This window comes from Neofelis nebulosa, chromosome 2 (genome assembly GCF_028018385.1).
Source record: "Neofelis nebulosa isolate mNeoNeb1 chromosome 2, mNeoNeb1.pri, whole genome shotgun sequence".
NCBI lineage: Eukaryota > Metazoa > Chordata > Mammalia > Carnivora > Felidae > Neofelis > Neofelis nebulosa.
In genome coordinates, this window is record NC_080783.1 from 215,779,557 (window position 1) to 216,921,486 (window position 1,141,930).

Here is a 1,141,930-nt window from a genome sequence, read left to right on the forward strand (position 1 = left end):
GAAAGGTGAGGACTTCAGAGTTAAGAGAAATGGGGACCAGGAAACAAAAGCCCCCCCCCCCCCCCCCCCCCCAAGGCTTGAGCTGCTCTGCATAATACAAGAATGGGCATCTGGGGAGAAGGAGGAAGGGGGTGTGAAGAGGCCGGAGGCAGGGGAAGCAGGGCTGGAGGCCAGAACTAGGTCGGCAGAGACGGCGTCAGGGGGTTTCGGGACAAGGAAGAGGCTAATAAGCCGTTTTCCTCGCATTTGGAAACTTGCTCCGTCTCCCCAAGCCTTCAGCAAGAATACGCAGAGAAGTCTTCCGCTGATAGCGTTATTACTGTTCCTTGGGCTCATCCGGGGGGATCGCAGCGGGCAGAGTCAGAGCCGGGGACAGACCCGGGGCTGGGCGGTGGGAAGAAACTTGGGGACGGTGCCTACAGCTGCCACCTGCTTGTAACAAATCTGCCTGGGCTCATCTCAGGGATGCTCCGCACGCCGCCTGGAGACAGGGATGCCACCGCGCGAATCTGCTCCTTCAACAAGCATTTATGGAGCACCGACTGCGTGCCGGGGGTGCTGCCGCAGGATGCTGAGGACGCGGGAGGAAACTGCGCACAGATCCATGGTTTCTGTCGCTCCCCAGGCGATGACAGCTCCCTTCCCTAAAAGCTTTGCCGGCTCCCCCTGCCTGAAGGTGACGTCTGAACAACTCCAGACGATGGGTGATGACCCTTCACAGCCCAGACCCAGCTCACCTGTTCGGCCCCTCCTCTGAAATCCCTCAGGAAGTCCCACTACCCTGAGATCACGTCTGATTCCTGGATGTTCCTGGAATGCATCAGGCGAGCTGCAAAGCCTCCACACCCCGAATTCCATTCCCACAGCCTCCACACCTTCTCCCCTGCACCTTTCCTGCCGATCCTTCCAAGCCAGGCTAGGGGGCACTGGCCTCGTGGCTGTCCCTGACTACGCCTATTCTCCCCACCCAGCCCCCCTCGCTCCCCCCGACCCAGCAGCCACCATCATGCTGGCCTCCGGGCTCCGGTGGTGCTCCCGGCTGGCAGGGATGGACCGGATCATCGTGAGTTGCTTCCATGGTCTCTCTCCTCCTGAACTGTACCAGGGAGAAGACCTCTGTCTTGTTCGTCTCAGTGCCCACCCAGCACCTGGCACTCAACGAGCCTCTACCGAGTTGAGCTGTCTGGGCAGCGAGGGTGAGAAATCCTTTTACCTAAGGATCTACAGAACTTTCCCCAGTGTTGGGAAGACAGGAATATCAACTATGGCTGCAGCCTCCTCTCCGGTGAATTTTCATTCAACTCCCAGTATAAATAGCTCCCTTTCCCCCTATCAGAAAACATCTGCTCCCACTGAGCTGCCCAGGCCTGTACCAGCACTATAAATATCCTGGCCGCGTCTAACCTGCTCTGGCACAGGGGCCAGGAGAATTTGGAAAGAGTTGAACACCAAGCGAAGTGAGGCTAGCCGGAGTGAAGGAGCAGAATTGCCCCATCTCCCCCCTCTTGCGCCCCCAGCCACAGGCCAACAACACTTCCCGCGTGGGCTTGGAAACCCTCACGGTATTCCTGGGAATTCGGCAGAGACAGTCAGCTACCCCTGCTTTCCTGGGTTTCGACACAGCGTGTGATGCAAGGACCCCGCTCACGTCTCAGCGGCTGAGATGCGGCTTGAAACTCAATTTGAGCCAGCTCTCCTCATTCCGGCGGGGATCTTGCAGGATGGGAGGTGATAGGGCTTTGAAAGCATTGCCTTTCATGCACATTTATGCGGAATCGTGTGATGCTATGCTCCTCGAAGCTACTCCTTAAATTCAATAAACCGAAGGGCTGAAGTCCACATGGTGGCATGGTCTAGAATCTGCACACATTTCCGAGGTGGAAAAAGGGAGGCTAGTGTTGGGGAGAAGGGACCTGGGAAACAGGCTCCATCTAAAAACACCAGCTGCAGGGGCGCCTGGGTGGCTCAGTCGGTTGAAGGTCCGACTTCGGCTCAGGTCATGATCTCACGATCTGTGGGTTCGAGCCCCGCGTTGGGCTCTGTGCTGACAGCTCGGAGCCTGGAGCCTGCTTTTGGATTCTGTGTCTCCCTCTTTCTCTGCCCCTCCCCTGCTTGCACACTGTCTCTCTGTCTCTCTCTGTCTCTCTCTCTCAAAAAATAAACATTAAAAAAAGTTTTGTGAGACACCAGCTGCTGACATCACACACCATGTTTGTAAAACCAAGCTGTGGCGTAGAGAGGGCTTCCGGGTACCCTGGAATTGAAAGCTTCTTCCTCACTCTCCAGGGCCTGTTCAACACTCCCTGGGGGGGCTGATTTCTCTTCAACCCCCCCCCCCACCCGGGTGAAATGTCTGGCAGCCCGGTGACCTTCCGGCAGCTGCTGGAGAACAAACAGTTCGCTGATCACTTCGAGTCTACAGGGTCTCTGTGCAACAGAGAGAGTCACTGAAGTGAAATTTCTTCCCTCCCAGCTCGGCTGCTCCCAGTCAGAAGAGGCTGTGTTTGGCAATGGTGGGGGGCTGGGGGGTGGGGGGCTCACCCCGTGTGTAAGGAGCCCGACTCCTCCAGGGAAACAGAACCCACAGGTGTATTTACGCTCAGGGATCGGCCTCCGAGGGTTATGGGGGCTGAGAAGTCCCAGGTTTGCGTCTGGGGAGCGGGAGACTCTGGAGGGCCGGTGGTTCTGCTCTGAGTCAAGTCCGAAGGCAGAAGACCAACGTTCCGGCCGGAGGGACGGTCAGACAGAGCGAGAATTCTTTCTTATTCAGGCTTCCAGGGGATTGGCTGGGGCCCGTTCACACCCGGGAGGGTTCCCTGCTTTACTGTCCACCGACTGACTCACGTGCTAACCTTGCCCAGAAACACCCTCACAGACACGCCCAGAAATAACGTTTGACCAAATATTTAGACACCTTGTGGCACGTCAAGTGGACATACACAATTAAGCCTCACACTTGATTTCCTCACAGTCTTAAAAAAATTTTTAAGAGTTTATTTATTTATTTTGAGAGAGAGAGAGCCCGCAGGAGAGGGGCAGAGAGAGAGGGGCACGGGGGATCCAAAGCTGATCTCTGCTCTCAGCACAGAGCTGGACGCGGGGCCGGAACTCATGAGACGTGAGATCACGACCCAAGCCGAGGTCCGACACTTAACCGACTGAGCCACCCAGGCTCCCTCCCCACATTTTCTGTCCACGCCCTTCCCTGCCACTAGCTGGGCCGCTTCAGCCCCTCCAAGGCCAAGTGGGGTGGGGGGCACCCCTGTAATCGGCCTCTGCTTCCTTTGGTCACGGCAAGTGTTTAAAGCGGAAGGGGCTTTTGGGTTCCTTGGTGAGTCCCCGTAGGCTGGGGGATTGCTCAGCTGTGGCTCCCGAGGGGACAAGGACATCCTCGCTAGTGCCTTAGCATCTTCTCTCAGCCCTTCTCCTGGCAGCCCTTGGGGCCAGCCCTGTCTCACGGGCTGCGTCCGGTCTGTGGGAAAACCGGGGCCAGGGGCTCTGCACCCGATCGAGCAGCCACCTCTCCTTGTTCTGATTTGAGCCTTCTTGTCATCAAGATTTCTCGGGCGTGCAGCAGACATCACTGTCCGGTCCCCCGCGCTGCTGGGCATGCATGTCGGCCCCCTTGAGGCCCTTCTCACCAGGTTCCCCACCCCCCTCGCTCGTGGGGCTCGGGGGAAGGGGAGGGAAGGTGCCAAGCACCCAACGACTCCTCCGAAAACATCGTCTCTGATTTCTCGCCACCCTCCCACCTGTGGGTGGTCAGAGGTTCTCAGCTCTTTGCAGGCCCCGCTGAGAGGCCTGACTTTGGAACGCGGGGGTATTGGCACCTGTCAGTTCTCTGTGTTAGGACCTTCCCCACAATTGAAACAATGATTATATAGATATATAGATATAGATATATATTTAAATAGATATATACTTAAATAGATATATATTTATATATATATATTTATTTATATATATATTTATATATATATTTATATATCTATTTAAGTATATATCTATTTAAGTATATATATCTATATATCTATATCTATATCTATATCTATATCTATATCTATATCTAAAGTTCATCTATTTATTTTGAGAGACACAGAGAGAGCACCAGCGGGGAGGTGCTGGGAATAGGGGGGAGGAGAATCCCAAGCAGGCTCTGCACTGTCAGCATGGAGCCTGATGAGGGTGGGGCTTGAACTCATGAACCCTGAGATCATGACCTGAGTTGAGATCAAGAGTTGGATGCTTGACCGGCTGAGCCACCCAGGCGCCCCTAAAATGTTTTTTAAAATTTTATTTATTTTGAGAGAGACAGAGACAGAGAGAGAATCCCAAGCAGGCTCCATGCTGCCAGCGCAGAGCCCAATATGGTGTTCGAACTCACGAATTAGGAGACCACGACCTGAGCCGAAATCAAGAGTTGGACGCTTAACCGACTGAGGCACCCAGGCGCTCCAGAGACAGAATCATTTCTTAACATCCTGTTCCCTTTGGAATAGCTGAGGGTAGTGGGCCAGCAGTTGTAATAATACAGTCTGTCTTCTTTGGCGTAATTATGTTCCAAGGGTTTCCAGTGTTCTTCGATTGCCACTGTTACCCCCGGGGGAGAGAAGGCTGGCAGCGAGACAGCCTTTGTGCGCTAGGGTACTAGAGGCTTTACAGAGGTGGTTGTTCACCTCACAGAATCAGGTGGAGGAAGGAAAAAGGCGAGGGGCATTGCCAGTCTTTTTCAGAAGAAAAGCAAAGCCTTTCCAGACGGCCTCCGGAAGACACCCCCCCATGCGTGCATCGGTAGGACTGGGCCAAGGCAGAATCAGTGGAGATGGGCAAGGCGGGGGGGGGTGGAGGGGGCTGGGAAAGCCAACGCGTCAGTCAGGGTGACAGTCTGCATCTGTCTCCCTGAGCAGCTCACCCCACCTGAGGTGGTGACTGTGCTCAGGGGAACCTTCCGCATCCTCCCCCCCACTCCTCCTCATTATGAGATATTAATGGGTTCTCACGAATGATGCCACGTAGATAAGGCATTGGACGTGGGCAAATTAGATTCTGTCCTGATTCCTGTACGGTCCCAGTGGAGTCAGACACGTGGACGTTACACTTTTGACTCTCGCCATCCGTAGTAGTAAGTTGTGGTGTTTCGACCTTGGCTCCGGAAAATTCGGATGTTGCACAGTGACCTGGATGTAGCGGGAACGGACTTCGAGGTGTGAAAATGTGTATCAAGCCATTAAGAGAGAAGAGCGAGGTTCTTTGGAACACCTGACAAAAAATGGGAGATAGCCTTACTCTTTGTTTTTATTATTTTATTTTTACTTTATTATAGAAATATTTTCTTAATACTTGTTTTAGTCTGAAATTGGTTCTATGTATCTGTGTAGACCTTTCTAAATTTTTTAAAATTGTTTTTAAATTTTTAATGTTTATTTACTTTTGAGAGAGACAGAATGCAAGCAGGGGAGGGTCAGCGAGAGAGGGAGCCACAGAATGCGAAGCAGGCTCCAGGCTCTGAGCCATCAGTACAGAGCCCGAGGCCGGGCTCCAACTCACCAGCCGTGAGACGACCTGAGCCGAAGTCTGACGCTTAACCGAATGAGCCACCCGGGCGCCCCTCTGAGCAGACCTTTCTAGATAGAATTGTTGGACAGGCTGCAAGTAGAATTTCTGGTCTAAAATTCGTTTTTCGGTCCGATTTCTCTGGGGGATCATGGGATTCCCTGGAAGACGGCTGGCTACACGCTCCGGCTGGTGCTTTCAATGTTAAGTTACTACTTCGGTTTACTCAATATTATCTTTCAGGCCTACAATAGCCTCAAAGTTACCGGACTCCATGATGGTAGAGACACTTTGCTGCCGGAAAGGATCCGGATGATAACGTGATGAGAGCCTTTTGAAATCTATCCGTGATGACATTATTACGTTTTTTTTTGGGGGGGGGCATCCTCCCCACTGAAATCAGGATCAGCAATGAGGTGCAGGCGTCGGAGAAAATGGAGATGTGGATGCCGGTGTCATGAGGTCTGTGGGCAAGTGGCCTTGCTAATGTCGCACTCCTGACGCAGACCTGCCGATGCCTCCTGTCCCGTGGTGCCACTGCCTGGCACTTTCTCGGCAGCCAGGAGATCCCGGGGAGGAGCGAGGGCATGTGCCGTTTCTCCCCATCCGCCCGAGTGGGAAGGTAGCTCCGCCTCCCTTGGGAGAGGAACAGGGGGGAGGAGGGGTGTATGGGGTTGGGGGGAGGGAGAGAAGCAAGGAGCACACCCCTACAGATCCCCTCTGCATGTCAGCCTGAGGAGCTGGGAACAGGTGTCCGCCCCCCCCCCCCCCCCCCCGCCATATAAACTTAAAACATAAACACAACCCAGTACAATATGCTCTGATCTGTCATAGAGCAAATGGCTGGGATTCTAGACTCTTCGGTCCCTTTATAGGTCTCTCCCTTCACTGACCTATCTGCCACGTGTAAGACAGCTTCTCTCCGGGTCTCGGTTTACTTACTTCAACCAGAAAGATAATAATAACAGCCTTCCTATTAATAGGGCTGATACAGAGGTGGTTCTATTTAAGCTAAGTCTTGCTTTCGTCATATCGTAGATTTTATTATAATGCCAGTTATTAATAAATAATATCGCCCCCATTAGACAGCCTGATATTAAATACATATGAACATGGCTACATCCAGATGATGGGATGTTATTTAGTACTCAAAGCTGATGAGCTATCAAGCCCTGCAAAGACATGGGGGAAACTCAGATGCATAATACTAAGTGAAATAAGCCGACCTCAGAAGGCAACACACGACGTGATCTCAATTACAGAACATTCTGGAAAAGGCAAAATTACGGAGGTAGTAAAAGGATCGGTGGTTGTCAGAGGCTGGGGCATGTGAAAATGGTGAATAGAGAGCCCCGGGTATATTTATTCTTAGAAGTCCGGCCCGTTTTATTCCCGAGATTTGCCAACAGGTTCTTCCTCCATATTTGAAATGGATGTTGCGTCAGGCAGAGGGAGAACAGCCCCAATATTCGTCTAAGTAAAGACATTTACTCAGGCAACTTCACTTTCCTCTGCCTCTCCCCGCGCACAGAGAACATTGCCAGGTCAGCAGTATCCACCGTCCCTTAGACACAAGGAGTATTATTTAGTCTAGAAACTCTCAAAGGAAATATCCGCTTGCACGTGAAAAATCTCTGGAATTTCTCTGTTCCTCGCTGTCCAACATCCCTGTATCTGCGAAACCTCCTTGAAAAGCCTCTGTACACAGTGCTGTGTTGTTCATGGGCACGGCGGGTCTGCCCCAGCACGCTTCTGTCCCCGCCGCTGTCACCCTGGGCTGCTCCTGCCCTCAATACTGGCGGTGCCCAAGAGGAGAGGAGAGGAGGAGGAGGAGGGAACAGGGAGGAGGGCCCTCCGAAGACCCGAAGTGAGAAGTTTTACACAATTAGGGAAATACACAGAGGAACAAAATCCACAGTCCCTGGAGTGTCTGGGCTTCACTGCTTCTCAGTCCATAATTAGGACTAGGAGGACTTTGGATCTAGACAATCTAGACAATAAGAAAGACTGAGGGCTGGTCTGATTTCCCGGCCCCAAGCCAGTGTTAACAGATCTGGAGTTTATTTAGATTAGGCACCCTGGGACCCAAGGGGACATCCAAGGGCCTTGCTAGAGTAGTCTGCTAAGGTGTAACTGTGTTGGGCAATGTCTTGCCTTCTCTTTAACAGAAAGGCAGGGACACACTCTTTCCTCCCCATCTCCCAGGCCCTCTCCACCCCTCACTGCTGGAGGACTGTCTGGTCTCCACCTAAGTCTGGTTGCAGCAGCAAAGGTGAAAGACCACACAACTCCCCAGCTCCTTTTACAGAAGACTTTTTTTTATATATAGAATTTTAAAATATCGACTTACTTTTGAGAGACAGAGTGCAAGCAGGGGAGGGGCAGAGAGAGGGGGAGGCAGAATCCAAAGCAGGCTCCAGGATCTGAGCCGTCAGCACAGAGCCCAACACGGGGCTTGAACTCACGGACCGTGAGATCATAACCTGAGCCAAAGTCGGATGCCTAACTGATTGAGCCACCCAGGCGCCCCTATAGATGATGTTTATAAATATCTTTCCCTTCGTGCCAGCAGGTGGGATTAAACCAAACTAACATGGAAAAGGGAAGGTGGGAAAGAATCCAAGGGGTATAGAGGGTACCCTTCGGAAAACAAGAAATATTCAAGTAGCAGGTGTGAAAGTTTTAAATAGAAACCTGCTTACACTGCACTCAGAGTAACAACAACATTCGGAGGTCCCGGTTGTTTTCAGAAGACTAACATTTAATTTCCAGATGGTTCCAGGACAACAGACTTAACATCCCATGGATTCGTTGTAGCAGATGCCCAGCTCGATGGCCCGTTGTGTCTGTGCCTTTCAAACTCTGGGTTTAGGAATTCATTTTCTGAGTTGTATGCTAAACCTCTTACGTTCCAACACACACACACACACACACACACACACACACACACACACACAATGACTCTGTTTTTTAAAATGTAATCATACATGGGAATTTTATGACATCAAACCCTTAAAAATGTGGAAATCTGGGTTTCAAAATCCTTACTGGGAGAAAATAATAAACCTCTTGATTCACAATTTTTTTTTTTTTTCTCCGCTTATGGTTCATTCTGGAACTGTGGCTGGCACACGCTTAGGAGACTGGGGTAGGAGGCATAATCCGGTATTCATGGACGCCTGGCCCGGGCCCTGCAGACCGCGCCTCCGATCTGGAAATACTCTCTCCTCAGACAGGAATAGAGAGGCGACTTTTGGGTCACTCCCAACCTCACAAAAGGCTTTTCAAACAAGATGAAAAAAAAAAAGAAAAGAAAAGAAAAGAAAAAGGAAAAAGAAAAAAAAAAAAGCTCTGATGTGTTGGGAGAACCCAGTGAGCTTTCGAACGGCAAAGATGGGGTGAGCCTCCGGGAAGGCGGATGTGCAAGGCGGCAGAGTGAGGAAGAAAGGGTTACGGGCGGGCGGAGGAGGTGATGGAGCCCCCCACTTCCTCCAGGTGTCCTTTACGCGGACTTTCCAGTCAGGCTCTTGGCTGCAAGAGGTCATTCTTTTTCCTGTGGCTCGGGTATCTGCTTTCCAGCTCTTTCTGGAAAGCCTGTGTAAGGGCCGCCTGCCCGCATGGGCTGCCTCGCCCACAGCCCTGTTCCCCACCAGGGAGGGTGAGCACATTTCAGATGAATTTCCTCCTAGGAGCTCCTAGAGACGCAGGAGCCTTTGGCCCCGGCGGAGCAAACACCTGTGTTCCTAAATCGGGGAAGGCTCCGTCTCCCTCTAGAACGACCCCACTTTCCTGTGTCTGTCGGGGAAGCAGAATATACAGCCTCAAAAGGGCGGTGAGGAGGAGGAGGGAGGGAGGGAGGCCTTGGCCCAACTCCTCCGATCTCTCTGAGGGCCCAGGGGGCACGGAGCGGCCTTCAGCTTGAGGAACATAGAATTCCTCAATCGCAGGCGAGCCGTGAATGCCCAGTAACTCTCGCGGCCTGGATACGCTGAGTGCTGCTGTGGGCACCGGGCTGTGACAGAGGACAGAGAGAGTCAGAAGTCCCTGCCCGCGTGAAGTTGGCATTCCAGTGGGCGAGGCAGATAAGGAAGGAGACAAGGGGGCTGTGCCGTTTGGGATAAGCTCGTGGGAAACCACGCGTGGGCGGGAGCTCGGCAGAGAGTGGTGGGGGACAGCTCACTGATGAGTGGGCGTGTGGGTAAAGACCCCGAGGAAGGGAGTGAGGGAGCCATGTGGGTGACACAGAGCGCTCCTGGTGGGGGGAACAGCACGCGCCAAGGCCCTGAGGCGGATGTGCGCCTGGTGCGTTCAGCCAGCGTGGCTGCAGCCGAGGAGCACAGACCACGGGCCGGAGAGAGGGAAGGCGTGAACTTCGTTTAGGGCCCCATCTTCCGCCAGAAGGAGATTCAAGGGAAAAGTCGTGCAGGTGGTAAGGTGACAACTGTGACAGCGAGGGATAAAACAAGTTGAAGGCAAGCCCCAGAAGGTGGGGGGGGGGGGGGATTGGGTAGGTGACGGGAGCATCTCGGGTCTGGGACAGGTTGTGCGCTTGAGGAGAGCGTGTAAGAGAAGCGACCTGAACTGCACTCGGGCGGGCTCTCTGGACCCCGTGGGGATGTCCACCCCTGCGTGGGGAGAGAGGTTTCGAAATCTCTCGTGGCAGCCGGACTCACCCTTTAGATAAGAGAGAGTTGAGTCTTCCTCCTCGGACTTCTGTCAAGGTCAGAGGAAGAGAGAGTTCACCCCTTTACATCTGGGACGGTATCTCCTCTGAGTTTCTCTTCCGTCTGCGTCAGCAGCCGTCGGCCCCGCCGTTAGGAGATGCGAAGGTGCCCGTGTGACACATCCCCTGCTTTGTCAACGTCGAGAAAGAGGAAGCGTCTTTATCGAATCTGCCTTTGTATCTATCCAGTTCCCAAACCATCTCTTGGTGCGCCCGCCCACCCCCCACCCCCACCCCCCGATCTTGCTAGGCAAAACTGTTCTGGTATATGATGCCCACGATTATGTGGGGATCCAATCCAAATCACCATCTCTAAGCTTCCTAGGACCTTACGCTCTAAGATCAAGAAATCGCTGCCAGGCTGCGAAGGAGCCTCTCGAGACATCAAGCACACGCTTCTTCTCTGCCCCACGCAACAGCGCAGAACTCGCTTTCCTTTCTGCCCTCAGGGGCCTTCCCGGCAGCTTGCGCGCACTTGGAGAACACCACTCCATAAGCGTGTGTTCTTCAAGTGGGTGTTTGGAGCCCTCGTGAGCTTTTGTTTTTGTTTTTACCAGGGTGGGGAGTTGGCGCAGAGGACGCACCGGCCTGTGGGACATAGTTCCCTTTGGAGGTGGCTCGCAAGGCACTCTGAGTCACTCTTGCACCCCACAAATGGAGCCATCCTCGAATAAATACTTAAAAAAACCCCAAAAAACAGAAAACAACAAACAAAACCCCCAAACAAACAAACAAAACCCTACCCCGTTTCCTGGCAGGTCTGAAGCTCGGAAGGGTCCAGATGTTGCAATACGCGGGGGGCAAGTCGGAGCGAATTGCTGGGCTGTGGGAAACTTGGACGTGATCTCATCATGCCCAGGCCGCAGCCCGGGCTCTGACTGATTCCCCGGGAACCACTAGCAGAGCAGGGAGAAGAGCCAGGCCCCAGAAATGCCAGAGAGCGCGGCTCACCCAGGTTATCCTGGAAGCCCAGACAACGATGGTCAGGTTCTAGTGGGAACGCTGTCTGCTGACGAGCAGCTCTGGTTCCTTGGCTAAAACCCCAGCTGTGCCGGGGACTGACCTCATTCACGAAGTAAACATTGAATCAGATACCGGCAGGCCTAGCCCCGGTTGAGTGGAAATAACATGGATGTTTCCATAATTATGAAGCTGCCAATTGGATTTGGCAAGAGGGTCCCTAAATATGTCGACCGGAATGAGTTCATTACCTTTCCTCGCCAATTTAATCAGGGGCCAATTGCCTCGTTGCGGTTGAAATGATCTGTATTAAAATGCTTTACTTACATTTTAGTTTTTATATTCCGAATAATGTACTGGAAAGCGGCGTCGTCTAGCAACCGGAAGACAATACTGGGAGCCGGTGGGGCGGGGGGGGGGGGGGGGCGTGGTTGGCCGGGGCTGCGGCAGCACGCGTGCGCCAGCGGTTACCGCACTGGGTCTCGTAATCCCGTTACTGGAGGACCGGATGGGGGCTGCGCAGGTTCGGCTTCATGAAGTGGGCGTGGCTACAGTCTCGTCCGGTGTCGGCACGTGCCACTTCGGGGTCGCAGGCACTCACTGTGGCGACAGTCTGTGCGCCCAGGCTACAGGCTCTCCATGCCCTTGACCATGCCCGCGACCCCCTCTCCGCCTTGCGCCTTCCTTTTCCCGCCGTTGAAAGCGGGGGGTTTTGCGACCCCCATGGTCGTTGAGACCACCGTTTGCAAAGCAGTTTTAGTTCATGATCTGGGGGAGAAATGATTCCGGACGGCGGTTCCTTCCTTTTCCTCATTTCCTTGCAGAGGCAGCGGAGGCGGATGGGGGAGGAGCCAGGTTGCCTGAGTTCCCGGCCTTGGCTCTGCCCCTGACAAGGTGGGTGACCTTGGGTAGGTCACTTCAACTCGCTTCTGCGCCTCCATCTCACCATCTGTGAAAAACGGAGTGAAAACAGCACCTCCCTCCAGGGGAGCTGTGGGGATGGAAGGGTTAGTTCATGCAAAGCACTTACAACAGCGCCTGGTTCCCAGAAGAGGTTAAGTATCCTCTCTGCCCTTGTTATCACTGTTTATTACTAGCCAGAATGAGCCAGCACAGAAAACACCGGATGGCCATAGTTGTAGGTAATTTAGGGGTACATTTACGAGGGGTAAGTCAATTAACTGCATCCCAGGTCCAGTGGCAATCAGAAGCCAAGTGACCAGAATTATGACTGATTCACTTTGTCCCTTATGTTGGTTACACGGGGTTAACGTTTAGCGTTTCTTTCTCGGAATAGTCTTGTCTGATTTTTGATTTTGAAGTAAGTCAAACAAAGGGGTGTCATCATTTCGTTTGTAGACAGTTCTGCTGATGCTTATTTTCTGCATTCGGCCCCGAGCTGGATAGCCGGAGGTCCCTCGCACAGGCCCACGGAGCTGTTTCTTCCCCTAATGATGAGAGTGGTTGGCATTTTTCAGTCTCACGAAGGCCCTCCTCAAACGAAGCCATTCAGACCGTTTCCTCTGAATGTTGTCCCAGCTGTTTATTAACCCTGCTCCCAATACCCTGGGCCCCCTGTCCGAGCTGGGAGGGGAGGAGGCAGTCCCAGGGACTCGCTCCTTCGAGATATGAAAGAAAACTGGACCAGGGTGACAGATCTGACAAGCTGGGGCAGCGGGCGCTTCTGCTTTCCCAGGGTATTTTTTAAAAAAAGTTTATTTACTTATTTTGAAAGAGAGCACGAGGAGGGTAGGGGCAGAGAGAGAGGGAGGGGAGGGAGGATCTCAAGCAGGCTCCACGCTGTCAGCACTCTTGGTTGACAGAGTCTGACTCGGGTTTCAAACTCATGAACTGTGAGATCATGACCTGAGCCGAGATCAAGAGTTGTACACTCAACCCACTAGGCCACCCAGGCGCCCCTGCTGTCTCAGGGTACTTTGAGAAATCATGGAGGGAGGGGGAAAAAACTGGATAAACTGAAGGCCTGTGAGCTTAGTTTTGATGATGGGCAACATACAAAATTTTAGAGCAGATAATCAAAGGAATGTTTGCCCAGCATTTAGAAAGGGTGATCATGGGGCGCCTGGGTGGCGCAGTCGGTTAAGCGTCCGACTTCAGCCAGGTCACGATCTCGCGGTCCGTGAGTTCGAGCCCCGCGTCGGGCTCTGGGCTGATGGCTCGGAGCCTGGAGCCTGTTTCCGCTTCTGTGTCTCCCTCTCTCTCTGCCCCTCCCCCGTTCATGCTCTGTCTCTCTCTGTCCCAAAAATAAATAAAAAACATTAAAAAAAAATATTAAGAAAGGGTGATCATAAGGGTCGATATTGACTATTGAGGGAATGTTTCTCACTAGGTTGGTGAATCGGGTGAGCACTTTGCCACAGCACAATGACTTCTGACCATCGTTTCAGTGTCTCAAGAAACTTATGGAGGAGCACCTGGGTGGCTCAGTCAGTTAAGCGTCCGACTTTGGCTCAGGTCATGATCTCACATTCGTGAATTCAAGCCCCGCATCGGGCTCTCTGCCGTCAGCACGGAGCCCGCTTCATATCCTCTGTCCCCTCTCTCTCTGCCCTGCTCACTCTCTCTCTCTCTCTCTCTCAAAAATAATCATTAAAAAAAACCCTCTTGTGGACAAAATAGTGACAAAAAGGCTGCTAGAGCTTGAAGGGCCATTAGATAATCATGTGGCACTTTGATGACACCAGTCTTTAAAATTTATTTTTTTAAGTTTATTTAGTTTGCGAGAGCAGGCGCGTGCACAAGCAGTGGAGGGGCAGAGAGAGAGAGAGAAGGGAGAGAGGATCCCAAGCAGGCTTTGCACTGTCAGCGCTGAGCCCGATGTGGGGCTCGATCCTACAAACCATGAGATCATGACCCGAGCCGAAATCAAGAGTCAGACGCTTAATCAAGTGAGCCCCCTGGGTGCCCCTAAGGTGACGCCACTTGCTTCAGGCCACACAGCTAATTAGCGTCCAGGCTTGGAATCTGTTCCTGGCCTTGTGTCCCAGGTGAGGGGTCCATCCACTGCCGGTGGCTCCTGGGCATGGGAGGTGGCATCTTACCAGCCGATGGGACGGTGTCCTCCCAGGGCTCTCTCTAGCGGCTTGCCAAACAGTTCTGTCCTTGGCCCTAAACCCCTCAACATTCTATCAACAACTTGGATGAAGCCAAAGATAACTGCTTATCAACTGTGCAAATAGCACAAGACTGGGAGGGAAGGCCAACATGTTGGAATTACAGAATCAGGATCCAAATTATCTCACCAGGAAAGAATGATTGGTGGAATCCAACAAGATAAAATTTAACTGGAATACTTGTAAGGGCCTGCATTTAGCTCCAAAACTAGATTGCAAAAGTATAGGATGTGGTTGGAAAACATGTCCAACCTCACCCATAACCAAAGAGATGCAAATTGAAGCAACCATGAGATAATCATTTTCTTTTTATCAGATTGGCAGTGATTAAAAGAATTAAAATTCCCCAATTTGGTGGCTAGGGTGTGGGGAAAGAGGTTCTCTCTCTTGTAAACCACTTGTGAGCGTGTAGACAAAAGCACCCTTGCTGGAAACTGATCTGGAAATATACAGCAAAAGCTACAGAATGTACCATTTGGCCCAACAGCTTGGTTGGCAGAAATGTATCCAAAGACAGGTATGCAAAGGTTTATGGACAGGAATATTTATAAGAGCAGCGTTGGGAACAATTTTGGAGGGGTGTGATCCGTTTGGGAGCAGAAGTCTTGGTGCCTCCGAAGGGTGCCACACAGGTATTGTCAAACCCTTGGTGCCGAAGGAGGAAGAATGGGGGTCCTTGTGGCTCCCGAAGGCCAGGCCAGGACTTACGAGAGACAGATGTGGCTTCATAGTATACAGCGGATCCTAACAATTAATTCTGTTAAAAATTAGGATGGGCCGGCTGCCTTGTACATTCCCCATCACTGGCAGATGGCCCTCTGTCCAGGGTGTCGAAGAGGGTAGTCATTGCTTTTTAGCCATTGGGATGAAATGCTTGCCTTGGTTCCTTCCAGTGCAAAGAGGCAGGGGGGGGGGGGGTCTTTGCTGCATTAAATCATCAAAGGGTGGATTCACCACTCAGGTTGAAGGTGGGTGGGTGGTCACACCAGCTTCTGCTTCCTGACACCGAATTCTAGAAATAAAGTGAGAAACCCTCTTGCCATCCCTCTAATGACACTCTTACCGAGAGCCTGACCATCCCCTTCACCCCAAATCTTTTTTTTTTAATTTTTTTTAACGTTTATTTATTTTTGAGACAGAGACAGAGCATGAACAGGGGAGGGTCAGAGAGAGGGAGACACAGAATCTGAAACAGGCTCCAGGCTCTGAGCTGTCAGCACAGAGCCCGACGCGGGGCTCGAATTCACGGACCGCGAGATCATGACCTGGGCCGAAGTCAGCTGCTTAACCGACTGAGCCACCCAGGTGCCCCTCATCTGAAACTTTCAATGTGAGGGGCACTCAGTAGGGCATGTGACTCTTGATCCTGGGGTCATGGGTTCGAGCCCCATGTTGAGTGTGGAGATTACTTAAAACTAAATAAACTTTAGGGACCCCTGAGTGGCTCCATTAAGCACCTGACTCTTGTTTTCAGCTCAGGTCATGATCTTATGGTTTGTGAGTTTGAGCCCCACCTCGGGCTCTCTGCTGTCATCATGGAGCCCACTTCAGATCCTCTCTCTCCCTCTCCCTCTGCCCCTCCCTCATCCTGTTCATGCTCTCTCTTTCAAAATAAATTTAAAAAAAATGTATTTTGAGGGAGAGAGCAAGAGAGGGGGAGGAATAGAGAGAGAGGGAGAGAGGATCCCATGCAGGCTCTGTGCTGTCAATGCAGAGCCCAATATGGGGCTTGAACTCACAAACCTCAAGCCCACGACTGAGCTGAAATCAAGAGCCACCGACTGAGCCGCGGAGGCACCCCCCAAAATACTCCTCGTTAACTCTTTACTGAGCCGTAAGTGCCAGATGTTCACCGGAAGTCAGAGATGCTCACCGGAAGTCACAAAGCTCTGGAGCTGGGAGTCGCCTTCCTCCAACACACTGGTGGTCAGAGTGATCCTTTCATAAGACAACTCATCACGTCACCAGTAACAGACCTCGTGGCCTTCAGCGCCCTGCACATTCTGCTCGCGCCCAGTGTGTCTCCTACCAAGACCCCTCACTCTGAGCTCAAGCCACACGGGGCCCGCCATTTCTTCCAACTCGTCACACTCCTTCCAGCCATAGAGTTTCTACACAGATTCTGTCCTCTGCCTGGAAGTTTCCCGTTGTCCCCTCTCTCCTTCCTGTGCATCCTTTGGGTCTTAATCAATGCCCTGAGATGAATTGTGCTTCCCCTCCCCCCAATTCATGTGCCCCGCCCCCCCCCCCCCCCAGCACCTCAGAATGTGACTATATTTGGAGACCGGACCTTTAGTGAGGTGACTGTGTTTAAATGAGGCCATTAGGGTGGGCCCTAATCCAATCTGACTTGCCGACACCTTGATCTTGGACTTCTACCTCCCAGGACTCGGGATATAGTTGGTTAAGCCCTCTAGCCCGTGGTATTTTGTTATAGCAGCCTGAGCTGACTAATACAATTAAGAAGTCATTCCCTCGGGGGTGCTCTTCCCCACCCCTCCCCTGCTTCAGCACTAGATGGCTTTCCACCTTCACACTTGTCACACTTTGTGAATAATCATTATTTGGATGATTATATGGCTATTGTCTGTACACCTTCCTCAGGATCCGGACTCCAGGGGAGCAAGGACACCTGTGCAATCAGGTTCTCCAGCATGTTTCAGCCACGAGCACAGTGCTCGCTGCTCATATAGGAGGGACTCCACATTGTTGGGTGAAACCGAAGTATTGTTTTGCCAGCATTAAAAAGGAGGATATTGAGGCTCAGAAAGGTTAATTTTCCTAAAGGTCACAACCCCAACCCCCTATAGCTCTGGCTCTTAACCACTACACGACATTCTGATTAAAAAAAATTTTTTTTTTGAATCTTAATCACCTGGCTGAAGTAGGGTTTGTCAGTTTCCTCCACTACATTCCTCTTTTCCTCAGTCCCTAACTGTCCAATTTTGAAATGTATCTATTCATTCAATAGACACTTACTGAGCACCTCTCACATGCCAGCTTCTGTCTAGGAAGTGAGAACCCAGCAATGACAAGAGAGACAAGATCGCTGCCTTCCCATGGAGCAGGACATCAAATGAGATAACTAAATTATATGGTATATTGGAAGGCAATAAATGCAACGGAGCCCGGTGAGAATGAGGGACTGGGGAGTCAGACCAATCGTTTAAAATCAGCAGGTTAGAGAAGGGCTTTCTGAGTAAGGAATGTTTGAGCCAAGCCTTGAAGGAGGTGAGAGAGGGAGCCCTGGGGATATCTGAGGACAAGTTCCTTGCAGAGGTAAAAGCAAGTTCAGTGTCCCAGAAACAAATAAGCCTGGAAAATGACCCATGTGGCTGGAGTAAAGAGAGCAATGGAGTCACAATCAGGAGAGGGGCTCAGCCAGGTGCCAGGAACCTGGTGGTACAGGACATTTCTGGCCATGGTTAAACTTTGCCTTTCCCTCAGCGAGAAGGGAGTCTTTGGAAGGTCTTCACAGAGGAGGCCCATGATGTGACTTTTAACAGAATTACTCAGGCTGTCATGGGAACCCAGGCTGAGGAGGAGAGGGCGGAAGGCTGAATCTAGGAGGTCAGTGAGGAGGCCATTACAATAACATGATGATGGGGGCTTGGTCCAAGATGGTGTCAGTCTTTTTGAAGAAAAAGCCAATAGGATTTACCAATAGGACAGGTTGAATGTGGGGTGAAGGAGTACTCAAGGTTTGGAGCCTGAGAAGCTGTGTTACAAAGAACACAGGCAGAGCAGCTTTGGGTGGGAAAGCTCAGGAATTTCGCTCTAAATATGAGTTTGAGCTTGCCTACTAGGCATTCAAGTTTTGATGCTAACTAGGTAGTTGTATATCCAAGTATGGATATACAGGGGAGAGGACCAGGCTCTCATCAGCCAAAAGGGACGGTCTTTAAAGTCATGAAACTAAATGAAATCACTTCAGATATTAAGTGAAAAGAGAGAGAAGGTCAAGGAGCCAGTCCCAGGGGGGCACTGCTACATTTAGAGGTCCGGGCAAAGAGGAGGAACCAGCAAATGAGGTGGGGAACTAGGAGCCAGGGATGCCGCAAAAAAATCGAGAGTACGGTCCCACCAGCTAAGTGAATAAAGTGTCTGATGCAGGAGAGCGTGATAACTGTTTCAAATGTTGCTGATAGAGCAGATAAGAAGAAACAGCGTGCCCGGAGAGGGTACAGTGGGAAGAGAGCTAGAGACGCGAATATAGACATTCTTTTCAGGAGCTTCGATATTTGGAAAAAAAGGAGACAGGTGAGCTGGGAGCTACAGGGTCATCAAAAGGTTTTCTTGGGAAGAAATGATATATGTTATATGCTTATGGGAAAGATCTCGTTGAGGAGAAACCGAGGCTAAAAAGGTTAGGCCACTCTTGGCGCTAAGTCTCCTGGGTCAGATTCTGCTTCTCACCCGACGCGGCTTCAGTGATAAATTTAAGCCTCATGGGGCCTCCAGCCCTGCACGGGATCCAGTCTAGGGCAGTTTGAATTTCTACATTTTTCGGGCCAGAGGCACATCCGATGTTTACTACCTTAGGTGAAAAAAGTCTCTCAAATTGCACTCTGGGCTCTGACTCTCGCTTTGGGGGTTCCCGGGAATCGCCCGCCCCCAGGGCGCGTGACAGCGTCCGGGTTGCCATAGGAACCCGCGCCGCGAGCGCCGCACGGGGCCTCCGCGCCAAAGCAGCTGACCTGTCTTCCTCCAATCCCGTCTCGGGGGCGGGGCCCGACGCACCGTCTCCACAGCAACGCCGTTGCCAGTCCGCGCTCAGGGCTTCGGCCCCGCGGGAGGCGCGCTCGGATGACGTCACGCCCCCGCGCCTCTTGAGTGACGTCAACCCGGCTCGGAGGAGGGCCCCGCCGACCTGCAGATGTGAAGGCGGCTGGGCGTCGTCTCAGGTTGGGGCGTCTGTCGCTCCGAAACACCTAGTCGTGAGCGAGTGCGGTCGGGGGCGGCTCGCTGCTGCGCCCTCAGTCTTTCCCGGGAACCCATCGGAGGTGCTGCTGTCCCATCTGGCTCTCTCGGAGCTGTCTGGAGGGCACAGATCCGAGAATCAGACCAATTCAGTCCCTTCTCGTCGGCCTTTTACTCCTGCTGGTGCATTCCTCGAAGAATCCATAATGCCTCCTACCAGTCCGAAAATGCTAGTTGAATTCCCAGATTGCTTTTGCCAGCGAGTTTCCGTAGCAGGCCATCTCCTTTTCCAGACCGGTGCTTGTAAGATGAGCAAGCAAAGTTTTAGGCTCTGGTTGTAAAGGAAGGGTAACCAGACTCCCTCCGACTGAGGGCCTCAGAAGTTCTCCGAGTCAGGATTTGAACTTTCAAGGGCTTGGGACTTCTCTTGACTGCTCGTGGTTCTTTCAGAGTTTTAGCTAGGATGCAAAGGGTCGACCTGGCCAAGTAAATGAGCTGCAGGTAAATGAAGTGTCACTGTTGTGAAACTTACGAAGCAGCCGCTTCCGTCTCGCGCGGTGCTGACCCCGGGCATGCAGTGATGATGAGAGTCTCTGCCAGCAATGAGAACTCCCTTCGTTGATTAATTCAAGAAACATTTGTTGGCCATCAACTGTGCGCGAGGCACAGTTTAGATTGTTACTGTTCGTCGAAAGAATGAAGTTGATTTAGGATCTAGCATGTGGCTAGAGGTCAGATTTCATTTTGAGCCCGGGCTCTGCTGAGTGATCTTGGGTGAGTTCACATCCCCTCTGGATCTTGATTTCATGATTTCTAGAAATGGGTATAATAATGCCTACCTCCTAAAGGTGACTGATAAGAGTTAAACCTCATGCTACAGTTGGGGGAGGGGGCTTTATTTCTCTTTTCTTATGTTTCTTCCCTTCTCAGTCGCTGTCTACCTCAGGCTGTCCACAGAGGATACCGCCGCTGGTGGAAAACAGCCCTCTGACCAGCACACAGCCTCAGAGGTCGTCCACAGATTCTCCTCAAATTGTTTTAAAAACAGCTTTCACCCAGACTCTGCTTTCTGTGGGTCTGTATGCTGAGGCAAGGTTATATTTAGGCAGAACCCTCCTACCTCATCCCCAGAAAGTTCCTCTAAAACCACCTAATCCAAAAGGAAAAAAAAAAAATACCTTTCTTCAAGTGCATGGTGTCTTGAAGCTAAACATGTGCCGGTGTGTTGGAGGGTGGCCTGGGAGATTGGGTCAGGTCCTGGGTCACTGTCTGGGGAGGGAGGAGGCACCGTAAGGGTTGGGGAGTGAGTGTCTGGTTCCCCTGTCACCACAAGGCCTGTGGTTTCCAGCCCTGTCTGCATCCACGTCCCACTAAACAACAGTGGGAAAGCAAACAGACTTGCACACCAGCGGACACACACACACACACACACACACACACACACACACCCAGACTTGCACAGCCTGCAGAGGAAGTGGGGCACCAGATGTTCTGGGTTTCCTGTTCGATGCTTCCACAGCTGGTCGAGTCTGTGGTTGTGGTTTGTCTGTCTCGGGCTCATGTGAGAGACAAAAGCTGGGCTGACGGGAAACCTCCCCTCTGGCCCCCCTTCCTCGGCTCTAACTGATCAGTCACACGGAAACCTGGCAGGTCAGACATTTCCTGAAACACCCAGAGCTTGGATTCTCCCAGGAGGAGGCTGAATCCCCCTGTGTCTGGGAAGCAGCCTCTGGGTCGAGGGTCAGTCCTCACAGAGCCTAGGGAGGACAGAAACATCTCCGAGTTCACGATTCATAGAGAGCCACATCCCTGCTGAACAGAATGGAGCTGAGGCCAGGTTGCCACAGTCACTGATCGGGCGCCTGGCATAAAGCAGCCACTCAGAGACGCTCAGCACGGGGAGAAACGAACGAGGAACAGGGAACTTCACCTTTGGGGGCTGGATCTCAGAGCTCCTGCTGGCCCTCCCTTCTCCTGAGTGGCTTTGGATTCAGACAAAGGTCCGCAGCATCACCATGCCCCTGCTTTGCTGCAAGTAATCCAGCCTCCCTGGGCCTGGTTTCCTCACCTGTAAAGTGGAGACAGTAAGATCTGTTTCACAAATTTGTGAGGCCCCGTGAGACACGTGGATTTGCTGGATAAGGAGTCTTGCCCATCATAACTGCTCAATAAATGCCGGTTCCCTTTTCTCTTTGAAACCCTGCAGTTTATTTAAGGATGCACCAAGAAAGCAAACGAGACAACCAAGCGACCAAGATACGGGTACCCATTGTGGGGGGGGGGGCAGAGGGGGCTGGGGCTACCCCGGGGTCTCTAGGCTCTGGGAGGCAGCACCCAGTGTCTTCCTCTGGGCACGGAGGAGGGTTAGTATCTGGGGATGAAGGAGAGAACGGGTAGAGTTCTCCTCCACCCTTCGGCTCAGTAGTGATCTTAATCGTTATGGCCGCCGTTCAACCTGAACTCGGACCTGGGCAACAGGAACCCTGCCCTGAGCCCCAGCTTTCGACAGGCTCCCCCGTGGCTCTCCTCCAGCTGTAGCCCTCCCTAGGAGACGCATTCAAAGTCAGCTGTTGGCTCTGGCACCTGCGAGCCAGCTCTGCAGCCTTGGGCAAGTTACTTTACCTCTCTGTGCCTCCGTTCCCTCCCTTACGAGACAGACGGGTAAAACAATAACCATGTCGTCAGGTAGTCATGACGATTGAGTTAATGTGTGTAAAGCACTCTGCTGGCGTGTGGTGAGGGATCATTAAATGTCCACCGTTGTACACCCAAACGCACTGGATGCTTAACGGCAGCCTGACCACAGGTGGATTCTGTGACGAGGTCCGTTTCACAGATGAGACTTTGAAGCTTGGGGAGATGAAGGACGTTTTGCAAGTTCACACAGGTAGTACGTAGTAAGGCTGAGGCTTTACTCTGGTTCTTTCTCATGTGTGAGGTTTCAACCACCTCCCCTGGCTGTATTTTTTCTTCTCGGAGCACCTGCCCCCACCCCCTAGGATGCTCAGCCCCTTCCTGACTCCAGGACGTCACCCCCTGCAGTCTCCAGCTGGATTTCAGCTCTCAGGGCGAGGGCTTGACTCTTGACTAGTGTTTTCCCTGCGGAAACTTACCTCGCAGAGTAACTTCTTTTTTATAACGTTTATTTGAGAAAGAGAGAGAGAGAGAGAGCGAGAGACCGAGCACGAGCGGGGGAGAGGCAGAGAGAGAGGGAGACCCAGAATCCGAAGCAGGCTCCAGGCTCCGAGCTGTCAGAAAAGAGCCGGACGTGGGGCTCGAACTCACGGACCATGAGATCACGACCTGGGCTGAAGTCAGACGTTTAACCGACTCGGCCACCCAGGCGCCCCATAGGGCGACTTCTTACAAGCAATGGTTCCTAGCCGGGGCGGGGCGGGGCGGGGCGGGGGTGGGGTGGGGGAATCTGAGTTAATTCATAAGAAGGCCTCAAGTGTTTCCAGGACTATTTGTATTTTAACCCAAAGAAATGGCTCTCTGGGGAGAAATTCACACAGAGCAGTTGTGGTTTTCGTTGGGGAGGTGGTCCTCTGCTGCACCCTCAAATCCCCCCCGCCTCCCGGCGCTGACTTCATCTGCTGGGAGAGGCAGGCTGGTGCGGCGCCAGGGTTCTCACACTTGGTATAATTACTGCCCCAGGAGCTTTGAAAACGCGGTTTCCCGGGCCCCGTCTCAGAGTCTGAGAGCTACACTTTGAGAAATACTGGTATTGTGGTGAGAGACACAAGACCTCGGTTAAGTTCTTCAATTAGCTGTGCAACCTCAGCAGCACGTTCGATCCTTCTGAGCGCCCGTGTCCTCATCTTTAAAATCGGAGTTAGGACTCTCTCGTTCGCCTCATGGGGGATCGCCAGTGAGGGTACTTTGCGCCCTGTTAGACGCTCCGGGGTGTGAGAGAGGCGCGCGTGTTCAACCAAGTGCTGCAGAGACCTTCAAAGGAAGGCATAGACCCAGGCCCAAGCTGCAAGGAAGTCCCCCAAATCTTTGGTGGGATAGGGGCCCCTGAATATGCCCTCATAAGCCCTCCTTTGGGTGAAGGCTGCTGGCCGGAGCCTCCTGCACGCTGGTCTCTCCCAGTGAACAACACGGTCAACTGTACCAGAGTGTGCCGGGAGCTTGAACCCGTCGGGGTACGCCCGGCGACGCTGCAGGAGCAATCAACCCCTGGGTCCCAGTGGCTGAACACAATAGAAGTTTCTTTCTTGTTCGGCCCGTATGTGCCAGCAGGCCAGGAGGTGGGTCTGCCCCACAGACTCACTCAGGGACGCAGGCGGACAGAAGCTCCATCTTGTAGCCACGCCATCTGGAACATACGGCTTCCGCAGTCCCAGTGTCCAGGAAAGAGAGCCTGCGGAATGGGCCGTGGGCTTTTCACTGCCCGGGCCTGCCAATGACACCCATCACTTCGGCTCGGTTTCACTGGCCCAAGCCAGTCACATGGCACAGCTGGGGCGTGCAGGGGAGCACCTGGCGTATTTGGTATTGGCGTAATGGTTTCTGCCCCAGGACACTTGCAAGAGGAGGAGGTCTGAAAACCCTTGGTCCAGATTTCCGGCTTGGGCACAGAGACCTATGTCCCTCGAGAGGAAAAAAGAAGGATGACTTCTCTGTCGAACTGCTCTCCCGCCTACGTTCTGAGAGGCTCAGCGTTCCTGTCTCGTGGAGTGCAGCTTTATTTGTTTGAGAAGGTGGGTGTTGCTTCCCCCCTCCCTCCTTTTTCCTCATTCTTGCCTACCCTCAAAACATGGGAGGAAAAGCAGCCTGCCTCGGCTGGCCAGCCGTCTGGCCCAGGCGCCCTAGGATCAAGAGGAGTCATTCCCCAGGAGGCCAAGAAATACCCCAGGGGCTCCCAGGGTCCTGTGGGCGCTGGGGAGGAGGCTGCCACGGCCAAGAAGGGGCGCGCCCGGCCCCCCAACCCCACCCACGGTCAGCCCTAGCATTCTGTGCAGGGTAGAGCCGAACGTAACACAAATATCTTTGGAAATGGAGAACGCTAGACTGGAACCCAGCAATTTGGGGCACAGTTTGGGGCAATTTGGAGCACATAGCTTGGGAACATGCCTGCGGAAATTTTTCATTCCTCGAGTGTCGGTAGATACATGGCACGTATTTGTTTAACCTCAAATCAAGCCGCAGTCCCCATTTCTGGGCTGATCTGAAAGGGTTGTTCTAAAATAGCTGAACAAACTGAAAATCATGGGTCTAGGTTGCTGGAAGGGCTTTGCAGAAAGCGGCGGGCTCAGGAAGTTCCTTAATTTTCCATAGAATGTGACCCGGAGGTGCAGGGAGGAGGGGAGAGGAGCAGAGCCTGGGCCCCTCTCCCGGAAGACTACACATGGGCTAGACTGTCTATGGGGGGTTCAACCTTTGGCCCGGTCAGTTTCAGGGTGGGAGGAAATCTGGAAGATTCTTTTGTGAGGTCTCCTCTTGTTATTTTTCTGACCAGCCTCTACTTCCCCTCTTTTGGTGATAGAATGTCTCTGTCCTTAGGAGAACCTGTTCCGTTGGTTTAGGCAGGGCTGACTCAGGGGTGTAAGTGTCTAATTGATGGGTCCGGAGGGTGGAGCGGGGAAGGCCTGGTCTGTAGCATTTGCCAATTTCCATGGTGTAAATACTCTCACCATAGCCAGTTTCAAGCTACAAACATCGCTTGACTGAACAACCAGCCCTCACAAGCACGTCACTGGTGCTGATTTTACCCCATCCAGGAAGTGGGCGCATGACCGTGAGATGCCTTCCCAGAGCTCTTAAGGGTTGTCAGAGAAGACTGGTTCTTCCCCTTGGCATTGTTAAGTAGATAGGATGTTAGTCTGGGGCTGTCAGCAGCTGTCTTGCCAGTTAAAGGGAAGCAATTGGTTTGAAGAGAAGGGACACTCACAGCGTCACTTGAACTCCTGAATCCAGCCATACCCGAAGCTGGTCTATTCACAAACATTCCAGTTGTACACATCAGTATTTCCCCTCCTTTGCCTAAGTAGTGTGACCTGAGTTCCTGCCACCTGCCCATAAAAACTCCACGAAAGGGGCGCCTGGGTGGCTCAGTCAGTTAAGCGTCCGACTTCGGCTCAGGTCACGGTCTCACGGTTCGTGAGTTCGAGCCCCGCGTCAGGCTCTGTGCTGACGGCTCAGAGCCTGGAACCTGCTTTGGATTCTGTGTCTCCCTCTCTCTGTCCCTTCCCCACTCACACTCTGTCTCGCTCTCAAAAATAAATAAACATTAAAAAAAAAATTTAAAAAAAAAAATTTTTTTTTCAACGTTTTTTTTTTAATTTATTTTTGGGACAGAGAGAGACAGAGCATGAACGGGGGAGGGGCAGAGAGAGAGGGAGACACAGAATCGGAAGCAGGCTCCAGGCTCCGAGCCATCAGCCCAGAGCCTGACGCGGGGCTCGAACTCACGGACCGCGAGATCGTGACCTGGCTGAAGTCGGACGCTTAACCGACTGCGCCACCCAGGCGCCCCCCAAAAAAATTTTTTTAAATGCCACGAAAAACACAAACGGGCCACCCCTAGGAAGCCAGTAAGATAGATTTGGTGTTTGTCTCTTGATTGTGGTGGTGATTTTACAGGTTTACACATCTGTCCAGACTTCGAGAACTGTATACTTTAGTGGGTGAAGCTTACTGTAAGTAAATTACACCTCAATCAAGATGTTAAAAATACAGATTGGGGAATGTGTAGGGGTGGACGGGAGTGGCTTCTTCCTTATTTAATTCTGCCAGGCAAAGGTTTGGGGAGGAAAAGAAAACGAAAGTAGGACTCTGCCGCTCACATCAACTGGCTCTGACTCTAACCTGTATCATGATTTATCTCCACCGGGCCACTTAACACCGGGGACTTCTTGGAGAAGAAGCAGGGGAAAGAAGGAGGGAGGGAGGAAGGCAGGAAGGACTGGAAGTGGGAAAAGCAGGGTTCTTCAAGCTGAAGTTGGGGGTTATCTTCTCTGGAAAGCCCTGGAAACCAGCCAGAGTCCCCATTAGCCTTCCGTGCCACCGAAAACAGCCTTGCAGAACAGCACCACTGACGAGAGAAAGCACCTGGGGCCCGGCAGAGTTTTGCCTGGTGCTCCTTTGAGACGGAGTTGAAACAAACCTGATACAAACCCGCTCTTCCTTTCTATCTCTGGGGTCTGGGAGAGGGTGGGCTCCAGACTGCCAAGGAGAGAGCCTGCATCAGTGCCCAAGTCCCAGCATTCAGTGCTGGCTTAGGGCGCTGAGGCTTCTGGCCGACCCCCGCTCCCCAGCCCCCACCGGTTGCCTAGGGGCACCTGAGACAACATCTCATCGCCTACAGCGGGCTCAGTCACCAACAGAGTGGCTAACAGCAGCTCTGGCTCCTTCGATGAGACCAGTTGGCTGCCCCACCCTGTGTCTGGCTCCACGGGCACCTGGCTTAATTTTCACAATCCTGGAGGTAAATTCTCCGATAATCACGCAGATGAGGAAGCTGATGCTCAGAGAGGTTAAGTAATTTGCCTGGGGTCACACAGCGAAGAAGAGGCACCGCCAGTTCTTAACTCGGGTCTGTCTGGCTCCAAACCTGGCTCCCGTGACTAACTACAGAGTGCAAAGCCGAGGGAACTGCATTTGTCTTTTCTCACCTCGTGGCGCTGAATTCACAATGATGGCCCCAAACAAGGTGAGCCATGCTAGGCAAGATGGGTTCCAAACGCCTGCTGCGGGTGTGGGAGTGCCTGGGGCACCATCACTAGGGCGGAGGCTTCCCAATGCACTGATCCCCACCTGCACCCTCCCCATGAAGGTCCTGGGGGGGTTACTAGGGGGGGCAGAGTGGGGCCACCCAGCTGCCAGGGATCAGATCCGCCCAGGACTGGCTCATGGCTCTACAGGAGTGGCTGGGCATCGTTCTGAGTGGGACGGGGGCCCTATTCGGTCCAGCAGAGCCGTGGGGAGATCCTCAGCCATTGGCTCTCCCGGAGGAGGGACACAGGTGTGGCTCCTTGCGCCCAGGTCACTCTGGTCATACCCGTTCTGGCCTCCTGAAGCCCCCACTGGAACCACCCCCTTCCCCACCTGCCCTTGTCCGCTGAGAAACCCTGCTGCAGGGAAAGAACCCTCTTTGGCTGAAATTTTAGCTGGGTTCCAGGGATGCCGGCTCGGTCTGGTTGGATGGTGTGGGTGGATGGAATGGGGGTGGGGTCACGTGGCCACACGAGTGGGGGAGGGGTCACAGGAAGAGAGGAGCGGAGGGGGCAGGATGGGAGGAGCGAAGGAGGAGGGGAGGGGTGTGAAGTGCTGGGGTGGTCGGGCGGGTGGGATGTGGACTGAGAGCAGGGACGTCCGTGAACTTCCCTAGTGGGAAGGGTGGAGGCTGGAAAGCAGGGAGGGGGATGCGCACCCCCGACCCCCCCCCAGGGCTGGATGGAGGGAAAACACCAGAGTACTCAGAGCAGAGAGAGAGCAGAGCAGAGTGATAGAACAGTTGTAAACCAGTGTTTTAAAATGAGTATGAAACGTGACTGAGCGACGCGACGCGACGCAACGCGACACTGCTAGCGGGGAGGGCCCAGGGTCCCAGGACGGGGAGGGCGGGGCTGCCCCAGTTCGGGGATGACTATCTGCTCTTGGGTGGCTGTAAGCCACCATCGGGGCGCGTCTGTGAGCGGCAGGAAGCCAGGCAGGGCCGCGGCCCGCTGGGTTTGGGCTTTGCTGTCTCTGGGAGCACGGAGAGCAGCCCAGGGTCACTCAGCCCCAGGGGCCCCGGAAGCCGCCGTCCTGGGCGCTGGACGCGGGAGGTGTGCCGATCGCGACCTTTAAGCTCTTCCGTTTACCCAGCATCTACCATCCGTGTGACCAGCACGGGGCACGCTCCGCGTAACACGCCTCGTGTCACGTGATTCTCGCAGTCCTCCAGCGGAGGAGGCACTACGCCTGTAGATTGGGAAACTGAGGCTCAGAGTCCAGTCTCCAATGAGGTAACAAGCGACGAACCCGGGCCGTTCCCCTCCGCCAGTGTCCGCGAGAGCGAGCGGCTTGGCACCCTGTCTCCGTGCAGGGGGGAGGGAGCCGAGGCAGGGGCTGCAGCTGCTGGGGGCCCTGACCTCTGACCCCGGGCAGTGGCTACCTGCCAGGGAGGCTGATGGACCAGGGCTCTCTGCTCGGGCCCTAACCCCAGCCCAGGGTCCCCCAAGCTGCCGGCCCCCGGGGTCCGGCCTTCCTCTGCCCAGTCAGGGGCAATCCTACTGTCTTTGAAGAGGCGGCCCCCACTTCACCTTCCAGAAGCCTTCCCGCCCCTGCTACCAGGGGTTTCTCCCTTGTGGTTCCGCCTGCTCGTTTGTACAGAGCTTAGGTCCCCAAGTACTGTGAGCGATCTTCCAATTCTCTTCCCCCTCTGCAGCATCCTGTCTGATGTGGCCGCGGCTGGGCTCACCGACCATGTCGCCACCAGTATAGAAACCACACGGGGTGGGGAGAGGTCCCCAGCGAAACCTTGTTCCCCATTTTCCTCTTAATACCATTTGTTAGGATTCAAGGGGGGGACACCAGCACGGGCTCCCCCCCCCCCCCCCGTCAGCCGAGTTGCCTCGTGTGTGGCAAACTTTCGCACTGTCATCCTGCGTTTGGAAATTTAAAACTTTGACGACATCCGAAAAGCGAAGACCCTTAAACACGCAAAAGACTTGAGGTGCATGGGTGGCTCCGTCGGTTGAGTGTCTGACTTCAGCTCAGGTCATGATCTCAAGGTTTGTGAGTTCGAGCCCCGCACCTGGCTTGCTGCTGTTAGCCCAGAGCCCGCTTCCGATCCTCTGTCTCCCTCTCTCTCTGCCCACCCCCCTTTAAAAATAAATAAACATTAAACAAAGGTAAAGAAATGTGTTTTTTAAAAAAAACCGCAAAAGACTTTTTGATGTGAAGATGTTCGCAGCAGTGTTATTTATAATATGAAGAATTGGAAACCTACCTATATATGCAAATTTGGAGAACAGCTAAATGGATAGTGTATTATATACACATAAATAGCAGACGGACTTTTTTTTTTTAATGTTTATTATTGATAGAGAGAGACACACACACACAGAGTGTGAGCAGGGGAGGGGCAGAGAGAGAGGAGGAGACCCAGAATCCGAAGCAGGCTCCAGGCTCCGAGTTGTCAGCACGGAGCCCGACGCGGGGCTCGAACCCACGAGCTGCTAGATCATGACCTGAGCGGCGGTCAGACATTTAACCGACTGAGCCCCCCAGGCGCCCCAGCAGATAGACATTTTGGAAGATGGCGATGATGACTTTGTGGTCACATAGGAAAGTCCTGTAATAATGTAAAACGATTATAACTACGTGAAACATACCGCCATGACCCCACAGCCAAAATGTCTGCCCAGGAGGGACAGCAACATGTTAATGGTTAACAGTTACTTTGGGTGACTTCTGATTTTCCCTTTCGCTTTCCATAACAAGCATGAATACTCACACCGAGATTAATTGTACCTCGATCATCTTTTTTCTTATCTTGAAACTCGTATTTACTTTTGGTGAAACGATCCAGTAAAGAAAAGAAGAAAATAAACACGGTAACATTGTGTGTATCTCCTTCTAGTCCTTTCTCCATGCATATTTCCACGCCTATAAATAGACACTCGGTTGACTAGGGAAGAAAAATCCCAAGGAATTTTGGAGGCGTTCTCTCTGGGCTCGGAGGTCCCAGTTGCCTGCAAGTCTCATGTGGCTGCGAAGTTAGGCCACTGGCCCCGGGCTGGTAGGGCGGGAGGTGCCCCCCTGCTCGGAATCCCGGGCCAGGGGGACCCCGCCACTTTCAGACTGGGAGCCGTCCCTTGGGAACCAGCTTGTTGATCCGCTGCCCCGAGGCCCACCTTCCCCACCAGACCCAGTCCTACCTCCTCTGCTCCTTTTTAAGGGACAGCAAAGCAATCAATCTGCTAATTAATCCTGACTTTTCCAAAGTCGGAAGTCTCCAACCCGTGGGAGACTTGCTATTTTCAAGTGGTTTGGGCAGTTGTTGGCCATGGTGGGGAGTTTTCCATCTCTGTTCCATAGGTTGGCCAATCAACAGCGGATTTGGCCCTGGAGGTTTGGTGGGGTCGGGGTCTGTTTGGCCCTGCCCTGCCTTGCTCTGCTTAGGTGGGGACACTTGCCCCAGGGCTCTGCCCAGGCCACTGCCCTGGCTCCCTGGGAATCTGCTAGCAGGACTCAGGTGGCCCTACAGGGAGGTGGACTCATTGACCCCCACAGTCTGGGCCGGCCTAACACCACCCTCCCCCTCCAGGATTGGGGCTGTCCCCTCCTTTGCTCTTCCTAGGAAATGCCCTGCACCCGGGGATGGGCGGAAATAAAGGAGATGGGGGACGAGGAAGCCTGTTCTCAGCGTCCGTCTGTCCGAACCCCCCGCCGCCCCCATCTCCTCCCTCCCCCCGACGCCCCATCCCGTGGCCACATCTGCCCCCGTGAATAAGATGGTGTGATTCAGCGCCTCTCCGTTCCGTCCACGCCCCTCCTCCTCCCCTTGGCTCCCATGTCACCCCCACCACCCCAGCCTCTCAGGAGCTTTGTGATGACCGCAGCTATGTTTCTGTCTTGGTCAGAGGTGAACGTGAACCGTGAGTCCCTGGGCTCTGCCCGGAGCCGAGTCTCCCTTGCAACAGCCCGTTTCCACTTAGAAGGCAAAACAGGTCAGGCTGGCCGAGCCCTGCTTGCTGGGTCAGGACGAGGACAGGGTGGGGAGGCTGGGCTCGGGACCAGAGCGGGAATAGGAGGGTGGGACGAGGGCACCCAGTGACTGGCATCGGCACTTGCCCTCCAGTGCCTGGCATGGTACCAGGCACACAGGAGGCCCTTGGGAGTGTTTCTGCAGAACAGATGCTGTTCCCAGGCCCCAAGGGGACATCGCATGAGCTATGGTCACCGTCCTCTTTCTCAGTGATGGGAAGGCAGATGTGGGGTCATTCTCTAAAAGCTTAAATCTATCCCAAAGGCATCTGCTAAGCACCCACTGGGTAAGAGAATTCGGGCTTTGCTTTCAAGGGAAAATCTCTGTCATCCTGTTGCCGACTGGCCACCCAGCCTAGACTTGGAGCGTCGCTGTCTCTCACGTCTCAGGCTCTCAGCCCCGAGGGGGAAGAAAGTTATCCTTTAAAGGCACGGCCCCGTGTCTAGGCCTGGTGGGTTGGAATTTAAGTGAATTTCTTGGCAGCCCTGACCCACCGTCTCGCCTGGGGTTGGGCCCTTCTGATTTCAGGGACGGAAGGTCCATTCAAGGTTTCCTCAGAGACTGGGGTGGGGGGGGGCCCTGGAAGGGTAGCTGTGGAGCTAATGCCGGGAGGGGTCTCCCCAGGCCACCCCAGCCAGGGGGCACTGCTGTTCCATTCCTGTAGGCCCAGGAGCCCCTCCCCCTGCTGATGGAAGCCTTGCTCTATCAGGTGAGACAATGTTCCACCCTCCCACCCTGGGGGTGCGGCCCGGACTCAGCGCCTACCAGTCAGGGTACCCGCTCACACCTCTGGCTCCAGAGACTGGCTTAGGAATAAGCACACGACCCAGGCTGGTCAACGAGAACCCTTCTGGGCACTCCTCTGCGGACAGCGGCTCTTTCCTGGGGGCCGCTGAATCAGAAGGATGGAGGGTTTCAGGTGACCCTCATGCTGGGCTTCTAGAGAAACCTTAATCTTAGAGGTGCGGCGAGAGATGGGGACCCGATTGCGTCATTTGAACTCCTGGGTCTTGATGTACCTGAAGCGGAAGCAGGCCCAACTGTGAAGTTTTCGGATAAAAGCTCATAGGTTCCCCCCTCCCCTCCCCCACCCCCCACCGCCAAGCCAGTATGAATTGTGTTTCTGCTATTACGTAAGGGACAAGCCCCCAGTTACTGCTGCTACACACTGCCCTGCTGGGTGTGGCTTGAGTGTCCCCAGGAGGGACTGGTTCACGTTGATTTTTAGGTCTTATTTTATTTTATTTGACAGAGAGAGAGAGGAAGAGAGAGAATGAGCAGGAGAGGGGCAGAGGGAGAGGGAGAGAGAGAATGAGCAGGGGAGGGGCAGAGGGAGAGGGAGAGAGAGAATGAGCAGGGGAGGGGCAGAGGGAGAGGGAGAGAGAGAATGAGCAGGGGAGGGGCAGAGGGAGAGGGAGAGAGAGAATGAGCAGGGGAGGGGCAGAGGGAGAGGGAGAGAGAATCCTAAGCAGGCTCCACACCCAGCACAGACCCCAATGAGGGGCTCAGTCCCAGGACCCTGGGATCATGACCTGAGCCGAAATCCAGAGTCGGAGGCTCAACCAACTGAGCCACCCAGGCGCCCCTCAAGCTGATTTTTTAAAAACTAGGCCTGATTGGCTCAGTCCATAGAGTGTGCAACTCTTGATCTTGGGATCCTGAGTTCAAGCCCTACACTGGGCCTAGAGATTACTTAAAAAAAAAAAGTGAAAAAAAAAAAAAACCCAAACTAGTTCTGGTATAGACAGTCTTGTTCCAGATTCTTTCTGCATCTTCGTGGCCCCCCAGTGCCCCAACACACACACACACACACACACACACACACACACACAAGCTTCCCTTGGGTGACCTCAGTGCGGTAGACAGAATAATGGCCCTTCAAAGTTGTCCGCACCCCAGTCCCCAGAACCTGTTATTAAGTGATATCACACAGCGAAGGGACTCTGCAGATGTGATTGGAGTTAAGAATCTGGAGATGGGTGGGGCGCCTGGGTGGCTCAGTCGGTTGAGCGTCCGACTTCGGCTCAGGTCATGATCTCGCGGTTTGTGGGTTTGGGCCCCGCGTTGGGCTCTGTGCTGGCAGCTCGGAGCCTGGAGCCCGCTTCGGATTCTGTGTCTCCCTCCCTCTCTGCCCCTCCCCCACTTGTGCTCTGTCTCTCTCTCCCTCTCAAAAATAAAATAAATGGAAAAAGACCCCCCCTTTTTTTTTTTAAATAAAAGAATCTCGAGATGGGGAGACTGTTTTGGATTATCATGGGCCCCATGTAATCTCAAAGATCCTTATCAGAGGGAAGCAGGGGGGTCAGAGTCAGAGAAGGAGGTGACGACAACCGGGACAGGAGCTGGGGAAGAGGCCAGAGCCCAGAGCCGAGGAATGCGGGTGGGTGGCTTCCAGAAGCTGGAAAGCCAGGGCCGCAGGCTCCCTTCAGAGCCTCCGAGAAGACCACAGTGCCCCCCAAACTCCGATTCTAGCCCAGGGTGTTAGAACACTTGGCCCGCCACGGCCAACAGTACTGCTGGTCTAAACAGTAGAAATTTAGTGTCTCACAGTTCTGAAAGCTGTGAGCTCAAGGTGCCGGGGCATTTGGTTTTGGGGTGAGGGAAAGAGGCCCCGCGGCCCAGGCCCCGCCCTCGCACAAGTCCCTAAGGCTGTCATTCTGGAAAAAGTCCATACTGGAGTCTCAAGTCCGGCTAAGCAGTCGGGGCTGCTTTGCTGGCTCTGAGTTCTCTGGGTCCTCCCGTATTTGCCAAGTCTTCTCATTGCTCGGCCGGCGTCCCAGGCCAGCTTGGGGGCGAAGGGCACACGTAACCCATTCATCAGTCTGTGCCCTCAATGCGTCCGCTCCGAGCTGGGCTTCTCCCGGCCCTGCTTTCCCGAGCCCAGGGGTTCTCAACGTGCGAGATTCCTCCCTCCCCCGTGCCCCACGGACGTCTGGCACTGTCCAGACATTTGTGGTTGCCGTCATAACTTGGGGTAGGGGACGTGCCAGTGGCATTTAGTGGATAGAGGTCGGGGAGGCTGCTAACGATTCCTGATGCCCAGGACAGCTGCCTTCGGATACGACAGAGAATTGTCCAGCCCCAAATGCCAGCATTTGAGGTTGAGGAACGCTGAGGCCTAATCCCACACTTTTGGAAGAGTTTTGGCTGGAGAGTTTTATTGTTTGGGTTGTGAAGGGCTGGCCCCTCTGTGTTAGGAAAAGATGGGCAAGGCTCTCCTGTGCCGTGTCGCGGTGGTGTCCTGACCGAAGGGCTCTCTGCTGCCGCGTCATCTTCCTTCGAAGGCTTTCTGTTGAAGTTTTGTTCTGGTGGATTCTACACACCGGGGCCGTGACGTCTGGCGGCCACACAGGATTGAGGGAAGCGTGTTCGCTCCTTGACAACAAATCCCCAAGCACGCCTGCGGCTCAGTCCCGCTCACCTCGGCCCAGCTCAAGTGACAGGTGCAGGAGCGAAGGCATCTCGGGGGAGGGTCCTCCTGGGTGCGAGCCCTTGTCCCGTGGCCGCCGAGCCTCAGCTTCCTCATGTGTGAGATCGAGATGGTCAAACCTATCGTAGAGAGTTGCCGGGGAGTGGAGTGTGAATTCACTGGAATGTCGGAGCTGGCTTGGACTGGCCACAGGAGGCGAATGTTTAATTTTCAGGAATTTTCGAGCCACGTTGTTAAATATAGCTTATCATTAACAATTCAGTTCCCAGTCAGGGGCGCCTGGGGGGCTCAGTCGGTTAAGGGGCTGACTTCAGCTCGGGTCACGATCTCGCGGTTTGTGGGTTCGAGCCCCGCGTCGGGCCCTGTGCTGACAGCTCGGAGCCCGGAACCTGCTTCGGATTCTGTGTCTCCCTCTCTCTCTGCCCCTCCCCTGCTGACACTCTGTCTCTCTCTCCTGTGTCAAAAATAAGCAGTAAAACAAAATTAAAAAAATTCAGGTCCACAAACTTACCATTAAATGAATTAAATTGAAAACAAAGCTAATAGATACTTAAACTTATCACTTCCTGATTATTTTACTATGGTCTATGCTCTCAAGGATATTTATATCTACGGGAAATACCACGCACCTCTTTTTAACTCCGTGTGCAGGAACATCACACTGGCGGCTTGGAATCAGCCATGGTGGAAAGCATTTACATCACAGAAATTGATAAAAATTGATTACATCTCAGGACTTGCTTTATTGTTCCGCTGATTTTCTAGATTTAAGACAGTGATGGAGAAAAGGGTAATAATGCAAATTAAACCTGGAAGTGACTTGTGTCTCTGGTCATTTGTGAATAGTGTACAAAAAAATTAAGGAAAACTTCTCCCAGTATTCAAACACTATTATCCAATTCAGGAAGAAAGTGTCATTCCAATAAACGTCATCATGGTCTCACTTTTCCTTAGTCTTTAATTTAATTGGAGACATCAGGGGTGCCTGGGCGGCTCAGTGCGTCTGACCCTTGATTTTGGCTCAGGTCATGATCTCACTGTGCGTGAGTTCCAGCCCTGCATCGGGCTCCGTGCTGACAGTGCAGAGCCTGCTTGGGATTCTCTCCCTCTCCCTCTCTCTCTGCCCCTCCCCTGCTCACGCGAACGCATACGTGCACACTCTTTTTTTTTTCCTCTTTCTCTCTTTCCCTAAATACACTTTTTTTTTAAACGTTTATTTATTTTTGAAGGAGAGAGAGACAGAGTGCAAGGCGGGGGTGGGGCAGAGAGAGGGAGACATAGAATCCGAAGCAGGCTCCAGGCTCCGAGCTGTCAGCACAGAGCCCGACGCGGGCCCCGAACCCACGAGCCGTGAGATCATGACCTGAGCCGAAGTCGGACGCTCAACCGACTGAGCCACCCAGGCGCCCCTAGGTAGACTTTTAAAAAAAATAAATGGCGACATCAGTTAAGCTTCTTGTCAGAACCCCATCTTCAAGCACATGAACTATTCCTGAGCTGGAGGGTAATCGAGCATTTATTTGGACCAAGATTAATAATGAACTTAGGTGCATATATTTGTGGGGCCATTGCCCCGCCCCCCCAGAACCGGTTGTTAAACATCTAACAGCGCAGCATGGAACGTGAACCTGGATATGGAAGTTGTTCACGCAGGACGAGGCTTCCACGGGGTCCACTCGGTCACCAGCCCGCCTGCTGTGGCTCTGTGGGAAGGAGACGTGCGTGTCTAAGCTGAGGAGAGGACTGGCTCTTACAATCCTGGCCTAGAGCGTCCACTCTCCCTGCCCACCAAGACACCCTGGGTGGGCATCCTTGGGGCCACACGGCACCCACAGAGGCCGTGTCCTGGGCACAGGTGAGCATCCGAGATCCCGAGGGGGGAGCCTCCTGGTTTGGTGGCTACCCAGTTTGGGAGATGGCCCAGAAGTCCCAGGTTCACCTGGTCTGAGCAGGTTGGAATGGGAGGCGGGAGCCTGGGTGGCCTCTTGGGGGTCGGGGCGGGGTGGGAGAGACCTCGAGGGGCACACTCGGAGAGCGTCCTGTCTGTGCCGCCTCTGACCTGGGTGCAGTCACCCAGCGGATCCATCTTTCTTTCTCTTTTTTTTTTTTTTTAATTTTTTTAAAATGTTTTTATTTATTTTTGAGACAGAGAGAGACAGAGCATGAACGGGGAGGGTCAGAGAGAGAGAGGGAGACACAGAATCGGAAACAGGCTCCAGGCTCTGAGCTGTCAGCACAGAGCCCGACGCGGGGCTCGAACTCACGGACCGCGAGATCATGACCTGAGCCGAAGTCGGACCCTTAACCGACTGAGCCACCCAGGCGCCCCAAATCTCAGATAACATTTTAATCTAAGTATGTCTCTTGCAACGTTTGGCAATTTTGTACCTCCCAGGCCGACCTGAACTTGTCCCCCGGGGCCAGCACCCTTTCTCCCCAGTCATCCCTCTACGTGGGCTGGCCGCTGAGTGAGCTAGGCTGAGCCGGCACCGGAGCAGGGATCCGGGGTCAGATCCGGATGCAAGGAGGAGCCCAGGGTCTGGAAGACAGAGAGAAGCAGAGGGGTCAGGCCAAACCTGTGAAGGCAGAGCTGGACCCGGACCAGGACCGGGTCTCAAACTCCTTAACTCCCCCGTCCCCCCGCTAATGGGCGCGCTGGCACCTGGCTTCTCTGAGCCCTTGTTGTCTCCTCTGTCGGATGGGGATAAGTAATACTAGACAGAGGTGGTCATGACGGTCACGGGGGACAGAGGGCACTGAGCACAGTGCCTGGCATATACCAAGTGCTCAATAAATGGTAGGCTTGACCATACACTTACCCATTACTATATATAGCACATCATGTCCTTATAGAATAATTACTTACCGCAATAATAATAAACAATTACTGTTCCAGATCGGACTTTTGTTTTGCTTACTGTTATAGAGCCAGCATCTACAATGGTGCCTGGAACATGGTAGGTGCTCAGCTGCTATGTGCTGAAGGACTACATTGTGGGGATGAGAGCTTTGCCTCCAGCATCCCTGAGGTCGGTCCAGCCCACTCCTACCTGACCAAGCCACCCGACGCGGCCCTAAATGCTGAATAGACTAAACGCGTGGGAAGGTAGAAAACCCAGGCTGAGACGTGTGGCTTCATCTCCATCGAGTTCTGGGAAGTCAGACCTTTCTGACCTGGAACAGAAGGTGGGTGGCCTCCCGGTGCATCTGGGAATCCTGGCTCATCACGGCCCCGGGCGGAGGGGGTGGGAGCACGTTGTGACCCCAGCCCTCCTGGCAGATGGACAGGAACCTGGGAAAACAAACGCAGGCAAGTCAGCCACGGCGTCTGTTCTGGAACTCCCTCTGTCTGCCCTGGACCTCACCGGGGCCGCAGCTCTGTGCCGTCCGGCGGGTCCGGCCGGCACTGCCGAGGGGACACGGCGTCCCCCAGCCCGGGCCCGAGCTCAGAGTTCTGGTCTCCCGGTTATTTGGGCAGAGGCGGTTTGCAAATTCCTGGGGCCCCGAGACACCCCCAAGCCCCAAACTCGGCGTGTCTGAAACTGAGCTCCCGACCTCCCACTGGGAACCTGCTTCTCGCTCAGACTCGACCTCTGACAGTGGCACCTCCATTCTCCTGGATCTCATGCCGGAAACCGGGAGTTCCCTTGACCCTTGCACGCCCCTTCTCCCCACGTACAAGCCGGCACCCAGCCCTGGGGGTCCTGCCTTCCAAGTGTCGCCTGATTCTTTCCACACCTACTGCCACCATCCTGGGCCTGCGGCATCCCGCCAGCCTGCCCTCAGCCCGGCTGATCCCTGCCGCAGCCCCCCAAGACCTCGTGGGTCCCAGCTCGTTCCCCATGCAGCGGTCCCCGAGTGCGGGCCTTAGCCGGGCTGCCCTCTGTCCTGCGTCCCCTCCCCCTGCTTTACTTGGTACCTTCCTTCCTGCTCAGCCTGCAGGTGCGGGCCTCCTCGATGAACACCTAAATATTCATGTCAATCACAGACACAACGACGCTTCACGCCTGAATATTTAAATACGTGCCTTCTGAGATCAAGGACAGTCTGCTGCATGACCCAAATTCCATTTTCACACCCAGGAATTTAACTGTGATGCGGGAGAGGTATATAATGTGCAATCCATGATTTAATTCGCCAATCGTTCCTAAAATTAGTTGCTGTCCTTATTCGCTTCAGCCCAGGATCCCACCAAGAATTACACGTGATGTCGGGTTGCACGGTGCTCCCTTCTTCGTGATGCCTCCGGCGGCACCCGGACTTGCCCCCCAAAGCCCTCATCCCGCGTCATCTTCAACCCTCCGCTTTGCCTCCTGACTGCAAACTCCCTGAGGGCAGGACCGAGCCTGTCTGGGGTCTGCTGGTGGTTTCTGGCATATGGAGAGCATCCCGTCAATATATTTTTACATTTTTTTTAACGTTTATTTCTTTTTGAGAGACAGAGCATGGGTGGGAGAGTGGCAGGGAGAGAGGGAGACACAGAATCCGAAGCAGCCTCCGGGCTCCGAGCTGTCAGCAGAGACCCCGCCACGGGGCTCGAACCCATGAACCGTGAGACCATGACCTGAGCTGAAGTTGGACGCTTAACCGACTGAGCCACCCAGGCGCCCCATCCCGTCAATATTTTCCAAGTTGACTCGAGGAGATGACGCACATCCTGGGTGCTTTCCTGTCGCTGTAAAATCTGCCTCTTGTAAAGGGGGCTCAGCTAAGGAAATATTTTGAACTCAGACTCTCGTTCAATCTAAACCCTGGGAGGTGTGACCCACGAGAGGAGCAAGGACAGCTTGTCTTTGCTGTCCTTTTATAGCACGGAAGGAGGCAAAAGGGGACACCTGAGTGGGGTGTGGGGGAAAGGGCCGTCTGGCTCCGGGCTTTTGATCTGCGCCCCAGGAATGCCCAGGAGGTCCGGGAGTTTCTGGGTGAACGAGGATGTCCAGCGAGGGCCCAGCAAATGCTTCCTGGATAACGGGCTCACCGGGTCCCTCACTCGCCGAGGCCCTGGAACTGGCGGGGAGAGTGACACGCTGGCTACAATAACAATGGCCCGGACTGGGTCTTTGGAGGGGCAGGAAGGCCTTAATGGCCCCGCGAGACGGAGAGGTCATTCAGAGTCACCAATATTTATTGACACAGCCGTGACTGTCCCTGGGACAGCTGTGAATCAGAGGAACTACCGGGAATAGCACTCAGAGGCCAGACTCACACTGTCTGACCAGCGGCCGGCCACGTCCCTCCCTCACCCCTGCCCCCCAGCCGCGGGGCAGGAACCTCGCTGGGGCCCGTCCCGCCCCTGCTCCTGCGGCCCACCGCGCCACGCCCAGACAGCCTTCGTTCCTTTACTGGCTCCTTGCATCATATTGAGCGCCCACTGCGTGCCGGGCGGGGTTCTCAACACTGAACCCTCTACGCTTCTGAGCACCTGCTGTGTGCTAGGCACGATCTAGATACTGGGTTCCAGCTATGTGTCCTTTCTTTGGTGCACCACTACGTGCGTGTGCCAGGTACGGTATCAGAATGCTTGCCCAGGGCGGTTCAAAGCGGTAAAGCCCAGAACCAGGCCCTGCCCTTACTTCCTTTGGGTCCCGACAGCATTGCCTCGGGCTGGAGGAAAGCAGTTTTCCCTCAGCCCGACAGGGATCTGCGTGCCCCAAGGTCAGCCTGACGGGGGGGGGGGGGGGGGGGGGGCAGTCCCTCGAGGGGATGGCAAGAGCGGGTGGCCCAGCTCCAGCCCGGGATGGGCACCCGGCCCTGGCCACTCACGAGGCCGTGCCGCCAGGCTGGCTGCGGCTCTCAGCAGAGCGGCCCCCGTTGCCGGGAGACACTGTGCAAAACAGTGCTGGCTGTTCTGCAAGCCTGGCGTCACCCCCAGCCCCGAGGCCACTGCAAGGAGCCCGGTCCCCTTAATTAGAACCTGCCGGCTTGGCCCTGGCCCTCCCCAGGCCCGAGCTGACTTCAGTGGCCGTGAAACTTGCAAACTCTTTCCTGTGTGCTCCCTTGGGCTCCAGCCTGCAGGAGCTTCAGAGGCGACTCACTTCCCCTGGCTGGGGACTGGGCAGGTGCAGCTGCGGCCTGTTGTGGCTCCCGGGTGCGGGGCTGGCACGCCGGCCCATGCCTCTCCGGGCCTGGCACGTGACGGGCACTGGGAAGGGTCTGCCACACAGATGGGGACACGCCTTCCTGAGCCCCGGCCGAAGCCTCTTCACCCCTTCTTGCTGCCCCAGCCTGCTCCTGCCCGGCTCCCCGGCCGGCGAGGGTTGGCCCGGTGGGGGGTGGGGCGGCATCTTCCCGGTTCTTCTCTGGGCTTCCACGGCATCTGTGCAGACGTGCTGTGTAGCCCGGAATCCCTCCAGGGTGGGACAACGTGTTTTGTCTACCTCTGCATCTCAGAGCCCACCTCTTGGGTCCCGGCTCCAGCGGGAAACAGCCACGCCCCCTCTCTGAGGGTCAGAGGCATCAAAGCTCAGCTTCTTCTCCCTACAGACCCCCGGAGCCTGGAGCAGCCTGGGCCATCAGTGTCTCCGGCCAGGTGGATCGGACTGGTTCCAGCTCACAGGCAACTCCTGTCCAAGCCCGGGCCGAGGTTTCCACTTGGAGAAGGTCCCCATGGCTGGGCTGGCTGAGGACCCGGTGCGGAATCTCTGACTAATCCCAGCTGTCCGACCTCTGGTCCCCAAGTGCAAGGGAGCAGCTGGCACTAAATTCGCTCCCCCAGGGCCCCCTCAGCCCTGCCCGTGTGAGAGGTGGCCAGGACCGGGCCCGGGCGTGACACCTTGAGGTCTTCTGGTGCCTCTTTTGTGCCCCAAAGCCCATGCCAGTTTGCAGAACGCCATGGTCCCGGCCTCCAAGAACTGTGTGCAGTGGCTTCCAGAAGGACCAAGCCCGGCTGCGTGTGTTCTCGAGAGGTGGCTGCTCTTTCCCCAGCTCTGGGGTGTCCGTCCACACCGGGGGCGGTGGGATTCCCTGGTGGGAGGCCAGAGGGAAGGGTTGTCAGCCAAGGTGGGGACTTCAAAGGGCTCCTCTGGGCTCTCTGCTCGGGCCCCCGGCTGTGGGATGGGCTGAGCCGCCAGGCTGGCAGCTGGCAAAACACGGCTGTGCTTGTTCGAAGCCCCAAATAGCAAACAAGGGTGCCTTTCTAATTGGGGTGCCAGCAGGGTCCTCCCCGGGAACGGGGGGAGTTTGAGGGTGGCCTTGGACTTCAGGCATAGGCCGCACCTCCCCGGGCAGTGTGGGCGGGGTCCCCATCCCTCAGTGTGCTCGACCCTGGCTGGTCCCTGGCCGCCTCCTCCAGCGGCAGGCAACTCAGTTCGTGCTGATTATTAATTACTCACTTACAAGTGACCCTATTGGGGCAAAGCGGGGACTGGATAGACTCCGGTCATGGTGCGAAGGAGGAGAGGAACCCAGCGTTTATTAAGCACCAACTGCACGCCTGGCTCAGTGTTGGGCAAGGAACGAAGGAGAAACAGCCCATAGGGGTGGGAGAGGGCCCGGAGGATGTGAGTCCAGGCCGTGGGCAGCCCTGGGATCAGCAGGGAATGGGGAGGCCAGTCCCTTGTCCTTGCGGGTGGGGCCGGCCCGTGTGTCCAGAGGGCCGGCCCGTGTGTCCTTTGGTGGGCTTCGTCCCTGCAAAGGAGGGAGGGGTGGAGAATAGAAAGCCACAGCTGTGCCCTCCTCCCAGCCTCTTTCCTCTCCTGCCCGGCTGCCGGCCAGAACCCCCCCCCACCTTTGCTGTGGGACCCGGATGGCCTGCCGGGCTCCTCGGTCCTGCGGGGCACATGGGATTTGAACCCTGTTTCCACTCAGGAAAAACCTGGTACATTCCACTCAGGAAAAACCTGGCTCGTCCCTGGGTGTGGCCGGCTGGCCTTGGCCGGGGGCCTGTGCCAACCGAGCGGCCGCTGCGGTGCCCGGGCTCATACACCCCGAAAAGGGCCCCAAAGGCTCAGCCTCACTGACTTAACTGGAGAGTCATTTAAAACCCCTCCAGGGCCGCCTGGCTGGCTCAGTCGGCGGAACCTGCGACTCTTGATCTCAGGGATGCAGGTTCCAGCCCCGTGCTGGGTGTGGAGATTACTTAAAAAAAAAATTTTTTTTTTAATTTAAAATTAACTTAAAGAAAAAAAAAAAAATCTTTCCAGTTGCTGGGTCACTGAGGCCTCGGTGGCAGGATTCCACGCTCTGGAATCCCGCCAGGGGACAAGCCCGCAAGGACAGGAGGCGCCCTTGAGCTCCTCACCCCCCAGGACCCGTTCCTCCCACGGGAAAGAAATGCCACGGGCCCTGCCCAGCCTGGCGACGAAGCTCTGTGCCCCGGAGTCCGGTCTGACAGCACGCAGGGAGGCCTGGGCTTTTATGGGGCAGGTCAAGGAAGGCGGAAGATAGCACGGCAGGGGACCTTGGTCCGCCAGTCCTGCCGGCCACCCTAGAGGAGCGCCTTTCTTTCCTTCCTCCTCCCAGGATTGCTGAGACCCCAGGACGTGTGCAGCGGGGTCAGCTCCGTGCCAACAAGCGCCTAGCAGGCCACGCAGAGGCCACCGGGATTCCGCCCAATGTGCCAGTGGGTCCTACAGGTGCCGACCCAGGGAAGAGTGTCCTGACCTGCCCCTCCTGTCCCTTTGTATATCCGTTACCTATTTTCTTTTTTAAAATCTTAGAGCTCTCGGGGCGCCTGGGTGGCTCAGTCAGCTAAGCGTCTGACCCTTGATCTCAGCTCAGGTCATGATCTCACGGTTCGTCAGTTCGAGCCCCGCGTTGGGCTCTGCGCTGACAGGGCGGAGCCTGCTTGGGATTCTCTCTCTCCCTCTATCTCTCTGCCTCTCCTCCATTCTCTCTCTCTCAAAAAGAAATAAACATTAAAAACAATGAAATCTTAGAGCTCTTTATTGGGTCTGAAATTCTGCCCCGAGAGTCCACGTGGGTGGATGTGAGAGAGCGTAGAGAGTGGCTGAGTCCCCTCCCTCCCTCCTTCCATTGGGAGTGGCCCCCTGTGACTTCCAGGGACAGTGACACTGAGGGCACAGTGTCCCCTTGGCTCTCACCAGCCAGTGGACTTCTGCTCCTTTGCATCCCGGGGTGTTTTCTGGAGAAGGCTCTCTGGGCCCCCCCCCCCCTCAGGGCAGAGTGCTGGGCTCATTCGCATAGGTCAAAGTTCAAGGGCAGGAAGGGATGGGGGGCTGCAGGAGCTAATGGGGGGCCCCCAGTTCTCTGAGGTAGGTCTGAAAAATTTGCTACTGCAAGTTAGGGCTTGAAGTGAGTGCTAACGATGAGATGAATCCTTGGTGGGAACGTGGAAGACAGAACAACGTCTACCCAGAGACGTCCCCGTCCTGAGTCTCCAGAGCCTGGGACCCATACTTAGCACGGCAAGAAGGACTTTACAGAGGTGGTTAAATTAAGGACCTTGAGGTGGGGAGATTATCCTGGATTATCAGACGGGTCCTTTCAAGAGGGAGGCAGGAGGGTCCGAAAGGGACAGAAATGGTATGAAAGTTTGTGTCTCCCCCAAATCCACATGTCAAAGCCCTCTCGTGGCTGTATTTGGGGCTGGGGCCTCTAAGGAAGTAATTAAGGTCATAGGGGTGGGGCCCCAATCCCAAGGGATTAGTGTCTTTATTAAGAAGAAACACTAAAGAGGCTGTTTTTTCTCTCTCCACCCCTCCTTCTTCCCTCTTTCTCTACCTGTCTCCACCCCTCCTGCCTCTCCCCACTGGCTGTGTGCACACCGAGGAAAGGCCCCAAGAAGACACAGTGAGAAAGTGGCTGGCTACAAGCCAGAAGAAGGCTTTTACATTCAGGAACTGAACGGGCCAGATCCGCCCTTGATCTTTGGACTTCCCAGCCTCCAGATCTGTGAGAAATAAAATTCTGTCTTTTAAGCCGTCCAGCCAATGATATTTTGTGTGGCAGCCTGAGGACAGGGTTGGGGGCGGGCAGGGGTGGGTGCAGAGATGGAAAAGGGCTCATGACCCACGAACCAAGGGGTGCAGGCAGCTTCTAGGAGCTGGGAAAAGTAAGCCGTTGGATTCTTCCCTAGAGCCTCCAGAAATCGGCTCTGCTGACACCTTGATTTTTAAGACCTCTGGCCTCCAGAACTGGAAGATCATACATCTGGGTTGTTTTTAGCCATTTCGTGGCAGTTTGGTACGAGCAGCCGCAGGAAGATAACACAGGGGCCACGAGGTCTGGCCTGCCCTGTCTGACCTTCCTTCCCCTTCCCCGGGGAACAGCCCCTGGCCCTTCCTCTGGGAACCTCCCGCCCCGTTCTCAGGCCCTCCCTGTGTGTGGGTGGAGCAGGTGACCAGGACACGGAACAGCACGTCTCCCTGGCCACGGGGCGGGGGGGGCCCGGGGTTCTGGGGCTCTTCCCGAAACCTCCGGGGGAGAGGAGGCCCCTCTTTCCACCGAGGCAGCTGAGGACGGACGTAAGCCTGAAGCACTCGCTGGCCATCTGGCCACGTCAGGGGTGGAGGCCACGCCGGAAATCAGGAACGCAGAACCGAGGGAGGCCGAGGGTGCCTCCCGACTCCCCCAATCGACCCCCCCAATCGACCCCCCAGCAACTTGAGCTTTCCGACGCAGGAACCTTTAGATCCCCTGTGTCGCTTGACCAGGTTTGAGGTGGCATTCCGTCACTTGCAACCTGGAGTCCTATGCTAATGTCACTCGCTCTCGGCCGCCTGCGATGAGCTCCATTTTCTCAGGTGGGAAAGAAAGGGCTTGAATTAGGGCACGCGGCGTGGGAATCATTCCCACCCGGGCCGGTCTTCTCTCCAGAGCAGCCATTGTTAGTGTTTGTTGGGGGCAATTATGAGTCACCGCACTGTTTCTGGAACAGTTTTTTTTTTGGGGGGGTGGGGAGCTTCCACGAAAACCCGACTCCTGCCTGTCTGTGCGTCTTCTACCCATCGTGGTATTTATCGTGCGGAAGAAAACGGAGCCCTACCTCCCCCGGGGCAAGCACCTGCTTCGGTCCTCCCGGGCACTCTTCTGTAAATGGACACGCTCTTTTCCAGTGTTTTATTCCACGATGGTCTGGAACAGGGTACGTGGGGCGTGGGAAAGAAGGCGCACGAGGCTGTCTAGAGAAATCTCGCGGGTGCACGTGTGGTAACGGGCAGAGTAAATGCGCACAGAGGCCAACGTGGTCGTTATGGGAGGCGGCACAGAAGCGGGGTGGGCAGGGCCCCCTGCGCCCTCTGGCAGGCTGGGCGTCCACCGAGGTCTCTGCGGCTTCTGTGTTCACAGCCTGGGGGACAGACGAGCCACCGCTTTTGCTCTGGGGTCTGGGTGTGATGCCACCGTGATAAGGAGTATGATTTCGTATCTTCTATTTGCCCCTCGGATCCTGACGCCGCCTTCCCCTGCTTCCTGCCTCGAGGGTGCCCTGTGCGGACAAGGGGCTCCTGTGCCCTCTACCTTCTGGCTGGGAAGCCCTACGGCGGGCTAGAGAGAGGGAGGAGGCTGAGGGCAAGGTGTCCATTCTCCTGGCTCCTTCCGTTCGATGCCTGTGTTCATTTCTGCCACAACAAAGTACCATGGACAGGGCGATGGTGGGGGGAGGCGGGGCGCATAAACCGCAGAAGTTCCTTCAGGAGGTCACTAAGTCTCAAATCAAGGTGTCAGGCAGGGCCCCGGCCTCCCTGGAGGCTCCGGGAACATCCTTCCTGGCCTCTCCAGGCTGCGGGTGGCTCCGGGCGATCCTTGGCTTGTGACAACAGCATGACATTCTCTGCCTCCTTGTCACATGGCCTTCTCTGTGTCTCTCTGTCTCCTCCCTTCTCATAAGGTCACCAGTCAGATTTCAGACCCACCCCAAATCCAGGATGATCTTGTCATCTCAGGATCCTTAAATAATTATATCCGAGAGGACCCTATTACCAAATGAGGTCCCAGACAGACATGAATTTTGGAGGACACTATTCAGCCTACCGCAAAGCCCTCATGGACTGGCTGGGTCTTTCTGACCAAAGGTCCGACAAAGGTCCTGTCTGCATGACTCTTTTATTCTGGGCCTCGGGCCTTTGGTGCCTCCGGTGGTAAGGCTCTGATGGCACCAGCCCTGGGACCCTACATTCTCCTTTCCCCTCTCGGTTCCCCTACACCCCACCTCGTGAACGAACGCTCCTTGAATGACCTGAAAGAACCATCCGTTTCCTGTTGGGGTGTTGATGGACATACTCTCCAGCACGGGGCACTCAGTCCATCTGCTTCCATCATCGAAATTAGTATCACTCCCTCCTGGATGAAGAGACAGGCTCAGCAAGGCTGAGCTACCCGCCCGAAGCCGTACAGCTGAGATGTACCACGGGTAATGCCCTCCTTCTCTCAGGATGCCGGGCAAAGCCAGTTCTGCCTCCGAGAGGCATCCTTTGGGGTGTGGAGAGGTGGGGACAGTGGGGCCTGACTCCGGACTCGTGTCGCTGCAGGTGAATGGAAACCCAGCTCCAACTGGCTCCAAGCAAAAGAGAGAATTTGTTGGCTCCTGTGCCTGAAAAATCTGGGGGTGGTGGGGAGGTGGACTCGCTCGAGGCACCTCTGGCTTCCTGTGTGCAAATGATGGCGAAGAAGGGCACGTGTCCCCCTTGTCGGCTCTGTGTCTCTGTGCCAGCTCCATTCTTGGGTGGCTGTGCCTGGGAGGGGTGGGGGCAAGATGGGTCCTGACTTCCCAGCTTCAGGTTCCCAGCGGGAAGGGAGCTTGTCTCTCAACGGCCTGCAGAAGTCCCAGGGAAGACGCTGGTGTCAGGCAGGTGGCTCCCCAAGGGGAAATCAGGGTGCCGCTGGAAGCTCCTGGAAAGGGCAGGTGCTTGGTGGGGAAGGTGGGCGGAGGTTTTATCGGTCACCTGAGGCAGTGGAGGAAGGAAGGGCCGGGCAGATGTGGGACCGGGGCTCCTCCCACCTTCCACCTTAGCAGAGGGATCCTCCCGAGCCAGGTATTGGGAAGCAGGAGGTGGGCGGTGTGTCGGGGGAGGGGGATGAAGGCATTTGGGTGCAGAAGGCCACCCCACCTGGTCCCAGGACGTCAGCACCATAAACCCTCCCTAGGGATGGGAGTCTTCAGGAGCTGATGTCCCCAGTTGCTCTCCAGGAAGGTAGCGAACCAGCAGGGTGGAGTCCCATCTGCCGCCTCCTCGCTGTGTGACCTTGGGCCAGCACCATCGTCCTCTGGGCCTCCGTTTCCCTGCTGTTAAACGGGGGCCTGCTCCCCATTGCCGAGAGATCAGAGGGAGAACCAGCAGGCATCTGACAAGTGCCCTGTGCGGACCTAGGAACCCGGCTTCTGGTCTCGTCTTCACAGTGTCTCCTGTCTTTCCAGGTGTCCTCGGTGTCCTGTCTGGTCGTCCGGTGGCCAAGCAGCTTGGAGGCCATAGAGGCTGGCTGCGTGTCGCCTGCTGACTTCCCACCCTCTGTGTCTTCGGTAACTGCTTGTGGGAGGCTGAGGTGTGAGTCACGGGAGGTGCCGGGTGAGGCCGCGGGGCCCGGGGGGCCCCGAGCCGAGTACCAGCTCTCATGCCAACTTGGTGCCAGGCCAGCGTGGGCCACCAAGCAGGAAGAATCAGAGCATCTCTGTCTGCACCCAGGCCCTGCCTCCTCCCAGCCGGAGCCCCACTTGGGGCAAGCCTGTCCCCTCGGCGCCTCAGTCTCCGCCCCCACCAACGTCAGGGCAGGGCTACAAGAGCGCGTGGGGAGGTAGGAGGCTCGGCGGCTGGTTTATCGAACGGCCCAGTGTGGTTTGACACGGCTGCAGTCCCTCGGTCCCCGGCTGCACTCTGTCAAATCGTCCCTTCCTCGACTTCCAGTTTCCTTCACTTTCGGTTTTCACTGAAAGTGTTCGGACTCTCTGCTCTGTCCCTTCTCGCTCCCCTCTGCTCTCTGTCTTTGCTCCTCCTGTGGGTTAGGTAGGGGTTGAGGGGAGCAAGATTCAGGGTGTATGGTCTCCCTTGCCCTGGTCCTTGGCTGTCCTCTCTCTGGAGCCTCTGCGTGAGCCGTTATCCACCCCACCCCACCCCCATCCTTGCCCTCGGCTCCTGTCCCTGGTGAGATGCACCCTTGATCTGCGGCCCCTCCCTGGATGCAGGTTCACAAGGGCGACCTCACCTCCTCCATCATTTGTTTGACCCCCGTGGGGCCCATTGCCACTCCCACCTCTCTTTGACTCTTCCTCTTCTGAGAGGTCTGTTTTGAAGTATCTGCCTCTTGGTTCTGTGTAAATCTTCGGCTTGCCCCCTGACCCCCTGGGATTCTCCAGCCCACACTAGGGGGTGAAACGAAGATGTTACTGACCAAGCAGGAGCCAGGTTTTCTGCTCCAGAGACTCAGTCCAGCTGGGCCTGGCGGAAAGCAGGCGGAGGTAGCACAGGGCCGCCTCGTACAGGTGTTAAGGCTGTGTACTGCACAAGGGTGCCTCAACCGTGAGGACACTGTTGTCAGTGCACATCCAAACTGACCTATGTGAGGCGTGTGGGTAAGTGTCAGGATGCAGGCCTGTGTCTCTGGGTGGCTGAGGCAAGCCTCCTTTATGTGAACCCCACACTGGCCTGGACACGCTCAGGGCGGCACCTGTATACTTCCGCACACGCACGGATGTGTGCAGCTATGCCCAACCCCTGCTGAGCTCAGAGGATGCCTTGAGGTCCCTCCACCTGCTTGCTACTCTCGCACCCAGTCCTCACGCTCACCGGGCTCCTCGGGGGCGGTCCTGAGGCAGGGTTCAAGGAATAAGTAGAGGCCAAATAAGCGAATGGATGAAAGAAGGGGCACAGAGGGCAAATGGCATAGAAAGGAGTAGGCATGCAGCTGAGCATCTGACCGCGTGCCTTTGCTTCCTGGGTTGAGCAGTGTTCTGGACCTCGGCCAGCTTCAGGGTCTGTGCTGCGGGGAGGGCCGGCCTTTCTCTCCGCTTAAACCCCCAAGTGGCTCGGGGTCTGGGTCTGCAGTGTCTCCCAGACCAGTGTCTTCCGGCCCTTGGGACCAGTAGTGGAGCACTGCCCTTGGAGTCCAAAGTGAGAGCCCCCACGGGCCACCTGGGTGTCCCCTGCCCCGGCAGCAGCTGCCAGCCACGGAGAAAGAGGAGTGCCAAGGAGAGGGCGAATGCTTTCCCAGGGTCCCTGTGTGCCTCTCCAGAAATGCCTGGCCTCCTTCCTCCTGCCCCTGGCGGCAGGGGCTCCCCGGGGCGCCCTGGGTATGGGCCTGGGGGCAGGGAGCCGGGTGAGCTCCGTGCTTGCCAGCCCGCGGGGAGTCTGTCTGCCCCTCCCTGGGCTCTGGTGAGAGACTAGAACACAAAGCTATTTTTATTTATGATAGTGTCAGTGGGCTGGCCTCCGTCTAGACAGCGGGTGTTATCATTCGGGGCCATCCTGGAATGCGCAGCCCCATTTATTGAGAACAGAAGACCGTGTGCAGATTAAGCGGCTCATAAAAATAAGCTGGGAACTGATACCGAGCCGGGCAAAGCCAAGGTAACCGGCGAGGTCAGCCGTGCACGTTGCTTTTGGACACCGGGATGTTTTCAGAGAAAACGAGGATCGCTGTGGCCGCGAGGGTGGGCGTGGCCTGAGCCTGCCAGTTCCCCTCTGGATGACACATTTAGCTGCCTCAGGGCCTCAGCGTGCTCATCTGTAAAACGGGCACGAACACAGACCGTCTGTCTCAGGATGAGGACTACGTGGCTAAGGGGGAGAAAGAGTTTGGGAAGGTGCCGGCGCACAGCGAAAGCTCCTCGATATTACTGCCTCTGCTATCATTCTGCCCCTTCGACCTTTGGAGCGTGGCCACGAGGTTTACCGGAAGGCCCCCATCCCTGCTGGCATCACGGGGATCCATTTCTAAGCTCCAGACAGAAATGTCAGATCCTGGAAGAGGGAAGGAGGAAAAGGCAGCAAGAGTGGCCTTGACCCAGCCCTTCCGGAGGGCCAAGGCAGCTGCGGTTGAGACTTCTACGTGGGCACACTGGGGCAGAGCTGGAGGGCCCAGACCTGGGCAGGAGAGAGCTCCAGTGGGGGTGGCAGAGGCAGGGACCCGGCTCCACCCCAGCGGACGGTCCCAGCACCCCTCTGAGCCTTGGTTTCTGCTTCTGAGAAATGGGGAGGCTGGGGGGTCCCTTGCAGGCTTGCCTGGGACGGAGCGCGCCCAGCGCTCAGGGTGCTGTGTGGACGCCTGGCTTCTGTGAACCAGGCACTGACAGAGCCCACGGCAGAGCAGGCCCCGCGGCCCTTTGGGTTGGGGCTTTAGGAAGGAACAGAGCCTCTCCTGGTATCTGATGCCGTCCTGCTGTCCTGCTGTCCTGCCTTCCCGCTCCCACCCCGACACTAAAGGTACACATGTGTTCTGCGTTGCCCTGATATCGCCCTGGCCTGGGGCCTCTGTGGTCAGAGGCCTTGTGCTCTTCCTTCAGCTTCCGTGGTTTCTCCGGCTCACCCTTCGCACCCGGCGCGCCGCCCCACCTCCGCGAGGTCTCCATCCCAGCCTCTGCTTTGGAAGACGCCTGCCCTCTCCTTCCTGTGATAGGAGAAGCTCTGGGTGGGGTCCACCCTGTCCCCAGGGGCCACACCCAGCACCCCCTGAACGAATGAGAACCCAGCTCTGCAGGGAAGCGGACTGTCCTCAGCCACCCGACGAGGGAGACTGCGGGGGGGTCGAGAGAGAGTGTGTGTGTGTGTGTGTGTGTGTGTGGCCTGTCTGAGCAACCGAGGTCACGGTGGACCCGCCAGACAGCGCTGTCCAGGGGATAGCATGCATCAGCATGTGCAAAGTGAGTGCTTTTGCCGGCACACGCGAGTTCTCAGGCCCATGGCGTTGGGTGGAGGCGGACGGTAGGCTCGTGTCTACTTTAGGGGGTGGCTGTGAGGCTCACAGAGGTGGTTTCGTTTTCCCAGGACCACCCAGGAGTCTCTGAGCTGCAGGTGGAGCCCAGATCTTTTCCCCTGCGTCTTTTTTGGAACCTACTACCCCCGGGAAGGAGAGAGCCCAGCGGGAGCTCCCGCCCAGGAACGACTTAGGAAGAAGGCAGCCTCGATTTACCCGGGTGTGCTGGGGTTTGCCGTCCACTGCCCCCCAGGCCCCGAGGCATGGCGGCAGCGTCCCTGGGCTGACCCGCTGACACTGTGAGTGCCGGAGGGACCCGTCACCAGGCACAGAAGAAGCCTGGAAGCGCACAAACCGCACCCCCCCTCCTTTCCCAGGATGCTCTGCAATGCGTGGGCTCAGAGTAGCCACCGCGACTGCTCCAAGGGAAAGAGGACCCCAGAGGGCAGGGCTCAGGGAGCCACACGGACAGGCTCAGGCTCTTCCCCAAGAGCATGGACTGACTGCGGCTGGATTTCAAGACAGGAGCGCCCAGGGCGGTTCGGTCAGAGCCACAGCCTAGACCAGGAGCTGCCTAGAGATGGGAGGATTTCTGGACGTAAGCAGAATAAATGACCCGGGTCCCCGAAGTTCTGGGTTTAAGCCTCCTTCATGGGGCTGCCCGGGGGAGGGGCACAGGCTGTGAGCTCAGACAGCATTCTTACTATTATTATCTCCAACCCTTAAATGGCACTCCCTGTGTGGCAGATACTTCCTAGCAAGAGCCACTCCACGAGCAGGTCCTGTCACCACCCCCGTTTCACAGAGGAACCTGCACAAATGGGCTCGATCCCCACCCCCGCCGAAAACTCCTATTTATTTTTCAAAACCCTGGTAGGGCATCCCTGCGCTGATCTCCTGGTGGGGGCCATCCTTCCCCCCAACCCCCCCTGGAGCCCCATTTCCCACACCTGCCGGTCTGTGCCCATCCACTGGGCTCCTTGCTCAGAAGCCTGCTTTCCGGAGTCTGAATCCCCATCCGGCACAGACAGGGGGTCAAGACGTGTTTGCCAAACGGGACAGCAGAGGCTGTGGCCCCTTTTCTCGATACTCCCACAGGACCTCCTGGAGGAAAATGTTGCTTGTCTCCCCCGCAGGTGGCCAGGAAACCTGTCCTTTAAAGGTGACTCTGGGCAGGTCTGCTGGCCCAGCCCACCCCCCAGCTTATCTTTCCTGGAAACTGGGGGTGGGCGATGCCTACAGAGGGGACCCCCCCCCCCCCCCAAGCTTCCAGGGATGGCGGCAGGAGGCACGAGGAGAAGCCATGGGACCAGAGGGAGGGGTGTCCCCGGGGGGGCACAGGCATATCCAAGATGCTTATCTTTCCCCCTCTCTCGTCAACGGCTATTACAACGCCTTGGGCCTGTGTGGGCTTTGCAAATTTTCGAGGCGTTGCCTCGAACCCAGTTCTCCTTGACCCTTTGCAACACCGTGAGCTGGGCTGGAGTGGTTCTTCCCACTTTGCAGAAGAGGAAATGGAGACCCCCCAAAGGTGATGCCCAGCCTCACAGGATCAGCGACTGGTATTCTGAAGTCCCCCCGCCTGTAGATCTCTGTCGGCCTCACCCTGCAGCGGGCCAGCCTGGAAACTTCCTAAATTCCGCCACCGTGTCCGGTTTGCGGGTGAGGGCCCCCTGCTTATGATCCTCTCTCTTTCGGGTTTCCTGGAGGACTCCGAATGAGGGGGGTGGCAAGGGCTGGGGGTGGGTGGCAGGAAGTCGGACTCCTTAGGGCTGCCGGGAAAGGCGCCCCAGGGGGCAGGGTCCCAGGGCCGGCATGCTGTTCCTTCTGTCCTGCAGCCACCAGGCCTGGCCCCTCCCAGCGTGGCCGTCAGAGGCGGCTCCTTCCAGGGAGAGCCAGACTCCAGCCTGCTAGCAGAGGATGTTTTCCTGCGCAGTGGACATAACATTTCTGGCACTTTCAGGAGGGGACTGAACAGTCTGTCCACTTTGGCTGCGTTCGGGGTTCCTGGACGGGCGCAAGTGTGCTTTCACAGGCAACAAGATTAATCACACAGCAACCTCCCTCCCTCCCGGCTCCTCACCTGCCCCGCCCCGTCCCCTGTCACCCGCGCTGTGCTCCGGAGCAAACTTCTGAGAAGTCATTCCAAGTGGCCTCAGGAAGTGAACACTCGAGTCACACGCCTCCCGCCACAGGCCTCCTCGGTGAGGGGGAGGGGCTGGGAAACACCCCCGACCCCGAGTCCCGTGAACCCCAGCCGTCTCACGTGGGGCACGTCCCATCCCAACTGACTGCTTTGGCCTCTGACCTGACGCAGTGGCCTGGATCCGACGGCCGTTCCTCCTGGTGCCTCTCTGGTGGAAGTTCATCAGAATTTCCAGAGGTTTGGGAAGCTTCCAGAACCCCCTGGATGAGATGTGGTCCCAGCCCTGGTTCCCTGTGTCCTTCCACGCTCCATTTAGAAAGGTCTCTGAGGCACCTGGGTGGCTCAGTTGGTTAAGCGATCACCTTCGGCTTAGGTCACAATCAGGTTCGTGAGTTCGAGCCCCACGTGAGGCTCTGTGCTGACAGCTCGGAGCCTGGAACCCGCTTCAGATTCTGTGTCGCTGTCTCTGCCCCTCCCCCGCTCACGTGTTTTCTCTCTCTCTCAAATATAAATAAACATTAAAAAATTTTTTTTTTTAAAGGCTGGTCTCAAGTGGCCAAAGTGAAATCAGTGGGTAGGGCCAGGATAGAAGATCAGGAGAGAAAGGGAGAGGTCTGTGTCCAGAACTTCCGGGCCACGCCCAGGGCTGGGTGGGGGGTGTGGTGGGGGGGACAACCCTGGCCTGGAGGGCCCGCTCCAAGGAACGCCTCGTTGCAAAGCTGTTCTCAAGGTCTCGAGGTTTGCTCTAGACCCTGTCTGTCCCAGAGGGCCCAGGAGTAAACATCAGACAGAACATTCCACGAGCTTAGGGTCCTGGCAAGACACCCCGAGGCCAGGGCCACACGGCCACCCCAGGCAGGTCTGACGCTTTGGAAATTGGGCCCCCCACCCTGGCTGCACTCAAGGCAGAACAGGTTTGGGCGGCACGGGGGTGGGGAGCAGCGAGACCACTCCGCAGAGGCCCGTGGGCCGGCGCCGGGGCCCTGAACCCTCCGGGGCGAGCTGAACTCCGGCGGGAGGCAGGCTGCTAACCAGTAAGCAAGTTGTAAAAACCCAAGTCAGACACAACATCTGGCAGCTGCTTCAAATAGTTCTCCGTCTGAAGGTGGAGTCGCTCGTGGCCTTCCAGTAAATCAAACCATGTGCGACGAGGGGCCTGTGCCGGCCTGAAGCACCCTGCTTGGCCGGGCCCCAGCCGCGCCTCCGGTCTCCCTGGCTCTTTAAATAGCCTGGGGTTCACATTCCATTTCCTTGTACGATCACCGTGGAGCCGGCCTGGCCGGAGAAGCTTCAGGATGCGGGCCGCCTCCTTTGGTACCCCCCAAAAAGGATGGAGGGAAACGGGCACCGAGACGCCACCCAGTCCCCCGGCTCGGCCTCCGAGCAATGCCCGTGTCTTCCTAGACCCCGGGACCCCTCACCGTAGCTGGTCAGGGCGACGCCCAGCGAGGGCCCGGGTGCCCTGTCCGCCGCCAACTTGCAAGGCCTGTGCCCGGCCCCGTGGCTTCCACGCGCCGCCTGGGCGCCCACCCCGCGGAAGAATGGTCATCGGTGCCAGAGCAGACGTGTTCCGGTGGGAGAGGCGGGGGCAGAAGGGAGGGCTGCCGTAGCCGATGACGCTGGGAATCCCACCACGGGCCTGGCGCTGGGGTCTGTTTTCCATGCGCGTCGTTTCGTAAATCCTCACGGCCGCCCTCAGAGGTGTAGAGGGTTGACTGTGGCCCTCGGAAAGATTAAGTCTACGTCCTAAGCCCAGAACTTGTGAATGGGAGCTTGTGTGAAGAAGGGGGTCTTAGCCGACGCCATTAAGGACCTCAGGGTGGGTTCATCCTGGATCATCTGGGTGGGTCCTAAATCCAGTGACAGGTGTCCTTGCAAGACAGCCACAGAGACACAGACGGGAAGCCCGTGTGATGACGGAAGCAGAGGTTGGAGCGACGTGACCGCAAGCCAAGGACGGCATGGAGCCACCAGAAACTGGAAGAGGCAGGAAGGATTGTCCCCTCCGAGCCTCCGGAGGGAGCGCGGCTCTGTCCACACCTTGATTTTGGACTTCTGGCTTCCAGGACTGGGAGAGGATGAACGTGTGCTGTTTTAAGCCCCCCAGCGCGTGGTGATTTATTGTAGCAGCCACAGGAAACTGATACAATGTGGAAACTGGGGGTCACAGAGACGGAGCAAGGCCACCTCTCTCCTCACTGCCCCAGACTCTGCCTCCCCGATTAGGAGGCTGATTTTGAGAAAACTGATCTCATTCCCATCCAGCAGGACAGAGGTTCCGGGACCCAGGCAACTTCCGGGCAAGATGCCTTCCTAGGAAAGGCTTGTTCACAAGACTTCCGAGCACACGAGGGTCTGTGTGGCGTATGAGTCATTACATGAGCTGCCTTCTTACTGACCAGTTACTATGGGCCAGGCTGCACTCTAAGTTCTTCACGGGGACTGAATCCTCACGGTGACCTCAAGAGAGGAAAGTTTCTCTCCGTTTCACAAATGAGGAAATCGAGACCAAGGGAAGCACTGGGGGAGGGTGTCGGGGAACACCCCCCCTGGAGAAGCAATTGGAAGTGAAAGCAGCCGGGCACAAAAGGTCCCACAGGGGGTGCGATCCACCTGATATCAGCTGTGCGCAACAGGTGAATCCATCGAGTCAGAAGGCAGATTGATGGCTGCCAGGGGCCGGGGGGCGGGCGGATGGGGAGGGACTGCCAATGGGCACAGGGTTTCCCCTGGGTGGATAAAAATGTTCTGGAACCAGACAGAGGTGGTGTTGCACATTGTGAGCGTGCTCACGGCACTGAAGCATACACTTTAAAATGGTCAGCGTGACGCTACGTGAGTTTCATCTCAATTTTTATTTTTTATTTTTATTTTTATTTTTATTTATTTATTTATTTATTTTATTTATTTTTGGGACAGAGAGAGACAGAGCATGAACGGGGGAGGGGCAGAGAGAGAGGGAGACACAGAATCGGAAACAGGCTCCAGGCTCCGAGCCATCAGCCCAGAGCCTGACGCGGGGCTCGAACTCACGGACCGCGAGATCGTGACCTGGCTGAAGTCGGACGCTTAACCGACTGCGCCACCCAGGCGCCCCTCATCTCAATTTTTAAAAAAAATATTTATTTAGTTTGGGGAGAACACCAGCGGGGGAGGGGCGGAGAGAGGGGGACAGAGGATCTGAAGAGGGCTCTGCGCTGACAGGCTGACAGCAGCGAGCCCGACGCGGGGCTCAAACCCACGAACTGCGAGATCATGACCTGAGCTGAAGTCGGACGCTCGACCGAATGAGCCACCCAGGCGCCCCAGCTCAATGTTGTAAAAAACCAGTGGAAAAGGGTGAGGTCGGAGTCCTGGCACCAAGGACCTTGAAGCGCCCAGCCCTAAGCTCCTAGTGTCTCAGCAGGTTCCCCGGGAGGAAAGTGCTCCTGCTGGGTCACAGATGGGGACAGCAGGGCGCCTGAGAGCCTTGCTGGAAGTTACCGTCCCGTGTGGGTCGGGGAGCTGGGCGTGGATCGCAGGCTGCCCCGGGTCCAAAGCCCAGGACCCTCTCCGTGGCCATGAGGACGACGCACAGACGAGCTCGAAAGTGAAGTTCTTTGCTTTTTGGCTGAAGTTGGTTCTAGCTGTGGTGGTCACAACCCCGATGGTGACTTTGTGGAACAGCAATCAAAGGGAAGGAACCTCACAAACGTGGTTTGCTTGGAATATCTATCAAAAGGTGGAAGGGAGAAGGGACGGTCTGCTCTTCACGCTGTCAAGAGCGGGGACACGATCGGGGAGAGACATGGTCCTGGGTGATGCTGAGGTCGTGGGAAATATCAGGGGCAGCTCCTGGGTGGACAGGCCTGCTGCAGGGTGCCTGGGCAGTGGTCTAGGACCTGCAGGCCAGCTCCGAGCTCCTGCTTCAGCTCTCCAGGACTAATTGCCTTGGGGAAACTGAGGCTCGCTCGGGGGACCGGCCCCAGGCTGAGGTTTCCTCCCCCCACTCTGGTATTTTCCTCAGACTGCCTGGCTCACGAGCACTTCCTCACCTGGGAAGGTGCTGGCCACGCAGCCCCAGCTCTCCAGGACATTTGCACGTGCTCTGAAACGAAGGGTACGGAGAGCTGATTTCCACCCACATCAGTGGTCTCCACGCTTCTCTGAGTCACAGCCCCAGTGAGCCTCTGAAGGGAATGGGGAAGGTCAGGGGGTCTGCCTGGGTCCAACTCTGCCTCCACCCCAGGGCAGGGCATCAGACTCGGTTCCAGTGTTTCAAGATGCAGATTCCCGGGCTCCACGTGCTGCATCAGAGTTTCTGTGGGTTTGCTTTTTCCCGAAGGTGCCCTAGTGATTCACGTGCAGGTACCTGTGAACTTCAGCTTCAGGCCCCCAAGCTGGGTCCTGCTATTCGTGAGCCTCTACAAGACACAGTCTTAGGGACGGCTGGAAGGTCCACCCTCAGAAGAGTCAGGGGAGGGGTAAATGAGGTCTTTGCATTTCCTGCCTACAAGGTGGACCCAGGACGGGCTGCAGCTGGGTCGAGTGGGAAGACAGACCCAGGGTAACTCAGTGCCGACTCCATCCTGCCAGCTGCCCTCAGCCTGGGCTTTTCCACCGGGAACATTCCCTCTGCTCAGCAAAATCACTATCAGACTGGCAGCGGCTGCTGTGTTCTGGCCCGGGAAGAAAGGTTCCAAAGAAGTGTTAGCTTTCTGTTCTCTTAAAAAAAGAAAGGAAAAGAGAAAGAAAAAAGGAGAGAAAGAGAAAAGGTCAGAGCCCCGCCGAGGACATGGAGGTCCGAAGCTGGGACAGGATGCCGCTGAGGACACCGGGAGGACCGTAAGGCCAGCCCGGCTGCCGGCGGCTGAGCCCCGCGAGGCCCTCAGAGAGCCATGAGCGGCTTCCTCTGGGCCTCCTCGGCCAGGACATCATTTGTTGATTCTAGAGCCCAATTCCTAGCTCATGATTTCTCTCCGGTTGCCATGGCCCCGTACAGAAAACACAGCAAACTCCTGGCCCCGGGCAGCTCATTTATTTCAAATATTCCCTGCAGCTGGACTCCAACCATGTTTGGGTGTCTGGACTGGAGCATGAACTAACTGCTCTGTCTTCGGCCCCCTCCCCAGCTCCCCCGGCATACTTTATGGTTCAGTAAAGTCCGCATTCCGAGGAGGCGCGGGAGGGAGGGTGGGTGGGGAAGCCTTGTGCAGGAGGAGGGGTGGGGGGGGGCTCTTCCCATCTGTGGCCAAGCCCCAGGCCGGCTACCTGCTCGAAGGCAGGGTATTAATTACAACCACATGGGCCGCTCTGCAAGATGGTTTTATTAAGACTGCTCCCTTCCACGCGAAACCCTGCTCCCCCAGAAGTCTCCAGGCCGTACAAAGGCCCTTATTTTCCCCGGGCGTCCACAACCCCCAATCCCACCCCTACCCCCGCCCACCGCCTGACCCCGCTCCTCCCCCTGCTGTGTCCTTCAAAGCTAGCGGAGTCCCAGCTGCAACCCACACGTGAACTCCGACTGAAAAATAACGTCAGACCACCCCTTTCCTCCCAACGCACCCGGGGAGGGTCTCTAGGGCTCCCTGTCCCCCAGTACCCACCTGGATCTCTGGAGACCCGAGAAGAAAGAACGTTATCGGGAAGCTGGTTTCGGGCTGGTTGGACCATTCTCAAAGACCGATTCCGGTCCAGGAACTGCCATTTTCCAGAACAGAAGCGCACGAGCTTTTAAAGCGTTTGCTAGCGCCCTCGCTAGTGTGCTGGGCCCTGTTCTAAAGCCTCATTTCACCCTTGCTACCCTCCCACGAGACGGGCAGGGTGAGGACTGCCATTTGATGGAGGCTCATCCAAGAGCACGCAGTGAGGGAGAGTCAGAGCCAATATTTGAACCCAGGTCTGACTCAGGAGTCCCTGTGCTCGTTGCCGGGACAACCCACCGACACACCAGAAGAATTTCCCTTTCCTCGGCGACTTGTCCTGCAAAAGAGCTGATACAGTCACAAACAGTGGTCTCCAAACTCTCTTAGGCAAGGTCGTTTGCGGAGTTCGAGACAACTGCAGATCCCTGGCCTGGCCCCAGGAACGTCGATCTGGTTCATCTCAGGCCGGGCTCTGAGAAAACGTGCGTTTCAGCCAATACCTCCCGTGTGGTGCCAGTGCAGGTGGTTCGAGGAGAGCTGACCAGGAGGCTGACAGAGGAAGGGACACGGGACTGTGGTCCTGAGGGTCTTGGGCCCTCAGGCCAGGGCACTTTTCACAGCACCGCGAGATCCTGACAGGCCCATGGGGAGCTGAAATTCTTTCTTGCCAATTCTTTGGAAACCAGTGAGGACATGAGATAGTATCTAGTAAATTTCTTGCAGATTCACGGATCACTCACCGATCCTCTGAATAAGCCTGAGTCTCCTGTCTTCTCTCTCTCTTTTTTTAAATTTTTAAATGTTTATTTACTTTTTGAGAGGGAGAGAGACAGAGCATGAGCGGGGGAGGGGCAGAGAGAGAGGGAGACACAGAATCCGAAGCGGGGCTCCAGGCTCCGAGCCATCAGCCCAGAGCCCGACGTGGGGCTCGAACCCACGAATTGCGAGATCATGACCTGAGCCGAAGTTGGGTGCTTAACCCACTGAGCCACCCAGGCGCCCCTCCTGTCTTCTCTGCTAGGGGATGAGGGGGGTGTCTTGCCCTCAGCAGCTGGCAGGACAAGGTTCACCGTGAAGTCTCATTAGCGTCATGCATGCTTGGCACGGGGGCACAAAGGTGAGTGCGGGACAGGCTCCTTCTACCGAGTGTGCAGAGCGGGGACTCATATCTTGCCCCTTAAAAAGCCCACGCTGTCAACTCAAACCATAGGACACTGATGAGCCAGGGGCTCTCACTGATGTGTAGAATCCTTTCCATCAGGCTCAGAAAGTCTCAGTCTGGGCTGCAGGCTCACAAACTTCTAAAAAGGGATGGGGACATTCTAGGATCACCTCTCTAGGATTCTCCTCCTCACTGGGCCTCAGTGGGCATCCCACCCTCTGCCCAAGGGTCCTGGGGATCACCTTAGTATGTACTGAGAACTGGACACACGCGGGAAGGGCTTGGCCACAGCCCTTTCCCTTCCCCCGAGACACAGAGAGGGAGTCAAAAGTGGCTTTGTATTTTTAATAAACTTTCCTTTATTAGGTTACTGACTATTATTAACCATCATAAAATAGAACGGGAGTTTCAAAACTGTACAGGTCACAAGGTTCTGGGCTGAGGGGAAAGAAGGGTGGGGCCGGGGTTTGGGAAGCTTGGGGACAGAGGTGCAGAGAAATGACAAAGAGCCCGCAATTCATCCAGCGTCGGTGGGAGACGGCTGGGCCAAGGCAGTAAGGCTGGGAGCAGCAGAAATAGAACTCTCTCGTGTGCAACATTCATGAGAACATGACCCACCCCGAAACAGGAGTGAGGAAAAGTCTTTCAAAGTCTTACAGGTAAGATTTCCTCCCCACTCCCCCCGCCCCGTCCCCGCCCTTGGAAAAAACCTCAAAATAATAAGGGGGCAATTTACATTCCTCACCCAGACTTGGTACCAATTTTGTGCTTTAAAAAATATACTCCGTTGGAAGACTTTTTTTTTTTTTTTAAAGGTACCCTACAGCAGCTGTTTAAAACATAATTCTTACAGACAAATATATATGTCTATATATTAAACATTTAAACAAATAAAGTCATCTATTGTACTGGTACAGAAATGAACAGAAGTCCGATTCGAAGAGAGTTGACCTCAAGATAGAAGGCGGTGAACGCGGTGGCAGGGGCCGGGGGCTGCTACGTGGGGGGGGCTGTGGCAGGGCGCTAGTGACCCTCTTCTGTTGGCTGCCCCGTCCCACCCCGCCCTGCACCTCGTGTGGCTCTGGGGGTGGGGGGCACGTGGTGAGCTGAGGCTGTTCCACTTGGGCGCAGAGCCCAGACAGGGGCACTAAGTGGGGGCCTGCGCTGGCTTCCGGTGGGGCACCACCTCTCTGTGGTCTCCCCAGCCCGTCCTGCCCCTGGTTTCTCTGGGGATGGAGACCCACTCAGCCTCCCTTCTTGGTTGAGGCTCCAGAAGGCCAGGGCTTCTGACGACGCACATGGGAAATCTCAGCTAGGAAAGGAAAGGCAAAAGCAGCAACACCCTCCCCCAGAAGACTGAAGAAATAAAACCACGTGCAAAGATGTCCGAGCCCGAGGGGTGAGTGGCCACCTGGAGAGACACAGGGAGCTGCCGCAGCCCTTGCAGACGGGACCCCCAAGATTCTTGTATTGCACGTGAGGCGAATGTTCCCTGAGGGGCGTGCTCGGGAACTCGGAGCAGAGCCCCACCGGAAACTGTAGGTCCAGAGCCCCAAACAAAGACACCCTCGTGCCCCTGTGAGGACACGGCCCACCGAGAGGGGCAGGTGAGGCACACACATATCCCGGGGAGGGGCAGGTGGAAGGGACCACCAGAACACTCCAGAGAGAGGGTACTGAAACAAGGTTTCCTTTCTAAATGGAATAAATAAATGGCTTTTGTTATTGTTCAAAGAATAAATAGAGGGTACCAAGGGACTGACAGCCGGGGCTGGTGCTGGGCGCTGCGGAAGGTCCGATCTTGGTTTGCTTCTGCCTCGGAGTCCGTGGGGAGTTCCTGACGTCCTGAGCGTTGTTTGCCGTGGCGTCGCCCCACCGGCCTCAGCACCAGCCTTTATCTGAGCACCTCTTAGCACCCCTGGGATCTGCGCTTGGCGCTGGGACCCGGCAGGTGGCAGGAGTAGCCCACGCCACCCCGAGGGCAGATCGGAGCTCAGCGCAGGGCTTCCTAGGAGTCTGTTCTATGTGTCCTTTTCCAAAGAGGGACCTTGTGCGGCATGCAGGGGACTTCTGCCAACGTCAGGACGGGGGACAGGGGGGCCTGGGTCGAGCTGTCCGTGTCCGGCAGGGGCGCTGGGCGGGATGAAGAGGGAGAGCAGGGGCTTTCTCCCGCGGCCAGATGCCAGCCCGCGGCGCGGGGCACGGCGGTAGCTCGGTGAGGTGGCACCAGGTGGCTGTCGTGCTGGCGATGCCGGGGCTAGAGCGTCACTGGTAGAGGAGGTAAGCCTTGAGGGAGGCGGGCAGCGGCAGTGTGTGGATGTCACCCAGACGCTCCTTCCCCAGGGCCAGGCGCACGGAGCGGCGGCAGAGATCCATGAGTGGCAGGGGCTCGGCTGGGGGGGACAGAGCAAGGACAGCAGGTTAGTGCAGCTCTGGGTGGCTCCAGAACGAAAATGCTGACAACGCTGGCGATACTCTCACTGTCCGTTTCAATACACAACTGGTGAGGAGACCATTCTACATGTTAAGTCAACTGTTATTAGCTAACACAGAGAACCTGCCCGGGGCCGGCCGCCTTTGTGCGCCCTCCCGCAAACACCGGGTCCCTTAATGGTTTGTTATTTATTTTTAGTTTTTAAATGCAGCCCCGTACTTTTGTTTTTCTTTCTTTTTTTTTTTTTTAAGTTTATTTATTTCGAGAAAGAGACGGAGAGGGCGAGTGGGGGAGGGGCAGAGAGAGCGGGAGACAGAGAATCCCAAGCAGGCTCCTTGCCTTCAGCGCGGAGCCCGACGTGGGGCTCGATCTCATGAAGCGTGAGCTGAAATCAAGAATCAGATGCCTAACCGACTGAGCCACCCGGGCGCCCCTCCCTTGATGGTTTATTATGGTTTGCTCGGAGGGGCTTAACAAGCACAGGGAGGCATCATTATCATCATCCCCATTTTACAGATGAGGACACTGAGGGATAGTGAGTCCAAATAACCCGCCCAGGGTCACGATGCTGGTAGGAGGTGGAACTGGGTCAGAACCCAGGCCGTCCCTGCTCTTACCCACAGGACGAGCAGTAGCCTTCACAGTGCGTCCGTCTGGGCACACGGAAGCCAGCCCTTCCCCCAACACGGCCCAGCTCCAGACCCCACGTGGGCGTCCAGGAGGGGAATCATTCTAGGTGAGCCCAATGCTCGTGGGTCCTGCAGCCGTCCCCCCGCTCACTGCTGAGGGCACCGAAGCAGAGGGGCCTAATGTGCCGGGTTACGCTCTGGGGTCCAAATCCAGGCAGCCCGGGCTCAGCAACCACATCCTTTAGGCTCCAGACCCCGCCGCCAATGAAGACAGATGTAAGAAATGGTGGAGGAAACCCAGCCACCCTGCAGCCTGGAGGTGTGATGTCTGCAGAAACCCCTCCGTCCCAGCTCTTCTCTCTCTGACGGAGAGAAGCTGAGAGCCCAGGCCAGGCAGAGTGGAAACATCAGCCCAGGCTCCGCAGCCGGGGCCCTCGAGACCGCCCCGGCCACCGCCAGGGCATCTCATCTCGCGGCCAGGGAAACTGAGGCTGGGGCTCACGGCAGTGCCGCCTCAGGCACCTGGATTTGAGAGGGACCTCTAGCTGCAGCCTGAAGGAGCACTTCTGTCCTTGTGTCCCCAGACAGCCGGGGCCCGTCTTCCCCCAAGGGAGGCTCCATGCATGCAGCCTGTGTGCTCCAGAAGGAGTGTGGATAGTCACTCCCTCCCAGGCCCTGGAGGCCGCCGGGGGCAGAGTGGGCCTTGCTCTCCCCGCCTCCCCGGGACTGACCCTTCCTGGCCCTCCTCCCAGAAGCAAAGAGGAGGTGAGCCCCCTTGGAGCTGCTCAGGGCCACCCTGCAGCATCCCCGACACGGGAAGAGCTGAAGTGATGGCATCCGTGGCTTCGTCCAGGGTCTCCCCCTGACACCGAGACTCCTCTGTGACCAAAAAAAAAAAACAAAACAAAACAAAACAAAAAAAACACCGAGAAAAACCCAGCATTTCCCTTGAGATCCCCTGCCCCCAATGAGAAGCAGATCACCGTTTTCTAATACTCACGAGTGTGCCAGAATACGAAAAATAACATGAAAAAACCTCAACTCTTGAAGAGCAAAGCCTATGGCTGGAGGTGTTGGGGGGGAAATGGGGAGTTGATGAGTACGGGGTTCCCTCGGGGAGACGGAAGTGTTCTAGAACCGATCACAGTGATGGTTGCACAACTGTGACTATACCAGAGCCCATGGACTCATACGCTTTAAATGTGGGGATTGTATGGCCTGTGAATTACATCTCAACAGAGCTGTTATCAAAAAAAAGAATCTTAGGCTTGATAATACATTTGCTAAATTCCTGGCTTTAAATGAAGGCAAGCAACCCCCACGGGTGGCCAGCCACCGCGAGACGGCAGAAGGAGCTGAAATGGTAAATGTTTTCCGTGAAAAGCTTTCTCGGTTCCTGGACAGCACAGGATGATTAAAGGCAGCCCTGCCTGGAGGCAGGAGAATGCACTAAATGCTTGGGGGCCAAGCGTTCCAGACTCCCCGGGGAGCAGGGCCCGGTTCCTCCCACCTGCGAGCCCACAGAGACAGGAGTTTCCCCCCCGCGTCGTAAAGCGTCCTGTGCCAGTGGCCTCACATCTGGTCCTCACTTCCGCCCTGCACAGCAGCCTGACCTCGAGCAGACCACTCCCTCGGCCTGGGCCTCAGTTTCCCCATCTGTACGATGAGGAATCCAGACCAGATGCTTCCTAGAGTCTCCTGCAGCTGAGATCCTGACGGCCAGAAATGCCTCCCAGTGGTTCCTGACCTGGAAACGCGCTGAGTGGCCCTTCTATGGGCCGAGTGGGGGATTTCGGTGGCCCTTCCTCTCCTCCACTCAGGAGCTCTCTCCATCTGCCCCCATCGGGCCTGTCCCTTCTCCCTCCCGGATGTGGCTCAGCTCCCATGGGGAGCCCGAGGGGCTTCCCCTGGTGGCTGAGGGCACTTGAGAAAGTAGTAAGAGCCATTGAATGTGGCCAGAGAGCTGTGCAGGGCTGCAGAGGGAAGACTGAGAGGGAGTTCCCATCACACCCTCTTAGCTTAATGGTGTCCGAGGCATCCCACGGGGACCCTCACTGAGAAATGTTTCTAAACAGCAGAGCTCTGCAAACCCGCAGCCCCAGCTGCCTTCTTTTTGGTGACAGCCTACCTGAAATGAACATCACAGCACCCAGCAGCGGTCATGGCCTGTGGAACACGTTATCGTGTGCCTGGCGGGGACCGCAGCCCCCCTCAACCTCCCGACGGACGGGGAAACGGGCTCAGGGAGGGGAGAGCCACGGGCTAGAAAGTGAACATACACCCAGGTCCAGCCTATTCGGCAGTCGGGCCCTCTCTAGGCCAACGGGAGGAGGAAGTTCCCCACGGCCCCCTGCAGTTTACCCAGACGTGGATGAGGACCTACGTCTACCTCCTTCCACCCCCCCCACCCCGCCCACTGAAAGCAGCTATGTGATATGGGGGAGCCTCCCCTGCCTGACCATCTTTGGACCACACTGAATGATCCAGTTACGGGGGCTGTGAAACCAGAAGGATGTGTCCTTGGGACATAACCCACCTGCCGGGACGAGCTGCGGAGGCTGCAGCTAGCTGACAGAGCCAGTGATGCGTTAGGACCTGTCACCCGAGCATCCCCCGATGGGTCCACTCTTGGGGACCGTGAGGGCACAAACAGGTCATTCCCCCCTGGACCTTGTAGGAGGTCAACGATGACGCACAGGGCCACGGTCTGATGGCTTTCCAAAGGCCGGGCAGAGACCAGCAGTGCACTGGCCACGGAGAGGGAGATGGGCACCGGGCCGGGGAAAATATCCATCCTGATTTCAGTTGGTCACTAACAGAACCCAGGAAGGCCTCCCCACCTCAACACTTTTGACGGGGGCCTGCGGGCTCTGCCTCGAGCTCCGCGCACAAAGTAAGGTACCCAGTGAACTCCCACCGAGGAAGCCGCCCGGCGGGGAAGGCAAGAGTTTACTTATTTGATGATCGTGCAAGGTGCGTCAGCCGCCCTGCCCATCTCCAGGAAGCTGAGGCGCTCGTCACAAACTTCACATAGTTTGTATGAATGGGAGGGGCGGGCACTGAGGGCGCCCAGTCGGGAAGTGAATCGGGTGCTTTTTATGGGAGCAGAAGGTTGAGGAACTGGACGGTTTATGCGCCAACTTCCACATCTCAAGGAGCGATGGACACCCGGTGGCCTATCTGAACACGCACGGCCCAGCACGCCGGCCGGAGCTCTCCTGCAACCCAGCTCACGCCTCCAGAGCCCGGGGCTGCGATAGCTCACAGGCTAAATGGACGAACTCTGCGTCCGGGAGGTCAAGGACAGCGTCTCGCGTCAGGAAGTGCCCCTGATTCAGCCACGTTCCCATTCCCACCCGTCACCTTGGCCGCCCCTGTGACTGCAAGCAGCTTCCAGTGCAAGTGCTCTGTGAGCTGGATTCTAGACAGTTGTGGCTGGAGGATGGCCATCCCAGGGCATGTGGGCACCTCTCCTTAACGTGAAGCAGGTCTCACCAAACAGAGGCAAAACAAAACCCCAACCCCTTGTCCTTGGCCACCAGGGAAGGAGGCCTGACCCCTGGCTGGGTAATGAGGCACCTTTGGTTCCCGGCTCCCCCGACTCTGAGAGCCAGTTGTCCTCATGGGACCAGCGTTTTGGGGGACAGGGCGTCTAGAACAATCCCTTCCCTCCTAAGTGGCCTCTCTCCCCCAGAAGGAAACTCTTGCAGGTTGGGTGATTAGTATCCTTGACTAGGGCACTTCTCTGCAGTCCAGCTGGAATGGTGATGTGGGAGAGAGCCACCAGCGGGTGAGGCGCCCCGGGAGGGGACCCAGGGAGGCCAGGAGGACCCCAGGAGGAGGTCACCAAGTCAAAAGTCTCCTGAGGAAAAGAGCTGAGCCGTCTCCAAACCCACAATCACGACAGACCTCACCAAACTTACTTATCCGGGAGCAGTAAAAGGGAGACTTTGAAAATGCTGGAACCGCAGGGAAAATGCTTCCTTAGTGGGAGACGCTAAGTGGGAGCAGGGAGGACCCATGAGGCAGGGACTCTCCCTTGGGGGACGGTCAGTCTGCGGCTTGCAAGTAAGTCTTTTCATTTTTGCATCTCCGGGGTGTGGGGGCGTGTGGCGGGGGGGACAGGCAGGCCCAGGGCCCAAGCTGGGTCCTGTCTCCCCAGGAAAGAGGAAGGGTGACACTACAGTCCCTCTGGCTGCAGCTTCAGTCCCAGAAAGTCTCAAAGCTGGAGGAGTCAGAACAAATGGGCTGTGGTCAGAGGCGGCTGGACGGTGGGGGAGGTCACCCAGGGGCAGGAGGGCCGGGTGAGCACGGAGGGCGGCCACGCTTAGCGACTTAGGCTGACGGGCTCTGCAAACCGCTGGTCCCTGCTGAGGGCAGGACCTGGTGGCTGGGGTGCGGTGGGGTGGCGCTGGGCGGGGTGGGGTGGGTGGGGAAGGAGGGCTCAGACAACTTCCCAGACTAATAAATCAGACCGCCCCAGAGGCTGTGACCCTGAGAAGACGTTATCTAGCCAGCCCTGGCTAGACCTTCTGCCCGTCACACTCCGCTCCCCCCGTGGACCACGGACCTGGGCTGCCATGACAGTCTCCCTTCCTCAGCTGCCTTGGACGGTAAAGCAAACCCTCCTGGCAGAAGACACAGGCGCCCTTTGACCTCGCCCAGTGAGCACCCCATCTGAGAGCAGTCTCACCTTCCCCTCAGGTGGCAGGCAGCACGGGGGTCTCGTGGGAATGGTCTGGAATTGCCGCCTCCACATCTACGGTGGGCGGAATAGTGTCCCCCCCACCCCAAATTCAGAACCACTTAGATCCTCAGAATGTGACCCTCTTGGAAACAGCATCTTTGCAGGTGTAATTAGCTAAGATAAGGTCATGCCGGAGTAGGGGGGGGCCCTGAATCCAATGGCTGGTGTCCCAATAAAATGAGGCCATGTGATGACGGAGGCAGAGGTGGAGTGATGCGTCCACAGCGAGGACAGTCATCAACCAGCCGAAGCCAGGAGGGAGGCCTGGGAAGGGTTCTCCTTGGAAGACCCAACCCTGGACACCTTGATTTTGGACATCTGGCCTCTGGAACTGTGAGGGATTACATTCTGTTGGTTTCAGCACCCGGTTGGTGGCCATTTACTCCAACAGCCCAAGGAACTGAACACACCGCCCTTCCTGCTCCTCTTCTGAGCCTCTCCCCACCCCAACCCTGACGACTTCTGTCAAGGTCACCGGTGATGGCCTTGTTGCCAAAGCTGATGGACACTTCTCCGCCGTCACCATACTGGACCTCGTCCTTCCTCAAGTCCTTCCTTCACTTGTTGTCCAGGATACCACTCACCTCCCAAGCCCCACGGCCACTCCGCCTCCTCACCCCTCCATCCACCTGACCCCGAAACACTGACGCGCCCCAGGGCTCCGCCTCAGCCCTGCCCGCTCACTCCCTGGGTGAGCTCAACCCGGGGTCCCAGCGTCACACACCGTCCAGCCGCGGATGACCGTCCCACTGACTGTCTAGACTGGCAGAGCCATCTAGATGTGTGCAGTGAGCATCTCAAGCTCAAGTTCCCTACTCTGGCCCAAGCCCTGGTCCCCTTTCCCCTGGACAACTGTCATGGCTCGTCCCTGGCCTCCCAGGGGCCACTCTTGCCTCCACCGTTCATTTCTACCCAGCAGCCAGAGTGGTCCTTCCCTAGAAGGAGAGTGTGAGGTGCTCTGTCGGTATGGAACCGAGGTGTGGGTGAGCTGGCCGAGGCTGGCACTTATCCTATTCTGTGTGTGTGTCCGGCTGTCGGCATTGTACCAGCCTCATGGGTCTTCCTATCTGCATCCTCCAAAGTCAACTGGTTGTGCAGAATGGGGCCCATTCATGACGGACTGGGACTGGGGGAGCCGAGAAGGCTAAAGGGCGTCCGGATATTGCCTGGCACCAAAACCCAGGAACCAAAGAGTTCGTGGGACTGATCGCAGCCGCACACTCACAAGCCAGCTCAACTTTTTACTTGGACCTTTTCCTCTTGCCTTTAAATTTCCCTGACTGTCCCTTCAGGGAGGCGGATTTGAGGCCTGCCCTCCCGTCTCCTCGTCTGACTGCCTCTCGAGTAAACCCTTTCCTTGCCGCGTCCCGGATGTCCCAGGGATGGTCTTCACTGCCCATCGGGGAGGCAAACTTGGCTTTGGCTACAGCATGGCATTTCAGGGGGAGGGAGGGGTCCTCATCATTAGTCAAGAGAACCCAAGGTAGGCTCAAGCCACCTGGTACTTGGGGGTCTCCACCCGAGACCCGGCTCACAAATGCAACTCTCAACAACACATTCCAACGCCCGCTCCCCACTCCCCTCAAGCCCTGTACATTTCCCCAACAAGAAAAGTTACAGAAGCATCCGACTTGCCACCTGAGGCAGAGCTGACAGGGCATCCCCTTTACAAGACGCCCGTCTGGGCCTCCAGGACTGTTTTGGGTCTCACCCTGACTCAGCAGAGGAACAGTTCGGGGTGAGTGTGCCCTGACTTGCCACGGTGAACAGGCTAGTCCCCTCCGGGCCACTCAGGGGTCTGTGTTCTGTATTAGAGCTGGCCACGGGAACAGTGGAGCCCTGCAAACACACAACACTGATGGACCTGTTCCTGGAGGGCACCGGGGGGCTGGACAGCTTTATGGAGACCAATAGCCCCAGTGGCCTGGCGACAACACAGGGGGCCCAGCAATTCATTCATCTGTCTGGCTGCACAGAATGGGCATGAAACGATCTGGGGCTGTGGTCATTCTTCTGCCAGGGCCAGGGCTCCTGAGATCCTAGGTCCTGGGCAGGATGTGCCTGGTTCTCCTAATCCCTGTCTTTCCCGGCCCAGGGCAGATGTGGCTGTAGACTTTCTACTACCATCACCTGGGGAGACAGACTCACAGAACTTGCTCTCCTGGTTCCCTAGACCAGGTCTGAGATAACATCCTGGGGGGAGGTTACCTGCTGGACGCACACCTGACTGCTCCTGCCAAGAGTCCCATGACCTAGGGGTACTGGGTTGCACAGGTGAGTTCATTGCCATCACCCAGCCAAAGCCAGGGGCAAGGAGCGAGGGAAAGAGGCAGTGGAGACTTCTAAAGAGAAGTGTTTAAAACTTCCCTCTGCCTTATGTCCCCGGATATTTTCTCTGGTATCTTCCAAGGCTGAAGTAGGGAAGGGACATGGGAGAAGCTGAAGGTTTGGAGGCAGCACGACCAGAGTCAGCGTTTGTGCTTCTGACCCCAGCAGGGGCTTCCCCGACTGCTCACCTGGCCTAAGGGTGGGGTTAGACCTCGGGGTGCCAGGCCAAACCTGCCCCTTAAAAATGGTCAGCACATGGGCGGGCAAAGCTTTCTGTATCGCCCCCTTTCCAAGGTGGGGCTTGCAGATGGTAGAAGGGACCCATGAAAGAGGGAGGGCCAAGCATGGGGATGGACAGTTCTGGAATTCTGGGACCTCCTGCCACCATGGGGTCCCAGCCACAAAGCCACCCACGGAACCCTCTACTTCCTAAACCAGGAGGACAGTGTGGCCACATGCGGGCTACTTAACATGTGGTCTGAGAAAGGCCACTACCTTTTCCAAAGGACCAGTGGGAATCACTGCTGATTCAGCCTCCTTCTAATCCACATGATCCTCCCCCAAAAGCCTCCTGACATCCTGACTGAACAAATCCCTCCAGGGGACTATGTCCCAAAGGAGCCAACTCAGAAGACTCCAGCACCAGAAGAGAGAGACCCTAAACCTGTTTAATGAGCAACAGAGAACACTGGTTTTCATTTCTGTAAGAGGTCCTCATACTCCGAAGACTGCAAACCCCAGCTCAATAGTAAACCCCCAGCTACTGTGCCAGATTTTGGTCAACCGCAGATCAAAACTGGAGACAGACCAACCAGAAAAAAAGAGCATCTATTCATGCATGCATGCATCCATCCATGCATCCATCCATTCATCCAACCATCCACTCATCCATCTATCCATCCATCCATCCATCTACCCATCCATCCATCCATCCATCCATCCACTCATCCATCCATCCATCCATCCATCATCCATCCATCCATCCACCCACCCATCCATGCATCCATCCACTTATTCATCCCTCCACCCATCCATCATCCATCCATCCATCCATCCATCCACCCACCAATCCATCATCCATCCACCCATTCATCATCCATCCATCCATCCAACCACCCATCCATCCATCCACCCACCCATCCATCATCCATCCATCCATCCATCTACCCACCCATCCACCCATCCATCCACTCATTCATCCCTCCACCCATCCATCATCCATCCATCCAACCACCCATCCATCCATCCACCCACTCATCCACCCATCCATCCACTCATTCATCCATCCACCCATCCATCATCCATCCATCCAATCACCCATCCATCCATCCACCCACCCATCCATGCATCCATCCACTCATTTATCCATCCACCCATCCATCATCCATCCATCCATCCAACCACCCTTCCATCCACTCATCCATCCACCCATCCATCCATCCACCCACCCATCCACCTGTCCATCCATCCACCCACCCATCCACCCATCCATCCATCCATCCATCTACCCACCCATCCACCCATCCATCCACTCATTCATCCATCCACCCATCCATCCATCCACTCATCCATCCACTCATCCATCCACTCATCCATCCATCCATCCATCCAATCACCCATCCATCCATCCATCCATCCATCCACCCACCCATCCATGCATCCATCCACTCATTCATCCATCCACCCATCCATCATCCATCCATCCATCCACCCATCCATCCATCCACCCACCCATCCACCCATCCATCCATCCACCCACCCATCCATCCATCTACCCACTCATCCACCCATCCATCCATCTACCCACCCATCCCCCTATCCATCCACTCATTCATCCCTCCACCCATTCATCATCCATCCATCCATCCAACCACCCATCCACCCACCCATCCATCCACTCATTCATCCACTCATCCATCCACTCATCCATCCACTCATCCATCCATCCATCCATCCATCATCCATCCATCCATCCATCCATCCATCCATCCATCCACGAGGTGCTATCAGGTAATCTGGCCGACTCCAGCTAGAATTCTTCATTTAAGCAGAGGAAGGCAAGAGTGACCTCTGAGGATCTGAATATGCTGGGATGTCTATCTAAAGACAATTTAGTTCCAATGACTGTGAACTTTTGGCCAGGCCCAGCCAGGATCCTGGGGACACAAGAAATCCAGGAATGCTGCCACACTGGACAGCACAGAGGACACTTACGGTCGAGGCCGTTCAAGTAGCGCATGCGGATCTCACAGTGGCCCCAGACGGCACTCACTACAGGATACAGTTTTTTGCCCTTGAGTCCTCGAAAAGCCACTCCCATGTACTGTCCGTCCACAATGAAGCTCAGAGTCCCGTCATCCATGTCCAAGGCCACAAGGAAAGAGTCAGGGACAATAAATGTCTCATCCGGCTCCAAAAAGGCCGGGTATGTTTTGCTCGGCTGGTTTTTGCCATCGTGATAGAGCCGGTTGCGCCCCAAGTCCCAGCCCCAGGACTCGTGGTTATTCCCCACGAGAGTCGTGTACCCAACGGAGTGCAGGGGGGCGTCCGCCGTCGCCACCCCCACCACGGCGTGCGTGCCCCGCTGCCTCATGGCCCACGTGATCTGCCACACGTGCAGCCCACGCGTGTACCCGACTTTGCCCCTGATGGCGTCCGTGCTCTGGGCCACCGGATGCCGGTGAAAGATCAGCTTGTCGTCCTCCTTCACGAAGACGTTGAGCGATCGGTCGTTGTTGTTCCACGAGTGGAGCAGCTGGATGTCGTAGGACACGGGGGGCATGTCCAGCAACAGGTCCAGGCGGGTGGGCTTGCAGTAGTCCAGGCCCTGGAGCTCCTGCTTCAAGGGCCGGTACGTGGGGTCCCTCATGTCCACAGTCTTGATGCCTCCGGTGACCTTCTGACCCATGTTCGCCTTTGGTTTCACCTTTGCACCGACTCCCAAGGCAAACTCATCAATCGTGGGGTCTCCCGTCCAGTTTTCCAACGAGGCCCAGAGAGACGTCCCAAGGAAGGTTTCCAGGCGGCCTCTGTGGACTGTGGCGCACTCAGTGTTGCCTATTGGATGGAGAGAGAAAGAGCGGGGTGAGCAGGGCGTGTGGGAAGAAGGGGAACCCGGAAACCAGGAGCATAAGGCTACCCACGCGGACACATCCCAGCCACCTGGCCTCTGTGCTCCCAGTACACCTGATGCGGGCTCTGGCCCCATGACTACACCGCCAGGAAGGTAGAGGGGCTGTTCACCAGCGGTCAGCACGGGGACGCGGGCCTGGGGACTGGGCACCATGCTCGCTGGTGTCAGCTACACGACACTCTCCAAATGCCTCATCACGGTTTCCCAGGGCGGAAGGCCAAGTTAGCAGGGATCCTGAAATCAGCCCTGGGGCAGTGGGCATCTTCCTTGGGCAAAGCAAAGGGAGGCTTGTGTCCCTTCCCTGCTGTCTGCAGGGAAAGTGAAGCCCCGACAGGCAGCGGAAGCTTCCGGACTCCATTTCCCAGCACCTCCTCTTTTCTAGCACAGTTGTTTGCAGGGGTTCGCGCTAGGGGAGGCGACCCGGGCGTAGGCGGAAAGCCCCCCTCCCGGCCTGCTGGTCCCTGAGGCTGCAGCGACCTCCCCAGCAAGTCCTGTGTCCCTCCTGGGCCGCGGCCACCAGTGACACTCTTCTCATGGCCCCTGGTCAGGTGAGAATGAAGACTCTCGCCCCCCACCCCCAGGTAGTTCTGGACCAACACTTAGAGGACCGTCACTTTTCCCCGCCTACACCCTTGAACGAGCAGCCGGTGTTTGGCCCCTTGGGTCCCAACAGCCCATCTGGGGAGGAAGCCCAACTCCAAGACTTCACCGTGTCATGGGGTTGTAGGAGAGACCTCACTGCAGCTGTCCCGTCCCCTTGGCTGGCAGTACCAGGAGGGTTACGACCAAGGAGGAGGGTGTGACACATGGGTGCCCAGGGGCCGGCAGGGTCAGGAGGTGGGGCGGGCGGGGGCCATCCGCAGTGGGCCTGCTGTCTCTCCTGGGCCTTCCAGCGAGCCCGGAGTTGCCTCCCTCCCCTGGGACCACGTCTTCAGGGTGACCTGGCTTCTAGGAGGCTGGCTCTCGGCAGAGTAAATGTCCCTGTGTGGGAACACTTGGACCCGACCCCCTTATCTCAGCGAGCACACCAAGCTTCTCGCCCTCCCCTTTCTGGTGTGGAATGGAAGGCTTGATCGCTCCCCGACGCATGGGCATTTCTTCAGAGACAGGCTAGGACTTCTTGTGTCGAAGGTATGCAAAGCTGGTATAAAGCAGAGGTGTCCCTCTGCAGCCAGAGGGCCACCCTGGTTCTGGAAAGTTCTGTGGATATCGTGACCTGATGTCCCAGATCCCCCAGTTTCAAGCTTTCAGGCCCATTGAGTCCTGAGAGCCATCGAAACCTCCAGGACTCGCCTGTGGTCCCGCGGAGGGTTTGGCACCTGCTTGCCAGGCTGTGTGGGGGTGGGGGTGGAGAGAGCCAGGGTTTGGGGGTGCAAACATGGTCCTGGTAATTGCAGAGACTGGGGCCCACCAGGCTGCAGCCTTCCCTGAACCCCCTCTTCCATGTCTCCCCAGACTCCATTCGAGTATTTTCCTGAGCTGGTCCGGGGCAGTTCTCCAAGTCGGAAGCACCCAACCCATCTCTGCCTGGGCGCCTCCCTCTGGCTGGTGCCCAGTGGCCTCCCCGTGCAGGACGCTGGTGGGGACCCCAGTCAGCTCTCTGGAGGACGGGAGGGAGCTGACTTCCTCAGAGAGCTCATTTCACTGCTTCCTGGAGCACAACGGCCATTGCCCTTTGGTGGGATCTATCCCAGCACCTCAGCGTTCCCATGCTGGGCACAGGTGGGGGAGTGAGGAAGGGGCTGGGGGTCAGGGGAGACACTGGGCAGGCAGAACATGCGGGAGAGAAATGCGGCAGGGAGAAGTCCTTCCAACACATTAACTTCAACTACTTGGAGAGAGGGACTCCTGGGTGGCTCAGTTGGTTAAGCGTCCTGACTCCTGATTTCGGCTCAGGTCGTGATCTCACGGTTCATGAGTTCGAGCCCCATGTCGGCTCTGCACCGGCAGCGCGGAAACTGCTTGGGATTCTCTCTCTCTCCTCTCTCTGCCCCTCCCCTGCTCTCGCTCCCTCTCTCAAAATAAATAAACCGTAGAAAAATAATAAACTACCTGGAGAGAAACGGGTGGAAATGGAGCATGGGGGAGGTGGGGAGAGCTGGCACAAGTCAGGGGTGGAGCTGGGGAAGGGATGGGGGGTGACAAAGGGAGAGAGGAAGGGAGTTCTCAGGCCTGGGAGCCGGGGCCTGCACACATATAACTCCTGCTTCAGCGAGACCAGGGATCAGCAAACTTCTCGGATAAAGGGCTAGATAGTAAAAAGTTTTAGGCTTTGTGGCCAGGCAGCCTGTGATAACTACTCAGCGCTGCCTTGTGGCGTGAAAGCAGCCCCGGACGGTGCGTTGATACGCGAGCATGGCTGAGTTCCAATAAAACTTTGTGAGAATAAGCTGGTCCCTATTCTTGGCCGAGCTCGGCCAACCTCTGGGCTAGACAAGGGGCCTCGCACCTCATCTCCGCCGAAGACGGAGTGCCGAAGTGGAAGGCAGAAGATGTACGCGGGAGGGGATCTGGCGGCCACAGCGTCAGGCCGGCCTCAGAGCGGGCCAACAGAAAACACGGCATAAGCTCGCGGTGGCCGCGGGCGACCTGTTCAGGTCAGTCAACCACGCTCTGAGATTCCACGGCCTGCAGGCAGAGTCCGTTTGCGCGGCCCTTGTGTTAAGCTCCTACCCTCCTGGGCCAGCAACCCAGGGCACCGTCCAAGAGGGAGGGTCCTTTCGGGCCCCCGGACCGCGTGACCTCGAGCAGCGGGAGTCTCTGGGAGGAAGAGGGGCAGGGTAAATTGTCTGCGGCACCGTGGGGTGGCTCCCGCCCAGGGGACGTGGCCCACCCGCTCTGCTGCCTCTGGGCCAGCCCGTCTTCAGGGTCACCCCCAGGTGGTCAACCACCATAGCAACCCTGGAGCCATTCTTGATTCATCCGTCACCTGCCTGCCCCCACCCCGTGTCCAGGCTATGGTCCAAGTTGACACTTCCTTCTCGTAGACCTCAGGCTGTCCACGCCTAGCCACCTCCTTGCCTCCCTTTCCTTCCATTTTTAAATGTGGCCGCAGAGATCTGCCCTTCTGGGGGTCTCCAGAAACTCCACTAGCCCCTTCTTGGGAAGAGCCAGTAAGGTTCTCCCCCCTCAACGTGCACTTCCCTACTTTGCTCCCATCAGCGCTGCCCCTGGGGCTTCCAGTCCTGTGGGGGGGGTGGGGACTCACGCACCTCGGGCCACTGCCTAGGACTCGCCCTTAGCTTTTCCGAGGCTCTGTTTGCTCCTGGGACAGGGGTGTCCCAAGCTCACCTCTCCTCAACAGAGACAATGTTCCAGAAAGGACCTAGTACAACCGGCATTTTCACTTCTGCTTTCGTTTTTATTTTTATGTTCCAGGCTGTGCTCTGCACACTGAACAAAGATCCCTGTTATCCATTTTCTTGGTCCCTGCACTTGGTCCTATGATGGACGCTGGCCTTGAGCCAAGACCCAGGTGTCTGAAATGTTGCGTAAATAAAATTTAACTTCCCCCCCGCCCTTTTTTTTTTTTTTTTTACTTTTATTTATTATTAGGGACAGAGAGAGACAGAGCATGAGCATGGGACGGGCAGAGACAGGAGACACAGAATCCGAAGCGGCTCCAGGCTCAGAGCTGTCAGCACAGAGCCCGACGCGGGGCTCGAACCCACAAACCGCGAGATCATGACCTGAGCTGAAGTCAGTCGCCCAACTGACTGAGCCACCCAGGCGCCCCTAACGTCCCTTCTAAGCCCGGGGTTGGCAAACTTGTTCTGTGAGGGGCCAGATCGTAAGTATTCTAGCCTTTTCAGATGATATGTAAATGAACGGGCATGGCCATGTTCCAATAAAACTTTATTGCCAAAAAACGGTGGGCCAGATTTGGCCCGAGGCCATAGTTTGCTCACCTCCATCCTAAACCCATGCCAACTGCTGACGTTATTTCCAAAATGCCTGGACGCGGTTCTGGGGGGCTGGGGAGGGCACGGAGTAACAGAGGCACCGGCTTGGCCTGTGCCGCAATCGCTAACACTGGGCCAAGGAGTCGGCAGGGGATGCCACACTTCAGGGAGGAACCAGAAGAAGCAGAACAGGCCCCAGCTCTGGGACCAGTCCCCTTTCCTGCCTTCTGAGAGGCAGACGCAGATGTCCAGGCCTTTCAGGGCCTAAAGTTGTCACAGGAGTGTCAGGGCCTGGAATGGCCCAGCGAGTCCCTAGTGAGTCTCCACGCATTGGGAGGACCCAGACCTTGTCCCCCTGGGGGAGAAATAAAGCTGCAGCAGGTGTGGCCGTGTGTTGACCTACCGGGCTGGAACAAGAGAGGCCGAGGACAGAGACGGCCCTCGGCCATCGCCACCACCCCTGGGCTGTGGCTCTTTCACTCTCTCTGCGGGGTTCTCGTTCACAAAGCTCGTACACACAGGGGCGCCTGGGCGGCTCAGTCGGTTAAGCGTCCGACTCCCGGTTTCGGCTCAGGTCACGGTCTCACGGTTTCACGAGTTCGAGCCCCGCATCGGGCTCTGTAGCTGGCAGCGAGGAACCTGCTTGGGATTCTCTCTCCCCGGCTCTCTAGGCCCCTCCCGCACTCACACTGTCTCTGTCTCTCTCAGGATAAATTAATCAATTAAAAACAAAAAGCACAGGACACGGGGTCCCCAAGACTACTCAAGACCGTCGCGAGCCAGCTCTCAAGACAAATTCCTCGTTTGCACCCCTCCCGCCCCACCAGCCTCTGATTGCCCAAGTAACATACTGTCCCCACTGTCCTCAGTCCCTGCTTCTTCCCCAAGATCAAAGACACGCCTGGAGCAAGGGTGAGCAGGACTCCAGGGTGACCTGGGGCGGCGGGGGTGGGCAGGGATCTGTGTTTTTGGTGGGTGGGGTGTTGCCCGTGTAACGGGCACAAATACAGCAGCAGGATGGCTCTCTGAACCAGGAGCAAGAACGCACGCGTACCTAGAAACACACGTGTGTGCGCACGCGCACTTCAGTGGGAGCAAAGTAAAATATGTACAAAGGAGCTCTGACCGTCGGACTGTCCCTCTTGCCGGTTCCGGAGAGTCGACAAGTCATTCTGGGTTGGGAGCTCCTGGCGACATTTTTTTCGACAGGTAAAATCAAATTAAAGATCAAACAGGGTCAGAGGAGAAAACTAACCGCCAAAGGGTGGGTTGGAAAGCCCGCGAGGGAAAGGGCCCCCTTCACACAACGGGCAGAGAGCGTGCAAGTCCCAACACAGAGCTGCACCTCCTGTGGGGTCACGTTCTCGAGCCGCGGCTGGCACGGGGCCCCGTGTGGTGCAAGTCACTGGAGGGGGTTCAGGAAAGGCCGCGTGGACGGCTTTCTCACCTGGAACAGCAGGCGAGGCGCCCACCCCACCACGTCTCCCTTGTCGGGGACCTCGACCTCGTGGTCAAGTTCGCCCACGCTGATGAGCGGCTGTGGAGCCGTCCCTGAGACCGAGGGTGCTCCTGGGGCCTCAGTCTTCACGCTCCACTTCCCTTCTGCTCAGCCGGGGCCCTCCTCCCACTCACCAACCTGGCACAGCACTGGCCCCAGTATGCCGGGGGGGGGGGGGGGGGGGGGGGGGAGGGGACAAAGGGGGGAGGACCCGCCCCTGACATCAAAGCCAAGCACATGGTTCTGTCTGGTGCACCGCAGGGCTGCCTGGGGGCGTCAGAGAGGAGCAGGCAGTGGGAGGGAAGCAGGAATCACAGCCAAGGGGCAGGGACACTGGCCCTGTAAACTGCCTCGTCTTTCCCAGAAGAGGGACACAGAGGGGCGTGAGCAAACACACCTCAGAAGCTTTACGACTCTGCATACTTACTTAACAATCGCGTGCACTGAGATTAAAGGCTCTGGGGCCAGGGGTGGGGGTTGGGGGTGGGGCACAGAGGGCGAGTGCCTGCTGTCAGGCCAGATGTCGCCGAGCCCTGTGGTTTGACTTGGGGAGACCCCTTTCCCTCTCCTGAACAACCCCCCCCCCCCAACTCTCCCCCACTAATGGTACGCACACATCATCTTCGATGGGTCAAAAGCCAGCTCATCCACTGCAAAAGGGGACGCCTCTCAGACCCTCTAAGGGGCAAAAGCATCCCACTTCAGGGAGCCATGCGGGATGCACAGGGTTTAAAAGCTTGAGGTGGTCTAGAGAGAATGTGGGGGAAAGCCACCCACGCACAGGTATGGGGGTGCGTCCGCAACACGCACCTGGGCACGTGGGGCCACGTGGCGGCCGCCATCCAGACGTATGACACCCAGCAATCACCTGCCAGCTGCTCTCCCAGGATCTTGCCTACGGAACCCGAGAGCCCTGCACGGGGACACGGGGACAGAGACGCTCACGGCCCTACGACGCCCCCCGGCCTTGGAGAGGAGCAGACAGCCCCCTCGGACGGCTGACTTCTACAAAACCTCACGTGACGCTGTTCCATGGAGAACAAGATGCAGGAGGGGATCCTATTTCTGTAAGAACGGAATTTAAGAAGATTCTATCTGCACACGTTTATCTGTGGGCAGGCACAGAGAAAGGTCTAAAATGAATAAACACCAAAGCTTTCACAACGGTTAGCCCTGGAGGGGGGCGGGGTGGAAGGAACGATGCATTCACCGTGAACACTTTTTGAACTGAGTTTTTTTTTGTGTGTGTGATTCACGTATTACTTGGGTAACGGAATGATTTTTTTTTTTTTCAACGTTTTTTATTTATTTTTGGGACAGAGAGAGACAGAGCATGAACGGGGGAGGGGCAGAGAGAGAGGGAGACACAGAATCGGAAACAGGCTCCAGGCTCCGAGCCATCAGCCCGGAGCCCGACGCGGGGCTCGAACTCACGGACCGCGAGATCGTGACCTGGCTGAAGTCGGACGCTTAACCGACTGCGCCACCCAGGCGCCCCTGGTAACGGGATGATTTTTAAGCACACGGAAACGAATAAAGGCTGGAAAAGAATACTGGCTTTACACTTCCACAGATGAGTTGTTTCCCAAAGTAACTCCTGAAGGCCCTCCACGTGTGGGTCACTTCTTCTAAGGCGGGCACAGGATAAATGTTTGATTCGGCCGGGAAGACGCACAGGAAGGATCCAGAATCGGGAGGAGGGCGAGAATCACCGGGTACAGCCCAGGGGGCCGTCCCAAAGAGGGACGTTACTTCCACAATGATTGCTCCCAGGATTTCCAGTGGCCCGGTTTCTAACTCATAATTTGAAATTGCCCAGTAAAAATGGGGTGGCTCCTGTCTCCCCTGGACCCATACGAGCTCGCCTAAAACTCATCCTTTTGTTTTGTGGTCTGAGGAAAAGTCCGTTGAATGGGCGGAGGGACCGCTCTGATGGAGACACATCCAAGGTGACCGGTGACAAATGGATGGGGTGGGGGAGGAGGGAGGGCACACACCCAGGAGGGCTGCCGGGGACAAGAGTGGCAGTCACACACTCACCTCCTTTTAACTCAAGTCCCCCTCAGCTTGTCCGATTGACCCCAGAACAGTAAAACCATTGTTTTGTCCCAAGATGGGGAAAGAATGAAATGCAGGCTACGGAACAAGGTGACCCATTTATAAAGCCTCCTTTCACCTGAAGATCAAATAAACCCCCTCCCTCCGCCTCCCCACCTCACACATCGGTGTCTGCAGCCCAGAGTTTTGCAAGAGAAGCACGCCCCGAGCGGTCTGTGATTCTTTCAGACAACTTTGCAGCTTGTTGACTTGCTGTCCGGCTCTGCCTGTCAGTTAGGGTTTCACGCTCCCGTGAGCCAGGACTCGGGGACACGCTTTGGTGGTGAGCGCGCTCGGGGCGTGCTCCGTGCGAGCCTGGCCACGGAGCCCCTGGCAGAGGTGTTCCCACCAGCAGGATAAGGCCGCGCAGCAACGGTCCCCCGCACCCCCCACCCCCCCATTCCACCTGCCCCTTTGAGGAGAGATTCCCCGGAACACCCAGGAGAGAGCTGTGTTCTTCTCAAGCGGGGATATAAAAGTGAAGTCTCTGCCCCTAGAACCAACAAAATGTATCGGTCCCTTCTGGAAACTTCTGACGAGTGACTTTGGAGAGAAAAGCCCGCATGGTCCAGAGCTCTAGCCTCTGACCTCAAAACACCAAGAATGCACCTGCTGTAAACACCTACGGAAGGACCCAAATTACTCACGGCACTTTCAGAAAGGGCTCACGTCAGTTGAACCCTGCCCCTGGGAAATCAGCACTACATTCATACAGAGACTGAAAATTAAAATAAAGAGCCACGGCTGCACCCAATCAAGGTTGTGATGGCAAGAGCCTGCACTCCGTTCAGATGAGAACCCCTGTTCTTGGAGGGACCTCGGTGACACACAATGACCCACGGACACCTCATCAGAAGTTTGCCGAGAGAGCGGCCGAAGAGCCTTTGAGAGGCAGTGGGAACGGAGCCCGTAGTGGGGGCTGGGCACCCATCAGATGGCACCTGCCTGGTGCCCTCCACACAGGGAGCGGGAAGCCGGGCAGAGAGCTGGGCCACGGGGACAGCCCACGGGAGCCCAGGGGAAAGGCTGTCGGTGGATGAACCACCTCAAAAACTCCAAGCATAAACTCCCTGAGTCCAGAGCAGCGGTCGAGGTCCCAAAAACTTTCTCCGGGAAGAAGAGGCTGTTCTCCTGGATGATGCTCACAGGAGTGCTCCTCCAAGTGGGGTCCCCCGACCCCTTCATCACCTGCCGGGAGAAGCGAATGCCTGGCCTCCCATCCCCGACCCACTGAATCAGGGGCTGCGGTCCAGCGGTCTGCATTCTAAGGAGCCCCCAGCAACATCAGGACACCGCTGGTTCAAAGGAATGACAGCTCAACGTTTTAGAACGTCAGATCCATGTGAAAGAAGAACCACCAGGCTGAGATTCACAACAAGGGTTTTTAAAAACCGCGTGTTCAGTCTTGATGTGAGTGAGATCTTTTAAATGTTACACATGCTCATCAGAAATCTCAATCCAGAGGGGCGCCCGGGTGGCCCCGTCAGTTAAGCGACCAGCTCTTGGTTTCAGCTCAGGCCGTGATCTCGTGGTTTTGCGAGCCCCGCGTTCGGCTGGCTCCACGCTTGACGGCGTGGAGCCCGCTTGGGATTCTCTCTCTCTCCCTCTCTCTCTCTGCCCCTTCCCTGCTCCTGCTCTCTGTCTCAAAACAAACAAACAAACAAACAATAGAAATCTCAATCCAGAAATGTATAAAGTATAAATTAAAGGGTCCCCCTCCCACTGGGGACGGTCCACTTTGAGCAAAGGATCACCCCCAAATACTACTCACCAGTTTGCTTTTTCCAAGTCATAAGAGACTAGTCCTGGTGCCAATTTCGTGTGGTAGGAGCCGCATAATATCCCATTATGGGAATTTCTGTCACTTGCCTTTAGAGATGAATGTGTGAAGGTCACGCGTGGGGTGAGGGATTCTCCCTAGTGGGGTGGCCTTGAGCAGCTTCCTCTCATTAGTCTGTGGCCACCTCGTCTCTCAATACGCTCCAAATCTTGGACTTCAGAGCCCCACCCTACGGTCCACTTCTAGTAGAAGAGTCTACGGCCATACCACCCTGAACGCGCCCGATCTCGTCTGTCCATTTTTAGTAGGACAAAAGCGGAGGTCACGGGAACCTCCCACCAGGCTTCCTGGTCTTTGAACTGGCCACAGTGGCGGCAAGGTGCCCAGGTTCCCGCACAGCTAGTTGGACTGAAGGCTTGTCACCCGGACCTTGAATGGACCACAGCCAAGGAACTTGGAAAGGATTCTAAAAGGAATCAGGCCTTGTGTGCAACCTAATCGCCATTCCTCGTGTGCGATTTCACGGAACTGAACAGGATGCTGAGGGAGAGGTAAAGCCCCACGCCTCGCAGGCCGGTCGAGAAAAGGACTTAACCCTACTTCTAAAGCCACAATAGCTCACGGACCTCCTCCTCCTGTCCTGTCAACCTGGAAAGTCCTGGACCCTGGGCCGCCAGCCCGATGGGAGGGCCACCTCAGCAAGTCCGAAGGTAGCAAATCACTCAATCCTAAATTCCCAGGCAAGCAGAAGGGTCCAGCTGCCAGGTTCCCATGGCACCAGCTTGTCACTGGGGGGTACGGCAAGGAGGCAGGAAGTGGCCTCCCCAGCTGCGGCTTCTCCTTCTTTTTTTTTAATATTTTTATTTTTTGAATTGTACTCTTTAAAAATGTTATATTATGTGAATTTCACCTCGACAAACAAAAAACCATAAATGGATGAAAAATGTCCACGTGTCCAAAACCCACACGGCAGGAGGTGGGTGTGGAAAGGGCTGCAGAACGGAGGGGGGCCCGGAGCTCGAAGAGGTCTAGGGTCACACACAGGGACCCGGCCAACGACGTGCCTCTGTGGGAAGTAAGGAGCCTTCTAGAACTGGGTCACGGCCGCGCAGTTCTCCACTCTCCACCCCACCCCCCCTTTCTTTCCTCCAAAAGAGAAAGCGAGTGCGCACCTGCACCTCTGTGCCTGCTCCCTCTGTCGATGACTCTGGTGCCGGATCTGTCAGCTGCGACCACACCGCGGGGCTTCGGCCCCGGGCTGACGCACGGTGTGACTGGACCTGTCGCCACATGAAAACCTGTTCCGATGGGCTGTTTCTGAGTTCTCGTGAGGATTACTGCTCACAGATCTGGAGAGATCTGGGCCTCCCGCGTCGGTCACCACCACCTCCCCCCGACCCTCTCTGGCCAGACGCCCTCTCGTAAAACCCGGCAAGTTGGCCAAGCGCTCAAGGCCTGTGTGCATCTAGTAGGTGTCTAAAAAAAAATCGGGGTCGCAGGCTCGCCCCATCCCACCAGCACCTGCTGAACCCTGAGGGGCGTGGCATGGGCTTCCCAAGACCCGGTCTTTGTCCCTCAGTCCCTGAGCTTCCCAAGCAGGTGGACAATTCAAGAGCACGGGCTGCGCACGGTCGGCGTTCAGGGAAGTAGGGGGCAGTGCTCCACCTCGGCTGCCAGAGCGCGTCTTCCCCGGGGGGAAACTGGCAAGAAAGTCAGCAAGACAGTCACCTGCAGAAGTGATCCACCCCGAGAGGTGGTCTGTACGTGTTCAGCTGACGAACACTTGGAAGACGCCCAAGTCCCAATAAGGTGCCTTAGGGTTGGAATGCGTTCCAAAAATATTAGGTGCCTCCTGTATACACACAGGTAGAAATCACTGGGGGAGACAGGGAGCAATCATTTGAACAGTTAATGCAAACTTCAGGGGAAGAAATTTTTTAAAGTTTCTTTCTTTATTCTTGAGAGAGAGAGAGAGAGAGAGAGAGAGAGAGAGAGAGAGCATGAGTATGTGAGCAGGGGAGGGGCAGCGAGAGAGGGAAAGAGAGAATCCCAAGCTGTGAGCACAGAGCCCGATGTGGGGCTTGAACCTGCGAACCGTGAGATCGTGACCCGAGCTGAAATCAAGAGTTGGAGGCTTAACCAATTGAGCCACCCAGGCGCCCCTCCAAGGGCAGAAATTTTTATCTGTTGTGTTCCCTGTGGCAGCCCCAATGCCTAGCACAGTGCCTGCAACACAGTAGGTGCTCAATAAAAAGTGTTAAATGACTGTATCTCTAACACAGGGCCAAGTAACAAGTGTCAAAGAAAAAACAGGCAGAGTAGTGAGGACAGAGAAAATGATGGGAACGGGTGGGAAGGGAAGGCTTCTCCGGTACCGCAATGTATGGACGGAGACCGAGATAAATGGAGGGAAAAAAGCACGAGCCTACTCAAGAGGAAGAGCGTTCTGGGCAGAGGGAACAGGATGTGCAAAGGCCCTGAGGTGGCAGCACGCTTGTCGTGCTGGGAGAATAACAGAGGAGCCATGCAGAGGGGCAGGCACACCGGCCTTGCGGGCCACAGTAAGGACTCTGGATTCTTTCTCCAGTGTGATGAGAAACGGGCATAGGGCTTTGAGCAGGGGGAGGACACAGTCTGACATCTGTCCTAACGGGATCCTTTTAGGCGGCTGTGTTGAGAAGAGGCTGTTGGCAGCCAGCGTGGGAGCCGGGAGACCGGCTGAGAAGTCAATGCGAGGTTGCAGCTTGAACCTGAGGGTGGCCGTAGCGGGAAGATCCAGAATGTAACCCGGACAAACTATAGCCCAACAGGTGATATTAGGCGTGAGGACACAGACCCAGAGCCTGGGAAGACGGTGGCCTAATCTGTGAACCCAAGGACTCCAGCTCTTACACGCCCTATGGTGACAGCAGAGATATCGGGTTACAAAACAGGAGGGCCACTCGACCGGTTTTCCTGAGCTCTGGTTCTGGGCTTCCAGAAAAGTTCGTCACTTTTAGAGGCGAACACAAATCTTTTGCACACTTGGCTGTCTTACTCCTTACTGTATGTGAACGTATCACCTCAGGTTTATACCTCAGTCTCCTGTGAGTTTGGTAAAGATCTCTAAACTGTGTCGAAATTGGAACGCCGGGGGAAAAAATCCAGTTCCCGAATCTACAAGATGTGGGTAGGCCATAATGACCCCGAGGGCTCAGCTGGCCCCCTTGGGATCCTTATCGGAGCAGCCGGCTGTCTCTACCTAAGACTTCCTGGGACTCAAAGGGGGTCAGTCGAGGGTAACTTGTTTACCAAGTGCCTGCAAACACGGAGAAGACACACGAAGTCTGGAGTTGGACCACTTGGGCTTAAGCTTCAGCTCCACAAGCTGGGCGACCTTGGGCAAGTTGTCTAACCTCTCTGAGCCTCAGGTGCTTCTCCACTGGAATGGGGGTGGGGGTGGGGGGGGTGACTGCCTGACATCATAGGTTTGCTTTGAGGATTAAGTGAGAAGCCCACAGAAAGCCCAGCCCTTCATACAGACCCACGCTGGTGATGCATCTGTAATTTAGTGGTTTGAGGAGCAGGCAGGAAGGAAGGGAAGCTGGGAGGGTTTCTTGAGAAGGCGTCTCTAGTGGAGGACCAGCTAGAAGAATGGTCGCTTCGGGGTGTCCGTGACTCAGCCAGGTGGCCGCCTCTCGTCATCTCAGGCTCATTCCTGACGACAGAGAGGCCCCCTCGGGAAGCCCGCAGGTGCTGGTGCCACAGGCAGGCAGTGGTCTTGCCCGCCTCTACCGGATGCTCCCCGGTGCCTCCCCCACGTCCCCCGCTGTGCCTGCTGCGGGATGCCGTGGCAGCTGTGGCGGTGGGCCCGTGGTGTCCCGAGTCTGCTGTGGCCTGGGCTCTACTGAGGCCAGGTGGCAGGGACACACACATCTGGAGAAGTTTCTCGGGAAAGCAACTGGATTTGGGCTGGGTCTATCCCACTTGGGAAAGCAACTCGGATCTGGGCTGAGTCCGTCCCACCTATCACATCTGAGGACACAAAAGGAAGGAAGGGGAAGTGGGGAAAAGGGAAATTGGCCCAATATCCATTTAATGGGCTAGTCCCGGATGGCCATCAGGGCAGAGGGAGGAAGAAGCCAGAGTGAATGAATGCGCTCGCTTCTCCAGCCAACTTTGGAAACGTCGGCAGGCGCGGGACCGGCCACTGGAGCTGGGCCAGGTCCCCCTCCACCCCCCCACCCCCGTCCCCTCCCCCGGGTCCTAGGTACACGTGAGGGCCGCGAACGCACGCGGCACCTGCTCGCCTCGGCCACATCAGACAGATTGCGTTTGGAAAGGTGTTTCCTCCGCACGCTGGACTTGCCATGAAATACAACCACCAGCAGGTGACCTTCACGGGGAAATGGGGCCACCCCAGGGCAAGCGGCCCCCGCTCCTCACGGTCACGGCCGTGGGCCGTGCAGACCTAGATGCGGGGACCCCTCTACAGCCCCCCGGTGCAGCGGCGGGCCCCGGGACTGCCTTCCTGGCCGGGCAGCGAGTTTCCAGGGCCGGAGGAAGACCACAGCTCCTCTCCCCCCCGACACACCGAGTATTTCTAAGGCCGTCCCAAGTTTCCGTTCCCATATCAAGAGCGCCTCTTTTCTGCTGAGGCAGCGAGACCCGTCAGCGAAACGAGCTGCCGGGACCCACGTTTTCGTAACACAACGCCTTCCCTTGCAACGCACCAGGGTGAATCACTGAGGGTTAATACTATCGGCAGCTGGGCTGGTGGAAGGAATCCGCGCAGAAGCCGGACGGCGCGGCTCCGGCCGGCCCCCACCCAGATACCCCACCTCTCTTGATTGACAGCACCCCCTTTCCAGGCCCCCCAGTGGAAAGGCAGACGTGACTGCGGTTCTGCACGCGCAACAATCCGACTCCTTCCTTGAGAACAGGCCCTTTAGGGGCCAGGGGACGGTCACCCTGTGCCCCGCATCTAGGCATGCCTGGAGCTGGTGGAAAATGCAGAGTCTGGGCCCTTCCCGGCCGATCTGGGCCCAGGGGGGTGGGGACCGTGGAGCGGGCCCTCCCCAAGGCAGAAAGAAGCCTGGAGGGAACACGCGTCAGAAAGAAGGAAAACAGAGGGGCGCCCAGCCCTCTCCAGCAAGCAGTCCTGAAACATAACTGGCCCCGAACGAACCAAATCTAGAAGCTGACAAGTTTAGCAGAAGTAATGCACAGAGCCCGTCAGGGCCTCATCCTCTTGCCAGACCCCCCGGAACAGGGGGGGGGGGACTTAGAACGGGCCGTAGATTCCCTGGCCCACAGCTTCCAGAAGCCCCCGGCCACTCAGGGTCTGGGGAGACCATGGTTTTGGCAACAGCATTCCAAACCTCTCCTCCTCTCACAGCTCATCAGGGGCTCCCTTCTGCCCACCCTCCAAGCCCTCCTCAGCTCTCCCTTCTTCTCCAAATACCCTCCATTCGCCAGCTAGCCACGCCAGCCTCGCCACTCTCCGGGAGCCTCACACGCTGTCGCGGCCACACCTGCTGTAGCACCGACCCTTTCACTGCAAACAACCCCACCTGCTGGAATCCCGTCCATCTGTCTGTCCCGGCACCCCTATCTCCCGCAAAAACCTCCCCCAGAATCACCTCGGGACGCGGGTCCTGCCAGAACCTAGAGTGCAGGTCCCTTGTGGCCCCAAGTAGCATCCTGGCTGAGGCCCACAACCTTGCCCGAGACCCGCCCCTCACGGCCGGCCAGCAAGTGGCCTCACCGTCTTCTGGACACCTACCGCCGGATCCGGAGTTCTGGAATGTTTCGGGCCAGTGCCTGGGGAAAGCGCCAGGAGAGAAGTCCACGGGCTCTCGGGCTGGGGGCAGATCTGAGGAGGGGAGGCTGCCTCCCTGCCAGTGGCCGGGCCTGCGGGTCCCCCAGGCCTCCTCTGCTGGGGCTAGATCAGCCCTGGCCTGAGCGAGCTCCGCCGTCACCAAGGGGAAGCGGCCCTTGGTTACCACTGGCCGGGAGAACACAGAACGCAAAACAAACAGTGGGGCCCGCTCCTCCACGGACTCACTCCTCGCTGCTGGGAACGATTACAAGGTAACAGGCCAGTTTTTAAAAGCCCTCCAGAAGGGAGGCTGCGGCCCAACGGGAGGCCACTCTGTAACCCGTTCCCTTCCTCCCGCCGCCGCTGCACCCTCCCCAGGACCCCGGGGCCCTCCGTCCACCCACTCAGGGAAGCCCAGGGCAGCTAGGCTGCAAGTCGCAGAGGAAGCCGGGGCGAGGCAGAGTCTCAGGCAGACACGGCAGCTACTTCGGCAGCCACGAAGCCAAGGTCTCAAAACGACAGGTGGGCCCGCGTTGGCAGGTGTGGAGGTGACTTCCCCGAGGACCCCGGCCGGGCCTGCAGGGGCAGGCTCACCATAGCACTGTTCCTTCAGCCCCCTTCCCAGCCCCCCCCCCCCCCCCCCGCTCCGGCAATGACCAGCCCTCTTGTCCCCAAACAGGTTGCCATGAAATTAACAGAAATTCACCAGCTTAAGTTGCCATCAAATTAATAGAAACTCACCAGCTTATTGGGCTCACCAGCCGGGGCTGGCAGGGCGATGGGCTGGGCCTGCACCCGGGCCACAGCCAGCCCCCCAGGGCTCTATCCTCAGGCCCAAGCCTGGGCGCCGACCCCCTGTCTGCCACCAGCCAGAGCGGACCTGGCAGCCAGGTCTCCCCCATGCGGAGGCAGCTCACAGCCGGGGCCTGGGCTGCGTCCCAGGTGCCCATGAGGGAGACTCCAGTGGAAACCGGGAAGGGTTAGAGCCGAGTGGCACTCCTTGCCCCCAGGTGGCGGCGGGGGTTGGGACACATGCAAGGCGTGCAAGCAGAGGTTTTCTGGCTGGCTGCCGCACCCCCACCCCGGCCCCCGGGGATTTACGCCTGAAACTTTAATACCTTCCCGCATTGATTCAAGCCCTGCTTTCCCTTCCCTGCCTCCACACTGGGCAGGTGGGAGCGTCCCGCAGTGTCCCCCTCAAGGGACAGACCGCTAACTCTGGACAGGGAACGTGGTGGCAGCAGGTCGAAATCCCCAACAGAAGGAAAAGCCACCACATTGCCTGTCTTTCCCTCGGGAATTACCCCATCAGGCACGCGGGTCAGGTTTTCCCCGTCTTAGGGAAGTCATGCTGATTGCCGGCTAGAAGAGCCCACCGTGGCTCAGGAGCCTCCTGGCGACAGAGAGAGAGACAGAGAGACAGAGAGACAGTCAGAGACACAGAGAGAGACAGAAACACAAAGAAACAGCGAGACAGAAACAGACACAGAGAGACAGAGATAAACACACAAAGACACAGAAACAGACACACAGACAGACAGAGGGACAGACACACAGAGAGATAAAGAGAGATAGAGACACAGAGACTGAGACACAGACAGAGAGACACACAGACAGACAGGAAGCACAAGGAACACGAGGCGGGAGGGTGCAGGCCCCGAACCCTCCACAAATGTCCACTCGGGGCCCCAAGAGGCCAGAGTGTCCTCGTCAGGAGGGCAGGGCCGAGGATGGGAGTGGGGGACCCTTCCCCAAGCCAGGCAGGAGGGTCAGAACTCACAACCAGAGGGGAGAAGGGTCGCAGAGAGCTGGGGAGCCCCTCCGCCCACCCCCAGCGTCGCCCTGCTCTCACCCCCACAAAGAGGGGTTTCTGTCCCCAAACCGACAAAGCGTTGAGGTTAAAACGAGTCAACGAGCTCAGTGACCAGGCAGGCCAGGGGCTCCAGGGCCAGAGAGGGGTTACCTGGGCAGGTGCAAGGTTCCCGCCTGGGTCGTGCTCTGGGCAGGGGCACCGGTGGCAGTCGCACCTTGAGGGGTCCCCTCCCTCCTTTTAAAAGAACCCAGTACCTTCGGAGGTGAAGCCCTGGCTCGCCTGAGTATCAGGAGCCAAACTCCCGGCCCCCCTGTCCCCCCTGGCCAATCCCTGCTTGTCTTAGAGGGACCAGGGGCCAGCTTCTGCCCCCACCCTGTCCCTGTCACCGAGCTGTTCTTTCCGGGGGGTGGGGGGGCTGAGCAGCGGGGATGAGTCTCAGACTCCCACTCTGACATGCTGGAAACTGAAAGGGAGCATTTCTAGGGCAGCCAGACAGAAACTACTAGAAAGCCCCCCTCGCCAACTCACTTGAGTTGACGGAGAAGTTTCTTCCAGAGCTTCAGGCGTGGACTCTGTTCTGAGGGGGAAGTGAAGGGGCCAAGAATCCCTGGACTAAGACCCCAGACCCTCCTCGGAGCCCCCCTTTCCCTTCCTTCCTTGAGGACTCCCCGCCCGTTGTGATTACAACAGCGGGGACGTTTAGGGTGATAATTAGCAAGCATGTGCAGGAGAAAGGGTCTGGAGCTGGATGGCCTTGAATGCCACTACACGGAGTCAGGACTCCGACACTGGGACCAGGTGACACATCAGAAAGTGCATCCAGGGGCGCCTGGGTGGCTCAGTCGGTTGGGCGCCCGACTTCAGCTCAGGTCACGATCTCATGTACCGTGAGTTCGAGCCCCGTGTCGGGCTCTGGGCTGATGGCTCAGAGCCTGGAGCCTGCCTTCGGTTCTGTGTCTCCTTCTCTTTCTGCCCCTCCCCCGTTCATGCTCTCTCTCTGTCTCAAAAATAAATAAACGTTAAAAAAAAAAAAAACATTAAAAAAAAAAAAAACAAAACAAGAAAGTTCATCCAGCCCCTGGGCTTCCAGAAAGCGCTCCAAATGGAAAGCTCATGAATGTCCCCTCTTTCCACGGAGCAGGTGAACTTGCTCTGCTTAATGAAAAGTGCCGTGAGGGGCAGTGGTTCTATAAACACAGCAACTGATGCCCCTTTCATGCCTCAAGCCTTGGGGACTGTGGCGGGGGAGGTGGCCTCCCGTGTGCCACTCCCCCAAACACTTCCTTGAATGCTGTAAGAAACACTCTTGCTTGCTTGCTTTTACTTTGGGGGGAGGTAGATTAAGAACCAGGAAGGAAGAATGAGAACATTCCTCTTAGGTAAACAAAGTTTGCAGTGGGTTAACGACGCAAGAAACACCACTTCCAACAACAGCATGAGAAAGCGTTGCTAATTTTTCACCCAGAGAAACACGAGCAATAAACACATACGGTCTGTCAGAGGGCTGAGAGAAACAGAGGCAAGAATGAATACACACGGAGAGGCCAACAGCTGCCCGCACATAGTGGGTCCTCAAACAACACTGGATGCTCACACGGCCTTCATTCACTGCGAGAGGTCGGTGGGGGGGCACTTGGGGGCACTTTGCACATATTCCTGAGTTAGGTGATGTCGTAATGATGGCCCACGTGATGTTCAGGTGGTCAAATCTTAACTCCAAAGATCATCTTCCAGCCGCTGACCCCAGAACCAGGGAACCACCGCCTTCTTTTAAAGCACAAAGACACCACAAAGACCATTCAATCAAAACGCTTTGTTTTGTAAAATGGGGCCTCCGCCGCGGGAGATAGTAAGGTAGAATCCTCAAAAAATTAAACACGGAATTACCATTACCAGCAACTCCACTTCTGGGGATACACTCAAAAGAATTAAAAGCGGGGCCTTGAACAGATGTTTGCACACCCACGTTCACAGCAGCGTCATTCGCAACAGCTAAACAGTAGAAGCCACCCAAGCGTCCGTGGACAAGGAGTGGATAAGCAAGCCACGGAGGATCCATGCAACAGAACAGTATTCCGCCCGAAAAAGGAAGGACATTCTGGGGCGCCTGGGTGGCTCAGTCGGTTAAATGTCCGGCTTCGGCTCAGGTCGTGATCTCGCGGTTCGTGCGTTCGAGCCCCACGTTGGGCTCTGTGCTGATGCCTCGGAGCCTGGAGCCTGCTTCAGATTCTGAGTCTCCCACTCTCTCTCTCTCTCTCTCTCTCTCTCTCTCTGCCCCTCCCCAACTCGTGCTCTCTCTTCCTCTCTCAAAAACAAGTAAACGTTAAAAAAAAAAAAAGGTCTTTAATAAAAATAAAAAGGAAGGACCCTATGACATGTGCTACGACATGGGTGAACCTTGAGGGCATGAAGTAAACCAGTCCCCAAAAGACAAGCGGTATATGATTCCACTTACAGGAGCTACCCAGAGTGGTCAAATTCCCAGACAGAAAGCAGAACGGTGGACGCCAGGGGCCGCGGAAGGGGGAAGGGGAGTGAACGTTTCATGGGGGCAGAGTTTCAGTTTGGGAAGACGAGAAAGTTCCGGAGGTGGATGGCGGTGACCACAACCCAGCAATGTACGTGTGCTGAATGCCTCTGAACTGTACCCTTGAAAGTGGTAAAAACGATAAATTCTGTCCTGTGTCATGTGTATTTTACCATAATAGAAAATGCTTCGTTTTCTACGCAAATCAGGAAGAAAAACCTGAAGCCTAGAAAAATTAAGTGAGGGAAGAGGGGTCCCCGCTCCCCCGAGCTACCAGAACCAGTGATGAACGAGGCAGACGCCCTTGGCCGGCCATCCCTGTACCCCCCACCCCACCTCTCCCAGCCGACCGTGGCCAAGGTTGTCCACACACGGATCTGTTTTCCCAGGAGCCACGCGGGAGGGGGGATCAGCCCAAGCAGCGATAGAATGTCACCGCTGATTTGGCTAACGCGCTCCCTAGACCTCTTTGCCAACTTCCCTTCCTCTCGGTTAGAAGACCAGAAAGGGCTTGACTCTGGGCAGGCCGCTTCCGGGCCCTGCGCACGCGGGGTGCTCACATGGGAGCCGGTGCTTCGCAAACCTGCCAGGGCGGCAGAACTGGCAGGAGATAAAAGTGGGCTTGAGAAAGAAGACAGCTTACGAAAGACCGAGCCCACAATGGCTAAGGGGCTGGGACAGGTTGCTGTCCAGGAAATGACTCGTGTCTCCCCTGGTCCCTCGGGGCCGCTCCGGGAACAGACACTGCAAGAGAAGACCAAGCTTCTCGAGCTTCTCACGGGAAGGCGGCTTCCGGCAGCTTCCCCCACGGGCTGGGAACCTGTGAGACACCTGAGGTGGCTGGCGGGACCCAGGAGGGCAGCTTGGTCCTCACTCCCTGCTGAAGAATACTGAAACCGAGCTGGAAGCCACAGGGCCCAGGGCGCCCCGGGGGCTCGCTGCCCTCTCCTGCCACCACCCACACTTCCCGTGGCCTCTGTCACCCTCCACACGCTCAGGCTGCAGAATCTAACAAGCTGAGGTCAGGCCCCAGCCACTTTAGGGAAAGTGCTCTTGTACGGTCAAGACCTCCTAATGAATATTTTTTTCTAAATGAAGCCCAAAAGAGAAAAGTGCCTTGCATTATTAAAAAATTAAAAATAAAAAAATAAATCTTCAAAAAAAAAAAAAAAAAAAAAAGACCTCCTAATGAATAAACTGAATGGCCTAAAACAGCATCTCCTCAGTCTCTCAATCATGTGTGAGAATACTGACCGCGTCCTTGACCTTGAAGCGTCAGTTTCCCACTGGGTGAGGCTCCCACCCCGGCTCCTTTGCCAATTCTGCCTCCTGCCCCCTAAACACAGAGGTTTTTGGCAAGACTCTCCCTCTGCTCTCCAGGTTCCAGGGAGCACCTCCCCTTGACCTTGACCCAGCCGGCACACGGCATCTCTAATGGCAACCCCGCCCCCCACTCACACACAGCTGCCCCAACTCAAACGCGGGCTCCTCCCAGCCTCCACGCCTCTGCCAATTCCTGTCCTCGCTCTCACGATGAAGTCACCGTCACCTGCAAGGCTCCCCCCAGCGTCCCCAGACTGGCCTCCCTGCCCACAGCGTCTCTCTGACCCAGCCCACACAACCGTCCGTCCTCAGACACTCTCGTTTAGACAGCTTTTGTTCCTTCTGAAAACCTGCAATCCACAAATGTATAAAAGGGACGCGTATTTTCTTTTCTTTTCTTTTTTTTTTTAATTTTTTTTTTCAACGTTTCTTATTTATTTTTGGGACAGAGACAGACAGAGCATGAACGGGGGAGGGGCAGAGAGAGAGGGAGACACAGAATCGGAAACAGGCTCCAGGCTCCGAGCCATCAGCCCAGAGCCCGACGCGGGGCTCGAACTCACAGACCGCGAGATCGTGACCTGGCTGAAGTCGGACGCTTAACCGACTGCGCCACCCAGGCGCCCCGGGACGCGTATTTTCGACACATAAAGCAAACAGCTGCCAACAGCGTCGCGTCCGTTTCTGCGCTTCCTGCACGGTGGTCAGAAGGCCGGATGACTCGAACGGGCGATTCGGGGGATAAATGCAAGTGGGGAACACACTCGTATGGAAAGAGGCCCCAGCTCCCTGGTAGACGGAGAAACACGGAATCGAGGTGACAATGCGCTCTCGTTTCGCACCCCCCGGGGTCTCCACATAGTCAATGCAGAGACAGCACCAACCGCTGGGGGTGGGGGGGGGGGCACGAAGGGGCACCCGCACGGCTGGTGAGGGCTGAAACGGTGCCGCTTTCGAGAAACCAAATCGAAAGAGACATCATCCCAGCGAGTGCACTCCTGGGGGCCCGGGCCCGCGAGAACGAAAGCGCCCTCGCCAAGGACGTCCGTAGGGGGTGTTTATTACAGAGCCGCTGCCAAAGCCCCTGCTCCCGATCCCGCGGTTTGTGAGTTCGAGCCCCGTGTCAGGCTCGCGGCTGTCAGCGCAGAGCCCGCTTTGGATCCTCTGTCCCTCTCTCTCTCTGCCCCTCCCCCGCTTGTGCTCTCCAATAAATAAATAAATAAACAGACAAACAAATATTAAAATAAAAAAGCAACTAGAAAATAACAGACGTTGGAAAGGATGTGGAGAAATGGAAACCCCTGCACACTCCTGCTGGGAATGTAAAATGGTGCAGCCACCGTGCAAAACCGTATGGCGGTTCCTCAAAAAAAAAACCACACCTAAAAATCGATTTGCCGAACGAGCCAAGAGTTCCACTCCTGGTTATGTGCCCCAAAGAACTGACGGCAGGGGCTCAAACGGGTCAACAGCAGCATCACTCACGATAGCCAAAAAGTGGAGGCAACCTGAATGTCCGTTGATAGATTAGCGGATACGCAAACTGTGGCACATCCATGCCACGGAATACTATCCGGCCTTGAAAAGGAAGGAAATCCTGTCACTTGCTGTGACACGTACGGAGCTGGAGGACATGGGGCTAAGTGAAATCAACCAGTCATAAAAAGACAAGCGCTGGATGATTCCACTTACCTGAGGTTTCTAGAGGAGTCAAATTCTTAGGGACAAAAAGTACAGTGGCAGCTGGGGGGGGGGGGGTGGGGTGGGGGGGCGGGAGTAAACGAGGACACTTGCCACCATGAAATGGAATGGAATGAAATGTCAAAAATAAAATAAAATTTTTTTTTTTTTAAAAAAAAGCTGTTCCATACAAAAAAATACAAAAGGAAAGGTGTTGACAGGCATGAAGGAGCCCCTAAGGAGGCTGCTGTTATCAGGGGTTAGGGCAGTGGGCTATCACCCACCCCACGCCCAGAGGACAAACGTTCAACATAAGCACAAGGGACTCCAGAAGAGTCTAGATCTGGCAGTACACCCTAGAAGGCAGCAGAGGCCTGTGGGTGGATGCCACCACCCCGAGGTGACCTCACAGGGACACTCTTCTCCCACCCTCCCCCTGATCTCCCCACTGGCTGATCCCAGCTGGAAGCCAGAGGGAATGGGAGCCCCCCCAACGCTACCCACCCAGGAGGTGCCCCCAGGACAGGGGGCACAGCAGGGAGTGACCTGGAGGGGCAAGGAAGCCCCAACATAAACTCCAAGACTGTTTCTTTAAAGCAAGGTACAGGATATGATATAATGATTGATATGATATCTGATATGATATGATATGATATGATATGATATGATAGAATAGAATATGTCTCACCATTTCCATGAGAAAGAGTATATCATCTGCATGGTTATGCAGGCACACCATATCTGGATGGACCCCCCTCCCCAAGAAAAAAGACTATATTTGACACGCTATGGAGGGGACCGGGGGAGTGTGGGGAACAGGAGTTGCCGGGAGGAGACTTCTCACTATCTCCCGTATTATACCTTCTGAATTTTGAACCACACAAATGGTTCAAAATGTTAAAAGTTTCGTTTGGGGCCGCCTGGGTGGCTCAGCCTGTTGAAATGCCTGACTCTTCGTTTCGACTCAGGCCATGATCTCATGAGTTCGAGAGTTTGAGCCCTGCATCGGGCTCTGCCGCGTGGGATTCTCTCTCTCTCTCTCTCTCTCTCTCTCTCTCTCCCTCGCTCTCTGCCCCTCCCCCACTCGTGTGCGCTCTCTCTGTCTCTCTCAAAGTAAATGAGCTTTAAAAAAAAGTTAAAATTTGCTTATATTAAAAATCATAAATAAAATTGAATTTTAAAAGTGAAACAAACAAACAATTAGAAAGGTGACTGCCAGAGGCGGTGGGTGGCGGGGGGCAGTGGGGGATAAGGAGCTGTTGTTTTCGTGGGGACAGAGTTCCCAGTTTACAAGATGAAGCGGTTTTTTTTCTTTTTTTTTTTTTAATTTTTTTTTCAACGTTCTTTATTTTTATTTTTGGGACAGAGAGAGACAGAGCATGAACGGGGGAGGGGCAGAGAGAGAGGGAGACACAGAATCGGAAGCAGGCTCCAGGCTCTGAGCCATCGGCCCAGAGCCCGACGCAGGGCTCGAACTCACGGACCGCGAGATCGTGACCTGGCTGAAGTCGGACGCTTAACCGACTGCGCCACCCAGGCGCCCCAAGATGAAGCGTTTTTGAGACGGGTGGTGTGATGGCTGTGCAGCCCCACGAACATGCTTCGCGCTTCTGATCTGAACACATAAAGACGAGGTGACGGTGCTCTGGGCTTCCAGCGTGCATCCCCCAGAAACATATGCTGAAATCCTAACCCCCAGTATAGATCAGGACTTTAGGAGGTGCTGAGGGCATGAGAGCGGAGCCCTGATGAATGGGATTAAAGTCCTTTCAAAGAAGAAAGCACAGGTTGGGGCGCCTGAGTGGCTCAGTCGGTGGAGCCAGGTCATGATCTCACGGTCCGTGAGTTCGAGCCCCGCGTCGGGCTCTGTGCTGACAGCTCAGAGCTGGGAGCCTGCTTCCCATCCTGTGTCTCCCCCTCTCTCGGCCCCTCCCCTGATCATGCTCTCTCTCTCTCTCTCTCTCTCTCTCTCTCTCTCTCTCTCTCTCTCTAAATAAGCATTTGAAAAATAGTAATAAAAAAAAGAAGAAACACCAGAGAGATGATCTCTCTCTCTCTCCACCACGTGCACAGCAATGAGACAGCGGTATTCCGGCCAGGAAGAGGGGCTCGCCGGCCTCCAGAACTGTTGGAAATACACGTCTGCTGTTGAAGCCCCCCGGCCTGCGGTGGTCTCTTAGAGCAACCCACGATGCCGAAGACAGACGGTAACTTTTGTGAAGTGTATTTCACTATAACTTAGAAAAAAAAAAAGAAGGCAGAAAAGACATGCTCCAGGTTAACATCAGTTTGAAATGCGGATGAGAGAGACCAAAGGGGAGAGGGTTGTAGGCAAACGCGATGCACTCTCGCAAACGAGCCTGCGTGAAGACAGGAACGGGTGCGTCTCATCAGCCCGGCAAGGCCGGAAGGGTCACGTGGGGACCTCAGGATCCGGTGATTCCTCCTTCCCTGCATTTACATATCACGTATCATTCGGTGAGTGCGCATTGTACTCAGGAGCAACGAAGCTATTTTCCTCCTGGAAAAACTTACATACGGAAGGCACCAACCCCCGTATTTTTTTTTTTCCCCGCGCGGAACTGACAACCGTAAGCCATGTGGGTTCAGATCAAGTCGTGTCTCCTGGGAGCATCTTGGGAAAACGGCTCCCCCAAATACGCGCACGCGATCCCCTTGCAACGTGCGTGATGCTCGTCGTGGCTTTCTTGCTCTAAAGTCTTTGGTGGCTTCATCCTGCCTGTAGGGTCAAGTCCAAACTTCTGAGATGGATACCAAAGGCTGTGCCCGCTCTGTCACAGAAAGGCTGGCTCGAGCCCTCTGCTCGCTCTGACCGGCTACTCCCGCCCCTGCCCCCCACCCCCATTCGGCTCACACACCTTTCTCTTTCTCTGCACACGCCTGTGGCCACCCCGCTCGTGGGCTACTCTGAACCAGCTCAGCTGTCTGTCCCTTGGGGCAATTTTCCTCCCGAGACTCTGGGAATCATTCCCGGAAAAGAGTCCAGAAGCCTCATGCCATCATTTCGAGAATAAATTGTCTGTAGAGTGACACTACCCATGGAATGTCCTCCGCAGCCCTCCCCCTGAACCCATCCGCACCCAAGCTCACTGTCATTCTGGCGATTTGTCCAAGGTCTCCCAGACTCTGGCAGTGCCCTCTGGTTGGCTGTCGGGCTCCCCTCCCAGAACACTCTCCGCCCCCACTGTCTTGCGCCCTCCTCATGAGTCCCATCCACCGTCCCACATCACCTTCCTGAACATTCCATCGCTCCCTGGCCACAAGGTCATTCCCCTCCTGCGCTGGCGTGGAGTCCTCTGCCCCGGGGCGCACACCCTCCATCCGGCTGACTCCTCTCCAGCTGTGGCCCCCCATCCAGGAACCCCTCAACGGGGGGCACCCGACCCTAATGGAGAACGGAACCACCCGTGTACTCTTTTATACCTTCAGGACTCCCCAAGCTTCCTGCCAGGGATGCCCCCTGCACCGTGCGTGCCCCCCGGGGATGCTCCCACACTCATCAGAGCTCCTGCAAAACTGTCTACCCCTGACCAGCGATCCCAGCAGATGCAGGGGCCACACGTACTGGCATAATTAAGAGCAGTGGTTCTCAACTGGGGTGATTTTACCCTCCGGGGGACATTTGGCCACGTCTGCAGACATTTCCGGTGGTTCCAATCAGGGGTGCGAGGTGCCACCGGGACCCTGAATACCCCACAGCGCAAGGGCAGCCCCCACATCAAAGAAAACGATCCTGCCCGTCACGTCAACAGTGTCGCAGCTGAAAACCCAGAGCTGAACGGATGCAGTGATCCCTGGACAGAACTGTCTTCATGTGGCCGTGGCCGTGGCCGGAAGCACACACCCCAGAACGCCAGCATGTGTGGCTCTGTGTCAGGCCAAGGGGGTGGCACCTCAACCCATGGCCGTCCTGAGCCCGGAGGGGAGCGGCTGAGGAGAAACTCACCCCGGCATCATCCCCAGCCCTCTGTGTCACCCTGAGCAAGACACTGGACCTCTGTGGGTCTTAGGTTTCCCCGGCTATAAAAGAAAATGTCAAAGGAGATCGGCTCTTCAGCGGATTGGGCTGGAGAGGTCCTTAAAGCACTTGGAAAACTCGTTTCCGGTTGGCAGAACCATAAGCTGCCCTCCTCTGGAGTCACAGAGCCCATTCGCATCTTCAAGGCTCAGAAAAGTCCTGGAGGACAGACAGCGGCTGGTGCTGTTTAACCCTGATGCTTTCACGCCTCACAGAAGGGGACATTCTCCCCGCAGCACACTTCGCCACGGCCCTGCAAGGGACTCCGGTCCGCAGGGCTTCCGGATCTTTCAGCGCCTGCCGCTTTGTGATTCTGCGACGAGCAGTGCCCCTGCCTCCTGCCACGGCCACGATTATCTGGCCCTAAAGCAGTCGGCGCCAAAGTGTGCAAACTCTCTGTGGGGTCCACACCGTGTCCCCGAGTCCCACAAGCGTATCTCAGCGGAGCGCTCGTTTACGAATCCGAGGTCAGGGGCTTGCTTTTTGGTGGGTGATAGCGGCTGGCTCTGAGCCACGTTGGGCCCCATCCTCTCAATCCGGTCCGGGGGTTTTGGCAAACGGTGACCCAGGGGCCAGGGTGGACTGCTGTCGGTCTTTGTAAATAAAGTTTTATTGGCACACAGCCGTGCCCTTTTGTTGACATACTGTCTCCGGCTACTTTCCTGCTTGCTAGGAGTCGTTGCAACAGACAGCACGTGGTCCACAAAGCCTAAATATTTACTATCTGGACCTTAGAGTTTGCTGACCCTTGGTCTAGACCTTAGGAAATGCTGTCTACCGTGGAAGAACCGGGCCACACTTCTCCCCCACGCTCCTCCAAAAGACCGTTCCAGCAGGCTCCGGGCCCCACATCCACCCGCACGGAGATGACACATGGTGCCCCAGCACAGAGCACGGCCAGGATGCTGCTGTCTGTCAGCCCCGTGCCCGCCCACGCCCTCCTTCCCCGGGCCCTGCACTGCCCCCCCCCCCCACCCCAGGCACACTTCCCCACCACAGACTCCCTGGATCCCGGGGGGAACCCTCTCCCTTCACATACCAGAGCCCCATTTACAGCCCAGTGTACCAGCCTCTTCTGGTTATGCACCTGATTAGCCAACTTTTAAGTACGTATCCCCCCAAAGATACATTATGCATACATCAGGCTCTCGCGTTTCTGTATGGACGGGACCTACCTTAGGAAACACGCGTCAAAAAATAGAAATTAAACAGGAAGAGGGTAAAAAAATAAAGCTCCGAATTTCTTCCCACACGCTGGCAGACCGGAGTCTGGAGAGGGGGTCTGGAGGCTGTCGGCTCCCAGCTCCCACGTCGGCCGGCACCCTCAGGGGCTCGGGCCTCGGGGGGCAGGGGGCTGTGCTGGTCTTTCCCAACAAACGGCAGCAGATTAATCAAAGGACAAGTGACCATCCTGATGCCCGCCCAGCCCCGAGCACCTGTCCCAGAGGACCCCTGGGTGGGGGGAGGCTCAGGGTCCCCAGACCCAGGAGCCACCTGGCCGCAGACAGGAAGGGAAGGATGAGGAACCCTCCCTCCCCGCCCCCGCCCCAGAGAAGGCACCAGCTCCTCCCTGGACAGCAAACACTGTGGCACATCCAGGGGGATTTTTGTGTTTTGACTCAGAGGCAATAAGTCTTTCAAATTAAGCCAACTGCAGACAGAGCTGCAGTAATGAGGAAAGCCCCTTGGAAACAGCCGGCCTGGGGTTTGCACTCCTGCCAGGGAGGGGAGGGGCGAAGGCCACTGAGCGAGGGCGAGAGGGCAAGGCTGCCTTGTGGGTCCTCCCGGGAGGTGGTTCCTCGGGGCCAAGCAGCTTTGAGGGGATCTCAGGCCCACCCCCAGCTCCTGCCCTGCATCTCCAACCCTCACTCCAGCCCTCCCAGGCCTGCCCACCAGGAAGGCACTAGGCCACAGGCAGTCGGAGACCCCATGGCTCCCCTTCTCAGTGCCTTTAGTCACTGTTCAAGGGGCACCGGCTTGGATGTCCCCCACTGACCTTCTGTGGACACTTCAGGTGGTTCCAGGTGTCCCCACAGGGTCGCCTGGTGGCACTCCAGACCCCCTGTAGCGTCTTCTCTGCTCCCGGGAGGAGTCAGGGCAGACACCGGGGACACAGATACATCTTCCCTCGAGTTTTATAAAGAGAAAAAAAAATTTCAACCACAGGGAGCTTAGTGCCAGCCCAGGAAGCAGAGCCGCCCAAGTAAAAAGGCGGCCCGGCCTCGCTGGGCACCTGGCTGCTGTTAGAAACACACCCTGCTCGTACCCCCGAGACACCGGCCTGCAGCTTCACGGAAGGGGGGACGGGGGGAGGGTAACAGCCCCCCGGGAAGGTGAGGGCTGAAGATGCTGGACAGAGCTGATGACAGGATTCGAATCTGCCCCCCGAACCGGTCCAGAGGGCCTCACATGGAGGGGGGCATCAGGGCGAGGGCCTGCCACCAAGGACGCGGAAGCAGGGACGGGGCCGCCCCTGCACCAGCGTCTACGCGGGAGGGCCCGCTCCCAAGGTCCTGAGTGCATGCCCTTCCAGCCGGCCACCAGCTCCTCCGACACTCCTCTCACTGGGCCGCTTCCCTGCCCCAAACCATCTGCTGGCATCCACGAAACACACAGGTGCCCGTAGCTAGTTTCCTGAGTGACCACGATGGACCAGGCACAGGGCGCCCTCAAAGACGACCGTCAAACTTTCACACAGAAGAGCGTTTCGTGACCTGGTCCTGACTACCTTTCTGGCCTCGCTCCCAACCCTTCCGGGCCTCCAGCCTCGCCCGCCAAAATGCAAACACCCGATGAAACCACGCAGTGTCCCCAACAAGATGGGCTGAGGGTCTGACTCCTCTGCCCACCCCTGGCTTCTCGTTCTGGTGATGCACCTCGATCCTGTCTAGTGGGGGGGGGGGGGCTCCCTCTTCCCACTCCTGGTCCTGGGCGGGAGTAGGTCGTGCTCTACTCCGGGCTCTAGGGGTAGGTACCGGGGCTCAGCCTACGGCATCAGGGCACCACCCAACCCTGTGACAGTCAGAACCAGTCCTGGGACTTTCGCTTAAATGACCTTCGGAGAACACGGCCAAAAAGGAAGAAGGCGGATGGATGCTTACACAGAGAGGCAATTGCTGATGCCAGGATCGGAGCCTCTGGATCCAGCTACGCCTGAAACCGCCTGACGTTTTGGCTGCTTAATACAGTTCGGCGAATCAGTTGCTTTTTGCCTAAGGCATTTGGATGGGGTTTTCTGTCCCTTGCAACTAGAAAAGTCCTACTCGACTCACAGGCCAAGCTTTTTAAAGACCACTTTTTTGCTTACACTGTTTCTTCCACCTGAACACCCTGGCTTTTCTAGGCTTCTTTCACGGAGACTTTGAAAGCGGACTTGGGTTCCCTCTGGAAAGCCTTCTGACCTCCTCCCAGTGTCATTTTGATGCCCCTACTCTGTGCCTCTCAGTACCTGTGCGTTCTTTCCATTTATTAACCCGTCCCTCAAACATGTGCTGAGCACTCGAGCCCTGCCCCTCGGTCGGCTCAGTCTAGGGGGAGACACCGTGGCTGCTGGTTTTCTTTCCCGTCTCCCCATCCTTGAAGCAGGGACCAGGCTGTTCTAACAGCCAGCCCAAAGCCTGGCACACAGCAGGTGCCGGATAAATGTCTGCTGAAGAAGGACGGAGCAACCCTGCCTTATCCACGGACACGTTATACGCGAGGGATGGGGCAGAGATCCAAGCCTGTCCAGGAGCAAACCTTGTCGGTCCTACCTTCAGTCCATCCAGAACCCAGCCACCCTCACCACCGTGCTGCTCCCGCCTGGGCCCAGCACCAGCCTCCTCTGCCCAGACTCTCCAGTACCTCCGGGCCTTTGCACTTCCCGAGCCCTCTGCATGGTACCGGGTACACGGGGCCTGGGCACCCAGGTGGCTATTTCCTCACTTCTGCCAAACCTTGGCTCGAAGGCCGCCTCATCACTGAGGCCTTTCCCCGCTACCCTACTTTAAATGGCAGATGTTCTCTCCCCGCAGCACCCCTGCCCCTGTAACCCGCTCGGCTCTTCCCTCAGCACTTTCCAGTGACACTCATTTGCTGATCTGCTTCAGACCTGCTCCCCGGCGCGCCTGGGGGGCTCACTCGGCTCGGCGTCCGACTTCGGCTCAGGTCATGGTCTCGAGGTTTGGGAGTTCGAACCCCACGTCGGGCTCGCTGCTGTCAGCATGGAACCCACTTCAAATCCTCTGTCCCCCTGTTTCTCTGCCCTTCCCCTGCTCATGCTCATGCGTGTACATGCCCTCTCTCTTTCTCAAAAATAAACATTTTAAGAAAGAAAAGAATGGAGTTGAAATCTGAAGGAAGAAAAAAAAAAAAAAAGACCCGTTCCCCTATAAGAACACGTGCTTCACAAGGGCAGGTGTCATTTCACTGGAACAGTGCCTGGCACACAGTAGGTGCTCAACGAACACCTGTTGAATGAGTCAGGGGCTCTGTGTTCCACGGAGCCACCTCTCACACTGCCAAGCTGCACAGAAATGCCACCTCCACGAAGCAGGGCCTAGGGCCTCTGCTCCCATACCACCTTCCTGAAGGCGTATCAGGCATCCGCCTGTCTGTCCCCCCTCTGCTCTGGAACCTTCCGCCAACTGATCGGCGGAGGTTGCCTTCCAGGCCCCTCATCCCTTGAGAAGTCAGTCTCCAAACACGTCAAGTGCTGACCTCTAACAGCCCAGCCATCCCTGGTGTGCAGGGCAGGCACATACCCAGACAGCAGGGGGCAGCCTTGGCCCCTTCCCTGGCCCCGCACTGGCTGCTCTTCCCCCGGAACCCCCCCCCCCACCCCGCCCCAGGCAGCAGTGGGAGCAGAAGCGGGCTCGTCAGCTGCTCCGTGCTGAGCCCTGGGGTCCCAGCTTCAAGTAGCCAGACAAGCCCTCCATTCAGCGGCAGCAGCTGGCAGGTGGCTGTGCTTCCAGACGGGACTCCTGCAGCCCCCACGGTCTGCCTGGCACAGACCCGCTCACGGGGCACCTCCCATCCCAGCCTCGCCCCCACCGCCCTCACCCACTCGGTTTCCAAGAAAGAATGTGTCTGGTCTGGACCCGACAATGCTGGCCCCGTGACACGGAGAACAGACCGATTGTCCCAAACACGACCGTCTCGCCAGTGTCGGCCCAGAGAGGTCAAGGATCACAGGAGTTATCATCACAGTGAGCTGTGGCTCCCAGGCGGTCACACCCGCTCCCGGGGAGAGTCTGGGTGCTGGGAGGCAGGCTGGCCACCTCCTCCTCCCGCCGGGAGCCACACACAAAGTTCTCTTTATGGGAACACGGCGGGCCGGGCACTGGCAGCTTCAGCCTCAGGGAAACCAGGTTTGGGTTTTCTCCGAGGGCACAACCAGGCCTTTGTCTTGCCTCTGCCCCATCCCCACCCGGCTGGCTTGCCTGTCGGGGACATGGCGTCCAGGACCCAAGCCCTTCCAAGCGGACCCCTCTGAGGCTGGGCACGGAGACACCGCCGAGGACGGCAAGGGATGTACAAACGGCACCCGACGCAATCCACGTTCCCCACCAAAGCCTCCCTGAGCACCTACTACGCGGTGAGCCGTGGGATCACGGCGGATCCTGCCGCAGAAGAGGGCGACGGATGTGACCACAGCCAGTTCGGACACAGCTCACTGAGGCGAGAAATCGTGTAGTCCCGCTATGTGCCAGCCCAGCCCCCGCAGCGGGTCCCCACGGTGAAAAGAACAAAGTGTCGCCCGCCTGGAGCCCACCCCCGCTGCACCGCGCACATCAACTCGCTAAGAAAAGCATGAACGGGTAATAATCCACTGGGATTTGGTCCCCTACTTTGGCACACAGAAAAGATAGGCCCCGGGGCACCTGGGTGGCTCAGTCGGTTGAGCGTCCGACTTCAGCTCGGGTCACGATTTCACGGTCCATGAGTTCGAGCGTCGGGCTCTGGGCTGACAGCTCAGAGCCTGGAGCCTGCTTCCGATTCTGTGTCTCCCTGTCTCTCTGCCCCTCCCCGACTCATGCTCTGTCTCTCTCTGTCTCAGAAATAAATAAACATAAAAAAAAAAAAAAAAAAAAAAAAGATAGGCCCTAAAAACTGGAGGAAAAAGATATGGCAAAAAACCCCAGGAGCCCTGACCGAACAACCAGGGTGCCCGAGGAGGAATTCCAGAGCTGGATTTCAGGTGGCCGAGGGGGCGGGACCTGGTGTGCATTAAGCCTGCCCGTGACCGCTCCTTGGGGTCCGCATCCCGGTTCTCCGTCCTGCAGGAAGAGTCCCCCTGAATTTCCCACCAGCCACAGGGAGGAAGGAAGGGAGGAGGCCCACAGCCCACAGCTCCCGAGCTGCACGGCCCTGCCGTCTGTGATATCGCAGCAGATCCTGACCCCTCGTCACCCTGGAAGCCCCGCAGAAGTGACAGTGGTGCGGACGTGGCATTGTCTCATGGAGGCCGAGGAGGCCCCAGGGACCCGCAAACGCCACTTCCCCAGAATCTGCCCTGTGGGGCTCGAGCCACGGGGGCAGCCAGGTGTGAGACAGAAACCACTTCCTTGAGGGGAGATGGGTCTGGTGTTTTCCATTTTCTGCTTTGTGCACCTCTGGGTTCCACGAAGACTAAATATTAAGCCCAAATTAAGCCCTCCGTGGCAGACAGGGCTCCAGGCCCAGGCGAGGGGGCCACGCGGCCCAGTACTGCCTTCTGGGCATCAGGAGACGACGAGCGTGGACCTTTGGGGTCGTCATCCTTGGCACCTGGGCTTCGTGGAAGCATCTTCCAAGCTCCGCCGCGACCTCCGCCGGCAGGCCCCTGGGGGACAGCTCCCCAAGCCAGCCGGGGCGGGGGGGGGGGGGGGGGGAGAATCGGAAAAACCCCAGTGATTTTTCGGAAGGAACATCGCTTGCTGAGCACTAGGCAGAGGGGCTGGAGGGCCAGGGAGGGGCCAAGTCGAGCTGTCAGTCCCTCTTGGCTCCAGCCCAGCAGGAATTAGGCTGTTCCCTCTAGACGGTCAGAGCCGCCAGCCTAGCCAGGGCACTTTGAGGAGGGGAAAAGGTCGGACGCTCAGACAGAGGGTCAGGAGTGTGGATTTCCCCTTTCCAGCACGGCAGAGGGGAGGAGCGCTGCCGGTGGGAGCATCCGGCCGGCGATGCCGTAAGGTCCTCGAAGGCCAGGGCGGGGGGTGGTGGGGAGGGGGAGGGGGCGGCCACCTTGCCCCCAGACATTCGCAGCCCCTCTACAGACAGCATCAAAGAGTGACAGCCAGACACTGTCACCACGGGGAAGGTCACATGTGGGTCAGTGCGGGCAGCACGGGAAGGGAGTGACCTATTTCCAAGGCCCATTCAGGAACCTCCCTGCAAGCCCAGACGTCTGACGCGGCCAGACAACAAAGGAAAGGGGGGCTGGGCTGGGGGGTTGGAGGTGTCTGATGGCCCGACGTGTCGCTCCCCCCATCACAGGGGCCCCCGCAGCTGGGCCTCCACCCCCCGCTGACCATCGGGGTGGCCAGAGCAGGGCCCATCGTGTCCAGCAACCGGCCACCTTGCTCTCAGCTCTCCTGGCCCTCTGGAATATTCTGCCAGTACTCAACCTTGGTGGAACCCGAGGTGGTCCTGGCCTCCCCAGAATTTGCCCTAGGGCCCCGTAAGCACACCTCTCCCCAGGAATCACACCATTTCTCCTACAGCTTTGAGGAACACTCGTCACCCTGGGCCTTCATTCATAGACACCCCCTCTCAATCAACCATCGATCAGGACTTAAATCCCATTTGCAGACAGGTCAGGTCACCATGCGAAGCGGGGAGGGAGAAACCAACGCAAATCTGTTGAAAACTCGTGCACATCCGAGACGGGCCTGGGCTTTGGAAGTAACCACCCTGGGTTCCAATCCCAGCTCTGACCCTTCCCCAGCTAGGACCTGAGCTTTTCCGGGCCTCGGTTTCCCCGTCTGCAAAACGAGGACAATAACCGCATCTGTGTCACAGGAGTGGTTTCAGGGTTAGGTGATGCCTGTGCACATGTCCCCCGGCGCCTGGTTCGTACTGAGTGCTCCTTAAAGAGAAGCCACGGCGACCGGCCCAAGACAAAGAAGGAGCTCAGGAGGAACCAGGGACTAAGCCCCAGGGATCTGGGTCATTGCTAAGAGCTAATCAAGACCCGAATAGGATGCGAGCTCAGGGCAGCAGGTGCCGAAACTCCCTGCACGATGCTATCTATTCCCAGGTGTGAGTTAACTTGCCCCAAGTGTGCAGGCGGGTCCCCGACTGGGTTTGAGATTGCAGGGCCCGGCGGGGACCACGCCCAGCGAGCCCTGCCCACACACTGCCACCCGAGATACCCACTGCGGCTAAACGAACCTCCTGCATGAACTCGGCCAGGCCTCCGGCCAGTCCGGTGCCCTCATCCTGTTTCTCATGACTCAGCGTGATTCACACTTAACGTCGCTGACATCAGGCTGGTCCCGGAGTCCTCGGCACGGTCCGGCGACAATCGGTAGCCGATTCGAGAAAAGCGGCGGGCCTCCCTCTCCGTGGGTCTCGGAGGCGACGACGTACAGCGTTAACGAGCTGCCCCGTCTGCCTCCCTCACCGCGGCCTAAGCTGTTCCAACAGCACTCTCATCTATTTTTGGCTGAAAAGTTAAGTGTTCCCTGGAGGGCCGGAGGGCAGAACTGCTCAGACGCTTCTCCGGCAGGTACCAAGGTCTGGCCAAAGGTCGGGCAGGTTTACAAAAGCCGCACAGGGCCTGCTCTCCCCCGACAATGCGCCCTGGGGCTCGAGGCCACCCCGTGCCCTCTTTGCAAAGAGCCCTGGCTTCCTGCTTCATGCGCCACTAACCCAGAAACTCCACACTCAAAAGAAGCGGCTAAGCCCTAGGAATGCAAACGTTGAAGGCGCACGGCCTGGGATGCCTCTGCAGACTTGAACTAGAAAGGTTTAAGGGCTTTTGTCAGGTGTGGGGGCGGGGGCCAAGGAGGAGCAGGTTCAGAGGGAAGCAGGAGTATTTCCAGGGCCTGTAATTACGCACGGCCTTTTTCAGCCGAGGTCTGTCCCATTGCCTTGGCCTGGGGAGTCGGTCAGAGACTCAGGAATTTAGAGACGTGAACAGAGCAGAGAAGTTGAGATGCCTGGGGGCGCCTGTTAAGCGTCCAGCCTTGATTTCGGCTCAGGTCACGATCTCACGGGTTCGAGAGTTCAAGCCCCGCGTCAACAGTGCGGAGCCTGCTTGGGATTCTCTCTTTCTCCCTCTCTCTCTGCCCTCCCCCACTCATGCTCGTCCTCTCTCTCTCTCTCTCTCTCTCTCAAAATACATAACTAAACTTAAAAAAAGTGAAGAAAAAAAGAAGACGCCTGTTCCAAAGGAGGGTCTCCCACTGGAGATGGGGGCGGTGGTGACCCCTTCCATTCGCACCAACCTTTCATAAGCAGAGAGCGTCCCACAAATCCGTCCCACCTGAACCAGCCACAAGAGCAGGTATGGCCTCAAAAACGCCAGTGACATAAGCGAAAAATCACTCCTCTACCCCCTCCCCCAAGGAAACAAGAGGCACAGAGCCCACTCTCCAGGTCACCTTTGAAAGGAAGGTCACGAGCGGCGGGAGTGGGGGGCGGCCACCTGGGGGTGTGGTCAGACCCACAGCTGGGATCGAGGCTGAAAAGCACTCAACCGATTCCATCCTGCGTGTGCCAGGCACTGTCTTAGGCAAAACTAGACGCCAAACTAGACGGACAGAGCCCCTGCCCTCATGGAGACAGACAGACATCAGCAGGCAACCACGGAATATGAGCCGACTGGGTCAAAGATGCTACCTAACTCTTCCGTTGTTGGTAAAGAGGTTGGCTAGCTCATTCGTTCGTTCATTCATTCATTCGGCAAGTTCGCACGTAGGCCCCCCTGTGCTAGGCGGGCAGGGGACCGGACAGTGGCGAGCGAGGTCTCTGCCCTGGAGGGTGTCACGGCGACTCCCGCCACATCCCTCAAGACCCCACAGCGCCCCCTGGGTTCCTCACACGCCCCCGAGACAGGCCCCGAGCATGGAGACAAGTCCCAGCTCCGTATCGCCAGCTCCCTCAATGACGCGGGGTGAACCATTCCTCCTGCTCCATGGCCTGAGTTACTTGCGAAACGGAAGGCGGCGGGCGCGGGCTTCCTCCAAGTATCGAGGGATAAATTAGGAACACGGAGCAAACCCGCCGGGTACAAAATGCCCCACCAATGGTGTGCTCTGGAACCCCAAGACTTTACAAAGGGGCTGGCTCGTGGCTCTCCAGGACCTTCCAAGACCTCCCAGTCCAACAAGGGAGCAGGGACACCCAGGTCTGTAAAGGGCAGGGGGAGGACAGGTGAGAGGAAGCTAAAGCCTCATGGGAGGAGGGAGGGAGGAAGGGAGGGAGGAGGTATCGCAGAGGGGCCTGCAAGAGAGAGATGCACCCAACTCGCGGAGAGAGACAACAATGGTTAATTATCCCCCTCCAGTCTGTCTTGTTTCTGCCTAGACAATGGCTGGCACATAGTGGGCGCTCAGTAAATATTTGCAGAAGGAAGTTTCTGCTAGGAAAACCCGAGAGGCAGGCAGAGAGACCAAAGCGGGGGGTGGGAGGTGCCCAGAAACTGAGACACCAACCTGGACATGGGGACCTGCCAGCAGGGGACTCTGGCTCTGTCCCGAACAGGTGAGTCTGGCTGCCACAACAGAAGTCACTTGACCCAGTGGCACCGAAAGTATAGCCTTTTGGAAAAGGAGAGCGTCTCCTGCCTCTGGCTCCGGGACCAGGCAGGCAGGTGGCCAGCCCAGGGCTAGACCTAGTTAGGGTCCTCCCGGGAGGTCTGGGGCTGGAGGCTTGGGGACAGGCTTCCCACCTGAGCCTAGCAGCCCAAGCAACCACAGGACCACCAGGTATGGACTCGGGAGCTCTCTCCAAACGGGCCGTCCCATCTCCCACCGCCAGGCTTGACAGTGACTTAAAGCCCTTCGAGAGGTGGCCCTGTCAATGTCACCACTGCACCCAAACCACATCAGGCACACTGAGGACCCGAGGGAGCCCACACCTCAGAGTCACGTAAAACCCATCGCTGCCTGCCACCCTGATCCAAGTACCCCTCTGCCCCTTTCCACCTCTGGGGCCGCCTCTCCGAGCTCCAGGCGGACACGGTAAGGACTTCTCCCCACTCCACAGGAGCCACGCAGGCTTGGTGGCTTCACTGAGCCTCCAACCCAAGATGGTCTCCACCTCCTCCTTTACTCGATTCAGTGGGGTCCCAAGGAGGGGGTGGAGCAGGAGGGCCCCCAGGACTGTCCTCATCCCTCCTGCCCATCTCTCCTCCTGTCCTCGTAACTTCAAGGCTCCGGATGGAGGGGAGGGGGGTAAGCGCACCAGGTGGAGCCTTGATCTGGTGGGGCGGGGCGTGTTCATGGGCAAGGTGAACACCCCGCGGCTGCGGTGGTTCCCAAGCCCACGCCCCCTCGCGCCGCCCCTCGGCTTCCACCTCTCTGGTCCCTATCTGCTCTTTAGGGCTTGCTTCAGGACAGCCCTCCCCAAGGCAGGGGTCCTGGGCCAGGGGTCCCTCCTGTTGGCTTTCCCTGCACCGGTCACACTGTGTTGTAACGCCAGCTCAAGTGACCGGGGACGGCCAATCCTCACGGGCGGAGGCCTGACCCGCCCGGCTGCGTCCAGAGTCTGGCAAAGGCACCGAGCTGGGTGAGCCACCCCAACCGCAGGGGAACGGTTCTCAGCCCAGGAGACAGCGGCCACACTATCTCCGTGTAGTCTTTGGGGCGATTCTGCAAGGTGAGTCTGGTGCCCGTTTTTACAGATGTGGAAACTGAGGCTCTAGAAAGCCGATCTGTCCGGGGTCTAGGTCAGAAGCCAGAATTTGAAACTCAGAAGGTCTTCCCCGGACGCTGGGAGCCTGAGAGCGGAGGTCGGAAGGGTGGGGCCCCGGCACCGAGGAACAGGGCAGGAGCTCGGCGTGGGCCACAGGTGCAGGACTCTGCCCTCCGTCCCGCCTCCTGTCCCCACGCAGCCTGGAGGTGCCGCCTACGCTTCAGGCAGCGCGGGCTGGGAGGGACCGGAGTGGAGGCGACTAAGCCGCTGCTCTGCACGGCCCCCAGGTGCCCACGCCCAGCCTCACCCCTTACCCGCTGTCAGCCCAGGCGCACAGCCCCTCCCTCACCAGGCCACAGGAAACACCATCCCTCCCCGTGCCGCAGATTCCCAGAACCTGCCCGGAAAGGGAGTGAGTGCAGCGGCTTCCTGTGGTCCCCACCTGGCTGTCAGGGGCCGAGACCGTCCACCCCGCTTCCCCTGGCTCCCATGGGACGCCCGAGTCAGACCGTCTCACCCGGCCTGGGCTCTCCAGGGCAGGCCCGGGGCACTGGGAAGTTCCAGAATAGCACGGGCTTAAAAACCCAACAAGGGCAAGTACACAGGGTTGGGACTCCCCTTAGGCCTTGGCCTGTGTCCTTGTTTCCCATCCGCTCCGCGGCCAGGACACAGGGGACAGCGCCTGGCACACACGGGCCTGTGGCAAACACGTGGGGTGAATTAAAAGGGAGGAGGGTCAGGGAAGAATTAAAAGCACCCATGCACGAAACCTGTGAACTTCAGGGGCTCAAAAAAAAAATCGGTCCCCTCGACACAGGAAATCAGTTGCATATGGCTTTGAAACGGTCTTTTGCCACACGGTGACCTGAAGATCTCCATCTCGTGTGCGCGCGCACACACACACACACACACACACACACACCCTCTACCCCTTCACCCCTTGTCCTGGGAAGGCAAGGAGTTTAGATTCTGGCTTCCAACCCGGATCCCAGACAAATTACTTGGCCTCTTTGAGCCACATCTATTAAAATAGAACAGAACTATAAAAATAAGTTCTCAGATACCTAAACTAAAAATCCCAGAATCGTTGATTTTGAGGATATCTATTAAGGGCTTACGACACACTGGGAACCATCTGCTCTCCTGGCGGTTTTGTAGGCGGACGGCCTCTTCCACCAGTGACAGGTCTCTTCCCTTCTTCCTTCCTTCTCTCTCTCTCCAGTCCTTACACGTTGTAAGGTTCAGTTTCAACATCACCTCCTCCAGGAAGCCTTCCCGGACTCGCCTGCTGAGAGTTAACTCTGAGCCCCATCTTAGTACTCCAGAACTCTGCTCACCTCTCATTGCCTTTATTACCCTCTGCCTAACATGATATTGTTTGGGAGTTTTCAGTACATTTGCCCTCCTCCTTTCCAAAGAGCACACAAGGCAAGTTCTCAAAGGCCAGGACTAAAGATGATAAAAATCCAAGCCACGTTTCCTGGGAGCAGGAAGGCACATCGAAAGTAAGGCCCCCCCATCCCATCTCGGGCCTTGGATCCCAGTTATGGGAAGGACAGTATCTGGAAGTTAACCCATATCAACTCACTCCATCCATGAGGTCCTTTTACACCCCCATTTCACAGATGGGAAACTGAGGCCCAGAGCGCAGAGGCAGGAAGTACCGCAGCAAGACTCCAGCCACCTCCACCTGACTCCCAGGCCGGGCTCCTAACTGCTCCAGCCCCGACACCCAGACTAAACACGGTTTCCCAACGTGGCTTGCTCCAGAGAAGGAGCCCGTGAACCAAAGATGTCATATAGGGATGTCCTCGTGCCCCCAGGGCGGCGGGATGCCTAGGGGCTCCAAGAGACCCAGAGTCCCCGATGGCTTGGTAAGGGGCGACTTCCCCGAGCCCCCCTCAGGTGCCCCTCCATCAGTCAGCCCTTTGGCCACACAGCCTGCACCTCCTCACCATCCGGCAGCTAAAGGAGTCACACCCGGCACAGCTGAGGCCCCAGGATCCTGCCCAAGGCCGACAGGAAAGTCTGCCCTGTTGGGCCAGGGCTCACGCTAAACCGGCAGCTAATGTTATCTGGTCCAGCCCGTGCACACCCACACCCGCCCACCCCCGTACAAACCCCTGCTCAGTCCCCTGGGGACCCCTCTCACCCCAGCGTGCCTGGGCACATCACCAGCTCCCACTCACCTGAAGCAGGAGGCCGGTCCAGCTGGGGAGTGTCCCCTTCCCAGGCCAGACCCCTGGGAGGGAGGTGCAGGGAGCCCCAGGGCGGGAGAGGCCGGCTGTCCCCTCCCCCGCCAGTCCTAGTCCCCCTCCCCCTCCCCTGTCTGCAGGGCTGAGTGGGGAGAGCACACGGGCCCGCCGCACCTCTCTGACCTCCCGCACCTGCTCCCTGCTCGTACATGACTAAGCGATTTCCACCTCGGCATCCGCCTGCCAAGGGGCCCGCTGGCCGCAGGGACCGCACCACGGTGCCCGGAGCCGCACACACTTCAACCCATAATTGGTGAGTCTTCTTCTTGGGAAAGAAAACCCCCTCCATGTTTTGTTTTGTTTTGTTTTCCCCTTAAATGAAACAAATCCACCCACGCAGTTACTGGAAACTCAAGCATGTGAAACTGAACCGTTTGCAAAGAGAATTAGTCAGCAACCTTGCGAACGGCGGAGCAGTCCCCTCCGCGGTGGAGGTGGGGCCGCCCGTGCTCTCGAGGTTCCCATCCAGGAGGGGACCGGGGGGCCCCTCGTGCACGCCACGTCCCCCAACCTGCAGGTGACGCCCTGGGAGTGGCTGAACGCGAGGGCGAGTCTGTTCACGCCAGGTCGAGGGTGAAACACGCTTTTCTGGCTACGTACCGGTCCCGACTTTGTGAGACCTGATGGTTTCTATAAGCCCTGGCTCAGGGATCAGACTCGCATTCACATCCCGCCCCATCTAGTCAGGTGAATCTCTGCGGGTCTCAGTTTCCTCATCCGTAAAATGGGGGCAACGGAACCTGTCAGGATCACCCAGTCTATGTGGAGTCCTTTGTGTCTGGCACCAAATAGGCAGCGACACATGTGGACTCTTGAGCAGGTAGGGTGCCTTTCGTCAGGGAGCGACAGTGGGTGGACTGTTCTAGGGCTCTGTCCCTCCGGGTTCTGTCCCTCTGGCTGCAGTGGAATTTGCGGAGTCGGTTTCCAGCCCTGCTGCCTCGCCCAGGAGGTGGATGCGGGGGGAGCCCCTCTAAGATGGGGCTCAGAGTTAACTCTCAGCAGGCGAGTCCGGGAAGGCTTCCTGGAGGAGGTGATATTGAAACAGGCCAGGGGGACGAGTCTAGTCCTGGAGCCCTGAGCCCCAGTCTCCGCGACCCACGGCTCCTTGGCCTTGCCTTCTCCACTGTACAGGGAGGCCTCAGACATTTTATTCTGTGTTGTTTCTTTAAACAAAACAAAACACCCAGGGGTACCTGGGTGGCTCAGTCATTAGAGCAGCTGAGTCTTGATTTTGGCTCAGTCATGATCTCACAGTTCCTGGGTTCGAGTCCCGCATCAGGCTCTGTGCTGACAGTGTGGTGCCTGCTTGGGATCCTCTGTCCCCACCACGCCCCCCCCCCCCACCGTCCCTCCGCTGCTCTCTCTCCCTCTCTCAATAAATAAATAAACTTAAAAAAAAAAAAACTCACTAAGTTATTTGCCTACATTAAAAAAAAAACTGGATTTCTGGCTTTTGTTAGGGGGGAAAAGAAATGGACGCTACAGAGCACTGGACCCCAGGGCACTGGGCAAGAGGCCACTCCCTAACCCAGGACACACGCACTCTATTTTGCCACAGCCCGCCCCCCCCCCCCCGCATCGCCTTCCACTGGGTGCTTCCTAGGGCCTCGTTCCTCGCCCCTGGGGGTATCTGAGTTTGTGACCCAGTTTAAAACCCTAATTTTATGTAGGAGCGTGACCTCAGCCACTTGTCACTAGAAATATCCACAGGAAGTGTCCCTAGGGAAGGTAATTAAAGTCTAATGCCGCGGGCTGATTTTTCTTGGAGAAAAACAAGACGATGTAAGAAGAACTACACCCCAGTCTGGCCGAGGGCAACTCGGGGATGAGATAGTAATTTTCTGAACTTCTTTACGCGATTTACTAGACAAAGAACAGAAGCAGGTGTCCGGGGCCCTGCCCTCATTTCCCTGATTTCTTCCCTCTCCTTTGGCTTGTGAACCAAGAGGGCCTCCCTCTTGGGATCTCGCCCCCTGGACGTGCAGAAGGTGGGCAGCCTGCTGAGCAGGCCCTTCTGGAGGGTTCCAGGACGGCTGTTTGCAGGACCGGAAGCCCCCCCCAGCCCCAGCTCTCCCGGCTGGCCACCCGTTTTGCTGATCGGAGGGGGCAGGGGAGGTAGGGTTTGGCGGACACAGCTGGATCTACTCTCAGCCCAGCAGAGACACTGAAAATGTGAAGTGAGCATCTGAGGGCATTTTCGAGTTGTTTGGGTCACTCCTAAAGGCAAAAACACAAACTTCAGGATCTCTGCTTTCTTGACTCTCCAATGGCCATCTGAATGAAGACTTCATTCAGTCTCCACGGATCGCCTGCTAAGGGCTGGCCGGCGAGACACAGGAGGGACAGGCTGACGCGAACCAGTTCCCACCCAGTCTGTCTTCTGGCGCCTCCCCCACCTGGGAGCCCCTCCTGCACCCTCCCCTTCACCTGGCTAAGGCTTTTCTCCTCCAGAAAGTTCTCATCCCCCCGGGAGCACCCCAGGCACGCCCATGTCACATACCTTAACACCATGTGGCAGTCTAATGACTGCTGCCTTTGGACCCACGCCCCATCCCACCAGATCAGGAGCCTCCACGTGCTCAGAGGCCTCGTGGAGCCCAGACTGGGGCCGCATCCAGCCTGACTTCTTGGCTGTGTGACCCCAGGCAAGTTATTTGACTTTTTCGTGCCTCAGTTTCCCCATCTGTAAAATGGGCATAACCAACACCGCTCAGCAGAACTCTTGGGAGCAGTGAATAAGTTAAGGCGCGCAAAGTGCCAAGCATGGTGCCTGGCACATAGTAAGTGCTCAATAAACATTAAGCAAACTGGTCTAAACCCAGGAGGCACAGGTGGTCAGTGAGCACAGTCCACTGGGGACACGCACAGCCTTGCACCCAGCCTTGGACAACCGGCACACTGCTGTGGGTCACCTCCCCCTCACATCCTCCGCAGAGCCCCAAATTCTACCCAGGCGGCCGTCAGCAGGTGCTTGCCAGGATCGTGCCGTGTCAGTGCAGCGACGAGGCACGAGACTGTCCAATTCTCATAAAACGCAGCTCACGAGCTGCTTACCCAAAAAACCTCCGTGACTGTACTTCCTACACGGGTGCCAGCACGCACGGGGCTCAAAACCGCAATCCTCGTACCCTGGCTCCCGCCTGCAGAGCCCCTGACGCGGGGAGCGGTCACGAATCCCAGGATGGGGCTGCTGGCTGCCCGACTGTACGGTCACTACAAATCATCAAAGTGGACATTTACAGGGGCGCCTGTGGGGCTCGGTCGGTCGCACATCTGACTCTTGATTTCGGCTCAGGTCACGATCTCACGGTTCGTGAGACGGAGTCCCATGTCGTCCGTGAGGTCGAGTTCTGCGCTGTCAGCGAGGAGCCTGCTTGGAATTCTCTCTCTGCCCTCCCCTGGCTCTCACGTGCACGTGCGCACACACTCTCTCTCAAAATAAACAAAGAAACGTTTTGTTTTGTTTTTTTTTTAATTTTTTTTCAACGTTTTTTATTTATTTTTGGGACAGAGAGAGACAGAGCATGAACGGGGGAGGGGCAGAGAGAGAGGGAGACACAGAATCGGAAACGGGCTCCAGGCTCCGAGCCATCAGCCCAGAGCCTGACGCGGGGCTCGAACTCACGGACCGCGAGATCGTGACCTGGCTGAAGTCGGACGCTTAACCGACTGCGCCACCCAGGCGCCCCAAGAAACGTTTTTTAAAAAGCGGACGTTCACGATGGGTAAGCTGCATGGCATGTGGATTACATCTCAGCGAGACTGCTCGGATCGAATCCTGCATTAAGTCCTGCTGTATACACTCTGAGCCTTGAAGAGACAGTATCCCGCTCTAATACCCAGGAAAGCCGGGTTCTCCCTGCTTTTGTCTTTTTAAAAATTCAAGGAGAACAATTACACCAAGGCAGAAACTTGGTCATCACAAGGGCTCCTGTATCTCTGTGCTGGCTTCTTCTCTGGCTGAAGGAGGGAAAGCCAACTCCATTTTTCTACTTTGCCCAAATACAGCAACGTTATCAGGTTCCCCAGGGATGCTCCAAACCCACCTTCGCAGAAAGAAAACAGAGGTCACATCCCTAATACCCAAAAGGTGCCCGATACCCAGCAATTCAGGCAGAACCATCCTGCCTGGCCCCTGACCTTGACCTTTATCTGCTCCTGCCGGTTCACCAAAATGTTCTGGGGAAAGGGCAGTCGGGCCAGGGAGTGGGGGGTGGGGGGTGGTGGCGGAGGGAGTGACAGAAGACCACTTCCAGTCTGCTTCTAGGACAGTGGCCTCTAAGCTTATTTTCAGCAGTTCAAACAATTTCCCCCAAAGCTAAGTCTTGCACAGAACCCTGCACCCCTCAAAACAAAAAAAAAAGATCAAAGTCAGCCTGTTCTGGTTCCAATGACCGTCTCCCCACTCTGGCGCAGCCCGAGGCTCTGAGGGAAACCAGCAGCCAGGGGATGTGGTGTCCAAAGCCACAAGATCCGCATCCGGCCCTTTCTGGGACTTTGAGGTTATCCCCTGGAAAGCAGGACCTTTCCAGAAAGCAGCGTGTCCCGTGAACATGAACAAGACGCACGAACAGCAGTCACGTGGCATTGGGTCACGGAGATGGGGGGCTCACGACACCAGCCTCGGCTCCCGCATGTGCCCCAAATTTTCCATGAAAATAACGCACGTAAACGCTGACACGGAAGCAAAACGGCAGGAGTGGGGAGACACCCTGGGGGATGGGGGGACCCGGCCTTGGTTCAGCACTAGGCTCAGACATGGCCCCTGGGTCGGTGCTATCCGGGCATCTCCCTCAGGGGAGACACCGTGACAGCGAAACAGCACCGGCATTCAGTGCGTATTGGCTGAATGACGAAGGAATTAAAAAAAAAAAAAAAGCCTTATCCTGAGCTGTCTGGACACCCCCGAGGGTGACACGGTGGTGAGGAAGGCAGGCTTGCTGGGACCCTGGGGTCCCAAATTTGGCCCGATAGGGTAGAACCAGGAGAGCGGGGAAATCCCTATTGTTTTGAACATCACATTTCTCCAAAGAAGATGAAGTTTGTTTCAAGGGACCCTGACATTTAGATATAATTTATGCATAATTAAACACATTTCACACTGGTGTTGCCCCTTAGGGTGATTCTTCCGAGCTTCACAAATGCAAAGTGACCTTTCTCATTAGGGCTTCTCAAAATCTCCAAACCGCCAAGACCCTCAGATAAGCAAACACCCTCACGCGTCTCCCCCTGCACCCCCCACAAGCCCCCCGTCCTCAGAGTAATTAAGCAAGGAGGTTCTGATTCCCAGGTCCTCCCGATCTGTCCAGGGGCTCGTACCCCAGAAAGCCATGTCGGTGCCCCAAGACCTTGGCACGCTCCCCCCACCTCCCCCTGCCCCAAAACTGCCATCCGCTGAATCCTGTGTTTTATGTCAGAACCGCATGAGGCCCCCTGGGATCGGCCTAGCAGACAGATCCCTCCACCACGGCCCATTTCCTGGGCGGCCCGAAGGGAGCCCCGGCAGGTGCAGAAGCCTCACGGAGCCTCCCCACTGCCCTGCCCCAGGAGAGGTCCAGGCCACGGGGCAGCACCACGCCAGCCAAAAACTCCAGCCTTGGCCAGACCTGCAGCCAAGCTACTGATGGTTAATGGTCTGCCGGGAGAGTCCCCAGAGCGTCCAGGCAAAGGGACCAGGGCCTTGACTGGGGCTCCTATGAGGACCTGGCCAGAGTGTTCAATGAAGAGGCGGATGGAGACAAACATTTCTAGTTTATCCGTCCTTCTTAGGAATAGCTTTTGGGGTGACTGGGGTGGGGTAAGGCCCAGGGTACCTCCTACCCACCCCTGGGCCTGGCATCCGGGGCCTCCCTGCTACACAGCAGCTTCCCGTGATCCTCCTCCTAACGGCCAGCCCCTCCTCCTTGGGGTCACTCTACCTCCCTGCCCCCTACCACGAACCCCACCCCACCCCCCCAGCCTAGAACAGTGCTCCTGCACAGTCACACGAGGCTCTCTGTGCCCAGCCAGCACCCCCGGCAGGTTGGCCAGTGTTTCCTGCACAGGCCTGTCACCTGTCATCTCTACCTGCTCCGTCACAGACGCTTGAGGGCTTAGGGCCGCTTCGCACGACTCCAGTGTCACGCCTGGCGACAGGAAGTGTTACACATGTCAGCGTGTTCACCAGAGCAGAAAGAACATGGGCCAGCTGTATGTCACCCACGTAGCCATGTCCCCTCCGGCCACTTAGAAAACATCTCTGAAGCTCACTTTGCTCCTCTGTTGAGGGGGAGGTCATACCTAATCCCTAGGGCTGTTTGAAGAATTAGAACTCGGTCTATAGCAGCAGGGGCCTCAGGCCTGACACACAGCAGCCATCTGATAAAGGTTAACACCGTTTCTGGAAGATCGTACTTCGAGCAGAACAGGAGCGGACACGACCTCCCCGAAATGCTGGCCGGAGGCTGGGAGGGAAAAGGCGGGGAGGAAGCTGTCAGGGGCTCCAAGGACGGAAGAGCCAACGTTCCCCGAGGCGGTGACAGGTCAGGTCTTGTCCCGAGGCAGGGCCCGCCGCTGGAGTGCCGGTGACCCAGCCAAGGGTGGCCACAGAGCAAACAGTGTGCCCGTCAGGGCATCCCTGCTCTAGAGCTCTGGGTCCTAGCTCAAACGAGACAGAGACAGTCCATCCCCTTGGGGCCCGATGGTCAGGTCTCAGCCACCACTGGGAGGGAAGGAGAAAGCGTGACTCACGAGAGCTGCGGCTCTGGTGGCAGACGGGCCGGCAGGATTTGAAAATGGCACCAAATTATATTGTCAGCGATCCATTCTGGAAACAGCCGCCAGCCCCAGGTGGCCTGGGGTGGGGGAGAAAAAGCTCTGTGAGATACTGGCCCCCCAGCCCCAGAGCCGGTCCGCGTGGGGACACATGGGGCATCGCTGAGCGAAGTGGGGGATGGCTGCACAAAGTGAGCTTGAGGCCCAGGTCATGCCCTGAAGGCCACATCACGGATCTGGGGAATTTTCCCTAAGAGCAATGTCCCTGTTGATGGGCTTTGAGAAGGGAGTGGGTGTTCATTTTAAAAACATCACTGGATGGGGCACCTGGGTGGCTCAGTGGGTTAGGCGTCTGACTTCGGCTCAGGTCATGATCTCGAAGTCCGTGAGTTCGAGCCCCGTGTCAGGCTCTGTGCTGAGGCTCAGAGCCTCTGCTCAGAGCCTGGAGTCTGCTTCAGATTCTGTGTCTCCCTCCCTCTCTGACCTTCCCCCGTTCATGCTCTGTCTCTCTCTGTCTCAAAAATAAATAAACATTAAAAAAAATAATAAAAAAATAAAAAGATCACTGGGAAAAGTTTAACACAATGAAAAGGATGGCTGGGAGCAGGAGGGCGGTGGCTGGGTCTTGGGCGGCAATGGATGCGGAGAGGAAGGCAGGTGTTTAGAGTTCTAGGTGAATGTTTTAGACGAGCTGTCTGAACAGAACCACCCCCACCTTCAAGCGGCCCCCACGTGAGCCAGGAAGGGAAACGCAGCTTCCATTCAGGAAACACTGAACTTTCCACGCCAAACGTAATTAGCCAGAAGCCAGACACAAAAGGTCCCAGAGTCGATGATTCCATTTATAGGAAATGTCCAGAATACACAGATCCAGAGAGACGGATGAAGGCAGACTGCTGGCTGCCGGGGGCTGGGGGAGGGGGCGGGCGGGGGATAGCCATCGGCTACGGGGTTTCCCTTTGGGTGATGAAAATGGTGGGAATGTGGGGTGCCTGGTGGGGGGGGCTCTGTCAGTTAACAGTCTGATTCTTGATTTCGGCTCAGATCGTGACCTCACGGTTCGTGGGTTCGAGCCCCACGTCGGGCTCTGGGCTGACAGTGTGGAACCTGCTTGGGATTCTCTCTCTCTCTCTCTCTCTCTCAAGATAAATAAATAAGCATGTTTTAAAAAAGAAAAAAAATGTTGAGAACTAAAAATGCTTCGTTTTAGGTTGTATGGAATTCACCTCAATTAAAAAAAAAAGCAGTCAGTATCGCAGAGCATATTAAGGGGCCTCCTGCGGCTAAGGGCTCTCCAATGGGCCGCCAATCCCATTTCTGCTGCGGGTGCCATCATATCCCCACAAACCCGGGGTCCCTTCTGTCACTCTGTGGCCCCCTATGTCAATTTCTCAGGCCACGGTGACATCCAGTCTTCCAGCCTGTCCCCTCTGGCCACTCACTTCCGCCGCTCCCCTTCTTCATGGCAGAGCTTGGCGGGTGAGGGTGTAGACCCGGGAGCTGGGCTGCGGGGCTGGGCTCCCAGCTCCTCCCCTCAGGCCCCAGTGGCCCTGAACGTCTGTCTTCCCGTCTGTAAAATGGGGCTGCACCGCCCTACAGGCCTCACCGACGGCATGAGGACTAACTATACGCACAAGGGGCATCGGAGGGCCCACCGGGACCACCGGCCTCCCACCAGCCTCCAGTGGTCACCAAGCCCAGCACCTGAAGTTCTGAGACCAGCCCTTCAACCCGACCTCTCTGCGGGCCCTTCCTCCTCCGTTTCGTCCAGACCGCCCAGCTGGGCTTTCTGGTGGCGCTAAGCCCGGCCCCTCTGCCTACCCTCGGGTCCCCAACACTCCATCTATCTCTACCTCTCCCGTCTGAACCAGAGGAAAACGAGTTTCTTTCCCACACCAGCTCTGCTGTGCCCAGATGCTCTTTGTGGTCGAAACCCGGCTATTTATAGTGAACGTGTGCCAGACAAAGTACCGTAGGAAACAGCGTCCACCACGAGGAGGCCGTCGGGTTCTAGGGACCCGTGGCTGAGATGGTAAAGACAACAGACCCAGACGAGGAGTTGCCCCGAGGCCCTCAGCCACCGCCTTGAGGAGCCCAAGTCAGAGCTCATGTTCAAGAAGCATCCCGCGCCCGGGCCCCTCTCCCCACAGGCCCCTCCCGGCGTCCTGCGGCCTCTCAGCCTCACTCAGCCCTACCCCAGCCACAGGCCAGCCCGTGCTCGCCTCCTGCACCTGCTATCCTCCCACCTGGGGTGCCCACCCGCCTCCCCCTGCCCTCTCCTTGTCACCCTCTCCGCGACGCCCAGGTAAGGTCATCAGGGGAGACAGGCCGGTCTCCCCCACTAGACAGACAGGTCTCTGAGAGTGAGACCCGCCCCCCCCTTCCTTCAGATCCTCTGCCCAGTAGACTGGCCGCACACGTAGGGGCTTAAAAATGTTTGAGCGAAAGAATGAATGACAAGAAGTCCAAAATAGCTCAGACGGCTTGTTTTGGACTTCTGGACCTCCCACAGTCCGTGGGGAGTGAAGCCACCAGCCCCTCAGGATGTCGGGGCTGTGCACTGCGGCCAGTGCTGATGCACGTCACCGCCCTGAAACCTCACGGCCACCCCATGAGGCGGCTGTCACACCGCACAGTCAGGGGGGCCGACGCTCTGAGGGAAAGCCGGGGTCCAGGCCGCCCCTGAGCCCAGATTAGGTCTCTCTGAGCCCTGCTGGGAACCACTGAACCGCCAGCCCTGCCCGCACTCACCCGTCCAACAGGTACCTGGGAGACGCCTACTGTGTGCGCTGAGCGCTGGGGACAGAGCGGTGAGCGAGACCCCGTGTGGCCTGCCCCTGCCCACCCCACCCCACCCCCCACCCAGGCTGTCCAGCAGGACAACTGCCAGCTGCCCGCGGTGCCTCGAGAGGGTGAACGTGTGTCTGGCTGGGACTCTGGGTGGAAGGTGGAGGCAGGCCTCCCGCCACGGGAACACCCCGCGAGCAAGTGTCCCTCTGGGAGGGACACTTTTACAAGCGGGGGGGCACCTGGGTGGCTTGGTCGGTCGGTTACACATCAGACTCTCGGTCTCAGGTCAGGTCACGAGCTCACGGTTTGTGGATTCGAGCCCCTCGTCTGGCTCTGCGGCCCCCACCCTGTACTGACACCGATGGACGGATAAGCAAAATGTGGCCGATCCATACAATGGAGGATTATTCCGTTTTGAAAAGGAAGGACGTTCCGAGGCAGGCTACAACACGGACGACCCCCGAGACCAGCCAGTCAGAGAAGGACAATCCGCAGGACCCCGCCTAACTGAGGGCGCGCTGGGAGTCAAACCCGCAGAGACGGAGGCAGAATGGAGGGAGCCAGGGGCCCGGGGACCCTGTTTCTAGAAGAAAATGCCAGAACGAGGGTTCTACCCCAGGCATGCCTCGGCTCATGCCAGAATCTCTTCTAGTAACCCCTTGGAAAAGAAGGTTCCAAAGTTTCTACTTCAGCCCAGGCCTCTCACAAGAGCCCCAGGCCTAGCTGCCGTCCCGACACATCCACAGAGCATTTCTACCTGGGACAGGTGCAAGGTACCTCCATGCCCCTGGCCCCCAGCCCTCGCTATGGGGTCACCACCCACTGTGACCCCCCCCCCAAACTAGCGAGGAGGCTGACAGACATCGGCATGTCCAAACAGCTCTCAAACCTGTGGATTTCACCTTGAAAACACCGCCAGCCTCCGTCTCAACCAGCAGGAAACAGATGCACAGACACAAGGAAGCATTTTGAATAATCACAGGCCCCCAAACAGCCAGCAGCTGTGTGGCCACAAGCAGCCTGTCTGACAAGGGCCGTTCACAGCTGGCACAGCTGTCAGGACCTTGTCACCAGGTAGACCCTGGATTCCTCCTCCGTGTGGCATTTACGTGTCACATGCCCGGAGTCATGGGCCCAGATCACCCGGTGCCTCCCTCATTTTCCCAGAGGCACCCCGAGGGTGGCAGGTGCCCCCACACTTCTCCGCCTGTCCGTCACCCGCACGGTGACTTCAAGATGGTCAAGGTTGGGTTTAAGATTGGCCCGGGCACCATGTTTGTTGACAAATGACTCCCACGTCCCCTGCTACCCAGGTGCGATCTCGAACGCCCGTGCCTGCACGAGGCCCAGCCTCCATGGTGCGGGGTGGGGGGCAAAGCAGGGCTGAGTCTTTCAGGGTCTCCTCCCCGTCTCCACGGGAGGCCCAGGGGAGCTGATGTGGTTTGTCCGATGGCCAGCGGACTGATTCATTTGTCATGTTGAGCAATGAACAGGATTTTTAAAACACAAAACAAGCAAGAGGCTTCCCCAAAACTCTGGGGTTGGGGGACAACAGGACGGATCCCCTAGTGAGCCGTCCTCACCTTGCCACAGCCAGGAGGGACCCTCAACTCCAAGTCGGGAGGAATACACTTCCCCCGACTTGCCCCCAGGGAATCACACTCCACCTCTATGAGACTTGATATTTCCCCTTTCACGCTTAGGAACTACTTACAGATGACCTGAGGTCTGCTTCAGAATGGTCCAGCCTGAGTGTGCACACGCGTATGTAGACGTGCGTGTGGATGCGTGCACACGTGTGTGAGCGTGGGCGTGTGTATGTGCTGACCCTTGAGGCTGGTGAGGGCACCTTATACTCTTCTCCCAACTTCGGTAGGTGTTGGAAATTTTCCATCATAATAAAAAGCTTTCATTAAAAAAAAAATAGCAGGGGCGCCTATGTGGCTCGGTCGGTGAAGCGTCTGACTTCGGCTCAGGTCGTGATCTCACGGTTGGTGGGTTCGAGCCCCGCGTCGGGCTCTGTGCTGACGGCTCACAGCCTGGAGCCTGCTTCGGATTCTGTGTCTCCCTCTCGCTCTGCTCCTCCCCCACTCACGCTCTGTCTCTCTCTCTCTCAAAAATAAATAAACATTAAAATTTACAAAAAAAAATAGCCCACGCTTCTTGGAGAAAAGGCTAAGGTGATGGCAGTGGCGTGCTGTGCTGAGTAAAGGCTTACGCACCAAAATCAGTGTTAGAGTTTTGTTCCACCAGCCAGTAGCAGCAAGACTTTGGCCAAGTCATGTGGCCATTCCAACCCCAGGAAAACCAGTTTGCTGCCCCGGGTTCTTAGGAAAAGCACAGGGTTAATGCGTCAAGGACTCAGATCACAGCCTCGTGCCAGCATGTTCTACAAAACCATTTCTTATCACTGCCATCATCATCATCAACATCATCATCATCTCCAATAACATCCCGCCTGTAAAGCACTTAGTAGCACATGCCCGGCACCTGCCTATGAGCTAGACTTTTACTCTTAGATCAGGAGGAACTCCCTCTATCAGATAACTGGGAAAAGGGAAAGCATTATGTTTCTTGAAAGGAACCGGTGTGGAATTTCTGGACAAAACTCTGAACGCTGTAGAGTCGGAGGTTTTGCTGAATGTGCAAATGCATCGGCAGGCAAGTCTCTGCTCCCCCAAGGAGAGGGAAGGTCCAAGAAGGGACCAGGCGCAGCGAGGAGAGCACAGAGAGCACCCCATCGCCCTTAGTGAGCAGGGGCAGCGCTGGCCTCCACCGGCTGGACCCCCAGCCCATTCCCAGGCCCCAGTGGAGAAATTAAACATCTATGCCGATTGCCCAGGGGTCCACAGAGTTTTAGAGGGCAGCCCCAGGAGCCCACTGAAGGGTGGTTTTAGCCTTGCTGGAGCAGCCCAAGGAAGGCAGCCTCACCCAGCAACAGAGTGACATCACCCGGGGCCCCTGGCAGGACCACTCCTTCCTAGGAGCCCCGCAGCCCCCACCAATCGCCCCGCGGCCCCGACCTCCCTGAAGCCAGATCTGCCCCTGCTCGTGACTGTCAGAACCACTGGGGTCCATGGGCCACGGCTTTTATTCTTCTTGCTTCCCTGGTGGTAGCCAGGCTGGGAAAGAAAAGGATTTGTGAAGTTATCGCATTAGGCCACCCCACACCTCCCCATCTGCAAACACACACACACACGCACACTCTCTCTCTCTCTCTTTCTGTCTTTCCCTCTCTTTACTGGGTAAAGCGCTGTCTGCAAAAGAAAAAGCAGTAAGAGAACGAGAAGTGCTTAAAATGATCTAATCGGGCCCATCACCTGACAGCTGGGCAGCTACGAGGTGCCTGGCCCGTGACCTCAGCACGGGAGGCAGTAACCGGCAGCCACAGCCAGGGGTCTGGAGACCGTCCACAGCCCTGGGTCTGCTGTTTGCGTAAGCCAGCCACCCTCTCTGGACCTCTGCTGGGAAGGGAAAGGCTGGCCTACGCAGATGCCCTGCAAGTAAGACAGGGCTTCCCCAGCTCCATGATTCCTTAGCAAGGTGGGGGGGCGGGGGGGTGCGTGGATGCCTGTCTATGCTTCTCATGCTTAATCTAGCACTTTCCACCACCCAGAGGGGCAGTATCAGATACGGATGATGGGACACAGAAGGGAGGAGCGCCCCCCCCCCCCCCCACCGCCGCCTTCCTTGCTCGCTGTCCTCAATAATCGGGGATGAAGTTCTGGGCCTCCTCCCCAGCTGTCCTACCCCGGGAGAGACTTCTGCCAAAGACACCAAACTGGAGTCACCGGGGGATGGCGTTGTTTTACCACGGCCACCTGTTAAAACTCAGCTCATGACCAGTTTCTGATACTACAGGCTGGCGTGTTTAATTAAATATTACTCACTCAGGAAGCAGCCCCTGCCAACTCACCCCCAAACCGTGCGGCTCATTGTCGGAGAAAAAGAGAGGGAGGGAGAAGGAGCCTGGGTCCTCCCGAGCCGGCACCACCGGCAGGGTGTCCCTGTGCCCGGTCCCCACACAGCCCACTTTTGGGAACCAAGCAAGGGAAGTCAAGTAACCAGCCCTCAGTAACCAGCAGCCCCACTGCCAGGTTACCATGGGGGGCATGCACACCCTCACTCGCAGAGAAGCACACTCACCCCGCACCGACACACTCACACTCACCCCAGGCACACACGCAGAGACACATGCTCTAACTCACCCACAGACATGCAGAAACATTCAGAGACACACACAGACCCAGAAGCACAGTGCAGACACACACTTAATCTCACACGGACACACCCTCAGACACACCCACACAGGCAGGCTCAGAGACACACATTCACACTGTCACCAGACCTCTCGCACACAGACACGCTCTCAGGCACACACCACACTCACACACACACACACACACACACACACACACACACACACACTCTTGTAGCCTCCCATCAGGGCAAGCCACGGCGCCAGGGGCCAGTTAACATTCCAGGAACCTTTGCCTTGAACTTGAACAGGACAACTACCAGGTCGCACACACCCCGGGCGCGCAGACTGAGCCATCCCGCGGCTCCACCGACCCACCCAGACTGCTCTGGTTTTTCTGTTTTAATCGATTTGCTGACACAACACTCGGCTCCCCCTTGGCTCCCCCTTGGTTGCCGGGAGAAGCTGCGGCGGCTCCAGGACGGCGGAGAGGGCGGCGCCGCCCGGGGTGTCGCCCGGCGGGCTCCCCGGGGGAGGCGCGGAGGACAGGGCGCGGGGGAGCCCCGAGGGGGCCAGTAAGGGCCGCGCTGCAGAGCCGGGTCCCGACTGGCGGGAAAAGCGAAACTAACTTCGCGGAGCGGGGTCGCGCTGCCCCCGTGTGGGAGGGGCAGGTCAGCGCCCCCGCCTCCACCGCGGGGACAGTCGCGATCGCAAGAGCCCCCCCCCCCCCCCGGGGCGCCCCGGCACCTGGAAGTCGGCGGGGGCCGCTGCGCGTCCGGGTCCCCTCCCCGGGTCTGCAGTAGCTGAGCCTCGACCCCCGGCGCGACGGTGGCCGCGGCCGCCGGGGACCACCGCCCTGTCTCGCCCCCGCAGGTGGGATCCGGGGCCGCCGCGACCCGCAGGCGTCCGCAGCGGCAGCGGCGCTGGGCGGCGCCCCGGCCCCCTCGCCCGGGACCTGTGGCGAGAGGAGGGTTCCCCGCGGGACCCTCACCCACCAGGTCCCCAGCGCCCAGCCCCGCGCCCACCACTCAGTCCCCGACCGCCGCCATGCCCGCGCCCACCCCGCCCGGACCCCCAACCCACCCGGTGCCCGTGCCCGGCTCTGCCTACCGCGCCAGGGAGGGCCGCCTGCGCCGCCGCCGCTCTCCGGGGCCGAGGAGGCCGGGGCGCCCCGGGCCGCGCCCGCCGCAGGGAGCGAAGTCGTCTCCTCCCGCGGCCCCGGCGCCAGCGCCTGGAGCCTGGTTCCTGCTGCGAGCGCGCGGGCAGCCCGAGCGCGACTTCTGTGCAAAGAAGAAAAAGCAGGCGAGGGCTTTAAAGTGCAGGGAGAGAAACGCGCCGGGGGGGGCGGGGCCGGTGCGCCCCGCCCCTCCCACCCCGCCAGCCCCGCCCCTCGGCTCCCGCCCCGCCCCTCGGCTCCCGCCCCGGCCCCGGCTCCCGCTCCCGCGCGCCGGGCGCTGTGCGCCGCAGGGGCGGCCGCGGGGCGCCGGGCGGCGGGGGCGCCCCCCCCCTGTGCCGCCCCCTCCTCCGCCCGCCCCACCGCCCCACCCGGAGGCCATCGGGGCGCGCGCGGGGCGGCACCGGAGCTTCGGTCCCTCCGGAGGCGTCTTCGGGAAGCGCCGGGCAGCCTCCGCTGGGCGAGAGGCCGGCCGGGGTTGCAACACCCGGCGGGCCGCGGCTGGGGGCAGACGGGGGGGGGGTGGGGGGGTGGGGGGGTGGGGGGGGGGGGTGGGGGGTGGGGGGGGGGGGAGGGGGGCTTACTAATAATAATTTTTAAAACCTCTTGGGAGGGTGGGGGTTGTTTCAATAACCTTGGGAGCAAGGCCTTGCTTGCCTCATCCGAAATTCCCAGCAGTTTAAAGTTCCGCAATTCGAAGGCACAGGAGAGGAGGACGCAGGGATCGTACTCACAAGGGACCGGGCTCTCTGGGCTCCCGGACCTCGCGGGCCCCCGGCACGTTGGCTCAGGACACACAGCAGGCGGCGCTCCGTGAGTGTTTGTTGAATGAATGCGCGAGCGATTGCCCTCTGTAGGACCTCCACCCCCGAAGAAACTTCTTATAGAGTCTTGGGGCTCTTGGCTCGTCCCAGGAATTTTCCTCCTCAACCCTAGAACCGGGAACGTCCTAAAGAAATTAGTGTTTTAAGAGCGACATCTCCCAGCTTTCCTCCACCCTTCACGATGTGCGGTGTCCATTGAAGGGGGTGGGGGATTAGCGTGCCCGGAGCTGTAACAGATAATGTGGTTCCCGAGTTATTTCATCTTGGCCATACCTCTGTAGAAGAGGACTGCTCTTACATCTTTGCTGCTGAGAAAGAGCTGGACTCTTACCGTTTCCAGAGGTTGACATCTTCTCACCTCACTGGGCTGAAGATCAGTTTTGTTTTTAAAGTTTATTTATTTTTTTTTTTATTTTTTTAAATGTTTTATTTATTTTTGAGACAGAGGGAGACAGCGTGAGCACGGGAGGGGCAGAGAGAGGGGGAGACACAGAATCCAAAGCAGGCTCCAGGCTCCGGGCTGTCAGCACAGAGCCCGACGCGGGGCCGGAACTCACAAACCGCGAGATCGTGACCTGAACCAAAGCCTGACGCTTAGCCGACTGAGCCACCCAGGCACCCCAAAAGTTTGTTTATTTTGAGATTGAGAGAGAGGAAAAGAAAGTGTGAGTGGAGGAGGGACAGAGAGAATCCCAAGCAGGCTTTTCGCTGCGAGCACTGGGGCTCGAACTCACCAACATGAGGTCCTGACCTGAGCTGAGCTCAAGGGCAGAGCGCTTAACCGACTCAGCCACCCAGACGCCCCTGTGTTGTTGTTTTTTTTTTAATTAAAAAAATTATTAAGCCCCCACTGACTGCTGTGGGCCGCGTGAGCCTCCGTGGGCATTCTGGAGGCTCAGTTAACATTCCTGCTTCCGGTTGTCTGGGAACCCAGACCGCTGGGGTGGGCAGCCATTGTCAGCAACCCAGGGGCCCTTGGAATGTAGAGCATGGGACTCCCTCTCGCCACTTTGCAATGCGAGGACATTAGTTGGCCCAGGGTGTAATAGCACTTGGGACAACTGTGAAAACATCCAGGAAGGCGAGGGCTTTCTTAGTTACTGGTATACCTGGGAGGAGTCTGATTGCTGCAGAGCACAGCCTCTTCTGGGTTCTGGGTCTCTCCCCTGGAGGAGTAAGCACGGAGGGGTGTGTCACACAGGAGGTGTGCACCCCTCGCCAGCCGCTGTCCTCTCCTGGGGCTGTTGCCACAGCCTCATGAGTCGAAGTCCTCCAGGCTCCGCCTCTTATTCTGGAGGAGACCTTTGGGGACAGACTGGAGCAGATTGTGTGTAATTCCAGTGGTGAGATCTGTTCATTTAGGGCCGAAGACCTCACCTTTGATGTGTGGGCCCTGAAATGGATGGTTCCCAATTAGGAGTCCTCAGCACCCCTACTCCACCCTCCTTCAGCATTAATCTTGAAACCTCAGCTTTGAGCCAGTTGGGTAATTAGATCCTGCTGACCTAAATTTCCCAAAGGAATCTCTGGGGGAGTGAGCCTTCCTTCTCTCCTCCAGGACTCCGGGCAGGTAGGCAGGACCACGCTGGAAAGCTGGTCATCGAGCGGTGACCCTCTGTGGTACGGGACGCTGTTGAGCAATTGTGGAGACCAGAGAGGGCTATATGCTCATCCTATCAGTGCTGATACTACTGTTTGCTAAAAAGATACAAAATCTTGCAATAGTGTGACATCAGCTGATAAACATCCAGGAATTTGAGGACTGACTCAAGTCTTAACCGATCTGTGCTCCACTGGGGTGAGTAGGGAGGGGAGGGGCTCTGGGCCTGGTGATGCCACCCCCCAACTCCATTCCCCTGCCCCCCCAACCCCTCCCCCTTTCATCACTGGCATCTGCACATATAATTCATTCCCTTCTGTAATCTGCCTCAGGAAAATGACCGGAAGAGATTACTAGATAGCAAATTAACATCAGCTATTTTTTTCTGACGACGGAAAATCTGTCCAGGGAGACCTTGGACCCCTTTGAGCCCTTAGAACAGAATCTTCTACCCTCACAAGTTCTCATGTCCCAGGGCACCCACCTTCTCTGGGTCCCTCTTGCTGCCTGGAGTGAATGGAGAAGGGTTTTAAAATTAGACAAACCCCAGTTCTGCCATTCACTGCCTGTATGACCTTGAACAAATTACTTAACCTTTCTGAGACTCAGTTTCTCCATCTGTAGAACAGCTCTGTGTGTTTCCCATGATTTGCTGGGGGGGAGGGGCAATCATCCCACAAATACTGAGTACAACATGTGCAGGGCAATGTGTTAGAATGAAATCAGAGGTTTTTGAGGAATTTCGGAACAAGAGACACATTTTAGACATTATTAGTGACAAAACAAACCAACCAACCCCAAAACAAAAGCAAACTTTCCGGGGAAACGCATGGGATCCATACACGAAAGGGTAGCAAGATTCACCAGAACAGAAAGAACACTGAAGCATATTAATAAAATGTAGGTCCATTCTGCATCCCTAACATAAGATACACTTATCTCATGAAGTGAAATTGAAATCCAGTGGACCTAATCTTACAGAACTTTGATCTTAAAGCTTTTGTGAATTAGTACATATTGATTCATTTCCTCAACTCTTGGCCTTAACTGGCTTTGGATTTCACACAGAGGCATGTGTTGTTAGACAGTGACACCTGCTGGTAAATTATGGTATTGCAGTGTAGCTCTATCAGACACTATTAATCATCAGTATAAAGGGGAAATGTGGAGAAGAATTGGGGGAACTTTAAATGAGACACTAGGTGATAACCAAGCTTGAGGAGACTTCCTGTGACCTTGAGAAGAGATGATCTTGGGCTCATGATACCAATTATTGCAAAGTTCTTCAAAAACACTTGCAGTGAATTAAAAGTGAGTAGGCTATGGTCTTGGTGCCTGCTTTAACTCTTTACCAGAGACTTTCAGTGTGTTTTTCCCCCGTGGGATGACATCTTCAATATTACAGGAAAACCCCATAATAGAAGTAAAGCAATCCTTGAAGTATTTATTCACTTAATCCTTCAGTATTTTTAAAAATTAAATAGTGAAGCACTGAATGAATAAATATTAAACAGCACTACTCTGTACCCAAGAGAAAGAAAAGTAAAAAAAAAAAAAAAAAAACAGACCAGGTTCCTGACCTTAGAAAATTTCAATTTAAGTGGGAGAGACAGACAGTAAATGGTAGGCGAGATCATTTCAGATAGTAATAAGTGATCATACATAATCACTTGTTATGTAAGTTTGCTCCATGGTCTATTTTTCTTTGGACAGAGATCTGTATTCAGTGGCCTCAGTTCATACTCGCTTCAGACTCTACATAAAGATTCTAGAAAGGTCATCCTTCTGTTCCCAGAATGACAGATCAGAGACTTCCAATAGTCAGGAACATGTTTTTCCTTCCCGTCCCCCACAGCAGGGCTTGGTAGACACTCTGAAAATGAGCCCAAACTGACTGGTCCAGCCTCTCTCGGGGTCCCCCAGCCCCAGAGAGGGGGTCAGCTGCCTCACTCCCTCAGCAAGCACTTACCGGGAACGAGCTATGTCCTCCTCTGTGCCAGGAGCTTGTGAAGTTAACACTGGTCTCACAGAGACCAGTCTGAAGACTGAAGATGGACCAGTTCCCATCCTGAATCCTGGAAGAGCATCTCCAAGATCTTGGAACATTGGTCCTGCCATCCTTCTGCAGAGAGCCCGGCACATTCTGGCTGGGATTGGTGATGCCCGTTCTGGCTGGACTGTTTCCTCATCAGGGGTGCCCTGAGTTGTTCTCCTTAGGGGACACCAGGTTGCACTAAGGAAGGATTAAGGCATCCAAACCTATAAGATGGTCACAGATACATATATATTTTTTAAGCTAACATTTGTTGAATGCTTATAATGTGCCAGCTACCGTGCTCTGTGCTTTACACGTATCACCTCCTGTGACAACCCCCCCCCCCACGAGGTAGGTACTATGATTATCTACATTTTACAAATGGAAAGCTGGGATACAACGTGGCGAAGAAGACCACCCAGAGTCGCCTGGCCGGCAAGTGGCAAGACCAGGACCTGAATCTGGAGGGACTCAAAAGCCCCAGCCGTCCGTTGGCCCCGGTTGGACCGACGCCTGTGAACCCAGGGCACCAGGAGCACCAAGGGCCAGAGAGAAGATTAAGTGCCACCGTATCAGCCTACGGAAGGGGTCAGGCACAGAACAGCAGCCAAACGGGAGACAGACCCGACGAGGAAATGAGTGGACGGCCCCTCCCGGGGGTGGCTCTGCGGCCAGGTGGAGGGTGAGAAGGGAGGTCAGAAGAGTGAGGTACCAAGATGGCCAGCAGTGGGTCCAGCTCCATGTTCCATTCATTTGACGCCAACCCCCCCCCACTCCAGGAACTCCCCACACCGTCCACTGCCTACCACCTCCTCTACACATCCATCCTATGCCATGGGTACTGGGGTTGAAGAGCTTGCCCCCCAAAATCCTTGCCCACACTCAACCTGTGACTATGACCTTATATGGAAATAGGTCCATACTGTCTTCAAGTTAAGATGAGGTCATGCTGCATTAGGGTGGGCCCTAACCCAATGGCACGTGTCCTTATAAGAAGAGGGAGTGTGGACACGGAGGAGAGTGTGATGTGACGGCAGGGATTGGAGGGGGGTGTTTACAAGCCAAGGAACGCCAAGGATCACCAGCAACCACTACAAACCAGCAGGGGCAAGGAAGGATTCTCTCCCAGAGCTTTCGCAGGGAGCGCGGCCCTGCTGACAGCCCGATCTTGGACTTCCAGCCCCCAGGACTGTGAGAGAATACATTTCCTGTTGTCCAAAGCCACCCGCAGGAAGTGATGCACATGGCCTTCATCACCTGTCCCCTGGATGGCCGCCACAGCCTCCTCACCCGTCTCCGTGCTGGCACTCACGGCTCCTCCGATCCGTTTCCCGCTCGGCAGTGAAAGTGATCTTTGCAACATACCTACGGCACGTGGGCCCTACTCACGCTCTTCCCACAGAGTCCAGGATTCTTACCGTCCCGCCCACCCCCAGGCTCGAGGTGGTCTGGCTTCTGCTGCCCCATCAGCCAGCTCTGCGTGGCGCCCTGTCCCACCTCTCCGGGCTCTGCTGCTTTCCTCCGAGTTCCACGCTCCCTCCTGCCTGGGAGCATCGCCCCACAGCCTCTCCACCTGGATTTCCATCCCATGTGTGCTTTCTGCAGCCACCACTGGTTCCTCCACCTGCTCCCAGCTCCCGCTCTACCTGACCTGATCATTGTCTCCTACTGCCCCCTCTCCCATTTACCCCACCCCACGCTCGTCACAGCGAGAATTTTATCCTTACTTATCTCAGACCTTGGCACACATGGGCCTTTGTAACAGTCAGCCGTTGCTGTGTAACAAACCACCCCAAAACTGTGGCTTCCGGCCACGATCATTTATGCTCGCTCACATTTCTGCAGCAGGGAGTGGGGAAGCGGCTGGTCCTGCTGGGCTTAACCGGGTGACTGTGCTTTGGGCGACTTTGCCTCGTTTGGCTCATTGATCTGCTCTGTATGCTCATCCTGGGACTCAGGCAGAAGGCACACTGGAAACCCCTGGGAAGCCCCATGGTGCCAGCACATTTCAATCTCTGCTTGAGTCATGTCTGCTCACCCCCCTGCCCCGCATTGGTCAAAACCAGTCACACGGCTGAGTCCAGTCCTCAATCAGTATTTGTTGACTAAATACATTTGCTTGAACAAGATTAGTCATACAGAAATGGAAGGATAGTCATTGGAAAGCAAGGGACAAGGGAGGAGGAACTCCTTGGGAGGGTCCTGAATGCTTTGCACGGTTGACACGCCCTGGTCCCCAGCCTGGACTTCATGAAAACGTCTCCTGGCGACCCCACAACTGTCAGCATTATGCTCCCGTGGGGAGAACACAGGACACTCCCCACCTTCCCCGCAGGGTGAGAAGCACCATCCCTGCTAGGCCCTGGGGGGGCATGCTGGGAGAGGAACCACTCCCCCCTTCCCTCCTGCTATCCATCCTTCAGTACACCGGCCCCTCGTGCCTCACTGCCCACAGCTGCCGGCCAGTCAGGCCTGGGCATTGCTGTCCCCCCACTCCCCACCCCCAACTTTTCTTGGGAACAACCTGCCCAAGAGATTCGGAGGGAATTAGTGATAAGGAATTAAAAGACAAAGCACTGCTTGGCTACAGAAAATACACGCACACGCACACGCACACACACACACACACACACACACACACACACCAGAAAGGAAATGTAATCTTAGCATACTACGCGGCTCAGCTGTTAAGAATATTTAGATAATCATAATAACGGACACAGCGAATACTGACTTACTCCAGTGTCGTGATTTAACTCCAGTCTGAAGCCGGAAGGAGACCACGGAGCGGAGGATGGTGATGGGGATTGATATAATAATATTAATGGCCAACGCTCATTGAGAGCCTATTATGTGCCAGGCCCAAAGCACACGGGCAGGTCCACTGCCTGCTGACGCAAGCCCGGCGGGGTGCATACCAGCACCCCACACCACAGCTAAGGAAACCGAGCACAGATGAGGTAAAGAACTTGGTCAGGGTTGCTCCGCCGTAAGTGGCAGAGCCTGGTTTCGAACCCGGGTAATCTGGCTCGAATTATTCTCTTCTAGGTAGTTCCTTAGGTTTTAGACATTTAGGTGATATTAAAGTGAAAAGACATAGGAAACCGTGGTCTGAGCAGGCTATTGAGAAATATGGCGGTAGATATCCAAAATAATGGCCCAAAAGAATCACAAGTAGTCACTTCTTGGGTGAAGCATTTGGGCGTGGGGGTGGGGCAGGAAATGGTTTGGGTTTGCTTGTAGGTAGCCCTCTGGTATTTTAAAAACTACTTGCATGTCTTATTTTGATTCAGATACAAATCAAATCGAGAAGGGCGCCTGAGTGGTTCAACCGGCTAAGCGTCCGGCTTCGGCTCAGGTCACGATCTCGCCGTCCGTGAGTTCGAGCCCCGCGGTGGGCTCTGTGCCGATGGCTCGGGGCCTGGAGCCCGCTTCGGATTCTGTGTCTCCGCCTCTCTCTCTGCCCCTCCCCCACTCACTTTCTCTCTCAAAAATAAATAAATATTTTTAAAAATTAAAAAAAAAAAAACAAATCAAATCAAGAAAAGGAGCTTCCAACGGTACAAAAGGGATCCCCAGTCTCCCCCCGCCAACCCCCAAGAGGTAAGCCTCTGGCTGGCTTCCTGTGTGTCTTCTAGACCTGTCTGGGCTCTCTAACTTGGGGGCTGCACACCACACCCACCGGATCTCCCTTTTGTATCTCTCCCCGTAATGATCTGTCTCAGAGATGGCGCCCATCGGGGTCTCTCTAGAGTTCCACTGGATGGTTCCATGAGCATCTAGCCAGGTCTACCAGCTGCAGGGGGACCTAGGTGAGCTCCTCCCCAGGTGCCTGAGGACCTAAACGGAGTCAGCCACCAACACGTGGGAACAGAGCCATCAAACCCAGTGGCCTTTTGTCCCAGGGAGAGTTCACACCCAGAAGGAGAGCTCCTGTCCCGGCCACTGGCTACTATTGGCACAGGCCCACGGAGGATCTTGGGGGAGGCAAGGTCAGCAAGCCAGGTGGCCTTGAACGTCAGAGCCTCCCTGCCCCCTTCTTGGTTTTGGGGTCATCTGGCTTCCCTCGTCCTGTGACAGATGCCCAGTACCTCTCTGGATGAGTGGTGCTCTGGGCTCCCGGGTCAGCCAAGTGCCAGCCTGCTCCTCCCAGACGTCTCCAGGAATTGCCTCAGGAGAGAGGGAGCCCCCTCCCTGTCCTCCGCCCTGTCATGGCTCCACCGCCCCCAGGGTTGCATCTGCTGGGTATCCAGGAAGCCGAGTCTGGGTGAGGTCCCCGGGGTGCCCACTCAGAACCCAGAAGGAGGAGGACTCGGGCGGAGTGAGCTGAATTTCCTTTCTATTTAAAGAAAAAACCCAAGTCAATATTTTTAGGTGCCAGCTAAGAAGTTGCTTCCTTTGCGCAGGGTCATTGTCTGTTGCGCGGCTGGGTGGTGGCTGACCCAGCCTGCAGAGCTGGGGAGGGGAGAGGAGGAAGAGGAGGAGGAGGTGGAGGGAGTGGGCGGGGGGGGGGGGTGGGGGGGGGGGAGGGTTTCTGTCTCCCTGAGCTGGTTCAGGACAGATGCTGACATCTGGTTTTAAGGGAGGGGTCTGTCCCCGCCCCCTCCCTCCCCCCCCCAACCAGTGGGTTTGCCCGGCGCTCCAGAAGAAACTTGCAGGAAATTGGTGGCAATTCGAACCCAGGCTCCTTCTGGCCTCTGGGTTGCATTCGGATACCAGACCACCCAAGCAGCTGGCACTTGGCAAGAGTGGACTGAGCTCTGTCTGGAAGCACATCTGGGAGACGCTCCACGGCAGACGCCGAGGGCCAGGGCCATCTGCGGGGCTGTCAACCTGTGTCTTTCTATGCCCAGAAGGGCCCGTTGCAGGAAAGCGTTCCAGGTGCTTCTGCAGCTTGTGTGTGTGTCGGTGGGGGGCGGTCGGGAGGGAGGAGGTCACCTCTATTCTCCCAGAACAGCTGGGAAGGACGCAGGACCGGCAAAGGCCCGGAGAGAAGCTCTCTGCCCACCGCCCCCCCTTAGAAGGTTCTGGGCCTTGGGGCAACGGATGGGGGAGGTAGAGGCTTCGTTGTGCTGAGACGGGGCCCTTCAGAAAAGCGAGGGCAGGGGAGAGGCTGAGCGGGCGGCCTGATGGACAACTTTGCCTCGAATGGCTACGATGTCGACAGTTAAGGGGGCACTGAGAAGACTATGCTCTCCAAGGCCCAACGCATATTTGCGGGGCAATGTGAAATCAAAACAGCTCATTGGTGGCTCCCAGGCCACCTCTACCTGGAGCCCTGAGGTTCCCTGTCACCTGCAGCACCTAAGAACGCTTCGTTCATTTCCTGAGTGCAGGGCCGGGTCTCAGTGACCCTTGCAGGAGGCAAATCCCTGGCCCGCCAGAGATCTGCAACCGTTAGAGAAACCGGCCTGGTAGGTGGGCACATGTCCCCGCTCTGCCTGTGGCTCCGGCCACCCAGGCATGCTACGGGGCTCTCCCGGTGGGGGGCCACCCTAAGACCCAGCTCTGTGCCTCTTCCCGGAAAGCAGAGTTTGTTATTCTGGTTAACAGAGGAGGAACCAGAGCTCACGGTGGGAAATTCAGCCCCACCACTCTGCAGCCGAACAGCAGGGCCCGGATTCGAACCCAAATATTTCGGACTCCAGGGGCCAACCAACTCTCAACCTCACAACCTGCCTCCCGGGTGTCTTGGAAAAGCCAGGGACGGTGGGAATCCCGCGTCCTTGCTCCCAACATCCTACTGAGGGGGGCGGAAAAGTGCCTCGTGAACTTGGCGAGCGTCGCTGGCTGACGTTGGCACCGGGCTCGGGTATGGAAGGAAGTGGCGGCAGCAACTCTGAGGGCCAGAGTGGGCTGTGTGGGCAGAGCCGGCAGACCCAGTCCTCGGCCCCTGATGGAAAACACACGGCGACATGGACTGAGAAGCCGCTACGCCGACAGAATCAACGAGCACCTAGTGGGCGCCGACTGTATACCAGGTAACGGGGCCATAGCAATGAGTAGGTGGCCCTTGCTGGGCTGATGGGGAGGGTGCCCAGTGACAGATCACAGCTTGGTGTGGAAAGGGAGGCCCCTGCTGGCCTCGCTCTCGGCTGAGTCCCTGGTGCACCCCCCCCCCCCCCCGCCAGTCCCCGCACTCATAGGTATCTGTAGACTGAACAAATGACTCCTTGTGTGAGCTGGTTTGGCAGCTGGACTCACCCCCTTCTTGCTGGGCCCTCACGCCACGGCCACCTGGTGGGACCCCTCCAGGGCTGGAAACTCCTCAAGGACCCCTACCGCCCAGGAAGTGATTCACAAAGTTTTCCCTCAAACCACCCTCACCCACCTCAAGCGGGACTATTCTTGAAGTCTCCGGTTTTATATTGGAAAGGGATGGAATTCGGCTTTTTTTTTTTTTTTTTTTTTCTCCAGGGGTTGTTTTAGGGTGAAAATAATATCCTCCAGGGCGCCTGGGTGGCTCAGTGGGTTAAGCCTCCGACTCTTGATCTCGGCTCAGGTCATGATCTCAAGGTTCGAGCCCCGCCTCAGGCTCTGTGCTCATGATGTGGAGCCTGCTTGAGATTCTCTCGCTCTCTCTCTCTCTCTGCCCCTCCCTCACGTGTGTGCACGTGCTCTCTCTCTCAAAATAATAAACTTTAAAACAATAATAATATTTTCCTTCAATTCTGGGAGCACAGTTTGTTTTTTTTTTTTTTCTAGAACATGGTGCTTCGTTTGTCCTGTGTCTTCAAGTCTCCCCAACTCTGTGTGGTGATCCAGTCTGAGAAGTCGGGAACGACCTGGGAAAAGGTCCACGCTCCTTGGTTGGCCTTCGAAGCTTGAGGGTCTGGCCTCTGTCACCTCTGCTGCCCGCACTCACCACTGGGACTGCCCTCTCCAGCGGCACAGGACTGCGTGTGGCCCCGTACCCAATTCAGGCTGCTTTAGGCCTCCTGCCTGGGATTCCCCGTGAGGCCCCCCCACCTCCTCTCCAGGTCGATGTCTACTCAGCCTTCAAGACTCGACTCGGCACCTCCTCCTCCAGGAAGCCCTCCTGACCCCCAGGTGAGGCCCAGTGCTCTGTGTGTGTCCTCCGTAATGCCCTCTAGTATCAGGCTTCTAATTTGGTTCTAGAACGATGTCTCCTATCCACGCTGTATTATCTAGGATCCTTTAATGGCAAATGCCAACAATCCAATCCGATTGGTTTAAGCTGGAAAACAAGTGAGACTGATTGGCTCACAAAACTGGAGCGGGGACGAGAGGAGCAAGCCTAGGGGGTGACAGGGACATTGGAAACCCTCTGTGCCTCTTGTCTAACTGGCTTCTTTCTCTGGGACAGGAGCCCTGGCTGCCTGCTCCCCAGGAAGACACACAAACAGCTCCCAGCCACAGGAGAGAACGCTCTTTTTCCGCCAGCTCCAGCCCGTGGTGGAAAGCGTGTGGGCTGGTGCAGGCCTGGGCTGCCGACGGCGTTGGGGCTGGGGGGGCGGGGGGCATTCCTACCCCCGGGCCTGAAGGGCCAGTGGGAAGGAACAGGTACTGAAGCCCCAGGGAACAGACGCAGACCGAGGCCATGCTGCATGCACCCTGGGACCTTCCTGCAAGGACGCGGCCACCCTTCTCAGCTGGCCGTTAAGTTACCCACCCCTTTCCCATCCCATTACTGATGGACCGGCTGGGGCTGGAGATCCGGCCCGTGTAGACCCACATCCTGCAGCCTAGATTGGGTAGGGGGGAGGCCGATGGACAGGGGAGCAAACCGAGCTGTGCTAAAGATCGGGCCCCGGAAAGGGGCTCGGAGGCCGCTCTGCTGGGCTGGGGGACCTGCCGAAGGGGAGGTCCTGAGTGGGTTCCGGGACTGGAGCACGAGGATGGGGCGGCCCGGAGCCGGCAGGGGGAGGAGGGAGGGCGACGAGGGAGTCACTGGTCAGGAAGAAGGAAGCCTGTTGGTGGAGGGGTCACCAGGGTGTTCTTTCTCCGGAAGCTCGCCACCAAGAGGCCCTCCTCCTGTGCGGCCCTCAGAGGGGAGGCCGCAGCCGCAGCCCCCCGCCCAGCCGCATCTTGGGGTCTGCGAAAATTCTCCGTGACGGCGCCCTGAGTTATAACACCTGCAAGGAATCGGGAATCGAACCGTGGCGGAGAACGAGAAGCCGTGGAGGCCGCATTTTGGAGGCGCTGAGAGTCGTTCGGCAGTTTCCTGCGGGGGGGGGGGGGGGGGGGGCGGAGCTGCGTCAGTGTGCGAGAGACCCGAGGCCACTTTTGAGTGTCTCCCCCGGAACTCTGCGCTCAGCAGGGGTGGGCGTCCAGCAGGCCGCCTGCCTGCGAGGCTGGCAACCACCACCCTTGGGTTTCCCGGGGCGGGGGGGGTGGGGGGGGGATGGCTGCTTCTGTAATAACTTCAGAATTAGCAAACCTTTGTGGCAGACGTTTCCTTCTCCAGAACACGGGATAACTGCGAAGATGGTTATTGCTATTAACGAGGTGGCCCCGATTTCTAAGGACCCATAGGCGCCGAGGAATGGGAAGCTTTTCTAGCACGGGTTCCGCCCGCGTGATGGATCCACGCGGACACCTCCTGGTGCTGTCATCACAAGGCCCCACACTGGACACAAAGTCCTCCCCAAGGTGTCCCAGGCGGAGCCACGAGCCCCACGCCCTCTCTCCCTCTGGCATCTCGAGCCAGTCGGTGCCGCGAGCCGTAGGCAGCCCCGGTTCCCTTACAGGAAAGCCTATCTGCACACACAGTGCGGGCTGCCGTGCTTGAAATCAGAATTTCAACTCAATAATGAGTAACGCTTTAAGTGTAATATGTCTCAAATGTTGCATGGGACACAGGTCCACCAACAGTGCATTTTTGTTCTTTATCTGAAATTCCAAGTCACCTGCATGTCCCGTAGATTTAGCCGCTGGGTCCGGCAACCCTAACGAAAGCCGGCTGAAGCCGGCTTCCTGGCCACACCGCCCGACGTCCCTGAATCCAGCCTCGCTGAAACGGCTCCCGCTCCGGGCCTTCCAAGGACAGGAGCCCGGCACCTCCTTGTTCTTTCAGACCTCGTTTGAAGTTGAGCTTCCGTCACTTGCAACCCAAGGTTAAAACAGGCGGTGACGAAGGGGCGCCTGGCGGGTGCAGTCGGTCAAGTCTGATCTCGGCTCAGGTCATGATCTCTCGGGCTCGTGAGTTCGAGCCCCGCGTCGGGCTCTGTGCTGATGGTGTTGAGCCCGCTCGGGATTCTGTGTCTCCTCCTCTCTGCCCCTCCCACACGTGTGCACGTGCACTCTCTCTCTCTCTCTCTCTCTCTCTCTCTCAAAATAAATAAACTTGAAAAACAAAAATTTTTTTGGGGCGCCTGGGTGGCGCAGTCGGTTAAGCGTCCGACTTCAGCCAGGTCACGATCTCGCGGTCCGTGAGTTCGAGCCCCACGTCAGGCTTTGGGCTGATGGCTCGGAGCCTGGAGCCTGTTTCCGATTCTGTGTCTGCCTCTCTCTCTGCCCCTCCCCCGTTCATGCTCTGTCTCTCTCTGTCCAAAAATAAATAAAACACGTTGAAAAAAAAAATTAAAAAAAAAGAAAAACAAAAATTTTTTTTTAAATTAGAAAATAGCCAGTGATGAAGCCACAATTCGGGTAAAAAGTAACCCGGTGGCCTGGGAATCTCAAACTCCCCGGAAAACCCAAAATGTAGCACCAGGGGCTCAAGACTCTTGAAGGAGGGTTTCGGGATCTGGTGCCCTGGCTACAAACTCTCCCCTCCTTTTCTTTCTGGGCCACTGATTATTGCCGCCGTTATAATTACTGTCCTATCGGAGTTTGTTTTCCAATTACAAAGTAATTCATGTTTACCGGGGCATTTTAAACCCCACATTTCTGTAAATTTAAAAGAATAAACAAGTTGGGGTTCCCCCCCCCACCCCGCATGAATACCTTCTGTTACAGCATTGTCTCCAGCAGGCAAATGCTAGATTCAACATCCGTGTTCAGTGACAGAGGACGGGGAACGTTCATCCGGACGCCGCTGTCCCTCGGGATGTGACGCACGCATGGAAACGAAGTACGAAGACCGTGAGGAAACACAGAGAATGCTCATGAAAATATACGCCTAAAATAAAGCAGAACACACACCCCTGTGATGGCAAAGGTCACGTGTCCCGGGAGGGGTCCCCGAACACGAAAACAACAGATAGAGCGGCAGGCAGGCATTGTGGATGATTTTTCCCCATTTCATGTCTTTTGTGTGGTGTTTTTTGTCCGTAACTAGAAATCCAAGGGGGAGAAGATTCACCTTTCCCAATTTATCTCCCTCGCGGTTGGAAGTGGGAAAAGGAAGAGACCTCAGCTTTGCAGCCCCCGTGATTCAATTAACACAGGGAATAAACGAGGAGCAAATTATAGCAGTAGAAATGGGGAGTCACCCTCCGGCCCAGCCCCGGCTTGGCTGTCAGGCAAAGTCGCCCGGGGTTTGGTGCAGCCTGCAGGCTTTGGTGGTAACCCTCCCCACCGGCTACCAGCCTGGCTTAACGACATTCTCTACTGTGGATCACGCTCTCGGGGGAAGCAGGCAAGAGCTGAGCCGGCCAAGGTGGGGCCCCTCTATCAGCTGGAGCCCGCGTCTGGGAGTCCGACGGAGGCTGGGGACTGGTCGCGGGTCGGCCACTGGCTGGGAGCCGCTGGTTTGCCCAATGGCAGCATCTTCTGTCCCCGGAGCACCTGCTTCTTTTTTTTTTTTTTTTTTTTTAATTTTTTTTTTCAACTTTTTTTTTTTTTTATTTATTTTTGGGACAGAGAGACAGAGCATGAACGGGGGAGGGGCAGAGAGAGAGGGAGACACAGAATCGGAAACAGGCTCCAGGCTCCGAGCCATCGGCCCAGAGCCTGACGCGGGGCTCGAACTCACAGACCGCGAGATCGTGACCTGGCTGAAGTCGGACGCTTAACCGACTGCGCCACCCAGGCGCCTCCCGGAGCACCTGCTTCTGAGACGACCCAGTAGTTAAGGGTGTAGACTCGGGCCGGACAGACCTTGGGCTTTACCACTTGATAGCGGTGACCTTGGGCATGTTAGGGAAACTCATCAGAAAAAACGAGGCCTATGGGGCGCCTGGGTGGCGCAGTCGGTTAAGCGTCCGACTTCAGCCAGGTCACGATCTCGCGGTCCGTGAGTTCGAGCCCCGCGTCAGGCTCTGGGCCGATGGCTCGGAGCCTGGAGCCTGTTTCCGATTCTGTGTCTGCCTCTCTCTCTGCCCCTCCCCCGTTCATGCTCTGTCTCTCTCTGTCCCAAAAATAAATAAAAAATGTTGAAAAAAAAATTTTTAAAAAAAAAGAAAAAACGAGGCCTCTCACTCGCGCTGTGTTAGCTGCTGTGCGGTGGCAATGGCCTCTTAGCTTCCTGTGACCACGAGCTCCAAGCTGGTGGAGGTCACTAGTGACCTTCGAGAGCACTTTTAACAGAGCAGTGCGGGTGGACGTAGCTAGGAGGCCACTACGAAATCCATTCCTTCCGAACGGTCTGTGTGTTAAAATGGTGAGAGCTGACAGAGGAGGTGGGGGGGCTTCCCCAAGATGGGCGTACGAACCCCCCCAAAAAGGAGAGGTGGACGGTTCAAGAGAAGGCGGAGCATAAGCTCCATGAAGAAGGGGCTTTGGTCCCTGCGGGATGCCCTGGGCTGGAACAGAGCCTTGAGCCAGTAGCTGCCCGGTATCTAAACTGAGCACCCCTTCTCTGGGGCCTGGCGCCCTGAGGCTGAGCTGTGCAGGGCTGCGTGGGCAGCCGGCACCCCCCGAAAGTGCTGGCAGAGGGATTCATGCAGCCAGCACACGGGGGGGCCCCGGCCTCGATGAGATGGGGCACAGAGAGGGAGGGTGCACACTCAGGAGACACACACACACACACACACACACACACACACACACACACACACACACAAATCAGTGAGGACTCCAGCCTCTTAAACATTTCACATCCTTCTAACGTTAAAGAGACTTTTGTGGAAAGTGTAGGTATTGTGTGGAAAAAAATATTTATGTGGCGTTCAGTAAGCCCTTGAGTTTGAAGTAAAATTATTAATGCACTATTGAAAATGAGATGAGCTCCAAGAAAAGGATCTCATTTTTCTAGAAAAATGTTTATGTTTATTTTTGAGAGACAGAGAGAGAGAGCACAAGTGGGGAAGGGGCAGAGACAGAGAGAGAGAGACAGAATCCGAAGCAGGCTCCAGGCTCCGAGCTGTCAGCACAGAGCCCGACGCAGGGCTCGAACTCACGGACCGCGAGATCATGACCTGAGCTGCAGTCGGACGCTTAACTAACTGAGCCACCCAAGCGCCCCTTAAAATATTTTTTATCTCTTCTATTTGTATCTGTCTTGCAAGAAGTTCACCTCGTAGCACTACCGCTCATTTCTGGGGGATTGAAACGAATTTTGTCCCCCTACATTTCTTTGGGTACTTTTCGCCACTGTTAGAATTCAGTTACAACAAGCATGCGATATTTATACAAAAATATGTGTGATTTTGTTTTTCTCTAAAAAAAAGCCAATATGCAAAGATCTTACAGTGGTTAATGCTGGGTGGAGGCAATCTGTATGGATTAGTATTCTTATCTTTGTGCTTTTCTGTATTATTTTTTCTTTCAGTTAAAGATAAAAGCATATGGGGCGCGCCTGGGTGGCTCAGTCTGTTAAGCATCTGACTCTTGATTTTGGTTCCGGTCATGATCTCGCGGTTCACGGGTTCGAGCCCTGCGTCGGGCTCCACGCTGACAGTGCAGAGCCTGCTTGGGATTCTCTCTCTCGCTCTCTCTCTCTCTGCCTCTCCCTCTGCCACTCACGTTCTCTCTCTCTCTCTCAAAATAATAAACTTTCAAAAAATAAGCAAAAATAAATAAATAAGTAAATAAAAGCACACGGAGTGGAGGGAGGGCGTAACTGATTATTTCCAACAATGCTTCTTCCAACAAAAAATACATCGGCAGTTGCCACAGGCCCAGGGCTTGGGATGAGAGAGGGGAGGGGCTGTGTCCATGCAGGACGCAGGGGTGGGTGAGGCGGAGCAGGCACATCACACTGCCAAGGCCCGGCAGCCGCACGGACCTCCCGGTCTTGCTCTCCACCTACAGTAAGTGGGAAAGTGCCAGGCGTGGGGTCAGCCCGTGCCCATCTTCCCTGGTGCCAACATGAATTCTGGCCCCCGTTGCGGCCGCTGCCACTCCGGCCACTGTGAACGGAGGGGATCCGGTCCCCCCCTGGAGGTGATGACACCCACCAGGCTCCCTTCTGCCTGCCACACCCACCAAGGAGCCCCGTGCGCTGGACGCACCCTGTGGAAGCCTCTCGATCCCAGCCGCCAGCCCCGTTCTCCTCTCCTCACCCACAGGCACCTGTCTGGGGCCCCACAGCACACCGTCCCGAGCCTGTCTCGGTGACTCTCCCCCAGGCCCCTGCTGGGGTGGCCTCCTGGCATTACCGAGATGACCCCGCTCAGCACCTCCTTTCAGGGGGAGGCACCCATGTCTGGTGACCTGTGGACGATGACGCCTAGACAAGCCCTGAACCCTTCCAGCTGACGATTCTTGCCCTGCTTTCCTGACTGCCCTTCATTCATTCATTCATTCATTCATTCATTCACTCATTCACACACCGCCTGCACGGTACACACCCAGAGCCTCTGCGGTCTGGGTCCTCAGCGGACAGGTCAGGGACGGCTAGGCAGATGGGGGAGAGAACAGAGGGCAGTCCCCTTCTGTCGGGGGCCGGGCAGGCAGGCTGACGGCCTCCAGGGCTCTGGCAGTGGCTCCACAGAGCCGGTAGGGGCCTCTGGAGGAGACATTTAGGCCAGCACCTCCTGAGCGTGTCCACCAAAACCTCCTTCTGTTGTCTGCACAGCCCTCCCTCCCGCCCTTCTGACTTGCTTTCCAAAAGCTTTGGTCAGTCAGGGGCGCCTGGGTGGCTCGGTCGGTTAAGCGTCTGACTCTTGATCTCAGCTTAAGTCGTGGTCTCCCGGTTCGTGAGTTTGAGCCCCCGCCACAGGCACAGAGCCTCCCTGGGATTCGGTCTCTCCTTCTCTCTGCCCCTCCCCGGCTTGTGCTCTCTCTCTCTCTCTCTCTGTCAAAACAAAAATAAATAAATAAACTTACAAAACAAAACAAAAAAAGCTTTGGCCAATCAGGAGGAACGGTCCAGGTGAAGCACTAACCAACAGCCAAAGCAGCACAGCGCTGGGCCAGCCAGAGCCGGGGCGGGCACCCCGAGTGATGAAATCCCGGCCCCACACGGAGGGATCTGCCCTCTTGCTTGGCCCGGATCGCCTGTCGGGTCAGCGTCGGGCCCCCGCTGGGCTTCCTCAGACACCCCCCACCCCCACCCCCAGCTGCAGTGGCTCTTGTGTTCCCTGCCACAGGTGACAGCCCCATTCTCGCGAGGTGAAGCCCTCGGTCCCCAGTGGTGGGCAGATGGCTGCCAGCAGCTCCAGGGCGACACGCCCTCAGGCTGGGGTCTAGGGACAGGGAGACGCTTCTGGCCATGTCCTTGGACGCACTCTGATTTGACCGACTTGGGCCACAGGACCCCCCGAACCAGTCGCTGCGGCTGTGGGCACTGGATGTCTTGAGCCACCAGGACCCCCGGACACAGTCCAGGGAGGCTCACGGGGGGGGGGGGGGGGGGGAGCAGGTACGGGTGACTCTCCGGGACCGCCTTCACGGACACTAGCTGGGCCGCGAAGCCTCAGGTGTCAGTAGGCGGGGAGCCTGCCTCCACGTGTTTCTGGAAGGACGGCACCACCTTCCCTGCAGAGAGTGGGAAACCGACACTGATTTGTCCCCCAGCTCAGGGCCACCCCCCCCCCCCCCCAGGAAGCCTGTTCTCTGCGCACTTCCCAGGCAAAGTCACGGTCAAGAACTGACTACGGCCTCTGGTTTCCAGCCTTCATTACCGCCCACGGGCCTTCCCTTCTTCCCCTGGGGACTCTGGGCGTGTGTCTGTCCCCTGTGCCTCTCGGTCCCCGGGGACCTCGCCCCTTGTGGATGTGCCTGCGGCTCCTGGTGCCGCCTTGTGAGGTCACCAAACGTGCCTGGGTCCCACAACCAGCAAATCTCTGGCTCCCGTACCCCCAGTAGTTCTGGAGTTTCGTCGGACTCCCCCAGAGTCCTTATGTTCCTGGGAACATGGCACCGGTTGGAGGTGAAAATCAGGCAGAGGACGCGAGAAGACCAACAGCGCCATCAGGCCCTGCGGACTTCAGAGATGCTCCCTCCTGGTGCCGCCCCCTCAGACACCACAGCACGCGCCCTCTGGGCAAGGTCTTCCCCACCTGTCGCGCTGCCACCAATGCTGGGGGGACCGTTTAGGGACCTATGAAATCCAGCCACGGGGGGGGGGGGCTGAGGGCCCTCAAGCAAACGGGATGCAGCTGGTGGGGCCAGACAAGCCCGTGTCTGCAGCGGGGACGTAAGGACGTAAGCGGGTCCTCGCCCCCAGGACCTAACTGTCCCTCCCCCACCGCCAGAACAAACCCAGTGCCGTACCCAGTACCGGGTCCGTAAGCCGCCCCACTCCATCTCCCGGAGGAAGAACGAGCGCAGGGGTTTTGGCAAAACGATTTTATTGTTTACAAAATAAGTGTCATGTCTGACATACAAAAAGGCATTTTAAAAACTCGGCTCTGAATGCGTCTCACGGTCTGAGACATCTTTAAGTGGCCACTATTCCCCTAAAAACCGGGGGCAGTTTCTCTTTGCACAAAAAGGCAGGGCACATTCCTGCTGCTTGGCGGAGAGGAGCCTTCGTGCCCGCAGTCTCCCCACCGCACGCGGGACGCAGTCCCTCTGGGAACGGAGCCCCCCGCGGCACAGAAGCCCAGGACCGAGTGTCCCGGTGTGGGACAGAGAGCGCCCGGACACGGCCCAGACTGCATCACGCCCTGGTTCCCGCGCCGGCCCCACACCCCCTCCAGGTCTCTCGCTGGCACCGGACCCACTGGGCCTTCCCGGCTGGAAGCACGCGGCCCTGCACTCCGTCCAGGGCAGCGACCGCTCTCGGGCCCAGCGGAGAGGCCCTGCCGGCTGCGCTCAGCCCTGTTCTTCCAAGAGGACGGGCCCGGGAGGGGCAGGCGGTCAGGGCGCACCTCATGGCCGGTGCCCTCGGGGCCCTCGATCAGCGCTAACCCAGGGTCCCTGGCCTCTCCCAGTTACGAATCTCATGACGTTTTACGACTGACCTTTCTAGGCTGACGTAGCGGTACAGCTAAAGACCCGACCTGGACAAATTTGTGCCGTGTCTGTCTACACTTCCGCTCTCAAAGCTAACATTCAAATATGCTCCCCTGGGCTCTCAGCCAAAGAAAATGCATTTCCTTGGCCCTACACCAGAGGGGCAGACAAGGTGCAGAGGCTTCCTTTCGAACACCTGAGAGCAGCACGAGCGGTCCGCGCAAAGACCGGCCTTGGGAATCAACAAGTAAGCAGAAGCACAATTAATCTAGACCTCCGCCCCGTCCAGCCTTCCGGGCAGACACAGAGGCGCGGACACGTCCCGGGAGGGGGCGGGGGATCTGCTTTGCCAACAGATGCGCCCCCGGAAGCCGGATGGAGAGGAAGTTTCCCCCAGAGGGATCGTTCTCCCCAGCTTGCTAGGATTTCGGAAATGCCTCCTCAAATCTCTCGCTGCCCCTGTCTCATGCTGGTGACAGCATTACTGAGCTTGCACCTTGCGTAGCAACAGGCCTGGGACCTCAGGTGCCGCGCTCGCTCACCCCCCACCTCGGGCTGCCGGTGCGGGGGGTGGGAGCGCAGGCCCCGGAGAGGACCTCGGCCACGGCCGCGGCAGGTCCTCGGGAACACAAGCTGCTCCCTGGTTCCTGCTCCCCAGGGGAGGGAAGGCAGCTCTAAACGGGGGTGACGCCCTGCTCTAGCTCACCGGGCGCCAAGAGGCGGGGGATCCAAGACCATGCGGCGCCCACCTCGAGCCCCAGGCCGGCAGCACGAGGCGGACGCCGGACCGCGGGGACTGTGGCTTGGGTGACCCACCGGTTGGCAGAGGGAAGACGGCAGGCAGGGCCCTGACCCTCTTCCTCCAGGAGGGGCCACCTGGAGGGTGGCCAGGGGGGCACGGGAGGGGGACAGGCAGCAGAGGCTACAGGTAAGCATGCGGCCGGCCGGCTGCCAGCCTGGCGACACGGGGAGGCGGCCGCCCTCTTAAGGCCCTGGCCCCTCCAGCCTTTGTGTTTCAAAGGGTGAGCGCGTGCGGACAGCGCTAGCCTGCCACCGAGGGCGCCACTGGCCTTTCCTGTGCCTTGCTCCTTCCCGAAAATGCTGCCAGGTAGCCCTCCTTCCGGAACACGCTGCCAGGCAGCTTCTCTCAAGTGGACTGAGTTCTGCAGGGTCCCGGGTGCTGAGGACAAAATCGAACTGGATAAAACTGATGCCGAGTCTGCTTACGTGAGGCTGCATATGTTTTTATGGGAACAAATTGTTTGTTCCGGAAAACTGAATTGCACGCAACACCCCCGCCCTGCCACACACACACACGCACACAAGGTTCTGTGGAAGCTTCTCCCTTTCTCTGTCACACTGTCCTCAGCTCTCTGTGCCAACAGGGAGAGGAGGGACCCAGGCAAAGCAGGAGCGCGCCCTGGGCCCGGGGACACGAGCCTGTGCCTTCGGGAGCACTCCCCTGGAGGAGCGTTCCCAGCCAGGTCACTGGCAGAGCTTGGATTCTGCGGCTAACGGGGGTGGCGGTGGGAAGAAGCCGCTGTCTGCAGAGACAAGAAGCAGGGAGGGTCATCAAGATGTGACTATTTTCACGTGCGGTTAGCAGAAACCTTTGCTCCCAGATCAAAATCAGACTCTCAGCCTACAACCACCTGGAAAGTCCCTCAACTCTTTCCCCACAACAAATGGTAATATGCTCGTTCTAGAGATGCTAATTTGACGAGGAGGGGCCCTTCCGCCTCGCCTCGTCCAGGTCGACAGCGAGGGCACACAGGCTGCTGACTGCCTCCCCAGGGAGCCGCTCCGGAACCGGAACCGCCACTCTGGGCAGGAGGGGGCACCACGGGGCCAGTACCCCTGTGGTCATCAGAGGCCTCCAGCTTCAGCTTCCAAGCCATCAGTAAACAAGGACCCCTCCACTTGCCTCACGGGGTGGCTGACAGGGTACCAGAGACCGAGCGAGCAAAGCCTGAGTGACGGCTGACTCCCAGGGAAGGTGTGTTTCTTGCTGAGGATCGGGGTCCAGAGAGGGTGAAGGCCTTCACCCCCCGGGGGCCCGGTTCTGAGAACGGCTTCTTCCCAGCACAGGGACAAGGGAGGGAAAGGAAGACTCAGACGCGGAGTTACTGGCTGTGTCTCCTGGTGGCCTTTGCTGGTGTGATTTTTAAGATGGCACTTGACCGTGGAGAGGAGGATCCTGAGCCCCTCTGCCCCCGCCCCCCCATCCTGTGCACACAGATGAAGGGGGCATTCTGAGGCAGGGCCCTCCTCTAAGCACCGGACGTCCTGGGCTCACCCCCGCACCGACTCACTGTAATTCAGAATGGTGACATCAGAAGCCTGCTGGCCCTACATCCTGGAGGCCTCCGTGGGCACGTGGGGGGCCCTTTCTCTCAGTGCTGCAGCCGCAGAGGACGAAGCTTCCCAAGGAACACACGGGCGGTGCTCGGGGCCAGCAGCCCAGGGAGGCAGAACGTGAAAATGGGAAGAAACGCACCCGGGGAACTGCTAGGAGGGGGCTCCTCTCTGGTCACACGTGGAGAGGGCAGGGATGGCGCGAGAGCGCCCCCATGTGGCCACAGGTGGCAACCGGCCTGCAGCCACCCACGTCCTCTCATGCCCGCTGGCCAGCCAGGTGCCTAAAAGCTAAAATGCCGACCCTCCAGAAAGAGAGACTTCCCGACCCGGCACTGGGGTTCTGCCTCGCCAAGGGGAGCTCTGTTGGTGCAAAGAGAGGTGTCCTGTCTGGACGGGTCGCTGGAGGTCAGGGGAATTTTAAGAAGAGAGCCTTCCACATCGAGAGCCCCCCTCCCACGCACCAGATTCACACGCACACATCTCAAAGCGAGACCAGAATTCTTTTAAATCCATCGCCTTGAAGGAAGTGTAAACAATCAAAAGTAGAGAAACAGATTTGGCCGGGCTCCTCCTCCCCAAGGAAAGCTCTCTGTGGGGCACCCACACCGGACACAACGTGTGACTTTAAAACAAGACAGCAGTCACAGAAAGATCGGTCTCATTCCTTTACAGTCCTGTCTTGGGGGCATGACTCTGCAGGAAGCTGGAATACAAATTCAATATGTGAGAATATTTTTTAAAAGAATTTCAGACTCACCGCCGTCCCCCTCCCCCGTCCTCCCCCCCCCCCCCCCCCCGCCGGAACCTTGGGGGTTTCGGAAAAACAGGCATTACTGACCCACCGCTAACCAGGAACAGAGCAGCCACCCTCCCCTTAAAGAGAAGCTACCTATTTCTTTTTCCAGCTCTTTCACAGTGTGTTAGCGGGAGGGGCCGGTGGACAGCAAGTAGGTCGCTCCATCCGGCATCATCCACTGGGAGGGAGCATAGTCGGTGGGACACCTGCCCCCTCCCCCCCACCCCCCGTGGCCCCGCGAACCCGCCATGTCCCCGAGAAGGCCGCAGCTGCCCCACCGAGGGGGCCTGACTCCCGTCTGGTCAGATCAGAGCACCTGGATGGTGGGGACCGTTTGCACGGTGTCTCTCCCCACATATGATGTGTCACCATCAGAGAAAGACTTAACTGGATCTTTCCTGGTAAAGCAAGAGGGTATACTGAGAGTGGAAACGCCCACCGGAAGTCCCCTGAGGTGCAGAGGACCCTCATAAGTGAGGGATCCCTGGAATGGCCGAATCATCTCTGCGCACCGTGCATCGCGAAGGGGGCAGGGGGCCGGCTGGAGGAGGGAGAGCAGGCGGGGACCTCCCCCGACGCAGAGAAAGCTGCGAGATTTCTGGGACCTTTTAACTTCCTTGTGTTTGTTGCTGTGTAATGCTACCATCCAGCCCTCTGGGGGGCAGCAGAGAGACCGAGGGATGAGAAAAGACCCCACCATCGTCAGAGTCAGAACCGAGAGGAAGGGAACCCAGTCAGAGTCAGAACCGAGAGGAAGGGAACCCAGAGGGAGCAGGAGAGACTGCCACCAAGAGGCCAGAACAGAAGGCTAAATGTCAGAGGCTCAGGAAGAAGGGGAGGAGGGGACAGAAGAAACGGCGACTCGGCCAACTCGAGGTCTCCGGACAGTTCCCAGCAACCTGCCCTGCGTGGGCTCTGCACCCGGTGGACACCTGTGTCCCTTCTCTCTACCATCCATAGTCTGTTCCCATGGGAGCCAGCTCAAGGATCACCCCCTCCGGGAAGCCTTCCTGGGTTAACCTAATCACGGCGTTCTTGCCGGAGTTGGGAGCCTTCCCCCCCGCCCGGTTCTGTGCTGCTGGTGTTCATGGGGAAAGGCCACAGGTATGCTCTTAAGGTGGATACTTCTCTCCTGAACGGGACCGGAAACTTCTCAAGAGCAGAAACTCCGTTTCTTCCTTGCACCTGTGTCTACCCACCACAACTAGACAGGGACCGTCAAAGGGATTGGGATAAGGCCTCGTCCTTTCCTCTCTGGCGGCCTAACCCCGAGGCATCGGGTTCCAGGCAGCCAGGGCAGGTGGCAGGACGGGGGAGAGGGGACAGTACGGGGAGAGCGAGAGCGGGAGTGAGCAGAGGCCCCTGGGGCCCTCATCCCAGAAACGCCTCATAGTCCATGTACCAAACCAGCTGGCCGGAACTAGGCAGGACGCCTGAAATGGGCCATTTCTTGGGCTCATGGCCCACGCGGCTCACCAGCATGGTGATCTCACGCTTCACCCTGCCCATGACCAGGACCGCCACCTTCCTGGCGCGGTTGATGAGGGGCAGGCTGAGGCTCATGCGCTGGAATGGCCTGGAGGGGCTCTCGGTCAGCACGACCAGCTGCTCGCCGTCCAGGCCGCTGGGCGACTGCGGGAAGAGGGAGGCCGTGTGCCCGTCCGCGCCCATGCCCAGCAGCACCAGGTCGAAGCTGCCGTTGGCCACCAGGGCCGAGATCTCGCTGGCGTACGTCTGGGCGCCCTGGTCCTCCTCGGCGCACAGCCGCTGGCGCAGATGCACGGGCATGGGGTGAATGTTGTAGTAGGGGACCCTGATGTGCTGGAGCAGGTGGGTCTGCAGGTGCTGGAAGTTGGACTCGGGGTCCCAGAGCGGGACGCAGCGCTCGTCCACCAGCCACAGGTGCGTGTGGGCCCAGGGGAAGCCGTAGTGCCCGGTGGCCAGCTGCTGGAACAGGGGCACGGGGCTCGAGCCGCCGGACAGCGCCAGGTGGAACGTGCCAAAGCGCCGCACGGCCCGCACGGCCGTGGCCTCGATGTCGTCGGCCAGCTTCGCGATCAGCTCCTCGGGCCAGGCCGAGATCAGCGGGCTCTCTCGGTACTTGGCCTTGAGAACCTGGAAGCCGCTGGGCATCGGTGCAGGGCCGGGGCCCGGCACCAGCCGCTCCGGCTGCTGCTGCGAGAAGCACAGCCGGGCGCCGCCGAACTCGAAGTCCAACAGGTGCCCGTTCTCAGCGCCTCCCGGGTAGAGGCGCGGGACCTCGTGGGCCAGGCTGTCCAGCAGGGGGGTCCAGAAGCCCCAGGAGGCCAGCAGGTTCTCCGTGGTGACGAAGGAGTCCTTTCGGCCGTGGAAGATGCGAGATATGAGGACAGAGTAGGCGTCCTGCTCCCTCACGGGGCTGTAGGCATAGAAATCGGACAGCGGGCGGCCGAAGAGGCGGAGCCCCGGCCGGGCCCCCAGCTCCTTCCAGCTCTCGGGGGGCAGGGAGGGCCTGAACAGGTTCCGACTGACCAGCACGGCAGGGCTGCCCAGCTCACCGTGTCCGATGTAGAAGACGATCTGCCGAGGGAGGCACTGGCTCTGGTCGGCGACCCAGTGCTCGTCGTTCTGGACACAGTAAGCCTGGTTCCTGAACAAGATGCGAACGTAGCCCACTCTCTCATCCAAGGCTTTGCCGGACATCAGGATGAAAGGGACGCCCTCCCAGCGAAGGTTGTCCATGTGAACGAGGACGCCTGAGGTGACAGGGGACGGCAGGGCTCACGCTCTGGCACAGAGAACCGAGGACTTCCCGGGGCGCCGGCCTTCCCTTCCTCGCCTCCGCCAGCCCTTCTCCTTGCTGCCCCCTCCTGCAGGCAGCCTGTGGAGCACCCGTGACCTTGCTATGTTCACCCTTTCCAGCATCTTCTCCTGCCAGCCAGCGCTCGAAATGCAGCCTCTGGGCCACCTCGGACTCCCACCTCCGTGAGTGAGGTACCTTAGAGTCCCAGTCCCCCTGAGAGACAACCAAAGTCTCGCGGTGGGGGCGAGGTCGGGCCAACCCCGACTCTTGCCGGGAAGGAACGCTTCCCTCCAGTCCGCAGAGCACCCGGGCGTACCTGAGGCAGGGTGGTGTGCGGGTAAAGGGGCCTGCAGGGCGCCGTCACGGCCGTAAGAACCAGAAGCTGAGCGTGCTCCTGACGTGTGTTCCTAGCCTGGTTTTCCCAAGTCCTCTCTCTGCACGACCCTGGGCAAGTCTGTGCCACCCTCACCGAGCCTCTCATTTCCTGACCTTTAAATGGGGACGATAATCATACCCGCCTTGCGGGTTTGTGCATGCGAGGATTTAACGAGGTAACATGCAAAAAGTGCCTGGCACGTCGTAAGTGCCCAATAAACAGCCACTGCTCTTGTAGCGGAGTTTACTGCCTGCGGCATTAGGGAGCCAGCCCTCTCCAGGAACGCTCTGGGCCCGTGGAACTGTCCACGGGACGTCGCCGGTGGACATCTGTCTGAGCCGCAGGGTGACTGCCTGCTGGAGGGGGCCCGGGCTGGGCCAGGACACAACCGCAGCCTCACTGGGGGCTAGATGTAAGGGGGGGCCAGGTCTGAACCCGGCTCAGAGAGCTCTGCGGGTGTGTGTGGACGTGGCCCGAACCGAGATGACTACCGGGTGCCCTACCCCCACACGGACCCAACAGGTGACCTACCGCTTTAAGATGGGGGAGGCCGGAGAGCCAAAGGAATCTCCTCCTCGCCGACAAGCACCCTCGTGAACACCCCACCCGAGGTCCCTTCCAACCCAAAGCGAAGCGTGTTTGAGCCTGGAAAGCTGCCCCCGGCGGCGGCTGCCCACGCCCGGCCCCCGAGCCCACCTGCGAAGGTCGGCGTCAGGCTGTGGAAGCTGTCCGGCTTCTGCTGCTCTCTGCGCACCTGCTCGCTGTATGCCTGGTACTGGCCCAGGACGGCGCTGCCCTTCTGCAGGCCCCGCAGAGCCCGGAAGGCCCGGAGCTTGTGCTGGAGCACAGACTCTGAGCTGCTGATGTTGTGGGGTAGCTCCATGGCCACGAGGGTGAGGACCTCGGTCAGGTGGTTCTGGAGCACGTCGCGAATGACGCCGTACTCCTCGTAGAAGCCGGTGCGGCCTGTACAGCAGAGAGGAATCAGAGGCTGTAAGGAACAGTCAGCGGGGCGCCTGGTGATGGGGGCGGGGCGGGGGGGGCTTAGTCGGCTGAGCGTCCGACTCTTTGTTTCAGCTCAGGTCACGCCCTCACAGGGATCGGGCCCCGCGATGGGCTGTGCACTGGCAGTGTGGAGCCTGCTTGGGATTCTCTGTCTTCCTCTCTCTCCACCCCTTCCCCACTCATGCTCACTCTCTCTCTCAAAATGAATAAACTTAAAGAAAAAAAAGAGGGCAACATGCCAGACTTCCCCAAGGCACACCTGGCCCCCTGTCCCTGCCGCCCGCCCCTGCTGTCTTCATCCCCCAGTCCGTAGAACTTCCAAACATGACTTATGTCAGAGCAAATCTCAATTAAGAGAAGGAAGGAGGGTGTCTCTGAACACTCTAAGTGAAGCTGTCAAACCCTTGGGCCTTCCCGGGAATCTGCACAGTGAAGGGTCTGGTCCCGGAGAAGGCCAGACTGCGTTTACCTGCAGATCTGTGGCCGGACTCCCGACCCTCCCCAGGCGTCAGCCGGGAGGGAGGTCTGGCCCCGCAGGAGGCTGCATGCAGCATCGAGGCGAGCGCCTGGGCTCTGGGCTCTGGCTGCCGCCTGCTAGCGTGGTCCTGGGCGTTACCCGACTCCTGGGTCTGTCCCTGCATCCCGCCATTAAGTGGGGCTAACAGGTGCCACCCCGTTACCAAGGGCACAAACGTGCCAGGCAGCGTGCAGGGGCCGAGGAGGTCCCTGTCCTCAGCTTTCAGTGGGAGGGAGGAAAAAATAAGTCAACGAAGGAATTACAGACAGAGAGTCAGAAGAGGGCAAAGGGCGGGTCCTCTGAGGGCAGGGGAGTCAGCGCTGCCAAAAGCGAGGGAAAGACTGGCGGGGAAGCCTTCGGGCGCAGACAGCCCGAGGCGGGAAAGAGCTCGGCTGGGAGGGCCTACCGGAAGGTGAGCAAGACGGAGAGGCCAGGAGGGCAGGGGCTGGTGGCACGTGGGTCCGCATTCAGAGGAAGCGGGTGGGGAGAATGATGCAGGAAGAGACACGATCCTGGCCCACTGCGGGGAGAACGGTGCAGGCCAAGGAGGCCAAGGAGGAGGCTGTGCGGTTGCCCCAGCGGAAAGGCAACCGGGCTGGGGCTGATGTGGCAGCAGAGGAGCCGGAGGGAGTGGACGATCTGTTCTGGGGGCAGAAGTGACGGGACCTGCTGACCGCTGGGGGCAGGCACAAGAGAACTGCTAGATTTGGGGCCTGAGCCGAGGACGGGCAGCGGTGGAGGGCCACGGGGAGAGGAACAGTCTGGCGGAGGGGAAGCCATGAGTTCCCCTGGGTGTGTTGAAGACTAAGACATCCAGGGGAGGACGCCGAGTTGGCAGGTGGACAGGGTGACAGGGTGAAGGAGAGCGACACAGACAACACCGAGCACAGAGCCCCGCGGCGGCAGCCCCCCCACTGCCCACAGGCTCCCGAGGGGCAGCGCCCACGGTTATCCCTGTTCCACGCCGGAGGGAAGAGCCAGCCGTCTAGGGCTCGTCCCAGCAGAGTCGGGAGCTGGCCGAGCCCACGCTCGACTCCACGATATCCTCCGGACGCAGCACAAGGTCTGATTATCGGTGCCTCGGATACACACAACCCAACAGGCGTAGAGCTTCGGATTCAAATGCACACCCCCTCACACGGCCTGGTTCATATTCCGCCGACCGGCCAACGCCCAGGCCGGTTCAGAGCCTTGGACAGAGAGAGTCTGCCATCACGGCAGGAGGGGCAATCGTCCGTCAAAGGCTTTGTGTGAATCATCTAGAACTCAGGATTGCTTCTTTTGCCCGGCAACTCCTAATGCCCTACAAGTCTCGGCTTCTGGAGGGTTATACTGACCTCTTGGCCTGCACCCCCGGGGGTGTCCGGGGGCCCTGTCTTCCACAAGCCCCGCTGACTGCCTCAGTGCCCGTCCGTCTCTCCCCCTGCCACGCACAGGAGCTCCCGCAGAGTAGGCGCCGCACCTGTCCGCCCACTGCTGCTGGCCTCGCACCCGACACGGCCCCGCAGCCGCACCCACGGGACACCGGGCAGCAGAGAAAACGGACATCTACACGTCATCACGAATCAATCGCAAAAGTATCACGTCAGGAGGAAGAAACAGGATTGCTTTGATAAAATAAAAATTTTGAAAACAGGATAGGAAAGGACTACTATAAACACAACGTCAACAAACGAAAAGTACGGTTGGAAGTCAGAAATTCCACGGATGGGTTTTATGGATAAGAAACATCTGAAAAGAGTCAGTCATGAGAAGACAGATCTGACGAGACTATCCTGAGTGCAGGATAAAGGGGCAGAAAGACCCACACTCACACGCAATCACACACACACACACGCACACGCACGGTATGCCTCTCCTTCAGGATGAAACAATATATTGTTTACGGAATCAGACTTACCCACAAACAATGAAGACAGTAACCTACCCCAGATCTGGAATAGTGAAGGGGAGGAAATGGGACAGAATTTGGGGAAAGACACAATAAAGCTCTTTTTAAAAACAGGGCGCCTGGGTGGCTCAGTCGGCTAAGCGGCCAACTTCAGCTCAGGTCATGATCTCAGGGTTTGTGAGTTTAAGCCCCATATCAGCCTGCTTGGGATTCTCTCTCCCTCTCTCTCTGCCCCACCCCCCACTTGTGCTCTCTCTCTCTTAGTAAATAAACTTAAAAAAATTTTTTAAATGGTTTGGTGGGGGGGCGCCTAGGTGGCTCAGTCGGTTGAGCGTCCGACTTCAGCTCAGATCACAATCTCACGGTTTGTGGGTTCGAGCCCCATGTTAGGCTCTGTGCTGACAGCTCAGAGTCTGGAGCCTGCTTCGGATCTGTGTCTCCCTCTCTCTCTGCCCCTCCCCTGCTCACTCTCCCTCTCTTTCAAAAATAAAGAAATAAATAAACTTTTGAAAGAACGGCTTGGTGGGTACACTCGATGTGTTATATCGTAGTTCTTACACGTTATATTTCCTACATATATTTAGTATGAATTCTTTTTGATCTAGTTAATATTTAATTCAAACAAGCAAAAAGAAGTGGCCCCTAATTCAGACCTGGCTGGCCCCGCACGCTCCCTCACAGGGGCCACCCAGGGTCCTCGGCACCAGTCCTGAGCCACCTGCCCCAACCAGGCTCGTGGCGCGAGCTCCTGCCAGCTGGGCGGCGAGGAGGGCCAGGCCATGACTGGCGGAACGTGCCCTGAATTCAGCTCAATGTGCCATGCCCGACGGAACACCGTGTCGCGGGGCAAGAAATGGACCCAGGAACCTGCTGGCCAGAAGGCACCTCTGTCCTCAGGGGCAGGAGTCTGACTCTTGCTCTCGGCCAGAACTTGAGGGTGCAACCCTGGCCACGCTAAGCCCTGAAAGAGTGGGAGAATCCAGCCCAGCTGTGCCAACCGAAATGCCCAAAGTGCCCCCCCCCCGCCAGCTGAAACGGTGCCTGAGCTCCTCCAGCCCCACAGGGCTCTGGTCTTCAAAGTTCTTACGATACGGCTGAGAAGAAGGACATCAAGAACAGATAATAACTATATAATAACAGTGTTCATCAGTCCCTTTACTCCTCACAATACTGATATATAAGCAGGTCTTACTTTTAAAATACAAGTTTTAAGGGACACGTGGGTGGCTCAGTCAGTTGAGCGTCCGACTTCGGGCTCAGGTCGTGATCTCGCAGCTCATGAGTTCGAGCCCCACACAGGGCGCTCTGCGGTCAGCGCAGAGCCCGCTTCGAATCCTGTGTCCCCCTCTCTCTCTGCCCTTCCCCCACTTGCGCTCTCCCAAAAATAAATACATATTTTTTTTAAAAAATACACATTTTAATTTTAAAAATACAAGGAAACGAAGGTTCAGAGAAGCTAGGTGACTTGTCCAAGGCCACAGAGCTGACAAAGAGGTAAAAATGCGATCAGACTTGGGCAGTTAGCTCCAGAGCCCGCAATTCTTACCACGCAAACACCTCCTTTTTAACTTCCTACCACTCCCAGTTTTTAACAACCATACAAGTGAACGTGCCACTCGGGAGGGGGGGGGCTGAATGGCATGAGCACCAGCGGATGTCAGGAGTGGAGTGGAGGAAGCAACCTGAGCTGGGCTCTGGAAGGATGGCTCTAGGTCAAAGGTCAGGGACCCAATGCCTGCCGGGGCCGGGCCACGGAGGCCCCAACACACGGTTCATACGACGACGTAAGCCCGGCCTGGCAGAAGCAGCCAGTCTGTGACTCGGAACAGCAGAAATCGAGCGAGAGCAGACAGAGAGGGCCTTGGACGCTAGACTGAGAGGTCTGAGGAGCTATTAAAAGTTCCTGACCACAGCCAGTTAAGCAGAATCACCGTAGGCTCCACCAGTTTCACTCCTACGTGTGCACCCAAGAGCAATGGAAACACACGCCCACACAAACACTTGTACACGGACGTTCACGGCAGCATTATTACAATCGCCGAGAAGAGGAAGCCACCCAGACGTCCATCAACCGATGGATACGTGAAATTTTATCATTCACGATAAAAAAGAAATGAGGTCTCGGTACACACCGCAACATGGCTGCACCTTGAAAACACGTCACTCGGAGAAAGAAGCTAAACACGAAAGGCCACCCTGTTGCGTGGTTCCATTTACATGAAATGTCCGGAAGAGGCAGCTCCGTAGACACAGAAAGCAGATTCGTGACTGCGTGGGGTAGGGGCATGTGGATGAGGATAAGGGGCACAGGGGTTCTTTGGGGGGTGGAAAATGCTCTCGAATTGACAAATCCACTGCACTGGATACTTTAAATGGGTGCACTGTCTGATATGTGAATTGTATGTCAAATACGACTCTTTCAAATAAGTGTGAAAGCAGGAAGGAGAGGTGCTGTGGGACAATCAGGCCGTCTCCGGTCTACCTGCAAGACAAACTTTCAGGGAAGGGGACTGGTCCGACAAGGCAGCGTTCGGGGCAGTTAAGGGAAGGAAGCAGGGCTAGGGCAAATGACGTTAACGGGAAAGACAAAGGCGTTATTCGGGGGATGAGTACATGCTTCATGGTGACTGGCTCTGGAGTGTGGTCCGTGGAGCCAGGAGCTACGGGTTCGAACACCTGTTCTCCCATCTTTCAGCCCTGCAGCCCCACGAGAGCCGCTCTGTCTCACACATAAAAGAGGGATAGTCCCGTCCCTCCCTTGCAGGGCTGCTGCGAGCATTAATGAGTTAACACATCTACGAGGCTTGGAACGGAGCCCAGCACACGGGAAGTGCCGGGAGACACCGGCTAGTATTTTTATTATTATAGGAGCTGCAAAAGAAGGACCAGCAGCCGGCAATGCAGAGAACAGTCACCATTTGGAGATAAAGAAGTTAGACAACGCAAGTAGTGTTTCATGAGAAAAGTTCAATGGCGGTTCGAGTTCTGAATCTGCTGAGTCTGAAAGTGGTGACATTTGGTGCAAATATCAAGAAGACAGCTAGAGGTTTAAGACGAGGGCTTGGGTAGGCAATGAGTGCCAGAGACGTATTGGATTTCATCAAGTCCAAAATGCCGACGGTGGCAAGAGCATCACGGTTTTACTACCGCTGAGAAAGAGACGGGCTGCCAACCACGTCAGCTATGGTGCCCCATCAACAGCGAATGCAACTTCAGGGATGTTCAGATATTCAAAAAAAAAGGTGCGCCCTGCAATCAATGGATTACAGATTTAAGAGTATAAAGAGGATAGTTAAAGCTTGGAGAACAGATGAATTTTTGATGGAGGGAACCCAGCAGAGTCCTTCAAGGGCCCTGTTATCTGTTTACCATTCATTAGTTTAGCAAATCCCTAAGTAGCCCTCTTCCTATTTTTATCCTCTCTCAAGGCCGGGGAGAATGCACTTCACAGGTTTACTACCCGCTGTGTAAAAGAGAGCTTCCTTTATTCCTTAATTTCAAGCTTCAGGGGCGGCCGTGTTTAGCACAGCCCGGAGACTTGCAGCCCCTCCCGGTTAAGCTCTGCCTTTTCAGAACCGCCTTTCCGGGAGAGACCACACAGCCGACCGCAGGACAGGCGTCCAGCCGGGGCACCAGCTCTCCTGCGGATGCCAACCACTCCGGTTTTCCACCAGTTACTGTGGACTGATTCTTCCTGAAAACGATCTCTATTCACTCCTGGTATCCTCTCCTAGATCAAAAGTTGAGGGTTAAAAACCCACTGGTGTCTGAATAAGGACAGAAAAAAGCTCAACCGGGTTGGACAACTAGGAGCAAGACCACAAACCTGGCTTCCAAACGGCTCAAGGCCAGCGCTACCCAGGATCACAAGGTCACAAGCACGGGAGACCCACCGCTTTGCCCCTCAGCCGGGCTACCCCTCAGACCCTCGTGGGGCAGCATCCCACGGCAGGCAAGACAAGCTGTGTCCCATGTGCCTGAAAAAAGCTCCCACAGACCCACCACACCGGCGAGGACGGGAGGGACATTGGCACCAATGCAGGCAAAGCTGTAGGAACACGAGGTACGAACACCACTGCTGCATACGTTCTGGAAAACGGTCTCATGAGATGTAATGAGCTGTAACGTAATTTCCACCATTTGGCTAGTAATTCCACTTCAGAAGTACACTCAAAGGAAAAAATATTTTTTTAAAGGCTCATAAGTGTTCTAGGATGACGGCGGTCAAACAATTTTGTGAATAAATTAAAAGCTACTGAATTGTACACTTTAAAAGGGTAAATTTTATGATATATGAATTATATCTTAATTTTTAAAGCCTGCAAAGTACTATTTAAAATAGCAAAAAGGGGGCGCCTGGGTGGCTCAGTCGGTTGAACGTCTGACTTCAGCTCAGGTCATGATCTCACAGTTCGTGGGTTCGAGCCCCGCGTCGGGCTCTGTGCTGACAGCTCGGAACCTGGAGCCTGCTTCGGATTCTGGGTCTCCCTCTCTCTCTGCCCCTCCCCTGCTTGCACTGTGTGTGTGTGTGTGTGTGTGTGTGTGTGTGTCAGAAATAAAGAAATGTTAAAAAAATTAAAATTAAAAATAAATAAATAAAATAGCAAAAAGTGAAATGCCTAAGAACACAGCAATCCATATTCTGTGACAGAAACAAATTTCACAGAAATAGTTACTACAAGGTATACACTCTACAGATTGTTGACAGGTGGAAGCTGAAATACATGTTCACATCCATATGTGAGAGAGAGATGAACCAGGCGAAGGCTGGACATAAAGGAGTATTATAGACCAACTACGGGTGTTCGCGTAACCCGGCACGAGTCACATGTGAGTCCCAGGGAGCCCCAGAGAGAGAGGCAGCCTCCTCTCCTTGACAACTTGCAAGGAGAGCAGGATTTCCACTGGTAAAGCATTTCCATGTATGTGATTTCATTTAAGCCTCCAAACAACCCCAAGAGAGAGGCAACAGAGATCGTCATCATCATTCAGAGATGTGCTGAGGATCGCACCCTTCAGAACGGGGACTGCAATCCCCCTCCCCACTGACTCCACGCTGCGGGAGATCCAGATTTTCCCGGGAAAACACAGATTTAAGAACCTCAAAACTGAAAGCTAGCCGTGATCCCCACCCGTACCTTCGGGGATAACTAAAAATAAAGAGGAGGGAGGGCCAAGGAGAGAGCAGGTCTGCCGGCGCTCTCCCCGGTCAGGAGGCCAGGCAGCCGCCCTGAGCTCACCTTGCAGATGGCCCTGCAGAAAGGGGGGCCCAGGGCCGGAGGGCAGGACAGCTGGTGCGCACCTGGGAGGACCCAGGCTGCCTCGGTCCCTGTGTGAGGGGCACTGAATGGCCACTCCAGCCCTCAGAGGTCAGCATGCCCTGTGCTCCTTCCCCGGTGTGGGAACAGGGGGTTGGAACCCTCCCCGGCAGGGGCAGTTACAGCATCTTCGAGAAGTGTCCCTCTTTCTGCCCGCCTGGGTGGCTCCATCAGTTCAGTGTCTGACTCTTGATTTCGGCTCAGGTCATGATCTCACGGTTCGTGGGATCGAGCCCCACGTTGGGCTCTGAGCTGACAGAGCAGAGCCTGCTTGGGAGTCTCCCTCTCTCTCTGCCCCTCCCCTGCTTGCTTTCTCTCTCAAAATAAATAATCTTAAAATAAATAAATACATACACACATACATCTATGCATACATACAGAAAAGAAAAGAAAAGAAAAGAAAAGAAAAGAAAAGAAAAGAAAAGAAAAGAAAAGAAAAGAAAAGAAAAGAAAGCCTTCCACCAAGAGGGGAAAGCAGGGCAGCAGAGGGGCGCGGAGATGCCGTGAGCACATCCTGGCAATAAGGCCAACTGCCGAGGGCCCGCACGGAGTGTGCCACAGGCACAGGGGTGAGAAGCTTGGGTTCTGAGGTGCCATAGAACTTGGATCCCATCCCGGCACCCCCAGAATAAAGGGCAGACCAGCCTGGACAGCTGTCCCTCGGGCCATCAATGACGCAGCCCTCCCTTCAGCAGAGCCTCCCGGCGGCCACCATGAGGGCCAGCAGGGGTCATCTCCACACAGCCAAGGTCACTCCTTGTATAGCCCATGGTGCTGCTTCAGGAGATCCAGCCCCCCAGGCTTTCTGTGGCTCTGAGGGGGCGGGGCACCTTGGGTGTGATGGGGGAGGGGGCCCTGGGGCCAGGGAAGGAAGTGCTTTTCCTCTCCTCCTCCCCTTTTCACTCTCTCCCTCCTGCCTGTGCGGCAGCCTTCACACTGCAGCAGACTCCTCTGGGCCAGAGGCTGCGGCAGGGAAGGAGAGAGCCACTCAAGGGCCAAGGAGAGAGGGAGCTGGGGAAGCCAGCCTCAACCACTCGGATGACTGGACTGGGGCCCAGCGGTGGGGGAGGGGCGGGGATGGGACATCCAAACGACCTTGCCACTCAGAAGTCCCTTTCCAGCGCCCAGGCCCGGCGTGCAGCCCCCTCCCTTTGCGGCACTCGAATGGCAGTGTAGCCTGCCATCCCTGAGGGTCCCGGAGCTGGGCCACCCCGGAGGCTCCCCACGCCGCACAGCTGAAGCGGCACCTGCCCCCCGCGAGGGGAGACCGCCCCTGCACTCTGGCCTTCTGAAGCCTGACGCCGACTGCTGCGCTCTGAATCCCACCTTGGAAGCTCCCAGGCCGCCCTCAGTCCCACCGTAGCAGCTGGCCGGCCACCCACGAGGACCCACAGCAAGGCACGGTGACCCCCAGCAGGAGGCCAGCCCCTCCCCCTGCCCGCTTCCCATCCCGACTGCTGAAGGCACGGCCAAGGCCCAGATGTGCCGGCCACGGGACTCACTGGCCACGGGGGCACAGCCTCGGGGCCCACGTCTCCTGTCCTCTCTCTCCAGCCTGAACTAGTGCGACGGGCGACTGGGGGGCGGACAGGCCGACCAGGGAGATCCAACCCCCAGGATGGCATCTCTGACGAGGACGGGGCAGGCCACACCCTTATGGGTTAGAGCCCCTGGGGGGGGGCGGGTATAGAATCCCGCCCCCCCCACCCCCCCCCCACCCCCCCCGCCCCAGTTGCCTGCCCTGCCCTGTGTCTCTGCGCCTCTGGGCTGAAAGCACAGGGCCCAGCTGAGGGCAAAAGCCTTGTGCTCCGGGGCGTGGCAGCAGCACCCCCTTCCCCTCCGAACCCACGTCCTGAGGCTGCTGGGCCTGGGCCTTGGTCCCACGCGGCAGCCTTGACGGCAGGGCCACCGTGCCCACCCTCCTGGGCCGCGGCTGTCTGGTACTGTCCGAACCTAGATTCTCCCTGCCTCTGGCCGTGCTTTGGCAAACAGTCCTGCCCGGGCCTCTGTCTGCCTTTGTGCCTTGCCTTCTCTTTTCCTTTCTCCAAAACCCAAAAGTATCTTTGCTGGGTAAGCAGGCCTCTGGTTTGCTCAGCCCCTGGCTCCCTAGGGATCCCGCAAAGAGACCTGCAAGTGACATCGGGTATCAAAAGGGAAATGCACTAGAAGGTTGGAAGGGATACGGAGCGATGGTGCCAGCTGGTAACCCCAGCCATCACCGCTCCTCCCCAGCGCAGGGTGGGCACAGGAAGGGGCCGCCAGAAGCGGGGCAGGCGTCCCGGTGTCCCGGCCCTGCCGGTGGCTGAGCCAAGTCTGGGCAGAGGCTGGTGCTGGGCTGCAGAAGGTGAAGAGGCTGCGGCACCCTGTCACCATCCCACACCCTCAGCACCAGATCTGAAGTTCAGCTCTCTGCCGGTGAAGCAAGAGCCGGGCCCAGCCCGCACCCCCACGAGCGCGGCGGACACACAGCGGCACAAGGAGGGAACCCACAGCCTGAGCCCCTGCTGAGGACAGAACGGGAAATAACGGAAACGCTGGGGCGGGTTCCCGAGGCCCACGAAGGCTCAATGCGGCGGGGAGAGGGTCAGTGTCCTGACAGGGGCTCCGGAATGGAGAAACCCAGCTCCGCTCGAGGACGGACATGCCCTCAGAGGCTGGGCTCACGGGGCCCTGCCCGACTGCCCCAGCCCGGCACCCCCGCTCCTGCCTGCCTCCCACGGCACCGTCGGCCCGCATCAGTCATTTCGGAGTCTGTCCTAATAGACCCTCTCCCCGCAGCGAGAGGTGTCGGGGGGGCAGAGGCTGTGCCTCATTGCCCCCAGTATGGCCATCGCCCTCACACGGAGCCTCCAGTACCAGATACACGTTTGAAGAGGAAAGGAGGGAAGCTGGAGAGAGTAACCAAGGGAAGGAGAAAGGAAAAGAGAAACAGGCAAACAGGAGACAGACCTCCTGGACCCCCAGCCGGGCCCGAGGGGTCTGCCCTCCTCTTTGCCCAGGGGCACACCATGGGCCGAGGACAGTGGCCTCGGCCCCACAGACAGCAGCCAGCGGGATGAGCTAGACGCAGTGCTACGGAGCCTGGGTGCCAAAGCCAGACCTCTCACCCCAAAGACCCGGCCCCACCGCTTCCTGCTGCGTGACCTTGGGCACATCACCAAACCGCATCCGTAAATGGAAGCTAATAATAGGACCCACCGCAGATGGCCACTGGGGGGACGGACACAAGAAGAATTAGCTTTTATGGTCTTGGCTGAGAACCGATGCTCTGACCATAATACAGTCAAGGCTCAAAAAAGTGGAGGGAGTCACAGAACGCCAGCGCTCCGCGGAGCCTCAGCAGCGGTCTTCTATATGGCCCGCTCATCTCGCAGCTGAGGGGAGTGATGTGCTGAGGTCACCCAGCAGAGACAGGCCGGAGGCTCCCCGGTCAACGCTGCTCATTCATTATTCGTTCAGCGCTTGTGACGTGCACGCCAGGAGCCTGAAAGGAGGCACCTGACCCCCTCAGTCCGGTGGGAGAGGCACACTGGACCCAGACAGGACACAGAAAAGACTGGAGGGCGGACCAAGGAGGCACGTGGTGCTCCGAGGGCGTGAGGGGAATGGAGCTCGTCAAGAAGGCCCCCTGAGAAAGTGATGGCCGAGCTGGGAAGGAACAGGAGGGACGGGAGGCGAGGAGGAGGTGAGGAGAAGCATCTGGGCAGAGGGCGCCACCGGTACCCTGGGGTGGTAGCCCCGGGGCAGCTCTGATGGGCCCCACCACACCCACGTAAGGTCTTGGCCACGTAAAGCCAAGTTTACTCACCCAGCCTGCGTTCCCTAAGGGCAGCGAGGCCCGGGCGGGCTCTGCCCTGGGGGTTAGCACAGGCCAGAGCTGGGCCACAGCAGGCCCCGCAGGAACACCACATACCGGCGGAAACTTCCCTCCGAGAAGCACCAGCCGGGGCGCAGAGGCTGGGCAGATCCCCCGGCCCTCGCATCTCACCAGGCACAGGGCCGGCGGAGGCCGGGGAGCCGTGGAGCGCGGGGGCCATTCACTCACCCTCGGCATCCACAGTCTCCTTCATGATGATCTCCACCCGCTCCACGTGGTGCCGGCTCCAGAGGCCGTCCAAGGCCTTGCGGTTCTGGTCTCGGAAAGGCAGGATCTGAGCCACGGCCTGCCGGGGAAGGAGGCCAGTTGGGCGCCGGTTCTCAGGGTGAAGAAGGAATCCTGACTCCGAGAAAGGGCCCACGCTTCTCTACCCCCTGCTCGGAGGAGACGCTCCCAGGATGCAACAGTCCCTGGGCTTTGGGACCTCACAGCTCTACGCGCACTCCAAAAACTTGTAAGTGACCTCCGCAGCATTACCTGCTTTTTATTTTGCGAGGAAAAAAGTACTGCAGATTATTTATCTTCTATGACCATCGACTTTTAATAAAAGAAAGAGATCTTTTTACCACTAAAAATGGAGCAAGAAAAGCTTTAGATTGAATGCATTCAGTATTCTTTTCTCATTTTCCCAGGAACAGGTGAAAACCTCACCAGGTCCTCACCTCTGAGGACCACTCTTTGGGGATGCTGCCGCTCCAAACAGGGCTGGACAGAAAGCAATGCCTCTGTCCTGGAAAACTATGAAGTGCCCACCCACGTGGCCCTGGGCTCACCCAGCCTGGTCAGCACCAGAGGGCGCCGTGCTCTGTGCTCTCTGCTGGGGTTTCTAGGGAGAGATGTTCCAGAGGCACTCCAAGGGCCTGCCCAGAGTGAAGTGGCCAGCCAGCCTGCATCACCCAGGAGGCCGCCCCACGCTCCGCCACAGAACCTGGCTGAGGAAAATGGACTTAGGGTCCCTATGCAGTGCGAGACCTTGTTACCAGCCTTTGGCTCAAAACAGAACTCAGGAAGACACGGACACTGAAAAAAGGCAGTCGGATGTGGAATAAGTTAATTCTAATCTCCCCACCGGGACCCCCTGGAAGCCAGGCCGACACCAGAGTCCTGGGGCCACCCGTGTAGATGACGCAGGGCAGCGACTGCTGCTTGATCCAGAACGCGGCTGGACAGGCGGACCAGGGCCACACAGTCCTGCCCCTTGCCGCCCTGCTTCTCCTCCAGCCTGTCGCCGCCTGCCGGCCCTCAGGTTGACCATGGCAGCTCGGATTTCACGACGGCTCAGGCCTAATCCCACATTAGCAGAGTGGCTCCGCAGGTGGGGTCTCCCTGCGCCCGGCTCATGCCAACTCCTGGGTGCAGCTCACCTGCTTGCCCAGGTAATGGTCCACCCGGTACATCTCCTCCTCTCGGAAAAAGCCCCCGAGTTCCGTGGCCAGCTGCTGGGCTGAGAGGTGGTCATGGCCGAAGGGCTTCTCGAGGACAACCCGCAGCCAGGCGCCCGGGCCCGGGCGGCAGCTGCTGTTAATGTTGCGGGCAATGTCCGCATAGGCAAAGGGTGGCACCGAGAAGTAGAAGATCCTGCCGGCCTCCCGGAGGCCCCCGTGTTGGACCTGTGCCTCAATGTCCTTGCTCAGGGCCATATAGTCCTCACTCGTCGCCAGGTGGCGGTACGCACTCAGCCGCTGGAACTGGCCCTTGAGTTCGGAGCAGCGGTCGGGTACCACGTCCTCCGGGCAGGAGAGGGACTCCAGGACCTTGGCTATGAACGCTTGGCCCTGCTTGGTGGACGTCAGGGCAGCCCCATGGAAGCTGAAACTGTAGTCCTTCCCCACCTCATCCAGGTACAGCTGGAACAGCCCCTGCCATAAGTATTTCCTGGCCAGGTCCCCGGTTGCTCCCAGCAGGATGACGGAGACGTGTCCCCGGAGCTCCTGGGCCTGCAGGCACCCCAGGAGGGCCATGCACATCGCCACTGTGAGCATCTTCCAACAGCCAGGGTGCCTGGGCATAGGTGAGACAGACAAGGAACAAGGAAAGATGAGACATGGTTCAGGTGGCTGGGACATGGAGGTAAACACACTTCCAGGCTCTCAAACATTTCCTGCCTGGCAGGAAACAACCACATTTCTCAGAAAAATGTTATAATCCCACGGCTTCCCCGCTGCTCCCTCCTCAGCAACTTGGCTCCTGTGCCGGGAAGCTGGTGCGTAGGGAGCCTGCCCCGTAAACAGGGACTGTACGCGGGGAGGGGGTAGGCCAGTTGCTACAGACGGACCGCGGTGCCGCAGGAAGCTCTGGGGAGGCCCCCAGGGCTGCCGCAGGATTTGGAGCTGCCCACTGGAAGATCGATGTCAACCTCATCCATGAGCACAGGCCACCAGGCCCACGAGCTCGGGAATGGTAGACGGCCCTCGGGTGACGGCTGGAACTACAAGAAGACAGGATCACCCCCGTCACTCCTCGCTTGGCTTCCCTCGTGCCTGCTGGGCTCCGGGCCCAGAACGATTACTAATATCTCCTACGGCACAGTGAATAACAACACAGACTCTGGAACCAAACAAGGTGGAATCCTAGCTCAACTCCTTCCTGTTTGACCTTGGACAATTACTTAACCTCTCATAACCTCAGGTTCCTCATCTGAAATAGGGGTGACAGCGACCTATACCACAGGGTTATTAGAAGGAGAAAATGAGGGGCGCCTGGGTGGCTCAGTCGGTTAAGCATCCGACTTCAGCTCAGGTCATGATCTCACACTCCATGAGTTCGAGCCCCGCGTCGGGCTCCGTGCTGACAGCTCAGAGCCTGGATTCTGAGACACAGCTCAGATTCTGTGTCTCCCTCTCTCTCTGCCCCTCCCCCACTCATGCTCTGTCTCTGTCTCAAAAATAAATAAAAAAACATTTAAAAAAAAAAAAAGAAGGAGAAAATGAGTTACTATTTATCAGATGCTTAGGACACTGCCCACCACCCCCGAGCGCTACGTAAGTGGTAGTCGGCACTAGGGTATGTTAATGACAGCAGCGGCCCTGAACGGAGCGCTTCCGTGCGTAAGATCCCACTGAGTGCAGGCAAAAGAGCCAGTGGAGTGGGTGCCGTGATAGTTTCCCTCTTGCAGAGAGAAAAGCTGAGGCTCAGACGGTGAAGGAAGGTGAGGAAGGAGGGAGCCCAACAGGCACCAGGCTCTCTGGCCCCTGAGCTGACACACAGCAAGTGCGTGCTGCATCCTCCCTCGTGTCTTGGCTGCTTTTCAGGCTAATTTAAAGCCGCTGACACGTACGAAAGGCAAGAGGCCTCGGACCCGCCACGAATGCGCCGGAGGAGCTGCTTTCACTTGCCTTCTGTTCTGACCAAGGTTGTAGGGCTTACTGTGTGCAATTCTTACTCCGCGGCTCTCCCGTTCTCCGATTTCCAACCGAGGCCAGTGCTTTGGGGGAAAGGGAGAAGTGAGGGGGGGAGTAGGCGTGGCCAGCTACTCGGCTCTGAGAACTCGAAGGGGCGACGGGGCCCAGCCCGGGGCGCTGGAGCACTGAACAGGGAACCGAGATGACTGACAGCAGGTGTTCCCGGATGAAGGGTGAACAACACCCTCAACCGTGAGGTTCGAGTCTGGCTGTACGGTAGGGACACGGAGGTGTGAGGCGATACCGGGCCCCCTTACCTTCCTGCATCCCTGTACCATCCCCCATCTTGAGAGGGACCTGGCCACCCTCTGACAGCCCACTCCCCAGCCCCCCCTTTTCCCTTTGCCGCCTCCTCGTCTCTTTTGATGTTGCAGTTAGCGGCCAAACCAAGATGAGGCTCCAACGACAGGATGTGCGTCAGAATCTACAGGACACCAGACATTTCCACTATTCAGCTTGATGTGGAGGGTAAAGAGACCAGCTGCGAGGCCTCCAGCCTTCCCCTTGCACTCTCCCTTAACCTGTGCACTCACTCCCGAACCAGATGGGCCACAGGACCAGCCTTTCCTCTCCCGCTTCCCAATCCCTGTCCTTGGCCCTTCACGCATTTCCTTCTCGGCTGGCAATCGCCCGTCTGGAGGGAAGACAGAGCTGCAAGGTCAGTGCGGGAGAGAGGCGGTGAGAAATCTGAAGCCCGGAGAACAGCCTGGAGAAGGAGGAGCCTCCAGCTGGCGAGCTGCATTTCAGAGCTCCTGATCCCACACCCGGAGCCAGGGCTCCGGACTGACAAGTGCCGGGGACAAGAGGAGGAGTCAGGAACCTCAGAGAGCCTGGATGGGCAGGTGAGGGAGCCCCAAGGACCAGTCCCTCTCCCCCAAGCCCAGAAGACTGCAGAACTGTCGTGTCCCCAAGCCCGAGCCTCCAGTCACTGTGCTGAACGGCTTCCTCAGTCAAGTGGAAGAATGTGGCATTTGGGTCAGAGTACCAGGGCTCAAGACCACCTCCTGGCTGTGTGATCTAATGAACTCTCCTAGTCAGTTTGGGTCCACTTTTCCTAACTATAAAACAGGGCTAACACCACTGAACTATAAATGAGGGGCTTGTGACGATTAGCCGAGATGATGCAGGTGACAAAGCCCTATGCAGACATTAACTAACCTAGCTCAGTGCCAGGCGCTTCCTGGCTCCTGGGGGCGGGGGGGCATAATGCCACCGCTGCCCGACAGAACTGCGCAGCTCAGCGGCTACAGAGCTCAGCCCCGCAGGCAGCCCCGAGGAACCAACTCGGGCACTGACGGCACATTCCCCAGACGGGTCCTTACTCCCGGCCCCGAGGGGAGGGAGACAGTGACCAGTACGGTCATCCTCCTCGCTGCCCCGACAGGGAAATAAACAGGCTTCCCGAAGCCCAACAAAGTCAAGAACAGGGCCCCAGCTCTGGAGCAGGGGTGAGGCAACAGGGAAACCAGACGGCTCCAACACACCCACCGACGGTCTAAACCACCCTCGCGCGGCATGGCTCTGCTTTTGCGGGGTTTTCTGAAGCACTTCCCCCTGCCTCTCTGCCTGCTCCAAGAGGAATGGGCCTACAGGCACCTCCTAAAATCACACACCTGAAGTGAGCCAAAAAGCCTGGACGTGACAGTCCAACTGCTAATACTGCCATGAACCGTTTGTATCTTTCATTCACAGTAAGTTTCATTTGCAGAGCTCCGGCGCAGGAAGGGCAGCCTGCGGGACTGCATGTTGGGCTGAGTGGTGGTTCTTCTCCAGCTCCTGCCGTGAATCACCACGCCACCTCGATGACCTCTCGCCGAGGTGTCTGTCCTGGCCAGCCCCCCCTGCCCCACCTACGAGACGAAGAGACTTAGCGGAAGGATCGCTACTTGACTGCTGCCCCCCAATCCCGGGTTTTCCAAGGAAAGGAGAGAACCCCTCTCTCATCAGGGAGAGGCCCCAGCTCTGCCTTCCTGTAGGGCAGCCGGGTGCCTGCCTTGGGGGAGGGGAGAGGGGCGCTGAAACGGGAAGCAAAGAGCTGATGACCACGTGCCCTTCCGAAGCTAAGACGAGACTCTTGAAGCTTTAACCGAAGCGTGTGAAGGATGCAGTGTCATTTACGACACTCAGATACTTGCCAGACACACACTACCCCACCGCGTGCGGTGCCGCGGGGCCTCGTCTAGGGAGGCGCAGAGGACCTTCTCCAGACAGGCTCGTCTGGGTGTCAGGACTGCTGGGCCCGTGTCCGCAGTCCTGCCCCCCGAGTCCGGTCTGAGGGGTTCCCACCCGGCATCCTGGGCAGTTCACCTTTGGAAGAACAGCTCTGCCAACGCTCCCAAAGCTGTGAACACCGACTTGGCGGGCCTGGGGGTCTGGATCAGAATCTGCTTCCGGTCTTTGTTTCTGTCCAAGCGAAAGAGGCGGGTGTGGGGCACAGCCCCGCAGCTATGCCTGACCCGCTCCGGTGGCAGGGTAGCTGCTGGTAAACCACAGGGGGAGTGGCACTGGTCTGCTATTCCCAGCAGACACGGGGCAGGGGCAAGGAGCGGAGAGGTAAAGGTCAGTGGCTGCGGCGGCCTTGTCCCCTCTCCCGATGCCACATCAACACCTTTGACCTCCACCTTCTGTTTGCCAAGCGGGAAGGAGGGGCCTGTCTTCTTCAAATCATAGCCCAGGAGTTTGGAATTTTTGAAAGAATGTGTGGGAGTAAAACAAGAGTTCAAACTAAAGATCATTTTTAACCAGAGTGCGAGGGGAGGGGCCCAGCGCCCTCTCCAGTCACTAACTCCAGTGTTTTCCCCGAACTCTCCCGGTCCCGGCCCATCTGCACAAGACACACCCAAACCAGTCAAACCCTTCAGCCACTCGACAGCCTCGACTCCTCCCTTCCCGGGCCCCTTGGGAAGGGTCAGGGACAAGAGTTGCAAGATCGGGCTCTGGGGCCAGTTTCCTCCCCAGATCTCAGAAAATCCTTATTCCTATCACCTTCTCAGGGGTCTTGGGTCCCTACGACCCAAAGGTGTGCTAGAGCCGCCCTGTACCTGCACGCAAGATTCACCTGCTGAATTTTTAGGAATTTTTCAAGCCAGTTGTTAAACACAGCCATTAAATTAAAGACCAAATCAGGGTGCCTGGGTGGCTCAGTCGGTTAAGCGTCCGACTTCGGCTCAGGCCAGATCTCATGGTTCATGAGTTCAAGCCCTGCGCTGGGCTCTCTGCTGTCAGCACAGAGCCCGCTTGGGATCCTCTGCTCCCCCTCTCTCTTTGCCCCTCCCCCACTTGCATTTTTGCTCTCTCTCAAAAAAAATTTAAAACCAAATCGTACCAATTTATAACCCAAAAAATTATATTCAAAGGTAATAAATACTTTCAGTTTACCATTTCCTATTTTACTGTATTTTACTATCAACCTGGGTTCTTGACATTGTTTCCATCTACTGTGTCTGTAAGGTGAAGATATTCTACGATGGGGTGCTTGAAATGGCCCGGGAAGGGATATTTCACCACAGATACTGGCAAATGCTGTAAATTGGGCCCCCCCTCACCAAGCCCCACCCCTGCAGAACTGTTATACATTTACCAACATAGGACACCAAATCTGCCTCTCCAGTCTGGGTTTTCTGCCCCTCAACTCCAGGCTCATACAATCAACTGCTACTCTGACACCATTCACTGGGTGTGTAGAAGACGTACTATGTTCAAAACTGAAGGGACTTATCCCCTGACCTGCTCCACTTCTCCAGCCTCCAGAAATGGTAACTCTATCCTTCCGGGCACTTAGGCCAGAAACTTTGGGGGTCATCCAATCTCTCGGCAGATCCTACAGTTCCTATCACCAAAATTAATCCAGAGTACAACTACTCCCCGCCTGCCACCACTCCACTCTGGTCCCAGCCACCATCACCCCCGTCTGGGTTCCTATAGGAACCACCTAATTGGCCTCCGGTTTCTTCTGCCTTTTCCTGAACATGGCACTCGGTGCCCTTTTTATGGCCTCCCACCCATGACCTCTTCGATCTCTTCTGCCACTATGCCCCTCTCTAGGCTCCAGCCACCCATCGTCCTGCCTCAGGGCCTTTGTACTTACCGTTGGCTCTGCCTGACCTACTTTCCCCTGCAGATGTCCACATGCTTCACTCCCTCGCTAACTTGAATTCTTTGCTGAAATGTCACCTCGGTGAGCCTTTCTCAGCCGACTCTGGCAAACTGCAAACCTCCCACCTCCACCTCAGCCCCTGCTCTGGTTCTCTCCGCAGTACGTATCATTCTCTAACACGCCGTCTGTGAAAAGCGTATTTGTTTTATCGCCTGCCACCCCTCCCCGTCAGAATGCGAGTGCCAGTGGGGGCAGGGGGCTTTGTGCTTTGTTCGCTGATTACCTTCAGTATCCAAAACAGGGCCTGGCACACAGAAGGTGCACTGTAAATATGTGCTGAATGGACAAATAAATCCCATTCTGTAGGAGACCACTGTCGCCTGTGTGCGAGCTATCTGCATCAGAATGATGGCACGAAGGAAGAAATCTCTATTGGTGACTTCAAGCGCTACGGCCCAGTACACGGGCCCAGCAACAACACCAGTAATGATAAAAGAAACGTTTACAGAGCATCTAACTATATGCCGAATCCTAGAGCTTCACATGCATCAAAGCTTTTAAATTCTTGCCACAACCCAGGAGCTGGGTACCATGACTATGCCCATTTGTAGAATGAGCACAGGGGAAGCCGAGGTGCACGGGGAGGGGGGCGGAAAGAACTTACTGAAAGGCAGGCAGCTCAGAGGTGATCGGCTATAAATACGGGCGGTCTGGCTTCAGCACTTAGGTCCCACGTGCCAGTAAAACATGTGACTACGACCCCAAGCAGTGGGATTTAAAACACTGCACTGGTGTGGACATGGATCCTGCCCCTCTAGGAGACGCGAACAACGGTGGTGCCAACAGTCTATTTCTCTCGTGTCTCAACCACGGGGAAGGCAAACAAGTCAATAAGAAGCACAAGATGAGGCAATCCCCATAAAGCACTTGGCACGAGCTAGCCGACGGTAAGCAGCCCAGAAATGTTTGTTTCTATCATTATGAAACCAACAGCATCGTGAGTAAAGGTACTTTTCTTGCTAGTTTCTTGGAACTGCTGCAAAATGAATTAACCATCCCACAACATAAAAAAGACATACCAAGAAACGGCTCATCAACAGTTTTCGTGACCTTCCAGTCATACTGGGGGGGGGGGGGGGGGGCATCAAAGAAAGAGAATGCTAGAAAGAGAATGCTTAAAAGTCCCCAGCCCAGCCCTTAAGGGATTTATAATCTAGCTCAAAGAATAGGGGCGTGAACCCCAGCTGTAAAATGGGGATCATCCACCTCATTTTAACACTGGGCAAAAAAAAAAAAAAAAAAAAAAAAAAAACCAACCCAGATCACGGATGTGAAAATATTTTAGAGGGCAATGGTGGTAAGAGCTCTCCCAAAGAGCCACTAGGCTCTCAAAAAGCAAAAACCAGACTTCCTGGGCAGCAAAAAGCAAAACGAGACTTCCTGCTCTGCCCGTGGGTTAGGGTCTGTCCGGCAGAATCCACCGTGAAACGCGGCATCATGCAAAGACACCTCACCTTGTTCAAATTCCATCAATAAAGTCAGGAGTGGCTAGGCCACTGATGACCAAAGGGAAACCTCTAGGTTTCCCTTTCAGATGGCCTAAAACTGTCGGACCCAAGAGTAACTTAGTAAACTCCAGTCTTTGTATAAACATAACTTGAATGTCTGACTAGAGGGGTTACTTGTTGGGCAGTCGCGTACCTCAAAGAAAAGTTACTGTCTGAGAAATGAGCTCTCTTCATGCCAAGCAGGGAGCATTGTTATCTCGAGTGTTCCTAAAACTAACCAAAAGATGAGCCTCATAAACTCAAAACGTCTATCCGCCTTCGATCAGGGCAGAGAATGTGGAAAATAACTGAAAATCTGCCCATTCTACACCAATTCCCCCTAATTCGCTACCTTTTCAACGAGCCATGCGCCCCGTTGGGAGGACAGGCGGTCGGGTGGGCAAAGAATTTAGGTTTATGACCTTTCCAGAAGTTCTCATTTCCAACCAGACATTCAGGCTGAAGTGACCTGATTCTCAAAGAGGCGGACAGGTTTACTTCTGGAAAACTCTTCGTTGGATGGGTGTGCCGCAAACGCTCATGGAAACCGGAGGGCGAATGCCAGAGATCAAGCTGATCTCGGGAAAGAAAGCACGGGGTTCCTCCTCTCACCGGGCTGACTTCCAGAAAAGCCTAGAGAAGGGGACGCCGCGGGCCCCTCCAAACTAGCCGCCAACGGGGCTGGCCGGCCCCCGCCGCCAAGGGCTCTGCGGAGGAGGAAGTGGACAATTTATTTGGAGGAAGCGGGGCTGGGAGGCAACTCGGGCCGGCGCTGGGCCCCCGCCGGAGTCCCAGCAGCGGCGGGCGGGCGGGCGCGCGGTGGCCGCGGAGACGCCGCCCGGCCGAAAGCCCGAGGCGGCCGGGCCGCGGGGCCGCCGCGCCGACCTCCGGCGCGGCCCGGCGCGAGCGCGCCGCCGCCGGCCGACTGTCAACAACGCCCGCGGCCGAAGGAGCCGCAGACCAAGCGGGGGAGGCAGCTTACTTCATCTCGCCCGTCAGAGCCGGCCGCTTCTCCGGGAAACGTCGGCGGCGGCGCGGGGCGCGCGGCGCTGCGGGCCGGGCTCGGGCCAGGCCGGGGCCCCGCGCATCCTCTTCCGCAGGCGCGGCGCGGCCCGCCCCGCCCCGACAGGTGCGCGTCACGCGGCCGCGCGGCCGCCGCGCGCTCCGGTTTCGCCGAGCGTAGCCGGGGGGCCAAGTCGGCCGGCCCAGCCGCCCCCTCCCTGCCCCACCCGAGCCGCGTCCGGCCTGGGAGCGCGGGGGCCCCCGCGGGCCTGGGCCCCAGACCACCGCGGCCTCGGCGCGCGCGCCCGCGCAGTCGGGCCGCCTCAGGGGCGCGCGCGCGCGCGCTGTCAGGCCCCCCCCCCCCCGGCGAGGGGCGGAGGCGCAGGCGAGACCACGCCCCCTGGCTCGGGGTCGACCGAGGGGTGGGGGGAGGCGGAGCCGCCCGGATGATTTCTTGGTTAGCGTAGAGAGGGCGGGACTTCAGAGTGAAGTGGGCGGGCAAGCGGCCGGCCGACCCTCCGCCCCGGTTCTGCGGTTCTGCGGTGCATCTTTAGGGGCTGCCCTCTGAGACACCCGAATAGTGGAAGGAAGTGGCGGTGTCGCGGAGGAAGCCTGGGAGCCGGGTGGCCGGGTCCTCCCCAGCATCTGGCAGAAGCTGCCGGACCTGGAACAGGTTACTTGCCTCCTCGGGCCTCGCTCTTCTACGTCTGTACAATGAGCAGCTTGGTCCGTCTCACTTTCAGAGCCCAGAAGTCGTGATATAGGGATCAGAGAGCACGCTATTGCCGGGCCTCCACGTTCAGTTTCAAATCTCTGCTTACACCCGTGTGACCTTGAAGACACAAACCGGAGACTCAGTTACTTCGTCTGTACAATGGGACGATGAGAGCATGGCCTTTTCTCTAGGGTGGTGGTGAGGTGGATACGTGAGATAACACGGTCAGCTGCTTCTGTCAGCACCCAGTCGATGGCATGTGAGCCCTCTACCCCCGTCCTCACCAGTGTCATGCAGTATCTGACCCTCAGCCTGCAGCAACCTCGTACCTACTTTCTCCCAGCCCTACAGGCTGGCAGGGCCCCTAGTGGCACCCCAGCCATTAGAGAGGCAGCTGCTCCTTCCTGAGAGTGAAGGTCCTGAGTGACCTCGGGCTAATTAAGGCAGGGCTACCCAGGACCACCTCCTGGATGTAGACCCCCCCCATCCCTACTCCCAGAGCACCTTAGCTCCACCCCTTCCCCAGACCCACCTTCCTCCCACTGCAGGGACAGGAGAATGCATGGTCACCTCTGCTAAAGAGTGCAGAGCACCCAGGAGAGGGGATTCTGACTGCAGAGAAGAAAGCTCATAGCAGCTTTTTCTTTCATGAAGGTTCCGCGAGAGGTAGAGCATTGAGAGCAGGCAGAAGGAACTTGGCAGTGGCCAGCAAAACTGTGTGGGGCCAACAGGCCTGATTACCACACAGGATATTGGGCAAGAGGGTTCCAGGAAGGCTGGGAAGCTGGAAGGGCCTGGGCCCCACTGTCATCAAGGCCAGGGGCCATCTGGGGGCCTGCAGTGAGCTGACAGCTCACTGCAGGCCCCACAAAGAATTCGGGCGGTATGCTGGGTGGGACCTGGGTGGGGGCATCGAGGAGCCAGGTACCCACTGGGCTGCCTCCACAGCTGGATGTGGGCAGGAGGGTCTAGGGGAGGGGCCAGGCAAAACAGTCTGGGAGAGGCCAGGACTCTTGGCCAAGAGCCCTTCCCATGTTCTGCAACCCTAGGTGCACCGTGCCCTCCCACAACTGTGCGAACCGGGGCTGAAGGAGGCATTATGGAAGATGGCAGGTGCCCAAAGACTGAGATGAGCCAAGGGGACCTTTCCTGGGTCCCTGTACAGCCATCATAAGGGTGATCTGCAGGTACCTTGAGGGCATCTTTAAAAAATTTCCCACAGGCAAGTCAACCGTAAGCAGCCCGTTAAGAATATTCGCGTGTCCCCTTAGGCGTCAGGGGGGCGGGGTCTGCACCTAGGATGAAATGAGCCAAGGCTGTTACAACTGTCCTCCCCATCGACAGCTGCTCGTCCCAACTCCATACCTCCTAGTCTGACCTGGACCATCGCTTTGCCTTCTTTCCATCAGGAAAACACTTTGGTCTCATCCAGGTGTAAGCGTATTGCCCCCGCCAAACCCACAAATCTACAGCCTTGTCCATTAGGGCCTGTGATTGGCTTCTGCTCGTTTGCCAACCCGAAGCGTTGCTCATTTCTGTGCTGCCAGCAGCTACGAGACGCTCCAGGCGACATCACCGGGGACCAGGTGTGCCCAGAACCCTGCAAAGGAAGCCGGAAGAGAAGAGCAATGCCCCCCCCCCCCCCCACCGGCATCTTGCGGCCCAGACGGTGTCTGTGGCTTCTGACTTGTCAAAGAGCACCGTGGGGCTCTCTTCGCCAAGCTCTTTTTTTTTTTTTTTTTTTCATCTTCCTAAACTGTGGGGTGGGCAGGAGTCAGGGTTAACTCAGCCCGCTTCACTTCACAGACATGGAAAGTGAGACCCAGCAAGATGAATGACTCACGAGAGAGGTCTGTGGAGTTAGAAAGAAAATCACGTGGTGGGTTCTATTTTCAGAACGACTCACCAAGTCAGCTCTGCTCGTTCACTCTGCTCTTTGCACCGGGAGGGGAGGGGGAGAACAGGTGTTGTGGATTTGCAGCCACAAGTCGAGTTTTTCACCCCCAGACATGAGAAAGCTCAGCGCTTTTTCTCCCCTAAAGACGGGCTTTGTGACGTCCGCATGAAGTGGCTGCAAACAATGTTTGTTTTTCTATTGCTGCGGTGACAACACCATTTAGTGACGTAAGCAATGCAAACGTATTATCTTACAGTCCTATGGGTCAGAGGTCCCGCGTGGGTCTCCCTGGGCTAAAACCACAGGGTTGCAGGGCTACGTTCCTTTCCAGGGCAGCCCTTTTCTGGCTCATTTGGGTGCCTCTGGAAGTCAGTTCCTTGTGGTTTAGGACTGAGATCCCCGTTCCCTGGCTGGCTGGCTGTCCGCTGAGGGCCATTCGCAGCTTCCAGAAGCTACCACATTCCCTGGCATATGGTCCCTTTCCTCAGTCTTCAAAGCCAGCCACAGAGGGTTGAGTGCTTTGATCTCGCCTCCGTTTTGGGGTTCATGTTTCTGACCCTTCTGGGAAAGGGCCTCTACTTTTTAGAACCCATATATTAGATTGGGCACACTTGGATGACCCAGGATCATCTCCCATCTCAGAGTCCGTATCCTCAGGCACATCCGCAAAGTCTCTTTTGCCGTGTAAGGTGACATGAGCACAGGTTCCAGACATTAGGGCCTGGACATCTTCAGGGAGTCATTATTCTGCCTACCGCCAACTAGAACTTTCCAGACTCCTAAACCCTCTTGATTGTCCAGGATTTTTACCACATGACTTTTTACAAATACCTTTACTAAAATATAATTCACATACTATATAGTTTACTCATCTAAAGCGTACAATTCAGGGGCACCTGGGTGGTTCGGTCAGTTAAGCGTCTGACCCTTGGTTTTGGCTCAGGTTACAATCTCACGGTTTGTGGGATAGAGCCCCCCATCAGGCTCTGCGCTGACAGTGTGGAGCCTGCTTGGGATTCTCTCTCTCTCTCTCTCTCTCTCGCTCCCTCTCTGCTCCTCCCTGGCTTGTGCTCTCTCTCTCTCTTAAAATAAATAAACTTACGTTAAAAAAATAAAGTGTACAATTCATCGGTGTTTAGCAGCCACAGAGTGGGGCAGCCATCACCAAGATCAATTTAGAACATTTTTATCACCCCAACAAGAAACCATGTACCTGTTACCCCTCACTCTCCATTTCTCCCCCACCATCTCAACCCTAGGTGGCCACCAATCTACTTTCTGTCTCTGTGATTTGCCAATTCTGGACACTTCCTATATGTGGAATCATATAATGTGTGGCCTCTTGTGTCTGTCTATGATACACACACACACACACACACACACACACACACACACACAATGTATAGCAACATAATGTTTTCAAGTTTCATCCATGTTGTGGTATGTATCGATACTTCCTTCTTTTTATTGCTAAATAATATTTGATTGCATGGGAATGCAACATTTTGTTAATCCGTTCATCAGCTCATGGACATCTGTGTGATGGGGATTTCCACTTGGGGAGCATTATGAATAACGTTGCTATGAACATATGTATCCGTGATTTTCCGTGGACCTGGTTTTATTTCTCTTGGATACATACCTAGGAGTGGAATCGGCCAGTCGTATGGTAACTCGACAATTAACTTCTTGAGAAACTGCCAGAATGTTTTCGACGGTGGCTACACCGGTCTGTCTACATTCCCACCAATAATGTAGGAGAGTTCCTATTCCTCCACCTCCTTGCCAGCATTTGTTATCATCTGACTTTTTCATTCTAACCATCCTCGTGGGCGTGAGTTGGGATCTAACTGTGGTGTTGATTTATGTGTTCTTGATGGTTTTTGTCATTGAGTCTCTTTTCATGGGCTCATTGGCCACGTGTTTATCTTCTTTGCAAAAATGCCTAGTCAGGTTCTTTGCCCATTTTTCAACTGGGTTATCTTTTTATTATGGAGTTGGTAGACTTCTTTATATATTCTAGATACAAGTTCCTTCCCGGATGGATGGTTTGCAAAAATTGTCTCCCATTCTGTGGGTTGTCTTTTCACTTTCTTGATGGTGGCCCTCGAAGCATAAGAGTTGTAATTCTGATGATGTCCACCTGCTCTATTTTTTCTTTGGTGGCTTGCCTTTTCAGTGTCCTATTCTACAAAGGCTTTGCCTAATCCAGTGTCATGGAAATATAGGCTTGCATTTTCTGCTAAGAGTTCAATAGCTTCAGCTCTTACATTTAGACTCTTGGTCCGTTTTGAGTTGATTTTTGTATATGACCTGAGAGGCAACGAGTCTAACTTCATTCTTTTGCATGTGGATATCCAGTTTTCCCAGGATGCTTTGTTGGACTGTTTCATAAGATGCTCCGGAAACATCTGTTTGGATAGCTGTGCAATGCTGACGTGACCGAAGTCCCTGCCCAGTCCGGTGAGACAGACCCTTGGCAGACCGATGCCTGGCAAATAATAGTCCCTTAAAAAATGCTTGCCAAGTGAATGTGGTGGAAGGTGGGGAGCCAGCCCTACCAGGTTCGGGTGTTGGCGGCCCCTCCGCTTGGCGCGTGGCCGTGAGTCACTCTGAGGGTGTCTTCTCGAAGCAGCCACCTGACAGGCGGCAGTCAGCAGTCGGAGGAGGTACATCAGTGCCCTTGAGTAAGAGAGGTAAACCAATGATGTCACTAGTGGCTGAGCCAGGTCTCAGGAAAAAAAAAAAAATCCCAAATTTTGTTTTGAGGCTGCCTGGGAGGCAAGGGGTCGAGGGAAAAGAAGAGAGAGGGCTGGGGAGCAGCCGGCCTGAATGTGAACCAGGACAGGGGACCTTGAGTAACAAAGCGAGGGGCTCCGGTGCTCAATCAAGGTCAGGGTTTCTTGCCTCAAGCTTCAAGAGGCAAAAGCACAGAAGAGCTCTTGGCTGGCAGATGAAATGAAAAGATAAGGCTGCTGGCAGCCGCCCCAGACATCTCTGCACCAACAAACGCTGCATCGCATCCTTCGGGCCAAGTGGGGTTGCAGCGTGGGGACGGCCAAGCTTCTGGAGTGGGCGCCGGAGGAGCCTGGGGTCTGGGGAAGGACGGGGCACCCTTGCAGGGGAAACGTGATGGTCAGCAGGACCTCACGAGACAGAGGCCGGCTTCCCGTTGGCCTCTCCAGGAAGCAGGCACCGTCTGCCTTTCCCAGCCCTGACGCTGCAGTTGTCTTGTCTGGGGCCGGGAGTTTGGAAGCCTCTGGTGAGCCAGCAGCTCCCAGGAGGCTACAGGGTCACAGCAGGGGATACCTCCACAGTCATCGGCCCCCTCCACCCCTCCCCTCTGCAGCCGTGGAAAGACAGGTAAGGCGCCCCTCATTCATCTGTCCGGTACTCACGACATGCCAGGTGTCTAGGCTCAGGGGAGGCAACTGTGACCAAGGCCCCTGTCCTCGAGGAGCTTCTATTCTACTCCAAGCGGAGGGGTGTGGTGGGGAGGTGTAAAAGAGAAAGTACAGAGGCCCCCGAGACAGGAAACAGCGTGGCATCTCGGAAGAACTGGGAGGGATCCCGTGTGGCCAGACCACCGAGCAAGAACTGGCCTGAGACTGGTGGTAGGTGCCCATGAGGAATGTGGATTTTCTTCTAACTTACAGCAGAGGGCTCCGGGAATCGTAAGGAGGAGAGCAACACGATCAGTGTTCGTTTTGGAAGAGTCCCCGGGGTTCCTGGGCCACAGGCTTAGAGGAGAAGCACATTGAGGGGGGGGGGTCATCGAAGGGTCCAGACAGGCTGGGGGGGGCACAGCTCCAGGGGGTTTCGAAAGGCGTGATTAGTGGGGTGCCTGGGGGACTCCGTTGGTTAAGCATCCGACTCTTGATCTCGGCTCAGGTCGTGATCTCACGGTGTCGTGGGTTCGAGCCCCACATCGGGCTCTGTGCACCGACCACGTGGACGTAGCCTGCTTGGGATTCCCCCTCTCTCCTTGTCTCTGCCCTTGCCCCTGCCCCTCAGAGCTCTCTCTGTCCCTCTCAAAATAAATAAATAAACTTAAAAAAAAAAAAAAAAAGGTGTGATGAGTACTTAGGTATGGCAAGGCCAACCGATTAGGAAATAATGCCATCGGAAGGGTAGTTTGTTACGGTTCCCAGGAAGGAGGACCCCTGTGCTGCCCACACAGGGCCACGTGAGGAAGCCCCAGGGCCGGTCAGAAGGCAGAGGGAGACAGGGAAAGTGTGCACAGGGCCTTCCCGTGGGAAAGCATAGGCAAGGCAGGCTCCACAGGCTGAGCACTGGCTAGTTTGAATAGTCGGGGCAGGTTCTGGGGCACGGGGGCTGCCCCCTCGCTGTGTACCTGGTTCCCGGTGATTCGGGAACCAGGTGGCCTCAAGTGTGAAAGCCTCACGGAGGAGGTGGATGGGAGTGTAGGCTCTGGATTGGTGGGTTTGTGTGTGCAATGCACACTCCAGGGTAAATCGTTTACGATCTCTAGGAATTGGCTAGCCTTGGGAGGGCAGTCCTTCCAGAGCCAGCCAGGCTGCTGATGTGAGAGCATCAGGGGGGCTCCTCTGTTTCCTAGAGAGAAGCTTGGGAGAGGACATTGACAGGATTGGCTGATGGGTTAAACACAGGGGTGAGAGAGGAAGGATCCCCAAGGATAGGAGGGTTTTTGGTAGAAACAGTTGGGTCCCTCACTGTTGAGGCAAGTCTTTGGGGGGCCAGGAGACATAGCTATCCCCCAGGGAGCATAAACTCTTGTAGGGAAGGCCAGCTTCAAGTAGGGAAGGTTGACAGGCCAAAGTCAGTGGCACTAGGCTCCCTGAAGTATGAGCGGACCTTGCCTTAAATCACTGAAATGTTGCTAAAAAAGTATTGCATACTACATAGTACCTATGAATACATATGAATACATAGCTCATAGTAACCATTTAGAAGTCTTTGCTCTCCATGGACTTATATCCATTTCAGAGACCGTGACTTCCATGGCGGGGGCCTCTGCTGCCATAGTCCAGGAATATAATGCTTCCCCTAAACCCACCTTAGCCGTGTTAGAAAATCTCTTCATAGGAATTTAAGACGGAGCCTCTCAAACATATGCTCTTTTGACCGTGTAAATAAATGCCTTTTAACTTTCTTGTTTTGGAAGATGGTATTTCATTAAGTTCAATTACATATAACAGTAAATAACTTCTCATATAATTTTGAATCAAGAGTTGAAGGACAGCGCCCGTGACATAAAACAATTCCTGTGTGGTTTGATTTGATGGTATAGGCTGATGTATTTATACCTGTCACAAAGCTAGAAAGGAGTCTCTCCCTAGAATACAACCTCGACCTGGTAAGGGACCAGATGAGTGGGGGATGTTATAACACCTAAGTTAACATTCTCCAGTTCTTGATAATTTAGATGCCCCATGGCATCGACTGTGAGGGTGGAAATATTGACTGTTGGTGACAAATTTGATGGTGTGGCTTGGGCCAGGTGATGAAGGACTTGAGTGGCTTTCCCTACCCAGTCTCCCTTGATGTTTGAACAGCCCCATCACATCAACTGGAATTCACGTATTGGAAATAGTCATACAGGGGCGCCTGGGCGACTCAGTGGGTTAAGCATCTGACTCTTGATTTCAGCTCAGGTCATGATCTCACAGTCACTAGATCGAACCCCACGTGGGGCTCCATGCTGGGCGTGGAACCTGCTTAAGATTCTCTCTCTCTCTCTCTCTCTCTCTCTCTGCCCTTCACCCCTCACTCTGTCCAAAAAAAAAAAAAAAAAAGACTGATCAAATATCTATTGTCATTGTTTTTTAGCCTCTTTTTTATGGCAAGTGTCTTGTCAACTATACTCTAAACACTTTGAAGGTGAACTGTCCAGTGGCAACTATAACTTAGGAACACAAATCTCTCCCCAACACCCAGCGCCAGGCTCTCCTCAGCACATATTTGTATTAAATACTCTCCATAATATATAATACATATAATATATATATAATATACTATATATAATATATATAATATATAATATATATATATATAATATATAATATATAATAATATATAATAATAATATATAATATATCACAGCTGGCAGCTGACAGACCTTTGTCAGATGAACCTTCTTTTCACACACGCAAAAAGTCACATTTGGTTGTGCATCAAAGGACACCATCAAGAGAGTGAAAGAACACCCTGCAGAATGGGAGAGAATTCTGCAAATCTCATGTCCGATACAGGATCAGTATGCAGAATATAGAGAGAACTCTTACAACTCAACAACAACAACAAAAAAACCAGACAACCCAATTCAGAAATGAGCGAAGGACTTGAACAGACATTTCTCTAAAGAAGATGGTAAGATAGATGTATGATGGCCAATAGGCACATGAGAAGATGCTCAGCATCATTAGCCATCAAATCAAAACCAGTGAGATACCACTCGCACCCACTAGGAAGACTCCAACCAAACCAACCAAACAAACAAAGGGGGAGAGTAACAAGCAATGGTGAGGACGTAGAGAACACGGAACGGTCATGCGTTGCTGGTGGGGTCGTACAGCAGTGCACCTGCTGCCGTTCCAAGGTTCCGAGGTCCCTCAAAAAGTCAAACATAGAATTACTATATGATCCAGCAATGCCAATTCTAGGTACGTCCCCAAACGAAGGGAAAGCACGGACTCAGACACTTGTGCACCAACGACCACGGCAGCATTATTCACAACAGTCAAGAAGTGGAAACCACCCAAGTGTCAGTCAATGGATGAACAGATAAATGAAATGCGGTCTATCCCTACACGGAAATATTCGGACACGAGAAGGATGGACATTCTGCCACGTGCCACAGCATGGATGGATGTTGAAGACGTTATGTTTTAGTGCAAGAAGCCGGACACAAAAGGACAAATAACGTATGGCTCCGCTTACATGTGATACCTAAGTCAGGCACATGGAAGGGGACGGGACGCACAATGACGGGTGCCAGGGCCAGGGGAGCGGGAAGTTTAATGGGGACCGAGCTTCTGTCTGGGGACAGGAAAAAAGGCTTGGAACTGGTTGGCGGTGATGGTTACTCAACATTGTGAATGGTTTTTTTGGTGTTGTTGTTGTTGTTGTTTTTGTTTTTAAAGTTTGTCTACTTAGGGGTGCCTGGGTGGCTCAGTCGGTTAAGCATCTGACTTCAGCTTAGGTCATGATCTCCCAGTTCGTGGGTTTGAACCCTGCGTCAGGCTCTGTGCTGATGGTTCGGAGCCTGGAGCCTCCTTCAGATTCTGTGTCTCCCTCTCTCTCTGCCCCTCCCCGGCTCGAGCTCTGTCTATCTCTCTCTTTCTCAAAAATAAATAAAACATTAAAGAAATTTAAAAAATAAAAAATAAAGTTTATCTCTTTATTTTGAGAGAGAGAGAGAGGGGCAGAGAGTGAGAGAGAGAGAGAGAGAGAGAGAGAGAGAATCCCAAGCAGGCTCTTCTGTCAGCACAGAGCCCAATGTGGGGCTCGAACTCACAAACCACGAGATCAGGACCTGAGCCAAAACCAAGAGTCGGACGCCCAACTGACTGAGCCACGCAGGCACCCCAAGGTGGTGAATGTTTAATGCCACTGAATTGTACGCTCAAAAATGATTTAAATGGTAAATGGTAAATTGTTGTCACAATTTTCAAAGTCACTGAAAAGAAACGTTAAGTCACATTGGGGCAGCGTCCTGTGGACAAGATGCTGAGAGGCACTTGGCTCATAGAGCAGCATTTAATTAGGGTGCCCACTTGTCTCTCCTGCACCCCAGGATTAGGACAGACCAGCCACCCCTCTACCTTTGTCTGGAGAGGGTCGGGCACGTGGAGGTTTATCCCAGAGGCTGACATCGGCCAGGACTGGGACAGCTTTCATGTGGCAGAAATGGGAACTTCTTCGAGGGCCCAGCCCCCGTCTCCCCTGCTCCCTGTCCCTCCCGACGCCCCACCAATGCCTGTCCAGCCGCAATTTTATTGTAAAAGGCGAATTATGTGTTAGTTGAAGTCAGACACTTTGCCTTGATGACCAGTCCAGTGTGGGAGAACATGTGAGTCCCTGTTACAAAATAAAAAGGCACGTGAAATTCAAGCACATGCCGGGGTCTCTGAAACACTACATTCCCAGGACGCAGGCAATTGGGTAAGACAAGAGTGATGTTCTCCTAATTCTTCTAGAATTAAGCACTGCATGGATGAGGCCCCAAATGAGTTCATCCGTAATAAGTTCCAGGGTAATGTGAGAGCAAGGCTCCCAGGTACTCGAAGAAATCCACATTGCAAATAGAACCCTAAGGAGTGCGGCTGTGCCCGAACAGGTATTTAGAGGTGAGGCGGGAAGCGTAAATGGAGCCCTACCTAATGCGCGGTGTGCTAATTGTGTTTCCCTGCAATTGCAAGACTAACCCTGGCGTGTCTTTAAAGCTTTTGTGTCTAGGGGCGCCTGCGTGGCTCAGTCTGTTAAGCGTCCGACTTCGGCTCAGGTCATGATCTCATGGTTCATGAGTTCGAGCCCCGCATCAGGCTCTCTGATGTCAGCGGAGAGCCCACTTCAGATCCTCTGTCTCTCTCTCTCTCTCTGTCCCTCCCCTGCTCACGTGCTCTCTCTCAAAAATAAATACACTTAACAAAAATTTTAAAAATTAAATTATAAAGTTTATTCATTTATTTTGCAAGAGAGGTGGGGGCGGGGGAGAGTGAGCAGGGGAGAGGCAGGAAAGAGAGAGAATCCCAAGCAGGCTCTGAGCTGCCAGCACAGAGCCCGGCTCAGGGCTCGATCCCACAAACAGCGAGATCACGACCTGAGCCGAAATCGAGTCAGCCACTTAAGCTTAACCGACCGAGCCACCCCGGCGCCCCAGCAGGCTTTCGGAGCCACCAAACCGGGCACTTTGGAAGGGCTCACACTTGTTGTTCTTTTGATTCTAGTGAAAACACTTTCTCTAGCTGGTCTTTTGTTATTGGCAATTCCACCCCTAGCCCCTGGAGATCCCAGCTCTCCCTCTGGTTCCCCCTCCAGGCTCTCCTATCTCATCTTTCCAGGAAGATCTCTGAACTCTCCCAGACCCACTGGTCTCCGGAAGCTCCCGCCTTGGACCAGCGGTTGGGGAAAGAACGTCACTGCCAGGGGCTGCTTTAGCCAGATGCAGATTTCTCAGGGGAGGGCTGCATCCCTGGCCCTGGGGGGGCAGGTGCCTGCCCTGCGAGTTCTCTCCTAAAGATCCTTCCAGGCAGCGGGAGGGAAGGGGGAAAACAAGCCCCTGCTCCTCCACCAGGGGGCGATACTCACAAGACACCGATCCCTGGAAAAAACATTCTTTCCCTGACCTCAAACGTGCTGCCTGCTCTTTCTTCCTCGACGTGGTCGCTGAAATACCGGGTGCAAAGTGGTCCAGCTGTCCACACCTCGCGCTGGAAGGGTGGGGGGGGATCGTGGCCTCTAAAGACTGAATGGAGCCGGGGTCCCCTAGAACATCCCTCTACACACGCTTTTCACGACCAAAGATGGAAGGCAAAGCAAGGATTTTTTTCCTTCATCTTTTAAGAGCTTTGCTTAATACTAAATCTAAAAGGTAGAAAATTCTCAGCAGAACTTCAGGGACCCATGCAGATCATGACATGACTTTGGGGGGTGGGGGCAGAAAATTGCTCCCAAACACCAGTCACTGGTAAGAGCGCTCGGGGTTAATGAAGGTCTGCACGGCCCGCACGGGGCCTCGGTGGACTGGAATTCTGCCATGGATGAGTTTTGTCAGGAATATTAATGATTCCGCCGGGGCCCTCCTTCCCCGGCACACAGATTCAGTCTCTTCACCCAACCTACTTAGGATGCAACCCAGGCACCCTCTCGGACCATTTCACACGCGTTTATCACCTCCGGGAATGCTCACCCGTCATTCCAGCCCCCCATCCTCGCACCCTGCCCACACATGGTAGGATCTGGATGCAGCCCCAGTTGAAATCTAAGCACGGGAAGTGGGGAGAGCTCCACAGAGACCAGGTATTTATTCTTCGAAGAGTCTACTCTTTTCCTTAAGAACATCCTTTTTAATTAGATTTTAGGCATAAAAAAAATCAATCCGGTGCTTTATTTCATTACTCTTCTGATATGTTAAACTGTGCCCTTGGTGGCTTAGAACTGTAACCAGAAGAGTCTATAAAACAAAACAGTAGGCAAGTTAAAATTGCCTATATTTTTAAAAAGTGGGCCCTTAACATCCTCCTGCAGAAAAGGCCAAGGGCCCTAACAGACAGGAGAGAGGACACAGTTTTCTATGGAGCCATTTGCCTACCCAGTATCCATTCTCCCTTTCTTCTAGGAACAGACCCCTGATTTTTTTCAGTGAGGCGCCATACACTGCACTTCAAGCTTCTTTTGCAGCTAAAAATGGCCTCCTGACTGCCATGTGCTTTTTTTCCTATTCTTCCTCCACCTGCTGCTTGCTTGTTGCCCAGAATGCTGATGTGACAACTGGAGCTTCAGCAACTCTTTTGGCTCATGAGGCACCTGTGAGACAGGAAGGCTAAGAGTAGAAGAAGAGAAAAAGAGGAGGAGCCCAGGTCCGTGGTCACCCTGTGGAGCTACCCAGCTATCCCAGGACCTTGAACCTCTAGAATTTTTTTTTTTAATGTGAAAGAGAAATTTCCATGGTGTTTGTTGCAGCTTCTGTCACTCACACAGCTCTTATCTGTTACACATGTCATAAAGGATCACGTAAGCACCAATGTTTTTATTTTACCCATTTTGGGTTCTTTAAAATTTTTTTTAAGGTTTATATTTATTTTTGAGACAGAGAGAGGCAGAGCGTGAACAGGGGAGGGGCAGAGAGAGAGGGAGACCCAGAATCCGAAGCAGGCTCCCGGCTCCGAGCTGTCAGCACAGAGCCCAATGTGGGGCTCGAACCCTCGAACCCTGAGATCATGACCTGAGCTGAAGTTGGACGCTCAACTGACTGAGCCACCCAGATGCCCCGGGTTTGGTTTTGTTTTTTAAGTTTGTTTGTTTGTGTGTTTGTTTGTTTGTTTAGAATATATGGGGAAGAGGCAGAGAGAGAAAGAGGGAGAGAATCCCAATGCAGGGCTGGAACCCACAAACCGTGAGATCATGACCTGGGCTGAAATCCAGAGTCGGACGCTTAACGGACTGAGCCACCCTGGTGCCCCTCTATTTTACCCATTTTGGAAGGACATCTTTCTGGAATGCATTGCTCTCTTGCCTTTTTAAACCAAGCGTGCGGGGAACATCTAGGGTCGTTAGATATAACACAGAACACCCGGTAAATTTGAATTTCAGATAAGCAACAGATAATTTTTTGGTATACGCATATCCCCAGTGTTGCACAGGACATACTCATACTAAATAATAATGTGGTGCTCATCTGAAATTCAGATTTAACTGGGAGTCCCACATTTTTATTTGCTAACTCTGCCAGCCCTCACGGAACAGACTGTTTTCCTGCTGTTACTCATGCTGATGTGTGTGGTGATGCCGTGGGGGCCTATCGAGGCGTGTCGGGCTTTTAGCCCTTCTGTGAAATGGACCCAGGTTGCCATGCCTTTCCTTTTTATTCCACGCTTCCTAATGCTTCCCTATCTTCTTTGGCCATCAGTCTGTCGGTAGCCCTGTCTGTTGCTCCAACAGGCATGTCTGTCCTACCCCTGTCCTCATTGGTGATGTGCCCTGGTAACCTGTGGACGAACACCGCGTTCAGAGGGGCGCACCCCGGGACCGGAAGTCTGGGTTCGACCCCAGGTCCCCCCGCCCTCCCCCCCCCGTGTCACCGTGGGCAGCTCATCCAACCCATGTGAGCTTGGATTCCTGCTTAGATAATATGGGAGGGAATTAGAGCTGCCTCGTGGGTTATGTGAGGCTTAACTGTGGGAACTGCTGGGGCCATGCCTGGCCCTCCCTAGGCCCACAGCAGATGGGGTAATTGTCGTGCGGTGGGCTCAGCGACCGGCTAAGCAAACTGGAGAAACAGAGATCTAAGGAGAGAGCTTCTATGAGTAAAACATGAGCAACAGGGATGCGGAGGTCGCTGAGAGGGGGTGCAGGAGGGAGGCCGGGGGGGGCCGAGTGCTGAAGTCACAGGAGAGCGTGAGGACACATGCCCGGCCAGTGTGGGTGGTGCCAGTGGACAGCGTGGGCGTTGTTATCTGTTCCCCCAAATTCACGTGCTCAAACCCTGACCCCCAGCACCCCAGAATGTGGCTGTTCGGGAGACGGGGTCTTTCAAGGGGTGATTAAGTTCAGATGAGGCCGTTGGGGTGAGCCCTGACCCAATCTGACTGGTGGCCTTATAAGAAGACGAGGTTAGGACACAGACGGGCACAGAGGGATGACCACGTGAGGACACGGGGAGAGGACGGCCATCTGTAAACCAAGGAGAGAGGCCCCAGGAGAAACCGGCCCCTGCGGATGCCTTGATCTCAGACTTCCAGACCCCAGAACTGAGAAAATAAATTTCCCTTGTTTAAGCTGCCCCGTCGGCAGTACTTTGTTAAGACAGCCCCCTAGCAAACTAGTACAGGTGTGAAAACAGAAGGTTCTGGAAAGACAGCAGCAGGCCGAGTGCCCACGTGCCATATTTCCTCCCTTTATGCAACGGATATTATTATTGTTATTGCTGTCCTTATTGATATCAGGGAGCTCAGCAATGAACACAGTCCTTCCCGTGACAGGGACAGAAACCCAAGAGAAGAAGAAACCACAGAACCAACCCCAGGCAGTGGTGAGCCAGGCTGCGGGGCGGGGCGTGGGGTGGGGGCCTGTCCGGGAAGGGGTGAGGAGCCGGGAGACAGGCGCTGGGCCAGGGAACCGGTCAGAAGAGGCTCCGAGGGTGGGGGGCAGGGGCCAGCTGGAGAAAGTTCCAGGTAAGGGAACTGCAAGGGGGCATTTAAAGGAACCCAAAGGAGGCCAGTGCTGCAGGAGCCCAGCCCGGCACGAAGGAGAGAGGCCAAGAGGAGGCGGGGGGTGGGTGAGGTGGGCCTGGGCCCCAGGGAGGCGTTTGCACTTACCTTGAGATGGGGGGCAGCTCAGAGGGGCTGTGCGTCTAGAGAAGGTCCGCTCCTCCCGGCCGCGCTGGAAATGGCAGGGCTGACTCCCAAGGGTGTCACCCGAGAGGCCACAATTCGGGCCTCTGGGGAGTCAAGTCTCTCTGAGGCAGGAACACCAGAAGTCCCCAGGTGGTGGAGGTCATAGGTTTGCCTGGAGGGGATGAAGCATCCCACGGGGCACAGAGAGAAAAGAAAGGGAATGTGTTCGTTCATTCATTCATTCATTCACAGATGTGCACACAGCCTCCACCCCATGCCCGGCCTTGATCTGGTGTTGAGGACGTAGCAGTAATGGAACAGCCAACCTCTCCGCCTTGGGAGAGGTTGCATTCCAGGGCAGGGGACACATAATAACACACATATAAGTGTACCATGTCAAGGCGTGAAGAAAAGCAAAGCGGGGCAAGGAACAGAGTGAGGGGGTGGTCCTAGTGTGCTGTTTGGCAGAAGGGAAAGGCTCTCCCTTCCCAGAAGGGTAGGGGGCATTTGGGCACAGACCAAAAGATGTGGCTTCCATAACCAGGGTGGTAATTTCAAGGACCCCGGGAATGCTTCCTTGCCCCGGAATCTATCTTTCCTCCGGCTTCCGGGGCCTGGAAATGCCCCTGTCAGCCCTCTGCAGGTATGGTCTCCGTCCTTCTGTTAAACACGGACGCTCCCGGGAGGAAGGTCAGCGTAAGCCAGTGAACCTGCAGCATCTTGGCCGAAAGACATCGACAATCGGTGCGGAGCAAAGTCACCTTTAGTCCAGGGTGGACAGAAGCTGGATGGAGCTCTCCCCTGCTCGACGCACGGTATGTGCTCCCCAAACACCTTTAAAAACAGACAAGTGAGAAGATCCCCGTAGGGCGTCTGTAAGCCGGCGGGTCTGATACCCGGGCGTTTATGGCTCTGTTTCAACACGCCAGGAGGCAGATTGGCGGGGTAGGAGATTGTCATACCGCCGCGGACAACGAAGAAGCCGGAGGAAGAGGCAATGTCTCCGTTCGGGACAGAAGGGCTGTCGCCGATCAGAAATGTATTTGGCTCTGTCATCCCCCCGGGCCCCCACGTGGCACAGCTCAGGGTGGAATGAACTCCACACGGCCCGGTTGTCAACACGCACGGTGGAGGAGAGTCGAGGCGGAAAAAGCCTTTATCTCCTGTTGAAAACAGAAGCCGCCCTCTTGGACCCCCTCCCTGGTGATGGTGGGTTTGTGTGGGGGAGAGAAAAGGCCAAGCACATGGAAGTCATCACAGAAGGCTTTACTCATCCGGGAAGAAAAACCACTGCGGTGCATTGGACGTCCCTGGTCCCAACCCAGATGATTTGCTAGGCAAAGGTCGAGGGACTTTTTGTGAGTTAAGACGTAGGGAATCTCCTGAGTCAGATGGCAATCCGGAGCTTATCTCCAGGCAGCGCTGCTCCCCTCCCCGTTCCCCAGGGGTTCTACCTCATCCTAAAAAGGGAAAGACCCTGAAGTCAACTCCAGAGTCATATGTTAGAACAACTGCCAGTTAGAACACTTTCCACAGACGTAACCCGGTTTTCTCCCATTGTCGCTGAGTGTGAAAGGGAATTGTCGCCTGTTAACCTCACATAAGGCGGCCAGTGGAGAGCACTGGGGCTGTATCTGCCTTCCACCCCCCCCCCCAGAAGCCGGCGTGGGGGGACCCTGTGAGGAGCTAGACCTACACGTATTGCTTTTCAAGGTCAAAGTTGATGGGGTCATTTGCATGCCAAAGATACAAGGCTTTAGGGGCTAAGAAGAAATCTGTTATGTGTTAGAAACGTGTTCTTTGGGGGGAGGGGAGGCGGGGGGAGAGAAGAATCATCGGATTTGCTAAAACACCACGGGAAAGACAAAGTAAAACACAGGACCCATGATGTTGGCTGCTCCAAACGACCGCCACTGTTCCTACGTTTCTTCTTTCCTATTGATTTAAAAACGAACGCTTGCTTCATGGTCTTTATTGACCCGGCAGGTGTTTTGCTCATCACCAGTGGCAAAGGGAGATGTGCCGTGGCGTCTCCCCCCGCCCCCCTCCATTCTTAGGGTGACCCCGCACACTGCTCTGCCCAGTCCCGCGCGCGGAAAGCCTGGGAGCCCACCCCGGGTGTCCGACTGTAGATCGGCACAGAGCAGGCATCCAGAAGTGCCCCATAAATATCTGCAAAAGCAACAAATCTGAGACGTGGGGTGGATGGAAAATCAATGGTGTCAAGCTGAGAGAGAGGGAGAGAGAGAGAGAGGAGTGTGCAACCCCAGCATGAGTAAGCTGAAGTGTGGTTAAGAGCACAAATTCTGGAGCCCGAGGGCCTAAATCCGGCCACTTAGTGGCTGTGTGACCTGCACTCCTTTGTGCCTTGGTTTCCTTGGCTGTAACTCGGGGATGGTGACGCAGTACCTGCCTCAAGGCTCTTGGAAGAAACAGATAAGTCAGGGGCGCCTGGGGGGTTCAGTCGGTCGCGCGCCCCACGTTGACTCAGGTCGTGCTCTCGCGGTTTTGTGGGTTCGAGCCCCGCATCGGGCTCCCGTAGCGGACATGGCATCTCACCGCCGCCGGTTCTCGTAGGAAAGCTGTCGCTGGGCCGGGTAGCGGGTTGGACGACGTCTCCCCCCACAAGATGCTGTGCCGCTGGAATCTGTGAAGATGAACTTACGTGGAAAAAGGGCTTCGGTAGATGGAATTAAGGATCTCAGAACGAGACCATGCTGATACGGGTGGGCCCTGAATCCAGTGACAAGCGTCCTTATCAGAGGAAAGACAAAAACAGCCGGGAAGGCACCGAGGGAGAAGGGCACGTGAACGCGGAGACAGAGATTGGGGCGGTGCGTCACAAGCCAGGAAAGCCGAGAATTGCCATCAGCCACCAAAAGCCAGCAGAGAGAGGTATGGGGCTCTCTCAGAGCATCCAGAAGGAAGCAAGCCTGCCAACATCTTGATTTCAGACTTGGGGCCTCTAGAACTGTGAGACAACACCTTTCTATGGTCTTAAGCTACCAATTTTGTGGCAATTTATTACAGCAACCCTAGCAGACTGACGAAGATGATATCCCGGGTCTCGAAACCGGACTACACTGAAGAAAGCTTGCTTTGGTTCCTAAGCCTTATGCGTGGCCTTGTCCCTGGAGACAAGAAAATGACTTGGTATTTCCCCACCACTGCTCTCAAAGGCTTGAAATTCCTCGGGCTAAGTCTGCAGATCATGTGGGGGGCGGGGGGCGGGTAGGGAAGTGAGTGGCAGGGCAGAGAGGAGTCCTCAAGGTCAAGTGAGGAAATGGCAGAGGGAGATGGGTCACTTTAGAGAGGGCGATGACAGGCACAGGGGGACGATCAAAGGATCCGCAGATCCAAATTCTCATCCCGGTTCTGTACTTTACTGGCAAGGTGACTATGGGTGAGGCCCTGCCATTTCCTGGGCCTCAGCCTTCCTGTCTGTGAAATGGAAGGATTAGGCTGCATGCTCTCTGGGGTCCCTTCCACTGTGACACTCCACGCGTCTGCGGCCGCCCCCCACGGCCACCAGGGGTACGGCACGGAGGAGGGCAGTGCCAGCAGCCTGACTGCGGCTGGTCCTCGGCTCTGTCTGCCAGCACAGCCTTACCTGTGTGCCAAGGCCCCGGAGCAAGGAAGGTGGGTGAGGGTGGCAGGATGCGGTGCCCGCGGTGGCCGTGGCACTGCAGCATCATGGCCGAGCCTGTCCCGAGCAGGACGCAGGCAACAGAGCCTTCCCTCCTGGTCCGTTTAGAAACAAATCACACACACAGCGTCTCACTTCAGTGATGAAATGTACATGGAATTGATGCCATTGGTCCTTCCGAACTATTTATTTGTGAGACTTCGTCGCCCTGCCCCCTGCTTTCTCCTCTATTGTCCTTTCCAGACTCTGAGTTTGCATTAAATTCAAAATCTGGGAAGACTTACTTCTCCCCACACCCTCTTCAACTTCTCGGTTTATCTACGCTGCGTTCTCTCTCATGGATTATACTAGGATGCGCTATTCTAACCATATCTGCATTTAAAGTGCTTCTCTCTCCTGGAATTTTCCCAATTAAATCCCTGCCTCAATTTTAAACGATAGCAACGTGCAGAGAGGCAGGAGCAAAAACTTCAAGAATCACAGACAGGTCAGGACACCATTTACACTTCGTGGCCATCTTGTAACATTTCACGTGAACACAAATTTCTTAGATGGGGTTTTCTTGAAGGCAAGCAAAAAATAGAGATTTCCGAACTGTCGAGAATTTGCCCGTGGACAGAGAGGAATTTTCCTCTTCTTTGTACCCTGGGTCTTCCTCTGTCCTTTTTTAGTAAAGTGATGGTGTGGACTTGTCTGGAGCAAAGCAGCCGGTCACTGGTCTGTGCTCCTTCCCGGGGAATCAGGCTGTAATTCTCAAACTTTGGAACAAGTCCCACCTTGTCCAAAATGCGGTCCCAGAAAGGAAGGCATTAAAGGTTCTGCAGTCTTCTTGTTCTTTTTTGTTTTTTGTTTTGTGTGTGTGTGTGTTTGTGTTTTTTTTGCAAGAAAAGCATCTTCAGGGGAACAAATGGGGAGGTGGAGCAAAGCCTTGGACCTGGTTGCGAGGAAGTGTGGGGAGGGAGGAGGTTCTTTGGAGATGTAGGAGCCGGCATCTTGTAGTGTCAGGGGTTTAAATTAAACGGGGGGGAGGAGGACAGACCATCCCAGCCGCCAGCAGCGTTGACTCCGGGCATCATCTCGGTGCAGGGACCCAGCTGACACTTCTTATTTCGGGTCCTGCCTCCCTAGCAGCAGTCTGCAACTTGCCGGCATCCGGGGAGCACAGCAGCTGATGAGCAGAGGAAAGAGGTAACTTTCAGGGAGGGGTGTGTTGGTTTTTCTGATGCCAGATCGCCTCCTTTCACCAGCTCCTTAGACAGCCGGCGGGAAGACCCCCTTTCCTTTGGGTTTTAAAAAGCTTTCTCCTCCGAGAAGCTTCAGCCCTCTCCCCGCACTTTGCGGAACTCTGGGCTCCGTGAAGTTCTTCCAGGTCCTTCCCCGCATGGCTTTCCAGCCGAGCAGTGCAGGGAAAGCTGAGTCAGGCGTGCTCACGGGGGTAAATTTTCCAAGATAATTTTCAAACGCTGTTCGGATTATGGTTTTTTTTTTTTTTAATGAATTTCTTTCTCACGTTGGTTTCATGGCTTGCGCCTCGTGTCTGAATTACGCTGCGAGGAATGTAAGTTTGTGGAGGAAATTTCGGTGGGGGTTTTACGGTTAAAAAAAAAAAAAATTCTACTCCATTGCAGTCTCGCTGCGGTCCCAGCAACCTGGTTTCTCTGCAGAGGCTCTCACGGTGCAGTCCGCCTCTCCTCTTTACCCTTGCTAGAGTCTGAGTCTCTGATTCCCACCCGCCCGGCCTCCCTAAGCAGTCCCCCGCCCCGTACCCCCTCTCCTTGCCCACCCACCGTCAGCAAAGGACCCCGCGAGTGAGCCGATGTCCGTGACGCTTGGGGTTTGAAGGAGAATTTGGGCACTGCAGCTTTAAGAATGCCGTACTGCGAAATCTTTCTCCTTCAAGTGACTGCAGAAGCCGAACAGCAAAGGGAGGAGGTAGCTCGGGGAGGAGGAGGGGGTGGAGGGGGAGGTGGGGGGGGGAGGAGGAAGAAGAGGAGGGGGCGAGGGAGGGGAGGGGAGGGGGAGAGAGAAAGGGACACCCACTCTCGGGTCAGCCCTTGGGTTGCTCAGCCTGGGGAGCGCTCAGCCCCAGGCAGAATCCAAAAGCACAGTCAGGACCTGACTCTGGGCTGGTTTCCCTCTCCCACATGCTTGGGGCAAGGGACCCCGCCGACTTACTGATGAGTTTAAGCTTAGTCCTTCCTGGTCTTGGCGCGTGGGTTGGCGTCTGGTTAGCTGGCTTTTTAAGTCATGGGGAATCGAGCTGAGGAATTTGGTCCTTCCCTGTTGTGATCTTTCCAGCCTGGCTTGAACCTCGGGAACGCAGCCGCCGTATTCATTGGGGGTGGAGGTTTGCTTCTCCTGGGTAAACTGAGGTGAGCTTTGGAGGGAAACTCAAAATGCAAATAAATCACTACGGGGCGATCACGGGGGCAGAGGCTGCGGCGGCATTTGAGACCGGATGGATTCCCTCTGCGTTTAGTAGTAGGTACCGGATGGTGCCTGGAGTGGCCAGGCGGCTGGGGGGGCCCGCTGGGGGCTCGTCTAGAGGGGATGCAGAGAAGCAGCGAAAAGCACACTTTGGGCCGCGGCTGTTTCTGGGGGGAGGAACAGGCAGCCCGAGGCCCCCCGAGCTCGGGTCTCCGGGACCAGACTCCTCCCCGCCTGGCCAAGGGGGCCGCCCCAGAGACAGGTGCTGCCTCAGTAGGTGCCGGCCGGAGCTCCGGGCTAGCACTCCTGGCTCGGCATTCCCGGACACGCAGGGCTTGGATCTGGGTCCACACTGACAGTGATGTCGTGCGGCGTCCGCCCGGGGGGGGGGGGGGGGGGGGGGGGCGGGTCCCGGGAGCTGGAAGGGCCGAGGCCCTTGTGCGTCCTCCCAAAGCGAAAGGTGTCCTTTCACCAAAAAGAAAATCAGCGAGAACCGCCCCCCCCCCCCCGCCGCCAAAAACGTGTTCCGTCTCACAAGAAATCAGTACTAAGGATGTGCAGCAAACCTCTCTAATTTAACATACGGACTGTAGCTATACTATATATAAATTACATGGGTAGAAATTCTCTCTGGATAACGTATAGATAGACATTATCCAGGCAAGCCCCTGAAGCAGCAACTGGGCTGAGCCTGGAGGGTGCCATGACCTCCGTGGGTTCCTGCATTGTGTCCTGCTTCTTGCTGTAGACAGGAGCCAGACTGGAGGGCTCATCCTGAGAAAACCCTGCCGGCCCTCTGGCAGCGGGCACTAGAGTCACGGCTCCTTGGGGCACGACAGGGGCCCTGATCAAACCCCGTGGGCATTTGGGGAAATGCGCGCTCACGGACGAATACTTTACAGGGCCCTGGCTGTCATCACGCAGACTGGAAAAGGAAAGGCTCTCTGCGGTGAAAGCATCCCACCCCCAAACTAGGAATGTCTTTCTACCTCTCTGCTTCGGCCAGTCCCATTCCGTCCTTCAGAGCCCTCTGTCTTGCTCTGGCCATTTTTATACATTCCTTATATATTTAAAACCATCTCTGACCTCCGCTTCTAAATCTACCGGGGGGGGGGGAGGGGGGGAGGCAGTGTTTGTAAGACCCCCCCCCCCCACCGGGGATATGGAGCAACTTTATCTTTCCGGATGAGCATCCTTGGACGTGAAAGATTTCTAGCCTGGTACACCCCAAAATGAGTCACCAGTGTCCCGCATTCTGGGGTCTTTCGAGGTCAAGCATTCTGTGTGCGGTGTTGAAGATGCAGCCTCATTTGTGCGTCAGGCAGGGCTCCCCACCCCCCCACCCACCCCCCCCCAAGCTGCTAGGATGAGCCATTTGGACGAACCTTGCTGAGTTTTCCCTCATCATCGGGAGAAGGTGTCGGTGGCCTTGCCACCTTGGGGAACAGGAGAACAGAGCTGGTGAACTCAGGCAAACCCCTCTCCCATTCGGGGCCTCCCCCTGCCCCTGCCCCAGCCTGGATGACAAAGGAGCATCTCTTAGATCTGCAATTAATTCCCTTCTATCTGGAATCAGCCAAGAGAAAAGCCTCTAGTCAATGGCTGCAAAGGAGTGCCTCTGTGCCCCCCCCTCCGGCAGGCCATCCAAGTGGACCAGTCTCTGGTCCCCTACGGGGAGGTCAGGGGAAACAGGCCCTTCGCACGTGTGTTCCGAGGGGGAGCAGGTGACCCTGAGCCGGGCACTCGGACGTCGCCAGGGCTTGTGAAATGGGCCACATACACTGCCGGGGTGAGCCGCGTGAGGGGCTTCTCACTGCAAGAGACCCCTTCTCGCAGCCAGGTGCCATCTGGGCCAGAGTGACCACAGCAAGGCAGTCGGGGAAGGAGCAGCCGAGGGGACAGGAGCCCCTCAGGGACGGGTAGGTGGGGACAGGGCCTCCGCCCCTGCAGGCCCCTGGGTGCCCTCGTGTCTCAGGCGGCCGACAAGGGAGCCGGCTGCTGAAGAGGTAAGACAAGAGCCGTCCGAGGACAGCCAGGGGCCAGCGCTGGCCAGGTCTCGCCAGGCGGAAAAGCCAACGTGATTGGCCACGATCGCCGCTCACCCCCCGCAAGACCCCCATGTCAGACCCGCTCGCCCCGGGCTGTTAAGACGGTGGGAGCCAGGAGAGGATTCTCCCCCGCCCTCCCACGGGTCAGATCCCAGTGGCCTTGTACTTGACCCCACAGGAACATCTAGGGGGTGACTGTGGGCCTGGGCTGCTCCTTAAAGAGAATTCTCCCTCTCCATCCCCCGGCGTCCTTAGAGCAGGGCACACTGTGGTCCAGCAATCGTCGAGGGGAAATGAGGCTAGCTGGTCCTTGAGGCAGGTGGGGGCCGCGCCTGGAAGGGGGTGTATCTCTTCCGTCTCGGGCGGTCGGAGGCTCCCGGGCTCCTCGCAATGCGCCAGTGCTGACTCAGGGCTTCTCCAGCTCTCCCTTCTCCCACCCTGTCCGTCGCCTTGGCCGGCCCAGCCCTTGCCGCCGCTTCTCCAGGTCCCCTGGCGCAGAGGCGGTTGGAACCAAGCTGCGGCTGCGGGCAACCCCCCCCCCCCCCCGCCTCCCCCCTCCCCGCCACCCGGGCCAAGTCAGCAGTGCTGGCCGCGGCGGGGCTGCAGCAGCGGGCGGGGCAGAGGCCCTGCGCCACTGCCCCGGCTGGCTGGCGCGCTGGCGCTCCTCTTTCTCGCTCGCGTCCCGACGGCCACCTCCCGGCGGCTGCGCGCAGCCGGCGCCGGCCCAGGACCGGGTCCTGATTGGTGCGCGGAGGGAGTCTCTGGCTTTATTTATACCACCTTTTCTGCGCGACTCTACTTCATCGGAGTTGACGGCCCGGGCAGCAGGCGGCCTTCCCCGGTGGGAAGGACGACAAACGGGGCTCCTGCGCGGACCGCCTTTACGCATCCTCGGACGGGCCGTTTCCACGGGCGCCCGGATCCCGAGAGCCCCCCGAGCAGGGGGGCCTGATGTGGAAGTCTGCATAGAAGAGGAAGATGTGTGCGGCCGCCTCGGAAGGGTTAGGAGGGTGCAGGATTTGAGATGAGCCGAGGGGGGCGGTGATCCGGGCCCCGGCTCTGGACCTCCTCCTCCCAGTCGTGGATGCCAGTTTGGAAAGCAAGGCTGCCTTCCCAGGTGGGGGGGGTAAGGAAGGGCCTCCCAACCCAGGCATCTTCTTGGGTGTGAGAGCGAAGGGACCTTCACATTCTTGAATGCTCCCGCTCGGGATTTCTGGAAGGTCTTTCCCCCCAGTGCCATGAACTTGGGGGCAGAAGGTTCAAGTTGGACATTGAGGAAATCCTGCAGAGAGGGAAGCTTCGCCAGCAAATGCGGGCGGGGTCCAGTGGCCGCTGACCCTCCTGGGTGATGGGAGAGGTTGAGATGGCAGGAGCCGGGGGCCTGGGGGGGACAGAGAGGGCAGCCCCAGGGGGTTCAGACAGCACCTTCTGCCCAGAATAGCAGCCTCTGGTACAGGTCGTCCTTTATGCCAGCAGCACGAAAGTGCTGCTCGACTGGTCCCCGGGGGCCTGTTCCTGGCAAACGCCCCGTCGCCTGGCAAGATGGGAAGTGATGTCACGCTGCGCACCTAAGCCTGCTCTTCCGGGGCTGCTCATGGTTGTGGGACCATTCAGAGACCAGTGTCTCTCACGGCCCTGGACCCTGGACTTCCACAGGAAGAGCCTGGGCGCTGGTGGCCACCACTGTCTTTCGTGTCCCCACCTCGGAGGCTGTCCTCGGAGCCTGCATTGCATTGGGAGAAGGAAGGAGATGGGGGAAGGGGAGGGGGAGGAGGAGATGGCAGGGGTCATGGGGTCCGCAGATCCTGCTCTGTGCTGATGTCACCAGTTTTGGGGGGGGGGCTGTCCAGGCCCACGGCTGCCCCAGAACTGACACCAGGAGCCCTACTCAGCCTGGGACGGGCACAGCACTGCGGCTGCCAGTCTTCCTGTCAAGGACGCGGGGACAGGCGGTTCTCCAGGGGACTGCCTGCACCCTCCAGGCACAGCCAACTGGCCAGCGGAGTCCCTGCGGTTCCTGCAGGAAAAGATCATGAGAGCAAATGGAGGGCCTGGGTTTCAACTGGGGGTGTCCACCCCGGCAAGGCGACAATACCCAGGATCCCGAAGGCAGGGAGGACCAGGTGACACCGGGATCCTGGAGCTCCAGGGCCAGACCCTGACCCACCTCACTGCCCACTGGCCGTTTCTTGCTTTCTACCCAATGCGGAGTCAGCAATTTCTCTGCTGTTCTCATTCACTGCAAATATGATTAAGGATCAGAACCCGTCTTTCTGCATGTGATCTTTAGCCTCGCAAATGGAAGATACTTAGCAATCATCTGGTGCAAGCCCCAGGCTCAGAGCTGAGGACAGGGAGGCCCAGAGATTACCGACTTGCCCAAGGACACCGGAGGCTCAAGGCAGACCTGGGAGCCCCCGGGAGATGTCTGGACCTGGCATGAGGGACAAGGATGGAATCGTCAGCACTGGACCCATGGGGCGCCCCAACTCAGGTGAAATAGGACAAGGTAAGGAAAGGGGGCACCAGGAGGTAACACAGACCAGAGCTCCTGAGGACCATGGGCACAACTTCCTGGCCATCAGGTAGTTCTGCCCTGGCTTCTGCCTTTGAGCAGGGTTACAGCACCCCTGGTGTACAATTCTCACGGGGCAAAGTGCCAGAGGCAAAGAACACGGGGCTTCTTTTTTAGTCGATTCTCTTTTCAGTTTCGGGAAATCGGGCCCCTGGAGTCCGGTGGCTACCAGAGCTGTAACGCAGGCTTTGTCCAGCAGAGGGCGCCCGAGGACGCGGGAAGGAAGCCCAGCCGCTCGCGGCTCACTGCGGGGTGGGGGGGAGAGGAGGGTGCTGGCGGGTTGCGGAATGGGGTTTGGGGTTTTATTCGGTTCCATGCGTTCAGCAGAAGAGTTTTTCAGGATTTTGTCTCAATTAATAGAAGCGGGGAGGGCTGGCCATCCTCGAATAAGGTGGCAAAGGACAGATGGGACAGCCCCGCAGCAACACCAAACTGAGCCTCCTGGGCCTCCTCCAGGACCTGCAGGACACCTTTGGGTTGCGGGTCACAGGCATCGTGCCCACCGCTGCTCCGGCAAGTTACGAAAGGCGGTAGCAAACCCAGACAGGGGTCCCCATGGATCAGCCACCGGGTTTGCCTCGTTCTTATCCTACCAGCCTTTCCTAATGGCCCACCTCGGTTGGGGGCTTCTACTGAGAGTCTCGGCTCACTTTGGTGTCCGATGAGCTCCCCCTCTCTCCCCTGACAGTTCCACTTGTTTAATGCTGTTGGTGTTGCGAGCAGGACTGATCCCAATACCCTTACAAGGAAAACGCTGTGTGCTAATGACCTTCAGCTACTTGGAGGTGAGTTAGTGCAATGGTCTAGATGAAAGGCAGCCCGTTTCCCCGTATCATGAGATCACCTCTCCCGTCTCTGGTAAAATGTGTTGTATAGATTGCACGTGATCGTACGTAGGTGGCAGCTCCTTAGTTCTCCAGTTTAGGGCAAGTACGAGACTGATGCTCTAAGTGCGTGTGTGTGCGCGCAGCATATGGTTATTGACGGAGATACTGCAGAGCGGAAGCCAGACGCCTTTATGAAGATACAGGTGGTGTTTACGTTGACTTGCCGGAGATGGGGAAAGTTAACCAAGAGATTTGACTGGGGCTGCCTCAAATGGCCCAATCGGCAACACACGGCTTTCTGACGGCATGCCAGTGTCAGATTATTACTGAAGTCCCCCTTATCCGCGATTTCGCTCCCTGCGGTTCCGTTACCCAGGCGACTATGGTCCTGAAGCAGAAGATTCTCCTTCGGAGGTATCTATCACCAGAGGGTCAAAGGTAGCCTAAGGCTAGCCCTTCCCCTTCCCCTATTTCATCATGTAGGCATTATATCATCTCCCCTTGTCACAAGGATGAGTCCAGGGCAAGGAGACACAGACAGAGAGAGACCACGTTCATAACTTTGATTACGGTTATAGTCTCATAATTGTTCTCCTATATTCCTAGCTATTATTGTACCTCATTTATAAATTAAACATTAACACAGGTGCACACGCATCGGCAAAACCTAGGGTATACAGGGTTTGGATAAACCATCCAAGGTGTCGGGCATCCGTTGGGGTGCTTGGAATGTATGACCAGCAGATAAGCGAGGATTACTGTATCTCTCCCAAGGAATTCTTGATCACGCCTTCTGCTAAATTGTTTCAACCCAATAAATATTCGTCAGGCACCCACTGATGTGAGAATTGGGGTACAAACCGCGTAAGGTGTAGTCCCTGCCTTTAAAAATCAGTAGCGGGGCGCCTGGGTGGCGCAGTCGGTTGAGCGTCCGACTTCAGCCAGGTCACGATCTCGCGGTCCGTGAGTTCGAGCCCCGCGTCGGGCTCTGGGCTGATGGCTCGGAGCCTGGAGCCTGTTTCCGATTCTGTGTCTCCCTCTCTCTCTGCCCCTCCCCCGTTCATGCTCTGTCTCTCTCTGTCCCAAAAATAAATAAAAAACGTTGAAAAAAAATTAAAAAAAAAATCAGTAGCAAATTCACCATATGGAAATATGGTGGCAAAGCACCAAGGGACAGGGGCCACTTCTCAGCGATACATTTGACAGTTCTGATCGATCTTGCCTTTTCTTGGTCAAGAGTGGATGCTGGGACGTTGTGCCAGTGCGGTAGATCACTTGAGTTCGGAAGCAGGGCTAGTGGACTCATCCAGTCCTGGGACTCAGATTCCAATGCCGGGGTCAGCGCCCATTGGTTGCTTTCTTGGGGTGTCTTGCTTCGGGGTCTATCATGGAACGTGGGGTCCATGTTCAAAAGAATTTGCAGACTCTTTGTATCCGTGCTTGCAAACAGCACAGTTCTCTTGTGTTTGGGCGGTGTGTGTTTGTGAAAAGCATTCTGTTTTAAAATACCAAGTGTTTGAAATATGCATTTTTTAACCCTATTTTGACACTTCTTCATTTTGCAACTTTCCAGGTCCCCTACAATGTGGCAGTGGCCTGGGTGTCTCGTGTCCTCTGAAAGGCTGGGCCACACTCAAGCCATTGCCCCTTTGTGGTCTAAAGGTCACCTTGCCCTGCAGCCCACATGTTGCAAATAGTCTGTTCAAGGTCCCAGAGATACCAAGCTTCCTTTGGTGTCATAAATGTGCTTATTTCATAATAGGGAGTAAACTGGGGGGAAAATTTTTTTTTTTAAGTACCAATTTGGTTAATCTTCAAAACAGGAGGGGTAAGATAGGGCTGGCTCATGATAAAGTTGTGAAGTTGGCCAAGGATGTCTTTGATTGCCACCCCCGCCCCCTGCCCCCCCCCCGGCCTTTACCCCACCAGCCTACCCCACAGGCTCAAAGGGACCCAGGTCACCATGGAGCCTCTACTTGGAGCCTATGCTCAGCCTGGCAGCCTGAGCCCCATGCTGGTGTTAGGTCTGACCCACCTCTCTCTCTCACCTTAGAAGTCGGCTCTACGTTGTCTCCGTCGGAGACACCAGGGCACGTAGGTCTCTGGAAGTCACCGGCTCTGTCAGACGTTTCCTGAGAACTGCAAGGACTTAACTCAAGGGAAAGTGTCCCGTTGGCAAAATCACCCTTGGGTGAGAAAGTCGGTGAGGGACACCGCAGCACACAGGTACCCACAGGCTCCCTCCCTGCGCACCTGGCCCTGCGTTTGGTTTGATCTGCCTCACGTCTCGGCTCCTCTAGGTTCCCGAAGGCCAACCGTGGCTGCTCTCCCAAGGCCTTCCTTCCAGGCTAGTGGAGAAACACAGCTCCAGCGAAGAAGTCCGGTGAGTGCCTTTATCTCCTCCAGCCAGAAACCCAGATGCTTGCCACACGGTCTTGTGAGGGCTGTGCTAAGCGTTCGTCCTATTTATAGAAAGACGTGGGTGATGCTGATCCCCTGCTAACTACCACGGATGGGGCAACGACCACAAACACGTAACTTGGCAGAAGCTGCCAAAGGACTGAGGATGTGAGTTGGGTGTGGCTGAGTAGAGATAAAGGGGGTCCCCTAGGGACAATGAGCCGCATCGTTCGTGGGAGTCAGCCTCAGGGTCCTCGTGTTGGAAATATTTATACATCCTGGGATGAGGGTAACTTTCTGACTCTGTGTTGAGCTCAGCTATGCTTTAGAGCAGACTTACCTTCGGTGGGTGGTCCATTCCACCAACTCCTGGCTCTTTTTACCATCTGCCCTGTTTTACGAGGGCCCCGCCTATCCTTGGCATTTCCCTAGCATCCCCCCCACCCTGGGCTCTGGCTCCGCTAGGTCAAGGCCCCACCCCCTTCAATGAGATGATTCTTTCCTTCTGTAGAACAATCCACATTTCCTACTGGCACTCGGTCACTTTCCCTCTTTTTTTTTTTTTGATCGATCAGTAGAACAATGTAGTGACTGCATCAGAAATAAAGTGCTTATGCTAATATTTTCTGAGTTAGGAGAGAATTGCCACTTTTTCCCTCCACGGCCCTTGGGCTGTAGGAAATGGGTGCTGTAACCATGGCCGAGGGTGCTCCTTAGTACTGTTGTCTCTGATGTCACATTGGGGGCCCGCGATGGAAACGGGCTTAGTGGTCACAGCCTCTGGTTCTCACTGACCGTTGGTGATGGTGACGATGGTGACTAAGGATGGCGAGCGCTGGCCCCAGGGCCCTAGTCTGGTTCCTGTGGCCTCCGGGCAGGGGGGAGGACTTCTTGGTGTGCTCCAAGATCAGTGAGGAGGCAAGTGCGGCGGGAACAGAGTAAGCGAGAGAAAGAGAGAGAAAGAAAGAGTAATGAGAAATGGGGTCAGGAGTCAGTTGGGGCCAGGATCATTTGAACTTTTTTTTTTTTTTTTTTTTTTTTTTTTTTTTTTTTACATTTTTTATTTATTTTTGGGACAGAGAGAGACAGAGCATGAACGGGGGAGGGGCAGAGAGAGAGGGAGACACAGAGTCGGAAACAGGCCCCAGGCTCCGAGCCATCAGCCCAGAGCCTGACGCGGGGCTCGAACTCACGGACCGCGAGATCGTGACCTGGCTGAAGTCGGACGCTTAACCGACTGCGCCACCCAGGCGCCCCGATCATTTGAACTTTTTAGGCCGCAGAAAGGACTTTGGCTTTGACTCAGTAAGGTGAGGAGGCACTTTGGGGGAGAGACGGGACTAGACTTTATTCTAAATGGGTCACCTCGGATGCTGTGCTGAGGACGGGCTTTCAGGAGCAAGGGTCCAGGGAAACCAGCTAGGAGGCTGTGACAGTTACCCAAGCAAGAGAATGACAGTGGCTCGGACAAGCGTGGAAGCGATAAACGTGATGAGAAAAGCAGAGAAGGGGCTGGATTCTGGCTGCATGTTGGTGGAACCAGCAGGCTCCGCTGATGGACTGGATGTTGGGGGGAGAGAAACGGCGGTCGAGGATGGACTGCAAGGATTTTTGCCAGAGCGCTGGGGTTGCTATGCATGGAGAAGGGAGAGACTTCAGAGAGCAGCCTCGGAGGCCAGGAGCAGTCAGGACTTCAGTTTGGTCTATATCATGTTTTTAGCTTTCCATTACATACCCCCGAGACTTTCGATTGGTTGTCGGCTATCAGAGCCTGGAGGTCATAGCTGCAGATATTAATCTGGGAGTCATCAGTGTACAGATGAAATTGATAAGCCGCGAGGCTGGACGAGATCACCCAGGGAGGGAGTGTCGGTGCACTGAGTCCTGGGGTTCCCCAACACAAAGAGAGTGGGGGCTAGAAAAGGAAGACACTGAGGAGCGGTCAGTGAAGTAGGTGAGAAGCAAGACACTGACGTCCAAAAACCCAAACGGAAAGGAAAAAAGAGTTTCCAGGATCAGGGAAGGACCAGCTGTGTCAAATGATGCTGATGGGTCAAACAAGATGGGAGACTTGGAAGCGGCCCCTGGGTTCGGCCACACGGAGGTCATCGGTGACCTTGACAAGGTCTGAGCGGAACAAAAGCAAGCTTCGGTGCTGCTTCCTTCGACCCGGTTGGCAAGAAAGAGCATCCTCAGACTCAAGCTCACGGCAGTAACAGGGATGGGCGCTGGCCAAGCGGCCGTCAGGTTCTGAGGACTTAACAGGCTCAGGGAAGCCCATCCCTTCTGCCCTCAGTCTCAGCAGGTACAGCTGTAGGGCCCGGGAGCTTGTCTTCTTGTCTCCAGCGATTGCAGACAGACCGCCTCCAGGCTGTCAGTCTGTGGGGCCAACCAGACCTTGTCCTGGTCCTACTGGGAGCTGCCAGCCGCTCAGCACCGGGCGGCCCAGCACAAGGGACCCCATCGGACCTTTCAAAATATTTTGTCTAAACTCAGTCACCCTACTACCTTTTAAACAGCATCTTTGTCGTCGTACACAGACTGTTACATTATCACCTGAACGCACTGGCTAGCTGGATGTGAAAGGCCTTCGGCCTTCAACTAATTCAAAGGACAATTTAGTGACCGAAGAGAAGTCACTTTACCATATGCATTTGGGAATCCCAAACCCCAGAAGCGGATTGGCATGGAGACTCCTTCCAATACCCATCATACACCTCCCGGACAGTGTATTCGAGTAAGCTCGGTGAGTGGGGAGCTGTGCCCTTACCTTCTTTTACCTAAGGCCCCTCCACGTAAGCCAGTGATAGCGGCCAACATGGGATGCAGCCTGGTATGCAATTTTTTTTTTTTTTTTTTAGTTTATTTATTTTGGGGAGAGCGCAAGCCGGGCAGAGGCAGGGACAGGGGGACAGAGGATCTGACAGCAATGTGCCCGATGCGGGGCTCGAACTCACAAACCGTGAGATCGTGACCTGAGCCGAAGCTGGACGCTTAACCGGCCGAGCCACCGAGGCGCCCCAGTATTTTTAAATTTGGGGGGAGGAAGCGGTAGGGAGGAGGCAGTCGAGAGCTTCTGAAATTGTAGGTAAAATGTTGTGTGATGTGAGTTGTTGGGGTTTTTCCTTGGAAAGGATTCAGAGCCTTCATCAGAATCTCAGAGGATTATGTAACCCCAAAAAGGTTACAAACCATCAATCTGGAGCGATAGGTAATGCATACGTAACAAAATACATGTATCTTACACAATAGGACGTGCATCATACACCTTATTTAATATATAGCATCATATATGCCCCAGGGGTTGCTTGTGTTTCTGACAGTGGAGTCCCGTAGCCGTCTTGGAGCAGTCTTGTTCTGGGAGGAACCGCTCAAGGGTCCCTTTGACACTCACTGGCTTCTGGGGACAGGATAAGACCGGAGCGTCTGGCCCGGAGGACGGGCGGTGGCCAGGGAGAGCCGCCCAGCACCGTGGAGTGTGAAGATAGTTGGGAAGGTACTGGAAGCCTGCAATGGGCCAGTAAGCCTTGGGGAAGGAGAGGGTGGGGTCTAGAACTTTTCACTGGCCGGGATGGACCGGGATGGCCCTGATGAGGTCGGCCGACAGGAAGGAACACCCCTCAAAGGTGTGTGGGGAATGAGTCATCCTGGAGCCCACCTCAGCAACCAGGAAGTCCTAGAGAAGAGGGGTGGGCTCTGTACCCCGGTACCCAGGGCGCTGTGGTAGCACATGCAGGCGGGTTCCGCTGATTCCGGAGCCAGACCACCTGGGCTCACGTCCCAGACTAGCGGCATAACCTTGGGGAGCTATCTAACCTCTCCGTGCCTCGGTTTATTCATCTGTAAGATGGGAATAATAAAAGTCTAGCGTTTTTATGAGGGTTACACCAGGTCGTGTCTGTAAAGCACCTGGGCCCGAACCTGGCCAAGGGAGACCCCCAGTGTGAGTCTTTGTTAAATAATCCAATGTGTGGATTATTAGCAGGACTTCATGTCTCCAAAGGGCTAGACGTTGAGGGCTATGCGTGGGCCCTAAGACCCGGGGCGTCCTCCTCCATCACCCCGCCCAACTGCACCTGGGGAAGCTGGCAGACCTTGACCTGACAGTCCCAGATCTATTCCGGAGGGGTGATGGGGGCAGTAACCAGGACTTACAGCCTTGGGGTGGGTTGTTACTCCCAGGGTTCTTTAGATGGGGGAGGGGGGGAGATTCCTCATCCTTCCCACCATCCTTAGGACAGAAACCGGCCCTATCTTCCCCTTTGAGCTGGAGAAATGAGATGCTCTGGTTACGTATAGTTACGAAAGCTGCAGGCAAGGCAAACAGATCTGGGCAAGTCTCACTTCTCTGGACTCAGGGTTAGGGAATTTTCACCCATTCCAATAAAAATGGAGGGGGTTCCCCCCTGTGCCTGCAGCCTTTGTTAAATAGTGCCCCTGCGTCCAGAGGCTAACTGTGCCTTTGGGGTTCGGCAGAGGTCTAAAACCCAGGTCTGTCACTTTTAAGCTGAATGACATGGGACGGAAGCTTCTCAGAGACTCAGTTTCTCACCTGCTATTTTTCTTTTTTTTTTTTTTTAAAGATTTTTTTTTAACGTTTATTTATTTTTGAGACAGAAAGAGACAGAGCATGCATGGGGGGAGGGTCAGAGAGAGAGGGAGACACAGAATCAGAAGCAGGCTCCAGGCTCTGAGCGGTCAGCACAGAGCCTGACGCGGGGCTTGAACTCACGGACCACGAGATCACGACCTGAGCCGAAGTCGGACGCTTAACCGACTGAGCCACCCAGGCGCCCCTCTCACCTGCTAAATGAGCATAGTATTAAGGATGTGATAGAGCTGCTGGGGGTCAAACGAGACCAAGTCTGTGAAACGTGTAACGGTGCAGATCATACATAATCAGGACTTGATAAATGACAGCTAAAAAATGTTACGTGTGTATAAGTATCAAATGTCTACGGAGAATCGATTATTCTAAGAATAAGCCGACCTCTCTCTGTCCTCAACTAGGAAAAAGGCTGATTGGATGCATAAGCCACAGGACAACTTTAGGAACTAGAAAATAAACAGAACTTAAAACTACGTTTGGTTAAAATGTCTGCTCAGCACAGCAGTGAGTAAACATCTCAAGGTAATTCCCCCCTTTGTGCAGCATGGTAACTGTTGACATTTGTTTGCTGTTTTTTAATCTGGTGGTGATTTCTTCACCAATCCAACCAGTCAAGTCGGGCTTTCTTACTCAGAGATGGGGCCTTGAAAATTGTGCCTGCTGACAGTTCTGTAGTGCGAGGTGGGCTCCCTGGGCACCGCCACATGCTGTACACGCGTGCGTGCGTGCACACACATACACACACACACACATGCCCCTCCACTATCACTCTCGCAAGCAATCCTCCGATGTCAGGGGTACAATGAGGAAAACTCCTCCTGGCAAGTACCCTCTCTTCTGCGGGGTCCAATCTGGCGCCCTGTGTCCCTGTAGGTCCTGTCTTCGAGGCTGTAACAGACAGGCTGCCACAGCCTCCTGGCCACTTGCCCCTGAGGTGGTCCCAGCCAGGGCCCTGCCATAGCACAGCCTCAGCTACGGGAGGCCTGACTGTCCCGTTACCCACAACCCGGATCAGATCTTCTAAGTCAGGGGAGTTAGCGGCCAGCGAACGTTGAGGTCCTAGGGCTTTTGGATGCCTGGCCGGGTTCCTGCCACGTATTTCTAGCCAGTAATAAAGAATGGTGCCTCCTTTTTCCTTTTTCCCCTGAGATGTAACTTACTTGCCATACATCTTACCATTTAAAGGTGTACCGTTTAGCGGGTTTTAGTGTATTCGCAAAACTGTGCGCCCATCACCACGATCTAATCCCAGAACGCCGTTACCCTTTCTTTTTTAAATTCACCGTTTGCGACAAGATGGATTCATAGGTTGATGGGACAGATGGAAGAGTGAGACTCTTTGGGAGTCCTCCGTGGTTTACACTTAAGGCCTGAAGGCCACCGAGTGCGTTGTTTCGCAGCCACGCGTGGGGACGCAGACTCTGTGCAGTGGGGGGCACATGTTGAAGCCTGTCGATGCTTCTTCCGTGGCCCCCTTTCTCCACAGCCTTGCTTTGCTTTTAAGTTAGGGGTATGTGTATGTCCGGGTGCTGGGTGGGTCCTAGGGGAAATACAGATGAGCTCAGCATCCTTGAGCCTGGTGGGGCTGGGGACAGGTGAGAAGACTTTGGCACCCACTTTGTAAAACAGTCCTCGCTCATACAAAAATGCTCAACCATAAAATAATGATGACGATGATGATGTTGATAATAATAATAGGGCCTGGATATGGTTTGGCTTCTCTGGATGAAAGAGTAGGTTAAGAATCCGGTTATCCCAACCGTTTAGTTGTGAGAGCCTGGTGTCTCCAAAGGGAATTCATTCAACTATTAGCTGCCCAGGTCAAGGCATTTTGGTGGCTCTGAAAGGAAAGTAAGAATCAAGAGGGCCGAGGAGGGCAGAGCCTCTCAAACAGGATGCTCCCAGGTGTCCACATGCATAGAGCAGAAAACTAATGCATCCTGGGGGGCTGGCACCCCAGGGACCCCTAGATGAGCTGGGAATGTGCCAAAGTGCCTCTGTGCACAGGCACTCTGTCTAGTGCAATGCTTCCAGTTGCCCTGAGGGGCAGGGCCTTCACTCATTCATTCATTCCTTCATTCATTCCACATCACTGAATCCTGAAATTGATGCTGTCTGTATACATGAGGACACCAAGGCTTGGAGAGGCTAAGCAATCTGCTAAATTGAGGCAAAATGGCAAGTGCTTCAAGAGTGCGGCTGGGGGTCTAAAAGGCAGGCATTGGGTCCTAGTTCCAGCCCCCTCACCTCCTTGTGACGGTGGCCAAGTTTTACCTTTCCAGTCCCTGATTCGCTCACCTGTAAACGGGGACAGCATTAGTACCAATCTCTTGGGACTGTGTGAAGATTGCACAACACTACCTGGGGAGGGGTTTACCGTGATGCCCGGCGCGCTGCGAGCACTTCCTGCAAATTAGCTGTTATTATTGTCCAAGGTCTTGAGCAAGTCAGGATTAGAACCCCCTTTGCCTTTCCATTCCCCTGTACTGCCTCCAGAGCCACTGGCCTCATTTATCCTTCCTGCGTCTTTGAGGATCTGGGAAGGCCATTTTCACCCCATCTGCCCCATGGGGATGGGCACCCTGGGGTGAGGGTGGGCGGGGAATTGTCGCCTACCCGGCACTGCTGGGGTGGGGAGAGGCAGGCCTCACCTGCAGCCATCCACGGGCACCTGGGCATTCTCACCTGCTGGCCGGCTCTTTCCTTTTCTAGGACTGTTCTAGAATCCCTGGAAAAGTCTGGGAGACACCGGGCTCCACACGGACTCATCACTGTGAACCTCAGCATCCTCATCCATCAAATGGGGGCAGCTTACACCTGGCCTCCACCAGCTCCCTCCAGTGTGCCCAGGTGTGATTTTGTGATTACACACCTAGGCAGCAGCGGCTTCCCCACTGTCCCACAAGGACCATTTTCCCTGCTGTCCCCACAAGGACCATTTTCTCCCAGTAAAATGAATTTGTTTTCTCCCCCAGACGAATGAGTTTCGGCCGTCACCTCAGGGAGCCGCTGCGCCACCACGAAGTCCAGAAGACCTGTGCCCTTCAGTTTTGTCCTCCGGGAGACCGGTGCCTGCTAGATCACAGGTGCATCACAGGGGGTCCTGCGAGTGTCTGTGAGTCTGCAGGGAGGGTCTGCTTCTCGTGAAGCCATCTCCCGTCCTGCAACGACCCCTAGGGCAGAAACACTTGCAGAGGGAGCCCCGGGGCAACTTGTCTGCCAAGGGTCCCGAGGTCCCGACCAGGTGGGCCTGGGTGGGAGCTAGGATGGTTAGGTGCGGGGTAGTGGCCGGGGATCCCCATCCCCACAGCGGAGAGGGGAAGGGGAATCTTTGGAGCCGCCCCTGCGCGGACGTCCCCACCAACGCCGACCTTCCCCAGACGGAAGGCAGCCTGGAAACCGCGATTGTGGGAGACAGCGGTCCTGCCCGAAACTCGTGCCCAGGACACGCGTCTGCGTTTGCGTTTGCGTTCCCCGCAACCCTGGAAGGCCTTGCGTCCCCCCGCCTCCCACCTCCCCCAACACCTACCCGGTGCGGGACGGCCGCTCCCGACCCCTCTGCCCAGCCGACCTCGACCCCGCGCACCCGGCTCCGAGCGCCGCGCCGCCCGCCTCTTGCGCCCCGGGACGCGCGCGGCACCCGGTGGCCCGCAGCGCCGGAACTTGGGGGCGCGGTGAGTGGGGGCGGGGCGCCGGGCCGGCGGGCGGGGGCCCCGGCGGGGTGCCCGGTCCTGGCGCTGGAAAGTCCTTTCCCGTCTCCTTAAATCCGGGGCTTCCTTAAACGCGTGGGACCTTGGAGCTCTCCAGGCTACGACAGGTCCAGACCCGGGACGTTGGTGCCTCCTTCCCTCCTCCCGGGGAGAGGCCGCGGGCTGCGCGTCGCGGCGAGCGCCCCGCGGCCTCTGTGTGCCGTCTCACGGGCCCCCTCGGGTCCCGCCGCGGAGGGGCGAGGAGCCCCGGAAGGGTGGCGATGGCCGTGCGGCCCGGCACACGCGCGCCGGGGAGGCGCGCCCGGGCCCCCGCGGCCGAGCGCGCGCCGTCCCCCCTCCAGGGCGCCCCGCCGCGGCCTCGGGCCGCGCGCACCCCCCACCCCCCGACGTGACCCCGGCGCCGGCAGCGCCCCCGCCCCGAAGCGGGCGCGGGCTGGCGCCGCCCCCAGCGCCGCTCGGTTCGCCACCTGGCCCTTTCCCTTTCCAGGTGGGGGAGAGGCCGGCGCCCGGCCCGTCTCCGCAGAGCCGGCTCCCGGGGTCTCGGGCTGGAGAGACACGTCTCCCGCCCCGGGCCGGGTGGTGCGCGCAGGAGGAGGACCCAGCCGCGGGCTCTGCCTGGGCTTGCCTGGGCTTGTTCAGAGCCGGGCCGCTACCCTCCGTGGCCGCGCAGATCCGGGGGGACCTCGAGATTTTGCGGGCGCCTTGCAGCCAAGCCCCGGGGAGGAGGGGTCTGGAAGCCCGCGCCGCAGGCTCGCCCGGTCCCACGGGGAGCGCAGGTAAACGCTTGTGTTCTCAGTCCGTTGGAAAGTTCGCAAAGGAGGAGGCAGGAACTTTCCTCCTCATAATGGGAACCCTGTTGTTGAATTGTGTGGCCTCCGAGTCATACGGAGAAGAATTTCCAAGAGGCAACAAAATGCTCTTTGATTTCATAATCTCTGGAGAGAAAGGATTTCTTTTCTGGGTTTTGCGCGGCTGGGGTTTTTTTGTTGTTGTTGTTTGTTTGTTTGTTTGTTTCCTTCGCCTTCGCTCTCCGCGGTGGGTGCAGAAGGGGGCTCGCTGGTGTAGGGGTGGAAATGGGGACTCTGGTTTTATTGCCGCCGCTTCCCCCACCTACGATGGGAGCAAATCCCTCGGTTTCCTGAAAGTGGGGACGTGGAGACTAGCTCCCCAAGGTGGCTGTGACAAATCTCAGCAGATAGGAAAAGTAGTCCTGTGGCCACTACGGTAACGTTACATCAGGGGCCCAGTCTGCCAGCCTGCATTTTAAAGAGAGGAACAGGGGACGGGGTTTCAGCCTTCCTGTCCCCAAGGTGAACATGAGCTCTCCGACCCCCCAGCCCCCAGGGGCCAGAGCGGGGTGGGGTCCGGCCTGGGAGCTTCAGGTCAGGATGGGGTCCGGATCCGCAAGCCGCAATGCGGGGGACCCTCCCTCACCCTCCGGTTTTGGTTGATGTGGTTCGGTAGCACTGACAGGGCTCATGCTCTGGTCCCTTCACTGTTTCTGGGCCTGGTGGAGCCCAGGGAGCAAGGGGACAGCATGGCTGTGCAGAGAGGCCCGGGCCGACGCCCTCCTGGTGTGTCCATGCTGGTCTCCTGCAGCGAGGAGTGACAGTGTTGCCTGGATTAGTGGAACCCCGCAGTGGATGCTACGAGCTGCATCATGGGACAGAATGGCTCACGGTGAGTTGTGTGGGGTCAATTCTGCCTCTGCCCCCAGGCCTGAGAAGACTCTGGGACAAATGGCCACTCCCCGAAGCCTTCATACTCTGCGTGTGCCGCTAGATGGTCAAACGGGCCAGATCATGCAGTGCTGTGCAGTAATGGCCGAGACGGGTGGCCGGGCAGGACAGAAGGCTCCTGTACTTGCCAGTATTCCCCTTGGGGGTCTGTGCCGGGGCAGGGGGCCGATGGGGCAGCATCCGCTGGTACCCCGGGGGCCCATCTGCTGCCATGTGGGTTAGTGGCCTGTCTCCTGAGCTTCCCAAGCTTGAGGACTGGCCAGGACTGGCCTGCTCTGCCCTGCCGAGTCCAGCTGTCTGTCTGGCCTCAAGGGTCCCCTGGCTAACAGATGTGGCAGCCACCGTTATTTGAGCGTGAGGTATACAGCGGTGAACCCGAAGGAAAATCCTCGCTTTTGTGGTGCTTATCTTCTGCTGGAGGAATCGGGCGATACACAGACGCAGTGAACTTTTAAAGCAGCGTTAGGTGGAGATAAACGCCGTGAAGGGCTAGGAGGGTGAAGAGTGGCAGAGAGGCGTTGTTGGTTTTGATGGGGGAGGGAGGGATTAAGTCATTGAGGAGAAACCTGAATAAAGGCGAGGAGAAGGCTCTGCGGGCAGAAGGGTCCTGCCGTTGGCGCATTGGAGAAGTTTACAAGCAAGCCAGTGAGGCCGGAGGGGAGTGGCGGCGGCCGAGGTCAAGCAGGAGCCAGATCATCTAGGGCTTTGTGTGTCCTGGGAAACCCAAAGGCTGATGTGGAGCAGCCTTTGGAGAGTTTTGATCTGTAAGTGTCATAATCTTAGGTTTTATTTTTTTTTAATTTTTTTTTAACGGTTTTATTTATTTTTGAGACAGGGAGAGACAGAGCATGAACGGGGGAGGGTCAGAGAGAGGGGGACACAGAATCTGAAACAGGCTCCAGGCTCTGAGCGGTCAGCACAGAGCCCGACGCGGGGCTCGAACTCACGGACCGCGAGATCATGACCTGAGCCGAAGTCGGCCGCTTAACCGACTGAGCCACCCAGGCGCCCCAGTCTTAGGTTTTAAAACTATCGCTCTGGCTGCTGGGTAAAGAAATGTACAGAATTAATTAAGGGTGGTCGCGAGGAGACCCACAGGAGGCTGTTCCTGGGGGCTGGCTAGAAACCGCAGTGGCTCGGACTGGGCTGTAGCATGGGGGTAGAGGCGTAGGTTTTGAAGGGAGAACCGACAGGGTCCACTGCTGGATGGCCCCGGGGGGATAGAACAGAACATAGAGGAGACAAAGATGACCCGGGGTCTGCGGCTTGCACAGACCGGTGAATCATTTGTTGACACGGGGGACCAGGATTTTACGGGGATCTGGAATTCCGTTCTGGCTGCGGTAGAGTTGCCTGTCAGACACCCAAGTGGGGATGGTATTGGGTGCTAGAAACTGGAGGTCAGGGCAGGGGCATCTTTGTGACTCCGGTGGTGCCAAATGCCACAGGATTGGGGGAGGTTGCCGAGGGAGGGGATAGTGGAGGTTTAAGCGAAGGTGGGGGATAGTTGTCTCGGAGAACAGGGACAGAACGGATAAGGGAAGTGACAGAAGAGTGCCTGGCAAATGGCAGCTATTTGCTAAAGATTGGTTGGACGCGTGCACAGAAACTCGTGGGACTGCTGTGCAGCGCGGGGCAGAAAGCCCAGCCGGGGAATGTAATCGGATGGTTGGTACTCTGGGGTTTCAGGGGCTCACAGGGCTGGGGAGAGGCCAGGACGGTTTTGTGACAGCAGAAGGGATTCGATCTGAGCCCGGGAGAGCCGCCAGGGCTCTGAGACAGTTGGAGGGAAGGGAGAGGTACACTGAAGGGAATGGCATTCGCAGGATTAGGCACGCAAGAGGCAGGTTTAGAAGTCTGTTACAGGATCAGTGGAGGCTTCTTAGGAAGGGAGGGTTGGTGCAGCAGAATGGCTGAGGCCCCCCGGGGGCCGGAGCGGGGGTGGGGGTGGGGGGACAGGAGGAGCAGCCAGAGACTGAGAGAGCCTGCCCCCCACCCTGTCAGACGGCGGGGGGGGGGGGTGACAGACTGGGCCCCCTCCTGCTACCCCCGCCCCGTCCCCTCCCCTGCTGCAGCCCAAGTTGTGACACCTGACAGACAGTATGTCCTCAGGTCTCTGTGAGGTGGGGAGGGCCCGAGGATTAGGGTCTGTGTTTTTGACAGCTGAAAAGCGAGGCGCAGGGAGGTCGTGGGGCTCCCCTTCTTAGGGTGATGTGGGCGCAGTCCCACCCCAAAGTCCTCCAGCACTCCTGGCTGGGTTTGCACTTGTCTGTCGCCTTGTCTGAGAGGATTGCCCGTCTCTTGTGTTAGGACAGGGAACAGAAACGTCTGTTTATGTCGGACCTTAAGGAAGAGCGCTCCAACACCTGGAGAAATGGGCATCTGTTTTTCTTTCTTTAATTTTTTAATGTTTATTTAATTTTGAGAAAGAGAGAGAGAGCGCGTGAGCAGGGAAGGGGCAGAGAGAGAGGGAGACACAGAATCCGAAGCGGGCTCCAGGCTCCCAAGCTGTCAGCACAGAGCCCGACGTGGGGCTCGAACTCACGAGCCACGAGATCATGACCACGAGCCATGAGATCATGACCTGAGCCAAAGGTCGGACCACCGATCGACTGAGCCACCCGGGTTCCCCGGGGCATCTTTTTCTTCTAGGCTGTGTGACAGCGAGCGCTCCTTGCTTCTGTTCAGCCGGGGAGGGCTGGAAGGGGCCTCTTTAAATCTCAGCTTCGATGATTCTGGAGTCTTGTGGATTGAAAACGGTTGGTGACTGGCCTTGGGGCTTTCCCCTCTGGGTCTGGCTGTAGATGCCAGGCAGAGGCTTGCTAGATGCCAGGGTCTGGCGGCCCATGTGGATCAGTTTTCTCCATTCATAAGCACCTTGGTTCTCACTGGGGTCCCCAGTGTCCATTAAGCCCACGACTTTCCGGTCAAGGGCTTGACACCCAGGTCTTCTTTGCCACTAGCTTCATGCATCTGCAAATAGGACTTAACTTTCCTGGGTTTGGTTCTTCCTCTATAAAATTAGGGTTATGTTAGGACCTACTTCGTAGAGTCACGGTATCAGATAGATGAGACAACGCGTATAAAGTGTGGACCAAGCTGCTGTGGCAGCTGGGAGGCATCGTCAGAGGTCAAGAGCTTTTCTTTCGCAGATATTTAGTACTTTCATAAATCAGAAGAACCTTCCTCTACACCCGATAGTATTGAGTAAGGTTTTTGGAGTTGTTTGATTGATTTTTGCATTGCAAATATCCCTCTCAACTTCCCCTTCCTAAAAATCGCTTTCGTATTTGTTGTTACTGCTAACTAGTGTTGCAAATATTTAAATGGTGTGAAATGCCTTGGGTTGATGCAAATAGAATATACTCCCTGCTCCTGAGTCGCTGGCTATGGGCCGGTGGCCACTGACCCCAGTGCATTGTGGGGTTGATCCAGCGCCCGGAGCCCACGGTGTCGACCACTCTCACCCTGGGGCCCCACCTTGACCTCTGTGGTGCCAAGTGACCTCTCACCGCCCTGTCATTTGACGTTTGGCTTGTCCCTTTCTGAGAATAGTGCTGACTCACTCCTCCCAGCTTCCCACCTCACCTCCTGTGGGCGGGCACTCCTGCCTGATTGTCGCCTCCTCCTCCTGGAAAGTAGGCGGGGGAAAGGGACCGTCCATCCAGAGGAGAAAGAGTTGTCCTGACGGTTGGCGAGTGGGGGGCAGGGTTAGTTGACTTGGGCTGAGTTGATTCCTGATCCTGGCGCTAGACATGTTCTGAGGTTGTCACATCATGTCGCAATAAAATTAATTAAAATGGATTAAAGATGAAAGTGGGTAAGACTGCTGTCCCCATAACCCGTCTGTTCTGAAACCCACCACCCGTGGTGGGGTGAAGCCAGTTTAAAATCCTAGCCCACGTTGGGGCACCTGGGTGGCTCAGTCGGTTAAGCGTCCGACTTCGGCTCAGGTCATGATCTTGCGGTCTGGGAGTTCGAGCCCCGTGGCGGGCTCTGCGCCGGGAGCCTGTTTTGGACTCTGTCCCCCCCTCTCAAAAATAAATGAACATTAAAAAAACAAATTTTTTTTTTTAATCCTAGCCCACGAGATTGAGCCCTAAGCAATGCTATCCCTCCTCCAGGATCTCTGCAAGGCTGGTGGTTCTCAGAATTGTCTCCAAATCTGGAAGGAGATTAACATCCCTTGCCTCCAACCTGGAGAGACAAACAGCTCTTGATCATTTTCTGAGAAAGCTGCTGGGGGTGGGGGCTGTGTTGAATTTACTCACCCTGGGTACCACCCAGGCGTCTCCCTTCCCTGATCACCCCCTCCTTAATCAGGGCATAACCAGATGGGGGGCACAGATGAGGGGTGCAGACTTTTCCTGAGAGACTGTTGGCCTCTAGCAAAGTGGGCGGAGTTGTCCCTGGGTTTCTTCCCTCTCGGTCTCGGGAGTAACCCCCCCTTGCTGGCTGCCCCACAATTCCAATCCGGCACCCCACTTCGGTGCCCGCTGAGGACTGTCTTATCCCCTGAAATGCATCTAACCCCCCAAACACTTCAAAAGTTCCATTCCCTTAGAGCCATTCATAAGCCACATCATTCAACACTGATTTGGCGGAAAAAAAGCCAACGCTTCGGTCGCCTCTCCCGTTCTCTCCCCTGCACCAAAGAATCACACCTTCTCCCAAATGCTTCTAGAAACCCGAGCTGCCACTGTGTATGCACGGTGCTAATTATGCTCATTTATGTGAATTGTTTCCATTTAAGCCTAATTACTGTACTGGGGGCTAACACTTCTGCTTTTCCTTGAATACGTGTCAAGTTAACTTTGTTATGAGTTGTTTTTAAGGCAGCAGAGAAATGCAGAGAACGTTTTTTGAGGTGAGATGGTCCTCACTGTATCTCTCGTTTCCTCAGGGGTACTGGGCAAGAATTGAACATTCCTCAACCCATTTTCTTTTCCTACCGGGGAATAAATAACTCCTGCCCTCAAAGAGTCTCCAGGAGGATCACGGGAGCTGGTCCGCTCGTATTCCTCGATCCGCCCTGTGTTGAAGGCTGTGTTCAACAGCGGGTGAGACAGACTGTCACTGCCCTCATGGACGTTATGGTCCGGTCAGGACAGCAGAAGGTGCATACTTAATGCATACGCAACGAACATTTATTGAGCTCTTACTGTGTGCCAGGCGCTGTTTTAAGCACCTTACTTAATCCTTGTGTCGGCACCGTGAGGAAGCTAACGTTGTCTGCGTTGTTCACATATGAGGAAACTTAGGCGTAAGTGTGGTCGTGGCAAAGCCGGACTCCGATGCACGTGGTGACTCAGTGTGTGCACGCTGTTGGCTGCCCAGAGGGGGTGACTACGGGGTGCCGAGGGAACGGCAGTGGGGGTGCAGGCACTTTGAGGACTGGACTGCAGCACGGGAGGGACGTCCCATTACCTTTGCCGTTCTTCTGTTGGTTAGAAACCAGGCGTGGGTCACCCCTGCACTCGGGGGAGGGGCTCGCACACGGGTGTGGACACCAGGAGGCTGCCGGCCTCCCCCCCCCACCCCCCTCCCCTGCCAGGGTCTCTCCACCACAGTTTCTGATTTTATTTGTCCTTGAACTTTCTTGTCACGTCAACAGTTGGCAGCTGAAAGGGAAAAAAAGAGCCAGGACACCAAGCCGCATTTCTTACATTTTTTCTTGATCCTCCCGAATTGCAGGTATCTGCCCTCCAGGGAGTTAATACCGTCGTGGCCGTTTCCATGGTTAACCGGTCCCAGGAATTTTATGAAAGAGAAATCAAGCTTGAGTCAGGGTCAGCAGGGAGAAAAGGAAGAGCCTAGTGAAGAATTCAGACGTTTCGTCAATGCTTTAAAATTCATTCATTCGTTCCTTTATTCCTGTCTTCATGCGTTCCCGTGGTCACGTGGCTGGGGCACTTTGGTGAACTGCTTCTGCGCTTGATACAGTCGTGGCCACATCCCTCCGCGACATCCAGGGTAGGGGTAACGGGGAAGAGAGGGTGGACACCCTCTGCCTAGGACCTCTCCGGTGGTTTCTCTCCCCGTGGGCAGGGGGACCATCCTGGAGCCCACTGCAGGGACAGGCAGACAAAGGGAACGGTATGCTGCTTCAAGCAGAATAAACACAATTTTACCTTTTCCTGCTGAGCCAGATCATCGCGTTGAACCCTCGTGGCCGTGGCCGTGCTGTGTAGTGTGGAACAATGGCCTGAAGGCCCCAGCTTCGGAGCGTGGGGCTTTTTAGTGTCGGTGACCGTGTTTTATAGCATTTCCGTCCCTTCCGTTTTCTGCCCCTCACCTGTCTCCCCTTGGTTTTGTCGGTGAATCTGATTTCAGCAGACCTTCTCCACCCTTCTGAGTTCTGCTTCCAAATGACTGCGGGTGAGAAACCCCCATCCCCATACAGGTTAGCGCTGTGTGTAAGGTACGAGTTAATGAGTGGATCTCAAGGGCAAGCTGCCCCCTCCCCCCCCCCCCCCCCCCCCCCCCCGATATCAGAGTAAGGGAGCGGGTGCCATTTGAAAACAAAGCCTTGCTTTGATTCGTTGCTTTTGTTTAGTATCAGTTGTGTTATTTACTAGACTTTGAATTCCAGCTGTCAGGTCCGGGTGTCTGTGCGAATATCCACAGAAGACCACATTGGGCTAACAGTACTTGCTGAGGAAGGGAAGGAACTTGGGCGGATCAAAGGACTTTCTTACTCCTCCCTCCCCACCCCACCCCCATTGCTGCTGTTTAATGAGTTAATCAATGACTCCAGGGGTGATTACCACAAACTGGGGGGACAGGGGGGCTTGCAACAACAGAAGTGTATTCTCTTGCAGTTCTGGAAGCCTGAAGGATGAGCGGAAGTCAGTTGGTAAAGCTGGCAGAGAGGATGCTCAGGGCAGACTCCCCAGTGCCACAGGGCGGGGGCGGGGGTGGGGGTCAGGAGAGCCAGGATCAGCATCCGTGAGCCAGGGCCCTGGTCTGTGATCTCAGAGAGATCTCCCCTGCTCTGCCGTCCCCGCACCCCCACCCCGTCTCTTTCAGCGAGCTGGTTTGTGGCTGACATTTAAAAATTAGAGCTTGGTTCTTTTGGCCTAAGCCAGATAGCAAATTTACTCTACACTCAAATGCAAAATCCCCTGAACGGGAGGAGGACGAGGCAGTCCCGGCTCAGCCAACGAGTTTGCACATCAGGGCGCCTGTTACTCTGCAGAGGGCAGGTTTGGTTCAGTGAACCAGGGGTCGGGCCAGGTCCGTGGACGTCCGGAACTTGAGGGTATAGGTGGAAAGTGAGCCATCAGCGTGTGGGAGCAGGAAGGGCAACGTTTGGGGGTCCGCACGCAGCCCTCCTTGTAATGTCTCTCAGGCCGGCCTTGAGCCGTCCGACCACGCTCGGACCCTGGGTCCTGATGGGGTCACTGGACACTGGTCACAAACGGACTCGATGCCGGGGCCCATCCTTTGGAGGGCAAAAGTAGCTTCTCCCCCACCCCTCCCCCCAATCAATTCACTGCCCAGTGCCGTGGATTCGTGTCTGACTCGGCTTCTCTCTCTTCCGTTCTCTTCCTTCCTGCATCTCAGATCGCCAGTTGCCCCCCAGAGCCGGCAGGCATGCCAGGACCCCAGACTGGGGCTCCAGGAGCAGCTTCCCTCTCGCTGGCCCATTTCACTGCACCTCTGGCAGTGAAGTGACTTCTCCGGGCAGCTTTTGTTTGCCTTCGTAGCTGATATTCTCTCTTTTTTTTTTAAGTTCACTTGTTTATTTCGAGAGAGACAGAGACCGCGTGGGGGGGGGGGGGTGGGGGTGGGGACAGAGAATCCCCAAGCAGGCTCCGCACTGTCAGCCCAGAGCCAGACTCAGGGCTGGATCTCATGGACAGTGAGATCATGACCTGAGCCGGAATCAAGGGTCAGATGGTCTGAGCCACCCAGAGCCCCAAATTGTGATCTTTTATGGTCAAACATCGCTCTCCGGTTTTGCCACTGATGTTAGCAGGAAGTGGGTGGTCATAAGAATGTTGGAGTCTGTGAGCTGTCCCGTTGGGTCAGCCCCTGTCCACCCAGCTCCAGCCTTGTCTCTAGATGTCTGTGTCCCTCTTGCAGGACAGGGCAATTTGGAACGGTGACAGGTCTTGGGGAACCTACGTGTGAGTTATTCAGCAGGCTGTGGGTAACAGAGGGGAGGGGAGCCCAGAACTCATGATGGAGAGAAGTCGTGGGAGGATAAAGCAGTAGGGACGAGCCGAGCTCAGACCTGAGGCAAGGTTTTTTTTTGTTTTTAATATTTTTAAATATTTATTTTTGAGAGAGAGAGTGTGTGAGAGAGAGGGGCAGAGAGCAAGGGAGACAGAATCTGAAGCAAGCTCCAGGCTCTGAGCTATCAGCACAGAGCCTGACACGGGGCTCGAACCCACGAACCGCGAGATCATGACCTGAGCCGAAGTGGGACGCTTAACTGACTGAGCCACCCAGGCACCCCCTGAGGCAAGGTTTTAAGTGGGAAACCAGATCTCAGGTTCTGAGGGTCCGGAAGCGGGGTGCAGTGCCTTGAGAGCAGGCTGGGTGATGAGAGGCGCCACGCTTGGGTTCGAGGGGGGGCATTTTAGCCACATAGGACTTTCCTCATTGTGAACCTCGGTGGGGAGCGATGGTTCCAGAACCTTGTCTGAGTCTGAGTGGACCGTCCGTGGGGACGGCCACCCGCTCAGAGGATGTTGGCAGGAGATGTGGGGGTGTCAGGCCTGCGGCCCCCTCCCACGTGGGCTCCTGGCCTGGCACATGAGCTGTATTTCTCATTTCCTTGTTTGGCATCAGGCACTGCCTCCCCGCCTCTGTCCTTCTCTTTGGCCTTTGTAGTCTCACTTGGGCCAGTTGTCTGGGGTCTGGTGACCGGGAACAGCAGCCCATGCAGGCCCACAGGGGAGAGCTTCCCCGAGCAGGTGAGGTGTATTCCCGGGAAAGCGGGTTCGGATACGAGTTATCCTGCTCTCATCCTTTTCGTTTAAATGTTCTTTTTGTTTATTTTAATTTGTTTTTTTTTTTAATTTTTTTTTCAACGTTTTTTATTTATTTTTGGGACAGAGAGGGACAGAGCATGAACGGGGGAGGGGCAGAGAGAGGGAGACACAGAATCGGAAACAGGCTCCAGACTCCGAGCCATCAGCCCAGAGCCCGACGCGGGGCTCGAACTCACGGACCGTGAGATCGTGACCTGGCTGAAGTCGGACGCTTAACCGACTGCGCCACCCAGGCGCCCCTATTTTAATTTGTTTTTAATGTCTATTTTTGAAAGAGAGAGAGAGAGAGAGTGCGTGCGCACGAGCAGGGAAGGGGCAGAGAGAGAGGGAGACCCAGAATCTGAAGCAGGCTCCGGGCTCTGAGCTGTCAGCACAGAGCCTGACACAGGGCTTGAACCCACAAGCCGTGAGATCATGACCTGAGCTGAAGTCGCACACTCAACCGACTGAGCCTCCCAGGTGCCCCTCTTTTGAATGTTCTTTTTAAATGATGAAATTAGTGGTAACGCTTATAAATAGTCAAACGATCCCGAAGTAGATGGAGTTCGTGGGATAGGCCCATTTCCGGCCCGCGTCTCCCCCCGCCGCCAGCTCCCAAGTCCCCAGAGGCGGCCACTGTCAGCTCTGGGCTTGTGTCCTTCCTGTCCACCCAGCTTTCTGGTTGGTTTCTGTGGAGCATTTGCCGAGCCTGTGACAGACCAGAAAGAACTCGAGCCTCTGTATTTCTGGAGCCTCTGTCTCCGCGGGACTCACCCCCAGGGGTCTGCAGCCAGGCCCCAGGGGTCTGCAGCCAGGCGCTGGGGTGTCCCCCACGTGTGTCTGCCATCAGCTCGGCTCTGGCCCCCTGGGGCTCACCAGGCTTGTCTCCACAGGTCTGGGGAGGAGTCCGGCTGCTCTTGGCTCGGGGCTCTCGATCAGCTCCCAGCTTCCCTCCGTGCCCTGCCCCCGTGGGATGTGAAGGTGGACGCTCGGCTCTCCCTTCCCCACCCCTGTGCACTTGGCCTCTGCTGTCCCACTGGGCTGGCAGGTCAGGAACGCAGAAAGACCTCTTTAATGGGCGGGCGAGGCTCTTATTTATTCAGGCGGGACAAAGTATGTGAAAGGTCACTGACGCCCGTGAAGCACCTGCCGCAGGTGAGCCCGTCCGCTGTGACAGTGGAACTGTCACCTCTCTTTCCCTTCCGTGTGAGCCCTTCAGCACTGAACCCCAGTGGGGTAAGCTCTGAGGTTGGGAGCCCCCGGCCTGCGGCAGGTGACAGCCTGGAGAGCTGGGGTGTGTGCCCAGAGGTCCCTCCAAAGATGCAGACCCCGTGATCACCCAGCCTTACCCCAGGAGGGGGTCCCCACCTGTGGCCCGCCGGGCTGAGGGACATGTCCAGGGACTACAGGTGACTATTTGCCCGGGACTTTTATGGAAGAGAGAAAAATATTTTTCATTGTGTTAGGCTGTTGGTCAATCACGGCACTCCTGTCATTGGGGGGCTGGGTAATTCTGTTTCGGGGGGTGCCCTGTGCGCTGTGAGAAGTTTAGTAGCATCCCTGGGCTGTACCCACTAGATGCCAGTGGCACCCCCCCACCTCCAGTGTCTCCAGACGTTGCCAAATGCCCCCTGGGGGACAGAATCACCCCCCGCCCCCCACATTGAGAACCACTGGATTCCAGGATTCAGAAACGGGCTTTCTGTGACCACCGTTTGGGAATGGTGAGCTGCCTCTCGCTTGGGTGCAGTTTTCAGTTTTCTTTGTTCCTTTTCCAAAAGGCTGACCTCATCCGGCTCATTTGTTTGTTTCGTTGACTCACGCTTGCTCTAACCACAAGCAGCCTTCCCACTTTGGGGGATCCCAAATGACTTATCGTGGGGCTTTGTGTGTAAATTTGAAAGATTTCTTGCCTACCACTTGGGGGGTAGAAACCCTCACCTTCTTTTTTTTTTTTTAGCCCCCTTCGGTAAATGCTTCCCTGGAGTATCTCAGGGCACGGGGAGCTCCCGAGGTGACGGTGAGCACCTTTGCGTTTCGGTCTCCGAAATCACTAGATACGTATTTTTCTCTTGTTACTTTGGGTCTTAGCCCAGCGACTAGCAGATGATCTAAGGGCCAGGGCGGTCTGAAGTTGGCCGGGGCTTGGGGGATTTTCTGAAAGCCTGTGACCCAGGACTGGCTGTTTGAGAGTGAGGAGGAGGAGGAGGAGGAAGAGGAAGGCCCCAGGATGGACCCACCCGGGTCATGCCCCACTGCTGTGCATGCCTCTGGGCTGGCCTGTTGACAGCTGGCTCCTCGTGGGGTCTGAGCTAGCTGCTGGCTTTGAGATGGGGTTTCACAGAGCCCAGTGTTGCCCCGGGGCCCCGCCCGGCCCAGGCAGCCTTCTCCTTCCCTCCTTTGGGGAAGCGGCGTTGTCACCCCTGAGGCAGGAGGTCGGGTCCTGCCCAACTCACCACTGCTCCTCGATGGGTCCTGGGCAATGGCTCCCTCAATGGGCAATGGGTCCTGGTTTCCTGGGAGGGGCTTTATACTTAGCGTCTGCCCCTGCCCTGGAAAACCCCAGTTATCAGGAGACCTGTGTGCCCACCGCTCTTGGGGGCCACCCCATTTCTGTCCTTCCGTGGCTCCCAGAGGCTTGGCCTGTTTGACCGCCTCCAAAGCTTGTGATTGAACTTGAGCAGTGGTCGGGGGCCCGCCTCCCTCTCCCATGCACGGTGTGGCCTTGCACTCAGCCGGTGCTGTGAGCTCACGTGCTCACCACGGACTTGCACTTGACGGGCAGCAGAGAGTGCAAGGGAAGAGAGGCTAGATCTGGCCACCAAGGACTCTTTGTCCCGGGTGGCAAGAAAACAGCCTGTGATGCCGCTGGGCCTGAGGCCACCAGCCCCAGCGGCTGTGCCCATCGGCACCCTGGTGCAGACATCAAGCCGGAACCCCCTCTTGTAACCAAACAGTATCCCAGGTGCTCTGTGATCCTTACCGAAGGGCTGAGGACAAGAGGGAGCAGGGCTGGGGACAAGGGGGAGAGGTGGGCCTGTGTGTGATCAGAGCAGAGTTTCGAGGGCGCCTGGAATGTGCCCTTTGCTCTCGGGTGCTGTTCTCCCTGCCTGTACCTGCGCCCAGGCCTGGCAGAGCTGTGAGTCTTCCGGATTCCAGTGTCCGCGGAAGCCAGTCTACTGGAGTAAAGCTGCTTTCCCAAAATAGCCACCCAGAGGGAAGGAGCAGCCCTGGAATTTGATCCCGAAGATGATGACCATGACCGCCTCGCCCAGGCTCCTGGTCCCACCCAGCTCTACCTCCCTGACCGTCACCGTCACCGAGGAACTGTTGGTGGGTGAGAGCTAGGTTTTTCCTGTCTCCCCTTCCCTCCTTCCTCTTTCATTTTGTTCTTTCTCACCACCAGCTTTAGGTTTAGGTACAAACTCAGACTCAGGAGAGATGTACCAGTGCCGATCGGCTGGCGGGGGGGAGGAGTGGTGGTCACAGGGTGGGGAGCACCTCTCCGCAGGTGAGTGCACACCTCCCGAGGGGCCCGGGTGCTGGCAGTGAGCCCAGCCCCTGGCAGCCGTGCCCGGTGCCAGGCCCAGAGGCCGCAAACCCAACAGGTCAGACAGGTGGAGCGAGCCCCGCGCCCCGCAGCCCCCCGGTCCCGGGTCCTCCCTCAACCCACAAAGGAGGTAACCCACCTTTTCATTTTTTTTTCTGCTGGTTTGATTCACTGTCAGCTTCCGGGAACACTGACACCTTGAGAAAAAGACTTGTGGGATTAGCGGAGAGAATCAGGAATTTGTTTCTAGAGGATTTACTGCCTTTGTAGGAAATTTGGACTGGGCCTTAGAAAAACATTTCTAATTGTCTGATCCTTTGTTCGAAAAAGTAAACGTCTTACGGAGCCCTGTTGCTTAAGGAGCCTGGTTGCTTCCCAGTGAGTGGGGAAGGCAATGAGAAAAATCCAGAAACAGTGAGAGTTTTGTTTTTGTTTTTGTTTTTAGTAACTGCAGACAGAAAGCCTATGGAGGGATTTATCGGGGCCTGGTGGGCTCTTCCTTTTCCGTAAGGAGGGGTTGGGCTGGGGGCCGGATTGTATTTGGAAATTGTCTGAAGTTCAGAAATCACCTCTCCTTGGGGAAACCCGCCTCTGGCATTTTCACTCCCACCGTACTTAGCCCTTTGACAGTTTTGGGGGGCGGATCTCTGGCGTGAAGACGGGAAGGGAGCCCAGGTCTGAAGAACAAAGCTCGGACTCCCCACCCGAAGCAAACATCAGCTTCGTCCCGTCTGACGTTGAAAACGTTTCGCATCTTCCTCCGAACAGTCCCTGCACCCTCCCGTCTCCTGCGGTCATGGAATGTCACCCCCATGGGCACCGGGAAGTGACCACCAGACCATGACTGCCTGATACTGCCCTCGCTTGACTCTGCTTTGCAGGGAGAGGACGGTGGGGGGTGGGGGGGAGGGCGGTTTCTGCTGTCGTTGAACCTTTTTATAGCAGAGATGTTGTTTCTGTTAAGTGATTTCTTTTTTTTTTTTTTTTTTCTTAAATTCCAAGATCATCTGTGATGCCCAAGTTGCTTAGGTTACGGGATATATCAGTTAGGATCCCTTCCTCTGCAAGTAAGAGAAGACTCCTGCTCGAAATGACTTAAGTAGTCAGAACATTAACCGTTTTACAAAACATAGAGCAGCTTCGTGATGTGTCGCGTCCAGTGGCCCGGTGACGGCAGGGAGTTAGGTTCTCTCCGTGTTTCTGCTCTGCTGTCCTCTGTGTACTGACTTTGTCTTCCGCCAGCTCCCCTCCCATCCAGCCTTTCCTGGCGTCTCTTGTGATGAGTGAAGAAATCTTTCTCGAAGCCCCTGACTTTCCCACATGTCTCATTGGCCTGAGTGATGCCTCAGGCCTGGCCCCAGCCAGTCGGTGGCAAGGGAAGGAGCCGTCGGATGGAGTTCGTGAGGCATGGGCCTGAGGAGTAGATGTTGCGTCACCCAAACCAAATCAGAGCCCGTGAGTAGGAGCAGAGGAGCATGGACGGGGGGGGGGGGGGGAACAGCCAACCAGGATCTGCTACCCCGGGAACTTTATTTTATTTTTTTAAGTTTATTTATTTATTTTGAGAGAGAGAGAGACCGCAAGCAGGGGAGGAGCAAAGACAGAGGGAGAGAGAGAATCCCAAGCAGACTCTGCCTGACGTGGGGCTCGATGTCCGGAACCATAAGATCAGGATGTGAGCCGCAATCAAGAGTCAGAGGCTCGGGGCGCCTGGGTGGCGCAGTCGGTTAAGCGTCCGACTTCAGCCAGGTCACGATCTCGCGGTCCGTGAGTTCGAGCCCCGCGTCAGGCTCTGGGCTGATGGCTTGGAGCCTGGAGCCTGTTTCCGATTCTGTGTCTCCCTCTCTCTCTGCCCCTCCCCCGTTCATGCTCTGTCTCTCTCTGTCCCAAAAATAAATAAAAAACGTTGAAAAAAAAAATTAAAAAAAAAAAAAAAAAAAAGAGTCAGAGGCTCAACCAACTGAGCTACCCAGGTGCCCCTGCTACATTAGAAACTTTAAATTTATTCAGTTTTCTTGCTGACTTGGGAGGGGGGTGGTCAATAACTGACAGTAACGCTTGCTCCTAAAATACGTGTATTTTGTACTCCGTTCTTCACACAGGGGCAGTTTTAGGCAATCGTGTCTTCTGTTGGCCTTGCACTTCCCAGACAGGCCCTTTTCCCAGTGACCATCCAGGTCGGTGGTCCTCTAGCATTTAAGCTCTTCTCCCCATCGACGCATCGGCTGTCTCCCAGAGTTGGCTGTTTCAGGTCTCCATCTAGCAAGGACTAGAAAAGGGGAAACTAAGGATTCTAAATATTACGAGGCTTTAGATGAATAAGCCCCCAGCTTGGCAAAGGGCAGGGCAGTAGGCTTCTGGCTGGCGGCCCCCAAGAGCCAGCGCCCCTGCTCGCCGCTCACCCAGGGGATCAGTGGAGAGACAGGCAGGCACAGGTGGCTCCTGAAATTTGGGAGAAACAGGGTGCTGGCTGCTCTCCTGGGAAAGCCGGCTCCACCAGACATGCACGGATGGTAATTTCCGAGGCGGAAAACATCCAAGTGAGGTTTTTTTTGGGTCTCGTCCCTGAGACACCCTCCCCCCCCCCCCACCCCCGCCCCGACTCTCGAGACAGGTTTGTCTCTGCCCAGCCTGGACGGAAGTCACCGCAGATGTGGATGGGTCTCTGGGGGTCCTCTGAGCCACCATCACCTTCCTGCTGCCGGGTCAGGTTTTCTGCAGGAGGCCGGTGCAAGGGCAGAAAAAGGCCTTCCAGCTTTCAACGTCATTGTGAAAGGCAGGAGGACCCTTAACGGCTGGGGGTAAAAGTCATCGGGTTCTTTTCCAAGCCTGGCAGGGGGGAGTGTGTGGGGGCAGGAAGCGAGGGAGACCCAGAATCGGAAGCAGGCTCCAGGCCCTGAGCTGTCAGCACAGAGCCAGACGCGGGGCTCGAACCGGCGAACCTCGAGGTCATGACCTGAGCCGAAGTCAGGCGCTTAACCGACTGAGCCACCCCAGGCGCCTTAAAAGTGCTGTTCTCGAGGATCAGAACCGCTCACGGTTGCAATTTGGCACGTCTGCGATTTCTTGCCCATCTCACTCTTCACGGGCCCCGCGAGGCCCAGGACGTCCCCACCCTCCCCACCCAGCGTGGCTTGAGCCCAGTCAGTAGCCGATGGGTGCTGAAGGTACATCAGTGCTTCCCGAGACACGCGCTGTGGGATCGGGAAGGTTTCCTGAGTGGATTTCCACATCTCCTGGATAAAGACGACACCTCCTTTTCCAGGATTGGAACGTCCAAGAGCCCTGTTGCCAGAATCCATTTTTCTTTAGCACTTTCAGTGCTAGGAGCTTACTCCCTTGGCAAAGATGACTTCTGGTTTCCTCGTGTTGCCCTGGCTCCCTGGACCAGCAGCCCTGCCTGTGCAGCGAGAGGCGTTGGGCCTGGGGCTCACAAGGGCCCCTGTAGGGACAAGTCAAGTGAAGGCAAAGTCAGGGCTCTGAACCGAGCCCCAGGCCTTTCAGCAACAGAAGCTCGCTGGTAATTGAACCAAAGGCCTTTCGGTAGAAGAGAACATACGTTTAAATCTAAGTACGTTCACTCTGACCTTGGGTTGCAGCTTTGCAAGAGACTCTGACTTGGTTAAGACTGCTGACTTGGCGTGCTTTGCGTCTCGTAGAACACAGTCAGAGTTCGTGCATTGACTGATCATTCACCCTCCCTGGAGTTCTGGTTTCCCCTCTCTGACTGGGAAGTTTGTCCCCAAAGTCCAGACCTCCCCTCTCTGACTGGGAAGTTTGTCCCCAAAGTCCAGACCTCCCCTCTCTGACTGGGAAGATGATCCCTGAAGTCCAGACCTCCCCTCTCTGACTGGGAAGATTGTCCCCAAAGTCCAGACCTCCCCTCTCTGACTGGGAAGATGGTCCCTGAAGTCCCGGCCTGCCCACTCTGACTGGGAAGATTGTCCCAAAGTCCAGGCTACTCTCTCTGGACTGGGAATATTGTCCCCGAAGTCCAGACCTCTCCTCTCTGACTGGGAAGATTGTCCCAAAGTCCAGACCTCCCCTCTCTGACTGGGAATATTGTCCCCGAAGTCCAGACCTCTCCTCTCTGACTGGGAAGATTGTCCCCAAAGTCCAGACCTCTCCTCTCTGACTGGGAAAATTGTCCCCGAAGTCCAGACCTCCCCTCTCTGACTTGGAAGATTGTCCCCAAAGTCCAGACCTCTCCTCTCTGACTGGGAAGATTGTCCCCAAAGTCCAGACCTCTCCTCTCTGACTGGGAAAATTGTCCCCGAAGTCCAGACCTCCCCTCTCTGACTTGGAAGATTGTCCCCAAAGTCCAGACCTCTCCTCTCTGACTGGGAAGATTGTCCCCAAAGTCCCAGCCTGCCTCTCTGACTGGGAAGATGATCCCTGAAGTCCAGACCTCCCCTCTCTGACTAGGAATATTGTCCCCAAAGTCCAGACCTCTCCTCTCTGTCTGGGAAGATTGTCCCCAAAGTCCAGACCTCCCCTCTCTGACTTGGAAGATTGTCCCCAAAGTCCAGACCTCCCCTCTCTGACTGGGAAGATGGTCCCCAAAGTCCAGGCTACTCTCTCTGACTGGGCATATTGTCCCCGAAGTCCAGACCTCCCCTCTCTGACTGGGAAGATTGTCCCCAAAGTCCAGACCTCCTCACTCTGACTGGGAAGATTGTCCTGAAGTCCAGGCCTCCCCTCTGACTGGGAAGATTGTCCCCAAAGTCCAGACCTCCCCTCTCTGACTGGGAAGATTGTCCCTGAAGTCCAGGCCTCCCCTCTGACTGGGAAGATTGTCCCCGAAGTCCAGACCTCTCCTCTCTGACTGGGAAGATTGTCCCAAAGTCCAGACCTCCCCTCTCTGACTGGGAATATTGTCCCCGAAGTCCAGACCTCTCCTCTCTGACTGGGAAGATTGTCCCCAAAGTCCAGACCTCTCCTCTCTGACTGGGAAAATTGTCCCCGAAGTCCAGACCTCCCCTCTCTGACTTGGAAGATTGTCCCCAAAGTCCAGACCTCTCCTCTCTGACTGGGAAGATTGTCCCCAAAGTCCAGACCTCTCCTCTCTGACTGGGAAAATTGTCCCCGAAGTCCAGACCTCCCCTCTCTGACTTGGAAGATTGTCCCCAAAGTCCAGACCTCTCCTCTCTGACTGGGAAGATTGTCCCCAAAGTCCCAGCCTGCCTCTCTGACTGGGAAGATGATCCCTGAAGTCCAGACCTCCCCTCTCTGACTAGGAATATTGTCCCCAAAGTCCAGACCTCTCCTCTCTGTCTGGGAAGATTGTCCCCAAAGTCCAGACCTCCCCTCTCTGACTTGGAAGATTGTCCCCAAAGTCCAGACCTCCCCTCTCTGACTGGGAAGATGGTCCCCAAAGTCCAGGCTACTCTCTCTGACTGGGCATATTGTCCCCGAAGTCCAGACCTCCCCTCTCTGACTGGGAAGATTGTCCCCAAAGTCCAGACCTCCTCACTCTGACTGGGAAGATTGTCCTGAAGTCCAGGCCTCCCCTCTGACTGGGAAGATTGTCCCCAAAGTCCAGACCTCCCCTCTCTGACTGGGAAGATTGTCCCTGAAGTCCAGGCCTCCCCTCTGACTGGGAAGATTGTCCCCAAAGTCCAGACCTCTCCTCTCTGACTGGGAAGATTGTCCCCAAAGTCCAGACCTCTCCTCTCTGACTGGGAAAATTGTCCCCGAAGTCCAGACCTCCCCTCTCTGACTTGGAAGATTGTCCCCAAAGTCCAGACCTCTCCTCTCTGACTGGGAAGATTGTCCCCAAAGTCCAGACCTCTCCTCTCTGACTGGGAAAATTGTCCCCGAAGTCCAGACCTCCCCTCTCTGACTTGGAAGATTGTCCCCAAAGTCCAGACCTCTCCTCTCTGACTGGGAAGATTGTCCCCAAAGTCCCAGCCTGCCTCTCTGACTGGGAAGATGATCCCTGAAGTCCAGACCTCCCCTCTCTGACTAGGAATATTGTCCCCAAAGTCCAGACCTCTCCTCTCTGTCTGGGAAGATTGTCCCCAAAGTCCAGACCTCCCCTCTCTGACTTGGAAGATTGTCCCCAAAGTCCAGACCTCCCCTCTCTGACTTGGAAGATTGTCCCCAAAGTCCAGACCTCTCCTCTCTGTCTGGGAAGATTGTCCCCGAAGTCCAGACCTCCCCTCTCTGACTGGGAAGATTGTCCCCGAAGTCCAGACCTCCCCTCTCTGACTGGGAAGATGGTCCCCAAAGTCCAGGCTACTCTCTCTGACTGGGCATATTGTCCCCGAAGTCCAGACCTCCCCTCTCTGACTGGGAAGATTGTCCCCAAAGTCCAGACCTCCCCACTCTGACTGGGAAGATTGTCCCCGAAGTCCAGACCTCCCCTCTCTGACTGGGAAGATTGTCCCCGAAGTCCAGACCTCCCCTCTCTGACTGGGAAGATTGTCCCTGAAGTCCAGGCCTCCCCTCTCTGACTGGGAAGATGGTCCCCAAAGTCCAGGCTACTCTCTCTGACTGGGAATATTGTCCCCGAAGTCCAGGCCTCCCCTCTCTGACTGGGAAGATGGTCCCCAAAGTCCCGGCCTGCCCTCTCTGACTGGGAAGATCGTCCTCTCTGTCTGAGGACCCTGGACGCAGGAGGAAGAGGAAGGACCCCCTCCTGGCCACCATAGCTGCCAGATCAACCCTGGCGCCTGGGGAGCAGCCTCCATGGGCAGACACATTCGCCCAGGTCACCGCCTGGATTCAGAAAACGGGGTTCTGTGTGGAAACCGGGGGCAGGAGCAGTAGAAGTTGCATCCGGCCCTGCTTTTGTGCGCCGTGTTTTCCCCTGGTTCATCTTCGGAGCCCGAGGGCGGCCTGGATCCAAGATGTAGCAGGGCCCCGGTCTTCCTCCCACATCCTCTCAGCGCCGTGGACCTTCTGCTGCAGTCAGCCCGTCCAGGAGACGCACACGGGCTCCTCCCCCTCCTGACCCGACCTTTGTGCCGGGCAAGAGCAGTGCCGGGCACCGGGTCTGAAGCCAGCGGGCGTCGTGAGCCCCTTCCCGCCCCGCACACCCCGTCTTCGGAAGGGCCCGGCCGTCCCACATGCCGTGCGGTGCTCGCGGAGACCAGGCGTGCCGGCCGCTGCTTTCAGTACTTGGGGGTCCCCTGCCTGGTCCAGCCAGTCTGGGGGTTCTTCAGGCTCCTGCCCGCCCCCCGCGCTTGCTTGAGGACGGTGGTGGCCGCGGAAGGTGCCGTCGGCCCCACCCCACACCTGCTGGGTCAGAAGCGCGCGGAGCTGGGAATCCGCACCTCACCGGGTGGTTCTTGGACACGGGAAAGCTGGCTGCCGGTGCTCCAGGCTGACAAAGGTGCCCTTCTGGAACTTCCGAAGCTTCGGGATAAAATTGGACGCGTCGGAGGCCTATTTTCCACACTAAAACTTAAAAGCCCGGTCCGGTTTGCTTTTTAGGCAGGGCTTTATGGCTTCGCCCGTTTGGGGACAGAAGGCTACGGAGAGAACAAACTCCCCCCAACTCCCACCGGACGTTTGGCAGCCAGGAAAGGAGAAGCCGTGTGCCCTGCACCCTGCGGGGTGTGTGAGAAGGCTGCCGGTGGGGGGGGGGGGGGGCTCCTCCTCCCAGTGATTCAACCAAACGCGAATCTAGGTGCTGCCGGGAAGGCATTTTGCAGATGTGGGTGGCATCTACAACCAGCTGACTTTAAGTAAAGATGATCCTCCATAATGTGGGTGGGCCTCGTCCAATCAGTTGAAAGGCCTCAAGAACAAAGCCGGGGTTTTCCTGAGGAGGAAGAAATTCCACCTGTGGCCTGTAGTGTCAGCTCCTGCCGGAGAGTTTCCAGCCTGGCCGGGCTGCCCCGGCCAGCCCCACAATCATGTGAGCCAGTTCCTTGAAATAAGCCTCTTACTCTGTATCTCCTTCTGGTTCCGTTTCCCTGGTAGAATTCTGACTGATACACCCTCTCCGTGGCTCCCAGGATGGGGGGGGGGGGGCGGCAGTCGGTGCTGCTTTGTTCCGTGGCTCCCTTTGCGCGTGGACGTGCGGTTTGAAACTACTGTCCTCTTCGAACTTTTTTCTCTTCCAGGAAAGTGCTGACTTGGGTTTTTTCCCTCCTTGTCAGTGAGTCGTGGGCCGGCCCTGTCGGGATCCGTTGCCGGTCTCCGCTTTCTCCACCGTCCCGTCTTTCCTCCTCCTCTTTCCTTCCCATCCACAGGTCCCGGGGAGAGGCCGCACAGGCCTGCCGCCCGGGTCGCCGACCGGGCCAGCTGTGAGTGTTTCTTTGGCAGTGTCTTAGCTGGTTGTTGTGAGTAATAGTGAAGGAAGCAATCAGCAAGTATACTGCCCGAGAAGTGCTGCACGTTGTGGGGCCCGCGAGGGAAGGAACAGGCGAGAGGCGGCGCCCGGAGCCAGCGGGAGACGCCGGATCCAGGATGTGGGTGGCTGTGCTCCGCCATGTTGGTTGGTAAGGGCCTTCGGGGGGGAGCAGCCTCCAGGGCCCCCGGACTGGCCTGCTCGTGGGTGTTGAGGGGGGGGGGGAAGAAAGCACCCTGGCTGGGGCCTGGAGGCTTCTGGCTGGGAGAAGTTTGCACCCAGGGCTAAGCAAAGCCGGCATTCACAGAGCGCTTGGGACGTACGAAGCCCTGTTCTAAGCGTTCCGAAATGTATTCCCTCGGGAGCAAGAGTCTGCTGTTATTTTTGTCTTACAGAGAAGAAAACGGAAACACAGAGAGCAAAAGCCAACAAAGGATGCAGCTGATAGTAGCCGGGGACAGGGTTTGAACCCCAGCAGTGTGGCTTGACAATCTGTGCTCTTAACCCGGGGCCCGTGTCCTTAGAGATGGGCCTGGGGTGGCTTCGCCACCCTGCGGACACACAGACCCTGTTCCTCTTTGCCCCGTGAGGCCGATTGTGAAGGAAGTCATTAGCTTTGGCGAATGTGGCTGGGTGGGCGTTCGGAGCCGTGTCTGCCTTGGGGAGACTTTTCCTTCTCCGCCAAGGCCAGCCCCAGGACGGTGACCGGAATGGAATGAGAAGTTGCAGGTGTTTCCGCCCCGGTTGGCGGATCAGGAAGCTGCCTCCACGGGAGCTCAGCTAAAAGAGAGTCGAATTCTCTGGGTCCTCCCGGCCCTCCCTGCGGACGCCCGCTTCGGGTCCAGCGGACCGTGCGGCTGGATTGCCATGGCAACACGAAGTGGACCCAAGCCACCGGAGGACGGAGAGCAAAGGCACAGTGGTGGCTTCTGTCGGTCTTGGACCACAGAGCGCATCCTTGGCCTCCGGTGAGCCTGGGATGAATAACCTATCAACGGGCCTGTGCTTTGACAGTGGCCACCAGAGCAGCCTTTGGTCCTTGCCTTTCTCGCGTTGGTGGCTGTGTGCTCTCTGATTGAGCCGTGAGGACTCCAGCTCCCCGTCCCACTGATCGTTTCCGTCCTCCAGGCTAGTGCTTTGCAGGAATTCACACGCGTCCGCGAGGTGAAGCCAGATGTCGGTGGTTACTCCTCTGGCCCCCCTGGCTGAGACGGGCCTCCAGGGTCTGCGAGGTGATGGCGCTTCCGGTTTGATGCAGACCGAGGACAGCACCTGCTGTGGCCCCCCCTCCCCCCCCCCCCCCCCGGGCCTCCGCACGCCCCCTCTGCTCATCCTCCGGCTACTGCCTGGGGCACCGCCCTTGCTCCGGCCCGCCTGCCTGGACCCCATGTAGTGGCTCTCTTGTCTCGCCTGCCCGGTGCTTCCTAGCAACCGAAGGGGAGCTGAGCCCGTTTCCATCTTGACCCTTTTATGTAAGCCAGAAGACCCCTCAGAAAGGTTTTCTGAGTCTTGGAGTCTAACTTTGGCCTTGACACACCTCCTCGGGTCCAAGCTGGTCATCTCCCTCTCAGTGCTCGAGAGCCAAGTGGACCGCCAGGCTCGCTTTAGCAAATCGGATTCCCGGGGGGGACTCCTTCTGTTTCTCCTCCAGGGCTCAGAGGGGAGAGGGTCCCTTTGTAATGCACTTGGGACTGGCCACGCCCATGCCTACTTGGCCACAGATTCCCCTCTCTGCTCCCCAGGCCCGTGGAGCTGGGCGTGGGCTGCAGTGGGGGCCGTGGGATGTCTGGAATGCCAGCCGCGGTGACCGACCAACGCTCAGCTCCTGGAGCTGTGACCAAGGCAGCACTGGGGATGGCTTTGGAGCCGAAGTCTTCACATTTTTCCCAGTTTCGGGCGGAAGTGAAGAATGCCCGCCTTCTCCCAGCCCCACCAGTTAATTCAGGAGCTTGAATTTTTTTTTGTTTGTTTGTTTTCTAAATTAAAGGGACCACGCTCTTGGATTGTGATTCTAACGGGCCGGTTCGTTTGAGTTCAGCCAAAATTACTTGCGAGTAAGCTCTTTTCGTAGCCACCTCTGCTCTCCGTTATGCCGGCAGAGAAGCCAGAAAGGTGGTGCCTCTCAGATTCGGTGCCCGGCCCGAGTTCGCGGATACGAAGGAAGGAAACAAACAGGAGGCTTTGCTTCCATTCCGATCTTTGGAGGAAACGTGTCTTTGTGACGGTTTATTCTGCAGTCTTTCGAGCCGCTAACGTAGGATATCCGCTGGCATCTTTGTATCTGACAGTGGAAGATACGGACTTGGATGTGTATCTAGCTCTTTGTCTTTCTGGAACTCCTGTGGAGACAGGCAGAGCAGTGTTGACTCCGGGAATGAGTTGAGAATGGATTGGGACAAAGAAGGGCTACATCTGCCTCTCCGCGTCTCTCCTCACACGCGTGCACACACGCACGTGCTCCTGGCCATTGGTTTGGGGGCACCCACGTAAGTCAGTGGCTCCTGGTGACATCCCTGTGCCCTGGACACTTGGTCTTCCCTAACATCAGGGTCGGCTTCATGATGTGGCATCTGTGTCTTTAGCTGGCCCTGCCTTTGGACTGTTGCCAAATTAAAATGTGTCATAATTTTGGGGGCGCCTGGGGGGCTCAGTCGGTCGAGCGTCCGACTTCGGCTCAGGTCATGATCTCGAGGTCCGTGAGTTCGAGCCCCGCGTCGGGCTCTGTGCTGACAGCTCGGAGCCTGGAGCCTGCTTCAGATTCTGTGTCCCCCCCCCCCACTCCGCCCCCCCATCTCTGCCCCACCCCTGCTTGTGCTCTGTCTCTCTCTGTCTTTCAAAAGTGAATAAACATTAAAAAAAAATTTTATAATTTTTGGACAAGGGCCCCGTGAACTGTGTAGCTGTTTGTGACTGTCAGCCTTCCGTAGGCCTTCAGGCTTCAGGTCACGAGGACTCTGTCATCCCACATCAGGAGTTGGGTGCCCATTTTCCAAGAGGTCTTGGCACAGAACAGGCGCTCCAGCCTGCTGGTCTCACCCAGAGGGTCAGGGTGAGTAGAGCTGAGCGGGACCAGAATGCAGTCTCGAGCTGAACCCAGAGCCAGCCGGGGCGCACACGCGAATAGAGAACTCCGGTCCCAGGCGTGGGGCTACTCCGGGGTTAATCCAGAATTGTGATTCATCAGAATTCAAGGAGGGATTTTATTGGTTTTTGGGAATTGTATCTATTTGGGGATTACATTAATTTTCTGTAGGTTTTTTTTTTTTAATAGTTTTTATTTTTTATTTTATTTTTTTTTATTTTTTAAAAATTTTTTTTCAACGTTTTTTATTTATTTTTGGGACAGAGAGAGACAGAGCATGAACGGGGGAGGGGCAGAGAGAGAGGGAGACACAGAATCTGAAACAGGCTCCAGGCTCCGAGCCATCAGCCCAGAGCCTGACGCGGGGCTCGAACTCACGGACCGCGAGATCGTGACCTGGCTGAAGTCGGACGCTTAACCGACTGCGCCACCCAGGCGCCCCAAATAGTTTTTAAAGTTTACTTATCTTGAGAGAAAGAGAGAGAGAACGTGAGCAGGAGAGGAGCAGAGAGAGAAGGAGAGAGAGAATCCCAACCAGGCTCCGTGCTGCCGGCGCAAAGCCCAGTGCGGGGCTCCCGCTCACAAATGGTGAGATCATGACCTGAGCTGACGTCGACGCTCAACCGACTGAGCCACCCAGGCGCCCCTTGAGATTATATTCATTTTCTAGGGCTGCCCTGACAAAGAACCACAGACTAGGTAGCTTGAACAACAAAAATTTGTTTTCTGTCGATTCTGGAGGCTAGATGGGCAAGATCAAGGCGTTGCTGAGGTTGGTTCCTTCTGAGGCCTCTCTTCGGCTTGTAAATGGTTGTCCCCCACCCCGACCCCCCGTGTCTTCACTTCCCTCTGTATCCATCTGCGTCCCAATTTCCCCTTTTTGTAAGGACACCAGTCATACTGGATTGGGACCACTCTAATGATCTCATTTTAACTTAATCACCTCTTTAAAGACTCTGCCTCCAAATAAGGTCACATCCTGCGGTGCCCAGAGGTAGACTTCCAACATATGAATGGGGTGGGGGACCCAGTTCAGCCTGTCCCCTGGGGATTTTTCTAGGCACTTCAGAATCTAGTTTTAATAGCTTCACAGTATCTCTCCGAAAAGGCGAGAAATTGTCGACTCCTGGGCTCTGCTCTCCAACACAGGAAGAGGCAACATAAGACTCCGTGGCCAGCAGAATGTGGCTGTGGGTGGTTGCTCAAGGGTGAGAGGCGTGTGTTACTTAATTCTGGCTTCCAGATAGACACAGGAAGAGTGACGGCGCAGGGGATGGGAGCCAGCTGCTCCCCGGGTCCTGTGGGGCCTGAGCGAGAGGAAATGAGTGTGAGCAGGAAGATGGGGGTCAGAGTTGAGGGAAGACCTTCAGGCTGGGGCGGGGTGGGGAGGACCAGAGGCTGAGGTCGGGAGAGCAGGAAGTGTGGTCCCGAGGATCTGCACTCGGTCACCTGGGGTGTCCCAGGAGGAAGGGCCGGGCTTATGACAGTGGCTCACAAACGTCCTGTGAACTTTGGGAGGGCCCTAAGGCTCTGATGTCCCCGTCCTGGGCCGGGCCTGGCCACCTGGACACTTAGGAAGCTCCATATGTGAGGAGATAATTATTGAAGCCGGTCCCTGGCTTTCTGGAGGTTTATAAACTTTTGTGCTTGTTTGAAATTTTTCATAATAGGGGCACCTGGGTGGCTCAGTCGGCTAAGTGTCCGACTTTGGCCAAGGTCATGATCTTGTGCTTCGTGAGTTTGAGCCCCGCGTTGGACTCTGCACCGACAGCTGGGAGCCTGGAACCTGCTTCAGATTCTGTGTCTGCCCCTCCTCTGCTCACGCGCTCTCTCTCAAAAATAAATAAATGTTAAAAAATGTAAAAAAAAATTTTTTTTCATCATGAAATGTGTTTTTTGTTTTTCTTTTTTTAAAAGGGAGGGAGGGGCGCCTGGGTGGCTTAGCTGGTAGAATGTGCAACTCTTTTTTAATCATTTTTGAGGGAGAGACAGAGTGCGAGCAGGGGAGGGGGAGAGAGAGAGGGAGACACAGAATCTGAAGCAGGCTCCAGGCTCTGAGCCGTCAGCACGAAGCTCAACACGGGGCTCGAACCTACTGACTGTGAGACCATGACCTGAGCTGAAGTCAGACACTTTTACTGACTGAGCCACCCAGGTGCCCCCAGAGCCTGCAACTCTTGATCTTGGGGTTGTAAGTTCAAGCCGCCCTTTGGGTGAAGAGATTACTTAAAAATAAAATCTTAAAAAAAAAAAAAAAAGTTAAAAAAAAAGAGAGGCAGAATAAAGAAAAAAAAAAAAAAAAAAAAAGCTCCCAGGGGCTTCTGATGCCAGCCCTGGTTAGGACAAAGATGGGAGGAGGAAGCATTGAACCTGCCCTGGGCCTCCCCTGACCTGGGGGAAGCAGCGCCTCCTGGTGGCGAGAGGTGGCACTACTCACATAGCCGGGTCACCTGCATTCCCAGACCAGGACAGTGTGTGCCCGGGGAAAGACCTCAGTGGAGGAAGCCAGGCAAGCCTTTGCAGCAGGCTCTTAACCTTTGTTATACCACGGACCCCTCTGCCTACCTAGTAATGCCTATGGACCCAAAAAGACAGAGGCGAAAAATAAAATACATGGGATTACGAAGCAGAACAATTATAACGCAGTGTAATTATCAAAATAGCTGATAAAGCCAAATTTGTTATGTGCCCCTTATCAGCGTATTCAATAAGATTCAGCAGAAGCTGGTCTAATGATAATTTTTTTAAGTTTATTTTGAGAGAGAGGCGGGGGGAGTGCAGGAGTCAGAGGCAGAGAGAATCCCAACCAGGCTCCGAGCTGTCAGCACAGAGCCCGATGTGGGGCACGAACCCACAAACCGTGAGATCATGACCTGAGCCGAAGTCGGACGCTTAACCGACTGAGCCCCACCAGGCGCCCCATCATCTCATTTGCTTTAAAGCCAAGTTTTCAACCTACTGAAGCCCAAGGTCCCTTTTAATAAAGCAAAAGAAGTCTTACATCCTCCGGAAGATTCTGAAGGACTTCTAGGAAGGAGGGTTGCTCATGCCTCTTATCTCCTCCCCAGAGTCATTAAGGGTCACTGCTCATTCTTCGCAGCGTTATTCACGGTGAGCAAAAGGTGTGCATCGACAGCTGAATGGGGAAGGAAAATACCATGGAATGTTATTTGCCCATAAAAGGAAAACGAAGTGTTCATACGTGCTGCAGCCTGGGTAAACCTTGATGACATTACAAGTGAAAGAAGCCACACGCAGAACGACTACCTACCATCCGATTCGGTTGGTGGGAAATGTGCAGGAAAGGCAAACACATAGAAACAAAAAGTAGACGAGTGGTCGCCAGGGCTGGGGAGAGGAGACAGGGGAGTTGACTGCTTAAAGGGCACAGAGTTTCTGTTTGGGTTGAAAAGTTTTAGACATAGGGGTGATGTGGGGCGCCTGGGTGGCTCAGGGGGTTGAGCTTCCGACTCTCGATTTTGGCTCAGGTCGTGATCCCAGGGTCGTGGGATCGAGCCCTGCGTCAGGCTCCTTGCTGAGCCCGGAGCCTGCTTGGGCTTCTCTCTCCCTCTCCCTTTCTCTGCCCCTCTCCCCCACTCTCTCTCTCTCTCCCTAAGACAAAGTAAAATAAACGGTTAAAAAAAAATAGCGATGCTGCTTACGTCATCTCTTGAATGTCATCATTGCCACTGATCTGTATACTTAAAAATAGTTAAAACGGGGCACCTGGGTGGCTCAGTCGGTTAAGCGGCCAACTTCGGCTCAGGTCACGATCTCGCGGTCCGTGAGTTCGAGCCCTGCGTCGGGCTCTGTGCTGACAGCTCAGAGCCTGGAGCCTGTTTCAGATTCTGTGTCTCCCTCTCTCTGACCCTCCCCTGTTCATGCTCTGTCTCTCCCTGTCTCAAAAATAAATAAAAATGTTTAAAAAATTAAAAAAAAATAGTTAAAACGACAATTTCTTATGTGATATCTGTCTTACCACAATTTAAGAAAAAGGAGTCCCCTGCTTACAGACATCTTTCTGGTTACACTGAGCCATCCCCTCCCCCCCCAGTCATGCAGTGGGACCGGGGACCCTCTGCAGACCAGACGGCCTTCTCCGCACTCCATCCCTGGCAGCTCGCAGGTCCCCTGGCTTAAATGCTACCTTAATGCTGCCTGCCTCCAGTTTCTGTCCCCAGATAGGACCTCCTCCACAACCCCGACCCCCACCACACAGCTTGTCTGATAGTAATCTGACACGTCTGTCCGTCTGTCCGCAACCAGCTCCTGCTTTTGCCCGCCCCCAAACCTGCTCCCTCCAGTGAAGGCATCTCTGTCCTTTCGTCTCCGAAGCCTAGAGCCTTCCTCACTCCTCGTTTGCCCACGCTCACGTCGGAGCCCCCAGTAAATCCTATCATCTCTGCCCCCAGAACACATCCATGACCCCAGCCGCCGCCATTCCTCACCTAGACGATACAGGGGCCTCCTAGCCGGGCGTGATTTCTCGGAAGTAACACCTCCGCTCCGCCCTCCCGAGGCTCCTGTGTCGCTCAGTGTGTAAAAGTAAGACCCTCACATTGACTGAGGGCCTTGTGTACTCTCCCTGTGTCTGTTCTCTCCCCTCTCTGTCACTGCTTCAGCCACAGTGGCTCCTGGCTGCTTCTGGGACACGTAGGCTGGGCTCCTCCCCAGGGCCTTTGCACGTGTTGTTTCCTCTACCTAAGATCCTTTCCCTGGCTGTCTGTGCCGATTCTCACCCTCTCACTTCGGGATCTGCTCAGACACCAAACCATTAGAGTCGACTTCTCTGGACACCTGTACAGAGCACCCCCGGGCCCCCACCAGGACACCCCCAGCCCTGTTGCCTGGCTTTACTCTTCTCCCGCATTTACCACCATTTGCCACCCTGTATATTTGTTGATGGTTTCTCATCTCTCTTCTTGACCAGAAGGTCAACTCCCGGAAGGCAGGGATTTGATTTCGCTCAGTGTCGTATCTTCAGATAATCAGCAGAGGGGCTCGGTAGATGTGTGTGGAATGAATAAATTACCGGAACCCTTTGATTCGCTGAAATTCTACAATATTCTTCCAATGCTACTCACTTGTAAGCACTAAAAAATTACAGTAACTCCACTTTACAAAACAAAACCCTGGGGTAAGGACCCTCGGACCTGCTTTCCCCGTATTGGTAGTTTGTGCTGGTTAAGGCAAAGACCGTCAGAAAGAGCCAAGGAATGGATGTTTATTTCTCCCTCCTGCGGCGGCAAAGACCAGCATGCCAGGTTGTCAGGTGACTCAGCCACAGCCACCTTCAGGGACCCCAGTTCTTCCCATCTTCTTCCTCCACCATCCTGCGGATCGTGTTTCTGGTTTGCATGTCGAAGCCGGGGGGCTGGGGGCCTTCCGCCATGTTTTGAGGCCCATGCCCAGAAGAAGCCCACTGCCTCTACTCCACTCACCATTCGTCGGGAGGCCTCGTCACGTGACCACACCTAGTTGCAAGGGGTTCTGGGAAAGTAGTCTCTGGCCGGGTGGCCGCGTGCCCAGCTGCTACCCCATTACCAAGGAAATAGCTGTTGGTGGCTCCATTCTGGAGATGGAGAAACGGAGTGTCAGAGAAGTTAAATAGCTCACTCAAGGTGGCACAGCTAGCAAATTTTGGCCTCCTGGACCCGAGGCCAGGGCTCTGTCCGTACACCCAAATAGCCCCGTATTCACAACAACCCTGTGAATCTTCTGCCCATATTTCCTGGACGAGGCACCGGAGGCTTAGAAAGGTTAAGTGGCCCCTTTTAGGTCAGGCGGTGTATCAGTTTGCTATCCGTGTGTAACAAATTACACACACTTGGTTGTGTATTCACACCAGTTTATTCTCTCACGGTGTCTGTAGGTCAGAAGTCTGCCGGGGGCGCCTGGGCGGCTCGGTAAGTTAAGCGACCAGTTTCAGCTCCGGTCATGATCTCAAGGTTTGTGAGTTCGAGCCCCACACCGGGCTTTGTGCTGACAGCTCGGAGCCTGGAGCCTGCTTCCGATTCTGCGTCTCCCTCTCTCTCTCTGCCCCTCCCCGCCCCAAAAAACAAACGTTAAAAAACAATTTTATTTATGTATTTATTTTTAAAGAAGTCTGTTGTGTGGTTCACAGACTGGGTCTCCTGCTCTGGGTCTCGCACGCCCCGCGCCGGCCGGCCGTGTTCTCAGCTCCCCGTGCAGGTGGCTGTGGGTTCGGGTGGCCCTCACTTGCTAGCAGCCACGGCCTCACCTTCCCACGTTCACAGTCCCACTCATGACAGTGGACGGCGGGATCCCCACGTCAGAGCCCCTTCATAGGAATCTCCCCTGCCCTTCACATTTCTCTGACTTCCTCTTTTGCTACTCGCCAAGAAAAACTCGCTTCCCGTAAAGGGGTCTCCTGATGGGGCCAGGCCAACCTGGATCGTCCGTTGTCCTGAGATCCGCTGAGCCCGTCGGCGCCGGGCCGCTGTGACAAAATGCCACAGACTGGGCGGCTTAATTAATAGACCTTGATTTCTCACGCTTCTGGAGACTGAAGTCCCAGACCGAGGTGCTGGCAGATTTGGTTCCTGGAGAGAACCCGCTTCCTGGCTTGTAGAAGGCCGCCTTTTGCCGTAACCTTCCCTGGCCAAGAGAGAGGAAGCAAGCGTCTGGTGTCTCTGCTTATAAGGTCACTAATCCCATCACACGGCCCCAACCTCATGACCTCATCTAAACCTAATCACCTTGCAAAGGCCCACTTCCTAATCCGATCATTAAGCTTGAGGGCTAGGACTTCATGTGGACTTGAGGGGTTCGGGAGGACAGAGGGACCAGCATTCAGTCCACAACCTTAGGCCTTCAATCACATCTTCAAACTACCCTCACAGCAGCACCTGGATTAGCGTTTGATGAAATAACTAGGGGGGGGCGCCTGGGTGGCTTGGTCGGTTAAGCGTCCCACTTCGGCTCAGGTCATGATCTCGCAGTCCGTGGGTTCGAGCCCCGCATCGGGCTCTGTGCTCAGAGCCTGGAGCCTGTTTCAGATTCTGTGTCTCCCTCTCTCTCTGCCCCTCCCCTGTTCATGCTCTGTCTCTCTCCATCTCAAAAATAATTAAACGTTAAAAAAAAAATTTTTTTTTAAAAACAAATAACCAGGGGACAGGAATTTTGATGGGGGGGTGGGGCCGGGGTGGTCTTTAGAATGCTGCCCACCAGGGGCACCTGGGTGGTTCAGTCGGTTAAGTGCCCGACTTTGGCTCAGGTCATGATCTTACAGTCCATGAGTTCGAGGCCTGAGTCAGCACAGAGCCCACTTGGGGTCCTCGGTTCCCCTCCCTCTTTGCCCCTCCCCCACTCGTGCGCGCGCTCTCTCTCTCTCTCTCTCTCAAAAATAGATGCACATTAAAAAGATGCTGCCCACCAGCTGGGGTCAGGACATAGGTGCAAGGTTAGAACTCGGGTCTTCACTGTACCCCAAGACCTCTCTCCTGGGGCCAACAGTGTACTTGAAGGCAGTGCCACCTGCAAAATGCATGCCCAAGGAGAGGCATAGAGGAAAACAGCCTTTCTCCCTCCAGTGGTCTTTAACGGATCCAGGCATGGGGGGACCACAGTGTGTGTGGGGGGGGACCAACTGGGGGGGGGCTCCTCAAAACAGGCCCTCAGGGTTTCTGCAGGCAGGAGGGCTGGGTACTCAGCAAGTGGGGGAGGGGGTGGTGGGCAGCCTTCAGAGCTCTGGGGTGGGGAGGGGCGAGGCTCAAGGTGTTGGCAGAGCGTGTAAACATCCCACTGAGGGACGCCTGGGTGGCTCGGTGGGTTAAGCGTCTGACTTTGGCTCAAGGTCACGATCTCACCGTTCGTGGGTTCGAGCCCCCTGTCGGGCTCTGTGCTGACAGCTCGGAGCCTGGAGCTTGCAGCCTGCTTCGGATTCTGTGTCTCTTTCTCTCTCTCTGCCCCTCCCCTGCTTGCACACTCTATCTCTCAAAAATAAATAAAACATTGAAAAAAAAAAATGAACACGTTCCATGGAGACACAAGGGCTTCTGTAGGAACATACACCCACTAGGTGGTGCCCCTTGAAGAGGGAAGAGGCCGTGGCTGGTCAGCCTTGTCCCCGTCTTTCAACTGCCCAACGGTCGCGGGAGCATGCCAAGGGTTGCACCACCTCCTCTGGGGGAGCTGGATGTGGGGGAGTACGGAGCGGGGCCGTATGGGCCGGGTTCCTCCTCCAGGGCCGTCACTCACTGTGGTACCCGGGTAGGGAAGGCTCAAGACCATGTTCACTTCCACACAGGGAAATGAGAAAGGTGGCCAGCCCGCATTTCTACCAGCAACGTAAGGAATAGTCCCCCTTCTGTTCTAGTTTTCAGGTCACATACGTGGCTTGTTATTCGGGTTGGTGTGAAAGCTCAGAAAATCGTGTAGGGCTCCTCTGATTTCGAAACAGCAGCTTGTCACCCCTTTTAATGGTTTTTTTTTGTTTGTTTCTTTTTTTTTTTTTTTTCTGAGAGAGTGAGCACGTGCGTAAGCGAGGGAGGGGCAGAGAGAGAGAGAGAGAGAGGGAAACACAGAATCGGAAGCAGGCTCCAGGCTCCGAGCTGTCAGCACAGAGCCCGACGCGGGGCTCGAATTCATGGACCGCAAGATTATGATCTGAGCCAAAGTCGGATGCTTAACCGACTGAGCCACCCAGGTGTCCCCTGTCACCCCTCTGGCAGCTGTCCAAGGAGGAGGATCTTGTGCCGTGGCTGGGGCGGGAAGACAGAGGAGAAGCAAGTCAAAGCCAGTCTGCCCTTGGGGCCACTGGCTGTGGTTACGGGGCCTCTGGGCTTCTTGACCCCTCGACCTGCAGTCAGGCAGTTGTGGTGCAGGGAAGGCTGTCGCCATGCGCCAGGACATTGTAGATGGAGCAGCAGACAACGGCCAGCTTGCCTGGCGCAGACTCTAGAGTGGCAACTTGGGGTCAAAAGAAGACTCCATCTGAGTTTCTTACCAGTTCGCCCAAGGAGGAGGAGCGGGAGGCAGGGCTGGGAGACCAGGAATGGAAAATGTGGCCAATGGGACATCCCATTCCCCATGGGGTAGGAACCGTCGATGGCAGCCTGGAGCCTGAAGCTTCTCTGGGTCTCCCGCTCTCCGGGTCAGGCCTCTCTGGGGGCCCAGCACCCCTGGGATAGGAGAAGCAGAGAGCCCAGGAGCTCTACTGAGAGGCATGGGGCCAGGAGTTGCTGGTTCCTTTTGGTGGAGAACACACTAAGTGGCTTAAAACCACCCAGCCACCTGGCACCCGTGCATCTTCCTTCCTGCTCAATGCCCGGACCCACGGGGCAACATCAGGGAGCTCAGATTGTGGAAAATACTCTGTAAGCTTAATTTGAAGTGATTTGAAGCTATATCGTTGTGTGACTTTCCCCCCCTTTTCCCTATAGTGGGAAGTCTGAATGTTCTTTGAACGTTGTTCCCTGGTGCAAAGAAAACCAAGCCATCACCTGATCAGACTTGCCTGCAGAATGGCCAGATGCTCTCCTGGGATGGTGGGCAAAGGGCTGTCATCTCAGTAAAGCAGGAAAGACACAGTCAGCCTAGAGCAGCTTGCCAGACCTGTCCCGTCTGTCTTCCTCCCCCAAATAGCCAAGGGATTAAATGACTCTGGTCTTGGCGGGTTGGGGGGTGGGGTGGGGGTGGGGGCAGTCCATTCTGGGCTCTTTCTTGCCCAGCCTCATGCCAAAGTCCAGGGCTGCTTGCACAATCCAAGCTTAAAACTATTCATCTCAGTAAAAAGCTGAGAGGCTTCATTGACAGCAACCTCTGCCGGGGGCTGTTCATTATCTGGGGTCCTCTCAGGAGGAGGTCAGGGCCTTCTGAAGTGACTCAGAAGGAAACCAGCTCTGCGGAGCAAAGTCCCTGAAGATGTTTGCTCAAGCTTCGGAGAATTGTTTTTAGTAAATTTTTTTCTGATTAAAGAAAGAACGTATGCTCATTCCAGCCTTGCTAGGAATAGCCCAGACCTGGAAAAGCAGTAGAATGGGTAAATATATTGGTCATACGATGAAATACTATACAGTGATGAAAACGAACAGCAGCTTTGTGTGAGAAGAACGTGGTGAGTCTCACAAAAATAACACAGAGCAAAAAATAGAAGACACAAAGGGAAGATAGGGTGTGATTCCATTGACACAAAGTTCAAGACAGGCAAGCTGTATATACCATTTTGTTTAGGGATGCATACATGAGTGGTTTTGTAAAAAGCAAGGAAATGAGCGAAGGGGAAAAAAAGGTTTGGGGGGAGGTTTCTGGTGTGCTGGAAATGTTCTATTTCTTGCTCTGGGTGGGTATTTGTTGTATAATTATTCGATCGTACTTTGCATTTTAGTTTTCAGTGTGCGTATTTCAGAACACGGTGTTTTTAAAAGTTAGATACAAAAAGGTCTATGCCTATGATAATCTTTACCTTTTATGAATCAAATGTAAAAGCAAATCTAGTGTATACCGAAAACTATAAAAACTTCATGGAAGGAAATTAAGGGCACTCTAAATAAATGGAAAGACATCCCATGTACATGGATAAGAGGATTTAATATTAAAAGAGCATTATCCAGGGGTACCTGGGTGGCTCAGCCAGTTGAGCGTCCAACTTCAGCTCAGGTCGTGATCTCATGGTTTGGTTTGTGAGTTCAAGCCCCACATCAGGCTCTCTGCTGTCAGTGCAGAGCCCCCTTTGGGGCCCCTTCCCACCCCCACCCCCACCTCTGACCCTGCCCTGCTTGCACTCTCTCTGAAAAATAAAAAATAAACATTAAAAAGATGGCGTTATCCCCCCAATTTATATACAGATTCAAAGGAATCCCTATAAAAATCCCAGCTGACTTTTTTTTTTTTTGTAGCAATGAAAAAATTGCTTCTCAAATTGATATGGCATTGCAGGGGGCCCCAAACAGCCAAAATAATATTAAAAAAGAAAAACAACGTTGGAGGACTCACACTTCCCCATTTCGAAACTTACTACAAAGCTACAGTAACCAAAATATTCTGTTGTACTGGGAAGGAAGGAAATACAGGTGTGAATCTTCATGAGCAGGGATTAGGCAGCAGGCACTTGGATACAACACCAAAAACACAGCAATCAAAGGGGGAAATTGGACATTGTCAAAATAAAAACTCTTGTGCTGCAAAAGTAAACTATCAAAGTGAAAGGACAACACACAGAAGGGGAGGAAATTTTTGTGAAGTCATATATCTGGTTAGAGTCTAAGATCTAGAAATATAAAGAACTCCAACCCCTCAGTGCCCAAAAGGATAGCCAAGGGAATTGAATAGTCATTTCTCCAACAAGGATATGCAAAGAATCAACCAACACACGAAGAGCCACATCGCTATTTACTAGAGAAATGCAAAGCAAAGCCACGACGAGGTACCACTAGGAGAGCTAGAATCAAAAAGGCATAATAAAAAGTATCAGGAAAATGGAGAGATGTTGGAACCCTCCTGCATTGCTGTAGGAATATAAAAAGCTGTAGCCACTTTGAATAACAGTCTGGCAGTCCCTCAAAAAGTTGGACACAGAGTAGCCATATGACCAGCAGTTGTCTTCCTAGGTACATACCCCAAATAATTGAGAACATGTGTCCACCCAAAAACCTGTACGCAGATGTTTGTAACAGCCTTATTCAAAGTAGCTGGAAAGTGGCCTATCAACATAATTGATAACATGCTGCAATGTGGATGAACCTTGAAAACATGCCACGTGGAAGAAACCAATCCCCAAAGACAACTTACTATCTGATTGCATCTATGTGAATGCCCAGAACAAGCAAATCCATAGACACAGAAAGTAGGTTAGTGATCGCCTGGAGCGGAGGGGAGGGAGAGGTCGGCAACGACTGCTAACAGTTTCATTTTGAGGTGATGAAATGTGGAATTAGATAATGATGGTTGCACAGACTTGTGAATATACCGTAAACTATGGGACGGTACGCTTCAAAGGGCCAATTTGATGGCAGGTAATTGGTATCTCAATTTTTAAAAACACGAAATGTTGAAAAAAGTAAAACCAGCAAATCAGGAATTAGTGTTTCATGAAAAAACCAAACCAAACCCTAGTAATCTTAACTTTAAAAAATCGCGTGCTCATTGCCAGAAAAAAGGAAAACACCCCTTGCCCAAAGCAACCATCCCTGCCCTGCGAACGCTCCGGGTACCCACTGTATGAGGAATGAGCCTCGTCCTCCACCGTTGTTTCTGTTACTAGTGGAAAGAATGCCTCCCTCCGCCACCCACCACACACTCCGCACACAAGCTGGCTGCAAGGAAGGAAGGTAATAGTAGCCCTAGAAATACCAGTCCTTCCCCGTCCAGGACAGGGTGTCCTAGCCATCTGGCTGGAGCAGGGGTAGCCCTGGCGTAGGGGGCGGGGAGGAGGGTGTCCGGGCGGGGCGCGGGGACGCGGCAGGGGACCCGGGAGCCACGGGGTGGAGCCTAGAGGGCGTGGGGGCGTGGCTCGGGGTCCGGGCGCTGGGTCTCGGAGGGCGCTTGGGGGCCACGGGGCGGGGCGTGAGGGCGCGGGGGCGGGGCGTGAGGGCGGGGCGAGATGCTGGGACCTGGGCGGGGCGGGAACGGGACCTGCGGGCCACGGGGCGGAGCGTGGAGGGCGCGGGGGTGGTGCGAAGGGGCGGGGCCGGGGCCGCTGACCCGGAGGGACCGGGAGGGGTCGGGGCGCGAGCTGTGGGCGCGTCGGTGCCCAGACGGCGGCGGCGGCGGCCGCACGCGCGGCCCGGCCTCTGTCCCCGCGGCGCCGCGGCCCCGGCCCCCTGCCCGCCGGGCCATGCCGCCGCCCGCGCCGCCCACCGAGCTGGTGCCGTCGGAGCGCGCCGTGGTGCTGCTGTCGTGCGCGCTCTCCGCGCTCGGCTCGGGCCTGCTGGTGGCCACGCACGCCCTGTGGCCCGACCTGCGCAGCCGGGCACGGCGCCTGCTGCTCTTCCTGTCGCTGGCCGACCTGCTCTCGGCCGCCTCCTACTTCTACGGGGTGCTGCAGGACTTCGCGGGCCCCTCGTGGGACTGCGTGCTGCAGGGCGCGCTCTCCACCTTCGCCAACACCAGCTCCTTCTTCTGGACCGTGGCCATCGCCCTCTACCTGTACCTGAGCATCGTCCGCTCGGCGCGCGAGCCTCGGACCGGCCGCCTGCTCTGGGCCTTCCACGTGGTCAGGTGGGTGACAACGGCGCCGCTTCGCTCGAGTTCCCGACCCCCCCCCCCCCCCCCCCCGGCCTGGGCCCTGCCTGCTGCCTCTGGGGCCCTCGCGCCCTTGTGGCGCCCGCGTCCTGGTCGGATCCCTGGCGGGGGGCCCGACAGATCGTGTCTGCTCATGTTAGGGGGCAGCCCCGGGGCCAGCGGGACGATGCGGGTGGAGAGGTTGGACCTGTCCTGAGCGTCAGCGCCGAGGGCGCCCCTTCCTGCCTGCCCTGGCCCGAGCCTCCCAGCGAGTTGGGTGCCTCAGCGCAGCCCCTTGGAGGGCGGGGGTGGGGGTGGGGCCAGAGCTCGGCCCTCGTAACTTGGAAGACACCTTATGCCTTCCCTAAGTTCTGGCCATCTCTGCTGCCCTTGGGGAAAAGCGCCTCGTTCCCAGGCAGAGAGATGAGTTAGGTTGGGCTCCAGGCTGGAGAGGGCGGCTGCTCCCAGCCCCCACCCCGTGCCACAGGAGGTGTGATGCATTCAGCCACTCCCAGGCTAGCTGCCCCCTGCTACCTGCAGTGTCTCAGCTGTAAGATTTGCAAAGGACCATCTTCATTATTTTGTCTTTGCTCGTCTCTAGACCCAGACCATCTTGACTTCGTAGGGTTCGGCATCTCTGAGGGTGAGGTCAGTGGCAGAAACTGGTCTGGAAGAGGGCCCCCAGCTGCCTGGAGTGTATGGGAGTAGAGGAAGCCCAGGCGGTGCCCTGCCCTGGCATTGAAGCGTCTCATTAGGTCACCCTCACCTACGCCTTCCTGGTGTAATTTCAAGATTCTGACATCTGATGGTGTCCCGTGCTGCACCCAAGGCCGGAATCTTATAGGGCTTGTTTGCCCTTTTTCCTCTCCCAGATAAGAGCACCAAATACTGGGGCGCCTGGCTGCCCCAGTCAGCTGAGCATCTGACTCTTGATTTTAGCTCAGGTCATGATCTCAACAGTTCATAGGCTCGAGCCCTTCATCGGGCTCTGTGCTGATAGGTTGAGCCTGCTTGGGATTTTTCTCTCTCCCTCTCTCTGCCCCGCCCCCCTTCTCTCTCTCTCTCAAAATAAATAACTAAACATTAAAAAAAAGTGAGTGCACCTAGTGCTGCCCTAATTATAGGACATCTCTGTTAAATACTTGAGTGCTTTCCATGGGACTGAGGACACTCAGCAGTTTGGTAGAGACAGGTCACCTGGGTGTCACAACAGTGAGATCACAAGTCTGCAGGAGTCACTTGACCTCTAGGTCTCAGAACTGCTGGATGAAGGCCAGCTGGTCCCTGGGAAACTAAATGGCCTGCTTCTCAGCTGTTCATGTCAAAAGCTTGGCAAGGAGTGAGACAGGACCTCAGATGCTGCAGGGACTCACCGGGGCTGCCTTTCCTCCCCTTGCAGCACCCCCCTGAGCTCTGTGTCCAGGCCAGAGACCCAGTCCTTAGCAGTCTGGCTGGGTGTGGCTGGCATGTAGACTAGAGTTTACATGTACTTGAGAAATCGAGCCTCCGACTGGCTTTCTTTGCCAAGAATCTCTTCTCTTTTTTTCCCCCCTCTTACAAAAAAAAAAAAAAAATATATATATATATATATATATATATATATATATATATATATATTACACTGTGTTTTTTAAGGGATAAAGAGAACCTAGTACAGATCCTATAGAAGATACATTTCCTGATGAACCCGAGTTGGGAGTTCCTTCAGCTCAGTCCTAGGGGTGTTTTCTGTGATGCTTAGGAAAGGCCTCCTAAGAAAGCCCCTTTTGCTGGCCACAGAAAAGAAGGGAATTGTTCATCTTGCCCATTGAATGTGATCCATCTACTTCTTAAAAGAAAATTACAAGAAGGAGAAGGAGAAAATTATCTATATCCAAGCTAGGAAGGGAGAATGACAAGTTATTCTCTGGGGTTCCCTTTCAGAAGCTTAGTGCTTAGCTCCTGGCTGGTCTAAGAGGATTGGTAGAAAACCTGTCTAACAGGTTCATTTATTGACTGAGATCCTCCCAGCCTGTCTTGCTAATGACCTTGCTAAGGCCTCTCCAGCGCCACTCCTGGGAGTAATAGCGTATAACTGTTAAAGACCTGTTGGCAGGAGAAATCTCATCTTCAGACAGAGGCTGCACGGTCATCCACTTTTTCACCATTTCAGACTGCTGAAAATCAATCTTCTTCAGACCTCCAGTTGATCATGTCTATTGTAGTTTTTATGAAATGATTTTGTAAAAGATTTTATTTTTAAGTAATCTCTGTACCCAGCGTGGGTCTTGAACTCATGACCCCCGAGATCAAGAGTCACACGCTCAGCCCCCTAAGCCAGTCCGGCGCCCCTGAAATGATTTTTTCAAAAAACCAGCAGATATCCTGATGAGTGGACAGAGGACACATCCAGACACGGAGTCAAAACAGTTCATAAACATGTGGGGAAAAGTTTACTCCATTCATACTCAAAATAATGCAAATTATTTAACAGTGAGGTACCATTTTGTTATTAAATTAGAAAAAAAATAGTGAAGTAGAATACTAACACAATAAATGCCAGGAAAACAGGTATTTTCCTACATTATTACTGGCAATGTAGACTGGAATTATCCACATAGAAAGTACTCCTTGATCCACTGATCCTATTTATAGGATCCTATATATCTTTAAAGAGATCATTCGGGGCGCCTGGGTGGCTCAGTCGGTTAAGCATCCGACTTCAGCTCAGGTCACGATCTCGCGGTCCGTGAGTTCGAGCCCCGCGTCGGGCTCTGGGCTGATGGCTCGGAGCCTGGAGCCTGCTTCCGATTCTGTGCCTCCCTCTCTCTCTGCCCCTCCCCCGTTCATGCTCTGTCTCTCTCTGTCCCAAAAATAAATAAACGTTAAAAAAAAAAATTAAAAAAAAAAATAAAGAGATCATTCAAAATACATTCAAAGCTGTATATACAGGGGAGTTTGTGTGAGAATTTGGAAGCAGCTTGAATGTCCAAAAAATCAGGGAACAGTAGATGACAAATTGCATCCTACCGGAAACGTTACACAGCCTTTAGATACTGGCTGCGAACTCTTTAAGTCGTGTTTTGTGAACGGTATGATCTAAATGAAAAAATCCATCTATAAAACTGAAGGCAACCATGTAAAGCAGGAGGTGGGATAGAATCCTGCCCATACACCACTTCCCAGCAAGAGCCTGCAGTGCCCCCAAGACCCCATCGTAATAACTGACCAGGTCGCCTTTACAGAAAGACTTTTTTTCCCCCGCTTTGGAGGAGGGCTGCTTACACTTTATCCTCATGGACCCGGTATCTCATCACAAGCCTGCATCTGGCTCCTGACGTCTTGCAAAATGCAGTTCCATTCCTTAGCCAGTGACCCAGGGGCCAGGCAGGATGGTCACCCTCCTGTCACAGCTGGTGAGACTTGCCCCAGGTCACAGAACCTTGAATGGGAGGCTCGGGGCTAGAGGGTCCGTCCTCTGTTTATGATCCCATCTTGTCTCTTGGCCTGACGATAATTTTAAAAATTGAGGTGTCATGAAACAATTTATTTTTGACGTTCCAGATTTCCACCATTGTTAACATTTTATCGTGTTTGCTTTGTCCTCTGCAGTTATTTTTCTGGGGCCATTTAAGAGTAAGCTGGAGACTTGGGGCGCCTGGGTGGCTCTAGTCGGTTGAGCAGCCAACTTGGGCTCAGGTTATGATCTCACAGTCTGTAAGATCAAGCCCCACATCAGGCTCTGCTATCAGCAGAGCTTGCTTCGGATCCTCTGTCTCCCTCTCTCTCTGCCCCCACCCCCTGCACACTCTGCCTCTCAAAAATAAATATTAAAAAAAAAAAAAAGAGTAAGTTGTAAACTGATGTCCCCAGAACCCCTAAATCCTTTAGTGTATGTTTCCAAAAGAAAGGAATGGTCTCTTAAGTAACCACATAAACCTTCCAAAAGCAGGAAAACAGTACAGCACAGAACAATGCTCTCTGACAGTGGACATCACAGAGACTTTGTCTTCTGCGAATGTCCCCGACAGCAGAGGGAAACCTGGGCTTGTGTTTGGTTTAGTTGTCGGGTCTCTTTACTCTCTTTCAATCTGCAACAGTTCTCCCGTCTTTCCTAGTGTTTCACAACACTGACTTTTTTGAAGAGTTACAGGTCTGGGTTTTTTGTTTTGTTTTAATTTTTTAAATGTTTATTTTATTTTTGATGGGGGGGGGGGTGCGAGCAGGGGAGGGGCAGAGAGAGAGAGGGAGACACAGAATCCGAAGCAGGCTTCAGGCTGAGCTGTCAGCACAGAGCCCGACGCGGGGCTCGAACCCACAAACTAGGAGATCGTGACCCGAGCCGAAGTCGGACGCTCAACCGCCCCTGAAGAGTACGGGTCTGTTTTGCAGAAAGTCCCTCTGCCGGGCTGGCAGCTGCTTCCCCAAGAGTGGTTTCAGGTCCTGTCCTTTGGCTGGAATCTCACAGAAGCACGGTCTTCTCATGCCCCCTTCCCCGGGGTGACTTTGATTCCCCCCCCCTCCCCCCCCCCCCCCCCCGCCATCGGGTGACATTAACTTTGATCGCCTGATTAAGGTGTTGCCTGTCAGTTTTGCACTGCAGTTACCGTTTTCCCCTTTGTGATGAGTAAATATCTCGTTGCGATAAAGATCTGTCACTCCTCAAACTTAACCCCCTCGCTCGTTTAGCATACATTGAACCTGACAGTGTTCTGAAGTGAATTTCCTGTTTTTGGTTGCCTTTTTAAGGTTGTGTGAGAATAGGCAGCATGAAAGGGAAATCCCTGTAGTAAGAAGTCCCTCCCTGCTGTATCTTAGCTGCTGAGGCAGCCTGACACAGTCACCCCATGTTTTACATTCACCGGGACATGCATCGGGGACCCTTTACAATTCGCACCTCTTAGAAGGACCTAGAGCTGTGGTGAGTGGGGGGGGGGGGGGCGGGGAGGGGGGGCAGTTCTCTTCTGGTCAGATAAGCCAGGTTGGCCAGAAACCATCCCGGTCCCCCTGGGGATCACTCACGCCCTGCCTTCCGAAAGCAGTTGTCCGCTCCGGTCCCCCCGCACGGGGTGGTGGGCTCCTTCAGGGTCAGTGAACTGTCCCCTGCACCTGTGTGCCCAGGCGCCACTGTGCCAGCTGTCCCTGTGTGTCCTGTGACCACTGGAGGAAGGTGGGAGGGGTGGAGGGGTGGGGCGGGGAGGGGCGCCTCATTTCACCAAGTCAGAAGGAAGGGTCCTGGCCGCCTCAAGCAGTCTTAGGGTTTCTTCTGGCGTCACTGAGGTGGGAGAGGATGGGGGCACGTGGGCCCGCCCACTCCAGAGGTTGCTTGGGGGTTCTGGAGGAAGAGTCTACGGCACCCACCGCAAGTTCACCATCGAGATCCCTGCCGTGGGGGGAGGGGCGCCTGGGTGGCTCAGTGGGTTAAGCTTGATTTCGGCTTAGGTTACGATCTCAGGGTTCGTGGCTCGGAGCCCCACTTCAGGGTCTGTGCTTGGGATTCTTTCTCTCCCCCTCTCTCTACCCCTCCCTGGCTCGAGCTCAAAATGAACAAATAAACTTAAAAATAAAAATAAAAAGGCCCATGCTGTGGGGAGCGGGAAGTTCTAATGTAGACAGAAGGGGAAACAGGGGCCACAAAGGGGAAGATCCTCTGAGCTCTCTGGTGGGAAGCTAGCTCACCGTGGGGCCCAGAGACGAGGCCCCAGGCAGGTGCGTCTGAGTGAGGGGCGCAGGTAGCAGCTGCATGAACAGCACCCCGTGTCGGCCAGTGCTCCCCAAAATAACAAGAATTGGGCTGGCTTTACCTGTTCCCCCTAAAAAGTCTTCAGAGGGCACTGCTGCCTCGTGAGGTCTCTGCACAGCGTTTCGTGTTCACGGGATACTGGGCGCAGCACCAGAGGCTGCCCTTGACCTTCCTGCCCGGGCAAGGTCAGACTCTGCCCGTCCTTCCCCGGCGTCCAGTCAGCCAGGACCCGGACGGCCGGGAGAGTGGCTCCGAGCGTGGCAGCGTGGCTCCCTGATGCCCACCGGCCCCGGGGCTGCAGAGGTGTGCCCAGGTGTGTGTGCTTCAGAGTCCCTTTGGACAGACACCCCACTCCCTTCTGCGGCCAGAGCTGCGGAGCGACCTCATGGTGGCCTGGGCAGTGGCCGGCTCCCTGCGCTTCTCCCACGACCCACCCCTCTGCCCCACACTCAGCAATAAGTGCCCATTGTTCCCGGGAAGAAACCTCTAGGCGGCCATGGGCCTTGTGACTCCTTTCACCAGGCCCGGCTCCTTGCAGCTGCACCTCCCTCCGGGCCTGGCTCTGTCCTGCCACCGAGTGCTTTCTAAATCGGCACATTGTTGCCCGATAGTTTTGTTCTCAAGGCAGTTTTTGAGTTAACGGTCAAGGCCTTCCGTGGGCCACACGGCACGTAGACCAGGCACTGGGAAAGGCTCCTGTTTCTTTCCCAGCAGGGGCCAACCCCCTTGCAGAAAGATCTGTGGGAAGAGTGAGGTTTGGGGTGGGGGCAGATGACTGAGCGGACCTGTCAGGCGGCGGGTGGAAGGTTCTCCCCATCTGTGTGCTAAAGTGGAACTGTCCCTGCCCCTGCAGGTGTCCCCCCCCCCCCCATGACTCCAGTGGGAGAGGTTTCAGAGACCATTTAACAGAAGATCCCCATGTGGGCAGAGCTGGGGACTCCCAAGGGAAACCCAGAGCATCACTGTCCTGGGGACGGGCCACCCCCGCTCACGGTCATCTGACACATGCCAGGGAATGCAGGTGTTAGGGATGGCTTACTCACCACCCGGCTCATCCTGTGGTGCCCCCGGTTCTGCTCCTCTGGAGGAGACTGAAAAGCAAGAGGATGCCAAGTTCCAAGGAGGAGCTAAGCTCTTGGTAGATCTGAATGGCTTTTTGTCTGTTCACCCCTCCCCTAAGCTTACCGAGGGCCCCCCACCAGCTCTGTCCGACCGGATGTGGTGGGGTCCCCAGGAGCTGGCACGTGTCTCTCCTGCAGAGTTTGTAGAAAGCCTCTCTGGGGCGCCTGGGTGGCTCAGTCAGTTAAGCCTCCGACTTCGACTCAGGGCACGATCTCGGTGTTCGCGAGTTCGAGCCCCGCGTCGGGCTCTGTGCTGACATCTCAGAGCCTGGAGCCTGCTTTGCGTTCTGTGTGTGTGTGTGTGTGTGTGTGTGTGTGTGTGTGTGTGTCTGTATCTCAGTCTCTTCTAAGGACAGCAGTCGTGCTGGATTAGGGCCCACCTTACAGACCATTCTAACTTAATCACCTCTCTAAAGACCCCCATCTCCAACTACGGTCACATCCTGAGCTACTGGGGTTAGGACGTCAACATATGAATTTTGAGGGGGACGCAACTCAGCCCTTAACAGCCTCCGAGGGAGAATGAGTCCGACTCGGAGTCTGGCCTTGGTTTCCAGGTGAACACGAGTGAGGGGGTGTGGGCACCTCTCGAAGAACCTCTAGGTTACCCCTCCAAGTGAGGGACTCTGCTCAGCGTGTGGTCTTCGGGCTCCCTCCATCTACGTGCCCCCAGCCCTGCTTCTCAGAGTCACAGGTTTGGAGACAAAGGGCCTTATCAGTCACCTGCTTTAATCCTGTCCCTCTCCAGACACCTTTCATAGCCTCCCCTGCACGTGGGTCAGTCCAGCCCTCAGTCTGGGGATCGAGCAAGACACCTTGCCCTTTCCCCCAGCCTCCTGACCCCATCTCCTAGGTCAGGTCCTAGCCGGACCTCATCAGGGGTCTTTAAACATCTGAGGATGGCCCAAGGAAGGCCCAGCATCTCCTGACGTGCCTGGCTTAACCATCTCAGATTTAGAATGCGGGTCGCAAGTGTCCACACGGAGGCGGGAGAGTTCCCCGGCGGTTCTGATCTGCCCCATCTGAGCACCAGGGTGATCCCTCTGACCACATGAGTTTTTAGGTCATAATCAACTACAGCCCTTGGTCTTTTTTCACGTGCTGCTATTCAGCTATATTTTACTTGTCCTGATTTTGTTAATGTTTTGGTTGATGGCTTCTTTGAGGGGAGGGAGAAGAAAAAACTGTGGCATGGTACCTGCCAGTACACCCTTCTGGAAAGCAGGGATCATGTCGCGCATGTCTTTGTGGAATGCCTTCCGGATTCATGGCGCCTGCAACTCGGGCCGGTCACCTGGCCAGAGAATGGTTCGGCTTATCCGAGGTTGCCCAAAATACTGACTGTCTTCTCACTCTACAGGTTAAGAACACAGGGTGTCTTGCAGCTTCTTACCCGTTTTTATCCTCTGTCCAGTGGTTGTCCTGAGCCAGCCGGCGAGACCCCAGTCGTTAAATTTTAGGGCATTTTATGAGCTGATTGTTAAATACAGCCATTAGCAAAAAGTAAAGTATGTAACCTTAGAGTAAGTTACTTTAAAAAGAGTAACCAAAATGCCAAGAATTACATCTTAATGATTTTACTCTTATCCGTACACTTGAGGTGATTTACAACTATCGTCTGTGTGCAGGGGGAATACTGTTGGGCGTGCTGCACATCTGTTCCCTACCACGTATTGGCGGCTTGAAATTAGCCACAGTGGGGATGTTTCCACCGTGGAAAATGGCAGCGCCTCCAGATCAGGGGCTGGTTTATTGTTTTGTCGATTGCGAAGAGCAGAGGTCAGCAGCCTTTCCCTGTGAAGAACCAGCTAGTAGGTCTCTTCTGCCTCATCTCAGTCGCACCTCTCCAACTCCTGCTCTCTCTGTGGCCTGAGAGCAGCCATACACATGTACACAAGCGAGTGTAAATGAGGCTGTCCTGCAATAAAACTTTATTTAAAAAAAAAACAGACCTCGGGCCATAGTTTGCTGGATCTAGACTCACGGGAACGGAGAAGATGTTAGTGAAGATTACACTTACGAAGTGTTCCTTGTGAGGACTTCAGCAGAGATAGTAACCCCGCTGGGGCAGGCAGGAAGCCGGGTATTTAAGAGGGTGAGAAGAGGCGTTCCCGCACTGGTCTTGTCTCTTAGGTTTCCCTTTTTACGTTCATCTTATTCGGGAAGGGAAATGAAAACACAACCAACTTCACATCATGGGACAACTTTCATTTGGCAACTGCAACCACAGGGTGTCGGCACAGACCAACAAACGTGTTTTGTGAGACTCAGTTGGCTCTTTAGAAGTCACAACAAGGAGGACTGTGTCGTCTATATTACTTACAGATCGTGTGCTTCACACGTTTGGTGTCCGTTACATTAATGAGACACATGTGTACATGCATTCCTAACACACACACACACACACACACACACACACACACACACACACAAATACACTCTGCGGAGAGCCGGTTGTGAAACATCGCCAGCACGCCAGCCCAGACCCATAAGTTCCAAGTCGGGCAGAACCTGCTTTGTGGGTTACTAGGCTCTCCCTCCCTCCCACTCTCTTCCCACCCTTCCCTCACGTTACCTCTTCTTCCCGGCTCCCCCTTAAATACCTCCCCAAACAGCTTCTGCCCATCTGTGCTTATGTTCAAATAGTGACTCTGATCAACCCGCGTTCCTAGGATGTATTTTTGATAATGTTTATTTATTTTCGAGAGAGAGAGAGACAGAAAGCGTGCATGTAAGGGAGGGGCAGAGAGAGGGGGAGACGGAAGATCCAAGGCGGGCTCCACGCTGACAGCAGAACTCCAGCCCACCGACCGTGAGATCGTGGCCTGATTCACCAACTGAGCCACCCTGGCGCCCCGATCAACCCACGTTCTCAACCCTTGAAAGCCCTGCTACCTGTTTCGTCTTCTCTCTGGCCCTTTCCCAACACAAACTTAGCCCCAGGTGCAACCCAGGATACACAGGATATACAAACCCATCACTTCGTAGCTTTCCTATGACAAGTCGCAGGGCGGGATCCGTCCCCGTGTGGGGCCCAGGTCTCCCGTGAGCGCTGTCAGGATGCCGACAGAGGAGGAGTCCCTGCTGACTGAGCGGTTCCTTCTTCCTGCCCTGTGCTCTCCCTTCCTTCCAGCCTGGGGACACCCCTCCGCCAGGAGGAACCCTGTAAACCATAAAGTGGCCGAAACACAAATAACTTCAGGATTGCAGTTTAGTACTTTATAAAGCCTCTTGTTTCCTTTTCAATGACAATGATGTCCTTGCAATGAACAGTTAAGGAGTAAATTGGGGAAAGCTGTCTCAGTCACTTGGCTCAAACTCCATTCATTCATTCTTTCATTCATTCATTCATTCATTCATTCATTCAGCAGGTCCTCGTTTGGCCCCTACCAGGTGCCGGGAGCTGTTCTAGATGCTGGAAAGAGCCCTGCACCTGCCCTCATGGAGCTCATAGCTGTGACATATGTTGTCCCCGGGCCCCAGGATGGCATGAGCTTTGGTTTTGTAGGGTAACCCTTTATTACGACACAACAGTTTGACGCTAATATACATCAGCTAAACAGATGACTAACCGACAGAACAGGCATTTAAAATGGACAGACTCCCGGGGCTAACTTGGTACCTTTCTCATAACCCTTTAATTTCTGTGGGGGTTTTTGGCCCTTCTGTGCCTTGGTGACCTCAAGAAAGACAGGCTGCGTCCCGCCTCCCCTCCCGCCGTTGGGCGAGCAGAGGCCGGGGTGCAGAGGTACAGTGACGCTATCCTCCTGCTCCTGTCTGGGCCCCCCCAGAGGCCAGGGTGGGGACAGGGGCAGGTTGAACAGGCACCTCTGTTCTGAAAGTGCCCCACGCCGAGTCCTTCCCAGGTCCGGGAGTTGGCCTCCTCCCTTCTGTTCCACCCTAGCCCCCGCAGCATTTAGAGACTCTGATTGACCCCAGCACTTCTCAGTTTGGCAAGACTAATGCACAGCCTCGGTCTCATCATTATTCCACAACTTTCTCTCAAAAAGAGCCGCTGCTGGCTGGCTCAGCCAGAAGAGCATGCAGCTCCTGACCTCGGGGTCGTGAGTTCGAGCCCCACATTGAGTGGAGAGATTACTTATAATAGTAAATAAATAAAAAGATAAATAAAATTAAAAAGAGCTGCTGTTGCTCTCAAAATATAACCGATTTCCGGGGCACCTGGGTGGCTCAGTGGGTTAAGTGTCCAACTTCAGCTCAGGTCATGATCTCGAAGTTCATGGGGTTGAGTCCCATGTCAGGCTCTGTGCTGACAGCTCAGAGCCTGGAGCCTGCTTCGGATCCTCTGCCCCCTCTCTCTGTCCTTCCTCTGCACTCACTCTCTCTCTCTCTCTCTCTCTCTCTCTCTCTCTCTCTCTCAAAATAAATAAACTTCATATATACCTATGTAACTTCGTATATACATATATATGTATATATAACCGATTTCTGAACTAAGCATTTTACTGAAGACCGTGTCCTGTTTACGTAGTGCTTGTCCTTCAGTGACTGACCTGGGACACGGGCCCGTGTGTACTATTCCAGGGGGCAGAAACTGCGTGGGCATCCCACATTCCTGGCACCTGCACCATAGGCCGGAATCCTGGGCCGTCAGTCATGACCCAGGACAGCGGTCAGATACTCTGACACACTTACCCAGTCCTGTGTGCCAGGCACACGCCAATCTTTACTGGCGATCTCATAATGACCTACTCGGTCCCAGGCCCGGTTCTCAACGCCACTTGGTGGGGAAAGACACTGATGTGTTGAGGCCGAGTGGGGGCAGGGCCAACTTGGACCCAGCCTGTGGCGTCACAGCCCAGGCTCCTAACCACCCCTCGTGCCACCATGAAGCTTCTGGGTGTCCCCCTGGCCCGTTTCAAATGTTTTGCCAGCAGACTGGTGCGGGGACACCAGGAAGCACCCTGGGGCCTGGCCCTCATCCTGCTGGGTTGCCATCAGGGTGAGCTCCCAAAATGTCAGCCCCATGCTTCTGTGAGAGGGGGTCCCTGCCCCAGGTTTTATGCTTTAGGGGGCCCCCTTTTCCAGGGATACCCCCTTCTCTTGGAGCAAGGAGGCCTCTGGGCCATAGACATGTGTCCACCCAAAGCCCTTGTTTCCCCTTCTAGAAACGGCTGCAGGTGCACGGGGCCCTGGAACCCTCTGCTCGGGCAACCCAAGCCGCCCGTGTGTGCAAGGGACCAAGGGGGGCCTGGCTGTTTATGGGGTGTGTGGGCGAGCCATGGCACATGGGCCGGTGTCTGTGTGCTGCCATGCAGGCCCCTTGGGGGCAGGAAGGAGCTGCCCTCCCCACACCGCAGCGTTCTCGTGCCCGTCTGCAAGGAGCCCAGCAATTCTGAATCAGAACCCGGCCTCCGAGGGAGGTGGGGGTGGTGTCTATCCAGGCAGGAAGCTGGGACATCCCTGTGTCCTATTACCCGAGCTCCGTGACGTTCGGGTGGGCCTGGCAGGGCTTGGGCGGAGCGGGGCCGGGGTGGGGGATTCGAGGATTCCTGCCCGCCTCTCTGCTGTGAGGTGCAGGGTTTGGAGAGCACCGATCTGTCCGCGGAGCGTCCGCTCGCTTCGCCCCTGCCGGCTTTGCCGGGAGCGGGGCCTGACCTCGCAGCGTCCCCTTTGTCCCTTGTTCCTCAGCTGGGGGGTCCCACTGGCCATCACCGTGGCAGCTGTCGCTCTGAAGAAGATCGGCTATGATGCCTCGGACGTGTCGGTCGGCTGGTGCTGGATCGACTTGGACGCAGAGGACCGCGTCCTGTGGATGTTGCTGACGGGGAAGCTGTGGGAGATGCTGGCCTACGTCACGCTGCCTGTGCTTTACCTCCTCATCAGGAAGCACATAAACAGGGCGGTAGGTACCTGCGGCCCCCCCCCCAGCCCCCCAGCCCAGACCTCCCTGTGGCCACTGTGCCCGGCAGCCCGGTGCTGGGCTCGGCCACCTCGGGGACAAGCCGGGATGGTGCATCGTGAGCCGAATGGTTGGCTAATCACGCGGCCCTGGCAGGAGCGGGTCCTGTCACTCCTCCGTTGTGGATGAGGAAACGGAGACTGGCAGAGGCCGAGGGGCTCCCCAGACTCGCCCAGGCCCTGAGGCCAGAGCCACGGTGCCTGGAGTCTCGGAGGCGGAGGCGAGCGCCCCCGCCTGTGTTCGGCGCATAGGCCTCTGCTGCCCCCTCCTGGCAGGCCGCAGGGGTTGCTCCACCTCCAAGAGCGTTGAACTGCTCGGGGAGCGGGCGAACTTGGACGCCCCTGGAAGAGGAGGGCGTGGAATTTCGTAACCGGCGACACAGACGCCTCACCGCGTTAGCTGTGGTCGTTAAAAGCGTGTCATAAATGGGGGGCTCTTCGGGGTCTCGGGAGCTCAGAGAGCACGAGCTGAGCTGGCAGGAAATTCAGGCAAGAAAGCTGTTCCTCCCACGAAGTGGCCAAATGGTTCCTGGTCCTGCCGGCTCTGCGGGCGTGCAGTACGGGCGTCCTGCCGGCGGAGGCGCTGCGGGGCGGGTGGCGGTGGGGCAGCACGGGGACGGCGACGGGGACCGAGCGCCACCAGTTCGCGGAGCCGAGCGGGGCGTCCGAGCTCGGGCCGGGGCTGCTGCGGCCGCCGGGGGCGGGGCCTTCTTTTCGCCCCTCTGTCGGGCTGGACCTGCAGGGAGCGTGTCCCCGGTCCGGTCTCCCGGCGTCCTGTGACTCGGCAGCCGTTTCCCAGCTCGTAGGGGGCTCCCCGCGGCTCCCACCGGCGACTTCGGAGTCTAGACTTCGGGCTGTCTTTTTACGCAGAAATGTCACTGCCGCCCACCTCCCTAACAGCCTCTTCTGGCGTCGCTGGGGCTGCCGACCGACTGGTCTGAAATCTGTCTCCTCGCTGGTGTCCTGGCGGCCCGGGACTCCCTTCTTGGCTCCTTTTTACCCTGGGAAGGTTCTGGGCTCCCTGATGAAGCCTCCCAGGCCGCCCCTGTGGAGCTGCCCTTCTGTGTGTCTGTCTTCTTCCTTGACCTCCCCCTGCCCCCAACCCACCCTGGTGGGAGACCTGGTGCAGTGCCTTCGAGCACCCCACGGGAGAAGGGGTTCTCTCTTACAATTCTGCAAGTGTTTCCAGAAAACGGGAAGACTAGCCAGCGGGGAGGTGTATGGGCTGTTCTCTGCCTCCAGCTAGGAAGCTTTGCAAGGGAGAGGACAGCCACCCTGCTCCTCCAGGCTCCCCGGGTCCTGGAAGGGCCCCCGCTACTCCCCTACCCCCCAGGCTGCCTGGGTTCTGGAAGGGCCACCCTGCTCCCCCAGGCTCCCTGGGTTCTAGAGGGCTGCTGCTGTCGCCCCAGGGGAGGAAGGGAGGAAGCAGGTGCCCTGAGCAGGTGAGGTGCCGCAGCTTGGGTGCTCAGAGGTGCCAGGACGTGTGGCTTCTCCCCTCCCCTGGGCTTTCAGGGTCCCGGACACAGGGCCAGGCTCAAAAACACATCTTTGTTATGAGGAGCTTCATCTCTTTTTAGAAGTTCAGCTGCAATCTGGAAATGGAGCCTCCCTGTCCTCTCACTGAAGGGTGTTCCCAGGAATCGGGAAGCCAAAAGCCTGTGCCCGCTCACCTTTCCTTTCTCCCCCAGCTTTGGGCGGAGCCCCCTCCTTCACAGGCCTTTGCAGCCTGGGTGGGCTTGCAATCTGCAGGGGAGGACGGGACCATCATCAGCAACAGGCCCGATAAACAAGGATGAATGGCATCTAGGAAGGAGGATGGCAAGAGCTACGAAAAAACAGGCGAAAATAAAGAGCCGACTATGGGGACAGCACAACCCGGGAAATGCCTTTGCACTTTAAAAGCCGTTGTCAGGATAGACCTCCTCCAGGGGGCGACATTGAGCAAACACTTGAAGAGGGTGGGTGGGGGGATGGAGGAAACAGCTAGTGCAGAGGCCCTGCGGCCAGGGTGTGCCTGGTATAAGTTTGGGGAATAACCAGGAGGCCTGAGTGGCTGGAGGGAACCAGGGGAAAGCTAGGTCAGAGCTAGGCCTTGTCAGGAACGTATGAAGCGGGGAGACCTTTAAGTGGCGGACCGGCTGAACCTGACTTAGGTAGCTGAACCTGACTTAGGTGTTCAAGGAACCGTGCTGTGCCAAGAACAAGACTGCGCTGGGGGGGGGGGGGGGGGGGGGGGGGGCGGGGAGGGTGATGGAGGGAGACCGGTAAGAGGGAGCCGCAACTACCCGGAGAGGCGGTGATGGTGCCTGGACCAGGCTGCCTCTGGCAGTGGCAGTGGACGGAACGTCCGGATTCTGATGTCTTTTGAAGTTAGAACCCGCAGGGCCTAGGGATGGGACGCGGGCTGTAGCAGCGGGAGGGGGTTCCTGGGCTGGGGCGACCGGAAGGACGCCGTTTCTGGGGCTCAGATCAGGCATTGCCTTCTCGACACGGGAGGCGTCAGACGTGCGTTGGACGCCCTGGTGGAGACGCGCCGCGGGCGGTGGATGGAGGGCGGCGGGCAGCCCGCCTGGCTCACGCCTGTTCTCTGTGTCCCCCCCCCAACACAGCACGAGGCGCTCTCGGAGTACCGGCCCATCCTCTCCGAGGAGCACAGGCTTCGGCGCCACGCCTCGGCGGCCGACAAGAAGCTGGTCCTCATTCCGCTCATCTTCATTTGCCTCCGGGTCTGGAGCACCGTGCGATTCGTCCTGACCCTCTGTGGCTCCCCGGCGGTGCAGTCGCCAGTGCTGGTCGTCCTGCACGTACGCGGGCCTGCCCTCCCCGGTCCTGGGTCCTGACTGCTCTGGCGCTGGGTCCCGTGCCCCTCGCCGCCCCCGCCGCCCCCCCCCTTCCCCCGCCCCTCCTCCAGCCGCAGAGCAGGTGCATCCCAGCGCGCCAGCCAGCCCGGGGCTGGCAGGGATCTCGGATGCACGGTGCCTCCCCCCGCTGCCCGAGACAGGGCTAGCCTCGGTGAGAGAAGGTGGAAGGGCGGTGAGGTTGTCGTGCAGCCCAGGGGCATGAAGGTGCTCCCCCCCCCCCCCCCCCCCCCCCCCCCCCGTGGCCTAGGAGCAGCCCCGGCTGGGTTGACCGATCCTGTCCTTCCCAGCCCAGAAGGCCCTGGGGATACAGGTCTGGGCCAGGCCTGCGCTCCACACCCGCCTCGGGGGGTGGAGGACAGGGCTCTGGGGTCCGCAGCACCTCCCAGCCCCCTTGCGTGTGGGTTTAAGACCCGCCCCCCTCCAGCCGCGGCACTCAGGCCTCTTTCCTCCCTGACAGGGGATCGGGAACACATTTCAGGGCGGAGCCAACTGCATCATGTTCGTCCTGTGCACCCACGCCGTCCGAACCCGGCTCTTCTCTGTCTGCTGCCGCTGCTGCCCTTCCCAGCCTCCCGCCCAGAGCCCGGCTGGCCCTCCCAAGCCTCCTGCGCCCTCCAAGACCGGCGAATCTCAGGGATCCAGACACACCCCAGATGAACTTCCAGTCACCTGAGCTGTTCCCTGCCCGGTTCCGTGCACAGGTGCTGCCTACCTGGGGACAGGTGGTTCCGGGAGTCCCCGCTGCAGGGCGTGCGGCCGGATGGCTGCGGAACTATTAACCTTCTGCTTTTCAAGCTCTTGACGCCCGGTGGGGAGGGCAGCCAGCAAACTCAGCTCCTTCTACCTCCTAGAGCCTCCGGGGGCTCATCCCCACTCACGCCCGCCCGCCCGTGTCCTGCTGCGCTCGCTCGGAGGGGTACTCGTCTGCAGGAGGGTCGGCCGTGAGATTCAGGGCAGCCGGTGGCACGAGGTCACTTTCAGGTCGCCCCGCGGTCCAGCGGTCATCGGCCCCGGGACCGCGCACGGCACTGTTTACAGTTCGAGGGGCCCACGCCTGTGGGGAGGAGAGCACAGTGAGATGTGGATACCGTGCACTCATCCTAAATAAAATGGCAGGGGGTGTCAGAGATGCGTCCCCCACTTAGATGTCGTGAAGCGGATTTTTGGTTTGTCGGGGGGCATTGAGATTTCCGGGAGAGCCCGGCTTTTTTTCGCAGAGAGCTTTGCTCGTCAGTGAAAGAGCCAGTTCCCTTTAAGCAGGTCGAAGGTTTCCCCGGGAGGTTTCCCGGTGACCATGTGAGCCCAACGCAACGGCGCCGGGCGGTCGGTCTCCCTGGGGCCCCCCAGAACCTCTGTATGTATGGGTTGCCAACCCTTGATGCAGATTGTGTCTGAATTTCAAGCACAGGCCGGAACCCAGACCCTCCCTTCACCGGTCACTTACAATACAGGTTCCCTCGTCCAACGCAAGAGCTAGGACGGGGACAGGAAGAGGCCGTTGCAGAGAATCCCCGTGGATGCCCACTGCCCCTCCGGTCTGCCCTTGTGAACACTGAGACGGGGAGGGAGCCAGTTTATTCACTCCCTGCTTTAGTTTTTTTATAGGAAAGGTGACCAGGGAGTCCGTGAATGATCCAAACACGGACTCCAACCTGAAGGGGAAGGTTTGGGGCGTTGGTTGGGGGAAGTGACACATGCATCACGGGAATGACGATTTACATTTAAGAGAAAAGGATTTCAAATAAGCGTCTGTGTCTCTCTCTATATTCACGGCTCTTCCAGGAACAATTTCCTCGCGTTTCAGGAAACAGTTCCTCTGTTAGTCACAGAAATCACCGCAGGAGGCTTGCAGAGGGAAAGCGCCACTTTACCCCACACCTGTCCTTCCCCTGGGCTCCGTCAGAACTCGGCAAAACCGAAACGATCTTCTGAACCTGGAAAACGGTTCTGGATTAAAGCCAAAGCCTCATCATACTGTTGGTTCCTTTTTTTTTTTTTTTTTTAAGTTTATTTATTTTGAGAGAGAGTGAGAGTGCATGGGAGGGGCAGAGAGAGAGGGAGAGAGCCTGACATGGGGCTTGAACTCACGGACCGTGAGGTCATAACCCGAGCCGAAATCAAGAGTTGGACGACTCAGCCACCCAGGTGCCCTGTGGATTCCTATTTTATTCTGTTTTTAAATTTTTTTTTTAACGTTTATTTATTTTTGAGACAGAGAGAGACAGAGCATGAACGGGGGAGGGCCAGAGAGAGAGGGAGACACAGAATCGGAAACAGGCTCCAGGCTCTGAGCGGTCAGCACAGAGCCCGACGTGGGGCTCGAACTCACGGACCGAGAGATCATGACCTGAGCCGAAGTCGGCTACCCAACAGACTGAGCCACCCAGGCGCCCCTCCTAGTTTCTTCTTAAAAGCAAAATCCGTCACAGGAAGACAATGGGAAAGGAAGAGTTGTCGACAGAACTAGGTCCAAAATGCTTTTTTTTTTTTGGTTTCCTTTTTTTTTTTTTTTTTTTAAAGAAAAAGTTTTCTTTATGAAAATCAGCAAGAGGCAGTCATCCCCTTAGGGACTAGAAGCCCCGGGCTGCCCTACAGAAAGCTACTTGTCAGGGGTGCGGTCTCCTTACAGAAGCGGCCACTGTAAGAGGAATCCGGGGTTAAAGACGATACAGCAGGTCCTGGGCACATGGCTCATAAAGACCTTCACATTGGCTTCTAGAATGGAGCATTTAGGAAGCTGCTTGCTGCAAAAAAGAAAACGGTTCCCAGCTGAGTTAGCGTGTGGGGCACGGTGGATGATGTGGGACTAAAACCTCGGAAGGGGGCCCAGAGTCCCGGGCCTAGACGGCAGCGCTGGCTGTCCGCCGCCCGGTGTGACTTCCACGGCACTGGCGAGACCTGGGTGTCCCCAGGCAGGCCGCGGTCAGGAGAGGCCCGCAGAGGGAGTAGGGGCGCAGGAGCATCTCTGGGTGCCTGGGGCTGCCTCAAGTTCTCATCCCTCTTGTCTGATGCCGCTGCTGTGCTGTCTGCTTTTGCAAAACCCACCCACGGGTTATCCCTGGCTATTTCCACTTCAGCTTCCTCCACTGCCCGCCCCGTCTCTGCAGCAGGTGGATGTGTTACTGTAAGCGGTGGAGACCGCGCGGGCAGGGGACAGGCTTGTCCCAGGGGCCGGGTCAGGGGGTGACGGGATTCGGAACTGGATGGTGGCGGCGATGAGGTCGAATCTTAGGACTGTGGGAGGGGCTCCTGCTTCGGATCAAGCAAGAGAGGCTTCGTTCGTCTTCCGCTTCGCTCAGGCGCCAGTGGGTTTCTTTCTCTCCCATCAGCCCTGCTCGTGTCCATCCGCCTACATCCCCCCGTCACGGATGCATAAGAGCCTGGACAGGTGCTGCGGCCCCCTCAGCGGCTCCTCGGCCGGGAGCCCTCTCTTCTCAGGCACTTTCTGAACCTTGGTCTTTGAATCGGGTTCGCCGGGCACTTTCTGTTTGTTTTTGTCATTTAATAAAGAGTAGAATTTGGTCCTGGGCTGAGGGTGCGAACAGCTCTCGCTGTGTGCCCGACAGGAAGAAACGTTTTATACAAACGTCCTGTCCTGGCACAATGAGCGTGCTGTCTTTTGGCGGGTGCAAAACTGTAATGAAACCCTGGGCATCTTGGGTCGAAGCCAAAGTCTTGCTGTTTTTAATGAAATAAAGTAGCTATTTTTCTTTTGCGTGTTTGGTGAACTGACTGCCGGCGATGGGGGTTGGAGCGGTGGGCACAGACTGGCCTGTGCTGTGGGGCGGCTCCAGAACCTTCTACGCGGCTGGGACCTGGAAACAACATCTGGGCCCTTCTCTGTGGGCAAATATAGTCAAGTGGCGGGGGGGGGGGGGGGCACACCGTTGGCACAGCCAGCTTCCGAGTGTGCGTGCTAGGGTCTCAGGTGTATGGGGGGTGGGGGAATGGGGACTGTAGAATAGAGATTTCTGGCCCTGCCCCATAGGAGACCAACAGGCCCAGGTTCCAAGGACTCACGCCTGGAGCTAAACTCTGATTAGTGAGAAGCTCCCGCACCGAGTCACTGACCCTGTCCCCTTTCCTGCACCATTTTATCGTGCCACACTGTGACCCACCGTGATGGCAGCTCCAAGCTTCCTGGTGGCTGGGACGCCAGGGCTGTTCTCTCCAAAACCGGCCGCCAGAGCTGGCCACCTCGTGCGCGCGGCCTGTGCAGCCCATGAAACCCCACGCTCGAGGGGGGGTTTTTGTTTTTTTTTTAACTGCTGCATCCTGGGAACTCCGCTCCCCGAAGCACTGCCTGTGCCTTGGTTCTAGTCTCTGGGTTTTGTGACGTTAAAAGTACATGGCCCGTCGAGAGAATGGGAAGAGAAGCCACAGACTGGGAGGAAACATTTGCAAAAGACACGTCGGGGTGTCTCCGCGAGGTGCGCGGTAGCGAAACTCGTCACCGTGGTCATTTCACAGCATCGCAAACCAAACCACCGTGCCGTATGCCCTAAACATACCGCCACGTAGGTCGGTTATTTATCACCAAGACTGGAAAAAGCAGACACATCTGATAAAGAGCTCATCCAATATACCCAATGAGCTTTTTTTAAAAAAAATTTTTTTTAACGTTTATTTATTTTTGAGACAGAGAGAGACAGAGCATGAACGGGGGAGGGGCAGAGAGAGAGGGAGACACGGAATCTGAAACAGGCTCCAGGCTCTGAGCCGTCAGCACAGAGCCCGACGCGGGGCTCGAACTCACGGACCGCGAGATCGTGACCTGAGCCGAAGTCGGACGCTTAACCGACTGAGCCATCCAGGCGCCCCTTTTTTTTAATGTTTAAGTTTATTTATTTTGAGAGGAGAGGGAGAAAGTGCATATGCAAGCGGGGGGAGGGGCAGAGGGAGGAGAAAGAGAATCCCAAGCAGGTTCCGCACTGTCAGCGCAAAGCCGGATGTGGGGCTCAAACCCACGAACTGCGAGATCATGACCTGAGCTGAAATCAAGAGTCAGACGCTTAACCGACTGAGCCACCCAGGCGCCCCTACAATGAACTCTTAACACATAACACTAAGAATTAAGAAATGGGCCAAAGGGGCACCCGGGTGGCTCTGTCCGTTGAACATCCAACTCTTGATTTGGGCCCAGGTCATGATCCCAGGGGCCCCACATCGGGCTCTGTGCTGAGTGTGGGACCTGCTGGGGATTCTCTGTCTCCCTCTGCCCCTCCCCTGCCTCTCTTTCCAAAATAAAATTTAAAAAGACAAAAAGAAATGGGCCAAAGACTTTGACAGACGCCTCCCCAAAGAAGATGTACACATGGCAAGTTAAGCATGGGCGAAGAGACGCCGCGTCGTGTGTCCTCAGGGAAATGCAAATTAAAACGACGAGATACCACTGCACACCTGTCAGAATAGCCAGACTCCTGCCAACGCCAAATGCTGGCGAGGGTGTGGAGCCACAGGAACTCTCACTCATTGCGGGTGGAACGTATCATGGGAGAGCCAGTTTGGAACGCAGTCGGGCAGTTTCTTATAAGACAAAACACACTTTTGCCATCTGATCCAGCTACGGCGCTCGATATTCACCCGCAAGTTGAAAACCTTCACATCCGCACAAAAACCGTCCCATGGATGTTGGTAGCAGTTTCCCGCGTACTTGCCCGAACTTGGAAGCGACCGAGATGCTCATCAGTAGGCCACTGAGACCATGGGATATCATTCACCACTGAGAAATGAGCTGTCAAGCCTTGAAAAGCCATGGATGATACGCATTTAAGTGAAAAGCCAGTCCGAAAGGCTACGTACAGTACGATTCCAACTCTCAGACATTCTGAAAAGGGCAAAACCGTGGAGGGGTTTGCCAGGGGTTGAGGGAGAGGGAGGGATGAATGGGCAGAGCACGGGATTTTGAGGCCGGTGAGACCACCCCGTATGGTACCATGATGAGGGATACTTGTTCATACACGTTTGTGCAAATTCACACGATGTCCAACACCAAGAGGGGACCCTAACGTTCACCTACAGACTTTGGATGATGGTGGGCCCAAGTGGGTTCATCCAAGGTCACAGACACAGCGCTGTGAGGGAGAGGGTCGGTGGGGAGGCTGTGTGTGTGGAAGAAGGGGGATATGGAAGCCTCTGCACCTTCCCCCTCACTTTTACTGTGAACCTAAAACCATCCTAAGAATCAAAGTCTTAGTAACATTAACGAACTGAAAATACATCGACTAGCCCCTAGGAATGGTTTGCATCTTTTCTTTACATTAAATTTGCTATTAAGATGTCACACATAGGGGCGCCTGGGTGGCTCAGTCGGTTGAGCGTCCGACTTCAGCTCAGGCTGTGATCTCGCAGTTCATGAGTTCGAGCCCTGCGTCGGGCTCTGTGCTGATGCCTCGGAGCCTGGAGCCTGCTTCCGATTCTGTGTGTCCCTCTCTTTCTGCCCCTCCCCCCCCCCCCCCCCCCCGCTCTCTCTCTCTCAAAAATAAGTAAACATTAAAAAAAATTTTTTTTTAAAGATACGGCACACACAAATTTATTTTTTAAATGTTTTTATTTATTTTTGAAGGAAAGAGACAGACAGAGCATGAGTGGGGGAGGAGCAGAGAGAGAGGGAGACACAGAATCCGAAGCAGGCTCCAGGCTCTAGGCTGTCAGCACAAAGCCCGACGCGGGGCCCGAACCCACAAACTGTGAGATTATGACCTGAGCTGAAGTCGGACGCTTAACTGGCTGAGTCACCCAGGCGCCTTAAAACACACACAAATTGAAATAGTATTGAAAGAGCAGCGCCTTAGTCCCACCTCTAGGCGACGACCACTGTGACGGGAGCTGCGGGTTCTGTTTTTGTTTTTAGCTATTCTCTTCTTTGCATTTGCTGCCGTGTCTCTAAACTGGATGCTGTGTGCTTACCTGTTGACAAAACGGAAGAAGCCTGTCCCGCTTATGCTGAGAAATATTCCTGCCACCCTACAGTCCTCCTAGGGCTCCACGTGCCTGTCCCCACCCGTCCTGTCTCCCTTCATCACCCTTCCCTGACTTTCCCACCGGCCCCCTCCCCCTCGTCCTGCTTCGGGAGGTCCTGAGCGCCACCCAAAGCACAGTCTGGCTAGGCGACTCCCAGGCTGAACAGCAAAAACTGTAGGGAATGGCCCAAACCCCCGGTGTGCCCTCTGGCCTCCCCTCACCTGGTCCCTGTCCCCTCTCCGAGCTCTCGCCACCCTCCTCACCCAGCAAGCAGCACGCTCGCTGGTCCATGCTTGTGACGTGCGGGTTTCTTCTCAACACCGACAAGCAATTCTCTGCGCCACCAGCTGCCTGTCCGACGGTTCCATTCAGTTTGACCCCCGTTGGCCTGGAGACAGCGTCGGGTCCTGCAGAAGGAGGGCTCAGTCCCGCAGGACCGCCCCCCACCCCTCAGATGCCAATCTCAAGTCACCTGTGCGTCTGACCGCCCTGCTGTGATCAGGTTCCAACGACCCCATCCTCAGGTTCGGAAACATTTTGCTTGCTCGATTACTGGTTGATTACGAAAAGATATAACTCGGGAACAGCCAGATGGAAATGACTCCTGGGACAAGGAGTCATTTAATTCACTCTCTAGCCCCTCTCCGCTCCCAGGAAGTCAACGGCGGGACTGAATCTCATCCCGGTCTCATCCCTAGCTTACCTAGGGGCTTTTCCAAAAGTCATCCCATGGACATCAATATGCCTTTTCCACTCTCAGTACTTAGGAAATTCTAAGGACTTTAGGATCTGTACGCCAGGGCTGAGACGAAGACCGAATATATATTCCTTATTCAATCACAACCTCTCAGTGCTGTTCCATGCTGTCCTATGCTGTTCCCTCTCCCTGGAAAATCCTTTTTTCCTCTTCCCGTCCGTCCGGCCCTTCACTTCTGCCCAGAGGGCACTTGAGTCTGCGCCAGGCCTTCCAAGCAGACCTCTGGCAAGCAGTGTTTGCAGATACTACTCTTCTGGCCTGTTCCCCCAGAGCCTGCCCTGTTCCTGGCACAGGGTGGGCCTCTATCAGGGGCAGCCCAGCATGCGCCTGGAGCTTAAGCCTTTCACATCTGGAAAGTGAGAAGCTTTGGGGGAAAGGCGGACTGCTTTTTGAATGAAGCCTGTGGGTCCAAAACAAACAACAAAACCGTCAGAATCGCTTCCTGGAGAAGAGTCTAGAATCCAGGCCCCATGAAGAAAGGCTTTGCCTACTGTTACTAGGTCGGACGTTCTTGGTAGCTAATAACTAGCGTTCACTGAGCTCTTGCTTAGGTTTGGGGCCAAATGAGGTAGCCCTTCTCAACATAAAGCCCTGGCCAGCTGCACAGGTTGCAGACCAGGATAAAGAAGAGTACTTTTGTGACAGGGCCTTACTGTATCTCAGGGTGAGAGCGGCAGCAGTGGGACATTAGGTGGTGCTGTTGAAGGTGGGTCCTCAATGTACTTCGATTGGGCAGGGATCAAGAAACCGATGAAATTTGACGTGAGGTCCGCGAGCAAACGGCTAAGGAATCTTGAGACGTCTTTGGTGCAAAAAAGGTTTTCATTAAAGCACGGGACAGGACCCGTGGGCAGGATAGAGCTGCCCCAGGACCCTGAGGAGAGACTGGTTATATACTCTGGAGTTGGGGGAGATAAGGTCAAGAGGAAGTTTCCTAAAGGGATTTTCACATGCTAAAGACTCACAGGTTACTGGAGGCCTAGTTATTGTCAAGCTAAGGTTGTTTTTCCCTCTTAGCAAAGCATTAACATTAAGACAGTAGGGGGTTCCCTGAAGAAATGTTAAATTCTGTATTGGCCTCGAGTATTTGTCAATGGGCTGCAGGTTTTAAGGAAACTTAATTTTCCCCGCATTCCCTTCTCGCCTTTGATCCCCACCTCACTACGGAGGGGAAGGTGATGTTGGGGCTGTGGTTTCCGGACATTAGACTGTTGGTAAGAGTGCCTTTTTCTTGTAATTTACGAAGATTTGTAAACTGATGGAGACTCAGGTCCTGTGATCTCTGTCAGTTCAACCACTTGGGTTCGGTCCTTTGTCCTTGGGCAGCTGAGGAATGTCACGCATGTCCCACCTGGGGCAGGGGAGGGGGTGGAGGGTGCGGGGGTGGGGTGTTGTTAGCTTGCACTTTGCTCTCAGCGTGCTTTATGCTCCCTCTTCAATCTCCGGGCCCACCGTGGGGCTCCAACTCATGCCCCTGAGACCAAGGAGCCAGCCAGGCATCAGGATCTCGATGATCACAGCTTTGGATTAGCCGGCATCTGAGATGAAAATTCAGAGATGGAGTGTTGTTGTTGTTTTAAGTTTATTTATTTATTTTGAGAGCGAGAGAGTGTGAGCAGGGGAGGGGCAGAGAGAGAGGGTCCCAAGCAGGCTCTGCGTTGTCAGCACAGAGCCTGATGGGGGTGAGGGGGGGTGCGGGGGGCTCGATCCCATGACCCCAGGATCAAGGCCTGAGCAAGACCAAGAGTCAACCGACGGAGGTGCCCTGGGGGGAAGGAATGGTGGGCGGCCCCTATTCAGCGAGCATTTGAGAACTCCTCAAGACTATCAGGCTGGAGATCGGAACAGACCCTCCCTTCCGCGAATCCCTTCTATAGCTTTTCTTCTTGTTCCTGGTGGACGGGACAGGATCGGCTGATCCCTGCACTGGGGACAACCAAATACCAGCGAGCAGACCTCCCTGCAGCCTGTCACCAGCCCCAGAGGAAAAGCAGAAGGCAAGGACACAAGGGTGGGGAGTCACGGCAAGGTGCCCAGTGCTGTCTGAAGTTGGCCGAGTGGCCTCACGAGGTAAGAGCCCCGGGGACGCGCGTGCAAGGCCAGAGGGTGACTCTGCCCTGGCCGGAGGCGGAAGCCTCCGGGCTGGTTATCCGAAGAGCAGTGCTTCTCTGATGTTCTGGAGGGCAGAACCACCTGGGACTCTGGGGTGGGGCCTGAGAGCCTGCAGGTGTGGCTGTCCCCTGCCCATAAACTAGCAAAGCCTGGAGGAGACGGGTTCCGGGGGCTTCAAGAGCGGGGGCTGGGGGTCGCGCGGTTGGGCTGCGAGGGGACCTCGAGTGGCCGGGCACCCCCTGTAGGGCTGCTGGCTTCCATAACGTGTGCCTCAGGATCCCAGGTGGGAGCTGCAAGATGCATTTTCTGGCCCTGGGGGGTCACATGGTACTAGATCCCACGGAGGTGCTGTAAGTGTCCAAACGGAGGGGACTGGACGGGGCGGGGGTGGGGGGTGTTGATTTATAGCCTTTGCCGATGCCTGCGATGCTCCCACCAAGGCCGATCTCAAACTCTGGAGGGGGAAATGAGCTTGGGGGGGGGGCAGGGAAAGTGGTGACATCACAGTGCACTTCCTGATTCCACAGAGCTCTTCCCTTCCTACTGCCTGGGAGTTTACGATTCTACAAGTTGTTGATAACGATGCTGACACAAAATAATTGCCCTACGGCCCCCAAACAAATGCTGGCAGGGGGGAGGTTCCCTGACTTCCCTCCCTCCCTAGAAGCCACTTTAGATCCATTTGCAAATTCCTTTCAACATGCCTGGTCTATAAATGTGTCTGCTTTTCTGGATCCTCTTAAGAACCAGTTATAACCTCTGCCTGGGCCCCTGAATAACGGGTTCAAATATTGAACACGTGCTTATTTTTTTGTCTGAACAGGAGTCGTAGGTTTTTACTTTTTCTTGGGAAAATTATCCTTTAACCTTATTAACATGAGGTCACTAAACGGTAGCTGTTAGATCATTAGAGGATATTTCAGTATTCCCTTTTATTAAAGTGAAATTCACATAACAAAATTAACCTTTTATTTATTTATCTTTTTTAATATTTATTTTTGAGAGGGCCTGTGCATAAGCCGGGGAGGGGCAGAGAGAGGGACAGAGAGTCCCAAGTAGGCTCAGATATAAATTAACATTAAAAAAAATTTTTTTTAAATGTTTATTTATTTTTGACAGAGAGTGAGAGACAGAACACGGGCTGGGGAGGGGCAGAGAGAGAGGGAGACACAGAATCCGAAGCAGGCTCCGGGCTCCGAGCTGTCAGCACAGAGCCTGACGCGGGGCTCGAACTCACAGACCGCGAGATCGTGACCTGAGCCGAAATCAAGAGTCAGATGTGTGGGGCGCCTGGGTGGCGCAGTCGGTTAAGCGTCCGACTTCAGCCAGGTCACGATCTCGCGGTCTGTGAGTTCGAGCCCCGCGTCAGGCTCTGGGCTGATGGCCCAGAGCCTGGAGCCTGTTTCCGATTCTGTGTCTCCCTCTCTCTCTGCCCCTCCCCCGTTCATGCTCTGTCTCTCTCTGTCCCAAAAATAAATAAAAAACATTGAAAAAAAAAAAAAAATTAAAAAAAAAAGAGTCAGATGTGTAACCTACGGAGCCACACAGGTGCCCCCCAAATGGACCTTTTTAAAGTGCACGATTCAGTGGCACTTAGCGCGTTCGCAGGGTTGTATCACCACGACTCCAGCTAGGTCTGAAACATTTTAATCCCCACCCCCAAAGGAGATCCCACCCCCATTAAGCCGTCCTTCTCCATTTCCCTCTCCCCCCAGCCCCTGGCAACCACCCACCTGCTTTCTGTCTCTAGGGACTCACCTAGTAGGGGCTTCTCCGATAAGCAGAATTGTTTAACGTGTACCTTTTTGTGCCTGGCTCCTCTCACGTCGCGCGATGGCTTGGAGACTTGCGAAGAGTGTACTTTGGGAAATTGGGGGGGCACCGAGTTGGCTCCGGTGGTTAAGTGTTCGATTTTCGGTTTCAGCTCAGGTCACGATCTCACGGTGTCGTGAGTTCGAGCCCCAGGAGGACTCTGTGCTTGACGGTGTGGAGCCCGCATGGGAGTCTCTGTCTCCCTCTCTCTGCCCCTTGCCCACGTGCGCTGTCTCTCTCTCTCTCTCTCTCTCTCTCCCTCTCTCAAAATAAATAAAGTATTTTTTTAAATGGGATACTTTGTTATTTTTTTTATGGCCGTTAAAAACAAGCTAAAACAAAAAACAAAAACCAGAAAATAAAACCCAAAAGACAAAACACACAAAAACACCCCCAAAATCAAGAGTTGTCTACCTACGGTAACGTACACGCAAGAGAAGCCACTTGGGTCCGTGAGGAGTCTCGGGACCTGGCTTTCACGCTTTCTGCCCGTGATTCTTGGGGGACACACCCGTTTGTGCACGTGAGCTCTGATAAGCAAGGTCAAATTCTGTTCTTGGAAAGAACGCGTAGGAACCTTGTAAAGTTTCAAGTTTATTCACCAGGCGTGTCCGAGTGTGATGGGCAGCCTCCCCGCCCTGGGGACACCTGATAGCATCTTGAGCCAGGTTCCATATCAGAACTCAGAATTGGCTTAAGGAGCGAGAAAGGTAACTTGGTAACTTGGATCCGGGTAAGTTTTCTCCCTCCACCTCCCACCCACGGTGCAGAGTTGACGGGTGGCGGCGGTTGGCCCCCCTGGGCCCGGGGCTCGACGTCTTGTGTGAACAGACTGGACCACCCTCCCACCTCCCCTCACGGCACCGAGAATGCCCTGTGCAAAGCCAAGGAACACCTGGATGGCTAGATCCATGCTAGTTACCTGTTAGTTACTCCTTATCTAAAGCTGGCATGGACCCGACCCGGTCCCTTCCCGCCCCTCCAGGAAGCAAGCCCCATACACACTACACCTGGTAGACGGCCTCATCTTGTACCCCCGGAGGCACACGCAGACATCTCTGCTGTGATGCTGACACCTGTTCCCAAAGAACCCCACATTCTATGTGGTACATAAAAATAACAGGGCCGGGGTGCCTGGGTGGCTCGGTCGGTTAAGCATCCATTTTCAGCTCAGGTCACCATCTCACAGTTTGTGGGTTCGAGCCCCACGTCGGGCCCTGGGCTGCCAGCTCGGAGCCCAGAGCCTGCTTTGGATTCTGTGTCTCCCGCTCCCTCTGCCCCTCCCCTGCTCATGGTCTGTCTCTCTCTGTCTCAAAAATAAATAAAAACATTTTAAAAAAATTGTGTGCTAACATTTACATTTTATGTGAGTAAGAATAATTTGGGAACTGAGATCTGAGGCCCGAATCCTTGACGAGTACTTTCTGCATCGCGAGAGGTCAGAGGAGACCTAATAATAATACATACACATTGTTTCTTGAGAAAGAGGAAAATTGGCTTTGGGTCCTTCTCTCCCTCAATGATAAAATCCTAATAAATTTCCCTGTGACGAACCAACCTTTAGGGACGATGGGGGAGAGAGTCAGAGGCCCCACCAGTACCCACTATGGCCCTGCAACTGTCCCCTTTCCCTTAAAATGTGATTCCTTAGCTCTCCTTCGAGGTAGTTTCAAAACACGTATTTTCTGGGAAATATCTATACACAATGGATTAATCAATGTTGCTCATTACTGTCATTTTATTTTATTTTATTTTATTTTTTATTTTTATTTATTTTTTTTTAATTTATTTATTTTTGGGACAGAGAGAGACAGAGCATGAACGGGGGAGGGGCAGAGAGAGAGGGAGACACAGAATCGGAAACAGGCTCCAGGCTCCGAGCCATCAGCCCAGAGCCCGACGCGGGGCTCGAACTCACGGACCGCGAGATCGTGACCTGGCTGAAGTCGGACGCTTAACCGACTGCGCCACCCAGGCGCCCCTCATTACTGTCATTTTAAACCCATGGCGAAAATAGGCTTCAAGTGGCAGGTTCCTCTCCTGGTCCCAGACCGGGGCTGGGCAGGGGGAGTGAGGCTCCCCACCGCCACCCAGAGTTCAGAAAACCACAAAGACCACTTGCAGGGCGGGCAGTTCAGGCCACACACCCCAAGTCAGCCTGAGGCGGGGGGGGGGGGGGGGGGGGGGGGGGGGGGGGTCTGCCTCTGACCCCTGGGCCAGTCCCCTGTCTGAGTGCCCAGATCCTGGGAGCCCAGGGCCCCTCTATGGCGGGGCGGGGGGGAACGAGACGGCCACCAGAGGTCCCAGGCTGCTGGGCCCAGGGCAGGGAAGGACCACTCAGAGACACAGCACCTGCCTGGAGCCTTCGAGCCCAAGGGGGGGTCTGGGTGAAGGGCGGCCTGGCCACTAGCCCCTCCGCGGGCCGTGCTGGGGCGTTGGTGACACCCAACTGTGCCCACAAAACCCGGGGACCCGCAGGAACCAGGCTCGACCTGGGCAGGTCAAGGAGCCGCACAGGGACCTCCGTGCCACCGCTGCTCAGCGCGCAGGAGGGCAAGGGGCGGCTGGGCCTCACCGGGAGCCAGGATTGCAAACTGCGGCCCGTTTCTTTCTTTGCACAGCTTGCGTCCTTCCTCCTCTTTCCCCCCACCTAAAGTGCATTTTCTCTGGAGAATTTTCCAAAACTCTTTGAAATGACTGGAAACCTCTGGTCTTGCCAAACCTTCTTTGGAAACCGTGGCTATGATCCAGAAAGAAAGGACAGGACGTGAAATTGTGGGGAAGAAATGGCCAATCCTCCCTTGTGAGGGGGGCTTAGGGAACCCCCCCAACCCACACACACGGAGGCCCCTCCAGTCACCCCCTCTCCCCCCCCCCCCCCCCAGTCTCCTGCATGCAGGAGCCCTGGTCACAATTCCCAAGTTTGCTACTGATGCAGGAACAGTGCCCAACACACAGAGGGCTCCCGGTTGACTTGATTTCTGCACCAGGGGAAGGAATGGCCGAATTCACTGCATTTGTCCCACAGCAGATAAAACGGGGAATACATCTTGCAAACATGAAAGCCTGCGGGCCACGTGGGACTCAGCTCCGGATCTTGGCCCCTTGTCCTGGTTCGCTCCACGGAAGCTGCACCCGTGCTGAGCACGGGGTCTGGCCGAGGCCTCGGTCACGCATGGAGGGCCCACAGCAGCAGCTGTGACTCACTTTCCCTGCCCTGTAGATAAAGGCATCCGGACTATCTACTGCCTTTAGAGCAGTAATGATTATACACACTTCGCATCATACACACTCGGTTCCTTACAAAGGAACCGAAACTCTCCGAGCCAGCGTGGCCTGGGTATTCGAGCGGGAGCTGACTCTCTCGGAGAGGTTTGCGGCAGGCTTCCTTTCAGGGACCGCTTCTGAGAAACCTCCTGTGACCCGATCTCTTGCCCTCGTGGGACCGGGAGTGGCGTGGGGCCGGTGGCTTTCCGTGTGCTTGTGACAGAAATAACCCTGCCGGCCTCGCATCACGAGCCTCCTGGTGGAGACTTTCGCAGTGAGGAAGTACCGCCGTCGGGAAGGCTGTGCCTGCCGTCGGGGGGGCGGGGGCGGGGGGCACCCTCTTGCTGAGCTAAACCCCAGACATTGAATTTAGAAAGAAGGGGAAAGAAGACGCACGTCGGGACTCCTGAAAGGGTTATTCTGTGTCGGGCTGGCTGTAAAAAAAACAGGCTATTGGCTGTGACTTGGTGGCCAAAGTACAGCCAGAATGTTTCTGTTCTCCATTCAGAGCACTTGTTAGTCTGGCGGAAAGGAAGTAAAGGGCAAGCCGCACTTTCAGGGCCAGGATGGAGCAGGTTCCGGCCAAGAAGGAAAGGGTAAGCGGGCCCCCCGGGGAAGGAGCTTAGAACAGTCTGCTCAGCGTTGCTGGAGGGGTAGGGGGGGTGGACCATTGGAGGGAACCTGCCCCTCAGAGTTCACTTGCACAGGGACTAGCGGCCAGCTTTAGAGACATTTCAGTTTAGAGATTATTTGGGGATCGTTCTACTGGAACAGCCTTGAAAAGCCCCCGTCACCAAATGGAAGGGACGCAAAGAGTTAATTTGTCCCAACTGGCTTACCCTTAAAAGTTGGAGGTGAAGGGATTCTGAAACCAGCAGCAAAAGCCCTTGTACATGGTTTGTGGCTTATTTTTTTTTTAACGTTTATTTATTTTGAGACAGCGCACTAGCAGGGGAGGGGCAGAGAGAGAGGGAAACACTGAATCCGAAGCAGGCTCCAGGCTCTGAGCTGTCAGCACAGAGCCCCACGCGAGGCTCAAACCCATGAACTGCGAGATTGTGACCTGAGCTGGTCAGAGGCTTGACCGACTGAGCCACCCAGGCGGCCCTGATTTTGGATTTCTTTTGATTTGGGCTTCAGAAGGTTTTCACTGGGCTTTTCAGCAAGTCGCACGGCTGGGCCAGCGTGGGAAGAAGGTGGGCTCGGAAAAGACCGTGCAAGACCCAAATCGAATTCAAATCTGCAGTGGAGATTCCCTTGTTTCAGAGACAGATTTTTCTGGACCTCGTTCCACCCCCCCCCCCCCAGCACCGCCCCACTCCCTCGATTGACGAAAATGCATAACGACAGAAAGATAATAGGAATGTATTATGAATGCTTTGAAAGGATTTGTGTCTTATTCATCACAGCAGCATTTGCTTGTATTTATGGAGGCAGAGGCACATATTTGTGCAAGTTATTATTTAATCCGTCCTGGACGGAAGACCATGTCCACAGGCAGGTCAGGAGCACGCCCTGAAGCTTGTAGGTTCCGAGCGTGTTTGGGAGATGGTTTCATTCCTGTTCCATCCTATTCTAGCTGTGGGAACTTGGGCAAGTTATTTCGCTGTTCCGTGCCTCAGTGTTCTCATCTGCGAAATGGGGATAATAACCATACCACCTCATAGGGCTGCGGGAACAGTGAAATGGGGAAATGCATGTAAATTACCCGGCCCATAGTGATTCCCCCATAAATGTTATTGCTTTCGATCATCCTTTCGAGCAGGGCACTAATGACATTTGACGCCGGATGATTCTGTGCTACGGGGGACGGGCCTGCGTAAGGCAGGATTTTCAGCAGCATCCCTGGTCTCCACTCGTTAGATGCCAGGAGTGCTCTTGTCCCGTGAGAGAGAGAGCTTTCGAGGTTACTGAGTGCCTTCGCGTGGACCTTGGTGGACTCTCGCGGCAACTAAGAAAGTGTTAGACCTCTCAGGCGCGGTGCCCCTCTATTTTATAGGAAAGGGGCTATGAGGGAACACGGCCGGAGGGGCTTGGGAGTCAGGAGAGACCCTGGTGTGATCTGTGCCCTCTCCGCAAAGAGAGGTGCACTGCCTGACGGTCCCCCCACGTGAGGCTGCAGAAAAACAGAAATGCCCCTGCATCGTGGGCCCTGAAAAGCAGCAATCCATCTTGAAAGGAAATGGTTAAAACGGTCACATGCAAAAGGTCGGGGCTGATTATAGTCACCTGCCCCCTGGGAGGAAGGAAGCCCCTCCAATGTCAGGGGGGATGAAAGTGTCCCCTTCCCGGCTGCCTGAGGGCAGACCTGACCCTTTGGACAAAAGCCAGGACGGGTGCTGGGTTTCCTGAGAATCCTGATGGCTGCTTGCAAGAACCCGCAGATCTTTAAGTGAAGTCCAGGGGGGATTCAGGAGCCCGGGGAAGCTTGCAGAAAGCTGGCGCTGTGCGGGCTGGGCTGGGGGGTGGGGGGCGGGGTACAGCTTTCTGTACCCTCCCCCCCATTGGCTGTGTGACCATGACCTCAGTGGCCTTTGGGTTCCTCATATGTAAAGAGAAAAAACCAGAATCTGACCAATGTGCATCAAGGACTTTCTGCGCAGAAAAAGTACTCTTGGCCTGGAGGGGGGAACAAATAGATAAGGAAAAAAAATATGCCAAGTGTTTTAGAAACGGAAAACGTGTCCTTTCTTTCTTTTTTTTTAAGTTTATTTATTTATTTAATTTATTTTAATAGTTTAAGAATATTTTTAATGTTATTTTTGATAGAGAGAGAGAGAGAGAGAGAGAGAGAGAGAGGATCCAAAGCAGGCTCCAAGCAGACAGCAGAGAGCCTGACGTGGGGCTCGAACTCACGAACCGTGAGATCGTGACCTGAGCTGAAGTCGGAAGCTTAACTGACTGAGCCACCCAAGTGCCCGAAGTTTATTTATCTATTTTTGAGAGACAGAGCAAGCGCATGTGGGAGAGGGGCTGAGAGAGACAGAGAGAGAGAGAGAGAGAGAGAGAGAGAGAGAGACAGAGGGAGAGAATCCCAAGCAAGCTCCATGCTGTAAGCACAGAGCCCAGTGTTGGGCTCGAACTCACCATCCATGAGACCATGACCCGAGCTGATCTCAAGAGTCAGACACCTAACTGACTGAACTTCCCAGGCGCCCTGTAAACACATCCTTGTGGGCGTGTGCCTCCATCAACAACACATCTAGCATCATAGTAACTTCCCTCTGGTTCTATCATTGTTCATAATAATGATAGCAAACCTGTGGGTGGCACTTTCTACAAGCCAGACGGGGCTCCAAGTGGTTTTCTTAGAACTCATTTTCTTAGAACTCCTTCATTCTTCACCTCAGTCCTATGAGGGAGGGAGTATCATTGTCCCCATTTTACAGGTGAAGGAGCTGAGACACAGAAGTTCAGTGACCGGCCCGAGGCCACACGGCCAGCCGCAGGAGCACAGGACCTGATGATCCCAGGCTCTCGGGCTGCCCCCACTGTGCTCTAAACCACCACAGCCACAGCACAAGGCACCTCTCCTCTGTCCCCTCACCACCGAAGCCCCACTTTCTGTTTGAACTTTGGGATCAGGAGTGTGAGAAAGTGACTCAAAGAGTTAATAATTCATAGGAGCTAACTTTTCTGGAGATGCTTGCGTTCTAACAGAGATTACTGAATGGATCTTGGAAGAAAATCCCCAAGGGACCCCGTTTGGGCAGGGCTCCCTTTCTCAGTGGCCTTGAATGACACTGTGCCCCGGGAGGACCGGCCTCGAAGGTGGCTATTTTATTAAGTCTCAAAAAGGTACTCAGCATTATGGAACAGGAAGCCAGCTCACTATGGGCGTGAGGAATGTGGGATTTCTCCAGAAAGCAGAGCTGAGTCATGGCTCCCCTTGGCCTCTGAGGAGACCCCCCCCCCCCAACCCCCTGGCTCATGTCTGAAGGCCACCGGGCCATGCGTCATTTTTACAGGCTGCTGGGGGACCTGGAATCCTTTGCTCTCCCTCATGCCCTAATCTAACCCAGTGCTAAGTCTTTTTTTTTTTTTTTCCCTCCCTCCTGGAAAGTAAAAAAGAAGAAGAAAGAAAGCTTAAACCCTGGCTTTCTTTTCCACGCCTTTTTAAATATAGTCCCTTTGCTGAGACTAGGGAGGGGGCGCTGTGTTTTGTTTTCTTTGTAGAGCTCACTACAGTTACACTTAGTATGGTAAAGTTACAGTTCATTTAAATTATTCAATTATTATGTACTTTTGTATCTTTATTTTTTCCTTTCTAGAAAAGTGTGTTTATTTTTGAGAGAGAGAGAGAGAATGAATGCCAGTGGGGGAGGGGTGGAGAAAGGGAGACAGAAAGAGCATCCCAATCAGGTTCTGCACCCACTTGTGCAAAGCCCCCTGTGGGGCTCAATCCCATGAACCATGAGACCATGACCTTTGCTGAAACTAAGTGTTAGACACGTGGGACGCCCGGGTGGCTCAGTCGGTTGAGCGTCCGACTTCGGCTCAGGTCATGATCTTGCAGTTCATGAGTTCGAGCCCCACGTCGGGCTCTGTGCTGACAGCTCGGAGCCTGGAGCCTGCTTCGGATTCTGTGGCTCCCTCTCTCTCTGTCCCTCCCCTGCTCACGCTCTCTCTCTCTCTCTCTCTCTCAAAAATAAAGAAAGATTAAAAATTATTTTTTAAAAAGAGTCGGACACTTAACCAAATGAGCCACTCGGGCACCCCAGTTTATTTTATTTATTTAAAAATTTTTTTATTTTAACTTTTTTTTAATGTTTATTTATCTTTGAGAGAGAAAGAGAGAGAGAGAGTGTGTGCTAGTGGGGGAGGGGCAGAGAGAGAGGGAGACACAGAATCTGAAGCAGGCTCCGGGCTCTGAGCCATCAGCACAGAGCCCTATGCAGGGCTCGACCTCAGGAACCATGAGATCATGACCTGAGCCGAAGTCGGATGCTTTACCAACTGAGTCACCCAGGCACCCCAATTTTTTTATTTTAGAGTGAGAGCAGAGGAGAGGGGCAGAGGGAGAGAGAATCTTAAGCAGACTGCACATCAGCACAGAGCCTGACGCGGGGCTCGATCCCACAACCGTGGGATCATGGCCTGAGCCTAAATCGAGAGTCGGGCACTCAACCCACTGAGCCACCCGGGCGCCCCTATTATGTATTTTTTTAAACGTCTGCCTTCCACATTGGACCCTGGTGTTGGAGGGCAGCTGATCTGCTCACCAGACTGGCGTGGCACCTGGACTACGGTCAGCTGTCAACCACTTTGTTTAATGAACGAAGGCATTCGGACCGGCAAGGTCAGTGAGAACCTCCCGGAATGGCTTTGCTGTTTCCCCAGAGGGGAACCCCTTGACCCGTACGGGTCTGTAGAATGTGGCCGCGTCTTGAACTCGAGGAGGAAGATGGACCTTAGATGTTAAACCGTAGGCTCTGTGCTTAGAGATTCTATCTGCGACCCGCGTTCCTCCTGGTCACGTTCACTGGGACCCCACGGAGGCAGTCGGGCCGCGGACTGTCCACGGTGCCCGCCAGCATCCCCCATTCTGGGGCACCAGCCAGCCCCCCAGCAGCGCTTGGCCACGGACTCCAGGCCGTAGGACCCATCGAGGTGGGAAGTGGCCGAGAGTTGCACTTGGCAGAATGAGGGAAGCCTGTTGTGTTTCTAGTTCATCGTTTACCTGGAAGAGAATTAAAGAGGAAAACTGTTTATCAATTTTCTCCTTCCTTCTCTCCTCCTCCCTCCCTCCCTCCCTCCCTTTCTTTCTCTTCTTCCTCCCTCCCTCCCTTTCTCCCTCCCTTTCTTTCTTTCTCTTCTTCCTTCCTTCCTCCCTCTCTTCCTCCTTTTCTTTCTTTCTCTTCTTCCTTCCTCCCTCCCTCCCTTCCTTCCTCCCTCCCTCCCTCCCTCCCTCCCTCCCTTCCTCCCTCCCTTCCCCCCTCCCTTCCTCCCTCCCTCCCTTTCTTTCTTTCTCTTCTTCCTTCCTTCCTCCCTCTCTTCCTCCTTTTCTTTCTTTCTCTTCTTCCTTCCTCCCTCCCTCCCTCCCTCCCTTCCTCCGTCCCTCCCTCCCTCCCTCCCTTCCTCCCTCCCTTCTCCCCTCCCTTCCTCCCTCCCTCCCTTTCTTTCTTTCTCTTCTTCCTCCCTCCCTTCCTCCCTCCCTTTCTTTCTTTCTCTTCTTCCTCCCTCCTTCCCTTTCTTTCTTTCTCTTCTTCCTTCCTTCCTCCCTTCCTTCTTCCCTCCCTCCCCTCCTTCCTCCCTCCCTCTCTCCCTCCCTTCCCCCCTCCCTCCCTCCCTTTCTTTCTTTCTCTTCTTCCTTCCTTCCTTCCTTCCTCCCTTCCTCCCTCCGTCCCTTCCTCCCTCCCTCCCTTCCTCCCTTCCTCCCTCCCTCCCTTCCTCCTTCCCTCCTCCTCCCTCCCTCCCTTTCTTTCTTTCTTTCTCTTCTTCCTTCCTCCCTCCCTCCCTCCCTTCCTCCCTCCCTCCCTCCCTCCCTTCCCCCCTCCCTTCCTCCCTCCCTTTCTTTCTTTCTCTTCTTCCTCCCTCCTTCCCTTTCTTTCTTTCTCTTCTTCCTTCCTTCCTTCCTCCCTTCCTTCTTCCCTCCCTCCTCTCCTTCCTCCCTCCCTCTCTCCCTCCCTTCCCCCCTCCCTCCCTCCCTTTCTTTCTTTCTCTTCTTCCTTCCTTCCTTCCTCCCTTCCTCCCTCCGTCCCTTCCTCCCTCCCTCCCTTCCTCCCTTCCTCCCTTCCTCCTTCCCCCCTCCTCCCTCCCTCCCTTTCTTTCTTTCTTTCTCTTCTTCCTTCCTTCCTTCCTCCCTTCCCCCCTTCCTCCCTCCCTCCCTTTCTTTCCTTCTCTTCTTCCTTCCTCCCTCCCTTTCTCCCTCCCTCCCTCCCTTCCCCCCTCCCTCCCTCCCTCCCTTTCTTTCCTTCTCTTCTTCCTTCCTCCCTCCCTTTCTCCCTCCCTCCCTTTCTCCCTCCCTCCCTCCCTCCCTTCCTCCCTCCTCCCCCCCTTTCTTTCCTTCTCTTCTTCCTTCCTCCCTCCCTTTCTCCCTCCCTCCGTTCCTTCCTCCCTCCCTTCCTCCCTCCTTCCCCCCCTTTCTTTCTTTCTTTCTCTTCTTCCTTCCTTTCTCCCTTCCTCCCTCCCTTTCTTTCTCTTCTTCCTCCCTCCCTCCCTCCCTTTCTTTCTTTCTCTTCTTCCTTCCTTCCTCCCTTCCTTCTTCCCTCCCTCCCCTCCTTCCTCCCTCCCTCCCTTCCTCCCTCCCTTCCCCCCTCCCTCCCTCCCTCCCTTTCTTTCTTTCTCTTCTTCCTTCCTTCCTTCCTTCCTCCCTTCCTCCCTCCCCCCCTCCTCCCTCCCTCCCTTTCTTTCTTTCTTTCTTTCTTTCTTTCTTTCTTTCTTTCTGTCTTTCTTTCTTTCCTTCTCTTCTTCCTCCCTCCCTCCCTCCCTCCCTTTCTTTCTTTCTTTCTCTTCTTCCTTCCTTCCTTCCTCCCTTCCTCCCTCCCTCCCTCCCTTCCCCCCTCCCTCCCTCCCTTTCTTTCTTTCTCTTCTTCCTTCCTTCCTCCCTTCCTGCCACAAAATCAAACAATAGAACAGTCATAGGGGAGTGGTCTTTGTTTTGTTCTCCACTGTATCCCCAGCACTTAGAACCCTGTCTGGATGCTCCACATGTTGAAGTGAGTGAGTGCCCAGAGCGCTCTGTCCTGCGTCTCCGGTGGGGGTGTGTGCACGTGGATGTGCCTACTTGCGCACCCCCTGCCTTTAGAAGTCACAGGACAGCGCGGCAGAAGCCCTGGAACCCGCTTTCTCTCCTGGGTGCCATCGCCCCCACTTTTGTCACCTGTGCCCCACGCCGGCTCCGGGGGATGGTGGGGACTAAGGGAGACTGGAAACCAGAGCCCATGGCTCTTACCTGGCTTACCAGAAACTTTCTGCTGAATTAACCGTCTTTTAAAATGTTTATTAGAGAGCACGAGTGAGCAGGGGAGGGGGCAGAGAGAGAGGGAGAGAGAGAATCCCACACAGGCTCCGCGCTGGCAGACCTCAATCCCATAGTCCCTGAGACCCCGGCCTGAGCCAAAATCGAGTCAGGTGCTTAAGGGACTGAGCCACCCAGCCGCTCCTGAATTAGCCATTCCTCAATCCATTTGGTGGGGGGAGGAGGAGGGTGAGGTTTCATTTATTGGGGGCTCCTGCTGTGCAGAGGGCTAACCAGCTCGGGCTCCCCAGAGCACCACAACAAGGCAGGAATGACCACCGGCTCTCTGCCTGCCCTGGTCCTCACTTACCCCTCTGCAGAGCTGGTACCCTCTTTGGATTAGGCGGCGGGGGGGGTGCACCCAGAGGAAGACCTGAGGCCCTGCCCTGCCAGTGGCGGGGAGGGCACGTGTCCCCTGGACTGGGCCTCCGTGGGAATACGTGCGTGAAGGTGCTTCAGCGGCCGCCTCCGAGAGCCCCATCCAGGCCCCAGTCAGTGGATTCACCTCCACGGCTAACCGCTCTCGTAATTACACCTTGCGACGGCTCTGAGGGAGTGTTATGACCCTCCTTTGGAAGATGAGGAAACTGAAGACTGTAGCGATGAAGCTGGAAAGTGGCAGTGGACACGTGCGAGATGAAACCTGTAGATTCCAAGAGAAAAGCTTTTTTCACTTCGATTTTTCTCCGGCTTTCCATGACTTTGCTAATGACCTTCCTCTGGTCGTCGAAAAGATTGCCTTCTGTGCGTATTCAGTTTCCTCGTGGGTGAAAGGGGAATGTTAGCACAGAATGCATGTGTGTGAGAGGCCCCAGAAATCTGTATTTAAATGTTTTCCCCGGGCGCCTGGGTGGCTCAGTCGGTTAAGCGTCAGCTGTCGATTTCAGCTCAGGTCACGGTCTCACCCTTTTGTGACCTCGAACCCCACGTGGGGCTCTGTGCTGACAGCGTAGAGCCTGCTTGGGATTCTCTCTCTCTCTCCTTCTGTCTCTCTCAAAATAAATAAGTAAACTTAAAAATATATATATTTTTTCACCCTGCCTTTCATCTGTTACAGCAAAAGTCCAAAGGCTAAAGGAAGTTAATCAGAGGCCCTAAATAAACGATGAAAACTTTCCCATTCTGGGGCACCCGGGTGGCTCAGTCGGGTAAGCGTCCGAATTCGGCTCAGGTCATGATCTCTCGGTTCATGAGTTCAAGCCCCGTGTCGGACTCTGTGCTGACAGCCTGGAGCCTCTTTCAGATTCTAGGTCTCCCTCTCTCTGCCCCTCCCCCACTCATCCCTTCGTGTCTCTCTCTCTCTCTCTTTCAAAAGTAAATAAACATTAAAAAATTTTTTTTTCCCTTTCTCTCCTCCCCGATATTTAGGGGACTTTGTGTTTAAGGCAGTACTGAGTGAATTTGCTACGGTCAGCAAATACAGCCACACGTCAGGAATGTTAAGGAAACAATTCGGACATTACAGTGTTGGAGGAAATGACCCTTCCGGGTCTTTCTGACCTAGCGATTCTCATCCCCCCACCCCCTTCCGGCCAATCAGTGGGACATGTATAGTGCCTGGAGAACTCTGGGTTGTCGCAGGTAGGGGAGGGATGGCCCTCCAGTGCATATAGGACAGCCCCCCAGGGCAAAGAATTAACTGGCTCTAAGTGTTGGGGTTGAGGGAATCTTTTTTTTTTTTAAGGTTATTTATTTATTTTGAGAGAGAGAGAGAGAGAGAGAGAAAGCACTGGCAGGGGAGGGGCAGAGAGAGCGAGAATCCCAAGCAGGCCCCGCACCGTCAGCGCAGAGCCCGACGCGGGGCCCGAACTCACGTGAGCCTGAGCCGAAGTCAGACCCTTAACCAACTGAGCCTCCCAGGAACCCGGAGGGAAGCTTTTCTGCCAGGTTAGATAGTAGAGAGTAGGCACAGGGCGCCCTCGAAAGACTCAGGATCTTCGGATTCTCTCCCGTCCTTCTAGAAGACTTCAGGGTAAAGTAGGGGTTCTCATGAACCGCAGCTGCTTTCTGTGACCTAAGTCAGGGTCTCTCCTCCCGCAGAGGCTGACCCTTGTGCTTTGCCTGGCAACGCTGATTGCTGCCTTTGGGTCATCCTTCCAGTATGGGTACAACGTGGCCGTCATTAACTCCCCTGCCCAGGTAGGTCGTTGGGGTGCATGAGACACGCCCCCCACCCCCTGTAAACGGGAGGGGGTTTTGGAGCAGCCACCAAGGTGGTAGTGAGTGTACACTGGTGCACACAGTGGGTCTTCAGGTAACAGGGACGCACGGCCCAGGGCCTTGGGGATGAACCCGGCCCCGGCCTTGGCTTCTCATGGAGCGCCAGGCCTGGCTGGGTGCCCCGGGGTTGGCCTCGGGGGTGCGGCTGGGGGCTCTGGTCTTCTGTGGCCTCGTGCTCCCCAGACGAGTCTGGAGGATCAGGGGTCATGCAAAGGACCGGAGGACTGGAGTTAACAACATCCTGGGCCGCGTGCACATCGGAGGCCCAGACAGCCCTCCCCGCGGGCGGCCCTGCTAATTGCTTGGTCCCTACTCCCTTTCTTCCCCCGACTGGTGTTGGCGTCTTGGGCCCCGGTCATCCAGCAGGCGGCCTGACCGCGTAGGTGCTTCCGTCTGCAAAGCCAGGTCCAGGTACACGGGCGCTCTGCTCTGCTTTGTTCTACAGTTCATGAAAACGTTTTACAACAAGACCTACTATGAGCGGAACAGTGACTACATGGACGAGTTTGCCTTGACGTTGCTGTGGTCTGTTTCCGTGTCCATGTTTCCCTTCGGAGGCTTCGTCGGGTCCCTCATGGTCGGCCCCCTGGTGAATAACTTTGGCAGGTAAGGAAAGGTGCGTTTCCAACTCCTATAGCTCCCAGACCCCATCGGTTTAAAACGCAGGCCTCAAGCTGAAATTGTCTGTTTGTAAAACTAGGTACTAACCGCTGTGATGATTGCTGATGTCTCATATGGTCTTAAGAAGACCAGATGTTGACCTGGGGACGCAGCAGGATCTCGGGGCGACAAGTGGGAGCGATGGGTGTCAGAATCCGGGGCAGACCCAGAAAGACCAGAAAGTGCTTGGGAGGTCAGAACTCCCTCTCTCTGTTCTCTTGCCCTACGGGTCTTTTCCTTACCAGAAACCAAAAACAAGTTCTGCCCTCTTCGTTTGTTTTTTGGTTTTGCCTTTATTTTATTTTTTTAAAGATTTTTTAAAGTTTATTTACTTTGAAAGAGAGGGTGTACGTGAGTGGGAGCGGAGGAGGGGCAGAGAGAGAGAGAGGGAGAAAGAGAATCCCAAGCAGGCTCGGTGCTGTCAGCACGGACGCGGAGCTCGAACTCACAGATTGTGAGATCGTGACCTGAGCCAAAACCAAGAGTCAGGTGCTTACCAACTGAGCCACCCAGGCATCCCCTCCCTTTTTTATTTGCCTTTAAAAGAGTCAAACACCAGATAATATGGCCAAGGTGTCAATCCCGATGTAGATCATAAGTGTTCTTAAGCCCTGCCTCCCAAACTAACACAAACTCACTACTCTGTTCTTTCACCTCGGGATCAAGTAATAGGCTAAATTGGGTCCAAATTAAATGCCTGTAAAACCCTGAAATGGCTGAGATTAATGTCAGGCACTCGACTGTGAAATCCTGTAGACCCAGGACACCTCTCACCGTGAGTGTTCTGGATGTCAAGGGCTGAGCTTGTATCTTTGCCCCCAGTTCCAGAAACATTAGAGATTCTCGTTCCGTAGTTGATTCCAAAAAAGGTCCTTAAGACATCACACCCCCTTGTGTAAATTCCATGGGCATGAGAGAGAGGCCTTGTTATGAACACTATTAAAGAGCTCCTCCCCGGGGCGCCTGGGTGGCGCAGTCGGTTAAGCGTCCGACTTCAGCCAGGTCACGATCTCATGGTCTGTGAGTTCGAGCCCCGCGTCAGGCTCTGGGCTGATGGCTCGGAGCCTGGAGCCTGTTTCCGATTCTGTGTCTCCCTCTCTCTCTGCCCCTCCCCCGTTCATGCTCTGTCTCTCTCTGTCCCAAAAATAAAAAAAAATTTAAAAAAAATAAACGTTGAAAAAAAAAAAAAAAAAAAGAGCTCCTCCCCACCAGCCCCCTTTCCCTGAGCACACAGACGCCGGCCAGGTAAGATCTCTTCTCACCACAGATCTTGCTAGGTTGAGAATCAAGGCCAGAACCCAGTGCCTTCTCCAGTATTTTTCAAAAAGAGTCTGAAACTAGCAACATACAACCTCTGGTTTGGGAATCTAAGATCCTAAGGCCTTCCTGGAAGGTTGGTGTTGAACTCAACCGTTCTCCCTAGGGGCCCCGGGGACCAGGACATCAAATGAGGTCACAGATCTGCAGGACAAGTCTCCTCCGAGTGAAGGACTTACCGTTTTGGTCCACGGAGGCAACGGACAGTCACTTGTCCAGCTTTCTGCTTTGGAATGTGATAAGTTTTTGGGGCACCTGGGGGGCTCAGTCAGTTGAGCATCTGACTTGGGCTCAGGTCATGACCTCTTGGTTCGTGAGTTCGAGCCCCGCGTCGGGCTCTGGGCTGACAGCTCGGAGCCTGGAGCCTGCTTCGTGTTCTGTGTCTCCCTCTCTCTCTGCCCCTCCCCTGCTCACACTCTATCTCTCTAAAAAATAAACATTAAAAAAAAAAAAAAAAAAGAATGTGATTAATGTGGTTTTCTGAAGAACCTGTTCCTGAAATAACCGTAGCAACTAACAGTTGACTGATGGGTTGACTTTAGGGTTATTAATTCCCCTAATCCCTACAAAAGCCCCATCATCTCCTTTTTTAAAATGAGAAAACAAGGCACAGAGAGATGCTGTAACTTACCCAAGATTATACAGCTGGGAGGAAATTTCACCCCCCTGCATGTCCCGAGTAACTGTTACTTCAGGCAAGTATCTTAATCTGTTGCTTTATTTTTAATCATATCCATAGTATCTTTTTCACACGAGATGTTTAAACGTTCGAGTGGTCAGATTTAACTCTCGGTTACGGTTCTTGACTTTTGCGCCTGAAGACGGCCTTCCCTACCTGGAGTCCCATGGATAGCCTTCTATAGTTCTAAAAATAATGTTATAATTCTGTGTTTCGCAGGGAGATCTGGCGTTTTATCTGGTGTGGTGTTTTAACATTGAAAGATTCGCATATATGCTGTTGAATTCGATCTGCTACTATTTCGTTTAGGACTTCTCCCTCTATGTGGTCTAAGTGGGGTTGGCCTATGCGATCCTTCTAATATCATTCCCTGATCTGAGCCGCAGGATTACACTAGAATCATGCGAGCGTATGGTTTCCGGAACCCGTCAGCGTATCGTAGCAGGCGGCCCTCTTCCTCTGCTCCCCACCGCTGACGTGCTCTGCACTGTGGTCATTGCCGTTGGCTCCCACAGAGAATGTTCCCGCCGCAGGCTGTGCACTTGACCTCCATCGGTCTCCATCACAGCGTCAAACAGCAGCAAAGGCCACTGCTGTAGCCGGGCAGACCCTTGGTGAACATCTGCAAAGACAACAGCTGAACCCTTAACCCAAACTAACTAAGATTTCGTCCTCGGCAGGAAAGGGACCTTGCTCTTCAACAACATCTTTTCCATAGTGCCTGCCGTCTTAATGGGGTGCAGCAAGGTCGCCGGGTCTTTCGAGATGATCATTTTGTCCAGACTTTTGGTGGGAATGTGTGCAGGTAAACGGTGCTACGTGCGACACCTCTGTCATTCAGGATAATTGAGGAGGAGGGGGAGGCGGGGGCAGACGCCGGGGTCTGGATCGTTCTGGAACCGCTGAAGCACATAGACACGAGCTGTTCCTCTGTCCCGACACTTCTCAGATGCAGTCAAGGGACCGAGCTTCGCTGTGATGCTTCCTGCAAAGAGAGCTGTTCTGTGAAAGACAGAAATCCAGAGTCCTGTTGGCAAGGGCACTTCCTTTCCTTTCCTTTCCTTTCCTTTCCTTTCCTTTCCTTTCCTTTCCTATCTCCGTGTTTTCCCAGCTATAGGTGGGGCCAGTGAGTGTGTGGTGCCCCTGATTAGTGAGCAGCTTTTCCTTTTCTTTTTCTCTTTTTAAGTTTATTTATTTATTTGGGGGAGGGGGAGGGGCTCCTGCCCGAAGCGGGGCTCGAGCTCACAAACCGTGAGATCATGACCTGAGCCGAAACCACCAGTCAGATGCTTGACGGACGGAGTCACCCAGGTGCCCCAGCATTTTCTTTTTCTAGGCAGAGTATAGACTGTGTCGTGTGCAGTAGGGGCAAGGGCGGTCTTCGGAAACTTGTTTCGGTGACTTATCCGTATACGTGGGTGAGAACCAGGTTGCAACGTTAAACGTGTCTCCCCATTTTTACCATGGGTCGTGGTCAAAAACGCATGAGAAACAATCTAATGTAGGAATCCCTCCGCCCAAGAAGAGTTAATGATAGCAACCTGTCACCTTCTAGAGGGAATGTGAAGTTTGCAGAAGGATTTTTAGGGGTTCTTTTCACCTATTCCTCCAGGGTCCACCTGCTGAAGAGGGTAACACTCACTCGCCTGAGGTCTCTGGTCTCGTAACCCCCGGAGCTGCTTTGCAAACCCTCCAGAGCTATGGCCCCCCGGGCCGCACTCTGGTGGTCGTAGAAAACTCCCCCGTGATTCCTTCCAACCGAAAAGATGTGGTTAAAGCCACGCCTGTGGCCTTCCCCCCACGTGGCATTCTTTTGTAGACTGTGTTTCCCAGGGCTGGAGGGGGCAAGTGGGACACCCGCCCTCAGGGCCGTGCACCTTCAGGGCGGGCGCCCCCAAAGGGCTGCATCCTGGGCGCCTCGTCAAGCAACCCTGCACCCGGCCCTGGCATTGGCAACCAACTCTCATTTTCTGCCTCCAAACACGGGGATGGGGTGAGCGGATGATTTGGCCTGATGTCCGCAAACCCCTCAGCTGGCCCTCCTGGGCGGTGGGGGAGAGGGCGAGGAGCCCGGTGTTGGGGGAAATGGCAAGGAACTGCGAGGCTGGGGGACAAAAGAGGAAATCAGCCTCCCTGAAGAGAGAAGAGGTCATGTCCCGGAGGGAATGATGGGCCCCATGGCAAGCGTCGCCCTACTGCTTTCCCTGAGAGAGCCTGGACGGGTCTCTGCCACCTTGGTCTGGCCCTGCTCCCGCCTCCCACCTCCCCCTGCAGCGGGGCTCCGCTAATAAAGAATAGACGATTCCGGGGCGCCTGGCTGGCTCAGTTGTTCAGCGTCCAACTCTTGACTTCGGCTCACGATCATGGTCATGATCTCACGGTTCGTGAGTTTGAGCCCTAGCGTCAGGGTCTGCACTGTCAGCAGAGGCTGCCTGGGATTCCCTCTCTCTCACGCTCTCAAAATAAATACATTTAAAAAAAGGAAAGAAAGAAAAAAACAAACGATTCCTGGAAGTCACCGGCAGTGGACAGGTGCAGGCAGGCACTTTTCTCTTGACCGTCCAGCACTCCAGAGTTGGTTCCCACAGGGAGATATTAGGCTCCAATAGTTAACAAATCACCAAAACCCCAACCTTTACTCTTAAACAAGCATTACTTCTAAGTCCGTGGTTCTCAAACTTTTTGGCCTCAGGATCTTCTTTCTTTTCTTTTCTTTTCTTTTCTTTCTTTTCTTTTCTCTTTTCTTTCTCTTTCTTTCTTTCTATCTTTCTTTCTCTTTCCCTCCCCCTCCCTCTCTTTCTCTTAGGTGTTTTTATTATAGCACAGGGACAGGACCCATGGGCAGAAAGAGTTGCTGCCTCAGGACCTTTTTACACTCTTAAAATTATTGAGGGCCCCGAAGAGCTTTTGCTCGTGTGGGTTGTATTGGCCAATATCTACCATTTACAAATTGCAGCCAAGAAATGTTCGTTTAATTCATCTAAACGGCAACAATAAGCCTGTCACACGTCTCAGTGAAAATAGGCGTATATTCTGAAACAAAGAGTTTCAGCGAGAAGGGTGGCATTGCTTCACGGGTTTACAAATGTCTTTAATGTCCCGCCTCATAGAAGATGGCTGGCTTCTCAGACCTGCTTCTGTGTTCTGCTGGCCATGACCTCACACGGTGGGGAGCCTCTGGAACACTCCACCGTGTGGGCACTATACAAGGCAGTATCTCAGGATTGTTGGAAGATGGGTTTGACCTCACAGGCCCCCTGAAAAGGTGTCGGGAGTTTCCTAGGTCCTCAGATCCCCCTTGGAGAAGGGACGGAGGCATAATCCATTCGCAGTGAATTCTTGCCCATGGTTCCCGAGAAATTCTGGGCGGTGTGTGAGTCGGCAGCTGCTGCTCAGACACCCTAAAAAATAAGGGAGCAGCTGGTCCCCCAAAGGGGGTGTGGCGAGAAGGGGGGCGCAGGAACAGACGTGAGCAGGACTTGAGACACAGTTCACTGGCTTTTAGTCAACTTGTGTGGCCAGAAGACCAACTGCTTTCATGGAAGGAATTTCCAATGTAAAAGCTGTTTTCTCTGACTTCAGCAGCTGGGGTTGCCCGGTGGAGTTTGTTTGTCTGTTTATTTATTTATGAGAGAGGGCCTGAGGGATCAGCGAGGGGCAGAGAGAGAGAGGGAGAAAGAGAGAATCCCACGCAGGCTCCGAGCTGTCAGCACAGAGCCCCCTGTGGGGCTTGAACCCATGAGCCGTGAGACCGTGACCTGAGCCGAAGTCAGATGTTTAACCGACTGAGCCACGCAGGTGCCCCACCAGTGGAGCCACTTTTAAGACAGGTTAGAGATTGCTTCCCACTGGCAGGAAGGGGACCCCGTCTCTCACAAACCTTCTGAGGTTTGCCTTTTCAATTTTGTCCCTGGTCAAGTGAAAAAGAACTTGCCGCTGAGAAGCGTCCCCCGCCCCCTGACCCCTGAGTGGTGACCATGGAGCCTGCCCCCCAAGGGCCCCTGCTTCTTCCCAGCCCTGTGGGCACTAGGCCTGCGGGGTCTCCCCCGACCCCTCCACCAGACTTCTCAGGGCTGATATTGCTGTGACAACTGGAAAGAATTGGTGAACAGCGAGCCTCTTTTAAAACACTAAACAGAGGGGCGCCTGGGTGGCTCAGTCGGTTGAGCGTCCGACTTCAGCCTGGGTCACGATCTCGCGGTCCGTGAGTTCGAGCCCCGCGTCAGGCTCTGGGCTGACGGCTCAGAGCCTGGAGCCTGCTTCAGATTCTGTGCCTCCTTCTCTCTCTCTCTGTCCCTCCCCTGCTCATACTCAGAAACAAACATTAAAAAAAAAAAAATGAATGTGTTTGAAGACAGAGCCTGTCCCGGTCAGACTAATGTTTCCTGACGGTGTTTTCACTTCAATCCTGCCAGGTCTGTCTTCCAATGTTGTCCCTATGTACCTGGGAGAGCTGGCCCCTAAAAACCTGAGGGGGGGCCTCGGGGTGGTGCCTCAGCTCTTCATCACCATCGGCATCCTCGTGGCTCAGATCTTCGGCCTTCGGAGCCTCCTCGCGAGCGAAGAAGGTAAGCTCAAGATGCCTCTGGACCACATCCCTCTTTCTGCCTGGACGTTTCTGTGGGCTGCTCTTTCCTCTCCAGTCGTGTCCAGGCAAGTGTCCTTGCCTCACTGCCCTGGCCCCATGGTGTTGGTGTGGTATTTGCACAGAACAGGCCCCGAACAAGGTGGCGGGGCCCATGTGGCTAATATTTTCCAGTCCCTCCTAGGACACAGAGGAGGGGGCTTTAGCGTGAGCAGGAAGTGTCATTGTCTGACTTTCTCTTGGCTTGCGTGGTGGCCAAGCAAGGGGCCCGAGGCATGGTAATGGCCACCGCCAGTGTGCTTGAGGCCTCACTCGAGCCTCCCAGCATGCTGCTGCCTCGTTGGGAGGGTGGGGGGTCCTGTGCCGGTCCTACTCTGTAGACCAGGAAAGAGGGAGCCCCCTAGGGGTAAAATGGTGAGTCTCAGGGCCGGTACCCCTTCTAGACCCTGACTCTGGAGCCTCCCCACTTTCCTCGGGAGCCCAGGCCCAGCACACCATAAGTGCACGGTGACTGGTAACTGTCACTGCTTCTGCATGACCTCCCCCTTCTGGTCTCGCAATCCCCATTAATGGTAACACCAGCCAAAACATACAAAGTGCTTACGGTGGGCCAGGCACCAAGTCTTTCGATGAAGTCCATTTAATCCTCCAAATAGTCCTGTAAGGCAGGTGTTATCATTATACCCGTTTTCCAGATGCAGAACCTGAGGCATAGAGAGGTTGGACACCAGGTCCAAGGTCTCATTAGGACACAAATCCAGGTGGCTTGGGCCGGGCTCCACATGAAACGACCACTGTCTTCCTTCCAATCACCCTCGTAAGGAGCGGGGACCAGGGCAGGGGCTAAGTTCCTGTCTCCCAGTGATGTCACCTATACACCCGCAGGACCCAGGGCAGCCTCAGAGCCCCGGTGTCGGTGAAGTGCTCTCTGGTGTGCCCAGCGAGGGGGGCCTCAGAGCGGGCCCGACGGAGGGAGTAGGACCAGCCTTCCAGACGTGGGCAGATGGGGCACACCTGTGGAATCTCCCTGCCACGTTCGGGGAACCGCAAATGTGTGGATTTCATTTGTCCCTCCATCCTTTATGGAGACCATTTTGTCGTCGGTGTCCTTCCTCTGGACACAGTGTGGAGGGCGGGGCTTGGCCTTATTCTCCAGCTCAACTCCTGGCATGTGCATACTGCTAGATGCTCAGAGAACAAGGAAGGAAGGAAGCCCACAAGAGAACATTGGCACAGGAGGCAGGTGGTCATGGAGCAGAGGTTGAGAACGGGTATCCCGGTCTTCTTGGAAAGCAGATGGAAACAGGGTCCAGGATTAGCCGGGCCCTGGATTTGGAGTCAAGGGAGGGGAGGAGATCAGGAAAAAGAGGATCCAGCCGGCAGAGCGGTGGGCAGGGCAGAAGTTGAACTCATCGCATGGCGTGTGTTCTTAGGAGGAAGCGTCAGAGGCCGAAACAAGACCTGGAAAAGATGATGTCTACACAGGAGGCTCTTCTTTGTTTATTCCTCTCCCACATCAGGACTGAGACCCCCTGGGGGTGACGGGGCCATCGCCTTAGGTCGGAGTCCACGCCTGTATTACACTGGGTTAAGAGTCCGCAGGGGAAGGGCGAGGCCTGCTGCGGCCCTCAGCCCTGGCCTTCCCACCCCCACAGGGGGCCGCCGTGCTGACGGTTACCATCATCGCATCCTTGCACCGCCCCCGCCCCCCATGGTTGTTTTTTTTTTTTTTTTTTTACCACCTTTTGCAAAGATAGAGTTAATTTTCCGCTCCTGGACTTCATCCAGTTGGACCCCATTGTGTAGATCGTTGCACCGGACACTGAGTTTCGGGGACGGGCTCCCGCCGTGGTTTGTACAGACTTCTATCGTATGGCTACGCCGTGGCTTCTGTGGCCCCTCTGTGCTGTGGACGTGGCATTGCTTGCGGCTTCCGTGTCTGTGACCAGTGCCGCTCCGACCCTGCCAGACCAGGCGTCCTGGTGGCCCCGCATATTCAGGGCGCTGTGTCAGAGCACGGGACGGTGTGGGGTGTCGTCAGCTCTGTGTCGAGTCAGGGGACAGGGCAGCCGGCCGGGCTCCGGGGCGGGAGGGGCTGGGGAGGGACGAAGGCAGCTCTCACCTGAGCACTGGCCTCCTTGCAGGCTGGCCGATCCTCCTCGGGGTGACTGGGGTCCCCGCGGCTCTCCAGCTCCTACTATTACCATTTTTCCCCGAGAGCCCCCGGTACCTGCTGATTCAGAAGAAGGACGAGGTAGCTGCCCAAACCGGTAAGGCTCCACCGTGCAGGGGGCGGAGGCCGCGGCGTCTCTGCTCCAGGAAGTTAGGGTCCCCTGAGCCGGCCCCCTGCTCCCCTCCCTTAGCGCTGAAGAGGCTGCGTGGCTGGGACGACGTGGGCCCCGAGATGGAGGAGATCCGGCAGGAGGACGAGGCCGAGAGGGCCGTGGGCTTCGTCTCCGTGCTGAAGCTGTTCCGCACGAGGTCCCTGCGGTGGCAGGTCATCTCCGTCATCGTCCTCATGGGCGGCCAGCAGCTGTCGGGGGTGAACGCGGTACGGGGGCCGGGGGGGGGGGGCTGGGCGGGGCGCTGTCGTCATCACAGGGGGCCCCGAGCACCCCGCCAGCCTCTGGGGTGCCTTCCAGATCTACTACTATGCGGACCAGATCTACCTGAGCGCGGGGGTGAAGGAGAATGACGTCCAGTACGTGACAGTGGGCACCGGGGCCGTCAACGTGCTGATGACCGTCTGTGCCGTGAGTCCCCGACAGCCACCAAGGACGAGGGCATCTTGAGTGTGTGTGTGTTCGCCGGGGGGGGGGGGGGGGGGGCGTCCTAGCTGAGGAAAGAGCCAGATCTGAGGTGGTGACGTGCCTCTTGGTCTCCTCATCTCCGGGCCACTTGTCAGATGACAGCCTGTCTCTCGGAGTGGGGGGCAGCCTGTGCCCGCCCCCAAGATGGAGACCCCCTGCCTTCCACTCTAGAAGCTTCCGCCGTGTGAGGTGGCTCTTCCCCCATCTGTCCCATGTGTGGTTACTACCTGTGCCCTGGACTGGGCAGGGCGGTGGCCTGCTGGGGGGGCAGACACACGGGCAGGCGGGCACACAGCTGCCCCTTCGGAAGGGGGGTTTGGGAGACGGGCGGAGGGCTTCCTGAGCAGGCGACTCTAGCAGGGGTGCGGCCTCCTGTCTAGCGGGGCTGCTGAGCCTCCCTGCTTGCCCTCCGCCCCCTCCCCTGCAGGTGTTTGTGGTGGAGCTCTTGGGGCGAAGGTTCCTGCTCCTTCTGGGTTTCTCCGTCTGCTTCACGGCCTGTTGCGTGCTGACGGCGGCCCTGGCCTTGCAGGTGAGGAAGGGGGGGGTGTGGTGGCGGCTGGAGCGCCCTGTCCGTCCGCTGAGCCCTCACTCGCATGGTAAGGAAAGTGACCAACATGATCTTTTCGCAACTACGATGAATCAGACGCCTGGGGACCATCTGTCCCCTGGGCCCCCCTGGGAGCCTCCACGTCTAAGTAGCCCACTGCCGGGGCGCCTGGGTGGCTCAGTCGGTTGGGTGTCCGACTTCAGTTCGGGTCGTGATCTCGCGGTCTATGGGTTCGAGCCCCGCGTCAGGCTCTGTGCTGACAGCTCGGAGCCTGGAGCCTGCTTCGGAGTCTGTGTCTGTCTCTTTCTCTCTGCTCCTACCCCGCTCATGCTCTGTCTCTCTTTCTCTCTCTCTCTCTCAAAAATGAATAAGTGTTAAAAAAAAAAAAAAAAATTTAAGTAGCCCGCTGCCCACTTCCGGCCGATTTCCCAGATGCATCCGGGTGGCACGGCCTGCTGGGGAGCCAGGTGCCCTCCTTGCCCAGCCCGGCCACAGCCCCTGGGGACCAAGATGCCCCACCCAGGTCGTCTCTGCCCTGCCAGGTGTGATCCAGTGTCCTCTCCCCCACAGGACACAATATCCTGGATGCCTTATGTCAGCATCGCCTGCATCATCGCCTACGTCGTGGGACACGCCCTTGGGCCCAGTATGTTCCCTAGAGCTGGCTCTCCCTGGTTTTGTCTCCTCCTTTCCTGAACCAGAAACTTCTGGCTTGGGTCCCCTGGAGAGGCTCCTTGGAGGCCTCATGCAGCCCCAGAATGGCCTCTCCCCCTGCCTTCCTGTCGCGCAGGGGTTTGCTCAGAGGGTTATTAGATGACCGCGCTAAAGCGGCCTTCGCCGTGTGGGTTGAAACAGGCTACCCCGTGCGATTGGCGTAGAGAGCCTTGCGGTGGTCCCGGGCCCCTTTCAGGGACATCACAGGATGTCACCTGTGGTGCCATATTCTTGCTGTTGGCCTTCTCGCGCTGCTTCTCCGCCAGCCCAGGAGTCCCGGAGACACCCCGCTCCTCGGGCCGGATGCCTCGGGCGCCCCGCGCACGGCAGGGCCTCCGGGACCCTTGGCGGGCTTGCCTGCTTCCAGAGGAGACAGCTCCTCCTCCTTCCCCCTCTGCCCCCCAAGGCCCCGTCCCCGCGGTGCTCATCACGGAGACCTTCCTGCAGTCCTCCCGGCCGGCCGCCTTCATGGTGGGGGGCAGCGTGCACTGGCTCTCCAACTTCACGGTGGGCTTGATCTTCCCGTTCGTCCAAGTGAGTGCCAGCCGCCCCGCCTCCCCCCTGCCCCCTGCACAAAATCCTCACGCGGTTAAGGGAGAAGCTTCTGGAGAAGGTGAGCCCCACTTGCCCTTCCCACAGGTGGGCCTCGGAGCCTACAGCTTCGTCATTTTCGGCGTGATCTGTCTTCTCACGACCATCTACACCTTCCTGGTGGTCCCCGAGACCAAGGCCAAGACCTTCATAGAGATCAATCGGATTTTCACCAAGATGAATCATGTGTCAGAGGTGCACCCGGAAAAAGAGGAACTGGAGGAATTTCCACCCTCTACTCGGGGGCAGTAACTCGAGGGAAGGAGCCTGCTGAGCGGGTCTGCGCCGGCTTCCCTCCCGGGCTTTTGTCCCGGCCAATAGCCGTGAACGTGCGGGACTAGGCGCCGTCCGGGGTGGAATGCACCGGGGCTGTGCCTTCTGTCTCCGGATGACCGCCGTCAACCCCGAGTCACGGGAGGGCAGGCGCCCCTCGCCGCGCTGGGCTAGCCGTCAGGTCCTGACAACGCCGGTTCTCACGACAAAAATCATTAGTGTGGTGGCGGGATGGAAAGAATCCCATCTGGCCAGAGAAACACCTCTTCTGAAATCCATGGGTCTTCTGGGGACCCGGAGGCCTGCGTTCAGGGGAATTCTTCCTCTTGCCCGGTCCGTCTCCAGAAACACCAGTCCTGGAAAGTGTGATGTCTGAGAAGCTGCGAAGGAGGTCCCTATGGAGACTTCCATGGGGTCGGAGCTTGTTAATTCCGGATTATATTGCTGAAGGGCAGTGAATGGCATTGCCTGTGAATGCTCAATAGAACACGTATGATCCCTTTTACCAAGACACGCTTCTTTCTTGTGAGCAGGTGGGAGAAGGCCGCGGGAGGGGTGTGTGTGCGGGGGTGAGGGGGGCCCCTGCTCCTTTGAGCAGTTCGATCTTGCTGGAGCATCAGCCCCTTGAGAGCATGAGTTCGGCCACTTTTGCTTATCCCGGAATCCCGCTGCCTGGACCCGGCCTGGCGTGCAGGAGGCCCTCAGACAGTATTTGCTGGAAGGGAAGAAACAGGAGCTGAGATGGTGAGGCCACCTGTAGGATGTGAGACCTGCTACCTGCTCCGGGGAGTTAGGGAGGCAGACCCACGGCCGGCTGGGGGTGCTTGGGATGGGAGCAGCTTTTGTGGGGGTGGAATGGGGATCCCTCAGGTGATGAGCTAAACAACTTAGAGGAGAAGTAAACAGTTCGCCGCTGTGGTTGGACCACACCGTGTGCCTGTGTGGGAAGGGGGTGCGGGAAACAGTCGCGGAATTTCTCGGCACCGAGGCAGTGCAGCCGGATGTGTGAATCAAGGAACCTCTAGCCCGGGGGAGGCTGGACCTCACATCCTCGGTCCTGCCGCTGAGTAATGGTGCAATGTGGGTACTTACTCAGCTTTTCTGTTCCTCAGCTTCCTCTTCCATTAAATGGAGCCAAGAACAAGTGTCTCACGTGGCTATGGGATTGAAATAACAGGCGTGTGGTGCTTCGATCAGCGGCTGGCCCGCATTATCTCCGCGGTCATTTTTTTTTTTTTATTTTTTTATTTTTTCAACGTTTTTTATTTATTTTTGGGACAGAGAGAGACAGAGCATGAACGGGGGAGGGGCAGAGAGAGAGGGAGACACAGAATCGGAAACAGGCTCCCGGCTCCGAGCCATCAGCCCAGAGCCTGACGCGGGGCTCGAACTCACAGACCGCGAGATCGTGACCTGGCTGAAGTCGGACGCTTAACCGACTGTGCCACCCAGGCGCCCCTCCGCGGTCATTTTTAAGTGCTTGGGAATGAGCGTCGGTCTTGAGGACAAAAAAACTCACAGGTAAAATGCAGCGAGAGACCACTCTTCGTATACAACTGCGATTAAACAGTTCAGTAAGTGGATGGCAGATGGTGGGAGGTTACAGACAAGCCAAGATAAGGAGTCTAGGATGATCCACGTGATCATAAATGAGCGTTGGAGATACTGGTATGAGGTCACGTTCAGTTTGCTATAAACACGGATGGCTACAGATAGGAACACTTACAGACACGTGTATTTACACGGGTTACAAAATACAGGAGCAGGGGCACCTGGGCGGCTCAGTGGGTTAAGCGCCCGACTTTGGCTCAGGTCATGATCTCGCAGTCTGTGAGTTCGAGCTCCGCGTCGGGCTCTGTGCTGACAGCTAACATCTTCCGTCCTGAAGATAACACAGGCGTGGGGTGATCACCGAGTCTGAGGGAGTTGTGTGGCAGTAATAAGGACCCGGTGAGCCTTCGGTAGGGGGGCCAGTTGGTAAGAAACAAGGGGGTCCCTGCAGAGCCAGCAGCAGTCAGGCCAAGATGCCAGGGAGAGTTCAGAGGGAGAGCTGTTGGATTTAGGGACGCTTGGCCCCCACAGTAAGGCACCTGGCCCCCTGCCGGCTTCCTGATGGGCCAGGAGTGAAGGGTGTGGGGAGGTTTGGGGAGAAGACATGTTGAGATGGAGGTGTTTTATTGAAAACCTAGAAGTGTCTAGAAGGATGTCAGCCATATGGCTCTGGAACTCAGGAGAGAGAGACCACATTCACATCGCTTTCATTACAGCATATCGACATAATTGTCCTTTATTATTGTGTTAATTTCTTACTGTGCCTAATTAACAAATTAAACTTTATCATAGGTATGTATGCATGGGAGAAAACAGTGTATCCAGGGTTCAGAGCTGTCCGCGATGTCCCTTGGGGTCTTGGAGTGGATCCCCTGTGGATAACAGGGTGACTGTATTTCTTGCTGTCTCCCTTCACAATTTCTGGTTGAGTGTGTGTTTTATCACATGACGTGTACGTATACATAACTTATAAAAAATAAATATGCATACACTGGAGGTTTGTGTTCAAAACTTAGTGACTGATGGGGGCGCCTGGGTGGCTCAGTCGGCTAAGCATCGGACTCCTGATTGATCTCACAGTTCGTGAGTTCGAGCCCCAGGTCGAGCTCTGCGCTGACAGTGCGGAGCCTGCTTGGGATTCTGGGACAGAGGGCTTGTGGGACAGAGTCTGAAATCCCACTCTGGAATGGGAGTGGGGCGGGGTTTTGCCATCTGAAAGTCTGTCCCCTTAAGGGCTGGCTTCTCGGTCCCCAGAGGAAGAGTGAGGAGATAAGGACCTGTGATCGCCACACCCTCATGTGCACGGGGTTCGTCGTGGAATCATGGGAGACTCGGGTCTGTCACCCGCATCGGGCACAGCACAGCAACGCACACACGGCCTCTTCTGTCTGCAAGGAATTTAGAGTCAGCCAGGAGGATGGAACCCACATTGCCCGTGGTAAAAAAGGACAGAAGGAGAAACTGCTGTGTCTGGTTCTGAGTCTGCTGTGAGCCTTGTCTTAATCAGCTGAGCAGCCCCAGTGGCCCTTGCTGGCACTTAATAAATGTTGAATGAATGAATGTGGGCCAGAATCGTCTTCGGGGAAAAAGTAAACCATGGGCCGAGCCTTCAGGAACGGGTGAGGCTCGTACAGGAATAGAGGATAAGGCGCTTGGAAGGGTAGCAGGGAAGACAGCGGTGTGCACATCGTGAATCGAAGACTTTCACTCAGCAAGTATTTGTTGAGCACCTACTGTGTGTCAGGCATTGGGTATAACGGATCTAATGGTCAAAAATATAAGTAAACAAATACTTAAAGTTATCGCAGGGAGTATTCAAGGTAAAGTTTGAGAGCGCGGCAGGTAAGGGGTGAGGGGTCCCCGAGGAGACGTCCCCAGAAGGTGACATTTGTCCCGTGGTCTGGAGGAAGGATGTTTCAAGCGCAAGGAACGGCATGGAAGGAGGCTGGTTTTGCCATCGACTTGACTTGACTTTGCCGCCGACCGAGTTGACTTGTGATTGGGGTCGACTCAGAGAAAGGGAAGGCACACGGAGTTTAACCCTTGTGATTAGACCGTGAGCACTGGGGCCAACCGGAAGAAGCATGCCCAAAGTACAATGTTCAACCAGCTGATAAAGCAGCAGTATCTGTCGGACTAGCACTCAAGAGTCCGTAGGGACTCACCGAAAGGTAACTGTGCTCAGCAGAATAACGCCCCCGCAAATGTGTCCCTGTCCTAATCCCCAGGAACTGTGAATGCGGTATTTTTACCTGGCAAAGGGAATTAAAACGGCAGATGGAATTAAGGCCGCTAATCAGCCAACCCTGAGATCGGAGATTTTCTGAACGGTCCAAGAGGGATCCGTGTGATCACAGGGAAGAGGCAGAACCATGAAGACGGCAGCTTGAGACTCAGTCCAACGTCGTTGGCTTTGAAGATGGCGGAAGTGGCCATGAGCGGGGAGTTCAGGTGGCTTCTAGAAGCCGGGAAGGCAAAGAAACGGATATCCCCCTGGAGCCTCCAGAAGGGAACGCAGTCCTGCTGGCACCTCGACGTTAGCCCAGGGAGACCCACCTCAGACTTCTGACCTTCCAGAACTGGAAGGTAATAAATCTGTGTTATTTTAAGCCGCTAGGTTTGTGGTGATTGGTTAGAGCAGCCGCAGGAAGCTGATGGGGACGGGCTGGGAGAATTCTGAGAAGCAGAACAGAGGAAGTTAGTAGAAACCTGAATGTGTGTATTTCAGTGCTCCCTGGGTGGCCCAGCTGTGCCCCCAACGGGAAAAGGCAGGTAAGTGCAGCCCAAGGGAAAAACCAGAGTGTGATTCAAGGTCACCGAGGACAGACCACTGGCACAGCGGGCTCAGATGGTACAAGAGAGGGTGGGGACAGCCTACAAGAGCCAGCCCTTGTCCTGCGTCCTTCTCCCCGGCCAGCGGACCCACCCGCAACCCTGGAGCACCGTGTGGCTGCGCGCACCCCCTTTCTGCCGTGGAAGGACCGCCCCCTCCCCCGGGGGGTCTAAAATACAGACAGGTGGGGGCATCCGCTTTAAGCAGAACAGGGCAGCACAATGGGAGCGGGAACAGGGAAAGCCATCCCCTCACCGCGGAATAAGCCTGGCCCAGGCTACCCGGGCTCTCCATGACTCGGGTACGGAGTGTCTGGGGCCGCAGCCCAGCCAGCAGGGGTCACAGACACGTGCCTCTCCCAACAGATACCGACTCCGGGCCTTGGAAGGGACGCGGGGCGCCGCAGAGCAAACACAGCCCTTTACAGACCGTTCACAGCCACCTGAGCTGTCGCGAGCAGACCGTTAGGGTCTTGTCCCTGTGGTGCGCCCTCAGCACTGGTTCACCTGTGCACGCCGGTGCCTTCTGCTTGGGTCGCTGCACACACACACACACCGTATACAACGTGTTTCCACGTCCCTCTGGAATTTTCTTTTCTTTTAAACAATGTTTATTTATCTTAAAAAAAATTTTTTTAATGTTTATTTTTGAGAGAGAGAGACAGAATGCAAGCGGGGACGGGGCAGAGAGAGAGGCAGACACAGAACCCGAAGCAGGCTCCAGGCTCCGAGCTGTCATCGCAGAGCCTGGCGCGGGGCTCGAACCTGTGAACCGCGAGATCGTGACCTGAGCCGAAGTCGGACACTCTACCGACTGAGCCACCCAGGCGCCCCCTTCTATGTACGTTTCATAATTCTCCTTTATATTTGGGATTTTTCTTATTTCTTGAGATAGGTCTGGATTGCAATGCATTTTCCTCTTAGGACTGCCTTCGCTGCATCCCAAAGGGTTTGGGTTGTTGTGTTTTCATTTTCATTTGTTTCCATGCATTTTTAAATTTCTTCTCTGCCTGGTTGACCCATTCATTCTTTAGTGGGATGTTCTTTAACTTCCATGCTGTTGGAGGTTTTCCAGACTTTTTCCTGTGGCTGATTTCAAGTTTCATAGTATTGTGATCTGAAAGTGTGCATGGTATGATCTCAATTCTTTTATATTTATTGAGGGCTGTTTTGTGGCCCAGTATGTGATCTATCTTGGAGAATGTTCCGTGTGCACTCGAGAAGAAAGTATATCCTGCTGCTTTGGGATATAGAGTTCTAAATATATCTGTCAAGTCCATCTGGTCCAATGCATTGTTCAGGGCCATTGTTTCTTTACTGATTCTCTGTCTAGATGATCTGTCCATTGCTGTAAGCGGAGTAAAGTCCCCTTGCAATTGCCACATTATTATCAATAAGATTGCTTATGCTTGTGATTAATTGTTTTATATATCTGGGTGCTTTTAAATTCGGTGCATAGACATTTGTAATTGTTAGCTCTTCCTGATGGATAGACCCTGTAATTATTATATAAAGCCCTTCTTCATCTCTTGTTACAGCCTTTAATTTAAAGTCTAGTGTGTTCTTAATTCTCCTTTCAAATGGAGCCCAGCCTTCCAATCAGGTGATTTGTCATAATTTATGTAATCATCCCCCCACCCTTTTTTTTTTTTTAGCTAATAGAGTAATTCTGAAATAAGCACCTTTGTTCAGTGTTTAATGGCTTATTTATTACTAAGGGTAATTAGAAATAAATAGACTGGAGGCACCTGGGTGGCTCAGTCAGTTAAGCATCCGACTTTTGATTTTAGCTCAGGTCATGATCTCACGGTTTGTGAAATTGAGTCCCTGCTGTCAGCTCAGAGCCTGCTTGGGGTTCTCTCTCTCCCTCTCTCTCTTCCCCTCCCTGGCTTGCTCTTTCTCTGTCCCTCTCTCTCTCTCTCTCTCTCAAAACAAATAAAATAAACATTAAAAAAAAAAAGAAATATGGGGCGCCTGGGTGGCGCAGTCGGTTAAGCGTCCGACTTCAGCCAGGTCACGATCTCGCGGTCCGTGAGTTCGAGCCCCGCGTCAGGCTCTGGGCCGATGGCTCGGAGCCTGGAGCCTGTTTCCGATTCTGTGTCTCCCTCTCTCTCTGCCCCTCCCCCGTTCATGCTCTGTCTCTCTCTGTCCCAAAAATTAAAAAAAAAAAAAAAAAATGTTGAAAAAAAAAAAAAAGAAATAAATAGGCTGTATTTAAAAAAATTCTTTTTGAGGGGCGCTTGGGTGGCTCAGTTGGTTAAGCATCCAACTTCGGCTCGGGTCATGATCTCACTGTTGGCGAGTTCAAGCCCCGCATCAGGCTCTGTGCTCACAGCTCAGAGCCTGGAGCCTGCTTCAGATTCTGTGTCTCTCTCTCTCTCTGCCCCTCCCGTGCTCGTACTCTGCCTCTCTCTCTCTCTCTCTCTCCCCAAAATAAATAAACATTAAAAAAAAAGAGAGAGAGAGAAAAAATTTTAATTGACTCTTTCCTCCAAATGGATAATTAGTCCAGATGTATAAGCAGAAGTGCAGACAGAGAAACAACCCAGGAGAAACATAACACATCCAGACAATCAGGCCCGACTTGGTTTCCAAGACTCCCCATTTCTGGGGACAATGGTGGACGGTGGTTTTCTCCTCCTTGGTGCACCTGGGGAGCTCCCGGCTTGGGGCTTGGTGGAGGTGAGGGAAAGCAAAGGAAAAGGAGAAGGGATCCTTGTCATAGGGGGGGCAGAACCTGAGGGCAGAGTGTCCCCAAGGCCCAGGAAGAAATATGAGTCAGGAGGAAGGGACAACCCCTGCCGATGAGTCAAGATGGGGACCGAGAACCGACCATGGCTTTGACCTCTTGGAAGGTACGAATGACCTTGACAAGAGCAGCAGAGGTGAGAGCTGGAGACAAAAGCTTGGCTGGAGTGGGTTCCAGGGAGAAACGGGTGGGACGGAGGAAAGACAGCAAGGACAGAGAGCTATTTGAAGGAGCTTTTGGCACAAGGAGACAAAATATGAAGCTTAGTGAAGGGAGATGACGGAATCGTGTTAGGTTTTTATAGGGCAGGAGTCATGTTTAGACACTGAGAGGGAGTACGCAGTAAAAAAAAAAAAAAAAAAGAAAAAGGAAGGACTGGCGATGCAGGACAGACGGCGGCGGCGGCGGGGCGGGGGGGGGGGGGGGGCGGGGGGGGCGGGGCAGTAAATTGCAAGGAGAAAGTCCCGGAAAGAGCAAAGACAGGACCTAATGTCTATTACCATTCATTTGGGTATATGAGTTCTGCTGTGCTTTCACAATGTCGTTCGTTTGTAGTTATATTTTATTCACAATCGCTTTATAGGAGGCACTGACTGCACAATTTGCTCATAGGGTATGTTAATATACTGACAACAGCCTTTCTCAGTTGTGCAGTGCACCACCACTGTATCACATGGTATGCTCACACATTCTCTTCTAGATACTATTTCTGTAACCAATGAGGAAAGTAAGGCCCCTAGAGGCAGTATCGCTCGCCTGAGGCCCCACGGTTAGTAACAATAATTCTGACGTCTCCATCTCTTGCAAAGTGATTGTTTAAAGTTCATTTATTGAGAGAGAGAGAGAGAGAGAGAGAGAGAGAGAGGGTCAGAGAGAGAGGGAGAAGAGAGAATCCCAGGCAGGCTCTGTGCTGTCGGTGCAGAGCCCAATGCTGGGCTCGAACTCACAAACCGTGAGCTCATGACCTGAGCCGAAGTCAGATGCTTACCCGACAGAGCCACCCGGGCGCCCTGTGTCTGCAAAGTGGATTTTTTTAACAGTGATTTTTTAGTAACTTTTCCCCAGGTTCTGGTTCCTCACCTCACCCCAAGGTGGTTTTATTCTCAGCAGAGAATCCATTGTCTCCCGGGGGGTATCGGCAGAAGTGACCGGGGGCAGCTGAGAACATTGCCTCATCCTCTCTCTTGAGTTGCCCAGTGCTCTTGGCTGCAGATGGGGCCACGTTTTCCAGGTCTTGACGTTTTATACCGAAACCTACTTCGAGTGACACCACGTTCATGGACACGAAGGCCGTGCTGCTCCTGTGCCCTTGCACGGTGTCCACGTTTCCTCTGGGCGGCTTGTGGGGGTCGCCGGTGGCCGGCCTGCGGGTCAACAGATACGGCTGGTCAAGAGGAGACGTGTTGCCCTCACCTAAACCACACCGTCTCTTGGCGAGCGTGCGTGTGGTGGGGAGCTGGTGTGATCTTGGAAATCAAGAGGCCTGATGTCTAGTCCCCGCCCCGGGCACAGACGTCATGCCCTAAAAGCAAGTCCCTGAATTCCTCGGGATGTCTCTCTGTGTCAGTTGCTCGGAAGGGCATCGCCTCCGTCGTCCACCCCGTGGCCGCGTCCAGCCTTTGAGAGCAAAGTGCTTGGCGGTACTTAGCATCTGCCTCAGCAGCACTTCTGGCAGGTGGTCAACAGGGGCCGGTCGCCGGGGTGTGATTCACGGCCAGGCGACCGCGGCCCCAAGTTGTGACAGCTGCAGCCTCTCCCTGGGCGGCCTCGCCAGCGTGGTCGTTCTGAGGTTTGGGGTTCAGGCTGAGTCACGGCGCGGGCCCCGGTCTCGTGTCTCGTGCGAGAATGAAGAACGGGGCTTTGTACTTTGCTTGGTTTACACAGCAACCTCTATGCCAAAGCCCGGGTGCCGCAAGGATGTGAGTCTGCAGACGAGGAAGGATGCCTAGGCCAAGGTGCCCAGGAAGGAAGGGCCGCGAGCCAAGATCTTAGGGGAGGCACCGTGGAATCCCCTTTGGCCAGATCCTACCGTTTGAGGTTCACAATTACACTTGGACTTGATGTCCCAGGGTTGGCCGTTTGCAGGAAAGGGTGGAAAGCCCTCTAAGGAAAGCTAACACTTAAAAAAACAAAACCTAGCTATTCAGTTTGCATACGTAAAAGAAAACACTGCCGATTAAAAATTAATTCTTTTTTTAGAATTTTTTTAATATGTATTTATTTTTGAGAGAGACAGACAGAGGGTGAGCAGGGAAGGGACAGAGAGAGGGGGAGACACAGAATCCGAAGCAGGCTCCCGGCTCTGAGCTGTCGGCACAGAGCCTGACACGGGGCTCCAACTCATGAACTCTGAGATCATGACCCGAGCCAAAGTTGGACGCTCAATCGATGGAGCCACCCAGGCGCCCGAAAATTAATTCTTTATTGAAGCAGGACCATAAGACCTCTTGCTCTAAGTACCTGATTAACAACCTGCCATATGTTGTGTGCTTGAATGAAGAATACAATATGCATTCAGCATATTGTAATTATGCTGAATTATGCACTATGTAATTATCCGTAATCCAGGCTTCTTTGCAATTTGGGCTGTGCTGTTCTGAACTTCACCGAGAGTGACTGGGCTGTTCCAGAAGCCCAGGCTTGGCGGCCACTGCCTCGCCTGAACCTCCACAGTCGCAGATCTTGGGACCTCGGTGACGGTCTCATTGCTGCCCTGAGCTTCCCTGAGGAAGCCTAGCACGGCTCTTGGGCATCTGGAAGGGCTGGAGGAGAGGCCTCGGGGCTGGCTGACTGCACGGCCAGCGAGGTTTGGGCTCTGAAGAGCAGTCCCCCAGTTATGGGGCCAGGGTCCCCCAGGCAGGCCCCCACTGCCTACTTGGTGGCCAGTCTCTAGAAAACCAGCCTGCATGTCAGTTAATTGCCTGGCGAGTCCCGTGTGAACACAGGGGGGATGTTTTCACGAGCCCACTCAGGAGAGGTTTGCTTTAGCCTCGCCCCGTGCCCGCCTGTTCCTAAGATCATGGATTTCGACACTGAAAGAGACTTTATCTCTTGGTCTGTCCCTCGTAGGAATTCCTTGTTCATCCGTCCTACTGTTGTCAAGACTCTGGTTGAATGCCTTCATTGACAGGCAGTTCATCACCTCCGAAGACAGCACATTCCAGCGTGGGCTCTGGGGCCAGACAGCATAGCTCTGAATCCTGCTAAGCTGCTTGCCCGTCTCATCTTCCAAACTGAGAAATGGGATCATAGTATTTGTATCTACCTCGCAGGATTGTTGAGAAGATTAAATGCATCATGTGTGGGGGGCAGACACCTTTCCGTGTGCTCTGGCTGGTCCCGTCCTGACATCTGCTGGGCACTTCCGGGAGGGCGGGTCAGACATTACGCCCACTCTGCCATTCAGGTGTGGTGGTTTTTATGTCTAAGAGATCCTGCCATCTCAGCCACCCTCTGTCCCCAGAGTCCGTCCCTAAGCCATGTCCTTGAGGGAAGGGAACCCCACTGATGAATAACGTCTTCACCATCATTCCCGTTATCCTGACGGGAGCCTCAGAGTGAAAGATTTTCAGGTTCTGAACCTGCACAGACTGGTGGGCAGGGAAGGGTCTGAGTGCTTTGCTCTCCGAGAGGGACGGGTGAACTCCTGACAGGAGCCCTCCGAAGTCCGCTCAAGCCGGGAATATAGTAGAGGGATCACTGGCCTGAGAAACAGGGCACCTAGGTTCTAGATCTTGCTTTGCTGTTTCGTATCCAAGGCACCTGGAACAGGTCACTTAATGTCCCCGTGGCTCTGTTCCTTGTTCTTCGATGTGCATCGTATGGGCACCGAGACTGTATTATGGGAGGGGATACCACGGGCTCAGGACGCAGGGGGAACTGAGCATACAGCACCCACCCTCGTTCTTGCGGGTGGGCAACGGGACACTGCCTCAGAGCCCCCTCCATGAACGTGGGGACTTCTGTTCTTGACAAGGGCTAAAGGTCCCATCCGGTATTGTTTCTCTCCCAGGCCAAGGCTCTGCCCGTCTATGTCGGCTTCTAAGAAAGATGTGCCTCAGGGGTTCCGGGCTGGCTCAGTTGGTAGATTGTGCGATCCACGATCTCAGGGCTGTAGATTCAAGCCACACGTTGGATGCAGAGATGACTTAAAAATAAAATCTTGAAGGGGTGTCTGGGAGCCTCAGTCGGTTAAGCGTCCGACTCTGGCTCAGGTCATGATCTCGCGGTTTGTGGGTTCGAGCCTCGCATCGAGCTCCAAGTTGACAGTGCGGAGTCTGCTTGGGTTCTCCTTCTCTCCCTCTCCCTGCCTTTCCCCTGCTCATGGTCTCTCTGTCTTTCTCAAAAGCAAGCAAGCAAGAGATTCAAAAAGCAGGCCGTGGAGGCAGGAGGGACCACGGCCCATGCAATCCCCACCTTCCTGTGAGAGAAAGAACAGCAGCTCCGGGACATGCGCTGTGCTCTTTGTTGCCGATACGCCTGTAACTTACCACAAGACCTCTATGGGTCCTGTGTGCCTCAGTTTACCAATGTGAGAAATGGGAAGGGTAGATCTCCGAGGTTCCCTGGGGCACAGACCCGGCCATCCCCACAGGGGCCACTAGGGGGCAGCACCTCCTTGGCCAACACGACCCGCCTACTCAGCCCTCCCAGCCATCTTCAGCAAAACCTTGGCTCTCCTTAGATTTCCACAAAATGGCACCAACACAGAAGGCCCTTTGGAAAATTCCGGCTCTGGTGAGAGGCACACCCACTGAGAACACCGTGGAACAGCGAACAGGCTGTTCCTAAGGGATATTTTATTACCACGGCTCGTGAGCCCCGTGAATTTCCAGGACTTCATGCTTCTGCTCCCAGGCAGGCCTGGTCTTGCCCTGGAGGGGGCGGCCGCCCACGGCTCTCTCTCTCTCTCACTGACAACGTGCAGCTGGCTTTGTGGCTGTTTTTGAGGAGCAGATTCTCTGTCACTGGGTTAGAATGTGCCTTTGGAGCCTCTGCGGCTCCCAGGAGAAAACTTAGGGAGAGCAAAATTAACCCCAGCAATTCAGTTGCGTTCACAACGACCATCTGAGGGAAATAACCTTAACCTGAAATTAGTATCGTCTGAAGCCTTTTCAGTTTTTTTCTCGGGTGTTTCGGTTTGTGTTAGTTTTTAAACTAAATTCAGCCAGGTTCCTATTCTGTGTTGTTTGTAATAGCGAACAGCTGGAATCATCAATTCACAGTAAGCAAGAACACAGTTAATAATATTTACAGTTTCCAGAAAAGTTGTAAAAAGGTCAGTTGATAGGGCGCCTAGGTGGCTCAGTCAGTTGAGCGTCCGACTTCGGCTCACGTCCTGATCTCACGGTTTGTGAGTTTGAGCCCCATGTCAGGGTCTGTGCTGACAGCTCGAAGCCTGGAGCCTGCTTCGGATTCTGTGTCTCCCTCTCTCTGCCCCTCCCCGGCTCGTGCTCTCTCTCTCTCTCAAAAACAAATGTTACACCTTTTTTTAAATAATAAAATCTTGAACATAAAATAAAAAATAAAAATAACTTGGAAAAATTCCTCTCTGTGTATGCCACCAACTCAATGTGCAATTATTCGATCATGTTACTGTCTTTTTACATCTTAACACAGTTTTAGGGATTTAAACACATCTTTAACATTTAATTTTGTTTTGTAATTAATGTAAAACCCAAGGTTCCAAAGTCAACACTACCGAACAGGATGCGCTCAGAAAAGCCCGACTTCCAGCCCCGTCCCCCACTCCTCTTCTGCCTCCCCTTTTCGGTAACCATTGTCATTCACTTTTGGTTCCTTTTCCCCGTGTTTTCAAGCACAGACAGACATGTGTAATCCTGTTTGTTTACGTGTTCATTTACAGGAAGCGTAAGCCTCTCTTCCCACAGGAAGCTAAACCCCTGGGCTGTATGGCTCACTGTCTCGTCTCCAGTTCATCGCAGACCCTCATTTCTGGGGGACAGGACGAATCCGATCACATCCGTCGCGCCGTTTCCTGGCTGGACAGGCTGCCGCAGCGACCCATCACTCACAGGAGAAAATCCAGAATGCTGTAGTGGCACAGAGGCCCCAGCGCACCCGACCTCCCGGCGACACCACTACCCTGTAGCTCCCCTTGAACCTGCTCCTCCGTCCACACCAAACTGTCCCATTAGCGTGAGCTCTCCCGCTGGGCCCTCCAGGTGAGGCCCTTCAACCCGGTGTGTACCAGCCCCTCTGGGGAGGAGGCCGTAACCCGTTGTCCCAGGAGAGCGTGACCGGTCAGTTAAATGTCCTGCTCACTGGACTCGAGCTCCCGGTGTGGAAACACCCCTCCCGCCCCATCTCTGTGTCCCAGCTCTCAGCCCCGCGCCTGGCACATGGCAGGTGCTTCACGAGCTTGTCGAAGTGAAAGGGAAGCCTTCTGTAGCTAAAGCAACTTGGATGCAGGAGACCTGGGTTTAGATCCCGGCTCTACTGTCTTCTATCTGGTTGCTCTTGGGCGAGTCCCCTGGCCGTCCTGCATCTCGGCTTCTGTCTCAGTAAACTGGGGGAATTGCGGCTTCACTGAGGGCGGTCCCGAGCGGCAAATGAAGTCAGGAAGTGCTGAGGCCGTGCTGAATGACAGCGTGCAAGGGCAAAGGTAGTAAGGAGAGCGGAGGAAGGAGTGGAGAAGAACGCGGGGGGCTGGGTGGGGGTTGGCGTTGAAGAGTGAGCCGGGAGAAAGGGGTCTCGCTGTAGAATACGCACGGATTCACTCAAACCACGGCTCACAGGACAGGCGATTATCCCACACGATAGTAACTGGAACTGGAAACGGCGTCTAGTGTGGCAACACCCGGCCACCACCGGACTTGAAAGGACCACATCTGCGGGGAGGGGTTCTCTCCTCCCCTCCCCTCTCCTCCCCCACTCTTTTGTTGTTGCTGCTGCTGATTTTGAGAGAGAAAGAGAGCACCATCAGGAGAGGGGCAGAGAGAGAGAGAGAGAGAGAGAGAGACAGAGAGAATCCCAAGCAGGCTCCGCACTGTCATCGCAGAGCCCAAGGCAAGGCTCGATCTCACGAATCGTGAGATCGTGACCTGAGCTGAAGTCAAGAGCCGGATGCTTAACCGACTGAGCCCCCCTGGCGCCCCCTCCCCGCCCGCTCTTTCTTTTGCTCACACATCACAGTCAGTGCTCCAGACCTCCCCGCTAGCAGTCCCCAAGGTAAGACTCTCTTTCCTTTTTCCTAATCCTGCTCCCGGAACCCCTCCTACCTTGATCTCTGTCCCTTCGCCCGTGTCCCTGCGGGGAGGGCACGGGAGGGGTACTCGACGTGGTACAAAGGGATAGAAAAGAGAACTTTTCGAATGACAAATTCTCAAAGTTATTTTATTACACCCAAGTCCCACACGGAAGTTTGGGCTGCTTCGTAATTTACACAGACAAACCTGCAGGCTTTGGTGGGAAGGTGGTTAGCGCCCCGATCCCTTCGTATTTCTATTCCAGTCAGTTCCCCTCGGTGTCGTCTGACTCACGTCACCTCACCTCCGCTCGGGGACAATGGTTTCCCCCATCTGACTCAGAAACCCGACAGGTGCCTCGGGCAGGGTGCGATCCGGACACGGAATTTCTCGGAGCCAGGCAGGGTCGTGGGCTCAGCGGAAGTCCGCCTCGTCCCGCACGCCGCACGCTTCGAGCTCCCTACTCTTGGTGGTGTTCCTTCGCTTTCTTCTTTTCAAGAAGACTCTTCAAGTTTTCGAGCTTATTGTCAAGCTTGGTTAGGTAAAGCTGGAACTCAGAACCTAGAATATATCCCATAAAGAGTTAACACAAAAAAGGTCAAACCTTTGGCGGTCCTCGTGAAAACAGCCCGTGGGACAGCCAGATGCCACTCCCCACACGTGCACTTAGGGAAGGACGTCTGGTTCCTTAGAATGCCCTCCATGTTCCCACCCCATTGGCTTCTGGCATCTACACTGTGTCTGAGTTTAGGCTTGTGAGCTGCCGGAATCTGAGGGGTGATATGTCGAAGGGGATTCCAACTCATGGACCTTGGTTTCTCATGTGATGCCCAGGAGCCCTTACCCTAAGGGGACAGAGGTGTTTTCTAGTAAATGAATTTCGAGACATCTCTATTGGCCATTATCTTGTTTTTGTAACTGACCTTCTTTGTCGGGCCATTGTTCATTGATGGGTTGATCATATTAACCCATCGGGGTGAGATCAGATACAACTAGGAGGTGTCAGGTGGGTGACACAACTGGGCTGACTGGAGACCACTGCTGGGCGTGACAGCGGTTCTCTTCTCTGAACAGCAGAGGGGGGCTGTTGTTCAAGTCTCTTGGTCGGGGGCAGGGGGAGAAGCCTTCTTACTATCTACTGGGAGCTGAAGTAATAATCCTGAATAGCCAGTCTCAGAAGGGTGGGCACAGCGGACACATAGGCAGACGGCAACGCGGAGCATCTCGGTCAGAGAGGCGAGGATGTAAGACGTCTGAGCTCCCTCCTGAGGGTACATTGGAAGGACACTCCCCGCTCGTGGAAAGAACATGTGAGACGTAGCATGTGGGCAACGATACAATCTGCGTGTGCCCGTTGCAAGAGTCACGTACCATTTTATTAGGGAAAATGGGAACACAGCAAAATTAGAACAAGGAGTTAGATGAGTGGGTCTATGCCCCCCTTGGCTAGGCTGCTGGTGTTCGGCCCTACTAAGGAGGATGCCACCCTTTGGAAAAAGGAATTGGTGCCGTTAATATCATATACAGTATAATATGGGGGAAAATATCATTATAACTGGTGTCGTTCTTCCTCTGTCAGTATCGTTGGAGGGGCAAAGCAGTGCAAGAGAAAACAATCAATGAACCAGTAAGGAAAGATGGAGCCAAAATCAAAAAGGGGCCTCTGTTGGTGGGAGCGGAGAGCGTGTAAGGAGATTTACAAGTTTTGAAAGATACATATAAGGCTGGGGTAATAGTGGGGCGCCTGGGTGGCCCAGTCAGTGAAGCGTCCGACTCTGGATTTCGGCTCAGGTCACGATCTCATGGTTCGTGGGTTCGGGCCCTGAGTCCGGCTCTGCGCTGAAGGTGTGGAGCCTGCTTGGGATTCTCTCTCTCCCCCTCTCTGCCCTTTCCCTGCTCATGCTCTGTCTCTCTCTCTCTCTCTCTCTCTTCTTCTAAATAAATAAATAAACTTAAAAATAAAGTTGGGGTAATACTGAGTAGGCAATGTTGATTGGAGACCAATTCTATTAGAAGGATATAAAGGTTTCAGTATTCATTAGGAGACATATATTACAAAGGCCAAGAATTCAGGGAATGGGAATAGTTCAGCACCATTTTACAGAGAAACAGACAAAATAGCGACGGGAAAACTGCGGAATATTTGCATTCTTGCAACCACAGTAGCGAGGTGAGCCAAGAAGCCTGACCCGGTGGGTTAGAGGGTCCCAGGTTGGCTGGACTGCTCATGCCTTCTTCCGGCACCCTGGTGTCTGGGGTGTGATCCCCGAGAAAATGTAGTAAACAATCCGTGCCCGAGTTAACCCCACCTTGGGGGAATGTGTGGGAGTTGGGGATGGGCTTGGGAACAGGCCAAGATAAAGGTATGAGGGAAATAATTTGAGTTGTGTTTAATAAGGTTACCTTGAGCCTACGCTCTTATGGGAGTGTCTGGATGTTGCTAAGCGTCTTACTCCTCCTACTGTGTCTGGCCATGCCCTTCATAGACTGGCCCATCGGAGCCTCCTGCCTTTTAGATGACGCTCCGTCCGCTACTATTGCCAGACGAGATGGGTCCACCCAGAGAAGGAAGACAACTGGACTGAAAAAATTGCAGACGATAAACAAAAGTTGATCTTACGCTCATTGGGGAGATTCATGAAGTTGGTTTCCACCACTCTGTTGTTCAGGGGCTGGGTCATGCGGTAGATATTGTGGAGGGTCTTGTTCCGGTGATCCAATATGGAATTCTCTAGCTTCCAACCCTGTAGGCCACATGAAGTGGATTATGGAGGGAAAGAGCTACCGGGTAGTTTAAAGGAGTATAATTAGCAATGGAACCAGAGCTTGGATTTATTTATATAACCCTCATAAAGTGGGTGTGAGAAGATCTCAAATCCTGCCACGTGGCAGGGAGAGCATTCATCCTTCCATCCATCCATCCATCCATCCATCCATTCTTCCAACAATCTCTTTTCATTGTTTTCGAGGACTATTTGGTCACCAGTCGAAAGGAGGGAAAGCAGTAAACAGATTTTTGTGGGTGGGCATCCTTGAAGAGGGTATCCCACCTTTTCCTGGATTGGGGAAATGAAAAGTCTAAGAAAAAGAAATATCTGTTCCCGAGGAGGGACATCACCCCAGAAGGAAACGCCAGCTCTGCCTCTGCAAAGCTTTAGTTAACCCAACAAATATTTACGACGCACCCACGCTATGCTGGGGAACAGAAGGTGGTGGATACGGCTCTTCTCCCCAAACGGTTGCATGTGTGTGAGCATGGAGACGAGCTAACGGTGAAGCTGTCCTTGCACAAAGCCATTTATGAAGTTGGACCGTTAGCCCGTGGAAACGGGGGTTTGTCTATCAAGGGCCTAGAACAGTACCCGGCAGGAGCAACGCTCAGTAAATATTTGCCTTCTCCATACGGCTCTTCTCCTCTGCCTGGGGTCCGGTCCCCGTCCTTTTGCCACCTCAACCGGGGCTCCTTGGTCTCTCTGGCCCCTCAACTTGTCCATCTCCGCCACAGCCCTAGTGAGATCGCCCACGGCGGGACAGGTGAGGACAGTAGCCCTGTGCACGGAGAGCACCGTAGGAGCCCAGGTGTTGGCGTTAGGTGAGATTTAGGGGAGCGCGCCTGTCAGCCAGGCAGTCAAAAGGGGAGACTTTGCTGGGGTGATGCGATGTGTTACCTGTGCCCTGGAGAACATGATGGGACTTGCCAGCACAAACCAGTAGACGTTCTCAGTACAGGGAGGAGTGGTGAGTGACCCTTTGTAGCTGTAATAGTGATGCACGTTCTCGGGGAGCATGTCCCGAATGTCAAGGTCACTCAGAACTGTGCTCTGTCCTAACGGAGGGGACAGAAGACAACGGAATGTTAGGGGGCCCTGGTGCCCCTGGGGTCGACGGCTCCGGCTCGGACCTGTCCGTGTCTGAATCCCCCGATTCAGCGGAACACAGAAACTGATCGTTGGAGACATTCCCCCAGTTTCACTTCCCGGAAGGGAAGAGCAAAGACTCTGGGGAGAGACCCACTCAGATGCCTCCTCCCGGATGAGTGGCACCAGTGGGCATTGACTCCTCAAAAGCTGCTCCCTCATCTGTGGAAAGGGAATGTTCAGTCGGATTGCTGTGAGGGTCAAGGGGGCCATCGAACTCTCATGTAGGCAAGTCCCGATGAGTGTGAACTGCCGTCACCACTGCTGAGCAGAGGATACGCTTTATGATAAAGGAAAGAAATTAATCACGACTGCTAGGGGTTTCTGAGTAAGAATTCTCAAGATCTCTTGGTTTGGGCTCGCTTAGAAATGGGTGGATAGAGGGGCGCCCGGGTGGCTCAGTCGGCCGAGCGTCCGACTTCGGCTCAGGTCATGATCTCACGGTTCGTGGGTTCGAGCCCCGCGTTGGGCGCCGGTGCTGAGCTCATCCTGCCACACAATCTGAGAACCAAGCTCAGCCACAGTTGGGGTGTGGCTTCAGTGGGGAGAGGGGCTTCAGCAGGGTGTCTGAAGACTCCCCAGCATCCATACCCCTCACAGCATCTAGAGAATCCCTCTTCCGTTCGTGTCAATGACACTGAGCCCCTGAGCTTAACATTGTCTTCACCTTCCATTTTGCATTTTTTTAATGGCAAAGAGTTTTGTTTTTATATATACATAAATAGGCTCATTAAACCAAGACCTCAGAGTCTAGCAGTGCACAACCCCGTGAATAAGCGAAAGAATTCTAAATTTTAGTCTTATTGGAAAGACTTCGAGATACAACCTTCTAAAGGGCTCTAGCACGTAGATTTGGTTTCATAACCGTAATATATTCAAGTTAGTCAAGAATTCCAGAACCATGGTGCAGCTGCTATGGAAAACAATACTTTAAAAATTAAACATATGGGCGCCTGGGTGGCTCAGTCAGTTAAGCATCCGACTCTTGGTTTCAGCTCAGGTCACGATCTCATGGTTTGTGAGCTCGAGCCCCACATCGGGCTCTGCACTGACAGTGCAGAACCTGCTCGGGATTCTCTCTTTCCCTCTCTCTCTGCCCCTCCCCACCCCTCTCTCTCAAAAACAATAAACCCTAAAAAAAAAGAAGAAGAAGAAGAAGGTGAGTGTCTGACTGTCACGTTAGTACATGTTCATCTTTGCAGCCACGAATAAAAATGGCAGCGGTCGGATGTCTGTGTGTCTGTCCAGCTGCATCCAGCCACTTGGCTACAGGCTCTGAGTAGGCGGGACTTGTCTGGAGCTTTGCCAGGTGAGCCCGTGGAGGGGTGGAGGGGCCAGGATGCGGGGCCTGTCAGCATCCTGGCCGTGGTGGGATCTCAGCCGGGCAAAGAGGGATCAAAGGCACGAGGGGTGACAGGAGGGCAAACGGGAGACCTGTGGATTGGGGTTCAGGAGGTCAGGACTGAAGTCAGGGAGCTGGAGTCTGGGAGACGTGGTCAAAGTCAGAAGCACAGAACCAAGGCACCACAGCTGACGTGGTCGCAGCTCGGGTCATAGGTTTTAGGGGTAGGTGGCCCTTCGGACAAGGATTCTGCCTTCTGGAGGCGGAGGAAAGGGAGACCAGTGCTGCGTGTCTGTGTGTCCAGGCCTGACAAGGAGGGACTTCACTCTTGAGGTGCCTCTCAGCCTGAAGCGAAGAAAGACCTGTCTCTAGTGCCCAGGGTCGTCACTACCAGCCGGGGCCAGAGGTGAGAGCCACTGAGAAGACATCCCTGGCGAGTGGCACCCTGGCCATCCAGAGCCTCCGAGGGCGGGAATCAACAGGCAGACCATATGAACAGAGGCTTCTCGGAGGTGTTCACAGCCTGAGCCAATGGCGGGAATTGCTGGGACGAGGGACCTTGCCCAGGGAGGGGCCGCTCCCCTGGCAAGACCCGCGCGCCACCCTCTCTGCCGGTATCACCCTGTCCCCACCTTGTGCCCTCACGGCCGCTGTTGACTTTCCTCACCTGGATACCTGATGTTGTTCAACTGAGAAATGAAGGTGCTGTAGTACGTGTTTTCACCGTAATCCTCGACCTGTGGGAGAAGCACAGAGTGGTCGATCTAAGGGAGAAGGGACCTCCATCTGGTACGGTCTCCGCCCACCCAGCCGTTCGGTGGCCCTGCGGGGTGGACAAGCCTCAAGGGCAAGGAGGAGGCAGCTCATCCATCTGCCCACTTGTGTTGGGACAGATAATCTGGCTGCTCTTTGCCACCAACTGCCTGGGCTCGCTAGTCTCTTCCAGGGACACAGGCTGAAGCATTTTGGCAACTTCCAGAGAAAGAGCTTCTCGGCGGTGACAGGTGAGGCCCTCGGGGAATGGGGTAACGATACCCCCAGTGACTCTGTTTGGGCAGGGTCAACCTCAGGAGGGTTCACTGTAGTGAACAGGGCTTGCTTGGTCCCATGTGCTTGCTTCTTCATCCTCAAGACTTGTGACTGAGCCGAGGACAGTCGTCTGTCCACGGGAAAGCTGCTCCGATTCTGCCCACTGCCAGGTCACTATTTTTTTTGTACGGCTGTTGACTTTTTAAAAGTCAGAAAAGTTGCTGGGGCACCTGGGCGGCTCAGTCAGTTAAGCATCCGACTCTTGATCGCGGCTCAGGTCATGATCTCACAGTTTGTGAGATCGAGCCCTGAGTCGGGCTCTGCGCTGAGAGCTCAGAGCCTGCTCGGGATTCTTTCTCTCTCCCTCTCTCTCTGCCCATGCCTCAAAATAATAAATAAATCAACTTTAAAAATCTATAAAAAGAAGTCAGAAAAATTGCTTCTGGCGAAAAAGGTGAATTTTCAATGGTTCTCTTCAGTCAGTGGTGTTGATCGATTCTTCTTCCCCTGTAATGTAGTCTTTTTCTCTCAAAGTATCTTAGTACCTGCACTCACTCTTCTTGTGATGATGTGAGATGATAAAATCCTACGTGACGAGGTGAAAGAGGTGAATGACATAGGCAGGGTGACATAGCAGGAGGCTACTGTTGACCCTACATCATGAACCCAACAATAAGTAGTATAATGATTGCTTTAAACAATCATTTTTTTTTTTAATTTTTAATTTTTTTTAAGTTTCTTTATTTTGAGAGAGACAGAGACAGCATGAGTTGCAGGGGGAGGGTAGAGAGAGAGGGGGGGAGAGAGGGAGAGAATTCCAAGCTGGCTCCGTACTGTCAGCACAGAGCCTGATGCAGGGCTTGAACCCACGAACCGTGAGATCACAACCTGAGCTGAAATCAAGAGCCAGATGTTTAACCGACTGAGCCACCAAAGTGCTCCTAAAAGAAATTTTTTAAAGACAAGACAAAAATACATGTATACAGTCTTTTATATTTGCCTACATATTTACCATTTCCAGCATTCTTCATTTCTTTTTGTGGATTTGAGTTACTGTCTGATGTCATTTTCTTTCAGCCAGAAGGATTTTCTGTAATACTCCTTCAGAATTATCTCAGTTTTCCTTTACCTGGGAATGTCTTTGTATCACTTCACTATTGAAGGATGTTTAGCTGGGTATACAATTCCTGGTTGACAGTCATTCCATGGCCTTCCAATGACTTGTTTCCTTTTTTTAAAAAAATGTTTAAGCTTGTTTATTTATTTTGAGAGAGACAGAGACAGCATGAGTAGGGGAGGGGCAGAGAGAAAGAGAGAATCCCTCCTCTGCACTGTCCACAGAGCCCAATACAGGGCTGGAACTCACGAAACCGTGAGAACATGACCTGAGCCGAAACCAAGAGTCAGACCCTTTACCAACTGAGCCACCCAGACACCCCCTTTTTTTTTTTAAAGTAGGCTTCATGCCCAGCATAGAACCCAATTCAGGGCTTGAACTCATGAACCTGAGGTCAAGACTCGCATGCTGTATGAACTCAGCCAGCCAGGCGTCACTTCTGCTCAGTTCTTAAATTTTATATTTAGCCTGGATTCCTTGGGGTCTCTAGGGACCACCTAGCATCGGCATAGCTTTGTGGTCAGTCCACGATTGTAGCAGAGGTTGTGCCCAAACCCCTCGGGCCCAGAAGATTTGCACCCTCTGCTGATGGATCTGTGTGCGATTTGAGAAGCACATTCAAAGTTCAGCCAGTCATCAGGTCAGACTCAGTCTTTACTTTCTCTCAGGCCATCTTGGGAAGCTTACACAGCCTTCTGTGGCTCTCTCATTTCCAGGATCTCCCATTAAATTTCTGATTAGTCTGTCACTTACCACTCACCCCAACTAGGACTACACCCTCAGACTGCCAGAGCTGCAAATTTCCCTCTGTTTTCTGTCTTTTCTATCAAGCTTGCTGCTTTTGCTGATAATGCCCTGGGGCATGGGTTTTCAACTCTACTCCAAGTCAAGTGAGTCCCTCACCCCCAGGCAGTGAAGCTGCTGGTTCTCCTGTCCAGCCTGCCCCAATAAAACTACCTTTCTGACCGGGGCACCTGGGTGGCTCAGTCGGTAAGCATCCGACTTCAGCTCAGGTCATGATCTCATGGTTCGTGGTTTGAGCCCCGCATCGGGCTCTGTGCTGACAGCTCAGAGCCTGGAGCCTGCTTCAGATTCTGTGTCTCCCTCTCTCTCTGCTCCTCCCCAACTCACACTCTGTCTCTCTCTCAAAACTAAGTAAACATTAAAAAAATTATATAAAAAAACCAAACCTACCTTTCTGACCAAGCTGGAGGGTGGGGATAGGAATGGCCCCAGTGTTCTTACTCAAAATTCTAGCCATTTTTCACAGAAAAAATGCCTCAATTTGTTGTTTTCCTTTGGTCCACTTCCAGAGCAGGGATATGGTTGTTTTTGACAATTTCATCCAACTTAATACTTGTTTGGGTGGAAATTGAATTCACTGACCACTTCTTGCCACCTAGCCACAAGTCCTGACCTCCAGACATTCTGAGAAAAGCAGAGGTATTGCCTTTATCTGGCAGGTTGCTGGTTTCCTCTTGCCATCAGACCAGTTTATGTCTAGTCAACTGTGCTGTGATCCTAGGTCTTTTAAGTCATTTGTCTGACTTATCCAAGGTCCCCAAGATTGGTGACACAAAAGGAACACTGACTGTAAGCAAGGGCTGGAAAAGGGTAGATGTTCATTGAATCAGTGCTTCCAAGAGTGATGAGCTTAGAAATAGATGAGGAGGGGCTGGAAGGAAGACCCTTTGTCTACATTTAATACTTTGGACACCAATCAATGACTTCACACGTGTAGTTTCAGCCTACCTTGATGAGGGCTGCCAGCACAGCTAAGCCATCCGGTGCGCTCTGGGCTATATCATAGCTCTTGTATTTAGAATTGTAGTGAACGATATGAACCTGTGAGAAAAAAAGGCTAAGTCAAGGGCAGTTTGTGTAGACTTCAAATGCCTCAGGTTTTTAGGGAGGAGCGAAAAGAAAGATGCTCCACCCAAGGCCTCAACCTGTCCCACATGAACAACTCTGACTTTCCCCCACCGGGGTATGAGATCTACCAAGACCAGAAAGTTCTCCAAGAATGGAAAGAGCATGAGTGGGATCTGGGGAGATCAATTCAAGGGCAACTCAAGGGCATTTCCCTGACCCCACCTCCCTCCAAGCAGACAAGCTGGTAACGTCCAAAGGGCTTGTGTGGGTTCTCTTGAGAGAGGGCATGAATCACCTTGCCCTGGAGGACACTGTAAACCTGTCATCATCCTCAGGACAAATCTACACAAGAGAGAGAGCCCTGAAAATCTAGAAATTCGGCTGAAACGTGGGCACCTGGGTGCTCAGTGGGTTGAGAGTCCAATTCTTGATTTCAGCTCAGATCATGATCCCAAGGTCATGGGACTGAGCCTTGTGTCCAGCTCCATGATGAGTATGGAGCCTACTTGGGATTCTCCCTCCCTCCCTCTCTCTCTCTCTTCCTCTGCCCCTCTCCCCAGCTTATGCAATCAATCAATCAATCAATCAATCAATAAAATTTAAAGATCACATCCCACAAAAAAAAACATTAAAAAAAAAAAAGGAAGAAAAAAATTGGGCTAAAACCAAAGAAGGCTGGCCCCATCCTGTGGGCTGTAAACCTCTACCCTGCTGTAGGTTCCGTGAGCCGGGGACCCTGCCTGAACCGCTGACACAGAACAGCATCAGTGAATAGTTACAAATGAAAGAAAAATAAAGTCAACCTTATAGTGACTTGACTGTCACCAGGACACAGTCTTTTTGGCTAAGGAAAGCGACGGTGGGGTTTGAGGGAAAGAGGGCCCGGCCCGGGTCCTCACAGTACCTCGGCCACATATCTGATCCCATCGATGGTGTGCTCGGAGCCGCTGATCTCTGAGGACTCGCCACCCCAGTGAAAGTGCATCTGCTTGGCTATGTACTCGGTGCCATCGGCGGCCGTCATGCGCATGGTGGGGGGCAGGCTGATCTGCACTAGGGGAGAAAGTGAAGGCCGCAAGTGGTGGAGAGGGGGATGCACCAGTCAGGGAGCTCCCCTGGCCACCTGCCTACTCATGGGGCAAGCCAGTACTCTGGTGGCTTAGAACGCCGTGAGCGGGGTCACCCACGGGGAGGAGGCAGCTGGCACACAGGGCAGGATGGGAGATCGGGAAGGCACACACCTTCTTACCCAGAGCCAGAGGTCAGGGGCAGGGCCAGCTTGTCAACCCGGGGAAGGGGGGAGGCCCTGAATAAACGTGGCCAGTGGGCACAGAAACCAGAATTCCACTCTCCACTTCTAGACCATCTTGGAATTTCCCCACAGTGTAGGTATAGGAAGGGGGGGCCTCTTGAGACTAGTTTCATGCCTTTTACTACCCAGAATGCTATTGTGAGGCTGGGCTGAGGTGCTTAAAATCCTCATCCTGGGGGCACCTGGGTGGCCCAGTCAGTTGAGCATCTGATTCTTGGTTTCGGCTCAGGTCATGGTCTCACAGTTCATGAGTTCAAGTCCCACATGGGTCTCTGTGCTGACAGATGGCACGGAGCCTGCTTGGGATTCTCTTTCCCTCTCGCTCTGCCCCTCTCCCGCTCATGTTCTCTCTGTCTCTCTCAAAATAAATACACTTTAAAAAGAAAAGAAAATCTGGGGCACCTGGGTGGCTCAGTGGGTTGGGCCTCCGACTTTGGCTCAGGTCATGGTCTCAAGGTTTGTGAGTTCGAGCCCCGCGTCGGGCTCTGTGCTGACAGCTGGAAGCCTGGAGCCTGCTTCGGATTCTGTCTCCCTCTCTCTCTGCCCCTTCCCCACTCCTGCTCTGTCTCTCTCTTTCTCAAAAAAAAAATTTTTTTTAAAAAGAGGAAAGATTAGGTGTTTGATGTCTGTCAAATGTCCCCTTCTTTCCTTCCAAATTGCCGAAAGCAGCAGGGAGCTGTGATTAAGTTCACATGCTGTAAAGCTGGAATCTGGCCCCAAAGATTTTCACATGCCCTTGGGCAGAGCAGGTACTTTGTATTTAGTGCTTAAAATGTGGCCTGCCTCCAAATCAATGCTCGCGTGAAAAGAAAAAAAACAGAAGAGCCTTTAAAAGAAGATGTACAGGGGCGCCTGGGTGGCTCAGACGGTTAAGTGTCTGACTTCGGCTCAGGTCATGATCTCATGGTTCGTGAGTTCGAGCTCCATGCTGACGGAGTGAAGCCTGCTTAGGATTCTCCCTCTCTCTCCCTCTCTCTCTGCCCCTCCCCCACTCGTGCTCAAGCTCTCTCTCTCTCTCTCAAAATAAAGAAACTCTTAAAAAATATTTTCAAAATAAATAAATAAGACAAAAGAAGACGTACAAATTCATCTGCCGAGAGATTGGAAAGCAGACGACCAGGCCAGAGCTTTCCAACTGGCCGTTAGCCCCATGTGAGCAATACCAAAGCTCCCAACACATATGTTTCCCCAAAACACGATTCCCTGCAGAGTGTTTTGCTCCTCAGGTTTTATCAACAGGATCACACAGGCTGGATCAGAAAATGGCAGCAACTCAGAGCATGTCCCTGCACCTTTGAAAAGGTGAGACCAAATACCTGTGTCCCCAAAAATCAACTCGCTGAACTTTCCAGATTCTGAAAATCGATGTAACTTTTAGCAAAAGTTGTTCTTCTTTACTGGAAACTAATTCAACCAGGTTCTTATCGGGCCAGGAAAGCCATGTGATCTGAGCATTTTCTGTGCTCAAGAAAGGACAGCCAAGGGTCAAGGCCACGAAGGTCAAAGAAACACTGAGGAACCGACCCCAGTTGGAGGAGACTAAGGACACATGACGGCCACGTAGAATGTGAGATCCTGGATTAGGTCTTGGGCCAGAAAGAGGACATCGATGAGAATGGGATGAAATTCACATGGGTCCATCTAAGTAGTTAATCATGTCGTTTCAAGGTAGTAAGTTTCTAGGATGTTAATATCAAGGGAAGTGGGGGGACACCTGTGTGGCCCAGCCAGTTAAGTAGCTGACTCTTGATCTAGGCTCAGGGCATGATCTCATGGTTTGTGGGTTCGAGCCCCAACTTGGGCTCTGAGCTGACGGCGTGGAGCCTGCTTGGGATTCTCTCTCTCCCTCTCTCCCTCTCTGCCCCTCCCCTGCTCACATGTGTTCCCTCTCTCTCACTAAATAAACAAACATTTTTTTAAATATTAGGAGAAGTGGGAGAAGGGGATATGGGAACTCTGTACTATTTCTGCAATGTTTCTAGTCTCAAACTATTTCAAAATGAAAGGGGTTTTTGTTTTTGTTTTCCAACGACGAAACCAGCCCTGCTCCCCGCAGCCTTAGGAAGTCAGAACCTACTGAGAACCGTGCGGCACTCGTGGGCGCCGACTTGGGGATTTGTCCTTTCGCACGGAAGTCTTTTCCCCTCAGGAGCATCTGATCTACGTCAGGCTCTGTGCCATGTACTGAGCTAGAAGGAAGAATGAGAGATCATCCTCCCCTGAAGGAGCCTACCAAACAGAGTGACTGGTAGTACCTATGAAGAGAACAGTGTTGCTTTTCCCACTGAACACTAGAGGCCCAGTGCCTCAGGCCTGTAAGCTTTTCTTGAGCCTAGGAATATATATTTGGGGGGCTAAAAAATAGAGATAAAGATAAGTAGATATATATATTAATCAGTGAGTACTGGTCCTCCAACTGTAGCTAGTTCACAACTAAAGAAAGTGAGAATGAGCTTTAGAAACTTTTGTAGCAGTTTAAGGTTGTTTCCATAGCCAAGCGTGTTTTCAATTTATTTTTACTGGCATATAATTTTATGACTGTTGACTCTAATAATAAAAGATGAGGTACATAAGAATGTAAATATAGGGGCGCCTGGCTGGCTCAGTTGGAAGAGTGTGCGACTCTTGATCTCAGGGTCATGAGCTCGAATCCTGTGTTGGGTGTAGAGATTACTTGAATAAATAAATGAACTTTTAAAAAATGTAAATATAGAGTAGAATTTGAAATTAAAAGCACAATAGCAATTATGTTAGCACTCCCCAACATTAAATTACATATAAATCTAGCAAAGTGTGTACGAGATCTCTATATGAAATCTACAAAAATTCTGATGAAAGAAATCAAAGAATAAATAAAGGGAGAGATAGTCTATGTTCCTGCGTAGAAACATTTGACGCTGTCAAGGTGTCAGCTCTTCTCAACGTGATCTATGGATTCGATGCAGTCAAATTTCCAGCAAGTTATTTTGTGGCTCTCAACAAACTGATTCTAAAGTTTGCATGGAAAGGCAGGAGACCCAGAATAGCCAACTCAATGTCGAAGAAGACCAATGCTGGAGGACCAATAATCAATACAAGGTAGTATTAGCAAAAGAATAGACAAATAGATCAATGGAATAGAATAGAGAGGCCCGCAATAGACCCGCATAAATATACTCAACTGATCTCTAGCAAAGGAACAAAGACAATAGAGTGGAGTCTCTTCGTTAAATGGTGCCGGAAGTACTGGACATCCACGGGCAAAGAAATGAATTTACACACAGGCCTTCCACCCATCACCAAAGTTAACTCAAAATGGGCCATAGATCTACATGTAAAATGCAAAACTATAAAATTCCTAGACGATAACACAGGAGAAAACCTAGATGACCATGGGGGTGGTGATGCCTTTTTCGAGGCGACACCAAAGACAGGATCCATGAGATAAATAATCGACAAGCTGGACTCCATTAAAATCCAAAACTTCTATTCTGTGAATGAGATCGAGCCCCGTGTTGCTGGGTATGGAACCTGCTTAAGATTCTCTCTCTAAAACAATAAAATAAAATAAAATAAAATAAAATAAAATAAAATAAAATAAAATAAAGTAAAATAAAATAAAATAAAATAATTAAATTAAATTAAAAACAAAAAACCTGATAAAAAATGGGCCAGAGACCTTAATAGACACGTCACCAAACATATACAGATGGCAACTAAGTCCTGTGAAGAGAAACTCCACCTTGTACGTCATCAAGGAAACACAAATGAACAACAATGGGGTACCTCTGTACGCCTGTTAGAACCGCCATAAGCCAGAACACCGACACCACCAAATGCTGGTAGGATGTGGAGAAGGAAGTCATTGCTCACTCACTCAATGCAACATGGTGCAGCCACTTGGGAAGACTGCTTGGCAGTTTCTTGCAAAGCTAAACCCATTCTTACCATACAGTCCAGTACTCATGCTCCTTGGTATTTCCCCAATGGAGTTAAAACTTATGTCCATGCATCTGCACATAGATGTTTATAGCAGCTTTACTCATAATAATTGCTGAAACTTGAAAGACGCCAAGATGTCCATCCAGACAATGGGACATTACTCAATGGTAAAAAAAAAAAACAAACAATGAGCTATCGATCCAGTCATGAAAAGACCCGGAGGAACCGCATTGCTAAGTGAAAGAAGCCAATCTGAAAAGGCTACACACTGTAGGATTCCAACCACATGACATTCTAGAAAAATCAAAACTGTGGAGACAGCAAAAGGATCAGGGGTTGTCAAGGGCGGCAGCGGGGGGAGAGAGGAACAGGCAGAGCACAGAGGGTAATTAGGGCCATGAAAACACTACATCATACTATCATAAGGAATACATGTCATCCTACATTTGTTCAACCCCATAGGATGTATAACACCAAGAGTGACCCCTAAGGTAGGTTATGGACTGCTGGTGATTGTGATGTGTCAAGGTCAGTTTATCCTTGGGGAAAAAAATGCACCATTCTGGTGAGTGATATTGGTCATGGGGGAGACAATTATGTAGGGGCAGGGGATACATGAGAAATCCCTGTACTTTCCACTTAATTTTGCTATGAACTTAAAACTGCCCTAAAATAGGGGCGCCTGGGTGGCGCAGTCGGTTAAGCGTCCGACTTCAGCCAGGTCACGATCTCGCGGTCCGTGAGTTCGAGCCCCGCGTCAGGCTCTGGGCTGATGGCTCGGAGCCTGGAGCCTGTTTCCGATTCTGTGTCTCCCTCTCTCTCTCTGCCCCTCCCCCGTTCATGCTCTGTCTCTCTCTGTCCCAAAAATAAATAAAAAACGTTGAAAAAAAAAAAATTAAAAAAAAAAAAAAAAAAAAAAAAAAACTGCCCTAAAATAAATGAAGTCTATAAAAAATATGTATATATAAATATATTTTTATTTATGTCATTATTATTTATCATTATTATATCATCATCATTATTATAATTATTTATCATTATTATCATTATATTTTTATTATTATTTATAGCAATTATTATTTGTATTATTTGTAGTATAAATATAATCTAGATATAATAATTTACTTACAAATATAATTCTATATAAATATAGAAGATAAACCTCAGATCAGGACATTTATATTATAATATAAATAATTTATATTTTATAAATTATATAAATATTATTTATATTATATATAACATGTTATACATAATACATATATCATACATACAATATATATATTTATTTATATTAAGATATTATATTTTATATCTTAGGTCCAAGATATAAAAAGAACCCTACAAAATCAAAATTAATAAATTTTCTTATAATGTTTATTTATTTTTGAGAGACAGAAAGAGACAGAGCATGAGCAGGGGGTGGGGGGAGCAGAGAGAGAGGGAGACACAGAATTTGAAGCAGGCTCTAGGCTGTAGCCTCTGTGCTGTCAGCACAGAGACCGATACTGGGCTCGAACCCACGAACCGTGAGATCACGACCTGAGCCACAGCCGGACGCTTTAACCGACTGAGGCGCCCCAAATTAATAACTGTTTAAGTATATCATACCACCTTTACTGTTAAACTTATTCATCAAATGTTATTAAATTTGAAAATTTGTCGATTAGGGGTTTTTTTCCTTCCGTAGAATTCTTGAAGCTTGGAGCTTGCTGAAAATGTATAAGCAATTGTAAAGAGTTCTGAAAATCTTTCAAAATACGTTAAAAAAAATCTAAGTGATGTGAGCTGTGAGTGCGCTCCCATACCTTTGATATGATGTCGGGTAGCTTGGGGACCCTACAGGCCTCCAGCTTCCAGAAAGCCCGGCGCAGTCCATCGGAGGAAGGCCCAGGGCCCTCTCCAAACCGGGAGGAGGAAGCCACCAGTCACCGCAAGGCCCTGGGAAGCTGGGGTCTTCTAACACCTCCCCTCTCCCGGATCCCCAGCACAGAGCCCTGCACAGCAGGCATGTAGCAGGAACAGCCCAGGTACCAGCGGGGGCGCTCGATCCCGCGATACCCCTGGCTGGCTATCCTGGTGCGTCAACCAAGCTTCTCCCCTGCCTTCAGCTGCCACCTGTGTCCCCTCTTCATCGAGGGCAAAGAGAGCAGCCGAAGCTCCTGGTGGCCAACCTGCTGGAAGCTTCAGAGCTAACTCTGGAAGCAGGAGCTTGTCATTAATGATAAAATGAGGCTTTCGTGAATTATTTGTGGAGTTCAGTGATCCAGGCCACGTGTACCCGAGGCCTTTCACAGACCTGTGTTCTCCTGTGTTCACCAGTCTCATCAAGGGCAGCTGGTTTATCTTCTCAATTGTGCAAACAGGAGATATAAGTCCTGTGACCCACGCACCTAAGCGGGTGGGCAGTAAATTGGCCCAGCCCGGAGGGGGGGGTGGAGAAGGTGGAGGGGAGGTGTCCGAGGAGGATGTGGGGAGGGGCCAGGCTTCCAGGGTCTGGGTCTGGCTCAGCCACCAGAGACTGCATAACCTTAAGTCCTTCGGCCTCCCAAGGCCTCTGGCCTCCACCCCAAACGATGCCCTCTGTGGGGGGTGGGAGGCTCAGAGGAGATGGGCCCCCTTGGAAAATCAAAACAGGGTGTTCAGTAAACAGAAAGCAATGGGTTTTACAGCTGTCCAGTCCAGGCTTCTGAAGTGGGGGTCCCCAAGACTCAGGCCAGACTTTTCCTGTCTGACCTCCACCCCCTTCCTGGAAGGGAATAGAATACAAAACCTTCTTCTTTTTATTAAACAAATCTTTTTTAATGTTTATTCACTTTTGAGAGACAGAAAGAGACAGAGTGTGAGCAGGGGTGGGACAGAAAGAGAGGGAGACACAGAATCCGAAGCAGGCTCGAGGCTCCGAGCTGTCAGCACAGGGCCCGACATGGGGCTTGAACCCATGAACTGTGAGATCACGAGCTGAGCCAAAGTCAGACGCTTAACCGACTGAGCCACCCTGGTGCCCCAAGCTTCTTCCTTTTTAAACCTCTGAGAAATACTGACTGGCCCAATTGTCAGACATTTTGGGCCCATCAGACTCAATACAGGAAATATGGAAAATCAGACCAGCGCACAGATCAAGAGAACACACAGGCGGGTCAGTGGCCTCAGCAGCACTGTCTCCATTGGCTGGAGTTCTCGCTGGCTGGGCCAGAGTGAGCTTGGGGAGAGGCTAATGCAGAAGGAAGGAGCCAGCCAGGAGCTGAGGCAAAAGACAGAGGCCCTGCTGTGCAGCTTGGGGACAGCCCCCGCCCCCCACCCCCCCGGCCCCACCGTGGCCCCAGCTCCCAGCCTGTGCTACATCTCCGCGTGGGCCACCCTATCATCTGGCACCTGCTCCCTCTGCCCAGTGCCCGTGGACCACACCCAGCCACCTGCCCCTTACCTGTGTGGCCGTTGTTGGTCATGGGGAACTGGCCCCCCTGGGATTTGTAGCCTGTCAGGTTCAGAGCCTTCAGGGAGGGGTTGTACTGAACGTTTCTCCTCTGCAGGTCGATGGGTGACTGTCTCCTCCCCCCGCAGCTGGGGTACTCCTTCGACCACTGTGTTTGGTCCAGTGCCCCCTCTGCGACAGGAGAGAGCCAAAGGGGTCACAGCTCTTTGAGGGGCTCAGTTCACAGCAGGGTCCGCCCATCAAGAGGCCAGGATCAAGGCCAGAGGTCTGCCTTCTAGAAAGCAGAGCCTGGCCTCCAGATGGAGGGAAGAGGGGCATCGTCAAAGTCGTCTCTGGGGGGCCTGCTGTCTGGGGGGCTTTGAACTCCTCCCCTGTTTCAGTCATTGGCCCCGAGAAGAGAGTCAGGGCTTAGAAAAACAATGAAAGTCTTTATTATATAGCTTTAGTTCCCCCCTGGAATGGGAATACGCTAATAAATGCTCTGGAAGTCTCCCTGGGCTTGGCATTGCTGTGTTACTTTAGGGGTCCTTTCTCCATTTGCTCCCAATGGCACAGTTTTCCTTCCCCTCCCCCAACAATAGTGCAGTTCCCTCCCCCCCCCCCCCCCGCAGGACCGCCCACCTGTTTACCCGCTCCAACCCCTGTCATTGGGTCCCAGGATGGTAAAGACCTCTATGGATTCAGGGCAGGAAGGGAAAGAAAGCATCAGGTTCAAAGATGACCGAAGTGATGAGGTGAAAAAAAAAAAAAAAAATCAAAGTAAGGAAATGTATCTTTTTTGAGGTGGGTAATATAATTCTAGGGGAGAGAAGGAAGAAAGCTAGTCATTGCCAGGGGACGGGGGTCCCCGTGTGTCCTGTTCATACCCGCCCACTTGCAGTTGGGAATCCAAGCTCTCTCCCCACCTTACCCGGTGGCTGCAGGGGGCGGGGGCGTGGCTTGTTTTAAGGAAGCCGTTTGCATCAGGGGCCGCTCCCAGCCTCTTGGTTTTGCAATATACAGGAAAGTCAAGTTTTTATTTCTCTGCTCTTTATTTAATACTATAAACCAACATTTAAGCAATTCTTTCCTAGAGGCAGGATGCCAAGATCATGGCCAGAGGTCCCCAGCACAGCCCCCCTCCCCCACCACATGAATCAAAAGGCTTTGGGGCCCTTGTCCCTAGCAGTGTTGTGGCTTTCTGAGTATTCCCAAAAGGCATTTGAAGTAGCCATCCCAAGCGCTCCTGGGCCCCTGATGGCTTTCCAGAAGGCCCCCAGTCTCAGAGGCTGGGCTGAGACTGGGAAGGACAAGACCTGCCTGTTGGAATTCTCCCCCTTGCTTGTCCTTCTGAACCACCCCGAGTACCAAGGAGCCCGGGGACTTCTCTGCCCCAGAGCGGGGCGGTTGGTCAGAGGGGGTCGCTCTGCCCTCTGAAGCTGGACTTTCTGAGCCTCCCATGACGTCTCTAATTCTGTTCCCCTTGACCTAACAGACATACATCCACCCCGAATGTATGCTTTCCCTGTGCCTGAAGCTGGGGGCACCGTGTGCAGAGTAGGTCTGCCAGCGACCCTGAAGGCCGTCCAGAGCCCCATCCCTCGGTGCAGTGCAGAAAAGGGGGGGCACGGGCAGGAGCTCTCCTCAGTGCCCCGTGGGAGGAACGTTTCGTGTCCAGATGTGCAGATTTGGGTCTCAGCAGGCCCACGGCAACTGGGAGGCGGCAGCCTGGGGACTGTGCAAAGTGGAGATGTTTTGGGTGAACCTCCTACCACGAGCTCCCCACGAAGAAAGCTCTCGCAAACCCTCACACCCTCTGTGAGGCCGCAGGGAGCCCTCACAACTTCATTTTCCACATGCAGAGACGGAGAGAGCAAAGGGCTTTGCAGTCAGAGGGCTCTCCAACCAGCGCTGTGGCCGGAAAAGGTTCTAAAGCAAAGCACCTGCAGACGATGTGGGGGTCCGGGAAGGGAAAGCGAATTCCTCTTGTCCTAATCGGGGGTTCTGGGTTCAGGGTGCTCTCCGTAGCCTTGAAGGGCAACCCCAGCAGGGGTGAGGGTAGCGAGGAAGTGCACAGCCCCCGAGGCGCAGGCTTACCTGAGTAGGTCCACTGGGAGCCATGCTGGGCCCGGGCCCCCAGGAAGAGCAGAGCCAGCAGGGGTAGGAAGGCCGCCATGGAGCCGCAGGTCTGGAATCAGGCTGATGCAGGGGACGCTCTTCTTTTAAACACTCAGAAACTGTCAATAACAATTTACCGAGTCTGGTTGATTGACCTACCTCTGCTGCACCCACTAAAACAATAACGCCTTCCCACAATGGCCCTTGTGACTTGGTTGACTGGGCCAGGTGGTGTGGCCTGACCTTGCCCGATCCCCGCTGGCGTCATCACCACGAGCGGTTAGCCCACGGCTTTGGTTGTTCAATGCCCTAACTTATGACAACTCACTTGAAGGGCCACACAGTGCGCCCTTTGTGGATGAGCCACCACAGGAGAGGGAAAAGGCCCAAGGCAGAGGGAAGCAGGATGGGGAGGATTTCCCGGGACAATGGCACTTCCTGTGCCCTTGCTCCTGGCACGCGGGGCTCTGGGAACGGGTGAGGGCCATCCCCAGGGCCGGGAAAGCCCGGCCGGGTTCCGCTTGGTATTTCCTACCCTTCCTCGGCGGTCCACACAGGCTGCCGCCGCTGCAGACCTTGGAGGCCCCGCCAGCCCCTCCATGTTTGGACGTGGACCTGAGAGTCCTACCCGGAGGCCCCTTGTGCCCTCCTGCTCGCGCTCGGATCACCCGTAGGCCACGTCCCCTTGTGTGCCTTCGGGCCTTCGCGCTAGCCCGGGCGTCCGTGTGTCTCCGTGGGGAGCATTTGTCCTGACGGCCGCAGTGTGCTCGGTCACACCCACACGTGTTGGATTGGCCCAGCGCCTGACCCCTCCAAGTGTCCACTTGGGCAAACCGTCCTTGAAACTGGCTGAGGGAGAAACTTCTGAGTTTACACCTGCTGACAGGCCAGTGTTTCCCACACACGGGGCAGGCAGCGTCCCCGCTTGCTGGCCAGGTACGAGGGTCCGTCTTGTTCTGCAGAGGAGAGCCAACCCCCCCACCCCCCCCCCAAGCGCATTCCACGCCCTCGTCCCTGGGGGCCGGGGATCCCGGACGGCAGTGTGGCAGCGGGAATTAGGCCTGGTTACCTTGTCTACCAGACCCCTCCATATACGAAGAAAGTGACGTAGGATGGCCGGCCGGCCTGCCAGAGAGGGACCCGGAAGTAAAAGTGAAGGACTCAGCCCCCCGCCCCAACTTCATGGAACTTTCTTGCATATTTTCAGAGGTTGGAAACCCACGCTCCAGTCGCCACAAAGTGAGTCGCGTCCGGCCCCGTCGAGAGGGCCACCTCGTAGGTCCCATGAAACCCCACCTGGGCCAAAGACCGCAAGGGTAGCCGCTGAAGATCACAAACCGAGGCTCTGAGTGTTTTTCTTGGGAAACTGAAGCAGGGCTCTGGGCAAGAGGGAGCACAGAGGGAGTCGGAGAGGTCATGGCAGCTGGGGGTGCGCAGCCAGAGCGGGGGAGGCAGGGGGGAGGGGTGCTGAGTGAGGGGTAGGGGCGACCTGCGGAGGGGGGGAGGGAGGAAGGGGCCCGGGGCCGTGTGAGGAGACAGGGACCGCTCAGAGAAAGGAGCGGGTGTCCACAGCCGGTGCTGGGAAACTGGGGAGTGTCTGTTATTACCCGCAGCTCCATTTCCCACGGGTTCCCCTGTCGCTTAGCGCTTAGGAAGGCCCAGGGGGCCCAGGCGCTTTTGTTGCCCCACAGAGTCCTCGTGGTAAGCGCATAGCCACCGCTGCCAGTCTGCAACCGCAGCAACCTCACCGTGGAGCGCACACCACACTCACCCATCAGACCTACATCCCTGCCCTGGTTTCTCCGAATCTTTGGCTCGGGCGAGAGCCGGGCGGGCCGGGAATCTGTGCAGGTGGCTAACGTGGACAACAGGTGGTCAGAGTGAGTGACTGTGTTAACACGGTGATCGCACCGGCCAGGACCCGCCTGCTAACGAGGGCGTGTTGCTGCGGAAAGAGGGTCCCTCCCTCTCCTGTGCAGCCCGCTGCAATGGCAAAGTCGACAGACAGACAGGGTCCCTTCTGTTGCCTACTCTCTAACTCACTGTCTTCTTCAACCATGAAATTTTCCATTGACTTTGAACATGTGTTTCCGCCTTCTGGTATTTGCAAAGCCTGTTGCTTGTTTTGGGTTTTGTTTTGGTTTGGTGTCATTTTAATTTGCGTTTTTCGTGTGTCGCATTCGACCCTGAACTTGCTTCTGCCTTCATCCAACTGCGTCTCCGGCTCATCAAGGCTGTATCTTATTCTAAACTCCTGTTTTTCTAGGCCTTTGGTTTGAGTGGCTGGTCTGAGATGAGTTGACAGGTGTGCCATTTTCATCGCAACATCATGTCAAAAATGAGAAAGGAGCTTTGTTCTTTTTCGGTGCCACCACAGCTCCATGACGGAGACCCAAGGAGGCAAAGAAGAGGCAAGGACGTGTGGTCAGCCCAGGTGAGCAAGGAAGTGCTATCAGCCCAAGTAAACAGGGAAGCACCACCAACCCAGGTGAGCAGGGCGGGGTGGTCAGCCCAGGTGAGCAGGGAGGGGTGGTCAGCCCAGGTGAGCAGGGAGGGGTGGTCAGCCCAGGTGAGCACGAAGCGGTGGTCAGCCCAGGTGAGCACGAAGCGGTGGTCAGCCCAGGTGAGCAGGGAAGGGTGGTCAGCCCAGGTGAGCAGGGAGGGGTGGTCAGCCCAGGTGAGCTGGGGGGGGTGGTCAGCCCAGGTGAGCACGAAGTGGTGGTCAGCACAGGTGAGCAGGGAAGGGTGGTCAGCCCAGGTGAGCTGGGGGGGGGAGGGGTGGTGGTCAGCCCAGGTGAGCAGGGAGGGGTGGTCAGCCCAGGTGAGCAGGGCGGGGTGGTCAGCCCAGGTGAGCACGAAGTGGTGGTCAGCACAGGTGAGCAGGGAAGGGTGGTCAGCCCAGGTGAGCTGGGGGGGGGAGGGGTGGTGGTCAGCCCAGGTGAGCAGGGAGGGGTGGTCAGCCCAGGTGAGCAGGAAGAGGTGATCAGCACAGGTGAGCAGGGAGGGGTGGTCAGCCCAGGTGAGCCAATGCTCAGTTCTGCCTAAGGGTAGCATGGAAGAATGGATCAGGCCACACAAGAATATGCATGCTCTGCCTGCGGTAGCACAGAAGGGCCATCATTTTATTTCATTCAGGAGTTCCAGCTCTGGAATCCCGCAGAACGAATCATTCTGGACAAGTGAACTTTCTGGATAGTTAAAGGCTCAATTCGGCCTAAGTACCCGCACGTTTCGTCCATTTTGGATTAAAGCTTCCGAAATGTATCACACTCATGCCTGCCGTCTCAGATCAAGCCAAATGTAATTAAGTTTTTCCTAATGACTGAGGCTCACTAATATGAAAATCAATTATCCTGCGTTGTAATATATTAAAGCCCACTGGGCCTATAACTGTATGAGACTCTTCTCCCTACATGACACAGCCCCTAACTGTTATATTTCTGGCCTTCTTAGATATTGAGGGGGAAAGTTGGCGAGCGTAATTATGAAAGCAACGTACACCGATGTTCCTGAGTGACATTCTAGTTGTTAACATTCACGAGGCCAGGGCACGGCCAACCTGGACAGAAGTGAGACTTGGGGCTATAATAGGCTCTGGAAGCCCCTTGCTCTGCCAGGAACGAACCCCGTAGTTGGTGGACAGTGTGGAGACTGGGAGGCTGGAGCAGGGCTTGGCAGCAAGAGCATCTGGAGGTGGCAACGTGTATATGTGTATTTTTTGCAAGAAGCGCGGCTCACATAGCCTGCCAGCTGTCGCCTCTTACGGTTGTCTGTTTACCTGCCCCCATCTCCTGGCTTCTCATTTACTGTTTTTGATCTGGCCAGAAATCAGACGACTGCACATCTTAGAACTAATTACATGCACAAGAAGAACGGGAAGACCCGAGAGCCGGGAGCCACCGTCTGTACTAAAGCCAAGATATGCAAACCCTGAAACATCTATTTTTTGTAGCGTATCCTTTATGTCACTCTTTTTTTAAGTCATCTCCTCACCCCGTGTGGGGCTTGAACTCATGACCCAGAGATCAAGAGTCACTTGCTCTACCGACTGAGCCAGCCAGGCGCCCCTGAAACATCGTTTTTGACTACTCAAAACGTTTCTATTTCCTTTCTGACTTCCAGCTATGTCCGTATGTGTGAAGCAGGAACACAACGAAATTGTCATATTAAATAATCTTCTTGCAGAATACTCAGCCGTATCCGCCCGCAACTCAGTAGGGACGCCCATGCATTCTCTCACCAGCCTCCCTAGAAAGACATTCAATCTTACAGGGTATTTTCCATTTCATCCGTTCCCCTAGAATTCAATGTCTACCCTTTAGGGTGTCTACCAACAGGCGTTTTCCTCCATCATATCTACCCTTCTTCCAGGAACCCACATCAAAAAAATAATAATAATAATCATAATAAAATAACACCCAGACCAAAACCCGAGTGGAAATTCCCCTCTCTACTGTTAGCTTAGGTATTAGCAAAATAGGAACCAAACACCTAACAACGTTTACAGCTCAGCCTGCCATCGACATTCTGAGCCGCCGTCTGTGTAAACTCACCGTGGAACCTGCTGTTGGAAGTGGCTCTCCCATTTGCACCTGCTCGCTGGACCCTCTACTCCTTGGAGCAGGTCAGAGTCTCGCTTATAGCCTTTTCATGTACGTCACCCCCACTTTACTTCTGTAGGGCAGGTATGTGTCTTTCAGCTCCGCCCCAAAACCGGTCAGTAAGTAATTCCAAATCTATACTGGTCCTGCCTGACTCTCCCCTTACGCCCAAGCGAGTGGTTATGTACGTAGACTGAATCAGTTCCCTGTGGCTGCTGTAACAGACTGCCACGGAGTCAGCACCGAAAACGACATCCGCTGATTCTCTTACAGGGGCGCCCGGGTGGTGCAGTCAGTTAAGCGTCAGACTTCGACTTCGGCTCAGGCCACAATCTCACAGTTCGTGAGTTCCAGGCCTCCATTGGTCTCTGTGCTGACATCGTGGAGCCTGGAGCCGGCTTTGGATTCTGTGTCTCCCTCTCTCTCTGCCCCTCCCCTGCCGTGCTCTCTCTCTCTCTCTCTGTCTCAAAAATAAGTAAGTGAACAAAAAAATAGAAAAAAAATGCATTCTCTTACAGACATGGAGGTCAGAAATCCAAAATCAGTTTCACTGGGTTCAAGCCAGGGAGTTGGCAGGGCTGGTCCTTTCTGGAGGTTCTGAGGGGAGAATCTGTTCCCTCACCCACCCTTAGGCACACACTCCCTCCTAGAATCCCTCCAATCTTTTGTTCCAATCATCACACCTCCTGTTTCCTCCTTTGATCTTGCTTCCCTCTTAAAGGATCCTTGAGATTACATTCAGAGCCCACCCAAGAATTCCAGAATAATCTCCCCATCTCAAGATCCTGAATCACATCTGCAAGTCTCTTTGGTGACATTCACAGGTTCCAGGGATCAGATACCTGTGGAGGCAATATTCAGCCTACCCCAAGGAAGGATGTAGGGACCCACCAAACTAAATGAAAGCTGAGAGCTACTGACAACTGGATTTAGACTCTAAAGAACAGAGTAATAAATCAGCGATGTCATGGGGCGCCTGGCTGGCTCAGTCGGTTAAGCGGCCAGTTTTGGCTCAGGTCATGATCTCCTGGTTCTCTGCTGTCAGCATAGCGCCCGCTTCAGGTCCTCTCTCCCACTCTCTCTCTGCCCCTCCCGCGCTCTCACTCTCTTTCTGAAAAATAAATGAACGTTAAAAAAAAATTAGCAAGGTCATGAAACACACCAGGAATGGAGGGGGCTGTAAAGGAGCAAGATGGACAATAGCCGGTCTGTCGACAGAATGCCTACGGCCAGGCACTTCCCTGAGCTTTTAATGGTCACAATGATATGACCAGAGTCAGCTGGTTGCATTAGCACAGCAACCCAGTAAGCTGAAAAAGTGACAGTAGCACTTTAGGAAAGGATGTCAAAGACCCAATGTGGTCAATCTGCCAGGGGCGGGCAGGACCCACACCCCCTGGTGTATATCAAGGGGGACAGAGGAGTCACCTTTTGGCCTGAGTCACAATCTGGTGTGCGGGGGGGGGGGGGTGTCTCTGCAGCAGGAATATAGAGTCTTTTGCTTTGTGCCCTGCAAGCCTCTGCAATATTGATCGAAGAGTGAAAAGGAGGACATCACAGATACACTGACATTTAAAATCTTTAAGATTTTTTCCATTTCAGCAGAGGAAACCTAACTTATTTTTTAGCAACACTTCCACCAAGAAAATTAGAAATGCTGGACAAAACAGGTTTTTTTTGAAAAATCTCTTTGAAAGCATCAGAGATCACCAAGGCAGGGATATATAAATAGGAATATGTCACCAGAGGTTGGGTTTGTCCCAGGAATGCAGGGTTAGTTTAACATTTGAAATCAATGTAACAAAAAATAGGAGAAAAAGATATTAAAAGCCTTTCAACACCTGCAGAAAAAACATCAGTTGATAAAATTCACCATCCAAAAGAGAAAATCAAAATCCACCTATGACTTAAAAAAAAAAAAAACCCTCTTAGGAAACTAGGGAAAAAGGGGGAATTTTCTCAATCTGATAAAGAATATCTACAACAAATTCTACAGTAAACATTGTACTTAATGGTGAAATATCAGAAGTTTCCCTCTGAGATTAGGAAAGAGATTAGGATACTTGCTATCTCAACATTATATTAAAATTCTCCTGGAAGGAGGGAAAGTTTTAGGGATTAGAAAGGCAGAAATACAACTCTCTATTCATAGATGACATACTGGATACATAGACAATCCAAAATCCAAAGCTATATTATTATAATTAGTAAGTGAGTTTACAAAGTTGATGTATACAAGGACAGTATACAGAATGCAATTGTATTTCTATAGAACAGCAACAGACCATTAGAAAATAAAACTTAGGGGCAACTGGGCGGCTCAGTCAGTTAAGCATCCGACTTCGGCTCAGGTCATGATTTTGCGGTTTATGAGTTCAAGCCTTGGGTTGGGCTCTGTGCTGACAGCTCAGAGACTGGAGCCTGCTTCGGATTCTGTGTCTCCCCCTCTCTCTGCCCCTCCCCTGCTTGCTTTCTCTCTCCCTCTCTCTCTCTGTCTTTCTCTTGTGCTCTCTCTCTCAAAAAAAAAAACATTAAAAATTTTTTTAAAAAAGAAAATAAAACAAATTTTTTTTTAGTAAACTCTACCCCCAACATGAGGTTCAAACTCACTAACTCAAGATCAAGAGTCACATGCTCTGGGGTGCCTGCGTGGCTCAGTCCAACTCTTGATTTCAGCTCAGGTCATGATCTCCTGGTTTATGGGATCAAGCCCCTCATTGGGCTCTGTGCTGACAGTGTAGAGCCTGCTTAGAATTCTCTCTCCCCCTCACTCTTTCTCTCTTCCTGTTTCCTGCTCTCTCTCTCTCTCTCTCTCTCTCTCTCTCAAAATAAAGAAATAAACATTAAAAAAAGTTTCATGCTCTACTGACTACATAAGCCAGGTGCCCCAAAACTTAAAATCTTTTTAATTTTAAAAATTATATTACTACAGGAACTCTCGGTACTGTTTTCTAACTTTGTACTGTAAATCCAAAATTATTGTAAAATAAAAAGTCAAATTTTTAAAAGATTATATTATTTAAAATGGCATCAAAAAATCAAATGCCCATGAATAATTCTAACAACAGATGATTGAGAAAAATCAAAGACCTCAACAGACAAGAAGATAGACAAGAATTTCTTAAACAAGACATTTTTTATTAATTTATTTTTAAACAAGATTTTTTTTTTAACAAGGTATTTTTTTTTTAAAGATTACTTGAGGAAACCTGGCTGGCTCAGTCGGTTGAGCATCTGGCTTTGGCTCAGGTCATGATCTCACAGGCCGTGAGTTCGAGCCCTGAGTCAGGCTCTGCGCTGACAGCTCGGAGCCTGGAGCCTCCTTTGGATTCTGTGTCTCCCCTCCCCCACTTGTGCTCTGTCTCTGTCTATCAAAAATAAATAAAATTAAAAAAAATAATAATCGGGGCGCCTGGGTGGCGCAGTCGGTTAAGCGTCCGACTTCAGCCAGGTCACGATCTCACGGTCCGTGAGTTCGAGCCCCGCGTCAGGCTCTGGGCTGATGGCTCGGAGCCTGGAGCCTGTTTCCGATTCTGTGTCTCCCTCTCTCTGTGCCCCTCCCCCGTTCATGCTCTGTCTCTCTCTGTCCCAAAAATAAATAAAAAACATTGAAAAAAAAAATTAAAAAAAAAAAAATAAATAAATAACAAATGATTCAAAAAGTTAAACACACGATCCGGCAATTCCACTGCTTTTTTTTTTTTTTTTTAAGTTTTTATTTATTTATTCGTTTAAGTAATGGCTACACCCAGTGCGGGGCTTGAACTCACCACCCAGAGACCAACAGTCACATGCTCTTCTGACTGAGCCAGCCAGGCGCCTCTCCGCTTCTTGATATACACCCGGAAGAAGGAAAGCTGGGACTCAGACAGATACTTGCACACCCATGTTCCCAGTAGGATTATTCACAATGGTCAAAAAGTGCAATCAACCAAGGGTCCTTTGACAGATAAATGGATAAACCAAATGTGACACACACACACACACACACACACACACACACTGCAATATTATTCAGGCTTTAAAAGGAAGGAAATTATTTTTATTTCTTTTTTTCCAGCTTTATTGAGATAAAACTGACATCTAACATTGTGTAAGTTTAAGGTGGACAATGTATTAATCTGATACACGTATATATCACAAAATCATTACCACCATAATGTTAACTAGGAAGGAAATTCTGACAGATACACACTACAGCCAGAAGAAACCAGGACAACGTGCCAAGTGAAATAAGCCGGACACAAAAGGACACATATTGTACAATTCCACTCACAGGAGGATGTGGAGTAGACACAGAAAGCAGGATGGAAGTTACCAGGACATGGGGCGCCTGGGTGGCTCAGTTGGTTAAGTATCCGACTTCTCCGGCTCGGGTCATGATCTCACAGTTCGTGAGTTCGAGCCCCGCGTCGGGCTCTGTGCTGACAGCTCGGAGCCTGGAGGCTGCTTCGGATTCTGTGTCTCCCTCTCTCTGCCCATCCACTGCTCGCACTCTCTCTCTGTCTCTCTCTCAAAAATCAAATAAAAACATTAAAAAAATTAACTTACAATTTTTTTAAGTTTTTAAAATAAAATTTAAAAACGTCATCAAAAACAGGCCCATGAGGTATTACAAGAGAGTTTTCTCAAACATCTAAGAAACAATTCTAAATGTATATAAAACATAGCTAGGACAGGGGTAGATAAACCACAGTTTGTGAGCTGAATTTGGCCATGTCTGTTCTGCCCATTGTCCGTGGCCACCCGCATATGCTAAGGGTTGTGCTGAGTAGTTGCAACAGAGACCATAGAATCTGCAAAGTCTAATGTATTTCCTCCCTGACCCTTGACAGAAAAAAAAAAAAATGCCAGTAAAAGGGAACCCCCTATAACTCATTTGATAAGCCTTGTATATTCAAGGGACATCTCTCTCTTTTTTTTAAATTCTTAAATTTATTTTTATTTTTTGAGGGGGGGGCATGTACCGCCGCCATATTGAATGAAGCTGGGTTCCTCCGAGGGTGCAGTTTTTCTAGCTGAAGTATATACTGTGCGCTCATGACATCCAGTGGTCAGAAAAATACTGTGCAGAATTTATTTATTTATTTTTTTAGTTCCAGATACCATCTACAATGTAACTGCAAACTGCTGATCCGTAGAAGGATAAAGGATCCACAGTGAAAGAGGGACGAGTTTGGTGTCTCCCTGAGGCAATGTTGGGGAGCGTCCAGGCTGACCCAGGAAACCTATCTGACGGATGCCCATAAAAGGTCATTTGGATATTCAGGAAATCCCATTCCCCAAACCTTCCAAGATGTGGTTACGGAAAAAGTGATCCATTGTCTTTTGTTGAGGTAAAATTTACATAACCTCAAATTAACCTTTTTATTTTTTTATTTATTATTATTTTTTTAATGTTTATTTATTCTTGAGACAGAGACAAGAGTATGAACAGGGGTGGGGCAGAGAGAGAGGGAGACACAGAATCCAAAACAGGCTCCAGGCTCTGCACTGTCAGCACAGAGCCCGATGCGGGGCTCGAACCCACGAACTGTGAGATCATGACCTGAGCTGAAGTCGACACCCAGCCGACTGAGCCACCCAGGCGCCCCTCAAATTAACCTTTTTAAAGAGTACCGTTCAGTGGCACTTAGTACCTTCAGAATGTTAGGCAACCACCACCTCTGTCTAGTTCCAGAACATTTTCATCAACCCCAAGAAAATCCTGTACCCATTACACAATCACTCCCCATTCCCTCCTTCCTTCAGTCCCTGGAAACCACCGGTCTGTTTTTTATCTCTATGGATTTGCCTATTCCGGTTATTTCATATCAAAGAAACCACCCTGGGTCACCTGGGTGGCTCAGTTGGTGGAGCCTGCCACCCTTGGTCTTGGGGTCATGAGTTCGAGCCCCATGTTGGGTGTAGAGATCACTTAAAAATAAAAAATAAAAATTGGGGTGCCTGGTGGTTCAGTTGGTTGAGCGTCTGACGCTTGATTTCAGCTCAGGTCATGATCTCATCATTCTCCTTTTCTCTCTGCCCCTTCCTCTCTCTCTCTCTCTCTCTGAAAAGAAAGAAGCTTGAAACAATAAAAATTTTAAAAATCTTAAAAAATAAATGCAACCATCCTATGTGTGGCTTTTATGTCTGGCTTCTTTCACTTAGCGTATTTTTTTCTGAGGTTCATCCACTATAGCATTGTATTAGCATTTCATTCCTTTTCATGCCTGAGTAATATTCTATTATACAAATATATAACACTTTATTTATCAACTCAACTGTTGATGGACATTTCAGCTGTTGCCAACATTCAGCTATTGCCGATGGTGCAACTGTGAACATTTGTGTACAAGCATTTGTTTGAGTATCTGGTTTCAATACTCTGAGGTATATACCTAAGAGTGGAATCACCAGGTCACATGGTAATTCTACTTAACTAGTTGAAGAAAAAATGTTTAGAATAGAAGTTGGAATAGATTTTTAGACTCCTTGAAATTGACAGAGGAAGAATTTTATTTAGATCAGGACCAACTTTTCCCAAATGACCCTTGATTTTTTTTTTCTTTCTTAGGTTTCCATCATTCATGGAAGGAATTGGCTCAGCCTAAAAGTACCCACGGGAATGAATGCAGATGGGAGAGATAAAAGAACCCATTCAGGGGAAAGTTAATTTGCCTAAGGGTTCTCTGTTGTTTAGTTGGATATGACAGTTCAGCAAATGGAAATCCTTGCCCTAAATCTTTGGTATGAGCTCTGTCATAACATTTTGTTTGAGAGTAGCCTGCAGACCTAGAATGAATCTGGACAGCCAAAGTGAGTTAATTAAGCTGAAAATAACCCTCAAAACAATGATTTCCCTGGTGTGTTTTTTATTCAAACCTTCCGGGTCACTAATTTGTCATGTTTTCTTTAAAAGGAGAAAACAATGGGGGAGTGTATTTGGCGCCCTCTACTGTGAGAAGGAGCCGTTTGGCATAAATGAATGTTCCCGTAAACAATACGTTAGCCATTTTGGATGAAATGCTTTCTAAAACAGCACTCGATTTCCTGTCTTCTTAAACAGAAGATTCTGAATGTGATCATCAACATATTTGTCGGACCCAGTTTGAGCTACAACAGTGGTCTTCTCAAGAGTAGGGGGGAGCTTGGAAAGGGTGTTATGGTGCCTGCAATTTACTCTAAAATCCTTCAGCATGATACATACACGTGACTTAGTTTCAGTCTACTTCCCAGAGACAGCCAGCTCTGCTCAACTGGAAATGCAAATCTCCAGAGGCAGTTAGAACCTACATTCGAAAGACACGTCGAAAGCCCACTTTGGTGGGGCACCTGGGCGGCTCAGTCAATTAAGCATCCAACTCTTGATTTCGGCTCAGGTCGTGATCTCACAGTTCGTGGGACTGAGCCCCTCATCGGGCTCCGCATCAGCACAGAGCCAACTGGGGAGTCTCTCTCTCCCTCTCTGCCCCTCCCATGTGCGCTCTCCTTCTCCCCAAATACATAAACCTACCGCATCTTCTTTGTCCATTCATCAGTCGATGGATGTTCGGCTCTTTCCATACTTTGGCTATTGTTGATGGTGCTGCTGTAAACATCGGGGTGCACGTGCCCCTTCAAATCAGCATCTCTGTAGCCTTTGGATAAGTACCTAGTAGTGCCATTGTTGGGCCATAAGGTAGTTCTACTGTGAGTTTTTGAGGAACCTCCATACTGTTTTCCAGAGTGGCTGCACCAGTTTGCATTCCCACCGACAGTGCAAAAGTGTTCCCTTTTCTCCACGTCCTCACCAACATCTGTTGTTTCCTGAGTTGTTCGTTTTAGCCATTCTGACCGGTGTGAGGTACATATACAACAGAATACGACTTGGCCATCCAAAAGAATAGAATCTTGCCCTTTGCAACAACATGGACGGAACTGAGTGTATTCTGCTAAGCGAAATAAGTCCGTCAGAAAAAGACAAATATATGATCTCACTCATATGTGGAAAGTAAGAAACAACAGATGAACATAGGGGAAGGGAAGGAAAAATAAGATAAAAACAGAGAGGGAGGCAAACCATAAAGAGACTCTTAACAACAGAGACCAAACTGGGGGCTGTTGGACGGGTTGTGGGTGGGGGGATGGGCTAGATGGGCAAGGGACATTAAGGAGGACACTTGTGATGAGCACTGGGTGTTATACCCAGGGGATGAATCACTGGAAACTACTCCTGAAATCATTATTGTACTGTATGCTAACTGGGATGTAAATTAAAAAATAAATTCATGGGGCGCCTGGGTGGCGCAGTCGGTTAAGCGTCCGACTTCAGCCAGGTCACGATCTCGCGGTCCGTGAGTTCGAGCCCCACGTCAGGCTCTGGGCTGATGGCTCGGAGCCTGGAGCCTGTTTCCGATTCTGTGTCTCCCTCTCTCTCTGCCCCTCCCCCGTTCATGCTCTGTCTCTCTCTGTCCCAAAAATAAATTAAAAAGTTGAAAAAAAAATTAAAAAAAAAAAATAAATAAATTCATTACATTTAAAAAATACATCCGGTCATTTTTTAAAAATTTTTTAAAAATTTATTTAAGTAATCTCTATACCCAGCGTAGGGCTCACACTCACAACCCCAAGATCAAGAGTTGCGCACTCTTCCAACTGAGCCAGCCAGGTGCCCCCCATCTGGTCACTTTTGAAGTCTCTTCCGATTACTCAATTTTTAACAATTTTTTAAGAAATTTCATATATAGATATTTAATTATCCGCATCTGATCTCTCCACAGTCTGAAATCTTTCTCTGGCCGAAGTCTGTTGTTTGTCGTTTCTGTTGACTCTCACTCACGGTGGCTTGTTTCCTTGTGTGTTTGCAAATCATGTCTTATGAGCTTGTCTTTAGTTGAACTTGACATGTGTGGTCCTGGGGGCTAAACTGGGGGTGCTTCTTCCCTCCAGAGAGGAGTGACATGTGACAAAATGTCACTTTTTAAGTGGGCCACAAAATGGAAAAACGGTGAATGAAATATAATAAAATGCCCTGTGGTCTGACACCGTGGAAACTGTAGTGCCCCAGGAGGTGAGAAGGGGAGTAGATCTGATGCGGGTGTTAAAGGCAGTGAGAGAGATGGCTTGTGACGTCATGAAGTCGTGTGATAACCTCTTCCTTTAGAAAAAACTACTCTCATGGCCCCACAGGAATGAGGAGTATTATCAAATACAATCACTTTGGAATGCTTGCTAACTTAGCTGGACAAAATTTGCCAGGAAAACAAAACAAAACAAAACAAAACAAAACAAAACAAAACAAAACTCTGCGGGGCGCCTGGGTGGTTCAGTCAGTTAAGTCGGACTTCAGCACAGGTCATGATCTCACAGCTTGCGAGTTCAAGCCCCACATCAGGCCCGTTGCTGTCAGCACCAAGCCTGCTTGGGATCCTCTGTCCCCCTCTCTCTGCCCCTCCCCCCCAAAAAAATAAATAAACATTTTTTTAAAACTCGGATATAGAGGACTCTGATACAAGGTGAGCGGTAGTCCCGGGATTTCTGTGCAATACAGCAACAGATTGGAAGAGAGATCTAGAAGACTTGTCTTAAAATAGGACGGGTGCCTAATTTTACCTAAGTTGTGTTTGGGGAGATGCCTTGGGGGAGATGCTGATGGGGACCATAGGGCAGCCAAAGACCCTCCGCTGGCACCCCCACCGAAGGTCTGTCCATAAGCTGCAGAGAAATCAGTCCCTGTCCCCTGCCTCTGTGTCAGGGAGATGTTGAGCTCCTCCTGAAGATGACGTTTTCTTTCTTTTTCAGTTCATTTATTTATTTTGAGAGAGAGAGAAAGCGTGAGTGCGGGAGGGGCAGAGAGCGAGGGAGAGAGAGAGGATCTCAAACAGGCTTTGCGCTGTCAGTGAGGAGCCCTACGTGGGGCTTGAACCTCTGAACCAAAAGATCATGAACTGAGCGGAAGTTAAATGCCTAACTGACAGAGCCACCCAGGCGCCCCAAAGCAGATGTTTTCTATATCTTGTTCCACCTGTTCCCTAAGTCGTGGTGTTTGGAGCATAAGTGTCTTATAAATTGCTGATTACAGGGGGGAAAAAAAACATTATCCACACAGCAGGCCAGTGCCAAAACCTGCATTTCACGGATGCCAGGCTAACGGTGCCTTGGGCAGCTTGCTGAGTTCCTAACTAGGTTTTATCCCATTTGTCCCAGAAAGCTGGGGAGAGATTTGGCTGGCTGACAATCCTTGTGGTTGTCAAAAGCCCAGAGAGATCCTGCTCGAGGCCCAGGAAGAGGCAGACGTCTTCTGTGATTGCCCACAGCCAGTCTCCACTGGGAGGGGGGATTCGGATGCCCGCGAAGACTGGGTCCTTTTCTCCTTCAGAATCTCATGGGTGCAGGTGGCTTCCTGAAGAAGGCTCCCACCGGGTCTCAGCGTGGACAGATAAGGACGATGAGAGGAATCTGACACTCGGTGGGTTCGAGGGAGCTAGAAAATAGCATCCAACATCCCCTACAGAGAAGCCCTTCATCCATCCAACAAAAATGTATCCAGCCCATGCTCTGGGTTGGACCTGTGGACACAGAGGGGCCTTATACTCGCTGGATGGACGGGGGAGGCAGCCTGTAGAGCAGGCCGTTAGAGGGTGAGGGACGGACAGAGGCCAGAGTCCAGAGCCCAGAGCCCAGGGCCTAGAGCAGGCAGTGCCCGGCCACAGGCTGGGAGCCGGGCTGGAGTGCAGACAGAACGCTGTGGGAGAGGTATTTGCTTTATAATGTCCTCTGTGCTGGCGTCATGTAAAGCATCATAACGGGCTTTGTTGTTTTGTCGTTTGGGCCAGCCGATCAGAGGGGACGAGGGTCAGTATCCCAGGTGAAAGGACGCCCACAAACAGAAACACGGGTGGTTGCTGACCATGCACTGTCCCCCAACCCAGGAGGGGGGACCGGAGCACAGGGGTTGGAAATAACACTCTTCCCTAGCCTGCGGTCTCCGGCCCCTCGACCTGGCCCTTGGGGCTTCACGTCTTCAGGTTTCTGGGTTGTACAAAAAGAAGGTCACCTCATTCTAGACCTGGCTATCAGCGCTTTCTAGAGAGCTAAAGAAATGCGTGTTAATACCGCTAATTCCGTGACTTTGTCTGGGGCTTTATACTTTCCAGCCCATGCTTTGCTTTTGAGACCAGAAACCGACTCTGTGGGCACTGGGCTGGCCTCTGAGAACCACGGCCACACCTGAGTGTCTGCATGAGGTCTGCCCCTCCTCTCTCTTCCCTCCTTGGCTCGTCTTTATGCTTCCCGGAGTCTCCTGCCTAGGAAAATGGCTTGATTACTACAAGAACTTCCTGAAAGACCCATCAACTTTTCAATGGAAAACCACCAACGGGACGCCTGTGCCCTAAGATTCTCTGAATCCCTTAAAACACTGGCTAATTGCAGGGCGCCTGGGTGGCTCAGTCAGTCAAGCATCTGACTCTCAGGTCATGATCTCACGATTCATGGGTTCAAGCCCCTCGCACTGACAGTGAGGAACCTACTTGGGATTCTCTCTCTCCCTCTCTCTGCCTCTCCCCTGCTCACTCTCACTTGCTCTCTCTCTCTCAGAATAAAGAAATAAGCATTTTTCTAAAACACTGGCTAATTTCAAAATCCTCCTGTCCCTCTTCCCACCAATCCTGGACTGTTGTATGACTCCTGGCCCATCCAAACCAAGCCTCCGTGTCGACAGATCCGCTTTAAACCACACTTCCAATGACCAGTAAATGCTGATCTTACGTTGCCCCCCTCAGAGGACCTGCTGAAACTTTGCAAAGTGGCGACGCCCCTTTACCGTGGTAAGCAGTAAATTCTGCTTTCTTTTAGCAACAGATTGTGTTGGTAATATGTGGGGAGCCAGCTGTTGGCCGTTTCTTTCTGTGGCAGCCTTCTGAGTTAGGCGATAGAGATGTTTCTCCCCCATCTAACAAATGGGGAGCCTGAGGTATGGAAAGTCATAAGGTGTTTCCAGGGTGGGGCTGGGAACCCGAGCCCCAGCCTCAGGGGTTTCTTCCCAGACAACAAGCATCAGCTAGTTCCCAGAAGGAAAATCAAGCCGCTAAGCCAAGGTTGGATCAAAGGGGTGCCTGGATGGCTCAGTTGGTGGCTCAGTCGGTTAAGTGTTTGGCTTCAGTTCAGGTCATGATTTCGCAGCCCATGAGTTCGAGCCCCGCATTGGGCTCTGTGCTGACAGCTCGGAGCCTGGAGCCTGTTTCAGATTCTGTGTCTCCCTCTCCCTGACCCTCCCCCGTTCATGCTCTGTCTCTCTCTGTCCCAAAAATAAATTAAAAAGTTGAAAAAAATTAAAAAAAAAAATAAATAAATTCATTACATTTAAAAAATACATCCGGTCATTTTTTAAAAATTTTTTAAAAATTTATTTAAGTAATCTCTATACCCAGCGTAGGGCTCACACTCACAACCCCAAGATCAAGAGTTGCGCACTCTTCCAACTGAGCCAGCCAGGTGCCCCCCATCTGGTCACTTTTGAAGTCTCTTCCGATTACTCAATTTTTAACAATTTTTTAAGAAATTTCATATATAGATATTTAATTATCCGCATCTGATCTCTCCACAGTCTGAAATCTTTCTCTGGCCGAAGTCTGTTGTTTGTCGTTTCTGTTGACTCTCACTCACGGTGGCTTGTTTCCTTGTGTGTTTGCAAATCATGTCTTATGAGCTTGTCTTTAGTTGAACTTGACATGTGTGGTCCTGGGGGCTAAACTGGGGGTGCTTCTTCCCTCCAGAGAGGAGTGACATGTGACAAAATGTCACTTTTTAAGTGGGCCACAAAATGGAAAAACGGTGAATGAAATATAATAAAATGCCCTGTGGTCTGACACCGTGGAAACTGTAGTGCCCCAGGAGGTGAGAAGGGGAGTAGATCTGATGCGGGTGTTAAAGGCAGTGAGAGAGATGGCTTGTGACGTCATGAAGTCGTGTGATAACCTCTTCCTTTAGAAAAAACTACTCTCATGGCCCCACAGGAATGAGGAGTATTATCAAATACAATCACTTTGGAATGCTTGCTAACTTAGCTGGACAAAATTTGCCAGGAAAACAAAACAAAACAAAACAAAACAAAACAAAACAAAACAAAACTCTGCGGGGCGCCTGGGTGGTTCAGTCAGTTAAGTCGGACTTCAGCACAGGTCATGATCTCACAGCTTGCGAGTTCAAGCCCCACATCAGGCCCGTTGCTGTCAGCACCAAGCCTGCTTGGGATCCTCTGTCCCCCTCTCTCTGCCCCTCCCCCCCAAAAAAATAAATAAACATTTTTTTAAAACTCGGATATAGAGGACTCTGATACAAGGTGAGCGGTAGTCCCGGGATTTCTGTGCAATACAGCAACAGATTGGAAGAGAGATCTAGAAGACTTGTCTTAAAATAGGACGGGTGCCTAATTTTACCTAAGTTGTGTTTGGGGAGATGCCTTGGGGGAGATGCTGATGGGGACCATAGGGCAGCCAAAGACCCTCCGCTGGCACCCCCACCGAAGGTCTGTCCATAAGCTGCAGAGAAATCAGTCCCTGTCCCCTGCCTCTGTGTCAGGGAGATGTTGAGCTCCTCCTGAAGATGACGTTTTCTTTCTTTTTCAGTTCATTTATTTATTTTGAGAGAGAGAGAAAGCGTGAGTGCGGGAGGGGCAGAGAGCGAGGGAGAGAGAGAGGATCTCAAACAGGCTTTGCGCTGTCAGTGAGGAGCCCTACGTGGGGCTTGAACCTCTGAACCAAAAGATCATGAACTGAGCGGAAGTTAAATGCCTAACTGACAGAGCCACCCAGGCGCCCCAAAGCAGATGTTTTCTATATCTTGTTCCACCTGTTCCCTAAGTCGTGGTGTTTGGAGCATAAGTGTCTTATAAATTGCTGATTACAGGGGGGAAAAAAAACATTATCCACACAGCAGGCCAGTGCCAAAACCTGCATTTCACGGATGCCAGGCTAACGGTGCCTTGGGCAGCTTGCTGAGTTCCTAACTAGGTTTTATCCCATTTGTCCCAGAAAGCTGGGGAGAGATTTGGCTGGCTGACAATCCTTGTGGTTGTCAAAAGCCCAGAGAGATCCTGCTCGAGGCCCAGGAAGAGGCAGACGTCTTCTGTGATTGCCCACAGCCAGTCTCCACTGGGAGGGGGGATTCGGATGCCCGCGAAGACTGGGTCCTTTTCTCCTTCAGAATCTCATGGGTGCAGGTGGCTTCCTGAAGAAGGCTCCCACCGGGTCTCAGCGTGGACAGATAAGGACGATGAGAGGAATCTGACACTCGGTGGGTTCGAGGGAGCTAGAAAATAGCATCCAACATCCCCTACAGAGAAGCCCTTCATCCATCCAACAAAAATGTATCCAGCCCATGCTCTGGGTTGGACCTGTGGACACAGAGGGGCCTTATACTCGCTGGATGGACGGGGGAGGCAGCCTGTAGAGCAGGCCGTTAGAGGGTGAGGGACGGACAGAGGCCAGAGTCCAGAGCCCAGAGCCCAGGGCCTAGAGCAGGCAGTGCCCGGCCACAGGCTGGGAGCCGGGCTGGAGTGCAGACAGAACGCTGTGGGAGAGGTATTTGCTTTATAATGTCCTCTGTGCTGGCGTCATGTAAAGCATCATAACGGGCTTTGTTGTTTTGTCGTTTGGGCCAGCCGATCAGAGGGGACGAGGGTCAGTATCCCAGGTGAAAGGACGCCCACAAACAGAAACACGGGTGGTTGCTGACCATGCACTGTCCCCCAACCCAGGAGGGGGGACCGGAGCACAGGGGTTGGAAATAACACTCTTCCCTAGCCTGCGGTCTCCGGCCCCTCGACCTGGCCCTTGGGGCTTCACGTCTTCAGGTTTCTGGGTTGTACAAAAAGAAGGTCACCTCATTCTAGACCTGGCTATCAGCGCTTTCTAGAGAGCTAAAGAAATGCGTGTTAATACCGCTAATTCCGTGACTTTGTCTGGGGCTTTATACTTTCCAGCCCATGCTTTGCTTTTGAGACCAGAAACCGACTCTGTGGGCACTGGGCTGGCCTCTGAGAACCACGGCCACACCTGAGTGTCTGCATGAGGTCTGCCCCTCCTCTCTCTTCCCTCCTTGGCTCGTCTTTATGCTTCCCGGAGTCTCCTGCCTAGGAAAATGGCTTGATTACTACAAGAACTTCCTGAAAGACCCATCAACTTTTCAATGGAAAACCACCAACGGGACGCCTGTGCCCTAAGATTCTCTGAATCCCTTAAAACACTGGCTAATTGCAGGGCGCCTGGGTGGCTCAGTCAGTCAAGCATCTGACTCTCAGGTCATGATCTCACGATTCATGGGTTCAAGCCCCTCGCACTGACAGTGAGGAACCTACTTGGGATTCTCTCTCTCCCTCTCTCTGCCTCTCCCCTGCTCACTCTCACTTGCTCTCTCTCTCTCAGAATAAAGAAATAAGCATTTTTCTAAAACACTGGCTAATTTCAAAATCCTCCTGTCCCTCTTCCCACCAATCCTGGACTGTTGTATGACTCCTGGCCCATCCAAACCAAGCCTCCGTGTCGACAGATCCGCTTTAAACCACACTTCCAATGACCAGTAAATGCTGATCTTACGTTGCCCCCCTCAGAGGACCTGCTGAAACTTTGCAAAGTGGCGACGCCCCTTTACCGTGGTAAGCAGTAAATTCTGCTTTCTTTTAGCAACAGATTGTGTTGGTAATATGTGGGGAGCCAGCTGTTGGCCGTTTCTTTCTGTGGCAGCCTTCTGAGTTAGGCGATAGAGATGTTTCTCCCCCATCTAACAAATGGGGAGCCTGAGGTATGGAAAGTCATAAGGTGTTTCCAGGGTGGGGCTGGGAACCCGAGCCCCAGCCTCAGGGGTTTCTTCCCAGACAACAAGCATCAGCTAGTTCCCAGAAGGAAAATCAAGCCGCTAAGCCAAGGTTGGATCAAAGGGGTGCCTGGATGGCTCAGTTGGTGGCTCAGTCGGTTAAGTGTTTGGCTTCAGTTCAGGTCATGATTTCGCAGCCCATGAGTTCGAGCCCCGCATTGGGCTCTGTGCTGACAGCTCGGAGCCTGGAGCCTGTTTCAGATTCTGTGTCTCCCTCTCCCTGACCCTCCCCCGTTCATGCTCTGTCTCTCTCTGTCCCAAAAATAAATTAAAAAGTTGAAAAAAAATTAAAAAAAAAAATAAATAAATTCATTACATTTAAAAAATACATCCGGTCATTTTTTAAAAATTTTTTAAAAATTTATTTAAGTAATCTCTATACCCAGCGTAGGGCTCACACTCACAACCCCAAGATCAAGAGTTGCGCACTCTTCCAACTGAGCCAGCCAGGTGCCCCCCATCTGGTCACTTTTGAAGTCTCTTCCGATTACTCAATTTTTAACAATTTTTTAAGAAATTTCATATATAGATATTTAATTATCCGCATCTGATCTCTCCACAGTCTGAAATCTTTCTCTGGCCGAAGTCTGTTGTTTGTCGTTTCTGTTGACTCTCACTCACGGTGGCTTGTTTCCTTGTGTGTTTGCAAATCATGTCTTATGAGCTTGTCTTTAGTTGAACTTGACATGTGTGGTCCTGGGGGCTAAACTGGGGGTGCTTCTTCCCTCCAGAGAGGAGTGACATGTGACAAAATGTCACTTTTTAAGTGGGCCACAAAATGGAAAAACGGTGAATGAAATATAATAAAATGCCCTGTGGTCTGACACCGTGGAAACTGTAGTGCCCCAGGAGGTGAGAAGGGGAGTAGATCTGATGCGGGTGTTAAAGGCAGTGAGAGAGATGGCTTGTGACGTCATGAAGTCGTGTGATAACCTCTTCCTTTAGAAAAAACTACTCTCATGGCCCCACAGGAATGAGGAGTATTATCAAATACAATCACTTTGGAATGCTTGCTAACTTAGCTGGACAAAATTTGCCAGGAAAACAAAACAAAACAAAACAAAACAAAACAAAACAAAACAAAACTCTGCGGGGCGCCTGGGTGGTTCAGTCAGTTAAGTCGGACTTCAGCACAGGTCATGATCTCACAGCTTGCGAGTTCAAGCCCCACATCAGGCCCGTTGCTGTCAGCACCAAGCCTGCTTGGGATCCTCTGTCCCCCTCTCTCTGCCCCTCCCCCCCAAAAAAATAAATAAACATTTTTTTAAAACTCAGATATAGAGGACTCTGATACAAGGTGAGCGGTAGTCCCGGGATTTCTGTGCAATACAGCAACAGATTGGAAGAGAGATCTAGAAGACTTGTCTTAAAATAGGACGGGTGCCTAATTTTACCTAAGTTGTGTTTGGGGAGATGCCTTGGGGGAGATGCTGATGGGGACCATAGGGCAGCCAAAGACCCTCCGCTGGCACCCCCACCGAAGGTCTGTCCATAAGCTGCAGAGAAATCAGTCCCTGTCCCCTGCCTCTGTGTCAGGGAGATGTTGAGCTCCTCCTGAAGATGACGTTTTCTTTCTTTTTCAGTTCATTTATTTATTTTGAGAGAGAGAGAAAGCGTGAGTGCGGGAGGGGCAGAGAGCGAGGGAGAGAGAGAGGATCTCAAACAGGCTTTGCGCTGTCAGTGAGGAGCCCTACGTGGGGCTTGAACCTCTGAACCAAAAGATCATGAACTGAGCGGAAGTTAAATGCCTAACTGACAGAGCCACCCAGGCGCCCCAAAGCAGATGTTTTCTATATCTTGTTCCACCTGTTCCCTAAGTCGTGGTGTTTGGAGCATAAGTGTCTTATAAATTGCTGATTACAGGGGGGAAAAAAAACATTATCCACACAGCAGGCCAGTGCCAAAACCTGCATTTCACGGATGCCAGGCTAACGGTGCCTTGGGCAGCTTGCTGAGTTCCTAACTAGGTTTTATCCCATTTGTCCCAGAAAGCTGGGGAGAGATTTGGCTGGCTGACAATCCTTGTGGTTGTCAAAAGCCCAGAGAGATCCTGCTCGAGGCCCAGGAAGAGGCAGACGTCTTCTGTGATTGCCCACAGCCAGTCTCCACTGGGAGGGGGGATTCGGATGCCCGCGAAGACTGGGTCCTTTTCTCCTTCAGAATCTCATGGGTGCAGGTGGCTTCCTGAAGAAGGCTCCCACCGGGTCTCAGCGTGGACAGATAAGGACGATGAGAGGAATCTGACACTCGGTGGGTTCGAGGGAGCTAGAAAATAGCATCCAACATCCCCTACAGAGAAGCCCTTCATCCATCCAACAAAAATGTATCCAGCCCATGCTCTGGGTTGGACCTGTGGACACAGAGGGGCCTTATACTCGCTGGATGGACGGGGGAGGCAGCCTGTAGAGCAGGCCGTTAGAGGGTGAGGGACGGACAGAGGCCAGAGTCCAGAGCCCAGAGCCCAGGGCCTAGAGCAGGCAGTGCCCGGCCACAGGCTGGGAGCCGGGCTGGAGTGCAGACAGAACGCTGTGGGAGAGGTATTTGCTTTATAATGTCCTCTGTGCTGGCGTCATGTAAAGCATCATAACGGGCTTTGTTGTTTTGTCGTTTGGGCCAGCCGATCAGAGGGGACGAGGGTCAGTATCCCAGGTGAAAGGACGCCCACAAACAGAAACACGGGTGGTTGCTGACCATGCACTGTCCCCCAACCCAGGAGGGGGGACCGGAGCACAGGGGTTGGAAATAACACTCTTCCCTAGCCTGCGGTCTCCGGCCCCTCGACCTGGCCCTTGGGGCTTCACGTCTTCAGGTTTCTGGGTTGTACAAAAAGAAGGTCACCTCATTCTAGACCTGGCTATCAGCGCTTTCTAGAGAGCTAAAGAAATGCGTGTTAATACCGCTAATTCCGTGACTTTGTCTGGGGCTTTATACTTTCCAGCCCATGCTTTGCTTTTGAGACCAGAAACCGACTCTGTGGGCACTGGGCTGGCCTCTGAGAACCACGGCCACACCTGAGTGTCTGCATGAGGTCTGCCCCTCCTCTCTCTTCCCTCCTTGGCTCGTCTTTATGCTTCCCGGAGTCTCCTGCCTAGGAAAATGGCTTGATTACTACAAGAACTTCCTGAAAGACCCATCAACTTTTCAATGGAAAACCACCAACGGGACGCCTGTGCCCTAAGATTCTCTGAATCCCTTAAAACACTGGCTAATTGCAGGGCGCCTGGGTGGCTCAGTCAGTCAAGCATCTGACTCTCAGGTCATGATCTCACGATTCATGGGTTCAAGCCCCTCGCACTGACAGTGAGGAACCTACTTGGGATTCTCTCTCTCCCTCTCTCTGCCTCTCCCCTGCTCACTCTCACTTGCTCTCTCTCTCTCAGAATAAAGAAATAAGCATTTTTCTAAAACACTGGCTAATTTCAAAATCCTCCTGTCCCTCTTCCCACCAATCCTGGACTGTTGTATGACTCCTGGCCCATCCAAACCAAGCCTCCGTGTCGACAGATCCGCTTTAAACCACACTTCCAATGACCAGTAAATGCTGATCTTACGTTGCCCCCCTCAGAGGACCTGCTGAAACTTTGCAAAGTGGCGACGCCCCTTTACCGTGGTAAGCAGTAAATTCTGCTTTCTTTTAGCAACAGATTGTGTTGGTAATATGTGGGGAGCCAGCTGTTGGCCGTTTCTTTCTGTGGCAGCCTTCTGAGTTAGGCGATAGAGATGTTTCTCCCCCATCTAACAAATGGGGAGCCTGAGGTATGGAAAGTCATAAGGTGTTTCCAGGGTGGGGCTGGGAACCCGAGCCCCAGCCTCAGGGGTTTCTTCCCAGACAACAAGCATCAGCTAGTTCCCAGAAGGAAAATCAAGCCGCTAAGCCAAGGTTGGATCAAAGGGGTGCCTGGATGGCTCAGTTGGTGGCTCAGTCGGTTAAGTGTTTGGCTTCAGTTCAGGTCATGATTTCGCAGCCCATGAGTTCGAGCCCCGCATTGGGCTCTGTGCTGACAGCTCGGAGCCTGGAGCCTGCTTTAAATTCTGTGTCTCCCTCTCTCTCTGCCCCTCCCCCACTCACACTCTGTGTGTGTGTTTCTCTCTCAAAAATAAACATTAAAAATTTTTAATAAAATATTTTCTTTCCTTTCTTTCTTAATTTTTTTCATCTTTATTTTATTTTGAGAGAGAGGTAGAGAGAGTGAGCATCGGAAGGGGCTGAGAGAATCCTAAGTAGGCTCCAAGGGCTCAGCTCAGAGTCGGACACAGGGCTCGATCCCACGAACCGTGAGATCATGACCTGAGCCAAAATCAAGAGTCAGATGCTTAACCAATTGAGCAACCCGGGGACCCCAGTATCACTTTGTTTCTAATCAATGTTTACTTAAAACAATGAAAAATAAGAGACATGTGCCTGGGTCTCTCTGCAAACACCTTTCTCTCGCTCCTGCCTCTTCCCATCCCATGCTTTTAACCTCCTCGTCTAGCACGCGGTGTGGATACACGTGTCTCTAGCATTGCACCGCAGTGGGCCATTTTTATTTTTAATCATATCTTTACATTATTTTGTAATGTTTATTTATTTTTGAGAGAGGGAGAGAGAGAGCATGAGCAGGAGAGGCGCAGAGAGAGAAGGAGACACAGAATCCGAAGCAGGCTCCACACTATCGTTGCAAAGCTGGACGTGGGGCTCAAACCCACGAACTATGAGATCGTGACCTGAGCCGAAGTCAGACACTGAACCAGATGAGCTACCCAGGTGGCCCTATTTTTAATCCTTTGTAATCACAGAACTTCCTTTCAGGTACTTTTTATGTACTTGGCGTTAGACCTTTTCATACCCAAGGTGATCGTGTTTACAGACTGACCTGAGAAATCCCTAAAATCTTTCTCGGGAAACCTGCTCTGTCGCCAGGTCAGGCCTCGCTCCCACACGCAGGGGGTCAACGGTCACCCAGGAGCCAGGACGGTGTGAAGTCCCACCGTGGTCCCTCACTAGCCACGCAGTTGACTGCTCCCTGCAGTGTCTCTGTTGGGGAAGGAATACCAGGCTGAAGGTATCCAAGTATTTGAAGGAAGTAGCCCAAACCCCCAACAAAAAGGGGGTGTTAATATTTGAAATTTATGCATCACTCCATGCACACAGGCCGCTTGTGTGTTGACTTTACTGTTCAAATAATACCGGAACCTTACAGAAAGTTTGGGGCAGGCACGCCTGGAGAACTGCCCTCAATTCCACCCCCTAAATATCATTTTTCAGATCTAGGGTGTATTTCGTCCAAAACACTAATTTGTTTTTCAGATTATAGGTTAGAAATCCTCAGTGGTATGAAAAGATGTCTCACAGTATGTTTTTAAGTGGGGGAAAAAAAGCAAGTTACTCAACAGTGTGTTCAAAATTAGCCCATTTTTTAAAGAAAACTTCTTAATGTTTATTTTTGAGAGAGAGAGAGAGAGAAATAGCAGGGGAGGGGCTGAGGAAGAGGGGGACAGAGGAACTGAAGTGGGCTCTCCACTGATGTGGGGCTTGAACTCACAAACTGTGAGATCATGATTTCAGCCAAAGCCAGATGCTAAACCGACTGAGCCACCCAGGCGCCCCCCCCCCCCAAAATTAGTCCCTTTGTTGGGGGCACCTATATCCATATTTAAGCAAAGGAAAAAAGATGAATACAACCCAAGAATTCCACTTCTAGGTTTAAACACAAGAGAAACGATAGCATATGTCTACACAAAAACATGGGCACGAATGGTCACAGAACCATTATTCACAACAGCCAAAAGGTGAAAACAACCCAAATGTCCACCAGCTGTTGAACGGATTAAAAATGTGGTATATCTGGGGCGCCTGGCTAGCGTAGTCAGTAGAGCATGAGACGCCTGATCTCGGGGTTGTGGATTCGAGCCCCATGTTGGGTGTAGAGATCCTTTAAAAGAGGTCATTTAAGGGGTGCCTGGGTGGCTCCATAAGTTGAGCATCTGACTCTTGATTTCGGCTCAGGTCAGGATCCCAGGGTCGAGGGATTGGGCCTCGTGTCGGGCTCTGCACTGAGTGTGGAGACTGCTTGGGATTTTTCTCCCTCTCTCTCTGTCCCTCCCCAGTCCCCCTCAAAATAAATAAACTTAAAAAAAAAAAGAGTCCAAATTTGGGAACAACCTAAGTGTCCATCAGCAGGACAGTAATTAAATCACATGTGATATTTAAACTATGATGTTCAACGCTGCCTTAAGAACACAGAAGAGGGAAGGGTGCCCGAGTGGCTCAGTTGGTTGAGTGAATGACTTCGGTTCGGGTCATGATCTCACGGTTCGTGGGTTCGAGCCCCCATCAGGCTCTGTGCTGACAGCTCAGAGCCTGGTGCCTGCTTCACATTCTGTGTCTCCCTCTCTCTCTGCTGCTTCCCCTGTTTGCACTCTGTCTCTGTCTCTCTCAAAAATAAATAAAACATTTAAAAAAAATTTTTTTAAAAAAAGGGGAGACTCTTAAATATAGAGAACAACCTGAGGGTTGTTGGAGGGATTGTGGGTGGGGGGGATGGGCTAAATGGGCAAGGGACATTAAGGAGGACACTTGTTGGGATGAGCACTGGGTATTATATGTAGGGGATGAATCACTGGAAACTACTCCTGAAATCATTATTGCACTACGTGCTGACTAACTTGGATGTAAATTTAAAAAACAAACAAACAAACAAACAAACAAACAAAAAATGAAAACAAAACTCAGTAAGGCAAACAACTCGCTTCAAAATAAATAAATAAATAATTTCTAAAATAAAAAATAAAAAAGTGTATGTGGATTAAGGGGGAAAAAAAAAAAAAGAACACGGGAAGGGGTCCTGGGTGGCTCAGTCAGTTGAGCGTCCAACCCTTGATTTCCACTCAGGTCATGATCTCATGGTTCGTGGGTTCGAGCCCCATGTCAGGCTGACAGCTCAGAGCTTGGAGCCTGCTTTGGATTCTGTGTCTCCCTCTCTCTCCTACCTCCCCCGCTCACACTCTGTCTCTCTAAAATGAATAAACATTATGGGGCGCCTGGGTGGCGCAGTCGGTTGAGCGGCCGACTTCAGCCAGGTCACGATCTCGCGGTCCGTGAGTTCGAGCCCTGCGTCGGGCTCTGTGCTGACTGCTCGGAGCCTGGAGCCTGTTTCCGATTCTGTGTCTCCCTCTCTCTCTGCCCCTCCCCCGTTCATGCTCTATCTCTCTCTGTCCCAAAAATAAATAAAAAACGTTGAAAAAAAAATTTTTTAAAAAATAAATAAATAAATAAAATGAATAAACATTAAAAAAAATTTTTTTTCTTAAAGATTCTCTCTCCGGCCCCTCTCCCTGCTCATGCTCGCTCTCCTCTAAAAAAAACTAAAAGTAAAAACGAAAAAATGAAAGCACAGATAGATGAACTGAGAAATATACACTTGATATAATGGGGTGGGGAGGAAAGAGAATCGTAGAGCTCCATGTATAGCATTATTCCATTTCAGTCTTTTTTTTAAAAGCATTTATGCATCTCTACATGAATATGCATGTGTTTCTTGGAACATGCACAGAAAGACTCTGGAGGGTCACACAGCAGCCGGCTACCAGCGCAAGTGAAATAGGGATGAGAAATGTGTGTGTTTTTATTCGATAACCAGTATGCAGTACTTCGGGAATTTTAAAAGGAAATAGTAAAGAACTCAACTGCTTCTTTTTCTTCCCAATTTTAAGGACTGGGAGAGTCTCTAAAGGTACACACTGCTAGAATTGTATATGAGTGAATTGATTTATGTGGATGACACAGAACCCTGTCCGATCATGCCCCACCTGTACTCCCTTTCCCCCTGACACCTGCTGTAAGGACCTTCATGGCGTTTACCACCACCAGACCATCTTTTTCTTGCTTGTTCATTGCCTGTTTCCCGTTGACCTTGCTCTCTCCTCCATCTCCAGCTCCTAAATGCACTTTGACCAGCAGAGGAATAGGAAGGTAACTTTAGAGTGTGTAATCTGAATCAGATTTCAACACAAATCAGAAACCTCTGGAGGTGTTGCTGCCCGAGGTATGACACTGTCAGAGAGGAAAAACTGTTCCTCTACTCTGTTGTGTGCTGTCATTGGGGGCCTGCAAATTAACTGACGTAAGACAGATCGGCAAGCGAAACAAGACGAATTTTGTAATAGATACAATTGTTGAATCATTATGTTATATCCCTGATATAACAAACAAACAAACAAGACAGATTTTCATTCATGCATGTAGGGAGTTCACAGAAAAACATGACCAAGGAGAGGAGAACTTGATAGGAAAGGGAGGGGGAGCAGTGCCCTTAGGAGACTCGATGGGAGTTTTGTGACAATTTCTATTGGTAAGAGTGCATCTTCCCTGGTTATGACAATTCGGGTTCCTTTAGGAGGTTCTACTTTTAGATAGATAAAGGAGTTTAGAGCAACAAAAAAATCTCATTCTCACATGCCTTCAGCTCCAAATAATTCTCGTGCCACCGTCCATATGGTGGACCCCCTTCAACATACAATGTTGCATCATAGATGTGTATGCTTCTGTCCACCCAGCCAGCCCAGCGGCCTCAGGAACTGCATCTGACTCTTTTTGGAAGCCCCAGCACTGAGTTGGTGGCTGGAAGGCACTTAATGAGCATTGCTGCGTGCAGAACTTTTCTAAATAGCTCACACGGAAAGCAAACAAGAAGCCGGAGCTCTCTCCCCATCCAAGTCAAAGAACATCCCAAATTGTTGACTCAACACATACATGTACATTTTTTCACTGGGCACGAACCTCAAACTCCAAAAGCGTACGTAATCGTTTCTAAAAGGTAAAAACTGGGGCACCGGGGTGGCTCAGTCTGTTGAGGGTCCAGGTCACAGACATGGTTTCGGCTCAGGTCGTGATCTCACGGTTCGTGGGATGGAGTCTCATGTCGGTTAGCACGTAGCCTGCTTGGGATTCTCTCTCCCTCCCCCTCTCTCTCTGCCCTTCTCCCCGGATCCTGCCCCCTCACTTGTTCTCTCAAAATAAACAAACTTTTTTTGAAAAAGGGTAAAGGGTGCCTGGGTGGCTCAGTCGGTTAAGCATCCGACTTTGGCTCAGGTCATGATCTCACGGTTCATGGGTTCGAGCCCCGCGTCGGGCTCTGGGCTGACAGTTCAAAGCCTGGAGCCTGTTTCAGATTCTGTGTCTCCGTCTCTCTCTGACCCTCCCCCGTTCATGCTCTGTCTCTCTCCGTCTCAAAAATAAATAAACGTTAAAAAAATTTTTTTAAATAAATAAATAATAAAAAAATGAAAAAGGGTAAAAACTACCAATGTGGGTTCTTCATCTTTCTGGGCCACCGACCCTTCAGGAATTTAAAGTCAAATCCTTCCCCTCGAAAATGTGCACAGAGGGGCGCCTGGGTGGCTCAGTCGGTTAAGTGTCCGACTTCGGCTCAGGTCACGATCTCACGGTTCGTGGGTTCGAGCCCCGTGTCAGGCTCTGTGCTGAGAGCTCAGAGCCTGGAGCCTGCTTCGGATTCGCTCTCTCTTTTTCTCTCTCTCTTTGCCCCTCCCCCGTTCACGCTCTTTCTCTCTCAAGAATAAATAAACATTAAAAATTAAAAAAAGAAAGAAAGAAAGAAAATGTGCACAGATGCATCACATTTGTTTGCAGTTTGGGGCATTCCTCGAACCTCTAATTACAAGTTCCTTCGTGGGACTCCTGCCCAGATGCAAAACGGTGCTTTGCAGCAAACGGGACATAGTGTATATATATGTATACTCTTCAGGGTGAATGAGAATAAATTAAACTCATAGTATAGGAAGCACCTGCCAAGATGTAAGCGCCTGCTTGGGGAGCTGGGATCTGTGGGTCTGGCAGTAGCAGTAAAAGCGTCTGTCCAGAGTGAGCCCAAGGACACCATTAGGATGGGACGAGGAGAGGGACCTTGGCCCTGCCTGCGGTGGCCCTTCTCCTGCCAGGAGCCTGTGCGCAAGCATTAGCGAGGCCCGGGACGGCGTCCAATTGGGGCACTTTAATTGGAAAGTCACAGAAGCATCTTTGTCTTTGCTGAGGCATCTCTCTTCCCTGATCCAAAAATCCATTTGTTATGAATGGCATCTGTGCTGGATGTGTTCATCCTCAGCCTCGGGGGTTTTGATTGTTTTCTTCTCTTTCGTTTTGATCCCACGCGGTCGCAAATCAGCTGAAAGATATTCTAAAAATCTCAAAAGGATCAGCAGCGAGTTAATTTTCATTCGCCTGCCATCTGTGTACACACCGCCAAGCCCTTGGGGCACCAAGGGAGCGACTGCAACCCCCAGGGTCTCCCTGCACAGCCAGCAACCCAGGGTGGAGCCAGTGTCATCTGGAAACTGTGTCCTTCCATTTCTCTCCTAAATCCAGCCGCTCTCAGCCTCCCCGGAGACTTTCTCAGCCCTTAAGGCCCCCGAGGTCTGCTCCGCTGGGGGGGGGGGGGGGGGGTCCCGCCTTCCCTCCATGCCGCCTCCCCGGAGGGGTCCTCTGTGGGCTGGACAGGAATCTTCCATCAATGCTGCTTCAGCATGAGTTACCACATCGTCCTGGGCCGGGAATTAGGGCGAGGCAAGCAGGCACTCGTCCGGGGCACACAAATCAAGGAGGGGCTCAAACCTGAGTCATGCAGAGAAATCAGATTTTAAAACATCAAACTTAACACCAAAATCCACGATGAGCAAAATATCACAATTTTATTTTATTTTATTTTTTTGAGATTTTATTTTATTTTATTTTTTTAAATATCACTAATTTTAGACTTTTTTTTTTTTTACTTTTTTATTTTTATTTTTTTTATTTTTGGGACAGAGAGAGACATAGCATGAACGGGGGAGGGTCAGAGAGAGAGGGAGACACAGAATCGGAAACAGGCTCCAGGCTCCGAGCCATCAGCCCAGAGCCTGACGCGGGGCTCGAACTCACGGACCGCGAGATCGTGACCTGGCTGAAGTCGGACGCCCAACCGACTGCGCCACCCAGGCGCCCCGAGATTTTATTTTTAAGTGAGCTCTACACCCAACATGGGACTCAGACTTACAACCCCAGGATCAAGAGTTCACATGCTCCGCTGACTCAGCCAGCCAGGTGCCCAAATATCACAGTTTCTCTTTTCATAAAGTTTTTTGTTTTAGCTTGTGCCAGGTAGGGGCAGAGAGAGAGGGAGAAAGGCTTCCAAGCAGGCTCTGAGCTGGCACAGTGCAGAGCCCGACACGGGGCTCGAACTCATGAACTGTGAGATCATGACCTGAGCCGAAAGCAAGAGTCGGCAGCTCAGCCGACTGAGCCACGCAGGCGTCCTGCAAATGTCACAAACTCAGCTGCATCCAGGAGGTAACGGCCCACCTTTTCTGAGAAGTCCTTCCATGGGTGCTGTGGGCACGGCAGGCGGCGCTCAGAAGCTCCTCGGGGGGTGCGGCGGGGGAGCAGTTGGTCACCCCAGCATCTTGGCTTGGCCTGCCTGGTGCAAACCCTGAGTCAGCCATTCACTGGCACAGCTGTCCCACCCGGCTCTAATGACCTGTGACTTTTTAGCTGCGTGTCCTCAACTACCCTCATCAAGGAGCAAGCTTTCAGTTTGGGGACCGCCCCTTAGGAGACCCAGTCAGCCAGTTACAAATCTCCCCAGTCTGGGGCCACCTGCGTGGCTCAGTCTGTTAAGCGTCCGACTTGATTTCGGCTCAGGTCATGATCTCACAGTTCATGAGTTCGAACCCACGTCAAGCTCTGCACTGACATTGAGGAGCCTGCTTGGGATTCTCTCTCTCCCTCTTTCTCTGTTCCTCCCCCCACCTCTCAGAAGAAACAAATAAGCTTAAAAAAATAAAAATATAAATAAGCCTACCCAGTCTGCATTGCCCTTCTAACCACCAGAATATCCTAGGGGCGCCTGGGTGACTCAGTTAAGCGTCTGACTTCGGCTCAGGTCATAATCTCATGGTTCACGCGTTCAAGCCCCACGTCGGGCTCTGTGCTGACAGCTCAGAGCCTGGAGCCTGCTTCCTGTGTCTCCCTCTCTCTCTGTCCCTCCCTGCCTCAAATAAACATTAAAAAAAGAAAAGAGAAAAAGAATATGCTAACAGGCTCTGACAAATGCTGTGCTGAAATCCATCCTCTCCTTGGCAGTTTCCTGACCGTCAGGAAGCAATCAAACAAACAAGTAAGAGTAATCTAGGGAATTCTGATAAAAGAGGTCCACGGACCTCACTCCTAGGGAACCATGGAGTGTTTGCAGAAAATCAGAGAGATTTTCTACCCTTTTGTCTGGGAAATGCTCCCACACTCCCCCACGAGTGTGGGGTTGGGACATTTTGTAATTGGAACTCAAACTGCAATACAATGTAACGGCCACTCGGATTCTGCAAGCTGCTTTCTCCTTCCAGCTCCAAACCCCTTCTGGAGAGAATTACAATATCCAACAGATAATGAAGACTTCGTGAGTCTCGTGCCTCAACCGGAAGCTGCTGCAGATTAAAAATTACATTCAGAATTTAAATTAATTTAATTAATTTAATTCTGTGCAGGGGTTACAAGTCATGGGTAGAGACACTAGTTAAGGGGAAGCTCCTGGGACTAAGCTTAGTGTTGTGGCAGCCCGTTAAAATCCAAGGAAGGACAAGGTGAACTTCATCTTGGAGGAGCAGGATGCTAACTGGTTGGGGGCGAGAGCTGTCGGTCCCCCGGTGCCTCCGTTCACTAGCTGCGGCCTTGGGTGAGTCAACCAGCCTCTCTGTGCTTTGAGAAGTGGAGATGATCGCACGGAACCCATTCTTGGTCTTGTTGACAGGTAAGTGGGCCGTATCTGGCAGGTAATGAGGCCTCAGTAACATCCATCTATGATAGGTGGAGGGAGAAGTTTCTCGTTATCTTGAGGTCCTTGTGAAGCCCCACGGAAAGCCTACTCTCAGTGAATCACAAGGGGCCACCCTCTTCTGAAGAACTCAGCCCCTGCTTTTCCATCCGGAGCTCACACACTGCGTGCGTCCTCTGACCTCTCCTTCCTTGGCAGTGATGGGCATTTTGGAGTGGGCCGTCTGAGGGTTCTGCACTCCTTTGCCCCTAGAAATGCCACCCGCCTAGCTGACAGGCATGATCCCTCCGTGTTGGCCACACCAACTGGGTTTCTCGGCCTCTAGAGTTGCAGTTGCCTGGGCCTCCATTTAAGTGACAACCTTAAGAACTCTGAGGAAAAGAAAGTGGGAACAGATAGGGATTTAAAAAAAAAAAAAAAAAAAAAAAAGCCCCCTAGAGACCTGCCCCTGCTGCTGTTGGAGATCTGGGCAGCTCCCAGGCCTTCGTTCCAGCTTTGAGAGATGATTCCCATGCTGATGAGAAAGCGCTACCTGGGGCTCTTACAGCTCAAGGCTGCCTCCTGAGGTTAGGATTATCGCATCATTTCAAAGACAAAGGAATTAAGGCTCCAAGTTAGAGACCCTTCCCTCTGTCCTTTAGGCTGATTTCCTCTTGCCCGTCTGGAGCCCCTTAAGTCCCCACGTGCTCTCCTTCATGGGCTCCTCCAAGGGGAACTCTGCTCAAAGGTGCCTGCTCCTTGCTTCCCCAATTTCCCTCGGTGGTTGTTGTTGGTTTTTTTAATGTTTGTTTATGCTGAGAGAGAGGGAGAGAGGGGCAGACAGAGAGAATCCCAAGCTGGCTCCGAACTGTGAGTGCAGAGCCTGATTCGGGGCTGGATCTCCGTGAGACCATGACCTGAGCTGACATCAAGAGTTGGATGCTCGGGGCGCCTGGGTGGCCCAGTCGGTTCAGCATCTGACTTCGGCTCAGGTCATGATCTCGCGGTCCGGGAGTTCGAGCCCCACGTCAGGCTCTGTGCTGACAGCTCAGAGCCTGGAGCCTGTTTCAGATTCTGTGTCTCCCTCTCTCTCTGACCCTCCCCTGTTCATGCTCTGTCTCTCTCTGTCTCAAAAATAAATAAACGTTAAAAAAAATTTTTTTTAAAGTTGGATGCTCAACCGACTGGGCCACCCAGGTGCCCCTCCTGTGTATATTTTCAGTTGAGTCTATCTCCTCCTTCCTCCTCTCATCTGGGCACCCCTAAATACCCTCCTAGCAGTGACTTTGTTTAAAAACCATAGTGTGCTCCGTCTTCCTAAATCCGTGTCTTGCCCGATCCCTACTTCCTCCTGCTGATTTTGCGAAGTCACCCCTGAAGAAGGCAAAGGAGAGGGCTGTTGACAGCAGAAAGCCCTAAGACATGCCCTCAAAGCTACCACGAAAGTAGAGGGTTGACTGCGATTTACGATGAGGACATGTGGATTTCTTTCAGCGAAGGACTTGAAAGGGTGGTGAGTTGAGAATCAATCAAATGTCTAGAAAAAAAAATTGCAAGGGAAGAGTGGAATTTCCATCTCAAACTGGGTCAGCACTCATATACGTTGCTGGTGGAAGGGTCTGGAGGTACAGGTACTTTGGAAAACAGTTGAGGATGATCACATTCGCGAGCCACGTCTGGTTGTATGTCGAAGGTATGCATGCGTCTTGGAGAAACTTGCACCTGCCCTTAGGAGACATTTGCAACAAGGTTCATCCCAGCGTTGTTGGTGCTAACAACTAAAAAAAGAACTAGGAAACCACCCAAATACCCATTGATTAAAAACAAAAAGTGTGTTGTTATTCACACAATGGAATACTACATCCCTGAAAAATGAGCCGTCTATGATGGAGCTTACAGACGTCAAGCTGAGCCCCCCAAAATTGTAGCAAACGGCTACAATGTATGGTGATATCTATGTCAAGTTCAAAAAATATTAAACAACTGTAAAGAGAAGCAAGGGAATAATAAGCACAAGAATGGTGGATCCTGGATTAGATGCTGCCCCGTCCGGGGCCAGAGAAGAATACACAGGGACATTAATGGCATCGCTGATGTCCCATTGCTTAAGCTGGCGATGGGTACCCAAACGTTAGTTATTCTTTTCTTTTATTATTCTTTACACCAGATACACTGTATGTATTCTTTGATATATGTGAACCACTTAGTAATAAACATGAAACCCTCATAGTCTGCTACGAGGAGAGGCCAATCACTCAGGACCCCTGCCGGTCCTCTGTTCTCCTCCGATCGCTTACCACCCTCAGACCCCTTATCCAACTTTGAATTTCTATCTGGCTACAGACCCGCCTTCTGAAAAAGGCAGGTCACTTTTGCAGCCGGCCAGCAGTTTTCAACTAGAGGTGCACGTACGTGCCACAGATGGAATCAGTAACCCAGGTGGGTCGTAGACTGCTGCAAGATTCACCTCCCCCCAATCCTAGTGTCACTCAGCAAATGTCTTTCAGGAGCTACCTGAAGTGCTTCAGGGTGGTCTTCTGATACAGCCTTGGATGCTCTTATCCCCTCCCTGCCCACCAGGAAGGTTGAGTGCTTTTGATATGGCGCCGCAGAAATTGCTCAACAAGCATTCGGTCAGTGATCAGTAATAACTAAATGCCCGTAACAAAGTAAATGCTCCTGCACTGGACCGGAGGCAAACGTGAGCCCCGCCTGCTAACAAAGCCTCAGGAGCTGTGGAGACCGGGAGGGCATTTGGCAGCCTGTGGATCTGGGGAAAGATGTGAGGGCATCTCTACCAATCATTAACATTTGAGCTGCAATTTGAGGTCGAGGTGCTGGCTCAGAACGCTATGCTGTGGCCTCTAAAAATCTTGCAACAGCAGCTGAGATCAGGTTCTGCATTTGATTTCCTGCTAGATTCATTGGGTCTGGCCAGAGAGCCTTGTCTTTCTATCTTTATCGCTCTAACCATGTTAATGTAAAATAAGAGAGATTGTTTTGGAGCCCTTTCAGGGCCACGCCTTAGAATTGCTCTGAATATGAGCTCTATGAGTCTGATTTCCGTAGTTATAAATGCTGAGGAGTTGTTGGCTGTTGATTTAGCTGCTGAGTCATGGGGCCCGGATCTAGGTTTTAAGCAGTCTGAAACATCCAGTGTATTGGTGAAATCACAAACTCTGCTTGCAGAATTCACATAATTCTTTAGGAAACATTTTGCAATTTCCTTGTTTTTTTAAGCTGACTTTAATCCTAAAATTCTTGCTTAGCCAATGGGAAACACAATACTGTGCACCAGTGCCTTGGAAACCTAAGCCAGTAGCTCAGGGGATAAAAATGTTAGGAGTGAAGGAAGAAAAGAGGGTTTTGCAACTGGCCAAAAGAAATATTAAATTCGAACACACATTTGAGTCTCTACCTGCAAGGCAATGCAGAAAACAGAGATACGTGACATTTTAGCTCTCAGATTTACAGACCAAGAAGGCGGCTGACAAATACAAACTTAACGATAACAGAAAATGAAATAATTGCCTTAGCTCTTTCTTGGACGAGGGGAATGTGCTACGGGGCTGATTCTAAATGGGTAGCAGTTCTTTCTTGATCAGAAAGGTGAAATCGCTGCACCCACACTTTCCTGTTTTTCATTTGCCAGACTACCGTGGAATACCGCCTGCTTTGAGCTTTGAGAACTCCCCCGGGTCTGTGTGAAATTCCAGTCCCAAATCATAAAACCTATGGTTCACAGGTATCGGGGGAGAAAGGGAGGAACACGAAGTCTCCTCTGCGGATGCAACATTAAGAGCTAAAGGCCGAAGGACCACAGGGGACGCACGTGGAGGAGTGCCTGGCACGTAGGAAGTGCTCAAAAGGCATCAGCTCCAACTGGGGGGGAAGTTAACTTCCTTTCGGCCCCGTCGCCTGATACCCTTTGTCTGACCGACGCACAAGAACAAAACGACCGGGTCACCGCGGCGGGCGGGCGGCCAGGCGCGCAGCACGCAAGCGCGGGCCGGCGCACGTGGCCCCCAACACCGGGCCCCGAGGCCGCGCAGCAAACCCGGCCTGGGAGCAGGGTCGAGGCCACCAACGTCTCCAGGCGGACCCGGTCTCCTGCACCCCGCTGCGGAGCGGGGCAGGCCGGGAAGGGGCGGGGGGGAGGGCAGCGCAGGTCGTCGCCAAGGTCGTGGGCCGGACGTGCGGCGCCGGAGCGACGCTGCGTGCGTGCGGGACTCGGAGTACGTGACGGAACCCCGAACCCTCATGCCGGCCGCCCCACCCCGCCCCTCCCCGGGGCCCCGGCACCGCAGACCCCGCTCGGCCAGAGGTCCCAGCGCGGGGCGGGAGTGGAGGGCGTCGGGACGGGGGCTGGCCCGCACCCCTACACAGCCATGGGGAAGTCGGGGTCCCCCCGGCCCCACTCTGCTCCCCGTCCTGAGGAGTCGCTTCCCCCTCCGGGCCGCAGCGGCCGCTGCAGTCCCGCCCCCTCCAGGGAGGTGCGGGCCCGAATGACGGCACGCCAGGCCAATGACGAGGCGCCGTGGCGGGGGCGGGCCGGGGGGCGGGAAGTGGGCGGGGCCTCGAGGAGCTGGGCAGGAAGTCGGGGCAGGCGGCGCGGAGACCCGCTTAGAGCACTGGGCGCGCTGAGACCTTGCGGCTTATCCTCGCGCTCGGTGTCTGCGGCACCCTCTGCTTCTTTCCCGGGCAGCGCTATCCGGCGGTCAGGTAGGGGCTCGGGGAAGGGCTGCCGAGCCGGCGCCCAGACCTGGGGGGGCCCTGCCCTTGAGTCCGGCGGGGACGTGGAAGGGGCGGGTCGGCACGTGCGAGCCGGCCTCCGGGACCAGGGGCGCGGCGCCGGGCTTTGCCCGGGGCGGGGGCAGGATCTGATTAGCCAGCGATTATGGACTCAGGGGGCCTCTTAACCTGCGGGAGCTCGGGAGTAGGACGCCGCAGGCACGGAGGGTGCAGGGCTTTGGGGAAGACACGGGCCTAACTCCGGTGCTCATTAGCGCCAGGCCTTTCCTAAAATGGAGGAAGGGGCAGGGACGGGAGAGATGCCCAGGAAGCCGCGATCCCCTCCCCCCACCAGCAGCCCCTGCTCCCGGCTGGGGGCCCTCGGCCTGCAGTCGGGCGGCTGGGGGACGGAAGGAGCAGCGACTAATGAATGGAACTTCAGAAAGTCCTTATTCTTAAGGAGGCGGCGGCAGAACCGTTGCATAAAGGGGAAAGCCCTCCAGGCGACCTCGCCCAGGTCAGGCCGGAGCTGCTCCCGCTGCCCGGCCTGGCCACTCGCAGTCGGCCCCCGATCTGACATAGAAAGGATGTCTTTTTACGAAAACTTCCTGTTCGTTTTCCCCCTACAATGTGGGCTTCCCTCTGGGTGGTGTGGCCCGTCGGTGACTCGCAGCCGAGGACACACGTCGGCCCTTGACCGCCCGGTCCACACGTGCTGCCCCTGGACCGGGGTCCAGGCCGATGAGCTGTGGAGACTAGCCCTCCTTGCTGCCTCTGCTTATTGAACGTTAATGACTGCAGGAATAGTTTCCTATCCAATTTAAATTTAATTTTATTTTCACACCCTGAAATAAGTTGAATACTTTGTCTTAATGTCTCTAACATGAAACAAAAAATGAGATCTTACAACTGCCTGAGGACATAGTGTAATAAAGATGTGTTTAAAAGTGCATCTGTCTCTCCCTCTCTCTGCCCCTCCTCCACTCTCTCCCAAAATAAATACACATTTAAAAAATAAAAGCGCATCTAAAACCTATAAAGTGAGGCTGGTAGCCTCGGGTGGGGGGAGATTGACAGCAAAGTGCCTGAGGGGACTCTCTTGTCTGGTGGTGGCACTCATACACAGGTATAATTTGCCAAAACTCGGACTTAACCAAAAGCATGAAGCTAAAAACTACGTGTAAACGAATTTGCCTTTTTGTAAGATAATAAAAACTATATGCCTTTTTTTGTTGGCTAATGAATAAAACTCCATTGTTAACCTAGACAGCGAAGCCACAGGAGTGACTTCAGTGTCTAATTTTGAAACATAAAAAAGAAAGATGCCATTTGCTGCTTCGGAACATTCCAGGCAAGATACTGGAGAGGAGCCCAGCTAGATAATGGCTCTGAACACTCGCCCAATTCCACTAGGCCTCTTTCAGTCCTAGAAGTTTATTTCTTCCTTGGGAGCCCCTGGAGGGGAAGGTGAGAGAGGGCTTTCTTTGAGGATCTGCTATTTGCTGTTTGTGGCAGATCTTTTGTTTGTTTGTGCTTTCAAAGAAGGCCTCTTCCCATGGAGTATCTTAGCATTCAAAGATAGAATCTGTGTTGGGGGGGGGGGGGGGATGGCTGGCTGGCTCACAGCATGTGACTCAATCTCAGGGTGATGAGCTCAGGCCCTACAATGGGCATGGAGCCTACTTCAGAAAATTAAAAAATTGTTTTTAAAAAAAAAAGCAAAAATAGAATCTTTATTCTTTCAACTTAGGACATTTCCTAAGTGAGTTTTTTTGAATGGGTAAAATGCCTGTTGAAAGAAATACTAATTAGATGTCACTGTGCGTCCGGTCTTGGTAAAGATCCAAGTACAATGAAGCATGAAACGGGCAATGGCAAAGATTGTGCACAGACCAAGGACACTCCTGGCCTCAAAATTTCTGAGCATCCAATATCCAGCAGTTGAACATCTTACTGCTTATGTCCCTAGCTAGTCACTGGTCCACTACAAATCAGGTTTTCCTCCTCGGATCACATGAGGGTTGTTGGTTTTTTTGTTTGTTTTTTGCCCTGGGTGGGTTTGCTCACGACCTTCACGTCCCCTTGGTCCTTACTTGGTCCTTCCATTCCCACGCCAGCCCTCGTTGGGAACTGTTGACAATAACCCGTTTCAGACCGCCTCCTCCTCTGCTGTTCCGCATGCCAGCGGCACATGAATCTTTCCGGTGGTTTTGGGTTCTCCCTGGCGCACATTTTCTGGCTTTCTTTGCTTAGAGGACAAGCCCTGGGCTGCTGGGGTTTTTGAGGCCCTGCAGAGCTGGGTCCAGCAGGCTTCCCGACTCTTGTCAGCCTTGCATTCAATATCTGTCCGGTACCAATTCTTCCGTTCTAGTCCAGGAACCCTCAGAAGTGATTCTGCAAATGAATGACCCAAAACTGCATTATGGTTTATGGAAAATATGAACTGTGTTTCCCCACAGAAAGTCACCATGTCTATCCTCAAGGTGCATGCCAGAGAGATCTTCGACTCTCGTGGGAATCCCACCGTTGAGGTGGACCTCTATACCTCCAAAGGTACGTGGGCCTTCCTTTCCGCAGTTCTGCTACCAAACTCCCCCCTCCCCTCCTTTTTTTAATTAAGCGACAGAGCCTTAGGTAAGAAAAGGTGGGTCGTGAAAGCCTTCCGTCTGATCCCCATGTGCTGCTAGGTTGTGGTTCCTGACTGGGAGGAGGGGGGAAGGGTTGCCGGACATGGGGTCCTTGTCCTGCTGCTTCTTGGTATTTAAAACAGAAAGCAGGCTGGTTCCTAGGTCAGTGAGGAGAAGAAAGGCCATTCCTCGTCCTTAAAAGGGCCCATCGCTCGTTTGCTTCTTAGTTTGCTGTCACCAGCATAACATATATATATATATAATATACATATGTATTTTATATACATATATACGTATGTATTATATATATATGTGTGTGTGTGTGTATATATATATATATATATATAAATGTGGGCAAAGATATGTGAAAGTATATGTTTTGTTTCTGGGGCCCAGAGAATAAGTAAGCCTAACACAACCATAGTGGTTTCATAGAGGAAAGTGCCAAGGACGGAGCTTTCTCCACTGAAAAGGAAAGATCAGAGGAGTGCAAGTGTATGTGAAGCCTTCTCTTTGTTTCCAGAAATCACTCTTAGACCAAGGGCTGGGGACAGCTCTTAACATTTGGGTGTTGGGCCATTCCATAGGCTCGTGTTTTCTGCCTAGCTGTAAGTCCTCCCTGGAGGGATTTGCCCACGTGGGAAAAATGGAGGCTTCTTTTTTTATGTTTCTTTTCAGAGCACCCGCAAGTGGGGAGAAAGGGAGAGAGAATCCCAAGCAGGCTCCACACTCAGCGTGGAGCCTGACGCGGGTCTCGATCTCACAAAACTGAGATCATGCCCCGAGCCAAAATCAAGAGTCAGACAGTCAGCCGACTGAGCCACCCAGGCGCCCCTTAAATGGAGACTCTTAAAAGCTTTTGGCGGTTTTTAACTTTAAGGAAATTTGGTGTGTTCCGTCCAGCAATGTCTGAGCTGTTTCCAAATGGACCTTGGGTGGGGTCGGAAAAGGAGCCTCAGGCAGAATCACCCAGCGGCGCTGAGCACACAGACCTGCCGCTCAGAGCTGAGTCATGGTCTGTAGAAACCCCGGCCCTTCCCTTCCTGCCCTGCCCGCGGTTCCTTGCTGTGGCGGGTGCTGTCGGCACAGGGTTTCTTCACAGCACGTGCTTCATGCCAAATACCCCAGGGTTCGAGGAGAGTGCTGGGAATTTCCTCGCGGCTGGCAAGGCTGGCTTGCTCACAGCGTGGAACTTTCCATTTGGAAGTTAACGGACTTTAACCAACACTGAAAACAGGATTCAAGATACTAGAAGATTGTTGGGGGGAGGGGGGGAGCATTCTCTTTGAAACACTTAAAAATGACCAAATATTTTTTTGAAATTTAAACGAACGGAAAGTTTTCTCTTGTGTGTCTGTTGATGCTTTTCAAAGACGGGAAATAGTGGATTTGTGAAGAGCCTTTCATCACTTTTTTTTTTTTTTTATTTACTTTTAAGAGCAGTTTTAGGTTCACAGCAAAATCCAGCAAAAGGTACAGACAGCACAGGCCCCCTGTCCCCACACGTGCACAGCGTCCCCCACCGGAGTGGGACATTTGTTAACATTGGAACCTGCATTGGCCCATCGTCGCCCAGAGCCCATAGTTACATCAGGGTCACTTGCTTGTTTTCGTGGCTCCTTCACCTCGTCCAGTGCCTGGTGGGGACTTAGAAAGCCAGGGCCCGTGTCAAGAGACCACGTGTCCTGCACACGCCGTCACTGCAGTGACGCAGGCAGACTAACGGACCGTTTATTTAAAATGCCTGCTTGATTTTTTTTTTTCTTTGTTCCTTTGCCTTCTCATATCTCAGGTGGGGAAATCCCTTACGGTTTCAAGTAGTTTCTAGAGGCCGCCTTCACTTCCTGCTCCCCTGATCCCTGCAGTGTCTTTCTTAACAGCGTCCTTTTCCAAGATCAGCTACGTTTATGCTCCGTAGTGTAGGTCTAGCCAGACGGCTGGGTCCCGTGTCCCCAGGATGGCATAGCGTGGTGCTTGATCGCGTTCCAGTGTTCCCAGGCTCGTACCTGTACTGTCCTTATTTTTTATATCTCCGCATGTTTTTATTGGTTACGCGTGGAAATGATCATCCTTTCGATATAGTGGATTAAAGAATATATTAATTTCTCTTGGTTTTACAAGTTTATTTGTTTCTTTTTAGAGGTGGGGGGGGGGAGAGAGAGAGAGATGAAACTCAAGAAGGTGTCACACTATCAGCCCAACGCGGGGCTCGAACTCACAAACCGTGAGATCATGACCCCAGCCGAATCAGATGCTTAACCAACTAAGCCACCCAGGCGCCCCTTGGTTTTACTTTCCGACTTCAGTGTAGCTACTAGAAGATCTTAAACCTCATAAGTGGCTTGCATCGAATTTCTGTGGGGCGGTGCCCCCGGGGGGTGGTCACAGACCAGCTGCAGGACACGAACGGGGAGCTTGTTAGAGATACAGGCACAGAGTCTTAGACCTCCCGTTTCGGAACCTGCATCTTAACAAAGTTGCCAGGTGATCGTTTGCGCACAGGAACATCTGAGAAGCTCTGCTTGAAAACTTTTTCTTGAAACTAGAGAGATTCACCAGCTTTGCCATAGGATCCGCGTTGGAGAATGGTTCCCACGTGAAGGGCAGGAGTGACCGACCATCTGAGTCCCCCAGGTGGTGGAAGGACGTGTTTCCCGGTGGCTGCCATCTGTGAATGGGTGGGACTCCGCAAGGGCTGGGACTGTGTCTCTCAGTCACGATTTCTTCCTCCCTCAACGTCCAGGTCTCTTCAGAGCCGCTGTGCCCAGTGGTGCCTCAACTGGTATCTACGAGGCCCTCGAGCTCCGGGACAATGACAAGACACGCTACATGGGCAAAGGTAAGAACCCCTGCCTGCCTCTGGAGCGTGGCTGCGTGCCTCGTCCACGCCTCCAGCCCCTGCTCCCGGCCTGTCACAGCCTCCCCACTCTCCACGTGCCTTGTATTTGACGATGGCACACCTGATGTGGCCCATGGTGTTGATGGTGAGCGTGTACTCTGTGCCTGGGGGAGCTGGGAGGGTTGGCATGTTGATTCCAGCCTTCCTAAACCTGTGAGCTCAGGGGCAAGAGTCTTATGCTCATTTGTACTGCACTTGGCCCAATCTGGAAAATTCCTGCTTAGGGAACTGTAGCGCAAGAGCCTTGCCGTGTTCCCAGGAGGGCTCCGCGGGCCTTCCAGACCATCAACCCTCTCCAAGGGGCTAGTCTCAGTAGAGTGTGTGGAAGGCCCGGCTAATGGCTCACCTACAGACCAGTCCTGGCAGCTTGATCTTTCTGTTGGGGGATTCACGGACCTGGCAAAGCCAGCCTCTGCTGGGCTGTGCGCAGATCGACCTGTTACTGTCTTGCAAAGTTTGCCTTACCATAGACAGAATCTGTGTGGCCAAATCACAGAACAGCAGCTGGGGCCTAGACCATGCGTTCTCAACAGGGCAGTATCGCCCCAGGGGTAGGAACTGGTTCTTGGGGGAGGCAAACAAATTAAAAAAAGAAAAAAAAAAATCCTACAATATTACTTTGTTTTATGGTCCTCCAAAGGGCCACAGTATATAAATGGGAGTATAGCATATCTGTGGCATTAAATTTTCAGAGAAGGGCGATTCGGGAGAAGGTCTGAAAAGACTGCAGGGGAGGGGTGGTGATGAAGTGAGCTAGGGAAGTCCGCAGCCGGCGCTCCGGGGATTATCTCCCACGGGTTCCCACTGCTCCCGGCTCAGGCGGATGCTGGTCCCAAGCAGGCCTTGCAGCACCTCGACTGTAATGAGGGTGAACCCGTGGTCCCGAGGACTCTTCCTGCCTTCCTGTCTCCTCTCTTTTCTCTCATTCCCTGTCCTTCACAGCCTGTTCTCTTCTGAGTCTGTCTTTTTTCCTTCTCTGTCAATCTCTACTGGTCAGGTGTCTCCAGACCCGTTAAGTATATTAATGAGTTCCTGGCACCAGCCTTGTGCACACAGGTAATACACGGGGCATCCTTTAGTGTCTGCGGCTGGTTCCCAGTGCATGGTCTTGCCAACTAACTTCCCTTCAGACATTCTGAGATGGTTGCTCTGTGTGTGGCTCTAATCCTTGGGGGTCCTAGGTAAGAGCACTCAGACTGGGCCAGAAAATACCCCAATCTTGGGGGGACAGAAATGGGGATTTGAAAGCGGTCCCGTTTAAGGTCTCTGGGCGGGCTTCTGAATATCTGGGTTAATATCCTTGGTGGTTCGCTCAGTGCTGCTCACGCCTGTTTTTCATTAATGCCGGTAATTTGATTTGATTGTTCCTTCTAGGTGTCTCAAAGGCTGTTGAGCACATCAATAAAACTATTGCACCTGCCCTGATTAGCAAGGTAGGACCTGCCTCCTGATAACTAATGTATTAATGCCATCAGAGCGTCTCCCAGGCCAGTGGGCTTTCCTGGTTATGGAAGAGCTTATTCTGAGAGCTAAAGGAGCCCGTTGGATTCCCTGTCCTGCATGAGAATGACCTCACCTTTACTAATCCACCCCCTGCCTGCGTCCACACCTAACAGCGCATGGAATTGGATCAGGGCGACGGGAGACCGTCTCGTGATTTTTCCCTCCAACTATCTTGACCTTTGGGAAGTTAAGATCCAGATTTTAAGAGCGGCTCTTGGGTGTTGAGCAGAGTATCCACGGTGACCGACTATTTTTCACGAACCGTGGAATTATTTACTTTATTTTTACTGGCTTTTTTGTTTAAACAACAGAGCTCTGGTTGAATAAAATTTGACTTGGAACCTCTGAGTGTCATAAAAGTAGGGTGAAGTAAGGAGGGGACCCACCAGCCCAACCCACTCCTGCCTCAGCCCCGCCCCACCCCGCCCCAACTCCCGTGGCACTGGCCAGGGCAAGAAGGATTTAAAAGCCCTTGGCTAGGGAAGCCTTCTCAGGCCTGGAGCCAACTGCAGCGGCCGGCCCGCCCGTGCCTCCCCTCCTTGAACTCCTCCTGTTCCCCAGGGGCGCACAGGCTCCTCTGTTGTTTGTCCCCGGCTGGCTTACCTCGGCCTGGCCTTCGCGGGCCTTGTTCATGGGTCCCCAGACGGTTTCTCGTGGCTGCTCTGCCAGCTCACGTGCTCCGACCCGGCCTCCCGGGCACCTCCACGCACCCCTTCGTTCTTTGTGCCCGGGTGCCCTTACCTGGTGTGACTAACGCAGTGAGAAGGGCTTTCCTGGGCATCTCTCTTCCCTCTGGGGAAAGGAAGCCGTCTTCACACTCTTCCTGGCGGGGGTCTACCTGGAGCCGTCTTGCGTGGCTGACGGCTGACTTTGGCCAAACGTGCTTTGTGAAAACAGCAAAAGATACCAAGTTATTGACGTGGCATGATGCAGTAATACGTGGTTTTCCTTTCGTATTTTAATTTCTATACAAAGCACTTTATAAATAAAATCAGAGATTTTTATTAATTATGAAGTTTTTAAAGTAATGCTAACTTTTAGTAAATTGTCTTAAGCCAGCTTTTAGGACACCAGTGTTGTGGGGTTTTGTTGTTGTTGTTGTTGTTGTTGTTTTTTTGTTTTGTTTTTTGCTTTTTTGTTTGAAGTAATCTCTATACCCAGTGTGGGGTTCGCACCCACAACCTCGAGATCCAGAGTTGCACGCTCTGTTGGCTGAGTCAGCCAGGTGTCCCTTTAAGACACCAGTTTTGGGGCACCTGGGTGGTTCAGTTTGTTGGGCATCCGACTTTGGCTCAGGTCATGGTCTCCCGGTCCGTGAGTTCGAGCCCCGCGTCGGGCTCTGCTGACCGCTCAGAGCCCGGAGCCTGCTTCGGATTCTGTGTCTCCCTCTCTCTCCGCCCCTCCCCTGCTCATGTTCTGTTTTTCTCTCAATAATAAACATTAAAAAAAAAAAAAGACACCAGTTTTACTACTTTATACTGGAAACACTCATTTTGATCAGTCATCAAGCATTTTGCAGAATGATTGGACTACCTACTTGCAAAAGTCCTATCTCCCTCGAGAACGTGAAGTGTGCCGTCACTGAGGGTACCCAAGAGGGGTGGTCCTGTCACTTAACCTTCGAGGACCACAGCTCGTTGGCCTGAACAGAGTTCTGTTATTTATTGCCCCCCAAAATTGCACTACTTAGCACGGTCCAGGCAGCTCTCTGCCTTACACGGGATGTAATTTCGGACTCCCCAGGTAGACCAACCTCTGTGACGCCAGGTCCGCATCTCGGGCAGTTGATCGTTGGCTCCCTAGTGCTTGGAGAAACGTCTGAGAATGCGAAACCAAGCAAAAGGCGGTCTTGTGACTCCCAGGTTCTCGTTTCCTGCCCCCCCCCCTTTTTTGCCTCCCATACAAATGCATAGCATAGAACTGGTTCAGGATTGGCACAGTTCCAAAGTTGTCTGGGTTCCGGGGAGGGGAGTGACCACGCTCCCCCAAGCGGCTGACCCTCCCTTCTCCCCACAGAAACTGAGCGTTGTGGAGCAGGAGAAGATTGACAAACTGATGATCGAGATGGACGGGACAGAAAATAAATGTGAGTGACGGGGGTGGAGTCGGCCGGCCTCCCAAAGACCTTCCGACCCTCTGAGGGTCACCATGTGTGACCGAGGACTGTGCAGCGTGATCATCTGCGGGCTCTGCGGGGCCCATCAGCTCACCATAATAAAACCTGTTCTGGGGGTGTCTGGGTGGCTTAGTTAAGCATCGGATGCTTAATCTCAGGGTCGTGAGTTCAAGCCCTACGTTAGGCTCTGCACTGGGCATGAGGCCTACCAAAAAAACCAGACACGTTTGTAGATATTAGGAGAAATATCAGGTGACAGCTTGTGCGTGGGGTTACTTCAAAGAGGCTTCTGCTTTGTAGTGATTGAGGCAGTTTGTGGAATTTGCCAGAGTTCCATAGACCAGAGAAAGGGCTTTCTCTTCTGGGGAGAAAGCAGATGAATCCTCACGGCGTGCCGTCATGTTCCTGGGTCGGATGCCGGAAGTAGGTGCAGTAAAAATGGTTCTGGATCCAGGCCGGGTGCACTCCCGTGTCGGAGTGCGGGCCAGAAGGCTGGCAGGAGAAGGGTTAAGGGTTACGGGTAAGAAACTGCTTCATTGAACTCTTCTGTTCCAGCTAAATTTGGTGCAAACGCCATCCTGGGAGTGTCCCTGGCAGTCTGCAAGGCGGGAGCCGTTGAGAAGGGGGTGCCTCTGTACCGCCACATTGCCGACCTGGCTGGCAATGCTGAAGTCATCCTGCCGGTTCCGGTGAGTGGCTTTGAACTTCCCAAGTGAGGAGCTGGGAGTACTTGCCGGTGGGGACCTGAGGCCTCCCACCGCTCGATCTCATCCACATGTGATTGTCCCAGCTCCGTGGGTACAGGCCAGCTCTGGAGGTCTCCACTGCGAACACCTGCCCTTTGCTAAGAGTGACCCTGAGCTGGGGACTCCACCCCCCCCCCCCCCCCCCCCCCCCGTGCTCCACGTCCTTCCTTGCCGACGGGATGAAAATCCCACTGGCCTTGTTGGGTCGGGGGTGTTCGCTGAGGTAGCGGCCAGTCCGGGACAGCAGGTGCGCCTGGTGGCGGTTCCTGAGGCGTCAGGGGAGACCTGGTGAGCGTGTCCTGGCCGCGAGGGGGCTGCTTGCTGGGATTGTCTGGGCCGGATGCCGCATCTGCCTGTCTCTCCCCAGGCTTTCAACGTCATCAACGGCGGTTCTCACGCCGGCAACAAGCTGGCCATGCAAGAGTTCATGATCCTCCCCGTTGGTGCCGCCAACTTCAGGGAAGCTATGCGCATCGGTGCGGAGGTTTACCACAACCTGAAGAACGTCATCAAGGAGAAATACGGAAAAGACGCCACCAACGTGGGGGACGAAGGCGGCTTTGCCCCTAACATCCTGGAGAACAAAGAAGGTACGGGCCCCGGAGGGGTCCCCGGGCGCACAGCACCTGCCCGCACCTGCCGCTCGGGGCCGTCGCTCTTTCCACCTTTCATGCACCTGCGAGCGAGCGGAGTTCCGGGAAGGGGGTGGGAGCCGGGCCTTTATTTTGTAAAGTAACGAGGAACCTCCTTGCTAATTTGGCTTCTGAGCAGCCCGGTTAGTCTGAAGCAGGCTCGGCTGCGGGGCACGGGCTCACTGTACAGCTTACTCCTGCCATCCTCGCACCACGTCGCGATGGCAGAGGTTTGAAGTCCGCTCCGTGTTCGGGCTGCTGTCTGCCCCACGCCGGGACCAGCGGCCGCCTCGGCTCGTTCCACCACGGGAGCCTCACGTGGCGTCGTTTGGCCTTGAGTCCTTAGGCACAGAGTGAAATGTAAGCGTTGAGTAGGGCGCAGAGAGTCTCGGGACAAGACTGAGCTTTTGGTTTTAGGAGGGAAGGAGGCTTCAGCCACGTTTTGTCGCCTTCAGCGGCAGCTAGCGAAAGAAAAGAGTGGCCGTCCTGCCCTTTGGGTCAGTTATGCGAAATGCTAATGTTCAGCCATTCGGACCTGTAAAAAATGATCCTCTCACGGTTTAACGTGGTAGTTTGGAGATGCGTGGTGTGGAACAGGTGCCGAATGTCTCTGTCCGCTTCCGTCCAGGCAGCACTGCCACGTGAGGCAGAGCAGAGCCTGGGCTGGGGTCACCCTCGCCGTCCCGGGCCCTTGGTCCACTGGGCTCCCTCTTGGATCCCAGCCTTTCGGCACTGTTGAGAACCCGTTCCTTGGGACGGCGGATCTCAGCCGGGCGCCGTAACTGCGTCTTGGCCAGCACAGCTGTTCCTGGGTGCTAAATTTGGGAGCATCTGTCCGTGAGAACGCCTCGTAGAGTGGAGACGGAATTTCTCACTCAGTTGTCTGCCGGGGCCCTGACCCGACGGTTTCTTGCTCCAAAGCAGAAAAAAGTTAACTGGAATCACTGCAACGGAGGGCTGGGGCCAGAGCATCTCGTGGTCTTCCTGTTAGGGTGCCCATTTGGCAGGGGTCACAGGGAAGTTTTCGCTCCACCTGCCTGGTTTCCGATCTTGTCGCCACCCTCTCTTCCCAGCTCTGGAGCTGCTGAAGAACGCCATCGGGAAAGCCGGCTACACCGACAAGGTCGTCATCGGCATGGACGTGGCCGCTTCTGAGTTCTTCAGGTCGGGGAAGTATGACCTGGACTTCAAGTCTCCCGATGACCCCAGCAGGTACATCACACCCGACGAGCTGGCCAACCTGTACAAGTCCTTCATCAGGGACTACCCAGGTGAGTGCTCGGGGCGGCCCCTTCTCCGGCCACTGCCTACAGCGCTCTGCCGGCTGGTGGCGGTGCTCCCGGGAAAGTGCGTGGGGCACCTGCGCCCCCACCTCCCTGGGGGAGGGCCTCACGGAGGTGCCGGTGCAGCAGGCGAGTCGGGAGGTGGGTCCAGGATGCCAGCCAGGCACTGACGTGTGCTAGGTTGTTTGCAAAGTGTCGGGGCTTCTGCCCCTGTCACCACAGCCACCTGAGCAGATGCGGTCCTGGCTCCCTTGCACAGGTGGGAGCGAGCCTTGAAAACCCAGCCTGCAGTGTTTTCCGCCCACTGCGAGCCGGCGCTCCTCCGGGCGCCGTTAATGCCGGTTCACGCGGGAGGGAAACTGAGGCACAGAGCGGGTCAGTAATGTGCCCAAGGGCGGTCGGCAAATGTTGGAGTGCGAATCAGACCAGGAAGTCGTGCATGAACTCAAAGCTAAAAAACGTGCCCAGGGTGGAGCCAAGACCAGCCCAGCCCTTGGCTTCCTGAGCCCACCGCTGTATGCTCAATGGCACTAAGCTCAAGCCACCCTGGGCAGGGAAGTGTCCCACTTAGCAGCTCTGGGGTCCCAGGACTACAGCTGACTTGCCTGTCACAGGAGTCGGTGGGTAGGCAGAGTGTCTCCAGGGCTGGGTCGGGGAGCCGGTCCTGTCCCGCACGGGAGAGGGGTGAGGCCAGGCAAGCAGCGAGCCGGGAGGGGAAGGAGGCCCGGTTGCCCTTCAGCACTGGGGTCTCCCCGGCAAAACCTGGCTCTCGTTTCCCCAGTGGTGTCCATCGAAGATCCCTTCGACCAGGATGACTGGGAAGCTTGGCAGAAGTTCACTGCCAGCGCCGGCATCCAGGTGGTGGGGGATGATCTCACCGTGACCAACCCGAAGCGGATTTCCAAGGCCGTGAACGAGAGGTCGTGCAACTGCCTCCTGCTCAAAGTGAACCAGATCGGCTCCGTGACCGAGTCCCTGCAGGCGTGAGTGTCCCCGGGGGGGTCAGCTGTCAGGGAGCGAGGCACAGAGTCTCAGCCAGAGCTCCCGGGTGGCTTCTGGACGAGCCGTGGCACCAGGGGGCTCGGGTGTCGGGCCGCCGTGGCCCGGGCCTGACCCCCTCGTGGCTCCAGGCTCGTGACTTCGTTTTACATGGAGAATATCAGTCACAGGTGCGGCCAGGAGAACAAGTCTGTCCGCCCAAGGAGGCTAGACCCCATTTTGTAAACGTGACCTAGAGGGCTGAGAAGGTCCTCAGGACTCTGACTGGAGAGAAAGGCGGGGGTTCTCGTCATCCCCAGGAGTTGAGAGCTTGGCGGCGGCTCCTGGCCCCGACCCCTCCCGCGGCCTCCTACCAGGGGCGGCGAGCCCCTGGCTTCAGGAGGGGCTGCCGTGCCCTGGAAGTGGAGTCCCGCCGTCGCAACCATGTGGGTTGTTTCCTGACTTCAGGTGCAAGCTGGCCCAGTCCAACGGGTGGGGCGTCATGGTGTCGCATCGCTCCGGGGAGACCGAGGATACCTTCATCGCTGACCTGGTGGTGGGACTTTGCACCGGGCAGGTAAAGAGCCTCTCTGACCTCAGCTGCCCGAGCACAAGCAGGAGGCGGGGAGGCGGACGGGGTCCCGGATGCCCCTTCATCCCCTGGTTCCTAGGGTCAGAAATCCCGCCCAGAACGCCCACGAAGATTGAGAGTGCACGGCAAGCACACGTGACCTTTCCTTTCCCTTTCTAGATCAAGACAGGTGCACCTTGCCGTTCTGAGCGCCTGGCCAAGTACAACCAGATCCTCAGGTAAAGAGGAAGCCCGGGGGCACTGGGAGCTCTTGGCTCTGCGGGGCGTGTGCACATGCGGGGCGGGGGGGCCCGTGTCAGGTCGTGGGTGACTTGGGCGGAGAACCTTGCCCCTTGGCCCCAAGGCTGGAGCCGGTCCCGTGCTGCCACCTTCTGGTGGAGGAGGGAACAGGCTCCCCCTTCAGACAGTCACAAAGCCGTTAGAGCTAAGAGAGATCCCCAGCGGATATGTCGTTCAGCACCCGTGTTTTGTGGACGGGAAACCGGGGCTCAGTGAAGAAGGAAATTCAGGGCGAAGGGAAGGTTTCCACTGTTCAGTGCTTCTGGATATCTGGTCCCTTTTTATCATAACGTGTCCATGGAAACCTCCTTAACGTGGAGACTTGCCTCCTTTTTTGTCCCTTTTGTTAGTCTCGCAGGAAAAGAAACCTCTCTTTCGTAGTTCTGCCCACGTTACCCTTTCCTTAAACAAAACGTGACTGGCGGAGCACGCGCCCTTCCCCGCCACGTAGATACGGCAGCTGCTGGTACTCGTGCACGCTTCTTCCCGTCCGCCTGCCTTTCGCCTTTTTGGCTGGAGAATTTTCAGCGCATTCCAGCCATGTGATTTCACCTATGAATACCTTAGCACATGTCTCAGAGATAACAGTTATGTTTGCTTTGTGATGTAACCATCGTGCTGTGAGAGTGCCCAGGGTTCAGTCGTGCCATGAGAGTCGTGCCCAGCATTCCTGGGGCCCGTCTCCCCTGGTGCGACACCAGGATGCAACCGCTTCATTCAGGGCCTTCCCTCCTTTTGTCCCCATGCCATTTATTCGAAGAGACTGGGTTGTCCTTTCGTTAAAGAGCGTTTTTGTTATATTCTGAGAAGTAGCGGTGTTGACCTATCTGCTAGTCTGCCTTTGGGAAACTCTGGGGGCAGAGAAGGCAGGGAAGGCTGAGGGGCAGCAGGTGGCCCGCTTGCTGGGGGAGCCGGGTGAACGGGGAGGGCCCGATGCTCCTGTCTTCCTGCTGGCTCCGAGGACCGCATTGAGGAGCCTGGGCGAGTGCCGGGGCCTGGTCCCCGGGTGGGGAAACGTAGGCCTTGGGGGTGGAGATTTCGCTTCTCTTTCTCACACCCCCTCCTCTCTGTCCTCTGCTTCCCCAGAATTGAAGAGGAACTGGGTAGCAAGGCCAAGTTTGCCGGCAGAAGCTTCAGAAACCCCCTCGCCAAGTAAGCTCCGGGCGACGCACCCCGAGCTCTGCGGTCCTGAGTCGGCTCATTAGATCTCTGCTCCTGGCGTCCCCCGGGCACCTCGAGGCCCCCGGCCAGAGCCTCTGCTGGTCACATGCCCTCTCCCTTCCTGTGATGTTCTCACTGCTTCCTTAGAACCGCTGCAGAAGCCAGGCTTGACCATCTGGAACCCTGCTGGAAATCCTAGCTCTGTAATCATGTGATTGGCCCAGATCAGTGTTTTCTCACCTCGCTTCCCACCAGGTGTCTGCAGCTGAGTCTGTCTACGTTGTAATCACAAGGTGTCCACAGGCGAGATCCCCAGTGGTTTTGTTTGCAGAATAAAAAGGCCTCAGTGACCCATAGAAATGTGTGTGTGTGTGTGTGTGTGTGTGTAAAACATTCTGAGTCTGTCCATTCGTCATGTCTTGAGTGTTCATGTTCATGTTACACTGGGGTACAGGCCTGTAAGAGTTGGGATGCTTTGTGTCCTGACAAAGGGACAGGAGTTGAGGACATTTCATAAGTCTTTGGGCAGGGCATTTGAGGCAAAAGGGGAAGGGGGGGGGCATGTTGTATCCTTGAACAGAAGTAGGGTCCTTCTTGGGAGCAGAACATGACTTCTTGTTTGGGAGAAAATACAAACAGAACTATTACAGGTGACCTCAGGGTGGTGGCTTCTAGATCACGTGAGCCTGTAATTGTCCAGACCGGAAGGCCTCCTGGATAGAGCACAGCCAACCATCCTGGGCAAGCTGGACGGTGGTTTCTGGGTTCCTGGGGGAAGAAGGTAAAAGGATGGTTGAACGGCAGCTCTGGGGAGGCGGGAGGGCGTTTGGAAGGCCTTGGAATCCCGTTTAGATGAACACAATTTAATGCCATTCCTCGTTCTTCCTAATATTTCCGCTGCTTGAAAGCTACACGTAGTGATGCCCACAGCACTGTGTACTGATCGGCTCTGCAGAAAGCACCTATACTGTGTTCACGAACACCCGAGCGTGAGGAGGTACATTTACTTAGAACTGAGAGATGAAGTATTGTGGTTACTCTCTGCCCCTTGGAAGCATCTCGTGTTTTATTAGCAATTTTACTTTTTTCCCCTTATTTGGTCAAGTCTCGAATTGTGGGTTTTGTTCTGTTTTGTTTTAATGTTTATTTTTGAGACAGAGCAGAGGAGGAGCAGAGGAAGGGGTTGGGGGGACAGAGGATCCAAAGCAGGCTCTGCACTGACAGCAGAGGGCCTGACGCGGGGCTCGAACTCAGGAACCATGAGATCTTGACCTGAGCTGAAGTCCGACTCAACCACCTGAGCCACCGGGTGCCCCTCGAATTGTGTTTTAATCCCCAGCCTGAGGACTAGGACGCCTCCTCGTGGGCATTTTTATTTATTGTTTAGTAGTTTGGATTTAACTCCAGAGGCAGAATCAGTGGGAAAAGGCACATGGAGAGATTTATCACAAGGAATTGGCTTCTGAGACTGTGGGGCACGGCTGGGCAAGTCCGAAGTCCATGGGGCAGCCCGTCAGGGCCGAGCCCGGGCACAGGTGAAACCTTGATTCACAGGTGGAATTTCTCCCTTGGGGGAACTTCAGGCCCTGCCCTTAGGACCCAACTGATTGAGTCAGGAAATCCTGGTTCCCTGCACACCCAGGTCTTCCGCGATTATTTACTTAAGGTCCGGTGACCAGTGGCTAATTGCGTCTGCCGGATAGCCTCACGGTGGTGATACTTAGATTCGTATTTGATAGAATAACAGGAATCCGCCCGTTGTCCACTCTCCAATCTCCAAATATCCGTAACCAAGTCCTATTTCCACCTCGTGTGGTATAACTCCCGTGGCCGAAACCACCCCGTCCGGATGTCAGTGACTGGCTTCTGGAATTGATTCTGGAGGGAAAGGAAGCCTTCCTTCAACCAGGCTCGGCAGCCTTACTAGGATTCGATGCCCAACCTTAAAGCAGCCAAATTTGGTTTAGTGCCCTCATTCACTGACACCGGTTTAAAGCAACAGCAGATAAAGGCATTTATCACTCCGGTCACAGGGCAGGTGGAGGTAGGACCCCTTTCAGAGGCGCACCGCCTATATAGAAGGTTGCCGGCGTGGCGCTGGGGCCTTCCGTGGCCCAGCGTGGACCGGGAAGAATCACACCCCAAAGGACCTTTTCCGAGGAGCCCAGTCGAGCAGGTCAGGTGACATTAATTCTCCGTTTCTAGAAAGCCAGTCTTGGGCCTTCTGCTGGCCTATAATGTGAAATGTCTCTGGATCACAAGTGTTCCAGGAACCACAAGTGCTTTTTAGTAAACACCTTTGTCAGCATTCTGCTAGCAGCCTCTGGACTTGCTTTATGACTTTTCCCTTTTTAACTTCGTATTACAAATGCTTTTCCACAAAACATTTCTCGTCTGTGGTTATCTCCCGGCCTCCTGCCACTCTGACGCCAGAACAAAAATCATCGGAAAATTTGAAGCAGTTTGGGGCGCCCGGGTGGCTCAGTCGGTTCGGCGTCCGACTCCGGCTCAGGTCATGATCTCACGGTTCGTGAGTTCGAGCCCTGCATCGGGCTCACTGCTCTCAGGGCAGAGACCACTTAAAATCCTCTGTCCCCCTCGCTCCCTGCCCCTTCCCCACTTGTGCACGCGCATGCGCTCTCTATCTCAAAATAAACAAACATGAAGTAGAAAATCTGAGGGGCGCCCGGGTGGCTCCGTCGGTTAAGCACCCAGCTTTGGCTCAGGCCATGATCTCGTGGTTTGTGAGTTTGAGCCCCGCGTTGGGCTCCACGCTGATAGTACAGAGCCTGCTTGGGATTCTCTCTATCCCTGTCTCTCTGCCCCTCCCCCTGCTCGCTCGCTCGGTCTGTCGGCCCTCGCAGTGGCCAACGCAGAGGCAGAGTGCAGTAGCCGAGAGCGCAGGTGGAGCTGGACAGCTTTGGATTCTGGACTTTCTACTGAGCAGTTGTGCCGCACGTCCCCATCTGTAAAATGGGGCTAATAATGCCGTGGTGCTGCCTGCCGGGTTATTGCTCACGCCAAGCCAGGCCCCGCAGTTAAACAGGCACAGAGCTCCTCACCTCAGAAGAGGTGGGGGGCACAGGGAAGGGAGGGAGGGCCTCAGAGCGTACAAGGCGTCGTGGCCAGGAGGGACCGGAAGGGGAGGGTTTGCAGCGGGCGCTGCCAGCCCCCCGGGGACGAGGACGGGCACCACTGAGCCGGTCTGAGGTTCAGCGGCCTGACCCAGGTATAATTCGCATTCAGGGACAGGCCACATCTGTGCCACGGTCACAACACAGAACATTTCCAGCACCCCCAAGACTTCCTCCAGCCCCTTCCCAATCTCCACCCCCACCCCTTGGGCTCAGGCAACCTAGTGGTTTTTTCTTTTCATTCTAATTAGCTGTCAAAATCTACAAAGGAGATTTTCTTAAGCATTTTTTTAAAGTTTATTTATTTTGAGAGAGAGTGAGCGTGAGCACGAGAGAGGGAGCGACGGGGGCGGGGGGGGGGGGCGCTGAGAGAGAGGGGGAGAGTCAAAGAGAGAGGAGGAGGGAGAGAGAGAGAATCCCAAGCAGGCACAGCAAAGAGCAGGATGCAGGGCTTGATCCCACGACCTGAGCAGAAACCAAGAGTCAGACGCTTAACCGGCTGAGCCACCCAGGCGCCCCCGAAAAGGAGATTTGTTGTAAAAAATCCATTTTCTGGTTCTAACAGGTTGAGAGGTCGGCCACCCCGGCCCGTGTGCAGGCAGCGGCTGGCCGATCACTTCTGCTTCCCCAACTTACACACCTGCTCAGCTCCCCTCGGCTTTCAAACGTGCGACCCTGCTCCACGGGCCCTTCTGCAGGCTGATGGCTTCCCAGTTTCTTCCTTTTCGGAAACCCTCGATCCCCAAGGGCTCTGGGAGTTCAGGGCCTCCCGGGCTTTTCCGCACTGACACAGACCTTGAACGCCCCAGCTCATCCAGACCCAGAAATGGGGTGACCCTGCACCACCCTCTTCCGATTCCACCCGTCGGCTCTAACGGCAGGCCAGCCTGGCCAGCGGCCTCCCCCCTTCCTCCTGCCCGTCCCCCTGCCAAGTGTGAGGACTGCTGTCCACTGGGACAGCAGGGATGACAGCAGATTCATCTGCATACGTGACCTAAGATGGTAATTAAACACAGGCGCCCCAGGGGTGGGAAGTAAGCACATTAATTCAGGAGCAATTAAAAGCCTCCAATATCACTGTCACGCGGCCGCCACTTCCGAGACTAACTGATGACACTCGCCTTTTTGAGGGGGGCACGTTCCCCAGACTCTGAGTCCTCTCCGGGACCCCCGATGATATCCCGGAAGAGTTACTGTGCAAGAATTGTGCCCCGGTCTTTTTTGTTGTTGTTGTTGTGACAAAATATACGTAACAGAATTTCCCATTTTAACCCTTTTCACGTGTACAATTTAGCAGTGTTAAGTATAGCCAGCTCACTTGTAACCATCACCATTATCTGTGTCCAGAACTTTTCCAGAACATTTATTATACTTTCTCTCTGGATTTTCCTGTTTGAGGTATTTCATGTAAGGGGACTCTTACAATTTTTAGCTTTTTTGGCCTGGCTTACTGCACTTAGTGTAACGTTTTCAAGGTCTAGACACACCGACACTTCATTCTTCTTTTTTATGGGTGAATAATATCCCATTTTACGGGGACTCCTGGATGGCTCGGTAGGAAAGACGTGCGCCTCTTGATCTCAGGGTCGTGAGTTCGAGCCCGATGTTGGGTGTAGAGATTAAATAAATCAGTTGGGGTGCCTGACTGGCTCAGTCAGTTAAGCATCCAACTCTTTGTTTCGGCTCAGGTCACGATGTCACAGTTGCATGAGTTCGAGCCCCACATCGGGCTCTGCGCTGACAGTGTGGAGCCTGCTTGGGGTTCTCCCTCTCCCTCTCTCTCTGCCCCTCCCCCACTTGGGCTGTCTCTGTCTCTCTCAAAATACATAAATAAACTTAAAAAAAATAATAAGTAAATACTTTAAAATATAAACTGATTGCGTATTAAGAAATATTCCTGGGGCGCCTGGGTGGCTCAGTCGGTTAGGTGTCCGACTTCAGCTCAGGTCACGATCTCACGGGTCCGTGAGTTCGAGCCCCGCGTCGGGCTCTGGGCTGACGGCTCAGAGCCTGGAGCCTGCTTCCGATTCTGTGTCTCCCTCTCTCTCTGCCCCTCCCCCGTTCATGCTCTGTCTCTCTCTGTCTCAAAAATAAATAAACGTTAAAAAAAAAAAATTTAAAAGAAATATTCCTTGGGGCATCTGGGTGGATCAGTCGGCTAAGCATCCGACTTCCGCTCAGGTCATGATCTCACAGTTCCTGGGTACGAGCCCCCCATTGGGCTCTGTGCTGACAGCTCGGAGCCTGGAGCTGCTTCGGATTCTGTGTCTCCCTCTCTCTCTCTCTGCCCCTCCCCTGCTCGTGCTCTGTCTCCCTCTCTCAAAAATAAATAAACATTAGAAAAGAAAAGAAACCACCTCCAAATCCAAGGTTATGAAGATGTGTCCCTATGCTTTCTCCTAAGAGTATTATAGTTTTCACTCCTCCTAGTTAGGTCTCTGATCCATTTTCAATACATGCTGTAAAGTAAGGGTCCAACTTCATTCTTTTGCACATGGATATCCCGTTTTCCCAGCACTGTGTGCTGAAAAGACTGTCTTTTCCCCACTGAGTAGTCTTGGCTCCCTTATCAAAAGCCACATTACTGGGATGCCTGGGTGGCTCGGTCAGTTAAGCATTTAAGCTCTTGGTTTCGGTTCAGGTCACGATCTCACGGTTCGTGGGTTTGAGTCCCACGGTGGGCTCTGTGCCGACAGCTTGGAGCTTCCTTGGGATTCTCTGTCTCCTTGCCTCTCTGCTCCTCCCCCTGCTCTCAAAAATAAATAAAATAAATGTTTATTTATTTTGAGAGAGAGAGACAGAGTGTGAGTGGGGGAGGTGCAGACAGAGAGGGAGACACAGAATCTGAAGCAGGCTCCAAACAGTCAGCACAGAGCCCGACGCAGGACTTGAACCCATGAACCGTGGGATCGTGACCTGACCTGAAGTCAGATGCTTAACCAACTGAGCCACCCAGGTGCCCCAAGGAGACTTTTTTTTTTTTTTTTTTTAATTGCAGAGATTAAAAAAAAAGAAAAAAGTGGTTGGAGGCTAATAGCATGATCTCAGAAACAATCAACTGAACGAGAAGGGAAAACCTAGAGAGTGAGGTCAGCCAGGCCTGCAGACATTTTCAAAAGGTGGGATCCGGAGGAAGCCATGGCCTTGGACTTGCGAGACCCCAAGTTAGCTCATGGATCCCGCAGTCCGGGGGACTGGGTGGCGAGAAAGGCAGGCCTGAGGTTGTTGGGACCCTCAGGGAAGGGGCGATGACCCTGCGGAAGCCTGTGTCTCCCCAGACCAAGGGACTCTGCTTAGCAAAAACAAGGGAGAGGCCAGGGGAGGGACCACAGGCCCTTCTGGAACCCACTTGCCCTTTCCTGCCTGCCTGCAACAAGAGGCATTGTCAGGCCCTCACATCAAAGGGGGTGAGCCCAGTGCTGGGGAGTAAAAAGGAGTCACCCACTGGCTACCTCCTCTAGAGTATGTCTTTGGTGTCTTTCGGCTTTTTATTGTTGTTATTATTATGATTCTTGACGTAAAATTCACATAACACAAAATTCACCACGTTAACCAGTTTAAAATGCACAATTCCGGGGGCGCCTGGCTGGCTCAGTCAGTAGAGAGTGCGAGTCTTGATCTCAGGGTCGCGAGTTCAAGCCCCACGTTGGGCATGGAGCCTACTCAAAAAAATAAAATAAAATAACATAAAAAAAAAAAAGTACAATTCCAGTTAGATGTATTCACAAAGTCTTGCAACCCTCACCGCTCTCTCATTCCAGGGCACTTGCATCATCCAGGAAGGAAAACTTGTACCTATAGCAGCCTGTCCCCAGCGAACCCCCCCCAGCTCCCGGGAGGCCTTCTCCCACCTTCTGTCTCTAGCGCTGGACGCTTCGCATTAAGTGGAATCATGAAGCGTATGTGTCTGCCTTCTTTCACTCTGCGTGTTTTTTCAAGGTTCATCCCCATCATGGTATATAGGTCATGCTTCCCTTCTTTTTATAACATTCCCTTGGATGGAAAGGCCACCGCCACCTACACCGTAGGTATAAACCTTTGAGTTTACACCTATGTTTCTTTCTAACAGTTTAGTAGTTTTGTTTCCTGTAGTTAGGTCTTGGATCCATCTGAGGTAAGGTATTCCACGGGGATATTGTGTCCATCCATCAGCGGGTGGCTATTTGGGTTTCTACCTTTTGGCTATTATGAATCATTCCGCTGCGTACATTCATGTGTAAGTTTTTGCACTGACGTAGGTTTTCGGTTTTCTTGGGGAGATTCCCAGTAGTGGGATTGCTGGGTCATGGGGTGACTCTATGTTTAACTCGTTGAGGAAATGCCGAAGTGTTTGCCACAGTGGCTGTACTGTTTTATATTCCTGCCAACACTGGGAATGTTAAACAGTAAGAACTTTATACATCGTCACCAATATGTATTATTCTCTGGATTTTTTTTTAATGTTTATTTATTTATTTAGAGAGAGTGAGCAAGCAGGCTCCGCAAGCAGGGAGGTGGAGAGAGAGACAGACAGAGAGAGAGAGAGAATCCCAAGCAGGCTCCGCACTGTAAACGCAGAGCCCAATGAGGGCTCTCACAAGGCTCCCGCGAACCATGAGATCATGACCTGAGCCGAAACCAAGAGTCGGACGCTTCACCGACCGAGCCACCCAGGCGCCCCTGGGGTTTATTTTTATTATTGCGTACTAGTGGGTGTGAAGTAATATCTTATTGCGGTTATGATTTGCATTTTCCTAATGACTAATGATGCCGAACATCTTTTCATGTGCGTATTAGCAATTTGTATGTCTTCTTGGCGAAATGTCCATTCCGGTCCTTTGTCCATTTTTTACAACGTTTTTATTTTGTTTTGTTTTGTTTTGTTTTTTTTGGGACAGAGAGAGACAGAGCATGAACGGGGGAGGGGCAGAGAGAGAGGGAGACACAGAATCGGAAACAGGCTCCAGGCTCCGAGCCGTCGGCCCAGAGCCTGACGCGGGGCTCGAACTCACGGACCGCGAGATCGTGACCTGGCCGAAGTCGGACGCTTAACCGACTGCGCCACCCAGGCGCCCCTTTTGTCCGTTTTTTAATTGGTTTGTCTTTTTGTTGTTGAGTTGTAACAATTCTTTATCTATTTTGGATACCATCAGATATATGATTTGCAAGGACTTCGGTGCCATATTTAAGAAACCCTAGTCTAATCCAAAGACTTGAAGATGTACACCTGGGTTTCTTTCTGAGTGTCAGAACTCTGGTTCTTGGATGTAGGTCTTTGGCCCACTTGACCTCACCTTGTTCACGTAAGCTGTTGCATGTGGATGTCTGGTTGTCCCTGCTCCATTTGTTGAGAAGATGCCGTTTTCATCTGAGAATGTGCTCGGACATCATGGCCACCCCCACACCCTGCCTCACCCTGGGCTCTGCTTCTTGTTATCATTAAGAAAAGAGCCCTTAGAGGGGCGCCTGGATGGCTCAGTCGGTGAGGCATCTGACTTCGGCTCAGGTCATGATCGCGCAGTCCATGACTTCCAGCCCCGCATCGGGCTCTGTGCTGATGGCTCAGAGCCTGGAGTCTGCTTTGGATTTTGTGTCTCCCTCTCTCTCTGCCCCTCCCCTGCTCACGCTCTGTCTCTTTCTCTCTCTCTCAAAAATAAATAAACATGAGAGAAAGAAAGAAAGAAAGAAAGAAAGAAAGAAAGAAAGAAAGAAAGAAAAGGGCCGTTAGGGTGCAGTCAGAGGGGAAAATGCTGCCTTAGTTGAGCTTAAGCCTGGCCAGGATTGGGAAAGTCAGCATGAAACCTTCAACCTGCTGGCCCATGTAAGACCAGGACTCCTGGCTCCACATTGTAATGCCTGTGGCCACGGGGCAAGAAAGGACCCCAAGCCCTTTCTGCTGGTGCAGCTTCAACAGCCCCTAGCATGAGAGCAAGGTGCCCTCCACTCACCATCCTAGGGTGAAATCGTAGCCAGGGCGGGGGGCAGGGGGCTGGGGGACACACAGTCCAAGGAGGAGCTTCATTCCCATTAGTCCTGGCCCTGCTCTGGGCTCTCATCCTGGTACTCCTGAATTGAGCAGTAAACAAGATTGTGTCTGAGGGGTCCGGGCTCACCTTGTGCATAGGATGGAGGGTTGGAGGGTTGGGGTGGGCTAGGGGCATCCCTGGGCCACCAGGGGGCGCTGTGGGAACTGCCCCGGGCCCCTGGCCCTCCCAGCCTCGCCCTGCCGGCTGGCTGTGGCAGGCTGGCTGGCCTTCCAGCCCTGGCTGGCTGGCACAGGTTTGCCCATGCCTGGCGGTTCTTGGGGACTCAGGGCCAGAGCGAAGCCAGCTCAGAGCTCCAGGCAAGAGCTCGGAGAGACGGATGGAGCTGTCATTGGATAAAGGAAAATTCCTGGAAAACAAGTCCTTGTTAACACCTACTCTCTCCCTTGTCACCGCAGAGGCTGTGGCGACGCACATAGTAACTGTCCCCTATCGCGGCGGCTGCAGCGCCTTGGGACATGGTCAACGTGAGCTCTTCTCTGGCTTGCTGTGGTCTCTGAACCTTTCAGGAAGCACCTCCCTCCCTCAAATGTCTTGCCTGTTGAGGACTTTTGTTCAAAGTAGAAGGGAACAAAAAGGAAACAGAGGCAGAGAGACAGAACGACGTGCCTCCCCCCCACCTGCTGCGCTGTCCCTAAAGCCAAACGCTGCGGTCCTAAACAGTGGGTCTCCTCTGGCCTGCCCCAGCCTCACGGGGACACCAAGCAGTGTGGTAGCAGCCGAGCGGGGCCTCCCTCCAGCACAGCTGTGTTCTGCCAGAGAAACAAGCCAAGGGTGGCATCTCCTGGGAGCAGCCTGGTGAGCACCCTGGAGGTGAGCGAGGCCCAGGAGGCCACATCCTGTGCACCAGGCACGTGCAGCCACGTGCACCCACTTTGAAGGAAGCCAGCAGGTTCGAGGAGGACCCCGGGGGTCAGACCAGACCGCAGCTTGGGTTGAGGATTTCTCGCAGGGGCTACACCACACACACCCCTCTTCAGAGGGGGTCTGGGGCTTGCAGTCCTGCTCTCGCCTTCTCTGTTCTTATCTGGTTCCACTCCGGGACGATCAGCAACTCCACGGAGGGCGGGGCCCCTGGATGCCCAGTCTGGGGAAGGGAGGCCTGAGGTGGGGGGAGGAGGGGAAGTGACCAGACCCTGGGGTCTCTCCTCTGGGGCATCACGTTCATGCCTTTCCCCTGCTTTTATGGAATGTTGGGCCTCATCTTATCCACAACGTCAAATGTAGGCAGCCTCCAGAGAAAAGGGGCTGAAATATTAGGCAGAGAGCCTCTGGTGTTAAAAGATGCTTGCAAAAACCCTAGAAACATCAGCGTTGGTAAAATCTAAATCTCGGAGTAGAAACAGAGATTTCTACTGGGGGACACCTGAGGGACTCAGTCGGCTGAACGTCGACTCTTGGTTTCAGCTCAGGTCATGATCTCAGGGTTCGTGAGTTCGAGCCCGGCATCTGGCTCTGTGCTGACAGCTCGGAGCCTGGAGCCTGCTTCAGATTCTGGGTCTCCCTCTCTCTCTGCCCCTTCCCTGCTCACGTTCCTTTTCTCTCTCTCTCTCAAAAATAGACAAACATTAAAAAAAAAATTTCTTTAATAAATAAATACATAAATAAATGAACATTCAAAAAAGGAAATCGAGACACTGGCTAAAATAACTAAGGCTTGAGCGATTTGGGGGGGCCTCTCAGTATGGGTTGCAACCCCTCCTCTTGAAAGAAGAGGGCTTGCTCAGATGAATCCACCGACAAACCCAGAACCAATATGTCCATACTCAGGTTACCCCAATTCAAGGGAAGTATAGAGACCAGAATAGAAGGTAACCATGACCTCAAATGGTTGAGTCCCAAGGAAGCACGCCCTTGCCTGCACAGGTGTCCTTCTATCCGATACCTGCAGAATAACAATGACAGCCTCTGTATTGCCATCTTGCCATGTTCTAATTCCCAGTCACATGCCGGGTGGGGATGGGAGCCCCCAGGGTTTTGGCACATGAGATTTGGAGAGCAAAATCCCTCAGGAACGGCACATGGCCGAGGGGCGGCACGTCACCGGACAGGACTTGGGATCTCAGGATGCGGCTCTTGCCAAAACAAGTGTCCGTCACGCATGAGCCTCTGGCAGACCAGCCGCGTGTGACAGACCGCGGGTGATGCTGGGACTTCACGCGGATGCCAGTGCACACTAGCTCTCTCCCTTGGTTCTCTTTTCTCCTCAAGGGATTTCTCCCTCTCCTCCTCCCCCCTCCTCCCCTTCCTCCTCCTCTGTCAGACCCTGTGAGGAAACATCAGTGGGACAACAAAACCAACAAAAGTTTACAAGATACAAAGCTTATAAAGTTTGACATGTGGGTCCCTATCCATGGTCCCTGCCTGCTTTGAAATGGTAGGTGGAAGCTTCCATTTCACTTGTCTCTAACTGTCTCCTTCCAGGAAGGATGAAGAGCCCACAGGGTACCTGGAGAGAAGGCAGAAGGCAACGCCTGGAGTGTCCTGGGACCCACTATGGTTCCCACACTCCCTAGAGCTGATTTGATCCAAAGGCGAAAACAGCAGCAGAGCGATTCCTGTTTGTCCACTGCTCGCCCTCCTTGCTTGGTTATTGAGCACCGATCCTGAGCCAGGACCTTGTGAGGGGCCAGACCGAAAGGCGAACACAGCCTCATGGACCAGAGGCAAGCTGAGGCTCAGAGCCGCTGGAGGGTTAGGATGGCCTCTGATGGCATGATGGACCCGGCGGGTGGTGGCCTGATGTCGGCAGAGAACATGGACTTAGGGTCTGCTTAATTCAATCTTTTAGTTTCCTGGGGGCAGTGACCAGTTCAAAGGGGCTTAAACCGAAAAGGACATGTATTGGCATGTGGCTTCAGGCATGCCTGGATCCAGAGGCTGAAAAATGTCACCAGGACTCAGTATCTCTCCATCTCTCCACCCTGTTGTCCTCTGCGCTGGTTTAACCCCCAAGCAGAGCCTCCAGGCCTGGTGGCCCCCAACACCCCTTTATGTTGAACTCAGCAGCCCCGGCTTCTTTCTCCCAACTGTTGCAGCCAAAATCTTGAGTCGGACTCTTATTGGCTCCAGTTGGGTCACATGCCCATTCTTGGACCAATTACTGTGGTCGAGGGGGATGAAATCACTGATTGGTTAGATCTGGGTCACATGCTCACCACCCCCCCCCCCCCCATTGTGGGGACAGGTTAGCCTGACTCAACAATGTGGGCTGAATTGGAAAAGGGGCATTTCTCAAAGGAAGAGTGAAATGTTGCAACTGGGAGAAGGGTGAATGAATGATAGGCAGTCCATTCTTGAGGCTATGACTCTTGCCGTCTTCTGGCTGTGTGACTTTGGCCAGGTCAATTAGCTTCTCTGAGTCTCAGCTGGAAATAGAACTTGTTTCCGTGTTAATGGTCACTTCCTTTATAAAAACAGGAACATGGCAGAGGTGTCCTGGGGTTCATACTGTATTTGGACCTGTCATTAGGATAGATTATGAGGTCATTAAGAAGTGGGCAGAAGACGTGAATAGACAGACACTTTTCCAAAGAAGACATACAGACAGGTGGCCAACAGACACATGAAAAGATGCTTGACATCACTCATCATCAGGGAAATACAACTTAAAACTACGAGATCTCACCTCACATCTGTCAGCATGGCTAAAAATAACAACACAGGAAACGACAGATATTGGTGAGGATGGAGAGAAAGGGAAACCCTCTTACACTGTTGGTGGAAATGCAAATTGGTGCAGCCGCTCTGGAAAACAACATGGAGGTTCCTCAAAAAATTAAAAATAGAACTATCCTGGGGTGCTTGGGTGGCTCAGTTGATTGAGCCTCTGACTCTTGATTTCAGCTCAGATCACGATCCCAGGATCATTAGATTGAGCCCCAGGTTGGGCTCGGTGCTGAACATGGAACTTCCTTGAGATGCTCTCTCTGCCTCTCTCCCCCACTCTCTCTCTCTCACTAAAATAAATAAAATGAAAAAAAATTAAAAAAACAAGAACTACCCTATGATCCGGCAATTGCACTACTAGATATTTACCCAAAGTACGCAAAAATACTGATTCAAAGGGACACAGGCACCCCGATGTTTATAGCAGCATTATTAACAATAGCCAAATTGTGGAAAGAGCCCAAATGTCCATTAAATGATGAATGGATAAAGAAATTGTGGGGGCTCCTGGGTGGCCCAGCTGGTTAAGAATCTGACTTCAGCTGAGGTCATGATCTTGTGGTTCATGAGTTCGGGCCCCACATCTGGCTCTGTGTATACAGCTCAGAGCCTGGAGCCTGCTTCAGAGTCTGTGTCTCCCTCTCTCTCTGCTCCTCCCCTGCTCATGCTCTTCCTCTCTCTCTCTCTCTCTCTCTCTCTCAAAAATAAATTAACTTTAAATAATTGTTTTTATTTTTTTAAATTAAAAAAGGAGGGGCGCCTGGGTGGCGCAGTCGGTTAAGCATCCGACTTCAGCCAGGTCACGATCTCGCGGTCCGTGAGTTCGAGCCCCGCGTCGGGCTCTGGGCTGATGGCTCGGAGCCTGGAGCCTGTTTCCGATTCTGTGTCTCCCTCTCTCTCTGCCCCTCCCCCGTTCATGCTCGGTCTCTCTCTGTCCCAAAAATAAATAAAAAACGTTGAAAAAAAAATTTAAGAAAAAATAAAAAAGGAAAAAATGTGGTGTGTATTATACACAATGGAATATTATTCAGCCATCAAAAAGAATTAAATCTTGCCATTTACAATGACATGGATAGAGCTAGAATATATTATGCTAAGCAAAATAAGTCAGAGAAAGACAAATACCATACGATTTCATTCATGTGTGGAAGTTAAGAAACAAAGCAGATGAACATGGGGGGGAAAAAGAGAGAAAGGCAAACCATAAAACAGACGTTTTTCTTTTTTAGTTTACTTATTTATTTTGAGAGGGAGAGGGAGAGAGAGAGAATCCCAAGCTCAGTGCAGAGCTCGATGCAGGGCTTGAACTCATGAACTATGAGATCATGACCTGAGCTGAAGGCGGACACTTAGCTGACTAGGCCACCCAGGCGCCCCCATAAAACAGACTCTTAACTATAGAGAACAAACTGAGGGCTGCTGGAGGGGATGTGGGGAGGATGGGCTAAATGGGTGGTGGGCATTAAGGAGGGCACTTGTTGGGATGAGCTCTGGGTGTTATATGTAAGTGATGAATCACTAAATTCTACTCCTGAAATAAATCTTACACTATATGCTAACTAACTAGAATTTAAATAAAACCCTGAAGCAAGCAAGCAAACAAAAAAGGAATTCCGTTCCTTTGGCCCTCATAACCAAAGAATGAGGAAGAGGGAGGGAAAATGACCCTCCAGTAAAGGTAAAGCCCTTTCTTTAACAGCTTTCAGCAAAGAGAAGACAGAGGAGCCCCCAGGAGAAGGAGCAGTTCAAGGGCACAGGTGGGCTAAGCAGCCCTGTCCAGGTCCTGACCCCTATGTTCTCCCCCTGGAGCCTCGGAGCAGTCAGGGCTGGGCACAGACAGACATCTGGCACCTCCGTCTGGGCCTCTGTTCTTGCTGTGAAGTCCTGAGCAAAAGGGACTTTCCATGGTTTTGTTTTGTTTTTAATGTTTATTTTGAGAGCGAGAGCACGAGCAGGGGAGGGGCAGAGAGAGGGAGAGGGAGAATCTGAAGCAGGCCCCACACTACCAGCGCAGAGCCCAACCAGGTCTCGAACCCAGGAACGATGTGATCATGACCTGAGCTGAAATCAAGAGTGGGACGCTTAACTGACTGAGCCACCCAGGCGCCCCGTGGGTCCTTCCATGTTTTTGCAGGATGCGGGCAAAGCAGAGGGTTTACATCAGGAAGGACACAGCCCTGAGCAAGGCTGGCTGTGGGGGCATCCACTGGCCCCGGGCGCCCGCGGGCACTGCTGGAGGCTCGCCCAGTTAGCTACGGGTAAGTCCCCTGCACTGGAGCTCTGCCTCTGGCCAGATGGTTTTGTCTTTCTCCGGGGGGAGGCGGGAGATGACCCATCCTTCTGTCCTCAGGGCCCCTAAACTGGTTTGCCTGGAGCGGTGAACAAAACCCCAGTCCTCCAACTACTCCTCCCACCCTCTCTTACAGGAGGTTTCTTCCCTATTATGCCCACGACGGTTTCCTACAGAGCTTTACACGCCAAAAGTGTACTCAGTGATCTTTTCCGTCCGTCATGCGCAACCACGCTAGGATAGAAAATGGAACAGAAAATGCATGGGAATCTGAACCATTTTTCAATAAGGAAAAGAAAACAAACTGACCACGCTTCTGTGTCCAGGCACTGAAAGCATTCTCGCTGTCTCTCTCCTGGAATACGGCCGCAGGAGGACTCAGTCCTCTGTCCCTCCCACTGTTGGTCTTTGCAGCTTTCCATCTGGTGCCTCCCACAGACCCTCTGCCACCTGAGTCATCGGCCCACGGCCGGGGTGGGGTGCATGGCAGTGGCCCCACCTCTGAAACGCCAACGTGTAAGTATCAGAGCTGGGATCGTGACTTCCATTTGCTCAGATCTTTGCAGGGCAGAAAGCCCGTTCAATATATTACCTGTTCCTACTCATCCCATTAACATCATGGGTTCCCACCGTTTTTCCTTCTTCTTTTTTTTTTTAATCTTTTTTTTTCAGTTTTACTGAGATGTAATTGACATACCCAAGTCTTTTTTTTTTTTTTTTTTCTTTAAGTAAACTCTATGCCCATCATGGGACTGAAGCTCAAGACTCTGAGACCAAGAGTCCCACACTCCACCGACTGAGCCAGCCAGGCGCCTCCCATTTGTGCCTCGCAATCATGGAGGATTAGCTGTAGGAGTCAGATGTGGAAGAAAGGAATGGGGGAGGGAGGTATCTGGCTACGAATGGGTTAAGGTTTGTGTTCTCTCTAGTACTGCCCTCGGGTGAACCTCAGTCTTCCGCTAATTACTAAAGCAAGATAGTATCTTGAAGATCTTGAACTATTAATATTTGTGCTTTTCTTTTTCCCACTTCCTTTGCCCCTCCCTTAGGAAAAGGCGTCCACATTGTTTCAAGAATATGAGAGGTGCAGTGAGAATGTAAAGCCAAAGGAACAATCAATATCCCCTTTTGGGGACTCAGCCGGGAAAAGCTAGGGAAGCAGCAGGGTTTATGTCACTCGGAGAGAATCGGAAAGAGGACAGAGCGATCTCTGTCTTGTCACCCCGTGGCCTTTTCCTCTCTGTGTCTTCTGCGTCTCTGAATTTCTCTCTCCTTCCAAGAACCCCAGTCATTGGATGTTTTTAGGGCCCACCCGAACCCAGTATAACCTCGTCTTAACTTGATTACATCTGCAAAGACCCCATTTCCAAATAGGGTCCCATTCACAAGGACAGGGGAGCTGGGATTGGGCCACACTTTTTTGGGGGAAACCGTTCAACCCACAACAGGGCCCTGCAGGCAAAAGATGACAAATGCCAATACCCTGGGGTGCCAAACCTATTATCTGTGTGAATAAGAGCCAGGAGGCCACGGTGGCTGAAACAAAATGGCCCAGATGGAGAGAAGTGGAAAACGAGGCCATAGAGAAAAGGCAGGTCCAGATCACCTGGGACTTTGTAGGCCCCTGGTAAATCCTCTGGTTTCTCTCTGAATGAGTTGGAAGCCAGTGGATTCATTTAAGGGGAGAAAGGCAAAACCTGACTCCAGCTTTAAAACAATCCCTCTGGTGTCTCTACTGGGTGTGGAGTGTCAGAGTTGGTGGTGAGGAAGCTACTTCCGTAATCCAGGGGAGACAAGATAGTGTCTGAACCAGGGCAGAAGCAGTCTGGGTGCTTAGAAGTGGGCAGAGCCTGAATCTACCTTTTTTTTTTTTTTAAGAGAGAGTGCGTGCATGCAGGGGAGGGGCAGAGAGGGAGGGAGAGAGGAAGAATCCTAAGCAGGTTCTGTGCTATCAGCACAGAGCCCGACGCAGGGCTCAGTCTCACACACCGTGAGATCATGACCTGAGTTGAAATCAAGAATCAGACACTTAACCGACTGAGCCACCCAGGCACCCCAAGCCTGAATCAATTTTGAAGGCAGGATTTGCCAGTAGGTTGGATGTGGGGTGTATAAAGAGGCAGGTCAAGGATGGTTCTGAGGTTTTTGGCTCCAACAACTGGACGGATGGAGTTGCCATGGACCCAGATAAGGAAACCCCGGGAAGGAGCAGGTTTAAGGGAAGAAAAGCAGGAGTGAGGTTTGGGCCCTGATTGGTTTAAGATGTCGCGTCGACTATGCCATGAAGGCCTGTGGATCTATGAGTCCAGAGCTCCGGGAAGAGGTCTGGGCTGGAGCACACATCTGGGAGCTGTCAGCATGAACTCAAATACACGTAAGGCACCCAGCTTGTGAGTGCAGAGAGAAAAAAAAGAAAGCCCTGAGGTCTGGGCCCCAAAGCCATCCAATGTTTGGAGGTTGGAAGACTGAAAGGGGCAGAGGTCACCTAAATATCCCCCAGGCTTAAATATTTTTATTTGTTATATTTAACTCTTCATTTATTTAAGTAAACTCTACACCCAACGTGGGGCTCGAACTCACGAACCTGAGATCAAGAGCCGCAAGCTCTACCAACTGAGCCAACCAGGCACCCCATATTCGATTTAACTCTTTAAGTAATTAAGGTTTTATTTTGTGTACGTTAAGTATGATCCCACATTGACTTTCCCCCTCCCCCCAGATGGTCACACTAGATAATTATTTTATCTGGAAGGACCCTTCCTGGTCTAACCTCTGGCTTAATAATTATTGATTAACCATTTTGCCATGCGTCCATCTCTTCACTGGCAGAATTGCGGTCGTGGACCAAAGTAATTCAAGATGACCCGTTCAGATCTGTTCTCAGAAGTGTACCAACCTCAAAGGAATGGCTCGTAGTTAGGAAGTGCAAAGCATCATGGGGGCTTCTAAGATACCTACTTACTTGCTGGACCCAAAGGGAGGCTCTGCTCCCAGGAAAGTCTTGCACAGTCAGGGAACAAATATTTGTATGACGGACCAGTTATTACAGATAGCTCTGACGTTCTTATCCTTTGTGAATAAATAAAAAGGTTGAGATTTTGAGTTAAGATGTGAATGAAAGAATCACTTTGCTCTTTTTAATGAGCATCAAAGATCGATTTGTGAAGAAAAAAGAAATCGATTTGTGTTCCTCCATAAGGGACAGGTTGACAAAGAGGCTAGTGGCCAGAATCGCAGCGATGTGGCTAATGTATCCCTGATGCATTTCCTAGTGCAGGGAACAGTCATATGGACATTAAATGCATTTTGTTCTTTGGGATGATTTATTGCATTTATCTGATCCCTTTCGAATTTTTGTGCTTTTTATTGGTTTCATTAGAAATAGAAAATATTTTGTTAGGAAAAATATCTTTTGATATTTTTTCCACTTCTTCAGCTTTCCTATTTTTCATATGAAACCACGTATTAGTGCACATTAATGGCAAGGAGATACAACTTAGATTACTGATTTCTGAGACTTGTAATGAAAGGAAGATGATTTTTTAAAAAAGCAGATTGCCGTATTTTGAGTGCGTATCATATCTATTTAACAAAGTGGTATTATTTGGAATAAGGAAATGCTGGAGGGTATCTGGTTCAGGCAGTGCGGCATTTATAATCTGAAGATTCCATCTCCTGAATCAGATCTTTGTCAACAAGCATCGCTGACAGGAAAATATTTGTGAAATTATTTGTAAATTAGCCAAGTCGCCAATGAGCCAAATGATCCTGTAAAGACTTTGACCTTTCAGACAAGCACTATTAAATAATGAACTGTAGAGATGACCGTAATACATGGATCCATAATGATCATAATGTACGTACAGTCTTAATAGCCTTGGCATCCATCGGAAAACCTATAACTTCTAGGACATCGTGAAGAGGGTGTTTTGGACTCGGACCAAAATAATTTAATTAAACTGTGATATTTTACCAGATAAAAAGCAAGAGTGAACTACCTTTTATTGCTGCAAGGTATAATCAGAATACATAAGTAGGGAACCTGGGGTATATGCACTTAAATCCCCACTCGAGGGGAAAGACCTTCTTCGGCCATAAGCAACTGCAGCATTTGTGAATTTGGAGGTGAACCAATACGCTTCTTGGAAGATAAATTTCCTTTTCCAGAAGTGGCCATGACACCTTACTGTTGTGCCACAGAATATGCAAAAATAAATGATGAGTTATTTCGAACAGTTCAACTAAAGGTTTTTTTTTTTTAATTGTTTTTATGCTGCATATTTTGGTGTTTAGATGAGAAATCAATCTGCTAATTTTCTTCGCTCAGAATCCTCCAAAAATAATGATTCAGGAAAGTGCAGCTGATTAATGAACATGATTGTGCAAAGACAAATAACTAAAGTATTTGGTTATCATGAAATTGAACTTTAGATCGTTGGAGGAACAAAGACAAGATTTTATCTCAAATATTTATATACATATATTTACATATACATATACGTGTGTATATATACATATATGTGTGTGTATATATGTGTATATACATATATATATATATATATATATGCTCTTATTTTGTTCCTTATTTCCAATTAGAAAAATCTTACCTACAGCTGAATTTAGTCCATCAAGATCCATCCAATGTATGTTCACGTATTAAAATGTTTAGAATTTTAAACATCACTGTTCCAAGGTTTGTATTTATATCAACATTTGGTTGTTCTGGGCCAAACGGAGAGTGAAAGCATGGAGTCTCTCTCTGCTTCATGAAGACTTCATGAAGTCTCTGCTCTTGGTGCCCCCTCTCTGTCCCTACAGCCCTGAATTATTCTGCTATTTGATGGTTACTGCAGGCAGAGGTCATTCTTCACATGACTTTTTAATGAATTAGCTCTTTCATGAACATCTGGTTTCAGGTCACAAGACAGTGGCATGAGAGGCTCAAGGCAGAGGGAGGTCCCATCCACACATCTGTGGAGGCTGGTGCAGAAAGACTTGTCCCGTGGGCAGAGAAGGGAGAAGCAGCCTGATTTCAAAGTCCTCGCACAGCCAAGAGAGAAAGCCTCTAAGTCAGCCTTGCTTGGATGACCTTTCCCTCTTGCAGTGGCGTGTAATCTCTGAGTCATGGACCCCCTTTGAGAACCCGAGGATCACTATGGCTCCTTCTCACCAAAGATGTGCGTATGTCGGCTGCTCACACACATCCACATGCACATTTTCGTCATGCCAACCCCGGGGGTGGGGGGCGGTCATGGGTACCCTAGGATCCTTGGCATCGCAATCAGATGTTGCCTTAGAATTTGGGGAAAAGAGCTTACTCTTGTTTCTTAAAACGTGGGTCATACCCTTTATATCACTTTTTTTAAGTAGGCTCCACACCCAGTGTGGGGCTTGAACTTATGACCTTGAAATCAAGAGTCCCATGCTCTACCGACTCAGCCAGCCAGGCACCCCTAAATCCCTTTTTAAAATGAACGAGTGCAAAAAAAAAAAAAAAAAAAGAAAGAAAAAAAAGGGGCGCCTGGGTGGCTCAGTCTGTTAGGAGACTGACTTCGGCTCAGGTCATGATCTCACGGTTCGTGAGTTCGAGCCCCCCGTCGGGCTCTGTGCTGACAGCTCGGAGCCCGGAGCCTGCTTTGGATTCTGTGTCTCCCTCTCTCTCTGCCCCTCCCCTGCTCGTGCTCTCTCTCTCTGTCTCTCAAAAAATAAATACATGTTAAAAAAATTTAAAAATAAAATAAAATAAAATAAAACTAGTGCTGTGCACAGGCCAATTTAGAGGACCTGTACTTGGGGCACCCAGCAGGCTCAGTCAGTAGAGTACATGATTCTTGATCTCAGGGTCGTGAGTTCGAGCCTCATGTTGGACGTAGAGCTTACTTGGAAGGAAGGAAGGAAGGAAGGAAGGAAGGAAGGAAGGAAGGAAGGAAGGAGGGAGGAAGGAAGAAAAGAAGGGAAGGAGGAGGAAGGACTTGTACTTAATGATATAACAAAGAATAAAGCACTGTCTAGTCTAGACTAACTAGTTGGTTTCACACAAGTTACTTGCCTTTGCCCCTCCTCTAAACATTTGTTCTGTGGCTTTGTTGTTCAAGGAACCCCCACAGTTGAGTCAGGAAGCTGAGACTCTAATTAGCCCAAAGCTGAGGGGAGTCTCCTTCCTATCCTTAAGCTTCAGTTTCTGCATCTATAAAAAAGAAGGGATTTAGATTAGTAGGCAGTTCTCAAGAGACCCTTTTTTGGGGTCTGTGAGGTCAAAAACATTTCATAACAAACTAAGATGTTACTTGCCTTTGTCGCTCTCATCCCACGGCAGGTGCACAGTGGGGGTTTGCAGAAGCTGTATGACATGTGATGACGTCATTGTGCTGAGACCATGTGGAATGTGTGCTGGTAGATTCTTGTGTTTCAAAGATGCTTAATGTGATACACGTCAGGAGGTAAAACCCACCGAAACAAGATTATTCTCTTAGTTTCCTTATTTCTCACAAAGTACCACAAACTGGGTGGCTTAAGACAATAGAAATTTGTTGCCTTGTAGTTCTGGAGGCTAAAAGTCCAAAACTAAGATGTCGGCATTGCTGCTATCTTTCTGGAAAGAAAATTATATGTATATGTATATGTATATGTATATGTATATGTATATGTATATGTATATGTATATGTAAATTTATATGTATATCTATATCTATCTATATCATCTATAAAAGATTTTATTTATTTTATTTTATTTTATTTTTTTATTTTTTTTATTTTTTTAAATTTTTTTTTTCAACATTTTTAATTTATTTTGGGACAGAGAGAGACAGAGCATGAACAGGGGAGGGGCAGAGAGAGAGGGAGACACAGAATCGGAAACAGGCTCCAGGCTCCGAGCCATCAGCCCAGAGCCTGACGCGGGGCTCGAACTCACGGACCGTGAGATCGTGACCTGGTTGAAGTCGGACGCTTAACCGACTGCGCCACCCAGGCGCCCCAAGATTTTATTTATTTTATAAAGGATTTTATTTTTAAGTAATCCCTACACCCAAGATGGGGCTCAAACTCATAACCCCAAGGTCAAGAGTAGCACACCCAATGAGCCAGCCAGGCACCCAAGGGTTGCTTCCTTTTGAGGGCTCTGAAGGAGAATCTTTTCCAGGTCTCTCTCCTGGCTCCTGGTGGCTGCCAGCACCCTTGGTGTCCCTTGGCTTGTAGACACATCACTCAAACCTCTGTCCCCATCTTCACATGGATTTCTCCCTGAGTGTCTGTGTCTGTGTCTCTACGTGGCCATCTTCTTTTTCGTTTTTTAACATGGTCATCTTCTTTTTTAATGTTTATTTATTTTTGACAGAGAGAGAGAGAGATAGAGCATGAACAGGGGAGGGGCAGAGAGAGGGAGACACAGAATCCGAAGCAGGCTCCAGGCTCTGAGCTGCCAGCACAGAGCCCGGTGCGGGGCTCGAACTCACAGACCGCGAGATCATGACCTGAACTTAAGTCGGATGCTCAACTGACTGAGCCACCCAGGTGCCCCTAACATGGTCATCTTCTTATGAGGACATCAGTCCTATTGGATTAAGGGCCCACCCTACTCCAGTATGACATCATCTTAACTCATTGTCTCTGCAACAACCTTATTCCAAGCAAGGTCACATTCTGAGGAAATAGGAGTTAGGACTAGGGACACAATTCAACCCAAACAGTAATCAATAATATTTAAGATGCTGAGACCAGAGTCTGACTAGGTGACTTCAAGGGTTCTACTCTGATGAAACATCATAAGATTCTAAGGTAAATTTTATTTTATTTTTCTTATGTTTATTTTTGACAAAGAGAGACAGAGACAGAAACAGATCATGAGCGAGGGAGGGTCAGGGGGACAGGGAGACACAGAATCCGAAGCAGGCTTCAGGCTCTGAGCTGTCAGTGCAGAGCCCAAGGCAGGACTTGAACTCACCAACCGCAAGATCATGACCTGAGCCAAAGTCAAATGCTTAACTGACTGAGCCACCCAGGTGCCTTTTTTTTTTTTAAGATAATTTATTTTTAAATTATCTCTACATTCACTGTGGGGCTGGAACTTACAACCCTGAGATCAAGAGTCACATGATTTACCCCTTGAGTGAGCCAGGCATCCCATTGGCTACTATTTTTCTTAAAATTAAAAAAAAAATTTCCTTAACATTCTAAGTACAGAACATAACAAATAGATTTTTATTTTTATTTTTTTAAGATTTATTATTTAAAAATGTTTATTTATTTTGTGGGAGAGAGAACACATGTACATAAGCAGGTGAGGGGCAGAGAGAGAGGGAGAGAGAGAATCCCAAGCAGGCTCTACACTGTCAGCACAGAGCCCAATGCAGGGCTTTAACCCATGAACCTTGAGATCATGACCTGAGCCAAAATCAAGAGTCGAACACTTAACCGACTGAGCCATCCAGGTGCCCCTAAAGATTTTATTTTATTTTTTATGATTTTCTACTTTTTATTAAAAAAGTTTTCTTATATTTATTTATTTTTGAGAGAAAGAGAGAAAGAGAGAGAGAGAGAGAGAGAGAGAGAGAGAGCACAAATGGGGGAGGAGCAAAGAGAGAGGGAGACGTAGAATCCAAAGCAGGCTCTAGGCTCTGAGCTGTCAGCATAGAGCCTGATATGGGGCTGGAACTCACCAACGGTGAGATCACAGCCTGAGCCGAAGTCATACACTTAACCGACTAAGCCACCTATGCGCCCCTAAAACAATTTTTTTTATATGTTTATTTTTGAGAGAGAGAGAGAGACAGCGTGAATGGGGGAGGGGAAGACAGAGAAAGAGACACAGAATCTGAAGCGGGCTCCAGACTCTGAGCTGTCAGCACAGAGCCCAATGCAGGGCTTGAACTCACGAACTGCGACATCATGACCTGAGCTGAAATCGGACACTCAACCCACTGAACCATCCAGGTGCCCCTAAAGATTTTATTTTTAAGTAATCTCTACATCCAACATGGGCTCGAACCTATGGTCTTGATCCTGAGATCGAGTCACATAGTGTACTGACTGACCCAGCCAGGTGCCCCGACAAATAGATTTTTAAAAATGTTCTTTTTGCATATTTGCTTTAGATATTTTTGAAGGAAATAAAATATTACAAATACCACCAAGATTCTTCTCACGCCACAGTCCTGCCAACCTTCATAGGCTTAACCTATATTGAAGTTGGTCTGACTCTCCATAGTGACTTTTTATAATTGTACTTCTTATACATGTATCCACATAATACTCCGGCATTGTATAGTATGTTTTTATAAATCTTATAAATGATTTCATTCTATAAATGTCTGTTTGCAAATTGCCTTTTTCCTTCAGCATTACGCTCCTTAGAATTTTTTTTTGTATCACTACACATAAATCATTTTACCTTTATTCGTTATTTCCTAATGCTCTTCCTTTCTTTGTAGATCTGAGTTCTGACCAATGTCCTTTCCTTCTCTATGAAGAACTTACTTTAATACTTCTTGGAAAGTATGTCTACTTGGCAACAAATTCTCTGTTTTTGGTTTGAGAAATTCTTTATTTCTCCTTACTCCTTTTTATTTTTATTTAAAAAAAAATTTTTTTAACGTTTATTTATTTTTGAGACAGAGAGAGAGACAGAGCATGAACGGGGGAGGGTCAGAGAGAGGGAGACACAGAATCTGAAACAGGCTCCAGGCTCTGGGCTATCAGCACAGAGCCTGACGCGGGGCTCGAACCCACGGACCGCGAGATCATGACCTGAGCTGAAGTTGGCCGCTTAACTGACTGAGCCACCCAGGCACCCCATCCTTACTCCTTTTTAAAAGATTTTTTATTTTGGGGGCACCTGGGTGGCTCAGTAGGTTAAGTGTCCGAGTCTTGATTTTGGCTCAGGTCAAGATCTCATGGTTCATGGGATCAAGCCCGCCTTGGCCTCTGTGCTGATAAGCAAGGAGCCTGCTTGGGATTCTCTCTCTCTGCCCTTCCCCCACTCATGCTCTCTCCCTCTCTCTCTCTCTCTCTCTCTGTCTCTAAATAAATAACTTAAAAAAAAGATGTTTTTGTTTTTAAGTAATCTCTACACCCACGTGGGGCTCAAACTTATGACACCGAGATCAAGAGTCGCATGCTCTTCTGACTGAGCCTGCCAGGCGTCTGCCTCCTTGACTTTTGAAGGATAACTTCACTGGGTACAGGATTCTAAGTTAGTGAATTTTTTTCTTTCAAAAAAAATTTTTAACGTTTATTTATTTTTGAGATGGAGAGAGACAGAGCATGAACTGGAGAGGGTCAGAGAGAGAGGGAGACACAGAATCTGAAACAGGCTCCAGGCTCTGGTCAGCACACAGCCCGACGCGGGGCTTGAATTCCCGTACTGTGAGATCATGACCTGAGCCAAAGTCAGATGCTCAACCGACTGAGCCACCCGGGCGGCCCCCCCCGGGTCAATGTTTTTTAAAAAAAAAAATTTTTTTTTTTAAGTTGTCTTCATGCCCAGCACGGAGCCCAATGTGGGGCCTGAACTCACAACCCTGAGATCAATCAAGACCTGAGCGGAGATCAAGAGTTGGATGCTTAACCGACTGAGCTACCCAGGTGTGCCCCTCTTTCAACACTTTCAATATTTCCATCCATTTCTTGCCTGCATGGTTTCCAAAGGGAAATTCTGTGTCATTCTTTCCTCTCTCCTCCATAGGTAAGTCCTTTTCCTCTGGCCTCTTTCAAAATTTGTCTTTGCCTGTGATTTTCTGCAGCTGGAATATGACATGGTGGGTGTAGATTGTGAGGTCTTGGTCTTTTGGTGAGCCTGTGCCTGTGGGCTGTGACTTCCCAGGGCTTCTCAGCTCCCTTACCCCCTTTGGTAAGGTAGAAAGGCTCGAGGGGGTTGCAGCTGGATATTTCCCTTCTCTTGGGTCCATTAGGCTCTGGTGAAATGGTTTCTTTTGAGGGCAGGGCTTGTTAAGAGGAACAGAATCCTCGGGGTATATACCAAAACGGCTCCTTTCCCCTTTCCCCTGGTGAGGTGTGAGGGGGTTTTTTCTGGATCTTTACTGTGAGGATCTGGAAGGGCTCCTGGGGGTAAAACTCACAAGTGTGAGGGGCCTCTGGAGTTTTTAACTTTCAAGCTTATCCACTCTGAGCCTCCAGCAATATGTCGACTAGAATACCTTCTCAGGTACTGGTTCCCGTAGAGTTTCTGCTCAGGTAAGTTGTGATTCTCTGCACCTTTAAGTCCACCTCTCCCAATTTGGCAGCTTGCCCTGTGACCTCAGTTCTCTGACAGGTCTAAAAATAATTGCAGATTTTCAGATTTCTCAGCTTGGTTTCCTGCTGTGTGAATGAAAGCAGCTTCCGATCTCCTTACACTGGAAGTCAATACTTATAAAATAATTCATTGTAACTGCTTTACGATGGTCCCTCAGATATGACAATCATTTATCCAGTGTCTGGCTGATGGAAATTCTAGTTGTTTCCATTTGTTCCCCTATTGTAAGCAATGCTGTTGTGAACATCTTTTTGCATGGCTCCTTGCACATATGTGGATGAGGGTTCTTCAGGGTGAACACTGGGAAGTGAAATTGCCGGATCGTAACGATTCGCATTTACCTTGGACTTGACTCCAGAGTGCCAGATTGCCCAGAGTGGCTGCACCCAGCGTGCACTCTTGAGCAGCGCAGGAGTTTCCTCTCACTAACTCCTCATCAGGGCTTGCAATTGTCAGACTTGTACGCTTTATCATCTCATGGGTGTGAAGCAATGTTTTGCGGGTTTCCTTTGTATTTTCCTGACCACTAGTGAGGATCATTCACTGAAGCGACAATTCCTGAGCTCCTGTCTTGGGCAGGTGCTGATCTGGGCTTGGCTTGTGGGGGGCACATCCGTGGACAAAACAGACACGGCCTCTGCCTTCCCTGCCCTCATAAATCGGTCAGGGTAGGAGGTGAAGGAATTATCGTACAGATCGTTGAAGGAAGAGCCACGCAGGCAGAGGAAAGGCGTCTCGGAGGCAATGGTAATGGTACCAGGGAGAGAGCGGGGGCGGTGAGGCCAGAGAGGTGGGGGCGACGGCTGCTAATGCAGAGCTTCACAAGCTGGTGTGAGGACTGTGCTTTTCTATCTTGAGCACTGCTGGGAGCCCATGGTGTTCAGGAGAGCACCATGTATTTCTAGCTCCCGGCCCTCAGAATGGAGTGGGATGACACTTCCTGGCTGTCTTAAGGACGTATCAAGCCGTGCGAACAGTTCTGGCCACTGAGCTTTGAGAATTTGCTTTAGAGGCAGTTGATTACCAGTGATAATTTTCTAGAGCTTTTTACTCTTCTGACAAGGTGACCAGAAACATCCAAGTAGGATCCTGAGCTGAAAGCCCCAGTCTCCGATCAACGATCAACGATCAACGGTGGTGACGAGCGGCTCCCTGCTGCTGCCTCAGATGGATGTGCTGCATGAGAAAGAAATGATCACTGTTTATTTATTTGAGAGAGGGAGAGAGAGAAAGCTTGTGTGAGCGGGGGTGGGGCAGAGAGAGAGAGAGAGAGAGAGAGAGAGAGAGAGAGAGACTCCCAAGCAGATCCACACTGTCAGCTCAGAGCCTGACTTGGGGCTCGAGCTCATGAACTGTGAGATCATGACCTGAGCTGAAATCAAGAGTTGGAAGCTTCACCGACTGAGCCCCCTAGGTGCCCCAGAAATGATCGCTATTTTAAGTCCCTGAAATTTTGGGGTTATTTGTTACCACAACATAACAGGGATCATCTTGACTGATACAGGGTCATTGTCAAGTTTTGAACTGCACAGTGAGAGAATCTAACCTATCTTTCCTTCCTTCCTTCCTTCCTTCCTTCCTTCCTTCCTTCCTTCCTCTTTCTTTCTCTCTTTTTCTTTTTTTCTTTCCTCCTTCCTCTTTCTTTTTCTTTCTTTCTTTCTTTCTTTCTTTCTTTCTTTCTTTCTTTCTTTCTTTCTTTCTTTCTTTCTTTCTTTCTCTTTCTTTAAAATTGTATTTATTTTTAAAAGAGAGAGAGAGAGAGCAAGCATGAGCAGGGAAGGGGCAGAGAGACAGGGAGAAGGAGAATCCCAAGCAAGCTCCATGCTGTCAGCACAGAGCCTGACATGGGGCTCGAACCCACAAACCATGAGATCATTACCTGAGCTGAAATCAAGTTGGACGTTTAACCAACTGAGCCACCCAGGCACCCCTATTTATTTACTTTCAGGGGGAGGGGCGGAGAGATAGAGAGAGCACAAGCAGCAGGGGACGGGCAGAGAGAGAATCCCAAGCAGTCTCTGAGCTGTCAGTAAGGAGCCAGATGTGGGACTCGACCCCACGAACTGTGAGATCGTGACCTCAGCCGAAACCAAGAGCTTAACCCGCTTACCCCACTTAACACTTAACCCACTGAGCCATCCAGGCGCCCTAACCTATACTATAAAAAAAAATCACAGCTACCAAATTGGAAATAGACTATCTAGAGGGTCAGAAATTAAGAGCCCACTGCAATAATCCAAGCAAGAGATGACAGCGACTTGCACTATGATGGTAGTGACAGAGGTGGTAAGAAGCAGTCAGCTCATGGACATCGTTAGGAGGCAGGGCCAATAGGATTTTTCTGATGGATTGGATGTGGATGTGAAAGACTCAAAGGTTTTAGTTTGAGCACCTGGAAGAATGGAGTTGCTATTGACTGAGATGGGGAAGACCTCAGGTGGGCAGGTGCTTAGTTTGGGGATATTAAAGTTGACATACCTTAGACATCCAGGTGGAGATGCTGAGCCAGCCCTTGGCCTATAGGAGTCTGGGGTTCAGGAGGGAGGTCTGGGTCGGAGACGTACACTTGAGAATGATCAGCAATTAGGTGGTCTTTAAAGTCATGACAGTGAATGGAATGGAATCAACAGGGGACGGATTGTAGGTGCAGAAAAGGACTACACCTGGGGGCTACAACACTCGGAGGCTGGGGAGAAGCAAAGGAATCACTGAAAAACACTGAGAAATACTCACTTGTGAGGTAACAGGAAACCAGGAGGATCGTGTCCCGGCGGCCCAGCCGAAAGAGTCTGTCAGGTAGGAGGTCGCGATCAGTTGTATCAAAAGCTGCAAATAGATCAGGAAAGTGGCAGGCAGAATTGGCTCTTCGTTCCAGCAACACGGGGCTCCGTGGCATTGTCGGTGGGAAAAGTTTTGGTCCAGCGGACAGCAAAACATAAATAAATAAAAATAAAAATAAAAATAAAAAAGATGTATCAGAAAAAGGGGAGAAGGGCTGAGTGGTACTCATGAATGATGGGAGGAGAGGGGTCAAAGCAGAGGGCTGGACGTCCATAGCACTGTAGGTGATTCATCTACCGGAGCAGGCAGGAAGCCAGCGGGTGGGGTTCAGAGATGGAGAGATAGATGTGGGGAGTGGACTTCCTCTGCTGATCACGTCAATATCCACAGTGACCTCAGAAAGAAGGGAGGGGGGTTGGAGGTTTGAGGAGGGAGGAAGGGAGGTGGATAACTTGCTGGAGCATTGGGTGAGAAGTGAACCTGGGTTAAGTATCCTATGATTGCCAAGGGCATTAAGAGTCCACTTGAGGTTTGTGGTCATGAATTTAAAATGAAACCAGGCCGTGTGATGCCAGACGCATTTGGCTGGGCAGGTGCAGGTGCCGAGCAGGCAGCAAGTTGGAATTATCACCGGGGTTGTGGTTTGGCTCAGGGAATATTAGGAAGTGAGGAGGCAGGTTGCTGAGGGTGTGTGGAAGGCAGAGGGTACAGTGCTTGACCATGGAATGTAAGCAGACACAGAAGAGGAGGAGGGCGTCGAGTCACTGGGGATGTGGTATTAGGACCAACTCAGATTTATTTCCGGAAGACAAGAATCTGAATTCTTCTGGAACACATATACACACCATTATCTATACACGGTCTAATCACATGTTCTCAGAGAATACTTGAAATTAAAACAATGCCCGTAGCTTTGTATACTTAACGTTGTCTATTTTAATCTGTATTAACATGAGTTAATAGATATATTAGAGGACAGAGAATTTATTTTAAATGAGATCACAAAAATTGATTTGATACATTTCAGTGACTTCAACTAAGTAGTTTTTTTCCCCCAAAGTGTTATAATCAACTTCATTCAGAAGTTTTCAATGGGGCGCACGGGTGGCTCGGTCGATTAAATGTCCGACTTCGGCTCAAGTCATTATCTCATGGTTCGTGGGTTCAAGCCCCCTGTTGGGCTCTGTGCTGACATCTTGGAGCCTGAAGCTGCTTCAGATTCCGTGTCTCCTCTCTCTGCCCCTCCCCTGCTCACCCTCTGTCTTTCTCTCTCAAAAATAAACATTAAAAAAAAAGTTTTCAAAAATTTACACCTGACAGTAGTCAATGCCAAAGCTCAAATCTGCTATATACTCATACTGACTATGAGTGAACTCAATCTTACATGTAGTTAAGCAATGTCCACAGTCAACTATGAGGGCTTCATGTGCATTTTTTTAATTCTTTTTTTTCTAATGTTCATTCATTTTGGAGAGACAGAGACCGAGCATGAGTGGGGGAGGGGCAGAGAGAGAGGGAGACACAGAATCCGAAGCAGGCTCCAGGCTCTGAGCTGTCAGCACAGAGCCCGACGCGGGGCTCGAACTCACGGACTGTAAGATCATGACCTGAGCCGAAGTCGGGTGCTCAACCGACTGAGCCACCCAGGCACCCCTTCATGTGCATTTTTTGTTCCTCACCACACCCCTCTTCCTTGTGATTCAACAAATATGCCTGCCTTTGTGATGTTCACATTCCAGCAGGGTGCAAACAATAGGTACACTAATAAGTAAGCGAACAAATGATCTAGTTTGTCTCAAACGTCCTTACCAGTGACCATAAGCACTGAATCCAGGGGCCAGTGGCAACCAACTTTCACCTAAAATGAAATTAATAGTAAACTCTTGATCAAATCATTGTTATGGCCAAAAAGGCCACTGAGGCTAAGTAGTTGTTCTGCTATATAAATCTGCTAAGTAATTAATTAAAGCAGTTTAAGATGTTGTTAAGAAAAGAGAAATGGGCAAGTCCAAAGGCAGTCAGTGCAGACTGTTTATACAGGTCACCATTGCAGATGCACAAAGGGACAGGTCCCCCTGAATTTAAAAGAATACTCACCCCCAGTGTGACTATATATATTTAGAGATAGGGTCTTTAACAGAAGTGGTTAAGGGGAAGTGAGATCTTAAGGATGGGAGCCAAATCCAACAGGACTGGTGGATGTCCATATAAGAAGAGGAAGAGGGGATGGGGCGCCTGGGTGGCGCAGTCGGTTAAGCATCTGACTTCAGCCAGGTCACGATCTCGCGGTCCGTGAGTTCGAGCCCCGCGTCAGGCTCTGGGCTGATGGCTCGGAGCCTGGAGCCTGTTTCCGATTCTGTGTCTCCCTCTCTCTCTCTGCCCCTCCCCCGTTCATGCTCTGTCTCTCTCTGTCCCCAAAAAAAATAAATAAAAAGCGTTGAAAAAAAAAAAAATTAAAAAAAAAAAAATAAAAAATAAAAAAAAAGAAGAGGAAGAGGGGCACCTGGGTGGCTCAGTCAGTTAAGCATCCAACTGCGGCTCAGGTCACCATCTCAGGGTTTGTGGAGTTCAAGCCCCACATTGGGCTCTGTGCTGACAGCTCAGAGCCTGGAGTCTGCTTTGGATTCTGTGCCTCCCTCTCTGTCTGCCCCTCTTCTGCTCACTCTCTGTCTCTCTCTCTCAAAAATAAATAAATATGAAAATTTTAATTTTTTTCATGTTTATTTTTGAGAGAGACAGAGAGTGCCAAGTGGCGGGGGGGGGGGGGGAGGGGGCAGAGAGAGAGAGGGAGACACAGAATCCGAAGCAGGCTCCAGGCTCTGAGCTGTCAGCACAGAGCCCGATGCGGGCTCAAACCCACAAACCGTGAGATAACCTGAGCTGAAGTCGGAAGCTTACCCGACTGAGCCACCCAGGTGACCTGAAAAAAAAAGGTGTTTGTTTTTTTTTTTAAAGAAGAGTAAGAGAGACCAGGGATGCACACACGTGGAAAAAACCAGGTGAGGACACAATCAGAAGGCAGCCACCTATGAGCCAAGGAGAGAGGCCTCAGGAGAAACCAGACCTGCTGGCACCTTGATCTCAGACTTACAGCCTCCAGAACTGTGAGAAAATACATTTCTGTTTTCAGCCATTGAGTCTGTGGCACTCTATACGTCAGCCCTAGCAAATTAATACAAGGATGTTACGTTAACTGAAATGAGCCAGGCAAATACTGTTTGATTTCACTTATATAAGGTATCTAGAGTGGTCAAATTCATAGAAACAGAAATAGTAGCGGAATAGTAGTTCCCAGGGGCTGGCGGAGGAGGGCAAAATGGGGAGTTGTTGTTTCATGGATATAGAGTTTTGATTTTGCAAGATTTTCATCTTGCACACGGAGGCTGGTTGCACAACGGTGTGAATGTAGTTTATTGAGCTGCACACTCAAAAATTATGAAGATGATAGATTGTTATGTGTATTTGACAAAACACACACACACATGCATGTGCACACGCACACACACACACACACACACACACACACACACAAGAAGCCAGTTGTTAGAAGGGTCATCTATGTGTGTATTGAAACTGCCAAGAATGAGGACATGAGAGATGGAACATCGTTTTGTGTTTACTGGACATACAGATTCTTCTGCCGATTGTCTGTTCTTTACTTCTGTCTGTCTGTCTGTATGTATGTATTTATTGAGCAGGCTCAAGCAGGGCAGACAGGTATCGAGGGAGGGAGAGAGAGAATCCCAAGCTGACTCCCAGCTCAGCGTGCAGCCCAGTGCAGGGCTCGATCCCACAACCCTGGGATCATAACCTGAGCTAAAATCAAGAGTTGGATGCTCAATTGACTGAGCCACACAGGTGCCCCTGCCAATTCTCTGTTCTTACCTTCAACCACTTTTCTGTTGGGTTGTCTTTCTCGAATAGATTTTTTTTTTTAATGTTTATTTATTTTTGACACGGAGAGAGAGAGACACAGCATGAGCAGGGGAGGGGCAGAGGGAGAGGGAGACACAGAATCCGAAGCAGGCTCCAGGCTCTGAGCTGTCAGCACAGAGCCCGACGCGGGGCTCAAACTCACAGGCCGTGAGATCATGACCTGAGCTGAAGTCGGATGCTCCACCGACTGAGCCACCCAGGGGCCCCAACTTGAATAGATTTATAAGCATTCTTTATGGATTCTAATCACTAATTCTGTCATGCTTATGGAAATTACAGTGATCGTTTCCCAACATGTGATTTCCACTTATTTTAATGTAATTTCTCATAAGAAGTCTTTGAGATCATTTTAGTCAATTGTGTCTTTCACCAGGTTGTGCTTTTTAGGTCTTATTCAACAGCTTCTCATACACTGTATCTAAAATTTCTGTAGTTTTGCATTTCACATTTGAGTCTTTAACCCATACTATTTGATTTCTGTTTTGGGTTTGGGAGTGCATCTTCATGAGTATATTATCAGGGGCTTCTAAAAGAAGTTTAAAAAAAATTCTGTAAGATTATAAAAAAAATCTATTTATATTTAATTTTTCTAATGTTTACTTATTTATTTATTTATTTATTTATTTTTTTAAATTTATTTTTGGGACAGAGAGAGACAGAGCATGAACGGGGGAGGGGCAGAGAGAGAGGGAGACACAGAATCGGAAACAGGCTCCAGGCTCTGAGCCATCAGCCCAGAGCCCGACGCGGGGCTCGAACTCACGGACCGTGAGATCGTGACCTGGCTGAAGTCGGACGCCCAACCGACTGCTCCACCCAGGCGCCCCATTACTTATTTATTTTGAGAGAGAGACAGAGCACTAGTGGGGAAGGGCAGAGAGAGAGGGAGAGGGAGAATCCCAAGCGGGCTCCTTGCTGTCAGCAAGGAGCCCAACGTGGCATAGGGCTTGAACCCAGGAACCATGAGATCATGACCTGATCTGAAATCAAGAGTCAGTATAAATAAATAAATAAATATAACCAAGTATTGTTATTCCTGTACTTTATCCTTAATTACAGAGACTGAAATTCATTTCCTTTATTAGTGGTAATCAGTTTACCCAAAGTTTTTCTGTCCCTTTGTCACCTCTCCCTGACTCTAGACGATTCCTTTCACCCTGGGATTGTAATTGCATACCTAGGTCAGAGGAGGAACATGCTTCTGTGTATAGCAAAGAGCCATCACAGCTCGTCTAGGCGTTCTCTATCCTATATCTGTAGTAAGAATTTGCTATTAATTTGAAGGTAATGGGGCTCTTTTGGAGATTGGTTGACGGCCTTTTGGGGGGATGTTTGGGAAATCATTCTTATGACATTTTTAATTAAATAAATTTTATTTTTAAGTAATCTCCACCCAATGTGGGGCTCGAACTCACAACCCCGAGACCAAGAGTTGAATGCTGAGCCAGGCAGCTGCCCCTCTTATGATGTTTTTATTGATCAAAAGAATATGAACATTCTGTATTTTGTGGTCTGCTTCTTTTGTATTTTCTCTATAAGAAAAGCCAAACATTGGGGTGCCCGGCTGACTGAAAGAGCATGTGGCTCTTGATCTTGGGGTCTTGAATTCGAGTCACATGTTGGGTGTAGAGATTACTTAAAAATAAATAAGTAAATAAACTTAAAAGAGGCCAAACATCCACCATAAAGATAACTATTCTATTTTTTAAAATACTTTTTTAAAATGTTTATTCTGAGAGACAGAGACAGAGAGAGCATGTGCAAGCAGGGACGGGGCAGAGAGAGAGGGAGAGAGAGAGTCCCAAGCAGGTTCCACACCGTCAGCTCAGAGCCTGACATGGGTCTCGATCCTACAAACCATGAGATCATGACCTAAAGCTGGATGCTCAATTGACCAAGCCACCCAGGTGCCCCAAGGTTAACTATTTTGACATGTATCAAGGGTAGGGGCACCTGGCTGGCTCAATCGGTTAAGCAACTGGCTTCAGCTCTGGTCATGATCTCAAGGTTTGTGAGTTCGAGCCCCACTTTGGGATCTGTGCTGACAGCTCAGAGCCTGGAGCCTGCTTCAGATTCTGTGTCCCCCTCTCTCTCTGACCCTCCTCTGCTCACTCTCTGTCTCTCAAAAATGAATAAACGTTAAAAAATTAAAAAAATATATATTAAAAAAGTAAAAAGTTAATAGAGTTTTTAAGAGTAATTTTAAAAAACATTTTTTTGGGGCGCCTGGGTGGCGCAGTCGGTTAAGCGTCCGACTTCAGCCAGGTCACGATCTCGCGGTCCGTGAGTTCGAGCCCCGCGTCGGGCTCTGGGCTGATGGCTCGGAGCCTGGAGCCTGTTTCCGATTCTGTGTCTCCCTCTCTCTCTGCTCCTCCCCCGTTCATGCTCTGTCTCTCTCTGTCCCAAAAATAAATAAAAAACGTTGGGAAAAAAAAAAAATTAAAAAAAAAAAAAACAAAAAACATTTTTAATGTTGAGAGACAGAGAGAGAGAGACAGAGTATGAGCGGGGGAGGGGCAGAGAGAGAGGGAGACACAGAATCCGAAGCAGGTGCCAGGCTCTGGGCTGTCAGCACAGAGCTCAAACTCATGAACCGTGAGATCGTGACCTGAGCCGACGTCGGACGCTTAACCGACTGAACCACCCAGGTGCCCCTAAATTGTCTTTTTAAGATTAAAGAGAGTAATTACTCTGGAAGTTGGAGTATTAGAAGGAAACCTTTGGGGATGATATTTTGAAATTAAGATGTCTTGTGTTGAATGAAAAGGAGGGAGGGAGCATTAAATTGAGGGGCCAAGACACGACCAACACAGACACTGAAGCTCGAACGGCAGAGGATGTGTTTCGTTTCCTTTGGTTTACAGAGTCACTTGCCTGTTTGCTCTGTTTGTAAATATGCCTTAGATGGAAGAAATGCATTTTGGTGGCAAATAGCCCCTGCTTCATCAATGCTTAAGATTAAATTCTGGGTTCCCAAATAAAATGTCAGAATCTCAGATTTATTTCCTATGGACTCCCCCTTCTGAGGGCCCCTTTGTGATCAATTCCGGTCTTCTTTGTTCACCGTTTAGACAAAACAGGGCTTGTGGATAATTTTTAACTCCCCATTACTGTGCCTTTATTCTTTCTAGAAAACTATACCTTTCCTCCAAGGTAAATCTAAGTAATTTACCAAAGATGAGGAGGAAATGTTTATCTTGAAATGCAGCTTCCCCCAGGGTGGAGTTTGCCGGCTCTCTGGCTTGCTCGGGTAACAGTGGACAGCTGTTTATAACAGGAACCGAGGAATAGCACGTCTCAGTGAGATGGCAGGCAGACAAAGGAGGAGGACTGAGAACGATCAAACTTGGAATTGGGCCAGGACAATGAAAATCAGCATCTCCTCCCCTTAATTCTTTCATGAAGCCCTACGAGACTTTTCAATGACCACATGTGGTCAGAGGTCAGATGTTGGGTTTAGATCTCATCCCAAAGGCACCCATTGCCTCCGGACAGCATGCTGTGGCATTGGCTGGCTAAGTGTAACTCAGAGAAAAGCATCATGGATCACTGGATCTGATGGTTTAGCGGAGCAGGGCTTCCTTGAGATCTACCTGTAGGTGTGTTGGTGTATAGACCCACTTCTACTTTGGTTGAAAGAAAATTCATCGGAGTCTGGAGTTGAGTGGAGAACCTTAATTGCCGTCCATAATCAGTCACATCCACACAAAGGAAAAGGGCTTTGAATTTTGGAAAGATGTTTGTTTCACTTAAAAAAAATTTTTTTTAATGTTTACTTATTTTTGAGAGAGAGAGTGAGAGAGAGAGACAGAATCCAAAGCAGGGTCCAGGCTCTGAGCTGTCAGCACAGAGCCCGACCCGGGGCTCGAACCTGTGAACCATGAGATCATGACCTGAGCCGAAGTCAGATGCTTTACCGACTGAGCCACCCAGGCGCCCCTGTTTGTTTCACTTTTGTACATGTTTTTGCATGTGTGACAGGTGCCTCCTGCAGTAAGGGCCAGAATCACCCAGGGCTCCATTCCGGCTTAGTGGAGGGACTGTCAAAGGCCATCAGGGGTTACTTACTGGCTCTGAGAGAAAAGACTGAGGAGGCAGCAATTCTGATGTACAACACATTGTGAAGCGAACCCCCGGTGTCGGTAAACCTAAGGTGAGCGTTAAGCATCCGCAGACAGACCACGGTGGGAAGGAGTAGTGAGCTCTGTTCTGGCTCCACCTGAAAAAGTGCAGGGGCGCCTGGGTGGCTCAGTTGGTTAAGCATCCAACTCTTGGTTTCGGCTCAGGTCATGATCTCATGGTTTGTGGGTTCGGGCCCCACATCAGGCTCTGTGCTTTTGGCATGGAGCCTGCTTGGGATTCTGTCTCCCTCTCTCTCTCTGCCTCTCCCCTGCTCGCTCTCTATCTCTCTCTCAAAAAGAAATAAACAAACATTAAAAAAAAAGTTTAAAAAAAAGGAAAAGTGCGAAGGGAGGTGGCTGGGGCACAGTGCTGGCTGGCGTTTGCACCACATAATCTTGGAAGGCAATTTCAAAGAAAATGCCTAGAAACAAGCTTCAGTTTGTTACCAGGCTTGATAAAGCACCCCAGTTTTGCCGAAGGCATTTTAGAGGAAAATAATTTACTTGTTCTAAAGCTTGAGTACTTCTGGTGAATTATGAAGGCTAGTTACCAGCCATATGTTCAAAGAACTTGAATTCTTTTTTTTTTAAATTATAAAAATTATACATGCTTGATATGAAGAGAAAAAAATCAAACAGAACAGAGTCAAATGAAATCAAGTCTATCTCCTGTTCCCTCGTTACTCTTCATTCCATGCCCAGCGGACTCACTACAAACATTTTCCTGGTGAATGTGTTTTTAGACATTTTTGAAGCAGATGCAAATTTGTCCCTCTTTTTAAAAAGACCTTTTTTTTATTTTTAAGTAATCTCTACACCCAGCATGGGGCTTGAACTCACAACCCTGAGATCAAGAGCTGCATGCTCAACTGACTGAGCCAGCCAGGTGCCCCTACAAACTCGTCCTTTTAAAAATCAAATAGAGGTGCCTGGGTGGCTCAGTCCTTCGAGTGTCCGACCCTTAGTTTCAGCTCAGGTCATGCATGATCTTAAGGTTTGTGGGATTGAGCCCCAAGTTGGGCTCTGTGCTGAATGTGAAGACTGCTTAAGATTCTCTCTCTCTCTCCCTCAACCCCTGCCCTCCTCTCTAAAATAAAAAAATAAAAATAAATAAAAAATTTAAAAAATGCAAATAGGTAGTGCTTGGCTGTCTCAGTGGGAAGAGCATGCATGCGACCCCTTTTATTTTTTGAGAGAGAAGAGAGCATAGTGGAGGAGGGGCAGAGAAAGAGGGAGAGAAAATCCCAAGCAGGCTCCTAATAGAGCCTAATGTGGGACTTGATCTCACAAACTGTGAGATCATGACCTGAGTTGAAATCAAGAGTTGGACGCTTAACTGACAGCCACCCAGGTGCCCTGATCATGCTACTCTTGATCTGGGGGTTGTGAGTTCGAGACCCACCCCACGTTGGGCAGAGAGCCTACTACAAAAAAATAAAATAAAATAAATACAAATAGATTCATACTTTTGCATAATTGTTCTATGACTTGACTCTGAATTCCGATCGTCATTCTGTATCAACTCAGATTTACCTAATTCTTTTTGAAATCTATAAAGTATTCCATTGTTATGTTTGTACTATAATTTATTTAAACATTCTTTGTTGATGGGTGTTTGGGTTTTTTCAGGTTTTCACTATTATAAATAATGTTGCAGTTATATATATGTTTGTATTATTTTTATACATTTATGCAAGATTATTTGTAGAATGGCTTTCTAGAAGTAGAATTTCTGGGTGGAAGGTATGGGTGTTTAATTGTTTCATAGGTTGTTGCCAAATTGTGTTCTAAAAAAGGGAATGACTACATTTTTACCAACAGTGCATCAAAGTGCCTGTTTTCCCACATCCTCATCAATACTGGGTATTGTGAAGGTAAACTTTTTCCCTAATCTGAGAGAGTATTTTAATTTGCATTTATTTTATTATTATTGAATCATGTTTATTGAACACATTTCTCTATGAATTTTTTGTTCATATATTTTGTCCATTTGTCTGATTTTTTCTTACAATTTGTAAGAGCTTTATTATATTATGGTAATTTATTATAATTATTATTATATTATAGGTATTGAAAATATTTTCCCTCAATTTTTTTGTTTCTTGCATTGTTGTGCTGTTCTTTTGTGTCTTATAGAGATGTAAAATGTGTATGCATTAAAATTTATTGGTGTTTTTCCTTTATGGCTTCTGGATTTCCTGTTATGCTTAGAAAAAACTCCTTCAATCTATGATTTGAAAAGCTTTTAGTATTCCTCTAATGACTTTCATGGTTTCATTAAAACAAATCATAAAATATCTGACATATACAAAAGAGTAAACATAACCTATAATGTGGGTTATAGAGAAAATAAACTTTTAAACTCAAGCTAATAAATAGAGGCTCAATGGGTCTTACAGAATCCTGTAGACCATGGTAAGGTCTCTCTCTACACCCAATGTGGGGTGTGAACTCATGACCCTGAGACCAAGAGTTGCATGCTTAGGGTGCCTGGGTGGCTGTGTTGGTTAAGTGTCCGAGTCTTGATTTCGGCTCAGGTCATGATCTCATGGTTTATGAGTTTGAATCCCATGTTGGGCTCTGGGCTGACAGTGTACAGCCTGCTTTGGATTCGCACGCTCTCTCTCTCTCTCTCAAAATACATAAATAAACTTAAAAAAAAAAAAGGAATAACATAAATCTAGTTAAAACATTTTTTTCAGCATTTTTTTTCTTATATAGTTATCTGGTTGTCCCAACATCACTTATTAAATAATCCCTCTTTCTCCTGGCTTCTTTTATTTATTTTTTTAAGTTTATTAATTTTGAGAGCAAGAGAGAGAAAGAGAGAGTGAGTGAGCGCATTCACAGTTGGGGTAGGGGATGAGGGAGAGAGAGGGAGAGAGAGAATCCGAAGCAGGCTCCTCACTGGCAGCGTGAACCCCGATTTGGGGCTTGAACTTACCAACCATGAGATCATGACCTGAGACCAAACCAAGAGTTGGAAGTTTAACCGACTGAGCCACCTAGGCACTCCTCTCCCAGCTTCTTTGAAATAATGGTTTATGTTTCTGATGTGACCTCTGCATACAAAATAAAATCACTTCTACCTATAGTAAGATACACAAAATAACTAACAAAAATCCTTCTTGATATTTTCAAATTCAATAACCAAAAGTAATCCCCATTTTCTAAAGCTTGCTGAAAAGAGATTTAGGAAATGCATTCTAATTTCATAGCGGGGGGGAAAAAAACCCACTAGATATTTGACCTCTTTCACCTTGACCATGTTATTTAACTTCTCCAAGCCCCAGTTTCTTGACCTTTAAAATGGAGATAATAATACACTTCATGGGCTGTTGTCAGGACTAAGTGGACCAAGGAATACAACATGCTTTGCATGGTGCTTGGGATGTAGTAAGCTTTCAATCAATGGTTTAATAGTTTTCCTTATTAAGATGTATTGTTATTACATTATCAGCCTCTCAGGAAGGCTGTACTCTCCAGGTTTACGGCTGGACCACAATTCTTGCATGAGATTTTGCAGTTAGAGACCTAGTTTGCTAATTTTATGGCGCGATAGCATAATGTTATGCTTTGTAACAATGTGAAATCTTGAGACTCCTAAATCTACATGTTTTAAAAGTAGGCTCTATGTCCAACATAGGGGGTAAACTCACAACCCTGAGGTTAAGAGTGGCATGCCCCTACTGACTGGGCCAGCCAGGGGCCCCTTAATCTATGGTTTTTTATTTTTTTTATTTTTTAACGTTTATTTATTTTTGAGACAGGGAGAGACAGAGCATGAACAGGGGAGGGTCAGAGAGAGGGAGACACAGAATCCGAAACAGGTTCCGGGCTCCGAGCTGTCAGCACAGAGCCCAATGCGGGGCTCGAACTCACGGACCGCGAGATCATGGCCTGGGCCGAAGTCAGCAGCTTAACCGACTGAGCCACCCAGGCGCCCCATCTACGGTTTTTTAAATAAATGAAGTGATGGCAAGCCCTAATACTACAATAAATGTGGTTTCCTGATCTTGAGAGGGTCTCGCCTCTCCGCTGAATGGTAGTGTAGGATTCACAGGCATCTTCTGAAAAACTGTGGTCCATTTGCCCACCACAGGGCTGAACCTTTATTAGAAAGAGTGCTCTTGTAAATGTAGATTTTGATGGAAACTGAAGCCATCTAATACCCTTTACTCCTCATTATTTCCAAACTGATGTCGAATAGTCCCATCCATATCTAGGACGTCCAGAGCCTTTTACTGAAATTTATTATGCTGTAAAATTCGGTTCTCACATTATTAGATATATAATGAGCTACTAACTACTCTTCCCATTTCATAGCTGCAGGAATTGCAGCAAGACAGGGTTTTTCCTGCCGGAAGTTACTCAGAAAGGTAACGGCACAGACCTATTTGTTTTTAGCTCTCTTGGGTCACCGTCCAATAATATCTGCTAGTCCAAATTATTCTTAAAAGAAACTGCTGGATGTGGAAATTATAATCTGAATAGATATTCCAAAGAGAAAATTATCACTTTATTTGAAATAGATGAGTGAATTATTTTGCATGTGTTGTATCCCTTAATTATTCTATTATATACAGATCTGAACTCCTTCAGGGAGAGTGTATGGTATAAGGACACCAATAGCATTTACAGTATATTAACCAACCAACAATAGGTTGATGATTCGCCCTGGATTCATGCCAGGGTGTGTGAAAGAACTCAATAAACATGATATGCATTTCAAAAACTGCTAGTCATAATTAAAATTTCCAAACCCCTCATTCCTATAAATTATATTAACTAGAATATGAACATTTGGCCTGCCCCTCTCTCCCCTTACAGCACCGTAGACCCCGTGATTACCAGCCTTTCGGGAAGTGGCACAGAATACTATGCTTCTCAAAGAAAAAAAGGTGGTATTTGGATTTTTTGTGTGAAACTTACGGCATAGGGTTGTGCACACTGCTCTGTCTAAAATTCCCTCTGCGACTGGGGTTCTAGTCCCTTCTTTATTCCTTGATGAGACTTTCCACGCTTTTCATCTTTGCTATATTCTTTTCAAAGAAGCAGCGCGATCTGAGAATTTCGTTTTACTCTTTCTTAATCTTCTGCCACAGACTTATTTTGAAAACGTTCCTTCTCATCGGAATTTCGAAAGGGTCCTTAAAGCGAATCGCTGCAACCCGCTCCGTGTCCCCCGCCCCGCCCCCCCCCCCCCCCCCCCCCGCCCCGGCCCCGGGATAGGAGTCCGCGTCTGAAGTGGCTGAAAAGGCAAATTGTGACCCTGATAATAACGAGAGCAACGGGACCCTGGGCGGTCGGCCCGGGGGACCTGCCCGCGGCACGCCGCGACCCCGGCAGCGCACAAAGACGCGCCCGGGTGGGGGGCCCAGCCCACCGCCAGGCCGCCGCCCGGAGCGCGCGCTCGAGCCCGGGCCCTGGCGTCGGCACCGCACAGCGCGGCCGCTCCCCTCCTTCTCTTCTGCTCTTTTTATTAGAAAGGAAAAAAAAGGAGAGAGGGAGAGAGGGAGGGGGAGAGAGAGAGAGAGAGAGACAGACAGACAGAGACAGAGAAAGAGATAGAACGCAAGAAGTCCCGCCCCTCCGCCCGCCCTCCGCTTTCCATTGGCCCGGCCTCCGCGCGCGTCACTTCCGGATGCGCCAATGGCGAGGCGCGATACTGCGAGGTGGGCCGGGCCCGAGCGCGGAGTGGGCGGCGGGTCGGTGCAGCAGCCCCGCCGCGGCTCGGCCACCATCGCCGAGGCGCCGCTGCTCCCACAGACGCTCGCGAGCCGCCCCCCGCGCTCCCAGCCTACTCTTCCTCCCGCACGCCCGAGACGCTCGCCCGACTCGGGTCTCGCCCCCGCCTCCGCCTCGCCCGTGCTCTCCCCTCGCTCGCCTCCCACCTTGTCTCTGCCTCATTTTCTCTCCTAGTTGAGGAAAAAAAAAAAATCACCATCATCCTCAGGGAGCCCCTCGCCCTCAGAAAAACAAAACCAGACATGATCCTGGGCTCCCGCTCCTGAAGGACCGGCCGAGCGAGGAGCAGGGAGCAAGTGGAGACCGCCCCCGAGGTCACGGGAGGGAAGCCCCTGCAGCCCCCGGCCCTGTCCCCGCGGCCGGCCCCCTCCTCGGCCCGAGCCCGGCGGCCCCCAGCCCCGCGGGCCTCCCGCCCCGTCCCCCACTTTCCCGGGAGCCGGCCGAACACACCTCCATTGATGGTGTAGCGCATCCGGGGAAGGTAAGTGTCCAAGTTGCCGGCGCGTGGCGGCCACCTTCTCTCCTGGCCCCTCGTCCTGGGCACGGACATGGGGTGGCAGGGGGCCGGCGTGGACGCCCGGGTCCGCCGGGAGCCGGGAAGGGCAGGCCGGCGTGCGAGCCGCGCGCGCCCGGTGGTGGTGGTGGTGGTGGGGGGGGGGGGGGGCGGGCATAAAGGGCCGGGGACTTCTTCGGCCCTGTGCGGGCCAGGTCACTGTCCCACTCGCCTGCTGACCCCTGTTCTCTCTCTGCTGCTTATTCATGCTCTTGTTTGACTTGTCTGAGGTTAAACTGTTTCATGTGACTGAATTATTGGCCGAACTGGGGGTGGGGGGTAGTGGGGGAAAGGAAAGGAAGTCAGAGACCCACAGTGTACATTTCTTGAATGTTTGTGGATTTGGGGGTCTTGGGGGGAGGACTTTTCTTAAAGTATCATTTTCCCATTAGGGAGAGATTCCTTCTTTGTGTTCTAAATCTCCAGTTCTCTGTTCTGTGTGATTACTAGCCCAAAATCACTTGGAGCAGAATAGGATTCTTACTACCATGTTTGAGTTTTGCTCTGTGAAAGAGAGTGGCTTCTATTTTTATTTTTATTTTTTTTTAAGGTTTTGGAAAGGAAGAGAGGTAGTTTTACATAGATTGTGAGTGTGTGTGTGTGTGTGTGTGCGCGCGCGCGTGTGTGTGCCTGTGTGTGCGCGGGGAGGGGGAAAGTATTGCAGGTTTCCTTTGAAACTGGTTGCTTGAGAAGTTGTTGAAAGGAAAACAAAATGATTCATTGTTGAATTGTCATTTTCCTCTGCCTCTTTTCCAAGGTTTGCTTACAATTTTTTCTGGATTACAGACTTCAAACATTGATTTAAGCAAAATGTGTCCTTGAGAAACTGGGTGCTTTAAATGTTTCAGTATGTGTTACTATTTTAAGGGACATTTAGAAAGTAGTTTTGTATGAATCCTGAAATAGCTTTCCCCAAAGCAAATTTTTTAAACCCAGAAAAGATAACTAGTAAAAGGGAAAGTTGGCGAATTGCAAAAAAAAAAAAAACAAAAAAAAAAACATTTTCGTGGAACACAAATGAATGCATCCTATGTTTAGATAAGAAACAGTTTTGATAATTGCTTTCCATTTAAAGAGAGACCTTTTTGTCTGGTGTGCACTGGTTTCTTTAGTCTCAGTCTGTTGGGGGAGGGGAGACAGGATGGATCTATACAATCATAAAATCATCTTTGGGTAGCGATTTCCTTCCATGGATTTGCTTGCTGAGTTAATTCCCCCGTAAATCATAAACCAGTTTTGATTTTGATGGCCTGCATGGAGAGCTGGCTTCCAGCTCTCCCTGTTGTTGTTGAGGTCGAAGGGAAAAGAGGCAGAGGCAGACACACACACACACACACACACACACACACACAATACCAGGCTGAGGGCTCATTGTTCTTCCATACACACATTCATTCTCTCTCTCCCATATTTGGGACTAGGTTTGCACAGACAAACACAGCTCTTTTTGGGAGAGAGGAGAGAAGATGGGGGAAGGGTGGACGCTTTTCTTTTTCAGCTTTCTTTCACCCATCTCTTGTCTGGCCTTTTTTTGCAACCTTGTAAGAGGCAGAAGAGTATATTAGAAACTAAAGGACACTCTCAAACATGTTCAGAGACTCCTCTTCTCCACCTGCCTTCTTTCCTTTGCATTTCTAGTTTCTGCCGCTCTTTCTTTTTTGTGTATGTAAAGATAAAATTCCTCTTTCTACGTCGTGGCCTTATAGTCTGCTTTCCTATTCCTCATTGCCCCTGACTTTGGTGAAGACAGTGATTTGTTCCATTGACTCTTACTGTAGTGAATATGACCAGGGTCTTTTCTAGGTAGCAGTGGTGGATTGTTTCAGTTAAGATGATGAAAATTGTATTTGAGGGTCTGTGTGTGTTGACATATTAGTGGCCTGATGGTTGATAATCAGGTATGCCGGCTATGGAACTGTCATGTTTAGTTTTGTTTTGTAAATAGGGGTTATCAAAGAAGATCTGGTTTTTTCTTTGTGCGGAAGGGGGGGGGGAGTGGTGTAGAGAGCCTTCCTTGAATACTGGACAAGGAATAGGATGACAGAGTCCACCTGGGTTAAAACCGGCTCTGGGCCAAGGATGGAGGTTGGTGTGAATACTGTGGGTCGCAGAATAGCACCTTCTACTGGTTAATTGCTTCCAAGGATCTTGACGAAGAGAACGGGGGAGGGGAGTAACGGCTGAGGCCTAATGATTTTCTTTTGAACGCAATTGTAGTGCCTTCCTGCAAATGCCACTTCCCTGAGCTGCTGATACAGATGCCCTTTGACTGGTACTGGTGCGTTGAGGCTTTATATGTTATTGGCTGAGTTATGACAATTTGTTCTATTATCATCAGTATTTACACATAGTGACTTCTAAGGACCCTTTTGAATTGATACAATGATGAGAAATATAGTTTGTCTTGGAATATTAAACAAAATTTAAAGGGATTTATTTGGGTTCTTGGTGTTGGAAACTGTACATACATTAGCAGTCTTTAAAAAGTTTTCAGTATCTGGGCTCCTGGGTGGCTCAGTCGGTTGGGCGTCCTGACTTCGGCTCAGGTCATGATCTCCCGTGGGTTCAAGTCCCGCATTGGGCTCTGTGCTCACAGCTTGGAGCCTGGAGCCTGCTTTGGATTCTCTCTCTCTCTCTCTCTCTCTCTCTCTCTCTCTGTCTCTGTCTCTCTCTCTCTCTCTCTGCTCCTCCCCCGCTTGTGCTCTGTCTCTGTCTCTCTCAAAGATAAATAAAACATTAAAAAAAAAGTTTTCAGTATTATTAGTAAAAAATCAAAAAGACTTGCTCTATAGAAAAGAAAAATCCTTGCACTGGACCCAGGGGTTTTCTTCTGGGATTAAATGCAGTTGTGGGGTGAGATGGGGGGGAGAGGAACTCACTAAAATCAGCAGTTTTGCAGATGTCATAGTGTTGTGTTGCAATAATGTTGTTTTCAATTGTCGTATAAACAAATAAAATTAAGTCTGATAGGACGACTTATTCTATGAAATAGATTAAAAAAAAAAACACAGACAAGAGAAAATGTGAAATGAGCATGTGCACAGATTGACACAGAAGGCCAAATTCCTGCTTAAAGACTTCTAATCCAAGGTGTAGTTTCAGAGATAATTTGTTTGATAAATGCCTGGAAGGATTTTTATTATCACACATCCTACCCCATCTCAATTGTTTTAATGTAGTGAATTGCTAGAGAGAGAGGTTTGCAGAGGCAAGGGCGACAGCATAGAATAAACATCTTCTGTTCCAGACTGGCTGCTCTAAGGAATGTGATTTCTGATCCACTTTGCTTTCACAACTTAGAGTGTAACCCCTAAAGTTGTATATCTTTTACAGTGAAGTGTGAACAGTTCAAATGTATTATTTATTCAGTAGGAATAGAGTCTGGTCATTTCAATCCATTATATTCTCTGCCAGTGTTTTGTTGCAAGGTGACTAGAGTAATTCACAACAAAAAGGTTCACAACAAAAAGGTAGTCCAAATCAAGAAATAAATGTGCCAGAAATAAATTGTACAAGAAATAAATTGTACTTTTTCAATTTTGGCCTGGTGGCCAGTCAAAACATTTTTAAAAAGTGGCGCGGTAATTACTGTCAGGTCCTGCAACAATTATATGTACTGTTGAACAGAAACATGCCAGGTGCCTTAAACACACACATACAAGAATATGACCTATGCCCTTCTAAAACCAGTGCCTGTTGAAGATTATTATGGATTTAGTAAGCATTCATTACTTTTATTATTTAAAAAGTTTTTTTTTTTAATGTTTATTTATTTTTGAGAGGGACAGAGTGTGAGCAGGGGAGGGGCAGAGAGAGAGGGAGACACAGAATCCGAAGCAGGCTCCAGGCTCCGAGCTGTCAGCAGCCCAGAGCCCGACGCGGGGCTCAAACCCACAAACTGTGAGATCGTGACCTGAGCCAAAGTCAGACACTTAACTGACTGAGCCACCCAGGCGCCTCCACTCATTACTTTTAAAATTAGTTTTGAATCTTTAACATCTTGCTCAAATCTCAGTAATCAAACATTCAACTAGTAAAATAAGTTGTGTATACTGAATTCTTCTGGGAATGCTGTGCTTTCCTACTAACTGCTTTTGGCAGCTTCTTTTGCAGTTGATTTAAAGGCTAAGATAGCAGAAAATTCAGATGTTTAGAGTCATTAGTGTAACATAGCTGTGAACTTCGTTACACACACATACACACCCTGAAACATTACACTATTGTTTTACATATTCACTTTCTGATAACACTGTGCTCTAGCTGATCATAGAGTTTTTCAACTAGGAATTCCTCTTGAATCATATTCAAGTGATTGTTAATTATTAGTAGTATCTTGGTGATTATTCCAAATTTGTAGCTTGCTTGTCCTGTTTAAGTGTGATTTTGGTGTGCCTGTTGGCTTGTGCTTGGTTTCTTGTCTGACAGTTCTAGTGTTTTTTAAAATAGTGAGGAAAAATGAGCATTTATGTATTAGGAAATGGTTAATATTGCTTAAGCCATTTTAGTGAACATTTGACCACAAATAACTCAGACATGCTCAAATACTAAATATATTTACTAGGGGGTGCCTGGGTGGCTCAGTCGGTCGAGCGTGTGACTTCGGCTCAGGTCATGATCTTGCATTTCGTGAGTTCAAACCCCGCGTCGGGCTCTGTGCTGACAGCTCAGAGCCTTGAACCTGCTTCGGATTCTGTGTCTCCCTCTCTCTGCCCCTTCCCTGCTCATGCTCTGTCTCTCTCTCTCAAAAATGGATAAATGTTAAAAAAAAAAAAAAAAAAAAAAAAAAAAAATATATATATATATATATATATATTTACTAGAATGAGGTTTTGGTTGGAATTGTGATTTGCATAATTAACCTGTAATATATAAGTAATATATTACTTACAGTAAGTAATGTAAGATATGCCATGTGTCTGTATATTAGGTAACTAGGTCAGATAGGACTGCTAATGTAATAGGTTTTTTTGTAAAGCGACCCATTTGTGTTAGTGTAAAATTGTTTTCATTTGGTAAACTTTACCAGTGTGTCAACAACTGTAAGCAGTATAATTAATTGTGAAATATTTCCTTAAGTGGTTACGTTACAAAATGAAAAGACTTCTTTTTTTTTTTTTTTTTTTTTACAAAATGAAAAGACTTCTAATTCATAGACCACTTGGTATTTGAAGAATCCTCACAGCCTGTTTTGTCTTGGGCTTTGGCATCGGAAGTTGAAGTTACTGGCCATGCCCTAATTAAAACTGGTAATACATGTGATTTGTAAGGGTTTTGGTTAGGCTTATTTGGTTGTAAGGAACAAAAAATCTTCCAAGTCCTTTCACGTATGGGAGAAAAGAGGAACAGAAATGGACACCTAGAGAGTCAGGCTTCACAGAAGAACAAGAAGCCCAGGTTCTGATGGGCCTCATGGATGCTGGAATACTGTTAGGGATAAGGATGCTGCCTAGCTTTAGCGACCAGATTACCTTGTTGCCTCCTCAGCAGGAAGGGTTTGTTGAGCCATACCCTAGTGCCTGGGCTGTGTATGGTTGTGCAGGCTATGTGTAGCATAAGGACACCACTCTAAAGGGGACAGTATTTACTTTGTGGGCCTGTACTAATCTGAAAGAGAGCTTTGAGCAAGCCTGGCCTTGCAGCATCTCGAGACAGAGTCTTGGAACAGCGGGGGAGAGCCCTTCATACAAAAACCTATTCTAGCACACTTGGACACACACATACTCAGCCAGGTGCTGTGAGTATGCACGTATACATTCATTCACACCTATACATGTTTACCAGGCTCCCAGAGGTCTGATTCCTGACCCTGTTGCTTCTGGGGGTGGGGAGCAGGGTAGGTAGACTGGTGGTAGCCCTTTGTTGCTTGTGGGGTGAATGTGCTTTGGGGGTAGTGAGCAGGTGAGAATGTGGGCATGTGTCTGCATGTATGGATTCGGACCAGCTGCCTGGGGAGGCTCTCGAAACCCTTTTCCTCCCTAGGTAGAATCTGGTTGCACTGGGGAGGTGTATCCACACCACAAAAGTTTTACTTGATTCCGAATGAGATGCAAAGGCTCCCGCCACTGATTTAAAAGATGTTTGGTGAAAACATTCTTCAGGTGGATTTAAACTGGATGCGCCTTATTAAACCCAGTGTTGATGTTCCCTTGCTCATCAGTCCTCTTTCCCTCCCCTCTTTATGTTTCTGTGAGCCTGCTCTCTCTGGTTGGGCCACCACATAAAGTTGTTCAGGTTGGATAGTAATATACTAACTTAACTTTTTTAACGGAAGGAAGGTATTCTGCACAAGACACTAAACAGCCAGGGCTGGCCCACCGAAGCCTCTGCTATTCACTCAGCCGTTTTATCTCTGGTTTCTTTGTGTCTTTATGCCTCTGCTTCTGCTTCCACTACTAAGGACTTCTTCTATATTTCATTAACGTTTCTCAAGAGAGAAGATCTGCTAAGACTGTTGGTTAAGCGTTTGGAGCCAGACCGCTTCTTAAGCTACCTACCAGCCCCCCAGATGGCAGGCTGCTCACCTGTTCAAGCCAGCTCTCATTGAGGTACACAGTAGGAGCCGAGGGAATGGGAGGTATTCGGAGCCAAGGCCTGTGGAAGGGAATTTTTTCTACTGTTATATCCTCTCATATTTTTCCCATCTTTATTTTCCCTGACATCTGGTATGGCTGTTGTTGCTTTTGATAGCTTATCCAACAGTTTATGTTGCTTTAAGAAACTACATAGTCATAAATGGTAGTCATTTAAAATCTCTTTTTTAGGTGAGATCATTTTATTACATATGTCTTGTTACATTTTTCCTGTGAATCTACCTACCTACCTGGTCTATCTTCCTGCCTACCCAAGTCCTTGTTTCCCAAACTTTATTCATGGCATACTAATATGCTGCAAATATTTTAAGTGTTCTGAGGTCAAGTAAATTTATAATGCACATTATTGATACCTTAAAGGCTCAGAAATATCCTATAGTTTACAGAGGTTTTTTTTTTTTTTTCTTTTAACTTGTTTGTTTAGTTTGTTGGTTTTCTTTGCTTCCCCAAAGAATACTTATGGGCTTCTAATGGAAACTAATATTCTAAAGAACGATTTGAGAAACACATGTAAAATTAATCCTTTCTTAATCAGGTGGCTTGCACTTTTCTCCTTAATAATGAAGAAGTAATTTCTGGGTGATACTGTTATATAACTTTGCTGCTCTGTACTGTTTCTGTTCAAGCAAGCTTTGCATTCCAGTACTTCCAAGGGTACAAAATGACTGCTTTTTCCACCTTATACATAATGTCATTCTGGAGGTGTTTTTTTATTTTATTTTTTAGTAATCTCTCCACCCAGCGTGGGGATTGAACTCATGACCCTCCAGATCAAGAGTCATATGCTCTACTGACAGAGCCAGCCAGGTGCCCATTCTGGAGTTAAGATTGTTGTATCTCTAATTTCTTATTCCAGCTTTAAGTCAGATCAGTCAAATTAATATTTTCTTTTTCACCCCACTCCACTAGTTCTGCTCTTATTTAGGGTTTAACCACTTCTTTTTTGGACACCTGTAGTATGTAAGCACTGGCAAGAATCTTTCAGCAAATATTAAAAAAATATCCCAAGTACTTGACTGTGTAGTTTTTTGAGGTAAGCCTTATAGGCATGTAAAGATGAATAGAACAGCCTTCTAGAAATTACTGTCCGTACTGGCTATATACACATAACTGTAGAAGATAAACGTAAGTGTTTTAGAGACACAAAATGCCATGGGGTTGTATTAGTTACGTACTGCTGCATAAAAAATTACCTCAAGACTTGGTGACAACACGGTAAATATGATCTTATAGTTTCTGTGGTCATTTGTTTGGGAGGGGCTTAGCTGGGTGGTTCTGGCTTCAGGTCTCTCTTGAGGTTGCAGTCAAGGTGTCAGCCGGGGCTGTGGTCATCTGAAGGCTTGACTGGGGCTGGAAGGTCTGCTTCCAGATGGCTCACTCAGTTGGCTGTGGGCAGAAGGCCTCATTTGCTTGCCACATGGACCTCTCTGTGTGGTTACCTGAGTGACCTCATGACATTGCATTTGGCTTCCCCCAGAAGGAGCGATCAGAGAGAGAGAGAGAGAGAGAAAGAGGAAGCAAAGAGGAATCTTTAATGCCTTTTCTGACCTACTCTCAGAAGTCATACACAATCACCTCCATCATATTCTGTTAGTTAAAATCAAGTCACTAAGTCCAGCCCGTGTGCAAAGGGAAGGGAGTTTAGCTCCACCTCTTGAAGGGAGGAGTATCAAAGAGTTTGTAGATTTATTTAGAAACCACTGCAGGGGTTCAAAGGAGAGAAATCTAGAAGATTTAAAAAATGTTTTCCCCTTTGATTATCTTCAAGCAATGCTTTACTTTAACTAGAGAATAGTTGCCGGTTCTTAGAGGAGAGTGGCGTGATCATAACCTCATGTTATTCATCTTCTACTCTTGTTAAGGTATCACTTATTCCTTACCCTTTTCCTGTTGTTCTTACATCAGATTTAATTTCTTTCAAATTTTTTTTTATATCTATTTTTGAGAGAAAGAGCATAAATTGGGGAGGGGCAGAGAGAGAATGAAACACAGAATCCCGAAGCAGGCTCCAGGTTCTGAGCTGTCAGCACAGAGTCTAACGCGGGGCTCAAACTCACTGGCTGCGAGATCACGACCTAAGCCGAAGTCGGACAGTTAACCAACTGAGCCACCCTTGTGCCCCAGATTTAATCTAAATTAAAACTGTGGTTAGGACACCTGCCTTAGAATTTTTTTGGTTTGGCCACTCTGATTTCCTACCAGTTAAGTACCTTTTCTTCAGTTCTATACTTCCTCCTCATTTTATCACTTCATTTTGGGGGGAGGGGGGCTCCATTGAGGCATTTTATTTGCCTGTATGTGTTACATCCCGAGAAAAAGAATCCAAGATTTTCGCTCCTGTGTGTTTTTGTCTTGTTTCTGCAAGGCCCGTGTTGCCAGCTGAGGTTGTCAGTTCATTGAAACCAAACTCATGGGACAGGAGCAGGTTATTCTGCCATTTTTTCTAGATCTTTGAGTTGCACATCAAAGCTGGGACTGATCATCCACATGTGTTTAACCTGCCTGTGAGGTTCACAGTAGTTTTCCCGGATCTGTGAACATCAGTGATTTCAAATTCACCAATGTAACCATGCTTCATCATTATAGTTAGAAACTGGATGATGGGGGCACCTGGGTGCTCAGTCAGTTAAGCGTCTGACTCTTGATTTCAGCTCAGGTCATGATCTCACGGTTGTGAGATCAAGCCCTGTGTCGGGCTCTGTGTTGAGCGTGGGGCCTACTTAAGATTCTCTCTCTCCTTCTATCTCTGCCCCTCTCCTGCTTGTGCACACTCTCTCTCTTAAAAAAAAAAAAAAAAGACATAAACAAACCAGTGACTTTGGAACATGGCCTAATAACATGGCATTTGCCTCTCTTTTTGGCATTGGTGATGCTCTTTAGAGCATGAGCCAGGACATTCATGTGCACCATTATGGCAGCATTGAAAGATGGTGGAAAGAGACTCCTATCTTGTGTTAATATTTATTACTTGCATTTGTATCTTAGTATTAATTATGTCTTTTCCATTAGATTGAAAACCCCTTGAAGTCAGAAAGTTTTCCTTGTAACTACACCAGTGTGTATGCTCACATGTGCAATTAAATGTATTCTAAAAGATGCAGTTAATTGTATCTAAGATGTTATCAGTAGTAAGATGCCATTATTTCATGTATGACTAAGAATGAAAAAAATGCTAACAATTTAACTTACAGTTAACAGTTTAACTGTAGGACCTGCCTCAGTTCCAGTGCTGTACAAATGGAAAACATCATGCATCTTGAAATCATTGAACGATGGTCATATATTTAGGCCATCATTCTTTTCACAGCTTTATATCCTGGAAAACATTCTTTAAGATAGATCTTAAAGCAGATTATTTTCTCTCATAGGAACAGTGTGATAGGTGGTGTTCTTGTGTAAACATTTAGCGTGAAAAACTTAGATATGACCAAGAGTACAATAAAAACAGATGCTACCGTAAACCTATAGTCATTATAGTTGAATTATGATCCAGTTCCCATAGAGTAGGTATAACTGTTATATATTTTGATTTGTAATATGCTGTATTTTTTGTATATATAACATACAAAAATAGTTAGCACCCTACTGCATCATTAGTTTGGCCTAAAATGTCAACTTATTTTTTTTTTAAGATTTTATTTTTTTATGTAATCTCCACCTGCAGTGTGGGGCTCAAACTCATGACCTCAAGATCGAGAGTCTCATGTTCTACCGGTTGAACAAGCCAGATGCCCCTAAAGTGTCAACTTTTATATATTTAATATTTAAATATTGCTGTTTCTCATGATTCTGTTCAATTTCTCCCTCAGCACTGTTTTCCAGAGTGACCTCGTTCTACCTAGTATGTCCAGTCTGCAAGTTTATAAATCTAGCCCTAATCTCTTTCCTGAGATCCACATCTGTGTTGCCCTCGGTCTCCTTGGATGTCTTTTGGTCTCCCATCCAAGTACTAACCAGGCCCCACCCTGCTTAGCTTCTGAGATCAGACGAGATTGGGCGCATTCAGGGTGGTATGGCCATAGACTTGGATGTCTTTTGGGTACTGAGCCTCAAAATTTACCAGTCTGTGTTTGATCACTCTTAACCATTATACTATTTATTTTTATTTGAGAGGGAGAGAGAGAGAGAGACTGTGCAAGCAGGGGAGAGGGGTGGTGGGGGCTGGGGGAGAGATTCTTAAGCAGGCTCCATGCTCAGCGTGGAACCTGATGTGGGGCTAGGTCACAAGACCCTGGGATTATGACCTGAGCTGAAATCAAGAGTTGGATGCTCAACTGACAGAACCACCTAGGCACCCCTTATCATACTGTTTAACAAAATAGTTAAGAGAACGCTAGACTCAATCCCCAGTCTGCTGCTTAATAACACTATGGCTTTAGGCCAGTTACTTACCTCTCTGGGTCTCGGTTTCCTCATCTGTAAGATGAGAGATAATAGTACTCATCTCACAAGTTTGTTATGAGGACCAAAGTAATTAATACATATAAGTTGCTTAAAATGTCCCTGGAAAATAGTAAGTACTCAATAAATATTAGCCTTTAAAAATTATTATTACTGTTATCATTGTCATTTAGAAATCTAACTTCCACTGTGTTTGCTTTCTCAGTTATCTGCAATACTCAACAACCAGGAGATACATAGGAGCAGTGGGTCAACTCTAGAGGGTTCAAATGACTTCTGAGTTGCCAACCAAACTTTTATTATTTCTTGGATATAGGAAATGCTGCAGAATTGTACATGATTAAATACCAAGAGAATGACACCATAGAGTAATGGTGAGGTTTGGGCTATTAATGAATGATCAGAATATGATAGCTCAGTTGGTTCTCTTCCTTGTGATGTTCCTGAAGGAGATTTACATGAGTAGAACAATGGCAAGTGGGAAATTTAAAGTATTATTATTAATTGGGTTTTTGGCCAAAATACCCACGTGGAGCTGTCTGATATCCTGGGTTGTAGCCTATTGCTTAAGCTTGAGGCCAAGGCATGGGATCTCCCTTTGTCCTAAATCCCACTATCTTACTACTGCTACAGAAAACCCAAACATCAGCCTTTTGAGCGTGTGTGAGAGAAATGAGCATAGAGCAAGATAGTGTGGATCGTCATATATGTGTGTCAGTCATATGTGTGTCACGTTTAATTGGCATTTAATCCTCAAATCAGTAAACGAGTCCAATCAGTGTTTTGGACTCTGACCCAATCAGATTAGTAGTCCATTCTCTCAGGGAGGTTCCAGAAGGTAGGGGATGGAGAGAGCGAGTGAGTGAGGAATCTTGTTGGTCCAGCTTCAGCTCTGTAGTGAGCTTGGTTTAATGGCCTGTGAGGAATAACTAAATATGGTTGGCCATCTGTCTAGCAGCCCTACATTATGACTTATTTTTTTTTTTAGGACATTCTCTGGAAGCTAGGGGGAACTGCAAAGTGTTGTTTAAATTTAAGGATAAGGTTACTCTTTGACAGGAAATTAAGGAGAAATATTATGTGAAAATAAGATTTGCCATTTGGAAAAGTGGTCTACCATTAATGATAGCTCCTATAGCATTTTGGTAATAAGCTGATTTTAATTTTGGTAACAGGAGTATAATCTTTGAGGAATATAATTATATATGATTATGTTAGTAGAGCAGAGCTGAAGCCTAATCATATTATACTCAGTCTGAGACAAGAACATGATAGCAGAAGGGGGATAATTAACTTGGAGGCTGGAAGAGAGGTATCCGGAGTGTTGCCCTCAGATTCTGCAACCTCAGGTTCATTGCTGTCTTGTCAACTCTAGGAGGGCACAGGCCACATCTGCTTTGGTCTCCTCCACATCCTTTGCATCCAGCATGTGACGAATGTAGCAGACATCACTCGTCAAGTGAATGACTGGATAATATAATTATATAGTTTATTGAGGTCGATGATGCAGGAGATTTGTCTTAATTTCCTGACCCCAAGGAATATTCTGAAAGCTGTTTTTTTTTTTTTTTTTTTTTTTTTTCAAGTAGGCTCCACACCCAGTGTGGGGCTTAAATTCATGACCCTGGGATCAAGGGTAGCACGCTCTACTGACTGAACCAGCAAGGTGCCCCAGGAAGCTGATTTTTAGACAGATTCTTTCTTTTTTTGTTTATTTGTTTTGAGAGAGAGAGAGAGAGAGAGAGAGAGGGAGAGAGAATATCAAGCAGGCTCTGCACTGTTAGCAGAAAGCCTAACGTGGGGCTCGAGCTCATGAACTGTGAGATTATGACATGAGCTGAAATCAAGTGTCCTAACACTTAACCAACTGAGCTACCCAGGTGCCCCTTGGAAACATTCTTTTTTTTTTTTTTTTTTTTTTTTTAAATTATTTTTGAGAGAGAGAGAAAAAATGCATGTGAGCTCTTGTGAGCAGGGAGGGGCAGAGAGAAAGGGAGACAGAATATTCAAAACAGGCCCCATGCTTTCAGTGCAGAGCCTGATGTGGGGCTCAAACTCACAAACTGTGAGATCATGACCTGAGCCGAAGTTGGACGCTTAACTGACTGAGCCACCCAGGCGCTCTACACTCTTCAATATTTTTTATAAGAAAACCATCTGCTGGGGGTCCTGGCTGGCTCAGTTGGTAGAGCATGTGACTCTTGATCTTGGGGTCGTGAGTTTAAGCCCCACGTTGGGTGTAGAGGTTACATAAAAATGTTTAAAAAGATACCGTCTACTACAGTGAGTTCATTATTCAGTATAGAATTGTCACTAAACTTTTTTTGATCTAATGATGGCTTCAGATTTTTATTGCTAAGTAAATTTTCTAACAAGACGAATTGGATTCTTTCTGATTTGAACATTGTGATTTTTGTAGCATAATCTGCCTTTTCTTTAATGTGATTCATTATTGTAGGAATATTGACTGATATTTCCCAAGTTTTTATACACTAAATGTGATTAAAGACCTCTTGGAAACATTTAATTCCTACCGTTTATAAATTAGAAAAATGTGCATACATCTTGTTGCTATTGTATTGAGAAATGCTATTATGAACACTTTATTAATATTCCTTAAGATATTTAGCTTTACAAAACATCTACATTCTTTTTTTTTTTTTTTTTTTTTTTCAACGTTTTTAATTTATTTTTGGGACAGACAGAGACAGAGCATGAACGGGGGAGGGGCAGAGAGAGAGGGAGACACAGAATCGGAAACAGGCTCCAGGCTCCGAGCCATCAGCCCAGAGCCTGACGCGGGGCTCGAACTCACGGACCGCGAGATCGTGACCTGGCTGAAGTCGGACGCTTAATCGACTGCGCCACCCAGGCGCCCCCATCTACATTCTTTTTAAATATTTTATTTGTAATGGCTTAGCACCTTTTTCATAGCATAGTGAGAATTTTAAAGTCTTTACAGAACCCTTCAGCAGTTTTTACACTATGGAAAAACTTGAATAACTTGGTTGGTAGGTATGCTTGAAAGAGTGTGCTTTTCCTGATAGTGAACACCGGCTTTTCCTCCCACAGCTCAGGGTGACTTTATTTTTGCAAGTTAGAGGACAGAGTTTATTTTTCCATCTATTGATTGTCATGTTTTATTTGCCCCAGCATGCAAGTAGACTGTATGTAATTGTGTAATCATCATAAATGAATTTACTTTGAAATGTTATTTACAAATTATTTCTGTCACCTTAGACCCAAAGTTAAGAATGTTGTTATAAAGTTGTTGTGTCTAAGGACTTCTTGAAACCCTGTGTAAGAAATTGATCTTAACGGGTGCCTGGCTGGTTCAAGTTGGTGGAGCGTGCCATTCTTGATCTCGGGGTTATTATAGGTTTGAGCCCCGCATTGGGTGTAGAGTTTACTTAAAAAAAAAAAAAGTTGATCATAGTGGTTGCCTTTTAAGGAGGCATTCTAGGGCACTGGGGAGGGGGATAGAGAGGGCTCTCTTACTGTTTGTTGTATATAACTATTACCTAATTTAAAAAATTGGGAAAACCTGTGCTTTTTATTTTTAGACTCTTGCCATTTTCTTATATGCGTTAGTGAAATACCAGTTTAATTTATGTATGAAATGCAGCATACACAATGACCTAGACACATAGGTGCCCTTGATGAATTTTCTCACTAATAGGAATAAGGCATGTACGCTGTTGAGTACTTGATAGAGGAAAGTGCCTCAAGAGGTGATGGTACTATGGTTTAAGAAGGAGAATTAGCTCTGGCAGGGGGCATTAGGGAAGATTTGGTGTAGGAGGAGGTGTTTAACCTGTGTTTTGAAGGATTGGCAGGATTTGGACATGTGATAAGTAGCTAAGAGGATTTCAGGCAGGAAATTGCATGGAGCAAAGGCACCGAGGCTGGAAAGGCGGGAAATGGGGAGTACTTTTGCTGCTTCTATGATGAGGATTATGAAATTGTGTTTCGATTTCCTTTTTTTAAAAAAAATTCTTTTAAAATGTCCTGTAGCAGATGCCGGCATACGTAGTTCTTTCAACTCAGGTGATTTATATTTGAAGCCGTTATTGGTAGTAGCTGCTCAGACCAAGATGTAAGAGGATTTTGGAGAGGAGTCCTTCGGGCTGATTTCTTGGAGGAAGAACAGACTGGTTTGGCTGGAACCATGAAGCACCTGAAAGACAGGTTAGGGTCGTGGCATGGAGAGATTTAACCAGGGGAAGGCTTCATTTGAGAGCCTGATTTATTCAAGTTAAATACAAATTGTAATTGTATAATTAATTTACACTCATTGTAATCACATTTCTATAGTTCAAAAAGAGTAATGCGTACTCCCTCAGTATTCTTCTAGACAGTTTTTATGCACACGTAAGCACATGTTACACACTATACATACTGTCGTAAATTTTGCTTCTTTATTTAGTATTTCAAGCACATACTTTTCAAGTCAGTACCTGTAATTATACCTCAGGTCTTTTTTTTTTTTTTTTTTTTTAAACTGCATAGTGGGATATTGTGTGGACGTACACTTTAATTTCCCATCGATGGACACTTAAATTGGTCCTGATTTTTTTTTTTTTAAATCCTTGTTCCTGTACAGTTGTATAGGTATATCTGTAGTGTAAATTCTCGGAAGTGAATAAATAGGTATGTACATTTTTAATTTTGAGAGCTGTTGATAAATTGCCCTCCCGGATATGCCGGTGTGCACAAGGAGTATTTTATGGTTTGGTTTCCTTATTTTCTCACCAGCCCTGGATATTATGAAAGTTCTTAATCTGTGCTAATCTGATAAGTGAAAAATGTACAGTATCTTATTTTAATTTGCATTTCTTTGATGATATTCTTGTATATCAAATTTTAAAGTACACATTTTAAGAAAAGTTTATATTTATTTAAGTATTCTCTTCACCCAACGTTGGGCTCAAACTCATGACCCTGAGATCAAGAGCCCCATGCTTTTCCAACTTGAGCCAGCCAGGTGCCCCTAAAATACACATTTTTGGTCTCTCAGTGATAGAGCCAGGTGGTTTATGTTATATGGAGAACTTCTTTCTAAGTAACATTTACTTGTTTTAAAAATAACAGCTTTATTGAGATATAACTTCCATTCCATAAAGTTTACCCTTTTAGAGTGCACACTTCGTAGTTTTAGTCATTTATCTTAAAATTGAGTGTCAACCATTTCTTTATTATTTGTAGTAAGTAAAGCTGAACTTGAGGTCTTTTCTTTCTTTCCAAGTTCATGAGTATATTAGGCCCAAAATATGAAATGGGAAACGCAACTTTTCTGGTTATTTTTCCAGTCTGTAGGCCTCTCTTTTGGGCAAGTGCAGTCGTGCTAGTTGGGTTCTGAAATGGAATTACTCATGACAACTGTTTTGGAATCTCAGGGCTGTGGTACTGGATGAGGAGCGATTTCTTTTAAATAACTTGTAGCTGAAACAGATTTCTAACTGCTAGAGGTGACTTTTTCTGGAAATTTTTAAAAATGCGAAATCTGATATGAAAAAAGCTTCTGAGGTAAGAAGATTTTAAAACTCTGGTAATTGTTTAAAATTTGTAAGTCTTTTTTTTTTTTTTTTTTTTTTTTTTTTAGATGGGTGATTCAACTCCTTGGTAGTTACTCTGGTCATTTTTTATTTCAGATTTTTTTAAACATATATTAACGTGTGCGCGCGCGCATATGTGTTTTTGATACAGTGATTACATTACATTGCTTCACTTTAAGAACGCCATGATCTGGCCTATATGTGTTCCTGGTTATAATTAACACAGATATTTTAGTGTGGAGAAAAGCATATTGGTCATTTGTTAGGCTGATTTTTTTGAGGAAAGCTTTTCTGTCTCCTAGCATGGCTCTCATCTAATCGGGTCCCAGGCAGCTCCTGTCCAAGGACACCTATAGCACAGTAGCCCTTGTTATTGGCTGAGTCTGGGACCCTCATCCGAATGGTCGGTCGACTTGGGAAAAGGTGTTGATGCAGGCTTATGGCAGATGGTTTTCTATTGGTTTTGATAAAATTGAATGGATCATTCTTTTCTTTTGACTTTATAAAGTAATACTATAAACATTTAGTTTCCTATTCTTTTTAGTAAAAATATCCTTAAAAATGTGATTCTCTGCATTTTAACCCCCTCATTTTTTATTATTTCTCCATCTTTTTATGCTTCTTCTATTTGGAAAGTTATTTTTGGTTAGTTTGGTTTTAGTCTTTTAAATTAAAATGTCTTCTCTTTTTCCCCCTTGGCATCTCTTTTCTTGTTACTAATTTTTTCATGTTTTAGGATTTTTTTCCCTACCGTAAAGTCCCTTGGCCTTTGGGTTGCAGCTTTGATTAAAGTGGATTTTTCTTGGGCTTTTAATTAGATTTTCTTTTTCTTTAGCTCTTCATATGGAGATTGAGGCTGATGCTGACTGACACGTGGGTCAGTGGCATGATTACTTAGGATGAGACTAATGTGAACATTGAGTGGCTTGAACACAGTGTTCAGCATAGCTTGTGGGTGTTTCCATTTCTGCTGGAGGGCTATTTCCTGACTTAGAAGCACTGTCCTTAAAAAAAAAGCACTGTCCTAAAATAAAAATAAATAAAATTCTTGGTTACTATGTTCATTGAAATCAAGGTGAGACATGAGAACTGGGTGACCTGTGGAAAACGACGTCTGTAAGTCCAGAAACAATGTTTTGCTCAGAGACGGGATGTTGATTTGATAGGAGAGAGTAAGGGTCTTTTAAGCACACTGTGTATGTGCTGTGTCATTCATGATTTTTCTTGCTTCACCAAAAATATCCTGAACCATGATAGCCTATGAGCATTATAAATAAGCTTGATGTATGTCTTCTAGTTAGCGGGAGAAGACCTGGGCCCCGATTCCACCTGTGCCGTGGACCCCGTGTATGATGAATTGCCCTGCCTCCCTAGCTCTTGGATGGCGACGGTGGTTACATACACTGAGATGAAAAAATAGATCTGGAAATACTTTGAGAATGTAAATGTACTCTATAAATCTAAAGTACGTTAGTTTCCTTTTTCTTTCCCAGGAACTCAGGGCTCTTGGAGCCCACAATCTTTCCTTAATCTAGCAGTATTTATTTTCTGTAATGTTGCCAAGAGAAGTCTCCTGTCATCTTGATGTTTTTCTTGTGCCAGCACTACATGCAGATGTATTCGTTCCAAATATTTTTATGTAGGGACTACTAACTGTGCGGTAAGTGTTCAGCTGTAGTAGAGAACTACTGTTTTTAGGTGTTTTATCCTAAACTAAATACTTTTGTTTGCATTTTATGACAAGAGACATCAAAAAGACATTTTATGAGTGTGATAATACATTGCCTTTTCTTTTTTTAACAAACTCCGCAATTTTTTAAATCCCAGAAATCTGTAAATATGCTTTTCTGTGGTGAATACAACGTGGATGGCGTCAATAGGTTGTTTGAGTTCGGAATGGGAGCAGGTATTCGGTTTTCCTGCCACCTTAATCGCAGGCCTGTGAACTTTTAATATAAAGATTCAGAAAGATGGGGCGCCTGGGTGGCGCAGTCGGTGAAGCGTCCGACTTCAGCCAGGTCACGATCTCGCGGTCCGTGAGTTCGAGCCCCGCGTCAGGCTCTGGGCTGATGGCTCAGAGCCTGGAGCCTGTTTCTGATTCTGTGTCTCCCTCTCTCTCTGCCCCTCCCCCGTTCATGCTGTCTCTCTCTGTCCCAAAAATAAATAAAAAACGTTGAAAAAAAAAAAAAATAAAGATTCAGAAAGAGCTAGAGTTAGGTTGTAGCCCCTGAAATGTCTTAAACCATTTTCTCTCTCAAGTTGCTTATTCCAGTCCAATTGTTCAGGAAAGAAGCTCTGAAGCTTTTTTGCTTGGGAGTCAGAGGTTAATTTGTAATTAAAATGGTTAACATGGGTTGTAATATTGGTCCCTCTTTGGGGAGGGGGGTGGACGGAGACTGTCCTGAATCAGGGGAGAGTTGTCTGGTTAAGTCTCTTCTCTAGGTGCTCATATAATTCGTTTTCTCATTTGGTTTGTATGTTTGGGGTAATTTCGCCTTTTAAGAAAGTGGCCATATTTTTGTCACTCCCTGAGAAGAGTATGAGTGCTGTCAAATTTCTTGCATCCCCAAAGTCCATTTTGCTTGTACGTAGTCATACGGTTTCTAGGATGCCATTTGCAAGCCATGCTGATGCGGGGCTGGCTTTGAAATCCAAGGCATCTTTTGAGTATCAAAGGACTGTAGGAGATGGGTAATGTTAAGGTTGCAAAATTCTTGCAGAGTACCACATGCTGTTGATATGCTTACTGTCGTGATTTATGATCCTCGGAAATTTAGCCTTTGATACAGCTGTCATCAAGGTGGGCCTCAGCTCTGTCTGTGCATTGCTCCGAAGTGATTCACTTTACGCTCCCGGTATAAAAATAGACCCCTGCTTCCCTGATGGATCACCCTCCCCCCAAGAGCTTCTGTAAACCTTCTTAAAATTGAGAGAAAATACGTGTAAGACACCACTAAAAAGAATCTCACCTCTGGGGTAAGTGTTAGAGATTTGAATGTTGCTAAAGCACCAAGGAGGGAGGGGTTTGACCTATTTTGAGCTCATCTGTGACACTTGTTTAGAAACCTCCAATGACGCTGAGTTGGCACAGCTCATTTCTGAGGTTTGGTTTTTAACTTTAGGTTCAGTGACAGTCATCTCTTCATTTACAAGGTGATTGTCTAGGAGTAACTGGGCCCCCATGGTACCATGTCACAATCACTGTAGGACCCATTCATTTACAGAGATGACCTATGGAGGGTTTTAGCCTCCTGCTCATCGTATTACCTTAAAAAGGAACCGTGGCCATTTGATGTAATTTTGGCCACAAGACCTGTTGTTTGAATTACATGGAATTAGAAGTCAGTATTTGAAGTTCTGTTTCATTGGATGTTATAAGAGGGTCCATAAGAATAATGGATGACTATGAAGTTTTAGCCTAGTGCATAGCTAAAAGTATATTTCAGAGATGAGGTAAACCTGTCATGCTTGTGACTACCTGGTTTCTGCTGTGAATTATTGAGCTGATGTTTGTTTTTACTGTGTTATTTAAAATTTTTTTTAATGTTTATTTTTGAGAGAGAGAGAGCAGGGTAGGGAGGGGCAGAGAAAGAGGGGGAAAGAGGATCCAAAGTGGGCTCCACACTGACAGCAGCAAGCCTGATGTGGGGCTCAAACCCATGAACTATGATGAGATCATGACCTGAGCTCAGCCAACTGAGCCACCTAGGTGCCCCAAACTGACGTTTGTTTTTAGATGCATGGAAAAAGCTATACACTTGGTACTCTTTCAATTATATAAACTTAATTGGTTATAAAAATGTTACTTGGACTTCATTAAGTGAAGAAGGCTCTCTACTAATTTATCTTTTTTCTGTGAAGCTTCACCTGTTCTGTTGATGATAAATTCTGAAAGAGCATTGTTCTAAGTTTATAGTGATGATGTACTTTATTTGTCCTTAAATGATTTCTGACAGAGCTTTTTTCCTTTGTATTTTCTGTTTTGCTTGAGTTTTAGAGAATTGTAGTTTGAAACTAATGTCTTTCTTCTCAAATACAGTATGCTTCCTTTTCTTCTCTTACAGTTTTTGTGTGTGTCTAAGAGTGATGTGTGTAATTTGGAAAAAAAAAAAAGATCTTGAAAGAGTCATACTTTCCATGTACCTATACTAATCATGAAAAGGAAAACTCAGTCATTTTTCTAAAATGATAGACACAGTGATTAATAAGATAGACATAATGATATTTATAAAAATGGTCTGTAAATTCAGGCTTAGCTTCTGTGCAAAGGCTGCTCTCCTCCAAGTCTCCTTTTCTCTGGGTGGTCGGCTCTTAGGAAGGGAGGCTGTGAGTGGTACACTGGGCCATTCATTTGCCAGTACTGTTTCTAGTGTCTCTTACAGGGCACAGTATTAGGCACTGGGAGCACAGAGATAAATAAGTTGTGTCCCTGCAGTGACAGAGTTCATGAGGAAATGATGTGAATAAAATACAGTCTTAGAAGAACTTTAATAAAAGTAGAAACTTTATGCTCCCCCATAGCCCAGTGTGAGGTGTGCATGTGCCGTGGACATTTACATGGTACTTAGGGACAACTTACCTGTTAACAAATGGATTCTTCAGCCCCTCTTTAGGCGTCTACATTTATTGCGAATGTGTGGCCTGATGTAACCAGGGTGAGGTTTTCTTGTCACTGAAGTTTTCTAGGGAAGTAGAGGGTAAATCTCTTCTGGGAAAAGGTTGAGCACCCTAACCTTTGTCTTTCACTGAACCCGAAATACCTTTCTATATGTTTTGTTTACTTTTTTTTTTTTTTTAACGTTTATTTATTTTTGAGACAGAGAGAGACAGAGCGTGAACAGGGGAGGGGCAGAGAGAGAGGGAGACACAGAATCTGAAATGGGCTCCAGGCTCTGAGCTGTCAGCACAGAGCCCGACGCGGGGCTCGAACTCACGGACCGTGAGATCATGACCTGAGCCGAAGTCGGACGCTTAACTGACTGAGCCACCCAGGCGCCCCTGTTTTGTTTACTTTTAAGAACATGCTCTCAGAGCTTATTTAAAATAATTTTGTTCATTTTCCCCAAACCCCTGTTTTGGAAAAAAGAACTGTTTTTTTTTTTTTTTTCTTTTTTCTTTTTAATGTTTATTTTTTGAGAGAGAGCACAAGCAGGGGAAGGGGAGAGAGACAGACAGACAGAGGGTCTGAAGCGGGCTCTGTGCTGAGAGCAGAGAGCTGATGCGGGCTTGAGCTCACAAACGGGGAGATCATGACCTGAGCTGAAGTTAGGCGCTTAACCAACTGAGCCACCCAGGTGCCCCAAAAAAGAACTCTTTTCTAATAAAGAATAAAGATTACTATACCAGAAGGAGTTAGTATTGCCCTTGACCTTCTCCTCTGCCTTGGAAACCTGCAGATTTTTTTTTTTTTTTTTTTTTTTTTTTTTGTGGACACATGATATAAGTAAATTAGATGCTGATCTGATTTGCATGTTTTCTTCGTTGGGTGGCAGGGGGCACAATATTTAATTTTTTAATTCATTCTCTCTGGCCAACCATTCTTCCTCCCTAAGTAAGAAGTAATGCCTGGCCTTTTTTTCCCCCTGGAAAATGGCCTACTTAGTTTTCAGAAAAATTGTGGTATCTCTGTATGGAGGATTTGAAGCATTGTTTAAAAATAAATTTACGGGACACACCTGGGTGGCTCAGTCAGTTAAGCATCTTTCGACTCTTGATTTTGGCTCAGGTCATGATCTTGCAGTTACATGAGTTCAAGCCCCGTGTCAGGCTGTGCGCTGACAGTGTGGAACCTGCTTGGGATTCTGTCTTTCTCTCTGCCCCTCTCCTACTTTGTGTTCTGTCTCTTTCAAATAAACTTAAAAAAAAAAAATAAATTTGTTAGTATTAAATAATACAAGAACGACCTCAGGACATTGAAAATTAAAATCTAAGCTTTTAGTTATACCTATTACCTCCATATTTCTTATACTGGCACTAAATCTATTTATTCACCAAATAGATTTATTTATTATTTATTTGTATTATTATTTACTATTTGCTAGATAATGTACAAAGTGCTTGGGAGACTTGTAATATAGTGGTACTTGCCTTCGTTAGGAATCAATCAGTCATTCAATCTTTTTTCTTCTGTTTAGGTTTTTTGTTGTTGTTGTTGTTACTGTTCCTTTAACTGTCTTGCATTGTCAGTATTTATGCTCTTTTTCCTGTCCCAGTGGAGCATGTAAATTAAGTCCCAATCATGGTGCTTAAACCTACAGCTCCAGAGAGAAGCAGCTGGCACTGAATTCTGCTTGGCTTAACTTTCCACCCAGGAACTGTCAGTGAGTCAACAGGTACAGGATATGTGTTTCCCAAGTTTAATACTGATATAAGTGGGATGTAAAAGAAATAAAAGTTATTACCTTTGCCCTCACAACTTAGGAGGCAAGCCTTGAAGAGTATATTTAGAGATCTAGAACAAAAGTGGAATATAGCCAACTACATATTGTATAGCATAAACATAAATATATGAATATATAGTCACATTTAGGTTAACTAGAGATTATTGTGGGTTAAAGTAATTGACTAAGTACTTATCCAGAAGCTAAGAGCCCGGCCTTAAAGAGTGGGTGCTGTTTGAATAGGCACTGGGAGAGCAGGGGGTCAGGTCAGCCTGAGGCAAGGGGGAGTGTGCTGTGTACTGAGTCCGGCAAGGGAAATCTTGCTGGAGTGAGGAATCTGTGGGCGGGAGTGGGGTGAGATACGTTAGGTGAGCCAAATGTTGGAGGCTTGGAATGCTAAGCGCAGAATTCGTGCTGGCACCTGAGAAGAACGGGATGCTTGGGTTGGGGGTAGAGGTAGGAACGTGGCAAGGCAGCCAGAGACTGTGAAGTCTGAGTACTTCTGGGTTAGGACGTGCACTGGCCAGGCCTGGGAAGGATGTGTTTGTGCACTTGTGTGCTGTGTTCACATTGTTTCCCGTCCCTACTTGTATTTGGTCAGATGGCCAGACAGACTGAAGGGAAACCCAAGTAGCCACAGGACAAAATAGACTTTGGCAAGTCTAAGTGGTTGGTTGAAGTATCACTGTTGGCTTTTACTTAGCATCATAATTCATAAAAAATAGAAAATTTACCAAAACTCCTATCACCAAATATAGATGTTATTTTATGGGTGTTATAGACTTAATTTACATGCTCCATTGGGACAGGTTTTTAAACAGATCATAAATCATAGTTTCATCTCTTTTCTTGCCTCCTACCCCAAACATCCACTGTTTCATACATATTCTTCCATCCCCAACCCTCTCGCCCCCCTTTTTGGCTGTCTCTTGTTTATTCTTCAGGTCTTAGTTTAGGCATGCTTTCATCAGGAAACCTGTCCTCACTCAGGGTTGTACCTAGCCGTGCTCTCCCGTGACACCTGTACTGTCTGCCCTGGGCCCTCGCTTCTGATACTGCACTGTGATGGTACGCTGGGCCCCTGCTACCTGGGAGCTCAGAGAGCTCGGCCACAGGGCTAATAGCTGTTGAGTCCTCATCTGCCAGGGTGGGCCAGGCCCACCCTGCTTAGGCCCCTCCTGCTTAGTCAGTGGAAAGGTTGGGCTTACTTATCATTGTAATTGAGTTTTTAAAATTTAACATCTCCTAAACACTTTTCTGCTTTTATGCATTCCTAACTATTGTTTATTATGGTAGTATGTTTTTAATGTTTATATTCCTTAAGTACTTCCCTGTTACTGGGCATTTTGGTTGTTTCCATTATTCTTTTTCCTCCATGTCCATACCAGTACCATAAACTTGCTTGTACATACAGCACTTCTTTTTAATACTTCTAAATTAAAAATAATCAAAGAAAACCATACCTAAGCACATATTTTTATCTATTGTATATTTTTTATTTATTAAAACATTTTTAAAAAATGTTTATTTTGAGAGGGGGGAGGTGCAGAGAGAGAGGGAGAGAGAGAAGCCCAAGCTGGCTCCGCACTGTCAACACAGAGCCCGATGAGGGGCTCAGACCCACAAACCTTGAGATCATGACCCAAGCTGAAATCAAGAGTCAGACACTCAATGGACTGAGCCGCCCAGGACTGAGCTACCTAGGTGCCCCAACCACATACTTATTAAAAAAAATTTTTTTTAATGTTTATTTATTTTTGAGAGAGAGAGATAGAGACAGAGAACAAGCGGGGAGGGGCAGAGACAGAGCAGGGCAGAGACAGGGCGGAGACAGAATCCCAAGCAGGCTCCAGGCTCTGAGCTGTCAGCACAGAGCCCAATGAGGGGCTTGAACCCACAAACCGTGAGATCACGACCTGAGCCGAAGTTGGACACGTACCCGACTGAGCCACCCAGGCACCCCATCACATACTTATTTTATAAAAGATGTGTGTGTTCATTTATACATTGTCTAACTTCATGGTGAGTGGCCTGTAAAATAGCATTTGTTTTTGCTCAGATTTCATTTTGAACAAGGAAAATATGCCTCTGTTCCAATTCAAAGTAAATTATAAAATGAGCAACTGTGATTGATGCCCAAATAGGGTAAGAGATGCTGATGGGGTGATGGGGTACTGTTTTAAGTAGGGTATTAAGGGACAGCTTCTCTGAAGAGGTGACATTTGAGCAAGGCCTTGAACAGGGTAAGGAACCATGCAGAGATCTGGGGATAGGGCATTCCAGGCAGAGAGAATACTAAGTGCAAAAGTCCCAAGATAGGAGCCTGCTGGTGTGGTCAGGGAGCAGTGGAACAGCTCTGAGAGCTGTAGGAGGTGAGGTCAGAGGGAGAGGCACAGGCTGGGTCTGATAGGTCCTTGTAGACCATGGTAAGGTCTCTGCCTTTTATTTTATGCATAACGGGATGCTGCCGGAAGGTTTTGATCCAGGTGTGACAGTTTCTGATTTCTCTTTTAAAAAGATCCTGCTGTTGGGGTGCCTGGGTGGCTCAGTCGGTTGAGCGTCCGACTTTGGCTCAGGTCATGATCTTGTGGTCTGTGAGTTCGAGCCCTGCGTCAGCCTCTGTGCTGAGCCCGGAGCCTGCTTTGAATTCTGTGTCTCCCTCTCTCTCCGCCCCTCCCCCGCTCGTACTCTGTCCCTCTCTCTCAAAAATGAATCAACGTTAAAAAAAAAAAGATCCTGCTGTGTAAAAGTTAGACTGCTGCCAGCTGGAGGCCGGTGAGGAGGCCATTGCAGGAATCCCGGTGAGACGTGGTGGCTTGGACGGGTGGGGGTGGTGGAGGTGAAGAGAGTGCTCATGTTTGGGATTTGGTAAAATGCCATGTGCTGAGAGGTGAAGTTTTTACAACTTGTTATAAAACAAGCCTAAGGCAAAACCTCGCATTGAAAATGAATTAATAGTGTTTTAAATGCCTTTCTCTTCAGAGTATCTGGTAGATTTTATATCCTTGAAATTACCGAACTGCTTCAGTTGGGGAAAGGAACCAGTCAAGGTAAGGGCTGGGACTGGGTTGTATTGTTAATCCACTTGCTGATGGAATAAGAAAGATTCCATAGCAGCAGATGTGCAAATTTTCATCTGTAATGGCCATTTATTTAATATAAAAGGTAGGTCTGAAGAATTATGCTTGGATAAATTATATACTGAATTCTGGTGCTTAGTGTGATTGTGTTCAACTTGACCTGTTTAGCATTAACTGTGAAATATGTTGCAGCAATAATAAGGAACGCAATGGGTGCCTTTCTGCTGTTATCAAAATCCATTAACAAGTTTTGCTGTGCTTGACTGCTTTTCAATGTTACGCTTTATGGTTCATACCAAAGCTGTAGATGTAAATGACATCCGTTCCACAACGGTTTCTAAGGCCGTACAAACTGTGATGTTGTATTTGGAGTAAACATCTGTTTACTCCATAGGAATGATAGATGCTAGACAGGTTATGGTTTGCTTTGGTTCTACTTCTCTACTTTGCATAGGATTTTAGCCAGGTAGAGAAAAGTATTTCACAGTGTTCTTGAGCTTTGTGAAACTACCTTGGTTTATGTGAATGTTCTGCATGGAAGGCCACTATTCTTTATTTTTTATGCTAGTTTAGCCAAGGGCATCCTTTAGTGTAGGAGGTCTTGTGAAAGTGGGCAAAGCACTAAATTGAAGCGGAGTGTCTTTTTTGGTAAAAGTTGGTTTTAGGAGTATGAAATTTAAACTTACGGTATCTGCTGTTTGCAAAATGCAAGATATTAAGTCATGGTGTTGAGTGTTTATTGGTTTTTGTTTGCTTTTCTAGGGTTGGGGTTTGTTTGTTTGTTTGTTTGTTTGTTTTGAATAATCTCTACACCCAACGTGGGGCCTAAACTCAAGACCCCCAAGATCAAGAGTTTTGTGCTTTTGCAACTGAGCCAGCCAGGTGCCCCTAGAGTTGGGGTCTTTAATGATAGAGTTTTAGAATCTTATTTTCCATAGCTACTTAAAGATTTAGAACAAAGATTAGGAGCTTTTTTGGGATCCCTTTATTAATCTGGGGAAAACTGTGGACTTTTCCCAGAAAAAGACATGCACACATTCGTGCAACAAACAGATATATTCAGCATATGTCTATCAAATGGTTACTCTCCTGTCAGGCATGGTTATATTAGATGTTTAGGATACATAATGAAAAAAATCCAACAGTCCCCACACTGTGCCCCTGTGGAGCTTATATTCTAGTAAAGTCAGCAAGCAATAAGCATGATACATAAGAACATTGTGGAGTATATTAGGATATGGTAAGTGCCGTGGAAAAAATAGAATACAGGAAGGGAAGAATAGCCGTGGCTCTGATTTAAATATGGAAGTAAGGATCGGCCTGATAGGATGATATTTGAACAAAAGGTTAAAGATGGCACACCAGTTAGCCATGCAGAGTTCTGGCTTTGGAGCTTTCTGTGGCTCAAATGAGGGGAATGCCAGCACAAAGACCAACAAGAAGAGTGGTGTGTTAGCTTCTGGGAGCTGCTGTAACAGAGTAACACCGGTGGGTGACTTAAAATAATGGAAATCTATTCTCTCCTATAATCCAGAGGCTCTGAGGGAGGAGGGATCTATGCTCCTCCCCTGGCTTCTGATGGCAGCCGGCAGCCCGTGGCAGCCCGTGGCAGCCCGTGGCAGCCCGTGGCAGTCCTCGGCTTTCAGACACATCATCTGTCCTCACACCTCTTCCTGTTTCAACTTCTTCTGCTTGTCATTGGATTTAGTGCCCAACCTAAATCCAGGATGATCTCATTTCAGGATTCTTAATTATATCTACAAAGACTGTTTTTCCCAATAAAGTCACATTCCACAGGAACTGGGGGTTAGGATTTGGACTTACCTTTTTGGGGACCACCATTCATGTGTATTGATTCCTAAGATAGATACAACTGGTAGTATGTACTGGTAAGGGGGTAGGGGCAAGTAGGTCTCTGGTGCCCCTGGGGTCCTCTTAAGGACCTTGCAGAAATTGAACTGGGAAGTCTTTGGAAGGTTTTGAGCAGGGATTTGACAAGTGATTTGCATTTTAAAGGGATGTCTCTGACTGCTGTGTTGACTACAAACTGGGGCCAAAGGATGGGGGTGAGGGCACAGGTGGGAGGCTATTGTAATAAATAATCTACATGAGAAATGATGGTGGCTCAGACCAGGGTGGTAGTAGTGAGGGTGGTGAGTGTTTGGCTTCAGGACATATTGCAAAGGTAGAATAATGGTATTTTCTGATGAATTTTCATGTCGGGTAGGGGTGAAAGCAGTCAAGAATGATTCCAAGGCGGGGTGTCTGGCTGGCTCAGTTGGTAGAGCCTGCGACTCTTGATCTTGGGGTTGTGAGTTCAAGCCCCATGTTGGGCAAAGAGCTTACCTAAAAGAAAAAATAAATAAATATAAAGACTGACCTACTTCAAAAAATTAAAAAAAAAAAAAAAAAAAGAATGATTTCAAGATTTTGGGACTAAGCCAGAAGGATGCGGTTATCAGAAGCTAGTATGGGAAGGGTATGGTTAGAGCAGCCTTTTTGGGGAAGATTAAGAGCTTAGGTTTGGATATTGAGTTTAAGGTAAGTAGTAGATTGCAGAGTGGAAATGCTGAGCAGACAGTTTTAAGACAGTAGAAGAGTCTGGAATTAGGTGAGAAACCTGGATTGTAAATACATAGTTGTAGTTATTGGCAAATGTAATTAAAGCTGGGAAATTGGAAGAGATCACAACAGGAATACGGAGAAAAGGTCCAAGAACTAAACATGGGGCATTAAAAGGTCTGAGAGAAGAACAGTCTACAACAAAAATCACCAAGAAGAGATCAGCATAAAAGGAAAAACCAAGAGAGCATCTTGGAAGCCAAGTAAGAAAAAGGGAGAAAGTGTTACAAAAGTCTGCTAAATCAGGTCATCCGGATGGAAAATTGATCATTGGATTTAGCAATGTTGAGGTCGGAGATGAACGTGACAAGATTAGTTTCAGTGGGTTGGGTCAAAACCTTATTGGAGTGGATTTAAGAATGAAAGAAGAATTTGAGAGAATGAATGTAGCACCTTTTTGGAGGATATTTGCTGTAGGAGAATAGCAAAACAGGGCTGTAGGTAGTTGAAGACCTTTTTTTTTCCAGATAGGAGAAATAATAGTGCAGAAGTAGCTTGCTGCTTCAGAATTTTAATTTCAGGGGATTAGTAGGTCCACTGCATCCCTCTGTGAACCTGCAATTGAGAAATTCTTGGCCTTTAGCTTGTCAGTATCACCATGCGGCAGCATCCTCACTTCCTCCCTCAAGATGGCCCTTTGGTATTAAAGAGTTTGCATGGCCTAGGGATTAGATCACAAAGAATGAGAATTCCTGTTTCCATTCTTTCTTATAAGGAGTAGGCCTTGGTGCAAATTACTTACCTTACATTAAAAAAATTTTATTCTTCACTTAGTCCTTACAGTGGCACTGTTCTACATGCATTTAACCTTTACAGCAATCCTATGTATTTTTTTTACAGTGTTGGGGAAGTGGAGACACAGAAAGACTTGGTAACTTGCTGAAAGTCACCCAGCTGGGAAATGTATAGCCAAGGTTTTTTTTTTTTTTTAAGATTTTATTTTTAGGGGCGCCTGGGTGGCTCAGCGGGTTAAGCATTCCACTCTTGATTTTGGCTCAGGTCATGATATCATGGTTTGTGAGATTGAGCCCCGCATTGGGCTCCATGCTGATGGTGCAGAGCCTGCTTGGGGTTCTCTCTCTCCCTCCCTCTCTGTCCCCCTCCCTCCAATAAATAAATAAACTTAAAAAATTAAAAAAAAAAAAAGATTTTTTTTTTGTAAGCAGTCTCTATACCCAGCATGGTCTCAACCTCACCACCCTGAAATCAAGAGTCACATGCTTCTCCTACCTAGCTAGTCAGGTGCCTCCAGATCCAAGTTTTGAACCCAGACAGTGTGACTCCAGAGTCTGTGCTCCTAACCATTGTACTATGCTTCCTCTCATAGTTCTTTTTTTTTTTAATTTTTTTTTTCAACGTTTTTTATTTATTTTTTTGGGACAGAGAGAGACCGAGCATGAATGGGGGAGGGGCAGAGAGAGAGGGAGACACAGAATCGGAAACAGGCTCCGGGCTCCGAGCCATCAGCCCAGAGCCCGACGCGGGGCTCGAACTCACGGACCGCGAGATCGTGACCTGGCTGAAGTCGGACGCTTAACCGACTGCGCCACCCAGGCGCCCCCTCTCATAGTTCTTTAGTTGTGGTTGCTGATAAAGTGTGTTGAGTGTAGGGTGAGGCAGGTGGGATGGAGGTGGTAGGCGTCGAAGGACAAATGATGCTTTTGGGAAGTCTTCGAGATTTTCATCTGAAAGATTTTGTAAAAGAGGCAACGTCCTCATAGATTTGTCCCGGCTCACATGAGTACTGTAAGATTCTTTTCATTTTTTTAAAGATTCATTTATTTATTTAAGTAATCGCTACACACAACATGGAGCTCAAACTCAAAACCCCAAGATCATGAGTCGACACCTCTGACTGAGCCAGCCATATGCCCCTGAATATTGTAAGATTATAATAGCTTTTATTATAGGGCTTGAAAATAGCTGCTTTTCTTACAGCAGATTGGCGAGCATCCTTTTCCATTGTATACTGGCTGTTGGCTGGCACAGAGATCTGCACTGTTTCCAGCGGGTGAAATTGCTCCCTCTCCACCTGTACTTTACTTTCTGGTTCCTTTGACAGTAAGGCTTGATATGTCGGTGTACCCTGGATGGCATTGTTGTGCTGCATCAGATGGCCTAAATTACTGGCTCTCTTTGGTGTAGAGTGGTGGTTCAAGTACGCCTTTGGGGCCCTGGAGTTAAAATGGGTGATTCTGAGTCAGTGTGGCTTGAGCATGTCACTAAGGATTTCTTGATCCAGTTGGATAGTGCAGATTCTGTTTGCTTCGGTACAGCTTAGGCATGTTCTTCTCTCTGTAATCTCTCCCCAGGAATCGACTAGCCAGGGCCAAAGAGGAGCGAAGTAATACACACGAGGGTACTGGAGCCCAGAAGGATAGATGATCATTTACCCCAAGGTGGAAGTCAAATTGGTGATTGAGCTGACATTAGAACCCAATTTGCTTATAATGTTCAGGTTAATGCTTTAAAAAATGAATGGGTTACTTTGAAAAAAAAAAGTATTTTTGAGAGAGAGAGAGAGAGAGAGAGAGAGAGAGAGCGCATGTGCGAGCACAAGCAGGGGAGGGGCAGAGAGAGAGAGGGAGACACAGAATCTGAAGCAGGCTCCAGGCTCTGAGTTGTCAGCGCAGGGCCCAACATGGGGCTCGGACCCACAAACTAACTGTGAGGTCATGACCTGAGCCGAAGTCGGATGCTTAACCAACTGAACCACCTAGGCACCCCAAAGGGGTTATTTTAAAAAATACAAGCACTGCCATGTAGTTACCTAATTTTCATCCTTATAACAAATGCATAATGCTCCAAATGTTTTATTTTTATTATTATGAGTAGCACTATATAGATTTTTTTTCATTCAGTAAATATTGAGTGTCAACTTTCTGAGGATTTGGTAACGAATCAGTAGGAAAAAATGTCTGTTCTCCTGGAACTTATAACAGATTGGTGTCTTCTCATATTTACAATTATTAGTGTAGAGTATGAGTGAGTTCTTGTTTGTTACAGATAAAATTGTTCAATGACTGTATTTCTGAACAAGATTTTAAAAAACTGTATGTAAAAGTGAAGTCTTCTAGTGGTACCTGGGTGGTTCAGTCAGTTAAGCTTCCGACTCTTGATTTTGGCTCAGGTCATGTTCTCGTGGTCTTGAGATCAGCCCTGCGTTGGGCTCTTTGCGGTGTGGAGCCTGCTTAGGATTCTCTCTCTCTTCCTCTGTCCCTCCCCCGCTTACATGTTTTCTCTCTCTCTCTCTCACTCACTCAAAAAAAAAAAAAAAAAATGAAGTCTTCTAAAGTATTTATTTTCTTTGATTAAAATGTATAGTGTTTGCCCCCTTATACACAAGTGCTATTAAAAATTAAAATAAATAGGGACCTCTAAAAGAAGTATTTTAAGTATCATCAATTCTTGATAATTAAAGAACTTGGTTAATTGGTTTTTTTCACTAATTAGATAAAATGTATAAACAGGTGTTGTGATTTTTGGCATGGCTGAGAAATTCTTCAATTTTTTGAGACTTAACAGATAAGATCTATAGTAAAGTCAAATTTCAGGTTGCAGAGTTGACTAGTAATTTCTCATGCCTTGCTTTGTGTGAGTCTCCCATCATCCTGCTTTCATTTCTGGAAATTTGGTAGGAATTTGAGTGTATGGCATTAGATGTGAATCAGTTCACTCTAAGAGGCCCGGTTTGAACTTTGAGTCAGTGAAGTGTGCCTGTGTTTAGTAATACAGACAGGCTCCTTTAAAAGAGTTATAACCAAATCTCAGATTGAAAGAAAGTAGATGGTCTGTTCTAAGCACGCATTAAGAAACTGCTTTCTGTAGCTGACTACAGCAGAAAGACTGTTAAGACAAGTCTGTGCAGGGTGATCCCTATGAGAATTATTTTGATACCTTAATAGTACACTCATTAGGTAAATTTTATATAATGACTGATACTTGAGGTGAATCACTTCTTAGCTGTTTGTTTAGTATGTTGACTATAACTACTTAAAAAAATTGTTTTTTGATGTTTGTTTATTTTTAAGAGAGACAGAGCATGAGCCGGGGGGCAGGGGGGAGAGACAGAAAGAGAGGGAGACACCGAATCTGAAGCAGGCTCCAGGCTCTGAGCTGTCAGCACAGAGCCCGACGTGGGGCCTGACCCCACAAGCCATGAATGAGATCATGACCTGAGCTGAAGTTGGGTGCTTGTCCGACTGAGCCACCCGGGCACCCCTGACTATAACTACTTTACCCATTCTTCAAGAGAGGTGGTATTATTACTGATTTCCAGGGAGAGGAAATGGAGATTCAGAGAGGACTTGCTTCTAACAGTATCAGATTTGGGGTCCAAACAAAGATCTTGGGGCTTGCTAGTTGAAGCTTTTTCTGCCATTCCATGTACCTTTTCTTAAAATTATGGCATATTTTGTACTAGAATGACCTGTCTGAAACAGTATTTTTCTTTAATTTCATTTAGAAAATAAAATATTCATTCTCTTCTGTTTTTCCATTTTATTGACACTTTCCTTCAGGAAGTTCTAAAAACTGAACGTAAGATACTTTTCCTCCTCTCTCCTCTCCTCTTTCTCCCCTGACCTCCACCACTGCAAGGATATATACTGCCACCCTCCTCCCCCCTTCTCCTCCTGCATTCTCCCTCCTCCCCACTTTCCTCCCGTTCCTTTTCTTCTTCTTTTTTTCCCCTCTTCCCTTTCACAACTAGTTCCATTCTAAAACTTTTTTTAATGTTTATTTTTATTTTTGAGAGAGAGAAAACGAGTGGGGCAGGGGCAGGGGCAGGGAGAGGGGGGGACAGAGGATCAGAAGCGGGCTCTGCACTGCAGTGACACAGGGCTCAAACTCACAAACTGTGAGATCATGATCTGAGCCGAAGTCAGACGCTCAACCGACTGAGCCACCCAGGTGCCCCATTATTAAATTTTAATAGTATAAAATGTAAGAAAAAAAATATTCATTGACACTGGATAATATGTTTTTTTCTAGGAGGGCAAAGAGAAAATCTGGATTTCTCAGAGAAGCCAATGCCTTCCAGAAATTGAAACAGCCATATAACTTACTGTTTTAAGTAGGTTGCAGTGTAAATGTTAGCAGATAAAATATTGATAACTTTCTTGCTCTAGTTAGAATTCCTTCAGAGGTTCAAGTGCTTATTGGCTTCACTCAGAATGAGTAGTTCTAATTTTTGACTTTGATGTTATTTTAACATTCAGTAAGAGAGAACGTGTTTAAGTGGAAGGTCAAATATTGATGGTGTGTAGAAAGGGGAAAGGAAAACTTATCTTTAAATTTGTTAAATTGTTCATTATCTACTTAAAATGATACCGTCTTAGGGGAAGAAAGTATCTGATAACTTCGATGAAGTAAAAAATTTAGAAAGTTACTAAGCACTTAAAGTGGATTCATTTTAGGAAATTTACATAAGAAAAGGTTTGTGAAAATAGGATATATTATTGTATTTTGGATGATAAGCAGATATTAAGAACTTTGGGATTATTATAGTTTGTATGAAACCTATCAATTTGATGTTTACTTAAATCGTATGTTGAAATTATTAACTGCATTTTCAACTAAAAGATTTCTTAAACAGAAGTGTAGCTTTGGTTTGAGAAGCAGTGTGACTGGTGGTCACAACTTTGAAGCCAGACGCCTGGGTTCAAATCTCCACTCTGCCAGTAGTAGTTTTAATATTACTGAGGAAGTTGCTTCACTTCTCTGGACCTAGGTTTCCTCATCTATAAAATAGGGACAATAATAGTACCTACCTTGTGGGATTGCTGTGAGAATTAGGTGAATTAATATGTACAGAGTGTAAGTAAGTGATGAGAGAGGTCAGATGTTCCAATGCTTATCGAACACCTTCCACGAATATTTGAGGCTAGGTGCTAGGAAACACAGATGTTGGGAAGATTGAAAAAGATTTAGGGAGAAGAGGTGAACGTTATGAGGGGAGGTATGGGAATTAGAGAGTTCAGATGATTGAATTCTCTGCTAGAACAATGGAGCGATTCTGAGGAAGAGCAGATGAGCGTTGTACCATTCAAGAGTTAAAAATACATGGCAACACCGGCACAGTTCTGTGATTATCTCCTTGAGACACCCTCCTTTACATATTGGAACACATGTTCTCCTTTACATAATGGAATAATAATTCTGGCTTGATTCTTATTTTATTTAAGTTTATTTGAGAGAGAGCGCTCGGGCGGGGAGAGGCAAAGAGAGAGGGAGAGAAAGAATTCTAAGCCGGCTCCTCACTGCCAGCATGGGGCCCGATATGGGGCTCGATCTCATGCACTGTGAGATAGTGACCTGAGCTGAAAGCGAGAATCACACACTCAACTGACTGACCCACCCGGGAGCCCTCTGATTCTTTTTTTTTTTTAATGTCATTTGAAGTAAGTTAGGTTGGGTATAGTTTTTAAATAGTTTACTAAAATGAGGGGAGAAATAGGAAACTCCAGAGGCAGCGAGAATAAATCAGAGGGAGGAGAAATGAAACCTGAAAGATGATGACTGGAAGAAAAGGGGATCAAAGGAGGAAAGGTTCTGTTGAGGCTGGAGGACAAATGTATCCAAGTGTTCAGGCTTGCTGGGGGCCGTGGTCAGAGGGTGGAGTGTGTGTGTGTGTGTGTGTGTGTGTGTGTGTGTGTGTGTGTGTGTGCATGCGTGCATATTGTTGTTTGATATATTCCTTGTTGTGGAAGGGTGGTTGTGGAAGTCGATGGTTTCGAGGGAGGGAAGGTAGAGGTCATTGGAGATGCGGTACCTAGAAACCAGACAGCTCACAGTTAGATGGGTATCCTTTTGTTGCCATCACCCTGACTACGCTAGGACCTGGTGAGAAGGGAGAAGAGCAGATGTTAAAGACTTCTGTAAACGGAGGGGAAGGACCACCCAGAGATCACTCTTGTAACAAACACTCTGTGGCATTTCTTCTGTGCAATTCCTCTTTCATTATCTTTGAATATCATTGATGGCATATGTGTATACTATTTTGTAACTTGCTTTTTATTTTAATTTTTTAAAGTTTATTTTGAGAGCGAGCACGAGCAGGGGAGGAGCAGAGAGAGGGGGGGGGGGGGGAGAGAGAATCAGAAGCCAGCTCTGCACATGTCCGCGTGGAGCCTGATGTGAGGCTCTGTCTCACAAACTGCAAGACCGTGACCAGAGCTGAAATCACCAGCTGAGCCACTCAGGCGCCCCCTTAACTTGCTTTAAACATAAGTTTTACATTTTCCTTGTGACATCAAACGGTAATAGTTCATTGTGTAAAAGTCAGAAAATGGGGTTAAAAAGAAGAAACTAGAACCGCTAATGTTAGCTCTTTGTGCTACACTCTCCCGGAGTTTTCCCCTACATAGTCAGTATAAATATATTTTGAAAATGGTATCACATTATATACCTATACTTGTATGTGTGTGTGTGTATGTGTATATATACATACATATTTGTGTGTGTGTGTGTGTGTGTGTGTGTATGTATTTCAAGTAATCTTTGCACCCAATGTGGGGCTCAAACTCACAACCCCAAGATCAAGGGTCGGATGCTCCATCAACAGTGAGCCAGGCTCCCTCACATTAGGTATATTTTTGTAATTACTGCATATTCAATAAAGTATGAGTATTTTCATGTCATTCAATGTCAGTAAATATACTGTCAGGGTTACTTTTAATAACTGTAGTGTTCTAAGAATCTGCTATAATTTACTGACTGAATCCAATTGTTATTAAGCATTTCTAACATCTGTTTTGCTCACCTAATTGTGTATTGGGTCTTTAAATTGATATGGTTCATAATGGTTGCGTAGTGTTTTGGTGTATGAAGGCGCTGAGAGTTGACAGTAGTGAAGGGTGGTTTTTAGCCATGGACCTGATTGACACATAATTTATGGAGGCCAGTTCAACCCTGTAGTTATGGCCATACACATTAACATTATATTTGTAATATGAACTCTTCAGGGATTTTGGAGGTGTTTTTGTTTTTGTTTTTTTTCTGGTAGAGGAAATTAAGCATATCAGCCTGGTTCTCTGTGTCATTTCCTGGACCAGAAGATTTATATTGAAGATGCTGGATGCTTAACAGTTTGGAATTCATTTTGCCATGTTTACAGCAACATATTCTCATTTGCCTTCCTTCAGTGAAAAAGGGTAAATAATCACTGACTTTTTTTCCTTAATTAAGCATTAAAAGCCAAATTGGGCATTTACATGTTAGGAAAATCATGAGAATGACATAAATTGCCTTGCATTTTCTTGTGTGATGTCCTTGGGAACAGTACATGTGTTTTGCAGAATGCTTTGATTGAAAATATTTACACAGAAAATGAGCTTGCAGTATGAACACATTGAAATAACTAATTTATCACCCCTAAAATACATCTCAGTGACTACAGTATCCAAGGAGTCCTAAAAGCTGATTCTAAAGATAGGCTTGGATTGGAGAGACTGACTGCTGAGTTTTCACATTACTTCTTCAGAGCACTTTTCTGAAATGAGTTTTTTACTTATTTGTTAACTTGTTCATTGTTTGTACATGACTTCATATTCACCAGTATATCCCCAGTCCCAGTTAATGAAAATTGTTAAATGAGTGAATTGTATTAGATCAGTTCTCAATCCATTTAAATTACTAAAGAATTGACCTCTTTAGGAGAGTAATTTTCCAGATACACATGAGTAAATTGAAGCCAAGAGAGTTTATCTGGGGTGTTCTGGTGATGTAGAAGGATAATCTGGGAGTCCTCCTTCTCCCTAAATAGTATTCTTCCCTCTGAATCACCTAGGTAACAGCCACAACTCTGCCATTTTGACCATTTCAACCATTCCATGTTTTTCTTGATTCTTTTCTTGATCCCGAAATTGTAGTTCTTATTTTGGTGCTACTTTGATGTATCTAGGACAGCACTGTGCAATAGAAATTATAATGTGAGCTTTAACTATGAGCCATATATATAATCTTACATTTTCTAGTAGCCTTATTAAAAAAAAGATAGAAGGGGTGAAATTAATTTAAATATTTTTTTAATTAAAAAAATTTTGTTAATGTTTATTATTTTTGAGAGAGAGACACACACAGAAAGCAGGCAGGGGAGGGGCAGAGAGAGAGGGAGACACAGAATCCGAAGCAGGCCCCAGGCTCTGAGCTGTCAGCGCAGAGCCTGATGCGGGGCTCGAACTCACAGACTGCGATATCATGACCTGAGCTGATGTCGGCCACTTAACCGACTGAGCCACCCAGGTGCCCCTAATTTAAATATTTTTAATGTTTTTTAAAAAAGTTTATATTGGGAGAGAGAGCACACAAGCAGCAGGGGTGGGGCAGAGAGAGAGGGAGAGAGAATCCCAAACAGGCTCTGTGCTGGCAGTAAAGACCCCAACTCAGGGCTTGATTCCATGAACTGTGAGATCATGACCTGAGCTGAAATCAAGAGTTGGATGTTTAACTGACTGAGCCACCCAGGCACCCGAAAAGGGGTGAAATTAATTTTAACAATTACATTTTATTTAACCCGTTATGTCTGGAACATTATTTTAGCATGTAAATAATATAAAGATTACTAGTGAGTTTTTTTACATTGTTTTTCATACTAAGTATTTAAAAGCCAGTGTGCTGGATTTTACATTTATGTCTCAGTTTGGATTAGCACACTGCAAATGCCTAGTGTGGCTAGTGTTTACCATATTGGACAATGCAGATCTAAGGAATCATTTAGAAACAAAACTGAGAACCAAAATGCTAATAATATAGGTAATGGCAAAGATATCCATTTCATAGCCTTGGTATAGATAGGTTCATATAATAATAAATAATACTTTTTTGCTGCAGGCCGAATTTATACATTGAATTGGTATTGTTTAACCAAGATAATAAAAACATATTATTATAGGTGTTTTAGAAATCCAGGAACTCTGAAGCTTGGTCACATCTAGTCCCTCCTTTTTATTTGTTCATTCATTCATTTATTTATTAATTACAAAAAAAAATTAATGTTTATTTATTTTTGAGAGACAGAGAGAGTCAGAGCATGAGTGGGGAGGGGCAGCGAGAGAGGGAGACACAGAATCCAAAGCAGGCTCCAGGCTCTGAGCTGTCAGCACAGAGCCTGATGCGGGGCTCAAACTCACAGACCGCGAGATCATGACCTGAGCTGAAGTCAGACGCTTGACCAACTGAGACCCCCTCCTTTTTAAATATAAGAAAAAAGTGATGGAGAATATCTAATTATATCTGTAATATTTAATTAATTGCATGAGGGGGAAAGAGATCTGAAGCATCCAGCCCAGTATTAACATTGTTAGATCTGGGTGGTAAGTACATGGTGTTCCTTATGTTTTCTAATACTTGTCTATGTGTTTTAAATGTTTCATGAGAAAATTTAAAGATGTGAAAAACTTGATTCATAAAGGTAAAATGTGAACGAGACATGGTGATGTGTTATAAATTCTGGAAGTGATGCTTTGCTGGTACTTTTTCATAGTGATGGTATCGTTTCTTTTTCCTCCAGTTAATAGTGAGTTGCAGAAAAATGGCAACTTCCGTTCAGCAACTGCTTTCTGTGGATGAGATTTGTTATGAAAGACATGCCATCTGGATATGATTTAATGTAATTTCATATTAGAGCTATAGCATTTCAAAGAATGGAATATTTCTTAGACATCTCTGTTTAAACAGATGTTTGACTTGAAGATCTTTAAACTGAGATGTCAAGTAATACTGACATTTTTGAAGTTTAACAATTTTTTAAACTTCTTTTGGCAATTCAGAATAAAAATAAATAAAAATTCTTTTTTATTTATTTGATATTATATTAAAGATATAGGTCAGATACTCACTTTTTCAGTATAAATAGGACTTAGTAGGAATCTCAAGTGTATTTTGTAAAATTTTATTTGTAATGATGCTTCAAGAGGATAAGGTAAAACAGAGTATCGTATATCAGGAACAAAATATTTGAAGTAACAGTTGGTTTCAGCCCAATGTAGAAATAGGTTATAAGTGAAAAAAAAATAAATATACCATATACACCAGAGATAGAAAAGGGAGAGGAAGTTACAGTTGACAATTAGGAATTGTATATATTTAAGCTGTATAGTGGATGATTTGATACACATATACATTGTGAAATAATCACATTGAAACTAATAATTAACATATTCATCACCTCAGACAGTTAACCACATTTTTTTGTTGTTTTCTGGCAAGAACACGTAGGATCTTAACCTTCTTAGCAAATTTCAAATATACCATAAAGCATTGTTAACTTGGTAACATTGTTGTACATTCCTAGAAATACTTTTTTCATTCAATAAATGTTTGTTACTGAGTGTGTATTTTAATATAAAATAGTTGAAGCCTCTACCTTCATGGAATTTATAGAGGTGACAGCTGTTTGCATTTTGGTGTCTTTTCTTCCAATCTCTTTTTCTAGTCTTATGTATCAGAAAATTGGGGTCATGTTCTTATACATACAGTTTTGTATCTTTTCCTAAAACAGCATTTGCAACATCAATAATTTCTCACGGTATTAAAATCTTTGAAAACCTCATGTTAAAAGAGCTTCCTACTGTGATCTTTTTTCTTAGTATAAAAGTATATATTGCTAATTATAAACTTTATATGAATAGAACTGCATAATTTAGCAAACAAAAGTTTCTAATAGATGTGAATTCCAAAACGATGGATGTTAGTATGTTGGCATATCTGTATATCTAACTTTTAAAAAAATGTTTTTTTTATTTTGTGAGGGAGAGGGTAAGCACGAGTGGGGAGGGACAGAAAGAGGGGGAGAGAGAATCCCAAGCAGGCTCCATGCTGGCAGCATAAATCCCAACACAGGGCTTGAAATGTGAGATCGTGAGCTGAGCTGAAATCAAGAGTCGGACGCTTAACTGACTGAACCAGCCAGGTGCCTCTGTTTCTTTTTCTATAAAAACATATATCGTATGCCTTTGCTGTCCTTTTAAATTTACAGAAACAGCGTCGTACTCTACATTCTGTACTGTAATTTACTTTTTTGTACTTAACTACAAATTCTGAGCTTTTTTCCGTATTGGTACACACATAGCCTATCTGTTTTTGGTAACTATATTCCATAGTATGGCACATTAATGTCATAATTTAGCTAGTTCGCTCTTGGTGGGTGTTGAAGGCTTTGTCTGGGTTTTGCTGTTGTGAACAGTGGTGCAGTTAGCATCCTTGGCGATGTTTTTACATAAGCCTGTGGGTATTTTTGTAGGGTAAATTCCTAAAAGAATTACTGAATCAAAAATTAGATGCATTTTGAATTTTAATAGAAATTGCTAAATTAGCCTCCAAAAAGATCGTGCCAGTTGACATTCCTGTGGGCAGCGTATCAGCCATAGCTTTTTAAAACGCGGCGTTTACGGAGTGCTTGCAGTGTCCGTAGTACTCTTCGGCGTCGGTGTGGTCCTTCTCACGTTCTTGAGGTGCTGGTAGTCCGCGGAGGAGAAGACTGAGGACACGGCTAGTAAGCAGAAGGACTGCAAGGAAACCGAGGCCATCTGCTTTCCAGGCCTGTGCTCTTAATCATTAGGTGACATTTCCTCTTAGATCTGCATCTGACCAAAAGTTCTCTTGCGTTTTGTGTCCGTGAGAAAGTCAAGTCCTAATTATTTGTAGTCTGTGGGGGCATGAGCCCTTCTGGTCGACTGTCTTTGAACAAAACTAAGTACCCACTCTGTGTCAGGTGCCGTACCTTGCAACAACATCTTGCTTAGTCTTCACGGGAATGTTCTGAGGTAAGAGTGTTCATCTAGCTGGCCCATAAATGCCTTTTATTTTCTTTGGTAGAAAACTCTATTGCACCGTCCCATACGGTAGCCGTTAGCCTCCTGTAGCTACTTAAATTTAAGTTAATTAAAATTAAATAAAAAATTTGGTTCTTCTCTCGCACTAGCCACATTTCGAATGTTCGGTAGCCACACGTGACCGGTAGCTGCTGTGTTGGATGGTGCAGATAGAGAATATTTCTGTCATTGCTGAAAGTTCCATTGGACGGCACCGGTCTAGAACCCTGACTTAGGAGTTGAGAAAAAAGGACATGGAAATGATAATGAAAGTATTGTGAGTAAATGGTATTTTTATTTTCTTCTGGAAGAGATACCGTGTCTTACACTTCTTTACTAGAAATAATTTTTTGCCATGGTCAGGATTAGAGTGCAGAAGTGCTCCTCTTGAAGTATATTATGTAAATAGATTTTCCTTTGGTTATTTCTATCTTTAAATTATGGCTAGAAATCAGAATTCTAGAAACATGTTCTGTTTATTCCTCAGACTAACCAACTGCATATAACATTTGGGAGAAAGTCATGCTAACTAAGTGAAGAAAAGGCATCATTCGACTGGGTGCCTCTGTGAGGTTGTGCCTCACTCCAGACTAGGTCTGTGACAGTTCCAGCTTGCCCTTCTCTATCCCGTTTGCCCATTCTTTTGCCATCACTTTTATTTGAACTGTTCGTTAGGCCTTGTAGAGTCTTTCTTTGTTTTCTTTTTTTTTTTAAGTTTATTGGTTTTGCATGAGAGAGAGAGAGAGGGAGGGAGGGAGAGAGAAGGGGGGAGAGAGAGAGAGAGAGGCAATGAATGAGCAGGGGAGCTGGATGCTTAACCAACTGAGCCACCCAGGCGCCCCAACCCCTAAATTTAATTTATAAACCTTGTTAGTCTGTTCATGTTATCCAGTACATTCTACATAAGAATATAAGAAAAATGACTTTCAAGATAGACTTTGATGTATGTTGATTAATGCAAGTTGGACAGACTTAATTCCCTTTAAACATCCAGTTCCATTTGTAAATATAACTAACATTACATTGCATTAAAAATTTGAATAAACAAATGCCTGACTGGGTAAGCTAACAACCTTTTGAAACAAAACCTTTTCCAAGTACTCATAGGACTTGTGTAAATATAATTACACTTAAAAAGACAGTGAATTTCCCCTCACCCAAACATGTCTTTCCTTGTTTTCCTGTTTCCGTAAATGCTTCTCAAGTTGTCTAAGCCAGAAGCCCTGCAGAGTGTGGACTCCCTCTTTCCCCCCACTTTCTGTGTCCAAGTGTTGTTTCTTTTTCCTCTTTCTTCCTGGTCTGATTACCCTAGTTCAGGTCACTGTCTCTCTCCTAAATTACAACTTTGAAGCCTGCTCAGAGTCTGTGTCTTTGTAATGCGTTCCTCACTATAGTTCTTGTGATCTTTTGTTTTATAGCAGCCTTATTGAGATATAATTCATATACCATACCGTTCACCAATTTAAAATGTACAGTTTAGTTATTTTTAGTATGTTCACAGAGTTAGTTGTGCAGCCATCACCATAACCAGTTTTAAAACATTTAATCACCTCCGGAAGAAATCCTGTACTCATTAGCAGTCACTCCCCATTTCCTTCCCACCCATCCCCCAGCTGTAAGCAACCACTAATCTGCTTTCTGTATGTATGGATTTGCCTATTCTGGACATTTCACATAAATGGAATCATACACTCTTTTATGACTGGCTGCTTTAACTTAGCATGTTTTCAAGGCTCATCCTTGTTACAGTTTATGTACATCAGTACCTTATTCCTTTTTTATTGCCAAATAGTTGTCCATTGTATGGATATACTACACTTTATCGATGCTTTCATTAGTTAATGGACGTTTGGATTGGTCTCACTTTTTGGCTATTAAAAAGCTGTTGCAGGGGCTCCTGGGTGGCGCAGTCGGTTAAGCGTCCGACTTCAGCCAGGTCACGATCTCGCGGTCCGTGAGTTCGAGCCCCGCGTCAGGCTCTGGGCTGATGGCTCGGAGCCTGGAGCCTGTTTCCGATTCTGTGTCTCCCTCTCTCTCTGCCCCTCCCCCGTTCATGCTCTGTCTCTCTCTGTCCCAAAAATAAATAAAAAACGTTGAAAAAAAAATTAAAAAAAAAAGCTGTTGCAAACATTGATGTCCAAATTTTTGTGTGGACATGCCTTTTCGTTTCTCTTGGGTATATACCTAACAGTGAAACTGTTGGGTCACATGGTGCCTCAGTGTTTAACATTCTGGGGAACTGCCAAGACAGTTTCCCAGAGTGTCTATACCATGTGACAATCCCACCAGCAATGTACAAAGGCTCCAGTTTCTCCACATCCTCCATAACACTTGTTACTATTTCTGCCTTTATGGTTTATAGCCGTTCTGGAGGGTATGAAGTGATCTTACTGTAGTTTGGATTTTCACTTCCCTAGTGACTAATGAGTATCTTTTCTTGTACTTATTGGTCCTTTGCTGTCTTCTTTGGAGCCTTTTGATCTTTTAAAACTACAAATCTAATTGTATTGGTTGTGTTTCCCTTCTTTGCCAGCTCAACTCTTACTTTCTTTTTTGGGCTTCAGCTTAGATGCAGTTTTCTTCAGGAAGCCTTTCCTGATCCCCATTATTAGCAATCAACCCACTATGTTGTTTATCTACACTTCCTTTCCCAGTCAAGACAGTTCACTTAGTGACAGGGATTGTGCCTGGCACATTGTTGGCTGAAGAACTGAATATATGGATACATGTAGCCTTTTTTTTTTTTTTTAACATTTGAAGTTTTTTTAATGTTTATTTTTTGAGAGAGAGAGAGAGAGAGAGGGAATGAATGAATGAACAGGGGAGGGGCAGAGAGAGGGAGACACAGAATCTGAGGCAGGCTCCAGGCTCTGAGGTGTCAGCACAGAGCCCGACGTGGGGCTCGAACTCATCAGCCTTGAGATCGTGACCTGAACTGAAGTCGGATGCTTAGCCGATTGAGCCACCCAGGCACCCTGTTTTTTTAATTATTGTTTAAATTCTGTCTTGGAATTTTAATTGGACCCAAGGCAGTATTGCATGATTTTTGTGCATGCTTTGTTTTCCTGCATGTTTTTACAGATAACACTTGGGTAGGATCATATAGAGAGTGGTGCATGGCTCTTGCTCTGCATAGACAGAGGCCAGGCAAAGCCTGTGCTGACTGTGCTATATGGCTGCTCTCTGTCTGCCCTGGGGGTGCTCTTTGACTTGGAAGAGGCAGAGCCAAGATAAGGGAAAGGGAGGCTGGAGAATGGGAACCACGGAGTAGATTAGAAGCCTGGGGCTCTGAGTAACAGTCCCCTAGGACAGGCATACTGCAGCAGGTAGCAGAGGTCCAACCTTTAGGTAGCTTTTTGCATGGGAATAAATATATTCGGTCAGCTGGTGTCCTAGTTCTACCTTTAGTTCTCGAATTATAGGCCAGATGTTTATTTTTAATAATACTACATGGAAAATCTGGTCATGGGGATAGATCTCTTTCCTTTGAGTTAGTTTTCTAAGAAGAACTCCTGATTTCTGAACTAAAAAAGTAGATTACCCCTTATGCTTTTACAGGGTTGTTTAAAACAGCGCAGAACCTGGATTTATTTCTGTGATTGTGACTTTACCGGGATGACTTTACTGATCGTTCTCTGTCAGAATATCTAGAAATAGTCTCCCGCTTTTGTGCTCCATAGCTACTATAATTTACAGACGGGAAATTTCTGAGTTGATGTTTCCTCTTGTCAGCATTCTAACCCCAACTTCCTTGGCTCCTCCGTGCCTAGATTTTTGTTGTTTGCAGGGCCCTGATAATGTTTTCAGTTTTCTTCCTTGCCCAAGGGTGTAAAATACCGATGGAAGGCAAAATATCCATGGTCCATCATGTTCAGATATTTTAAACTCCCCGTCTTCATTTATATGGCTCACCTTCTCCATAAGCCACGGCACTCTTTACCTTACAGGGAAGCAAAAAAGGAGCTGACCTTAAGGCAGAAACATCTGTGTTTGGAAGAGAAGTTTTGGGAAAATGAGGAGGGTGTTTTAAACAGTAGTCATCCTGAAGCATTTAGTGCACTGTCAAAAGAAAGTTTTCTTGAGGCTTCATCCAGAAGCACCAAAGCTGAGGCCTAAAGAAGTGATGGTTCCTGGCCTCTGTGAATAGAGTAGATGTTGCTTGACCTTAGCTGACAGGCTTTGTCTGTCTTCAAACAAGATAAGCACTGCCCATTCTAGGAACCAAACAAAACTTTTTAAAGAGCTGATTTGATGGGAGTTACGATTATTTTCACAGATTTGTTTGTATGTTTCTAAGATATTAAGTAAATGGATACAAGTCCTTTTGCTAAACAGACAGTGTTCTATCCAGAAAGCTGGTTTAGAATTCATTCAGTTATCAAATACTTGAGTACCTGTTCTGTGCACTGTATTCTGACCAGAATCTGTAGGAGACTCAGAGATGAGTCACACATTGGCCCTGCTCCTGTGGAGCTTGTCCTTCAGTAAGACGATGATGCACACATGTAATGTAAATACAGCTATTTGTAAATACGAGGTCAAGGGCTGTCACATTCAGAGGGGGGAAGGAATGACATTCGTGGAGGGGAAGGGGATTAGACAAGGTTGCATATGGAGAAGGAAGCATTTGATCTGAATATGGAAGTAAGGTTGTTTGGTGGGGAGATGAGGTGTTTTGTTTTGTTTTGTTTTGTTTTGTTGTTTGGAAGGTTTTGTAGTATGGGAGTGACAGAATTGGAGTCATGCTTTAGGAAAACTGTTTCTAGGATGTTTTCAAAGATAGAGAGTGGAGACTGGGTGGATACGTAAGGGGAAGCTTCCCTTTCTAAGTGGTGGTGGAGATGGACAGCTATGATAGATACATGACTTGTGGAACCAGCTGGGTTTGACAGTTGTTGAAGCAGGTCATAGTCTTAAATAGAAGTTTCTAGGCGTCGGTCATTAGGAGTATGGCAATAGCATTGACGATTTGGGAACATGAGAAGAGAAACTGGTTTGAGAAGAGGCTAATAAATACAACTTCTCATTGAGAAATCTGGGTGATTTTTGTCATTAGGCAGATGGAAATACTTAATTAGACCTGGGAAGAAGTCAGGGTTGAAGGTAGAGATATTCAGAATGGGGATAGTTGAAGCCTTGAGATGGAATGACATTGTCAGAGCGTTTAGTATCAAATGTGTCTTTACCATGAATGTCACATTGCAGAACCCCCAGATCCTCCAGTTTTAGGACAGGCACGCTCCAGAAGAGAGGGTGTTGTTGAAAGAATTCAAACTCTTCCTTTGTTTGAGTTTTTATTTCTCTTTGGGGTTCTTTCGGTTTGATTCTCATTGCGGTTGGACAGTAAAGCAGCGTGGTTTTGAGCACGGGGACAGAGACACAGGGCACAAGTCCATCTTGCACCGACCCACACGTGTCCTCGTTAGAGGTATATGACTTCTTTGTGCTTCAGTTTCCTCCTCTATAGAATGGGGATGGTAATACCTACCTTTTATAGAGTTGTTTATGAATTATTCCATAACTTGGCTTGGAGCTTGAAACCTAGCTCCATAGATGGTGGCTACTGGCAATAGCGGATTACTGCGGGCCTCACTGCTTCTGATCTTGAGAGGTACGCTACTTCTCTTTTTAAATCTGAATTTGTACAGAATCCTTTTCTGTTTGTTTTTTGTTTTCACTCAGCATAACGGACACCAGCTAAATTTTCACAAAAAATTTTCCTTAGTATTAATAGAGAGTAAAAGGGAATAATTGTTGGAAATACAGACAAAAAGCAAAACAAAACCCAAACAAACATAGAAACAGTTGAGCTTTTATCATCACAGGCCTATACATCTTGTTACTTGTTCCTGGGTTTCCCGCCACGTCTTCCCCACGACCCCAGCCCTCCACGTGGTGGCCACAGTGTTCCATACCGGGAAGCTGTCTGCCTCTCACCTCTACCTAATGCTCTCCAGATTCATGTTAACAAAGCTGTTTTACTGACCCAGGACCTTTTCTTTTCATTCTGCTGGGGCTTTGTTTGCATCTTACTCCAAGGCTGACTTTTCTGGACTGTGGTAATTGACATAAGTGATTATGAATGATACATAAATGCTCGCCCACTGAAGTACAACTGATAGGCCTAAGGCTCCTTACTTGTGGCGAATGTGTTTGGAATCATTTCACAGATAAAGCTTCCTTTTCCCGTATCGGAAATTGGCCTTGATCGAGTCGAGTTGCACAGTGTAGCAGTGCATTGATCATCTATAAATATAGGATACGAATTAAGAGTCTTGTGTTAGCAGAAAGCTCGTTTCTCACATTTGAATCTTGTAGTTGTGTGTGGATGCGGGTGTGAGTGGGTACTGAATTTGGTAATGTTCTCAATGCCTCTTTTCCAGTCGAGCCTGGAGGGTATATAATTAATTGTACACAAGCTGCAATCAAAATAGCAGAGTAACTTAGTTATTGGGATAAAATTGGAACCCAAATCTCTTGATTCGGATTAAAAAACAAAACTGTACTAAACTGTCTTCTCTGAAGGAGAAGATAAAGAATTTTGTAGTCTCAATTTTGGTTTTACTTTCCTTACCTTAGGAGGAATCTAATTTGAAAAGTTTAAACTCTTGTAAAAGTGCAGTAGTCTTTCTTTTTCTTCCCAGTTGTGGAAGATCTTCTCTGTCCTTCCCTTTTGAAAGGATGATGCTCCTTTCCATGGCACAGCTAATAAATTCTGAGGTGTAGAGTCTGCTCAAATAATTCCCTCATATAAAAGGACTCTACATTTTAAATTGACGTGTCTACAGTAAAATATGAATTCTTAATTGTTAAGGAAAATTTCAGTGATTTAATTCTATTTGTTTTTGTTGAAACAATCTGTATTACATATTTTCTTAGGTAGTACCTTGATGTTGAAGTGAGAGAACAATCCCATTTTGTGTCCTTCTATGAGTATTAAATATTCCACATCTTTGTGATAGGGAAGAGGAGTGTCTTTGGTAACTAGAATGTTTGGCATTTTGGTTGGACTAAGACTTTAGAATGAAAAAAAAAGAAAAGAAAAAAGCTGAAGTCCAGCTTTTTGGTGTATCAGTATTTTTTAAAAAAATGTTTTTATTTATTTTTGAGAGGGAGAGAAAGAGCAGGAGCAGGGGAGGGGCAGAGAGAGAGGGAGACACAGGCTCCAGGCTCCGAGCCGTCAGCACAGGGCTCGAACTCACGAACCGTGAGATCATGACCTGAGCCAAAGTCGGAGGCTTAAGTGACTCAGCCGCCCAGGTGCCCCAGTGTCAGTACTTTCTGTCAGCTCTTAGTCCGTTCCGGAGTTTGATCAGCTGCAGGGGAGAGCTGAGAAGAAAATGAAAATACAGAGCAGCCTGTCCAGTTTATCATCCTCCTGTCATCTTATATTTGGTTATGGGAATTTGGGGTGCCCAGGGAGGCCCAGTCTGTTGTGTCTGACTTTTGATTTCGGCTCAGGTCATGATCTCACGGAGCTTGAGATCGAGCCCTAAGTCGAGCTCTGTGCTGACAGCATAGAGCCTGCTTGCGATTCTCATTCATTCATATTCTCTCTTTCTCTCTCTCTCTTTCTTTCTCTCCCCCCTCCCCCTGCCCCTCCCCCTCCCTCTCCTTCTCCCTCTCCCCTTCCCTCCCCCCCTCCCCCCCACTTTCTCTCTCTCTAAAATAAACAAAAAAAGATTATGGGAATTCTGTAAACTCCTGATCCCTTTTGGTGGAGCATCATATTTAGTATTAGATTAACGATACAGAAGAGACTTCCATTTTGGTAGCCCATGTAGTTCATTCCCCGCTTAGTCATGGGTAAAGGGCTTCCAGTGGTATTTGTATTTCTTCAGTGTTAACTTTAGAAAAAATTGTTTAGTGTGAAGAAGGAATGGAGTAGTAACTTGCTAATCTAGGGAAAAATTATATAGGACAGTGGTTATTAGAAACACATTTTAGGGGTGGGGTGCCAGGTGGCTCAGTTGGTTAAGTGTCTGACTTTGGCTCAGGTCATGATCTCACAGTCTGTGAGTTCGAGCCCCGAGTCGTGCTCTGTGCTGACAGCTCAGAGCCTGGAGCCTGTTTTGGATTCTGTGTCTTCCTCTCTCTCTGCCCACCCCCCCCCCCCCACCCCCCCGCCCCACTCACTGTCTCACAAAAATAAATCAACACTGAAAAAAAATTATAAAAAGAAAGAAATACATTTTAGGGGTGCCTGGGTGGCTCAGTCAGTTAGGCGTCCGACTCTTGATTTCAGCTCAGGTCATAGCTCATGGTTTGTGAGGTCCAGCCCCGTGTTGGGCTCTGCGCTGACAATGATGAGCCTGCTTGGGATTCTCTCGCTCTCCTCTCTGCCCCTCCTGCGTGTTGTGCTCTCTCTGAATAAATAAACTTAAACAAAAAATACATTTTATTTAGCAGGAATAGGAAAATGTTTACTTTGTGACATTTGCCAGTTGTTGACGCTGTTTTTGTGTGTGTTGTTTTTATGTTGAATGGCCAAGTAGCTTCATTGTCTTTCACCACTGGAAGCAGTGAAGAAAAATAAGTGACTTCTAATGAGGGAATTGTTTTTAAAATTTCAGACCCACTGAAACTAAAGAGATTATTTTCAGTGCGCACTTTTCTCCTAATGTTAAACTGATTCTGATCTTCAGAGACAACTTTCAAAAGTACAGCAAAGCAGACTAATATTTTAGAAAGAATATTACCAGTAATAAAAAGGACAGAATTATGATAGTTTGATGCATTAATTTTAATAACTTTTTTTCACAGCTCTTGTGTCAAGATGAGAAAAGTTAAACAGAAATATGGTTCTCATTTTGATTGTACTGAATTTATTATATGAAGTGCTAACCTCCCTTCAGATGTGGAATCTGGGTTTAGGTCCTTTTTGTTTAAAAGAGTGAGTGAGACTAATTTTTCTGTAGCAGCAGAATTAAAAATTCTTTTCATTGAATATCATACACAGTAATACAGTAGAAAGTGCAGTAATTTGAATATACCGGTCTAGGCAGTAGTTATTTCGGCTACAAATAGTCTTCTGCATTTTTTTAAAAGAGAAAATTGTTAGAGATCATCTAATGCTGTTGCATGAAATAGTTGCTTATAAAAATTATATTGGTTCCTTGTCCTGTAGCTGGTATAAAATTAGTGATTTGGTCCTTTCATTAACATGTTTCCTTTATAATAGGACTTCTGTTCCTGTGGTCTGCCACAGATTTGGGGTCTTGCAATTTAGGAACATGTGTTATAAATCCATCCTAAGAATGTAGCTTATTTTTGCTGATGTGACTGCCTAGAAAATCTTTTTTGCTCCTCTGCAGATTGTCAGTTAAGTCATCTGCTTTTTATATTTTTTTTTGTTCTTTGTACCCATTCCACGTGCCACTTGGTGCACCATTTAGTCTTTACCTTCCGCTGCCTGTAAGCCTCCCCCAGAGACACATTGTCCATGGAACTAATGAAGCTTAAACTAAAGGGACCCTCACTTGCCTGAGCCCGTTGGGATTTTATATCCAAAATTTTGTATTCTTTTCTTAAAGAAGTCCCTGAAATTGTATATACGTTAGGCCCCACGAAACCCGCCTTTGCTAAAATAGAAGACTGTTAGAGGAGATGAAAAACCAATGTAAATGCCGATTTTAGCTTTGTGTTCTAGGTAAAAAGGATATAAATAGAATACTTGAATGGGTTTGTGTGTGATGTCAGATTTAATTTATCGTGATAACCCTCAGTAGTGCACCAGATGTTTTGACTGTATTTGGCTTCATATTAAATTAAGCATAGCCAGTGGCCTCCAAAGTCCATCTGTACTGTTGCCAAAGGTAGCACCGAAGACCGCGCCTTTCCTGTCGGTTACCGCTGCTAGCCGCTGGCTCTTTCCTTGCCATCATAGTCAGGCTTTCAGAGCGCTCATAGAAAAGGAGAGCCTTTGTATTTGAACTTCATAGTCTACGAATCTGCTGTACTGAGTGAAGAGGCTTGCATTTTTCTTTTCATCACAATAGGTGGTCATTTTTAATTTTTTGCTTATCTATAAACCCGTGGAAGCTAATTAAATAAATAAGGTGAGGAGTTTATTGAGGCCTGAGGTCTGGCGAGAGGGAAGCCATTACACACAAGTGCCAATTAAACGTAGGTACGCCTGAGATTCTTCTGTACCTGCTACTGCTAATCATGGAAAAAACAATTAACTCATCGGTTTTGTCATATAAATACATGTGAAGGAAGATCTGAAAATCCTTGGTTTTATTTATACCCAGAAAGACAAGTACTGAAATCGCTGGAAACCTTTATACAAATTTAAATGAATACACCTTGACTTTTACTTGATTCTCCTTCATCAGCGTAATCAGAGAACGCGTGGATTCTTTCCCCACGAGTGAGGGTAAAACCTACGTCTGCAGTGTTCTTACATGAGGATCGTTAAGATGGCACACCTTGCAGATCAAACAGTTTCCTCCCTTACATGCTCTCGCTCTTTCCTAGGAAAGCATTTAGACATCTCTGAAATTGGACCTATAAAGCATGTGCTAACACCAGAACAAACATCTTGGAAATTTTATCATAATGTTTTTTTTTTTTTTTAAGTCCTAAATGTCCTCTATTTAACATGAAATTCTTTTGTATTAACCTCCTTTCATATGCTAGCTTTCACCAGACTGCAGAATTGCCTGATTTGACTTTCTAATGTAACTGTAATGAATCTTCTGGGAAGCCAAACGATTGAACACACATACTCTGCAACTCCATTGTAAAATATTCAGTCAGTTCCGTCGATGTTGCTGATTAGAAAAGAAAGGAAAAAAAAAAAAAAAGAATTGGGGGGTGGGAGAGAAAAATGAAAAACTCCCTAACATGTATTAAGGCTTAAAACCAAACATATTCTCAGGGATTTCAGCCTTTACTGGGCATCATGATGTACAATAATACCTCGCTTACTTCTATTCAGGAACACCTTAATAAAAACATCAAGTGGGTGGAGGCAGAATCAGCTTTGTAAAGCCAGAATTAGGGCACATGATTAAAGTCAGTTTTGACACATTTATCTGAAAAAGCACTTGGAAAAAAACTGGCCCATTTGCACAAGCAGACAAATTGCTCAGTGCATTATGCTTGAGTACCCAGCAGAGTTAAATATTTGCTGGCCAGTAAATGCTGCACCTACATACACCAGAGCCCACATGTGTAATGGTGATCTTTCAAATAAATGCGTGGCCCTTATAAGAGACTTGGGGTCTTATTTAACAACCAGAGAAGTGAGAGGAAGGCTTTTCCAGGATGCGTTGTTGTAACTCATTTATCCCAGGTATTTCTAATTGTAGCAGTATGTGTTTGGCTTATCCATGTGAAAGAAATTGAACACCAGAGTTTAATAATTAAGGATTTATTAGTTAAAACTGAATGTTATAATGAGCCAGATGCTGCTGCATTGAAACAGCCATTTTCATTAGCATTTTTAAATCGAAGAGAATTGAATTTAAATTTGGAGTGCCTTGTCTTTGATGAGTTAACGTTTTAAAATCTTCTAAAATCCATCAAATATTAGGTAAATTTCCTTTAATTTCAATGAAAGACAACAGTACATTGAAAGATCAGGATAGGTAAGTCAATTAAAGCCTCTGACTTTTAAAAATACTGAATTTCTTGTTTTGATTATTATAAAATAATATTGAAATTCTTGTGAAAAGAAATAATTGCAAAAATGTGTAGATTTGAAGAATGAATTTTACTTTTGCCTGGAAAAGATATAAATCATTCAAATGGAAGAGGCAGTGGTGAATGGGAATGGGGATATGTGTCTCCTCCCCGCCCCCCCCCCGCCCCCCCTTATCGTAGGGAAGCATTTTTAATAATAGCTTGAGTGGTTTGATAAAGCATCCAAAGGAGACTCCCAGGAGAAGAAGATTATACTGGAGAGAGAGAGAGAGATCTTTCCATGAATCATTTACGCTAACCTCTTGCTGAAGCACAGCTTGCATTTTTAATGAAGGATGATTGCATTTCATAAACAGACCTTTAAAAATTAAAATAATATTGATCCTTCCTCATTTAGGCCTATTAAAATAGGATGCTATACATCTCTTTCTAATAGCTCAGGACAGATTATTATTATTACATTCAACAGTGTATACATCGTTTAATACTTTTTAATCAGAAATTTCTTTAAATAGGACTTTGATTAAAATTTTTTTGGAAAATATTTTTCTTTGTTAAGTAAATGAAAGCAAGCTTCAAGTGAGATGGTTTTAAGGTTTGGCACTTTCAATTATTTTCAACATAGACTGTCTCTGGCTTCTTGTATATTCCTTTATTTCTCTTGGTCACATTAGTTTCCTACAAAGGAAATGGGTTTATTATTTGAAACACTGAATGTAGCATAGGAGGGGGATTGGGTAGCTCTCACACCTTGATTTAGGGGCAACTGGGTGGCTCAGTCGGGTAAGCGCCTGACTTTGGCTCATGTCATGCTCTTGCGGTTTGTGGGTTTGAGCCTCGCGTCAGGCTCTGTGCTGACTGTGCGGAGCCTGCTTGGGATTCATTCCCTCTCCCTGTCTCTCTCTGACCCTCCTCTGCTTGAGCTCTTTCTCTGTCCCTCAAAAGAAAAAAAAAACCAAACCAAACACCTTGGTTCACTTACACCGTTGTGACTGAGAGCAAGTCAAATTATCTGCCAGTAGTCAGTGTTCTTGCTTTTGAAGTATGTCCCTTAATGAGATGGAATATCTGTAAAGTTCCCTTGAAATTTTCTGAATTTCCACTTTACAGTCGTGTATCACTTTGAAGACTCTTCTCCGAACAAGAGTCGCAGGAATTGTATAGTTTAGTGCCTCCCATGCTAATATAGCTGGAAGATGATACTGATAGTGTTGCTTTCCTTCTTCCTTTTCTACAAAAGGTTATTTATTTTGAGAGTGTGAGATCATGAGTGCGTGGGGAGGCGCATAGCGGGAGAGGGAGAATCCCAAACAGGCCTGACGAGGGGCTTGAGCCCATGAACTCTGAGATCATAACCCGAACTGCAATAAAAAGTCAGACGCTCAATTAACTGGGGTGCCTGGTGGCTCAGTCGATTGAGGGTCCGAGTTCAGCTCAGGTCGCAATCTTGCTGTTTGTGAGTTTGAGCCCTGCGTCAGGCTCACTGCTGTCAGCATGGGGCCTGCTTCAGATCCTCTGTTCCCCTCTATCTGCCCCTCTCCTGCTCTCTCTCCCTCTCAAAACAAACAAACAAACAAACAAACAAACAAACAAACATACATTTAAAAGAAAAATGAAAATGTTCCAGTGCGCCTGGGTGGCACTCCAGTGTGGATGGAGCCTGCTTAAGATTCTCTATCCCGCTGCCCCCTCCCCAACTCAATGCTCTCTTAAAAAAAAAAGAAAAAATATCCTTAAGTGAAAGAGTTAGTACAAGAACATAAAACTGCAAAGGAAGTGCTTCTCTTAGGTAGACAGATTAGAAGTACAAAGCAGGGGCGCCTGGGTGGCGCAGTCGGTTAAGCGTCCGACTTCAGCCAGGTCACGATCTCACGGTACGTGAGTTCGAGCCCCGCGTCAGGCTCTGGGCTGATGGCTCAGAGCCTGGAGCCTGTTTCAGATTCTGTGTCTCCCTCTCTCTCTGTCCCTCCCCCATTCATGCTCTGTCTCTCTCTGTCCCAAAAATAAATAAACGTTGAAAAAAAAAAAATTAAAAAAAAAAAAAAAAAGAAGTACAAAGCAAAGTAAAAATTTAGCATCACATGACGACCTTTTGGGTGACAGCCGGTTTTCTTTTTTTTCCGATTTGACAAGTGGTACACTGGTGAATAGGAGGACAGATGTAGGAGGCAGGTCTGCCTGGGTTCAACTCCTGCCTCTTCCACTTACTAGCGTTGTGACGCACAGCCAAGTTATCTGGCCTCTGTATCCGTTTGTTTTCTGTAAGGTGCGGATAATATAGTGGCCATTCAGGGGCTGCTGTGAAAATCAAATGGTTACTCATAGAAAGCTATGTGCATCTTGGCTGCTCTTGGATTACTTACTTGGGTTTTACTTGTTTTGCAGTGGGTAAAGAAAACATTTGGGGAATGTTCTTGTAGTACAATCAGATGGGGGAGATTCATGACAGTTTCTTGGAATTAAGGTTTTTTTTTTCCAGCTTTGTTTTTTATTTTACCTTGATGAGGATATTGATAGTGTAGTCACTTTGTTTATTTATTTTTTGATGAAATGGATCCTTAACTAAAGATTTAGTTTAAGAACATAAAACTGCAAAGGAAGGTCTTCTCTGAGATAGTCCGTGGAGCTAACTGGGATTCTGTTTCACTTACTGGTTGCTATAGGAATAGGCACAGTACGTGGGGTTCTTGACAGTAAAACCATGCATATGTTTACGTGTTTTCACCTGATATTGTAGAGGGGCTCAGCGGAGCAAAACTAACCAGGCTGGCGTAAGTTTAGCTTTGGGATTGTTTGGGCACCCTGGCAGAAACATGGATCCTGTTATTTATTTAGAGAGAAAATGACTCTACTGGTTTTTTTTATTTTTTATTTTTTATTTTTTTATTTTTTATTTTTTTAACATTTATTTATTTTTGAGACAGAGAGAGACAGAGCACGAACAGGGGAGGGGCAGAGAGAGGGAGACACAGAATCTGAAACAGGCTCCAGGTTCTGAGCTTTCAGCACAGAGCCCGACGCGGGACTCGAACTCCTGGACCGCGAGATTGTGACCTGAGCCGAAGTCGGCCGCTTAACCGACTGAGCCACCCAAGCGCCCCGACTCTACTGTTTTTTTAAATAAATCTTCAATTACATGCGGAGAGGCTGGTTGCTTCTGAAATGCTGGGCTGCTAATCTGTGATGACCTGGCGGGGGCAGCACGTGGAGACCTGTGGTGCTTAGTGAAGGTTCCCTTGCCGCTCCGAGACCAGCAGGGTGTGTGATGTCCCTGGACGGAGGGTGGGACAGTTACTCGTTCTTACTGTTTTGTCTCTTCATAGTGACTGAAGGACAAGATACCACAGAAAATCAAAGAATGTCATTCTAGTTGAGTCTGGAGTATTTTATTAACGCTCTCCCATTCCCCACCCCCCCACCCACCAAATCATGTCCGGTGACCTTTTGTCTGAAGAAGTATTAGGATAGTTTCTTTTCACTGGGAACAGTATCGACCTTAGGCAGAATTAGGAAATGGATACAATTTACCTTGGGGATCATCCCTCTCTTTTTTTGAAGTTTACTTATTTGTCGAGAGAGAAAGAGAGCGCGCGAGAGCTTTTGCATGCGCGTGTCTGAGCCTTGGACGGGAGGGGCAGAGAGAGAGGGAGGCAGAGAATCCCAAGCAGGCTCCGTGCTGTCAGCGTGGAGCCCTACGAGGGGCTCGAACTCACGGACCGTGAGATCGTGACCCGAGCTGGAGTCAAGAGTCGGACGCTTAACTGACTGAGCCACCCAGGTGCCTAGTCCCTCTTCTTTTTATGTGACCTTCTTCCGCCCCGTGCCCTCCCCTCAGATCCTGGCAGCTTGTTGCCTTACACCTGCCCTACGGCTCAGGCGCTTCACGCAGCTGCCTTCTTTACTTAAGCTTCTGGACAATAGACTTTGGTATTCGGTATTCCTGCTTGCAGTCATCTGATTGAACGATTACATGTTAGGATGTTGCGTCCATAACTGTCTCAGAATTACTGTATTGAAAGCAGGTGTAAATAAATGAATAATAGGTAGACATTGTTGCATGCAGTGCCAGATGGTGTCTCAAACGTCGGGACAGTGGGTTAAGGACATTTATTTGTTTTTAAACGGTTTTCTTCTTTGTTTGTTTATTTTTGAGAGAGAGCGAGCGAGCGAGCGTGAACGAGCACGAGTGGGGGAGGAACAGAGAGAGAGGGAGACCCGGAATCTGAGGCAGGCTCCAGGCTCCGTGCTGACAGCACAGAGCCCGACGCGGGGCTCGAACCCACGAACTGTGAGATCACGACCTGAGCCGAAAAGGTTGAGTGTGACCTCACTCAGACACTCAACAGACTGAGCCACCCAGGTGCCCTGTTAAGGACATTTATCACTGTAACAACACTGTGAAGGAGATACTATTATTTTTCCATTTTACAGATGCAACCAGAGCAGAGAGAGTAATTTAAACAAGATTATACAGATAGTAAGTGAGAGCAGGGATTCAGACCCTGGCAGTCAGGATCCACAGCCCAAGGGTGGAATCCCTGTGCTGAATTACCTCTCTGTCAATGTGTATGGATTTCCAGTTGGGAGAGTTCCAGGTAGTCTGGGTGGAGTGCCTGTGCGTGCGTATGTGTGTCAAATGTTGGTGTGGGGAGGGGTGGGAAGAGAGATGCAGAGATTTTTGCCTTCTCTGCCCCTCCTTCGTCTTTAGGCTAGCCAGTGTTGCCTGAAAATCAGCTTCTTCATAGTTTACCTGCTTTTCCCATTTCCTCTCCTTCCTATTCTCCCAAATGCCTGGTTAAGAATATTGATTCGAGAGACAGTGTTGAATTAAAAATCTGACTCTGGGGGTGCCTGGCTGGCTCAGTTGGTAGAGCATGCACCTCTTGATTTCGGGGTTGTATGTTCAAGCCCGTAGGTTGGGTGTAGAGATTACTTAAAAATAAAAGAATCTTTAAATTTTTTTTAGTATTTGTTTATTTTTGAGAAAGCACAAGTGCGGGAGGGGCAGAGAGAGAGGGGGACAGAGAATCTGAAGCGGGCTCTGCCCTGACAGCAGTGAGCCTAATGTGGGGCTCGAACTCACAAACCAGGAGATCATGACCTGAGCTGAAGTCAGATGCTTAACTGACTGAGCCACCCAGGTGCTCCCCAAATAAAAAAAACCTTTAAAAGAAAAACCTGACTCTGTAATTTTGAGCAAGATAACCTAATGTTTTCAAACCGTAGATAGCCTCCTTATCTCTAAAATGGGCATAATGGGGGGCGCCTGGGTGGCTCAGTCGGTTAAGCGTCCGACTTCAGCTCAGGTCACGATCTCGCGGTCTGCGAGTTCGAGCCCCGCATCGGGCTCTGGGCTGATGGCTCGGAGCCTGGAGCCTGCTTCCGATTCTGTGTCTCCCTCTCTCTCTGCCCCTCCCCCGTTCATGCTCTGTCTCTCTCTGTCTCAAAAATAAATAAACGTTAAAAAAAAAATTAAAAAATAAAATGGGCATAATGGTAAGAATACCTACTCTTAGGTAAAGAGCAAATGAGGGAATTGATACGAAGTGCTTGGTGTAATTCCTGGCAGTTCCTAAGTGGTTTTTTGTTTTTGTTTTTGTTTTTGTTTTTTGTAGTGACAGGGTGGGCAGAAGTGGGGTTGGTGGGTGTTTGTAAACAGGGACTGCTTTGAATCTTTCAGAGTTAGTGAGAGATCATCGTGATGGGGAGCAGGAGGGCACCTGCTTCAGGAAGCATGCTTAGCTGTTTCAAGCACTTTGAAACAGCTCATATAGAAGACAAGGTTGATAATTGCTTTTGAAATGATACATTCAGTATTCTAGTAGTTTGAAGCTATGAAAGACAAACTGGACTGAAAATCTTATTAACCTGGGAGCTTTCCATAGCTGATAAACGGAGACCGTTTCAGAGAGAATGGAAACAAAAGAGAGAATTTTGTTTCTTCAGAGAGAATACGAAACAAAAAGACAGATGGATTTTGCACATAGCTCTTGGGCTAACATCAGAACTAATATTTGTTACCTCTTTTTTTTTTTCTTTTAAAAATAAAGGTGGCATTTAAAAAAGAAACCTCCCAGGGTACCTGGCTGGCTCAGTTGGTGGAGCGTGAGACTCTTGATCTTGGGGTTGTGGGTTCAAGCTCCACGTTGGGTATAGATAATCTCTATAAATCTCTTTAAAAAATTAAATCTTAAAACAAAAAATAAAAAGGAACCTCCCAAGTTAAGTGAAACCTTAAAGTCCTAACTGTTCATAATTCTAAAAGCACGTAGTAAGCCTCCTCTTTGACAATTAAAATCGTTGTTATTCTTACTGTTTAACCATAAATTCTAAAAGCATGGAGAATTACAAACCTCGGCAGATGCTATAGTAAAGGTTTGTAGGAAGAATTATCTAAGAGAGACAGTATATTTCTTCATCCAATTTACAGATTTTATTCCTATTTCAAATGTTTGTAGTTTTTTCCTTTCTTTACTGTCTTTTTCCTTCTATTTTTTAAAAATTAATTTATTTAGGGGCGCCTGGGTGGCTCAGTCGGTGAAGCGTCCAGCTTCAGCTCAGGTCATGATCTTGCGGTCCGTGAGTTTGAGCCCCACGTCGGGCTCTGTGCTGACAGCTCAGAGCCTGGAGCCTGTTTCAGATTCTGTGTCTCCCTCTCTCTCTGCCCCTCCCCCGTTCATGTTCTGTCTCTCTCTGTCTCAAAAATAAATAAACGTTAAAAAAATTTTTTTTAAATTTATTTATTCAAAGTAGGCTCTACTCCCAGTGTGGGGCTTGAACTCATGATCTTGAGATCAGGAGTCCCATGCTCTACCCATTGAGCCAGCCAATTGCCCTTTTCTTCTACTGTCTTGACTGTACTATCTTCCAGTGTAAATTAAGAGCTTTTATGTATACACAGTCTTTACCAAGAGCCAAAGGATTTTAATAGAAGCATTTGTTTTATTATGCATGTATTAGGGAATGGAAATGTGTTATGCATATTTTAATCAGGAGGATTGAAGTTAATTTTTGAAAAATAACAATTAAATTATTAGTTACTTTTCAGAAAAAAATATCCCCATAGTGGTAAAACCTTGTTGGTAATTGGCATGACATTCCTTACTATTTTTTCTTTCTGTCTACTGTAGACAGCTTTTGACAGTTACAGAAGATGTCCACAGAGTCCAGTCCTCCTGGGAAATTCCCTCGGGTGACTGACTTTGATGGATCCTGGCCATGAAGTTATACACACCTGTGTGTCAGAGTGAGCTGTGGCACGAAGCCTGGAGAGTTCTGTACCCATCACCACAGCCTCAATTTGAAGCATTTTTCAACTCTTTTTCTTGGCAGTTTATTCAAAGTAATATTTGCTACATTTACTATCCGTTCGATACCTCCATAGCTTCAGCTGTCAAAGGAAAGCAGTATCCTGAGTTTCTGTACCTAACAAAAGCATTTGTTTGTAGCAACTTAAGACATTTGGTATAAAGAAATGATGTGATTCCTGAATAGGTAAAATATATCTTTGTTCCAGCTCTGTTTTTAAAGGTGCTATTGATAGGTTATAAAAGAAATCTGTGCTATTTATTATGGGCTAGCCAGTGGCAAGAGTATGATTGCATCTGGTGGCTAAAATTAAAAAAAAAAAAAATGGTAAAAAGGGAAAAAGAACCTAGAATTACACAAACCAGAGGCAGAACCCACTGAGGTGTCATGACTATTTGTAGAGGACTTTTGAACCCCAGCTAATGAGTGTTTTCTTTTGATGCCTTTTAGAAAAGTATTTTCTTAAACCCTTGGATTTTGTGAGGAGGGAATCTTATTTTGAGAGTGTTTTTTTTTTTTTCTTTTTAAAAATGTTTGTTTTTGAGAGCGAAAGAGAAAGAGTGCGTGCACGAGCAGGGGAGGAGCAGAGAGAGGGAGACAGAGAATCCCTCTGCTCCCCTAATCTGAGCCTTCTCCTTGGCTTCTCTACGCTGTTAGTACAGAGCCTGACACGGGGCTCGAACTTACAAACCATGAGATCATGACCTGAGCCGAAATCGAGAGTCGGATGCTTAACTGACTGAACCACCCAGGCGCCCTGAGAGTGGGTGTTTTGAAGGCACAAAATGATGTAACATTTTATTTTATTAAAAAAATTTTTTTTTTCATGTTTATTTTTGAGAGAGAGAGAGAGAGAGAGAGAGAGAGCGAGCAGGGGAGGGGCAGAGAGAGAGGGAGACACAGAATCCAAAGCAGGCTGCAGGCTCAAGCTGTCAGCACAGAGCCCGACGTGGGGCTTGAATTCACAAACTGCGGGATCATGACCTGAGCTGAAGTTGGACACTTAACCGGCTGAGCCACCCAGGCGCCCCCATGATGTAACATTTTAGAAGTTTAATTGGCATATTTAGTTCTGAAAAGGACTGGAGTTGGTTTGCATGAAAACTTCAAAAAAAAAACCCCAACTTAGTCATTATTTTGAAGAAAATTCCACACTGTACCTTTCCTGACAAGGAATCTTAGACATGATCAATCAACTGCCATAGCCAAGTTATAGAATATCAGATAGATGTTAAGGCTAACTTCGCAGTAGGACAGCTGATCATGATGGTGTGCGCACACGGGAAGTCACTTGCTGGTAAAGATGGAATCAAGATCTGAATCCAGGCAGTTTGATTCCAGAGTCTCGCCTTTCACCAGTGGACCAGAAGCCACTGAAAGAGCCTGGACAGTGTTTAGTAGAAGAATGCCTGTTGGCTCTTGAAAGACGCCCAGCAGGTGTTGCGTACAGAGGCAGTGCTGCTTGTAGGCATGTGGCCCTGTGCCTCCCTGCTCTCTGCCTCCGCTTCTCGTACTCCACTATTGCAGCGGTCCCTCATTCAGCACATCTGCACTGACCGCCACCGATTTAAGGATAATAGCCTCCTGACTCCTCTGGAGCCTTCCACTTTTGCCCCTCTAAAACCCGTTCTTACACAGTGGGAGTGAATTTGTTTTCAGAAACATAGACCATGTCATTCTCTTACTCAAAACCCTTTAAGAGTTCCTCATCCCACGGGGAGTAAAATCTAGATTTCTTCCAGTGGCCATATGCTACCATAGTCTGGCTCTTCTAAGTCTCTGATGTAGCCTCTGACGACTGTCTACCTTGTTGTGTTAACTTCAGTCACATTGGCATCCTGTCTGTCCTGTTGATTGAGGAACTGACAGCCGACTCTCACTCGAGGTTTACTGCATTTATCAGAACCCCCAGCCTGGAATCCTCTTCCATCAGGGTTTGCTTTGCTTGCTCCATTTTGTAATTTAGAGTTCCTTTCAGTATTCCTCCTTGAGGAAGCCTTCCCTGGCCGCCAGTCTGAAGTAGCCCATCACACGGGGCACTTGGCTGCTCAGTTGGTAGAGCCTGCGACTTTTGATCTTGGGGTCGTGAGTTTGAGTCCCACCTTGGGTGCGGAGTCTATTTAAAACAAACAAACAAACAAACAAACAAACAAACAAACAAACAAAGCCCATCACACTCCATCACCTCATCTTATTTGTTTCAGGTCATTTACCTTCTTTGTTTGCTGATTTACATGTGTATTTGACCCTCCCCTTGACTGTAAGTTCCACAAAAGTGTTGTCCCAGTGCCTGAAGTAGTTCTTAGAACAGTGTCAGCTCTCAAGAAACATTTTTGAAATGAATGAATAAGCCTGTCTTGATCGCCTCCTCATATCTCTGTTGGAGTCATCCACTATATTGAGGTTGTTAATAATGAGCTGGTGGGGAACACTGGGTCCGGGTGTTTAATCCTGACACTATTTATTAATAACTGTGTAACCTTGGACATGTGTGACATGTTCCTTAACTCCTCCAAACCTCCTCAACGTCCTTATCCAAAAATTGTGGTGGTGGTGGTGGTGGTGGTGGTGGTGATGGTAATTATTATTACTGTTATGCTCCTTTCGTGTAGTGGCTGTGATGGTTAAAGGGGTGGATGGTTAAATACTTGTAAAGGAAGGGAAACAGTACCTGGCACATAGCCTACTGGATCTTGATAAATTTTAGCTATTATCATCACCGTCACTGTCTTTTGAATGTGTGATGTGTCAGAGACCTATTTGTTTAATTAGTTTCTCTTCTAAAATATGGATGCCCTGGTGCCTTATTATGAGATCTTTTAATCAGGTCAATGCCTATTTGCTTTGGGCCTTCCACGAATGGCAGTTTTGATTGGATAAGAGGCGAAAGCAGTAATTTAGGAAGGTGAGACCAGGCCGGATGAAGTTCTTGAAATGCTTAATGTCCCAGCCTTTGGGATTGGGAGGCTGAAAGCTGAAAGGGGAAGTTGGGCAAACACCAGGTTTTCCCTACTTGGCAATATTAATGAGAGTCTTGAAGTTGGGATGCTACTGGAAATTGCTTGGCAAGTTGCTGGTGCTAGAATTAATGCATGCACCCTGATATAGAAAGCTGCAGTCTCCAGCCTTTGAAGCTCTGCTCCCCTATTCTGAGCTTCTCCTTGGTTTGGGGCACAAAGCTTGTGTTTGGAAGTGAGGAGAGTATCGGATAACACCGTGGAGGAAGGCTGGAAGGAGAAATGGCGCCAGGACCCGTGAGACTATTGTAGTAGCTGAACCAAGGCTGTGGTGGTGTGAGAATTAGAGAGGGGAATGAGTGGGTGCCGGTGAGCGTGATGTGTGAGGACTGGGGTTGAGAAATCCCAGGCTGCTGCTGATTGACATGACCAGGGGAACTGGGGTGCGGGTTTGAATCTCAGCACCGCCACTTTCCAGCACAGTGACTTCTCTTGGCACGTTACTTTATTTTCCTGACCCAGTTGCATTGTCTGTAAAATGGTGGAGGTGGTGTTTGTCTCACAGAACTGTCTTGGGGTTTGTGAGGTTTTATTTAGTGTATAGTATATTCTATAGAAATAACTGAAAGTGATTAGTAAATATACCTTCTTTCTTTTTTCCCCTAAAGTTTATTTATTTATTTTTGAGAGAGAGAGAGAGAGAGAGAGAGAGAACATGGGGCAGAGAGAGAGGGAAAGAGAGAATCCCAAGCAGGCTTTGTGCTGTCAGCGCAGAGCCCGATGCAGGGCTCAAACTCATGAACTGTGAGATCGTGAGCTGAGCCGAACAAGAATCAGGTGCTCAACTGACTGAGTCACCCAGGCACCCCAGTATATGTTCTTTCTTATTATCTTTCGTAACAAATGGGATTGGGAGTATTCCTAATGAGGCAATCAGATTAGGGAGTAAGGGAGGAGTAGGTTTTGGGGGTAAAGTGTATGTGGGATATCTAATTAGAGAATTCCAGTTGGCCATTTGTGTATGGGCTGAGTTTAGGGAAGAGTTCTAGAGCCAAATAGTTAGCAAGGAGGTGGTAATTAAAGAAGAATGTCTTGGGGCACCCGGGTGTCTCAGTCGGTTCAGTGTCCTACTTCAGCTCAGGTCATGATCTCGCGGTTCACGAGTTTGAGCCCCTCGTTGGGCTCTGTGCCAGGCTCAGAGCCTGGAGCTTGCTTTGGATTCTGTCTCACTCTCTCTGTCTCTCTCTGCCCCTACCTTGCTCGTGCTCTGTCTCTCTCTCAAAAATAAATAAGACACGTGAAAAAAAAAAAAGCATGTCTTATATATAGTAGATACTCAGCAGATCAAGCATGAGTACCGAGTGTTGCTTTATCTCTTTTTCCAAAGTTGTAATTGGCAACCCCAAAACGGGTTATTTGAAAAACAAGCAGATCCTAGGCTGAGCCATCATCAACTCTGGACTGGTTATTTTAGCAGTCACTTAACAGGTCTTGTGCTTCTAGGACCCCCTGCCCCCAATAAGCATACGCAGTGTTTTCACTACACTGCAGGCAGTGATCCTTTCAAAACCTAAGTCAGACCTTATCCCTCCTTTGCAGGAGACTCTGTGATGGCCTGACATTTCACTCAGAAAAGCCGAAAGCCTTACAGTGCAATCCAGCTTTTTCACCCTCATTTCCTCCCCTCCAGGCTTGCTCGCTCACTCCAGCCACATTGGTTTTCTTAGTGTTTCTCTTATCTGCCAGGAGTGCTCTTTTCCTTATGTCCTGAGCACTATTAATTATAATGTAAAGCAGACCATGATCATAACTGTATTAGTCAGTACTGAGTTAGTTGACAAGAGGCAGAAATGTAGCTCAGACAAAAAAGGGAATTTGAATTTGTGTAATCTGGAAGTTTGTTGTTGTTGTTGTTTAATGTGTGTTTATTTATTTATTTTTTAAATTTTTTTTTTTAACGTTTATTTATTTTTGAGACAGAGAGAGACAGAGGATGAACAGGGGAGGGGCAGAGAGAGAGAGGGAGACACAGAATCAGAAGCAGGCTCCAGGCTCTGAGCCATCAGCCCAGAGCCGGACGCGGAGCTCGAACTCACGGACTGTGAGATCGTGACCTGAGCTGAAGTCGGACGCTTAACCGACTGAGCCACCCAGGCGCCCCAATGTGTGTTTATTTTTGAGAGAGAGAGAGAGAGACAGACAGAAACAGAGTGTGAGCCCGAGAGGGACAAAGAGAGAGGGAGACACAGAATCTGAAGCAGGCTCCAGGCTCTGAGCTGTCAACACAGAGCCCCGTGCGGGCTGGAACTCATGAACCGTGAGATCATGACCTGAGCCGTAGTCGGATGCCTAACAGACTGAGCCACCCAGGCGCCCCTGTTGTTGTGTTTAAATGTTGTATTTGTTTTTGTTTTTTTAAAATTTTTTTTTTCAACGTTTTTTATTTATTTTTGGGACAGAGAGAGACAGAGCATGAACGGGGGAGGGGCAGAGAGAGAGGGAGACACAGAATCGGAAACAGGCTCCAGGCTCCGAGCCGTCAGCCCAGAGCCTGACGCGGGGCTCGAACTCACGGACCGCGAGATCGTGACCTGGCTGAAGTCGGACGCTTAACCGACTGCGCCACCCAGGCGCCCCTAAATGTTGTATTTGTTTTTTAAGAGAGAGAGTGCACAATGCAGGGGAGGGGCAGAGAGAGAGGATTACATAGGATCTGAGGCAGGCTCTGCACCGACAGGCTGACGGCACAGAACCCGATGTGAGGCTTGAACTGACGAACCACAAGACTGTGACCTGAGCTGAGGTTGGACACTCAACCGACTGGACCACCCAGGTGCCCCATAATCTGGAAGTTTTGTGTGTGAACCTGGGCCGAAGTTTAGAGAAGCAGCAAGAATCCTTTTTTCCTCCATCTTCCTTTGTCCTTCTTTGTGTTAGCTTCATACTCCTCAGGTTTTCCTCATGTTGTAGCAGAGATGGCTGTCTGTGGCTCGAGGCCTCATCTCTGTAGCTAGGGGAGCCAGCAAAAAGAGATTCTTTTTTATGGTTCTAGGAAGAGTTCTGAGGAGGGTTCCAGTGAGCTGTTTGGGACATAAGCTCATTCTTCAACCAGTCATAGTGTCCAGGAGGACTGATTGGACAGCCCTGGATTCACCCAAACTATATGGTATTAGATCCCCACAAGAAGAAGGGATTCTTTTCCTAGAAAGGGGCAGGAAGAGGCTAGACAGACAAGAACCATCCTTAGACTATTTAACAGGAACATAGGCACAACCTATTTTAACAGAGGAACAAACAGAATGCTTTGGTAATACCCAGGAAACATCAGATAATCCTGATTTTGAGGACCAAGGAATCTTCACCAAGATGGCATTTAAACTGGGTCTTTCAAGTAAGAAGCATGTTGAAAAATAGAGTTTAGGTGGTGGAAAAGTGTGCTGCCGGGACTTGGCAGTGGGAGCATGGAGAAGGAAGGGCCGAGGCCAGAAGTTTAATCCTTAAAATAGAGTGTCAGAAGGTTAGGCTTTATTCAATGGATGATGGAATCTAATAGTTTTTAAGCAGGAGAGTAATCTCGTCAGGCTTCTCTTTGCAGTGGTTTAGCTCGGTGATCAAGGAAGCTGAACCAGGCCAAGAATGATCTGGTATAGAAGGGGACAGATTGGAAAACATTTGGGAGACAGAAATGAAAATGCTTAATAATACTTGGCCGTGCCAAATTTCAGTAACTGAGGAAATGTAACATGGAAGTAATTAAAACAGCCTGGGGCCAAGTGGCCAGCATAAGTAGCACGCACCTACTCGCTGACCTACTTGACTGGAGGTAGATAGAGTAAGCTGTGTCAAAAGCGTCATTGATGTCAAAGAGAAATCAAATTGTTCCAATATATGGTACCTATTTTCTTGGGTCAAGGGGGTTTTGAAGTTTTCCATTTTAGACCGTGGGCATTTTTCTCCATGATGCTGCAATTCCTGTTTTTTTTTGTTGTTTTTTTTCTTCCCCTCAACTAGGTACTAAAAGCCTTTTAGTATGAGGACCATATGTTTGATTTCTTTTGTTTTTGTTTTTGTTTTTTTTTTACCATGAAACTCAGTATAGAACTGTGCATTTGGCCAACTGAATAAATATTTGTTAACCAACATCTCTACTTCCACGTTCTCTTGTTTTATTTTATTGCCTCATTAAAGTCTGAAGTCTCATTAAAATCAGTCAGAGGTGATCTGTTCCCGCCCAAATAGCGTGATCTGTTTGCTCCGTTCCGTATTCCCTGTTCTGTTCTAATGGCTAAAGGGCAAACTTGATTCTATAATTTTCTCCATCAGAGTAACTAGTCAGAGCTTCCCCATCAGTTATATTGCTACCCACAGGACCTTTTATTTTATTTATTTTTTAATGTGTGTTTGTTTATTTTGAGAGGGAGAGAGAGAGAACAAGCGAGCGAGTGGGGTAGGGGCAGGGAGAGAGAGAGAGGGAGAGAAAGAATCCCAAGTAGGTCCTTGCTGTCAGCACGAGCCCAGCGCAGGATTTGATCTCATGGACAATGACATCGTGACCTGAGCTGAAACCAAGCATCGGACGCTTCACCACCTGAGCCACCCAGGTGCCCCCTGCACAGGACTTTTAGGTAGAGTATTTGAGGATGCAACTGCCATGACTTGTAGTAGCAGAGGACTTCTGCTTGAAGTAAGTTCTGTTACAAACAGATGTCGAAACTGAGCTCCCTCTGTAGTTAGTCTGGACCTCATAATGTTATGAGAGGTATGATATAAAATTCCTCCATCTTGCCACGTATGAAACTTAAATAATTTATATTTTCTACATCCAGGTTTTCTGCAGTGCTGAAGCAAGAAATAGACTTCTTAGCTTTTTGTTAAAATGTACTTGAGCAGTTACCAGTTACTCAAGGCAGCCTTAGTGGATCTTTGGATGTAGCTTGAATAGCAATTTAATTTCATAAAGTTCTAAAGAGAATTCTCAAATATATGTCCACTCCCACTTGGAGAGCTTTTTATTTCACAGCCTCCATATTGTCTTAAGATCGGTTTCTGGGACTTGATTTTCATTCGTTCACTCAGTATCTATTGAGCACCTAGTGTGCATACACAGTCTAAGAGGGAAGGAGGTAGCAGTGAATAAAACAAACCAAAACATTTCTTTATTCATGGGGAAACATTCCAGGGGGAGAAAACAGACATTAACAAAGACGTACAGATACGTTGGTGGTGATAAGCCCTGTGGAGAAAAATAAAGCAGGAAAGGGGGAAAAGGAGTGCCAGGATTTGGCTGAGGGAAAGGTAATGGTGGGTTTATACAGAGTGGTCGGGGAAGATGACGTTTGAGCAAAGAAGTGAGTCACACAGGTGTCTAAGGGAAGTCTATTGTCTGGTGGAGGGAATAGCTCTGAGGCCTTTTTTGAGTTTCATTTTATTGGTTGGCTTTCCTTGATTAGACTATGGATGCATATACAAAAGAACTTTATAGAAAATGAAATATACACCTGTTGAAATAAAAATAGTTAAAAATAATCACATGAACATGTTAGGTACTTGAATTTTTATAATTTTTTTAATGTTTATTTTTTATTCTTGAGCGAGCGAGAGAGAGAGAGAGAACATGAGTGGGGGAGGGGCAGAGAGAGAGGGAGACACAGAATCCGAAACAGGCTCCAGGCTCCGAGCTGTCGGCACAGAGCCCGACGTGGGGCTCGAACTCAAGAACCACGAGATCATGACCTGAGCCGAAGCTGGACGCTTAACCAACGGAGTCACCCAGGTGCCCCTTTTGTTTTCTTTTTTTTTTGTTTTTGTTTTTAGGTTAATTTGTGAGGGGGTGCGGGGGAGGGGACTCACAAGTGGAACAGGGGCAGAGAGAGGGAGAGACCGAATCCCAAGCAGTATCTGCCCTGCCATCGCAGAGTCTTGACGCTGGGCCCGAACTTGGTCTTGACCTGAGCCCAGATCAAGAGTCAGATGCTTGGGGCACCTGGGTGGCTCAGTTGGTTATTGTCTGACTCTTGATTTCAGCTCAGGTCATGGTTCGTGAGTTCAAGCCTCGCTTCGGGCTCTGTGCTGACAGCTCGGAGCCTGGAGCCTGCCTGGGATTCTGTGTCTCCCTCTCTGCCCCTCCCCCACTCGTGTGCGCACGCATGCACGAGCGTGCTGTCTCTCTCTCTCTCTCAAAAATAAACATTAGAAAAATAAAGAGTCAGATGCTTAACTGAGCCACCCAGGCGCCTCCTTGATTTCTTTTCTTGATACTGGACTAGTATTAAAAATATGTGTGGAGTGAGGCGCCTGGCTGGCTCAGTCGGTAGAGTGAGCAACTCTTGATCTTGGGGTTGTGAGTTGCTAGCTTGCACCCCATGTTGGGTTTAGAGAATATTTAAAAATAAAATCTTAAAAAAAAAAATATGTGGAGTGTGTGAACATGTGTATCCCTGGCTGTTTGTGTATGAAGGTTTTAACCAAGGCAGCCCTAGTAATTATTATAGTGTAGAATGCTCCTTTTTTTTTTTTAAGTTAATTTTTTTTTTTTTTTTTTTTTTTTGTTTTTTTGAGAGAGAGGGAGAGTGAGTGGGGGAGAGAGACAGAGAGGGGAGAGAGAATCTTGACAGAGGGGGGAGAGAGAGAATCTTAAGCTCCACGCTGAGCTTGGAGCCTGACGTGGAGCTTGATCCCGCAACCCTGGGATCATGACTTGTGCTGAAATCAAGAGTCAGACACTCAACTGACTGAACTACCGTGGCATCCCTAGAATGTTCTTTTTTTTTTTTTTTTTTTTTTTTATGTTGTATTTATTTTTGAGAGAGAGAGAGGGAGAGAGCGAGCCAGTGTGAGCAGGGGAGGGGCAGAGAGAGAGGGAGACACAGAGTCCGAAGCAGGCTCCAGTCTCTGAGCTGTCAGCACAGAACCTGACGTGGGGCTTGAACTCATTTACTGCAAGATCATGATCTGAGCTCAAGTGGAAGCATAACCGACTGAGCCACCCAGGTGCTCCCTCTGCCCCCCGAATGTTCTTATAGGGGAAGTTGTAATCGGTCATTTGAGTTTAGCAGTTAGCCTGTGTTTATTTTGCGTCTGCTGTTAGATTAGTACAGTGCCGAGTATCGGAGAAGATAATAAAGTAGAAGACATTAGACTCTGGTCTGATTGGCCAGACTGTCATCAACACAGATACCATAAAATAAACCAGCATGGTTGAATGGGAGCAGTACTGAACTAGCATTCCTAAATATCTTTCTGTAGTGACAGAGTAACTGTGCATACCAATTCAGTTCTATGGCGTTTACCCCTTTAGTCCTGAGCAAATCCTGGGAGAGTTAGCAAGAGAGAGATTCCTTTTTGGAATAAGTGTCAGAGAAGAGTTTTGATTTCAGATGGGTTCAAAGTGCTTGAGGGGACTGCTTTCATTGCGTAATGATTCTAGAACTATGGTTGGGTAAACAAGTTACTGGAAACAAATATGGTGTATTGCTTTTCTATTGTGGAACCATGGTGTGCTATGGAATGTTGTGTTGTAATATTTGATTTTCATTATTGGGTGTAAACAAGCTGAATCCTTTGATATACGTATTTCATAAGAATGGCACTGTTCACCTTGAAAACCAACAGTGTTTTCCTTATACCATATAATCATATTAATTTGTATTACCAACTGGTTGAATTAGTCCCCTCCACCCCATGACGAGTAGATTTTTTATTTTGTTTTATCATAGTTGTTAAGCATAGAGCAAAGCCATTTCCTCCTCATCCTTCAAGTGATGTATGGGTAATCTTTTTATTGCATGTACACTGATCAGTGTGTCAGGTATAATGTCATTACCCAAACGTTTTCCTTTTAAATTTTTTTTTTTTTCAATGTTTTTAATTTATTTTTTGGGACAGAGAGAGAGACAGAGCATGAATGGGGGAGGGTCAGAGAGAGAGGGAGACACAGAATCGGAAACAGGCTCCAGGCTCTGAGCCATCAGCCCAGAGCCTGACGCGGGGCTCGAACTCATGGACCGCGAGATCGTGACCTGGCTGAAGTCGGACGCTTAACCAACTGCGCCACCCAGGCGCCCCAAACGTTTTCCTTTTAAACTGTTAACTCGCTTCATAAGGTCCTTTTCCTCCTCCATTCGACATTCATTAATTGAACTGGTATTTATTGAGTGCGTATTTTGTTGTAGACATGTCTTTGGGATTTGCTGATGAGGAAGACGTTTTTCTTGCCTTCATAGAGGGAAGAGTATGGAAGAAGAAACAGACTGTTAATTACAGTATTGTGTGGTATATGTGTGTGTGTGTTTTTTTAATAGACTCTTTTCTTTTAAGTTTGTTTATTTTGAGAGAGAGAGAGAGAGAGAGAGAGAGAGAGAGAGAGAGAGAAACAGCATGAGCAGGGGAGGAGAAGAGAGAGAAAGAGATCGCGAATCCCAACGAGGCTCACAAACTGAGATCACAATCTGAGCAGAAGAGTCAGACACTTAACCGACTGAGCCACTCAGGTGCCCCTGTGTGGTATGTGTTCTAAATGGAGAGGAAGAGGGTTCTGTTTGGGCATACTTAGCAGGGGTACCTGACTCGGAGCAAGAGACATCTAAATTGAAACCTGAAGAATGGTGAAGAAACAGCTAACTGAAAGATGGTTCTGGCAACATCAAGGAGAATGGAAGGCTGTTCTGGGAGGGGAAACCCATACGCAGTGGCCCAGAGGCAAAACAAAACAACAAAAAGGGAGCAAGCAAAATAGATCTCTTTGCCCATGGCAAACAACGTAGAGTTCCTGCTGTCTGGAGCACTTTTTTTTTTTTTTTTTTAATTTAATTAAGTAAGTTCCACCTCCACCGTGGGGCTTGACCTCACCACCCTGAGATCAAGAGTCACATGCCTACCCACTGAGCCAGCCAGGCACCCCTGGAACGTAGATTTTGAGGGGGGAAGTTGCAAGGAACTTTCAAAGCCATTGCTAAATGGCTAAGTGTCCCATCTTGTTGACGCTTGAGAAATGCCGGAGAGGTTTGCAGCAGTGGATTGACAGGATTGGATTTGCCGTTTTCGGAGACCGTGGCGATTGCAGTTGAAGGAAAAAAGAGGGCACTTCTGTGGTAGGAGGCCTACGGCTGTGACGGTAACGCTTCCTGCGCTTGCTGTGAGCCAGGACCGGGGCATCGGCAGTGGGAAGCGGGGAGAAGTGGGTGGACTCAGAGATCCTTGGAAGGTGGGACGTCCAGGGCTTGACGGCTGAAGGAAGAATCACGGTGTTCGTAGGTTTCCGTCTTGGGCCAGAGTGATCATGATGATGGTACTTGGGCCAGTTGTTGATTTATTGCCTCTTACCTCCGATTTGCCTTTCAGTGCCTGCTCTGTGAAAATGGATGCGGACCCTTTAGGTACTTACCCCTTGGCCAGTGGCGGGGTGTTAGGAGAGAGACAGAGGAAGGAAAGGGGCTTAGTTGCTGGTTCTAGTGTGCTTGCCTGGCAGGCCGCGGCGGCTCTCCGCCGCTCCCGACCCCCCAACTTTGGGTGGTTTTGTAGTAGGGTGCCTCCGGTGAGATACTTCCCCACAGAACTACTTCCTTTGTTATTCTAGAGGATAGATTTCTAGCAAGTTCCAGGGGGTAGATTTCCAGAAGTCCTAGCAGATGTGAGCCCTTTCCAGCAAGGTCTGGGTTTCAGTCCTAGTTTTGGGAGAACTCTTCCTTGGGTGCTCCGTCTCGGCCCTAAGGGTGGTGGCGGTGGTTTGTTATGCCATGTTGTTGCATTTTGCATCGTCTTTTCTTTAGAGTTCTGTTTACTTCTTTCTAGCTAATTTCTTATGACTTCAATTCCTAGTTGTAGTTAATAATTCTTTACTTTAAAAAGCCTTTTTCTTCAAGTTACTGTTTGGTTTTTCTTTCCTGTTAGACCCAGGCTGATACAGTGTGTGTCATCCGGCGTGAAGACGTGCGTTGGAGATTTCCCAGGGAGACTCTGAGGAAAAAGATAACGGTAGGGCCCAGGCCACAGTCCTGTAGACCACTGCCCTGAGGCCTGTTCAGACGAAGAGCCTAATAAGGAGGCTAAGGAAAACTGGCCGCAGAAGCGGGAGAATGAGGGATCACTGATGGTACTGAAAGGTCAAGTAATAGAAGGAGTGGAAATTGTCCACCAATGGCGCAAGTAGTAAACAGCTTAAAAATAGGTATTTGCTTGTTTGTTTATTTGGGAAGCACCACTAGAAATTCTACCTGGTTAAGTTTACCAAGTATGCGGCTTCCCACACTAGTAGCATGGGTTCTGGAACCTTGCTGCTGAGGTGACAGTGCGGGTTCCACCATTTACTAGCTGTGGAGTCTTGGACGGTGTATTAAGCTCTGTGTGCCCTATCATCTGTGTGTGGAGTGGAGACAATGTTCACCGGATTGGATTCCTAGGGTCGCACTGAGGGTGAAAAGGGTTAACGTACAGAGAGCGCTTAGCACGGTGTCTGGCACGCAAACCCGAGGCAACTGTGACCTCGGTGCTGTTGGAACACTGGGCGTGGTGGCGGGTGATGGGGTAGAAAGACGGTCAGGGCTGCAGCCTCCCCCTGAGGGTGTCGAAGAGGCTCACTCAGGCGCAGTGAGTGTTGAGTTGAGTGTCAGGCGGAGGCCTGCATAAAGTGCCCAAGGGATACCGAAGAGTCCTGAGGGAGGTGACGGCTGGGTTGGATCTTAGGGCGTTTGGGGAGGAGGAACAGCATTAGCAGAGGAACCGAGGGTGCCGGACAGTGTGGTCTCGCGGTGGAGTCGTGGCTGGCCCCTGGAATTGGGCTGGGGTGATAGCAGAGGTGTGTATCCTCTGAACGCTCGCTCAGATCCCGTGTTTATTTCGCTCTTGTGTCCCGAAGAATCTAGAGCTGCCGAGAACTTCTCTTGGGTGCCAGCGCCCCCTTCGGCTGCCACCGACTGAGCTTTGAGTGTTGTAAGCTGTCGTGTTCTAGAAGGGGAGCGAAGTCCTGCAGCTAGTGCTGCTTTGTTGGGTTTTTCTCCCAGCACTGAATAAGTTTGTCCACTTCCTGGATGTTGATACAGCTCAGAACTGCTTACAGTTCACACGAGTTCTCAACTTGCAGTTCTTTCGAAAAGTTCAACAACTGAAGAAATGGGAATTCATCGAAACTGTGGCTCTTCTTCCAAGATCTCACATTCCTGGAGATTTCAGAAATGAGAGTGTGATTAACTTTTGGTTCCTTGGAGGAAAAAAAGCAACAATTCAGCCTTAAAACTCAGTGATTGCCTGTCTTATTAGAATGTTCTTTCTTTTCCTTTTTTTTTTTTTTTTTCCTATCTAGCCAACTCCTCCTCCTCCTTAACCAGAGCTCAAGTATCCATTGTCTAAGGAGTCCTTCCCTGACACTGATGAATCTTCAGCCCTACCAAAGCACTGTCCTGATAAGTCTGTTGTGATGCTGATAAGCTTTCACTGAGGACCCTTAAGTCAAAAAACAAGAACAAAGCAACAAGGGTTCTTTTGAGGTACCTTAACATCCTGGTTGAGGATGTCCCTTGGCTGGAACAACGCTGTTATCCTTGAATTCTCTGGAGAGTTTTTCTTCTGAATCTTTAGAGGGAGTATGAATATATTCTCTCCAAAAAGATTAGAAGAAGAATCTTTTTTGTTTTCACAAAGAAGAGTTAAACCATTCTTTATTGGCTAGGACTTCTGGGAATTATACAAGAAGGAAGCTGAGAAGGAAGATGTCAAGCTGTGACCCTCTGAAGGTTTTTGTTTTTGTTTTCCCCTTGCTTCTCTTACTTGTAACAAACACCTATAGGGAACTCTTTGTTTTTGGTAAAGACCAAGTGTTTATGTAAAAGAATATTGAGAGACTGAAGGAAAAAAGACCCTTGGGGCAATTTTACTTTGCTTGACTATAGCTTGTGTCAAATGAGAAGGCAGTTGAAGTCCGATTCTTCTTATAATTGCCTCTTTTGCGTATTTGGGTTATAAATCAAGGGCAAGAGCCATTTCCAGATTATTATATATTTGGAATTTGGGGGTTGTTTTGAAGGTTGATAAAATATTTCATATTGGTATGATACACACTTTAAGAACAAGTATAAATTTGGTAGTTTAAATATAGAAGAATTGAAAGGATTATATGCTGAATACGCCACACCTACCACTTAGATTCTACAGTTACATTTTACTCTGTTTGCTCTGTGATATGCATTTACTGTATTTTACTGTACAGTTGATACTGGAACAATGGGGGAAGTTAGAGGTACTGACCTCTTGTGCAGTCAAATCTACATATAACTTTTTTTAATATATAAATTAAAAAAATGTTCATTTTTGAGAGAGACAGACAGAGTGCAAGTGTGTGAGGGGCAGAGAGCCAGGGAGATAGAATCCAAAGCAGGCTCCGGGCTCTGAGCTGTCAACACAGAGCCCCTGTGGGGCTTGAACTCATGAACTGTGAGATCATGACCTGAGCCAAAGTCGGATACTTAACTTCCTGAGCCACCTAGGTGCGCCTGCATATAACTTTTGACTCCCCCAGAACTTAACAACTTATAGCCCCCTGTTGACTAGAAGACTTAACTAGTAACTTAGTCGATTGATTTTTGTATGTTACATACATATTTCATGTGTTACGTGTATTATATACTGTATTCTCTTTTTAAAAATATTGAAGTATAGCCAACATACGATGTTATATTAGTTTCAGGTCTGCAATATAGTGATTCAGTTGTTAACATTACTCAGTGCTCACCACCGTAACTGTAGTCACAAGAAAAAGAAGATATATTAACAGTACTGTGCTGTATTTATTGAAAAAAGTCCACAAAAAAGGAGGAAAAGTCCATGTATAAGTGGACCTGCAGAGTTTAAACCCGTGCTGTTCAAGGGTCAACTCTATTATATAATCATGTATCTATCCTCTATACATTCCTTTATTTGTGTTTAAGGATTATCATTGCAGCATTCTGTATTCTAGCAAAAGGCTACAAATAGCGTAGGAGAATAGTTACATGAAAATGGTATACCCATGCAATAGAACTGTATGTGTATTCAGGTCAGCACACACAATGCTGTGTATTGTGTATTTGAATGCAGTGTTGTGTGTGTATTGATCTGAAATAATGTCCAAGATAAATGAAGTATATAAAAAAAGCTGCAGAAGGATATGTGAAGTATAATTGCTATTTATTTGCATAACAAAAAGTATTTATGCATATATGCTGTATATACATAGAATATCTCCAGAAAGCTTAAATAAGAAGCTCATAAAAAGTGGGTGTCTTGCAGCCTCCTACAATAATATATATGTATATAATACATTGTATGTATATAGTATTTTATAAATAATATATAATATATATAACACATACATATGTTATATATATTACGAATTTTAAATATTGTTGCCTGCTTGTATTAACTGCTAGAAATTTTATATACCTCCCTGAAATTTTCAGATGTCAAGATGTCAAACTCATAGTCGTTATTAGATTTTAGTTAGTAACAAAATTGGAACCAGATAGCTAAGGTTTGAATTCTTGCTCTCCTTCTTACATGTGGTATAAATTTTACTGTCAATAAAACAAAGATAATTGTTTTTTTGAAAAAATTTTTAACGTTTATTCATTTTTTTTTTTTTTTTTTTTTTTTTTTTGATAGAGTGTGAGTGTGGGAGGGGCAGAGAGAGAGGGAGACACAGAATCCAAAGCAAGCTCCAGGCTCTGAGATGACAGCACAGAGCCCAACGCTCCAACTCACGGACCGTGAGATCATGACCTGAGCTGAAGTCGGACGCTCAACCGACTAAGCCACCCAGGTGCCCCCAAAACAAAGATAATTCTTATATAGTTATTAATAGTTTTATCTTAGATCATCTGGGGGAAGTTCCTAATTTAAGCACAGTGGCTGGCACATTGTGCTTGACAATTAGTATATATTAGATGTTGTCAAGATGCATACAGTTTTGTAGGAGTGGCAAAGAATAAGTAATTGAAGTGTTTTGGGGCACCTGGCTGACTCAGTCAGGAGAGCATACGACTCTTGATCCTGGGGTTGTGAGGTTGAGCCCCACAGTGGGTGTAGAGGTTCCTTATAAATAAATAAACTTAAAAAAATAATTTTAAGTATCTTATATGGGTGTTTCTATGGGGATGTAGTAAGTAAGGGGGAAATCAGAGAATACCATAGAGAAGGGATCTTTGAAAAGTTGAGAGGGGTGAGAGTAAGATCAGTTAAGGAAGGCCATTCCGGATGTGAGGAGTCCTTCTACAGAAGAAAGGAGGGGTTCATAACGACTTGAACCAATCCAGGTTATGAGAGGGGAAATGGCTGCTGCTAGCTCACATTTACTGACCACTTAGCTAAGGCGCTGCTCTTAGTGCTTTTTGTGCCTTAAATTCCTAGAGTAGCCAGGATATCTGTGCTGTAATTGTCATTTTACTAACGAGGAGACCGAGGCAGGGAGGTGAATAAAGTCGCTTGCCCAAGATCAATCACGAAGTGTTAAGTCCATGTTTGTGTGTGCCTGTGTACCCGTCATGCTGCCTCGTGAGACTGGAAGGTAGGAATAGGGCTGACTTTGAACAGCGTATGTATTCACTTCCGTAAACTTTGGGAAACGATTAAAAGATTTGAGGCAAAGAGCGACTCTCCCCTGTTTGTCCACTAGGACAACCAGTGATGGCTCAGGGGAAATGCTAAAAGCCTTGTTTGTCGTCGTCTTCCTTTCTTCTGTCCCGTATCCTTTATGTCGTGAAGAATTTGTATGATTAATTGTGATGCTTTTCGAAAAGTGGAAGAGTTATTTTAAACTCTTCGTGATGAATATGAAGCCATTTTCAGGACTTCTCCGACTATATAGCAAAATAAAGGCAAGAATCGACAGGAACAGTCCTGTCACGTACATGTTCTGGCTCCAGCTCTGGTCAGATTACCCCAACGCAGTGGCTTAAAACAGTGCTCAGCATTTATGATCCCACGTACTTCTCTGGAGTGAGGAATTTGGAAGTAGCTTACCTGGGTGGTTTGGCTATGGTGTGCAGTCGTCTAAAGTCTTGGCAGGGGCTGGAGGACCTAGTTTCAAGATAGCTCATTCACATGGCTGGCAAGTTTAGGCTGACTTTTGGCAGAGAAGTCTTAGTTCCTTGCCACTTTGGAACTTCTTCACAGGGTTGCTGAAGGATCCTCACGATACCGTAGCTGGCTTTCCAGAGGAAGGGGTCCATGAATGAAGAGGCCGCCGTGCGCGCCTGCCTGCCTGCCTGCCTGCCTTCCTCCTTCCTTCCATTTAAAAAATTTTTTAGGGGCGCCTGGATGGCGCAGTCGGTTAAGCGTCCGACTTCAGCCGGGTCACGATCTCGCGGTCCGTGAGTTCGAGCCCCGCGTCGGGCTCTGGGGCTGATGGCTCGGAGCCTGGAGCCTGCTTCCGATTCTGTGTCTCCCTCTCTCTCTGCCCCTCCCCCGTTCATGCTCTGTCTCTCTCTGTCCCAAAAATAAATAAAAAAAAAAATAAAAATAAAAAATAAAAAATTTTTTAATGTTTATTTTTTGAGAATGAGAGAGAGAGAGAGAGAGAGAGAGAGACAGAGAGAGAGACAGAGAGAGAGAGAGAGAGAGAGAGAGAGAGAGAGAGAATGAGTGGGGGAGGGGCAGAGAGAGAGAGAGACACAGAATCCGAAGCAGGCTCCAGGCTCTTTGCTGACACAGAGAGCCCGATGCAGGGCTCTAACTCACGAACCATGAGATCATGACCTGAGCCGAAGTTGGAGGCTTCACTGACTGAGCCACCCAGACGCCCCTGCAATGTCTTTTATGACGTAGCCTTGGAAGACGTTGTTGTTCTTCGTCCACTGTTGTATTGATTACTCTGGTCAGTCTTGTTCAGTTGTGGGTTGGTACCACAGGAGTTTTGAATACCAGGAGACAGAGATCAGTGGGTGCCGTTTAGAGACTAGCTGCCGTTGTTCCCATGAAAACATTACTGAGTGGAATAATAAAATTTACAACTGGAAGGAGCCCTGTGCCTGCCCGGCTCAATTGGAAGAGCATGCAACTCTTGATCATGGGATTGTGAGTTCGCGTTCCATGTTAGGTGTAGAGATTACTTAAATAAATGTTAAAAAAAAAAAAACAAACCACTAATAAAACTGTCCAAAGTGTGGCCCTAGAACATCAGCATCACGTGGGAACTTCAAAAAAAAAAAAAAAAAACAGTATCTGACATGGTGTATAAAGACTTAGAGATGGGGTACCTGGGTAGCTCAATAGGTTGGGTAACCAACTTTGGACCAAGTGACGATCTCTCAGTTTTTGAGTTCGAGCCCCACATCGGGCTCACTGCTGTCAGCGTGGAGTCTGCTTCAGATCCTTTCTCCCACCCCCTCTCTTCTCTCCTCCGCTCACGTGTGCACGTGCCGCATATGCATGTGCTGTCTCTCAAAAATATATAGACATTAAAAAAAAAGACTTAGAGATGCCCAACAATTAAAAAAACAAATGTCAGGGGCACCTGGCTGGCTCAGTTGGTTAAGCATCTGACTCTCACTTTTGACTCAGGGTCAGGATCTCTCAGTTGGTGGGATCAAGCCCCGTGTGGGGCTCTGTGCTGACAGTGCAGAGTATGTTTCAGATTCTCTCCCTCTTTGCTCCTCCCCTACTCACATTTTCTCTTTTTCTCTCTCTCAAAATAAATGAATATAAAAAAAACCCCCAGATATTAGGAGTGCCTGGCTGGCTCAGTCAGTGGAACATGTAACTCTTGATCTTGGGGTTGTGAGTTTGAGCCCCACACTGGGTGTAGAGATTACTTTAAAAAACCAGACTTTATGTTTTGAAACTGTTTTATATTAATAGAAAAACTGAGCTGATAGCACGGAGAGTTCCTGTATGCTCGACACACACACACACACACACACACACACACACACACAGTTTCCCAGACTATTAATATCTTGCATTAGTGGGTATATTTGTTAAAATTAATGAACCAGTATTGCTGCTTTATTATTAAAGTCCATACTTTGCATTAAGATTCATTCTTAGTGATGTACTGTTCTGTGGGTTTTGACCAATGGCTAATGTCATGTATCCATCATTTTATTATCATGCAGAATAGTTTCCCCGCCTGCTCTGAAACTTTCCTGCGCTTCATCTATTCATCTATCCCTCTTCTCTTTTTACGCTGTGTAATTTTGTGTTTTCCAGAATGTCCTATCGTTGGAATCACACGGTATATATCCTTTTCAGGTTGGCTTCTTTCACTTAGCAATGTGTGCTTAAAGTGTCTCCGTGTGTTTTTGTTTGTTTTGTGTTTGTGTGTGTGTGTGTGTGTGTGTGTGTGTGTGTGTGTGTTGATAGCTCATTTCTTTTTATTGCTGAATAACCACAGTTTGCTTGTCCGTTTACTGATTGAAGGACATCTTGGTTGCTTCCCGTTATTGGTGATTTATGAATAAAGCTGCAGTAAATGTATGTACCGGGTTTTGTGTGAACTTGTTTTGAAGTCAGCTGGGTCAATACTGAGGTGTGCGGTTGTGTGAGTGTGTGGTGAAATAATGTACGTTTGGCTTTGCAGGAAGCAGCCATGCTGTGTTTAAAGTTTGGTGTAGGTGCCAAGTGCTTCCCTTCCTGGAGTTGTCTTCTTTTTTTCCCTTTCTGTTTGTCTTTGGGTTTCCCTAAGAATTCCTTCTTAGATAGAATCAGTCTTGCAGCTCCCCGTTGTAATCCACTATTATTTATACAGCAGCCCTGTTCATTTGGTGGTAAGGCTTTGGGGAGGGGGAACATTTTATAATCTTACATTAAATCCTGGGTTTTTAGCGGGCCTTAGTCCCTGGGCTGTGATCTTCACAAGTTTGTTAGCTTCCCCTCCCCTCTTCTGTGAGACAGAAAGGCAGGAGGGGGCTGGACTTGACTAACTGTACTTTCCTTAGGTCAGATAGGCTCTGGCAAAGCAGTTTCCCTTAGAGGACAGGCTTTCCTTATGGAGGATGCTCTGAGCTATTTCAAAATGGCTACTCTCCGCCTGCCCCAAACAGTAGGCGATTTTTCTCTGATCTTCAGGTGAGAAACCTGGTGGGGCTCCTGAAGGCAAAACCTATATCCACATCTCCCTAAGTCTGGGCCTTCAGGAGTCTTTAATTCTCAAATGAGTCCTTAAGTCTTTGAAAACTTGTCAAAATTACCATTTAAATGTTCCCACCAATTATTGGCTCTTGCAGTTTTGCTTCAGGTAAACCAGTCAGTCTCAGCTGTGATTCTCACTATTTTCTTTTCTCTCCAGATTTTGGGCTGGTGGTTTGCCCTTGACCTAAAATTCTCTGATGGATCTAAGAAACGTGATTGATTTCAGGTTTTTTCCCTCCCCAGCATTTTTTTTTTTTTTTTTTTTTTTTTTTGCTCTGTAGATGGGAGTGATGACTTCCAGGCTCTTTATGAGTCAGAGCTAAAAGTGGAAGTCTGGTGCCCTGCAATCTTTGTTTAAATGAATCCCTGTGGTTGATTCTGATGAGTGCTAATGGTTGAGACCCACTGATTTAGCCCAATTCCCTCATTTTACGGATGAGAACACTGAAATTTAAAGAGGGCAAATGATTTTTCTATGATTATACAAAGTTCAAACCTAGATTAGAACCTGAGTCTTTTTAAAAAAAAATTTTTTTTTTTTGAATGTTTATTATTTTTGAGAGAGACAGAGACAGAGAACAAGCAGGGGAGGGGCAGAGAGAGAGGGAGACACAGGATCCGAAGCAGGCTCCCAGCTGTCGGCACAGAGCCCGACTGGGGGCTTGAACTCACAGACCGTGAGATCATGACCTGAGCTGAAGCTGGTCACTTAACCGACTGAGCCACCCAGGTGCCCCTAGAATCTGAGTCTCTTGGCCGGATAATCCTCATACTGTTTTTTGGTATTTACATATAGTTACTTTAATAGGGATTAATTATGTTTCACATTGCGGGTTGTGATAAATCTTTATTTTGATACTTCACTGATTTACATCCTTGATATATACTTCAAATTCATTCTAGGATCTAGTTATAATGATACTTATTGTCATAGCTATCCCAAAGCTCACTTAAAATGTTCTCTTTGATATAAATATCAACCCACTTGAGAAGTGAGCTCTTACATGTAGCATGACTGTGAGTAAAATATATAGAAAATTTTGTTTTCCCCATTTATTCCTTATAGAAATATTTAAAAGTACACAAAAGAAAACCTTAGGACTGTTCATTTAGTCTTGGAAAACCTGATGTGTACAAACCGTTACATGGGATGAATCAGCTGTATCTGTCAGTTCCTTCTTCCCACACATTCCCATCATGTCATTTCCTTAATTTTTAGTGCAGACTGGATAGCAGCTGCAATGCCCTATTTTCCCCTTCAAACCAGCATCTCTCCTGTGCTTGCATATATGGCATGCTTCTACATCTCTGGAGAAGTCTGGGAATCTTTGTTCTAGAACAGGAATTGGCAGACTTTTTCTGTACAGGGTCAGAGAGTGAGTATTTTAGCCTTGCAGGCCATTTTGGTCTCTGTTGCCACCACTCAACTCTACCCTTGTAGCATGCAAAGAGTCAGTCATCAGCAATATGTACATGTACAGACGAGGCTGTGTTCCATCAAAACTTTAGAAAATCAAGCTGCATGCCTTTGTCTCATGGGCCCTAGTTTGGTAGCTGCTGTTCTAGAGTCTATAGAAATACTAGATGCTTTTCACTTGTATGCTTCAAAAGATGCTGCTGTTTTTATTTACTGGATTGGAGCCCTAAGATCGCTTTAGTTACATTGCTTTCAAAAGTAATAATAGATATTTTGTTGTGGAACATTGCATCTTAGTTTTGGTTTCTTTTTTTGAGACCTGTGTTTTTGGTGTTGAAGAGATACAGATTTTTTTTTTTTTTTTTTCCCCTCTCTAAACAAGACTTGAGCAGGATTGAGACTTTATGATCTCATGTGAATCTGGATTAAAACAAGGAAAAAAAAGACCTGGTCACTGTAATAGCTGAGGCAATCTATACTCTCTGTGGTGAATGGTAAAACATGTCTTTTAATAAGTTCTTAAAGAATAATAAAATAATCTCAAGTTATGGTGTGTTATAGGTGCCTGTGGAAATATGAGGTTAGAGAGATGGTTTTAATTTACTTTGAGTTATTGTATGCTTAGGAAAAGTGGGTATTGGTATTTGTGCTTTGCAGCTAGCACAAGTCTTGGTTGTCAGGGCTTCTCATTAGCTCCCTAAGATCCTTCTAGGGCTCTGGGAGCTTGGCTAGTGGAAAGGCAGGGACTGCCAGTTGCTGAGAGGACTGGTGCAAGCTGGGAGGTAGCCCTGGGTAGCAGTTAGCTATATGAGGCCAAAGTTTGCATGTTTGGTCAAATGTCCGAACTTGGGGTTTTGCTAGAGAGAACTCCTGGCCGCCTGGGTTTGTTCATATATGCTGCAGATGATCTTTGTTTCAGAGATTTCTGCAATATGAGTTATTTAAAACTTAAAAGTAATGCAAATTATAAAAATCTGTTTGTGGTGGTTTCTCGTCCTTTGGGAAGTACTCCTGACTGACCTTTAATAATGGTGGGTAATTGAAATATTATAGGTCTTAGTAACGACTACTATCAGTCCATTTTATAAAAGGTCAGTCTACGATATTGGAATACTGAAGGCTTGCTTAATTAGAAGAGCCTTATGATTAGAATTTAAGTATTTCAGGCTGAAAATGATATCCGAAGGAGACTCTAGAGGGCAGTGTAACTCAGTGTGTTCAGGTTTCTAGTATTTAAGTTTTGCTTTGGAGCAGCGATCCATGCGTTCTGAACTATTTCCCCATGACACGGAGTATCAGTTTGGTAGAGTGTGAGTTTTGGAAAGAAGAACTCTGGTTTGACTTAGAAAGGTTATTTAGATAATATACAATAATTATTGCCCTTAGGGAATATCCATGCTTGCTTTTAAACACTGGTTTAAAAAACTTGGAATTGTCTTATTGATACAACTAAATTGAATTGAGTTTGCTTTTTAGGCATTTGTGGAACATTAAACATAAGAAATGGTGTATCTTGTGTTTTCAAATATTTTGAGGTGGGAAGTTAAATGTATGCTTTGTTGGAGAATTCAAACAATCAGGAAGAGCTTGACTCATGACACATTTTTATACAGCTCTTCAAAGTGGAAAAGTTGAAGCTGGAAGCTTGGTTAGTGAATAGCTGTATCAGTGTTGACTTTTCAAAACTTTTCAAATGTTTACATTCAGCAAAACCCAAAGCATATTATGCCAATCATCTTTTCCCTCTAATTTTTCAACTTATGTATGTTTTCAGGGAAATCTAATCTGTATGTTTTTGACTCATTTACATGTAAGTCATCGAATGCGGTTTGGAAAGAACTGTTGTGTATTTCTAGTCCAAGGAGCTTTTGGGTCCTTTAAAATTTTTTTCTCCTTTAAAAGCAAAAAGTGGGGATTATAAAGGCCAAATGAGTGGATTCACCTACAGTTTTAGGTTGGAGATTTTAAACTATTACAAATTTAGGAAACAGTTTTTGTGACTGAATTTTCTGGTGTTATTACAGCGTGGAAATTGGAATGTCCAGTGGTTAAGTGTGACAGTTGGACATTTGGGATTCCAAACTTTTTGTTTTAATTTGGGCCTATTAAAATGACCTTAAACAAAATGAACTCTTTGAAAAGTTTTCATTTTCTTTATCTTGGATAATTTTATGATTGAAACAAATGTGTTTGTTAGAGCGCTTTGAAGTTCTTGGATGAAAGGCCTTATGTAAGTGCGAATAGTACAGGTTTAAGAAACATAGGGATTCTGTTTCTGGTTTGTGTTCACACTAGTTTGTGGCTACCAACCCGAGTATCTTCTTGTTTTGTGTAGGTATTTATCTCCCCATGACTTTCCACCTCAAGGTGGAATAAATAGTTATTTTGATCTTTTTCTTGTTTGGAAAGAAGAAAAATTTTTAGTAAAAAAATTTACGTTTTTTTAGTAATGTTAAAACTGAAGTGCAGTTGGGAAGCAGTCATGAGGATTGTGTATTAGCTTTGATTGTTGGTATTGGGTATTAGCTTCACCTCTGGTACTACCTGTGTACATCTTTTTTCCACACTAATCACAGAAAACAATAAAATATCTACTCGTGTATAAAATAAAACACACATCTGGGACACCTGGGTGACTCAGTCGGTTAAGCACCCAACTCCCAACTTAGCACGGAGGCCCTGCTCTCTCTCTCTCTCAAAAATAAGTAAACATTAAAAAAATAACACACATCTGAGCTTTCACCTGAAATTGCGTGTTGTAAAAATTTATAAGAGGGGCACCTGGGCGGCTCAGTTGGTTAAGCATCCGACTCTTGGTTTTGGATGAGGTCATGATCTTGCAGTTTGTGGGATCGAGCCCAGCATCCTGCTCTGCACTGATAGTGTGGAGCCTGCTTGGGATTCTCTCTGTCTCCTTCTCTCTCTGTCCCAAGTAGAGGCCCAATGGTGGGCTTGAACTCCCGACCCCAAGATCAAGAGTCATGGGCTTAGAGTGCCTGGGTAGCTCAGTCAGTTGAGTGTCTGACTCTTGATCTTGGTTCAGGTCACGATCCCAGGGTTGTGGGATTGAGTCCCATGTCGGGGCTCTGCGTTAAGTGTGGAGCCTGCTTAAGATTCTCTCTCCCTCTCTCCCCCCTCCCCCTCCCTCCTCTTTTCCTCCTTCTCACTCTCTCTTCCTCTCTCCCTCACTCCTTCCTTCAGCCCCTCTCCCCTACTCTTGTGCTCTCACGCTCTCTAAAAAAAAAAAAGAAAAAGAATAAAAAGAAAGGCATGAGCTCTACCAACTGAGCCAGCCAGACACCCTAGGAAGCAAAAGTTTTTAAGCAGCTATAATATGTAGAGAAAGCAATCAAATCACTGATTTTACAAAGGATTAAGAGACATTGGCTTAATTCTCACTTGTTTTTTTCCCCTAGCAAATGACAGAACATTACTTTGGTACATACAGTATTACTCAGTTTTTTTTTTTTTTTTAACTTTTTTTTTTAAATGTAAAATGCCAAAGTGTCTTGGTATTTTGAAACACGTAAGAGAAATTTTCCTTAACCTAAGATTTAAATTCCATTTAAGTTTAATCCATTCAATTTATGTATCCTAACAGTATATACCACTCAGTTTACTTCTCACACTTGAAATCCTCCCTGTGAAGAATACCCCATCTCCATCCATCCTTTGGAGCCAGTTTTAGTTGCTATTTTCCCCCAGTTTATCCTAGCTTACCCAGACCCATTGTTTTGTTTTCCCCATTTTACCTTTTCCTCCTTTTGTCAATTTTGATCTTGTTTATGTTCTCCTTGATGACAGTATCTCCTTTCGCTCTAGAGAAAAATTTTCTCAAGCCTGACTATAAAATGTCTTGAATTGTCTGTCTAAATGCCTTGTTTTATGTGGCTTCCCATGTCACATGGAATCTAGAATCTTCAGCGTGACATCTGTGTTCTGGCTCTCTGCTACCTCTCCGATCTACCCTCTCTCCCTCTCTTAAGCCTCACTGGACGTCCCACTGTTCCCTCACACGGATCAGACACTCTTGCTTCAGGGTCATTTTGTTTTCAATTCATCTGTCTAGGCCCTTTCCTCCTCTGATCTCTTTTTCCTCTTGGCGCCTGGCACCCCCTGAGGTGTTACATATTTGTCCCTCTTACTGCACTAGAATGTCAGCTGCACAAGGGCAGGGACTTTGTCGTGCTCTCTGCTGTCCCGCAGCTCCTGGGGCGACCCGGGGAAGGTCCGCGAGAAGTGGGTGTGGAGAGAATGTATGAACTCTTCACAGGAGGTGTCCACTCATACTTGCCCCAGTATTTTGGGGGAACAAAAAAAGCTTTTATGAGGGTTTTCCTCCAGACCCTCTGAGGAGACGTGGTCTAGGAGGGTGCTGCCCCAGGACAGTGAGGTTGGACTGTGAGAGAGGTGACATTGTGAGGTGTTTATGACACTGTTTTTAGGAACGCAGGCCCGTGAAATGGAGCCTTCCAAACCAGTCTGACAGGAATGAGGGCAGGATTCTGCCCAGGCTAGTAAAAGAGAGAATCCTGGGGGCCTCCCGAGCCCTGATTCTGCCCATGCCGAGTGAGACTGGCAAAGAGGGCACTGTGGCAGTCCCATGAGTCCCCGGCTGAGACGGCGAGTGGGACAGGGCGTCGTCCCAGGACACACAGGGTATAGAAGCCGCAACCTGTTTTGCCGTGAAACCAGCGGCTGCAGGTAAGCAGGCCTCACTTTCAGATTCATCCATTCATTTGGCACATGTTTGCTGAGCATGCGCTATGTGCCAAGCCCAATTTTGGGCCTTAGAGGACAGTTCCGGGAGCTGAAGGTGCCTGGGAGCTGGGCCACAGGCCACAGGGAGGGGCCCGCGTTGGCTCAGGAAAGTGCCAACATCTCCCCTTCAGTTCAGAGCCTTCCTTTTCTCTCCCTGGATGCTGAGGCTGGGCTGCCTCTCCATCTCCAGTAGGAATCAGTGCTGCCTGTGTCACCAAGGCTGCTGGTGACCCAAGGAGGCACTGGGCAGTCTCTGGAGATTCCCACCACCTCTGGCAGCTCCTTACCATGAGGCTTCCCAGCTCCTCTCCTAACTGCTTCGAATGCCTCAAGGGACAGAGGGTCGTGTCCACCACCTGCTGTTCTGTGCTCTGGACCCGGAGCTCCATCCCTGCTGATGGACTCCCTCCCCCACCTGCCCTGGAGCCTGCCCTTGGCACTGGCTTTGTGGCTTGCTGGGGGCAAGGAAGCTGGCTGTGCCTGGTGAAGAAGCAAGAAATGGAATGGAGCAAGATATCTTTTTTCAGGGCATATCTTTCGGGGTGTTTCTTCAGGGATGTCGGTCAGGGCTGTGGGTGAGGAGGTACCAAGTAGAGAGGGCCAAACTCTAAGGGTCGGTCATGTTGCGTGTTTAGAATGGCTCTCGGTCCCTGACACTGGCACCCAGGCACCGACACCCAGGGCCAGTTCTGACCTTGCCGAGGCCTGGGGGGCATCGGGAGATCCACCAAATGCTCTGTGGGATGTGGTAACCGCCAAGTCTCACCGGCTGGCCTAATCCATTCACCTCTAGACATGGGCTGCAGGACCAGTTCAGACTTCCTCTGGGACTCTGGGAGCTGCAAGCCTGCTGCTGGGGGCTGCAGGGGTGAAGTCACCTGTAAACGCTCGGGTGTGTATCTGAAACCGCCGGGTGAGGCTAAGAACACACAAAGGCTGACGCGACCCGGTTTCCAGAATTTCGTGCTCCCTGCCTGGCCCACGCAGGGAGTTCTGGCCATGACCAGGCGGTGGGGCAGGCTGTCCTCACAAGTGTGGTGACTTCGGGTCATCTCTAGGGATGCTTCCCGCACTGCTGTTGTTTGATTCAGGGGAGAAGAGATGTAGCTTACAGGCTTGCAGGCTTTTCAGTTTTTATATTAGAACTCTCCCGAGCTCTGAGTCGGTACAGCACTTTGTATTTTTCAGGGTGTATTTGTACAAGACACTTCTGAGAGAACGCAGACCTGCTGCAGGGCTGGCCAGAGCATTTGCAGAGTCTGGACACCAGGGATGTGACTGAACATCAATTCTCCAGGCAGGGGAAGCCAGCGAGTGACAAGGCAGAATAAATCACAGACAGCATGAGCGTTTCCGATGGCCTCAAAATACCTGGAGTGAGGTGCTGCTGAACGAGGGGGGGGTGGGAGAGCAAAGGGGAGCTTGTTATTATTATTATTATTATTATTATTACTGAAAATGAAAAGTTTTTTTTCTTTTTCTTAATGACCTTATGTGGCAGCAACTGGTTGCTGAGGTCTGGTCATTTGGGTGAAACAGGGTTCCAGGATGGAGGCAGTACAGCATTTCACAAAATTCGAGAAATTGCTGCCTAGAGCCTAGCACCTTCCATCACAGCATGGAACCAGGGGAGAGCATTCCTGAGGCAGACAGTGCATTTTCACCAGTGGCACTTGTGGTGAGGCAGAAACGAGGTGCCCTCGCTGCAGGACTCTGAACAGGGGTCGGTGGCAGGGGGACAGGGCAAGAGCACTTGATGCTGATTGTAGCTGACAGGTGGGTTTCTGAGCACACAGGATGCACCTCCTGAGAACTGCCCAAAATACTTGAGAGAAGGGGCGCCTGGGTGGCTCAGTCGGTTGTGTCTGACTTTGGCTCAGGTCATGATCTCACGGTTCTTGAGTTCAAGCCCCGCGTCGGGCTCTGTGCTGACAGCTCGGAGCCTGGAGCCCGCTTCGGATTCTGTGTCTCTCTCTCTCCCCGTCCCCTGCTCACGCTCTGTCTCTCTCTGTCTCTCAATAATAAATAAACATTAAAAAAAATTTAAAAAAATACTTGAGAGAAATTTGTTGGACCTTAGAGCCTAGAATGGGCAAGTGGGAACAAGGGCAGGAAATCTGACTTACTGATGCAAATGTAACTGTATTTGCATCCACAGGCTGACGGATATGAGGATTTGGGGGTTATCTTTGCAATAATCCTGGGGGCACTCAGGGTTTCTGTTACAGACTGGGGAGCAGCCATAAAGCAAAGTTTCCTGGCCCCCAGGTGCTCCTCCTCGTCCCCTGCACCCACTGCTGAGAGCAGACAGGGCTGCAGGCAGGGCCTGCTCCCTCACACAGAGATGGAGACCCAGCCCTGGCCTCACAGGGACCCCCACTGCAGCTGCAGGACACTTAGGTACGACAGTGGGGCATAGGCGTCAACCTTCCCGGTCTCTTTACGTCAAGAAAACCCTGAGATGGCTCCTTCCCCTTCCCCTTCCCCTTTATTTTCTTGGCCGTTCTAAGCTCTAACCTTAATTTCTCCCCGCCTCTCTCCATGACGCGACCCCTCCCCCCCGCCCCCACCCTGCTGCCAGCCTGTGGGCTCAGTTGACCTCACAGCCCCATCTTCCTGTAGGCTTATGGGTCCCAGAAGACTTCTAGGGTTCAAAGGTGAACATGTTTACACATTAATAAATCATCACCAAGGGGTCTTAAAAATAGCTGGTTTCCTACCTCAGTCAGAAGATAATTTCCCTCTCCTGTGGACCCCATTCTGTATCCTCATTTCCCATCTATTTTCCTCTTTCCCCATCTTTGTTACCCTCCCTGTGTTACTTCCCATGCGTAAGAAACCACGTGGGTGCTGGTCTGAAGAAAACTGCTACTTCTGGCACGTGTCCGATAGGCTTTTGTACTGGAAAGTCTACGTGGCATTTTACCCATTTGCACACCCCTTCGCGATACCAGGAGCAGAGGTCGGGATACCAACTGGCCATTGTGCTCTGGTAATGCCTATCTGGGAGTGCTTTGCCCACTCTGAACACCACCATCTGGACCACAGTGAGCAGCTGAGTTCACTTAACTTGCCTAAACACGAGTCCAAAGCTCTGCAGTTTGACTTCCACGAATTAAGAAGGGTTCTTTAACTCAGAATTTTATTTATACAGAAAATAGTTCTTTTTGGTTATATGATACGATTGAAAACTACCAGAATTGGGGCGCCTGGGTGGCTTATCGGTTAAGCTTCCGACTTGATCTCGGCTCAGGTCCTGATTTCAGGGTTCTTGGGTTTGAGGCCTGCATCAGGCTCCTTCCTCACAGCAGGGAGCCTGCTCGAGATCTCTCTGCCCCTCCCCTGCTTGTGCTGTCTCTCAAAATAAAATAAACTTAAAAGAAAAAGAAAACCACCAGAATAATTCACATAGTATACCGGCAGTCAGTTAGGCACTGACCACAGATTCCGTAGAGCTGCGCTGTTCAGCATGGGAGCCACTAGCCACACGTGCCTATTTAAAGATTTTAATTAATAACAATTAGGCAGAATGAAAAACGCAGTTCTTTAGCTGCACTAGCCACATCCCCAGTGGTCTGCGGCCACATGCGGCTCGTTCTGCCATGCAGGTAAAGACTGTTGCCATCATTGCCAAAAGCTTTACTATAGCTCTATTCTGGAGTGTCCTTCTGGCATTAAATCCAGCGTCTTCATGCTGTGGAACTGGCGAGACCTTTATCCAGGTGAGCCTGATGAAAACATCCTTGTCTGTTCCTGTCTGTGTCCTCCTCATCCTTGATTCTGAGGCTTTCTTATCTGCGTCCCTCCTGCCCGACCTGGAAGGATATCTTTGATATCTTTGCTGATCTGCCTGTTACATGGGATTTTGTCTTTCCATCTGCAGTTGCTTGGAGTTTACATTTTAAGTGCAGCGTCGTCTTCAGCTAGTTCTACACCGACTTTAGAGAGTAAGTGCCAGGAGTTTGCACTGAAACCTCTCCGTATTGGAGTGGGGCTGAGTTGTCGGTCCTGGGAGCCGGTGTCTCTGCGTTTATGCAAGTCTGAGTCAGTAAGATAGAGACACAGACAGGGCCAGGGACAGCACCAGGGTCTTTAGAGCAGTCTGCGTGTCCTTTGCTTCGAATGCCCTTGGGCTGCTGTAATCATGAACCCTTGCAGGAGGCTCCCTCTGATCTGCCTCTGATCAACCCGAAGCCAAGCCGCTTCTGTTGAAGTCCTGAGATGGGAGAAGTAAGGAAAGAAACCGAAGCGAGAGAGGGGCAGGCAAGAGCCCGGTGGCGGGGCAGCAGGGAAGGATGGAAATGACCCGCAGAGCACCGTGTCCCCGATCAGCTCTGACACCTTCATGTATTCGTTGTCGTGTTGCTCCCTGGGGGCAGCTCTGAGGCCAGCCTCATGGTCTGGGCAGGCTGGTCATGCTGGGCACTGTGTGCTATGCTGACCTAAGCACTGGTTCCCGAGTCCAAGGGCGGTGCCTGCTTTTCTTGTTACCTACTTGTTTGTCCTGATAACCTGCTCTAGGGTGCACCGGCCCCTCTCCTCCGGCTGCTCCTTGTAGCCGCAGGTCGCTACGCTTTCCGCTGGACCGCCTTCCCTCTTGCACTGATGCCATTCTCTCGCCTGGGCTCTCGTGCCCTGTGCCAAGCTGTCCCTCCGTGCAGAGGCCCCCGTCACCACTTAGGCTCCAACACCCCATGCCAGACTGCCCTCCAGCAGGACACTCTCCTTACCCCACTTGGGTTGTGACACCCTGTGCCAGCCAGCTCTTCCCCGTGGGGTACCCTCCTTACCCCACCGAAGCTCCGGCATCCCAGGACAGGTCACTCTTTGTCTTACCCACTGCAGGTTGCTATAACAAAGTATCATGGACTAGGTGGTGTGTAAATAACAAAAATTTATTCCCCACAGTTCTGGAGACCAGACGTCTGAGATCATGGTGCAAATATGGTCAGGGTGTGGTGAGACCCTCTCCCAGGGTTCAGACCGTCCACTTCTCGCTTGTTGTATCCTCGCATGGTGGAGAGAGAGTGAGGGAGCTCTGAGGTTCCTTGTTTAGCAGGGCGATACACGCTTTTGGGTATTAAGAGAATCACATGGTGTGGTTATTAGCAACTTCAGATATGGGATGTTTCATGAAATGGAGATGTTGTCTATCAGTGCTGGCAGGAATTCGCGTCCTAGCTCCAGATTTGCCAGTCAGAGCGTATTTCCTTTTAGTGATCCTACCCCTTGCTGTCATGTTGCCGTCCATTGTTCCCTAATGACATGTTATGTAAGTATTTGACAATAGCTAGAACAGGGATAGGCAAGCTCTTTCTTAAGAGGGTCAAATAGTATATATTTTGGGCTTTGTGGGCACTAGTCTCTGACAACTCAACCCTGCCTCTGCAGCACAAACGCAAAGGCAGTAATATGTGAATGAAGGGGTGTGACTGTTGCCAGTAAAACTTATGGGCGCTGAAATCAGAATTTCATATAATTTACATGTGTTACGAAATATTCTTCCTCTTTTGATCTGTTCCCTCCCCCCCCTCCCCCCACCCATTTACAAACACGGTAGAGACCATTCTTTCACCTGCGGGCCATGCAAAAACAATGGGCTGTATTTGACCCTTGGCCCATATTTTACCGACCCCTGAGCTAATAACTCAAAGAAGGAGGTATAGAGAAGTGGTTACTTACTGACATCTTTATTTCATGCAGATATTCAGAGTTGCTTTCGTTGCTATCAAAAATAAAATAAATGTGATTCTTAATATGATAGAAGATATAAGTGATGTCATTTTTTATTTTTGTTCACCTTTTTAAAAATTTATTTTTAAAATTTACATCCAAGTTAGTTAGCATATAGTGCAACAGTGAGTTCAGAGTAGATTCCTTAATGCCCCTTACCCATTTAGCCCATCCCCCAGCCCCCAAATGATGTCATTTTTTTTTTTTTTAAATTTTTTTTTCAACGTTTTTTATTTATTTTTGGGACAGAGAGAGACAGAGCATGAGCGGGGGAGGGTCAGAGAGAGAGGGAGACACAGAATCAGAAACAGGCTCCGAGCCATCAGCCCAGAGCCCGACGCGGGGCTCGAACTCACAGACCGGAAGATCGTGACCTGGCTGAAGTCGGACGCTTAACCGACTGCGCCACCCAGGCGCCCCAATGATGTCATTTTTAACAGTAATTTTAATGTTGGGTCTGATCATATAGAACTTTAAAGTTGGGTTTTTTTGGTGTTTCTAGCTCGCTCAGTTGGTAGAGCGTGCGGTCATTGATCCTCAGGGTTGTGAGTTCAAGCTGCACCTTGGTGATTGGGTGTAGAGATCACTTAAAATAAGTTTTTAAAATTTTAGAGAACGAGAGCACCAGCCAGGGGAGGGGGGCGGAGGGAGGGAGAGGGAGAAAATCTTAAGCAGGCTCCAACTCACTGCTGAGCCCACAATGGGTCTTGATCCCACGACCCTGGGATCCTGACCTGAACTGAAAGCAAATGTTGGATGCCCAACCGACTGAGCCACCCAGGCACCCCAAAAATAAAATCTTAAAAAAAAAAGTTGGTTTTCTTCACCACATCTTAAATGTGGAAAATTGCCAAGGGTTATGGGATAAAATCTTTGATTTGCACATTGTCAAAAGGTTACAATATACAGGAACTGTACAGATTTGTTTAAGATAAAGGCTTCTAAATTTAAGGGAAAGAATTGCCTTCAAGGCTGTTTCAACTTGTGATTTCTGTTTTGGTGTATTCTGTCCCTACCTGATGATTTGTGCAAAATCTAATGATGGTAATTTAGAACCGGAAAGTAGGTTGTCTCTAATTTTGATCTTTTCTTAGCATTACAGTTTCTTATCTGAAATACTGAAAGAGCCAAACTGTCCTTCTGTACAGTAGGGATCACTTCCTTCTGCTTGAACTTAAAAAATACAGCCCATTCGTTAGCCTTTGTTGGCACTAAAGAGTGCTTGGATACTATGTATTTCACAGCAGACGGTTTTTCCTACTTAACTGTGAGCAGTTAGTTAATTGGAAGAACTGTTACTTCTGTGGATCCTTGCTATGACAAAAATCAATGTACACAGCACAGTCTGAATTAATAGGGCTCGAACTCATTAGGCCACAAAAACAGTTTAATCAACGGTGAACCCTTTAAAGACCTTGTCAGAGAGTATCCTAAAAGAGATTCAAAAAAAAAAAAAATGCTTAGCACTTAAACATATGTTTTGTTTCCAAGTTTATATTTTTCTTTTTTAAAATTCCCTTGGTTAATTTCTGGGGTTACTCCTGTGTTCTGGCTAGAGGGAAGAACCCTATTATTTGTATATTTTATACTGAACCATAGTCATTCAGTCTAATTACAGGCAATTCTCAACTTACAGTGGTTCAACTTAATGAATTTTCCACTTCATGATGGTGTGAATGTTACGCATTCAGTAGAAACTGTATTTTGAAGGTGGAATTTTGATCTTTCCCGGGCACTAGCCTCGTATGATTCCCCTGATGCTGCCCCACAGCCGCAGCTCCCAGTTAGCAGTGTGGTCATGAGGGTAAGACGACCCCATCCACGGACAACTCTTCTGTGCCCATACGCCCGCTACCCATTACCCATTGCTTTGCACTCCCAGTACAGCATCCAGTAAACCACATGAGATATTCACTTAAAATAAGCTTTGTGTTAGCTGATTTGGCCCAACTGTGGTTGCAATGTAAGTGTTCTGAGCACATTAATGGCAGGTGAGACTAGGCCATGATGTAATCAATGCATTTTCGACTTAATGATGTTTTCAGTGTGTAATGGGTTTTTTCAGGACATGACCGGATCGTGAGTCAAGGGAAATCTGTACTCATTTCTTCTTAGTAAAGGCCCTTTCAGACACTCTGATTATTCATCCCTGTTTCTAACCCGAGGGCATATTCCGGCTGGCCTGGGTTGTTACATGTTTTCGCAGTCTGTTGTCATTCTGCAATCTTATCCTCTGCCTCCTCACCCTTACCTCCCCCTCCAACCCCTTGTTTTGGTAATGGTTGGCTGCTTTGATGTTTGTGAGGCTTTCAGGACGTGATAGCTGTGTTCTGGCAGATCACCGTTCCCTCTCAGCACCCTCTTCCTGTAATGCAAGTTCTGATTGTTTTGTGCAGTGGGTTATTTGTGACCGGTAGGTTAAGGTTCAAAAGGGGAAGTCTATATTGACTAGTAAATTGAATTTTCCTGTCAGATTGCTTTTTATTTTTGGGGTGCAGAGCCTGAGTTTGAATCCCGGTTTTGAACCTTACTAACTGCATGGCTTTATTGAACAATGTTATTTAATACCTTTGTTGCTTTGTTCATTTATAGAATGGAGATAATAGTGGCACCCATCCTGTAGGAATAAGGTTATATATGTCAAGTACTTAGAACAGTACCGAACACAGTTAGCACTCATTATTTGTATCGTCATCGTCATCTTCACCGTCTTTCAGTTTGGATGAAAAATGGCTAATGTGGGCTTTAAGCAGGAAAAGGACATTTTCAGAATTGAATTTTGGAAAGATTGCTTTCATAGTCAAGAGAAGGTGGGTGTAGGACCAGGTGAGCAAAGGTAGAGGTGGGAAGACCAGTGTTTTGGATTGAATTGTGTCCTCCTCAAATTCATGTGTTCAAGTCCTGATCCTATACCTCAGAATGTGACCTGTCACCTTTAAAAATAAAATAGCCAATTATTTTATCAGCAACATGAATTCGTTCAAGAATTGCAGAGAAGTTAGAATTCAGGATAAGCAAACTATGCCAGGACTATAGGCAAGTCTGAAGAGACAGCGGAAAGGTCAGCTTTTATTAGGTTTTAGGAGGAAATTGAGGAGGGTTGTTTTGGACAGAAGTTCGTTGGAGAAGAACAAGAATTTGAGGTTGTGATGATTTCTCATTGGCCGCAAGTGGTGGTTAGTGCGTTGTTGCTTGGACAGGGAGAGATGTTCCTTTTTGCTGGTTACGTAGGCTGCGATGAGCGGTACGTGCCTGAGAGCTCCCTCTTCATTTTAACGAAGGTTGTGTTTTGGATTTTTTTTGGTACTCATTTTCACAACCTGATTTGGAAATAGGGTCATCGCAGTGTAGTTAGTTAAGATGAGGTCATTAGGGTAAGCCCTAATCCAGTATGACTGGTGGCCATATTAAAAGGGGAAGTTCAGACACAGAGATGGACGCGCACAGAGGGAAGACAGCGTGAAGAGACACAGGGAGAAGATGTCCGTCAACAAGCCAGGGAGAGAGGCCTGGGACCGACCCATTCTTCCCAGCACTCAGAAGGGACCGGCCCTGTAGATGCCTCGACCTCACACTTCTAGCCTGTAGAACTGTGACGCCGAGAATTTTTATCGTTTAAGCCTCTCCATTTGTGGTACTTTATGTCAGGGAAGCCTTAGGAAAGTAACGCAACCAGCAGGCAGATCGTGAGCCTCCGAACTAAGTGGAGATGAGAGATGTTTAAAACACAGAACCAATTCTTAGTGACCAGGTGGCTGTGAGGGGGTGGGAAGAGTGAGAGACTGTCTCGCCTGAGGGGATGGTGGTGCCATTAACTGACCCAGAAAGTACACAAAGGAGAGGAGGTGTGTGGAGCACGTCGAGTTGGAGGCGCACGTGGGACGTGCGGGGAGGGGCCCCGACGGGCAGTTGGATGTATGTGTATCTGAAGCTCCGGAGAGAGGTTGTGTCTAGAGGTTTGGTGGTTCTCATCTATCTACGCAGGAGTTGAAAAAGGTGGAGGGGCCAGTTGCTTGGAGTGAGTGTATGGTGTGTGAAGGAAAGTCCATCTGTAGGTCCCCCGAGGAACGCTCAGATTTCGAAGCCGTAGGCCAGGAACGGCCCCGTGGAACCGGAGAAGGAGCTGAGCGGAGACACGTGGCGGGATGTTGCCAGCGACTCCCAAGGCTGAGACCTAAACCACCGGCATCAGCAGTCTGTGTGCTGAGATGGGTTTTGTCAGTGTCCAGCAGCCCCTAGACAGGAGCTGGTATTCTTGGGATTTATTAGGTGGCAAGATTTTATTCCGGGTTAGCTCATTTAACCCTCATTACAACTCTGAATCGGGTACTGTTATCACCTATAGAATACCTATGGTATTCTATAATAATTATAATTCTATAATACCTATAGAATTACCTATGGAAACTGAGGCTTGGAAAAATTAACTAACTTGCCTCAGATTACACAGTGAGTAGGCAGAAATAGGTCAGGATTTGAGTCTAGGCGGGCTGACTCTGGGATGCTCCTAACGCGGAGTGAGGGTTGGAGGTTTTGGGGGTAGACATGGGGCAGAACGAAGGAAGTTGGATGAAGAGAGAGCAGAGGAATGAAAATGGAACGTTCCTCTCTGCGCCAGGAGCGGTAGTTGGGACAAAAGGAACAGATCGATGGGCCTGGCGTTCTCCCTGAAAGCCGAGAGAGTGACAGGAAAGTTGCACGGGTGGAGAGCCACCGTCCAAAGGGAACTCAGATGCAGGGCTTCTCTTAGTGTGGGTCACCAGCGCTGGCAGCCGAAGGCTGACCTCCTAACAACTTAGTCATCTTGTCATTTGCCTCTGCCAACCCCTGCAACCTCCAGAAACAAACGAATGAAATAAAAGCTTACTGAGAGTTTGATGGAAATGGTTTTTTCTAAACAATTTTTTAAAATTAACTTCTTTTGAGAGAGTGGGGAGAGGCAGGGAGGGAGGGAGGGAGGGGGGGAGAAGAGAGAGAGAGAGAGAGAGAGAGAGAGAGAGAGAGAGAGAGAGGAAAGAGAATGAATCTCAAGCAGGCTCCGAGCTATCAGCCAGGAGTCTGATGTGGGGCTTGATCTCATGAGCCATGAGATCATGACCTGAGCCGAAACGGAGTTGGATGCCTAACTGACTGAGCCACGCTGGAGCCCCTTGATGGAAATAGTTTTAATTAACTTGAAGAGTAAGGCTTACTTTCTCATAGGAACATTGCATTTTTCTATTTGTTTAAGCCTTTAGTAAAGTTTTATATATATTTGTATATATGATTTATTATTTTCATAAGACAGATACAAGGATATGGTCTTATTTATATACATTCGTGTTTTCTCTTAAATTCATTCTTTAAAAATTTTTTTTTAATGTTTACTTGTTTTTGAGAGAGAGCAGGAGCAGGAGAGGGGCAGAGAGAGAGGGAGACACAGAATCCGAAGCAGGCTCGAGGCTCCAAGCTCTCAGCACAGAGCCCGACGCGGGTCTCGAACCAATGAACTGTGAGATCATGACCTGAGCCAAAGTCAGAAGCTTAGCCGACTGATTCACCCAGACGCCCCATCTTAAATTTATTCTTAAGAATATTATTTGTAGGGGTGCCTGGATGGCTTAATTGGTTGAACATCTGACTTCCGCTCAGGTCATGATCTCACACTTCATGAGTTTGAGCCCCACATCGGGCTCTCTGCTGTCTGCACAGAGCCTGCTTTGGATCCTCTGTCTTCCCCTCCCTCCCCCCTGCCCTTTCCCTGCTCTGTGTCTCTCTCACAAATAAAACAAACATTTAAAAAACCAATATTATTTATATTGTGAACCCTCCCTCATTTCTAATAGACGGTTAGTATTTAGAAAAGCATCTGATACTTATTGCTTAATAACATTCTAAACTCTTATTAGTTCTATTACTTTTCAGGTTTACCCTCTTAAATTGTTCCCAGTTAAGCAATCCTACTGTCTACAAATAATTGTCTCTTCGTATTTATTTATTTATTTAAACATTTTTTTTTTTTTAAATTTTTTTTTCAACGTTTTTTATTTATTTTTGGGACAGAGAGAGACAGAGCATGAACGGGGGAGGGGCAGAGAGAGAGGGAGACACAGAATCGGAAACAGGCTCCAGGCTCCGAGCCATCAGCCCAGAGCCTGACGCGGGGCTCGAACTCACGGACCGCGAGATCGTGACCTGGCTGAAGTCGGACGCTTAACCGACTGCGCCACCCAGGCGCCCCCTTTTTTTTTTTTTTTTTAGAGACAGAGTATGAGCTGTAGAGGGGCAGAGAGACAGGCAGACACAGAATCCGAAGCAGGCTCCAGGCTCTCAGCTGTCAGCTCAGAGCCCGACGTGGGGCTCCAGCTCACGGACTGTGAGATTGTGACCTGAGCCGAAGTCAGATGCTTAACCGACTGAGCCACTCAGGCACCCCCCAAAAATTGTTTTCTTAATGTTTTTTGGTTTTTTTTTTTGAGAGAGACTCTGAGAGCAGGGGAGGGGCAGAGAGAGAGGGAGACACAGAATCCGAAGCAGGCTCCAGGCTCTGAGCTGTCAGCACAGAGCCCGATGTGGGGCTTGAACTCACAAACGCAAGATCATGACCTGGGCCGAAGTCAGATGCTTAACCGACTGAGCCACCCAGGCGCCCCTGTCTCTTCCTTTTTAAAAAATATGTTTCTTTTTCTGGTATTAATCAACTGGAACTTCCAAAAATATTGTTAAATAAAAGTAGCAGTAGTGTACATCCTTGCTTTATTCAAGATTCCTCTAATATTACATATTCATAATGATACTGAATATTGGCTTGAGATGTAGTCTTTCTTTATTTAAAAGTTTTTATTAGAGAGAATGAATGAATGAATGAATGATTCCCAAGCAGGCTCTATGCTGTCAGTGCAGAACCTAACACAGGGTTGCATCTCACAAACAATGGGATCATAACCTGAGTCGAAAACAAGTCTGACACTAACCCGACTGAGCCACCCAGGCAGCCTGAGATGTAGTTTTAAAATCATGTTGAGGAAGTATTGTTTTTAATTATTAAAAAAAAAATTTTTTTTTAATCTTTATTTATTTTTGAGAGGGAGACAGAGTGTGAGCCAGAGGAGGGGCAGAGAGAGAGGGAGACACAGGATCCCGAAGCAGGCTCTAGGCTCTGAGCTGTCAGCACAGACCCCGACGGGGGGCTCAAACTCACAAACCGTGAGGTTATATGACCTGAGTCGAAGTGGGATGCTCAACTGAGGGAGCCACCCAGATGCCCCAGGAAGTGTTTTTTTAAGGGAGAATTTTATCAGTTGCCTTTAGCAAAGGCCTCCTTTAACAGAAGTATTTTCTTTGCCATTGTGTGGAGCTCTTGGCTGAAATAAGGATGATTTTTGAAGATTTCCTGAGGGCAAAGGTTCTCAATTAGCTGATTCTCTGACTGCTGCATTTGTGTCACTTAATTCCATAGCAAGGCAAGCTCATGCTGAAATTTTGTCATGAGCTGGATGTTACTGGAGTCTATGTGGAAAGACCGTATGACTCTCTGGAAGGGAAGTTGGCTAAATCCATCCAAATCTGATACATCTATTCATACCTGAGGCTTCCCAAATTTCTGGAGCAGCGACTACTGCTGTGATCCAGATCAATCAAGACTTTCCAGTCCCGGCTATCTCCTGGACCCACAGACTGATGGGCTAGAGCTTAGGTTTTTCCAGTTTTCCACTTTCTCTCCAGCTGTTTTTGGGGAGGGATGTTTTCCCCACACCTCCCTGTGCACGCAAAAGCGGTTCCCTCCCCGCCACGGCTTCTCGCTCCCCAGGTTCACCTCTCCACGCCGGGTACCTGCTGAGTTGTGTGGTTCAGGTTGTGCAGATTGTTATGTTAATCCTCAGATCTGTTTTCTAGGTGTGCAGGATGGTTTAGTGTTGGTCTGGCTGTATATTCTAGAGCTTAGGTTTTTACTTCTTGAAGGCAATCTAGTCATTACCTAGGAGGCTTGAAGAACAGGGAAGGACTCCACTTGTCCTGGGGCTATGCTGAGCATTCTGGCTTCTTAAAGCAAAAAACGGCTCAAGCTGTCCCTTTCCCCAGGGTTTTATTTCATTCTGTAATGTGTAAGGGGTTGTTGAGGGACAAGCCAGGTGACTCAGTCCTGTGGCCTATCCAGTCCCCATCCGTGTGCTTCTGGCAATGCCTGTTTTAGTTTGTGTTCATGATGAAGACTCGTTTGTTGGTTCTTCTTAAGGAGGGAAAAAAAAACTGTCTCAAAAATAAATAAAAACATTATACAAAATTTAAAAAAAAAAAAAAGGGCTCAGTCGGTTAAGCGTCCGACTTCTGCTCAGGTCATGATCTCACAGTCTGTGAGTTTGAGCCCCGCGTCAGGCTCTGTGCTGACAGTTCAGAGCCTGGAGCCTGCTTCAGATTCTGTCTCCCTCTCTCTCTGCCCCTCCTCTGCTCGTGCTCTGTCTCTGTCTCAAAAATAAATAAAAACATTAAAAAAAACTTTAAAAAAAGGGAAAAAGTAAATTTTAGCATGTCTTCCATTTGCTAAATTTCTTATCTAGTAAAGTACTTCCTGCAGTTGTAGGAGGTTTTCTGTTTCGTTTTAAACCGCTCGATTGTAGTAAAAACTACTGTGTACCAAATCGTGGGCAAATGTATGCAAACACTGGACATTTGCATTTTTGGCGGAACCATGTCCCTGAAGGTAGGAAGTATGAGACAGTTTTTTGATTTTCATACTCAATTGTGGAATTTATTTCCCTTCACTCACTCTCAAGAAGAGTAGGCAGATTAGCAGTTCTTTTCCTCCGTCATAGTAAGGGTGGTAGGATGACCAATTGCTCCCTGGGACTTTCCTGGTTTTAAAACGGGAAGTCCCTGTGTCTTGACTGGAGCCCTCTCAGTCCCGGGAAGCTGGGACAGGTGGTCACCTTAGGCGGTAGAGTTGGGAACAATGTGAGTGTTTGAATTTATCGTATAGTCTCTTATCTTTGGGCCTTTGCCCCTGCTACTCCCTCTTCCTAGACTGTACGGTTTGGCTGATTGCTTCTCATTCTTTCCTGTCTCAATTAATTGTTCCAGAGGCTTTTAAACTAGGTCAGGTTGCCTGCCTCTAAGTACCATACTCGCCCCAGCGTAACACTGATCGCTCTGGGCTTTGATTGCTTGTTTAATTAGGAAGCTGGTGCCGGATGGGGCAGCGGTGGGGCAGCGGTGTGCGCCCATGGTCGCCCATTAGAATCACCTGAGGAACTTGATAAGTTTCAAAAGCGCTCCGCAGCTTCGGGCGGCCAAGATTGAGACCGACTGGGTTAGGAAGGACGGGACGGGAACCCGAGAGCCAGAGGGATACGTACACGTTCAGATTCTGGTTCCACTACCTGCGTTTGTTCAACAGCCGTTTGCGGAGCATAGTGTGCCGCGCCGAGTGCTAGGGCTCTGGAGGGAGAATAGGATCGGGGCGCGGTTCTCCTGGTGCCTGCACTTTAGAGCCTCCCGCTGCAGCATTTCTGCCTCTTCCTCAGTCGTCCACCGCACGGCCTGTGCTTGTGCTGTACGTACTGTGACCTGACGTTAAACAGTTTAGAATAAAATATTTTAAAGTTCCTAACTTTTTGCACTTAAACACATTTGCTTCAGGGGCGCCTGGATGGCTCATTCGGTTGAGCATCTTTGGCTCAGGTGGTGATCTCACGGTTCCAGAGTTCAGACCCTGCATCAGGCTCTCTTGCTGTCGTTGCCGAGCCTGCTTCAAATCCTTGGATTCTCTGTCCCCCTCTCTCTGCCCCTTCCCTGATAGCACTCTCTTTCTCTCAAAAATAAATAAACATTAAAAAAAAACCCCACATTTGCTCTAAAATAAAACTTTATATCACTGCTAAAATTAAAAAGTCCGTGTCACTTGTTATATGTAGAAGGTGACTGAAAAATAAATGCGATAGAAGCAAAAACAAACTTGACAAATTACATTTACAGGAGTACCTGGCTGACTCAGTTGGAAGAACATGTGACTCTTGATCTCAGGGTTGTGAGTTCGAGCCCCACGTTGGGTTTAGAGATTACTTTAAAAAACTAACATTTACAAAAAAACATGTTTATAAAAATAAGTCACTCAGTGTGAGAAACAGAGCTATTTATGAGCATTAGTAGTAGGTGACCATCCAGCTCCATGTATGGCTATGGAAACAGAGATGAGGGTTTTGCATTAATACAATGATTCAGTTTTCTTTTTAGTTTTTAAATTATTTATTTTGAGAGAGAGAGAGAGAGCAAGCAAGCAAGCGAGCGAGCATGAATTGGGAAGGGGCAGAGAGAGGGGGAGACACAGAATCTTAAGGAGGCTCCAGGCTCCAAGTTGTCAGCACAGAGCCCGACGTGGAGCTTTTGAACCCACAAACCATGGGATCATGACCTGAGCTGAAGTTGGACACTTAACCAACTGAACCACTCAGGCGTCCCACAATGATTCAGTTTTGAGTTTTGATATTAATTAGCACTGAGAGAGCCATTTCATATGTTTAAGCAGTCAGGGAGGACAACATATTTGTTAGAATATAAGTAAAATTTTAATAGAGGCCAGCAGCTCTTCCAGCAGAGAGAGAACAGATATGGGACCAAGTCACCATATCCTGTTGGCCCGGATCAGGTGCCTCTTTTCCTCCAGACTGGTTTTAAGAAACTCCAGGCCCCCTTCCAGTTCAACCATCCCATATCGAAGGATCTTCTGTAGGGCCTGCAGAGAAGCCCCAGGGACACAGCAGCCTGTGTTGAGGCACTTAGGGATGCACATCCTCTGCACTGTTCCCAGCTGTCATGACAATATGGTGATAGCCATCGAAGCTGTGACAGCACAGGGCAGTGAGCTTCAAAGAAGGGGGTTTCTTCTCCAAAAAACAAGATGTGCAGGATGATCCATTGGGGTGCAAGAGAAACACGAAAACTCCTGTTTTTTAAAGTTTTAGTGCCTCGTTATTTTTCATGTACAAACATACATATTTGGGGATGTGTCCTTGTCTATCCTTGGAGTTACAGTTGTAAGGAGTTACAGTTATAAGGGCCTGTGAGACCCTCTCTGACCTCTGACCTTGTAACTTGTGTCTCCCACCCCTCCCATTTGCAGCTCCTCTGGCCTTTTTTGCTGTTCCTGAAGGCTGCTGAACCACTCGCCTTTACTCTGTGCATCCCTGTGCCTGGAATGCCCTTTCCTGGAGATCCACTCTATGCTCTTGGCTAACTTCCTCACCTGTTTAAGGGGTTTGCCCCAATGTCATTTCGCCAGGAGTCCTTACGAGGACCGCCCCATTTAATACTGTGGCTGGTGCTCTATGCGTGGCACACTCTTATTCCTCCTTGTCTCGACACTCAGCTTTTTATTTTTTCTTGGCACTTCCTGCCTTTGGGTGTACGTTAGTATATGTCTGCTGGTTATTGTTTGTTTCCACTCGCAGAATACATGATCCCTGAGGCCACTTCATTCACAGATGTGTTCCCAATGTTCATTAGAACAGTGCCTCGTCAGTACATTTTGGTTGAATGCAGATAGCATCTGACACATAGTAGGTTTAGTGGGCCTCTTTAATGGGTGAATAAATAATTTAGGAAAACTGGAAATATAAAAATGAATAAAACATGGTTTGTGCACTGAAGTAGCTCCATGTTAGCAGTGAGACCAATATATAAGAAAATAATTTTAAATCTGTGAGAATTGCTGCAAGAGAATTCGGTGGGAGGGTAGAGAGGTGGCATTGAGTGGAGTGCCATTAACTCTGGGGGTGGAGGCACTTCAGAATCAGTGCATCTGAGAGGGAGGGGGCTAAATGAAAAAGCTTAAATGTGTAGAAACCTGCACAAACCTGGAACTCGTTTATCTAGCATGTATGTAGGAAATGAGGAAGATTTATAAAACCAACATTAATTACTATTTTACTTTTTGTTTTTAGAGAATTAGGTTAATATTAATCTGCTCTTGGAGAAAGATCTTTTGGGAATTTTCAAATGCAGTTTTTTCCCTAGGCAAGCTATTAACCAGAAAGGAAAGTGCTTTTCCATCCACATTCACCAGTCCCCCCTTCCCTTCCTCCAGTTCCACCCTGAACTTTCCATGCCTCAGGCTAGACTGGGTTATCTTCAACTAACTGATCCATCTGTGAGTATTTATTTGTTAAAAACTCACTGTGTACTTAGCACTATAAATAGAAAAAAGGGTAACATCTCTGTATGAAAATATGTAGCGGTGGAGATTGCTTATTGGAAATACAATGATCTGATTAAAAAAAAAACACCCTTATTGCTTGGCCAATTAAATGTGTTCCTGCAAAAAAAAAAAAAAAAAAAAAAGTAAACATTTAAGTAGGTTATTTCTAGTGTTTTGAAAAATGTGAGTTTTTGGGGCTCCCGGCGTGGCTCAGTCTGTTAAGCATCTGACTCTTGGATTTCTGCTCAGGTCATGATCTCACGGTTTGTGAGACTGAGCCCTGCTTTGTGCTCTTTGCTGACAACATGGAGTCTGCTTGGGATTCTTTCCCTCTCTCTGTCTCTCCCTCTCTCGAGCTCTGTCCTCTCTCTGTCTCTGAAAATAAATGAATAAATGTTAAGAAAAAAGTGAGTTTTTAATCCATTATTTGTAGATAAGCCTACTTTTACTAGATCAGAGAATAGAAATGAGGCAACTTATTTGAATGCAATACTTGGGATTTTTTGTACAGAAACTCCTTTTTAAAAAATTATTTATTTTTTTATTTGTTAGTTTTTTCAGTGTTTATTCTTGAGAGAGAGAGAGAGACAGACAGACAGAGAGACAGAACATGAGCCAGGGAGGGGCAGAGTGAGAGAGGGACACAGAATCTGAAACAGGCTCCAAGCTCTGAGCTGTCAGCATAGAGCCCCACGCGGGGCTCAAACTCACAAGCCGTGAGATCATGACCTGAGCCGAAGTCGGATGCTCAATTGGTTGAGCCACCTGGGCGTCCCAGAAACCCCTTCTTTGATAGACACACTATCTTTCCTCTAACTTGAATTAAACAGCATATTTCCATCATTTGTTTTCTACATTTATGTTATGTAAATCAGTGTTTTCAATACGTTTACTAGTTTTGCTTTGGTAAATATATAGTAGGGTACCTGTTGGAAATCTGTCTGTCTTCCCTTCCCACTTCCCCGTTTCTTTTATCTCTAATATACCTTGGGCCTCTTTAGATTTTTTTTTTTTTAATTTTTTTTTTCAACGTTTTTAATTTATTTTTGGGACAGAGAGAGACAGAGCATGACCGGGGGAGGGGCAGAGAGAGAGGGAGACACAGAATCGGAAACAGGCTCCAGGCTCCGAGCCGTCGGCCCAGAGCCCGACGCGGGGCTCGAACTCACGGACCGCGAGATCGTGACCTGGCTGAAGTCGGACGCTTGACCGACTGCGCCACCCAGGCGCCCCAAGGCCTCTTTAGATTTTTAATAGTACTTTAAGGACATAAATTGAGGACAAAAATAATCTTTCAGTGATGGCCCACTTCATCAAAATCTTTGGCCAGAATGCCTGGGCTATATAGAGTATTTTGACAAACGTGGCCACTGTGTGTCCCTACTGCACTCTTTTCTATGGGGATGGCAGTGCAGGGCAGAGAGGAGGCAAGGGGCTGGCAGCTGAGACAGCCCCTGCCTGTTGTGAGAGATACTGTGCTTCCCTGACCCAGCTAGGCGTCTGTCCAGACACCCTCCTCCTCTGTGCATGTAAATAATGCAGCGGTGGCAGTAATAAGGATGAAAAGCAAAATGTTGACCCCCTTGTCCAGGGATGTGGTTTGTAAGCAATGAATTGCTAACCTCACTGACAGGGCGGTTTGGGCCCAGGCTGACTGTTTTAACCAGGTTCTTACAGTGAGTCCACGATGGAGTCCATGATCACAGTGTTAATAATTCCCAGTGCTCATTGCGGGCTCAGCACTCCATATGGGGCTTTTCTTCAATCATTTCATGTCATCATTGTGATGACCTTATGCAGTGGGCACTATTTTTTTTTTTTTTTCAGATTCATTTTTTAAAAATTTAAATCCAAGTTAGTTAACATAGAGTGTAAGAATGATTTCCGGAATAGAATTTAGTGATTCATCACTTACTTACATATAACACCCAGGGTTCATCCCAGCAAGTGTCCTCCTTGATGCCCCTCGCTCATTTAGCCCATCCCCCCACCAACACCGCTCCAGCAGCCCTCAGTTCTCTGTATTTAAGTCTTTTATAGTTGGTCTCAGTAGGACTATTATTTTTTATTTATTTTTTAATGTTTGTTTATTTTTGAGAGACAGAGCGCGAACAGGGAAGGGGCAGAGAGAGAGAGGGAGACACAAAATCCAAAGCAGGCTTCGAGCTGTCAGCACAGAACCTGACACAGGGCTTGAACCCAGGAACCACGAGATCATGCCCCGAGCCAAAGTGGGACGCCTAACTAACTGAGCCACCTAGGCGCCCCTCAGTAGGTACTGCTGTTAATCACATTTTCCAGATGAGCATGTGGTTGCTTCCCAAGGTTACTCTGTTAATAAATCCAGAACAGAGACAACCCTGGCCATCTGACTTCAGAGCTGGTGCCCCAAGGATGCGGAAGCTAGGGGCTCGGGATGAATTGGTGCTGGCTGCTCTTGGAACAGCACCAGGTGAGGACAGTATCACTCAGCACGTAAAATCACCTGGAAAAACACACCGGCCTAATCTCTACCATTGGTGAAGTGAAACAGTTTTATTCCCAGAACTGAAAAAAAAATCTCAGCTGACTGGTGCCTTGTCAGAAGTCAGAGGTTATTGGCCTGCACCATTGCTCTGGTCTCATGAACTGTGGGACATTTCTGCTTTTGCTTGTCCAGTTTGCCTGGTTGTCTTAATTTTGACGCTCTTCAGGGTGGAGCCAGGCACGCTGCCTCAGCTACGGGGACTGGAGATCTCAGAGGGGAGACCACAGTCTCATCTGACCCATTTCTCGAGAAAATTTATAAAGTTCTAGAAATCTGGGGCGCCTGGGTGGCGCAGTCGGTTAAGCGTCCGACTTCAGCCAGGTCACGATCTCACGGTCCGTGAGTTTGAGCCCCGCGTCGGGCTCTGGGCTGACGGCTCGGAGCCTGGAGCCTGTTTCCGATTCTGTGTCTCCCTCTCTCTCTGCCCCTCCCCCGTTCATGCTCTGTCTCTCTGTCCCAAAAATAATAAATAAAAATGTTGAAAAAAAAAAAAAATAAAGTTCTAGAAATCTAACAGCTTTAGAGTTTGTAATTCTAGGAATTCATTGAAAGGCCCAATGTTCTATAAAGTAAATTGACTGTTCTCTTTCTTTCGTGTGTCGTACCTGCTGTTTTTCTTACTGTCACACACACTCTGAGGAGAGAAATGGAGGCCGTAACAATGATAACCTTTGGTAAAACAGATGTTTCTAACTTGAACTGACACGTACTTAAGGTCTTGTGTGTTAACCACTCTTAACAACTGCGTTTACCATTGAAGCTGGGAATACAGACTTGGATTATAGTTTAGCAGATTTCTTGTAGTGCTCTAAAAATGGATTATTTTTAGTTTAAAGTTTTGCTGCAAGCCCTTTCCCACCACTTAATTGACTCTTCAGTCACCACTTGCAGCCCACGTGTCAGCATTCCCACGGACGCTAAACACACACAATATAGTCGACACAATGGTGGGTTCTCTGGGAATTACTGGACTCTTTTTCTGTCACTTTTAATGCTGGAAGTGGGATCCATTCTGGTTTCCTTCCAGTTCTCTAATGGAGATCTAGGGGGTGTATGTCTGCCTTCTTCCAAAGTTTATCCTTAACAGCTCTTGGTGGTCATTGTAAAACATCCATGTGCAACCTAACAGATTGAGAATGGAATAGACGTCCTAGTATTTGCTTTGCTGCTGCCTGATGATACTTTTGTTTGAGTCACTGAATACTTTCAAAGCATAACCTTTAAAAGTGTGTTCCCACATCTTAATTTGCCACTTGGCACATTTTGTTCTAACAAACCAGAAGCAAATTTTTGTTTCATGAGAAACTCCTTGCCAAACTTTAGGTCTTCTTAGAGGATTATTAATGAACTGTGCAGTGGATGCGGACACTCTGTTGACAAAACAATGGCATTAAGATTCAGCAGTGTGTGTTCTCAAGTCAGAGACCAGGTGTGGCTTTTGGGATACTGAAAACCGCCACTGTTGTTAACCAAAGGATAAGCTTGTGATGCTTCTGCCTCTAACTAGTATTTGCAGCGTCCTCAATTTTCCTCTAGTTTATCCGTCTTATTCTCTTTTTAAAAAAGCATTTGGCTGGGGCGCCTGGGTGGCTCAGTCGGTTGAGCAGCCGACTTCGGCTCAGGTCACGATCTCGCAGTGCGTGAGTTCGAGCCCCGCGTCGGGCTCTGTGCTGACAGCTCAGAGCCTGGAGCCTGTTTCAGATTCTGTGTCTCCCTCTCTCTCTGCCCCTCCCCTGTTCATGCTCTGTCTCTCTCTGTCTCAAAAATAAATAAACATTAAAAAAAAATTTTTTTAAAAAGCATTTGGCTGATTATGGAGTATAACTTTGAATAAATCAATGGGTAAAATGCCAAACATTGTTTAAACAACCATGTTCAGTTCTTTGAAGCTAGATAATATATCTGTAGTTTTGCTTTCATAGCATTTTTAAAAAGCAGTTACTGTAGTGTTTCTCATTTGTGAATACTAAAGTTTTCGTGATTGAATTTGGTTGTTATATCATTTATTTTTTTATTTCTTATGATGGTTTTCCTTCCTTTTTCCTCTTTAAAAAATTGAGATTATTATTATGGAATGTCTAAATTTCAAGAGTCTTTTGCTAGCAGGTAGCAAAATGTAGTACAACTTTCTCTGTGAAGAAAAAGAGATTTCAGCTCTGATGCCTGTGTCTTCAAATGATTGCCTGTTCCTTTGGTTAGATTTTCTTTCTTTCTTTTTTTTTAATTTGAAGTTCTGAAATTTACAACTCAGTTCACCAGGTGATCAAAAGCACACCAGAAAAGGCTAATGGTATGTGTCAGTAAATTTTTCAAAAGAAGTAGTTAAATTCTTTCACCAGTATTGTTAACATTCACTTTAATTTTATCTAGGGTAATATAAGTATATGGACTTAAAGGATCAAATGTGTTACAAGATTTATTTTTTCATAAAAAATTTTTTTAAGTTTATTTTGAGAGAGAGAGAGAGTGTGTGCTGGCAGGGGAGGGGCAGAGAGAGAGGGAGAGAGAGAATCCCAAGCAGGCTCTGTCTTGTCAGTGCAGAGCCCATCGAGGGGCTCCATCCCATGAACCTTGAGAACATAACCTGAGCCAAAACCAAGAGTCAGACATTGAGCCATCCAGGTGTCCCTTGTATTCATATTTTAAAGTACATATCTAGATATGATTTTCTGAGGAGTGCTTTTTAGAATTCAAATGGATTTTATTTTATTTTATTTTATTTTATTTTATTTTATTTTATTTTATTTATTTTAGAGAGAGCAAGAGAGAGAGAGCTAGTGGGGGGGGCGTGGGGAGAGAAAGAGAGAGAAAGAGAATATCCTAAGTGGGTTTTGTGCTCAGCGCAGAGGCTGTTGCAGGGCTCAATCCCAAGACCCTGGGGTCATGATGCAAGCCGAAATCAAGAATCAGATGCTCAACTGATTGAGCCACCCAGCCACCCCTTGAATCCAAATGGATTTTAAATTGATAAGATACATATTATAATATTTGGATATTTTGCCTTAAATTTTTCATAATATAATATTTAATTCCATATAAATTGGAGCCCACAAATGATAAAGCATTTCTTTTTGGTTGCCTGTTTAAACAAAGGATACATAAAGAATAGAATCATGAAATTGGATTTTTTGAAATAAAATATCTTTCAGGTTGGATATGTTATGAATTTCTTTTGCACTCTAATAGAATTTTAAAGATAGCTCCTTTTTAAAAGCAGAAATCGGGGCGCCTGGGTGGCCCAGTCGGTTGGGCGTCCAACTTCGGCTCAGGTCATGATCTTGCGGTCCGTGAGTTCAAGCCCTGCGTCGGGCTCTGTGCCGACAGCTCAGAGCCTGGAGCCTGTTTCGGATTCTGTGTCTCCCTCTCTCTGTGCCCCTCCCCTGTTCATGCTCTGTCTCTCTCTGTCTCAAAAATAAACGTTAAAAAAAAAAAATTAAAAAAATAAAATAAAAGCAGAAATCAACCATTTTGTCAGAGATTAAAAACTTTTTAAATTAATCCACATTGGTGTGATTTCTTAACAAAACTTGCCATTAGGGGCGCCTGGGTGGCGCAGTCGGTTAAGCGTCCGACTTCAGCCAGGTCACGATCTCGCGGTCCGTGAGTTCGAGCCCCGCGTCAGGCTCTGGGCTGATGGCTCGGAGCCTGGAGCCTGTTTCCGATTCTGTGTCTCCCTCTCTCTCTGCCCCTCCCCCGTTCATGCTCTGTCTCTCTCTGTCCCAAAAATAAATAAAAAACGTTGAAAAAAAAAAAAAACAAAAAAAAAAACTTGCCATTATAATGTTTGGTTTCTACTTAGTGTCATGAATGAGGTGATCAATAGAAAAAATATATAAAAATGTAAAGTATCAATCTTAATCCAGCTGCTAATAGTTGCTATGTAGCTGTTTTAGCACTGGTTACTATGGTTTTTCTTTAGCCTTTATAAATTATCACAAAAGATGAACTGTTCCTCCTACTGCACTCACTGAATTAGCTCTTCTTTAATGTTGAAGGATAGCTAGGAAGATTTATGGTTCAGACTTCATAACAAGTCTTATTTTAGGATAATGTGCTATTCTAGTTTGTTTAGGCACCTTTTTGGCCTTTTCCCCAGGAACATTAATCCTTGGCTGGAAAGAATAAACTCTGGTCCTCCATAACACCTGACTGCAAACTGCAACCATAAAGCCTTAGACTCTTAAAACAAACATTTTCAACCTTATAGCACCGACTTCCTGTTTTTAAAGCTTTTCTGACCTTCCTGAGAAAAGACCAGTACAGCTATGGTTACATCCTGTGGTTATTATCATTAAAAAAAAAAAAAAAAAAAAAAAACCAAAGAACTATTGAATTTTTCTAAAGCCCTTGAGTATAAAAGTGATTAATGCACCCAAAAATGTAAATAGCGTTGGACTCATGTCTGATCTTTGCTAGGCTTTCAATAAAAGATAATAGAACCAGGTCAGCTTTTAATGCGTCTGTTTGTTCAACGTCTGCTACAATTGGAATGTCAGGAAAATCTCACGTTAAAAGGATCTGCCGTATTCTGGAGAGATTGTAAAAGAAGCATTTGGCAGTCATTTCCTTTCACTTGTGAGAAAGAACATGCTTTACATTATAATTGTTTAAGCATACCAGAGTCTGGTAGGGCTCTCATATTTTTCATTGTAGAGTTAGCTTGCTCTGCAGACTGGAGAGGATGATCAGTGTTTAGGTTTTATTGTTAGAATTAATCAAATGATGTAAACGTTAGGAATTAGCCCATGTCTTCCTTTGTACTAAGTTGTGTTTCCTGTAGCCCAAATATTTGCTTTTTCAAGTCAGTTAAAATTAAACTTGAATAGATGTTCAGAATTTGTCTTCACAATAATCTCACTCACCTCTAACCCCCCTTCCTCCAAGAGAGAAGAAACCACCCTGTGTTGTTTAGGTCAAACATTCTTGAGACTGGTGGCTTTTGATCTTTGTCTTAGCCAATGTTTGAGTGGATATTTTGAACTAGATAGAGTCTTTTGACATTTTCTAGAGAGAAGTGATTGAGTTTTAGGCAGAAAAGTACTGGATTGTTAACACTACCGGTGATGTGGAAACTGGCAAATTGTACTCATTTAATGTTTTGAAACATTTAAATTCGTATTTTTTCCTAATGTAGATGTTTGACACTTTATTTTAAAAGGAGTTTAGTTTATTGGAGGCACATTACCAGAAAAAACATACATCAGAATTTTTTTTTTTTGAAGAAGAGCAAAGCAGTGTTTTGGATTTGTAATAATAATTATTATTTTTTAAGTTTATTCACTTACTTTGAGACAGAGAGAGAGAGAGAGTGCAGGGGAGAGGCAGAGAGAGACGGAGAGAGAGAATCCCAAGCAGGGTTCCATCTTACTAACCGTGAGATCATGACCTGAGCTGAAACCAAGAGTTGGATGCTTAATCAGCTGAGCCACCCAGGCGCCCCTGGATTTGTAATAATTACTTTAATTGCACAAATATATATCTGGTTGGTGTTTTGAATTCTTGGTATAATGATTCCAGTTGGAGTTTTAGTTTTCTTAAGATTACTTCCAATAAACTTGCTTGGATATATCCCCACTGATTTTATCATATATTATCAGCTCAGAGTACATAAAGGGCCCTATTCAAAGCACCCTATCAAGGTTGTGAGTCCTTGAGCTAATTTCTTCCACAAAACTCTTTGTTTTCTTAATCTGTGATAATGAGAAATCTCTCTTCTTATCTAGGTTTCTGCCCTTCTGAAGTATTGCTTTATTGGAACGTTATGATTTCATCTATACAATCTGAGATCACTAGTGTGTTTTAAAATAGAGATGAAAATGTCTGTGAGTGTTTTAAACATGTGCTGTCTTAGAAGTCTCTCTGTCTCCCAAGTTTCTTGAAGGCTTATTTCACACCCTTCATGCATTAGAGGGCTACGCTTGTCTGTTGACTCACTGTGTTGGACGAGTCTGCTGGGAGCCCTACCTGGACCTGGTGCCCTCTGTTCTTATTCAAGCGGGACTGGGCGCTGCAAGCTTTGCCCGCCCTGCCCCCCCGCCCCCTGCCCCCTGCCCCGTGAAGATGTTTTAATGATGTTGATAACGTTTGCACTTGATGAAGTAACTTATTTAAATACTTATTAGCAGTTTATCACTCAAATAGTTGTTTGGGACTATGGTAAGTGTAAAACAAAAAGGGAAGTTGTAATTAGCACCCAACCTTATTTAATGTTGTCCCTATATATTTAATTTTGGAGAATGTGTTCTTTATAGTTTTACTAAAGTTTAGCTTCTTTGATTTTTAGAATCTGATGTTATTTCTAGTTATTTTTTAAGAGCATATCACATAGATTCAAACAGTACCTAGGTTGAAATTAACTCATAAGTTTGATTCTTTTTTTAAAGTTTTTATTTTATGGCAGTAAGAACACTTAACAAGAGATCTAACCTCTTTTTTTTTTTAATGTTTATTTTTGAGAGAGAGAGACAGAGAAAGCGTGCACAAGCAGGGGCAGAGAGAGGGAGACACTGAATTTGAAACAGGCTGCAGGCTCTGAGCTGTCAGCACAGAGCCGATGTGGAGCTCCAACTCATAAACCGTGAGATCATGACCTGAGCCAAAGTTGGACGCTTAACAGACAGAGCCATCCAGGTGCCCCTCATAAGTTTTATTCTTAAATGTAGAAGAGTAAATAAAGGTAAATGTAAGTAAACGTAAGTGTAAGTAAATGTAAAAGATTCTGGCATTAAAGACATAAGAGCTCACTTTCCCCTAATAATTTGGAGTATTTGCCTAATTAATGCAAAATATGCTCCTGGTTCTCTGTGGATATAATTATCATCACCAACTTGATACAAGTTTTTATATATCTGTTTTTCAGCACTTTTATCTACAAAGAAACTATGTGAGTTGATCATGAAATGTTGGCTGAATAGAAAGTGATGTGATAAATAAATGGATAGGTAATTGGGTAGGAGAGTTATTTTAAAAATTCATATTAGTAAATACTGGACCTTGATTTGCATAAGACTTGCAAACTCTGGGTTAGATGATGGTTACCTATTATTTTTTTATTATTGCAGTTTTTTTTTAAGATTTTGGTTTTTAAAGCAGTCTCTACACCCAACGTAGTTGCACGTTCCACCGACTGAGCCATGTGCCCCAATAGTTACCTATTATTAAAATAGTGTGTCATTCAGTAGTGCTAAAAACTGAGAAGTATTTTATGTTCACTGTACTAATTCTGATATCACATACATTTCAGAATATAAATCATAATTTCCTTTAAAAAAAAGAAAAAAGGGGGGGGCGCCTGGGTGGCTCAGTCGGTTAAGCATCCGATTTCGGCTCAGGTCATGATCTCACAGTCCGTGAGTTCGAGCCCCTCATCGGGCTCTGTGCTGACAGCTCAGAGCCTGGAACCTGCTTCAGATTCTGTGTCTCCCTCTCTCTCTGACTCTCCCTCGTTCATGCTCTGTCTCCCTCTGTCTCAAAAATAAATAAACATTAAAAAAAAATTTAAAAAAAAGAAAAAAGGGCATGCTATTAATGCTTAACCAGGGCAATAAGAGTACTTGTGAAGTAAGGATTTTGTTGGGAAACCAGGACTTGTGGGAAAGAACATTTTGATTTGGTTTAGTATGATTTGAAAGTGTGTGGTGGAACCCAGAGGGCATTTGAAATGTGGACCTGTTGCTAAGAAGCAAGCCCAGGGCTGGAAAAATAAAATTTTGCAGTCAGTAACACAAAAACAGCTTGAGAGTACATCTTTTCGCTCATGAGAGTTGCCAGAGTGTGATTAAGGAGAGGGTAGACATTGGGGCGCCGGGGTGGCTCAGTTGGTTAAGCATCTGACTCTTGATTTTGGCTTAGGTTGTGATCTCGTGGTTCATGCGTTGGAGCCCCACATTGGGCTCCACGCCGGTAGTGTGGACCCTGCTTGGGATATTTTCTCTCTCTCTCTCTCTCTCTCTCTCTCTCTCTCTCTCTCTCTCTCTCCCTCCCTCCCTCCCTCCCTCCCTCCCTCCCCCCCCCCCCCGCTCCTCCCCCGTTCTCTCTCTCTGTCTCAAAATAAATAAACTTAAAAAATAAAAAGAAGAGGCTAGATATTAACTACCTATAGTTAGGAGGAGTCATGGAAAGAAATAGAGAATGGGTAGAGAAAGATAGACCCGGGGGAGTGCGTAATGTCAAACTCAAACCACTAGAAACGCCGGTATGGAAACGGCTGTTGTTGGGAAGAGTATCAATTGGTCCGGTTTTTTGGAGGGCAGGTTGGTTCATTCTCTTTAACTAAAAAGTGCATACTTGGGGCGCCTGGGTGGCTCAGTCAGTTGACTGACCGTCAGACTCCGGCTCAGGGCGTGATCTCATGGTTGGTGGGTTCGAGCCCCACGTCAGGCTCGTGCTGACAGCTCAGAGCCTGGAGCCTGCTTCGGAGTTTGTGTCTGCCCCTCACCTGCTCGTGCCCTGTTTCTCTCTCCTCTCAGAAATAAACGTTAAAACGAATAAAAATAAATAATAAAAATTGCATACTTATTGAACTAGAGAGTTCTTCAGTATAGAAGTACTCACATATATGCAGAAAGATGCATATCGAAGTTTGTTGTAGCGATTAGGGACCTGTTAACTGTGGCCCTCCCACACTGCACAATTGTGTGCTGCTGTGAAGTGAGAGAAGCCAGTTGCTATGTGGGATGGACGGTAGATTTCATTTTCATGAATCAAAAATAAAGCGAACCCCAGACGCATAAATGTATGTGTTTTTAAGTATTTGTGTGTGTTTGTGTCCGTGTGTTGTCAAGGAGAGCCTCGCTTCAGCTTGTTGAATGGAATTGTTTGGATTTCCTGGAGGAACATGTATTACTCTAGTAATTTAAAAACATTCAAAAAAGCTTCAGAAAGAACTGTGTGTGTGTGTGTGTGTGTTTTAACTCTAGAGATTTTGTTAGGTGGTGCCACTTTGTGACTTGGAAAAGGAAAAGAAGGAAGTGGTTTGCTTGAAATTATAACTTTATATTCTGTACAGTAATACAAACCTACCTGTCCTAGGACACTCTGCAAACAAAGCTAACCATACTCAACTAACCCTTGAGTCACTCAGTGTTTGCTTGATTGACTTTTTTTTTTTTTTTTTTTTTTGACATTTTGACTCTGGGGTGAGCTAAATTGTTTGATGTGAATGATATTACTAGACAATGCTGTAGAAACGCATGTTGGCTTGATAGAATCTAGGCAGATCTCATAGTTTTTGTTAGATGAATGTTACCTTTAAACTTTCATGTAAAAAATGCAGTCTCCGTCTCCTTTTGGTGGTCTTGGGGAGTAGTCCCAAACCACTTTCTTTAGAAGAGGTGGCCCAGAGTCTTGGTGGCTGTGACAGAAACAGAGTGGCAGAAAGAGTAAATGCAGTATAGTTGTTGGAAGTTTAGGGTCAGGAGTGGCCTGGGCCCTGTTCAGCTGGTGCCAAGGTCATACTTTCCATTTCCCCTGTGTACCGTTCCGGTCATGGCTCTAATGTTAGTTTAACTAGACTTTCTATTTAATTATAACTGTTAGGGTAAAGTCAGATGTCAGCTCACTTGGCTGCATGCTGAGGCCTGTAGAATATGGAGTGCTTTGCTTCTAACCACATCTGTTGTCTCCTCTCATTATCTGTTAATGGTACTCAACTTGACAGGGTTGTTTTGATAAATGCAGGGTGTTCTAAAACATGGAGCTGGAATTCACATGGAATGGAACTCAGGACAAAAGGAACAAAAAAGAGAAGGCCAGGGCGAAATCTTGTGGGAACCAAGGAGGACCGTGTGGAATGTTGAAAATAACAATGAGGATTAATTTGGAGATGAGGGTGGGGTATATCTAATATTTTTAATTCATCTCACACATTCTTTCTTGCACCTTTTCACGTGCTTCTATGCACAACTTGTGAGAAATTGTTATTCTTATTGTAGTAACTCCCATTTTTCATCTATAGATCTCCTAATTTATAAGAGGGTTTAATTAAAATGAATACTCGTTTGAGGAGTTGGAGAGGGTGATTTTGTAACGTTCTGTCACTGACTGGCAGTCCTCAGGTCAAAAGAACTCCTAGGAAGGCTTTCATGTCAGGGAAATAGAGGTCTTTTAGAGAGAGAAAAAAAATGAAAAGAAAGAAAAGTTCAGTGTGAAAGAGAGGTGAGGATTATCTCGCTGCCCCAGCAGAATTTTGCTTCTGCATCAGAGAAGCATCAAGACAAACCAGTGTACTGTGTGCTTTCACGTTTTTACATTCTGTTTATATTGCTCTCTGTATATGAGATTTAGTAATGTATCCAGCATACCCACTGCTGTTTGCTTCTTTCCTAAATGCCAGATAAGTAGAGAAAGAATTTGGCTTGAATAAATTAATGATGGCTTCTGTACCTCATTAACTCTTTAAAAAAAAAAAAGTGTACCTTTCAAATAGCACCCTGGTTAGGGTCTCAATGTTTTTAATGAGTTACCTCGGACACAATTATTTATATCTCTCTATATAAAGCAGGGATCAAAATCTTCCTTTTACCAGACTTTTCAAGGTTAATAAAAGAACTCCTATTTGTTGTAGAGATGCTACTTATCTGTGAGAGGCTTCTTTGAGCCAAGAACTATGCAGAGAATATGCAAAATGAGTAAAACGGGATTGTTGCTCTCAGTTCACTTATTCATCCCACAAATCTGTATGCTCAACACTCCGGTATTTGATAATGAGCAAACATGTAGAACTTTCCCTAATGGAACTTGCGGTCTAGAGGGGTCTAAGAACATTAATCAGAAAATCACACCAATGAGTTAGAAACGGAGATGTGCTCTTCAGGAGAGGAACACAGTTCTCCGGGAACTTAGAACAAAGGAAGTTGATCTAGAGTAGGGCCTCAAGGGAAGCTTCTCTGGCAAAGTGATGTTTGACCTGAGGTTTGAAGGAGGAGTAGGCTTTAAACTGTGTGTCTGTGGTGGGGAGCAGGGAGAATCTCGTGCTCTACTGGGAAGAAGCAGTCATGGTGTGTGGTGGAAATCGTGGTACCTTGGGGAATTTAAAAGACTGGCATAATGAGAGGTGGGGGACGGGGAGGGGATTCGACACAAGGACAAAAGAACAGAAGTATCATGAAGTGCAGTCAAAGCATTTAGAATCCCTGACAGACTAGGTACAGTATGAACTCAGGTTGTTCTCACCAGCCCTTTACAGCTCGGTGTAACCCAGCGGTTTTTTAAAGGGTCTGCAGGAAAAACAACCCTCTCCAGGCCCTGTTTGTGTCTAGATCTAGCTGGTTAGAAAATTGGAAGTGGGTCTGAGTACAGGAGTGGCTTTTGTAGCTAGGCTTCAGGGTCGATTTCATGGCCGACATGTATGGAGTGATCTCAGAGCACCTTGGTTATGAAGCAGATTTTCATCCGCAGCCACCCCCCCCCCCCCATGGTCTCAGTGAGGAATGGAGGGTGTTTAGTGGGGCTTGTAGTAGAGCCACGCTTGTGCTGTGTAGACCACCTCTGATTTGTATGATCACAGCCACCTTTCAGGGCAGTAGAGGCATCATGCTTCATCAGTTCTTGCTCTCAGTATGTGGACGGTGTTAGTGGTTCTAGGTGCTGTTTCTGTCTCCTGTAGAATAACTTGATTTTTCTTTAAGAGAAATCAACAGAATGATGCTTAAATAGCAAATGGGCATATCACTTTGGTTATCTGTGCCAGCAAGGCAGGACCCCCGGGTTCTCTCTGTGCAGCCTCCTCTTGCCCCCTTTGAGAGACTTTGGTCTTACCATTTTGTCTCAATCTCTGACTATTGGTAAGAAGGTACCTAATAATTCAGTGACTTTATTGGGCTTTGGAAAGTCAAATAACCTTTAGGAAGCTATTTCAGATTCCAGTGAAACTTGCCTGGAAGGCAAAAGGTATACTATTAAAGATACCCAAAGAGATCATTTTAAATTTTGAGCTTATAACTTGCAAATTTGAGTTGACAGTGAGTTTAATACTTTTAATACTTTAAATTCATATGCTGTGGGAACGTGTTTTTAAGAATTTGCTATGGGCTGTCTTATTTGAGACAAAAGTGGTCTTGACCATTAACTACCATAAATGTAGTTTAATGTTAATACATTTTAGAAGGAAGGTGTATGTTTACCAGATTAGGAGTGGGGAGGAAACTAACTTGAAATTAACAGTGGGTAATTCTGTTTAGATGCACATAACAGTGGAATTAATGAGGCATCTGGGGCGGGTTATACGTTTATTTAAGGCCACATGGCCAAGAATATGCATTTGTTTTGCTTCCTTATTAGGTGGATTTCAGTCAAGCCTAATTGAAGAAATGCCTTGTCTAGCAGAGGGAACTTTGTTTTCTTGGTGAAAAAGGATTGGAGAGAAGAGAGTTTTAAACAAATGACTTAGAATTCCTAAAGCCTGTAAGGAAAATTGGGGTCAGAAATGTTGACACCCAACAATGCTTCTTTCTCCTGTGCATCTTTGAAACAAATGTTCTGCATGCCTGTGATTGTTGGTTATTTCATCTGCATTTGTTAGACGTCAGAGGTGGTTGGCATTAATATTCCTGGCAGAAGCAGAGGCAGCTCTAGGATGTGTGAACTGCTGATCACTCACGGGGATGCGCTGCCTCTTTAATATCTTGCTTGCAGATGCATTTTCTAGCTGACCACGCTATTAAGAGCTGCCATCAATCACGCAGCCTCCCAGTTCCGGCTGTCGGGAGGGGCGGGGGACGAGCGGAGAGGGGAGGCTGGCCAAGCTAGGAAGGAGATAAAATTGCAGTCAGTGGCTTTTGTGTGTGCGCGCGCGCCCGCGCCCGCGCCCGCGGCGGCGGCAGCAGGCAAGGGTGCGCGCGGAGCAGTCCGGGATCCAGCTCGGGTTTTTCCTGCCGCCGCCGCCGCCTCCGCGGGGTGGCTGCTCTTTCTCTCCCGGCGTCTGGGTCACTGGCATGTGGCAGTGTTGGCCCAGCCGCCAGGGCTGAAGGATCGCGAGCCGGAGCAGCGGCCGCATCCCCCCAGCCGCGGGCGGGGCCCCGTGCGGCCACCTCCCGGAGCCACCGAGCTGGGGGGAAATGAGCCCGTGCCGCGCTGTCCTGAGACCGCCTGGGCCTCCTTTTGTTTAGCAAGTGCATTTCACGCCCCGAGTCCCTGCCCGCCCCGCCCCTGCCCGCGGGCCTGAGTTTGCGGGGGCCCTGCGCCGGAGGAGGACGAGGCCTGCGGGCTCAGCTCCTGCGGAGACCGGCCGCAGGCAAGTGGCCAGCTCCTCGTGCTGCAAGGGGGACGCGGGTCGCGGGCCAGGAAGTTGGACAAGTGTGGGCACAGGGGGAGGTGGGTGTACCGAGAGTGTTGTAGCTAACCCTGCAAAGATGAACCACTCCGGTGTTAAGAACGATGATGGCTTTCCAGGAATCAGGAATCGGTATTTGCTGTGTCCCATGGCATTTTTGTTGGGCTTACTGGTTTTTTTAATCGCCGAAACTCTAGAGATCCCAATTAAATAAACCAATTGAGAAACACCATTTAGGGCAGAGAAAACACTATTTTAAAAAGACGTGTCTGTGTATGTTTTTGTCTTTTCTGTGAGGAAAGTGTTAATTGAAGATGAGCAAAGTGTTATCCAGTAGTCACTGATGAGAAACTTGTGGAGTAATTTTCAGTGTAAAAATATAATGAATTTGGTGGACCTGATTATAAATAATTTTGGGCTACATAAGTGACAAATACAATTTGTTTCTGGGACCAGAACACTAATATTTTGCCAGACTAGCTAAAATGCAGACATAGTTTTGAAAAAGATGGCTTTAAATTTAAATTGTTAAAATTGTTTCGGTTTGAGGAGCTGGCTTCCCGCCCCTTCCCCTTGTTTACTTGGCTCTCCTGGAAGCTCTGGGGAGACCTGCTTGACCACTTTCTGTTTGCTGAGACTTGTGTTACTTTGTCTTACTCTCAGTTTTTAGGCTTTCCTGGGGCACGTGTGCCTGCTCTCCTTGGGGCATTGTTTGGCAGGAGGCCTCCTCTCAGCCATACGGAAATTAAAAAAAAAATGGTATGTGAATTAATGTGGGGGGTCAACAGAAATTAATTTTTCCCTTTGAAATTGTGTTTGTGTGCTTTCAGATTGAGACCCTAAATTAATGTTTGAGGACAGAGTTTACAAAGTCCATAAAATTCTGTGCCAAAATTACTATATTGAGGTTTTCTCCTTCCTTCCTTCCTTCCTTCCTTCCTTCCTTCCTTCCTTCCTTCCTTCCTTCCTTCCTTCCTTCCTTCCCCCCCTTCTCTCCCTTCCCCCCCTTCCCCCCCTTCCCCTCCTTCCCCTCCTTCCCCTCCTTCCCCCTCCTTCCCCCTCCTTCCCTTCCTCTGTATTTCTGGCTAGGAACTCCACATTTAAAGTAGACATGATTTGAAACCTTACAGATGGGAACAATATCCCATGTAAGCCTGTTGATCTGTGGGCAATTATTTCCAGATGGACAACCAAGTCCACATTTTTATGCATGTGTTAGATTTGAGCTCTAAGAGGCACTTGCCTTTCTGAATATTTACATTGCCTAATAAAATAACACAAGGCAGACATTTTAGATACTTAACAGAAACTTCACAATAGTGTGGGAGCAGCAGTTAGAAGCTTGTATTTGTTTTTTTTCAACTCTGTAATTTAGTAGTGTTTAAAGTATTTTATAAAGATCTCTGGGACCAGTGAAAGGTGGTTTTCAGGCCAGAGCACTTGAGTGCTCATTGTACTCTGGCAGGCCCTGGCGCTTGGCAGGCGGCGCTTGAAATGTTATTTGATCTGGTTGCGAGATAGAATTGACTAAGGTTACACTTTTCCTTCCCCTGGCTGGTGAAGGTGATGCCTCAATGTAGTGTTCAGTGACTTATTTAAAGACTTAACCTACATTCATTCACTGTAGGAAGGGTTCCAGAAAGAGGCTATTTAAATTTTTGTCTTGTTTTTTTGTGGTTTTGCATTTATGAATTGAGGCGAGAGCTGACGTAATGTATGTACCACTTCCTTTGTGTGTGTATGTTTTTTTTTTTTTGTTTTTTTGTTTTTTTGTTTTTTTTTTATAGCCAGTGTTCCTATAGGATACGTTCCAGTGCGCGTGGTTGTGATTATTTCTGAAATGCTTGAATGTATACATATTCCAGATTCAGGTAACTTCAGCTGTGTGCCCGTTTATTGTTTACATTGTGTATGGGGGAGGTGAAGAGTGTCACCCTGTCAGTAAGGGTCAGGGAATTGCCTGTGTATTATGCAGACAAGCTTTTCGTTTCAATTAGTGCAACTGTGTACAGCTGTTAGGTCAGAAATCATTGGCCGCCCCTTCAGGGTGGTTTTATCTTACACCGGAGGTTTTATGGACTTGTCTGGCTGTGTTCCTTAATCCCTCTCCCATTGCCACTATGCTTGCTCTTAAGCAAATGATAGAACAAGACAGGCTTTTGTTTACTCATGAAATAGTTTACTTGCTGGAGATCTATTTTTGGTTTTGAGGAAATTGGTAAAACATGTAATTTATTAGTAGGTATGACATTTACTATTCTTTTCCAAGGTCAGAGGGTTTTGTTTGCAATTGTGTAGTCTGAGTAGCCAGTGGAACCATCCATTTTAAAATGACATAGGAAGCCAGTGTTTGAAACTCCGTCTCTCTCTTTCTCCCCCCCCCCCCCACACCCCCACCCACCCCTACCTGGTTTTTATTTGCTATTCTGGGGTTAGTTTGTAAAACAGTGATAACATGGCTAAACTGTTTCTCCCTGTCTCTTATCTCTTCTTACATTGTAACCAAAGGACTGAGGGAGCCATTGACTAACAGCAGCTTGGCCAAGAACTGGGTAATTAATAGAAGGGTTTAGAAATGTCTGTCCAGGGACACGTGTGACCACCTTTAAATTTTAAAATGAGTTTTTGGCTCCACGTTATTGTGTTAGAATATAGGACTGTGACAAAGCCAGCCTTTTCTGGTCATAAAATAGATTTCGATGTGCATGACACATTTTTTTCCTCAGTAGTCTGGTCTCCTTGCTGTCTGCCTCTGTCTTGAGGAAATACTCACCATCACAGCCTTCTAAGACTGTTCCCTGTGTTTCTTAAAAAGGAGCAAAAGCCACAAACAAAATGGACTGAAATCTGTTTATACATAGAGCCTTTTCCAGAGCCCCAGTTACTGATAGTGGAACAAGGAGATGTGTTGTTGGGAGGACTGCTGGAGCTGGGGAAGGGAGGTTGGCGTAGGCGGAAGTATTTTTTAACCCTTTGGAGAAATGGGTCCTTCTCAAAATTACCTGGAATGAGGAAAGAGAGTGCAGCATTTTCTAAAAAATATGCTAATTTCAGTTAGCCTATCTAGAAAATGTTTTCTTTAATTAAAAGAAATGAAAATGTTTAGATTGACAACAGCAACTGCCGAATCCAGGGAACAATGGAAGTATCCTAGATCTAAACAGGTTATTTCAAAAGTTCATTCGTAAATTCATTTTTTTTGAGACCATATTTTTTGAATCCAAATTTATTAATGGTAATTAGGGTCATAGAAGTGCCCTCCAAAATCTGTTCAAAAATCCTTGATATAGTTGATATATATTTGTAATGGAAATAAAACAATAATGTTGGCATTTAATTAGCAGAAAAAGCGTAGTTGTACTCAATGTTTAATGCTATACGTGGAGCTCTGCTGGTCTGATGAATCAATTTTTTAAGTACAGCTTGGTGGTTAATAGCTGGGCTGCCTGAGTTCAGTTCCGAGCTTTACTGCTTACTCACTGTGAGACTTATATAATATGTTACTTAGCCTCTTTGTGACCAGGAGGAAAATGATCAGTCTATTTCAGAGGGTTGTGCAAAATTCTTAGGAATATGCCTGGCACATAATAACAGCTAATACTTAATATAGTGAGCACTAATTCTGCTCTAGGTACTGTTTTAGTTGCTAAACAAAAAAGAACGAAGCCCCTTAGAGCACTTACATTCCAATGGAGGAAGACAATACAAATTAAAGGGAACATGAGGATTCCGTGCAAAGATAGAACTTTTGGTCATGGTAGTGATTTTTAGAAGCTGAATATGGGAAGTTTAACATCACCCTTTAAAGCACCAGTTTTCTTTCTTGATAAAATGTGTCTCATACAACTAGATGGTGTATTAGCTTGCAGGTGGAATAAAGGCAGAACAGACTTTTTTTGGTAAAGGAAAAAAATGGGACAGCAAAAACTTTAAAGATTGTGATTTGTCAGTTTAAGTGTTCAACAGCAGAAGAGGAATGTTGACTTATGCCCATTCATAAAAGGAAATATTATGCAACCATGAGTTGAGCATCCGACTCTTGATTTTGGCTCAGGTCATGACCCCAGGGTCCTGAGAGTGGAGCCTGCTTGAGAGATCTCTCTCTCTCTCTCTCTCTCTCTCTCTCTCTCTCTCTCTCCCTCCCTCCCTCCCCCTCTCTCCCTCCCTCCCTCCCTCCCTCCCTCCCTCCCTCCCCCTCTCTCCCTCCCTCCCCCCTCCCTCCCTCCCCCTCTCTCCCTCTCCCCCTCTCCCCCTCTCCCCTCCTCTCCCTCTTTCCCTCTCTCTCTCTCCCCCTCCCTCCCTCCCCCTTTCCCTCTTTCTCCCTCTCTCTCCTTCTTCTTCTCCTGCCCCCTCCCCCACTTGCTCACTCTCTCTAAAATTAAAAAAACATCATCATGATATGAAGAAGCCTTAATGTAAATCCCTGTAGAAAGCCATAGAAGCCAAACTGTTTATGCATCGTGATTCCAAACTCTGTGTACAGCCAAATGTATTCACAGAGGTTAAGAAAAAAGGTTAGAAACAGATAGATCAAATGATAACAGTGCTAATCTTTAGATGATGGAATTATGAATAATAACTTCATTTCCTTAGTATTGTTCTGTCTTTGCATACATTATTTAATCTTCGCAGGTTTAAATTCCTCTTAGGTGTATACTAGGTAGCTGAAGTTGAGAGATTAAGCAGTTTGACCAAGGCCTCTCAGCTAGTGCGTGGGGAGGCCAGGATTCCAAGCCAAACCCTCACTCTATTCTTAATTTGACCAACTCTCATCCTAGGAGAGGTGACCTTTGTTAAAGGGCCTCCCTGGCCCTCTCCCCCACAGATGTGGCTCACATGGCTTTGAGATGTATCTATGCAAACCAGAGAGCACTCACTGAATCTCACGTAGGAGCTAGTGCTGAGGTCATGCGTGTACGTATAGTTACTAGAAAAGAAAAGCCAACATGCTGGCAAGAGGAAGAAATGGAAGAACAACTTGAGAGAAGGAGGTCTGAAAGGTACAGACGAAAAGCGCTTCTAAGTGGGCGGTGACAGGACACGTGCGTGTTCTAGGTCCTGGACTAGAGAATGAGAACCAAGAAAACTATGCAGGAGTCAGTGGAACCTTTGACAGTTTGGTGACAGCAGAACGCCCAGGAGGTAGAGAGGATGGCCAGTGTTGAAGTGAAACTAGTTTGCCTTTGCTCAGAAAATGTGGAGGAGTTTGGCAGTGAGAGAAGGAGGTGCCAGAAGGTGGCTGGAAGAGGCCGCAGGTTAATCACAGTCATTGGTTGATGTTTTAAAGAGGTTAATGGCGGGGCGCCTGGGTGGCGCAGTCGGTTGGGCGTCCGACTTCAGCCAGGTCACGATCTCGCGGTCCGTGAGTTCGAGCCCCGCGTCGGGCTCTGGGCTGATGGCTCGGAGCCTGGAGCCTGTTTCCGATTCTGTGTCTCCCTCTCTCTCTGCCCCTCCCCCATTCATGCTCTGTCTCTCTCTGTCCCAAAAATAAAAATTAAAAAGCGTTGAAAAAAAAAAAATTAAAAAAAAAAAAAAAGAGGTTAATGGCAATGGCATTCTGTAGGTAGGATTTTATGATGATTAATGTGACAGTTGTATTCAGGTTTGGGGATAAAATGAGGTAATGGATGTGAATTACTTCAGAAAGTGGAAAACATCTTCATTTCAGAGGATTAGTTAGAAGTACCTAGGAAGAGTTAAAAACTCTTTAAAGTATGGGAAATTCTTTACAAAATTTAAAGTATTTATGCCAGCAAAGATTTGAAATAATCACTTGGTTCCAAAATTGAACAATTAGATCTGTTTCTCTTGTCTTGTTTTCCGTAAACTGAATGAGCTTTTGTAGTTGTGGTTTTAAAAAAAGGGTCAGTTTATATATGACTGAGCTTCAAAGGAACAAAATAGCGTGAATATACTGTGCATCTGAAAGATTGTTTACGTCAAAAGCCTCCAGATGGTGTGTGCTGCTGTGTTCACAGCTGTATTTACTGCGAGCTCACCAGATTATCTACTAATAATTTAAAAATAGCTGGTTGGAAACAGTGGTATATTCAAGTCTCTGCTGGTTTGGAACCTCAGCAGCAGTAGTGACTTCACTTGTATGCCTTTCGTAAATGCCAGTTGAAATTACTTCCTTCCTTTTGCTTTGCCTTCAGGATTTCTTATTTGGGGCAGCTTGTGTGTTGCATAAACAACCAGAGTGCTCATATACAGAGGCAGATAACCAGAATTATAAAAGAATTTTTTTTAGTGTTTATTTAGTGTTTGAGAGAGAGAGCGTGAGGGGGGGAAGGGCAGAGAGAGAGGGAGACACAGAATCCGAAGCAGGATCCAGGCTCCGAGCTGTCAGCACAGAGCCCAACACCGGGCTTGAACACAGGAACCATGAGATCATGACCTGAGCCACAGTCGGACGCTTAACCTACCGAGCCACCCACGTGCCCCAACCAGAATTTTTTAATGTGATCTCTTAGGAGCCAGATTGGAGAACGGCTCTTGATTATCTTTAAAAAATGTTTTTGTTGTTTTACTATCCTTCTGTCTTTTTAAATGGTTTTAAAGTGTTAAATATATTGAGTTGATATCTTACACATATATAACGTTACATAGAGAACTTTCTGTATTTTTTGGAATTAACAACAAATACAACAACAACAAAAAAGCCCTTCAATACTCAAATCTACTCCCCAGGATAAAGGCTTTTTTTTTTTTTTTCTCTTACAGAGATTTAGTAAATGTTCTTTTGGAAGGACATAAATTACTAAATCTTAAATTTTTTGACCATACATATTATTATTTATTTGCTTAGTAATGCATAAATTAAACGTAAAACAGAGGAAAATAGTTTGAATTTATCTAGGAATTTTAAATATGTGACAGGGCTGGTAAGAAAGGCATACACATTTATTTATTAATTGACTAAAACTGCATAGAAAAACATATCTAGTTTGAACCTTTTGAACAATTATTTTTCTAGTTTTGGTTTTAGATATTTCATTCTTTTGTCTTTTTTTTTGTGTGTGGATATTTAAAAAATTTTTTTTTAATGTTTTTTTATTTTTGAGAGAGAGAGACAGAGACAGAGAGCAAGCAGAGGAAAGGCAGAGAGAGAGGGAGACACAGAATCCAAAGCAGGCTCCAGGCTCTGAGCTGTCAGCACAGAGCCTGACATGGGGCTTGAATTCGTGAACTGTGAGATCGTGACCTGAGCTGAAGTCAGACGCTTAACTGACTGAGCCACCCAGGTGCCCCTGGATATTTTAATAATTAGGAAAGTTAGGTTGAAGAGTTTTTACCTGTGTATATATTCTTTCTTTTGTTTTTTAATTCCCCCCTTATTTATCCCCTCTTCTTCGATCATCTACCCAGGCAGTCTCTTCTTTCACAGGCTGTGCTCTTTCTGCAGAACGTAATTCGCACACTGAATAGGTAAGGGAATACTCAGTCGTGGGATGTTCACCTTTTTTGTTTTTTAAAAACATGTTAGATGTCCATGGGAAGAAGTATATAAATTAGTATTCACTCTCAAGTATGTTGGGGACAGAAGCAATTTACGTCTTGATCTTTGAATGGAAAGGAATACTAAAAAGTGCTGAACAAATGTAATGTCCAAAGCAGTTTGGCTTTTTTTGATAGTCATTTTCAGTTTTCTCAACAGGTTTGGGTTGATTGCATAAACATTTGTTACTGGATGAGTAATTTTATTGTATGTGATACATTAAAACGTTAAAAGAATTAAAGCCACTATTTAATAAATTCAATTAATAGACTTTATTTTTATTTTTTTTTTTTATTTTTTTTTTTTTAATTTATTTTTGGGACAGAGAGAGACAGAGCATGAACGGGGTAGGGGCAGAGAGAGAGGGAGACACAGAATCGGAAACAGGCTCCAGGCTCCGAGCCATCAGCCCAGAGCCCGACGCGGGGCTCGAACTCACGGACCGCGAGATCGTGACCTGGCTGAAGTCGGACGCTTAACCGACTGCGCCACCCAGGCGCCCCAATAGACTTTATTTTTTAGAATAGTTTTTAGTTTATGGGAGAATTGAGTGGAAAGTACAGCAAGTTCTCATATGCTCCCTCCCGTTCAGTTTCCCCTATTATGAACATTTTGCATTAGTGTGGTACATTATTATGGGTGGTGAACCAGTGTTGATAACTTCTTATTAAACTAAGGTCTATAGTTTATATTAGGGTTCAGTCTTCGAGTTGTAAATCCTGTGGATTTTGACAAATGTTTCATAATCTATCTACCATTACAGTATCACACGGAGTAGTTTCACTGCTCTAAATACACCTTGTGCTCCACCTCATCGTCCCTCCCTCTCTCTCCAAGCCCCTTGCAACCACTGATATATTTGTCTCCATAATTTTGCCCCTTCCAGATGCCATATAGTTGGAATCAGAGAGTATGGAGCCTTTTAGATTGGCTTCTTTTGCTTAGCAATAAGCATTTAAGAGTCCTCAATGTTGCTTTGTGCCTTGATAGCTTCATTCTTTTTATCACTGACAGTATTCCATTGTCTGAATGTACTACATTTTATCCATTCACCTGTTGAAGTACATCTTTGTTCCAGGTGTTGTCAATTATGAATAAAGGTGTTACAAACATTTTTGTGCAGGTTTTGTGTGGAGATAAGTTTCCAGTGCATTGGATAAATACCAAGGAATGTGATTTCTGATCGTATGGGTAACAGTATGTGTAGGTTTGTAAGAAATTGCCATACTGCCTTCCAAAGGTTCTGTACCGTTTTGCTTCCCAGCAGCAGTGAAGGAGAGTGCCTGTTGCTCCGCATCCTTGCTAGCATTTGGTGTTGTCATTATTTTGGATTTTAGCCCTTTCTGTTTATTAAAAAATTTTAAATAACTACTCATTTCTCGTGTCAGCTGTGTTGCAGTTTTGATTTTCTCTCCCACTTGCCTTGGAGAGGGAGAAATGAGAACCATAAATATTATATATTACATGGGCCCATTTTCCATCCTGTAGGGGAAAGGCAAAACGGTATAAATTTAAGGAACAGTATAACCTGATTACACTTTTTAAAAAATGGGCATAATTCTTGTATAATGATGTTATTAGTCTATTGTTCATGTAAAATGTAGTATTAATTTTTCACTGATTCTATGCAAGTGTTATTTCCCCTTAGTTACCCTGTGTTCTTTATTTTGCAAAAGATTTCATTTTATTTTTTTCATTAAAAAATTTTTTTTAATGTTTATTTTAGAGAGAGAGAGGGAGGGAGAGAATGAGCAGGGAGGGGCAGAGAGAGAGGGAGACACAGAATTCTGAAGCAGGCTCCAGGCTCTGAGCTGTCAACAGAGTCCGACGTGGGGCTTGAACCCAAAGACCGTGAGATCACAACCTGAGCTAAAGTCGGATGATTAACCTATTGAGCCACCCAGGAGCCCCCAAAAGATTTCATTTTAAAGGGAAAGGGATGCTTTGAATTTTTTGAAATCCATTCATTCTGCCAAAGATCCCTTTTTGCTAATTATGTATAGATCTGAAGATTTATATTAATTTCTTTACTGTAAAACCGTTTATGGAATGGGCAAGGCACTCAGAAATAGGGAAGATTGGAGGGGCACCTGGGTGGCTCAGTCAGTTGGACGTCTGACTTCGGCTCAGGTCATGATCTCACAGTTCATAAGTTCCAGCCCCGTGTCGGGCTCTGCGCTGACAGCTCAGAGCCTGGAGCCTGCTTCCGATTCTGTGTCTCCCTCTCTCTCTGCCCCTCCGCCTCTCACGGTCTTTCTCTGTCTGTCTCAAAAACGGATAAACATTAAAAAAAAAAAAAAAAAAAAAAAAAAAGAAATGGGGAAGATTGGATTCTGTCCTTGGAGTTTATATTTAATAATTATTGGAGCAGTGACTATTTGAGGGCGTATCATGGGGCAGATGTTGTGCCCTTCCGAGACGAAGCTGCACTTACTTCCCAGCTACACTTATTTAGAGCAGTTTTGACTTTGACTTTGCATGTATCCAGTTACTTACTAGAATTTAACATCAAATTAGCTCTGCTCTATATCTACTCAAAGTTTTGGTTGTGAAGATGATTTGGATAGGCTCTCCTGGGGTTGTGCAGTTGATTAATTCCTGTCAGGAGTTCTTAACTCTGTGTTTATCAGCGTCTGGACTGAGTATCAGTACAAGCCATGATTTTTCCCTCAGAGCAAAGTTAGTGAATGTTTGGCTACTTATCCACAATACCCAGTCACGGTAGTTTATGGAACTCCTGAATCCCATCCCTGGACCTCTCCATCAAGAACTGTTCTGGCGAGCCCTAAACCTCTGTTTGAATTACCTTTGCATTTCTTCTTTTTGGCAGATTTCCTTCACTTGAATAGTGTGGTGTGAGGCCATTGACGTATATGGAGCCCCGTGAACTTGATGTTTGTGTGCCCTGAATAGTTCATCCAGGAGCTTGTGGGCTCTTGTTCACCATGGCACGCTGTCCTTATGAGGACCAAGAGGAGAAACTTTTCTCAGCTCTTGGTACCAGAAAGAACGACCCCCCTGAGCAATGTGGTTTGCTTTTAACCTACGGATTTAGCATCCTGTGACTGATCAAATTTCCTCTAAGCTATTTGCTTATAAAATTTTGGCCACACGTAAGGAAGGTATAAAATGAACCTGAACACCTCATTCATGGTTTCAGTTTTTTTCTTTTTTTTTTTTTTTTAAGTTTATTTATTTTGAGGGGGGAGGGACAGAGAAGGAAGGGATGAGGGGTGGGGGGAGAGAGAGAGAGAGAGAGAGAGAGAGAGAAAGAGAATCCCAAGCTCCAGACTTGATCTCATGAACTGCTAGATCATGACCTGACTGAGCCACCCAAGCACCCTGGTTTCATCTTTTTCATCTCTTTGCTCCAACCCCCTGCAATTTTCCTTTGTCCCAAGGAAAAGAGAAGCAATGCAGGAGGTGTAGTTACAGTTCGAGCTCTGTAGCCTGTATCACCTGTGAGACTTGCCGTGTGACCTGAGGACACACACCTCTTTCACTCCTGTGTCCTCAGAGTCCTTTTCTATAGATCATGCCTACTTTGTGAGGCTACTGTCAGGGCAAGGGGAAAGCTCTTAGAGCAGTATTTTGTACAGGTGGATGCTGAATAAATCTTAGCTTTGTTATCATCTCCTTCCCTCATCTATTTTAAGTTTTCTATTGTATAAATCTCAGTAAGCTGCATTAAGTAAGACCCTTTTAAAAGTAAGATAGCCTTGAAATTTTCCCTGCTTCCTGTTTGTTTTTTATACAAAGGTTTAATTTCTGTCTAAAGACAGTCATTAAAGAAATTATATAGGAGAGTGCTGTGGACTAAATTGTGTTCCCCAAAGTTACACTGGGCTCTAACCCCAGTGTTTTGGTATTTGGGGGTAAGGCCTTTGGAAGGTAATTAGGTTCAGATGAAGTCATAAGGGTGGCGCTCCGTGATGAGAGAAAGAGACCAGAGCTCTCCCTGTCCCCTTCTGTCCCCCCCCTCCCTCCAGTCCCCCCCCACACATTGTGAGGACACAGCGAGAAGGCAGGGAACCAAATAGGATGGAATCTTGATCTTGGCCTTCCCTGCCCCCAGAACTATGAGAAATAAATTCCTGCTGTTAAAGCCACCCAATTTATGGTACTCTGTTATAGCAGCCTGAGCAGACTAATACAGAGTAAATTTCATACATACAGAGCAAAAGGTGGTCAGTAGCTTATCACAGCAACGGAGCTTTCCCAAGTGAAGTGGGGATTATGCTTCTGTTTGCAGAAGGCTTTACGCCTACAGGACCGCCTTCCCCAACCTCTGGTTTGGTCCTCATAGCTACCTTATGAAGGAAACAGCAGATGCTGGCTTCTCAGGTTACAAAATGAGAGAGCCAAGCCTAGAGAAGTTAATTGAGCTCCCTGCATTCACAGTATCCATTTTGGACGTGGCTTAGCCTCTTACTAGCTATTTTTTCTTGCGTCTCTATCCCTTGTTCCTCCCATGACCATTCTAATCTTGGCAGTTCAGTCTTCTAATCTTTTGCTTTAGAAAGAACATAACCTTTATTTTTAGTCTTTGTTAGGAACATTATTTTCAAAGTGAAAAGAGATACCTCCCACTTTTTACATTTTAACGTGGGAATTGAAACATCTATGGTGAAATTGTTGAATTTATCTTTCTTGTCTCCGGGAGAGTTTTTGCATTCTTTGGCCTGCTGGTTAGATTTGAAGTATAAAATTTCTGTGAAGTATCATAAAGCTAAAAAATGTGATGGTACTTGAAATAGTACTTGTGACATTTTATCCTTTTATTTCGGTCGAGGAATTGATTTGCATTCGGTCTTCCTGATGAATGTCTAGAATGTAGGTGTTCTTTGGAGTTATCCAGTCAGAAGACTGCTAGTGTTCATTTTAGGTAAGGTGATTTAAGTATGTCTTGAACAAAGGAATGAAACAGGAATGTTAGAAGCTATAAACTCTCAGTAGTTAAAAAGGAAAAAAAAAAATCCAACTCACAACCCAACCCAAACTCCACCTTTTATTCTAAAAGAATTCTGGATCCCTGCAAAGTTTAATATTTATGAGCTGTCAGGACATACTGTATTTGCTCCATTTCACATTAAATTTTAACAGAGAAACTAAAAAAAAAATCAATTTTTCATATCCTGATGATAAAAATGATTCATTTGAGATGAAAACCCTGGAGTACATTTAAAAAACTTTATTGAGATAAAAATTCCATAACAGGCAATTCACCCTTTGAAAAAGTGTACAAATCACTGGTTTTTAGTATATTCAGAGTTGTGCAACCATCATCACAGTATAATTAGGAATAGATTTTTATTTAGAAGTTTCTGGTGATTAATTGAATACTGCTAGATAATGTTTTATGTGTAAATTTGTGCTTCTGTGAGTAAGAATATAACTTAACTATATATAGCTTTACTCTTACAATATATAACTGACTGAAGGCATTCAAAGCCAGCTTTTGTTCACAGTGATCTGACAGCGGAGTTAGCTCTGGCCCAAGGCTATTCAATCCTTTGCTGACTGATGACTCCTTTAAGGTAGATAAAGCAGTTATGAATATGGTGTGAAAATGGGATGTAGTCTCTTTCAGCGTATTGGAGAAACTGCAACTTTTCTAGAGCATTGTTTTACATTTGGTGCACTCAGAATATGTTAGACATTTGCCATTTTCAGCAGTTTGTGTTAAAGATTTTTTCATTTGTTAATAGAAAGGCAGCCAGCCCTTCTGTCTCAGATTAGGGGAATTTCTTAGTGTTGATTCCCAGATGGTTCATAAAATTCAAGTGGGCCCTTAGGCTGCTGGGTAATCATACTTTATTTTCCCAGTCCATTCACTCACCCAGGTTCCTAGATGACTCTGTAGTACTTTCTTCTTTTCTACTTCGACCCGTCTTCATGCTGGGTTGCCCGCTTCAGTGAGAAAAACCAATGCAGTCAGAAGGAACTTTCGCATACACCCACTACCACATTGACTACCTTGCAGCATAGACTCCGCTTGCCTGGCTGCGTGTGGATGGAACAGCTGTTCTCAAGCTCTCCTAGGGCCAGGCCAGCCCAGCCCTCGGAGATGCCACCCTCTGCCCTTTCGAATCTTTCATGTTTCAGTCTTTATTGGATCATTCCCAACAGCATGCACACGTACTGCTTTTCTCCTAGCTTAAAACAGAAAAACCCAATCCTTTTTTGACCCCACTTCCCCTAATGGCTTTTGCTGGTTTCTCTGTGCTCCTCTTTGCAGCAAAAAACTCCACAAGAATTGTCTGTACTTAATTTCTCCAGTTCTCTTCTCCTCTCTCAGATCAATCCATCACCCATCATGCCAGGAAGACTGCTCTGGTGAAGATAACTGCCGGTTTTTCTCTGCCTGGAATATATTTTCCCAGAATTCTGTGTGGCCTCGCGCTGAAGTCTCGGGGTGGGGGTGGGGGGGCTATATTGACCCCTGGTCTCTGCTCACAGTTCCCCTCACTCTGCTCTGTTTTTTCCCTGGAGTGTTGTCCTGTCACATAATACTAATGTATTTGTTTCCATTGCTTATTGTTCCTCCCACTAGAAAATAAAGCCCTGAAGGGCAGGGATTTTCATCTGTGTGGTCCACTGATGTATCTCCAGCATGTATAACAATAATTGGCACTGTTATAATAGGTGTCTGATAAATAATTTGTTGAATATCTGCACTGTGCTCTAGGACTCAGGGCTTTAAAACCGATTTAAATGAATGTAACCCAAACTTTTATCTCTAGTGCAGACCTGCTCAGCTGCCTACTTCACATCTCCACTAGAGGTAGGCTGGGGCTACCTTAGATCATTTAGTTTCACCTGGCACCTTGAAAGCAGACTTCAGAAGAGTGAACAGGAAACAGTGGGTGCTTTTGGTGGGGTATCCTGTGGGGGGAACAAGGCTTTGGGGAGCCGTGAGACGTTAGGCACAGGAAAGCTCGTAGGAGAGGAAGTGTAACTACCTTTTTGAACGTTGAAAACAGTTCTGAACAGGACTCTACCAGTTAAAAGACGGTGTCCATTATTTAGTTGACGTTAATAACTTTCTAATTGTGGATTCCCTACAACCATTAGTTAGTAGTTTACTGTTTGATACTTGGAAATATGATTTTTAGCTTTCAAAGTAAGGAAGTACGAATATTTGCTGTGGAAACTGATCTAAAAATATTTTAATTGCTATGTACTTAGCAAATATAAAATATTTTTTAGAAAGCCTTTCCATGTGTAATGGGTAAAATATTGGATTAGGGGATGTGTACTGAAAAGTTCTTCTCAGGATCGATCAAACCAGCCCTCTTAAAATCCTAACTTCAGATGTAGGGTTTTAGTGACCCATGGAGTTAGTGGAATCTCCTCCATAAAGGCCGATCAGGTCACATGGCATCATAATACTGAGGTGGCTTTCTTCAAATTGGGTTTAAGTTGGCAGTTACATTTACTAGCTACCAGTAAGTTATTAGATTTCTTGCTCATGAAACTCTTTGAAAGACTCTTACCCTTATAGATTAATGTATGTTAGTAGTTGACAGGACAATGCCGGGACACTGTAGGCAGACTTGTGAGGTAGAAAAATTACTAGTGATTTATTTCCTACACACTCAACGTACACACAGTTTAGTATCCTATTTCTCTAGGTGATGATAGAGATCAAAGGAACTTGCAATCATGTTTTCTCTTTTTCGGAACCAGAGAACCAGCAGAGCAATCCCATTTAACTTAATTTAGTGCTAGTGGTATCATAAAGGGAATGAAACTGTGATCACACCGTGCGAAGACAACCCGACTGGTCAGTGAAAAAATTTGTTCGTATTTGGTAGATGGAGCAAAGATGGAGGAATTTGCTTGAAGTGGTTACTTTTTAACTAATTGAATTTCCTTTATGCCTCCAGAACATTATGCCTCCAGAACAGTGCGTTAATGTAGGTCTGTTTTTAACAGTTTAGTATGTGGTAGGTCTGTGATGAACTATAAAGAGAGAGATCCAGTCCTTAGTTTACAAGTCTGATAATATTATCTTTCTTTTTTGGAACACTAAAATACTCCAGACTTCCTCCTCAGCGTGGTCTCTTGAGCGAGGACTGTGATTCCCATTAAACGGGTGAAAATAGCCGAGAGCTCGGGTTACTCCACTCACTGCCCCTCGATACCTAGTTTGATTTCTGTGTTAATGCTATCTCTTCTACATCACAGCCCCCAGACTTAGTGGAGTGGATGATAAAGAAATCAACAGTGGACCACTGGCAGAGAGATTTCTATAGACCAAATGTGACAGAACAGGTAGAGAGAGGGAGGGACCGAAAGCTTATCCTTTGAATGGGGTTGATTTCGGTAGATGCCTTTGATGAAGTTTTGGGGTTATGGGGGGTTCTTTGGATCCGGAGCTCATGGCCGAGAAAGAATTCTTGAGGACGTCTTTGGTGCAAAAAGGTGATTTTATTAAACCATGGGGACAGGACCCGCCCGGGGGCAGGAGGAGCTGTACTGTAAGTGTGGGGGGTGACCATTTTGTAGGGGGGGGGAGAGTTTCCAAAGAGACTTTCACATGCTAAAGACTTACTGGAGGCCTAGCTGTTGTCCAGCTGAGGTTGTTTTTCCCTCTAGCAAAGCATTAACATTAAGATAGTAGCGAGTTCCTGGACTTCAGGCTATAATGGGATCACCTTTTTTCTGGTAGACTGGTGGAGACTTAGCAGTTTAACCATTTGGTGTTTGGTCCTTTCCTGTTTTGGGGTAGCCTGGAGTGTCCGAGGCATATCATAAAAGTCCCGCCTGGGGGTGTGGGGCATGGGGCATGCTGTTAGCCTGCACTTTGCCCTCAGCTTGCCCCACGCCCCCTCCTCACTTTGACCTTAGAGAAGATCCTCAGTAGGTTTATTTTGGTCATATCTAAACATAAATTTTTTCTTTGTGTAAGGGGTGTATTAGAGAATTGTTTTGAGAGGTAAGATAATTTCACTGGACTTTTTCCAGTACTGTGTCTTTAAAAATGAAAACATTTAATCTCATTTCAGTTTTTCAGTTTCTCAGGAGAACCTCAGTTTGGTCTACTGGGTGTTGAGTTTTAAAATAAAGGGGCCAGGGAGAGTGTTTTGTTCAGGGTATGCTTTAAAAAAAAATCAGTTTCAGCATTTAATACTAAAATACAAGGAAATGGGGCGCTTAGGTGGGTCAGTCGGTTAAGAGTCTGACTTTGGCTCGGATCATGATCTCCCAGTTCGTGAGTTCTAGCCCTGCATCGGGCTCTGTGCTGACAGGTGGAGCCTGGAGCCTGCTTTGGATTCTGTGTCTCCCTCTCTCTCTGCCCCTCCCTTGCTTGCACTCTGTCTCTCTGTCTCCTCAAGATAGATAAACATTAAAAAAAAAAAATACAAGGACGCAAAAGCTTGGTTTAGTGACAGTGCTAGGATTACTTTTACTTGTTTAAATTAATATTCCCTTGGTAAATAAATCATTTCCAGGTTCTTGATAGATGAATTTAACTGAGAACAGGTTACAGATTACTCCATTAATTTACATGAATTGCGCCAAATATGAGCATGCAGAAAAAGAAACTTTTTAAAATAGTGTTTATTTTTGAGAGAGAAAAAGACAGAGCATGAGTGGGGAAGGGGCAGAGAGAGAGGGAGACACAGAATCTGAAGCAAGCTCCAGGCTCTGAGCTGTCAGCGCAGAGCCCGATGTAGTGTCTGAACTCACAAAATGAAAGATCAGCTGAGTTGAAATGGATGCTTAACCAACTGCACCACCCACATGCCCCCCCCCCCCAATTTTTTTTTTTTTAAACTGTTAGTAGACCTGGCTTGATCATACAGATTTTACCCTTTTCCTCTTCTTATGCCTTCCCTTCTAAGATTGCATTGATATCTTACATATTAGACATGGCGTGTTCAGGTTCTCTTATAATTAGCTAACTTCAATTGATGGAAAATTTATTATGGTTTTCAGAGCAATAGAAACAATAAGTAAAATTTTACTTAGAAGATAAGTAAATTTACAATTCTTATAAGTTGAACTTATCGGTTCAAACTTGAACAGGTTTTAGTTAAAAAGACTTGACTTGAAAACTGCTTAAATTGAAGGCATCTGTAAATTATGTATCGGAACTCAGAAGGTTAGCTCTAAATATCTGGACTAGTAAAGGAGTTTCTAATCCACTTTTGGTATTTACCTTCTGAAGGCGACCAGCTTGTCTTCTGAGTTCATTGCTTTTGCAAGAGCCAAGATGATGGTGATCTTGTCATTATGGGGGCGTAGGACTGGAGGACATGAGATTGAACTTGACTTTGATTGTCTTCTGTAGGAGCCACAGTGATCATTTAGCCAAGTACTTTTGAACTTGATTATTGCTTAATTGACCATTTCTGTTTGTTTTTTAAAAGTCTAGTAGAAGTTGGTTTCTTTGTTTTGTGTTCGCTGTAAGTTCAACACTCATTGCTAATATACTTGACAAATGATTTCAAAATAAGCTTGTGTGTTTTAGTATTAATTTCATTCTGTGAAAGGGAGGAAGGGCTTTTTGTTTATGCCCAGGATATTTTTTTAAATGAGAAATGATTCTGTATTTAATCACACTGGCTTGATGATAACTTGGTTTTCTAGCAGACTTGTTAGTACTTAAAAGAGGATGAAGTTTTAGTATGCCTAATGTATTATTTGGTAAATTAATTCATTGGAAATGTATTTGGTTACTGAAGTGTGCTTTAAAATGAAGGCTTTTGGCACTCTTTGAACCATGAAAAATTTAAGTCCTGTTTTAGCACCACTGACTCTAATGGAAATTTTATTTAGTATCTGTCTTTTATTACTAAGATCCTCGAAAGCCAACTGTGAAAAACTGAGCACCTAGTATTTTAAACATGTTAAATAGTATTGTTAACCTAGCTTTGAAAGAAGGCTATGGAAGAAACTCCTTTAAACGAGTTTTGTTTTGTTTTTTTTTTTTTGAGCTTTGGTTTAATAGCCCCATGGAGCCATAGTTGTGACATTTTTTTTTTCAACGTTTTTTATTTATTTTTGGGACAGAGAGAGACAGAGCATGAACGGGGGAGGGGCAGAGAGAGAGGGAGACACAGAATCGGAAACAGGCTCCAGGTTCCGAGCCATCAGCCCAGAGCCTGATGCGGGGCTCGAACTCACAGACCGCGAGATCGTGACCTGGCTGAAGTCGGACGCTTAACCGACTGCGCCACCCAGGCGCCCCAATGACATTTTTTTTAATATTAAGTCAGAGAGGTAGATACACTTTGTTTTTTTATTTTCTGCCATAAATGAATATTTTTTGTTTTATACATTTATTGGTTTTCTGTCCAAAGCAGCACCAGTAACTCTGGGGGATGGTTTTCCCCTAAACTACAGCAGACAGATTGTCAAGTTATCATTGTATCATCACCACAGGCTTGTGGGAAGGCCCCTTCCCCTTGCTTCTCACTGTCTCTTTTTGAAAAATGTTTATTTATTTAAGTGATCTCTATACCCAACATGGGGCTCAAACTCACGACCCCGAGATTGAGAGTTGCATGCTCTCCCGACTGAGCCAGCCATCCCCCCCTCCTTTTCTCTTTTGGAGAGTTCAGCAATTTAATTTCTCTAGTCCTTAACTATAATCATTAGATCTAAGTAGTGCCCTTTGGTGCCACTCTTAAGCAGAGCATGATGGAAAAGTGAAGAACAAGTCTGGAGGGAGAAATGGGATGCGAAGGAAAAACAAGGGGGCAGAGAGGTACATACGTGAGATGTTGAGTTGTGGAATGCCTGGAAAGCGGCTGCGGCTGCGGGGCAGTGGGGGGCGGGGTGCCACTTGGCTTCACTGGGCCCCCATCAGCTTTCTACTTGTATGTGCAAGCTTTGGTGTTCCCAATTACACAGGCATTTGATACCTAAAATACTGATAATTTGTAACATTTGGTACATTTGGCTTATGAAGTTATTCAATTGAAGTTTGGTGAATCACTCTAATAGAGCTTTAGAGTCCTGTTCATCTTTTTTTTTTTTTTTTTTTTTTTTTAAGGTGAGGAAAGCAAGGCCCAGAGTTGGTAAAATAATAAAGCCTAATTTATTTTTTTCTTTAAAAATTTTTTTTAAATGTTTATTTACTTTTGAGAGAGAGAGAGAGACAGAGTACGAGTGGGGCGGGGGCGGGTGGGGGGCGGCAGAGAGAAAGGGAGACACAGAATCCAAAGCAGGCTCCAGGCTCTGAGCTGTCAGCACAGAGCCTGATGCGGGACCCGAACTCTGGACCGGTGAGATGATGACCTGGGCTGAAGTCGGATGCTTAACCGACTGAGCCACCCAGGCGCCCCCTTTTTCATTTTTTAAATGTTTATTTTTGAGAGTGAGTGAGACAGAGTGCAAGCAGGGGAGGGGCAAAGAGATGGGGAGACACAGAATCCAAAGCAGGCTCCAGGCTCTAAGCTGTCAGCACAGAGCCTGACGTGCGGCTTGAACCCATGAACCGTGGGATTGTGACCTGGGCCGAAGTCGGACGCTTAACCGACTGACACACCCAGGCACCCCAATAGAGGCTAATTTCTGATTGATGTCTTTGGGCTTCACTAGTGCTCATTCTGCCAAACTATATAGCATTGTGTAGTTTTATCTCCTACTTTTGAATTTGATCTGAGACTCCTGATTCTTTGGATTGAATTAAGCCCTGTGAAAGAATCCGTGTCATTTCTAATAAAGGCTTGGTTTAAAAAACCTGATTGAGGCTGGAGTACCTGTGAAAAGTACATCCTTACTTGCTTCTATAATTTTTATTTTAGCTTCTGTTACTACAGCCAGCATTTTCTTAAATAATCCTTACATGCTTTACATTCCTGGATATACAGACATTAGGAAGTCCTGTGCTGTTATCTTTGTTTTGTAGGTAATATTAATTTTTATTGTCTGCACATGGGAATGCTTATTGTCAATACATAATAAACACTTTGACCCCAAAAGAAACCAAGATAATATGCTTATAAAACAAGACATGGTCACAGTCATTTTGAGAAAGTTTATGGTGGGTCATACTTAGTAGGACAGATTCCCAAGGTCAGAACAGCAACAAAAATGCAAATAGGAAAGTTTGACTTGAACAACAACAAGAGACTCCCAAGAGATGACAGAATTTTCATAGTACCTCAGAAGAAACCAGTTGTGTAGTTTAAGAAATGTGGAGAATTTATTGTATCACATTCCATAAATGTTATAAAGGAAGGGAGATGTAATTTACTTGCAATTATTAGTCATGAAGTTGTGAAGAATATAGAGCCCCACTTTGTTACAGACAGCCTGTAGTATAAGGGAAGGAACAAGTCCCCATTTCACACATGAATAAACAGACTTAATCTCATGATATGACCGAGCTACAGCACAAAGGACAGCCTGGGGGTGAGGAAGGCAGAAATCTTTGTCACTTAGCCAAAATAGGCTAGGATTCAGAGTCCATGAAACTTGTGATCAAAATAAGCCTCAAGTCTCATTTGCATGATTATGTTGAATAAGAGGAGAGTGTACAAAACTTACTTTTGGTGTGCAGCTCATTGTACTTAGGGGTCTGCTTCTCAAACCTAGAACCATGTTGAGTTACTATATTTATTCAAATCTCTCAATATGAATATTAGGATATAAAATAATCCATTTCAGTTTCTCCTCCCACTTCTGACTTGATTCTTTAATGCGTCTCTTAAAATTCCAACTACAGGCTGTATTTCTTTTTAAAAAAAATTTTTTTTAACGTTTATTTATTTTTGAGACAGAGACAGAGCATGAACGGGGGAGGGTCAGAGAGAGGGACACACAGAATCTGAAACAGGCTCCAGGCTCTGAGCTGTCAGCACAGAGCCCGACGCGGGGCTTGAACTCACGGACCGCGAGATCATGACCTGAGCCGAAGTCGGCCGCTTAACCGACTGAGCCACCCAGGCGCCCCTATTTCTTTATTTTTGCTGTTTTGTTGTCATGATAGTCTTCTTTTTTTTTTTTTTTTTTTTTTTTAAGATTTTTCTTAAGTGATCCCACTACCCCAAGATCGAGAGTTAACACACTCTACCCACTGAGTCACCCAGACGCCTCTGTCTTCTTGATTTAATGGAAGGCCTGTGATACAGAACTTGAAGTTATACTCACTCTCAAATTTTGTTTAATAGTACATTTTAAACTGCAGCCAAATTTAGGCATTAATGATTTTAGGTTTCCTCTTGTATTTTATATTTACGGGGGAAGTAGAATAATATATAGAGAATGATTAAGCTAAGCAAATATTTGTACTTTGCCACGGTGTTAGATGTTTTAAAGTCAAATATTTGCTATAGAAATTAAAACTGAGCTAGACTAAAGAACCAGCCATCTTACCTTTTAAGGTGGTAAGATGTGGCTTCCAAAACCTCATTTTCAAAGCACCTGACCAAAATACTTAAGAAAAAGACTCTGTGGTTGCTATGAAGAATTTGGTGTATGAACCGTGATCTATGAGATCCTTACAGCTTATTCCACTTATATACAGTTCATATCTGGTTTGGTTTGGAAGTTCTTGGACCATCTTAGAAGTGGCGTTTATTGTTGGTTTCATGTCTCTTCTTGCGACATCTTTCCCCACCCCTCCACTTACTTTTCTTTCGGATCGTTTCTGTTAGCTTTTTTGTAAGTAAGGAAAGACCTTTTTTTTTTTTTTTTTTTTTTTTTTTTTTTTTTAAAGTAGGCTTCATGCCCAACATAGGGCTCAAACTCAACTACCCTGAGATCAAGAGCTCCAGGCCCTGAGGCTCTACTGACCGAGCCAGCCAGGTGCCCCGAGACACATGGTCTTACAAGTCCAGGAAGTTTGTTAATAAGTACCTCTCTTCCCCGTTCTTAATATTTTTATCTCTTGGTGCTTATGGTTATTTTATGATGACTTTTCAAATTTCCATTCTCTCTCTCTTTTTTTTTCTTTACATGCTTTCCTCCTTTCTTTCTCTTGCCCTCCACTTAGCTGGTTGAAATTTTGATGTGTACTTTGTAGAGGACATATGGTAATGCTTTCTTGACATGTATTCCTGCAGAGTTGACCCATATTCGTGGAAAGCATTTTTTTTCTTATTCTTTTATTTACCTGTATCCTTTTTTTCTGGGTTATAGTACTTGAAGGTCCTAATCTGAGCTGGATGTGAACAATGAAACGGCATTCTCTCACACTTAAATTAGTAAAGTTTTTCACACCCCAGTGGGGGAACTAAGGTGGTATAATCTTCCCCCCTCTTTTTTTAGAAAATCCTGGTTGAGTGTTTTCTTTTCTCCCAAGGACCTGTTTAAGCATAGGTGTCTTATAGGTGACACCATATTTCACAGTGTCTCTTTCCTTTTTACCTCGTGGCCTGTGGTTCTGATTCTCATGCCTCAAGAGCTAAGATTTTTTTTCAGACTCTTCCCTCATCTTCCTTATTTCTCCCCTTCCCACCCTCCCCCCATCCATATGACCTTATGTCCTGGTTTTTGAATTGCTCCTTCCTGTTGTCAGAGCCTACTGGGAACATTTTCTATGGGATACAGTACTTTGTATTCAAGCTCGAATTCCCTGGGGAGAATTTGCTCTGTAGACCACCACCCTACTTCTGCTCGCTTTCTCAGATTCAGAAGCTCTTTCAGTGCAAAGAAATAGTTGCTCACATTTTGGCCTCCTCGCAAGGCAGATGGCTGACCTTTCCCCTCAGAGGTCATTGGTACTTGGCACTTGCAGGTGAAAGAAGGTGTTCCTGAGAAATGCAACTCTTACAGATACTTAAGGTCCCCCCCCCCCTTTTCCTTCTCCTTCATACTTGTAATGAGATAGAAAGCTGGAATGATTACGAACCAAGTTCATCTAGCCTTCCCCACTTCCCCCAAAGTCTCCGTGAAAAGGGTGTTGGTGACTGCCATTCATCCAGAACATTAAATCCTTTGCCACGTACCCAGGTTATAACATTCCCCTCCCCCCATGTCACTTCAGAAACCCATCTCCCCTAGGTTATTGTGTTAAGGTGAGTACCATTGTATTGAACTATGGAAGGATGTTAATGGTTCAAGTTTTAGGGAGGAATTTTACGAAAACATCCCTGCTCAAAGTCATGGCTTCTTCCTCTTCTGCCCCTCTTCCTGTGTGTAAGCAGCCTGTGAGAATCAACACAAGTGGTAGATGAAACTAGTGAAGTGCTCGGGGAATGCCTTGAGATATTTCAACATTATGTACAAATAAGTGGTTGAAAACATATGCTCCTAGAAGCCCTAGTTTCTATGCACAGCCCTCGTGCCTGTGCTCCTAGTTTTGTAGGAAAACAGAACTTTGCCTGTCATGTTTTGTCATGAATACAGAGGTAACTTACCACCTCTGCAGAAATTGGGGTTTTGTTTTTATTATGAAGAAACGTGTGTAGCCTCCCACATACCCACACAGCAATTGCATAGGATTGGAAAAATCCCCCAAGAGCAGGTAGACTTATGATTTATCCAGACTGTCATTACATATAGTCTGTTTGGCAGAGAGGCTCAAGCCCTGATTTTAGAGTGATGGTATAATATGTTGAGTGAGTCAGAGGAGATCAGTGTGGAAGGCGGAATTTACAAAGCAATGCTGACACTGTAAGATAATGGAACCTGTGATTCTAAAACTTGGCAGATGTGACTATGGTTGGATGAAAGGTATAGTGGAGAAAAATGCTTTCTTGCTCTTTTTTCCTCAGGTCAAGTTGTGTAAATTGCTGCAGGAGTAGAGGAAAGAAGCCTTAGATTGGTACGGGACTTTCGTACCCTCTCTTTTCTAAGAATCTGTTGTCTTTGTGAAAGTCACAGATAAAGCCAATGGGTTCGCGTTTATGCATATTCTTGTACTTGGAGCTATTAGAGTTGATTAAAAGGGAGTAGGTTATTGATGAAATGGGATTCTTAGTATTTTTATTTATATACACTTAATCTAATCAGTGCTAATAGCACTTACTATGGTGTCGGAAATGTTCTATATCTGCTCTGTCCAATATGGTAGCTCCTAGCCACTTACTGGCAAGTACTCGAAGTGTGGCTAGTGTAGACTGAAGAACTGAATTTTTAATTGTATTTAATTTCAGTTATTTTACACAGGCATACGTGGCTACTGGCTACCATATTGGACAGCACAGCCCTGTGTTCATCTCATAAGTGATTCACATGGCTCTGTAATAAATAACATCTGAGGGCATTTTCGTGTGGACAGGCATGTTACAATTTTGTGGACATGTGGTTTTATTTTCTTTTAGAGAAAGTTGGAATGAAAAAGGGAATATAAAGACACCGTTAGTATGTGACATGAAAGTTGCAATTTAAATTTTAAACAAATTTTTAAAAGTTGCAATTTAAATTTTAAACAAAAAACCCAGGGGTGGCCTGTTTTTGTGTATTTAAGAGAAACATTAATGAGAACCTTATTATTCTGCCTTAATGATCTGTGTTCTTTGATTGTAAGAGGAAAGCATGTTAGTGGATAATGAAAAATGAAGCCTAATTAATAAATGGATTTTGTTCATTCATCAAATATTTGATTGCTTTCAAAGTTAACCATGGTATAATTTCTGCTCCTAGCAATCTAAGCAGAAACAGGAGACCATGCTTATACAGCCAGAGTAGGTTGGTGTGCAGAAAAGAGGTTCTCAGAGGGCTGTGAGAGCCCTTTCGAGGGGCTTGGGGAGTCAGAACAAGCTTCTCTGACAACTGACAGTTCTTCCTATCTCTCAGTACAAACTGAAATACTCCTAGGATCAGCTAGAAGTATTCTAACATAGTGTCTTCTGCAAAATGTGTATCATGCGGTGGGATTCTAGGGATGTGCAGAGCACGGTCTTTTTGTTAGTATCTTCAGTGTTAAGTGCCACAGATTGAGCATCTTGTATCTGCTAGGCGTTGTGCAGATTAGTACTTTTACATGGGTTATTTTACTTATTCCTCACAATGACTCCATGGCGTCTGTTGTATTATTATCTTCTTTTTTAATAGATGAAGAAACCAAAGTTTAGACAGAGCAGTTGACTTGCCCACGGTTTAAAGCTAGCAAGGACCAGAGTGTGTTTCTGCTTGTAGAGGTTTACAGAGAAGAATGAGAGGAGACAATATATGAAACACATGAATTACTAAATAACAAGATATTTTACATTAGTAATATATGTTAAAATGCAAAGCTGTAAGATATAGACTACTATTGCAAAAGGAATTCATTAAAGAGGGGCAAGAATAGTATGGCATGGTTTTGGAGGCATTAAGGATTACTTCTCAGATGGCTTGGATTGGACTTGTATGATACATAGTTATTCAACAAATGTTTATTTGCTTTTTTTTAAGTTTATTTATTGGGGTGGGGGGGAGGATGAGGGAGGGACCAAGGGAGAGAGAGAGAAGGAGAGAAGAGAGATCCCAAGCAGGCTCTGTACTATCAGCACAGAGCCTGACGCGGGGCTCGAACTCATGGACCATGAATGAGATCATGACCCGAGCTGAGATCTAGAGTCAGACACTAAGACCAGAGATACTCCCACTGCTTTGGCACTCTATGGTGTTTTTAGGTGTTAAGAGTCTCTTTTTTCCCTGGAGATGCTGATATTCCCCTGCAACATTTTAATTTAATATCCCACTTGAGGGAGTGGATTCCTCTCCCTTGCTCACTGGCAGATTCTTTTCCTTAACCCCCTTTGTTCTGTCCCTCTGTTCTTCTGTCCTTTCTTGGTAGAAAGTACCTGACTTGGCTTTATTTAGTCCTTCAGCTTGCCTTCTAAAACTTTTGTGAAGTGAATCCTTCTTTATATGGTTCTGTAGTTCAAGTTGACGTTGGTCTCTAACATGAGGAGAAAATGACCGGTTGAACAGTTTGGAGAATTTTTCTAAAATCTGATCAGTGATTAAGGGACCGGTTGATGTGGCAGGTATTCGGGGCATCAGTTCCCAACAAGACTTTCTAAGGATTAGTTAAGTGCAGTTAAGTTGAAGAATTTCTATTACTCTTGTCTACAACTCACATCACATACTATAGAAGGAAGAACAAGAGTTGGCATTGATCTCTCTTTTTTTAATGTTTGTTTATTTTGGGAGAGAGAGTGAGTGAGCACAAGTGCATGTGTGAGTAGGGGAGGGGGAGAGAGAGAGAGAGAGAGAGAGAGAGAGAGAGAGAGAGAGAGAGAGAGACAGAATCCCAAGCAGGCTCTATGCCATCAGCATGGAACCCAAAGAGGGCCTAGATCTTACGAACTGTGAGATTGTGACCTGAGCCAAAAATCGAGTCGGATGCTTAACTGACTGAGCCACCCAGGTGTGCATCCCCCGTTTTGGGGGGCATTGATCGTTTTTGGAGATGAATTACACTGGACAGTATCCTGTGGGTGTTTGATCCTGTTGATAACTAATTTGTTGAATAGTTTTCTTACCTATAGGCTTCTTCGACCCTTTAATAGGACAATATGTGGTGTAAACATTATGAGTACAAGCAATGTGTCCCATACTTACTTTAAACAGAAGGTTTTATTGTGATGGTTGTTTGTTTTGGGCTGCTTGTCAGGGCATCCAGATTTTTGTTTTCTTTAGGAATTTGGTTTGGGAAAAGCTGGCGGTATCTATGTTTAGCCCTGTAGTCTTCATCTAATGCTCTTTCTGGGCCATCTCATTTAGTATCTGTACATATTAAAGTCTTTGGATTCTTTGTATTTTAGCATTTCCTATATGTTGGAGACTCCCAAGTCCATAACCTTGCCTTGGTCCTCCTGAGCATTTGGGGCTGAGACTATATTTCCCGCTGCCCAGTGGATACCTCAGTCTGGATGGCTATGTAATAGGCAATGGAAACGCAACACTCTTCAAAATTAAAATCTCTTCTCCATTCAGTTACATGCATCATCTTATGGGAACTAGAGATAGAAGCCCTGACGTCATCTGCCTCCAGTTTGTCTTTGATTCCATCCGGTAGATTACCAAGCCTAAAATTTATTAGAAAGGCTAATAGTGTCACCAACAAACATGTACCCTGCTGGGTTTTGTTCCTGGTAGAGAGTAGGATTGGCTTAGCGTGGATGTGGTAATGAGGCTCTCTGGATGCTTAGAAATAGCTCCCTGCTATTGGGGGCTTCCATGGGTTTTACATTGATGAGAGGAGCTGCTATTTACTATTACTGCCTTTTCTACATGATTCTAAAATTCTGTAGTAGTCTAAAAATGCTTCTTAGTTCATATCATATCATTTGTTTAAAAAAATATCAAAAGGGACAGACCTATAGGGAAGAAGCAATACACATTGCCCCCAGCTGGTTAAAAACAAACAAAACTGTAAATTACCAGTTGTTGAAAATGGCACACATGTCTCTAGGTAGTTAGTCATATTGGTAGTCAGTTTGCAAGCTGCAAAGGAAGCAGGGACAAGAGTAAAGAAAGGGAGCCTGTGCGTTTCCCTCAGGTCTCATAGATTTGATCAAATTGACTTTAATTGGAAGTGGCAGTTTTTCCATTGAAAGGATTTGAGAAGAAATTCCTCTGTTTTCTGAAGTGAGAAAGAGGATTTCTTTGGAGAATGCTGTTGTAACCTTATGCTCCATTTACATTTCAGCCTTCCAGGTTGCATTTGTCAGTTGCTTTTGAAATTTATGTTTTCTCGTGTTGAATATCGTTGCTTGCACTTTCCAGGTGTTCTTAAAGGTCACTAGAGACTAGAGCGCTTCAATATACGTTTACATTGGGCAATAGACTGAACTTCTGATAGTTTTGTGGTTGTGGATTAGGGAAGGAGTATTTTGCTTGTAGGTTTAATTTTTCCTTGACAACAAAATTGAGGAAATTTGTCAAGGGAACTTGACTTTTGAACAGTTGGGATACAGACCTCATTTAATCTGGCAATTGCTCTGCTGTCTTTTTCTTAAGAGTCTATGAGATGAAAGCTTAGAAAAGAATACCTGTGTGGTATTGATTAAGCCTGCCAACACGTGACCAATATAAGTCTTGTTAGCAGATGCACTTGCTTCTGGAAGAAATGCAGTGTCTGCCTCCTTCAGTCCTGCTCATTGTTACTGCAGTTACTGTTCATAGGTGTCATCCTTTCACTTGCTTTTTCATATTTAAAAAAAAAAAAAAAAAAAAGCTTTGTTGGAAAAGTTCTGAAGACATAGCTTTTCTTTTTTTTCCCTCCCAGTATTACTTTCCTTCTGATGATAATGTTCAGGTCTATAAATCATAAGGTTTCCTAACAGTCCAGTGGTGGATACAGGGCTGCATTAATAATTTATAAATGTCAGGATGAAGATAAGGGCTCTGGAAAAATCTACAGTTTTGCATATGTAATATTTAATAAAACTTACATTTTAAATTGTAATGCAGTAGATCTAATTTGTGTATGTTTTAATATAAACTGATAGCCTTGAGCTTTCTCACTCCATTCTTTAAAGAAACATATTTATTTTTTCTCACTTTGATACTTATCTTTTGGAGTCTTTTGTTGCAGATTAATGGGTTTCTTGGCAATGATCTTTCCAAGATCTTGGCAGACACTTGCTTTAGAGAGGTGCCACATTTATATTGGAAAACCTTGACGTAGACTTGAAGGCATTCTCTTTTCCTTCCCAGGTGGACCTGGTCCAAGAGGTAAATGATTTTTTTTTATTAGAGAATGTGTTACAAGCTGAGCAGGACTGGGGTTTTTCATGGGTTATGTGGGGCCATTATATCATCCTCTAAAGTTTGTTGTAATAAATAAACTAAGCTACTATATAATAATAGGGACTATTCTTGAATGTTTATCTGTTCTCATCAGGAGGAGGGTGAAAATAAAAAAAAGTATCTTGTCTTCCATATGAGTTTTTTCCTACGTACTGCTGATTACACATATCCAAGTGTGTGTGTGGTTTTTGTTGTTTTTTTGTTGTTTGTTTTTTGTACACAGAATTAGTATCTGACCTTGAGTTAATGGTATTTAAGGTTTTTTTGGTAAACATCTAATAGAAAGGCACTGGTATACTCTTAAGCCATTTGTATTCTGCCAAGGGACTCTTTGTAAACTGATGGTTTACCGTATTGGGGCCCGAAGCCACGTATGGTATATCTGAATAACCTGAGAGGTTACTGCTGACACCTGCAGTGGGAACTTCAGGTGACACTCTGTAGGTCTGTGCTGTCCCATGCTTCCTTCTACTGTTTCCTTCTTTCCACTTGTAGTTTCTTCATTTTCAGGCTCCATTTGGCTCTGAGTACCCACAGATTTGACTCTTGTGCTTTTCAGCTTTTTGCTGTATATGTCATATATCACTTAACTGCTCTTGGCATCTTGGATGCCCTTGTTGGTCATGGAGAGACTTTAGTGCTGAGAAAAAGCAGTGCTGTCTTCATTGCTGATGAATGATGGCAGCTAGATAATTATATGTAAGAATGCTTATTTTGAAACCTAGACTCTCTTATTGGGCAGTGACCCTTCCCCTCCCTTTATGGTTATTCTTACTCTTAATGTTAATGTAATCAGTCATTTGGTGCCAACAAGTACAGGGAATCTAAAACAGTCAGCTATAGAACATGCGTGTACTGTTCAGATTACCTGGAGTTCATGCTTTTCCCACTGTTCCACATATGTAGAAGATGATATTTGTGTAGCATACTGGGTAAACTGGAAATATTTTGGGAGTGCTTATATGGGACTTTGTGGAAAAATTCATTATGACTTCTCAAATATAAGACAGGAAGTAACAGTGAGGGAAGATAATAAACGTTGAATTTGCCTAAAATACCAAATAAAGGTTCTTCCAAATTTCTGTTGGAAAATTTGAGCTTGCTTCTGTGAACCATACATTTTTATATTAGATTCTAGGCGTAAAATGACTAGTCAGTTTCTGGTGAAGACTTTTCTTATGAACATGTTTTCAAATTCTTGATGATCACCATTAATGAAAGAATTTGTTCATTGCGAAGGAGGTGGCAAATAGAAGAATATTGCATTTTGTCTAGTTGCTGGAAACGTGTTGTCATTAGCTAGAATTTAGTAGTTTGAGTGTTTAAAATTCTGTTTCCAGAGTATGATTATCTTTTGTTTATTTATTTATCTTAAAGTTTTTAGTTATTTATTTATGTGTGAGAGACAGAGAGAGAGAGAGAACGCGCGCGCGCGCGAGCGAGCATGCGCACACACGAGAGTACAAGCAGGAGAGGGGCAGAGAGAGAAGACATAGAATCTGAGCAGGCTGCAGGCTCTGAGCTGTCAGTGCGGAGGCTGACGCAGGGCTCGAACCCCACAAACCACGAGATCATGACCTGAGCCTAAGTTGGCCACCCAGGCGCCCATATGATTATCTTTTAAATTTGGTGGCACACTTTACTTTCTTTAATTGATTAATGTAATCACAGTTTTCTTAATCACATAGATTTTTGAATCCAGTTAAACCTTTCATACTAAGTATTTAAAAACAATACACCTCCCCCCACCTTCTTTGACTTGCCAATTCTTTAGGATTCCAATTATGACACCAAGTAAACATCACTAATGAGCCTATTACGCCTCATGTTTTCTTTTCTCTCTTTTCATGTGGACTTTACAGTGTTCAATTCAGGAACTCAGAAATGTTACTTAGCGAAGTTATTTTTTTAATCCAATAATTCTCTTTTATTAACTTGCAAGGTGAGTATCTTTCAAATAGCATACCCCGCCCCCAAGTCTTCTTTTGGACAGCAGGTGCATTTCCCTTTGAAACGGGGTAGGGGAGTGTTCTCATCTAATGTGTCTTCCTGGAGTGGAAACCAACAAGACTGTAGCAGCCTAGATTTTATTAAATGCAGCTTTTGTTAACATCACTAATCTGGAGTTTTTCTGTAGACACCTTACATATGCTTTGGGTTTCCCTGTGAATAAACCAGTGTATTGTTTTTATTTCTTTCAGGATTTTCAGAACAGGGTCCTTATGCGGTCTTTCCACCATCCCGTCACTGTAGCTTCACTGGTCATTCACAGATTTATTTGGCCTGTCTGTAATATCCTATTTGCTGCAGACTGTTTTCTTGCCACCTTGTGTATTTCATCCCCAGTTGTTGGTTTCAACTGGCCAGTCTCATGGTTGTTGATACTGCCTGTGTGGTGAAGACTAGATTTTTATCTCTAGCCTAGAGCTTTCTAACCTCTCAACTCTAGAGATCTATTAGGCATCTCAAATCTAACCTGTTCCAAACAGAATTTCCCATTTTCCTTCTCTGCCCCGTATCAGTAAATGACAGCTCTACTTGTCCAGTTGCTCAGGCCCAGGTCTGGGCCCCTCCTTTGTCTCATGCTACGTCCGATCTGACAACAGATTCTCATGGCTCTCCTTGAACAGCCTATCTACAATCTGACCTCTGCCGGCACCTGCATGCCGCTACCTTGCCTAAATCAATAGTTTCCTAGCCCTACAGCAGCCAGAGTGTCTGTTAGAATGTCACTCAGTTCCTTTTCTGTGCAACTGGCTTTTTCCTCTTACTTCAGTAAATGCCCCCAGCTTTCTCTTCATCTCTGGCTGCCTTCTTGCTTTCACTGTTTCAGCCACCTTGGCCTTTTGCTGCTGTCTGGGCATGCTTCTGCCTTGGGCCTTTGTACTTGCTTTTCTCTCTGCCTGGAGTGCCTTCTCCCAGACAACCACACAGCTTGCTCACGTATGTTCTTTAGGTCAGGTGACCCTTATCGGTGATTACCTTAAATAAATTAGCAGCCTCTCATCCCCTCTGCCCAGCTTTGCTTTTCTCCGTAGCCCTTACCGCCAGGTAATACACTGCTCTTGTTTGTTTATTGTCTGCTCCTTCCCTTCTATACTCTCAGCTCTCTGAGGTTACAGATTGTGTGTATTCTGGTCGCACAAGTATCTGTAGGGACTAGGGCACTTCCTGGCAGTCAGTGGGTACTCAGTAAATATTTGCTGAATTAATGGAACAGTTAACCAAGACTCTGCTCTGGACTTTGTGTTTATTTGATGATCAGGGTTACAACAGCTGCAACATCTAAGCATTGTGGTCCAGGCCCTGGGACTCCCCGTACTCCCTGCTCACTCACTGGTTGCCGGCATCTGGAACTGAGTAGTTCTGGTGGTTCTGCTTTTCTCTGAATGACATCAGGCTAACAAAGAAGGCAGGGTAACACATTTGGTCAACCTGGAGACAATCACACCCAGTCAGAATAGCTCAGACATAGAAAATGGCAAACTGAGTTTTGATTTAGACTTCTGCTTTTAGTCAGGGCTACCTTTCCTTTTCATCTAAGACTCGGATTCTAAGTGTTTTTAGAAGGATTGCTCCAATGAGTTTTATGTTTCTGTTTTTCCCTTGATATAATTTGTACCCATGGATTAGAAGTGCATTATGAATGCTTTTGGTTTTTCATGTATGTGTGAAGTGTAATTGTATTAACTATAAAATTCACCTTGTCCTTACCTTTCGTCAAATGCTGAGAGCTTATGTGCCATGGTTGTGAGTTACTTTGCATCTTGGAGCTCTGCAGACTGAAAGCAACCCTGTCCAGTTTACCTGCTTCTGAACATGTCATGCACACCTGTGCATGAGCACATACTATACTGCATGTTAAAGATTGTTGTGGTCCAGGGCCGCCTGGGTGGTTTAGTTGGTTAAGCGGGCTGACCCTTGATTTCGGCTCGGGTCATGATCTCACAGTTCGTGAGTTTGAACCCCTTATTGGGCTCTGTGCTCATGCCGCCGAGCCTGCCTGGGATTCTTCTCTCTCTTCCTTCCTCTCTCTCTACCCTTCCCTGACTCGTGCTTTCTCTCTCTTTCTCAAAAATAAATAAACTTAAACAAACGAACAAAAAGATGATTGCGGTCCAAAGAAAGTTTCTCTCATTCTTAGCATTACATGAGATAAAACTTCTCCTTCTATGTGTTCATTAACTATACTTTTACAGCTTTAAGAGGTGGTTTTACTCAATTACAGAGTAATAGCTCATCCTTGTTTTAGCCAGATGTATCTTTTTTTCTTGACTGCAGTAAAGCTTTGAGCTTTTTCTTACTAGTTTGTAACATTGCTGTTTGTGTATTTTAGCATCTTTTTTCTTTTTTTTTTTTTTTTTAAATTTTTTTTTTTTTTTCAACGTTTTTTATTTATTTTTGGGACAGACAGAGACAGAGCATGAACGGGGGAGGGGCAGAGAGAGAGGGAGACACAGAATCGGAAACAGGCTCCAGGCTCTGAGCCATCAGCCCAGAGCCTGACGCGGGGCTCGAACTCATGGACCGCGAGATCGTGACCTGGCTGAAGTCGGACGCTTAACCGACTGCGCCACCCAGGCGCCCCTAGCATCTTTTTTCTTAACTGCAGTAAAGTTTTGAGCTTTTTCTTACTACTTTGTAAAATCGCTGTTTGTGTGTTTCAACAGCTGTATTGAAATATAATTCACTTATAATTTACCCATTTAAAGTATACAATTTAATGGCTTTAATATATCACAGTTAGGTGTAACTATCACCACAGTCAATTCTAGAACATTTTTTATCACCCCTAAAAGAAATCCTGTAACCATAACTGTCATTCCCTGCCCTGTCCCCCGCTTCCTTGGCAACCATTAATCTGCTTTCTCTGTGGATTTGCCTTTTCAGGACATTTACTATAAATGGGGTCATATGATATGTGGTCTTTTGTGACTGGCTTTTTTTTGCATGTCATAATGTTTTCCAGGTTTTGTATCCATGTTGTATCAGTATTTCATTTCTTGTAATTGCTGAATAATGTTCTGTTGTACGGATATACCATATTATAGTTCTCCATCTGCTTAGTTTTTTCTTTATGGCCTTGCTTTGGGCAAGTGAGCTTAGGAATTCTATCCCCTTTCACATCAGGGGCTTGAATTCATAGGCATTTGGTTTCCCTTGTACTTGGCATTGTGGACATCAGGTTTTCTCTTCAGTTGTATGATAACAGAAGCATCCACTTGGCCCCACAATCAGGCAACTCACCAATGAGTAATATTATCCCTAACAATCTTCAGGGCTTGCCAGAAAACATCCAAGATTTTCAGGATATGTTACTTCTGTTTTCCTAATTCAGCTTTAGACACCTGTGTAATTACTATTTCAGGCAGTGCTTTGAATTAGTCTAGCTTATTTCAGAGAACAAAGAACATGCCATCTTACAGTTTTTGTAATGGTGTTAGTTTTATGGATTGCATGTTAGTCAAGCATAATTATGAATAAAGCAACACAGATGTTTAACCCCTTGAAATCTCTGTGATAGACAAATAATTTTATTTCTTTAAAGCAGTGGTTCTCCTTTGTAAGCAGTTTTGCTTCTCAGATGATATGTGGCAATATTTGGAGTTCTTTTTTATTGTCCTGACTGGAGCAGTGGGTTGTGCTGTTAGGATCTACCATGGGTAGAGACCAGGGATAATGCACAGGACGGTGGACCGCTTCCACACAACAAAGAATGATCTGACCCCAAATGTTTATCTTGCCACAGTTGAGTAGGCCTGGTTTAGAGCGACGGTGAATTTTCCTTAACCTACTGAGCAGCAGAGACACAACTGTAGGTAGTGTGCAGAGTAAAAAATTCTGTGTGGATTTGGCAGAATTTCACATTTAACAGTATAGGACAACGATTGCTTATATTAAATGAGTTTGTGTGTTCTTTAAAGAAAAGGATGATGGGTCGATTGGTTATTTGTTTTCTCGTTTATGTATGGAAACCTGCTTAGGCACCTCATCTTTAGGAATTCCTTACTCCTACTTCAAATAAGAAGATTGGATATTGTTTGTTATTTAATTTTAATTGAGTTGTTAATTGTAATCTAGAGTTTTGCTGTTCTAGGTGCTTTCCAAACCTTTTGTAGGTCCTGTGTTTTGTTATTCTGTCTTTTTGGAAGAAATGAATATGTTTGTCAGAGTCCACTCATCTTCATTCTTTCAGTTCTCCCCCCAAGTTTCTGAGGGGGGAAGTGTTCCTTTAAGCATTACTTCCACTTCTGAATAAGGGGCGCTCATTCTGTGCTTCCTTATGTTTTGGTGCCACAAAGTTCCCTCTCCGAATTTGGGTAGTACATCCCATCTCCATTGTGTAGATTCTTTCAGTAAGACGCGTGCTCTAGGGATGAGGGTACGAACTCAGGATTGATGGGAGTTTAAATATTCATTAATCCCAAATGTAGAGAATCGTGGGAGGGGCATGTGTAGCCAGCCATTTGCCTGTACGGTTGGGTTTGTCTGGGGGAAGAACTTCACAACCTGCTTCTAGTACCACATCAGTTTTAGATAAAACACAGTCTTACCTCTGCCAGGGTTCACAGATCTGCTGACCCCATATTTCTTGGGCAGTTTTCTTAGGTCTTCCGTGTGGGGACCATCTCCTTTTGCTCCTAAAGGAGAATGGTAAATGCAGAAATGGCAAAGGCAGATGTTCTTGAGGTGCTTTGGTTCCTGATCTAGTTAGACTTTCAGAGAGTGGGTTTGAAAGCAAGCTTGTATGGATAGGACTAACAACTCTTAATGGAAAATACCTCCAGCCAGACAAGGTGAATGTTCCCAAAATGCTGTTTTCATGTCAAGGGCCTACAGTGACACCCTTTGGATAGCTTGGCTTTTAAGGACGGGTAATTTAAGGCAATATGGCCTTGTGGTTAAGAGTCTAGGCTCTGGAGTCAGTGGCCTGGGTTCATATTCTAGATCTAACACATAGTTGTGTGATTTTTGGTCAGCTTGCTCAGCCTGTCTGTGCTTGCTTTTGCTTTGGGAAAATGTACATAACAATAGTACCTACTGAATGGGGTTAGGTTGATCATATGACCTATTTTTTTCATGAATAATTAAAAACAATTTTTTTAAATGTTTATTTTTTTGAGAGAGATTTGGACAGAGTGTGAGGAGGGGAAGGGCAGAGAGAGAGCAGAAAACACAGAATCCGAAGCAGGCTCCAGGCTCTGAGCTGTCTGCACAGAGCCCGATGCGGGGCTCGAACCCACAGACCGTGAGATCGTGACCTGAGCCGAGGTCGGACGCCTAACCGACTGAGCCCCCCAGGCACCCCTGTCCTAGTAACTTTAACTGAGGTTGTGGTGTTGGAGGCGTCCTGAAGTAGAGGAGCTTGAGAGAAACTTACGAGGTAACGGTGACGGGATTTGTTGACGTCAGGATGAAAGGTGGGCAGTAAGATGCTGCCTCTCTTGCGTAGCAAGGATGGGCAGGGGAACTAGTCACCGGGAGAGACCATCTAGAAGAGGGGCTCATCTGGGGCCAGAGTGTGCCTTTAGTTTGGATATGCTGGGGACACTTTGGAGACCTCCGGGAGGAGACTTCAGGTGGACAGTCTTCACTCTGCCGAAGTTTGGTAGACACATTTGGGGATCACCTGTGTGTATGTGGTGTGTGTGGACCGACGGAAGTGTAGGAGATTGAACAGGATGGACGTTGGGACGTTGGGAGGCCCCGCATAGGGCCCTGTGGAACTCCTGCACTGGCTGGCCCGGCTGGGGGCCAAGGGTCAGGCAGGTAGGCTCAGGAGAGGACCGTGCCAGGTAAGCCAAAGGCAAAAAGCCTTTCCAGAAGGAGGGTGTGTGGTCAGCCCTCTCAGGGGATGCTGAATGGCCAGATGGTAATGAGGTGGACAGCTCTCCAGTGACAGAGAGGAAATGGCTTTAGTGGGAGTTGTTTCAGTGAGCATGTGATAGGTAGGCGTGGTCCTTGTCAGGTGGTGGAGAAAGGACACAGGTTAACAACAGATGACGTGGGGTGCTTGGGTGGTTCAGTTGGTTAAGTGTCTGATTTTCGGCTCAGGTCATGATCTCACGGTTCGTGGGTTTGAGCCCCGCATCGGGCTCTGCGCTGACAGCTCAGAGCCTGGATGGAGCCTGCGTTGGATTCTGTGTCTCCCTCTCTCTCTGCTTCTCCTGCTTGTACTCTGTCTCTCTCTTTCTCTCTCTCTCTCAAAAATAAAAAATAAACATCAAAATTTTTTTTTAAAAAATTAAAAAAACAATGATGACAGTAGTGGGATCCGCGAGGGTCCTTTTATAGGCAGGATGGGGAACAGTGGGAGTGTGGACTCTGGTCTGTCTGGGAGCCTTCCTGGAGTTGGGCAGCAGAAATGCCTGAGGGCCTGAATTTGAGCTGAGGTTAGGTAGACCGAGGGGAGGGGACGATTATTCTGAGCAGATAGGTTCCTGAGATGGAAGGAAGTGTTTTGAGGTAGCTGGAGCATACGGGAGAGGTGGCGATGGGGCTGGACAAGTGAAGGGACAGTCAGGATGTGAAGGTCCCTGCAGTCTTTGGAAAGAGGTGATGGGTAGTGAATTGCACTTTAAGGGCTGAATTGTGTTGTGTGAATTGTATCTCTGTAAAGTTGTTTTAAAAAAGTGGTGCGGTTGTCAGAGCTGCTGGTTGGTTGCACTGCAGGATGAATTGGAAGGAAGGCAAAACAAACAATTTTAGTACAGAGACCGGTGAGAAGGCAGTTGTATTAATCTATGCGAAAGATGATGGCTTGTTACATTTCGTCTGGAGCAACGGATAAATCAGAGATTCGGCATGTGATTGGGAGACCCGAAGAGCTGAGCAAAATGCCTGGTGTGTGGTTAGGCATGTGACACACATAAATATTTCTTGCTCTGGTTCAATGAGGAAGAATTATGTGTACTTCACTAGCTGCACTTGGTGAGTCAAGTGTCCTGCGGAATCTGGCTTGAGTAAGTGAGATGATTGGAATTCAGGGAGTGAAAAGTCGGGAGGGAGAGGCAAGTTTTCATGGATAAGTGAGTTTTACATGATCCCAGAGAGTATCTGTTTGAATTTTTGTTATCTGTAGTCGATTTTACACAATCTGGTTCTTAATTGTGCAGTAGAACCCCCACTTCCCCTCAAGAGAAGATAAGTTCTTGAGGGTATGGATGGTGTTGGGCTCCATTTACGTCTTGCATGGCACAGTGTACTATTGGGGATTATCTACTGTTGAGAGTTTACATTTGTAGAGCGCTTTGCAATCTGTGAGCGCATCTCCATATGGTATGCTTGATTGACTTGATCCTTGCAGCAGCTCTTGTGGCGTGGCTAGCTGTCGTCCCCGTTTTACGGCAGGGAAACGGATTCAGAGAGGTAGAGCGGTTTGCCCAAGGCAGGACAGCACATGGCACTGCCAAGAGCTTGGGTCTTGGCTTCTCAGCCCAGTTCGGTGCTGGGCCTGACCTTCTGGGACCTGCTTGGATAGTATCAGGAAGTGGGTTTCTTTTTTTTTTTTTTTAATGTTTTATTTATTTTTGAGACAGGGAGAGACAGAGCATGAGCAGGGGAGGGGCAGAGAGAGAGGGAGACACAGAATCCGAAGCAGGCTCCACGCTCTGAGCCGTCAGCACAGAGCCCGACGCGGGGCTCGAACTCACGGACCGCAAGATCGTGACCTGAGCCGAAGTCAGCCGCCCAACCGACTGAGCCACCCAGGCGCCCCAGGAAGTGGGTTTCTTAAGTGTGGTTTCGGCCCTGAGCGTGACTGAATTTTTAGGTTTTTATCTGCATCGGCTCGGATCGGTAGTGAGGGGTTTGCGGGTGGGTTGTTGGCTTGATTTTGAAGGGGCGAGCGATGTTTGTACGGAAGGTGCAGTCACCTGAAGTCAGAAAGAGTGCTTCCGTATCACCGACTCTTGAAGGCCTTGGACTCTGATTAGCGGAAGACAGAGCCAGGCCGGCTGCCCGGATTTAGCAGTTGAGATGAGGTGACGAAACACAACCTGATGAGTGTGGAAACCAGTGAGAGGAGGATGTGTTTGCCACGAGTCCTAGGGGTACTGCTTTTGGAAATGTGAGTTGTAAGTCTGTTTTGAAGATCCTCTCCACTCCAGCACGAGCAGTACATGTTTTTGTGGGCTTAAAAAATTTTTGTCAGAAAAACTATTCACCTTCGCTTCCTTGGTGACATCACACAATCTCGTGGCTTTCAAAACTAAATTAAAAAGTAAGTTTTGGTCTCCAGCCTGGACCTCTGAAAATCTTCATGTGGTTTTTATAGGCTTCTCAAACTCTGCATGTTCATACCTGAGCTCCTGATCTTCCTTCCAGAACTTGCGTAACGTCAGCTTCATTTGCCCAGTGGCTCATGCCAGAAAGCTTGGGGTTGTTCCTGACTTCTTTCTCTCACACCTCACCTCCCGGTTTGTCAGCACATCCTGTTTGACGCTTATCTTAAAGATACATAGAAAACAGGACTTGTCCCCTCTCTGCCACCACCATGCCAGTCTGCCCCAGCTGCCTTCGCCGCTTACCTGGCCTGTTGTAGCCAGCCGCCTCCCTGGCCGGTCTTCGTGCTGCAACACGTGCATCCCTTCAGGATTTTTCTCACTGGCCAGAGTGATCTTGAACAGAAGTCAGATCATGTCTTCTTGCTCTGTTGCTCAGATCCCCGCAGTGGCCCAAGTGTCATTCGAGTCACTGCATGTCACATCATGGCACTTGAGTAAAGGCATCAAAGTTCTTACTCTGGCCTACAAGGCAGGATCCAGCCCTCCCACTCCCCGCCCCCATCTCTTCTCCAGCTGCTTCTCTTTTTCTCATACCACTGCAGCCTCCTATGTCCTGAGTGTGCCCAGCTCACTCTTGCCTCTGGACATTTGCACCTGCTTTCCCTCTGCTGGAATGCTCTCCCTTCGTGTGTCCTTATGGCGTTTTCTCTAAGTGTCTTGCTCGGGGCAAACCCTGAGGGCTTCCCCGACCATCATTTAAAATTGCAATGTACCCATACTCTTTGTCCCCCTTGGATTCCCCATGTAAGATCTTTTCGTGTACTATATATATATATATATATTATTCTTTTGAGTATGATTCTTTTCCCCACTCCCTAAAACATAAATGCCACGAGGGCAGGGAGTTCGTGGTTCTTTGCTACTCTCCTCACACCTAGAACGGTAACTAGTACACAGCAGGGGTTTGGTAGACATTTGTTCTGTGCATAAATGAAGATTGTTGTGAATCTGAACATGTTATAGAGTAGATTTTCTCTCGTGTTATTTGTTACAATATGTTCTACTGCTTTCTGTTCAAGTGGGTGGAGCAGTGGGTTGACAGAGACACTTTCAACGTTTTTGTCTTTCTTAGTGGACAAGAATTTCTTTTCTGGGAGGGAAGGGCAAAGACAGGTTTCCTAAATCTGTCTGTGTGAATTATCAGCCTGGATGCCTGTAGGAAAAGTTAGCACCTATGAAGAGCTGGTGACCCTGGGAACATAGATCGTAACCTGAGGAGTAGGTTGTTCAGGTTGGATGGGGTTTACCTGTAGAACTGCTTTCCCTTTGGAAGAATCATTGGGTGTGTGGCTTTGTGCACATGATCTCTTCTCAGTTGCCCTTCTGTAGTCTGTAAAGTGGGGACAGTGACTTCTGTCTGGTTCACTTCACTGAGTTGAGAAAAAGAACTGAGTGAGATCATGGCAGGAATCTGCTGTGAACCCGGTGTTGTTAACAAAAACGCTGTTGTTGTAATGGTAAATCTTTTCTAGCAAATTGAAGTGACAACTACCCTTCTCAGTGTCATCTGGCTTCTCTCTGGGTCCCTTTCCTTAAATGTCACATTATTGTTGTATGTTGGTCATTGTGAGATGAAGCTCAGAAAAATTATGATTAGTATGGGAAACGCAGAGGGAAAAAAATATCCCCACTGCACTGTATTTTATTTTTTTATTTATTTTTTTCAACGTTTTTTATTTATTTTTGGGACAGAGAGAGACAGAGCATGAACGGGGGAGGGGCAGAGAGAGAGGGAGACACAGAATCGGAAACAGGCTCCAGGCTCCGATCCATCGGCCCAGAGCCTGACGCGGGGCTCGAACTCACGGACCTCGAGATCGTGACCTGGCTGAAGTCGGAGGCTTAACCGACTGCGCCACCCAGGCGCCCCTGCACTGTATTTTAGAGCCAAATGTAAATGGTAATTGACTTTTGTTTTGGATTATCACTGTTCTTAGTTACCTGAAAGTTGGATACACACACGGGATTTCATTTTGTGGATGCATTCTCTGTTTTTTCTTGAATTTTTCTTTCTTGCTTACTCTTGGCAGAAGCAACTCAAATTTCTTTGTAAATAGAAGCTAGTATATGATTTTGTAGGGAGTGGTGTTGGATGTATAATTTGGACTTACTATTTTTTTCCTTTTTGAGTGTTGAAATAATATTTTTACATAATTTTCTGGTTATCTTCTTAACCCTGGAGAGAATGGTCTTTTTCTTAAATTCATCAGATGTCTGTCCTGAAATACATCTGCGAGGTTTTTAGTCTAAGCCCTTGTTCTTTTGGATTCCCGGGAGACCTTGGTATGTTTTTCAGTGTCAAAGAGGAATGTTTTAACAACGGCGTTAGCTGATAGTTTTCTTTCTTGGATGATTGGCTTGTTCATGCTTTAACTTAAGCCCAGTGGAGAAAGTAATATGTCTCTTTGAGTATTTTCAATTGCTAACACTAGTGGCCTACAGGGACTTAGGAGTATATTACTGTCTGTTTAGCAGATGATTCATATGGGCAGAACTTTTGCAGGCACTAAGATAATTTTTCATTTTCTTAAAATACGTTTGGAAAATGGAAATCCAATCTAGAAGCATATTTCCCGTGTAGAAGGAAGCAATCTAGGTTTGTGCTACATGCTTTCCCCCTTCTGACTCTGTTTTATTTTATTTATTTATTTATTTATTTTTAATGTTTATTTTTATTTTTGGGACAGAGAGAGACAGAGCATGAACGGGGGAGGGGCAGAGAGAGAGGGATACACAGAATCCGAAGCAGCCTCCAGGCTCTGAGCCATCAGCCCAGAGCCTGACGTGGGGCTCGAACTCACGGACCGTGAGATCGTGACCTGAGCTGAAGTCGGACGCTTAACCGACTGAGCCACCCAGGCGCCCCTTTCTGACTCTGTTTTAAATGATCAGCTTTATTTGCTCCTTCATGGGTCTGTCTCCCATAGGTGGTTGTGAACATTTTTTATTTTCTCGAATGCCTAAGGATAGTTGAGGTGCTTATGGAAAGGTCTTTTCTGGTGTCAGATTTGACCTAAGAGCTTTGGAGAGAGTATATGATAATTTTTATGGTTTTGGCGTGACCGAAGAGAATTTTCTCTGTGTCTAAGGCATGTAATTGCAAGCTGATTTGTTTGTTGCTGTCTAAGTAAAGAGGACCGATCTTTTGTTTGTTTGCATATGTTGTTTCTTATCCGGCCCTAGTAACACGAGAAACAGATGGTTCTCATATTGATCAGTTTGCTTTTTTGGCATTAGAGCATAGAGGGCGAGGACTCTTGAGTTTTTCCGTCATTGTATCTTCAGTTCCGAACACCTGGCACATAGATAGTGTTAAGTACAGATTGTTGAGCAAATGAAAGAAGATGATACAGGACTGCAAAAGATAAATTACTGGCGATTATGACTGTCCAAAAACTGACTGGTAAACAAAACAGTCTGTGTCCATCTGTTGTCCTCCCCCCCTCCTATAAACTTTTTGTTAAGAACCCTGTTGGGTTGGAATTTGGGACTCTATCTTCTCATTGTAAAGTCTTAAGAACTTCAGGCTTTCCTTGTTGGGTTTAGTTCTAGGGAGGAGTTTATTAGGGAAATTACTAAGAGTGGAAATTTGGAAGAATGTAAAAACTACCTAATATTCCCTAAAGATGGAAGATTGTTTTTGGAAGCTGTTATGTTTTGTTCAGGCAGAGATAATGTATCTTCAGAGGTACCATTTTTCATGGAAAATAAATAGAATAGTAGACTTCGAAGATGGGAAAAGGTACATTGAAGGCAAAAGAATCTTGTGGTCATCACTTTTGTTTGCGTCAACACTTGGTTTATTCTTGAGAGGAGCTCTGGAATGTGGCTAGAAAGTTTTCCGAAGATAGTACCCTGTGAGAGACATCTTGAGACATATTTTGAGTCTGTCCAGATTATTGGTTTTCCAGGTGGAAATAGTTTTAGTATATAGGTTCTTGCCCTTTCAAATTAATATTGTGGGTTATGAAGCTCCTTTTGGATAATTGTACCCATTGTATGTTTTCTACCAGGGTATATTTCACTTTTTCCTTAAAAAGAAGAAAACGGTGTACAGAAAGTGTGGTTTACTAGTATGCATTCAGACGTTTTCATTTTTGGTGCGGTAGTAAATCCCAAACCATATGCTAGCTGAGACCAAAACTGCATATAATTAAACTTTGTGTCATTTGTCCTACCTTTTTTCCTGTGGCCCATGAGAAGTTTTTAGGGCTAAAAAGCAAGTAAGAGATTAATTTAACAAAACACCACCTTAGGAAGGAAATATGAGAAGATGTTAAAGTAAAATCCTTTTCTTTCTCTCTTTTCTTGCCTAGCGTTTTTGAAGCATTGGGGTAGTTGGAGTGGTTGGATTTTCCCTGGAATTGAGTGAGAAATTCAGAAGACTGAAGCCCAGGCTTACTGTCTACCTTTCACGGAGGCCTAGCCGTGAGAGGACAGAAGAAGGCACGTGGCGAATCATGACAGCTGACAAAGACAAAGACAAAGACAAAGAGAAGGACCGGGACCGAGATCGGGACCGAGAGAGAGATAAACGAGACAAAGCAAGAGAGAGTGAGAATTCAAGGCCACGCAGGAGCTGTACCTTGGAAGGAGGAGCCAAAAATTATGCCGAGAGCGATCACAGTGAAGATGAGGATAATGACAACAACAGTGCCACCACGGAGGAGTCCACCAAGAAGAACAAAAAGAAACCACCGAAAAAAAAATCTCGCTACGAAAGGACAGATACCGGCGAGATAACATCCTACATCACTGAGGATGATGTTGTCTACAGACCAGGAGGTAAGCAGCGTTGCATTTGGCCTTCACAGTGTTTGTGCTGGAGAAGGACATCAGCATTCACACGCCACTTTACGTGGTAGGGACGGCAGGGGACCCAGAAAAGGAGATGGTAGTTTGGGGTAGGAGACATCAAGGTAGGAAACACACTGACCCACTTTTGGGCAGTTGGGTCCGCTGGCTTCTTGCTTGCGTCAGCCTCAACTTGGTCTTCCGTGCTCGCTGTGCACGTCAGTTCTTTCCTTGGGTCCCCTCTTGCTGCTTCTCTCCCTTCACCGTCTACTCAGTACATTTCATCTTTTCATTTCCTCCTTGCTTTTTATCTTCAAACACAGGCAGTGGTGACCCTGCAGAATAGAATACCTGGTGGGGCAAGTAAACTTTAAGATTCTTAGAAGCAGGTGTTTCACATTGGCCACAGGAGTGAGCAGAAGCTCAAGAAATATTTGGAAAGACCTTTAAACCAAAGTAAATTTCTCCTGATAACCTCCTTTTCCAAGTCACTGAGCTTCAGGATCTCTGACCAATAATGATAGATGAAGACAACTAACTTGCTTTGTTTTCCAGATAATTTCCTATAGTTTACTCAGTATGTTGAGGTTCAAGGTATTGTTCAGAGAGAGATGGACCCAGCTTTCAGATGAGATGCAGGGAAACCAGTGCGTGAGAACCTGCGGACGCCAGCAAAACTTTCCTTTTTCACGTAATGTGTTGTTTGTGTTCAGGTACTTTTCTTACAGAAGTCCGTAACACTAGCTACAATCATTTTGTTTGAATTATAATGCTGAGCAGTGACATGAATTTCATAGGAGATGGAATTAAGAATTAAAAGCCTCTTGGTTGGAGGGTTTAGGGTTAGGGTGCCTGGGTGGCTCAGTCGGTTGAGTGTCCAGTGTTTGATTTTGGCTCAGGTTATGATCCCAGGGTCGTGGGATTGAGCCCCATGTCGGGCTCTGTGCTGAGTGTGGAGCCTGCTTGAGGTTCTGTCTGTCTCTCACTCCCCCCCCCCCCCCCCCCGCCAAAAGACTCCGGTTTGCTGTTTTTCCAGGAAAGGGAGATTGAAGAAATGATGTTATGTCGTTAATCTGGTGCCGTTGTTTTACTGAGGAGTGCCGTCAGTTTGCTGAACTTTGCATGAAGTACTGGAATTTTTCCTTGTGTAGGAGTTTGTTTTGAATTTCCAAAGATAATCAAGATTAGAACTTACACAATTACACTTGTAGTCACAGCTACAATTTATTGGTTGATGAGTGACTGAGAAGATATTTATGTGATGTAAAAGTGATCGGCGTTAGGTTTCAGAGAAGCCAGGGCTCTGCTGCGGAGATAGAGTCCCAATCGAGTCACGTGTCGGTTATACTGCTGTCTGTGTCTCTGATTTTACAGACTTAGGTATTGCACAGTAAGAATTTCTGAGCCACTGAAGAATATCTCATTATAGAGTTACCATGGATAACTTGTGGGCCTGTTCAGTTCTAAATCATGAGAAAGGAATAGAATGTGTTAACTTCTTTAGGTACAGATTATAGTATTGTAACTTAAAAATAGGGAAAGATCTGGGGCTCGGTTGGTTAAGTGTCTTGACTCTTGGTTTTGGCTCAAGTCATGATCTTGATCTCACGGTTTGTGAGTTTGAGCCCCACGTCGGGCTCTGCACTGACAGCGTGGAGCCCGCTTGGGGTTCTCTCTCTCTCTCTCTCTCTCTCTCTCTCTCTCTCTCTCTCTCTCTCTCTGCTCCTCCCCTGCTTGCGTGCATGCACACACACTCTCTCTCAAAATAAATAAATAAACATTAAAAGAAATAAGGAAATATCTTACTGTTCTTTTCTCATGATACATAACAATTCAAAGCGGTGATGTGATCGTTTGGGTCATGGTCAAAAGGCCAACTGCCTCTTGCGGTGCCAAATGGCCGTCTTTCTCGATGGAACGTTACTCCTGTGTCATTGGCGGTGCTTCCCGTGAGTATTTGTTGTCCGGTACACGTGGGAAACGCTGCACATCCTGTCCCTGTCCTAAGAGATTCATGGTGAATGACCCTGAGAAGTCCTGCAGTTGAGGAAACTTCTGTAACGTTTAAAAAACCCCCCCACAAAACCTGCTGTTTTTCCCATTTATGGGATTGTGGCACCCTCTTTCTGCTGATTATCTCCCTAAGAGAAACCAGTGTTAAGAAAAGTAGTTCGAGAGCCACTGCACTTTCATTCTGCACCTTCTGCGGGATAATAGAAATCCTTCCTGCTTGATGTTTGGAAGAGTATGTGAAAGAAAGTTGCTCGCGGCTTATTTACAAAACAGTGAGTTCTTAAAGTGTTTTGGAATTGAGCTGACAATATTTATGGAGGCAGGCATTGTTCAGTGAATCTGAGGACTGTTGTGAAATATGAAAAAGGTATGCTTTCTCGGGAAGCTAAATATGTTATGAAGAATCTATGAAAACCCAAAGGATTTGAAAGTTTTCCGTGACACTCAGAGCATAACCACTTTGCGCGAGGTGCCCCTCGTACTTGGGAGGGTGACGGTGTCGTGCCTGGCACTGGCACATTGCTGGGTCCGGTGGATATTTGGCTCTTTGGTGAGGAGACTAACCTTGACCTTCGGTGTTCTTTCCCACCCCGCCCCTTCCTTTTTAGGAGAGGCTTTTGAAGTTGAAGGGCTTGGTTGCTGTCTCCAGATAGCTTCTTTCTAACTGGAGGGTTGTTAAACACTGCCTATTTTTATGTTTACACAAGCGTGGCGCTGTGTTTAGATTCCCAGATGGGACTTGATTTTTTCTCCTTTCTTTTGTCTTCTTGTCTTTTTCTTTCTTGGCGCAGAGCACTATAGTACCATCTTTTGTTAGTGATGAAAAACCATTCTCACCCCGTCACAGAGATTCTGTATGCTTAGTTACATCTGAAATGTTAAGGTAGGAACTCCATAGGACGTCATAAGGGATTTCTTCAGTGTATTATTCTGTTCTGAAGATTAGATCTTTTATGCTTGTTGGTTTCTTTAGGACATAAAACACATTAAGTGTTGTGTTTTTGCTTTCTGTTTTTGTGAATTGGTTTTAATACTCAGATTAAGTGTAAAATATAGATAGTTCCCACTATAAGAACAAGCCCCACAGTGAGGATTAAAAAAAAAAACACCAAAAAACAAACCTAGCCTCTAACTGTACTTCCTTGTCCTAGGGGGACAGGTCTATCTATATTCAGATTATCTGGTCTGAGAAGAATGAGATTTTTTTGAGAAAATGGGTATGATTTAGAATTTGTCACTAGCTAAAATTTAATTTTATGCATGGTCACAACGAGCTCTTTTATGCCCCTGCTGTTCATCTCTGGAGTTATTTTTATTTTGTCCTTAGGAGCTCAGCAGGATAGACCTGAATGTACTCATTGCCCATGTTACTTCCTGCCTCCTGCCCTTTGCACTTGCTTTTGCCTCAGGCTAGTGAGTCCCCCCCATACCTGCATACAGACAGATTTCCTTCTTTCCTATTCTTTTTTCAGTGTTCCCATTTCAGTGTCACTGCCTTTCCTCTCCCAGGTTACACAGATTTTCTTAATAAACACTGTCACAGCATTAAGTATCTTTTCTTCTAGAGCTTACAACTGATAATTTTCTGTTTATTTCTGTTATTTTGGGATTAATATCTGTCTCCCTCCTCCATAGAGGAAAAAGATCTGTTTTTGTTTTTTTTTTTGCCTATCATTGAATTCTTGGCACCTATGACAGTGGTTTACACATAGCACACCACTACGTGTACCAAATATTTGTTGAATAAATAAAATTCTGAAAACCTTTCAAAAATTTATTAACTGATTAATGATGTCAGGATTAAAATAATGCTCATGGAAGTCTATCTTGAATCATTTATTTGCCAATGAATGATTTAACAGACTTGTTGTAAAATAAAAACCAAAACCAAAAAGCTCGTGGGGCTCTATTATATATTGTCCCCATGTCTAATCTAACTTCTTTGTTGTCTATCAACCATTACTCTATTTTTGAGATGGCTGTCACGGTAACAAATTGATTTATTACACAGCTGTGTGCAGCCAGATTTCCCTTACGTGCTTCTTTAGCATAGGATATTGATTTTTAAAGTTTGCTGTGGGTGGCATATTAATTTCTTTCCACTATTTTCTAATTCCCCTCCCCCAGCTTTATTGAGATAATTGATATATAATATTGTTCAGGATGTACAATATAGTGATTTTGTATATGTATACATTGCAGAACGATTACCACAGTAAGATTAGTTAACTTGTCCATTACCACATATAGGTACTAGTGTGTGTGTGTGTGTGTGTGTGTGGTGAGAACTTCTAAAATTTGCTCTTTTAACAACTTTCAAACATGCAGTGCAGTATCATTAACTGTAGTCACCATGCCGTACATAATATCCCCAAAACTTTTTCATCTTGTAGATGGAAGTTTGTATCCTTTCACCCATCCCCTATAACCTCTGCCCCACTCCCTCCCTGTGGCAAGTACTAATCTCTTCTCCTGGTCTCTGTTTCTATGAGTTTGGTGTTGTTAGATTCCATGTCTAGGTGAGACCACACAGTATTTGTGTTTTTCTGTCTGTTTCACTTAGCATAATGCCCTCAAGTTTTATCCATGGTGTCAGGATTCCACCCCCAACCCTCCTGGTCCCTTTATGATGGCTGAATAATATTGTTTATGTATACGCCACATTTTCTTTTTTCATTCGTCCATTGGTGGACACTTAGGTTATTTCCATTTCTTGGCTATTGTAAATAATGCTGCAGTGAACATAAGGGTATGGATATCTCTTCTAGATAGTCATTTCATTTCCTTTGGCTAAATACCCAGAGGTAGAATTGCTGGATCATACGGTGGTTCTGTTTTAGTTTTTTGAGGAATTTCCAAACCATTTTCCATAGTGAGTGGCTGTACCCATTTACATTCTCACCAAGTGTATTCGCTATTTTCAGTTAGATACTATGATTTTTTTTTTTTAATTCCTGATCAGGTAAAATAGTCAAAAAATTAAATTCAGATTATTGAGAGAGACTTTTTAATTTTAGCATATCAGTTTGCTTGCTATTTTGATAAGGAAACACGTTCTTTAAAAAGTGCCTACTAGTTTGATTTTCTGTTTCTTGCATTTGGGGGGAAAGATTCAGGATTTTCAAGTTTGTTATATTTGTGTTCCTTCTACATTTATGAAAGTGTCATATTTTTCATGAAGATAAATTTTCATAAAATTTTATATATGTTTTATATATAAAAGACAAAGAACTTTAAGTTTGTGGTTTATGAAATCTTAGGTGAAATAAAACATTTCCCCTTTTTATTTGCAAATTTTCCTCATTATTAGGAATTGGGGACTTGAACTGAAAAAAGACCTAGAAACTAGAATTGATTATACGTTGAACATTGAGGTGTTAATTTCTTTTGATACAAACGGAATTTAAGCTGGAAAAAAATCCAAACCAAACAAAACCTGGGAATCTGGTTTGAATCAGAATGGAATGTGCATATTTTAAAAAACATATTGAAGTTAAAAGTAGACTATTAATCAAGCATAATGTTGAGTAGACACAAAAAAAGTATAACACTGTATGATTCCTTTTATATAAAGTTAAAAAATAGGCAAGGCTAATCTTTGGTGTTTTGAAGTCGGGTTCTGGTTACACTGGTGGGTGTAACTGGTGTCTGGAATGGAGCATGAATAGCACCCTCAGGGGTCTGGTCATGTTCTCTTTCATGGTGACGCTGCTGCTTACATGGGTTTGTTCACACTGTGAGAATTTATCATGCTTCGCACTTTTCTGGGTATGTGTTGTACTTCAATGAAAAATTTAAAAAGAAAAAGTTAAAACATGAAACTATTTTCCTAATGGATAATTTCCCTTTGATTCAAGTTCCTAAAGAGGGAAAAGAGTCCCCAGCGTTTTACCAAATGGCATGTCTTAACATGTAGCTGCTGATTATTCACCGAGGGGTTGGTCTCTGACCTGCTAAGAGACTGGCTTTGGTTTCCAAGTCTTGATTCTCTGAATAATTGAAAGCTTATCTATGGTAACCACTAAGACAAACCTTAGAAATAAAAAGCACAAATAAAGTTCTGCCATTTGGTGTTCCAGGACATAAATTTTTGGAGAAAATAAAACTGCATTCAATGCATAACTTTTTATCCATGTCTCTTGTGTTTGTAGAAGAATTTTAGGTAGATGTGACATACAAATGAAGGTGTCTTGGGGCGTTCTTATTTTGGGTTGCAGCACAACCCACTTTCTGATGAGAGCAAGAATATTTTTTGTGTAACAAGAAACATAAATTCTGGATAAAGGAACCTTTAAGACCCAGCTTGAATCAAGAAAGCGGTTTGACATGTGTTACAAGTTTGTTTGCACTTAATAAGCCTAATATTAACCTGCATAATGCCTTTTGGTGGATCCCTTTTGTCAGTAGGATCGAGTCCACAGTGTTCATTGGCATACCAGACTCTCTTGTGATTGCATATCTACATAATCGTCTTTAGACCTCTTATTTGGGAGGAGGAAGCCCAGTGAGGCAGTGTACCCATTTGCTAGGGCTGCTGAGTGCCTTCAACAACAGAAATAACTTGTCTCATAGTTTTGGAGGCTAGCACTTCAAGATCAAGGACAGAGTCCTTCATGCTCCTTGTGAAGGCAAGAAGAAAGTGTCTCTTTCTTCAGGCTTTTCTGAGCTTCTGGTAGTTCCTTGTCTTGTGCACAACTGTAGTCTTCATATGGCATTCTCCATGTAGGCCTGTCTCTGCATCTGCCCAAATTTCTCCTTTGCTTAAAAGGACACCAATCATTGGGGTGCCTGGGTGGCTCAGTCGTTTAAGCGTCTGACTCTGGCTCAGGTCATGATCTCACAGTCCATGAGTTCGAGCCCCATGTCAGGGTCTGTGCTGACAGCTCGGAGCCTGGAGCCTGCTTCAGATTCTGTGTCTCCCTCTCTCTCTGCCTCTCCCCCACTTGCACTCTGTCTCTCTCTCTGTCTCTCTGTCTCTCTCTCTCTCTCTGACCCTCCCCTGTTCATGCTCTGTTTCAAAAATAAATAAACATTAAAAAAAGAAATTAAAAAAAATTAAAACAAAAAAGGACACCAATCATGGTGGATTAGGGCCCTCACCCTGCTACATAGGGTGTTAGGGGCCACCTCGTTGTAGCTCGTTACATCTGCATTGATGCTTTTTTCTTCATGTAAGGTCACATTCTGAGTATTGGTGGTTAGGACTTCACATCTGAATTTTGGGGGAATACAATTCAGTCCATAACAGGTGGGTAGAGCTTTGTTGCTAGGTAGACAGACTCGGGCCTGAGTGAGCACATCAGCTGTATTTAGTTCTGTGTCCTTGGAACAGTTGTGAAAAAAGGATTTTTTTAAGTTTGTTTATTTTAAGAGAGAGACGTGGGAGGGGCAGAGAGAGGGAGAGAGAGAATCCCAAGCAGGCTCTGCATTGTCAGCGCGGAGTCCGATGCGGGGCTCCAACCCACGAACCTTGAGATCGTGACCTGAGCTGAAACCAAGAGTTGGATGCTTAACTGACTGAGCCACCCTGGCTTTTATTTTGTTTTGTTTTGTTTTGTCTTTTTTTTTAGAGAGAGAGAGACATAGCACGTGTGTGTGGACAGGGGAGGGAACAGAAGGGGAGAGAGAGAATTTTAAGCTCAGCATGGACCCCCGATGGGCTCAATTCCACCACAACCCTGGGATCTTGACCTGAGCCGAAATGAAGAGCCGGATGCTTAACTGACTGAACCACCCATGCCCCCCAAAAATGTACTTCTTGTTTTTAATTACATTACAAATGTGCTTTTAGTTGTAGATTGCATTAATTTTTATTTTTCCCACTTTTATTGAAATTTTATTTCATCTTTTTCTGAGCCTCAAGAAGTGATTGCCTTTTAGTGCCTATTAGGAAGTTAGCCAAATTCTGCATATGTAAAAGAAAAATTTTAGCACATTAAAAGTTATTACTTTATCTCTCTGGGGGTAGAAGAAATGAGAAATTGCTGTTCTAAAATTACCGTAACAAAAAAATGGAAAGTGATGGAAATTTTATGACTAATTGTATCTTTTTTGATTTCCTAAGGAAAGAAGGGGTCATTAAGTATAGTGGACCATGCACTCTAGAGACACCTGCTGCTCCCGGTGTTGGCCACAGATTGACATCCATGAGAGTTGGTTAGAAATGCAGAATCTCAGGTTCTACACCGGATCTGCTGAATCGGAGTTCTTGTTATCATGAGATTCCTAGGTGATTTAAATACATGTTAAAGGTGGAGAGTCATCGATCTAGACCAGTGCTTCCCAGGCTTTTTCAAGTTAAGGTACAAATGGAAAATGAGCACATTGCCTTACAGGCTGAGAGACCAGCCTCCCAGCACACCTGTCAGTTATTTATGACAGACTAGAATTTAGGCTGATCTAAAAACAAGAAAAAAAAAGGAGGCCGGGGGGAAGGAAGATAGGCCTCCATGGCTTGAGATTTTGATGTGACAGAAAGCACATACGGTTCAGGAGGAACAGAGCAGTCGACTAATCAGTTGGGAATGATTTGGACCTTATAAAGTGCTTGATTGCAGAAGGAACTGTGAACTTGGGTGGAAGCAGACACCTGGCGGGGGGAGTGTGGAAGCTGTAGCCATGGATGATCGCTAACCACCACGTTTAAAGCACCTCCTGTTGGGGAGCCTGGGTGGCTCAGTCTCCCGCTTCCTGAGTTCGATCCCCACGTCAGGCTCTGTGCTGATAGCGGATTCTGTGTTGCTCTTGCTTTCTGCCCCTCCCCTGTTCGCACATGCATGCGCGCGCGTTCTCTCTCTCTCTTTCTCTCTCTCTCTCTCTCTCTCAAAAATAAATAAACATTAATTTTTTTTTTTAAAAGCATCTACTGTTTCCAGTACTGGGCTTATTTTACGTGTGCTGTTGCTAGTCCTTAAAAAGTCCCTGTAGGGGCACCTGGGTGGCTCAGTCAGTTGGGCGTCCGACTTTGGCTCAGGTCACGATCTTGTGGTTCAAGCCCCGCGTCAGGCTCTGTGCTGACAGCTTGGAGCCTGGAGCCTGCTTCAGATTCTGTCTCCCTCTCTCTCTGCCCCTCCCCCACTCACACTCTGTCTCTCTCTCAAAAATCAAATAAAAACATTAAAAAAATTTTTTAAAAGTACCTGTAAAACCTAGTCGTTTCCCTGTTACACAGATGAGGAAACTAAGGCACAGAGGCCAGTGTCACAGAGCTAGTTTGTAAGATGGAATGGGCCTGTGACAGAATTGTTAAGGCCAAGAATGGATGGACATTTATATAAAATATTGAAGATGATACCAAAAACACACCTTTTGAAAGGAGATTAGGCCCATTTCTTTTTTTAAATTTTTATTTAATTTTATTTTTTAAATTTACATCCAAATTAGCATATAGTGCAACAGTGATTTCAGAAGTTGATTCCTTAATGCCCCTTACCCATTTAGCCCATCCCCCCTCCCACACCCTGTCCAGTAACCCTCTGTTTGTTCTCCATATTTAAGAGTCTCTTCTGTTTTGTCCCCCTCCATATTTTTATATTATTTTTGCTTCCCTTTCCTTATGTTCATCTGTTCTGTCTTAAAGTCCTTATATGAGTGAAGTCATATGATACTTGTTTTTCTCTAATTTTGCTTAGCATGATACCCTCCAGTTCCATCCACGTAGTTGCAAATGGCAAGATTTCATTCTTTTTGATTGCCGACTAATACTCCATTACACACACACACACACACACACACACACACACACACACACACCACATCTTCTTTCTCCATTCATCCATCGATGGACATTTGGGCTCTTTGCATACTTTGGCTATTGTCGATAGTGCTGCTATAAACATGGGGGTGCATGTGCCCCTTCGAAAGAGCACACAAGTGTCTCTTGGATAAATACCTAGTAGTGCAATCACTGGGTCATAGGGTAGTTCTATTTTTAATTTTTTGAGGAACCTTCATACTATTTTCCAGAGAGGCTGTACCAGTTTGCATTCCCACCAGCAGTGCAAAAGAGATAGATGAGGCCCATTTCTTGGAAAATGCAAATGGTATGATTAGTTTGCTATTTTTCTTCATTTTTTTGTTTGTTTTCTTGTTTGTTTCCCTGCTTCTGCGATTAGCTAGCATCTTGCCTGCCTTTGGAAATTATTTCTCAGTTCACACACACACAGAATGATTGTTGAGAAGGTAAATGCGTAACAATTATGGGAAATATGCTGAGCCAGGAGAGGTACATTGTTCCAGAATATTTAGGCTAATGCTGATTACTAGGTGAATTCTTAACTCAGCAACTGAAAGAGAAATACGTAGTTTTTGTGATTTAATAAAAGTGATCATACTGTATTGTTAAAGTTTTCTAAATGCAAAGCTGGAGAGAACATTGATCACATCACAGACAAAAATAATTTATTGATAGGGTATCTTACAGATAGGATGGAAACCTGTTTGGAATGAGGGCAGTTCTTATTTTTGGTCCGCAGGAACTAATGACCAATCTTTGTGGGTGCCCCCACAGCATTTTCCTGTCCTTGCTGTCACTCAGCCTGAGGCATGTTCACAGAAGAGTAAATTCAGTTGGTCAAGCTTGAGTTGCGTGTCTGTGTCTTAGATAAAAAAGGACAGAAACCTTGATTTATTGGGGCGCCTGGGTGGCTCAGTCGGTTGAGGGTCTGACGTCAGCTCAGGTCATGGTCTCGCAGTTCGTGAGTTCGAGCCCCGCGTCGGGCTCTGTGCCAACAAACAGCTCAGAGCCTGGAGCCTGCTTCAGATTCTGTATCTCTCCCTCTCTCCCCCTCCCATGCTCATGCTCTGCCTCTCTCTGTCTCTCAAAAATAAATAAATGTTAAAAAAAATTAAAAAAAAAAAGAAACCTTGATTTATTGCTCCCCCTTAAAACTGCACGTGGTTGGACTAAGGTAATTCCCCACGATGAAATTAGGATGCTTTTCTGTAGGGGGAATAGGTGAGAGCTGGCTGGAAAATGACACACGTTCACTAGGTGCCACTTCATCAGGAGACTCTCACTGTAACACTGAATTGGGTGAGAACTTGTAACAACATACGGATATTTATATTATCTTTATATTATTTATAGTATAGTTCATTTTGCTGTGTATGTGATCAGTAAATAGAGGAGTGAGGTCAGTGGAATGTACAGTTTGTGCTGGTCCCTATGCAGCTGTTCCTAAGCAAGAGGAATGTGAATAGAGGGGCAGAGTTTATACTGTATAATTAATCCTGTGTTATAGTGTAGTCTTACATTTTAGCAGAAAAGGAAAAAGTAGGTGAGAATTTAAACCTTTAATTTGGCTGTTGCACTGGCATGAACCCTTTCATCTCTATTTAAAAATGAAATGAGATAATGAGCATCTGCGCCCTAGGCATCTCTCCCCCCCATCTGAGGAAGCCGGCCCTCCCCACCTCACACACTTGACTCTGGCAGGCCACCTTGCCTGCTGTGCTCACCTTCACAGAAACTCCAGGTTAATCTGTATTGTTTTGGTGCCTTCAGGCCAGCATCTGTTGTTTTAGGTATTCGAAATATTCCCTGAAGCAACCTTCAGCCCCTCTGGGGTGCCTACGTGGGCTGTGGTATTTCTTGAGGTATAATTATTGATTTAGGGAGATGTAATAATCTGATTTCTGAGCTGTGTAGGTTTTGAGGGATCTGCCCCTTTCCCGGTGTTTTATGTAAGTCCTTTTAATTTTAGGAGCATTTTCTGCGGAACTCTAGGTCTTCCCAGCATCATAATACACAGTGTTACAGAAGTTATTACATACATGAGAAACAATGAATCAGAATGTGTTCTAAAACTGTGTACTCAAAAAGAAACAAGAATGTTTCGTATGTAGCCTTAAAAATCACCCTTGATAATGGCAAGAGTGTGTTAATTGGTAATTTTTTTTTTAATGTTTATTTTTGAGAGAGAGACAGAGAGCACGATCAGGGGAGGGGCAGAGAGAGAGGGAGACACAGAATCCGAAGCAGCTCCAGGCTCTGAGCTGTCAGCACAGAGCCTGACGAGGGGATCGAACTCACGAACCACGAGATCATGACCTGAGCCAAAGTCAGATGCTCAACCGACTGAGGCACCCAGGTGCCCCAATTGGTAATTCTTTGAAGTCATCTTTATGAGCAGTTAATCATCAAATTCAGGAATGTAGGTTTCTGGCAGTCTTCTCTCAGTGACCTGCATCCCACATTCTAGGTGCTTCATCATCCATTCCCCAAATACTTACTAGCACAGGCAGGGGTGGTGACTACAGGCTTGACTGTTCACCCTGTGTTTCTTGGGTGGCCTTTCTTGAATAGCATGTCTTAAATGTGCCCTCTTTCCAGGTTGGGCAGTAAATACATACAGAGCAGTTGATCTTGGGACCTTCTTGGGAAGGGTCTTTAAGGCTGATATTTATGTGCAGAAAAGATGATGTGTATATATATATACACACATACAAAGACATATATAAAAGGTATACTTTGGTTTGAAAAATTGGTATTCAGTTTGTTATAAATTAAAGGATACTGCTTCACTTTTTTTTTTTTTTTTCCCTGCTCTACTTTAAAAAAGTCCAGTTTAGGGGCGCCTGGGTGGCGCGGTCGGTTAAGCGTCCGACTTCAGCCAGGTCACGATCTCGCGGTCCGTGAGTTCGAGCCCCGCGTCGGGCTCTGGGCTGATGGCTCGGAGCCTGGAGCCTGTTTCCGATTCTGTGTCTCCCTCTCTCTCTGCCCCTCCCCCGTTCATGCTCTGTCTCTCTCTGTCCCCAAAATAAATAAAAAACGTTGAAAAAAAAAATTAAAAAAAAAATAAAAAATAAAAAAGTCCAGTTTACTTATCTTAACCCTTGTAAATTAAACAAGTTTTAACAATCACTTTTAAGGGCTTTTGAGTTATGATTGGTCTTATTTATAAAGTAGTTAGTATCTTTAGTATTTAGACTTGGAAATAATTAAATATTTGATTTCTATTGTTAAGGGAGCTATTAACACAGATCTTCTCAAATACTTAACTTCTTATAAATGAAGTAAATTAGACCTATTAATGAAGTGAACCTAAAAAGGTACCTTAGCTATTTCAGTGCTGGGCATAAACTTACTTAGGTTTCAATCCCGACTGCATGTTTGAATCCATTTCACATAGAGAGACATTCCAGCACAATCTACCACTGAGGGTGGGCAGAGGTGGCGAGGGACAACTTCTGTGCTTTTATTTCTTCATAGGCGAAATGGGGATCAGAGTACCCACCTCAAGCCTGTGATGGGGATTAAGTGAGTATACATAGATATGGAGGGCTTCTTTAGAAAAGACCAGGCCTAAAATAAAGTCCTAGGTTTTACTTTTTAAAATTGGAATTATGGGTCTGTTGTTGTAAGCCAAATTCCTTTAACTATAAAAAGAATAAAAATATCGAATATTTCCTGATCTTCTTTATTAACCCAGAAAATGTTAATATAGTATTTTTTTGTTTTTTTCTGAGAGAGAGGGCACGAGTGAGGGGCAGAGAGAGAGACAGAGAGAGAGAGAGAAGTAGGGCTCACCTGAAGTTGAACATGATGGGGATCCCAGGGTGTATGTGCTTCCTTTCCAAAGATGAAGATCTTTGGCCCTAATAATAGGATTTTGTGTTCTTCACTTTCTCAGCCCTATGTAATCCTTATGAGTCTTTAAAATGTCTGGTGGCATGCTCACTCGTTCACACGGTCTTGTCTGACTAGTGACATCTTATGAAGTTATTCAGTGACACAGGAGTAGGCTCAGACACAACTTCTCATTACCTAAAAGATATCTCAATAAAGAAACTGGAAACCCACGGAATTGCTGGCTGAAGTTATTTTGATAGTGGACATTGCTCTCAAACCTCTCTGTTGATGTTAATGTGGCTCCTGTTGGACATAGGCTCTGGCTTCAGGACCTCACTCTGGTGGGTCAGTCGTGGTGCACTCACGTGTCTGAATTGGACTTGTGTCTAGCTATGATTTGAGTTTGCCATAGTTGATAGAGAGCTTTTGTTTTGGTGGTATTGGTTATCCAGTTTATTTATTGCCTCTTGAGACCCTTTCTGGAGTACATCATGTTGAATATGGAAAGCTGGCTTTTGTGTGTGTGTGGTGGGGGGGGTGGTGGGGGTGGGGGCAGGAGGGTGTCACAGTAGACCCTGCATCTATCTCGCCAATTCAAAACGTTATATGAAGTTTAAAAAAAAAAAAAAGGCAAGATGCAGGGTTTATCAAAAACCCCTTCATACTCGATATTTCGATAAAAGGACTAAGAAGCCCAGTATTTTTTTTTTTCTTAATAAGCAGCTTGGCTTATTAATACCCGTTCACAGATACCAGAGAGCAAGCTTACCTGTTGTTCACTGTCACCCTGTCTGCCAAGTTGCGAACATGGTTTTCACACAAGAAGGTACAAGAACTACAATAAAGGAAGAATGAATGGTAAAGAAAACCAAACTAGATGAGAAAAATAGATCATCTAAATTAGATGGCAAATGGATTTTATCTCCTTTTCCAGGTGATTGAGGGTGAATGTAGTACATTTGGAAGGAGTGCTCTGATCAATTGACTATGTTTTTCTTTCTTTCTTTTTTTTTTTTTAACGTTTATTTGTTTTTGAGACAGGGAGAGACAGAGCATGAACAGGGGAGGGTCAGAGAAAGAGGGAGACACAGAATCCGAAACAGGCTCCAGGCTCCGAGCTGTCAGCACAGAGCCCGACGCGGGGCTTGAACTCATGGACCGCGAGATCATGACCTGAGCCAAAGTCGGCCGCTTAGCCAACTGAGCCACCCAGGCGCCCCTGACTGTGTTTTTCTTGAGTGCAGATATGGGAACATTTTCCATCCCTGATCTGGATTCACAGATGAGCTGAGTTTTTAGCCCAGATAATGAGGGACATGACAAGGAATTTGGAGACGTGATGTTAGAGGCACTCTACTATCCTTGTTAAGGCGTTAGTTAAAAGCTTTATTGTGTATGTTTTAGGCTAGTATACTTGGTATTACCTCTAGAAAAATTCTTGAGCAATTTATAAACATAACACTGCAGATCAAATGTGTCATTTTCAAATCAAAGCCCTTTTATAGTGTAGTCTTCTATGGCATAAAATTTCCATTGTCATTTGAGCTGCTTTACTTACTTAGTTAGCATTTCTACAGTAGTGGTCAGCAAACTTTTTCTGTAAAGGGCCAGATAGTTAATGTTTTCAGCTTTGCTGTAGGCCATGGAGTCTCTGTTGTAACAACTCGATTCTGCCCTTGTGTCATAAAAGCAGCAATAGATAGACAAGATACAAATGAATGGGCATTGCTGTGTTCCAATAAAACCTTATTTGTGGACACTGACGTTTAGAGTTGTGTTATTTTCACATGTCGAGAAATATTCCCTTCCTCAATTAAAATATGTAAAAACCATTCTTTGCTTGTGGGTCTTACAAAAACAGGCAGTGGGGTCAGATTTGACCTATAGGCCATAGTGACAGTCTCTGCTGTGTGGGTTTCCTGCCATGACCTCTAACTCTGCCTGTTCTAATAATCCTTAAACTTCTTTCATCACCTAGTATTTTGTGCTACCTTTAAAATTTTAATTTGCTTTATCTAGTTAAATTAAAAAAATACTTTTTATTTGCTTGTATTGTTGAAACTTGTTGACATCAAGTTGTAATTTTTCCTGCTTCTCATCAGACTCTATGAGGCATAGGAAGATGCTGTATGAATAAGGTAGTTGTTGGGATCCCCCCCACCCCACCCCCCACCAGCCCCCCGGTTAATTCAGCATAAATTCTTCTCAAGAAGTTTGCCAGTGGAGAAGATATCCCTGTGAAGTAGTTGCCATCCCAGGTCATGCCACTTTGAAGCCCTGTGTTTATTTCTGTGTTCTTTTTGAGTGTATATACATCTCCCCTACATAGAAACTGAATGAGGAAAGAAAGTAAATTAGTTCATATGTCACCATTATAAACTGGCCCAAATCATCAATATCTCCAGAGACGGTATCCCCTCACAGTTGTGTGATGTGTTTTGGGAGTCTTATTTGTTGGTTGGTTGTAAAAGCAAGCCAGCAAGCAGCCTTCCAGAGACTTCTCTGTCCTGCACAGAACCTGGAGAAACTGGATTAACACCACAGCATGGGGAGAGACCACAGAGGGGCGGGGTTCTATTGTTTGAATCTCCAAGCTGGATACCGAAATCAGCCTGATGGACTGTGACGAACAGAGTCCCAAATCACAGTGGAACAAGATTTATATTTACTTAGAGTCTAATTGGACTGAGATTTCCTGCAGTTATGTTAAAATCCTCGGCCCTTTTGCTTAGTGAGCAAGCGTTTGAACTCCTAAGCTCTGGAGGTTTAGCTTTTGCTGGCTCAATTAATTGTTAAATGTTCCCTTTATTATAATTATACATCGATGCCTTGCTTTGTAGTAGCTGAGGAAATTGCTGAAAGAGTTGTTTAATCTGTTACACTCTATCAGTTTTGTAAAAAGCTCTTTTTAAAAGGAAACAATTTTGATCTGAAGTGGCATGGTGATATTTGAGTTGGAGAGCATCATTGAAATTGAAATGCTGGAATTTGGCTCCACTCGTGACAGGGATTGGCTTGTAGTTGACGTTGACCCATGTGTTTGTCATCTTTCCAGATGCTGCCTTCTATTTATTCTGACGGCTTCACCAGCTGAGAAAACCAGACTTTCCAAGATTAAAAACATTGTCTGTGAATTTAAAGATGGAGCAGGGTTTTATGTTTGTTGACTTACTTTAAAATGGATGTGGGCGCCTGGGTGGCGCAGTCGGTTAAGCGTCCGACTTCAGCCAGGTCACGATCTCGCGGTCCGTGAGTTCGAGCCCCGCGTCAGGCTCTGGGCCGATGGCTCGGAGCCTGGAGCCTGTTTCCGATTCTGTGTCTCCCTCTCTCTCTGACCCTCCCCCGTTCATGCTCTGTCTCTCTCTGTCCCAAAAATAAAAAAAAAAAAAAAAATAAAATAAAATAAAATGGATGTGTACAAGAATGTCTTCCTTTTGTAAAGCATTTAAGTACTATAGAATAGATACTTGTGTACATGAGTTTTCCTTTGAAGATATCTGAATACCGCGAAAACTACCCAAAGTAAAAATACGCTTTTCTACTCCTTTATATGTTTGTGTTGGTATAAATTTGGTAATACATTTTTAATACGCTGAAATAGACGGGAGCAGTTAAGTAAGTTACCTGGTTCTTTTAGGTTAACGCTTAAAATACCTGGAAATGGGGCCCCTGAGTAGCTCAGTTGGTTGAGTGTGCAACACTAGATTTCAGCTTAGATCATGATCCCAGGGTCATGGGATCGAGCCCAGTGTTGGGCTCTGCATGGAGGATGGAGCCTGATTAAGATTCTCTCTCTCCCTCTGTACCTCTCCTGCTTGTGCGTGCTCATGCACTCTGTCTCTCTCCTTCTCTTTCTCTCTCTCTCTCTCTCTCTGTTAAAAATAAATAAAATGCCTGGAAATGGATAAACTAAAGTCACATTACCAAGTCTATTATATTCATACATAATGACTCTTTATCATTATGAATACCGTAAGCATCCAGTACCTTTACATCTTTTTCATTATTTCACCATTAAATATGTGCTTAAACTAATCAGGCAGCATACTGTTTGCTATATATGAAAGAAAGTCTACATTTGTTCACTCATTTGACCCCTGAATTCATTTTCTCACTTATATTTCTAAATTTCCTGATTCAGTTGCCTTTAGAAGGAACACCTCTTCAGTGTTGTCCAGTTTTGATGCTTAGTGAAATGTATAAACCGAACTGTAAAATACAAAGATAGAGTTGTTTTATATTCCCTCTAAAGGCTGTAGGCATTGTTCTGGCTTTCTTTGTGTGCTGGGCAGATGTTGATGCTTGACAGATGGTGTGTTAGTGGCTTACCTTAACCTGATCAATAGAGATTGATACAGTAAAACGAAATGTTGGGGGGGGGGGGTTGGTTATATAGCTTTAAGTTCCTTTTAAAGAAGGGGGAATGGAGTGAGTTTATAATACTTATTTTTAATCTTATTTTAGTACGTTACTTTTCATTATTCTCAGCTTTTACATTAACATTTTAATTTGTGCTCCGTTAGTAAAGCTGTGGGTAACTGTAGGCTCTGAGGCAGGCTGTTGTTATTATCAGGTGGTAGTTTTCCTGCTTGGTCTGTCATCCTCCTGTGCTGGTATTGTAAAACACAGGCACTGTGCACACCGTTACCCAATTGATTGAGGGCTGTTAACCATACTTCCGATAATTACAATCTTTTTTTCTCTTTAGTAGAGGGAAGGGAAATGTCAAACATCTCACCTGGTATGTTGTGTTTTTATATTGTCAGGAACAGTAAAAGCTAAAAAGTAGTGTTTTAATTACCACGAATCCATAGTGCAAAAATATAACTAAAGTTCTGGGGTTTGTGTTTGAGAATTAACGCCAGCAGCAGCATTCAGACTTGGGAGAGATCGTGCTTCTTCCTTACAAGGGGTTTTATACCCCACATTTCAGGCTGAATGATGGATACCTGGGTTCCAGTTTGCTCTGTGTGCTGGCTAGAAGACCTTTGGAGGGAGAACACCCCCGGCCTGTCTTTCAGGCTTATCAACTAGACTGCTTTTAAAGTTTGCACCTATCCAAAAAGTAGATATTTGGCATCACGGACTTGGAGTGCTTTTGGCGCTCAGATCCCAGTTGGTGGAGGCTACCTGTTGGTAGAGACCCTCAGCTTTGTTATCTTTTACTTCTGTCCTCTCCCGGCTGCTAGGCTATTCAGTGCTGTGGCGTCTGGTAGAGCCATGTATGGATTTCCCACTCCCATTTCGGTACTGTTTCTGTAACTCACCTTCTGTGCTGACTAGAGGGGGTCCCATTTTGTGTTCTCTCCTCTGGATTCACCTGTACCTTTTTGCCTTTGCCCTGCGAATGCACTTATAAAACTTGGCTATAGGTCTTTCCTTTTTTTCCCTCCCCCCCGCAAAATTTCCCTCCTGCATTTGTTCTCTTTTTCCTTTCTTTTTCATGAGCAAACAATATGGAAATGGAAATGTTCAGATAAGCAAAAATTAAAACTCTCAAAACCATGGACCTATTGTTATTTTGTTGTGTGTCCACTTTCCATAGTAAACAACGTGTGGGATTAGGCTGTTCACTGGTTTGTAACAATGCTTTTGAAATTAACATGTCCTGAATTTATTGTCATGCCAGTAATTATAAATTTGAATCATTACTACTGCATATTATACCATTAATACTGGAGTTCTCAACCTGGAAGGGTCCATGGTCACCTCAGGGGAATGTGAATGTAATTCAGGAGACTGTGAACTTGGGTGGGTAAAACCTGTATCTTTATTTTCAGTAATTCATTACGTTTCAGATGACATTTAGCATTCAATTATGCTTCAATTATGAAGATAGGCAATAAGCCATAGTAATGTTGGCAGTAACTGTGACACCAATATAAATCACAGATATCCCTATATCACACAACGTAGAGAAAAATACCTGAAAATGACGTCACTACTTCAAAATTATGAATGTTATTAAGGGAATAACCTTTAGTTAATTTTATTATTTAATGAGTCAATAAAGAGGTACATGTATTACAAATATTTTTTTTCTCATGCCATGAAAGTATTTCAGTGCATGTTTTTTTTGTGTGTGTGAATGTAAAACAAAAAAAATTGTTTTTGATAAGTTGTATATAGATTGCTGAAGGCATCTGTGGCATGAAAAACATTAGGTGGACCCACATTAGTGGATCGATACCCTAACAGCTATAGCAACTAGTTGTGTATTGTTGGATTTTAGGTTCTCTCCAAATATTTTCCATTATAAACAGTAGTGGTGAAAACTTATATGTTCATTTCTGCTCACTCTCCCTAGGAATAGAATTGCTGAGTTAAAGGGTATGTCTGGATGTCCGGAGATTGTTAATGTACTGCTATTACAACTTTTTTAAATTAGCCCTCATGTACAGTGGGACTTTGGCCTCTGCAAGTGGACTGAATTTGTGGTTTTGAAACAGGAAAAGCATTCTCTAGTTAGAGCAGAAGACTTTACATCATCTTTGGATAGTAAATCTTCACTTCAGAGAATGGATCAGACACATTTGTGCGCTCTGTTTTTTATCTGCACTTAATGGCCTGGAAAGAGGAGCTAAAGCTGTGACAGACATTAGAGAGAATGTCTTCTTTCTAGTATGGAGTAAAATATGGATTATATTCTGAGACCTTAGTGGAATATGAATTCTGGTCAGCATTAATTTTTACAAATGACAGAACGTTCCAGAAAATTTGGTTATCAGTGGTGCCTGTGTTTTTGTTGGAGGAACAGCCACGTGTTGTCTCTGAAGTCCTAAAATGAGACCCACAAGGAAGTGGAGAAGAAAGGGAAAGCCCGAGTGGTGCCAGTGGACACTGTCAACCTGCCCCCTACACACGATGCCATTCAACTTGCATGAGAAGCTGCCATCCCGTATTCCTACTTGTGAAACCCTGGGTTAGAGTCACAGCTTAGAAACTTGACTTAGCTGTGACGTCTCTTCAGGGAGGCAGTTGTAGACTTTGTTCTGCTTTATTGTAACTGCCTCTGGGGATTAATTCTTAATCCTCCTGGAAAGTAATAGTGTATGCCATCTAATCAAGCTATTTTAGTCATCCTGAATTGAGCACTGCATTCTATGTTTGTATACACTTGTTAGGGTTATCTGCTCCTTCCTAGCTTTTCCTATTAAAAAAAAAATTGAATGGTTTTCCCAAATCATTGTTTTGGATGTCCCTTTGTTCATGAATGTCATTTAAATATTTTGCCCTGTTTTAAAATGAAGATATTTGTATACATTGGCCAGAAAGGCCGAACCGCGAATAGTAAGTTCTTGGCCTGGCTCTTAAGCTACAGTCAAAGGTTTTGTCATTTTATTGTGTGTGGCCTCCATTCCCAGTGTCCTTTGTGATCCATTTCATGCTCCACCTCCAGCCAGTACATTTGCCTTCAGGCTGACAGGAAGGATAAGGAGAGCAGGACCTCCTCTTTTCAGTAATCCGTTTCCAGAAGTTGAAATACAGCAGTTCTGTTTATATCCCATGACCAGAGTTCAGTCATTTTATAAAACCAGCTCTAATGGAGGCGGGCCACAGGCCGTGCGAGGCGTCTGTTTGTAAGCAAGAATGCTATGCTCCCCTAGCAGTCTCCACACAGACACTAAAACACAAGTGCGATTAAAATTATTGCCTACATATAGTTATGTTTTTATTTCCACGTCCAGCTCTGATATTAGATGGTGAGCTTGTCAAGGGAAGGACAGTATTTTTATTCATCTCAGTATCTCTCGCACTTCGCTGGTATGTAGCTGGTGCCCAGTAAGTCTGTGTGTGAACATTTTATAAGTTTATGATTATGTTTCTTGTAGCATGTATGTATCTTCATTTTTTAGCTTTAATGTAATATTGACAGGATTTGCCTTTACTACTTCAAATAGAGAAGTCTCATTTCCCCCCAAAGTTCTGATTCACTTCCTCTCAGCAGATGTTCAAAACATGATTTTTACGAGGTACAGATTACAGAGAGGAAAAGTCTCATTAAGTGTTATATTGGCCCAAAGCGGTTGCACGCGGGTTTTGAAGCGTGTTAGGCGCAGTTTCATGTAGAAAGCGGCCAGAGCTTCTTACACCAGAAGGTAAACTGAATCTCTCGTCATTCTTGGGAATCAAGGCGCATCCTTTAAATACTGCTACCTTGCATAGATCTTTGCTAATTTTGATTCTAAAAGTGACAGGTAGATGGCGATTAGCAGAGCAGGTTACCGGACAGGATCCCCCTCTCCCCACTCCCACCATTCTGGCCTGAGAATGATGTAGCAGATTACCAGACAAGATCCCACCTTCCCCCCATTCTAGGCTGAGAACGATATATATGTTATAAAGCAAAATTGCCACACGTAGAATGCCAAGGAGGTAGGTAATTGGAAATCGTTGTGTAGGTGGAATTTTTTCTGCAAATACCTGTTGAGTACTTTTAAAATGACATAATTCACAGTGGGCTGAAGATCTTTAATGAAAATCTGAGGTCTTCATATTTTTTCGGTCATGTGAAAGTGAGTAGAGGCTTTAAATTATTTTTGAAATTTCTTTGGTCTTTGACTTTAATTTTAAAATAAACACCTGGCCGAAAACAATAGTAACAACAACAAAAACCCAAATTAAAACAATAATGATTTAAGGGGAGAGGGAAGAGGCACGGATAGAATGAGAGAGTCAGGGAGTAGGTTTCATTCGCTCTTAGAAGTTTATATAAATTGAAGCTGAGAATAAATTTGAGGCCTGGAGTAGTTTTGGAATAAGCTAGTAGAATTTAATGAGGTATGTTAGATGTCAGCAATAGTATTAGTGACATATCGATCGGTCGATAACATAATACAATCTTCTGTATCTATAACTTTGTGCAAGGCGTTTTGTGGAGGTGAGGCGGGGCAAGATACAAAAGTAGACAGGATTCTAGTTCTTGATCTTTCATCTTATAGGGAGCAATTATTCAAGTAGGGTTGTGCGTTAGTAACTGGCAGGCAGTGAGTGGGCAGATACTAACTGAATAGGACAGACTATAAGTTGGTGATACTGCGGAAAACACGAAGGACCATGAAGACCTTGATTTGGGTCTTGGAGTTGGGGCAGAATTACAATAGGACCAGGGAGAAGCGGAGCATCTCTAATAGGGGCAACAGCATGAGGGAGTTCATGGAACAGGCCATAATGTGGTTATAGGCGATTCAGAACCAGTTAAGTAGATGTAAATGTCCACTGAAAAAGAATGAAAAGAGTAGCTTGTGGTTTTCTTTTCCTTCTCATACTTTTGTGTGAATTGCAGTTTGTCAGCGAATGACTCTGGTGGTTATAATTTTGGGAGAGCAAATTCTGGATGCTTGCCTTATTAGTTTGGCTCTTGATTTGATAAGTTTCTTTTAAGGTGCTTTTTTGCAGGCCTTTTTCGCCGTTAAGTGTTTCTCACACAGCTGTGTGGATGTTTAGGTGACAGACGGATCACTCAAGAAGAGAATCACTCATGGGATTGTTGTGTGGCCTGGTAAATGAAACGCAGGTAAATTTCTGTGAAACAGAGTATCAGTCTCAGAAGCAATTCAGTAGAGTATTTATTAATATGTGTCGTGTACCTTGTTTGTAGATCTAAATCCATATGGTAAGTTTAGCCCACTTTTAATAAATTTCAATTGATGTCTACATTATGATTTATTTGAAATATATAAGAAAATTGTTTCATAGTAAAAAAAAAAAAGTAGGAAATTTTAATCTTCAGTGTTGCTAGCTAAAAAAAAACCCATAATAGAGCATCTCTCTGTGAGACTGAGAACTAAACTTTTATTTTCCCAGCCGTTAGTTATATTTAAGTCCTAACTCTTTCTGAGAAGTTGGTAATAAATAGTTGAATGGGAAGAAATATTTTATGAACATATGCATTAGTCTTACAAGGAAGGCTTATAAGATGTGGAGCCTATAATGCACACACACAAATAATTGGTGTGGGAAATTCTGTAGCTTGATGCTTGAACTGTGAAACCGTTGCTTTTACAAAATTGAGAGCTGCAGACTACAATTAACTGTCATTAATTTCCTTGAATAGAAATATGTTCCATTTACTGTACAATCAGGAGCCAGGCTTGAATGAGTTTAAATAGATGCAATCTAAATTATACTGACGGTCCATTAAACACTAGCAGAAAAACCGTAAAGAAAATGGATTCACTATGATACCAGTTTATAACAAAATCATTTGCCAAATAAGAATTATAGTCCAGGCATTGTGAATTCTCCTGTGTATTTCCAGTGAGCACTGCAAATTGGTTGAGCCATTTATTGTGAAGCACAGGCTCCCAGCGCATTGTTTTCTGAGTAGGAGTCAGCAGTGTTGCTTGAAATCTGCTCTGCAGGACATGACACCAGATCAGACTAGCGATTTGTTTGTTGTCAGCCATGTGGGGCGAGAGGAGCCTTCACTCCAGCCCACCACTGCTTGTTTCTTCCTGTGATTACTGGGCAGAGTGTTCCTACAAGTGTTTGAACTCTATCTGCGTTGGTTTCCTAAATGTACATATTTCAGCCATGTTCCAGTTTGTAATCTTTGCCATGGGGACCTGTTGTTATTTTCATTAGCCATCAGTCATCCTCTCCTAAATAGCAAATTTATAGCAGAATTCAGTTGTTTGATAGGATCCACTGATTTGAGGGTGGGGTTGTCACCCACCTTCCCAGGCACTAAAAAGGTAGGTACAGTGTGGCAGCAGGAGTGAGAGTGGGCTTGAAATCCGCCTCCTCCATGTCTCTGGCTCCCTCACTAACACACTTTGCTTCCATGGGGCAGGTGCCACTGCTGATTTTTAAAGATAGATCCTCCTCTCCCCGCTAGATTCTGTGTGTTCTCTTATGGCACAAAAGCTCTGCACAAACACAGTCGTTAGAAACTGTAAGAGAGATCCACATCACTTAACCGGAGTTTGGATGTTAAGCTGCCTAGGTCTTTTTCACAATTGGGATTCAGTGTGGATCACAAGGAGGGCTTTTTTTTTTTTTTTTTTTAACTTTTATTTATTTTTGAGACAGACAGTGAGCATGAACAGGGGAGGGTCAGAGGAAGAGGGAGGCACAGAATCTGAAACAGGCTCCAGGCTCTGAGCTGTCAGCACAGAGACCGACACGGGGCTCGAACCCACAGACCGCGAGATCATGACCTGAGCCGAAGTTGGACGCTTAACCAACTGAGCCACCCAGGCGCCCCACAAGGAGGGCTTTTTAAGGAACGTTTGCAGAAGGAAATGGTGATGAGTGCTTCAGACGCTCTTTGCTGGAGTAAGAGTGTTACCCTAGGGCCAGTCCTCAGAGCTTCGGTGTAACTGGTAAGATTGCTGCTGCGGGCGGCATGATCTTGCGTTCTCTTGTTTTACGGAGTTTTCAAGCCCATGTAGCGCATGATGGATTGGGGCGGGGGGGCGTGGTGGGCGGGGTCTTGCTGCAGCAGTTATTCCAAAACCTCAGCATCACTTCTTCAAGTTAGAAAGATGATTGTTTTGGATCAGTCTTTAAGCTTTGGATGTTCTAGACGATTTTCTGACGTCTAGAGGAGGAAATGAAAAGTGGGAAATTGGAACAGAGTCTCTTTTAGTTATGACCCACTCCCCCCACCTCCCAGCTGTTTTTTCTCATCATCTAATTTCCTATTAGCAGTGAGGATAATATTAGACAGATGGATATTTGCTAGAAGTGTGTGGTCTTCTGATTTTGGATAAAAGCCGGTGTTAGCTTTGTAGTGCTAGTTGGGAACCTGTAGACATTGGAATACATGGAATTTAATTTTCATGAAGTTTAAAAAGGAAGGGACCAAGGATGTGTTACTTGAGATCTTTTTTCCACTGAGTTTAGAATCTTTACGATGTTGCAGGTCAATTTTGGTGACTGTTTTCAGGGTCTGAACATAGGATAAAGGTAAACACTTGAGAGGATTTCACTTACTGAGGTTCTGTTTTCCCAGTTTTTGTTTCCTTTTCTCTTTTTAGTTCTCCACTGTTCCGGACGATGTGTCCCTTGCACACTGAAGAATCTGGTAGAAAACTAAAAAGACATTCCTGCAGTTATTTCTTAAAGAAACATTTATTAGAAAATAGCATCCTTTATGTTCATACTGATGGAGTAGAACAACATTCTTTTTTTAATAATTTTTAAAAATCTTTATTTTTGAGAGACAGAGACAAAGTGTGTGAGCGGGGGAGGGGCACAGGGAGAGGGAGACACAGAATCCGAAGCAGCCTCCAGGTCCGAGCTGCCAGCACAGAACCCAACGTGGGGCCCAAACTCACGAAACGCCAGACCATGAGCTGAGCCGAAGTCGGATGCTTAACCGACTGAGCCACCCAGGTGCCCTGAGCAGAACAACATTCTTATGAGGATCTCATAGAACTTCTTTTCCGTTTTTGTTCAGGTCATTTGTTCCCTGTGTAATTTTTGAGTATTTATTCTGGAATTGTATTGTGTATTGTTAGATACAGAGTGGGGAATGGTGATGGATTTGACTGTCGTACGGATGGGGAGGCTGCTGAAGCGGTGAGAGGGGCTCCTCCATCGGAGGCCACGCTCTGTGGATTGGGATTTCAGTGTTGTTTCTCGCATGCGCGTAGAGCTGCATTACCCTTTTGTATGTTGGGCATTTGGGAACACCCGTATTAACTAGTGAGATACTTGTAGACTTTTGATTCTGTCACAATAGACCAGTCGGCTGTTACCTCACTGAATGGTTCAGTGTCCGGGTAGAGGAATCCTGTGTAAGAGAAATGGAACATGGAAGAACAGAGCAGTCCTGAGAGTGTACCTCCTTGTCCACCACTGTGTCACCCAGCCGGGTCTCTGGGAAATTTATTTGTGAGATAGTCTGTTTATGCATGCCCCCCCCCCCCTTTTTTAAACAGGTAGAAGATTTTGTATTAGAAATTATATTGGAGTTCCTTGCGAAGGAATGAGAAGGTATTTCAAAGATTAAGAAGCAGAAACACATTAACAGGAGGGAAATTCCTTAAAGGACAGAGCACCGTGGCCAAGCACTGCCTGTGCATTGTGACCCCAGCTTTAATGCTGGGCTCACAGCACGGCTTGCTCAGTCAGTTGGTGAAGGAGAGTGTCCACTGTGCTCTGGGAGGAGGCTGTCAGGAAGGACGCTGACAGGTTCTTTGTGTTTCGGGATGACAAACTGCCTGATGCTTCAGGCTGTGGTTTTTACCCTTGAGAGGACCATGCTCTTGCTCTGTTTACATAAACCTGCTGATTTGCTGAGGGTTGTTGAAAGCAGAGAGGGCTTTCTTTGCCTTGAGAATCTGCCTTCATGTTTTGGCTGACTTCCTTCCCCAGCTTAGCAAATGCTCTGTTGTTTGCAGATGGCACAATAGATTCTTGGACACAGAGCTTTGTTGAGGTTGTGAGAAATAGCCAGAAACGCCCCTGTTCAGTATCATTGCAGAGATCATGGATGCAGGATTGAGGTCACTCAGTTGTGTGATCCATTCCCTGGCAGAGGCTTGGTGTTAAGAGAGCAAGCCTCAACCTAGACCCGTGGTTTTATTTCAGACACCCCTGGTAGAGAAAAAAAAAATTAGTTAGCGTGTATTGTTTGGAATAATTGATACCGATGGTAATGGCCTCACTCATTTTTCTGGCCTATTTCAGGCTTGCTGATTTTAAGATTAAAAAAATATATATTTGCCCTGCAGCAGCCGTTTGCTCAATCTGGTAAACACGCATTTTCGTATGGATAATTTTGAAAATGTGCATTATGCACTTAATGGATTGCATCAGCTTTGCTCAGGTTTTTCAGAACTGCTAGTTTTGTGATTAAAAAAAAGAGAACAGTTTCTTTCTTTCTTCATTTTTCTTTTCTCCTTTTCTCTTTACTTTCTTTCCTTCCCTCTAAGAAAAAAGGTGTCTGTAGTACATGTGTTGGCCATGGGAGATTTTCAGGTTGAGGCTCATTGACCCAACTGACAGAAACCAATTTTATCACTTCAGACAATCTATGCACTTATAAACTGTATGAAGACTCTTGGCAAATCATTTTGGCTTTAAAAGATTACTGGGCATATATTCCAACTGAGATTTTAACATTGCTCTTTACTTATGTTCTCATCTTTCCCTTGCCAAATAAACCACTTTATTTTTGTGCTCACTAAAAACATCTATATAAAGTTATTTTCTTAAATAGTTGCTTAATTAATGAGACAAGAGAGAAATATTTTTTTATTATGAGTATTTGGCCTCATTTAACCTTGTGTTGAAAATCATTAAGGTAACACTAAGTTTTTTTTTTTCCCTGTGAGACTTGAATTCCAAATTATTCCTTAGGATGCGTTCTCTTTTAGTTGGACCATCCTAATTTTTATGAGAGGGTGATAAAGAAAAATTTGACTCTACGATAATTTCTCATGCTTTTACTTTTTTTTTTTTTTTAATTTTTTTTTTTCAACGTTTTTAATTTATTTTTGGGACAGAGAGAGACAGAGCATGAACGGGGGAGGGGCAGAGAGAGAGAGGGAGACACAGAATCGGAAACAGGCTCCAGGCTCCGAGCCATCAGCCCAGAGCCTGACGCGGGGCTCGAACTCACGGACCGCGAGATCGTGACCTGGCTGAAGTCGGACGCTTAACCGACTGCGCCACCCAGGCGCCCCTCATGCTTTTACTTTTATAATGAATTTAAAAAGTCAGATTAAAACAATGTATTTTTTTTCCATTTTCTGTGGCAAGTTAGACGTGGTAAAAAAGTTTATGTTACCCTTGATCTTAGTGATTCTGTGTTTTATGATTACTTAAATAAAAGACTTTAAAAATTTTGTTATTTAATTATGAAGTGAGCTTATCTTTTTCATGTATAAGTTTCCAAATACTGATAGAGATCACTGGATACAGTGACCTGTTTTACAGATGATTAGTCCTGTGCATTGGAATCTCCTATATGGATTTAGATGAATTTGGGTTGACATGGTAGCTTTTTAAACAGAAAGAGGTGACTTTTTATCTATTAATAAGGTATGAATAAGTAGATGTAGTAATTCCATGTGTCAGGTTGAGGATCTTTCTCACTCGGCCTTGTTCCTAATGGCAGCATTCCTTGGGCCAGGGGGTGTGAGTCGGCCTCCAAGACTGCCAAAAGCTTGTTAAGGGCAGGGTTATCAGGGGCCATCCTCGACATCCCAGTTTATTCCTTTCCTCCCTTCTCTAAGAGAGTTACATCCAGGTATATTTACAGATAATCATTTTCCTGAATGTAACTTTGCAGTGAGAAATGAAAGATTATAGATTCTCTTTCCTTTTCTGGAAAGCTTTTTTTGTATACGAGTTAATAGCTACTTTAAGTCTCAGAGTTAGAGGGTTTATAGTTACAGTGATTCTGTTGATTATGAAAAGTATACAAAAAGCTTTTTTTAAGAAGGGAGGTGTTGCCATTTCTTTACAGAGGAGCCTCATGAGAATTGACTGCCCGGGGAACTAACTCATTTTAAAGTAGGTGCTGGTGACATGAAGGAGTGAAGAGAATTTGGCATGGACAGAGTAATGGAGTTTTGGATACTATAGCCCAGTGGAGGTTGAGATGTAGTGTAGGACCAAAGCATCGTATGCAGCATGTGTTTTTGTCCAATGAACTCTAAGAAAGTGGAAGTCATTAGTTAAGAAGTAACCCATTAGTTCTGAAGTCAGTGAATATAGTTAGGTGTGACAGTGTTAAGAGATACAGAAGACAAGGCTTTTCCGTAGGAGGTGGGTGAAAGGAAGAGAGGGCCTGTAGACTAATTTGTGTTCAGGTTGAGTGAGACAGATACATAATAGGTATCTAGAGACTTGAAATACTGGTACTTGGTACAACAGGAATTGGACACAGACATTAAGATCCTTGGGTTGTTCCATAATTGTTCAAGTGCAGTTTTTTTAATCTAGGAAACGTTTTTACTTGAATACCAAATTAGGGGTAGTGAGACAAACATCTGCCGAAGTGGGAAGAGTTCTCTTGTTTCTTAAGATGATTGGCATGTTAAATGGACGTTGCCTGAATATTGAGCAGAGTTCTCTAGCATCCTGGACCCTGGAATAACAGAGAAAGTTCAGTCAACAGATTATTCCTGAGCTACTGTTGTACATGAATTGAGGGATTGAATCTTTGTTGTTGAGTCTACATCCGAATAAAGAAATCAGTTTGGGACGTTCTGGATGCCTAGATGATTGGCATTCAGATTTCATTTTCTGGATTGACTGGGCTACAAAAATCCTGATGTCTTTCAGGAAGTTTCTTTTTTTTTTTTTTTTTTGGAAGGAAGTGTCATTGGTGAGGGCTTTCTTCAGATCCACCTCTCACTGGGTCAGCTAGTGCTTGTGGTGGTACTGGACTGTCCACTGGATGGATGACTCCAGATTTCTACTCCTTTTCTTATTCTTGACTCCACATGTGTGAAATAAGGCAGTAGAGGAATCTGCTTGTATTCTCAAGCATCTCAGTTATTTTAAGATACACTCATTGGGAAGGATCATGAGGAAGGATGAAACAAGTGGCATTTTGAATGTGGGTATCGTGGTCATTATCCCTAGAAAATTTGATGGACTGCAGATGCCTTTACTTCTTAGGAAATAATACGTAGAGATTCCTATTCTAAGCTTCATGATGATCTTGGGTTGTCATGTGGAGAATTAGTTCAAGTCCCTTTATAGCTACTGCTTCCCTTAAAATCATTGCTTCCTTAAAAAAAAAGTATCTTAACCTGCCATTTTAAAGACTTTAAACCAGCCCTTTAGAGGCCAGCTATCGAGAGCATCAGAAATAATTGCCCAACCATTGCCGTGTCAAATATAATTTAAGAAAGCACACTCTTATTCCCTTGAGAAAAGTGTGGTTTGGTTTACTACATCCCATCTGATTTGCGGCCTTCTTTTTCTTTATAATTAGAAACCAAAATGTGTTTAGGTTACAATTTAATAGTAGTAAGTTGCCCACAACAGGTTACATTTCTTCTTTCTGTTTTCTTGGTTTAGGCAAAAAGGTCATTGTAATGGCATGTTGAAGCTAGTCTTCTTCACATGTTTCATTTATTTCCTCACAAATTATTTACTAAAAATAAAGCAGCCCCTGGCAAAGCCATTCCTCTTTCTGAAGACATGGGAGCATCTGAGTAAGACATTCACAGTTTTGTCTTGTGTAGCTGTGAGCAAGTAATTCCCCTGATTGAAGTGTTTCTGTCAAAATATGGTTGATCCCACGAGATTTCCTTCTCCCTCTTCTTCAGGTGCCCCGGAAGCAATAATTGAGGCTTTATCACGTTCTTTAAATGATCAGAAAAGTGGTCAATAAGGGCCTCAAGTCAAGGGCTGTTTTCCTCCAGCTTACAGTTATTTGTAATTTACAATTCATCTTTGAAAATTTTTTTCCTATAAAAGAGATGTGCTTTGTCATTTGTTTATTTATGCAGTGGCTTTATGGGCCCTGCCTTTGTTCCCTTAAAGGTAAATGCCATTGTTTTAAATTTTCTTTTTCTTTTAAAGACTGTGTGTATATCGAGAGTCGGAGGCCAAACACGCCGTATTTCATCTGTAGCATTCAAGACTTCAAACTGGTAAGCATTTTTAATGTCTGTTGCTTCTGCTCTGTACCTTCCTTCTCTTTCCAGTTCCATGGATTGCTTCTTCCTGGTTACTGACTTGATAACCAGTTCACCTCTGAGTGCTAACTGCCTGGCTGCTGTAGCACACGTGTAAGGCAGTTAGTGGTTTTATCCGTTTGCTTTTGTAACACTTACTGTTATAAAGCTTGTCCTGTGAACAACATTTCCAAAGTTTTCATTTCTTTGGTAGCTGTTTTGGCCATAATTTCAGAGATTTTCTTGAGTTTCTGAAGCTGTGTGTTTCTTCTCAGCCATTGTGAAGAACCTGAAGTAAATATGGGAATTAGTGGTGAGTTGGAAAAAAAAAGAATACAAATGGGCCAGAGAGTAGTTTTTGGCGATGACTGTCTTTTACTTAGATATTTTGAGTGTATCTTGGGGTCGCCTGGTGTTGGAGGTTGGGGGAAGGAAGTCTGGTTTGGGGATGTATAGAGCTATAGTACTTCCCACTGCCAACCTGCCCAGTTTTAGAGGTGCTGGTATTGCCCGGTAGGTAGGCACATCTCTGGGTTGTAGACTGGTGGTTCCCAGCCTTGGGGCTTTGGATCCCTGGATCTCAGCAGAGATTTACCAGAGGTCTGCAAGTAAACATTTTCAGTTTAAAATATGCCTCCCATGTGTTTGTGCAACTACTTCTCAAATATATTCATATGCTGGTGTGATTTTAAAGTGAAAAAATTCACTTTATTTAAAGACAATACACAGTTAAGAATCAGCTTATTATGTGTTTTCCTCAAACATGGTATGTGAAATACCATCAGAGTACTGCCATTTGGGGGATCTTTTGAAACATCACAAAGGTGTCCTTGTACTTGAAGGTTGTGAACCCTGTCTGCCTGCTTAGATACAGGGAAATCCTAATTCTTTAGTTGTGTACAGGTATGTATCCGTATCTGTGAATGCTCTCATTTCCAAAACCTTTGTAGCTTGACAGCATTTGTGTTCTGACACTCTGTATGTGGTATGTGATCCTTCAGTCTAAAGAAAGGTAATGTAGTCTGAAGAGATCTTTAACTCTGCGTCTCCTTTGTTTCTTTTTATCATTTTTAATGACCCCAACTACCCAATTAGTGTATTCCAATTGAGCTAGTTAAAAAATTGCATGCCATTTAATTTTCCTTATTAAAGTTTTGTTGCATAAGTAACACATGCTTACTGTTTTAAAAAAGTCAAATGTGCCATTTGCTTCTGTGACTTATTTATTCTTGGTAGGCTGCTTTTAATTTCCCTGCTTGTGTTACAAGGAGGCCTTGCAGTTTAGTTTTGTAAATCACTTTCTATTCAAATTTTACATCAGTATGAAGTTTTAACATTTCTGGAGGTCTTTGCTATTTCTTACATATTTCCTCCCAAAGATTTCTTTTGCAGATGCTGCACTGATATCTGAAAATCGGGGCAGTGGTCTTGTTTCCTGATGAGCTTTCTTTTGCTTGTGGCTGCTGCTCCTGTTCTGTTTCTGCTTATTGTCTTTGTGGGTGATTTTTTAATTTCAATTCAATTTAATTTAATTTAATTTTTTATGATTTTTTTTTTTCTTACCACCAAATGTAGTACCAGTGCACCATGGAAAAGATATAGTCGTGAAATAAAGTTACAAACGTTTTTTTTGTTTGTTTGTTGTTGTTTTTTTAAACCTATTAGATTCAGAGCCCTTTTTGTATAATTTTAGCACATTAGCAGGTGCCTTCATGTTTGAACAGCGTCTCTTATGAAATGCTGATTACAGTGTGATAGTTGCTGTTTGGGGCAGAGGTTCCTGCTGAGTTACAGTAATTGCTCAGAGTATTAACAGCAATAAAAGCTGAAGCTTCTGTTGTCAGTATTGGTCTGGTACAACACATTAAAGCCGTCTGCAAAAACAGTGTGGGGAGTGGGCACGGTGTGTGAGTTGCACACTGCTACAACGCATGTTTTTGTCTCAGTTCTATATTCAGCACATACGTGTAGTTGTTGTGTAAGAATAACAGAGATGGTGAAATACTGACTCCTAGAAAGAATGCAGTTATTGTCTGGATATCCACTTTCTTCTTTCCTTGGTTCGCATTTCTGCTTATGAAAAGATAACTTAATAGATGAGAATAATCATAGATTTTTTTTTCCTTCAGCTTACCCAGGCTTTTAAGGGGAAAAGATGAACAGAAGGAAATATGCTTTGTTTCTCTTCAAGATTTTAAAAAGAAGAAATTGGAGTTGGTTTTGCCCACAGCAAATACCGTGCATGGCAAGAGGAGCGACGAAGACAGAAACCCAGCAGCTTGGAAATGTTGTTGATTAATTGTGTATTTTATCTTTTTAAGCTTTTTTGGTTTGGGGTTGTAACTGAGAGATGTGTTCTTTGTTTACAGCCATTAATTAGAATTAACCCTTTTACTGTGGTGAGTTTTTGAGCATATGGTATATTTGAGACTGTGAAAAGAACTGGGCAGATGCCCTTTGTGGTACACATTAAGTAAGACTACAGTCCTTAGCAGCAGTTAAGGAATTGAGAGGTGGGCCTAAGGAAACCTCTATGACCAGTCACCAAAACTAGCGTGATGCCAGTTAGTCGAACTGAGAACCCTGGGTAGCATTTCAGGAACTAGTTCTGTGAGAGATAAGAAGGGTCTTTGCATTTTCTGTGGGGACCTGGGCCGTCCCCTGGGCTCTGCCACTACATCCCGTGCAGTCGGAGTCCACGGTACAGAAGGTAGTTGTCTCTGTGTGCGGGATTCCATTACACCTGGCCAAGTGTTCAACAGTGTCCCCGTTCACTCTCAAAGGGGTCCTTGTTTTAGATGATAGTTTACGTGGCCATCTTGCCTGGGGGGATGGGATCCACGGCTTCCTCTTTGTTCGCGTGCAACCATCAAAACGCATAGGGCCACTCCCGTACTATATTGGTCCATCCGTTTAGACCCCGCACTTTCACGGGGTACGTGGAAGCTGTGATGGTGCAAAGTGGTCGAGTTCCCAGCAGAACTGAGGGCACTTTTGAAAGTAGCACTTTTAAGGGAAGCACATTATGTGTTGTGTTAGGAAGCTTTCGTCCTCGTAGGGAGTGTTAATTTGATTGGGCTTCTTTGCACACGAGGAGACCAGCCTGGGTTTGTTTGACTACGGTGACGAAGGGATCCGTGGAACAAGTAGTCAAAGCAGGGGCGCAAGAGACAGGAGGGGCGAGGTGGGAGTGAGGGGCGGTGCGTGCTTCGAAGTAGGAATAGGAAGGATCCTCAGTTACATAAGGCAGCTGGGCACCTGAGGCTTCCGAGCGAAATGAGGCAGCTGGCAACATCCTTAGCTCTTTGAAAGAAAGGCAATATGGAACCGGCAGTCTGCGATCTTCGCGGCCTTGCTTGAAAAGATTAACCGAGAGACTGAAGGCGTTAGCTGAGGGGCCAACGGGAAAGGACGACCCGAGAAACGCCTCAGTGCCCACAGAGAGGGCTGGCAGGCGCAGACAGGTTGCAGGCCAGCTGACCTGGGGAGGCCGGAAGCCAGGAAGAGTGGGGACTGGAGCAGCGGCACCAGAGAGCGGTGGGCGGCGACAGGGCGAGAGCCCGCCCTCTGCCCCGCCCGGAGTCCGCCCCTCTGCCCCAGGAAGCCCAGGCTTCCTCAGGCCGGCCGGTTGGTTCGGGTACTTGTTCGGTGTCCTTGTTTCTGCTCCCCAAGGGCCTGTTTTCTCGGCCGGCCTGAGTGGCTCTCCGCTCGCAGCCGAAAGAGCCTGGCATGACATCTCCAGCGCTCTCTTCTGCCGCGCTGCCGCGGCTCTCCTAGGTCGGTTGTGACTTAGCTCGCTTCCAGAGTTCTGTTCCCGGATGAGCCAAGATCGCCAAGGAGCCTTATAGCCCCGAGTGCGGTGAGGAGTGTTTCCGTTAATCAGGGCCTTCGGAAGGCCCTTAACGAAAGCCTCCTTGGTGTGCTTTGTTGGGCGCGGCTCCTGGAGGAGCCGGAAGCCTGTGGGACAAAGTGCCTTCCCTCAGTGACCTTAGTTTCTGATTGGACAGACAAGTGCGGCATTACGGGGTGTCAGTCCTCAGAGAGAACGCTCTCCGTAGGATTAATGTGGAGGAAACCATTCACTTTTTGTCCCCAGAGAAAGATTTCTTTCTTGCTTTTACTAAAAAACAATAAAATTCCATTTTTTATAGAAATCCAGGCCGTCAGCATGATAGAGTTGATTTGCTGTCGTAAATCCTGAAAATGCTTAGCAAGATCATTTAGATTAGTAATTTTCATTCAGTAGAACGCTGAGGACTACCTTGTCTGGCTCTGATAGTACTACTCTGTACCTAAGTCTTCGTTCACAGATAAGTCATGGAACCCAGTCCTTTAACATTCTACGCGGACATTCTGTGTGGATGGGTTCCTAATGAGCTTTCATCATTCCTACGTTAGAAAAAAAAAGGATTTTGGTCTCCTAGAGTTAAATAATTATCGGTTCTTCAGCTGTTGTACGAAATGATTTTCCGGGTTGGATATGTAATTATTCCAAATATTATTTTGAGCAAATACCAGTGATTGATTCCTTTGGTGCCTGTTTGGTTTATTAGAAGCTGAAAGCTGTCATTAAAATTAAACCTGGTGTAGAGATTCCTTCCAGTTGGGGGAATATCATTAGGGATATTACGGTATTTTTGGTCAACTGTTTAGGGCGCAGTGACTTGTTACGGCTCCGCATGGGCGAGTGTGCTTTTGTGGCCTTTCGTCCCTGACGGCACACGTTCTAAGTGCTGGTTGTGGGTGTGGAGGAGCTGAGGCTGCACGCCACATCTCCGCTACTGCTTTCTCTTTGTTTCATTGCCAAGTGTGAGCAGCCCGGGGGAGGAGCATTCGGAATTACTTCTTCCTGGTCGGTGTCTGCAAAGAACCGTACCCCCAAAGTTGATTGCACAGTACAGCGGAGAGGGGCTGCGGAGACAGGAGCTTCGGCTCAGCTTCCGCTCCCCATCGGTGTTGCCCTCTCGCCACCAAATCAAGTTTCTCAGAAGTAGATTGAAAGCAAGGAGCTGCTTTTCCGTCATTACAGTGAAAATTTCACTGGGGATGAGTAATTTTATCTTTTCATTTCTTGTTAGGGACCTTGACATAGATAATGCTGGGGGACACGGGACCCCTCGTTACCGTGCACTCTGTGCACACACCTGTGTGTATACACCGTGAGTTCGTTTTCACTTAGGCACCACATGCCGCAGTCGTTTATTCCCATCTCGGCTGCCGTGCTCGCTCAGCATAGAATGTATGGCGTGTAGACGTTTGGGAAATGGGCATTCGTTTTGATACTAGGTAAATCTCGTATCAGAAACTTTCCTGGGAGTGGGATAGGAGGACTGCATTAGTGTGAGTGTGGCTAATGCAGAACGTGTGGTGTCACCCAGGGACCGAGACGAGGGACGGTAGCGTGCATGTGTCCGAGCTTGACTTTGACATCAGCTGGTCTGTTCTCGAGTTGCTATCTTTCATGACCTTGGGCAAGACGCTCAGCCCTCCTAACTTTGTTTTATTTACCCGTGTAGTTGGGGTATAGAGCACCTACCTGGCAGGGACGTTGTTTTTCGATTAAAAGATCGAGCCTGCAAAGTGGATGCAGGGTGCTGGGGCCATGGGAGGACGTGGTAGGGATATGGTGTTTCATTGGTACTCTGCGTCCAAGCTTCGCAGGGGCAGACACCGTGCCTGCTTTTATTCACTGATGTATTACTGTGTGCTTATTAGCATATTGCCCGGCCCATCCACAACAAATGTTTATTGAATGTTGAGTGAAGTTAACATTTCAGTGGGAAAAAACTCAGTGCATAAAGTTTTAGAAAAACGTTAGCAGTGATTTGATACAATGCATTAACTACAAATCCACCTTCTGTTTATTAAACAAACCAGAGAGACGCATTTCTTTACTGTTAGTCTACAACGTGTAGTGTTTTGGTTAGCTTGTAGTGTGTAGTACTTTAGATATTTAAATAATAAAAAATCTATTCTTAAAATAACTTAAAACTCAGTTACTTACTTTCTTCAGGAGTTTACAGAGGGTTGCCGAAGTCATAACATTTTTTAGGCATTACAGTGTGTTTTGAATTTTCTATATTACTGACTTTTAGCAAAGATAAATGAGGACTTAAGTCTGTAGGTAAACATTCCTGAGAAGGCTGGCTGATAGGAAAAATGCCTTATGATGTAATGATTCAGTTTCGTGTCAGGTAGTGGTTGATTTTCTCTTTTTGGTAGCCGCTCAAGTTAGATTTCCAGAACTGAGTACTTCTTTCCATAGTCCCTTTTTCTCCTCTAGTTCATTCCCTAGGAAAAGGTCAGTATCCCCCATTTACATCTGTGTGACTTTGACGGTAGTGTTGGATAATGAAGTGAAATCCTTGAAATTCGTTATCGACTGTTTTTTAGTTTACAGGGTGAGGAATTAAGTATTATTTAGAGACATAATGGAGTGTGCAGCTGAAGTCATTCTCCCACAGGGCTCCTTTCCGCTACTTTAGTTGTCCTCACCTGTCTGGAGTGGGTGCTCCAGCGTGACACCACTCTTACACGGTGATTTCCACGTCCAGCAAAGGTGCACCCTATTGATTTGGTGCTCAAGTATTCTTCTGGAGACCACACCGTTTTTCTCCCTTCGTTTACAGTACAGGCCATGGTTGCTTAGTTGCTGTCTATAAGCATTATGATAAACTGTAAAGGGTCATTAAGCTTGCTCCATGCTATTTGTTTGGAGTAGGCCACCAATAATAAAAAATGTATGCACAGAGACTGTATGTCCTTTTCACATATAAATGTGACGTTTATAATTTTATTTAATCCTTTAAGAAGCAAGAGGGGGATGAAATCCTTAGCCCCAAGTTTAACGGACAAAATATTGTCAGGTGTTCCCCCCGCCAGTTATGGAGCAGTCATGTTGCAAGTTATTTTGAATCACTACAGCCTTTTTCCCTGATACGAATGTCAACTTATAAATGGTGGGGCTGATATTCACATAAATGAAAATCAAAATGAGGCTTTGGGAATAAATACTCTCATAGCATCTTATTGGCCCCATTTACCCAGCTTCTCAGCAGGCTGTTTTCACTCATGACTGACAGTCATTGTAGGCCACGTGGGATTTAAAGTTTTAATGGTTCACTGTTACCGTGAAGTTGGGTAATTCATTTTTCTCCTGGTTTATTTGGATTTCAGGACTCGGAAACCACTGAAAGAATTTCGTTTAATTATACTGTTCCATAAAATATGTATCTAAAAATGTTTACTAAACCTGTTCTCTGGAGGTGAAATGTTTTTAATGCGAAAAACCCTAGGTATTCTAACCTTTCTAAAAAAGGAGCTTAAGAAAGTTTGAGACAACTTCATATTTGCAGAGGGCTGCTTTGCAAGAGTATTGGCAAAGTCTTATTCATATTCTTGATATCTTAGAATTGGAAATTGATCATTTGTGTGTACCTGTGGATGTTTGTGATTAAGGACTAACTTGAAATAGTCCAAGTAAAATCCACCAGAAGAACCAAAACAAAATGAGGGAAACAGATACCTGTTCATGTTTTCCGATTCATAAGTAAGAACAGTGTGCTTTGCTTTGAAATGTACTTTTTAATACTTAAAATGTTTTAATAATTATTTGAACTTTTGCATATTTAAAATAATGCCAAGGTGCTTTGAAATGCTTTACTAGGTGTCTTCTTTATTTAAAACTCTTGATGTGAATGAATAAGAATTTGAATGATCTGACTGATGAATTACTAGTGCAAAATATTCACCAGAAATTCATTTTTATTGGATGATTATGGTAAAAAAAAAAAATGAGTATTTTGTATATTGTAATGCACAGTTGACCCTTTGATTTGGAATTTGTGGTGCTGGTATGGGGAGGAGGGAGGTGTGTGTGGAGCAGATGCTGTTGCTAACAACACTTGTTGTGATTGTGTGTTGTCCTTGAGGCAGTGGGAGTCAAGACTGACCACACAGGAAGTGTACTATGGGGTGCCCAGGATATACTCTAGAAGGTGATCTTCAGAGAAGGCAAAGAAAACCATCGTGATAAAGACAGCCCCCACTATTAGCTTATTTTCTTGGGATTTGTGTTTTTGTCTTAAAAGAGACCTAGAAAAATAAGTAGTTAATGGAACATGTTAAAATCTTGGATTATAGGAAGTTGTTAGTGGTTCAGAAGGAATTAAATTTAAGAAAGCTCCCTAAAAATGCTTTAATATTAAAACGTTTGCTTGTCTGTTATTTTAAAGCAACTTTAAGAACAGAGATTCTTCTATAAGTGTTTGGATCTTATGGAGTCTGTAGTTTATTTAAAAACCACACGAAACTGGGCTGGTTAGTTTTTGGAAGTGTTATGTACTCTCCAGAATGTATAAAAAGGGAACATATTTGAACTGTTATCGAGGTATCTGTTTTGATACTTACAAGGACGGTGCTGGCTTTCAGAAGTTGCTCTCTAATCTGCTGCTGCTTTAAATGTTTGCACGGTGTAAAGGAAGACGCATAGACACGCGGTACGCACCAGCGCTCGTTTCGCGCCTAAAAGAAATAGTGGCTTTCTTGAGCTTATGTTTTGTGCCTGTTCACATGGGCACTGGGAGAAAATTAAAACTCACTTTAAAGGTGTCTCTTTTCCCTCTGTTATTAAGCCTTTGTCTTTTGCCTTGCCTTTAGCTTTACAAAATTAAACCAGGACTTTGAGAAAATGGTAGGATCTTCCTTTGACCTCCTAATGCCTCAAATATTTCCTTATTAAGTACCTGTCTTGTGCCTCTAGGGTCTTGCATTAGAAACTCTTCTGAAAGCTCAGTTTGTCCACTTCTGGTTCATTTACGGCTGCGTTTATCTGACACCATTGCGTTTTTGTTTTTATTCTAAGCAAAGCATGCCGTTGTCACTGTGTTTTGGCACTGTGTCACATCTTAACTTGGTTACTTGGGGGGCACACACCATACTGCTTTACAGCAGGACCCAGATTAAAGTCTGGAGCCACAAGGCTCGTATGTTTGTTCATGCTGAACTAAGGCAACGGCGCTGATGCAGAAAGGCTGATAACTTCGGTGGTAGAACAAATTCTCTGAGAGGCCATCTGCTCAAGGGTGGTGCAGATACCTGCTTGTGTGCTGCGTGCCCCCAGTAACCAGGGCTGGAGGGGACCGTTGGGCATGCTAACTGAAAGCTCTTTTCTTTTTTAGGTCCACAACTCCCAGGCCTGCTGCAGATCTCCAACTCCTGCTTTGTGTGACCCCCCAGCATGCTCTCTGCCGGTGGCATCACAGCCACCACAACATCTTTCTGAAGCCGGGAGAGGGCCTGTAGGGGTAAGGAGAATCCCGTTTTTAAAAGCTATCAATATTTTATATCCCATAGGGTATAAAATAGGAATATTACCTCCCTCCCCAGAGCCCCTTTAAAAATGTGCTGTATTGTATGTGTTTTTAAAGGAGTAACAAGTACATGCACAGAGGAAGCAAAATACGGGACTTGCCTTACCCCTCTAGGACAGTTCCAGAAGTCAGCGGGGTTTGGTGGTGTAGGGTATTGGGGCGCCAGCAGAGAGCATGCTGGGCTGTTGCAAGGAGCAGGAGCTGGCAATCAGCAGCGAGTATGGATGTTGGCAACTGAAATGGGGAAAAAAGGGGGTAAGTTTGAGTCCAAGTGTGAAATGTGCACTTCCCCAGCATCGTGGGGACTTAGGGCCCACAAATCTAAACTATTTTGGATGCTGTCCTCTCAGGTGACATTTTGTCAAATATTGCTCAGAAGCAGCTAGGCTCTTCTGCGATGCCAGATAGAGAATTAAACCCTTTGAAAGGCTTGAGTTAGGGTGTAGCTACAGTGGACTCGGCTGTGCCCTGGTAATGTCTCCGTTACCTGGTGGTAATGACGTGTGTGTGAGGTGCAGCAGGATGAAGTGTCTGTGGTGCTTTGTCCCTAGAGCACGGGGCCTGGTGTTGGTGATCTGTGGGTGGTTTGCGTGTCCTGTATCTCCCCTCTTATGAAAGTTGTGTAAACATCTGTCTGCCTTTCTTTTTCCTTTATGAGGATTTAATGATAATGTTTTCCGGAAGACAGGTGTTTATTCTGATTGACTGCTGTTAATCACCAAAGAAGTTGAAGACCTGTCTTTTCTCTTGTTGTGCGTAATCTGACCGTGGGGCTCAAATGCATACTCAGAAAATAACACAAGATACTTGGCGCTGTATAATGAATTGCTCAGTTATAGTGTAGAATAATAGTATCTTGAAACTAGGAAAAGTGAGTGCTCCAAACGGGCTGTCCCACTTGGGGGAGTTTTGTGAAGACAGGCAGGTTTTGAGGAGCCGGGTTGGTTTTTGATACATCAGCAACATGTGGACAGGCAGACTGGAGGAGCCTTCCAGGTGTACGTGTCCACCTGTCCCTGTAAGCCACATAGACGGTGAGCCTGGTGAGGCTGGGAGTTGAGAGAAGATGACCGCAGGACGTCGGGGAAGAGCACAGGTTAGTGGGTCGTGGGGGTGGAGGTGGCACATAACGCGGGGCCAGATCATAGAGCACGGTAGAGGTGAGACGAGGGCAGATTTTATGTGACACGTGGGAGAGAAGCCTTTGTAGGCTTTTTTGTTCCAGGCAAGCTGATTTGCAAATGCTTGCTTAAGAAGACGGATTGGGTGTCCGGTGCATTCTGGCCAGACGGCAGAAGCTCCAGCTAGATGGTGAGGGCTGTCACCCACGTGTAAAGAGAAGAGGACTGGGACAGGGGAGCTAGGATATTAATCATCGTAACAAAACCAGGAGTAATCGTCACAACAGCAATGTCACGTGCAAATAGTTGCTGGTGTAATTTATCAAGAATTAGACCAGAAAAAAGGCTCACATTATGGAAACCTTGGAATTCTTGATATAACAACCATTCACAATGGAAGATAAAACCCAGTGTAGTGGATAAAAGTCTAATGTTAATCCCTGGAAAGATATTGACATCGTAAGGGACCCATTAGCAGAGTCCCAACTTGACTCTCTACTTCAAAGACTTCAGCCTTTACAGTTACCATCTTGTTTCCATATATATCTAAGAGATGATTTTCTCTTTCAGGCTGATACTTTCTACTTTATTCTCCAGTTAGTGTGGATGTCATTGTTAGACTGTTTCATTTACTACAATATTCATTAATCAGGATTTGTTGAGTAGATTTAAAATTTTGCCCATAATAACATTGATTTTCAGTAAACTTTTTGTATTAGCATTAGTGATGACCAGCATTTATTTATTTATTTATTTAGCAGGAAAGTATGGTGTTCACTGGAGTTTTAAATAAGTTCATGATCGGTGGTGTACTCAGATACCATCAGATGGAGGTTTGAGGAGGTTCTGTAATAAGATAATAAATCTTCTTTGAGTCAAGATGATGCTGCATGAAGCAAACTGTATTGATTGTTCTTTAACAACGCTTCATGCTGCCAAAGTCATTTGAGCTGGATCTGAATTGGATCCAGTTGGCAAAGCTACCCCCCATGTGTGGAGTGCTCATAAATTCTGCAGGCACACAGATCTAATACAGTGCAATGAGAGAGCGGCTGGGAGAAAAAATTGATTACAGGGTTGCAGACAATATCATTAACAGTTCTTGCCATGATACACCAGATGTCTTCCCTAATAGACTATTTTTGTTAATTTAGTTTTTATAGGATAGCACTAACTGCATCATAATTTAACTTTCTTTGCATATTCAGGTATCTGATCTGTGTTTCTACGTTAATGGCGATATCAACTCAAAGAGTTAATTTTATAATTTTTAACTTATTTGTTCAATTTTAAAGTATTTGTGCTGGAAAGGCATTTTCCCTTCTTATAGAGAATATGTTAGCTTGGATTTTTTTAGCAAAAGGTGCTGTGTTTATTGGCAGTCCAGGGGTAGTGAGGGAGGTGAGAAGGCAAAGAAAACGTTGCCCAGCTTCTCCCTACACTGGGTAGAGATGATCCCCTCCACCCCCGCAGCTGCTCCCAGTATCCGGTGGTTTAAATGGCAGGACAGAGACTCTTTCCAAAAAGCAGAGAAGGTGCAGCTCTGGAAAGGAGACTTAAAATGCACATTCATTTTAGTTCTCATGGAGGCGGCTCTGCAGGCTGGACTTCTTGTAGGGTGTGCTAATCCCTTCCTCACTGGGAGAGCAAGGGTTAGACTGGTTAGAGACTTAGGATTTTTATTTTGTCGCCTAGCTTTTTGCATGTTTAAGACCTCTGTTGAGCAGCTGATGCAGATAAATAGGACAGGTCTGTAATAGTGTAAGATGACAAACGATTTTGTCATTTTTTTAAACTACTGGTTTTGGTTTTGGTGCATTATTCTTTAGAGAACATGTTTCTCTCCTGATGCGTTCCTGTGTAATGGAGGACATGTTCATTACCTTCCTGGCACTTAATTTTCTCACTTTTAAAGTGGGCACGGCACTACTGTCTACCTCAGCAGTTGTTGCAAAGAGTGAAGAAGTCCATTGATCTGCTTAGTGTGGTGTTGAGCATATGATAAGCATTCATTAAGCAGTGTCTGTTGTTACATAGTTTTTTGTTTTACAAATTCAGGTGTTAAATCATTTATTAGTGTTCTAGACATTCTTGGTCTGAGGTCCATAGGCCCCTAGGACTCATTAAGTGTAACAGGGTCTGTGAAGTTCCTGAAATTGCAGAGTCTTATATGTATGTGGATTTTTCTGGAGAGAGTATTCTTTTCAACCATGGATGCTAATCAGTGGATTCCTAAAAATGTTGAAAAAGCTTTCAAATGAAGATTGAGAACTGTGGCTCTATAAACTGTCCGCTTACAGATCAGCTGGCTGGTCGTTAGGGAAGTATGCGGACACTGAGCATTTACTTGGTGCCCAGGCACTGTGCTACTCTTCTCACATAGTTTAATTTGTGGTATTTATTTCATTTTGCAGATGAGAAAATTTGAGGTTTACGGTTGTAGAAAATCTTGCCTTGAATGAATGTCAGGAATGAATTCTGAGGTTTAACTCGGGAACCCTTCTCCTCCCCCCCCCCCCCCCCCCCCCCCCCCCCCCCCCCCCACCGCCCAGCCTTGTGTAATGTCCGTTGCTCTCGTGGCTGGCTTCTGTACTTCCTGGATGGTCCCTGCAGTGGTGCCCACCTTTGCCTCCTCTTTACTTGAAGAAACTCCTGAGTTAGCGTGCTGCTCGCTTGCTTGGTAGAGCAGATGGCTTCTGCTGCTGAGAGTGTCACAGGCTGGCCTCGCCCTGAATGAGTGGACAGTGGTGGTAACATATGGTGTGAGAACCCTTCGTCTTCTGTTTAATGAATTTTTAAAATGTATTTATTTATTTTGATAGAGACAGTGCAAGCAGGGGAGGGGCAGAGAGAGAGAGAGAGAGAGAGAGAGAGAGAGAGAACGAACCCCAAGCAGGCTCTGCAGGGGCAGCATAGAGTCCAAGGTGGGTCTTGAACCCGCCAAACTGTGAGATCATGACCTGAGCTGAAATCAAGAGCCAGACCCCCAACGGACTGAACCACCCAAGGGCCCCGGTGTGAGAAACCTTCTTAGTATCAGTTAATTTTGTTTTCCTGTTAGCCCTTGTGGTGGTTATAATTTTAGTATTTTGTTTAAAAAATGCATGATGAACAAACAGCTACTCTTTGAGTTTCTTTTTCATTTATCTTAATGACATCTGTGTACATTTGAAAAATAATTCCTGTAGTGGTGTTGCGTTTGTTGATCTGTGTGTGTTCATTTTGGGTAAAACTTCATGCGTGTAAGAAATTGGATTTTGCTTTTTACTTGGAGTAAATCCACTCCACTGATGTACACAGACCTGGTCCACTCACGCAGAGCGGGAAGCTAGGGCCCCGTAGCTTTCCCCAGATTCCTGTTCGGGAGGGGCTGCTAGGCCAGAATCTGGGTCTCCTGGGTCTCTGCTCAGTGTGTGCTTTTTCTGCTGCTCCCTGCTACCTTCCTGGATCCATAAAGCAGGCCTGTGAGATACGTCATTTACCTCCTTGAAACCTAAGAATGCTTTGCTTAATATCTAGTTTAAACTTTTGCGATTGTAATTCATACCAGTGTGAAAATAATATTTCTTTCCTGTGTAAGGTATTTATCATTCGTAAGTATTGTTTCTAACACTGATATTTTTCATACTTGGGACTTCATAGTATTTAGTAATTAAAGGTGAACACTTATTATAGGATGCTATTTTAAAATGAAGGCTGATTATGTTTTTTTTTTTGTTTTTTTTTACCTAGTTCCTTGTAGAGAACTCCAATCTGGTTGCTTTTGTAGATACGCAGGAATTTCTAAGGATATCCTGCTCTTTCAGTATTTCCTGTAGCTTCCCCAGTTGACATTAAGAATGCCAAAAATAACCATTGCCTTTTATATTTGATTGTCATGAAAGAAATTAAAACAACTGAATGTTTAGAAAAATTACTGATACAAATGCTGGGATTAGTCCAACTACCCTAAATGGAAGGTGATTAATAGCTGTTGAATTTGAAGGCAGCAAGTTGAAAAAATTCTTGAAACACCCAGCCTCCCAGTATGAGAGGGCTTTATCCCCTGCTTGCACAGAGATTCCTTCCCTCTGAACGGCTGTTTTCGTATCCTGCTCTCCCATGAAAGCCAATTTCAACTGATTTGTTCTTTTTTTTTTTTTTTAAATTTTTTTTTTTAAATGTTTTATTTATTTTTAAGACAGAGAGAGACAGAGCATGAGTGGGGATGGGGCGCAGAGAGAGGGAGACACAGAATCTGAAGCAGGCTCCAGGCTCTGAGCTGTCAGCACAGAGCCCGACGCGGGGCTCGAACTCACGAGCCGTGAGATCATGACCTGAGCCGAAGTCGGACACTCAACCGACTGAGCCACCCAGGCGCCCCTCAACTGATTTGTTCTTGAGGGCTGTCTGTCTTGTTCGTCTGCTCCTTTTCTTACAAAAGGGGCATCAAGCCGCCTTGTTGGAGCATAGATTTGAATAACCTTATGATCTCGTAAAACTGCCCACTTTTTCAGCAGTGTGCTTACTACAGTAGGCCGGTGCGAGGTGGAAAGATTGCCTGTAGGTTTCACTGAGCTGCAGCTCTTTTCAGGGGCACCTCCTGCATCACCCTGTGTTCCTCACGGACACTGCAAGGTCTTTTAATCTTGCCTTCTTGGGCTGTTTTGTATTGTTTGAAAAATATCTAAGTAGATATGTGGAGTTCTCCGGCTTTACAAGCTCTCCAGAATTAATTTTACTCATAATAAATTGCCAAAGAAACGTCAGCCCACGAAAGTAGAACGCAGTTTTGTTGAACTTAACTTTGTTTTTAGTGTCACCCCTCATTTTAGGATATCCTAGTGCTTGTGGTGGTAGCAACTCTTACAAATATCAAGGCCTTCACTAGAGTACCAGATTTTTCTTAGGGACTGGACTGAAGTGTAAGTAATATACCTAAGGTTAATTAGGCCTTCCATGTTCTATAGAAATTGGTGTACTAAATTATTATGCCTTGTGCCTAGAAGTGGACATTTTCTGTTTTTGTCTTTGATGTCATGTTGTGTAATTAGGTTGAATTTGTCTGTCCTTCCTCCCTCCCTCCCTCCCTCCCGACTTCAGTTTTCAGAGCAGTTTTAAGTTTATTGCGAAATTGAGCAGAAGGTGCAGATTTCCCACATTCCTCCTACCTCTACACATGAATCGTCTCCCCCATCATCAACCTCCCCTATCAGAGTGGTACATATGTTACAGTTGATGAACCTGCATTGACACATCATTATCCAAAGCACATAGCTTCCATTAGGGTCCACCCTTGGTATATTGCACATTCTGTGGGTTTAGACTAGTTTATAATGCCATGTCTCCAGTATTACAGCTTTATACAGAGGAGTTTTATTGCCCCGAAAATTCTCTTTGCTCTGCCTGTTCACCCCTCCCTTCCCCCAACCCCTGGCAACCAGCAAATTCTTTGCTGACTCTTACAGTTTTGCCTTTCCAGAATGTCAGAGTTGGAACCATATAGTATGTATCCTTTCTAGATTGGCTGCTTTCCCTTAGTAGCATGCACTTAAGGTTCCTCCTATGTCTTTTCATGGCTTGAAGCTTATTTCTTTTTCATGCTGAATAATATTTCACTGTTTCGATGAACCAGTTTATCCATTCGCTTACTCAAAGATGTCCTCACTTTTCTTAGTTTTAGCAATTATGAATAAAGCTGCTATAACTAATCTTAGCATGTAGGTTTTTGTGTGGATATAAGTTTTCAAGTCCTTTGGGTAAGTACCAAGGAGTGTGATTGCTGGATTGTATGGTAAGAGTATGTTTGGTTTTTAAAGAAGCAACGAAACTTTTCCAACGTAGCTGTACCAGTTTTCTTTCCTACCAGTGAATGAGTGTTCCTCTTGATCCCCATTCTTGCCAGCATTTGGTGTTGTCAGTGTTGTGGATTTTCGCCATTCTAATAGATGTGTAGTGATGTGTGATTGCTGTTTTGATTTGCATTTCTCTGATGACATACCATGTAGAGTTCTGTTTTTATATGCTTACTTGCTATCTGTGGATCTTTTGGTGAGGTGTCTGCTAAGGTCTGTGGTTCAGTTTTTAATCAGGTCGTTTATTTTCTTATTGTTGAGCGTTAAGGAATTCTTTGCATATTTTGGACAATAATCCTTTGTCAGGTGTGTCTTTTGTAGGTCTTTTCTCCGAGTCTGAGGCTTCTCTTTTTCTTTTCTTGACAGTGTCTTCTGTTGGGCAGTTTTTAATTTTAGTGGTCTGGCTTATCAATTCCTTCTGCCATGGATTACGTGCTTGGTGTTGAATTTAAAAAGTCATTGCCAAACCCAGGGTCATCTAGTTTTTCTCCTTTGTTATCTTCTAGGAGTTTTCTAGTTTTGTGTTTTACATTTTAGGTACGTGGTCCTGTTCGAGCTGATTTTTGTGAAGGGTGTAGTCTGTGTCTAGATTTCTTTCTTTGTTTTTTACATGTGGCTGCCCGGTTGTTCAGCACCATTAGTTGAACTATGGTTCAACTATCTTTTCTCCATTGTATTTGCCTTTTTGTTCCTTTGTCAAAGGTCAGTTGACTATATTTATGTGGATTTGTTTCTAGACTCTATTCCGCTGTTCTGAATCTGACCAGTAAAAGGCAGGCATTTTGACTTGTTACTTCTAAATAGTTAACTGTGTATTTTGCAAGAACAAGGACATTTATGTATATAGTCGCCACATAGTTACCAAAAACAGGAAATTTAACAGTTTAACAATACTCATCTGATCTGTAGACGTTCACATTTTGCCATGTGTCTCAGTAGGGCCCTCTGTGGCAGTTTGTTCTTTGGACCTAATATCTAGACCAGCATCACACTTACATCTAGTTACCATGTGTCTTAGCTCTCCTTTAATTTGGAACAATGTCTTAGCTTCTCTTTGTCTATTTATTTATTTATTTATTTATTTATTTATTTATTTATTTTTATTTATTAAAAAAATTTTTTTTAACATTTATTTATTATTGAGAGACAGAGAGACACAGAGCGTGAGCAGGAGAGGGGTAGAGAGAGAGGGAGACACAGAATCGGAAGCAGGCTCCAGGCTCTGAGCCGTCAGCACAGAGCCCGACACGGGGCTCAAACTCACAAACTGCGAGATCATGACCTGAGCTGAAATCAGTCGCCCAACTGACTGAGCCACCCAGGTGCTCCTCTCTTTGTGTTTTGATGACACTGACATGTTTTTAAAGAGCGCAGTCTAGTTTTTTTGTAGTTTGTTGTTCCCTGCCTATTAGATTTAGGTTATGCATTTTAGGCTAGACTGTTTTATCAGTGGTATTGTGTCCTAAGGTCTTTACATCAGAGAGATTATGATATCAGTTTGTCACATTATTAGTGATATTAAGTTAACTTTGATCACTTGGATAAGTTACCACCTTTTCCTTTGTAGTTGAAAAGTAACTTGTAGGGAGAAACTTTGAGACCATGTAAATATCCTGTTCTTCATCAAAGTTTTACCCACTAATACACCACCCAGTGATTATTTTTGCCTGAATCACTGTAGCGACTGTGGAATGGCAATTTTTTTTTTGTAAACACAAAATTGCTCTGCCTTTGAAAAACAGATCAGAATTCACCTACCATTAATCCCAGTGTGGGATTTTTGAGTAAAGTGGAAGAAAGAAACCGAGAGAGGGGTGGGGGGGATGGGAGAGACTGAGTGCTCAGGGTGTTTTTCATTTTTAGAATACTAGAAATGAGAAGGACTATATGAATTTTCAGATTTTTTCTAGAAAGAGGAAAATCTTTTTCTAGGCAGAGGGAAAAAACACCTGTGATGGTGTTTGTTCCCTGTTGAGCCTCCCGAGGCGAGAAAAGCTGCTTAGAAGTGCAGTAATAGATCATGGACGTGGTTAAAAAAATACACATTTTTACTGTTGAAATTATGGTCTTGTTTTGATTCACGTTGGCAAGCTTTACTAGTGATCAAGTTACTTACTCTCTCTGCACCTCAGTTTCCTCACTTGTAAAACCAGAATATTATTTCAGTAGTCCTGGAGTGAGGCCCAGGAATCCATCGTTTTCCCAGGCACGCCCCAGGAGATGCTGGTGGCAGCCCAGCTTTAGCGAACGGAAGTCTGCCTTCCACCTCGTGACTGTTGGAAATGCAGAGACCTGATCACGTCCTTTGCAGGAGGTAGGCCAGTGCCAGGGCCCCTTACGTTGCTCAAACCCGAGCGTCTTCTATCAATTTTAAACGAGTTCAAACTGAACAACATAACAACAACAATAACGACAAAACAGTGAAGTCCTGTCAACATTAATTGAATAGAATGGGTGATTGTGTGTTGCTGAAATGAAATAGCCGCTTCTCACTGATGGCTTCTGGCCCAGATTGGAGCGCTGGGGGATGGCGTTTGGCGCGTTTCGACTGGTGGGTTCCTCACGATGACTCAGTTCTTCTGTCGCTTTCTGGTTGTTGTTATCCTTGAGAAACCTCCGTAAGTGTCAGTGTAGCTTGCTGTGATGCGACTTTGTCCTTCTGGGGCATTAATGTGTGGCACGTTGGTTTGTCTTATTTATTTACTTAGCTTGTGGTAACTGTAGTAGTACAACTTAGGTATTTGGTTTCATGTAAACTCACTCAATTACATCTCGTAGCTCTCAACTCTGTTATTTGAAATGATAAAATAGACAATCCAGGAAATGAATACATTGAGAAAATTTAAGATATACTTTGAAATGAAAAGAAGAATGAGCCCTGTCCTTCTCCCACCTTCCCATCTCTCGCTCCTCTCTGAGGGAGACAGTCCGCCCGTGTTCCTGACGTGCCTTGGCTACTTTATATGTATAAACAGTTGACCCTGGACCGACGTTGGGGTTTAGAGGCACTGACTCCTCCCCGCCCTGCAGTAGAAAATCTGTGTGTAACTTCTGAGTGCCACAGAACATAACTTCTCATAGCCTACTAGAGGAAGCCTTACTAATCACGTGAATAGTTGATTATCATATATTTTGTATGATACATGTGCTATACACTGTATTCTTATAAGAAAGTCAGCTAGAAAAAAGAAAATGTTATGAAGAAAGTCATAGGGAAGAGAAAATGCATTTGCATTACTGCACTGTAACAAATCTGCGTATAAAAGTGGGCCTGCATGTTTTACACCTGTGTCCTTCAAGGATCAACTGTAGTCCATCCTTCTGGCAAGAGTAAATGGAAGGGCTGTGCTTTTCGTCATTTTGTTTGCAGTGCCTAGAACAGGTCCCGACTCTGCACCTTATTCATTGAATTAGTGGTTTTCTTCATTTAGAAGACAGGGGGAAATACTTTAAAAATCAGGTGAAGAAGAATTTAAATTTTTGTTTATTTTTAAATATTTATCTTGAGAGAGAGGGAGAGAATGTGAGATCACGTGTCAGCAGGGAAGGGGCAGAGTGAGAATCCCACGCATGCTCCTCACTGTCAGTGCAGAGTCCAGTGTGGGGCTCGATCTCATGAACTGTGAGATCATGGCCCGAGCTGAAATCAAGAGTCGGACACTCTACTGACTGAGCCACCCAGGTGCCCCAAGAGGGACTTTTTTAAAAAAAGGAGTACATAAAATGCGACGAATGAGACCATCAACACAAAGTATAGCATTAATACAGTCAAGGGGAAGATTAGCCAAAAAAACCTGATGTGCATGTATGTGTATTAGGTTTTTTTTGTTTTTTTGTTTTTAAGAAAGAAGGGACTGTTGGGTGTTTTTCCACTGTGTTTTCTACCTCTCACGAAAATGAGAGTGGTGTGGAGCCCAGAGGGTATTCCTGGCTGTGGTTTTAGTAATTAGGTATCAGTATGTGATAAACAAAAAAACAAAAAAATTTTTGTTCTAAATATGTATTTCCTTCCCTGTGGGAATCCTTAACGGGCTTGTAGAACTCCTACAGCATATACCTTGTAAACGTGTGCATTGTCAGTTTTTCAGCTAACGTGACATGAGGCTGTTTTGTTAGGTTTCATTTATTCGAATGCTGGGTGTTCTCTCCTTTGAATCTGTCTTAGAGAGGACCTTGTCATGCTGTTACAACAGGAAAGTGGGGGTGGTGTTGGTTATGGGGCTGCCGCCGCCCTTGGTCTCAGCCTCTTGACTAGTGACAGTTCTTCTTGATGGCTGAGTGAATGGCGGGGGGATGCTGCTGTACTGCCCAGGGCCTTGTAACAATTTAGTTTGGATGGAAAAGCAGAAGGACCTCAAAAGACAGAGGTACAGTGCCTTTGGTGTCAGCAGCAGGCGTGTATGGGGACCTTGGGCCCGGAACCCTTGGGATTAGTAAGGTGCCTCGATCCAAAGGATTGTGGAGGAACACCATGGAATTGCATCCAAAGACAAATTAGTGGCAACGGCTGACCGCAGTGCGTCCTCTCGCACTCTCGGTGAAAGGTGGAGCTCATTGGACAATAAAAAATGGAAATTGAATGACGTTAGTGGAGTTTAAGGGTAGTGTAACCGGAGTGCAGACCATTCTGTGAGGGATGAGAGCAGTTTGATTTGTACTTGTACCAGAGACCATTCGCTTGATTTCAGTCAGAGAGTTTCTTTTTGTCTCAAATATATTTTTAGTATATAAAGATTCAGGAATACTCTTAAATCAACATTACCACCAAATTTAATATTTGGTTAATTTGGTTTTTGAAGGTTTAGGGTTAATTTGGTTTTTGAAAGTTTCCCATGTTGGAATGGGGAAATAATAGTGGTTGATATGTATACAGCTTCTCCTGGTTTTTCCTTTCGTTAGTAGCGTCTTCTTGGATATATTAAAGATGTCCACAGATGTCCGGAGATTGGCACACTTACCATAGTGATTGAATGTCAATCTGCTCTTAAGATATTGAGCAGATTTGTTAACAAACAAGATGGGAATGCACAAAGATGTCTGAGGCATTGTTAAAATTCTTTAAAAGAAAAGCAGCTGGCAAATGGTAATTGACAGCTATGTTTCATCTGTACAACTTGAAATGCTGCTATGGTTACTGTTGGTTAAGGAGGGAAGACACGTCCAGGAGACCAGGGCTTCTTTAGAAACCGATGAAGAATGACAAAGAATCCAAGGTGACAGTTTAAGGATTGCATGACAGGAAAGGCACTGTGATTAAATTCCCTGATGTTGTCACTGAGCTGTAAGGCTGAAGATAACGTGCTCTCCTTCTGCTGAAAACAAGAATCGATACCCACTCCTTGATGGGCTAAATTATTAAAAAGAGCCCTTCTTACAGCGTTTCATTATCTGGGATTTGCCTCAGCTGGTGATTTGTTGGCAGCATAGGGAGATTTGGTAGGCATTTTGTATGAAAATTATTCAGTCGGCCGGTGGAGCCCTTTGGATGATTCCCTTCCACTTAACAATGCTCTTGAATAGATGTGTGATTTCCTTTTGCCTAAGTGACTCTGTATCTTTTGGAGTTATTAAACAGAGTGTTGGCCACACACGCACACTTTCTTTTTTAATTTTGTTTTTTGTTTGTTTTCTCTTTTGTATCTGTGGGTGGGTTGTTTAACAGATTTTAGTGATATCCTTAGCAAACATCAGTTGCATTTGGCATATTACATCAACCTGACACATTGGCTAATACATGCTGAGTTTTATATTCTTCCCTTAGGGGGAACATTCTACAAGAAATTGACTTCATTTTTATTAATTAATTTTTTGGCATAGCTTTTTTTTTTTTTTTTAACATTTATTCATTTTTGAGACACAGAGAGACAGAGCGTGAGTGGGGGAGAGGCAGAGAGAGAGAGAGAGAGAGAGAGAGAGAGAGAGAGAGAGAGAGAATTTGAAGCAGGCTCCAGGCTCTGAGTTGTCAGCACAGAGCCTGATATGGGGCTCGAACTCATGAGCCAGGAGATCATGACCTGAGCTGAAGGGGGATGTTTAACCGACTGAGCCACCCAGGCGCCCCAGGCATAACTTTTAAGGAGGGATGGTGGTGGTGTTAATTTGTTAGGTAACTGATGTGATTTTTTTCAGCCAGCCAATTGAGAAAGAAAGTAACCTCATCGGGTGAGCTTCAGGGAGAGAAAAAAGAAACCAGCACCCGGCTCTGTCAGTGTTGGTAGTGTAACTGGTCCCAGTCTAATACAAAGGCTAGGGATGACGAGAAGGAAGAGCTTTTGGGAGCAGCCCTTTGCCATTATCCACCAGCCCGGGAGGAGTTCTACGGGAGGCGTTGTCACGTGGAAGGAAGCATAATTGGACTTCTCCATTGGACTGGCACAGTTGGAATCTTCTGGGTGAAGTTTGAAGCCTTCTGCCCTTCTACAGTCTGTCTGAGGGGGGATAAGATTCAGCTTCAGCATTTTAACATTGGTGGTGTGACATATTTATATTCTTATGGTAGAGACAGTACTGTTTATAAAAGAATTTTTTGATTCAGCCTCAGGAAGAGCATGGTCAGCTGGACAAAGCCGTGTTAAGAGATGTCGGTCCCTGTGGTGGAGCCATGAGGTGAGGCTAGAGAATAGTGTAAGATCGCATTTCTGCATCCCTGGAAAACTGATCAGATTTAACAAATCCTTTTATCTAGTAGGAGGAGAGAGGGTTGAGAGGGAAGGGAGAGGAGTGAAGTAAGGGTGGAAAGAGAGGGAGGGCTTTGCACATTGTACGGTTGGCTTCAGTAACGGCATTGGAAGTGGCTTATGTGGATGGAATCTGGCCATGGGCGGGGGAGGGGGTGTGCCCGGCTGCCACGGAGACTCTGGTGTGGGAGAGCTCCCCTGGGAGACGTGAGTGCCAGGCGGGTTCCAGTGTCAGAGAGAATCTGTGGGGAGAGATGCTGTGCATTGTTTCCGGTTCCCCTGACCAGATTCATGCCCCCGCCCTTCCTCTCTCAGTCATTTTGGTTGAAAGAGTAAGTAAAGGACGTGGGTGGTGGTCTGTCCAGGAGAGAGAGGCAGCATTCCACCAGGCTGATCGGCTGTGTGCACTTTGTAATCCCAGCCAAGGAGTCTTTCGAATGCACACTTGTGTAATGTCACAGTGATCTGGAGAACGCAACCTGAGTTTTCAACTTGTGTTACGCTGCTTTGAATGCAGTGGGAACTCGTCTGAGTATTGCTGTATCTGAAAGAGATGTATCTCCCTTTTATTTCGGGGGGAAGGGCCGAGGACTGAGACCTAGACAACCTTTGGTCTTCTTTCTTCCTTTGGATGAAATGATGCCTTCCTGCTGTTTCTGGAGGAGATAGAATTATCTAACGGTGACGGTGACTGCTGAGTATCAGGCAGCTTGTTGAGCAGAGGAATGGCTTCTTTTAGAAGGTGGGCTAGGAAACTGCCAGAAGGACTGATCATTAAAAAAAAGATCCAGTGAGATGTTTATTTACAAAATAACAGTGAAACTCCCCTGCTTTACAGACTCGATTATTGTCCCGGCCAAATTAGGTCGCCCGTACGTGCACTTTAATCTGTCACGTGCCCTGAATGTGGCTTAGAAAAACCATGCTGCAGACGCCGTTCTTTCCCCCCCCTAGTAGCCACGTGACCGTGGTACCGCAGGCCAAATTCCTTTGTATCTAAATCTTTTTTTAGTCATGGAATCTTAACACATGGATTTTTATGATTAACCAGTTTTCTAGTCCTGTGTAGTTTTTCTTCCTGTTGGTTTAGCTACCTACCTGCTTGGGTTACCATTTTAGAGATCTAGTTTACCAAGAAGCAACATGAATTTCTTTGAGAATCCAAAGTCCTGTTTAACAATTAGCATCAGTGCAAATGAAATGGTTAAGCACTTGCTACTTTAACTCCCAAAGGAAACAATGCGAACTGAAACCCAGTGAAAGTTCCCTTTTAACTGGAGCATGCCCTGGGCGTCTGTCATGTTTAATAATACTTTTGACCTTGGGGAGTATTGAACTTGGAATCTCTCTCAGGTGATTTTGAGCGGCATTGTCACATACTCTGTGTCAGCATTGTTTCCAAAGATACATCACACCAGACCATAGATCTCTGTAGTTTATTTATTAGAGAAATTTGTTTTATCGCTCAAATTGAGTTTTTTTTCTATAGGGAAGATAAATTAACAGTGTGGGCCACTAGATTTCTGAGTCACAGGCTGTTTTGTGTTTGGCATACTGGTTGGAGACGATCTGTGTTTGGGTCAGCTTTTTTCTAGGCAAATCTTACAGACACAAAGGCGTTTATGAAATTTAGGCTCAATTCTCACCAATTACCAGAGAAGTGCCGTCTTATTTTTTGCTGCTACTGTGCAGGTAACTGATTAGTTAACATTATTACTTATTGACAGATGGTTTTTGCACCCAGGAGTGGTAAACTTTTTCTGTAAAAGGCCAGATAGTGAGTGTCTTCTCTGTGGCACCTACTCACCTTGGTCAGAGACGATATGTGACAGCATGGCTGGTTCCAGTGAAACTTTACTTACAGAAATAGATGGTGGGATATATATCGCCTGTGGGGCTGTAGTTTGCTGGCTAGCACAAACTCTAGAGGATTATTTCCCTGAAAGTGTCACTCCAAAGCACCCTTTCCTTCTTCCCTTGGCCTCATGCCTCTGAGAGAGTTGTGTGGTTGGTAGAGTTAGTGGGGAATTTTTCCTTTTTGCATTACTTTGAACTGGTTGAGTATTTTATGTATTTATATCTACAGCTGTGCCTGCCTCCTCCTCCCCCCCCCCCCCAACCCATTCCCCTCCCCGAATAGTTTTTGTATCGCCAGCTGACAGGTAGGTATTTGTTGGGAGAACTCGTTCTCACTAATGACCCTTGAGGACTTTTACAGTATGTTCGGATTTACATACAGGAGGAATTAAATGGTGGGGTTTTTTAGTTTATTTTTTTTCTTTGTAAGTTAGCTTATATCTGTAGAGAAAATTTGAAAGGTTAGATATGCATAACAATACATTAAAATTTGTGTTCTAATTTTCCAAGTGGGTTTTTTTTTTTTTTTTTTTTTTGGTATGCTGCAACACAATATTCAGGACAACAGAATAGCCTTTTAAAAAATGTTTTTATGAAAAGTATGACTTCTGTTTAATTTAGCCTTTAACAGATATATATTGATATGGGCAAATACTTCAGTGTTTGTTACTGATGAAATAAAACATTTGATACCCACAGAGGCAAAGAAAACTTGTCCAAATAAAAATTAGTCCAGTCACAGAAGATGAGGCCGATGAACCATCAGCTTTTTAATAATACGCTTTTGCTCACAGGGCATCCTGGGAACTGAAGTGGGGTGGCACCTTGCCAGCCTTCTTCACCATTGAAAGAACAGTACAGAACTCCTCTGACACTGGTGCTTAGAAGTCTTTATACTAAAGGACAGTGTTATTGTTACCAGGACAGTATTATCCGAACAATTTTTAAAGAAACAGTATTGGTTACTGACAGATTCTGTTTGTATCCAGATAGAGTATGAATGTTTCAGATTTTATTTGAGAGGAGGGTTTGAGGGTTTATGTCCTAACCTAAAGTAATGTGATCTGTATTATTGGCTCTTAGTTTAGTTGGTGCATTTCTGGCTAAGTTATTATAAAATTGTCTGTGGTTTCTGCCCGTTTATGTCCTTTCCCCAAATGCTTTGTGTAGTTTACTACTGTAAAATGTCATGCACTCTCATTGCAGTCATTAAATCCAATTTTCTTTTCGCTAGTTGACCAAACAAAAGAGTTAGTGGGGGAATTGCTTTGTCCCTTTCCTGTATTATTTTGAGCTCATGTATCTTTATACCCCGTGGCTTACACACATTATGTAATTCATTGTGGGTATATACCCCTGGTCATTTATATTTTATTTCACTGTGATTATGATTAAGTAATTTCACCTCCCTGAGAGGTAGAGTGCTCTTGTGGAAAAAATGCCTAGCTGGCTTCTGTTTTCAGTTCTTACCGTCAAAACTCCCTGGCTGTGTTACTTTAGGAAAGCTGTTTAATCTTTTAGGATATTAGTTTCCATCTATCTGTCATATCAAGATAATACTTGTCCCGCTTACCAACAGGATTATTCTCGTGAGAATAGAAAGAGGTAATTTAGTGCTTTGAAAATTTTGCAGTGGTCTGCAAATGGAGGAGATCAGTTGTTATCAGGATTCACTAGATACAAGAAACACCTAAATCACAGTGGTAACAAGTCTATATTCTCATATAAAATGAGGTGTTTTCCAGGGTGTGCCATCCAAGGTTGGTAGAGTGACCATGATCTTCAGGTGTCTAGTTTCCTGCCATCTGCTCCATTATCCTTAGTGCATGGTTTCCATTCTCAGGGTCTCCTGTAGTCGCAGATGGCCGTTGGAGCCACAGCCATATCACCTCCATGTTCTAGGTCAGTGTTATTCAAATCATGGCCCAGGGAATGAACCATTTGTTACTAGTCTACCATGTGGTGAGTATAGAAACAGAAAGTAACCATTTAGAAATTTTTGTAGCTGTTTGACAGTTCCTGCAGAGTCTTATTTGTGTTTTATTAAAAAAAAAAAAAAAAAAGTATTGCTCTGCAGCGGATTGGGGGCAGGTGGTTCTCCACCACAGCCTGGCAGCTGAAGGAGGAGGGCACAGAGGCAAAAGCTAAGGTTGCCCATTCCAGAATGTCTCTAGCAGCCCCCATCTAACAACTTCAGTTTACACAGATCTTCCAGACTCCCAGATCTTCCAGGGAGTCTGGACTTGCTTTGGCCGTGTGCCAGTGATGGAAGGGCTCTGTTACTAAGGGAAATGGGAGAATGGCAGTAGAGAAGGCCACCAGCATTCTGTGCCCCAGTTGGACAGGTCTAAAACCTCAGAGCCATTCAGCACAGAATCAGATTCACAGAGCCTGTGCAATTCCTAGAGGTAATGACCCCAGGGCAGCAGCCACTTCTGGTGACTCGGAGAGTCACTGCATGTCTCAGATGGGAAAACATACTGAGAAGGTCGAAAGCAGAGTACAAATGATGTGAGAGATTGTATAGTTACCTTTCAGAGGAAAGAACATTTTTACGGGCGCCTGGGTGGCTCAGTCGGTTAAGCGTCAGACTTCGGCTCAGGTCACCATCTCACAGCTTGTGGGTTCAAGCCCTGCGTCGGGCTCTGTGCTGACAGCTGGGAGCCTGGAGCCTGCTTCGGATTCTGTGTCTCCCTCTCTCTCTCTCTCTCTCTCTCTCTGCCCCTCCCCTGCTCATGCTCTCTCTGTCAAAAAGTGAATAGAAACATTAAAAAAAATTTTTTTTTAAAGAAAACATTTTTCACAGATTTTACATTTATTTATATTTTCATAACTTGAAGTAAATTTGTGAATTTAGTTACAGTTCCTCATTTTAAACCAAGACGGATTGTCTTCATGCAAATATGATTAAGTGTGATTCTCTTAGGATAGGTTATAGAAGCAGAGGGGTGCCTGGCTGACTCAGTCAGCAGAGTGTGTGTCTCTTGATCTCGGGGTTGTGAGTTCAAGCCCCACACTGTACGTGTAGAGCCTACTTTAAAAAAATGGTATGGAAGTGGAGCTCTTTGCAAAGATGACTTTTAAAAGGTACCTTTTGTTGTTTTGGAATTGGCATGATCCTCTTTGGTATGTCGTGTGTAAATGCATGCAGTGTTTACGTTATAGGGAGGTTTTTAAGAGAGAGGGTTATAAGGATGAAGTGGTTGGTGATTTAATTGAATTTTGTGTTTTCAAATCTTAGTTTTGTTGCTTCACCAGCATTGGAAGTATGGTAAAATGTCTTCACTTCACGTGGGCATTGCAAATGGTTTTTCCCTGCTTTTGCTAAAAGTCTTTGGTTTCCTTCTCATGTGTTAAGCCAGTGTGTATTAAACCTTTTTATTATGTAGCATTTGTTACTAGGCATCTTTATAGGAAGGGATTAAGAATGACGGCTGCATCTTTAAGGGGAAAATCCAAGTTCTTACCTTCAGCATGTGCAAATGTTTGTGGGAGGCACAGGGCATGGGTAGATGTCTTTAAAGTAGCTAGAAAGCATCGTATTTGCTAAAGTGTATGTGCGTTAGAGAGGAGCCACAAATGATTGAACCTGCCTGTTGCTAAGGTGAGGTAGGAAGCGTCTCTTGAACCGATGGCTTCAGGGTTGACTTTTAGAGATAAGGGCAGTGGAGGGGAGAGAAGGGTGCGTTCTAGACCCAGAGATCTTGCCGCTAACTGCTTGTTGGTTCAGCGTGGTGTTTGTCCTCTTTAGTTGTCATGAAACGGATGAATTTTAGTCCCAGTGACTGGATTTGGAATGTGGGAAGACTGTGGGCCGTGTCCGTGAACTGGGCTTACCTAGGCAGTTTTGCAAGGAAAACAGGTTGGCATTTTATTTTTTCCTCTCGCTCAGTGAGGATAGTGCTGATGTGAGAAAACCCACCTTGGCCACAAGTGGTCAGTGGCTGCTGATCGGGTCAGGACTCGTCTTGCTCTTCGACCGTCTTTCTCTTGACCGTTCCGTTTGAAGACTCCAGGTGCCTTTCCGTCTTGTTTGATCCCAGAAAAGCCTCTTCACGAAAAGTTGTTCGTAGAGAAAGCCTTGCTTTATCTGCCAGCACTGGTGGCTTGATCTTTACTTTCTTGCCGCCCAGTGGAAGTTGGTACAGGATGTAGTGCATCTGATGACAGCTCCACAGGGCTCTCTTGCTGCCTTTTCTTCAGAGTCTCAGTTGGAAGAGGTCTGCCGGTTTTCTCCTTTATAGTGAGCAAACATTTGGGAAGCTCACGTTCGGTTCTTAGCGTCTGAAATAGTTGAATAACTTTCAGTTGCTCCGGATACTGACAGAACGATGCAGTTGAGTCAGGATAGTCTGGAGACTAATTGGTTGGCAACTCTTTCTACTCAGCAGCTCTTTAACTGTTTCTAGAGAAAGAGACTGCTAGAGGATTCTGGGTGAGCCCAGGCATGTGGTCAGTGGCCAGGGAAACAGCAGCTGTGAATCGGTGTGGCTGAGGAGGCTGCAGGAGTGGGAAGTCAGGTCAAGTGGAGGAAATGCAATTCGTGGACTAGATTTTCCAGATTAGCAGATTAGCAGTGTGTTTACGCTGCTGCCTGGAAGCATTGCCTTTGTATTTCTTTTCTAAGTGTGAATTAAGTAAGATTAGAAAATCTCAGGTTTCACTTCGGAAAGCTTAAAGGCATGGTTTATGTTATTTTTCCAGCAGTATTAGAATCAGAATAGCAAGTCGATTACCTTGGCCTCTGAGTCAATACTACCTATAGGCTGCAAAGTGGGTCACGTTTCCCCGTCTGTTTTCAGGGATTCTCTGACTTTCTGCTTAATTCTGTACAGTTTCAAGAAATTTATTTCATGAGTTTATTTACCAGCCTAAATGGATTTTAAATGTTTTGAGGGAACAAAGCTGTGTTTTGAATGTTTTGGGCATTCTCTATGGTCCCTGGTACTGTTTCATGTAGATTGTAGGCTCTTTGTTTCTGGATTTGGTGGATTTCCTGTGTATCTCCCGGTGACTGGCTGGCTTCTCATCCTTCAGGTCCCAACCAGATGTCACCTCCTCTGGAAGGTTTTTCTGACTACCATGGTCTCATCCTGTTTCATCCTAAGTCTTTTTTAATTTGAGAGAGAGAGAGGGAGAGAGCGAGCAGGGGAGAGGGGCAGAGGGAGAGAGAGAATCTTTCTCTTTCTCTCTCTCTCTGTCTTTTTTTTCTGAGAGAGAGAGAGAGAGAGAGAGAGAGAGAGAGAAAGAAAGAGAAAGCACAAGTGTGGGAGAGCGGCAGAGAGAGCAAGAATCTTAAGCAGGCTCCACGCTCAGCACAAAGCCTGATCAGGGCCCAGGATCAGGGCTCAATCCCACGATCCTGGGATCTTGACCTGAGCTGAAATCAAGAGTCTGACGCTTAACTGAGTCACCCAGGTGCGCCTCATCCTTGGTCATTTTTAGAGATAATTGCCCATTCTTAATGTCTTTATTGTTTTTATGACACTGATCATCATCCGAAATCCGCTGGTGGTTTACTTGTTACTGGTTTTCCTTTTCCCACAGGGATAGGACTTGGGCAAGGGTAACCCACAATGGTGGTTTTTGAGCTGGTCCTCGAAGGATTGGAAGGATTTGGACTGGAAAGCTCTGGTTACCAAGCTTTAGCTGAAGCCTTTTTAGACAAAGGATAGAGGCAGGATATTTTTGTTGACTATCGGAGTCTAGTTTGGTTTGGTGATGGCCGTGGTTGATGATCGAACTGGAGAGATATGCTGAGCTCTGAAAGCCAGGCTGAGAGACTGGGTTTCATTTGTCAGACAGTGGGAAACCATGGATGGTTTTTAGCAGATGAGTGCATGATCAGAACTATGCTTTAAGAAAATTAGAACTCACTGGAAAGCTGCTAAAATATAAAATAGTTCAGATGAACCAAAATGAGGCCTGGTCTTGGATGCTCTTAGTCACAGATGGAGGTGGGGGAGGTACCTTGAAGTTACTAAGCAGATTTATCTGCTGTGCAGTGAAAACAAATGTCCACGCTGCCTATCAGTTCACTTTCGGGTAGGGGACACTCAGAAATCAGTGTCTATAATTTGAGATATGTATCATATTGCACTGAGGACTTCCTGTAGTGTTTCGGGGAAGGGTAGGTAGAAACGATTCTGTTTTTGTAGATTTTGCGTGGAGGCTCAGAGAAGCTCAGTGATTTTCCTAACGTCCTGTAATATGTTGACAGCCAGATTTTGAACCTAAGTCTCTGTAATTTTAAATCCGATGCTTTTCTCCTATAAAATAGGCTGTAGAGGACAGATGAGAAAGACACTGTAGTCAGGATGTCCAGGATTCTCCAGTCATTGCCTAGTTAGTTGTGTGAGGGAAGATGAGGAATTTTTTAATGAAGTGGTTTGAGACCCAAAGCCTGGGAAGGGTTTGTTCCATCCAGAGAAGCCGTGGCAGTTGTTAGGAATGCAATGAAATAATTTAGTGCTGTTTCTCTCGTTGGTTTTGTTTTACTTGTTTATATTTCACAATTGTTCTTAAATTTTCGTTTCCTGGCCTGTATTCTTAATTTAAGGACGTCAGTCTGCTCGACTAGACTGCAAAAAGATTGTCTATTGCATGTAAAGCTGTTCCTTCCTTTTGTAGAATCCTGTGACAGTTGCAGCTGCTTTCTTTTTTTTTTCAAAATTTTTTTTAACTTTTATTTATTTTTGAGACAGAGAGAGACAGAGTGTGAACAGGGGAGGGGCAGAGAGAGAGGGAGACACAGAATCGGAAACAGGCTCCAGGCTCTGAGCCGTCAGCACAGAGCCCGACGCGGGGCTCGAACTCACGGACCGTGAGATCGTGACCTGAGCCGAAGTCGGACGCTTAACCGACCGAGCCACCCAGGCGCTCCGCAGCTGCTTTCTTATACTGTGTCCTTATTTTCTTACATTTTCTAATTTAGTTCTTTTGGTTTGCTTTCTGTTTTGTCTTTTAGCTAGCAACCACGTAATTATGAAATGTGTGAATTTGTGGACATTGGTAAAGTACATCTTTTATCTCTGAGCAGAATGTAACTGCGGCATCCGGTCTCCAGCTGAACTGTTTGAGGCCTGGAGTTCACTCCCCTTTCTCATGAGGAGACTTCTCCCTTAGGTGTGCTCTTCTTCCCCCAGTCTCCCTCACTGGTTACCAGAACCTTTTCTTACAAAGAATACAGATGAGGGGTGTTGTTAATGTTTTCTTTAAAAAAAAAAAAAAAGGTGTGTGTGTGTATCCTTCTTGTAAAGTACAAATAGAAACAACCATACAAAGCATATATGCAGCCTAATGAATCATTTTCATGTGGAAATCCCTTCCAGGTCAAGAAGTAAGACTTTGCCAGCCATCTCTTGAGTTCTGCAACGGCAGTCCCCTCCTTCCCTGCAAAATCAACCACAGCTCTGACTTTTAAATTTTTTTAAATATTTATCATTATTATTTTGTTTTTGAGAGGGAGAGTGAGAACGGCAGAGCACAAGTGGGGGGAGGGTCAGAGAGAGGGAGACGCCGAATCGGAAGCAGGCTCCAGGCTCCGAGCTGGCGGCACAGAGCCCGACGCGGGGCTTGAACACCAAATGTGACATCACGACCTGAGCCAAAATAAGACGCCCAACCAACTGAGCCACCCAGGTACCCCCACAGCTTTGACTTTTAAAGTAGTTATCTGTGGGGGCGCCTGGGTGGCTCAGTCGGTTAAGCCTCTGACTTCAGCTCAGGTCATGATCTCATGGTTCGTGAGTTTGAGCCCCGCATCTGGCTCTGTGTTGACAGGGTTGGAGCCTGCTTGGAATTCTCTGTTTTTCTGCCCCTCCCTCCTCCTGCCTCTCTCTCTCTCTAAATAAATAAATAAATAAATAAATAAACAAACAAACAAACAAACAAACAAACAAACAAACTTAAAAAAAAAAAAAGGTAGTTATTTATTTTCTTTTATAGTTTTATCTCCCAAGTGTGGCTCTCTGGGCACTAAAGTTTAGTTTTGCCTCTGTATGTCTTTTAAGTCTAATTACAGTCTTTAGATTTCCTCCTCCTCATCCCTTTATTTTCGTAACACTTTATTTATTGACAAATCCAAGCCATTTGGCCTAGAGATTTCCCCACAGTCTGGATGGTATTGATTGCACAGTGCCGTTAAAGATGTGCCTCTGTCCTCCGTGTTTCCTCCGCAGTGGTAGCTGGATCCAGAGGTCTGGTCAGACTTGGGGCTGATTCAGTTGGGCAGGTTTACAGATGGTGTAATGCTTCCACCAGTTACACATTACACCTGGTTTTTGTTCATTTTTGATTCTCTTACCTATATCTGGTAGTTCCCCGGGAGCTGCAAAATTGTGAGATTCTGATTTTATCATTTTGTTTTCATTTGTTAGCGAGAACATAATTGTATATGGCAGTGCTTCCTGGCATCTGTTCGGTTGCCCAGTTGTGCAGTTTATATCAGAAAGGCAAGATAAGGGCTTGATGTTTTTCTTTACCCAATTTTCAAATAATGCATTAGGTACCCTTAAGCCTTTTTTTTTTTTTTTTTAATGTTTATTTATTTTTTGAGAGAGACAGACAGAGAGAGAGAGTGGTGGAGGAGCAGAGAGAGGGGGGCACAGAGGATCCCAAGCGAGCTCTGCACTGACAGCAGCGAGCCTGATGTGGGGCTCAAAGTCACAAACCACGAGGTCATGACCCCACCTGAAGCTAGATGCCCAACCACTGAGCTGCCCAGGCACCCCGCCTTCAACCTGTTTTGGCCGGTTTCAGATCATTGCGGTTCCTCATCCTTACTGAGGCCCGATTCCTGCATCCTGGCTACTGGGAGCCTCCTGCAGTGGCTTCTGAGTGCCTTTGGTACGACCCCCCTGGCCTACTCGTGTCCTGGTGTCTGTGTGTCTAGGTGCTCTGTCCTTATCTCGTACGGTTTCCACAGCAGATCCGGGATCAGCATTTCTTCTAGAACCCAAGGAGTTTCTTTTCATGAGAAGTGATTTTTAAGAGCATAGTCTGGGCCATTGAGGTCTCATTGTTACCAGGTTGGTCATTATTTCTGGATATTTTGATTTATGTATTATGTGAAAATTTCTAAAACTTCAGTGGACAGACTGGGAAATATCCATTATGTCTCATAAATCATACAATGTTTTAAACTCAGATTCAGGATAATAGAATTTTTATTTAGCCTCATCTTTATTCCATCTGTATCTGCTTTCTTTCATACAGAGGTGCCCGATTCTCAGGGACACAGAATCTCCCACATTGTTTTATCTCACCTTACCCCTACAGTATTCTCAGAGTGACAGTATTTTTTTTCATGTTTATTTTTATTTTTGAGAGAGAGAGAGAGACAGCGCAAGCCGGGGAGGGGCAGAGAGAGAGGGAGACACAGAATCTGAAGCCGGCACCAGGCTCTAAGCTGTCAGCACAGAGCCCGACGCTGGGCTCGAGCTCATGAACCGTGAGATCATGACCTGAGTGGAAGTCGGACACTTAACTGACTAAGCCACCCAGGCGCCCCTCAGAGTGACAGTATTGATACTGCCACCACCAGTTATGGTAACTGAAAAAGAGTTTTTTAAAAAAACTTTGCACTCTCCTTATGAGATTTGGATTCTGTTGTTTCATTTTCATTTCTTAGCCATAATAATTTTATATGTTCTTTCCCTATGTTTTTATTAAATAATTTTTTTCATGTTTATTTACTTTTGAGACAGAGTGCGTGCGCTCGCGTGTGCAGAGTGGGGGGAGGGGCAGAGAGAGGAGAGCACAGAGGATCCTAAGTGGGCTCTGTGCTGTCAGTGGAGAGCCTGATGAGGGGCTCGAACTCATGAACCATGAGCTGAAGTTGGACGCTCTACCAGCTGAGCTCCACCCCCGTCCCCACCCCACCCCACCCCATCCCCGACCATGTTTTAATTAATGGAGTTTGTCTACGTTTTCCAAGTGTCTGTATATATTTAATCTTCACCATTAGTCCTGCTCTAGATGTCTCTCTAGTCATGTTAGTTTTCTGAGTTTGTTTTCTAGTAGAGTCCTTAGAAAGGGCTTATAGGAACACTATTTCCTGACCTCTTCAGTGCTTCGAACAGATTGATGGTGCTCTTATACGTGAAGGTCAGATTTGCTGGCTCATGTTTCTTTTTTTAAATTGAGGTGTAGTTGGTTTCAGGTATCATTAGTTTCAGGTATCAACACGATTCAGTATTTGTATGTGGTGCAGAATCATCGGCGTGGTAAATCTGTACCCATCACCACACGCAGTTACGGAATTTGTTTTTCTCGTGATGAGAACTTACCTACTCTTTTAGCAGCTTCCAGATTTTCACCATGCTGTGGTTAACTATAGCTGCCACATCATGTTTTCACCTCTTGAGTTCCTTAAATATCATTGCTGTCAAAGTGTTGATAATCTCCTTGTCTTTCTCATCACTCACATACCCTTTTTGCCTAGATGACTGAAGAATGTTTTTGTTTCATTTAAAATCCAGTAATTTCAGTGTACAATGTATCTTCATGTTGGTTTTCTGGACCAGTGTGCTCTTGAAGTAGGAAGTTTCAAATCTTTTAATTCAGGAGAATTTTTTTTGGATTATAGTTTTTAGTATTTGTTCTTATACTGAAATTCGGTTTTCTTTTTCAGAAGCTCCTGTATCTGTATGCTTGTTGTTCCTTGCCTGTCTTTAGTATTTGCTACTTTCTCCCGAATCCATTTTAGAGTTTTTCTTTCTTTTTCTTCTTCTTTGTTTCTTTTTTTCTTTTTTTACTTTTAAAAGTCTTCTTTTCACTTTATCCTAAGGCATTGGTGGCTGTGTCTCTTCACTCGTTTCCCTTTTGTCTTAGCCTTCATTTTTTACATAACGTGTCTGACATTTTGTTTCTGTATTTTCGTGGTTCTGATTGAAGTTACTCCATAATATCTTGATTATTTTTTAAATCTTTATTGACTTATTTTGTGAGAGAGAGAGGGAGAGGGCACACGCTAGTGCAAGTGGGGAAGGGGCAGAGAGCGAGGGAGAGACAGAATCCCAGCAGGCTTTGTGCTGTCCGCTCACGAACCATGAGAGGAAATCAAGAGTTGGACACTTAACTGACTGAGCCACCCAGCTGCCCCTCTTGTTTACTGGTACCTTTTATCTTGCTTTGAAACTGCACGTTACGCTTTTGGTGGGTGTATTGTGCCGTGCACGTGCGTACATTTTTTCCTGTGCTTTCATTGACTGTGGGGATGCTGTTCAGCTCCGTCTTTTTTTCTTAGTAACATTGTATGAAGTTAAGCCTCAGTACTTTTCCTTTGTTTATTTTTATGAAGAGTTAATTGTCACGAGTTTTCCAAAGGAGGTGAGGCTCGATGCAATTTCTTTTAACTTCACAGAACTGCCTCTTCTGTTGTCCCAAAGTGGTAATATATGGCGACTTGCATTCTGTGATTTTTCTGACTTTTGTTCATTTCACTTTCATTTAGCTCTTCTTTTCCCTTTGCTCTCTTGCTTCTGTTCTGCTCAATTTGTGATTGTTCCATTCCCTGTAGCTTCTCCTCTGTTATGGCTCCTTGTCTCGGAAGGGAGCTATGGTGAGTTTTTCTGAGTTCAGAAGTGGTTAGCCTTCTTCGCCTTCTCTGGCCTCTTTGTACTAACTTGCTGCCCATGTAGTCAGAACCCTTGTGGCCTCCAGTGCTGTTACCACATTGGTCTACCTTATTGCCTTTCAGCTGTTTCGAAATCTTCCTAATGTTAGGTATGCCAGATACCCCGTTCCTTCTGGGTTTCTTTCTCTCCCACAGATGCTGATCACCACGGGTCTTAGGGCTGTTGGTGGTTTATGCCCCCTGGTTTGTGAAGATGCCTTGTTTCCTCATTTTGTTGTGTTATCACTGGGAGTTTGATTTGACTCTCTAGTTGATCTGATTCTACGTGGGGATCTAGGAAGATTTATAAACGATGCTGCCATTCTCCCAGAATTCCTGGTATGTTAGTTACTGAAATGATTTTCTGCTAAGCCCCAGGACCACAAGCTCATGAATTCTTAAATTGTGACCTGCTGTTTGTCATGACTGCCACTGTTCTTGCATAAACCTTGAGGGAGGGATAGGTACAGAAGATAAGACCCTATAAAACTGGTTCAGCACATGTCAGAGGCACAGATACTCAGTTTTCTTCTGAAAAATATTTTAGGCCAGTTTCAGACATACAAGAGGCATTCCTCGTCCTGCTTTTCTAAATAGGTAACCAAGTTGGCCTGTAAAGTCTCAACTGTCGCGGTCGATGGTGAGAATATGCTGTCTCCAAACCTTCCTTCCCCATAGTATATGTTTCAGAACTTCAACTTTTCCCTATTGGTGTGTCCCTTACACAATAACCCTAAAACATGTTAATGTTCAGCCAAGGGAACAACCATTGGTTGTGGAGTTGGAGATTTGTGGAAATGTTTTGTTTTGTATGATTACTTCTGGTATATACATTTATCTGATGTAATGTATCAGCAAATTATTATAGCTGAAATTTTATGTTTTGCAGACATAAACATTAGCCATTACAAATGTTGCAACAGGTTGGTGTATATGCACACATAATAAATAAGTATACTTATGAACTATAATTGCATAATTCAAATGGGAAAAGTCTCAAAATGTGTAACCATTAGGTCAATATTACTATTTTATGTAAAAATAAAGTATGCTAATAAGAGGAAATGATAACTTTCCAGTACATTTCTTAAATGCAAATTTAAATGAATCCACATAGATACTGTCAAGCTATTATCAGTAGGAGAAGTAAGGTCTTTTCAACAGCTAGGCTGGAACAGCTGGATGTTCATATGGCAGAAATAAAAGACAGCGCACAACCTAAGAATTAGAGATGGATCATTGACCCAAATGTAAGGTAAAAATTATAAAGCTTCAAGAAGAAAATAGGAGAGTGTCTTTATAGTCTTTTTTTTTTTTTTTTTAATTCTTAACGTTTATTTATTATTGAGAGACAGAACATGATCAGGGGAGGAGCAGAGAGAGGGGGAGACACAGAATCTGAAGCAGTATAGTCTTGATGTAGACAAAGGTTTGTTACAGAGGAGATAGAAAGTACAACCGTAAAAGAAAAAAAATGGAATTAATCAAAACACATTGTTGAGAATGTTTATAGGGATGCCTCAGACCGCAAGAAAATGTTTATACCACATATTCAAGAAAGGGATTGAATTCAGAATACATTTTGAAACTCAAAAAAAATCTGCTACAACTCAATAATAAGACCACTCAGTTTTGTTTTTTTTTTAAATGGTTAAAGACTTGAATAGGGATAATTTATAAAAGAAGGTATACAATGGTGGGTAAGCCTGTGCAAAGGTGCTCAATGTCATTAGTTACCAGGAAAATACAAAGGATCCTACAGTAAACACCACTACCTACATACTAGGATGGCTAATTGGAAAAGACCCGTAACCCTGATTGTTGGCAAGGATGCCTACTCTGGCAAGGAGCTGACGTATTTTGCTGCTGGCACTGAAAATGGTAAAACCACATGAATAATTGCACAGTTTCTTAAAAAGTTAAATATATATATATCCTAGTCTCTATGATAGAAATCAGAATAGTGGTTCCTTCTACAGATGGGGTAGAGATTGAGTGGGAAAATGCTCGAGAGAACTTTCTACATTGGTAGAAATGTTTTGGGTTTGAGTTATAAGGGAGCGTATATATATATTTTTATAAAAACTAATTGAACGATGTGCCTAAAATATCTGTTTCCCTGTCTGTAAATTATATGTCAATTTTTAAAATCCAACGCAGATTTAAAAACATTTTATACAGTTAGGAAGTGTAAATCTTGTAATGCTGTTTTACAACATTTCAGTTTTGAGGTTTAATCCAAATTTTATTTGCATTTGCAATACATTAGAGTAGAACTTAAATCAAAGGTTTCATGTTTGGTTTTGCTCACTGGTATCTAGCTGGTTTCACTGTAGTGCGTGAGATGAGTTCCAAAGTAAATGGACCAGTTAATGTGGTAAACAGAATTAAAAGCTCTTTGGTTATGATGTGAACTGTTTGAATCACCTCAGTTATTGCACATCATTTTTTTTCTGATGTTTAGGATATCTCATACGAGTTTGTAGTAATTAGCCTACTATTACTTCCCACCCAGGGCTATTCACATACGGCCCTTTGATGGATGTGTAGATGAACTTCAAAGGGAAGATCTTGCCAGGTTACTTGACATTATCTATAATGCTAATTTTTGAAGTGTCCTTCCATTTCACTGTTTATATTTGGTTAGTTTTTAGCCTCTTTTAACTTGTTGTATTATAGTCAGCTTCTAGAAGATGCTAACTCCTACAGATACAACCTAGTTTGAATTCCTCTAGGCCTTATTTGTCATATCACTGTGGCCAGATTTTTAAGAGACAGTTAATTTCTGCTGTGTAAGGAGCTTCCATTTGGGTGAGATTTGAATATAATACGGTAATTTTTATGAACCCTTCATTAAATCTGATTCTTCATACTTTTTCTTTAAATATGTTTCTCCTTTCTTACATAATTCTGGCGATTTCATATCTGTACGGTATAAAGGTATATTAAGGTGTAGATTACGCTTTGAGATATCATGGTTGGGTTAACTGAAAGTACACTAAAATTCCATTTATAACACTTTTGGGGAAAGGAGACCAAGAAGACAATTTATGTTCTGCTTATAATGAAAAACTGTGGTTATTATTTCTTTGCTTCTATTGTGTAATGTAGGCACAATAATGAATTTTTGCACAATAGGTGAATCTGGATTTTTGTGGTATCATAGACTGAGAGAGTCCTACATAATGACACAAATGGAAAACCTAAAAATATTTTTCCTTAGAGACTACGATTTATTTTAAGTTATTGTTTATTTAAAACTAGCTTTGTTGGAGCCAGCGCATGTTTAATAAACTACCTCGGCTTAACTTAACCTTAGTATAATTTGCTTAGAGCGTTAAGACCTCAGGTTGATAGAGTAACACCAGAAGACTTTCTCCCTATTCATGTGTTAGTAACAGACATGGATGGGTGGATGGGCGAGGAATCTTTCCTTGGTACATAGGAGCATCATATTATTCACTGAGCTTAGGCCAGGTGAAGGTTTTCATATTTTGTATTTTAAGTTATCTTCTTAGTCTAGGGAAACTTAAAGTTTTGTTGCTTGGGGTAGTTACATCCTATTTTTGTGTTTTCATTGTCATCATTCAGTCACTCATTCATTCCTATTAGTTGAAGGTCTATGAGCAAGGCATTGTTTTAGCTCCCAGGGATAGCAGGGAACAAAACTGATGATATTGCTGCCCTTGTAGGTCTTAGGTCCTCTTGGGGTGCTGGATAGGGATGCAGACAATAAACAGATGTTACAGTAGTGGCTCTTATACTGGGAGCCTCTTGATGTTCAGACACTTTCCGCAGTACTTTGCGTGGCGTGTGCATTTTTTTTGAGAGAGAGAGAAGGTCTCAGCAAAGATTAGGAACCATTGTTCTAGAGCCTGATTTAAGGTGTGTTACCTCATATTGATTTCTATATAAATGCAAAGAGGCAGTAGCCTGCATAAATTCCCGAGGCAGTTGACTTGGCTGTCTCCTCTTCTGTATGATCAGATTAAATTTTCTTGGGGGTTGTTTCATTTTATGTCCCAGTAATTATTTACTGCCAATTAGAACTCTGACAGTTTCTCTTGTTAGCCTATCTGACAAAACATTGGGAGAGCTAGAAAATGATTTCCTGCAGTTCCCTCTATAGTGATTTCCTCCCTCAAATGACAGAATATGGTAGTATTGCTAAATAGGTAAGTGGTGGCTGTATTATGTGTTAATTGCCAAGAGTCAGCTACTAATGTTTTCTTTTGACAGTAAAAGCTTTTCTGAACTCAGAAGATGAGGAAAGTTATCTTGATCCTTGTTTTGAAGATCATCATTGGTGCTGGAGCTTGAGCGTGTAATTGCACAGATCTGGAATTTAGCTCACACTCATCTTGGTGACTACGTGAATAACAGAGTGACACAGGGGAGCATAGCTTTGTGCTTAGCTTTGTGGCTAAGCTTTGGGGCTCCAAGCAGACTTCAGGAAAGGTTTCTTTGTTCTTAAAAACTGGGAAATTAATAGATCTTCTGGCCAGGAGGGGTCCCTAATTTCTGGCCAAAAACAAGGACTCCGTAGGTATTAATATAACTTTGCTTCTTTGTTAGTAGCCTTGACAAAAGCTCTCTCTCTTTTTTTTAATGTGTATTTATTTTTCATATAAAGGATCTTTTACTATTTTGTATTTTAACACAAGGGGCAGATGTTTCCAGCTCTGAGCTGGGCTTTGCAACATGTCCTGCCTTTTGAATGTTTCTTTCAACTTGGGTAGCTCTCTTTGTTAAAAGGCCAAACCCCTTAGTGAGATGTTCTGGGAAAGAGGACCCCTTGATATTTGAAAGGTGAGAAATCCATTTAAGCCATGTGATGGCTTCCGACAGCCCCACTGCTGGGTTCTGCTTGTTTTAACGTAAGTGATAGATGCTTTTGCTGGTTGTGTTGAGTAATTGGATATGAACTATGTAATATAAGTGACATTTCATGGCAGACGTTGAGGGCACTGTGGATGGCACCCGATTTCAGTGTTGGTGTGTTTTGGTTTAAAGGTAGAAACGCTAATGGGATTTAATTATCAGAGCATATATTCAAAGATTAGTTCAAAGCATTTGTAATACCCTTAGTTGTTAGGTAACTGTTTGGTGTTGTGCATGGCAGTGAGTGTGTGTGATTTATAATGCCAGTGTGTGCAGTGCAGCGATAGAAATGCTAATAAGGCTGTGTGTAAAGAGGACTGCCATCAATACTTTGTCAGCAGCTTGCTGCCAAGTAGGCTTCTTGGAAAGACATGATCTGTAATCAAAGAGGAGTTTGTGGAAATAGCAAACATAGACAAAAAAAAAATGTTCTGATAAAAAATAGTGCTCATTGCTTTTTTTCAGGGGAGGTTTCAGTTACCTCTTATTAACGACATCCTTCTTCCCTGTTTATGTGTGTATACAGCCTCGGTGGTTTATCACGGGATGAATAGGACTTGGTAGTTCTCCGTTTCATTTCAGGGCTGGTTTTATAACCAGCATTGAGGGGAGCATTGAGTGGAACATCTCATATTCAATTGGAGACTCTTTAGATTTTATATTTAAAGGCTCCCTGTCTCTTTAAATTCAGCAACAATGTGACCTTTTTTGAGGCGAGGCGCCCAGTGTAAGTTTGGTATGGTATGCATGGAGGGCAGAGGAGTCTTCTACAAGCAGTTGAGAACATGTATGACTGCTTTATATTTATTTGCCTTAACATTCTTAGAATTCTTAGGTGTAAAAGATTGGGCCCCTGACTATTGGCATGAACAGCTGTAATTAACTAGGCTTATTCCTGCTCATTTAATTCTCTAGCAGTCTGGTGGGTGCATATTCCAGCTCCATTGTCTGTCATCCAGGGAAGGCTAGCAACATGAAAAAGAGAGGCCCAGAAACATGCCAGGGTGGATAGAGGGGAGAGAGGGTGCGGGCACGGAGAAAGGAAGAGAGAAAGGCCTGGGACATAAACAAAATAATCTACGACTTAAGAGAACAACAACAAGTTGTGTCTGAATAGGTAGTACGTTTACATGATTCAGAAATGAAAAAGTATTTAAAGGTGTCCTGAAAAGTCTGTCTCCTGTCCTTGGGCTTTTATTTGCCCGAGTTCTTTTTCTTCACTCCTCACCCCATGCAGATAATCATTGTTATTATATTCCATATGTATTCTTCCCAGGGGCCTCTGTGCATGTGTAAGCAAATATAATAGCTATCAAATTTTGCACAGTGTTCTGTAGCTTGCTCTTAAGAATCTATGTTGAAGATCTGAAGAATGTATGTTGGAGATCTTTCCATATCACTACATAGAAAATATTCTCCCTTCCCTGCTCCCTTTATGTATATATATATATATGTATGATACTCCATTGTGTGGATGTTTCATAATTTACTTAGCTGGTCCCTTTAATGAGGATTAGTGGACATTATTTATGTTAAATAAACTTGGTTGTTCATGTTATTTTGTATATATGCAAGTTTATGTTTAAATTAAAATCAGTGGTATTTCTGGGGAAACAGGGGAATATGTAATTTGATGCGTATTGCTCAGTTGCCCTCCTTAAGGGTTGTACCAGGGTGTGTATTTGTGTAAAAAGTACATGAGAATCTGTTTCCCCACAGTCTTGTCAGCAGAGTGTCATCAACTTAGATATTTGCCAATTTGAGCAATATATTCTCAGTGTAACTTTAATTTGTATTTTTCTTTGTCCTGTTATCTTGGAATTTATCTTGGTGTAAGGTGTAAGGTACGGATGCAACGTAACTTTTTTCCAGATGACATCCCACTTACCTCAGTAAGATTATTAATCAGCTCATCTTTCTCTACTATTTTGAAATGCCATCTGTGTCATAGACTGAGTTCCTGGAAGTAATCCGTAACTGCCTGACCATGGCATATGCGTTATTTTTGACAGTCGCATATGCCCTTTCATTCTTCCATAGCACACCCAGCTTGAAGTCTCATGATTTGTCAGCATGTTTGAAGTGACTGTGATTATGTACCTTTAAATTGGAACTAAAATTTGTTTCCTCAAGCTTTTATCTGACCATCCCCAATCCTACAGAAAAGTTGCAAGTACAGAAAACCCCCCCTTTGTTCTTGAGTCATTTGAGAATGTCATCAAATTGTGCCCCTATGAACCCCTGATACTTGAGGGTGTATTTCTTGCAGAGAAGGATGTTTCGTTATGTAACCCACAATTCAATTCAACAATCAGATGTCAAAATTAGCATTGATATATTGTTACTCAAACCCTATCCATGTTTAGGTAGTTGTTCATTTTGTGTTATATTTAGTTGTCATGTTTCTTCACCTTTTTCAAGATTTACAGGCTGTTTATTTTGCAGAATGTCCCTCAGTTTGCATTTGTATGGTATTCCATTGTTACTAGATTTAGGTTAGGGACTATCTCATTGCAGGTATTATTTGCTTTCTGTTTGTTGCATTCTTAGTGTTTACTTTGATCACTTGATTAAAATTGATTAAGGGCCCCTCTACTGTAAAGTTAGTTTTTTATCCTTTGTAATTAGTATTTTGTGGAAGGGTGCTTTTGTGACTATGAAAATATCCTGTTCCTCAGTAATTGTTCATTTTATTCATTTATATAGATCAGCATGTGTGTGTGTGGTTTCCGGTTTCATTTGGTCGGTTACAGTCCATTATTATCATTATATATTTTGAAATTGTTTCAGATTTAGCCAGTGGGAGCCTCTTTTTTTAAAGTCTACTTACTGTATGTCTTTCACATGTCCCTATCATTCTTTGAGCACTTTCTTACTTTCTGGCATAACAAATTGTTCCAGACTCCTCCTCTAGAGGCAGCCGTTGCGACCAATTTCTACTATCTTTCCCGAAATGTTCTACATTTACGTGTGTGTTTGTGTGTACATCTTAGTTCTTGTGAATTCGATTTTAATTTTTTTAATTTCAAGGTTCCCATTTAAGTCTAATATATCTACATGAGAGAATAAAAATTACAATTGTACAGTTCAGTGAATTGTACATAGTAATATATGTATAGTAACTGGTACTCATATCAAGAGATAAAATGCTGGAGTGCCTGGATGGCTCAGTTGGTTAAGTGTCTGACTCTTGATTTCGGCTCAGGTCACCATCTCACAGTTCATGGGTTCAAGCCCCGCAGTTGGGCTCTGTGCTGACAGTGTTGTAGCCTGCATGGGATTCTCTCTCTCTCTCTCTCTCTCTCTCTCTCTCACTCACTCACTCCTGCTCGCTTGCTCTCTCTCTCTGTCTCAAAAATAAACATTTGAAAACACAAATTAAAAAAAAATGCCATAAGCACTTCCAGAAACCACCCTCATGCCCTCTCCCAGACACTAACCTCATGATAGCCACTGCTGTGAGCTCTAACACCATAGATTAGTTCCGCCTGCCTTTGAACTTGATATTTGTATACAGAGGGTATTATGTGATACATATTTATCTGTGTCTAGTTTCTTTGGCCCACATATTGCTTGTGAAATGCATCCATGTTTTCATATGTTTCAGTAGTTTATTTTCAGTGCTATGTAATGCATTGTATAAATATACTGCAGTTGAACCTAAACTGTTAATGAATATTTGGACAATTAGAGAGATTTTAACACATCTCCTTCAGTGATTGAGCAAATAAGTAGATCAGAAATCCACTAAGAATATAGAAAATTGAATAATACAATTTAAAAATATGAGCTAATCATCATATATAGAACACTATACCCAGTGACTGAAGAATACACATTCTTTTCAGGTGCACATGGGAATTTTATCAGAAATGATGGTGTTAGATCTTAAAGCAGATCTTAATGCATTTCAGAGGATTGAAATAATAGAAAACATGTTCTTTGACCACAGTAAGATTAACCTAGGATTCAAAACCAAAGTGATTACCTGTAAAATCCACAAATATATGGAATATAGTGATACATTTCTAAGGCTCAAATAAGAAATCACAGTGGAAATTAGAAAATATTTTGCTTGAACAGTTACTGAAATTATGACCTACCACAATTATAGCATATAGCTAAAGCTTTACATATGTATAGGAAAGTAAGAAAGACCAAATAAAATCAATGGTCTCTAAGTATCTAGATTAAGAAATTTTAAAAGAATTTAAGATTAAACCCAAGGAAGAGATTAATGAAGATACATTTGCAAATTACTGAATTAATAAAGAAATATGCATTCAAGGATAATCAGTATCAAAAGTTGCTCCTTTGAAATGACTAATAAAACTGTTAAATTCCTGTAAAGAAGATCAAGGAAAATGACAGCAAGTTACCAACATGAAGAATAAAATTGGGACAGCACTACAGATCCTATAGGCATTAATGAGATATCAGAAGGATATTATGAATAACACTTTACTAGTAAGTTTGAGCATTTAGCTCTGGTGCTGAACATTCAGAGTAATTTAGATAATTCGAATTGAAAAGTTTCAGGAGCACCTGGCTTGCCCAGTTGGTAGAGAGTATGTGACTATTGACCTTGGGGTCCTGAGTTTCATCCCCACCTTGGGGGTGACGTTTGCTTTTAATAATTTCATGTGCCTTAGACAGCTTGCACAAACACGAAAAGGAGTTATCTATATCAGCAGGAAAATTTATGAACAAATTCTCATGTTGTACATACAGGTAATATGTATCATTTAAAACGAATGAACTGGGGCATGGGTGACTGATGCAAGCTTAATGCTGAGTAAACAGACAGATTGCAGAGGAAAATGAGTTTGGTACATAAGTCTATTATTTTTATACCTTTCTGCCTGTGAAGTGTTTCATAATAAATTCTTTCACAGAAAAATAATAAAGAAGATAGAAGAGCCTTTGGGAGTTTTTGTGAACAGAGCTTAGCTGTAGCTGAGAGAGGCATGCACACTTAGGGTTCTGTGTTGTTCCTGGGGCTGGAGAAGGTATATGGATTTGTCAAGGTGATTTAGATTCTTCTCTGTCTCTATGAGGCAGTCAAGCGACAGGACACGTTTTCTTGCCATCCTCAGGTGCCTTTGAGAAGGCTGCTAGTTTTAAGGAAAATAATACCCAAGGAGACTAAGCATAATATTCAAACATTACTTGCCTGCAGGTATATGGTTACTAAGTGGCAGATTTCACTGCTTATGGCCTTGTTTGAAACACTTAAGGATTCTTTGGCCTAGTTTTGAGTGGTGGAGGGGTTGCCTAAGTTACTAAGTGAACAGTTCTAAGTTACTAAGTACTTAGTAAGGTATATGGTTACTAAGTGGCAGATTTCACTGCTTATGGCCTTGTATGAAACACTTAAGGATTCTTTGGCCTTTGGCCTAGTTTTGAGTGGTGGAGGGGTTGGCAGTGAGTCCCTCCAGTGAATGCACTGTAAGCTCTCTCGGGTCCGGGACTTTGTCTGGTCCTCTCTCGTGAATCCTCAGTGTCTGTCTCTTTGACAAGGTCTGCTACTTCATAGAAACTCGTTAAATGTTCGTTCCATGATTTGAGGAAAGTATACTGTGAAATTAACTTGAAATTATTATTTTCATTTATTTTTGTAACTGTTACTACAACTGTGTTATCTATATCCTGGAAATTTTAGGAGATCAGCTGAGTCTCAGCCCAGAAGTTTTATAAATAGACTAACAGGTATTAAAGGTTACAGTCTTTGTTTTGGTTTAAGTCAAAAAGGGAGAAGAATAAATAAGATATTTAAGACAAGACAGACTCGTTCACATAAAATGAGATAGAAAAACAAATTCCCAAGGCTCCTACTGAATTTTCCTTTTTCTTTTTTTTTTTTTTAACCGAACTATTTGAATTTGTTTCTTGGCAAGTTGAAAATGTTTGCCACCTATAATTGGGTTCCTATTATTAATATAGCAGGCTGACTTTATTTACATCTTTGATTTTAAAGAGCATGGGATTGTTGTCTGTAGTGGTCTTTAATTAGCAGCAGCTAGGAGAAGGTGTCCGCTGACTCCCGAGTTGTTCTTCTCACATTCGTTCCTCTGTGAGTTAAAATGGAGGAAGGAATTTAGGTTAGGATGTTTCTCTTGTAGCATTCACCGGCACAGAAGCTTTTTCAGCATAGCCGATTCATCAGTTCTTAAAGAAGGTCCTCTTCTTGTGGTAATGGAAACATTCCCTATCTTGATTGTTGTGGTGGTTACACAACACTTGTCAAACAAACTGAACCGGTAAATACGTTAATTTTATTGTGTGTAAATCAGGCCTCAGCAAAGCTAATTTAGAAAAAAAGATGAACCAAAAACAAAACAGTAAAGCAAAACCCAAAAAAGATGGAGGATGAAAGATTTTAAAGAAAAAGGTCTTAGTTCACATTTATATACGTTGCATTGGTGCTTGAACATGATGGGGAATCTTTTTCAAAGAAATTAACCTATTTTAAAATGAACTGTGACTCTCTGGTCTGTGTTCTTTGATTTTTTCCCCCCTCTTTCTTGTTTTATTTTTTTTTTTTGAGCAGCATTTCCCCAGCTCAGCTCACACTTGACTGAATACACTGATCGATTATCTGGGGATTAACTAAGCTTTCTCATTTCCTGCTTTCCATTTCTCGTCTCCAGCAGGCCACTGGGCCTTTGTTGTCTGGCATGTGGACTGAGATAAGCTATCAGGGCATGTTTGTATTAGAAAAATGGTTGTAGATGGAACAGTTATAAATAGACTAACAGGTATTAAAGGTTACAGTCTTTGTTTTGGTTTAAGTCAAAAAGGGAGAAGAATAAATAAGATATTTAAGACAAGACAGACTAGTTCACATAAAATGAGATAGAAAAACAAATTCCCAAGGCTCCTACTGAATTTTCCTTTTTCTTTTTTTTTTTTTTAACCGAACTATTTGAATTTGTTTCTTGGCAAGTTGAAAATGTTTGCCAGCTATAATTGGGTTCCTATTATTAATATAGCAGGCTGACTTTATTTACATCACTAATGATTTCTAAGCCTATATTAGTACTCCTTGAAAGTACTAATAATTAATTCTAAAACTCTTTGTGTTGCTAAAAGGTATTTTATTGTACTGTGTTACCAGCTCTGTAGTTTTGCACTTGAGTTCAGAAAGCAGTGGTACAAAAAGATTACCTAGAGAGAGAGGACTGCTGCTGGATTCACATAAAATAAGTATGTCCGTCCGTCTTTGTAAGAGCTAATGCTTCGATATAGGGTTGTAAGCCACAAGTCTTTTACTTTCCTTTTCTTAAAAGTTCCTGTTGTTTCCCGTTGCTAGTTTTCCCAGGAAGCAGCACTGCTTGAAATGGCCACACTTGCCTAGGCTCGCCGATTGCCACAGGAAGTCATCCAGCCTTTATCTTCTGCGTGCATGCTTCCAGCTCTTATAGGTGTACCATTTTTTCCAAGTACACGTTTTGTTTTATTTTCTTTTTTTAGTGTAGATCTATATATTCTCGTTTGAATCAAGCTTTAAATATTTCTCGACAGAATGAGTTCAAATTTTAGAAAGAAAAACAGTTTTAACTAAAACGAGAGGCTTCTTATCTAGATTTCCTTTCCTTTAACAAGAGTTTAGCTTCTGCCCACTAGCGGAAAGTCGGATCGTATAAATAACAGTATAGGCTTCTATGTTTTAATAGCATCTTACTTCTAAATGAATGTGTGCTTTCACATTTCCAGGCATGGTTCTGTTTGGGAAGCATGCTTGCTTACACGGTGTGAACGGGCAGGGTCCAAGGGGGAGGACCTCTGGGACCGTTCCTGTAGCACATTCCCTTCGTCCCATAGGGCAACTGTTCTCAAGTCTGGCCCATGGATGTGCAGACTGTTTTCAGAATTATGCTAAAACATCATTTGCCTTTTTCATTCTCCTTTCACGAGTGTACAGTGGAGTTTTACGAGGGTTAAATGACGTGTAATAACTCAATAGGTTGATGGTAGCATCTGATCTGAAGAGTCTGTTTCCTTAAGCCATACATAAGAGATCTGTTGAAATGTAAGTATTACTTGCTTCCTAAAGTTTTTGTTTGTTTTAAGATTTTTAGTTGGTTGGCCCATTCGGTTGAGCTGGTGTCTGACTCTGATTTTGGCTCAGGTCATGATCTCACAGTTTGTGGGATCGAGCCCCGTGTTGGGCTCCATGCTGACAGTGTGAATGAAGTGTGTTTGGGATTCTCTCTCTCTCTCTCTCTCTCTCTCTCTCTCTCTCTCTCTCTCTCTCTCTCTCTCTCTCCCTCCCTCTCTCCCTCTCTCCCTCTCTCCCTCTCTCTATGCCCCTCCTCCACTCACTCTGTTTCTGTCTCTCTCAAAATAAATAAACTTAATAAAAAATAAAAATTTTTGTTTGTTATAATTATTTATGTCAGTGTTAATAATGTTATTATTACTGCTAAAAGAATTAGTAAAAAATACCTCAAAATTTTTTATTTTTATTTTCCAATATAGTAAGTACTGATAAGACATAGTTCACATAAGTAAAAGTTCTTTGAACTTCTCAATAATTTTGAAGAGAGTAGGGAATCCTGAGTCTAACAAGTTTGAGAACCACTTTTATAAAGCATTTATCGACTCAGATCTTTTCAAGATATTTCAGCATCACTTTTTTTTTAGACAGTTTCTTTAAAGTTTATTTATTTATTTTGAGAGAGAGCGAGTGCTTGCAAGCAGGGGAGGGGCAGAGAGAGAATCTCAAGCAGGCTCTGCACTGTTAGCACAGAGCCCAATGTGGGGCTTGATCTCAAAAAAAAGGGGGATCATAACCTGAACCAAAATCAAGCGTTGGACACTTAGCTGACTGGGCCACCCAGGCGCCCCTCAGCATCAGTTTTTAATAGCAAGGTCTGCGTGATGTGTCTTTAATCGTAAGTTAGTAGTTTTTATTTTAAGAAATAATGTGATCATTTGAGTTTCATTTGTGAAACTTCTAGAGAATTTTGGAAGCCGGTAGCCCCGGCTTTTCCCCTTCTTTCTTTAACTCCTTTTTCACTACTACACCATCTGAGCCTGTTGCTGGCTTGTGGTACAGCTCCCTGACTTTTCTAGCGAGGTCACCTAGAAGTGAGTAAAACCCTGGAGGATGCAGAGTCGATGCGGCTGTTGCCACCATCACCAGGCACCGACCAAAGTACTGCAAAGATGTCAAACTTTGCACTATTTGAGCATGAGTTTTTCAAAAAGGAAATTCAGTGGACTGTTTAATTCCATTTAGTGTGGATTAATGGCAGTTTGGCAATTTCTTGTGCTGCGGCCTGTTTTCCCTCCCTTATGGGGGAAATATTTGGATCCAGATAGAAAATTTGTGGTTGTAAGTTTATTTGACATAACCATAGCTGCTGGGAAAAGAGTGCTGGCTTTTAGGAAGGAATTTATTTTGGGTCTGGACAGCAAAACATTGGGGATCCGAGTACAGAGTCCTGATTTATCTGTGGTATTTCATCTTTCAGACTTCGCCTGTCAACCCAAACTTGAGACCTTTTCAGTCCTGAATCTGACACTTAGTGTTTTTATCAGGATAATGTATGGGATACATGCAGTAAATTACAGGAATGCCCTTTAGCTTGGAGTATCTGTGCTGATGTGTGAAGTCTGCCTTTAAGTATAGCTTATTCATGTATATGTGACATGAACTTGTTATTTAGGTTAAGAGTTTAGCTGGTGACCCTGCCTCCTGTGTTAGGAGTTTTCCCAAGGCTGCACTTGTGCTCAGTTTTGGTCTCTCCATGGCTAATAAAGGAATTTGCTGTCTGAACTTGTTACTTTTCCTGCATCGTGTGATCCTCGGCAGAAAATGCCTTAATCAGCTCGGATTTTATAGGTGGTGGTTGAGAAGATTTCATTTTCAGGTACATTTTGGTCCTGCCAAAATACTGACTGACTTTTGTCCACATTGAACTGTAAAAATAACCAAATGACAGCAATTTGTGTAATAAACAAGGTATCATCAAGAAACGGTGATTTTTGAAAATGACTTGTGACCAGCAGAGCCTGGGTTTCAGCACATTTTTAGCTGCATCATCTTTCTGGACGTTTGTATGTAACCAGGTATTTGCACAGCTTGGTTGTAAACACTGCGTCTGTGCTCCCAGGTTCCACCTTCTGGCTTCACCTGATTCATCTGATCGAAGGTGACTTCAGTCCTCTTACAGGATCCAGATGCTGATGCAGTCTCTTGAAAACAGTGTTTCGAATTGAGTGTCACAGGTTTGGAAAATATGCTTGTAACCTTGATTCTGGTGCCTGCAGCCAGTTAGCACCTTAGTCCAATGGATATGCTTGTTTCTCGGTTTCATTTATCGGTGCATTTATCCTTAAAGAAAGAATTCACTGTGCTAGTTTTGAGTAGACCCCTGATAGTTCCAAGTTCTGTCCATTCGGAAATGCCAATAAATGATAAGTAGCCACTTGTATTCGGGTTCTCCAGAGAAACAGAACCAATAGGAGAGACACGTAGAGAGTACATGTCCCATGGGAATTGTCTCACGAGATTATGGAGACAGAGAAGTCCCATAATTTGCTCTCTGCAGGATGGCGAGCTAGGAAAGCAGGTGGTCGACTTTGTCCAGGTCCACGGGCCTGGTAACAGTGGAGCTAGTGGTGTAACTCCCTCCTTTGAGGCTGAAGGCCTGAGGACCAGGGGCCACTGGTATAAGTCCTGGAATTCGAAGGCCTAAGATCCAGGAGCTCTGATGTCTGATGGTAGGAAAAGATGTATGTCCCAGCTCAGGAAAAGAGAGTTCTGTGTTTCACCGTCGCCTTTTTGTTCCATTTAGCCTCAAAGAGATTGGGTAAAGCCTGCCCACCTGGGGGAAGTCAGATCTGTTTACTCAGCCTACTGAATAATCTCTTCTAGAAACAACCTCATGGATATACAGAGATGTTTTACCAGCTATTTGGGCATCCCTTAGCGCAGTCCAGTTGACACACAAAATTTTAACCAGGACTCCGCTAAACAGGACTATGAAACTCAAGTGGCATGGCTACCAGAAGGGACATGTGCTCAGTCCTTAAGGGTGGAGGATGTAGAACGCGACTCCAGGTTTGGGTCCTTCAGCCTCAGCCCACCTGAGCACTTAAATACATCTGAGGGTGGATGCGTTGTTTACTCAAGGGCAATAAGATATTTACTTGCCCTTAGGCCACTCTCTCAAAAAAAGGAAACACAGTGTTTAATGTCTTACTACATTTGGGAGATACGTGTATGATAGTCTGAAGAGGAGATACTCAGAGCTCTTTCTTCTCTTTCGAGAACAAGACTCTGGAGTCTGTGTTTTCGCTTTCTCTCCTGGTACCCATGGCAGAGCAGAACTCTGAGACGGCTGGACCTTGATGGCCAAGCCTTCCTTGGTGGCCCTTGTTAACGTTTTTCTGTGACTCTTTCTTTCATTGCATTTTGAGCTGTGATGGCTATAAGCCATTTTGATAGAAGGATAGAAAATGTTATCTCCCTAGTGCCTCATGGTAGCAGAGCAGTACCTTGAAATATTACAAGATCTTTCCTACATGATTTCGTCTCAGTTCCGGTGTTTAGCTACAAAGTTGATGTGATCCTCTGATACGGAAAACTCATCTTTAGATTGGAATCTTCTGTGCACATACCTGGATTGATCTTTGGCCTTGGAGAAGAATAGTAAGCTCTGACCGTGCTGTCCCTTCTTCCCTCCCTCAGAGTCAGTAATGATTCGAGCCTAGTAAGACTGTGTCCCCAAGGTCTTTTGAGGGTACTGTGTCCGGCAGGCAACTCCTTGTGGGTGGAGGTGGGCTCGGCAGGATGGAGGTGCCAGTGTAAACTGACCGCGTGGCAGGCTGCAAGGCAGGCCATTTTGTCTGGCGGACCGTGTCCCCTCACTCTGCAGGCTTTGTGTCCTCACACCAGTTGTTTTTGCAGATATATCTGAATTATACAGTAAACCTGTGGTATTCCTATAACTCTTACCCTTACTATCACCATGTTGTGGAAATGTGTGAAAAGTTTCTTTAAAAGGTATTTTCTTAAGCTATCTAGTATACAAATATTAGCCATTGCTACTTCCAAGATTTGTGGAAAATCCTGATTGGACATTTTGGCTTTATTTATTTATTTATTTAAAAAAAATTTTTTTTTTTTTTAACGTTTATTTATTTTGGGGACAGAGAGAGACAGAGCATGAACGGGGGAGGGGCAGAGAGAGAGGGAGACACAGAATCGGAAGCGGGCTCCAGGCTCCGAGCCAACAGCCCAGAGCCCGACGCGGGGCTCGAACCCACGGACCGCGAGATCGTGACCTGAGCTGAAGTCGGACACTTAACCGACTGAGCCACCCAGGCGCCCCGGACATTTTGGCTTTAGAAAACAAGAATTTTGGTTTGATTTCATCTGACTCTGAATCTAGATCTTTCGTTACTTGAAATTCAAGCTCTCAAGAACAAAGCAGTTAAAAATTTGAAGGGAATTCCCCAATTATTATCTCTAGTGAATTATTTTGACTTTGCAAAGTTGTTTATTTGATGGTATTAATCTTTATATCTTGGTTCGTTGTCTTTGGCCTCTGTCACATAGGCGATCATGGTGGAGGGACTAGCAGGGCTTGTTTGGAGGGCTTTGGGAGCCCTGGCGGTATCTGCTGGGAGCTTGTGAGGGACTGATGGGGCAGAGTTCTTTCCTGTGTAATGCAGGTGAGTTTAAAATTGTTGTTGTTCCCATCTTGGGTTGGGGGCCTGCTCATATTGTATACAAGATTCCTCACACCCGTCCTGTTGGTCGTTTATGAACTCCGACCACTCCCTCCACCCCCACCCCTACTCCTTTTATTTTTACATATTGTGTTAAAATGTTTTTTTCCAGTGATACCACGACTGGTCCTAGGAAAGACTCAAGATTGGCTGTTTAATCAATGAAAGTACTGCATTAATAACCATGAAAGATCTCTAGGAATGGAAATTTACTTCTGGGCCTTGGATCTTGCATTTATATGAGATGGTCGAATTGTGTGCTGCCCATAAAATGAACCAGTGTCCCTTCAACAGCAGCCTCCTGTTCGCCTTCCCTTCCCCCTAGACGCCCCGCCCCCCCTTTGCCAGCCGTCTCATTCTGAGTGTTTTACTTCAGTTCTGTCTTTGTAGTTCATTAACTCTCAGTCCGTTGTCTGACATTCGTAGCTCTAGAAAGCCCCCTGTTTTGCTCCCAAACACCCACTAGGCTGTTGGTCTTTTTTCCAAACCCAGGTGGGGATGGGTTTTGTCCTCAATTAAACTATTTCCTTAAATATACATACATCCGTCCCTTCAGAGAAATCCAGGCCAGTGATGGGGAAGAATCCATAATTTAACCCAGAATCAGCTACTCTCCTTGTGTGCACAGTCCCTCCTTGAAACCTCACTATGAGCATATTGGGTGCGCTGCTCCTGGGTGGTATTTTTTCCTTAGGGCTGGTACTTCCTATAACCTGCAGTCAGGCAGGCGGGCAGGCATGCAGGCAAATCTCGCTCTAAAGATAAAATGGTGGGAAATAATTTACTTCCCAGTGAGCTCTTCTCTGTATTCAGAAATACACCCCAGGGTGCCTTCACAGGGGAAGCTCTCCCCACTTCCCTCTTTACTCAGCGTTCTGTTTAAAATGTGTCATTTATAACCACTTTGACCTTTGTGGAATTGTACAATTATATCACTAGTTGGTAACGAGGCCTATTTGTTAGAAATACTTGATATGCTTCTCAGATTGTTGCAAAAGTAGAGATTCTTCCCCCCTAATTTGCCACATGATTTATTTTTGTATTGCTATTACTAGCTTAATTTTGAATCTGAGAAAAACAACATATATAAGTGACCTCTTATAGCTTGACTCCTATCTTCGTCTGTAAAACACTGGTAGTAACACCCAACGTTTGTTATTTTTTATTTTTCCCAAGTTTATTTTTGAGAGAGAGTGTCAGCGCAGAGCCTGACGCAGGGCTCAATCTCACAAACCGTGAGATCGTGACCTGAGCGGAAGCCAAGAGTCGGATGCTTCACCCGTGGAGCTCCCTGGGAGCCCCCTGCCCAACATTTATTGAGAGCCAGTCCTGCTGCTCTTGCCTGTTTGTTTGCTCCTCACAGCCGGGTGCGGTACAGGTGGTGGAATTTCCCATCGTGTCCCGTGTCCTGTGCCACAGAATTGAGGCTTGGAGAGGTCATTTGCCCAAGTAAGTTGCGAGCCCTGATTCAGACCTCGGTGATTTGGGCTAAATCAGACGATCTCTAAGTTGACTTTGCTTTTAGTTTTCTGTGATTCTGAGCAGAAGTCTTTTTCTAGTGAACGGTGGGAAGAACATGCAGATTTCCCACGGTCAATGTTTGAGCCGCACCTGTGTGTGTGAGTGGCATTGGGAGCACTGACTGGTCGAAGGGGTGCGCTCCGTTCCCTTTTGCTGTTCCTCAGTGCACAGTCACTTCTGGAGAAGATGGCATTTTAATTTGTAAAAACCTCTTTAGCAGGGTACTGTTAGCGGATGCCATTATGTTGATGTAGAGAAGACAGGAGGGACTCTCCCAGTGTGGCTTATTTATCTACTGGTTTTGTCTGGGGACGAAACCTAGATGTAAGTGTATAAAATGGAATGTGACCCTAGAAATCATCTCATTCCCTCCCCTCACTTGTCAGATGCCAGGTGACTCACTAAGGTTGCCCCCAGCTGACTAAGTGATTGCAGACAGGACTAGAAGGCTCGATTACTTAATTTTAGTCTAGTACCCTCTGAAACGACATACTGCTTCCCTCTGGATGTTTGATCGTGAACTTCCCGGCCTACTTAGGACGATTATGTCTATTAGAGCTACTTATATTTGTTCAGAACTTTTGTTAACTGTGAATCTATCTTTTGTTGTGTTGTATCCAGAATTAAGATTCGGAGGCCTTTTTTTTTTTTTTTTGACACAATGCTGCCACTCCCTGGTTACTAGATAGTACTGCATTATGAAATCCAGCAGGGTTTCGGCTGCCTTTGTAAGGTCTCTTATTAGGAGTCGTAAATCTAGGCACAAATATACCAGAGCAGTAAGACCGAGAGAGAGAGAGAGAGAGAGAGTGAGAGAGAGAGAGAGAGAGAGAGAGAGAGTGTGTGTGTGTGTGTGTGTGTGTGCGCGCGCGCATGTGGCCATTAAGTGTGCCAGGGTCAGAATTTAATATAGATATTATACCTCGAAAGGTCCCCAGAATCACTGGCTTGGTGTTCTGAAAAATAGACATTGTCTGATTGCCAGTTCTGGTACCTTTGAAAGCTTACTTCGGTTCCCCTTCTGGTTTTCAGACATCTCAGATGTGTTAAAGAAATGCGTAGAAGCATAGATTTCAGAACATAGTTGCTAAGACTGCCGGTAGATCTGAATTCCTTTGAGCCCTGTTAAGTAGTTCATTACTGTGAGCATTGAGGCATCCCTTCGTAGCTCAAGGACTGGAGAGCACTGTCATCTGGTGAAGGAAACCACATTCTGGTGAAGAAATAGCTCCTACGGTTCTCAGCGGAGTTCTTGAAATCTTTCTGTGAAGCTCTGGTGAGCATCCGCTACCAACAGAAACCGTTGCTCTCTTGAGCGCCTACTCAGTTCCAGCGCGTTTCTGTTCCTCTCATTCTTTCGATAGTCCGTTGGGTAGGTTTCAGTGTTCCCATTTTGCAGAAAAGGGGAGACTCAGAATATGATTAACACGCCCAGAGTCATATAGCTAGGAACTGGTGGAGATGGGGTTTGAACCCAGTGGTGACAGGCCTCACTGTGTTCGTATTTACATTCCATGTTCCCCACCTGGTAGTGCTTAAACCGGGGTTGTTTTGGTCACCGTTCCAGTTTAGCTTTCTGTAAAAAGGACACTGTTAGACCATTGGTGTTCCACTGGGGGGTAATATTGTCCCCTCAGGGGACATTTGGCAACGTGTGGAGATATTTTTTTGCTCATTACGATGAGGGGGAGGGGTGCCACTGGCATTTAGTGTTTGGAGGCCAGGGGTGCCGCTCAATATCCGGCAGTGTGCAGGACAGGCACCCACGCCAGACTTCCCTGGACCAAATGTCAGGAATGCTGAGGGTGAGAACCCCTGCATTAGGCAGTGCATTACCCCGAGTTTATCCTTGAGTACCTGCAGACAGGCTCCACCCCTCCCCTGCTTCGTCTCTTTCTGTGAAGATGCCCTCATCCTGGCCCTGCTGTTCATGGCTGGGCCCCGGGAGGAGACTGGTCTCCTGGCTGCTCTCTCGTGACCCGGTGTGTTGTCCCTCGCCGCCTGTGTGTTGGTCAGCAGGGCAGATAGGGGACCTCGCTTGTTCAGAGAGAAACCCACTTAAAGGCCACGTTGAAGTCAGAATCCGAGTTCCCTCAGGACCGTGCAGGAGGTTCTCCTGTGCTGCGTGCATGTGGGCCGTGGCGGTGCGTCCTGCACTTGTTCTGTCTTTTCTCTGGCTTTGTGTCTTCCCCAGATCTCCTCCTTTGCCTGGAAAGAATCCATTGAGGTCTTTCCCACTTTTCCCCCAGGTCAGATGTTACCTCCTCCACAATCCTCCGCAGGGAGTAATTGCTCTTGAGGATAAACTCGTGTATGTAACATTTACTCCTTTTATGTAGCATACTGATTCGTCCTCATTTTCCCACCTTTCGTATAAACAGTATAGAATGTAAAAGTGAAAAATGGATAAAAACTGAAAAGTACCCATTATGTAGGGTTATTCCTTCTATACAGTCTCTTTTTTTCAAATCAGTAATGATGCCCTATTTTTGTAGGCCTGTTTGGCACAGTTAATTACACAGTACGGATCTTGGTGTTTATGATACTTACTTTGGAATAGTGCTTCTTCGCATTCAAGTTCATCAAGACTTTGACAGTGCTTTTCTTTCTGGTCATTTAAATAGCTTTAGTATTTTTCAGTAAAGGTTTTTTGTTGTTTTTGTTGTTTTTTTGCCTTTCTGGCCATTTAGTGAAGACTATATACATACCTCTTATTTAAGCAGAAAGCAGCTTGCTTCATTAAAGAGGCTCCTTTGACATATTTTAGGACTTAGTCATCTCCTTCATAAACATGAAGCGTGTCTCAAATTTTAGCTCTCTTTCATTTCGGACTCACCTGCTGACTGGTGATGGGAAGGTAGACGTTGCTAAGGGGAACGATACGGCAGCATTCATCTTGGGGAGGGCTCTGAAGCCCCCACCTGGGTTAGGAATTACTTTATGAGGCCATGGGAAGCCTTGGTGCACTGCCGTGTTCAGAGGTCTCACGACCGAGGTGTACCAAGACAGTCTCCCTCAGGCTGTAGCCCCATAGCCTTCAAACAGAAGGGCAGTGTTTCATCCTTTATGCTTTGAACGGAAGCATAACCAGGAACAAAGTTGACTTCTGGGCATAACATGTTTCAGTGTCCCACAGACATTTAGGGGCCCCTGATCATCATAGAACTCATTATTATTCACAAATATTTATGTACAAGTTCTGTTCTCTGGAAATCGGAAGACAATTAAGATAGGGTCCCTGCTCCGTGGACTCCTCGTGCCTTCACCACCACCCATAGTTTGCTGTATTAGTTTGCCTTGTAGCGATAACGTGGATGGGGATGTAATTAGTCTGGGTGATTGGCACACCTTGGAGACATGACTTTGTGCCAGGCCTTGCACGGTAAGGTTTTTCTAACTTATTGCCTTTAAAGGCCTTGACACTGTGCTAATGCAGTTTATAAATACTTACCAAAATGTTGAAGAATTAAGATAGAAGAAGGATGTATTCGTGTAGTGTTGTATAGTTAATGCTAAATAAAACTATACTATTGATTGAATTAATCAAGCTGGGGGGAGATTTATAGGTTCAAGTTTGGTCTCCTTTGGTTTCCTGGATTAAGGTTTTGAGCAGTAGGGTCAGAGGGATGCTAAGGCTGGGATTAAAAATAATTTTGACCTTATCATTGACTTCTGTATTTTTGTGGCCCTGTGGTAATTGTGAGTCTCCCTCTCTGCCTCTCCACCTGTTTACAGGGGCTTTTGATCATGGGTATGGTATACAGCTGTGGGCACCCGAAATCCTGTTCCTAATGCTGTTAGATTTTCCTTTTCAGAGTAAGAGGGACCATCTACTCATGAACGTCAAATGGTACTACCGTCAGTCTGAAGTTCCAGATTCTGTGTACCAGCATTTGGTTCAGGATCGGCATAACGAAAATGGTAAATAAGTCCTTCTGGTTTGATTCTTACGTTTTCTAGCTTTGGACAAGGTTATTTCTTAAAACATTCATTAAATGGAGATAACCACTATGTAAAACTTTCTCTAAAAAAGCTTTTCATAACTGAGAGCATTACGGGAATGTTTATTTGTTTATTTATTTAGTTTTGCTGAGTTCGTTCATTATTTTTGCCTTAAAAAAACCCCAAACAACCAGAGAGATGCGCCAATAACATCTTCCCCTTAAACTTGGACTAGAGATAGCTCTTCTTTGGAAATAACAGTAATTTCATTTCTAAAACTCCTTTTTCTCCCCTAATGATGAGCTAATAATACCGAAAACATCATGATTCCGTTTTATTTCTTTTCTCCTTTTCAATAATCTCTATGATTGAACTTCTCTGCATCCAGGGCTGTGAACTTCAGTTTTGAAAGCATAGCTTTCCTGAAGGGTTTGCAATTCAGTTTGCGTCTTAACTTTCAGAATAATCAGGAAGGTAGTTCAGAGATTCTTAGTTTTTCTTGCTCTAGCATTGTAGTTTCTACCCAGTAACTCTGTTGACATGTGAGATACGCACATAAAATGTGTATTGTGTTTGTTCAGATGTGTATAATCATGCATTTTTACTGAGTTTTCAAGTGTTGGGCCTCACGCTTAACTGATTCACATTTGTCACCCATTAATCATATGAGTTAGAATTTGTCACTACCCACTTTCAGATGAGGAAATCGAGGCACATGAGATGCTCAAGGAGTTGCCAAGGCGACATGTCTTCTCAGCGGGCCTGGCCAGGCTGGGATCCAGCTGCCTCTACTCTTCCTTTCCCACTCGTCCGCACTGCTTCTGAGTCAACAAAGCATAGCCAAACAGTTTTGAGGAATGATGTTCTTTTATAACTCATTAGGCTTTTCTTCCTTGAAAACTATAAAAATTTCTGTTAAGGCAGTTAAATTATGGTTCCTGATTAAAAATAGTAACTTGGTTATTTTTTTCTACAGAAACAGTGCAATTTCACTCCATCCTGGAATATTTAGCAATAAGAAATTAAACAGGATCATTAATTATGTCAGTAATTTACACGTTTGCTAAAATGTGATCATTGTTTCTTCTGTTTTTTTCTTCGTTTTTTCATTAATTGCTTAATGCATTTCAGCAAACTGTGGGGATTTAATAAGGGTGTAAAACACATATCCAGCAAGATACTTGTTTCCTGTTATGCCTGCCATACATTATTCCTCCTGACCAGACCTGGTTATTTATTGTACTTTCTTTAGTGGGAGGTGAACCTGAAAGAAAAATCTAGCAAAACTTTTCCTAAATGTTTTGGGAGGCTCAATTTTAATATCCTCTCAATTAATTTTTTTGACAGACTCTGGAAGAGAACTTGTCATTACAGACCCGGTCATCAAGAACCGAGAGCTCTTCATTTCTGACTACGTTGACACGTATCATGCTGCTGCCCTCAGGTGAGCGCCAGAGACGTGGTCTTTGCTGTGAAGGAGCGGCCGTCGAGCATGGCGGGTCGAGCAGCCTAAGCCATCTGGGTCTCTTTTGATAATCATGATATTAATCAGACTACTCTTGTGGTCTCAGTACAAGTTAGTACACCACCATTCACTCCAGTGTTAACTTTGTGGATGATTGGGATTTCAGAGGTTACCTGTACCTTCACTAATCTGTGTGGGAGAAAAGAAACCAATTTAAGAAAAAAAATTTTGACGCCCTCTCTGTAGTTTTGTATCTTTGTGTCCTTAGTAGTATGCTGGTATTGAAAATTAGTATCCCGGCACTGGTTGCTGAAGTTCTTAGGGTGACATGTTATGATGGTCTGCAGATTATTTTCTCAAGAATCAGTTACTTCCACTAGAAAAGGTGGAGAGATGGGTGAAACAAATATGGCAGCATGGCTTGAGAGTCTAAGCAAGGTTTATAGGAAGTTTTAGCAACCTGTTTATTCTTTGAATTTTTTGTATGTATGAAAAATTTCCTACCAGAAAGCTTGGCGTTAGGGAGAATATATTGAAGATTTTATTCTGAGGAAGGAGGTAACATTGCAGATACTCTTAGGTAATTATGCCAAAGAGTGACCATAAGCCCCTACTTTGCACTTTCTGGCGTTTTCTGTCCCTTTCAGGAAAAGGTGATATATGCGTGCGTGTGTACACACACACACACACACACACACACACACACACACACACACACACCTTCATCCTGGTATATCTCGCACGTATGTGGAAGACTGTGGGCTTCTTAAGTAGTAGAGGAAGTAAGACAAGTAATAGTTTTGTAATTCTTTCCCAACCAGAAAGAATAAAGTGGTGAAAGACTACTTTCTTTGTTAAAGAATAGAAAAAAAAAAAGTCATAGGGATTTACTTGCTTTTAACTGAGCTATAATGAGATCCAATAATTTCTGCATTATGTTGCTCAAATGGCGTTCAGTGAAACCATCTGGAGTCTCCTGTGCAAAGCTATATAGCTAAAGCCAGTTATTTCAAGGCGAATTAGTAGCAACTTTTAGGGCAGGTTTGGGTCAATGTTTTGGGCCAGAATATCTTTCCTACGATCTCCTTCGCAGCTACTCAGCTCAGCCATTGTAGGGCAACAGTCATAGGCGACAAGTAAATAAATGAGGTGCTGTGCACCAATAACTATGGACGCTGACATTTGAATTTCATTTAATTTCCACGTCAGGAGATATTATTCTTCTTCTGATTTCTTTTTTAGCCATTTAAAAATGTAAAAGCTATTGTTTGTTCTGCAACTGTATAAAAACGGGCATTGGGCCAGATTGGCCAATCCCTGCTGTAGGGGAAGGAGCGAATATGGTTAGATTTGGCTTTTTACAAGACTTTAGATACATTTAGAGAATTTCTCTGGTGTTTTATCAACGTCTTCCAAAGCTCCCAGAAGCCTTTCGTGTCTTTGTGGCAGTGACTTTGCAATCTTAAACTCGAACACTGAATGAAGCAAGTTAATGGAAGTTTGGATAGATGGATGGAACCATTAAATTGTTGGTGAAGACAAGTGGCTTGATCTTGAAATACTTTCTTATCTTGATATATATGCTTCTCCCCTCCTATCTTCATCTTGTGCCATTGGTTGAGGTAAATGATTTTAAAAAACGTGGAGTTAAAGTTAAATAAAGATGTGACAGGGCGACTGGGTGGCTCAGTCATTTGAGTGTCTGACTTCGGGTCAGGTCATGATTTCCCGGCTTGTGAGTTTGAGCCCCACCCCGGGTTCTGTGCTGACAGCTTGGAGCCTGGAGCCTGGAGCCTGGACATGCTTAAGATTCTGTGTCTCCCACTCTCTCTGCCCCCTCCCCTGCTCACGCTCTTTCTCTCTCAAAAATAAACAAACATTAATAAATACATATGTGAGACACATAACGGTGGTTATTCAATGTGTTTTGATAGATTTACTGGAAATGAATATATTTGAATATTAGCGGCTATTCAGATTTGTGGAATCATTTTATACTATTTTACCCTTTTTAGAAGAACCAGTTGTCCCACGTAATTCCACCTGGACCTAGTAAACATACTTTTACTGGGTTTCCAGTCAGATACTTTCTGGAGATATGTAATTGTGTAGTCACTGTCCCTTCCCTGGCCACCAAAGGGCTGGAATGCTATTGGTAATTCCTTATCTTCTTTTCACTGTGTATGTGACCAGAACCCTTATGGACTAGTCTTTTCTTCCTGTGGTATTTTCTTTGAAGTGGTCATAAAGTGGTTCCATTCTAGCCGTCGTCTCAAATTTGATTTTGTTAGCTTCAAATAGAACCTCTGTGTATAACCTGACAATTGGATTTTTTTCCCCAAAGATTGCGGATCGTAGTGGTCACACAGTTATTGAATGATCTGGCCTAGTAGGTGCTTAGTAAGTACTTGTGGCTGGCTTGACGTTTGTCTGCATCTGTATTGCAGACAAACTGCATTTGTCTGACATTTGAGCTCATCTGTATGGTTCTTACTGTTACTACTTAGTAATCTCGCCAGGCTCTCAGCAACAGAGCGCTTCCTGTAAGATCTTTTCCCATAAAAGCAGATTTCTCCCCCAGGAATCTTTATTGTTCTCTTTCATTTTAGCAAAACTAGATTAATTTTAAAATACAGTGTGGGCTGGGGAGATGAAACTTTAGTTTTTTCTTCCACTTATTTCCTGCCCAGTTATCCACAGGAAGAATTTTTCTTCCTCTGTAGATATCAAGCAGTTCTGCCAAAAATAAATTCAACTTCGGGGGGCTTGCGTGGCTTAGTCGGTTAAGCATCTGACTTTGCTCAGGTCATGATCTCACCACTTGTGAGTTTGAGCCCTGCATCAGGCTCTATGCTGACAGTTCAGAGCCTGGAGCCTGCTTTGGATTCTGTGTGTCCTTCTCTCTCTGTCCTTCCTCTGCTCACACTCTGTCTCTCTTTCTCTCAAAAATAAATAAACATTTAGAAAAGTAAAAAATAAATTCAGTTTTGAAAGAGACAAAATAGTTTGTAGGAACGTGAAAAAGGGTCAGATGAATGTAGTGGCAAACATGGAAGAGAAAAAAGAAAGAAAAAGACTGATAGCGTTAGTGCTTAGCACCCTTCTTGTCAAAGATCATAGCGCTCAGCTCAGTGGGCTCCTGGGACCCGTAATTCTGAGGTGGCTCCTGCCATGGCAATTCCCCAAGGAGGAAAGTGCTGCAGTGCTTTCTCTCTTTCAAGCTGGTGTGAGGGTCAGGTGATAAAGGGGGAGGGAGCGCTTTGTCCTCTAGCCGTCAAGAATCAGAAGGGAGACAGAATTCCTCTGCAGTCTGTTTTCTGTAAGATGAGCATTTCCTTCCCCAAACGACATTCACTCCCAGAGGGACTGTGGGACCGTTCGTTACGGAGACCTGTGTTGAGGTCCAGCACCGCTGCTTGCCTGCTGTGTTTTAAGTCTTGCCTTGGCCGTCCCTCATCCCTGCCTTTCAGGCTAAGTTTCTCCGGCTGTTTGTTTTCTTTTCGTTATATTTATCAGTAGCCATATGGTGCAGTTAGTATCCCGAGAGAAGTAGTTTTGAGTTCTCCCCAGTAGCTAAGTATTTTGGGCCCATGCTGGTATAATAGAAAAAACACCAGACTACGGCGAGAAGGCTGCAGTTTGAATCCTGGCTCTGCCACATAGTTTTTTCACCAAGGTCAAGTTTGTTAAACTTTTGAGGCATCCTTTTGACAAGCTTACGCAAGGCCACGTGATTAAGTGACAGAACCCTGAAGCAAACACACATATGTCACATAATGGATGTGAAAGGGTCTCTCAGAGTGCCTCACACTCAGTAGCATGGGGAGTGCTTACTTACTTACGGTCATTGAATCTGAATTGGGTTCTTTTTTTTTTTTTTTTAATGCTTATTTATTTGAGAGAGGGAGGGAGAGAGAAACCGAAGGAGGCTCCAGGCTCTGAGCTATCAGCACAGAGCCTGACACGGGGCTCGAACTCACAAGCCATGAGATCATGACCTGAGCCGAAGTTGGATGCTTGAGCGACTGAGCTACCCAGGTGCCCCTGAATTGGTTCTTAAAGCAAAAAAGGAAGAAAAGAAAAAATGCAATTAAACGTAGTTCTGTACCAAGTTATTGATGGTGCAATTATTCAGCATCCATTTATTTTACTTTTCTGTGGCCTCTTGGCTGGATTGATTGGCTATTCCGATTACTTCGGGTACGGGAGGGAGAGTTGAGCTCCAGGAGCCACCTTTAGACGCTCCGAGAATGAGCAGATAAACCTGCTCTGAGAACAAGCAGATAAATTTTATTACGCTAAATAAAAATTATAGCTTGCAGTTTGTTTGCTATGTTACTTCTTTTTCACCCTAAGGATCATGTTTTATTGATGATCAAAGAAAGGATCTAGAGAGATTGCTTTGTGATTGGATTGTGAGCATGTGACCTGGGCAGCATTTTCAGGTTTACTGTGTACCTGTAACTGTGAATTCCCAAATATCGTAAACGTCTCAACGACTGAAGGGCTGTAAAAACATGGGGAAAAACATGTCCTCAGGTAGGGCAGGTGCCAAGCTGTCATCTTGGCTAGGAATTCGTCTTCCTAGGAAGACGTTTGACATACAGGAATATGGGAACATATAGGAATATGTTTTAGAGTGAGTTTTCTGGAGCCTTTCCCAGCCAGAAAACCCTAGCCTCGCTCTGCAGGGCTTCTAATCTTCCCCTTTTCATCCTGAATTAATTGATCTCTTCACTTTGTTCTGGGCAGCTAGGGTTGTACATGCAGTGATTGATGCAGACTGAGTACATCTCCACGCAGTTCCCCAGCCATTTTTGGCACTGACACAACTCCTTTAGCTCCTGTGGGTCCCCTGATGAGTGTCCGGACGCCTCAGAGCATTTAGTTTTACAGTTCCAGGGTTCATTTCCTGGCTTTGATCAACTGTTGTTTTAATATGTAAAATAACTTCGACCTACAGCATTTTTATTGTTTTGTCCGTATGTGCTTAAGTACTTCATTAGACACCATAGCTTGATGGTCCTTTCTTTCTTTCTTTCTTTCTTTCTTTCTTTCTTTCTTTCTTTCTTTCTTTCTTTCTTTCTTTCTTTCTTTCTTTCTTTCCTTCCTTCCTTCCTTCCTTCCTTCCTTCCTTCCTTCCTTCCTTCCTTCTCCTTCCTTCCTCCCTTCCTTCCTTCCTTCCTTCCTTCCTTCCTTCCTTCCTTCCTTCCTTCCTTCCTCCCTCCCTCCCTCCCTCCCTCCCTCCCTCCCTCCCTCCCTCCTTCCCTTCCCTTCCCTTCCCTTCCCTTCCCTTCCCTTCCCTTCCCTTCCCTTCCCTTCCCTTCATTCTTTCCTTCCTTCCTTCATTTCCTTCCTTCCTTCCTTCATTTCCTTCCTTCCTTCCTTCCTTCCTTCCTTCCTTCCTTCCTTCATTTCCTTCCTTCCTTCCTTCCCTTCTTTCCTTCCTTCCTTCTTTCCTTCCTTCCTTCCCTTCATTGTTTCCTTCCTTCCTCCCTCCCTCCCTCCCTCCCTCCCTCCCTCCCTCCCTCCCTTCCCTTCCCTTCCCTTCCCTTCCCTTCATTCTTTCCTTCCTTCCTTCATTTCCTTCCTCCCTTCCTTCCTTCCTTCCTTCCTTCCCTTCTTTCCTTCTTTCCTTCCTTCCTTCCCTTCATTGTTTCCTTCCTTCCTTCCTTCCTTCCTTCCTTCCTTCCTTCCTTCCTTTCCTTCCTTCCTTCCTTCCTTCCTTCCTTCCTTCCTTCCTTCCTTCCCTTCCCTTCCCTTCCCTTCCCTTCCCTTCCCTTCCCTTCCCTTCCCTTCCCTTCCCTTCATTCTTTCCTTCCTTCCTTCATTTCCTTCCTTCCTTCCTTCCTTCCTTCCTTCCTTCCTTCCTTCCTTCCTTCCTTCCTTCTCCTTCCTTCCTTCCTTCCTTCCTTCCTTCCTTCCTTCCTTCCTTCCTTCCTTCCTTCCTTCCCTTCTTTCCTTCCTTCCCTTCTTTCCTTCCTTCCTTCCTTCTTTCCTTCCTTCCTTCCCTTCATTGTTTCCTTCCTTCCTTCCTTCCTTCCTTCCTTCCTTCCTTCCTTCCTTCTTCCCTTCCTTCCTTCCTTCTTTCCTTCCTTCCTTCCTTCCTTCCTTCCTTCCTTCCTTCCTTCCTTCCTTCCTTCCTTCCTTTCTTCCCTTCATTCTTTCCTTCCTTCCTTCCTTCCTTCCTTCCTTCCTTCCTTCCTTCCTTCCTTCCCTTCATTCTTTCCTTCCTTCTTTCTTTCCTTCCTTCTTTCCTTCCTTCTTTCCTTCCTTCCTTCCTTCCTTCCTTCCTTCCTTCCTTCCTTCCTTCCTTCCTTCCTTCCGTCCGTCCCATGTCCTGGCGCTGCTAGCTGGGCAAGGGCTCTGAGGTGCTGGGAACACCCAGCTGAATAATACACTCTCTGTGCCCTTGGATACTTCTCAGTCTTTTAAAAATTCTTTATGTGGAGCTGCTTTTAGACGCACAGAAAAGTTGTGAGTACTGCGTTTCCATCCATCCCTCCCCCAGTCTTCCTCAGTGTTAACATCTGACAGAACCCCTGTGTGGTTATCAGATCCAGGAAATTAGCATTAGTACAATACAGTTGAACTGAAGACCCTGTTTGAATTTCACTAATGTCTTAATTCAAACTTCTGTAACAAAATAGCACAGACTGGGTGGCTTAGAAACAACAGAAATTTATTTCTGACAGCTCCGGAGGCTGTTGGTCTGAGATCAGAGTGCCAGCCTGTTCTGCTGAGATCCTTCTGGTTTGCACACTGCCGACTTCTTGTATCGTCACATGGCCCAGAGCAGAGAGGGAAGGCAAGTTTCCTGTCTGACAGCACAGGGTTCATTTTATTGTATCTCTTTTTGTACCTTCTTTCTTCAAAAGCGAAAAACTCTGCTCTCATTGTCGACATATATTTACTTATTTTTATTCACTTCAGGAATACACATAGTTTTAGAATTTGTAACCCATGTCCCTGTGAGAAACAGATTTACTGACTACATTTTTGTCTTTAGCCATGTAATCTATAGGCAAGACACTGTCTTCCAAAGTCGTTTAGGTCAGTTCTGCTCTTGGATACCTCTGTAAGTGGCCGTGTTCTCTCTTTGTACTACGGTTAGGTTCACTGTTAGACTTTGCGCTCCACTTTTGGTCCCTCCTGGTCGGTAGGGACTCTTGTTAATTTTTGGATGTGCGAGGGCATGCGGACTATGGCTGTGGTTCTGACGGTCAGGGCTGCAGACAGATACGTGGTTTTCAACTCTCTTACACGCTCCCATCCCCATTTCTTTCCTTCCCGCCTGCTCTCCGTAACTGCTCGCTTTACTTCTTAGTTTTTCCTTCCTGCACTTTTTCATTTCAAATGAGCAAATACATAGCTGTTTTGTTATAGCCTCTTCTGTCTTGTATGAAGAGTAGCATGCCATAGCTACTCTTCTGCGTTTGCTGTTTTTACTTAACGTTATACCTTAGAAACCGCTCCGTATCCGCTGATGGAGGTCTCCGTCATTCCCTCTCGCATGGAGCTCTGCTGTGTGGGCTTTGAAGGTGTTTCCAGGATGTTCCAGTCATAAATGACGCTGCAGCCGGTGTCCTTGTGCATGTGTATTTCCTCATTGTCAGATGCGAATCTTCGGGGCGGATTCATCGGAGAGAGATTTCTGGGTTGAAAGGCTTATGTGTAGGTGGTTTTCCTCCAGAAAGCAAATACCACTTTGCATACCCTGTGTCCCCAGCAGCATGTGCTGTCCTATTTCGTTTTAGTTGTGCCAGTCTGATAGGTGAGAAATAGGATCTCGGTATTGTTTTACTTTATTTTGCTAACAATGAATGAGTGTGAGCATTTTTTCATATATTTAAAGGGTGTGTGTGTGTGTGTGTGTGTGTGTGTGTGTGTGTGTGTGAGTTATCTGTTCATGTCATTTCCTTTAGGTTTTGTTTTGTTTTATTTTGTTTGTTTGTGTGTTTGCTGTTTGGTCTTTTGTCTCTAAAAGTTCTTTAGCATTTTCTGTTGTGTGTGTCGCAAATGTTTTCTCCCACTTGCTGGTTTTCTTTTATGGTTTTAAAAAAATTCTGCAAGACTTACTGTTATCCAGTCAGAGTTGTCAGTGTTTTTCATTTATTCCCTGAGGACGGAGTCGTGGCTAGAAGCCTCTCCCTGTACCTGACCTACTGAGGCCTTGTGCCCAGCTGTCCCAGCACCGGGTATTAACAAGCCTCTCTCGCGCTCCCAGCTCTTTCAGCACATGGACCGCCGAGTCTGTTTCTCCTCAGTGGCTCGAGATGCCACCTTTGTCGTGTCTCATTTTCCTTGTGTGTCCTAGACTCGTTAGTCTGTTGTCTTGTCTGTCCGGGTGCCGCCGCCGTGCTCTTTTAGCTGTGGAGGCGTCTTAGTATTTTTTTGCTGTGCCACTGATAGTGTCCGCTTTTCTCAGTTATCTGTTTTTCCTGTGCATCTTCGTAGCAACCTGTTTCGGTCCCTTAAATAGCTTGTTGATATCTGTATTAGGATAGCATTGAATTGATAGATCAATTCTGTGGGGAAATGCCATGTTGAGTTCTTACATCCCAGAACAGGGGACGTTTTTCCATTTGTTCATGTTTACTTTGGTGTCTCTCGGGAGTGTTTAAGAAGAATTTTCTGCATAGAGATGTTCCCATTCTTGTCACATTTATTTCTGTGTATTTAATCTTATAGGCATATATAGAAACCGCTATACCCTAGTAATAGAGAACTCTATACCCTAGTAATAGAGAATATGCTTTTTTCAAAAGTGTTGATTTCTTTATTTAGAGAGCACGTGTGTGAGTAGGGGAGGGATGCGGAGAGGGGGAGAGTGAGAGAGAATGAACCCCCAGCAGGCTCTGCACCTTCGGTGCGGAGCCCAAAGTGGGGCTTGATCTCACGAACCATGAGATCGTGACCTGAGCAGAAATCAAGGGTCGGATGCTTAACCGACTGAGCCACCCAGGTGCCCCGAGAATATGCATTCTTTCTTTGTACCTTGGCATATTCTCAAAAATTGATTGTATGTTAGATCATAAAGAAAACATTCATGTGAGTAAAAGGCAGTAAAACCAGAGTTTAAAAACAAAAACCAGAAAGGCCAGAATTTCACTTGGAAATGTAAAACTTCTGTTTCCTCACTACAGAGAACAAACTGATGGTCGCCAGAAGGGAGGGGGCTGGAGGATGGGGGAAACAGGTGATGGGGATCAAGAGGGTGCTTGTCCTGGTGAGCACTGAGCAGTGAATACGATTGTTGAATCACTATACCCTGTTCCTGAAACTAATATAATGTCGTATGTTAACTATACTGGAATTAAAATATAAAGCTTAAAGAAAATAAAACTTTAAACAACCTCTGAGCAGAAGAGGAAATAAACACTGAAATTAAAGAAATTTTTAAAAACAACAGGAAAAATACTATGTACTAACATCTATGGCATGCATTTAAAGCGCTGATCAAAGGAAAACTAGTGATACTAAACACATCAACTGCAATGAAAAAATGAAATTGAACGATTAAGTTCCCAGCTTAAATGATAAAAAGAGCAACAAGTCAATCAAAATGCAATGACGTGGAGCTCAGTGTATGTAGAAGAAACGCTTAAGACCACCGCGTGTAAGAGCGGACAGGCGGAGGGGTCCACGTGGAGGTAATGGAAGTGGTTACACTTCGAGCAACTCTTGGGGAGACCGTGGAGGGATATTCTCAAAGCACCGTAAATGAATCGAGAGGAATCCTATAAAATGTCACATAACCTATAGGAGGGCAAGAGAAACAGAATGAAACACGGAAAAGAAACTTTAGAAAAATTCTATACCTGTCATGAGTCAAATGGCTTACCGCTGACAAGACACTGACTCTGTCTCAAAATCTTTCTTTTCCTTTGTTTTCAGGCAAGGGTCATAATAAAAGCTGTAGGCAGGCCTGTGGCTATAAGCCTTCTGTACGTGTCTGTGTCCCTCTTTCCAGGCTTCTCTGACGTTTGTGTGGCCCTGGGGATATACAGAGACTTCCCCGGTTATGAATAGTTTTGATGGAATGAATTTCTGGGCCATGTTTCCATTTGTAGTCTCTCCTTGTAAGGCGGCTCTCTTCTCCTTCATCCCCTTCCGATGCCCTCCTCCCACCAGCCGGAGCATTTGTCAGACCGCGCAGTGCCCAGGGTGGAACGGTGCGGCCACCACCCCAAGGACTACCGGAACGATTATCCTACAGGAAGCCTTTGTTACTGATGAATGAGAGGCCCCGGGAATAGGGGGCTTCCCAGTCTGTAGTCATGTTTCTGTTAATAATGAAGCATCACATTAGAAGTAGGGTGTATAGGACTTCGGAGGCTCCGAATCCGCTATTTTGGTAAGCTGGTAGTGATGGCGACTTCCTCTTAACAGTCTCTCCGGCTTCATTCCACAAACACTGTCAAATAACGTACCGCTTTTGAGAGAGAAAAAGAGCAAGATGAAAAGAGTGCTCTGGAGAAAAAAAAATACTGAATGCTTAAAATGCTACTCTCTCTCTCGCTCTCTCTCTCGCTCTCTCGCACACACACTTCAAAACGTAACCTCCCAGCTTCAGCAAGAGGCAACAGGAAAAATATTTCAAGATGGAGGCCAACCAGGGTGGGCTTACCTGCTCTGTCTTCGGCTCTGCTCCGTACCGGATGGCTCGTTAGCTGCCAAGAGCAGCAGCTCTAATCAGCCGTTGCTACGTGCTACTGAGTCTTGCTGTTTTATTTTACCCTAATACTTTAAAAATGTTTATACGGTAAAGTACACATTTTAAGTTTACATTTTTGTAAGTTTTGATAAATCTGTTTGACCCTTAACAAGGCAGGGAATATTCCCACCAGCCCGGAAAGTTCCCTTAAGCTACTCTCCTCTCAAAGCCTCCCACCCTGAAGCAACCACTATTCTGATTTCTCTCACCATAGATGAATCTTGCCTGTTCTAGAAATTCATTCATATAAACGGAATCATACGGTCTGTGCTTTCTGTGTCCCTGGCTTCTTTTACTCAGAATTTAATGTCTGAGACTTTTTCTCTTGAGGTGCTATGTACCAGTACTTCTTTCCTTTGTATTGTTGGGTAGTATTTCATCTTCAAATATACAATGATTTGGGGCGCCTGGGTGGCTCAGTCGGTTGGACGGCCGACTGCAGCTCAGGTCATGATCTCGCGGTCTGAGTTCAAGCCCCACGTCAGGCTCTGTCCTGAGCGCTCAGAGCCTGGAGCCCACTTCTGATTCTGTGTCTTCCTCTCTCTCTGCCCCTGCCCTGCTTGCTCTCTGTCTTTCTCTCTCTCGAAAATAATAAACAATAAAAAAAAAATTAAAAAAAACACAAATATACAATGATTTGTTACCCACTTCCTTATTGATGGACATTTGGGTTGTTTCTAGGCTAGTATGAATAAAAGCTGTTATGAACAACAACAAAAAAGTACAGAGAAGGAAACAAAAATAAAAAAGAAATTAATGAGGAATAAAACAGTAAAACTAATTAATGAGATCCTGAAAAAATTTTAATATCTCGTTAAAAGTGACATTATGACCAACTGGGATTTATTCCAGGAATGCAAGGTAGGTTCACTATTAGAGACTCTGCTAATATCATACACCATATTATTAAATCTGAGGGGGGAACCTCCATATTTCCAAAGCAATGATTATGTCTGAAGTTAGTATCATATTTAATAGTAATACCTGAAAGACCTTTCCACTGAGATCAGGATCAAGGCGAGGGTGCCTGTTTCCATTACTTTCCACATTGCGTGAGAGGTTCAGTATAATTGGTTTTAAGAAAGGATAGAAAAGAAGTAAAACTGTGTTTATTTGCAAATAACAGATAACATACCTGGAAAGCCTTAGAGAACCAATGATTAAACTGTATCAAATAATAAAGAATGCAGTTTGGTAGTGGGATATGAAATTGATATACAAAAACCAGTACCTTTCACGCGGTCACATAGAAGAGGACATACCAGTGGGTGACCTCATTCATTAGTTTACATGCTTATTTGTCAGATGATGTGCTTCTGTTCCTGCTGCTTCAGGCTTTTCCGAAACCATTTGTGCTGCTGTCCCCATGGAACATTTGGCAGTGTCTTTAGAAACTCTTAATTGTCACAGTGTGGTTTGGGGGTGCGATGGGGTAGAGGTCAGGGATACTGCAAAGTACAGGACAGTCCCTGACAACAGAGAACTATGCAGTTTAAAATGTCAATAGTGCTGAGATTGAGAAACTCTTTCCTAAAGAAAACATACCTGATTTCCGATGTCTGTGTTTAGAATTGCGTGTTGGCAGTGTTTTTATAGGTTCAATGAATACATCGATTAATTACTTAAGTTGAAGGGTGAACTTGAATGTGAATAATAATGAAGAATAGTGAAAGAGGAATCACTTTCCTTTAGTTAGGGACAGTGATGGAAATAACTTATTTTGTGTAGCACTGAATAGTGTATAAAGTTTCATAGACTCCTTGTTTGATCTCCTCAATAGGGATTAGTATAATAGGTGTTCTTATCCCTGTTTAACTGATGAAGGAACTAGCCTATTTTTTCTAGGTGTCAGGGACTAAATCGTGTCAGATGGGTAGTTAGTTTCAGAGTGAGTGCATTGTTTGTTCATCTGTAAAAGTGATCTTTGCTGCTTTTTCTTTTCTGGAAGGTCATTTTAGTTCTAGCTACACACTAGAGGGAAAAGTCCTGGGTATGCAAAGTTGATTCCTAGTCCGTATTCCTAGTGTAGCTTGTTACTTATAAATAATTGCTTCCCATGGAACTTTCCGCGGTGATGGAGATATTATACAAATGTGTTGTTCATTATGGTAGCCACTAGCCTCATGTGATTATTTAAATTTACATCAGTTGAGATTAAATAAAATTTTAAATCCTGTTCTCTTCAGTTGGACTAGCCTAGCCACATCTCAAGTGCTCAAGTGCTGTGTATTATGTTACTGGTAGTTCTCAAAGAAATGTCAATAAATCTCAAGCACTTTTGTTACATTGTTAAAATGGAGGTTGTTTGAGCCCCATCTTAGTGTCTGCCTATCACTGAGGTTTTGGTCACAGTTACTTGAGCTCTATTGGAAAGGAGGACATTGTTTTTCAGTTCCTTGGTGGGAAGCGAATGAATGTCATCTCCCAGGTTGCTATTCCTCAGCTAGCTTCTTTCTCTGACACCTTGGCCATTAGCTGGTGTGTATTTGTTAACGCACCAACTTACGGAGTCCTTATGAAAATGGAATACCTACCTGGTCAAGTGGTAGGAGTTCATAGCCCCGGAAGCATATGCACGTGCTGTTGATTCTCCGGTTCCATCTACTGTAATCGCAGCCCTTGGCTTCCACTTGATGTTAAAGTTCCCTTCTGTGACCACAAAGCGAGTTGCTGAAAACCCCCCTGCCTCCTTGGGAACGCTGGAAATTCTCCCAACGTGTGTGTGCGCGTGCGTGCATTTAAGGAGTTTGGTGGTATTACAGAGTTTTCAGCTACATTTTTGGTTTTAAATTGTGTTGGTAGATGAACCTGGAAACCTTAATGCTGTTTATTTGCAGTATTTTTGTGGGAAAGTGTTTTTCCAACCTACGATCTTTGAATGTTATCTGAAAATTTGGGAAGTGTGTGTTTTTATGTATTAAAGCCCATCTGTATACTTAACAAATTAAAGTCTCTCCGTTTTAATTTGCAAGTCAGTTTGTTTCTTGGACATTAAAAGAGAAGAAAAATATTTGACAGCTATACATTTTGCTTATAGTAAAGTAGCAGGAAGAAACGTCCCATTTTTACGGTTTGGAAAGGCTTTGGGTGGTTTTTTTGGTAAAGTAATTTATGGTTTATTTTTCCTGTTGTGTCTAGTTTCACATCCTTTTATCATGGTCCCACCCTCAATTTACCTTTATGGTTTAGTTGATTTTACTCCGTGGCTAAGATGCTGAGGTACAAGCAGTGAAATTGTGAAGTTGGTGAAGCAGTCCTGACACAAAAAATAAAATATTGGACGTTTTCTGAATTGATAAATATGGAGTCTGTAGCCATATTCTACGTGTTTTTAGAGTAATGTGGATTTAGTTGCGTCTTCCCCTGCCTCTTTCCCTCCAATAGTGTTTTGGTTTGCACAGCAGTTGAGGGTAATACTAATAATGTATTTTTTACATTTGTTTGTTTTCAGAGGGAAGTGTAACATCTCCCATTTTTCTGACATATTTGCTGCTAGAGAGTTTAAAGCTCGAGTGGATTCATTTTTCTACATATTAGGCTACAACCCTGAGACCAGGTAAGTGAGTCACTCGGCCCCACTCAGTGAGAACTTCGCTTTTCCATGTGCGTGCGCGTGCGTGTGTTTGCACATTTGGGCATGTGCCAGTAAGATGAGAAAAAACAACTTCAAAACCCAAAGTGAGCCTCTTTGGAAGGAGTTCTAATTAACGTCATCGGCGTCTAAAGTGGCTTATTGTTTGCTCTTGATTTTATTAAGAAGAAAAGGAAAAGTGAGAAAATTTGGGTGTAGAGAGGCAAGGTAAAGATGTGTGTTTAGCTGATCTGTGTTTTGAACTTACTGTGAATTGGCAGATTATTTCCCTAATGCACATTGTGTCAAACCTTTCGTGGTACCATATTGACTTGAACACACACTAGGATGTTCCGGAGAGTGTGCTGGTTAGTCGTTTGTTTTACTCATTTAATAAAACCCCAGGAACACTCACAGAAATATCTTTAGTAAGACAACTGGTATGAGACGGATACATGCAGTTCTCAACCATCTTGGTAAGATCTATGTAACAGGTAGAGTTATTACTTTTAAAATGAGAAACAATAGAATCAAAATTTAATACAAAAAATTCCTAGTGTCTGTAATAGATTATAGTTTAACTTAGCACATGGAAGAAGTTATTTAAGAGCATATGCATTCATTTTTATCCTGTATCAATCATGCAACTACAGGGACTACAGATTTAAAAAGTACAGGAATGTTAGCAGATGATCAGGTTGTCAGTGCTTGGGACATCTGAGACATAATCTCTAGATATGAGAATTTAGAAAGAAATAAAAGCTGCTTGGCTGAAGGAAGTTAGTGGAAGAACTACTTGCAGGGTAATTACAATGTAGGTATTTTTTAGTTTTAGTGAAAAACTTTTCCTAGAGGATGCTGAGAAATTATATGTAAAAATTAGAAGGTTACTGTTTAGACAGTCAGTCTAGGATTAATGAAAGGCCACGTGTTCTTTGTGGTCATTATAAGAAGCTGCGTAAAGCTCTAGTGAGGCATATATGTTCGTGTCTGTCTCTTTGTATTTTGTAGACAGCTACAGGGGTGATAGTGTACTGAATGGTCACCTTTTTTACTTACCTTTATTTTCTTTAGAAAACAGTAAATTTGAGCTTTTATTTTCTTTTTCAAAAGTAAGCCCTGTTCCAGTGGCGGAGAAGCTGATCCGTGATACTATTTTAAAGCATCCTGTATTTCAGAATGTTTATTTTTACATATGCATTTATTTTTTTTAATTTTTTTTAACATTTATTTATTTTTGAGATAGAGACAGAGTGTGAGCAGGGAAGGGGCAGAGAGAGAGGGAGACACAGACTCTGAAGCAGGCTCCAGGCTCCGTGCTGTCAGCACGGAGCCCGACGTGGCTCTCACAAACTGTAAGAACTCACAGACTGTAAGATCGTGACCTGAACTGAAGTTGGACGCCCAACCTACCGAGCCACCCAGGTGCCCCTAAATATGCATTTATTGACTGCCTGATCATTCCTTGGATTTCTGTCTAGATACAAAGGAGGCCATAATTTCAGTGATGCCACATTTATTTAACTATTTGGTGGGTAGTTGTCACATGGCACGAGCTAGATTGTATCACTGAATTGACTAAATAGCTTTTGTGTTTTAAATGATTAGCTCTTGGGTTCGTAACAACCAAGTTTATTTTTTACTAGTTTTGGTTATATGTCTGTTTTTACTGAGTGCTTATTAAAAGTGATATTATGCAATTTAACTGTGTAAGTTAGAGACTCACCCAGGTTCTGGTCTCATTTTTCATTGGGTGTTGCTGGCAGTCATTCAGAGTGATTCTTCCCATCGGTTAGGTTTTAAAATCTGGCGGAGGTATGCCCTAGAAGGATGTTTCTCTCTCGTCTGAAAAACCAGTACAAGGACATGCCCATGGCGGTGCGTTAGCAGGGTCTGCGTCCTGGGTCACTTCTTTTACCGCTTTGACTTCCTGGCTGCCATTTGTTCATTTCTGTGCTTGTGTTCTCCTTGTCCAGCTTGTGCTTGATGTGTTGTAGGCTTTTGAGGGGAGGTGGATGAATTCATCGAAGTGAAAAAATACTTGAATTTCTATTTAGAAGTAAAGACGGTAGCAGATCTCACGCTCCTCATGAAGCGAGTGTAAAGATTTGCCCTAGCTCCCCGGGTTCCCCCTGAATTCCACGTTAGGCTTCTGAGGGGTTGGCTGTGCAGTTCCCGCAGCTGCTTGCGCGGTCACAGAGGGTGTACTTGAAAAGGAGTGTAGAAAACTCTGTTTTCCCCACCTGGCTTTTGTATGAGCTGGTCCTTAGAATGCTCTGGCTGCATGCCCTTGCAGAATTTACCTCTGTTTGCGTCTTGGTTTCAAGTCTCTGAGGGATGGGGCTGTGGGAAGAGTGGGCTTTGGTGGGCTTCTCCCCCATGTGAATGAGCGGGCCTAGCATGCCGTCTGGCTGCATCTGCTCTGTGCTCTTAGTGCCCGGAGCCATTTGAAGAGGAAACATCAAACCGTTTTCTGTCTGTGAGAGAGACCACGTGTGGATGCGGCTGCTGCAAGTTACAGAACGGGGATTCTGTGACTACACGTTTGGGACTGTCCCCTCTCTTCAGAAAGGAACTTTCAGGAACTTAAAGTGAGCGGTTGAAACTGAAACTTGAGATGGGATTGTTTATTTCTCCAAGCACATTTCCTGATGGTAGTTAGAAGTTGATTTACACAGTTTCCGTAATTTATTTAGCGTATTAGCCCGCACCGAAAGTTTGGAGTTTTTTTCATGTTTATTGCATAAATTTTTTTTAAGTCTCATTATTTGGCTACTCTTTAATTTTTCCCCTAACCTGGTTGTTGTGGCTCTACACATTTCGCCTTGTCAGGACCTGACCTTTCCGGACTTTTTGCGAGAGAGAGGGAGAGGGAGAACAAAGAAGCATGGGAGAGAGGAAGAAGGAGAGAGAGATCGTCAAGCAGGCTCCATGTTCAAGGCTCCATGTTCAACGTGGAGCCCAGTGCGTGGCTTGATCTCACAACCATGAGATTGTGACTCTAGCTGAACTCAGGAGTCGGATGCTTCACCTGCTGAGCCACCCAGGCGCCCCAGACTTTTTGGTTTTGATGGGATTACTTTGTTGAATACGTGTATGTGACGGTGGGAGGCAGACTTTTCTATACTCTTCGGCTCATTGCCTTTAAAGTTCGGGGAGGGTGGATTTCTTGGTAATTAGCATGGAATTTTTATTATTTTGAAATTCTGTGTTTAATTCTGACATCCTCACTCAATTCTGAAATCTGAAAGCTCTGAAAATCAAAAAACGTTTATGCTAAGTTTGGTGCGGAAGCTCATTGGATGGTCATTCTTGGCCTGAACTGAGATGAGGCTATTTATATTGAGTTAGTTCACTTTGTGTGTTTGTACAACTTTTACTGCAAAAGTACCAACGTGATAGAATAGGGGATCATTGCTCAAACACTGCGGGGTGTTACATAATATATCGTATATTTGTTATAGTACCTTTCTAAATCCAAAAAATTCTGAGTTCTGAAAACCCTCTGACCCTTAGGATCTTTGGTAAGGGATGGTGATACTGTATTCTTGTTAGCCATGGCATTGAAGGAACAAAACTTACTTGAGCAAAAAAATTGGGGACAGATGTTGCCTGTGTTAAGTAGGATGCAAGCTGCAAGGGTCTGACTACTGAGAGGCCTGAAGTTTGAACCAGTAGGTAGTCAGGCTTGGCTTCTGGAGCCTGTGGTGACATTTCTGTGCTCAAGCAGTGTGTGCTTTTGCTCTGCGAACAAGATTCACCCAAATTTACTTCTGCGGTCAGCGTATTCTGCAACATAATATCATTATTTCTCATTTTGTTTGAAGGTTCTAATCCAAAATCTGATTAGAAAATAGTTAATAAATTTCAGCTCAAAAGTCTTAATACATAAAGCCAGTTAGACCTTACAGGCGTTTGCACAAAATAGCAGTATTCTTGGCATGAACTAAAGTAGTTGGTCCTGACTTATTAAAAGAGATGATTATAATCTGTGATCATAGGGACATGGCTCCATTCATCCGTTTACTGTCCTTAGTTGCATTTTTATTTATCCAGTATCTCGTAGCCATCTAACCTGACTACTTGATCTTTTGTTAAGACCGACTCCCCTCTTGGACCCAGGCAGCCTGCGTTTTGATCCTGTGCTGCCCCTTTTTCTCTGTGTCCAGGGGTAAGGTTTGTACTTCCTGGGCTTTGTTTTTTACCTCATTAAAATGGGGGTGGTAAAAGCTACCCCTTAGGTTGCTTTAGTAAACTGTCAGGTTTTTTTGTTGCTTCTTGGGAATTGCAAAAATAATTATAAATTTTCTTTTCAAGACAAGGTTGAAAAATATCAAAGTTTTTTTTTTTTTTTTAACCCCATACAATGTTAAATCCAAAAGTGAAACATAAACTACTTCCTAAGACGTGTTGATTTACCAAGTAGACCATTAACCATCTGGTTGATTGTACTCACATATGGAAGTCTGAACACTGGGGATTTTTGACTCTGCGTAGCACGTTGATTATAAAATTCTTCTTGAAAATGTACAACAGTTGCTAAAAATGAAAGATAATTTCTTCCTTGACTCTAGTGAAACGGACACAATGAGTATAGTGAATATTTGCAAATAGTATTAAATGTGAGCTGATACATTCTATGGTCAGAAAATTTCAGTGCAGAATCTGAGAGAACCAGAATTGGAAAAAGAATTTTTTTATTAAGAAAAATATTTGAGGTTTTTTTTAAAGATTTTTTTTTTAAGTAATCTGTACACCCAATACGGGGCTTGAACTTACAACCTTGAAATCGGGAGTCTCACACTCCACTGACTGAGCCAGGTAGGCACCCAAGAGCTTCTTATAGTAAATGACCTGTCCCCCTATATAACGTTCAGGTTTTATTGCAAAATTTTGGGGTGTCCTTTTCCCCATACCACCATCTGCTCACCTCCGCAGCTTCAGCCTGTTGCTCAATGCCTTTTTCTTTTCTTTTAAACTATACATTCTGGCCTTTTCTGGGCGTACCTTTCATTGGTTGGAAAACTTCTAAACTTCCCGCCTCAGGCCAGTGAGTTAGGCGGGGCAGGGAGTAATGGTGGAATCTCAGTAAGAACAAAAGACTCAGTAGGGGCCATTCGAGAGGAGACGCCTTTATCTTTAAATTATGAAGCATGAATTTTCCCAGGAACCAGTCCATTTGTTTCCCCTTGCTAAGTAAGTGTTCTTTACGTCACTAAAGTACATTTAGGGAGAGTGAAGAAAACATATCAAGTGTGGCATGTTGTATTGATGGTCACTGATCTGTTACCCTCCCCCTCGTACTGCCTTAGAAAAGTATCCTTGGTCTCTTTAGAGACTTGCACTGTGGCATGAGACATCTGAGTGTAGTTGTGCTCTTTGCTTTGTGATAGAGGAGTCTTCTCTTGCTATTCAGATGGAAAACAAATTGAGGGCTCAGATCTGATCCAGGAGAGAATGTCTATGAACAGCCACCTGTGCCCTCTTCACTTTTTTTCTTTTCTTTTCTTTTCTTTTTTTTTTTTTTTTTTTTTTGCCAAAAAGTTTTTAAAGCAGTGTTGAAGCTTAAGGATTATTACCATTATATTTAGCAGCAATCATAAACTCAGACACTTGCAAGGACTTCTCTTTAATCTCTTTCCAACAGACAGTGGCAATAATGTTACCAATAATAGCTACAGTTAGTGAGTGCTACTGTGCCCAGCAGTGCTCTGAGTGTTTTGCTTGCATAACTTATTGCACTTTGTTATGAAGCAGTCTCTGCCTTCAGAAGAGTTGCAAGTATAGTAGAAAACCTTAGTTTCTAACTGAACCATTTGAAAGTATGACATCACCACGAGGCCGTATCACACTCTAATACTTGGTGTATTTCTTATGAGCAACGGCATTTTCTTATACAGCCACAATACAGTCCTCCACCTCAAGAAATTAACACTGAACTATTACCATGGAATTCACAGACCCCAGTCAAGTTTTCTCAGTTTGCCTAGTAAAGACCTTTATGAAAAAGGATCCAGTTCAGCGTGATGGATTTTGTTGTCTTACAACTGGTTCGTCTGTGTGGAGTAGTTTCTCAGTCTTTTCTCTTACTTCATGACCTTAGTACTTTGAGACTATAGGGTATTTTGTAGACTGTTCCTCAGTTTACATGGATGCTTTTTCCTTATTAGATTTAGAGCCTGTATCTTTGACACGGATAGCACAGAAGTCATGTGTTCTTGTTTTTTACTTCTTGTCACGTAGTATGTAATTTTAGTTTGTCTCCTTGCAGGGAGTGTTCACGTTGATCACTTGAATAAGGGGCCAGGCTTTGTAATTGTAAAATTTCTCTTTTTCCGTTTATAATTAATGACTATTTTGTGGGAGGTTGCTTTGAGATTGAATAGATAGCCTCTTCCTCGTGAAACTTTCAGTTTATTAATTTATTTGCACTAGGTTGATTAATCGCTTCCTATTTTTTTAATTTTTATTTATTTTGAGAGGGGGAGTGAGCATGAACAGGGAAGGGGCGGAGAGAGAATCCCAAGCAGGCTCTGCATTGTCAGCCCAGAGCCTCACAAACTGGGAAATCATGACCTGAGCTGAAATCAAGAGTCAGATGCTTAACCGACTGAGCCCCCCGGGTGCCCCTTTGGCTTCCTGTTTTATTCAGTTGTTGATAATCTGTTACTATGATTCATTTTTAGGGCAAATTGTTGCAGATTATGGAGGGCGATACTTAGAAACCAACCAACCAACCAAGAATGCCACTTAGGGGTGGTCGTTACTTTGTGTCACTGAGGAGACGCCAGGGGGTGGGAGGGCAAGGAGAGACTGAGATGGAGACTCTGTACTTTCACGTCTGTATTTCTGGACTTCAGTGTGTGTGTATCCATGCTTTCATACCAGGTTCTCCAAACCTAATCCCAATACCACAGGGGTCCTGCTAGCTTTTTCCTTATTTCTAATTCTCATCTTTAACAGTGAGAGACCTTGTTTCGGGTTCCTGAGTATCTTTACTTCAGTTTCCTATCACTGACTCTGCTCTCTCCCTCACATGGGTGAGTTTTGACATGCTCAGCTGTATCTTTAGTAGATTTAGCATTTGATATTTCTTAGCATGACCTCAAGGAACCAAATTTGTAACATTTTCTTTTTAGAGTCTGTGGGATGATGCTCACTCTGTACTCGATTGTTTAATTCCCATAAAAGTTCAGTGCAGCTGACATTACCTTTATTTGACAAATGAGAAAATTGGTATGATATTAAATATCTGCCTAAGGCATGCAGTTAGTAAACAGGAAACACCGAGCCTGTTTGACTCCAAAGCCTGTGCTTTCATCGTAGATTGATTCATATGCAACCTAATTTTCTTCTGGCTTTGTTGAAAGATAGCTTTAAGCTTTCCTAATGAAGAAAAATATATGTACTTGCTAGAGAATAACTTGACAAATAAAAAGTTAAAGAAGCAAACTGAAATAATACATAATTCTTTAGTTCATGTTTGTGTTTTTTCTTTCACTGTACATCTGTGTGCATGTTTATACGTGTATGAATATTTTAAGATTATAAATAAAATACTGTTTACATAAATATACATATAATCATGTATTCCTTTATTCATTTTTTAATTGTGAACATAGTACCATGTCAGTAAACATTTGTAATGAGCATCATATCTACCATCATGTGGATGTGTCATAATTTATCTATTCCCATATTGTTCAACATTTATGGTTTTTCCAGTATTTAGTTATCCTAAATTACATTGTGGCCATCTTTTTTCCGACATAAATCTTTTTTTTTTTTTTTAATGTTTTTATAAATTTTTGAGGCGGAGAGAGACAGAGCATGAGCAGGGGAGGGGCAGAGAGAGAGAGGGAGACAGAGAATCTGAAGCAGGCTCCAGACTCTGAGCTGTCAGCACAGAGCCCAACGCGGGGCTCGAACTCACAGACCGTGAGATCATGACCTGAGCTGAAGTTGGACGCTTAACCGACTGAGTCACCCAGGCGCCCCTGACATAAATCTTTATACTGAAACCGAAAAGTAACAATCTAGATCTCCTTTATTTCAGTTAATTTGGATTTCAGACATTTTGGGATCTAGTTCTGTCTTAGGTTGTCTTTTCTATTCATCACAGCTCATGGTCTTTGTATAGCTTTTGAGGACAAGAAGCTGGAACTAGGTGTAAATATTTTCTTGTTCACTTTTCCTCTGTTATCGTAGTTGAACTCTGAAAACATTTATGCCAGATGCCAGATGGCAAATGTTGGGCACAATTGAGAGTACATGTATAGTTGGAAACACAGCCCCACTGAGGATAAATGGGACCGTAAAATAGGACAAAAAAATCAGATTTGATCATTTAAAAAACCCCTTGCCAGTAAATATCTACCAATGTTGAATAAACTATAACAGAACGTTTGGGGTGCCTGGGTGGCTCAGTCGTTGAGTGTCAGACTTCAGCTCAGGTCATGATCTTGTGGCTGGTGAGTTTGAGCCCCGTGTCAGGCTCCTTGCTGACAGCTCAGAGCTTGGAGCCTGCTTTGGATTCTCTGTCTCCCTCTTTCTCTCAATGCCTCCCCACCCTGCTTGCGTGTGCGCGCTCTCTCTCTCTCTCTCTCTCTCTCAAACATTAATTTTTTAAGTAGATAAAATACAACAACTTTAAAATGCAGAGATGTGCTTGGAGGAGTTAGGAGAAACTGAAAAGTAAAGCAGTAAGCTGATTCTTCAGCAGCCTACAGTGAGAGGAGGTTGGGTCAGTGTCTCCTTAATAAGGGGTCTTGTCTTTAACACCCAGCAGGTATAGGAGATGGAGCCTTATTCTCTAGAGACTAGGGAGTTGGAACTGAGAGCCCTCTACCAGGTTAAGGCCATCAAAGGTCTTCTTCAGTGAAAGGATGAACGAGGTCATGTATCTGGAATTAGAGGGAAGTGATCGAGAAACCTGTTTGAGACTGGGACTCTAAACACAGAAAAGAAAAAGAGGAGGAGAGGGAGAATTTCCCTCCTAGGTCCTAACTTTGGGCCTTGCCTCCATGACAGTTAGGGCATGAATTTACATTCTTGAAAAGTATGAGAACTCTAGGATGAGAAGATGATATAAAAAATGGTCTTGGGCCACCTGGGCGGCTCAGTCAGTTAGGTGTCCAACTTCAGCTCAGGTCATGATCTCACGGTCTGTGAGTTCGAGCCCCATGTTGGGCTCTGTGCTGACAGCTCAGAGTCTGGAGCCTGCTTCGGATCTGTGTCTCCCTCTCTCTCCGCCCCTCTCCCTCCGCCCCTCTCCCACTTGCTTGTGCACGCACATGCATGGTGTCTCTGTCTCTCTCTGTCTCTCTCTCTCTCTCTCTCTCTGTCTCTGTCTCGCAAAAATAGACATTAAAAAGTGGTCTTGAGGGGCATCTGGGTGGCTCAGTTACTTGAGTGTCTGGCTCTTGATTACATCTCAGGTCATGATTCCGGGGTCATGGGATCAAGCCCTGCGTGGGGCTCTGCGCTGAGTGTGGAACCTTCTTGAGATTCTCTCTCTCTAACCATGCCCCTCTTCCTTACTTGCATTCTCTCTTCTCTCTCCCTCCCTCCTCCCCCCCCCCAAATAAAAATTTAAAAATAAAAAAAATAAAAGGTATTGTGAAAAAAAAAGTGGTCTTGGGCCATTGAGCTTTGAAGGACACCTGAGAGAAGTATCTGTGAAATTTTTTTCTTTCAAGAACTTGTAGGATATCTACAGATAAAATATCTTTGAATGCCCAACACACTGTTAAAAAATTGCCAAATATTGGAAGAAACCAGGTACCATCAACTTGAGTCAGATAAAACAAATGGTAAGATACATACCTGAGGACTTCAACACTAGAGCTATCAGAGAGAGACTGTACGACAAAGTTAAACAAAGTAGAGCCTGTATCTCCCTCTCACATAAGCAGAGTTTGAGAAGAAGCAATCGTAGGCTGATCAGGGGCTCTCCAACCAACCCATCAGGGACCTATCCTTAACTTCAGCTTTTACCTCATGCTCAAGATGCCGATGGAATGGTTGCCATGACATCCACATTTCAAGCTGGAAGAAAGAGGAAGTGGGTAAAAAAATGCATGCTTCCTTCCTTATTTAAAGGCAATTTCATTATTTGCACAGGACACTTCCTTCTCTTCTCACTAGACCAAAATGGGAAAAAAAAAAAAAATCAGACTCTGGCTTTACAGGTGAATTCTACCAGTGTTACAAGGGACAGAGAAAGATGAGTCGGTTCCTTAAGTCATGTTATGAAGCTAGTAAAATCTTTATACCAAAACCAGATCAAAAAGTAAAATTTATAGGTCAGTTCTACTTATGAACATGCATGTAAGATGTTTAAATAAAATATTAGATAATGGAATCTGCAAAGCATTAAAGATCCCATTTGGGTGTATAGAACACAAGACAGTTGGAACAATAGTTTATCTGTTGGGGCGCCTGGGTGGCACAGTCGGTTAAGCGTCCGACTTCAGCCAGGTCACGATCTCGCGGTCCGTGAGTTCGAGCCCCGCGTCAGGCTCTGGGCTGATGGCTCGGAGCCTGGAGCCTGTTTCCGATTCTGTGTCTCCCTCTCTCTCTGCCCCTCCCCCGTTCAAGCTCTGTCTCTCTCTGTCCCAAAAATAAATAAAAAACGTTGAAAAAAAAATTTTATATAAAAAAAAATAGTTTATCTGTTAATATAGCTTACCACTTTAACATGACGAAGAAGAAATACACCCTCATCTTGATGTTGGAAAAGGATTTGACAGAAGTCAACAGCTAGTCAATATTGAGGGAAGGGACTCTTACCAAAGTTACAGCAGAATGAAACTTCCTTGTTGTGACAGATCCCTTAACCAAAAACTTAAAACAAGCACCATACTTAAAGGTAGAGTGTTGAAAATACCCCTCTAAGATCGAACAATAAAAGAATAAAAGGAGTCCCAGGTCTGTGAAGACGTGAAAATGTGTCAGGATTGAGGATGAAGAAATGAACCTTTATTAATACGGCATAGTTATTTTTGCCACGAGAGTCTGAGAAAGCATGTCTACTGGTAAGATAAACCAGCATGCTCGCTGGATACTGGAGCATTATGTGTGACAGCTCCATTTCCAAACGCTACGGACAATTAGAGAATACAGTTTAAACACACTGTTTCTAAACGCTTCCCTCCTCTTGATGTGAAGTTAGCACTAATTAAAAGTCAAATAGAATATCCTTTTTTCCCAGCAAGTGTTTTTCTCTAGAGGTGCCCAAATGTTAAGGTTTCATTGCTGTTCTTGCTTTACAATTTGTGGTTAGTAAATAAAACATTTTAAACATTTTTGTAGTTTGAGTGAGTAGAAAACTCTTTAAAATAGAACCTCAGAAAGTTCCATGTTATAACTCCTACTTTACATGTGATGAACATAAATTTTCTGCTCACTAAAAGCTGCTGCGGTGGACAAAGTGGGTTTTCAGTCCGTTTTTATGTGATAAACCTTTTTAATTTTAGACAGAATCCATTAATATAGAATATTCATTTCACCCACTCAGCTCCCTTTTAACCTATTCATAAATGTGAATTCTTCACCTCTTGTTCGCTAGGGATTAATTGGAGGGATTAATTAGGGATTGTCTCTGAGATCCGGAGACAGTGTGCGTGTAGCCGGGATCACAGGACTTGCGGGAGGACCTTGCAGGAGGCCACGGAAGGAGGCGCTGGGGCAGCCACGTGAGCGGTGTGTGCGAATGCCTGCAGCCGGCCCGGTAGCAGGTTCGGGAAATGTGGCAGGAATGAGGTTTGGGCAGGTAGGCGGCAGCTGTAGGCAGATGTCGAGTGGGTAAGACAACCGCGGAGAAAACAAGGGGCAGGTTTGAGGGGCTTGGAGGTACCGAGTAGGGTTACAGGTGTCCTCCCTGTAAGACAGGGCTCGGGGGCAACAGGGCCGTTTCTAGAATTGCGGTGTATGCTAAAGTGGCACATTGGCTTACTTAATTACCAACCAGTAGTTGTCAGGGCTCCTCGATTTCCTCTGAGGATGAAGAGAACCGATCTCCTATTCTGAGGTTGGATTGAACTCGAAGCTGGGTGTTAAGTGATTCAGGCCGGGAACGAGAGCACTGTGGAAGCAGGTGGCCCGGCAGGTCACTCGTTGCCACTGATGTGTCCAGTCTCCGGATGCCATGAGGACTGATGATTGAAGACTCGTACAAGTAGTTTTTGTTACATATATGTCTCGCCTGTCAATATTTTCTATAGGTAACTCACTGGGTCTGATGTCAGTACATGTAACTCTCTAGGTCTCTCACCCAGATCACGTGTTAACCTTTTGCAATACTTGCTTTATTGTTTTATTCTTACTGATTTTATTTTATGTATTATTTATCTTTTTAACTTTATTACAGATTTGCCTTCTTATTTTTTGTGTTCGCTGTGTTATTCTCTGTATTAACCATCTTTGCTTCATTGTTCTGTTTTCCTTCCCTGAGCTATTTAGGAATGAACTGTAGCATCAAGCTTCTTTCCCCCTAAATGTTTCGATGTGTATTTCTCAGGAACAAGGACATTCTCTTACATAACCGTGGTGTGCTTAGCAAAATCAGGAAAGGTGACATTGATAGAATACCATTTAATCTCATATTGTCCACATTTAAATTTTGCTAGTTTTTCTCCTATTGGCCTTCACAGTAATGTCTCCCCCGTGATCATGCATTGGCATTTCGTTGTTTTATCCCTTCAGTATTCCTTGCCTCTCTTTGTTTTCATAACATGTTTCTTAGCCTTGTTTTATTTTGTTTTGTCTTGTCATCGCATTAACATTTTTGAGGAGTTAGAAGCCAGTTTTGTTGAATTCTTCAGTTCAGGTTTGTTTGAGGTTTCCTCGTGGTTAGACTTAGCTTTTGTAATTTTTGCCAGGAAGTTACTATAGAAGTGGTATTTTGCCCTTCTTAGTGTGTCAGATGTGGTTTTTGTTGTTGTTGTTTTTGAGGTTTAGAATAAGAGATCTGGGTGGTTCCAATAAAGATGATTTTGATGCCGTCCTTGCCCCCAAAGAGCTTAACATCTGTCAAGAGAGGTGAGGCACCCCAGGAAAAGGAACAAGAGGAGAGTGGAGTTCTCTGAGGTTCCCCAGCTGCTCCCAGTAGGGAGGTCCCTCCAGCGAGGAGCTGGTGGGGATTGTGGGCGAGCGGGTGAAATCTGCCTGCGACGGAGAAGAGAACGGGAGAGTGGGCCCTGGTGTGCGGGCCCCCGAGGGGAGCCGGGACGGGGAGGAGGGTGTGCGCAGGTGGTGTAAAGGGGACAGAGGGGAAGTGAGTGTCAGCAAGGACAGCCAAGAGGATGCTGAGATAGGCCGGGGCCACCGCTGAGATCCGGTGTTCGGAGGAGAGGTCATGAGGTTTTGATGGCTTGCCCTTCGCGTCTCTCAGGGTATTTGGTGGGACCAGAATCATAGTTTACATTCCTTGACTTGGTATCACAATAACATTTTTATGCTGTGTTTCACGGAATAGTTCCTGTGGTTTTTCAGAAGAATGGTGAATTTATTAAATTATTGTTTTATGTTGATTCCTGCAAGCAAGCATTTTCCATGTGATTCGGTAGAGTTTTTTTTTTTGAATAAAGCACTTTTGCAGGAAATGCTTTGGTGCTCATATTCGTGCTGTTTGACTTCTGGGTTCTAATTCAGTTGCTTTTGTTGCAGAGCGTCTTTTTCTTTAGACTGTTTCTAGTCACACAGTTCTTTGTTTAATTTGAATTTTCTTTTAAATTTTATTTTTAAAGAGAGAGAGTATGTGTGAGTGGGGGAAAGGGGTTGGGGGGAGAGAGAGAGACAGAGACAGAGACAGAGAGAGAAGGTGGGAGAGGAAGAGAAGACAAGAGAAGAGAAGAGAATCTTAAGCAGGCCCCATGCTCAGCACAGAGCCCGGCACTGGGATCATGACCTGAGCCAAAATTGATTGTCAGATGCCCAACTGAACGAACCACCCAAGCGCCCCACCAGTCGCACACTTTTGGGGACATGTTATTTTATATACCAATAGGGAAAGTGGTCTTCCAGATTGTAGATAACTTGCTTCAGGTGCTTGGTCAAAAGCAACACTTACTTAAGTGTATTTGGCATTTCTTGTGTAAATTACATTTTCAGCACAGTGAGAGGGTTTTTTTGTTTTGTTTTTTTTAACGTCAGTCTCAGAATATAAGTTTATTTGATAGCAAAAACAGGGATACTAAAGAAATGGAATGGGTCCTCCATTTATTTTAGGAAACTTGAGGACGCTGAGTACTCTCTTAAGCAGGTTTTAATTTCTTCACACCCTGTTATATTTGTGGGAAGCACAGTTGGCACTGGTCTTTCCTACTCTTTCTGGACTTTTGTAGATTTTTGGGAGTTTCATGGTCTTACTTTCCTTTTTTTTTTTTTTTTTTTAATCATAACTGAGTAATCATACGTAGAGTCATCTCTTAGTTTGCAAATGGACACTAAGCTTGCGTTTACCTCCAGAGTCAGAATATCTTACGTGGCCGACAGCCCACTTTGCCTTTGTGCTGGAGGTGGAGGTTGTGGGGAGAGGGCACAAGACGTGTTTTTGAAGATTTTAACAGAAAATGTCTTGGCCGGTACTATGGACGATACGGATACGTTGCTCAGTGTGACGAGGTTGGTGTGGCCTTGTTGATGTGGCTTGAGAAATCTTTTCTGATTAAATTGCAAATGAATTTAGCTTCGTGGGCGATGCTGTAAACCATTGCCGAGAATTTTGAATCGGGAGACCTCAAATGAGATTTCTAGATGCTCGAGTGTTTGTGGCAAGGTGTCCTTTGCCCTCTTGATTTGAACTTTCCTACCCTTCTCAGTGTTGGAAGTCCATTCTTCAAGCGAGACATGCCCGACTGGGTTCGTATCTCTTCAGGAAATGTTTTTATTTGTTATCTAGGCAATTTTAGAGCGGCTTGTTTAAGGGAGATTAGGCTCTTTGCACAAAACGCAGCATGCTTCGGCTACCCCGCTTGCGCTACTGTCTACACTGCGTTCGTAGCTGTGACGATACCCAGGACTCCATAGCTTTGCCAGGATTGTTTGTGTGGCCTTTTCCCAAACGTTTACAAAGTTTTCCAGACGAGATTCGTGGGGTGGTCTCCCTTCGGAAGCTACTGGCACGTTTAGAAGCGCGCTGCAGTTTCTGGTCACTCACCGTATATATGGCCATTCACCTCCGTGGGCCTTTTGATTTTGTTTCCTCTTGAAGACCCTGCTGTTTAAAACCGCAGTTAAAAAAGACAGCGAGGGCAGACAGAAGTTGCCGCCGCCTCGCCAGGGCAGGGCGGCTGTCTGAAGCCTGTCGACGGGGCGGCTGGCCGAGCTCCCCGGGGTCGGCCGTCTCGGATCCCCTTTCCGAGGCCCCGCTTCCCTGCACACTAGCTTGGTTTGCAGGGAGAAGCCGCAGTCTGTTGGCTGGGCTTTATTTACGGAAACAGCAGGGTTGAGATTGATTGCGTGGAGAGACAGTGTATGGATGAGGGAGGGTCACAGCACATGCTCAGTCCTGTCAGAGTGAGGGGGAAGTTTCTGCGTTCTGCGTGAAGGCTTAGGTCATAGCACAAGCTCAGTGAAAGCTCTGTGAGGTCTCTCAGACTGCATGTGCCTCCATTTTGAGTTGTTAGAGTAGAAAAGGGCAGAGTTTTGACCGTAAGTCGAGGTTCAGGGACACAGCTAGACTCACCAGAGCCTCTGTTAGTCATGGATGATCCATTCAGCCCCTGCAGGTAGGCTCTCTCCCTCTGGCCTCACCGGAACAGCGATGGGTTTTGCCGCTCGTTCTGACTTCTGAAGATGTTTCTGAATCATTTCATCATTCATGGTGCATGTTCCCGAGGGCCTCTCGTTCGTTCGGCCCTGGCTGGCCACGTAGGTGGCGTCGCGAGGCCCGAAATCAGCGCTGAGAACGGGGTCTGCGCGGAGCCGCCCTCGGCAGAGGGAGAAGCTTGTGGGTCCTGCCGTCCCCGGGCTTCTCCCCTTCGCCGCCCCTCCCCTCTTCCTCTCGGGGTGTAGTTTCCACCCGAGTCCCGCGCGGATGCCCGGCGCCGAGCCTGCTTGCCGTCGGGCACCTGCAGAGCAAACCCGCCCGCCGGCCGTTCCGTTGCCGTGCGGCGGGGAGGGAGTGCCTGGGCCCGAGAGCAGCTCTGTTTGGATGTTTTAGGAAGGGTGGTAGGTGGGCAGCTATTGGTTGCTTTGAAGGTGGGTGGAACTTGTTTTGATTGAGAGCCTGTTTGCCAGAGCAAATTATATTTCTTGTGATCTGTTTCTGAAGTCTGGAAATGAAATAGTGTATACGTTTTGACACACGCAGGAAGCAGTTGTGGATTACGGTCGCGACATCATCCCCTTAAAATGGATTTTTTTTTAGACACGTTTTCTCTTGCTTCAAAAGGAAAGGACCCGTTCTCTTCAGAGCTTAGGGAAAATGTCTTGGAAATTTAAAAAAACAATTGTATGCGGTGACGTGTGTGAGAGAAGTTAAGATTCCAGGTATTGTGTTTATATTGATTTTGTTGGTTTCAGCAGAAGGTGGCATTTGTGGTGTATATGCGTTTTGGGGGGTGACGTGTGAATTCTGTAGGAGAAGAGTAAAAAGAGGAGTTGAGGAGAGGGTGGAGCACTGACCGGGCCAGTTTCTGTGCCCACCGCTCGATGGGCCCGACACGAGTCTTTTCCGGGAGGGGAAGTTAGGGTTTTTTGGTGTGTCCCGTGTGCGGCCAGGGCTCAGACAGACGCCTCTCACCATGGTGAACGTAGGGAGCCGGTCACACTACTCAGATTTAGGAAAGTTCAATTCTTACCCAGATAGTACGTGAAGTTTGTGGATTATGTTAGTTGTCCCTCTTTGGTTCGTCTCCCCTTTTTTCTTCAGATGAAAGTTGGAAAAAATTTTTGAAGTGACGCCTAAGTTACTCTGCGTCTGTGAGGATGAATGGAGGAAGTACGCGGCAGGGAGGAACGGACAGCTGGAAGATGCCCATAGGATAGGGAAGAAATTCATGGGCCATTGATGACGCAGGGAGAGATTCCGAGTGTAAGCTCTGCGTTGTGCACTGTGAATGTGGAGCCGTGCGTACTCACCTCTAGTCGGAGGAGGCCCCTGATTTCGGTAAAGTTGTAAGGGAGGCTAGGGTGAATTCTCGCCGCTGGCAATATTGCTCAAGTACGGTCTGGCTTCCAGCAGGTTCAGTTTGGGGATTGTGATTAAGGGGACGAATTAATTGTACAGGGATAATTCGGAGTAGTGCATTTATCGCTATTTTTGATCTTTTTTTCCTGTTGATACGAGGACTGTCTTCCCAGTGATCACATTTATTTGAACATTCCATTTGGGAATTTGGGGCAGTTTTTCCCCATACCACGTAGTGTTGCTTCTGGAACTTGTCTCATTTCACTCCATTCAGAATACTCTTCCTTTCTGCTTTTCTCTTGTAAGTCTAAAATTACCCTCTCTCTGGACAAGAGGATCTAGGCCCCGAGGCACGTAACACCCAAGACTCGTTTCAGAAAATCCTCATTTGAGTCAGGAGAATACTCGTCCGGAAAGCAGTTGTGGAACCGCCTTTCTGTTGTAGGGTCTCCAGGTCTTCAACTTGTTTATGTTTAGCAAATAAAGCGTGAATTGGAAGCTATGCTCAGGAATCAGCTCCGGTCAGGTGCCTCCTGCTGGCCTGGCCTGGCCAGCCTGGCCTGGCCTAATACAAATGTGCACTCGTGAGCTCGTGTGTAGCCGCCTAGTCCGATGGCGAGGACTCGTAGTTACCACTGCTGTCCAGAGTCGGATTTTTGTGTTTCAGATCAGGTAAATAAGTCACAAGGGCTGTTCTTTGTGTCGTGTGCTTTCGTTCTGTGTTTTCCTGTCTTGGGAAAATAGAATGTTACTTGTTGACCAGCCATCCCCTGCTTTGGGGTTTCTGTGCTTGTCTGGTGGTGGTAGCACTGAAGGAACGGCACACGGAAGGTCATTCTCTTGGTTGCTGAAGTTGCCCAGGGTCCGCACAGCTTGGGCATCGGAAAGATTTTCATTTCGTTTTGGCCTCGGGCTCTCCTCCTGTTGTACTTCAGAGTAGCAGGAAATGTTGGTGAACATGGACAGCATATGTTTCCAACAGAACGTAAAAATAAAAGTTCATCAAAATATTGCCTTGTTTTTAGCTTTTCTTATCATTTTATTAGAATCTTGAATCAGAGTCCAAGGTTGAGGCTTAAATCTAAAGTGTTCCTTCCTCTTAAAAAGAAATTTTTTTAAATAATGTTTATTTTTGAGAGAGAGACACAGAGTGTGAGTGGGGGAGGGGCGGCGAGAGAGGGAGACACAGAACCCGAAGCAGCTCCAGGCTCTGAGCTGTCAGCCCAGCGCCCGACGCGGGGCCCAGACTCACGAACCGTGAGATCATGACCTGAGCTGAAGTCGGACGCTTAACCGACTGAGCCACCCAGGCGCCCCTGAAGCGTTCCCATAAAACAGACATTTTGCAGTGCCTGTGAATCTGCTGATAACATAGCTCCGTTTTTGACCACTTTCTAGATTCTTGTCTGGTGTGTTAGCTATGGATGGGAAGACTGGTACACCTGAGACCTGATGTTCACCACGTCTGTGATTCTCCAGTTGTTCATTGTTCCTGATCCTTCTTCCTTCTGAATTCATTTTTCATTTTCCACTTTACTTTTTGGTCATTACTGAACTGAGCTGTCTTTCTGCCAGAGAGGCATTTATTCTAAAGCCATAAAAAAAAAAAAGTCAGCCAGAATGAGAGAGAAAATAGATAATACAGGCTTAAAGGGAGATTTGAAGTAATGAATTTCACGAATTTGTGTCCATTCATGAGTCTTCCCCACAAACTGATGATCCTCTGTATTGAGCAGTTTGTGATAGGGGAGAATACAGGTTCCTGCACATAATCTTTAAAAGCAGATCTGAAAAAAACTAATCTTTTCTGGTACACCTTTTGATACTTTGGGTCTAAGCTAAAACAGTTCATTTTAATTCAGTTGAGACAATTAGACGTTATTTCTATCAGAGTTCTTTGACTTATACAGTGTATACTTATACACTTATACAGTGACTGATTGTCTCTTGGGCGTGGGCTACATCTGTTCTTATAGCCTTGGTTCCTTTTAGAGAGCCTGCCAAATGGGCCTCCGATGTAAGTATGTTGAATAAATGAGTGGTGTCGATGGTAAGAGGAAAGAGTAGATTTGGAGCTAGACGGTATGGTTCAAATTCCACCCAATTAGTGACACTGGACGAGCTGTGACACTGGATGAGTTTATATACTCCTCTCAATTTCCGTGTTCTCATGGGTCATATTTCCATATGACCGTATCTCCAATCAGATAAATACGATTTTTCACAGTTGTTGTAAAGATGGGGTGAAAACACTTATGAAAGTGCTTGGCACTCAGTTGCTCAGTGTGTTATTTTTATTAATTCCAAGGCCAAGTCTTCAATCTCATGTGGGTATGGTTATCTCAGTAACGTCTATAGTTTTTGTCAGTCTAGTTAAGACAATGTCAAGTGTTATGGTAATTAAATTAGTGATCAGTATACTTAACTGCCATTTACTGATCTCCTTTCTTCTCTTGCCCTTTGGGTGTTTTACATCGGAAGCTTTACTTCCATGCCGTGTAAAACGTTCAGTGTGTTCGGCATTAAACATTGTTCCTTTCTTACCTCTTCCTGATGTGTGTGTGTGTGTGTGTGTGTGTGTGTGTGTGTGTGTGTGTGTGAGAGTGAGAGAGAGAGAGAGAGAGAGAGAGAGAGAGAGAGAGAGAGAGAGAGAATATGCTGTGAAGGCTGTCTCCTCCCCCTCCCATCTCCCCCCCCTCTTCCTCCCACCCCCATACTTACACCACCACATTGCATAGGGCAATGGTCATGTTTTTCATAGTATTTCCCAGAGACTTCCGAGTGGGAACAAAGAAAGGTTCACACATGCATTGAGGACATACTTACTTACAGTCCAGTCTCCCTCTTTTTCTGGGGATGCTATGTTTCTGTTTTTATAAAGTGTGATTTTAGTGTGCAGAAAGCCAGCAACATTTTTGGTCAGGAGATCGGCTTAATCTTCAAATATTGCTGCTTTATAAATTATTTCAATCACAGTGGGATTTAAAAAGTAAGTCTGTTTTCCAAAGCATCATTTTTGTGCATATAGCTTTGTGTTGGGCTGTGATGACCATTTTTGAAATGAGATCCTTTTTCATGTGCTTAAAAAAAAAATTTTTTTTTTACCCATTTTTTCCATGATGTGAATTTTGTATAGAGGCCACATTTATTGTATCTTATTGTCAGCATGGAAATTCTTCTCATGCCTCAGCCAATGCCCAAATTCTTAGTTCTGGACTCTGACTTGTGTTTAGAGGGGACTCTGGAAAGGAGAGCTACTTCAGTGGCCTGGAATCCTCTCTGATTAACTCAATGTGGCCCCTCAAAAGGGCACCTTTGTCTCCTCAGGCCTTGGTTCCTTCTGTTAAGCTAGACGATTAGATCACATGGCCTCTAAGGAACTTTCCATCAGAGAAAATCTAAGATACTCTGATTTGAGATTTTGACCGGCTTCTATGTTGACCTTTGCATTTGTGTATGCAAATTGGAACATTAAGTCTTTCAGTTGTTGATGGATTCTCCATCTCTCTCTCTCTCTCTCTCTCTCTCTCTCTCTCTCTCTCTCTCTCTCTCTCTCTCGATAATTCAGTATTCATTCAAAATATTCTTCCCGCTGGGCAGGAGGGCTAGCCTTCTGTCGCACGTGACTTGACTTAATTTTGCATCAAAGTGCTTAGTTGCTGTCTATGACTAAACGATAGTTGAGTTAAAATACTGGAGTCATTTATTCATTTTGAATATATTCAGTGAGTGCCAGTGGGCCCTGGGATATAATGGTGAGCTAAAAACCAGACTCCGTTCCTTACCTGCATGGAGCTTTCAGTCTAAGCACATTGAAAGAAATAATAACACAAAATGCATATAAAATTGTGCCTGTGATGAGGGCTGAAGAGAAGTAGGTGGTGCTCTGGGAACTCCTGGTAGAGAATTCGCTCCTGTTGTCACCTGCCACCAGTACTTAGAGCTAATAATAGCAGTGGCCCCTGTGCAGCAGGACGATGCTGCTTCTCTCCGTAGATCATCTTTTATTTTTGTAGCAACCTTGCAAACTAGTCATCATGAACTTCATCTCACAGATGAGGAAACGGGCTCCGAGAGGTCGAATTGTGTCCTTAAGATCACGTTGAAGCTAATAAAACTTTGGTACTGAGATTTTAACCCGTCTTCCTTTGACTCTGAAGTCTGTGCTCATCCCCTGGCCCTGAGCATCTAGGCTCAGGTGTATGTGCTATCTCCTCCCTCCCAGTCGTGGGGAGCCACGGTCGTGGGGCATCTCAGGGGGTACAAAGCGCAGTGATTTTACTGAGATTTGGGGAGTTTCTTAAGGCAAATGGGAGTATGTTCTGGAATAGCATACAAAATGTATATGGGTTTTTACGATACTATGTCAGACTTTAAAGATATTTCAGACTTGTTAAAGACTGCTTCGGAAATAAGTGTTCATGCTGGAGAAATCTGAGAAACCCTGCATGCTATTCTAGTTTTCTTTCTTATCAGTCTCATTTTCACTCCTGCCCACAACCCTTCTTACAAAACAAGTGATTCTGATAAATTGCCTTTCGATTTTCCTAAAATTTGGTGTATTTGCTCTGGACCTACAGTCTGTTTCCGTGATCGCTTTCTGAATGAGCTAGTAAATAGAGTTTCTAGAGGCTTCTTTGTGTTGATTTCATGTCAGTCTTCCTGCTCAACTGAACACCTTATGGAAAAGATAAGAATGACCTCTTCTCTGAGCCTTGTGACCTGGAGGATAGGTACAGGAAGATCGCATAGTGATTTCATTCGCACGTAACATTAGCCGCAGAGAAGGGGTCTGACTGGAGAGTTACACAGTCCCAGGCTTTGGGGAGTGGGCCGCAGGCCACACTGCTGTTCCGTGCTGGGCTTGGATTGGGGACCAGGTCTGGGTTTATGATGGGAACTCGTGCCGGCTCCCTGTAAAAGGCCTCTTTTCTGCCAGCTCATGTCTTCTCCCCTGGACCCTGTGCCCTTGTCCCTCTTCCTCCTCTGTGGACACAGTCAGGTAGAGATAGTTGGGTGTCTTGAGTGAAGGTTCCTCCCCAGACCCTCGCCTCTCCCACCCTGCATCTGGCCAGCCGGCTTTCTCATCTCCTTTGCGTAGATGCTTCTCCCTTTTTGATATTCCGTTACAGGCTTCCTGCTCCTTTCTGTCCATTCCCTGTTTACTTCTTAGACTAAAATGTTTCCATGGTAACAGGTTACTTTTCAAAGGGAACATCTTGTCATTTTATTTAATCCACTGCAGCTGAAGAGGACTGAAATATTAAGTTGTAGTTGCCATGGATACTGCTTTGTTACATGGATTTCTTTTGTATCAGATTTCATATACAATGAATTTCGTTCTTTTTTTTAATACTCCAGGAATAAACACAGTGACTTGCCATTATTGTTGTAATTTGGCTTCTGAGACTATTTTCATAGTCCAAAGCAAAGATTTGTAGAATAATGGGGACCGAACCTCAACTGTTTGAAAAACATATAGTATTTACATTAGCCTCACAGAGAAATGCCTCCTTGCTGGTGAGGTTGGTGACAATTTTTTTTTCTTTTCTTCTCTCTTCTCCCTTCTCTCTCTCTTCTTTTTTTTTTTTTTTTTTTTTTGTACTATGATTCAGTTAGGGATGTCTCACAAAGGATGAGCTCACATCAGAACCCTTAGTAAACACAGAGAAAAAAGAATTATGTGACTTGAGTTAATTCCTTGAATCTCCTTTCTTCGGTTACTTGTTCAGTTGTCTGCGGTACATCGGAGGGGAATCTATCAGTCATTTAGTCAGGCTTTCTTCTCTCCAGTCTGTTTGTAATACATCATTCAGCCAAACCACCTCTTTTGACTTTTTAAAAACTTTTAATTTTTTAGTTTCGCAGGAAGATGGAAGAGATGTAAGATACTATAGACCGCTCTGATGTACCTACCCCTTACTCCTTTCCCCCATCGCACAGCCTCAAAGCCTGGACAGGACGTTAGTACAGTGTGTGTATGGTCCGTGTACTTTATGTAACCAGTGCATCACTGAGGTCTGTTTGTTACCACAAAGACCTCCCGCTCTCTCGCCGCCCCATCCCCCCATTCCTAACACCTGGCAACCACTAATCTGTTCTCCATCTCTCTAATTTTGTTACTTTGACAGTGTTATGTAACTTGGCCTCATAATAGGTTTTCTCTTTTAACATGATTTCCAAACTAAACAGAAACTCTTGATAATTCTGTCTTGCTTTGGTGCTTGAAATGAAGATACGGAAAGGATAGAGGATAGGTAGGGCTTCTCGTACTGGTTCTATATGTAATTGTGTGATTTTGGTTTGGTAATTTAATCGCTCTGCATTATGGGAGCTCTGACTTTGCAGTCAACTAAACTTGAGTTGGAATCCTGGTTTTCCACTTGGTAGCTGTAATCTTGGGCACTTTCGTAACTCTCAGCTTCAGTTTCCTTCTCTGGACAGGTAATAATAATAGTACCTTCCTTACAGGGCCATCCTTAAGATTATTATTTTTTTTTCCAACGTTTATTTTATTTCTTGGGACAGAGACAGACAGAGCACGAACGGGGGAGGGACAGAGAGAGGGAGACACAGAATCGGAAACAGGCTCCAGGCTCTGAGCCATCAGCCCAGAGCCTGACGCGGGGCTCGAACTCACGGACCGTGAGATCGTGACCTGGCTGGAGTCGGACGCTTAACCGACTGCGCCACCCAGGCGCCCCAAGATTAGATAAGAAAATATAAAGAATTTGCTTAGCTTAGAATGCTTGGTATGGAGTAAATGTCCACTGTATATGTTTCTTTGTTAATATGACAATTAGTGCTGTCATTTTTATCTATAAAGTGGAGGTACTGCCATATAGGGTTGTCCTGGGAATAATGAAATAATGTGTACCTGGCATAAACAGCACTTAGTAAGTGATAACTAGCATTGTTATTTTGCTGGTGTTTTCATACAACTGCAGGATATCTGAATTTAAGACAATGAATGTGAAAACCCCGAGGCAAAGATAAGGGTGTACCTAGATTTGTCCTGCATTATCCTGGGACATGACTTCCGTCTTTGGTCTCTTATTTCGTATGTAGTGCTCTTTATCTGAGACCATCCTTGTTTGTACACCATCCTTGGTCTGGATTTTCCTTCCTCAATTGGTGACCGTCCTATTTTTGCCCAGACCTACTGTATTAATTAAGCAACGCCGTGCATCAAACAGAAACCTCTTCAGTAGGTGTGTTATTTCAAACATAATATAGAACAAGATCTGAATTTCTGTGACTGTCACTATTAATGCTTTCATTAATATCAAAATATTAATTTAATGAATGAATACATAGAAATGAGACTGTAGAGCACCGAGAACAGATAGAAAGTACTCAAGTGTTAGCTATCGTTGCCATTAATTGAAGGATAAATCTGGCATCTCATATTTTCCATCTAAATTGTGCATGACATCACAAAAATCAGGTCTGGGTAGAAGGATCCATTAAAAGGCCAAGACAGACTAATGGATTTTTAACATAAAAGAGTCCAAGGCAAGGTAAGGTTTTAGATTCACATTGTGTAAAAACCTTTAAGGAATGGTCACTTGTTGAGTTTTGGGGTAGTATAAAAAATAATATGCATAATTATCAAAAAGACTATTAAAATATCCTTCCCTTTTCCAACTACAATCTTTGTGAGGCTAGATTTTCTTGATATACTTTAAGATAACATATTACAAAAGATTGAATGTAGAAGCAGATATAAAGATCCAGTGGACTTCTGTTAAGTCCTGAATTAGATTTGCAAAAAAAATGTAAAACAGTGCCTCTGTTTTTCTAAGTTTTTTGTTGTTGTTGTTGTTTGCTTAGATCCATTTAGTTTCTGGGGTGTCTGGGTGGTTCAGTCGGTTAAGCATCTGACTTTGGCTCAGGTCATGATCTCACAGTTCACGAGTTTGAGCCCCACGTCGGGCTCTGGGCTGACAGCTCAGAGCCTGGAACCTGCTTTGGATTCTGTGTCTCCCTCACTCTCTGCCCCTCCCCCGCTTGCACTCTATCTCTCCCTCTCTCAAAAATAAATAAACATTAAAAAAATAAACACTTTTTTCATAAGAATAAGTTCTACATATTAATATTTGATGTGCTTATTGGTACATAAAATGTTTTTTTGAACTTTTTCAAAAATATAACTTCCTTGGAATGCTCAGTAATTTAAACACTGTGTAGAGTTTCTGAGACCAATAGTTTGGGAACTGCTGTGTTACGAAGGAAAAGGAAGTATGTACTGGCCAGCATACGATTATTAAGAGTGTTTTTCACAAGCTGTTTGATACTGCACTTAGATAATAATTCCTGGTGATTTTTGTCAAGTTTTAGAGCTTAGGAGTCTAGAAATATTCATGCCACCAGGGAACTTTAAATTTGTCCTGAATGCATAATAGTGCCAGGCAGGTAGTGTAGTAGATTTCGGGGGACCCACAAGATGAGCATCGGTTCCTCCACTCTAGAAGCTTACAGGCCCATAGTGGGTGGAGGGAAATGTCCAGAGGAGCCACAGAAGAGTGTCGTCCTCTGACAGAAGGAGCACGCAGTCAGAGGGGAGGAGCAACGAGGCAGCGGGAGAGGAACGTGTCGTTTAAGGTAGAGTTCGGATGCTGTCAGAAGAGGGAGGACGGTGACTGCGCAGCGGATCGCGGATAGGCCTGGTACTGGCCGTTTCCCAGGAAGCCTCCTTCTGGTCTCTCACCTCCAGGTCATGTGCTGACAGTTTTTCTGTCACGTGCATCCAGTTCTCTCTGATCGGGCATGTTGCTATCAGCCTCTTTTTATCTTGGGCCTGAAGAACATTTCTGCCATTTATTCTGTATTCAGGAGGTCCTGCAAACAGTAGGCTAAGGCCGTTGTTTGCTTACCTTGGATCCTCATCCTCCTCAAAAATAACTTTGGTGTATCTCTTGCTATATGAAACCCTAGTATTTGAAAGTTGCGCACGGTTGGGGCACCTGCGTGGCTCAGTCGGTTAAGCGTCCGACTTGGCTCCATTTGTGGGTTCGAGCCCCACTTTGGGTTCTGTGCTGACAGCTCAGAGCCTGGAGCCTGCTTCGGATTCTGTGTCCCCCTCTCTGTCTGCCCCTCCCCTGACCCTTCAAAACTAAACAAACATTAAAAAAATTAAAAAAGAAAAGTTGCATCTGGTTGAGAGATAATTTTGTTGTAATAATTGATTTCTAATTTTCAAAGGTCCTCTGTTTTATTTTGGGCTTTTTAAACTACTGACCTTGTCAGTGCCATTCATTGATAGAAACAAAAATGAGAGAAACAGTTTCCATTTTAGGCTCTTAAGATCCTCAGTACCTTTGTCTTTTCTCTTGTATAATTATTAGTATTAATAATTATCAACCCATTTTGTACAAATCAATGGGATACAAGTAGTTGTATTCAATAAGGTATTTGAAGTGTTTGTTTTATTATTGTGGCACATTTTTGAGCTAATTTTGATAATACTGGCTGATGAAGGTATTAAAAGGAAAAAAAACCACACAAAGAAATAAAAAAAGGAAAAAAATTAAATTAAAAACAACCCAGGAATGTTTGTCCTAGAATTGTCAAGGACTTAGCAGTGCGTGTGTAGCAGTGATGGGGAAATGCTTTCGTAGACACCCACTTGAGAACCTTGGCATGGCCTAGACCTTCTAGAAGAACCTGCAGGTTGAGCTGTGGCACAAGTTATTGGATGGGCCGTGGCCGAAACCTTCTCAGATGATGCATTTGGCTCGACCTGCTCGTAGGCAGGCGAGCGTTTGGAAAGTATCTAGAGGTAGAGGAGAGAGCTTTTGGTAGCTGGTTTTGCTCGGAGCTGGTTGTGAGACAGAAAGGGACAAGCTGGAAGGGAAAGGGTTGGTAATGCTGACTGCTTGTTTTTCTTAAAGTACTCATGATTAAAATAGCCTCCTGGCCTATGTGGTTCCTCTCATACCTCCTAAAACAGCGTGTTATTCCTACATGAACCTACTAGAATAGTCCATCTTTTGACTTGTTTTTCAACACACCATTCTCCTGGTGGGGAAACGAAGATGCCTTGTAGATCAAAACCAGTACTCAATGCAGACTTTTTTCCCCACCTCGTCCCACTTCTGTAGAGAACCCCGCCCCCCCCCCCCCCCCCCCCGCACTCGCCCTTGGGAAGTCCTCTGTTTTGCCCTGCTGTTGTGCTCCCTTCAGAGGTGAAGGGTTGGAAATTAACCACTTCCGGCACTGTCATCTCCTTGTGAAGCCTGCCTGGTGTTGATCACTTCCCTGGGCATTTTTGGACCCTGTTCCTCCTGAGATGATCTGTGACTGTAAATGTAGCGATTGGACCTGTTGTGGCTTTGTGGGGTGATGCCACCTCCCGGGGAGTTGGAGAGTAAGTCTCTTAAGAACTGGGCCGCGTGTCTTCTTCCCTTGTGGTTTAGTCTCCTCCCTTCCTTTGTCGTTTCTATTGCCCGCTTTCCCGAAATAAGACTCTTCGTGAGAAAAATTGTTGGGTCAAAAGAAGAAAGCATCAGGCCTGAAGGAAATAACCGTTTTCCACAATTCATGTTAACAACCTCAATGGGATGATGGGGGTGCCGGCTCTGCGGAGGACAGACCCGAGACCGGCAGCCTCTCTGTTCCTGTGCTGTTTGTACACTCGCAGCACAGCCGAGTCCACCGGTAGCCGCCGGCGGCTCTCACTCTGGCACGGCCTTCTCCGTGGCTCTACTGCAGACGCAAAGGTGGCCGCACAACGCGGCAGATTTGTCCCTGGGCACAGAAGGGGCGTCCTGAGGTAGCCCACGGTCCGTCGTGGCTCAGAGTTGACAGGAACCGGGAGCTGGGACTGCACTTCTTCATCCGGCCCTGTGCCCCAGTGGGTGCCCTGTGCGAGGCTGGGACAGAAAGGCACTCAGTCGGCATCTCGTGAAGGAGTGAGAGGGGAAGGCAGTCCACCCTTCGCGGGCGTTGTGGGGTGAAATGGGGAGATAGGAAAGGCTTCACAGAAATAGTGGCTTCTGAAAGGACCCTGGATGGTGAGAATTTAGAGCAAGGGAGGGTGAGCAGGTGCGGTGAGAATGACCTAGAAACGAAGTCAAGTCTTCCACCTCTTGGACCTGCTGGGCTCATTCCCACACATCTTTTCCATCTCTGCTTGTTCTGCTTTATTTAATGAGGCCTTTCCTGTCTGTGCTGTGTAAAGAACTGGGGAAATATTTCATCATTCACTGTCTGCTTGATTCTTTGGCCCTTACTATCATCTAACCTATTATTTGTTTCTTCATTTTATACCCAAGTGAGCATAGAAGTTCCAGTTAGGCAGGGACACTGTATTGTTCACTGCTTTATCCACAACATCTAGGCCAGTTCTGAGCATATAATAGGTACTTAACCAATATTTGCTGAATGGATGAGTGACCCAGTGTGTGTGCTGGGAACCATAGCTGTCTTGCTCATCTTTAAAAAATTTTTTTAGTGTTTGTTTATTTTTGAGAGACAGAGCATGAGTAGGGGAGGGGCAGAGAGCGGGGTGGGGGGGAGGGGGGGGCACAGAATCCGAGGCAGCCTCCAGGCCCCGAGCTGTCAGCACAGAGCCCGACGTGGGTCTCGAACTCACAGATCATGAGATCGTGACCTGAGCCGAAGTCGGTCACTTAACCAACTGAGCCACCGGGCCCCCCGTATCTTGTTTATCTTTTAATAAGGTTTACAGTAGGGCACGAGAAATGTTTTGAAAAGAAGAAACCTCTATTGGGGTTGTACCGTAGCAATGTACCTCCCTCTGAGGTGTGAAGGACCAACGGTATAGGTAGGTACTCAAGACGGGGAGTTGCAGTCAGGGATTTTTTTTAGAAGAAAGAGATTTGAGAGATGTGTATGGGCTTTGGGGCGTGCACATGTGCAGGGCAACACTGGAAGTGGTGGGGAACTTAGTTCTTCCGGTTTTATCCCTCATCTATTTCCAGTGAATTATTTTCCTTGAAAAAACGTGTGAATGTTTATGCCTGAACTATATGGTGCTAACCTAATCTGCTCTTTCCATGACAGGAGGCTGAACAGCACCCAGGGAGAAATTCGTGTTGGTCCTAGCCATCAGGTAAAGCAAATTTCAGTAGCTTCTCTGATGGAGTTTTATTTCTTATTATTCTGCTGGCCCTTGATTCTGTTGAGCAGCGGCTTAGAATTGTTGTTACGCTTAAGGGAATTTCATATAAATACAGAGATTTTTTTTTTTCTTTCTGATCGTCACATACTTTTTAAAATCGTGGTAAGATACATATAATGTAAAATGTACCCTTCTAAACATTTTTAAGTGTACATTTCAGTGCTGGTAAGTACATTCATGTTGCTGTGCAGTCGTCACCACCATACCGTCTACCCCCAGAACTTTCTCACCTTCCCAAACTGAGACTCTGTACCCATTAAACACTAACTCCCCATCTCCCTCCCCAAGCCCCTGGTAACCCCTGTCCTGCTTTCTGTCTCCACGAATTTGACTGCCCTAGGTTTCTCATATCCTTGGATTGCACAGTACTTGTCCTTCTGTCCGGCTTCTTTTACGTAACATAAGACCTTCAGGGTTCATTCACCCCTGTCGTAGCACAAACCAGAATGTAATTTCCTTTTAAGGCTGAATCTTCATCATTTGTTTATACCGCCACATTTCGTTGATACATTCATTTCTTGATGGACATTTGGTCCCTACATACTTTCATTTTAACTTTTTAATAACCCCTGTCCTTCAGAAGAGTCCAGATGGTTAGGCTCTTTGTTTGTCAGCAGCTTGTTGTGTCAGGGCCTGTGTCCTATTTTGTTCAGTTTACTGAGACTCTTAGTGTCATGTTTGACATCAGTCTCTTTTTTCCTCCTTCCCCCACTTTGTAAGGACAGAGAGGTTTCAGTAGTCTGTTTACTTGTTCATTTTTCTGTCTGGACGTTGAGCATTTCTTATATGTCATTCATATTTCTAAGAATCTATTTTAACTCTGTAATGAGAAAGAAATGAAGAAGGGAGGGAATATTAAAGTCAAAACACAGAAACAGGGGCATCTCATTTCTAGTGGACGCTTCGCATCCCAGAACTAGGATTATAACTGAGACCGGCAAAAAAAAGCTGCACGTGATCACTCCCCTTATTGCCCGCCCTGTCCCCGCACAACCAACCCTTTCCTTGGTGTGTCCTGTTAGGGCGTCTGCCTACCACTTCTCAACTGTATTTTCTGTGCCTTCAGGCCTAGGAGTTCCAGTCTAATCGGGATCTAGTCCTTACCAGGTTCCCTGTGACTACACGTCCCTCTTTCTGCCCTCTTGCCACCATATTTTCCCACCCATGTTTCTTCTTCCCCGTTGTGTTTCTAGTGTCTTGAGATCTTTGTACGAAAGCTTTATTTTACGATTTTTTGCCATGCCATAACAGAAAAAGTGGTTTTTAAGTAAAAGATACTTAAATTCTTGCTTAGGTTTTTTTATAGTTAGATAATGCTTGGATTTTTGTATACCTTCATTTATTTTGTACCAGATTTTAAATATCTTTATTAGGCTTTGTGGGTTTTTTTCCCAAAAAGACATGTTTTGGAACACCAAATACGAAAGGACTTTTTTTTTTTTTTAATCGGCAGTATTTTCCTTATTAAAATTTTAATTTCTTTTTAGGCACAACATTAACCCATGTAAAAGTCAAGAAAGAATGGTACAATAAACCCCCTGATCCTTATTACTCCGTTTTCACACCTACCAAGTTAGGATCAAACTTGTTTCATTTATTCTCCTTTACATCCCTCCAGCTATTATTTTGAAATGATTCACAAATCTATCATTTTACTTGTAAATATCCCAAAGATAAGAGCCCTTTCAAAAAAACCAAAATCACAGTATGTAGCACCTAATAAAAATTAGCAATTTCTTAAATACCCACCAGGACCGGATTTCCGTAATTGTCTTTTTTTTTTTTTTTTTTTTTTTCACGGTTCAAATTGGAATGTGAGTAAGAGCCATGCATTGCAAGTGGTTGATAGGTCTCTTAAATCTCTTTTAATTCATCTGTTGTTCTTATTTTCCCCTTCTCTCAGTGTATGTATTGAAGAAGGTGAGTGTTTTGTCCAGTAGGGTGTCCCACAGTCTGGATTTGGCTGATTGCATCTTTATGTGTCATTAGACTTGTCCCGTGTCCTTGGCATATCTTGCAAATGAGTAGTTAAAATGTAGAAGTTTAATCCTGTGCTCCTTTGGTCCTCTGCCTCTGGTGTGGGTGGTGCTGTGTCTGTCTACCAGGAGGTTACGCGCGTCCTTGGAAGGGGGATTTGCTGCCTTGGCTTGTTACTTAGATCTGCCCTTCAAAATGGTGGTGTTCTAATCCTATCACTCCTTCATTTATTAGGTGAGTAAATGAAGCTTTCCCCTTACCAACTATTTGATTACCTGAATCACAGAGGAAAGGCAAGATAAATGTTCAATTCCTTCCTTCTGTTTACCAGTTTTCAAAAATACTGTTTCCCCCAACGTCTTCCAGTGGTCACCAGTGGATTTTAAATTATTTGTTCTCTGCTAACCAGCTGTCCTTATTCTTTTTTTTTCTTTTTAATTTTTATTTATTTTTGAGAGAGAGAGAGAGAGCGCACACCCAGGAAGTTGGGGGGGGGGGCATGTGCAGAGAGAGAGAGAGGGGGACAGAGGATCTGAAGCAGGCTCTGCACTGACAGCAGCAAGCCCGGTGTGGGGCTCAAACTTACAAACCTTGAGATCGTGACCTGAGCCGAAGTCGGACGCATAATCCCCTGAACTACCCAGGCACCCCCGCATTGTCCTTATTCTTACTGATGATTAAATTATCCATCTGGGGCCAGTAGGGGCCTCTTCCTGCTAACTTCTGTGTCCTTTCGACTGGACGGACCTCAGTGGTCTTTGTAGGATTCCTTTAACTGGTATGGCATTTTAATGTCTCATCTTGTACAGTCCCTGCCCCAGATCTAGAATTAAATTTTTCTCATAGGAGCCCTTATTGTTTTACTGAGAAGTGACATTTTTTGACTGGGTACCGGGGTGTTCATTGTTACTGGGTTGGTTGGTTACTTGTTTCTAGGCCTTTTCAGGAAAAAGAAATATGCCTTTTTCTTATATATTTTTTAAAGATACATTGTACATTCCTTTTGATATTTCTAATTCCAATTCAAATTTTTATCTGGATTTTATATTTAATCCTATCTTTCCTTCATTTGTCTGTATCTTTTCCCCATGTCTCAAATCCCATTTTCAAATGACACCAACATCATTATTCGTCTGCTTTAATCCCATAATACATATATAATAGCACAGGATAATAATACTTACACTGCTGCAAACAATATGATTATTGAAAACAGCTTGCAATTTAATTAATTAATTAATTAATTAATTTTTTTTGGCGGGGGTGGTTTCTTAGTATATATCCCACTAGGGCTGTGTGGGCAAATTAATATGTTTTAAAGTTGGTTGAAATAATTTCTAGAGAGGAATCAACTTACTGTGTAGTTAATGCATTTATTTCATTTTGCCTTATGGTTTTTAAGGGATTACTATTCTTTAAGTTTCATTTTGTTTTTATGTAGGGCTGTTCACATGGCCCCACAGTCAAACATACAAAGGAAAAAGTATGTTCAAGAAAGTCGACTACATCTGTCCCCTCCACATGTTCCTTCTCTCCATGATGGACACTTGTTGCTTTTGTTTTTGTTAAGTTAAGGTTTTGATTTTCCCTTCTTATCTTTATTCCCCGACCCTCTGTTCTTAGATAAATGGTAGCGTAATACACACGCTTCCGCCGACTTTCTGTTAACAATGTATCCTGCTGTTCCCTCCATGGCAGTACGTAGGGCTCCTCCTCATTTCCTTCTACTGCCTCATGGGGCTCCATTGCGTGGATACAGCAGTTTATTCTTCCAGTTCCAGTCCCTATTGTTGGGCACTTGGGTTGCTTGCAGTCATGTGCCATTACAGGTAATGCTGCAGTGAATGGCCTGAGCATATAGATTTTTAGGTTTTTGCCAACATATTTTTGGAATATATCCCCAGAAGGGGGGTTGGCTCGCTTGGAGGGCAAGTGCACCTGTAAGTGTGAAGACATTACAAAATGCCCTTCTATAGAGATTGTACCATTTTTGTATCTGTGCTGGCAACTCATGCAAGTGCGAACACCACAGCCTTGTGTATTGTCACACTTTGGGACTTCTGTGGGTCTGATAGGTGGGAAATGGTATCTCAGTGATAAGCTTTTCTTTTATCAGCAACTTTGACCATGTTTTCTTACCATTAAGAGCCATTTGCATTTCTTTTTCCGTAAGCTAACTAATTATGTTTCCAGCCTGTTTTTCTCTCGGCGGGGAGCGGGGGAGGTTTGTCCCCCTGGGACAAACTGCCAGACCTGGGAGAGCTGCCACACCAGATACCATATTCGGTCCTGGGAAACAGAGCTCAGTACAAATGCCAAAAAAGACCTTTGGGGGCACCTAGGTGGCTTAGCCAGTTAAGCGACCAGCTCCTGATTTTGGCTCAGGTCATGGTCTCATGGTCTTGAGATTGACCTTCACATTGGGTTCTGTGCAAAGCGTAGAGCCTGCTTAGGATTCTCTCTCTCCCTCTCTCTCTGCCCCTTTTCCACTCATGCTCGTTCTTTCTCTCTCAGAGTAAATAAATTTTAGAAAAACTCGAAGAAAAAAACCCCTTTTGGTGTGAATACCTGTTGTGTGTTAAATTTTATTCCAATGTGGTCACTGTGTGTTAAGCAGAACTCATTGAGGCACCCAATTAAATGTTATAAAAGTCGATACTAAATTAAAGAAGAGCATCCTTGTTTGGAGAAAGTCGGCACTTGATGCGCATTTAGAGGTATCAGAGATAGCCTGTGAGGCAGGCAGACTGGTATCTAGAGCCACATGATCTGCTCATGTTGTGTCTGCCACAGAATTGTTTTAAAAACGTGAGTACAAGCTTTCGCGTAAAAATTTCCGGACTTTGGAAAAAATCGGAGGTTATACAAGTACCGGTTCTCCTTCCTGCCCGGCTGCTTTCTGTGCACAGGGCAGCACAGTCTCCATTTCTGCCCGGTTCCCTTGCCTCCGTAGCACCTGATACCTGCACGCCCAGTGCTAGAGCCACTGCCGCTTGTGGCCGTGAGCGCCTGAAGCGTGGCTAGTCCGCACTGGGAGGTGGTGTTTAACGGGGATACTAGAGTGTTTTAAAATGAAATACGTGCTCTCGTTCTATTTCCGTTGGACAGTGCTACCTTCCAGCTGCTCCTTTCATTTTGTTTTGCCTGGTTTCTTTAGACGCTGGAGCTTTTTTTTTTTCAACTTTTTTTTTTTTTTTTTTTAATTTATTTTTTGGGACAGAGAGAGACAGAGCATGAACGGGGGAGGGGCAGAGAGAGAGGGAGACACAGAATCGGAAACAGGCTCCAGGCTCCGAGCCATCAGCCCAGAGCCTGACGCGGGGCTCGAACTCACGGACCGCGAGATCGTGACCTGGCTGAAGTCGGACGCTTAACCGACTGCGCCACCCAGGCGCCCCTAGACGCTGGAGCTTTTTAACAGCAGCGCTTGGTTTAAAATTTTAGACTAGTACTTCCACGTGCATCATTTAAGACAACCAGAACGTGCCTGTTTTGCAGGCAGTTGACTTTTCCTAGGCCTCTCATGGTTGGGGTAGTCCTCGTGCCTCCTGGCCCTGGCTGTGCCACAGCAGAGTGGGGATGAGAACATGGTAGACGTATTTGGATCTCGAAGCCACAGGTGACGAAGAGACTGGGTTGTTGAGCACTGTTGTTCAAATGTTTAAAATTTTTTTTTTTTTTTTTTTTGCTGAGGTACACTTTACGTGCGGTGAACCGTTGAGATCTTATGTGGACTATTGCGTCCGCTGTCACCCTTGCTGTCGAGGCTCAACAGTTGTGTTGTCTCCGAAAGTTCCTTCCTGCCCCTTCACAAGCAGTCCCCTCCTCCTGAGGCTGCTACTGGCCTGATTTCTGTCACCACCGTTTAGTCCAGCTTGGTTTTTAATGTTACTTCCAATTTTGTGCCTTTTTTTACGTTTACCATGACTACAGGGTAGTTATTGAGTGTCTTGGGAGTAGCGTTAACTTAACGGGATGGTGCGTTTAAATTTTCAGCAAAGATCCTTAGGTGAGGTTTCATCACTTGTAATCTGTCTCTTTGTAGATGTGTTCCATTGGAAATGTGTGTGTTTTCCCCTTCTTTATCAGGGAACTATTATCTCCTGAGGGTTTGTGTTTTTTTCATTTCTTTTATGCACACGTGTCCGTTTCTATTTTATTCTTTGGATCATGCTGACACTGGTTTATTTTGATACTGTTTGCTTCTCCTTACGTAGAGATTAAGCAGTCCATTGCGAGATCTTCTATGGTGAAATGATCCTGAAACGTGCCACAGGCTGGTTTCAGTGACTCACGGTTTTTGTTATTTCGGTACTGCCTAAAGAAAGAGGCTCAGTAAGCTATGGCATCTGTTCCCAGGGCCTGCCTGTTGAGACAGTTCTTTAAATGTGCCTTGATTGTGACTTTTCCATCCCTATCTTACAGGCCAAACTTCCCGATTTGCAACCGTTCCCTTCTCCAGATGGTGACACTGTGACCCAACATGAGGAACTGGTCTGGATGCCTGGAGTTAATGACTGTGACCTTCTTATGTACTTGAGGGCAGCAAGGTAATAGGAATCCTCCCCATCCTGCCCTGAGTTAGGCCATCTGAATTGATTTTTCTTACCAGAGAAAACGTTTGCCACAGTGAAGTCACTTGTTTCTTAATGTTTGCCCCACATCAGATGTTAGAACTCTTCAGAAGGGAAACACCGTAAGCCATACATGCGATTATCAGCACTTCTAAATACAGTTGAGTAGTTAGATCATTCGGCCCTTCTTAAAATCCCATTGTAGATTTCTCTACTTGAGGCTGTTCACTGATGCTTGACTTAAACTTGGTGTTTTTGTGGCTTACCTACATGAGAACTTACTAACCTACAAGTGCCTAAAATATAAAAGGTAAGTTTAAATCTACCCCTGCACATCGTAGTGAGGGCAGAGAGCCCTCCTGCATCTGCGGTGGTTTCTGGGACTCCCCGCAGCATCAGCAGGGCGTAAGCAAAGCACCAGAGCAGGCCGGGCAACTGCATTTAAGCTCTGTGCTCAGCTATGCTGTGTAGACACGAGGCTGCCTCAGTGCAGTTAGCGGCCTCTAAGAATTCCTTTCATCCCCCTCCCACTTCTAACTCGCCTAAAGTTAGTTGATGTGTAGCATGAAAGGAAATAAGCAAATTCAGAGGATTTAATTTTTTTTCAAAAGATCTTTCTTTCAAAAATACAATCTTTATTTGAAAAGATTGTACTCTAGCCAAGTGTTTCTTTTAATGTTTATTTATTTATTTTGAGAGAGCGAGAGAGAGGGAGAGAATCCCAAGCAGGCTCCACACTGTCAGTGCAGATCCCAACATGGGGCTCGAGCTCATGAACCGTGAGATCATGTGAGATCATGACCTGAACCAAAATCAGGAGTCAGATGCTTAACCGACTGAGCCAGCCACGCGCCCTTCTAGCCAACTGTTGTGGCAAATAGCTTTAGATTATTCATGCTCTAAACTGAAATCTGAGTCCTGGTAAAGTGTGGGAAGAAAGGGCACAATTAGACCAGAGTAAATGTAACATTTCCCTTTCTGTATGTGTGAAGGGGGTAGAGGTACTTTAAATTTTTTTTGGTGGGTGCCTGGGTGACTCAATTGGTTGAGTATCCGACTCGTAATTTTGGCTCAGGTCCTGATCCCGGAGTCATGGGATCAAGCCTTGCGTCGGGTTTTGCTCTGAGAGCAGAGTTTGCTTAAAATTCTCTGTCTGTACGCCGCTGGCACACACTCTCTCCTGCTTGTACTCTCTCTCTCTCTCTCTCTCTCTCTCTTTCTCTCTCTTTCACCAAAAAAAAAAAAAAAAAAAAAAAACAAGAGCAGAAACAGGACTGAGAACCCCGACCTATCATGCATATAGTAATGGAATTTGGTCTGAGGTGACTCGGAAACGTGAGGATTAACATTTCTGTGCTGATGTTCTCCCTTCCTGTCCTCCAAGGAGCATGGCCGCGTTCGCAGGGATGTGTGACGGAGGCTCCACAGAGGATGGCTGTGTTGCCGCCTCTCGGGATGACACTACCCTCAATGCGCTGAACACAGTGAGTCTTTTGAAGTTGTCCCGGGTGGGAAGGGAGTTACTTTTCCCTAGTGCTGGTTGTAGGGCATGTGTGATGAGCATGGATCCTGAATGAGCCTAGAATTTTAGGAGCGAGTACTATGGCTTAGTGCTGGGATCGAAAGGTGGGTTGCGGTCTCAGCACTGGGCTCCATGACCTTGATCCGGTGATGGGGCGCCTCCAGGTTCGTTTCCTCTCCTGCGTCTCTACCCCAGGATCGTGTTGAGCCTCAAAGGAGAGCCTGATGCTAGCAGTCGATCTTCCCTGAGCTCCCACAAAGCCGACCACTGTGCACAGATGGTCTTATTTAACCCTCTGAAGTAGGTTTTATCATTATCACCATTGTAGACATGAGCAAATAAGTTTGGAGCGATCGAGTCACGAGTCAGGGTCACACACTCAAGATGCGAATCCAGAGGCCATACCTTTTGCCTTCTTCTCTGTCTCTTAGACCGTGAGTTCGAAAGTGCAGGAGGGAACGGAGAAGAAGCCAGACTTCCTGGAGTGAATATGTTTTTTTATAGATATGCCTTTAAATATCTCACATGATTAAATATCTCACACGATTATACAACAGAATTGAGTTTTAAAAATAATAATCCTTAAAAAAATCTAAAGTAAAATGTAACGAGTGAGCCTGACGGTACTGAGTCGGTTGCACGGCATCCTTCAGAATTGCTCCTCTGCCCTGAGCTGCAACACACAGGCAGCAGCTCAGAAGAACGGAAGTCGAACCGCTGTGCATAGTACGATCACTGAAACCAGTTTCCCTGTTTGGCATTAGAATACATCCGATAGGGCTGCGTAGGAAAATTAATGTATTTTAAAGTGTCTTGAAATAATTCTTCCCTGTGTGGTAACTAATGTGAAATCATCAAATCTGATGGAGTAATAATGAAGTTTTATGCATTTGTGATGTATTAAAAAGGCTATGTATATTCACATAGGCTATTGAGCTCATAGGCTCAGCAACTCCTGATGATTAACTAAATGTAATTGAAGAACCTTTTTTGTTTTTCATTTTTCTTGAGAGGTCGCTATGTTTGGAAGGGACGTTTGAGATCATCTGTTCCAGTCTCTAAATAGATAAGAATCTAAGGCTCAGAAAAGCCAGACGATTGTTGAATGCCAGCAATCTAAAAAGTTCAGAATGGAGGTTAGAAAATAACCCAACTTAGTGAGCTTTCTCCTCTGCAGCTCGCTTTCAGAGAAACACGTAGATACGGCTGATTTTTATTCCTGGGCCGGTTGCGTTTCTTGAGTATTACGCGGTACTAGTCTCCGACAGCGTCAGAGGTGAAGTGACCTTGTGGGATTGGGCCCTGCGATAGATGACAGCAATTGTTTACATACCCGTACGCTTATTTCTTTTCTTTCCTCCCCCCTTTCACACTTGGAGTTTTTGCTTTTATCCGGAGTCTTTACTCTGAACGCATAGTGATAGAGCTAGAAGGGGCCTTCGAGGTTATTTTCTGGATGAGGAAAGGGAGACTCAGCTGAGTGCCACTGCAGACGGTGGCTGTGGTAGGAGCTGTGTTGCGAATGTCTGTGAATTCAGAATACCCACGAGTGTGCATTTATTCAGAGTTACTCTCTGAGCTTGTTTTCTGTTGAGTTTGTTTTTTTTTTTAAATGTTTGTTTATTTTGAGAGAGAGCAGGAGAGGGGCAGAGAGAGAGGGAGAGAGAATCTCAAGCAGTCTCGGCACTGTCACCACAGAGCCTGATGCGGGGCTGAACCTCGCGAACCGTGAGATCGTGACCCTGAGGCAAATTCAAGAGTCGGATACTTAACCGCCTGACTCTCCCGCGTTCCCCTCTGTGGAATCTTCTGCATCAAAGCTTTATGAAAAAAATTCCCCTTTCACAACTGTGCCGCTCAGTTGAATTTTTAAATAATGAAGACGTTGCCACATTTAATAAAATGTCTGTTTTTGGCACTTTACCGAATCGATCGGATTTGTTCTTTTATTGCGACCCCTCTGAGGATTCGGTAAAACATACTTCTATACAGAAATAATTTGGGCTCTTTTTGCCCATGGTCCTTTGTAGCAAGTTCCTTCTGAAGTTTTCTTAAGCATTGCCGGAGGGCTTTTGGTTTTATGAGTTTTTATTTCTGTGAGGCTGCCTTCCCATCATTTGAAATTTTCCTGTCTAGGCGCGTCCAAGATGGCTCAGGTGTCTGGGGTTAGGCAATCCAAGTGCAGTCAGCCACCAAAGGACCGAGTCGTTTGTTCCTTTTGTGAGGAGTGGAAAAGTTTAATGGCTCTTTTAATTTTTCCACTTAATTATGGTATACTGGCTCACAGAGTTTTAGTTACGGGTACTTTCTTAATGAAAAGTGAAGTGAATTGAAAAATCTTACGGGGAGTTAATGTTTATTTCATCTTTCTTGGCGTAAGGGTGGTTTCGAGCTGTGTTAAGTAATAAATTGAAAAAATAAATACGTTGTCGTGTGAGAAGTATAGCATAGAGTCAAAACAAGTGTAGGCATTTGTCAGTTTAGAATAAACCTGTGTCTCCTATTTCTCAGGACAGTACAGAAATTTAAAGTAAATGAAATTATATGGTACAGCCACATTGTCGTGTGTTTAACATCTGAGTAGGACTATTTAAATTGAAATACATTTAAATAAATAGTTTGATCTTAAAACTGCCATCTATTTAAAACTAATAGAGCTTTTTGAGCTGTTAATTCTTCATGACTATTACATGGACCCATTTTTAATTTTCAGTTTTTAAGCTTATTTATTTTTGCAGAGACAGAGTGCGAGCGTGAGCTGGGGAGGTGCAGAGAGAGAGAGGGAGACACAGAGTCCGAAGCAGGCTCCAGGCTCCGAACGGTCGGCCTGGAGCCTGACGCGGGGCTCTATCTCACGAACCGGGATATCATGACCTGCGCCGAAGTCGGACGCTCAACCGACTGAGCCACCCTGGCACTCCAACATGGGCCCATTTTTAAATACAAGCTCTTCCTCATTTCTCATTTTGACTCAGTTTTTTCTTCATTACTCACAAATGAGATTTTTAGCATATAAGTCTTAAAACAACATATTGGGGTATAATTTACGTATAATAAGCTGCTCTGATTTAAAGTATATACAGTTTGATTTTTTTTTCAGATGTGTATACTGGCGAAACTATTGCAGCGATCTAGATGTGAAACGTTTCCAGCACCCCAGAGGTGCCTCATGCCCTTTCCTGATCCTTTACTGCTTCCAGCCTCAGACAACCACTGATACGTTTTCTCACATCATACAATGTTGTGTCAGAATAATATTTTTGCTCTTTTGAGTCTGGCTTCTTTCCATATAATAATTTTGGGATAGATTTATGTTGTCGCATTATCGATATTCTATTCCTTTTTATTGCTCCTTTTTAGTGTTCCAGTGTATGGGTAGTAACAATAATTGATCCATTCGTCTGGTGATGGACATTCGTGTTTCCAAGCTTTTGGCCGCCATTATGAATAAAGGTGTTATTAACATTGTTATGCAAGGCTTTGTGAGGATGCGTGTTTTCATTTCTCTTGGGTAAATACTTAGGAGTGAAATGGCAGGATTGTATGTGTGCGGGTAGCTTTTAAGAAACCGTCAGGGGCACCTGGGTGGCTCAGTTGGTTAAGCGTCTCTTGGTTTTGGCTCAGGTCTCGATCTCATGGTTTTGTGGGCTCAAGCCCCACTTCAGGGAGCCTGCTTGGGATTCCCTCTCTCCTTCTCTATCTGCCTCTCCCCCACTCACGCTCTCTCTCTTAAAAATAAATAAATAAGCTTAAGAAAAAAAAAAAAAAAGAAACTGTCAAACACGTTTCCGAGTGGCTGTACCACTTTACATTCCCATCAGTACTATGTTAGAATTTCAGTTCTTCAGCATCCTCAGTAAGACTTCATGTTGTCAGTCTTTTTAATTTTAGCCATTCTAATGAGTACGTAGTGATATCTCATTGAGATTTGTTTGTTTTGTGTGCGGTTGGTTTTTATTTAGATGGGGGACACAGATTTGATGGAGGCTAAAGATTCCTCAGCGTTTGACATTGCTAATGATGTCTATCTGTGCCTCACTCACTGAGATTTTAATTTGAATTTTCTGTTCATCATAACTGAGCATCATTTCATGTCTTACCGCCCAGTTGTATGTTGTCTTTTGTGAAGTATATTTTGCCCACTTTTAAAAGTTCAATTGTTTTTAGTATAATTATTTAGTTTTAAGGGTTCTTTTTGTATTGCAGGTATAAGTCCTTTGATACAGGTATTTGTGAATATTTCCTGCCATACCATGACTATTTTTCTGTAAGGGTGTCTTTCAGAGAACAAAATGTATTAATTTTGCTAAAGTCCAGTGTATCGTTTTCCTTTTGTGAAAGTTTCTTTGTTCACCCCATGATAACAAAGGTTGTTCCTGTGTTTTATTCTTGACGTTTTAGTTCTTGCCTTCAGGTCTGTGATTCATTTCAAATTAATTTTGTGTGTACTGTGAGGTATGGGTGAAAGTGCCTTCTTGCCCACACAGGTGCCAGTTGTTGGAGTCACATTTGTTGAAAACAGACTTTTCTCATTTCATTGCCTTGATACCTTTACTGAACATCAACTGCTTATATATAAGCAGTTTTTCTTTTTTCTGGATTCTCTTGTTTCACTAATGTGTTATCTGTCTTTTCACCAGTATTTCAGTATTTCGAGTAATGTAGCTTTATCAGAACTCAGGTAGTGGTAAGTCTTCCTACTTTGTACTTGTTTTTTAAGATTGTTTTGGCTATTTTAGGTCATTTGCATTCCCAGATAAATTTTACTATTTATATAAATTTTATTATGTTTTTTCAACTTTTTTTTTTTTTTTAATGTTTATTCGAGAGAGAGAGAGGGAAAGAAAGAAAGAGACAGAGCATGAGCAGGGGGAGGGGGAGGGGCAGAGAGAGAGGGGCAGAGACACAGAATCCGAAGCAGGCTCCAGGCTCCGAGCTGTTCAGCACAGAGCCCAACGCGGGGCTTGAACTCAGGAGCTGAGAGATCGTGACCTGAGCCGAAGTCAGACACTTAACCAACTGAGCCACCCAGGCACCCCATATTTATTTTTTTTAATGTTTATTTATGTTTGAGAGAGAAAGAGAGGGACAGAGAATCTGAAGTGGGCTCTGTGCTGACAGCAGAGAGCCTGATGTGGGGCTTGAACTCCTGAACCGCAAGGTCATGATCAGAGCCAAAACAGATGTCCAGCTGACTGAGGCACCCATGCACCCCTTTTTATTTTAAATGTTTATTTATTTTTTAGAGAGAGAGAGAGAGAGAGAGAGAGAGAGAGAGAGAGAGAAAGGGAGGGAGGGAGAATGAGTGGGGGAGGGGCAGAGAGGGGGAAGGGCAGAGAGAGGGAGGACCGAGGATCTGAAGCAGGCCCTGTGCTGACAACAGACAGCCTGATGCAGGCCTCGAACCCATGGACTGTGAGATCATGACCTGAGCTGAAGTCAGATGCTTAACCCACTGAGCCACCCAGGTACCCCTCCATTTACATTTTATTTTATTTTGTTTTTTAAAGTTTTTATTTATTTTGAGAGAGAGATTGTGAGCACACAAGTGGGGGAGGAACAGAGAGAGAGGGAGAGAGAGAGAATCCCAAGTAGGCTCTGCACTGTCAGCACAGAGCCTGATAATGGGGCTTGAACTCAAAAATCGTGAGATCATGACCTTAGCTGAAATCAAGAGTCAGACCCTTAACCGACTGAGCCATCCATACACCCATCCCTTTCCACATACGTTTTAGAATCAGCTTGGTGGTTTCTATTTTTAAAAAGGTTTCATGGGATTTTCACTGTGATTGCACTGAATCTATGGATCGGTTTAGAAGAATTGACATCTTAACAATATTGAATCTTCCAAACCTGAACATGATACATAGCTTCATTTTTTAAAAGTTTTATTTTATTTTATTTTATTTTATTTTATTTTACTTTATTTTACTTTCTTTTCTTTTTTATTTTTTTAAATTTATTTTATTTTTTATTATTTTATTTTATTTATTTATTTTATTTTTTTATTTATTTAAATAAGCTCTACACCCAGTATGGGGCTTGAACTCACAAGTCCGGGATCAAGAGTTGCATGTTTTTCCCGTTGAGCTCTCAGGTGCCTCATATATCTTCATTTTTAAAAGAGGTCTCATTAATTTTTTTGAGTAAGATTTTTTAGTTTTCAGTGTACAGGTCTTATACATGTTTTGTTAAGTTTTTCCCTAAGTAATTACTGTTTGAAAATTCTGTTGTTAATAAGATTAGATTTTTAATTTCAATTTCTTTATTTTTTCTTATTGATCAATTGATTCATTGATCTTTCCACCCAGCGTGGGGCTCGAGCTTATGAACCAGAGATCAAGAGTCTCATGCTCCTCCAGCTGAGTCTGCCAAGTGCCCTTAATTTCAGTTTCTAAATGTTCATTGGTAGAATATAAATACAAATAATTTTAGGGACACCTGGGTGGCTCAGTCAGTTAAGCACCTGACTCTTGGTTTTGGCTCAGGTCATGAGCTCACAGTCCGTGAGTTTGAGCCCAGCATCTGGTTTTGTGCTGACAGTGGGGAACCTGCTTGGGATTCTCTCTCTCCTTCTCTTTCTGCCCCTCCTCAACTCATGCGTGCTCATGCTCTCAAAATAAATAAAAATAAACATTTTTAAAAATACAGTTTTAATGTGCTGACCTTGTATCTGTTCTGTTCATTTCTAGTGGCTTTCTGGTTGGTTTCTTAGGGTCTCAGTGTACACAGTCACGCCATCTGCAAATAAAGACAGTTTGCCTCTTTCTTTCTGATTTATGTATTTTGTTTCTTTTTCGTGCTTTATTGCATTTGCTTGGACCTCTAGTACAGTACTGCATAGAAATAATGAGAGTGGGCGTCTTTGCTTTCTCATCTTAGGGAGAAAACATTTAGTCATTCACTAATAATAGTGTAGTGTGGGGTGGTGGTTGTTTGATCAAAGTTGAAAATGTTCTCCCTTATATCTGTTTGTTTGTTTGTTTGTTTGTTTGTTTGTTTGTTTTTTATCATGAATGGGCCTTTAATTCTGTCAGATGCTTTTCTTTCTTGTATCTAATGAGATGATCATATGGTTGTTACACTGTGTTTTGTTAATTTGGTGAATTCTATTGATTAATTTCAAATGTTAAAGCAAGTATGCATTCCTAGGATAAATTCTACTTACTCATTACATACTATTGGCTTCCATATGTTAATATTTTGTTAAGACCTTTTACATTTGTGTTCATAAGGGATCTTGAACTGTAGTCTTCTTTCTTTGTAATATCTTTGTCTAGTTTTAATATCAGAGGAATACTGACTTCAAAAAATTAGTTGGGAAAAATTTCCTCTTGCTCCCTTACTTTATAAAGGATTGATTGTGTGTGTGTGTGTGTGTGTGTGTGTGTGTGTGTGTGTGTATTCGTTGTTAAATATTTGATAGATTTCACAGTGAAGCCCAGATGGGACTAAATTTTTTTGTATGAAAAGTCTGAAATTATAATAGGCATAGACCTATTTACATTTTATATTTCTTCGTGTGTCAGTTTTGGTAATCTGCTGATCTGTGGTTTTAAACTTTGTTCATTTCATCCAGGTTATCAAATCTGTTGGTAAAAATATCAAATTATTATCTTTTTAACGTCTATAGGATTTGTAATTTTGACCCTTCTTTCGTTCCTAATATTGGTGATTTGTGTTCCCCCTGATCAGTCTAAATAGAGACTTAACATTATTATTTTAGATAGCTAACATTTGGTTTCATTGATTTTCTCTGTTTTCTATCTTCTTGATCTCCAATCTTATTTTTATTATTTCTTTTCTATTTATTTTGGATTCATTTGATCATTTGCCCCCTAGCTTCCAAAAGTGGGATCTTAGTTACCTCATTTTAGCACAAATTTTGATTTGCTGTTCTTTTATTATAATTTTTTAAATACCAAAAAATATTCTTCACAATTTCTTTTACCCATGAATTGTGAGAATTGAATTGCTTAATTACCAGATACTTGAGATCTCTCTTATATGCACCCCCCCCCCCCTTTTTGTCTTGGAATGATACTGATTTTTAATTTAGTTCTGTTGGGATCATAGAGTACCCAGTAAGATTTCAGTTTTTTGAAATCTGTTGAGATTTGTTCTTGGCTCAGAATGTGGTTTATCTTGGTGAATGTTATGTTCCATGTACACTGGTAATGAATTTATATCCAGCAGTTATTGAGTGCACTGTTATATAATTGTGGGTTTCTTTAAAGTGGTGGTTATTATTACTTACATCTTCTGTGTCCTACTAATTTTTTTTCTCTAGCTGTATTGTCAGTTGCTGAGAGAGTCGTATTAAAGTCTCCAACTATGGTTTGCTTCACATATTTGGAAGCTGTGTCATTAGGCACATGAACGTTTATAATATTTATCTTTCTCTTTTACCTTTTTGGAGTGACGCTGTGTCTAGTAGTACTCTTTTGTTTTTGACTCCATCTTGTTTAATTTTAATACAACCACTCTAGCTTTTTTAGGCTGGTTGACGTGACATATCTTCTTCCAGCTCATTACTTGGAATCCTGCTTTTTCTTTGTAGGTAAAGAATGTCTCTTGTTCCTTTAGTTCTTTAGTTGTTTCTTGCTTTTTTTTTTTTTTTAAGTTTATTTACTTTTGAGAGAGAGTGCAAGCAGAGGAGAGGCAGAGAGAGAGAAAGAGAGAGAGAGAGAGAGAGAGAGAAACACAGAACCCGAAACAGAGAGAGAGAGAGAGAGAGAGAGAGAGAGAGAGAGAGAGAGAGAAACACAGAACCCGAAACAGGCTCTAAGCTTTGAGCTGTCAGCACAGAGCCTGATGTGGGGCTAAAACTCTGAATGGTGAGATCGTGACCTGAGCTGAAGTCGGATGCTTAACCAACCGAGCCGCCCAGGTGCCCCTGTTTTCTTGCTTTTTAATCTAGTCTGGCAAGCTCTCCCTTTTGTTGGGAGTGTTTAGTCCATTTTAATTTATATAACCTGATGGCAGTTGGCCATCTGCCATCAGGTTATATAAAACTTGAGCCACATGTACACATTCTTAATAGCATATCTTGTTTTGGCGAATCCCAGTAGTAGTTAATATATCTTATTTTCATGGCTGCATGACTTACTACTTTTGATACAGTGATGACCATGCAGAATCGTTAGGCACACAGTTGTATCACTTTTGTTAAAAAATGTATTTCTTATCTTCTTCTTCATAAGTAAAAAAAAAAAAATGTATTGATGTAGAGAAAGACGATGTGATAAATGTGTTGACCTCTGTGGTTGGAAGAGGAAGGTGTTCTTAGTGATGGGGCATACTCCTCAATGTATGTCGGAAAAGATATGTTATATTTTAGTTATTTGAAATTGTGAACACCTATGAATGTAAAATTGTTCTATTTGTAATTTTACAGTATATTAAAAAACATGTTAAAATATGACACAACAATGGTGCTTCCTCTAGAGGATCTGACATAGAAATGTTTCTGTGTACTGTTCAGGTATGTGTTTCTTCATATGCAGTTTCTATGAGGTTCATCTGTGTTCGTTAGTTTACATATAATTTGTAAACATAATAGTATATAACATAGAGATGGCCTGTATTATTCTAATGGGATTCAGCCATCTTTAAGTCCTTGCGTTTATTTGGCCTTTTACAAGATCAAAATCACTCTTTATATTTATGCTTAGAAACTAGCAGAACCCTATAGTTTGAGACTAAGGTTTTCTAGAAAATACCATGCTGACTTATTTTTACTAAATTGATACTGGATTTCATTCTTTGGGCTTAAGTATCTTTCCCATTTCCTAATAAAATTCAAATTCTTTTGACTTCTCTTCCTTAGAATTTATTTGCATTTTTATGTTTATCTTCTCTCTCTAATACTAAACATATATATTCTTACTATATATAAGTAAAATTTATAATCATGCAGCAAAGATTTCACTTCTGCCTGGACAGTTTTATTCCTTGAAATATGGATGACTTTTAGATGTTTGAATTAAGCTTTTTACATATTCAAGAGAGTGTATATTTGTTTGCTTATTTATTTATGCACACCCACATCTCCTACAACAAAGGCTTCCAATAGCTTCATAGTTTTTTTTTTTATCTCTGATCTATAAATATCGCTATTTGTTAACCATTGAGTATTAATCATCTTTGTTTTCTGAGCCATAGCTCGATGCCTGGTACATAGTAGAGAGGCACTAAATATTTGTTGAATGATTGAATAAATAAATCAGGTTCAAGTCCAAACCATATTTGATCACCCAGAACTTGGTATTAGGAGGTTGGCATAATGGAGTGTACAGATAAGCCTACTCTGAGGGTCATTTTCATCTTTCTCTCTTTTATTCTAAAAAATTAAGTCGATACAATTTCTTTCAGAGGTTTTCTGTTTGTTCATCATAAATGGACTTCACTAAAGCATCTGGCCCTGGATTAGCTTTGCAGTACTTAGGCCTTAGATGAATGTTGAGTATTTCCCAGCTCCCAAATAAGGCATTACTGGGAAGCCCTGTTATTACAGCTGGTCTGAAGTTTCTGATCACGGATTCTTGTGCTGTTCATTCTACACTCACATCCTCACTTACATTCTTTTTACCGGTTCTCCATTCAGATTAATCAGCAATAAATGGTTATAGGATGGTGTGTTTTTTTTCCTCTAAGATTTTGATTTGTTGTTGTAAAAAGGAATGGGAAAACTTTATATGCTGTATGATTTCTTATTATGGAAATCCAGTAAATTTCAGAATAGCACCTTATGTAAATCAGCCTTGACGAGCCCCTCTGCTAGTGTTTTATTTATATTATATCAGGATATTGGAGTCTACCGCCTGTTACATTGTTAATTATAGCGTAAGTAAAGATGCACTGGAGGTTTTCTGGCGTAACCAAGGCCTTTTCAGCTGGTTATCAGCATAATAATATATAAAGTCGAGGTTTAATTTATTGTCCTTTGACCAATTAGAAACATTTTGAACTTTTGTTTTGAAAGTTGTTTAAGTGTTTAGAAATGTACCAGTGTGGCTCCCTTTGGGCTGAGAACTTCATAAATTGACTTCTGTTTAAAAGCTCCAAGCAGCAACACTTTGGCAATGATTTATTCTTTTTGTCTCGTTTGGATGAAGATGACTTTTTAAATTTAATCCTTTGAGATTTTATTCCTTTTTAGATGGTCTGTAGCTTTAGTCAAAGTTGAGCTTTATGCGCCACTCTGTTCTTTTACTAGATACAACAGAGAGACACTTCTCAAAGTGTCTCAGGGGTGGGTGGGGAGGTCAAAGACCCCTTATGTTAACCTCCGGTAATGGCACCTTCATGACTTACTGCAACAGCGATCTTGTACTTGATAGTTTAACCAGAAAACTATAGCTCCTGGTGCAGCTCTTTGTGACTGTAACCCTGCTTTGCTTCTGCATGTGAATCACTCTCTGGTTTCTTTAGCCATTTCTAAATTGTGACTTTTTGTTTTTTTTAATGTTTATATATTCTTGAGGGGTGGTGGGCAGAGAGAGAGGCAGACACAGAATCCAAAGCAGGCTCCAGGCTCTGAGCTGTCAGTACAAGTCTGATGCGGGGTTTGAACTCACAAACTACCAGATCACAGCCTGAGCCAAAGTCGGATGCTTAACTGACTCAGCCACCCAGGCACCCCTCTTTAGCCATTTCTTTTCTTTTCTCTCTTAATTTTTAGAATAGCTTTTTTTTTTTTTTTAACATTTTATATTATTTTTTTAAAGTTTATTTATTCTGGGGCACCTGGGTAGCCCAGTCGGTTAAGCATCCGACTTCGGCTCAGGTCATGATCTCACAGTTCATGAGTTCGAGCCCCGCATCAGGCTCCCTGCTATCAGCACAGGGCCCAGTTTCGATCCTCTGTCCTCCTCTCTCTCTCTGCCCCTTCCTCTCTCTCTGCCTTGAAAAAAATAAAGTTCATTTATTTTGAGAGAGTGCGCATGCATGCATGAGCAGGATGGAGCAGAGAGAGAGAGAATCATCCCAAGCAGGCCCCATGCTGTCAGCACAGAGCCCGATATGGGACTCGATCCCAGGAACCACGAGATCATGACCTGAGCTGAAATCAAGAGTCGGGTGCTTAACCGACTAAGCCACCCAGCCGCCCCAAAGTGCTTTTTTTTGAATGAATCAATTTAGTCTTCGTGATGGTTCTGTCATAGAAGCATGATTATCACCTACAGATGAGTAAGCACATCCTGTCATATAGCTTTAGATACGTGATAATTAACCTCAGAGAAAGAATGGAACTGAGGCCGTGCCTTAACAGCAGTCCTCTTGAAATGTCCGGTGAATCTGCAGTTTGGGGCTTTGCCCTTCGGCCTGTTGGAAATCCTTCACTCTGTAGCCTGTCCGTGCATCTCTATGCTTTCTCGCAGGGACCGAGGAATTGACTTGGCTTTTACTTTTGTTTGGCACAAGTTAGAAAGTTCCTTTACAAATTTAAGAAACTTCTTTCTCAGATGATTTCTGTTCTCTATGCTAAAAACTGGTGAAATATTTTGAGAATTATGTGGTATTTTGAAAAAACAGCATCAATCAGAATTTTACCCATCTGTAAATCTATATTAACCATTAATATTAACATAATAAGTATCAAATTGGGATAAAAGCCCTTAGCCTTTTTTACATTTAAGAAGAAGATATAATAAAATCATTCATTGATTTATTTATTCAGTAAGAAACATTGAATTCCTGCTCTTTGCAAAGCCTTTATGGGAAGGCATTTGTTAGAAATGTTGATAATCTAAGGAAGCATTGAATCTTGGAACAAAGCAGGCCCCTGAGTTTTAAAAGGACTCATATGTGCCATTAGTTCTAAAATATAGAATACTAAAATTTGTAATATTTGTGCTAGTATGTATGTTTCTTGTACTAGTTTTCAAATATACTTGGGGATACTTTTTTTTGATAGCTCTCCCAGATCACTTTTTTACCCGCAAGTTTTGAAAGTTGGAATATGAGTTTCCTGCGGCTGCTACAACAAATTACCACAAACTTGCTGGCTTAACACAACAGAAATGTGTTCTCTCCCAGTTCTGGAGGCCAGAAGTATGAAACCAGAGTGTCGGCCAGGCCACGCTCCCTCTGGCTCCTCAGGAGGATTGTTCCTTCCTTTCCCGGGTTCCCATGGCTGCGGGCAGGCCTTGGTTTGGGGCCACATACTTCTCTGCTTGTCTTCACGTTACCTCCCCTCTGCAGGTCCACATCTTCTCTTTTCTGTGTTTTTCCATGGCCTCTCATTCATTCATTCATTCATTCATTCATTCATTCATTCGTTACTTTAAATGTTTATTTATTTTTTGAGAGAGAGAGAGAGCACAAGCCGGGGAGGGGGCAAAGAGAGAGAGGGAGAGAGAAATCCCAAGCAGGCTCCCTGCTATCAGTGAGGAGCCTCCTGTGGGGCTCAAACTCACAAATGTTGAGATCATGACCTGAGCCGAAATCAAGAGTCCGACGTTTAACCGACTGAGCCATGCAGGTGCCCCACTGCCTCTCTTTTATAAGGATGCTTGTCATTGGACATAGATCCCACTTGGATAATCTAGAATTATTTCCTCATCTCAAAATCATTAACTTAATCCTATCTGCAGAGACCCTTTTTCCAAATAAGGTCTCATCTGTTCCAAAGATTTGATATCCATATCTTCTGGTGGTCATTTTTCAGCCTTGCACAGTTGAGTTTTATTATTATATAAGGTGTCAGTAAAATAAATTACAGTACGTATTTGTGACAGTTTATTTTTGTTTTGATACTGAGAGTATGAAATATTTCTGGTAGCGACTGTGATGTTTCTGTACCTCTGAGGACATTTGATTTTTAAAATAGTACAGTATTTGTAGGGTATATAGTGCGATGTATCTGGCTTTCCTTTTACAAAGAACGTAATTATCTAGGTGATAGAATCGTCACGTGTAACTACTGTATTAGCCGATTTATTCCGACCGGTGACTTGCTGAGTGTTTCTTCCTTGGCTCCAGCTCAGAGCTACCTGGCCGGGCCCCTGGGGAGCCCTCCGGGGCAAGGTCCCGTGTTGCCGGCGGGCTCCATCTCTGAGACGGTTGCCCTTGAAGCGACCGCTCTTTGAAGTCTCTGCCTTCTTTTCCGGTTTCTAGTCTAACCCCGCAGCCCCGCTCTGAGCCTGGCCCTGCCGGACTCTGACAGACCGCGGCGTCCGGGCCAGCTCTCTCGTCCAGGAGGCTGACGTCCCCCCGCAGCCGGTCGCGTGCCGGGCTTCTGAGGTGACTGCACCGGGCCGCCCGCCCTTGCCCTCGCCCTCCGAGCCGCCCTGCCTGCCGGTTGGCCTGCCGTTCTCCCCGCGCGCCGTAGGTGTTGAGATGTATATTCCGGCTCACCCCAGGACTCGGGAGTGCCTGTCATCCGAGCATGTTTAGGAAGGTTGACTCCTCAGTTTTCTCCTCTTTTTTTCCATTTCGGAAATGAGGTATAGATTTTCACGTGTTCTTAAATCAAGTCTGCCTTCACTTGCCTTTACCCCTGAGTCGTCATTATGCGACCAGCGCACAAGATCGTGTGCAACTGTTAGAGTTTGTGGCTTTTGGTTTGCATAATACTTGGCGAGTTTTGGCGTCTTCACAGTCAGGCTGGCTTCTGCCTCTGCTGCTTTGATATCATACAGCCTTCTTCGTTCTCTTAAGACCCTTTGATGGGAAAAGCAGAATTTCAGGAAAAAAAAGTTTCAAAGTTTCTAAGGCCCAGGATCAGGTCCTTGTTGGTTCTCCAGGGCCATTCCTCAGGAGTGCTGCCATGGTGGCCCAGACCCCGTTTTGCTTCTTTCTGAGTCACCAGCTCTGTCCTTGGCTACGGTTTCCAGATGAAAGAACGGTTACTTGGAAGCGTTCCTGACTCTGGAGTCACACGTACTTCCGTGTATATGTCCCTTTCATTTTCCTTGTCCCATGACCTTATTATCGTGACCGAAAAGAAGTGTACTGTTCTTTTGCACAGATGTTAAAATTACTCGTCAGAAGTCACTGAGGTTAAGGTCGCCAAGCCCCATGAATTGGGGGCAGTCATTCCTGCACCTAAACTCGACCTAGTGGGATTTAAAGCAATTTCTGTAAGTGTTTCTCTCTTAATGTTTATGCAGCTGCTCTTGAGGAATTAGTTTTGGTTTTGGTTTTGGTTTTAAGTAATCTCTGTGCCCAATGTGGGATTTGAACTCAGACCCCTGGGATCAAGAGTCTTATGTTCTACTGACTGAGCCAGTCAGGCGCCCCTCCCTGGTCTTGAGGTTTTTGTTTTTATTTATTTTCTTAAGTTAACTTTCTGAAGGAATCTGGTTAAAATTGACTCACAGCTGACCTTTCACATATATTTTCTAGTTTAATTTAGCATTTATGAATAGGTTCGCTAGTGCGTACATCTCCATGAGAAGGATAGAACTGGTTTCTTTTCTGTCAGCCTCTAGTTTAGAGCCTTACGTACCGTTTTTCTGTATTCAAGGCTGGGAGGATGCTAAGGAAATGGAAAAGGGTTTTAATTTCCACTTGTGATCAGACGTAGGTCTTTCCAAATTGACAAATAATTCTCATTCAGAAAAACAGCATACACAGTCTAGGTTGATGCGTCTGCCAGTGATTTTCCTGTTTGTGGCCAGAGGTGTACTCATTCTGGATCTTTGAGCCGCGTCTTATCCTTAAGGGATTGATTGCTTTGCTGAGTCCTAAGGAGTCAGCTTCCCCTCAGGAGCACATGGCTTCTGGCTTAGATCTACGACAGCTTGCCTTCTCTCTGCGTCCTTTGCCTGGACTCTCACCCAAAGAGCAGGAGGAAAGATTTTGTTTCTAGGAAGTGAGGTTTTATATATATGCTAGCTATATAGATGATTATCCATAATTTTATTTAAAAACCTGTGGCATAAACTACTCCAGTTTCCACAGAAACCTGAAAATGTAGACACTAACCAGTGGGTGTAAGAGAAGCTTCTGCGGCAGCTTGCTGTTCAGGGTCTGGCCTGGGCAGGCTGGCAGAGTTCAGTGGCCGTATTGTTTATTTTACGATTTCTCTAACTGAAATGTATTAAAATATTACCGTTTATATCTTCAAAAATTTTTTTAATGTTTATTTTTGAGAGAGAGAGAGACAGCATGAGCAGGGGAGGGGCAGAGAGAGAGGGAGACACAGAATCTGAAACAGGCTCCAGGCTCCGAGCTGTCAGCACAGAGCCCGACGCGGGGTCGAACTCACGAACTGCGAGGTCATGACCTGAACCAAAGTCAGACGCTCAACCGACGGAGCCACCCCGGCGCCCCCCATTTATGTTTTCAAAAACAGCATCCTTTAGTATTTCACCTTAAAAGAAACCTCTGTAAAGAGAAGGAATTTTAAAAACTTTGGAGTTCCACGGGGAACCTGGGTGGCTCTGTCTGTTGGGTATCCGACTCTTGATTTTGGCTCAGCTCGTGATCTCAGGGCCGCGGGTATCGAGGCTCGCCTTGGGCTCTGCACAAAGCATGGAGTCTGTTTCCGATTCTCTCTTTTCCTCTGACCCTTTCCCCCACTTGCATGCTCTCTCTCTCTTTCTCTAAAAGAAAACAAACGAGTTTGAGGCCCCAAAAATGACCTTGTTCGGCCCCTCCACTGCCGGTGAGGAAGCTGGGGGCTGCGATGCTGTGCAGAGGGGTAACCCCAGACCCCTTGCCCAGGCCACCTGCTCCTCCTGGCACAGTTGCTAACTCTCCCCTCAGTTTCCTGGTTCCCAGACTCAGATGTTTGCTCGGTTCCCCACAAGTCACCAGGTCCTCGGTTTCCATTCTCAAGCCCACGTTTTATCCTGTGTTGTAAGTATTGCAGAAAAAACTTCCTTCGTGTGGTCTTTTTAAGTTCGTCCACTTTCCGTAGTGCTGCTTCCCTGTGACTGTCGTGCAGCCCTGTCCCTTTTTAGTCCGCTGTCCTTGATGGAATATTTCCTGTGCTCCAGGAATCCTGCTCGGCGATTGCCGTCTATCTTTTCATCCTAAACATTCTCCGGAATAGGCGCTGTATTCTGCCTTTCTGCAGCGGAGAAAGCGGTGGTTTAGAGAGATAATGGACTTGCCTGCGACCACACAGCTAGTGGCGGAGCTGGCGTTTGAATGCGCCAGAGCGGGGAACCCTTTCCTGTTGCGGCTTTGTCTCTGCCGAATTCCCAAACCCTCATCGTTGGTCTCAGGCCCTCCGTGGATTCTTCTTTCCAGGTGTTTATGAAGATGATGTCAGATGAGAGCCTCAAAATAGCTAGGTGGTCAGAAATAGCCAAGACATTTAGAGTTTGGTTTGTTCGGTGTTTTTAAGAGCGTTTACTGATCTCAGTTGGTGCCGGCATTTGATGCCTCCTTTCTAATCAGCTTGCTGGTTGAGGCTCCTGTTCCGTGGGTTTTGAATACCTTCCAAGACACCATGGCCAGGAGATAGAGACCCCCTAATTTCTAGACACAATATTATGTGGGAAGTAATTATGAATCAGAAATATGGCGGTGTTGCATCAGCCGTGGGAAATACAGTCGTGAGATGTTACCTGGACATGTTGCTGCCTATTTTTGTTGGTTCCTAGAATGTGTTCAGTTTGGTTGTTGCTCTTCGTTGATGATGGGCAGGGTTATCAATCATACTGCACTGATCATTGATTTTCAAAACCTGCTCTATGAAGTCATCTTGGTTTTTCAAAATGGTAAATGTCACCCCCGTCAGTGTCCACTGGCACCTTGTGTGTTTTGAGGAGAGCTCATCTCATCATTTTCTTCATGTGGGTGCATGTCCTCCTCTCTGAGTTGCTGGTTCCCTCCCTCCGGCCACCCCGCCTGCCCCCACATGCAGACGGACCGTGTGCTGGCTGTGTCCTTGCAGCTGGAGGGGTCTGGAGCCCGCCAGGCCTGAACTGCCCCAGGATAGCCGCGGGCGCGGGCCCGGGTCTCCCAGCTCCTCCTGGATGTGGGTTTATGTTAGAGTCCTCGCTCTCTGCCGTGGAAGTGGCCTTGAGCAAGAGAGCAGACCTCTCAGTTTTGCGTCCTCGTTGTTAGTACTCTTGCCACACGTGGTGGCGTGAAGAGTGGTGGAGTCCGAAAGGTCCCAGACTTTGCAACACACATGCGGCACCCAGCGACTTGGGCCCGCCCCCCCCACCCCCCACCCCCCACCCCGGCCCCAGGGGCTGGTGCGGGTTCTGGAACCTCGTAGTTACACACGGACTGTCACGGGGAGGGTTGGTGCAGCGACTGTTTTCCCTCTGAAAACTCCCCAGACCCGCCCCTCAGCCCTGCTTCAAGCAGCTACGTTCTGCATCTTTGCCGCAGTCTTTAAAATGTGCCCCCGCAAGAACGTTCAGACAAATTCAGCCTTTCTAGTGATCAAATAGCATTATTTGGAGTGACAGTGGCCAAACAAAAATGAATAGCGTGCCTGTAGTTTCAGTTAGAGTTTTTTTGTGCACACACGTACGTATTTTGAGCCTGACTGGCTCATTGGTGATGGTGGTATGACTGAAAATACATGGACATCTGTAAATCATGGATTATGAGACAGATTTTTTTTTAATTTTTTTTTTTTTAACGTTTATTTATTTTTGAGACAGAGAGAGACAGAGCATGAACGGGGGAGGGTCAGAGAGAGAGGGAGACACAGAATCTGAAACAGGCTCCAGGCTCTGAGCGGTCAGCACAGAGCCCGACACGGGTCTCGAACTCACGGACCGTGAGATCGTGACCTGAGCCGAAGTCAGCTGCTTAACCGACTGAGCCACCCAGGCACCCCGAGACAGATTTTTTAAAGTTTTGTCTTTGGGGCGCCTGGGTGGCTCAGTCGGTTAAGCGTCTGACTTCGGCTCAGGTCACGATCTCGCGGTCCGTGAGTTCGAGCCCCGTGTCGGGCTCTGTGCTGACCGCTCAGAGCCTGGAGCCTGTTTCAGATTCTGTGTCTCCCTCTCTCTCTGACCCTCCCCCGTTCATGCTCTGTGTCTCTCTGTCTCAAAAATAAATAAACATTAATTTAAAAAAAAAAAAGTTTTGTCTTTGACTTCTTTGAGATCTTTCTCATTGACGTAAATGGTTGAAATAATTAGAACTACACGGAGAATTTTAAGATCTCTTCCAAATCCCACTTTTTTTCCTTTCTAAGCTATTTTGGCACTTTCTTGCAAATAAACATTTCACAGAGCAAAAGACTTTTAAACCTAATACTGTTCTTAATGGACTGCAATTATTTAATATTTAGCATGAATGCAGTCTAAGGCTTTTTCTGCAGTTATTATAATGGCTATAATTGCAAAAGGATGCTTTGGGGTAGGAGAAACTGCCAGATGCGATGCCATTTGATCTAAAAAGGTCATAGCAAAAGGGACATTTAAATTAAGTTATAAATTACAATCGAAGAACAATATTTTGATGTGTGAGACCGGAGATGTCAGAGCAGGGAGATGTAATTCATGGGTTCATTATAGAACAGGGGTGCCTGACAGCTGAGCCGTGCCAAAAGGAAAATTTATTTGCAACATCACGCAGACAGAAAATGGCAGCTAAGATGAGAAGCCACAGCAGAAACTTGAAGCCTTGTGGTAATACACAGAGTTTGTGCTAATAAGACTGCCTGGGATCCAGAGATGCTTAATGATTGCTGTAATATAAATGAGGTGTTTGGACATGTGCGCATTTTCAGTCTTATTTAAGTTAAGACCTCGTTTTTGCTCTATAAAATAACATACTTTATAACCAGGCATTAAGGTTGATTCTCTCACCTCCCTGTGCAATATACAGATTTGCTGCAAATTCAAAATTGTTTAGGCAGGAGAGTTAAAGCTTGAAACAAGATCTCCATCCATGGCAGCTTTGAGGAAGGATATAATTTAATGTTTATAGCAATCCATGAGAAGTTCAATCATGAGTTAATTAAACTGTAGGCAGTCATTAAGTATTATTTATTCTTTCGAGAAGCTTGCCAGTAAAGCACTTATATATATTAAATTATAGAAAGTAATAAGCAGGGAGTGATTTGTCAGGCAGAGCGAGAGTTGCAGATTTAACTTGGGCAATTATGCAGAAATGTGTTTTTCTTCTTGTGGCACGATCCTTTCTTCCTGCTGATCCCGGAGAGGTCAGAAGCCACAGCTGACCATCGAGGGTGCGTGGGCCCCAGCGCTGCACGATAGATGATCTACTGAACTTGTATGTGCCCGGTAGTCTTAGGTGAGAGGTGTGTACCTGAAATGTTTCCTGTGGTGATGACACCGCTACACGGCGCGTAGCTTTTTGACATTTCACGTATCTTGTCACGTTGTATCTCATTTAGTACCTTCCATTGTCTTTGGACGCGGCTGAGGGACAGTGGTGTTAGGCCCGTTTGACGGTCGAAAACCTCAGCGCGGCCGGTTTGTGACACAGCTGCTGACAAGAGTCCGTCTCCTGCCCCAGATCCCGCGCTGGGTTCGCTGGGTGTTGACAGAAGGCACGGACTCTGGGGCGGTTTCCACAGAAGGGGCTGCCGGGCGCCTGAAGTCGCGGAGAGCTTTTCACACAACTGGCTAAATGCGCTTGCGTGTGGCGCGGTGGCTTTGGCTCTGCGGGTTCGGTGTGGCGGTTCCGTTTGCCACGGTGGAACCAGACCGGGAGCGTGTTCCTCAAGCTGCTCTCGTTTTTAGCGCCACGGCTCCTGCCGCGTCCCCCGGCTGGCTCGCTCGTGCGGGTCCTTGCTAGCGCGGCGGTGGCCCTGGGAGCCGCTTAGTTGGCCCTTGCTGACGGGACGGGGGGGGGGGGGGGGGGGGGGGGCAGAGAGAACGTGGTGCCCGCAGCCTGCCTCTGAGGCGGGGCCGTCCCCCCGGGCCCCACGGCCGCCGGGAGGCCCGGTAGACGCGGGTGGGCCCCGGTGCGGGAGGGTCCTGTTGGCCATTTCACAGTGAACGGACCAAAGGCCGAGGAAGGAACGTGGAGCCAGGCCCGGGGAACAAAGGGCAAAGCGCAGGAAAACAACCGGGCCGGGATCGTCCCGGGATGGAGTGACTTGAAAGGCTGGCGCGTTGAAGAACCACCGTCTTGTTATCAGATTCCCCAGGTATCGACCTGTGGTTTAGGGAAAGACTGATTTTACTCGTGTAGAAGTGCAGACTTGCAGTTCAGTGATGCGGAAGCAGCAGATTTACAAGTCTGTGCCTCCTTGATCATTGGATTACGTGCGGGGCGCGCGCGCGCACGCACACACACACACCCCTTGTGATGATGGATTTGAAAACAGTGGTTTCTGCTGAATGACATCCTGCTTCAGTGGCTGGCGGGGTGATGGGGATGGTGTAAGATCTAAATGCTTCTCTCCCCAGTAGCTTGTAAACATTGGAAGCTGGTTGAGTAACGATGCTTTTTCTTGGTCCCTGCATTTTGCAGTGGTCTTTTCCCATCTGCTCCAAAATGGTACAGCTCACTGTACTCTACATTAAAATCGCATTTAATCCCAGATCTTACCAGCCTTGCTCGGTTGCAGAATGGACAGAAGGTTTACTTACCTTGCTTTAGTTGCTTTTCCAAGGCTACAAAGTGAAGCTGTAAGACGTTTGAGGGGTTCTCCCCCTGTCTTCGTTGCAATTTCTTTGAACAGTCTTCTCTGGAGAAATGGAAGAGAATTTTATTCACGTTAAAGGACCTTTTACCTTAGCGATATTGGGAAGCCTATACTGCATTTCCTGACTATATGAATGTGTGTGTATGGCTGTGATCAGGAGTTTAAAATTTGAAACCCACATCATGTTTTCCTCAAGATGAAATTACTTTAATCTGTTAGAGCTCGACACTATATTAGAGGGGAATGTTGTTAATGACAATTTTAGAGATTTAAGATAGCCAGTATTTTGGTAGACTTAATTCTGATTTACATAAGGAATACAGTGGAAATACCCAGTTAAGCTCTTCCTCAGGCATTATTTTGTCTCCAACCCAAAGAAAGGAAATCTTCGTGGTCATCTAGAAAACAAACCCCCTTTTAGAAGGCCTTCCTTGTTGCTTGATACGTGGACTAAAGAAGGTAGTCCCCAGCCTTTTGGGACCCTAGATTTTGAATGTGAGATTTAGATAGACACGTTCTGCAAGACTGAGACTTTGCAGTGACTGTTACAGACCCTTCTCGGTCTTACTTTCCTGATGACCGTTCTCTTTGTTCTTCGTGAGCTATATCTGTCCCTGGCAGTTTAACACTCTGCAGACACCTGTGGAAGGAACGAAGGGTGTCCTCAACAACAGTAATTTTCCCCAAGGGCTCAAAATGTAATCTTCATTTTTGTGAAGCTGTGTGGGCCATAATGACTTTTTGTATGCTAAAAGTACATCTTTAATGAAGTATCATTAAAGTATTTCCATAAAGAAATGAAAACTCAGAGTGTTCTTAGAATTCCTAGAAAGTAGAAATAAATGTTAGTAACATTCAGAAGAAGGTGAGTGTGTAGAGAGGTTTGTTTTGGTTCCCTAGGAAGAGGGAAGGCAGAGCCACCCCCCCCCTCCCCCCCGGACCCAGCCTGTGTCCCAGCCTTTATGCATATTGAGGACAGTGCAGTAATGCCCGAACTTCATTTGTTCAGTAAATATTTCATCACTGTTGGTGAACAATCCCATAGTTCTGACTTTGTGAATGTCTTTCTGGGGGGGGGGGGAGGGGTAGACACTAAATATTTATTGGATTCCTTCCACGGAAAGGTCAGGAACGGGGATATTTTAAGAGGGCAGGCAGACGGTGGACGGGACGAAAGGAAGGCATTGGCCAGTATTTAGAGAGCAGAGTAGCAGCAGGAAGCCCAGGGTACGGCCCACGCCACGGAGAGCGTGGTGTCCAGTGCAGATTCGTGCAGGGGTGCGAGCGCCGGCCTGTGCTTCGGGGACGTTAGCCGCCCGGCGGGGATCCCTCGAGGGCGCCGCACACGCACTGGCCAGCCTGTCCGACAGACCAGACCACCAGAAGCTCGGCGAGGCATTTGGAACCTGTCTTCCGAGTCTCGTTCAGAACCGTCCTCGGTTCCCCGAGAGGCAGGAATGGCACAGGGAGGGCTGATGACGTTTCATTGGCTCTGCTCCTTCAGCCGCTCACTTTTGGAACAGGCCTTACGTTCTCCCATCAGCCACAGAAGATTTAAAATTCTTCTTAATTTTTCCTGTGTACTGTACCAGAGTTTTAGTCAAACTTCCAAAATTATGAACATGAATAATTATGTGAAACATAAGTGGTTTTGTTTATAGTTTAACAGTTTTTGTCTCTCTCTGGAAAGACTACTGTCTAATCTAGAAAATTGGTGAAAATTGAGTAGAGGCTCCTTCCTTTATTTTTTTTCTCTTCCCTTTTAAAAATGAATTGCTAATACTCATTTAGTATATTACGTGCTAGGTACAGTTCTGGGCAATTTTCATGCTTTTTTTCTAATGCTAACCTCATAATCCCCTAAGAGGTAGAAGTTCTCACTCTACCATTTTTTAAAGTTTATTTTTATTTTTAATTTAATTTTAATTTTTAATTTTTATTTTGAGAGAGAGAGAATGCCCGAGTGTGCACGTGAGGGCGGGAGGAGGGGCAGAGAGAGAGAGAGAGAGAGAATCCCAAGCAGGCTCCACACCATCAGCATGGAGCCCGACATGGGGCTCAGTCTCACAACTGTGAGATCATGACCTGAGCCAAAAATCAAGAGCTGGACACTTAACTGACTGAGCCACCCAGACGCCCCTGTTCTACTCATTTTTATTTAAAAAAAAAAAAAAAAAAAAAAAAAAATTTTTTTTTTTTTTTTTTTTTTTACATTTATCTATTTTTGAGAAACAGAGTGAGACAGAGCATGAACAGGGGAGGGGCAGAGAGAGAAGGAGACACAGAATCCGAGACAGGCTCCAGGCTCTGGGCAAGCAGCCAGCACAGAGCCCGACGCAGGGCTCAAACCCACAAACTGTGAGATCATGAACTGAGCTGAAGTCGGACGCTCAACTGACTGAGCCACCCAGGTGCCCCTCTACTCATTTTTAAAGATGACAAAATTAAGGCCCAGAGAAGATGAGTAGCTCGTCTGAGTTCACATACTTAGTAAGTAACAGACCTAGTGTTTGAATCTGATTGTCTAGCTCCAGAGTCCACGGTCTTTTGTCTCTTTACAGTTACCCCAGATATATATATAATTACCTCTGAAGAAATGTTGTTAGTCTCCCATAAGCTTTTTATTAAGAATTTATGACCTGATCAACTAGAATTGACTTCAGATTATCACTAAAATATGTGCTTTTTAAAGAATGAAATAGGCCTGCAATTTTTTTCTTTTATTCAGTTCTGATCCATGTTGTTAACCTCATATTCTAGATTCTTGTTATATTCTAGAGCTTGACACGTATCTGCTTGTTCTAGATACTGGGCAAAATTTGAAAACCTAACTTTGTTTTCATCTTTTTATATTTCTGAAAGAAGTCTAGATTAGATGGGTTTTTGGTTTTTGGGTTTTTTTTTAAGTTTATTTTGAGAGAGAACGAGCATGTGTAGTGTGAGTGGAAGCAGGGGAGGGGCAGAGAGAGGGGGGAGAGAGAGAATCGTGCTTTCAGCATAGAGCCCGAGGCGGGGCTTGATCCCATGACTCTGGGATCATGACCTGAGCCGAAATCAAGGGTTGTACTCTTAACTGACTGAGTCACCCAGGCGACCCTGGACAGTTTTCAAACATTTCCAAATAATGGTATTTTATTTTAGGATTTATTTAGTATGGTATTTATAGTATAGTATACTATTTTATTTTTTAAAGTCTAATGATGAATGTTACGAAGGTATAAAAGTTAATATCTAGCATTCATATTCATGACATATAGCCTCAGCACACACCCAGTATCATCATCAAAACAGGATCCAACGTGGATTGTTGCTATAGGTGTTTTGTTCTGTTTTGTTTTAATGTAGGGACTTATTGTTATAATTAACATATAGCCTGGACTTCCTTGGACCTGGATTTAGAATAAATTGAGGTCCCCCAAACTGTGAGAATACTCAGGAAATTTTAACTTGTAATACTTTCTCTGACTGAACGATGAAAATGGATATTTGTCATAGCCCTTCCAATAGCAGTTGAGTAGTTAGAAGAGAGGCTTGCTGGGTATGTTTCAAATATCATTTTAATTTATTCAACAAATATTTACTGCAGGCTTACTATATGCTCAGCCTAGGCCTGCTGCAGTTGCCAGGAAGGCGGTCTGTGTGTCTGTCCTGTGAGTCTTCTACTAAAGAGGGGAAACACCGCACGCTCTTGTCTTCTGAGTGTGGAGCTCTTGCCTTACACCCGGGTGGGTAGCAATTACTATAGCCTACTTGGTCTTGTCGTCTCATCTGTATTGTGTCCTCACAACACATCCCCGGTGGTTTGCAAGTTTCCTGAAATAAAAATCATGGGTTACTAAGGTTTGTACTTTATTTGTACTGAGTCTGCAGCAGATGCTGGTGAATCATCCAGGTGAGGGACTGAAGCATGGGTGACAAGGTCGGGTCTACTCCATGAGCGCAGGGGTGCCTTTGCCTGTTTCGTTCACTGGTGTATGCCTGGGGTCTGTTACATTGCCTGGAACACGGTAGGCGCTCAGTCAACATGAGGCCAAATGAATTTGAATCCACTGAGCTTTAGACTGGGGTGGAGTCTGTATAGGGACGATAGTTGAAGGAATTTATTTATCGACGTAACTGGTGTTTCTGCTGGCTCTCCATACACAACGGACTGTGAGGTACTGGAGATACAGGTCTTAGCCAAAACGGATTCTTTTTTTTTTTTTTTTTTTTAACGTTCATTTATTTTTGAGAGACAGAGTGGGAGAGGGGCAGAAAGAGAGGGAGATGCAGAATCCGAAGCAGGCTCCAGGCTCTGAGCTGCCCGCACAGAGCCCGACGTGGGACTGGAACCTACGGAGCGTGGGATCGTTGCCTGGGCCGAAGTCAGATGCTCGACCGACTGAGCCACCCAGGCACCCCTAGCCAAAACGGATTCTTGTGCCAGGGAACTAGATATGTAGAGGAAAGTCAGATTTCCGGTGAGAATTCTGAAGCGACAGCCACGGGTGGGAGGTGGGAGGTGGGAGGTTAAGCAAGAGGATCCTTCTACCTGCTCCTTCACTCCGTGGTCTGCAAGTGGAAGAGGACTGGGGTCGCGTGAACTAGGAAAGGAGTGTCTTTGCGAGATAGAGAGGGGGAGCGGTGTCAGACACTGCCTGGGGTTGGAAGGGACGTGGAGTGGGAAAGGTTGATCACCTTTGAGGAGGGAGAAGTCTGGTCCTAAGAGGAATGTGTAGATAAACCAGTATCTTCGTTTGCGTGTGCTGAGCAGTTAGTATACTGTTACAGAGTTTCATCACAAAGCTCCTACAGTTCAGGTACTTCAGATTTTTTTAGTGAAATGACTGCAGTAGCAAGACTTCAGAAATGCTACCAGGAGATAACATAATGCAGCAGGTCTTTGAACTGCTCTGGGGAGAAGGGGACGAGGGTGAGTGGGAATCATGTTGCCTGGTCGGAGCCTTGGCTTTACCGCCTACTGGTTTAGTGTGGTGAGCACCTTTACGCTTGACCTTTCTATGCCTCAGTTTCCTTATCCATAAAATGAGGTGACTATACTTCCTGCCCCATAAGCTTAAACGAGAGGATTAAAAAAATACAGGATTAAAAAAAATAATGAGCACGAGAAATGTGTTTACCTCTGTGCCAGGTCAGATGTTCAGTAAATGTTACTGTTCTTAACGTTGTTCTGTTCTTGCCAAAATGTTCTCCGCCTTGCCTGCCTCCCTTTCCCCGAACAGCTGGACCTGGGGTGGGGGGATGTGAATTCTGCCGACGAGCATGCCCGTTCCATGATTCTTCTGTCAGGACAAACGCAGGGCTTCTCTTTCATTGATTTGCTTCCAGATCTGCTACTTGGCACACTTATCTGACTAAAACTGTTGTTGTTGTTGTTGTTGCTTTAGCTCCATGAAAGTGGTTATGACGCTGGCAAAGCCCTGCAGCGCCTGGTCAAGAAGCCCGTGCCCAAGCTGATCGAGAAGTGCTGGACCGAGGACGAAGTGGTGAGCTCGGACGGGACTGGCCCTGCGGTCTGGGTCACCGGGGTGTCTGCTTCTCCGTGCGTGACCTCCCTGCTCCTCCGGGGACTGTCCATGGTACCCAGCAGTCAAAGGAAGGAGACTTTAAACCTCAAAGTTGCACAGAAAGACTTGCTTTTTAGGAAGCTCAGTGGGAAGGATGTTCTCCGGTTTCATGGAAAGACAGAAGAATCTGTAGGGTTGGTTGGCTGGTTTCAGCAAGTCAGCGTTTGATGCCTATTTTAAGACACAAGCATTTTTTAATGCTTATTTTTTATTTTTGAGAGAGAAAGCGTGAGCAGGGGAGGGGCAGAGAAAGGAGGACAGAGGATCTGAAGCCGGCTCGGCGCTGTCGGCACAGAGCCTGACTCGGGGCTCAAACTCAATGAACCGTGAGATCACGACCTGAGCCGGGTCGGACACTCAACCGACTGAGCCGCCCACGTGCCCCTTAAGACATAAGCGTTAAAACCATTTGCTGCGTAACCTAGAGCGGGGCTGTTGCCTTGTTTTTATTTGGAGGGCCAGCAGGATCCCTAACCTGCTGAAGGATGTTACTCAAAAGCGGGTAGCATAGACCCGATTATATAAATATAGTGGATCTTACATATTCGTCCTGTCATCGTGGCTCAGCAAAGAAGGTAGGGAGATGAGATAGGTGCCCACAAGCACGGATTGAAAACCCACGGATTCCTGTCCCAGCCGACTGAGTTCCCATGGAGCCACATCCCCATCTTGTGACTTCTGAAAGGCGTTGCTGTCAGAGACTTACAGACTGCTTGTGCTCTTGCAGATACGGTCTCGTGTTTGCGTGTTACGGCTTGACGTTTGCCCTGTAGGTTGAAAGAAACGAAGATGACGGCTGTCACTGGTAGACCTGTCGATTTTAAGTTCCTCGCCTGTGTTCTAAATCTGCTAAGAAAGCGTGCTTAGAAGCTCTTGGTGCTTTCCTGATCTTGCTCTTTTGTTTATTTCGGCAATATTTATGGAGTACTTGTTGTGTGCCGGGTGCTGTGCTAGGAGCCGTATCAAGAACAAAGGTCCCTCCTCACGAGGCTTGTGTTTGTTTTCAGAGGAGAGACCGCCTGTAAATCAATATTTGTTAAGTGGCGGTACACACACACATGCTGGGGAAGACGGAGTAGGCAAGGAGGATGGGGAGTAAGCTGGGCGAGGGGCTGTGTGGCAGAAGGGGCTGAGGAAAGGCCTGGTGAGAACCATTTGAGCAGAGGTGAGCCTTTTAGATCGGGGCCCCACGGTGAAAGCGTGGCCGGGAGAGAGAACTCCGGGCCCCGGGTGCATTCAGGACGGGGGCAGGCATGTGTCTGCGGGGAAGGGATAGTGCGGGGATCGGGCGCGGCCTGCGGACCCACGGTCGGTGCCTCGCTCTTCGCTCTGCGTGGGCAGATTCTGAGCAGAGGGTACCATCATCTGCTGGCGGGCGCCCTCTGGCCACTGAGTCGCAGGTGGGCTTCCGGGGCAGTTGCGAGCATCTGGGCCTGAGACCGGTGAGCGGACAGCATGGTGGCGGTGCCGGTGGGAAATGGCGAGACCCTGGGTGCACGTTGGAGCAAGAGCCAAGGCGATTGTTCGAGGAAAGGCCACGTGGGGGTTGGGCAGTCGGGGGCAAAGTAGGAGACGAGGAGGTAGCAGGGGCGGACTGAAGCGGCCCCTGAAGGCTTGGTCGGAGAGAGCTTTTTCATAGCCCGTTAACACTTGCAGCTTATCAGACGCATGATGAGATGGGTGCTGCTGTTTAGAAATTAAAAGTTTAAAACCTTTACACGATCAGTAAAGAGTTGGGGGCATCTTAAACATCTGTTCCTGTTCAGACACTGGCAGAGTACACACGTCACATTCGTTTGTTTTGTAAAGTCCCGTGGATGTGGTTTTCACTGTGGACCCGTTTCTGTGACAAGGAGATCCGACTTGTGACTGATGAAATTTTAAAGTTCCTCGGGAAGTCTTGGTGCCAGAAAGATGTGGGGAGGTGAAAGGATGGAAGGAATGTGTGAAATGCCACCAGCCCGGAGACCCCATCAGCGCCCACGTACCCCGATGCCCTTCTCGTTCCTTCCTTTGCGCTGATGCCCCGGGGCTCCTCAGCGGCCGGGCGGCCAGGCACTCACCCTTCCTGTCTCCCAGACCTCTCATTCGCCCTGGAATTTAAAGACTCCCACCTAAAAGAAAGCTGCTTTCCTTTTCCTGCTGCACTCGCTTCTCTTGGGCACAATGTGAACCGTGTCCCTGCTGTCGGCAGCCGGTGGGAGGGAAAGGGGAGTCTTAGACATCAGAAAACGCTCGGCTTTATTTTAAAAAGTGAAGCACGACTCTAGGCGGACATGATAATGGTCCGTAACTGCATAAGCCCTTGTCATTGGGCTCATTTCTATCGTGTCTGCCTCTTGTTTCGGTGTAGGTTTTGAGAAATATGTTGGCAGGCCTCCAGCCCTTGCAGAACTCAGAGATCAAATGGCCGTCCCCTTATTTATAGGAAGTTAAGCTTCATTTTCTAAAACCTCAAAAGTGAATGGGAAAGAGGGATTGAATAATTGATAGGCTGAAGGGAGCCTCTCAAATCTTGGACCAGCTCGATGTGGCAGCGAGGCACCATCACTAGTGAGGTGTCCTGCCTTGGCCTGGTTTTGGCTGCGCGAGCATCACCCTCTGTGTGTGTGGCCTCTTCCCTGGAAGTCCCCTCATTTCCCACCCCAGCACTCAACAGGAGTAAGCAAAGCGTGTCCCAACTAAAGTAAGTACGTGGGCCTACCTCTCTTCTTTTTCCCCCTCCCAAGTTTTCTGTGTACCTGGACGTCTTAGTTATTTTTTAGTTTATTTATTTTGGAGGGGAAGGGGCAGAGAGAGATGGGGAGAGAGAATCCCAAGCAGGCTCCACACTGTCATCACAGAGCCCCAACGCGGGGCTCAAACCCACAAACAGTGAGATCATGACCTGAGCCGAAATCCAGAGCCAGACGCTCATCTGACTGAACCACCCAGGCGCCCTGACATTTTAGTTATTTTTAAGCATCACTGCCTCCAGTATATCCATTTGATCTAACTGCAGCAGCGTCGATGAAGTTGTTTTCCTTTGCATTTATATGAACTGGACACTCCTGTGTGCAAGGGTTGGTGGAATGAGCACCTGACAGTGCAAACCCCTGGCCGGGCTGGGAACACGCGGCCCCTGTGCGTCCTGGCTCCTGCGGGTGCGCTGCTCCCTGATCAGACAAATCTCTCCCCATCTCGCCAGTGCACACCCTCGCTGCTTTTCACCGCTCTTTGAGGTTCAGGGCGGTTCCCGGGCCCAGCCCGCTCTGATCGCGCCCTCTTCTGAGTTGTTTCCCCAGTTTGCAGCGTTTGTTAGCAGCCTGCCCCTGGCCTTTTCCTGCCCCTTCCTCCGCTCCTCCTCACAGGCTTTACTTCTGAGTTGATTGCCCTCCTAGTTCATAAACTTAAGAGCAGGGACCTAACTGATGGGGTCTGGTAGAGACTAATGTCTCTAAGAGGGGCTTGAAGAATATTAACAACGCTTTATTCAAGATGATTGTTTGTAAAGGTTTTTTTTTTTAATTTTTAAAAAATGTTTATTTTGGGGGCACCACCTGGGTGGCTCAGTCAGTAAGCGTCTGACTTCGGCTCAGGTCATGATCTCACGGTTCGTGGGTTCGAGCCCCACATCGGGCTCTGTGCTGACAGCTCAGAGCCTGGAGCCTGCTTGGGATTCTGTGTCTCCCCTCTCTCTGTGCCCTTCCTCCACTCATGCTCTGTCTCTCAAAAGTGAATAAAGATTTAAAAAAAATTTTTTTTAATGTTTATTTTTGAGAGAGAGAATGCACATCTTCCGGGGAGGGACGGAGGTGGGGGGCAGGGGTGGACAAAGAATCTGAAGCAGGCTCTGTCCTGACAGCTGAGAGCGACATGAGGCTCAATCCCACGAACTACAAGATCATGACCTGAGCCAAAGTCAGACACTGAACCCACTGAGCCACCCAGGCACCCAAGATTCTTTAATTAAGATCGTCCTGGGTCTTCAGCTCAGGTCATGATCTTGAGGTTCGAAAGTTCGAGCCCTGCGTTGAGCTCTGTGCTGACAGCTCGGAGCCTGGAGCCTGCTTTGGATTCTGTGTCTCCCTCTCTCTCTGCCTCTCTCCCACTTGCACTCTGTCTCTCTCTCTCTCAAAAGTAAATATTTAAAAAAAACAGATTGCCTTCACTCCAACATTTTAAAACTTGTAATAGTTAATAATTATGCATCAGAGAAAAACTTTTACATGCGCTCAAAGCTGACCTTAAAATTTTACCTTTGGAAAAAATTTCCTATATTCTTTGTGATAACACCACCCAATTTCTTCGTCCTAGGTCTTTCAGATATTAACTAATTGTTGAGATTTTAGGCCTCAAAATTACACAGTGAGAGGCTTTTCATTTTACATTTTCTCTCCATGATTCCTTTGACCGCTTGTGTATCTATTGATAATGGTGTTTCTTTTTTATACGTTACTATTTTTTTAAACGTTTATTTATTTTTGAGTGACAGAGCATGAGCAGGGGAGGGGCAGAGAGAGAGGGAGACACAGAATCTGAAGCAGGCTCCAGGCTCCGAGCTGTCAGCACAGAGCCTGACATGGGGCTCAAACCTAGGAGCTGTGAGATCATGACCCGAGTCAAAATTGGACGCTTAACCAACTGAGCCACCTAGGCGCGTGCCCCTGTAGATATGGTATTTCTTACTGAAGTTTCTTTGGGGGCTGAAATACTTTAAATCTTGGGGAATGGATACCAGATTTGGGCCAATTTCTGTCACATTCTAGGCCAGAAAGTGACAGTTGAGCTCTGCTTTAGTGGAATGAGTGAGAAACTCCTTGGTAGCTAGCTCAAGGCAGTCTCTCGGGCTAAATAAACTGGGTCAGATCAGAGAGGCAGTTTCAAAGAAATGCTAGGTCAGTTGGATGGAACCAAAGTGCATGGCTGGCTACTGCGTTTGGGAGTTGTACTGACGGTTAACCAGTTTCACTTACGTTATGCTAAAAATATTGTTCCGTATCAGGGAGCCATTTAAATGAGTAGGACTTAGGAAGAGAAAGAGGAGAAAAATACTGATCAGAACTTGTTAAAAAAAGAAAAGAAAAAGTAAAAGAAACTCTAGATTATTAGGTTTTTAATTAAACATGATGAACACATTTAAATATACCACAAAGGCCCCAGGCTGAACTGCACCTAATCGAAACAGATTAAGTCACCCTTCCATGCTCGGGTAGTTATTAATTCTGCTTATTTATGCACGTGAGCTGAAGGTAGCATTTGCTGTGCTTGCTGTTGCTTATTGCGCTGGGATTCCATTGCTGCTGGCTGCTGTGCTCTTAATTAGCATTCAGCTGTTGATTATGGAAATGCTGGGGATGCTAATTGAATTCTTTTTAAAATTCAGGGCCTGCATTTTCCTTGTGGAGTGTGGCCTGACTTGCAAGGTTGTAAGGTTGGGTGCTGCACTGAGCTGCACGCTTCACCCTTTGCTTCCCATCCACTTGGCCAGGTTTGTTTGGGACGTTCTTTTCATGTCCAGGTGGCTTTCAGCAAAACTCCAGGTGTTGCCTGAGGTGAAGGCTTTGTTGCTTCTGGTGTTCCCGCAGGGGATTCCACTTGGTCATGGGTAACTGTAACTTTTATCTGGAAATATGCTTCCCTTTCAATATTGGGTATCAGCGTTGATGTCCTACATTGAGTGAACAGCCTAGATATAAATGATCTCTAACATTTTTATCCAAAGATAGTTCATCCCTGGTGCGGTGATAAACGGTAACTGGTCGTGTGCATGGATTTACAAATTCATAAATTTTAAAGCGTCTAAGCTGTCCTTCAGCATAAAGCTCAGTGTTATCATAAACACAAACGAAAATCCTTCTTTCAAAATTGACATGACATGCCAAACTAATTGTCTGAATATTTGTAAACCAATGAACCCGTGTGGCTGGTCAAGGAATGATTGCCACAGGACACACACAGCTGTTTGAGGGGTGTCTCTCCCAGCAGCGTCTTCAGACGCCTCTGTTAGGCCCTTTTTGGAATGTCTGCTCAAGAAAACATTGTTTTCCTTGTTCACTCTTTTCAAGCCAGGCATCTGGATGTGCCAGAAGACAGAGCTGCTTAGTGGGGCAAAAATACAATGAATTTTATTTGCTGTTTGTGTGGCAGCTGTAGAAAATGGAATCCACAGCAAAACCAGAGTTAAGGTCCTGTCTGGCAGCAGGAGGTTTTGGAGGTGAAAGCAGAGATGGGGATGATGACAGGGGAAGAGAACCAGCCCTCCTCAGCCTGCAGTTACCATCGTGTGGGTTTTCAGATGTCCATAATCTCAGCGTTTAGTTTTAAGTTGTGTATTTTCAATATAAGGGAAGCCTTAATTGTATGGTATCGATTTTTAGAAATGACCAGGTTTCTAGAGTTGTGGGGCATTTTATATAGTCATTCAGAAATGTTGGTGATAGGAGGGTCCTGTTGGTCATCTAATATGAACCCATTCATTTTTTTTTCTCTTGTAAATTTTATGTGAATCATCTCTATTGTGAGGATATCATTACAAAATCATTACAGGGGAGTCGAAACCTCACTACCATCCCAGTTTCTAGGTTTCCTGCCCTCTTTGTGTCTTTGTTCCTGTATGTACATTGGTGTATGTGTTTGTAAACTTTCATGAGTTGAATCATTTTATTGGAATTCTCACTTTCATAAGAAATCTTAATCTGAGAATGTTTACGATACACCCAGAACTTGAACTAGAGGTACCTTTCTATACCTCTGCAACACAGAATAGGTAGTTAGTAAATTTTAAATTGAAGTAGCTGTTTCTCTCAACTAATTACCCTTCCTCTAATTTTAAATTAATTGGTACTGCCTCTTACGAACAACTTAATTCTGAGATAGGAGGGTAGGAAAGATAAGTAGACATTTTGGCATATTATTTACACATAAGTTATATACATATACATATATATACATGTATACATATATATATACATATATATACATATACATATTTATATATTATTACTCATGTTATGTGTTCCTATGGTCCTTAGCAAAAATCCGTCCTTGGTGTTAAAAAAGAAAACTATAAGGGTGCCTGGCTGGCTCAGTCAGTAGAGCATACACCTCTTGATCTTGGGTTTGTAGGTGGGAGCCCCACATTGGGTCTACATAGAGATGACTTCAAAAAATAAAATCTTTAAAAAATAAACAAGTCAATAAAAGAGGAAAATAGAGATACAAGTAAAATTTGCACAATGCTTCAAGTATTAATGAGATTGAACTATTTTTCCTATGATTGACGCCCATCAGCCTTTGAATCAAACCCTTTTTTAAACAAGTCAATAGTGTGAATAGAGTGGAGTATATTACTGCCAAGTCCATTCGAAAATGAGACGGTGAATTAAAAATCAATTATATGTGTGGAAGAGTTGGTATAAGGCAATCAATTTTGTCAGTTAGTTTGCAGGAAGGCTCTACTGCATAACAACCTGTAAAGAGAAAGGTATTTTAAAATCCTTTAGTAAGTGAGATAGGCTGAACATTAGAAGGAGAGAGATATTTCAAAAATTTATTACAGTATTTCATGTCAATAGAAGTTGCCTCTGGGTTAAATCTACAAATTCAGCCATGACCTTGCATTTCACATACGTGGCTTTATTGCTTTCTAGGCTTCCTCTTTAAACTGTGGTCAGAGAAGGTAGTATGCCTGTTTTTCTAAACAAGGCCGTTCTTTTTCTCATTTTCTTTAACCAGTATGTTTCTAAAGTTCCTTACCCCTAGCCCTGATACTAGGTAATTTTGTTTAAAACCAACAGTAAGCTGTGCTGTTCTTGGGCTCCAAGAGGCAGCACCAGTTTAATTTAAATGTGTGTGTGCATGTTGGTGCGTGTACAAGTTCAGGCCTTAGGGCAATGAGGAACAGCACAGAGACCTGGGAAGTAACCCCACACTGCATGCAGGCACACCCCAAATTATTCCTTGCTGCTTAGGATAATCTTTTAAAATCAAAGAGCAATTTTCCTGGGACATTTTTCATTTTTGCTTGAAGTGGGGGAGTATTGGGGGGAATCTTCAGCTTGAAAGATTAATAAATACTACAGCAGTGGGTTATTGAAACCTTGTTTTCCATCTCATTTCCAAGGGCATGTAAAAAAAATGGCGACAGCATACACTTTCAGCCACTCTCCGTCATCTTTCTCTGTTCGTTTAAAAAATGAGAACAAGACACAAGGGGACTTGAGAGATTGCATTTGTTCTCCTGTAGACAAAGTGGTTATTTTATAAATGAAGAGGATGGAAAACCCTTTCCTTCTGCAGTTTCTTAGCAACAGAGCTGGAGCCAATTTTAATGTGTATGCATGGAACATTCTATGTATGGTGACATTGGAGCCGTACGTTTTCACAGGTGAAACATACTGTGTTAGTCTGGTAACTGGAGTTCAGTGTGGGGGGAAGGAAACAGGAGGTTAAAAAAAAGGAACCCCCCGATGAGAGGAAGTAACTCTTTTAAACTGTCTCCTCTTCTCTGGCATTCTTGTGTCTTAAATCTAAATTCTCTCTTAGGTAGAAGTCACAATGGCCTTGGTAGCCCCCTAATTGCTCCCTTCACTGGAGTGCCAGCGCACTTTTTTTTACATTTCCTAGTAGCGTTTTGTTGTTGTTCTTTCCTCCGCCCCCACCCCGCATGCTGTCAAATGACACTTTCCACTGATATTTCAGAATTTGCTTTAAGACGTTTTTCCAAAATACTTCATACGGGTGAATTCCAGTGCATTTTCAACATTCATAAAGCAAAGTGCCGAGGTGTTGGGAAGCAAGAGTGTGTTTGGTGGTCATAAAGGAGAACTTCCCCCAGTTGGCCTTAGCGGCTTGGCACTCGGGCCCACGGCTGGCTGGCTGGCTGGCTGGCTGGCTGGCTGGCTGGCTCTGTATTTCTTGCGCCTGGTGTTGGGGCTTGCAGATGGCAAGCCCGCTCGTTCTCCGTTACCGTCGATCCTGTGTGAACGTGAACGTGGGATGACCCTTCGTGTCGCTCACCGGGTTACTTACTCAGTTCTGATTGTAGATTGCTGTTGGAAGTTCACCCGTCCGTTCGTTCCGCAGGTGTTGGCGGAGCACCGGGACGGCGCTCTGCCAGGCGCCCTTCTGGGTGCCGGTGCTGCGGCCCGGAACGAAACAGGCAGAAATCCCTGCCCTCCTGGAGCTGACGTTCCAGTGGGGGAGACGGGTTAAAACAAGATCACCCGGTAACACACGCAGTGTGTTAGCCGCGCGCCGAAGAGCTGGGGAGAGGGGAGGTCCGCCGCGCTGGGTTGTGACGGCAAGTGTGTGTGGGGACTTCCACAAGGGGCTAGGAAGTCTCGAGGTCAGGGCCTCTGGTTGAATTCTCCTTGTATCCCCAGCACAGAGCCCAGGGCCTGGGATGTGGCGGACGATCCGAAGCTACTGTGTGGACTGGGTCGGATGGAAGAGAACCTGAGTGGAGGTGGTCGCCCCCCAGGGCCTCGCGGCACTGAGTAGAGTCTCGGCCCCTTTGGCTGAGCTCCCCGCTGCCGCCTCGGGGGCTTCTCCTCCGAGCCCACGGCCGGTGCGCGCTTTAGCTCCAGCAGAGCCGACGGGACGTGTCCCGTTCTTTCCTTCTCGGTGGCTTCCCTTGGAAGAAGCAACCAACCCCGTCCGGGTGTGTGAGGTTTCATTCTCTGGACTCCAGCGGGGAGAGCTCCGTCTTGCCAGCGTCGCTTCATACTTGATGTGTGATTGCCATGTTGGCCGTGGGAGAGCGAGCGATGGTGGGGAGAGGAGGCCAGAGCCTCAGGAGACGGCCCGGTGTGGGTGTGGCTCCGGCTCCTCGGACTAACCCGTCTTCCCTCACCACCCATCACGCATTGGAGAGCGGAGTGACCTGTTTGCACATCTCTTTCTTCCGGCCGGCTGGTGGTTCGGGGCGGTCTTTTTAGAGACCGTGGTACGTGGGTAAAATACGCCTCGCCTCTCAGGTTTCCCCCGAACCTCTAGTGTGCCTCCCTGTTTGGTCACTTCTAGAGTATTTTCTTCCCTTTTAAAGGGCTCCGTCCCCTGTCGTTGATCCCAGCGAGAGGAAACAGAAGAACTGTCAAATAAATATACCAGGGAATTAAGGAAAGAGCAAAGCAAAGTTGTAAGGAAAACGACAACCGAACTGAGAGAACAGAGCAGAATGGCTGGAGGCCTCCGTGCGGCCCGAGGGCTGAGGAGTGTGCCCACACCGGGCTTCATAGCTAAAGTGTGCGTCTGGAACCTGCTTTGTTTGTTTGTTTGTCTTTTAAGCGTATCCTCTGTCAGTCTGGATCCTTTTGTCAAACGTTCAGAGATTATGACCCAGAGAACACTGGGAAGGTCTCTGTCCTGGAAATGGGGGAAGTGCCTGTGCCACACTGAACACCTGCAGCTTTGCCGTCTCTGTCCGGCGTCCTGCGCGACTCTGCCACTGGAGGGCACGAAGTATGTGGCTGAAATGCAGCGCACTTGAGCTCTGGAGGAAGGGAAGAGCTTAAATCACACCCTTCTCTCTCCTCTCTGGAAGGCTCATTGGAGTGGGACGTGTTCAGAGAGAACGCAAGGCTGGACGACAGTCCTCAGGCCGCCAGCCACCTTTGAGATGTCGAGGAAGTCAGGTCCCCTCCTTGAGCTTTAGTTTGCTCTGTAAGAAATGACAGGGGAGGGAAAGGAAGGGCGAAAGGGCACACTTTGCAACGGCCCGCAGGTGTGTTTGACCGGAAATCTGGACCTGATACCAATTTCCTCCTGCCGGCCACGCCTCCCTTTCACTTCCCAGGTGCAAAACTGGACTGATAGCTTATCTCCAGCTAACAGAATCATCTCTGTTTCAAAGAAATCTGAAAGCACGTATGCCCACAGACTCCTGTGTCCTCGCGCTAACTAAGAGTTCTTGGCTTCCTTGCAACTGGTTTGTCAGTTTTGATTGTAAATTTATTTTTCTCATCTTCCCCATCAGCGATAATAAAACAAAACCTCTGGACCCCAGAGATGCATGTTAACAAGTGTTACAGGCTCTCCCAGAGCCAGAGGGAAGGGTGATCTGTCACCAGTGGCTCTGCTCTGTGTCACTTCAGTCCCTTTTCTCCTCTCACGAGCCCCCATCTTGTCTGGGAGCCCCTGTTCCTGAAGCCTATGCAGGCGTTACCCACTTGCAAATAAGCCACTTTCCAAACAGGCACTTTCAGCCTAAATTAATCATTTTCTTTTTCCATCTAGGGCCTCTAATTAGTTAGGATAACATAGCTAGCTAAGCAGCTTTGGTTGTCCATTTTTGAAAGAAGGGTTTTAGAAAATGGATTTAACAAGGTGTTATTAAGCATAGATGTGGGGAGCTGTTGACCTGGACTCAAAACCCATCTAACATTCATCTAAAAATAAAATAGCTTTGCTTGTGGAAGGCACTGGGCCCCGGTCTGTGGTTCCTATCCCCGTGTTCCCGGCGGAACACCACTTGGGACCCTTGATTTCGTCAGCCAAAGCTGTTCCAGACTCTCAAAGTAGCTTCAAGTTGGGATGGACTCTGAATACTTGGATCCTCCCTCTCTGCCCAGTCCACGAAAATGAAATGCTCCAATCCTTTAGCAGAAACAAAAGTTTGAAAATTAGTTTCTGCTTGTCCTTTGAGACAGCCCAAGTTCTTTGTCAGCTTTCCAGTTTTTTGACCCCGGAACAGCCTGACCCTGGTAGTGTGTCTCCCTCTTTAGAACTCTCTGACTTCATAATCTGCTCACATTCTCCCCCTGCCCCCCAGCCAGGCTCACCCGTGCGCTCCCTCCCTCTCTCCCTCTCTCCCTCTCTCCCTCTCTCCCTCTCTCCCTCTCTCCCTCTCTCTCCCTCTCTCCCTCTCTCTCCCTCTCTCCCTCTCCCTCTCTCTCCCTCTCTCCCTCTCTCCCCCTCTCTCCCCCTCTCTCCCTCTCTCTCCCTCTCTCTCCCTCTCTCTCCCTCTCCCTCTCCTGTGAGCACTCTCTCTAAAACCCCTGCCAAACATTCAAAGGATCCACTTAGATTATCTTGCTTTTAAAAGGCAAACTTTTTCGGATGGATCATTCACTTGCTCGTACATCAAGAGGAGCCAGTAAGCATCATGCCATGTTATCCTCTGTTGGTTTGAAATAATCTCAGGCACCACAGAAATCCGTTGCTAGGAGGATACGCAGGTGTGAGGGAGGCACTGTCCTTCAAACGAGTATCTTGACAAAAGGAGTGATGGATTTCTGTAGTTCAAAACCAAACCTTATTGTCTGCTTCTGGATAACCGACTTTAGATTTGCCTTAAGTACCATTATATGGGAGGGGAGGGCTTTTTTTCCTACTTTATATTGAACTTAATTCCACTGCCTTTCCAGACCTCTGCAACGTTCTGCTGGATGCATTTGGAGTCTTTTTATCCACTGCTCACTGTCGTAATTCTTCCTCTAGAACCTTCTCTTCCTGCTGTCGTTAGTTTAGCTTTGTGTTTTAGACACAGATTAGAAAACAGTATTGGTTCGCCATCCAAGAGGAAGGGAGCTTATCGCTGACTGGAGACAAATAAACTACGTTTGTTCTTCAGCCACTAAGATCTCTGCAGGAGTCCCCACTGACCTTGATAATTGCCGGCTGAGTGGCATCCCTGACTGATTTTGGCACTGAGTGTACACGCGTACTTGAGTTGGCTGTTGTCGCCACAGGCAACCTGGAGAGGAGACAGCAGCCACACAATTGGAAACTTTCTGAGTGCCCCTCCTGCTCCTGGTGTTGTGCCGGGGCCCACGGGACACGCGGGGCTGCACTTGCCACTTTCCACTGTCGGACGGGGAGATCGGGAAGGGCTCTCAGGAGGAGGTGTTATTTGATAGGAACCTGAAAGCATGGGTAGGGTTTCGCCAGGCACGGTGGATCCAGGTTAATGGCAGAACAAAGGCATAAAAGAATGTGAGTGGCTGCTTAATAGCCAGTCGCCCAGTTTGAAGCTATGGGTGGAGGAGTGTCTAAGACAGCTGATTGATTCAAAGCCACCCACTCTTTATGGAAAGAGAAGTTTATGTTTAACTTAATAGAAAATAAGGAATAATTACACATTTTTGAATGTGGGGAGTGATAGGACTGGGGCCACCATTGAATTTTAATCTGGCAGTAACGGTGGTAAAGTGGGTAGAGAAGGGAGTTAGTGGTTCTGGAACCTGGGTACATGTTAGAATCATCTGGAAGACTTTAACGTTTCTCAGTGCTAAGACTATATCCTCCAGCTCCAGCCTGGTTAGACCAGAATCTCTGGGGTGGGACCCGGGCGTCCATGTTCCAGGCTACGGACTGTGGTCCTAGTGAGAGATGTTGAAAGTTTATAGCAGTGATTCTCAACCTTAGGGGCACACTAGAATCACACAGGGAACTTTAGTGCATGCACACACACACACACAAACACACACACACACACACACACACAAAACAGAGACTTGGGTCCCACCCCAAGATTCTGATTTAATTCATCTGGGATATGACCAGGGAATTGGGTTCTAACACCCAGCCGAGGTTGTGGGGCAGAGGGAGGGAGAAGCAAGCGGAACAACTAAGACCAAGAACTTCCAGGGCAATCCTAAGACCTTTACTCTGCGCCAGGTGCTGTCCTGAGCACTCGGCTTGCACCGACTGGACTGACGTGTCACAGAGTGATCTGGAGAGCCGGCTTTCCGGCTCCTCCCTTGCTGCACCACGTGGTGTCTCTAGAGAAGCCTAGCCGATTGGAGGTGGGGAGCAAGGAAAGGGTGGAGAAACACCATTCAGGCTTCGTGTTTTGGCACGAGGGAGGAGACTGGTGGTACTAGTGGCAAAATCTGACCTCGGGACTTGTTTTAGAGGAGACGGGAGTGTTTGTGTTAATCTTCAGTGACTTAAAAAGATGCGGGTGGATCCCGCTGTTAGAAATGAAGGTCTGAAGGTAGGAGAGATTTCCGGTCTACAGGGAAAGCTCACGGTTGAGGAGACCGGAAGCTGGCTCAGGGTCTCAGCTGCTAAGTAGCAGAGCCGGGAGCTGGTGAGTCATCAGGGATAGCAGTACAGACCGAAAAGGGACTTTCTGGGGGACTCTTATGTTGATAGGCAGAGGGATGGACAAAATAACGAAGTCAGAAAAGGCTGGAGAAAGGTTTGGACTCTATACTGTTTAATTTGTTAACCGTTACATTGAACTCCTAGGATATGAGGAGTAGTTACTTTGTTTTGTTTTGTTTTGTTTTTGTTTAATACACGCAGTCATAGGACTGAGGCTGTCTTTGGCATAACTCATGTGAAGGATTAGGGGAGGAAACTGGTACCAGGTCAGGATGCTGAGGCACGTCTCATAGTATTGATGACGCTGTTGAAATAACTGACGACGGGTCCCAGGCTTCATTCACAACTTGGGGGACCGGGTAGAGGTGGCAGAAGCGTCGAAGGGCTGTGGGTCGTAATCCAGAAAAAGATTTTGTGGGATTCCTGGTGGCAGCGTAAATAAGAGAAAATGTCCCGGTTTTCAGGGCTGCCCAAATGTGGAGGTTGGCTGTCAGTGGGCGGCTAGGTTGGAATGACGGGCACTGAGGATGGTGATGTGAAAGATCCAGAATATTAGGAGGGCTCTGGGCAGGATCCTTCATGTTCCTGAGAGTGCTGTCAAAAGGTAGGATAGAGAAAGGGACTCTCAGCGAGGTGTAGGGTCACTGAATATGGGCGAGGAGACTGGCTTGGTTGGTTGATACCGTGACAAGAAAAAGCAGCTGGAGGCGGTAGATGATGCGGTCAGAAAATGCTGGTCAGACCGTTGGAATCAAAGAAAGCGCAGAACATCGCTTCTCGGCCTTTTGGCTAAGATGAAGTGCAAAGAATGCACGGAACTAGGCCTCTGACTCTGTTACTAGAGGGGCTGTGAGGGATGCTGTATGGGTCATGATGTGAGGATGTTGGGGGGGGGGGGGCGGGGGGGTGTGAGGGCATTTGGAGAACAGAAAGAAGGGAGGGAGGGAGAGAGAAGACAATAGGCCTCCAGGGGACACAGTATAAGGGGCCAGTTGGGAGTCGCTAGGGTGAGCTGTCCTTAGCCAGAAGTAGGGATTGGGATGGGAGTAACAGGGGAAGGGGTGGGAAGGAAACTTGTGGCATCGAGGGTCATTTTAGGTCCCACGGCTGGGGAGACAGAGACCCCTCTGCGCTGCTCTGCTTCATGATGTGCTTCTTGAGAGCAACCCATCTCTTACGGCGTCCCACTCCTCAGCACGGCACGCTAAATGCCAAGTTGGGTTGAATTGGACCAACATCTAGAGGTTGAAGAAGGAGGCAGGATTTTGTGGCTGGAACATTACTCAGAATTTAAGATGTCAGATGGGAGCAGTGGCTCCGGGATACGTTGTGCTATTTGTTTCCTCAGTCGCTCAACAAATGTTAGGCATTTAACGGTGCACCAGGTCTCGTCTAAGCCTTGGCGATAAAAATGACATTGGACATACTGTCCTCAAGGAGCTTGTGTCCTATTGGGGAACACGGACAAATACACAAATTAACGTCAACAACACGATCCACGTAGATGCTACGGAGAACATAAGCCAGTCGCACTCGGGGAGACTGAGTAGGGCAGGGGCCGTGTGGCCGGGGAGCTGCCTCCTTCAGGGCAGCGGCACCCCATTCCACATCACTGTGCCTCCAGGTCTGGACAGATCATATGTCTGATAATTCAAGTCAGTTAATTAGGAGTGATACGTGTTTTCGGAACAATTGAATTACTTAGCCCCCGTCTGGTGACTTTCGGGGTCATGTCTCAGTTGCCTGTAAACTGTTCCCTGTCAGGACCAGATAAGCGCCTTCAGGACTTGGGAACTTCTGAGGGCTCAGAACAAACTGAATTTGGCTAAAAGGACAGGTGGGAACTTGGCTACAGAAATAAAATCACGTAGCTGCGTGAAAGTCTATTCGTTTCACCCGCACGGACGTGCATTTTCCAGTATGGGGGACACAACAGTAGAATACTCCTAAATGACAAAAAGATTCTCTAAACCTTCTCCGTGACTTTTTAGATTGGGGGACATTAGAAGAGCAGGGTCTGGTTCTTGTAAAATGTTTGCCGAAGGCGGCTTTGGGTGCATGTTGTCTGCGGCCAGGAGAGAGCGGGGGTGGGGGGGAAGCTGTGGTTAAACCCAGAAGGAGGTTCTGTCTAGCCTGTGTGGTTCCCTGTAGATGTCACCACCATTCCGTTTTCTTCAGTGCTTCTTAGTATAATGTTTCACCAAAAAGGCCTACGAGCCTAAAGCCCCCCACCCCTCCAAAAAAAGGACATGAAGGAACTTGATGGGCCGGTGATTCGTTTCCTCATTGTAAGGAACATTTCCTTCATCCTTTATTAAGCCACAAGAATTTTTTCCACCGTTGGCCACCCTAGACTGTGTTGAGAAGGTCCCACCAGCCCTGGCTGCCGGGAGTCAGAGCAGTCTGGATCCTCTGCCCGCCTGGGAGAAAACTCTCAGGCCTCATCTCACGTCTCGGGGCTGTCCCTAAATGAACCAGGGGAAAGCAACTTCCGGTCTCCTCTGAATGTTTGCCACCATTGTGTCCTGTTACTTTTGGGTTCGCGATTTGCTCAAAAACAAGAAACTCCAGTTTCTTCTCTTTTTTTCCTCTCTCCCCCCTCCCTTCACTTCTACTTTCCTCAGATAACTCCTCATGTGTCTATAGAAAACCACGTATTAGTAATGCAGTTAAAGTTTAGCGGTAGAAAACAGAAGTGTTGGTAAACCTGTGTCTGGTTGAATCTGTGCTTGAGACCAGCTGCTGCACCTTCGGCAAGTCCTCGATCCTCTGTCTAAGAAATGAGAGTGTTAATTAAATAATTAGGTCTTCTGTGGCCCTCGAAGCCTCAGGTACTGGTAATAGGAATTGTCTTTGAAGAAACACTTATTAAATACCTGACTTACGCTTATGCAAGGACTCTGACAGATGGACCCCGACAGGACTACCCCACTTCCGGGAGAGGGCCTCTAACGGCAGCGATGGGCTTGGGTGCCCAGAACTTGGTGCTGACTTGGTGCTGGGCGGGACATGGGAAGTTCCGTGGCAGGGGGCACAGAGAAGGATGACAAAACATAGATGCGGAACGGCGAGTAAATAAACCCGTTCAGGGTCATACCGGTGGTGAGCGAATCAAAGCCACCAGCCCAAGGATAGCTCCTTAGTGACGTTGCACAGGATCCCCGGGCAGAATATCGCGTGATGAACCGCTGAGGCGCGGGGGGTGTGGGACACGTTCGGGGAGCGGCAGGGACCCGGCTCTGGTCGAGTCTGGGGCAGTCGCCGTGGGTTCTAGGGACCTGTGCGCACCACGACCGCCGCCCTGCCTTCTCGAGCTCACGCGGCACGGTGTCCCCGTGAGCCGAGGCGAAACCTCCCAGTCCGTTTCACCGCATCTCCTGACCCACACACTTGAGGGTGGTGGGCGCTGAGTCCAGGGTGGGAGCAGGGAGAGCCCGAGCTCCTGGATCCGCACACCGAGGGGCTCGAGCTCCCCGTTTGTCTTTACCTGGTTCTGTCAGGTGAAGCCACAGTCCAGCACATCCCGGCGCTTCCAGCTGAGAGCACGCCCGGCACTCTCCGCAGTTCCCGCCTCTCGTATGAAGCTAACGACACAAACAAAACAGAAGTCTCTCTTTCCCGTGAAGCCCCTAAAAGTTTTGCTTTAAAAGCCATACGTTTCCTTCCAAGGTTAGATTGGCATGTACCTTTGTCATGATAAGGATGTAATTTCTTGCATATAAATAGTGACATTGAAAGCGAGACTGCTCCATCTCTCTTAAATCTATCCAAGGCATTTTGGACACCCTCGCAATTTATACGCGTTATCATCTATCTGAAAATACATATGAATGGGCTCCTTTTTAGCAGTAACATTTTACGTTCTATCTTTCCTTTCCCTCCTTTCGCTTCTGTAACTAGGAGCTTTTCAATCCACTTCCCCGCAGACCGTATCCCAAATGTAAAAGCATCTCCTGCCCGGGAGTCTCTTGTCAGATCAGCCTTTCATACTCTGCCGCAAAAAGGCTGTGTGTCAAAAGACGCGTGCGTGGTGTTATTTCCTTTAGCAACAAAGCTCTAAGTGTTCAAAAGGGAAGTTCTCTCCAATTATGTTATGATAATTATTAGTGTCCAGTTTATCAAAACAAGGTGTTATAAATGTTGATAAGAATTTTACTTTTTTAATATTTATCGGAAATACGATAGATTCGGTTTTTTAAACGAATTCATTCTTGCGTGAATATTGCTTATTGTCAGAGTGAGGCCGTGCTCTGCATCGGTTTTATTCTTATTTTTCGTGTATCTGTAGATAGAAGTGCTCAAAAACCTTGTGTGCTTGAATAAGCAGATGGGAATAATAGTTTTGTTACGGTGTCACTCAATAAGTCGAATTCCTTCCGTAACAATGCCAAAGAAACAATCTATCATCAGACTTGGTTTGCAGTGATCTATCAGATGACACCTCCGCTAGGTCCTCCTTCATTTTTGTTGAAAGCAAAGAACTGGAAAGTACCTGACTTGCATAAGGCTTTCTTATCGTGACCTTAGAGTCAGCCACTGTGTCAACACCAACATCAGTATTTTGAATCGATCCTTTGTTTGGTGCCCTGGCGTGTCTGTATCAGGGGCAGTGCTGCCTAGGAGCATTCCAGATGGGAGAGGGGTGCCTTTGTGCTTGTGAGGGGAGGGCCGTCGTGAGAGGGCCCGGGAAAACACGGTGCCTTCCTCGCAGGAGTGCGCGCTCGGGCAAGTGGATACTGTCGGGTGAATTTAGGAAGGACAACATCTGAAAGTGGAAGGTTTGGAAATGCATTCCCTTGGAACCATTTGGGTCTGTGTTTTTGTCTGCACACCCCCTTGTGCAGACTGAGAACCCACAAATCTTGCCTACCAGGCCCAGTCGTAGGCACTGGGAAAGCCCAGGGCAAGTCAGGCTCTGTAGGATCTGGGCTGAGGGCACGGAGAGGGCCGGCCAGCCTGGGAGCCTGGCAGCCATCTTCCAGGGTTCGGTCAGTCAGCCTTGGGCAGCGAAACAGGCTGTGCCGTGCTGAGATGAATAAGCGATGAATAAATTGCTGTCCTTGCCCTCCGGGAGTTTCTAATCTGAGCCTGTGCTACAAAAGAAAACAAAACAGCAACGCTCACGAAAACAAAACTCTCTGTGACCTTGTTATTTAACATGCTAGCAAAGTATGTTTGTTTACATTTTTCAATGTTTTGATAAGTGGATCTCAATACAACTGGTTTTATTTGTAATCCCACGTATTTTATTTTAAGCATTTACAACCATTTTTTGGAAGAGGTTAGGCCTTTCCAGACTGCCACAAGTGCCCATGGCACAAAAAAGGTGAAGAACCCTGTTCGGAGTGCTGGCCTCTTCCAAATCCCACAGAGAGTTTCCAAGGAGTCCCAGATGACAGTTTCAATACAGTGGTTTCGTGGAAGGACGCTGCATAGAGTTGATACTCGGCGGCAGCACAACACCACAAGCTTGGTGTGCGCACAGTAGACCTGTGAAGTGTTGCAGCGGGGGCGCCTGGCCGGCTCAGTTGGTAGAGCCTGTGACTCTTGATTTCACAGTTGTGAGTTCGAGCCCCGCGTTGAGGTAGAACTTACTTAAAAAAACATGTTGCATTAGACTGTCAGACCTCAGACATGGTATCATCGGGCATTATCTGAAGGATCTGCTGTAATCCAGTTTATAGTCCAGCATTAGGGAATCCCACTGCACCCAAAGACACACACACACACACACACACACACACGCACGCACGCACACGCACGGCCACTTGCCACAGCTGGAGCGTTCGGAAGGAGCAAACTTTTTGTTGTCTCCAGAATGAGTTTCACACAATTGACAGTGTTCTTGGTTTTGTTCTTAAGTAATGTAGACCTGTGGCTTCTCAGTTATTGTTCGGCTCGTTTTCTTGAACGTCTCAACATTCCTTTTCTTCCTGGTGCTTCCTCCGGCAGCTGATCTGCCCCACGCACCAGGGCTGCTGACTGGAAGCTGCGGTGCTGCATTTAGATCCGATTTCTCACATGCTGCTGACTTGATCTCGTTTACAGTTTCACATTTCTGTTGCCATACACTGTGTGATCCCGGCCTCCCCGCAGCTTTTTAACAATTAGTAATCGAGCAGGAAGTGTGTTTTTATTACAGTGGCCTTTTGATTTTGATGTTACAATCGTGTAGTGTTCAGCAGAGAGCAGAGGTGGGGAAGTGGCTCTCTGAAACACATTTTTGACAGAGAGAAGTCTGTTGTTTCAGCCACTTGGCTATCTGTCATCGGTTCTCAGACTTCCCCCTTGTGTCGGTTGCCTGGCAACCCAGGGCTGGAGCAATCAACCCGTGGCCGTGCTTTTCCAGGCCCGGATCGGGAGATGATTTATCGGTGGAGCTGTGAGCACGGTAAACCCACGCCTCAGAGATGGACCTTTTTTTCTTTTTTTTTTCTCTTCTTTTTTAAACCAGGAGTTTATACAAACCGTATCAAGAAAAAAGAGAAAGAGTGTCAGTTGGAGAGTTCTGTTACAGATTTTTTGAAGAATAAAATTAAGGCCCATAGATAGGGTGCTTGTTATTATGTGTCTATCCATACGTGTATAGGTTAATATTCTTACTTAGTTGGATTATTACTCTTTTAAAAATTTTTCTGTTTTACTGGAACCTCAATAATTTAAATGTTAGTGGGTTTTTTTTGTTGTTGTTGGTTGTTGTTTGTTTTTTTAATGAGGATACTTGGGATGCAATCTTTCCATGAGGAACTTAGCCCAGGCAATGTTTAGTTACTTGCCCGGGGTCATCTGTGAAGCCTTGATAGAATCATGCATGGACCCAGAGCCCAGCTTTCCTGATGTTTGTGTCTCTGTTCTCGATTTAATACAGTAAGCATCCACTCCTGATTGCTTTTCTCCCTATCCTTCAAAACTAGTTGAAGAATCCAAAGATCGTGCTTTACTATATGTTGTGTTAACAAGTACTTAAGTGGGCCTTCCTCTTTGTACGTGTCTGCATCCGTGTGTTTCAGGAGAGCTGTCATTTTAGGACGGGTTACTTCTGAAACTTCCAGATTCTTCTTACTTTCTGCTTCCGCCTACACTGCTTTCTTTTGCACCCCTCCCCCATTTGTAGTTGCAACCTTTTAACTGTGAAAATTATCCCATACTGATTGCTTTTTGCTATAAAAGTGGGTTTTAAAGTTCTTCTTGAGGTTTCTCCTTTATGGAATCTCAAATTCTAATATTGCAAACGAGGATGAAGAGGAATTCATTTTGGGGGGCGTTCTGCACAGGGCAGAAGACTCTCAGCCTGACTTAGCAGCCTGAGCAGTTCTTAAGCATATCTTTCTGTAAAACTTGAAGGAAATACTTTGGAACCCAAACTCCACTCTGCATGCAGCCCAGTGCATCCCACTGTGTATGTAAATGTGCTATTAGTATGTTTGTATTCCTTATGAATATACAGATCTAATCTGTTTGTGTAATTTACACACAGCTGTGTTCATGCTCCCTTAATAACAATATTTCCAAGCAAGAGTGAGGTATCACGGGAGCACTATTGTTCCAAACAAAAGCCGCCAGACAGCCTTGTGGTGGGGCCCGTTACCAGGCCCTGATGTGGGACCCTCCCTGGAGGGGCTCTCTTGTGATAGCCATCCTGCGTGGGGATAGCATGTGACCTAATGGGGTGCCCATACTAGAAAGAAAACAATGACTGCTGGTTAAGACAGGGTTCTGCCTTATGACCGAGGCTTGCCTTTTGTCATTGAAATACACTCCTCTCCCCCCCAAACCCCCATCATTCCCCTACATTTCCTAAAGGAATAATTGATTTCCCTCCCTTTTTGGAGACTGTGTAAAGTGCACAAGTTCAGCGAGGAGCCCTGGCCCTTATCATGTGGTCAGGAAGGGGAAACAAAGTCCAGGAGCCCAGGAACTGAAGTGGGCCCCCAGTGCTGGTCAGGGCCACAATTTCCCCTGTTTGGGAAGAGGGACAGATCATAATTAATAACTTCTGGATTTCGGCTACATTCTTCTGGAAGGCAGGTTTCACTTAATTTAAAATAACAAGCCTTTATTAATTGTATTTAATTTAGGACTACATGTATGATATCATTGTCCCTGATTCTAACAGTATATGTATTTTGCCTCCCTAATAGAAAACCGTTAGCGCTTTGGGTGTTTTAATGTTTTACAACAAAGAAGGATCATTCAGGCAAGGCCTGTGCTGGTAATAGTACCCACTAGCCGCACAAAGCCGTAGGGCACCTGGAATGTGCCAGTCCAGCTTGAGATGTGCTGCACGTGTAGAATGCACACTGGGTTTTGCAGACAGAGTAGGAAAAGGAGAATGTAAGACATTTCATTAATATTCCTTACATTGGTTACATGTTGAAATGATAATATTTTGGATATTTCAAGTTAAAATGTATTATTAAAGTGAATTTTACCAATTTCTTCCTAAAATCTGACTCCTGGAAAACTAAAGTTACATATTTGGCTCGCATTTGTGGTTCACATTCGGTTTCTTTTGGGCAGCCACAGATCTAGACTCTTTTAGTTACCGTTTTTGCAAAAGGCTTACTCACTAAAGATTTCTACTTCTTTTTTCCCTTGTAACTTATAGACAAGCCACATTTCTTTTTTGAGTTTCCTCTTCCTTCCTCCTGTGCTGAGCTCTACTTTTTAATGACTTATGTATGAACCACTTTACAGGGACATTTTTGTGGAAATTCTATGGTGGTTTTGCAGGGAAAGAAGGGGCCTCTGATGCCCATTTGGGTTCTGTTATTACTGTTGGGTTATTTTTAATTTGGGTGTAGCTGGGCAGCCATTATTGGCAAGAGGTATTTGTCTGGCGGTATTTCTACATCTGTTAAGGCTGCTGCCTAACTAGCCAGTTCTCATGTGACTTGAAAGTGCATTGAAGCATTCTGAGATTCACCCTGTAGCGGTGCTTTGTTAGGCCTGAAATCGTGACAGGACTTCCACGTACTCAACATAATCCTCTAGACTCAGAGAGGTATATAGACAAAGCCGTACAAGCGGGCTCAGTGGCCTTTGCTAGTGGGCCCAGTTGCTATGTAAACCATCTCACATGAAGTCGTTTTCCCATTGGGCATGTGGTCTTTGAGTGAAGAAATGGAGTAACTTTCATTTGACACTTGAGACCACCCAGGAAAGGTTTAACACCGAGGTGTGTTGAAAAGAAAATGGCTGGCGTCCCTCTGGGTGACGAGCTGACATCACGGAGCCGGATGGTGTGGTTTCTGTAGCGGGACTCGTACATTTGAGCGCACGGGAAAGTTGGTGTCAAACCATTTTGTAGGTAGTAATTAGAGAGTTGGAAGCTTAACAGTGAACGCAGATCAGGGGGCGTTGAGTCAAGTCAACAAATGGCTGGCAAGTCAAATAGTGTTATGGGAAGACGAAACCAGCTCACCTACAGATAACGTTCATTTACAAATCCAGCCCGCGGTTGTTGATCCCCTGCTGTTTGTGTCAAGTGCTGTTCTAGGTGCCAGAGATTTCGTAGTAGACAGATTTTCTCCTGTATTCAGTATCATATATATCCTGTCGTGTCGTATCGTAAGGTAATAAGAGCTCCGTGTTACGTCAGAATATTATACAGAGTGATAAGGCATGCAGATTGTCTTACGAAGTCTAATTGCAAAGTTCTTTACTGGTTCATTTAAGTAATAGTTGACTAACGTGGAGGTTACAGTATTTTGTGGTTTTTGTATTGAATTTCGTAGTGGTTTCCTATTCCTGCATAACACATCACCCCAACAATAAAAATTACCTCAAGTTTAAACAGCAGTATTATTTTATTAGCTGTCATAGCTTCTGTGGGATGACAATTTAGGAATGGCTCAGCTGTGTGGTTCTGACTTGGGGAGCGGAGGGGGCCTTTGTGAGGTTGCAGTCAGATGGTAGGTGGGGTCGGAGTCACCTTGAAAGTTCCTTGACTCACAAGTCTGGACGAGGACTCAAACGGCTGAGAACTGGAAATGGCTGGAACTTCTGAGGCGTCTCTCTCTCCCCCTGTGTGGTCTCCCTGGCACAATAGCGTCAAGATAGCCACGCTCCTTAATATGGTGGCTCAGGGCTCCAGAGACAGGTGTCGGGAGAGGGAGAGCCAGAGCCAAGCAATACAGCCTGTCACAAATATAAAGCCTTAGTGGGAATGTGTGTTTTAGTTTGTTTTTGTTTTAAATAGTATATGATCCTTGTCTGTGGAATGAGAGTTTTGACCAGGGCTGGATGCTCTAAAAGCGTCCTTCCAACTCTAACATTCTCTGATCGTGCTACTATTACAGATGTGGTAGGGACTGGGGGCTGACTGGCAGCTGCTTGGCTTTTGTAGGTGTTTCTGGGGCACATGAGCTGGAGTCAGCTTGTGGGGGTGGTAAGGAGTCTGCTGGACCCTTCTCGCTGGCCTCAATTAACTTAGGACCTGGCACTTGAGTCCCCCTTTGTGTTCTGTTTCTGTAGCTAATCTTGCAGGGGCAGGGATGTATAGAACCACGATTGAAACCAGGCTGTTCATGATCGCAGTACTCGTGAATGAAGGAAGGGAGAAGGATCAGGGCAGGATCATGTTAGACCTTCCCCCATTTTCAGTCTTATGCTCTTCAGCCTTTGGAAGGTTAGAAAGGAAAGGAACACGAAAGAGAACACCTCTGTAACAGCTAAGCAGCTGCCATATTTGATCTAGAGAGGACTTCTTTTAGACATGGACAGGCTCAGATTTGGGTTTCTGTTGTAAGTACCATCAAATCTTTAGGGATGAGGCAGGGAAACAGGTGTCTTTCTTTTTTTTTTTTTTTTTTTTTTTGCTAAAACTAGAAGTTATTTAATGTTAAAGGTATCTTTGACTAATCATCTGAACTTCCAAGTAAGAGGCTGAGAAGACACGTCCTCCATTAACAGGGTGTGTGTGTGTGTGTGTGTGTGTGTGTGTGTGTGTGTGTGTGTGTTAACTTAAATTATTTATTTAAGTAATCTCTATACCCTCTGTGGGTCTCAAACTCCCGACCCTGAGATCAACATTTGCATGCTCCTCTGACTGAGCCAGCCAGGCGCCGTAACAGGGTCTTAGTTTAGAGAGTTCAGCCATCCTCTCATCTCTGTGTAGGAGAGACGCTACCTGCCTCACTGTGGCTCCCAGTGGTGGAGAAGTAGAGGCACCGACTGTTGAGGATTCTATGGGTAGTAGAAGGCCCGGAGGCTCATCTCCCACAGGGGCACACAGGAGCCCCGAGAGAGGGGGAGTGACCTGTTTAGGAGGTGGAGTTACGTAGGGCAGAGCCGTGTTCTCTAAGCTGTCTTGTAAGCAAGTTTTTAACATGGGTATATAGCATATAATCCCTGACACAGGCTTTTGCTTCAGAAAGCAAGAATGTATATATAACATTTTTTAGATCTTTTTTTTTTTTTAAAGTACAACACCTTTGGGGTGCTTGGGTGGCTCAGTCAGTTGAGCATCCAGCTTCGGCTCAGGTCATGATCTCATGGGTCCGTGAATTCGAGCCCCTTGTTGGGCTCTGTGCTGACAGCTTAGAGTCTGGAGCCTGCTTCTGATTCTGTGTCTCTCTGCCCCCATGCCACTTGTGCTCTGTCTCTCTCTCTCTCTCTCTCAAAAACTAAATAAACATTAAAAAATTTTGGGAGGGGGGGTGCCTGGGTGGCTCAGTCGGTTGAACGTCTGACTTCAGCTCAGGTCATGATCTCACAGCTCTGTGAGTTTGAGCCCTGCATCGGGCTCTGTGCTGACAGCTCGGAGCCTGGAGCCTTCTTCGGATTCTGTGTCTCCCTCTCTCTCTGCCCCTAACCCACTTGCATTCTGTCTCTGTCTCTCTCAAAAATAAATAAACATTTAAAAAAATTTAAAAAAAAAATTTTTTTATAAGTACAATACCCTCAAATTCCTCTGATAGGAGTAGATACAATAGAATTTTCTCTCTGTACCTGGATTCCAAGCAATTAATCCAATTTTGAAACTTTATTTACTTCTCCACCCTTCCTGCGTAGGATTGGGGCAAGGTACTTAATTTACCTAAACCTCAGTTTCTCCATCTGTAGAATGGCCCCAGTGACACCGGTATTGCAGTGTATACTGAGGAGGATGTGGGCTGGGACCCATCGTTTCCACGCTGAGATTGTGACGTCCTGAGTCTGTGAAAGATATTACTCTGAGTAGAAAGTATAGGTGCAGGTCTGAGGTAGGGGAAGATGTCAGATACGGGGGAGGGATGCCTAGGTGGCTCAGTCGTTTAAGCACCCGACTCGATTTTGGCTCAGGTCATGATGACACAGTTTGGGAGATTGAGCCCCGAGTCATGTGGAGCCTGCTTGGGATTCTCTCTCTCCCTCTCTCTCCGCCCCTCCCCAGTGTGTGCATTATGTGTGCACGCTCTCGAAATAAATCAATAAGTAAATAAACATTTAAAAAAAAGATTTAGAGATTTGAGAATCATCATAAAAATGTGATTATTGTTTTACATTATTGTCTTGTTGGCTGTTTTTAAACTATACAGCTGACCCTTGAGCAACACAGGTTTGAACTGCACTGGACTGCTTACACGTGGGTTGTTTTCGATTAATAGAGTACTATAAATGTATTTTTTTCTTATGATTTTTTTTTTCCTTTTTCCTTTTTTCTCTCTGAAGTAAGCTCTACGCCCAGTGTGGGGCTTGAACTCACGACCCTGAACCAGCCAGTGCCCCTTCCTTACGATTTTCTTAATAACATTTGCTTTTTTCTATCTTGCTTTATTGTAAGAATGCTGTAAATAATACATATAGCATACAAAATATGCATTAACTGTTATTGGTAAGGCCTCTGGTCAGTAGTAGACTATTAGTAGTTAAGTTTTGGGGAAGTCGGGAGTTATGCATGGCTTTTCAACTGCTGGGGAGGGGTGCGAGTGTCCCTAATCCCCACGTTGTTTCAAGGGTCACCGGTAACCAGTTTAATGAAACTATAAACTATCCTGGAATAATGCTAGTAAGTTCAGAGTAGACTTCCAAAGTGGCATCAGAAATCAGGAGCACGTACTAGAAACCCTAGAAATGCCCACCAGGGCTTTGCTGGCATGTCTCCTCCCAGACAAATGGATTCTGATACTGTTCATTGAACAAGGAGTTCCTTACTCAGGTCACCGTTTCTTCAATGTATTAAGTATTTAAAACCAGAAACGAAATGATACTTGTCAAAGCATTGTCAGTAGTATGTCTCCGGCAGGAAACGTGTTTTGAACATGAGGTGATGGGAATCTGCAACAAGCAGGATCGGATGGATGGAATGCAATAGGTTCCCCTCTAGTGGTTGGTCAGTAAGAGCCATTGGTGAACTGGTAGAGGCAACACGTAACACAGATGTTTGGAAAGGCTCTCATGTCTTCTGCTTGGCATCAGTGTTCTCTCACCCTGCCCTGCATTCACACAGGCCCGCACTGGGGACACATCTTCGATTTTCTGCTGCTGCTCTGTCCCTTCGGAAGGGCCGTGTTCATACTCCTCTTACTCCCCGCCTGGCACGTGGACTTGCATTTTTGTATGGGGGGGGGAGGGGGGAAGGGGGAGGGCTGTAGTTTGCTTACTTGCAGATCTCCCTGCTCTTCAGTCCCCTGGGAACCAGTAAGTTATTAACATAAAATTTTGTGCAGAAAACAGGGTAGAGCAGAAGGAGCCATTTTCACAGTGGGAATCATTTTAATACCTACAGTGTTTTCCAAACAGTTATGTAAGAGGATGGAGTAGAAATGGCTTCTCTAAAATCCTGGTGAGTTTCTGACTGTGATACACTAGTTAAAATTCACCAGAGGGAGTTAATTTTGAAAGCTCTCAGCCAGGGGTTAATGCAGAGTTATCTTTTAGCCATTTTTGTAGCATAGCCCTCTCTTCCTGCTTCTTTCTCTGCTGCAGACACAGGTCAGAACCAGCACTTGAGATGAGCCATGTTGGGAGTTTCCCTTGCAGACAAGAGAGATGAGCACACCTTACCTTAGTCTTTGGAAGACGTACTCCCAGCCCAGTACACTTCTGTGCGCTCTCCAACTTGATATGCAGAGTAACGTTTTTGAGATAGGTGGGGCAGGTATTTTATGGCCAGTTTAAAAGGCGAGCAAATTGAGGCAATAAGTTGACTTAGGAGAGTATAGCCTGTACGTGTCCATTTATAGACTTGGGGAAAACGGTTAAATCTTTAAAATTTTTTTTTTCAACATTTTTTATTTATTTTTGGGACAGAGAGAGACAGAGCATGAACGGGGGAGGGGCAGAGAGAGAGGGAGACACAGAATCGGAAACAGGCTCCAGGCTCCGAGCCATCAGCCCAGAGCCTGACGCGGGGCTCGAACTCACGGACCGCGAGATCGTGACCTGGCTGAAGTCGGACGCTTAACCGACTGCGCCACCCAGGCGCCCCTAAATCTTTAAATATAAACACAGTCAAGGGACTCTTCTCGCCCCCCTGATCCACACCCTGTGCCTGACTCCATTCTTAGCCCTCACCCCATCCCTGAGGCTCCCCAGTTGTCCACATTTGTCACCTTGACTCGCCCGCCCTGGTTCAAGGATTTGCTGACATATGGTCAGTTTTCCCATGTGTAAAATGGAGACATCAGTAACCCCTGCCTTGACGTAAGGTTGTTGAGATGTTTAAGTCAGTCCACACACGAGGAGCCCTCTAGACAGCGCCTGGCATGTTGTAGCACTGCCCCGTGTTAGCTCCGTGTGTGTTGTGGTGTAGCGTGGTGTTGCCCTACTCTTTTCGTATCACTGACACGTAACGATGAAGCTGCCTGCCCTAGGGCCACCCTGCCACCCTGCCACCCTAGGGGTGGAGAGGATCGGCATGCGGGCAGGCCAGGGCACAGGGCTTGGGAGGCTTTGGCGTGGGGCAGGCTCAGAAACAGTGTGAGGAACTTTTGAACATCTGGCTTTGTGGTAAGAGAGAATGTTACTGCACTTGGGCCCAGTTATACTTATTCCTACTAATTATCTCCTGTTTCAAAAAAGTTAATTCCTATTAATTATATCTTGTTTATCAAAATTTTCTTTACGGAGCAGACAAGATCCTAGGATTTCTGAGTTTAGGCCTCAGATTTCTTCCATTCTACTAAGAATGAGAAATAGAGTTTTGTGTTGCAGATTGAAATGAAACACAAGTTTGTAACAGTAAGTACTATGTTCAGGTAACTCACTTTCTTTTTTTTTTTTAATTTCAAGTTTTTATTGAAATTCTGGGGAAATTGGCTTCAGGTATAGAGTTTAGTGGTTAATCACTTACCTATAACATCCAGTGCTCATCATCACAGGTGCCCTCCTTAGGACCTATCACCCATTTAGCTCCTTCCCACTCAGGTAGCTCACTTTTTAAAAACCAGGGGTTAAATGTTCTCTGCCGGGAACTTATAAGTAGGTAACTCCTGGTGGTGAGACGAAGTTTCAGCTCAATAATAGGAAACTGTAGCAATTTGTCTATAAACTGGAGCATAATTATGTAACACGATAGAGGTGCTGCTACTTATCACTCAGTGGCAGTCCTATTACAATATATAAATTCATCAACTTAACATATTGTACCTCTTAAATGTATACAATGTTACCTGTCAAAATCTATTTCAGTAAATAAAAGGAATAAAAACCGGAGCCCAGTCGCAAACTAAGTTGTGAAACAAAGCAAAGGACGGCCTCCTTGCCGTAAATAAATTTATATTTATATTTGGATCTCATCTGGCTTTGGAGTTCAAAAATAGAAAAGGACTTGTTTTGTGCTTCCAAGGAATGCACAGGCAGGTTGATTGGAGACAAGCAGCGCCAGAGAAACAAGTTGTGTGTGTGTGTGTGTGTGTGTGTGTGTGTGTGCGAGCGGGCCCGGGCGGCGAGCCTGCGGAGCATCAGCAGCAGGGCTGCTCAGCCCCCAGAGCCACGACTGAGCCAGAGTTACTGCCCCGTGGAGGAGCAGTCTTTTGGCCCTCACCCTCTGCACACCAGCAGCCTGCTATCTGTGCACCCCGCCAGGGACACAAAAGCTAACGGGCATAGCAATAGCGCATGAGGGGTTGGAGCTCAGCGCTGGACATGCTGAATTTCAGTTCAACTACTAGGAGGCTGACGGTGCCTGTGACTTTTCACTTAGAGGCTTACGGTACCTGTCTGTTCTTTTGAAGTCGGCAGTGTTAGTTATTAAATTAAAGCCCGAAAACCTTCACGGTCTTCATTTGAAGAGAGATGAATTAATAGAGGGAAAAGAGCCTAAGGCCTCAGAAACCCACTTAACACACTGACCTGTTCTCATCCTTGACTACTCTGAGTGGGTTGGCTTTGTTTCGATTTTAAAGGCTACTCTACATTTCTGGTAAACCACAAGGTAAAGGCTGGTCTCTGAGAAGCAGATGTTTTGCCAGTTTTGAGGCCTTGTGGCTTTCCATAGAGAAGTAACAGTACAGGCCACATGAAGCTTTTACTTCCTTTTTTTCTTCTTCTTCTTCTTCTTTTTTTTTTTTTTTTTTTTTTTTTTTTAAATGGGGCCAATGGTGCTTTTGCACTTGATGGCACAGTCATTGATAACACATGGACAGTGGTGGTCTGTGTTCACCACCAGATGGCAAATTCATATTTCTGGAAGTAGTTAGTTTGAAATACCTATGAGACATTCAAGCAAGTGTTCCCGCTGGACTTGGACCATGATTGAGCCTTAGAAATACTAGGGAGAATCTCGGGTGATAGTGAAGACCAGTGGGGCAGTGACATTCCCACTAGGAGGGGGTTTGGAGACCAGAAAGCCTAGAACAAAGCCTTGGGAAGAGCTCCAACATTTAGAAGTTGGGCAAAGAAGTAAGCCTCCTGATAGGAAAATCAGGACAGTTTGGTGTCGTGGAGCCAAAAAGGTCAACTCTGTTGTTCGAGTTGAGGACGGATTCTTTGGCTTTTAAAGTCTCTTTCCATCTTGACCACCCAAGGCCAGGCCCTCGTCATCTCACGGCATATTTCACCTCGCATCCAAAACATGCGAGCTCCACCTGCCTGATGCTATAGGGAGGCAAAGTGTTAGAAGATGCAGTTCCTGTCTTTTCGGGGCTTCTGGACTCTGTGTGTACAGGAAGCCTTATACAAATAAACAGCTGCCGGGTGAATGGGATCGAATGGTCAGGCAAGTTTTGTGTCCGAGTGGGAGGGACTTGAGCTTGGGTTTGAGGTAAACTGAAAGCATCTTGGGTAGGCTGTGGAGAGAAGTAATAAAGATGCCCCAGAGTCTGGAGTTCAACAGAGGGTGCAGTACGGGCCAGTTGGCATTATTGGACATCTGGTTGGAAAGGTAGGCAGAGACAGGATCCTGGAGGGTCTTGAATTAAGGGTTAAGGGGTGTAAACACCATTTTGAAGAGGTTAAGGAGCTGTTTTTTTAGGTAGGGGCTTGGGGGCAAGACAGTAAGGGACTCAAGACGAAATGTGTGGATTTGAGAAACTCCTTGGCAGAGGCTTATAGATGGCCAGATGGGGGAGATGGGTTAATAGCGTAGCTAGTAGGAAAGAGGGATAAGGGCTGGGCCTGGGAGTAGCACTGGAATTGGTAAGAAAGGAGGGCTTTGAACGCCGACGACTTGGTGATTTGATGTTGGGGCCAACAGGAAAGGGCAGAGTTACATGCAGTGGTACCATGGCCGAAAATGGCTTCCTCTGTAGACTCTTACCTCCATGTTACAGAGAGAATCGCACTGCGGGACGTGGAATTTGCATTCTGCCTTTGCCTCTGAAGGGCTAGGTGACCTTGGTCTGGTTACCTAACCATCTGTGCCTCAGCTTCCTTTTCTGGAAAATGGAGATAATAATAGTACTTCCTTCTAGGGTGTGAGGATTTTGAATTAATACATGTGAGGTTCCTGGCACATAGTAGGTACTTAACAACCGTTAGTTGAATAGATAATATTTGGTGATTACATCCTAACAAGTAGAAGAATCCAGACTTGAACTCAGGTTTTCCCAGCTCTATCACGTTACCCCGATGTCTCTCTCAGCTGCTGCCTTCATTGTGCCAGCCTCTCCTGGCGTGAGCCTATTGTACGTCCTTTGGCATCGGGCTTGTATTCAGATTGCATAGTCCTGGCCTTCCTCCCTCTGACTCACGCTGCCAGGTCACCCACCTGAACTTTGTGTATCCTCTCCCTCTCCTCTAACCCACTTGCCGTTCTCCACCTCTGTGTTTCATGGCGGGCCTTCCCACCCTCCTCCACCTGTGCAAATGCTGCTGGTTCTTCGTGGTCTGGCCTGTCTCCCTGTCCTGGCGAAGGTATTCCGGACTACGAGAGCCCGTCCCTTTTCCTCGTTCCCCGCTGCACTGACGAGTTGTGCTTCACTACTTACTTTGTGCTCAGCCGAATGAAGCCTCAGGTTGTTCTGTAATGGCTTCACACACATTTATCTTACCTCCTAAAAATGAATCACAGTTTTAATAAAGGTCTGTGGCGGCCCCCTTTAAAACATAATTCCTCCCAGTGCTAGATGCTCAGTAAATACTTCGAGCGGATTAAGAAGCCTTAATCCTGGTGGCTGAGGTGGAGTTCTGGCCCTCCTCCTCTCCCACCCGAGTTAGTTATCTCACTAGCCTCTGTAACTGGTCTCTGCCTTGCAGCCAGTTTGTCCCTACTCCATGACGTAGGCCACACTGCCACGGGAGCAGTCCTTCCCCAGTCCTTTCGTGGACCACACATGCTCTGACTTCTCTGCTGGCCCACAGTTAGCACCGTGACTCTTCAGCCTGGCTCCTGGCTCAAAGGCTCTCTGCAACCTGATCCTCTCCTCCCTCTTCAGTCTTATCTGCTGGCACTCCATTCTGTATACCCTGTCCCCCTTGCAGTTCCCAGAATGTTCTCTGTGCCCTTCCTGACTGACTCCTTTGCTTGAAGCCCGGCTGGAGCCCACCTGACAGGCTCATTCTTCCTTGTCACTTCCTGTAAGTCGTCAGCAGAGTAAGTTGCTTCCTTCTCCTAGTCCCACCCAGAGCCCTTTGTCCCTCTGCTGCTTTTCTGAGGGCCCAGAGATTGATCCCTTCCCTTGTGTGCCCGCCAGCCCGCCTGGAGCTCCCTGAGGGCAGGGCCAGCTCATTGCCTGGCAGCATCCCGAGGAGATGCTCTGCACAGAGCCCAGGATGCTTGTTGATCCTACAAGTAACAGAGGTCACTCTGATTCATCTTAGAGGAGAGCTTCTTTCTCGTGCCTTGACAGATTTTTTTTCCTTTGAACTGTACAGATTATACTGAAAACTGACAGTGATGAGTCATATCTTAGAAAGGGGGTGAAATCTGAAAATGCAGAGCCTCCAGGAATGGAGTAGGAGGTTGCAGGTCGGTCTTGCAGGCCAAGTCTGGCCCTTCACTGAATTTGCCCGACTGGTCTCAAACACCGGGAGTGGGAGGGACTCTCCTCCCGGTGGGCAGGTGATTTATTGGCTGGGAAGCTTCCGCGGTGATTTAGTTGTGAAACAGCGCCCTGCGAGGTGCAGGCTAATGCCTGGGCCGGGCTGAGCGGCCGCCCACAATCCCGGGCCGGAAGGGACGGGCGAGGGTCGTCGGGGCCAGCCCCCTGTTTCGCAGCCCGGGGGCGGTGGGCGTGCGGCCGTCGCGCTGCTGACTCTGCCCGCCCGGAAGGACGACTGGAGAGGGAGCGGCCTGGGAAGGGTCCCGAGTGGTGGCGCGGCCCGGCCCCGGGCCCCGGCCCCGCGGGTGCCCTCTGCTCGCGCTCGCCGCGGTAGGGAGGAAGTTTCTGCGCTTTGGCTGCCTGGATTTACTCCTGCTGTTAGGGGGGAGGAAACCGAGATACCAGCGCCTGGGTCCCGGAGGCTCTGGCCGCGGAGCCTCGGGCGGGGGGCCGGGCGGGGACGGAGCGCGGGGACGGCGGGCGGCGCGGCGATCCAGGCCGCCTTTTGCAGCCGCCCGCGGCCGCGCCGGGCTCTGCGCGCCGCGCTCCAGCCTCCTCCCCCGGCAGCGGCGGCGGCGGCGGCGGCGGCGGCCCCAGCCCCGCGCCCCCCGCGCCCCGCGCCGCGCGGCCCCGCCGCGGTCACACGCCGAGCCGCCCCGGCCGCCTCCGCCCTGCGCTTTGTGGAGCCAGAGCCCGAGCCGAGTGACAGGCGCGGCCTCTCGCCGCCCCGGAGCCCGAGTGCGGCCGGCGCGGCGTACCTGTGGCTGCGGGGCCGCCCGGCCGGGAAGTGTCGCTGGGGTTGGCCGCGCGGGACCCGGCCGCCAGCCGCGAGCCCCAGGCCCGGGGCCCGGAGGTGGGGGGCCGGGGAGCCGGGAGCTGCCCCTACTGGGGCGGGGAGGGGCTGCCTGGAAGGAATGGGACAAAGTGAAAGTCTCTAGACTGCTGGGGTGGAGGGGCGGTGGGGAGCGTCGGAGGAAGGAGGGGGTGCTGATGGTTCTTTATTTGGTGCCTCGGAGTGGCTTTTAATGACGGCGGTGGCGGGGCAGGCCAGCGGGGGTGCGGGCTCCCAGTGGGCGTCCGCGATATCGGTGCCTTCTTGGTGCATTCCTCGGATTGATGAAAGGGCCTTTTAACCCCTCTAGGGTGACCTTTTGGGGAAGTCTTCAGGTTTCTTTTTCCCTCCCTTCTGCTCGACACTCTGGGAAGCTTCGTTCTCAGGTGCAAAGCAGTTGTGCTGTTGTATTGAAACACGAAGCATATTTGTTTATACCTTCGTGGACCGATGCGGAGACTGTGGCACAGAGGGCGCAGATTGCTTCTTAGGCTCACATCCAGGATGTCCTTCTCCCAAACCTGTCTGGTGTGTGCTATTGGGGTTCGAATGAGGCAGTCCGAGGCCTGCCCTGGCCCTTGGGGGGGGGGGGGGGTCCCAGCTGTGCTGCTGAAATGGTCTCCCAGCCTCGTCAGTATTCCCTAGCTCCGACTTTTATGGTTGTTATTCTGCTGATTGCAGATATCTTTGCTTTGCTGACATCCTGTTTTGTTTTTGGTTTTTACATCCCATTTGTTGTTTCTTTTTATCACAGAAACGCTTCGTTAAGGGGCTCAGGCAGTACGGCAAGAACTTCTTCAGAATTAGAAAGGAGCTGCTTCCCAATAAGGAAACAGTGAGTACAATTGGACTTTATGTAACTTGATTTTTTCCTCTTTGCCCCTACTGCTTCTCCGCACTTGATCTTACGAAATGGTTTCCTTTAACCCTGCGCTGTGCTCAGACTGGCTGGCACTAGAGTCCTCCTCATTTTACTTCCTTCACTTTTAGTTTAGCTTCTGATTTCATATAGTAAAGTGACAGATTATGCTTCTCCCCCACGAAGAAAGTGGACTTCCTTTGTAAGAACAGCAAGGTCTTTGCCAACGGAGGGTCACTTGGGGGGTTGTCTGGGATGTTGAGCTATTAACATCTAATTGTAAATACAGTGGCTGAAATAGGAAATGTCATTTACCGCCATTTGGATTTGGTTATTGACGAGTCTTCAACCAAACAACAGAATGAAAAGGTCTGTGGCTCACTATGCTTTGAATTCTGTTGGGACCTTTTCTTTCTTTAATGTTGCTTATGTTTTGAAGAGTAGTTTTAACTCTTTAGTTTTTGCAGCCTTAAAAGTTTGCACTTCTGGGGGGCACCTGGCTGGCTCAGTCAGAAGAGAGTGCGACTCTTGATCTTGGGGTCATGAGTTCAAGCCCCACATTGAGTGTAGAGATTACTTAAATAAATAAATAATTTTTTGAAAACTTGGCACTGTTCATTGGACAGATACATATACAAGGATTCTTATAAATTGCTTAAGTGAGGCTTTTACAGATTCATTTGACATTTCACAAAGCTGAGAGCCCTGTCTCTTGCTAAACTTGGGGTAGGCAGATTTGCTGAGGAAACTTCAGAGGGAGGTTGTATGAACAGAATACTAGTAAGTATTGGTCTCATTTACCTAAATTCCCTACAGGTGGAATTCAGGGGGAGTGGTTGGAGAGGCTAGGAGTGGGGTAGGGCCAGCCAAGTCCCAGTGTCTGTGGCCTAGGTAGAGCCTAGTAACCGGAAGTGCTTCTTAGGACTTGGGGGTGGAGGGTGAATATTTAGCCACTGAGCTGCTTTCACTTCATGCCTACCCTCCCTGAGTGGAATGAGGAGATAGGTGAAGAGTATCCATTATAGAAGTGGGTGGGTTGTTTTAGTTTGGTTTGGTTGGTATTTTTCTAATTGGGTGTTGTTGATTGATTGATTTCCTCTTATTCGATTTTGATTGTTTTATTCTGAGGGTTTGTTCTGTTTTGTTTTTGCTTTAATGAACTTTTTCTAGACACCTTTTCTGTACGGTGCCTTATGTGAGCAGCAGTAGCTTATAAGAGGGAAGAAAGGTTCTGACATTTCAAGTATAGCCTTGTGTAAATTGGTGGTTTGCATCAACCAGTCATAATGACATTGAACTTTTAATGTTTACCATACATCTTAATATGGTGAGATGGTCATTTTGAGAATGGTTAAAAAAAAAAAAAAAGAACTGTTTATAGACCTTGAACTAAAGTATATGTTGTCTTCAATCTATATAATCAACTTTTTTGGAGGGCGGGGATGGGTCTTCCTGGAACAAATTGGAAAGAAGTATTTGATGTGGAGCAGTAAAAAAAAAAAATACCTTTAAGTTTTCTGCGGATTTCAGGTCATTTAAAGTTTGATATGTACTTTTATAAAACTAAAATGTTTTACCCAACGGTGAGAATTTTGGTGTGGCGAATTGGAGCAGCCATAAGGTCCGTGAGTAGCTGTGGCCGGACGCAGTAGGCCCAGATTGTGACCCTCCCCACTGCAGTTTTCTGTCTCCTTGTGCTCTGCTAGAAGTTGCAAACCATGAGGAATTTAATACAAGATATGGCTTGACAATCATTTTCTTTCTGTTCTAAAAAATAAACTTGTAATAGCAAGATTAAGCATCTAATCTAAAATTTGCCATCCACCATTTGGAAACACCAGGCAATTCTGTCTAGCTTTTTATCTCTAGTGGAAGACAAATCTGAATGACTTTTAGCCTGGGTAAGAGGCTTCTAATCTTCCCCCCCCCCCCCTTACTCTTGGTTGTCCCTTATCCTTACTGATGATGTCTAACTCAGTAAGTCGTCTGTCCCCACCCACAGAGAAGTTGTTGGTAACACCAGCCTTTTGAGCCGGTCCGCTGGTCTTTTCCAGGTGCCTCTGTCCTGAGACCCTTCCCCATCACTGTCCACCGTCCCTGTTTCCCAGCTTGTGGCTCCTCTCCTCTCTCTCCTCTCTGGCACCCAGCAGCCTTCCTGTTTCCAGCCTCCTCATCAGGGTGCGATCATGGCCACTAACGGGGACAGTTGTTGGCAGCACCGGAGGGTGCGTCATGGCTGACTTTGGCTAAACGTTGCTGGTGTTCCGCTGTCTTTTTGCCTAGAACCGGAGGAGTTTGGTGGTAGGGTAGATCTAGAAGTACCCTGATCACCTGGGAGAGAGGCACTCATTTTGTATTTTCCTTATTATCAGCATAGCCCCGCTAATCATTCACAGCTCCTAGGAGGGGAGGGCAAAGGTTATTTTTCATTTTTGCTGCAAAAAATGAGAAAATTCCTTGGTTCAGAACTTCCTTGGTGGAAGTCTTCATATGGTCACGCCTCTCTTTATATCAAATGCATCTAATCTAGATACTTTCTACATTCTCTTCTATGTCCCAGAATTATTAACTCATTTCTTTGCTCTTCTCAACTGACTTGAAACTTCAGAAGGTGTCAGCATCCAGAAGAACGCGCCTGATTGGGCCTGGCGCGGGGTCATCAGACCTGTGTTCTATTCCTGGCCTTACCGGTAACTGTAGCACTGATAATCTCTTCTAACTGTGCAGTCTGCTTTGAGCTGTCAGGTCAAATCCTGACAAGCATTCAAAAATGATTTTCCCTAAAATGGTGTTTCTTTGTGCGAGAATTTTATAGATGCTGCAATCTTTGTAAAATGTTGGCACACCTTTGGCTGTTGCTGTGCTGAAAGCAGAGTGATGGCTCTTGGCCTCCTCTGGCACCTGCCTGCTCTGGGGCCTTGGGCAGATTATTCAGTCTCCGTCTTTTAACATCTGTGTCTGTAAAATGGGTGATCCTTCTAGCCCCTAGAATTGTTCTGAGAGTTTAAATGAGATAATGTCCGTAGAGGAGTGCATAGAAACACCTAAAAAATGGGTCTTCTTCCTTGTCTACCCCAATACTACCTGACATGCGCAGTATGGGATTATTTTCCGTTTGTAACCGTGCTGAACCTGTGTGAGAAGAAATGACCTGTTTCTTATCATGTGTCTTGGGAAGAACTGTTTTCTTTGAAAAACTGGGCGGGGGGGGGGGGGGGGGGGGGGGGGGGTGAAGGACAGCGCCCAGCTTAAAGGATCCGGTTGTTTCGTCTTGAACTTTGTTGAAGGGACTTCCGTCCTTACTGGGTCATTCGGCGCAGTTATGCGGACAGAGGTTCCTGGTGGGAATGGACCTAAACAATTTTCCTAGTTCTTTTGGTTTCCGGTGTCTGTTACACAGGAGCTGAATCTGGCTTTCCTCCGAATGCCTCGCTGCCCCCTGGAGTGGGGGTGGGTGGCTGTGGCTGCGGAAAACCCACTCTCAAAGTTCAGCTGAGGGGGTGTAGCAGGTCAGCCTCATGGTACCCAAGTGAATACCTGTCGGTCACATATTTTCGCGTCATGGCTGTGCACGTGTCCTGGAGTTGCTGCCTCTGTCCCATTCTTCCTTTCTCTGTGGCTGCTTGCCTTCTTCAGCGTGTGTACAAGATGGGCAGTTAGAAGTCATACACAGTAGGGCATCTTTGCGGAGCGTTCATTCAGCTTCCCCTTGGCTGTGTCCCTCTTCTCTCTCAAGACACTGTTGGGCCCAAATCACATTAGAGTCTTGGGTGTCGGTGCGTTTATACAAATCGCAGCGAGCGTCCCACAGCTGAGCCGCTCGGGTGACGGAGAGCCGGGCCTCGGGGTGCGTCTTCCAGCACCGCTGCGTGATCTGTGAACCGATCGATGAATTACATGACCTTTGATGCTAAGATAATGCCTGAGAAAATAGGAGACCTAATAGAATTGAATCTTAAAGCACCAGGAGGGGCACCCATGTTGTAAATAATACAAAATCCCGGGTGTTCCAAAAATAATACCTTGTTTGGTTTTTACACACATTGCAGTTTTCTTCAAAATCCTGAGGAGATTACTCCGACGGCAGTGACACGTGTCTTCTTTCACACTGAGCAAACGTCTGTGTTGTTCGAGTCAAAGACTTTCCGTGTCTGACACCTGGACGATTGTCCCTTGAATCCTGGCTGGCCTTTGTGTATGGCTCTACCTGCTGTTAGGCAGACAAATCCAGTCTGCGTTGGGTTGTGGACAGGGGGGGAGCCCCGACTCCGGGAGCTGCCTCAGGCGCAGCTAACGTTAGAGAGAAGACCGTGTGATCCTCCCCGACTCGGGAGAGAAGACAGGTGCCTCCAGCACGTTACTAGCCTCTGGGAGAAGAAGGTGAAAAGGCACACACCCTTGGCCGTCTTTCTCCTCTCCGTAGTTTTATTTTTGCACACCTAGCCCAGTAGGGATTAAGCTCATGTTATTTGTAGTCCCAGTTGCTGGTGTATTAATATTTTCTAAACTAAAAAGTTCTTTTTTTTTTTTTTTTTTTACCCACTTCCCATTTTCAGAGCTAAACATTCCATGTAGCTCAATTTTTTAGAAATTTTGTATATCCACCGAGCACTGTAATGGGTGGGATGTCTATAATGAGGAGCAAGGTGCCATTCGTGGCCCGCATTGCAGCAGGGAAGAGGAACCACATGCATGCTTTCCGTGTTTGGCAATGTGTGCTAAGGGCCCTGCTGGACAAAGTGTGCACCAGAGGCTGCGTTTGGGGGCTGCCCGAAGGCTAATTGGAGGGTGTAGTGTTTGAGCTTTGAAAGGAGGATCTGCTTTTTGACAGGCGGCGGTTGGGAGGGTGGAAGGAAAGTGGCTTTCCAGCTGCAGGAAGTGGCACGAGCAAAGGCATGGAGGCAGGAACCTGCAGGCCATGCCCAGCGCGTACCCTAGCGTAGTTGCAGAGCAGCTCGCAGGGCAGGTGCGGCAGGACTTAGGCCAAAATTACGTCCTGGAGGTAGACTTGGGAGACCCTACACTGTCTCTGAAGAGGGCATTTGGGAACCCACAGAAGTCTTCTAAGAAGAGGCCGCCTGGGTGGCTGAGTCGGTTCAGCATCCGACTCTTGATTTCGGCTCAGGTCGTGACCTCTCGGTTTGTGATTTCAAGGCGTACGTCGGGTTCTGTGTTCACGGTGTGGAGCCTGCTTGGGATCCTCTCTCTCTTTTCTCTCTCTCTCTCTCTCTCTCTCTCTCTCCCCCCCCCCACTCCCCCTCCCCCTCCCCCTCCCCCTCCCTCCCTCTGTTTTTCTTCTGTTTACAAGCATGCACTCTCTGTCTCTAAATAAATAATAAATTTGTTAAAAAAGAGAGAAGGGGGAGTATTCTTGAGCGGCACAAACAACACATAGAGACCAGAAAGGAGGTTCTTGTAATAATTCTCAAAGTAAGGTCTCCAAGTAAGACAAAAAAAATGGGGGAGTTGAAAGTTACTTATGGAACTAGAAGTCTGTCTTTTATCCTGATTTTCTCCATTGAGAATGTGCCTGTTTTGTTTTTTTTAAGTGTTTATTCATTTTTGAGAGAATGAGAGAGAGTGTGTGCCTGAGTGGGGGAGGGGCAGGCAGAGGGGGTGGACAGAAGATCCAGAGCAGGGTCTGCGCTGACCGGCGAGCCCGGTGTGGGGCCTGAGCCCACAAACCATGAGATCATGACCTGAGCTGAAGTTGGACACTCAACTGTCTGAGCCACCCAGGTGCCCTCTGTCTGGGTTGTTGTTGTTGTTGTTGTTGTTGTTGTTGTTGTTGTTGTTTTAATGGTACTAAGGGGCAGCCGGTTTTGATATTTCAGATGTCTTGTTTTTAACTTGGGGTGATAGTATGAAAAGTACTGGAGGTTTAATTTTTTACTTTGAGAAGTAACGTGAAAACCACCCACTTCTGTCAGCCACATTTCTGGAAATGAATTCTGTTAAATATGTACATAATTATTGAATATTAATTGTTTATTTCTTCAGGCAAAATATCTTTTGCATAAAGCACATCCCCCGAGCAAAGAATAACTACTCTTGAGAAGGGTTTTCAGACTGAGTAATCAAGACTCTGTTAATATTAAGAGGTTAAGTACGACTCTAGCATTCGGTATGAGCGTTCAGCATGGAGTTTTATTTGACTTCAGATTAAAACCTTAGGTAAACAATTTTCTAGCCTCATTAATGCTTAATCTATGTTACGTAACAAAGCGTGGACTTCCTGAATAGGTTGATACTATTGGGGACACAGTTGTGTTCCAGGCGTGTAACCAGAGGCCTCTGTTGGCAAGTGCTGTGCCCCCTGTGCCCCCCGGCCGGCACTCCCCCGTCACCAGAGCCGGGTGCCGCTGCAGGCTCTTGGGCTCCTGTCTGTCCCCACAGAGCCAGAGTCTGCACAGGAACCCGCTCCCCTGGTGATGAGAACGCTCAGTAGGGCTCAGGAGGCCCTGCTGTTCACAGAGGTGCAGACTTGTGGGGTTCTAAGCCCATATGTCACATTTGTTCTTAACGTTGCTTTTATTCTGTCCCAGTTGTAAATTACTTCACTGTTAGGGCATTTTGTTTTTCAAATTATTACAAAGTATTTCAAACACATAGAACAGTAATCTGGGCTTATTTGCATTATCAATAATAGAATTTCTTAGTATAGCTTCCCTCTTCGTATCTTTCACTTTTTCCTAGAAACACAATTGTAACTCCTGTCATATTTCACATAAAAACTGTTTTCTTCCTCTTTCCTTGTGGCATGCAGTTCATTGTGTGTGAGTCAGTCAAGCCTAGATCTTCTTTAAGTTGCTAAGAAAACTTTTTATTTGAAAAGGTGATATTCTCTTATTAATATGAAGTTCACATACTTAATACTGTGGCGTTTTCAGATGTTATTCTCTCTCCCTGGCACCCCTTTATGTATGGAGAAGAAATATGCATATTTTGAGAGGTTGGCAAGATTGGGTCCAAGGCGAGACATGTGCCACACCTTTTTTTCTTAATAACTTGTCCTCAAATAGGTACAGATAAAGTTGAAATTTTCCATTCCAGGCAGAAGCGATTACCAATAGAAACAGGCACTAAGTTTGGCAGCAAGAACTGTGATCCTATAGTTCTTTCCATGCAGGGGTTTGTTCCCACTAAAATGAAGCAGAGGCTTGAATCTTTTCATCTGATAGTCTAAACTGTGTGGCTATTTAGCTGGGCAGAGGTCCAGTTTTGACTAGGGCAGTCTAAGCGGGATTGGTTGATTCCCTTGTGTAAGTGAAGCAGTTAAGAAATTTGCATGTAAGGAATTTTTGGTGCCGATGTTGGGGGAATAAAGAGGTTTTTAGGAATCTGTTAAGCTCTTAGTTTTGGTTCAGGTCATGCTCTCAAGGTTCGTGAGTTGAAGCCCCACATTGGGGCTCTGCACTGACAGTGCTTGGAATTCTCTTACCCTCTGTCTGCCTCTCCCCTACTCACTCACTCACTTTCTCTCTCTCAAATAAACTAAAAAAAAAAAAAAAAAAGAATCAGGTGACTTTTTAATGTTTTTTTTAATGTTTATTTTTTTAATGTTTGTTTTTTTGATAGAGAGAGAGAGAGAGTGAACGGGGGAGGGATTGAGAGACAGGGAGACAGAATCTGAAGCAGGTTCCAGGCTCTGAGCTGTCAGCACAGAGCCTGATGTGGGGCTTGAACCCACGAACCACGAGATCATGACCCAAGCCAAACTCAGATGCTTAACCGACTGAGCCATCCAGGCACCCCATAATCAGGTGACTTATTAAAACAAGGCCTTGAATATTTGCTGTTTTCTGTGTAAATGTCTTAGGCCTGTCCTTGGCTTTATCCTATACAACAGAAGTGGAGGAAGTGGTGTACAAGGATTTTGACTGTGTACGATGTATTGCTTATAGACATTGCTCCCAAAGGAAACAACCTTGGACTTGTAAAGTTACTGAATACACTGCTGCTTATAAGGATTAGTTATTTATTTGCTGCTGGTATTTGCTAACCTGTATTTCTTATGATTTGACTGGGTCTTAGTTACCTGGTGACTTTGACCTTTATACCTAAGTAGACTCACCCATTTTATTAGCTAGTAACACAAATGGAAGGTTTGAAATGCTCTTTAAGAAGACTTATAAGCTGTGATTACTGTGCTTATATTCCATGTGTTTACCCACTTGGAGCTCATATTTTATATCATAAATGGATTTTTCTTAGCCTTAATAAGATCGATGAACCCATCCTAACTTTGAAACTCCAGTTTGCTGATGTTTTAAAAATAAGTTTTAAAATGTATCTGAAGTCATAATCCTTGAATAATTGGTTCATTTTAATCTTATTTGAAGTTACGCCCTTGAGGAATATGTAGGAAAATAAAGTAGAATAAAAATTGTATTGTTTTGAAAATTGTAAAGTGAGGCCTTCCCCTCAGTCTTATTCACAGCTGCTCACTGGTGGTGGGAAAGATGGCCCCCCCACCCTACTTCCTCTCATAATACTTCCTTTTTCTGTAATTTGAAAACCATTAATTGTATACTAGAAATAGGAAAAGCAAGCAGGAGAAACCTATCTGGGGACACCAGAATTCTGTTAAGCTAGGTTTTCTTTTTGAGATGTTAAATTTTTAAATTCAGTTTCAATATCAGTGACCTTTGTTATTTTTCCCACTTTAGAAATAAGATTCTGTGTTCTGCTCAAGTGTCTTAAGTCCTTCTGAAACCTCTAAATTGTAATGTCATAGTTCCCAGGATTTGACCTTCGAGGTGTCTTAAACCATCATCATGGTTCTCAGTGGGCAAAGTTGGGAGTGTTTTGGGAACTACTGGGGGGAACCTTTGGTACCCAAGGCCCATGTTCTCCTTGAGGTGTCTGTGGTGTGGGAGAGAGCGCTTCCCCTCGTGGAGTTCACAGTCCACTGAAGAGGCGAGCAGGGTGCGTGTTCTTCTCTGGAGGGTGCGTGAGTTGCAGTCACGGGGACCCTCTGGGGCCCAGTCACAGGGCTTGGGCTGCGCGCTCGTGAAAGTACGTGGGCCATTTTCTCTGCAACAGGTGGCCGTCACACAAGGAGCCCAGCTCCTGTCTCGGAAGAATTGTATGTTGTTCTGCCCTTTAAATATTACTACTTTATTTTAGTCCTGGACTTTAGACACCGTTTCATTTTTTCTTCTATGCATTTCTGTTCTGCACACATACATGCATGTATGTATTTATGTAGAATATAAGGCCTTCTGGGGATGGACCTCGTTTTAATACTTCTTTATGTCTCCTTTAATTCCCTGTAATAGGCCTTTACTTGATATTACTTTTATTTTTAACTTAAATGTCAGTTAACATGTAATGCAGTATTGGTTTCAGGAGTAGAATTCAGTGATTCATCACTTACATACAACACCCAGTGCTCATCACAACTCTGCCCTCCTTAGTACCTCTCACCCATCTGTCTAGCCCGTTTCCCACATACCTCCCTCCGTCAGTCCTCACTTTGTTCTCTGTTGTTAAGAGTCTTTTGTGGTCTGTTTCCAAACTCTCTTCTCTTCCTCCCTCCCTGTATATTCATCTGTTTTGTTTCTTAAATTCCACACATGAATGAAATCATATGGTATGTGTCTTTCTCTGATGACTTATTCACTTAGCATAATACGTTCTCACTCTATCCACATCGCTGCCAATGGCATGATTTCATTCTTTTTGATCGCTGAGTAGTATTCGATTGTATATATATACACCCCATCTTTATCCATTCATCAGTTGATGGACTTTGGGCGTCGTTTGACTATTGTTGGTAGCGCTGCTATAAACATCGGGGTGCATGTACCCCTCCCAGTCTGTGTTTTATATCCTTTGGGTAAATACCTAATAGGGCGATTGCTGGATCATAGGATAGTTCTATTTTTCGTTTTCTGAGGAACCCCATACTGATCTCCAAAGCAGCTGCACTGGTTTGCATCCCCACCAACAGGGCAAGAGGGTTCCCCTTCCTCCGCATCCTCGCCAGCACCTGTTGTTTCTTGTGTTAACTTTGGCCATTCTGACAGGTGTGAGGTGGTGCCTCACGGTGGTTTTGATTTGCATTTCCCTGATGATGAGTGATGTTGAGCATCTTTTCATGTGCCTGCTAGCCATCTGGATGTCTTCTTTGCAAAAATGTCTATTCGTGTCTTCTGCCCATTTCTTAACTGGGTTATTTGTTTTACTTGATATTTCTTAAAAATGAGGTGTGTGGCTGTGTATGTTCACATGTGTGAATGATGGGATGGAAATATAGTATAACCATAGAGCGATATATAACTATTGGTCCTAAAAGATTAAAACTTGTCAGGGATTTTAAGGAATGGTTTTCCTCATTTTTGCTCTTTGTGTTGCTTTTCATGATCTGCTTTGAGGCTGTTTTAAAGACCAGTTGAAACCTGGACATCCTAGGCCTTGGACTATGTAGCAGACAGAAAATCCTCGTTAACTTTTCTGTCCCAGGACAGTAAGACTAGGACTTGGGAGTCACTGTGCCACGCTTGGACTTTCCTGTTCTGTTTATCACAGGCAGTAAATCAACTCTGCTGTTTGCACAGCAATTCTGTTTTCTAGATTATTTATAAGATTGAAACCCATTGTTTATTTTTCTCAGCAGGTTTATTGAGCAAGTCAAGAATAAAATATTATCTTAAGCAGTAGAGCAAGCCATTAGCCAGTTGCAGCTTGGTTTCAGAATTATCGTGTGTGTGTATGTGAGCATGAGTGTATTGTGTGCACAGGAGGTGAGAGCCAAGCGAGGTGAAAGAGGCTCAGTGTTGCCAGATCTCTGCAGCTTTGCAAGGTTCCTGTGACTGTTTATGGATTTTTCCCCCCTTTTAGTCAGTTAGTGAGTCACCATCATATGCCATTTTATTATCTTGAAAACAGTCTGGAATTTTTCTGTGTCTTTGCAGTATGAGTGAAATCCCACTGATGCGTTCTGAACGATATCAAGTTAAAGTTTTTCCTGTGATGCTTTGGTTATGTATTTTCAGCTGCAGCCATTGTCTCTTTGTTCCTATGTGCAGGAGTTGAGATTGTTCTTGAGTTTGGCAAGAAGTGATGACTTTCGTTGTGTTTGATTATTTTAAGGGGCTGGAACAGCATAGGTCCAATGCCCTTGGGACTCGGTGCTTATTGATTTAGGCACACGCCTCCTGTGATCATAACTTGGTCCTCCTTCCCACTTCTGCTCTGTTTTGGAAATGTACTAACAAGGTCCATGGAAGCAGGTCAGAGGTGTGTGGCCTTCAGTTGACAAGGAAGGTGTTTAAGTTGTGGAAGGAGAGTCTGGAATGTGTGGAACAATAGGAGGGAGAATTAAACTCAAAAGGAAGCAGGCCCAGTGGATCTGCGGACATGGCCGGCTCCAGCTGGGTAAAGCAGGCAGCAGGTGATGTGGGCAACAGAACCCTGTAGACATCTGGAGAATGGGGGATAAAAAGCAAAACAAAACTTTCAAAAATAAATGTTAAAGTTTGCTTTGTCCTGTGGACTGAATTTGCTCATCAGAACTTGAAGCCCTTATTTCTTTTGACCATGTAAGCCTGTCAGGTGATTCAGGAGAAAAGTCCATGCGCTTCCCTGTCTACCAGAGTGTGTTAGGTCTGTTAGATGATTAGGCAGAATAATACACTTCAAGGATGGAGTGCTTCTTAGGTAGTCACTTTGTATTTATATTAAAATGTGCAAGTTTAGGACTTGGAATGTACATCCATCTGTCCGGACTGAAGCTAAAGCGTACCGTTTGCTTTTGTGTTATATTCTCCTCTCATTACTGATTGCCCAAACGCTAAAGCACGTTACCAGGCATGCCTGTACTTTACTGTCTTACTAAGTTTTTCTAGAAATCAGTGACAGGGTGTTTAGATAGGGTGAACATAAAAATTTATAGTTTATTCCTGGGGTGCCTGGGTGGCTCAGTTGAGTGTCTGATTCTTGATTTCAGCTCAGATCATGTTGTGGGATCAAGCCACTCCCATGCTGGACTCTGGGCTGAAGCCTGCTTAAGGTTGTCTCCCTCTCTGTCTCTGCCCCTCCCCTGCTCACGTTCTCGTTCTCTCTCTCTCTCTCTCTCTCTCTCTCTCTCTCTCTCCCTCCCTCCCTCCCTCCCTCCCTCCCTCCAATAAATTAACATTTGGGGAAAAAATGCCTGGCCAAAGAAAGTCCTTGAAGTATCCTAGTTTTGAGTTCCCTAACGCCCGAACCCCTCTGCAACACGTCTTCAGAGTCACTGCCCTGCTTATTCCCGAGAACCTGGTAACTCTGAACCCATTAAATGCGGGCACGGCGGTTTGGGCCAGTTCCATTGTTTTAGATGTCCTCTGTTTATGAAGCGGGGATCCGACGCCCTCCATCTGCCTTGTGGTGTCCTGGTCGAGTCCCTGGATGACACGGAGACATTGTGCCACGCCCCCTCCCTCACGGAGCTCCTCAGGAGGGTCAGGGCCGTGGACACGTCTCCTGCCCGGGCTCCCGTCCGAGCGCGCCGCGACATCCCACGCCACGCGCTCTAGGTGAGCTCCTTTGGACCCTTGTCGTTCGGCCCTCCCGGCAGCATCAGGCCGCCGGGGGCGCCCCCGTCCCTCACCCCGGCCTTCTCCCTCCCCCGCAGGCAGGCGCGGGTGTGAATTCAGCGCAGCTTCCTAGCGGCACAGAGAGTCACGTGAGAGGTTTTGTTTCTTTTGTTGAGTTTAGCACATCTTAAGGTTAACATTTTTAACCCAGCTCTCATTTCCCACAACGAGCAAGTGTTAGTATTAGGACTTGCTAAGAGGCACCACCGGACGCAGCGGCGCGCGCTCGGACTGACCGTCGGGCCGCTGGAACACCTGGAGGCACCTGAGCCGACGTCCGGTGCCCGGCCACAGCGCAGCCCGGTGGGAGACGGCGGCCTCCTTCCTTGTGGGAGGACCACCGGCTTTGGTCGCTACCCGGACCTCCCCCCGCAGCCCCCAGGCGTCCAGGCGGGTAACCAGGTAACCGTCCCTCGGCCCAGCCCGTTCCCGTGCGTTTTGGTGAAGTCCGGCTGAAGACTGCGATAGTCATGCGGAAGACGCGGGCCTTTGGTTTCCGCCAGCTCTCGAAAGCCACGTTCGAATGACGGAGCTCCCCCCGCCCCCCCCTCCCCCCCCCAGAAACAAAAAGCGTGGAAACGGGCCCTTATTCGTGGACTAAACTGGGAGCCCCGGACCGGAAGGGAAATCACGCCTCCGATGCTTGCCGTCAGTTTTCCAGACTGGATTTTCCGCCTTTCACCGAGCTTTTCCTCCCCCTAGATCCCCTCCCCGGTCCTTCCAGGTTGGTGGAGAGAGCGCCCCAAGCGACACGCTTCGTAGTACGCGTATCTGACAGAAGTACGGTAGTCCCCTCGGGTCCCCGCGGCCTCACCTGGGCGGTAGTCTAGCTTCTCGTCCTGTTTCCCAGTTAGCACTGCTGGAGGACACACGGGCCGGGCCAGAAGGTCTGGAACTCTCAGCTTCACAGCCACTGGCTTGCATAAGCACGCATCGTTGGCCATCAGGCTGACCATTTCCTCTTCTCAGATGCTGCACTCCCTCTGCTGGTCTTGAGACCGCGCGGCTCTGCCGTCACGAGGACACCGTCCCTTCCCCAGGCCTTGGACTGTGTATGCTGTGGAGAGAAACAAGAGAACCCTTTCTGGCTGCGGGAAAATGATCGCAGTTCTCAGGCAGGCCTGGCAACGAGGTCCCTTCTAGCGCTGCTCCCCTCACATCCTGCCCCTACACTACTTACTACAAGACATTTTCACTCTTTGGGGCGCCCCCACATCCAGCATTTCTCTGTTTGATTTTTGTCCCTTACACTTGATTTCTGTCCCTGCCAGCCCCTGCCCTCAGCCCGGCCTTCACCCCATCCCCCACCCCCCTGTACTCACGGCAGGAGCCATTTTTTATAGCACACATAACCTTTAAACCAAAAAAAAAAAAGTACATTGCTTATAACAAAATGAATCTCTTTTCTGCTTTTATTTTGAAAAGTCCTCCTTGTTGTTTAATGTGGAGGATATTCGTGCTGAAAGCCTGTTCCAAGTAGGCATTTGTGCATCCCAGAGGAACTTTTGATTTATTTCCTTAACTCTGCCCTCCTTTCTCTGTGGTTCAGAAACCTTTAATGGTCTGTGAAGCCATGAGACTTCAGTGCAAAACAGAAGTCGTTTTAAGAACCCTTCTACTACATAAAAGGCCTGCCAGTTTCCACATGCTGGGTTTTTGACTCCCTGACAGGCTGACCTCTCACAAATTTTGGTTGTACAGCAGGGCATCCAGGGTTGGGGCCTTGATAATGGTTTTGTGAAATATTTTTTCTCCTCTCCCTCTCTTTGAAAAGTTGTAATGAAAATTCCGGGCTCTTGGCCAGCCCGTGGGATGTGATACAGTAGAAATGTTTCTGGTGCCCTTTGTTACTGTTCGGCTTTGATTAGGTTTATTTCCCGTAAGCTTAATTTTGCTCCCCGCCTCCCCGCCCCGTCCCCTGTTTTATGGCTAAGGAGGTTAACTGAGCCAAGGTTATGTATTTTATGACGCAAGCTGCTGCAGCCTTACGAAGTCACGGCGCTGGGCTTTTGTGGCAGAAAGACGGGGGGAAGCCACTACCCTCACATCCTCGTGTTTCTTCTCACCAAGGCTGCCTTCTCCCGGTCGTGCCTGCTTCCGTGGGAAGAGTGTGAGCAACGTGCAGGCCGCGTGGCTCGCCCTGCGTCTTCCAGCCGGGGTGTTCCAAGAAACCACCGGGCACCTCGTCTTGAGATTTTGTTAAGTTAGAAATCGTGGTAGACCTCTCTCCGGGGTTGCTGCCGGGTGGAGGGAGGAGGTGGAGGGCCCTCCGGAGCAGCAGTCAACAAACGGTGACACTCCTTTGATCTTTCTGGTGGTTCTCCCATTTCAAAAGAAAGAAGTGGCTGCAGCTTAAGAAAGTTTTTTTTTAATACTGCTTTGACTTTGTATTTATAGCTCTTTTCATCCTTGCAAATGAGAGCACTCTACAGACATGATTTCATCAGTTCTGATAGCCTGGGAGGGTGCGGCGCTCTTGCACAAGCTCGGGAAGGAAATTGAGGCCTGGTGACAAGCAAGGGGCCCTCCGTCAAGGGCACCATCTAGGTCGGGAGAGGGGGTGGGCCGGGAGCAGAGCCTCCGTGGGGTAAGTGCTAGGGTTTGGGGCCGAGCTCGCTTTTTATAGGAGGAAGATGAGACGTTGCCATCACCGACACCGTATTCACAGTGGGCCCCCTTGGCCAGTTCGCGGTGGTGAAGTACAAGTACGGGGTAGCTCGTTCGTGTCCAGGAGCTGCTGACAGGTGGACCCTGCGAAGCTACCAGGGGGGCGCTGAGCTTGCGGATTCAGTTTCGAATTTGGGCGTGGACAGTAGACCCGACGTTGAATTCAGATCTAGAAGCTGTGGTTCAAGTTTGTGCCCCACACGATCCGCGCCCCCACCCCCCCGGTCTCCCGTCGAGGGGTTGTGATGTGGGGAGGTGTCGTGTCCCTGAGAACGGGCGTGGGGGGGGGCCGAGGGTCACTCAGACGCTGTCCGTCTTCTGAAGAATCGTTCCGGCTCTCAGCCTGAGGCCTTTGCTCACTGAGTCGCTAAGGGAGTAGCCGTCCTTCGGGCCCGCGGAGAAGAGGGGTCGTTGTCCCCGGTGCCTTGTTGGAGCAGAAGTGCTTCAGTGATGCTTTGAGCCCCCTTCCCTGATTCGTGTCCCCATTTCCCTTGGGCCCTCGCCGCCTGCCTGTGGCCACACCGCAGCCGTAAAGCAGCGGCGCCCCTCACCCCGCTCCGGCCGCGCTCTGGTGCAGGCGTTCGTGTGAGGGCCGTGGGGTTTTTTTCTCTCCCTGTTTAGAAACACAGATGTCTTACATCTCCACAAAAGAATTTGGGAAATAAGCCTATTTACAGGAAATCCGCGCGAGTTTGACATGGTTTCCTCAAAGCACCTTGTTCACAGTCCTTAGCAAGTGCGCTGCTCTTCTAAGTCGGGCCCCCCTCCACCTTTTTCTCCCTCCAGCCTCGAGTGTCCTCGGATGCCTGCACAGCTGAGCAGGAAATAAGGTTCCTTTTTTCCCTAAACTAGTCGTGCAAACAAGGCCAAAGAGGAAATTGCTCATTCTTTGGTATTATTAAGTTTATTTTTAGTTTCCTAGTACTTGATTTATCTTGGGGGAAGGAGAGGGATAAAATGCAGTGTCTCATGAAGGGAAATACCGGACACGTATCTGAAGGTTTCTTACTAAGTGAACAAACTTTCCATGTTGGATGCTTTCTGACTGGCCCTTAAAGTGTATTTTTTTCTTTTTAATTTTATTTATGTATTTAGCCAGCTACTCGGCAGACATTTGAGTTCCTGTGTGGAACCATGACTTTTTAGGTAGATGCCGAGGATATAAAAAAGAGGAGGACATTTTCCTCTACCCTTAAGACGCACGGAGTCCGCTAGGACAAACCAGCGTGACTCTGGGCGGCGACTGCTGCGCGCAGACGCGCTGCTGCCCTTGTGGTAGGTTCTAGAATTCACAGAGCAGCTCCCCGCGTCTTACCCTCTCTCTTCTTCGGCACCATCACCGGAGCACTTAGGTGACTACGGCTGAGAGCTGGGACCCAGACCTCTGATCTGTCACCTCGTCCTGCCCGTACGCACCGATGTGAGAGCTCGTGACTGGTCGGCTTGTCAGCTCTCCGGCGGCACCTCCTTCCTTCCTCCCGGAGATTGCTCGGGACGTGTGCGAATTCCTGTTCTGCCCTCCCTGTCCTCCGACGGGTTACCCGAGGGCTCTAGTTTAGTCTTCTCATCTATAAAATGGGGATAATAGGACCTATGTCCTGGGACATTTGTGAGGGTTAATTGAGCACAGGCACACCTTGTTTTAGCATGCTGCGCAGATACTGTGGTTTTTTTGGGGTTTTGTTTTTGTTTTGTTTTTGTCTTTACAAATTGAAGCTTTAAGACTCCAGTGCAGGAAGTCACTGCCGATGTGGTGGAAGCAGCAAAAGAGCCAGAAGTAGAGGTGGGGCCTCAAGATGGGACTGAATGGCTGCCATCGCAGGATAAACCTTTAATTTCTTAATTTTTTTTTTTTTTAGATTTATTTATTTCTGATAGAGACAGAGCACAAGTAGGGGAGGGGCAGAGAGAGAAGGAGACCCAGAATCCGAAGCGGGCTCCGGGCTCCGAGCCGACGCGGGGCTCGAACTCACGACCCCGAGATCGTGACCCGAGCTGAAGTCGGATGCTCAACCGACTGAGCCACCCAGGCGCCCCTAAACCTTTAATTTCTAATGGACGAGCAAAATAAGTGGTTTCTTGAGCTAGAATCTGTTCTTGGTGAAGATGCTGTGAAGATTGTTGAAATGACAACAAAGGATTTAGAATATGACACAGACTCAGTTGATAAAGCCGCAGCAGGGTTTGAGAGGATTAACTCCAATTTTGAAAGAAGTTCTACTGTGGGTAAAACGCTAGCAAACAGCACTGTGTGCTACAGAGAAATGGTTCGCGAAAGGAAGGGTCTGTCAACATGGCAGACTGCACTGTTGTCTTGTTGTAAGAAATCACCGCAACCACCCCCTCGATCGGTCGGCAGCCGTTACGTCGGGGCAAGACCCTCCACCAGCGGAAAGATTACAACTCGCTGAAAGCTCGGATGATGGGTAGTGCTTTTTAGCAATGAAGTGTTTTTAATTAAGGTGTAGACATTATTGTGTCAGACAAAATGCTATTGCACACTTCACAGGCTACGGTATAGTGTAAACATAACTTCATATGCACTGGGAAACCGAGAAGAAATCCATTTGACCGGTCATTTGACTTGCTTTATTGCGATACTTGCTTTATTGTGATGGTCTGGAGCTGAACCCACGTTATCTCTGTGGTATGCCTGCCCTTTGATGGTCAAAATGGTCTTATGTGTAGTTGTGAAACCCCAGCTATTTTGAGAAATCGAAAAGCCAAAAATCTTACACAAAATTTCACAGTTTGGAATTCTATATGGCATGTTTGGCTCACTTACAATCCACATTTCTGTTATGCTCTTCAGATAATACTGGGGAAACCCCACAGAACCGTGTCGTGTGCCCAAGATGAATTGCAGGGATTCATGTTGGGTTTTGGCTCTGCCCTGTCTGTGAAGTTAGAGTGCTGGGAGTAGAGGTTGAAATTTGCAATTCTAGAGTGGTGACAAATGTAGGTGATTTGGTCTTCCCAGAGTATTAGTCCCTGTCCCTCCATCTTGCTGTCTTCAAGCTCTCAATTAGGATTTCTAGTAGAGAAACCGCGGGCTTTCCACGGACTGGGCTGCAGAGATCACTGCTGTGTTGTCAGCAGGTGGACGTGTGGGGTGGTCCGTCTTCAGGGTGGAGGACTGGGCCTTGAGCTCCTGTTGGCTGAGGCTTCTAATAGCCCTCCAAATTTACACACAGAGCAAATGAAGGGAATTTTAAAAGATACTTGTAAATTTTCGTATATTTTCTGGAGATACTTTAAACTCTAGTTTATATAGTTTTCATTCGTACCAGGATACTAGTAAACCCATAAGTAATTGAAAGCCGCTGAAGTTTCATCGATTAAATTGTCTTTGGTTTACTTAGTTGCCCAGTTCTAGATACATCAGAGTTGAGGGGTGTTGTTTTCTGTGACCTATGCCATTCAAGCGGTGTTAATAACAGAAGTAATGCCTTGTTTGTGCTTAGGTCCCTTTGTGGAGAACGACCCGATATGCCAATAATACAGAACATTCTGTATTATTATTAAAGCATGTTGACCTGTTAAGGCCCCAAAGCCAACCCCATTTCATAAGTAGAATTAAATGAGACATGAAGAAGGGGAAGTGTTCACCCAGAGCAATTTAGCAGATTTTTAGAGCGAGTCACCACGAGAAAAGAGGCCCCCCAAGCCAGTGCTTGCTGTTTTCATGCTACGGTTCCAAGTGGAAGAGCCCAAAGTTAGACTCTGTGGCTCAGGCCTCACCCAGTAGGACCCTGCATCTTCCTTGGCATGTCTTTCCTTTAGTGGGGATAGAGGTGAGAACTGTTACATTTGCGTCCTTCCGGAACAGCTTAAGACTAAAAAAACTCAAATGTCTATGGGGTGCCTGGGTGGCTCAGTCGGTTGAGTGTCTGACTTTGGCTCAGGTCACGATCTCACAGTTTGTGGGTTCGAGCTCCGTGTCGAGCTCTGTGCTGACACCTCGGAGCCTGGAGCCTGCTTCGGATTCTGTGTCTCCTTCTCTCTCTGTTCCTTCCCTGCTCACGCTCTGTCTCTCTCTCCACCTCAAAAATAAAGATTAAAAAAAATTTTTTTTTTAACTCCAATGTCTGCAAAAGTAAGACACAGAGTGAGGCAAAGCGTAAGATAATATCTGGCCAAGCAGTATTGTCTTGGGTGAGTGAGTGTCTGGTCACTTAGGAGCCTGCCTGTCCCTGTGCCTTCTTAGGATCTGACCACATACTCCTTCTCGTGCTTCGTGATGAACCTCCATTACCTCTTTTCGTGCACATCTTCTTTGGGTCGTACAAACTGTATTCCTGACCGTGCTCTGGGTAGTTTAGAATTCTTACATTATTTCTGTGAAATACAAACCCTTGAAAGTGATCGCTGAGACGGCACATGGTGCTCACCGCAGCGGTGTCTTTCTGTGTAGGTCACTCGCATCGTTCGGAGTGCTGCTTCACGAGTGGCTGAAACTTGCATCACAAGCGTCCCTCCAGATCGCCCAGTCGATGGAAGTGTTTTCACCACAGTCTCGCAGCAGATGTTTACTCTCTGCGCACTGGCTTCACAGATGCGTGTAGATGCTCCCCTTGTAGATGGACTCCACCGCTGGTGTGAATCGTGACTGCTTTGTGGCCGTAATTAAAGCTACTAAAAGGAAGGATGGGGGTGATATGGACTGTGTTCAAAGCAGGTGTTCAGTTTTGACAGAGAAGAGCCAATGTTTTAGCTTTGCTGAATTTTTAGAAAGCTAGAAATGAAAGGTGAGACCCAGGAGAGAGGGGAGAGGGTGTCCCCCAGGCTTGTTACATATACTCAGTATCCAGGTGGGTAAAAATATGAGACTAAAAAGATAAAGGATTTGGCTAGAGTAGACTTTTTTGATTTTTCAATTGGATGATACTTTGCTGATTGCTATTTTTTTTACAAGGCCCTCTGCAAGATTTTTTTTTTTTTTTCTTAAATCTCAAAAAGAATGAGGAATTGTAATCTTGGGAGCATAAAAAATTTTTTTAGTTTATTTTATTTTTTTAAAAATGTTTGTTTTTGAGAGAGCGCAAGCGGGAGAGGGGCAGAGGAGGACAAAGGATCGGAAGTTGGCTGTGCGCTGATAGCAGGGAGCCTGATGGGGGCTTGAACTCAGGAACTGTGAGGTCATGACCTGAACCAAAGTCGGACGCTTAACCAACTGGACCACCCAGGCGCTCGCAGGTTGTTTCTTAAAAGATAAGTCAAGTTGGTGTTAGATTGTTACACTCATTCATTTTGCGGATATTTATTGACAGTCTACGTAATGCCGAACATTGTGTTAGATGCTAGAAGTGTATCATTCCACAAGAGATAGATTCCCTGGTTCATGGAAACTTTAAATCTATAAAGTAGACAGATTAAGTGAATAATCTCTTAAATATGTAGTTATAAATCCTGAAAAGTGCTATAAGGGAAAAGTACCGGATATATAACAGAGGGACCCAACTTCAATAAAGGAATGTCTGAAGATGTTTCATTTCAGTTATGACCCCAGACATGAGAAGAGAAGGATGGAATCAGAAGAACACCCAGGCCAGGGCACCAGGCTGTATAGAGGCCTTGGAATAGGATGACCTTGGAATTCGGGTGCGACTAAAAGAAAATAAGTATATGGAGGTGTGTTGAGCGGGACGAGGTAGAGGTGATGGGAACGGGTTAGATCGTGGTGACCTTGCAGGCTTCAGCGGTAGTGACAGCATCTACGGAGGGCCTCTGCTGTGTCAGGCACTGTTCTGGGTGCTTTATGTGCATTGATCGATCGGCCTCATAGATAAGAGGCTGCGTGCCTTGCCCAACTTTATGAAGTAGTACAGCCAAGATTTGATCTCAGTTTGGTTTCAGGATCCATAATCTTAAACACCGTGTTACGTTTTTATGTGGAGAAAAAGGATAAGGCGTTAAAGAATTTTCAAACAGGATAAGTAATAAGTAATATCAGATTTGTTTTGTGTTTTATAAATACATAAATATATATTATGTGTGTGTGTGTGTGTGTGTGTGTGTATATATATATATATATATATGCATGTACCTATGTATACATGTATGTATATATATGATGCAGTGTGGAAGGTGGGGTGAAACAGGTCACGAGTGGAAGTGGCGAGACCAGGCAGCACCCTTGGCTCCTGTGGGCGCGTCTGCCCCCTCTGGCTCCACAAATGTAAGTATATCCACAGAGCCAGCCACCGGGAGAAATCTTCCAGTGCACGAATGGGACGGCGAGGGAGTTTCTGAAATGGCTGTGAGTGAACGAAGAGCAAGACAGTGTGACCTGGCATACCCAGCAGACGTTCGGGGGTGAGGGTTTTGCCTGGTCTCCCGTGCACGTCCTTCGTTTTCCAGGTTTTGCAGAAACATACGAGTAGGTTGACTTGACATAATTTTGTATCACTTGAGCCTGCTTGTTCTGTAGATTAATTTGGAAACTGCTGACATCCGTAGAATAGTCATTTTTGGCCTCCTCTAGAAGCACAGCTCTGCTTCTTTGAAGCTCATTTGAATAATTTTGAAGACCACCCTGGGGGAGGTGCCTCACGTCCCCCCATCTCAGAAGTACGTGGCTTCTAAGGAGTTGTCGTTTTACAAGGGCCCGCTTTCTTTAAGAAATTACAGCATCCAGAGAAACAGTGATCCTGACGCTGGGCGGCTAAGGGAAGGGAGGGTCTCCCGGCCCGAGGCCTTTCTTGGATGTGTAGGGCTTGGACACAGGTCGATGCCGCGCACCAGGATGGGAGGCCCGCGGTGGCTTGCCGGCGGGCTCGGTGGGCTCTGCTGGGCCAGCAGCCGGTGATGGGGAAGAGTGAGCGCAGGGAAAAGAGAAACTGCGAGCGGCACAGAAAAAGTTAAGCAGGGGCTGAGTAACCCCCTTCCCCTGCGGGCTCACCAACAGGAAGTACTTGGTAGATAGAGGTGAGAAACCTTTCGTTAAACGGCAGAATTCAGAATGTTTGACGGTCTTCTGGTTTTTTGTTGTCGTTTTAGTAAATGTTGAGAAATATAAAAGAATCCTTGTAAAATGCGTGTTTGGTATAAAAGTAACGTAACGAATTCCTGTGTACTGCCACGAAGTTCGAGATTGCGGGGAGCCTTCCCTCCTGGGTCCGGTTCCCTGTCCTCGCCCCTTAGAGATAACTGCTGTCTATCCTGAATATTGGTATAATCCCCTTCCTTTTCTTCATGGTTTTGCCTCAAATATTCGTATCCTTCCACAACATATTGTTTACGTTTGCATGTTTTTGAACTTCACGTAAATGGAATCATGGAGAAAGAATACGTTTCTGCACCTAGTTCTTTTCACTCACCTTTATCCTGAGCTTTAACTGCCATGTGTAGTTCTGCACAATTTCACAGCCTTGTGCGGACATAATACATTTTACTTCTGTTTTCTGCTGTTGACAGACATTTCGGTTTGTTCCAGTTTTTATTGGTTTTTTTTGTTTCTGTTTCACTGTCGCACACGGTTCTGTGACTGTGCATGTTGTAAAGGTCATTCCTTAAGGGTATACCTAGGAATACAATGTTTGCATTATAGGTATGCATATCTTCTATTTTACTAAATAAAGGCAGTTATTTCCAGATGTATATAAGAGTTCCAGTAATTTCATGTCCTTGCCAACATTTGATAGAGTCAGACATTAAAATGTTTGCCAGTATTGTGAATTTTGAAGTATCTCAGAGAAGTTTTAGTTTGTATTTCTCTGATTATTATGGATGTTGAACACGTTGTAATGCATTTATTGGCTATTGGTTTCTTCTTCTGTGAAGGATTCATGTAAAGCTTTTGCTCATTTTTCAGTTGAATTGTCTTTTCTTTTTGATTTGTAAAAATTCTAGATGATCCTTATTTTAAATAATATATGTTGCAAATACTCGTGGCTTACCTTTTGTGTTCTTTTTTTTTTTTTAATTTATTTTTGAGAGAGAGAGGGAGAGAGACAGAATGCAAGTGGGGGAGGGGCAGAGGGAGATGGAGACACAGAATCCGAAACAGGCTCCAGGCTCTGAGCTGTCCACACAGAGCCCAACGCAGGAGGGCTCGAACTCACGAACTGTGAGATTATGACCTGAGCCAAAGTCGAATGCTTTACCAACTAAGCCACCCCAGGTGCCCCTACCTTTCATGTTCTTTATGGTAGAATTAGTATTTTCTTAATTTTAGTGTAGTTGAATTTATTTGTCTTTATGATTTGAGTTTGTGTTGTTTAAGGAGTGTTTCTTCGTGGATGTAAAAGCAGTCCCCTGTATTTGTTTTAATTTTAAGAGTTTTATAATTTTGGAGCGCCTGGGTGGCTCAGTCGGTTGAGCGTCCGACTTCAGCTCAGGTCATGATCTCACAGTCCGTGACTACAGCTCAGAGCCCGGAGCCTGCTTCGGATTCTGTGTCTCCCTCCCTCTCTGCCCCTCCCCCCGCTCACGTTCTGTCTCTCTTTCTCTCAAAAATATATCAACATTAAAAAAAGAAAAAAGAGTTTTATAACTTTGCAAAGTGCCTGGGTGGCTCAGTAGGTTAAGCATCTGACTCTTGATTTGGGCTCAGGTCGTGATCTCACGGTTCACGAGTTCAGGCCCCAAGTCGGGCTCGCACTGCCAGTGCAAATCCTGTTTGGGATTCTCCCTCTCTCTCTCTCCCCTCTCTCTGCTTCTCTCTCTCTCTCTCAAAATAAGTAACCTTAAAAAAAAGTTTTTTAATTTTGCTTTTCATATTTAAGTCTTTAATCACCTGGAATTGGTTTATTGTGTGTGATGTGAGGTAGAGGACCGGTTTTATTTTTGTGTGTGCATAACCAGGCGTCCCAATACCATCTTTTGAGAAATCCAGCCTTTTTTCCACTAATTTGTATTGCCAGGTATGTCAAAAATGAAATTTCCAGAAATGCGTGAATCCACTTCTGGGTTCCGTTTTGTTCCACTGGTCTGTCTGCTCCTGTATCAGTACCTTCCTGTCTAGCTTTTGAATAATTGTTGATATTTGGTGTGGCACTTCCCCACCTAGTCCTTCTTTTTCAAGAATATTTTGATTATTGGCCCTTTGCTCTTCTGTAATGTTTTTAGAAGCAGCCTGTCTTGCTCCACAAACTAACCACTTGGGATTTTAAATGAAATTGCATTAAATTGCATCTGTAGATCCTTTGAGTTCTGGGCTTTCCTTATTCCTCCCTTGCCTACTTGGACAGTCTCTCCAAGCACATTATGAAACACTTCTCCACACTGTTTCCTGCATGCCAAGTTGCAGCCTTCCCTTGAGAGAATATAGAATAGATTTCAAAACCTTTGTCTTCTGTGTTATGTCTTTGAGGTAAACTTTGCTTGAAAATCCAACCATAAGAATTTGGGGCCGCTGTTCAATTTGCTGCCTCCAGAAAGGAAACTCGGGCTCTTTGGGATTTTGCCTTGGCTATGTTTCAGAGCCTAGTTCTGTGGAGTGGGAAGGCTTGCTTGTGTGCCTTAAATGTCTATGGGACAGTGCTGCACGAGCTAATAGGAGCTCATGAATGCTCTTACTATTAGTAATGCCCAAATGCGGGAAGTGTATCTTGGCTTGGAATGAGAGAGGTTCCTGGGAAGTTTTCTTGGCTCTGTTTTCTCCTTAAGATTTATATAGGACGCAACAGTAATTCTTTTGTTGTTGTTGTTGTTGTTGTTGTTGTCTTTCTGACTCCAGGGTAATTTTTAAGGAGAGATTTGTTAACCACAGTATTGCAAGTTTTCTTAAATACACTGGTGTTTTGACCAAATGGGACAGAAGTGCACATTAAATTCATAAAAATTCTTTTCCTTACCTTCTTGGAAGTTTGGAAACTCATTCTCCTTCGCATTTCTTTTGAGTCCTCTAGGCCAGTGTGTGTGTGTGTGTGTGTGTGTGTGTGTGTGTGTGTGTGTGTGTTTTAGGGGGAGAAGGGATAGAAGTCTTCCTTCAGGAGATAAAGCTCACCAAGCAGCTGATCAGGCCTTTGTAGGCCTTGAATTTGCTTTGTATTGTGGTGTTTTGTTTTGACACCAGGAACTAGAAGTACAACATTATCTGATCTTCTTAAGGGCCCTTTTGGCACCCAGGGAATTCCTGGATTTCCTGTGTGAATTAACATAAAGCAGGATTTAAAACTCTGCTGTAGCCTACCCCACTACTTATTCAGTCTTCTTTAGGAATTGGACCAGCTCTTCCTTGGATCATTTGCAACTCATCAGGGTCTGTGCTTTACTCAAGACTTTCTGAGTAGACCTGACCCTCTGTCCAGACAAAGGGCAAGGAGGCAGGAGGCAGCCTGAGACTCTGGAAGGAGGGGCTCTGCTGCATCATTTAAAGACATTAATAGTCAGCTCAGTCATTATGCTGTGACAGGTGTTGGTATTCTTTATTCAACTGTTAATTTATGTGTGTAATCCATTTTGATTTTAGACCGTGAACATGTTAAATTTTAAAATGCAATTAGAATACTTCAGAAGCTAGGTTTTCCCCCTGTGCTTCTTCTAAAGAACAGCATTGGACCAAGGAATTCTGGGAACAGAAGATGGGAGGACCTGAGACGCCAGTGGCTGGCAGAAAGAGCCCTGCAGGACTGCTCTCGGGCAGGCAGGCCCCAGAGGAGAATGTGGGCAGGAGGGACTCTCTCTAGTCAGAGACACTTTGGGTTCACTTCTGGATTGTTGTTGAAGTGATTGTGGTCATTTTGTCCGTGGAGAAACACACCCATGACCGGCACGGTGATGGCCAGGCGTTCACCTCTGTTTCGCAGGGGCACTGATCACATCCGCTTCTCGGTTCTGCACACAAGAGTGAGACATTGTTTAGCTGGGACTTCTGAGAATTTAAGTCATGGGACTAAATAACACGTAGCCTGACTTCTTTATTGGCAGTCTGGAATTACCTTCCGGAACAACTGAGTAAAAGCATACAGAGCTGTGCTGTCTCCTATAGCTAGAGGGAGCGAGGGAAATACCTTCAAAGCCTCTGGTTGTGGCATCAGAGCCTTTGATCCAGATCATATGTGACAAGAATTTTTAAGTGCTACTCATCAAGCCAATTTTCCTCTTATCTGGGGTTAGTGTTCAACCTCTTATCTCTGCTCTTGCCTTAAGCAGCTAACACTTGCCTCTTTATTTGCTGCCCTATGTGAGTAACTGTTGAAATGATTGCTTGAGTTCCCAGGGGAGAATCCCTACTCTCCTTATTAACACTGTGTGGGGGTGTGGGTGCTCTTAGTAGCCCAGGGCTTCCAGAGCGGCACATTACAGCACCATCCCTGTAGGGAGAACACTGCCAGGACAGTGTGTCTTGAGGGGACAACTCTGCTATCTGTGTCCACTCGGAACTCAGGGATAGAGCGAACTTTACAAACGTCCTGGTTCACCCCATCCCCTGACTGCACAGTAGAAAGACAAGCACACAGTGGACTAGACTGCAGAGCCCAGGCCCCCCGAGTCACTGGGCCCCAGGATGTTTCGGGGTGATATAGTGAGTTGTACAACATTTTTTCCATTCTCAGTTCAGCATCAGAAATGCAGATTCTCTATAGCTTAAACTCCTGAAGGGTCTCCTGAACTTTCTTTCTGCTTAAAGAGTTTGTGATCTAAGCCAGTAATTTTCAGTCTGGGGTTTGTGACGCTCCAGTATGTTCCACATTATCATAAGAGAATATTTTTAAAGTTCAGTAATAGAGTTCATTGTAATTAGGTATAATTTTTAACATAAGTACATGTCCTTTGATGTGTTTTAAGAGTGGACTTATGGTGTCACGAACTTAAATAATGGGATGTTGCAAGTCCCCCAAGCTCGACCTTTCCAGTCTGTCCATCAAAACTAATTCTATATTGAAGTGTCCAAGGTAGCCAGCTAAAGATTAGCAGGTACGTTATCTTGGTTTTGTTTTCATTCCTGCTGAAAGGCTTAATGATACTATCTGTTCTCATTCTCTTGCTCATTATCTAAGAGTGGAAAGCTGGGGCTAGGCAGAGAGAAGACTTTATAAGTTGCCTCAATGAGGCAGTTAGGGAACCTAGGTCTCTGCTGTCCTGATGGTTCTGTTTGGGGATTTCAGGGAGAATGCTGACCTCTTTGATCTGTGCTGTCTTCATCCTGTGAACTGGCCCCAAACACCATTGTCATTCACGATGCCTCACATTCCCATGTTCTCTGGCCTTGTTACGTGCCAGTAGTTTCGGGAGACATGATAGATAGAGGAAGGAGAGAAAGTCAGTTACGGAGACTATTCTTGGAGAGATTTTTTTTTTTTTTATTCAATTAATTAAAATGGTTCGTTAAGTTGAACTTAGCTTTGAGCTTCTAGTCCTTTTCCTAAATGGAAGCAGAATAAAAATAATGCGGTCACTTGTTGAGAACATGTGCCAAGCCCCTATTTAGCGCTTTGATCCTACCCACCACTCTGCCGAGGAGAGGGCTGCCAGAGAACCACCCCGGTTAGCACAGGAGGGGATAGGGTCTCGGGGAGGCTAGTCAGCCTTCCCTCCGACACCTAGCTGGCGGAGGTCTGGAAAGAACTCCGTACGGGAATAGGGATGCAGGCGGAAAAGCCTTATGTGTTGCGTTACTAGACTGCAGAGGTAGATTCTGGCTCATTGTAGTTTATGAACACAGGTTCATGGGTACAGATGAGAGGCAGCTGTTTGTAGCAGAAGATGTTCGTGGCTGACCTGGGACGTGTGGGTCTCGTTTGGCCACCCAGCCGAGGTTTCTGGCCTTACCAGGGCTTGACCATGTGCTTGCGACTCTGGGGGGGGGGTTGGGGGGGGGGGTGGACGTAGCCGACGCAGAAATACGGCCGGTTCATCTCCGAGGCCCGTGTGAGCATTTGAGCCGTTTCAGATCCTTGTTTCTTCTTAAATACGATTGTACTCTTTTCACTCAGTTCAGCTCAATGCTGCTTTTTATGTCAGAGTTTTAAAATACTTCAGGCATTTGCTACTTCCAGAAATACTGAGTTTGTTTGCGTTCTCCTGATTAGGACTTTGTGCTTTCTTTGTGCCTGGGGTGCGATTACCCTCCAGTCCGCGAAAGGGGCCGTGCCGGGGCCACCCTGCGGTGGCTGCGGGCCGTTCCAGTGTCGCACACCGAATGGTCATAAACACCGGCATTTGCGGACCTGCCGCAGTCTGCCAGCCCCTGTACCGAGTGTGACCCGCGTATCGGCTCTTCTTAATGTCACGGTCCAGTGGGCGGGGTGCTGTTGTCTTTCTCTGTCTTCACAGCGAAGAAACAGAGGCCCAGAGGGGTTAGGTAACCTGTCTGAGTGGCACAGCCTGTGGCTGCCTTTCTCATTCTGAGTGCTGTGGTTCGGGGGAGGCGCGCCAGACGAGAAAGGCTGGACGGTCAGTGTTGAACGTTGCTCACCTCCTCTTTCCTTCCTCAGCGGCCCACCCCCATCACTCGTACGTCCAGACGGACACACACACACATGTTTACCATCTGACCAAGATTCCAAGCCAAAGCCCGAGATGGAAAGTGAATTTTTTCATTCACGTGGAGGGAGCTGTGAGTGCCACCAGCTTCTGACATTGGGATCCCTGTGGGCAGAGAGTGGACCTGGGATCATCGCAGCCACGGGCGGTGATCTCCCCACTGGTGCTTCAGGCCGCAGGCCGGCCGGCTGACCTTTTTTGGCTTTGTTTTCTTAAAGAGTCGTATCGGGACTTCTGATTTGAAAGCATAATCCCAAAGCCACTCGGCATCTGCCTGCAAAAAGCCTGTGTGTCCTGAAGCGCTCCCCTCCTGATACTGAGCGCGGGGCCTGCTTTCACTCCTCCAGGCAGACTTCACTACGGCCACCTTCTTCAGTGCGCTTAGCACAGGCCCCAGCCGTTCTCACGTCACAGACCAGGAAACATCCAGCCCTTGAGAAATGGAAGTTGTAATTGTAGTGTCCGAGTGTTCAACTGGCCCAGAGTCGGACACCCTTGTTAATTCAAGTTAAGACTCTGCCCCTGGGACGGCGTCAGGCCAAGGCTTGGGCGGCTCATCACGCAAGTGATCCTGGCCCAGTGGTTCTGAGCGAACATCCGCGTGTACGTGAGGCAACACTGGGGGGCACTTGTTCTCATTTTACATTTGAACATCCCTCGGGACAGGAAATAATTTTCGTTTTTGAGTTACCCTAACAAATTAAGTGGATTGAGGGACTCTTTTGGGGTTGTTTTTTGTTTTTTACCTTAATGCATGAAGTCCCATAGCAGTACTTAATAATCTTGAGGAGTTTAATCCTCATAGCTAATTTCCTGTCTGCTCACGTTTACAAGTTTGAAAACCTTCACTGAGAGATTAGCAAATTTCTTATTTCTAAAATTGAGAATATATAGTTTTTAGGAACATTGATGACTTTTGATTTGCATATTCTTTGGTCAAGTGTAATTCTGATGCGTGTATGGCTGTGATGCATCTCAGTTCAAATCAGTGAGCATTTGGGGCGCCTGGGTGGCTCAGTTGGTTAAGTATCTGACTCTGGGTTTCAGCTCAGGTCATGATCTCACGGTTCTTGGGTTCGAGCCCCGTGTCGGGCACTGGGCTGACAGCAGGGAACCTGCTTGGGATTCTCTCTCTCTCTCCTTCTGTCTCTCTCTCCCTCCCTCTCCCCCTTCTCCACTCATGCTCTCTCCCTCTCTTTCTTTCTCCCTCTCAGAATAAATAAACGTTTAAAAAAACATTAGCGTTTATTGAGCACCTGTTTCATTCCAAACACTGCTAATTATTGCTGAGGATACAGATTTTAGAGGGACCACATCCCTGTTCACATGCAATTTAGAGTCCAATTGGGAAAAGGAAAAGTGGGGAATCCGGTAATAGACTTAAGTGACTATTATCCCAGATTCAGTGACATACGAGCCATAAAAGGGTCACAGCTGAGTAAGAGACAGATGGTATTCATGGAAAGAGGCTCCCTGTCAGCAAAGATAGTGTGTATGGGTGGCATATAGACTGGGTGCCCTAAAAGGTGCCTGGGATTACAGCAGACAGAGTGGATGATGGAATGAACCAGCAGCAGCGCGGGTAGAGGCGTTCCAGGAGCCTGCCCCGAGCCAGAAGGCGGTGCCCACGGGAAGGCCCCCAGTCCCCCTTCTCCGAGGGTAAATGCAGCACCAGATGGAGCCTGCAAAGGTCCTGGCAGACGGCAGAGCAGCCTTTTCAGGAGCAGGCCCCTGAGGGACACCTTGGAAGTTCTGCTCTCTGCCCCGACTTGGGCCCGCGCAGTGGGGCTCCTTGGCCACAGGCTCAAGCCCGAAGTCGTCTCACGGAGGAGTCTCGACCTTTGTGTTCTCCTCCACTGCAGACGGGTTTGACTTCTTTCGGGAAGTGAAGCAACAGTGGTTACGGGCCGGTGTCTCCAGCTTTTTAAAGCTGTTGAATTAATGAAGAGTTTGTTGACTTTTTCGAGTTGTTTCTGGGGTCTCACGTTTGAGTAATAAGGACGCAGAGCTCGTCCGTCGGCGTCCCTCCTGTCGTGCGCCTTCGTGTCAGAGGTGGCTAATGTTCAAGAGTGGGCTTTCTGATGGCACGTGGAGCCTGCAGAGGAAAATGCTTTCCTAGAGCAGCCAAGAACGCCTTCCCTTCGCGTCTCAGACCGACTTGGGGGTTGGTCTCAGACGTTAACTTGGGGGTGGTCAAGGTACCCTCCTGGAGGAGCTTTGCCTCACCTCTTCCTGCTGTCCCGCACATCGGTCCAGGCGAGAAGAAGGCTAGAAGAGTGGGGTGACTGAGGTCGCTGTGACAATGACATTGGTAGTTTGTCTCCAGAACGGGAGTCGGCAGGATTTTGAGGCGGACGAAAGGCGTGCTGCTTGGACGTCTGCGCCGTGCCGCGCGAGAGGGAGTCGGCCCTAGAGAGTCTTTCCTGCCGTGCAGTTTGCTCCGGAGATCTGGACCCGTCCAGCTTTCCCGCGCAGGACGCAGCCAGGCCGACGCCCAGCTCTCCTCGGGGTGGGCCTGCTGCCACAGGCGCGGCCTCCCCGAGCAGCTGCGTTCACGGAGGGGCCCCCGGGGAGCGAGCCTCCGTGCACCCTTACGGGCCCCACGCTCGCACCCGCACTCGCGCCCCGGGCCTCCCGGGGGGAGCCCTCGAGGAGACCCACGTACCGCCCGGGAGGAGGGAGCCCTCCGAGCCCGTCGCCCACGCTGCGACCGGGGGATCCGCGAGCCGCCTTCATCGACTATGACCCGAACCTCCGATGACCCCCGTCGTGTGCGTTTCCTGAATGCGGTGCGCACGTTCGTACGAGTCACCCGGATCAGCTTCCCGGAGACCCTCGGACCACCGGGCCCCTGCGGTCAGAGTGCCTCGCACACCCGCTGGTCCCTGGACTCCAGGCTGCGTGACCTCCCGCCCGGCCGTAGCTTCCTGGGCATTGAATGCCGAGCCGGGGGCGGCGCGAGCCCGACGGAGCCTGGCGCTTCCCTGTGGGCGCTGGCCGGAAGGATTGGGGGGATGAAGAACAGGTCTGAGGAGGTTCTTCCTCTGCGTGCTGCTGGCACCTGTCTGTCCCACCCTGTGGTCCTCTTCCTTCGCACCACACGTCTCCAGGTGGGCCGGCTGTCTGACGTCAGGGCGTCTGTGAGGCGTCCGGAGGTGGGCTGCGTCTCCCGGGCCACGGCGGAGCCGTCGTGACGAAGCCCGGGTGGAAATCTGCCGCCCGGAGCTGCCAGACTGGGGCAGGAGGCTCGGCCCCCGCCGGTAGGGGCCGAGTGTCCACACGGCGGCCAGTGGCTTTACCGCTTCCCTGCGCGGCGGCTCCTCCTTGACGCCTGCTCTTCAACCCCGGACGAACGCTGCTCCTCCCTGCCGGCGACCGGCCCTGTCAACTCTTCTCAAAGCGCACGAGGTCGCGTCCGGCAGGGGTCGCGCCCGCACCCCCTTTCCTGCCGGCCGGCCGCGAAGCCCAGTCCTTGGGCTCGTGTGTCTGTCCACCAGGGCCGCGCTGACAGAGCAGCCCGGGGTGGGGGGGCGGGGTGCTTAAGCGGTAGAACTTTGTTCTTTCGTGGTTCCGGGGGCTGGAAGTCCACGATCAAGGTGTCAGCGGGGTCGGCTTCTTCTGAGGCCCCCTTTCCTTGGCTGGTAGACGGCCGTCTTCTCCCTGTGTCTTCACACCGTCTTCTCTGTGTGCCCATCTGTTTGCAGATTTCCTCTTCTTGGAAGGGCACCGGTCATACTGCGTCAGGAGCACCCTCATGACCCATGTTAGCTAATCGCCTCTTCAAAGACCCCGTCTCCAAACACAGTCACATTCTGAGGTGCTGGGGGCCAGGGCTTCAGCATGCGATTTGCGGGGAAGGGAGAGACACGTAACTCAGCCCTTAAGGGCCTCGTGGAAGGTGGCTGCCCGCCCCCTCACCCCCCTCCCGGGGTTCTTCATCCACGAGCCGCTAGGACGGGCGCTCGCCACGTGTGTCAGATGGGTAAGACCTGAGCACAGGTTTGGTTTGCGAGCTTGTCTCGATCTCTCTAAGATCTTTGCCTTAGGTTAAATCCAAAATTCAGGCCAAAGAGAGGACATGTTTCACATCTGCGTCTAAGGAGGATGTAAAGCTGTAATTGTGTTTTCGTGCTTCGAAGGGTAATCTTCGCCTCTGTTCTTTTTATTAAACAAATGTGATACGGTGACAGAATTAAATACCCCTTCCCCTCCTTTCTTTGTAATGAGGAAGTCTGTCCTTTATTTTACAATTCGACTTGCAGAAATGGATTGTACTTGATAATTTGCTGTGCGTCCATAAAAACCATAAAATATAAGAAGCAATGTTGCGAGAGTGGCTGTTCTCATTTCCTGGCAGTCATTACATGCTTCCAATACAAAAACATTTTTCTCCTAACTGTCCGTTCTGAGCTCAAAAATGGATCTCCCTCCAGCCCCTGTCATTCAATTATCACCTCGGGAAATGCACAGATATAACTGATGATCCCTTTAAAACGTCCTGCAGCATGCCATCCTCTCTCATCCTTCATCTTTTGTCCTGTTCCCGTCATTAAATGTTACATCGCCAATGTATATTTTATAGGGTGACCCTGGCGGTGTCACTTTGATACTGTGCAGGGATAATAAGATTGCACATATAATGAAAGGCCGATAAATAGAAAAATGTTTACGACACGGAGAATGGTGCTTTTAACAGTTTTATGGCTTTCTCTTTTCCTCTCTTCTCTTCTCCCCCTTTGCTGGTAGAATTGTGGTTTTGTTACAGAACGAGAACACATTAAGAAGGGCGGTGTGGTAATAGAACCGACAGCGGTGAAATCCCACTTGCCCTGTTGCTGAACTCCAATAAAATGAATTCAGGAAATAATGAAGTATTCGGCTTATAGGAAAGAAAACCGGTTTCAGTGAATGAATTCTTGGGGGTTCGGGGGACCCTACAGAGAAGACGCGATTCTTCGCGTGGGCGTTATTGTACTTAAAATGTGAAGTCTTCGACGGCTCCGTAAAACCAGGGATAGAAGCCCCCGAGTGGGCCCTGGTGTGTGGGTCCTGGGTTAAGTGAAGGCCAGTCTTGTCGCTGCATCGGGACTGGCCAGGCTTCTGTGCCACAGGCTGGTGTAGGCGCTACACGGGGTGGGTTTCAGGCTGGGCCTTAGACGGATTTGTGATGGCCGTGACTCTGTCTTTCAGCAAGTCATTTCCAAATCTGTTTTCTGTTTTTTATTGTTGTTATTTTTGGCTAAATGGAAGAATCTTCTACGTGTTGCTTGACTGGTAGGTGTCTTAGCGGAGCTGCTTGGAGAGGTGGCGAGACCAAGAGGTTCAGGAGACCCGCCCATTGGCCCTCGAATCATCTCCGTGGTTTTGAGCACACTTCGAAGCCACCACCTTTGATTGATGCTTCCTTTGTAGCATGTTCAGAAGCCATGTTTTGAAGGACTCTGCTTGATCAAACTCTTCGCCTTCCTCAGAGAAAGAAGAGTTACTGCTTTTAGGTCAAGAGGCTTGTGAGGGTCACTTGCTTGGCACATCTCTGTGACATACGCAGCCGAGAGCCAAAAGTAGGCCAGAGGGCTTTGTCCGTAGCGGAAGCCATTGGATGGCTTGAGGCGTGGCCGGCAGGTTGTGAGGGGTGCTCGCGGCCGTGGGCTCCCAGGGTCTGTCTGGTACAGTCCTTGGAGCTTGTTCCTGGTGTGGGAAGTAGAACGTATTTGTCTAGGCTCGTGCATAATTCTGATTGTGCACTGTGCCAACCAGATGTTTTTCTGAACCTGGTACCCCGGCTTTGGGCAGGTGCGGTTCTGTACTTCTTGGGTGCGGCATTGGGGGGTGGGGGAGGTGGCTCCGCCCTGGGATGGGAAGGCTGGCCACCCATTGTTATCAGGGACGCACAGTGCCTTCGTTTGCTTTTCTTCCTAAACTATTCAGGGTCCATTGAAGAGGTTTAAGATACTCCCTAGGTGAAAGATAACCCAGATTTGAGCCTCTGGCTTTAAGAAATACATCGATTTCCCCTTAGTTCATAGCAGAGTGGTTAAGAGCATAGGACTCTGGAACCAGACTCCCAGGGCTACCATTTGAAGCTGTGTGAGCTTGGACACATGGCTTTGTCCCCTGTGCCTCAGTTGTCTCGTGTGTAAAGCAAGGATGATGCGATTTATGTGTTAGGGTAGCCACGAAGATGACGTGTATATTAAGGAAAACATTTATTGTGCTTAGCCCTCATCACTGCAGATTTCATAAGCCCGGTGAAAGGTGATTGGTGGTTTATAAATCTGCTGAATGGGGAAGTGGCATTGGATTCCTAAGTCCACCCTCCTGTCAGCCCGTGACCCCCACTTTCAGACCACTGCTTCTAGACACCGCATGCACGTGGCTTACGTTTTCATGGGCCCGTGGAAAATGAACTAAAAATAAGAACAGTGTAGTCATTCTTCATAACGCTGGATATCAAATTAAGGAACTCTTCTTATTTGGATATAGTCTGTCTTTTCTACTTCTTTAGAGCTAAAGTGTCATTTCTTTTATGAAATAATGATGAGATCAAGAAGCAGTTATTTTTAATGATCTTATTTGGCAAAATAAAAAGTCAGTGATCTGGTATCCATTTCTCAGAAGTTAATTTTTTTAGAGTTAATTTCAGGTGAATTTTTTTTTAATATTTATATATTTAGAGAGAGAGAGAGAGAGAGAGAGATAACGAGTGGAGGAGGGGCAGAGAGAGGGAAACACAGACTCCGAAGCAGGTTCCAGGCTTCGTGCTGTCAGCACAGAGCCTGATGCGGGGCTTGAACTCACGAACTGTGAGATCATGACCTGAGCTGAAGTTGGATGCTCAACCGACTGAGCCACCCAGGTGCCCCAATTTCAGGTGAATTTTAATGCTCAGGGAATACTCATCTCATCAAATGTTTACTGAATACTCAAGATATTCAAGATACTGCCCTAGACTTGTGGGTATTTGCCAAGGAAATAGGCACAGACTTGGGGACACTAGGTCACTCATGGTTACGGTTTGGGGCACCTGGATGGCTCAGTTAATATCCAACTCTTGGTTCCAGTTCACGGTTCGTGGGTTCGAGCCCCATAATGGGCTCCGTGCTGACAGTGCGGAGCCTGCCTGAGATTCTGTTCTCTCCCTCTTTCTCTGCCCCTCCCCCCATTCACACTGTCTCTCTCTTCCATTCATGGTTACGGTCCAAAGGAGAGCCTGTGAGTACCAGGAGAGAGACAAGTGTGGAAAAGTTCAGGTGTGCAAATATGATGACCTCTCAGGGGCTTGGGGAGCAGGAGAAGGAAGGCTTCAGGGAGAAGATGGCATCTGTGGTGACCTGAGCCCTGACTGGTGAGGACTCGGATCCAGACACTGAGGGGACAGCAGCCTGGCCGTCGTGTTTGGCACAAGCCAGGGGCTGTGAGGGTGGGGAATGTGGTAGAAGGGTCTTCTGTGGCCAGAGGGAAAGGCCCGGGAGAGGCAGCAAGGCGACTGGGCCTTTGTTCTGTTCGTCTTGAGGAGCCTGGGGCCTTCACTGTGTGGAGAGGGAAGTGACCAGGTCAGAGCTGGGCTTTGGGGAGACTGAGCATCTCTGTGGGAGAGGACAGGCCTGCCTAGGAGCTCGAGTCTGGACATCTGAGTGGAGGGGAGGTGTGGGACCAGACGGAGAATCCACAAGTGGTCAGCAACTGAAGCAACATCGAGCTTAGGAAATCTCGTTACAAGTTTGGCTAAACAGAAAAATGTCTCTGTTTGTTTCTCCACAATGTGTAAATAAATAGTGGTCATCATTATTTAAAAAAAAGACAATTCTTCATCCTGCTCAACTAGGATTTTTGAAAGAGAGGTTGGGGGAGTGCCAGTTTCCAGAACATCTCTGTGGGCGTCTTAGCGTGGCCTCTTACAACCTGTTCAACCCAGGAGAGCGTCACCCGCTTCGAGTCCTCTTTCTCCTCCCTCTCCTTCGCCCTGCCCCCGAGGAGCCGGAGGTGGGTCGGGGAGATCGCCTCGCCCAGACGCAGGCTGCCTCCTCGCCGTCGGGTCCTCTCGCGTGGCACGTTCGGTAGGTGCCCCTCCGGCCTCTTGCGCGCGGAAGGCGGTGATTCTGCCGTGTGCCTTCGAGCAGATCGTCATCCTGTCGCGTGCACTCTGAGCCCACAGAGTCGGTGTTTAACGATTAGCGGCAGAGCCGGCTGACGGTGTCGGGGCCCCGTCAGGGATTAGGGGATTCGGTTGGTTAACAAAAGAAGGAGCCCAGGAGAGCACCGCTTTAATTACCAGAGTCGATGCTGGAAGACGACCAGTTGCCCGCTGGAAAAAGATCCGTAAAGGTGGCCGCTCCTGAAGGTAGCTGATGGCTCTACCCGGCACCGGGCTCCTCACCTGAGCTGTTGGGGACACTCGTCAGCTCCAACCCTGGAGTCCTCGGGGAGCCAAAGGAAAGAATGACTGTCACAGGAGCCTGTGCCAGGAAATTTTACTGACTTGCTTCACGACCCTCGAGTTGGTTTCGGCCAAGAAATGCAGCTGTGACTCCCAGGCAGAAGTGGCCGTGGATGTCAGCGGGCCCAAGCTCAGCTGCAGGGTCAGAGCACGCCGGTCCGAGGGCTCCCCAGGGGCCTGGAGCGCGCGGGCTTGCCCGGACCCGCTCCAGGAGCCGGGGCCACGTTCCCCTGTGGCCTTGACCGCCCTTGGGGCCCCGGCTTGGGGAATGAAGTCTGAGAAACAGCTCTGTGCCATGTTTCCTTCTCCCTCCTGCCCCTTCTGCGTCTGGGACCTTGTTTTGTAACTAGTCATTGCCTGCTGGAACTTCTCTCTGGAAAAACACACCTTCTTTTAATAAAAGGGGCTGGGGCTTTAGATTTCTCCATTCCATCCAGCAAGGGCGGGTTTCTTTACTTCTCTACCTGGACCACCAAAGAAGGGACTGGACGGTAACTGAAGGGCATCATCCTTCAAACAGAGTTTTTGCAGCAAAACACCTTGATTGTAACCAGCTGTGCTTTCGCATGCAGACTTAAGGGAAGGTGTGGATCGGGTGGAGATCATTTAAGTGTACTCTCTCTCGTATTCACGTTAAAATATTTATCTAGCATTGGAACAGTTCATAATAGATCTTAAAGAATTAAAATAACTTCTCCTAAACGCTTACTTTCTAACCCCTGCAGTGGGGTATGTCAGTTGTGTGCAAAGGTATGCATTTGTCAGCCCTACCACACAGTGGGTCCTGTCCCGTCGCATCAGCGGACAGGGGCAGGCGGGCTTGAGGGGCCTGAATGGCAGCTTCAGAGAAAAGCTGTATTTCTAATGCCATTATCCATGTGGAGGATGGCTTCTAGGCCTCCTCCCCACCCCTTCTGCCCCTCTGTTTTGAGTACACGGTACCTGGCTCCGAGAGGATGCCTGTTGACGCTTTGGTGGAGAAGAGGAAGTTAGCAGCGGCTGTCCCTCCTCGGGGGGAGGAAGCATTGGTGGGTGGCCTCCACTGGGGACCTTCTGTGGCTGGTGCCTGGGCACTCGCTACGGTGCAGGGACCCAGATAGAGTCCTTCCTTCCTTCGTCCCTGCCCCTCCTGTGCACGTACCAAGGACTGGTTTGTCAAGGCCTTCCTTGGCCGGACTGAGGCCAGCGGGTGTTAACCATTTTTCCTGCTGGTCACGGAACCGCGCTGCGAGGATGGAAGATACAGGAATAGGGCCCTGGACACCGAATTGAAGGGAGTGTGAGAGAAGAGGGTTATTTCCAAAAAACCAAGGCCTCGCTTGGCCTAACAGTAGGTGGCAGGCTGCAGGTACCCCAGGGTCTGCGTGCACTGTGTCCAGCTCGGGGCGTCAAGACTGGTTGGTTGTGGCAATAATAATATGTTATAATCACAAAAATGGGGACTCAATCCTGGGCGTACCCTTATGTTTCTAACATTGGACAAAAACGACTGACTACCTTTTCGTGCCTCCACCTCGGCCTCCTGGGGGTCTCCTGTCTTGAGTTGATGCTGGGCCGAGGTGAGAGAGAACCCAGGGAGTTGAGGGCTTGCTGCTGTGCTCAGTTCAGGACAGACCTGCCCCCCAGTGAGCCCTTGACCCTCGCTGTGCTTCCAGTGCCTTCTCGCTCTGCCATCTGTCCTGTGCCTTCACTTCCCCAGGGTCCCTTAGAAGACACATAGCTTATCTTACTTTAAAAAATACATGTGTGTTTGTGTGTGCGTGTGCGTCAGGCTGGACAGGTTACAGGTTCCCCTCCCGTAGCGTTGCGGTGCCTGAAGGCAGGAAATAGTCTTGTCTGCAGGCATCGTTTTAGCCAAGTGGCTACAGGCAAATTAACCTGCTGGTCAGACGGGAAGGAGACCCCGTCGGGTTGTCCCCTGCTGCAGGGCTTCGAGCTCCCACCTCCAGCCCCCGCCCGCCTCTGCTCTTACACACACACATGCGGTGGGATGCTCACTCTGGACCCTGGGACGCGTCGCCAGTCTGCTGTCCACCTAGACGTACCAGCAGAACTTACCTGAAGGCTGCTAGTAAGTGCTGAGCAACCCCGGTACCCCTCACTCCCCACGCTTCAGTTCAGGCTGTCTGGGCCGTGGAGCCATGAAGGGAGCGTGCCCTGCCATTTTATGTCAGGCGAACTTGATGGACTCACGGTCTAACACGAGGCGACACAGAAGTACAATGGTGACCGGGGAGGAGGAACCAATTCTCCTACTGATTCCAAGTGGTGGAGCCCAGGAAGCTTCTGGATCACAGGAGTGGCTGTGATTGAGCTGTCTGCTGGTGCCTGGAGCCTTTTGTCAACCTGACACTCTCTATCTCTCGTCCCAGCCCCCACCCACCCAGATAGAGGGCTGCACAGAGCATCTTATACCTCCCTTTTCCTTCTGTCCCCACCCCATGTTTGCTTTTGGATGGAAAACCAGAGAAACCTACAGGGGCCTGCCCCCTCCCCCCTCACTGACTTGTCTGGGGAGAGGACCTGCTGTGCAGAGCCTGCCTGGGAGGGAAGCCGGTGCCTAAATCCAGGAGCAAATCTCTTCTTGCCAGCGGCTTTTTGCTTATGACCTGTTGGGAAAATCCAGCGCCCCTGCCCCCCCTCTCACACGCTGCAGAAAAGGCGAAGAGTTGGAGAGAGAGAGAATCCACTAAATATAGACCAGTGGCTTTAAGCGCTTCTCTTGGCGAGCACTGCAGCCCATAATGCTGTAGACCGGAGAGGACGTCGCCCCCTCTCTTTCCCTTTTTGGCCCAGGCACTAACCCAGTTTAGTCGCTCGTGCCGTGTGCAGTTACAGCACAGAGACGGGAGGTGTGCTGGCTGCGAGGCCTTGTCGCGAGGTGGGGGAGAGCCCCGGGAACAAAACCGCCGCCGCGGCCGTTCGTGTCCGCGTTTATGCCTCTGTGTCCGCTTGCAAGCAAAGGCGGGAGCTCATTTGCAAGGCTGCCTTTGTGGAGCTGCCTTTTGATCGATGATTGCCTGTGTTAATGTTTCAGCAAGCTATTGATTTCTGCAACAGCTTTTGTTCCTGAATTTATGTGCAGCGGGTCTCTGCAGCACACACTATGCATGTTTGATTAAAGTTCAATTGACTTCGTTCCTGGTGAGGCCTCTAGCTGCCTCATTCCCTGTTTGTAGAACCAGACCTTTTCCCGACATGTTCTTTTGTTTGTGCTCAAGACCTAGCCACCCATGCAGTCACCAGTATGCTGTTTCTAATCCGCCTAGATTCGCTCCGTTCCAGTGTTTAATCCCTTCGTAGATGGTACGGTGCTTGAGAGGCAGCTAATAAAACCTGGCCTGGATTTTTTTTTTTAAAGTTAACTTCATGGCTGTGTAATTGGTATGCGTAGCATATATACCGTAAAAGGACACCCACTTTAAGCGCAGTGAGGGCGCCATTCAGGGAGTTTGACGACCGTAAACCCGCGGGGCGTTTATGGGATTTATTCTTTCACCCCGAAAGGTTTCCTCATATTCTTTTATAGGTAGTTTCCTACTTCTTGTCCTCTGGACTCTGGACAACCACTCGTTTACTTTTTGTGATTGTAGATTTGCCTTTTCCAGAACAGACCCCCACAGTCTGTACTTTTGTGTCTGGCTGCTTACAGTCAGTGTGATGTTTCGAGGTTGATCTGTGTTGTCACGTAGATCGGTAGTTTGTCTTTTTACTACCAAGTAGTATCTAGTAAGTGGATGCACGGTGATCTGTTTCTCCCTTCTCCTGTTGAGGGGTATTGAGATAGTTTCCAGTTTGGGGTGGCAAAGAGTAAAGGTTCTCTGAACGTGTTTACGTGGAAAGGTCTTTGTGTGAGCATGCTTTGAGCATGCTTTTATTCTTTTGGGTAAGCACCGAAGAGTGGGATCAACTGCTGGGTCATATGGTAAGTGCTTAGCTTTGTAAGAACTACCAAAGTTTTATGAAGTGGGTGAACCATTTTATATTCCCACCAGCCACGTATGAGAGTTCTAGTTGCTACCCCATCTTCCGGAATTTTGAAATGTGTAGTTTTCATTTTCTGAACTGGTTTTAGGCCTATAGTGGAAGGGTCCTTCTGGCTTGGTCGTTCGATCCCTGGTACTGAGAAAATAGAATGTGTTCTGGACTCTTTTTCTTGTCGGAAGGCTATTCTTTCCTTCCTTTTTTTTTAAGGTTTATTTAGAGAGAGAGAGAGAGAGAGAGAGAGAGAGAGAGCGAGCAGGGGAGGGGCAGAGAGAGAAGGAGAGAGAGAATCTCAAGCAGGCTCCATGCTGTGAGCACGGAACCCGACGCAGGGCTCCAGCTCCTGAACCGTGAGATCCTGACCCGAGCCCAAATCAGGAGTCCAACAGCCAACCAGTTGAGCCACCCAGGTGTTGACAAAAAGTTGATGATTATTTCAGTATTAGGTTTCTTTGTCATGTCCCGATTTTCTCACATACTTGAGGAAGACACAACACAGCAGGAGTGGAGGTTAAGGTTGGGAACCCGGCTTTTCTTGAGCCTTTTTCTGCCCGGTGTGTGACGTTAGGCCAGTATCATAGCCTCACTGGACTCTGGCTTGCCCTATTTTAATCTGTGAGTTATGCTGTCTTCTAAGACCATTTGAAACTCTTTCAGACATTCATGTTTGAGAAATAGAAATACATTGAACCTTAACACAGGTTAAAATGGCACAGTTTCACTTACAAGCAGGTGTTTTTTTGATAAATATAGTCGAGTACTGTAAATATATTTTTTCCTCCTTATGATTTTCTTAGTATCATTTTCATTATTTTATTGGAAGCATGCTGTAAAAAATATATGTAGCATATATAATACGTGTTAATCAACCGTTTATGTTATCAGTAAGGTTTCTGGTCAACGGTAGACTGTTTGTTAAGTTTTGGGAGAGTCCGAAGTTGTACCTGGATCCTTGTGTCAGTGCCCCTCACCTCCAGTCCCTTGTAACTGTGTGAGTCAATATTGTGTCACAGATCAACGTTGTACAAAGGTGTTAGGGTGGCTGCTTTTTAACAGCCTGTAAGTCAGGCTGAGGTTTGGCAGAGACCCTGCTAGCACCTTCCCACCTGATTTTCTCTCCCATTTTTGATTCCTTCTCCCTTCTGTAGCTTCACATTTCCTCTTACATCCCTGGCCTTTCGCATCCACTGGCCCCTAAAATGACTTCAGCTAGAGGAGGTGGGAGGAACCACTCTGGGGTCTCACATCCTTCCTTCCAGCTTCGGGATTGGGCCACGGTTCACTGCACTAGTTGCCTTTTGAACTGATAGAGCATGTCACGCTGACTAAGTATTGAAGGGTGACAGTGACTTGCCTTGGCTTCTGTTCTGTATTTTCTCACAGGAGGACCGGCGTCAGATCAGTTTTGTATCCGCACAGGTCTCTTAATCCCCCACTGGGTGTCTGAGTTTGTTCCCTCCAGCCAGCCAACACCAGAAGATCAGTAGAGATAAGTGACTTTCCAAGTCGGGAAAATGGGAGATAAAGAGCAGGAGCCAGGAGCTTCTCAGATGATGACCTCAGGGGCTCGGGACGCTCCGGTCACCACAGGGACAGTTGTAACCTACATTTGTAGAATAACCTGTGACAGACAAACCGGTCAGAAATCCAAGGGCATTTCCTACACTTTCCCTTGTTCAGTTACTGTCTCATGGAACTGGAAAGGGGGTGGGGTGAGCTTGTAGATTTGCCTGTGCTCGTCCTTGGTGGCTGGCTCCTGGCCTCCCTTGGCCTGGGGTCACGCTTCATCTGTTAACTATTGGCAGTCACTAGCATTTTGCTGAGTGGCACTTGGAAAGACTGAAACCTATCCACAGCTCCAAGAGATACATGCTATGGACCTGTGGAAGCCAGTCCGAAGTTCCTCTGAACCACAGGCTCCTTTAAGGGTCTGGCAGCAGCTGCGGTCCCACTTCTTAGGAAATGCACAGGCATAGAATCCAACTCTGAGCAGTGAGCACTCAACACACGCGGGTTACCTGCTTTGCAGAAGCCGTTTCCCCACTTAAAACCTGCCCCCTTCTCTTCAAACTGACTTCTCATCGTGTTCTAAGGCCATTGCTTCTGGGGGGTGTTTTAATGAAATCTCGTCTAATGGGGTGCTCGGCAATCACAAGAGTTTGTCGCCTGGTATCTGCTCTTCTCTCCTTCAGTCTCTCCAGCACTGGCCTTTCCAGCTAGATGGATCTCAGGTCACCGGAGAACAGAATCTCTCGCTCTGGCTCTGGCTCTCGGCTCCTCCATTCACAAAGCAGTGAGCCTTCCATGAAGCTAAGTGGTGCTCTGGCCAAGTGCCTCCAACCTTGGGGTACGAGTTGCTCCCAGGATGACTTCCAGGATACACTGGTCCACCAAGTTGATTGTCCACAGGATTGATTCAGTTAGAGAAGATCAGTGTGATCTAGGCACTCTCACTGCTTTAAGTGTTTTTGGGTTTTTTTTCCTCTAATTCCAGGTGAAGATACTTTATCTTGGGATGTTTAAGAAATTGGTCTTTGTCAACCAGGGTTAACCAAACGTGGCACAGGGGTAGCAGAAGTGCCCCTTTTTCATGGTTGCATTTGGGTTCATGTCCCCATGCTGTATTTTTTTAAAAAGATGTCTTGCCTGCCTTTCTGCTGGGCCATGAAAACCTTAAAGACCGACCTTGTGGGGCACCTGGGTGGCTCAGTCGGTTAAGCCTCCCACTTTGGCTCAGGTCATCATCTTGCAGTTCGCTGCTTCGAGCCCCGCATCGGGCTCTCTGCTGTCTGCACAGAGCCCGCCTCTGCTGCTCTGTCTCCCTCTCTCTCTGCCCCTGCCCAGCTCGTTCTCTTTCTCTCTCAAAAATTTAAAAACGAAAGACTGACCTTGTGACATGTGGCATTTCATCTCTGCATCAGTGCCCCTGTGTACGTGGCCCTCAGGCGTCACCTTCAGGATTTTGTACCAGCTTGTCCCACTGTGGTCACTCAGACCGGTTGGAGGCCGTGGGGCAGTTCTCCTGGGTTTGGGGTCTCCTTTTTTCCTGACCCCGGCTCCCCACCACCTGAGCGCCTGAATTGTTGGGGTTTTTTGGAGGGGGAGGGGCGTTGTTTCTGGAATAGCCTAAGTGGCCAGGCGTTCCCTTGTCACACCTGTATGATTTCAGTGCAGTGCGGTGAAGAAACCATCTGTGCACACACACGGTTAGCGGGCAGGGATTTTCCCTTTTCTCGGTTGTTTATTGCTGTACCTCCGTGCTGGCGTCTGGCACGTGGCAGCTACTCAGCAGGTACTTGTTGAATGAATGAATGTTCTAGATATCTAGAGGTTCTGCTCCCCTGGGCTGAGGGGACAAGTCCAGTCCCCCTCACGACTCAGGAGCAAAGCGTCCTTTGCGCTCCTCCCCAGCACAGCCGTTCCCAAGTAGCTCCTGCTCCTGGCAGAAGAGGGAGCTGCAGGGCAGGGAGAAGCCATCCCCGAGCCCTTCGTCACCGCTGGCCCTTCTCTCCCGCAGGGGGAGCTGATCACCTTCTATTACTACTGGAAGAAAACCCCCGAAGCGGCCAGCTCCCGGGCCCATCGCCGGCACCGCAGGCAGGCCGTGTTCAGGAGGATCAAGACCCGCACCGCGTCCACACCCGTCAGCACGCCCTCCAGACCACCCTCCAGCGAGTTCCGTAAGTGCGGGGCTGCTCGCTGTCCCGGTTCTGGGCCTGCACTCACAGGTGTCCTTGTCGCAGAGTGGCTTGGGGACATCATGTGTGTGGTGCAGGCGTATGAAACTTGCGCCTGGATGTAGCACTGACTTGGGGGACTTGGTAGGAGAGGTTCATAACTTATTTATGCATTTAAATTTTTTAAATAAACAACATCATTGTAGCATTTTATAAAAACGTAAGTCTTGACTTGTCCTGGGGTGTTTTCGATAATTTCAGAGGAGATTTCCCACTTCATGGAGGGTGTTCTGTTTGAGTTACTGCGTTGGTATTGTGTTGGCAATAAGATTCACATTTTCTTCTTTTTCCTCCTCTTGGTCCCAGTGTAATATGCAGAATAATTTGATGTTTTCTTAACCTTTTTTTTTAATTATTTTAAAAAATTTTTATTTTAAAACGTCTTGTTTTTTGAGAGAGAGAGAGAGTGCGGGTGGGAGAGGGACAGAGAGAGAAGGGGACGGAGGATCTGAAGTGGGCTCTGTGCTGACAGACTTGACAGCAGTGAGCCCGACGCGGGGCTCGAACTCACAAAGTGTGAGATCATGACCTGAGCCGAAGTCGGACGCTCAACCGACCGAGCCACCCGGGCGCCGCAGATACCTTCTTAACCCGTAAAAGCTGGCACGCAGCAGCGGGGCCGGTGGTTCTGTCCTGGCCCAGGGCGCTCCGCCTGAGGGTTGCTTACGTGGGGCATGCAAACCAGAATCGACCCAGTAGGGCTGGCAGGGGCGGGACGCGGTGGAGAGGGAGCGCCTCGGGACGTCCACGTGTCAGGGAAAGCACTTGGATGCACTTCGCCTGCTCCCATTCCCAGTTTGTGGGCATCAGTGCTCGCCACTCCGGGATGCGGGTGTGACGCCAGTCCCCCGAAATACGGTAGGGCAGACCCTCGGGTACTTCACCCGAGTTTTCGTTCTGATCACCGGCCCCGAGGAATTCAGAGTGGTCCTTCGTGAACACTGCCCCTTCCAGGCGACTCTGGTGGCTCAGAGCCTGGGGCAGGCCACGGGTCACAGGTGGTCCCGGTCTTGGCCAAGCATGATGGTGTCTCCCCCATCCCTGTTGTGTTCCTGCCATGCCCAGTGGACCTGAGTTCAGCCAGCGAGGATGACTTTGACAGTGAGGACAGCGAGCAGGAGTTGAAGGGGTACGCCTGCCGCCACTGCTTCACCACCAGTAAGTGGGGGTCTGTGGGAAGGCAGGGGGGCGGGGGGGCGCGCTTTCACTGAGGCAGGCCAGGTTCAGGCGCTTCCAGGTTCGGAACATCTCGTGAGTCCAGTTGAAGACCTGCCAGGGAATCACTGGCTTGACGTCCGCATTGCGCTTCAGGGTTACTTGAGAAAAAGCAGAAGTTCGTATTTGTTGTCACTCCCCTGTCGAGCAGTCAGTGTGGTCGGGGCGGAGGTGGCGGGTATTCCTGAAATCCTCTCCCGTCCTGGGAAAGAGCGGCGGGTGTCTGTCCGAGCCCACGGAGGGGCCCCCCACCCGCACCCCTCTTGCCTCACACAGCCTCCAAAGACTGGCACCACGGGGGCCGGGAGAACATCCTCCTGTGCACGGACTGCCGTATCCACTTCAAGAAGTACGGCGAGCTCCCCCCCATCGAGAAGCCTGTGGACCCCCCACCATTCATGTTCAAACCTGTCAAAGAGGAAGACGATGGGCTCAGTGGGAAGCATAGCATGAGGACACGGCGCAGTCGTGGCTCGGTGAGTCCTCGGGCAGGCGACCTGGGCCGCTTCGGGTTACTAGGACGCCCGGGCTTGTGCCTCCCGGGAGGCTGGGAGGTGACCGGTTTTATGTAGAGGACCAGCCTCCTTGAAGGAGTGATTGGCCCCAAAATACTAGTTCTGTCTGTGGGTCTGGGAAGAGCCTCTGTTCTCTCCTTCCCTCCCTCGTGTCGTCCTCGGGGAGTCAGTGGGGTGTGCGTCCTGAACTCAGCATCAGTTTCTGGCTCAGTGCGTGCCCTCCAAGTCCCTCAGACCTGCCTCTGGGCCCTGAGCCTGACACCTGCAGTGGCCGTGTCTCTGCTGCCTAAACTTGCAGCTGCCTTTTTTTTTTCTTTTAAATAAATATTTGATCCAGTTTTGGAAACTTTCGGTACATTTTTGTCCTCACTATATAGCCCTTTTCATAGAGGTTTTGTTTTCTAGGTTGAAATATGTCAGCAGGGCCTTTGGGAGTGAGAGTTCTCACTAGGGATATTGCCAGAGTCTTCCCCCGTGGCCAGCCTCCCCAGCGGCCCTTGCAGGCCTGTAGAGGGCACCGTCCACCTTCCTCTGACCCTGGCATCTTGTCAAGGCTGCCGCGCCCTGGCCACCCAGCACATGGACTGGCGTGAATCATTGTATCCCCATCTCCTCTGAGTCCCATTGCTTTGCAGAAATGAACTGAAGTGCTTGGTGGTTTTAGGAGCTGAGCCACATTATTTGTCGGTTTATCTCTTTGGGTCATTTCCCATCCTGTCAGATGAAATCAGCAGGTGTTTGGTTTGGGCAAGGAAGCGGGCAGTTCCGTGGAACAAACAGGAAGGGTGGGGTGATTTAAAGCAGACCCTGCGTGTGATTGCCATTCTGGAGAATCTGGCAGAGTAAACGGCCCTCGCCAACTTCTGCCCCTCGGAAAGCCTCGCTCGTTTCTACCGCACAGCATCCAGGACCATCCCTGGAGATGAGCATTTTAAGTTAAGAACTGCTGTCTCCTCCGTGTGAACCCACCCATTCACCCCTCGTTCCTCCCTTCAGTCTGCATTGACCCCCACACCGTGAGGAAAAGCTGCAGGTGCCTGTCACTTGCCAGGCACCCTGGTCTGGGATTTGCCATAGGGCAGGTGTTTGGGTCAGCTCCTGAGGCTCCAGCGTGTATGCTGGGCCCAGGTGGCCCACAGCAGAGCCTGGGGTCCAGTCTCACCAGCCTCTGGTCTGGGTGGGCAGATGTCTACACTGCGCAGCGGTCGTAAGAAGCAGCCAGCCAGCCCTGATGGTCGCGCCTCGCCGATCAACGAAGACATCCGCTCCAGTGGCCGGAACTCACCCAGCGCTGCCAGCACCTCCAGCAATGACAGTAAAGCAGAGACAGTGAAGAAGTCGGCCAAGGTGAGGTGCCTGTCACCCAGGGTAGCGGGGGCTGCTTGGGCCTGCCCCCTCATTAACACCCCAGGTTGCTGGAGTTGATGTCCAGCTCCCTCAGACATGGGGCTGCGGGTCGTTCCTGGAGCCGCCCTGGGCATCAGCACTGCCTGGCCTAGGGCTGTGGACTGGGGTCTGGGGTCTGGGGTCCAGGGCCTGGACAAAGGTGGTCCGCTGCAGCTCCCAGCACTGACCTTCAGGAGCCGTCTCTGCCTCAAGTTTCCCAAGGCCTCGGAGGCAAAGGGTAGGGTGTGATTAGAAAGGCTCCCTCCCCCCAAAGCCACGTTATTTCCACCCCCAGATATTTGTTTTCTCCCGGCCTCAGCTGGTCCCTTCCAGAACTTTCTTGCTTCTGGAGATGGAGCTCAGAATACAGGAGCAAGGTGTCAGCAAACCATTGGCGTCTCTCCCGAGGCTGAGGGACCCCCTCCCTCGGCCTGATGCCCCTCACGGGCTTTCCCACTGCAGAAAGTGAAGGAGGAAGCCTCATCCCCCCTCAAGAGCACCAAGCGCCAGCGGGAGAAGGTGGCCTCCGATACAGAGGAGGCCGACAGGACCAGCTCCAAGAAGACAAAAACCCAGGTGAGCTGTGCAGCCTAGCCACAGGGACTGTAGCTCAGGGACTGCTAACACCCCCCAAGAAGCCCTGAGCCCAGGGTCTCCCCGGGGCATGGCAGGGCCCTGTCTCCTAGGGAGGGACCTAGAGTGGCCTCCGACGCCAGCCGGACCAAAGGAGGACCTGAGGTCCCCGGGGCCAGGCTCGCCGCCTCGTCTGCACGAACCTTTGCTGTGCGCCCGGCACGAGGCAGAGAGGGCTCTTGCCCTCCAAGAGCTTCATCCCTCCCATCTCCGGTCCTAGGAAATCAGCCGGCCCAACTCGCCATCCGAAGGCGAGGGAGAGAGTTCTGACAGCCGCAGCGTCAACGATGAGGGCAGCAGTGACCCCAAAGACATCGACCAGGACAATCGCAGCACGTCCCCCAGCATCCCCAGCCCCCAGGACAACGAGAGCGACTCGGACTCTTCGGCCCAGCAGCAGATGCTACAGGCCCAGCCACCGGCCTTGCAGGCTCCCGGGGCGGCCACTCCGGCTCCCTCCGCCGCCCCCCCGGGGGCCCCCCAGCTCCCCGCACCGGGACCCGTGCCCTCTGCCGCTGCGGGCCCTCCCCAGGGCTCCCCCTCAGCCTCCCAGCCCCCCAGCCAGCCGCAGGCCCCAGCGGCTCCCGCCCCCCATGCGCACATCCAGCAGGCACCCGCCCTGCACCCACAGCGGCTGCCGTCACCCCATCCCCCGCTGCAGTCCCTGACCGCGCCGGCCGGCCAGCCCTCCGCCCCACCCCACGGCCAGCCCCCGCTGCACAGTCAGGGCCCGGGCGGCCCCCATAGCCTCCAGGCCGGGCCCCTGCTGCAGCACCCAGGCCCCCCTCAGCCCTTTGGTCTCCCTCCCCAGGCCCCTCAGGCATCAGCTCTCCCTCATGCCTCCCTGCAGCCCCCAGCCTCGCAGTCAGCACTGCAGCCCCAGCAGCCTCCTCGGGAGCAGCCCCTGCCGCCGGCCCCCTTGGCCATGCCCCACATCAAGCCCCCACCCACCACGCCCATCCCCCAGCTGCCGGCCCCACAAGCCCACAAGCACCCGCCTCACCTCTCAGGGCCCTCGCCCTTCTCCATGAATGCCAACCTCCCGCCCCCACCGGCACTGAAGCCCCTGAGCTCGCTGTCCACGCACCACCCTCCCTCGGCCCACCCACCTCCCCTGCAGCTCATGCCACAGAGCCAGCCCTTGCCCTCCTCCCCTGCCCAGCCCCCGGTGCTGACCCAGAGCCAGAGCCTGCCCCCTGCCGCTCACCCCCCAGCAGGCCTCCACCAGGTGCCTCCCCAGCCCCCATTTGCTCAGCACCCCTTTGTCCCTGGGGGCCCCCCTCCCATCACTCCCCCCGCCTGCTCCTCCACCTCCACCCCACCCGCGGGGCCTGGCCCCTCAGCCCCGCCACCCTGCCCTGCCGCCGTTTCTTCGGGAGGCGGCGTACCCGGGGGGACAGCCTGCCCGCTCCCCACCGTCCAGATCAAGGAAGAGGCTCTGGATGATGCCGAGGAGCCCGAAAGCCCCCCGCCCCCGCCCAGGAGCCCGTCCCCTGAGCCCACTGTGGTGGACACCCCCAGCCATGCCAGCCAGTCAGCCAGGTACCGGCTTCCCCGGAGCGTGGGCACAACCAGGGCAGGGACAGGCTGGGCGGCTGGGGCAGGCGGAGGCCCCGGCAGGGCCCCATCGAGAGATGTGACCCTCCTTCAGGTTCTACAAACACCTGGACCGTGGGTACAACTCGTGTGCGCGGACGGACCTGTATTTCATGCCTCTGGCGGGATCCAAACTGGCCAAGAAGAGGGAGGAGGCCATCGAGAAGGCCAAACGGGAGGCTGAGCAGAAAGCACGCGAGGAACGAGAGCGCGAGAAGGAGAAGGAGAAGGAGCGCGAACGGGAGCGCGAGCGGGAGCGGGAGGCGGAGCGAGCGGCCGTAAGTTGGGGTCCACCAGGCTCGTGGGGTCCCTCTGCAGCCCCGCTCTGGGGCTCACTGTCTCAGCTACACTCTCGGATGCCCGCGGGCGTTATCTTTCCTCTCAGATGCACAGCCCCGGCTGGGGCACAAGGGAAGCCGAAAGCGCACAGCAGGCTGTCCCAGCAGGGTCCAGACCGCGTGCTTGCGGCCCAAGCCTGTCCCCGGCCATGGTTGGGGCTGGCCCCTGGTGTTGGGGAGGAGGGACCAGGTTGGCTGGTCGGTACAGGCCGGCAGCTGGGCACCTGCCGCTCACACCCCCGCCCCCTTCCTTCAGCAGAAGGCATCCAGCTCAGCCCACGAGGGCCGCCTCAGCGACCCCCAGCTCAGTGGTCCCGGCCACATGCGGCCATCCTTCGAGCCGCCACCAACCACCATTGCTGCGGTGCCTCCGTACATCGGGCCCGACACTCCCGCTCTTCGGACTCTGAGCGAGTACGCTCGGCCCCACGTCATGTCGCCCACCAACCGCAACCACCCCTTCTACATGCCCCTCAACCCTACCGATCCCCTGCTGGCCTACCACATGCCCGGCCTCTACAACGTGGACCCCACCATCCGCGAGCGGGAGCTCCGGGAGAGGGAGATCCGGGAGAGGGAGATCCGCGAGCGGGAGCTGCGGGAGAGGATGAAGCCGGGCTTCGAGGTGAAGCCCCCGGAGCTGGATCCCCTGCACCCAGCCACCAACCCCATGGAGCACTTCGCCCGGCACAGCGCCCTCACCATCCCCCCCACTGCGGGCCCCCACCCTTTTGCTTCTTTCCACCCGGGCCTGAACCCCCTGGAGCGGGAGAGACTGGCCCTGGCGGGCCCCCAGCTGCGGCCTGAGATGAGCTACCCTGATAGACTGGCGGCCGAGCGGATCCACGCCGAGCGCATGGCCTCGCTGACCAGCGACCCCCTGGCCCGCCTGCAGATGTTCAACGTGACTCCGCACCACCACCAGCACTCACACATCCACTCACACCTTCACCTCCACCAGCAGGACCCCCTCCATCAAGGTGGGTGCCCCCCGGGCCGGGCTGTGACAGGGTGCTGTGGGCTGAGCTCTGGTTGACAAGGTACGGACCAGACGGGCAGAGCCGCTGTCCAGAGGCAGAGGCAGTTCTTTCCCGAAGGAATCCTCAATTCCTGACAGACCTGAGGACGTTCAGCATCTGTCTGGGAATCCTCAGCTTGCGGTCTCCTGGTTAAAGCTTCGTTTCTTGGTCCTGTGCCTCCGGTGCCAGGGATAGCAGGAAGCAGCCTGTGCTCACTGAGGCAGGTTCAGGGCGGGAGGTGGGGCCTTGGAGCCCCGGCGAGGCCATGGGACACCAGGGAGGCTCTAGGGAATCTTTGAGTGAGAACTTAAAAAGAACATTCCTTCTGTTCCCCACTGAGGGGCGGGGCCTGGGCTTCTGCTGGCTCATCCCGTCAGGACCACCCGGCTCTCTCTGTCCACCCTGGGAACGAGAGCTCCCCCAGGCCCGCCGACCGGCCAGCTGGGGTGAGGGGGGCTGTGCCTGCACCGGGGCACCGGGGCCTGCCGTGGGCTCCCGTGGCACAGCCCACGTGCAGGACTCCAAAGCGGGTAGCCCTGCCTCCGGACTAGGGAGGAGGGTGACAGATGGAGCAGGACCGGAGGTGGGGAGGCCTGCACCTTCTTTCTACCTGTGCGCCCAGCCCCGATGCAGGGAGCCCGGACTCCGTGCACGAGGATGGTTCTGGGGAAGCCGAGGAGCTGTCACGTTTACCCCATAGTCCTGACATCTGGAACTTCGTTGCCGCCCGGCATGGGCTAAGCTCCGTGGCCGGTGGATGTGTCCTAATGCCGCACGGGGACAGGCAGTCGTTTGTTCATACAGCATTCATCCGCTTGGCAGATATTTGACTGAGCGCCTGTGATGTGTCGGGCACAGTTGTCAGTGTTGACAACAGCCCTACGCGCGTTACCTTCCCAGCCTAGAAGCGGTCAGTCAGCGTATCTTGGAGTGTGAAAAGCAGCGCGTGTTCTGGAGGACAGCAGAGCAGGGACAGGGAACAGGGGAGCTGGGGGCAAGGTTGCTGTTAGAGAGGAAAGCTCGCCAAGATGGCAACTTTTGAGCGGGCTCGACGGTGGGCAGGGACGTCCGCAGGGACAGGGCGAGCAGGGGCACCTGGCCTGAGAGGAGAAGGCGGGGCTTAGTGAGTCTCACCCCGCCGGCTTCTGGGCAGAGGGCCAGGGAGGCAGCTCTGGGCAGCGTTGCCAGTCCGGCTGGCAGCTGGGCGAGAAACGCTGGCTGGACCCGAGCGGCCCTCGGGTTCCGGTGGACCTGACAGGTGCAGGGCAAGTCTGGGGTGTTGGGCTGCGTGGGCTCTGATGACATGGGGTCCTCGGCAAGACGGTGGCGGGGGCGGGAGGGGAGACTGTGCCTCTAGCCATGCTCAGGAGTGAGCGGAGGGGCTGTGTGTGAATAGCCGGCTCTTTACCTCCCTGTTGCTTTCTGGAACTTTCCTGCGGGTGGGGGTGAGGGCAGCCACCGTGGGTCAGGACTTTTGGTGGCCCTGGTGGCCGGGAGCCGGCCGTGGTGAGGAGGAAGCCACCGGTAGTCACGGCCAAGGAGGGCAGACACGGAGAGAGCCCCGGCGCCCCGCACCGCCCGCATCTGGACTTCTGCCCCTCTTTTAGGTTCAGCAGGCCCGGTGCACCCGCTGGTTGACCCCCTGACCGCTGGCCCTCACCTGGCTCGCTTTCCCTACCCCCCCGGCACCCTCCCCAACCCTCTGCTTGGACAGCCCCCCCATGAGCACGAGATGCTTCGTCATCCAGTTTTTGGTAAGAACGCACCTGGGGAAAGAGGGGTCCAGGTCCGGTGCGAGAGTTGGGTTGGTATCTGATGTCCCGTTCGTTCATTCCCTCATCCACCTCTTTAGCAAATACCCGATGATGTTTCCCGAGAGCTGGTGGGGGGGGGGGGGGGGGATGGGTAGAGACACATAAGAGCCAGGACGAGGGCAGTGCGACGTGAAGGAACAACAGAGGCGCTGAATTTACATTGAGGGGTCAGAGCGGACCCCTGTGAAGAAGAGCCTGAGCCACGAGGCCTGAGGTCGAGGGAGCGTGTATTCCGTCCGTGTTCCCCCAGCCTCCACCCCTGGGGTCAGGGGATCGCAGGGGCAGTACCTGCTCCCCGGGTCCCTGCGGAGTAAGCAGCCCTCCTGCTCCCCGCCTCGGGAGGCCGTCTCCTGACCTGACCTCCTCGCCAGCCTCGTCCCGGCCGCTCCCTTGGCCCCTCTGTCTCAAAGGCCGTTCTGTGTCTGGCAGGTACCCCCTACCCCCGAGACCTGCCTGGGGCCATCCCACCCCCCATGTCTGCGGCCCACCAGCTGCAGGCCATGCACGCCCAGTCAGCAGAGCTGCAGAGACTGGCCATGGAGCAGCAGTGGCTGCACGGACACCCCCACATGCACGGTGGCCACCTACCAAGTCAGGAAGATTATTACAGGTGAGGCGGGGAGGGGCCGGGAGGGAGGGAGGGCCTCACTGTCTGAGCCCAGGCTCCCACCTGTCCCACCTGTGGCCACTGACCCAGCCTGGCGGTCACCCCTCCTGGCCGTGCCCACCGTGTGCTCCGCCCGTTTCCACAAAGGCCACGCTCCCCCGCCCCCCATGGCTCTGCGGGCCCCTGGAGGGGACTCCCAAGGAGCCATCTTGACGGGAGGGAGACGAGGGGGGAGGGTCGGCTGCACGGGAGGCCACTCTGGTCACCTGGACCCTCGAGCTGCATGCCTGGTGGCACCTGCCCAGGCCTGGTGCTGAATACTTTCTCCCTTTTTTCCCTTTCTAGTCGACTGAAGAAAGAAGGTGACAAGCAGTTATAAGTTATTTATTTGTTAACGCTGGCTGTGGAAACCCCAATTCTTGGGGGGGGAGAAACAGGACTTTTTACATACAATACGAGCTACAGAAGCAAAAAGAATATCTTCTAAAGATTTCTTTATATATTTAAAAACCCCACAACTGAAAATGTTATCAGCATAATAGTGTTTGTTTGTAGAGAGAATACCTTGAGACTGGTTTGGGTCTCCCTGCATGACAGTCCCCCAGAAACTTAGTGAGTCCTGGACTGGACTGAACATTCAGAAAACTTTCCCTGCAATCTTGGGGTTTGGCTTTAGTTTTCTTTTCCTTCCTTGATTTCTTGGTAGGTGCTAGAATCCAGTTCACACCCTTCACTGTGTGTGCAGACACACTCAGCCACGTGTGTCCCAGAGCCCACGAGGTCTGCAGATGGGTGGCATAGGAGTTTGGAATCCAAGAGCTATAATTTTTAAAAAAACTTTTATTTTAATACATTGTAGGAAATCTTCATAATTTGAGAAAGTTCTGCAGCATGGCTTTTTACGTCTGTAAATAAATAATTTTAGAATGGCATTTTTTTTCTTCCACAAACTATTCTGATCTATTTTTTCCAGCCATGTCACTAATTGTGAATTCCTACCAGCTATTGACAGAATACAGAGTTGATTTTTTAATAAAAAGTTATATATAATTATCCCTTTAATTAAAGGGAACAGATGGGCGTTACTAATTACAAACGGGCAGGAGCTTGGGACGAGGTTTGGTCGCAGCAGTGGGCATCCAGGGGTTTGCAGGGACGATGTTACAAACCGTTTCTTTGTTTTGCTGCCTTGATTTTCACTTCTGTCTGTTCCTAGCTTGTGCTTTGCCAGAGGTGCGGATATTTGTTAGATCGAACCTTTTTTATTTTGTACCAGGAGCGCCGGAGTTAAGTGTCCACCTTGTTCTGTCTCCACGGGATAGAAAGCACATGTTTCTGTGTGTCTGATTGTAGATTTCCTTATACATTTCTATGCACACACATTTGGCTCTTCTGGATGAACTGCCTTCTTAAATACTCTGACAATTTCGTAAACATTCTAGAAAATTCAAGAAGAAAACGATTCCCTACAAATAGCACACGCTTGCCAAAGGAATCCGTTAGAAACTTCCCCTGTTGTGTGTCATCACTAGGATCTTCCTGCACTGAGGCCAGGGCACCCCTGCTGCACGGCTTGAGGCCGCTTTTGCTTGAGGCAGGCCCGGAGTTGGCATGGTTATGGGTGGGGACGCCGTTTGAGTCCCACTCTTGCTCTCGTTCCTGGTCGGAATGGCTTCCTTCTGCCTGGGAGCTGCCCCTCTGAGGGCTCGGGCTGCTCTGCAGGGGGGGCCGCCTCTCCTTCCTAGTTGTGGACGTGATGCACTTTCTCCAGAGCGGGGCCGGGCGTGGGGGGTGTCTGCGCCTGTTGATGAAGTGTTCTGTCAGGATGTGACCTTTCCCCGCTCCTCTCCCCTCAGACTGGGAGTCACATCCAAGAGCTGTGGGATGACAAGAGCACGTGTGGGTCGGTGGATGTGTGGGGCGTGTCTAGGGCTGGAGCCGAGTCGGGGGTAGGAAGAGAGGCTGGCGCTTTGACCCAGAAGCCAGCAGGTGTGAGCTCAGATCCAGGTTCCGGATTCAAGCCTGCATCAGGGCCATTCCCAGTTTCTGTTAAAACTACGATTGGTTTCAGTCGGGACAGATAGAGGATTGTTTTGTCTGTTGGGAATGTTTGTGGTTCTCTCCTTTGATTTTTCTCTCATTCCATTTCTGCCTTAACTTTAGCTCCTTAGAGGGGAGACGAGCTCAGATGAACCCTGTGTCATCAGACTGGGGGGCCGCACGGGCACGAGGCACTTGTTTCCTCTGGGGGGGCGAGCCGGCTCTCCTGCAGCCCCTGCCCCGCTGCCCCCACCTTCTCTGCCATCTTTGGTTTCCGTGCCTGCCATTCAGTTAAACCTTTACCGCCTCTCTGTGTCCTCCGTTTTTCCAAAGAAGAGACGGAGTGAAGTACTCGGAAGTCTCTACTTGAAAACCGTCTGCAGGCGTTTTCTTGTTCGGTTTTGGTTCTTTCCCCATATCCCAGGGTGAAGCACTGAGATTCTTCCACTTAAAAACCTGCAACCCGAAACCCTCACCTGGTCAGCTGCACTTGGTTTAGGAGGCCCCAGACCTTCACAGTGTCTTTGAAGCCCGACCCCTTGGTTTCCTTTTGGATTTTCCTTCCTTTTGTTTGAAGTTTGGTTTTGCTTTTCTGTGTTTTGTACGTATCTTGTTGAATGTTGTCAAGATTGAGCTTTGTTTCACTGCAGGAGCAGAGTGTACATTCTGATTTGCTACGTTTATATATATCTTGAAGCTAAATGTATATATGAGTAGTTTGCCATGAGATAACACAGTGTAAACAGAGTAGACACCCAGAAATCGTGACTTCTGTGTTCTCTCCATTTTGAGTCTTTTGTAATTTTTTTGAAATATTTGTGGACATAAATAAAACCGAGCTACACTACAACAGCTGGGTGTTGACCGGTGAACTGTGTCTCATTCCTGGGAGCGGGCGGGGAGATTGGCAGTCGCCCTCCACCTAGGTCCCCCAGGGCCGGCAAGGGGCAGAGGGGAGCGCCCGGTTCCCCGCCGTTACTGGCACGCGGCTCGCCTGCCCTCCAAAGCAGCTTCCAGAAAGATTCCTGTCTGCCATGCCTGGTAGGAAGGGCAGGGTTTCTCTGGCTGAGTGCTGCCAGGGGCTTGCTCCAGCCTGACTGGCTGCAGTGAGCTCACCCAAGCAGCAGAATGGGTCTGGGGGTGATGGCCCTGGGACCAGGAGCAGGCACCCTCCCAGGTGAAGGGGCGTGTAGCTCCTTCCCCTGCTCAGAGGAGAGGTCTGAGCCACCCACCAGCACGGTGGCCTCCTACTCCTGTCCCCTCTCCCCCTCTCCTGGAGGCCTGCCAGTGCCCTAGCCCGCCCTCAGAGTTGCTCTCTGGGATCACCCCATCGCAGAGGGACGGACAGCAGATGGCCTGCAGGGTGTGGACGTGGCCGTGAGGAGGCAGCAGTCATCAGAATGGATTCGGGCCGTGCTTTCGGCGACCGGCAAGGGCATTTTCTTGAAGCTTCCAGACCGTCCCTGGAAATTTACACGCTCACCTCTCCACCTGGGATACAGGTTTCTAGATGTCCTGGGAGATGGAGTGAGAGCAACCCAGAGCACTTACTATTGATAAACTGCCCTCAAACCAGGCAGACAGACTCCCGTGGTGGGGAAGGCCTGGGGAACGGCACGTGTCAGAACTACTGACCTTGGACGAGAAAACTTTGCCAACCAGAGGGTCCCGGGTGGCCTGCACATCGGTGGCCCTAGAGACGCTTCTGTGTCCTCCCAACAGCAGGAGTCCCGCTCAGCAGCATGGGTAGTTAGGGGGGGACAAAGTTGAGGGGCCCGCAGAGGGGGCACAGGTGACTGTCGTTCCGGGTCAGGGACGAACAGGCAGGGTGGGAGCGGCCAGGGGCGTAGAGGGAAGGGGGAAGCAGCTGGAACCCAGGTGCCTTCTTTGCTGGTCTTTTATCCACTGTACTTTATGCAAATACAGTGTTTCGTCGACCTGAATTTATGAATACCAATTTCAAGTAGGTTAAATGATCAGACTTGCGTGTCTGTGAACGGATGTGTGGATTTATGCTGCAGAAAAGGACCCTCATCAGAGCTGCACAGGTTGTAGCAGTTTCTCCGGTGTGGACAACTGTGGCCATTGTCCCCACCCTGCCACGCACCCTTTCCGAGGCAGGGGGCCTGCGGCAATGGATTCACGCGAAGGAGAAAGGGTCTGCCGTCCGGCCACTGTGCCCCTGGCCAGGCCCTCATCACTAGCTACGCTCCTCAGATGAGCTGGCGCTGGGGCGCCCCTCTGCCCCTGGGCCCCTGTGAGTGGACCTTCAGCTTGGCCGTGGTGGCTCAGCAGCCCCTCCCATCCTGCTCCCACCCTGCTGCAAACTAAGGAAGTGATACCTTGCAGGGCTGGGCGCATGGTCGCTGTATCGATAAATGTCTCTGGTGAGCGCAGGTGAACGGGGTGCCCCGCTGGGCGCCACCTATGTAAATGGAGGTCGCTTGTCTGTAGGGTGAGGATGCACCACAGAGAGATGAGCAGTGACCTCCCACATACACGTGGAGGTGACCCTCAAATACCAGGAACGCGGAGCTGAACGGTTGTGAGTGCAGACGGCCGATGGGTGAGGGTCAGGGCTGGAGTGCGGTGTGGAAGCTCAGGAGACGTTTGGGGACGCCCCTCGCCAGTCTCCGGAGACCACGCGGTGAGACCCTGAGCACCTGAGTGTGATCTGGCACCGACACAGACCAGCTATCGCCCTTGGCCTCTCCTGGCCAACCCGGTCGGCTCCGGACTCAAGACCTGTGGAATCCGAGCAGGACCAGTTACACCCGACACGCGGGGTCAAGCTGACAGGCCCCGGGGCCAGTGGAGGTGTCTGTCCGGCCCTCGACCCCTGAGCAGATCCTTCCCGCTGGCCTGTGGAGACACCGAGGGGACGCTGGCCTCCCTGCCCCCTCCCAGGGAAAATCAGACAGACGAGCTTGCTTGGGGGGAGGCGGGCCACAGCGTTGGCCGCGCAGTTGGATTCCTCAGGCTGCAGGAAAAAGCGAGCCTCTGGAGTCCTGGGGCTCCTGTGGAAGGCAGGGCCCGGCAGGAGTTGGGCCATCGGAGCTGCAGGTGCCATCGCGGCCGAAGCCCGTGGCTCAGGAGCGCATGCTTTACCGTGGGGCGCGCGAGCCCTCACTGGCTGCTTTGTCCTGCGTTTTTGGTCCTTGGAGGTCTCAGTATCCGAGGTGTCCCCTCCCTGGGTCCTCACTGGGTTCCCAGCTGCCCTGGGGCGCTCTGGCAGCTTGAGTCCTGGGCCCCAGTGCTCTGACCCAAGGCAGCTGCTCCGGTAGCTGCGTTTGCCAGGAACAGCTTCCGAGTCGTAACTGTTTCCTTTTGGCACGTCGGGGACCCAGGCCGCGGAAGCTGTGCCTGTGTCCCCCCACCCCAACCCGGCTCCCCTTGGGCACCTCGTTACCGGACCAGGTCCCAGTGGGTGGAAGGCACTTGCTTTGCAAACCTTTGCTGACTGAATCACCAGGGCCCCCTTGCAGAGGGAGACTCCGTGGTGCACACTGTCCAAATGCGCTGTGGAGCGGTTGGTGGAGGTGAGGTGCCCTTGGGCCCCCTCCGAGGAGCTGGTCACTACTGTGGCACCTGAAGTGGCCCCCTTTCTCCCTCAAGCCGCTCTCAACCCCGCCTCCCCCTGACCAGCTGTGCCTGCTCTGGGACATCACAGCCCCTCCGGCTCTGGCCCTGGGATTCAGTTGGGGAGGGGGGATCCGCTGGTGGCCTCTGGGGAACCCCTAGGGTGTGGGCACTCAATGTAGTGAATTAAAGATGGAACTTTAAGGCACGTCTTAGAAGACGCTTTCGACCTCATGAGGACAAGCTGTTTAAGGGCTGATGTCTTCTATGTGCCTGGCCACCACATGTCACTCCCAGGTCCCCTCTGCTCCCCTTCTTTGCACGCGCTCAGCTACACGGCAGGGCCACGGAATAGATTTGAAACTCGGTCCTTGCTACCACTCCCGGTCCTGACCGCCAGGTGGCGCTGTCTGTAAAGCCCTGACGCCGCTCATCTGCCGCTCTGGCTGCAGGGACCGGTCGAGGTCCCCGGCCCTGCGATGATGGGGAGAGATGCGTAGGAATGATGTCGAGTATTTTGGAAAAGAACAGACGTTTCCTGGAGTCCGGCAGCCAGGCTGGTGGGTCAGAGGTGAAGGAGTGGGGTGTTCTGGGCAAAGGGTCACCGGAAGAGGTCACAGGAGCAGGGGCAAGATCTGGGGGCCAGGGGCCAGCATGGATGTTACGATGGGAGGACAGGAGCCGCTTCTCTTGTTCTCAGCCACAGTTCCCACGCTGGGTGTTCAGTAAACACTCGCTGAGTGACGATCACCCCGTGGGACGTCCCCAGCAGTGACGATTTCTGGCACGGTGGCCTCAGTAGCCCCCTAAAGAGTCCCCCTGAGCTGTCGCTGCCCCCGAGGGTCCCGTGCCCCAAATGTGCCCGTCTCTGGACGTCTCCTCTCCTCCCGAGTCTTCCAGGAAGAGGGTCCTCCGCTGCCCTCCGACCTCACAGCCAGGACGGGGGCACGGCACGCACCTGCAGACCCCGTAAACACGACCAGGGGGCAGGAAGGAGCGGAGCGCCTCACCGCACCGCGGGGCCTGGCAGTTGTCAGTTCTGGCACATTCCAGGGAAGCCACCTCCGTTCCCTCGAGACTCGTGGCCCCGTGTGATGGGTGGCGGGGCTGCTGCCTCACCCAGTCCCCGTATCCCAGACCAGGGTCTAGCAGCCTGGGAAGGCAGACACCAGACGGGGGAGGCTGTGGTTTCGTGACTGGCCCCTGGCCCCGCGGGCAGAGGCGGGTGTGTTCATTCCCAAGCAGCAGCAAGCGACGGGAGTCGACGGCTCAGGTTTGCTGGCGAAGTCAGGAGTGTCTGGGCCTCAGCGGCTTGGACAGGGTCCGTCTCATCGCCGGCCCGCAGAGCCAAGGCTTCCTCGCCCTTTCCTCTTAGGGCCAGGCCGAGACAGGCTGGGGGGAGGGACCGCGGCGGCCCAACGTTCGCTCCAGAAACATCAAGCGGCGTGAGGCTGGAGTCCGAGGCCCCTGGTACCAGGGTGGGACCCTGTGTGACCTGGGCCAGGCGGTTAGTGTGCTTGTGTCGGGGTCCAGGTCGGTCTGCGAGACGGAGCGGAACTAGCCCCTGCCCCTCACTGGGGGAGCGGGGGGGGGGGGGGTGCGGGCGATGAAGCCAGAAGACTGAAGAAGCCGCTGAGCTCGCCACACGGCCTGGGCAGGACTCTGGGGCTCGTGAGCAGTGGCCACTGTCCTCGCCGTCTTCACGGCTCCTTTTCGAAGCGAAGAGAGCGATTCTCTGAGATGTGGAAACCCAGTGGGCGTGGCTCTCAGCGGGTCCGGGGCCTCCTCGAGGTTTGGATCCTGTGGCCGCTCCCACTGCCATCTGCCGGGAACAGACCCCAAGGTCAAGGGCAGCGATTCAGGTGCTGGCCTGAGGGCGGCCTGTGCTCTATGCCGCCCACGGACTCGGGGCAGATGCCCACGTGTAAGAGCAAACCTCTGTTTACTTCGAAAGTTCTAGGAAGAAGGCCCGAGGCCTGGCCAGCCAGGAGTGGGAGGGGAGCCTCTCTGCTTCTCACTCACAGATGTGACCATTCGGGACAAAACCAGCCCAGACCGCAGGACAGCCAACTGAAACCACCTATTTTAAAAAATCTGAAGGTCTTGTAAGCAATATCAACGTGGGGGAGGAGGAGTCTGGAGTCTCAGGAAAAGCACGGGACTAACAGGAGGCCCAAAGGAATTGTGTGACTTAGAAAAGTCACCCAGGGACGCCAGCGGGCCTCAGTCGGTTGAGCGTCCGGCTTCGGCTCAGGTCACGATCTCACGGTTTGTGAGTTCGAGCCCCGCGTCGGGCTCTGTGCTGACGGCTCAGCCTGGAGCCCGCTTCGGATTCTCTCTCCCTCTCTCTCTGCCCCTCCCCTGTTTGTGCCCTGTCTCTCAAAAAATAAATGCAAAGAAAAAGAAGAAAAGAAAAGTTACCCAAATTCTGTCTGCTTCACCTACACACTGAACAGGGAGGATGAGACCTACCTCACTTAGCTTGTAACTACCAAGGCTAAAATGGCATGTCATGAAGGCACAGAGAGAGGACTCACTGATTCCAACCAGGGTGGGCTGCACAGAGGAGGTGGCGTTTTAGACGCAGCTAAGTCGACTCAGAAATTGATGGGCAGCGAAGAGGTAGAAAGACTTCACCTGCGGGGAGAGCGTGGGCACAGGCACAGAGGACACCTGTGGTGGAGAGGGTTCTGGGGCCGCAGCACGGAAGGCTGGAGCCGGACAGAGGCGGTGGGCTTGGGAAGACCGTCAGGGCCCAGGTGGGGCATGAGGAGTTTAGAGCTGGTTGCTGAGGCTCTGGGAAGCCAGAGGCAAGGGATACACTCGGGCATGTTTATGGCTCCCCCAGCTACAGGGTGGAGGTTGGGCGGGGAGGGTAGACTGGAGACAAGGAAGCGGGCAGAGATCCTGGGCCAGAACTGGGGCCACGGAGAGGAAGGGCCTGGACTTCTGGGACCCAGAGGAGCCTCCTCAACTCCAGGGGGCAGCAGGCAGGGCACTGAGGGAGGCCTGGGGGAGCCCATGGCCCTCACGGGGAGGTGGGGAAGGTGGCCCACAGAAGGCTGGGGGTTTCACGCCTACTGTCCCTGCCTCGTCGGAAAGATGATGGGACACGTTAGCTGCCAGTAAACCCCAGACCCTCCTTGGCTGCCGGCGACGGCCCCAGGACCCTGTTGCTTTTGGGGGACTTGTGGTCCGTGTCTCCTGTGTCCCCCAAACACAGGGAGCGTGCAGTGAGGGTGCGGGGGGGGCCAGGCCCAGTTCTGGGGCAGCGGGCCGGTACAACAGGGACTGGCCACGACCCCCCCCCCCCTCCCCCGTCCTGGCGCACACAGCGCCCACGGCCCGGAGAGAAGAGCCCACCCGGCTGCGAAGGGAAGGGGCCCCGGCCGCAGCTCGGGGCGTCGCGTGGTGGAGTGACAGAAGCCACGTGGCGAAGGACCTCGACACTCACAAGAAGACAGATGTGTCCAGGTCCATCGGCTGGAAGACGGTGGGTGCAGGTGAATGCGTCGAGTCAGGGGCGTCTGCCGCTGCACCTTCCCGGGCCTCCCGCCTCACCCGGCATTTTACAGCCCGAGCGCTTTGGAGCCTACGGTCCCTCGAACGCATCAAGCAAGCTCCCACCTCGGATGTCGGATATCTTCCCCTCTTCTCCGGGGCGCTGCTCCCGCGGCATCTCCAGGGAGAACGGCCCCCTCTCCCTAGCTCGCCCGCTCCCCGACCCCGTCACCCCACCCTCCTACCCTGCTTGCCTTCTCCACAGCACTCACCGCGATCCTGGGGCACAGACCTCAGTGTGCGGTCTGCTTCTCTTCCTACATCAGCTCCGTGAGGGCGGAGACTCGCTCACAGCTGGACCCCAGCACCTACCACTGCCTGAACACCCAGGGCACTCGATGGGCATCTGTAGGGTGGACGGATGGACGGATGGGCGGGTGGACGGGAGAATGAACGAACGAATGAATGAACATGAGGCCTTCTGGCCCCGAAAGCGTCTGTCCACTCTGACTCCGCTCTGGGACGCAACGTAGTTAGATCAGGCTCTTCGCACCTCCGCGCTATTGGCACGTGGGGCTGCAAAATTCTTCGTTGTGGGGGCTGTCCTGTAGGGCGTTTGGGGCATCCCTGGACAGTGGCACCCACCTGGGCGGTGACAACAAAAAGACCTCGAGACCATGTTTTCGGGGGGCGGGGGGGCCTGCAAAACCGCTGCCAGCTGAGAACCAGTTACGCCTTTACTGTCCGTGAGCGACTCTCACAGCTCCCTCCCCCAGAGTCCCCATGGAGAGTAGCCCGTCCCCCCCCCCCTCCCCCGGGCGACCTCTCCACCCCTGGGAGAGCCACAACTAGAAACTGTAGGCGTTCCTGCTGCCATTTATTGTTTTGTCACATATTTACATTCCGCAGGAAACCTGTCCCGCGTCCGTCCACCAAGGCCTTTTGGTTCCTCACTGGCCGGACTGCTCCAGACCCCCAGGCGCAGGCTTGAGGCCAAAGCCGGGGGCTCGAGGGTGTCAGACGTTCAGCAGGAGGGGCCGGTGCTCCTCCTCGGTGGCGTCGCTGGGAGGGATTTCGTAAATGACAAACAGGGAGGAGTACAAGCAGCCCAGGAAGGACACCAGGCTAGAGAAATACATGACCCCGTTGGTGCTGCCCACGGCCGAGGTCAGCGGCCCCAGCACCAGGGACACCAGGATCTGGGCCAGGAAGTACTGGCAGCTCAGCAGGGAGATGTCCACGCCCATGCCCCGCCTGGTGCCGTCCGCACCGGACCCTGCAAACTGATCCAGAAGGAGAAACACGTCAGCGGGACACCTGGACAGCAAGGGGACCTCAGCCCCACGTTTCCTGCAGGCCCAGGGGACCCAGCGGGCTCACATTTTCCAGCGCCGACGTGCGCAGGGAGTTCAGCCAAGAGTTTAATAATATTTGTGTTCAGAGAGATGACGGCAACGAAAAGAATCCGTGACTAACAAGAGTGGAAGGGCCGTGTTCCCACAGGCCCGGGCGGCACAGAGGCTCCCTCTGGCTTGGAGATCCTGGCCTTCCCCGGCCTCTCCCCGGAGAGACGGGCGCTCCACGTCCCGGCCCGGCCCCCTTCCCCAACCTCTGGCCGCCACGATGCCTACGCCACGCTCGGAAACACCCTCTCACGGTCGCCGTGCCTGGTCCTTTGGCCCGGCGCTCGGAGGCCCCGTGGCCTCCACGGTGGGCACGTCTCCCTGCCTCCCACCCGTGCCCCCCCCTCCCCCGCCCCGGCGCGGGGAAACTCGCTCCTTGAGCGGGTCTGCAAGGGTGACGGTGAGAGGGGACAGGGTGGGTCCCCCCGCTGCTCCCCCAGCACAGGCCACCCTCACCCACTGAGGGCAGATGACGCCACCCCCACAGACCGCTGTGCGTGCACCGCCGGGGGGAGGGGGGGGGTGGCAGGGCCAGCGTGCCCGGCCCGCCTCCAGACGCGGCCGTGGTTGCCTCTGGGATATTGCCAAGCCCCCCTCCCCAGGCAAGGCTGTGTCCTCGAGGGGCTGTGGAGGGGACCCTCGTGTGTCCTGGGGAAACTGTGGCTCCCCGTGGCTACACACGGTTGGCAAGGCCACCGTGGTGGGGAGGTCACGGGTTAGCCCCGAACCTGCAACGGAGCAGAGACTGACAGGACTGTGAGCATCTAGGAGACCCTAGAGCCAGAGTCCCAAGGCTTTGAGCAGCGCGAGGGCGGCCCGAGGCTCTGGGCGTCCCTTGCCGCCTGGTGGGGCAGCCTGGTGCCGACAGCTGGCCCATCTGTCTTCCCAGTCAGGGGGTCTCCCTCCCCTCTTGGTCCCTTGGGTGCCGTTGGCGCCGGCTGTGGCGGCTCTGCAGGTGCCGGCTGGATGTTCGAGTCGTGCACGGGGCTCACTCTCCAGCCCTCACAGCCTCAGCCCTGCCCTGGGGGAGAGTGCAGACGGGCCACTGCCTGTCCGCGTAGCTGGGAGTCCAGCTGCTGGCGGAGAAGGGGCTGGGAGGGGCCACCGCGGCTACCACCCAGAGGCCCCGGGTCTGGCCCCTTGTAGTGCCTGGGTCTCTGGGCCGATTGGACTTCTCACAAAAAATACTGTGCTCAGAGCCGGCCCCCACTGAGTTCATCAGAGACTCCAAACTCCTTACAACAACTCAGGATGCCTCCTGGGCCGGGCCTGGGGGAGGCGGCAGAGGCCCTGAATGAAAAGGGGGTGCGAAGAAACCCAGGTGTCAAGGTGATCTTTTAATGCAGCATTTTAAGATCTCAAAGTTACCGCAAAAAAATCTTGGATGGGAGCATTGTCGGCCATAAGAAGGAGTGACGGACACACTGACAGGCCACGCACCTTGAGAGCCTGATGCTGAGTGAGAGAAGCCAGACACAGAGGCCCCGTGTACGTGATTTCGTTTACATGAAACGTCCCGGACAGGCGAGTGCACAGGGGGCACAAAGTCAACTCGTGGTCGCGGGGGCAGGGGTGGGGGTGTGCGGTGGAAGGAAGGGGGATGGCTAATGGGTGTGGGGTTTCTCTCGGGGGCGACGGAAATGTTCTGAATCGATTGTGGTGACAGTCGCACAGCTCCGTGGGTACATGGTATGCCTGAAAGGGGCGGACTGTATTGTGCGGTGTGTTCTAGCTCAGTAAGGCTGTTAAAGGAAAATCCATGCTGAACACAACATCAACATTTTATACAAAGGCAGGGTTCGGCTTCCTTCTTTATCCTTCTGCCTCAGACTCCACCGTGGCTCGGCACGGTGCCGCGACTTACCCGGTCTCTGCTTAAAGTCCTGCTACCGCGTTCAGTGCGGGGTTTCGGCACCAATTCCCGTCTTTCGAAATACTGCATTCTCCTATCATTGACCTTGATCCCTGAGTTTTGTGTGTCCAAGGCAAGCCCCTGCTTGCCTCACCTGAGGCCCTGGGCGAACGGGTGACCCCGAAGCCTGACACTGGAGGACGCAAAGGGGCGGGCCTCCCCTTCCTCCCTCCCCGCTGCCCAAGTACCGCCACGAACGGGGCGGCTATGCGCTCAGGTCTGTGCCCTCTGCTGCCGGCCACTTGACATTCTCAACGTGTGAACAGGCCCCTCGCTTTCATGGTGTAGCTGCTCTCAGGCTCATTTCTCGGGGTGTTCAGGGGGTTTCTCCAAGAAGCTGGGGGGTGGGGAGGGTGTGGAGGCCAGGCCCAGGCCAGCCTTTACAGGACCCGAAGCAGAAAAATGGAAGCACTTACCTTTTTGTTCTGGTAGTAATCGCACAGAAGCGAGTAGGGCAGGGTGCACAGGGTGGAAAATAAAATCCCGTAGGTTATGCAGAGCGACAGGACCACGTACAGGTTCCTGGACAGGGTGGCGAGCCCGGTCCCCAGGCCAAAGGCCAGGTAGGCAATGAAGTACAGTGTGCGGATGCTGAGGTATTCTTCTAGCTTCTCGAGAATAGCTGCGGGCCAGAAAGGAGGGTGAGCAGGGGCACCGGCCGGTGGTCCCGGGGACTCTGCTTCCCTGGGCCACCTGCCCCCGGCTGGCCCTCCGGCTGGCAGGCAGCTTGCCCCAGGCCAGAAAGCCCGCACGGGGGGCCCAGGGTATCAACAGGGTGGTCTCGAGCCCCCCCCAGCGCTGCTGCAGGGGCAGGGGTCTTGGGCCGAAGCCCCACAGGGGCCTGCGGTGCGGGACGGGGAAGTAAAACCATTCTGAGGACAAGCCGGGCCGGCGGCCCGCCTGGCACCGCCTGGAGCTAAGAATGGTTTTTGTATTTGCAAATGGTTTTAAAAACAATCGAAAGGAGACAGATATTTTGTGACACGTAAAAATCATATGAAATTCCAATTCCCGTGAGCACAAAGGAAGTTTTACCGGATCTCGGCCATGAACACTGGTGAGACAGAAACATCTCGTCTGAGGCAGCTCCGAGCCACAGGGGCTCCCCAGGGGCCACGTGGCCGCGAGGCTGACCTCGCCCACCATCTGGGCCTTGACGGAACACGTGGGCCCACGTGGGGATGGAATTTGCCCAGGCCCCCCGCTGGGATGGTACCCGGCACCCTGCAGGGACCCAACCTGGCTTCCTACGTCCCCTGTGCCCGCCAACGCGAGCCTCAGGGTCATCTCGGCCTCTGGCCTCGGCTCTCCCCACCTGCCCTCCGTTCTCTCCTGCCTCTCCCCTCCCTCTGGACCGGTCGCCCCGAGACTCCACGTGGGAAGGGTGGGGGCGGCAGACAGCACGCCCGTCTGGGGGCGACGTCGATGTTGGGGCCTGGCCCCCACTCTGCCCTCGCTTGCGGGCCTGGCCTGTCCGCCCGCTGGCTTCCTCGGGTCTCGGTGGACACCCGGGCCCTGCCCCGCCGCCCGGCCGCCCCCGACGGCTGTTCCACGACTGTGTCCCCCACACCCGGAAGCCACGCCTGCGGTTGCAAAGGCACAACCCTCCCTCCACTCGGCGTACGACCCCGCTAAAGCCATAACTCCCATGGGGGGGCCCCCCACCCTGCTTCTCCCCCCGCCCCGGGCGGCGGGTACCTGAGTAGAAGGCGGCACTGAAGGCGTAAATGCACATCCCCCAGCAGCCCATGGTGACGCCGCTGTTGTATTTCTGATATTGTTCCGACGTGTGCGGGGCTTTGGGGTCTCCCTGAAACACCACCTCACCCATGAAGTCCGTGTAGAAGAGCAGCATTCCCTCGAACGACAGCCACCCTGGGAGGAGGGAGGGGCTCGTGACCACCGGCCCGGACGCTGGCGTGGCCCCGTCTTTCCCCAACAGGTGGTTTTACTGATCGTCAAAGGAACACAGCACCTTCGTCGCTTGGAAACTTAAAGAAGAAATTACCTATAGCCTTGCCACCCAGAGGTCACTTGACCTCTGTTAAGATTTTATAAGTTCCCTTCTAGCCTTTTTGAAAGCAAATACGCATCCTTATAAAAACACAAGCTCTGGGGCGCCCGGGTGGCTCAGTCGGTTGAGCGTCTGGCTTCGGCTCAGGTCATGAGCTTGCGGTTCATGGGATCGAGCCCCACGTCGGGCTCCGTGCTGACAGCTCGGAGCCTAGAACCTGCTCGGGATTCTGTGTCTCCCTCTCTCTCTGCCCCTCCCCTGCTCACACTCTGTCTCTCTGTCTCTCTCTCAAAAATAAACATTAAAAAAATTTTTAATTATTAAAAAAACACAGCTCTGTTGCTTGAAAGATGCTATTCTGTTCTTTCTCTAAACATTATTGCCACAAGGAAAGCGAGTCCCTCACTCCCTCTAAATGCCTCATCCTGTTCCCCACTCGCCTCTCCGCAAGGGAGACAAGAAAATGCCTGTGGAACCGCACCCACAGGCATGCGAGGGGGGCATTTAACTGAGAAATGCGTCAGGAAGCGCAAATGTCGATACGGGCCCACTATCGCCGAGGAGACTGAGGGCCCCGTCAGTTTCATCTCCAGTGGCACAAGGGGGGATGGCATTTATTGGACCTCTTGAACCCCAATAATTATCATGCACAACTTCCTATGCTATTAAAATTCTTCAATAGCCCTATATTAATGGCAGCAAAATATTGCACGAGGCGGACACGCCATTAATACATTTAAGCCCTCTCCTCTCCCATTGTTCGTTTATACTTCCCGCACTCCCTGCCCCTGCTTCCCAGCTTCTGGCTATTATAAATCATGCTGTAATTAATACCTGGAACATAGATTATTTTTTTCTTAAGGAGACTTCACGCCCAGCACGGAGCCCAACGCAGGGCTCCAACCCACAACCCTGAGATCAAGACCTGGGCCGAGATCAAGAGTCAGACGCTTAACCAACCGAGTCACCCAGGTGCCCCTGGAACATACATTCTTGATAAAGTTTCTGAGGATGTTCTTGCAAAGAATACCAAGCCACTGGGCCACTGGGATAAAGGTTATGGGCATTCTCAACATTCTTGGCTGTTGCCGGGGCGCCTGGGTGGCTCAGTCGGTGAAGCGTCCGACGTCGGTTCAGGTCATGATCTCACGGTTTGCGGGTTCGAGCCCCGCGTCGGGCTCTGTGCTGACCGCTCGGAGCCTGGAGCCTGCTTCCGATTCTGTGTCTCCCTCTCTCTCTGCCCCTCCCCCACTCGGGTTCTGTCTCTCTCTCTCTCTCTCAAAAATAAACAAACATTAAAAAAAAAAAAGATTCTTGCCTGATGCCAAATTGCCTTCTAGAAAGTCATCCTGATTTATGGCCCACGATGTTTGAGAGCCTAGAGCATCTCAAATGCTTAATCAGCCTCAGAGGCTCAACGGCCCTACAGCAAGGAGGTACCACACGGAATGAGGTGAGAGCCAGGGCTTTTTCCGTGGCGATCGGAATGCCAAGGCCGGTGGGTTCAAGGCCGGTGCCAGGCACAGGCGGGCACGTGTGAGTGTCGGCACACATGTCCATCCCGGCTCTGAGAGCAGGACAGCAGTGAGGCTCAAACGGGCTTAAGACACAAGTCCCTCCAGCGGCACCACTTCACTGTGAATTGTCCCAGGAGCTTTTGGTAACGAGAATCCGGGCTCCGTGGAGACCCCGCGTCCTGCTCGGGGGAAGGGGTGCGCCTCGATTCGGGGCCACCTGGCCCTTCCTGGAGAAAAGCCCCCTCGGGCAGCCCCACGCCACGTCCTGCCCTTGGTGGCGTCTCAGGAGTCCTGAACTCATGGGAGATGACCCCCAGCCCGGGACGCGGCGCTCTGGGAGGCCGGCGGGGGAGGGAGCGGCCCGGGCCAGAGGGCCGCGTCCCCGCCACAGAGCGAGGCGGGGACACGGAGGCACCGGGAGGTTTGCCAAGAGCTCACCCAGGAAGTGGTTGACGCAGAGATTGCGAAGCGCCTTGGGCATGTTGCAGATGGTGACACACAGGTGCCTCATGGACAGAGGCTGCCCCGACGGCTCGCTGGAGCCCGCCAGCTCGCTCTCGTACTTGACGCCGTTCAGTAAAATATTTGCCACCTGTGGAGGAAGCCACACAAACCTCCTCAACGGAGCAGCAGGTCGCGGCCGCCACGCCGAGGCGCGGATGTCGCCCCGACGGACGAGAAAGTGAATCGGAGACGACACGCGCGCGGGGGGGGGGGGGGGGGGGGGGGGCCGCGAAGGTCCGCCTTCCCGGGCGGGGCCAGCCGAACGCCGAGCACCGCCCTGAACGACAGGGCCCACGTCAGGTCATCTCTTCTGGGATGTGGCGCAGCTGGGAACAGAGCCCCGTGTCGGGCGTGCCCCCACCTTGGCCCCAGGGCGGGAGATCTATGCCACTGAGCGTGAGGGAACACCTCGTCGGACGTGAAACACACTTGAAATACAAGAAATATGGGTCAGTTCAAATCCAGACGGTACAGAAGTCCCTTCTCTTCCGCAACAGTGGCGGGTAGAAGACTTCTTGCCCGGTGAGTGGGGAATCTGTTTAAAACTCTCTATCCACACGGAGGCCAAGTGAGCAGGTGCAGGGATCGGACACGGTTACCTTGGCCCTTGGGGGGCAGGGTGGGGGGTGGTCTAGATTTCTCTCTGGGGCCCGGGAGCACCGCTCCCCCGGCAAACGGCAAACGTGCTCGCTCATCCGGTTTGCGAAGTCCTCCTGGGACGAGAAGGTGTCAACGCCACGGTCGCCCTGCCTGGGCCGCTGGTGTAGACACCAGCCGGGTGACCTAACGGTTGTGCGAGCAGCAAGGGGCGGGAAGAGACGCCCTCCCGGCTCCGGGCGGGACCTCGTGCTGCGGTCAGCTCCCGGACATTCCAAGTGGGGACGCCGAGGAGGCCAACAGCCCATGGCACCGGCCCCCCGGGCAGCCATGCCCACCGAGCTTGCCACCCGTTTCTGCCGGAGGAAGACCCCTCACATCACACTCGTGCCCGCTTGAGGCTGGGCGTGTTTATATTTAGCTCAGGATTCTTCCTCTCCTTGAAGAGCTGACTCACAAATTGTACTACACCGAGGACAGAAATAGGAGGGATTCAAGTGAGATTTTCAACCATAACTAAAGAGCTGTATCTAGAAGGCGGTTTGAATTTTTTTGTTTTGAAACAGCATAGGCTGGTCGGGGATCGACAAAAGGTCTGACCGATTGCTCTGATGTCATCAATGAACGAAGAGAACGCCCTTGACCTGAGCGATTAGAGAAATCTCTCTCTTCTGACAGTAAGGGGATGTCCTGACCCTCTGGTGACTTCGGGTTCTTCAAACCTTTCCCAGATCTGGACCCTGGAGATGTGCTCGGTGCTGCCCACGGGTAGCCTCGAGACCTCCCCTCAAGGAGGCCACGCACCTGCCCAGCACCCTGCCTCGGGGCGAGAGGACGGTCGCCCTTACGAGACGATGGAGACCCACGAAGACTGACGAAGCCCTAGCGCCCCGGAGAAGAGCAGACCAGACCCACAGGCGCACTCGAGGACTGAACAACGAAGAGAAAAGGAACGGCCGCCTCGACACTGTCTCCAGTCCGCCTCCCCCTGAGTCAGGGAGTCCGTCGGTCCTCCCGGGCGCACAGAGGGGCCGCCTGGCCAGGGGACAGCCCCGTGTGGGTGCACTTCACGGGGACACGCAGCCCTGCCGTCAGGCGGACACGTCAGCAGGCCACGCTTCCCAGCCACCCGGCCTTCAGGACGGCCCGCCTCCCGCGCGCCCGTGCGGGCTGAACACGGTTGTACGGGGCTCCTGCCCAGAAAACTCTGAGGTCTTACTGACATTCTCACTCACCCTTGGCACAGGCGGGCCGCGGAACTATTATGTGTCCTGGAACTGATGAAATACCTTCCTGTTATTTCAAGCAGCCTCCTCAAGACAACGGAGCCTGACGGCGGTTAAAATCCCGCCTTATCAGCAGGTGGCCCTGCAGCCGATCCGACGTGTACTAAGGACAACGCAAACAGCCTTCCGGAAGGTTCTCGGCCTGCACAGACCCTGCCGCGCGCTGCCTTTTAGAATGCAGAGTCCTGAGAGCTTCTGGGGCGGCCGGCGGAGGCCGGACGCCGGGAGAGGGACGCGGGGAGGGCCCGGAAACGCCTGCCAGGTTTTCCATTCGGTGTCCACTTTTGCGGGAGACTGGCGGGCAGCAGGTTCGCGCCGCCAAGGTGGGGGGTGGGTGGGTGGGTGGGGGGAGCAGGAGGGGCTGCAAATGCAGATGCTCGCAACAGGCTCACCACAGCCTCGTCCTGGCCCGGGTGGCCTTCAGGCAAACGTGGCCGCATCTCAAAGGAGTGTCCCTTTAATGGTGGCCCGTGTATTAAGCCATCGATGGGCCCGTGACAGACACCCTGAACTCTCTCGTGTGGGGTCGGGGGGGGGGCGGTCTCTTCACCGACGCGTGGGGCTTGTCTATTTAGATCCGCAGACCTTCTGATCCCCCCCAGCAGGGAGGGCTCCGGATGTCTTTCCAGAGCGACAATCCCTCTCCATCTGACTGGGGGCTGGGGGGCGGTGAGGGAGGGCGGTGGACAACACACAGTGACAACACACGCTGACCCATGGTCCCCCTCACCCTGACTTTTACCTGCTGACTGAAGGTCACGTTCCTCCTCCGGCTGGTTTCGGGGCCCCCTCCTCCGGCTGCATCCGGGATGGCCAGGGTCTGGGGTCTCTTCAGGATCCCGGCCGATCGCGGTTTGGGGGCGTCCAGGGAGCCCACCCTCAGCACGTCCCCGTCGGGGCCGGCGGCCAGCGCCACCTCCCGCCTGTCCCCGAGGCCGCGGTCCTGGCGGTAGAAGCCGTCGGGGGCCCGGGGGAAGCTGAGGCTAATGGCCTGTGGCGGGGCGCTGCCGGGGATGGCCAGGTAGTTGTCGTGGCCGCCCGTGAAGCAGTCGATGAGCACGCTGTCGATGTTGGAGGTGGCGAAGGACGAGGCGAACTCGTTGATGCCGGTCAGGGAGCCGTCCCTGCTGGTGAAGCTGCCGTACTTGGGCGTCAGGGGGCTGAGCGGGGAGATGGGGCTGGAGAAGCTGGCGTACAGGCTGGTGGCCGGGTGGCAGGGGAGGGGCTCGCCGGCCCCCTCCTCGCACAGCATGGGCGGGGAGGGCGGCAGGGGGAGGCTGGGGCTCTTCATGGTGGCCTTCTGCTCGCCGGGGGGCCGCAGGGGTCTCTCGGGGATGCTGACCAGTGTAAGGACGGTGGTGACGCTCAGGGTGACCGCGGTGAAGATGTAAATGACCCTCAGCTGCCCGCCCAGGGCTCTCCCGAAGCTGGTTTTGTCCCAGTGGATGCCCCCGACCACGTACCCGAATCCTCCTCCGAGGCCTGTGGAGAGAAGCGGGGTTAGGTCCCCGGGGCCGGGAAGGCCCTCAACGGTCGCGGTTCCAGACCATCATTCTGGAAGAATAAGGACCATGGTTCTTACTCAAGTTGCTTACTCGTGTGTGTGTGTGTGTGTGTGTGTGTGTGTGGTGGGGGAGGGGGATCACGTGGCCACCCTGTGTCTTGCTCGCCCGATGCCAGCATCCTCATACACGGCCACCGTTAAGAGTCACCCCCAATGGTGACCGAGGACGGCCACCCTGGTGACTAGCTCTCCGGGTCAGCGGGCCACCGGGACACAACAGGGCTGCGGGAATCCGGTCCTTTCCTCTGCTCCCGCTTGCTGTATCCCAAGGCCTCCGGGAACAGGTAAAGGGCAAACTGATTTGTGCAGCACAACGTTAAAATGCAGGCAATGCCGCGTTGCAGCCGGCCCCCGGCACGGCATATACTCACCTCCAGAAAGTGCTGCTCCCCCTACCCCCCAGCTCCCCCCACGTCCCAGCGCCCCCCCGGGCCCCTTCGCCACTACATTGTGGGTCTCGTGTGTTATCTGGAGCCTGTCTACTGGTTGGGAGGCGAGTCTGTTTACTTCTGCTGCTGAAGAGGAACCTGCTTCCCCGCAGCGTGTGGGCTCTCTGGCTGCCCTCCGCGTTGGGGGCAAGCAGCCACTTTTTTTTTTTTTTTAATTCTACTTTTAATTTATTTATTTTTTAACGTTTATTCATTTTTGAGACAGAGAGAGATAGAGCATGAATTAGGGAAGGTCAGAGAGAGAGGGAGACACAGAATCCGAAACAGGCTCCAGGCTCCGAGCTGTCAGCACAGAGCCCGACGCGGGGCTCGAACCCACGGACCGCGAGATCGTGACCTGAGCCGAAGTCGGACGCCCAACCAACTGAGCCACCCAGGCGCCCCTAGCAGCCACTTTTAAATAGTAACTCTTTTTAAAAAAAAAAAAAATTATTAATTTTTCAGAGAGAGCAGGGGAGGGGCAGACAGAGACAGGGACAGAGGATCTGAAGCGGGCTCTGCGCTGACAGCTCAGAGCCTGGAGCCTGCTTCTGATTCTGCCTCCCCCAGTCGCGTTCTGTCTGTCTCTCTGAAAAATAAATAAACATTAAAAAGAAATTTAAAAAAAAGAAACACAGAGAAGGAACTATTGAAAAACTGGACAAAGGACTTACATGTCTATTTAACGTCTGTTTCTCCAAAGAAGACATACAGATGGCCAATAAGACATGGAAGGATGCTCAACTTCACGAGCATTTAGGGGAATGCCAATCAAAACACGAGATTCCACTTTACACCCATCAGGATGGGTCGTATCAGGAAAAAAAAAAAAAAAAAAGAAAAAAAACAGAACATGACAAGTGCTGGCCGGGAGATGTGGTGACATCGGAGCCTTTGTGCTTTGCTGGTAGGAGGCAAAATGATACAGCTGCCACGGGGCACAGTGTGGAGGTTCCTCAAGAAACTTAAAAGAGAAATACCGTAAGATCCAGTCATTTTACTTCTGGGTTCATACCCCAAAGAATCGAAAGCAGGGTCTTGGAGAGTTATCTGCACACCCGTGTTCGTGGCAGCAATATTCACAGCAGCCGAAACGTGGAAGCTACCCCTGTGTCCATCAACGGGTGAGTGGATAAGCAAGCTACGATCTGTACGCACAACGGGATGTTATTCAGCCTGAAACGGGAAGGAAATTCTGACACCCGCTACGACACGGATGGACATTACCGGAAGTGAGATAAGCCCAAACCCCGCACTGGTCCTGCCGAGACCCCTCCAGAAGTTCCCTGGACCCACAGCCACACGGGTGTATGAATAGAGTCCGGCAGTGGCATTTTCTAGAAGAAGCGACGGAGGCCCGGACAGACTGAGCCGTCTGCCCCCGTGTCGCACAACAAACAGGAGGACGCCGATTGAGGCCTCCCGCCCCTCCGTCCGGGTCCCGCACGACCCCGTCTTGTCACGTCTTTCCCTTGACGTTGACAAACACCTTCCACCTCTATTTTAAATGGGACTGTCTTAGTCCGTTTTATGTTGTAACAGGATACAGGTTTTATATTTAGAAAGCTGGGAGTACTGATTTGTATGGGATAGTTTGATAACCAAAGAGCACCCTGAATTCTCACACTGCTCTGCGGTGAATTCTCTGGAAGTTTTCACCTGCCCCGTCACTGAGCCCATTGGTGATAACCCTCAAAGCAACAACTTTGAGTGGCTGGACCCATCAAAGTCCCAGCTGAGGCTGAACAAGGTGAAACTCCACCTTCTTATTTCAACCCTCAGGTGTGAACAACTGACCTTTTTGTAGTCTGGATGGTGCCATGATTTTGCAGGGTTTTTTGCTCTGTTTTGTGTGTGTGTGTGTGAGACATCACCATTTAAAATGGCCCCCATGTGTAGCGTTGATGTACTGCTGTCTCTTGTTGGTAAGTTCGAGAAAGCTGTGATGTGTCTTATGAAGAAGTGTGTGAGATGAGCTTTGTTCAGGGACGTGTTACAGGGCTGTCGGCCATGCGCTCAATGGCACTGAATCTGTGATATACATTCCAGGGGTGTCTTTAAATAGAAACACATAAAACAAGCTTAGGTATTGATTGGTTGATGAAAATGTGACCAGAGGTTCACAGGGAGCTAACCCTGTACTTTTCCTTGGGGCAGTGACTCGGTATTGGCTAATTCAGGGTTCATGGCAACTCTGTAGAACGTAACTACTCGAACGATGAGAATAAAGTATACATAAGGCTATATACACAGTTATGCACACACATTTATAGCTATATCTATAGTTCATACACATATATGCATGTATCAGCATTATATATTATTACTAAAATATATCATCTGAGATATATATTTTCTTCTTTTTAAGTATATTTTATTTTATTTTTGAGAGAGAGAGAGAGAGAGGGAGTGGGGGAGGGCCAGAGAGAGAAGGAGGGAGAGAATTCCAAGCGGGCTCCGCGCTGTCAGCATAGAGCCCGATGCAGGTTCGAACCCACGAACCGTGAGATCGTGACCGGAGCCGAAACCAAGAGTCGGCCTCGTAACCCACTGGGCCCCCAGGCGCCCCTGAGACATACATTGTCAGTCACCTCAGTGGTCATCTGTATGTGCGAGTTCAGCCCCCCGTCCCCCCGCGCTGTGGACACCTACCCGCCAGGAGGGCGTGGATGTTGAGGCCGCGGTCCTGGTCGGCGGGGCCGCACACGTCCATCATGTAGGCGTGGCTGGGGTTGTCTGCCGAGTCCGCGCTGAAGTCCACCAGCACGACCCCGCACACCGTGAGCAGGAGGCCCCACTTGTGGTTGTCAGCCGAGTCGGCCAGCGCCGCGCCCAGGTCCCTGCCATTGAGCAGGAGCGAGAGGCCCAGCAGCGCCCCTGCGGACAGAGAACCGACGTGACCGGAGGAAACGCGGAGCAGCCCGGGGCTCGAGTCAAGCATCTTTAGGGCCCCGGAGAATTCCTCTGTAATCAAACTTCAAGCAGAGCCCATCGGAAAAGTCACCCGCAGACTCACCATATATATATATATATATATATATATATATATATATATATTTTTTTTTTTTTTTTTTTTCCGGCTTGGGTCGGGGTTTTTTATTTTGTCAAGCAGAGCAGGAACGACATACACGTTATTAACTCACTCTTAACAAAATCAAAGTGATGTATTCTCACAGTGACCTCGGGCCAGGCTAGGGGCACGCCCTGCCCCCACACCGGAGAAATGATCTGTATATCCCTGCTTCGGTCACCAATGGTCTAGGTTTTGCTAAGAGGAAGCAGTTGGGGCCTTTTTTCCTTTCCTTTCCTTTTTCTTTCTTTTTTTTTTTTTTTTCCACTTTATTTCAATTCCAAAACGACAGACCTATAGCCAGGACAAGAATGAAAGGGCGTCTCCTTCCAAACCTTGAGGTACATCGGTCACTCCAAGCACCCAACAGTGGCTGCAGTAGGAATCCTGAAACAGAGCAGGCCAGTGGTCATTGCTGGGGTCCCCACGGCACCCTGGGCTGGACAGTGAGGGAGACTCATCACACCCCTCAAACACCTGCACCCCTGCGTCCCGGGGCAGCAAAAGAACAGACGGTAAAACTCGGAGTACACAGCCCTAAGCTCGGAAAACAAAAGACAGAGTCTTGGGAAAGCTCAGCTTCCCCCGCTACATTTTCTAGTCAGGCCCCCCCTAAGGCCCTAAGCAGCCATGACCTTCCTTGGGAATCCAAGAAATTCCAGGACCTCCCAGCCCCAAACCACAGGAAGCTTTATCTCTTGGATCCTCCAATGACAGCTCCGTGTAAGATGGTGGGAATCCTCGGGGTCTGCGAAATTCCTGTTCTGTAGTCTGGTTTCGACAGAGTCCCTTAAAATATGGGGTGTGACGACGACCATACCTGTGTTCTCCCACAGCCCCAAACTAACGAGTGGAACTTAACTCTCGTTCCTCCCTTGGCCCCTGGGGACCCTCTAGCTGCTTCGACTCGGGCTTCCGGAGGCTTCCAGAGGTTTCCGGAGGCCATCCGCCATCGGGGCTGAGCTGGGGCTCACCGAGGATGGGGCTGATGAACCACACCAGACTGTAGAGCTGGTCAGGCAAGCCCATCTGTAGGAGCACGGGGGTCACATATGCCGTCTCCATGGCATAGCTGAACTCGATGCCGAAGAGAATACAGCCATTGAAAAGCAGCTCCCGGAAGGACCTCTGAGGGTGCAGGTCCCCAAAGTCCACCAGCTCGATGGGACATGGGGTGTTGGGGGGCGGGGGCGGGGAGGGACGAATGTACTTCCTCCTCTTGGGGTGTCGTTTGAAGTTGTTGGCTCGGTGGCTGATGTGCCGGGTCACGGACCCCGTGTAGCCGGAGATCTGAGACCTCCAGAAGTCCTGAGGAGCCAAAGAGGGGAGCAGAGCCTCTCCCGGAGGGGTGCCGCTCGCCGGGGGGATCATCGTAGGGGGGGCCGGTGCGAGTGCCTGCGGGGAAAGCCCGTTTGGGGGCGACGGTGACTCACCAGGGCCTCCACCACGAGAGTTGATTTTTTCCAGGTGGAACCCTCCCACCACCGCCCCCCCCCCCCCACCAAGCTGGCACCTGCTCGTCCTTCTCATTTGAGAACGGATGAGTTCACGGTGCAGAACCCTTAGAGTCAAACGCTGTGCCCCCCAAAGTAGAGCCTACTGCTTGCGGGTGATGTCACCGGGCCTCAGTTTTGACTCAGTGCAGCTCCTGCTCAGGAGACCAAAGCTGACGCTGTCCCCCTGCCCAGAGGGAGGACCCCAGCCCTCAGGTCCCTGCGCTGAAGTTCAAGGGGACCGACCCCGCCCCCTTGGCTCCACGAGGAGGAGTGGAAGCAGCCAGGCTATTTTAGGACCTGCAGCCCATTCTGGGAACTATTTTTGCTTTTCCCTGCAGGTCCCAGGGGAGCCCCGCGGCAGGGACAGGCTCGGGGCATGACCCACCAACACACACCCTGAGTGCACGGTCAGGGGACAGTCCTTCCTTAGTGAGATGGAAAGTCGCAGTGGTCACCTTGCCTAACGCTTACGTCTACTCTTCCCAGGAGGCTGGGGCCCTTGCCTAAAAGCAGATGCATGAATTTAATTCAAGGCCTCTCCTTACAGCACCAATGGATGAGTGAATTTGTAGTCAAGTCAGGAGAACGGAGACTTTTAGCGTGTTTGAAAATGCTCTCTTTAAAGAAATAAACCAAACGCCCTGAATAGGAATACAATTTACAAAAAAAAAAAAAAAAAAAAGTGAGGAACAAAAAGAAGCAGGGGGGTGAGAAATGGATCCCCACCCCCGCCGCCCCCACCCATCCTCAAATCATTTTTTGGAGCAATCTTCACAACGCCCAAGCCCCAGGTAGGAAGTTAGCAAGGGTGCAGCCTTCTTCCCGCTCTCTGGGGTTAGTAGCAATCTGCCACGCAGAGACCTGTTCCTGGTCATGCAACTGTCCTTCACTGCTTTGGGATTAATCTAGATTGTCCTTCACTGCTTTGGGATTAATCTAGATTGTCCTTCACTGCTTTGGGATTAATCTAGATGTTGAAAGAATGGATTCCAGTATGATGACCTGTGCATTTTGGCCAACGTCAATTTTACTAAGCCTAGGGAGAGGAAGGCTACCAAAGTCGGAGGGAAAGAGGCAGATAAAAACACAAGAGGGCACCTTCTAGGATTACGCCCGGCCTCTGGGACAGCTCACCCCATCTGCCTCGCAGAAAAGCAACTGCCTACATTTCCTTTGAAGTCCTTCCTGAGAAGCAGGTCCCAAACTCAAGACAACACCCCCCAACATTGACCAACTTCCTGCCAAGGACACTTGTTATTTACCAAGATAAATATTATAAGCTTTTTTTTTTTCAAAATTACTTTTTAAAAAATGTTTTTATTCATTTGAGAGAGAGAGAGAGAGAGAGAATGAGCAAGGGAGGGGCACAGAGAGAGGGACGGAGGATCCAAAACAGACTCTGGGCTGTCATCACAGAGCCTGACACAGGATTCGATCTCACCAACAATGAGATCATGACCTGAGCCAAAATCAAGAGTCGGACGCTTGACTGAGCCACCCAGGCACCCCTTTCAAAATTGCTCTTAAGCTTTAAAAATGAGGCCCTTATTTCTGACGTTAACTCACCGCCTTCCATCACACCGTCACTAATCCATAACTTCCTTATGAAGCTCTTCAAAATGCCTCATCACTCCAGAGTTGTATCCTAGACTCCACCCCCTACCCCACCTGCTCAGGGATTATCTTCCTTCTGTTCAGAAGACACGAACAGCGGAAGTGATTTTCTTTAGAGACACCCTGGCAGGATCCAGAGCACCGTGTTAACCCACCAACCCATCCACCCACCTACTTATCCACCCAACCATCCACATGCACACCACACATCCACCCCATGGTCTTCTTTCTAATCCACGCACCCACCTTTCCAACATGCATGCATGCATGCATCCACCCTTCCAAACATCCACTCTGATCCATCCATCCATCCATGCATGCATCCATCCGTCCATGCATCCATCCATCCATGCGTCCATCCATGCATGCATCCATCCTTCCAAGCGTCCATCCATGCATGCATCTATCCACCCCTACCCATCCCCCACTCATCTACTCATCCACCCTTCTACCCATCCATTCATTCACCAACCTACCCATCTTCCCATTTGGCTGGGTACTAAGTACCAAGACACTGAGATCAGAGAGACAAAAGAAAGACAAAGCTCCTGCCCCTGAGTTGGGTGGGAAGTGGAGGGAAGGAGTTCTAAGCAGTGGGAACCACCTGGGTAAAGGAGGTGTGTGTGCAACAGTTGGGCACCATGTCGGCATGGTGGGGGATGAGGCCACTGGGAAGGGATCAGCTGACGATGCAGGGCCTTGTGGCCCTGCTAAGCGATGGATTTCACACCGGGATGACGGGGACGGATATACCCAGAGACCCAGTCTCCTCTTGCCTCTGTGGCTTATCTTATGGCCTCAGAAAAATCCCACGCTATGTCCAAAACAAAAGCAGATATACCTAAGAACCATGTAGGCAGGTAATACTTCATTAAAAACATGATCCACTTACGACAATTAAGTCAAGCTTTTTTTTGTTTTTAAAGCTAAACTTCTTGATTGTGCTCTTCCTATTCTAGCTCAGGCCCTTGGACATAGTAAATATTCCAGAAAACTCTGTCCTTTGGCCAGTCTTGCCTTTAAAAACCCAGGTGGCTGTTAGCATTCTCCGGAGCGTCACTCTCTCATTAAAACCACAGAAACCAAGCGCCCGTTGGAACACCACTTAATCAGACCATCTCTTTGAAAGTCAGAAGGAAGACCTTTGGCACAAGTGTGTGGGGAGCTTGACCTGACCCCACCCGCCCGGTCATAGCCCCACATCCACGGCAGTGACTAACTCCCTCTCTGCCGTTCCGCCATCGCTCTTTCCTATAAGCATGTTACCCCCATAGAGCGAACTTAAGTGCACGGGCATTAGAAGCCTTGCCTTTCATTTTGGAATGAAGAACCATGGGCCACCCTGGAAGAATTTCAGATTCAAACCGCATATAGCAGAAGCATATTTTTGAAAAGCGGAGACTGTTCAACCTTTCTTAGCATGAACTCTGTGGATAACCCATGTCTCTGCCTGTGCGGTGACCACTTCACCATCACCTGCCCGCCACCCCCAGCTTTAAAACACAGCCTGCAGCCTGTCCTAGTGCAAGGGAGACCCTAACACCCCTGCCTTACCGCCCACCCCCCGGCATCTAAACCAGAAATGAAACCTGGACTTGAAAAAGTCTTCCCCGATTTTCAAATTTGGGGGCCAACGTTACTATTTTCATTTCAAAACTACATTTACTAAACGCTGTCCATGAAAGTTCATTCTAAGAAGAATGTTTAAAATTAATTTTTGAATGTTCTAAGAAATGAAAGTGAAATTTAAAATAATGAAATAGAATTTTGATACATGAATATCAATATTTACCAATCTTGCCATCTCGATCACATTATATGAGCATTCAGTCCAAAAAAAATCTATATGTCTATACTTATATCTATATGTCTATGTCTATATCTATATCTATATCCTCTCCCTGGACCCACAAAAGTTATATACTGGGCCCACTGTGCTTCTAGAATACAAAGGATGTTTCAAGTAATGAATCCCTCAAACTGTGGAATGGGAAGATTAAGTGGCAAATGATTCAGAAACATAAACAATGCCCATGTCATTTGAATGCTGAAAGTTACCCTACTATGAGCCAAATGATTTCCTCATTTCTTTCTCCTCTTCTTTATCTGACACAGGTTTCCCGCCTGGGGTCACACGGGGCCACATCCCTTCCCCGCTCTCCCTTCCGCCAGTTCTCAAAGTTAATACTTGAAGGAACCATCCCCAGGCCAGCAAAGGGCTGCGTGGACCCAGGGGGTGTATTTAACGAGCTGGTTACTGAATTGCGGCCATTCCTCACTTTTGCTCTCTGGAATTCGGCCCCTCCCTGACAACCAACTGATCCAGAAACCCCTGGTCAGGTGCACGCCGAACTTGGGTTTCATTAGCACCTGATTCTCCTTCCCCATAAAAGCTGAAAAACATAAACATTATGGTACCCCCAGAAATAACCCGAGAAGTTTATTGATGAGGTTGGAATGAACTGAATTGCTGTAAGCCTCCTGTTTCAACCGTGGCAAGAAAGCAGAAACCCTGGGCCGTAAACTCATCATAAACTCAATCCTGGGATGCTGACAGAGGTCCTCCCATCACCCCCTGCCAGCAGGAGGGTTCAGCCTCAGGCGGGAGGCAAACCGGAAGCTGATGACACCTGCCCAGGTGACCCGGGATCAGGCCTCCGGCACCAATAGGCACCGCGCAAGCCTGGGGCAGATCCCAGCGTGTGCCAGGGTGGAATCAATCCTGTCACCCAGCGGCCGCCCTCCTCTGGGCCGAGGGTTCCGCACCCAGGGCGGGGGCGAGGCCGGGGCTCCCTTTACAGGTCAATCAATTAGGCACCGAGGAAGAACAAAGGTCTCCGTGCCAACCTCCAGCCCCAGTCGTGGCACTGTGACCACCCGGGGGTCGGGGTGGGGGGAGGGGGTGGCCTACGCCGCGTCGCTCCGGCGCAAAGCCCGGCAGCTGTGCGGGGGGGGGGGGGGCGCGGGAGGAAATGGGGGTACCTGCGGCTCGAGACAGGAGGCATCCCCTTCCGAGGCCGGGCTCCCGCCTGGCCCGCGCGCAGCTCGGGTCCCCGCCCGGCAGCCCCCGGCCCGCCGCTGCGGCTGCAGCATCACCCCGCGGGGCGGGGCCGTGACGTCACCCTGCATCCCGCGCCGCCCGCGGCCCCGGTACCCGCAGCGCGTCCTTAAAGCGGCACCGCCCCGCCTCGGCCCGCACCCCTCCCGCCGCCGCCGGGAAAGCCCCGGGCCCTCCACGCGGGAGAGGACGATCTCAGTTTAGGAACGGGTTGGCGGAAGACGGAGATGTCAACACGATGCACTGCAATCTCTTCCTAGGCCCACGAGGGCTTCTTTTTCTTATTATTACTGTTATTCATGATTATTTTATAGAACACACACTCATGTTGGCTGATCCTTGAAACCACCGGGTGCTCCAGGCGCTGTGCCCACTGCACAGAACGGGTAAGTCGGTCCCGCCTGCAACTTCTGTACTGCATTCCCCTATGCCCTTAACTTGTACCAGGGCCTTCTCTGCGTCGCGGTTCTAGGGACTGGGGTCATAGCGATGGCCAAAACAGACCAAAGTTCCTGCCCCTGTGGCGCAACATCGTGGACACGGAGAGCCACATTAGTCAAGACCAATATCACACGTCCGTGATGTGCCAGAAAATGGTAGCTCCCCAGGGAAGGAGCCGGGGACTGTGGGGCTGGGAGGGGGCCCTGATGCGGTCTTCTTTTAAGTTTTAAATATAATTGGCCGCCAAGTTAGCTAACATGCAGGGTATACAGTGTGCTCTTGGCTTCGGGAGTAGACTCTCCTGGTTCACTGCTGATATACAACACCCAGTGCTCATCCCAGCAAGTACCCTCCTCGGTGCTCTTCACCCATTTTCCCGGCCCCCCCCCAAACCCCGCCCCCCCATCAACCCTCAGTTTGTTCTCTGTATTAAAGAGTCTCTTACGGTTTGCCTCCCTCTCTGTTTGTAACTGTCTCCCCCCGCCCCCCGCCCTTTCCTTTCCTCCATGGTCTTCCGTTAAGTTTCTGAAATTCCACATGTGAGTGAAAATATATGATATCTTTCTGTGACTCACTTTTTTTGCTTCGCATGATACCCTCCAGTTCCATCCACATTGTTGCAAGTGGCAACATTTCTTTTTTTCATCGCCGAGTAGTATTCCACTATATATGTGTGTGTGTGTGTGTGTGTGTGTGTGTGTGTGTGTGTATACATATATATCATCTTATTTTTTAAAAAATTTTAACGTTTATTTTTGAGAGGCAAAGAGAGACAGATCATGAGCAAGGGAGGGGCAGCGAGAGAGGGGGACCCAGAATCCGAAGCAGGTTCCAGGCTCTGAGCTCTCAGCACAGAACCTGATGCAGGGCCCGAACTCACAAACCATGAGATCATGACCTGAGCCGAAGTCAGACGCTTAACCGAATAAGCCACCTAGGTGCTCCTTTATACCACATCTTCTTTATCCACTCACCAGCTGATGAACATTTGGGTTCTTTCCATAATTTGGCTATTATTGATAGCGCTGGGGTTTTATATAAGGTTGTTCATGAGTCCTTACCTAGAAAGTGACATTTGAGGGGAGACCAGGAGGAGGCAAAGGGGATATTAATGCTGGCATCTGGGGAGAAGGTCATGCCAGGCAGAGGAAAGAGCAGGTGCAAAGGGCCTGGGGTAGAAGCGAGGCAGTCTGAGTCAAATAATGATAGAGCAAATAATTACACAGCCTGTAGTGAAATTATAACCACAGAAAATACTATAAGGGGAAGCATGTGGCCCTATGAAAGTTTTTAACAGGGAGAATTTGACCTCATTGGGAGGCTCGGGTCTTCCTTGAGGGCGAGTGACACTTGGGACGCACGTTAAAGCCGAGTAAAGAGGGCAGCGTGTTCCAGGCAGAGGGGTCAGCCGGTGCTGAGCTCTTGTGACAGGAGAGGGCATGGTGACTGAAGGAACCGGCGGGGCTGGAACGCAGAGGCCAGGGTTGATGGGGGCTGGAGAGGCAGGCTGGGCCCAGCCTGCGGGCCCCGTGGGCTGCCGTCATATTTTAAGAACAAGGAGAAGCTTAGAAGTGTTTGATGCAGGGAAGTGGATGGCCTCAACCGTGCTCAAAATTTGCGAAGATCATAGAGCTCGGATTGGAAAGTGGGTCAGAGGGGACCCGGAGACCAGGTGGGAGGTTCTAGAATGGTCCAGGTGGGAGACGATGAGGTTGACGGCAGAGGGACCGAGGTGTGGGTTGGTTGGGCACTTGGGAAGTAAACGCAGCGGGCAGACTGATAGACTGAGGGTAGGGAGTGCGGGAAGGCGGGAGGGAGGTGCCGAGAAGTTTCCGGCTCAAACATCTGGACCAACTGCAGGTTGGTGGGTGGGGTGAGAGTCGCGGGTCGGCCTTGAGACAGAATGAGTGGGAGGCATCCAAGCCGCTGGAGGTAGGGGGTCTGGAGCTCAGAGACGGGTCCTTGGAGAGTCACCTGCATACCAGCCGTGGACAACTGGCTGTACCTTTTCTTTCCCCTCTAAATGGGAGTAATGGTTTGGAAAAACACCACCGTGTTTTGCTAGCTTGCATTTACACCCAAATGACCCGCTCTCCCATTAGCAGAAAGCTCACAGCTGCGACTGACAAACCTCAACGTCTCAGGGGCTTTGCCCGACAGACGCTTAGGTGGGGCTCATGTGACGGCCACAGGGGTGTTCCTGATGGGTGGGGGACGTCCACACCGTCATTCAGGGACCCAGGCTCCTTCCATCTTGGCTCTGCCCGAGACAGGCTTGCAAGAGGGCCACATTCCATTCACATGCCGTTGTCAGCCACTCAGTGATGGGACACACCCACCAGCGCGGGAGGCCAGGATGCGTGGCCCCTGCGGGGGTGGGGAGGAAGTGGGTGTGGGGGGAAGCTGGCAGGCAGCTGCTTTTCTGGCCTTTTATCAGCTGGAGGAGGGTGGGGGAGAGGGGAGGAGGGGGGAGGAGAGAGGAGGGAGAAGGGGGAGGGCGGGCCGCTAAGAGAACAAAAGTTGATGGCTCATTTCTGAGGTTCAAAATAGGGATTTTGCGGCAAGAGAAAAGGCTTGGAATCTAGGCATTGTGGAGGGGAGAAAAGACTTTAAGAAGATCCCTTTGACCATTTTTAACCTTCCAAAGTTAGAACCTTCCAAGATTAGAACCCTCCTTCCTTACGCCTCCAAGGGCCAGACTGAACTGTGGTGTTTCTCCCCTTGTGTGGATGAGAAGCCCCCTCTTGTCAGGAGGTCAAGACGGGAGGCCAGAGAGGCAGGAGAGGGGGGAGGGAGGGGGGTGGTTGGAGGAAGCACAGAAGCCCACTCCCTGGTTCCTGGGCAGAGCCAGGAGGCCTTGTGTCTAGGGGACCCCGAGGGTAAAGCCTGGATCCTACCCTGTCCTGGGAGGAGCTTGTTCCGGGCTGAGCTGCCCCACAGCGACGTGGTGGCCACAGCCTGGCTGGGGTGGGTAGGAAGTGGGGGGACTGCCAGGCAGGGCACCCGCCCACCCCCCCGGACTGCCAGGGAAATCCCGGGTCCCTGGAGTGCACAGGGGTGACGGCCAGTGGCCGCGAGCCCCGCCCACCAGCCCAGGAGGTCACGTGCGCCCCGCCCCTACCCCAGCAGCATCCTAGACGGGATTCGGGATTAGGACGGACCCGAAAAGGCTGTCGGCATCCTAAAAGACCAAGTCAGACCCAAAGGGGACTGTTCCAACGAGCCCACTGGATTCAACGTTATACCAGGTCTGACCAAGTTCGTGCCTGCCTGTCACTCCCAACCCTCCAAGGCGCACGACCGGTGGGTGACGGCCCTTGAAAAAGCCGCCCTTGAAAAAGCCCCCCGATCGGTAACAAATAAGTGAACGCGGGTTCCTCTGCCCTCCTGACAGGGGTGTGAACAACTGCGCAGACCTGCCGTTCAGCCAGTAGAGGAGGCTGGTGAGCCGACCTCAGGTGGCTGCGGGACCCGCGGCTCACCTGCCATCCCCGCGTGTCCACCAGGCGGTGGAAGAGCCCCGCCTTGGAGACTCAGCCACCGCCGGGAGCGCCGGGAGCGGGGACCGGTATAAATCCGGCGCTCTTCTGGCACAAAAGGGACGAAGAGATGGTCCTTTTCCAGCATTTTCTGACGTTGCAAGGATTTGCGGTTCCAAGACTGGATTGTTCTTTTTACTTTGTGAACGCATTTTTGCTGCAAAGCGCACCGTCACCGTGGTTTTTGGTGAATAACATCATTTTTAACAACAGATCTCGTGCCGGGCCCTGCGTTAAGGCTTTTGGGTACTTTAAACCTCTTTTACTCATATCCTACCTTTATGAAACGGGTATTGTAGCCACCGTGTGGTTTTTTGATCCGGAAACCCGAGGCTCCCTGAGAAGGCCTCACCACAGTCAGGGTGGGAGCAGGGACTGGAACCCCGGACCGGGTCATCCCAGGCCCACCGTGTGCCTCCGGCCACAACAGAAGGGCCCCGGATGCAGTTTGCAGTCTCGGTTAGGGGCATTCATGCGGGTTTCCACTGATTGTTTTGTTGCGGACCTGCCTTCCACCGGCACAGGGACAGGAGGCAGGGAGTCCACAAAACCAGCCAGGCTCCTTCCCCCTTCCCTGTCCCCCAGGGCTGCGGCGTCCGTCCTCTCTGACCCCCCCACCCCTGCCCACCCACAAACAGCTAGCCAGGAGAGCTGCTCTCCGGCTCCCAGTTCAAAAGATCTAGGTAGTTACAGAGCCTCAGGAGTGCGTGCACTCGCACATATGTGTGAAAGTGTGTGCTTACGGGAACGTTGTAGAGGAAGGTGTCTGCTCTTGAATTCTGTGTCGGTAACTTGGGATTCGTGTCCTCTGGTCAATATCGGTTTTCACTCTTCAGGGAAGCTGCTACTGACCCGCCATGCCCTACGCTCACCCACACGCACACACATACACATGTAGGCACACACTTGCCTGCACACACACCTACACAGTTTGCGTGCGGGCACACTCAGTGCGCGCTAAGCACACCGGTGCGTGAACGTGCGCACACGATTCCAACTGCTGGAGCTCCTCTGGCTGGGGGACCAGCAGCCACCCCGAGACTCTGAATTTGAACCTAGCACGTAGGTTTCCGTAAAGAAAAAGTCACAAAATTACGGTCCTCTAATTACACGGCGTAGCAAACACCAGGAGTATGGGACAACCCAATCCCTTGTTGTCCTGTCCCCAAACGACTGGCAGAAGGCCACACACAGGCTTGCAAATGTATTTATTTGAGCTACGTACAACGGGATTGATTGAATTTGTGTTGTTGAGCCTGTGTCCACACGGGTATATTATGGGCTAAAACAGATTGATATGGGGGGGGGGGGCTCCTGGGAGGCTGGGTTGAGCATCCAACTCTTGGCTGAGGTCATGATCTCACCACGGTGGGATCAAGCCCTACGTCAGGCTCTGTGCTGGGCATAGAGTCTGCCTGGGATTCTCTCTCTCCCTCTCCTTCTGCCCCTCTCCCCCACTTGCAAGCACTCTCTCTAAAAAAAAAAAAAAAAGTGTGGAGGGAGAACCAGATTGTTACTGGCTGGCTTGGGAACTTGATTATACTGTTCCTGCAGGAAAATGAATTCTTATTTGTAAACATATGCCCTCCTTGTAGAGCCTGTAGAACCAGACCCTGCCCGTGGGACCGTCCAAATTGCAGCGATGGGACTACAGGATTATAGTTGGAGGCCCAGCTGAGCCAGAACAAGAACCCGGGGTCTGGATGCCAGGCACTGCTAGAGTGGAGGGTGTTGGACCCAGCAAGGCAGTGGGACCCGGGGTGGCTGTGGACTCCTTGTCTGTGAGCCGGGATAAGAGGCTCATCTGGACACAGGGTTGCCAGGGCAAATGCAGGATGCCCAGTTAAATTCGAATTTCAGATAAACATAATTTTTACATATAAATACGTCCCAGGCAATATTTGGCATCCTGCATTTTGGTACGTGTATTTTTAATAGGCTCCATCCACAGCGCTGCCGGGACAGCTCCTGGAACCCGGCAGAAGAGGCCACCCTGGGAGCCCGAGGCCCCGCCAGTGAGACTGCCCGGTGATCCGGACCCCCAGCCTCCAGCCACTTTCTGGTGCCTGGGAAACTTCTTCTGCTAGGCTCAGCTTTGATTTGCTGTTTCCCTGAGAGAAGAGTGAGCCCAGCATTCATCGAGAAGTCCCAGCCGACCTCTGGATGGTTCTTGAGGGAAGAAACTTCTGGATAGAACATCTCTGGGATTTTTTAAGTTCCAGTGGTTTTTGTGTTTTCTTGCTTTGTCTAGTTGTCCAATTTATTACAGTCCTGAATAGTTAAATACAGTCTACTGGATAGAAATTTCTGACATGTAACCACTGTATCTACAACGAATATATGTAGAACATAAACATTTCAAATTATTTAATTAATTATTTTATTTTATTTTATTTGTTTATTTTTTTTGAGAGAGAGAGACAGAGTGTGAGCAGGAGAAGGGCCGAGAGAGAGGGAGACACAGAATCCGATACAGGTTCCAGGCTCCGAGCCATCAGCACAGAGCCCTATGCGGGGCTCGAACCCACAGACTGTGAGATCACGACCTGAGCCGAAGTCGAAATCCCAACCGACTGAGCCACCCAGGCGCCCCCCAAAATTTCAGATTATTTTAACCTTTTATTTCAAGAATGCCCATGAACTAGTAAACTTTTATATCATAAAATCTAACACAGAAAAGTGCATGAAACAAAATGAACAGCTCAGTGATTTATCACACACATGTAACCATGGGCAGGTCTAGAGCAGGCTCTTTGCCAGAAATCCTTCTCCTGCCTTCTGTGTCACTACCCCCTTCTCCTCTCAACCCCTGCCAAGAGATAATCACCATTTCAACTTTTTTTTAAAGTTTATCTATTTATTTTGAGAGAGAGAGAGAGAGAGAGAGAGAGAACACAGGCAGGGAGGAGAGAGGGAGAGAGAGGGAGAGAGAGAATCCCAAGCAGGCTCCTTGTTATCAGCACAGAGCCCAACACAGGCTTTGAACTCACGGACCGTGAGATCATGACCTGTGCTGAAATCAAGAGCCGGACGCTTACCAACTGAGCCACCCAGGGGCCCCCATTTTGACTTCTGTGTTCATTGCTTTCTGGCTTATTTCTGTAGCTGTAACATCTACACGTGAGTCATTTTTTGTTCCCCCAAAGCCGGTGGTCTATTGGGAAGGTGGTCCCAGCAAGCAGGAACGAGATGAGAAGGGGAGAAAAGCTAATACCAAAGATGTGAATGACCGGGGAGGTCACCGACGTAGGCAACTGGGGCTCAGTCCCGTTGGGGCCTCTGAGAAGCCCTGTGATCGTCCTCCCGGAGGATGGGAGCTGGGACATTTATTTACCCATTCCCTGCCCCCCCTGTTTGCGGGATGCTCCGCTTGGGGGCATTCACTGCCCTGCACTGTGGCTGCACCTTTTGGAAGAAAAGCAAATCCTCAGGAAATCCCAGCAGCTTGAGCTGGGAGCTGTCTGCTTGGCCACAAGCGAACCCAGGTGAGCCGAGGAGATGCACAGCCGGGCTGTTGTGGAGCTGGCCCCAGACTGAAGTCAAGGCCCTGCCTCCTCAGCTGGACGTCTTTCTACCAAAAAAAAAAAAAAAAAGGTAGCTGAACTAAGCCACGCATTTAGTGGCACCCCGGTGCAATCTCCTTGACCTTGGTGGGCTGGAAACAGCTTGTAGACCAGCACCCCTGAGTAGCTCCGTGCTGCAGTGCCCATCTGTAGGAGCTACAGTTTCGCTCGACCTTTCCCTTTGTCTGGTTTTGTGTGTTGGAATCGGAAGCATGTGCCCTTTCATGTCTGGCTTTTGCTGTTCACTCTGATTTTGAGAGATGTCTGTGTTTTGCATGTGGTTCTGGCTCATTTTCAGAGCTGTATGTGTCGAATGAATGCCTCTGAAGATACTCGTCCGTCCTTCTGTTGACATTTGGGCTGTTTCTGTTTCAGGGTTGTCATAATAATGCCACTATGGACGTCGTAATGCCTGTTTTTGGTGTACGTCCGTGGGCACTTCTGTTGAGTGTATATCCAGAAGTGGCATTTTGGGGGGTGGAAATATATGGTTGCTTTGGTAGATGGTTTTAAACGGTTTTCCAAAAGGTTGCACAGACTTACCCTCCTAACAGCAGTGTGTGTTGTTCACACAGTTGGGTGTGGTTTGCCTTTTACTTTTTGCCATCTGATAGGTGTATACACGTGTCTAATGGTAGTGATAACTTACATTTTTCCTGTGGCTAATGAGGATGGGCATCTCTTTGTATGTGCGTCGGTCATCTCGGGATCTCCTTTGTCAAGTGCCTGATGGAGACTTTTCCCGACGCTTCTCTTGGGTCGTCTGTCTTTCTTACTGACGTCCACTTAGATCGCCCGTGTTTTGGCCACTCCTCTTGCCCACGGTTAAGTGTTCAAAGTTACACGCTTTTCTTGGAGCATGACTTCAGATGCACGCCACATTTTGATACGGTCTTTTCATTATTTGAATTAGACATTTTGGCAAGATATCCAGGTGACAAAATACGACCCACGGGCTTGGGGCTTCTCCGTGCTTGGAGATGGATTTTGAGCAAGGGGACAGGAATACTTCCCGGTTCCAGTCGGCCGCTAACCAGTGCGACTGGAGCAGGGCAGGCCGATCAGGTCCCCTGATGCACTAAGTGCCGCGTAACTACTGTCTGTGCACCCGTGAGCCCCTGGTTGTATCTCCCTCTTCTCTAAACTATACCCCACTGCCCACCTTATCTCTCCACTCGGTCGCACATCTAAATAGGCATCTCGAACTTTCCAAGTCTGAAACCCAAACTTCCTCCCCCAGCTCTGCTTCTTGCCTGATTAACTACCACGGAAACCTTAGAAGGCATTGAGGAACCCACTGAAATCTGGGACAGCAGTGTCACTTGCTTTCGCAGGGGCGCCCCTCAGTCAGAAGACGATCTGTTCCCCACAGCACAGGTGGACTCACACGTCTAAAGACCTGTGGCCATTTGCCACATTGCGAAGCCTCAACTTTCTGCCGAATTTTCCAGGCCCTCCCTCGTCTCTCTCCTCGACCTGCACTCCCTTAACCCCGGCCCACGCTCGTCTGCAAATATCCTGAGCTGTTTCCCAGCTCCCTGCCAGTGCCTGGAGATATGTCCACACGCTACCGAGATCCTTGAAGTTTCGCCTTATCCCTCTCGCATCTGTCTCCTCCGGGTTTGCTGCCTATCCCACCTGACTTAGTGCCTCGTAACACCATGGCTTCCGCTGCTCCACAAAGCTTTAGTTCTGCTTGTCTTTTGTCCCTGAGCAAATCTGTTGGTCCCATGACCCTTAGCACATGCTCATCCTGTTCTCAGTCAATACTCCTTGCTTGTTAAGCGACAGGGACTGATTTACAACATCAAAAAACGAGTTGTTCTGGCTCCGGAAATCCTCACGTCCTGTGCAGGGGAGGCCTCGTCCCTGCACGTGGTTTCTGTGTGTGCGCCGTGGCTGGCCAAGGCCATGAGACCTCCCGTCCTTTGGTCCACATGTCTTCTTTGCCACGGGCTGGCTTGAAATGAGCCCCAGGGAACAGAGACAGGCTTATTTCTGTCTTCTCTTCTGTGCCCTTGGACAGTGGTTTCCACATTGTGGCGTGACTAACATCTTACCTGGGGTGCCCTTAAAAATGCTTGTTATGGGGGCACCTGCGTGGCTCAGTCGGCAAAGCGCCCGACCCTTGATTTTGGCTCAGGTCACGAATTCATAGTTCATGGGTTCAAGCCCTGTGTTGGGCTCTGCACTGACTGCTTGGAGCCTGCTTGGGATTCTCTCTCTCTCTCTCTCTCTCTCTCTCTCTCTTTCTCTTTCTGCCCGCCCCGCCCCCCGCCCCAATAAATAAGCTTAAATTTTTTTTCTTAAAAAAAAAATGCTTGTTATGATTCCCCCAGAGATTCTGACCCAGCAGGCCTGGGGTGGCAAGTTGGACAAACTTCCTGGTGCTTCTGGGCAGATAGAGCTGTGACCCCACCCGAGAAACCAAGCTCCTGCGAGTTTTGAATGGGCTTAACGACTAAACCTTCTTTGATTCTTTTCACACGCAGTGTCTTCTGCCCGAGTTGTAAATGAACTTGCTGCGCTGTATTTCCTTATAAGTTTCCCGCACACATCATCAAAAGCTTGACCTGGTTTGGAACAGCCACGTCTGTGCTCCCGGGCCTGCCCTGCAGGGGCGAGTCAGCACCTACGACCCAGGCCTACCTGGGCTCCTGGAGACCATGCGTGCTTTCTCTCCGTGGCTGATCCGGCTACGAGGTTCCAACCAGGTTGGGGTCCTGACTGTGTAGCCACGATGACCTCCACAGCTGTGGGGCTGAAAAGAAGCTAAAATGTGGCTCCAACCCCGGGCCCTGGCATTCGGCACACTACTTCCCCACGGGAGGAAGCGTTCTGGTTTAGATCATGGTTCACACCAGCACTCAGTTATCAAATGGAGCTCAAGAGAAAAGAGTGCTTTAATGTTGGCCTTAGATTTATATCTAGAAGCTTCGGGGAAGAAGGAGGTACACGTTTACACAGTTCGTGTATGTAAAGAAAAGGTCTGGAATGACACCCTCTGAACTACTCTAGTGTCGACCCTTGGCAGCGGTATCCGGGGGGGACAGGTGGCATTGACCTTTTAATTCGGCCACCTCGCTACTCCTCGTGGGCGCCGCCATTATTCCTCAGTGGGCACGTGCTACTCTTCAATGATAATAAGTTAAAGAGCAGAAAATCCAGCAGTCTCCTTCCATAAATATCCAACAGAAATCCTTGATGTTCTGCATAACACAGCGTATCAGACACTCTCTCTTTGAGTTACTGCACTCACCAACGACTGGGGTGTCTTCAAAAGGGGCTGTGACTTAGAACCGAGTCCCAAATCCCCTCATGTTGGAGGAAGGATCTTGGAAGTAGTTATGAGCGTGGGAGGGTCCTATCAAATGATTCTGGTTGTCCAGGAAGGGACTCCTGCAGTGATTTATAGGGCAGTCGCATTCAAAGACTTCTGGGTGACTCTGGGCTCTTACTACTTTTTTTGCACACGTTTAAGGCATTGTCTCCTGACCTCTCATTTTCCCAACAACCTCACATAGGTACTTTTGAACTTGGGTGGGACAGAAGGTGGAGCTCTCACTGGCTCAGTCTGAACGCCGAGGGTTTTGTCTTCGTTTAAACTTGACCAGCGAGGTCATGGGGAGACTCCCGCCCCCAGATCGCCACTCTGCCCTCCCACCGCGATGTTCCTTCTGTCCGTGAGGCGTTTGGTATTAATTAACCCGCTTTGTCTTCCCCTCAGCGAATCCGCCTCCTACCATACTCACTGGGCCTCACTCGGCCGACAGTTCAGTTGCCAACAGACAGACACCTCATTATTTACCGAGCTTGAATCAGGACTATTTTTCTGTTTCTTGGAAACCTCCCTCAAGAACTCCATAATCTTTTCTCTGATGAAAACAGTTGCTCCTGCTGAGCGAAATTCCGCTTACGGCCCCAACACAGCCTACGTTGTTCTCTTTCTTGAAGAGATTTTTTTTTACTCCATTTAACTTGTTTTTCAACTAAGCTCAATGGATCAGACTCACCCATTCAGGAGGGACCTGGTCAACAGCACTTGTCTCTTTCAAATAAAATCAGATTCTTGACTCAAGGGCCTACATTTTGGAAGCTGCCAACTTAATAACCTTGACGTTGCCCTTGGCCACCTATGGGGTGTTGATGAGTCCCGCTCAGTTTGGGTGGGTTCCCCACACAGGCCAAGGCTCTATATGCTTCACGGCACCCTGGGGACACTGCCCCCTGTCTCTTCCTCTAACAAATACCGCTGGGGACAGTGTGACACAATTTGCTGGCTCCTTTGCAGCTAGAGAAGACACCAGGGGCCGTGAAACCTCTGAAGGTGGTGAGGACTTTTGTTAAATGATCTGGGGAGCTGAGGGGACTCACCTTCTCAGGCAGGAGGGCAGAGGGGATTCTTTGTCACGCAAACAACTAGATTTGTCATCTCAGGGTAATTCTACAGATGTAAATATTCTTCAAACACTCTGCTCATTTATTGTGAAAAGTCTTTCTCTCTTGGGAGAAAAAGAGCATTCTAGGCCTTTGGTGAAAAACTGAGAACGTGAACTTGTTGGGAATATTTCTTAAGAGCTCCAGGGGCGCCTGGGGGGCTCAGTCGGTTGAGCCTCTGACTTCCGCTCAGGTCATGGTCTCATAGTTCGTGAGTTCGAGTTCAAACCCCGCATCGGGCTATGTGCTGTCAGCCTGTCAGCACAGAGCCTGCTTTGGGTCCTCTGCCCCCCTGTCTCTGCCCCTCCCCTGCTGGCACTCTCCCCAAAATAAATGCATATTTTTGCAAAAGAGGGCTGATGCATCATATTTAACATTTTTCATTGCTTCCGGGTCCACTTGTAACCATATTCCAATCGTGATCAAGGGCTTTGGGGCTTGTAGGCAACCTCGCCTGTCCCAAATGGGAAGATTCCACACGATGTGGAAAAATCTTGACGCTTCACAACAAGGACACCGAGGCACGGGGAGAGGCAGAGTCACTAGCCCAGAGTCACTCAGCTGTTAAATAGCAAGGCCAGCAAGACTCGCCGAGCCGTCTTCGACCTCTGTTCCAGGCCACCAGTGATTCTCAGCCTCTCAACCCAAACAGACCCAATGTCACTTTATTCTGATGATACGTATGGATAATAGAACTAATTCCAAGCAGTCAGCATAATACCCTAATTCTACCATAGTCATACAGCATGTACTATGGGGGGGGAACAAAACAAGGCCATTTCCTCAACCATCAAGTCCTTAGTCACAAAATCACCACGACCCCATCCCTAAGCATATCCGGGTGTCCCTGGCACCGGGTCCCTCTCTCCCATGAGCTCAGGGGATTATGTGTGCTTTGCTACATCTGTACTGAAAAACGTTCTCCCAGCCTACCAAGCGCATTTACAGGTGCAGTAATGTCTGCCTCGCGTGCAGCCAAAGATCCCCCAGGACACAGCACCCTCACCGAGAGCGCCCCAGGGCACCTTGCCTGCTGCTGGATTCTCTCCTAAAACTGGATGGGTCTCTATACACATGATTGCTAGAACCAGGGGGACCAGCCCAGTGAATTGACCTGACTTCTGCATTCAGGGCACAGGAATACCATCCACTGGTTGGGCTGTGACCACGTCCTCCTTCCAAACTCTTATCTTCTCCTGTGTAAGTACCCGCAGCCCCCAGTTCTTGCCCTGGTATAAAAAATATTTGGCTAAATGAATCATCTTTGTAGGAGTTTATGCAAATCTCTCACTTCACTTGCCACCAGCCCTTTTCTTCTGTCAACTGTGCTTTGAGATTAAATGGTGAGCTCACAATGTCATAAATGTGCCAACGTTTTAACTTAATTGGCATGATTTTGTGGACCAAGTATTGAGTGATGTTTGTATTGAGTGTTGTATTGAGTGATGTTTTTATTTTTATTTTTATTTTTGTTTATTTAAAAAAATTTTTTTTTACTGTTTATTTATTTTTGAGAGAGAGAGAGACAGAGTGCGAACAGGGGAGGGACAGAGAGAAAGGGAAACAGAATCTGGAACAGGTTCCAGGCTCTGAGCTGTTGGCACAGAGCCTGACGCAGGGCTCAAACTCACAAGTCGCAAGATTATGACCTGAGCTGAAGTCGGACACCCAACCGACTGAGCCACCCGGGTGCCCCTTATTTTGTATTTTTTAAAGTTTATTTATGTTGAGAGAGAGAGAGTAGGGGAAGGGCAGAGAGAGGGAGAGAGAGAGAATCCCAAGCAGGCTCCGCGCTGTCAGGGCAGAGCCTGATGCAGGGCTTGAACCCACAAACCGTGAGATCACGGCCTGAGCCGAAATCAAGAGTTGGACGCTTAACAGACTGAGCCACCCAGGTGCCCCATTTTCTTCTCCAGCCTCAGGCCCCTCCAGGGAGCAGAGAAGTGTGCACATGTGCATGCGTGCACACACACACACACACACACACACACACATATGCTCTGGGGCCAGGTTTATGACTATCAATCAGCATAATCCCATCAACGAACAAACACTTTCATTCCAAGGGTGCGTTTTCATTAAGCATGTGTTTTTTTTAATGTTTATTTATTTTTGAGAGAGACAGAGACAGAATGCAAGTGGGTTAGGGGCAGAGAGAGAGGGAGACACAGAATCGGAAGCAGGCTCCAGGCTCCGAGCCGTCAGCACAGAGCCCGACATGGGGCTTGAACTCATGAACCGTGAGATCCTGACCTGAGCGGAAGTAGGACGCTCCACCGACTGAGCCCCCCAGGCGCCCCAAGCATGCGTTTTTATTGCAGGGTATTTGTTTAGACATTTGCAAGAATTAGCAGAATTTACAGAATTTTTTTTTTCTGTATCCAACTTCCAAGCTTTATAGGGCAGTTAATTACTGCAAACATTCTGCTTCTTCGGGGCGCTGGGGAACCCCTTGTGGCATGCGCTCCCCCGTTCCCTTAGCCGGTGGGATGTCCACGTACACACGTGCAAGTCACAGCGCCCCCTCTGCTGCTCGTGGTCCTGTAAACACAGTCTTGAGTCATTTGTACCTGTGTGGGACCAAACCTCTTGCTCTGGGTCAGACTTAGAAAGAGGCAATTGTGTAAGCAGAGGACTGGTTAGTGGAAAGTTTTCATCCACAAAGGATCCAGGCTTCTTGAGCAGAGTTACTTGTCTTATGGTGCAAAGTGAGTTGATCCTACAAAGGTTTGTGTGTCTCCTGATCGGTCTTAGTACAATTAAATACAATGAAGATGACTGTTTTCTACATACATGGAGCCTAGAGAATGTTTTCCATATATATATTTAAGTGTTTTTTAAAAGTTTACTCATTTGTTTATTTTTTTATTTTTTTATTTTTTAATGTTTATTTATTTTTGACAGAGAGAGAGAGAAAGAGACAGAGCATGAGTGGGGGAGAGGCAGAGAGAGAGAGGGAGACACAGAATCCGAAGCAGGCTCCGGGCTCCGAGCCGTCAGCACAGAGCCCGATGAGGGGCTCCAGCTCACAGACCAAGAGATCATGACCTGAGCCGAAGTCAGACGTTTAACCAACTGAGCCACCCAGGCGCCCCTTCATTTACTTTTGAGAGAGAGAGAGAGAGAGAGAATGAGTGGGGAGGGGCAGAGAAAGAGAGACAGAAAACCCAAGCGGGCTCTGCTCTGTCAGCACAGACCCTGACACGGGGCTCGAACCCACAAACTGTGGGGTCATGACCTGAGCCAAAGTCAGACGCTTAACCGACTGAGCCACCCAGGCACCCCTATATTTTTTAAAGTTTATTTATTTATTTTGAGAGAGAGGAAGGGCGAGAGTAGGGGAGGGGCAGAGAGAGAGCGAATCCCGAGCAGGCTTTGCACTGTCAGCGCAGAGCCCGATGCGGGGCTTGATGCGGGGCTCGAACTCACAAACCACGCGGTCATGACCTGAGCCAACATCAGGAGAGGGACGTGTGACCCACTGAGCCACCCAGGCCCTCCTAGAGAATGTTTTCTACTCACTACACCACTTCCTCTTACTGGGCGCCTATGAAGACTGGGGTTTGAGGCACCCCTTGGGTTAGGGTGGGGTCATGTGACTGCGTTCTTGCTGATGGGCCTGTGGCTGGGAGGGGTTGGCCGTTACCAGTTCAAAGCTGTTAAGAGCAGATGTGAGCTCCCCACACTCTTGTGCTCTCATTCAAGGGCTGTCAGCAAAGAACTTCTGGATGGCAGAGATACAAGACGGAAGCAGATGAGATCCCTGAGTCACAGTTGGAGGAGAGCCACCCAGCTGTCTTTGGCCTGTTTCTTCACTGTCGTGCTTGACCCCTGAGCTCTGGGAGTTACCGGTGACCTTAGCCTACACTACTCTAACGTCTCACACTTTTAAGATTAATACATCCAGAGGGGTTAAAGGGACCTTAGATGTCTGAGCCTTGAGTTATATCACTAGAGGCCTCATTCTAGATTGTCATCAGGCTATAGTAACCAATAACCAATGAGTGAAGTCATTCCTGGAGCCCTTGCGTTAGCGTGTGTGGTTGGGATCCATTTCTCGGTTGGTTAAGAGCTCTCCCTGTGACTCGGTCAGTAGGCAGGCACTGAGGACCCGTCCTGGCCAGCGCACGGCGCTCATTTCAGACCTGAACGGGGGTGAGAGGGAAGATCGAGTCCTACCACACTTCGAGCACCAAAAACAATGAAGAGACCTCGCTTTCCACCGTGCTTGGGAATTTTTGAGCCCTATGTGACTAATCAGCCCTTTTTTATGTGGCATGGACCAAAGCAAGAGAGGCTCAGGTGAACATACCGTTCCTTCTCCAAACACACTAATCGAGAACTCACCCCTTGCCCCGTGGGGCCATCCTATCTTCTGTCCCCAAATACCAATTGCTGTTCTCCCGCGGGAGCTTCAGGATCGCTGGAGAGTCCTGAGATCTACCGCAGGAGATCTGGCCTTGGCAGACTCAGACTCTCGCACTCAGAAGGTGGCATTATAGACACTCCTGCCATTTTGTAGAGTTTAGACATTTGAAACATTTTGCAGAGTGTAGACGTTTGAAACGGTGGCACCACCATACACAGTGAGACAGTGTCTTCTCCCCCACAGCCAATAATAATTTCTTAGGCCTTTGTAGGAGCCTTCTCTCCTCGACATGGCATAGGGCCCATGCAGCTCAACCCACCCACTTGGAGGGCCTCTTTGGGCCATCGCCCCCAGCTCAGTTATTCATCCCCACAGAGTGGGCCCCCATTCCCCCATCCATCCACCTGGATGAGCTCCTTGAACTTTAGGACCAGATCTGGTGCACCTGTGTCCCCAGGACTCAGAACGGTGTGCTCCACGTGCGGCAAATGAATGAGCCCGCCTGAAGTGATTCAGCTCCCTTGTTTCCTGGTCCTCATGTCCTTGCCCCACGAAACCAGCTCTAAGTGGGGGAAGGGCTACCCCTCCATCCTTACGACACTCCAGCCTCCTCTCTCCATCTTCACTGTTCCGTGACCTGGACTGGTCCAATCCATCCTACCTCCTTCATCCGCTGTCCCCACACTTCCTATAAATTCTGTCACTTTCCCATACCAGACTTTTCTGGAAAGGGACAAAGCAGGGGAACCGCTGCTTTCGAAGTAAAGTGGTATGAGAAGGCAAGGCAACCAAATCATGATAGACTTCAAGTCCAGGGGCACCTGGGTGGCTCGGTTGGTTGGGTGTCCGACTCTTGATTTCGGCTCAGGTCATGATCCCAGGGTGATGAGATCGAGCCCCGAGTCAGGCTCTGTGCTGACAGCGCGGAGCCTGCTTGGGATTCTCTCTTCCTCTCTCTTTGCCCGCCCCCCCCGCCCCAAATACATAAACTTAAGAGAAAGAATTCCCGTCCACCTGCCCCCCAGAATGCTGGCTTCTCTCATCGAACTTCATGTCTTGCCAGCTGAGAACGCTGTTATTCCCTGTAGGAAGGACCGGGGAGAACCTGTGTGATGAGATTTTATCTGTTACTACGGCCAGAATTCCAGTGCAGAGCCAACCAAACCCCGCTCCGGCCCTGTCACTCTCTATAAACAAACTTGTAAACACCCCTCGTCTTCAGAAGGGCCCTGTTGCCAGCCTGACACAGACTTTCCGACTCCCTTCTAAGCCTCATCGCTGCCAATTTTCCAGCTTAAAAAGAGGGGGCATGATGAAAGGCTTCATTTCCATGTGCCCTGTGGAGGAGGACGGAACATGCGGTGAGTCGGAAGCCATGAACAAAATAAGTTCATAAAAATTCCAAACAGAGCAGCACCTCAGGCCTAACGTGGCCAAGCTGCCAGCCCTGCGTGGGCTGATGTGACAGGAAAAGGCTCGGCTGGGACGACGGCAGGACAAGGCTGGGGACACACGTGGACACAGGAGAGGATGCTCTGGGGCACGAAAGAGCAGAGCCTCCAAACGATTACAGGGGGAGAGCTCAGCACGCCATCGCCCTACTCCCCTCTGCTGTCCACACACCGGGAACAATCAAGAAAGTGGATGCCAACGGGTCATTTCTATTTCCATTCCATCTTGTATATTGTTAGAAGGCATTCAGGACACACACCCCCGAAATGTGCCGCATTGGCACAGTGACTATTTGGGGCTGTGGGCACTTGACAAGCAGCAACCGCAGGGAGAGGCTTTCTCTGAGCCCCCCTCACCCCCACCCTGCCTGAAGACAGGTCCTCCTAAGGGACTCGGCCGTCGCGTCCCCTCCGGGAGCCCATCAACCGGGGAGGATGGACTCTTGTCCCAGGAGAGAGGAGACCAGACATGGACACCAGACAGACCCTGTCACAAACCATCCCACCTCCCATCTAGTCTCCCAAGGGCCCCTTCATCTTTCCTGAAAATCATTTATTCCCTCCTGAGAGGCCTACGTCCCTGCTCCCCTTTCCCTACTAAGATGCTGTACACACTTTTGCATCTTACCTCCTATTTGGGTATTTACTTTTTTCTCTGTGATGCCCTGTGTGCATAATATTAAAAATTAATAAATTTGTATGCCTTTTCTCCTGTTAATCTGCCTGTTGTCTGTATATTTCACAAATCCCAGCTCTGGAGCATTGGAGGGGAGTGGGAGGGTCGTTTCTCCCCTACATTACCTACATGTGGGATTTACACGCACACGCACACGCGCGCACACACACATACACACACACACACACAAGACAACCGATTTTATAAAAGAAAATTAGAGGCCTGTCTCACATATAAATGAATATACAGAAACCCTAAATACAATCAACTGACACAATAATGTATTGAAAATATCCAAGGAATGTAAGGGTTTTTCTCTTCAAAATTTTCAGCTGAGATGTAATTCACAGACCACAAAAGTCACCTATGCGTGGCTCAGTTGATTGTCTGACTCTTGGTTTCGGCTCAGGTCATGATCCTTGGGTCGTGGGATTGAGCCCCGTGTTGGGCTCTGTGCTGATCATGGAGCCTGCTTAAGATACTCTCTCTCTCTCTCTCTCTCTCTCTCTCTCTCTCTCTCTTGTTACTGGAGGGGTTGTGGGAGAGGGGGATGGGCTAAATGGGTAAGGGGCATTAAGGAATCTACCCTTGAAATCATTGTTGCACTATATGCTAATTTGGGTGTACATTTTTTTTTTAATTAAAAAAGAAAAAAAGATTCTCTCTTTCTCTCCCCCCCAACTCTGTTCCTCCCCCACGCTCATGCTCTTTCTCTCTCAAATGAAAAAGAAACACAATAAAGTGTATAATTCAGTGGTTTTAGTGTATTTGCAAGGTTGTGCAATCCACAACCACTATCTAATTGCAGAAAACGTTCTTTGTTAATTTTTTTTTGATTTTTTTTTAACATTTATTCATTTTTGAAAGACAGAGAGAGACAGAGCGTGAATGTGGGAGGGGCAGAGAGAGAGGGAGACACGGGATCTGAAACGGGCTCCAGGCTCCAAACTGTCAGCACAGAGCCTGATGCGGGGCTTGAACTCACGGACCACCAAGATCATGACCCGAGCCGAAGTCGGCTGCCCAACCGACTGAGTCACCCAGGCGCCCCGAAAACGTTCTTTTTTAAATACATTTTTTAAATGTTTATTTTTGAGAGAGAAAGAGAGGGAGCATGGGGGAGGGGCAGAGAGGGAAGGGGACAGAGGATCTGAAGCAGACTCTGTGCTGACAGCAGAGAGCCAGATGCGGGGCTCCAGCTCACAAACAGTGAGATCATGACCCGAGCTGAAGTCAGATGCTTAACTGACTGAGCCTCCCAGGCGCCCCCAAAACATTTGCATCGTCCCCAAAAGAAATCCCATCCCCCTTAGCAGTCCCTCCTCCTTCTTCGTTCCCCTCATCCCCTGGCGACCACTAATCTGCCCTTTGTCTCCAAGGATTTGCCTAGTCTGAACATTTTGTATCAGTGTAATCATAGCATACGTGGCCTTTTGTGGCTGGCTTCTTTCCCTCAGTGTAATGTTTCCAAAACTCATCTGCGTGTGGTCCACATTTCTGCTCTGTGGCTGCTACAATAACGCTGCTGTGAACATTTGTGTACGAGTTTTTGTGCGGACGTACGTTTTCAGTTCTCTTGGCTGTGCACTCAAGGGTGGAATCGATGGGCCGTGTGGCAACTCTTAACTTTTGACTCCTAAATGGAGAAGACTCCTTTCTAAAGGGGCTGCACCATTTAACATTCCCACCAGCGGTGTGTGAGGGGCCCAATTTCTCCACATTCTCATCGATACTTCGGAGTTGTTTTCTGTTTTAAAAATTATAGCCATCCTTGGGGCACCCGGGTGGCTCAGTCGGTTGAGCATCCAAATTCTGCTCAGGTCACGATCTCGCAGTTCGTGGGTTCGAGCCCCGCGTCGGGCTCTGTGCTGACAGCTCGGAGCCTGGAGCCTGTTTCAGATTCTGTGTCTCCCCTCTCTCTGCCCCTCCCCTGCTCGTGCTCTCTTTCTGCCTCTCAAAAATAAATACATGTTAAAAAAAAAAAAGTAACAGTAATAATACCAGTAACATTACTAATGACAGTAAACAGGGACAGTAATTATTCTGATGGTTGATATTTGCTGAAGTATGGAAGACAGGCTATGTGTTCAAGGCTGCATTAAGGCCTTCCTCGTCTTGAACAATAATCCTCGAGAGATGCGAGACCAGAGATTCTCAGAGCTCCAAGTGTTTAAAGTACCACTGCTTGCAGGGAAGAAAAAAATCTGATTTTCAGAGCCGTAAGTCCTATTCATTAATTAACTCATTCATTTTAAAAGTAGATAATATTAAGTGCAGTAAAGTGAATTTACTGTATATACGTTGAATTTATTTATTTACTTTCAAATGTTTATTTATTTTGAGGGGGGAGGGGCAGAGAGAGAGAGAGAGAATCTAACTAGAAAAAGTTAGAAAAAGAATAAAATATTACCCCCCCCAAAAGACGTAAATAATAAATGTAAGGACAAACATTAATGAAATAGAATCAGCAAATCTCAAGCTGATTCTTGAAAAGATTCACGTGGGAGGAATTATCGAGAGGAAAAGAGAGAATGACCAAGTAACCAACATCTGGAAGGAAACAGAGGCCATCACTATAGTTTCTACAGATGTCGAGAAGATAAAAATATATAACTTTGTGCCAAAAACTTGAAAATTAAGATAAAAATTCCTAGGGAAAGAAAATACTCCAAATAAAGGTAGTCTACAGCTCTCAAAGAAAGTGAACCCATCATTTTAAATCTTCCCACAGAAAAACCTCAGGCCCAGATGGCTTCATCAGTAAATTCTTCTGAACATTTGGGGAAGGCGAAACACCAACAGAAAAAGAAAGAACATTGCCCAACTCATTTTTCCAGCATCAACTCAATGCTACAGCCTGACAAGGGTGTTAAAAGAAAGAAAAATCTCTCTTGTGATTATTGTTTATAAAGTCCTAAACAATGATCCTAAACCAAAACCAATTTCAGTGATTATACATAAAGGTTAATATACTATGATCTGGGGTGCCTGGGTGGCTCAGTCACTTAAGTGTCTGACTCCGGCTCAGGTCATGATCTCAGGGTCCGTGAGTTTAAGCCCCACATTGAGTTCTGCGCTGAGCCAGCTCAGAGCCTGGAGCTTGCTTAGGATTCTGTGTCTCCCTCCCTTTCTGCCCCTTTCCCGCTCACACTCTGTCTCTCTGTCTGAAAAATAAATAAAAACAAACAAAATTATACCATGACCAAACTGGACTTGTTTCAGGAATTTGGTGTTAGTTTGCTATTCAAATTCACTGCCTTATCAGAATAGGAAAAATCATAAGATCATCTCAATATATGCAGGAAAATCATTTGATAAAATCTAATGCCCACTCATGATGAACGTTTTCAGCAAATTAGTAACAGAAGGGAAACTTACTTAATATTATAAATGGTATATACTTAATACAAATACAAATATTTTGTATAATACTTAATACAAAAACTCTACAGTAGATGTTATAGATCCTAGCCAGTTCAGTAAACCAAGGAAAAAGAGATACGAAGATTCAAAAGCAGAAAATAGAGTGGCATTCATTATTCACAGACCTCATGATTGGTTGGGTAGAAAAAATTTTTTAATTTTTTTTTTTTAATTTCTATTTAGTTTTGAGGGAGAGAGAGAGAGACAGAGTGCAAGCAGGGGAGGGGCAGAGAGCGAGGGAGACACAGAATCGGAAGCAGGCTCCAGTCTCTGAGCTGTCCGCACAGAGCCTGACGCAGGGCTCGAACCCATGAACCGCTAGATCATGACCTGAGCCGAAGTCGGTCGCTTAACCGACTGAGCCACCCAGGCGCCCTAGAAAAAAAAAATTTTAATACATCAATAAACTGGATTTAGCCAGCGCACTGAATGCAAGATCAGGGTAAAAAGTCATATTTCTCTTAAGCCCCTCACAACTAGAAAGTGAAATTTAAAAATAAGATCGCATTTACGAGGTTTCAAAGAACATCAAAAATACAGGAGAAAATCTGATAAAAGAAGTTCACGATCTCCATACAGAAAACTACAGAATGTTATCAAGATTAATGAAAGAAGACCTAACTAAATAAATGTTCATGGATGGACACAATTTTGTAAAGATGTCAGTTCTCCCCAAATTGATCTGCAGATTCAATGTCATCCCAATGCAAATCTCAGTGTGCACACACACACACACACACACACACACACACACTTGTGCAAACTGAAAAACAGGTTAAAAGATGTATATAGGAGTGCCTGGGTGGTTTTCTTAGCTAAGGGTCCAACTCTTGATTTCGGCTGAGGTCATGATCTCACAGTTCGTGGGTGGAGCCCTGCATCAGGCTCTGTGGTAGTGGCTCAGAGCCGGCTCAGGATTCCCTCTCTCTTTCTGCCCCTATCCTGCTTGAGCTCTCTCTCTTCTCTCAAAATAAATACACAAATAAACATTGTTTAAAAAATGTGTATAAAAATGCGAAGATCTAAGAATCTTCGACATAATTCCGGAACAAAAAAGTTGGAGGACTTTAGCACATATTGAGATACTTGAGTTTTTCCAGTCCTTGAGTTTTTCCAGTCTTTTCCTATTACACAGAGTACTGTATTGAATTGGTCCCACATCTATCATTTGGGCATCTTGGCAGTGTTATCTCTGCAGGGATACAGTGGGCCTGAGTCTCTTTTCCTGTGGCTAAAAGCCACGTGCATTTTAGTTTGTCAATTTTTGTGTCCATATCTCTAGTGGCTCTTCTATGTGGATAGCGCCCATTTTATTTATAGAAGTTTTTTACATATTAGGTTTTGAATTGAACTAGATGAAATTGCTATGTTGTTAGGTCAAAATGGTTCAATGCCAGTGATTTCAGATGGCTTAACCTAATGTATTCATCCAGTTGTCCGCAGTAAAAATTGGAAATGTTTCCTCCACTTTGTTGTTTGTGTTTTTACTTGGCTGATGGTGCTTTTGGCCATGCAAATTTTATAACTTTTGTGTAAACACATTAATCAATGTTTTTCCTTATTGCTTCTGGGATTTGAGTCAGTTAGGAAAGTTTCTTGGTTATAGCTCCTAGTTTATAAAGAAACTTCCCCATGTTTTCTTCATTTTACATCTAAATTTAAAAAAATTCTTAATGTTTATTTATTTTGGAGAGAGAAAGAGAGACAGAGCACAAGCAGGGAAGGGGCAGAGAGGGAGGGAGACACAGCATCCGAAGCAGGCTCCAGGCTCCGAGCTGTCAGCACGGAGCCCCATGTGGGGCTTGAACTCACGAAGCGTGAGATGACCTGAGCAGAAGTCGGTCGCTTAACCGACTGAGCCACCCCAGCGCCCTTCATTTTATATGTAAATCTGTGATCCATTTGGAATATATTTTGGTGTATGGTGCAAGACCAGGCTCAATTATATATTTTTTCCATGTTCTTCTGGTATCTCAACAACACACATTAAATTCTTCCACTGGTTTGAGATGCCATCTTAATCTATGCTAAATGTCTATATTCTGTTGGGTCTATTTCTAGATTTTCTATTCCGTTTTTCTATATATATATGCTCATACTGATACCATATTGTTTTCATCACAGAGGCTCTGTAATGTGCTTTCATATCTGGATATGCTGGTCAAACTGCCAACATTGCATTTCTTTTCCTGGCTTTTCTTTGCTCATTTATTCCTTTTCATGACATTATAATCAACAGCTCCAGAAACCAACATGGTGATATTCTCACTGGGATTGTGCCACAAATCAACTTACAGAGAATTACATATTCTATTTCCCCTCTAGTCAGTTTTGACAAGTTATATACTTTTCCAGGAATTTGCCCATTTAATTTCAGTATTCTTCTTCAATGGCATGAAGTTTTTATGATACTTTCCTTCCATAGTTTACTTTTATTTTTTCAGTTTATTTATTTATTTTGAGAGAGAGAGAAAGAGAGAGAGAGAGAGAGGCACAGAGAGAGAGAATCCCAAGCAAGCTCCATGCTATCAATGTCGAGCCTGCCTTGGGGCTCGAACTCATGAACCGTGAGATCACCTGAGCTGAAATCGAGTCAGATGCTTAACCAACTGAGCCACCCAGGTGCCCCTGTTTTACATTTCTGCTGATCTGTTATTTTTTCCATCCTTCATGTTGTTTATTTTTTCCTTTATCTTTTTTTTCCCTGTGAGCAAACTTTCCAGTGGGTGGGTTGTTGATTTTCTTTGAATTTTCAAAAGGCAAATTTTTGTCCTGTCTTGTATGTCTGTCTCTTATTTTTCAGTGGGCATTTCACTCATTCCTTTTCATCTTTTCATATTTACTGTGACAGGTGTTAGTTGTTATAACTTTACTCTGAGTTTTAGCTCTCTGTCACAGACACTTTGATATGTTGAGTTTTCTCCATAGTTATTTTCAAGACATCCTGTGATTTCGTTTCATGCTTCTTCATTGACTCGAGTTATTAGAAGTGTTTACATTTCCAGGCAAGAGGTCCTTTCATTTTTTTATTGGTCATTAATTTCTACTTTTATTGTATTCAGGTCATTTCACAAATGAGGCTCCGAGAGGTTAAGTGACTTGCCCAAGGTCACATAGTTAGTAAAAGGTGGGGCTGGAATGGAAGCTCAAAGTCCATCTCTCTTCCACTGCCCTTCCCTGCCCCTATGGCTCACGGGTAGATATGCTATTTAATCATTACCAGTACAACTCCAGCAGGTGTCATTATGAGACAGTGAAGCTTAATTGATAAGGCTGTAATGGACTATTACAGTTTAATGTCTGTGGGCAGGAAATTAAAATGCTGTCAGCAGTAATAATTCAATGTGTGTGGGGGTTTTTTTCCTGATATAAACTCAAGATACTCTTGATCCGGGTTCCCTCAAAAGCAAAGCCCGAGAAATGTTTACTTGGGAGTGTAAGCCCAGGAAGCAGAAGTGAGGGTCAGGAAAGCAGACATAAAAGGGAGGAAAGCCAATTCAAGGATGTGTTACTGAGTTGGTCAGGTGGTTCCATTTGGTGAGACCCTCTGGGGAGACTCATGAGACCAGTCTCGGAACTTCCCTCCTGGGGAAACATGGGGGAGGAAGGCACCCACCAGTTCCTGCCCACCGTTAGTCAGGGGTAGACCACAGCTCTGTCTCCCCACACCTCTGGGCTGGATGGGGGTCAGTGCTAATAGCCCCCCCTGCCTCACCTGCTACCAGACACCCCACATGGGCTTAAGACGGGGCTGCCCAGCCCCCGACCCACAAAGCTGATAGGACTCGGCTCAGAACCAAACAGCTGGAGTAGGAGGGGAGGTGGAGAGGATCTGAAGTGAAGCCAGAAGGGCCTGATACAAGTAGACCCTTAAAAAAAAAACATACTTTGATGCAAATTTTCAAAACTGTCCACCTAGTGGAAAGTACAGATCCCTATCCTGAAAGGAATGACCATTGTCATAATGGATACGGGGAGCTTAGAATGCCTTGCGACCAGGGAAAATGTCGTGTTGAACTAAGTTTTGTTTTGGCTTCTGAGTGTGTGTCTCTCAGGGGTGAGCAGTTCGGACTACTGGCAAAGAGTTGATCATAAATGAAGACTTGATACAACGAAAGGAATACAATCCATCGTGTGGTGCCCGTCTTGAAAAGTAGGAGCTAAGCCATCACTGTTTCTATAAACAATGCTCATTTCCCCTAAACTACTTTTCCCTGTTAACCACATGTAAAGACTCACCTAAGCAGCAGACTCAGCGACATCTACATCTAAAACGGAATCTCTTATTCTATACATTTATCCTAAGGCTAATTACTCCAACTTTCAAATTCTAAGTTAATGTTTAAAAATCTACCCATATCTCTGCGGTATTTATGACTCATTTGTACTGTCAATGCAGGCAAGGAAATAAATAATGTCCGGCAAATAGCTTAATCCACACTCCATTGACACACATTTTCCGTTCTCTCCTCAGAGACTTGATGCAATCTGCCCGGTTCTCCCCAAGAAATAAACACCTAGGGGTCATTTCATCCATAGTAAAAAGGGGAAAGTTATTTTTTTCCCCTGACCCAGCTCTCTCTCCCGTGCTGTGGCACCGTGTTGAGATGCTGTTACTATATAAACACAGAGTGCTGCGCTTGTCAGCAAATGGCCCACTGAGAATAAGGGAAAGCTGGGAGCTTGGTAAGACCCGTGGGTTACCCGCCCAGGGGCCCCCGGTGTACCAGCTTCTCTGGGGCTCGCAGAGGATCATTGTCCCTCTTGGTTGACACTTTGACGGTTTGCGTCCTACCATATTGCATAAGACAACGTTCTTGCTGTTCTGAGCCTTTCGAGGAAGAACTCCCACCTACACAGCACGGGCTTGAATTCAGGAGCATACGTGGACTCCGGAATACATTTAATAGCAGGTGGGAATTTTCCTTCTCCCTGACTAGTGTCCCCGTGGAAAATCACAGAAGCCCCGACTGGGAACATCACTTGGAGGAAAAATGTCATCACTGTTATTATTATTACTGTAATGATCACTTCTCAAGAACTCAGTCTCTCATGGAAACCGGATGAGTAAATGAGATGCTCACAGGGGAAAGTGAAAATCCTTGGGCTGCATTGAGCCTGCAGCTTTTGGACTTGGTGAGGTCAGAGAGGAGAGCAACCTATGGAAGAACCCGTTGCCTCCCCCTTCCTTAAGCAGTTACCTTCATCCGGAGATGGTCAAAACAGCACAACCAACCTCAAAACACCCCTGGAAGTGACCATCCTAGAACAGAAAGGGCACCAGTGCCTCATTAAGTCTCTGGGTGACACTTGCTCATTGACTCATGTGTGTCATAGTTCATACGAATAAGATTTTCCTGGATTAACTCAGTTATAACTCAATTGCCTGGAGAGGAGGAGCAGTTTGCATTTACAGAAAACTATTAGGGCCCATAAAACTCTTTCCCCGTGACGCTCACCAATTACCGGTGACCCAGGACAGGCAGTCACATCCTTCCTGTGTGCCCCACGCCGCAGGGGCGGCCAGCAAGCTGGGTATTGCTCATCTCTCAACAACTTTCTGAACGCAACGAAGACTGTCTCTTTTTGTCACACTAACGGATGATGCCTGTCGTTCGGAAGATGTGTGCATCCGTTTCAAGGGTCTGAGTAATAACAAATGGAAGGTTAACTTTCTGGAAGTGTTGATTCTCACTGGTCCTGTTGCCTAGGCCTAGGACTGCAAAAACAGCGTGCTTTTCTGTGCCGCGTTCTAGAAGACTCATTAAAATGAGTATGTGATCATTTGAATGAAGGCGTCCTCATGTCTTTCCTCCATGTGAACTTGGACCGGAGAAGCCCCATTATCTGCTTTCTGGTAACCTGTACCTGATTTGCCTAGCACCCCTGTCGGAGAAATCCCCCAGCCACCAAGATTGGGGTTCCACTCATCAATTTCACCTACACTCTCTGTCCTGCCAAGCGATCGCACCAAGTTCACCTGGTCGGCCCTCCCAGCAAGGACTATTTCTGTCTCCCTGTCTCTCAAACACCCAGCTGCCCTCCTTCCCACTCAATTGTAGCAGGAGACTTGGTTTCCTATTTTACACAGAAAATGGCAGCCAGCATGCTCTCTGTACCAGCCATCAATCCCACAAATCCCTTTGTATTTTCTCTTATCCTTCCCTCCTTTCTTTTTTTTTTTTTTTCACCTTTTACCCTTTCCATGGTCCTATCCAAGGCCAATTTCTCCATCTGTGCACTGACCTGTGTCCCCTCCTTCTTCGAGCTCTCCCTCTCTTATCATCCCCTTTCCTTGTACCATCAACATCTCTCTCTACTGTCCCCGTGGGACTGGGTGGGACTCAGTCCCCGCCCCCCTCCAGCTACGTCCCGTCCCGATCTCTTTCCTTCACAGCCTGACTGCCCGCCACAGCTGTCTATACAGCAGTGATTTCTACTGGCTCCTTGTTGTCCATTTCCAGGTTTTCTTTTGGAAATAAGCCTCCCCTCCCACGCTGGACTGGCCGCAGGCTGGTGACCCTATGGCCAGTCTCTCCCTCTAGCAGAGGTGGCCACGCCACTGAGTTCCAGCCTGTGGGTCTGAAGGGGGGGTGTAGGCAGCTCCCGGGGTGTGTCTCTCAAGGAAGTGGCTTGGCCTGGGCCTCCCCTCTCTCCTTCTTGAAGACTGGAAGTTGGATATGAGGGTATGACCTGACTTTGGTTAGATGGACATAAACAATACCCCGGGGACGGCAGAGCAACTTGTAAGAGGAGCTTGGTCAGAGGATGGCCTCATGGAACAGTCACCCACCTAACCCACTCTGGGCTTCCCACGGGGGAGAATTACACCTCCTGTCTGCTTAGAGCCACTGCGATCCATATGCAAAAGCCCAACCTATATCTTGACTAAGATATTGTCTACCCTCACTTCCGGACCTCTCAGCCCATGGCAAGCAAGCGTTGCCCACTGTCATCTACTGAAACCATCAGTAAATGCAGTGGGCACATATCAGTCCTTGGCCTTCCAGCGGGTTCTGACCCCGTAGCCCAGAGTCTCCCACTGGCCGTCGTCCCTCCCTTGGCTCCATCCTGGACCCTCCGCATCTTCTTCCATCCTCCGGGCTGTCCCTCGCTGCTCCCTGCTCCTGTCTCCCCTGCTTCTCTCCTGTCCTCACCGCCCATCCTCCCAGGGAGTGAGTTCTACTGCAGAGACAATGGCTCTGGCCAGTTTGCGTTACGACGGGATTTATTAGAAGGATACGGAGGAGCTCACAGGATCAAAATGAGAGGCGCAGAACAGACTCAGAACAAGAGAGGAACAAAGTGACCATTTCATCAGGCTGTTCCCTCTGGGATAACACAGCTCTGGCCATTTGTAGCTTTGGCGTAATTCTGCTAAGGATTCCAATTTCAGGGAGAGATCATTTGACCGGTCTGACTTATGTCATGCACCCAGCCCTTGGCAGGGGAAGGAGGAACATTTCACTTGACAGTTCTTTTCAAGAAGGTCTCCGATAGGAGAGGGCTAAGTTCCCAACCACTACTGGCGTGCTGTTTCGGCAGGGGGAGGAATGGAGGTCAGGACAGCAGCGATGACCGATAAGCCTTCCAGTCCCCTCCCTGACTGCTCAACACCCAATCATTCTGCTTTATGTACAAATAATTCCAGAAGCGCCTGGAATAGAACACAGCTACCAGATACGCAAATGACAAGCATCCAGCACCCAATAACTCAAACACAGACGCCTCCAGCTTCGGGCTCAGGCTCTGGGGGAAAGTCCTGCTCTTCCTCTGGGTCTACCACGAGCTCACATGGGTGTAATGCAAACTGTAAAAGGCAAACGTGGCCACTGAAACACATACCGCATGTAATCGCGAAGTAAAGAGAAAAAGAGGTCAACTAATTACAGACCAGCACACGCTCATATATGTGCACATCTACACTCCCGTTCTTCCTTTCACGGGCACCTTTCGCTGGATTCCTGGTCCGAGACGGGTGAGGTGACTCAGACCTTCACGGTGGCAGATCTGATCCTGCGGTCATGTCGTCCTTCTAGATGGACCAAGGTATTTCTTCCACTAGGCCCTCCAGGCACACAATGCTGTGAGCCTACAAACCTTCCAAGCGTCTTGGGACGTGATTGAGATTCGAAAGGAATATTGGTCGCAAAAAAGAGACGGAGGCGACGGGACATCAAATGAATGATGAGGCCAAAAGCGACATGGTGAAATGCTCTTCAGAAATGTAATAGTGAGTATACGTGATGCGGGATGGGTGCCTGTTGATCTGATGTGATGGTGGGAGGCAGTGGGGCCTCCGGCGGCAGGAGTGTGGGGGCTGTCCTCTGCAGGGCTGCGGGCGCCCCCCGCCCCCCATCAGCCTTTGCCTCTGGCAGGGCAGGACTAGGAGGCCCCTCAGCTTTGCAGACTCAGGGCCACCATGCAACAGCAACCTGTTTCCCCTCAGGAGGATCGATCATTTCAGCCAATATTAGAACCTGTCCCCCTCGGAAGGGGGGAAATCTGTTCATCGGATGTCAGATATAACCTGGGGGCGCCTGGGTGGCTCAGTTGGTTGAGCGTCTGATTTCCGCTCAGGTCACGATCCCACAGTTCGTGAGTTCGAGCCCTGCATCAGGCTCTATGCTGATGGCTCGGAGCCTGGAGCCTGCTTGGGATTCAGTGTCTCCCTCTCTCTCTCTGCCCCTCTGCTGCTTGCATGCTCTCTGAAAAATGAATCAACATTAAAAAAAAAAAAAAGATACCAAAAATAACATGGCAGATTCTCAGGGGAGAACCATTACTGTGTCTGGAAGCTAAAACCCCTGAATCAGCAGAGCCACGGCTCCAGAGGGGACAGGAAGAAAACTCTGGGTGCCATCAGACGAGGCATGACTTCCCACCATCCACCTCGGGTCCCTGGACATGCATGTTTCAGCCACAAGGAGAAAAGCATCAGGTGTGGACTTCTGGATGGGGGTTGGACGCCTTACCCGCTGAAGGACAGAGAGCCCCCCCTTCGTAAGCCCTTGACCCTCACCTCACCAAGCCTCAGCTTCACAGGATCATTCCTTTACCTGTTTTAGTCACAACCTCCAGAGACAGAACCAATACATGTATAGCCTCTCCCCCCCTTCCCCCATCCATCTCATCTGATTACAAGGCATTGGCTCATGTGACTATGGAGGCTGCGAAGTCCCAAGAGGTCAGCTGGCAAGCAAGAGACCCAGGAAAAGCCAATGCTTCAGCTTGAGTCCAAAGGCAGGAAAAAGACCTATGTCTTCGGTCAAGGTCGTCAGGCAGGAGAAGCGTCCCCTTCTTACTCATGAGACTCAGCCTTTCTGTTCCCTTCAGGCCTTCAAATGATTGGACAGGACCCACCCATGCTGGGGAGGGCACTCTTCTTCACTCAGTCTGCTGATTTCGGTGCTAGTCTCATCCAGACACACCCAGAATAATGTTTCACCAAATATCTAGGCACACCATGGCCCATTCAAGTTGACACATAAAATTAGCCGTCACAGCATCCTAGAAGCGAGTGCTTCCTGGGACTGGTGTGCATGGTAAGGCCAGAGACTTCCAATGGTATGAGGCTAGGCCATGAGCTCTGAGGATCAGAGCCACTGAACTGTCTATAGCCTGTCCCTGCTGAACTGCCTTCTCTTGCTCCCCAAGCTGGTGGCTTTTGGAATCACTCAGTAAATCAGCAAGAACAGGTCATCCAAATGTGCTACAGGTGACCTCTAAAACCCAAGCATGTGGGGCGCCCCGGTGGCTCAGTCTGTTAAGCGTCCGACTTTGGCTCAGGTCACGATCTCACGGTTCGTGGGTTCGAGCCCCGCGCCGGGCTCTGTGGTGAAAGTTCAGAGCCTGGATCCTGCTTCGGATTCTGTGTCTCCCTCTCTCTCTGCCCCTCCCCTGCTCACGCTCTCTCTCTCTCTCTCAAAACTGAATAAATGGTAAAAAAAAACAAAAAATTAAAACCCAAGCATGTGCCTCTTTTATACCGGATGGCAGGGAACCCAAAGTGCAGCAGCTGTCCCTTCACTTTGTGGAGGGGGGGGGGCAGCATACCCCACCCAGACCACCAGACGCCCAGAAATTTCAAAGAGGTGGGGACCCTCGCACTTTCATGGGGTTTAACCTTCTACCTACAGACACCCATGCTTCTCAGCAGGTTACCTGTGACACCTGCTACCTCCTACGGTCTAAACTGGGAAAGTTGGGGTTACAGCTGTTTGCCTTCCGACCCCCCCCACCCCATCAATGAGTTCAAGATGAATAGTACTTTGTAACATAGGATCCGAGGACTATATTACAAGGCACACTTCTCATAAGAGGAAAACTGGAAACGCGTTGTGAACAAGAAGAAAAATCAGCTACATTCTTTTATAGCTGTAGATTTAAAATATGTATGCCTCACGTTTATGGGGCTTTTGAGAAGGCTTTTGTTCTCTCCCATTGACTTGAGTTAATGAGGGTAATGAACTTGGGAAATGAAAAGAATTACTGCCTGGGCAGCTCTTCCAGATTCCCCACGTTTCTTTTCATGTGGTCTATTTCCTGGTGGCACTAACATTTGTTTACCTTGAAAATGCGAGAAGACACTTTTATGGCGGACCGTCTCCATGGTGCCCCTCGATCCTCGCTCGTGAAGCCCCACACACCCCCTCTCTGTGAGGAGCCCGGGGAGCACGGTGAAAGCAGCCGCGGCCAACAGAAGCAACATTCAGTCGCTGAAAAGGAAAAGGGACAGATTTATTCCTGTCCCACTTGCCCTCCAGAATGCAAAGGGTAATAATAGTCCCAGGGGAGACATTTCTACTGCACTGAATATTTTGTCTGGGTTTTGAGGTTAGGAGTCTGGGAACATTGGCTCCTGTTATGTGATTCTGACAGTCCCTACACCTGCAAACATTTCTAATGTTTGATCTCTGAATATTCCCCCTCTTCCTTGAAATAAGCAAAGTATTTGTGAACGATCGTATGTCAAACGTTTTCCAATCGCCGCTCTTCAGACCCTGTGAAGAAACCAAAAAATGTTCTCAAGGGAGAGTGGGAAACAAAATTTCAAATGCAGGCTCTGTGTTGATGTCATTGTACCGACACCACACGACTGTCACCTGCCCAGCCGTCCCCAGAGAAACACATATATCATCACGGGTACCTTTAACCTGCATTTGCCCAGGGCAAGTAGTCACTGTCTTGTTTGATTCCTGGGAAGAGTTTTAAAATGTTAATATTTTTAGAGATTGTCATAAAGACCAATCAATCTGTTAAATTTCCTGCTTGTATCTTTTTAAAGAGGGTTGTCCCAGAAGCATCCAAGCTCCTTTAGGAGTCCGAAGGGCTCTGGCTTCTAAAATAGCTTCTATCTGAGACAATAGATAAAGTTTCCGGGGAACACATCAGAGGACCCAATGGATGTAAATCTTGAGCAGTACTGAGCAGCGGATAATGTTTGTTCGAAGAGAGACAGGCTGCCTTTTTTTTTTTTTTTTTAAGAATAAAGTGGAAAATCCCTCCCTTGTGACTAGAAAAGCCGGCACATAGACCTTCCCCGTTTTGTGTGGCGACACACTATAATTCTTCCCATTTTTCTCTTCTTCCTCATGTTGAAAAAAAGAGTTAAGGAAGTCCAGAAAGGATAGAATGGAAAATTGATGTCTTTTCTCTGATTAGTTGGGGGCAATTCGAGAAGAATATTCTCACTAGAGAAGAAAAGTTACTGGCAGATTAAAGAAGTGGGCAAAGCCAGCGCGTAGCAACAGAACCCCCAAAAAGCATCCTTGGGGGGAGGGCACAGAACAGAAACACTCTGACCACGATTCAGTGAGATCGGCCGATGGGAACTAAGCGTGAACGTAGAGAAAGCCCAGTGCCCATTTGTTTTAAGATCTGTGGAAACATGGGGCGCCTGGGTGGCGCAGTCGGTTAAGCGTCCGACTTCAGCCAGGTCACGATCTCGCGGTCCGTGAGTTCGAGCCCCGCGTCAGGCTCTGGGCTGATGGCTCGGAGCCTGGAGCCTGTTTCTGATTCTGTGTCTCCCTCTCTCTCTGCCCCTCCCCCGTTCATGCTCTGTCTCTCTCTGTCCCAAAAATAAATAAAAAATGTTGAAAAAAAAAAAAAAAAAAAAAGAAAAAAAAAAAGATCTGTGGAAACAGTCGGGAAATGTTTTATTATGAAAGTTTTCAAGCACATATAAAAATAAGCGTCAGGATCCCCACGTGCCCATCATGCAACTTCAACAATGCTCAATCCTTTCCCTGCCTTTGTGTGATGCAACCCCTGGGTGTTATGTCAACAGTGAATTTTTCAGGGTGTACGTCTAAAGGATAAAGACCTTTTTTTTAGAAGAAAATTACTGCATTATCACACCAAATAATTAACCAGAATCCCTGATTATCAGGGCTCAAATTTTACCATTGGTTCCTTTGAAACAGGGTCTTTCTTTCTTTCTTTCTTTCTTTCTTTCTTTCTTTCTTTCTTTCTTTTTAATTTTTAATGATTATTTACTTTTGAGAGAGAAAGAGAGATACAGAGCACGAATGCGGGAGGGGCAGAGAGAGAGGGAGACACAGAATCCGAAGCAGGCTCCGGGCTCCGAGCTGTCAGCACAGAGCCCGACGTGGGTCCCGAACCCACGAACCGTGAGATCATGACCCGAGTCAACGTTGGATGCTTTAACTGAGCCATCCAGGTGCCCGAAGCAGGATTTTCAAAATAAGATCCATACACTGCAATTGATCTCTTAAAAATGAGCAAGCTTTTTGGGAGTGGGTTGAGGTTGCTTGTATGAAACACTCTATGCAGGCAGGATGACACAGTATTGCAGGAGCTTGGGTCTCTGCATAGATTCTTGGGTGAATGGGTCAGAGGTTACATGCTCGTGGGCTCAGGGAAGGTGGCTTTAGCTGAATTGCTAGGGTCCCAGGTCTCCCCTGGCCAAAATGGAGTAGTGGTGAATACTGGCTACTGGCAGCCACCTTTGGGGCAAGGACAGAGACGATGACCCTCCTTCCGGAACGTAGATCAGATACACCAGCACGCCGCAATGCCCTGTGCCCTGCCACCTTTCAGGGAGCAGCGTGACACCTGCTTATCTTGTTGCCTAGAGACACTTCTTCCCAGGGATGATGGGGAACCTGCCTGGAACGAGGGTGCCACTCACGGCAGTGAACCAGCATGATCACTGTATCCCAAAGGCCACAAATGTCTTGTCCCTGCCTCGCTGGCCAGCCAAGTTCTCCTTGCCAGGCATGGTCCTCAGAACCTTGTCCTGGAGCGATGGCCCCAGAAGCAGTCAATGACCTTAGACTCCCGAACGGACAGGAGAAGAGACAATCTTCTGCATGCCCTTGGTCTCCACGCTCTTGACCAGGGGAGGACCGAACGAGCTGGTGCAGCTGAAGTGACTGGTTACTCACTGGACAGAAGTGCCTGGTGCTGAAACCAGCTCGTCACCTGCCCAGGTATGGCCTGGTCCCCCACCCCCTGCCTGCTGCTGGCAGCACACCCGCTTACTTTCTGGAAACTTACCAAGCTCCTGCCTTTCCTCTAAACCTGATCATCCTCCCCTATTCCCGTCTCAGCCTCTGGCTGTTCTCAGATGTCAACACTCCATAATCTAGGTTACCTTCCGTTCTCCTCTTCCTCCTCTTGGCTTTGTCCACACAGCCGCCTCCCAGCTGCTCCCCTGCCTCCAGTCTTTCCCTCAGCAGGTGCCCCTTCCTCTTTGGGGCCATTCTCTCCATCGGTGCCCTGTCCTCATCTGCACTGGTCCCTCTGTCATGACTCCTACCTTCCTGATCTGAGAGTATCTTGTTCGGTTTGTGTTTCCCCCTTGAAATACTGACCTGCGTGCACATGCTGTGTCTCAGCTGCCTGAGAGCTCTCTGCAGGCGAGGGGTCCAGGTGATACAGAGAAGTTCCCTGCTCGTGAAGAAGGTATTCTCTAGGGGAGGCAGGACATGGGCGTGGGTGCTCATTTACAAACACGTAAATGAGGAAGGTCATTGTCAGGCGATTCGTGCTACAGAGGCCGAAAGAATCTGGATGATGGGACAGAGCAGCAGGGGTAGCTGGGAGACCTTTTCCATGATGTCTTGCTTTTCTGCGCACCTTGGGAACGGGCGGGGTGGGGGGGCACTGGCGGCCTGTGCCCTGGATTCTCTTTTCAAAGATGTTTGTTTAGTCAACAGTCTCAGAAGATAGAGGCAGAGCCTCCCTCCGGAGCAAAGGGCAGGGCGGCTGACTGTCCAGCAAAGAAAGACGATGTCCCGTTCGGGGCAGAAGGAGGACACCAGGTGCCCGTGTGTCCGTTAGAACAGATCCGGGCTCCCTGAACTCAGGCTTCCTCACCTGTGACACAAGCCCACCGAGGGGGCAGCATCAGCCTGGATTGCTGGGTGCCACCGACGTGCGGTTTGGGGAGCAATGGAAACCCATGCAAATGTGAAGCCTGGGCTGCGGGCTGTGCTGGGGGCACTAACGTCCTGGTCTCTGGCCCAGAGAGGCCCACGTCTTCTGCCGGCATCCATGAGATGTGGCGGGCTAACCTGTTAGCCCAGGGAAAAATCTGGTAAGTGAGGAGACCCATTCATTCATTCATTCATTCACGTGTATTTATTGCACTCCTGCCACTCACCAGGCACTTTTTTAAGTACTTGCATAGAATAAACCCCTCAAATATTCCGGTCCTATGAAGCTTATACTTTATTGCAAGGGAAGACCAACAATAAACTACCTAAAGAATATAATATATAGAAAGATACTAAGTCTAATATTATATAGCATCATATGGTGCATAATGTGATAAGTAACATGGAAAGATAGATCAGGGAAGGGCTGGGCTGGGGTAGGGGAGAAGGTTTATCGTTTTAAATGGATATGAAACAGAAGTGGCCCAGATTTTTTAGTTTTATTGGTGAAGGGAGGGCAGTTAGCATATTCTCGGTGGAGGGGGAACCACTGACGGGTATAAGCAGGGGAATGATGACCTCCGATTTGCTGTTTTAAGGATCGCCTTGGCTGCAGGGCAGGGAGGGGGTGATGGTGGGGAGAGCAAGGGAGCAGAGGCTGTCAGCTGCCCAGGAGGGAGGCCGGATGTGGGCAGTGGGACGGAGATGGAGAGAAGTGTCATATTCCGAAGAAGGGAAGGGAGGGGAATATATTTTGGAAGTAGAAATGACAGAGGTTTGCGACAGATTGGTTGTGGAGTGTGAGAAAGACAAGAATCCAAGATGACACTTGGGTTTCGGACTTGAACCACTGGGTAAAATGGAGGTGCCACTGACGGGGGGGGAGGGGGGCGGGGAGGCTGGGGGTGGAACAAGTCTCCATGGAGACTGACCACGTTGTCCGTGATTTATAGATTTCATCTCAACACACACCTCTGTGCTCAGAAGTGAGAGCCACGTTTCATGACAATCTGCCGGAATGTGGAAGCCTTCCGATCTCTGGCGTTTCTCTCTGCGTGGTCTCTGGTTCTTACATCCGTGAATGTGTGTATCTGTGTGTGTTGATGCAGGAGGCGTATCAAAAGATTTGGCAATGTCATAGTAATAGAAACGTATAATAACATGTTAATAATATATATACAAATAATAATAGAAATACATAAGTACACAAATCACAATATAAAACTCATATACTATAGTATATATATTATACATAACACTTGATGGAAATATAGAAACATTTAAAATGTGCCTTTTAAATCTCAAATATATATATTTTTATAGAATGATCACAAAGTGGTAAGTTGTAACATACATCATTCATCTATTCGGTCCAGTAATCTCTAAAGCATTGGTTGACGTTTGGAAATTGCAGATGTAATTTTTGTTTGTTTCTTAGGTGTGGCTGTCACTAGCCATATGACACCACCAGCAGGTCTGAGCTGTCATTGGACAAGGGGGTGGCATTGTCAGGAAAAGTGGTGAGAAATCTGAAAAGGGGAAGAAGAGAACCCTGGGTGTCTCCAGTCCTTCTGGCTTATATGCACTTTTGGGTTTTTTTAATTTTTTTATTTTTTGTTTTGAAATTTACTCCCAAGTTAGTTATCATGTAGTGCAATAATGATTTCGGGAGTAAATTCCAGTGATTCATCCCCCACATATAACACCCAGTGCTCCTCCCCACAAGTGTCTTCCTTAATGCCCTTTGCCCATTTAGCCCATCCTCCTACCCACAACCCCTCCAGTTTGTTCTCTGTATTTAAGAGTCTCTTCTGTTTTGTCCCCCTCCCTGTTTTTATATTATTTTTGCTTTCCTTCCCTTATGTTCATCTGTTTTGCATCTTAAAGTCCTCATATGAGTGAAGTCATCTGATGTTTGTCTTTCTCTGACTAATGTCGCGTAGCATAATACCCTCTAGTTCCATCCACGTAGTTGCAAATGGCAAGGTGTCACTCTTTTTGATTGCCGAGTAGTACTCCATTGTATAGATATACCACATCTTCTTTATCCATTCATCTGTCGATGGACATAGTATGCACCTTTGGTTTTGAGCTACTTCACAGCTCTGTGTGTTACAGAAACTGGCAGTAGTATAATTGATCTTTGTCCACAGAAATGCAAATTAATATTATCCACTGGAGATATGATAGACTATCCCCCTGGGGATATGGACCTGTTTTGGATCAACTTGCATATTTATTTCAGCATTCTTGATTTTCTCTGTAGTGTGTTCTCTGAATTCTCCTTTGCGTGGATTGTAACATCCTACTGGCTTCTTCATCAGTTAATGAGCTATATCTTTGACACACATTCATCTAATAGTTGTCCGAGTTAAGCTGATTTTACCATTTAAAAATTATTTTTAACAACATCAAATGTTTCCAAAGATCATCTATTAAGTGGGTAGTTATTAGGTTATCCAAGATCCCCATAACTAGAGATTTTCTCTTAACGTCAACGATATCGGTCAAGATGCTGAACCCTCTCTTAACTTCTATTGACCTAACAGCAATAACATTACAATCTTTTCTAACTGCTTTTATACTGCCTGATACTTTTTAAAACTTTAACATCTTTATTATCAAGTAAGTCACAGACAATGTCTTGAAATGTCATTTTAATTAATTGGCTTAATTTGTTACGTTTTTCCTTCATCTGCAATCCAGAAGTTCTGTAAACCTTGTTGGCCAAGTTTCAGGATTCAGTAAATTGGAATAACTCAAAAGTTTTCAAAATTTTTCATATGTTGTTCTTAAATACATTCACATACAATTTTGTAAACAGGCTAATATATTCAATCTTGAAATTGATACAGTCTTCCCAAATTGTTATAGATCATTTTCTTATTTCTGTCAAGTCTTTCTCTTCATTTTTGCAGATTTATCTACAAGTAAGTTCAACCACTTTATCATTCACTGCATTCATGTTGGCTTTAATAGCTGAAACCTTTCTTTCTTTTTAAGCAATCTTTACACCCAATGTGGGGCTCGAACTTACAACCCTGAGATCAAGAGTCGTATGTTCTACCAACCGAGCCAGCCAAGCACCAGGAACACTTCTTTCTTATAAAGCTAAGAAAAGCGCTGAGTTCTTTTTATGACATCATTTATCAAGGTCACGTATCTGCATGATGTTTTGTTTTCCATACTGTTTATTTCCATTTCGCAGTTTATTACCATTCAAGGCTGGCTACAATCTCCAGCTGGCTCTTGAAGGTCTAGTAGATCCAAATATTCTTCCAGTTTTCATTTTTTCGGTTCCTTCCTTTTCAGACACATTATTTGATTTTCTTTGATAGTCACTCAATACATGGTAGAAAATATTTAAAGTTACTTGCTATGAACCTTTCATTACATTGACCCCAAATAATTGAACGACATCTATGACACAAGAGTTTCTTTGTGTGTTTAAAATTTTTTTTTAACTTTTTTTCATGTTCATTTGTTTATTTTGAGAGTGAGAGGCAGGGGGAAGGGCAGAGAGAGAGAGGGAGAGAGAGAATCCCAAGCAGGCTCCGTGCTGTCAGCACAGACCCCAATGTGGGGCTCGACCTGAGCCAAAATCAAGGGTCAGATGCTCAACCAACTGAGCCACCCAGGCATCCCACTTTGTGTGTTTAAAAATGGATTGTAGGGGTGGCTGCGTGGCTCAGTAGGTTGAGTGTCCAACTTCGGCTCAGGTCATGATCTCACGGTTCATGAGTTTGAGCCCTGCATTGGGGTCTCTGCTGTCAGCACGGAGCCCGCTTCAAATCCTCTGTCCCCCCTCCCTCTCTGCCCTCCCCCACTCATGCTCTCTCTCTCTCTCTCTCTCAAAAATAAACATTTAAAAAAATAATAAGGGTGAAAAAATAAACAATAAAGAAATATATGGTAGGGGGGACATAGTTTTACAAAATCCCATTAAGGAGAATATGAGCAAACACTATTCTACGTAAGGATATTTTATAATTTACTTACCTTTTTACCTGTCAATGGGTGTCCAGGTTCTTTGCTGTCATAAACAATGATGCAATGAACATCTGTGTGTTCACACTCCCCTGAGCAGACGTTTCTCCAGATTTATGCTGTAAGTAGGATTTCAGGGTGAAAGAAATGGGCATTTTTAACTTTACTGGGTATTTTCATCTGCTCCCCAAAGTGGATGACCTGACTTACGACCCCACCACAGTGTCTCCGCGCCCCTGATTCTCCACGTCCTTGAAGACACTCGGCCCCATCAGACCTCTTCATCTTTGCACATCCTGTAGGTCTGGAGTGATGCTTGCTTCCTCACTATCTTCTTCTGATTACCAGGCACTGTGCCAGGCCACCAAAAAGGGACATGGTCCTGTCTTAGAGGTCCCTGCTGAGTGAAGGGGAGCAAGTCCAGAATAACTTTCAGGGACACCGACCCGTGTTGGGCTCTTTATATTTTCCCCTCTCTGGTTCTAAGAGTCTTCCCCAGGGCAGGTGTATGGGGCAGAAATTCCCCGGAAGCCATCCCCTCCTTGTGTTCTGAATTCACTGGGAAGATAGATCTTGGAGGTCCTTGGTTGGGAACAGTCCCTGAGACCGCTCCGGGGATGGAGAGACTCCTCCTGGGGGCGGCTTGGGCACCAGGGCTCCAGTCTGGGCTGGGATGCCAGTGTCTGGGAACGGCCAAGAGCGGAGTGGGTGGGGCAAGGCCGTCCGGAGTTACGGTGTCCCTCTGATGGGACTGCCTCTAATATTTCACTCTGGTTAGGGCACTGGACCAGGACGGGAAGCATCAGGAGGCCTGAGAATGAAAGTCATGAACTTTCCTGCTTCCCTGGGTACGATGGAGGCTTGGAGTCCAATTTGATTGAGGAGGAAGAGGGAGACGGATGCTCCACTGCACCTGTGTGTGTGGGTAAGCCACGCAGTAAACAGACCATCTCGATGCATCGTGAAACACGTGTCTCTACAGGGCAACGGCGTGCGTGGGCACCGCATGGGCACTCAGCTCAGTCCCAAGGTCAGGGGACCTTGGAGGGGGGAGTGTCCCTCAAGGGGGAGGAGGAATCAGACCAAAGCATCAAGTGTTAAGGAAATTGGGTTTCTCTTTGGAATAATAAATGGAGGAATATCAAAGAGAGGAATAAATCTGCATTTGTGAAAGATGATCCTGCCTGCAGTGTAGACAATGGATCAGGGGTCAGGAGACTGGAGTGAGCAAGGGAGACTTGGCAGGCAATGATGCAGGTGACACTAGGTGGTCACAATGGCTGTGACCAGAAACACAACCCCGGGGGGCCTGATGCTGCTCTGGTGGGAGGGGCTGGGAAGGCAGCGACAGGCCCCAAGGAGCCCAGGAAGAGCGGGTGTGGGTGGGTGGGTGTGAAGGCGAGGGTTCTGTCAGGGCCCGTTCCATTTGGCAGCCTGGGGACCTAACAGGAAGTGAGGACCTCGTCAGAAGCTCATGAGCAGGACCGGGGACCAGTCATTTAGTTTAAGGGTCACTTAGTTTAAGTAAAGATACAGGGGTGATGACATCACCCAGGGAGGGCGAGAAGGCGGAGAAGGAGAGAGGGTCTGGGACAGGAATGGCTATTGCGTAGTTTCAAGATACAATCAAGTTCCATTGTGAACTGGCTGCCCCTACCTTTTTTTTTTTTTTTAATTTTTGTTAATGTTTCTTTTTGAGAGAGAGAGAGACAGAGAGAGAGACAGAGCATGAGCAGGGGAGGGGCAGAGAGAGAGGGAGGCACAGAATCCAAAGCAGGCTCCAGGCCCCGAGCTGTCAGCACAGAGCCCGACGCGGGGCTCAAACTCACAAACCATGAGATGGTGACCTGAGCCGAAGCCGGACGCCTAACCAACTGAGCCCCCCGGGCACCCCTGTCTCTGTCTTTTTGTTGCCATCCTCGACGTGAATTTATAATCGTTTCCCCCAACCTTACCTTACAGAGCATTTCATATAAAAATGAACCACTGCTTCTATTATCCTGAATACTGGAAAAACCGTGTCACAAGCCACAAGGGCCACATGCGCTGCTGTGAGTTGCCTTCCCGGCTGCACGTTGTGTTAGTCGTGAGACTCTTAGCTCACGGGTAGCTCATAAAGTTCCTAATTAAATGGGAGTGGGAAAACACGTTTATTATTTATTTATTAGCAAACAGCCTTTGATAATGAACCTGAGCACCTTGACGACATGTACCGACAGGATCTTTTCGAATCTGGGCTCATCGGGGACGGCTATAGAGAAGGGGGTGGGCTCTTTTTTACAACCAGACCAGAACTACTCAAAAGGTGTTTTCTTCTTCGAAGTGGGAGATTTAGTCAAGCGATTACGTCCTTTGAGAGGACACGATTGAAATGCTTTTGGGGGGCAAGACTCTCTCCTAAATACCTGCCTCAGGGGCTCAAGCCATCTCTTTGGAGGAGGATGAGGGGGCTTGACTTTTAGGATCAGCCAAGTCGTTGGGAGCCAAGTGTGATGAATGAGAGGAAAGACTGAGCCAAGTAATAGCAGATCAGCAAACTTGCGGTATCCCCTCCCCCGTTCGGGCCTCCCCCTCCCCTATTCTCACCCACTCACGAAGGGCATTGCCATCCACCAGCCTGAAAAACAACTTCATTAGAGCATTTGTTTATAATTTAAATTATAATTCACCCCTCCTTAGTCAGTTTTGTGTTTTCTCTAACACACATTCCAGAACATTCCGTTCCGGTAAAACACAGGCACCGAGAACGTGTTCAAAAAAATTCTAGGGGTGCCTGGGTGTCTCAGTCGGTTGAGCGTCCGACTTCAGCTCAGGTCATGATATGTTTGTTGAGTTCGACGCACACGTGGGCATCCCTCCCCCACTCTCTCTCTCTCTCTCTCTCTCTCACTCTCTCTCAAAATAAATAAAACATTTAAAAAAATATTAATTGAACTTCAAAATGAGCTGCAAGCCAGAGGAAGTAGCAGTGGGCCGGCAATGGACGACCTACGGTAACAAGACGGTACCCTACTGTTTTCTTCAGTGATTTCAAAGCTATTAGTTCATGTAATTCGCATCCAGCCACCCAGAAAGATGGGCCAGGCAAGTCCCAATATCCCTATTTTACAGACAAGGGCGCAAAAACCAAGCTTATAAGGGAAGGAAATGCCGTGGTTCAGACGGGACGGCTGATCATTAGAGCTGGAGGGAATCTGGTCAGATATCGAGCCTGAGGTCACTTTACGAGCTGTTTGCTAGGAGAGCCAACGTTAGATTCCAAGCTCTTCAGTTTCTAATCAAATTCCAAGAGGGTGATTCCAAACACGTCAGCGAACGGCAGGATCACCGCAGCGAATACATGTGCGTCCTCCCCACAATGGCGCGGGACGGCAACACTCACCTGGGGTCTCCGGCACCAGACTGCCTGGGTGGGAATCCTGGTTCAGCCCCTTTGGGACTCAGTAAACTTGAGGGACCTCATAAATCGATTCACACCCAGGCGTCCATGATTAATGTGATGTCTATCCCAGTCGAACCTACTTTTTGAAAGAGACTGCCTGGAAATCTTTAGCCCCCCAGGCACCAATCTCCGCTGCTGGTGCCTCACCTAATACCTGACACAGAGTCAGCACTCCATAAATAATGGAACTCAGGCGTAGTTGAACTTGAGCGTGGAGGTTCTGGAGCAAGAGGGACCGTGCTGAAATTCCTCAGTTCATCCTACAGACGTGACGCATTCCCTATTCCCCGAGGTTTTTGTGGCCCCGAAAACTTACTTTGGGATGGGCAAGGATAAGCTAATGAATTAGGGAAATCTGGCAAAATTATAATGATAAGGTAATAAGCTCTATTATATCAGTTTTCAGGGAGTTAGAGTGAACCATTCCAACGAAGACACTGGCTAATAGGTTGCTGTGGCCAAAAGCCCATAAAATACATCAAGGATTTCCGCAAAGCTGAGAATATGTTCCCATCACTCTCAGAAGCGAGGGTACCAGATGCACTTTAATTATGGCATGTCAAGAAAATATCTTGAGGAAGAACCATTAAAAAATAATCAGGAGAAGGAGAGAGAGGCTGATATTGGGGTTAGAATAAGAAGGTTAGGATCTTTTTTTTTTTTTTTTTTTTTTTTTTTTTGCCTAGAAAGACAATGGCTCTGAGGAAAAATAGAGAATAATTTCTTTTTTTAACTTTTATTTATTTTTGAGACAGAGAGAGACAGAGCATGAACGTGGGAGGGTCAGAGAGAGGGAGACACAGAATCTGAAACAGGCTCCAGGCTCTGAGCTGTCAGCACAGAGCCCGACGCGGGGCTCGAACTCACGGACCGCGAGATCATGACCTGAGCTGAAGTCGACAGCTCAACCGACTGAGCCACCCAGGCGCCCCAGAGAATAATTTCTTCACGGATTTTCTGTTTATTGGACAAATTTACCAAATGCCTACTTGGTCCAGGCACATTTAGGTGCTAGAATTCACCAACACACAAGACAGACCAATCCTTGTCCTTGTGTGTGTCGGAGGGGGGGGCTGGCGAGGGGGGTCACTGGATATTAATATAAATTTGTTTTTTCCAAACTTTGGAAAATTAGGTAGAAAGATTATCTTATGAAGCCTGAAAGGGGTATATTTAGACCAAGCATAAGAACCCCTGCACAATGCCCGGGACTAGAGCAGTGCCCTGTGGATAATTGGTCATTTTATCTAACAGAAGTGCTGTTGTTCTTAATATCCTTTATCTTTGCGACATTAAAACTCCAAGAAAACTCCAGAAAAAGTAGGCGAAGGACAGCAGGCAATTCAGAAAGAAGAGAAATGGCCAATCGAATCAAATGCAAATTCGAATATGTGCACAATCAAATGCAAAGGAGAATATATGCAAATTTAAATGCAAATTAGAACACATGCAAAATTAAAGGCAAATTAAGACATAACAGTGCAAGTCGCTAGAAACTTCAAGAGTTAGTAGCTACGCAGGTAGGAAAGGCTAACAGATTCTATTAAATCCACACAAGGTGTATAATGATTGATTAGTGAGAACTAGGCATTGGGGGATATGAAAACCAACACTTGAACAATAGTTTGTTGTCAGAGGCTCCTAGCATAGCTCATTGAGTTTAACCCGAGATTTCTGTTCTGCAGGCTCACGGACCCATTCCTGGGGACCACCATGGGGAGGCAGAAAAACGCTGAGTTGAATTTTTGGCACGCGGCCCAGCCGGGCTTTCTTATGTAACAATCGCCTGAGCTAGTTAGTATGAGAACTTTTGAAATAAAAGCTAAGAGTGGCCAAAACAAATATGTGGCCAGATTAAAGCCAGCTTGGCCAATGTTTCTCTAACATTCCTGCTTTATAAACATAGAAAACAGTAAGAAAAGAGAAGGTTGTGTTTTTGCCACAAATCATATTTGTGATCCTTGTTTGTCTGTCTTCACTATCAAAAGCTTGAGCATTCCAGAGAGTCCACTGGGAGCTTTCGAAACACCAACCAAAACAAAGCAAAAGTCAGGGATGGAGAAACTAAGGTTCCCTGTTCTCTTGTGGGTGTCACCGAAGTTTTCGCTTTCATAACCGATGTCGGGTCTTTCAAGCAAACGCCTAGAACTCTGCCCTCTCTGCAAACCAGGTATTTGTGGACCAGGTGATGTATTTGTTCAGCATATCCTGTGCCTTTATTCCCAGAAGAAAGGGAATGGGACAGAACACTCTGTCAAATAAACAATTGCCCAAGGTCTTGGGCAAGAGAAATTGGGACAGGAAGCAGACAGCGGACTCTTTGCCCTAGGTAACTGCCTGATAAGGTAAACACACCGTGTACAATGAGTTCCTGTCCTCCTGTGATAAATATTTATATGCTGAGCCCTGTGTTTGAAAGCACTAAACCATCCCTCAGTCTGAACATTGACCTTTCGATGCAGAACACAGGGCTAATTTTACAGGTGATGTAATTAATTTTTGTGGCTCCAAGCCGTACTGGGAACGAGAGAAATGGTTGTTTTGGTGATTGTTTAAGAGGGATTCGGCAGGCTGCGCACAGCGTTCGGGTAACAGTAGCAGCACACGGTCTTCAGATTTCTTAGTCACACCTGGAATTCAAGGATCTTAGGAAGACGGTGGTGTAGGGAGCTTATCACAAACAAACTCAGGTTCTCCGGATGTTAGAGGAGGTGATGAACTCGACCCTGTGTTCAGGCACGGCCTTGCACTAATGTTCGGAGCATGCCAAGGGCTTTATTTTTAGCAAATGGCTTTAGCATGGCCCCAAGTTTCTGTGACCGGGATGTACTTCACTTTAACATTAATAAGATGTACAGGCAGACCACTATTTCACGGTGAGCTGAACTGACCCCGTCCCCCAGAACGTAAAAGGCCGATGATGATTGAGGAAAGATACTTGCCACGAAACAGCACCATCCCGTGGTCCAAGCTGGAAACCAGGGTCCGTCCGCACCCCTCTCTCTCGCCCCTGTGTTCAGCGCATCTAAAGACCTTGTTCCACCCCTGAAATATCTCAAATGCACACACTGCCCCCATCACACTTTGCCAATTCTCTGCCTCTCCCAACTCACCCTTTGCACAGGTGTCCCCGGGCACGAACTCACAGCAGTGCCCTCTGCGCTTCCGTTTCTCATTAACTGGCACATTCTCCGGTTCTGCATCTTGGGTCCCCCTCCCCTGACCCACCCTCTGCCAGGTCTTGTGGATCGGCCTTCTGGAACACCTTGGAGCCATCCACCCACATCACTGGGGGTTCACTGCCTCTACCCTTTCTCACGTGGGCCCTCATGTCCCACTTGGACCGCAGAAATGACCTCCATGACCTCTGGGGCCCATTCAGCAGCTCCGGCCTCAACGTCCCCAGCAAAGCCAGAGGGACCTTTCCCAACCACAAGCCCGATGAGGCCACTTCTTGGCTGAAAACCAGTTCGGACTTCCCTCCGCCCTGAGGATGAAGACAGAGCTCCCATCCCACTTTCAGGGCCTGTGGCACTACCCTAGTGCCACCCCCAGGGTGGGCTGCTCAGCCATGCCAGCTCCCAACACGGAGCCCAGGGGACTTCCTCCCTTTTCGCTCGTTCATTCGCTTCCAAAAACTCATCCGCGTCTGAGATCAGCTTACTTACTCGCCTGCACATCACAGGTGCTCAGTGCATGTCTGTGGAATAAATGAATGGAGGGGCGCCTGGGTGGCGCAGTCGGTTAAGCGTCCGACTTCAGCCAGGTCACGATCTCGCGGTCCGTGAGTTCGAGCCCCGCGTCAGGCTCTGGGCTGATGGCTCGGAGCCCGGAGCCTGTTTCCGATTCTGTGTCTCCCTCTCTCTCTGCCCCTCCCCCGTTCATGCTCTGTCTCTCTCTGTCCAAAAAATAAATAAAAAACGTTAAAAAAAAAAAATTTAAATGAATGGATGAAAGAACCAACCAAGGAAACCTCCGTCCCAGGGTGATAAACGGTGAACTCGTCCGAGAAAATGGCAGACCTTAAAGAAGACCATACGCTAGGAGTCCAGGCCCTGGATGGCCATCTTATCCATAGTTGTGGACAAAGAGTCTAGAAAGGAAAATGAACAGTTGCTGGCCGACTGTCTGACCGCCTCACCTTGATCTGGAACTCTCTAATCTCTGTGCCCACCCCCCCCCCCCCCCCCCCCGGTCCCCTGCACTGGTCTTCCTTCACATTCCAGCTCAAAACACATTCCTTCACGTCGCTGGACACGCCCGCCCGCCAGGCCAGTCCTTTGGGCCTCAGGGCCTTGCACCTGCTAATATCTCTCCAGCCCCTCCCCCTCCCACCGCAAGTGGTTATTTCCTACTCCTTCATCGAACTGCAACTCCGATGTCACTTCCTGAGAGGAACCTTCCGGAGCCCTAGGCCAGATCAGATCCCCTCACAGCATGCCAGTCCTTGCCCAAACACCAATCAACCCATTTTGCAAATACGGGTTTGGGTAACTCTTTCGCTACCATTTACCTTCTTGCCCCATGAAGGCGGGGATTGTGGGGTGTTCCTCACCTCTTCAGGCAGACCTCCATCCAACACAGCAGCTTGTCTAAAGCGGTGCCCAACTAATATTTGGTGATTTTTATGGAAGCACGGGGAGTGTTGATACTCTAATATGCTTTACGTATGTGACCCTCAGACTCCAGGAGAACGAGTGGGCAAAGGAGGTAGCAGGCAATCCAAACGATACAAACGGTCCAGCAACCTTAGTAGCAACGAGGGAAATGCACGTTAGAACATAACAAAAGATCACTTCGACATGATAAGTTGCAAGCTCTCCGAAAAGCAATCATAACACCTGCAAGATCGACGCAATCTCTATCAAAATCCTAACAATCTGTTTTTGCAGAAATAGAAAATCCCTCCCAAAAATTCACAGGCAATTGCAAGGGACTCTGCACAGCCGGAACCATGCTGGAAAAAAACAAAGTAGGAAATCTCACCCTGCCTGATTTCAAAACTTCCTACAAAGCTACAGTAATCAAAACGGGGTGGTCCTGCCACAGAGACAAGACTTCTAGACCAATAGAATAATCTAGAACAGGAAAATGAAATAGATATCCCAGAAAGAAATCCTCACCTAACTGGTCAAATGATTTTCAACAAGGGTCCTAAGACCATTCCATGGAGGAAAGGACAGTCTTTTCCCAACGGTGTTGGGAAAACTGGACATCCACATGCACAAGAACAAAATTGGACTCTTCCCTAACACGATATGCCTGCTCAAGTGGGCGAGGGGCAGAGAGAGAGCAGGACATAGAGAATCCCAAGCAGGCTTCTCACTGTCAGTGCAAAGCCCGACGTGGGGTTCAGACCCAGGAACTATGAGATCATGATCCAAGCCCAAATCAAAGGTCAGATGCTTAACCAACTGAGCCACTCAAGCACCCCTGCAATTGCATTTGTAATTGTATCTGGATGGTCTTCTAGAAGACGTGGGAACAACAACTTCAAAGGCCACGGGTGTCCCTTCAGCGGCGGGTCTTAGATGGATGCTGTGGGGGCCACTTGCCGTCCTAGGGGGCTCAGGGGTTTTAGCTGTTTGGGCATCTGATAAAGGACTGATCACCACTCCCGGGTACCCGGCCTTCCTCTTTGTTACCAGAACTGGGCTTTTACTTCTGAATGTTATGAACCAAGCTATTTGAAACTTTCAAGAAAGTGTCTGCACAGTCCAAATCATAAAAGAAGCCAGACACCTGCAGAGGAGGTGGGCAGGTATGAGGGTGATACCCCAGTGGTGATGTCTGCTTCCCCCACAGCCCAGGCGGGGCCCTGTGCTGGTGTCATGCTTTTAGGGGCCCCCACTTTGGTCTGACTGCACCCTCCCTCATAGAGCAAGGACCCTGGTCCCCACTTCCAGGTTGTACTCTGGTCTCCTGGGACCCCGGGATCCTCTGCCCCAAGTGTCCCCAGCCAACTTGTAGGGTCTGCCCTTCTGTCAGCGGGCCAGGCTATGGTGTGTGTCCCTCTAGGCAAGAGGGTCAGGGGAGGGACAACAGGCCTCATCCAGGGCCATACTCTCGTGACCGCTGTGCCCAATCGCAGGCCACTGTACCACTGCAACCTGCATTAAAAAGAAAAACAAAATAGGTGGGGGGCCTGGGTGGCTCAGTTGGTTAAGCATCCGACTCTTGATTTCGGCTCGGGTCATGATCTCATGGTTCATGAGTTTGAGTCCCACATTGGGCTTTGTACTGACAGCTTGGAGCCTGCTTGGGATTCTGTCTCCCTCTCTCTCTACCTCTCTCCTGCTGGCGCTCTCTCTCTCAGAATGAATAAATAAACTTTAAAAATGTTTAAAAAACACAGCAGGGGCTCCTGGGTGGCTCAGTCGGTTTAGCATCCGACTTCAGCTCAGGTCATGATCTCGCAGCTTGTGAGTTCAAGCCCTGTGTCGGGCTCTGTGCTGACAGCTCGGAGCCTGGAGCCTGCCTCGGATTCTGTGTCTCCCTTTCTCTCTGTCCCTCCCCTGCTCGTGCTCTGTCTCTCTCTCTCAAAAATAAATAAACATTAAAAAAAATTTTTTTTAATAGAGCAAGATAGAAAATACAGCAGGCATATATAACTATTTTGGTAAAATATTGGTTTCTGTTATGTAGTCTGGGCTTAATGTCAAACGCATCTCCTCCTGTGTGTCTCGGCCCGGAGAGCTTGACAAAGCAGGTAGGACACACAGGTGGGCGTAGCCATGGCCCCTTCGGTGGAGAGAGACGCAGGGAGGCCCTGTGTCCACAGACCCCCGAGACCACCTGCACCAGGAGGCTCTAACCTGCGCCCGCGACGAGGCCAGAACCCTTGTCCCACTCTCCATCCTCCACCACGATCACCCTCAGAACCGCTGTTGATTCGCCCAGACACCTGCAGGAGCCTCCTCCCTGGTTTCCCGGTCCATGTCTCCTCTGACCCTCTCCCCTCCCCCATCCATTCGGCTCATCTGTCACTCCGTCCCTCACAAGCCCTCAGGGTCTCCTGTCCAACACCCCAGCTCTGTCCCAAATGAGCCTCACTCACTGGCCTCTGGCCCTGGCTTCTCCTTCCAGCATGAGTACTTTCTGTCCGGTTCTCCTGGCTGCTCCCATGTCTTCCAGGTCTCAGCTCAGATGTCCTCTCCTCGGAGGCGCCTTCCCGAGCCCCTCTGTCCCTGTCACAGCCCTGAGAGGCTCTTTTGCACACTTGCCTGCTTGCCGCCCGGGCCCCTAACCTTCCCGCCAGAGGGCAGCTCCAGGACAGCATGCCTGGCGCACAGCAGGTGCTCAATAAACACATCCTGGGTGAATAAGGAAGTTATCAGAGTGACCTTCTAATGCAGGACGGTGCGGGTGACCCAAAGGGGCAGATCGGCGCAAGGCTTGAGGCTGGCGTGGAAGTGACGTTAAGGTTCTACTCGCGCGGAAGGCCGGAGAGTGAACGTGCAAAGATTTCTCCCAGCGTCTTCGGTCTAGACTCTCGGATGTCTGCAAGTCTGCGCGTAATCATTAACTTTTATTGGGGACATATCGAGCTGTACTGCAGATATAATGTAATTGTTTCCTAGCTGCTAGCCGGCTGTCACTGGTTGAGGCAGGAGGATCTATGTGGAGCACTGCTAGATTTCCCACAGAGACCTGCCTCGGGCACTTTCCAGTTATTACACCCTGGGAAAAGGCCATAAAACCGATATTAGGCCCCAAATGACTTTTACAGCTGGAGACAACCAAAGCTCCTGTGTTTTCATCCCAGGACTACAACTCAGTCACAAAACGTCCCAGCATCCCACTTGCCAGCAGCATTTTCATTTTAGTTCGTTTTCGGGTGGCCGTGACAGCCACGAGGGGCGGGATTTGATTTTCTCTACCTTCGGTTTGTAGAGGAGGACTTTCGTGCACTTTGACTAATGGGACCTTCACTCCCTGGCTCCCTTTATTACCCTGCCTGCGGGACCCCGGGATCCCTTTTCCTCTCTCCAACATCGGCAATCTGTGTGATGGGAGAGGCCGTCTGGGGAGAGGCAGAAGTTGGTCGCCAGCCTCCAGTTTTACTAATAGGCTGTCCCCAACTTCTCTAAAGAGCCAACCGAACTTGGGGATTCGGGTCAGCTGGGACCCCGGTTTGTGGTTCACGGCTGCTGTGGGGTGCATACTCTCAGGATGAATAGAGGGTCACCGAACATTTCTCTTTTTGGAAAACGGAGCCTTTTACTTTTCACGGCTTTATGGAGACGCAGCTCGCGTCCCCTCCAGTTCACCCGCTTGAGGTGCATGACGCTGGGGCTTTTAGCGCGTTCACAGACCCGTGCACTTAACCCTGCAATTCCAGAACGCCTTCGTCACCCCAAAGAGAAACCGACACCGATTAGCCATCACCCCTCCGGTCCTCCCTTCCCCCCAGCTCCTGGCAACCACGGATCTACCTTCTGTCTCCATGGATTGGCTTCTTCCACACGTCTCATCTAAGTGGAAACCTACCACATGTGGTCCTCTGTGTCTGGCTTTCACGCAGCACGGTGTTTTCAAGGTTTATCCCCATCATAGCTTTTCTGCAGGTGTCTGCATTTTTATTGCCAAACAATAGCCTTCAGTGTGGGTGTGTCACTTCATCCATTCATGGATGGAAAAGTTACTGACCTTTGGTGCTCGAAGGGACATGGCAGGTCCTCCAATGCAGCCCTCAATTTCACAAAGGAGAGAAAGGAGGCACAGAGAGGGGAAGTGACTTATCCAGGGAGGCACAGCCAGCCTGGGAGACCTGATACTGACTGGAGCTTTGGTCTTATAAATCATGAAATGTTTCATGCTTACTGGAAAGTTAGAAAAAAAATACAGTGAACTCTCTCTCTCTGTTCACAGCCTTTACCCATTTCTCTTCGGGGTTTCCTTTTCTTTAATCACTTGTAGGAGTTCTTAGTAAATTCTAAAGGCAAATCATTTGTTGCTTACAAACCGTACCCAGCTTTTCCCAGTCTGTGGCTTGTATTGTCCTTTGCTTTCTGGTGTTGATGAGGTTTGGTGGACAGAAGTTTCTAATTTTAGTGAATTGTCTGTCTTGGTATTTATGGTTTGTGCCTTCCGAGTCTCGGTTAAGAAATCCTTTGTTAGGGGAGCCTGGGTGGCTCAGTTGGTTTATCATCTGACTCATATATATATGTGTGTGTGTGTGTGTGTGTGTGTGTGTGTATATATATATATATATTTAATGTTTATTTTATTTTTGAGAGAGAGAGAGAGAGAGAGCACGAGCAGAGGAGGAGCAGAGAGAGAGGGAGACACAGAATCTGAAGCAGGCTCCAGGCTCTGAGCGGTCAGCACAGAGCCCAACACAGGGCTGGAACCCATGAACTGTGAGATCGTGACCTGAGTCGAAGTCAGACACTTAACCAACTGAGCCACTCAGGTGCCCAAAGCATCTGACTCTTGATATTGGCCCAGGTCATGATGCAGTGTTCTGGGATCAAATCCCGTGTCGGGCTCTGCCCTAAGCGTGGAGCCTGCTTAAGATTCCCCCCCTGCCCCCTTTCTCTCTCTCTCTCCTTCTCCCTCTGCTCCCTCCCCCATTCGTGTGCTCTTTCTCTATCTCTAAATAAAAATTTTTTTAAAAATTAAAAAAAGAGAAATCCATTGTTAGTATTCTCCTAGCTTTTCCTCTAAATGTTTTCAAATTTTGCTTTTCACATTTAATTCATCTGGAATGTACTTTCTTTCTAGGTTCTTGGCGGGGGCTCTGTAGCAAAGACAGATTAACAAAAACACCCTTTTTTTCTTAATGTTTATTTATTTTGAGAGAGAGAGAGAGAGAGCGCACACAGTGAGGGAGGGGCAGAGAGAGGGAGACACAGAATCCAAAGCAGGCTCCAGGCTCTGAGCTGTCAGCACAGAGTCTGACGTGGGGCTCGAACTCACAAGCTGCGAGATCATGACCTGAGCCAAAGTCGGGTGCTTAACCCTCTGAGCCACCCAGGCCCACCCAAAAGCATACACTTTTATTTCAGATAAATTCTACATGACACAGGAGCCTTCACAAGGAAATGAAGACTCGAAGAGTAGTTAAAGCTGAGTGCTTTTTTTTTTTTTTTTTTTTAAATCTGAGTGCTTTTATACTGGGTTCGATGAGGAGTAGAAAGTCATGGGAAAGCATGATAGGACATTGGGGTAGGAGCCAAGAATAGTAAATTGGAGGAAACTTAGTGAGGTCTATTCATTCAGATTTCTCTTGGCATCCCCCTCATCTTTGAAGATGAGGATATTCCTTTCCTCCAGGTATACAGAGAGCACCTGTCGCATGAGGGTCTATGATCTACTTCAGGTGAAGGTCAGAGAGTCCTTCCGGCAACTACTGCTGCTCAGATTCCTTCCACGTAGGTCAGTCAATATGCCAAAGTGCCATATTTGGGGGGAGCGTGTCTCCCACACTGTCAAGACAGTACCTCCTTTACCACATAAATTATACCCATATACCTGTGGGTTTAATTTTGGGGCTCTGTTCCTTTGGTCTTTTTGTCTACTTTTGTGCCAATACCATATGTCTCAATTCCTATAAGCTCATAATAAGTCCTAATATTTAGAAGGGCAAGCACAAGCCCCACCACCTCTCACCTTGCCCTCTTTCTTCAAAATAACCTTTCTTTTAAGTTTGTTTATTTGATTTGAGAGAGAGAGAGAGAGAGGAGAGGGAGAAGGAGTGTGTGTGCATGTGCGTGTGAGCAGAAGAGGGGCAGAGAGAGAAGGAGGGAAAAAGAAAATTCCAAGCAGGCTCCTTACCGTCAGCTCAGAACCATGAGGTCATGACCTGAGCCAAAACCAAGAGTCAGACACGCAACTGACTAAGCCACCCAGATGCCCCTAAAATAGTCTTAACTTTTTGTCTTAACTTGTTTGCTTTTCCATCTAAACTCCAAGATAAGCTTGCCCATTCCTCAAAACTCCTTTTGGGGCTTTGATTGGTATTGCATTGAATTTATATGTTAATATGGAGTGTACTAACGTCTTTATGAGACATTGAATATTCCTATCCATGAAGATGGTATATAGCTCTCCTTTTTTAAATGTTTCAATACAGGGGCGCCTGGGTGGCTCAGTCGGTTGAGCGTCCGACTTCAGCTCAGGTCACGATCTCGCGGTCCGTGAGTTCGAGCCCCGCGTCGGGCTCTGGGCTGATGGCTCAGAGCCTGGAGCCTGCTTCCAATCCTGTGTCTCCCTCTCTCTCTGCCCCTCCCCCGTTCATGCTCTGTCTCTCTCTGTCTCAAAAATAAACATTAAAAAAAAAATTTTTAATGTTTCAATACATAGATTTTAAACAATTTTATAAATTGTATGATTTATGTTAGAAATTTTACCATTATAGTTTTACAATTTACAGAAATCATACACATCTTTTGTTACATTTATTCCTTGGTTATATAATTCTTCTTGCTATTGTAAATGGCGGTTTACAAACTATATTGTTGCCAGCATCTAGGAATACACATGAGATTAAATATTAATCTGAGATTCAGCAGCCATGATAAATTCTCGGAGTTCCCAAAAATGTATTGAATTTTTATGCAGATGATCACATTATCTGTGACCTATGACAGTTTTGGTTTTTTCCGTTCGAACTTACACCTTTTATTAACTTTTTTGTTCTTCATGCACAGGTTAGGACCCGAATCCTTCATACGGCTGAATGGAAGTGGAGACAGTGGGCACTGCTCCTCATACCTGACATTAAAGGAATGTTTCTCATTTAATCTTTAAGGGTGATGTTTGCTGTAGGTTTGCCAAATGTCCTCTATCCAGTTCTAGAAGATCCCTTCTGTTTCTAGTGACTCATGAATCCTTCCTCTGGTTTTAAAAATGGTTGTTATTAATTCATATTTGCATTATAGAAGTAACATATGCTCATAGAAACAGAAATCAAATAGGATGAAAGTAGAAACACTCCATCCCAGCCCCAGCCCTTCTCTTCAGACAAAACCGCTGTTAACATTTTGTTATTCCTTCTAAAAATTTTCAATGCACACGCAAGCATATATTGGTATGCCCCTATTTTTCCACACAAAAAGATTACATTGCAGTCCTGTTCTATAATTTTATTTTTTTCAAATAAAGCAACTTGGGCATTACTCTACGTTGGGACACGTGGGTCTACGTCATTCTTTTTATTTTTATCTTTTTTTAATTTTTTAATGTTTTTATTTATTTTTGAGGCAGAGAGAGACAGAGCATGAGCAGGGGAGGGGCAGAAAGAGAGGGAGACACAGAATCCGAAGAAGGTTCCAGGCTCTGGGCTGACAGCACAAAGCCCGATGTGGGGCTTGAACCCACAAACTGCGAGACCATGACCTGAGCTGAAGTCGGACGCTCAACCGACTGAGCCACCCAGGCGCCCCTACGACATTCTTTGTAATGGTGGCACCATACTCCACCGTACGGATGCCCACGGCGGTTTAACCAATTCCCTTCCAATGTACATTTAGGCTGTATCCGTATTTGCTTACTAGTCTGTTTGCTGGCTATTACACATAATGCCTTAATGCACATGCTTGGGCATAATCTTTGTGCCCTTGTGTGGGTACATCTGCAGGATGAAGAGGGAAAGTTCCTAGCTGTGAATCTCATTGTGTGACTCCCAACCCCCTTTCCCTGAATCACCCTGCTCCTCACTAAAGGAGACCCAGGAGGACTTTGCTTGCCTCAGTCAAGACCCTCCCAAAACACACGGGTCTTCTCTCCCTGACAAGAAGTCAGGCCAGGGACACAGGGGGCAGGCAGCCCGCCTTCCTCTGCCGTTCCCATGGACCCATCGGTTCCTCTTGGCTTGTCTCAGCCACTGCAGACTTTGGAAGGTAGGTCCCCTCACCACGACACTGCCAACGCCTGCTGCCGCTGCAGACTTTGGACCTGATTGTTTATTTAGACTCACAGTGTCTCCTGCTCCTTCCTCGCCCATGCCCTGCCTACCTGGGTGCCTGGTACCTGCGGGCTCCGCCCCCGTCTCAGGAGCACCTGTGGCTGCGTGCTGTCTGCTTGTTCTTCTTGACATGACTCCTGCATCTGTAGCATTTGTTTGGTCCTTCTTGAAGAAACGGACTTGCCACGCCAACCCCTTGCCTGTCTGGGTCCCATGCCTTCAAAGGGGGCCAGATACACCATCCCAAAATATGCTACTGTGGCAGGAGGACTATTTGGGGCTGAAGGCAACTGAGAGAACGTGAGCACAGGAAGGCCTCTCTGCTCTCCTGTTATCTGCCTGACACCAGGGCATGGCCTCCCCTTGTGAAGGTGTCCCAGGCTTCTCCTGTACCACGATGGGGAGAACAACCCTTATCATCAGAGATGGAGACTCTGCAGGGTGTACCAAGGTGACTCTTTATGTACCAAGGTGACTCTGCACAAGCAAATCTCTAAATCACCCTATCTGCCCTTAGTTCCCCCGTATATCTACCTTCCCGCAATTTGCTGCCCCCTAGAAGCCCCCTTTTCTTTGTCTAAGCCCTTTTTTTACAATATAAAGCCTTTTGTTAAAATGGTACATAAACTGCCAAGCCTAGCCACTTTTGGGGGGGTTTTGCTTCTTTTCTGGGGAAGTCCCCTGAGTGTAAAATCAAAAATAACATTTAGGGGCACCTAGGTGGCTCAGCTGGTTAAGCGTCTGACTCTTGGTTTCTGCTCAGGTCATGATCTCACGGTTTGTGAGTTCAAGCCCTGCACTGGGCTCTGTGCTGGCAGTGCAGAGCCTGCTTGGGATTCTTTCTCTCTCCCTCTCTCCCTGCCTCTCCCCTGTGCATGTACACACTAGCTCTCTCTCTCAAAATAAATCAATAAACCTTAAAAAAAAATCTGTAGGCTTTTTCTCTTACTATTCCGTCTTTTGTCAGCTTAATTTGCACATCCCAGTCACACACCTAAGAGTGTTGAGGAAGTTTGTCCTCCCCTGCGCGATCCATACTCCATTCTCAGCCACAACCCTATGCTGACCAAGGGCCCACAAGGAGTGCTCACTCCACTGAGTGCCCTCTGTCACATACTGACTACCCTCCAGCCAGGTGATCTTTCCAAATGAACACCATATCGCCTCACTTTCTCTTTTAGGACCTTTTTTTTCAGCATCTCAACGCAATTAGAGAAAACCCAACCACCACTTAATGACCTGCCTCTCACTCCCCCTTACAACCCCTGCAACCGCAGGGACTACAAGGTGCCCCCATCCTCAGTTCTTGGCCCTTCCTCACTTCCGGGCTTTGGGTGCGCTGCTCTCTCTGCTGGACGCGTCCTCCACCGTCTCTTTGCAAGGGTCAGCTTCCTCCCCGCTACAAGCAGGGATCATTCTTGATCACAGCAGCTCCTGTCTTCCATGGTCAACTCACCATGTTTCCCCCACCGGAAGGAAGCTGATTTTCCTTGGAAGAATTACCCGTCCCCCATTCTATGGTGTCAGCCAACATGCCCCACCTTCCCAAAGGATGTGGCAAAAACCCGGCCAATCCGGACCCTCCCTCTGGAATTTGATCCCTGACAGTTGGGCATTTGAATTTTCAACAACAGCAAAACCGTTGGAACAGATTTATCTCAAAAGAGAACGCCCCTTAGCTGTCGTCCTTCTGACAGTCTTTCCCCCCCCCCCCGCTGCTCTCTCCCCTTGTTCTGCCCATCTCCCTCCTTTCTTTACACCCCCTCCTACTCCTTCTATTTGGAGAGTTTTCCCTTCCCTCCCCCAGCCTCCCCTCCTCATCAGTCTCTGTTCTTTGCACTCAAAGAACCCGCCTGAGACTCTCCACCACCCTTCTCCTCCGGGCCCCCTCCTCCTCCCATTTATCCAGCGCCCAATATAAATATTTGATGAACGACTAACAAAGGCTAATAATGAATGTGTGGCACTTTCCAAGGGGGCGGGGGAGACACCCTGCAAGCAACAGGAGTGAGGTCTCTCGAGAAAGGCACAAACAGCATAATTAGTAAGTGCATCATATACTTACTTTTGGCTTTGTTTGTGCGGCCTCCTTGGGCATAGACATGTGGCTTCCGGGAGAGGCTGGGAGGGACGAGTGAAACTCCGTACCGTGAATTCCTCGGCACTGAAACACCCCGTCTGGCCACCTTCACCACGGAGGGGGACACCAGTGGTAAAAATATGGGACGGTGTTGTCTTTTGATGAGAGGGAAGGTACTCCAGGGAGTGGAAGAGCGACACATCTATTCAGCTTTCTGATGACTTTCTAAATGCTGAGACTTGACCTCATGCGTTGTTAAACTGATGCTTTGCTGCACTCCAGTGACCGACAGGAAGTGACCAAAGGCCCGCACTTGCCCGGCAGGAGGGACACAGGTGCATCCACAGGAAATGAAGATGTCTGTCCCCAGACCCCGTGAGGGCCACCAAGTCCCAGTGCCTGGTATGCTGCAGGAGCTTAATAAATATGTGCCCCATGGCTGGATCTAGTTTCTGATGTTTAAAACAATTTTTTTAATTTAAAAAGAAATTTATTTATTTTGAGAGAAAGAGAGAGAGAGAGAGAGCAGGGGAAGGGCATAGAGAAGGAGAGAGAGAATCGCAACACGGGGTTCTATCTCACGAACGGTGAGATCACGGCCTGAGCCAAAATCAAGAGTCAGAGGCTTCAACACCTGAGCCACCCAGGTGCCCCTAGTTACTGACGTTTTGTTAAAAGACTTACGTTGCTAAAGCAAATTCTTCGTTTTCCCTTGTTTCAGACATAAACCGGACGGATGGAATCTGGATCTGGAAGATCATCTCCGGCAAGCACCCCTCTGATGATGAAATCCCTTCTAGATCTTGTTGGCTATTTCTGTACCGCTCTGGATTTGGGAAGTTTTTCCTTACGTTAAGCCAAAGACCCTATTGCAAGTGTAGACAAAACGAGTCTACACTCTCCCACGTGGTCACTCCCCAAATACGCGGAGACATTCTATCCTTTTCTCTGGGACCCCGACCTTCACCCCCCCTCCCCCCAGCTTGTAGCCTAAAAAAACCTCACGCCCACTGACTGTTTTAACTACCACTCTGGCCCCTTCACCCAAGACCCCTCCATCTATTCTCCAAAACTGGGGTCCCCAGGGCTGGGTCCTGGCCATACTTCGTGGACCGCTCTAAGGGCTCTCCAGTCTCACTCACGCCCATGACTTGAAGCACCTTCAGTCAGCTAATGTTTTCCAGATTTATACCTGCGGCCCTGACGCCCGGTCCCCCATGCCAGACCCACATCCCCAGTCAGCTGTTTGGGCCCTCCCTCGGATGTCCCGCCTCCTCCCCCTGCACCTGCTCCCACCTGGACCCTCTCTCAGTGGGCAGCACCCCCTTGGCCAGCCGCTCAGACACAAACCTGGGAGTCCTGCTGCTTTCTTCCTGCTCCCGCCTTGCCTCAACTCCAGTGAATCACAAGGCTTATTGACAGTATCTCCAAGGCTTGTGAGATCCCTCCCACCCTCCACCCCCACAGCACGGTTATGGGAGCCTCCCCTCACTCCTTTTGAAAAACTCATTGATGAGTTCCCATGGGACCCAGAATAATATCAAAATATGAGCCACGATCCCTGACTCTCCATCTTTTTTCTCTACTCTGTGATCTCGACTGTCTGCCACTCTGGGCTTATTTGGGCTCCCTGGGAAAAGCAACCTCTTTCTACCACAGGGCCTTGGCATATGCTGTCTGGGTCCCCTCCTCTTGGCATGGTTGTCTCCTGCTTCCCCGAGCCCCCGGGTGCTTTCTCACAGCACCTAGAATAATTTGTTATCTAATGAGAAATTTACATGTATATGTATATGTATATATGAGTATTTACATATACGTATTTTTGTGGTATGCCTGTCCCCACGACTAGAGTCTCAAGTCCACGCAGGCAGGGATCTGGTCGGTTATCTTTCTCCCATGTCGTTCCTGACACCAAGAAAGCTCTTGGCACATAGTAGGTGGTTGGTGAATATCTGCTTGGTGACCACGCTGATGATTCAAGGGCACATTTCCCGCCAATCTCTCCCCTGGTGGCCCATGGGGCCAGGCAGCTCTAACTATTCAAAACCCACACCTCATTGTCTCTCTCCCTAATCTGTTTCTCCTTGTGTAACCTGGGTCTCAGCGAGCAGCCCCACGACCCTGGGGGCCACCATCACCCCCATATCCAGAGAGTCCGGCCAAGTCTCGTCCATTCTGTCTCCTTAATAACTCGCATTTCTGCGCCGAACTTTCTGCCCTTACGACTCTGAAGGTTTTGTTCAACCCTCAGGCCTCACACCCAGTTGCCTTTGTAGCCTCTGATCCCGCCGCATCCCCCTTCCAGCAGTGCCGGCAAAGCACCCTTCCTAACTTCCCCGTGACAGCGTCGCTCCTTTCTTTGCCGCTGGTGGGAGCGCCATCTGACTGCCCCATTCACCCCTCCCCCCCCACCAGTGTGTTGGGGAGAAGGGACCAAGCCCCCCTCCAAGCCGGCGACGCCCTGCTCCTTGGTGCCTCGGCTTTCTCACTTCGGGGAGAATTGGCAGGTCCGCTTGGCTGGGAAACCAGCAAGGCCACGCTGTGTTTGCTCTTCGTTCGGGGATAAAAATGACGCTTTGGTCTCCACCTGCCCACTCCTGTCCCAAGCGCCCCTTCCTAGCGTCTACCACCCCCCCCCCCCCCCGCAACGGTGAACATTAAACGTAAGATAAAAGGTGGGAAGCACTTCGGAAAGCGTCTGGCACAGAAGTGCTTCAGAAACGCTACGAAACATAAACTTGATGGGGAAGGGGATTGTCGTCAGCCCCCGCCACCCCCAAGCTGGGGGAGGCGCTCATCCAAGCAAAGCTGTGCCCCCCTTCCCCCCCCACCCCATGCCTGGGAGGGAGAGAGCGGGGCTCCATGAGCAAGCCCCAGACCAGATCCCTCGAACCAGAGGGGCGCTGCTGAGAACCCGATGCCCAGGCTCTGCGTGGGCTGTTTTCCTTTCCTGCACCCTGCAACCCACGTAATCTGCACTGAGGGCCAAAGCTCGCTTGCTGGGGCTGTGACTCAAAGCCCCGTCATCTTCCGAATAACTTCTCCTTCCTCCCCTTCCCCCTCCTCCTCTTTTCTTCTCCTTCCCCCTCCTCCTCCCCCCTCCTTTCTGCTCCTTCCTTCCCCTCCTCCTCCTCCTCCTTTCTTCTCATTCTCTTTCCTCCTCCTCCTCCTCCTTTCTTCTCCTGCCTCCTCCTCCTTCCCCCTGTCCCCTCCCCCTCCTCCCTTTCCTCCTCCCTTCCTCTTCTTCCTCCTCCTCTCCCCCTCCCCTCATCTTCTCCCCCTACCTTCCCCCCCCTCCTCCCAACCAAATCCCAGACCTGCCAGGTCTGCCTCTGAATGTTTCCTCAACTGTCCCCTCCACCCACTGCTCCTGCCCGTAGGTCTCTGGACAATTTATTACCAGCCCCCAGTCCCAGGGCTCCCATCTGCCCCTCCCCCACTCGCAGCCAGAGGCCTCCTTGCTCTCGTCATCCCCAACTTGGAAACCCCTGACAGCTTCCACTGCTCACAGGATGAAGTCCATACATCCCTCCCCAGCTCCGGGGCAGCCTCTTCTCTGCCTCCCTTGAGCCCCCCAAGCACGAGGGGGGTGGGGGTGGGGGGACACACGAGCCGCCTTTCTGGCTGTGCCCTCGCCAGACTTCTACTGTCCTATCACCCTTTCAAAGGACCAGTCCACATTCTTAGAAACAGCAAAACGGACCCGGGGTAATTTAGGCAGAAGGACAATTTTGGAAGGGTATTGAACTGAGCAGCGGCCAGTAAGAAGGCTCAGAACCAGACCTGCAAACAGCCAGGAAGAGGCCCACACACCCTGTGCCATTTTCCTGGTCCCCGGGTCATGCTATGGTCGCGTGAGACCTGACCACAGCGGGGGAAGGGGACCCGGGACCTCTCTACAGTCCCTGTGACTAGCCGTGGCTCTATACGTATTTCAAAGCAAAAAGTTTTAAAGAAAGAAAGACAAGCCGGGCAGGGACAGGGCAGGGCAGGGTAAGGACGCTGTTGTTGCTGCCTGGGCAAATCTGGCAAAATCTCTCAACAGTCCCTGCTTCCACGCGAGCCATTCAAGAGCATCCCATCGGCCACATCCAGGTGTCAGATCCCTGGCCACCGGGGAGGAGAGAGTCCCGTCCCCTCACGCTTCTGTCTAGGCAAGTGAGGTCTGTTCCCCACCTCCCCACCCAGGCTCCCAACTGGGCAGCCGAAATCCATGCCACGGAGAAGGGCAAAGTCCTCGTCAGGGAAAGTCTGCGGCCCCCAAGCCCCAAGCCTGGATCATTTGCATATCTTTATCACTGCAGCCCTATGACACCTGTGTAATCATTCATTCAACAAACATTAACGAGCGCCTCCCTGGGGCCAGATGTGGCGGGGGGGGGGGGGGGGGGGGGGGGGGGGGGGGGGTACCGCAGCCAGCAAGGTGCAGGCACGAATCCACCCCCCCCCCACCCAGTCCTGCCCTCATCATTTTTCATTTTGCCTTTCCTTTTCTCAGGGAGGAGCATCCCTGCGATTGCTCTGAGAGGTCCCTACCAGTCTTGGATTTGTCCACGGCTCAGCTCGTCACTGTCTTTTCTTTTTAGGTACCTGCTCCTAAAAACCTCGGCTCCCTCCCCGCCGGAAGACTCTGAGCCCATCTCCCCTTTTGAGATGCACATCTTAGAATCACGAGCCTCCTCGATACCTTTCGAAATCTCCCATGCTGAAGATTAGAAACTACGCCTGACTCTGTTGTCCTTCTCAGATACCGTAAATGCTAAGGCTCCACAGTTGGCTACTTCCAGATTTCTAGCCTGTCTACCTGGCCAACAGTCCCTCCATATGGTGGGCCATTCCTGGGAGTAGTTCCTTTGAGACGCGAAATTGTTAAGTCGGGAATTTGTCAGAAGCCTCACGATCTAGTTTCCACATAGCAGCAAAAATGACTTTCTTGAAACACGAAGCAGATCATGTCACCCCCCCCTTGTTGAACCCCCGGAAGCCCCTGCCCTCCTCACCAAACCCAACCTGTACCACTCCTACTGTATTCTTCCCACTCTTTGAATATCCCCAAGACTTTCCTGCCCCAGGACCTTTGCACCTGCGGTGTCCGCTCTCCTTTGCTTAACTAGCTCCTTCCCTTCCTTCACGTTTCAGGGTGATTTCACACTCCAGGAGGTTTTCTCTGATTACCCTTCCCTCCTTTGGTCCCTCTCAGTTATTTTCCATCTCAGCCCCTTGTATTGAGTGCCTAGGTTAACTTGCATTATATTTATATTTATATTTATATTTATATTTATATTTATATTTATATTTATATATTTATATTTGTTTGGTGTTGGTTTTTGCTTGCTTACTGCCATTGGAAGGCCAGGTTTAGGAGGGCAGGCACTATGACCTCCGGTCTCATTCACCATTGTGTCCCCAGCACCTCTATCCCAGTGCCTGGCCAATGGCTAATGCTCAGTAAACTTTGGGGGGCGGGGTTGCCAACGGTGAAAGGATCTGATTTTTGTCAAGCGGCTTCCCGTAGACGTCTCACTCCTAGACTCTGCTCTCTGCCCATTTGCAGAGGTCTGTTGGAAACAGGATGGAATTTCTCCTGGGTCCAGGTGGCCCACGACATGCCGTGACAGCAGCTAATGTCTGTCTCCCTCTGATCTTTACAGGGAGTTCCTCTTCATCCCACGACGCTCGGACTTACAGCCAGGTCTCTCTGGTGTGGATGGAGCACTCCTCACTTCGTTCTGCGAGACTCTGCTTCCTTCTGGGCCACGAGTATCATTTCTGCCTCCTCATTGTACCCCAGGCACTTCCTGTCTCCTGTCCTTTCTCCATCACCCCGCTGTCCTCCACAGCAACCCAAATCACAGATCCTTGGGAGTTTTTCCCTCGCCTCCGCAATATTCAGCGTGAAGCTTGCTTGGCGTGCAGCCCGTCTTTGGGCAAACACATTCTGCCCCCGGCCCATGCCTTCTGCTTCTAGCTAGGAGTGTTCTGGGATCTTAAGACATATGCAAGTCCCAGGAAGTCAAAATTCAAGCAGCCAACCATTCACCTGCCTCAGTTTCTTCTTCAACCATTCCACGGCAGAGGTTGGGAGGCCTCTCTTCTGCCTCCTTCAGTGGGGGGCCGGGGACCCCAGCCTCCTGAGGGAGCCACGCTGGGTAACACTCGACCACGCATCTCCCGTGGCCACGTCAGGCCCGGTGGACCCCACCACTCCCCTTCGCTGAGAGTACCCCACCCCGGTGACTCATCCTGCTCTCCCACATAACTTGCCTGCTTCTCTGGAAGACATGGTTTCTCCCCGGGCCTCCTGATCTCCTTCCTCTATGGGGTTTTCCCACCCCCACCCCTGACTTGGGTGTTGGCTCCTTGAACGGCCCTGTGGTTCCGTGAGCACGTGTGGCCCACCGCTGCTCCCCGCGGAAGGCCCAGGCTCGCCACACCGGGCCGGCTCTTGGCCGGCTCTCCGCGGAGCCCCAGGCAGCACAGCTAGGCTTTCTTCCGTCTTCCGTGCTGCAATCTCCTACTCTCTTTGATCTTGGCCTGGGTTTTACAGGGATCCACTGCTTGCTTCCTCGGTTCCTGCTGGACTGCAGGTTCCACTTAGAAGCCAAAGCCTGAGGTCGGGACCACCTCTGCCCCATGCGTCCTCCTAACCCCAAGCCCCAGGCATACTCCCCACGCAGTGCGGGCGCTCCCACCCCATCCTGAGGAAGCTTTAAGCCACTTCCTTTGCACACATATATTTTCTCCCACCCAGGATCAGGAATAAAGGCTTGGCGGCTCTCAGCAAATGATGACCCATCAGCCAGCGAGAGCAGGCGGGCAGTGAATCACCTGGCAAATGGGAGGAAAACCCTCCAGGGCAAAAAAAAAAAAAAAAAAAAAAGCATTCACATTTCTTTTGTTTCAAATTTGCAAATCTCTGCAGTCCCCGGGAGCTCTTATCTTGTTTGTCTCCAAACTCAGGAAGTGGATATTCTTGGGATTCTGGGGTGGATACAAATAGGTCTGGAAAGAATCTTCAAAGAGTTCCAGGCAACGGTGATCCATTGGATGTTTCTTTTCCAAAATTATTTATCATATAATAAAATCTTTTTAAAACAAAAATGTTTAATGCTTATTCATTTTTTGAGAGAAAGACAAGAGAGCCGGAGCACGAGTGGGGGAAGGGCAGACCGAGGAGACGCAGAATCTAAAGCAGGCTTCAGGCTCTGAGCTGTCTGCACAGAGCCCGATGTGGGAACTGTGAAATCATGACCTGAGCTGAAGTCGGACGCTTAACTGACGGAGCCCCCCAGGTGCCCCGATCATGTAATAAAATCTTATGGATCCGATTAAATGATAGAACCACCCATTTTAATTAATCTCAATAGAAAATACGGTAGGCGAGGAAAACACTTTCCTCTTCCCTCTTAGGTTCTATGCCTGGGCCTGTGAACTAAGCCGACAAAAGCCAGATCAACAGGAAATAGGCATACAAATTTTACTTGCCATCGATATTTTAATTTTCAAGTGAGCAGAGGTCTTCCTAGAAAAGAAAGAAAGACCCAGAGGAGCAGTTCAACTTGGGGAGCTTAGATACCATTTTAACAAAGAGGATAAATTATGGAGAAGTGACAAGACAAAGGAAAAGGGATGTGGGAAGATAAATGTATGGGGGAAACTAATGAAGACAAGGGGTCCTGAGTAAAGTGTTGTTTACGCAGACTCAAGTCGGGCACCCTCCGCATCTCTGGTGATTTGCCTTCTTCCCTTCCTGGTATGAAGGAGGGGGAAACATCTTCAAAGGAAAATACAGGCTCTACTTGAGGCTCGATAATAGCACAGAATGCATTTCCTGAGTCCGTTTTTTTCTCGTTTGCCTTCACCTCAAAATAATCCTCATGCCAAAGTACGCATTGCTTTTAATGTTTACTCATTTTTTGAGAGAAAGAGAGAGAGAGTGCAAATGGGGGAGGGGCAGAGAGAGAGGGGGAGACACAGAATCTGAAGCAGGTCCCACGTTCTGAGCTGTCAGCACAGAGCCTGACGCGGGGCTCGAACTCACGGACCCCGAGATCATGACCTGAGCCGAAGTCGGACGCTTAACCGACTGAGCCGCCCAAGAGCCCCATAATCCCCTTCAATATTTTAAAAGAAATTTAGTTATGTCACCCTCAAAACTTCTTAGAAACCCAAAAGAAAGGAAAATAGAATCTTGCCCCCTGGAGACACAGAAGATTTATTTAGGGAACAGAGAAGGATCGTTTCAATCAGCATTAAGCTACTCATAGACAAAGGAGGGCTGCTAAAATCATAGAGGTATGTTTTTCTCTTACATAAATTAAATGTTTTCTCTCTGGGGGGCACCTGGGTGGCTCAGTCGGTTAAGCGTCCGACTTCGGCTCAGGTCATGACCTCATGGTTTGTGAGTTCGAGTCCCGAATCAGACTCTACACTAATGGTGTGGAGCCTGCTTGGGAGTCTCTCTCTCTCCCTCTCTCTCTCTCTCTCCCCCCTTCTCTCTCTGCCCCTCCTCCATTTGCTCTCTTTCTCTCTCCCAAAATAAATAAGTAAACTTAAAAAAATGTTTTCCCTCTGATTTTTCTTGTTCAGCAAAACTTTTTTTTTTTTTTACAACATCCATGTAAATGATTATAGTCTTTAAACTAGTGAGGTTGAAATAGATTATGGTTGATGTCACTCATTATTTAGAAGAGGGTAAATCATTCAAGAGGAAGAGTATCTTATTTGTAGTTTTCCTAAAAAGCTTGGTCTTCGGACACCTGTGAATGGAGAGGACGGTTCCCGAAACTCCCAGGCGTCCGCGCCACAAAATGCCTCTGCTCAGCCCCAGGGTAGGACGCCTGGGCTCTTGCCAGCTTGAGCCCGAATGCCCAGGCCTGCCTTTCTCTCTTGAATTATGCATAACACTGAAGGTAGTTAGTGCTTTGGGCAGAGAGGATGAACTTTGGATCTGGCCACTTTCTGCAGTCATTCATAAATTTCAGTGGAAGCTAAGATTGACACTCGTTCCCATCCAGGATCAGGGTGAGACATCCTATTTAGAATGTTTCCTCCCAAAAGCCCACTGTTCCACAAAATTACATTTTGTTTTATTTTACTTATTTGAGAGAGAGCGAGAAAAGGCGAGGCAGAGGGAGAGGGAGAGAGAGAAACTTAAGCAGGGTCCATGCCCAACTCGGAGCCCAACTCCGGACTTGATCTCACGACTATGAGATCATAACCTGAGCTGAAATCAAGAGTCGGATGCTTTACCGACTGAGCCACGCAGGCGCGCCCAAAATTACATTTTAAACATACTCTTCCCAACTCCTGAAGTATAAAGGTAAGAAAATGGAATCAATTTCGTTATACATGGGCAACATCACAGAAGACCGTAGAGTTAAAGTCAAGAGTTATATTTACGATAACATCAAAAGTAATTTTTTGCTCTTAGAAGCTTTATAATTTTCCTAACCAATAAATAACGCTTAAATGTTTTTTAAGTTTATGTCTTTATTTTGAGACAGAGACAGAGAGCAAGCGAGAGAGGGGCAGAGAGAGAAGGGAAGAGAGAGAATTCCAAGCAGACTCCGCAGGGTCAGCGTGGAGCCCGATGCGGGGCTTGAACTCACAAACTGTGAGATCACAGGCTGAGCTGAAGCCAAGAGTCGGACGCTTGACTGACTGAGCCACCCAGGCGCCCCAATAAATAACTCTTTAAATTAAGAAAGCATCAAGGAGTGACACCAAGAGAAGAAAGCATTGTTTTAAGTAACCCAACGTTCAAGTCAGATTTTAGAATGGGTGTTGCCTACGCTCTTGAGGATGGGTCCTATCTTTGATTGTGACCAGGAGCCCCCAGAGAGGAAGCTTCTAGTAAGTAACCAGCTGACCGAGGCAGCCATTCTCCTTCAGGGTAGAAATTAAGAAGGGAAGAGTAAACCCCCAAAGCTAGCAATCTGCGAGCTCCAGGGGTCGCCCAGGAGGACGCTGGGAAGGTCTAGAATCAGAAGGCGTTGAAGATGTTCAGCCTGAGGGTGGTCCTAGTGGGAGCCCTCTTGACCCCTGCAGTGTAGACAGTCTTTTCTGCCTCAAGTCTCTCTTTTAAGATTCTTGCCCTTTGCCAATCATCCCTCTCCCCGAAAATAGAACACACAGAGGGCGCCCTCCCTGCCCCCCTCCCCTCTGGCTGCTCAGCCAGAAACAGGGGTCCCGGCCGTCCCCAGGAGCCGCAGAACCTCCGCCTGGGACCATGAGCCTGTAAACCCTCCACTCCCACCACAGACCCATTTTCTGGAGAGTAAAAGCAAAATCAAACAAAAGGACATCATACTCTGATCCTTTCTTTTTGAACTCAACTGCTAGGCAAATGGGGGTTTTACAGTTTAGAGCTGAATGAGGGTGACTTCAGCCAAATCCGGCTTGTTTCGGAATAAATGTAAAATAAATTCAAATGACCCTGGCTCAGAGATAATGGACCGGCTAGCCGCTCCGGGCAAACGTAAGAGAACCAAGATGGGATTTACTCAGCTCTGAGCTGTGCCTCAAGCCCCAGAGCTCCAAAAATTACCATGAAAGTGTCCATCAGGCCCAAGCAGGCCAGTTACATGGTTGGAAGCATCTGAGCGCTCCAACTCGAGTCCAGAGGTGGTTTTTTTGCCAGAACCGTCTTCCGGGACTCCAGGCCCTCTCTGGGCAACCCCCCGGGGAAATTTCTGTAAGTCACCGTGATTACTACACGGAGAGGGCCAGCCAGTGGTGGCTCTGAAACCCATTCTTATGTCACACCTTGGGTTTTTTTTTTTCTGTTTCTAAAGTGGCTTCTTCCCGGCAGACAGTGAGGCCCCTCAAAGGTCAGGGGCAGAAGGAGCAGCTCCTTGTGGGGCCCCGCCCCAGCATCCCACCTTACTGGGGGTTACCTGGGTGCCACTTAGCAAACGGCTGGATTGTCTCTGTCAAGTGGGGATCCCTGTCGTCGCCCTGAGCCCCCCCAAACCAGGACAAGTTTAGTGGATGCGAAAGTCTGAGCCTGAGGGTGACTCCAAAACAAAATCTTTCCGGAGTCGAATATTGCTCTGACCTCACTGGGGGGGGGATCATCACCTAAGGGCGGATGAAGGTGGGCGTGCTCCGCACCCCGAGTGGGGGTCCAGGGGGAGGACGCCTTGTAGAAATTAAGTGCCAGCCACGACCTCGCTCTTCGCCCGCCCCCCTCCCTCCACCAAGCCCAGGATTGAACTCTGGTCGGTGTTTCTTTCCGGGCCCCAGGGACACCCCCCCCCCCCCCCCAGGTCACAGACACTGCTGGAAGGTCAACCAAACCCTGTCACCGGGTCAGGTGGCAAGAAAGCCAGGGTTCACTCCCGATCTGGGAGCACTTAACAGGAGGCTCAAGTTCGGGCGCGGAGTGAAAATAAACACCCGCTATAAATAAGCCGCTGAATTTCTTCAAGGCCCAAGCGCGACAAGGAGAAGGTGCTACCGCACAAGAGCTCACTTGAAAAATTCTCAACGCGTAAAAATAACTTTGATAACCGCGCGAAGACGCCTGGCTCAGGGGAAAGGAATGGGCCCGCCGCGGGCCCCCAGCAGGGCGCTGCAGGGAGGGGAGAGGCGGGGCAGGGGAGGGGGGCGCTGCTGGGGGAGGGGGGGTGGATGGGCCCATGGCGGGGGCGCTCAGTGGGGTGCAGCCGGGGAAGTGGTGCGGGGGTGGAGCGGAGGGGGGGGTAAGGGGGACGATGGGGGGGGGGCCCATGACTCACCGCGGGGCTGCGACTTAAAAGGGCCCTGGCTTCTTCCGGGAGGGGGGAGGGCATGGTCAAGGGGGCAGACTCTCTCCCAAGAGTGGCCCCACTCCACCCCAAGGCTGACCTCCAGGCCTCATCCAAATTTTCACGGGGTTTGGGCCCCTGCCCCCTTTCGCCCCTCTCCCCCTTCCCTCCTTCTTCAACCCTCCCTCCCCCTCCTCCCCTCTCCCCTTCCCCTCCCTGCCCCCACTCTGCCCCTCCCCCTGTCGGTTCCCCTCCCTTCCATCCCAGCCCTCGCCTTCCGTGTCCAGACAGTTGTTTCAGCCATAAAATATGCTCAAACACCTACTCCTTCTCCCCCTCCCCATCTTTCACAAAGTCCCACCCTCCAGGGGTGGGCCTCCCCCCTTTTCCTCCCCCTCCTGGGTACACTCTCTGAAGCTCTGTCCGCTTGCGCCCTGCCCTCTCCTCAACGTGTTCTTTTTAAAACAAGGAGATCTTTATATCATTTTAAACTTAAAGAAGCCTCAAGAATATTAAAGAACCCCCCCAAGCCCTTCGACCAGATTCCCCTCTCCTGACCATGTGGTAGCATTTCCTTCATCATCGTCTGTCTCTATAGATATTTTTTTCCAAACCATTTGCAAGTAAATTGCAGACATCGTGTCTCCCTCTCCCTAAATACTTGGCTGTGTTTTCACCAAGGCCAAGGACATTAAAGGCAGAGCTAACAAAAGAAAGACTTTTGGGGGATGCCCAGTGACCTCGCAGGAGATGCCCAGTCCGGTGGCCTGGCAGGGTTCATTGGGCTTGACCTTTCTGCCTCTTGGTCTCTGCCTCTGTCTCTCTGTCTCTCGCTTCTCAGAGGTGGGTCTCTCCAGGGTCCAGCTCTCTGTGTCATATTGCAGACTATCTCTGGAGGAGGCCATGGGCTCCCAGGAAGTCAGCTGTCACCAAATCTTCAGCCTGGGTCCCCCCTTCTACCAGAATGTCCACGGCTTTCCAGGAAGTGATGCCCGAATACCGTTCTCCCACTCACTGCTGTGCACTAGACAAGTCATAAAACCGGAGTCATGGCCTCTGTCCCACGCCCTCTCCCACCTCCCTCCGCTGGGCGCTCCAACAGAATCCCCCTCACCTTTGAATTCTGTGGCCTCCCCCCACCCCCTCCCTCCTCCCTTCCTGCAGACTCCACTTCCCAGAGCCCCTCACCTACCCATTGTCTCAGCACGGATGTGGACAAGGCTGTTGTAACAAACAGGCCTCCGATGCACGGGCTTAACTGAGAGGTGGATCTCTCAGCCTTTCCTACGACAGCCAGGCCGAGTGGCTGGCAAGGAGGCTCTGCTCCCCTGTCTCGCTCTCTGCCTTCCTGTCCCGTTCCAGGACACTGGACTCATCACTGGTTGCAGCTGGGTCCCTGACAAGCTTGTCGGCCCAGAGAAGGGGAAGGGGAGGTGAGGGGCCACGCCGGTGTTTTAAGGCCCTACCAGTAAGTGCATATCTGACCCCAGCTGACACTGGCAGGAGCTTGGTCAGACAGCCCCACCGGCTGCCGGGCAGGCTGGGAAATGTAGTTTTGAGCCAGGTAGGCCCGTGCCCTCCTCCCCCATAGTCACCTGCTCTGTGAGAGACCCGAGGCAAACATTTATTGGGCACTTAGTGTGTGCCAGGCTCTATGATGGCCATTGTCCCAACATCAATCCTTTTAATCTGCACAGGTGTCTCAGCAACATGGAGACGGCTAGGAAGGGGCTTAGGTAGAATGGAGACCTTCTAAGGAATGTTCTACCAAAGTCCTCACACTTGGGGCCCGGACTTAGATTATTTTCTTTGCGTGTCTGTCTCTCCCCTCCACCATCTCCCAAGTACAGGCTTGATCAATGTTATGCTAAGTGGTCAGGCAGAGTGGGAGTTTTAAGGGAGCTCGTGAAAATGACATAACGTCACCTCGTTGGCAGTGTTCGGTTATCCCCCTGCGTCCACTGTGGGATAAGTAGCTCTCAAGCCCTGTAAGAGGTCAGGCAGAGTCTGGATGCCCACCTCAGGAAGATTACATGGGATCAGATGAGTCTTGAAACCCTGGCAACCCTAACATGCTGTATTTCTCTGCCACTCAATCCCGATAATTCAGAGTGTGTTTGTGCTTCCAGGCGGCAAACCTGTTCCCCTGTTCAGGTACCGAGCACATCGGCATGTCCTAAGAGGGCTCTTGCAACGTGCGTCCTGGGAAGAAGAGACGGGTAGGAAACACATCAACACGCAAGTCAACAACAGCGCAGACCGAGACGAAAGCTAGGAACGGCATGAAATAAATAGGACGAGCGCATGCCTGAGGACCAGGGAAAGCCTCTCTGAGCAGGTGACCATTCAGTGGAGACCTCTACAAGGGAAGGGGCAGCCCGGAAGACCGAGCCCAGGGCTGGAGTGTCTGAGGTTCCCAAAAGCAGCCAGGGAGGCGGAGCGGCTGGGGCTGGAGAGAGGTAGGAAGGCAAGTCAAGGCAGGCGACATAGCCAGGGGCTGGGGCCCGTTCCAACGGGCAGATAGATAGGTCTCACTCCGCTATGAGCGGGGCAGTGATGCAATTCTACTTAGATTGTGAGACGATTGTTCCAGCCGTTGCACAGGAGGTGGGTTTGGTAGAGCCAAAGTGGAAACGGGGCACATGATGAGAAGATCTTTGAACGGTCTTCCTCCGGAGAACTGACAGGGGCCTCGAGCGGGGTGATGGTCACGGAGCCAGAAGTGGTGGGTCTGTGTTTCGTGGGTGGCCCTCAGGCCTTGCTGAGAGTGCTTCTCTGTAGGTAGCTGCTGTCTCCTTTTCTCTTACGTATCAATACTCAGTCGTTACACCCCTGGAATAGAGGAATCACAACACGGGACCTGTCTGGTGATCAGTGTGACCTCCTACCTCCCAGGTGCTCTAAAGCTACGTCTTGTCTCTGGCTTTGCAGATAATGCTCATGGTGGGGCTCATCACGTTGGCCTTCTTCACTCTTTGGGTAATAGTAATTCCCGGAGAGAATCATGGACACTGGCCCTGCTTCCTTCACACCCAGTCCCATTGGAGAGACCGACAGTGAACAAGTAAATACACAAGTCTGACATGGCACTTATGCGGAGAGGTACACAGTACCAGGAAGACCCACAAGGGGGCCTTTGACCCACCGGGAGCAGTAAAGGAAGGCTTTGAGGAAGGGACTACAGGAACTGAAACTGGAAGGAAGGAAGGGGTGGGGGTGGAGAGCACATGGACAGAGTCAGTAGCATGTGCAAAAGCTCTGGGGCATGAGGGTCAGAGTTCCTTCCAAGAACCTTTACTGAGCAGATAACAAGGTAAGTAGGAGGGGACAAGAGTGTTTGTATCCGAAGTCGGAGACATTCCTTTACCATCTCTGGGTCATCTGTGAGGATGAGGAAGCTGGTCAGAGACTTGGAAAACAGAAAGGAGTTGATAAAGGCATTCGAGCAACATTCCCAGACTATTCCTGATTTGCAACTTGTATTGCTAAAAATGCCTATTTAACTTAGAGATGGTAAGTCCTATTAGAAGCCAGTGGTTTATATGAATGACCCAAGTTCTTTTGGAATCTCTCTGCTAGCCCAAAATTAAGAGAGCATATAGGATCAGTTTAGCATTTATAAGCACCCATGGCACTGACATCCTTGGATAAGATTCCTGAGTAATGCTAATCAATCCCACAAAAGGAGAGGAAACCAGTTATTCAGCTATTGTTTTATCCTTGTGCAAATTCCAGGGCAGTCCAAAGGCTGCCCCAAACTATTGGAAGGAGAGCTTCCGTATCTCCAGATCCGGAGACCTTGCCTACTAAACTTTTCTTTATTAAAAAAAGAAAGAAAGAGAAAGAAGAAAGAAAGAAAGAAAGAAAGAAAGAAAGAAAGAAAGAAAGAAAGGATGGGGTGCCTGGGTGGCTCAGTCCGTTAAGCGTCCGACTTCAGCTCAGGTCATCATCTCGGGGTTGTGAGTTCGAGCCCCTTGTCGGACTCTGTGTTGACAGCTCGGAGCCTGGAGCCTGCTTCGGATTCTGTGACTCCCTCTCTCTCTCTCTCTCTCTCTCTCTCTCTCTGTCCCTCCCCCGCTTGCATTGTCTCTGTCTCTCTCTCAAAAATAAATAAACGTTAAAAAAAGAAAGAAAGAAAGAAAATAGCTCATTAGGACTGATGAGAATGAAGTGCCCACCACAACACAGATGGCCTTCTCTTCATTTTTTTTTTCTTTTCCTATCAACTTGGAGCACCTGGGAGAAAGTAGGCCCAACTTCCCACCCACTCCTGCCCTGCTTTTTAAAAGAGTTCCCTGGGGAGAAGTTGCCACATTACAGAAGTCGTGAGATGCCTGCCAGTTAGAAAAAAGTTCTTATAACCTGAAGCAGTGTGTGTGTAAAAGCAAAATTAAAACACAAACCAAAAAAGGGGGGAGGAAGGGGCCTCGACACATACTGCTTTAAAACCAAAATAATTTTTCTCGATAAAAAGATCACTGGGACCTGATTTAAAAGAGAAGAAAAAATTCAAGCAGAGTCATGGCACAAAAATTAAGTTTAAAAAAAAAAGAACACTTAAGATGGAGACGAAAAGGGGGGCGGGCAGGTGGGAGGTGTATTCGTGTTCCGTTTCAGATGTATGGAAGTGTTGACAGATACCAGTATCCCATAGCCTTCAACCCTGGGAATTTATCTCTAGGAAATAATCTGAATGATTAAAGTGAGTCGTATCAACACAGATGTTCACTGTTTTATTATTTGCGATATTTTAAAGAAGTAAGACTTTTTTTCTGGGGAGAATGGGAATGGGGTGTTATGTGTCAGTCAAATGGTCCAAAGGCATTCAGAGTCTGTGAAGGTGTGGAGGGCGGGTTAAGAGTGGGAGGACCAGGGGTAAGGTGGTGGTGAGCTGGTCTAGATAAGAGATGACGAAGGCCTAAGGCTGTAGCCTCGAGGTTAGAGAGGAGAGATTAGCCAAAGAGATATTTAAAGGGTCATCTAAATGTGCACCGGGAGAGGAAGGGAAGATTCTGGAATGATACTCAGTGGATGAGGGTGGATGGTGACGTAACCAAGGAGGATGGAGCAAACAGGTGAATGAGTCTGGTGTCTGTCTGTCTGATCAGGGGCTGGGGGGCTGGAGTGAAGGGGTGGAGCTCTGTTTGGGGTATGCTAAGCTTGAACTAGCCAAGGAATAGCAAGGCAATGATGTTCAGGAGGAGGCCATGGAAAATGTGGGTCTGGGCTGAGAGACAAAGGTGGCTGGAGATAAACGGTGATAAATAAACGTTTCCCCAAAGAAAGGCGAGGTCATCGGTGGCTTCCTCCTTTCTTTCTCTTGGTCTTCATCCTGTTGGGTCTTTCAGAGTAGCCGACGCAGTTGACTGTCTTCTGGAAGGTCTCTCTTCCGTGAGTCCTTGAACACACACATTCCTTCCTTTTTCTTACTTTCACACTTGCTTCTTTCCTTTTCATTTTAAAAATTATTGAAAAGTAAATATTTCTCCCCCAAGTAACCTAGGACACACAGCCAATTAAAAAGAAAAATTAGGGGCGCCTGGGGGGCTCAGTCGGCTGGGCGTCCAACTTCAGCTCAGGTCACGATCTCACAGTCTGTGAATTCGAGCCCCGCGTCGGGCTCTGTGCTGACAGCTCGGAGCCTGGAGCCTGCTTCAATTTTGTGTCTCTCTCTCTGTTTGCCCCTACCCTGCTCGCACTCTTGGTCTCTCATAAATAAATAAATGGTAAAAAAAAATTTTTTTTAAAGGAAAATTAAAGTCACAAAGCATTTTGCTGTGTATTCTTACCCCCCAAGTGCTAATTGGTCGGGTCTCTTCCCCATCACACACACTGAGCACACACTCTTCCAGTGATCGCTCATCACAATTAAAATGGAATAATTCTTTGGATTGTCCCTTCTCTAAAAAGCTGAGTAGTTAATGAATGTACTCACATAAACGCGTTTTTACCGAAAGGAGATCAGTTGGTAGGTAATGTTGTGCAGTGTATTTTCCATGTGCACGAATGCATCATGAATAGTTTTCACAGGTTCCTGTCAATCTGCAAGAGCCCTTTTGCTGCTACCTGGTGTTGAATTTAGCTGTATGGCTGAGCCCAAATTTATCTCAATCCCTTGTTATGGGACAATTGAATTATTTCCAGTTTTTCTCTAATCTACTGCTTTCGACATCTTTATATATAAGTCTCTGCCTGCTTCTTTGATGGTCTTTTTAAAAAATTTTTAAGGTTATTTATTTTGAGAGAGAGAGAGAGAAATTCCAAGCAGGTTCGACACAGTCAGTGCAGAATCCGACGCCAACCTCGAACTCAGAAACCGTGAGGTCGTGACCTGAGCCAAAATCGAGAGTCGGATGCTTAACCCACGGAGCCACCCAGGCACCCCTCGTGTCGGGTTTTCGTTAGGGTCCCAACCAAACTAGTCACAAGTTCCTCCGCCCACTAAATCCTGAATTGTTCTAACCCGGTTTCCACTGTCCCGTGTCTGTTTGCAGCCTGGGCAAACCCTGCCTGCAACCCACCCCAGCCTGGCTTCCAGCACCCGCCTCTGGGTCCACCTTCCGTCTGTCTGTCCTCTCCCTTGCCCACTTCTCTGAGGTGGCCCCACCGCTGGGACAGACACCGGTCCCCAGAGTCCCCAGCCAGGCTCAAAGGTGCCTCCTGGAATCAGTCTCCTCTGACCCACTCCTGGAACATTCTACTCCCCTCCCCTGAGCCCCACACATGGTGTGCCCTCCACTTCATGACGTGGACGGTGCAGTCCACCCCAACGCTGGGCCATTTGGGACAACAGATGCCCTTCTCTGCTCACGTCTGCGCCCACCACCCCTGTCCCCCCCCCAACCCAGCTCCCGTTTGTTAACGGCACTGTTAATAAATAACATTCCTCTGGGATTTAGATGTACACAAGTTCACCCATGGGCCAAAGGTGATCATTTACCTGTCCTGTGACTTATTCTGAAAAGGACGGAGGCTGGAACTGGCTGCCATGCCCCTCACCAGGGCTGATGTGTCCCTAGATGCCCCGCACACGTGTAGCGACTGTGCTGTGACCAGTGCCCATGACCGTGCGCACGGTGGGCACGGGGTGCACATCATGTGCATCTTTCTCACCCAGGCGAAGGCGGGACAGCGGAGGTGACAGTGCTTGCCCACCCTTCCTCTGGGGCAGGGTAACCGAGCGGCCCCACAAAGGGAGGGGTGGGGCCGCGCTCTCCTGCCTCTCTTTCCCAGAGGCATGTAAGTTTCAAGGAACTCTGTTTCGTCCTGTTCAGAAAGATGAGGCAACCCGTCTAGAAAGGAAGCGGGGAGTTGCCTTCCTGCTACAAGCTAAGGAATGTCACGTCGCTTCAGTGTTCTTCACATTCCCAGAAATCCGTCTTGGTTGAAAAGGAGGCAGATGACTCAGTATGTTCGTTCCCCTGGCTGTCGACAGATTAACCGCTGAGCCCGAGTGGTGCTCCTGGGGACGGGCTGGTGGAAAGTGATTGCCAAGAGGGCGCGTCCCCGCATGGGGGCGGGGGAGGGGGGCCCCCCCGCTGTGGTCTCCGGCCCGTGTGGGGACAAACCTAGTAAACACCGTATAGTTTTCTCAAAGCTGGAATGGGTGGCCCTGGGTCCACATTGCGTTCCTGTGAGCTCTGAGCTATCTGGATGTGCCTGACCAAACCCCCGTGAATTCAGTCATGGTTCTGATTATTTGCTTTGCAGAATTGGGGGTTTGTGTATGTGTGTGTGTGGGGGGGGGGGGGGAATTCTGTCCTTAGAACAGGTTCCTGTAAATGATCCCTCTCCTTTTTTTTTTTTTTTGGAAAACGTGAAGGTTTATTCTCACTTGGTTCCTCCCTCCTTCATTCTCCAGATTAAGCCTTTTTCTAGCAGAGAGACCTGGAAAATTATTTCAAGGGCAAGAATTTGGCAACTGTCCCTGAAAACGAAGCACATGCTTTGCAGGGGTTTTATGACCTTCCAGAAGGGCAGCCACCTGTTCCTTCCCACCCACCTCCGGGCGCCTGGCTACGGGGCTAATGAGCCATGAGACGGGACCAGTTGCCAGCCTTTCCTGCACAGGCTCTGAGTTTTTCAGGGGCCTCCTCTGACCCGCAGTCCACAGGCGCCCCACCCGCATCCTGCCAGCCCGTCGGTAGTCACTGGTCCAAGGCCAATAGCCAAAAGCAATGCTGAGCCGTGGACACCTCCCACGGTATTTCGGTTTGCAAACTTATATGTCCAAACATATATTTACTCACCTGGAAGAGAGAAAACTCGGATTTCCCAAGGTTGCAGATAAGAACCTCACACCCACCAAGGCAACACTGGCTCCAAAGAATCCTTAAGATTCCACTGAACAAAACCTAGTTAGTGATGCGGATCCAAGGAGGAGGCAGGTGGGTGCCACCCAGTGCCCCCAGCGTATCTCAACGTCTCCTAAGCTGACGATCACAGAAACCCTCCCTGCTCTGTGACGCCATGCTTCGTGCTCATGCGGCAGTTCAACTGACGAAGACGCAGCCCTTCTGGATCACCCACCCTCGTGGTGGGGGCCTTAAAGCCCCTTGGATATGAATACGAGGCAGTGGCGTGGAGGCCAGAGGCCAAGGGCTTGGGGCTAGACAGACCAAGGATGGCTGAGACAGAGTCCGCCCCAAATCTGTCATGGCCCAGGTCGTGATGGACAGGAGCTGGAGGTCCTCCAGGAAAAGCTGTAGCCAAAGGCTTTCGGGAAGAAAGGCAGACACTCAAGGCATCTCCACCTGACCTGAGCCTGTCATCCCCCAGGGCCATTGCACCTCTGGCCACGTCCTGCTTCCTGGTCACGTGGCAGTGAAACACACAGGGCCCTGTGCTCAGAGGGGACCTGTGCATGGGGTTTACTGCTCCATGATCATGATCTTGAACTTTTTTTTAAGTTTATTTATTTATTTTGAGAGAGAGAGAGAGAGAGAAAGCAGGTGGGGGAAAGGCGGGGGGAGGGGGGAGGGAGAGAGAGAGAGAGAGAGAGAGAGAGAATCCCAAGCAGGGTCTGCACTGTCAGCAGGGAGCCCGACATGGTGCTTGAACTCACGAACCTCGAGATCATGACCCGAGTGGAAACCGAGAGTTGGGCGCTTAACCAACGGAGCCACCCCGGCGCCCCTGGGCTTGAACTTCTTAATAATTTTCTTCCTGACCTTGAGATAGATAATGCAGGATCCCTACTGTCCTGGCCACAGAGATCTTTTTAAATAATTCTCGGTGGTGGAAAAACAATGGAAAAGGACCTACGTTTGACGTGCCATTCCATGATCCAGCTTTACCGTGTGAGAAATTTCACGGCATCTCGGATCCTGGGCTTGGTGGACGGTGAAGGCAAAGTCAAATCAGAAACATAAAAATCACGGAGACCCTCTCTGTGACAACATGCCATAATTGTTGCTCTCTTTAGAAGGCTTTCTCGTGGAGAGGTGGATCGAAACATAAAGCTTCACGTGCCGTCGTATCCCAAATGAGCCAACATCGTGTTGACCCCCAGAGCCTACCGTGGGCTGCTGACGCACAGCTACACCAGGTGTGCACGGCAGAGCCTACATAGTTACTGTTCTCCAAAATACCACAGAAGTACGTCTAGAAAGGGCGTAAGGAGGTTCCGGATCAGTGGCTGAACTGTCCTCCTCCAGATCAGCACGTAAGTACACAGTCACCTGGGAGAGGCGTGTCCCAGACGTAAAAATCTCCAGCAAGGAGTTCTTGGGAACACTAACTACATCCCCACCGCCGTCCAGGCAAAACCTCTTCTGGGCTACAGATGAGGAACTCGGTCCGTCCAAACATCAGGGACCTTTTCCCTCTACCCAAATCTGTGGCAGACAGTTTTCCACCCATAAGAAGGAGACTCATACTCAAAATTCCCTGCCTTACTTTTACTTCTCCCTAAAGCGGGACGCGGATTCTAAGAAACCGTGGTATCGCCTTACTGCACGTGCCAACACATTTTACAATTTGGGACAGAAAGTTAGTATCCACACGGGGATCCGCGGTGATGGCTCGCGAGATTTCCATGTTGTGACAAATATGTTTCTGCACTTGAGACTTTTCGTTTGGAGGGCTAGAGAGGGGTTTTGAGGAAGTTGAGGATCTCGCCGTTTCTATCTGGCGCCCACCAAGGTGATGAATTACCCTCGGTTGTGAGAGAGTCGTAGCTCTTTGCCTTGTTACCTGGCACAGGCCAGTGTTTTAAAACAACTCGCCGGGCCCCGGTGAGCAAAGTCGTCTTTGGCGATGGAGCGCAGTTGGGATTTCAGAAATCCTGTTACTTTAGAGTGTCAGGCTGGCCCAGGAAAAGGGCCAGACAGCTGTGGGGAAAGTATATAAGTGGGAGGTAATCATCAGGAAAATTAACAAAAGGCTTCACGGATTGTGTCATAACAGATGCTGAAAACAGTTAAAATCGCACATGTTGTTATTCCTTCTGGTTCAGACTCAGACAGTGAAGTTAGCGATGAAGGAATTTCCTCCTTGACTCCGAACAAAGCTGGGATACAGGTCCAGGGTGTCTTGAAAGAAAAGAAGACAGAGGCTTCCCGTCTGGCCTTCATTAACCTGTAATCTCATAGCAGGTGCAGCAGTCTGGGGCAAATACTTGACGGAAAGCAAGAGGCGACTCTCTTCTCTTCAAAGATACGAGTGGTAGAGACCCCAAGGTCTACTTAGCCAGGATCTAGCCAGTTCCCCAGGCCGAAACTGCTCTCCCTATTGACACATTCTGGAAAAGCAACCAAACCTTCTGGTACACGAGTTTTCCCAGGCGCAAAGTCAGAAGAAAAGATCTCGACCTGTTTCATAGAACGGTTGCAAGGAAAGCACAACCGTGGGTATCATTCGAGAAAGATTTCACTCGTAGCTAATTGTTACGTAAATGCTTAAGACTGCCAGGCCCCTGGGGTAAAGTTGCAGCCTCTAGGCCAGTTCACCTGTTTGGAATCTCTTGTCGGGCATTAGCAAATGTCCCTTGTGGGAGCCTTCGAGACATAAAAGTATATGGGAACTAGAATGTGCACTGTGATTGCTAGAGACTGAACTTTCCGCAATTTGGGGCTGAATAAGGAAGCAAGTACTTCTGTGTGCTTCCTTGGCCCATTATAAAGTCTTTTTGGTTTTTTACAGACACATTTCATCTGCAAATGGCCCGATGGGCCGGGTACAGTTATCACCTAGTATTTCCTCCATCTTACAGATGAGGAAAATGAGACACCCAGAGGCTTTCCTCTTTCCCTCGATCATGGATCAGAATGTTTTACAGCTAGGAGGAGTTTCAGGGATGTTCTAGGTGTCTCTCGTTTTACAAATAGCGGGCCCCCGAGCTGAGCGGTGCCACGTTTTCCGACTCGGAGCACTGTTCATAGGAATCGCTTAGCTCGACCCATCTACAGCCCGGTGCATCAGCCATGGTCACTATTCCCACCACGGGGCAAAGGAAAGAACATTCTTCTTCGGACTTGGCTGCGATGTGTCTTTTTGCAGAAGGCACCCTTACCGGCGGAATGCCAGAGGGCCACGCGCAGGGTGGGACCCTCGGTCTGCGGGTGGGAAAGTCGGCCAACCGTCGTCTGTGATTTCCCGAGTTAGCATTTTGTGACCTGCACCGCAATCTCATGAAACAGGCATCCACACAAAATGCGGAAAATGCAAACAACTTCTCCCAAGGGTGGCCATTCCCCAAGATTCTCCCAACCCCGGGTTCCAAGGCTCGCCTTCTTGCCGCTGTCCCTAAGGCATTGTCCTGGGCTGGTGACCAAGGCAAAGCCTTGAAAGGCTGGAATGGACTCCTGAAACTGGAGGGTAGGCTAGAAGGAACAAGCAAGGAGCCAGTTCAGAGACGGGGGCGGGCCAAGGGAGGCAGATCCAAGTGGAGGCCAAGCCTGGGAACCTGGGCCCCGGAGCGACACGTTCCCCTGGCCCTCTGTCCTGAGCAAACCCAGCGCTGGTTACTTGTTGACTGATGGGACCTTGACTCTGGGATCTAGCGGCCCTCCTGACTTCTACCAGAATGTTTTAGGCTGACTCAACCACCTCGCAAGCTCCTTTTAGCACACAACAGCTGGTCACTGAGCCGGGGCATGTAACCCCCTGGACATCTGAAAGACTCGTGCCCGCCTGGCTCTGAGGCTGCCTCCCTCACTTCCCAGCCACATCCACTTGGGCAGGTCCCGGAGCCTCTGGGTGTCTCATTTTCCTCGTCTGTAAGTGAGGAAGTACTAGGTGATAGCTGTACCCGTCCCATCGGGCCATTTGCAGATGAAACGAGTCCGTCCACATGGAAGCGCCTGGCACGGAGCTGGTGCATAGTAGGTGCTCAGGTGCCCACACCGGGTGGTTGTCACTGGCTCCTGCACACATCCCTCCCAGCCCCGGGCGGCGCTCCCCTGAAGGACCTCACCAGGACCTCATCCAGGCTGAGGACACGCTGCCTTCTGAGTCAGGCCATTCCGTTTTTGGACTGCTCTGACTAAGAACATTCTTCCTTATGTTCAGCCCCGTCCACCTCCCTGCAACTCCCACTCACTGGTCCCGGCTCTGCCAGAAGGCAAATGTCAAAAAAATATTCTTGAAAGAGAGGACATAGAATGTAAATAATAATGAAAGAATCGGGTTGAGGCATTACAGCCACCGCCCCCGCCCCCCCCCAGCCATTCCCACAGCTAAGCACAGACGGGGGGGCGGGGGGAGTCAGTCCTTTCAGTTGAATTTGAAAACCGGCAAAAAGTGCCTCGTTCCTCTGTGCTTCCTTTAGAAATGCACGAAAACAACCTCTTCCTCCATTTTTTTTTTTCAGACCCAGAATGTGCTGTCAGACTGCCGTGAGACCGAATGTGCAAAGATGATAATCACAAGGGCTGCTGCGGAGACGTGACCTGACCTCACTTAATACGTGCCGTCCACCCCATAATCACTGGGCGTCCAAGGGGGTGTGCCCCAGGAGCAGGTGACTGGTGGCAGACCTCCCGTTCACAGAGCCTTTCTGGCGTCAGTTGTACGATCACGACCCGCGTGTCCCTTTCCCGCCTTCGTGGCATGTGCCAGGAGGGCAGACGAATGCAGACATCTTTTCCTCTGCAGATTTGACAGCTCAGTTCTCCAGCGACTGAATGATTCAAACCATTTCAAATGTTTTGAAATAGAGCTTTTTAGTATTGCAAGATGCGAAAGTTCTGGAGACCTGTTGCACAAGCCCGTGAGTACACCGAACACTTACTGAACCACAGACTGAGGAATGACTCAGATGGTAAGTCCAAGGCTACGTGCTTTCCACCACAAGAAAAAGGTGTATTCAGGGCGAAATATACAGATGAAACCATATGACAAAGTGGCTTCAAAATGGTACCAGAGGAGGCAAAAGTTCAACACGCTGTAGATGTACGACTTGTGCACTTTTCTGTAACATTAGACCTCGTTGGAAAGTGTACATACATGGGGCCCCTGGGGGGCTCAGTCGGTGGAGCGTCCGACTTCCACTCAGGTCATGATGTCACGGTTCGTGAGTTCGAGCCCTGTGTCGGGCTCTGCGCTGATGGCTCAGAGCCTGGAGCCTGCTTGGGATTCTGTGTGTGTGTGTGTGTGTGTGTGTGTGTTAAAAATAAACATTAAAAAACTTGGAAAAGCGTCCATACAAGAAATAATAACAGAGGAGAAGGATGCAAAGGGGCCAGAGTGGGAACAAGTTCATCCATAGGCTGGCACTTGCAGAAGTTGGGTGGGCACCGGGTCTATGCCTGTGTGTTTGTAGTTTTTCATAAAAAAAGAAAGAAAGAAAGAAAGAAAGAAAGAAAGAAAGAAAGAAAGAAACGCACAGAACATTTAAAATGCTAGAAAAAAAATGACTTGAGCATTTCAAGCATAAATCAGTGAAAACTCAGGGCACGGGCTGGGACTCCCCGTGGGTGACTTGGGTCCACAGCTCTTGGTGGTAGAACCGTCACATTATGTTTCGAAACCAAACGTCATCTGGCCGGGCAGGTGCCAGTGGGAGTACTACTCCCAGAGCCCGCCAAGTCCCCATGCCTGTGGGAGCCTCCTGCCACCTTGCGCTGTCCCTTGGGCTGAGCCCCCTTCCCTCACCGTGGGACAATCCAATTCGTCTCCCTCCTCGAGCCTAAAACAAAAAAGCTTCTTAGCCCCACCCTCCCCAGGGGTACTGGCTGGATGAGGCTCAGACCTCTCAAAATCAACCAGGGGTTTGGGAAGGAAACGGTCTGCCTTTCTCTGCGGTGCCTTTCTCTGCGGCAGGATGGAGCCCGGGTAGGCAAACACCCAGGCGGTGGGTCTGGACTTAATCCTCACCAGGTCACAGCAGCTAAGACCCTCAGGGCTCAGGAGGCCACGTGCTCACTCCCTCTCCGGGTCTCCAGAGTACGCCTCCCGGGCAGGCCGGCTCCCAGCGGTGCCCCATAGAGTCAGGCCTGGGGTGGGAGCTGGGCCCGGGCCTGGCGGGCAGGGCCCCCCCCCCCGCCTGGATTCTTCAGGGCTCAGAAAGAAAACCTTGTGTTTTCAGACAACCGTGTGTTTTCAATATGAGCCGGCCCCGATGCCTCCCTCTAAGTGGGTCCTACATCCCTTGCAATCAGGCAACCCAAAAAGCGCGGGTCCCTGGGGCCTCCTGACACGGCTCCGGGGGCCACTTCCTCTAGAGCTGACCTCCCAAGGCTTCTGGAGGACAGCAGCATCCGGCTCACCTGCTGCTCCCTTCCTCCCTGCACCTGGCGGAGGGGTCAAAGGTTCTGGCCTTGAACCTCTGTGCTCTGCCCTTCCAGGGTCACAGCTGCTAGTTTAACAAGGGCACGAACTCCTTCCTGAATCACCAAGGGACACTGACTGACTCAGAGTCCAGACGGCCGTCCCGGACCCTCCCTCCACTCGGAGCCCTGGCTCCACTATCTCGCTGCCCATGCTGGCCCCGGGGTCCCCTCCTCACTCACCCAGCTCCCAGCTCCTAAGTCACGGGAGCCCCAGGGGGACACAGGGCTGTCTACCCCTCCAAATCATTCTTTTACCCACCTGTCACTTTCTTGCACGAGAAACCTGCAGCTCCCACGACCAGAGCCTTTCACGTGGGCCCCCAGCACCTCTCCCCACCTGCTGTCAGAAAACACTAACAGGGAAGTCGAACCCACGGGGGGACTCCCCTCGAGGGAGCCACGCACCCCTAACTGTGGGATTGCAGAACCCAGGGGCTTGGCGAGGTGCCAGGTCAGCTCCAAACGCTCTCTGGGGAGCCTTCCCTTTTCTCTGGGTGCTTCCACCACCTGGGCCACGACCCCGCGTTGTTTCCCCAGCCTGGACTCAGTCTCCAGCAAGTATTTTACTGACCCCCTGCTCTGTGCCGGGTGCCGGGCTAGACGGCGGTCACCCTGGTGACGCTGAAATAGAAAGGGGACGGAGGTCACCGAGCTCCCCCCTGGGTGCCAGGCAGCGTCCTGCGTGCAGATTTGGACTCAGCTGATCCTCAACACAGACCCGGCTGGTCCTCAGAAAACCCCGTGAAATGGGTGCCTGCATCATCGGGTTTCCCAGGTGAACAGATGAACAGAAGTGCCCGAGGTCGCCAGCCTCCAGCCCGTGTCCCTGCAGAGCACGTCTAGCAGAGGGCAGGGCGGTGAAGGGGGTTGTGGACAAACAGGTGGCCCTATGGGGTTACAGAAGGAAGCGTGTGAGAAGGGCCCCCTGGCCCAGCGCAGGAGGGGCGGTGGGGAGGTGACCGCCGGACAGAAGGAGGCCGGGCGAGCAAGGTGTGCGTGCAAGGGCTGTGAGCGGGAGGACCCAGGGCTATCCTCCGTCCTCAGTCCGGTCCCGGACACAAGAAGCTACAAGGGACGATATGGGGACAATGGGTGAAATTCGAATACGGACTGTGGATTGGATACTAGCGTTCTGTGTATGTCAAGTTTCTTGATTTTGATCATCGTGCTGTGGTTGTGTGCGAGAATGCTTTAGTTATTAGGAAACACACACTGAAGTATACGGGGCACAGTGCCTCCCACCTACCTACTCTCAGAGGGTTCAGAGACAATATGCACCTGTGTGCCTGTGCGTGTGTGTATACGCGTGTACGTGTGGCTGCGTGAGTGGAGAGAGCTGGAAAGAGAGACGATGGCATGGCAAACAGGCAAAGTGTGAACGGGTGAGTCTGGGTAAAGGGTATATGAGGGTTCCTTGTGCTCTTCTTGTAACTTTTCAGCAAATTTGAAATTATTCAAAAATTCCAAGTTACCAAGAACGTGTGAACGTAAACAGCAGTACAGCAAACTATAAAAACCAAACACCCCCCATCAAATACGTCAGAGGGATTGCCTGCAGGAAGGAGAGGGTGCATGGAAGGCACCAAATGAAAGAGAGGAGTAGAGAGAGGGATGGAGGGAGAGAGAGGGAAGGGCAGAGGAAAGGAAGAAAAGAGGAGGAGGGAGGAAGGGAGAGAGGGAAGGGCAGAGGAAAGGAAGAAAAGAGGAGGAGGGAGGAAGGGAGAGAGGGAAGGGCAGAGGAAAGGAAGAAAAGAGGAGGAGGGAGGAAGGGAGAGAGGGAAGGGCAGAGGAAAGGAAGAAAAGAGGAGGAGGGAGGAAGGGAGAGAGGGAAGAAGGGGGAGGGAGGGAAGGAAGGAAGGAAGGAAGGCAGGAAGGAAGGAAAGAAGGGAGGAAAAGAAGGAAGGGAGCAAGGAAGGAGGGAGAGAGAGGGAAGGGCAGAGGAAAGGAAGAAAGGAGGCAGAGGATGGAGGTAGGGATGGAGGGAAGAGGGAGAGAGGGAGAGAGGAAGGAAGGACGGAAAGGAGGAAGGAGGGAAGGGAGGAAGGAAGGACGGAAAGGAGGAAGGAAAGAAGCAGGGAAGGAGGGAAGGGAGGGATGAAGGGAGGAAGGGAGGAAGGAAGGAAAGAAGAAGGAAGGAGGAAGGGAAGGAGAATCAGAGAGAAGAAGGGGAAAGCCTGGGTCCTTGGAACTCCTTCCTTCTCCAGACTTCCTCTTTTCATCTCCAGAGGATGGCTCCCAAGTCCTCCTCTCTGCCCGGGTCAAGCATGCCAGTCCTGCAGGCAGAATTGCTTGGCACAGGACACTCCCACTGGTAACTACGATGCCCAGCCCCAGTCACCCCTCCCCCTCCTTCCCAGTGGCCCTACTTTCCGGGGCGGGGTGGGTGGGCAGCATGGCTCCCCCAGGCTCCAGCTCCCTCTCTTCTTCCCTTCATCCAAGCTGCAGCCAGGTCTCACTCTGTCTTCCTTTGACCTGTTCCTCTCCATCTCCTTTTCTGTTCCAGCGCTCAGAACCTCACCAGGTGGCCTCCTGCCCGGGCTCATCCCCCCATCCCCGGTCTGTGCACCTGCTGTTCAGAGACATTTGCGGCCCACCCCGCGTCCCCGTAACACGGCCACTCTCCCGCATGTAATCCAAGAATACACTCTACCTCAATCCACTCTCTCCCGTCTCTGGTTTTTTCACAAGTATTTGTCTCAACCTCCAGCTTTATCAAAAGTCCTTGGAAGCAGGCGCCTGTCCTACCTGGACATCGATTTTCCCCCTTGTGGTGCCTTGCATGTGACTGGATGCCTGGCAGGGGGAGTATAATGGACGCCTAGTCCATTAAAGGGTTTTTTCCTCATTTCTGAGTAATTCAGTTATTCCAAAAGACATTCTGATGCTCATCTCCCATATTTGGAATAACAGCAGAAGACGAGAAAGGACATGATCAGGACCCTAGGGCAGTTTGGGGTCCCTCCTCCGGGTGCCCCAATGTCAGAGACAAAGGCCCTCAGGATCTCTCCTAAGGAAGGCTCTGCTAAAAACCTGTCCCTCTGGGGAACTAGAGTCCGGTTCTGAACAGCTCTGTATTTCCATGTTCCTGATGGAAAGGGTCGAAAAACTTACTTACGGTGTGGCTTTTATTTTTTTTTTTTATTTTTATTTTTTTAATTTTTTTTTTCAACATTTATTTATTTTTGGGACAGAGAGAGACAGAGCATGAACAGGGGAGGGGCAGAGAGAGAGGGAGACACAGAATCGGAAACAGGCTCCAGGCTCTGAGCCATCAACCCAGAGCCTGACGCGGGGCTCGAACCCACGGACCGCGAGATCGTGACCTGGCTGAAGTCGGACGCCCAACCGACTGCGCCACCCAGGTGCCCCTACGGTGTGGCTTTTAGAATATACATTTATTTTTGTGACTGTTCCAAAGCTTACCCCAACTTAAAACACACTCCCAAATCGGGTGCTGCCTCTGAGACGCCTCGTTTCCCAGCCCAAGACCTATGTTTTTTGGTATGGCCACAAACAGCAATGGATTCTGTTTCTGGTTTGCTTCAAAAACAACTCTAATGGCCCAGTCACTGTCCAAACAAGGAAGGGGCCGGGGGCGGGGGGGGGGGGGGGGGGACAGTAAGCCCGCCTCTGTCATCATCGGAAGTCAAGTCACTAGCTAAATGTCTCACCAACCCCAGTCCATATATTTAATTCCTTGTTTCTTGATATTTCATAATTTCAGCTCATAAAAGAGACCATGATGTAATGCCTAATAAATGCCAGAGTAGCCTTTTCGAGAAGCAACACCAGGCAGGGTGCCTAAGCCAAGTTTGTTCAGGCAAGGGTTCAGGTATCTGTCGTCATGTTTCATCGGAGAGGCGGCTTCACAAACAGGGTTCGAAGAGGTTTTGATCTATCTGGACTTCAAAGCCTGGTGGTTTGGCCCCACACAAGATGGGCTCGCTAGGATGTCTACGTCACTGGGGGAACAGGTACCAGAACAGGTACGTCCTCCCAGGGCCAATGATATCAAGGACCACTTCCTGTGAATGGATTCCTTTTTTTTTTTTTTTTTTTTACTATAATGTAAACTTCCTGTTGCGATTTTCACTCATTTCCTCTCGTCCAGTTCTCAGGGGAGCCGGTCTTCCGGTTCGTCATAATTCTCTGCACAACGTTTTGGCTTTTCCATATGAGCATAGTGTGATGGGTCTTGGCTCTCCGTGGACCATCTGCTCTGAGTTGTTTGTCGAGGTGTGATGCGTTTTTCTCCCTAATTCCCAACCAAGGTCTCTTTTTTCTTTTGAAATTAGAACACATCCTGGCTATTCACAGATCCAGAGCGAAGAGCAGTGTCTTGGCCATAGAAGGGTGTTCGAACTGTGACTTAGGCCCATCAGATGCTACATTCAAAACAACCGGTGGGGTGAACCCCGGGCTGCCTCTCTTCCAAGATAGTAATCACAGGAGGAAGAAACCTCAGGGATTCTCAGGTCCAGCCTTCCGCTGCGTGGGCTTCCGTGGAGGCCCTAGTCATCCACAGTGATGGTTTTTAAGGACACAGGTGAGAGGCACATCCAGAATTACCCACCTATGGACTCCCCCTCCTCCTGACTTTCTGCTGAAATAATCCAACAAATGTATCTGGGGCGATGCTAGACCCCTCTAGACCCCCACGCAGCCCTGGAGTCCCCTGGCACGGAAGCTGTCCAGGATGCAGGTGACTAGCAGAGAAGGGCCACTCGGGGCCTTTTGGGGAGTCAGACGGGCTCGGCAGAGGGGGCATCCACTGTGGCTGCAGGAAGCAGGGTCGGGTCCCAGGTGGCTTCAGGCTTCCTGGAGAGATTGCTTCCACCCCTCGCACCCCCTCTCCCATCATCCCCCTGGACTGCTAAAGAAAAATGACAATGCAGCTTTAAAATATCCCCTGCCCCCATTTTTGACTGGATCTAAATTAAATGCCCAGTAACCCAACCTAGTGGCTTTGAAACTTTGTTCAGGATTCCATTCACTTGAAGGCCCAGTATGTCCTGGGTTCTGTCCTGGGAGTAGGGACAAGGTACCTGCTCTCATGAGCCCAGTCCAGGAGGGACCGGACTGCCAGATAAAATATTGCAAAGAATATTCTTCTGCTAAGGAAGTACGCAGAGTTTATCTGAGATCCACATTTAACTGGGTGTCCTGCTTTTCCATGTGTTAAATTTGGCCACCCTAAGCAGGGAAGGTAGACATGATTAGGGAGAGAAAAGCCCAAGCGAGAGCCCCCAGCCCAAGGCTAAGCTGTGGGATCCTGGGAATGCAGTCTCCCTTACAATGGGTAAATTTTTTGTTTTTAACATTCTTTTAACAATCTTTTGTTTTTAACATTCTCCCCTCACTTTTAAATATGTGCAAATGGCCTGACATTGCAAGACTGGTCCTGTGTCCTTTGCCTCTAAGGCTCCGTCTCCCCGTTTCCCCATCCTGCTGATCCTTTGCCCTCTGGCTTCTGTTGGGTTTGGCCAGAGGGCAGTATGTGCAGGAGACCAAAGGTTACAGTTCCTGCCTGGGGGCTTCTGGCTTCTACGCACAGCTATTGTCTCTTTAGAGCCTGCGGTGGCCTCAACCAGCCCTCCCCTCCCATCCTGCTTCAGCACCTAGCCCCGGTGCACGTCCCCATGGCAAATAAATCCTGCTGAAATTTCCCACTTTAGTTGAGGGACCCACTTCCTGCACAGAACCGGACTACGCTAATAACAGCTGTTGTTTCTTGCGCAAATTAGCCTACAAACACAACACAAGTAACCCAAAGTCCCATTAGGATTTCTTGTTTTGTTTTGTTTTTAAAAATTGATGAAATGATTATAAAACTTGTTTGGAGCAAAAGTAGGAAGAATAGCCAAAACTTTTTAAATTTTTATCTTATGGAAAGTAATATTAAGAGGGAATTTGTCCTCTTAATTTTTAAAGCTTGGGGTTTTAAAACCTGGGGTTAAGCTACAGTAAATAACAGGTAACACAGAAGAGAAGGCTCAGAAGCAGACCAAGTAAACATAGGACTTGAGTAGACGAGAAAAGATAGCATGCTAAATCTTCTTAAAAATATTATTCAATCAATAGTTTTGAGACACCTCGTTCATGATTCAGAAAAAGAGGAGAGGAAAAAAAAGCTAGATCCCTACCTCATATTTTACACACACACACACACACACACACACACACACAAACAGTAAAAGGATAAAAGAGTTAATGTTTAAAAATATATTATAATATTTGATGAATGCATAAGTAAATATTGTCATCATATCAGCATGAGAAAGAGATTTTTTTTAATTTTTTAATGTTTTTATTTATTTTTGAGACAGAAAGAGACAGAGCATGAGCAGGGGAGGGGCAGAGAGAGGGGGAGACACAGAATCTGAAGCAGGTTCCACGTTCCAAGCTGTCAGCACAGAACCCGACGCGGGGGTCGAACTCATGGAGTGTGAGATCATGACCTGAGCTGAAGTCGGGTGCTCAACCGACTGAGCCACCCAGCCACCCCTAGAGAAAGAGCTTTCTATAGCATAGCAAGAACCATAATTTTTAAAATCCTGAGATTTGAAAAAAATAAATAAAATTTAAACATCCTGAGGTTTGCATATGTAAGTATTTATACTTCTGAATGCAAAAAATGCCATAATCAAAGTTAAAAGACTGATAACAAGCATATTTTCTGCAAACATTAAAAAAAAGTTACAGGTTAAATTATATAAAGAGGCCTTATAAATCAATAAAAAAAGATGAATTCTCCAATAGAAAAACAGACAAAGACTGTGGCTAGGTAGCTTTCTAAAAATGACTGATAGGTTACCAAGATGTGTTTCATCACATTAATGATCAAAGATATTCAAATTAAAATAAGATTTTTTTTTTGGACAATCATATTTACAATGTTTAAATATAAGAGCCCTTGTGGATAAGGATATGGGAGGAAACACACTGGCAGGATATTTCTGGAAAGATACTTGGCAATATTTATCAAAGATCTTAGAAAGAGAGGGGGGCAACAGGGTGGCTCTTCGGGTCTAACTCCCGGTTTTGGCTCAGGTCATGATCTCATGGCTTGTGGGTTCAATCCTTGCATCGGGCTTTGTGCTGATGGTGAGGACAAGAATCCTCTTTGTGTTCTCACCAAGTGTTATGTCCACTTGCCCATGTGCCCCCAGTCCCTAACACAGTGTCTGACAAATAATCTAAACTCACTATCTTCAGATTAATCGATTTCTGGAGGCTTTGAACCTTCAAAACTTCCTTAAGAGGCATACTTTTATTAATTAATTTATTTATTTTGAGAGAGAGAGAGCAGAGATAGCAGCAGAGGGAGAGGGAGGGAGCCAGCATGGAGCCTGATGTGGGGCTCGAACTCACCAACCATGAGATCATGACCTGAGCCCAAACCAAGGTTGGAATGCTTAACTGACTGAGCCACCCAGGCGCCCCAAGAAGCATAATTTTATTCAAAAGTCTTTCTTCTTTTTCAGACCTCCATAGATATGGAGGTCATATGTTTGCATTCTTCCATTAAAAACCCTTCACATTCTTGATAAAGTAATCAAGATGCCTCTTAGTCAACTGTTTTATTAATGAAACCACTCTGGTTCGCTTAACTACTCACAAAAAAAAAAAAAAAAAAAAGAAAGAAAAGAAAAGAAAAAAAATCTATGGTCAATCTATACCCTGTCCAGTGTCTATATGTCATTGTCAAGTCTCACTGGGTATCACATTTCATAAGTGTTTGACTGACGCAATACACGGGTAATACAATTACTCTCCAAATCATACTGGTTGTTATTGTTTGTAATGTCAACTGTTACTCATGTTGTGGTCATCCGTGGACCCATGCTCTTTACCTTCCTACCTTGGATTTCGTTATTTCCTATTCTCTCTTCTAATGAGTTCATTTTCTTCTATAACTTTTGTCTTGCAATTCTCCACTAAGTTTTATAATTTTTAAGATAATGTTAAATCTCATTCCTGTTTTACAGAAATGTTTGCTCCTAAAGGTTCAGTGAATACAATTTGGCCAGATCTTGAGGGTCCGGTCATTAAAACCAATATTTGACCTGGCATAAATAACTTCCATAAAATAAACTTCGAGGATATAACAGAATATCTGAAACTTTAGTTCAAACATTCAAGAATGAGAGCTTTCAAAATTTGATAGCCATATTTTAAAGGTTTAACATTACAGGGGAAAAGTCTCTCGGGGATGCCAATGGTATCTCTCTCATAGGCACAGTTACAATATTAAAAAAAGGTGCTCACGGGTGCCTGGGTGGCTCAGTCAGTTGAGCCTCTGACTTTTGGTTTCAGCTCACGTCATGGTCCCGGGTTCACGGGATCAAGCCCCACATTGAGCTCTGCATTGGACGTGAAGCCTGCTTGGGATTCTCTCTTTCTCCCTCTGCCCCTCTCCCCTGCTGATGTGTGTTCTCTCTCTCTCTGTCAAATATAAATAAATAAATAAATAAATAAATAAAGTGCTCACCTCCCGTTGCCGATGGAATAGCACATGATGTTTCTCTTCTCTCCAACACCGTGTTCATTTATTCACACTTTTTATAGTCTCAGCTATGCCTGGAGAGAAGATAAGTTATCATTAATATATTATACATGAGTTTAGAGACTTTTTCTCCTGGTGAAACTTGGCTGTTATGCTGGTAATTCACCCTTCAAGACATGGAGACTTCCCAAGTGGGGCTTCTCTTGAAAGGCTCATCACCTAGATGGATTTTACTGTAAATTATGGTCCTTAAATATTTTGCTCAATGTTATGAATGCAAGTCGCCAAAGCGATCCCACGATGAGAATCGCAAAACAATCTGATCTCTCTTGCTCTACAGTTATTTACGTTTTTATAGACCTTGTTGCCACAATGCTCTTTTTAAAGTTATCTAGCCAACACACGTCCCCTGTTCACGTTCAGTGTCGACCTACCTCCCTATTTTTTTATTTTTTGAGTGTCATCATTTTTGCGCATAAAATTAACATCTCAAGTCATCAATTACTACAGCATCTTTTTCTTGCAATAACCATTATGCATTGATGGTTCAGCTGACAGAATTTTAAGATAAAGAGCACCTAGAAGATATTTTCCCCAAGGAGCATCTAAAATACACATGTTTTGGGGCTCCTGGGTGGCTCAGTTGGTTAAGCGGCCGACTTCGGCTCAGGTCATGATCTCGCGGTCCGTGAGTTCGAACTCCGTGTCGGGCTCTGTGCTGACAGCTCAGAGTCTGCAGCCTGTTTCGGATTCTGTGTCTCCCTCTCTCTGACCCTCCCCTGTTCATGCTCTGTCTCTCCCTGTCTCAAAAATAAATAAAAAACGTTAAAAATTTTTTTAAAAATATGCATATTTTGAAAGGGAGTGTATCAATACTAACACAGCATTCTAATTATCTTACTTATATTCCTGACATTAAGCTCATGGGTTACGGTGGCCACCTTTGTGATTACACACAAGGTCAGGGATGTCAGAAATGATGTGTGGAGGGCAGGCGTGTGGCTCCCCTGTCAAAGTCAAAGCCACAGTGCAGATTTGGGGCAAATACTAGAGCCAACGCTAAATTTTGGTGCAACCCTATGTCGTCAAAGAGTGTGGACTGTGGAAACAGATGGCCTGGGTTTGCCTCCTGATTCTGCCACTTACCGGTAGTGTGGACTTGGATGAGTTCCTCTGTCTCCCCATCCATAAAACGGGGATAATAGATTGTGGTGCTTGAAAGAGTGCCTGTCATATAGTTAGTGTAAGCGTGTAAGTATTCGCTGCTGCCTTTCTTATTACTAACTGGTATCAGTGAACCTTAACTCATGACTTGTTGCCTCCAGTAAACTATTCTCAAAAGGAAAGAAAAGAGAGAAATCAGGCAACAAGCAACAAGTGACTGGAAAATGTTGTAAGAGTATAAATAACAGAGTTCATCACAATTCTCTCTCATCCTTCACCCTATATAAGGGTTTTTAGTTAGCTGAACAAATGTTTAATAACTTAATTATGGGAACTGTCAAACCTACGCGAAGATAGATCAGTGTAAGGAACCACATGTGCCCGCCCCCAACTTCCACGATGAGCGACCCCCCGGCTTCCTGTTTCACTGGGCGCATTTGATCAGAATCCCCAAATCCCTAGCATCACTGGTCGCGTGCCAGACAGGGCAGCACGGAGCCAACTGTTCCACCAAATCACACCGTCTAAGGTGTGATGGCTTTTAACTTATCTGAGAGATGGAAGGAAGGAGGGAGTAGGAATTTAGCCCCTGGTCCAAGTGTTTACGCTCAAGGATCATTTTTCACACTGTTGATTCAAATTCTGTTCCAACTCTTGATAATAGAAGAGGCACAAATCACTTCAGCTGATTTTGGTCTTAGGTGTGCTCACAAGTGTCAAATACTTCTGCGGCCAGCAGATCAAACAAAATCTCAAAACACTCCGATGTCAATGGACCAAACACAGACTCTTAATGGTGGCCTCATCTGGCTGCATCAATGCATTCATCTGCCAAGTCACCCACACCCTCAGGCCTAGAGAACCAGTCCCTATAGCGCCCTTCAGGCTTGGTCATATCCCGGCCTCCTTAGAAAATGTTTTAGGCACATTTAAGGGTGAACAGACAGGGATGCCGGTAGCCAGGTGCCCGGAGTCAACAGGTCTATCAGCCATGGGAAGCCTGTGTGCCTTGCATGACGGTTGGGAAGCTGTTCACGGTAGTTAGTGCTTGATATATACTGACTTACTTAATCCTTACAACTCCCCTGCAAAGAAGGCACCATCATCCTCTATTCACAGTCGAAAACACTGAAGCACAGAGAGCTGAAGCCACTTACCCGTGATCACACAGCCAGAAAGTGGCAGCCATTGCCGGCACAGGATCCTGGGCACTATCAGTCTCTCTAGGAAATCTTTTCTCATTACCACGTTTCCAACTTAGCCACACCATGACATGCACGAAAGCCCAAATGTATGGCCTCTTCCCCTACCTCATCTGTCCTCGGAGATTCCATATGACGTCCCAAACTGCTAACACGCATGAGCCAAAAAATGCTGACCACAGGTGATGCTCAGATGCCCTCTGGCCAAATGGCCAACCACACAGAAACTATTTAACCCATAACACATACAGCTGCTCAAAGTATTTGATGATGATAAAAAGGAGGCAAAAGAAGCAAGATAAGATCGGGGAGAGATGATTGAAAACCTGTTTTATCGTCTTGGATGGGTCAAAAAGCCCAGAAAAGAGAACACTTCTAAGTTCCTCATCGACACAAGATGCAGACTCTGAATGTTTTAGCGTTCTCGTGCTCTACTCTTATGCATTGGGAACTTCTTATTCTTTCTGGCACGATCTCAGATCTGTGTTTTCATCTCTGTGAATTCCTGAGAATGCAATCATATTACCTAAGTCACACTCGATCTGCCCTAAAACAAATACGCAAACAAAAAAGTTTCAGAAAGCTCAGTGATTACCTGAAATTGATGCCAGTGTAGACAGACATCGTGACCGGCACAGAATGGGCTGCAGAAATGAAGCACTCATTGTTTTGCAAAGTTTTTGTTAGCCAGAACAGCACAAATCTTTCTTTTGGTTGAGATGAATCACCCAAATCAGGAAACAAAGTGATTTTAATAAGTAATGATCACAGTGACGCATCATATTTGTAATATTTACAAAACGTTCTTGACATCATCAAGGCCGTGGGCCTGGAAGAGGGGAGGGAGGAAGAAAAAGTGCGAACATTCACTGAGCACCTGCCATAAGCCAGGCTGTTCCATTTGCCTGGTAAATATCGTGGGGAGGCAGGTGTGGTTATTCTTGATTTCTAGATGAAGAAAGAGACTCAGAGAGATTAAGGAATGCACCCCAAATCCCACAGCTAGAAAGTGGCAGAGCAAAGGTTAGGGGACAGTTCTGCCCAGCGCTAAAGCCCATGCATTCGCATAAGCATTCTGCTGCCCCTTAGAGTTTCCTGAGAGAAACTTTTGAGAAATTATGTGGCTTCATTCATTTCCCAAAGATTTGGTTTCAACCCTACACCTAAGCAGAAAATGACATTTTCTTAAGATGCACAACTTAACGGAAGCACCATGGAGGAAAAGCCAAAGACAGTCAACATGCCTGAGTTTCAGATCACTGGCTTTAATTACTGGCAAAGATATGTCATCTTGGGACTCGTATTCTCCAGTGTTGCCGCATTAAGATTGTGGAAAGCTATATCACAATATTCATGATCCTCCCAAATATAAATGGATTGAATCTATCTGTTAAAAGACAGACATTACTATATGGGGAGAAATCCTGTTTGGGATACACCTAAGCAAAAAACACATGGAAAAAGATGTACCAGGAAAGTATTAATCAGAGGAGAATCAGCATAACTGTATCACTATCACAAAAAAATACACTCTAAGACAGAAAATGTTACTATGTCATGATGTAATTTTCAACTCACCAGGAAGACGTAAGAATTCCAGGTGTATACGCGCCCAATAAAAGAGTCTCACTCCATATAAATAAAAAATTGATAGAAATATAGGGAGAAATTAACAAATCTACCCACAGTTCTCTCGCGATTATTGCTAAATCAAGCAGCAAAAAATACTCAACACATGTATCTGGACAATTTTGATCTAATGGCCATATGTAACATCCTAAATGTAACCATTGGAGAATATCCATTTTCCTTAAACACACACGGAAGGGTTATAGAAATTAGTCACATACTAGATCATGAGTCCATCTCAACAAATTTCAAAAAATAAGTATCGCATCCATCGCGTTCTTTAAACACAATATAATTAAATAGAAGTCAATAACGAAAAGATAGGAAGTTTTCATATATTGGAATTTAAAAAAGAGAATTCTAGGTAATTGATGACTCCAAAAAGAAATTATTATGAAAATTTAGAAATACTTAGAACAATAATGAAAAACACACACTTGTGTGTCATGGCAAAAGCGCTGCTCAGAGGCAAATGCGTGGTCCTAAATACTTACATGGTAAAACCTTAGTTTGTGAGCATAATTCATTCCAGAAACATGCCTGTAATCCAGAGCACTTGTATATCAAAGCAAATTTCAAGAACCATTGGCTCAGTTGTGATCATGTGACATTCCGTGTCACGTACGACTCATCCTGCAAGACATCACTCGTTTATCAAGTTAAAATCTATTAGAAATGTTTGCTCGTCTTGCAGGACACTCTCAGAACAAGTTACTCGCAATCCAAGGTTTTACTGCATTCGCAAAGAATAGAGACTTGAGGGGCACCTGGGTGGCTCAATCAGTTAAGCATTGACTTTGGCTCAGGTCATGATCTCACGGTTCGAGAGTTCAAGCCCCACATCAGGCTCTGTGCTGACAACTTGGAGCCTGGGGCCTGCTTTGGATTCTGTGTCTCCCTCCCTCTCTGCCCCTCCCCCATGCACATTCTGTGCCTCCCTCCCTCTCTCTCTTAAAAATAAATAAACATTGGGGTGCCTGGGTGACTCAGTTGGTTAACAATCTAACTTAGGCTCAGGTCATGATCTCTCAGTTTGTGGGTTTGAGCCCCAAGTCATGCTCTGTGCTGACAGTTCAGGGCCTGGAGCCTGCTTCAGATACTGTGTCTCCCTCCCTCTCTGCCCCTCCCCCACTCTCTCTCTCTCTCAAAAAGTGAATAAACATTAATAAAATTTTTGTTTAATAAATAAACATTAAAAAATGTTTTCAAGAAAAGTGCAATTTCTCAATGCTGACTCAAGAAGAAATAGAAAGCTTGAATAGTCCTATAATTATTTTAATAATTGAAATAGTCCTAAAAGACCTGCCAAAGTAAAACACCAGGTTCGGATAGTTTCACAGGTAAGTGCCCCCACATGTTCATGGAACCTATCATTCCAATCCAACGAAGATTCTTCTTGGATTCACGAACAAAGACAATACTCTCTAACTCATTCTATGAGCTCAGTGTAATCTTAATTTACAAAAGCAGACTAGGTCAGGAAGAGAATGAAAATTATAATTATATAAATATTGGTGCAGAATTCTTTTAAAAATTAGTAAAATAGTCATTTTTTTTTTTGAGAGAGAGAGAGAGAGAGAGAGCAAGAGCGGGGGAGAGGGTTAGAGGGAGAGAGAAAGAGAATCCCAAGCAGACTCCACACTCAGCACAGAGTCCAACACAGGGCTTGATCCCATGCCATGACCTGGGATCCTGATCTGAGCTGAAATCAAGAGTCAGATGCTCAACCACCTGTGCCACCAGGTGCCCCAGATGTATTCATGTTCTTAAAAGATCATGTTATATTTCTCCAGGAGTGCAAGGTTGGGTTGATCTCAGGAGACCTATGAGTGGCATTGCATCATGAAGAATTCACTTTATCCAAAGAGAGATCTGGCCTTTGTTCCAGCTCCTGGGAGTTATCCTCTAAATTCTTGAAATTTCCTGAGTAAGAGGAGCGTTTTTGTTATTCATGATGGGCCCCCTGGACCACCCTTAAGAGTTTATCCTGATAAGATGACTCAGGGTGGGGACTGCCCATGCCAGAAAGACCAGTTATGTGATTAGAGAGCTGGGGCTTTGGGCCAGTTAAAATCAGCCTGCCTTAGTTGGGGTGGGGAGCAGGGGTGTTGCTGGAGACGGAAGTCAAATCCACATTGATTGAAAATAATTCAGTCAATCATACCTATGTAATGAAATCTTGAGCACAGGTCTGGACACCAAAGCTTCCTGGGTTGGCAAACTTTGCTTATTGCCACACTTTGATGCTGGGAAGGTAATGCCTCCCTGAGGACACAAAAGCTTTGTGTCTGAAACTCTCCCAGTTCCAAATTCTGCCTTAGGTGACTCTTCCCTTGGCGGGCTCTGTTTTGTATCTTTTTGCTAAGATAAAACTGTAGTAATAAGTACAGCACTTTCTTGAGTGTGTGAATCATTGTAGTGAACCAAGGGAATCCAGACCCCCAACTGTGTAGCCAGGTGGTCTGGGAGACAGGGACGCTGAGGACTCCTGAACTTGCGCCTGGCATCATAAGTCTTGGGCAGACTTGACAGTCTGGAGGACTGTGCCCTTCACCTTGAGTTTGGACAACTCTGGGTTACCATCCTCCACAGTAACAGACTGAGTGAGAAAAAACTTGATAATTTCAATGGGTGCAAAAAAAAACACAAACCTGATAAAATTCCTCTTCGTTTCGATTAAAAAAAAAAAAAACTGTTAGTAAACCAGGATTAGAATAAAATTTCCTTAACCTGACAAAGACTACAAACAAACAGTATAAATACAAAAATGTTTGAGATACTCCCTTAATTTTTTTAACGTTTATTTATTATTGGGAGACAGAGACAGAGTGTGAGTAGGGGAGAGGCAGAGAGAGGGAGACACAGAATCCGAAGCAGGCTCCAGACTCCGAGCTGTCAGCACAGAGCCAGACGCGGGGCTCGAACTCACGAACCACAAGATCATGACCTGAGTCAAAGTCAGACACTTAACCAACTGAGCCACCCAGGCACCCCTAGAATGCCAAGTTTTGAATTGGGAAGCTCACAGAGGTAATACAGAGCAAGTTCTTTTCGAATGACTAGAGCACTTGACTATAGCCTATTTTATGTTGTTCTAGCTTCTAGAACAGAGGTCTTATGTCACCAACAAGAAGAACTTCATTGAGCATATGGACCAGGTAATATATTATTTTTTAGCATCTCTCAAAGAGTCAGACATTTACATAGTAAGTAGTTGGTTAATAAATGTGTGTGGTATCTGACCAGAGTCTGCAATCGGTTAACAAAATGCTAAAAATTTAGGTACTTTCTTTCTCCGTTTTTTGTTTTAAGTTTATTTATTTATTTTTGGAGAGAGAGTGTGTGTGAACAGGGGAGGGACAGAGAAAGAGTAAGAGAGAGGATCCCAAGCAGGCTCTGAATTGTCAGCACAGAGCCCCACGTGGGGCTCGATCCTACCAACCATGAGATAATGACGAGCCGAAATCAAGAATGAGTCAGATGCTTAGCCAACTGAGCCACCCAGGCGCCCCTCGGGTTATTAGTGAATTAAACTTATTTTGCCAAGTTGATGAGGTAGCGTTTTCAGTGATGTTTGTGTGCACGTGCGTATGTTCACGTGTCGTGCACACGGTATTGGCTCGAAGAATACTGCTTCTTTTGATGAGCACGTGGAATTACTGAAAGCTGTTGTGATTTGCTACAAAATAGTCAAGAACAGTAGAAATCCCAGAATCTAAAGTGAGTAGGACCCTCAATTGGTTGGATAATTGAAAATTTGGGTCAAAGCAAGTGATCATGGAAAGTGAAATGGACAGGGGTGCCTGGTGGCTCAGTCAGTTAAGCGTCCGACTTCGGCTCAGGTCATGATCCCAAGGCTCGTGAGTTCGAGCCCCGCGTCGGGCTCTGTGCTGACAGCTCGGAGCCTGGAGCCCACTTCGGGTGCTGCGTCTCCCTCTCTCTCTGCCCCTCCCCCACTCATGCTCTGTCTCTCTCTCTCTCTCTCTCAAAAATAAACAAACAGTAAAAGAGAAAAACTGTCAAAAAAAAGAAAGAAAGAAAGAAAGAAAGAAAAGAAAAGTGAAATAGAGACCCCTACACGTGTTATTACCACGTAAACCGAGTGCTTTCGCATGCAGGTCTGCTGACTGGAGGGGAGCTGGGTTTTGCGTGGGTCCCCAAGGCCACGTCGTCCACAGGGGTCCACGACAGCCATACATCTCCAGTGGCACTCAGCATGTCTGGAAAGTCCGCGTCACCTGGTTATCGCATGTTTGGTTTCCTTCCCACCCTCTCCTTAGTCGTGAACACCCGGGCCTCTCCACACGGGAGCCCTGGAAAGCAGCCCAGCATCACCTGCGACCGTTCTAGAAACACACATCCTCAGGCCACACCCTAGACCTGCTGATTCAGAAGGAGGTGGGGCCCAGCTGTGTAATTTAACACAATCTCTTCATGATCCTGACGCATGCTCGCGTTTGGGAACCACTGTTCTCCGCTCCGAACTCTCTGTCCCTTTCAGTTCTTCTTACTTCGCTGAAAAAAACAAAAAACAAAACCAGAAGTGAACCTTCCTTGCCGCGCCCGGAATCACTCCCAGGCACACTCAGCCTTCTTTCTGCTCCGATGTGCCACGCACCTGGAAATCGTCCCTGATTCCTCTCCCTCCTTGATATCGAGTCCTGTCCCTGGAGTGTGACCGAGGCCGGCCACTGCTGTCCATCTCCTTGACCACGCCCCAGTCGGAGTCCCCAGGGTCTCATGCCCGGATTCCACAGTAGCCCCCTCCCTGGTCTCACTGCCTCCACCCACAGCCACAGGCCATTCTCCCCCAGTACCCAGGGCGCTCTCCTCAAGCACAAATCGGATTCCACGGCTTCCCTGCTCCAACCCCTCATGAACCTGGAGGAAAAGTCAGACCCTCTATGCAGGGTTAAAAGCCCTGTCTGACCCGGCTCCTTTCAACCTCCCTCGCCACTCGTCACATGGTTCCCAGAACGGCTGCTCCCCACACTCGGCCATGTTGGCCTTCTTCCCCGAAATACACCAAGGTTTGTTTCCACCTCAGGCCCTTTGCACAAGCTGTTCCCGCCTGCCTAGAAGGCTCTCCTCAACTCTGCGAAGCTGGATTCTTCTTGTCATTCAGATCACAGTTGAAACAACACAGAGAACCTTCTGCCGGTCTAATCTAAAGTAATGAGGGGGGCGCCTGGGCGGCTCAGTCGGTTGAGTGTCCGACTTCAGCTCAGGTCACGATCTCGCGGTCTGTGGGTTCGAGCCCCGCGTCGGGGTCTGTGCGGACAGCTCGGAGCCTGGAGCCTGCTTCCGATTCTGTGTCTCCCTCTCTATCTGCCCCTCCCCTGCTCATGCTCTGTCTCTCTCTCTCTCTTTCTCTGTCAAAAGTAAATAAACATTAAAAAAAAAATTTTTTTTTAATAAATAAATAAACTAACCAGACCCGACACAATGTAGCTATGAGCTTTTCTGTCTGCCTCCCCCCACTAGAACCTCACGGGGCAGGGACCACAGGGTCCTTTCCATCCTCCCTGCATCGGGAGCGCAGCACGCAGTGGGGCCTCAAGTACCACTAGCCGATGATGAACACGCGTCGACAGGAAAGCCGCCTTAGAGGGGCCGGTCGCCGCTCGTGTCTCTGGAGCAACACATAGACGCTCCACTCTCTTTCCCAGCTGATCAAAAAAGCCTTCCGGGTCCGGGATGCACACGTCTCTCGAAAGCCCGCGACGCCGGATTTGTGCGTCTGTTAGACGCATCGCTCTCCGAGGCACACTTTATTTAGGATTTCCGGAGTCAAGGAAGCTGCCGCTGTCCACGGACGTTGGAGTGTAAAAAAGTCCTCTCGATTCTCACGCGTGGTGCTTAGGGTTAACGAGGATTCTCTCCGCTCTGGGCTCAAACGCCCATGAGTCTATGAATTCCTACATAGAATAAGCAGGCAAAACCCAGCGTCCTCTGTATGCTTCTTCACAGATCCTTGCACTATCCCCAACTCCCTTTAACCTCCCCACCCTCGCTCCCCAGGGTCCGTCTTGACTGGTGCAAACCCTCCCTCCGCAGCCCCTTCCATCCACACCCCGGCCGGCCGGCCGAGGAGCCTTTGAAAACAAGTATCTCATGGGATCGGTTCCCTGCTTGATATTCCAGGGGCTCCTCTCTGCAGGTGGTGACGTCCCTGGATGTCACGGTGCTCTGCCAGCCAGCTCTGACGCCCCCCCCCGCCCCCACCCCACTGTGCCACCACCGCCTCATTGCCCCTGCTCTTGGGCTGTTTGCCTCCCCACCCCCCAACACTGCGCTGGTCCCTTTCCTTCCTTTTCTGCTGTGATCTGTGGCTCAGCGGCCCCCCCTGCCCTGGTGAGGCCGGGGTGTCCTGGGGAAGGAGCCCGGTTCAGGGCAGCAAGAGCGGTCACCTGCATTACAGGCCCCATCGGTGGTCGCTGCCTTTACCTCCCCTCACCATGGCTTCCTCCCAAGAGGGAAGTGCTGTCATGAGCCTCCGGGCGGGGACACCAAGGCCAACTTCAGTATGGTGTCTGCGCCCGGGGGGATGGGGAGACAGGGGTTCGGATAAAGGCCTTTGAGGCCCAAGCGCACAGCCCTGACCATCGCCTTATGCTGCTGATAGCAGAGCGGGGCTCCGGGTGGCCCCTGTGTCATTGGAGCTCTCGCTCCCGCCGGGGCTCCCCGCAGCCCGGGCAGGGGCCTCCTTAGGACCAAGGCGACACCGGCCACCTGTTGGTGCGCGCTCAGGACTCACTGTGCACGGGCCTGGTCCTCACGGCCCCTAAACTCCCTGTGCTTTTTCCTCGTGAGGAAGGGAGGGGGGATGGTCTCCCTCCTGGAGCTGCCCAGCCCCTCCCACCACCCACCGTGGGCCGCACGACCTGAGACGAGACGGGATGACACCACGGAGGGCCACCAATCAGTCACACTTCACCTAGGGGCAGATATGTGACCTGCGCTCAGGGGCAGCCCCTCCGAGCCTGAACAGAGGCTGAACCGGATGAAACTTTGGCCTCGGCCACTTTTTTTTTTTTTTTTATGTTTTTAATTAAATCGCTTGGGTCACCGACACCCTGCAGAGACTCTGAAACGCAGCCTTGCATTTTGTTAATGATACACCATCTGTTTGTTCACACTGTGCGATCACATGATCTTTGCTCTGCAGAACATCCTGTCTCACTGGCCTAAACCAGTTTGTGGGTGAAATGCTTGGACGAGTGCCAGAAAGTCTTCTCTCCGCCTCGCCTCCCCTCTCCTCCCCTTCCCTCCCCTCCCCTCTCCTCTCTTTTCCTTTTTCTTTTCTTTTCTTTCCTTTTTCTTTTTCTTTTCTTTTCTGCTCTTCTCTTCCTTTCTCTTCCCTTCCTTTATTCCTTCCTTCCTTCTTTTCTTCCTTCTTTCCTTTCTTTATTCCTTCCTTCTTTTTTCTTTTCTCTTTCTTTCTTTCTTTCTTTCTTCCTTCCTCTCCTCGCTCCCTCCCTCCCTTCCTTCCTTTCTTCTCTCTCCTCCCTTCCTCCTTCTTCCCCACCTTCCCCCTCTATCTCACCCATTTTAAGATCAGCTGTTGACCCCAGATTGGTGGGCAGAATTTGTGTTATTACCCAAGCCACCCACCTGCCCCTTTTCTGTTGCAGTTTTTGGGCCTGACCTCTGATAGGTGCCAGCACAGACAGATGAGGTGCAGACAAGCTCGGACAACAGGAGGAGAGCCCACGGCGGACACTGCAGGTGTAGGTGTAGGGAATGCAGCCATGACTGAGACCCCACCACTGACCTCGAGGAACCTGGGATTTGTGTGACAGTTGTACGGCCTCAAAATATTATCCGTAAAACATTCAGAACTTGGACACTCCGAAGTGTTGGTCTGTCTGCCCTGAGCAACTCTGCTTCAGTCGCTGTGGGACACTGTGCGATAAGGTGACAAGCTCTGGGAGTGCCCTTCCGAAGGGACCAGGTGCCCAGAGCACCGGGGAGTCTGTGGGGAGGATACCAGGAGACGGCCCAACCCACTGGCATTTAAAAGCCTGGGATGCTCATAGGCATGGAATCCCAACGATGCACCTGTCAACAATGACTCCTTGTGCACATATCCCTGGGTCTCTTGGCTTCTTCCTTATGACAACAACTCCCTCGGGGCCGCTCTTTCCCTGCTCTTGGAGCAGATTTCACTTTCTGGCTGTAATTGGGGGGGAGGGGTGCGACGCGCTGTCTGATTTCACCACTTCCTCAGGGGCCCAGATGATAAGGTTTAAGGTTTGTGTGCATGTGTTTGTATTCATGTGTGTGCGTGTGTGTGTGTGTGTTTATGCCAACAGATAGATTTTTTTGTGGGGAACGTGGCCCATGTGGATGATTCATCCTTAGGTGTTTCACACTTGGGGCTTATGAAATACTTGTCCAATCAGCAGGGAACCAATAACCCAGAACCTCTCTTATCAACTTCTGATAGGAGTTTGCAGCCCATAAAACCCAGCTCGCATACTCCCTGCCGAGAAAACATGTGCACCTGCACTTCTTGGCCCAGAAGGTCGTTAGTCACTTCGTGAGTCAAGTGCAACCATTGTTCCTCCTGTCCCTTTGTCGTTGAAGGAAAGCAACCCCACTCCAGGAGTGGACAGCGGCAGGGGACCCTGAGGGGACACGTGCTCCTCTGCCGACTGTGTCAGGCTGGACAAGCGGCGAGTGATGCTGACCACGGGCTTTTCCTGAAATCCATCAACGCCTCTGTGCAACCTCAGTTTTGGTAGATGGATCCATACCGGCACCAAAATAATTTGTGTCCTTACTTCTTTTTTTTCTTTAAACTTTAGTTATATGTTTATTTTTGAGAGAGAAAAGAGAGCACGAGTGGGCAGAGAGAGAGAGAGAGAGAGAGGGAAACAGAGACTCCCAAGTAGGCTCTGCACTGACTTGGGGCTCAAACTCACAGACCATGAGATCGTGACCTGAGCTGAAACCAAGAGACAGACGCTCAACAAACTGAGCCACCCAGGCGCCCCTGTCATTATTTCTAATGGATCAAGTTATAAAAGAGAAAACGGTGGCCTGTGACCTGTACCAGGAAAGGAACATGAAATACCCCTTTAAGCTTGGGGTAAGAATTCCAGCCCCGGCTTCCCCAGGGAGCCCTTGGCTTCATGCACAGAAGAGACCATGCACTGCTCTCACCCAGGCCCAGGGGTGGCTCTTTGGGCAAGAGCGTGATTCACTTTGCGAGGCCCCCCGACCACTGCTGCCCTGGGGCTGCGCTTTTTTTTTCCTTTTCCCTTCTCTGCATAGCCGGGCTGGATAATTTTATAATCCAAAGAAAGCAGAACTAATTTTAAAATAAGCCACAGAATGAGTGATCAAGATGTGTTCACCCGGGAACTACCTACAGTACGATGCTCAATCACGGAAACTCTTCCTCAGAAGGTATGTCCGGAAGCAGCTTCAGCCCTGGAAGAAAATCAGAGCAGGAACGTGGTCTTTGCAAAGGGTCATTGAAATGTGTCAGGGGGCAGCACACCCCCCACGTGGGTCTTTTCCAGAATTCTCGCTCCCCTGGCCTTCTGCCCACCACTGCTGTTCCCATCCTTGAGGGCCTGGGTCAACCCTGCCTCCTACAGCGGCCACCCCAGCCCCTCCCTTGGGTGAACCCCCACGGGACGTGGGACGTATAGGTTAGGAGAATCTAGGTCAGGCCACGGCCCTGTACGACCTCAAATCCTACATGGCACGTCCTACCTGGTCTATAAGGCTCTGGTCGTCAGAGTCACCCAAACGGACGTGGGCTCCATCGGTCACGTGTGCCTGAGGTCAGGGCACGTGCAGAAGGAAACAGGGCAAAATGCACACTGACCTTTCGAGGTTCCACTGAGTCAAATGGCCACAGAGTGGATGGGCAGTGCCCTCGTACAAGAGCCCGGAAAGGAAGAGCCACGAAGTTCTGGTAAAGAACTCTAGTGACTTCCACGGGGCCCAGATCACCACATGAGGTGCCAGCTTGGCACAGGGGTCCACGTCTATGCAAATGTCATAGCAAAGAGCCCCAGGCCGGAGGCAGGGGAGGCCCACTTGGCCAGCCCGGGCTATCGGATCCACACACAGTATCCAGTTCTGCATGAGAACAAAGGCCTCGTTCTCGGGGTGGTTGGGCCCCAGCTGCCTGCCCAGGGCCCATGCCGGGGGCTGCTCCACCGACCCAGCACGGTAACCGGTGCCTCTGGGCTCAGCACGGTCCTGGGATACAAGACGTGCCACCCCTCTTACGCCTTCGCCTTCGGCTTCCTGAGGACAGGGGCTTGTCTTACCCTCTGTGCCTTCGTTGATTCGGTAGCATGTGCTGGGCACTAGATCAGAATAGGAAGAGGAAACAAAGCCCAATCTCTGTCTTCGAGGGTCTCAGACAGACCCTACTGTGAAACATGTGATCAATGTGCTGAATGCGGCGATCCCACACCACAGACGTCTTCACGGGGCCCAGGCAGGTGCACGTGGGAGCAGGAAGGGGCCAGGACAGGGTTCTGTCTTCTCCCGAGAGACCAGTGAGGAAGAACACAGAGAACCAGAAGTGCTTTTTCTCCCCATCGGAAGGGTTAGGGTTGGCCGCCGGGGTGGCCAGCCGAACTCCAAGGGCGGAGAGTGAATGTTCTAGGCTTTGTGAGCCACATTTTCTGTGTGTGTGTGTGTGTGTGTGTGTTTTATAACACTTTAAAAATATAAAAGCTATTCTTAGCTTGCAGCTTGTACACAAACACAAACAGGCCAGGGCACACCCACTAAGATAGAAGGCTTGTAATCGAAAAGACAGATAATAACAAGTATCGACGAGGATGTGGGGAAATGGGAGCCTCATACAGCGCTGGTCAGGGCACACAGTGGCGTGGCCACCATGGAAAACAGGGTGGCACTTCCTCAAAAGGTTAAACATAAGGGCACCCGGGTGGCTCAGTCGGTTGAGCGTCCGACTTCAGCTCAGGTCATGATCTCACGGTTCGTTGGTTCAAGCCCCGAGTTGGGCTCTGTGTGCTGACTGCATGCGAGAAACCTGCTTGAGAGTCTCTCTCTCTCTCTCTCTCTCTCTCTTTCTGTGTGTCTCTGCCCATCTCTCTGTTTCTCTCTCTCTAAATAATTAAGTAAACTTTAGAAAAAAAACCAGGTTAGACACAGAGTCACCCATCGCGTGACTCAGTGATTCCACTCCAAGGAAAAGACCCGAAAAACTGAAAACCTATGTCCACAGCCAACTCGTACCCGAATGTTCACGCCACATTATTCGTGACAGCCTAAGAGCAGAAACAGCCCAAATGTCCATCAGCTGGTGAACAGGTGGGTGAGACGTGTTCCATCTGCACGATGGGATATTACCCGGCAACGCAAAGGGATGAAGGGTTGACACACTACAACGCGGATAACTTTGAAAACACACAAAGTTAAAGAAGCCCGATGCAGGAAACCCCCTGCTGTCGGGCTCCGTTGATACGAAATGTCCCAAACAGGCAAATCCACAGAGACAGAAAATAGATCGGTGGTTGGGGGAGAAAATGGGGAGTGACTGGTAGTGAGTACAGAGTTTCTTTCTGGGGCGATAAAAATATTCCCGAATTAGATAGTTAGGACGGTGGCACAGCTCCGTGTAAATACGCTAAAACGCACTGAGTTGTATACTCGGAGTGTGAATTCTATGGATGTGAATTACATCTCCATTTTTTAAATGTTTCCGTCCTACCGGCCTGCCCTCTGGATCTCGGACTTGCCAGCCCCCACGATCACGTGAGCCAGTGCCTGGAAATGCATTTCTTCCTGTATCTATGCTATCGCTTCGGGAGAACCCCGACCGTCCCGGTAACGTTGTCTACTTTACAGGTGAACTAAACCTTTTAGCACTTTGGTAACCCCCCCAAAATCTAACATCGCAATTCAAAACCAGTTGGGTTCCTAGTGTAAATTCATAAGCAGCTACTCTGGTCAATTTGGGCTGTTCCCCACCCTCACCCCCTTCTTCTGTCCTTATCCTGGGTGGCACCTGGATTCGGGGGAGTTTTACCCGGCACCTGAATGTCACAGACAGAGACGTCCTTGACCTTCTGTCCTTTCAGGCCTCTCCCGAGAGCTTTCTTTTGAGAAACAACGCGGGCAAACAGCGTAGAATTAACAAATCAGGGACCTGGGTGTTCATCTCAGCGGTACCATTACCCTACATGATTTGGGGCAAATTCCTTAATTGTCTTGTGTCTTGATTTCCACCCCAACGTAACAGGGAGAAGGATAGGGGGGAGCTGTCAGCTGTTGCAGGGTGGGCATCATCTGGTGTCCCCTGGGGAGAGCTAAAGGGTCCCGGGATGCGGCCCGCGTGCGCTCAGAAAGTCCTTTTCTAGATTCCCATGAATATCACTCACAGAAAACAAATTACAAATTACCAAACCGGAATGACTATACTGATGCTGTCACGTGAACTGTTTTTATTCACATCCCCTCCGACATCAGGTGCGTGAGTTTGTTACCCCACACCGACACCAGCTGGGCGTCCACGAGTTCAGTTCCGTTCTGACCTTACCCCGGGTTAGGGCCAAGCCCACAGGTGAAGGGCTCAGTGCACATGACCGTTCTCACTTCAGATGCCTGGACCACCGGCACTTCTGCTCCAGTGGCCATGAATCAGGGGTTCCCACACCCCCGTCCTCAGGTTGGACAACTCGCAGCTCACAGAACCGAAGAAAGACCTTCACTTACGGCTATTACTGGTTCCCTATAAAGGGGACCGACTCAGGAACAGCGAAACGGAAGAGATGGGTAGGGCAAAGTAGGTCGAGAGGGCATGGAGCTTCTGTGCCTTCCCACGTCACCTTCTGGCACCGGGATATGGCCGTCAACCCCCAAAGCTCCCCAGCCCCTTGATCTGGGGGGTTTTATGGAGGTTTCAGTACACAGGGGTGACGGATGACATCTTCAGCCAATGGCGATTAGCTCGATCCCCAGCCCTCTAATCCCGCCTTGGGTCTTCTTGGTGACCAGCCTCAATTCTGAGAGCTGTCTTTGGGCTCCCCAGCCATCTGGCCTCTCATCAACATATAAAAGACCCTCATCACTCCAGAGATTCCAAGGGTTGTGGGAGCTGTGCTCCAGGAACGGACAAAGGTCGAAGATTTATTTCCCGTGCTACCACACCAAGTATATAATACTGCATATTTGTGGTAAGCGGTCAACAACTCCTTGGCCAACAGCAAAATCTAAGCCAGTCATCCAACTGGATGTAGGTATGGGACCCACGGGAGAGCATCATGGGGGTGGAATAAGACAGGGAGCCCCCCTCCACTAGAGACGAGACGAACGCAACCTCCTGAGAAGATTCCTCAAGTATTAACCGCCCCCCCCCGACCCCCGAGAGTTTTTTCACAATGTAGTTGACGTGTTTAGAGCAAAATAAATCAACATCAATCGTCGTGGTTGGAGGCCTGGGCGTAAGGGATCAGGGCCGCGGTAGGGCCAGCCAGGAGGGACGTGTGGGGGCAGCCCAGGCCTCAGGCCCTCCAGCTCCCGGAGAACCGGACTGAACTGCCGTGTGGTGCTTCAGAGCCCGCCCGCCTCCCCCCTCCTCCTCCACAAACCGCGCTCCCAGGGAGGCGGAGACTGGGCAAAGTTGGGTCTTGGCCTCCAGCTTCTGGTTCTTCAGGGTCTTCCAGAAACCACAAAGGCCTGGCTGGGTGAACAGAGCAGAGGCAGAGCAGAACACAAAAGAAGCGACTCATGAGTTAATTACTCGTAAATCTCATTGCAGAAACCACGTTACTTTCACATTTTTTTTTTTTTTTTTTAAAACCACCTGAACATATTAAGTTCCGCTGGGGGATGCCTGGGTGGGCTCTTTAAGATCACTGGAATGAGAATGAGTACATACATACATGATACGTTAAATTGCATTGAGGACCCTTTGATCCTCGTCAGTGCCCAGGCGGCAGATTTCTCTTACCCTTGTTGTCCTGGGATCAGGGTCAGAGGATATGGTTTCCCTCTTTCTAAAAACCAAGGATTATGTCATTTCATTACTTTTCCCCTTTTTACTCTATGTTCCTTTTTTTTTTTTTTTTACTATTATTTCAAAAACATTTCTATTTTTCCATAAATCTATAATTTGGGGGGGGGGAGCCCTTTGCATACAGCCTACATCTTCTCTTTTAAGAAGACTTACCTTTTTCCAAGATGTAGCACAAAGAAATGTTTTCCTTCCTCCTCTAAAGAAGTGGGAGATCTAGGGGCACCTGGGTGGCTCAGCTGGTTGAGCGTCTCACTCTCGATTTCAGCTCAGGTCATGATCCCAGGGAGGTGGGATCGAGCTCTGTGTCGAGCTCTGTGCTGACAGTGAGGAGCCTGCTTGGGATTCTCTCTCCTCTCTCTCTCTCTCTCTCTGCCCCTCCCCGACTTTCACTCTAAGTAAGTAAGTAAATAAGTAAGTAAGTAAATAAATACCTTTAAAATACAATTTACATTTCTGACTTCTGGCAACGGGATTACTTCACACCTAGCGTGGATTTACTTTTCACGATGACATTTGTGTTGATGTGAGGCTTGCTTCACCCCGGGCCCTCTGTCCAGAGGGCGGGCAAGCCCCCAGCAGTGATCCCCGACCACTGAGTCCACAGGGAGGCGGTGGCAGAGACGGTGGTTGAGTTGTCTCAGGGCCACCAGTCACCCGTCGTTCAGGCAGCTCGGCTCGCCAGCAGCCGAGGGGTGGGGGGCGGGATGCTCATGAACAAGTTCTTTGTCCTCGAGGGATGAAGAAAGCCCAGGTGTTCGTTTACCCGAGAGCTGCCCTCGGCATCCAGGATTCTGCTGACAAAGCCAAGGCGGGTCCTCAACGCACACTCATGACCCTCAGCACTCACACCGGCCGGAAGCGTGACTAGATTCTCCTTTTAGGCTGCCTTACAGAAAGCTGCCGTGGCTGTGTTGGCTGGGAGGTCGAGGGCATCAAGGTCATCAGGAGACCAGAATTTCCCGGTCCTTTTCACTGAGCCGTCTGTGGCCCCGCACCGGTCGGTCCACGTGTAGTTCTGCTGGCCTCGTGCAAAAACTCTTCCTACCGGGCTGCTTGAAACCCTGTGGGCCCAGATAGGACTCGTCCTCCTGGGAGCCGGGCAGGATCCGTGGCGGGCAGACGGCACAGCCTTCTGGGTGCCGCCCCTGACCCGACCCGCTGGTGGGCCTGACCCAAGGCAGTAATTTTATGCTGGCATAAGGGTCAGGCACTTAACCGATACCACCCCGTGTCCTAAAACCAGCTCTGGTGTTAACAAGCCGTATGCCCACAAGCAAACCCTGCACATCTGTCCGGGCCCCTGACCTTCAAAGTCCCTTCGATTCCCACATCTATGGTATCGTGATTTCCTTTGCTGATGCAAAGAAAGGAGCGAGAAGATTATACTCTAAAACTCGGAATCTGTCATAATAAGAACACTGTGCTTTGATTTCTAAAGCAGCCCTTTTCATTTTTTTTATTTTTTAAGTTTTAGTTATTTAATTTGAGAGAGAGGTGCAGAGAGAGAGGGAGAGAGAGAGAAGCCCAAGCAGGTGCCGAGCTGTCAGCACAGAGCCTGACATGGGGCTCGATCTCACAAACAGTGAAATCGTGACCTGAGCCAAAGTCAAGAGGAGGACGCTTAACCGACTGAGCCACCCAGGTGCCCCATAAAGCACCCCTTTAAAAAAAATGGAACAGATAAGGAGATAAAGAAACATACAAGACACATCTGGCCCAGCCTTGGTTCAGCTTGGAAGCTGAAGGACAAAGCAAAATCCATAAAATCTGATCACGGCAAGCACTCATCCAGAGAAGGGATGTCTCCATCATCCACTCTACCCCCACAGGTCTGTCTTTATTAACCACAAAGTCCCGTCCGTCCTTTCCAGATTTTTTAAGTCAGGGGATTGCTAAGAAATGGCGATACCTAGGGGCGCCTGGGTGGCTCAGTCAGTTGAACATCCATGTCGGCTCAGGTCATGATCTCGTGGTTGGTGGGTTCAAGCCCCACTTTGGGCTTGCTGCTGTCGGCCTGTCGTCATGGAGCCAGCTTCGGATGCTCTGTACCCCCTCTCTCTGCCCCTCCCCCACTTGGGCTCTCTCTCTCTCTCTCTCTCTCTGTCTCTCTCTCAAAAAATAAATAAAACAATAAAAAACAGAAACGAAATGGTAATCCTAGGATGTCTAGTGGAAGTCCAATCCGGCCATCACCCATCATGCTGTTTGTCCCTTCTCAATGACAAGTTCATCTCTGAGTTGGCCTGTGTCTCCTGGCGAAAACTGATCTGTTTCCTTTCGCAGACAACGTGCTCTGTGTGACCCATCCCTCCCCGGGCCTGCCTGTCGGAGAATTTCAGAACAAAGATCTGGTTTTGCTGAGGACTTTTTCTTACCTTGAGCTCTCTCCACTGTAATTGTACCTGGCACTTCATTCTTGATTTCATGGTTTTTGGTTTTACTGAGGCCCTGAATTGTTTCAAATGAGGTATTTCTTTCAGTCATTCAATCAAGCAGGCTTACAGAAAAATGGAACAGGAAGTACAGAGACTTCCCATATTTCCCCTTCTTGTATATTGTGTCCCCGGTTATTAACATCTTGCACTAGTGAGGTGCACTGATTAGTTATGAGCCAGCATTGACGCGTTATTATTAACAAAAGCCCATGGTTTATATCAGGTTCACTCTTGGTGTTGTGTTTTAACAAACATAGTGCCACGTGCCCACCATTTCAGTATCCTCCAGAATAGTGACCGTGCCCTAAAAATCTCCCCTCCCTCCCCCATAACTCCAGGCACCCCTGATCTTTCTGCTGCCTGCATAGTTCTTGCCTTTTCCAGAATGTCACGGAGCTGGAATCATACAGGATGTCTGTAGCCTTTTCAGCCTGGCCTCTTTCACTGACCAATATGCGTCTGAGTGTCCTCTGTGTCGTTTTTGTGACTTGCTAGCTCACTTCTTTTTTTTATGTTTTTATTTTTTTATGATTTTATTTTATTTTGGGGAGAGAGACAGAGACAGAGTGTGAGTAGGGGAGGGGCAGAGAGAGAGGGAAACACAGAATCCGAAGAGGGCTCCAGGCTCCGAGCTGTCAGCACTGAGCCCAACGTGGGGCTTGAACCCACGCACCACGAGATCATGACCTGAGCCGAAGTCGGACGCTTAACCGGCTGAGCCACCCAGGTGCCCCTCACTTCGTTTTATCACAGAATAATTGTGTTGTACAGATGTGCCATGGTATGTTTGTCTATTCCCCCACCAAAGAACATCTCGATTGCTTCTAATTTTGGGCAATTATGCACCAACTGATTTTCATTGCTATTATTTTATTGTAAGCCACCTCAAAGCCCTTATGGATGTAGATGGGAATATAAATTAGGACTGCAACGTGCTTCAAAGGCAGTTCACATGGTATATTTCTATGTATTCACATTCACATGTATGTATATATTAAAATCATACCTCTTGGAAGCCAGCTAATTTGAATCAAGGTCACCACGGACGTGGCTAAGAGAACTGACCATGTGTAAAGACCGTGGCGTCCCTTGTGCTGAGTCTGACGTGGACCGAGCACAAAAGACCTCGGGGGGACCTCAAGACGTATGAAAATTTCCGACGCCAGAACTCTCTCGCTACCTCGCTGGACTATAACTGAAATTGTTGTTTATCAGAAACAAGCAGATAAAACCGCACTTCCTGCTATTAATGACACTACAAGATTCTTAGCCTGTAACTAATTATTTTCATTTAATAGCAAAATGTTTGCACTAGGCACTTAGCGTGTGCACAGCCTGGGTACTATGCCAGAAACATAAAGGGCAGAACATCTTCATGGGGCATACATTGGGTTAGGCTTGCCTCTGCAAGATCGGAGCCCCAGTTGGGAATGGAGTACAAGCCCCAACTGGTTTTATAATTTTAATTTTTATCGAGGCAAAGCACGAGTGTCTGGTTCTTTGGGGGGTTTTGTATGCTTGTCTTATCAAGTAGTATTACAAGGCTTCTTACAAAGCAGAAACGGAACAAAAGAGCCGTCGATCGCCCGGCTCAATTGCTTTGGGTACCTTTAACGCTTCTCACTTTCTTCTGATTGTTACTTCCGTGTGTTTAAGCACAGCCATACCACTCTGTCTCGATTAATCCATTTCAGAATCATTTATTACGATAGCGCAGGATCTAGTACTCTTGCCTCCGAACATAGTCCCAGCGTTCCTTTTGGTTGGATCGGCGCTCAGGATTTATGCTATTAGAGGCATGTAAATGCTCTCCGTTGCCGAATCAAGCGATAAACCATGATTATATTTCCTTTCTTTTACAACGTTTTTTTGTCCCAAAGTTAATAGTTGCCTTATAGTTGGACTTACTTTGTTTTATTTGCACCTGTGCTGTCTCCCCACACCCCTTAACACCTTCTCATGCTACAGGGCTAAACCTATCTGATAATCAGTCGGTTCCATTTTCGTTTCCAAGAGACTCTTTCTTGGGCGCTGGGCTCCCGCATCCCAGCTAGTCTGTCCTCTTTGCGGCTGTATAAATTAGCCCTTGGACTTTCCGTCACCACCACCCTGGAAATTCCCTGGGCGCCTTGAATCCCTCCTTTCTGGGATTTCCTGTCTTCCTTGTTCTTGGCTATTGTCGGTTCCACCCCCCATCCCGATGGACCACATCTTCCAGTAGCTTCCTAAGAAAGTATGCAGAGCTAGCCGAAAGATGGGTGTTGGAGCCAGAGAGATGGGGATCAAAACACCAGCTTTCTCACCACTGAGGCTGTTTGGAGAAGGCGGCTTCTTGTCCGCTGGCCAAGGAAGCGTCCTCCCACTGCACCCTAGAATTAAATGCACCCACTCAGCTGTGCCGGAACATGGCAGCCTCCCCAATGGGCACAAGTGGCAGGACACCTGCTCTCTGCAGGCCAGCAGAGCCCAAAGAGCAGAGGAGGAAGGGCACAGAGGCGGAGCCCAGGTCCTTCCCGACGTCCCCGGTCACACAAGTCACAGCATGGAGGGGTTTGGGCTGGTCTGAACATCAGCATTTTTCAAGGTGCTCAGGTGATTCGATGCAGCTAGGGCAAGAAGCTGGCCGCGAATCGGGCGGAAGCGAGAGAAACGAGAAGGCAGGATCTAGGGCTGCTTATGAGACCCCCTCAGTCGTCAGCCCTCCCCTCGCCCCGCTCACTCGGCTCCACAGGCTGTAGGATGCTTCCCTGCCTCCACTGCCCTGCTTCCTCATCAGCGACAGTTCAGTTGTGTGATTCTGTCCAGTTTCATCCAGGACTGAGCTTGTGTTTCCGTCTCTTGTTCTTCTTGTTGTGAGAGGGATTTCCAAGAGTTGGTGGTAAAAAGGTGTCCTCTGTCATCTCGGAGGCAAGCTACTGAGCAAAGCCAAACTGAATGGTCTCTTTTACGAAGCGTTTTGCTTAAACATTTGAGAAATGACCCAGAGAGATAACAAGTGGGTCTCTTTCTATGGAAACATTTGTTGTTTGAAAAAAGGAGTTACAGATAAAGGGTCATGGGAGTCCAGGGCAAAGTGTAGATGGCCTTCAGCCCACACGTGACCCCGGGGGGACCCAGACCTGCCCATGCAGACATGGGGTGGGTGCGGTGGGGGGGGGGGGCACCAACAGACACTCTCCTCTTTAAATCGTTTGATATAATTCCGTTTATTATAGCAATTGCCAAAAATATCCCCTTTACACAACACTGCACAGCATGACCATCCTCCCATTCCCCATGTGAGCAGGGGAGTCCTGACTCTGACACTCCCCTGGGCTGAGGCATCTGACCAGAGGCACCAAGGTGATCACACATGAATGGGTGTTTGTGGACTGGGAGGCATTAATCAGAGGTGTTGCCATTAGAAAAATCCGCCCAATATTTTTTCCTTCAGGCCAAACAGGTCATCTCAACTCTCTGCCAGTTTCCCCACAGAGTGTATGCTTCTGCATGACCAAATGAGGAAGGGGGAGGGGGAGGGGAGGAGGAGAGAGAGGGTGGAGGGAAAGGAGGAGGGAGAGGAGGGGGAGAGGGTCTTCTCCACTTTCACATTCAAATACAATCATCAGGGTAAGGAGAAAACAAAACGTAAAGACAAACATGAAATCCCCTGTATATTTAAACCAGTCGTGCAGCTAAATTCTTACACCTATTTCGGGAAGGAAGAGTTTAGGGAAGCACGGACTAGATTTCAGTGAGACACGAACAGGGGGCAAACCACTCTGCGGTAGCCTGCCCGGGACCGCCATAATGAAATACCACACACAACAGCAGAGATTTATTATCTCCGTTCTAGAAGCTGAAGGTCCAAGATCAAGCATGGTCAGGCTTTGGTGTGATCTCTCTTCCTGGCTTGCAGAAGGCCGCCTTCTGGCTGTGCTCACATGATGGAGAGAGGTGAGCTGTGGTGTCTCTTTCCCTTCTTACAAGGACACCAGTCCTATCAGATCAGGTCCCCACCCTCATGACCTCATTCCACCTCCTTCAAAGGGCTGTCTCCACATACAGTCACACTGGGGGTTAGGGCTTCAGCAAAGGAATTTGGGGGCCGTGGCGGGGGGGCGGTACACGATTCGGGCCACAGCAGTCAGCCTCCTTCCACACATCAGTTCCGTCTCCCCGGACGAGCAGTGCTAGAAGATCATAATGTTCTGGGGCTAAGACAAAAGCCTAGTCTAAACCAGAAGTCGAAACGAACGGGAATTCGCATAATTAAGACTATGGATTGAGGCCAGGCTGGTCTCACAGGCTTGGAGAGCTTTCTAGACTCTGGGGCATCATCAGTAAGCACTGTCTCCTAAGAGCCCTACTCTCTGCTGTCCACACATGAATGCTCTCGGGTAGAGTTTGAACCCTTGTAAACTCTCAACCGCGATCCTACAGCATAGCTGTCCTCATTCGAGGATTTTGGAAGCATTTCCCTTTGAAAGCCTGTCAGAAAGGGCTACGGAAAGACCGCTTTTCTGACTCTGAAACCACATGAGGATTGAAGGCTCTGTGTGTTGGTGGTGAGGTCAGAGAATCTGCCACCACAAAATTCAGAGTTCTCTGCAGTTTGACATGATAGCTACCTATTAAGTCCGCCTTCCGCCTGACCTGTGGGACTGCCATTTAAGAAAGAGAAAGCTATCATCCATCGTGTGTCTTCATAAAGAACTTCTTTAACCTTTAAGTTGTGAAACTTCGTAATTATTTAGCTGAGCTCGGTTTCCAGAACAGTATACAAGATGTACGAACGGAGGAAACTCGTAATCCTCTAGGATCAGGCCAAAAATATCTTCCAAACCCACAAGAATAAAAGAGTACTGTAATTTTTTTTTTCTTGAAAAGGACATAAATCATAATGAAACATGCTCATTTGAGATTGACTTTCAACCAAAACATCCAGATTATGTCCTGGTGTTAGTTGGGTTATTCCTTCAGTAGGCCTCATCCAACCTCTTTCCGTTGACAACCCCCCCTACGGTGATAATTAATGCTCAAAACTAACGCTGATTCCAAGGCACAATAAAATCCTGAATCATAATTCACGATTGACTACTGCGCAGTGGAATACAGAAAAAATACACTAAAATATTTAGCTGTCGTTGATAGTTTGCTAACTTTAAGTCATCTAAAAACAATGGCTTTATGTATGCTTTTAAAATTTCATCATTATGGAGTGTGTTGTCAAGGTACAAGGTCATTAGTGTGGTTAATTTTTTGAACTTGGACGCGACGTGGAGGCCTCCACCTGTACTCTCGCCTAAGCCCCACAAAGGTCAGGGCAGGCCTACCCACTACAACATGAAATTTCAGGCTCTTTCTGTCTTTCTGCTCCATCACTCTGAGCATAAGACTTTTAGCTCATGTTTTTTACCTCATGGCCTCAAGATGGCTGCTCCAGCTCCAGACTCATCCTTAGGTCCATATTCCAAACAGGAAGAGGAAGACAAAGGGAAGGAAGATAAGGTGGTGCTTATGAGAGCAAAGAAATTTCCAGAAATTTCTGGCACATTCCCCACACAACTCAGAGCCATGTCACCTGGCCAGCCCTAGCTGCAGAGGCCTTGGGAAATATGGGTATTTTTGCTGGGCACTGGTGCTACCCTGAACAAAATTGGACTTCTAATAGTTAGGGAAAAGGGGAAAATGTTTCTCAAGTAGACAAGTAACAGTGCCTCCCACACACAAGCTTCAAGAGCAGTGACTCCTAGGAAGGCTTGGTCTCAGGCCTAATGGGTCACACAAGAGACAGAATGGCCCATTAATCATGCCCGGGTGACTATGTCCACACCAGAAGCTACCAGAAGGTCAAAGTTCTGATCAACCCATATGTGGAAACTGGGATAAGGCTCGGACCACCAAGAAGAGATCATCGGAGAGCCCTGCTTAGAGCAGCCACAGAAGGAAGAGGCAAATGGACCAAAAGGCAAAGCTCCCGAAGTTGTTCTAGGAGGTAATTTGGCAACTTTTGAGTTGCCAGATCACCAGAGCTGTTCTGAGACCTGTGACTGGGCTTCTTCCGTCCCTCAGGATCACCTGACACGGTCTTTTGTTCTTTCCTCGGCCAGTGCTGGTTTTAGTGGCAGCCACGAATTTTCCACACCACGGGCCCAAGGAGCAGTATTCCGGCAGGATTTGCACAGCAAGGTGCTGGCATTTTCAGATTATGGATTATTTGAGTCGTCCGAGGGTGAGTGTGGGTCAGGAACCAAAGTCCTATTCCCACTCCGTCCATTACTGCTGTGATTGGCCAATCTCTACGGCAGCCCCCAAACCCAACTTATGTAACAGTATTTATTTCAACTTTATCATATCTAAGGGGAGACATATACCGTTTTACTTAAAATTAATCACATTAGGAAAAGTATGACTTACCAACAAATTTTAAAGCGATATATTTTGTGATAAATGTAGGCTCAAATGTGGATTAGAAGTCACGCACGTAATACAACATTTAAAAAAAACTGATTCTAGGAACTGCTTGGAATTTTTACATTTTGAAAAATCAGTTTTGGGGGTGCCTGAGTGACTCAGTCGGCTAAGCATCTGACTTAAGCTCAGGTCATGATCTTACGGTTCCTGAGTTTGAGCCCCACATCCAACTCGATGCTGACTGTGGAGTCTGCTTGGAATTCTCTCTCTCTCTACCCCTCCCTCCCAACTCTGTCTGCCTGTCTCTCTCTTTCTCTCCTTCTCTCGAAATAAATGAATAAACTCAAAAAAATGAGTTTTAATAACTGAGGTTTTTTTATACACACAGATCTCATATTTTGCTTCTACGTGAAAAGCAGAAGGAAAGGTAGAAGGTTAAGACAGAAGGTTCCAGACTGCTTGTGGTAAGAGCGCCTCAGCAAAATATACGTGGGCATGAGTAATCTTTATTCCTAACAAATGACAAGAAAAACTAGACGTCATAGTCATTACATTTTTAGCTTCTCATATTGGACAAATTTAATGTTGATCCAATGAAAAAGACTAAGAAAGCTGAGAAAATTCATGTTATGGCCAATTTGTAGAAATTTTATCATTCTGTTCTCTTCGCTAGTCCCTTCCTTTTTCTTTTTTTTTATTAAAAAAATTTTTTTAACGTTTTATTTTTGAGAGAGAGAGAAAGACAGAGAATGAGTGGGGGAGGGGCAGAGAGAGAGAGAGGGAGACACAGAATCCGAAGCAGGTTCCAGGCTCCAAGCTGTCAGCACAGAGCCTGACGCAGGGCTTGAACTCATGAACCGTGAGATCATGACCTGAGCTGCAGTCAGACACTTCACTGACTGAGCCACCCAGGCACTCTAGTCCTTATTTTCATAATCATGTTTCTTAAGTTTGCCTTTAATCTGAGATGCATTATGGGTATGAATTTTCAACTGGAAATGGCTCCACAGTGTATCTTAGCTACTCTAGGGGCGATCGGAAGATCCAGCTTGAGGGCCCGAGGGGTTAGCACCACTAACCGCTCCACCTTCAAGGTTAAGAGACTTTAAGAGTTGTTTCACTTTAAACAAAATGGAATCAGGAGCACTTCTCTGCCTTCGATGATACGAACTCTTTGGTCCACTTTGACAAACTTCATTCTGCCCCAAGTCTTTGTTTACTAATCCTTCAGATCCCCAAGTCGAGGGGCCATCCTTTCCAGCTGACTGACTCTTCCCCAACTGAACTCTGGGTCAGACGTCCGGAGCAAGGAAAGCGGTCACTTCTGACCAGAGAGAAGCATCCAGCCATGCTGGCCCTCGGTCAAGATGAACTAAGCCTGCCGTCGTCCCCGGGGAGCTGGTAAGTCGGCAGCTGTAGAAACATTCGGCTCTGTGTTCCAAAACGCAAATGACCACATTTCCCTGACCTGGGGTGTTCTCCCAAACATTCCCTACAAATGACTATCAATCCTGCTCTTGGAATGTGGTAAATTGAGAAACGTAACACAAATACCCCAAGCTGATAACTTTCCTTCTGGCTTTCCACAGTATTGTTCACGGAGCTAGATTTTACGAAACGAATTCCTCTAGGTTTGAGGTTTTAGGCCTATTTACTTTCTAAATGAGAAACTGTAAATTCGTTAGCGAGAGGAAGTTTCTCTTCCTTTACATAAAGAGACTGGGGGTGGGTGTTGGGTTTCAGCTGTCCTGTGACCATTCTCCCAGGCTGATAGCACCTGAATTTCCTTTTATGGGATTAGCTCTTCCCCTTTGGGGAAATCTGATGGAATGAAAATCCCAGCATGCTCCTCCCACTGGGGGGTGTGTGTGGAAGAGGCTCTTTGGAGCCAGATTATTTCCACTTCCAAACCCCATGAGTGCCTCAACCTCACATCCCTTCTAGGAGCTCCCGAAACCCTTCCAATATAGTCCCTTTTGCTTAACCTAGACTCTACCTGAGAATCCTCGTGTCTGTCACAGGAGCTCACCCCATCTGCTCCAAAGCAGCCTCCTGGGCAGGACCTTGTTTTATCTCAAATGTATATTCTTTGGTCAAAACACATGTGTTAGGTGCAGACTAGTTTCTCAGACTTGGTGGAACCCTGGCCCATAGATGCATTCTCAAGGATCCACGAGTTCTTTACAACAGTGTTTTACAGGTTTTCTTTTCGATGAAAAACTTCAAAGGATTAACACAATCATCTTCCGGTGGGATGATGGTGCTCACAGCACTCTAGGTAAAAACATTCATATTAATGGATATTGACGCAGAGTTGGAGGGACAGTTTCAGGGACATTGACTTTCCAGAACACAGTAGGGATCTGGAGGCAGCGATGGGGCTCAGGGAAGCCCAGATTTTCCATTTCTCTTCCCCCTAAGGAACTGCCCTTGCCGAAGCTGAGTTTGGGTCAAGAAACAGGAGAACCCAATGCTGGTAAACATTCTCTTGAACGAAAGCCATTGATTGCTTGAGCAAATTCCTCTTGTTGAATTGTGATCGTAAATGCAGAATATAAAAGTTCAAGGGCATAGCAATACTTGTGGATGGTGATGATCAGCCCTGGTGGGGAAGCCAGGGGGGTGGTCAGTGCTGGTCCAGGGGGAGCTGCACTGAGATGCGTTGCATCTGTCTCCTATATGCCTCTTCCTACTCCTATAAGTTTCAGTACCCTTGCCTAAATAAATAGGGAATTTAATCTTGCAGCGAGGGGGGGTGTATGGCTTCTTCCGATTAGTCGTTTATCCAACTGACATACTACAGCTGGTGTCAAACGTGAGATTAGTGTTACCATGCTTACAATACTCGGTAAGCTGAAAGAAGAAACAGCAAACTAAATATTGCTGAGAGACACACAGACTAGCCCTTGGCGTGAGGCCAGGGGGTGGAAGGAGTTGCATCAGTGGAATCCATCCAGTTTTCCTGCCTGAAACATTCACGTCGGTGATTAAGAAAGGTGAGGTGAGGGTGGCTTAGCCCAAAGGCTGTTCTCTGACTCCCTCCCAACCCCATCAGCCTAAGAAGTGGGGACCTCGGTTCAGCAGCAGCTGGGAGGGAGTTAAGAGCTAAGGACCCTCAGGTGTTCTTGCCAAAACAAAACAAACAAGCAACAACAGCAAAACCGGGAATCGTCTCCAGTCTCTGGAGGGAATTTCCATTATACCAGGAAGATAGAATGGGCCAGATGCAGAATGTGGGGAATTTCTACCCACCAACAACCGGGTTTATTTGTCATGGAAGTAAATAAATGTCATTAAAAAGAGAAAGAGAGAGAAGGAAGGGACACTTATAAATTAAAAGAGATTCGAAAGAAGTAACAGTCAAATGTAGAATGTGGATCTTTTCGGGACCCCGGTTTGAATGAACCAGCTGTACAAACCCATTATCAAGGCACTGGGGGGATATTTGAGCATGCCCTGGAATCACATGATCGTGGTGATGTGTACTGTCATCTTGGCTAAGCTGGAGCTAGATTCCCCGAAACCCCTTTCCCGGGGTCACTCTAAGCTAGCAGCAGCCAGGAGAGGAATACCCGTAGGAATTAGGTTGGGGGCAGACAGCAGTTACTCTCCCAAGACTGTTATGGCAGGACAGACAGACACAGAGGGGTTGATGAGCTCCAGCTTGTCCTCCTTCCCGTGTGTCCCCACCCAGCCCTTCTCCCTGACCACCAGCTCTGCTGACCAGCTGCGGCCCTGAGCCAATCCCCAGATGCTTGGCCCAAGTCCACGGTGACCCAAGCAGTCATTATGGAAGGATTTTTGTGAACTGTGTTAGGTTGATAATGGCGTTGCCCTTAGAAAAAAGAGAAAGTCCCAGGGCACCTGGGTGGCTCAGCGGGTTGAGCACCCAACTCTTGATTTCAGCCCAGGACATGATCCAGAGTTGTGGGATCGAGCCCCGCGTCGGGCTCTGCTCTGAGTGTGGAGCTTGCTTGGGATTTTCTCTCCCTGTCTCTCTGCCCTTCCTCTGATCACACATGCACATGCTCTCTAAGATAAATAAAATGAAAAAAAAAATTTTTTTAAGAAAGAAAAGAGAGAAAGTCTCCATCTGTTATAGGTACAAAGTGAAGTACTTATGGGTAAAATAATGTTCTAGGACTGGCTGTAAAAGAGTGATTAAAAACAAACAAAGGTTGGGTTTTGTAGGATATGCATGAACAGCATGGAGCCATGGGAAGGGTTGGGAAGGCTGGGAGGGGGGCACAGGGAGGGCCACTGCCCTAGATGCCCTACGCATCTGCGATGCCATATTTGTGTGTGTTCGAGAAGCAAAGGGGGAGGCAAGAGCCAGTTGAGGAAATGCAAAGATCCTCAGGACTCCCTCAAGAAACCCCCGCCTCCATTGAGCACCAGGCAAAATTGCACAACTGCCCCAAGGTGAGATAAGAGGAAGGAAGGAAGACAGGACAATCCTTCAGTGCTCCCAGAGCATGTGGGCTAAAAACAGGGAGGAAGGTCTAGAGGTGACAGGAGCCTGATTAACACACTCACACCCAGAAGAAGAAAGAGAACCAATGAAGTCTCACTCTTACTTTTAGCCCAGAGTGAGACATTTTAGCGTGTGTGAGCAGGTCCTGGTGTGCTTACCCACAAGGGGAGAGAATCTGCGACCTTGGGATCCTGAGTTGTGTGGGAGCTGTTGGTTGTTTGTTTTTTTTTTTTTAATTTTTTAATGTTTGTTTATATTTGAGAGGCTGTTGGGTCTTTTTTAAATGATGTTTGGAGGACAGGGTTTCAGACATACATATGCACTTTTTAAAAGGTGCCTTCAAGGGGCGCCTGGGTGGCGCAGTCGGTTAAGCGTCCGACTTCAGCCAGGTCACGATCTCGCGGTCCGTGAGTTCGAGCCCCGCGTCAGGCTCTGGGCTGACGGCTCGGAGCCTGGAGCCTGTTTCCGATTCTGTGTCTCCCTCTCTCTCTGCCCCTCCCCCGTTCATGCTCTGTCTCTCTCTGTCCCAAAAAAAAAAAAAAAAAAAAAAAAAAAAAAACGTTGGGAAAAAAAAAGGTGCCTTCAAAATTGACATTTTAAACTATATAATTGAGGCATAGAACTCTTTTTATAGGAAAACTGTAAAAATCCTCATTCTTGGGGCGCCTGGGTGGCTTGGTGGGTTAAGCGTCTGACTTCGGCTCAGGTCATGATCTCACGGTTTGCGAGTTCGAGCCCCACATCGGGCTCCTTGATGGCAGTTTGGAACCTGCTTGGGATTCTCTCTCTCCCTCTCTCTCTACCCCTCTTCTGATCCTTGTGTGCACTCTCTCACTCTCTCAAAATAAATAAATAAACTTAAAACAAATCCTTGTTCTCTCAGGCATTGATGGTGCAGGACCGAGTGTGGCCAGTACAACGGCGGGGAAGGTGGCGGGGGCAGGGCCCATGCTTCTGTGTGCCGATGTTCTCCAAGACTAAGCTTCTTGTAAAAGGATTTATTTTATACTACTCCCCACCCAGCTCCACTTTTGGGGTCAGTTTAGGATTTCAGCTGGTGGCCACACAGCTTCTTCAGGCTTTTGAGCCAAACTCTGTCTTTTAAGACAGTGAGGATTACTTAAAATGGGAATTGTTTTCTAAAGGGGGATTATTTACGTAGAGGAACGTTGTATGGCCAATAGTAAGCAGAAGGGAATGTTTCGTATTGGAAAAATAAAGGATCAGTGTTCATGAACTGTGTTAAGGTCAGCAAATCCAGACAAAACGTAAACCCAACAGAAACAAAGTCAAAGAAGAAAAATACTGCATGATGTTTTAAAAGAGATAAAAGGTATTCTGAGTGCCCTCTCTCAGGATAAGAGAGCAGAGAGGGAGGAAGTGGGAGAGTCAGCTGACCTGAGGGGTGCCCAAGGCAAGAGAGAGGGAGGTGCATGCGGGCTGGCAGACATAATGGGGAGGTATTCAGACTGCAAAACACCAGCCCCTAGAGGAGAGTCAGCTCAGTCCTCCAGGCAGACTGACCCCAGGTCCTCATACCTCTTTGTCCTACAAGAAACTGACAGTAAAATGGTTGGGCAGTTGGGTGGGGAGCAAAGGCACAAAATCTTCTAAAATGTTCAATTGCTGCTGGTTTTCCTGGGAAGGGGATCAGAAGACACCACCCCCATATACGCTTCGTTGGCATAAGTATAATTCTGAGTAGAAAGCAACCGAGACTCAACAAGTGCAGGGAGAGATCTCTCCTCTCCGGTCCACTGTCTAAAAGCAGGGCATAAATTTCCCTTTGTGAAGGTGTCTCCTGCCCCCCACCCCAAACTCTTGCCAAATCCCATCCCTCCTCTACCCCCGTACCAGGAAGACGAGAGAGCCCTTATCACCAGACAGCGACACCAAAACAGGTTTGCAGAAAACCGTCTTTTGAAATTTTTTTTTAGTTTAATTTGCAGGCCCTCGGGACTTAACCAAAGAGGGTAGAGGAAAAGTTTTTCTTCCCTGACAAATGCATGCGAGGACTATTTAAACACACACAACGGAGCCCTGTGGGTTAATTACCAGCCCCCACAAAAAACAATTCATCTAAGGCGGTTAAAATCCTTGAGGCCACCTATGTCCCAACGAAAGCAGGTGGAAATAGATGACCGGCCCAAGCCATTTCCAAGTCCAAACAAAAAATCCAACACCAGGTTGACACAGCTACCAACTACAGAACTGGTTTTAGCATTATTGTACGCCATACTTTTTTTTTGAAAACAGCCTTATTGAGACATAAAGCAAAACAAACATAAGATATACTGCACATTTTAAAAGTGCACGGTTAGAAAAGTTTTGACATACACGTACACCCATGAAACTATCACCACAATCAGGATAGCGAATGTACCGGTCGGTCACTCCCCAGAAGTTTTCTCATGCCGTTTTGCTATCACAGTTTTTTTAGGTACCAAAGTAGCCGTATGTTTGTGGGTGTAAAACCATTATGTTGGGCTTTAATGGTCAATTTGCTTAGATTTCTGGTTCTCTCTTCAATCCCTTTTCCCTGTATACCCCTCCCAACCCCCTCCCGAGCCTGACACCCTCACCCCAAGACCTCCCAGCTGTCATCACCACTTACCTCCTGAACCTCCCACCAAACCCTCTTGCCCCCATCCCACAGCTAAGTCAGGACACCAGACACCGGGAGATGTCCTGTCTTTATGGAGGCAAAGTTTGATCCAGTCCACCATTACACGAATTTGAAAAGTTTTAAATAGAATACTGATGTTATTAAAAATGGCATTTTGATATTACCTGGGAAAAACACTACAATGTCAGTACCATCATTTCAATGTGATACGGGCAAAAGGGCATCTCATGGGACTATGCCACCAGATGACCCGAATTAGGTAACTTTGATCTCTGAGGTGCTCGTGCAGTTAGCCCAGAGTAAAAAATGTGGGGATGCCACATTTTAATCCACCCAAGGATCTGGATGTTTATAGTAGAACTTTCTGTGGCTGTCCTGATCTTGCTTCTATTTCAAAAATCCCTGAAATGTGACACTTCAAAAATGGTGTATTTGGGAAGCAGATAAAATTAAAATTAAAATTTCAACCGGAATGTGTTGTGGCTCCGATTCCTCTGAGGGTTTTTTGTTTCTGTTTGTTTATTAATTCATTTTAATGGAATCAGACAATATGGGCCCAAACTTCCTTTTGAAATGTCACACTTACATTTAGGGGGTACACTCACACTTAAAGCCTCTCATAATTTTTAATACGAGCTTTAGCATCTTTCTGACCTTCTTAATTAGCTTTAAAAGAGTTAAATTGATATGATACTGAGGGAATAAATACCTGTTCTTATTTAAATGACCAAACTACCTGCGTAAAAGGTAAATAATGGTGCTAATTCCATTTTTAAAAACGGACCAAGCGTTGAAAAAGATACATTTATCTGTATTTTTCCCTCTCAGAGATAGGATCTCATAATTGCATGAAATTGCATCTGAGATACCAGATGTCCTGTGCCTCTATCTTTTGTGCTCCTCTGGAGAGACGTGAAAATTCTTCATGCTTTTCTGACATGAAAGGCGCCTCAGTGAAGCTGACAAACTGGCTGGTCCGGAACTGCACACCGTGGAGCGGAGACCAGGATAGATGGATCGTCCGATACAGAAAGAGAGGTGGAGGGAGGGGTGCAGAGGTGGCTCCACTGGGGGCGTTTGTGTGATGTAAACGTAAGTTCCGAAACGGTGGTGTTTAATACGGTGCTCCAAAGGTGAGAAAACAGAAGCTAAAGAAATGTGATTGGCCCTTCCTGATCTCCTTCCCGCGCCTCTGGCACTTCCTCTCCTTTGTCCCCTCCTCCTCCCCTTCTCCTTTCTTTCTCTTCCTGTTCCTTTCCTGGGCAATCCTGCCCTGAAGTCACGAAGGGTAGTAGAGCAAGGTAGGTGTCTGTGGGGACTCGGAGCCCAGATGGGGCAGTCGAGCCTCCGTGCATGTGGCAGACCCAGCTAGGGCGCAGAGCCGGGCAGGGTGAGGAGGGAGTCCACGTGGGGAGGGCGTGGCCAAAATAGACCCCACACAGGGACTCGATCAAAGAAGTGAGTGCCCTTGGAAAGACAGGAGCCGGGCCTCTCGCTGTTGGAGAAAGGAGTTACACACATGGAAAGGGAGGACGCCAGAGTGAGGCCTGTGGTTTGGGGTTGGAGCTTGAGGGAACTGGTATACACTCCAAGATTTCAATAAAAATAGATACCAAAACAAATGTCTGTCTGTGAGGAGGCCCCTGGAGCAGCAGGAGCTCAATAGCAGTGAGCACATCTGGTGCCCAGATCTTGGTTTCTAAATACCATTTGCCACGAGAAGCTCCCGGGAGAAGTCGCTGATGCCGAGGCCAGCCCAGGGAACGTGAACGCTGGGAACGTGAACGTAGAAGTCACACCTGGCATGTCCATCTGGGTCAGAAAAAATGGGGATGCTCAGAGGGTGATGGGAACGTGTGGAAAGGACACAGAAATCAACCCGGAGGGGCTACCAACTGTGGGACGACTTGGACATCCAAGAAAAGACGGTGAGAGATTGTTTCCGCGGTGGATAAAGTAGGAACTCATCAGTCGATACTAAATCGAGAGTCTGATGCGGAGGGGGATGTTTTTCAGTACCTCCCGCAAAATACACATTAATTACAGAGCGCAGGAGAGAAGCTTCGCGGTGAAGAAGTCTAGCAGATGCAGCCTAATCAGGTGATTGGTAATGAGACAGGTCAGAATCCTGCACCAACCGAGGGTGCAGGGGGAGGCGCACCACCGCCTCTGAGCAATTCCTGCTCTACCGATGTGCGCTTAAATCTAATCATGAGGAAGCGTCATACAAATGACAGTGGAGGGACAGTCCACGCAGAATAAACACTGTCCTATTCTCTACAAGAGTCGCGTGAGCACCAAGGTCAAGGAAAGGCAATGTTGACCGTGACCTGGATCTTTTCTCTGTAAAGACCGTTCCTGGGACAACTGGTGAAACTTGACGATTAGGGGGATGTGAATGACTGCTGGTCCTCTGATGCTGACGGTCTTTGTCAGTTACGTAGGGGAATGTCCTTGTTTCCAGGAAGTGTTGGGTTTGATGGGCACCAGGTTGGCTGGGGGTGGGGGGAAAGCAGGGGAGAGGCTTTTGGACTGTAATTGCAGCTTTTCTGTAGGTTTGTGGCGGTTAGTAAAAATAGAACAAAAAAATTAAATAAATAAGGGATCGTGTTCTTTTCTTTTAGGTGCATAGCTTAAAGGGGATTATTCACCACCTCAAAGAAGTCAGTCAGCCTTTCAGGAGATGGACTGGAAGAGGGGGGCCTTCCCTGGTCTGGGTGAATCATTCCCTCCATTTTGCCTTTTCTGATTCAAAGCCTAGCCAGGAGCCCTCCTTAGAAGTTTTTGCATGACCCTCAACTTTGCCCATCACAGCATTTACTCTCCTATCATTGTAACTGCCCGTTTGCCCACAAATTCCATGAGATTAGGAACATTGACCTGCCCACGACTGTATTTCTTATGATCAACACAATTTAGAGGTTGTCCAGGAAAAATTACTTTTTTCCTCCTCTTAATACTTCACTTCTGACTCCAGATGTGGGGCAAGGGGAAGCCCCCACACCAAATATTTCTGCCACCCTCCTGCAGGCACCACATGGGCATCCTACCATTTAACTCAATTCTGACCCCCTCTACCTGGAGGGAGCATCTGATCCCACAGGTGAAGGGCTCAGTCCCCCCGGGACTGTCCACTCCAGAGGCCAATCGGACGTCCAGGTGGTACCCTGGGCTTCTGAGAAACACTATTGTCACCCAGGAAATTACATGGGTTTCAGGACCTCTGTGTCAGGAGCTAGAGTCAAAGACCCAGTCTTGGAGCCAAGGGCAGAGACACACATATATACTTATTATTTCACACAGGTACACAACAGTTCCTGAACAAACATTTGCTGAACAAAAAAAAAGATTAGTTCCCACTGACCCCAAAGAAGTCTTCCCGGTAGTTTTAGAATCTGTTTAATCAGATAATGAAAAGGTAAAGACCAAGAGATACAGCTCAATGATTAGCCTGTTCCTCAATGCTGATGGGGTCTTTGGCTTCCCTCGGGGACTATTATAAGGTTTTATGATCGGCTCTTGAGTCTTTGCAGTGGAAGGCATGACAAGGCCTGGCGTGAGTCACTGCCACAGATCAACATGACCTTGTTCTCTGAAGGGCTTACCGTGGGGAAACCTAAAAAGGAAGAAAATCCGAGTTCCACCAAGGCTCCTGAGCAGAGTCAAGGGCTACAGGCCAGACACCAAAGCTCCAGACTCTTCATAAATTATCGAGGCTGCAGACTCTCCTTCCCTTCCCAAACTGAAGCATCATGGCGGGCAATTCTGAAGCATTTGGAACAAATCCCTGTAAAGACAACTCTGCTGAGAAACCCAGGGACGGACATTTCTGCCTAAACTTTGGAAATAATGTCTGCAGACTGCCCACAGAGCAAATCTCCCTGCATTTTCTCGCTGCAAAGCTGGGCGGCCTGGCCGGCCCACGGAGGCAGGGCTGACATTTTCTTCTGCCTGGCCTGTCCCCCAGAAAGAGTTTGTGTAAAGACCAGAAGAAGCGGGTACTCACTCCACAATAGGGGCGTGGCCCTGTTCGGAGCTGTCACCGCCCGACCCGACCCGTGAAGTGTTTACCTTTTCGTTTGACAACCCCACAGGAAGTGAGGGGCCCAGGATTTCTGATTCCCGGATTCCCCTCTGGTCAAGGATACTCTAGATGCTCAAAAGGGAAACAATAACAGGTAGGAAGTTAGCACTTGGCCAAAGACTCTGGGTCACAAGTTTGAGTTTCAACCAAATTCTCCAGCTTCCCAGGAAGGGCATAGAAACGAGCCTTAGTCAACCGTCTCCTGCTTTCCACGTGCCTTGGGGACGTGGAGCGAGTGGAGCTGAGCATTTTAACCGTCGGTCTATTGAACGCCGTCAGCGGTCAAGGTATAAAGCTGGGCAGAGGCTGGGCTCTCAGGGCTTCCCCGGGCTATGCCCTCTGCTGCACGTGCACTCCTCAAGGGCAGATCACCACCCCGTGCTGGCTTCTGGAAGAGTCAACGTCGGTTTCAAGATGCATCCGCAGAACGGTCCAGCCAGAATGGACACCAGAGATAGGAACGGGGGCACCGGAAAGCAGAAGTGAAACCTCTCTGGGCTGACCTCTCCTAACACGCAGGTTCAGGTCATACAGCAGAATACCTCTTAGGGCATTTCCAACTTTACGATTGCCTTGCAAAATAACAACATTTTATTTCAAAAAATTAAAAATCCGTACTTTAGTCTTAAACGAGATCGTCATAACTAAAAATCACTGGTTTGCAATACTTTGATATATTTCCAGATTAAAGTCCCAGTCTCTGTCGGGCGCCTGGGTGGCTCCGTCGGTTAATCATCCGACTCTGGGTTTCAGCTCAGGTCGTGAACTCACAGTTTGTGGGTTCAAGCCTCACATCAGGCTCTGTGCTGGCAGCACAGAGCCTGCTTAGGAGTCTCTCTCTGCCCCTTCCTTGCTCAGGCCCTCTCTCTCTCTTAAAATAAAATAAAATAAAATAAAATAAAATAAAATAAAATCCCAGTCTCTGAGCTTGGAAGGTTTGGGTTCAGATATTGTCTCTCCCACTTACTGGGTGTGTAAGCCAGGGGAAGCTGCTTAACCTCTCTGTGCCCCAGTTTCCACACCTATAAAGTGGGGAGAAATGACAATATGAGTTTCATAGGTTTCTGTGAAGATGAAAACATAAACACGTGTTAATTCCTGGCACATTGCGAACACCCAATAAATGCTGACCTTAATCACTTATTGTACTGCTGTGACGCTTTAAGAATTTTCCGTTTGAGAAAGAACGTGAATATGGAAAACAGAACAAAACCGAAATGAACAGATCTGCACACAGAGTGAAGATCTGCACTTCCAAATTTCAAATGATTTCTTACCAACACTGAAGTTCTGGTTTTTCAGACCACAGAGGGGAATTCACTAGTGCTTTCCTAGGGCTGTTCATATTGTATTTTTAAGTCTCCTCTTACTGTAAGTGGTACAGACTGAATTCACACTAGCTTAGGCAAGAAGAGGTGCAGTGTGGCCGGGCCCGGAGAAATGCATTGCAGAAAAGGCAAGGATAGAATTTGAGTCAAGAGCTGGATGGGACTCATGTCCCCTGAATGCCTCGTCACTCTCATCTACTGAGACAATGCAACCGGTATCCGTCAGACTGGCTGGGTTGGAAGCCGCTGAAATGTCATCCTTTTGCAGACACTACCCCCCACATGTGGGAGCCCTGGCCACCGGCAGCACCCAGAGCCACACCCTGAGTCCGAGAGCATGGAGGAAAGTGGATTTTCTCTCTCTCAGGTCCAGTTTGAAAAATCTTGAGGAAGAACTCCGATTGGGGTACTTTGGGTCACCTGGAACCTACACCGGGTCCCAGAACCGGTCCCTGGGTGGGGAGAGGTAGGCGGGCAGACGAGGGGGATCTATCAGAATAATGGCAGAGAGGGAGGCAGACACGGCCGTCGGATGTTCATCAGGACGTCTCCTGAATCTAGAGGAAACTGGGCTCCCCTTTATAAGCGCCTTATGAACCAGAGGGCCTATGGAATAAATGGACTTCCCAGCGGGAAATCGCAGTCCCGGGGACACAATCTTTCACGATTGTCCACCCGTTCGAAATCCACCGAGATGCCTGCAGGACGTAACGTTTTGTCCATTCAACAACGGGCTGCTTCCCGGCCACCAGGCCCCGGACAGGCACAGGGCAGAAGGAACAAGGACCACGTCCTGCCCTCTCCGGGGGTGAGTCTGAAGAGACAGGGAGCCACTCACCCAATCCTCAGGGAATGACTTCATTACTAAGCTGGGGATAGATGAAAGAAACAAACCAGCGTTTCCAATTCCCTGAATCCGCCGGAGTTCCGTGGGCTTCGTGTTTATGTAATTTCCACTCTCTAAATGGGTTATAAAGTTGGGCGAAATATTTTTTGGGTCTAGCTCTGCACTCTGACTTCCTTACACCTTCAAGTTCATTTTTTAGTCCCTCAGGTCTGTCTGGAAGTTCTAAGAAAGACCTTTTTTATGGATTTTGCTCAGTGCTGCAAAGGAAGGGTTTGTTTTCATTCGTCATGTACTGACACAGGCCCACCTCCAGGCCTCTGGGGAACCATATGAGGCAGTTTCCAGAGTTATTTCCAGAATAAACAAGGCTTGAAAGGCTGGCCTTGCTTAACCACTGCCCACAGCTTTACTTCTCCGTTCCAGGCAGGAGGAGGAACTCCTTGACCCTTCTGTAAATATTTCAACACAGCCAATTCTCTAAGGAATTAGAATTTGTATTTTTTTGTGTGAAGCCTGAAACATCTGGAGAAAAGGCACCTTTTTTTTGTTTGTTTTTATCGCTATGTGCGCGCTGTTGATGTTGAAAGTTTAAACGTTGTATTTTTAGGGCGATTAACAAAAGAGTTTCACATTCCAAGACCCTCTGGCAGGAAGGGCACAAGAGAAAAGTCTAAATAATCAGACTATAAGGGTTGCTTTTACCCAGCCCTCGGCATGGGCAGAGCTCAGGGACACTCTACATGATTGAGAAGTATTTCTGGCCACTCTCGTAGTCTGCTCCATTGGGAAAGCCCAATACTCTGAAAATGGGTCTTAGTAAATGGAAAACTAAGATGGCAAGAAGGCACAATGTGATGTATTAAAAGCATGTAAACTGGCCACACAAATATCCGGGAGAAGCTGTGGCCTGTGCTGAAAAAGAGATTCCTACGACTTCCGCTGGTCCCTTTGCCGTCCACATGCAAGGGTCCTTATACGGATCATTATGGGGTAAGGGAAGCCCGAGACATTTGGGGACTAGCAGCTACTTCCTTGTGCAGCAAAAGGCGGGAACTTGACCTCACCTTTGCCTTCAACCCTCCCTAGTTTAGTGAACTTTCGATGAACCTCGAGTCGTAGAGACTATGTGTAAATGACATCAGCCTCCTAGTGTCAATAAGGCTGTGCGTGTGGAGGGGACCTTGGTGAGCTGCGGAGGACACATCTGCCCCAAAAGACAACCCTGCTCACCTCCAGACAATCCATGGCAATGTTTCATTCCAGCAGTCCCTTCTGATTTTTAAAGAGAAATCAGATCTCCAAGTTTTTTGTATTGCCAACTAAAATTGTTTGGCTGTGAGCCAACACTGAAAAACCATGAAGACACCCAACGAAGTTCTGATCTTCCCATGATGACTTCTTCATGACTTTTCCCAAGATTTCAAACATAAAATTGCTTCGAAGGATGCTTCGGTACCCAACCTGGGTGTCACCCACATCATCCCCATGGGGCCGGCCGTGGAATGAGCAGAGGCAGCAGAAGGGCACCTGTGGTCTAATGTGGAAATAGTTGTTCTTTGTCCTCGGTGCCTGGCACAGAGCTCCTAAAACCCTTGGTATTTCCTGAGTGATGGGAGTGTCTCATTATTCCTAATGAGCCCCTTGTGGTCACACCTGAGTGTATGCTCATGGGGTGACGGGCTGGGGCTCCTAGATAGCCTCAGATGGGCTGGTCCCCAGAAAGACCGAGAGATTAGAGGGATGGAGCTTTCAGCCCCACCCACCCACCTCTGGGAAGAAGGAGGAGCTGCAGACTAAGCCCTATAAAAACCCTTGAACAAGATTTGATGTGCTTTCAAGTTGGTGACCACTTGGAGGAGTCAGGGGAATAGTGTATCAAGAGAGGGCACGGAAGCTCCCAGCAGCCCGCTGCTCCCCTAGACTTTGCCCTATGTGTCTCTTCTGTCTGGCTGTTCCTGACTCGTGTCTCTTATAATGATGGTAAACATAAGTGCCTCCCTGAGTCTTGGGGGCCGTTTTGGCAAATAATGGAAACCTAGCGGTGGGTCATGGGAACCCCTGATCTATAGCCAGTGCGTGAGGAAGGTGGCCCAGGACTTGCAACTGGGGTCTGAAGTGGGGACAGTCTTGTAGGACTGAGTCCTTACCTGTGGGAACTGCACTCACTCAAGGCAATTAGTGTCTGGATTGAATTGAATTGTTGGAGACCCAGCTGGTGTCGGAGAATCAGAGAACTGGTCGGTATTGGAGACCACTCCACAGCACCCGGATCTCCAGGCTTGGGCCTCGGGCTTTACAAGTCAGTGCATCTGGCATCCAGTCTGAAGCTGCTAGGGTCAATTTCTGTCATACCAAAACTGTCAGCAAAGCTTTTCGGGAAGTAATAGCCTAGTCTTTGCTCACCCTACAAAGTCATAGATGCGCCCTGCATAGATGTCTAGCTATGGACACCCAGCATAGACATCCAACCAGAGCTGAGGTGTCTGCCTAGACGTGGTCTTCCCCTGATCTTTGATTATTCCCCCTCTCTTCCGCCTCTAGCAGGTGGAGTCTGGAATCATAGAACAAGAGCTCGCTCAAGTGGTTTTGTAGACAAGTAAGTAGCTTTGGGGAGCCTGACGACAAACAAAACTTCTTGCAGTCAGGGAGGTAAAAACAAGGATGACTCTAGCTCCATCATTAAAGAAAGTGTGACGTCACAGGACAGCAAACTCCAAAGAGGCGGGTTACATGAAAAACATGAAGACACACAGATGTCCTGTTCCCTGTCTGCCCCTCCTGTATTCCTTTTCCTTCCCAGCCTTGTCTCACCTGCTGGGACCTTGCTGTTTTCGGTCAAGCTCTGAGATACTTTATACATGCTGAGGAATTAAGAATGCAACCTTGAATATCCTCAGTGCCCAATAGTGGTCTAAAATGTATACACTATTTATATTTTGGGGGGGGGGATATTTTTAATTTTATACTTATTTGTTTTTAAATGAATCGACCTTTTTTTTTTTTTTTTTTTGAACAGCTTTGGGTTTACAGAAGAAATCAAGTGAAAAGTCTAGAGTTCCCATATATCCCCTTGGTCCTTCCAATTTCCCCCATTATTAACAGCTTTGTTAGTGTAGTATATTTCTTACAACTGATGAGTCAATGGAGACACATTGTTTTTAACCGAAGTCCATCTACATCAGGGGTCACACGCTGTGGGTTTTGACAACGTATGGTGATGTGTATCCACTGTTCCTGGTGTCATACAAAGTAGTTTCTGTGCCTCCAAATCCTCATACTCACCCCTCCCACCCTCAGGTCCCTGGTAACAATTGAACTTTGCATTGTCTTTGTAGTTTTGCCTTTTCCAGAAGGTCATAGAGTTAGAAATCACCTGATATGTACACTCTTCGGATTGGCCTCTTTCACTTAATAATATGCATTTAAGTTTCTTCCATGTCTTTTGGGGGTTTGATGGCTCATTTCTTTTTATCGCTGAAGAACATTCCATCATACAGATACACCATTTTGCTTGTCATTTGCCCACTGAGGAACATCTTGGCTGCTTCCAAGTTTGGGCATTTATGATAGAGCTGCCGTAAGCCTTCATGCCCGGACTTTGTGTGGACATGAGTTTTTGACTCATTTGGGTCAAGGCATTTGATTCATTCAAATGCCAAGGAATGCAATGGCTGATCACGTGTGAAGACTATGTCCCATTTAGGAAAAGGCTGCCAACTGTCATCCAAAGTGGCTGTATCATTTTGCATTCTTTCTGTGCATTTTTAAACCATAATAGCTTTTGGATTTATAAAATCTACAAATATCTACCATTTTCTGGGGTTTGCTTATTTTTGTATTCTCAGATAGGGAACAGACTATCTTCCTTCAAAACTTTAATCATTGCGTAGAATTTCATGGAATTTCATGACATTCCCTCTAACTCATCATCTGTATAGACCAATCCATTCTCTTGTCCGTCGGAGCTCGTCTCACGTTTCAGGAGCAGGGCCTTTGGGGGGATCTCCTCCCTGGTACCAGCAGAACCACAGAGCTGCCTCCATCATGTTTCTCTCTCCTCCCCGCAGGACCTCTCCTCCTATGCATCCACCTAGACGTGGTCTTCTCCTGGTCTTCGATTATTCCATCTCTCTTCTGTCTTTTCTTCAAATCCTTCCTCTCTGTGGGATCATGCTTGTCAGCACTCCAACCTTCTCCATGGTCTCCCATCCTCTGACAAGAAAATGAGGGGCAAATAACCTGACAAGATGGGTCTATGCCCTCCTTCGTTACCTTTCCTTCTGCCGCCTTTCATAGACAAGTCCTCAAGAGTGGTCTACACATCTCTCCTTGATAACTTCTTTTTAATATTTTTAAAATCTCCCTCCCCCCACCAAAGTCAATGTGCCTCCTCTTACCTCCAACCCAAGCTTCCATTCCAGACAGTACCACAAATGAGTTTTTAATAAACATCCAATGACAGAAGTTCCCTCTTCTAAAAAAAAAATCCATGTTATGCAAATTGTTTCAATAGGAAGAAGAAAGAAAGAAAGAAAGAAAGAAAGAAAGAAAGAAAGAAAGAAAGAAAGAGCCTGAGTGGCTCAGTCAGTTAAGCAGGTCATGATCCCAGGGTTATGGGACCGAGCCCTTGTGTCAGGCTCTGTGCTGACAGCATGGAACCTGCTTGAGATTCTCTCTCTATCTCTAAAAATAAAGAAAAGAAAGAAAGAAAGGAACAAGAAAAATTTGAGGGAAAAAACTGCTCAACTGGTTTAATGAGAATAATATAACTCTGATTCCCAAACTGAAGACTGGATGAGAACATTAAAGGGGGAAAAAAAACAGTAGGCCATTTCACTTCTAAAACAGAGATGAAAAATTTGGCAGTGGAAATGAATATGTGAATTATGGGAGAGGCTTGACTAGTTTAAAAGTAAATGAAACTTTACTCAGACTCACTAGCAGTCAGATACACTAAGAGAATATTTAAATTTCATTTAATTTTAAATAATTTTAATAATAGTTACATAATAAAACACTGTGTCCCATAAATGCAAGGATGGATTAACATCAGAAAACCCACAAAGGTAATTCACTATATTGACGATTTAATAGAGCAAAAGAATATTACTTTAATAGATACAGAGAAAACATTCAATAAAAGTCAACGTTTAGTAAGGCTGTACATACACCAAAAATATCCAACAAATATTTTGCTTAATAAATTTTCGATACAAAAAGTCATTTGTGAGAACAATTGTAAAAAATAAAAGCACACACATGTGTACACACACACACACAAATTCATAATCTTACTGTGGTTGGCAGAATTCTATGATGCAATCTCCCCACCGAAATTCCAGGTCCCTGGAGTGGAAACACCTTCTTCCTCTTATTCAGTTGAGCATTAATATAGGTACTGCCCTGCAGAGGATTTGCAGATTAACTAAGGGGCCAAAGAAGTCTAAATTGAAATAGGGAAAATATTAAGTTGGGCCTGATGTAATCACACAAGCCCCACCCACCCCCTTTTTAAAGTATTCTCTTCACCCAACATGGAGCTCAAACTCCCAGCTGTGAGATCAAGAGTCACATGCTCTACCCACGAGCCAGCCAGGGGCCCCCACATGTGAGCCCTTTAAAACAGAGTTTTGAGGCACCTGGGTGGCTCAGTGGGTTAAGTGATTGATTCTTGATTTCAGCTCAGGTCATGATCTGATGGTCATGAGATCAAGTCCCAGGTTGGGTTCTGCACTGAGCATGGGGCCTACTTAAGATAATCTCTCTCTCTCTCTCTCTCTCTCTCTCTCTCTATATATATATATATATATATATATATATATATATATATATATACCTATCTCTATCTCTATCTCTGTCTACCTCTATCTATCTCTATCTTTCCCTCTGCCCCTCTCCCCCACTGGCGCACTCTCTCTCTAAAAATAAATAAATAAACAAAGTAAAAACAGAGTTTTCTCTGACTGGTCACAGAAAAGGAAGTCAGAGGAGCTCCTGGGTGGTTCAGTGGGTTGAGCGTCTGATTCTTGATTTTGGCTCAGGTCATGATCAAACCCCAAGTGGGGCTCCACACTGAGCATGGAGTTTGCTTAAGATTCTCTCTCTCTCTCTCTCTCTCTGCCTCTCTCCCCCCACTTGTGCTCTTTCTCTCTAAAGTAAACATAAAATAATAATAAAACAAATAAATAAAAAAGAAAAGGAAGGCAGAGAGTCTAAGCATGAGGGGGATTCAGCACTCAATTGCTGGCCGCGAGACGAAATGGGTTGCACGGCAGGGAACGTGGGCACCTTCCATGTGCTGAGAACAGCCCCCAGCTGACAGCGAGCAAGGAAACAGGACCTCAGTCCTCCAACCCCCAAAGAGCTGAATCTCACCAAGAATGAACTTAGAAGCAGATTTTCCTGCTGAACCTCCAAAGAAGAACTAAACCCAGTCTCTACGTTGATTTCAGCTGTGTGATATTCCGAACAGAAAACTCAGCTGCACCATGCCAGACTTTTGACCTTCAGAACTGTGACCTAACAAACAGGTGTCTTAAACTGCTAAATCTGTGCTAATATGTTGCATAGCAATAGAAAATAATCCCTCCATCCAAATTTTTTCCCAGAGCATTTATGCATGCAGTGCATTTATGCATGCATTTTCACCTTTCACAAAATGAAATCTCATGCTATATGCTGTTTTATAACCAGCAACCTAAAGATTCAGTTTGCCAGATTTCACCAAAACCAAACAAAATACGAACCAGTTGTTGAAATTTTCATTGGAATAACAGTGAATCAATAAATCAGTTAGAAGGCGATTGACAAGTTTGGGAAGTTATGGAAACAAGTCAAACAGAGAAAGACAAATACTGTGTGGAATCACTCCTGCGTGCGATCTGCGAAAGCCAAATTCATAGAAACAGGAAATGGGGGGCTTCCGGGGGTGGGGGGAGATGGGGAGATGTTGGCCAAACTTCCAGTTAGCAAGTGAGTAAGTTCTGGGGATCTAATGCCCAGCACTGTTATTGCAGATAACAACACTGCGCTGGACAGACTGGTAAGTTGCTAAGAGAGGAGATCTTAAATGTTCTCACCACACAGAATAGATGGTAATTGTGTGATGTGATGAAGGTGTTAGCTAACACTAAGGTGGCAATCATATCGCAACACACAAGTGTAGCAAATCAACACCTTGCCCACTTTAACATTACACAACGTCGTATCTCAACAAAGCTGGCAGGGAGCAAAAGACGTTATGTCTTCACACACATGATGGAAGTCTCCATTTATTTAGGTCTTTGATGTCTGTTGGGCAAATTTTAGAATCTTCTCGAGAAGAGTCTTGCTCATTTTTATTACGCTTATCCCAAAGCAGTTTTGCAAGTGGTATCATTTTTATTACCGTTTTTCACTGGTATTGGTTTAGCAACACCATAGAGATGGAATTGATTTTTGTGTTTTGATTTGGCAGCAACCTTTCTAAAACCCTCTATTAATGTATGTGTGTATTCTTTAGGATTTCCTAAGGAGCCAAATACATGTTGAATGGTTTCTATTTTACGTTTTCCTTTTCAATTCTGTAACTTTTCTTTGGTCTGTTATTCTGCTGTGTTGACTGTCTCCATCACCATGTGGACTAGAAGACATAGAACTTGGTGTCTTTGGGTTGTTCCAAATTAAAAAAAAAATTTTTTTTTAACATTTATTTATTTTTGAGAGAGAGAGAGAGAGAGAGAGAGAGAGGGAGAGAGTGGGAGGGGCAAAGAGAGACACAGAATCTGAAGCAGGCTCCGAGCTGTCAGCACAGAGCCCAGCAGGGCTCGAACTCACAAACAGCAAGATCATGACCTGAAATGAGTTGGACACTTAACCGACTGAGCCACCCAGGCGCCCCTGGGTTGTTCTGAATCTTAAAGAAAATGTTTTTGGTGTTTCACCATTAAGCTTGAGGTTTGCTGTAGTGTTGTTTGCTTAAACAAATTGTCTTTATTATGTTAAGGATATTCTCTCCTACTTTGTAGTCTGTTAAGATATTTGGGGGGATGGTCATGGATGAATGTCAAATTTTATAATCTGTTTTTCTGCATTGATTGACACAATGACATAGTTTTTCACCTTTAATTGTTCGAGAGGGCAGATTACAATAGATTTTCCTATTCTGTCTTCCTTGTACCTTCCTTGATTTTGTTTGTTAATATTTTGCTTAGGGGTGCCTGGGCGGCTCTGTCAGTTAGGCATCCCACTTCGGCTCAGGTCACTCTCTCACAGTTCGTGAGTTCGAGCCCCGCGTCAGGCTCTGTGCTGACAGCTCAGAGCCTGGAGCTGCTTTGGATTCTGTGTCTCCCTCTTTCTCTGCCTTCCCCCCCCCCACCCCCCCCTCTCTCTCTTTCAAAAATAAACATTAAAAAATTTTTAAATAAAAAATATTTTGTGTAGTGTTCTTTCAACTATAATTCGTAAGTGAAGCGTGTCAGGAATTCTCCTTTCTTGTACCATTCTTGCTGACGTTGGTGTCATGGTTACACAAATTGATTTGAGTTTCAATCAATGAGTTAAGGTGGGTTCTTTTCATCCCTATTACTTGGAAGAGTGTGTGCAATGGTGGAATGATTTCTTCCTTGGATGTACGGTAAAACTTAGCTGCAGCATCACCTGGCCTTGACGTTTCCTCAAAGGAAGATTTTATCTTGTGTTTCATTTTCTCTAATAGGTTTAGAACCAGTCAGGTTTACTATTTCTTCCTGAGGCACTGTTAAAAAGTTATATCTTTCTAGGAATATATCAATTTGTAGTCCTGAAGATGTTCATAATATCCTCTGCCCCGTCTGTATTGGTGTGTCCCAATTCAGTCTTGGAACTGTTTATTTGCCCACATCAATTTTATGGGGGGTGTGTACTTAGCACGGGGCATGCACAGTGCTTGGAGCAAATAATGAATGATTCTCTTATGACAGCATGCCATATACATTATGGATAATGCATAATGTATTATTATATCTTGTGCCAGTAATTAAGCTAGGCTGCTGTTCAGGCAGAAGGTGAGAGGGGGGTAGGATGAGCAGGTCCTCCTGGTGATGGTCACAGCCAGTGACCAAGGCTACAAAGGAACATATCAGTGATATAGAGCCTGCAGACCAATTCTTGTTGCCACACGGGCCAAGATCTAATTTCTGGATAAAAGACTAGAAAAATCTTTCATTTTACTACATACCAACTCTGACTGGATCTTAGCGATACAATTCCATTTACTTACAATCACTAAATAAATGTATTACTAAAGACAAGTATTAGTAAGTGATACTAAGTATGACTAAATACTAACGAGATAATCCAAGTTTTAAGAGTCTACGGACATTCTACGGATCTCAAATCTATTTTTGTTCCAAATGTTGGTTCATCTTTGAGAGAGAGAGCATGAGCAGGGGAGGGGCAGAGAGAGAGAGAAAGAGAGAGAATCCCAAGAAGCCACTGCACTGCCAGCACAGAGCCTGTCACAGGGTTTGAACTCATGAACTGCGAGATCATGACCTGAGCTGAAGTTGGACACTCAACCGACTGAGCCACCCAGGCGCCCCTCTTTTGGTTTCAAATGGGGGGGAGATCCCCCTAAAAACCCCCATTTTCCTTTTTCCTGCTGTGCCCTCACACAGAATAGGTTGTCACAGCTGGACTAAATGATTCATTTACTATTTAATTGTGGCCTTCCAATCAAGAGGCCTCCCATTGGAAAACAAAATTAATAAGATAGACTCTACACACCCAAGAAGCCTGGTTCAAGGAAAAAGAAAAGGTATCCATTTTAAAATAGAAAAGCTATTTTTGGGTTTGTCCTGAGGGCCAGGAAGGCAAGTAATTCACTAGATTTGTTCATTCACTCTTTCATCCATTCACCATGTGTTCGCTTAATGGCACAGTAATATAATTTGCTTGTTTCCAACATCCCTACAAATGTCCCCCAGCATTGTCTTTGACTTGATAACTCCTTCCTGGGTCATAATCAACTCCCCAGACTGCATATTCCTCTTAAATATAGTTTAGATGATATTTCCTTAAGTACTTTGCTATATACTTATCCACACGATGCTCATCTACTATTTGTCTGGTCACGCACGCTGCCCATGCAGCTGGGATCCATTACCTTGAAATCTTAGGTAGCTGTGGCCACATTGTCTGCCTGCACAATAAAGGTTTCGCACCTTAGGGTGCTCAATAATCATTGAAATAATAACAGATTCCGTCCTCAATAACCACTGACTTCAAAAAATTAGGCAGTTGCCTTTGTACCTCACTACATTCAGTACAAACTATAATTACTTGCTGCTCTGAAATCTATCTGCCAGTGACAATATGGAATTATATGATGTGGAACATGTGTCTTAGCTGCATGTCAGGCTGTGATTTCAGACACATCAAGGTATGTCTGTAAAAGCAGAACTGGGAAGTCAGTGTCCCTGGGGCCTCAGGCAATGCCCTGACCCTAGTCTCATTCCCTTTGACTTTCACTTCCCTTTTTCTGTCTAATAGAAATTCTTTTTACCTAATGTGCCCTTTCTTCCCTGCCCATGCACGTCATTATTCTGCCACCAGTTTTAAGCCCACTGGGGTAGGGGATGAGGGGTGGTGAGAAAATGTCCTCCTGCGAGATGGCATTGGTAGAGTTCTGATGGTGACAACCAAGAGATAACACAAGTGACAGCAGGTACCACGAAGAGCAATGTCAATGCAGAAACTGGGACGTGGGGTGAGAGACAGGGCGATGGGGCAAGGAGGAAGGCTGCTGTGCACTATGGGAAATCACTCTAATGGCTCCTCAAAAATTATATTTGAATGGATAAACCTTGAGGACGTTATGCTGAGTGAAATGAGCCAGTGACAAAAAGAGAAATGCCGTATGATTCCACTTCCATTAGATACCTAGAATAGTCAAATTCATCAAGACAGAAAGTGGAATGGTGGTTTCCAGGGGCCAGGGGAGGGGAGAATGGGAAGATGTTTAGTGGGTATTGAGTTTCAGTTTGGCAAGATGAAAAGAGTTCTGGAGAGTTGAACTCATACATACTCTTTTTGTACCTGGCTTCTGTCACTCAGCATGTTTCTAAAATTTATCCGTACGAATCATCAATTTGTTTCTTTGCATTGCAAAATTATATTTCATTGCATAGATGTATCATGATTTATTTATCCATTCACCTGTGGATAGATGTTTTGGTTGTTTCTAGTTCTTTGGTAATTACAAATAAAGGTGAACACTTGCACACAAGTTTTTATGTAGACCTATGTTTTCATTTATCTTGGATAAATACCTTGCAGTGGAATTGAATCATGTGTATAACTTTAAAAAAAACTGCCAAGCTGTTTTTCAAAGTGGTTATTCCATGTTGTATTACTAACAGTAATGTATGAGAATTCCAATTGTTTCACATTCTTTTTTTTTTTTTTTTTTTTTTCCAATTGTTTCACATTCTTATCAACACTTAGTATCGTCATATTCTTAAATGTTAGCCATTCTGGTGGGTATGTGTGGTTTTAGCTTGTATTTCACTGATGCCCAATGATGTTGATGTTCGTGTGCTAATTGTATTACAAATACAGTCTCCTGATCTGTGACTTGTGTTTTTATTTTCTTAACCATGTCCTTGCCAACAGCGGAAGTTTTTAACTTTGATCAAGTCCGTTGTTCAATTTTTTGTGGTTCATATTTTTTGTGTATTTAGTTTATATTATAGAATATGATCCACTTCAAGTCAATTTTGTTTAGGGTGTAAGGTGAATATCAAGGTCCCTATTTTCCACGTGGATGTCCAGTTTTTACTACAAATTTGTTGAAGAGATTCTCCCTTCCCTTAACTGAATTATCCTGGCCACTTTGTCAAAAGTCAATTGACTATATATACATGGGTCTATTTTCAGTAGCTTCTAAACCGTTTCATTGAGATATATGTTTATCTTTATACCAATACCACATTGATTACTGTAGCTGAATATTACATCCTGAAATCAGATAATGTGAATCTTCCAATTTTGTTCTTCACTTTCAAAATCATGTTTGCTTTTTGTAGGCTCTTTCCATTTCCATTTAAATTTTAGGATCAGTTTGCCAATTTCTGCAAAAATACCGCTGGAATTTTATTTGGGACTGTACTGAACCTACAAATCGATGTGGAGATAATTGACGTTTTTTTTAATTGAGTCTTCCCATCCATGAATATGGTCTTTCTATCTATTACTTTTTAACTTTTAAAACTTCTCTCAGCAATATTTTGGAATTTTCTGTGTACAGGTTTCGTACATACTTTGTTAAGTTTATCCCTGAGTACTTTGTAATTTTAGAAGCTATCATAACTGGCATTTTTTATTTGAATTTTCAATTTTCATTTCTAATATATGGAAATTCAACTGATTTTTGTATATTGACCTTGTATCTTGCAACCTTACTAGACTCGATTATACCTAATTACATTTTTTTGTAGATCCTTAGAATTTTGTACATACAAGATCATGTTGTCCACGAATAAAAATAGTGTTACATTTTGGAGCACCTGAATGAGTCAGTTGGTTGAGCGTCTGACTTCTGCTCAGGTCATGATCTTGTGGTTCATGAGTTCAAGCCCCACACTGGGCTTCTTGCTGTCAGCAAAGAGCCCACTTCTTTTTAAAAAATTTTTTTTCTAACGTTTATTTATTTTTGAGACAGAGAGAGACAGAGCATGAACGGGGGAGGGTCAGAGAGAGAGGGAGACACAGAATCTGAAACAGGCTCCAGGCTCTGAGTTGTCAGCACAGAGCCCAATGCGGGGCTTGAACTCACAGACTGTGAGATCATGACCTGAGCCGAAGTCGGACGCTTAACCGACTGAGCCACCCAGGTGCCCCAAGAGCCCACTTCTGATCCTCTGCTCCCCTCTCTCTGCCCCTCCCCTGCTTGTGCTCTTTCAAAAATAAATAAACATTGAGAAAAAAACAGTTTTATGTCTTTCCAATATGTACACCTTTTATTTATTTTTCTTGATGTTGCACAGGCTAGGACCTCTAGTACAATGTTGAATAGGAAAAGTGGGAGTGGACATCCTTGTTTGGTTCCCAGTCTTGGGGAAAAAGTATTCAGTGTTTTACCATTAAGGACATTGTCAGTGCTAGGGTTGTTGATGTCCTTTATCAGGTTGAGATAGTTCTTTACTATCCCCAGCTTGTCAGCAATTTATAAATAGGTATTTTTGTCAAAAGTCTTTTGTGTTTTGTTTTGTTTTGTTTACGTGGGAAGGGGGTGCATCTGTGGAGATATCGCACAGAAGAGTTAACATAGCAGGGCTGAGCCTACTACACTTTAAAAGACCTGTTTGCAAGGTTGTCCTTTAGCTGCCATCTAGGGACTTAGATTTCGGGAGGGTTCCCACCATTCCCAGGACTGGTAAGGGGGGTTCACTGTGCCTGAACTGTTTGCACCAGCAGTAAGCACCTGCTTTCTTTCTTGGAATCTGGAATCTTGGTATATGCCACGCAGAGGATGCCTATGCAAGCTGCCCCCAATAAAAACCTGAGCAGAGTCTCTAATGAGCTTCCCCGGGGGGGGGGGGGGGGGGCGGGGGTGGTGGCAACTCACAATGTGTTGCAGGGGGATTAAGCACAGAGAGAGGACCCCTGGAAGGCTAAATCTATTCTCTTCCAGGCTTCACTTTGTTGCTGATTTTGCTTTATTATCCTGTTGCTGTGATAAACCTCAGCCATGAGTATGACTATATGCTGAATCCTGTGAGTCCTCAAGAATCACAGAATTTGGAGGTGGCTTGGGGATCACGTACACAAATGCCGTATTCTTTTTCTCTTTTATTCTGTGAGTAGTATTAATTGATTTTGAAAATTAAACCAATCTTGAATTCCTGGATATAAAATTAGATTTGATTTGCTAATATGTTGTTAAGGAATTTGCCACTTACTAATAAGGGATATTGGCCTATAATTTACTTTATTTATAATAACTTTATCTGACTTAAGTATCAGGGTAAGTGAGACTCACAAAATGAGTTGGGAAGTGTTACCTCTCCTAGTTTCTGAAAGTTTATGTGGGATTAGTATTATTTCTTTCTTAAATATGTGATAGAATTCTCCAATGGGGCCATCTGAGCCTGGTGTCTTCTCTGTTAGATGTTTTAGAATTACAAATTTAACATCTTTTTGTTTATGTTTATTTATTTTTTGAAGGGGGGAGAGAGAGAGAGAGAGAGAATGAGCAGGGGAGGGGCAACGAGAGAGGGAGACACAGAATCCAAGGCAGGCTCTAGGCTCTGAGCTGTCAGCACAGAGCCCAATGTGGGGCTCAAACTCACGAGCTGTGAGATCATGACCTGAGCCGAAGTCAGATGCTTCACCGACTGAGCTACCCAGGCGCCCCACAAATTTAACATCTTTAGTAGACGTAAGCCTTTTAAGATTTTCTATTTCTTCTTGAGTCAGTTTCAGGGTTTGAATCTTTCAAAGAATTTGTCTGTTTCTTTAAATTTTTCTTTTAATGTTAATTTTTGAGAGAGAGACAGAGCACAAGTGGGGGAGGGGCAGAGAGAGAGGGAGACACGGAATCCCAAGCAGGCTCCAGGCTCCGAGCTGTCAGCACAGAGCCCGATGCAGGGCTTGAACCCATGAACTGTGAGATCATGACCTGAGCCGACGTCAGACGCTTAACCGACTGAGCCACCCCAGGGCCCCTGAATTTGTCTGTTTCTTATTTAAGTTGTCAAATTCGTTGGCATTAATTGTTCAAAATATTCCCTCGTAATCCTTTTAACATCTGTGGAATTTATAGTGTTGTCCTTCTTTCACTCCTGATCTCCTGATATTGATAATTTGTGCTTTACCTCTTTTTTCTTTTATCATTCTGGCTAGAGTTTTATCACTTTTACCAATCTTTTCAAAGATTGATACTTCTCTGCTGCTTTGATTTCATTAGTTGCCATTTTTACCTTTACTTATGCATGTTTTGTTTTGTTTTTTTTTTGTTTCTCTACTTGGAAACTTAGATCATTTATTTTAGATGCTTTTTCCCCTTAATATGTGTATTTAATTCTATAAACTTCCCTCTGAGCACTGCTTTAGCTGAATATCACAAATTTTTATATATTGTGTTTTCACTTTCCTTCAAAATATTTTCGGGGCGCCTGGGTGGCTCACTCAGTTAAGCATCCGACTTCAGCTCGGGTCATGATTTCGAGATTTGTGGGTTCGAGCCCCGCATCGGGCTCTGTGCTGACAGCTCAGAGTCTGGAGCCTGCCACGGATTCTGTGTCTCCCCCTCTCTCTGTCCCTCCCCAACTCGTGCTCTGTCTCTATCTGTCTCTCTATCTCTCAAAAATAAATAAACATTTAAAAATGTTTTAATATTTTCTAATTTCCATTGTGATTTCTTTTTAGACTCATGAGTTCGTTAGACATGTGTTATTTATTTTCCCAATTATTTGGAGACTTTTTGGAGATTTTTCTGTCCTTTGTTGTTTAGTTCCTTAATTTTCGCTGAGTGCCTGGTGGCAGGGGTTAATAGTTGGTGCCATCCCTTGGCTGAAAGCTTCTCAGACATTTAAACTATTGAATTTACTGTACCGCCAATTTTTTCCATGGCCCCTGCAAAGGTAAATCTCAGACACGTGTGCTGAATTAATGAAATCTTAGTATTAATGTTGACATTTAATATGTGACATTGTATACTTTAAGCAAAAAATATTAATGATTTTAAACAACCACTAACTTTAAGTTAAACACTTAGGTTCTTGTGCTTTTGTCAACTTCTGGATTTTCACTCATATTTAGATCATTTAATTTGAAACTAAAAAAATAAGATGTCTGAGGAGGCAGAGCCCAGAGGTTTTTAGGGCAGTGAAATGACCCTGGATGTTACTATAATGGTGCATACACGTCTCTATTCATTTGTCAAAAACAGTAGTGAGCACAATGCCAAGAGTGAACTTTAACGTAAACTATGGACTTTGGGTGATCGTGATGTGTCAGTGTGGGTTCACCGATTGTGACAAAGGCACCACTCTGGTGCCAGACATTGATAGCGGAGGAGGCTGTGTCTGTGTGGGGGCAGGGGGCATGTGGAAATCCTGTACTTTCTACTCAGTGTGGCTGTGAACCTCAAACCGTCCTAAAATAAAAAAATAAAGTCTATTTTTCTAAAGTGGTCATAAGGTCTTGTGACACTCTGAGTGTTAGATTAATGTTTCGTAATAGTTCCACATTCATTACTGCCACTAAATTAGTTTCTCGACTCCCATATGGTTTCAAGGGTGACTTTGAAAAATCCGCCTTAAACTTTAATAAGCTGAACCAGTTGACAGTAAAATAACTTAGATGAAGCCTGTATTATTTTAGAAATGAAGGATTTTGAGGACTCCATCAAGTCCCTGGGATGTGAGTCAGCTATTAAATTAATTATGATCTTAAGGAAAAAGCACCCGTTACTACTCACTCACTGCCTTCCCTGCTGAGTGTTTAAGATTAGCATTACATGTGTCGTATAGCTGCCTCTCCTAGGCGTCCAGCGGAGCTTGGTAAATAATATCAGAACTGAGTCATTTATGGTCGAATGACACAGAATGAAAAATAAATGACTTTCAGGCAGTTCCTGTTGCCTAATATGGACCAAGAAGTAGACAGTTTAACTAAAGGGCCCCACCTGTGACCCAAATGAACCTTTCCCTATAAGGATATTGATCTGATTTCCTGATCAAAAAAAAGGAATCCAGAAACACCGTAAGTGATCTGTCTGGGCCTGAAAGCAGGCTTATTTTCTCTTCCCAAAGGCCTTGGCAATATAAGCGTGCCACATTACTTTTATTTAATTCTTTAAAGTTTATTTATTTATTTCGAGAGAGAGGGAGAGAGAATGAGTGGGGGAGGGGCGGGGGGGGAGAGAGAATGAGTGGGGGAAGGGCAGAGAAAGAGGGAGGGAGAGAGAGAGAGAATCCTAAGCAGGTTTTGTGCTGTTGGTGCGGAGTCCTATGTGGTGCTCCATCCCACGAACCGTGAGACGTGAGACCATGACCTGAGCCGAAATCAAGAGTCGGACGCTGAGCCCACTGAGCCACCTAGGCGTCCCGCCACATTTCTTTCTTGACTAGTGGAGGGTGTTTTGTTTTTGTTTTGAAGAATTATAGGTAAAGCCACGATTTCATCCTAGTGGAAGGACATATCGTCCATCAGTCCTCAGGCGGCTTGAGTTCCCTGCTCTAGGAAACGGAAACAAGGTAATGTGAAAAGAGAACTCACATTTCAAACTTGGAAAACCGGGGCTGGTATTTCCATAGGGTTTTGGTTTTTTGTTTTCAGGACCACTTTCCATTCTGCAGTGATTCAGAAGTTCAGAGCAGTGATGTCCGACACAACTTCCCTCCATGAGTCCCCAGCCTCCCACGTGGTAGCAAAGGTAAGACTGGTTTATAACATCTTCTTTCTTTAAAAGGAAACACAAGGCTGACATGACAGCTTTCAGATAACTGAATCGAACCTTAGGAAGCCATAAGGAAGGGGAGCCCTTCTCTCTAAGGAAGTGATTCGTAAATTGCGTGACTCATCAACTGCTTTCAAGTTGCAAAACTGATTATGAATCACCAAAGAAAAACTTCAAATCTCACCAAATTGGAGTTTTCTTTTCAGAATCAACAAATAGACCCTCTGCTGTGCATGAACGTATTCTTATTCACCGACCTGAAATAACCTTATGGTGATGTTAATATAGGTCAACCTGTACAACAACTCCTTAGAAATTCTTGTTTGAAAACCTTGATTGGGCTCTGGATTTCTTCTGAATGAATCATAAGAGTCTGGATGATAGAAAGAATTATGTTTAAAAAAATATATTAGAAACAGGCATTGGATAAAAATACAGAAATTTCTTTTGGTAGAAATCTGTGTGTTTCTGAGCCCTTCTTCAGAAGGTGATTCTCTTGAAATAAGATTCTGGTTAAATAACAACCTGGAAAGGGAAGACGTGGCCTTGACAATCATGACCACCGGTCAAGAGGGGAAATGTTCAAAAGTGGAGATCTACAGGTGGTTCTTTATATAAAAAACCATTCACAACAGGTGGAAATCTCTAGAGGTCAGAATCCATACTGTGCCATTTAAGAACCTACATTATGCTGTTCCAGAACTGCAAACTAATGGATTACCCAAGAAATGGTGAATAATGTCCACTCGAAGACTTTAATCATTAACTTCAGAGCAACCTTGGACACGTATGTCCAGGTTCAGGAGCAAGTGAGGAAGGACAGTAGCCAGAAAGATGACATCGTTTCCAACTGCCTGGAAGCTTCAAGATAGTGAAGGTAGATAAAAATAATATTTGAGGGGCGCCTGGGTGGCGCAGTCGGTTAAGCGTCCGACTTCAGCCAGGTCACGATCTCGCGGTCCGTGAGTTCGAGCCCCGCGTCGGGCTCTGGGCTGATGGCTCGGAGCCTGGAGCCTGTTTCCAATTCTGTGTCTCCCTCTCTCTCTGCCCCTCCCCCGTTCATGCTCTGTCTCTCTCTGTCCCAAAAATAAATAAAAAACGTTGAAAAAAAAATTAAAAAAAAATAATAATATTTGAGCGTTGGGAATTTTTTCTCATGTTTATATAAGGGCAGTTTTACTATCAGCATGTAGGAAATTGAAATATAAATAGACAATAAAAATTTATCTAGACCATGTAAACATCATGGGCTTTACAATTTGGCCTGAAAATCTCCTAAGATTTGCTTGCTGGATTTCCATGTGATAACCTTGTTGAACATTAAACCCCAAAATGAGGACGGGAGGCCAGTGACAAGGGAGTCTGAAACCAAACGGCCCTCAACTCCGAAGTCTGTTTGTCAAGAGAAGTTTTAATTCCCTTTACGCCAGAGTGTGGGCAATTTGTTTCCATAGATCCAGAGATGAATCTGTTTCCGGAGTTTTGATGTCACGGGGCAGCCTTGAGAGAGCGGAAACGCGGAGAATTTACAACCTGGGCACCTGGGTTTTGATCCCTGTTCTGCCATTTACTAGTAGGAGGCTGGGAGGTTGGTTATTCAACCTGTCAGAGCCTCAGTTCCCTCATCTCTAATATGGAGCTGGTAAAACAGCCTCACAAGGTTGTCGCGGTCACTGCATTAGGTAGGATAGGTGAGAGTGTGATGTGGGCACCCCGTGAATGTTCAGCCAGGGTAAATCTTAAAAGCCAACGGGAATCATTGTTTTTATGTGTGAAGTATTTCCTGGTTAAAAGTATTTTAGGGGCACCTGGGTGACTCAGTCGGTTGAGCGCCCGACTTCGGCCCAGGTCATGATCTCACGGTCTGTGGGTTCGAGCCCTGCTTGGAGCTCTGTGCTGACAGCTCGGAGCCTGGAGCCTGCTTCCGATTCTGTGTCTCCCTCTCTCTCTGCCCCTCCCCTGCTCACACTCTGTCTCTGTCTCAAAAATAAATAAAAACATTTTTAAAAATTAAAATAAAATTAAAAAATAAAAGTATTTTAAAAATAGGGGCGCCTTGGTGACTCAGTCGGTCAAGCGTCCGACTCTCGATCTCAGCACAGGTCATGATCTCACGGTTCATGAATTCGAGCCCCGTGTCCGGCTCCTCGCTTAACAGTTTTGAGCCTGCTTAGGATTCTGTTTCTCCCTCTCTCTGCCCCTCCTCTCTCTCTCTCTCTCTCTCTCTCTCTCTCTCTCAGAATAAATAAACTTAAAAAAAATCATTATTATTCAGGGGAAAAAATATTCCCAGGGTCATTACCAACCAAGGACACTGGTTTCAAAGACTGTATTTGTGAAGGCTGCATCGCATAGCAACAAAGGATTCTAAATTCTCTCCTGCAAATCCCTCTACCTTAGAAACGATTCTACGTAAATAAATAAATATTACAGTAAAGAACAGAAACCGTCTCCTCTGTGCTGCAAACAACCTTCTAACCGTAGTAAATACTCAACAAACGCGTGTTGAAATGAGTGTATACAGGAATCGTGAGGGATTTCAGTGTTTTCTTGCCTTTTGCCCTTCAGTTCATTGCCGTGTGGAAAGCGTCCCTGGGGCTAGACCAGAGGACCAGCCGCCAGCCTCTCCTGATTTATAGCCTTTTCCTGTGAACCGCTTCTCTCAGAGCTAGAAGCAGAATGTCACGTTCATATTTGTTTTACTTCTTGCCTCTCACCAGGCACTTATATCAACTTGGATTTAAAAACCAAAATGTCCACCATGCTTTTTGATCTTTGGTGGAAGTGTCACGGGTGCAGCAAGCTCACTCCCTACACACACACACACACACACACACACACACACACACCCCACCAGCCCCGTCTCCAGTGGATGCTATGGAGGAGGCCACCACATCTCAGTGAGAAATACAGAGCCCACTTGCTCTTGGAGAATGGATGTGTCTCCCTATGAGTCCTTGGTGGCTCTCATGAGAGTGGGGTAACCAAACTTTTGGGTTCCTTTAAAAAATTAAACCTCTGCCAGGATTTAAAAAGTGAAGTCAATGAAGTGACTTCATGTTTGAATGAAAGAGGCAGTTCATTGGGTGGAGTTAATGAGGGCAGAGGTGACTCATGGAGTCCTGAGTTGTGCATATAATTACAGCTCATTTAGAAATAAGCACGTATGTACATGACCTTTATTCTATTCTCCACCAAAGCTGCACAAACGTCCGCTTCCATGCTGACACAGACAACCAGTGGAAAGAAATTCAAACAGCAGGAGCCCGACATCTGATCACGTTCTAGGAGATTAGATGGCGCTGAGCAGATGAGGCGTTGAGAAACACCACGTGTGCATTAATCAGACACCTCAAGAGGTCAAGGTGCCTGGCTGACGGCAGGCTGGTCTCCATGACTCTGCTGGTTTGAGCTGATATTCGTTCACCAGACTGACACTGCGTCTCTGAACTTTCCTTCCAGCTTCGTGCACATTCAACCCTTTAGAGAAACCCTTGCCTCTTCCTTCCCTTCAATGATCCCCGATGCTTGGGTTCCTTGTCACGGTTCATGGTCCCCAAGTCGTGTTAGCCTTTTTCCCTTCGGATCTCATCCTCGCCCATCTCTCTGATTATTTTATATCTCATCGATTCTCTCCCCTCTCCTCTAACTTGCACTGTTTTGATAGCCTCCTCATTGCTGCTTTCCTTCACCCTTCAGCTCCTCCTATACGTCACTGCCAGATTCGTGTCCCTAACATGCCCCTTGCAAATGTCACAGCTGAGCGCAGAGATCACCCCTCCGCTGTCTGCAAGCTTCTCAGTCTGACTTTCAAACATAAACTCTGACCCAAATCTGCTTCACCAGGTTTTTCTCCCAGGGTTCCCTTGTTCCTGTCTAACCGAGGCCCCCTTCTAGAACACACCCAGTGGGTTTCAGGCCCATGATACTGTCCCCCTCTAGTGTCCTCTATGCCCATGAGGTGCTCCTGGCAGGCGCACGCCCTCTGGGAGGCCTCACCCCGCCACCACTTGGCTTCTTCATTTCCTCTACTCGAAAGCACCACTGCCCTCCTTCCCACCTCCGACCCCCAGTCATCACGTCCTCCACAAAGCATTCCCGATCTCTGAGCCAGAAGGGTTCTCCCCACTGCCACCTCTGTGGCACCCTCATGACTGCTCGTGACACATATCACAAACTGCCTGACTTTACAGTTATTTCCCTGTTAGATTAAATAAGCTTATTGGCAATAGGCACTGTGTCTTACTCATTCTTTTATGCCCTGCAGCACCCAACGCAGTATGTTGTCAAAAAATATCTGCTGAATGAATAAAGTATTTGAAGGGCCTGACCAGAGCAACAGATTTCTTGACCCCAATTGGTAAAGGTCCTTTATTTAGTTCACTAATTCAGGCAACGTCATACTGATCATCCTGTGTCTTTGGGGAAGATCCATCATGATGTACCTCATTCTTCATCAAAAGTGCTGCCACGTTATTTGATATTTCACAGTTTTCTTGCATACATTTGTGTGCAATAAGGAAAATAAACATCACATATCTCAATATGCCTACAATTATCCATAGCCTATCTGTTAGAGGTCAACCCTGCCAGCCTTTTGAACACCCTGCTCCAAAATACAAATGACCCAAACGGGACACCAGCTGAGTGTGAATAAGGTGGAGCGGTGATACACGGAGTGAAGTGCCAGATCCCGGGTCTAGGAGGTGCCTTACCACGCACTGTCTCTGTGCTGCATCCTGCCAAGTGTGCACCCCTTTCCAGCAGCATGGCAAAGTCCCTGCCCGAATACATCAAAAGGTCCTGAAATTAAATGTCCTTCTCCTCACCTCCCGTCTTTTTCCAGTTTCACCCTAGTCACTCCCCATCGCCCACAGCTCTTCCTGGACACGAACCTTTTTGAAGTGCCAAAACGCCACGTATTTCCGGTAACAGCGACACCAATTGGCCACCACTGCGGTTCTGTGTCATGTCCATTTCAAAGACTCAGAGACTATTAACATGTTAGTAATTGACAAAATAATTCCATAAAGTAATTAACAATTATGCTCTCCACTGGGGAAACTGAAGCTCGGGAAGACTTATGTAACCAGCCCTAGGATGTGACAAGGTCAAAATCGGGACCCAAACTGGAAACGAGGCCTCCTAATTCGGTGTTGCACTTGGAAGGTCATGCTTCCTTATCTTCTCCCCGTGGTGTGCTCTAAAAGATACAAGAAACCAGTAGCACGGTATTAAAAAAAATGCTATCTTCTAAAAAGAACATCACACGTTGAATCCCCAACGGCTCAGTTATCTGAACAAGTGTTCTATGTTCTTCTTCTTCCTTGTCTGGAGAGACCTGGCCTGTCTGTAAACATTGGAAATGGTCTTTCCCTTTTTCACAAGAGCTTCTGTGCCGCAGTCTCGGGTTCAGCAGAGCCCCTCAACCGTTCTTTCTGCTTTGGGTGCTAAGATGCAATTCAGGTCAGGTCACTTCTCCCCTAAAACCTTCTAGCAGTTCTGCCATCCTTCAGAGTAAAAACCAAAGTCCTTACTGTGAGGCCTATCACGATGTGGCCCCCGTGCCTCTCTATCCTTGTCCCTGATGACTCCCTCGCCCTCATTCACTACATTCCAGCTATGCTCTTGTGTTCCTCAGGCACACTCCTGCCTCAGGGCCTTTGCACATGCTCTTCCCGTGCCTGGAATGTTCTTCCCCAGATGTCCATGTGACTCACATACTGCTGAGGTCTTTATGCAAATATCGTTTCCTCAGTGACACCTTTCCCCGGCCACCTTATCTGTAATTTCAACAGCTCTCTGTCTCTATCCCAAGCATGTTTAAGAGCCGCCTCTGCCCAATTTTTTCCCTGTAGCATTTGACATTATCCAACACATTTTACTCATTTGTTTGTTGTCACTACCCAGTACGGCGGCCCAGTGAACACGGTCGGGACAGAAACATACATCTTTGTGTGGGGGATGCTATGTGCAATTGTGACTAATACTGTCATAACCTCTGCTTGCTTGATGGCTCTTTATACTACTGCTAAGCATGATTACAAAGTCACTTGTGGTTTGAATTACTTTAAAACTCAGAATACTATTAATTTCCGGTGAATAATTCCAAGAAACATGGTACTTGGGGAAGAATTAAGATGTTTTCAGAACAGCACAAAAGGCTGCCTGCTGTGGATCTAGGGGAAAAGACCATCCTGCTGAAATCATTTTCCTGTTTAGTAAACCACAACAGGCAGTTCAGTGGATATTTTGAGATTTACTGTACTCTGATTCATGCAAAATGAGATTCCACATGACAATTTGTTTCTTTAAAGTGTTTTGGAAGGAAGTCATTCCATTCCAGTTCATGTTTTTATTAAAAAATAAAACATAAAAAAGCATTTATCATTTCCAAGTCTAGAAGTTACTGAATTTATACCAAAAAGTTTCTTCCAGGTTGCTAAGATTTCAAAAAGAGAGCGAGAGAGACATTTTAAACGGACCCACCTAGACAATTAAGTTAGCATTCACTGAACGCCTTCCATGGTGTGTCCTGGGCCAAATTATTGAGCCACCCTTTTGCCTCATTTCGTGCACGCTAAGGGGTGACGGGGCCTGTGGCCTTTTGCAGATGCCTCCTCCCCGCCGTGCCATCGGAGGCCTGAGCGGTGGCTGGCGGCTCGGTCAGCACAGGGCCCGGCTCCCACCTCGGTGCCAGCGGCGGCCGCCACAGGTGAGAGCCGGCACCGCGTGCGCCGGAAATGCCGGCACGTAATACTCCGGAAATGGCCGCACTGCATGCACCGGAAATGCCGGCCCCACATGCTCCGGAAATGCTTCCTTCCTGATACCATCCCCATTTGGCGGCACAGCCCCGGGCTTGTGTTAGCCTCCCTTGTGTTCCCCTGTCTTCCCCGCTCCCGCCGATCCCTCGCCACCACCCTGAGCCCACGCGACAGCTGCAAGAACCAGGATGCAGCTTCTCAACAAGGACTACTTGTTTGGAGGAGCACCGCATTGCTCACACGACTTGGAGCACACAACTGAGATGATGATTGGGGTTCTTCTCGGGAAATCCTGTCTCTGGTGGCGTCCGAATGTACCTTGAATGCCCTAAAACATCCATAAACAGCCCTCTGTCTTCCTTGTGCCTGTTTTCCCAAAGATCTAACGCAGTAATTGCGTCTAATCAATGTTCAAGAAATAGTTACTGAGGGGCACCTGGGTGGCTCAGTAGGTTCAGCGTCTCCGACTCTATTTCAGCGCAGGTCATGATCTCAGGGTCTGGGACTGAGCCGCACACTGGGCTCCTTGTTGAGCGTAGAGACTGCTTGGGATTCTCTCTCTCCCTCTCTCTTTCTGCCCCTCCTCCCCCATGCCTCTCTCGCAAATAAAATAGTCACTGACTTAGGTTTTTGTTGTATGAATTTTTCAGTATGAAATGTCTTAAAGTACATTTATCTGTCTCTACAGAGAGAATCTAATCGTGTTTTAACACTGAGCTTTCTGAAAGGAAAGCACCATGTATGTGTGCACAAGGCAAAACATATAAAGCTGAATTACTTAAAATAATTTAAAAGATGTGTAGCACGGCACTGTAACACCAGAAGAATCTGAAGCATCAGATGAAAATAAGCTAACTCCACATCAACAGAAAATCTACACTGTTCATCCTGCATACACTGGTATGTTTACACAGCAGAATGCTAACACAATAAAAGGAATGAGCTAGAGAGACACACAACGTGGATGTATTTCAAAGACAGGCTAGAGTGGAAGAAGCTTCGTGCAGAAGAGTACACATTGTATAATTCGCTTTTAGGAAGCCTAGAACAGGCCAAACCAAACGATGGTAGAAAAAACTTAGAATACCGGTTGTCTCAGAGCCGGAGCAGGAAACTTATGAGGTTATGGGAATGCTCTACGTTTTGTTAGGGGTTTGCATTACACAAGTATGTGCATTTGTCAAAACGTATTCGACAGTACAGTTAAGATTCTTGAGTCTTATTGCGTGTGAATTTTACCTTGAAAGAAATAAAAGTGAAAAAAAAAATAGACAAAAATTGAAACCTAGTTAATGACGGGCATGCCAAAGTGTTTAGGGTAAAAGTGTACTGAGAGCAGCAACTTTCTGTGAAATGCATCAAAAATAAGGTGGATTCATGGAAGAAAGAAAGGGAAACATAGAGGTGTTCATGAAGCTGCTAACATGTGCAAAGAAATATAAGAAGGATAAGCCAGAAACAAATGAGATTAGTCACCTGCAAAGAGTGAGAATGTGGTGGAAAGAATAGGGAAAGGGCAGCACTTCTCTGGGTGAACATTTCTTTATTACTCCTACTTTAGAATCACGGCAGTGTTGGGGCACCTAGGTGGCTCAGTGGGTTAAGCATCCAACTTCAGCTCAGGTCATGATCTCACAATTCGTGGGTTTGAGCCCCATGTCGGGCTCTGTGCTGACAGCTCAGAGCCTGGAGCCTGCTTCGGATGCTGTGTCTCCCTCTCTCTCTGCCCCTCCGCCAATCTCTCTCTCTCTGTCGCTCACTCTCAAATATAAATAAACATTAAAAATTTTAATAAAATATTTAAAAAATAATCACAGCAGTGTTTCACATATTGCCCACATATACACCAAGAAAGTAAGTATGAATTTTTTAAATCAATCAAGATATGGAGGGAATCCAAAATAGAATACAAGCAGTAACAAATGAACCTAACTGTATTATTACAAACCAATAACTCAACCACCCTGAAGAGGGTGGGGAAGAAAAGAACTAATCTAAGCAACTTTTGGCCACAAACTATAATGCTAAAGACAAAAAGAATCGTGTACTAATATTGGACTCTAATTAGTAAATTTGTCCCTCCAAGGAGGTATGGATTAGCAACTGTGAAACTACTTTATGTGTGTGCGAGGATTGGACAAATAAGTAAATATACTATGGATAAGACAGCCAGGTTTTCCCCTGCAGAGCTAGAAGCTGGCAATTAAGAAAAGGGGAAGTCCTGAATAAAACCGTGGTGTTCAGTTGGACTCAAGGGCATCTGCATGAGCTCATGATTTAATATATAGAGGAATATGTATATGTAAATATATGTGCACATATCTACTCACACACAGAGATGGATAAATACAGAAATATAGATGTTACGTATCCATAACACACATACACTTTCTAGCTCCATTCACTGGGAATGGTACTCCCACGGCAGTAAGCACACTTAATGCCCAGATCTTGGTTTCTAAACACCAATCTCTCATAAAAGAACCCAGAGTTCCTTAGAGAAAATAGGGAAAATACAAAATAAGTCTGCAACGTCTTGTGTTGCCAGAAAGTAAAGAAGTGCTCAGGAAATGCCAGGGCAGGTCAAAAGGAGGCAGGAGCTAATCTGAAGGGAGTTTCCAATGATCCAACAGACAGAGCAACAAAATAAATTGTGGTAATACTGGATTGGAACCCAAAGAATGAAAAAAAAAATCCCTGACTCCGTCCTGACATAAATAAATAATTGAACAGGTAAATAAATGGGGAAGAGGGGACACCTCTTCCTTAAGGTAGAACCCTAGCTAATCAATGTAGAAAGAATGGGGGTCATGGGAAAGCACCATTAGAGAGCCACAGAAATAACTGCTCCAGGCAAAACCCCCCAATGCCTGCTAAAGTTAGTAGACGGGATTTAAGGAGAAGCCAGATATTTGCATGGTCTCAAAGGATCTCCTCCAAAACACTTATTTTTTACAAACTGAAAAATAATAAATTTACAGTGGAAAAGCCTGGCAGACAACTCCTTAACCAATTGATAAAAGATACATCAGTAGCAATTTTACAGGGTGATATGATGCCCACCCCCCACCATGTGATGAACAGAGAAAGGCATAATCTCATTTCTGTGGTATTCTTGTAAAAAAATGCAGTCTTGGTGTAATCATGAGAAAACTTCAGACAAACCCAAATTGAAGGACATTCAAACAATAAATGGCTAGTATACATCAAAAGGGTCAAGAGTATGTGAAACAGAGGAGCTGTCATAGGCCGGAGACAAAGAACATACTACAACTACATGCAGGGCGGGAGCCTGGATCGCATCCTCCACCAGGAAAAGAACCTTAGTGGGAAATTTGATGAAATTCAAATAAGATGTGTAGATTCATTAATAGTGTTGCAGTATTGTTTCCCAAGTTTTTCTTTAAAGTCCGGCTGGAAAAAAAAAAAATCTTTTTAATAAAAAATAGAAACTCGCTGTTAGAAAGGTTCTTAAAAATAAGGTTATATTACTGGCAGTGTTGTGTCAGATCATTCGAATGTTGACTTGATCATTGTGTTATGGTTCTGTAAGATGCTAACATCGGGGGAAGCTGGTGAAAGGTATTTGGGAACCCTATGCACTATTCTTGCAACTTTTCTGTAAATCTAAAATTACTTCAAAACAAAAAGCTAACATGATAAGATGGATTGATGGGTGGATAGATGGTTATATAATAAATAAAAATACTAACTGTGGACTCTGGGCGACAGGCAGAGGGGTGCTCACTGCACAGTTCTTTCAACATGTCTGTATAGTTGAAGCTTTTAAAAATAAAATGTTGGAAACATCCCTTTTTTAAATTAAGCTTTTTAATTTTAATTCCAGCACAGATAACATACAGCGTGATATCAGTTTTGGGGGGTACAGTATAGCGATTCAACAATCCTGTACATTACCTACTGCTCATCACGGTAAGTGTCCTTTTCATCCCCACCACCTATTTCCACCATCCTTTCCCCCCCCCCCCCATGCAAAAACACCCAACGTTTGATAAACTCAACTTGACTTTGATTCTGGTGGTAACTTATTTATTCCTAATTGAACGTCAAGAGCTTTGCGACCAGTGACACCGGCAGGGTGGGATGAAATGACTCTGGCTGACCAGGATGTCACAGGAAAGAGAGCCTCTTTCTGGAGGTAGCAGGCAGAACGAGCTTATCTGAACAACAAAGGATGGAGTAAACAATAGCAAGAGAAGAACACTCGAGGGGCACCTGGCGGCTCAGCTGGTTTCACGTCTGACTTCGGCTCAGGTCACGATCTCAACGGTTCGTGGGTTCGAGGCCCGCATCAGGCTCTGTGCTGACAGCTCAGGGCCTGGAGCTTGCTTCGGATGCTGTGTCTCCCTCTCTCTCTCTGCCCTTCTCCCACTCACACTCTTTCTCCCTCTCTCTCAAAAATAAATAAACATTTAAAAAAATTAAAAATAAAAAAGAGAGAAGAACACTCAAAACCTCAAAAGTGAAAATGTAATCCTTATGAGAGGAATGCTATGTTTTTAGATTCACAGCGTCCTCTGTTTCTTGAAGTCCCTGAGTACAGACAGGGCCTGTTGGGAAGCTCCCGCTCTGGCTCCCTGACAAGGCCTATCTCTGCGAGCGCAGATCGACCTTATCAAGCCACTGATAGGAGAGGGCAGAAGTAATGGACCCAGCCGAGACAGGGGCTGGTGTAGGTTGGTACAGTTGCCTTCTTTAATATTCTCTTATTGCTAAATAAACTGATTGGGTGAATCAGCCCCACACTAAAATGATGTAATGAGCCATAAATCTGTACTGCCAACCTTTGGTGTTGTGTTATGAATGTACACTCTTGTAGCTCACATATTTATCACCGAACGCGGGAAACGGTGGAGTTGTAATGAAATACGCACATGTTCCTTGGAGACTGAGAGTCAGGAGATGATGAGGGGAAAAACATGATCTTCAGGCTCTAAAAGATTCACAGATCAGGAAATGTCCTATGAGATAATTCAGAAAGCTTCTGGTTCCCAGTGTGGAACAGGAAACGCCAAAGGTTCGATTCAGCCCTAGGAGGATAGACATTCAGGGAAAATTCCAAAACCTAGTTCTCCTGGGAACTCAGAAAGGAATCGGCCCAGAAGGGGGAGATTCTGTCGGCTGCTGAACTTCCCTGATTCTACCAGTGAACCGTGATCACCTGAAACCTTGTAATACAGAAATCAGTTTCAGAGCTGCTCTGGAACTGAAAGCCACTTTCCCAGCAGTACATGGTCTCCTTTGAAGGCGTGGGGTATAAAACCTGGGTATGTCAGTCTGGAACTGAGAGACCATACGGGTAGAGGAGGAAATTGGGTCCATAATCGTGACCCTTCAGGGTACACATTGAGCCCTAGGAAGTTAATAATCCTAAATAATAATACTTTTTAAAAATAAAAGCTAATATTCATTAAGCACTTCAATGTGCCAGGCCCTGTGCTCAGCAATTAGACGTATGAACTCACTTAACAAGAATCATTTCTTCCCAGAGTGCTCACCAGACCTCAGCAGGACGCAGAGCTGACCTACTGTTTACTGGAAACTTCGAGAGATAGAGTGATGGCTGCTGAGCGCCTACAGCATTTAAGCCTCCTCCACAGCTTTTTTTTTTTCTTGTACACACTGAAGGTTTGCCAAGGGTTGAATCGAAAATTATCCCAGCTGCATTTATTTCAAGATTGCCAAGCAGAGCTATTCCTCCAGCCGGTACCGCACTGCTCATTTCTAATTCAACATGGCGCGTTCCTACCATGCTCAGAGGATACACATTTTTCTTGCAGAGAGAAAAGCCATTTTGTGACAAAGCCGTACCTCTGCAGCATGAGTCGTCACAAACACGTAGATTCGCTCGGAGATTCTGCAGTTGGACCTGATGTGTTGAAAGAGTCCAAGTTTCCCACAACTGTATCAGAAAGGGGGAGGGATGAACATGAATCCCTCCGATCATTTTTTTAAAGGTCAACTAAAAACCCGATCTCTTTTTCTGAGCTAGGACATTAAATAGGCACATTCAACTTGAGAGATCTGACATATGATTTCTCACTGCATCTTTCTTACTAAACTTAAAATCAGTGTTAATTTATTTATTTAGAGAAAGAGAACAAGCAGAGGAGGGGCAGAGAGAGAGAGGAAGAGAGAGAGAGAATCCCAAGCAGGCTCTGAGCTGTCAGCGCAGAGCCCGAAGCGGGGCTCGAACTCACAAACCATGAGATCATGACCTGAGTCGAAGTCAAGAGTCGGACACTTAACCGACTGAACCACCCAGGTGCCCCAAAATTAGTGTTGAGTTTTAAAGATTGATTGACCTCACTGGTGTCCCTATGGGAGGACTTAATTGTCAGCATGAAATGCAAGTTAACATGTCATTTGAAATTCAGACTTGTGTGGGTGCCTTGTCTGTAAGACAATGATCCGGTTCTCCTGAGTAACAACTGTGCTTTTCCTTATTGTACAACACCCACCACCCAATGTTGGGCAAACCACCTCATGGATTCAGGGGGAAAAGGAGATTTCTGAACACAGCTCGAGATAGCTGTTGGACATTTGCACATTTAAAGCTCCCTGTTTCTAATCATAAAACTGAAACATGGGCTCCAAGAGGTACGTGAGGGTCAGGCAGTGTTTGTGCACGTACACAAATGGTAAATGTGTCCCTTCCATGAACTGTCTTAGAGTTTCTTGCTGTTCATCCTCCAGAGCCTGATGCTAGCCTATTATTTGGGGGCGGGGGGGTCACAGAGTCACCCCAAAGCAGACAGAAGCCCCCCTTCATGAACCAAGTCTTCATGTCTCGGTTTGCCTCCTTTCTACCTGTAACCACACCTGTATATTCACCAGCCCCGTCTTCGCGATTTAGAGAACAGTGTTTCCGATTCTAGTAGCCGTGTGTCCCCTCCGGGTTTGTAGGTCTTCAAGCTCGCTCTCTCCACTGCTCTTTCCCTTTGCCTACAAATGAGCTTCGGTATTCGGCACCTGAAGGAGAACTTTACTTGTCGCAGGACCCCCTAAGGCACTCTTTAAGAGAGAAGGTAGCGTTCTCTCTCCTACCTTCTGGTGCTATTTCAGCTCCTGCGTGATTCCTGAAACCCTCTGCTCCTCTCCATCTCCTTTGCCAGGATGCTGGTCCAAGGTCGTACCATTATTTCTCACCGGGATTCTTCTATTTGGTTTTGAAATGCAAAACCGTGCGCAACCATCCAGAGGTTAGCGGTTTCCTGAATGTTCTTAGACGCAGATCTTTACGCCCGTTTGAAAGACCCAGCATGGACTCCTGTCGCTGGGCTTCCCTCGCTCTCTGTACACTTCATTCTTGCTTCCCTCATTGCCTAGGATGTTCTGCTCTCCGCCCCCGTTCTCTTCACTATTTCACTCCTATTCACCCTTCAGGTCTGAGCTCAAAGCTCACTTCTTCAGGGGTCCTTCTTTGACCCCAGATTAGGTCGTGCTTCAGTGCCGGGCACCACATTTCTTCCCAGTTTGTGACGACATGCTTACTCTGTGTCATTATTTGATTAATGCCTATCTCTCCCACGAGACCCTAAGATCCGTGAGAGCAAAGCCTATGTTACCTTGCTCACATTTATGTCTGCAGTGAATGGCCAAGTTCCAGCCCTTCTCAGGAACTCAGTAAATATTCACTCTTGTCAAATGTTAACCTTCCAGAAAGAGAAAGCTGGACTTAACTTCCCGGCTCCCTGAGTCCCATCCTCCACTTATCACAATGTGCCTCCATTTACACTGCTCTCCTGAAAGTCACCAATGACTTCCTAGTGGTCAATCGAACACATTCTTTTAGCCCTACCCGACCTTAAGATACCATTTAACCTTGTTGCCCTGCGCCCACACATTCCATTGCCTTCCGCATCCGCCTGACTTCCCAGATAGATTTCTGCCTTCCCAATCTCTTTGGCCTTTTTCCATGGCTCTTCTCTGAGAACTCCTTAAATGTTGATTTCCCCTCAGAGTTCTGACCTTCTTGCTCTCCTCTTCCCATTCTACATCAGCGATTTCTTAACCTTTGGATACCTCTAAGAACCTGACCAAAGTTACAAACACACTCCATCCAACATGCCAAGTGGAAACTCAAAGAAAATATTGCTCGTAATTTCCGGTGGCTATAGAGCCCTGACCCTCAATCACCAGAGCCACTCTCGATCCCAGTTAAGGACTCCATTCCAGGGGCGTGTGGCTGGCTCAGTCGGTTAAGCGTCCGACTTTGGCTCAGGTCATGATCTCGCGGTTCAGGGTTCGTGAGTTCGAGCCCCACGCCAGGCTCTGTGCTGACAGCTCGGAGCCTGGAGTCTGCTTCGGATTCTGTGTCTCCCTCTCTCTGCTCCTCCCCCACTCACACTGTCTCTCTCTCTCTCTCTCTCAAAAGTAAAACTTAAAAAAAATTAAAAAAAAAAAGAACTCCATTCCACCTGCTCTCCCCAGGCACTGTCCCCCATTTCTAACTACCACTTCCACTGTTAAATCTCTTTCCAGCCCTGACTTCTCTCACACTTGAGCCCTGATTTCAAATGGCAATTTCTGTCTCTTCTTAGATGGCCCACAATACTGCCAGCGCAGAAACACTCATTTCCCCAAACCTGCAGTTTTTTTCCTGCTTTGCCCCAAGCTAGGTAGCTTTCTAGTTTTCAAGAATTCCTTTTCTTCATCCATGGCATCGCTATAAAGTCATCCAGGGTCCCAGGAAAAACAGAAAAGAAGAAAAAAAGAAACTTTAATGTTCTCAATCCAATTTTCAAATGGTGTTTCAAAATGCATTCCACCTCTTTCCTGAAAACAAACCAATTCCAGAACAAACTGATTGACAAATAAAACATCCGCATGTAAAGAAGGGAAGTATGACATCACGTTGACAGGTCCCGCCCGCCCCTGAAGACTACAACAAATGCGCTAAGGTACAAATGAAAAGTGTGTCCTCAGCATGAGATAGGGAGAGAAAGACTGTTACTTTGGTGTCCATCCACCCACAGCACCTCCGAGGGGCCCTGATGTTGTATCTGGCTACCCTACCGTCCCAGTTATTCTCCAGAACAACGTCTTGCCAGGCCTCCTCCTTGACCCCATATTTCATACACTAACCCTCTGCTCTGCCGTAGTTACTCTTTTGACCTGGCATGTGTCTCCGCTCTGTTTTGACTTTGCAAGTTCTTCCTCAAGGCCCAGAACGAATGACTCATATACAGGCAGAGTATGTCACTGGCCAACCTCCCCTCTCTATCTAAAGCTGGGCCCAAGCTCTGCCTTTTCCACAAAGCCTTCTCCCATTCAATTATGTCAGCAAATGTTTACCCGGCACGTGTTATGTGTAAAGTGTCGTGTCCCGTGCAGGGGCCGGAATGTACTAGAATAGGGAGATCGAAAGATGAAAATAGCATGACGTGTGACTCCAGAACAACTTTTGCGAAACACTACTAATACCCAGTAAAACACAAGGCTGCGAGACACAAGCACTGGGGCACAGACTGACCTGCCCCGCAAAAAAAATCTCTCCTTTCTCGGAAATTGCATCTGATTTGCCTTCCTTTGGGAATCTTTGATTCTCACACGTTAATCTGTAGCCACAACCGGTTTGGAGGCTTTCTGAGGCCAGGTGCTGTGCTCTCCCTGTCTCTAGTGAAGCCTCGAGAATGGTCCTCTGGGCAGAGGAGAGGTATGGCGGAGAGTCAAAGAAACGCAGCAAGATGCCATCCCGTTTTAAGAAACTAGTTCTCATAGGGGCGCCTGGGTGGCGCAGTCGGTTAAGCGTCCGACTTCGGCCCAGGTCACGATCTCACAGTTTGGGAGTTCCAGCCCCCCCGTCAGGATCTGCGCTGACAGCTCGGAGTGTGGTGCCTCTCTCGGATTCTGTGTCTCCTTCTCTCTCTGCCCCTCCCCGCCTGCCCTCTGTCTCTCTCTCAAAAATAAACGTTAAAAAAGGAAACAAGTTCTTATAAAGGTGGTTCACCTCATACTGGTCGTAATAGTAACAAATAATAACCAAGCCTGAAACTAAGCATAACCTTTGTTCATCAAGAAAGTAATCACACATGCAGAAAAGCACATGAAGGGCCGTTGTAAATGATGACCGGCCTTCTAGCATCCTAAATCGAAATTACGCTTCCAGGTGACCTCTGAGATCTTTTAGTAAGAACCGAGAAATACAGTTGGGGAAAAATGGATCCAAGGGTCTATGTATCTAAAGCCCACCTTTGGCACACCTGGGTGGCTCAGTTGGTTAAGCGTCCGACTTTGGCTCAGGTCATGATCTCACGGTTTGTGACTTCGAGCCCCACGTCAGGCTCTGTGCTGACAGCTCGGAGTCTGGAGCCTGCTTTGGACTCTGTGTCTCCCTCTCTCTCTGCCCCTCTTTCACTTGTTCGCACGCACGTGCGCGCGCTCTCTCTCTCTCTCAAAAACAAACAAACATAAATAAATAAAGCCTGCCTTTACCACAGCCCATAAAGGTAAGAGCAACGGTTAAGACAGTTAATAGCCAAGCAAGCAGGGGTCCAGCAAAGCAGCTGCTGCACTGTGGCCGGGCCAGGGTCTGGGGCCAGCTGTTACAGTAGGTGGTTTGCTCGCGCCTGTGAGTCACACACGAGGGAAGCTGCAGTCCTTGACCAGTACTGTAGGCGCTTAGATCCGGTATTTGCTTTTAGACCGTGGGAGCAAAGACTAATAAGGAAAATACACCAGAACAGCTGGGAAATCAGCTCCCTTCTGACTGCACAAAAATCGCGACTGCCAAGGCATTTTCTGTCCTCGAGACAGGGAGGTCTTCGAAGGATATGTGGGTTTTTTTGGTTTTTTTTTTTTTTGTCCTTCAAATTCATTTCTTTTGCCTTTCCTCCATCCAGCCTCACCGATCACTTTACACTCCGTGCTTGAAATGATACTAAGCTTCAACTGTTTTGTAACACGAAGGATGGCCAAAAAGAAAAAAATCAAATCAAATCAATGTATTTCTCGTATCCTTTCAAACACTGCGTATTTCATGACTTTGAGATTCCAGAGACAGGTGATGTCCATGTTTGCTTGTGTGGTGGCCCAATTTTACTTTGTCTTACCAAGACAATTTCATACCTTCATACAGGCTTGTTGTCTATACAACTGAAATGGAAATTCAGACTTCATCAAACACTGCTGGCCTGAGAGAGAATTCTATAGCCGAAGAGAATGCAAATTAATACTCACCCCTTCTCCTGGCTTCAAAAGCGTGTGAACAGCTTCATCAGAAAATCATCAGTTCTCTTGAAAAACCACTTGGATTCCAGCAAAAATCCTGAATAATCCGAGTAAACCAGCTGTTGGAAGAATGCATCCATTCTAGGAACTATGCTTTATCATTCGGTAGTTAGAATTAAAAGTAATTTTTGGACCAGGCAAAAATTTTTTAAGTTAACTCAGTGATAAATCCATTTTTCTGGATACAAATATCTAGCAACATATCTGACTTTATTAACATTTAATTTTCACGGCATACACAGTCTTCCAGTTTCGAAAATTCTTCCTCTGAAATGGCTCTTTCTGCTCAGTGTTAGTTATCAACAACACGAATTGGGGCATCTTCTGTAAAAAATACTATTCCTGGGGGGTGGGGGCACCGGGATGGCTCAGTTGGGTAAGCATCTGACTCTGGATCTCGGCTCAGGTCACGATCTCATCGTTCGTGGGATCGAGCCCTGCGTTGGGCTCTGTGCTGACGGCATGGAACCTGCTTGGGATTCTCTCTCTCCCTCTCTCTCTATGCCCCTCCTCAGCTTGTGTGTGCTTTCTCTCTCTCAAAATAAATAAATAAACTTTAAAAAACGTTTTTAAAAAAAGAATGCTATTCTTGGGGGGAGTATATAAAACTTATCTAGCCGAGGAAAAGGATACAGACCAGTTCTGCATAGACATAGTCAGGACTATACTCTTGATTATCTGTATCTTGTCAGATGTCATCCACTAGTAGCTTTTCAGCATCAACCCGGCCCTTCAGCCTCCTTGGCCTGTAAGTATGGCCCCCAGCAGCTCAGGCAAAAAGTTAAAGTTGCAGAAGGGAAAATGCAAAACTAGTAACAGCCCACTTATCTAAGAATCACATATGGCAACCTCAGCTCATTGGAACTCACTGGGAAGGCAAGGAGAAGAGAAAAGAAAAGAAAAAGGTATTTCAACAGTCAGAACAGAAATGAAAAGCAAGTGTGCTAAAAATATCATCTGTGTGTATGTGTGTGTGTGTGGGGGGGGGAGTGGACACAAGGAAAGAAAGCGGGAAGGATAGAATGAGCAAACACCATGGCAAAAACTCCAACTCACCCAAGAGACCTCACATACCTGTCACGGTGACAGTGAGGAGAGCTACCAGCACATAGGAGGCCCTCAGCGTGCCCAGCGGGCAGCTGCTCATTCTAAGTGGTGACCCAAGACCTCAGTCATTGGATAAATTGTACTTAGCATCATTTTACTCAGGTATGGAAATAGAGTAAGTTACCTGTTTTTTTTCCCCAACAGGCTTACTATAAAAATAAGTTTCTTAGGGGTGCCTGGGTGGCTCAGTTGGTTAAAGCATCCGAGTCTTGATTTCGGCTCAGGTCACGATGACAGCTCGGAGCCTGCTGGGGATTCTTTCTTTCTCCCTCTCTCTCTGCCCCTCCCCTGCTCACACCTTCTCTCTCAAAATAAATAAACTTAATAAAAAGTAAATAAATATCTTATACAATGAAGCAAACATGAGCAGTGCACAATTCTACTGGTTCTAAAACAGGATCCGGGCTGACGTCTACTCTAAGAAACATGGAATCCTAGTGCACCCGCACAGGAAATGGCCAGGCATAGAATTTTACAGAAAAGGGCAGTCTTGTGTTTCCATTTTGGGGGTGGGGGGGTGGGGGGAGGGAAATGTATGGTATTTCATTATTTCCATATATAGATTAAAGAAAATTGCCGTCTTAGATGCATTACTTTAGGACGCAAAAACATGCCCGCAACTAACAGGCATCTTAGTATGTGGAAGCTGAGCTCCTCATCTGTCCCCCGAAACCTGCTCTACCGGCCACCTGCCCGTCCCCTTGCCGGCAGCTCCATCCTTCTGGTCACCCAGGGCAAAGCCCCTGGGTGTCATCCTTGCCACCCGCTTTCCCCACATCCCACATCCAGCCCATCAGCAAATCCTCTTGGCCCGTCCTTCAAAACAGATCTAGAAGCTAACTGTTTCTCACCACCCCCACTACTAGCTGCTGGGTCAAGTCACTGCCATCCTTCCGCCTGGATTTTCCAACAGCTTCCTTAACTAGCGTCCTGGCTTTCTGCCTTATCTCCCTTGAGTCAGTAATCTATACATAGGTCAGAGGGATCCTTTTAAAACGTAAGTCAGTTGGATTTCCCCTACCTCCTCTGCTCAGACCCCCGGCAGAGTCAAGTTCAAAGTCCTCACTCCTTCCTCCTTCTCCTGGCCCATGGTTCTCCAGCCTCCCGCCCGCCCTTCGAGCTGTTCCTTGAAACCACCTGCTTTGCAGGCTTCCCTTCTGCCTGAAATGTCCTTCCAGCTCAATCTATGGCTGTGTTGTTCAGTGCTGTATGCCCCGCCCCCAGAACAGTGCTGGGCAGAGTAGAGGATTAACAACTGAATTAATGAGCACCATAATGGAAGAGTAAATGATATAGCTTTGGCTGGGTGGCACTATCCTTTCTTTAAAAAAAAAAAAATGTTTTATTTATTTTTGAGAGAACACGAGAAGGGAGGGGCGGAGAGGGGGGACAGAGGATTTGATAGGAGGCAGGCTCAGCACTGACAGCAGCGAGCCCGTGGCGAAGCTCAAACTCACAAACCGTGAAATCATGATCTGAGCCGAAGTCAGACGCTCAACTGACTGAGCCACCCGGTCACCCTGGAACTACCCTTTCTATTAAAATGAACCCATTAAAGGCACACTCCTACCTGAGGCACGCCATCTACTCGAGGCAAACGGCACTCGGTTCTGGAGGTGCAGAGGTGAACAGGAGAAGCTTGCTCCTGCCTTCATGGAGTTTACAGACAGCTCTACGGGATGAGGCAGGCCAGAGGAAGAGTCAGGATCACATCACAAGGATGCTCAGTCTGGTCTAGGGGGTCAGGAAAGGCCCACCAGCAAGAAGTGACATTAAAACTGAGACGCGAACGTACAGTTGGCCAGGCAAAGACAGAAGAGAATATTCCATGCAGAAGGAAGAGCAGAACTAGGTCTGGGGTGGAGAGAACTGAGTCCAGCTGGTTGGAGGAACTGAAAGCGACAGAGAGAGTGAGACAGACAGAGAGAGAGACAGACAGACTGACATAGAAGAGAAGGATCCTGAGAAAGAGCCCTGGCCAGCCAGGGGGGGCCTCCCGAAGGGCTCTCGGTCAGTAGGAGTACGATCAGATGTGCATTCGGGGAACGTCTGCTCTGTGCTGTGAAAAGTGGTTTGGAGGCAAGAAGGGGAAGTACGTTAGGAGGCCAGAGATGACAGCGGCTTGTGCGAGGCTAGTGGTAGTGGGAGGTGAGCACTAGCCAAGTATGGGCTTCTACAAAGTCATTAGCCTTATTCAGGTACTCGGCTTCCCTAAAACCTCCAGGATTCCAAGCCATCCGACAACCCGAAGAAACAGGAAGTCTGGAGTTACAGATGAGCCAAGAGAAAAAGGACAAGGCTCTTGTTACAATGTTACCCATCATTTGAGAAATGCTGCAAAGTATCTGAATGTTGTCATTTTTCAGGAAAATGAAAACCAAACAAAACGTTTTAGAGCATTTGCTTATGGCGCCGTGAACAAAAACCCAAACCGCGTCTTAACGTGGCTGAAGAAGATAAGGCATTTGAAGGTGTTTTTTTGCTCCATTTTTCAAGTGAGGATATTGAAGCACAGAGAGGTTGTCACTCTCCGAAGCTGAGAAGCGATAGCACGCTTCCTGATAGCACAGGGATGTCTTGGTGATAATATAGCTAAGCAGTGAGACTACTAACTAGGACTTAAGACTGGCCTTCTGGACTCCAAACCTGGTTTCAATCTGCTGACTTTCCCACACGGCGTAAGTGCCCAGCAGAATCCTTTGACGTGTCATGCTGTCTGACCGAATGCCTCATTCGGGTCTTCGCTCGTGAGAAATACTTCCACTTGTCTACTTACTGTCCCTATGGACACAGCGCCAGGATCTGTGGGCATCGTGATGGATGAGAGCAGGTCCTGACTTCGATGGGCTTACGGTCTTGTAGATGGACACAGGTACCGCTACCTGCAAAATGCTCGGGGACAAAAAGTATACAGTGTTAGGGGCCCATGTCAGGGGCACAACCTGGACTTGGGGAGGGGTAGAGCCGGGGAAAATTCCTTGAGGCATTGTCATTTAAGTTACCCATGGAATGGGGCACCTGGCTGGCTCAGTCAGAAGAGCAAGCAAGTCTTGATCTCAGGGTCATGAGTTCGAGCCCCACGTTGGGTGTAGAGATTACTTAAATAAGTAAATAGGAAATTGCCCAAGGAAGACTCTTCCCCATGACTGCTGCGACCTCGCTCCAGAATGAATTCCCAACATGGACGCCCTGTCCTGCCTGTCTCATGTTTTCCTTCCAGAATAATGATGGCACCGTGCTTTCAGAAAGAGCCTGAGCGTTTACAGAGAGACTTGGCGTGCAGTGTCTCGTCGGATTCCCACAACCATCCTAGGGAAGCAGGCCACCCCATTTTACAAGCGAAGGAGGTGGGGACTCAAGACATTAGATGCAATTGTACAATTTCACACAACCCATCAGTAGGAAGCTAAGCCTAGAACCCATGTGTTAGACTCTGGTCCGTTGTTCTTTCCACCAAATCACAAATTTTTCACTTAGTTGACATTCCATACTCCTTACTCTTTCCTTCCTGACCGGTTTCTTCTCCTAGAGAAGCTTCCCTTCCTGTGCTGTGTGTTCGTGGGAGGACACTTGGAGTCCAGGAGCTGGCTGGAGGGGGGAGATTTACGGAATAATACACGAATGAATGAAAGAGCTCTGATAGACAAATGAAGAATTTTCCAACACGACTTTTGATGATAATTTTGCTGGAAAGGGAAAGAGAAAGAATGACAGGAATGAAGTGCAATTTACTCCTCCTTCCCAGGCCTGGGACGAAATGTACTCCTAGGTTCTAGGAGTACATATGCTGGTTTTATCTAACCAATTAGTCACAGGTTAAACGAAACAACTTTTTGAAAAAACGGCGCAAGAAGGAGTCCACGCACAGAGGCTGGTCATCAGAGAAATATAAATAAATGTATCCCGAGCTATGAAAAGTAGGAAAACAAAAGCACTTGAAATAAAAACTGAGGGTTGATGGGGAGTGGGAGGGAGGGGAAAGTGGGAGAGGGGCATGGAGGAGGGCACCTGTTGGGATGAGCACTGGGTGTCATATGGAACCCAATTTGGCAATAAATTTCATAATAGAAATAAATAAATAAATAAATAAATAAATAAATAAATAAATAAATAAAATCTGAAGGGAAAAAAAAAAAAAACCCGCCAGCGTCAAGGTCGCTTTTACTAAAGAGCGAATCTCAAAATAAATGTGAGGGGAATGGAGGGATCCGTAGGGTTAATCACCACCATGAGTGTCCCGTCACCACCGCTGTCGCCAGGCTGTCAGTGTGCGTAACCTGAGGATCAGGGACACCATCTCCGATTCAAGGGGTTACCTCTGTTCAAGGTACTGCAGGGCCGCCTCACTTTCTGACCCTAGAAAGTTCTAGAATTCATTTTCTACAAGTCAGGTTTGAAAGTGCAGCCAGATCTAATGCACTTTTTCTCTTGAACAAAGGAGCAGCCATTCCCAAGGCCCAGTCCAACCTGAAATACCAGATTTCCTAATGAGAAGTCAGCCCAGAGGCCTGTCCTGGCACCCTCCTGCCATGTTTAACCCCTTCCTTCCCTCCCGCAGGTCCCCAGATTTTTACTTTCGAATATCATGAAGGCCCTTTCTTTCAAAAAATATATATGTATATATACATACATATACATAGTGAAAAAATATATATATATACATATACAGTAGAGTGAAAATCCCCGTGTCTAACTCTTTTTTAGCTGTAAATATGCATTAACGTTCCTTTATACGTACATAATCATTCCAGAGAGTACCTAATAAGAAAACTGTAGGAAGTAATAAATAGTACCACCAATCATCACAAAGTTATGTATTAATCTTTCTAATTCACACCTTTTTGCATAAAAAGAGAATAAAATTAACTGTTCTGATCATTTTTCAAACAATGTCACCAAGAGATCTTGAGTTGCTCCACAAACCATGTATGTCAGAGGTCTCTGGGGGCAGCTGGGTGGCTCCGTCAGTCGAGCGTCTGACTCTTGATTTCAGTTCAAGTCATGATCTCACAGTTCGTGGGTTCGAGCCCCCTATGAGGTTCCATGCTGACGGTGTGGAGCCTGCTTGGGATTCTCTCTCTCGCTCCTTCTCTCTGACCCTCCCCTGCTTGTGTTCTCTCTCTCTCTCTCTCTCTCTCTCTCTCTCTCTCTCTCAAAATAAAGAAAAACTTTAAAGAAATTAAAGGCTATCACTCATTAAACTCTACGCAGTCCTATCCAATAAGTGAAAATATTACGCTCCAGGCTGAGCTTCTTTGATTCCTACTGTGTTTGGTATTCCTCGCATCCCTTTTTAAAAGTGAGTTTTGGGATTCTGGAGTTTAAAGTCTTTGCGACTCTTCTTATCCATACTGACTACACACAGTGGCAGTATTAGCAGGTTTCTGTTCTTGCATCTCATTTATGAAGATTTAAAAGAAACGTACTGAATATGAAAAGTTTTGATTACTAAAAGTCTGCGGTCAGAAAATGAGTGGAGTCTAAAGCACAAGTCTCTTATTAAAAATGAATCTTTTATTACAGATGAATAAGGAAGAGAAATGTGGGTGAATATCTCCTCCCCTGTATGAGCAAAACACCTTCTTCATATGTCTTTTCTTTCCTCTGGCTTATGAAGGAAGGAAATGATTAAAAAAAAACAACAACAACAACCACCAAGATAAAGCGGTGCCTGGGTGGCTCAGTCAGTTGAGCGTCTGACTTCGGCTCAGGTCATCATCTCACAGCCTGTGAGTTCGAGCCCCGCATCAGGCTCTGTGCTGACAGCTCGGAGCCTGGAGCCCGCTTTGGATTCGGTGTCTGTCTCTCTCTGCCCCTTCCCCGCTCATACTTTGTCTCTGTCTCTCTCTCTCTCTCTCTCTCTCAAAAATAAATAAATATTAAAAAAAGAAAAAGGGATGAATACTCAGTGATAGCAGAAGTGTGGAGGAGACGGGACACTTCCAAGTGCTATTGGTAGGAGTATAAATGAATAAAACCTTGTTTGGAAGGTAAGCTAATAACTAATATCCATTTATTTCCTTTGACTCAATCATTCTACTTTGATCAACTTGCTCTAAGGACATAATTAAAGGTGCACAAGAGTTTTGGGTAAAGGATGTTCACTTCAGCATCATTTATAATGGTGAAAAATAGAATCACCCACAGAAAACGAGGAACCTCACGGCCGTTCCCTGAATCTCATGGTCCAGGAACCAACACCAGAAATCTTTGCTTCTTACCTATGGTTCTGCTGTGTGGTTAAGGTAACTCAGAAACCGAGTAAACGAGTTGGGTAAATTGCAGATAACCTACCGATCAGTCAAGGCTCTGACTAAAATTACTAATATTCAAACTGCAGTAAACTTCTCTGCCCAGGAGTATAACAGTCCTTTATTTGAAAAGTTTCTCGTTTTTCTAAGAACGCTACAGACAAATAGCAAGTTGTTGCTACAGATTTTAATATTATCCAATTATTTATCTCACAAGTAAGCACAAGAGCAGAAATAAAATGCTTTTCAAGTATTTTCTCAAATAAGATCTATGCAACTCACATAATGGCTTTTCCGTGGAATCAGTGAAGCACCCAGCTTGTCCCAGCCAGGGTTCCAAAAGCTTTGCACACATTAATTCACTGAATCTCCACTACAGTCCCAAGAAGTGGGCACTATTAATATCCCCACCTTACAAATGAGTAAACCCAAGTACAGAGAACTTAAATCGTTTGTCAACTTAACCCAGCTAGGAAATGCAAAGCTAGAATCCAAATCTAGGTGGTCAGCACACTGTTATTAAAATACAAGGATTAGGGGCACCTGGGTGGCTCAGCCGGTTAAGCGTCTGACTCTCGGTTTCAGATCCAGTCATGATCTCACAGTTCATGAGTTCAAGCCCCACATCGAGATCTGTGCTGACATTGCAGGGCCTGCCCGGGATTCTCTCTCTCTTCTCCCTCTGCTCCTCCCCTGCTCACACTGTCTCTGTCTCTCTCAAAATAAATAAATAAACCTTTAAACATAATAAAATAAAATAATTAGATAAAAACATAATAATTAAAATAGATGGCACCCAGGCTGATATTGAAAACACATTGGGATTGTTGTTAAATAGAAGCAGAGGGAGCAGGAAGAGATTGTCAGGGAAGGCTTACCGAGGAGGAGCCGATGTCAAAATCTGGGGATCGGAGGCAGGCTGGCGAAGAGCATCCTCGACCAAGAGCAGTTTGATCGAAGGAAAGACCTAGGAGCCACCGGCTCGGCCCTGAGGCTAGAATAGCAGGGATGCTAGAGGAAAGGTGGACAAGGATCATGAAGCAGGGGCTCTGTGCTCCATTTTGTCTTTATCTTTCTTTCGTGTCTGTGTTCTACCTTGTCTTTCTCTTCTCCTCCTTCTCCCCTGCCCCCTTTCCTCCCACTCTTCCTCCTCCTCCTCCCTCCTCCTTTCTCCTTCTCTTCCTCCTCCTCCTCCCTCCTCCTCCTCCTTTCTCCTTCTCTTCCTCCTCCTCTGCCTTCTTCCTCCTCCTCCTTTCTCCTCCTCCTCCCTCCTCCTTTTCCCCCTCCCCCTTCCCCCACTCTTCCTCCCCCTTCTCCTCCTCTTCCTCCTCCTTCTCCTTCTCTTCCTCCTCCTCCTCCCTCCTCCTCCTCCTTTCTCTTCTTCCTCCTCCTCCTCCCTCCTCCTCTTTCTCTTCCTCCTCCTCCTCCTCCCTCCTCCTCCTCCCTCCTCCTCCTCCTTTCTCCTCCTCCTCCTTTCCTCTCCTCTTCCTCCTCCTCCTCCTTCTTCCTGTGAGAAATGAAGGCTTTTCAGTGGTAGAGTGACATGATCAAGTACATGTTTTCGAATAAGCCACCACCATGGTACCAGGACAAAAGTCAGATCAGGGAGTGGAAGATCCTGGGGTCAAGGGAGACCAGTTCAGGAACAAGAGGTAAAGTAGCTATAGGGCGGCAGGATTGGAGAGGAAGGGACAGATTAAGAGCTTCATTTAGCCATTGGAATTTAGGCTTTGATCAGCAATTAGATGTGAGGGATTAAAGAAACAGTGATGTGACAGAGATAATTGGCTAAAGAAAAATTACTTAAGTACACACACATCTATTTGAGAGATGCTATGCTAGATAGACTACTTTTCAGCAGACTGCTTACATTCTGAAGAGGGCAATTTACTTTCTTCCTTCCTTATGTCTCTCCTCTTCATATTAGAATCCTGAGTCACTATTAGTCTGCTTTCTCATTTAATTACGAGATCACCGCAACATAAACAAAATATAAAAGACGTAGTTTCTCAAACACCTTTCCACAGTAAAATTTCCTTGGAATGTGTTAGGGACCGATGAACTCACACTGAGGATAGACACTTCCCAGTCACCTTGTTTTTTTTTAAACATAAAAATAGTTCGTAAAGTACAGACCTGATTCTGCTTTAGAAATTCAAATCCTGGGGCGCCTGGCTGGCTCAGTAGTCAAGAGCATGTGCCTCTTGATTTCATGGTTGTGAGTTCAAGCCCCACATTGGGTGTGGAGCCTACTTACAAGAAAAAAAAACAAAAACAAAAAAGTGGAGGGGGGGACATCTGCATGGCTCAGGCCGTTAAGCATCTAACTCTTGGTCTTGGCTCAGGTCATGATCTCACAGTTTGTGAGTTCGAGCCCTGAATTGGGCTCTGCGATGGCAGTGGAGCCTGCTTGGGATTCTCTCTCTCTCTCTCTCTCTCTCTCTCTGCCCCCCCCTCCCCCTTCCCCTCTCATACTCTCTCCACCCCTCTCTCGCAAAAGAAATAAGCTTTAAAAAAAAAAGAGGGGCGCCTGGGTGGCTCAGTCGGTTAAGCGGCCAACTTCAGCTCAGGTCATGATCTCGCGGTCCGTGAGTTCGAGCCCCGCGTCGGGGTCTGTGCTGACAGCTCAGAGCCTGGAGCCTGTTTCGGATTCTGTGTCTCCCTGTCTCTGACCCTCTCCCATTCATGCTCTGTCTCTGTCTCAAAAATAAAATAAAACGTTAAAAAAAAAAAAAAAAGAAATTAAACTACCATAAAAATCTCCACTTTACCTGCTTCATCCCCAAGGCAGTCAGTTCAGTTTTCTAAAATACATCTAACGGAATACAATTATAAATCTGGGTTCGGGGGAATAATTAGACAACCAGGCTAAGCATCTCTTGGTCCTCAGTAAATGTGCCCTTGTCTGGTCTAAACTGCAGTTCAACCTTAACTCCGGACAGCAAGTTGTTGACACAGTTTTCAGAGATGTGACTTAATTAGGAGCAGGTAATTATACATTTAAATTAGAGAATAGGGGCGCCTGGGTGGCTTGTCGGTTAAGCGTCCGACTTCAGCTCAGGTCATGATCTCACAGTCCGTGAGTTCGAGCCCCGCGTCGGGCTCTGTGCTGACAGCTCAGAGCCTGGAGCCTGTTTCAGATTCTGTGTCTCCCTCTCTCTCTGACCCTCCCCTGTTCATGCTCTGTCTCTCTCTGTCTCAAAAATAAATAAAAACGTTAAAAAAAAATAAAAAATAAATTAGAGAATAAAAGCCTTTGGAAAATACTAAAAACACTAGGAAACAATTCTCCCCCAGGAGCCAGAAAGCGGCATCTGAAAAGCCCACACTAGACACAGTTTGCATATGATACACCACAGAGACATGTAACAACCCTGCTGTCCCCAGAGACGGGACGCACGTCTCTGCTAAAGCTGCATATCCCGACCTCCAGGGCCACGAGGCTAAATCGCGGCCTAATTAGACCCCAAAAAGAAGGCTCTGTCTGTCTTCTCCCAAGAGGTGCAAAGGTGAATCTGGAATTGTAATTTGCTGGACGGCCTGGGCCGAGGAAGATTGTGCCCCATCGTCTGCAGTAAAAGCAAAGTATAGAACAGAAAGGGCTTTAATGGAAATCTAAGACATAGCAACAATTACCAAAAAGGCTATTTTAGAAAAATGATATTTAAAATACATTTGAAGTCATTTTCTAAATCCGGTAACCTTCCCTTTTAGCAATACATGCTGTCACTAAGTAATAACGGGAAGAAGAAAAAGTACACAGGCTTTGAAGTCAGACAGACCACCACCACTCAGTAGCTGTGTGACCTCATATAAGTCACTCAGCCTCTCTGATACGTCATCTCCTTCATTGGCAAAATGGTGGTAAGTACACCTACTTTCACGAGATGGTACAAAGATTAAGCGAAGTGACATATGGAAACAAATACAGCCTCTAGCATAATGCCTGGTGTGCGACAGACTCCCATAAATGGTCATTAGAATCGTACTCCTGAAGCTTCTTCCTTGACATTGTATTTCTAAAATCTAAGTTATGAGGGATTGTTTCCCCTTTTTTAAGAGAGAGAGAGGAGACTGCAAGCAGGGGAGGGGCAGAGAGAGGGAGAGAGAGAGAGAGAATTCTAAGCAGACTCAAACTGCCATCTCGATCCCACAACCCTGGGATCGTGACCTGAGCTGAAATCAAGAGTCAGACACTCAACCGACTGAGCCACCCAGGTGCCCCAAAGCATTTGAGGTCTGTCTCCTGTATGTGGCCAGCACCTTGCTAAGTGCTACGGTAGATGTGAAGGAAAGAAAGGACAGGCTGTGGCATCACAGGCAAGGAGGCGCCACAGTTGAAATGACTAGAATAAAGCTTACCAAAATAAGGTCGAGGGCCAGATTACATGACACACGCTGAATTGCCACTGCAAGTCACAGGTGGGATTCTCAAACTATCTGTCGTGAAGAAGGACTTTTGTTCTCATTTCCAATCCATTGTGAACCAAGTGGTCCTGTTGCCCACGCCCGTAACACAGCTCCCGTGACAACCAGCTCATTGGGTGAGTGAGCCAGCACCCGGAGTGGCCCGTGCCCCATCAACAAGACTAGCTCAGCGACCACATCCTTGGACATTGTGGGCATGCCAAATTGCCCAAAGCCTCTTCACTTCCCTACTCATCTTGTCGCAGACCAGTAACAGTTTTCGAACTGGTTTTGAACTAGTAATCCACGGACTGCTTTCTGAGTCGCGCCCTGAGCTGGACCTAATGGGGGAAGCTTCCGTGTTTCCAGGGGCATCCCAGAAGTGGCAATAAAAGACAGACAAAGCAACGGTCCAGAAGCTAGGGAAAAAATAAAACAACCTGCGTGTGCTTGCGATAAATATTTTTATCGCAACTTGGAACAAATTGATAGACTTTGGGTCAGGGTCTAAAAAAAGACTATCAAGAACTTCTCTGTCTCATGACTTGAGGGAACAGTTGGTTCGGTAGGGTTCCCAGAAATAACAGAAAGGAGAGGACCGACATGAAGGTATTCCAAAACCATTGCCTAACTGGCTTATCAGCTAGCGAGGAACAGAATCCAGAAGTGCACTCCTTGGTAAGAACAGTCAAAGTCTCCTGTTTGGGCACCACATCTCAGGAGGCCTCTTAGGCATCAAAGGGAAGGAGACAGGAATGAGTCCAAAGTTTGGGTCAAGCCCACTCGTCACGAGTTAATGAGCTCAGGCTCTCAAGCCACACTACGGGGCTTCAAATCCTGGCTCTTCCGTTTAGTAGCTATGCAATCTTGGGCCACTGGCTTGATCTGTCTTTGCTTTGGCTTCCTCAACTAAGAGGGGGCAACAATGGCACCTCTCCCAAAGGGTTGTCGTAAGAACTGAAAGAGGTCACGGGTGTAAACCCCTTAGAACAGTGCCTCGCACACGGCAAGGGCCAGCTGCTGCTTTTAGCCTTTTCTCCTCCGGCAGGTTCATCATCAAGTCCGACTGTAGAGGGATTTAAGAAATTGTGCTCCGATACCCTTCAACTCAGATGATGAGACCCCGGCCTTCAAAAGCCCTAGGTCTAAGCAGAGCACGTGGGGACTCAGTTAGTTGCTACTCACATCCTTCAAAGCCCAGTTCACATGCCATTTCCTCAAGTAGGCTTGTATTAACTAGGAACTGCACCCAACTGCGTGATATAGAAACCCCTCTTCTGTGGCTTCATCAAACAGGGGCTCATTGTTAGCACCTCATAAGAGGTCGGGGGATAGAAACCCAAGGGCAGGGGCACCAGGTCCCAGATATTGTCAATGCCTTTGTGACTTCGGTCTTCGTACCACTCCATGGACACCCCTATCAAGGAGGAAGTGGAAAGAAGCACTGAGGACCAAGAGGCGGAATCTACTCCAGGAAAGCGAAACTCAGCCGGCACCATCCGGTCCACTTCCACCACGGGAGTAGTCAATGCAATGTCCAGTGGCCATCCCTTGTTGCAAGGGAAGTACAAAAATGGATACTCTGCCCATTCAAACGAAACCAGAGTTCTGTTCATAACAGAAAAGAGAAGAATGTTTAATGAAGAAGAAACTAGCAGAGAAGGTGTCCTTGACCCCTAAGACTAGCTCAGGTCCTACTGTAAGATGCTTTCATAGCATCACATACTCCTTTTTTGTGTATCAATTACATGCAAATTTAATTCAATAACTTCTCGTGAAAATAATTTTTAGTGTCTGCCTCATACCAGAACAGAAGCTTTGGGAAGGCAAGAACCACATCTCGCCTGCCCAGCTTACTCCAGGACCCCCCAGAGCCTAGACCAGTGCCTCGTATCCAGTACGTACACAATAAATATATGGGGAATTGGTAAGCAGACCACTTAATAAAAGTTCATCGATGGACTTACTAACTATAGACAATTAACTTCACTTTTTTCTTGTTTAAACTCAGATGAGAAATATTTATGTGCCTTATAAGGTTAATGTTATGAAGACTATGTGAAAAGAAATCAAAAAACACTGGGAAAATATGTTGGGTGAAAACTCGATACGTGTGGCAAGAGAGAAAACAGAGCTTCAGAATTCATAAGGGATATGCCTTAAGGTCATGGGAATAGAAAAATGTCACACAGGAGAATGCCAGAAATATAACTGTATCATTTGGTAATAAATATGGGAGATGGAAGCGTATTTAGATATGGCTGTCCTTTCTCTCTCCTCTCCCCTTCCTTTCCTCCTCAGAAAAGAGAAACTTTTATAAACTGTGTTTTTATAAACTGAATTAAGCAACTCAGGGGAACTCGTTTACTGATAGAAGTTCGTCTCCATTCACTCACTCGACCAACAAACCAACACTTGCGGGAGTGTGCACCTTTTTGGATGCCAGGAACACAACAGTTATCAAACAAACGTGATCTTGGCTCACACAGCACTTATGTGTCGGTTGGGGCAGTGGGAGGGCAAGACAATAAAGAAGTGAGTGGATTCACTGCTGGTGATAAATGCTATGGGATGCTGTGGCAGTGGAATGTGAGAGGGAGGTAGTATTTAAGCCACCACCCAAGAACGGGAAGACAGCTATTAGAACAGCCGGGGAAAGAACATGACGTGGCCCAAAGATTGTGGGAAAGGGGAGAGGGGCTTGATATGGTCCCTTTCTCCAATCACATCTCCTACTGCTCACTTACACTCACTGGCCTACCCTGTTGTTACTTGGACATGCCAAGCACACTCTTGCCTCAGGCCCTTTGCACATACTGTTGTCCTATGTTCCACTGAAACATTCCCATATATCTCCTCCTTATTCACTCCAATTCAGAACTCTGCTCAATAAAGTGACAGGGCAATGGATGATGCTACAACTATATTCACTCTCACATTAATTCAGCACGTATTAACTGAACGCCTACTGTGTGCCAGGCACCGTTCTAGGCCCTGGGGACATCTGGTCAACGGCAAGGTGAATTTCTTGCTCTCCCAGGTCCTACAATGTACCTGGGGAAATGTGCAGTCATCAAACAAACAAAATGTCAGACAGTGGTATGTGTAAGTGGATGAGAGTTTCTATTTTAAATAGAGTGGTCAGAAGAGGCCTCTCTGAAGAAGTTTCGAGCAGAGGGCTGAAGGATCTAAGGAGGCCATGAGAAGACTGAGGCAAAGACACTGCAAACGGAAAGGTCATGAGGCAGAAACTATCTCAAAAAAAAAAAAACACAGGAAGGTATCTCAACAAAGCTGTTAAAAAAATGAAATGAAAACTATATTAAAATTTTGTGTCCCCCTGCCCCCAAAGATATGTTAAAGTCCCAGCCCCCAGTACTTTACAATGTGATCTTATTTGGGGAAAGGGTCTTACAGGTGCAATTCCTTACGGTGAAATCATACTGCAGCAAGGTGGGCCCAGGGTCCAATATGACTAACGTCTCCGCCAGGAGGTCATTTGAAGATGAAGCAGAGATTGGAGAGATGTGGCTCCACATCAAGGAGCACTGAGGATGTCAAGGAATGCCACCATCGGGCGCTTGAGGAAGGATTCTTCCTAGGATCTCGGAAGGAGCGTGGCCCTGCTCACCCTCGATTCTGGACTTGAGGCCTCCAAAGCTGCGTGACAACAGATTTCTCTCGTTTTAAGCCTTCTGGCTTACGGTACATTTGATGGCAGCCTTGGGAAATGAATACAGATGCCTTCTAGACGTCCAACTTCTGGAGTTAGAGCTACAGATGTAAATGAGGAGATATCATTGCGACACAATGAGCAAAGAGACTAGACTTCACCCTTCAGCAAAGCCCAACAGTCTCCTGTCCACAGGAGTCATGGGAACAGGAGCCGATGACAACCTTTGAAGGAACGAGATGGCTTACATTCTGAGACACCTGCACAAATTTCAGAAGAGCTGAGCGGACCGCCACAGTGTCGGATTAAGTCAAGGCCACAGCAAGAACCATGGGCAGATGAAATCACCATGTAATGGTAGACCATGAAATGGTAAAAACACAACATACTATTCGTGATCCAGTAAATATAATAAAAACGTCTTACGTGGCGAAATGCAGCCAGTAGTATATATAATGGTAACTGGTGACCTCAACATTTATCAAAGTGACAGAATTAAATATGAGAGAACTAGACAGAGTAGTAGCCCGGATGATTCAGTAACCACAACAGAATTAGCAGGTATAAATGGAGAACAGTAAGGAGGGGGACAATGAACCTCCTTTGTGAGTATACAAGTCTCCCCAATAAGAAGTCATCAAATTCTAGGGGCGCCTGGGTGGCTCAGTCGCTTAAGCGTCCGAATCTTGATTTTGGCTCAGGTCATGATCTCATGGTTCGTGGGTTCGAGCCCCACTTCGGGCTCTGTGCTGACAGTGAGGATCCTGCTTGGGATTCCCTCTCTCTCCCTTTCTCTCTGCCCCTCTTCTGCTCTCTCTCTCTCAAAATAAATAAATAAACTTTTTAAAAAAGCCATCAAATTCTAGAGCACACAGTCATATTCTTACGTCCAAACCACAATAATAACAAAAAATGAACAGAGAAAAGGTCCCTTGAAGTAATCAAAACTTATAAAGCATCAAACAACATGGAGGATGGAATTGAATTCAAGACGTGTCAGACCATTTTCGCAGTGATAAGGGTAAATATAATACCTCAATTGGTAAAAGGCTGTCTTAAATTAAAAATCACGTCCATTAGCCTCTAGGGTGCGAGAAAAGTCTGCCTGGGAACAACAGCATCACCCATCTGATTGCTGGGGTTGGCTTGGTGGATAGGTCAGGCCCAGCCTGTCCCTCCGCAGAGCTCGGACTCCATCCGGAGGCAGTGGGGTGGGCTCTTCACGGAGAAGCTGTTGCCCACTCTCACAGAAAACGTACTACATTTTCTTTTGTCTTTCTAAAAAGTCCCCTAACCCTTCGAGGTGCCCATTTCTAAAGAAATCTCGTTGCATTTAAACTCCAGGGCCAAATTTTTATTCCAGCAGCCTGGGAATCAGATGAAAAAGTATGTCCAATCCATTTATAACAAACGATGATCCTCAGACTCAGATGAGTGTCAGTGGGTGTCTGGCGGTGGTAGGGATTTCTTGCCTCTTCTGGGAGATGAAACCTCTCGTTATGGCATTGTTATGTCACCAAAACACAGAGCCTGCCAAGCCCCAGCTTAGACATTTATGTGGGTTTTCCCGAATTCCCTTCAGCAATTTAAATCCTAGATGTTATTGCCAGCTACCAGGGAATTAAATAGGGAATATTCAGGAAATATAAAGTGACTAACAGTTAGCGTTGCACAACCCTTTCTCATGGGCATTTTCCAGGGCTGGGAAACAGACTCGAGGGTAGAGTGGAACACAATAAAACGTTCACAGACATCCTGAGGTTCAGACTCTACAGACAGATGGAGAAATTACTGGTCCTGTTCCTGGAAGGACTGAATGTTTTCACAGTAAACCTCTTTGCCTGGGGCTTTGTTCGCTCGTATCTTAGAAGTCGTGATTCAGTACAGTTGGAATTGTGCATGAGCAAAAGTCAAGATTTCAGTTTTATGGATACACAGTCACCTCTCCCTCCAAAAAAATAATGAACTGCTAATCACCTGAAATCAAGAACTGGCCTCAGAAACACACTGAGACCTTCCCATTCAAACCTGACATCCCACAACCATTTGAGATTATTACTACACTTGAGTGAAAGACAGAAAATCGAAACAATACGTGCGAATTTGGTGCCTAAAGAAAGGACGGGGACAACATTAAGAGACAAGCAAGCGTGGACCTTACTCCACAGTGTGACAAAGCTGTAGAGCTGACAGGACCCAGGAAGGGAGTGTAATTCTTAGAGGAAGAAGGGACAGGGACAGCATCAGCTAAGATCGTGCTCCCGTGTGTGAAAATGGAACAGCAAAGGCCAGAAAACAGAGAATGTGCCTCCTTGAAACGGACTAAAAAGATACATTGCAAAAAATAGAAAGTAGAGGTTTTTGGCCAGGATCCCTTACATCTGGAATCTCCTGGTTTTTTTCAGCATAACAAGAATCAAACCCTGCAGTGAAAACTTCACTTTTAAAACAGGCATGTTTTATCTTAGACTTTTCAGTATTAGCGTGTGCAATACTCCCAACGTATGGAAGTTGCGAGGGATGAGTATGTTTATTCTCTCTCTCTCTCTCTCCTTTTCCTCCTCCTCCTCCTGCCTCTACATATATGGAACAATAAAACTTTAAAAGCATACTTGTAATTTTTGCTAAACACATTTATCTCAAGCTTTGTGACCAATAATTCTACAGCAAGGAAGTACCTATCTGTGAGATATCATTGTATCTGTAAATGTCTCGTTTCTTCAGGAGAGAAGACCTCTATCTGCAGTCTACATTTGAGATGTTCTTTCTTATTTTAAGCTGTTGATAATAAGGTGTTTAACCACAAAATAAGTATCACGTGCTTTCTCTGTCCCCATGCATCCCGTAGCTAACAAAAACAGGGCGGGGGGGGGGGGGGACTCAGAATCTATAAAATCCTGCTTCGGTGAAATGTCCTCTGTACCTATGACCCCATCTCACAAACTAATAAGCTGTATAACTACATGCTAGTCTGTCCTCCAGAATACACATCAGAGCCAGATGGAAATTCCACTGACCAAATTAAAACACACTAATTGGGCATCAAATTTCTCCCGAAAATGTTCCTTCCCAGCATCAGAGATGAGGTATCGTGTGGGTGTCGGATGTACAGCTAAGAGGAAATTCATTCTTTCTGTACAAATAAATCATTCAAATTCACTTCACTGAACTCTCTTATTGGCTCCTAGAAATGATCGAATGTAGGATGTGGGAAATGTAATTGCTCACACATCCAAAAGGTTTATTCAGTGAATGGAAACAAGAATAGTGGAAACAAGACAACTAAATCATTTTTTAGATAAGATGTGTTCCTTTGCAAAACAATTCTAGAAAATCAAAAGCTACATCTGGGGTACAGATGGATACAGATGCTCTTAGCTTCAAATGGATGTATGCAAAAATCTCTGTTCAAATACGCTAAATGTTTTAAACAATTGATCTTAAGGGGTGCCTGGGTGGCTCAGTCAGTTGAGTGTCCAGCTTTGGCTCAGGTCATGATCTCGCGGTCTGTGGGTTCGAGCCCCACATCGGGCTCTGTGCTGACAGCTAGGAGCCTGGAGCCTGCTTCAGATTCTGTGTCTCCCTCTCTCTCTCTCTCTCTGTTCCTCCCCCACTCATGCTCTGTCTCTCTCCTTCTCTCAAAAAAAAACATTAAAAAAAAAAAAAAGAATTGATGTTAAGACATTCCATTCTAACATTAATTCCTAGTTCATAGTATCACCAAAAACACACTGTATAAAATTAACCCTATAGTATAGGGGCACCTAGGTGGCTCAGTCAGTTAAGCATCTGACTCTTTGTTTTGGCTCAGGTCATGATCTCATGGTTTGTAGGATCAAGCCCCGCATGGGGTTCTGCACCCACAACACAGAACCTGCTTGAGATTCTCTCTCTCTCTCTCTCTCTCTCTCTCTCTCTCTCTCTCTCTCTGTCTCTCTCTGCCCTTCCCCCATGCTCTCTCTCTCTTAAAAGAAATAAACATTTTTTTAAAATATTTTTTTAACGTTTATTTATTTTTGAGACAGAGAAAGACAGAGCATGAACAGGGAAGGGTCAGAGAGAGAGGGAGACACAGAATCCGAAACAGGCTCCAGGCTCTGAGCTGTCAGCACAGAGCCCGACGCAGGGCTCGAACTCAAGGACCGTGAGATCATGACCTGAGCCGAAGTCGGACGCCTAACCAACCAAGCCACCCAGGCACCCCAAAAGAAATAAACATTTTTAAAAATATATTTTAAAAAAATTAATGTTACAGTTAGGAATTCCCACCAACATAGGCAGCTCCATGAATTGCAATGAATTTTCCGGCTATTGTACAATTCTCATGATGATTCAAAAATAATTGAACTTCCAAATTTTTTTCAGAATAGTTGACCTGACCTGAAAGCCACTGATAATGTTTACAGAAGCCTTAAATAGCTCAGTATTCCTCAGGTCAACGTCAACATCAACAGTGACAAATCATGTTAATAGCACGTACCCTTGATATGATGTAATAAAAAAGACACTTTACTTCTATGATCTTCCTCTTTTAAACCAAAAGCATTACGAGAAAAACATTACATAAATTCCAATAGAGGGACATTTGACAAAATACCTGACTAGTCCTCCTCAGAACTGTCAAGATGATCAAAAACAAGGAAAGTATGAAATTGTCACAGCCAAGAGGAGCCTAAAAGAGACATAACAACTAAATGTTATATGGTGCTGTGGATGGGCTCCTGGAAAAGAAAAAAAGGCATCGTGTAAAAACTAAAGAAATCCAAATGAACAATGGAGTTCAGCTGATTATAATGTGTCACTATGGGGGGCGCCTGGGTGGCTCAGTTGGTTAAGCTCAGCTCAGGTCATGATCTCACAGTCCGTGAGTTCAAGTCCCGCATCGGGCTCTGTGCTGACAGCCCGGAGCCTGGAGCCTACTTCAGATTCTGGGTCTCCCTCTCTCTGACCCTCCCCCATTCATGCTCTGTTTTTCTCTGACTCAAAAATAAATTTAGAAAATTTTTAAAAATATTTATAAAAAAATAAAAAAAATAAAAAAATAAAAAAATAAAAAAATAAAAAAAATAAAAATATTTATAATGTGTCACTATGGGTTCATTAATTCTAAGTAATGTTAACCAGGGGAGAAACTGGGTGCTGAGTATATGGGAACTCTGGACTGCTGTCTCAATTTTCCTATAAATCTAAAACTGCCCTAAAAAAATAAAGTCTATTTTAAAAATATTTATGGCTTTTGTTTAAAATGTCATAGCTTTGGAGCACCTGGGTGGCTCAGTCAGTTAAGTATCCAACTTTGGCTCAGGTCATGATCTCAAGGTTCGTGGGATCGAGCCCCACGTCGGGCTCAGTGCTAAGAGATCAGAGCCTGGAGCCTGCTTTGGATTCTATGTCTCCCTCTGTCTCTGCCCCTTCCCCACTCACACTCTGTCTCTCTTTCTCTCAAAAATAAATAAACGTGAAAAAAAAAAATTTAATGCCATAGCCTCATGTCTGCCACTTATCTGTAAGTGGTTCAAATAAAAATGTAAATAATGTAAAAGAGTAAAACAAATGTAATAATTTGTAATAATCTGTAACTACCAATAGCCTACTGTTGACTGGAAGCCTTACCCATAATGGAAATAGTCGATTAACAAATGTCTTGTAGGTTATAGGCATTATATGCTGTATTCTTTCTTTTAATGTTTATTTATTTATTTTGAGAGAGGGAGCACAAGTGGGGGAGGGGCAGAAGGAGAGGGAGAGAGAGAGAACCCCAAGCGCTGACAGTGCAGAGCTTGATGCGGGGTTCCATCTCACAACCACAAGATCATGACCCGAGCCAAAGTCAAGAGTCAGATGCTTAACTGGCTGAGCTGCCCAGGCACCACTATATTTTTACAATAAAGAAAGCTAGAGAAAAGAAAATGCTGTTAAGAAAATCATAAGGAAGAGAAAATACATTTATAGTACTGTACTGTATTCATCCAAAAAAATCCATGAACCTGCATGCTTATATTTTCAAAACTCTGTTTTTCAAGGGCCAACTATATTGACTATATAAATAATAACAATAATAATAATAATAATAACAACAACTTCCAATTAGTGGTGCTAAAGAAAGAGAGATTGGAATTCCAAATAAGAAAATAAAAATTGGAAGGCGGTGATGTGAGTTAACATGTTCTTAATCATTCCTTGTATTTTTCAGAAAGGTAAAGATATTAGCTTTAGACTTTACTATGTTAAGTATGCATTTTGCAATTTCTAGATAGCCATTTAAAAAGAGAACTAGAGAGTATAATTTTTGAATTGAGGGATGGGATGAAAAAAAAATGTAATGACTACCCAAAAAGCAAGAAAGAAGAAAAAAGAAACTTCTTACAGCGAGACAAATAGAAGGTACAAACTTACATGATAAAAATAAGTTATAATTGTCAGTAAGTATATCAGTAATCACAATAGATCCAAGTGAAATAACTCTCTACTTAGAAGACAAATTAAAAAAAAAAAATCTCTGTGCTTTTTATAAGACACAGCTAACATTAAGGAAACTCAAAGATTAAAAAGAACATTTTGGAAAAAGATTCACCAAAATACAAACTAAATGAAATCCAGTGTGACTATAGCAATACCAAACAAAACAAACTTTAAAGCAAAAGTTATTACTAGTAGAAGCTCATTATACATTAACAGAATGTTCAATTTACCAGACAGGTTTAACAATTCTAAACTTGTATGCACCTAATAACATAGCCTCAAAATATCTAAGTAAAAATGTCAGCAATATTACCAGAATAGAGTGAGGGAGAGTAGACCAACAGCCAGGGAGAATAAATAAAATAAATGGAAGCTACGATGATGAGCTACCCAGATCCCCCTGGAGGGCTGAAGTCTTACTTCTGGGATTAGACCCCATACTTCTATGATTGCTGCCAGAAAATAGTCCTTACCTGTCAACCCTCTTTAAAGAGTGTCTCAGCTAAATAAAATGGCTTTGCCCAATATTGCTCTTCTTCCCAAGGGCAACCCACATCCAATGACTGGCCAGTGGGGATGGAAGGAATAAAGATCCAGCTCCCTTGCCTAAGTTGGGACAACTCTAAAGGACCAATCCAGCTCCAAATCTTTCCATAGGATCAGCTAAGGCCTATCTTGGATCTGTACCACAGCTCAGCTTCTCTTTCTGCCCAAATCTGCTCCTTCCTCTTCCCTTCAATAGATTCCAAGAGTATACTCTAATAAATTATCCTTCATCCCAAAGCCTGTTGCCCAAGGAAGCCAATCTGCAACAAATATCCAAGGGCGGTGGGGGAGTACTGGTAAGAAACTGAAAGCATGGAATAAAAGTCAGGAAAGAAGATATGGCTATAATTAGATTTGGGCACAATTCATACAGACGTGGTAATAAAAGTTTAGGAATTGAATGTGATGGCTTAGAAACAGATAAAAATAGCTCCAGAGGATGCCTACAGCTAAGCATCCTAGAAAAAGAAGACTAGAAGACTAAGGAGGACTCAGACGAGACACCAAAAAGGTATGATAGTGTAGTGTCATCAAGGTCAAAGAACAGAAAGCTTCAAGGTGTAAGTTACGGGGTCAAATGCTTATCCTATAGATAATGAAATTGTTGTGGATACTTGATGTATACCAAAAACATCCATTTCCCTCTTCTCCTAGTCCGTTGTCCAATTTGACTGTAGGAGATCACCACCCCTTCTCTGCATTTAGTTGATGTGCTTCAGGTGGAGCTAAGCCTACCCATGGTTCCAAGGGTGGCCTTGCACCCAGGCTTGGCCAATCAGAGCATTCGTTCCCTGTCCCTCCATTTGAACTAGTGAGAAGCAGGCCCAGGTTTTGGCTTTTGTTCAAACCATTAAATAAGCTTTTTTTTTTTTTTTTTTTAAATTAAATGGCCCAGGGTTTGCTGGCAGCCATCTTACCTCAGAGCTGCGGGCAGCCATCATGCCACCGAAGAACCTCAAGATGAAGTCACTACAAAATAGGACAAAGCCAAAAGTTAGGGAAAGCCCAGACGTGGGTGACTTTATTTGAGCACCTAAATAAAGCAGTGCATGCAGCCACTAAGACTTGTCCAGAACTGAAGCAGTGAATTCCTTTTTATTTTAATGAATTTGAGTTGGATTTTTCTTTCTTTCTTTTTTCAATGTTTCTTTTTGAGAGAGAGAGAGAGAGAGAGAGAGAGAGAGAGAGACTGAGAGAGTGGGGGAGGGGCAGAGAGAGAGGGAAACAGAATCTGAAGCAGGCTCCAGGCTCTGAGCTGTCAGCACACAGCCCAATGCGGGGCTTGAATTCACAAATCGTGAGATCATGACCTGTGCCGAAGTCCAACGCTTAACGGACTGAGCCACCCAGGAGCCCCTGAGTTGGATTTTTTTCTGTCTAGCACAGTAAAAAGGTGCTGATAACATGAGGATAGATATTCTATTCAATTTCGCATTCTACTTTTTACACCAAGCATTATAATGGAAGAATTTGCAGTGGTTGAAAGCAACTGCCTCGGTTTAAACCCACAGTTACCAGCTTTGTAACCTTGGGCGTATTACTTCACCTTGTTCATAAACCAGGCATAGTAACAACATGGACTTCACAGGATTGTGTGAACGTTTAATTAACTCTTACAGGTAAAGCCCTAGAACGGAGCCCAGTTCCTAGCAAATGCTATAAAAGTGTTAGCTATTATTAGTTATTATTCCTAATTACAAAATCTTCATAAGGATCATTTTAATAGCTGAATAGATATTCGATATTTTACATGCCAACTGTCCTACTAACAGGCCAGGTTTTCACTATTATGAACAACACTGCATTGAGCAACTTTGAGCAGAAAGCTTTCTCTATTTATGATTATTTCCTCAATGTATCACTAGGGAAAATACTGGCTCGGGGGCACCTTGGTGCCTCAGTTGGTTAAGTGCCTCCAACTTCAGCTCAGGTTATGGTCTCATGGTTCCTGAGTTTGAGACCCACATTGGGCTCTCTGCGGTCAGCACAGTGCTCGCTTCCGATTTCTGCCTCCCTCTCTCTCTGCTCCTCCCCCCTTGTCACAATAAATAAACTTAAAAAAAAATACTGGTTCAAAGAGTCTTTGATTCTCAAAGATTTAAGGAGACAGAATCTAGTCTTGTTATGAAGGCTTTTTTGCACTTTGCATAAATTAAGTTTCCCATATGCTTGTCTATAATCCTACCGCTGAACGTTCTCTGAATGTTTCTCTTGCTCACTACCCCGAACCTGGTATGGACTGGCACATAGTAGGAGTTCAATAGATATTTATTGATGAATGAATACATGTATGAATCAATACAGGTGGAGCCCCAAGAAGTGTTGGGATTCATTGACTTCTTACAATGCTACTGTACCTAGTCACTGGGTAATATCTCCTTGCCCTTGCCTTGCAGAGAAAATGGTAATGTTGCCTGTATTTAAAAGTTCTGCAGGTACTTTATGTACAAACTAAACCTATTTCTTAGAAGGACAAATGCCTGTGGGTGTTTACGAATATGAGTTTACAAGAAGGTGCTCATAGATTTGTGGCCGCTTGTTATCTTCCCTTCAGAGATGCTGAGAGTCTCCCATCCGTCGGGCATCTCCCCAAGGATTGCTGGTGCTTGATATTTCCCTATGGCAGACCCTCGTCTTTGGCTTAAGGCTTTATAGCCTCTTAAGTGGAAATACTACAGGAAAAGTGAGACAGTTTATCTTAGAAATCGTTTATGCTCCTGAAATTTAACAAATGAAAGCACCTCCCAGACAAATTAAATCATGTATGCTAATAAGCGATAGAGAATTTGGGAATCTTGCAAAGAAAGGTGTCAGAAAATCCCTCAATGAATTTACAGCAATAACAGTGAGAATAGCAGTGATTAAAAAAAAAAAAAAAAAAAAGGACGGTTACTGTTACTGAACCCTGACTGGGGCCAGACCACGTTCTAAGCACTTCCCAAGTACGATCTCATTTATCTGGCCAGGAACCCTGCAGAGTAGGAACCACTATTATCACCACCTTACAAAAGGCCAAGTGAGTACTTGAGTCACTGGTGAGACAGTCAGGATGTAAACCCCAGGGTCTGCGTTCCTCATCACTGCACCAGATTTTTTTATTCTCATTTTACACAGAATAAAAGAAACTATCTGTGACCAAGGGATCCATTTGGTAAAATAATAGCAAGTTGTTTCAGAACTAACTCCAAAGGGGTCCACCTCTCCAAAGTTTCTTTTTTCAATGCAACAGTTTTGCTCCCCACAGGTACTGTGTTTGCTGAACGATTCACTGTGTCTGTGGGCAGAATACTTCATCTCTGTGGGTGGCAACGAAAGAGTGAAGTATATTTCTGTAATCTCTTGGTGAAGAGGTGACATTCATATTTTAATTAATTTCTTTTTAATCAATTTATTTATTAATTTATTTATCTGGCAAGGGACTAGAGCACACCCTACTGGCCAGCTGATGGGAAATACAGCATTTGCTTGGGGGGGAAATGAAATGTTAAAATTTGAAGATAAAGTCAGGTTCATGTTCAAAAGAAACCCGAAATGCATCGTCTTGCAAACATCCACATATTCAATTAACGTACATACGGGACACTGAAAAGTTTCTGATAGTCACAAGTTCCAGAAATGGACTAGAACAAGAAATACAATGATCACCAATCACATCAAATGTTTGTTAAGGGAGAATCAGGTAAATGAAAAGTGGTTCAATTTAAATATAAACAACTATACATGCTATGGAGGCAGTTAAGCCATGGCCCTGACACTGAAACAAGAAAATGATCAGTTAAAACCAGCCTGTTCATGGGGCACCTGGGTGGCTCCGTCAGATAAGCATCCGACTCCTGATTTCGGCACAGGTCATGATCTCACAGTTCTTGAGTTCAAGCCCCACATGGGGTTCTGCGCTGACATGCAGAGCTTACTTGAGACTCCCTCCCTCTCTCTCTCTCTCTGCCCCACCACCCCAAAAATAAACATTAAAAAAAAAAAGCCTGCTCATTCTTCATGGTCTGCGTATCTGCAATATATACCACATACACTTTTCTTTCTTTTTTTTTTTTTCTTTTAGGGTAAAATCTAAGAAGGGGGAGGAGTATCCCTAACTACAGAAGGGAAAAAATGGAAGTTGTAAAGAAATCTTTTCCCCGTGCAATTTTCCAAATGGCTGCTACAGTTGAAAGCTCAGAGGAGACGTCCACTGTGCTGTGGGACTCTTCGTGAATGAATCTCGGCTCTTATCAGCATGGATGTTTTATAATAACCCACAAAGTTTATTGGATATATATCTGTGCCCAGATGTCTCCAAGCCATAAAGTGGCATACTAATAAATGACCTATAAGAAATGGAATTTTTCCATTGTCATGTTTTACTGCACATTCAGCCATAAATTAGTAAAAAAGGGAAAGTGCATGGTCACATTTATATCATGAATAGACAAAAGTAAACGCTCTAGAACTAAGAGGTTAATCCAGAAAGTGTCTCACTTTAAAACATTTAACTGTTTCTACGGTTAAGACAAAACCATCTATAATCAAGAAGAAAAACACCAAAATATGCATCTTCTGCAGGATTCAATAACATTCAAACATAAATTTGGATGGGTTGAAAGACCCCTGTCCAGCACTGGTATTGCTAGACAAGAGAAAAAGGAACAAAATCTTTAGAAAAGCAGTATCTGTGATTCTACGGTTTCTGAGCCAGAACGTCCCCTTGTTCTCACTCCAAGGACAGCTTCTTCTTACACTGAGAAACGGCCAAGTGCAAAGGGACAATTTGGGTCAATGTGATGTAAGTCTAACATTTTAAATGTTATGTTTAGTTTTTTTCATATTAAAAAAGAATCAGCTAATATAAATTCCTTGGGAAGTGCTTCAAAATTAAATGGACTGTGAGAGGTGGGAAAAAAAAAGTCTGACTTTCAGCTTCTCTCTTCCTGGAGACAATTTAAAACAAGTTAGGTTCAGTACAAAGAGGATATTTTCCCCCTAAAGCTCTAGTCTAGTGTTCTAATCTGTTAAAAATCAGTGAATGATCGCCTGATAAACACAATATGCTAATATTATTGCAAGCTGCTTAGCACCTTCCCTTTAAACTCTTCCCTAAATACAATATCACTGACAGGACAGTATTATTACAAAAGATCACCAATAGACTATTAGATAAAAGATTTGTGGGGTAGGAGTCTCCTCATGTAATTCAGCCACAGCCGAGAGAGCTATATTACATGAACATAACTAGAAGCCAAATCCAGTAAGCTATCAACTATAACTGGGTTTTCCCCCCAAACAAATAGACACAGCTGTTTATTTTGCTCGTTTAACATAGATTAGAAGAGGGGTGCCTGGGTGGCTCTGTCAGTTCAGCGTCTGATTCTTGATCTCACCTCAGGTCGTGATCTCACAGTGCGTGAGTTCGAGCCCCACATCGGGCTCTGGGCTGATGGTGTGGAGCCTGCTTGGGATTCTGTCTCTCCTTCTCTCTGCCCCTTCCCCCCGCCCGTGCTTTCTTTCTGTCTCTCTCTCTCTCTCTCTCTCAAAATAAATAAACTTCAAAAAATAAAATGGATCGGAAGAAAGAATGGATTAATCATATATTATACTCACGTGATTTTATGATTTTTGACAGCTTACCAAAACGGGACACCATACGGTTGACAACCATAGAGCAAGTATCCCGTGGATCTTCTTTCTCTAAAGAAGGGGTGGGTTTGATGGTTGCTCTGGCAATTATCGCTGTTAATGAATAGGGGAATGGAAAAGCATGCCAATAAGGCCAAAGCACAAATTACAACTGTATTGTAGTGGCTTGAATTAGCGTAACGAGGGTTCCTTTCGGATGAAACTTGAGTTCATCTAGGTCCCCATTCAGTAAACGCTCTGCACTGTGAGGTCTGAAAAGATGTTCTCTGGCAAGTTCTCAGGCTAGTTCTTTTTATACACTGATAACAGCATATGGGTAAGTCTTAAACATAAATGACACCAAAATGGGGGAGAACAGTCTGGAGTTTCCGCACAGCAAAGAGCCTAATTTGGTTAAGAAAGCCAGAGAGTAGTTGTAACTGGTTTCCATCATCCTAAAATAATAACTAAATCAATGGCAATAAGAGCATAAGTTGGTTGACCCGACTCAGGACCTATGACCCCAGAGCCCCCATAGACCAGAAAAAGCCCATCAGAAAGGAGAGGAGAGCTCTCTGCTAAACATGGGTTTGTCTTGCAACTGAGAGAGGGCAAAGGGATACTTCAGATTTGTGTGTGCGCGCGTGTGTGCGTGAAGCCCTTGAATTCAAAACTGGGCCTTTGAATCGAATTTAAAAGAATGTAAGTGAATAACAGGGGAGAAAAGGCAAATCGTTTCATGGAGTGCGTAAGTTAATAGTTAACCTGATAATGAGGTCAGAATCTCATTCTATGTGTTAAACTCCCCCAATTAGGTAGTGCTAACTGTGTAACTCTCGGGCACAATTGCTGAAACCAAGAAGGGGCTCTCCAAGACCAAGGAGGTCAGCCGGAGGTCTGTGGCCTCTACTTAAAGAGAGAGTACCATTCAGGGGACTGTTCCAGTTAAAACTGGAGGGTTTCTGTCTGTTTGCTTTTTTTCTTACTTTAGTTACTCTTGGTTTGTTATCATTTGTATTATTTATTTTTCGGTTAAACTATAAGCCTAAGTTGCATCACCTTCCAGGGGAGAAGCCTCCTCCTGCAGGCTTGCTGGTGTTTTGTCCTTGGGCATCGCCGGCTACCCGGATGCCCGGAGATGCGGAGAGCAGCGTGGGTCTAATAAGTAAACTCGAGATCGGAGACCGAGGGCGAGGCCCGGTTGGGGCTGGGGGTGCTCCTCCTGGAAGCCACGGGTCAACGGCCACCAGGGCCTGGCCTTGACTTTCAAACATGTGGTCGGAGGAGAGGTGGCCGGGCAGACCCGCGTTAGGAGGGCTCATGAAAGGCCCTCACCAGGGTGGCCACCCTGTCCCGCGCTGTGCCGCTCTGCCCCACGGTGTGCGACTCTGTCCCTCGACGCCCCACACCGTATCTCAATGTCCCGTGCTGCCCCACTCTGTCCACACCGTCCCTTGCGGTCCCTCCCACACCTCGGCCCGCAGGCCTACGGTGCGCGCGGGCCTCCTGCTCGCAGAGGCTCCACTCGCCATGGCCGGGAGTCTGCGGCCACCCGGTCACCCCGCGGCGGCCGCCACGCGGACAGGGGAACACCCGCCAAACCCTCCCCGGGGCAGGAAACGACGGGAAACCCCGCTCGAGGCGCGGCGCCGCCTGCGGTTCGGGCGGAACGAGGCCGAGCTGCCCGCACACCTCACAGAAAAGTTCGATGTCAGGACTCCGGGGGAGGCTCGGCAGCTGCCGCTCTGACTGGGCAGAGCAAAGGCGCGGAGGCCTCCGAGGCCCAGAATCTTCCCCCTCGGAGACAAAGGCGGCGGCCCCGCCGGGCCGCGCGACGCCGGTGGACCCCGCGCCAGCGCCTGAGCCGCGGCATCGCCCCTTTAAGCGGCGCACGGCCCCGATTGGCCGCGCGGGGGAGGTGGGGCGCCGAGCGTCGACGTCACGGCCCCGCCACTTGCTATATAACGCGGCGTCGGCAATCGCGCCGACGGCGGCCGAGTGCGAGCGGGGAGCGCGAGCGGGGAGCGGCGGCCAGAGAGCGGCGAGGCGCCTGCGCGGTGTCCGGGCCCCTGAGCCCGCGGCGCTGAGCCAGCCGGGACGGACATGCGCGGGAGGGCGCCGTGGGGCAGCGGCGGCTCCGCGGGGGTAAGGGGCCTGCGGGCTGGGGGTGGGGAGGGGAGGGGAAGGGAGGGCGGTGCCGCCCCACGCCCCCGCCCCGCCGGGCCCCCGCGCGGGGCTGCGGGCGGCTCCGGACTCTGGGCGGGTCCCCGGGGCGCCGAGTGGGTCGCCGCGACGCGGAGTCTCCCGGGACCGACGGCCGGCCGGCCGGGGGGAGGGGCCGGCCCGGGGGCGCTGCGTGGGGGCCGGGGCTGCGGGAGCGGCGGCCTCGGCGTCCTTCTTCCACAATGGGGCTGCGCTCCCCCTGCGCGCGCCGTGTGCCAGTCCGTCGCGTCCCGGACGCTGTGCTGGGGGATGGCCGGCCCCGCGGTCCCCCTGCTCGCTCTCTTCGGAGACGGTGGCTGTCGTCCCCGGCCGGGGTCCTTGAACCCCGCGGAGTAGTTCCGAGCCCCCCTCCGCCTGTCTCGGAATCGTGGTCCTTTGCTCTGAATTCTGCTTCCGAAGGAACGGGGAGTGCAGGGTTCTGGGTTCGGAACGTGAGTGCTCGGTGGGTGTTCCTGCGCGCGCGTGCGTGTGTGTGTGTGTGTGTGTGTGTGTGTGTGTGTGTGTGTGTATCACAGCCTCGTACAAATTAAATGACTTCTTAACCATGATTGGTGCTGTATTGGTGCTTGCTAGGTCTTTATTAGGATTTCGTCACTGCTTGAAAGAAACCAGTCTCTTCCCTGATAAAAAATATGAATAGATTGTTAGTCATAAACTCAAGTGCAGTCAGAATAGACTGTAGCTTTAAAAGAGATGTGTTGGTGACTTGAGGTACACCTGCAACACAGGTAGGGCCGGACTGGTTTCTAAGCAACTGTCAGAGGTGAAGAAAGGTGAGGTTAAAATGCCTTTTCTTCTTCTTTTTCTGAAGAACAGTGTTGTGCACGGTTTTCAACTTTTATAAATGTGTAAGAACGCAAAGGGTGTATGTTTGCTGAGAATACTGAAATATCTAAGTTCACCATACCAAGTCTTGCCTCCCCCCCCCCCCCCCACCATAATTATAGTTTTAAGCGAGGTTTTGCCCAAACCAGACAGGAGGAGGCCGGGTACCCATTTCACTAAATGACCAAATTTTGCTGAGACAGAATAAAATTTGGTTTCTTGTTAATGGTGTTACGATTGGTTACCAGTATGTTATCAAATAGCATATTCCCATCTCCTGCAGATCTGGAGAGAAATACACACAGGTTTTAGCCTGAACTTCAGACACTCTTTTGTCATTCTCCTCGTTTCACACAGGCTTGTTTTCACCTGTGTGTTTCATGGGTACTGGCTGATAGGTGCTAAGGTCCTGGACTAAGCATTTATAACCTAACATATATTAGACTGTAAACTCCTTCAGGGCAGGAACTCTTCCTTGTACGGCTTCTATCTCACGCAGCCTTGCGCATAGTTGATGGTTGATAACTAATTGCATGAAAGCACATTTTACGTCTTAAAGCTCAGCAGGATTGGACCAGTCACTGATAAGGGTGGAAAGCAGATCTCTTTATGGCTATTATGAAATGTCTGAATTATTCGTATTTTCAACAGATAGGTAAAATTACTGTTTGAGTGAATTGTTTTTCCTCCTTTCAGTTCACAATAGATCCTGCTCCCTCTTACCGTGAGGTTTAATTATACTGTAGACTTGAGTTTTTGTGTGAAAACAACTCCTGACTGCTGCTTCTCAGAAGTTGAAGCAGATAATACTCCCTTTCAGCTAATACTAATGGTAGCTTTTAAAAGCAAGTTGCCTAAATTACAGGTACAATCTAACATGCTTGAAACTGACCTGAATGTCTACATACCATCAGGTTGCTTTAGAAAGGTGAGCAGAGGAGGGGAAGGTGGTGCCAAGGGTAATTCCAGGAATTTGAATGTCATCAGCTCCCTCTGCCAGAGAAACAGCTCTGCTTTTAATCTAAATAAATCTGAACTGGAACCTCATCATCAGGATTCCTTTCGCATCTTTTGGTGCTGGTGTTTGGCCATGCTTTGTACAAGCTAATGAATAACTCACTAGATCACTAGATAAACAAGATCCAGTTGTGGCTTTTCTGGCGTTATCCACACAGCATAAATGCATACTTTGGAAAGGTGGATAAAACTGGTGAGTTTCAGAGTTCTGAAAGTTAGTTGCCAGCAGAACAGAGGAATTTGCTTTAAGGTAGGGAAAAGGTAGTGTGGCCTTCAGGTTCCAGAAGGGAAAAGGATTCTGCAATTTGGAGTCATTGTTGAGACTTCAATCCAATTCCACGTACTGACAAATTGGGTAGCATTACTAAAAGAACAGTGTTCCAGGCCTAAGTGAGTGTATTTGTCAAACCCGGGCCTCTGGCTGTGCGAGTTTTAGCCCTTTTCCACTGCAGAGTGTCAGGGTTCAGCATTACGGAGGGAAGCAGGAGGATGGTAAGGATGAGAAGACATTGTCCAGAGCTTTTATTGAGGATCCACAGAACATGAAATTGACCAGCTAGAGATTACTTAAAATACCATTTCCCTGTGCCTGGAATGCTCTTCTGACTCCTCGCATGGCTGCCTCTTTTTCATCCTTAAATTTCAGTTTAGAAAGTCACCTCAGAGAGGTCTGCCCTAACCGCCTGCGTACATCCGGTCTCCCTTCCTGATCCTCCCTTGGAAGTTATCACAATCGGAAATTGCTTGCTTGCTGGTTGTCTCCTCATTAGGTTGAGACTTCCTCAGGCAGCGGCCCAGTCTCCTTCACTGGCATAGCATCTACTCCAGAATAAGCATCTGATAACGACTTGTGAAAATAATTCATCCTTGCTTCCTAAGAATTTGGGAGTGAAACCCTGTGAGTGGAGTTCTGATCTCTGGTGATTGACTTGTGATGCGGTATCGTACATTTCACTCGGCCATTCCTGCATCAGTTTCCCAAGAACATTGGCAGGAGAAGGGAGGTTGTTGCCTAAAGTGAAGATGCTTTGGAGAGGAGAGGAGAGGCCTGGAAGGATCTCAGGAAGTGCTGGGTCATAGGGCAGAAGAGCCCCGATGGCCCTTCTGCGAACAGGAAGATGTTTTCACTTTCTCATCCGCAAAATGGACAGTGTCATCCCTGCCTCCTCTTCCAGGGATGTTGTGGGGCTCAGCTAATCAGAAAGTGCTTTGTAATTTGTAGCATGCTTTACAAATACAAGATATTCTGTTACTAAGTTCCAGACTTGAAAATAGAGCCTGATTATAATGCCATCACTGGGATCTGTGCTGGGAGAGTATATTAAAAGGAGGCCCATTGGGTATATTGTAATATCCCCTTTTTATGGGTAAAGACAGATCCGTGTGATCCCAGATATCATGTTGTAACGGGTTATGTAATGGTGGGGCGTCAGTGTATCATTAAAGATTGAGGGCTTCAAAAGAACTGCTTGAAGTGGTCACAGGATATAAGAGTGATACCTTCACCCGCCCTTCTAGAGGATGGGATAGGCCAGATCCACAGTTCATAACTTTCACAGGAGAATTTGAGGGAGGTGAAGTAAAATAGGAAATTTCACAGTCCACGGGTTACCCAAGAAAAACTAGTACCAGGCAGCAAATCCCCAGGACGGTCTGTCTGAGCCACCCTTAACATGAGCCTTGTAGTGGGTCAGACCTTATTCCCAGTCTGAAGAGCCTGAGGGGCGTGGAGGCCCAGCGGTGTGGTGGTGAGAGCCTGGCTTAGCTGTCAGCCCCACAGCTCACCAGCTATGACCCTGGAGCAAGTTACTCACCTCCCAAGTGCCTCCAGCCCCGCATCTGTAAATGAAGGTAATGGTAGTAACCCGCCCTACACGGTTGTTGAGAAGATTAAATAAGTTATACATATAAATCACCCAGAACAATGCCTGTCAGATGAGTTTATTATTCTTACTGGCTTTTATGTCCATTGTAACAATCTGGAGTTACCCATTGGGTGACTCCAGTGCTCATTAAGTAAATTTAAAGTTTTAAAGACTCCTTTCCCATCATTAGACTATTGTGCTCATTGTCATTAAGATTAGAATAGAACCCACGTATCTTTTCCATTTGGAAATCTATTATGTGTGTGTCTAAAAGGAATAATATTTTCCCATCCTGTGCGTGTGTGTGTGTGTGTGTGTGTGTGTGTGTGTGTGTATTGCTGCTGGTCGGGGCACTCTGTAGGAAGAGTTACAAAGGACAAGAGACTATCCCCGCTCTCGTACATTTCTGCCATTGCGCGAAGATTGTGTGGGACACTAAGTGAATCAAAAGGCTATTGATGACTATGGCAGTGGAACGAATAGGTTTTTTGTTAGTTTGCCGTTTCTTAAAATACTCAGCTAGAAAATACTCTGGATTATTCCAGAAATTAGGTCACTTAGCTTTGATTTCAACAGTCTGAAGATAAATTATTTTCCTTGTTGCCTCAGTTTTTACCACCTACAAGTGGGTCGTTCTGTGCTCCCACGCTGGAGAGAGGTGAGGACTGGAGCTGCAGGGGACAGAATGTTCCTCTCACCACGTAGAACCGTCTCCATCGCTGCTGAGACCGGCACGTTTACCTGGAATTCATGCAGGAGAATTCTAATTACATTTTATTTACTAACTTAATATAAGAGACATTAAGTTCTCTATGCTTTTGCCATGAAGGCCATTTATCCTTTCTGTGACAGCAGGGGACCACAAAGGAAATTTCTGAACCTCCCCCTTCACTCCCTTCGCCCAAATTACAGTCTGTTAAAGGGAAATCTGAGAAAAAGCCCGAGTTAGGGCCTTTGATTGTGAAGAGTCCTTTGCTAGTAAGTAAACTCAGATCACGCAGCACCCTAACTGTCGTAAACACCGAATGTGTTCGATGAATATTGAATCAGTAAGTTTCTCGTATTATTAATAAAAGTTACAGTTCTGTAAAATGGCTAAACTAAATGTTCAGTGTGTCAAATAGCTTGGGTGCTAGTGCTTTAGACACTGATCACAATAAAAGTCATGGGATTTTGTTTCGTTTTTAATGTTCTGAAAGGTGATTATTTTAGGCATTTTCAGACTGAAGATAAACACTCAGATGTTGGTTTATTTGGTTGGCTTATCCGAAATCATGGGATTTGTCATGCTCCAAAATCAGTTTCTTTTTACAAATTTTTGGCTCTAAGTAGGATTGTCTTTTATCTCCCTTGGTAAGGAAATAGTCGTGTAGGTAGTTATTAAATAAGGTTGAAAAGACCCATTTATCACCCTGAATAAACAGAAATCAGGTTCTCAAACCAGATTGAGAGAAGGAAATTACATCACACTTTTAAATAAGGAAGCGCTGGGCAGAACTGGGTGAGTTGTATGACAAAAATGTGCCCCTCCCCCTCTTGTGGATTGCTTCTGAGATTTATTAATGAGATCTGGTGGCAAGGTAAACACATCTAGGTTACCCTCTGAAGGTAGCCTCGTTTAAAAAAAAAAAGTTTTCGAAGTGACTTCCCTCAAGCTAAAGGCATGTGATTTCACCTTAATAAAGCATGTATGTATGCTCTGTGGTGGTAGCCTTTTTTGTTTTCTTTAAGGAAAGTGACCTTCAATTTAGCAACAAAAACAGTAGGTACAAAAAGGAAGAGTGTGGAAGAGAAGGTGAAATTCGTTATTCTCAGAAAGCTCTTCCCTGGTTGCTTAAGTAAATATACAGTAACAGAAAAACCAGTCTGCGAATTGTCCACTTTAGGTTTTGGAAATGAATTTAATGCAAATGCCTTGCCTGCTGCTTCCCTGAACTTGTTACATTATTATCAGGAGGTTTATCCCTTAGTTTGCTGATTTACAGTAAATGTGAATCTGTCCTGTCATTACTTTTTTAAAAACGAGATTAGTGTTTTCTCAGTATCGATTTAGTAAATATTTATTAGAAATGAATGACACCAGGACCTACCCAGGAGTGGAGGTGGGGGGAGGGTCCCAGAAGATTTGGAGGATGGGTAAGGAGTCAGGGCATGGCACAAAACAGCCCAAGAGTGGAGACCCCGCTGTGGCTTTTCAGAAGGGAAGTGGTGAGTGGAGAAGGTGGTATGACAGATGGCCTCCAAGGACAAGGTGGATTCTAACAGATTTGGGGAAGACAAAAGCCGGAGTTTGAAAAAGGTGGGTCAGGGTCTGCCTTGTTTTAAAGGCCATAACCTGAAGGGCTTTGATTTAGAAGCCCTTGAAGATTTTTGAGCAGTGGAAGATCTGAATTTGAGCTCCAGTTCAGGAATATTGATCTGGTCCTGGTGTGTAGGCTGGATTAGGTATTTTCACACGCAGGGCAGTGTGGTTCCAGTGAACCGAAGGAAGACGGGTTTGAGAAGCTGCATGGAAATAGGCTATGGAACTTGGTCGTTGAATGTATACCTGTAACTCAGGTTAAGAATGGTGCCTGTGGAAGCTTGATCCTCCGATCCTCACAGACCCCCAGCTGGTTTGGGAAGGGGGATGGGGTGTGAAGTAAGTGACAGGAGTTCGGTCTGTAGAGTTGCAGATGCCAGAGGACCGTCCAAGTGGAAAGATAATCACCAGACAATAGGAAATGCAAAGTGGAAGCTTGAGCCAGGGCTGGAGTGGAGACTCAGGAGAGGGAGGAGCTGTCTGGTAGAGTTGAGCCATCGATCGCGGTGGATCAAAACTGGGGGGGGGGGGGGGGGGGGGGGCGAGGGTTGCGAGGAGAGAAAATAGAGGGAGGGCTGCCGCAGGAAACAGATGGTTTTAGGGGATATTCTATTTTGTCTTGAAGTTTTTAAAAAAAGTGATGTTAATAAGAAAAAGTCGTTCATATCTGGGATTGCTATTTAACTGACTAGTTGATGGATTTTAGGAAAGTTCTTACACCCAAGGTCATTTAGGTCCCATCCTACACCGCGCTGCCTGCGTGCACATTCGCCTTCCTACTTTGTGTTTCGTCCAAGAATGCCATCTTGTACTTAAGAGACTCTGATCTGCGCGCGTACTTGTGTTTCTGCCATTGCTGCCTAATGAATTGTCAGGTAGACTTAGTTTGACAGTCACACTGGAACAAGATTCGGAACACTGGCTCAGTGGTGTTTCTTTTTGACTTGACGTTGACCTGGCTGATCTTCCCCTAGGAGGAGTGCATATGGAAGGCTTGGGGAGTTCGGAGGGAGGTGGGGAAGAGGTGGCTTCCTGCCTCCGCTGGCTTCCCCAGGAACACGCAGGAAACGCTTGCTCCCAAACCTACGGCACGTCCCCCTTCCCGAGTCTGCAGTTGGAAGTTATTTTCCAAAAGAGAACACGAAGCTCGCTTCTCCGAGCAGCAAGTAGGAAGTCCGGACAGTTTCATAACATGGCCCATTCACAATTCCCCATTGAAATGTGGAGGCAGGGTCACCTTCTATGAATACACAAAGACACTATTGTGGTCAGAAGTGAGCTGGCTTAGTGAACACAATTCTTTTTATACTAAAAAAATTTTTTGCTTAAGAAAGCTAACAAGTCAGTGATGGGAACAATGAATAAAAAATAACTTTCAAGAATGTATACGAAATTTTCAGGGGCCACTGAAATGTGAGTTTAGAATTCCGAGGCCATCCCAGCAGAGGCGATAGTTACACAATCATTCTGTTGAAAGCTAAGATTTAGATGGCATTAGGAGGCTGACACACAGTAATTACGGGAGCACTTGCTGGCCTGCAGACAGGTGGGGGTTGGGCCTCCAGAATCCCCCGCAGCATTCTCCTGTAATCTGGATGAGTGATCTCCAAACGTGTGCTTTCAAACTACTTAAATACCATATTCTTCTTCCTATCTGGCCTTTCGTTTTTGCATCACCCTGGATGCTTGCCCCGTGGTCTTGCCCCAGCTTGCGGGGCGCTGGGGGAAAGCGCCACATACCTACAGGCCAGGTGCCTGGAGGGAGCCCCAAGCAGTGTTTTCTAAAAATGGGTTTTCAAAAAAAATTTTTTTGTAGATTTCCTTAATCCAGGTGAGGTAAGAACACACGTGTTTGATTTCAATCCTCTAAAGACCAAAAATGACAAATCAAAAGACGACCTGCCACTAACTTAGATTTCTTAAATGGCGGGTGGTGGTTTTTTTCCCCCTGTTCTTAATCCTGTATCTTTGAGCAACGGATCACAGAAAAAGGATGCTTGACTCTTTGAAATAATGTTTGAAACCTACTTAAGTCTCTGCCTAACGTATCGAAGCAGCTGGCTTTAGGAGGGTAAAAAGGTGAGGACCAGTGACCAGGACCCATCTGCACTTTGTCCCTGAAACATTGCTGCTGGCTCTCCATTTCCTTTTGCGTGAAAACCAAACGGTAAACACTCGCAGACTGTGTTTTAGCTCTGTAGCTAAAAAAAAAAAAAAAAAAAAAGACTGTGCTTTATTCATTGTAGACATTGCATGCTGACGATGGTCAAAATCAGATGGGGTCGTGTAGTCATCATCCAGTGAGCATTCACCTCTTGAGCACTTCTGGTGTTCCAGGTAGCGATGATCGGGCTCTTTCCTGGACTTGCAGTCTAGCGGGTGACAGATTTGTCCATACAACAACAACAAAATGGCCCGCGTACCCCCTCCGCCCTCCACCGCGGACGTGCCGCTCATCTGAGTCACCCCGGGTCCTCGGCACACCACCCGGCTCTCGGGGGGCGCACACATGCCTGGTGAGAGAAGGGGAAAGCCTCGCCAGGTGGCTGTGCACGTCCCAGAAGGGGTCAGCGTTGCACAGAGAGTTGACAATGACATTGTGTCCTAGTGTCTACAAGAAAAAAGTCTCGACTGGCTATAAGCAAACATGAATATCTGAGGAAAGCGGAGATGGATGCTAACGAACCCTTCTAGAAAGAGGGTGTGGGGCCTGGGGGACCGCAGACACTGGCCATCTGACAAGGGCGAGGGCCCTCACACTGAGGCCCTACTAGATTGAGGAAAAGGCGCCTGCTTCACCTCTGTAATCCTTGCCTTGCAGCGAGGCAAGACTCGGATCCCCAGGCACTTCGTACACAAGAATGTGAAGAATGTGCCTTTAAGTTTGTCTTTCTAGAGGGAGGAGGAAGCTGTCCAGTCCTCTGACAAAGCTAGTGGCCTTGCAGAACTTGATTTTTACAGGATAATGGAAATTAGTATCTTCACCTGGAACTCTTTCTTTATTCTCGAACAGGCAGTACCTGGAGAATTTGTCCTCCCAGGGCCAAGCCTGAAATACAGCCTGCAGACAGCTGCCAGGCAGGGGGGTAACCTGGGGCCGCAGTAGGATCTCTCGTTCTGTCGAAGCTCTGGGTTTTAGTGAACGTTCGAGCCGCAGTACTGAACGCAGTAATTTCTGAGATCACTTTGTTGGCTGGGGGGACGGCGAGCCCCATGGCCGTGACCTCCGCACCCTGGAAGGTCGGATGGGAAGTTAGAGAACTGCGTGCTGGGGACAAGTGAGCGCGATGTGCTGTGTAGCTGTCTGGCCGCAGTGGGAGTCCGCTGTTGCCCGTCGTACATTATAGCTCACTTTGCTGAAAACGTTTCAAAGCTTTGATTAGTATGTCCCCCCGAAATTGTTCTTAATGTCTCCATTTAAGTACCATCATGAGAAGTGAGAATTCGCTCATGCAAAGATGTCGGAATTGAATGAACGCCTGCCACTACGTTTTTCTGCCCGGCGTCCCCTGAAGTTCTCTGGTACTAGCTAGTGTGGGTATTTCGGAATTGTTAATTCTCTCGTCTTTTTGTCATCCCCACCCCTAGGGACCTCGAGCTGCTGGTTGGTGACAGATCCCTAGGCGTCCCCAGTGAGGAGACCTCCAGAGTAAGGCACAATGTCCACAGCAGGAGTTGCTGCCCAGGAGATTCGAGTCCCGTTGAAAACCGGATTCCTGCACGATGGCCAAGCCTTGAGAACCGTGAGGGCCTGCTGGGGCGGCCGCAGCGAGTTTGAAAAGTGAGTGCGGGACGGAACGTCCCCTGGAATCTCCCAGCCCGTGATTTTAAAACAAGACCGAGAATATGGTGGCCACTCACTCACGATCAAGGTGTTTTTCCTTCCCTTTCAGTCACTTTTTGAACATCGACCCGATAACCATGGCCTACAGCCTCAATTCTTCGGCCCAGGAGCACCTCACATCTCTTGGTACGTGTCCTGAAACTCCACGGGGAGGGAGCTGGTGCTTCAAGGGGAAGTTGACAGTGGGGATGATGCTGGTGCGTCCTCCGGGGTGACTTTTAAGCGAGGAAGCCACCTGAACTATTTCCAGCAGTAGCCTGACCCCTAGTGGCGGCAGGTTCTGAAGAGAACGCGTTGGGCCCTCAGCCTCCCCGCCTCCACCCTGACTCACTGATGTCCTGGCGACCTGGGTGCAGAAGCGCCATCGTTCACAGTCAGCGGGTTCTCAGCCCGGCTCTGTTCCATGTTTAACTTGTGGAGACCTTGGGCCAGATCCCTCCCCTTTCTTACCGGTGTTGGATCCCCATGTGAGGGAGATCAGGGAGTGTACGTGTGGATGAACACTTGCAAGGGTGTTCTCTGCTGTCTGGTGCTTGTGACGTGAGCGCTGTGGTCCTTAGATTTTTGTCAAGAGCGCGTAGTGCATCGCAGGCAGGTCCACACTCTCCTAATGCCGTGATGGCTCCAACCGTGAGGACCCGGTCTTATCTCCCTCACAGCCTGCGTGCCTCGTATTGTCGCGTCTCTTAAATGGCTAGGCCGGTGTGGTGTGGTATTCACGTAAATTATATGCTGCTCCCTTCTGCGAATTTTGCGCACGTCACCAGACCTGCCCGAGATGTGTGGGTGTGCACCGTGCACACGGCCAAGGAAGATAGAAGAGATAATTTGTTCTTTGAACCAGATCATGTGCATTAGCAATCTTCTGGCCTCTAATTACACCTGTGGCCGTCGCCTGGGTGTCCTCGGGATTGCCGCGACCGAGCGTCGGATACCCCAGCAGAAAGCTGCCGGAGCCCGGGCGGCTGGGGAGGGCACGGCGGCTCTTTGGCTAACCTCTGTCTCGTGCATTCCAGGGCGCGCTGCGACGTCCGCGCCAAGGAGCGGCAGCCACTTTGCAGAGCACGGCCCCTCCCAGAAGCCCAGCTTGGCCCCTCTTATCATTCCCCCGGGCGAGCACCCGGGACCGCGGGAAGAGGAGCGAGTCGCGTGTGGTTTTAGGAAACTCTCGGTGAACGGTGTGTGTGCTTCTCCCCCTCCACTCACACCCATAAAGAGCCCCCCTTCCCCCTTCCCCTGCACGGCCCTCTGTGAACGCGGTTCCCGGCCCCTCCCGCCACTGCCCATCTCCGAAGACCTCTCTCTGGACGAGACAGACTGCGAGGTCGAGTTCCTAACCAGCTCGGACACGGACTTCCTCTTGGAAGACTGTACGCTTTCTGGCTTCAAATACGATGTTCCTGGCAGGCGAAGCTTCCGTGGGTGTGGACAGATCAACTACGCGTATTTTGATACCCCAGCTGTCTCCGCGGCAGATCTCAGCCAGGCGCCTGAGCAGAATGGAGGTGTGCAAAATTCAAATCCTCCTCTGCCTCAGACCCACCGGAGATTAAGAAGGTCTCATTCGGGACCAGCTGGATCCTTCAACAAGCCGGCCATCAGGGTATCCAGCTACATCCACAGAGCTTCTCCGAACTCCGACGAAGACAAACCCGAGGTGCCCCCCAGGGTCCCCATTCCTCCTCGGCCCGTGAAGCCAGATTACAGAAGGTGGTCGGCGGAAGTCACTTCCAGCACCTACAGCGATGAAGACCGGCCTCCCAAAGTACCACCGAGAGAACCGTTATCACGGAGTAACTCCCGCACGCCAAGCCCCAAAAGCCTTCCGTCTTACCTCAATGGGGTCATGCCCCCCACGCAGAGCTTTGCCCCTGACCCCAAGTACGTGAGCAGCAAAGCTCTGCAGAGACAGAACAGCGAAGGGTCTGCCAGTAAGGCTCCCTGCATCCTGCCCGTCATCGAAAACGGGAAGAAGGTGAGCTCGACACACTATTACCTACTACCTGAGAGACCGCCGTACCTGGACAAGTTTGAAAAGTTTTTCCGGGAAGCAGAGGAAGCAAACTCAAGCACCCACACCCAGCCGCTGTCTGCTGACCGCGGTACAGCCTCGGCCGCAGAAAAGCTGGACTCCAAGACAAGACTGGACCTGGGGGGCCACGTGAGGCGTAAACACTCGTCCTACGTGGTTTCTCCTTAGGCTTCGGCGTCGCGGGTCAGCGGGGGTTCCGTGGGAGCGAGTGGCTCCCCAGCCGCCCTCCAGGCCGGTTGAGGTTCGCAGGAAGAGGTCTCGGATTGCAGAACAAAACAGTTGAACCCTCCGTCTTAGAAAGGGTAGGGGCGGTCGCGGGGCGATCTCGGGCCAAGAATCCCCGATCGTGCCGGTGTTGGAGAAAAGTCTGTTCCGGTCCGTAATTTAAAAGTGGGCGGGCAGGCAGGGAAGGCTGGGGAACCTTGGACATGTGCATACATTATAGGCCTGTGTAGAAACTCGTGCTGTAACCATAGACCATAGCTGCAGGGTAACCAATTAGTTGCTACCTTAGAGTAATATATATTCAAGATGGTAAAAGCTGGGGGGCAACTCCTGACTGAAAATTGAGCGAATGGAAGAAAACACAGTATTGTTTAGATCAGAATCATTAAAAAAAAAAAAAAAATTTTTTTTTTTAAAGTTAGTTTAGTAACTTTGAAGCATTCAGGCTCCTGGGCCCTGTGATGTTCTCCTTTAAACTTTGCAAGCAGCCTTTGTCCCCCAGGGCAGGGCGCAGTCCCTGCCGAGGCCCTGCCTGCCCAGCCTAAGAGTCACCCCGAGACCCGGCTCCTTCCGTTTCATTCCAGGGAGGACAACAGCATATCTGGCAGCCACACGTGCCCTGCTTCTCGAAAGATGCGAAGCTAACAGAATTCGCACGTCCGTTCTCCTTACGGTCCCTGCTCTGTTCTGCCCGCCACGGTGGCCCGGTCTGGCATGCGCCTCGCAGCCACAGGGGCACCGCGTTAGACTCCCCTGGGCCAGCAGACCGGTCGCCAGGGCTCCGGGCGTCCCGTTGAAGCGATCGTGAAACCACTGGCCACGTGACAGAGTCCCTGGGGGGGGCCCGTGTTGTGTTTCCGTGTCGGTTTCCGTAGACTGTGTGAATGAACATGGACAACGCAAGCTGGCCTTGTGTTGCTGGTTCCCGTTCAGTATTTCCTGGGGGTCGTGTGCCTTCCACGTAAAACGCTTTTGCCCAGTAGCGCAGTGTGTTTTAATGCCACAGGCCGCGTCCGCGTCGCTCCGCTTTGGAGACCCTCCCGGCTGCCGCTTCCCTTGGATTCCGTGAGACCCGCAGCCTGCGCTCAGACACCCGCGTGCTTCGATGCATGTATCTTGTGTAGACAAGCACAAAAGAGAAGGTGCTCACTAACGGAGGTACATTACTGCAATGTTCTCTTAACAGTTAAACAAGCTGTTTACAATTCAAACTGCTGAATATTTGAGCTATTTAAAGCTTCTATTTTAGTATGAACTACATGAAGGTTGAGACATGCTTTAGAAAAATGCACTGATTTCTGCATTATGTGTACAGTGTTGGACAAAGGATTTTATTCATTTTTGTTGCATTATTTTGAATATTGTCTTTCCATTTTAATAAAGTTATAATACTATTTATGACACCGTTAACCGCGTTTCTTGCCTAAGCTCTTCTATAAAAGTTGATGTCTCCGGTACGTTCACAACCATTACCGTCTTTAAGCACAAGGGAAAGTTTTTTTGCAGCCTCATAAATGCTTGAAATTTATGGTTGGTCCCTAAAATGAAAGTAACTTGAGCAATTAATGTTTAATATTATACGAATGCACAGTGAAAACGGCTGGCTGGGCTGTCCGTATTTCCCTTTAACAGTTCAGAAAGGGAGCAAGGGGCAGATGCTGGGGTGTCCCTGTCAAAGCAGGTCCTGCCTGGGGAGGGGCTCCCCCGTCAAGGGGAACGTATGGAAGAAACGAGCATAGATACAAACTGGACGTGACTTTGAGTTTCAGGACTAGGTCCGGGTTGTTGGGGGCCCTTGGGAGGCTCTGCTTCTTGCTTGATGTGAGGCCACCAAAGGAACCCCAGCCTGTCCTGGCCTCTCACAAAGAGGACGGACCTGCTTCTCGCAGCTTCTAGGTGCAGGAGGAAGCTGGGCCTCTGTGCTTGAGGGCGCCCCTCCCCAGTGCCGTGGGGCTCTGCGCCCGGCTCCCCCCTCTCCTGGGACCTGTAGCCAAAACCCAGCTGCTCCTCCCACTCCCCAGGCTGCTGGGCAATATGGTGAAGCTCTCTATGACCTTAGTTGAACTTGGTATCCTCCACAGTCAGGAGTGAGGACTCGGAGGTCAGTGAGCTGGGCTGGAAGGCCACCTCCACCTCCGTCTGTGTTGGGCAGATTCTTTTCATTATTTTTCTAATGTTTATTTTTGAGAGTGCGAGCAGGGGAGGGATGGGGTAGGGGTGGACAGAGGATCCAAAGCGAGCTCTGCGCTGACAATAGCCCCATGTGGGGCTCGAACTCACAAACCAGATCATGATCTGAGCCGAAGTTAGACGCTTAACCAGCTGAGCCACCCAGGTGCCCCAGTGCTGGGCATATTCTTTAAAATCTCAGTCCTTGGGTAAAACTTGTTGGCAGGGGAGGGTTGGGGGGGGCCATGATACCCACTACGTGGAATTATCTATGACAACTGCCTGTAAACCGTGGCAGCTGGCATGCAGTGAAGGCCCAATACAGGGATGGATTCTGTGGTCATCGGTTGCTCGCAATTGCCCTGAAAGGTGTTACTTCTGACCTTTTACAGATGAAGAAATGGGCTCAGGGAGTTGGTTCAACAGACACATGTTGGGGAATACCACCCCCTGCTAGACCCTGGGAGAGAGGCATACTCCCTGCCCGCTTGGATTTAAAGCAGTACCTAATGACAATTTGCAGTGACAGTGACAGTGACCGTCACAAAGGGCCCTCTTCTCCAAGGTGATAAGAAGGGAAGCTAAACCTCAGGAGGTGGAGCGAACAGGGAGGAAGAGCCCAGGAAAGAAGTCCTGTGTGAGACCCCAAGGCTGGGAAAAAGTCTGGCGTTTTCCAGAAGCCAGAAGTAGCAGCAGGAAGATGGACGCTGGGCAGGGTGGTAACTGTGCAAAGGCCTAGGCAGGGGACTGACGGGATCTGATTTGTCTTAAGATGACAGTGGCTGTTGTGTGGAGAGAAGCCAAGAGAAACACAAAGGTGTCGGTGGGGGTGGGGGGTGGCGGGGCGCATCGGTAGGGGGGGTGTCAGGATGGGAGAAGAAGAAAACTGGCTTTGAGAGATCCTTCAAGGTAGAGGCAGCCAGTTGGACAGCAGTGGGAGGAGCCTGGGGGTGCCCGGCTCCAGTGCCCCACCCTCCAGCCCCCAGGGGTGCAGGGAGTCAGGGGAGATGTGAACAGAGCACTCCCATTAATCTTTTCCTGTGTTTCATTTGTTGTTTTTGCCTCTTTTCTCTGCCCTCCCATCCCCTTTCCTTGTGGTTAAGACGATCTTTAGTTCCATTATTTGCTTCCCTCTGAACTTTCTTGTTTTTCCTTGATTTTGCAAGAATATACTTTCTCCCTATCTTTTCATGGCCAACCAAGTGCACCTCGCCATGGCGCTAACGCTATATGCTACACAACTAAATGCTGTCTGGAGCGCCAGCTCAATCCTCAACAGACGCAAGGAGCCAGTGAACTCGGGAATGGGGGGTTCCCTGGGCACAGGCCGGCAGGGCCTGCGCTCTCAGCTGCTGCTGAGCCCCCCGCCCCAGGGGAAACAGCTGTTAGCTGCTGCCGGACACACGGTTATCGGGCAGGTACTATCTAGTAACAAAGTGCTGTCCGAAAGTCAGGAAATGTAGGCTCCAGTCAACACCCCCCACATCCGATGCCAAGGCTCCCCTTCACATCCCCGAGCCTTGCTGTCCCCTCAACCTGAGACCGTGCCCCAGCAGACACAATACCACACAAACCACACGGATTTATGATTAGGGACTGTCTGGTGGCAGAAGGCAGACGCTAAGGTCAAGAGGACTCATTTGTAAGTCAATTTGAAGTGTGGGGGAAACTGTGAAGTGTTCCCAGGCCGCAACAATCGATCGTGTGTTGTCTATCTGTTATTAAATGGCACGTACATACTAATGGAAGTTTCATCTTGTTTATATGTTGCTTAGTTCTCCCTACGTCTCTAGGGATATCTTAACCATGTTAGGAAAAGAACTGTCTGTAAGAGGATGTCTCTTCACTGCCAGGGGCCCTGTTCCAAAAAAAGAGGCCGACAGATTCTTCTAGACCATCTCATGGTTGGAGAAAAGAGAGCAGTATCCCTTTGTCCACTGGCTTGAGTATCAAAATACATATTAAGCTATACTCTATTTCAGTTCTTATTTTCATCACCTAATTTGTACTTTTGAGGTACATGGAGACTTATTCTTAAAAAATAAGCTCTTAGCGTGGTTATTTCATACATAGTTTGTTCACGTTTTGTTCTGTAGTAATTATAGACGCACAGGAAGTTTCAAACTTGTACAGAAAGATGCCCTGCACCCATTACCCAGATTCCCCCAAAGATAACATCTTACAAAATTATAGTCCATTATCAAAACCAGGAAATAGACCTTGTCACAATCTTCCCATACGGTATTTTATTTAGAAAGAGTTCCTATCAAAATGGACTTAGGTCCCACTTTTTAGAATTAATTTATAAATTGATTCTGGCATTCTGTGAGGCATTTTGTGAAAAGCTAATCAAGCTTTAAAAATATGTTGCTGGGGCGCCTGGGTGGCGCAGTCGGTTAAGAGTCCGACTTCAGGGCGCCTGGGTGGCGCAGTCGGTTAAGCGTCCGACTTCAGCCAGGTCACGATCTCACGGTCCGTGAGTTCGAGCCCCGCGTCAGGCTCTGGGCTGATGGCTCGGAGCCTGGAGCCTGTTTCCGATTCTGTGTCTCTCTCTCTCTCTGCCCCTCCCCCGTTCATGCTCTGTCTCTCTCTGTCCCAAAAATAAATAAAAAATGTTGAAAAAAAAATTTTTTAAAAAAAAAGAGTCCGACTTCAGCCAGGTCACGATCTCGCGGTCCGTGAGTTCGAGCCCCGCGTCGGGCTCTGGGCTGATGGCTCGGAGCCTGGAGCCTGTTTCCGATTCTGTGTCTCCCTCTCTCTGCACCTCCCCCGTTCATGCTCTGTCTGTCTCTCTCTGTCCCAAAAATAAATAAAAAACGTTGGAAAAAAATAAAAAAATAAAAAAAATAAAAAAATAAAAATATGTTGCTGTGTAAATATTCATTATGCAGATAGTAACTGAGATAAAACTGATGCATGTTAACTTTGATGGGCCAAGATTTTCTGCAAGATGAATTTGCATGAGCTCTAGTAAAGCCAATACTTCAGACCTCGAGGATTCAGGAATAGTTTCCCAGAGCCTTGAGGCGCCCCAACTTTGAAATGTGTAACAAACCAGTAGCAAAGCTCTGAGGTACCCTTGTCTTTAGAAAGTAAATCTGGTCCAAAGTAGGGTCCACTCAGAGACATGTTTCTTTGCAGACTAGATCATTTGGCAGATGTTCTTTTCCTCTCCACGTGTGAATCATACAACTTTTTTTTTTAATGTTTATTTTTATTTTCGAGAGACAGAGCATGAGAAGTGGAGGGGCAGAGAGAGAGGGAGACACAGCATCCGAAGCAGGCTCCAGGCTCTGAGCTGTCAGCACAGAGCCTGACACGGGGCTCAAACCCACAAACCAAGAGATCGTGACCTGAGCTGAAGTCAGACACTTAACCGAGCTACCCAGGCTCCCCTGAATCCTACAACTTTTTTTAAAAGATTTTTTTTTTAATTTTTTAATGTTTATTTATTTTTGAGAGAGAGAGAGAGGGAGACAGAATTCAAAGCAGGCTTCAGGCTCTGAGCTGTCAGCACAGAGCCCAGCATGGGGCTCGAACTCACAAACTGTGAGATCACGACATGAGCTGAAGTCGGACATTCAACCGACTGAGTCACCCAGGCACCCCCCCACCCTCACCTACAACTTTCAAGAGAAATCTCTCTGTGTCTTATTTGGGGAAAGCAGAGAGGGGGGAAAGGTGAGGAGAACGGGGAAGAAGGTTCAGATGTGCCTGAACTTGGTTAGCCTTCCCTTTTATCCCTCGCAACTGAGTGAAATAACACGATCTAGGCATGTCTAATGCAATTTGAGGGTGTGAATTTTCATGCTTGCTTTTCACTTGAATGTATTGAACTTCAAGAACCTTCTGCCTAAGCTGCTGAGAATCTGTCAGGGGGAGCGTGTCTAAACACGCTCACCCCTGCTTGCATGGTACCTGCCCAGAATTCAATGGCAAACATACCTGGTGTGTCTGAGGAGACCCTTCACATCAGAGCAGCCCTGTAAACCATCCCTCGACGTCCACCACCACTGGGCAGCTGAAGGGCTTCGGGGATGGCGAGGGAGCCGGGGACGGTGGGACAGGGCTCTTCTGAGAATGAGAAAAAGAGCTGCCATCAGGCTGTTGGGCTTACGTGTGCCTCCCCAGTGCTGTCAGCCCTCACCTGGTGATTCCAGAAAACTGCCAGGAACCCTCAGCAGGTGGGCCTGTGGCAAGTTCACTAAAACAGCATCCGTGACCACGCATAAAACTGCTCCCCCCGCCCCCCACGCCACACACACACAAAGTGAAAAGGCCAGGGGGACGAGGCAATTTGTTTGGGACCGGTCTTTGGGAGTATTCTTTGTCCATCCACTTGACTTTGTGCCCTTATGGAGAAAGGCAGCAACTTCGTTCCTTGGAAGTAACTTTGGATCCGCGTCAAATAAACATCTTAATCACATGCTTTGTGCGTATTTCTTCATTTTACAGTCATGAGGGCTTAGCCCCGTGCCTCCCCGCCCCCCCCCCCCCCCACCTCCCCGGACTGCGTGACTTTTATACACTCCCCTCTTGTGTAAGGAGGGATGAGTCTCTCTGGCCTGAACCCTGAGCGGCCTCCGGCACCACAGCTCACAGGAGGCTGTATTTCGGGTTCGCGTGATCCCCTCGCCTCCCTAGTGTTCTCGCATGAACTCGTGTCTTTGTACGCTGTTTCTGTGTCGTGACGGATCGACGTTCCTGGCTGAGCAGAAGCCTGGACGGTTGGTGGTTCAGGGAGGCCCAGGCGCCGGCTCACCAGCTCCAGGCTGCAGAGGGAACTCACGCACCCACGGCAGCCCAGACGCATGATAAGACTTGTCTGCGCATCATCCCGGCCCAGGAGCCTCTAATTACACGTCTGGGGCTTGCAGGAGCCCAGGTGGCCGGGCTCACATGATCCCAGAACTGTGAAGATAGCGCGGGCCGGGTTCTCACTGCCTGCGCACCCAGGTGGGGGAGGCACCCCCGAGCCCCTTGCGTCATTTCGATACAAATTATAATAACTGCGTTCCAAAGACAACAAGAGTGCGTTTAACCACGCAAGCCCTTCCTCCCAAAGCGTTGCCACAGTTTTATCTTCCCATCTGCCTTTTTGGTTGTTACATCTGCACTTTCCTCCTGCCCCCTTACCTGGTCCAGCAGAAAACCCCCGAGCACCACGCCTGACTGAACTGGCGTGCGAAAGAGCACAGCATCAGGTCCCCGCACCGCCGCGGTTCCCTCCGCGTGACGGGATTTGGGCCGATCTGCCTTGCCCGTGGGGGGCCCTTGACCCCGTGAACGGCCCCCAGTTGTCAGACACTTGTCACGCACCAGGTACCGTGCTGGGCGCACTGAGTGTGGTTCGGTGACATCCCCAGAATCGGCCTTAGAACCAAGGGACTTGGTCGGAAAGAAAACACACTTGCCCAGAGCCCACTGTCACCGGGGCCAGTCGGTGGCTGGCTGAGGAAGGCTGTGCTGTGGGAGTGGTGTAACAAAACAGTTGTTGATGTTGATCCTGTAGTTAATCAGCATGTGGGAGGATCTGGAGGACCACAGCCAGAAATCTGTTTTGGTTTTTTGTTTCCAAAGCCACATTTTTTTTCCTCAGAGTTTCGTGGATGCTGAATCGGTCCAAATGTTCCTTATACAAGAATCCACAAATTTTAATGGTGGGAATAGATTGTCATTTGTCGTCTGGGCATTGATGAGGATCTCATTAAGGAATTGATTTACCAAACTGAAAGGCTTGTTTAAAACGTTTTTCTCTAAAACCTTCTCTATCCGTCTTTACGCAACGTCTATTCATGTCGGGGCTTTTTTTTTTTTTTTTTTCTTAAATCATATTCCTAAGGATTCCACGTATCCATTAATTACAAAAAGTTTTCTGGGGCACCTGGGTGGCTCAGTCGGTTAAGCGTCCGACTTCGGCTCAGGTCATGACCTCACGGTTCATGAGTTCGAGCCCTGCGTCGGGCTCTGTGCTGACAGCTCAGAACTCGGAGCCTGCTTCGGATTCTGTGTCTCCCTGTCTCTCTGCCCCTCCCCCGCTCGAGCTCTGTCTCTCTCTGTCTCTCAAAAATAAATAAACATTTTAAAAAAAGTTTTCTAGATACAGAGTCTCCTCTGAACAGCCTTAGTACAGGCAAAAAGAGGTGTTACCACCCACTGGCATGCATTATAATTCTGTCCTTGCTTAATCCCCACCCAAATGCCCATTTCCAGCTATACAATCTCATATTATTCTTTCTGAATCATACCTAAGTGCCACACCCTGAGTTGCACATAAAACTCTGCCATATTACTTAAATGCCAGTATGTAGTGCCACAGCTGTGGCTGACTTAGAAGTCGCCTTCCATGTTTCTGGAATTATCACCTCACTTCTCCATAACTGGTTCCAGGTGGGACTCCCCCCCCCACCCCCCACCCCCCCCCCCCGCCCCGAAAGATTTTCTTCTAAAATTTGGTAGCCTAACGTTGAGGATATATTTTCAACTGCTTTTCTGGCTGTAAATCCTGATGTTGGCAGGCCTCTTTCCTCTAAGTCTGAACCTCATCCGAGGCAAGCTGCTAATTATGCAGAGTGGTGCAGCATCCTGTTGTGCAGCTCACAGCCAGGAATGCACTGCAGTAGGGTGACCGAGAATCAGTCCCTCGCCACCGGACTCAGGGGGGCCCCTGCCGCCCCGCTAAGCATCGCCTGAAAACTCCTGAAATGAAGGCTCAGTCTGTAAGTACAAAACAAAACTCTCGGGGCACCTGGGTGGCTCTGTCGGTTAAGCGTCTGACTCTTGGTTTCAGCTCAGGTCACGATCTCACAGTTTTGTGAGCCACGTTGGGCTCTGCGCAGAAACCTGCTTAGGATCCTCTCTCTCTCTCCCTCTCTCTCTGCCCCTCCCCCACTCATGCTGTCTCTGTCTCTCGCAGAATAAATAAATAAACTTAAAAAACCCAAAAACCTCTCTATTGGCATGCCTGACTGTTGCAGGAGTTCATGAAAGATACAGAGCAGACAGGTGTAATACAATGGAGAAGTAGGATCAAGGAAGTCGTCATAGGACATGACTTTTGTGAAAGCAGCTCCGAGAGTTCTGGAAAAACTGTGCCTTTACGGACACAGAACAGGAAGGAACCCTGGGGCGGTCATCAGGGTGATTATCTAGGGAACCCCTTCTAGGGTATCCCCCAGCCAAGTTCTTCCCCTGTCCCCCTGTACGAAGCTGTGTTAGTGAGTGTGAGTTTCCATAAGCTGGAGCATTGGTGACAGAAACATATCAAGGTCCCAGGTAGCAAGAAATGTCCTCAGCTCAGGTCATGATCTCATGGTTGGTGAGTTTAAGCCCGGTGTGGAGCTCTGTGCTGACAGCTCAGAGCCTGCTTGGGATTCTCTCGCCCTGCCCTTCCCCCTCTCATGCACTCGCTAGCTCTCTCTCTCAAAATGAATAAACATTAAAAAATAAAAATAAAAACAAGGAATGTCCAGGTGGGACTGGAAACCCATCTGCTGGAGAACGCTCATTCCGACCACGCACTTTGTCTGGAAGCACGGCCCTTCCGCTTTCCAAGCCCGTGTGATCAGAACTTGGATCCACAGATAGGAGAGAGGGGGTTTTCGAACATATATATGAGCATAAAATCGAACATCACCGAGCACTTGAGGAAAATTAGTGTCAAGAAAAGAACAAAATTCAATAAACAGAGACCAGCACCCATACGAACACTTCACAAAGCCAACAAGATGTTAAAATAATCCTCCGAGATGAGACAGCATAGTACATCCACGAAAACAGGCTATTATGAAAAAGAGCCAAGGAACAGAAAATCAGAGGAAGAGTTAAGATGCATTTAGTATCTGAGAAGACAAGAATAGAGAGTAGCATCACGTAAATAAAGCATACTATATTGTAATGTATATAATTGTTGGATTACTATGTTGTACTGATAGAAACTGATAGAATGTTACACGTCAAGTATACTTCAATTAAAAATTTAAAAAATAATAATCGGGGGGGCCTGATGGCTCAGTCCATTGGACATCCAACTTCGGCTCAGGTCATGGGTTCAGGCCATGCGTTGGGCTCTGTGCTGACAGCTCAGAGCCTGGAACCTGCTCCGGATTCTGTGTCTCCCTCTCTCTGCCCCTCGCCCACTTGCACTCTGTTTCTCTCTCTCTCTCTCTCTCTCTCTCTCTCTCTCTCTCTCTCTCTCAAAAATAAATAAACATTTAACATTTTTTAAGTTAAAAAATAATAATAGGAAAAAATTCACCAGATCTGAAGAAAGACATGGGTCTTCATATGGAAAGGACTCTCTGAGGTCAAATGATTTACCTGAAAGTAAGACACACGCAGACACATTTCCCAAAACTGCAGGGTACCGAGGTTGGAAAACACAAAACAAAACAAAACACCTTCCAAAGGGAAAAATGAGCAGGAAGTTACCCACAACAGAGCAAGAATTCTAGGAGTCCCAGCAACACAGGATATGCTGGAAGAAAATAAGAAAATGAGAAAATATGGCTTGAGCCATATTATCAAGAGCCTAAGAAAAAGTGATTCTGAACCCACAGTCTTGTACTCGGCCAAAATAGCATTCAAGTGAAAGGTCGGAATGAACTATTTGGGGCATACAAACCTCAGGAAGTCTGTCACTCTCAGATTGGCTTTTTGAAAGAATTTCTCAAGGGTTGCAACACAGCAAGACAAAAAGAATCCAAGGAGGAGGAAGATGTGTCCAATGGGCAATGGAGAGAAAAGAAGACATTATAACCTACAGTGGAGTTTAAATAATGTGTTATGCATCGCTAAAGAATCAAGGACAATAGAGAACTAAGATCCCAGGTTAATCCCAGCAGGAAGGGAATGAGGAAGAAACTGAAGACAGATTAATGCTTTGGTCTCTCAAGAGAAGAGGACAGAATTGATTAACTCTGGAAATAATTGAATAGCTATTAAATGTACATAAAAAATTGGGGAGATAAGTTCCACTTCAGGTAATAGAAAAACTTGCATCGGATTAACCATCCTGCCTATGACAATGATAAACCCAGGGTAAAAACAAACACAAAACCAGCCACGTGAAGGTAGTGGAGAGCGACCAGTGCCCTGGGAAAAAAAGGAATCAAACTAATGCAGATCCATGTGTAACCAGCTTTCCCCCAGACAGTTCCTTAATTCTCTCAGCCTGCAAGGAACAGAGTTCAGGGGGTGCCTGGGTGGCGACGTTGGTTAACCGTCCGACTTTCGGCTCAGGTCATGATCACACAAGTTCAAGTTCAAGCCCCACATCGGGCTCGGCGCTGACGGTGCAAAGCCTGCTTGGGATTCTGTCTCTCCTTCTCTCTGCCCCTCCCCAACTTGTGCTCCCCAACCCCCCACTCTCTCTCAAATAAATAAACGAAAACTTTTTTTTTTTTTTTTAGAGAAATAGAATTCAAACAGCAAGTAGCAGTCTTACTGGACTGAAAAGACAGAGGTTCCGTTTCAGGGTTTCCTTCCAGAGTAGATAGGAATAGAGGGAGGGCAGATCGTGGAAAGGGGGAAGCCCCCGAATCTGTGTACAAGCACCCCCCGAATCCTTGGCTGAACTCTGACCTGTGCATGTGTACGTACATGTGCATCTCCAAGGAATCCGGTGGAAAGCAACCAGAAGGCCAAAGGAACTGAGCCGGAACTTGAGCAGTTTGGATATCGAGTCCAGCCAACTTCGAGGTACTTGGTAAACCCATTGGGCTTTCTGATAAAGCCCAGAAAGGCCATGGTTTAGAAGTGAGCACCATATCCCAGACTGAGGGCAAAACTGAGATAAATACCCTAAAAAAGCCTGTAGTCAAACCACCACAAGATCAGGGTTATCTGCTGGGAATTTAATTGTCTTCTAGAACCAAACTTACCACTTTCCAGAGGAAGGTCACAGCAACTGTCTATCATCCATAGTGTTCGGTGTATGATACAAATTTACGAGACATGAAAAGAAGCAGGAGAATGCATGTCGTAATCAGGAAGAAGCCATAGAAGCAGACCCGTAGATAACCCGATGCTAAATTAATATAGATAATAAAATAATTATCGTAAAAATAAAGATTTTATAGGCAATGATGGATAGAATGGATGAAGATATAGGGAGTTTTTAGGAGTAGTACAGAAAATATAAAAAAGAACCAAATGTAAATCTTAGGCCTGAAAAATGCCATATCTAAAAAAAAATGTTTTTTGTTTCAGAGGATTGACAGCAGAGGATAAAAGAAAGGATCATAACATGAACATAAAGACAGATGAGTAGAAAGTCTTGGACCTACAGCACACAAAAAGAAAAGCAGTCAGAAAATTCCCTACTTGGGAATACTAGAAATTGGATGTACAACGTCTAAACCATTTGAAGAAAAAGAAAATGAAACTTTAAAAAAATGATCAATCCTGGGGCGCCTCGGTGGCTCAGTCGCTTAAGTGTCTTGGCTCAGGTCATGATCTCATGGTTCGTGGGATTGAGCCCTGTGTCGGGCTCCGTGCTGAGTATGGGACCTGCCTGAGATGATTCTCTCTCCCTCTCTGTCTGCCCACCCCCCACCCCCGACTCATGCTCTTTCTCTCTCAAAATAAATAAACAAACTTAAAAAAAATCAATCCGGGGCGCCTGGGTGGCGCAGTCGGTTAAGCGTCCGACTTCAGCCAGGTCACGATCTCGCGGTCCGTGAGTTCGAGCCCCGCGTCGGGCTCTGGGCCGATGGCTCGGAGCCTGGAGCCTGTTTCCGATTCTGTGTCTCCCTCTCTCTCTGCCCCTCCCCCGTTCATGCTCTGTCTCTCTCTGTCCCAAAAATAAATAAAAAACGTTGAAAAAAAAAAAAAAATCAATCCAACAAATGGAAAGAAAAAGGGAGACATTTCAACATCAAAAAAATCATGGTAGGGACACCTGGCTGGCTCAGTCAGTGGGCATGCTACCCTTGATCTCAAGGTTGTGAGTTGGAGCCCCAGGTTGGGTGAGGAGATGACTTAAAATCTAAAAAAAAAAAAAAAAAAAAAAAAAAAATCATGGTAAAAAGTAAACCAAATGACATTGCAGGAATAAGTCAAAACATATCAGCAAAACAAAAGGAGAATGGATTGAATCCCCATTTTAGAATACAGAGACTTTCAGATTTAGTTAACAACAACAAAATCTCTGTTATTCACAGAAGACACACATAAAAAGAAAGCTCTGTATCGTTAGGGCTACTTTTGAGTACAAATAACAGAAACACCACCTAACAATAGCTAACAAAGTGGGTTTATTTTTCTTCTAGATGTCTGGGAGTATGTGGCTGCTGGTCTTTGTTCAGTAGTATAGGGATGGTGCCTCCGCATTTCTCTTTACCTTTTCTTCGTGGTCACAGAAAGGCTGCCAAGACTCCAGCCTCTACATCCACACTCAAAGCAGGAAAGGAAAAGCTAAAAACTAGTCACGTTGCTTCCTTTTTCGGGAAAAGCAAACACCCTCCCAGAATCTCAACAGACTTCGGCTTGTGTTTCATTAATCAAAACTGTTGTCACCTGACAAAAGAAGTTAGTCTTCCCCCTGCCCCGCTCCCCCAGCATAGGTGGTAAAAGTATACAAGAGAGAAGGAAATCACAAGTGAGTGTTCAGTAGCCGGTGAATAGTGTCTCCCCCAGTCAGAATAAGGGGAGGGAAAAGATACACTAGGGAAAGGTTGACTAAAGGCTAACAAGAACTGAGCTGTCTGGTGGTTCTGAGCTGAACAGGACCAAAGGACCCGGCAGAAGCTAGAAAGTACACGCTTTGTTTCAGAGGCTCTTTTGCAGCTAGGTTCTAGACGTGAATTAGGTCTGGCCGGTTGCCCAGAGCTGCATCAGATTTGGTAGACGGAAGCGAGACAGGGGCGGGTCTTTCTGCAACTAAGGTCATGGAAACGAGTGTGAAAGGCAGCCATGGCAGTGGCAGGACTAGGTATTTCAAGGTTTTATCAGCAGCTTTGTGGGCAGATACGGTTGTTCTGGCAACAGCTTCAATAGCCTTAGTGGCCACATAACCCTCGCTTCCTTATGCCTGAATCAATTCAACAGTTCCAGGGAGGCCTGCTGATGACCACTCCTCTGTCTTTCCAAGGATTTTACGAGCGCCTGATGTCCTGTTTTCAACTTCTTTCTGCTTAATGTACACTGACTGGCTTCTGTTTTCTGCACTGGACTCCAAAACTGATACAAAGTGTGTGCATACGAAACACACACACACACACACACACACACACACACACACACACACACCATCTTGGGAGAATAGGGCCTTCAGGTGACTTTCAGAAGCAAATGTGAACCCTCCCTGGAAGAACTCAACCTCAGTCCAAACCTCAAAGAATTCCTACAGAATGAACAATAAAAAGAGAGGAAAATGAACACTTCCCAAGCAAAAACCACAGGACACACAAGGAGGCAAAGCACCATAAATAAGAACAGCAGAAACCAGACAGCGACACAGAACTACAGAGGCCCGAGTTTAGAATTATTGGATACAGGGCCACCTGGGTGGCTCAGTCGGCTGAGTGTCCGACTTCGGCTCGGGTCATGATCTCATGGTTTGTGTGTTCGAGCCCCGCTGGGGCTCTGTGCTGACAGCTCAGAGCCTGGAGCCTGTGTCTCCCTCTCTCTCTGCCCCTCCCCCACTCATTCTCTGTATGTCTATCTGTTTGTCTCTCTCAAAACCAAATAAACATTAAAAACTTCTTAAAAATAATAATTCCTCTGCGTGTTAGTCACAAGAGGTGGTTCCAAAACATAAGGATCGTAAAAAATTGAAAATGTAGAAAAAGATAAACTGGAAAACAGTAGCCAAGAGAAAGCTGGAACAGCTATTAAACATCAGACAAAACAGAGAAGAAAGCAAAAATCATTACCCATGATAAAGAGGACTATATAATGATAAAAACTTTCAATTCATCAGGAAGAGATAATGATTCTAAACTTGTAAGCATCCAGTAATACAGCCTGAAGAGATGTAAAACAAATATTTACAGATTTATGAGAAGAAATTGCCAAATGCACTGTTAAGGCGGGAAAGTTTAACGCGACCTCTCTTATACCTGACAGATCAAGTGTGTAAGAAGTAAGTAAGGATAGAGATTTGACAGGAACATTGACAAGCTTGATTTAAAGAGATTTTTTTTTTAAGATTTTATTTTTAAGTAATCTCTACACCCAAAGCGGGGCTTGAACCTACAACCCTGTGATCAGGGGTCCCACCCTCCACCAACTGAGCCAGCCAGGAGCCCCTAACAAGTTTGATTTAATGAATATATAAACATCGCACCTAGCAATTAAGGAACAAACTTATTTTTTTAAAGTAGGCTTTACACCCAGCACAGAGCCCAACGTGGGGCTTGAACTCACAACCCTGAGATCAAGACCTGAGCTGAGATCAAGAGTCAGATGCTTAGCCGACTGAGACACCCAGGTGCTTCCATTTGTTTTTTTTCCACTGAACTTTTTCTTGAACAAGAAGATATATAGAGAAGAGTACACAAATCAAAAATATAACTCAAAGGAATTCTGTCTTTTTTATTTAAATTCAAGTTAGTTAACATACAGTGTAGTCTTGGCCTCAAGAGCAGAACCCAATGATTCATGTCTTACATATGACACCCAGTGTTCATCCCCAAAAGTGCCGTCCTTAATGCCCATCACTCAATTAGCCCATCCCCCCTCCAGCAACCCTCAGTTTGTTCTCTGTCTTTGAGAGTCTCCTGTGGTTTGCGTCTCTGTTTTTATCATATTTTCCCTTCCCTCTCCTCCCCTCCCCTCCCTTCCTTTCCCTTCCCCTCCCTTCCCCTGTGTTCATCTGTTGTGTTTCTCAAATCAAATGAATTCTCATGGAGTCGACACACGGCAGACCTAGTACTTGGATTAGATCAGGAAATGGGTCTTTATGGCACCCTCAGACCCCTCTTTCTGCCACCGCACCAACCCCAGTCACAATCCATGCTAAAGGAAACCACCTTCTGACTTCTAACACAGTGGATTAATTTTGCCCATATTGACTGAATATCGACGAAACCATACAGTAGTACTCTTTTGCTCACTGTTATGTTTGAGAGATTTATGTGTGTAGAAATGTCTTTGTATTCTCATTCCATTGTATGAATAAGCCACACGTACCCATTCTTCCGTGGATGGATATTTAGATTGTTGCCTCCTTGCAAGCAGCATAAATGGGGCTGGGATAAACACTTTTTTAACCTCTATTATTATTATCTTTCAGTATCTTCTACACCCAACATGGGGCTTGAACTCACGACTCCAAGACCACTGGTTGCATGCTTTGGGCCACACTGGGTGGCTCAGTAAGTTAAGTGTCTGACTCTTGATTTCGGCTCAGGTCATGGTCTCACGGTTCATGAGTTTGAGCCCCACGTTGGGTTCTGCACTGACAGTGCAGAGCCTGCTTGGGATTCTTTTCTGTCTGCCCCTCTCCCACTCACACACTCTCTCTTAAAAAATAAATAAATAAATGTTAAAAAAAAAAAAAAAGAGTCACACACTCTACAGACTGAGCCAGCCAGGCATCCCCGGATGAACAGTCTTGTACATGTCACCTGATGATCACGTGTACGTATTTCTGTTGGGTATATTTAGCTTATGTTTAGCCTTTGCAGACATTGCCCGAAAGGTTTCCAAATGGTTGTAGCAATTTGTGTTCCCGCCAGTCCTACGTGAAAGCTCCAGGGGCCCCACTCCTCATCAATGCTTAGCAGTATTCTGTCTTTTCATTTGAGCCATTCTGATGGATGTGAGAAGACCCATTCTATTTTTAAGTTTATTTATTTATTTTGAGAGAGAGAGAGAGAGAGAGAGAGAGATTGCAAGTGTGGAAATGGCAGAGAGAGGGAAAGCCAGAATCCCAAGCAGGCTCTGCACTCTTGGTGCAGAGCCTGATGTGGGGCTCAAACTCACAAACCCCGAGATCATGACCTGAGCCAAGATCAGAAGTCGGACGCTTAACCAACTGAGCCACCCAGGCGCCCCAAGACCCATTCTATTGGATCACACGTGAAATAGTCACAAAGATTGACCAACTGTTAGGTTCCACATATTTCACAGGATTGGTGCCATACAGATGGGGCTCTCTGACCACACTGCAATTAAGTTAGAAATCAGTAACGAGGGGCACCTGGGTGGCTTAGTCGGTTGGGCGGCCGACTTCAGCTCAGGTCATGATCTCATGGTCCGTGAGTTCGAGCCCTGCGTCGGGCTCTGTGCTGACAGCTCAGAGCCTGGAGCCTGTTTCAGATTCTGTGTCTCCCTCTCTCTGACCCTCCCCCGTTCATGCTCTGTCTCTCTCTGTCTCAAAAATAAATAAACGTTAAAAAAAAATTAAAAAAAAAAAAGAAATCAGTAACGAAATACAGCTACATATATTGGGGAAAAGTGCATACACTTGGAAGTCATCAGAACTGAATGTGGACACAAACTGATATCCATATACAGAAATAATGTATCATGTCTGATACATTAGATACATTCTAACATTTCTGTTAGAAAAGAAGAAAATCTCAAAATGAATGAACCAAACACTCAACTTTAGAATTTTAGAAGTCTGGAAAGGAAAGAATAAGAGTAGAAACTTCTGAAAAGCAGGGAAAACATAAAACAGAAAGTGTTATCAAAGTCAATATCAGTGTTTATGCCAATAAGTTTGAAAACTTAGATAAAGTAGTAGGTAACATCCTAGAAAAAAAAAAACAACACAGTTCACCAAAACCATCTTAGGGAGAAATAAAGAACGTGAGTAATCCTTTTTTTCTTAAGTTTATTTTATTTATTTTGAGAGAGAGAGAGAGAGAGAGAGAGAGACAGCGTGAGCGGGGGAGGAGCAGAGAGAGGGAGACAGAGAATCTCAAGCAGGCTCCATACTGTCAGCACGGACCCTGATGTGGAGCTCGATCCCACCAACAGTAAGATCGTGACCTGAGCCGAAATCAAGAGTCAGACGCCAAACCGACTGAACCACCCAGGCACCCCTAGAACCTGAACAGTCCTATATTACCTGGAAAGATTTTTTTTTTTTTAATATGGAACGCTTCGTGAATTTGCACATCATCCTTGCGCAGAGGCCATGCTGGTCTTCTCTGTATCACTCCAGTTTCTCTCCGTCTTCAATAAACTCTGCTCTCCTCTCGGCTGCATTTTGGTTTTCATCCTGTATGAGACCAGGGACCCTTTTGGGCTGGTCTTTGTAGGACTCCCTCTGGGTCCTCAGACCCAGCCAGCCTACATCGGTTGGAATAACGTCCCCCACAACCTGCCCCCCAAAGATGTCACTCCAGAACCGATACATTACCATTCATGGCAAAAGGGACTCTGAAGACATGATTAGGTTTCAGGACATGATCTTGGGTTATCCAGGTGATCCAGTCTGATCATTCAATCCTTTAACTTGGAGAACATTTTCTGGCTGGTTGAATGTGGACACACATTCAGGGAGTTGGTCAGGGAGATGTCGCTCTGGAAGGGTCAGAGATGCAACATTACCAGCTTTAAAGATGGAGGATGGAGCCACAGCCAAGGGATACAGGCACCTCTAGAAGCTGGAAAAGTCAAGGAAATGGATTCTTCTCTAGTGACTCCAGAAGGAAGCACAACCCTGTCCACACCTTGATTTTAGTCCCATGAGAGACAGAGTCAGATGTTTGGCCTCCAGAACTGTAAGATAATATATTTTTCTTGCTAACCCTCTAAAATTGTGGTATTTTTAACAACAAAATAAAGACCGAATACTATATATACCCAAAACGACAACTGTACAACCAGTGTTATATTTAATTCCCTTTAAAATCCAACTGGACGTAAGTTGCCTATTGTAAGTTGCCCGTAAGTTAGCATTGCACTGAAGATCCTAACCAGGGTAGAATGGCAAGAAAAAAGAAATAAAACATTGGAGGATTGGGAAGAGAGAAATAATTGCCAGTCTTTGCTGATGATATGAATATATGAGAATCTTAAAATAACTTATAGCTACATTATATTAGAATAAGAGTTTTTTTTAAGCCTGGATACACGATCAATATATAAAAGTATATATCTGCATTTCTATGTACAGCAACAATTTTTTAAAAGGTCTTTACAATATCAGAAATTAAGAAAAATGCAAGAAGGCGGGAAAGAAGGAAGAGTTAATAACAAATCTAACAAAAGATGTGCAAGCCCTTTGCTGGAAACATTACAAAACTTTCTTGAAAAGACATCAGAGATTAAAGAAGATCTAAATGAATGGACAGCGGACTATATTCTTGGATAAAAAGACAATAACTGAAAGATGTCAGCTGTCCACAAATTGCTTTATACATTCAATGCCATCCCAGTAAGAATTCCGAGAGTATTTTGTGTGAGCTTTGGCAAGCTGATTCTGACATTTCTCTGGAAAAGCTGAGGCTGCAAATAGCCAAGGTACTCCCGAAGAAAGTGGGAGACTTGCCTCCACCTGGTAAAGAAATTCGAAGGTGTGGTATTGACGCGGGCACGGAACAATAGTGTTGGATCAGGATAGAGACCAGAACCAAAGATAAGAGCTCATGGAAATTTGATTTCGGACAGAAGGGGAACTGCAGACTAGTGGGGGATAAATGGATTCACCAACTGGTGCCGGGACAACTAATTAACCACATGGGGGAAAAATGAAATCGGATCCCTATCTCGACATACACAAAATTAATTCCCGGGGGATTGAAGACTTACACGTGAAATACAAAACCGTAAATAATTTAGAACACCATGTAAATGGACGTCTTTATGATCTTCAGATAGAAAAGAAGTTTGCACAAACTATAAAGACAAAAACTGACAGATTCTACTCTATTAAAACTAAGAATTTCTGGGGGGCGCCTGGGTGGCTCAGTCAGTTAAGGGACCGACACTGGATCCCAGCTCAGGTCTTGACTTCAAGGTCCTGAGTTCAAGGCCCTTTTGGGCTCCACGCTGGGCATGGAGCCTTCTGTAATTAGTTAATTGCTTAATTAATTAAAAATGAAAATTGAGAATTTCTGCCTATTGCAGATACCATAAAGAATAAAAAAGGCAAGCCACAATCCAGAAGAAGATATTTGTAACATATATGAATAATAGGGGTTTTTTTGTCTTTCTTTATTATTTATTTGAACAAAAACACAAGCAGTTCACTCATCTCTCCCCGTTTCTTCTCATATAAAGGATTCCTACAAGTCAAAGAGATAAAAGCAAAAACCCAACAGAGAAATGAACAAAAGGTAATCATTACACAGAAGAAAAAACTATATGAAAAGACGCTTCATGAATAGTCAGAAAAGTGCAAATTAAAATTTCCAGGAGATTCCATTTCATACCCACCAAATTGTCACTAATTTATTTGTTTTAAGATTTTATTTTTATTATTTTTTTATGTTTATTTTTGCGAGAGAGACAGAGACAGAGTACGAGCAGGGGAGGGGCAGAGAGAGAGGGAGACAGAGCATCCGAAGCAGGCTCCAGGCTCCGAGCTGTCAGCACAGAGCCCGACGCGGGGCTCGAACTCACAGACCGCGAGATCATGACCTGAGCCGAAGTCGGACGATTAACCGACTGAGCCACCCAGGTGCCCCTTAAGATTTTGTTCTAAAGTGACCGCTCTACCCAACATGCCACTGGAACTTACAAACCCAAGATCGAGAGTCACACGCTCCACCTACTAAGTCAGCGAGGTGCCCTTTGTTGGCACTAATGGAAAAGCTGGCCAATGGCTAGTGCTCCCAGGAGAGGAGACAGGTCACTCACTGGGCAAGGAGTGTAAGCACCATAATCTTGGGAGACGGTGTAGCATTTCTGGGGGTGAGGATTCTTAACCTGGGGTACACAGATGGAACTCAGGGCCCGGGAAACTTCAAAGGGGGAAGAAAACCTTACGTGTTTTCCCTAATTTCTAACTACAGCTTGGTATTTTCCTCTATGAGGAACCAAACCAAAGTAGTATTAGGCATGCCTGTGACTTCCACCAAATAAGTACAGATTATCACATTATCACATTAGAATTGTTGCTGATATCTCAAAATATCATTTATGCTCATCACGGCTTCAAAATTTGGGTAGTCATGGGGCACCTGGGTGGCTCAATCGGTTAAGCGTTCGACTTGGGCTCAGGTCATGATCTCACGGTTCAAGGGTTTGAGCCCCGCATCGGGCTCTGTGCTGACAGCTCGGAGACTGGAGCCCGCTTCGGATTCTGTGTTTCCTTCTCTCTCTGCCCCTCTCCTGTTCATGCTCTGTGTCTCTCTGTCTCTCAAAAATAAATAAAAATGTTTTAAAAAGAAGCCATTCAGAGAAAGATGTGGGTCCAGTGAGGCCCAGAGCCCTGACCCCGGCTGCAAGGGCCGCGTCGTAGATGCCTCCTCCGTTACCCACGCTTTTGTTCTTGTCTTTGTTTTCTACGACAATGAACTTTTCATTCTAATGCTAACGTTTTTTTGAAAAAGACTTTCATTTTTATTTTATTTTTTTAAAGTAATCTCTACCCCCAAACGTGGGGCCCGAACTCACGACCCCAAGATCAAGGGTCGCACCCTCCGCCGACTGAGCCAGCCAGGCGCCCCTCCCACATTCTTTTTAAGTCAAGTAAAAATTTCCAAGAGCAGGCTGAACTCAAAAACAGGATACGTCTTTAAAAAGAGAAGACCCGCGGACACGGTCGCACGCAGAAGTGAAAAGGCAAAAATAAAGCGGTAGGGTTGTGAGGCCGGTGGGGCGATCTCATCTGGTTTGAGGGTCATTGCCGCCGGCCCACGACTGGCTTGGGAACGTGAAATAGCCCCTTGGGGCTGCAGGAAGCAGAGAGGACGGTGGCGATGGAGGCGTATGGTGGGCACAGTGAAGGCTTCCTCCAGGTGTCACGGGAGCCTCGGGCCTGGGGGCCTCAGGCTAGAGCTGGGATCCGGGGAGATGGGCCAGCTCCAGAAGGACCCCGCGCTGGGAGCGAACAGCGCGTGTCCAGGCCGGCTGCAAACAGGATTCCCTGTGGCCCCTTCCTGCTCACCTCACTGCCGGCCCCGCGCGCGGGGGACACGCGCTCAGGCTGGTGACTCACTGGTGTGACTTCGGTCCCCTTACTAAGGGCAGAGACAGGGAATTCCCTAAAAACAAAACAAAACAGACCAAAAAAAAAAAAAAAACGCTGAGATTATTCTTCAGGTGAGTATAATGTTCGCATCCCTTTGGGAACCAAGACCCTCGAATAGAGAGCACGTCACCAGACTCTGGGAGGAGACCGTCGGCTACGCTAAAAATAAGACTTCACATTGAATGTTTCCCAGCTTAAGAAACGTACTTGCCTTTCACTGTGGGCCTTGATCCTTCCGACAATCCCACAGCGCAGCACAGACAGGTTCTTGACCTCTAAAGAGACGAGGGTTTCCTCCTTTTTACGATGGGTGACGACCTCAGCCCCTTGTGACGGGCTGCTGGCCTCGAGGATCCGGCCGACCGACGCGGCACACGAGTTTCTCCGCGCTGACGGGGAGCAAGGTCTCCAGACGACAGTGCGTCAAAACGAGGGGCGGAAAAGTGGAACAAACCGCACGATCCCTTTTGTATAAAGTGTGAAAGACCCGACTCACCTAGCTCAGTGATCGGCGCACAGTAGGCGCTCGATAAGCCGTGCGGCCCCTTCCCGGTCCTATTCAGCACCCGGGGAATGGACCGAAGCCTTTCCTAAGTCATACGGAAAGACGGGTACCGACTCCCCCTTCGGAAGGGCAGGCTGGCGGCCGCTGCCCCAGACGGGCCCCAGGAACGGAGCCCTGGCCGCCTCCTGCCCCGCGCTGGGCTGCGTCCTGCCAGGGAATTTTCTTTCCCAAGGGGACTGAGCTCCGGGGTAAAGCTTCATTTCTGGAGCCCCTCCCTGGCCTCCCTAGCCGTCCCGGAGAGCTGGGCAGACCCCAGGAGCTCTCGAAACTGCAGCTACTGTCACTGAGGTTGTGTGGGCGGAGTGGTACCAAAGTCCCTCCGAGTTTGACCTCCGGTGACCCCAGGCCTGGGAGGCGCCATCCGGTCGGGCTGGAGGGGCCACACTCCTCAACTCCAGGTACTTCCAAAGGTAGCCAGCCTCCCCCCCTACCGCCGAACTTCAGTGCCCAGGTTTGGTTTGCCTCCCCCCCCAGCCCCCCACCCCCCCAACTTCCTGGAAGAAGGAGAGCAGGTGTGCTCAGCACAGAGCAGCAGCTAGAGAGGGTGGAGGCTTCACCTGCTATCAGTGTGCCTAAAGCCATAATTCTTGACCAAGCCAGGAAAGGCCCGAGCCTTAGATAAGGCGCCCAGCGGTCCCTGCCCCAAACCCTGTCCGGAAAAACCCTTCACTACAACACCTGAGCTCTGATAAAGGCTCCCAGTAGAAGTGCTCTTTTCATCGTCGGCTATTCTAGAACCACCTTTTCTGGCTGCCCTGAGGGCAAAAAAATGCAAAAAAAACCCCGTTTCCCTTCCTTTAGATCCCTCCAATATTCCAGGGAGTTTATTCGGAGCTAGGGGCTGGCTGGTAAAACCCCCGTAACTTGGGAGAATTTACAACTGCTCACTAGTAACATTTTCAGGTCGGTAATTTGGGACTTTCAAAGTACCAGGTCTCTGGGTTTTCTTTCCTTGGTCAAAGGTATCTTCTAGACCTGTCAGCTTTGTCCAGCTGATCTCTAAATTCACCCCACTCAACCCCAATCGCTCTCTCTGGCTCCCCACACAGAATCTCCCTTTGACCTTGTGTTCAAGATGTGACAATTGTCCCAGAGGGCCCACTGCCCCTCCTGTGCGTGGAGCTTCCCATCCGGGGCCTGCAGCAGGCCTTCTCAGCAGGGCCTTTGAGCCAAGTAGGGTTGGGTCCTTCCTCCACGGCTCAGAGTCAGTTCCAGGCCTTGCCTCCCCAGCCTCACCTCCGAGTTCCCCCTCAACCCGCCCTCTTGCTGTCCCTCCACACCCCACGCACTCCTCCTGCCTCAGGCCCTTTGCATGTCCGGCTTCTCCTTCCTCACATGCTAACAGACTTGCCTCGTGCACACCCAAGACTCCACAAATTTTTGAGGTCCCCTTCCAGAGAGGACTTCTCTAACACGGCTGCAGAAAAAAACCCCATCGCTGCCTCCTTACCCCACTTTGCTTCTCAGAACACAGAGTCTCTCCTGCTGCTGTCTCTCCCCTAGCCGTCTCTTTACAGCTTCGTTTCCCAAAATGTAGTTACAGATCTGCATTAAAAAAATGATCTGCCTTGCCTCCTAGCCCAGGGGTCAGCGAGCTGCAGCCCGAGGGCCAAATCCCCACCGCTCCCTGGATTCATGAGTTTTGTTGGACACAACCATCATCACTGCCTCACGTGCGTCTTTTGTCTGTTTTGGTGCTACAAGGCCAGCTGAGTAACCGTGACGAGGCTTTGTGACCCACGTTTAAAATGGTTACCAGCTGGCCTTTCCAGAGAGTTTGCTGACAGCTATTCTTTGCCAGAGGATGGAGAGGGGGAAAGGAACAGGAGGGAGAAAAGGTACCACGCGATGAGGCTGTCTGCCTAGGTGCTGGCTCTGCGTCAGTTGTGCAGAGCAGCTCAGCTCCCTGTGCAGAAGCCCAAACTCCGTTCCGCCCCTCGGTCGGGCAGTACACGCCGGTCACGGTCACGGGGAGACAGAAAAGCCAGGGGAACCTGCTGGGTCCTGTGAACAACCCAGGAGTCGCTCTGGCTCAGCTACAGACGGATCTGCCTTCCTGGGCGGGCTCTCCTCGGGGACAGAGTGGCTGCCGGTGGCTCCAGGCGCCCTGCCCGTCCTCCTGACCGCTCGGCGGAGAGAACGCCGCCAGCAGGCTCGGCCGAGGCCCCGGGGTGGAGCCGCGCTGGCTGGTGGGCCCGGGCCCAGGCCCCTGGTGCCAGTCACCAGAGGAAGGGAAAACGGAGGCCGGGCCGGCCTCGGAAAGTTTTCACTTCCGCCTGAAGACTCCTTCTGCGACGTCAAAAGGAACTGGTCTACAAAAATTCACCATTACAGCCAACTTGGTTGGTATTTTTTAATAGCACGTTAATGATACGCAATTAACAAATGAGAGAACATCACAGCCTCTTAAATCCTTGCTTTTATGCCTTTCCTTCTTCTGTGACAAATGTGTTCACTGTTCGTTCACCTCAGCAGCCGTATCAACAGCTAACAGCTGCAAGTGAGGCTGATCATGAACTTGATTTCACAAACAAAAAAGGGGAAACCAGAGATAAATGAAAACCATCAGGAGCTCGCTAAATGCCATCTATGGTGCAATCCAGGTTCAGGACCGTCGGGGGGGACACGAGGCAGGCGGGGAAGCCCCATGCGGCTGCCGCCACCGGCCCACACCGCTGGGGGCAGTGACCACGCTCCTCCGCGCGGTGACGGCTCCTTTCGCTTAAAGTGAACACGGGGACAATGACTGCGGACGGCCCGTTTCTCTAACTCCTTCTTGAAGGTTTCCGCTCTAATCCTTAAGCACGAGCGGGGCCTTCACTTGGTCAGCCACGTCCTTGCCGCTCAGCGCTTCAACAATCGCAAGAGCAAACTCGAAGCTGGTTCCAGGCCCGCGGCTGGTGAGGATCAGGCCGTCCTTCTCCACGCGGTTCTCGGAGTAGCTGTAATGACCTTCGGAGGAAGAACAAGAGAGGGTTACATCCGAACGGGCTCCGCTGGGAACACTATCACTCTGCCCTGCAATTCAAATCCCCGTTACCGCACAAGATGGGTCTCACAGAAATTTCCAAAACCCCAAAACCAAACCCCATGACAAGGGTAGCTGGACGAGGCGGCGGCGGCCCGGCCCCGCGCGGAGATGCTACGGCGGCGTGTGCAACGGAGGGAGAGGAACTGAAGGCCGCGGCGAAATGACACGAACACACGGAAGTCAAGTATGGTTGCAGAAGACCTTGTAAGTGGGCGGGGCAGCGGGAGGGAGGCCGAGCGTTCACATTTCTGTCACCAACCAACGCTCAAGGGTCCGCCCTGTACACTGAAGGGGAAGCCGAAGGGGCCCCCCGAAACGTGCCGCTTTGGTACAGCGACTACTTTGGGCTGAAGGCACCGGACAAACGGCAACTGCAGGAAGAGGCTTTCTCTGAGCCCCCCTCGCCCCCGCCCTGCCTGAAGACAGGTCCTAAGGGACTCGGCCGTCGTGTCCCTTCCGGGAGCCCATCAGCCAGGGAGGATGGACTCTTGTCCCAAGAAGAGAGGAGACCAGAAGTGGACACCAGACAGACTCTGTCACAAACCATCCCACCTCCCATCTAGTCTCCCAAGGGCGCCTTCATCTTTCCTGAAAATCACTCAGGTCTTCTGAAAGGCCTACGTCCCTGCTCCCCCTTCCCTACAGACTGCCTGTCACACAGACTCCTGTCACATGGACTCCCTGTCACACGGACTGCCTCCATCACGCACAGACTCTATCTCAAAAACAAACTAGCAAAAATAAGGGGCGCCTGGTGGCTCAGTCGGTCATGATCTCACGATTCGTGGGTTCAAGCCCCACGTCGGGCTCTGTAGGGACAGCTCGGAGCCTGGAACCTGCTTCGGATTCTGTGTCTCCCCCTCTCTCTGTCCCTCCCCAGCTCACCCTCTGTCTCTCCCTCTCTAATATAAATAAACATTTAAAAAAACATTAAAAAAAAAAACAACTAGCAAAAACAACACAGAACACACAGGGAGGAGGTGTGTGGAAGGAGAAACACCACTCATTTCTCAGGAACCACTTTCCTTCCGTGTCCCCCAATTGGCTTTTGGGGGGAAATACAGTAAAACCAGCATATGCTTCTCCTATGTCCAAATTCAGTGGATGATGGGACATCTGGGCAGATCACAGCCACAAAGCTGGGAACCTTCAGCATCAGCTCCCCAAGACCTCCCCTTCCACACACGTGGTCACCAAACCCTCCTAGTGCACAGGCCACCCGGCCCTAAGTCCTCGGGAGGAGCCGCACCCCCGCGACCCGGCCCCCCGGCTCCCACTGCCCAGAAAGCTCTCACCTCCTCCAGCGCCCCTCAGAGGAGGCATCTGTGACCGCTCCCCAGATCAGGCCCCCGGATCGCACCACCGGGGCCCCCGGCACTGACGGGACGTGAAAACAGTGTGTCTCCTGCTTTACTGCCTGCTCTTTAAAAGGCCGGGCCCTCAGCCACCCCACGTGGCCTAGGACACTGACGGACCCGCGGAGGTGCCCCCAAGCATCAGGTGAACGAATGAACATCCCTCGTTGCCTCCTCTCTGCATCTGCGGCCTTCACGCAGGATCTCCGTGTTCCGGCCCTGCCTTCCACCTGTCCTTCCCTCCACTCTCTGCTCAGCGCCACAAAAAAGGTCACCTTTCCAAAGTGCACGTCGGAGCTTATCCAGTTCTGTTCCCAGGAGAGGCCTTTGCCTACTTTCTCCAGCACCTAAAGGCGACTCTGTTCCACATCCCGGCGGGCACGCCCTCTGGGTCTGGCCTGCACAAAGACTGGACCAGAAGGAACCAAAGGGGAGACCGAAAAGAACTTGCCATCCAGGTGGGAGCTCATGGTGACCTGGGTGGGGCCAGGGGTGACAGGGAAATGAAAGTGTGAGAAATCACGTAGAAAACAAAATGCCCACAACTCTGAGCAGGACTGAACACGGGGAGGTGGTGAAGAGAACTCCCAGCTGTATGTCCTACAACTGGGTGGATGGTGGCACCACACAGAGACCAAAGACACAAAGAACAGGCTGAGGGGAGGGGCCGAAGCCCACAAGGTTGCCTGGTCGCACCGCCAGCCCTGAGACTAGTCTCCCCCTACTGCCAGATTCAGTGCCCGCACCACCGGGCTCTCCCATCAGATAGCTTGGGCTTGTTCCTTTTTCTGTTCTCAGAGTCACGGAGGAGCCCAGGAAATGCTTGTTCGATGTCTACAGACAGAAAATCGTCACCTGATCCAATGAGCCCCTTAAAGCAGAAGTGATATGCTTCCGCCGTATTCACGAGCTTCAGGGACCACACGATGATGTTCACGTCCTTTCCAAGTGGTGGAGACCTTCAGCAGATTAGGTCTTCCTGTCCTCGTTACAAATCCAGTCACCCGAGGGACGCCCGGGCAGCTCAGTCAGTTGAACATCTGACTTTGGCTCAGGTTATGATCTCACCGTTCGTGCTGACCGGGCAGAGCCTGCTTCGGATCCTCTGTCCCCCTCCATCTCTGTCCCTCCCTTGCTTGCTCTCTCTTTCGAAATTAAACAAACATTAAAAACAAAAATCGAGTCACCCACTGAAATAACGAAATACAGCACATGAACGTCTTCCTAGGGGTCGGTCAGTTAAGCATCGGACTCCAGCTCAGATCACGATCTCCTGGTCTGTGGGTTGGAGCCCCGCCTCGGGCTCTACGCTGACAGCGCGGAGCCGGTTTTGGATCCTGTGTCTCCCTCCCTGCCCCTCCCCTGCTCGCTCGCTCTCAAAAATAGACACTGAAAGACAAATTTCCTAGTTACCCTGCCGCAGAGGAAGAGCATCTCTGGGTTGACCATCTAACCTCATTTACTGACGGCTGAACCAGGCCGAGACATCTTCAGATGCCCAACCAGGAAACCCACCGGGTCTCGTCTTCCAGGGCGGCGAGATGCACGGCCTGGACTGGGGCTGGGTGAGGCCATTTCTGAACGGCTCGCTGAACGCTCTCTTCGTGGGTAAAGTATTACAACCACGGCTTGCACCAGTTACAGACAATTCAAGGTTCCAGGACTCTTTTCAAAATTCCAGCCCGAAGAGCAGGTCTACACTCGCCGGCTACCTCCACCTAGCGGCGACGCCAGACAAGGACACCATGCGCCCCAGGGCCAGCGAGGCAGGTGGGCACGCCTCAGCCGACTTGGATTCACGAACTCTGCAAATCCACACCCCACATCCACTGGCACAAAGCATTAGTTGCTGACTTTTTAATTTTAACCAAACGCTCCAGAGCCAGGAAGGAAGTCTCTTCAGAGCAGCAGCAGCCAGGGAGCCTAGACACGAGGGGTCGGCACCTAATGGCTGCTTTTTATTGGTCAGTGGCTCCTCAAGGGAGTAGTTGCTGGAGAGACCCCAAGTCCCCGAGAGCCCGAGACATTCACTATCTTGCCCATTAAGAAAAGTCACCGACCTCTGGGAATGGCAGCCCTGGGTTCCAATTCCAGGTCTGCCATTTAGTAGCTGTCCCATCTCGCTAAGCCTCGCCTTTCTCTTCTGTAAAATGGGGGTGACACCAACCCCCGGGGCTGCCACGGGAGTCCGATCAAGTGGAAGGCCCGGACAGAGCGGTGGTGTTACTGCAGCAGGCAGCAGCCGGGGGAGGACGGCCGTTCACCGCCGTGTTCCCAGCGCTTGGCCCGGAGCCGGGACCGACCGGCCCTCTGCCCCCAGCGCGGGCTCACGCCAGGCCACGTTCTGGGTGCGTCACACACACTGACTCACGGAGCCTGTCAACGACCCTGTGAGGCGAGGGCTACTGATATCCTTAGGTGTCAGGATGGAAACCGGGGCCGGGAGGGGGAAGGAGCCCGCCCACGGCCGGCCCCACACTGCCTGGCCCAGGGGCACAGCCCTTCACTGCTCACCTTCGTGACGGGGGGCTTCGGGTGCTTTCGAGAACAGACACATAGGAAGCGAAAAAGACTATTAAAAGACTATTAAAAGACTTCTTCATTTAAAAACCGAGACACGGGAAGACTGCGTCCTTCAGACCGGATTGCTTATGTGAGTAAAAGTTTCACGCCGCTCTGCCAGGTACGTGAGGAGGACCAGGGCCCCCAGGAGTGAATACGGCCTCACTCCTCAGGCGCCCTGAGAGGGCAGATACTCAACCGGTCTTTCCCCACAGGAGGACTCACCGGCTGAACCCAGCACCTCGTAACTTAACGTGCGCGGGAGCCGCACTGGGACAGAGGTGGGCCCGAGCTCCAGCCCGACTCCGGGCAAGTGGCCCGGCCTCCGGGAGCCGGTGTCCTCTTCCGGGAAGCCAACAGCTGCCTCGCTGGGCACCGGGGCCCGGGAGGCTCCGTGGAGATAATGCCCGCGAGTGCACCTGACCAGCGCCGAGAGTTAACGACCTAAGCTTTCCTGTTCCCAACCCACCTCCGTGTTCTTGAGGTAGGAAAATAGACACAACAGATCCACATTCGGATAAAGGAGGAACGTGGCCGACTGGACGCGTCCCCCCCCAACATGTCGTAACCACTAAAGGAAGCCTGATTCCAATCTTTCCGACTCTCTAAAACCCGTCCGTTAGCCCCGAGTACGTTACATGCCCACGTTAGAAACGCCCGGCAGCCAGAGCCCTCTGTAAAAAATCCCCACTTTTCACACAGATGGTTTTATCGACAACTGAGGATCCAGCAGCTCCAAAAAAGTGATAGGTATTTAAGAAAATACTACCTCGGATCATGTTTGAAAATATTCTGAACATCCAACACCAAGAGCAAACCCTGACGTAAATGACGGATTTGAGGTGGTGATGCCGTGTCCGTGCAGATTCATCGACTGTGACAAAGGTACCGCTCCGGCGAGGGAGAGGAAGGCGAGGGAGACCGCGTGTGCGGGCAGGGCGTGCGGGAGGCCTGCGCTTTCGGCTCCATTTTGCGGCGAGCCTAACACTGCTCTAAAAAGCAGCACCTCTTCGTTAAAGACAAAGCAACAGGGGCGCCTGAGTGGCTCAGTCGGTTGAGCGGGTCAGGATCTCACGGCTCGTGAGTTCGAGCCCCACGTCGGGCTCTGGGCCGACGCCTCGGAGCCCGGAGCCGGCCTCGGATTCTGCGTCTCCCTCTGTCTGCCCCTCCGCTGCTTGCACTCTGTCTCTCGCGTTGTCTCAAAAATAAACATTAAAAAAAAAAAAGACAAAGCAACACCGTGCAAATGCGCCACCTGGCCCGGCCGTGAGAAGATGACGAAGAGATGTTACCCGCCTACGTTGTGTGAGGTCAGAATGAGCCTCGAGTGGGGCTGAGACCGGGGACAGAATCTACCGCCGCCTGTTTCCCAGTCAGCTGCCGCCATTACTGTTTCCTCTTCTGGTCCATTGGCTGGTGTTTGGCTGGCGATGTTTCACACACGGCCAGCCTCCCGGTTTCCTTGCTGGCTCCATGCCAGCCGAACCACTTCTGGCTTCTACCTGGAAATTTCAGACGCTCTTGCAATCATCCACAACAGCTTTCTTTCTCTCTGCAAGTTCCAGAGTCTCTGTCTCTCTGGCGCGTGCACTCCAGGGACAGATGGCAGAGGGAGAAGCCACCTGTCTGACAAAAGACACTACCTGGCTGGTGTTCCGAGTGTCACACTGAGAAGCCGTGGCTGTTACTGAGGGAGCGTCGTCACACAGTTGTACGTTTACGTGGCTGGTTACACTGCGCTGTCATTAACTGCACGTTGCCTTCTGGTTTTAAATTCGACGTGTGTGTCCTGTGTCTGTAAGCGGTTCCCTCCCGGAGGACAGAGACCATGGCAGGCTCTGCACTGTGAGCGCAGAGACCGATCCAGGGCTCGAACTCCTGAACCGTGAGCTCAGGACCTGAGTTGAGATCAAGAGTCCTACATTTAACAGACTGAGCCACCCAGGCGCCCCAATGGCGTGCTTCTTTTACAGCCTCTGAGTAAGTAACCGGTCACGCAAAGAATTAAAGAGATACCCGACAGATTACTCTCGTGCCCCCAGAAAAGGATACAATCTTAGGTTTAAAAAGCAAGCTGCAGGGGTGCCTGGGGGGGCTCAGTCAGTTGAGCATCCAACTTCTGATCTCTGTTCAGGTTGTGATCCCAGGGTCGTGGGAACGAACCAGTGTCAGGCCCCATGCTGGGAGTGGAGCCTGCGTAAGGTTCTCTCTCCCCCGCTCTGCTGCTTCCCCGTTTGCACTCGCTCTTTCTCTCTCAAAAAAAAAAAGTTGCAGAGCGATATACTTAACAGACTTCATTTGAATAAAGTTATTAAACTACAAAGGATAATGAATGTATGTGGAGAAAATTCTAGAGTTACACAAGAAACTTTCTAACAGAAATTACCTCTGAAAAGCAGAAAGGGGGTGAGGAAGAAAGAGAAAACGCAAATTTATGTTTTTACTTCACCCCCCTTTTGCTCTGTTTGCACTTTTTACCATGAACAGAAATTGTTTTTATAAAAATAAATGAAAGTTAACAGTCTAGCTGGTATTTATGAAAGAAACATGTCACCTAAGGAACAGACCTGCCACCCAGGGAGAGAGCAACATTCACTTTACTTTGGACTGTGGGCAAAAGGGCATCTTCTGAAATTGCTGTCGAGGTTTGAAGTTTACCCTCAAGTGTCTGGCAAGGTGGTAAAAACCCGAGTCAGCCTGGCATTTCATAACCACGCCCATCCAGGACGACCGGGGCTCCGGCTGGCCTCTGCTCGTCAGCCCTTGCGCCCCGTCAGGGCGCACACACGGGCACGCGCGCCACCTCCCCCCACCGCTCGCTCCCTCTCCGGCTGCGACACTAGCGAAGCAGGTGAGGAACACGCCAGGCCTCAACCCGCGGAGAGTCCCTCTGCGTAAGGCGACCAGGCGGGACACAAAGCTGAATCACAGCTTTCTGAGAAGGTCTTTCCGTACGTGAAAACAAGCACAGGGGCGCCTGGGCGGCTCGGCAGGTTAAGCGTCTGACTCTTGGTTTCGGCTCAGGCCATGCGTTCGAGCCCCGTGTCGGGCTCCGCACTGCCGGTGCGGCGCCTGTCAGGATTCTGTCTCTCCCTCTCTCCCTGCCCCTCCGCCACTCACTCTACCTCTCTCAAGAAAAACTTTAAAAGGATGCTTTAAATACACAAAATATAAGCACATACTTACTCCCATTCATCATTTTGTCTTTAGCAAGCGGGTGTGTCGTAACTTTGCTTCCAAAACCTACTTCGTGAGCCAAGAGAGCCGTAGGACCTGAAAAGAAGGTTAATAAAAAGACTTAAGTGCGGATATAAAAAAACTAATGGTTTAAAAATTGCAACGGAAGAATTTTTCAAAACCAGGAGGGTCTCACCAAACATATCCTGATGATTCTGAAATTAAACACCTTTTAGTATGAGAGGCACGGTTTGTTTCTAATAGACCATCTGCTGAGCACATCTGGCAGAAGTGTACAAACTCAAAACCCTTCACCAGCCATCTCACCAAATGATACGGAGCAGCGTCACATAAACAGTGTGTGGTCCCTCAAGGAACGGCAGGCAAGCTTGCCGGGGATACCCGGAGGGGAGACCACCAAGGCCCCACTCTCAGCAAACGGAAGATTAAGTCACACACTAAAGGCGGCTGGCACTCTCCAAACTTCTGGACTTGACTGCTACTTCACGGACTCATTTTGGTTTTCTACTTAAAAATGAGCACTCACTCATCCGTCCATCCATCCGTACCTCCCAGGTGACCAGGACACTGTCCAGCCCTGAAGAAGATATACCTGTGAAATGCCCAGAAATCTGGAGACACAAAGGCACCAGCGTTTCTTTATTAATAACCACTAAAGACCATGCACAGATGTCCGCTTCTGATCCTCTAAAATACGCAGCTGCTAACAGATTTTGATCCCAATGTAGTCACTGAAAATGGTCAATTTCACGGAGAATCACAACCATATTTTGTACGTAATGTTTCTCAGATAAGGACTACAACAAAGACATTTTATGACTGTCATGTTACCTTGGAAGTTATAAAAAAAAAAAATTCTACCTTTCTTCTCTAAGCCTCACGTCACACCTAGAAAAACATGCTTCAGAACAGCAACGTGACCCTCAAAACAGGTCAGGATGCAACGCCGTGGCTGGGACCCGAGGACAGAGCCCGTACGCTTCAGCTTCAGCCACCCCGCCCACCTGCTCTGACCTTTCATTTTTCAACCCAGTTCCAAGGAAAAGGGAGCTACAGACTACACCTGCCGGCTAGATCACAGCAGCTGCACACAGGAAGATCAACAAATACTGCTTAATTACATAAGCTTTCCACCTGACAGGCCAATCCCGATTTATATCTCCTAAATCAAAGTCCTCAGATAGATCTGATGTCCCTCTCACCTTATTTTTACCCTATGTACGAGACAGCTGTGTATGGTGGCAAATTTTAAGTCTGTAAAGACTGAATAATTATCACTCAATATCTATGTGAATGGACTCATCAGTTTCCCTTAATTCTTACACTGTGAGATGTTAAGAAGTAAATAACTACCTACATGATCTTGTATTTTATGAAAGCAAACCTCCAGAGGTGACCGTACAGTGAGGAGAACAATCGCTCGTACGGTAAGTTAGAAATTTTTAGGCTGCTCCCTTCAGTTGATGAAACTGCTGCCTACGGTAATGTTAATAAATTTACGTTTCGGCCAAACGTAGGGTGAATAAGCCATCACTAAAGTCCTGATAAGCCCATAATTTCTGCTTTCTGAAGCTTAAGAATCCTATTTGGAGAATTCGAGAAGAAATATTTAACTCCCATTACTTGACATTCTGGCAGATGAAAATATTGCTGCGTGTATGCGGGGATCCGGCTCTGAGCCAGAGCCGAGAGCACAGGGCACCGCAGCGGGAGCCCCTGGGCAGCCAAGACACTACGGCCAACAGCGCCACCGTGTGGTGACTCACGCAGACAACACGTCGGTCACCCCAGCTCCTCCAAGCCCTTGGAGGTTGTACCTAGACCCAGTCTCCAGGCTCCTTTCCCTCCAGACCCAGAATGAATCTCATTTTACTTTCTTATCCAGAGAGTCTGCCCTCCAGTTTCTGTCTCAAGCAATCAATACTTGGGGCTAAGCCAACAGTCTTTCAGTTCAGTAAGCAGCCCCCGGTTCCTAACTGCGACACTGAAGAACCACCTTATTTTTCACCACACTTCCTACTTTTTCTGCAGCACCAGAAGGCCAGGCAGTACAGGATATTCAACGATACAAACATCATATTAGAGCGCTGTTTATGTCAACAGCGATTTAAAGGATTCTAAAGTGTAAGCTCCTTAGCACGGCATTCGAGCTGCCTGAGCACAAAACAGTGAACCAGATATGGCCAATCATCCAGCCACCTCAGTGATACAAAAGAACAAACCCACGTGTGGTTTTTCCTTTCAGCAGACTCATAAGGGAACAAATCCAGACTAAACCCTTCCTTAGGTTAGAGAACCTAAGAATGAGGCCGTGGCCAGGGGCTGAGAGTGACTGGACCAAGTCCTCGTACATCGAAGAGGACCTGAGACCCCCACCCAGAGAGTGGCACCTGCGCGGGCGGTAGGGACCGCAGGGTCCTCCAGCGAGGACAGACCTGGGCCCCCAGGGCAGGTCAAGAGGCTGGTGCTGACTGGAACACAAGGACAGGGCCTGCCAGAGTGGTCACCTCTGTGGTCCCTCCCAGGCTCCAATGCAGGGGTCCTCGGACATCCGGGTCTTTAGGAACCCCCCTGAGCTTTTACGTGAGTTACATCTACCTGTAACTGCCGCGTTAGAAGTCAGAAATTACAACTGGGACATTTTGACGACACAAGAATGCGGGAGCACGTGTGCCACACCCCAATGGTGGCATCATCACACTCTCCATAAGAAGGAAAAGGACAAATAACATCAGTATCTGCTTTCACCTTATGACGCCTTTGAAAGAGCTCTGAGAACGTCTGCTGTAATGCAAAGTCCCCAGGGTCCCCGACTTGTAACTTCCTTAACAGATCCACTGTACTGAACAAAACGCTGTCATCTTATCAAACCATCCATCCATTCATTGATTTACTTGCTCTTTTGACAAATGTCTCAGAGAGACCTATAACAAAGAACTGCACTCTGGAAAAATGCAAGATGGCGGGATATCATGATACTGGAGCATTAAGAATGGATTTCATGGTGGTTCCAGAAAACAAAGTATTACTGACTTCCAAAGATGTGGGGACATCCAGGAAGCACGAACAACCTTCTTCTTCTAACTTACGTGACAGATAGTACAGTGCCCGAAACCAAACATTCCACACTGAGGACCAGGCGGAAAGCACCCGAGGCCTCGGAACCCGCAGGGCAGGCACAGGACAGAGTTGTTATGTTCACGTCCGACCGATTCTTGCTGACTGGTGCTGGCAGACCTAG

At 48.8% G+C, this 1,141,930-nt stretch overlaps 11 protein-coding genes, 9 long non-coding RNA genes and 1 pseudogene across 49 annotated transcripts in view; 10 read left to right on the forward strand and 11 right to left on the reverse strand.

Moving 5' to 3' along the window:
- Positions 1-19,214: 19,214 nt before the first annotated feature.
- LOC131505521 (uncharacterized) lies at positions 19,215-21,477 on the forward strand. Its single transcript, XR_009258438.1, has 2 exons — positions 19,215-20,064; positions 20,221-21,477. It is a non-coding gene; the product is annotated as an uncharacterized LOC131505521 (long non-coding RNA).
- Positions 21,478-51,152: 29,675 nt separating this feature from the next.
- LOC131505515 (uncharacterized) lies at positions 51,153-53,340 on the forward strand. 2 transcript variants are annotated; one of them, XM_058719189.1, is made up of 3 exons: positions 51,160-51,822; positions 52,323-52,886; positions 53,063-53,340. In XM_058719189.1, exons 1-3 carry the CDS (start codon positions 51,805-51,807, stop codon positions 53,270-53,272), a joined length of 792 nt encoding a protein of 263 aa, XP_058575172.1. In that variant the 5' UTR covers positions 51,160-51,804; the 3' UTR covers positions 53,273-53,340. The 2 variants fall into 2 exon arrangements, with proteins under 2 accessions (XP_058575171.1, XP_058575172.1); XM_058719188.1 differs by having other exon boundaries at positions 51,153-52,886.
- A 7,147-nt stretch (positions 53,341-60,487) lies between these two features.
- On the reverse strand, positions 60,488-128,997 carry SPSB1 (splA/ryanodine receptor domain and SOCS box containing 1). Of its 3 annotated transcripts, none has more exons than XM_058719186.1 (3): positions 128,810-128,997; positions 72,509-73,351; positions 60,488-62,549 (listed from the first exon to the last, which is right to left on the reverse strand). In XM_058719186.1, exons 2-3 carry the CDS (start codon positions 73,200-73,202, stop codon positions 62,422-62,424), a joined length of 822 nt encoding a protein of 273 aa, XP_058575169.1. In that variant the 5' UTR covers positions 73,203-73,351; positions 128,810-128,997; the 3' UTR covers positions 60,488-62,421. The 3 variants fall into 3 exon arrangements, with proteins under 3 accessions (XP_058575169.1, XP_058575168.1, XP_058575170.1); XM_058719185.1 differs by lacking the exon at positions 128,810-128,997 and adding an exon at positions 113,893-114,441; XM_058719187.1 differs by lacking the exon at positions 128,810-128,997 and adding an exon at positions 88,469-88,773.
- Positions 128,998-153,407: 24,410 nt separating this feature from the next.
- On the reverse strand, positions 153,408-181,250 carry H6PD (hexose-6-phosphate dehydrogenase/glucose 1-dehydrogenase). Of its 11 annotated transcripts, none has more exons than XM_058719203.1 (6): positions 181,108-181,250; positions 179,169-179,318; positions 169,805-170,441; positions 168,609-168,726; positions 156,529-156,798; positions 153,408-155,409 (listed from the first exon to the last, which is right to left on the reverse strand). In XM_058719203.1, the coding sequence occupies exons 3-6, from the start codon at positions 170,420-170,422 to the stop codon at positions 154,046-154,048; spliced, it is 2,370 nt and encodes a 789-aa protein (XP_058575186.1). In that variant the 5' UTR covers positions 170,423-170,441; positions 179,169-179,318; positions 181,108-181,250; the 3' UTR covers positions 153,408-154,045. The 11 variants fall into 11 exon arrangements, with proteins under 11 accessions (XP_058575186.1, XP_058575177.1, XP_058575179.1 ...); XM_058719194.1 differs by lacking the exon at positions 181,108-181,250 and adding an exon at positions 180,580-180,698; XM_058719196.1 differs by lacking the exon at positions 181,108-181,250 and adding an exon at positions 180,567-180,622.
- A 73,468-nt stretch (positions 181,251-254,718) lies between these two features.
- On the forward strand, positions 254,719-272,810 carry GPR157 (G protein-coupled receptor 157). Its single transcript, XM_058719211.1, has 4 exons — positions 254,719-255,207; positions 267,706-267,919; positions 270,585-270,779; positions 271,294-272,810. The coding sequence occupies exons 1-4, from the start codon at positions 254,825-254,827 to the stop codon at positions 271,507-271,509; spliced, it is 1,008 nt and encodes a 335-aa protein (XP_058575194.1). The 5' UTR covers positions 254,719-254,824; the 3' UTR covers positions 271,510-272,810.
- A 7,664-nt stretch (positions 272,811-280,474) lies between these two features.
- On the forward strand, positions 280,475-308,612 carry LOC131505524 (solute carrier family 2, facilitated glucose transporter member 5). Of its 5 annotated transcripts, none has more exons than XM_058719206.1 (13): positions 280,475-280,626; positions 286,256-286,343; positions 295,748-295,846; positions 296,373-296,533; positions 299,264-299,388; positions 302,999-303,151; positions 305,313-305,438; positions 305,532-305,719; positions 305,811-305,921; positions 306,406-306,507; positions 307,096-307,171; positions 307,646-307,773; positions 307,879-308,612. In XM_058719206.1, exons 2-13 carry the CDS (start codon positions 286,314-286,316, stop codon positions 308,080-308,082), a joined length of 1,503 nt encoding a protein of 500 aa, XP_058575189.1. In that variant the 5' UTR covers positions 280,475-280,626; positions 286,256-286,313; the 3' UTR covers positions 308,083-308,612. The 5 variants fall into 5 exon arrangements, with proteins under 5 accessions (XP_058575189.1, XP_058575190.1, XP_058575188.1 ...); XM_058719205.1 differs by lacking the exon at positions 280,475-280,626 and adding an exon at positions 285,807-286,161; XM_058719207.1 differs by lacking the exons at positions 280,475-280,626; positions 305,313-305,438 and adding an exon at positions 285,806-286,161.
- A 13,965-nt stretch (positions 308,613-322,577) lies between these two features.
- Positions 322,578-342,603, reverse strand: CA6 (carbonic anhydrase 6). The gene is made up of 8 exons (XM_058719212.1): positions 342,466-342,603; positions 340,381-340,560; positions 332,625-332,773; positions 331,601-331,693; positions 328,370-328,439; positions 326,112-326,269; positions 325,064-325,187; positions 322,578-323,004 (listed from the first exon to the last, which is right to left on the reverse strand). The coding sequence occupies exons 1-8, from the start codon at positions 342,542-342,544 to the stop codon at positions 322,904-322,906; spliced, it is 954 nt and encodes a 317-aa protein (XP_058575195.1). The 5' UTR covers positions 342,545-342,603; the 3' UTR covers positions 322,578-322,903.
- A 37,664-nt stretch (positions 342,604-380,267) lies between these two features.
- ENO1 (enolase 1) lies at positions 380,268-395,607 on the forward strand. Of its 2 annotated transcripts, none has more exons than XM_058719214.1 (12): positions 380,268-380,422; positions 382,891-382,984; positions 385,802-385,897; positions 386,955-387,013; positions 389,477-389,546; positions 390,132-390,265; positions 390,690-390,912; positions 392,028-392,225; positions 393,019-393,220; positions 393,684-393,792; positions 393,967-394,025; positions 395,173-395,607. In XM_058719214.1, exons 2-12 carry the CDS (start codon positions 382,900-382,902, stop codon positions 395,240-395,242), a joined length of 1,305 nt encoding a protein of 434 aa, XP_058575197.1. In that variant the 5' UTR covers positions 380,268-380,422; positions 382,891-382,899; the 3' UTR covers positions 395,243-395,607. The 2 variants fall into 2 exon arrangements, with proteins under 2 accessions (XP_058575197.1, XP_058575196.1); XM_058719213.1 differs by lacking the exon at positions 386,955-387,013 and adding an exon at positions 387,332-387,390.
- Positions 395,608-416,168: 20,561 nt separating this feature from the next.
- LOC131505535 (uncharacterized) lies at positions 416,169-438,984 on the reverse strand. Of its 3 annotated transcripts, none has more exons than XR_009258445.1 (4): positions 438,651-438,984; positions 424,348-424,440; positions 422,639-422,790; positions 416,169-416,550 (listed from the first exon to the last, which is right to left on the reverse strand). It is a non-coding gene; the product is annotated as an uncharacterized LOC131505535 (long non-coding RNA). The 3 variants fall into 3 exon arrangements; XR_009258447.1 differs by having other exon boundaries at positions 416,170-416,550; positions 424,348-424,403; XR_009258446.1 differs by lacking the exon at positions 424,348-424,440 and having other exon boundaries at positions 416,172-416,550.
- Positions 438,185-867,243, forward strand: RERE (arginine-glutamic acid dipeptide repeats). 6 transcript variants are annotated; one of them, XM_058719216.1, is made up of 24 exons: positions 559,752-560,124; positions 560,741-560,836; positions 603,826-604,294; positions 635,385-635,455; positions 644,659-644,784; positions 694,918-695,023; positions 696,392-696,488; positions 710,678-710,782; positions 739,959-740,007; positions 746,479-746,603; positions 748,012-748,111; positions 775,084-775,182; positions 810,287-810,367; positions 855,009-855,171; positions 856,294-856,386; positions 856,720-856,919; positions 858,144-858,305; positions 858,807-858,920; positions 859,198-860,519; positions 860,629-860,851; positions 861,168-861,891; positions 863,538-863,684; positions 864,174-864,354; positions 864,697-867,243. In XM_058719216.1, the coding sequence occupies exons 3-24, from the start codon at positions 603,970-603,972 to the stop codon at positions 864,728-864,730; spliced, it is 4,647 nt and encodes a 1,548-aa protein (XP_058575199.1). In that variant the 5' UTR covers positions 559,752-560,124; positions 560,741-560,836; positions 603,826-603,969; the 3' UTR covers positions 864,731-867,243. The 6 variants fall into 6 exon arrangements, with proteins under 6 accessions (XP_058575198.1, XP_058575201.1, XP_058575202.1 ...); XM_058719215.1 differs by lacking the exons at positions 559,752-560,124; positions 560,741-560,836 and adding an exon at positions 438,185-438,681; XM_058719218.1 differs by lacking the exons at positions 559,752-560,124; positions 560,741-560,836 and adding an exon at positions 438,186-438,681 and having other exon boundaries at positions 861,171-861,891.
- LOC131505537 (uncharacterized) lies at positions 725,168-726,904 on the reverse strand. Its single transcript, XR_009258448.1, has 2 exons — positions 726,486-726,904; positions 725,168-726,017 (listed from the first exon to the last, which is right to left on the reverse strand). It is a non-coding gene; the product is annotated as an uncharacterized LOC131505537 (long non-coding RNA).
- LOC131505533 (uncharacterized) lies at positions 827,610-839,980 on the forward strand. The gene is made up of 2 exons (XR_009258443.1): positions 827,610-837,501; positions 839,022-839,980. It is a non-coding gene; the product is annotated as an uncharacterized LOC131505533 (long non-coding RNA).
- Positions 867,244-874,331: 7,088 nt separating the features above from the next.
- On the reverse strand, positions 874,332-893,992 carry SLC45A1 (solute carrier family 45 member 1). 3 transcript variants are annotated; one of them, XM_058719221.1, is made up of 9 exons: positions 893,859-893,992; positions 888,741-889,161; positions 888,061-888,153; positions 887,349-887,573; positions 883,447-884,186; positions 880,756-880,909; positions 878,485-878,661; positions 877,203-877,408; positions 874,332-874,754 (listed from the first exon to the last, which is right to left on the reverse strand). In XM_058719221.1, exons 1-9 carry the CDS (start codon positions 893,967-893,969, stop codon positions 874,488-874,490), a joined length of 2,394 nt encoding a protein of 797 aa, XP_058575204.1. In that variant the 5' UTR covers positions 893,970-893,992; the 3' UTR covers positions 874,332-874,487. The 3 variants fall into 3 exon arrangements, with proteins under 3 accessions (XP_058575204.1, XP_058575205.1, XP_058575206.1); XM_058719222.1 differs by lacking the exon at positions 874,332-874,754 and adding an exon at positions 875,415-877,123; XM_058719223.1 differs by lacking the exon at positions 874,332-874,754 and adding an exon at positions 876,419-876,616.
- Positions 893,989-900,289, forward strand: LOC131505539 (uncharacterized). Its single transcript, XR_009258450.1, has 2 exons — positions 893,989-894,320; positions 899,866-900,289. It is a non-coding gene; the product is annotated as an uncharacterized LOC131505539 (long non-coding RNA).
- Positions 900,290-930,480: 30,191 nt separating this feature from the next.
- On the reverse strand, positions 930,481-941,384 carry LOC131505532 (uncharacterized). Its single transcript, XR_009258442.1, has 3 exons — positions 941,333-941,384; positions 934,235-937,105; positions 930,481-931,326 (listed from the first exon to the last, which is right to left on the reverse strand). It is a non-coding gene; the product is annotated as an uncharacterized LOC131505532 (long non-coding RNA).
- Positions 941,385-941,609: 225 nt separating this feature from the next.
- LOC131505534 (uncharacterized) lies at positions 941,610-945,194 on the reverse strand. The gene is made up of 3 exons (XR_009258444.1): positions 944,722-945,194; positions 942,220-942,412; positions 941,610-941,757 (listed from the first exon to the last, which is right to left on the reverse strand). It is a non-coding gene; the product is annotated as an uncharacterized LOC131505534 (long non-coding RNA).
- A 5,270-nt stretch (positions 945,195-950,464) lies between these two features.
- Positions 950,465-953,529, forward strand: LOC131505538 (uncharacterized). Its single transcript, XR_009258449.1, has 2 exons — positions 950,465-951,025; positions 953,376-953,529. It is a non-coding gene; the product is annotated as an uncharacterized LOC131505538 (long non-coding RNA).
- Positions 953,530-966,459: 12,930 nt separating this feature from the next.
- On the reverse strand, positions 966,460-990,162 carry LOC131505531 (uncharacterized). 2 transcript variants are annotated; one of them, XR_009258440.1, is made up of 4 exons: positions 990,003-990,162; positions 987,667-987,755; positions 972,654-972,735; positions 966,460-967,236 (listed from the first exon to the last, which is right to left on the reverse strand). It is a non-coding gene; the product is annotated as an uncharacterized LOC131505531 (long non-coding RNA). The 2 variants fall into 2 exon arrangements; XR_009258441.1 differs by lacking the exon at positions 972,654-972,735 and having other exon boundaries at positions 990,003-990,157.
- A 103,239-nt stretch (positions 990,163-1,093,401) lies between these two features.
- On the forward strand, positions 1,093,402-1,107,124 carry ERRFI1 (ERBB receptor feedback inhibitor 1). The gene is made up of 4 exons (XM_058719225.1): positions 1,093,402-1,093,526; positions 1,103,202-1,103,394; positions 1,103,507-1,103,583; positions 1,104,474-1,107,124. Exons 2-4 carry the CDS (start codon positions 1,103,273-1,103,275, stop codon positions 1,105,655-1,105,657), a joined length of 1,383 nt encoding a protein of 460 aa, XP_058575208.1. The 5' UTR covers positions 1,093,402-1,093,526; positions 1,103,202-1,103,272; the 3' UTR covers positions 1,105,658-1,107,124.
- Positions 1,107,125-1,123,923: 16,799 nt separating this feature from the next.
- Positions 1,123,924-1,124,022, reverse strand: LOC131505841 (U6 spliceosomal RNA; annotated as a pseudogene).
- A 6,860-nt stretch (positions 1,124,023-1,130,882) lies between these two features.
- The window catches only part of PARK7 (Parkinsonism associated deglycase), a 17,357-nt gene continuing 6,309 nt past the window's right edge, over positions 1,130,883-1,141,930 (reverse strand). For both annotated transcript variants that reach the window (XM_058719227.1, XM_058719226.1), the window contains exons 6-7: positions 1,138,678-1,138,764; positions 1,130,883-1,131,495 (exon numbers count right to left, since the gene is read on the reverse strand). In XM_058719227.1, coding sequence (XP_058575210.1) covers positions 1,131,335-1,131,495; positions 1,138,678-1,138,764 — 248 coding nt within the window. In that variant the 3' untranslated portion in view covers positions 1,130,883-1,131,334. The remainder of the gene's footprint in view (positions 1,131,496-1,138,677; positions 1,138,765-1,141,930) is intronic.

Coding starts and splice junctions, on each gene's coding strand:
- LOC131505515 (XM_058719188.1), top strand. CDS start 51,951: ATGGCACTCCCTGTGTGGCAGATACTTCCTAGCAAGAGCCACTCCACG. Junction 52,887..53,062: donor CCACCGTGTCCGGTTTGCGG/GTGAGGGCCCCC, acceptor TCTGTCCTGCAG/CCACCAGGCCTGGCCCCTCC.
- SPSB1 (XM_058719185.1), bottom strand. CDS start 114,247: ATGGAGGGGGTTTTCTTTCCCAAGAAGAAGACTCACCAATTATGGGTT. Junction 73,352..113,892: donor GGACCGGCCTCCTGCTTCAG/GTGAGTGGGAGC, acceptor TCCATCCAATAG/GCAACACTGAGTGCGCCACA. Junction 62,550..72,508: donor CTACTTGAACGGCCTCGACC/GTAAGTGTCCTC, acceptor TGTCCCCCCCAG/CCGAGCCCCTGCCACTCATG.
- H6PD (XM_058719193.1), bottom strand. CDS start 174,576: ATGATCTTTAGTTTGAACTCTTGTTTTACTCCCACACATTCTTTCAAA. Junction 170,442..174,148: donor GCAGAGCTGTTCTTCCAAAG/GTGAACTGCCCA, acceptor ACCTATGCCCAG/GCACCCTGGCTGTTGGAAGA. Junction 168,727..169,804: donor ACCATTACCTGGGCAAGCAG/GTGAGCTGCACC, acceptor CTTCCCCGGCAG/GCCGTGGCTCAGATCCTGCC.
- GPR157 (XM_058719211.1), top strand. CDS start 254,825: ATGCCGCCGCCCGCGCCGCCCACCGAGCTGGTGCCGTCGGAGCGCGCC. Junction 255,208..267,705: donor TGGGCCTTCCACGTGGTCAG/GTGGGTGACAAC, acceptor CTTGTTCCTCAG/CTGGGGGGTCCCACTGGCCA. Junction 270,780..271,293: donor CAGTGCTGGTCGTCCTGCAC/GTACGCGGGCCT, acceptor CCTCCCTGACAG/GGGATCGGGAACACATTTCA.
- LOC131505524 (XM_058719206.1), top strand. CDS start 286,314: ATGGAGCAGGTTCCGGCCAAGAAGGAAAGG. Junction 305,720..305,810: donor AGCTGTCGGGGGTGAACGCG/GTACGGGGGCCG, acceptor GGTGCCTTCCAG/ATCTACTACTATGCGGACCA. Junction 305,922..306,405: donor TGCTGATGACCGTCTGTGCC/GTGAGTCCCCGA, acceptor CCTCCCCTGCAG/GTGTTTGTGGTGGAGCTCTT.
- CA6 (XM_058719212.1), bottom strand. CDS start 342,544: ATGGCGGCCTTCCTACCCCTGCTGGCTCTGCTCTTCCTGGGGGCCCGG. Junction 340,561..342,465: donor CTCCCAGTGGACCTACTCAG/GTAAGCCTGCGC, acceptor CTCCTGTCGCAG/AGGGGGCACTGGACCAAACA. Junction 328,440..331,600: donor TGCTGGCAGCCCTCATCAAG/GTAGGCTGAAAC, acceptor CTTCTCCCACAG/GTCGAGGATTACGGTGAAAA.
- ENO1 (XM_058719214.1), top strand. CDS start 382,900: ATGTCTATCCTCAAGGTGCATGCCAGAGAGATCTTCGACTCTCGTGGG. Junction 393,793..393,966: donor TGGGACTTTGCACCGGGCAG/GTAAAGAGCCTC, acceptor TTCCCTTTCTAG/ATCAAGACAGGTGCACCTTG. Junction 394,026..395,172: donor AAGTACAACCAGATCCTCAG/GTAAAGAGGAAG, acceptor CTGCTTCCCCAG/AATTGAAGAGGAACTGGGTA.
- RERE (XM_058719215.1), top strand. CDS start 603,970: ATGACAGCTGACAAAGACAAAGACAAAGACAAAGAGAAGGACCGGGAC. Junction 740,008..746,478: donor GTGTTGGTCCTAGCCATCAG/GTAAAGCAAATT, acceptor CCTATCTTACAG/GCCAAACTTCCCGATTTGCA. Junction 860,520..860,628: donor CATGCCAGCCAGTCAGCCAG/GTACCGGCTTCC, acceptor ACCCTCCTTCAG/GTTCTACAAACACCTGGACC.
- SLC45A1 (XM_058719221.1), bottom strand. CDS start 893,969: ATGCTGCAGCCGCAGCGGCGGGCCGGGGGCTGCCGGGCGGGGACCCGA. Junction 888,154..888,740: donor GTTCATCAGCCCCATCCTCG/GTGAGCCCCAGC, acceptor GCTCTGTTTCAG/GATTCCTACTGCAGCCACTG. Junction 878,662..880,755: donor CTGCGTCAACCACTTCCTGG/GTGAGCTCTTGG, acceptor CCCTCCTCCCAG/GGTGGCTGTCGTTCGAGGGA.
- ERRFI1 (XM_058719225.1), top strand. CDS start 1,103,273: ATGTCCACAGCAGGAGTTGCTGCCCAGGAGATTCGAGTCCCGTTGAAA. Junction 1,103,395..1,103,506: donor GGCCGCAGCGAGTTTGAAAA/GTGAGTGCGGGA, acceptor CTTCCCTTTCAG/TCACTTTTTGAACATCGACC. Junction 1,103,584..1,104,473: donor GGAGCACCTCACATCTCTTG/GTACGTGTCCTG, acceptor CGTGCATTCCAG/GGCGCGCTGCGACGTCCGCG.